We start from the raw sequence: 1153433 nt of genomic DNA on the forward strand, positions 1-1153433 counted from the left end.
GGGCGGGAGACCGGTGGGTGGGTGGGGGGGTGGATGGGGGTCACCCGGCACTCATTCGCAGCATCCAGCCTGAGCCCATCTCTTGCTTGATGGAGGAGCCAGAAGAACACACAGATGGGGAGGGCAGGCTGAGAGTGAGGAGAGAGTGTCTTCAGAAGGGAGCAGGGCGCCTGAGGACCTGACTGGGGTCAGAGGCCAGGGTTCAAGTCCAGAAACGGCGGCTGTAAAGCGACCAGGGAGCTGCAGTGGGCTGTCCAGGCCGCTCATACCTCCTTGGAACTGCATGGCTATGGCTATGTTTATAGCATGCAGTGTGGTGGTAGCTGGCTGCTCCAAGGCGGAGAAAGGGAGCTGTCCAGCAGCTTCATCACACTAGAGAGTGAATCCACTTTAAATCTGGTTTCTGCTTCCTGCAGAATTTGGGGGTTTGTAGTTTAATGATACTGTGAAAGGTTCTTCCCTAAACTACAAACCCCAGAAGTCTCCAGGAGGTAGCAACCGGATTTAAAGTGGATTCATTCTCTAGTGTGATGAGGTCCCAGGGGTCACCGCAGCCAACGCACTGACCCTCTGTCCCAGGCAAGCAGCAGGGAAACAGGCAGACACACCTCCACAAACGCCATCCTGATCATGATGGTGACGATGATGGTGACAACAGTCCCATTGGGCTCAGTGGAATAGCCTTCCAAACAACAACAACAACAACAACAACAACAATAATCATCATCATCATCATCATCATCACGATCTGTCAACTGCAAAAGGCCACCTTACTTGGATCAGCATACATCATTCAAAAATATTGATTGATTGATTGATTTACTGTATTACTCAGCCTGTAGGAGACTCAAACAGGGCAAAATTCAATGCTTACAATATCATAAATATAATTGAAAACGTAACATATAATAAAAACTAAACAAATCAATAAAATATAAATTCATAGTGTCTCCTTGTTAAAAACGTTGTCCGGTCTCATTGTTGTCATTCCATTTTCCTATGTCAGTTATTCTGCATCTGGAAACACTTCTTGATTTTTTTCCAGAATGTTAAAAGGGAGGTGGCAGATCTAATATCTATTGGGAAGGTGTTCCACAGCCGAGGGGCCACTGCCGAGAAGGCTCTGTCTCTCATCTCCACCAAACTTACTTGTGACGAAGGCAGTAACGAGAGCAGGGTCTCCCCAGATGATCTTAAGGTCCTAGATCAGTGGTTCTCAACCTGGGGTCCCCAGATATTTTTGGCCTACAAATCCCAGCCAGTTTACCAGCTGTTAGGATTTCTGGGAGTTGAAGCCCAAAAACATCTGGGGACCCCAGGTTGAGAACCACTGTCCTAGATGGTTCATAAGGGGAGATCATCACACAGTTCTAAACACTTGGGAAGTGTTCAACTTGTGATTTTGTGATACGAAATCCAGCATATATATCTCGTTTGCTATGACATACTGTGATGTAACAACAACAACAACTTATATTGGGACCAATCCCAATATAAACAAGGGTGCAAAGTAACACAATTAAAAATATAGCAAACTGGGTTGTTGTGAGTTTTTTGGGCTGTATGGCCATGTTCCAGAAGCATTCTTTCTCCCACCCTGGACTTTCCACAGGTATTGATACATTCCACTTGCTTCATTGCAAATAGAATCTCTGAACATGTCATTAGCCACAGATGCAGGTGAAACGTCAGGAGAGAATGCTTCTGTAACATGTTCATTCAGCCAGGGGCGGCTCAATCCATTACGCAAAGTAAGCATTTGCAGTATAGTTGATTTTGCCCAGGGGCGCTCTTGAGGCGCTCTTGGGGGAAAATAGACCTTGACATATGCGAGTTGTAGTTATTGGGATGTATAGTTCACTTACAATCAAAGAGCATTCTGAACTCCACCAATGATGGAATTGAACCAAATATGGCACACAGAACTCCCACGATGAACAGAAAATATATATCAGTGATTGGTTGGGGGGGGGGGGGGGCAAAATATTGTTTGCTTACCGTTGAAAATGACCTAGGGCCGCCTCTGCATACAACCCAAAAACGCACAACAACCCAGTGATTCCGGCTATGAAAGCCTCCGACAGTTCCTATAACAATCAACTATGTTAAAACAATAAAACCAATAAAATCCAAGACATCATAAAACATAACCAAACAACCAATGGCTGAGAAAAGTGGGCATGTGCAGATTTGAGAGTAATAGGGCAGTACAGGGCTAATGCAACATAAACTGTAAGGTCATAAACTGTAAATTCAAGGCAAAGGCACTGCAAAACAAAATGTGCCCAAGTTATTCCCTTCCTGTTTGGAACAGTGAAAACATCCAGAAAAAGACAGCTCTGTGTCCCAAGGGTTTTAATTCCAGAGGAGCTAAAACCATTGACCAAATGGCCTCTTCATTGGGAACCTGTCTCCCTTTGCCACTTGCGACATATGCCCAACAGCCATCCTGTTTCTGAGGGCAACCAGGGCAGAGGTCCTCACAATGGGACTCACAGCATCTTCTCCTCTTTGCCTTCTTCTTGTGCTGCGGGTACATCTCTGCTTCCTTCAACTTCTTTGTGGATATCCTTGGAAGCAGCAGCTTTTGTGAACCCCGTAAGTTGGAGGGACCAGAGCAAATGGGTGCGTGTCGTGGGGCAGGGTTGAGAAAACAAGGAAAAAAGGATGGATTCTCAAATAATAATACTGGAACAAGTTGAGTGCCCCTCATCCAGAATTCCGAAAACCAAAATAGTTCCACTTCTGAAATCGTCCAGAGATAATGATACCTTTGCTTTCTGATGGTTCTGAAAACAAAACGGTTATAAGTACAGTAGAGTCCCACTTATCCAACATAAACGGGCTGGCAGAACGGTGGATAAGCGAAAATGTTGGATAATAAGGAGGGATTAAGGAAAAGCCTATTGAACGTCAAATTACATTATGACTTTACAAATTAAGCACCAAAACTTCATGTTGCACAACAAATAGAAAAAGCAGTTCAATACACAGTAACGTTATGTAGTAATTATTGTATTTATGAATTTAGCACCAAAACATTGCAATGTATTGAAACAGCTGTGGATTTGGGTGGCAGGCAGACTGCGTTGGATAATACAAAACGTTGGATGGGCAAAGCTTGGATAAGTGAGACTCTACTGTGTTGTGCATCAAATTTAGACTTGGGTTCCATCTTAAGATATATTTCATTGTGTATACACGGATAGTCCAAACCATCAACTCCCCCCCCACACACACACACACACACACACTAAAAAAGATGTAAAACACTCCTATTTCTAAGCATTTCAGAAAAGGGAGGCTCAGCATGAGCCGTTTGGATAGATTTTAATACAGATGCTTTCCTTGGCTGTTGTGTGATGCTGCAAGATGACCGGCCGTGCCCCCGCTTTGCCTGCACTTCCTTGCCAGCCCCCCCCCCCTCCACACACACACACACACACACTTTTTCCAGATCTCCTTCCATTCAGACTCAATACGCAAAACCCTCCCATTCAAGGAGGCAGGAGCCTTGGGCCGGTGCTGCCAGCTGTTCAAGGCGGCTGTATGAAGATGAATGTACGCAATACAGAGACATCCCCCAGATCCACAGTCACCCTTTTGCTCTCCCCTCCATCCCAGTTTCATTCCCATTCACAGAACAATCCACAGAATGATAAGGTTTTCCCATTGCCCAGAACTTGAGCGGCCAAAATGCCGTGCCCCCCAGAGCCCTGACCGAATGACCGGTTTTGGGCCGATGGGCAAGGAATACCAGACCTCCCCTCAGTCCCCACCATTTGGATGCAATTTGGGGGGAGACGGACTGATGGACAGATGAGGGCTGTGCTGAACAAGCGAACGAACGAACGAAAGGAGCGGCGTGATGTCATTGCATGAAGCTGGAGTAACCACTGCACATGAGAACAAGAGCGATGGGCTGGCGGTGGGTTGGGGGGAGGCAGGCAGGGGGAGAGGCAGCGGAATAGGAGCAGGCACATTACGGCTCCTGGATGGGATCACACTGGAGCCAGATTGTGAGCCATCCCCGTGCTTGCATTCGCTCTCAAGGGTCTCCCTAACGGCCACGAGCGCGAGGCCAGGCAGGCAGGCGGTCAGGGTGCCAGAGGGCGCGTGAGTGCATTTTTCATTTCTAAACCTTTCGGTGGTCTGCCAAGCAAATGGGATGGTGGCGGTTCTATTTACATGCGTTTGAGTGACAGCTCGATTTGTGTGTATAAACTGGATATAGATGTATAGCGAAATATATGGATCGTATCTAGCTACCTATCTACCTATAATATCTACCTTTCTATCATCTATCCTTTTGCCCCCACCCCAATGCTCCAGAGAAAAGTAAGCATAACTGGAGGAAATGTGTTCTCCATTCCCCGCATGCACTGTCCACATTTGGGGGAAGTACGCATAAGAACCGCTGTGTCCAAGCGCCTACAAATAAGCCCAAGGCAGGACATCACTAGAGATAGTAGGGAATGGATTCAGTGGACCGTTTTGTGTGGCTTGCTGTCATCCCTTGCTGCTCTCTTTGGGGTCAGAAAGAGAGAAAGCCATGTGGTCGATGGGTCGTTGGGATGTGGCCTCCTGCCTGATGTGGCAATGGCATTGGGGAAGGTGGGTCAGAGAAAGGGTTCTCTCCAAAATGGCATCCCCCCATTTGTTTACCTGCTGTGTAAGAGGGAGACTTCTCCCCTTCTTGAACTGATACCCGCAATTGTCCCTTCTGAAGCCCACTTCAGCCCTATGCGCCATGTCATCTCAGCATTCCTGTGCATGCATAGGCTTGTTACAGACTTGTGAAGCATCCCGAGGCAGGGGTTCGGCCCTGTGTGCCATGCGCCGCACGGCCTTGTCGTCTGTGTTTGTTGAGGCTGCCTTTCTCCCTGACTTCGCCATGTCTATGAATTGGGCCTCTTTGGTAACTGAAAAGGCCCTGATTGGGTGCAAGCGATTTGTGAAAGCGCTCCAGGCCAACCTTCGGTGCTCCGCTCTCTGTGCAAAACTAGATTGTCTCTGCATTTTTGCTTTGTTATAGTGCATGCCTCATACTCCAGGCCTCATGCGCCATTGGGATTGAATACACAGCACAGTATTCTCAGGGCAAATGCAAGCATGCATGCATGCGCTTATATGCAAAGGGCAGGGAAGCGAAAGCATTGGGCTCTTGCGTCCTCCTTGGAGACCAGTGTCTATGGGAAAGAACTATATGTTTGGGCCTCCTTCCTGGTCTTTTGGGCAACCTCTTCCATGCCCTCTTGGAGCATCCCAGTCATCTCCAGTCACTCTCTGTTGCTTACTGGGCTGACCTGGTCCAGCCCCCCTCCCTTCCCACCCTCTCTTGCCACCTTTCCTCTCTGGTGCGCCTGTCTAATTAATGTACAGCCGCTCCTCCTCAGGCGCTGGGCCCCTCATTGGGCCTGTCAGTCGTTTATCATATGACCCGCTAGCCTTGGCTAATGACCTTGAAAGAATATATCAGCCCACCCTGGCGGGAGTGAGGAATTAAATCGTTTCTCGGAGTGCTTATGGTCCTCGCTAACAATTTATATGACGCAGCTGCCCTTAGCTGTCTGCCCTGGCCAGGACCGGGCGACCCCTTGCCAGGCAGGAAAGGGATTACCGGCCAATGACTGGTCACTTGCCACCGGACTTCTGGTCAGCTTGGGGTGGGGTTGGAGTGAAGCCCGTGAGTGAAGGCATGGGGTGAAAGGAAAGAGCACATTGTTGAGCAGGAGGCAAGTGGAGGCACATGGATGATGCAATGTGTGGGACGAGGAGTCCAGATTGTAAGACAGCCAAGGGGCATGAGAACACTGGTTTGGAGGTGGCAGTGCTGAGATGATGAAGTTGGGCATTTTGGCCTAGGGTTGAATGGCCGCATTGTACTAAGTGTCATTGCGCATGGTTGTATGTTGCACAGTATGTTGGCTTGTGCATGGAAGGAGATCTGTTCACATTGCACAACAATAGCATTGTGATCCCACTTCAACCGCCATGGAAGCATCCTTTGGAATGGCAGCATTTGTAATTTGGGAACAGCATACAATTTTCAGTTCTAGTGCCTCTTCACTCCACAAATCTCCATCATGGAAGTTAAAGTGGATTCATAGCAACACAGTAATGTTTCTCATCCTTCCTAATGCCACAACCCTGTAATACAGTTCCTCATGTCGTGGTGACCCCCCAATCGTAAAATTATTTTTGATGCTACTTCATAACTGTAATTTTGCTACTGTTATGAATCATCATGTAAATATCTGATATGCAGGATGTATTTTCATTCACTGGACCAAATTTGACACAGATACACAATATGTCCAAATTTAAATACTGGTGGGGTTGGGTGGGATTGGTTTTGTCATTTAGGAGTTGTAGTTGCTGGGATTTATAGTTCACCTACAATCAAAGACCATTCTGAACACTACGAACGATAGAATTGGGCCAAACTTCCCACACAGAACCCCTACGTCTCAATCCTCCAGTTGAGAAATGCTGCACTACCGTCATGGACCTGAGCGGACCTTTGGTGTCTTGGTTCAGAGGCATGGAGCTATCATTGGATGAATGGAAGGGTTACATAGCATAGTGTGAAAGTCCATGTACTAAGATTGCAATCCGACATCAGACCAGAAGATTTCAGACCAGAAGATTTCAAAACCATTGCCCAGGAATAAAATAATAATAATAATAATAATAATAATAATAATAATAATAAATACATGTAGTATTTGACTGAATTACATTCAGCAATAATTGTAATTTCATCATAATATTCTAGGTTTTGAGTATCAGATTTTGTTATGTACCAATACTCATACTTGACTTCCATCCAAAGATTTCGATAAAGTTGTTCAGCAATAATCGAAGATAAAATGAACACAAGACACAAGAATGCCATCTTAGTTACATTCATTATTAATTGTAATTACAATATTCAACACCTAGAGCACCAAATTGTATTATGTACAAATACTCGTGCTTGGCATAGATTTGAAGATTTCAAAACTGTTGTGACAAATACAAAATATGAAAAAAAATGCAATGCACAAAAATACAATGTGACATTTTCATTGAAATTATATTCCTTAACACAGTGTTTCTCAATCTGGGGGTCGGGACCCCTGGGGAGGTCACAAGGGCGTTTCAGAGGGGTCACCAAAGACCATTGGGAAACAAGTATTTCTGATGGTCTTAGGAACCTCTTTGGGAGCGAAGGTTGAAGATCTATCCGCTGCTATATCTCTATCATAGGATCCTCTCAGCCAAGGGGAGGGCTGTTTCTGAGACTCCAAGCGGGGAGGAGACATGCTCAGTGCATGGCAGCGTGGTGCGAATGTGCGGGTGAGGGAAATTGTGTGAGCCTGGAGGGAGGTTCATGCCAGAGAGTCCCTTCAAGGCATGGAGGTTCTCTGTGTGAAGTGTGGCACAATTCTATTGTTGGTGGGTTTCAGAATGCTCTTTGATTGTAGGTGAACTATAAATCCCAGCAACTACAACTCACAAATATTAAGGTCTATTTCCATCAGTGTCCATATTTCAGCATATTGAGTATTCATGTCAAGTTTGGTCCAGATCTATCATTGTTTCAGTCTGGTTCTAGGTGAACTACAACTCCAAAACTGAAGATCAATGCCTTCCAGTATTTTCTGTTGGTCATGGGAGTTCTGTGTGGCAAGTTTGGTTCAATTCCATCACTACTGGAGATCCAAATGTTCCTTGATTGTAGGTGAACTATAAATCCCAACAACTACAACTCCCAGATTACAAAATCAATCCCTCCCAACCATACCAATTTGGATGTATCAGGTATTTGTTCCAAATTTGGTCCAGTGAATGAAAATACATCTTGTATATCAGATATTTACATTAGGATTAATAACAGCAGCAAAATTACAGTTGTGAAGTAGCAACAAAAATAATTTTAAGTTTGGGGGTCACCACAACATGAGGAACTGTGTTAATAGGGTGTGACATTAGAAAGATTGAGAAACACTGCCTTAACATTTTAATTGCAATATTTGAGTTGCAAAAAACAGAGTCTCCTGTGTGCAAATTCTCTTAAGACTCTTAGATCTGAAAATTTCAAAGTCATTTTACAAAAGCAATAATTAAAAAAATATTACAGTGCACAAAAGTAAAGCACAATCAACCTTGATGTTATTAATTATTTGTATGGTTGACTGAATTACACTGGGCTTGCAAAAATGTGTACATTTTCAATCTATATAAATAAAAATGTAATGTTTGTTTGTGGGATTAACAGAACTCAAAAACCACTGGACAAATTGATACCAAATTTGGATACAATACATGTATTAGGCCAACGAGTGACTATCACACATAAAACACAGAAAAACACAGGGGAAGGGACTTAAAAAGCCAAAAAATAAAAATATATATCAAATCACATGCACAAAGCCACATATATACACATATACACAAATATACATACTCATATACACATATACGTATACACACACAAAACACATATACACAGACTGGGCCACTGCAACGTGTGTCAGGAGATGACTAGTCTATATAAATAAAAATGTAATGTTTGTTTGTGGGATTAACAACTCAAAAACCACTGGACAAATTGACACCAGGTTCGCAGCTTGGGAGTGATCCTGGATTCATCGCTGAGCCTGGAACCCCAGGTCTCGGCGGTGGTCAGGGGAGCTTTTGCACAATTAAAGTTTGTGCGCCAGCTGCGCCCGTACCTTGGAAAGTCTGACTTGGCCACGGTGGTCCACGCTGTGGTTACATTCCGTATAGACTACTGCAACGCTCTCTACATGGGGTTGCCTCTGAAGACTGCCCGGAAGCTTCAACTAGTCCAACGAGCGGCAGCCAGATTGCTAACAGGAGCGGGGTACAGAGACCATACGACCCCTCTGTTACGCCAGCTCCACTGGCAGCCAATTAGCTTCTGTGCACAATTCAAAATGCTGGTTTTGACCTATAAAGCCCTAAACGACTCCGGTCCAGTTTACCTGTCCGAACGGATTCTCCCCTATGAACCATCAAGGTTATTAAGATCTTCTGGGGGGGGGGGCTGCTCTCGGTCCCACCACCTTTGCAATCACATTTGGTGGGGACGAGGGACAGGGCCTTCTCGGTGGTGGCTCCCCGGCTTTGGAACTCCCTCCCACTAGAGATTAGATCTGCTCCCTCCCTCCTAACCTTGAAACGAATAAAGACCTGGCTCTGGAACATGGCTTTTGAGGACTGAATCTATAACCTTCGTCCACAAGGAAGGAAGATGATGAACTGTGACTATGACTGTGATTGTATTGACGATTTGGCTTGGGTAATGTGATGATGTTGTTTTTACTGTACTATTTTAATCTGTAATGGTGTTGCACTCTGTTGTTTTGTATATTATTGTATTTGCATATGTAAACCGACCTGAGTCCCTCGTTCGAGGTGAGAAGGCCGGTATATAAAACTTCTAAATAAATAAATAAATAAATAAATAAATAAATTTGGACACAAGACGTGTATTAGGCCAACAAGTGACTATTACTCATAAAAACACTGAAAAACACAACAGAAGAGACTTTAAAAAGACAAAAAATAAAAAAATGCATACACAAAACCACATATATATAGACAAACACACATATATACACATATACACAAATTACACACACATATCACATATACACAGACTGGGCCCCAGCAATGTGTGGCAGGGGATGGCTAGTATGCGCTAAAATTTCAAGATTTGGGAAAATTCTGAATTTTCTGTAGAAAGAGCATTCTATAGCAAAATGCTCCCAAAGGAGAGAGAGGACATGATTTTGCAGGAAGTGAAATGGGTGGGAAAATATTTATTTATGTAGTTTCTTGTGGGTTTTTTCGGGCTATAGAGCCATGTTCTAGAGGCATTTCTCCTGACGTTTCGCCTGCATCTATGGCAAGCATCCTCAGAGGTAGTGAGGTCTGTTGGAAATAGGACAATGGGTTTATCTGTGGAATGGCTGGGGTGGGGCAAGGAGCTCTTCCCTGCTGCAGTTAGGTGTGAAGATATCTACATAAAAACTCAAACCATCACCCAAGTCAAAAAAGAAGCACCATTAAAGCCTTGGCAGACCGTGCAAAAAGAATCTGCGAACCCCACCTCCTCCAAGATGAACTGAACCACCTCAACTGGGCTCTCCAGGCCAATGGAGACTCCACCTCAGACATCAGAAGAGCTGCAAGACCAAGAACAAGCCACAAGAGTCAAGATGAAGACCCACCCAGAGGAAAAGTGTTCCTGCCATACATCAAGGGAACCACTGATCGCATAGGGAAGCTGATGAGGAAACACAACATACAAACAATCTACAAACCCACCAAGAAAATCCAACAAATGCTACGTTCAGCAAAGGACAAGAGGGATCCTCTCACCTCTGCAGGAGTCTACCGTATACCATGCAGCTGTGGACAAGTCTACATCGGGACCACCAAACGCAGCATTGCCCAAACACGAATCAAGGAACATGAAAGGCACTGCAGACTACTTCAACCAGAGAAATCAGCCATAGCAGAGCACCTGATGAACCAGCCTGGACACAGCATCTTATTTGAGAATACAGAAATGCTGGACCACATCAACAACCACCATGTCAGACTACACAGAGAAGCCATTGAAATCCACAAGCATGTAGACAACTTCAACAGAAAGGAAGAGACCATGAAAATGAACAAAATCTGGCTACCAGTATTAAAAAACTCTAAAATTACAACAGCAAAACAACAGAGAGGAAACAACCAGGCACAGATTAACACCTCCCAGCAAGAGATTTTCCCAGGCTCAGGCAGGCCTTCAAATGCTAATGAAGGTGATCAGCTGAAACATTCACACCTAACTGCAGCAGGGAAGAGCTCCTTGCCCCACCCCAGCCATTCCACAGATATATAAACCCATTGTCCTAATTCCAACAGACCTCACAACCTCTGAGGATGCTTGCCATAGATGCAGGCGAAATGTCAGGAGAAATGCCTCTAGAACATGGCCCTATAGCCCGAAAAAACCCACAAGAACCGAGTGATTCCAGCCATGAAAGCCTTCGACAATATTTATTTATGTGTTTACTTATTTAATTTTACTTTAAGTTTATCCCACCTCTCACCCAATATGGGGGACTCAAGGCGGCTAACAACAAATATGGCGGCCGCCGTTCCACATCAGGCCTGGCCATGTTCCAGGAAGTTGTACCATGCGAATGGTCCAATCAGGAGGCAGTTCCTGTTGAGGCCTGACCAATTGGGAATGGAATCAGATGGGCCTACAGAGCCATCTGCTGGCAGGGAGGGGAAGCAAAGAGAGGGTCTCTCTCCAGCAAGTGGCTGATCTCACTGGACAGCGCTCCTGGGAATGTTGATAGTCTTCAAGCCGGATGGCTCTGCCTCCCTTACAGGAGGTGGTCAATGGCACAGGCTGCTGTCCACCACTGGCCTATTGTGGTTGGAAGAGAGCTCAGTGTGGAAGGCTCTTGGAAAGGGTGGTGGCACCCATCTCCAAAGGGCAGATACAGTATGAGCACAGAGTTGTGTACAGACCTGAATCAGTTGGTGGCCCACCTCACCTTTCTCTTTGTTCTTGGTCTGCAAGGGAGCTTTGGAGATACCTTTGACTTTACGGCATCATCCATTATCAATAATAAGTGCTTTTCTAAGACAGAGAGAGAGAAGAAAGGGGGCTGCGGATTTGCCATATAGTCTAGTACAACACATTAGGTGGTAACATCAGGAATAATAATAATAATAATAATAATAATAATAATAATAATATGTTTTATATGGTTTCGTTTTGATGGTCTCCAGCTACTTTCTGAAGGTGTGTGTGACGGAGCAATGCCTAGATGTGGATATATATATATATATATATATATATATATATATATATATATATATACGCCGTTGTCGTCGTATGCTCCCCACCACCCCCTCCCCGCCACCCGCCCCGTTACGTTCAGCAGAAAAGGCTTGGCTTGATTAATATTTTCCGCTGTCCGGTAACCATGGCAATTGGGTCAGCAGATATAATACTTAATTTAATCTTCCAACTGCCTCCGTGTGCATCACCAATGTCCCGAATAATAGAAAGCTTTTGCCTCTCTCCTCGGTGGTGGTGGTGGCGGTGCTCCTGCGGCCGCCCTCCCCTCCCTTCCTCCTCCTCCTCCTCCCCTCCCTCTCCTCCTTTCTTCCCTCTGTTGTCTCGCATATATCTTTGCCAGTGGCTCCCTCACATGACCCCCAAGGTATAAACTGTTTTCTTCATGCGCTATACACATCTTTAAACACACACGCACGCACACGCCACACACATACATGCATATGTATTCTGGCCACCTCTACTCCCCCTCTCCCCCCGACCGCCCACCCACCCATCCCGGCTGAGCTCCACCATCACTACCATTACTGCCGCCAGCTCACCAGCCCGGTCCCCATTCCTTCTTTCCTTTTTTCCTACCTTTCATCCCTCCATCCTTTTTTCCTTCCTTCCTTCCTTCATACCTCCCATACCACCGCCCATTTGCCCACCTGCCCCACGGCCCCCCACTCTAGCAACCAATCTCTATGGTATGACAAGGAGAAACGAGGAAGGTGCGGAGTCTTTTCCTCGCCATCCGTCTGTGGATGAGCCACAACGGCTTCCTTCCTCCAGACCAAGGAGCCCATGTGGATTTCCCTGCCTGCTGCCTGATTGGCCGAGATGGACACCGTGCCCCCTTTGGCTCTCCAGGTGGGTCAAGTGCCTTGCTTTCTTGCCTCTCCCCCACCCTCCTGGCCACTTATGTCTCCTGCATTTGTTGTTCTCATGCTCCCTTTGATACTCCCACCCCTTTTCCTGGCTCCGATTGGACGTGCCACACATGACCTGTGTGCTGGAGTGGGTCTGGGGGCGGGTGGTGGGGCCTGGGTGGGTGACAGGTGAGCAGGTGGGCTTCAATGGAGCGTCATGCAGAGGGAAAGCTCTGCTCTTTCCTGACCATTTCCAAAGAATGGCGGCGAATTCCCAGTAGCAGGTGAGCAGCGTGGTATCTTCCACTGTCGTTTGCATCCAGGAACCAAAGGCAGGCTTTCTTGTTGATAGCAAAGCACAAATGGGAGCTTTGGGGCACCCATGTATGTGCACCATTGTACCCTATTTGGGATGCTGGCCATTAGGAGTCCATCTGTTTCTTTCCCTCTTGACCGGTTCAGTTGTCAAATGTCCTTCTAGGACCTTCCAGGCCGTGTGATGCCTTGGGCAAAGAGAGGCACAGAAGAGTATCTTGGGCCATGTTATGTCCAACCCCTGGTGTTTCAGTGAGGTGAAGCTGTTTTGTTGCTGTTTCCAGAAGCTGTGGGCAGCTTTTGGGATGACCCCCCCCCCCCCTCCATCACCACCAGCGACATTCGATGGCTGATTTGGCCTGGCCAAAATGCATTGTGTAAGAAGTGTTCAAGGGGCAGTGCTTCAAAACTGTCTGGCTCCAGACATCTAGGCCTGATGGACTCCCTGGGAAGACACCCCCAAGGCCTGGGAGTCAGTTGAGGTTGGAAGGAAACAGGGTGGAAAACCACCTTTGGACAATGCCCTCAAAGAAGTGATGGACAAGGAGGGCTTTGTGGACAGATTGTAGGCAGGACATGTCTGTTCTCATGAGTGATTGACTGGAATCCTGTCAGTGTCTTACATCTATGGAAGTTCCTCTCTGGAAGCAACTGGACTGGTCTGGTACAAAATATGTGCATTCAGTTCAAAGCTGTGGAAGTGGGATTGTGCATTTGGTACCCCTGAATGTGGAAGCACATTGTGTGCGTAGATGTGCATCACATGAGGATATGTTTTACACATTTAGTTGTGTATTCAGTAGCACCTTGGCTGTCTTGGTTCAGTTGCCCATTGTTACCATTCAGTAGTTGCATCCCGCCATTATAGGAAAGCTCTGTATGCAGACGTGTGCCATATGACCCCTGTGCTGACTGTGTGGGTCGGGCTCCACCTGACCCCAATAGCAATTGAAAGATGCTTAGGGCACAGCAGTCAATAGATTGTGTTCCCCCCTCCAATACACATATTGCCCCATGATTGTTCAGTGATAGGAACACTTTGAACCCGACTGCCTCACGATGTCAAGAAGGTCCTACTTCCAAACTTTTCCTAATTAATTTCTCATTCTGTTCACAGTTTGGCTCTTGCTCTGAGCTGTTTCCTAATAATTGCAGAATTTTCAGTGGAATGTTTTACTTTAATGAATCTGGCAAAAGCGTCTTCAATTCCGTTTCATTTTGATGTTTGCTCTGATTGTCGGTTTTATCCATGATATTGGCTTGATTATTATTTGACTGATAGCTATACATTACAGAAGGCCACAAGGGATTGAGAGAGAGAGAGAGAGAGAGAGAGAGATTTCAATTGCTTAAATATTTCATGATGGCACATGCGTCAGATTGGCATAGTCCATGTATGTTTCTAGCAGGACACCCAGATGTATGCAGCATGGTTGCTATTTGGGTGGGTGCCCATCCTTGGTGCTCTTGAACATCCCAAAACATGTTTTTCCTGCAATCAGAGTGATATCACAGTGTAAGTGTTGATGTGCTTCATTCTTGTATGGCACAAGGGTTCCTTTTCTTCTTTTCTTGCAGAAGTTTGCAGCTTGGGAGTCCTTCTGGACTCATCGCTGAACCTGGAATCTCAGGTTGCGGTAGTGACCAGGGGAGCTTTTGCACAATTAAAACTTGTGCACCAGTTGTACCCATACCTTGGGAAGTCAGACTTGGCCACTGTGGTCCACAGTCATGTTACATCTAGGATAGACTACTGCAACGTGCTCTACGTGGGGTTTTCTTTGAAGACTGTTCGGAAGCTTCAAATAGTCCAACTAGAGGCAGCCAGGTTAATAACTGGAGTGGCTTACAGGGAGTACACAACTCCCTTGTTACACCAACTCCACTGGTTGCCAGTTTGCTACCAAGTGCAATTCAAAGTGCTGGCTTTGGTCTATAAAGCCCTAAACAGCCCCGGACCAATTTATCTCTCTGAACACATCTCCCTTTATGAACCATTGCAGAGATTAAGATCCCCTGGGGAGGCCCTGCTCTCAGTCCCGCCACTGTCACAGGTGCAATTGGCAGAGACGAGAGAGAGGGCCTTCTCGGTGATTGCCCCTGGCTATGGAACTCCATTTCTAGCGAGATTAGACCAGTTCCCACCCTCCTGTCCTTCAGAAGGATGGTAAAAACTTGGCAGTGGGACCAAGTTTTGGGGACAGTGCAATAAGGCAGCAACAGGAAACCTCACCATGCCAACTGGATTCAATGCAAATGATCAAGACAATTTTAATGTCGAGACAAATGATTTTAATGTTTATGTATGTGTCTAATCTGTTTATGTCCCGGCATTGAATGTTTGGCGTTTGTATGTTGTGCTCCACTCTAAGTCCCCTCCAGGGTGAGAAGGGCAGATAAAAACAAATAAATAAGATGGCATTGGGGCCTGGGAGTTGTTACCTTGGGTGACCCCATCCTAGAGTTCATGCCCCTGTGTACCTTTCTGGGATGAACTCTGGAGAAAAGTGGCTGGTGAGGCCTTTGGAAAAAGTTGGTAGTAGGCCTATGCGTTGGGTTCCTGCCATTGCTTCTTTCTCGATTCTGATTTACAGGCCACCATAAATCAGCCACATATTTCTTCAGTCTGTGGTCACCTACAAATCCTCAACTAATATCTTACTCCGTTCCTAAACGGCATCATACAGTATAGAAAGTTCCCATAAATTGTGCTTTAGGTGCCGCCACCACCAGCAGCAACTCCATCCTAAGGAGATCTGAATGTACAATTGCAAAACAAAGAATTCATGAAATACTGCCAGATGAGGATTCCTATTCCAAAGGAGGGGAATGGGAGGTGTTTAATGTTGGAAAACATTTTTCCTGAGTGTTGCAAAACTCTGAGGAGCCAAATCCTAGACCAATGTTTCTCAACCTCCCTAGTGCCATGACCCCTTAATACAGTTCCTCATGTTGTGCTGAACCACAACCATAACATTATTTTGTTGCTACTTCGCAACTGTAATTTTGCTACTGTTTTGAATCACAATGTAAATATCTGATATGCAGGGTGTATTTTCATTCACTGGACTAAATTTGGCACAAATACCTGATATGCCCACATTTGAATACTGGTGGGTTTCGGGGGGGCGGGGGGCGGGGGCGTTGATTTTGTGATTTGGGAGTTGTAGTTGCTGGGATTTATAGTTCACCTACAATCAAAGAACATTCTGGACTCCACCAATGATGAAATTGAACCAAACTTGGCACGCAGAATACTCATGACCAACAGAAAATACTGTGTTTTCTGATGGTCTTTGGTGACCCCTCTGACACCCCTTTGTGACCCCTCCAGGTTGAGAAATGCTGTCCTAGACTGATAAAAATGTTCTTACTTTGAGGTTTATTTTGTGCAAAATTTGTGCATGCTTGTTTTGCACAGAAACAAGCATGTTATATGTCAGATAGTATTTTTGTGCTGAGAACAATATATGTGCACAAAATGCTGTTTTCTGTGCAGTTTGATCCCCGTGTGAATTTTCTGCAGAATAACTCTCAATTTGCAAAAATTCTGCAGTTTTCATAGCAAGATGAAACTTACTAAAGTAACCTGTTGCTTCCTTTTAAGAAGGAAATTAGTAAGAAATGTCTTACCTTGAAGTGTGGGAGGCCCACAGAAAGCAAGATAGTTCTGACCCACCCCTTGAGGGAGTGGGATTTGGAAACTCTTCTTCTGAGGAAGCAGCATAGACGGACTGTGAATCTGGGCAAAGGGAGAGTGGGCATTTTGGGATTTGGGAACGAAAGAGGTGAGGAGACCCCTTGCTCCCCAGAGAAACCCCTCTTCCTTGGGCTTGTCTGGTTCCCCCCCCCCCCAACACTCCATTAGCCAGAGAATCCTTGGAGGCATCCCTCCCTCTTCCTGCAGACATTTGCTTTACGTAAACCAGCCTTGCAAACCACTCTCTCCATATTGATGGAGACATTATCACAAATCGCCACTTAGGGACCTGGAAGAATTGACTCGCTGGTTTCAGATCCAATACACATAACTCGATCAGATGCAAAGTTTAAATACACTTGGCCGGCAGATGCCAACTGCGCCCGACGATATGCCGCCAGATCCTTAAAGAGGCCCAGAGGGAGGCAAGGAAGGAGTAAAGACCTAGGTCAGGGCATTCCTGGCGGTGGCGGCTGTTTGGGGGTTGGCTTAGAGGTGGGAGAAAAGTCAAACGTTGAGAGAAGCCCCTCGGCTCCACTTGTTTCCAGTTGGGAATTGATCTGGGATGTTTATATTCCCTTAAGGCCACTCTGGATTCCTTCAATGGCTAGTCAAGGATGACTGTGATCAGGGGGGTAGGGGGAGGCAGGAAAGCAACAGGGCCCCTTCATCCCATTCATGGAGCTGTCCAAGGTGCCTTCTATGCATCTGAGCCTCCAAAGCTCTGGTAGCTTTGGCATTCTCCTCATCCTCCACCATGGCCCACTGCCCACATCTGCCCCACGGAGTCCAGGATTCAAAAACATGGGTGTGGTGCTCCTCTCTGTTCATCTCTCCCCCCTTCTCCCCCAGGACCACTCATGGGCCACCTCATGATGGACACAAGCAATGTGGGCCTGATGACCTCTTGGGGTTCCTTCCTCAGAAGTGTGTGTGTTGGGGCGCCTGTGCCTGTGAGGCTATGATATAGGAGTCCTGAAATCATGAACCGCATCCCATAGACTCATGGTGTAGACCAGTGTTTCTCAACCTTCCTAATGCCACAACCCCTTAATACAGTTCCTCATGTTGTGGTGACCCCCAACCATAACATTATTTTTGCTGCTACTTCATAACTGCAATTTTGCTACTGTAATTAATCATAATGTAAATATCTGATATGCAGGATGTATTTTCATTCACTGGACCAAATTTGGTACAAATACCCAAATTTGAATACTTGGGGGAGGGGTTGGGAGGTTGATTTTGTCATTTGGGAGTTGTAGTTGCTGGGATTTATAGTTCACTTACAATCAAAGAGCATTTTGAACTCCTCCAATGATGGAATTGAACCAAGCTTGGCACACAGAACTCCCATGACCAACAGAAAATACTGAAAGGGATTAGTAGGCATTGACCTTGAGTTTTGGAGTTTTAGTTTGCCCACATCCAGGGAGCACTGTGGACTCAAGCAATGATGGATCTGGACCAAACTTGGCATGAATGCTCAATATGCCCAAATGTGAACACTGGTGCAGTTTGGGGAAAATAGATCTTGAGATTTGGGAGTTGCCATTGCTGGGATTTATAGTTCACCTACAATCAAAGAGCATTCTGAACCCCACCAACGATAGAATTGGGCCAAACTTCCCACACAGAACTCCCATGACCAACATAAAATACTGTGTTTTCTGATGGTCTTTGATGATCCTTCTGACACCCACAGGGGTCCTGACTCCCAGGTTGGGAAACGATGGTGTAGACCCTCAATTCATGGCCTGGGGGCTACAAATGCATTGGTCGCTGTCATTGGCGGCTTTTCCACAGAAAATCCCGAGAACTGTAGTCAGCTGTGAGGAAGGAGAGTGGTCAAACCATCGGACCCACAGAGTGGCCAGCGCATAGGGCATCCCAGAGTTGATAATTTGATTGATGATGGCCTTCTTTAAGAAACAGCGGTCATGTTAAAATCATATACGGAAAGCAGAAATGCAAATTGTACCTCCAGGTTCGCATTAGAGGTTTGCAAATAATACTGGGCTAATGGTTATTGCAAAGGAAAATAGCGCCGGGATCAATATTCTATATAGTCGAATGCCATTGCCTCTTCTTCTTCTCTCTCTCCCTCTGTCTCTTTTTCTTTCTCTTTTAATCACCTCATTGCAGAAATGGCATTGAAAGCAGAAATCTCATTTTCTTCATTTGTACAAATTGAACATAAATCTAGTTTGGGGGCATGGTGCAGGTGGCTGCGGATTGTGGGGCTGGGAGGACAACTGTAGTCGGGGAAAAGAGGGGGCATTGGCATGGGGGGGGCAAATAGGGGTCTGACATCTCTTCCTGCCCCCTGATGAGAGAAAATGGGGCAAAAAGGGGTCCTTTCTTCCAGAAATGGGTTTGTCGGGGGGAAGGATTGGTAAGAACTGAGAAAATTTCATGAAATTCCCCATAAATTTGACAAGGAAAAAATTAATTGGGAAAAAGGGAGGGGGCTGAGCTATTTGTTTGTTTATTTAATTTAAAACGTTCCTCTTTAATCCCAACATGGAACCCCAGGAAGCTCACAATTTGAATTCAAAAGTAAGGCCAGAAATCACAAAAGGATTTTAAAAACTCTTTTATTTTTCTGTTTTTTTTAATTTTCAACACCACAGCATCATATATTTATTATTTTATTTATTTATTTGGAACATTTATACCCTGCCCTTTCTCAACCTCCAAGGTAGGATTCATGACAGCAAGCAACAGGCAACAATTAGATGCCAAAACATTGTATTTTATGATGTGGATCATAAAATACAATCAGATTCCTAAAAAATAAATATCAATATACATTAAAACAGTTTGCAAGGTTAAAACATCATCCAAATCCATCCAAATTGTGATCCAATAAAATCTCATCATTGCCAGTAAAATCAATCTAATATGCAGCAGGTATGGGCAAACTTTCTAACTTGGGAACAACATGGCGGGCCGGGAGGGAGGGCGGGAGGAGAAAGGGAGAGGGAAGGAGGGAGGAAAGAGGGAAGTAAGGAAGAACGAAAGGAAGGAAGGAGGGAGAAAGAGAGAGGTAAGGAAGGAAGGGAGAGAGGGAAGGGGGAAGGACAAAAGGGAAGGAAGGAAGGAGAAAGAGAGGGGGAAGGAGGGAGGAAAGAGGGAAGTAAGGAAGAACAAAAGGAAGGAAGGAGGGAGAAAGAGAGAGGTAAGGAAGGAAGGAAGGACGAAAGAGGGAAGGAAGGACAAAAGGGAAGGAAGGAAGGAGAAAGAGAGGGGGAAGGAGGGAGGAAAGAGGGAACGAAGGAAGGACAAAAGGATGGAAGAAGGGAGGGAGAAAGAGAGAGGTAAGGAAGGAAGGGAGAGAGGGAAGGAGGAAGGAAAGAGAGAAGGGAGGATGGATGGATGGATGGAGGGAAGGAAGGAAGGAAGGAAGGAAGGAAGGAAGGAGAAAGAGAGAGGGGAGGAGGGAGGAAAGAGGGAAGGAAGGAAGGACGAAAGGATGGAAGGAGGGAGGGAGAAAGAGAGAGGTAAGGAAGGAAGGGAGAGAGGGAAGGAGGAAGGAAAGAGAGAAGGGAGGAAGAATAGGATGGTGAGAGAAATGAAGGTTTGAGAAAAGAGCCCAAGGGGTCGCATTTGACCTCCTGGCCTGGGTTTGCCCATACCTCATATCCAGTATATATATGAAAGACTTTGACATGACATGACATATAAATGCTATAAAGAAATATTATTTCAAAAAGTTATTAAAACCTCTGTGACTTTTGACCCACTTGTTGTATCAGGGTTTAAACAGCCAATTGCACCAATTCAAAGCAGTTACAATGTAATGATAATACTAGTAATACAAATACACACACAGCACCCCTCAGACCAGGCATGAGCCAACCTACCGGCTGTTAGGAATTGTGGGAGTTGAAGTCCAAAATTCCTACAGGGCCAAAGTTGGCCCATGCCTGTCCCAGACGTTCTGCTCTGCAAAATGGGGGGCAATTGGGCATCCTATGAAAGGTAAAAGTTGTGTCCAACTCTGGGGGTTGGTGCTCATCTCAATTTCTAAGCCGAAGAGCCAGTGTTGTCCGTAGACACCTCCAAGGTCATGTGGCCAGCATGACTGCATGGAGTGCAGTTACCTTCCTGCCGGAGCAGTACCTATTGATCTACTCACCTTTCAGTAAGCAAGTTCAGCAGCTCAGTACTTTAACCCACTGTGCCACCGGGGGCTCCATCTTCTTATGGGACCCCCATACTGTCTGCATTAGGTCCCCCCAGTCTATGGCAAGGGCCACCTCCGCAGCTTTTGGGACTGGAAGGAGATAGGATGAAGCCCATCGCCATCAGCGCCATCACCATCCGGTCATGAGGCTCCCTTGACCATGGCCTTGAGGAAGACACTGACTGGGGGATAATGAAGCCAAGGGTCATCTGTCCGTCTCCCGTCCCCCCCTTTGAGCGCAGCTGCCACATTAAAATGCGCCAACATTGGAAAGATAATGACGGTTGTGCAGATCAAAGGAGCCCTTCGCCTGACAATTACGGTGAAATTGAAGCTCTCCTGCAAGGAGGGAAGGGCTGGCTCTTGTGGGGTCCCTCCCCCCAGCCCCGCACACACATTTATTTATTATTTGCTATATATAAAATGGATTCTTCGTGAGCAAATTTGTTTTCCAGGGCTATTGATAGAGGATGGTGGCCAAGGTGGGCCTTGCAGGGCGGGATGTGGAGTGTCTGAGGGCTGCCTTTGAAAGGCAAACATAACATAAAATGGACACCGAAGCCCGAGAGAGAGGGAGAATGGAGGGAGAAGCTGATCAGGAGTGAATAAAAGTCTCCTTTTCAGTCGGAACCCTCCCCCCGGTACCCATTTTCCCTCCAGAAAAGCCGGCCTGTAATTGCTTGCAATCACTCGGCACAAATTGTCTGCTCGTATTTGCTTTTTAATTTTGTATAATCTGGTCCATTTCGCTCTCTCTGCCTTTGAGCTTAACCTCTCTCTCTCTCTCTCTCTCTCTCTCTCTCTCTCTCTCTCATATTCAGCCCCCAACCCTCCGCCGGCCCACATCCTTTCTCGTCTCTTGTGCCTTAATTCTTCAGGGCGGTTGAAAAATTAGTATTAATTTCCAGGGATATTTCATGGTGGGAAAAAAGTGGGAGAAATATCCATGGCCTTTTGAGTACAAGAAAGCATTACTTGGTGTATGTGTGTATTTCTCTTTCTTTTGGGATATATGAATACCCAAGATGTCTTTGGTGATGGGTGGGGGTTCCTTGGACGCTTCAGGTTGCAGGAGTGGGATCAATTCAAGGAAATTCAGAGCAAGGGGGCTTGGCTTGCACATGCTTCGTGTATCTGCACCGAGCATGGATTTAATAGCATCATTTACACCAGTGGTTCTCAACCTGTGGGTCCCCAGATGTTTTGGCCTTCAACTCCCAGAAATCCTAACAGCTGGTAAACTGGCTGGGATTTCTGGGTGTTGTAGGCCAAAACACCTGGGGACCCACAGGTTGAAAACTACTGAATTACACACAAACACCAAGTCACAGTGACTACAAAGCATCCTGGCCAAGGATCCTCCTTGACTGCGCTTTGCTCACATTAGATCAGCGTTTCTCACCTTGGGGGTCAGGACCCCTGGGGGGGGTCATGACGGGGGTGTCAGAGGGGTTGCCAAAGTCCATCATAATACACGGTATTTTCTGTTGGTCATGCGGGTTCTGTGTGGGAAGTTTGGCCCAATTATATCATTGGTGGGGTTCAGAATGCTCTTTGATTGTAGGCGAACTATAAATTCCAGCAACTACAACTCCCAAATCTCAAGGTCTATTTCCCCCAAACTCCACCAAAGTTCACATTTGGGTATATTGAGTATTCCTGCCAAGTTTGGTACAAATCTATCATTGTTTGAGTCCACAGTGCTCTCTGGATGTAGGCGAACTACAACTCCCAAATTCAAGGACAATGCCCTCCAAACCCTTCCAGTATTTTCTGTTGGCCGTCGGAGTTGTGTGCCAAGTTTGGTTTGATTCCATTGTTGGTGGAGTTCAGAATGCTCTTTGATTGTAGGTGAACTATTCATCCCAGCAACTACAACTCCCAAATATCAAGGTCTATTTTCCCCAAACTCCACCAGTGTTCACATTTGGGTATATTGAGTATTCTTGCCAAATTTGGTACAGATCTATCATTGTTTGAGTCCACAGTGCTCTCTGGATGCAGGCGAACTACAACTCCCAAATTCAAGGACAATGCCCTCCAAACCCTTCCAGAATTTTCTGTTGGTCATGGGAGTTCTGTGTGCCAAGCTTGGTTTGATTCCATTGTTGGTAGAGTTCAGAATGCTCTTTGATTATAGGTGAACTATAAATTTCCCAATTGCAACTTCCAAATGACAAAATCCATCCCCACCCAACCAGTATTCAAATTTGGGCGTATCGGGTATTTTTGCCAAATTTGATCCAGTGAATGGAAATACATGCTGCATATCCGATATTTACATTACGATTCATAACAGTAGCAAAATTACAGTTATGAAGTAGCAACAAAAATAATGTTATGGTTGGGGGTCATCACAACATGAGGAATTGTATTAAGGGGTCGCGGGATTAGGAAGGTTGAAAATCAGTGATTTGCACACAAACACAGAGTCACAGTGACCTCAAAGCATCCTGGCCTAGGCTCCTCCTTCACTGCGCTTCTCTCCCATTAGATTTGTATTTGAGATTGTGAGGCTGAGGTTGCAGCTCACCAAACTACAACTCCCAGGATTCCATAAAGGGTAAAACAGATGCAGGTGAAAAATTCACATCATACACAATTAAACATACAATCGAGGCGTGATCAGCTGGACCCAATCCATATCGGGTTTCATGGGTCACGAAGCACATCCGTTTGCAGCTCCACCAACCCGACTCCGCTTTTCCTTTGCCGCTTTCTGAAACCAGGTCTGAAAAGTTCATTATAGTTTTAATGTGATTTGAGAGGAAAAATTGAAATAATGATTTGATATACAGGCATTGATGAAAGATGTATTTTCCGAGCAGTAAATTAAAACCTCGTTAATATTTCAGGGAGGGTATTTTGTGCTTATCTGTTTCATCTCTGTTTTTGACCTATGGCTCGGAGTTCCCAGCATGAAGGCGATGGTGGAATCTGTTCACCATAAAATGTTAATTATAAGTAAATTGCAGCACAAACGTTCAATCAGCCACATTAATGCGACATAAAGTGAATTATTGTAGCAGAAAATTCTCAAATGTGACTGAATTTTGCAATCGGCCTGCTCTGTCCCACTGCCGTTCCTCCCTGGGTTTGCGCCATGCGCTTGAGAGCCTTTGAGTTTCCGGAGAGGCGCCTGGCGACAATGTCCCCCACTTGGGCTGCCTTTAAACATTCAGAAGTGCCGCTGGATTCATTCACACTTTGCCTGCTAAATGGCTCTTAATTACATCAAATTCGCTGTGCCCACTGGCAAAGTGGAATGGAAATGCGAGCAGTTTAACCATTTGCGCATCGCTCATCCCTACTGTCGAAGCTGAGAAAGATGCCAAAGTACATTGGGATGCACCAAACCGTCACCCAAACACCCAAAGCAGAGCAAATGTCCAAAGAGCATATTTATTTATTTATTTATTTATTTATTATTTACAACATTTATATGCCACCCTTCTCACCCCGAACAGGACTCAGAACGGCTTACTATACACACACACACAAACACACACTAGCCGTCCCCTGCCACGCGTTGCTGTGACCCACATGGGGGTTCTGTGTGGGAGGTTTGGCCCAATTCTATCGTTGGTGGGGTTGAGAATGCTCTGTGATTGTAGGGGAACTATAAATCCCAGCAACTACAACTCCCAAATGTCAAGATTCTATTTTCCCTAAACTCCACCAGTGTTCACAGTTGGGCATATTGAGTATTCATGTAGAGTTTGGTCCAAATCCATCATTGTTTGAGTCCACAGTGATCTCTGGATGTAGGTGAACTACAACTTCAAAACCAAAGGACACTGCCCACCAAACCCTTCCAGTATTTTCTGTTGGTCATGGGAGAACTGTGTGCTAATTTTAGTTCAATTCCATCATTGGTGGGGTTCAGAATGCTCTTTGATTGCAGGTGAACTAACATCCCAGTAACTACAGGCCCCAAATGTCAAGGTCTATTTCCCACAAACTCCATTTGTGTGCATATTTGGGCATATGGAATATTCGTGCCAAGTTTGGTCCAAAGTGCTATCTGGATGTAGGTGAACTGCAACTCCCAAACTCAAGGTCAACACTACCAAACCCTTGTAGTGTTTTTTGTTGGTCATGGGAGTCCTGTGTGCCACATTTGGTTCAATTCCGTCATTGGCGGAGTTCAGAATGCTCTTTGATTGTAGGTTAATTATAAATCCCAGCAACTACAACTCCCAAATGACAAGATCAATTTTTTTGAGTGATGGTCACTCCTTGGGTTAGTAGGTGTCTTATGGCCAAATTAGGCGGCAATTCCTCCAGTGGTTTTTGAGTTATGTTAATCCCACAAACAAACATTACATTTTTATTTATATAGATACTCACACACATACAATCCATTATATTATTAGCATAGTACAGTATCAGTATTATATATTACTATATTGTAATACTAGCTGTACCCACCACACGTTGCTGTGGCCAACCCCTCCCTCTTTCTCTCCTCCCTTCCTTCCCTTTCCTTCCTTCCTTCCTTCCTTCCTTCCTTCCTTCCTTCCTTCCTTCCTTCCTTCCTTCCTTCCCTTTTTTTCTTTCTTTCTTTCTTTCTCTCCTTCCTTCTCTTCCACTTCCCTTCTTCCTCCCCTTTTCTTTCCGTTTTGCTTTCTCTCTTTCTTCCTTCTCTACCTATTCTTGGACGGCAACTTCCAGCAGTCCTCCTGATCGATCTACTTACTTACCTATCTCTATCTAATCTATCTATCTGGAGGATTGCTGGGAGTTGCAGTCCAGGAATAGGAAATTGGAAATATGTAGGGATTGGGATGCTCTCAAAGAAATCCAAGGAGAAGAAAGCTTGCATCTTGGAAGCAGTACATTTGGATCATCCTCCTCTCCTAAAGGGCCTTGTCTAGTGGATGCTGGGAGCTGTAATCCAGAAGAGAGTGTGGATATGCTATTGTGTCTTTGTTTACCAGGGGGAGTCATTTTTGCACATGTGCTGTAGTGCCTTTTTGCTTTTTTGACTTAAAGTCCCTTCCACTGTGTTTTTCAGTGTTTTTATGAGTAATGGCCACTCATGGGCCTGATAGGTGTATTATGTCCAAATTTGGTGTCAATTTGTCCAGTGGTTTATGCGTTATGTTAATCCCACAAACAAACATCACATTTTTATTTATATAGACTAGCCGTCCCTTGCCACGCGTTTCTGTGGCCCAGTCTGATGATCTGGAAAATAAAGTAAAAGTTGGTTTCTAATATATGTAATTTCTTTATTCTTGTGCATAAACAGTATTTCTTGTTGTTTCTTTGTCAGTGTTGATGCGGAGAGTGTCTGGTTTGCCTACTCTGGAATATGCAACATATAATAGTTCTTCTTTAGGAGTCCCTTTCAAAGCTATGATACTATATCTGTATGTGTGTGAATCATATATCTCTATCTATATCTATGACTGGATGGCTCTTTGTCAGGAGGGCTTTGATTACGTTTTCTTGCCCTTGTGAAGGGAGTTGGACTGGATGGCTTTAAGTATTTTTCGTTGGTCATGGGGGTTCTGTGTGGGAAGTTTGCACCAATTTTGTCATTCGTGAGGTTCTGAATGCTCTTTGACTGTAGGTGAACTAAAAATCCCAGTAACTGCAATTCCCAAATGTCAAGGTCTATTTCCCCCAAACTCCATCTGTGTTCATATTTGGGCATATTGAGCATTTATGCCAAGTTTGGTCCAGATCCATCATTGCTCGAGTCCACAGTGCTCTCTGGATGTAGGCGAACTACAACTCCAAAACTCAAGGTCAATGCCCACCAAACCCTTCTAGTATTTTCTGGACTGGATGAGGGCTAATAAGTTGAAATTAAATCCAGATAAGACAGAGGTACTCCTGGTCAGTTGGAAAGTGGATCAGGGTCTGGGATTACAACTTGTGTTGGATGGGGTCACACTTCCACTGAAGACACAGGTCCACAGTCTGGGGTGATTGTGGACTCATTGCTGACCCTGGAACCTCAGGTGTTGGCGGTGGCCAGGGGCGCCTTCACACAATTAAAACTTGTGTGCCAGCTGCGCCCATACCTTGAGATGCCAGATCTGGCCATTGTAGTCCATGCCTTAATCACTTCCCGTTTGGAAAACTGCAATGCTCTCTACGTGGGACTGCCTTTGAAGATAGTTTGGAAGCTGTAATTAGTTCAGAGATTGGCATCCAGGTTACCAACTGGGGTGCTGTACTGTGAGAGGACTATTTTCATGTTGTGGCAGCTCCACTGGCTGCCGATCAACTACCGGACTAAATACAAAGTGCTGGTAGTTACCTGTAAAGCCCTAAATGGTGCAGACTCAGACTATTTGAAAAATCGCCTCTTTGCATATAAACCAACATGAGCACTGTGATCTGCAGAGGAGGCCCTTCTCTCAGTCCCACCCCTGTCTCAAGCGCAGCTGGTGGGAACGAGAGGGGGAGCCTTCTCTGTGATCGCTCCCTGCTTTTAGAATCCCCCCCCCCCAGAAAGAGCTCAAAACTGCCCCTTCCCTCCTCTAAGAAGCTGGTAAAAACTCACTTGTATACTCAAGCATACAGGGAGGAGGATTAGTACTCTGTTTAAATTTTGACTCAGCTCATGGAGACTTACCTGTGTCCGGATGGCCTATTGTTAACTGTATGATTTGTTTTAAATGTGTTAATTACCTATTACCATATTAGAGTGATTAATGTGTCCCAATTATTATGCTTTGTATATTTAAATTTCACAGTTGTTATTGAGTTGTTTTATAAGTATATCCTGATGCTATATATTTGATTGTTTATTATTTGAAGTGCTTTATTATGTTATGTCTCTCAGGCATTGAATCTTTGCCGATCTTTTGTTGTACATCGCCATGAGTCCCTATTGGGAGATAAGGTGGTATAGAAATAAAGTTTTTTTTATTTATGTCTTCCATTCCTTTGACCATTTTGGTAGCCCTTCTCTGGACACCTTCCAACCTGTCCATCTCCTTCTTGAGGGCTATTATTTTAGTTTTTTATTTATTTATTTCGTATCAAAAGCATTGCATAAATTCATATAAAACCGATAAAAATAGAAGGAGTGCAGGTGGCTAAATATCCTTTCACCAAAAACGGGCAACAGCAATGGCATTGTCTGTAGCCTCCAACAATTCTTCCTCTGTACATGAGGCAGGACATAGTGGACAAGCATACAGATGCGGAGTTGTCTGTTCTGCTCCACAGTCACATAAGGTGTGGGATTCTTTTAGGGAGTGCCATTTTGCCAGGTTGTCTTTTTATCTGCCCTCTCCACTTCTGAGTCTGTTCAGGGACTTCCAAGTTGCCCATTCTTGGTTTGCCCCTGGAGGAAGACCCTCGTGGGATTTCCTAATCTACCTGCCCCGAAGAATACCCTTTCTGCTGCTGGAGGGACACCCAGAGGAGTGGTAGTTCTCATAAAGCTTTTCCTTGATTTCAGTCTACTGGGAGGAGGCTGGTAGCCATGTAGTGGGTGGCTTTCACAGTGTTCAACCTTATTTCTCTCACATTTAGCAGCAGCTTCCCGTTACACATTGGGGGCGGGGGGGGGGGGGGGGCAATGCCAGCTACCTTGTAGAGTTTATCAAAAGGTTTTAGGTTTAAGACATCCTGTGATTATTCTGCATGTTTCATTCAATGCTTTGCATGGGCAGACCTATTCCAGGTGAGAAGGTCTGACCAAAGGAGAATGGAGTTAGACTATGACTTTCCTTGATCCAGACACTAAACTCCTGTTGATACAGCCTAGAATCATGTTGGGTTTTTTTTAGCTTGCCCATTGCCGCTGTTCCCATAACCAAGAGTGATGCCAATTGGTAGGTCACGGATGATGGTATAAGGGTCTCTTTAACCATCTTCTTCTCAGAGATCAGTTGTGGGGGGGTCTTCCTTCCGCACCTGCAGTTCTCCTTTCTTGCTGGCCTGCAGCTTTGGCCAAGAACTGGGCGGCCCTCCATTTGAGCTGCGTCTCCGCTTTGCCAACTAGAAGTCCCTGCAACTCTTTCGCCATCTTTGCCTCTGTTTTCCCCATTTAGTCCTGAGTGTCTTTGCTCAGAAATGAGTTCCCCTGACTCCGGAGGGATCATGCACCTCAACGGTATTATTACCCCATCACCCTGGCATTTTAATCGGCTTGTATTAATTTTTGTTGCTGCTGAGTTTTGTTGGCACTTTTGTTCGTCTGAATAAATTAATTGCAGCTTGCTATTTAATGCTGTCATTATAGTACGGCTGTTTATTTTGGTATAATGAATTGTTGTTGGGGTTTGAGTATTATTGTATTGATTATTGAAATTGTCTGTTTGACAGTTTTGTTTGCTTTCATTATTTATCCATTTCTGTAATGGACTGGTTATGGGAGATGGCTGGGTTTATTAGCAAACTGTGTTTTTTAATTTAATTGCGCTTTACTAGGTGAGCTGGTTTCGTAGCTTAATTGCATTTCAATTCCATCTTGCCATGAGTCGCCCTGAGTCTCATTTTTGGGACAAAGTCAGCATATGAATTGGAGACACTCGGGCGTAAATAAGGTTGTATCTTAGAAGATGTTGTATTGAATATCCTGACCTGCATAGAAATGGGGCTCCTAAGGAGGCCTGACTCAGCTTGGGGTCCACCTATTGCTCGGATGATGAGGATGATGAGGATATTTCAAGTTCCTGAACCTGCGTCACAACATGTACCAGAACAGGCAGATATGGAAATGTTGGGTGTCAAGCGTCATAATGAGAGCAAACGGCACACTTATTTACCAGAGCTTTCTAAAAAAAAGTACTTCCAGAATTTAATGAACAGCTTTAGTGGTAATTAACACATTTCCATATTCATGCTAAATCAGTATCTATAGAGATAATAGTTGGCACACTTCAATATTGATGACATTTTCATAAATACAGGAAATTGGTAATTACCCCGGCTACACAAGACACCCACCCATTAATTCTCCCCTGAATGACGCCACCTGCAACGGCTGCCTTCCTCCAGGAGACGCCCTCCCAAATTTTCCCCCAAAACTTCCCTTCTGTTTGACAGGCTGTTGTGGCTGTGCATCTGGTTATGGATTCAGAGGCTTTGCATCAGTCTTGTAGGGTTGGTTGGCTCACTTCTATAAGCCTGGAGCAGCACCTTCTCAATCCTGGGAGGCCCAGTATGTCCCAGCCCTGCCTGGGTTCTTCATAACTGGTTGGCCCATTGGAAGGGGTGGGGGCTTGTATTGATCACAGCCAACAAGGCTTGAATCAAGGCGGCTTTGAGATGCCTATTGACACCTAGCAGCTGCTGGCCACTGGGCTTGAGGTCAGGCAGAGTCAAAAGCATTCTAAGCCCAGGGAGGCCAATCAGGAGGTCAATAAATGTGGGCCAGCTAGACCCCCTCCTCTCCTCATCCCCCCCCTCCCATTCCTCCCCTGTCTGTCGGACACCTGTTGTAGTCTTCTGGCTTCGTCCCAATGTACTCTGTATCCAAGGAGGAGAGCGAGAGGGCAGTCTGGGCCACCATGGCCAATACCTGGGGAGGAGGCTCAAGGGCTCTTCATTTATTTTAGCATTCCTCAAACTGGGGGTCAGGACTCCTGGGGGGTCATGAGGAGAGGGGTCGATAAAGACTATCAGAAAACACAGTATTTTCTGTTAGTCATGGGGGTTCTGTGGGGGAAGTTTGGCCCAATTCTATCAGTGGTGGGGTTCAGAATGTTCTTTGTAGGTAAACTATAAATCCCAGCAAATACAACTCAAAAATGTCAAGGTCTATTTTCCTCAAACTCCACCAGTGTTCACATTTGGGCCCATAGAATATTTGTGCCAAGTTTGGTCCAGGTTCATTGTTGTTTGAGTCCACAGTGCTCTGTGGATGTCGGTGAACTAGAACTCCAAAATTCAAGATCTATACCCACCAAACCCTTCCAGTATTTGCTGTTGGTCATGGGAGTTCGGTGTGTTTAGTTGGTTCAACTCCATCGTTGATGGAGTTCAGAATGCTCTTTGATTGTAGGGGAACTATAAATCCCAGCAACTACAACTCCAAAATGACAAAATCAATACACCCCCCCCCCCCAACCCCACCAGTATTCAAATTTGGGCGTATTGGGTATTTATGCCATATTTTAGTCCAGTGAATGAAAATACATCCTGCATATCAGATATTTACATGATGATCCATAACAGTAACAAAATTACAGTTGTGAAGTAGCAAGGAAAATAATGTTATGGTTGGTGGTCACCACAACATGAGGAATTGTATGAAGGGATTGCAGGTTTAGGAAGGTTGAGAACCACTGATTTATTGGAACAATACTTTTTCTGTAAGTTGTGGTTGACACTTCATCCTGCTTAATGATGTCACATGGCAGCCTATGGCATCACAAGGGGGTCATTCCAGGCCTCAGGTCTCGTCCCAGAATCTCTTGGTCTGCCATGGATCCTGACTCTTGGCTGACTCTGCCACCAATGCAAAGAGGATGCCTACTGCACAGCGGAAGGAACAAAGCATGGCACTTTAAGCAAAATAAAGTCATAGAAAACAACTTCTGATAAAATAGAGTACCTCTCTTTACAGTATCAATTTCTACACAAAATGGTTTAAGATAAATAGCTAATCAGGAGGCCCTTTGAAAGCCGCCCTTAATTCCCTGTCATTGGAGATGCAGGAACTTGACTCACACTGTTGCTTCCAGTGGTGACCCTGGTGTCACTCGATTTCCAACTCCAGAGGCACACGTGTTTTAACAAGATTACATTTAATTAGATGAATTAACAGTTTTTCAGTTATGCAACCCGCTTGTTCTGTGGGCGATGTGGAAGAAAGGCAGAGGTGAGACGCAACAGAAGTGGTGCGCCAAAGAAGCAGGGAAACCTCAGCGTTGTTGTTGCTGTTGGTGTGTGCCTTCAAGTTAACTATGACTTATAGTGACCCTGTAGGCCAATGGGTCTCAACCTTCCTAATGCCACGACCCCTTAATACAGTTCCTCCTGTTGTGGTGACCCCCAAACATATCATTATTTTCGTTGCTACTTCATAACTTTAATTTTGCTCCTGTTATGAATCATCATGCAAATATTTGATATGCAGGATGTATTTTCATTCACTGGACCAAATTTGGCACAAATACCCGATATGCCCAAATTTGAATACTGGTGGGGTTTGGGGGGGGGGGGTGTGATTTTGTCATTTGGCAGTTGTTGTTGCTGGGATTTATAGTTCACCTACAATCAAAGATCATTCTGATCTCCACCAACGATGAAATTGAACCAAACTTGGCACACAGAACTCCCACGACCAACAGAAAATACTGCAAGGGATTGGTGGGCATTGACCTTGAGTTTGGGAGTTGTAGTTCACCTACATCCAGAGAGCACTGTGGACTCAAACAATGTTGGATCTGGTCTGGACCAAACTTGGCACAAATACTCAATGGGCCCAAATGTGAACACTGGTGGAGTTTGGGGGAAAATAAACCTTGGCATTTTGAAGTTATAATTGCTGGCATTTATAGTTCACCTGCAATCAAAGAGAATTTTGAATCCCACCAACGATTGAATTGGGCCAAACATCCCATTGTTGTTGTTCATTCGTTCAGTCGTCTCCGACTCTTCGTGACCTCATGGACCAGCCCACGCCAGAGCTCCCTGTCGGCCGTTACCACCCCCAGCTCCCTCAAGGTCAGTCCAGTCACTTCAAGGATGCCATCCATCCATCTTGCCCTTGGTCGGCCCCTTTTCCTTTTGCCTTCCACTTTCCCCAGCATAATTGTCTTCTCTAGGCTTTCCTGTCTCCTCATGATGTGGCCAAAGTACTTCAACTTTGTCTCTAGTATCTTTCCCTCCAGTGAGCAGTCGGGCTTTATTTCCTGGAGGATGGACTGGTTGGATCTTCTCACAGTCCAATACAGAACCTCAAAGCCTTGAAGGGACTCTCTGGCACAAGCCTCCCTCCAGCCTCGCATGCTCTCCCTCACCCATACATGAGCACCATGCTGCCATGTGCCAATCATGCCTGCTGTCTCCTCCCCGCTTGGAGTCTCAGAAACAGCCCTTCCCTTGGCTGCGAGGCCAGCTGAGAGGCCAGCCAATCACAGCAAAAGGAGGGCTTTTGGTGGAAGGATTTGCTGTCTGTTTCCAAAAAGGAAGAGAAGGAAAGGTGGAGAAATCTTCAGTCTTCTCTGCTAAAGGGGTTCCTAAGACCATCTGAAATATATGTTTTCTGATGGTCTTTGGCAACCCCTCTGAAACCCCTTTGTGACCGCCCCCCAGGGGTCCCGACCCCCAGTTTGAGAAACACTGCTGTAGGCCATATTGCAGAGGAAGGAAGTGGCAAAACCACTTCTGAGATCCTTCATCTAAGAAAACCCTATGAAATGCATGGCTCACCATAAATCCACAGGTGACGTGAAAGTGCATTAAAGCATACAGATCCTTTCCCCCCAAATGTTGCCGATTGGGACTTCCGGAATGGGAGAAAAATGGACTTTTTGGGCAATCTTTGCTGCGGGGGTCCTGCACCCCCCTGATATCCCTGGACACCTGCACCTGGCCTCACCTGAGCAAAGGCAGATGGGACTCCCTCCCGAAAGGAGCCACTCCTTCCCAGTCCCTTGAGAGGACTCCCTTGCCCCCACCCCTGACTCCGAAGAGATATTGATAAACAGGAGGGAGATTAGAGGCAAGCAACAAAAGGGATTAAGAGGCCGAAGGGATTGATTTATGAGAAAAGATTAAAGGAGCTAAATATGTGTAGCTTGGCTGGGAGACAAGTGAAGGGAGGACAAGAGGGCCCTCAGCAAGTATCTGAGGAATATTGAGACCGGACCACCGGAGTGTGTGTGGCAGGAGTGAGGGTCCTTGGGCAACTTTACACTCCTGCTTTTGCAGGAAGATTAAGCTCTTAAACCAGGAGCTCAACGTGCTCAGGAGGGACTGGAAATGGAGCACAGGGAAAGCAAGGGAGTGCAACAGAAAGCCTCTGTCCCCATAGCTCTGGGAGTGGTAGGACAGCAGGGGGCAAACCTCCAGGAGCCCCCCATCTTGTGTCAGCCAAAATAAGACTGGGAATGTAGAGTGCCAAAGGGGGAGAAACAGAGAGAAGGAGGGGGAGGTGATATTAGTGGGTTTGCAGAAGCCCCCTCCCCACCCCCGGTCTGCCCGCCTTTGGGTCCACCGGATGGGGCTCCTACTCTGCCTAATCCACTGATTGATAAAGAACTCAGATTTCCAACTGGGATTAGCAAGTAGTACTCCAGCCCAGAGATTATGTTCATCAAGCGCTGGTCAAAAAAGACTTTCGGGCTCCTTTTGCAGATTAAGGGGCTCAGGGCTCATGTGGGGCAGCTCTTGGGCAAGTGGGGCCATCATCTCAGGGGGCACCTGTTCCTCCACTGCAGTTGCCTAAGGACTGAGGGGGGCTTGTGATGGTCCTTGACAACTCCCAAATGTCAAGCTCTATTTTCCCCAAGCTCCACCAGTGTTCACATTTGGGCATATTGAGGATTCGTGCCAAGTTTGGTCCAGATCCATCATTGCTTGAGTCCACAATGCTCTCTGGATGGAGGTGAACTACAATTCCAAAACTTAAGGTCAATGCCCACCAAACCCTTCCAGTATTTTCTGATGGTCATCGAAGTTCTCTGTGCCAAGTTTGGTTGAATTCCATCATTGGTGGAGTTTGGAAAATAATGTTATGGTTGGGGGGTCACCACAACATGAGGAACTATATTAAGGGGTTGCGGGTTTAGGAAGGTCCATAACAGTAGCAAAATTACAGTTATGAAGTAGCAACAAAAATAATGTTACGGTTGGGGGTCACCACAACATAAGGAACTGTATTAAGGGGTCGTGGCATTAGGAAGGTTGAGACGGGCAGAACAAGCCCCCACAAGGCAAAACAATGTGTTTGGGGGCAGCATTTCCCCTTCATAGAGGCCACAGACCCCATTTTGTCACAGCTGCCACCATTCTCTTCCCAGCCTTATTGTTGATGCCCAGTGGTAGGTCTGGTGTTGGGAATGGGAAGAAGAGAAGTCAGACTGATTCTCCATGGCAAGGGGGTATCCTTGCACAGTGACCCACTCCTTGTCTGCTGCTGTGCCCCTGTGAGGGGAGGCTCCTGAAAGGAGGGGGGATAGTGGGAGGAAGGGAGAGATTTGGAAGCCTCTTTCCTGGGGGTGCTTCCAGGTCAGGAGTGGCAGGAGATAGTGGGCGACCAGCCACTTAATGAACCCCTGAGGGATCAGTCTGACTTCCTAACAATTTCTCTCCAACTCATCAGGCAGGAAAAGTGAGGCAGCAGCAATGAGGGTCACGTACCCCCCCCCCCCCCATGCTTCTCCCCCCACCTTCATCTTCCCTTCGTTGGGCATCCCCTTCTGCCTGAGCGGATGTCGCTCTCCAGGCACCAAAACGAACCAATTAGGAGGAGAGGCACCAAGTGAAACCTTCCTTGAGAAGGAGGCAGGAACATGCACCATCAGGGTATTTGCAGGCTTTTCAGATGCATGCATGTGGACTTGCACTGGAGTTGCATATGTGCCTTCATGTTGCCAATTGTCTTATGGTAGCCCCATGCATGTCCATGGGGCTTTCTTAAGCGATGAAAACTTTGTTGTAGTTCTTCTAGTTTCTTCCTCTGAAATAGAGCCCACAACACCTGGCACCAGTTGACAGCCTCCCATCCAACGGCTAACCAGGGCTGGCCATGCATAGCTTCAAAGATCAGGTGGGAATGTCCTGCCTTTAGGTTGTTTACTTGGTGACAAACGCATGCATGTGGAGCAAAGTATTTGCATAGTGCAACAAATGCACCCCGCAGTGTGCCAATGCAATGGGTGAGGCTTCCATACATGTAACTCCATATGGTAGTGCCACCCACTGCATTTGCACATTGCTCACTAAACATGGCACTATGGCACCCAGCCACTGACACATGTTGCACGGTGATGGCATTCCATATGAGTGTTACATAGTGGAACCTAGCATACCTTCCGCTGTGGGTATTTGGGCAGCAATGTACCCAGCAGCACTGGCTCACTGCTCCTTTGGGTCAGCATCTGGACTAGCATCCTTCCTGGCTGGAGGCTCAGTGCCCACCTGCAGATCACCAGCCACAACGCTGCCACAGATGGGGTCTCTTTATGAGAGAAAGAGTGCATATGGAGGCCTGGGATTCTCAGTCCGGCGCATCCACCCATGAAGCGATTTGCCTGGCATGAATCATTGCTCCCACTCGGCCCCCCTCCCTGACACCCCCCCCCTCCCCATGTAAAGCGGGCATGAGAGAGCTGACCTACTTGCCTGGCAGAGCTGTTGTGGGGATTAATGAGATAATGATCACAAAACACTATCTAAACGAGGGAGATTAATACCGAACGTGGCAGAAGCCGCATGCCGCCATATGGATGCCACTTAGCATCCCTGGAGGGAATACGTCTCAAATTGTTTTGCATATGCAAATGGAGCGGCGGCCGGTGGGGGAGGTGTCTGGGGGGTCTTTATCAGGCTGAGCCCTGGAAATGCCTGCGGCCCAAGGAAGGGTGGCAATAGGGCATTGGGGGGGGGGTCTTCCTTGGTCTGTGCCCCAGGAAAATGAGGAAGGGGGATGGAAATGCCCATTTTGGGTGGTTGGAGCAGAGGTCACTGCCTGCATGGCAGTCCAATGAGGCACAAAGTTGGCAGCTGAAAGAGTGCATGCCCCCCCCCCCCCGCCCTGCCACCATGCACACTAATGAGTCCTTCCCTCTGGGGCTTCTCTTGTTCCCTCTTTATCTGGATCGGGGTCCCCAGGGAAGGACCAGCCTCCGAACACTCCTGGAGAAGCCCTTATCTCAGCAGATCTATTGATGTTCTGCTGCTGCTCATTGACTCCGCAACGCAAACATGCTTAACAACATTTGCTCTCTGAATAGGCCTTTATTGGTGGGAAGGGAAAGACAGCAAGAGATGGGGGAGGCTGGGGCACACAATGGCGGGTGGGCGCACATCCTCAGGTGGGTAGTAGGATGCCCTCCTCAACCCATCCCCCAAATATCTCCCACTCAATCAAAAACTTGCCTTCCAGGGAAAACAGTGAGAAGGGCAGGTGCCACCCCCAGCATTTTTAGAAGGGCAAACCTGAGGTCATTTTGGGGGGAAAGCAGGGGCCAAGGGGTAGGAGAGGTTTGCAGCCCCACAGACATCTACGAGGAGAGGCCCATCCAAAGGCCGATGAATTGTTGAACAGCAAAAGAACTAATTGGCTTGCAAGGATCCCATCTGCTGTAAGCTGCCTTAATCGCTGGCACCGAAGGCCCTGGCCATGGGAAGCCTTCCAAAGCTTCTCGCCTAAAGAGGCGACCAAATGGCGCTTGCGTTGTCCCCCAAGACGGTCCCAGGAAACAAATGCAACATTTTATTCCCACCCTCAATCTTTTTTTATTTAAAGAAATCTAAGAAATATCTGGACAAATTAAGTATCATTCTCTTCAAAATTGCCTTTCAAGCCATAGAAAAAACAATCCTCGGAAGAGTTCTGGTGTGGATCCACCCAGGTTCCAGTTTCTGCCTTTCTTTCCTAAAGTTTCAGCTCGGGTTCATGGAAATGTTTTTTTAATCATATCAGATGTGAACTGGGGGTACAATTGAAATGTATTTAAAAACACAAACAATGTTTAAAAATGTATTGTCGAAGGCTTTCATGGCCGGAATCACTGGGTTGTTGTAGGTTTTTCCGGGCTATATGGCCATGTTCTGGAGGCAATTTTTCTCCTGACGTTTCGCCTGCATCTATGGCAAGCATCCTCAGAGGTAGTGAGGATCGGCCTTTGGAAGGGCCTCTCCTTGTAGGTGTCTGTGGGGCTGCAAACCTCTCCTACCCCTTGGCCCCTGCTTTCCCCCCAAGATGACCTCAGGTTTGCCCTTCTCACTACCTCTGAGGATGCTTGCCATAGATGCAGGAGAAACGTCAGGAGAAAAATTGCCTCCAGAACATGGCCATATAGCCCAGAAAAACCAACAACAACCCAATGTTTAAAAACTTGGCCTTGTACTAAATGTCCTTTGGCCAGTAGTTGGCCACTTGGAATGCCTCAGGGGTTGCTATAAGGAGGTCCTCCACTGTGTATGTGGCAGGGCTCGGACTGTATTGTAATAGGTGGTCTGTAGTTTGCTCTTCTCCACACTCGCATGTTGTGGATTCCACTTTGTAGCCCCATCTCTTAAGGTTGGCTCTCCATCTTGTGGTGCCAGAGCACAGCCTGTTCAGCACCTTCCAAGTCACCCAGTCTTCTGTGTGCCCAGGGGGGGAGTCTCTCATCCAGTATCAGCCATGGGTTGATGTTCCGGGTTTTTGCCTGCTACTTTTGGACTCTTGCTTGCTGAGGTTTTCCAGCGAATATCTCTGTAGATCTTAGAAAACTATTTCTTGATTTAAGACATTGGCGTGCTGGTTGATATCCAAACAGAGGATGGGCTGGAGATGTCACTTCCTTGGTCCTTTCATTATTGGCTGCTACTTCCTGGCGGATGTCAGGTGGTGCAATACCAGCTAAACAGTATAATTTCTCCAGTGGTGTAGGGCATAGACATCTTGTGATAATACATCTTGTCTCATTAAGAGCCACATCCGCTATTTTAACATGGTGAGATGTGTTCTACACTGGACATGCATAGTCAGCAGCAGAATAGCAAAGTGCAAGGGCAGATGTCTTCACTGTGTCTGCTTGTGATCCCCAGGTTGTGCCAGTCAGCTTTCATACAATGTTGTTTCTAGCACCCACTTTTACTTTGTATTCAAGAAGTGCTTCTTGTAAGTCAGAGCACAGTCCAGGGTAACTCCAAGGTACTTGGGTGTGCTGCAATGCTCCAGTGGGATGCCTCCCCAGGTAATACCCAGAGCTCAAGATGCTTGTCAGTTCTTAAGGTAAAAAACACATGTCTGTGTTGTAGATGGAAACAGATGCTCTCTGTTGTCCAAAGTTATTTTGGGGGGTGAATTGTGAGGGCCATAATGCCCAATAGCTAAGGACTATAAGGAGCCCATGCAACACAAGCAGGATATTGTGCACTGGAGCTGCATTATTTTGCTGGTGTGGATCCAGGTGAATGAAGGCATTGTTCGCCATACAATCTGCCTTGGATACCTTAAGGGGAAGAGGGGCCCAAAGGCCATGATCCACATTCATCCTGAGAATCAGGGCCAGTTCCTGCCTCTTCTTTCTGAAGTTGCAGATGGGCCAAGTGTCTCCCTTTCACACCTTTCCCAGATTATCTGATCATTAAATAGTGGAAGGAGAACAAGGGAGGCCTAATTTTGGTTTTTTTGTTTCTTTCTCTCTGTGGTTTAATCACAGATGAAAGAGACTAATAGCACTACAGAGCTTTCTGGTGATCAAAGGCCAATCAATCCTCTTTGTGGAGTAATTAACTATTTGCTAAACTTGCAGAATTGATTTCCATTTAGGGCTAAGAGAGAAGATTTTAAATGAAGACCGATTTGCCGGGCGTGAGGATGCCAGGAGATATTCGGAGTGATGAATTGGAGCCGGCTAATTGGAGGCTGAAAAATATACCTGGGATCTGGCCCGACCTGCTCTGGCTTTTGGGGAAAGGCAGGTGACAGGAAGCAAGTCTGAAGGCAGCTTTTGCAGAGGAAGAGGGGCCTCGGTCTTGGATTTAGCCTGGTGGTCATCCTCTCTTCGCAAGGGCTCTGGAGGGGCCTCTGGCTTCAGTTTGGAGCTCAGGTGCAATCATGGCACACAACCCCAAGGGTCAAGCCCCAGGGCCCATCCCTTGACCGTTGGCCCGGGAGCACAACCAGGCAGATGAGGGCAGACATGATGGGGCATTAGGAGGCCTGTCTTGGACCATCTCTGCCTTCTTTCAGGCAGGGATCAAGAGGAGGGGAGGCTTGGTCACTGCTCAAGTCAGTCCAACGGAGAGAGGAAAGGCAGGGCAGGCAACGAAGAGGAGGGGGCAAGGAGAGGGCCGTGACAGTGACCTCTTGCTTTGGCTGACCAGCCGCTTGAGATGCAGCAGGGCCTGCCACCAACAGCAGCGTAATTAGGTTAGGGGCCGCGGTGGCTGGCTGGAAATCAATTCGGTTGGGCCGGTGCGTTTGTTCGGAAATCCACTCAGCCGAGCCTGGAGTGTATTAGGCTCCCGGCCCATTGCAGTGACCTTTCCAGGATTGGGGTTGACACTTGAACGAAGGCGTTTGTCCAGTTAAAGGACAGGGCTACCGGCGGGCTCTTATCTCCCCTAAATTGGATTACTCAGATCTGCTTGTTCTCTTTAAAGATAGCTACTCCAGGGCTTTCCCCCACGCTCTTCCTATCTGCCGGAGACTGTTACCTAGTGATTACCATTTAGCTCACTGTTTTTAGCTATTCCTGGACAGTTAACACTTAAATGCCGCCAGCAACGGCAATTGCTTCCATCAGCAGAGCTCTTGGGGAGCCTGTCTTTTGCCAGCCCCATAGAACAGCAAGGCCAGGGGCTTCCCGCTCTTTGCCAAAATGCCATTCTGGGTACCAACTCTCACAGAAACCAACAATGTTTTGCAAACAACCAGACCAAGAGATTTTGGTGCGATTGAGCCCCTTTTTAGCATATCAGGCCCAAGTTGGCAGAAGGTCTGAGGCAGAATTCTATGGAGGGATTCAGCAAATGTAATCCAGTTTACATGGATGTGCGTGAGGTCCATTAGAGAGGCAGGAAACCCACAGTGCCAGCCCCAGGATCAGGTCCTTTGCAAGCTCCATCTAGGCCATTGTGGCTCAGAGTGGCAGCTTCTGGACCAGGGCTATTCTCCTAGTCCTCTGTTTCCTGGAGAGTTTCCAGGAATGAATTGAATGGTTGTAGTAAATCGTGTCAGTCCCAGAGACCCCAGGAAGTACTGGGCTGGGCAGCAGCCTCATTGATAAAGAGGCCCGGGTGCCTTGCTTGCACATGAGACTGGATCATAATGTGTCCACTTGCACAGAGGCCAGAGGTTGCCAGAAGGAAGCAGCAAGCAAGGAGTGGGCTTGTAATGGACAACCTCTAGAGCTGACATTTCTTGAGCTTTGCGATGTGTGTGTGATGTGTGTGCAAGTGGTAGGTTTCACCCCAAAACTGGCAGGCCTTGGCTCTAGATTATGTGTCTTGCTATGCCTCTCTCTCTCTCTCTCTCTCTCTCTCTCTCTCTCTCTTTCTCTCTCATTCAATCTGTGCCGGGGGTTGGCTTTGAGTTGCTTTGGGTTGTTGAGCCCTGGCAGCTCTGCCCAAACCCCCGTGGAATACAAAGGCTTCCGAGTGTGCAGCCTCTTAATCTACAAAGCATAATTAATCCTCTTTTAGCTCGATGCGCCAAGGAGCCCCGGCCGTCAATGAACTCACTCTCTCTATCAGGTTCCAGTGGCTGCTGAGGCCACGGCAGGCGCCTTTCTCTCGGCAAATACCCCTCCTGCCACTTGCCCAGATGAAATTAACAGGAGGAAGAGATAGCGGGGCTGGGGCGGCGGGGGGGGGGGGGTGTCTGGGGAAATAGGCAGCCGAAGAGAGGGGGGGCTACAACATGGGGGAATGGCAGCCCCCTAAACACAGCTGATGGCTCTGGCTTTCTGCTCAGCGGCCTGCCAATATCAATGCACTTCTCTGTCTGGGAGCCCCAGAACTGAAAACACACTCCACAATCCATCTTGCTTGTGCTCCATGGGGCCAAAGTCAGCAGAAAGGGGCTGGACCCTTCCCAAATGCCTTCACATCCACCCCCCCCCCCCCCACACACACACACATGCACAATGGCATAGCCCTCTTTACCTGGCCAGCAGCCACAATCTCCACCCTTTTGTTAGGTTTGTTTTGCAAATATGTGTCTGAGATAGCGAATTGAAAAATTCAGAAATATTGAAATGTGGTTGAAAAATGTTGGTTTTTGACTGTCAAGGGACCCTAATGGAAAGGATCCGGGGTCAACAAGAATCTTCATGAGGTGCATTCTAGGCAAAATTCACTTGCAGAAAAAACAGCATTTTTTTCTGGCCAGGAGTGTGCTTCTGCCCACACAGAAACTGCTATTTTCTATGCAGAACAGCCACATGTGAATTTTGCGTAGAATCAGTGCAAAGCTGCAAATAGATATTGCAAATGGCACCATTGCCAAAGGTTTTCATGCCATGAGGAGGAAATGGTTGCTTTCTTCCAAAAGAAAAACAGGGAAGAATTCAATTCCTGGTCAGAGACCCCAAAGGGATTGTCTCCTAGGGATGCACATAAGACTGTGGGGCTATGGAGGTATGGCCGCTGCCTTTAGGAAGAGTAGGGGTACTAGGGGTATAAGAGTCTGACTCTTTATCCCATTCCAAGAAATGTCAAAAGATACCTCCCCTTCTGTTCCCCATGGAGAGGCTTAGCTTCCAGGAATCATGGCCAAAGGTGAAGGGAAATGTCCACCCTTCCAGCCCATCTTGGTCCCTGCTGGCTCCTGCTCCGCTCCATTGCTATTCAAGGGCCCCATGGCAACCTCTGGATCTGCCTCATGAAGACAGAGGAGCAGTCTGTCTATCCTTTAGGTCAGGATAAGGTCTGTGAAAACCCAGCACCCATCGTGAACTGCGTGCCATCTTCCAATTCGATCACCTTTTCCTTAACTTGTCACTTGTGGGTTTTCTTATTGTTTGGGGTGTAAACAAGAGAAAGGAAGCCTTTGTTCCTTTGTGTCTGTTCAGATCTGCCCATTAATCCCAGCTCTCCATCCGTCCCCCCCTCCCCGCCTTCCCCTTTCCCCACCAATGCGTGCGGGATTACACAAAGCAAAAGTCATTAATTTTTATCTCTGACTATCGGTAGGGTTTTTAATGTGGCCCGGCTTGCTTATGCACCACCAATTACATGTCATAAGTGCTTGTAGATGCTGGAGCCCTATCGGAGGCTGATGAATCGCTGCCTTCGCCCAATTAGTGGGGGGGGGGGGGCTCCCTCTTTGCTGCCTGGAGCAGCTGGCAGGGCAAGGAGGGGGGCCGGCTCTACTGGTCAAGGCCACTGGACAGGGATGGATGACATTAAAAGGCCAGGAGGCAGGCCAGGGACACCAAGCAGCCATATCAGGCACTGTGATGAGGGAGAGAGGGAGGAAAAGGAAGGGAGTAAGGGAGGAAAGAAACGAGCTCCTAAAGAAATTGCAGAAAATGCCCAAAAGCCAAAGAGGACAGCGGGCAGTAATTTAGGATTGCATGGAAATTGCCGTGATTTCACAGAGAAATGCTGCCTGTAGCAAGGCCACTAGACTTAGTGAAAGGAGTGATGGACGGAGGACATAAAATGTGGGTCCCTTCTGTGCCTTTCTGCCCCAAAGGCTGGGCTTGGTTTCCCTTTCATTCTCAGGTAGAAATGCTTATGGATTTGCAACACTCTGGCAGTGCAGGCCGCTTCTTTGGCAGCAGTAGCATCATTGCTGCTCAGGATTAGGGAGGCACCTCCCCATTCCTTAGGTAAAGGTAAAGGTTTTCCCCTGATGCTAAGTCCAGTCGTGTCCTACTCTGGGGATTGGTGCTCATCTCCATTTCTAAGCCAAAGAGCCGGCATTGTCAGTAGACACCTCCAAAGTAATGTGGCCACTGGCTTGATTGCATGGAGCCAGAAGCGGCCCTAGGTAATTTTCAACGGTAAGCAAGCAGTATTTTGGCGCCCCCCCCCCCCCAACCAATCATTGATATATATTTTCTGTTTATCATGGGAGTCCTGTGTGCCAAATTTGTTTCAATTCCATCATTGGTGGAGTTCAGAATGCTCTTTGATTTTAGGTGAACTATACATCCCAGTAAGTACCACTTGCATATGTCAAGGTCTATTTTCCTCCAAGAGCACCTCAAGAGCGCCCCTGGGCAAAATCAACTATACTGCAAATGCTTACTTTGAGTAATGGGTTGAGCCGCCCCTGCATGGAGCGCCGTTACCTTCCCACCAGAGCAATACCTATTGATCTACTCACATTTGCATGTTTTCGAACTGCTAGGTTGGCAGAAGCTGGGGGCAACAGCGGATTTGAACCTGCAACCTTTTGGTCAGCAAGTTCAGCAGCTCAGCGCTTTAGTCCACTGCACCACCAGGATCCAATTCCCAAGGTGCAGGGAGACCATCTTCAGTTGAATGCTTTGAACTGAAGGAGCTCCAAAGAAGTTTCCTGGGTCCCCCTGAGTGCTTTTGTCACAAAATTTGCACATAGCAGAGAGGGTGGGATGGGGTGCCCGAGGAAGTGGGGGAAGCAGTCTCATCAGAACCCCCCCTCACATGACCTCTCCCTCTCCAGCCCTTTGGGATCTTGCATCCCAACCCTGTGTACCAAGGACGGTGATGCTGTTCTCACTCTGGTTCTGTCACTCTCATGCTCTCTCTCTTTCTGCCTTGCACATTCTCCTCCTCCTTTTCCTCTTAATAGTAGGCCTAAGGTATGTTGCCATGTGAACAAGTCATCACATCTCCATGGCAACCAGCCAGATTGACACACACACACACACACACACACCAGCCCCAAGGAGTGCTAGGTCTGCCGCCCCCCCCCCCCCAACCATGCGGCCCGCTGCCTCCCCTTTTGTTAAACTCTCTGGAGGGTTCACAATGGGAGGGTCAGGGCTCCTGCTTCCCAAGTCGCTTCTCCTTTAACCTGGATGTTTCTGCATAAACAGCCACCCCCCTCCCACCCCCCACAAGACTCCAATGGAAGATTCCTTTGTCGGGATGCTTTGAGCTCAGAGACCAACAAGCATTGTGCTTTGCATTGGTTGTAGTGGCTTCCCATTGTCCCCTCAATACTTACTCTGCTTGCTTCCAGGCCTGGTTTGTGGTCTTGAAGATGCTGTCTATTGCCTCTCGACACTCCTTGGGTTACTCACAGATGTCCACTTTTGACCAGGGTATGTGACATCCGTTGAGCAAGCAACAGAAGTAATGCTGGCATCTCCGGGCTACGCTAGGAACTATTTTATCCTTCTTCTGGCTTTGAGAATCTTAAGAGTTGGAAGGGGCCACAAGGGCCACCAAGGCCAACCCCATTCTGCCAGGGAGGAATGTGTGACAAAGCTCTCCTGAAAGATGCCCGCTCAATTTCTGTTCAAAAATCTCCAAGGAAGGAGAGCCCATCACTTTCAATGGCAGCCCATTTTTCACTCTTAAATAGATCTTGTAGTAAAGGAGCTCTTCCTAATGTTTACTTAGAATCTCTCTCCTTGGAATTTGAGCCCATTGGTTCATATTTTCCAATTTCTGGATCTGCAGAAAACAAGTTCCAACTTCTCCATGTCATCCCTTCAGATATTTAAAGATGTCTGCCATGTGTCCTCTCATTCTTCTCAAGAGGAGTTGGGCAGGTTGAGCTTGAGCATGTTCAGTTGCTCCTTCCAAGACTTGGTCTCCAAACCTTTAGAATCATAGAATCATAGAATCAAAGAGTTGGAAGAGACCTCATGGGCCATCCAGTCTTGGTTGCTCTTCTCTGGACACGTTCTAGTTTGTCAATATCACTCATGAACTGTGATGTCCAGAACCGGGTACAGCAGTCTTAGTTTTTATTTATTTATTTAGACCACGCTGAGTTGTCTGTGGGCTGATATGGGCGGGATATAAATAATGTAAATAAATAAATAAATAAATAAATTTATTTACCGTATTTATATACTGCCGTTCTCAGCCTGAAGGTGACTCAAGGCAGTTTACAGTCGGCACAATTCGATGCCCTGAACAGCATAAAATACAGTTTAAAAACATTTAGCAAATAATATAAAAAACATACAAAACCAATAAAAACATAAATCCTCATAATCTCCTTACCAAAATCATTTTCCAATTCACGTCGTCCAGTTGTTCCATAGATCTATATTTGCCTTACACTGCATTTGCTTGCTCAAAAAGCCAGGTTTTAACTTTTTATGAAATGTTAGGATGGAGGTGGCAGATCTAATATCCCTAGGAAAGGCGTTCCACAGCCGAGGAGCCACCACTGAGAAGGCCCTGTCTCTCGTCCTAAAGCATCTGTGATGAAGGCGGGACTGAGAGCAGGGCCTTCCCAGATGATCTTAGAATCCTAGATGGTTCATAAGGAGAGGTATGTTCAGACAGGTAAGCTGGACAGGAACTGTTTAGGACTTTATAGGCTGAAGCCAGCACTTTGAATTGTACCCGGTAGCAGATTGGCAGCCAGTGGAGCTGGTGCAACAGAGGAGTTGTATGCTCCCTGAGTGCCATTCCTATTAGCAACTTGGTTGCCGTTCGTTGAACCATTATCTTCAAAGGCAACCCCACGTAGAGTGCGTTGCAGTAGTCTATACGGGATGTAACCAGAGCGTGGACTACCGTGACCAAGTCAGATCTCTCTCTAGCAGAAAACTCTAAGTACAGGGCAACACTATGATTTCTGTAGGATGGAGCCATGGCTATTCAAATGAGACTAAAGTGCGATCATTGCGTATTTAGATACTCCCAACATTAAAAGTGGAGGAATAGCAGGAGGAGGAGGAGAGAGGGAGCCCACCTTCCTCAGCGTCCCCTCGAATTGGTTTCTGGGGAGGCGGGGGGAAGGGGCTCAGAAAGTTCATTACCTTTTGTTTAGCTCAGGGGGGCTGACTCGGCGCGACCCGCTGCTGAAACTAATTACAAGATATAATTAAACTGTGACACCAAGATATTATACCGTTAGTTTACTAATGACACTGCAAAGTTGTACTGCCCGCACAGGACAGAGATTACGCATCATTCATTATTTATCCTTCTGCTAAATGAGACGCTGACATTTTCAAAAATTACTTTGAGGTTTCTTAATTGTCGGCTCCAGGATGGGCTGGAAGGGCCTCTCCTTCCTCCCGGTGACTTAGGCAAACCTCAAAAGTATTCTTAGCAGAGACGCAAGCAGAAATGTGTGACCAGGGCTTGACCTTGACGGCCTGGTTGCTCTACCAGGATAACTTTATGCCAGGCAAGAGGAGACCCTGCTGTGTGCCCCTTGCTGGTGGGTACAGGAGTGCTCCAATGGGTCTTTCTGGGTCTATGGCTGTTGACCTGCACTTTCTGGGTCTCCAGCTTCGCCTCCAAACCCTTCACCTTGGGGGCCACAATGAGACGGAGCGTTTCTCTTTTATGCCTCTTGCAAATGGCTGAGAATTGCCATTTCCCACGGCTGGGGGCTATTTGCTGTTTCAAGAGGGCTATTTGCTGTTTCCGTATTACATTCTCGTTCATCACATTCTCAGAACAACAGAAGATTCATTTACTGCTTGCAATCTGATGAGTTTTGGAAGCTGTCCCTTTGCCACAGCCCCTCCTTCCTTGGCTCCTTGGGGGTCAGAGGCACCCCATAGTGTGCTGGCCCCCTCGATCCACTAACCGCTCAGTAACCCCAGAGTAATGGGATCTCCTCTCTCATCAGAGATGCTGCTGGGTAGCATAAGACAAGGCTTAATTTCGTTGGTGTGTAATGGCATCCCAGCACTATAATTAGACAGGTTGCTCTCCTGTTTTGATGAAGTCTGCATTAACCCTAGAAACAAATGGAGACTCTTTGGGTGGCAGGTGTGGAGCCCTTAACTTGGAGACTGCCCACCACAGGTACGTGTCCTCCTCAATGTGTCTGAGATGGTTGTGGGACTGAGGGACAGCCTTCGCACAGGATTCTTAAACCTTAGTAATTTCCCTCAGTGTCCTGAAGTGTTTCTGTGCTGGGCATTCCATGCAGCTATGGGAAATCTGACATCGCAGGATATTCAGGAGAGAACTGGAGAAGGGGAGGCCAGAGCATCATGAGAGGTGGCCGCCCTCATTGTCCTCTCCTGAATTAGGGCATCCCTTTCCTGCAGAGGCCTCCCTTCCTAGGGCAGGAGGGGAGCAGGGCCTCCATTCCGGAAAGCCCTCCACAGTCGGAGAGCCTAGTTCCCAGATGATCCAGGGCTTGGCCTCAGTCAGCCTGAGTGACAGGGGGCTGGGGTGCAGGCAGATACATTATTTAAACATGTGGAGATATAAGAGATCTTCTGCACTAATTACTTCGAAGGCTGTATTAATCACAAGACACTTTAATACCCAATCAATACAGGCATTTGTCAACGACCTTGTAAATCACCTCCACTTCCACTCAGCTGTGGAGCCAGAGATTGGGGGGTGGTGATGTGGGGGGTTAATTTGCTTGCATTGCATGGGATGGGTTGAAGACAGGACATCCTCCCCTGCCCGAAAGACAGTGTGTGTGTGTGTGTGTGTGTGTGTGTTCGTTCATCCAGGAGTCTGTGAGGAAGTGGGAATCTGTGAGGTGGCCAGGCCAGGTTGCTCTCTTTGGCCTTGCCATGCACTTTTTTTTGGCTGAGGCAGACTATATATGGGCTCTGCCTCGGAACAAGGCAGCCGCATGACATGACTAAGGCTCATGGAAGCCACGCACCACAATACGCTGGGAAACCCCCTTTTTTAGGCTACAACCCCAATAATCCACCAGCCACCCAGAACTGATGGTACAGTTTCAAGGACATGCCATGAACTAGAAGCTACCCAGGTAGCCCCAGGCCACTTCAACTAGTGGCTAATGCCTCCTGTCACACCAGCCTTTGGGACAAAGGAATGAGGGTCTTTTTGCATGGGGCCCCTGGGCAGCAGGCAGAAAGTCTGCTAGTGAAGTATTCCCTCCCCATTCAGTTCGCAAAGGGGAATTTAGGGAGCAGAAAGGGACAGGCAGGGTGATCCAGTGTAGGAGGCTCTATAACTTGGCGAGATATGCAAGGAAGGGAAGCCATTTGCCCAAGTTTCTTTGGCTGCCCATGAGCTTTGGGCTGGTCCCTCTGAGCCGTGGTTGCAAGAAGTCCTTTTGGCTTTTCCCTCTCCCCTCATGGCCCATCCTCACTTGGGGGACTTCCTTGCATCCCCCAAACAACTGCCCTTCTTCCCCTGATCCAGGGAGGCTGCCCCGGGCTCTTCCCGGGCTCTTCCCCTCCCCTCCAGTGGCCATTTTTTATTATTTCATTTTATTTGTGGTCCCTGTCATCCGCCTGGGGCAAAGGGGTAAAGAGACCTGACACTAAGTGCGGGAAAACGCTGTATCTGGAATCCATCTTCCCGACGGCCAAAGAATAAAAATTCATGGCAGGACAGCCGCAGCTGACACGCTCCCCAAGACATATTGCAGGTAGCGTTATTTATTGTGGCACGGAGTTCATAGAAGTGCTACCTCAAAGCACCCAGAGACATCCTAAAAAGCCCATCTCCCATCAGGTGAGGCAGATTTATGGAGGCTGCTGGCGGAGACAGGTCAGGCCGTGCAAAGGAGGAGAGGCAATACAAAGCAATGCACTCTCTCTTTTTCCCAGAGCTGGGCTCTTAGCTTCTGTGAAGCATGGCTGGCTCCAAGAAGGCATTTGGCAGGCCGCATACAGACACCCCTGGAGCCCATGGAAAGGCAGAAAAAGGAGGTCCAGGATAACAAGAAGGATGAGGGCCTTTGGGTCCACCTGTCAAAACCCTTTTGGGAAGATGTGACAGATACTATATTGTTTTAAAATTTCCTCTGGTAATATTTGGGCAGCATATGGGTTGTCCATGCCCCCTTCCCCATTTTGTCGTCATAGCAACCCTGCAAATAGGTTAGCCTGATACAGGGTGAATGATCTCGAGCTCCAACATGATGCCTTGTCATAACCTTGCAGGCACCCCATAATAAGAGCTGTGGAGCACCTGCAACCTGCTCTGAGGGATGCCTTGTCTCTGGTTCACATGCTCCTTATTATGGCATGCCTTTCCTCCCATGCGGAGATCACACCTTGCGCATGCGGGTCCTGAACAAAATGGGCCTATGAGGACTTGTGGAGGAGTTGTGGCCCACTTGTAGCAGACCGTGCGTTGCGCTAGACGCAGTGGGGAAATTAGGTCAAGAGCAGCGACAAGGCATACGTGGCGAGAATACGCATTTATTTTGCCACAAATATTTACAAACAGAGAAGCCCCCTCCCTCCCTTTAGTATGAGGTGGGCACAGGGCCCCTCCTCAGCCTTAACAGCAGCAACAGAGGAATGTTTGCGAAACAAAGGGCCGAGAGGATCAAAGGATAATAATGGTGGGGATATTTATGCCCAAGGGGCAGAGTGCGAGTAACACTGAGATGGCTCTGATCAGATGAGAGTTGGGAAAAGACAGATTTGGGGGGGAAATGGTGGATGAAGGAAAATGAGGCATGGAGAAACCAATGTGGGTCCAGGGGGTCCACCTGACCGCTGATCCCAAAATGAGGCCTGTCCCCGAGAAGGGGTCTCGCTGGTGGATTGGTTGCAACAGGGACACACAGCTAAGAACAGCTTGGTTTGTTTGCCTGTTGGTTTTAAATGTTTGTTTACTGCCTCTCAGCCCTCCAGGGCCCCTGAGGCAAGGAACAGCAGTAAAAACACTATTTAAACTTGCAAAGATAGGCAAATAAAAACAGATCAAACCCAATATTTAAAAATTAAAACGTTTTCCCTATTTTAAAAAAGGGCCTTTAAAAACCATGCATACCCTACTTTGAAATATGGAGGGCTACACAAAACAGAACAATTTTAGCTCCCCACAATAGCCCAGGAAGAGACATGCTTTCTGTCAGGGGCCACTACAGAAAAAGCTCTGCCTTTTGTGCTGGACCAGCCGAGTCTCCCAGGGTGTATGTGTTTAAGGTGAAGGTAAAGGCTTCCCTTTGACATTAAGTCTAGTTGTGTCTGACTCTGGGGGATGGTGTTCATCTCCATTTCTAAGCCGAAGAGCCAGCATTATCCGTTGTCCAAAGTCATGTGGCTGGCATGACTGCACAGAGCGCCGTTACCTTCCTGCTGAAGTGGTACCTATTGAACTACTCACATTTGCATGTTTTCAAACTGCTAGGATGGCAGAAGCCGGGGTTAACAGCAAGACCTCACCTCGCTCCCGGATTTGAATCGTAGACCTTTTGGTCAGCAAGTTCAGCAAGTCAAAAGTTTAACCCAGGGGCTCCCAGTGTGTTTAATATGTTTTAAAAACAGTTACATGTATGTGTTTAATATGGTTTAAAAACAGATATATCAAAATGATCTCAATACAATTGCAAAACGAAAACGGAAGTCAAAAGCTCTGCACATTAGAGCAGAGCAATTCAGGTGAAGCAGATCAAAATGACAGGAGTGGAAATCGGCAGCTTTTTAAAATACCATACTGAGCATTTTGATTAAGAACAAATCAGAACAGAAAGATGCTCAGGACTTGTTTCAGAGCTAGTCAGTATGGAGGCAGTGAACATTCTTTGGGGCCTCAGCTGAGAAGTCCCTGCCTCTAACCCCTCAGTCTTGGGCTTGAGGTGCCTCTTGTGGGTCTCCTTTGCCCCTGAGACTATTTTGGCCCCTGTGTGGTCCTCAGGAGCCCATGAGTTTCAACTGCTACTGCTGTCCCTGAGGTCAGTGTCCACCAGAGTGGTTTCCAGAAGTGCAAGCGGTTGAGGCATGAGACCCTTCTTGGAGCCTCCGTTCTTGTGGTGTGACAATAATCCCTCCCTCCCTGGGCCGCCCGACTGCAGTCCCACCATCGCTGCTGCTCCGCTCTTGACCCCAGAGGTCTCCTGCTGGCCCTCATTGACAGCGGAGGGGAGGAAGCTAAGTGAATGTTTTCACAGCCCGCCTTTCTCTCCAGGCCAACTGGAGGTTATCGGGGCCAGGGGCCTGCTTCCCAGCTTCATAAACCTCTTAGGTTATTCGGAGTCATGATTCCCTTATTCAACTGCCTGCGCTTTTCCTTGGGACGGCTAATCCCTCAGCGTGACTGGTGGAAGCCGCAGTATTGATTTCTGTGTCTCTCTAAACCTCAGTTGTGTTTGACGCTTGTTAGACATCTGAAGGAATATCCAGTGGGCTCTGGGGGCAATTTGAGCACAGAGCTCAATAGGAGGCACTTGAGGGGAGGAGGAGGAGGGTGGGAGAGGTTTTCTGGGCAAGGATTAGAGGGGGTATGGAGGAAAGATGAGAGAAAAAGTTGAAATTCGAAGGAAGGATGGCTTTGGCCAGTACACTGGACCTTGAGGTGCTTCCAGAGAGCAGCAAATCACGGGTTTTAATCAGGGGCAAAAAAATCCCAGGAGTTCGGAAGAGGTCCACATACAGACCTGTTGGCCCTGGGATTTTTGTTTCCCTCGTCCACACTTGCTGCTTTGTTGCGGAATTTAGAGGTTCCCAAGATGGCCACCACAGGACATCTAGTTTTTTAAAAAATAAACTCAAGATGCAAACATGCGAATCATTGTATAAGTTCCATTCCTGGGTTATATAAAGTGCAGGGTCATCTGTGCAAACAGGGTGTTGTTCCTATGTTACATATGTTTGTTCCTGACTGCTCTTATTGTGAAAAGATCTATAACCTTGACTAGGGGGCCACAACTTTGTCCTGGCCAGAGAAAATACACCCTCCACACGTTTCATGAAGTTTCTGGCACACAAACAAAGTTTTCGTGTTCTACTCAACAGTCACCTTCTTTTTAGGAACTGACCAATCTGGAACAAACATCTAAAGCCCGGGAACAAACCTAGATTTAAAAATCCCATGATTTCCGAGTGCAGGGACATAGACATTTTAAGATGTGGGTTTTCAGCTCGGAACCAGGATATCCCCACACCTGAAAATCTCCCGGTTTTGTCATTTGTAGCTATTGCTTCTGTGTTTACAGGGAACAGTTTCTGGCCATCCTCCTGTTTGCTGATAAAGTTCCTGGGATAAAGGAACTCTCTGAAGGGCCCTTGGTCCCTTGCACCAGAAGAGTGCCTTTAACTACTAGGCACAAGGGGCTTGAAGAGCTGCTTTCAAGGACTTCCTAACATTGCCACCACCATTGTTCAGTGTTGGTTAGTGAGGGCTTGTCCTGTCAATGAGGTCTCCAAAGGGTTGTTCTGACTGCAGGCACAGCATAGATTTCCTAGCCTTCAGAAGTGTGTTGAAGACAGGAGCAGGAAGGTGGGGAAGTCTGTACTAAAGAAAGTTCAAAGGGATTTGGTCATTCATTATATGTCCCCATAAAGCCTCCCCAGCCATTGCCTGTCGGCCACTAACTTTCATCCCATGTATGTGATTTCTTAATATTTCTCCCCATAATCAAGCTAAAGACAATGATGCCCACAAAGTCCAGAATGTTTCTTCTGGCACCATTAGAGGCACACACATCTCTTCTTCATGGCCTCCCTCAATTAACCCCTCCCCCTACCCACCCACCTTAATTGGGGAATGGAGGTAGCTGCGCTGGACAGCCTCGCCGCCTGGTGCTTTCCCTGAGGTTTCTCTGCATCCAAACGATAATGCCTGGGCCTCTTTAATAATGCGCACTAATCATGGCTAATGTTATTTCCCTGCCCTGATTTCACCTCACTTTCTGCCATTAATAATAGATCCCTTCCTCTTCTAGCTTTACAATTGCCCGCAGGCAGGGTTTCACACCGCCTGTCAGGTTGGGATTACGATGAAGCCTGGACATTGGGCTGCTATTTATGGAGGGAAAGGGGGGTCCCAGACCTAGGCATAGTCTGCATGTATGATAAGCGAACACGCTTCAGCCTACACCCAAACCGCACACTGGGTTTGGCCACTTTGATGGAGGCGCATGGAGCCCGGCTCAGTTATCAGGCCCAGGCTCTGATCTCCTTTAGCCTCCCAGCGCCCTTTCAATATCCCATTTCAAAAGAGGAGGAGGAAGTGTGGCTCGAGGGTTGGCGGGCGTGGAGGGAAGGGGGCTCTCTTCTCTCTCTCAGCCTTATTAAGCCTTTCTCCATTTACACACTCCCCCTCTCTCTCTAACACATAGCCTTTCTGGAGGACTTGGGTGGGTTCCGTCCTTTTGGGACATCAGGGCCCTCGCTTTCTGTAAGGCAGAGTCATTATTTATCAGCATCTTCTGGGTCATTAAAACAGAGAAAGGGATAACAAGAGGCAAGGGGGCTTCACCCCTCCCTTCCTCCCCTTCCCCCCATTGAAGATAATGGCAGCAGGAGCGCTGAAGGAGGGAGGGCAAAGGTCGGGGAGCTGCCTTCGGATTGGCCGCCCGCTCGCACTGACATTTCTGCAGTTTCATCAGAAATTCCAAACAGCCCATGTGAAAAAACCAGCATTATTTGCAGAAGAGAAGGCGAAGGGGGTGGGGGGCTGCAGGGAGTTGGGGAGGGGTCCTTTGTGCCCAATAATAAAGGCATCCCTCTCAGGGCAGCATCCTTCCTGCGCAGCCCTTGGCCGAGCGATAAGGATGGGAGGGCGTCCAAGAACCACTTTGCAATGTATAATAGCCTGCGCCTTTTCCTCATTAATACCCAGCCTTTACCCCCACAGATGAGACCCAAGGAAGCTTCCACAAATAATATTTATTTCTTATCTACCTATCCCCATGGATCGAGGTGAGGAGAAACAACAAATAACATTTCAGAGCATATAAAACCAAATACATACTTTAGAAACGATAATTTGAAGATAACCTGGGTAGGCCTTTACTGCTGATCTGAATACAAACAGGGTCTGGAGCTGACAAAGCTCTTCTAGTAGGCCAGTCTGTGGTCTTGGGCGGCCGAAGGGAATGTCCTCTGGATGACGGCCAGCCAGTTTTGGCTGACTGAAGGACCTGGAGAAGGCGATCCTGTTGATACATACAAAGATGTTAAAAATCAAGTCAAAACACGTGTAGAAAAATGCACACAAAAGGGGATGGTTAAAATAGTATTGGGCTTCCTATAGGATAGACCTGGTGGTTCAGCGTGTTAAACCACTGAGCTGCTGAACTTGCTGACCGAAAGGTTGTCGGTTCGAATCTGGGGAATAGGGTGATTTCCTGCTGTTAGCCCCAGTTTCTGCCAACCTAGCAGTTCGATAATATGTAAATGTGAGTAGATCAATAGGTACCACTCCGGTGGGAAGGTAACGGCATTCCATGCAATCATGCCAGCCACTTCACCTTGGGGGTGAACACCAGTTCTTTGGCTTAGAAATGGAGATGAGAACCACTCCCTTCAGTTGGACACGACTAGACTTAATGTCAAGGGGAAAACTTTACCTTTATCTTATAGGACAGGTATAAGCAAACTTGGGCCCTCCAGGTTTTTTGGACTTCCAAAATTCCTAATAGGCTGTTAAAGCTCTATATGGTTCTGGCCCAGCTTACTTGTCTGAACGCATCCACCCCTACGTCCCACCTCGTAATCTAAGATCATCCGGGGATGCCCTGCTCTCGCTCCCGTCCACACTGCAGAATGCGGAAGTACTTCATCAGTGTCGCAGATGGACGATGAAAGCGACAGCTCCCCTGGCGGCCAGTAAAAGTTAAATAGCCTCTGTGTATGTCTGTATACGTTGTATGTCAAAATTGGCATTGAATGTTTGCCATATATGTGTACACTGTAATCCGCCCTGAGTCCCCTGCGGGGTGAGAAGGGTGGAATATAAATACTGTAAATAAATAAATAAATAAATAAATACATCTGGCGGGGATGAGAGACGGCCTTCTCAGCTGTGGCCCCCCACCTATGGAACACACTCCCAAATGAGTTAAGATCCGCTCCCTCCCTCCTGGCTTTTAGAAAAAAAATAAAATTATGGTTTTGGGACCAGGCCTTCGAGCAGTAGAAGTAAATGTATGCAGTATTTCAGAAAGACAGTGACTGGAACGGCAATTCGACGGACGAGACTGTTTTATTGTTTTAATGATTGTTTTGTTGCTTGTGGATGTACTTTTTTTAACTTGATTTATGTCTAATTGTAGTGTATAATTGTAATTGTTTGTACTGGAATTGAATTTTGCCATTACTTATATGTAACCCGCTTTGAGTCCCCCTCAGGGTGAGAAAAGCGGTATACAAATACTTTAAATTAATTAATTAAAGTCCAAAACACCTGGAGGGCCCAAGTTTGCCCACGCCTGCTATTGGACGCAAGACTATTGGATCAAAATCATTTAAAAACAGAGAAGAGATTATGGACAGAATGCAAAGAAAAATCAAACAGGCAAAGGCCTATTTGGGGAGGATCATTTGGCCAATAGAGGGGAAAGTGGGGCATGCCCCTTGTACACTGCCATATAATGCACATTTTCAAATCAAATAATCTACATTATCTGCTTTGGACCCCACACTTTGAGTCCACACTGCCATATAATCCAGTTCAAATCAGATAATCTGGATTTGGCAGTGTAGAAGGCACCATAGAGTGTTGAGTTACATTATAGAAGTTTACACTGACCATATGCAGTTTCAAACTGGGGCATTTAAATAGCCCGCTTTTTTAACCTGGAAATTTCTTTTAAATGCTTATATGAATACAAAATATTTAGCACAAGACGTTTGCATATTTCTTTTCCAGAAAATAATTTCTAAAAACTATGCAAGAGGAAGATGTTTATGTAAACTTGAGCAGAATGTCTCACATTTGCAATTCCTGGCCTTAGTTTCTTTTTCCTCGCTCTTTTTATGGAAATTTGTGTGCGATGTCTGCTTAACACCACGGAGAACAATCAGAGGCAAAATGATTCTCTGTTTTACTAATGTTGATATTTTGTTTTATTTTTATTGGGGTTTTTCTCTCTCTTTTTTGATCTGCTTCTCAAACTAGCAAAACCAAAGAGGCTCCTTATAGCTCATTTGTGCGGTTTGTTCATTTGCTATTCAGCCCAAACAGACTCAAAACAAATCCATTCAGTTTAGGACCTTGCATTTATTTCCATTTGTGGCAAAGAAAAATATTTTGTTAAGGGTTATGTTTATAATTGTATTCTAAACAAACTAAACTATCAGTAGGTCAAACATTTGGGGTTGGGGGAACAAAGTTGCCTAAAATGAATGTAACATTCCCAAATTGATTTACGGGGCAATTAACAACAGCAACAAGGCAACCAAATTACTTTCAATCTGTAAAAAGCAAGTTAAATTCTCATTCCTCCCCCAACCAATTTTTCCCAAAAGTCCTGTTTAAAAAAGGATTTTACCCTTTATGAAACACCTTTCCTTTTCTTTCCTTTCCTTCTCCCTCCCTCCCTTCCTTCTCCTTCCTTACTGTCTTTCCTTTTTTCCATCCATCCGTCCATCCTTCTCCTTCCTTCCTGACCTTCTTTCCTTCCTTCCTTCCTTCCTTCCTTCTCCTACTTACTGATTTATCTTTTTCCTTCCTTCCTTCCTTCCTTCCTTCTCCTACTTACTGACTTATCATTTTTCCTTCCTCCCTCCCTTCCTTCCCCTTCCTTTCTGACTTAGCTTTTTCCTTCCTTCCTTCCTTCCTTCCTTCCTTCCTTCCTTCCTCCCTTCCTTCTTTCTTTCTTTCCCCTTCCTTACTGACTTATCTTTTTTCCTTCCTTCCTTCCTTCCTTCCTTCCTTCCTTCCTTCCTTCCTCCCTCTCTCCCCTTCCTTACTGACAGCTTTTTTCCTTCCTTCCTTCCTTCCTTCCTTCCTTCCTTCCTTCCTTCTTTCCCCTTCCTTACTGACTTATCTTTTTTCCTTCCTTCCTTCCTCCCTCCCTCCCTTCCTTCTCCTACCTTACTGACTTATCTCTTTCCTTCCTTCCCCTTCCTTACTGACTTATCTTTTTTCCTTCCTTCCTTCCTTCCTTCCTTCCTTCCTTCCTTCCTTCCTTCCTTCCCCTTCCTTACTGACTTATCTTTTTCTTCCATCCTTCCATCCATCCATCCTTCTCCTTCCTTACTGACTTACCTTTTTTCTGTCCTTCCTTCCTTCTCCTACCTTACTGACTTATCTTTTTTCCTTCCTTCCTTCCTTCCCCTTCCTTACTGTCTTATCCTTTGCCTGCCTGCCTTCCTTCCTTCCTTCCTTCCCGTTCCTTACTGACTTATCTTTTTTCCTTCCTTCCTTCCTTCCTTCCTTCCTTCCCCTTCCTTACTGTCTTATCTTTTTCCTTCCTTCCTTCCTTCCTTCTTTCCTTCCTTCCTTCCTTCCTTCCTTCCTTCTTTCCTTCCTTCCTTCCTTCCTTCCCATTCCTTACTGTCTTATCTTTTTCCTTCCTTCCTTCCTTCCTTCCTTCTTTCCTTCCTTCCCATTCCTTACTGACTTATCTTTTTCCTTCCTTCCTTCCTTCCTTCCTTCTTTCCTTCCTTCCCATTCCTTACTGACTTATCTTTTTCCTTCCTTCCTTCCTTCCTTCCTTCCTTCCTTCCTTCCTTCCTTCTTTCCTTCCTTCCCATTCCTTACTGACTTATCTTTTTCCTTCCTTCCTTCCTTCCTTCCTTCCTTCCTTCCTTCCTTCCTTCTTTCCTTCCTTCCCATTCCTTACTGACTTATCTTTTTCCTTCCTTCTTTCCTTCCTTCCTTCCTTCCTTCCTTCCTTCCTTCCTTCCTTCCTTCCTTCCTCCGTCCCTCCCTCCCTCCTTTCCTTTCCTTTCCTTGCCATTGGCCTAAGGAATAATCCCTCAGCATTAAAATAAACAAGCCTTTAGAGCTGCTTAATGTACAAAAAGTATTGCCAGGAATGTGCAACAATAACTCTTTTCCCTCACGAAATTAAAAATAGACCAAAAGATGCATTTTAATGCGCCCCCCCCCCCCTCCCAAGGTTTATCATTTTGCTGGGGACGTTGGGTTTCCAAGCCATTTTGAATCCCAGTTTGAATAGACAGAGTAAGGAGATAAATAAAATGAATGGTTTGTCCTGAATTCTGTGTTGTTGCTGTTGTTCAAAATGGTTGCCAACCAAAAAGGAGGCCTTCTTTATGAGGACAGGTTGGCCTCATAATTCACACAAAGGGCCCAAAATGGGAACTTTTCCACACAGGAAGGCAAGGGGCCTGGCAGGAGGACCTTCTGCCTCAGATTATCCAAAAGGCCTCTCCCTCAGGAAGGGCCAGATGACAGTAAATAACCCCATATCCCTCATTGGTTCGGAAACGGCCATTTTGTCAGGTACATTGGCCTCAGGAGGAGGCGGTGCAAGAAGTATGAGGTGAAATGGGACACAATGGCAGCAACGCCAAGACTGTGTGCATCTTGAGGGGTTAAGACACTTGGCGACTCTTGCTTCCTGAAAGCAACGCCATTGGAAAAGTCAGAGTGAGGCATCATGACAGACCTCTTCTTGGTCAAGCCGTCCCAAGACTGGCACTCCCGAGAGCCAATGGCAAGGCTTGCTTGGGCAGTGACAGCCAATGGGGGCCCAGCCTGCTCCAAGTCCCGGCCTCCGTGCTCTGAGGGCAGGAGAAAAGGTGATTTCCCGCTCAGTCAGAGCGCAACCATTCAGTCCCTTGGAGTCCGTTTTGGGGGCTTCCCTCACACAAGGCAATGGCACCCCAAAACAGGGCCCCCTTTGCTCTCTCAGTAGCCATGCTAAGAGAGGCAGAGGCCCCTGCTCATGCCACTCTTTTTAGGTGCCAAAATGGGCCCAAAAGGGATTTCCTACCAAAAGTGAGCCCTTCTCCTGAGGGAAGGGAGCCATTCAGACGGGCCTGCCTCCAGAGTTATTTTTTTGTTTTTTTGTCGTGTCAGGAGTGACTTGTGAAACTGCAAGTCGCTTCTGGTGTGAGAGAATTGGCCGTCTGCAAGGACGTTGCCCAGGGGACACCCAGATGATTTGTTTTGATGTTTTTATCATCCTTGTGGAAGGCTACTCTTATGTCCCCGACAGGTCGCAGGTTCGAATCTGAGGAGAGGCGGAAGAGCTCCCTCTATCAGCTCCAGCCTCCAGAGTTATTTTATGCCTCAGTGGGACTGTTTTAGTTTTGGTACAGTTATAATAATAATACAGTTCAAATAATTATTTAAGAACGGTGGGGCTTATTTAATTTGTGTCCAAAGCATTGCATAAATAAGTATAAAACTGATAAAATTGAAGGAACACAAGCTGCTAAATAATTTTAGACCCAAAATGGGCAACAGCGACCGCATTGTCTGTAGCTTTAAACAGTTCTTCCTCTGTATTGTCGAAGACTTTCATGGCTGGAATCACTGGTTGCTGTAGGTTTTTCGGGCTACATGGCCATGTTCTAGAAGCATTCTCTCCTGATATTTCGCCTGCATCTATGGCAAGCATCCTCAGAGATTGGAATCATTGGGTTGCTGTAGGTTTCTTGGGCTACATGGCCATGTTCTAGAAGCATTCTCTCCTGATGTTTCGCCTGCATCTATGGCAAGCATCCTCAGAGATTGGAATCATTGGATTGCTGTAGGTTTTTCGGGCTACATGGCCATGTTCTAGAAGCATTCTCTCCTGATGTTTCGCCTGCATCTATGGCAAGCATCCTCAGAGATTGGAATCATTGGGTTGCTGTAGGTTTTTCGGGCCATATGGCCATGTTCTAGAAGCATTCTCTCCTGATATTTCGCCTGCATCTATGGCAAGCATTCTCAGAGATTGGAATCATTGGATTGCTGTAGGTTTTTCGGGCTACATGGCCATGTTCTAGAAGCATTCTCTCCTGATGTTTTGCCTGCATCTATGGCAAGCATCCTCAAAGAGTGTGAGGTCTCTGAGGATGCTTGCCATAGATGCAGGCGAAAAGTCAGGAGAGAATGCTTCTAGAATATGGCCATGTAGCCTGAAAAACCTACAGTTCTTCCTCTGTGCATGAAGCAGGGCATTGTGGGCAACCTGAGCATACAGATGCGGACTTGTTGGTTCTGCTCCACAGTCGCACCAGGTGGAGGATTCTTCTAGGTCAGTGTTTCTCAACCTTCCCAATGCCGCGGCCCCTTAATACAGTTCCTCATGTTGTGTTGAGCCCCAACCATAACATTATTTTCATTGCTACTTCATAACTGTAATTTTGCTACTGTTATGAATCGTAATGTAAATATCTGATTTGCAGGATGTATTTCCATTCACTGGAACAATTTTGGAACAAATACCCTATCAGCCCAAATGTGAATACTAGTGGGGTTGGGGCAGGGTGATTTTGTCATTTGGGAGTTGTAGTTGCTTGGATATATAGTTCACTACAATCAAAGAGCATTCTGAACTCCACCAACAATGGAATTTAACTAAACTTGGCACACAGAACTCACATGACCAACAGAAAATACTGGATGGATATGGTGGTCATTGACCTTGAGTTTTGGAGTTGTAGTTCACCTGTGGAGTCAAACAATGATAGATCTGCACCAAACTTGGCACGAATCCTTTATTTGCCCAAATGTGAACACTGGTGGAGTTTGTGGAAATAGAGCTTGACATTGGGAGTTGTAGTTGCTGGGATTTATAGTTCACCTACAATCAAAAAGCATTCTGAACCCCATCAACAATAGAATTGGGTCAAACTTCCCACACAGAACTCCCATGTGTTGAAGGGACTTGCTGGCACGAGCTTCCCTCCAGCTGCCCAGAGGGATACTCTTGTTGTTGCTGGGGGAACATTAAGAGGGCTGGTAGTTCTCATGAAACTTTTCCTTGATTAGAGTCTACTGGGAGGAGGCTGATAGCCATGCAGTGGGTGACTTTCACAGTGTTTAACCTTCTTTCTCTTACAGTTGGCATCAACTTCCCATTGCACATCAGGGGCAATGCTAGCTACGTTATAGAGCAGGCATAGGCTAATTTCGCCCCTCCAAGTGTTTTGGACTTCAACTCCCACAACTCCTAACAGCCCATCGAAGTTTGCTCATGCCTGTTATAGAGTCTATCAATAGGTATAGGTTTGAGACTGTTGGGCTGACCAATGCTGGAAATAGCAAGATTTTGTTTTTCTAGAAAGAGGATGGCTGCTTAAAGAACCACCTTTGAACCTTACTAGAAAGTCCTGGAATCCTCTTTCCAGGCAAAACTGGCCAGGAAATCCCTGCAGCAGGAAGAAAGATAAAGCCTCCAGAGAAGCAGGCACTGGAGTCACACAGCCTGGAAGTGCCTTTTGTCTTTGCCCTCAAAATGGCATTACGAATAGGTGGGGGGAATGGGGAGGATACTAGGTCAGTTTAGCTTTAGCCCATGGAGTGGGGGTGTCTCTCGTGGGGTCTTAATTTGTTCTTAATCGTGGGGATATTTTTTTAATTCTTCCTTTATTTTATTTATTTAATGGATGATGGCATTGGTGTCTTAAGAAAATGGCTCACACTCTCATTTTGGAGCACCTTCAGAAGAGGCACACAATTAAGGAAAAAGAAAAACAGGTAAACTGTGTGACCATTCTAGGGGATAGAAAATGGGGTGGGTTTTTTGCCTGCATATATAATAATAATAATCTTTTTTTATTTGTCATTGAGCCACTCCTTTGGGCTTTGTAGAAATCTACCATTTGCCAAAATACCGTATATACTTGAGTATAAGCCGACCTGAATATAAGGCGAAGCACCTAATTTTACCACAAAAAACTGGGAAAACTTATTGACTTGCGTATAAGCCGAGGGTGGGAAATGCGGCAGCTCCTGGTCAATTTCAAAATAAAAATAGATACCAGTAAAATTATATTAATTGAGGCATCAGTAGATTAAATGGCTTTGAATATTTACATAAAACTGTAATTTAAGATAAGACTGTCCAATTCTGATTAAACCATTATTCTAACCTTTTTAACTGTAAATGTGCTTACATATCCTTCCAATAATCACCATAGTTTATTTTAACTATACATTTTGGGTAAAATGCTGAGTGTATATTAATAAGGAAAAATTGGAAAGACTGGCGCTGAGAGAGGAGGAGAGGAAGGTTCACGCTGCACAAGAGAGGAGAGGAAGGAGAATTGGGTTGCTCTGCAGAGAGTGAGAGTCCTGGTAGGAAGGCCTTCCTGCCTGGACTCTCACCCGAGTATAAGCTGAGGGGCTTTTTCAGCCCAAAAAGGGGGTTGAAAAACCAGCCTTATTCTCAAGTATATACAGTATATGATCCTGTGCTTTTCAATTTCTGGCCAAACAACTTAACCATTGGTTTGTCCCATCAAATACAAGATCTGCCCAAGGGCCACTTGTGGTCTCTTGATATCCAGTTTGTTAGTTGACATGTCCAATGGTTGTTTTTTGTTCATGCTATATGCCCTGTCCTCCTCCTCCTCCTCCTCCTCCTCCTCCTCCTCCTCCTCCTTCTTCATAATAATAATAATAATAATAATAATAATAATAATAATAATAATTGCCAGTGTTGCAATCCCAGGCGACAGCAGGATTGATGAGAAGCAACTGGAAAAGCTTACACAACATGAGGATTTAAAGACTGAGCTGCAAAGACTCTGGCACAAACCAGTAAAGGTGGTCCCAGTGGTGATCAGCACACTGGGTGCTTTGCATAAAGACCTTGGCCAGCACTTGAAAACAATCATTGCTGACAAAATTACTGTCAGCTGCAAAAGGCCACCCTACTCGGATCTGCACGCATTATTCGCCGATACATCATACAGTCCTAGACATTTGGGAAGTGTCTGACGTGTAATCAAATACAAAAGCTAGCATAGGGATCTTGTTTGCTGTGTACTAATCTTGTTATGTGTCAAATAATAATAATAATAATAATAATAATAATAATAAATGTGTGTGTGTGTGTGTGTGTGTGTGAGCTTGTGTAATAATAATGTAAATGTGTTTGAGTTGGCAATGTACGGTATGTGTCCCTTTGAGCAGCAGCTCTTTGCCTTCTGCAAAGAAGATATTCTGTCCTGCTTTGTGAGACCAAAAAAGAAAGCTTTGTGGCCTTTGAGGGTTTCAGACCTCACCATTTCAGGGAAGTTTCTTGACCCTCAGCTTTCTGTAGGAGCACAATGCTGGGTTCAAGAGCAGTCATGTGTGCTTTTGGTATTCAGGTTATTGGGATTGGGTCAACAATGCAGCCGCATTCTGGCGACCATTTTGTGAGAGTAGTGGCAGACCCTTAAAATTTGAAATCTTGTGTCTAGTGGCTCCAAATAGCTGAGAGACAGCCGCTAGTTGACATCCAACTGTCCCAGTTTTCAGTCCAATTTGTCTGGAGTTTGTAGTGAAAGATTTTGCCTAAGTGTACGGACATATTTCCACATTCACAGAGACTTCAGGAAGTACTTTTTTTAAAAAAAAGGAAAGGAAAGGAAGGGGGGAGTATGAGGCTTCCTCTGCAATACACCCACACTAGAATCCTAACAAGATCGTTTCACTTTTAAGAGGAAGGAAAAATACATTTTTGTACTTTTATTGATTTTCAATATTGTACAAACGCAAGCCATGTAAAGCAATAACACAGAAGAAGATACAGCCATTGAAAAACAATTACAGATCAAATGCCCAGTTCCTTTAATCAGACTGCAGAACCAACGGCTTTTGCCAGGTCAGGGAATATAAATGATGCGGCTAAACAGGAAAAGAGCCAGGGATGTTGCAAGAACCCCCTTGTTTGGGGAGGGGCTGCATTGGCATCCTTCCTACTCACTCGCCATGGACATTGGAGTCGGCCTTTCCTCATGCATTTGTTCTACATGACAGCGTACCAGCATAGTAAGGAAATGCAGGAGGCAAGGCAGCCAGCTAAATTTATGCAAAATCCCCCAGGCCTTTTTGGAACTGCCTGAGAATCTCCTCAAGAGCATCTTGCTTGCCCTTTAAACCTTTAAGAGCATTTGTGTGGGCATGTGCACGCTGCTCTGTGTTTCTCTGCTATAGTGCAAAACCTCAAGCCGAAGCCAAAAACAAGATCTAAGCTGTACAGATGTCACCTTTTAAAAGCCAGCTGTACCGCAGCGTATTACCATAGTCCATTATGAATTATTAACACAAACAATTAAGACTAAACGGCTGCTGTGTAAATAAATGAACAAACTGTGTTTTGCGATGCATATGTCCTAGCCGTTTATAACAGTAGGGTGATGTCTTCAGCGAGAGTCTTACTTAGTGATCCCTCCAGGAATCACTTCAAGCTACTAACTGATTCTCCTCATACAGAAGGACCAAACTAAGAGAAGAAGCTAGTGAGTGTCCCAGAGGACAGCCAGAATTCAAAAATGGTGAGGCTCTTGAGACAATGCATGTGTCTTTGGTTGCTTGCACTGGGGCTGTATGAACATCTCTCTCCTGCCCTCATGCACTGCCAGAGGCTGCATGGAAATGGAGGTGCCATTCATCCTTCCTGGAGCGCCACAGGGATTTCTAACAAAAAGGAGACAACCAGCTTTGCCGTTAGAAACAAAGACCTAATGAAAGTCAAAGCAAGCATATCCCAAAGCCTTCAGTGTTTAGCTGTCATGCTTGGCAAGGAAAACCATGCTCTCCGTGAATTAAAACATGGCACGGAACGGGATGTGCTAATTGCAATGAGGCCCAAACAGGCTGCCCCAGTATGTGGGCACACAGCAAGACAAAGGCAGATGCCACAGCTTTTACTGAGCCCTGCCAGGCATGCTGCTCCATGTGCAGAATAAATGGCCGGTGGAGAGAGGAGGGTAATGGGCCTCACTTTTGAAACAGGTTCATTCTGGGAGAGGTCTGCAGCCATACAATCATTGGATGCTGGTGGTATCCACATAGGCTCTCTTAAGCTTTGTGCATGTCTTTTTGTCAGGTGGCATTCCTTCATAGAAAGAAAGCCTTCCCTCATGGTTTGGTGCTGGTTTTTGATGGATTCTGCACCACCTTTTGAAGACTCTGTCCTGAAAGTTGGGGTTGAAATGTTTAAAACATTTATTTCCAAGCACCTATATTTGAAGGGTACACACCTTGAATCTGTACTAAGTCATGTTGAAGCAACTGGACTTGTTAGTGATAAGGTGAGTAAGTGATCCATAATTGGTTCATCTTTCCTTCTATTATTTGGTGGAAGTAAGATAAAATACAATTAGGAAAGCAAGCCCAAAGCATAATTAGCACAACAATTGTGCATCCAGTCTATTTTTTTTCCATGTCAGGAGCAACTTGAGAAACTGCAAGTCGTTTCTGGTGTGAGAGAATTGGCCGTCTGCAAAGACATTGCCCAGAGGGCGACTGGATGTTTGATGTTTTATCATCCTTGTGTGAGGCTTCCCTCATGTCCCTGCACAGAGAGCTGGAGCCAACAGAGGAAGTTCAACCCGCTCTCCCTGGATCCGAACCGCTGATCTTTTGACCAGCAGTTGTGCCAGCACAAGGGTTTAACCCATTGCGCCACCGGGGGCTCTATTCAGTCTAATGACATAGTATGTGTGTGACATTATCATAATGGAGAGACCTTGGCCCCATCTACACTGTCATATAAAATTCAGATTATCTGCTTTGAACTGGATTATATTTGTCTACATAATAATCCAGTTCAAAGCAGACAATCTGGATTTTATATTGCAGTATAAATGGATTTACTTTCCACTCTATTCCAAATAGAATAATAAAACTGGGCATCCCAGTGCCTTAGAATTAGAAGTAGGGGAAGTGTTCAAGGACGATAGGACTAATAATGGCCACTTTTCATGATTTCCACAGACACACCTACTGAAAGATACAAAGTTGTACTTTGAGACTAGTACAGTTTATTGAGCAAACATATCAGACCATATTGGTTGTTTTTCACAAATACCTGGAATTGGCACAGTACTGTCTCTCACCATAAAAGTATGTAGAAGCCAGTATGAGCAGCTCTGCTTCTTATCTTGTTTCTGTTGAAGGTAGTTGTTTGGCTGTATACTACAAATAGCCAAAATAATTTTATTTCTCAAAACCACCATGTCAAAATAACAGGGTGGACTCAGAATGCTGGCACACTTGTTTGTGTTTTGGATCAGAAGAATAGAAGCATATCTTTTGTGCAGCTTAGGATGGCTTTGGGGGGGGGGGGGTGGCAGCTCAGGTTTCTGACTTAAATGTAATCACTGTAGTCTTGGCAAGCTGAAGGTATTCCAGCAGCAGCATTCAGAGTGAGGTGGAATATGTTTGTTGACTGGAAAGCCCAGCTTCGGTCTTGTAAAGCTCCTGGTAGGCCTCTCTTTTGGTGCCTGTCCTGCAAGGAGGGATCAGGTGAGAAGAGCTTGGAACATTGGGGCTAAGAACTTCTGTAGCGGTTGCTGTCTGCCAGCATTTTCACACAATGAAAGTTCTAGAGTGATTCTTGTTGACTGCTTTTACACTTCTGGGTAGCCAAGTGAGGAGGGAAGAGGCAGCGGGGACAGTCCCAAGGAGGAGACCCGGAGGCAGGATGTCCAGGAGCCAAGAGAGCAGGAAAACCATAATTTGGTGGAAAAAAGAGTGAGGAGTTGCTGGTAGGCAGGCAGGGAGCCGAAGAGAGCATCATGGCGGAAGGTATAGAGCAGTGTTTCTCAATCTTCCAAATGCCACAACCCCTTAATACAGTTCCTCATGTTGTGGTAACCCCCAAACATAAAATTATTTTCGTTGCTACTTCATAACTGTAATTTAGCTACTGTTATGAATCCTAATTTAAATATCTGATATGCAGGTTGTGTTTTCATTCACTGGACCAAATTTGGCACAAATTCCCAATACTACCAAATTTGAATACTGGTGGGGTTTTTGAGGGGAGGGGTGGGGGTGATTTGATTTTTTTCATTTCGGAGTTGTAGTTTTTGGGATTTATAGTTCACCTACAATCAAAGAGCATTCTGAACTCCCCCAATGATGGAATTGAACCAAATTTAGCACACAGGACTCCTATGGCCAACAGAAAATACTGGAAAGGTTTGGTGGGCATTGACCTTGCGTTTAGGAGTTGTAGTTCACCTACCTCCAGAGAGAACTGGACTCAAACAATGATGGATTTGGACCAAACTTGGCACGAATACTCAATATGCCCCAATGTGAATACTGGTGGGGTTGGGGGGATTTATTTTGTCATTTGTGTTGGTAGTTGCTGGGATTTATAGTTCATTTACAATCAAAGAGCATCCTGAACTATACCAATGATGGAATTGAACCAATCTTGGCACCCCAGAACTCCCATGACCAAAAGAAAATTGTGGTTCACCAACATCAAAAAGGAAGAGAAAGATAGATGGACCCCTTGCCAAAGGGGTTCCCAAGATCATCAGAAATATGTGTTTTCTGGTGGTCTTTGGCAACCCTTCTAAAAAAAGCCCAATGTGACACCCCCACCCCCATGGGTACCGACGTCCATGTTGAGAAATACTGGTATAGAGGGAGGAAAATGAAGTTGCAGAGGGGGACTGACTTCCTGGGGGTTGGAGGGGGGTGGGTGGAACATAAGGGGCTTTTCCCTACCCCAGCTCCTCATTACAGCTTTTCCTATACAAGACAGTGGAGCAAATACCAGCCCTCAGTAATGGCACCTCTGCCTTCTTTTGCTCTCTTGTGATATCTTGCTTCTTCTGCCTCTTGGCTTTGACAAAATAAATAACAATCGAACAATGTGCATATGCCTCCACATTATCCAAGAAGTGTAAAAAAAAAGGTGAAATAATGGAGGATTTGGAAAATGTTTGTTCAGATGAATATCACAGACATAAGAGATGTTAGGGTAATATACTTATCTAGTAAGAACAGCATGGAACAATTATTCCAGTTTACCATTATCACCAAAGCCAATAGTCTTAGCTGGCTAGGGTTTTAGGAAGATGTTAGCCATCCAGAAGTAACATTTCCAAGTTCTGCAGGTCAAATTCTAGTTTCTCAGATTATTGACACTGAACTCTTTTTTTAACCATCTGTAGATGATGAAAGGGAAGAATGTTCGCTACCTTTGACTAAGCACAAGAGGTCCTCCGCTCCTTTGACCACTGCAATGCTGCTGCCACAGCTGTGTCTCAATGGCTTGGTGAGGTAGGTCCACGAACATAACAGTGCCTTCCTATGCAAGGTCACTGGTGTTTATAAATGGCACTACTGGCTAACTTTTTGAAAAATGTGTGTTTTTTTTCATTGTGATTTCTGTAAATGCCAGGGATGTTGTGGAACTACTAGATTTCAGTTGGTGGAACAGCTACATTGTTTTTAAGCAGAGGAGACTTTGAACTTTAAAACCTTAAAGTCTAAGGAAAACGCAGGCATGTAGTAGTTCAAAGGGACGCAGGCAGTCTTTTCAGAAGATACATTTGGGAAACAAACATTTGGTATCTACTAAATCCTGAGCCCTTAAGCACATTTCCAGACCCAAGGCTTCGAAAGTGAGGTGCTGAAAATAATGCTCATTTAGAAGCAAGTGGGCGGAAAGTTGAGAACAAAAGTGTAGTGCAAACTCTCCCTTTCAAATTTGGTGCAGCTTTGACTTTGGTGGGAGTGTTTGTGTGCATGCATAATGGCAACAGTTCCTGTCTTTGCTGTAATGCAGGAAAGGGTAACGAATTATCTCCAAATGTCATTGAGTTCTAACTCGCATCATCCCCTAGTGAGTGTCGTGCGTGGTGAGGTATGTTGGGAGTTGCAGCCCAGCCACATCTGGGGGGCTGCGCTTTTCCTACCCTTGATGTACAACAGTGTTTCTCGATCTTCCTAATGCTGGGTCCCCTTAATACAGTTCCTCATGTTGTGGTGACCCCCAAACAATCATTTTCTTTGCTACTTCATAACTGTAATTTTGCTACCATTATTAATCGTAATGTAAATATTTGATATGCAGGATGTATTTTCATTCACCGCACCAAATTTGGCACAAATACATGATACGCCCAAATTTTGAATACTGGTGGGGTTGGGGGGGAAAATGATTTTGTCATTTGGGAGTTGTAGTTGCTGAGATTCATAGTTCACCTACAATCAAAGAGCATTCTGAACTCCACCAATGATGGAATTGAACCAAACTTGGCACACAGAACTCCCATGACCAACAGAAAATACTGGAAGGGTTAAGTGGGCATTGCCCTTGAGTTTTGGAGTTGCATCCAGAGAGCACTGTGGACTCAAACAATGATGGATCTGGACCAAACTTGGCATGAATCCTAATATGCCCAAATGTGAACACTGGTGGAGTTTGGTAAAATAGATCTTGACATTTGGGAGTTATAGTTCACCTACAATCATAGAGTATTCTGAACCCCACCAATGATAGAATTGGGCCAAACTTCCCACACATAACCTCCATGACCAATAGAAAATACAATGTTTTCCAGACCCAAGGTCTTTGGCGACCCCTCTGACACCTCCTTGCGACTCCCCCAGTGGCCCTGACCCCCAGGTTGAGAAAGGCTGGTGTAGAAGGCATAGCATTACAAGAGTTGTTTGTGCTGGAGGACACTTGGGCAATGACCTCACTTGGTTTCTTCTATCAAGTTGTATGTAACTTTCCCATAGGATTCTGGCCATTCCCCTTTGATGATGGGCCCTGCAGAGTGGGAGACTCCACTGAGCAGCATTTGGTGGGAAAGCAACATATAGAGTTAACAAACAATTACATTAAACTCTTTAGTCTCTGAAGAAAATAGCCATTCTGTTGTGGCAAAATTGAGAACTTGTACATTTAATTGATTTTAATGAGAGCATTAAGCCTGTGCTTAACTTTTCAGCATTGAAATCAATAGGATTTAAAGGTACTTAACATTTGCTGGTCCCAACCCTTCTGTTTTAATTTCTCTGTTGCTCTCCAGCAACTGCCATGTTCTCCATGGTGCAGAATGGCCATCATATCCCAGCATATTCTCTGCCCCATTTTGATAACATTGTAATACTTGAAAGGCCCCTTGGTGGATATCAGGGAGAGATCTTGTATGTGCGGTGCAACAGGAAATGCCCCAAATAGCGTAACTGTTGTCGGTGCCAGCTACTCTTTCTGAAAGCAGACAAATACTGAGATCCCTAAATGTCTAAAGGAGTTGGGACCAGACCTGCCTGTTGGTGGCATGGGGCTCAATATGCCAAAGGCATGTTGTGTAAGTAGTTTGTAGGGAACAAGGGCAAAATCTACACTCATCTTTGAGTTTTGTCTTATGAGGCAATATATATTTCTATTCACCTTCTCTATTCTTGTTGTTGTCATGGCAACCCAATCTTAGGGTTTTCTTGGTAAGATTTATCCAGAGGAGGTTTGTGGTTGCTTTTTCTCAAGGGAGGGAGTGTGCCGTGCTCAAGGCCCCCCGGCAGTTTCCATGGCTGAGGGGGTGGGGTGTCTCTGTACTGTTCCAGTTTATAAAACTCTGTTGCCTAGTGTATTGCTGCCTTTGTATACACTGGTATTTTGGTTTTCTTTTCTCTTGTTTCTTACTTATGGCGGCCCTAAGGTGACCTTATCACTGGTTGTTGTGTATTTAATAAGATTTGTTCAAAAGGGAGTTACCTTTGCCTCTTTCTATGGCTGAGAGAGCATGACTTGCTCATGGATGCCTAGTGGGTTTCTGTGGCTGGGGAAGGGGTTTGGAGCCTGGTTTCCCAAAGTTGCAGTCCAAAACTCTCAACCCACTGCACCACAAAGGAAAAGATACCCTAACATGTAAAAGGCGAAAGTTTGCTGTATCCAGTGAACAGATGATGTGACCAAAAAGGAGTGGTTGGATGTGTTTCTCCTTAAAGAGGAGGAGCCAGGAATACAAGTAGGGCAAACAGGAAGACAGTGCCTGGCAGCTGTCATGGACTGGATGAAGGCTAACAAATTGAAGCTTAATCCAGACAAGACAGAGGTCCTCCTGGTCAGTTGTGAGGCCAATTGGGAACCTGTGCTTGATGGGGTTACTCCCCCTGAGGACACAGGTCTGCAGTTTGAGGGTCCTCCTGGATTCAGTGCTGATGCTTGATGCTCAGGCTGGGAGGGCCTTTGAACAGTTAAAGCTTGTGTGCCAGCTATGACCATACCTCGAGAAGTTGGACTTGGCCACAGTGGTCCATGCCTTGGTTACATCCAGATTGGATTATCGCAATGCACTCTACAAGGGGCTGCTTTTGAAGATGGCCCAGAAACTGTAATTGGTACAAAGGTCTGCAGCCAAGCTTCTAAGAAGAGTGAATTGTAGGAAACGTACAATATCCCAATTAAAGCAGTACCACTGATAAGTTTCCGGTCCCAATTCAAGATGCAGGTTATGACCTACAAAGCCCTAAATGGTTCAGGCCCTGCCTATATTTGCAATCACATCTCCCCCTATGAACCAGCATGGGCTCTAAGATCTGCTGGGGAGGCCCTCTCTCTCTTCCACCAGCGTCTCAAGCACGGTTGGTTGCAGTGAGGGAGAGGATCTTCTCAGTGGTGGTCCCCCGACTTTGGAACTCCCTCCCCAGGGAGATTAGCCAGGCCCCCACTCTGTCCACTTTTCATAGGGACTAGAAAACCTGGATGTTCTAGCAGGTTTTTGAGAATCATTAGTCCCTAGGCCCAGTTTCCAGGTAATCAGATAGTACTCTGTCCTGCACTTCATCCACTCCCCTGGCCCTATGGTTTGCTATTTGCACTATCTCATGCCCAGCCCTTTTGTAGTTGGCTCACATCCATTTAGTTTTATTGAACCTCCACTGATGGAGTTCCAATGAAATTGGTTTTTAATATTTTTGTTTTTAATGTGTTTTAGCAGATTTTTTTGTATTTTATATTTTAGTTGTTATTTTGTCTATTAAGATTATTAGGTTGTGTTATATTGTCAAATGTGTTATTTTGATGTAATTGTCTATATGGTTTCTTTCCGGCAATTGAATGTTTGCCTTACATGTTGGAAACCGCCCTGAGTCCCTTTGGGGAGATAAGGCGGTATACAAATGAAGATTATTAGTATTATTATATTGACTTGGAATGGTCAAACTCTGTAGATTAGTTGGTCTTTTGGATTCTTCAGTGGTTTCTTAAGGATGGTTTTGTCACAATCTTCCTAGTCAGTCTGCTTAGCGACAGTATCTGTTTTCCCTGTAGCCACTTGCTGAATTCCTGGGTTATTATGCTGGCGAGAAATCCGCCAAGTTTAACAGCCCCATCATGTCTATGGAGGCTCCCTAAGCACTGAGCCATGAGAAGCAGCACTGAGCCCGATTACAGAAATGCCCAAGTGTACAGCCTCTGTCTGCACTTTGCTTACCTTGCTTTTTTGCTTTCTGTACTATACCACCCAGACTGTTTTCTACAAGAACTTCTTTGAGAATAAAGAAGATATGCACATTAGAAAGAACTTCCTGAGTGTGAGGGCTGTTCAGCAGTGGAACTATCTGCCCCGGAGTGTGGTGGAGGCTCCTTCTTTGGAGGCTTTTAAACAGAGGCTGGATGGTCATCTGTTGGGGGTGCTTTCAATGCAATTTTCCTGCTTCTTGGCAGGGGGTTGGACTGGATGGCCCTTGAGGTCTCTTCCAAGTCTATTATTATATGATTCTATAATACAATGTGGAAAACATCTCTTGTCCAGATTGAAGCTTTGCCGTTCCCGTTTGTGTCTCTAGAAAAGGCAACTTGCACAAGTATTATTTCTTCTTAGCCTTTAATGAGCCAAACCCAAACCACCACAAAGTCAAACTAAGGTTAAAATCTACTTTAGAGTGACCTGCTCTGAAAAGACTGACACCCCTAAAAGCAAAATGAAGGAAAATCAGCAATGATTACTCCAGTGAACCCTTGTCGAGCAAACAAGTCGAACAACAACCACAGCAAGAGTATGAATCCAAATTTCAGTCCATAAAGATTTCTACATTTCAGTTCAGGTCCTAAAGAAAACAGCTGAAAATACTTTCTGGATCCTTTAACTAAGGCAGTATGGACTGATATGACCTCCTGATATACTAGGAATTCAGAACGGCTCCAGGAGATCAGAAGCCATTCATAATTTTGCATTGTTAATTCTGAATCTCTCTCTTTTCTAAAATTGTGTGAAGCTTTGTAGGGCTTTCCCAGTGATCTGTGGCCGTTCAGTCCACTGCCTTCGTCCATTTCTCAGTATTGGTGCTCCCCTCATTTCAGGAGACATGCTGTCCATAGCTAGAAAATGCCCAAAAATCTACATCAAAATCCTGTTGGTTGCTGCTGATGTTACTCCTCCTTGGTTTTTTTGTATGGCTGTGAGTCAAGCTGCTTTCCTGCGATTGTATCACCATCTTTTTTTTTTAATAATCCTCGTTAAACATCGCTGGCAATTAGCTGCTTCCCGTCCCTCTCAGCCATCCCACCCCCACATAAAATATACACTGTGCCATCACTGCCTGTTTCCATATAAATCTAAAAATACAGATGGCAGGCAAATTATAAAAGGCTTTGTGGTGTTTACTCACTGTGCCAACGATACTGGCCCTCGCAAATGTTTGGGTGCGGTAAGATGTTCAAGCCATCTGGAGCACTGCATTTTCCTAGGAAGGCAGCATGAAGAAGTCTTGTATTACCTCATTGCTTTGCTTTTCCTCCTCTGCTGTCAGTGAGCCAAGGAGTCTCCCAGCATTCTTCTTACGTAGCAGATTCCCAAAGCATGAGTCACTTCTTCTCATAGCTGTAAGTCCAGGGCATCCATGCAGAAACCTGGGCTCCCCAACTCGCAGGGTGCACTGGGGAGAATCAGGCTGCTGCCAGTCAGGACTGTTTCTCTGCTGCTGCTCCCTCTCTCATCGCTCTTTTATTTGCTTTTGCCTTTTTCTTCCTTTCTTCTTATCCATCTTTTCTGACTGTATTGCTGGCAGTAATAGTAGTAGCAATAGCAGCAAAATGAACTGAGTGCTTTTCTTTCTTTCTTTCTTTCTTTCTTTCTTTTATTGTCAACATGCCTTCCCCTTATATTTTTAATGCAGCAGCTTTGGGCTGCTTATTCTTCCAGGTTGGATCACCAAAGACACACTACTCACTCACAATGCGCAATCAATATCGATATTGATCTGTGGAAAATGTTTGTAAATTCCTGAAAAGAAAACTGGGGAAAGAGGAAAGGGGAGGTGTCTGGGAATCTAGCAAAGGCTCTTAACAGGGACAGGAGCCAATTTGGATCCCAAGTTGTTCTGGTTCCGATGCAAGCAGTTGTTTTAAATGACATGGGAAGCAAATGACATGAGCAGAGTAGGAGGAGGGGTGGGGAGGAATGATAATCTGTATTTTCATTTATTCAAGGCAACTTCCTTTGGGGACCTGGGAGGTGACTGGCTATGAGGTCTTTCCCAGGATATGCCTTGGCTGAAGGCCAGCTCTGCTTTGTTTCCAGTGTCATATACTTCTTTCCAATTTGCAAAATTTATGGATCAAGGTTTATTTTCATGTTGCCAAAGACAAAAACATAGGAGATGATTACTCAACGGAAGTATTTACAGTCTAAATAGCAATTTTCATCCAATAGCAAATCAGGTTTGGGTCAACTTTAGATTCAGTTTGGTTATTTGGGGTGCTGATTCAGAAAATTGCATTGGATAGACCACATCAGCTCTAGTTTCAGATACAGAACATATGCCATCCAGGAGTCGCCATCTGCTCACCCACAGAAAACTATATGTAGTAATATAGAGCCGCAGAACTTATTTTAGGTCTCGCAGCCCACCAGTGGGCTGCAGCCCATGGGTTGGGAACCACTGGTTTACAGGAAACAGGCTAAGAAGGCAAAGACAAGCTCCATCTTCTTTTCTCAAGTCAAACTTCAACTAAGGTGTTGAGGCAAGAGACCTAGGTCATTGTCTCTTTCCACGGACTGGAAGTTTGGGGAGAGGTTGCCAATGGAAGAGACTGTATGGCAATAATACTTTGCCTGCATGTAATGACTTCCTTCTGATCTTATTTTTGGAAAATATTCAGCCTTGTTTAAGATGTTTTAGAGCATACACTTTTTGTAAGCTGAACGTTCCTATGCTACTCATTTTGGGCAACAGGTGAGAGGTCCTTCTGCCGTTTCAAGGTTTTATTGCCTGGACACATAGAGACCATTCTCATCTGTCACTATCAGGGGAAGTTTTCTTGTATACTGTGGGACTCTTTGGATCACTCTCTGCTTTCATCGGAAATGTTTGTAAGACACAGAACCTGTGTATGTATACATTCCGCCAAGATGGAGAGCCATGCTGGTTCCACAGAGTGGTCTCTGCTATCTGTGAAATCTGGTCTCTGTGCATAGCCTAGAGAAACTCTTTATCAGCTGAAACCAGCAAGAGGAATGTCTTTGGGTTTTTTCCAAAGTCTGTCTGACTTCTGATTAACTTGGCCAATCCAATTAGCAGAGGCATTTATATCACAAGGGGCTGAGATTCCCTGGCACATCACAACTGCTCCAATCCAGTTAAAATTCTACCGACACCATATCTTCCCTGCAGCATAGACTAATTATACCTTTGGGTCCCTAAGGGAAGGTCCCATGAATATCAAAATTAAAGATTCACCAAAAGAGAAGACACCATCTTCTGGTGTAGTCTGTATCACTGTCAAATGGGCATGATTCTCACTCACATCTGTAGTATCATGTTCTCTCCTTGAGGAGACAACCTGGAGATGTGGTGAGTGGGCTTATTAACCCTCCTTACAAATGTACAGCAGAGTAACTTATCAGCAGCAGCATGATCCAGCACCAGTAGCCCAAAGTGATAAAAAGAACAAAAACAAAGAGGCCAATATATTTCTTCCTTAGGAGGCTTTTATTTATAGTAAAATAATATGGTTGCACTATTTAGAAGATGTATTTGTTTATTTTGCTTCCATAAAACAAATAAACAGATACATAGTAGATTTACACACAGCAGCCTTCACACTGGAGCTTTCTCACATGAAGCTTCTCTCACACTGAGGTTTACCTCACACTTCTCAGGACGACACTAGCTTGGGCTAATACTCTAGCAGGCTTTGGTCTACTAACTCTGTCAATGCTTGACTCATATTTTTGTAATTAAAAATACCTAGTTAATTTTTAATATTTTTGACATGTATCATTGTCAGATGGACTTGATTCTCACTCACATCTACTGTATCATGTGCTCTCCTTCAGGAGACACACTAGAGATGCAACTGGCGAGAGGACCTACTAGATCCTTATAATTTTTTCTAACCCCTGCAAGGAATTAAAAGATAAACTAGTCCCTGTTCATAGAGGAATAGGGAGAGATGAGGAATGCAAACCCTGGAGCCTGGATGACAAATGGGACCAAATCCATCTCTTCCTGTGTTTGTGAGTGAGCGAGAGTGAAAAGCAGGGGGTGGATACAGTATACCTTGGACTTTTTGGTTGGTGGTAGATACCAGAAGAAGAGTCTGGTTCCCTCCTGCTCTGAAGTCCAAGGTTGGAGCAACCTGGCAAGAAGAGGGGAAGAGCCCTCTGCAGCTTTTAGCCTCTCTGTTCCAAGGATGGGCTCGGTTGGCTTGACAATTGCTCATGCCCAAATGGCTGCTAGCCTTTTGCAGAAGCAAGAGCATGTCTTTCTTCAGCTCAGCTCTCCTGGGGCATGTCTGCAGTTAATTGGTTTCTTTTAAATCAAAACATACCACAGTGTATTGTAATCAAAAGCTCTGATGCCTGCTCTCAGCCATTTACCTTTCCACTGCATTCAAAAATATTTTGCACATTGGTATGCTTCCTCCTAAATGTCATATAGAATTTCTGCAGAATAAGTCAACTTTTTAAATACAGCATTGAAAAGCTGCTAGGAAGACCAACAGACAAAAATATTACACCCTTCCTGATATCCCACATCATTTGAATCCTACTCCAATATCCTCAGTTTACTAAGCAACTCCCCCTCTTCTGACTAGTTCTTTCAATATTTCCCATGGTCTTACGGCAAAGAGTGGCTATCCAGGGGAATACTGTAAAAAAATTCCCCTTGCTTCCTTCTATCCCCTTACTTTATTATGCTCTCTCTTTTTGTCATTTAACTCCAATTATGGGATGCTAAGTGCTTTTGGAAATTTCATTGTTAATATCTTCTTACTGTGCTATTAACGTAAATCAACTTTAATAGTGTCCCAGCAAGTGTAAAAGCAATCAAAAATTCAGCACTCACGAATCATTCTGTAATTTCAGCATAAAATGTTAATAGAAATAATATCGAATACCATAAAATATCAGCAAATTCAACTTTAAATATAAATGATAAATGGCTTTCCTATCCTGAAAAGTCCTGTGGACTTCTTCATCAGGAATCCTTTTCCTGGCAGAACTTTAGCACTGTGATACATGATCCAGGAACACCTCTTCTCTCGCTCTCCTTAGCCCCACCTTTCCCACACCAGGCCCAGAAGAGATTGTTTGTGGGAATCTTTCCATTTCAGAACCTAAAATCCAGTCAGCATTCAGCAAGAAAGCAGTTTTAGTGGCCAGAGTACAAGGTAGACATTAATTGATTTCCAGGCAACAGACACCTGCCACAACCTTCCTGCCCTCGAGCTGCCCAGAAAAGCTCTCAGTGCATTGATGTTGGCTGGGACCGGGAATTTCCCAGCAAAAAAAGGTCTGTAGCTGAACTGGAATTAAAGATGTAGATATCTATCATCTATTAATTAAGTTTATAAAAACCCCATGAGAATCCTGTGGAAGTAACATTTTGTGCTTCTCTTGATGCCCAGAAAATGGCACTAATTGCTGCACTATTCTGCCCACAACACAATCCTCTTCTTTTTGAAAGGGGAATGGGCCCCTTTCTGGAGCAGTGCAGGACTCAGCCTATCCCAGTCCTATGGCTCTTTTCAGGACAGGCACCTACCTGGCAGGTTGTGTGCCTTCAAATCATTTCAGACTTATGGAGCCCTAAAGCAAATCTATCCCAGGGTTTTCTTGGCAAAATTTGTCCAGAGATGTTTTGCTGGTTTTCCTCTGAGGCGGAGTGTGCCTTGTCTGAGATCAATGGGTTTCCATGGCCAAGTAGGGATTTAAACCCAGGCCTCCCAGTGTCCAACTCTTACACTCAAACTGCTGTACCACACTTGTTTATACAGAAGGAAGCCTCACTGCCCAATTGAACTTTCCCCCTAGTTTTATTCTAAACTAGTTTGGGTATCCCAGGTTATTTGAAAAAGTCAGTTTTTAATTGTACAAAATGCATAAACTTGTGAATGAACTACAACTCCCATCAGTACTTAAAGTTTGTTATGTTGGGCAAGTTTGCTTTAGATACATCCTGGGTGGGGTTAAGGGTGCTCTCTGGCTGTAAGGTAAACTACAATTCCCACTATGGTGAGTCAGTCCCCTCAAACCCCTCCAGTAGGTTGAGTTAGTCATGGGGGTTCTGTGTGCCAAGTTCAGTTCAGGTCCTTCACTGGTAGCAGGCATGTAGGCGGGGAGGGGGGGGGGGCTCGGGGGGCTTCAGCCCCCCCCCCCGAAATTTTCATGGTACTTCGCGAAAAGGCCTTACTGGTGCATTATTTAAACTGTTATGTTTATTCATATCATGATCTGATCACCATACTCAATATATCCCATATGCATGGGAGTATTGGGGTAATGATACAAAAGGTTTGCTAGGCTAGACCCTCTTTCACTCAGACTCAGCCCCCCCGAAACTCAGCCCCCCCAACCCCCCCTAAAAAAAATCAGCCCCCCCCCCCAAAACGAAATCCTGGCTACGGGCCTGACTGGTAGAGTTCAGAGTGCTCTTAGATTGCAGGTAAACTATACATCTCAGTATCTACAATTCCTATCAATCATGGTGAATTCTCCCCAAACCTCTCTAGTATATTCAGTTGCTGATCAATTCAGCTCTGTTTGCTGTGTGCCTTAGAAAACCACAGGGAAGAGTTAAGGGAGAGGCAGTGGGTGGGATCATGCAAATTCCACACCAATGGGTAGAATAAAAAACACTGGGATGTATGTGGTGGAGGAAACACATAAAATCAATGGTGAAATTATCCCAATATGAAAGCCTCCACTTGAGTGCTGGGCAGTATGGTGTTTGTGGATGATATTGGCAGGGCTCTTGTACATGTTTACGGTGTTCACTATAACATGCAGTGTCATTGGAGGGAGGGCTTTTGGTGTCTCATGAATCATAGAATCATAGAATCATAGAATCAAAGAGTTGGAAGAGACCTCATGGGCCATCCAGTCCAACCCCCTGCCAAGAAGCAGGAATATTGCATTCAAATCACCCCTGACAAATGGCCATCCAGCCTCTGCTTAAAAGCTTCCAAAGAAGGAGCCTCCACCACACTCCGGGGCAGAGAGTTCCACTGCTGAACGGCTCTCACAGTCAGGAAGTTCTTCCTAATGTTCAGATGGAATCTCCTCTCTTGTAGTTTGAAGCCATTGTTCCGCGTCCTAGTCTCCAAGGAAGCAGAAAACAAGCTTGCTCCCTCCTCCCTGTGGCTTCCTCTCACATATTTATACATGGCTATCATATCTCCTCTCAGCCTTCTCTTCTTCAGGCTAAACATGCCCAGTTCCCTAAGCCGCTCCTCATAGGGCTTGTTCTCCAGACCCTTGATCATTTTAGTCGCCCTCCTCTGGACACATTCCAGCTTGTCAATATCTCTCTTGAATTGTGGTGCCCAGAATTGGACACAATATTCCAGATGTGGTCTAACCAAAGCAGAATAGAGGGGTAGCATTACTTCCTTAGATCTAGACACTATGCTCCTATTGATGCAGGCCAAAATCCCATTGGCTTTTTTTGCCGCCACATCGCATTGTTGGCTAATGTTTAACTTGTTGTCCACGAGGACTCCAAGATCTTTTTCACACGTACTGCTCTCGAGCCAGGCGTCACCCATTCTGTATCTTTGCATTTCATTTTTTCTGCCAAAGTGGAGTATCTTGCATTTGTCACTGTTGAACTTCATTTTGTTAGTTTTGGCCCATCTCTCTAATCTGTCAAGATCGTTTTGAATTCTGCTCCTGTCCTCTGGACTATTGGCTATCCCTCCCAATTTGGTGTCGTCTGCAAACTTGATGATCATGCCTTCCAGCCCTTCATCTAAGTCATTAATAAAGATGTTAAACAGGACCGGGCCCAGGACGGAACCCTGTGGCACTCCACTTGTCACTTCTTTCCAAGATGAAGAGGAAGCATTAGTGAGCACTCTCTGTGTTCGTCCACTTAACCAATTACAGATCCACCTCACCGTAGTTTTGCCTAGCCCACATTGGACTAGTTTCCTTGCCAGAAGGTCATGGGGGACCTTGTCGAAGGCCTTACTGAAATCCAGGTATGCTACATCCACGGCATTCCCCGCATCTACCCAGCTTGTAGCTCTATCGAAGAAAGAGTGGCTGAAGTTATAGCTGTTTTTGGAGGCAGGAGCTTGTCTGCCACATACACACATACATATGTTCACTTTTATTATATCTATAGATAGATAGATAATGTTTAATTATAGCCACAATCTAATTCATTCAAAGTTATTTGGAAATCATATAAACATACACATTCTTGACCTGCTTATTTTCCCTCATGGAATAAGTAGCAGCTTGAAGAAACACTTTAAAATCAGGAAAATAGCCCAGGGGAGTGAGGGAGGTACTATAGTCCTGCCCTAAATCATCACCCCTGACTTAAACATACATCACTGACATCTTGTTTCATTTGGCTTTCATAGGGTATGGTTTTTTTTTTTTTGTCATGTCAGGAGCAACCACTCTTGTTGTGAGAAAATTGGCCGTCTGCAAGGACGTTGCCCAGGGTAGGGATGCAATGACAACTCCTAAAATTTCTTGTCCTTAGTGAGAAAGGTTGCTTTGACCCACTGAAACACCCTGTCAAGAAAATGTTGAAATGCTCTAAGGTTTTTAATAATAATAATAATAATAATAATAATAATAATAATACTTATTTTTTGTACCCCGCCTCCATCTCCCCGAAGGGACCTGGGGCAGCTTACATGGAGGACAAGCCCAAACAGACATAGATTAAAAACACAACGCAATAAAATAAACAACATCGTAATAACATAGAACAACCAGTACCCTGAACAGTAATAAACACTGAACTCGGAGGGTATGAGCTTGTGCAATATAGTTTCAAGACAGGGCTGGTAGAAAAGTGGAAGAGCCAATAATAAATTAGGGCTAGAAGGACAATGTCATTTAGAACGCCAAATCTATAGGGCAGGGGACAGTGATAAAGTGCAGGAGCTGATCGTAAATTATAGTTGGGGACCAATTATCTGGCGAACTGTTTAATCATAGGCATCGTGTTTTTAGGTCCTTGCAAAAAGTGGACAGAGTGGGTGCCAGTCTAATCTCCCTGGGGAGGGAGTTCCAGAGCCAGGGGGCCACTACCGAGAAGGTCTTATCCCTCATCCCCACCAACTGCGCTTGAGACAGAGGTGGGAATAAGAGAAGGACCTCCCCAGAAGACCTTCAAATTCACGCGAGTCAAGGGATGCCTTTTTCAGGATTGGTCTTACTATTGCCTGTTTTAGGCAAGATGGAATTTGTCCTTGACCCAGTGAGGTGTTTATGATCCTCACTTTATTGCATTTTGGGACCTTTTTGCGTTTAAAAATAGATTTGTCCCACTAAAGTTGTTTTTCATGCATAAAGTATTTTGTATAAAAATGGCTTTTGTATGAAAGGCTGGCTCGCCTGGTGCATAGAAATGTCATGCCATGAGAGCGGGGGGGGGGGGGGATCACTCCCCCCACTCTCCTGGCACGTCATTTCTACAAGAAAGCCGGCCGAGGCTTGTAACAGAGGCCACATACGTTTTTATTACTTTTCTAAGGGGTCTGGGGGAGAGGGGGATAAGCCCTTCAGACGTTCTCTCGGGCTTGTTTTGAGAGAACATCTGGACATCTACCCCAGAGAACATGTGCTTTCTGGGGTTAGTGTGGACAGACCCTCATGAAAATCCACGTTTTTTAAATGCAGATTCTCCTGGGATAAAGATCTGTCTGGATCCGGCCCCAGACAGGACCTATATCCCTGGATCTGATCCCAGGTTTTCTGCTTTAAACTGGATTATAAGAGTCCCTGCTGCCAGATAACCTGGGATAAACCTGGGATCAGATCCTGGAATATAGGGCTGGTCTGGAAGGACCCTGTGACTCTTCCGATTCTCCAGCGGCTGAATTTCTGTTTGCCTTGCTGCTGTTAATTGGGAGCCCTAAATGGAGCACAGTATAAATCAAAAAGAATTAAATGTTCTAAATAACCTTTTATTGTAATGAATTCATAGCAAATGCATTATAACTGACAACGCTCTAATTAAGGGTTCAGTGAATGTCTCTATAAACACCACACTAGGAAGGGCAAAGCCCAGCTCTGCAGGTGTCATCTTGTCCTTCTGGCTGATAAAACTGATGAAGGCATTGCATCTGGACCAGCTCTGCAGCACAAATGCTGCCCCTCACGCTTGCCGTGTGCACACCGTATTCTACAAATGCCACCTTTATGTGTTTGTCTTAAGTACATTTGGGGCAATCCTTCCTTGCCGGAGGCCACACATAGAGGGAGAAACAGATTTTTCTCTTTTCTCAGGGACTTCAAAGTGACAGGGAGGACACTCTTGCTGAGAATACTCTGTTAATGATTTTGACTTCTGGGCTTTTTAAAATGGGCTTTGCTTTCCACATTTAAGTCAAGGAAGGGGACCATCAACAGGAAGGCTGGTGGAATCTCTGCTAGAATAGGAAACATTACTAGAAGGAGGAAAACGTCCAGGAATCCCTATCAGCACAACTCTTGCAAACTATTTGAAACATGACTGTTTGAAGGCCCTTGACGGAAATATTGAGTCCTTGCCAGGGAGCTCCTAAAGTGGTTTTCTCAGTCTCTTAGCCTCTCCTCAGCTTTCTATCTCATTCAAAGGAGGCAAGAGAGTGTCTGCTGAGACTGTCCTGTTCGCAGGCTACAAAAGAGGCAATCTGTAATCCTGTCAGAGTTCAATAATATTATGTATATTGACTGAAACCCTACGGAGCGCACATGGCGGGGCCTTTTCATTCCCATAGTGTATTGTAGCCTAGCTACCCTTGGAAAGGAACCAACACAGAGAGGCACTTGACATTTGCAAAGGCTTATGGGTGGGTGGAGGAGCTCTCTTTTTTTCACATCCCCAAATTTACAATTGTCTCAATTTAAATGTTAAGCTAGGGATCAGTGGCCTAATCTAGAACGGGGCACTCAAGAGTGTGGTAAAGATGCCAAACCAGCCAGCTGGCGTTCTCCAGTCCCACAGGCTGGAACAAGTAGATTTCAGTCACCTCGACCAACAGGGAAGCAAACAGCTTCCTTGCTTTTAATTAAGGATATCTGGAACAAAATTGGATAAAAAGGACTGAGTGGTTTTATTCCTGCAGGTGCTGCTGAAATACACAAGGCAGAAGCGGCTGGTAATGAGTTGGTGAAAATGAAAAGGGGACATAAGTAGCTTCTTTAGCAAATCCCCTGGAAATGACACAGAGCCTCTTAGATCGATAGGACTCATCTAGCCATGGGCTGCTGGGCCCACTCACACCTCAGGGGAGAGAGGAGGACAGCTGCAGTATTACCTGTGATTTTGAGGGAAAACTGCATTTCATAATTTCCTTCTTTCCTTCCTTCCGCCATTTGTAAGGCCTCTTTTTCAGTGCATGTGAGAGCTGGGAGGTGGCAGTGAGAGGGAGATTTGTTTGAATCTCCTGGAGAGTGAGCCATGGCTCAACCCATTGGGGACTTGGAGATGTTCAGGGTCTGTCACGTTGTTGTGCTTTTGGAGGACAGCGATACTAATAGAAATCAAATTGCTTGAATTATGGGGATATGGCTCTCATAGGTCTTATTAAAAACACCTTTCAGTTGTTTGCATCCTAGATAGAGACCTCATTGCTGTATAAAAAGGACCATAAAAACAATAATGGCACTTAAATGGGAGCCATGGTTATGCTCACAATTTAATCGCGACTCCAACACAGAATGGCACCTCTTAGCATCAGTAATAAACATAGCCACACCCTGTCCATATAGCTGAGAGAACGATTCTATTAAGGTATCTGTTTTCCCTTGAGTCATCTTTATCCTTTTCTTTTACACACACACACACACACGTACATATATAGGGATCTATACTATGAATTTCTCCCAGGAATTCAGGCATGAATTTGGTAGAAATACTTCCTTCTTTTCTGTGGTGTCTGTGACTCTTACATGTGAGTTATTCTGCATCTACAGAGAGACATTTCAGAAACTTCTAGAGCTGAGCAGGGTTTTGGTAGGGGCTTTACCCTTTTAAATGAGCCCAGCAGGTTCCTGTCCCTTGCACTCTGGAACCATCTCTTGTACCATCAGCATTACTATTCTCCATCTATGAGGCATCGTTAGAACCGAGACCAACTGAAATACACTTACTCCTCTCTCACGGACACTCTGAAGTGTAGGTTGGCCCAATATATCACTCAAAGAGATTTGGGTGCATCATGCAGCCACAGGGCTTCTTTGGCAGAGAAGGCTGCTTCGGTTCACTTTTGGTTCCATCTTCAGTGCTACCTGATTCACTATCCTTGTCTTTCCCATAATAATCACACCTCTGAACCAGGCCATCTCTATATGAACATCAGCTTCATTGGATCTGACCATTTTTGTTACATCTTTGATACTGATGATTTAAGTATATACAATTCAAATACCGACTCCTTCAGTTTTAGCAGTGATGACTGATCTGTCACAAGTGGAAGTGGCTGTCACTACAGTGTCAGAGACAAAGGTACTTCTCTTTGACATTCAGACACTACAGAAGGCGATGACGTCTTGGAGTCTTCTTCCTTAATTTCATTGTGTCTCTCCTTGCCGCCATCAGCTGTGCTAGCAGAAAGTTAGCCACTGCTTGCGTATACGGAGGGCATCCACACACTGGCTGTGACTTCAGAATAGCTTGTACCTCATGACTTTAAAAGACACAATTACAAACCCTCTGCCTGTGTCAGTGCCAGTGGTTCCATTCATATTGCATGTGGCAAATGTGCCCTTATGTAAACAGAGGACCTTATAGAGTCCATGAGAACAATTGTGCTATTTTGTATAGCACCCAAAACCCAATTCTATTGCAGTGAAAGTTGTATAAGGAATGGCAAAGTTCATTGGTTACTAGAACATACTGACAAAACATCATAAGCATCAAAGTATCAAGTCTTTAAGTCCTGAGGGAAAAACACTTTTTCTAGGCTGACAAAACATCCTTATAAAAGTTTTTCTTTTGTCGTTATTTTATTTTATTATTTGTTGGAGCTGCCCTGATAATATTGTTGCTATGTAGTGATCTGTTGCAGGAGATAATTCTTCCAAAGCAGGCTCAGGTCCATCCCTTGGGAGGCAGGGCAATCACAGAGGGCTGCCTTTCTTAATCTGCTGGAGGCAGGAAGCAGCAGCTTTGCTCTGAGAGCACACCCTGCTGGTCAGCCTGGGTGCATCTTGGCCTCAAGGAGGACACATTGGACAGCAGAAGCTGGTCTGCAGTGAAATCCAGTGTAGGAAGTGTGAAGGTGGAGAAGACAAAATCTATGGCCAGCGAGGTGCACATCACCTTCTACGTGAAGCACTACTCCTGCTGTTTTTGATCTATGGCTCAGAGCTACTGCTTCAATCCTGAAACATATTCAGTAGGAACTTGACCTGAAGATTTAAATAAATGCCTGGACAGCAAGTACGTATTCAGATGTAATTCCAGAAGTACAGAAGATGTCTAAAGAGAAGCAAGTCCATAGCCCCTTGTGTTTTCCAAGTACACTTGGAGATTTCCAAGCAGTAGGTTGGGTGGGTGAGTCACCACAGTATAGTGGCTTGAGCACAGAGTTGGGAATCCATGGAAGCAGGGTTCAAATCCCCACTCAACCAGGTTCACTCTAGGCAAGTCAAAATCTTTCTGTCTCAGAGGAAGGCCATAGCAGTCCTCCTAGGAATGACTCTTGATGTAGCTCAAATAAAGGCACATCAAAACATAGAGATCCAGCATGGTGTAGTGGGCCAAGTGTTAGACAGGGAGACCAGGGCTCAAGATCCCATTTGCCCATGAATATCAACTAAAACAACAACAACAAACTAATGGGCCTTGGGCAGCTCACACTCTCATCCTTAAAGGAGGGTAGAGGCAATCTCCAATTAATTCTGTCCTTTGCAAAACCCAATATGAAGTAGACCTGCCGTAAGTTGGAAACGACTTGAATGACCACAAGGAGGAAAAAGGGGGTGTGTGAATATGGACTTGCCCCAGGGTCTAAAAGAGACATATGATCTATGATCCAGATCCAATATTGGAAGCTATTGGCAACTTTAATCACCCCTGAGGCTCCTTTGGCCCCTAAATTCCTGAACCCCATAATTTGTAATAGTATGCTCTCCCTTTGCCTCAAAAATAGGAGAGTTGCTTAGTACAGATTCCTAGCACAGCTGCAAAGCTGAGACTGAAGTCCTGGTATGTGACTGGTTATTAGGGTTAGCTGAGAGAATGTGCATTTATTTACTGAAAGTACTTTATAAATCAATACCTTGTTTTTGAACCGAGGTCAATAGGAATAACTCAGAAACACAACAAACAACTCCAGCAGTCCTAAAACAGCACTTTCAACTTATTGATTTTTAGAAGAGCGTCTTTTCCTTGCATTGTTCACACAAACTTGAATATCACAAGCCATAATGATTGTATAAATGAATGAATACATAAATAAATAAATGCAGTCACAACAGCATGCTTTGGTGGCATAACAAAAGTAGAAATGTCAAAAAAGGCACCTCTGTTGGTGTTGTCTTTTCAGGATTGTGCAGCACTGCAAGCAGAGTTTGGAATCAAGGATATTGGAATGGCCCTCGTAACAGAGCCTGCATGTGCTTATGTGATTAATCTGAAACACCGATGAACAGTAGCAGTCACTCTGTGAAATTAAAAACCCGGGCAGCTTTTAAGTTGCTTTTAATGTGGGAAGGGTAACATTTACTTTCTTCAGGCAACTACTTCTGGAACACTATCATTAGGGTTTGCATGGCTTTCCAAATGCATTTACAATTAAATGGTAGGATTTTGATAGCTTCAGTGAGACTTCCTTCCATGTAAATATGCATAGGGCTGGGCTGCACATCTGTTATGTAGTTCCCTGATCCTTTATTTGTTGGCTTAGTAGGACATGCACCACACACATTTGTGCTTCTCGTTGACAAGTAGGAATATTTTAATTGTAAAATGCAGGATCTTTTTGTAGTTAATTTCTGGGTGCTGGAAGTTAGAAACAACAATTGTGATGAAAGGAAAGAGACAGCTGCCCAAAAGTAACTGCTCATGGAGGAATATACTTGAGGTGTGGTTGTTCAGGGCAAAAGCCACCAAAGTGAAGCATTTTTGCCTAGCAAGAACTAGTCAGGATGGTTTGGCTTGAGGCAAGCAGACAACCAGGAAGTGCAACAGCCCCAGATGCCTTCCTTTCTTCTGGCTATGGTTGTTCTCTAGTGATAGCTGCTAGATGGGCCGCTGTGATTACTCTTTTTGCAGTGCTGCCCCAGTGATGGGGTCATTTGTGCATCCCTTCGCCCTTATGAGATCTCGCAGGCCTGGCTCAAAATTTCTGTTACTTAGCCTTCTATATTTATTTTCCACAGAAGGAAATACAACAAGATTTAAATGTATGCCACAATATATCTGTTGTTAGTCCTGGAACTATCACACGTATCTTTCTGCCTCTGAAGTACTGCCATCCTGCAAGGAAAAATGCATATTTATGGAATTATAGAAGTGGGATAAGCTTTGTAGACCTTCAAGTTCAACTCTCTCCTTGAAGTAAGAGCTTGAGCATTGCTGAGAAGATGGTTGCCCAGCTTATACATCAAGGTTTTGGCCCACTATCCTATATAAGCCATCGGTTCCATTGTCAAACTGTTCTTCATGTCAAGATGTTTAGTCTAATGTTTAACCAAAATCTATTCTTGACTTAAACATATTAGGTATAGTCCTACCTTCTATCTGTTCCTCCATTTGTTCAGTTCTCCCTGGATGAGACCGCATCCATGACAGTAACAGAGTGATACAAACTTACTTCAGCTCCCCTCTTCAATGGGAACGCAGCATGTAGTTTGCCTAGGGCTAATAGCAACTCCTCTCTGGCTACCAAGTTTGCCTATTTGTCATCCTTTCTTGAAATTCTAGTTGCCTACATTTACTGTCTTAGATGAACTCCATGATCTCACCTGCAGGTGTTAAGAATTGCTAAGGGCCATCAGAACCTGTGTAAATTACAGCCACGCAGACAGCATGTTGAAAAATCAATAAGTAATGAAATAGTACTGCAGCAGAGTAGCCAAGAGAGCAATGGGTGAAAGAATCCTGAGGACTCAGTTTCATTTTGTCAAATAGAAAGGAAGATGTTCTGGTGTAATGTTACAAAATTATCCCCACTGGTCAGGGAAGAAATTGAAATATGGGCAAGGTATGAGGCAGGTGTGATTCTGCCTCTCCTGGGCTCGTGAAACTCTTTTCCTTCCCTGAAGAATAGAGCTGCCGCCACTTAATTCTGCACTAGCTTGTTGTTTGCTTTTCTGTAATGAGGTAATGAAATGGATTTCTGTCTCCACGTATTTTGGGACAGGGCATCTACTGCCTGCTTTCATCACAGAGTGATTGCTGTGGATGATCGCAGTACTCAGGCCCTTCTATCTGGCCTTGGTGGCGAGGAGATGGAGGTGAGGAAGAATTTCTAGAAGGTCAATTCTTGGACGGAGACAGTTCAAAATCAAAATTAAGGCCTAGTTTCAGTCTTAGTTTTAGAAGCATTCATTGTTAAGCCCTTCTGCAGGCGAGGCTAGAGCACAGAGTTCATCATGACCACATCCACACATCATGGCAAGCCATGATGTGGTTTGTTGAATAGCTTGTGGTTGCTTATCTGCCTCTACTAACAAACTATTAACCAGCCACAAAATTGCATACCATAATACTAATATGTGATAATATTTAGTGTCCCTGGGCACTAGAAAGGAGAGGCACTGTGGCCAGTTCAGCAGAAACAACCAGCAGCTGCTCTGAGATGGAAACTGGAGGAAAATTCAGCATCAAAAGTTCAGTGCTGCTTGTCTCTTTGGAGCTCTAAAATATAGAACTGCGCCAAGGCTTTTCTGAATGAGTCAGTGCAAGGGGGGCTTTTGTTTTGTTTTGTTTTGGTTGCTGCCCTCTTGGGACTCATTGGAGTAGCAGGATAAAAATTAATTAGAGGCTGTTTGGAGGGGGCTTTGGAAGATCGCCTCGGGCTACACTTCAGTCTGGTTGTTAGAAGCAATATCATCAGCACCTCCTCTTCCAGCAAAGAGACCTGCCTGGGTGCGGCTGCGGGGGACACAGAAGGCCCTGCGCACACATCAGAGCCAAACGCTTCCTCCCAGAGAGATTACTTACCGCCAAATCTGTGGATCTACCTGCTGACAGCCCCAGAAAGATGTCTTGTTTCATTTTCTGGTGTCTTAGAGAGAGGCTGCTTGTAAAGCTCACAGAACACTGATTAAATATCTACCAAAGAAGGCTCTTCGCCTTCCCCTTTTTCATGAATTATGATAATTAGAAGGATGAAAGGAAGTTTCTTCATCTCGGTGACTGGCATTCTTTTGTAAGGAATGGACTGGCGTGTCAGGGTAAAGAGGAGGGTGACAAACACCTATCAATTAAAATTATTGTTCATCTAAGAAAGATCGCATCTTCTCTGGCACTATTGTGATGGATTTCACATACAAAGGCTGCCTATAGGTATATATAGGGCTATAGGTTCCTTCCTTTGCTAAGTTGGTTCCAAACATCAGGTGATGTAAAGGACATCAGCTCCTCAAGAGGATTATTTAAAACGCTCTCGCTTAACCTGGACCACTTCCATTTCCCACTAAGAAAAAGAAGTCATGCTCTCTCCTCCACACTGCAGTCCTTCAGATTCAGTGTCAATGTCTAGTTAGGAGAGAGGGCAGAACAGGTCAAGGATTAGGACTCCAATGGGCCTTGTTGTTTCAGGGCAGGATGGTCAGCTGGTTTCATCAGTGTCAGAGAACAAAATACTCCCATACCCCTACCTCAGAAATGTTCAGAAGAGGAAAATGTCAGTTCTTAAACTAGCAGGATTCCAATAAGAAAGAAGCAGAAATGTGTGCGCATCTGTCAAGAAATTTATTTCAAAATGCCTACTTTTTCTTTGATTTTCATGAGCAGGTCTGCAATTGCTTCCGCAGTTCCTTTCTCAGATTTGCATAGTATTTTGCTTTCTAGTTTCACTACAGTCATTCCATGTTGTTTTAAAGTCATGACTTGTTTAGAGTTTTTGTGGTCGAAGCTGCTATCAGATATCTCCTACTTCCCACGTAACATTTCAGTGTTATGAGAGGGGTTTCAGAAACTTTAATACATCTTTCTTAAATTATAGGGTGAATTGAGGGTGGGGCACACATTAAAACACCTTTAAGAGCAGTCACACCAGACTATGTATTTAAACCATGCCTTATGAATTTTTTGAAGCTGATAGTGGGATCTCTTCCTCTTACTTGCTTTCTGTTACCAACACTGGTAGCACTAGCTTTCCTTGTTTCTATACATTCTGCGCTTCAGTGTTGAATGAGGTTGCTCTTTAAACTCCTCTTCCCTGTGCATGAACATCACAAATATATTCCGCCCACAAAGGAGGCTCTGGACCAAAGAGCTCCTCAGATCTGCTCCCACAGAGAGTACCAGCGGCCTGAGGAAAACTCTCCTGGAGTTATTTTAAGGCTTTGGGTAAAGCAGTGGGAATTGTGTGTGTGTGTGTGTCAAGAGTGACTTGAGAGACTGCAAGTCACTTCTGGTGTGAGAGAATTGGCTGTCTGCAAGGACGTTGCCAAGGGGATGCCTGGATGTTTGATGTTTTAGCATGCTTGTGGGAGTTTTCTATCATGTACCCACATGGGGAGCTGGAGCTGACAGAGGGAGATCAACCCACTCTCCCCAGATTTGAACTGCTGAGCTGTTGATCAGCAGTCCTGCGCCACCAAGAGCTCCTGCAATGGGAAATGCCTGGGACTCTAATGGCATGAGAAAAATTGGTATTCCTTGACACTCTCCCTTTCCAATCCTAACCAGGGCTGACTCTGCCTTGCAACACTTGGGAAAAGTGACCAATTTCCTTCTCAGAGTGAAAGGATAGCTCATGTGCAGGATTTTTCTTTCACTCTGTGGACTATTCACACCTTTGTGAGTGATAGAGGGGCTCTGAGCAGCTTATTAAGGGATTTTGGTGAGTGACAATCACCAGAGTGTTTTATCTTTTTTTGAAGGGAGAGCAAAATAATGCTAAACAATGTGAAATCTGCAGGGGAATATTTGGAAGATGTTGTAACCAAATGGCTAGTGCCATAAATAAGAGTGGATCTTACAAGCTGCGGCATGCCGTGGCTTTCAGAAAACACAGCTTTGCAAAACTACAAAAGGGCCTTCAGTACGAGGTAATGAGGCACATCTAATTATATTTAAGAAAGAACTGCAAGAACTACTTGGGAACACACAACTCAGCCTTTCTTCCTTCTCAGGCCAGTCAGAACCCAGGCCCTGCTATTCAGGGAGGTGTGAGGGATTTTGGGAGCATTATTCAAAACGCGGCTGTTATTTTCCCAGGGCTGTGAAAAAATCGGCAGCCTTCATTGCCTGTTCCTTCCTCCTCCCCAAAGCTCCCACCAGGGCAAGAGAAGCAAACAAACAGAAACCCTCCCAGGCCACAATGAGGCTGGCCACCCTGAGAAATGAAGTCCATCGGAAGGAAGGGCGTTTGACACTGCCAGGCCACAGCCGGAGAACAAGGGAAACGCTTTTGGAGGACTGTCAGTGACCCACAGGCCCTCACTCCTAACCTTGCTCTCCCACATATGTTTCTCATTTCCTTGCTTATAGCTGGTCCAAGCTAATGATCTGTGTTTTGGCAGCCATCCCATACTTGGCATACTGCCTGCCTTGTTCTCATTGTCCCAGCTACTTACAGAAACTCTCCCTTTCTCTCCCCCCCCCCCCCCCCGCCTCCTGCTTTCTTTCTTTCGTTCTTGCTTAAAAGCAGCCTTAAAGGAGAGTAAATATGCAAAGGAACCTTATCCTCTCCAAGAAGTAGCTACCATCTTGAGAGCTCTCCCAGCCACCCAGGAACGCCCCTCCAGTAGCACCCTGAAGAAGCCCTGGGTGAGGGGTGGCTTCAAGCAGAAAAGTGGTGGAAATCCAAATAAATTGGCCCAGCTGAGTTGTGCTGCTATAAATATGGAGAAGGACAAGTTATTTTGAGAAATGGTGGCATGGGAAAGTTCTGCCTGGAATCTGAGATCACTCCTAGAAGACAGATATTTCCAGGGGACATGGGAAGCGGGACAGACTGCTCCGACCAAGATGGGAGAGGGCATTGGAACTGGCAGAGGGTCCCGGGGGACAGCGGGCAGTGCATCTTATGTCTGCTCGTGTAACAAATAGTGGGGGGGGGGGGGGGGCAAGGGATTAGTGACTTCATTTTCACCACTTAGGTAACAAGGCAGACAACAAATGATTATTTGCATTATTCACCCAACAGCAGGCAGATCTTTCTCATTTCTGGGGCATTTTCATACATAACTACTACTACTGGTTTTCATAGTGTGCTGTTGTGGCACATTTGAGTGACATCTGAGAGCCCCCTACCATCAAATAAATCCTACTGCTAGTTCCAAATCGGTTTCTGATTTTGAGTGCCTTATAATGTATACAATGCATTTTGTTTTTTCCTTTCCATGTCAAGGCTGAGTGAAGCCCTTTCATCATAAAAGGCAAAGGTTTCCCCTTGACATTAAGTCTATTATTATTATTTCAGGCATTTATATCCCGTCCTCCTCACACACCCCAAGGGGGGGGGGGCGCTCAGGGCAGTTCACAACCAGCAGCCATTTGATGCCAAACAAACAATAGTAATAAAATCACAATTAAAACATCAGTTAAAACATTCAATTATAAACATCAATTTAAAAGTTAAACAAATCCAAATCCAGAGTCATATTCCAAGGTCTGTCCAAGTCTAGTTGTGTCCAACTTGGCACGGTGGTGTTCATCTCCATTTCTAAGCCTCAAGGTCATGTGGCCAGCATGACTGCATGGAGCACTATTACCTTCCTGCCAAAGCAGTACCTATTGATCCACTCACCATTACATACTTTCAAATTGCTAGGTTGGCAGAAGCTGGGGCTAAAAGCAGGATCTCACCCTGCTCCCTGGATTCGAACTGCTGACCTTTCAGTTAGTAAGTTCAGCAGCTCAACGGTTTAGCCTGCTGTGCAACTGGGGACTTCCCAAAAAGGTAAAGATTTTCCCTGACATTAAATCTAGTTGTGTCCAGCGCTGGGGGGTGGTGCTCATCTCCATTTGTAAGCTGAAGAGCTGGCGTTGTCCATAGATACTTCCAAGGTCATATGGCCATAATGACTGCATGGAGCACTGTTACCTTCCTGCAGAAGTTGGACCTATTGATATACTCACAAACTGCTAGGTTGGCAGAAGCTGGGGCTAACAGCAGGAGCTCACCCTGATCCCCGGATTCAAATCGCCACCAGGGGGCCCTTAATAGTCCCATCAGTTTTACAGTTAGTCAGGCCTGAGAAGGGATGAACTTTTTATACTTGATCTTAGCCAAATGGTCGATAAGCACTGAAATGCTGAATTGGCATCAACATAGTTAAAATAACACTCTGTTTCATTCATCTTATGTTGGAGCCCCCTGTGGTGCAATGGGTTAAACCCTTGTACTGCCAGGACTGCTGACCAACAGGTAGGCGGTTCGACTCTGGGGAGCGGGGTGAGCTCCTGTTTCAGCTCTAGCTTCCCATGTGGAGACATGAGAGAAGCCTCCCACAGGATGGTAAAACATCAAACATCTGGGCATCCCCTGGGTTATGTCCTTGCAGGTGGCCCATTCTCTCACACCAGTAGCAACTTGCAGTTGCTCACGTCGTTTCTGACACGAAAAAAATCCTTAGGTTTCCCATAAACATTCAGTGAGCCAATTTCATTCAATCACACATATTAACTACTTAACTTCTCCTCTCCAAGGATGTGGGTTGTTATTTTATGCCAAATGTGCTATAATTAAGTTTGACATAAGCACATGGATTAAATATGTGGTTTGGGGGACAAATGGCAGCTCTCTCCCTCTCTCTCTCTCATGTTATGGCCTAATGGAGAATGCATCCAGATAATTGATAGATTTCTAAATATCTTGTTACTTATTTTTGTTTACATAATTGAAGAAGCTCATGTTAATCCAGGGAATGCCACAGCTCTCAGACCCCAATCCTTTGGAGTAATTTAAAACGAGGAGAAGACAAAGTAGCTGTTCCCTGGTTACTCAGGACTGCCCTAAACTTGACTTGAGTGGCAGGCTTAAGTTTTGTAAGGACTAGAATAATAGGGCCTCATCAGACTAGAGAAAAAAAATCCACTTAAAATCAGGTTTCTGCCTCCTGAAGAATTCTGGAGCTTGTAGTTTAGGGAAAAGTCTTTAACAGCCTCACTAAACTACAAACTCCAGAATTCTGCAGGAGGCAGAAGCCGGATTTTAAGTGGATTTTGGTCTGTGATCTTTCTCACAGGGACAACAGCCATGAAGCCAAAACGGAGGAGCTGAGCCAGCTTGGGCAAGGTGGGGCCGACTGGGTATGGCTTCTTCCTTCCTTCCCTCTCTAGGGTGATTCCACCGGAGTGCTATTTATTTGTCGTGTCAGGACAACCAGTCAAATTATATTACATTTCTAACAGAACAAAGCAAACAAACAGACAAAATACAAAATTTGTGAGTTTGGTAGTTGATTACTGCTGTTCTACCCCAAGACTCTGCCGCAGAGAGAGGCTTCTTTCTGGCAATTCTCCTGGCTGAATGTAGGGCTGGGAAGGGACAGATGGTGCAGAGGACCCCAATAGCTGGGGTGAGTTTGATGTGGCAGCCCCAGGTAGTGAGGAGCCTGGTGGGAATGGAACAGAGAAGGAGGATTTGTTCAAAGCGCTGGCACCAGGCCCTCCCCACTACATGCCTACATGAATATCTCACTCAGATATGATTTGGCCAGTTCCTTCCTAGCCCAGGATTTTTGAAAAGAAGTTTGTTGCTATGTGTCAGTAAATTAAATCTGATTCAGAGAAACAAGTTGCATTGAGTGAAAACAGCATGTCCCCTCAGCCCTTGTGTTTTAATACATTCCCTATTAACCTGCAGACCTTGCATTGCTTTTGTTGCTACCTCTAAGGGGGAAATGTGTCTCTCTCAGTCTATGCTGTGCTTATTTGTTTATTCCTTTATTTGATCTTTTCTAACTGTCTTCTAGGGCTGCCTGGTGGTGCAGCGGGTTAAACAGCTGAACTGCTGAACTTGCTGACCAAAAGGTCAGTGGTTCGAATCCAGGGAGCGGGGTGAGTTCCTGCTGTTAGCCCCAGCTTCTGCCAACCTAGCAGTTCGAGAACGTGCAAATGTGAATAGATCAATAGATACTGTTTCTGTGGAAAAGTAACAGTGCTCCATGCAGTCATGAAGCCACATGACCTTAGAGGTGTCTATAGACAGCGCCGGCTCTTCGGCTTAGAAATGGAGATGAGTGCCACCCCCAAAGCCGGACACAACTAGACTTAATGTCAGGGGAAACCTTTACCTTTACCTGTCTTCTGTCTTCACATGTGTAGTCTAAATGTTACGTTTTCACTAGTTTTTGGAACTGCTTCCTTAGGCTTGGTCCCCAAGCCCTCATCACTTTTTTGCCCTCCTCCAAGTTGACTTGCTCTGGACTTGCTCCTTTTCAAAATCTAGTGCTAAAACTGGGTGCTGTGCCCAAAAGCCAGATATCCCCTTCACAGGGTTCAGCATCAATTGGATTCAGGATGGGACTCCAGGAAACATCATTGGGTTCCCTGGATGAATGTTTAGTGTTTAGTTTAGAGGAGCTAGGAGTAAGCTTGAGAAAGTTTTTGGCGGCATTCTGACCACCTATGAATAGCATCAGGCCCTGCCCTGGACATTCCTCCATCTGCGCCTTGCTCACAGGCCTTCAGACCAATGCAAAGCTGTGAGAGACTTTGTAGAAGAGGCAGGGCTCCACAAGGTCACTAAATGGGCAAGGGAAGAGAGGAGATTCAGCATCGAATCCCTTGGATGTGCCTTTGGTACATTGCTTCTTGTCCACATTTCTCTTTGGGAAATCTGCTTCCTCCTTGGCTTCATCATAGGACAAGTTACATTTTTCAATTACTGAAAATAACAGAACTGCCACGGGCTGTCAGAATGAAAATAATATGGGAATGAAATCGGGAAATGAACAGATTTCATCATACAAAGTCAGTGAAATTCTATCTGGTTTCTCATGTTGGTTTTCCTTGCTCCTGAATTTAGCTGATCACAATGCTTACCAGGCTGGTGGGATTCCCAATGTTAATAATGCAAGAATATAGGGAGAGCTCTGCTGTATCTGACTGAAAGCCTTTTAAGCCCGGCCAGCCCCTTATGACACCCGCAACAGGCCACAGGGAACCCACAAGAGGGGCGCAAATGCAGCAACACTTCCTGACTGAAGGGGATTCAGTGTCATGCTGACTCAGAACTGGGGACCATGTGGCTACCAGCTTCACAACCCCAGTTTCAGCTTTGGTGTTTGAATTGGAACCTCCTTTTTTTAGATGGGTTTGGGAGAAGCTGAATTAGTCCTGGGATTCTGGGTTTTTGTAGTGAAACTACAACAGATCTCAGAGGCCAAGCCGCCCTATAATCCTCTTTGCAAGCTGCATTTGATGTGACCTGACCCAGCCTGCGGCCAGACAAGATCCTTGAAAGTTCCCCCATCCCTCCTAGGATAGAGAAGGAGTCCTTTGATAATTATTACCCAGCTCATCGGCAGCCCCCCAGCTCCCATCCTCCTCAACACAGTCCCTGCTCATGGAGAGGCAGCTTTGGGGGCAGAGCTGCCTCCGCCCCTTTTCATTTTCCTATAGCACACTAAACCTCAAGACGTAGTTAACCCAAATCCAGATTTATTTAGGATTTATCTGCATTATTAATTCCTGTTGTGTTGTGAGAAAGTGCTAAAGGACTCAGATTGCCTGTGAAATTAAAGAGAGAGGTTTTCTGAAGCAAAGCATACTTTTAGAAACATTTTTGTAGGCCCAGGCTTAGAATGCAGTGTTTTAAATGGGACTTTGGGTGGGAATAGACTATAATAATTTGATATAAACCCCCCTCCCCGGCCTTCACTAAATACTCTACCAGGCTGTTTCATGCATTAATCTGGGTTTAATGTAGATTTAAACATTTACAATGCAAAATAATTTGGGTTGAAATAATCCCCCTTGATAAAGCTAGAGCCCGCCCTGCCCCCCAGCCCTACAACTGTCACCCTTTCGGCAGCCAGGCACTGAGGAGGACGTAGCTATGCAAATCAGGCATAAGAAAATGCACACAAGACTTAAGACTGTGCTGTGCTGCATTTTATTCCTTTGGCTGTCAACATTGAAGGGCACTAGATGCCCCACACAGCCTCCCATTCACTGGGAGCGGAAACGTGCCCAACTTCCGCAGAGCGGCTGGGTTGCATGCAATCATCGAGGCCTGTCCTAGCAGAGGACATGCCTTTCAGACCACAAAAGCCCAGGAGCCTCCTCTTCGGCTCTCCAGGACTCCCAACATTTCTGCAATGGCACTTCCACAAAAAAGCTCATTTTCACAGACCCTCAAGGGGGGCCCTCAGTGAGAAGCTACCTGTGTGCTCTACAAATTTAACAAGCCTACCTTTCCACTCTGTGAGCAGAGGGCTAGAGCTTGACCAGTGTCCTTGCAATGGCCACTAGTACCCCTCTGGCATGGAGGTTGTCAGAGAGAGACCAAGTGCTTGAAGCGAATTGGCACCATTTCTTAGGAGATCCCTCACAGCCATCAGGCAACAGATTAACCACAAGGACACACAGCCCTGCTGTGAAGGTACTTTGTGATGGTCCACGGGACGCATCTCATAACCTTTGTAAGCCCAGATTTCACAGCAGATCCTTTCTCAGTTAGACAGTTCAGCTACATTCAGTATTTCAGGAAAAGAGGGAAAGAGTAGGATTTTGTAAAAGAAAAGAGGCGGCAGTTTAAAAGGTACCTAGACAGTAATATAAATGTATAGCTGTGGGCATTCTTTGAGCAGAGCTGTTTGACTGGAACGCGTTTGGCCATTGAGACAAACACAAGTGCTGGGCCACATTCTGGAGCTGTTTGGTATTCACTGGGGTTTGGTTCCAGGGCACCCTGGGGATCCACAAATCCATGGATATTCAAGTCCCATTATATACAATGGCATAGTAAAATAGCAAAATCAGGATTTGCTTTCTGGAACTCTTGAAATAGAGCAATTTAGAGCAGACATGAATAGTGAGATCCAGGCCACTAGGCCACTGTGGGCTGAGTCTAGTGAGATGAAGAAGCCAATATTTCAGAATAAATCTCACCAAGAAGCCACCAAGGTATTTTATTCAATCAGCTGAAAGTGATGCCAGCCTACAACAATCCGCCAAAGTAAGCTGAGATACAGTATACTGAAAAATGGTAATTTTTATACAATACTACCTGTTGAAATTCCCGCTCCCATCCAGCTGTTACCAGCTTCACCGTGATTGGTTAAGTCTGAATGAAGTCAAGGAGGCTCCCTGCGGAGGAGGGAGCGTTGGCACTCGCCAGCCAATGAAAGAGCGTTCCTTGCCTCTGATGTAGATTTCCCTCTGTCCAATGGCTGAAGAGGGGCTGGTGGTCCAGTGAACAAAGGGTGCTGAAATGTCTCTTCATTGGATTATGTGGTCTCAGCATGGGGCAAAGGGACCTAATTGAGCCCAGGAATCTTTATTGTGACACATATGGCAATCTGAGTAGGTCCAGTGTCTCCGGCACTGTCATCCATTGAGTCCAAGACAGAAAATATTGTCCATTCTGATAGGATTAATGGTCAGTGGCTGGGAAAGGGGTAATGTCGTTGTTTGAAAACAGGCCATGGCTTTCTCATCCTTGGGAACTGCCATACCAGGTGACATATGTCTTTGTACATTCAGATAGCTATACAAAGGACAGACAGCCTATACCTCAGGATCTTGTTGTCCCCTTATTGCTGGAGTTATGAGTCATTGATGTTGAGTGTTTGGATCCACTTTTATGTAAATGCAGTCCAGGAAGGCAGCTGGCTGGCCCTCCCAGCGTCAATAGGTGAAGACAAAAAGGTCATTACAATAGTGAGTCAGTGACAAGACTCCTCTAAAGATTTATATATATATATAAAATATAAAAAGATTAAACATATAAACAAAGAAGGAACCTGTGGGATCCGGGAGAGCCGTTAATCTGGAGATCCAAAGCTCCCGGGGAGTGAGGGCACATCCACAGAGGGACACATGGGTGTCTTAGGGGATTCAATCCCACCCTGGGCACCCACGGGGAAGAAAATGTGAAATGAAAGGCAAAAGTAGGATAAACATACACATGAGGGTCCGATTGATAAAGAGGGAATCCCATGGGTAGATAGACTGAAATCCATGAGAAAGGGGAACATATGCAAGGAATTCGTGGATAATGAGGGAAACCTAATGGGTTTCTATATCCACAAAAATTAGTGTGGATACAGATTATGGGACTTGGGATTAGGCACAAGGAAGGAGATTATGGATAGGCAAGTTGGCAGTGGAAAGAGAGAAAAGATAAAGATTTCTGGATAAGTGAATGGCTGCAATAGAGGTGAATGCTCGAATGGAAGATGGGGCAAAATGTGGCTTGGGAGCCTGCTGGGGCTTTCAGAGCAGTTGGGAGGCAGCAATGAGATTTGGGGGCATCTGTGAGGAACTGTGAGGTAAATGAGGCTATGATTGGGCCCTGCTCTGGGGTCATGGAGGGCTGTGGGCCATGTGGCCCGGGCCGCTGTTGGCTGTGTGAAGAAATGCAGAAGTAGCTCAAAGAGGCAAAAGATGATGGTGGGGAGACAGAAAGTCAAAGATAATTCAGTTTGTATTAAGAATTGCGGCAACCAAGCAGGCGGATGAGCTTTCTGGCCGCTGTTGGCTGCTGCTGGGCTCCTCCAGATCTGGGGATGTTCGCTGAATGCATAATGGTATAGGTAAAAGCTGTGTTAACCTGTGGAATGCTCTGCTGCTGTTTAGGTTAATTAATTTAATAATTTAGAGGGGGGGTCTTTTACGGTTGGTAACACTTTTGGGAGTGGGGTGGGGGTGATATTTTAAAGCTATGGGTGGTTGGAGCCCCCAGTGGCGCAGTGGGTTAAATGGCTGAGCTGCTAAACTTGTTGACCAAAAAGTCGCAGGTTCGAATCCGGGGAGCGGCGTGAATTTCCGCTGTCAGCCCCAGCTTCTGCCAACCTAGCAGTTCGAAAACATACAAATGTGAGTAAATCAATAGGTACTGTTCTGGCGGGAAGGTAACAGCGCTCCATGCAGTCATGCCGACCACATGATCTTGGAGGTGTCTATGGACAACACTGGTTCTTCAGCCTAGAAATGGAGATGAGCACCAAGACAGAGTCAGACCCGACTGGACTTAATGTCAGGGGAAAACCTTTACCCTTAGCTTTACCTTTACTTATGGGTGGTTGAGTTCATGATGCAGAGGGCCAACTGTTTGAGAGAGGATTAGGAGGGTCCGGCCACATGAGCGCAGGGAGAGAGACCCTGGTGCACAGATCTAGTGACCTTCCTCTTTCCCGGGCTGGGACTTGGGCTGAGCTTTCCTTCCCTCCCTCTCTGCCTCTCCCCCTCCAAGGCATCCCCCATCAATAAAGGCATTAGCTCACTAAACAGTCTGATGGCTTTGCTTCTCTGGATTAACCCTTTGGGAGCTAGGATTCCCTCAGACTTGTAAAGGTATTGATCTCACAGATCATGTTTGCCTTTCCAGCACCCACCCACATGCTCATACAGACACACACACACACAGTGTCCCTCCCTCCCTTTGCTCTTTCTGTGGAGAGTTGTTTGAGGCCTGCTGCACAGCCGCCCTGCTCCAGGCCAGAGCGAGGCCAACAAACTGGGAGCAGGAAGCATTGTCCCTTTGGAAGAGGAGGTGCTGGTTCCAGGGTGAGGGTGCTCAACTTGAATGCTTTTAGTAAACAGGCCAGCAACTTTCAAATGGTTTTAAAACAATATTTGAACAAGGCAAATGAATTAATATTCTGATAAAGGAAGAGCTAAAGTAGAAATGCCGAAGTGGGTGAATGTGTTTTGACCATAAGATCTGGAAAAACAAATAGTCTGGGCCTTTGACTGACTATGAGGGAGGTTCCCAGAGGCACTGAGCAATCCTTTTTTTCTTCATCTTTGCCTTCAGGAGAGAGTTGCTAGTTTCTGCCTTTGCTGAGGTCTGGACTATATCTATCTGCCCCATCTTCTCACTGCTGTCCTGTGATTAGAAACGTCTTATGTAAGCACTAGGGGGAATGCAGAGAAGTCACTAACTTCAGAGAGAATAAATGCATCCATATTAGCCTTAAGAAGGTTTCCCTTTCCTCCTTGGCATCATAACTGAGATGCCCAAGGAAAGGTTGGCTGACAAAACAGCATCCCATCTTAACTATGCCAAGTGGATATGAGGATGACCATACTGATCAGCTTCCCTGGAGCAGTGTTACTCATGATGGTGGACCCTGGAAGGCTTCTAGGAGAAAAAGACACAATTGTGCCCAATGGATACAAATATAGTGTTAGTCCCTGGCACACGGATAGTTTATGCCTTAAAATTGTGACTTGGGTTCTTGGACCCAGCCTGACAAAACAGAACACCGGAGCAGCTCCTCAGCCTAAGATGCTGTTCCCAGGTGGCTAACCTAGCGTCCCTGGGAAGCTCCCAAGCCAGACGAGAGCCAGCATGTTAGCAGCCTTCCCTTGCAGAAAGGAAAAAGATGGCGATGACAAAGGGACAGCAAGGTCACCTCATAATGAAGTGGCCAGCATTGGATTTCTGTCACTCACACCAGCTAAGCATACAGTTGAGCTCAGCTGGAACACATTAACAAAAAGGAGTGGCCACAGACCAAGATGGGAATGGTCATTCATCTGGACCTTGGAGCAGTCTAGAGTCTCCTGAAGACATAAGGCCATTAATCTGCACCCAAAGCCTTACTCCATAGGAAATAAGAGCTGTGCCAGATTTCCCAGCTAACCCCAGGAAATGGGATCTCTCCCATTCCCCATCACTCCAGGTTCGCAAAGGACGCAAGATAAGTGCTTGCACTTGAATGTGGACTTGAAAAGAGGCCTATTAAAAGGAAATGCTTGTTTCTTTTGCATATGTGAAAAGTTACCTTCTCTTGGGTTGGAAGGTGGGTTTCAGAAGAAGCTGCCAGTAATTAATCAGTGAAGAAGAAAAAACTGAACTTGATATCTCCATTTCCATTTTTTTATAAATGAAGTGGAGTTCACAATGGAGGAGGAATGGGAGAGGAAATTAGTTGCTGGAAGATTCCTTGTGTTAAATTATATACATTGTGTGGGAGGTGAAACTTGCTTCTTTTTTATCCCTGGCATTCTGTAGCATAAGTTTAATGCTTTACTGCCTTGTAAGCTGACGATTAGAATGGTGAGCCCAAATCCCTCCCAACTCTTTGTGGGAAATTAATCCTCTGTCCTCCTCCCCAGAGCTGCCTTTGCCTTTCTCCTCTCTGCCTTGCGCCCCTTGCAGACTTCCGGCTGGTAACCTGGGGCAGGGAGGCTAGAAGTGGGTCCCGGCTGAGCGGGAGCTTGGCCACAAGGCCATTGGGTTTGTGCCCATTATTCAAGATGACTGAGAATAATGGACCTGGAAGTAGCCTCAAAGGTCATCTTGTCCAGCCCTCTAGCATTGCCAGAAACTCACGCACGACCAATACGTCACCTTCTTATTTTGCTTTTGTTGGAAGTCCACTGTCCTCAGCCATTCTTTCTCATGTTGGAAATATTTGTTCAAGAAATACATTTCTATTTTGAATGACAGCTTCCAAAATTCCCTGGCTGGTAGTGGCCATGGTGACTAGGGCGTTCTGGACATTGTAGCCCAGAGACTTTTCCAAATTCTGCTTTCTTGCAATTTGAACCCCTCAGTTTTGAGTTGTACTCTCAACAGCAGCAGTAAACTCACTCCACTGCCAGTATGAAAACCCTTCAGATCCTTGAAGATGGTTGTCATATTGCCTTGCAATCATCTCCTCTTCAGGTTAAACACTTCCATCCTTTTGTCTTTCTTCTGAACACTTGATCTAATCCCATTTTTTCTGGTTTTCTTCTTCTTCTTAAATTGCTAGGAAATTGGTGTTACTTCAGGTGGTGCCATTATCCCTGATTCCTACAATACAGTTGATGGTGCAGTCTGAAATGGTATTGGGGCACTTTGCCACTGCAGCACTCCATTGGCCATCTTTCGGGATGCGATTTTCCTGCTTCTTAGTGGGGGGCTGGACTGGATGGCCAACGAGGTCTCTTCCAACTCTATGATTCTAAGATTGCCTCACGTTGAGCTTGTGATTGTTTCCCTCCTTTCAACGTGTTCTGTTTTCAAGCCAGGTGCCACCCAACTTGTTTCTAATAAAAAATGTTCCAGCATCTCCTTGCTTACATTTTTTATGGCCAGTGGGTCTTACCCAAGGAAAAGAAGCTTGCAGCAGGAACAGTGCACCAAGACAAAGGGAGGGAAGGAGTGGGGATTGAAAGGGCCAGTTTTTGTTACTGAGTGGGTTTCTCCATCTGGGAGCGTCTTGGGTCAATGTGAGCCCTGAAGCTGCTGATGAGGTTGCAGCACTGACTGATTTGAGGGCGATGGCTTGATTTGCTTTTGGATTCATTCTCCTAAGCTTTAGTGAAATAATCCCCTCCTACTCTGGGAGGTATTCGTGTAATTTAAGAGCGGCTGAGGAGGGACGGCTGAAGATGAGAGGTGGGGGATGTGGATGTTGCAAGGCAGAGCAGTAGCCCTTTGTAGCTCTCTCCTGTGAGCACATGGCTGTTTTTCCTGCTGGTCCTGTATTGCTTGTCTCTCTCTCTCTCCCCTAACAGTTTTCACTTAATATTGCACAAGAATTGTTTCTCTGGACTAAGGTTTCACTCACTTAATCTGACTTCCTTCTACTCTCTGAAGATGACAAACTAGAGAGATCACAAAAAGCAGACTGGGGGCAAAGGAAATTAAAATATGGTGGACCAGTTCTGAAAAAAAATGGTTCCACAAGATTCCAGATGACCCCAGTTCTGGGTTGCTGTGAGTTTTCCAGGCTGTATGGCCATGTTCCAAAGGCGTTCTCTCCTGACCTTTTGCTCGCATCTATGGCAGGCATCCTCAGAGGTTGTGAGGTCTTTTGGAAACTAGGCAAGCGAGGTTTATATATCTGTGAAATGTCCAGGGTGGGAGAAAGAGCTCTTGTCTGCTTGAGGCAAGTGTGAAGCAGACAAGAGTTCTTTCTCCCACCCTGAACATGGCCATACAGCCCGGAAAACTCACAGTGACTCCGGCCATGAAAGCCTTCGACACCCCCAATTCTGTTTGGAAATCTCTGTTTCATAAATGAGGATTGGCACTAGATTGGCTTGTGGTTTTAAAGCAACTGCAGGAAATTTTATTGTACCTTCCAAAAAAGTTGCTATGTTATACATATTTGCATCATCCCATTAAAAATTAACAAAGCCTATGACTTTATTCTGATAAATCCAACCAATCTAAATCCAGTGTCATTTTCTGCATTCATGCGCACTCCTGCATCAACTCCAGGCTTCAAGCAACTGTTCCAGCTGGACTTACCAATCCTACTAATATCTCCGTTCAGTTTTCTCCAAATCAGTTATGGGGTATAAGGATCTTTTCCTGACATTTAGTACTTTGTAATGATGGAAACTAAGCCATGTAAATCTGTGTGCTGTGGGCAAATAGTTCTGCTAACCAGAATCAGGAGAGGAGACTGATTAGCCTTCTGGGCTTCCCATCACCTGGGCATTGTGTGCCACATAGTGCTGGGGGAGGGGAATTAACAAAAAAGAGAGGCTGCATTTGAAGAAGAAAAGGCACCAACTCAAAATGTGGATTCTGTACCTCTTTGAAGGCAAAAGTTGTGAAGGGAGTAGTGCTAGTAGTAGGGGGAGGGCAGTATGATATGGTGTAAATAAATCACCACAGAAAATGGAGGGGAAGGTGATATGGCCAAAAGTGCTGGGTGTATCATATCCTTGGATAAAAATGTGTTCTGGGCATCAGTATCTTTTTCAGCCCCCTCCCCTCGTGTTTTCCAATCCCCCTTTCCTTGGTGCTGCCTTCTCCTTTTTGGTCTTCTGTACACAGTGGAATATGCTACCTAGGAGAAGGGAGCCGGAGTGGATGGCTTTTGTATGATTCTGCTGAAGCAGAGAGACTTGCTCCTCTTCAGAATGGTCCCCAGTCACTACCAGTGTCAGGCCAGGAGAATCTGTGTGATTACTTCTATGCTCCTTCTGGGTGGAACACTTAGCCAAAGTGTGCCAAAGCCATTTGTGTGGACTTCCCTCGCATGGCTCTGCTGGCCATCACCGCTCTCCCCATGAACTCACCTGTCGATGTCCAGATCTTGCTTGATGTCTCACTTCTGGAACGGAGGGAATGCTCTGCCCCCCAAAATATTTAGTTAGCAGCTGTTCACTTAAGTGGAATTGACTTTTTATTGGCTTTTCTCTATACGACTGCCACCAGCGAAGGCCGTTTCCTCCTTTCCTCTTCTCCGCCTGTCAGTTCCCTCTACATTCCTATCGGCAGCCTTTAGCTCTGATCAATACTAACCACTGTGTAACAGCTCACGCACGGCTGCTTTAGTTTGCATCGATCAGAGCGCTCTTCCAACAGGTAGCTGGCTCTTTGAGGCAATGACTTGAGATAACTTCAGGCTAATTCGTTACAGAGGATTTGAAAGAGGCCCCATGCCCTGTTTCAGAGAGAAGCCTGGATATCAGAAACCCGAGAACAATGTGCCCCTCGCTTGAAATTCTTCTCTTTCCGAAATGTCAGCATAATCCAAATCATTACATACACCATCAAGTCAAAACAGTTTGTTCTCAATGGCATTATTTTGGCTTTTGGCAAACTAGGAGACACATTGTGCTAAGCAGGCCCTTTGTGTAGGATTTCCTGCGCATGCCAATCACATTTTTTTCTGTCCAGATCCATCACACCTGCCTTCCTGGGTTGCCTTTGGAGCAAACTTTATGTTTGGCACCTTAATTAACCAGCCAGGTTGATTGGCATAGGGTTGCTGCTCTTACTCAGGCCCAGCTGCCAATCCCTTAGAGGTCCATCAACCTGCTTTGGAGGGTGGCATTGAAGCTCCCAAAACACTTTCCTACATATGGTTTTGCTGAGAAGTCAAGTCATTGTACCCAGGGGATAATCCTAGGTGGGATTTTCTCATGCCTGTATCCTTGTGGCCAGAACACCTACCTCTGTCATACAGTAGGCACAAACTGCTAGTCTATTTCCTAAATGATACCATGTTTTTGAGCAAAGAATTCCTTTGGCTTCTGCTGTTTCCTTTCTGGACACCTGCAGCACAAAATAAGCCAATTTTTCAACCCCCATCAGTATTTCCCTTCTGGATGCCACACAAGGCATTTTGGAGTGTGTGAATCTCCACAACCATTAGGGAAATGAGATTCATAACCTTTTTGAAAAATCACTGATCATTGGAAAGGCATGACCTTGTTAGAAGTCACAATCTTTGGAAAACTGATGTTCACCAGAATTCATGCAAGGCAAGTTGGTCTCTCAGCTGTTAAACTGATGTATCTAGGTATGTCTTTGAACTGCCAGGGACAAAGACATGCCAATGCACAAAAACATATATATATATATTCAGTAGAGTTTCAAAAGTGTACTTTGAAGTTGCCAAAAACATCTACCCTCCCTTAAATATATTTGCCTTTAAATCATATTCTCAAGAGACAAAACAGTCTTCTTAAAAAGTAACATAGTTCCCAAAACTTCACACATATAGCATACAGACACTTCATTTATAAATCCAGTTACAATAGGATTTTAAGTAGTTTCTCTGGGTAAATAATACAGGACATCTTCCTTAGAAACAATAGTCCATAACCCAGTGGAGTCTTTAAGCATACATCTGATTGAAGTCTAAACTGAAGTCACTGCTTCAGATGTGAACACATACTGACTTCTAAAAGTATACAGACGGCTTCTACTCTAAGAGTCTAATGGCTTCTACTTCCACTGAAGTCTAAAGCAAACTGTTCCAAAATTAACATGTCCAGACCTGATGACCTGATCACATGGTCTGCAGCCCCTCCCACAAAAAAGAGGTTTGGCAAAATTGCAAGCCAATACACACATACAATACAGCAAGCAATTATATACGTAACAGATAACTAGTGGAAGCTTGAAAAGGTTGCTATTTCAACCAAGCCAGGGGTCCTGCTGATCCCAAGTGCAAGTCCTTACAGAGACCAATTTACCTGGAAAAAGTTTCACACCCCTCCAAGGCAGCCACCCCCACTTGTCTAGAGGAATAACTGAAATATCATATATGTATTAGAAGTATTTCTGGTTGTTGCTTATGATGCTTGTTTTATTATTGTTTATGATGTTGTTTTTATGCTATTTTAATATTTTATTTGCCTTGTTTTAACTGTATGTTGTTTTGGACTTGGCCCCATGTAAGCCACCCCGAGTCCCTTCATGGAGATGGAGACGGGGTATAAAAATAAAGTTCTTCTAACCAAGGTGACACATAGGCACTATATTGTCCAATTTCGCAGGATGCCTGAGTGGACTTCTTTGGGATGGAAGACAGAGGGTGTTGCCATGGTATGAGGAGCAAGGGGTGACAAGCCAACTCAGCCTTGCCTTCTCCTTTTAGGATGGAACGACTCTCGTCAAGGACCTGCCTGAAGAGATGTGCAGTCACTGAGTGCACGTTTCATTTGTCAGCTGGACAATTGATGCAGAAACAATTTCTTCATCTTTGGTGCGTTAGCCTTTACCAAAACTAAGATGCTTTGACACAGTAAAGAGACTCGTCTGAAAAAATTCCCCTTGAAATTCACCAAAGAACCATTTTGCAGAAAAAACCCTCAGTGCCCATTTGGTCCTTTTGGCCCTGTGTGCCCTCCCTGGATCTTAAAGTCGTATGGAAAGAAAGAACCTAGAGAAGAACAGAAGGTCTCTGAGGAACATCAACAGGTAGGAATCACCGTGGTGCCATTTTTATTTCTTCCGACTGGTTTTATGATGTGTTGCTCTATCTCTCATGTGGAACATTTCTATAGATAGGCTGTAGAGAAATTGGTTAAAGAAGCATAGTAAACCCAGCCCCCTTGTATCCCTCTTGCAGCTTTGGCTTCCTGGGTTTATATTCAGGTGCTTAGCATGCCACCTTTGACTGGCATGTCCCTACCACTTTCCTGACCCTCACCTCCGCCCTCCTTCAAGGAAAAGAAAGCACCAAGTTGTCAAATGACAACTTTAGAACTTTCCTGCTCTGTCAACTTCAGCAAAAACAAAACTTAAGTTTCCAAATACAATAAATCTCATTTCCTCTTCCTTTTTTTCCTTGTGAGGGTGTCAAAATTAGCAGCTTCAATAGAGGCAATAGATTGTTTACAGTGTTGGTGCCTTTCCTTGGGAGAATGCTGGTGAGTGGCATGGAACCACTCTGCCTTCAGCTGAACTAGTGATCCCTGTCCCTCCCAGGTGCCCCCTCCATTTTGTGTCATTCCCAGCCCTGCCTTGCATGGGCTCCTTTGTGGTTGGGACTCATGGGCAGTGGTTCTGTGCTTATTTGGAGCCCTCCTAGGAATGTTTTAGAATCCAGGGAGACGGGTGATTTGAGCCCCTTCAGCTCCATTTTGTCAGCAGCGATAGCAAGTATGTGGAAGCTTTTCTGGTCTTCACATGTGTTGCTGAGCCTTCTCTCTTGCTATTTTGTATTTATACTACCACTTTTCCTCTAACTCACATTTTGTTGGAGTCGCACAATTTTTAGGTTTTGTTTGGTGTTGTTGAGTGCCCCATGAGCAGGCCTGCAGCTGGGGTTGGGGCGGGGGAGGTTAAGGAATCAACACCCCTCAAAATGTTTCAGGTTTTTTAAAAAACTGATTTACTCATGAATTTTAACTGGTTAACCAATTCACCAGTAAATTGGAGCCCCTGGTGATGCAATGGGTTAAACCCTTGTGCTGGCAGGACTGCTCACCGAAAGGTCAGCAATTCGAATCCAGGGAGTGGGATGCTCCAGCTTCTCATGTGAGGACATGAGAGAAGCCTCCCCACAGAATGGTAAAACATTCGGGCATCCCCTGTGCAAAGTCCTTGCAGATTTATTTATTTATTATTTATTATTTATTATTTATTTCACTTACTTATACCCCGCCCTTCTCACCCCGGAGGGGACTCAGGGCGGCTTACAGAGGAGGCACAATTAGATGCCCAAATCCATTGACAAACAGTATAAAATACAAAGCAATTCAACAGTTAAATTAAAACATCAATACATCATACAATAATAAAACAATCTCATGATCAGGGTTAGAGTCCATATATCCATTCCATTTCATTTGCCCTTGTTTATCGTCAGATCCTTAAATTAACTGTCAGAATGACCAAAGGCTTGGTCCCACACCCAGGTCTTCAGTTTTTTCCTAAACGCCAGAAGGGACGTTGCCGATCTAATCTCCCCGGGGAGTGAGTTCCACAGGCGGGGGGCCACCACTGAGAAGGCCCTGCTCCTCGTCCCCACCAACCTCACTTGTGAGAGTGGCGGGGTCGAGAGCAGGGCCTCCCCAGAATATCTTAAACTTAGGTGTGGGACGTAGATGGCCAGATCTCTCACACCAGAGGCGACTTGCCGTTTCTCAAGTTGCTCCTGACATGAAAAAAAGTATATGAGTAAACAAGGTCTGTTTTTAACCTGAAAAAAATTGCGCAGGGGTGGGGTAGTTGAATTCTTAGCCCATCACCCACCTCGGCTACAGGCCTGTCTGTGAGTTAAGGCATCGGTGTCGCTCTTCAAAGAGCAAGTTAATCTGTGAGGGAGAAGATTCAACCCGCCCAAGGACAGTTGTACAGTATTGTGGTTGTACAGATACCCTCAGGTGGACTTGATTGGAGCTTTACTTTCAGGACATGATGGCCTTCCATTTGTTTGCCACACAGGACAATTGGCATCCCCTCAAAATATGCACCCAAGCAGAAGCAAGGCCTCCTCTCTGGGTGATGCCCTCTTCTGCCCTGAGAGAGGCTCAGTATGGGGGAAAGGTCCCATTGGCCCACTCCTCCATGCAAACTATCAGCATTTGAGAACTAGAGAAATACTACAGGATCCCAGAAGATGCAGTATTTTTTTTCTTCTATACAGCTTTTGGCAAGTTCCCCCATGATATTCTCACAGAGAAACTGGAAGAACTATGGGCTGGATGGAGCTACTGTTAAGGAGGATTTGGAATTGGTTGGTGGACTGACCCAAAGGCTGCTCATCAGCATTTCTTTTATTTCTGAAGTGGCTACCAGAGTGTTTCAGGGCTCCGCCCTGGGTCACTCTTGCTTTTAGCCAAGGTGCTTGTAGCTGTTTGCCTGGAAGAATTTATTTCATGGGAAGGGGCTTGTGTAGTTATGGGCTTGGAAGGTTGAAGTGCCTTATCCTTTCAATCTGTGGATAATATATGTGTGGATTTTGCGAGGCAGTCATAGTCATATTATTTTTCATTCCAAAGAGGTCCTTCCTTGCATGTGAGCACTCTGTTTGTCAAGTAGCTGCCAGCCTTCCACCACCACCACCACCACCACCACCACCACCACCACTTTGATCCATCCAGTACTCACTTCCTTGGGGGAAGGCTTGTTTCATCCTCTGACTCCGTCTCTCCTTCCTTATCAAGGAACACTGCCCACAATTGGTTCTCTTTATTTTAATTCTCTGATGCTCCCTGGCTCTGGAAGCGCACTTTCACTCTAGTGGAGGATTCCTTTTGCAGAGACATGAGAGGAAGCAGAATGGCACTCCAGATCCCCCTCCTTAACATTTTGTGGCAGATCTATTGTATATAGCAGAATGGAATATTGCTCAGAGAAAGGACTTTGCCACTTCACTCACTCTGGCAAGATGCGTTTGGGCAAAATTATGAAAAGTCCAGCAAGAAGGTGTGAAGACAAATCTCATTATATTCAACCCATCCAAATGCGGATATTTGTATTTTAAATCCTAGCAAGGCAAGGAAGATGGGGTGTAGATTAATGCAATTAACTCGGGTGCTCTGGCATTTTACCCCCAATTGCTCTTCCAAAAGGGACATTGAGCCCTGTACTGGAGGGGATGCTCCTACTCAGGTTTCCTTTAAGCAGCACCCAAACAAACAGCCTTCCATCTCCAACACATTTCAGAACAAACAGCTACAAGGTGGAAATGCAATGTGCCAGAACCCTCCCCTCTGCCTGCAAAGGCAGCAGCAGCAATTGGCCAGCCTTTACTTCCCTGGGCCTCTGGGTTTCCTGTTGGAGGGACTGTGGCCTTGGTCACTGGGTGAAAGTGCAAGGGCTTCCCAGAAAACACCAGGAGGCCTGGAAACTCATTCTGGTTTCAGGAAGGAAGGAAAGAAGGAAGGAAGGAAGGAAGGAAGGAAGGAAGGAAGGAAGGAAGGAAGGTAGGTGTTGGGGAGAAGTCCAGCCTCCTGGCTGGCCCCCCGGGGCTGACGACAGAGATCCCTCCTTCGCTTGCCTGCCGGAAGCCATGGGAGGCGCCTCTTTTCCCAGGCATTGTGCAATTGGAGGGCCTGGTCAGCGGTGCTTCCTTAACAAGCCTTTCAGTGAGCCCTGCGTGTGACGCTCAGCCAATCCTGTAGCTCTGGCACAGGCTTGCTCCTCATGCTCTTGGCTGCAGGCGACTGAGAAACAGAGGAAGGCAGCCTCCAGAGCAGGCTGGCCTCCTTGCCCTGGGAGCCTTGAGGAAGGCAGGCCCCAGGTTGCTCTGGGTCGGCCAAGAGGGCCACCTCTTTGGAGTCCAGCCAGTGAGGGCTGCAACTCTCTCTGACACATTCCCCCATCCCAATCCCAATTCGAACAGGATAAAGGGGCCTTTCTTTTGCAAGGAATAAGGGAAGCAGCTACCTGGGACTAGGCCTTGGCAAATAATTAATAAATAAATAAATAAATAAATACAGCCTTTCCCACCAAGTTGTTCGACACAATCCCCAAGAGGCCCTTGCCTTTTAGTCCTTCACGCAAGAGGGGGGAGGCAGCTGTTGTTTCACTGTATTGTCGAAGGCTTTCATGGCCGGAATCACTGGGTTGTTGTGAATTTTCTGGGCTGTATGGCCATGTTCCAGAAGCATTCTCTCCTAAGGAGAGAATGCTTCTGGAACATGGCCATACAGCCCAGAAAGCTCACAACAACCCACTGTTGTTTCATTGCTTCTGGGATGCTGCCTATTGAGACAGCCAGCCTTTTCTGTTGAAGGGATGAGGAAAAATCCCAAAGCCCCAAAACTTCTTCCATTAAGAGTAAGAAGAGTTCAAGATGGGAGCCTTTCAAAGGTCCAGAAAAGTCTGACAGGCAGGAAAGGCAAAATTTCAGGACATGTACAGTAGAATCTTACTTATCCAACATAAACAGGCCTGCAGAACGTTGGATAAGCAAAAATGTTGGGTAATAAGGGAGGATTAAGGAAAAGCCTATTAAAAGTCAAATTACATTATGATTTTACAAATCAAACACCAAAACATCATGTTTTACAACAAATCATCATAAAAAACAGTTCAATACATGGTAATGTTGTGTAGTAAAGACTGTATTTACAAATTTAGCACCAAAACAACACAATGTATTGAAACAGCTGTGGATCTGGGTGTGAAGCAGAATGTGTTGGATAATACAGAATGTTGGATAAGCGAAGGTTGGATAAGCGAGACCCTGCTGTATTTTTTCTGAGAGGATAAAGCATGTCTTAAACAGAACATGCACAACTTTCCTTGGGAAAAGCAAGAAGGGGAGGGAACCCTGGCAATGGAGAGCAAGGCCGGTTGGGGCTGGGGGAGGGGGGGGGGAGGTTAGACTGCTGCTTGCTTCTCATCCAGCTGTATAGAAAGCACCAGGCCAGAACGCTGCGCAGGGAAGGGTCCTAGCTTTTCTGTGATAGGCAAGTGTCAGTGGATATGCAACCTTTCTTTTTATCTCTTTTTATATCGTTTGGGGATTTTTTTTTTAAGTAGCAAGTGGCTTTCTAAGAACCAAACCTGATTTGAAACACTAACCATAAAGACTTATTTTAAAAAATAAGACTAAACGTTGTATTTACAAATATAAATTTATTAGATATACGCTTACAAATGCCTGATTTGGAGTAAGAATTTTTTTACAATTGCCAACCAGAACAAAGAAATTAGAAAAATGCATTCCTTGTCAAAATAACTGGTTCAAAACACTATATTACATAGGACACACGGGTAAACAGGAAGAATTTGCATTTGACTCTACAACTGGCTTAACAAGAGAAAATTAAGAGTGTTTTCCCTCTTCTGGAGTAAAAAACATTGTTTAGGCTGAGCGTATCCCGTCTGCTACGTACGTACCTACAGCTCCTCCCTTCCGTTGCCAAACTCAGCAGGGACACTGCACCGCTTCCTTTTCTTTTCGGTATCGACTAATGGGGAGGCCTCTACTGCTGTTCATCATGCAGCCATGGTTATCACAGATTTCAGCCATGGGGATATTAACTCGGACAATTTCAAGGCAGTATACAAAAAGTCGGTGCTGGCCTTTGAAACCTTGGGACAGGATGTCACTTTGCGAATAAACCTCCTGAGCGCTTGCCCTATTTGTGTTGGTCCTTCTTCATCCAGCTCCTTGCAAGTCCCCTTTGTCTTTTGCCAAAAGGCATATTCCAAGTACGAACCACTGAAAAAAGGGCATATTTCCCTTCTCTGCTCTTGGCATGCCATGAATTCCCCCTCTGTGGCTATAGCTGAAATTGTTGTTTTTCTTAGGATGATGGCTGTAGCATATGCAATGGCGATTATGATTTTTTTTAAATGCACTCAGGATTTGACTGTTTGTTTAAGGCTGGCATGACCAAACTTTGGCCCTCCAGATGTTATGGACCCCCCAATTCCCACCATTTCTAACAGCCTCAGGCCCTTTTATTTACCCCCTCAGCTGTTTAAACAGCTGAGGAGGGAAAGGAAGGGGCCTGATGTTGTTAGGAATGGTGGGAATTGGAGTCCAAAACACCTGGAGGGCCGAAGTTTGTCCATGTCTGGTTTCAAGTCTTTGTTAAACTAATGTAACAGTTGAGATCTGCATGCTGGCAGGACTGGGCAAAGGAATGATGGAAAGGAAATCTCTTTGCTTGGTATAGGGAGTAACTCTAGCAATTCACAAAGCCCCATGTTTATCCTGTTCGAAAATATCCTGAAATTCTGGTGCTTGATGAGCTCAAGGAGATGGCTGAGATTAGTTTGCCTGCTGCTGGACAATCCAGCTGTTCCCAAGCTGGAACGTTTGGTAATTATCACAGTAAAAAGGGAAGTAGAGACAGTTCAGCTAACAAACAGAAGAATAAGGATGAGGAATTGCAAGAAGCACCCCCGCCCCTCCCGTGGCACAATGGGTTAAACCCTTGTGTTGACAGGACTGCTGACCGACAGGTTGGCAGTTCAAATCCAGGGAGCTTCTCACACCAGAAGTGACTTGCAGTTTCTCAAGTCGCTCCTGACATGGAAAAAAAGTATAACAGCTCATGCCTACTGCCGGGAGTGGCTTCATATATGCTAAAATAAGCACAAAGCTCTGAATTTTAGTCTTCCTGAAGGATCTGAAGAGCAAAGTCAGGATGCCACAAAAAAGACCTTCAACCTTAGTCTCACCGGGAAATGCAAGCTTCAGAGCAACTTTCCAAACAACACAAACCTCTAAAGGTAATCCAAATGGAAACAGATGTCCAGGATAGCTCTGTACGGCAAAATACACTCACAGGAAGAAGGCTTGTTTAACATTTGGATGTTCTGGCTTCAGCGTCAAGATGAGCACAGGGTTGTTCCCTGGAGTGCCTCTCCTCTCTTTTTTTCTGAGAGACAGACTGAGCCTGCCGGGGGCACTTGCAGTGGACCTCTTCCTTTCAGCCTGGTCTACCAATGGCCCCATCCATATGCTTCTCTACCGCTCCCCTGCCCCTCAGGACCTGCTCAGGCACACATTGTGAGGCTAGTGCGGTGGGCTTCAGGGCCGAGGCTTTCTCAGCCCAGAGCAGGGGCCCTAGCTGCTTTGATATCCATCCTGCTCAGCGAATAATGGCAGCAGCCTTTGTAGAGAGAAGGAAGCAGGCTGGCAATGCTCCTTGGGGGTGCAACTGCCAAAGGGAGCCCAAGCGCAGTGTTGGCAGACCCTTACGCACAGGTCACTGGCCTGGCCTTTCAAGGCAAAAAGAGCAGAGAGCCTGGAGTAAACAGCCAGTTTTGGAGTCACAACAGGCCTGGTCTTCCCTCCTATACACATGCACATACACACTCTATCTGCAAAATGGAGGGCAAGCTGTCCGGTACTGACACAGCCTTTCACAAAACCTAGCCCAGCCTGGGAAGGCCAATGTCACACACCAAGAAGGTTGGACAGATGTTGATGTCAGAGCGGCCCACGGAATGGCAGGCTCCAGAGGCAAAACACAGCAGAAAGGGAGACTCCTGAGACACTTGCCCAACAGCCGGGAGGGAATCTGCTTGCCAATGGGGGAGCCTGAATATCAATCATCCACATCGATTCAAGATTCTCTCCTGTCCGATGGGTCTCGTGCTTATTTCCCACATTTATACTGAAACTGGCAGCCTTGATCTAAGCTTCAAAAGGCTCCAGAGAGTGAGATGTACATACGTGTAACGCGGCGCCTGCAGTCCTCCAGCTGTCAACATCTGTTCTTGGTATTCTGTCGCTAGGACTGGGCATCAGGTTAATGACGGCTATGAAGCATTTCCCATCCGGTCCCCAAATGATCCAAGAGTGGGAAGCAGAGCTGAGGGGCACATCAGTATCCCCAGGGCACAGGCCATCCTTCCAGCCGAAGAAGAGGCCCCGCTCCACAAGTTCCAAGCTCAGCAATGTAGAAGAAGCATTTCTTCGCCTGAGACTGTTTGGATTTCGCCTTTGTCCGGAAGGAAAAAAATCACAGTTAAATGGAAAGTCAAAATAGGGGCACCATCCCTTCATCTTCTACATTCGGGTGTAAATTAAATCTTTGTTGTCCTTAATTTTGGAACCTTCTCAGATGCATCGTTCACTACAATTATTAGAATCAGTTTGAAACTGACCGCAGCACAGCAAGGAGGCAACAAGGATCCTGAATCCGCCAACTGTGCCATATAACCAGAGCATCTGATCCATATTCCTTGCCTAGGAACAAATGAACTAGTGGTAATTTTCACAAGAATTCAAATGTTAACTGGTTAAAATGACACTTTCCTTTGTATTAATATTTTATACTACATCCGTGATAACGAACAAACGTGCAGAAGACACACAAAGAAAAATAGATCTGCGGCTCTGAAATAAAAATATAGAAAGAGATATCTTGGAAGCTTTGTATTTGATTGTCCTTAGCCTGCAAAAACACAGACTTGGGCAGGCACGGCTAGCTTGGCCCTCCAGGTGTTTTGGACTCCAACTCCCACCATTCCTAACAGCCTCGGGCCCTTTCCTTTTCCCCCTCAGCCGCTTAAGCGGCTGAGGGGGAAAAGGAAGGGGCCCGAGGTTGTTAGGAATGGTGGGCGTTGGGAGTCCAAAACACCTGGAGGGCCCAAATTTGTCCATACCTGGTCTAGGGTCAATCATTGCCCTGGGAATGGTTTGGAGTGGTCCTTAAATGCCTCTGTGGCCAGAGAATGCTCTTCTCTCACTCCCAGAAGCCCCGGACTTCCTCCCAGTTAGTTCCCCAACCTCCCACCAAGCCATCCCAGCCCTTTCTTGGTCTCAAGAAAGCCTTTACTTGCGTACAGAAGCTCTTCTGAGCCAGGCAGCCCTGCTGGCAAGGGGCCCCTTCGGTCTATTCAGTGAGGCTGCAACCTTTTCTGCCTATCTGCTTCCAGGAAGAAGGCCCCTAAGGTCTAAACATGGCCGGGGATTGGGGGGGGGGGGCTCTGGTCTGTTCAGCGGAGGCTTCCAGGAAAAAGGTCTCCAGGTCTAGACATGGCTGGGTACGGAGGGGTCCACCACTCACCTCCAAGGAGAAGGGCCAGGGCACAAGAATGAGGAGGAGGAGGCTCTGGGCAGAGGATGAAGGCCTCCTGGTTGAGCCTGTGACTATTCCCTGGCCCTGCCAGGCTGAGGGGTCTTCCAGCAGGAGAAGGGGGTCTGCAGGCAAGAAGGCAGGCAGTCCCAAGGAGGCCTCCCCACCTCTACACACACACATAAACAAACTCTGCAGCATCCTCCTCCTCTTCTTGGGATCATCCCACAGGAGAAGGGGTCTCCAGGCAAGAAGGCAGCCCCAAGGAGGCCTCTTCCTCCCCCCCCCCCCCCCCACAGCATCCTCCTCCTCCTGCTCCGGGAGCCAGCCCGGTCTCTCCCGCTCCCCATTGGCCTAAACACGGGGCAAAGAGTAGGCCCTCCCCTCCCTTCTCTTTCTTGCCCTCCAGCGGGATGGGGCTGCGAGCCCCTTGGCGGGGGAAGGACCTTGGAGGGCCCAACCCAGGAGAGAACGCACTGGGTAAAACCCTTGTGCCGGCAGGACTGAAGACCGACAGGTCGCAGGTTGAAATCCGGGGAGAGTGCGGATGAGCTCCCTCTGTCAGCTCCAGCTCTCCATGCGGGGACATGAGAGAAGCCTCCCACAAGGATGGTAAAACATCAAAACATCCGGGCAATGTCCCCTGGGCAACGTCCTTGCAGACGGCCAATTCTCTCACACCAAAAGCCACTTGCAGTTTCTCAAGTCGCTCCTGACACGAATATATATACATAGATTGAGGCTTCCGAAGCAAGAATCGCGGAGCAGTCCCTCTCCCTCCCTCCCAGGCCCGAAGGCTTCCAGGTCGCCCAGTCCAACCCCGTTGCCCGGACCGAGCGCCGAAAGGCGGAGAAGAGAGAGAGCCGTGGTTGAAAAGCCGGAGCCTCGGAGGAGTCGGGCGGGCGGGCGCTTCCCGGCGAAGCTCCTTCCTTCCTTCCTTGCTTCCTTCCCTTGCCTGGGCTTGCTTCCTCCCGGCAGGGATTGGGACCAAGTTGGTTTCCGCTGCTGCCGCCTCCTTTTTGCCGACCGAGCGGCAACTTTCTCGGCAACTTCCCGCCGCGAGAGTCCGGTCCCGTGGCCGAGGAGGAGGAAGAGGGAGGGAGGGAGGGAGGGAAGGAGGGAAAGAGGGGGAGGCGGGGCGGAGCGGGAGGCCGCTGGAATGCGCGGGGGGGGGGCTATGGGCCCCTTCCCTCCCTCCCCCCCCCACACTAAGTCCCCCTCCCTCGCGGCGGCGCTTCCTCCCCGCCTCCTCCCCCCTCCCTCGCTCCTTCCCTCCCTCCCTCTCCCTCGCTCCCTCCCTCCCTCCGCGGCCGCCGCCTGGGCTGAATCTTATTGATCCAGAAGGTGGCTAATTAGCCCTTCCCGTCGTGCCTGGGTAATGAGGCACATGCGCACTGCACTAATCAGCCATTTTTTGCAGGAAACTAATTAGCAGAATAAAGATCCAAAGAGTTTGCTCCCCTCCCGGCCGCAGAGCCGCGCGCCGGCGCTTCCTCCTCCTCCTCCTCCGCCGCCGCCGCCCCGAGCACCCCGAGACCGGGCCCGGAGCCCTGCCTTCCCCTCCCTCCCTCCTTCCCTCCCTCGGCCACGCCGACGATGCCGCTGCTGCCGCGGCTGCTCCTGGGCGGCGGCGGTGGTAGCGGCAGGAGCCCCGGCAGCAGCAGAAGAAGCGGCGGCGGCGGAGGAGGAGGAGGAGGCGGCGGAGGAGGAGAAGGCTCGCGCAGGGCTCCGGCCACCGCCGCCGCCGCCGCTGCTGCTCCTCCTCGGCTCTTCTCGCTCTCAGCCTCCGCCTCGTCCCGAAGCCGCCCAAGCCAACGCCGCCTCGGAGCGCGCCGTTCCCGCAGCCTTCATGGGATCTGTAGCTTCGCCAACGCCGCCAACGCCAACGCCGCCGCCCCCCGGGATTAAACGCCTCGCCGGAGTCAACGCCGCCGCCAACGCCGGAGGGGCCGAGGACGAGGACGAGGAGGACGCCAACGCCCGACAGCGCCTCCGCCGCCGCCGCGTAAGTGCCAACTTTGCCGCCCCAACTCCCTCCCTCCTTCCTTCCTTCCTTCCCGGTCTGGCGGGGAGAGGGATGGTGGAGGCTCCCGCCTCGCAACTCTCGCAGGAGCAGGAGGCCAGGGCGGAAGAGGGTCCGGCAGGCAGCGTGGCTCGGCCAGGGCCAGGCAGATGAATCTCCCTCCCGGCCATCTGCATAATCGATAGGGCGGGAAAGGGCTGGGCCGGGGGGCGCGAGAGGGCCTTCCCGGGGCGGCGGACGCAGTTCCCCTTTGGCCTTCCTCCCCTTCTTGTCTTCCCGGGGCTTGGCGGGGACGGGAGGGAAGGGGGGGGGGGGAGAGAGTTTGCCTTCCGCCTCTGCCTGCCAAGCCACTCGGGATCTGCGGGACTCAGCGAACTTGCCAGGGAGGCAGGAGAGCCAGGAGGAGGGAAAGCCAGGAAAGGCTGCCCTCTTCCTTCCTTCCTTCTTTCCTTCCTTCCTTCCTTTTTTTCGCCGCTCTGTTTCCCCTCAGGGCCCCGCATCTTCCTCCTCCTCCTCCTCCTGGTTTGCAGTTACACAAGATGTTATCGCGCTGGAAATGGCCAAATCCTGGCCCTGGTTAATGATTGACAGCCCCAGCAGCAGGCAGCAGCATTACCCAAGGTTTGGGCTGGGAGGGCCGTGGCGCTGACCTGGTGCCCTGCCCTGCTTTGCCCCTGAGTGCTGCTCTCTATGTAGCAGAGGTCTGGGCCCACTGTGGATAGGACAGTCCTGGCCCCCTTGGAATCCCTCTTCCTGCACTTCTGAGTGGCTGCGCTGTGCTCTGCATTTCCCGGGCAAGGAACAATCACAGTATGGCTTGCCTGGCCATGTTATTGTTTGTTGCTTGCTTCCCAAAATGTTGTTTGTTTGTTTGTCAATGCCTAGAGCAAGTATGAGCAAGCTTGGGCCCTCTGGGTGTTTTGGACTCCGACTCCCACCATTCCTAACAGCCTCAGGCCCCTTCCTTTTCCCCCTCAGCCGCTTAAGCGGCTGAGGGGGAAAAAGAAAGGGCCTGAGGCTGTTAGGAATGGTGGGAGTCGGAGTCCAAAACACCCAGAGGGAGGGCCCAAGTTTGCCCATGCCTAGCCTAGAGCAATAAATACAGTACCAAAGTGCTACACGAAAGAATCCTCCGACAGAAATCCCCATGTTGTTGCTGCGTTTATTATTAATAATAGTGATGCCGTCGTCCGCCCGCCTGCTCCCGTCAAAGCTGGCAACTGAACTGGGTCTTTGGGAGCCAGGGATGGCACAGTGGCAAGGCGAATGGGCCCCTCCTGGCCTTTTGCCTCCCTCTCCCTCCTTTTGCCTCCTTTTGCCTCCCTTGGCTGGCTGTAGTTTTCTCAGGCTGAACGACATCAACGTTTGTCTTGCTCCTGAGAACTATTGACAAGTGTGTTTTGGTCCGAGTCCCTCCCAAATGGGTCTCTACCCTGTGGGTGCCGCTTCCTTTCCAGCTCAGGGTCCTGTATTTCAATCTAGAGGGTGGAGGCTCCACGGTTGCAAAGTCCAGCCGGAGTCAGGGCCCTGTCCTGGTGCTGGGAGGCCTTGGGCTTCCTCTCTTTCATCCACCTGCACTTTCCCTCCTCCTCTTCCTTGCCTCCAGTTTTCTCTCTTGTCCCATCTCTGTGTCCTCCGCCTTTTAAAGTTCTAAAGACAACTTCAATTCACTTGCAAATCCGCAGCTGGCATTAGTGGAGCGCCTGCTGTGAGAAGAAGGAAAGTGTTTCAGGGCTCCCCCACCTTTCCAACACACAGACACTCTCTCCATTTCTGCTCCTTGTTTGTAGTTGAACCAGAGTGCATGTTCTCTCCTCTCCTTTCTGTTTTTTCCTCCGAGAGCCAAGCCAACTCACAGGCTCGGCCCATTCTGTGGTCAGCAAAGGGAGAAATGCCGGGGAGGCAGGCAGGCAGGCGGAGAGGGAGGCTTTGTTTTGGTTTCTTAAAAGCCAACGCTGCCGACGCCACCACTGTACAACCAGGCAATTGGAAGAGCTTCCGCCGCCGCCGAAGGAGAGCCGCCAGGAGCTTTGCTGGACTCTTCTGTAGCTGAGCAGAAAGTGAAGTGGCCTTGACATTTGGCTGGATGGGGAAGCCCCAGGTCACTTGCCATGGCAGTCGCCTTTTGTTCCTGGCAACTGAGCTAAGGTGCTTTTCAGCCTCGCCAAAGAGGAGGAGGCTTCCATGTTGATGCCGCTTTCTTGTGCTTTATTGTCAGGACACACTGAGGAAGGAGCCACTTGGTGTAGGATCAAAGGCACAGACCTTTGTCCAGCCTTTTTGAAACTCTTCCTTTTTCTGTTTGGTCTACACACACACACACGAGAGCGCGCGTGCACACACAAACACAGAGCCCCATGGCTGGCCCTCTGCATTGAGGGAGGTGAATGGAAGGAATTCCCAGGAGCTGAGCAGGAGTAAAGGCAATCGCCGTCTCGCAAGCAGGTGCCCCAACTAAACCCTGCCGCCGTCCCCACCAGATTTGGGTTTTTCAAAAATGAGGAATGTGTTGCATTACAGAGACACGAACAGGGTTGTGTCCTAACTTGATTTAGAAATGTTGGGTAGTGTCTGTTTCAGTGCAGTAATCCCCTCTGTGTGCATGCGTCCCCTGCTCCGTTGTCTTGGGATTGGCACTGGGAATACAACAGAGCGGCTGTATTATTCTTAGGGGAGATTTTCTGGTAGGGTGATTCAGCTTAAACTGGATCCCAAAGTGGTACTTCTTTCAGGAAGACAGCTTGGGAAGAACACTTCGATCTCATTGATTTCACAATGGCAACAAAGCGGGCAGACGCACAAGTGCCACGGCCGGAGCCGCTCTCACAGTGCTCCCCGAACAAAGCAGCAGTGGACTGTCTCTTTTGGTGTCAGGCTTTTTTTGGACTGATTGCTGGTGGGGATCTTTTCCCGTGGCTCCCCTTTGTGCCATGAATTCTCTTAGGGCCAGTGCAAGGCTCCAGGTACCTGCTAGGCAGCACTGCTGTTTTGAGCACATTGAGTACAAATTAAGAGAAGTCTCCAGACTTAAACAAGACTTCTCTCTGCTCTTCTGCCTTTTTGAAGTGTCCTCTTTATTCCTGATGTCTCAACGTATCCAGCACTTTTGTGAAACAACTGCGAGGAAAGCTCTTTTCAGCCTTGCATTGTGGTTTGGACAGAGCCGTTGTGAGCGGCTGTCTGGAAAATGTGCGCATTGTGTATTGCCGGAGTGGGCTTCGTTCCACTGGCCGTCAGGAAGAGTGCCTTCAGGAAGAGTGCCTACGCAGAAGGTGCCCAGGAATAGCCAGGCTTTTATGTCCTTTTCAAAAGACAACATGCAGCAGCAGCATAAGGATAAGAAGGGGCCCGCTCAGCTCCCCTAGGAATAAAACTGGTGCAGATTCAAGAAAATAATTCGGATTGAATCACCCTTATCTGAAACGCTTGGGGCCAGAAGTGTTTTGAATTTGGGCATTTTTCAAATTTTGGTATACCTGCATTTCCATAGATGTACAAAATGAGTTATCTTGGAAAAGGGACTCAAGTCTGTGTATGTATGTATATATATAAACATATACATAGCATTAATATAATATATATATAATTCAATACTAAAAATAATAACACTAATAACATTAAGGTTGAGATAAATCATGTTGTTCCACAACCCCAGGCAAGCATGGCTTGAGAAGAGACCAGCTGAGGGACCTTCCCAAGAAAAGCAGAGCTCCTTGTCACGGGCCTGGAAGGAAAGGGATGGCCTGGCCTTTCTTCATGCCCAGGTCAGCAAGGAGCAAGAGCAGTTCTTGGTGGCATTTGTCGTGGAAACAAGGCCTTGGCCTCAGGGACACTTTGCTGGGAATTCCACAACAAAAGATGCCTGTGGGTGAAATGCTTACCTCTTCAATTGAACTCATAGCTAAAAGAACAATGGAAGTGCAAACTCAGAAGCATCATTGGATAAATAATTGGTGCAGTGGGCGCATAGCCTCCTCTGACCTCTTTTTTCTCCACTGTTGGATTTGGAGTGGTCTGCTTTCTAGGAGAGAAGTCAGGCCATGGCTGTTGTCGCCGGAGGACCTGCTTGCAGGCCCCCACTGCCACCGTCTGCATCTCCTGATGTCTGTCGACTGTTCTCTGGATGTGCTCTTGAACCAGGAAACTGGGCTGGTTGGCTTCTAAGTTCCCCCTGTAATCTGTGGTTTTGATCTTCTGTTTGGCCATGTCATCAAGCTACAAAAGCTCCTTGTTGCTAAAGAGGAAGGCAGCACCATTTGGGTTCATGTCAACCCCGACTCTCTGCTTCTACTCCAGAGCGGGTAAAGAACACATGCGGTCCTTGGACGTGGCAGCTGCCTTTGGGAAGCTGTTTCTTCCATTTAAATGTAGGTTTTCTCTGGGATGAAAGTTCTCACCCTCCTCCTCCACCCCCCTTGCAGTTTTTACATTTATAGACCCCCAGACTTCTGCTCCTTCCCTAAATGGTTCCTGCTGTGACTTGGTCAGTCGTTCAAGCCCAGGCCAGATAATCTCCTTTTGTTGGAGCATGCTTCACAGCATGCTGTCCTTTCTTTTGATGCCCTTGGGTACCTGGAGCGTTTTTTAAAAAAACGTCTCTCTGTGATGGGGATGGTACGACTCCTTTGACTATCGTGCATCGGCCTCTGCAGCTTCAGGTGGAAAATAGCTGCTTTCTGGAATCCTGAACCAACTGTGGGAGAACATCTGGGGGCCCATCCTGTGCCTGAAGAAGATGCTTTATTGCCACTCTCTCTGTCTTTTTGTCAAGTCATAGTTATTTCCCTTTGTTGAGCATTATTGTATCATTGTATTGGGAGTGTTGTGTGATTGATCCTGTATTGTTATTATTGCTCATAGTCTTAATGAATAAATTGTGACGAGAAGCAGCCACATTGCCAGGGAACAGAGGCACGGTGCAGAGAGTAGTCTCTCAAGGCAGAAGGATGGGGATGGAGGAGAACATGCCAAGAGTGTTGCTGAAAGGAGCGTGGCAGGAGGCCGGTGGTGGGCAATGGTGGCTTACAGAGGAGAACAGCATTGTTTGCTGATCTGGGACTGTGGGGAAAGGAGAGCCATGGCAGGGGTAGGCTGGGGAGCATCTTCTAAACAGGGCCCTCAGGAAGGGTGAGACCCTGGCCTTCCCCGTAGGCTCCTGAGTTGGACCGTGGTAATGGCTGCGGCTCCAGGACAAATCTGAGGACAAAATGCTGCTGCTTTTGCTAGGGTGAGGGGTCTGCCTGGTTGGGAAGGCTCTATGGAGGCTTATTGTCAGGCCACATTGAGCAGAGCGCCACTTCGTGTAGGATCAAAGGCACAGACCTTTTCCAGCATTTTTAAAGCTCTCCCTTTTTCTGTCTGGTCTACACAGACACACACACAGACACACACACACACAGCCCCATGGCTTTCTGCATTGAGGGAGGTGAATGGAAGGGGAGTTGAGTGGGAGTAAAGGCAATTGCTACCCCGCAAACAGGTGCCCCGACTGAACCCAGCCGCCATCACCGCCACCTGGGTGGGCACATGTGAAGGAGCCCCCCTGGCTGCTGTGTGCCCACTGCCACCATTGTTGTATGGAGCCCCTGACTGATCCAGACAGAACTGTAGATGTCAGGCTTTGCACAGAAAGGATAGCGGGCGCTGAGAGGCGAGCAGGAGAGCAGCAGCGAGGCTGGGAGCTTCAAATTAACCTTCTGCTTTGTTGACATCTAATGTGATTTTCTCCTCTTCCCCCCTCCCCCTGCTTTAAAAGAAAGCATGCTGGCAGGCAAATTGGGAGCCTGATGCAATTTACATGAAGCTCTTGGGAGAGGCAGTGTGTGGCTCCCCAGGGCAAGGTTGGATGGGCCACAAGATGGAAGAAGCACCCGAGACACTCACCTCCCTGTGTCGTGGGACCTCTCTCTTATGTCTCCAACCCACTACAAACCAGTCTTTCTGGAGGTGGCCAGGGCTCTGCACCCAGCTACAGGGTGATTCCCTGGGCTCTTTTGATTTTGCCCCATCCTTTTCCATTGATATTGTTCTCTCTAGATTGTGATACATATGTGCCATCTATTCTTCTGGGCACTCACATTGGTTTAAGGCCTGTGTGCTCCTGGGGTTTGACTGTGTTTTCAGTGTATATTTTATATTGAGCAGCCAGGTTGTTCAATGGATTAGTCTGTTGTGTGTTGTACATCATTCTGTTATTAAGTCTAGTGGTATACATTTCAAAAAACAAGTTGTGTGTCTGGTCCTGAGACTGCTTATCTGTTGTGTGGTGCTGGCTTAGGAGTATTCAGGAGCCATCCTTCTTGGTTATGTGTGCTGTTTGAATGCAGTTGGGCCTGTGAACCACCCACGCGGACCATTTTGAATTTTGGAGTATTTTCAGATTTTGGGGCATTGGGCTCAGGGACTCACTGAAGGACTACAAAATGGTTTCAGAACAAGTGTAAAGCATTCTCCTCTTTCAACCCCCATCAGCACTCAAAACAGCATCACTCAAAGCATCTGCAAGGCAAGTACCAAATAGAGTACACTGGAGTAATCCAATTGGGAGCTGATCAGAGCCTTAGCTCCTGTGTCCAAGTTTTCCAAGTCCAGGATCATCTTTTACCATCAAGGCATTTGGGCCCTTCTGATGACAGTCTTGAATCAAGGAATATGCCTAGATTCTCTACTCTATTGGAGAAGCGTGACATCATCGAAACAGGCCGTTATGTTGAGATCACATCAGTTTAATCACTGACCCCCAGGAGACCACTTCCTTCAGGCCCTGGTCCAGCGGTTGCTATTCTTGAATAAGAATGCTGAAGGTGAGAAGGTACCTCTCTAGTCCAGTGCCTCCAGTGATGATGAATGTGAAGAGGGGATGACATTCTTCATAGATATGCTGCCTTTCCCCTAAAACTGGGACTCCAGGCCAGTCGAACCTCTGAGCTGTTGTTCCAGATGTATCTCATGGTCAGCGGTACTGAAAAGTGCTGAGAGGTCAAGGGAGTCAACAGGGATAGCAATTTCCCATCTCTTCCCAAGCAAGCCATCAGTCAAAGCAACTCAAGCCGCTCACTCCTGTGCTGGGTCTAGGCCTGAAGCCAGACCGATAGAGGTTTCGGTAATGGTTCCGTTAATGCATGCTAAAATCACATTAGCAGCCTTTGCAGTTGCATCCTCCTCCTGCTGCTGACTCACGTTGGGTTTGTTTGTGAGCAGATACTGTTCTGAGATTCAGCCAGGCCAGGCTTCCCCTGCTCTGGACATTTGCACTGGCCTTTGTTTGCTTTCCTAAAGAGAAAACTTGGTGTTTGTCTTCTAGTTTTGTTTTGTAAATTTAAGCTTAGCTTTCTCTTCTGCCACAGACATTTTGAATTGCATTCCAGTCTTCTGAGCCCGCTTTGAGTTGTTTGTTTAAAGTGAGTGTGTTGTGTGAGATACGGACGTGAGGCATACTTGGTTTTTCCAGACACATTTCTCATTGACTGTTAGGATGTATTTTTCAGATATCCCTGGCAGTAGAGTCTTTTGTTTCTCTGAATCCGTTTTTCTTATGGTCTTCTACGGTGACCATAAGAGAAGACATAAGTTCAGTCTGGTTGGCTTGGATTGTGGCTCCTATGTCACTGAAGTTGACTCATATCTTGAAACCCAGAGCTGGGTCCCAAGGTTCTAAGGAAACTAATATGCAATGTTTAAAATGGCATATTTTTATCCCATTGGACTGAAGAGATGAGTTAGAAAAAGGGAAGGTCCAGACATGGAAATGTGGGAAAAGAAAGCCTCCAGCTCCTTCTGCACCTTCCCAAATCCCTCTTCCCTTGCCTGTTGAATGCATTGATGTGTCTTGGTAGATTTGCTGTTGAGTCACCCATCCTGTGTATTTCGCCATAAGGGTAGAGCCTTCCACGGTCATGATACCTTGGGTCCAATGTTTATCATGTTTGCAGACTCTGTGGCTAGGGAATTACACCTAAATACCTGGAAATGGAAACTAACTATGCAGTCCCTGAGCGACGTGGTGTCCCTAAAAAGAGGCAAAGGCATGCAGCTCTATCCAGGGAAGCCAGAGATAGTTATGGCACCTGGGCTGGGGTGCAGCAGAGGACTTGTGGCGCTTCTGCTCACATTGATGCCAATGATGTGAGGATGAAACAGGGGGCCTTGTTGGAGCCAGTCCTGAATTCCAGAGTATTTTTCACCATTTCCAGCTACACTTGGTGCGTGGAGCAAATGGGTTGGAGTCATTCAAATCTTGCTGGCACCTTTGAATATATCTTGTCTGTTTTTAAGATTGATATCTGTCCCTTCAGTGGCCAGTTGGCATGGCCAAGAAGGCTTGCAAATGAGAAAAACATTTCAAAATAAATGAATCAATAATACGAGGAGGATTAAAACTTCTAATCAATAAAAATGAATAGCAGCTCAAAGGAATTCAAAACTTTGGAAGCTAGCAGTCTTGTAAAGCATGGTATTTCTTTGCATAGTGGTGAAAGGATGCCAAGGCTGGTGCCAAGCCTCCTCCCTGTGGAGGCTATTCTGTGGGATGTCTATTTCAGCCGACAGAGAGGCCCTGCTTGGGAGCTAAAGAGAAAGCACTGCTGCTTGTTTTAAAGGGGAAGACCAGTCCTGGGGGTTTCAGTTCTCATGGGGTTAGGGGGTCTGCAGACCTTTGTGTGGCCCACCCGTAGCTAGTCACGCTTCCAAGCTATGCCTAGCCAAGCCTCAGGCGGAGAGCCCCTCAGGTGTTGCTGGGCAAACTTTCTGACCTTGGGCAGAAGCCCTTTTAGTCTTAGCCGAAGGGATTCCGCTGGTTCAAGACAAAGCACAATGCTCTCTCTTGTCTGCTCTCAAGGCATGGAACTGAGCATGTGTTTTCATGGTAATGCAACATGCGCTCTCATCTGCCATCCTCTCCCCAGGGGAGAGCAATTTGTCCTCATGTTATGGAGTTTTAGCTAACCACAAAAATCATATCGGTTTGCCTAAACATTTTAGGTGTAACTACTTAAAACATAAATGTGTTTTTGTTACAGTTGTATACCACCTTGGATTCCCTTGGGAGGAATGGGGGCATGAGAACAGAAGTAGTGATGCGGCTAGTTTTAGTTGGAGGCTTTAGCAGTTTAGCAAAGGGTTGTCTTGATTTCAGAACAACATCTTTGCAGTACCCACACTTGATTTGTTTTACGATTGGGTTTTACATTGAGTCCAATGTAAAATGTACCTGATGGTGATTTTGCTTCTGATTTGAAGAAAACAGAGGCTTCACTGATAGTACCTCCAGCCCTTAAAGAAGACAATTATTTCTGTTTGACTTTAGGTTAACACTAGCTAACATTGCAACCTAAGAGCATCTAGAGTTTTGCCAGGGTGGAGAGCAGAGTACCTGCGTGAAATGTTTGGAGAGGGCCCAAAACTTCACTGTAAATAGCCCTTTGCCTATGGGTGGTTCCTGTTCTGATTCCTGGCCCTTCTAGGAGGTCTCCCATGGAGTCCCACCTCACAGCTGTTGAGGGCAGTTGATTCCGGTGATATGGGGCTCAGTAGACCAGTGGACTTTCCTGGCCCAGATGAGCCTCTTCTCTTCTTAGGCAATGGACAGACATCCCAGACCAGTGTGCTTTGATGCATGGTGGTGGAGAGAGTCTGGGCAGTTCCTTTGGGAGAAACGCCTCTGCCAGATATTTGTGCCAGCCCCCTTCGTCAAATAGGACCTCTCCCTGGCCTGCCTTGTAGCCAGGCAGCAACTGGGCTGTGGCCCTCCTGAGAACCGCCCAATTCAGAAGGTCTGAACTACCTGTTATCTCAGCCCCTTTTCCTCTGGCTGCAGGTCCATTGTCAAGGGCTGTCTTTTTTCTGGCTGGCACTTCCATTTCCTCTGCTTCATTCGGCTTCCTTCTAGGTGGGCCTATCTTTTCACCTCCACCTCCTCCTCCTCCTGAGGGAGATGGCCTGCTGCCTCCTTCTACCCAGAGCCTCTGCCCAGCGTGGATTGCCATATGTACCCAGCCTGGGCTTGTCCTGGGTCATTAATGGTGATTTGTGACTGTGTGTATGCAAATGGTAACAACCTGCTGCTGGGTTAATGAGTGCTTTCCCCATTGTTTTCTTCAGTTGGGGTAAAAGGGTTGGTTTCTCTGTATTCCAAACTTCCCTGACTCTTTTTAATTGTCAGCTTGCTATTGGCTTGTGTCAGAGAGGTAGGGAGTCTGCATTCTGCTGGTATGCCGGTGGGCAGCTGGGTGAGAGGGTCCCAGGACTTGAAGATGGTCCTGCCCTTGCCCTGCTACAGCTGCCCCAGGCAAAAGTTTTGAGCTTTCCCTGTATGGTTCTTGGTAGTAGAATGTCTGCCTGCGATTGCCAGCCAGATTTAAGGCTGCAGTGGAACCCTGGTCTACTCTTGTTTTTGGTTTAGTTTCCATACATAACATGCAGACTTTCCAGCCTCTTTTCCCTCTACTGCTCTACCTGCTTTGCTGGAGGTGTGTGTGTGTGTGTGTGTGTGTGTGTGTGTGTGTGTGGAGGGGGGGGGGGGGAGGTAGGCAAGTGGTGCCTGAGGGAAAGGGCTGCAACTTGACGTCTTCGAAAGGAAGAACCTGCTCCTGGCTGCGTTTTGCAAAGAGCACTGTCATGCAGTATATATTATTATTAATATCCTAGCTTGTGTTAGAAAGTCTGTTTTCCTTTGTTCTGAGTGAGAGGAGCCACTATTTTGGCCAGCCCTGGACCTCCTTCCTCCCTCCTGTGAGTTTGGGCTATGGTGGCTTGTGGTGCCTAGGGAGTGTGAAGCCTTCCTCTCCTCCTTCCCACTCTGCCCTGCAGCAAAGCCTTTTTCTTTTGCTGGGACTGAGTCAGGAAGAGCCTTTTTTAAGCCTTTGTTTTTGCTCTTGGAAGCCGGCTGGGCCGGGCTTTCCCTGCCTGCTACAGGCTTGGATCATGATCAGGAGGGAGTACCGTAGCTGTTAATCCATGCCCAACATGCCCCCACTCCATATGTGTGCACGCGTGCGTTTGTATGTATGTGAGAAAGTGAGCACAAGCACATGCATGGCAGGGAGGCAGATGTGCGGAACACTTGGCCTGCCTGGAGAAAGCTGTCTGAAGGAAATGGCTGTAGGCCTCATAGCAGGGCTGGCACCAGGAGAGCCTTTAGGCCTTGCTGCCTCTTGAGGCTGATGTGCATGCCTCCCCCCCCCCCCAATTATTTGGAGTGGGGCCCCTCCTTCTGGATGGGGGCCAGGCAAGCGGGGAGGGCTTTACAGACTTAAGGATGGACTATCAACCATGTGCCCCCTCCTTAATCCTGGCAGTGAGGAGGGGGCATTATCTGTCACAGCATACAAGGAGAGCAGGACAGGCGAAGGGTTTTTTCTCCCCTTCCCTCCCTCCCCTGGCATAGGGGCCAGCCAGCAGGAAATCTTGGTTCTCTTCCTCTCTAGTGTTTTATTTCCTTGCCTCCCCTCCTCAAAGACAAAAGAGGCCTGGAAGGGCAGACCTGTCCTGCTGCATTCCAAAGCAACTTAGTTTCTTTCCCCCATTAATTCCCAGGCGGGAGCTGGTTTGCCTCTCTGTCAGGGGATCAGAGTACATGGGAAGATGCTCTCCTCTGAGGGGGATGCGGGTGGTGGCTTTCCCTCCCTTCCCTTTTTGGTAAGGAGGGCTGCTCTGCCTGGTGGTGTTGTTGCTGGTTTTGATAGGTTTCACACCATGGCAAAAAGAAGAGAAGTGGAAAGCCAGCTGCTTGGAATTGGCCTTGGTGAAATGTGTCAGGCTTGGGGAGGCTGTAGTGGTGGCAGCGAATGGCTGATCTGCATGGTTTTATCTTTTATTGTATTGTATGTTTATTTTATGTGTTGTTTTAGGCACATTGTGCCATATGTAAACTGCCCCAAGTCCCTTCAGAGAGATGGAGGCAGGGTACAAAATTAAAGTAGTAGTAGTTGTTGTTGTTTCACTGAGATGTGTGTGGCGTGGATGTGACTGGTAAAGAGCTGGTGTCTGAACTTTTTACCCACAGCTGCAAACAGCTTTTCTACCCTGGAAAAATTTTGACATTTTTTATTTATTTATTACCTTTTTACACCAAAGATGGGGACAAGCTTTTACAATTTTTTTTAATTGGAAGAGTGCTACTAATAGTCAAAAGGTGGTATTAGTGACATCTTATGGGTGTAAAAAAGTGAAGCTCATAGAGCAGATACTGCTGTTGTAAGTGTAGTATATATTCTTTGACAGGAGCCTGTGACAGATGTAGAGAGGATAATTGATGTAGACTGTCTTGTATTGGTTGTAGTTTCTTTTTTATATTAAAATACTTGTTTGGTTTGGTTTTGGAGGGGGAGGGGCATTTCTCTGACTGCATTTTGTCCAGTGTTTTCTATATTAAGTTGTTTGTAGGTTTGTTGGTCTGTTTTTTGTTGAATAAAATTAATTTAAAAAAGAGAAAAGTTGTGACATCTGTGTAGAAACTTTGGGAACATTGAGGCACAGTGAGCTGCTACTTGCTTTTGAGTTTTTCCATATTCTCACATTTTATTTTTGTAGAACTTTGGAGTTGAGGGACTCTTTTGATTTGCACTTTGTCCCCAGGGGCCCCAAGACTGAGACCTTCACATGTCCCCTTCCTAGCAAATTGGTGGCTGTTGGTCATGGGGTCCATCTGTGGCACCTGCCCTGGATCTCCTGCAAAGGAGGGCATGGAACATCTGTGGAGGTGACTTCTGGGGCAGGGAGGGGGGGTCTCCTGAGTTCCTTGGTATTAGCTCTTCCTTGCCTGAGGAAATTCTTCAAGTGGCTCACCTTGAAAAGGCCTTAGGTTCAAGGTGACCTGCATTAACATCTCAAGCCATTGAAAGGCCAGTCATTGGCTGAGTCTTTCTCTCCTCGCTGCAACTATAGCAAGTCCTTTGGATTATAGTGGAGGGGCCTCTAGGGTTAGGGCACAATCCATCTTTCTGCCCTGGGCTGAGAGGAAAGGATTTGCTTTGAAGGTTGAAAGGGCAGGAGGTTGGAATAAGGCAAACATTTCTGGCTGTGGCTTCTTACCCACTGGCTCATCCCTTGTGGCTCTACATCAGTGGTTCTCAACCTTCCTAATGCCACACTCCCTTAATACAGTTCCTCATGTTGTGGTGACCCCCAACCATAAAATTACTTTCGTTGCTACTTCATAACTGTAATTTTGCTACTGTTATGAATCGTAATGTAAATATCTGATATGCAGAATGTATTTTCATTCACTGGAAGAAATTTGGCACAAATATCCAATAGGCCCAAATTTGAATACTGGTGAGGTCGGAGGGGATTGATTATGTCATTTGGGAGTTGTAATTTCTGGGATTCACCTAGAATCAAAGAGCATTCTGAACTCCATCAAAAATGGAATAATTGAACCAAACTTGTCACACAGAACTCCCATGACCAACAGAAAATACTGGAAGGGTTTGGTTGGTGCTGACTTTGAGTTTTGGAGTTGTACTTCACCTACATCCAGCGAGTACTGTGTACTCAAACAATGATGAATCTGGACCAAACTTGGCATGGATACTCAATATGCCCAAATGTGAATACTGGTGGAGTTTGGGGGAAATAGACCTTGAGATTTGGGAGTTGTAGTTGCTTGGATTTATAATTCACCTACAATCAAACAGCGTTCTAAACCCCAACAATGATAGAATTGGGACAAACTTCCCACACAGAGCCCTCATGACCAACAGTGTTATCTGATGGTCTTTGGTGACCCCTCTGACACTCCCTCACGACCCTCCAGGCTGAGAGCCACTGCTCTACATCCTGGTTCTGGCTGGCATCAGGGTCATCCTGCCTTCTGGTGTTGTGTGCAGGTTTGCTACCATTTGGGCCGCAGCTTCCACTGTTTCCCTAACCTCTTCCTTACTGAGGGGGCTGAAGGGGGAAATGGCCCAGTGGCGCCCGGTCCCTGCTGGGAGAAGAAGAGGACCAGCTGTCAACCTTGGGTGAAAAGTTCAAATCTGCATTTAAAAGGCAGAAGGCCCCAAAGGATGGACGGGTGTGTCCAGGGTCAAGTTGAAACGATCTTGGATGTAAGTCATTGAGCCAGCCCTTTTTGTCCTGGTGTCAGGCAGCCCTGGTTGCCTTCCCAAGTGCTCTGAGTGGGAGAGTGGTGCGCAGGTCCAGGGCAGTGCCAGGGCCAGGGTGGCTTTCTACCAGAGAGCTCCCTCGGGAAAAGCCCATGTGTAGATGCTAAAAGAGCTCCTTCCTCCAACAGGCAACCGCTTGCAAGGCCTCTTGGTGAATTGCCCCGCAAGCTCTCCACGCTTCCGCAGCCCATGAATGAAAAGGACTGTTTGAGCTCCATGGTAACCCTGAGCAAGATCACAGCTTTTCCTTCCCATGGGGGTGGTAGGGAATTCATATGCTCAGGATTCCTGTCTCCATGGTGAGGGGAAGAGGGTGGAGGGGGCCGGGGGGGGGGTGTGATTTCTTAGGCCTTTGTATCATGCAGGGCGGCAGAGGCTCTTGGGAGGTTCTTGGACGGTGGGCCTCTCTGGGCCTCTGCTGCATTGGGGGCTCTCAGTCTTGTGTGGCCACACTGTCCCTTTCGTCTCTGCTGCTGCCCCCACTTTGGAAATGCAAATCTTCTATATGAGTGAACGGAACAAAGGTTGAGGTACGCCATCGTTTGCTCAGCAGACAAGATGGCAGCATGTGTATGGTCAGACGTGTGCATAGGCACAAACATACAGGTGCCTTTGGCTCCTCTTTGTGAACATGAGCATTATATTCTCTGTGTATGCAGTGGAGACAAGTGGAATCCACGACATGCGAGTGTGGAGAAGAGCAAACCACAGAGCATCTACTACAGTGCAACCTGAGCCCTGCCACATGCACAATGGAGGACCTTCTTATAGCAACACCAAAGGCACTCCAAGTGGCCAGCTACTGGTCAAAGGACATTTCATAGAATGCCAAGTTTGCAAACTTTGTGTTTTTTTAATGCAATACAACTGTTTAGTTTGCTGCTGACACAATAAATAAATAAGTGGAGACAAGACTGTGCCTAGTCTTGCTTTGCAGTATTTTAATAACTAAAGGCTGAACCTGCCAGCCAGAGCCTGGCTGAAAAGATGTACCAATTTATGTGACCTTTAGCCCTGTCCTGAGCAGCTACACCATAGGGCCTTATCGGTGCTTCTGCTACAGGCCAGTCCTGCTTTCCTTCCTACTCACTTTATTGAGACAATGTTCCCAAAGGGATGGGCCTTATGCAGGCAAAGCAGGGCCCCTACCCGAGGCTACATTCCTCTTCAGGAGGAGGGCCAGAGTTGACACACCGTCCAATTGAGAGGGACTGGAGGCGACTGGCTTGACCCAAGAAGGAGGGGGAGCAGACACAGGGTTTCCCTCCTTATTAGCTCTCTTGCTGGTGGTTTGTCATTGGCTTCTTCGTCTGGAGCGCCTGGATAGGCAGCTGGGGCCGAGCACAGTGTTCCCACCTGCCTTTTTCTTCAAACAATATCTTCTGGCTTCCAGATTTCTGATAAATTGATAAGAGGAATTGCAGGAGTCAATAGAGTTGTAGACACTTTGCCAATATAACCCTAGTGCTATTGATCTGCCAGTAAATTAAAGTCTTACTTAGAGGCTGCCGATATTTCTAATCTCCTGCCTCACCAATTACAACCTTCCAGCTACCTGGGAGAGAAGGAGCAGGCAGGCAGGGAGGCAGCCTGGTGTGGGATGCTGTTTGGGGTGTAGAAGCCAAGGTACCTGGGGGGGAGGGGGCTTGTTTGGGGTGGGAGACCATTCTCCTCCTGCTCCACCCTCCCTCCTTCCCCCCAAATCAATTGACACCCCCCCCTCCACGCACACACACACACATACACTCCTGGAAAAAAGTCTTTGTGAGCACACAGGCATTTGCTCAGCATCCTTTCTTCCCTTCTTCCCCTCCCGGTGCAAGCACTAGTGGGACCCTACTCATTCCTCTCAGGAGTACTAGCTGCAGTTCCTGGCAGTGGTTTGTGAAGCTATGACTCAGAAGGGTGATTCTGTGGCTGGAGGGGTTCAGAGACCAAGGCTAGCCACTGAGGAGCACTGATCCCAGCTTCCCCAGAGCCCACTTTACTACAGGGGCAGCTCCCTGGTTGATGCTTCTGGAGGGTTATAATTCAAAGTGTTCATGCCACTCTCTCTGTTCTCTCTCTCTATTCTATCTGTGCTGCAGCATGTATAATAAGTCTCTTCAGGGTTTTGTTAATGTGGAGGCACACACTTTGGGATTAGGTGGCATTGAAACCAAAGGGCCTGGATTATTTCTTCTACCTGCCCCTTCTTGACTCGTGGTTAGAAGATGGACGGAAGCTGAGTTGCCTTTGGACATCCAAGAAAAAAGGACATGGGATCATCCAGCCGATGCTGGGGTCTCCTGTTTTCAAGGGTGATCATCTGATCAGATGGCTTGTCTGATAAATTTATTTCATCTCCAAATTGGACTTACCTTGCCATCAGCATTGGGAAGAAGTTGCCAGATTAATGCTCTGTTCTTTCTAATAACCCAGACCAAAAATCAATGGGAGAGGTGATCCCTTCCCTTCTCCTACAGATGTTTGTGTGTTTCTGTAATGAGCTGCACCTTCATTTTGGCACTGTTGGAAAGGAAAAGCCTTTCATGCTGCCTTTGCTTGGGCAGCAGGTCATAACCTGGTCTTGTAGGACAGGTACCAGAAATAAAAGTTGTTTTAGGCTCCCTCCTTTCCCCTTTCAGCCAGAAGCAGGGAGAGGCTGGCCCTAAACCCAGTGGCCCTTGGTCGCTTTGCAGGGAGACCCAGGGGTTCAGCCCTGGTCCCTGCTCTCACTGGTATAGCATTCATTCCCAGGCCCCCAAAAGGGAGGAGCTGGAAAAGAACTTGTTTCCCCCTAAGTGTTAACTTTGAAAACAGTAGGTTCTGGGGAAGGGACCAGGCTAGGGAAGAGGACTGAAACTTTCATATCTGTCTCTGCTCCATTGTCTCTCTAGTTCTGCATTTTAGCTGCTTTTCACAGCTGGCACTTTTTGTGTGTGTCAGGAACGATTTGAGAAACTGCAAGTCGCTTCTGGTGTGAGAGAATTGCTGTCTGCAAGAACGTTGCCCAGGGGATGCCCGGATGTTTTGATGTTTTACCATCCTTATGGGAGGCTTCTCTCATGTCCCCTCATGGGGAGCTGAAGCTGACAGATGGAGCTCATCCATGCTCTCCCCGGATTCGAACTTCCAACCTGTCAGTCTAGCTGACACAAGAGTTTAACCCGTTGTGCCACCGGGGGCTCCTACTGCTGGCACTACACCTGCCCTGGCGCCTCCTAGTCTGCCTATTTCAGGGCTGTGTTTCAGTCTGGTCAGAAACCTGCCTAGCTCTCTTTTCCCACCGATCCCATAGGAAACCCACTGCTCAAGGATATCTCTCCTCTGCTTTTACTCCTCAGTCGCTATTGTCAGAGGATGCTGCTTCTGAGGTTGGAGGGAATTCTCCCTCCCCAAACTTGAGTCAAGTTCCTGCCCTCTCTGCATTCTGAAGCATTTTATTTCTCTTTGGCTATACCTGGCTGAAGGGCATCCAGGATGGTTTTGTGCCTTTTTTTCCCACCCAGGGTACACTCGAAGGTGGGATGTTTACATTTGGGCCACCATGGCCATGCATTGCTATGGCTCATGGTAGGGAGGAGAGGAGCCAGGAGGTGTGATAGAGAAGAGAATTACTGGTGCAGCACCAGGGCGTGCAATGTCAGGCCCTGCGGGTCTTGCACTCTTTTTTCAAGAGTGTGAGCACATGAAACACAAGTTGAGCCTGGGAGGGCAGCCCATCGCCACCACCGGGGAGAGATAAGGAAAGTTCTCTGATTGTGGATCAATAAAGGTTAGTGCCATCATATCTCAACATGAGAGAACCCGCTTCCCTCAGAGTCCGTTATCAGATGACAGTGGGAATGGGGTTAACCCTTCCTAACCAGGGAGGTAGGGGGAGGGGGGTGTTCCCAGCTGCCTCATTTACCATAATAGCCCTATCTCCCTTGTGATTTGGAGACCGGCAGGCTTGGGCAGGGGGCAGCTAATTTATGGAGACAGGTGAGGGGATTTCCTCTTTGACAGGGCATTCTAGCAAAAGGCAGCTGCAGTTCTGTGGAGAGGTGGAAGTGAAGGAGAACAGTCCATAGGCCCTCCTAGTCAATATGTCCCTGGAGCCTCAGCCACTCAAAGGTGATGCCCAAGAGCTCTGTCCAAAGGCATTTGGCAATACTCTGTACAATGTCTGATGTTTCTGGCCAAGGTGGGGTTAATTCTGGCATGGAGGGTCTCTTGCACATGAAAGGGGCCTATGGGCACTCTCTGGGGCTTCTGCTGTCTGACCTTCTTTTTCCAAGGCTGGTTTTAGGGGGCAGTGCCATGGGGGGGGGGGGGCAGCGATGCCAATGATTGCAGGAGGCCCAGCTAATGGGCTGATGTCCAAGTGGAAACTGTCTTTTTAGTGGGGAAGTGCTGAGCCGTTAGTGAGGCCTGGATTACTGGGTGATTGTGCTGTCAATACCACTGTATTGAGTCTGAGTGAGCCTTCACAACGCAGGGAAACACTTAGCTCACTGCTCCTGCTTATTGAAAAGCCAATAGCAATTTACTGGCTGACACTTGACATCGGAGCCATTCCCTCAGGTGCAGCTCCTGCAAAACTACCACTGTGTCCTCTCTCCACCAGCCTGCCATGTTTACTGACCGACAGGGGGTTCAGGTACAAACTTTTGCCGGTTGGTCAGTTCCTCCCGTCACACAGAGTGTCAGGAGGCTTTGCAGACTAGCAGGGGATGCTCCAAGGGGATGATGGGAATGGTCTGTGTGAAGAGACGCTTGGTCTCTCTGTGTTGGCAGTGAAGATAGGCCAAGGGCCCCATGTCTGTGGACAGGAGGGTGGGCTGATGGGACTCAGCTCTGCCAGACTGCCTCTCCCAGCTGCAGAGTCCAAGCAAGCTTCCCCATGATGTTCTCTCTTAGCTGTCTCCTTTGTGACACATAGCATACCAATGGCACAGTTCTGGGCCAACCGATTTATGTGGCCCAAGAAGGGTTGCACTCTTGCTAGTTTCTTTGAACTGTCATCCGGGTTTAATAGTATATATTTAACCAATTTCAGGACCCGCAGGACAAGAATGTATTGAATGTTATGTTTATGTTCTTTCATTTAAAATACTGCATCCTATCTTCTGACTACAAAATGAAGGGTAACCTACGTTCATATAAAATAAGAATAGAAGTATTTCTAGTGCAGACCAAGCTCTGAGTTGATTTTAGCCACAAAGCTGGTCAGTTTTTATATTGCAAGCACCTGCCATCTGCTTTACCAGGTATTTGTTACTAGCAAGTGGGAGGATGCCTAATTCAATTGTGTTGGAGAAGCTGATTGTTTTCAGTCTGAGCCCCCATTTCTCACAAGATGAATGTGGAAAGTTGACTGTACTTGGAAGAAGAAAATAGGGATATAAATATCATTTGTAGAAGATGGAAATGTGTGTGTTCTCAATTGCTGCTGTTTAATCATCTTGTCCATGCTGCCATGACACAAGGGCATGTTTACCACAACTAGAACTTGCTTTCTGGTCTTGCTCTTTTTTGAGTTTATGAAGCTAATGTTAATGGGATTCTAAAAAAGATGAGTTTGCAGCAGTGTAGCTTTTTTTTTCCATGTCAGGAGCGACTTGAGAAACTGCAAGTCACTTCTGGTGTGAGAGAATTGGTCGTCTGCAAGGACGTTGCCCAAGGGATGCCCAGATGTTTGATGTTTTTACTATCCTTATGGGAGGCTTCTCTCATTTCCCTGCATGTGGAGCTGGAGCTGACAAAGGGAGCTCATTCGCACTCTCCCCAGATTTGAACCTCCGACCTGTCGGTCTTCAGTCCTGCCGGCACAAGGATTTAACCCATTGCATCATCGGGGGCTCCTAGCAGTGCAGCTAACAGGCCTGATGTGGCCCCTCCATGTACGTGAGGCCTGGTATAATTGCCTTCCATTTTCCCTAAAAAGGTTGAGGGGATATATTAAAAAAACATGCCCGTGTGCCACCTCACATGCATAGGACTCTCAGGAGGAACACGTTGCTTTCTAGAAACTGGCTTGGTCACATTTCAAAGGGAAGCATTTCTCAAGAGCGGGGTGACTCATGCCGGCAGAGTTCACGTCCTGTGGAGAGGAAGGGCTGTCCTTGTTCAGGAAGAAGACCGATCTTGGCCATAAATACTGTGGGGCAGGAGGCTGCAGCACAGTCATAGGTATGCACAGCTGGTAGGACTGAGCTGCTCTGTACACATGACATGCCCCCTACCCCATCGTGACAGTTAAGCAGTGCTATGGGAGAGGGGCACTGCCCATGCACCTTGCATTACTTTGGGGAGGCAAGAAATGCAGCTTTCCACGTCAGCGGACCCTCTCCCTCTTCTCAGGTTGTGGCCAGATCTCCAGTTGGCTTTAAAATCTATGGCTGGTTCTTAAAGAGAAGCATGTCCTGAAGTGTGACCTGTGGTCAGGACAAGAGGCTACTATTAGGACAGAATGCGGAGAAACCAAATGGTTTCTAGTTGGCAAGGGAATCAGGCAAGGCGGCATCTTATCACCCAATGTATAACTTTCAATCTGAGGATGTCATACATAAATCATTATTAGACTCAAACATCCAGCTTTCCACAGTTCTGAGTCCTCATTTTGGCAGGTGGCATTCCAGATACAGAATACCAGTGATCTCCTGGCATACGCTCTCTATCTAAATATCCGGGATCCGTTGCAAACTAATTACAAAAGCCAACAAGTATTTTTAATCAGATATAATTTTAGGTCATTTGTATAAAGTTGTTTTGTGCTGAATTCAGATCTGTGTTTATTTTTTCTGTGTAATCAAATAATTAATGCATTTACACATTGATACCAATAGAATTTAATTGATATCCTTGCGTAAATGCATTAATCATTTAACTAGTCTCATCACAAAAATTACACATGATAGAGAAAAAATAATAACAGATCTGAATTCAGGGGACAAAAAACTATAAGAATGGTCTAAAATAATAACTGATGAAAAATACTTGTTGACTTGTGGTTAATTAGATTCTATTGATATCAGTGCATAAATAAATTAATTATTCAATTAGCCTCATCACAAAAACTACATGTGATAGAGAAAAAAATAAACACAGATCTGAATCCACTGCAAAAAACTCTATAAGAGTGACCTAAATTATATCTGATATAAAATACTTGTTGGCTTGTGTTAGATGAATATGATGTGAAATGGGCAGACTTTACACTAGTCTGCTGTTATGTACCATTGGTCATATTTTAAAAAAATGATGTGATGGAAAAAATAAAGACATTTAAAATCCGCATAAAATAATTTAAACTGTTCTACTCCTATTTCTGATTATTACAAAAAGTTTGATTTTGTTGGCTTGTGTTATCAGAACATACTGAGGTCTTGATTGAGTTGAGGGTGATAACATTACACTTCGTATGGCAGACCTGGAGCCTTCAATGCAGCCAGAAGAACGCCTCACAAAAAACCTGAAAGTGGCCATGTTGCCCTATTAGACCCAACTGAAATATTGCTAAGTGTGGTCCATTGTTGATTTTAGAGTAAGCAGAATGCTTGCAGTTCTAAAAGAAAGTGGTCTCAGGACTGGCAAGAAGGTCACAGGCTGGAGCAGTTGGAGAGTTGCATATTCACTGGCTGGCCAGGTCTGTGCTTTTGTGAAAACAGAAAAATATGAGGCCCAGTACTTCCACCCCATTAAAAAGAAATTAAGTTTCTATCCCTGAAAGCTACAAAGGAATGTATGTTTCCACTTGTTTATCTGGAACAGTCCAGCCTGATTCAGAAATCAGAGCACTGGTGCTGTAATGAAGAGCCAGAATTGTAGAAGGTTAGGCCTTGAGCTTTAGTTTGAGCTTTAGTGATGGAACCTTTGCCACTTTTGCGGCGGAGAGTCTTCCAAGTGTACATTCAGCTCATTTGGTCAATTGGAATCTTGTGGAATAGTCCTCTAGGACTTGACTGTATGCAGAGGCGGCCCTAGGTAATTTTCAACGGTAAGCAAACAGTATTTTGCCCCCCCCCCCCCCCCCAACCAATCACTGAAATATATTTTCTGTTCGTCGTGGGAGTTCTGTGTGCCATATTTGGTTCAATTCCTTCATTGGTGGAGTTCAGAATGCTCTTTGATCGTAGGTGAACTATACATCCCAGTAACTACAACTCGCATATGTCAAGGTCTATTTTCCCCCAAGAGCGCCTCAAGAGCGCCCCTGGGCAAAATCAACGATACTGCAAATGCTTACTTCGAGTAATGGGTTGAGGCGCCCCTGACTGTATGATTCTCCTGGAAGCTGGTTTGTAAAAAGAGAACATTTTATCCCAAATGCTAGTGGTTGTGACCACTAGATGGCTGAAATGCTTCACAGAAGTCCTGGGCTTGGTTCATCCTTTGTGAGACTGGCCCCCTTGTTCCCCAAGACTAGGGGAGCAGTAGCCTGCTTACGTGGGGGTGAATCCAGGTCTCAGCAGCAGAGCTCCTTGGGGTCAGACCCTTCCTTCATCTGCCTGCCGTGATGGTGCTGTGGAAAGGTCAGGGCCTTGGTGGCACTGTGCCCGGTTGCCTTGGCTGCATTGCCTTTGGACCGCCAGGGCAGAAGGGGGAGCAAAGGAGTGTGTCGAGATGCCCTGCCCTTCTCACCATTCTCTTTTGTCTGTTCTCTAGCCTCCTCTCCTGCTCCTTTCCTCCTTAAACCCTCTGGGTGGGCGGGGAAGGTCCCCCTGGTGCCCAGGGCAACCTGTATTGACACAGGCAGCGTGGAGGGACTTGTTTGCCTTGGGTGCTGGCAGAGGCCAGGAGGCCTGTGTTCATGGAAGCCTGAGTTCATGGCATGAAAAAGAAGAAATCTGAGTCGGCTACCAGCCAGCAGCTCCCTGCATTGCACACATGGAAGTGCCTGCTGCTGGGGCTGCTGCTGCTTCAGCAAGGTCCAGTGGATGCCTCCACCTTAACACACCATCCCCCCATCCCCCTCACCCTTTGAGGGATCTGGAGCAGTGTGTGTGTAGCTTCAACCTTGAATAAAAATGGTATCACAAATGTCATCTTCTCTGACCATCTTCTGCTTGTTTGTCTACCTGTCCGTTCTTCCTCCTTGGAAAATTTGGTCTTTTGGGCATTTTCTTACCTGAATCCGGACTCATCATGTTTTTCTCTCTTGCTAGGCCTGGAACCAGGACAAAATATTCCCAGCCTCATTTTACCTTTGCTAGCATTATATAATAAACACTCAAGAGATCTGAACCTCTTCCTTCCCCTTAAGATGGATCTTGTAATAATAAATAATAATAAAAACTTTATTTGTATATCGCCCTATTTCCCCAAAGGGACTCAGGGCGGTTTCCAGCATTTAAGGCAAACATTCAATTGCTGGGACAAAACAACGTACAGATAATTACATCAAAATAAAGACATTTGACAATATAACACAACCTAACTTAACGAACAAAATAACAACTAAAAGCATCATAAAATACCATACCAAAGATGTATAGTTCCTAATATCCTTTGGGTGGACATAGGGCACCGATGAATGCCCCATGCCCCTGGCAATCTTTAAATCCACTGCCAAAGCTGATTGTTTTCGAGGTTTCCATTTGTTTAGCTTCCTTTAATTAAATGTCTAAAAAAGTGCTGGTGTCTTGCAGAAATGTTGCTGAGTCTTCCATTTTTCATACAAGCAGATGCTTTTGTCTGTGGATTGGGGTCCTAAACGGGGCCCTTGAAGAGGTTTTGCTGTCTTGGTCTCCTTTGTTAGATGCTTCACTTGCTGCTCTACCACTAATTGCCTCGCCTAGTATTAGATCCCTTTCCACAAAGAGTTTTCAGTACCTCAGAAGGGGTCCACTTTGGTTGCTTTGATCTTCTCTGTGCAGGCATTCAAAGGAGGCAAAGCTAGGCTGAAGTTACCTGGAGTTCCAAATTGAGGTTACTCCAGGAGAGCCACCACATCATCCTCTGGGCCTCATTTTGATGTCTAAAGATCCCAAACTGAGCGTAGGGCTCTATCACAGAAGGATCTTCTCTTGGTTCCCTGCCCAATGTTTCCTCCATCGCAGGGAAGCCTGGTGACTTAGGCTGTTGCTGAACCAGTGGGAAACAGAAGGCAATTTGATTTGCTCAGCTGCAAATAACACTTCATCATCTGTTTGGCAACCTTACATCCTCTGGGGGCCAGCAAGCCAAGTCTATGTGCCCCCCTCCCCCGCATAGCTCTCCAGCTTCTGTTTAGCTTTCTGCCAGTCTTATTAGCAGGAATTCTGGCAATTTTTAAATTTTGTATAAGAATGTCCATATTTGTGTGTGTGAGAACAAATGTGAGCAAGAGAGCAGGAAAACCTTTCTGTAAACTCTTTCTGTCCCATAAGTGGGATCTGGAGTTGTTTGCCAGGCACAGAAGCAGAGAAGGCCTTGGTCTTGGGCCTGGCAGGGCTGGGCTTTTTATGCCCAGCTTTGGGCAACACCAGGTACTCTAGCAGGGGCTTTGCCATTACCATAATAAACACCATTATTGTGTTTAGTAATCAATGATGTGGTTGAGGCTGCTTGATTATTTCAGTCGTATTGATTGCCATAACAGCTATGAAGCTGCAGTCGGCATCTGGTAACCCTTGGGCTTTTGCGTAATCAACAGGGACAGCCGTTCTCCCTCCCACCCATGGTCTGTGGCCTGAGAGGTGTGACACTTGGCCTGAGATAGCCAGCAATCAAGATGGGATGAGGGTCTGCAATGAGGCTGATGACGCTGGAGATGGAGGATGTGGAGTGGCTCAATGGGTAGGGGTTGGTCAGAACCCCATGTTTCCTTGCATTGCCCTTCTACTTGTGGGGCTAGTAACACTTCTTGCTGTTGCCTGAAGACAACAGTTGGCCCTTGTCTTGGCCTCAGAACTTTGCTGAGACTGTGCCGAAGCTGGCTGAGTGATGGCTCAGGCCACAGTTGCCATCCACCCATCTGTCTGAGACCTGTTTCTGTGGAACTTATGGGCCCTGTCCATCTGGCCCCAGTTCACCCCCAGAGCCCTGTTCTTCTGTTTGTGCCGAGGGCAGGAGCTGGCCTGGGCACTGGGCCTTTTGGCCAAACCCTTCTCATAATGGCATTTCCTATCATTTGCTGCCCCGCTGGTTTCTGATCAATGGAAATGAAATTGCATCACCTCCTCAGAGGCTCCGTGGAAGGCTGCTGCCTCCAGCTGTGTCAGTTCCGGTAATTTAATCTTATCAGGCATGTGAGCGGGCAAGAAGAATTTTTTAAAAAATTAAAGCCCTGCCATTAGCAGGAGGCAAGGCTATAGGATTGTCATTTCAGTCCTGTGCCCCAAAGGGATGGGTTCTGTTCAGTTAACAGGGCTCCCTCCTGTTGCATAGATCAGGTTTTAGGGGCCAGCAGATATAGGGGGGATTTTGAGAAAGACTTGTGAGGATCCTCACAAAATGGCTGAAAGCAGGCCTAGGAAGTCACAAAATGGCTGTTGGGTGTGTGGCCGCTTATAAAACAGACCCTCAAAGCAAGGACTGAAGCAATCACGCAGTGCCTTCCCAGAAGTCTTACTGCCTCTTGAGTTTCCCAGCCTGTACCTCCCTTAGGGCCTGGTTTTCCCTTTCCCTGGAGCATGAGAACTGCATTGGGGGGGGGGGGGGACACTATGGGCAATGAAGCCATGAAGGTGGAAAGCATCTGCAGTAAAAGAGACAGGGATGCGGGAGGGAGGCTGGGTTCTAGGCCTCTTGCTGGGACTTGGGGTAAGGTTCTACCACCAGTTGATACCACACATCCCCCCTCTTCTGCCCTGGGTCCATGCTGCCTTCACCTTTCCTTTTCTAAAAATGCCTTCGGTTTCCTCAGCTGACCTATCTCAGTTGGCCTGTTTTTTGGAGCTCCAGTGTGATTGGCACTTGGCCATGCAAGTTTGCTGTTAGGGGATAGAAGGAAGCAAGAGGATCCTGAATGGCGTGTAGAGCGAAAATAGAAATGGTGATGCTGTCTGAAGTGGTATGAAGTGTGTTGCGTCCAAAACACAATAGCTCTATGTAGTTGTTTTTAACAGTTGTATCACTGAGCCCAGGGCTGTTTGCACTTGTCCTTCACTCTTTCCCAGCAGCTTCTCTGGTGCCATCTGAATAGGAGGCCCATTTTCTGGGACTGTTTCTTGCTGCAGTTTGGATTGTTTCATTCTAGCATTCAGGGTTGGTTTGCCATTGCCGCTTTCTCCTTAGTACTAACCTCCTCCAGCATTAGCTCAAGTACCAATGTGATTCTCTCTTAAGACATATCCTTTGCCGGCGTCTCTCACACACAGGAGCTCTTGGGCACATTTAGTCTGGCCTTTTAGTTAAAAAAATAAGGAAATATAGTTGACATCTGTGACTTCCTTTCCAAAAGTGAGTAGTTCTCCTAAGAGAGGACATATTTGTAAACATGCCAAGAACACAAAGTGTGGATTGTTTCTCTCTGTTGGCTCGCATTTCCTTTTTGTTCTGAATTCTCTTTTAGACAAGCTGCCATGACTTTTCTGCAACGGGGCAATCATGTTTAATTTATGCTCGATATAGAAAACAGTAAATAACCAGGGCAGAATTTATATATTGTGTCAAGAATGGAGCTAATTATGTTACATAATTTCAATTGGTTCATAATAGGCTTTTAACTTGGAAAAAATACTTTGCAACCAAATAGGTTTTCAAGAAAGTAAATAGAAAATGATGGGTGCCTTGAAGTGTGTATTTTGTTTGCTACAGTGTTGAAAACCACAGACAGTTTGTTTCTCCCAGGATCTGGAAGGTATGCTGCCTCTTTGCTTTGCGGCTGAAACATACTGAAGGCCTTGGTTTCCAAGGGGGTTCGTGGAAGCTCACCATAAGTCCATTCTGTATATCTGTTAGGTGGAAAGCATGGCAGCCCAGCATTCCTTTTCCCACTGAAAAGTCACTCTTTCCTCTGTGCCTCTGGAGGGCAGATGGGGAGCAGGCTGGGGTCAAGGCCAGTGCAGGGGAGGACCCTTCTGAGCCACTGCGGCCGGCTGGTTCCCTGCCCTCCCACAATATCTCAGGGCTGCCTGCCCCTTGTGGGAAGCACATCACAAAGGTTAATGTGTGTTCCCCGAAGAAGAAGAACGGGCTGAGCTTGCTGCTTTCACTTCCAGTCTGAGTTGATGTCTGTGCTGGAAATAGCCCTGCTGAGGAAGGAGTGCCCGCCCCTCTCCTGGCACAGAGATGGCTTTGGGGGATTGGCCCCACTGGTGGCCCACTCTTGTTCTTGCTGGCAAAGCAAGGGAGCAGTCCTGACTTTTCTTCAAAGGTCTTGCCTGAAGGATGGGGACTCAGTGATGCCCCTTACTTTATGGGGGATTGACAGTGCTGCTGCTCCTTAGAGAAAAGAAGAGAGACCTGGGTTCCTAGTTTTCAGGGTGACCCAGGCCGTCTTTGTCCTGTAACTATCCCTGAAGCTAAATTGAGGTGCATTCAGATAATCAATCTCATCCCGAAACCCCTGGACCCAGAAGGCCAATCGCCTCTCCAAAACCCTGGCCCACAATATGATACTTTAGAGACTGCCAATAGTTATTCCGTAAGATGAAGTCCAGGGAGTCCCTTTTAAAGATGAAATGGACCTGGGAGGTGGGAGGAGGGGGTGGCTTCAGGTTCCCAGCCAGTGCGCTCTCTAACGGAAGATCATTGATTTTACGGGAAAACATGTTTACAGACAGTGCTGTGATCGACCTGACTAGTTGACTTCTGCCTCCTTAAGTAAGAGCTACCTTTCCCTTAATGACTGCCTGGTGGAGAGGGAGAGCCTGGCATTGGGTGCATAGATGAGGCTTGGCCAAGGGCTGTGCCTTTTTGGGGTTCCTGCAGCACCTCCGGGGGTCAGCCCTGCGCTCAACGTAAGACTGTGCCTAAGGAATCAGCAGCCCCAAACGGAATGACTGCAAAGGCCTTGGTGATCCCTGGAAGTGGTTAACTGGCAGTGGGCAGTGATGCAGAGGGCAGCTGGGAGGCCAAAAAGCCACCAATTAATTGGGAAGCCATTGGCAGTTTCTCTGGCCTAGCCCGGCCTGCAGAGGAGATTGGCTTTCCTGTCAATAAACAAGTCCCTAGTGCAGCATCAAAGCCACAGTCCTTTATCAATCGCTGCCTTCTCTTCCCGCTTGTTCCTGTAACTTACCAAGCATTTATGATATTGATTTTACAATCAGGCTGTTAACCCTCCCGCCCCATCAGCTCTGCCAACCCTTTGGGCCCAGGCTGTCAGTCAGGCCCCTCAACGTCAGCGCCAGCCGGGTGGGTTTCTAGCAACCCCACTTTGTCTAGGAGCACCAGGTTTGCCACCTGTGGGCCTTCCATGTTGCCTTCAGCCTGAGGCCAGGCTGCCACTTATCCCTGTAAAAGTTTGTACTTGAACCTTCTTCTGTGCAGAGTTCATCAAAACCAGGAATTCTATGAAGAGATTTCCTGAGCTGTGTGAGATTAGTGGCAGACAAAGAAGTGGTGGTGTGTGGATCAAGAGACAGGGGTTCTCCACTCTGCCCCATGGGGCTCAAGGAAAGACTTCAGAGCCACCCTCCCCATGCCCCCAGTCTTCAGCAGAAGGAGAGGCAAAGGAGATGCTGTTGGAAGAGCCTGGCCTGGTCCATACCACGACCAGGGGCAATCCACGAGACCTTCTCCCAGGAGACTCAGTCTGCTCAGGCTGGTAATAGGAATGGGAAGCGATGGAGGCAAAGAGAACAGCAGTTAGTGAAAGGACGTGGGGGACTTGGGAAGAAGAGTTGGGGCCTTCATGCGTGTGCATTTGCAAGGGCTGCATGGCAGCAAGAGCCTGCTCTCACTTTCGTATTACTCTGCTGGCAGATCAACCTTCCTGCTTCTTTGACTCCCGCCTCCAGGCAACCCTGGGAAGGAAGCAGGAAGTGCATACAGGCAAGCTGATCAGCACTCCAGCCTTTGTTGCCCCATGTCTAGACTACAGCAGTTGCTTTTGCTGTGCTACGCGCCCCCCAAAAAAATCCTGCTGAGGGCATGGTTCCACTAGGAAGATAAAGACCTTTCTTGATATCGCTGCAGCCTTTGCTGTTCATGTGCTCTGACCTCTGCTTGTGTAGTGGCAGTACCGCAAATGCATCTTTTGAACAAGTATCATGCTGCAGACCTGTAGCGAGGCGGGAGGGGGGGTTAAGGGGTTCAACCCTTCCCCCAAATGTTTCAGATCTTTAAAAAAAACTGGTTTACTCTTGAATTTTAACTGGTTAACCAAATCCCCATGCTAAGTCTATGAGATGCAAAAAATTAAGAGTCCCTCCAGAACTGAAAGCATTATCCCAGGCAAATATTGACAATTTATTCACACTGTCGTTACTTGCAGCAATAGCCGATGTAGTGAAGCAACCAAGTTGGGTGTGTGTGTGTTGAATGCTCTCATTAAGGAGGCCAGATTTGGTGGAGGTGGTTGACAGGAGTGGAGTGGAGCTGCAGGCTATTGAAGGCTGCTATTGAAGGCTGCTCTTCCCCCTGCTGTGCTCTTTGATTCAACGTGAGCTAGGAGGCAGGTTTCAACCTCCCCCCCCCCATGAAATTTTCAAACCCCCCCCCCCAAATTTCAACCCCTCCCGAAATTTTTTTCTGGCTACGGCCCTGTCATGCTGGAGTTTTGCTTGACAGCACTGTTTATATTGGCATAGGTGGTGGGAGTGGCCATAGTGAAACAAGAGCCTGTAGAAGCCAGAGAAATCCTGTGCCTGACCCATCAGGTGTGAGTGGCAAGAGGGTTGTGGTTCCCCATTACCCTTGTGGCATAAAAGGCCCTTTTGTGCAAAGACTGTGGCCAGGAGGCATTTGTGCTAAACTCTCTTGTGGCCATGGGTCAGTGAAATGGCCCAGTCATTTCCTTCCCAAGTTCTCAAGAGCTAGCAGTCATCTCAGATTCAGATCTGCCAAGGTGCTGCTGGTTTCTGAAGGAGACTGGCATGCCATACCTGCCTAGCCTAAAGAGGCAGGGGTTACATGACCAGGAAAGAAAGCCTGAACTTCCTGTGAGCAGGCCTCAGGATGCATTGGCAGTGACCTCTCTGCAGAAATGGCTGCAGTTCATCTCCCATTCTTGTGAACAAGCACAAAAATTCAGGAAGCAGAGGTGTTTTCCTCCCTGGGATGAGAAGGGCCTTTTCTCCTGTCTCTGTTCTACTGCTTTGTCTCTTGGGCTGATGGGTTTCAGTCTCCCCCCTTCCTGTGTTTTCCGGGCTTGGCAGCAGCTGCCCCTTTTTCCAAATGGGGCTTGTGCATGCCGTAACTGCTCTGTGTGGACATGCAGTCTGTGCTTATTCCTGACTGACCTACCTCTCTCTCTTTTCCTCTCCCTCTCCTCTCTTTGTCTGCTTTTAGGTCCAAGTCGTACTGGGTGCAATGAGTGCTCCATGCATTCCGTGCCATGGAAGGCTGTGACTCACCCGTCACCTTGGGGAAGGACAATGGGTGTGCTCTCCCTCAGCACCAGCAATGGACTGAACTCGGTAGCTCCCACCTCCCCAGCACAGCTGCCAGCATGGAGCCACCTGCAGTGGAGAGCCAAGGAGCCCTAGACCAGCGGCGGGGCCCTTTCCGAGAGCACTCACCTGGAAGCACTGCTGGTCCTACTCCTGCTAGCCCCGATGCGGAGCTTGCCGACCAAGAGGTCAGCTGCAACAAATGCTCTGCCTCTTTCATCAGCTTGCAGGGCTACATGGAGCATCACTGCCCATCCAGCACCCGTCCGCTTGTCCCCCTGCAGAAGGACTGTGGGAGCGAGACTGGAGAGGAGGGGGAGGAGGAGAGCGACGATGTGGAGAACCTGGCTGGGGAAATTGTCTACCAGCCAGATGGCTCAGCATACATTGTGGAGAGCCTCAGCCAGCTGGTCCAGAGTGGGGGACTGTGGGGGGCTGGCCATGGCGGCGGGACGCTTCCCCCTCTTTTCACAAACTCCCTTCCCAGCCCAGGGGGCAAGCAAGGCGAGGCCACGGCTGCCGCCCCCACCCCCGCCTACCCCCAGATCATCAACACTTTCCACATAGCCTCGTCCTTTGGGAAATGGTTTGAGGGCTCAGAGCCGGCCTCCCCAAATACCTCAGCCCTGGCAGGGCTCAGTCCTGTCTTGCACAGCTTCCGTGTTTTTGATGTGCGCTACAAAAGCAACAAGGATTACCTGAACAGTGATGGTTCTGCCAAAAGTTCCTGTGTATCCAAAGATGTTCCCAACAATGTGGACCTGTCCAAGTTCAATAGCTTTGTGCTGTATGGGAAGCGGAAGCCCATCCTGATGTGTTTCTTGTGCAAACTTTCCTTTGGGTACGTCCGCTCATTTGTGACCCACGCGGTTCACGACCATCGAATGACTCTGAGCGAGGAGGAGCGGAAAATTCTTAGCAATAAGAACATCTCCGCTATCATCCAAGGGATAGGCAAAGACAAGGAACCCCTTGTAAGCTTTCTGGAACCAAAAACCAAAAACTTTCCACGCCCTTTAGTTTCCACAGCAAACCTCATAGGCCCTGGACACAGTTTCTATGGCAAATTCAGTGGGATACGCATGGAAGGGGAGGAGGGTGCCCAGGTCGGGGCTGCCAGTGGTGCAGAACAGCCCCAGTCTGGCCGCTTGGCCCCTGGGGGCCTCTTGAACCTTGGAGGGCTAACCAGTTCAGCTTTGAAGACACCGATTACCTCAGTTCCCCTCGTACCACTGGCCTCTAGCCCACCTGTATTTTCTGAGGGGAAGGACCCTGGGGGGGTGGCAGACGCAGAGAAGCAACAGTCTGCTGACCAACACAGCCCCTCAGAGAAAGTAGAGCCAGCTGGTGAGGAGGAGGAGGAGGAAGAGGAGGAGGAGGAAATAGAGGAGGAGGAGGAAATGGAGGAAGAGGAGGAAATGGAGGAGGAGGAGGAAATGGAGGAGGACATGGAGGAGGAGGAGGGGTGCAAAGGGCTGTTTGCAAGTGAGCTGGAGGATGACCTGGAGGAGAGGCCTCCGGAAGAGTCTGGGTCAGTGGCAGGCTGCAGTGGCAGCAGTGGCGGAAGCCCAAAGGACCTTGCTCTCTCAAACCAAAGCATTTCTCCCTTAATGCCTAACGTGCTTCAGGCTGCGTCCCATGGCACGGCTTCTTCTAATTCTGCTTCTTCCTTTGTCTTTGATGGTGCAAACAGGAGGAATTGTTTAAGCTTTAATAGTGAAGGCAGTGAGGGCCGTAGGAGGCTGGACTTCAGCAATGAAAGTGCCAATAGAGACAATGCCACAGTACCAGAACCAAATGAGAGTGTCGAGGGTGAGGACGGGGTCTGTGTCTCTCATCACCAGCACATGGGGCCACTCTGTGAACTCGGGGATGGGGAGTGCCCCTCGGGGAGCGGTGTGGAGTGCCCCAAGTGTGACACCGTCCTGGGCTCCTCGCGGTCGCTTGGCGGCCACATGACCATGATGCATTCACGAAACTCATGCAAGACACTCAAGTGCCCCAAGTGTAACTGGCACTACAAGTACCAGCAGACGCTGGAGGCTCACATGAAGGAGAAGCACCCGGAGTCAGGGGGCACCTGCTCCTACTGCAAAAGTGGGCAGCCTCACCCGCGGCTTGCACGGGGTGAGAGCTACACCTGTGGTTACAAGCCCTTCCGCTGCGAGGTGTGTAACTACTCCACTACTACCAAAGGCAACCTCAGTATTCATATGCAGTCTGACAAGCATCTCAACAACATGCAAAACCTGCAGAATGGAGGCGGGGAACAAGTTTTCAGCCACACTGCTGGAGCTGCTGCAGCAGCAGCAGCTGCCGCCGCAGCCAACATGGGGAGTAGCTGTGGGGCCCCCTCCCCAACCAAACCAAAAAGCAAACCTACCTGGCGGTGTGAGGTGTGTGACTATGAGACAAATGTGGCCAGGAACCTTCGCATCCACATGACCAGTGAGAAGCACATGCACAACATGATGCTGCTCCAACAGAACATGAGCCAAATGCAGCACAACCGCCACCTGGGCCTGGGCAGCCTACCTGCCGAGGCGGAGCTGTACCAGTACTACCTGGCGCAGAACATGGCCCTTCCCAATCTGAAGATGGACAGCCCAGCCTCAGAGGCGCCGTTTGTGATGGGCGGCTTCCAGCTGGACCCCAGCAATACCATCGCCTCCATGGCCCCATCTCTAGGTGAGGTGACCTCTTGTGCTGGGCTTGTGGGGGTCTGTGTGTGTGCGCATTTGTGGGGCTTGTCACTGATCAAGAATCCTCAAAAGTAGCCACATGCTCTGGATTCTTTGTGAGTTTTAGGACTATTTCAAAAAGGAGAAGGAGTGCAGTATGCCGCATGTGGAGACAGAGGCATTGCCGCCATTCCTCTTTTGACAAAGGGTTGGGGCTGTTGTTGAGGCTCAGAGCAGGACACAACAGAGGCTTTGCTCTGGAAGCCCTAAACACTTCCCTCTGGTTCAGGAGCTTTCAGCTGCTGCCATGTTCTCTTAACCACATTCCCTGTCATGAGGGCCAAGAGCAGGCAGAGAAAGGGATTCTGGAAGAAAATCTGGAATATGGTGTGAAGGAGAAGTGGGACCCGAAAGAGAAAAAGATAATGTCCAGAAAATCAAGCCTCCTTTTTGTATTCCTTGTGGCCCTAACTCTCCTGCACAATGGGTTTTATTGGATGGTTCCGGATTCTTTGGTGTTTTGAAAGGATAGTTGAAACAGACCTTTTGACATTGGCTGGAAATCTAAAATGTTAAAATAGGTAAAATTAACAATTAAGTTGGCATGTCTCACCTGCTATAAACGCATGTTAATAATTACCTGCATCTTGCTGTTGCCATATTGCCCGTATCAGTATTGCAGTGTTTACCTTCATTTTCTACCTGAGTGAAGTGTAGCAAGTCCTAGCCATTGTTTCTGTCAAGGGAGTTACCCAAACAGGTTTGTCCTTTAAGTACCTTAGAGGTGCAAAGCCCTGTTTCAGCTGTCTGGAAGCCTGATTGCACTGCTTCTGTGCTTAATTCTAGGATTTCATTATATTGAAGCAGGGAAGTGTTTGGTAGAGTAGAACTCAGTCATACTCAGTTTTGAAGTGAAACGGATGATTTCCCTACCTTCATCACAGTTAAATCTGTGTTACTCTGTTGTACTCAGCATTCTTTCAGTATATTTGCCATCACACTGTAATTGCTAGGTACCACCCACCATCCCTCCCCCCTGTTCTTTGTGGGGGGAAAACCTCCTCTCTTTAAAATGTCAGCTGTTACGTGTTTTCAGCTCCTGAAGCAGGGAGGGAGGGAGAGCAGTAATGCCCCCCCCCCTCTCTCGGCTGCCCCACAGAGAAGGGCATGGACCTTGGAAAATTATAACTCCCAGGATGGCATAGTATGGAGCTATGGTATTTAAAGTAAGGACCAGCTACATTTATTTAACAGTGTAGATGCACTCAAAGAAGGTTCATGGACCTTGGGAAACTGCAATTCCGAGCACCATCTCAGGGAGACATGGCATTTAAAGTAAGGTCCAACTGCATTCATTCGATATTGTAAATGCACCAAGAGAAGGGGTATAGTCCTTGGAAAATTAACTCCCAGGACTGCACAGTATTGAGGCATGGCATAATAATAATAATAATAACAATAATAATAATAATAATTAATAGCAGCTTTTAAAATGGGTCCCAACTTCATTTATTCTCCAATGCAGAAGTACCCAGAGAAGGGTATGGACTTTGGGAAACTATAGCTCCCAGGAACGCATAGTATGGAGCTATAGTATTTAAAGTGGGGTTCAAGAGCATTCATTCCATAGTATAAATGCAGCCAGAGAAGGATATGGACCTGGGGAAACTATAACTCCCAGGACTGCACAGCATGGAGATATGGCATAATCATCATCATCATTCTCTCCTGGCTTTCCCATGCAACACAAGGCACAAACATATCATGGAAGGAAGGGGAGGACCCGGAAAGGCTATTTTTTAAAAGTAAAAGCTCAGTGAGCAAAAGGTAAAGCTTTCCCCAACAAGGGTACTTTTGACTCCTCCCACAAATGGGAGAAACATTTCATTTTACACCTGAGAGCAATTAATGCCATTGCATTACAGAATTGGCCAAACGTTTGAAAATAATGCTGGCCCATATGTTCTAAATATGCAAAGAATGCTCTATTGTACATTTGAACCTAACCTAATACGATGAGCACAGTGGTTTAGCACATTTAAGTATAGCACTCAGTGGAGTTTAGTAAATGAGATGAAGTGGTAAGAATGCTTTCCTGGTAGCCATTTCTTAGTACATGCCCATTGTTGGAGATGCCCATGTTTGGTTTCATATTTCATCCTGCCCTTCGCGATTGAGATATTGTAATTGACGGGAATGAGAGTGGGATGAAACCCAACAGTAATGTCCAGCTTCAGGTGTTCTTGAGTGACATGCTTTCAGTGGTCCTACTGAAAGGGTTGCCATTTTTGTAGGGAGACTGAGCATCTCTTGAGGGGACTCCACTGATGTCCCCAAGGAAGTCCGGGGGCTCTTCTCAAGACTGTCTTGCATGCCCAGGACCCACATGAAGACCCATTTTCTTCCCCACTCTACAGATGGTTCTAAGTGTATTGATGCGGCAGTTTTGATTCAGTGGAGCTTGGGCAAGAGGCAAGGGCCTAGGAGCAGCTGGCTGGCTTTGGCCCTGGAAGAATACTGGTTACCATCTGGTGAAAGGGCTGCAGAGGAGGAGGAGGCATAGCTTCATTGGTATCACATTGCCTGCACATGCAGCCTGCCCTTTGCAAATAACTTCACACCTTGTATTGTCAAAGGCTTTCATGGCCGGAATCACTGGGTTGTTGTTGTAGGTTTTTTCGGGCTATATGGCCATGTTCTAGAGGCATTCTCTCCTGACATTTAGCCTGTATCTATGGCAAGCATCCTCAGAGGTAGTGAGGTGGCAAGCATCCTGACTACCTCTGAGGATGCTTGCCATAGATGCAGGCGAAACATCAGGAGAGAATGCCTCTAGAACATGGCCATATAGCCCAAAAAAACCCACAACAACCCAACTTCACACCTTCATCGTGGGTGAAGCCATGGAAGGGGAAAGGGACTTTCCTTACCCCACATTAGCAGTGAGTATCGGCATTACCCACTCTGAAGATAATGCTGGAGAAGGGTGGAGAGAGACAGAGATATATATAATTAAATAAATGATGCACATATTTCTTTCACTAACCTAAGTGTTGGGTGCAGATGAGAGAGATTGTTCTTTATATCACATTGTGTTTTATATTCTAAAATACCCACCTCTTGTAGAGCTGAATATATAGGTTTTATATATTCAAAGTCTCCTGCCCAAGTGATGCTGTAGGGTCCAGTCCTTCATTATTGGCTTCTCTCTGGAGGCAGGTCAAGGATTTGATGAATGCCAAATGGTCCTTATATTGGGTGAGTGGGCTTATTAACAAAAGACCCTCCTCGTAAATGCACAGCAGAGTAACTTAGCAACAGCAGCATGACCCAGCACCAGTAGCCCAAAGTGGTAAAAAGAACAAAAACACACAGACCAAAGTTATCTCTTCCATAGCATACTTTTCTTTATAGCAAAATAATATAATTGCACTGTTTACAAGAACAAGGTTTTCATGACACAAATAAAGTTCAACCTTCACACTGGAGCTTCACACACGAGGCCTTCTCATATTGAAGCTTACATCACACAGAGGCTTCTCTCATAGACTAAGGCCTATCTCACACTGTGAGGCCTTCTCACAGACTGAGACCTTTCTCCCACTGAGGCAAACTAACACAGGGGCCTACTAAGCTACAGTATACGTGCTTATATAGTCCTGCAGCTTCTGCTGAGTCATTGCATCCATTTAACCCTTTCATTGACTCACATTTTTATAATTAAAAATACCTAGTTAATTTTAAAATATTTCTGACACCTTAATCCTTCTGGACCAAGACTGGGGACTGGGGCCAGCTAGTCTCTTTCTGGGCTCCCAGGTCCCTTGGCTTGGCTTGCATCAACTCCGGCCCAAGGAGGGAATCAGGCGTCCCTCAGGAGTATAAAACTGTAAGAGACCTTCAAGCACTGGAAGAAAACTGTGTGTTTCAGATTATTTGAAGGGCACTCCAAAAGATGAGCAGTGTTTGTTTTCTAAGTGCACTTTCCAACTTCATGTATTTGTACATAAAATGGTAACTTGGTATATTAAATGTAAAAGTAGAAATGTCTTGGTTTTTATTCAGACAAAAATTGCACGTATGCACAAGGCCAGAGGTGGAATTACAAAGAGCTGCTTTCAGATATCCTAAATGTTGTTGTGCAAGTCAAGAAAACAGGAATGAGATAGAGCTGAAAATAGAAACCTTTAATGTTGAAGTAAACAGAAGGAAGATTGTGTCAACTGTGCTTAGAAATGGTATGAAGAGTATGCAGTGGCCGTACAAATGCAGAAAAAGTGGTGAGGAAGGAATAAAGTTTTCATGTAATTTAGGAATAACAATAATGCAGGACACAAGGCTTAGCAGCATGGCCTTGCCAGTCCAACAGTGACAGGAGACTGTTATGTCTATTTAAATTCATACTCCATGCTGCTTAAGTGGCAAGTGGATTGAAGCAAACTGGAGGACTTGTGCATGTCTTCTTCCTTGTGGAGTTTGTGTGTATGTTCAGGGATTTAGACGTTTTAACTCAGTGGCTCCCAACCTTTGGTCCTCCAGGAATTTGGACTTCAACTACCACAATTCTTAATAGCTGGTAAGATGGCTGCGATTTCTGGGAGTTGAAGTCTAAAACACTGGGAAACCAAAGGTCAGGAACTGCTGGTTTAACTTAACTTGATGTCAGAAGTCCTCTGGGGGAATTGGGAGGTGAAGGTGGAGCATCCTTGGTACAGAGTTCTTGGCTGTTGCTTGACTGAGCCAGAGCTTTGGTGAAACTTCTGGATTAGAACAAATGCCTGAAGACAGTCTTTGTGTTTCTGCAGTACATTTGAAAACATTTTCCCAGCATTATATTGAGAATATTATTTGGTTAGTCATCAGGTGTTTATCACTCCGATTACCCTCCTGGATCCAAGACTGCCTTGGAATAGCTTTGGAAAACTCTTCTTTTTATACCAGTGTGTTTCACTTGTTGGTACAAAAAGGAATATGTGACCTAAGCATTTATTTTCCATTTTCCCCAGAATTTTCCATGTGTCCATTTCAGGTCATGGAATAAAATGGGGGCTGTGTGTTCATTCACCACCATACTCCCATTTGTGGCCCAGGCCTGCACCCCCTGAAGTGGTCAGGAGCCTCCTTGGCCCAGGCTCTTTAAGGCACCCCTGAGAGGCCTCTCTTGTCTCTGCAGAGCATTTTTGACTGATTGTCTTTTTTTTGTGCAGTAGGTGGAGAGATCCCCTTGGACATGAGGCTTGGGGGTGGACAGCTGGTCTCTGAGGAACTCATGAACCTGGGAGAGACCTTCACGCAGACCAACGACCCCTCGCTGAAGCTCTTCCAGTGTGCCGTGTGCAACAAGTTCTCCACGGACAACCTGGACCTGCTAGGGCTGCATATGAACATGGAGCGCAGCCTGCCGGAGGAGGAGTGGAAGGCAGTGGCGGGGGACTCCTACCAGTGCAAGCTGTGCCGCTACAACACGCAGCTCAAGGCCAACTTCCAGCTCCACTGCAAGACCGACAAGCATGTACAGAAGTTCCAGCTGGTGGCCCACATCAAGGAGGGGGGCAAGGCCAATGAGTGGAGGCTCAAATGTGTGGCCATCGGGAACCCAGTGCACCTGAAGTGCAACGCTTGTGACTACTACACCAATAGCCTGGAGAAGCTGCGACTACACACCGTGAACTCCAGGCATGAGGCCAGCTTGAAGCTCTACAAGGTAAGGGAGAGCTCCTTCATCCCAGTTGGTCCCTGTGGGGTGGATCTCCATCTTAGGAGACATCCTCAAAAATTGTTCTAGTGTTTGTAAACCATTTGGAGTCCCAGCGTTGAGAGAAAGGCAGGTTATAAATTAATCTACAGCATTGTTGTGATTGATAGTTGATGATTTCAAATGAAAAACTAGGAATAAATGACCATTTCTTGTAGTGGAGTACTGTGGGGATCACTCATGGGTCTATAGCAGGCATGGGCAAACTTCAGCCCTCCAAGTGTTTTGGACTTGAACTCCCACAATTCCTAACAGCCAGTAGGCTGTTAGGAATTATGGGAGTTGAAGTCCAAAACACCTGGAGGCCCGAAGTTTGTCCAAGTCTGGTCTATAGCTTTTCAATTTGTATATCAATGGCCTTGAGTTTGAGCAGAGCAATGAAGCTGCTCGATTTGCAGAAATATTGAAGCTGGTTAGTACAAAGAGAGAAGGTTCCAAAAGGATCACTTCAGGCTGTGGAATGGGCACTTTAATGGCAGTTCTGATTTTGGAAAAGGATATTGCAGAGCAAGAAGGAGTGCAAAAGTGGGCTGCAGCAGTAGCTTGAAACAACTCACCAACAAGAGGAAAGATTTTGCTCTTTGGGGTGCTTGAAGTGGGAATGATGCTGCTAGTGTGGGCCCCGAACGCATTTAGCAGGGCCCTTGCCATGTTCCAGGTGGGGCTCTGGGGCACAGACCTCTTTATGGAACTCGGGCTGGAGTAATGGGGCATTTGGCTGCCCATGCACCTAGGAGTCCTGGTAGCAATGCACCATTGTCCTGTTCTTTCAGACCCTTGGGGCTTCTTCCTCTGCCCATGTCTTCTTTGGGTTGCACACTTCTACTCATCCCCTCCCCCTCTGACTTCATCCATGTTGTCTGGGAACAAGAGGCTCTGCATAAAGTAAATAGCCCTTTCACTTGCGAAGCAGAATTGCTCCAGACGTTTCTATTGATTTTCCCTGGACTTAAAGCTTCACCTTTTTCTCTAATCATCCCATAATGGCTTTAGTATGAACAGTCAGGTACAAATTGCCATAAATCTAAGCAGCTTCACTTCATGGACCTTCCATTCACTTACGCATGCTGTCTGTCTTGCTTTCCACTTCTGTTTTCTTTGGCTTCCCATCTTACAGGCTCATTGTCCTCCACATCTGTTCCTGCAGTCAATGGTGACAGGTGCACTTCTATCACCTTCCACCAAAACATTCTTGTGTACCTGTTCTGGTTGGGTGGTTGTGGCAGTCCCCATGAACAGGGATTGACAGATGAAGCTTCAGCCAAAGAGAGTAAACCCTTGCCAAGTACCTGATCTCTCAGATTCTCCCAGTGATGTCTTTTGAGCTAGTAAAACAGGCCTGGAACTGTCTAGTGACCAATGGAAGATCTTGCCCTGGAGGACACATTATCTGTTAGCTGGTCAGGCAGCAAAGCCAATAGGTATTGCATGGGTGGCACAGGCCAGAATGGTCTCCCAGTTGATGACAGCTGCATCTGCTGCGGGTGAGTGTAGCAAGGCAGCTCCTTCCCTCTTGAGAATTTCTCCATCCCTCCTACAGGTACAAGCTCTGAGTCCCCCACATATAGAAACCTCCACTCTGTGTGCCCCCAAGCGGGCAGAGACACCTGTAAGCTTGTTTCAGTGAAGTGTGAGCCCAAATGCCTGCTTGCAGCTTCGTCCCCTCAGCTTTACTGAAGCCACTGGGAAGTAGGGGTAGTGGCATTCCTGCACAAGACACCTCTACAAACCCAGAAGAGTGTGGAGGGGCCTATCCCAAGACATCCTCTTCCAGTGCTCAGGCCTCTACAGCTGGGGGCCAGGGAGCGGCCTGGGAGCTGCTTCTCTCCTTGCGTGGGATATTGGTGGGGTGTTGTTTTTTTCCCTTGCTAATGTAATCCATTAGCCTGGCACATGCATAATCAGTTTAGAGTGCAGTTAACTGGATGTAATCGAGTTCTTGCCTCTGCTGGAGAAAATCCTCTCCAGATGCTGCCCGGGTGAGAGAGCGCCGGGCTTATCGGGCTTGCAATCCTCAGGCTCTGCCTTTTGGCCATTTCCCCTCAAGCAGCCACTCCTCGGCTTCCATACACCATTCGGCCTAGTGTCAGAGGCGCATCAGAGAGGCTGCCCAGCAGATTCATGAGAGGCTGTGGGCTTCAGGACTATAAAGATGGCATGTGTGGCGTACTTTGGTGACTCAGAGTTCATCTGAGTGAGAAAAGGTAAAGAAACGCAAGACTGAAAAGAATGAACCATGCTTGCATTATTAAAGAGAGAAAGGCCAATCTAGTTAATCCCCCTGTTGGGTTTCATCCCTGGGCTGCACAAGTCTCTTGTGTCAAGTTTCCAGACCTCAATGAGCAGCTAGACTATAGAGATAGGATTAAGCTGAGGGATTCTTTTTTCCATTTTAACATGCATGTTTCCCAAAAGGGCTTTGTCTTTCCTCCTCCTGCTAGCCACTGCCTCCCCACACCTTTTGAAGATGTAGGAATATAATTTTGTGAAGGAACTTCCTCTTTTAAGTTTTATTGCCCTAGGTTGACCATGTGGTCTCTGCCATTATCTTTTCTGCCTTTTCAGCCTTCCAGTGAGGACACATTTTGCCTCTCCCTTTAGGCAAAATGTAGCTGCATTGATTTTTTTTTTAACTTTTTACTCTTTTACTTCTTCAGAAGGTGAGATTTAGTAAGCTAGTTGGCTCCAAGACCTTTTCTATCTAGAATGTATTTCTTTTTTTACTTCAATAAATATTTTTGAACCTAAACTTCTGACTCTGCAATCCTGTGTCATCCTGAGAATAGAAGCTTATTCCAGCTTCACCACACATAAGTTTCTGCTGGTTATGAAGTTCTGATTTTCTGCTGTATTTGTGGTGGAATCACCCCAACTGAGGGTTACGAGCCAAGCAGCTCAGATTTCCCAGCACCCCCAAACTAATAGAGTAGTTCAGAAATGTATTTAAGGATCCCATGTCTTTGGAGTCTTGCTCTGCAAGCTATGAACTGCTGGTGTTTATGAGACATGGGCTACTCCACAGGCTACTCCACAGCATGCCACATTTGGGGGGGGGGGGATGCCTGGGTGCTCCTTCTGTCACTTTTTAAGGTGATAGGAAGACAAGGGGTTCCCAGTTCCTTCCTGTCCCTTGGAGTTTCTTAGCAGTTTGTTAATTCATTAGTGCTTTTTTCTTTTCTGCGTCAATGATCGAATCGCTTGTTTATGCTCCCTTATCCCCCTCCCCACATAAATTTGCCCACATGGAGCTTCCGAGCAGAGAGAGCAGGAGCAAAAACATTACCAGAGCTGCTTTCTGCGCATGTTACTCACTTGAGCTGCCTTTCTGCTGACCTGGTTTTTCAACCATGCGTTGCTGAGAAGTTGGCTTTCATTTTCCCACATTGCCCCCTTCAGAGAGTTCACTGCTGCCTGTGCAGTTTCCTTTTCTCCCCAGAATGGAAATTGATATTCTTGGTTTTCCTCCCCAAAAAAACGGGGGCAGCAGTGCTTGCCCTGCTCTGCTGCTTGCCCTGGCTTTGCCCTCTCTGGCTTTGTGGTGGGATTGTTGTCTCTGCTGAAATCTTGCCACCTTTGCTGGTGCTGAGCAGCAGCACAATTCTTTGGCGCCTTCTTCCTCCAGTGGCAGGAGCTCCTACTTAGGCAAATGTGGGCCGGACCAAGCTTCACATTGCTCCAGACCTGGAGGGTGTGAGCTGTGGCCATATTCCAGGGCTGAGCCTGGATGGTTCTTGGTTTGAAGTCTATGGCTTTTCCCCTTCCCTTTTTGCCCTTTGGATGGGGGCAAGATGATGCTTCCGAGGTACTTTGGTTTTGCCTGGCATGCAGAAATAAAATGATTACCCTCCCTCCACACACACAAACACACACACACACCCCCAAAAGAAAAAGAAGAAAAAGCAGCTGGAAGTGTTTCATGAAGCCAAAAAGCAAATCCCCTTGAGAATGAGATGCTAATTACACAGATAATTAATCCAACAGATGTTGCTCTTCGCTGGTAGAGATCATGCTGGTTAAGCAGGCATCCTGCTTCCTGCTCATAGGGCCTCAACTTGCATCTTGTATTTATCATTTTCAGAAGAGCAGGAATGCCCAGGACGAGAGTTCAGGTGGCCCAACAGGCATCTATGGGGATCCTTGCATTTGCCCTCTTCCATCGAACTGAGATACTAGGCAAATGCAGCCCTCTCTCCACATCCTCTGTTAATATATTTCCTGTGTCGGTGCTGAAATGGCTATCTCCACATGAGAGTCATCAAATCTGATGTTAACAGTTCCTTGATCAGGGGTCAGCATCCTTTGTCCCTTTCAGAAACCAGTCCCTTGATTTTTCAGCACCATCAGTAAAACCTAGATATATAGAATTATTTATTTTATTTTATTTTATTTACAGCATTTTTACCCTGCCCTTCTCAACCCCCGGGGGAAGGGGACTCAAGAGATGGCACAGCTTCCACAGGCTTTTTCTTACCTTCAGCCTCAGGCTTCTTCATTTTTATCATACCATCGGGGTAGAAATTCAACCTCTCCATCTCAACACGCAGATTGGTACTGGTTTGGGGGTTTTGATCCCATTTTTAAAATGGAGCGAGCCCTCATTCCTCCATCCATCCCAATACTTCTTTCTCTTCTCAAGGTCACCTGTAATTCCTGGAACATGCTGTCGTTGATCCTGTCTATTTCTTTTGGAATTTGCAGAGCAAGTAGCAGGGTTTCTGCCACCTCTTTGGACCAAGGGCTGTAAATTCAGCCAGAGCTCTTCTTTCAAGAACCTCGTGAAAGATATGAAGGGCCTGGGCTGGATTGCCAGAATGAGGAGGGGCATGGGAGGAGGCGGGAGAGAGAAATATGGTCTAGGGCACTCAGGTACTGCTTGGGATCCTGGCACCTCCTGTAAATCATGGTTCCTGTGTTTGATTCAGCATAATTGATGTGGCCTCCTCGCCCACAGCTGATGGGGATTATATCAGCTTGGTTTAACAGCCTCATTTTCGACTCCCAGTGCCCCTTGTTTTAATGTGTTTCAGTTAATGAGGTAGAAGAGTGGACGAGGTTTTGCCATTTATCCTCAGCCGGTGGAGGTGGTTTCGAGGCTCTGTTGGCACAGAGATCACCACTCCTGGGCCTTACAGGAGCCTTTGCTCTTCATCTGGAGGGGCTTTGGAGTGGGGTCTGCACAGGTTCCCTGGCAGGGTAAAGGCTCTGGAGTCCACAAGGGCCCCCTCCATCACTTCCGATCAGCCCTTTGTGTTGAAGGGTTTGGACCTGCGTGGCTTAGTTTGGCAGGTGGAGGAGCCACTGGTGGTGGGGGTGGGCTTTGGCTCCGCCTTGAGGGATGAAAGCGACTGCTCTGTGCAAGAGCCAGAGGCCGAGCATGACACCCCTTTGGTGTCCCCCTTGGCTGGGTGGATTTCCGGTGGCCTGACACCACTGAGTGTGCTTTTTCCTGAATGGCAGCGGCTGCAGGTGGAAAGAATGGACACCCCCTCCTCTGTTTAGCATTCTGGTGTGAAGTGCCTATAAATAGTTAAGCCGCCTGTTATCTAAGCCCTGGCTGTGTGCCAGGCCTTGGCATCAGCTGGCTGCCAGCACAGCCGCCGCCGCCTCCAAGGCCTGCCTGTTTCAGGGCTCCTAGAGGCAAAGCTGCCGTTGGTTTAAGCAGGAATTAAATAATTACCAAGCCTTAGCTCTCCCCACCTTCTGTGAATTGATGCTATAAATTGTCCGCCTGCTTGCATTTCATGTGAATTATGTCATATGTGATCCCCTTTGATTTTGACATGCCTCCGTTTGTGAATACATGAGCCTTTGAAAGGATTGTGGTTAGCCTGGGGGTGCTGAGTGTGGAACAAGCAGAAGGCTCTCCTCTATCTGCAGCAGCCGAGCGTCCGGTCGGGAAAGCTCTTGCTGCAGCTGGGCACATGAGAGGTTGGAGGCCTGACGGGACTCTGGGTGCCGCTCGATGGCTCTCAACCACTTGAAGCGCCTCTGAAATCCTACCACCAAGGTAGATCTGGGCTGTTATGGTTGCGCAGATGAACTATGGTTTGAGGGAAGCCGTCCCTGAGTTTGTGGGCTGATGAGCGATTCCAGAGAGGCAGGAAGGATTGTGCCCACTCTGGGGAAGTGAATCCTCTGAAAGGTGAAGCAATGGTAGCCCAGCAGGTTCTTTGGCCAAGATTGCACCACTGTAGCATTGTTCTTCAAACTCATCATCATATTGACCTTGTTGAACTTGCATAAGCTGCTGTCTCACAATCATTGACTCCCCTGCTTAGCTGGGTCTCCATTGCTTGGCTTTGGGGCACAAAAGCCTGGCTTCCCTGTCTCTCTGGAAGGCTCGTGTGGGGGCTTCTCCAACCCGATGCTCTTGAATCCCTTTCACATTCTGGAGAGTTTCCGCATTGTGTTTCTGAGCTGAGAGCATAGGCTGGTCTGTTTCTGAAACAGCTGGTTTCCTGTGAGTTTGATTGGGCTGTTTAGCTGGTATCTCACTCAAATTGTTGTTGTTGTTGTTGTTGTTGTTGTTGTTGTTGTTGTTGTTCTGTCCCATCTTTCCCCCCAATAATGGGGTATCTTTACAACATATTAAATTCCAATACAAATAAAAAACATTCAATAGTATGTGTGTGTGTGTGTTTGTGTGTGTGTTACTTTAAAAGCAAACCAACTGTAGACTTAAAATAATTTGCACTCCTGGAAAGAAACTTCAAAACACATCAAAACAGCACTACCCAGGTCATAGGAGGGTGGTGAATGTGGCACAAGGAGGACCAGGGTGCCTTTGCTGACGGGGAAGCCTGCCCTGAGCCCAAAGCAAGGCCCTGCCATCCACGCCTCTCCTTCCTCTTCAGGCACAATGTTCTCATCATCTATAATTAGCCTGCACAAGTTATTTATTACCTGGAGGCATCTAGGCAGAGTTGTGCCAGGTCCTGGCAAGACGGCATCTCTTTGTGGATCAGGCAGTCTTTGTAGCAGATGGTAAGGGTGGGGGCTGATATGTTGATATGTGGCAAGCGCATGCCAATGCTCCCTGCACACTGGGACAGGAGAAAGCCATGGGAGGAAGCCAGTAGACCACAGTTTTGTTTAGGAAATTTCCCCTTGGAGGCAGGTAGGTAGGTAGGTAGGTAGGTAGGTAGGTAGGTAGATAGATAGAGATAGACAGATAGATATACTGTGCTTTCCATCCTACACCTTTGTTCTAGAGTGGAGACTCCACAGCCTTGAGCCTTTAAAAATATCAACATGTGTTTTATCCTCTTATTATTTTGAATTTATTTTTCTAGTAAGTCTTTATGTTTGTTTGTTCCTGCTGACTTCAGCTGGCTTTTTGACCTTCTGGCCCAGAGCCTCTGTCCCCTGTGCTTGGGTTGTATCAGAGGTGGGTTTTCTGCAGAAGGTGTCTCCTCCTGTTCAGTCTGGCCATGAGCATGGGTCCATTGTATGGGCTTGTGGGTGGTTTTTTCAGAGAGGGTCAGGAGGAGCAACCCAGTCTCTTTCCCATTGGGGCCAAGGAAATACTTCTCCAGGTTGAGGCCTTGCTCCTAGCTCTATCTCAGAGGCCCTCCCCTTCAGTGAATGGGTTGGAGGGGCCTGGTGTGGCTCCTGGCCATGATGGATGGATGGCTTGCGATGGCTGCTGCTGTGGGGCTGGGGAGCTGCCTCCCTTGCCTCCTGCCCCACCTACTCAGCCGCCACTGTCCCCAGAGAGGTGGTCGTCAGTCCTCCCCAGTCGTCTGCGGTGGCACAGCTTCCTTGTTAAGGAGGAATTTGTTTTGCTGTCCTGCAAATCTGAAGCCAGGCTCTGGCCTCCCTCTGGGTTTGCGCCCCTCCTCATTAAGCTGGTTGGGGCTATTGATTGGGCATTTGTGTTTGGAAGAGTCTTACTTACTCCATGCATTATCTTGACAGATTGATCAGACCTGATTGAGAACCTCTTAAAGGAACGAACAGCTGTAATGGGAAAGTTGGACTCTGTCATCCGTTAGGGTGATTCTGGGAGCGAGAGGAACAAGGCTGACATCTTGGAGCAATTGTATTTACAATTAACATGGCTGAAAACGATTGCCTCTATTGATCCCCCCTTCCTGCAATTACAGCCCCATTGTTTACATTCCAGCACTTCAGTTATAAAAAGGAAATTCAATAATTATTGCATTATTTAAAGTTAAAGTGCCACAGAGTTTGCTGGCTGTGCTTGCTGGTTGATTTAGCGTTCAGTAAAATCTATGCTGAGCTTTCCATCTTTAGGCTGAGCTATATTGGCTTTTAATGAGGCTTCAAGGGTGGAGCAGAAGCCCACCTGCCGGCTGGATGGTGTCTTTTTTTTATAAAAAAAATTATTTATGGTGAAATCTAAAAGAGATTAAAAACAGCCCACAGGACAGGAGGGCTTCATGGCCAGCCATTTGTTTAACACAGGGCCGCTTTGGGCTGGCTAGTATTCCTACCCTACAAGGGGGTGGGGGTGAGCAGAGAAAGGGAGGGAGGAAGAACCTCAGAGAGAGTGGCTTTCTAAGTTCAGGGGAAGGATTTGCAGGTGCCCACAGCAGCAACAGGCAGGTTCCTTGCTGCCCTTTTGTCCACCCTTTCTTCCCCTGTAGCTGCCCTTGGAAACCAAGTTGCCTGAGGCTGCTCTGTAGGCAGGTGAGTAGTTCCTCCAGGGATGAAAGGCAAAAGAAATGGACCTCAAGTCTCCTGGAACAATTTGCAGGCAAGCATCATATGCTTACTTCAGCTAGAATCCATGCAGCTGGGAGGGAAATGGTTTATTTGTGTGTGTGTCTTAATTATGGCCTTCAGTCAGCAAACAGTTTCTGCCAGGGGCTCTAGGGAATGCTGTGTGGGAATGTGCCTTCAAACCTCCTGAGAGCTTAGGGCAACTCCAGAGGTTTTCTTAGTCAAGGGCTCCTCAAAGGTTTTTTTTTTTTTTTTTTTTTTGCCAGGAGTTCCTTCCTCTGACATGCAGCCTATGATATTGGCTGATGCTCTCCCATCCAAGGCCTTATCAAAGTTGATCCTGCTTAGTTTCCAAGATCAAAGAGCATCTGGTTCCTGTAGGGTCTTTGTGCTCTGCTAAAGAGCTTTATTCCTTAGGAAGTCTCTGAGGTGCCCTGTTTGAGTTGCCTTTGTTTCATGGAGGACCTTGCTGTTGGCTCTGGGATTATGCCTTCGTGGAGCATTTGCCACAAGCAGAGCCCCCTGTAAAAGTTGGTCTTAACTGGAAAGGGTTGACAACCCCGAGTGGGGGCGGGGGGGGGGGGGGGGCTACTGCTAGCCAAAGTTTCAGGGGACACTCTTGAGGTGCTTCTCACCCCCAGTTGCCCATTCTAGGTGAAGAAGTGCCATGAAGGAAGCCACATCTACTGTTCTGAGTCTACAAGATTGGAGCACAACTCTTGAGGACATGGAATTCTCCTGTTTGTGGGCTCAAACTTGATAGCCATTCACAGCAATGACAACAAAAGACACTTTGCCACTACCCAGCATTCCTACTCCTGCCCTGCTCCTTCTGCTTACTTCTGTCCTTCAGGATTGTCCAAAGTCTAGTCTGAGCAACAAGAGGAGGCTCTGCAGTTATTTTAGCATTACGGGTGGGAGAACACCTTTCCACTTCACTGGCAATAAAAATGCAACTCTAATAAATTAAATGGCCTCCCATGACACCAGGACTTGTTGTAAGAAGAGTCTTGTGAAGTTGGCTCTGCTGTGCCTTCCACTCTTCTTCCTCTCCTGCCCTGCCTTCTGCCTCTGAGTCACCATCCTGAGCCATGTTCCCTCACCCTTTTTGCCCCTTTGGCAGTAGCGTTGGCTCGGTCTGTCCTTTCCTCATGGCTTTCTTCTTTCTGGATATCGGCCCTTAACTCATCACTTGTCCTGCTTAAACTGATTATTTGGTATAAGATGGTCACCTCTGTCACATGGCCCCCATGGTCCTGGCTGGGCGAGCGCCAATTCCCTGGAAGAATCCCTAAGCGAGGGATGTTCCTATCATAGTATGCCTCTCCCTGTCTTTCTGCTTTAAAAGTGACGCTTTGCCTCTCCGTGATCAATATTTTACATTCCATGCATGAAGAACCAGATGTAGGAAGCTTCCTGCTATTGGTGGCTCAGGCAGGGCCAGGATGAAATGTCGTGCCAGCCAAGATTTAGGGAATAAATCATTGTGCCCTATCAGAAGTTCACGAGCCTTTCTTAGTAACCAGGAAAAGTCTTCTGTCCTTTGGATTTTTTGCCTGGTGGTTTTGTTTGGCATACCTTTGCCCAGGTGAGTTGGGAGTAGCATCTTTGTAGACTGGGCAAACCTCCTAATGTGCCAGCTGGGAAGTACATGTTTCCTGTCGTAGTCACTGTGAATCGTACATTTGGTATCTGTGCGCATGCGCAGTACAGCTTTCGGAACCTTCTAGATAAAAATATAACAATTTTAGAGCCCACTAGCCCCGCCCCCCCTCCCCTCGAGTATAAGTAGCCCGAGGGCGGGGCTAGCCAGCAGTTCTCTTTTCCGCGCTATTGCAGTAGCTTGAGAACCTCTCTCTCTCGTTGCGAGCTTCTTCGATTTGACTCTGAACGTTGGGACTGGACTGATTTGTGACTAAGGTATCGGATTTTGATTCGGACTCTGTTTGCTGGCGATTGACCCGGACTGCCTGACCATTCCTTCAGCTGCCTCCCCTCACGTGCTCTTAGCGTGATGGCTACCACCTCCTTTAAGCGCTGCTCCAAGTGCCCTAACACCTACCCGGACACCGATGGGCACTCCCTGTGCTTGCAATGCCTTGGTGAGGGTCATCTCACCCAAGCCTGCTCAGTCTGTATGGCTTTTACACCACAGACCAGAAAGAACCGAGAGCTGAGGCTTAAGGCGGCACTTTACGAGAGGGCCCTGCTCCCTCCTGCTCCATCACCTCAGCAAACGGCCCCAGCACTCTCTGCTGTCCCCCTCCTAGATCAGGCTATGGGGCTGACCAAGAAGAAGGCCAAACGGCCCAGGGACAAGGCCTTACAAGATGGCCGCGAGCCAATACAGCGCAAAAAAGCAGCTCCAAAAAGGGCGGGAAGCGCCTCTTCGTCCCTCGCTGCTCAAGCCCCTCCCTCCACAATGGTGGAACCTCCGGGTCAATCAAGCCGCCCTCTCAGGGCACCTACCTTATCCCTCGAGGTGGGGGATGTGACTCCAATCAGGGCCCAGCACTCGGGACCGGAGGCCCCGGTCTCGGAGGCCTTCTCAACTCCCCTGATGCCAACGCTCTCTCCCTCCGGGGGTGGAGCCAGCGGGGAGGCTGCGCAGAGGGATGGGAGACCAGTCTCTGTGGCTCCTCCCACCTCTCCCCCTCTGGAGTCGGCGCCGTCCTGCAGCGGCGCGTTCGGGGGCATCTTCAACGCCCCTCCCCCTGGGATGGCAGAGGCGGCCGTGCGAGGAGCTTCTCCGCCTGCCGCCTCGGCAACGCCGCCCTTCGAGACCGACAACTTAGAAAGGGAGGCGCAATCCCCGAGGCCGCAGATGTCGAGCGCCTTCCAGGCGGAGAGACCGCAGAACTCCTCCAATGGCCCTTCGATGCCGGGAGCGGCACCAGCTACGGCCCCTTATCACAGCCAACGAAGGGGGGACAGAGGGTCCCACCGGCCGAGCAAGCGGCCGAGGCGCTCTAGATGCCCCTCCCGAAGGAGCAGGAGCTCTCGACGCCGGGGGCACAGAGCTTCTACGAGGTCGAGCCGGCGTTCAAGATCCTCCTCCTGCTCTTCCTCTTCCTCGACCTCCTCCTCGTCCTCCTCTTCATGCTCCAGGCGTCGGAGACGCGCCCGCCGCTCCAGAGCCCCATCGTCCCGCCCGGCTGAACATAGCCCCAGGCCCGCGACTCCACAGGGCTACTGGCAGATGACTCCTTCTGGCCAGCTCGTCTTTGTGCCGGCCCCGATCCCTTACTCGGTACCGGCGGGGCCTCCTCCTCACCTCCCTTTGCAGGAGCTTGGGGGAGTCTCGGGGCGGGGAGCATCGGCCTCTCTGGGGGGCCCTGCTGTGCAAGGAGCTCCAGCACGCTCCTCCCTGATCCCTGCTGAAGGGAACTTTTCTACAGGGGGCCATCAGCTGTCCCGTCTCGATACGGAGCCGGGCCGAGCAGTGTCCGGTAGTCAGTTGCATTGCCAGGAGGCGCAAGGGGGCGCTGCGACTTCAATGAACCTTGCAGTGCGTGCATCCCCAGCTGGGTTGGTGCCTGTGAATGTGGACCCGGCCCCTCTGACTGATCCGGGCCCAGCCATGGCTACCCCACTGAGAGCAACTGCTATGGACTCCTCCAGAGCCATTGATCAGGACATTATGGACCCAAGAGACAGTGACTCTGGCTCAGAGCCTCCTGATCCTTCCCAGACTCTAGGGGGTGAGGATGCTTCTTGTACTATGCCTGCTGATTTTCACAAATTTGCTGCTTTGGTGGAACGTATGATCAGGGCACTGAATATACCTGCCCCAAAGCAGCCTGAGCACGTGGAGGACCCGATGTTTCCGTCGGATGAGCAACATACAATCCCCACCTCTGCTCTCCCGCTTTTACCTTATCTACTGAAGTTAGCTAAGGTGGCTGACATGTCGCCTGGGGCAGTACCGGCGGTCCCTAGACGACTGGACACGCTATACAAGATTGATATGGCCACGGCCAAGTGGGTGTTAACTCCTCCCAAGGCGAACACCGTGGTGGCGGAGGTCACTAAATCTAAACGCCCCAAGGGCTCAGTGACCTCCCCTCCGGACAGAGAAGGGAGAAAATTGGACACCTTGGGTAAAAAGGCTTACCTTTCTGCCAGTTTATACACACGCATGGCTCATTATGCAACATATATGAGCGGTTACCAATCCTTTTTGTGGAACCGGATGTTGTTGTATATTGAGTCCATGCCCGGGGAGGAGCAGCGCCTTGCCAAAGCATTACAAGGGGAAGCCTTGGCGTTGTCAAAACTACAAAAAGACTTCGCCAAACATATGGCGGAGACAGCGGGAAATCTGTTCGCCACGGCCACCTCCATTCGCAGGCACGCCTGGTTACGGGCCGCTAATCTTTCAGAAGAGGGAAAGGCCTTGGCTGAGGAACTCCCTTTCCACGAGGAGGGCTTGTTCAACCCCAACACGGACGACAATTTGAAACAAAAGCAAGATGTTAGACAATCGGCCTCTAAATTCGGCTATTCTTGGCAGCCATATAGCCAGCAAAAGCCAAGATGGCAAAATCTTACCTCCTCTTACCGAAGGCCATTTAACAACTCCTCCTCGGGGCCTTTCAGAAATCGCTGGGCGGGTTCGTCAAGATTCCAGGGAGGTCGGCGAACCCCTTATTTTCAAAAGACCAGGGCTCAACCCTTCCAAGGGAAACCCAAGCCTTCTGGCGCCTCCAAGAAGCGCCTTTGACGTCCCTATGATGGTTAGCGGGCAGGATGTAACCGAACATCCTTCCGGCTTGTTGTGGGAGACCCAAGTTGTTACCCCTCCCCCGCAAGATTCACTTCCCTTAAGTGGTGGCAGCCCCGTTGGGCCTTTTTCATTGTTCAAAGACAGACTCGCTCCCTTCTACGATGAATGGGCAAGCATAACCACAGATGCCTGGGTTTTGTCTATTGTTTCCAAGGGTTATAGTATTGAGTTTGAAGACATCCCCAGGGTGGGCTTGGTTCGGGACACGCCCTTCTCCCCGCAGATTATGGAGGAAATTACAATGTTGTTACAGAAGGGGGCCATTTCGCTGGTCGACCCTTCTGCGGTTCCATTCTGTTTCTTTTCTAGATATTTTCTGATTGTTAAACGTGGGGGTGGAATGCGTCCGATCCTTGACCTTAGGGCTCTCAATAAACACGTTAAGCCCAAAAAATTTCGTATGGTGACTCTTGCTTCCATAGCCCCCCTGCTCTTTCGGGGGGCCTGGTTTGCGACCGTCGACCTTCGAGACGCATACTTCCACATCTCCATTGCCCCACATCACAGGAGGTTTCTCTCCTTTAGGGTCAATGGTCAAACATACTGTTTTAATGTCCTCCCTTTTGGCCTTTCAGCTGCCCCGCGGGTGTTCACAAAGTGTATGGCTGTTGTGGCCGCACACTTGAGGATGAGGGGCGTGTCCGTGTACCCGTACATTGACGACTGGCTGATAGTGGCTAGGTCTCGTGATTTGCTACAACATCACGTGTCCACGGTTTTGTCTCTTCTCCAGTCGCTGGGCCTCGTACTCAACCGGGAGAAGTCGGTCCTGATACCATCGCAGCGCATCCAGTTCATCGGGGCGCTCCTGGATTCGATTGCCGAGAGGGCTTTTCTCCCCGAGGACCGGTTCGACAACCTGCGAGACCTTCTCAATCGACTCATTGCCTCTCCCAGCACATCAGCCAAGCATGTCCAGGTCATCTTGGGGCACATGGCGTCGACCACGTCGGTTATCCGCCACGCCAGACTACGGATGCGGCCACTTCAATCGTGGTTCCTCTCCAGCTTCAATCCGCTATGGGACAATCCCGCCATGCGCTTGTTTCCCCCTCAGTGGGTCCGAGCTTCCCTGCGGTGCTGGATGGATCCAACCTGGGCCTGCGAGGGACTTTCCTTTTACGCCCCTCGCGCCACAAGCATGGTCACTACAGACTCATCCCTCATGGGGTGGGGGGCACACACCGGCGGCCTGGTGGCTCACGGGACGTGGTCAGAAGAGGAAAGCGCTCTTCACATAAACGCGCTCGAAATGCTGGCCGTAGACAGGGCTTTGAGGTCCTTCGAAAGGGTCATCGCAGGTCAGGTAGTACACATTCTCACCGACAACACCACGGTGATGTACTACCTGAACAAGCAGGGCGGTACCCGTTCGCAGACACTCCTGGACCTTACCACACAGATCTGGGAGTGGTGCATAGACAGAGGGATTCATCTCCTGGCGACACACGTGCCAGGAGAACAGAACTTGTTGGCAGACTCCCTGAGTCGAAACCCTCTGGCGAACCACGAATGGTCTCTGAATCTGGAGGAGGTTCGGAGGCTCTTCCTGGCGTGGGGCACGCCAGAACTGGACCTGTTCGCCACACAGTTCAATTCAAAATGCCACCTCTATTGTGCACGGACGCGAGCCGTGACCCGGGGCAGGTGTCTGGGGGACGCGTTCACGCTTGTATGGACGGGTCGGAGGACCTACGCCTTTCCTCCCTTCCCTCTGCTGTTGCGAGTGGTTGCCAAGATCCAAAGAGACAACGCCCAGTGTATTCTAGTAACGCCGTGGTGGCCGAGGCAGCCGTGGTTCTCGCCCCTGCGGCTATTAGCGAGGGGAATCTTCATCCCTCTCCCGCCCAGGACGGACCTACTCACATCACAGGGGGGCCAAGTGTTGTACCCAGAGGTACACAAACTGAGGCTGACGGCCTGGCGGATCCTGCCAACACCATAAACCCCCTGTTGGGTTTATCACAACCGGTGCTCCAGATCATTGAGGCAGCGCATAGACCATCGACAAGGCGCTCTTATGTCTACAAATGGGCGCGCTTTTCCTCCTTCGCTAGACAGCGAGGGGTGCTCCCTGACTCGGCCCCCATCTCTGTAGTGTTGGACTTTCTAGCGTCACTGTTGGACGCTGGCTTATCGTTTCCATCGTTGAAGTGTTATCTGGCCTCCATTTCCTGGTTTAGGCAAAAAGCGGGCCTTCCTTCCTGTTTTTTGGATCCTGTTGTTAAGTCGTTTTTAAGAGGGCTTAAGAACACTAGGCCTCCTGTGTCCCCGGTAGTCCCTTCTTGGAGTTTGGAACTTGTCCTTAATACGTTGATGAGAGCCCCTTTCGAACCTCTGGCATCAGTAAGCCTGTCCTGTCTTTCATGGAAGACGGCCTTTTTAATAGCCATTACATCGGCTCGGCGGTCTAGTGAACTCTGCCCTTAGGGTTGACCCGCCTTACCTTAAGTTTCATAAAGACAAGGCGGTACTACGGACAGACATCTCCTTCCTCCCTAAGGTCTCAACTCAGTTCCATATTTCTCAGGATTTGATTCTTCCTTCCTTTTTTCAGAGCCCTACAACCCAGTTAGAAAGGGGTTTGCATTTATTAGATGTTCGCAGGGCTTTGGCCTTTTATGTGGATAGAACGGCCGCGCTAAGAAGAACCCCTAAATTATTTGTAAAATATCGGGCTGATGTGTTGGGTCATCCAGTGTCACCTCAGAGACTTTCGTCCTGGATAGTGTCTACAATCCGCTTGTGCTACCGCATGGCGGGCAAGGACTTGCCTTTGCCTGTGAGAGGCCACTCTACGAGGGCAGTAGCCACATCGGCCGCGTTCTGGAAGGGAGTCCCCTTGGACAATATTTGTCGTGCGGCGATCTGGTCCTCACCTCATTCGTTTGTGACCCACTATAAGTTGGATGTTGTATCCAGGCGTGAGGCTCAGTTTGGCAGAGCAGTTTTGTTTTCGGCTGTGGCATGACGCCCGCCGTCCATGGTTAGTTAGCTCGCTATTCTACCAAATGTACGATTCACAGTGACTACGACAGGAAATTATAAGTTGCTTACCTGTAACTGTAGTTTCCTGAGTAGTCACCTGTGAATTCGTACATACCCGCCCGTCCTCCCCTCGGGTCATGCCACACCTTCTGGCTGCTTTGCGGCGGAAGAGAACTGCTGGCTAGCCCCGCCCTCGGGCTACTTATACTCGAGGGGAGGGGGGGCGGGGCTAGTGGGCTCTAAAATTGTTATATTTTTATCTAGAAGGTTCCGAAAGCTGTACTGCGCATGCGCACAGATACCAAATGTACGAATTCACAGGTGACTACTCAGGAAACTACAGTTACAGGTAAGCAACTTATAATTTCTTCTATGAGCAGCTTTGGATACAGGGGTTTGCATTACTCCCATTTAGTGAACAGAGAGCTATGCCTTACCAAGCTGGATGTTGTTGAATAATTTGAAGTTGTGATGGAGAAGCTTGCTGCTGAGGCAGATGGCCACAGACAGACCTCTCTGTAAGGCCATGCCATGCCTTTGTGGTCTGTGCCAGTTGATGGGGGTAAGTGCAGCATTTCCAAGTCTCAGAACAAGAACTGCTAGGTAGCAGCCTTTCCTTTCCCTTCCTTGCTGCTGAATCAGTTTAGCCTTTGGGTGTACTTGTGGGGTCCCAGAGGGGTTTCAGGGTTCCCAAACCAAGGTGTGTGTAAGGGACTTTCTTCTTCTCCAGATGGAAAAACTGAACTTAGCCCCATATAAACACCTGCCACAATCACTTAGCCTTTAATGCAGCATTTCTCAACCTGGAGGGGCGGGTCGCGAGGGGGCATCAGAGAGGTTGCGAAAGACCACCAGAATACACAGTATTTTGTGTTGGTCATGGGGGTTCTGTTTGGCCGAATTCTATGGTTGGTGGGGTTCAGAATGCTTTTTGATTGTAGATGAACTATAAATCCCAGCAACTACAACTCCCAAATGTCAATGTCTGTTTTCCCAAAACACCACCAGTGTTCACATTTGAGTATATTGAGTATTCATGCCAAGTTTGGTCCAAATCCATCATTGTTTGAGTCCATGCTGCTCTCTGGATGTAGGTGAGCTATAGCTTCCAAACTCAATGTCAATGCCAACCAAGCCCTTCCAGTATTTTCTTTTGGTCATTGGAGTTCTGTGTGCCAAGTTTGGTTCAATTCCATTGTTGATGGAGTTCAGAATGCTCTTTGATTGTAGGTGAACTATAAATCCCAGCAACTGCAACTCACACATGACAAAATCACCCCCCTCCCTCCCCAACCCCACCAGTATTCAAACTTGGGCATATCAGCTATTTGTGCCAAATTTGGTCCAGTGAATGTAAATACATCCTGCGTAACAGATATTTACATTACAATTAATATCAGTAGCAAAATTACAATTATGAAAGCAGCAACAAAAATAATGTTATGGTTGGGGGTCACCACAACATGAGAAACTGTATTAAGGGGTCACGGCATTAGGAAGGTTGAGAACCACTGCTTTAATGTATCCAAATACCCTGTGTGCGTTGCAGCTGGCAACATGGTTTTCATTTAGGATTGCCTTACTAGCCATTTCATTCAGAGAGGGAGAGAGAGAACGTTTCATTTAGAAATCCAACAACCAGAATAAAAACTCTGGAGACTCAGTACAATTCAGGTTTCTGTGGTGTCTCCTCTCTAAGATCCTGGCAGGGGCTGGGGGGGGGGGGCACTCCCTAGGTACCCATGATTCTTGAAGGAGCTCCTGCCTTTTTCCCGGGGCTCCCTCACTTGTTCTGCCCAGGAATGCCCAAGCACTGACCACCTGTTCTGCTCCCGCAGCACCTTCAGCACCATGAGAGTGGCATCGAGGGGGAAGGCTGCTACTACCACTGCGTCCTCTGCAGCTACTCCACCAAGGCCAAGCTGAACCTCATTCAGCACGTGCGCTCCATGAAGCATCAGCGCAGCGAGAGCCTCCGGAAGCTGCAGCGCCTGCAGAAGGGCCTCCCAGAGGAGGAGGAGGAGCTGGGCCAGATCTTCACCATCCAGAAGTGCCCTGTGCCTGATGCGGGTGAGTGGCCCGGGGCCCTCTTTTCCACTTTCACAAGGGCACCTATAGGTATGTGTTTTTTCCTCAGCCCATTTCATTCCTCCCCATTCGCTATTTGTTCCAGTTGGATCTGGCCTTTCCCCTCAGAATGGGGTACACATCTCTTCTCCTCTCCTCCCCACAACAGACAGCTGAGAGACAGAGAGTGGCTCCAGGTCAGCTGGTGAGTGGCTTGGAAGAGTGGGGACTGGAGCTGAATTCACCAAGGCCTGCTCCTTGTGGCCATCACTGGATCACACTGGCTAGGAGACGTAGCCCTGCCCCAGCAGTTCAAAGCCTGCCCTTGTTTCTCTTTAATTCCCCCATTCATGTTTTCTCACACTCACCTTTACTTGGCACTTTAAGTTTTTCTCAGCATACTGTTTAAACACAGAAATCCACTTTTTGCCGTGAAAAGAGGGAGGTGGGTCTCTGACGGCTGTCTCTAGTATTTCATTCTTGGGCAAGTAGTGGAGACTCTCAGGTGGAACTTGTTTGGGCAGAGGCCCAGGGCAGATTGGGCATCTTGCTGGGAGAAGAATCGCATTGCCCAAACCCCCATTGAAACTCTGCACGCTTCCTTTCTGCCAGCATACTAAGGCCTCTCCATTTAGACTGGCACTTCACTGGTTGTGACAGGCATGTGTTTTGATAGGGCTTTTTATGTTTCAGACCAGTGTTTTTGATAGGATTGCTCATTTATTTTATATATTTTTAGTAGCACATTGTTTAAATTTTTGTTAGAAGATGCCTTAGGTTCTACAAAGGGAGAAAGGTGGGATAATAAGTAAATATAGGAAGTGTGGACAGACAGACATAGGGGCTCTGCTCTCTGCAAGTCCCTTTGTTCCTGCCTGGCAGAATGGGGGTGAGCTTTCAGCTCTATGGATCTCAGACACTGAGAGCCCACTTACAGTGTTTTTGGGGAAGAAGGGGATGCAGAGGATAATGCGGAGTTTGGGGCGTCTTCAGGTGGGCAGAGGAATTGCCCTCTCCCCCAGGACTTTCTGTATATATTTCAGATTTCAGTATTAATGTCAAAAATATGTAGTATGGTTGTACATAGGATTTATGCTACATTAGAACAGTTAAGACTAATATCACTTAAGTAAAAGAAACATTAAATATTAAATAACAAAAAAAATAAGATGTACACAGCTGCCCAGAACAGAAGGCACCCCACAACCTCACAGGGTATTGGCATGTTCTTTGTGCACCCCATGGCCTTCCTCTTCAGTCAAATGTGGCCCAGCATACCTCTGCCCCAGGGTTAGTTTCTTTATGCTGGGTCTGGGTAGTTTGTCCTGAGTGTTGTGTTTTGGCCCCATTTGTGCCTGAATCCTCCCCCAAGAGGGAAGCACTGGGGAGTAACACTATGCTCTAGGAAAAAGGGCCAAGCTCTTTGGGATGGTTCTTTTGTTTCTGGCAAGGAAGGCTCATCCTCCCCTCCCACATACTCTCTGTCCATAAGGGGGCAGTGAGCGGGGCAACTATGACTGGTTCGATGAGTTTTCCAGGCTGTATGGCCATGTTCCACAAGCATTCTCTCCTGACGTTTCACCTACATCTATGGCAGGCATCCTCAGAGGTTGCAAGGTTCTCTTTGAAGGGGTTCCCAGTGGACCATGGGAGATTGCAACAGGACATGAAGTACAGGGTTGCTTTCTTTTTCTGTTGGTTGAATGCCACGGCCTCCCTTTCTGTGTGCCTCTGGAAGGCAAGAGCCATAAACACCCCGTCACCCTCTTCCCAAAGCCATGCCTTAATGAGACCCCCCCCCGACCCCCCCCCAGCCCCTTGAAAGCGCCTGGCGGGAAGGATGTGGTTAGTGGGACGGTGGCAGGAAGGGTGCAGGCAGTGCATCTGAAACGTGGCAGAGGGAATCTCATAAACCCTCGGCTTGCTCCCTCCACCAGACACTTGTCATCAGCCGCGGCTCATGGCTTTCATTAAGCAACAAGAGAGGAAGCTCTGGTTGCTGACTAGTTCCAGAATGTTTTCCTTGTTCTGCGGAGGCCTCCTAAGCCCAGGAGGAGCCGACAGCTGCCTGGCTGCCTGAGATGCTGCCAGGACTCTTGGCAGGGATTCGGGGTCCCTCTGCTGGCGGCTTCTTACATGAAGCCCCTTTTGTTTTGTTGTTGCTGCTGCCGCCAGTCTGGGCTCTGGCTCTTCTTGGCACTTCCCCCGGCGTAGCACAGGCCTGGCCTCTTGCCCCTGGTCAGTCTGCCTCCATTCCCAAGGCCCTGCCCTTGGGCTCTGACCAGCAACATCTACTTTGGCCACAAAAACTGGAAACCACAGAGGGCTTTGCATCTCTACACAAAAGTTTAATAAACAACGGTGTGGTGCCTTAGCCTCTCCTGGGGATCGGAGTCCAGATTCACTCTCCCCAGACCTTCCATTCATAAGTTCTTTGGAGGACAAGTGGTTCCCAAATGCTCACATCATCATCTGGGTTGCTTTGGCTGCTAATGCCAGCAGAGACACATGAGCAGGTCCGAGGAAAATGGCAGCTGGACCACAGGACACCAGAAGGAGGTTTTCTCTGAGCAGTGGCCCTTTTGGTGTGGGCCAGGGCCCTTTCCCCACACCTTGGTGGGATTCCCAGTGCACGGAAGGAGGGTCCCTGCCCCAGGCTAAGCGGGGCTTGGATTCCTCTCTAGCCCATTGGTTGCTTTGCTGCCGCTTTTGTGGCAGGACAATAGCATTAATTCCGGCGTCGGGCCTCTGTTCTACTTGAGTGGTGCTGCGGCGGCCTCCCCTATTCTTTCCAGAATAAGAAGGGAGGGAAGTGCAAATGGTCAACCGGCCCCAAGATCTGTAGGACTGGAACTAAGGAAGGGCCTCTTCAATTTCTCCCCCCTCCCCGCCATGGCCTCAAGATATGTGAAAACTGGAGGCAAGGCTTCCAGCATTTCAGTGTATTGGAAGCTGCAATGGAATGAAGGCAGCGACCAGGGAAATGCCTCACTGCTATATATTTTTATCTTGTTTCCCCCTGACACACACACTCATCTCATGAACTCTCTTTCTAAAAATACATTGTTAAATAAAATTTAATAGTAAGAGGGTGAATTGATGAGGGTGCAGTCCAACAGAACAGCTTCCAAGTTATAATTAAGGTTTTTCCATGGAAGGAGGCACTACACTTTTCAGGTGCTGTGCTTCCCAGCATCTTCCAGCTCCCTATAACAGTAAAAAGACTGGTATTTTTCCCCCTTGAAATGTACCCAGTGCCATGGACTTGCATATCTTGAAAGTATCGAGTAAGATTAATTTCTCAGTAAAACTTTGGATTTCTTTAAAGATGATGTCTAAATGAGCTGTTTGCTCCAGTCTCATACATTCTTAATCAGAGGTACTTCATCCATTTCAGCAGATCTTCAATCCAATGTGTGCCAAGCTTAATTTATTGAATTATACCTAATTTTAAAAAAATTGTTTTCCATGTCAGGAGTGACTTGAAAAACTTCAAGTTGCTTCTGATGTGGGAGAACTGGCCATCTGCAAGGACATTATCCAGGGGATGCCTGGGTGTTTGGATTTTTTTACCATCCTTGTGGAAGGCTTCTCTCATGTCCCCACATGGAGAGCTGGAGCTGACAGAAGGAGCTCATCCGTGCTCTCCCCGGATTCAAACCTCGGACCTGTCGGCCTTCACTCCTGCCAACACAAGGGTTTTTTAAAAAAATCTAATCAAATTTGAATTGTTTTAACTGTGAAAAAACCTCTTCTGAAATATGTGTATTACAAATTAAGAGGCGTACAATTTTGGTTTGCTGAAAAAACTGTCACAATCAGTTGCCATATTTTTAGGGGTAAGCTCTGTTGAATTTTGTTTCCAAAATCCCTCATCGTAGATATTAAAAACACACACACACACCCTCTCTACCTCTTTGAAAAGGCAAAATAGTATTCTTTGAGGCAACAGTAGAAGTATTCCTTCTGTGTCTTCTCTCTCTATTTATATATTTTGGATAGATAATATTTAGTGTCATATATATATGGCTGTGCTTTGTATTTTGTCTTCTTGTTTTGGGTTGTAGCATAATGTTAGCAAATCCCGACTGCCAACTCTGTGGGCAGCATAAAGAGCGTCGTTGTGGCCGATGGCTGCAGATTTTTCGTTGTCTGAGAGGCTGCTCTTCTCCGGCTCCTGCCACGGAGGACAGCCAAAGCGGACTCAAAAGACCCTCAAGCCATGTCTGTGTCTGCATGTGCTGGGGATTCATACAGCAGACCGAACTGGACTGGACCAGTTGGTGGTCTTTGGGGGGACTGCCTGCGCCCCTGCCGAGGAGAGAGCGGTGCCTTCCCTTGTGCGAAGGGGCCCAGTTCCCCTCCTCGCCTGGGATGGTCCTGGTGGAGCTGGGGGCCCTTCCCCGGTAAGGCAGTCATGCAGGCATAAATCCAGAAAGTTGCCAAGCGCGGAGCCCTAGTCTTGTGAGCATTAGAAGTGTCCTCTTTGCCAGAAAGGTCGTTCATAACTTGGCTGCACTGCTGATGTACAGTCAGTGATATTGATTGATTAATGTATAAAAAGCACCAAATGCATTTGCTTCTATGAAAGAGAATAAAGTGCAGGCGAGTCTCTCTTTATTTTCACCTCATCCCTTTGTTTGAAGGACGTTCCTCCCCCCCCCCCCCCCGCTTTTTTTGTTTTGCTGGCTTCGTTTAAGGGGGATACAAAAAGCCAGTTTCTGCCAAGTAATGCGTTCACAAAAGAAACATTGATTCACATCAGTGTCGCTTGAGTTACCCTTGCGAAGAAGTGGTTCTTGCATTAACCCTTCTGTTCATCAAAGATGAACTAAGACACACAATTAGCTCTGGCGCTCTTTTCTCATCTCATCTCAGAGCTGGTTGCAGGAGAGGCATCTAATGGTCTGGGAAGGCCTCAGTGTGGGGCAAATCCCCAGTCTCCCCTTCTGAGCTTCCCTTCCAAGGGGCCTCTCTCTTCAGGGGCCTAAATGGGTTGCAGCGTCCCACTTCTTAGGGGTCAGGGCTAGGCTTCTCTGGAGGAAGCGTCCCCATGTGGGGGCATGGCAGGCTCCTGGGGTGTCTGTCATTCTTCTTCTCGGGGCAGGCGTCTCTTTGGCCCTTGACATCCCCACTGGGGTTGTCACTGGCTCCATGCTTTTCAGAGCTGAGCCTGGTCAGCCCAACATCATATTTGAAAAACACCCCCCCCCCTCCACACACACACACACACACACACACAAACATATTCACACACAATCTGCGGATGGTGAGGAGGGGGCGCCTGCTGCGCATGAACCCCTTCCTCCTCCTTTTCTCTTTTGTAGCACAGATTTCTCCTGGCCGAAGCCCCGTGCCTGCCTCTGATGCAGGCGCTTTGCCAGGGTTTTCGTGCCTCTGCCCCACAGACCAAGGGGCAGCAGCAAAAGACACCCCTTTCCATTTATTCTTAAGCACTGTGGCTTTCGGGGAAGCATGCAGCAGCCAACCTGCAGAGGCCCATTTTCCTACCGAAGAGAGGAAAAGGAAGTGCAGGAGAGAAAATGGCTGCCAGTTGCTGGAAGTAGAGGCTGTAGGGATGAGTCAGATCTCCTCATAGCATCACTCTGCATGTACACACACAGATACATGCACATTTTGCTCCATTCATGAAGGCAGTGAGTAGCCTTGTGTTCCTTTGAATATTGTATTGCAAAAAGTAGGGCAGGTGAACCAAGATGGACTGCTGCTTGGGTTGAAAGGGTTTTCTGGTGAGACGGGGGCCAGCCATCCTGCAGGCAGTCCTTCCTGGGCTGAGTTTCCTGCAGCTTAGCAGATCCTTCTTGCGCCTCTCTGGGGCTCTTTTGGGATTGGTGGGGAGGGCAAGCGTCGCTTCCCCTTTCCCCCGAAACAGATCTCCAGAGCAGACACTGTGCCAATGGGCTGCTAAGTGGATACATTAATTCAGTTAATTCTGAACTGCAGAATTTAATGCAGTATTTCTGATAGTGTGTACCATCAGGAATATATAATTCATGGGCTGGTGGTGCTAAGGCACAACATTGCAATGAGGTACACGGGCCATTAAAGTAGAGAAATGCATATGTGTGCTTGCATGTTCACCTCTCTCCCTGTCTCCCCTGAGATATTTGTCTATCTCACAGGGAGGGACAGAGATACTTTTTGTTTTTGCTGTGGGACAAAATATTTTGTGCCAAAGACATTAGGCTCTGTATTCAGAATAAATGAGAGGATAGGTGTTTTACATGTTTCTTTTCTGTGTGGATACTTTATAGCAGTGGTTCCCAACCTTTTATTGACCAAGGACCACTTGACCAGGGACCACTTTGACCAGGGACCACTCTCCAACATTAGTACCAAAATGGTTATTAATCCGTTTTTGGTCAACTTTAGATTCGGTTTGGTTTTTTGGTGTGCTGATTCAGAAAAATGCTTTGTATAGACCACATCAGCTCTAGTTTCTGATATAGAACATGCCGTCCAGTACTTGCCATCTGCTCGCCTACAGAAAACCATATTTAATAATCTAGAGCTGATGTCGTCTATCCAATGCAATATTCTTAACCAGCATCCCAAATAACCCCAGGAACAGGTGTAAAAACGAAGATACCAAGATGCTCCTGCTTCCAGGTGTCACGTGGAAAGGCTCCATTCAGGGGGAGGGAGGAGGAGGAGAAGCAGCAGTCAGGAGGCTTGTTGTCACTTTTTTCGTGGGTAGTCAGCCTCTCCCATCCTGACATCCCCGTTGCCTCAGCACTATAAGAAGGTTTCACGAGACCAGTTGTTCTCGTTGCAATGGTGTAGTAATATTGAGGCCACTGAGCCTACTTTCGTTCTTGGGGACCACGGACCACAGGTTTGAAACCACTGCTTTATAGCAAAGTCACTGTTTCCATCATTCCAAAGTATATTTGCATTTTAAGGAGAGGGCAGGGGTAGAATACGAGATATGAAGATAGTCTGTGTATGTGAGTGTACCCAAGAACCTGATGTTAAGCTGGAATTCCTGATGGTTGGATGGGAGACATGGGGAGGCACAAACCCCTGTTTGGGAAAGATGGCTCTCATCTTTGTGCTGTGACTTTTATGGCAGAGAAAGAAATGCTTGAAGCACTCGGGGCCAAATGCGTAATGCTTTGATTTGGCTTGCTTCTCTTCTTGTGGGATGGACCAAGCCCAGGAGCCATGGTCCTCCCTGCTGCACTATTTTTAACTGATGCTTTGTGTTGCAAAGACAGAGAAAGCATCCCTCTGCCTGCCACTGGATGCAGATGAAGAGCAGGAGGACAAGCTTCCTGAGAGCTCCCTCCTCACTCCTGCCATTTTCTTGGGCCTCTGCTCCTATCAGATGTCTGCATCTGATCTCCTGGGCTGGGCTCCTTCTCACTCTTCTCTCTCCCTGATGATCATTGCTGTATTCAGCTTCAGGGCTGCAAGCGCCACTCACCGCCATGGCCACCAATTTCCACAGGGCCCAGGGTCCACCTGTTCTACACCTCCCTTTCTCTGATGAGTTTCTTCCTGTTGGAGTTTCCAGCACACGTCTCCGGAGGATGTGAAATCCAAGAACCAGATCTCTGAGATTTCAGAATAAAATAAAAGTAAACTCTGCTTGAAAACACTTTAGCAGGAAAGCCAGGCTAATTGTAAATCAATGAGTCTTAAAATGCAGCATTGATCTCCAGTTAGAAGTTTGAAAGGGAAAGCGGTAATTACTGTGCTCCAAAGGTAGCTTTTTCTCTCATAAGTCCTGGGCAGAAAGAAGGCTCATTAAGGGCAGCAATTTGGAAGCTGAGTAATTAGTTTAAAAAGTACTTTTGTGATGTTATTCCCTGACTTGAAATGACTGGAGTCTTCCTGACTTTATAGTGTAGCCCTGTGAAGATTTCTGTTATTAGTGGATTGGCAAGCAGGTGGTCTCTTGACGGTCCATTCCTTTGGAGAGCTGAGCACGGCCTGAGCCTGTGGCCTTTGCTGCTGTCCATATTTCCTCTGGGCCTGTTTCTGTGCTCCATGGAACAAAGGCCTCAGCATCTCATCTCTATTCATGAAGGACCAAGACACACACACACACCCTCCCGCTTTACTCAGCTGTCCATCTGAGCCACTTCTGCAGAGGTAGGCTTTGTGACTCCATGTCAAGGCCCAATCCCACTGTGACCCGCCAACTTATTTCCCTCCTTCCTGTTTAAGACAGGAGACAGAGCAGACGGCAACTGCCACCCCGACCCCCTGATCTCCTCTTGGGAGACCATGTGCATGTGGGGCAGTGGCCAGTTGGGGCCCAGAGCAGCATGGGAGCAACCTCTCCCTCTGGTTGAGTGCTTCCCTGAAAGAGGCAGGAGACAAGTGACAAGCCCAAGGGGCAGACACCTGTCAAAGAATTTTAATGCCCACCCAGGAGGCAAAGCAGTTAAGTTTCAAAAGAAGAATCACCTTCAGAGTCCAGTCACCCTGGATGGGGTTTGGAATGAATCCCAGCCAGGTAGGCAGGCGGGTGGAGGCTTCTGCTTTCTCCTACATTTCTCGACATGGTGCCTACATAAGTGAAATGTATAATTACCTCCAACAGCCTGGAGGAGCCACATGATGCTGAAGGTGTATGACCCACAGAAAGGGGTGACCGGCAGCTCCTGTGGAGAATAAGTCTTATGTGGTTGCCATTCCTGGGGGTGCCCGGATTGGTGTGTTGTCTGTAGGGTGGTCCAGGGGCCCTGTGGGAACCCACTCAAGAAGACGAAGGAACCCTTCAGAGAAATGCTCTGGCTCTCAGCTCCCACCATCTAACAAGCAGAACAGCGAATGGCAGCCGCTGGGCAGGAATTGATTACATTAATTGGTATGCCAATAAGAGAGCTTGTTACATCTGCCATTGGTTAGGCCAGCTAACAAGTCCTGCTGATCAATGAAACCAATAAAGATTCCATCCATTAATGAGCAACATGGTAATTAATGTTACCCGTAAACCAATTAGCCCGCGTAGCCAGTGTGCTGGTGAGCACCATGAACGGCATCCGGGGTTCCCTGTGGGGGGGGGGGGGGCGCACTGACCGAAAGGGGCTCGCCTTGCACCGCCAGCAAGAAGCGCGAGGGCCAGCAGTCTGGGAGGGCAGCAGGTGCAACTGGGAGCCCTGTGGTGGGCCTCCATTCATTCACAGTCCTGCTCCACATGGCAGTAGGCCCTTCCAGTTCTTCCAGGAAGCACCAGAGCAATTTTATCCTGCATCTGCCCTGTATCAAGGAGGAACATGTTTTGTCAAAATATGAGGGGGAGTCCACTTAAAATTGTGGGCTGGGATCTGGAAATGGCCCTGTTGGGTGCCATTGCTTTCTTTTGCCCTTGGGAAGCAAGAGCTCCTCCAGAGCACGCACACACACATGCTGAAAAGGAAAGAGAATCATGGGAGCCCAGTGGAATGGCCTCTGGGAGCAAGAGGGAGAGGACTACAGCGAAGAGAAGAAGGCCGGGGAGCATGGAACTGTCGCTGGGAGAGAATGTGCAGAAATCAGCAGCTTCACCTCCAAACACCAAGGCTGATAACTTCATTGCGGCATTTCCTTTGCATTGTTAGGTATTGACCCTGGGAGACCCCTTGTGGGTTCCCTAATTGAAAATTAATACTAGATCAATGCTGTGAGCAATTTGCATATTGATCATAAACAACTTTGAAGGCACCAAGTGTGTATCGGATCAATAGGGCTCTCTGCTGGATGCAGCGGAAGTGCTTCCCATCATCTTGGTTCTGCGCACAGCGCCCCTGAGGTCCTCAAAACAGAGGAAGAGGAAGAAGAGGAGGAAAGGCCCCTGGGAGGCTGAATTATGCCAATAGGGCTGTTATTCGAAAGGCGGCAGGGAGTAGATGCTAGACCTCACTCGGGGTTCCTGCCCCTTTGGCTTGCAAGCAAAGATGGCCTTTGCACTTCCCTCTTGTCGGCTTTGGCCCTAATCAAGTAGGTCCAAATCTGTCCAGCTTTACACTTCATCTGTTTAGTTTTGTTTGTCATGGTTTAATATGCTTTTAACCAGTTCCAGTTCTTATTGTTGATCTTAACTTGTTTTCAATTATTGAAGCTCGGGGCCTTCGGCTCACTCTCAAGGGTGTGCTAACCACAGAGGGCCACTGGTACCACCATATTTCCAAGGGGCTGCAGTGGTTGCTGGTGTCTGTCCCTGCTGACAAGAGGCTTCCTGCTCCCAGCTGTATTTTTACCATTGAATGTGTGCCATTTGGGTGAAGGGAGCAAAGGAAGTGGGAGTCTAGGTTGCCCATCTCTCTACTAAAGTGTGTTCGTGAATGTGTGTTTATGTGAGTGTTTCCAGGAGAGCTGTGTTGAACCCATGTGTGGCTATTTGGGAGGAGAGGGGCAAATAGTGTGCAGGAAATCATTTGGGAAGAAGGTGGACATAAAGCTGTTAATATTGCAATGTGCTGATGAAAATCAATGATGTTGTGACCTCATAGAGTTGTGAAAGGAATGACCTTATCCGTCCCCAGGTTGCAGAGAGTGAGTCCCTGTGGATTTTGGACACAGAAAAGGGGGAGTAAAGGGGACGCAATGGGGTGGCTGGAATGGAAAGCATGGCAAGAAAAAAGTGAGAAGGGGACACTGCTTTCTTCTTTTGGAGAAATCCAGTGGAGCTTCTCACTGACACTGGGCTCAGGTGAGAGGAAAGGATGGAGGGGTTGGATTTCAAAGAGAGAATCCTGTCCATTTGTCTCTATATAGAAAGAAGGCGAAGAAGCCTTGGAGAGATATGCCCCAGTTCTTGCTGGGTGAAGAACATGGGCTTCAGGCCTGGCAGCCTCCATCCAGGTTGGTGCTTCCTGGGAACAGAGGCAGCCATGGTCTGTGCTTCTTAGCCTCTGCCTCCCATGCCTGCCCTTCTTTCTGCATGAGAGGGGGCAGGCAGTGGGGCTTTTCTGGAGGTGCCTGAGTGGGCCCTTTTGGACTTCTTGTCCCAGTGCTCCAGTCCTGTTTCCTTTGCCTCTCTCCCAGGGCTGCAGCCAGCCTGTAACAGCTGTGCTGCCCCCTAAAAAAGGTGTCCCTCAGGCTTGGGAAGAGGGTGCCGGGGTCACCACAGGGGTAGATCTAGCCAGCCGTGGGGCCCTGTGTTTCAGAGAAGCAGCCTGTGTACAATTAAAACTTGTTTCTGGTAAACCCCATTCCAGGAAGATGAGCTTTTAACAAAAGGCTTTTGACAGCTGCAGGGTATTTCAATTTTTTTAAATGCCGAATGAAAAATCAATACATTTTTCTGGGTTATACATATTCAGAACAGGCTGGATATTTCCATTATAATGGGAAATGGGTGTCTGTGCCCATCTCGCCTGTCAGAGCTGCGCCATCGCATTTTCCAAGCCACTGCTAAATGTTTCAAACCTGATTTGATTGTGGTTCATGACAGCTAATGTTTCTCCACTCTTGAGTCGGCTGCAGTGGGGTGGAGGGGGGGTGGCGTTATGGGAAGGAGACATGCTCCCCGTCCCTCTCTTCTTGCCCTTTCCTCCCCCATCTCCCCTAGACCTACAGGGAAGGATTTGCTCCAGGGCTGTCCTCTTGCTCAAGGCGAAGGGGGCTGCAATATCTGGTGGCTTGGGGGCGAGGCCGTGAAGGACTCAGAGGATAGCTTGATTGCCTGTCAGTTTTCCAGGTGCGGGGCATTGCTCCTGAGCCCAGGCTAAGCAGGAAGGAGCTGGCCCCACAGTTGACTTCACCTGGGAAACAGAGTGTTGAGGCTCTCCTTGGCCAAGGACAGTATTCTGCGAATAATTCCCAAGGCTTCCTGTCCCAGCCACAGATTAATTCCAGTGGATTCAGGGATTTCCCATTCTGTTTTCCCAAGAGCATTCCCTGCTTGTATTTTGAGTGTTTCCTTACAGTGCTTCCCCTCTCTGTGCCAGTTGTCCTTGCTCTCCCCCATTTCCCAGCAGCAACTCCTTTATGCCTGAGAATGAGATTTTCATTTCGGACTGTTTGTGGGGAATGGGCTTGACTGAACATTCCCACTGCTTCTGGCCCAAGGCCTGGCTCCTTCTTCCAGATGCTGCTGCTGCCACCCTCCCCTCTTCTGTGGACCTCCAGCCATGTGGGGTCTCCTTCTGGCACTGGCCTAGGACCAGGCTTTGGAGAAGCAAAGAGTGCCTCCACTGGGAGGATTCCTGGAAGGGAGGGGAGTCGCTAAAGAGGGCATGAGTCCCTCCTGCCTTGACCTTTGCCTCCTCCCCTTTCAGAGGAGTTCAGTGAAGATGCCGAAGGACCTGGAGAGACCGCCATGGACCCAGAAGAGCCTGCAAAAGACCCCGAAAGCACAACAGACCAGGACCAGGTCAAATGGACGGGTGAGTGAGGCAGGAGGTCACTCGGCCATGTTTTTTAAAGCCAACTTGATGCAGGAGCCTTGCCTGTGTTTGGCCGCACTGGACCTACTCCTGATCTTCACCGTCAGGCAGGCGAGCCACTCCTGAAGCCGTGGTCCTTGCAGAGCAGCCCAGGGAGTCTTTCAGTGCTCCCCATTTTCTGAGCTTCCCCAGGCCCCCCTCGCACTGCAATCAGTGCAGCAGAGCATCTGTAATTTGCACCCGTGGCAGACTGCTATTAAGGGAGGTATTAATGGGCTGCCAAGGGCTGGGAAATGGTTGCGGAAAAGTGTGTTTATGGCGTGCAGAGCTGGCAGGCATGATTGCAATTGGGTTTGACATGTTTAACATAAATGGCTCCTGCACAGCTCTTGCCCCTTTATGAATAATTCCTACAGGCCTGCTGTAGCTCTAATTACAGAAATGGGAAAGCGGGGGTCAGCACACCCCTGGCCAAAGTAGACCCATCCCATCGTGACTGCCTTCCTGCCGCATTCTCTGCTTCCCATTCTGCCAGGCCAGAACTGGATGGAAAACTGTATTGGAAAACTGGGCTAGAAGTAGAATTCTAGCAGAGAGCTAGAAAGGGCCCACCAAAAGCCTGGCAAGGCCCTGTATTCTACTGGCTGGCAGTACATGGACATTGCACCCCTTTCCCACGTGCTGTCAGCCCCCTTTGATGAGCAGAAGAGCCACCCATGTCAACAGGCCACCCCTGAGAAGCTGGGGATGGGCTTTCTGGAGTGAGCTGTGCTGTGAATTTCTGGGGCCGGTGGCGAGTTGGTTTACGGAATGCAGAGAAACGAGACCCCCAGCTTACGGAAAGCAACATGAATTAATAATAATTTAATTGGCTTCTCCATTATGCTGCTAGGTAGTGAATGGGAGTTTAGACGAAGGGGCTGTCAGTGGGGCTTGAGTTCAATGAAGCTGATGGCTTGGGAGGGGAGCGTTCTTAGGCCAGGTAGATCCTACACCCCCCCCCCCCCCCCCCAATTCTGTTCTTCTGGAAGCTATAGTGTTCTCTTCTGCCCTCTTCCTGAAGATGGAAGTTAAATATACCTTAGTAAGGCAATGCTACTTGCCACTTTGGTATTCTTTCTCTCTGTGTCTGTTTGGTCCGCCAGCCCTTCAGACCCTTTTTGGCTTCTGACCTTGATGCCAGAGCCAAAGCAGGTGGCTTCCACTTTAGGAACAAAGTGGATCAAATACTTCTCCAACAAATTTTTGGGGTATGGGTTCCCTGTGGTGTGGCTCCATCCATGTCGCATGTGGTTGACTCCCCACCCTTTGCATAGCCATGTCCCATCTTGCCCTACCTGGTCTTCTTCCTCTTGGTTAGTTCCTGATCTGTGGGTTTTCATTTGGCTTTTGCTTCTGAGGTTTTGCCCTGCGCGTCTCCCTCATCTCACTTCCAACTGGGCACTCCCATCGCTTTCCACACTTTCTGCTGGTGAGGACCTGCTTTGAGGGGCACAAAAGTACTGACAAATCCACCCCTTCCACATTTCCTTCTGCCTTTAACCCTCTCTGTTCCTACAAGGGACGCTTCTGCAGAGCAGCCATTGCCTACACATGTTTGGGGAGCCCTCTGTGCCTCTTAACACATGGCCATCTCTTTCCACTCAAGAATCCTCCTCCCCCTTGAGGGCCATTACTAGTATTTTTAATTAGGATGTTGATGAAGAATGGGGTAAAATGCCAGCAGAATGGTTGAGGCACACTAGCAGCTGGCTGCACATCGAAACAGGCAAACAAATGAATGGGTGATGGCCCCTCCTGGGCGTTGCTCACATGCTGGGCTAATCTCTATGGCCTCTTTTGTGATTTCTGACAAACTTCGCTCTCTGAACCTCCTTTGCATCTTTGGGGGGGGGGGGGAGTGGAGATGGGAGGGGGGGAGCCAGAGAGGAGGAGGAGGAGGAGCGTTAAACCGCCTAGTTAATCGGCAGCCAATCCATCATGTTAAATATCCAGCTGTCATATATTACCTTTCAAGTGAAAATGAATAACTCCCATTAAGGGCGAAATGGGTTTGAAGTCGATTCGAGACAGATTAAAGTACTGTTCTGAATGTGTACATTTGTGGGGGCTGTGCGTAATAGGCTTGTCCTTGTAGTTTTTAAATAATAGATGCCCTGCAAATTTATGTACTCCAGGGGGCATGGTTCAAGGGTCATGGAGTGGGCATTCTGGGAAGAGGGTCCACTTCCTGGAACAGGCTCTGCCTTATTCAGCCGTGTTTGGGTGCCTGTGGGTTGGAGTGGCCATTCCGGCCAAGCGCTTGTGTGTCTGAAAGAAATGGAGAGAAGGGAGTACACATGCGCTTGTCTCCTGGCATCACCCATAACCTTTAATATCCCCTTATATCTTTGAATTGCAACAGGAGCCTTGATTTGGGGGGGGGGGGGGTAAGAAGATGGTGCTAACAAGGCTTTCACACAGAGAGCAGAGGGGGTCCGCCATGTTCTTCCATTTTTTGGCCTGGGATTCCTTCCATTTGGACCTGTTCCCCACCTGAGTCCCTTCTCCAAAATGATCCCAGAAGCACCGGTGAGAATCAGGCCTGGAATGTGTTGGGGGCTGCTTTGGTTGTACCTGTAGGGCAGCCCCAAGAGTTGAGGTACACTGTCAGCTGGTGTTTGTCTCATCCCTTTGAGAAGCACTGCTCTTTGCAGTGTGTCAGGGGACACTGGAGTGTTTTCTTGCTGCTGGTGCGCTCCAGAGGCAAGACAGCTACCCCCACACGTCTGGTCATCTTTGCACCCACTTTCTGTGGCTTCTACACAGCTTTCCCTTCTTGGAGTGCCCTCCTCTTCGCTCAGTCATGACCTAACCATGATGTTATATACCAATCAGGTGTGGCATTTCTGAGAGGACGCCAAGCTAGTTTAGAGGGCTCAGCAGAGCTCTAGGTGTGAACAGGAGTGAGCCTGTGAATGCCATCATTCTGCACAAGCCCCTCCAGGTCCAGTGAGTTTCCAGTCCACATTCCCATCATTGTCTTTCTGCTCTTTCTGCAGTACAAGCTGTCCAGGCTGAGAAGGAGCTGACAGAGGCCCCAGCATCGTCCAAGCGCATTCTGCCTCCACGAAGCTCAGAGTCCCCTGTTACCAAATGGCCCAGAACATCAGACGAGACCAAGCTGGAACAGGTGAGAGAGTCCCTGGGGTAACTATGTGCTGTTCCCCCCAAAAAGTGACAGTGCATGCCCCCCGCTTTACCAAATGTCATGGGGAGCAGCATTGTTGAAGCCGCCTGTAGGTTGATGGGGAGCTTCCTGCAATTGGGGTCAGGCCGGGGGGGGGGGCTCGGGGGGCTGGAGGAAGGACCCCCTCCCTCCATTGACCACCGGCGAGCCTCACAGCCTAGCTCCTCCCCCTTTCCTTCCAGGTGTACCAGTGCCCCTACTGCAAGTACTGCAACACCGACGTGAACCGGCTGCGGGTGCACGCCATGACGCAGCACTCCGTCCAGCCCATGCTCCGATGCCCACTCTGCCAGGACATGCTCAGCAACAAAATCCACCTGCAGCTGCACCTCACTCACCTGCACAGCGTGTCCCCAGACTGTGTGGAGAAGCTAATTTTAACGGTGAGAGCCCAGGCAACACCCAGTTGCAAGGGCCCTTTGTCCGGGTTCCTTTGCCCCTGCCATGGGGGAGTGCAGGTCCTTGGACCTACCTTGCCTTCTAGAAGCCGCAGGTGGTAGAAAGGAGGGAGCCTGAGCAAGTATGCTGGGCCTCCCACCTTGTGGGTCAGGCAGCCACCCTCCATCCCATTGCTGCCTCTGGCCAGCCATAAGCCAGTTCCGGTAGGTATGTGGGGAAAGTGTTTGCTACATCCTTCAGGGTAGTCTACTTGCCCTCAGATGCCAGTGAAAGGTGCTCCCCTTGGAAAGGAAGGCAGAGGCTGGCAGCAGGGTGTCTCTGCCCCAGCTGGGGTGCTTTCCACTGGGAACGGCAGGGAGGGAAGGAGGGAGGCCATCCAAGCCATGTTTAATGGGACTCTGGTACCTCATTGCTGAGGATGCTTCTGCTGCTCCCTCCTTTCCTCTTTTCACCAGGAGCCGGAATCCCTGGGCAGGTACTGTTGGGTTTCATCCCTGGAGTGCACAAGTCTCTTGTGACATCAAGTCTCTAGTCCTTAATGAGTAACTAGACTAGAGATAGGATTAGGCTGAGGGATTCCTCCACCACATTCCTATGCATGTTTACCAAAAAAAGGCTTTGTCTTTTCTCCTCCTCCTTGCCACTATCTCCTCCCCTTTTGAAGATGGAATCTCTGTGAGGGAACTTCTTTGGGCTGGCCATGTGGCCTTTTCACCGCCATTGTTTCTTCTGCCTTTTCTTCCTTGCATTGAGGATGTATATTTTGCCTCTCTCTCTTTAGGCAAAATGTAGCTACGTGGATTTTTTGACTTGTTGCCTTTTTACCTTTCTTAGAAGATGAGACTTAGTAAGCTAGTGTGCTCCAAGACCTTTTCTATCTAGAATGTATTTCTTTTATTTCAATCAATATTCTTGAACCTAAAGTTCTGACTCTGCAATTCTAAGATATCAAAGCTTATCCCAGCTCATCACATGTGAATCTTCGCTGGTTATGAAGTTTGCTTTTGGTACTCTGCTATATTTATGGTGGAATCACCCCAATTGAGTGTTCTTTTTGAGCCCAACAGCTCAGATTCCCCAGCAGGTACCACCAGGTTGGAAACCCTCTCAGTTACTGACAGGCCATGAAGGGGCTTGCTGCTTTGCTGGTTTCCAGGCCGGATGGAAGCAAAGAGCTGGGCTCTTGGCCCCTTTGGCATTATTAGGCTGTTTTGTTTTAGCTGAGGGCTTGAACCTTCCATCCCCTCCTTCCTCCTGGCTCCTTGGCCACAGTCTGGGTGCTGCTCCCCCATGCCTCTGCCCCCCCCCCCCCCATCCTTCTACTGACATTCAGCCACTTTCTTTTCTCCTGGCTTCATCCCCACCACCCACCCGGTCTCATTCTCCATCTCCGATGAAGGTAATGAAAATAATCGGCCTTCATTAATTCTGAGCCCTGTGAGATGATAGCCATTTGGAGCCATGTTTGCCAATTAGGTGGTCTAAATTAGAAGTGACCTTGGTATAGTGCCATCGCTTTGCCTCTCTGAGCCTAATGAAGCTTTTCTCTCCAGCCCGACTGCTGCCCGCTCTCCCTCGCCTCCATTGTAATGGAAATTGCCTCCTTTGTCTGGCTCTGGAACCTCATCTTGCAAGCCCCCCACCACTGCCCCCCTCCCCAAAGCATGGACAGCCAGCCGAGATGTTAATGGGTCTCTTCAGTTTCTGGCTGCTGCTGCTGCTGCCGCCGGCTTCATTTTGCACCAATTAGGTTTCAGCTGTAGAGGGAGGGGTGAGAGGGTAGAAATGGAGGAGTGGTGGTGGTGGAGAAGGAGGGGGGGGGGCTGCCTGGGACCAACAAAGGGGACCAATGCAGGAAGGAGGCAGTCCAGAAGCAGGAGGCTTTGCTAGGAGGATATATGAGGGAGAGGGAGTGCAGGAGCTTGTGGTGACTGGTGTGTGTGTGTGGGGGGGGGGGGGGTGACAACTAAGAGCCCTTGAGACCAGTCCAAGGCTAAGCCTCCATAGGCCATTATGGCAAGGGGAAAGGAGCAGAGGAAAAGACTGCTAAAGAGTGAGACAAGCATTACTTTGCCTTCACATGCCCCCAGTGTCCCTCTTCCAGGTGTGTGCACCTTTCTTCCATGGTATCTTTTAGAGAGAGGGACCTGAAGAGCAGTACTGACTGTCCCAATTGGGCCCTTCTGGGGCAGGAGGGGCTTGTGAAGCATGGCTCCTTGGGTGCCCCCCTCCCCCCCCCCAGCCATCCCAGTCTCACTGGTCTTGGATATGCGGGGTTATATCACAAATAGTTACTGCAATGCACTCTACATGGGGTTGGCTGTGAAGACTGCTTGGAAGCTTCAACTAGTCAAACGATTGGCAGCCAGGTTGCTCACTGGAGCAGCTTACAAAGAGCATACAACCCCTCTGTTACGCCAGCTCCACTGGCTGCCAATCTGCTACCGAGCACAATTCAAAGTGCTGGTTTTAACCTTTAAAGCCCTGAACGGTTCCGGCCCAGATTACCCATCTGAACATATCTCCCACTATGAACCATCACGAAGTTTAAGTTCATCTGGGAGGGCCCTGCTCTCGATCCCACCAACATCACAAATGCAACTGGTAGGGATGAGGACAAGGCCTTCTCAGTGGTGGCCCCTCGCCTATGGAACTTTCTTCCAGTGACATCAGATTGGCCCCCTCCCTCCTGTCCTTTAAAAAGAAACTCAAAACCTGGTTATGGGAGCAAGCTTTCAAACAGTACAGGCAGCAATCGAGAATAAGACTCAAGTGATATGAATGATAATGGACTGACCTGTGTGATTTTAAACAAATGTCTTATTAATGTAATATTTTTAATGAATTGTTTTAAGTGTTTTCTATTTATGACCGTGGTTGGCATTTGAATGAATGCCTATTGTGAAGCCGCCAAAACCCTCACCCCTCCCGGGGGGGGGGGGGGGGGTGAGAAGGACAGGGTACAAATATGTGAAATAAATAAATAAATATGCCACTAGAGACAGGCTGGTGAGTTCAACCCAATCAGAAGAAGGGGACGGGGAAGGAGAGGAGGACTGTCTGGGCTGGATGGAGCAGCAGCAGCACCAGATTGAGATGCAGAGAAGCACGTGAGGTTGATGATTATATTTCAGGCAGAGTTAATTGATGGAAGGTGAAGGCAGACAAAGAATCGCTGCTTACTGCCTTCTTGAATCCCAATCAGGAATTATGATTAAAGACTCCCCTCTCTCTATTTCTCTCTCTCTCTCTCTCTCTTTCTGTGTGTGTTTGCCGTCATTCACACTTGATTGACTTCAACCTTTCAAGTGCACAAGCCTCTCTTTCCATTATTATTCGTAGCCATCTGAGTTTTTCTAATTAAAGTGTATGAAAACAATTACTGATCCATCATAGAGTCTCTTGGTTTGGATGGCTACCCTCCTAGGTTCCTGCGGAAAGACTGTGCTTTGCTGTAATAATGGGCAACGTAGGGCTGGATTCTATTTCCTCCCCTGCTCCACTGGCCTCTCTGGAATCATTTTCATCATTTTTAGAGAGAGGTATTCTTCTGGTGATCGTACCCATCTTTTCCTCCTTCTCTCCCAACTTCCCATCCCACTTCTTGGCTAGTTTATCCTTCCTTCTGCCTTTGGGGCACTGCAGTATGAATCAAGGAGCTGCCTGAGGCAGCCATGACTAACAGCCCTGAAAGAACACCTTCCATGAATGTGCTTAAAACATCTACAGATGCCCTGTAAATGTGAAGCATTACGCCTCTCCCAGTTGTGAATTCCATCAGCTTACTGGGCATTCTTTAGGGAAATTCTTTCTTCTGCCAGATCTGTAACCTGTTGGCAATCCATTTAACTAACTGACCTAGATTTCTAGCCTTTTTTCTTTTCTTTTCTTGCAAATAACTTTTTAGTTTGTTTTCAGAAAAGAGAAAAAAATTAAACTCAAATATACAATTAGAAAGGAGGAAAAGAAGAGAAAGGTGGGAAATATCACAGGATATAGTATGTACTGTATATACTCGAGTATACTCGAGCTGATAGAGGGAGCTCATCCGCCTCTCCCCGGATTTGAACCTGCAACCTGTCGGTCTTCAGTCCTGCCGGCACAGGGGTTTAACCCACTGCAACACCAGGGGCTCCATAATAACAATAATAACAATAATAGACCAAAATGTAATAATAACAATAATAGACCAAAATCATAAATGTAATAATAATAGAGTAAAATAATAAATGTAAAAATAATAATAGAGTAAAATGATAAATGTTATAATAACCAAAACAACAACAACAACAACAGAGTAAAATAATAAATAATCTTGACTCAAGTATAAACTGGGGGGGGGGGGCTTTTTCAGCATAAAAAGGGCTGAAAAACTAAGTTTATCCTTGAGTATATCCAGTAAGTTACAGAGCCATGATAGGTAAATAGTTCTACACGAGTCTATTATATCGTCAACGACAAAAAGGAGGAGGGAGTATCATTATACATATTCTTTAGTATGGGAAGGAAGTAAAGTAAAAGAAAAAAGTTCCAGCTAGGATATCTTCTCTAACAAGAGTAACAGATTATCTTTCAGGATCCGCGTTGATTTCTTTTATCTTCTTATATTGTCCCTTTTTTCTTCTCTTCCAACTCTTCTCCCTATTTTATCAATTAACTAATTCAAACTCTATTTTTTCTACTCTTGATGACAGCCAACTATATAGATACCTTAAAGATAATTTCTTTTGTTAGCGGATTAGTAATATACATGTAAATATTTATTATAATTATCTACCATTGACACATAAATCTTCTTATATAAATGTATCTATATTAGGCATCCTCAAACTGCGGCCCTCCAGCTATTTGGGCCTTCAACTCTCTCTCTCTCTCCTTTCCCTCTTCCACTTTTGCAGTCACAGACACCTCTTGGTCATGTCCACCCCCCACCCCCCTACCCCCAAACCAAAATGCCTCAGGCCTGGAGCTCTTTCTCACAGGGTGGGTGCTCCGGTTCCAGCCATGTCCTTGCTCAGTTGGACAAAGGTCTTCTGGAGCTTCCAGATGTAGATTTTTAAAACTACAGCTTGTTTCCGTGAGCCTTCTTTTCTCAGTAAAAGGGCTGTATGTGCGGCATATGAGGAATGTAAATAAAGCATTTGGAGCTTTGTCTCCTCATATGCTCTGCTTTTCTGTACATGCTTATGGGTTCTCTCCTTTGGACCTATCCGGTACAGCCACTTGCTCTCAAGGAGCCTCTTCTGGCCCTTTTGCTCAGGGCAGCAGGTGGGGGGTGGATGCATCCAGGAATTGTCCTACCGCATGCCCTGAGAGGATTGCTGCCGAAGGTCCTCACAAGGAGTCCCACTCCTGTGGGAAGGGCCAGGGCCATTCTTTTCACATACCTGCCCCCCTTTCTCCCCCAGGACATGTACCTGGATGGTCTCTTATGAGGGTAAAAAGAGAGCCTAGTAGTGCAACAGGTTAAACTGCTGTGCTGCTGAACTTGCTGACCAAAAGGTCGGCGGTTCGAATCCGGGGAGCGGGGTAGGCTCTCATTGTTAGCTCCAACTTCTGCCAATTCTTAAAAGAAACATCGCTTGGCACCTTAGGTGTTGTTCTGATATTGCCAAAATGTCCTCCTTGGCCAAGGAAATTAAGACAATTTTTGTCTGTCTCCTTCTGGGCCTCTACAGGTGACGACGCCAGAGGTCATGATGCCCAGCAGCATGTTCATCCCAGCTGCAACACCAGATCGGGATGGGAATGCCAGCACGGATGAGCCAGCCAAGCTGTCCGGTCAGTCACTTGCATAATGGTCTTGGAGGGGAATTTTGCCAGGGAGGTGGGATGCCCCGTGTTCACCTTCGGGAGATTTGTCACTTGGCATGTTTGAGTTCACCTGGGCTGCTTCTTGGGAATTACAAAGGGATGGGTCAGGAGAAGGGGATGCACCTTTCTGCTTTGAGGCCACATGCAAATACTGTTCCTGTGCTGCCTTCTGAGAGTCCATGTGGTGTAATGGTTTGGGTGTTGGGCTGATTGGGAAGCCTGGAAGCAGCGAGCATTGAATATCCTCAAGGAGAAGCAAAGCATATGTTCACTGGGCTGCCAGCTTATGGCCAGGGGCTTGGCAGTGGTGCACTTGAGAAAGAAAGGGCTGTTGGGGGTCCCTTGCGCACTGAGAACCCAGTTCTAAATGATAGCAGGAAGATCATACTCCTTATGGAAGCAACGGCAGATGTATCACTCTCTGTTCTCTCCCCTGGTTGCCTCTCTACAGAGACCTCGGACGACCTGAGCAAAGCCCTGCTGCTGCCACCGCCACTTTCCGAGCTCCCAGTGCGTGAGGGAGAGCCAAAGGTGCCAGACCAGGCCTTGGCCAGGGAGGAGGTGGGATTCCTCTGCTGGAAGAAGGGCTGCAGCCAGGCCTTCAAAAGCTCCACTTCCCTCCAGGCCCACTTCAATGAAGCGCACTCCAAGCGGCCCCAGCTTCCTGTCTCTGACCGGCACGTCTACAAATACCGCTGCAACCAGTGCAGCCTGGCCTTCAAGACAATTGAGAAGCTCCAGCTGCACTCCCAATACCACGTGATCCGTGCAGCCACCATGTGCTGCCTCTGCCAGCGCAGCTTCCGCACTTTCCAGGCCCTCAAGAAGCATCTGGAGAGCAGCCACCTGGAGCTGAGTGAGGCAGACATCCAGCAGCTGTATAGCGGGCTCCTGGTGAACGGGGACCTCTTGGCCATGGGGGATCCCTCACTGGCTGAGGAGCATGGCCTGCTGACCGAGGAGGACAGGGAGGAGGAGAGCGACTCTGAGGACAAGCAGAGCCCCACAGGGAGCGACTCTGGCTCTGTGCAGGAGGACTCCGGTTCAGAACCAAAGCGGGCTCTCCCTTTCCGAAAGGGCCCAAACTTCACCATGGAGAAGTTCCTGGACCCGTCCCGCCCGTACAAATGCACTGTCTGCAAAGAATCCTTCACACAGAAGAACATTCTTCTGGTCCACTACAACTCTGTTTCCCACTTGCACAAGCTGAAGCGAGCCCTCCAAGAGTCCAGCACAGGTCAACTGGAGCCCACCAACAGCCCTGACAACAAGCCCTTCAAGTGCAGCACCTGTAGTGTGGCCTACAGCCAGAGCTCCACTCTGGAGATCCACATGCGCTCAGTCCTCCACCAGACCAAAGCACGGGCAGCCAAGCTGGAGGCGGTGGGGGGAGGCGCCACAGGGGGAGCGGCCAGTGGTGGCAGCAGCATCTCCATGGGTTCCTCCAGTCCTGTGAGCATAAGTTCCGTCTCCACCACCACTACTGCCCCAGCCGTGGCCCCAACATCCTTTGCCACAACCCGCACAAGCAGCACCAGTGCAGCACCCGTCCCAAGCCCACTCAGCCAAGTCTCTTGTGACAGTACGGGCATCCCTCTGCTCAATACACCCCTCAGTGCCAGCACCGCCCCTGCCACCACCTCCAGCTCATCCGTGGAACCCAAAGAAGTAAACCGAAAGAAGCTGGCTGACATGATTGCCTCCCGGCAGCAGCAGCAACAACAGCAGCAGCAGCAGCAGCAGCAAGCACATAACTTGGCGCAGGCACAGGCCCATGTTCAGGCACAGCTTCAGCAAGAACTGCAGCAACAAGCGGCACTTCTGCAGTCCCAGCTTTTCAACCCAGGGCTCCTGCCTCACTTCCCAATGACCACTGAGACTCTCCTTCAGCTCCAGCAGCAGCAGCACCACCTTCTCTTTCCCTTCTACATCCCCAGTGCAGAGTTTCAGCTGAACCCAGAGGTGAGCTTGCCCCCCATGACTAGCAGCACATTCACACTGACAGGGTCTGGGCCCAGCCTGCTGGAGGACTTAAAAGTGCAGTTGCCCCAGCTCAGCCATCCACACATCCTGCAGCAGCAGCAGCAGCAGCAACAGCAGCTTCCACCGCTGCAGCCGCCCCACTGTGTCCTCCTCCAGCAGAGTCCACACCTGGACAAGAGCAACAAAGTCGCTGGGAAGGAGAAGTGCAAGGACAATGAGGGCCAAAGGGAGCAGGCCAACAGGGAGGAGGAGGAAAGGGGATCCCCCAGGAAGGATACCATGCCAGACACCTGCCTCAAGCCTAAAGACAAACCCAAAGAGCAGGTAGCGGTGCCGGCAGGACCCTGGGAACCTTCTATGCTTCCTCCCCGCATAGCATCAGATGCACGGGGAAATGCCACAAAGGCCCTACTGGAAAACTTTGGGTTCGAGCTGGTCATCCAGTACAACGAGAACAAGCAGAAAGTTCAAAAGAAGGCAGGGAAGGCAGATCCAGGAGAAAGCGTGGAGAAGCTGGAATGCGACTCCTGTGGCAAGTTCTTCACCAACATCCTCATCCTGAAGAGTCACCAAGAGCATGTCCACCAACATTACTTCCCCTTCAAGCAGCTAGAGAGCTTTGCCCAGCAGTATCGTGAGCACTACGACCAGCTGTATCCACTGCGGCCCCAGACACCCGAGCTGCCTCCCCCACCACTCCCACCGCCTCCCCCGCTGCCGCCGCCTCCCCTGCCAGCTGCGCCCCCCCAGCAGCCCCCCACACCCACCATCCCAGTCTCAGCTCCACCCATCTCCTCTCCCAGCATTGTACCAGCCCAGCCATCCCTATCCCTCACCCAGCTTTCTATGCCCATGGAGCTGCCTCTCTTCTCCCCACTGATGATGCAGACCATGCCCCTGCAGACCTTGCCAGCCCAGCTGCCACCACAACTGGGCCCCGTTGAGTCTCTGCCAGCAGATCTGGCTCAGTTGTACCAGCACCAGCTCACACCGAGCCTTCTTCAGCAGCAGCAGCAACAGCAGCAGCAAAACAAAAGGCCTCGCACGCGGATCACCGATGACCAGCTCCGGGTCTTGAGGCAGTACTTTGATATCAACAATTCTCCAAGTGAGGAGCAGATCAAGGAGATGGCGGACAAGTCTGGCCTGCCCCAGAAGGTGATCAAGCACTGGTTCCGAAACACCCTCTTCAAAGAGCGCCAGCGCAATAAGGATTCTCCGTATAACTTCAGCAACCCCCCTATTACCAGCTTGGAGGACTTGAAGGTGGATTCCCGGCCTCCCTCCCCAGAGCCCCAAAAACATGAGTACTGGGGGAGCAAGAGGTCCTCTCGGACCCGCTTCACTGATTACCAGCTGCGGGTCCTGCAAGACTTCTTTGACGCCAATGCCTACCCAAAGGATGATGAATTCGAACAGCTCTCTAACCTGCTCAACCTCCCTACCCGGGTGATTGTGGTGTGGTTTCAGAATGCACGGCAGAAGGCCCGGAAGAACTATGAGAATCAGGGAGATGGGAAGGATGGGGAGAGGCGGGAGTTGAGCAATGACAGGTACATCCGAACGAGCAACCTCAATTACCAGTGCAAGAAGTGCAGCCTTGTCTTCCAGCGCATCTTCGACCTGATCAAGCACCAGAAGAAGCTGTGCTACAAGGATGAGGATGAGGATGGCCAGGAGGACAGCCAGAACGAGGACTCCATGGATGCCGCAGAACTCCTAACCCCCACCAGCTCTTCTTGCAGCACCCCAATGCCCTCACAGGCCTATAGCACCCCTACACCTTCCGCCAACGCTGCCTGCTCCTCCTCTTCCTCTTCCTCCTCGACTTCCTCTTCCTCCTCGACTTCCTCCTCCTTGGCCTTCCTTCCCCAAGTCACCACTGAGGCTGATGAAGATCTTGTCACCTATAGTTCTAAAGTGGAAGCAACCGATGAGAAACCAAAGCAACCTGAACCTCCAACCACACAGCAAAACCAAACTCCAGAGAAGCCAATGCAACCAAAGCAGGAGGTGCTAGAGCAAGGAGAAGCCAAGGCTGGCTCTGGGCACCCAAAGGCCTCCCCACCCCCCCTGCAGCAGCAGCCAGCCCAACCTCCTCAGTGCACCCTGCCTCAGTCCGACCCTGCCCCAGCCCAGCTCTCTCACCTGGCCCTTAAGCCCCTGCACACCTCCACGCCACAGCCGCTGGCCAACCTGCCTCCTCAGCTCATCCCTTATCAGTGTGATCAGTGCAAGCTGGCCTTCCCCTCCTTTGAGCACTGGCAAGAGCATCAGCAGCTTCACTTCTTGAGTGCCCAGAACCAGTTCATTCACCCCCAGTTCCTGGACAGGACTCTCGAGATGCCTTTCATGCTCTTTGACCCTAGCAACCCGCTTCTGGCCAGCCAGCTGCTCTCTGGTACCCTGTCTCAACTGCCCCTTAGTTCTGCCACCTCGCCCTCCACTCCAACCTCCACTGTCAGCACCCTAAAGAGGAAGCTGGAGGAAAAGGCCAGCGCTAGCCCTGGGGAGAATGACAGCAGCACTGGCGGGGAGGAGCCGCAAAGGGATAAGCGCCTCCGGACCACCATCACCCCGGAACAGCTGGAGGTCTTGTACCAGAAGTACCTGCTGGATTCCAACCCCACCCGGAAGATGCTGGACCACATCGCACATGAAGTGGGCTTGAAGAAGCGGGTAGTACAGGTCTGGTTCCAGAACACCCGGGCCCGGGAGCGGAAGGGGCAGTTCCGGGCCCTGGGCCCTGCCCAGGCTCATCGGCGGTGCCCCTTCTGCCGGGCACTCTTCAAAGCCAAGACGGCACTGGAAGCACACATCCGCTCCCGGCATTGGCACGAAGCTAAGCGGGCTGGCTACAATTTGACTCTTTCTGCCATGCTCTTGGATTGTGATGGAGGACTCCAGGGGAGGGGGGATCTCTTTGATGGGGCCAGCTTTTCCCATCTGGTGACCCCCAGTGGCAGCAGCGATGGCCAGGGCATGCCCCTCTCCCCGGTGGGCAAGTCCCTGGACCTCTCCCCTCGGGCCCTGCTGAGTCCGTCCTCCATCAAGGTTGAAGGGATGGAAGATTTTGAGAGCCCCTCCATGTCCTCGGTCCACCTGGGCTTCGATCCGAGCAAACTAGACAATGATGACTGCTCCTCCGTCAACACAGCCATCACAGACACCACTACGGGCGATGAGGGCAACGCGGACAATGACAGCACCACGGAAGTCAAGTGTGGATTGGGACCGAGTGAGGGTCTGACCAAGGCCGCCATGATCGCTATGTCGGAGTACGAGGACAGGCTGTCTTCTGGCCTGGTCAGCCCAGCACCCAGCTACTACAGCAAGGACTATGATGAGCGGACCGTGGACTACAGCGAGACCTCCAGCCTGGCAGACCCATGCTCGCCCAGCCCTGGCACAAGCGGCTCAACCGGCAAGTCCAGGGAGAGCGGGGAGCGGCTGGGACAGAAGCGCTTTCGCACACAGATGACCAACCTCCAGCTGAAGGTGCTGAAGTTATGCTTTAGCGACTACCGGACACCCACCATGCTGGAATGCGAGGTCTTGGGCAATGACATCGGGCTGCCCAAGAGAGTCGTCCAGGTCTGGTTCCAGAATGCTCGTGCCAAGGACAAGAAGGCCAAGCTCAGCATGGCCAAGCACTTTGGCATCAACCAGACTAGCTACGAGGGGCCCAAGACAGAATGCACTTTGTGTGGCATCAAATACAGCGCCCGCCTGTCTGTGCGGGACCACATCTTCTCCCAGCAGCACATTTCCAAAGTGAAGGACACCATTGGTAGCCAGCTAGACAAAGAGAAGGAGTACTTTGACCCAGCCACAGTCAGGCAGCTAATGGCACAGCAGGAGCTGGACCGCATAAAGAAAGCCAACGAAGTTCTTGGAATGGCCGCTCAGCCACAAGGCATGTTCGACGGCTCCCCACTGCAGACGCTGAACCTCCCCACCGCCTACCCAGCAACTCTTCAGGGTATCCCACCCGTCCTTCTGCCCGGCCTCAACAGCCCCTCTTTGCCAGGCTTCACGCCCTCAAACACAGGTGAGTTCCTCCCCTTCCCCGTCACCAGCTCTGAGTGAACCTCTGGGCTGTCAGGCTCAGAAAGGGGTGCCCCATAGTTGAGCCCCATCTGCCTTTAAGGAAGGCATCCAATGGACCTCATCACATTGAGGTCCTCAAGCTCGGGAACAGCAGGAGCATTTGTGGGGCAGCGGGGAAAACTGTCATCCCACACCCCACATCGTCCCCTCCCCATCCCATAAGGGAAACAGTCGCTGCCCGGCTTCCCCCTGTGTTTCCCCCTTCTTACTCAATGAGAACACAAGAAGCCTCCCATGTTCTCTGAGCTCCATCCTAGGATGCTTCCAGAATAGAACACAAAGGGAAGTAGTCCTGCATCATGTGATGGGCTCCATACTGGAAGCGTCCTAGGACAGACCCCAAGCCTCATGTGATGAGGTCCAAAGAGTTTTTGGTGGGTTGGGGTTGCCTTCAGCTCTCTTGTGGTGGTTGCTTCTGACAAACACTGCTGTGGCTTCTTTTGGCCCAGGCCAGCTTTCCACTCTGGATTGCTGTGGTCTTCTTGGAGAGAGGGGAAACAGATGCAAGAAAGGCCACAAGCAGAACAAGCACCTCCTCCTGAAAAGAGACTCCCCCACCAGCCCTTTGCAAGGGCAGTAGCTTCACCTGGAACAGAAGGACCTTTCCTTCTTTCCCCTTCTTCTCCTCTTGGTGTGACCTACCTCTATCCCGTCTTCTGTACTGGCACTGGGGGTGCTTTCCCTCACCCCCACAAATGCCCTTTGGGTGAGATGGAGGAGGGAAACAATTATCAAAGGGCAGCCTATTTCCCCTCTGCCCCCCAAAGGGGTTTGACAAGGCCCTGAATGTGAGAGGACCCCAGAGGAAGGTGTGTGGCTTCCTTCTTCTCCCTGAGGCGGGATGTGGGCTTTGTTCCTTCTCTAGGGCTCCTGAACAGAAGCCCCCCACTGATTCTACTTTTCTTTGCAGCTTTAACTTCACCCAAGCCCACCCTGATGGCTCTCCCTGGCACAAGCGTCCCCTCACCTGGGCTCCCCACCTCTGGATTACCAAATAAGCAGCCTTCGGCCACACTGAGCTCCCATTCCCCAGCACAAGCCCCAGTGACGGCAGCAGCCCTCCAGCCCACCCCTCGGAAGGACAAGGACAGTGAGAAGGCAAAAGAGAACGACAAGGCCTCCAAGGGCAAGGGGGAGCCCCCTCCACCCCCCAAGAAAGACAAAGTGGAGGCCTCGGCCCCCCCTGCTGGGGCGCTGCCAACCATGGAATATGCCTTGGAGCCTAGCCAGCTCCAGGCCCTGCAGGCAGCTCTGAATTCGGACCCCACAGCTTTGCTGACGAGCCAGTTCCTCCCCTATTTTGTCCCCGGCTTCTCCCCCTACTACGCTCCCCAGATTCCAGGGGCTCTGCAGAGCGGCTACCTCCAGCCCATGTACGGCATGGAAGGGCTGTTTCCTTACAGCCCTGCACTCTCGCAGGCCCTGCTGGGCTTGAACCCAGGGTCTCTCTTGCAGCAGTACCAGCAATATCAGCAGAGCCTGCAGGAAGCGCTGCAGCAGCAACAGAGGCAAGCACAGCAGCAGCAGCAGAGGTTGCTTCAGCCGCCGCAGCCACCAACCCTGCCACAGCCCAAAGGAAGCCAAATCCCGGTCCCACCAGGGGCTGCCACCCCAGGAAAGGATCCTGCCAAAGAACCCCCCAAACAGGAAGACCAGAAACCCACCCCCCATGAGACGCCCCCTCTCCTGCCCAGGCCCCTGGAAGAGCCTGAGGCAGAGCGCAATGGCGCTGTGGACCCCCTCTGCGACCCCTTCATTGTCCCAAAGGTGCAGTACCGGCTGGTCTGCCGGAAGTGCCAGGCGGGCTTCAGCAGCCAGGAGGCGGCCAGTGACCACCAGAAGTCGTCCGTCTGCTCCTTCGGCCAGTCTGCGGCCAACTTGCAGGAGATGGTGCTCCGCGTGCCAGCTCCGTGTGGCCAGGGTGGCGGCGGCAGCCAGTACCAGTGCGTGGCATGCGAGAGCACGGTGTGCGGGGAAGAGGCCCTCCGACAGCACCTCGAGTCTGCCCTGCACCGACATCGAACAATCCCCAGAGCAGCAAGAAACGCCAAAGAGCACCCCAGCCTATTACCTCACTCCGCCTGCCTCCCCGACCCCAGCACCACATCTACCTCGCAGCCTGCCGCTCTCTCACACGCAGACGGCCCCGCCTCGCCCCCCTCCTCCTCCGCCGCCGCCGCCACCACAACCACACCATCGTCCCCCCACACCACCATCGCCTCCGCTGTCGCCTCCAGGAAGTCTCGGCCCTCAGCAGCCAGCGGCCAGGGGGCCACCCTTGGCAAGCCCACGTCTCCTCCTCCTCTTCCTGCCTCCTCATCTTCAACGGTTACCTCAAGTTCATGCAGCACCTCAGGGGTCCAGCCCTCGATGCCAACAGATAATAACTATGTGGAGGAGCCTGACTCAGACCTTAGCCAAACGCTGGACAGGCCGGCTAGCCCGGCGAGGGAGGGGCCTGAGGGGCCGGTCTGCCCCCCCCAGGACAGCGGCGGCCTCACTGGCCCAGTAGAGATGGACACCTTTAGATTGTAAGCTTTGAAGATGAACAATTTAAACAAAATGAATTTTAAAAATATTAACAAACCAATTTCAAAAACAGACTAATTGCAATTCCAAAGCTTCTAACCAAAAAAAAAAAGAAAAAGAAAAAAAGAAGAGCGGAGTGTGGGTTGTTTTCCCATATACCGATGCCGGCAGATTTTCCCCCATGGCTTTCTTTCTTTGCGTTTTGGTTGTTGAGAGGCAGGTGGGACTGACCCCGGTGGCAGGGGCCCTCTGCCCGCTCCAGCACCCGCCTGCCTGTCCTTCTGTCTGTCCGTCTCTCTATCCGTCTGTGGAGCTCCATCCTCCCCTCTTTTCAATACTGCTACTAATAATAATAACAACGCACCCCCCAAGCCCCCTGAGAGCACAGCAGAGGCCGGCATAACTGTATGGGAAAGCAGACCACTTGTTACAGTTTTAGATTTCTTGCTGTCTTAGCATTCAGAAACCAATGGCTTGCTAAAAGGAAAAAAAGAGAAAGAAATGTAACGTCTTTTTATTCTCAGGTCAATCGCTCACACTTTGTTCGGTTTTCAGAATCATTGTTTTATATAAATATATATATATAATTTCTTTTGGTTTTGATTTTTTTTTCCAAAAAGAAAAGGAAAATTTTGTTGTTTATTTAAAAAAAAATGGGCAGTAAGTATTTGTGAGAGAAACAATGTGAACTGAGTTAGCTTTCTGGGGATTTTAAGGGTAGCTTTTCTGCTGAAGCCAATTTCAAGGGGGAAAAGTTCAGCACTCCCACTTTTCAAAACAAACAAACAAACAAAGGAAACAACAGCAACAGCAACACACAAAGAGTGTTATGGACTTGGAGCTTAAACATAAGTTTTAAAAACAACTGACTTTCTGTATTTATGATAGATATGACCATTTTTGGTGTTGAGTAGATTGTTGCATTGGAAATGAACTGAAGCAGTATGGTAGATTTAAAAGAAGAAGATGAAAAAAAGAACCCTTTTGTGTACATTTAGCTTTTGTATGGTCAGCTGACGGCTTCTCATTTGGTGTTGTCTCGTCCATTCCTAGCCAGGTAGGATCCGGCCCACCGACGCGCCGCCTAGGCTTTTCCAACCCTTTGTACCTGACCCCTTTCGCCTCCTGTACTCTTCCACTTCCGGTCGCTGCCTTCCTTTCTTGGAGGGCAGACGCAGAATTATTTTATAAAAACTAAAGAGAGAAAAAAAAACCTCAAAGGGTTTCCAAGGGGTCAGTAGGATCCCTTGCAGAATATTTTTGTTGGGGGTTCGAAACTTTTTAAGGTGTATACATGTCTGTTACCCTTGTGCACTTAACTCTGTCTTCTTCTCTTTCTTCTCCGCCTTTGGTTTTCCTCTTTTGGACTTCCTTTCCTCGTTTTGTAAATGCTTCAGAGACTCCGTTTTGGAAGCGTCTTTGGCCTTTGTTGGGGTATCTAGGGTGCACTTGTTCCTTTTCCAAGGATTTGTCTGTTATGTTTTTTTCCCTGCTTTGTTTGGTTTATTCCTTTCCTCAAAAAAAAAAAAAAGAAATTCATGCTTTAAATAAAATCCAAAGACAACCCTTTTCACCACTGGTGCAGAATGAGCAAAAAGGATTCTTTCGACTTCAGGATTTCTTTCCGGTTTCAGCCGCAAGACTCAGTTTGAAGGTCACAAAGCGCAGGGGTGGGTTCCCTGGGCGCTTCCTGCCCCCCGCCAAAACCCAAAGGCATCTTGAGCGCCCCAAAGGCAAGGGGAGTGCAGCGCAAGAGGATAGCCAGGGTCGGGGGGGGGGGGGGAGTGCTTAGCCACAGATTCCTCTCCCCTTCTCTTCCTCCGCGCCCCCCCTTTTGTGACATGGTCCAATTTGGGAAGCGGGGAACAGAGGGTAGAGGGTCACTTCCTGGCCAGAACTCCCGCTTCCTGCCCCTCCCCATGGGAACACCCCTCCTCGCCCACCCCCATTTGCATGCTTCAAAAGGGAACATAGACTGTGAATAATCTGGGGAGGGGCTGCCTCTCCTGGCCCCTTTCTACGTAGCCCCTGGAAGGACCAGATGGGGCTGGGAGAGACACTGGCTCTGCCTTCTCCTTCCTCCCACCCTCCCATCCGCTGCCCCTTCCCGCCTACTTAGGGCACCTCCTGAGCTTAACAGAAGACTTCTCATTGAACTGGTGTAGGCCTTTCTTGAGGAGGGAGGGAGAGAGGGAGAAATGCAGCATAGGGCCCTTGTAGCATAAGTGGTCACAAATAGGCAAGAGGCAAAGGCCTCCCCTTCACAAACACCCCTTTTCCTCCCCTGCTTGAGATGAACATTTTTTAAAACCTTTATAAAATTGTACAGTTTTGGTTTCCATTCTTTTAACTTGTTTGTAATTCTATGAATATATATATATAGATATATATTTTTTTGCCATTTAACTGTTGTACGTTACTCTGAACCATATCGGTTTGGTTTTGTTTTAAGTTCCCTGCGTGGCATCAGTTGCCAGTTGGACACCTGCTTTCCCCAACAGGTTTGGTAGCCTGCTTTGCATCCATTCAGTTTCCCTCCCCTGCTCAGTGAGCTCATGACACTCATGATCACCTTCTCTTTCTCCCTCCCTCCCTCCCTCCCTCTGAAGGGTGTTTCAGGGTGTCTCTCAACATAACCCTGGGGGTCTGGCTGCTGTTGGTCTCTCCGAGAGCCAACGGTCCCCCTGGAGCACAGGAGGGCTCTCAGACTGCCCCGTCCCAACAGGCCCTCTTCCTTGGCCTTCATCCTGTCTCCTTTGTAGCCAGACCGGGGGAGAGGGGTGCTGGCCAAGGGGCACCTGCCGCAAAGGAGATGCCTCCCGCAAAGGAGATGCTGGCCACAACCAGGCGAGTGAATGAGTTGGAGGGGGTCCCGGCAAGGTCACAGCGGGCGGCAGGATGGCAGGGGCTCTCTCTGACCAGAGGTGGAAGGGCCAATGGCCCCTGGCCAGGCCAAGGGGCAGCCCTGTACGGCACTCAAGCTTTGACTGTTTCTCATCTGCTCGGTTCGGTTGAGGGGCGCAGCTGGATAAAACCGAAAGCATAAATGAGGTGAAGAGGTCTATGAACAGCCTTTGCAATGTACAAAAACTAGAGCAAGTGAAACCAAAAAATGATGTTCTTGGTGTTTTTTCTATAATGTAGTCTTGTTAGCTTTTTTTTTGTTTTGTTACTGTAACGATGCTGATCTCGAACTGTACCAAAACATTTTGGAGACGGACAAATAACAGAAAAACCACACAGAACTCTAAACAACAAGATTTTGTCACAAAACACTTTGTTGTCATAGTTAAGTTGATTGTAGATGGTAATTGAATATACTCCTTTGAAAATATTTCATCAAGTATGTTTCCTGCTCATTGTGATACATTAAAAAAACGAAATGAGCAAAAGCTCTTTGTCTCGGCTGTCCCCAGGAATGTGTGAATGCAGGAAGACAGAGGAGCCCCTATGCGTGCACCGGACGGAGCGGGACCCCACCGCTGGTGAAATGGCCCAGAGGCAAAGCAGGACAGTGGCAGGCAAGGGGGAGCCAGGGGTGCGGGATTGGGGTCCAAGCATGAAAGAGACTCCCATTCCATCATCTGCCATGAAACAAATGGCCAGTGGTCTCCTCTGGTAGTTCAGGAACATCATTCCTGGACAGTGGCCCCAAAGCATATTCAGGAGGCAGCTTGGACAAACTCTGGTCAGAGGGATCTAGGTGTCTATGGCCCAATATGGAAGACGAACCACCATAAAAGAGAATAGAGTTCTTGGGAGAAATCAAATCAAGAGGTTGACCCATCCTGGGCCTAGCCAGCTGTCCTTGCAAAAGGAAGCCTAGGAAGAAAGGCCACAGAGGGGCAGCATGGGTGATCCTGCCAGCATACAAACCCCCCGAAAGTGAAGGGGAAAGCCCAAAAGCCATGTGGGAGGCCAAGGTGTGGGGGTTGGGGTGGAAGGAGAGCAGTCCCTCCTTGAGAAAGATGGGGTATCTTGGACAGGGATCTGTGGGGCTGGCTTCACCCTCTGGGCTCTGCAGCTTCTCTTGAGTCTGTTCTTCCTCTGCAATGCAAGGTGCAGCTAACTCCAACCAGGTACCCTCCATTTGCCAGTTGCCCTCCTGTAGGGCAGCACTTGCAAAACATGAGGAAGAGAGGGATGGCCACCTCCCTTCCCAGCCTTTCTCTCCTTTGTCTGCTCCTCTAGTCTCAAGAATCAAAAATGGAAAGTGCTGTAAGTGAGGGAAGCCATTTGCAGGGTGGTTACTGCAATGGGTCCCAATTCCTGAATAAAACTGGGACAACTGGAGGTGAGGCTTCCTGGGAGGCCATGGGGCCTGCAAGCCAAAGCTCTGGGAGTGAAGCTCTGGGTGCAGAAGAGGAGAGGCTGACCATGGCTCTTGTCAACGGGGATGAGGTAACCCTTTTAGCCATACGGGTTCTCCCCATAAACATCTTTTTCCCAGACTAGTTCCTCGGGCCAAGATGGCTGCAGCTTCCCTTGCTAAGTAGCTAAACAGAGATGCTGTGCTCAAGAAATGGAAAGTGACAGGATATGACCAAAGCATTGGAAATCAATCTAGACAAAATGTGCTTCTTAACTGTAAGTGAACAGTTGAAAACAACCCGCTTTTATAGTCATGGAGATAAATACTCTGTTTTTATTAAGAAAAAATGGCTTTGGACTGAATAAAGTCGTTTGATTAACTAGTCAAACCAGATGGTTTATTGATGTTTTGGAAAAGAGCGTGCAAGGTCTGCCAGAAGAAGAGGCCCGGCTTTGGATTAACCAATTACCCTGCGACGGGGGACACTGACAGGTCACTGTAATAGATTTATGAGCTGCAAACTGATGTTTTGTTCACATCTGGCTTATTATGATAAAATGGTGGGACCTTGCTTGCAATCTACTACGTTGACCCTTGACCTGTAGGATAGTGTGGCTAAGTTGGGTACTGAAATCTGAATTAGTCTCTGCCCAGTAGCTGTGTATTTTGAAGCGTACCTGGGTCTGTGGTGCCGTTGAAGGCAATGATGTTTGCTGGCATCCTCACTACTGACGTTACATGGCAGCAAGACATGGCAGTCAGGTGGAGAGGACCAAGGTGCATGCCCTATGACCTCTTGAGCATGAGAGCATTGATAGGCCTGTGGCTCCTCTCACAGTACAATCCAGTTGGAGCTTCTTCCCAGCCCGTCTTGAGCAGGATGTGGGCCTCACAGCACAAGATGCAACACACAGACCTCCATCCACACAGCCCTTGGGCAGGAGGCACCACTGAGGACAAATGTGGTGGCTCTACAGGTTCTGGCAGCTGGACCTTTGCATGCAGGCCACTGAAAAGCAGAAAGACTCAGGGAAGACAGGAGAGGAGCTGCAGGCTGAGTACCCCTCAAGTTGTGTGCCCAGCGGGTGGCAGTAGCATCCCCCTTTCACTCCAGATCAAAGTCAGGGAATTTAGTAGAGGCTGAATCATGCTAGTGGAACGTGGCTGCCCTATAACAAGAGGCATGGGTTCTTTGAGCAGAAACTATAACAATAATCGTAACAGCATAATAATTTGCTTTGGTGCCCCACTACAAAATGGGTGATTCTCTCTGAAGAATCCAGCAGGTCCCTGTGGGCCCAGCATAACGGTCCAACAAGGGGCTTGAGACCCACACCCACCCCTCATTTTTTATGCGGGTGAGCAAAACCCCAGGCTGTCTCCAGCCTCTGCCTCCAGCCAGGGGCCCTTCATTCCAGGAGGAAGACTAGGGGCTCAAGCCTTGTGTTCAGCTTCATCCCTGGACAGCACAAGTCATTGTTTCATAATGTTTCTAGTCCTCGGTGAGTAGCTAGAAAGTTCCCTCTCCTCCCCCCTTTGATGACATAGTAATGGAATTCTGTGAGGGAACTTCCTTTTAAGTTTAAATTGTCCCGGGAAAGCCACGCGGTCTCCAACATGGCCTTCCTCCTTTTTCTTTCTCCCTGTGAGGACGCATTTTGCCTCTGTGGGCAAAATGTAGCTTCACTGACTTTTTTAACCTTTTACCTTCTTGAGAAGATGAGATTTAGCAAGTTGGTTCGCTTCAAGACTTTTCTATCAAGAATGTATTTCTTTTTTACTTTAATAAAATTCTTGAACCTTAAGATCAACTCTACTATCCTCAACCATCCTAAAGGTTAAAAGGCTATTCCTCCTCACCACACGTAAGTTTTTGCTGATTATGGAGTTTACTCCTGGTGTATTTGGATAGAATTACCCTAAGTGGTGCAGTGGGTTAAACTACTGGGCTGCTGAACTTGCTGACCGGAAGGTTGGCAGTTCGAATCCAGGGAGTAGGGTGAGCCCACTGTTAGCCCCAGCTTCTGCCAACCTAGCAGTTCGAAAACATGCAAGCATGATTAGATCAATAATCTGCAGGAAAGTAACGGTGCTCCATGCAGTCATGCTGGCCACATGACTTTGGAGGTATCTATGAACAATGCTTAGAAATGGAGATGTGCACCTCTCCCAGAGTCAGACCAGACTGGACTTAATGTCAGGGGAAAGCTTTACCTTTACCTACCCTAACTGAGGGCCCTTCCAGACAGGCCCAATATCCCAGGATCTTTTTTATTCTTCTTTATTTTAGTTGATACATCAATTTGATTAACAAACTATTGCCATACAGTTCTTATCTTGATATACATTATTCCAAAAGTCACTTTGCCTTATATGACACTTTGCACATTCCTTAGATGTGTGTCACCCATTACCCATGCCCTCCTCCCCATTTCCCTCCTCCTTCCTGGAACAGCAATTCCACATGAAGTCATTACATCGATTTAACCGTGTGGAAAGCCTGATTCAAAATGCTATATCTATCATCTCTGTCAATAGAACAGACCATTTCTTATACCAGTCTTGAGTTGTATGGAGAGGCAATACATGATAAGATTTGGAAACTTGATGGCTTTATATCTCGGAATACATAATAATTTTATTAATCAAAGGAAAAATAAGTAAAAATAATAGTAAAGGTGAAGGTTTCCCCTTGACATTAAATCTAGTCGTGTCCGACTCTGGGGTGGTGGTGCATATCTCTATTACTAAGCCAAAGGGCAGGCGTTGTCCATAGACATCTCCAAGGTCATTTATTTATTTAAGTGTTCATATGTAACATTTAAGTGTACATACAGATTAAATACATTTATTTAAGTGCACATTGAGGAGCCCCCGGTGGCACAGTGGGTTAAACCCCTGTGCTGGCAGGACCGAAGACCGACAGGTCGCAGGTTCGAATCTGGGGAGAGGCGGATGAGCTCCCTTTATCAGCTCCAGCTCCTCATGCGGGGACATGAGAGCAGCCTCCCACAAGGATGATAAAAACATCAAATCATCTGGGCGTCCCCTGGGCAACGTCCTTGCAGACGGCCAATTCTCTCACACCAGAAGCGACTCGCAGTTTCTTAAGTCGCTCCTGACACAAAAAAAAGGTGTAAATTGTGTTTTAGGGCATCAAATTGTTGCCTGTATGTAAAGCCACCTTGAGTCCCCTCCAGGGTGAGAAAGATGGGGTAGAAATGTCATAAATGTATTTATTTATGGTATTTCTATCCTGCCTTTCTCAGATGGGCCCTAAGTTAGGATAGGCAAAGGTTTCATAGAATCATAGAATTGGAAGAGACCTCATGGGCCATCCAGTCCAACCCCCTGCCAAGAAGCAGGAATATTGCATTCAAAGCACCCCTGACAGATGGCCATCCAGCCTCTGTTTAAAAACTTCCAAAAAAGGCGCCTCCACCACACTCCGGGGCAGAGAGTTCCACTGCTGAACGGCTCTCACACTCAGGAAGTTCTTCCTCATGTTCAGATGGAATCTCCTTTCTTGTAGTTTGAAGCCACTGTTCCGCGTCGTTGTCTCCAGGGCAGCAGAAAACAAGCTTGCTCCCTCCTCCCTGTGACTTCCCCTGACATTATGTCTAGTCGTGTCCGACTCTGGGAGAGGTGCTCATCTCCATTTCAAAGCCGGCGTTGTCTATAGACACCTCCAAGGTAATGTGGCCGGCATGAATGCATGGAGTGCCATTACCTATTGATCTAATCACGCTTCCATGTTGGTGATAGTATGATAGCTGGGTCCGGAAGCACGGAGCATTACGCACATTCCACAAAGGTCGTTGTGAATAAGGGAAGGGGAGGGCACACTGAGGGCGGGAATATACGTTGTAGTTGCATTTGGTGGAAGAATAGAAAGGAGGGGAGGATTAGGATAAGATTTAGGGTAAGTGTTTGAGGTAGGGTATTTTATTTATCGTGTCAGGGGCAACCAGACAATCGTATTACATTTCTAACAGAACAAAACAAACAAACAGACACTAAACAGTTGATTAAAAGTCCTTTGACCAGTATCTGGCCACTTGGAGTGCCTCTGGTGTTGCCGCAAGAAGGTCCTCCATTGTGCATGTGGCAGGGCTCAGGTTGCATTGAAGCAGGTGGTCAGTGGTTTGCTCTTCTCCACACTCGCATGTCATGGATTCCACTTTGTAGCCTCATTTCTTAAGATTGGCTCTGCATCTTGTGGTGCCAGAGCGCAGTCTGTTCAGTGCCTTCCAAGTCGCCCAGTCTTCTGTGTGCCTAGGGGGGGGAGTCTCTCATTTGGTATCATTTGGGATAGGGTAAGGGTTAGGGGTTAGGATTAGGTTTTGGGTTAGTTTTAGGGTTAAGGGTTAGATTTAGGGCTAGGGTAAGGTTTAGGGTAAGGGTTTTACCATTAAAGAACTCTTACATTCCTGCTATAATATCTATGTTCTGTTCTGCGTTGCGCAAACAGCGCTTCTGAAGGAGCTAAGCGTAAAGAGCATAACGCTTAGAGCTTCTGGACCCAGCTTTCATATTACCTGCATGTTTTCAAACTACCAGGCAGAAGTTGGGGCTAACACCGGGAGTTCACCCCACTCCTAGGATTCGAACCGCCAACCTTTCGGCCAGCAAGTTCAGCAGCTCAGTGGCTTAACACGCTGTACCACCAAGGTTCAACAAAGATGTTGCATTCAACATCTTTATTAATGACTTAAGATGAAGGGCTAGAAGGCATGATCATCAAGTTTGCAGATGACACCAAATTGGGAGGGATAGCCAATACTCCAGAGGACAGGAGCAGAATTCAAACTGATCCTGACAGATTAGAGAGATGGGCCAAAACTAACAAAATGAAGTTCAACAGTGACAAATGCAAGATACTCCACTTTGGCAGAAAAAAATGAAATGCAAAGATACAGAATGGGTGACGCCTGGCTCGAGAGCAGTATGTGTGAAAAAGATCTTGGAGTCCTCGTGGACAACAAGTTAAACATGAGCCAACAATGTGATGTGGCGGCAAAAAAAGCCAATGGGATTTTGGCCTGCATCAATAGGAGCATAGTCTCTAGATCTAGGGAAGTCATGCTACCCTTCTATTCCGCTTTGGTTAGACCACACCTGGAATATTGTGTCCAATTCTGGGCACCACAATTCAAGAGAGATATTGACAAGCTGGAATGTGTCCAGAGGAGGGCGACTAAAATGATCAAGGGTCTGGAGAACAAGCCCTATGAGGAGCAGCTTAAGGAGCTGGGCATGTTTAGCCTGAAAAAGAGAAGGCTGAGAGGAGATATGATAGCCATGTATAAATATGTGAGAGGAAGCCACAGGGAGGAGGGAGCAAGCTTGTTTTCTGCTTCCCTGGAGATTAGGACGCAAAACAATGGCTTCAAACTACAAGAGAGGAGAATCCATCTGAACATGAGGAAGAACTTCCTGTGAGAGCCGTTCAGCAGTGGAACACCCTACCCCAAACACTTACCCTAAATCTTATCCTAATCCTCCCCTCCTTTCTATTCTTCCACCAAATGCAACTACAACGTATATTCCCGCCCTCAGTGTGCCCTCCCCTTCCCTTATTCACAACCACCTTTGTGGAATGTGCATAATGCTCCGTGCTTCCGGACCCAGCTATCATGCTATCACCAACATGGAAGCGAAATTAGATCAATAGGTAATGGCACTCCATGCATTCATGCCGGCCACATTACCTTGGAGGTGTCTATAGACAACGCCGGCTTAGAAATGGAGATGAGCACCAACATGGAAGCATGATTAGATCAATAGGTACCGCTTCTGCAGGAAGGTAATGGCGCTCCATTAATTCATGCCGGCCACATTACCTTGGAGGTGTCTTTAGACAACGCCGGCTCTTCGGCTTAGAAATGGAGATGAGCACCTCTCCCAGAGTCGGACATGACTAGACATAATGACAGGGGAAATCACAGGGAGGAGGGAGCAAGCTTGTTTTCTGCTTCCCTGGAGACTAGGACGCGGAACAATGGCTTCAAACTACAAGAAAGGATATTCCATCTGAACATGAGGAAGAACTTCCTGATTGTGAGAGCCGTTCAGCAGTGGAACTCTGCCCCGGAGTGTGGTGGAGGCTCCTTCTTAGTATGCTTTTAAACAGAGGCTGGATGGCCATCTGTCAGGGGTGATTTGAATGCAATATTCCTGCTTCTTGGCAGAATGGGGTTGGACTGGATGGCCCATGAGGTCTCTTCCAACTCTTTGATTCTATGATTCTAAGGTGGAGCCCCCAGTGGCGCAGTGGATTAAAGCACTGAGCTGCTGAGCTTGTTGATCGAAAGGTCGCAGGTTCGATTCCGGGGAGCGGCGTGAGTTTCCGCTGTCAGCCCTAGCTTCTGCCAACCTAGCAGTTCAAAAACATGCAAATGTGAGTAGATCAATAGGTACCGCTCCGGCGGGAAGGTAACGGCACTCCATACAGTGATGCCAGCCACATGACCTTGGAGGTGTCTATGGACAACGCTGGCTCTTCGGCTTAGAAATGGAGATGAGCACCACTCCCCAGAGTCAGACATGACTGGACTTAATGTCAGGGGACTACCTTTACCTTTACTAAGGTGGAATTACCCTGAGGGCCTTTCCAGACAAGCCCTATATCCCAGGATCTGATCTCAGGTTTTCTGTTTATCCCAGATTATCTGACAGTGGGGAACTCATATAATCCGGTTTAATGTGGAAAACCTGGGATCAGATCCTGGGATATAGGGCTATTTTTGATCCTAACAGCCCAGATTTCCCAACACCTTGCAAGGACTGAGTGGGGCCTGAAGAGCTCCTCCTGGTTCTGGAAACTAGGCCAATTTCCTGCCCTAATAAACTCCCTCCAGGACATGGGTGGGCTGCCTGACCGAAAAGGATGCTCAAGGATACAGTTCGGGGCTCCCAAACGGAAGGGGACATCCTCCCAGGGAGAGGAGGAAGTTCCGGAAGTAGCACTCCCCTCCCCCGCCCGGCTTTGCACTTCCGGATTGGCCAGCCCAGCAAAGCGCGCCCAATGGCCTCCTCCGAGGCGCCAGGAAAGAAGGGCGGGGCCTCAACTGGGGAGGAATCCATGGTTTGCGCGGATTGGTCGAAACTGCGTCGGAGGCGGCCTCAGGAGTGAGGAGGTCTCTGCGATTGGCGGAGGGCCGCGTCCGTCACAGGGGGGGCGGTGGCGGCGGCCTAGTTTGAAGCAGACAAGAAGATTGCAGAGAGAGCAAGAGGCTTCCCAGAGTAAGGCTTCCTAGGCTCCCCTTGGGCCTGTCGTGTGTATTTACCTCAGAGTGGGTCTAGACCAGGCCTGGGCCTACTTGGGCCTTCCCTTCAGGTATTTTGGACTTCAACTCCCAGAATTCCTAACAGCCTCGGGCCTCTTCTTTTTCCCCCTCAGCCGCTTAAGCGGCTGAGGGGGAAAAAGAAAAGGCCCGAGGCTGTTAGGAATTCTGGGAGTTGAATCATAGAATCCTAGAGTTGGAAGAGACCTCATGGGCCATCCAGTCCAACCCCATTCTGCCAAGAAGCAGGAATATTGCATTCAAATCACCCCTGACAGATGGCCATCCAGCCTCTGTTTAAAAGCTTCCAAAGAAGGAGCCTTAAACCACTCCTCATAGGGCTTGTTCTCCAGACCTTTTATCATTTTAGTCGCCCTCCTCTGGACACATTCCAGCTTGTCAATATCTCTCTTGAATTGTGGTGCCCAGAATTGGACACAGTATTCCAGGTGTGGTCTAACCAAAGCGGAATAGAGGGGTAGCATTACATCCCTAGATCTAGACACTATGCTCCTATTGATGCAGGCCAAAATCCCATTGGCTTTTTTTGCCGCCACATCACATTGTTGGCTCATGTTTAACTTGTTGTCCACGAGGACTCCCAAGATCTTTTTCACACCAAAAGTTCAAAACACCTGAAGGGAAGGCCTAAATGGGTCCAGATCTGGCCTAAAATAATAACATTCGCCCCAGACATTGATAGGAACACTTTGGGACTTATTTCACATGCCAAGATCCTGCAAGGTAGATTCCTATACTGTTCCGGCCTAGCGTACCTGCCCGAACGTATCTCCTTCTACGTTCCACCTCGGAGTTTAAAATCTCCTGGAGAGACCTTGCTCTTATTTATTTATTATTTATTTCAGGTACTTTTACCCCGCCCTTCTCAACCCCCGAGGGGGGACTCAGGGCGGCTTACAGAAAAAGGCACGATTCGATGCCTATACAAATTACACATAATGTACAAACCACCATAGTTAAAACAATTGTCACGATTAAAACAATCAAACATCAATATACAACGCATCATATAAAACTATTCACATGCTCAGCGTAAGTCTTTCGGAGTTCCATAGTTCCATTCCATTAGTCATTTCCTGGCCATTGTCAAAGTCCTTTCTTTATCTGTCCGATTCTCCGAATGCCTGGTCCCAAATCCAGGTTTTCAGTTTTTTCCTGAAGGAAAGGAGTGATGTCACTGATCTGATTTCCCTGGGGAGCGAATTCCACAGGCGGGGGACCACCACCAAGAAGGCCCTGCTCCTCGTCCCCGCCAACCTCACTTGTGATAGAGGCGGGGTCAAGAGCAGGGCCTCCCCAGAAGATCTTAAACTCCGGGGTGGGATGTAGAGGGAGATCCGTTCGGACAGATACACTGGGCCGGAGCCGTATAGGGTTTTGTAGGTCAAAACGAGCACTTTGAATTGTGCTCAGAACTGGCTCAGCAGCCAGTGGAGCTGACACAACAGGGGGGTGGTATGCTCCCTGTATGACGCTCTGGTGAGCAGTCTGGCTGCCTCTCGCTGGACTAGTTGGAGTTTCCGAACAGTCTTCAAAGGCAACCCCACGTAGAGTGCGTTGCAGTAATCTAATCAGGATGTAACAAGAGCGTGGACCACCGTGGCCAGATCCGACTTCCCAAGGCCCCGCCCCTGTCACAAACATGGTTGGTGGGGACAAGGGACAGGGCCTTCTCGGTGGTGGCCCCTCACGTGTGGAATTCACTCCCCGGGGAAATTAGGTCATCTTCATCATTCCTCTCCTTTAGAAGGAAATTAAAAACATGGTTGTGGGACCAGACCTTTGGGTAAGCTTGCAGACTTGACGTCGACAACGGCTATGGAAACTGTTTTATGGACAAGTTTAATGAAGTAGACTTTGTTGTCACCGCATTTCTGTGTACAAACCCACACAATCTCTTCGATCATCTGGAAAGGCCCTGCTCGCGCTCCCACCTCCTTCTTAAGCGCGATTGGTGGGGACGAGGGAAAGGGCCTTCTCGGTGGTGGGCTACCGATTCTGGAACTCACTCCCCAAGGACATCAGACATGCCCCAACTCTGGCAGTCTTTAGGAGGAGCCTGAAAACGTGGTTGTTCCAGTGTGCCTTCCCAGAATAAGGAAAACTCTCAGCAATATGCCCTCAAAATGCACTTTACCACTGATTTAGGACTGACTGTGTTCCCTCATCTCTCTTTGAAAAACCCTATCCCAGTTATATCCTACCTTGTTCATGCCCAGCATTATTTTTTAAATTTTAAATTATTACATTTGGCCCGGCCATAGATTTTTAAATGCTTGTGTGTTACTGTTATTGTTTATTGTTTATTTTTTGTTTATGTGATTTATATTAATTGTTTTGTTATTGATTGTTTTTGTTATTACTTTTTTTTACAGATGGACTGTGGGTTTGGCCTCATGTAAGCCGCACCGAGTCCCTTGGGGAGATGGTAGCGGGGTATAAATAAAGTTATTATTATTATTATTATTATTATTATTATTAATCTAATGTTTTTAACTATTTATAATTATTGTTTTTGATGTGTGTTTTGTTGTGTTGCTTGTAGGCATCAAATATGTGCCCTGAGTGCCCCCCCCCCCCCGAGTTGAGAAAGGCGGGGTACGAATACCCGAAATAAATAAGAAATAGATTCTGTCAATACATGGAGTGAGAGTTGCCAGATGTTCAAGCTGGGTTTAGAAAAGGCAGAGGAACAAGAGACCCTATTGCCAATATCCACTGGATAATGGAGGAAGGCAGGGAGTTTCAGAAAAACATCTTTTTCTGTTTTATCAACTATAATAATAATAATAATAATAATAATAATAATAATAATAATCTTTATTTATTCCTTGCCACCATCTCCCCAAAGGGTACTCGGAGCGGCTTACATGAGGCCAAGCCCAGCAAAACATTACAGCAATATAAAATATAAAAAAACAAAATAACATCACAATAAAAATAAACCAATCCAATAAAATAAATAGTACAAAATAACATAATGGAAAATCAAACACAGTGGGTGGGCCAAATGCACGACATAAAATGATAAAACTCTGGATGAAATTGCAATTTGTAGGGGAGGAGCTCGTAGGGGACTGAACAGTGGAGTTAAACTTTCAATAAGGTGAGGGAAAGTGCAATATGAGGAAAACAGTGTAGATGAAACAACAGAACTGGGATATATGGTCACTCCAAAGGCACATTGGAAAAGCCAAGTTTTTAGATCTTTTTTAAAGGCTGCTAAGGTGGGGACTTGCCTAATCTCACCAGGTAGCGAGTTCCATAGCCAGGGGGCCACAGCGGAGAAGACTCTCCCTCATTCCCACAGGTCATGCCTGTGACAGAGGAAGGGGCGAAAGGAGGTCCTCCTGCAAGGGTGGAAAGGAATGTGCAGGTTTGTGTTCACAAAGGTAGGCAGGTCCCAAACCGTTTAGGGCTTTATAGATAGCCATTAACTGTGTGGATCATAATAAATGGTGGCAAGTTCTTGGTGGTATGAGGTTACAAATTCACCTTGTCTAGAACCAAGTAGTAACTGTTACAACCAAGTAGTAACAGTAAGAACGGACCATGTAACAACAGACTGGTTCAAGATTGGGAAAGGAGTACGGCAGGGCTGTCTACTCTCACCTGACCTATTCAACTTGTATGCAGAATACATCATGTGACAGCCTTGACAAATGCAAGGCTGGAGTTAAAATTGCTGGAAGAAACTAACAATCTGAGATATGCAGATGATACCACTTTGATGGCTGAAAGTGAGGAACAGCCGAGGAGCCTTCTAACCAAGGTGAAAGAAGAAAGTGCAAACGCTGGGTTGCATCTAAGCATAAAAAAAACCAATATTGTGGCAACCAGACTGATTGATAGCTAGCAAATAGAGGGGAAAATGTGGAAGCAGTGACAGACTTTGTATTTCTATGTGTGAAGATGACTACAGGCACAGACTACAGCCAGGAAGTCAGAAAACGTTTCCTTCTTGGGAGGAGAGCAATGACCAAACTTGATAAAATAGTGAAGAGTAGAGGCATCACATTGGCAACGAAGGTCCGCATAGTTAAAGCAATGGTATTCCCTGCAGTAACCTATGGATGCGAGAGCTGGACCATAAGGAAGGCTGAGTGAAGGAAGAGAGACGTTTTTGAACTGTTTTGTTAGAGGAAAATCCTGAGAGTGCCTTGGACCGTGAGAAGATCCAACCAGTCCACACTCCAGGAAATAAAGCCCAACTGATCATGGGAGGGAAGGATATTAGAAGCAAATATGAAGTACGTTGGAAACATAATTAGAAGACAGGAGAGCTTGGAGAAGATAATGATGCTGGGGAAAATGGAAGGAAAAAGAAAGAAAGGCTAACTAAGGACAAGGTGGATGAATGGTATCCTTGAAGTGACTGGCTTGACCTTGAAGGAGCTCAGTGTGGCCATGGCCAAGAGGGAGCTCTAGCCTGAGCTGGTCCATGAGGTCATGAAGAGTCAGATGCGACAACAAATAAACAAACTTTGGGTGGTATAGGAAGAACCAAAGTTGGCCCAGGCCTGCTAGTAACAGAGCCATTCAAGCGACGTAAATGTGAACTCTGAAAGAAACCTCTGAAGAGCTGGAGGAGCACAGGAGGGAGGGCTCCTGATGCGCTGCTCCTCCGCTTCTATCTTTGGAAGCTGAAAGCCTGAGATGCAAGGGCAGGCCTTTTAGCCTCTGCAGCAGAGGAGATGCAGGTGAGGCGCTCACCTGGGACCTAGGCAGAGAAGGAGAGGAGGCAAGTGAAAGGGGGGCGGCCCCACCGTGAGGGCTCCCCCTCCCTTCCCTTCCTCTCCCAAGTCGTGTTTGTGAGTATGTCCTCTGTGTTCAGGGGAAACCCACACTAAACTTGCTGGCCTCCCCTTCCTCTCCTTCGCCTTGGCCCCCTCTTTCCAGTCAGGTGCCTGCTCCACAGAGGTGTATAACCCTAATGGCTTGTTGTATGCCATTAAAAGGGATTGTACACTCATAAAAGAATGACATTTTGATCAATGCTGTTATAAGAATTACTGTCTTGACACAGAAAAGCTTTCCTGCTGCAAGTTTAAAAATACGCCTTTAAAAGCTTTTTTATTGAATAGCTTTGCATCCCTGAGAAATGTGCTGTTTTGGTGTGAGGTTGCTCAGAAGTGCTCCTCAGTGTCGCCCAGATCTTATTGTTGGGGAGAAAGAGGGGGAGGGAAGGAGGATCCTTGTTTTCTGAGAGTCCAGGCGGAAAAACCCCTTCTTTGGCACATGCCCCAAAAACACAAATGCCTTTGTTGCTTTCTTCCCCATCGGACCCAGGTAGAACTGCCTGAAGGGTTCCATTTGTTTGTGTGGATGGTGCCCCCTCCGAGCAAAGCTCAGACCTGGAACTGGGGCAATGCTGGCCTCTGGCTGCCTGATGGTTGAGGAGCCTTATCTGGGACCCTTCAGCCCCCCTCCCATCATGATGCCCAGGGAGTTGGTTCATGGTGGATTTCCAGGACTCTAGGTTTGCCCTAGGACAGTGGTTCCCAACCTGTGGTCTGTAAACCACCAGTGGTTCGCAAGAACCAAAAATATGGTCCATGGCCTCACTATTACAACACCATTGCAATGAGAGCGACTGATCTCGCAAAAACGTTTTATAGTGCCGAGGCTTATTAAATATGGTTTTCTGTGGGAAGACGCCTCCACCAGATTCTGAGGCAGATAGTTCTACTGTTGAACAGCTCTTACAGTCTGGAGGTTCTTTCTAATCTTCAGGTGGAATCTCCTTTCTTGGATTTTTTTTTCTTGTCAGGAGTGACTTGAGAAACTGCGAGTCACTTCTGGTTTGAGAGAATTGGCTGTCTACAAGGACGTTGCCTAGGGGACGCCTGGATATTTTACCATCCTGTGGAAGGCTTCTCCCATGTCTCTGCACGAGAAGCTGGAGCTGACAGACAGGAGCTCACCCCGCACCCTGGATTCAAACCGTCAACCTTTTGATCAGCAGTCCTGCCTGCACAAGCGTTTAACTCATTGCTCAACCAGGGGCTCCTTCCTGGAATCGGAAGTGAACTGAGGATACAGTTGTAATGTTTTTTTAAAAAAAAAACAGGATTTTAAAACTTGGAATTATACTAAATGCCCTTTGACCAGTAGCTGGCCACTTGGAGTGCCTCTGGTGTTGCTGTAAGAAGGTCCTCCTTTGTGCATCATATTAGGCGATCTGTGGTTTGCTCTTCTCCACACTTTGACCAGAAGCAACTTGCAGCATGGCTCCATTGAATCTTAGTTTCCAGGGCAGCAGAAAACAAGCCTGCTCCCTCTTCCTAATGTCATCCTTTCAACTATTCAAACATGACAATCATGTCTCTACGCCTTCTCTTCTGGAGGCTACCCTCCCCGCCATCCACACAAGCTAATCCCAAGCACCAAGGCATCCAAGGCCAACAGTCTCACAAGCGTCTTTCTCCCTCACTGGCAGCCCATGTCCCAGGTGGCCTTTTCCCTGTCACCTAAGTAGAGTTTGACTGGCAGGGAACCAGAGAACTGAAGCCAGGGACAGGGAGGAAAAACAAGCTTTATCTGTAGCCAAAAAAGTAAGAAAACCCTCACCGGATGCTGGGTGAAACGCTTCAAACGCTGAAGGTCAGATGAGGGGTGAAAGTAAAACTTGGCAGAATCAAGGTGAGAATCCTGAGCACAGCCACTCGGAGATTAGTGCCTAGTGGCAGGAAACAAATCAATGCAAAGGAATGGAAGAACATAACACGAGCACGCTATCTGTCTTAACTTATTTGCAAAACATATACAGAAAGCGGAGCCCAGGTGGCACAGAGGGTTAAACCGTTGAACTGCTGAACTTGCTGACTAAAAGGTTGGCGGTTCAGATCCAGGGAGCAGGGTGAGCTCCCGCTGTTAGCCCCAGCTTCTGCCAACCTAGCAGTACGAAAACGTGCAAATGTGAGTAGATCAATAGGTACTGCTTCTGCGGGGAGGTAACGGCGCTCCATACAGTCACATGACCTTGGAGGCATCTACGGACAACGCCAGCTCTCCAGCTTAGAAATGGAGATAAGCACCACCACCCAGAGTTGGACACGACAACGCTGGCTCTTCGGCTTAGAAATGGAGATGAGCACCTCTCCCAGAGTCAGACGCGACTAGACATAATGTCAGGGGAAACCTTTATCTACCCTAACTGAGGGCCCATCCAGACAGGTCCTATATCCCAGGACCTTTTATGGAACTTTTGCCATACTATTCTTATCTCGATATACATTATTCCAAAAGTCCCGCTTTCAGCCCCAGCTTCTGCCAACCTAGCAGTTTGAAAATATGCAAGTGTGAGTAGATCAATAGGTATGGCTTCTGCGGGAAGGTAATGGCACTCCATGCAGTCATGTCGGCCACATGACCTTATTTATTTGTTATTTATGGAACCATGAAAGAACGAAATATCGAACAGCTTAGACCAGGGGTCCTCAAACTTTTTAAACAGAGGGCCAGGTCACAGTCCCTCAAACTGTTGGAGGGCCGGATTATAATTTGGAAAAAAATACCACGAATGAATTCCGATGCACACTGCACATATCTTATTTATAGTGCCCAAAACACTGAAAAACAATACAATAATTAAAATGAAGAACAATTTAAATAAATATAAACTTATTAGTATTTCAATGGGAAGTGTGGGCCTGCCTTTGGCTGATGAGATAGGATTGTTGCTGTGTGCTTTCAAGTCGTTTCAGACTTGGGTTGACCCTGAGTGAGGGCCGGGTAAATGAGGGCCGTATCTGGCCCCCGGGCCTTATTTTGAGGACCCCTGGCTTAGACAATGCTACTGGATATTGAGATTAACAGGAAGACCTTGGTGATGATATGCTTCAAATAGTTTTTGTATGGATTTTTATAATGTTTTTCTAAATGTTTTTAATTGTATTTATGACTGTTGTGGCATCGAATTGCTGCCAATTTGTAAGCCGCCTTGAGTCGCCTTCGGGCTGAGAAAGGCAGGATAGAAATACTGAAAATAAATAAATTTACGACATTTCTACCCCATCTTTCTTACCCTGGAGGGGACTCAAGGCGGCTTTACATACAGGCAACAATTTGATGCCCTAAAACACAATGTACACTTAAATAAAAGTATTTAATATATATGTACACTTCAGTGTACATATATGAACACTTAAATAAATAAATGACCTTGGAGGTGTCTATGGACAATGCCAGCTCTCCAGCTTAGAAATGGAGATAAGCACCACCACCCAGAGTTGGACACAACTAGGCTTAATGTCAAAGGGAAATCTTTACCTTTTACCTATACAGAAAGCAGGATGGGACTCAAAGGAAAGAGATATCTAAATGGGGGAAAGGTTAAGTTATGCAGGGGGCATGGTATTCCTTGCAGGAAACAGTGAATGGTGCCTGGCAAGCATCTTTCCTCAGAGTAGTGATTGGAGGGTTGCCCAGCTTCTCCTTCATGGCTCCCAAATGCCATCCTAGTGAGACTTGCCTAGTAGCATGCTATCTCCCTCGCTTCTTCTGACATCCCGCCCCACACCCGACTGGCCCTTTCTTTGGGGCTTTGTGGCTGCAGCCTTCCTCCTGCTCTGCGGCTGGCTGCCACCATGGTGTTTGCCTCTTTGGTCTAAAAATACCCAGCGGAGAGGATCCGTGCTCCGCGACAGCTAATTGAAACCATTTCTCTTCCCGTTTTGGCAGGTGATGCCTGCATCTTGAGCATTAATATCTATAAACTGAATAGTTAATGAATCTGGGCTGAAATAATGAATTAGAAATGCCGGAATGATCAGGATGTGGGAGAGAATTTTCAGTCACTTTTGCTTATTAAAAGCCAGCCTTTGCTACTTAATAAGCCAATCATTGCATTTGACCCCAAAGGAGCTGCTCTGGGGAAGGGGGAGCCAGGTGCTGTCTGCCAGGGATGGTGGCCGAGGGTCCGGGGTGGCAGCGTGATTTTCTGGCCGGGGGGGGGGGGGGTTCAAAGAAGAGGCTACAGCAGGCATGGGCCAACTGCTTAAGGAAAGGGCCTGAGGCTGTTAGGAATGGTGGGAGTTGAAGTCCAAAACACTTGGAGGGAGGGCCCATGCCTGCTGTAGCCTCTTCCTCGGGGCAGCAGCCTGGCTTCACTCAGAAACGGGGGCGGATTGGCCTCTGGGTAGGGTGCAAGCCTTGAGGGCCTCCCTTTCTCCTTTTGCAGGTGAAGGCAACGCTCCTGTGGGGCAAGTGGCCAAGGCATGGAAGTGCTGCGATGTCCATCCATGGGGCTCTTGAGAATGACCGCAGCGGAGGAGACCATCCAGGTGAGTCCTCCAAAGTACAAAGGGGAAAGGGACAGTATCAAAACGGGGGCCACAGCATGTCATTTGCCTTGCTCTCAGTCCCACCGAGACTGTGAGGTCCTGCTCTCGGTCCCACCACCTTCGCAGGCACGTCTGGTGGGAACGAGAGACAGGGCCTTTTCTGTGGTGGCCCCTAAGCTATGGAATTCCCTCCCAAATGAAATTAGATCAGCCCCCTCCCTCCTGACCTTTAGGAAGCTAGTGAAAGCCTGGCTGTGGAACAAAGCTTTTGCGGAATGATGTCTGAGACCAGCAAACGACCAAAGTTACTGACCACAATATATGGAATGAATATACGGACTGAGTTGGACATGATTTTATCTTGGCGAACGGCTTTTATGTAATTTATCCTATATGTATTTGATAATTTAATGTTGATGTATTATGTTTTAGATTTTTAGTGTTAGCATTGAATCTTTGCTGTCAGCCGGTCTGAGTCCCTCTGCGGAGGTAGAGAAGATTGGGATATAAAAGTATAAATTTGTCCTGAGTCCGCTCCTTTCCTTGCTCTCTTCTCAACCTAAGAGTGGGGCAGGAGGGTCCCTGCCTGGCCATCAAGGGGCTCAAACCAAAGGGAAGGGCCCTAGGACATGTGCAGAGCCCCACCAAAGTGCCAGCCTATGGCAGTGATAGTAAAGGTGAATGAACACCTGCATGGAAACCCATGATGGCACTGCAGTTGGAGCATTGTGGAGCTTTCTAGGCAGCTTGCTTGGCAAGAGCTGGGAAGAGGGCAGAGGAAATGACGGAGGGGCTGGACATCTTTCCTGGAAAGGAAGAATGACGTCTTTGCAACCTTTCAATATAGAAGAAGCGCTTCTTGAAATGCATGCTGTGTTTTCCTCATTAAGCAGAGAACCAGAGAGTGACATGATGAAGGGGTGGAGATCACGGGGATCTGCCCGTAGCACCTCTTAGCCACAAGATCGGGGGGAGGGGGCTTTCGTCTGAAGGAGCTCAAGAGAGACAGCCCACCTGTCCCCCTCACTATTCGCCTTCTTCACTAGCATCTTGTTTCCCCTTCTCTTTCATCCTGACACCTTCCCAGCTTCTTTGTGTTACCTTCCCATTTAATTGTGCCATGAGATGCTCCATCCCAGATTCTTCTAGGCTTGTGACCTTTCAGGTCTCCTTTCAGAGGTGGGGGTGGTGTCCATCACCTCCCCTTGCCATACGCTCTGCCTTCACAGAGTGCCTGATTTGGGGTTTGCCCCAGAGGCATGTTTTGCCGAGAGCACAACTGAGCAAATGGCCTTTGATTGGGAGATGCTGGGCCTTGCCTTCTCTGCATGGGCCACCCTTGGAGACTCAAGGAAAGAGGCAGCCAGTGCACTCCATTCCTCCTGAAACAAAGGCTCTTCTGCCTGTCTGTGGCCTGCACTGTTTTCCTACCTGCTTTTGCTTAGATTAAGAGGTCAATGGCTCCCCCTGCTGGGCAGTGTGAGGATAGCGGCCAAGTTACCATCCAAATAAAATAAACATTAGGTTCTTGTGGGTTTTTTCGGGCTATAGAGCCATGTTCTAGAGGCTCTATAGCCCGAAAAAACCCACAGGAACCTAGTGATTCCAGCCATGAAAGCCTTCGACAATACAAAATAAACATTATTAAAAAAGAAAAAAAGAAAAAAAAGAATGGCAGCCAAGTATCACTGACTGGCTACTAGGTATGGACCGGGTATCTGTATCACCCGTTTGATTCGTGTTTTTGTTTCATTCCTTCCATTCGGAATGGGAAGGACTCTCCTGGAACGAAAATAAACTTGATATGAAAGGCAGGCGGGAGTGGGTACCGGCTCCAAGTCTGCTTTTCGGCTCGATTGCAGCGCATGTAGGCCCAAGTCGCTTGGGCCTGCAGCAGAGTTCCAAGTAAGCAGCGCTCCTTAGCTTGACTGCAGGACCTGGCAGGCCCAGGTGCGGAGCAAGACCACTGGCCGCAAACACGATGGGTCTTCAGCCCCAGCCAGGGAGCCCTTCGACACCCCAGATGAAGGTGGGGCAAACCCTGTCCAAAAGCACATATTGGGGTGGGGGGAACATGGGTGGGAAGGCTCCCCCCACCCAATAATGGGCCAAAAGAAAACGAATCTTTCAGCACCAAAAACCGAAAACAAATATCTGCCCTCCCGATTTTGGGAGGCTCAGTAGAATGAATGGGAGGAGGGGGGCAACGAAAGCCAGGACACAAAACAAATCAAGGTTTGCCCTAAATGCACGTGACTGCTAGCTACCACTCCAACCTCAGTGGTTAGTCCCAGGGTTGAACCTGGCCCCAATGCCCCCCTCCCCCAATACACACACTGCACAAGTGCCAAGGCTTCCCAGAGGGTCCTAATAAGGGGTCCAAAATAGCCTGGCCACTGGGCAGTGGACCCGTTTGGGAAGGGACTGTGTGTGTCCTGCTCCTGTGCAGTTCTGAGTTCCATGAACCCAGGATGGCAGCTCTGGGGGGCAGTGACAGGGGCAGTGGGCACGACTGTATGCTCCAGGCTTATGGGCCAAACTGGTCCTTCCCAGGCCTGCGCTACAGAAGGAAGGAAGGATGCCTCCCTCCATCCTTCTGACTCAATAGGCATCTCCATAGGACAGGATGGCAGGGGAAGGGCTGGTCCCAGTCCTACTTACTGGTCCAGACTGGGGCATGGGGCAAGGGGGCATGATAGCTAGGAGGCCTTTATTTGTGGGGGAGGTCGCCATTGGCCTGGAATTGAATTCCCTGATAAGGCATTCAGGAGCCGCCTCCGCCTGGGCTGCCTCTGCCGCGGCCTCGTTTGCTTGGCAGCCAAGTAATCATATGCGCTTTAATAATCTTTCTTTTACAGGAGTGTGTTGCCAGGGAAACAGAATGTAAGCAGCCAGACGGCACCTTGCCGATCTCAAAGGCAAATCATCCGCAGAAAGGGATTCGCGGGCGGCTTCTCGCCCTCTCCCCTCCATTGCCCCCCCTTCCCCCGGCCCCGTTTCGCCTCCTCCGCCATTGCGTGCATATTTTCCATGTGCAGATTTCATGATAGTTGGGAAGGGTCTCTGTCCCTCTCCTTTATTAAGGCCTGGGGCCTGTGGGTGCGTTGAGGGGGTGTCTTGCGCGCTTGCTGGCTCACTGATCCCTCGCTTTCGGCGATGCCTTCCTTTTTTTCCAACGCAGGAGGGGTCAGAATGGGTCGCATTAATTGGGAATTATGGGCAAGGGGCACATTGAATCAATGCTGGGAGGGCAATGAGGCCCCAGGCCAAGTGCAGGGCATCAGGGTGGTTTCCCTCCTGGGCAGGAAAGGGACCACGGTTCTTGCTACCCTCTGCCCCACAGGAGACTCAGGCAGCTTTATTAGCTGGGCTGGAAAAATGGGTCAGATTTAAAGCATGGAAACAGCCCAGTTCCTGGAGCCGCAAGCTGACTGCCTCTCCACTGACTGTCGGTCTTTGAAGCTGACCAGAGGGCTGCTGGGGACACAATTGTCTACTTGCCTTCTCCAGGGCCTGGTGTTGTGACCTGTGTTCCCACGTATCCTCCTTGGCTGCAGGATTGAATTCCAGGCTTCAGGAGAGGAGGCAGGGCAGGGCCAGCTAGAGATACCCCTTTCATCCGTGGGACTTGCCTAGGTTCACGAGGACACCCATCGGAAGCTGGGATCAAAGTGTGGCGGGGAGACTTATGGGTGGCTCTCTTTCTGTGTGGCATAGACCTCCCTCTGACTTGTCCCTCCTTGCAAATAACATCATTTCAACCAAAGTCCCAGCTATGACCAGTGCTTCCCTTATGGCAGAATGGGGTTGGACTGGATGACCCTTGGAGTCTGTCTCTTCCAACACAAGGATTCTAGGATTCTGCTCAAGGGGTCTCTGTTGGTGGTGCTTTCAATGGGTGAGGAAGAAGGCAAACAGCCCCTTGGCTATGGAATGAGAAGGCTGCAGAGACAGTTGGGGGTCCGACTGCCCCTTCCTCTATTCCCTGGCCTTGTGCCAAGGTTCCTCTTTTGGCTGCCCCCTCCTCCTGTTGCAGTGCCGCCTGCCCAGGGCTTTGTTGAGTGAAGCCGTTGGTGCAAAGGTCAGTGGCCAAGTTGCTAACTGGTGCAAATTACAGGGAGAGGTCAACCCCTCTGTTCAAACAGCTTCACTGGCTGCCAATAAGTTTCGGTCCCTATTCAAAATGCAGGTTATCACTTGCCTATCTTTGTGACCTTACGAACCAACACAGTCTTTAAGATCTTCTGGGGAGGCTTTTCTCTTGCTCCCACCCCTGTCTCAGGTATGGTTGGAGGGATGAGAGGGCAGGCCTTCTTGGTGGTGGCCCCCCAGGGAGATTTGGCTAGCACCCATCCTGTCCATTTTCCACAAAGATTTAAAGACATGGATGTTCCACTGTGCTTTGACTAGACAATTCCCTAGATAGCTGACCCCAGTCAGGATCAAAATCTTGTCCTTGTACTTTACTATTGTTCTGGAGCCCCCGGTGGCACAGTGGGTTAAACCCTTGTGCTGGCAGGACTGAAGACTGACAGGTCACAGGTTCGAATCCCGGGGAGAGCGTGGATGAGCTCCCTCTATCAGCTCCAGCTCCCCATACGGGGACATGAGAGAAGCCTCCCACAAGGATGGTAACACATCAAAAACATCCGGGCATCCCCTGGGCAACATCCTTGCAGACGGCCAATTCTCTCACTTGCAATTTCTCCAGTCGCTCCTGACACGACAAAAAAACAAACAAACAAAAACTATTGTTCTGTATCCAAAGCTATAACGCTCCATTTGCATTGCCCTCTGTGTCTACTGCTACCATATGACCTACACACTTTATCCACCAGCCCTATCTTCACAATTGTTTTTGCACCAGTCCGCCCTCCTGTGACTAGAAACTGATTATTATAGTTCATTGGTTGGTTCGATGCTTGTTTTTATATTTTGTTGTAATGTTGCTGTTTCATTCTGTTTTACGCTGTTATTGGGTATTTTAATGCCATACTTTTTAACTATGTTGATTGGACTTGTCCCCATGTAAGCTGCCCCGAGTCCCTTCAGGGAAATGCAGGCAGGGTACAAAAATTAAGTTGTTGTTGTTATTATTATTATTATTATTATTATTATTATTATTTGAAGCACAACAAAATTAGTACACAGCAAACAAGATCAATATGCTTGCTTCTGTATTTGATCACACATCGGACACTTCCCAAGTGTCTAAGACTGTGTGATGTATCGGAGAATAATGTGTACAGAACCTAATAGAGTGGCCTTTTTCAGCTGACAGGGTAATTTTGTCAGCACCAATTGTGTAAGTGCAGGCCAAGGGCTTTAGGCACTGACCCAAGTGTGCCAATCAACACTGGAACCAGCTTGACTGGCTTGTGCCAGAGTCTTTGCAATTATTATTATTATTATTATTTGAAACACAACAAGATGAATCCACAGCAGGCACTCTGCTGGCTGTTGAATTGGATCACATGTTGGACACTTCCCAAGTGTCTAGGACTGTGTGATTATCGGTGAATAATGTGTGCAGATGCCAGTAAGGTGGCCTTCTGTGGCTGGTAGATGGTAATTTTGTCAGTGCAGATTGTGTTTAAGTGCAGGCCAAGGTCTTTAGGCACTGTACCCAGTGTGCTGATCAACACTGGGACCACCTTGACTGGCTTGTGCCAGAGTCTTTGCAATTATTATTATTATTATTATTATTATTAGAAACACAACAAGATGAGTCCACAGCAGACACTGCTGGCTGTTGAATTAGATCACACATCGGACACTTCCCAAGTGTCTAGGACTGTGTGATGTATTGGCGAATAATGCGTGCAGATCCCAGTAAGGTGGCCTTCTGCAGCTGGCCGATTGTGTTTAAGAAGTATTATTATTATTATTATTATTATTATTATTATTATTATTATTATATAAGCCCCCTGGGCCTGCTGCTGTGTGGGCACCTTTGGTCCCTCTCCCTCCGCCCCCTTCTTCTCTATGCAAGGGCTGAGACCGTCATGCTTCTTCCTAGGACTCTGGGATGGAGAGACTCTCTGCCAAAGCATCTCCCTTTTTGCCTCCCAGAACCAGCTGGGTTCCTGGCAAACCTCTCCAAACAATTCTGGAGCAGCCTCTTGCATGTCGGATGCATGTACAGTTTTAGAGCTTGTGATGTTTAGATCCTATTTATGGGTTTTCATTTTCAAAAGAGGTGCAGAATTCTGCCCCAGCAGCCCTTCTCCTTCTCTGTCCTGCCCGCTCCCCGGCTCCCATTTCCATCCCTCGCCCCCACAGAGGAGTTTAATTTTAAATGACAAATGTTGAAATTGGAGACCATCGAGAAAATCCAATTTGGTGAGGAGTTTTAAAAATCCCATAATAAACGCCAAGCGAAATGTATGATTTAATGTGGGGGCACCGATGGCGGCTATTATGTGCTATTAGCAGAGCCCATCCGTGGGCCGAGGGGAGGGGGCCTTGATCACTGGCGGATGCCGGCTGGCTGGCCCGGCCTCCCTCTGCTATTGATTTGCAGCCGCTTGTCATAATGACATCGGGAAGCAATGAATGGAAGATGTGCTTTTGATAGGATTGAGGGGGGGGGGGGCTTTGCAGGGGGGGGGGGGGAGCAGAAATTCAGCAAGTTTTCTATCTCTTCTGCCTGATTAGATTTTTTTCCTCCCTTCTTTTAAGAGCTTTCACATTCCAATAAAAATGCTAAACCAGCTCTCAAGCAGAATTGTTAGGGAGTAAATAGCTCATCGCTTCAAAGGGGGGGAAAGAGCGGCAGCGACGTGGCTCTGCTGACCTCACACTGGTCCAGATTTGGGGGGGGGGGGAAGAAAGGGAGGTGGTGGACCTGTGCCTCTTTCCCCATAGGGGCTCATAGGCAGAAAGTGGGGATTGGAAGGGGGGACGCACAGCCCTCCGAACGGCAGGGCCAAATGTCTCTGCTGAAGAGGCATGCTGCTGGATCATGATCCAGGGCAGCGCCTGCATTCCAAATGTGGTCAGGAAGACGCCCCTGATGGAGCCCCACCTGCCAGGGCACCAGGGTCAGGAGTGCCCAGGTCCTTCAGCCCCACCTTCGCCTCTTTCCTATCTCCTCACCACCTTTTTATTTAATGGCGTGACTCTATTGGTTTTGGTTATAACAGAGGTGCAGAGAAAAAGAGCAGGAATCAGTCCCATAAGAAGGGGGATAACAAAGTCAAAGGATAACAAAGTCAATTATGGTGCTGCAGGTTAAACTGCTGAGCTGCTGAACTTGCTGACCAAAAGGTTGGCATTTCAAATCCAGAGCATGGAGTGAGCTCCCGCTGTTAGCCCCAGCTTCTGCCAACCTAGCAATTTGAAACACGTAAATATGAGTAGATCAAAAAGTACCGCTCTGGCAGGAAGGGAACAGCACTCCATGCAGTCATGCCGGCCATGTGACCTTGGAGGTATCTACGGACTATGCCGGCTCTTCAGCATAGAAATGGAGATGAGCACCAACCCCCAGAGTCGGACATGAATAGACTTAATGTCAAGGGGAAACTTTTACCTTTACCATAACAAAGTCAAATCTAAAAGGAGGGGGTGGGAGAGCCTCCCTTCACCCCCCCCCCCCCCCACTCAATAGCTATGGAAAAATAGACACACTATACCAGTGGTTCTCAACCTGGGGTCCCCAGATGCTTTTGGCCTACAACTCCCAGAAATCCCAGACAGTTTACCAGCTCTAGAACATGGCCATATAGCCCGAAAAAACCCACAAGAACTGAGTTTACCAGCTGTTAGGATTTCTGGGAGTTGAAGGCCAAAAACATCAGGGGACCCCAGGTTGAGAACTACTGCACTAGACTGATGCCCCTCTATGAACGGATTGGCGGCGGATTCCGGCTGTAGCCATTGGACACAAATATGATGCCATTTCTGGCATTAGCTAAAGGACTATTGGAATGGGCTATGGGAATCACCCAGGTGCTTTGGGAGGAAGGGTGGGGGACTGAGCTTTGCTAGCCCTGAGCTGGATCTCGCTGCTTCCTGCTCTGTCCCAGCCCTTAGGCTCCAGCCAACTGATGGTCCTTCCAGCAAACCTTAGGGCCACCTTTGACCTGCCTTTCATAATCCCTTGAGTTGAGATGAAGCCTGAGGATGGCTCTCCATTTCCTCCCTGATGCTGCCTGTTTGTGTTGGGTTCTCTGCAGGGTCCTCCTGGCAGAGTAGTCCTTGGAGACCTCTGGCTGTTCCTCTTCCTCCTCGCTTGGCAACACAGATCCATTTTGGGAATGATTGGGTTTGTCTTCCAGTGCACCTTATTCCTCCATAAGCGCTCTATGTCTCTCTGGGTGGGCAGGGGCTGACGGAGCTTCCCTAACAGAGAGCCCCCCCCAAAAAACAAAGAGATCTGCCCCCCCCCCCCAAACCTGCTCAGGTCTGTGGTAGAGCACTGGATTCTTCCTCTGCACTTCCCACTTCTTTTGGTGTTTGAAGGGATTGGACACTGCCCTAAAGGTGTCCCTTTGGGTTGTAATGTGCAAGCAGTCTATCTTTTTTCCCTTTTCATCATGGCTTGAAAGTATGCTTCCTACCCTCCCCCCCCCCCACCCCAAATATTAAAATTCTCCCCATTTCAGAGGCTGCTCCAGGAGGCCTGGGCTTGTCTCCTCCCACTCCGTCTTGTTGATGGGCCGATCCATCGATGGCAGGGACCTTCCGACTGTGGGGACCCCTCCCCTCCCGAGACAGCCTTGTGCCCCTGTTCTGCCTTTACGGAACATGGGGCCCATGAGTCTGAAGAACAACAGCAACATCTGCGTGTGCCACAACAGAGCAGTGGAGTCACGCCACGGGAGGAGAGGCCGGCTCCTTCCGGCGCAGCCTCCGCCATCACTTCCTCAGCTTGGCCGAATGTTTGCCGTTGCCCAAGAGCTGGAGCCAAGGGAGGAGGGCAGGCACCTCAGAGGGAGAACATGGCAGAAAGAAGCCACAGAGATGAACCCCATCCCCAAATAAAACAATGCACAGCTGCTGTCCTTTCAGGACCAGGGCCAGGGCAGCTTGATGAACTGCTCAAGTAGGAGCAACCCAAAGAAAGGGGAGCCAAAGCACGGGACAGAGGAGCCAGCTAAGGAGGGCAGGAGGCAGGTAGAGGCATGGGATGTCCTGGCCTCTCTTCCTCTCCTCCTTCGCCAATGCTTTCCTAAGGGCCCCTTCCGAGGAGATGAGGAAGCACGCTTTCCATCCTGCCGTAGTGGGTGGCATTCCTTGTGACAGGTTCCCAGCTCCCTCCCAGCATTAATGGGGAGCAGTGCCCCTGGCTCTGCAGGAGGGGCACCTCCCACCATCCCCATGAGGTCCAAGCAGAGAGGGGCCGATGGGGGTCCCACTTGTGGCATCTCCTGGCAGTGCCCCCAGATGAGGCTCCCGGCCCCTCGGCATTGCGCCACTGTTGGCTCACCGTCCTTGTCTCACACGCCTTAATGATATGCAAATGAAATATGCATAAAGCCCTTCTCCTGCATGATGATTAACCTCTGGAGACGCGCTCAGGCAGCGGTTGTGCCTGCTCTCTGGCGGTCTTCCTTGAGCGTCTTCCGTGTGGAGTTTGGGGGGCCATGCTGTTGGCACCTCACCCAGAGGGAGGGCCGAGGCCCCAGCACCCACTTCTGAACTGCCCCCCCCCCTCCCACCCAGCTCTCTTTCGCTTTGTCTGGCTCCCTCTTGCTCTTCCTTTCTTTGTAATCCAGCCATGCCGCAGCGCCAGGGCGATTAGCAGAATCCGCACACAGACCTTCCCCCTCGATATTTCAGGGCTCATTAGCAAAACGATAATTCCTCATTAGCTGGAAAAGCTCGTCCATTTGAACAAAACGGATGCCCCAAAGATGCCAGCTGCTAATCCTGAGCTCTGCCGCTCGGCAGTAAATCCCATGCCAGTATTTTCCGTGTGAAAAAACGCGCGCCAGTCCCCCGTTTTCCCCTTGTGGGGGGTTTCCTTTTTGGATGAGGAGGGGAACGACTCCACGGTTGGCGTGTTTTGTAAATTCCTCGTAAGCGAGTAGCCCATTGGTATTCCCGTGGCATGACTTTGTTTCTGTGTCTTCCTTTTGTCTCCAGCGCCCGTCCCTGGCTCAGAGCCCGATGCCAGCTGAACACCTCCCAGGGTCTCCAGCAGCAGCAGCAGCACCACAAGCACCCATGTAAGTAAGTCTGCTGCTGAGCCTCTCGGAGGAAGGAAAGGAGGAAGGGGGCAGCCTAAAGAGGGAATGGGGAGGGGGCTGCCACCGGCCTGTCTGGCACATGCCACCTGGGCGCCCGGGGAGCCCCTTCCCACTCCATCGCTCACTCTGTGCTCCCGTGTCTCCTCCTCCTCCTCTTCTTGCACATTGGTGCAGGTTTGAGTGGCATCCCTCCCTCTCCAGTCCCCCCCCCCCCCCTCTCCACAACACACAGAAACACTCCACGGTGGATTTTGCAGGGATGGTGGAGGGCTCCTGCCATCAGCCCCCTTTGTCTCCAAGGCTATGGCTGGCTAAGGATCGCTGCTCCTGAAGCTGATTCTGGAGGGTCTATGGAAGGTGGTCTCCTGTGCCCACTGGGTCAGAAGGATAGGCAGGCGGGCATCCTCCACACTCAAACACACCCCCTCACACTCCTTCCTGGTGTCCTTGTGCATGTGTCTGCCCACACATCTGCCGTCGGAGTTCATGCACAGCTGGAGTCCCGTGATACCTCTGCCAGGAATGTGTCAAGGGATCTGGATGTTTATGCGCCGGTTCCAGATGCCTCTTTCCTCCTATGTAGCTGCTGTCCGCTTCCTTTGGAGGAACAGTTCAGGATGTTCCCCTCTGGATCTGGGCACCCCGCACTGCTTGCCATTTGCCGCCTTCCAGCTGCTCTTTCGCTCATTCTGCAGGCGTGGCATTGCTCACTTGGGTCTCCCAGGTGCCCCTCATTCTAGCATCTCTTCCTCAAATGGGTTGCCCCTGTTGGGTGATGCCAGTTTAGCAGAAGCTTCCTGTCCTCTTTGCGATGCCGCCATCAACAAAGCCGCCTGGCAGAGCTGTGCGCCAGTGTGCCTTCTGCTGCCACTGCGGCAGATGCTCAGTTGCCGAGGGGGCAAGTGGTCCAGCGGGGGCATTGCTTTGTTTTCCTTTGCCCCTTGGTGCCCTCTTTTCTTCCTCCTCCTTGTGCTGCCTTCATACTTTGAAGACTCTGGGTGCCAGTCGGGGCATGGGAGGGCCATCATGGCGGAGATGGCGGCCTTTGTCTTCTTTGCACCGACTCCACTGCGGCAGAATGGCGCTGAGCGAGGGACTGGTAGCAGAAGTCTGGGTGGCGTCCTGCCTGGTGGAAAGGGACCCCCAGAGCCCCCCCGAGGAGCCCTTGCTCACCTTCCTCCTGGCACCCGGTCCCTGGTTGGTGCCGCCTGCACATCTGCCTCCGCAGCTTCGCACTGGCCGCCCTCCTCCAGGGCCCCGGAACATATATACCCGCCGCTGTTATCGCGCGGAAGGGTGGCGTTGCCCCTGAATGGATGGCACGGTGCCAGCGCGCCTGCCATCCATCCATCCATCCCTCCATCACCCTTGCGGCTCTGTTCCTCCCTCCCCTCCTTCCCTCCCCCTCCCTCATTTGCTGGCTTCCCCCTCCTCCTCCCCCCATCAGCCTGACGTTAATTAACATGCGGATTAATTGATTTTAAACGCTGAAGAATTACAGCCAACTTTTCCTACAGAGTGCAGGTGCCGCCAGCCGCTTGGCATAGTCTTGCCCTCAAAGGGTGTGGGGGTGGGGAAGCCCCCGCATATGAACCAAGGCAGTGCAAGGCATCCCCTGAAGGAAGGAGAGGGGCTTCTGGGGGCTGATGGATGGCAAGACTCCCCTCACATCCCTCCTCACCAGAGGTTGCCAGAGCAGGCTGTGATAAATAATCCAAGCAGCCCCTCCTCCAGAGCACTCCCCACCTTAAAAGGAGGGGGCTGCAAGAAGCATCCCCTTATTAGCATGCCTTGTTAGTTCCTTGCCTCACATACTCTATATTTCCTCCTCCCCCTGCGTGTGTCTTTGCTGTGTTTAATTAAAACAGTTGCGAAGGGATGGGTTTCCCTCTTCCCACTCGGCCTTGGCAGCAAGAGATGGATGGCCAGACCCTCCACCCACCCACCCATCTCCTTTCTCCCAGTGCAGGTCGTGGCTCCCATCTCTCAGCCTTCTCCCCTTAAAGGATCCCAAATGGAGAATCACAGGGCGTGCTGTGCCAGACTTGGGATCTGGTCCCATTCCTCCTTGAGTCCCTTCCTGGACCAAGAGGCGAAGGGGAGGCAGCCCAGGTTGGTGGGCAGATGGAGCCACCCTTTGCCTCCCTCCGTTTTGTTTTTTGAAAGCGCAGAGCTACTGAAGCAGCGAGTGGAATCCATTATGCTAATCGGATGCCATTTGCATAATGTCTCATGACTGGGATATGCAAATGACGTGCATAATTTATGAGTGCCAGTCTCTGCCTGTTCTGAGCCTTGGGCTGGCCCTCCTCCCTCCCTCCCAGGCCCTGCTTGTGGAAGTAGCAGTGGGGTGGGGTGGGTGGGGGAGCAGGGCAGGCTGTGGAGTCCTTTGCCCTGGACACAGAGAGCCTAGGAGGCCCCACCTCAAGACCTCTCGCAAATCTCTTCAGTGTCCCAATATGAGCAGAATAATTTCTTGGCATATTTTCAGTGGAAAGCATTTGCTCCATTCCTTAGGACCAGTGGGGCAAATGGCTTTGGCTGGGCACAGCCCTAAAAATGGCATGCACTTGGGTGACTGGCTATTAGAGGGCACGGTCCAATTTGACACAGGGGGGAGCTCTGGTCCACAAGAGGCACAAGGGCCTTAAAGGGAGGTGACCAAAATCCTGTCCTTGCTGCTCCCTCTCAGGCCTTGGGCTCCTTCCTCAGGTGAGCACCAGCCAGGGATTTTTCTGTGCTCTGACCTTCCTCCTCCTCCTTCTCCTCACCTGGGCCTCCCTCTCCTTTGCCTGGGGGGCCCATCAGTAGGCTAATCCTGGCTTTAGGGTTAGCCTGAGGGTGAGAGTCCCCCATGCCCAGAGCAGAGCAGCCTTCCTCCGCAGGCAGGCGCATCTGTGCAGCAGGGCTTCTGCACAAGAGAGAGAGAGAAAGGGGCCATGCAGAACTGTGACCCCAGGAGGTGCTATGTGAGTGTGTGGGTGGGGGTGGGGGGGAATCTCCATCCATCCATCCCCCTGCTTCCTTTTGGAAGGGTTCGGGACAGCTTCCAGATTCCTCCCCTCCTCCTCCTCCTGCCAAGTGAGCCCTGTATTTTATGGCCCAAAGGGCTTTCCAGTGAGAGTGGGCAGCTGAGGAAGCTTCTGGCATTGCTGAGGCCTTCATTAGAGCCAGAGTCCCTTGGAGGTCTATCCTTGGAGGTCCGTCACAGGATGCTAGTGATCTGTACGTGGGTCCTCCTCTTGTGCTTTCTGCCTTGCACCATGTCATGCCCTTGCCGTGCTTCTCTGACAGTCTGCCTGAAGCAGGGACCCTTTGCCTAGGGCTGTACCCGCTCTCCCCCTTTTCCACCCAGCGCTTGCTGCCCAGCGTCCAGCCCTCCTGCCTTGGCGTCCTTGCAGTCTTTTCTGAATGGACCTCCTTTCCTTCCTAGGCCTCCTCTCCCAGTGTCTCAGATGGGTCCAGATAGGCATGTGGCGTTGCAGGTGGAGGACTTCCTCTTCAGACTCGGCCCTCAGCTGCAGGAAGCCATTCAGCTGCAGGACGCAGCCAAGGCAGAGGTAGGCCCAGAGTTCCCTCGCTTTCTGGGAATGTTAATTATGGTGCAATGGGTTAAACCCTTGTGCCGGCAGGACTGAAGATTGGAGTTTCAAATCTGGGGAGAGTGCGGATGAGCCCCCTCTGTCAGCTCCAGCTTCCCATGCAGGGACATGAAAGAAGCCTCTCACAAGGATGGTAAAACATCAAAAACATCCGGGTGTCCCGTGAGCAACATCCTTGCAGACAGCCAATTCTCTCACAGCAGAAGCGACTTGCAGTTTCTCAAGTCATTCCTGAAACAAACAAAAAAATGATGCTGTGTTGCGTTTTGACTGGTGATGAAAGGTAACTTTGTAGGGAAGGCCCACTCCTGATGCCCACTCCCCTCCCCTCCATCCCCTTCCAATGCAGACCCCACCCAGAGGAAGCGGGCTGTATGGGCCCTGGGGGTGGGGGTTCCCCTTCAGAACTCAGTTGCCCCATGGGAGGCCTGCTCTCAGGCAGAGCCCAGGAGGCAGCTTTGGAATGAGTGGCCCTGGAAGTCTGGCCACTGGGTCCCAACACCCTTCCCCTCTGCTCCCTTCCGTTCTCTGGACCGCTTGCCCTTTGAGGGCTGCTCCTTGCTCTGGCTCAGGGCTTTGCTCCTCCACTTCAAGGGAAAAGCTCAGCCCCAGAATTAGGAGGTGTCTTGGGGAGGAAGGGCCGCCAAGACCAGACTCAGCGGAATTAAATGCTATTCAGAAGGCAGCCGCTTTCAGAACAAAGGACTCTGAAGCTGAACCTGGAGGGAGGAGGGGGAGCCGGGGAGCCCTCATCCAAGAGCAGAGGCAATGGCTTTTCTCAGGGAAGGCCTGGTCCCTCCAGATGCATGTATCTGAAGGCTATGCATCTGCTAGGCCTCTAGGTATGGCCTGCCTCAGCCACTCCAAGCCTTGGAGCTGTCCCTTTTCTCAGGCCAGAGCACTAAGCATCAATGAAGTGGCAGTCAGGCCTGAGGTAGCAGCGGCTGCTCTTTCTGCTGCTGCTGCTGCTTCAGAGGCCCCTCCGTTATTTTAATTCTTTACCTCTGAAGCCCCTCAGTGTCCAGCCCTTGTATCTATGAATGGCAAGGGCTTGAAAGAGAAAGGGCAGCATTAAGTGTCTGTGAAGGGAAGTGGAGGTTTCACCCTGAAGGAAATAATAATTTAAAAATAAATATTTAAGATCTTTTGCTGTGTTTTTAGCCATGAAACAGGTTCAAGCTTCTTAAATCTCATTTACAGTACTTCCTTTTGGCAGCAGAGAAAGGGGTTCTAGCCAAGGGGGCAGGCAAGCAGGGAGGGATCTCCAGCCAAGTGGCATTTCCTGCCCTCTCCTCCATCACTAGATAGGTGGCAGCATAGGACCTCACTACCTCTGAGGATGCCCACCACAGATGCAGACGAAACATCAGGAGAGAATGCTTCTGGATCATGGCCATACAGCCCAAAACAACCCAGCATAGGAAATGCTGTGGGGTGCTTGATAGAGGGTAGGGTCCCTCAAGAGTCCCCTGGGGAGCCCACAGCTGGGGCCTTGTGGCACATGGCTCTTTCAGGCCTCCTTTCCCCTCCTAGGCCCCTTTTACAAACCATCCTGGGATGGTACCTTCCACTTCTAGGGCAGGGAGTCCTTCCCCATGGACCTTTTGGCCTCACCTGGCATCCTTTCCTCCGATCCGGTTCCAAGGTGGAGAGAGAGACACAGCCCAAGTAGGCCCCAAGAGGACTCCGAGACTTGGGTGAAGGCCTTGGACTTTCCCTGGGCTGCTGTGGGCGATGGGGCACCCCTTCCTCCAATGGCGTCGTCTTCTTCCTCCTGTAGCTTCTCCGGCTTCTGCCGCTTGTTCCGGAGGTGACACCGGAGACGTGCCCCAGAGGCCGAGCTGTTCCTCTTGACCTTGCCAGGGTAGCCAAGCCAGCCCCCTCCCTTGGCCTCTGAGGCTGCAGCAGGCGGCACTCTCCAGCCTTGGCAGATCAATATCCAAGTCCCGCCCGCTCTCCCCCCCCCCCCCCACCTTTAGTGGCTGACATCCCTTTGCTCTCTTGCTCCCTTTCCCCCTTGGAGCAGCTGGCGGCACAAACCCAGCAGGTCCTGCTCTTGGTTGGGCAGCATGGGGTGGAGGCATCCTCCTCACAGAAGGCCAGGCCTTGGCAGAACCCCTGGCATGCCCTTTGCCCTGGCATAGACACCCTCACTCCTTCCACACCCATCCACCACACTGCCTGCCCTTCATCGCCAGCCCTTCACTGAGGGAGCAGCAGCTGCTGGCAATCTGCCGAATCCCTCTACTAGCCATTGATTTCCCCCCTCCCCTCCAACCGCCATTTTCTCCCTTTCTTCATTTCCCTCCTTTCTTTCCTTGGGTGGGTCGATAGCTGGCTGTTCGGGAACAGAGGACCTGGGAGTCTGGGACCCGGCGGAGGGAGGCGCAGGCAGTGCTGGACCAGAGGCGGCATCAGAGCCGGCAGCCGGCAGGTGATCCGGAGGCTGGCAAGACACACCAAGAAGAGGAGCCCTTTTTGCAGGTATGGAGGGTCAGGTGAGAAGAATTGGGGGGCACAGGTCAGATGGGCAGCCGTTGGAGGAGGAAGGGCCACCCTTGTGCTCAGGGTCCAAGCAGAGCGGATGCTCTGTGTATTGATTGTGTGCCCTTGGCACTTCCTCCGGGAGGCTCTTCTTGGGAGAGGACTGTCAGTGGGGTGGCTCTCTTGTGCCTGGCTGCGGCTGCTGGCACTTTTCGTCCCCTCTTGGGCACCTTCATCCCGGCCACAGCAGGAGAAGCTGTGCTGAGAGAAGAGACACCCAGCCATTCCTCCCTCGTTGGCTGTGGCTCCTCCTTCAGGCCTGGGTCTCTGTGGGGAGCAATGGTCTCCATGGGACTCTTTGGCCCATCTTCGGCTGGCAAGGTGGGCACTTGGGGTGAGGGGTGGGCTGGGCATTGGCCCACAAGGGCTGCTTCTGCTTTGGGTCTGCTCTGGCTGCAACCAGGCAACCTTTATGCCCCTCCTGCCCCTTCGTCAAGGCAGCGGTGCGCATGCGTGCAGCAAAGGAGGGGTGCGTGGCTGCTGTGCTCCAAGGCATGCGCTCTCTGCTCTCCAGCTAAAGAAGGGTCTGGGCAGAGGGCCCTCTCCTATCAGGGCTCAGGTGGGCAGAGGCCCCTTGCGCTCCCTCCACAGTGCCACCTGGGTGCTGAGAATGTGGCAATGGCCAGCCTCTTGTGTGTCCCTACCTAAAAAAACCATGGGTGGGGAGGGGTCCATCAGGCAAGGCCTGGGCGTACCTCTCATTGCCGATGGGAACACAGTCCTGCCCCAACCTCTCCCTGCCTCTCTTCCCTTTGATAGTTCAAGGAGGAGCCTTGCAGACAACTGACCTCTTTGGCAGGAGGCCTGAATGAGGCATGGAGGGGCCTCAGATGGGGGCAAAGACTGCAGGTGAGCTGTGGGCAAGGGGCACCTGGAGGGGTGCCTTAGCCTCTGCTGGAACCTTCTCTTTTCTCGCCCCAACTGGTGTAGACAGCCTCTTGGAGGCCCATCCTTTCTGTTCTCCTAGGCCCTGGAAGATCAAGTGCCCAGCCAGACATGGGGCTCCTGTGTGGAAGGGAAGGCAGGCCCTCTAAGTGGAAGAGAAGGAGGAGAGTGGCTGGGCGTGCTGCATGGGGAACGATCCAGAGCCTGGGCGAAGGTGCTCTTGGAGGAACTGCACGATGCCCACCTTCTGGTAAATGAGGAGGGAAGGGGACACCCTGGAGGGAAGGAGGCACAGGGCCTGTGGGGAGGGAGGGAGGACACAGCTGCCTGGAGTGGGGTTTTGGCATTCTGAGGGAGGCGCTCTTTTATTGTGAGTTCCAGGTGCCAGCCAGCCTTTCTTTGCCACCCCTTAAGGCTCAGGGAGCTTCTCTTCAGGGACTACGCTTACTTTTCCTCCTCTTCCTCTTCCTCCTCCACCAGACTTGCTCTTCTCTTCCCTACTCACACAGTGCCAGCCTCCAAAGACTTTTTGGTCTTGGTCAGGAGCCAAGACACTCTATACATTCTTAGGTCCCTTCAAAAAGTGTTTGGGCCTGGAGGGGGTTCCTGATCAGGGGCCCATCCATTGCAGAACAGAGTTAATATCGTCCTCCCCTGCACACAGCAAACCCCAGGGCCTTGGGCATCCTCTGTTCTTATTTCTGGACAGAGGGAGGAGACTGGGGATGGGGATTGGGGGGGGCATCCTTGGGACTTGGAGGGATGCTCTGCTCCTCCCGCCTCCCCCTCTTTCTGGCCCTTTCTCTAAAACAGCCCTTTCTTTGCCTTCCAGGCCCAAGGAGCGATGGCACAGCTGGCGGTGGCCGAAATGGAGGCAGCCGCCCTGAGGAGCAAGTACAGGCTGGCCCTGGAGGAGGTGCTCCGGGGATAAATACAACGAAAGGAGGGGGGCGGGGAGCCGGGGGAACGCCACCTCTGTTTTTGGGTTCTGCAAAGGCCATGCGCCAGGTCCCAGTCCTCACCGGTGTAGGCCAGTGGGAGGTTGGTTGCAGGAGGGCTGGACACAAGGGCCCCACTGCTGCCCTCTGCCCTTGTGCTGCCCCATGCCTTTGTTTTTCCCAGCTGTGGACCTTGGTTGCCGCCGGGCCCCTTTCCACCAGAATACCAGTGGGGAGAGTCTTTGGTGGGCTCTGGTCAGCCAGTGGAGCCCCACAGGCCACTTTCTGGCCCACCAACCCCTCCCTCCCTCTACTTCGCCTTAAGGAAGGCAGCACTCATGCGGCAATGCCTCCCTCTAAGAGGAAGGGGGGTCCCTGACAGAACAAAGGCATTTCTGAGGGCTCAGGGAGGGGGTGCTGGTGCCTCCCTCCTTCTCATTGTCTGCCAGACAGGCTGCTGCTGGAGGAGTCAGTCTGATAATAATCAAGGTGAATGTTCCAAAGGGAGCCATTTTGGAAGGACGCTAATGCAGAAGTGGAGGGCGACCCCTGGTGTTCTCTTCTGGGACTGCAAAGGAGGGAGGAGGCCTTTCTCGGGATGATGTGTTTGGAGGTAGCAATGGAGCCCCTTCCCCCCCCTCCCCGCCCCCTCCTTCCCTATCTGGAATTTCCAGCTCCTTTGATGGAAAGCTTTCCCCATTTCCATTCTGTGTCAAGTCCTGCTCCACAGATGCCCCTAATCTAATCTCGTCTCCAGGATGGAACAGATTGGCTGGCATTCATTGTCTGCACAGAAGCCTGGAGCCATGATTTACGAGTTCCGAGCAGGCACTCTGCAACACATTTTTCTTAATTTGTTTTTAATGGGTCTCTCAATTAATTTTCCAGGAAACATCTTAATGATGTTGCAGGCGGGTGTTAATGAGGGGGGTCTGGGCTGCTGCAGCAGGTGCCGAGTGAGGGCTGGCGCTTGGCAGATCTTTGGCGGTCATAGAGGGGTCTCACCTGCAAGGGGACCTGCCTTCACCTGGACCGCTTTGGAGAAACCAGGCACACGGCACTCCGGGCCGGTTCTGGGCCAGTGAGGGCCATTCCTTTCCCTGCCCCCGCCCAAAATGCCTGCTGTGTCTGAGGGCATGGGGTTCCTTCAGAGAGGGGCCACCCTGCATTCCAGGCCAGCCCCAACAGAGGTCTTGGGGGTCATCTAGTCCCACCTTCAGGAAGGTAACTCCCAACACATCCTCCGCCAAGAGATGTGGCGTCATCCCCAACTGGGCCCTTATAGACGGGGTGCTCTGATTCCTGTTGGTCCTCAGCTGAGGCTACGGCAGGTGCGGAGAGAGGGATGAAGACCTCCCTCTGTTTCTGGGAAGGCAGATGACAACGAGAGGAGTTGGGGGAGGGTTCCCTAAGACCCCCCCCCCAAAAAAGCCTTTTTTGCCACTCCCCTCCTCTATGGGCCCAGGAATGGAGCCATAAAGTCAAAAGGGCCCCAAAGCCCAGCCCCAGCAGCCCCTTCCTCTTGCCTCCAGGCGGCCGAGAGCAACCAGGCTCTACAGAGCCTCCGAGAGAACCATGATGCCTTGGAGCAGAGTGCAGCTGAGAAGGAGATGGACTGTGGTCAGTTGGAGAGCCAGGCCCCAGAGCAGCTGGAAGACCTGTGCAGGGCACAGGATGAGGTGCGTAGGAGACGGGGGACAGAGGGTCCTGGGAGGCAACCTGTGAAAGGTCGCTATGGACCCCACAAGGGTGCCGGCTGTGGGCCACCAGGAGAGTGTTCATCCAGAGACAGGTCTCGCAGTAGAGCCTCTCCCTCCCCCAGGTTCAGCAGCATGAGGACACCACCCGGGAGCTCCAGGACACTTTAGCTGCCTCTCAAGAGGAAGTGAGCTCCAGGTTCTTCTGCACCCAGGAAGGTGGGATTAAAGCACTGCAGAGGAAGGGGCACTTGAAGGAGCTGCAGGTATGGGCGCAGCAGCAACTCAGGGAGTGTGGTGGGAGGGGAGAAGGTGGCACTCCTCAGGGGATTCATAAGCTTAGAGGGAGCACCCAGTCCCAGCTGCCCTTTGTGATGGAGAACAAGGCAGCTGGGACTTGGGGCTGCTGGGAGAAAGGGGAGCACTTCTGGGTGGAGGTGGGCCAAGGCCCAGGCAGCCTTCCATTTCTCCTGCCCCTCCAGGTGGTCCAGCAGAAGGGGCTCCGGAGCACAGAGCAGCACACATCCCAAGGGCCCCAGGAGGAGCTGGGTGCCCTGAAGGAGACCCTGCAAGAGGCCCGGGAGCAACAGGTGAGCAGGCACCACCCACTCGCAGGCCCCATCATCCCTGCCCCCAGTATCTCCTCTGTCATCTGTGCCTAGCTGCCCCCTTGCCAGGTCCAGGTATGGCTCCATCTGCGGCTGCCTTTCTCCTCTCCTCATTGGGAAGAGGCAGACGGGCCCTGGCCACCCTCTGTCTCTCTAGAGGGGCTTTCTTCTCTGGCCTTGGAAGCGAGGGGCAGGCAAAGGAGCTGCTCTCCTGGTGCTGGAAATCCAGTCTCGGCTCCAGTGCCTAGGCGGGGATGGTGGCTTTCCAGGAGGTGGTAAGTGGGCCAGAGTGGTCCCCCCAGCATCCCTTTGCCCAGCATTTGGGGGAGTAGGGCTGTGTAGTGTTCTTACCTCCCCCTCCTCAAGAGAGAGAGAGAGAGAATGCAGTGGCTGAGGGCTTCCGGGTTCCAGGCATTATCTCTGGAACTCCCACAGCGACGGCCGCTCTGCCACCGACCCCTCCTCCTCTGCTGCCTCCTCCTCCTCCCATCAGGCCTCTGAATGGGCCTTTGCCAGACTAGGTGGGTGATTCCTTCCTGTGGGTCTCTGGGAATGGACTGCTTGCCCACAGAGCACATGAGGGGAACCACACTGAGGTCAGGGTGAGGAAGCGAGCTGCCCAAACAGGGCGAGGAGAGCCAGGCACTGTGGGTGACAGTGCCACTGAGGTGGGGGGATGCTGCCCTGGAAGGCGGGGCATGGGCTGGACTTCCCTGCAGCCTGACAAAGTGTCCCTTTTCTGGCAGAGTGCTGGGAAGGAGCCTGAAGTGACCACCCTCCAAACAAGGCTCCATCACTTGCAGGACAAGCAACAAGAACCAAGGATGGTGGAGCAGACAGGCCTCATCCTGCAGCTCCAGCACGAGCAGAAAACCTTCCTCAGGCAGGTTAGAGCTCCTCCTTCCCCCATTCCTAGCGCTCTGCCAGGGTGTCCCACATGGGGCTTCTTTGGGTCCCTGAGAGAATCCCCCAGATATCCAACAGGAGGGCAGTCCATGCTGATCCAAGCAGGCTGCCTCCCAAAGCGCGCTCCCCTGTGGCCCCCTGACCTCATGTCTGGGCTGGCTTTGCTGCAGAGCCCAAGCACAACAACCCACTCAGCTGGCATGGAAGAGCTGCAGGTTAAGCTGCAGCACCTGCAGGAGGAGCTGGACATCTGCAAGGGCCGCAACCAGGAGAACCTGAGCAAGCTGCAGGCCCGTGAGAGCACCATGGAGGAGCAGAGTCTGGACCTGGACCACCTCCTACAGCAGTGCCAAGCCCTCAAGGAGAAGGTACGTCCTCTCCCCGACCATGGGGATTGAGTGGGTGGCTATCAGCCTGGCCTTCTCTCCAAACCCTGACTCCGTGCCTTTGGCTCCCTGCAGCTTGTCTACTATGAGGAGGTGGCCCAGAAGCAGGAGCTGACCCTGGCCCAGCAGCACCAGCGTGAGCGGCACCTGCAGGAGCGCCTGGCCCAAGCTGAAGGCAGCACCAGCCTCCTGGAGGAGAGCCTGGCCATCTACAAACAGAAGTACCAGGCCTCACTAGCCAGAACTGGGGAGCTGGAGAGCCGCCTGCAGCGCCTGGAGGAGGAGCTGGCCAACCAGGTGGGCTCCAAGTGGACAAGACAGGTGGACAAGTAGGCAGGAGACCTAGCATCTCCTAGGGGCCTGTTCTCCCCCCATTGAGCCTCCTTCCTCTCTGATGCAGGCCAAAGCCAGGGAGGAGGCCATCCTGAAGCTTCAGGCCGAGCGAATTGTCTGGCAAGAGGAGCTGGAGGGCAAGTGCCACCAAGCCAGTTGCACCGAGGAGGCCATGGAGCAGCTGGCACGGGAGCTGAGCCAGAGCCGGCAAGTAGCCAGCCAATTCGAGGAGAGCATCCGGGGGCTGCAGCAGGAGCTGACAGACAGCCGGACTAAGGTAGGTGCTGGCCCTGAGGAGCCCGATGGGGAAGCTGCTCCCCTTATTCCTTCTCTCCTTTTCCTGACTGGTGCTTGCTCCTCAGCTCCTGGGCCAAGAAGGGGCACTGGCAGCTCTGCAGAGGGACTTTGCCTCATACAAGGCAACCCACAGCTGTTCCAACAGCAGCTATGAAAACCAAATGCTCCACACAGAGGCTCTCCAGCAGGTGAGTGGCCAATTGGGCCCTTGTGCTGCTCAGGCATTGGGAGAGTAGGCATTGGGGTGCCCAAAGGGCATGTGGGGTGCTGATGGGAGCTCTCTTTGCTGGCCCAGAGGCTGCAGGAAGCCATAGAGGAGAGCGCAGAGCATCAGCAGGAGGCCAAGGAGTACAGGGAGTTGGTGCAGGACCTGAAGCTGGAGCTGGTGCGAGTTGCAGAGCAAAAAGGCACCGCCTTAAAAGGTAGAGTGCCATGAGGAATGTGGCAACCCCCTCCCCGCCTTGGGAGCCCCCTCCCCTTTGCACAGAGAACAGGCTATGAGCGGCATGGTTCTTGCAGGTCTAGAGCGCCTGGAGTTGACGGCACAGAGCCTGCGGCTGGAGGTGGCCGCAGAGCGGGAGAGGCGGGAGACTGAGGCAGGCGCGCTTCAGCAGCAGGCCCAGCAGTTGGAGCTGGAGCTCAGGCAGAGCCGCCAGGCATGTGCCCAGCAGGAGCAGGTGAGTGCCCGGTGAGGCAAGGAGAAAAAGCCCCCCTCCCCTCCCTCCGCTTCTGCAGGCTGGATAAAAGGCTCTTGGCCCCTCTCCCTGCCCTCCTCTCCAGGCTGTCCGGAAGCGGGACGAAGTGCTGCACAAGTCTCAGGTGGAAATGCTGTGTGCCCGGAGTGCCCTGCAGGAGAAAGGCCAGGAGCTAGAGCAGCAGCGGGCCCATGCCCATCGCCTGGAGGCCGGCCTGAAGGAGGCTCACAAGGCATTGGAGGAGAGCCAGGCTGAGAGGGCCACTTTGCGCTCCGAGGCCAAGGTGCTGCGGCAGAACCTGCGAGAGAGCCAGGAGCGGCACCAGCAGGCCGGTAGGCAAGGGGCGGGCCCTGGGGTGGGGGTGCACTGGGCTTCCAAGCCCAAGGCCCACAGAGAGAGGGAAGGTGGTCTTCACCCTCCCCCTCCAAGGCCTTTTCCTCCCAGCCCTGGGCCAACCCTGAGGACACCCGTATTCCCAGCCCAGGAACTAGTCCGGCAGGAGGAGCAGCTGCTGCTGGCTCAGAACAGCCTCCGCACGGCCCAGGAACACCTGGAGGAGCGCGTTGCTGAGGTAGTGCTCCACTCAAAGGCCACCCACCGGCTGGAGGCTGAGGTCCAGGCCCTGAGCGAACGGGCGGCCAGAGCTGAAGACGAGCTCCAACAGAAGAGGTAGCAGGGTGGGCCTTGGGGCTGGTGGCCATCCAGGCTCCTCCAGGGAAGGGGTGGGCAGAGCACAGGCTGCTTTGTTTGCAAGATGACCTCAAAGTACTCTCCTTGCGGCCTCTTCGTTTGCCAGCGACCTCATAGAGTGCCTGACGGAGGAGTTGAGCCAGTCGCGGCGGCAGCACCAGGCAGTGGCCGAGGAGGCCCAGCAGCAACGCCAGGCCGCAGCTAGGATGGAGCGGAAGCTGGAGGGCAGTCGCGAGGGACTAAGGAGCCTCCAGCAGCAGGTAGCAGGCTAGGCCTGGCTGTGGGGAGGAGGGAGAGTTACAGTGGGAGGGCAACCCCCTTGCTGAAGGTGAAGGGCCTTTCCTTGCAGGTCCAGGGGCACGAGTCAGTGCTGGAAGGGCTGCGGGCAGAGCTCGGGCAGCAGAAGCAGCGGGAAGAGGAGCTAAAGAGGAGGCTGCAGGAGGCCCAGGAGCGGGAGGGGCAGCTGGCCCAGGGCCAAAAGGACCTGCAGCGCCGTCTCCAGAGCAGCCAGTGTCAGGTGAGGGAGGGAAGGCAAGTGGAGTGGGTGCCATCGCTGCCACCAGGCTCTGAACCCCTTGGTGACTCTAATGTCCCCTCCCACTTGACCCCAGCTGCAGGAGGCCGAGTGGAGGAACCAGGGGTTGCAGCTGTGTGTGGCCGAGCGGGAGGCCGAGGGACAAGCCCTGCGGGAGAAGCTCAAGCACCAGGTTGCAGAACTGGAGGCGGCCCACAACAGCCTGGATGCAGCGCAACTAGAGCTGCAGCAGCAGGCGACTGAGGTGAGCTGGGCCAATGGAACAGGCAGAGAGGCCTCCCCTATTCTGCGTGTCCCCCAAGCCATGCCCATATCCACTCCCAGGCGTTGCGTCAAGAGGCAGCCCTTGCTCAGCTGCGCTCGGAGTTCCGTGCCCTCCAGGAGCAGGAGAAGAAGAGCCACCAAGCCCTACTGGCAGCCCAGGAGCTCAAAGCCCAAGCAGCCTGCTGCCAGTCCAGCCAGAGGGAGGCCATGGAGAAGGTGAGGTGGAGGTCCAGCCTTGACCACTGTCCTGGGACTGTTGCTTCTAGTCCCCAGGGAAGACAACTCACTCTCCTTTCCTGGCAGCTAGAACAGAAAACGCGAGAGGCCTCCTGTCTGCAGGCAGAGCTGCAACTGGCTCAGCACAAAACGGTCCACTTGGAGGAGCAGATTGCCCGCACTCAGGCGCAGCTGCAAGAGCTGTTGGCCAGTCAGAGAGAGCGGCAGCAAGAGGCAAGTCTCCAGAGAAGGCAGTGGAGGTGGCCACCCTGACCCTATCCCCCTCCTCCTGCCCGGCTCACTCGGCCGCTGCCCATCCCCTGGCAGGTCTGTCGTGCGGAGGAGAGGCTGCAGAACCTGGGCCTCCAGGCGCAGCGCTGGCAGAAGGAGAACCGTGCGGCCCAGTTGACTCTGGAGGAGAAGGATGAGGAGCTGGTGGTCGCCAAGGTGGAGCTGGCGGCCGCCGAGGAGCGATGGCGCTGCATGGCCGAGGAGGTGCTGCAGGATGCCTCCTTCCAGGGGGTGGGAGTTGGGGAAGGGGCCGAGCCCTGGCCCTCCTGGGCTCACCCTTTCTCTTCTGTCCTCACATGGCATCTTCCTTGGCAGAGGGATGAGCTGCAGAATGAGGCCAACCTTCTCCGGCAGAAGTTTGTGGTTTCCAGCCGGGAGGTAGGTGTCTTCTCGGCAGCACTGGCTTCTGTCTTATCTGCCTTCCAGATTCAGGGCTGAGGGTCCAGGGGTTCAAAAGGATCTTGCAGTGCTCCTTCTGTAGAAGGAAATGCCCTCCTCGGCCCGCCTCCCAGTCCCAGAAGGCTCCTCTTAGCCAGATAGGAGGACAAAGGGGCCAGCCCTCCTTGTGTACATTCTTGAGATTTAGGCCTGGCAAACATCCAGAGTCTGGCCCACCTGGGCTCCCCAAGGGCCCTTGCCAAGCTAAAGAGGGACTGCCATTGCCCACCTGTGCATCCCTCTCCCCCAAAACAGGTGGAATCCCTGCAGACCTCCCTGGAGGCCGCCCAATCCGACAGCCGGCGCCTGCAGCACGAGAGCGAGCTGGTGATGGCCAACGTCAGCCAGTGGGTGACGGAGCAGAAGTGAGGGAGCTGCTGCTGCTGGCCTGGGGAGGGGGTTGGGAGGGGGTGTGGATGTGGGCTGCCCCATAGGCCAATGGGTTAAGCTCCTCACCCAAAGCTCTCTTGCAGAAAGGTCAATGAGAAGCTGGGCTGCAAGATCCGGGACCAGATCAAGCACATGGCTCAACTGACAGGCGAAAGAGAGTGAGTGGGGGCCAGGGATTGGGGGCAGGGCTGCAGCCCTTCCATGAGGTGTTATCCCTCTGCCCTCCAGAAAAAGGGGGGGCGGGGCTTGCACCTCTGTGCTCTTAAGGAAAGTGGTGTCCACCCCACCCCCCCCACCCCAAACCAGGTGCTGCCTGATGCTCATGCCATCATCCTTAAGGTATTTGTGGAGTTTGAATTTGACAAAATATATGGCTAGCCTGGTTCTCTTGATGCCTGTGCTCTTGTTATTTTTTTGCACTCCAATGACAAGGCAACTATAGCCCTAGAGCAACTAAAAACAGCAAATAGACAAGGGACAAATGGCACCTCTTGCCCATCATTCTTCTAAACGCCCCGCAAGCAGGGAGTACTGTGGCCTCCCACTGCCTCTGGCCCCTCTGCTCTGCTGACCACGGATGGCTTTTCTCTGCAGCCACCTTCAGGGACTGACGCAGAGGCTGGAGCAAGAGAACAAGCGGCTGAAGAACGAAGCGGACGACCGGCGCATTGAGTGTGAGCGCCTCAAGGTGAGCACCAGAGTCCCAGTGGCCCAAGAAGCTCTGCACTCCCCTGCCGGACCAACCTCTGCCCCCGAAGCTTGAAAAGTTTGGGGGAGCCCAGGGGAACGGTGGTGGCTGTGCATGATCATGGGCACAACTGAGCTACGTTACGCAGCTGCACTCCCTCCCTCCAGGCTCTCCGCAATCAAGACCTGGACTCATCCAAAGCATGGCAGTGCTCTACGTTCCCAGTGGAGGGGTGAGTGCCTTTGTGACAGAACCCCGGCACCACAGGATGACCCTGGCCTGGATGCCCTCCCTTCCCCTGTGGCGCCATGGGTTCCTTGGAGTAGAGGGTCACCACAGACCTTGTGAAACGGAGGTCGGGAGGAGGTTCCAGGGATAGACTCAAAGGAGACGGAGAGACAGTTGATGTCCAGGCTTGGCGCTTACTCCAGCCGCAGCCCAAAAGGGCCCTAGGGCAGGTGAGCCCTCCTGTTGGCAATGCCTGCCTGCAAAAGCCCCTTGAGGTAAGGCCTGCTTCACCACAGGCCACATCCTGTTCCCAACAGCCAAGCCTCATGCTCCTGCCCCGCCTGGCACATGCTGTCTGTCCCTCTTCTGTTCCCAGGTCATATCATTCAAATCCCTGCCACCCCCACGTTCCCAGGCAGGTGCCTTGCCACGAAGGGCTTGTTCTCCTTTTGTTCTGAGTGGAAATGCCACTGGAACTCACACACTGTATTCATAATGTAGAGAACGCCATCCGACGTTGCTTTGCTTTATTTTCAATGCCTCTGTCCCACAAACACAGGGGCTCCTGCAAGCGGAGTGCGGCTGAGTGACTCCCCCTTTGTTCTTTTCCCTTGCAGCTCCCCCCGGTTGCTTCAGAGGAAGAGCCAAGTGCTGGCCACAGAGTGGAACCGCCCTTAGCCCCCCCCCTCCCCTCGGGTGGCTGGTCCCGCTCTCCTCGACCTTTACCCTCCAAACAACCCCTTCTGGTCCTGTGGTGCCCGGCTCCGGGAGCTGCATCCCCACTGCAATCATGTGCCTTTGCCAGAGAAGAAGGGAAGAGACTTGTGCAAATACTAAGCCAATAAACGGGGGCAGCTCCGCTACCTCCCCCAAGAAGGGATGCCTGCCACGTCCTGCATCCTTTGGGGGTTGGGAGGGTCAAGGCTGTGGCGAGACGGGATGGCTCTCCAGGAGGAGGAGGAGGAGGAGGGAGGCGGACATTGCATTCCCCACAGGAAAGGGAGGCCCCTCTGCTCCGCTCCGCTGCAGGAGGGCAAATAGACGCACCGCTCAGAGCCTGGCCAGGAAGCAGCAACATTTATAGAAACAACAACATTACTTCTCAGTGTCTGTCCAAGGTAGGCCCCGTCTGGCGCTGCGTGGCTAGAGGCCAAAGCGGGCCGGTGTGTGGCGTGGCGTGGCTGGCTGCCCCTGCTCCTTCCGCCCCGGAGTATAGATCTTGGTGGACCTGCAGGGAGGGAGAGGAGAGGGACAGGTGAGCCAGCCGCTCTGCGGAGGCAAGGCCCACTGACCGCCAGAGCCCGCCTCCTCCTCCTACCTCACACTGCTGACGGGGTTGCGCCGCTCCTGCTCCTCCCGCCGGGCACGTAGCTGCTCCTCCGCTAGTGCCATCTCCTCCTCCATGGCAGATGCCTCCTCCTTGGCTCTGCGGCGACTCTCCTGCAGCAAAACGGGTGGTCAGGGTGACCTGCTCCCCTGAGACCCCATTCACATCAGCAACCCCCCCCCCCCCCCCCGGACATCTGAGGGAGAAGGCCACCCAGGACAACGACAGGGCCCTTCAAAAGCCACCCTGCTCTCAATGGGCCAGAGCCATTCTGGTAGTGGGAAGCACTTGGCCTCAGCCAGGGGAGGTCCTGTGCCAGAGAGCACAAGCCAAGGAAAGGCCCTTCCTGTAGGCTCCACATAGAGACCATCACAGCATGTGCATGAATGTTTCAGTGGAACATCCCCAACAAATGGGGCCTAATAATAATAACAACAACAACTGGTGGGATCATAAGCCTGAAAAAAAAAGTTACAGAAAATGAATATGTCAAACTACTCTGGGACTTCCGAATTCAGACAGACAGACAGTTTTGGAGTGCAATACTCCTGACCTCACAATCGTGTTAAAAACAAAGTATGGATTGTCGATGTTGCAGTCCCAGGTGACTGCAGGATTGAAGAGCAACAACTGGAAAAGCTGACACGATATGAGGATTTAAAGATCAAACTGCAAAGACTCTGGCACAAACCAGTAAAGGTGGTCTCAGTGGTGATGGACACACTGGGTGCAGTGCCTAAAGACCTTGGCCTGCACTTAAACACAATTGGTGCTGACAAAATTACCAGCTGCAGAAGGCCACCTTACTGGAATCTGCATGCATTATTTGCCCATACATCACACAGTCCTAGACACTTGGGAAGTGTCCAAAATGTGATCCAATACAACAGCCAGCAGAGTGATCTTGTCTGCTGTGGACTCATCTTGTGTTTATAATAATAATAATAATAATAATAATAATAATAATAATAATAATAATAATAGGCCTAGTGCCACCCTACCAGCTCAGCTCCCTTACCTGGCGTGATTTGCCGGCATGTTTGATGCTGTAGAACATGGGCCCCAATTCGGCCAGCCACTCGCCATCCACAGCTGTGACGCACTGCATATACTCCTGCAAAGGAGGGGTGGGGGCAGAGTTAAGGAGTACCCTGTGTGGCCTGTGCCTCATTCTGGATCCTCTAGGGCTGACAAGGTAGGGGGGGAAACGCCCCCTGCAATGCCTGCATCCCCTCACTGACCTTGGTGGTCATCACAAGCTCATGGTAGACAATGTAGTCTGGCGTGTAGCCCATGCCGAACAGGGAGCTGGTGGGGTGCAGGTGGCAGGGCATCCCGGTGCGAATGTTGACATATTCCCCAATGCCCTGCAGTCAGAAGAGAGCAAAGAAGGGAGCTGTTAGTTCACTGCCTGCCAGGGAGACACAAAGGCAGGATGCTGGCACCAACTCCCACAAGGTAAATTCTCTGCAGCAGTGGAAGGGGCCTCTTTCCCATAGAGAGGCCTTTGGTGCAGGGGAGAACCCCACAGAAGCCCCCCAACTTCCCTGCCCTTCCCAGAATCACCTTCAGTTTGGCGGCCTGGTGAAAGTAAGCCGCACAGATGCATTTGCGGACGATGTCCCAGTCGGTGCCGCAGGAAGCCAGGCTCATGCGCTGCTGCACCATGATGTCCTTCAGCTGTGCCCGCACCTCGCGCACCTGGAAAAAGTCCATCAGAGTAGTTGCAAATGGGATCCATTTTGGCCTCTCCCCCCTACCCCCCGCACTCCCGGGCCCGGACCGCACCTTGCGCATGGCCTTGGCATGGATGAAGTGCTCACTGCACCAGAGTGTGGAGTAGCTGTTGCTCTTCCACTGCAGGTAGACGTTCAGGTAGGTCAAGTGGTCGCTCTCCGGAACAGCAAACTTCTCCCGCACCTGGTCGCTCTCTTCCTCCCGGCCCTGAAGGAAAGGACACATGGCAGGAGGACGTGAAGAACAAAGCCAGGCAGCAACAGGGACCCTGATGCCCACCCCCCACTTCACTCTCTGCCGCGACACACCTTTGGCCGGTAGAAGATGGCCGGCACAGAGAGCATGGAGACGATCAGCAGGATCTCAGAGCTGCACCCCATGTCGCAGGAGACAATGAGCATCTTAGAGAGGGCCGGGTCCAGGGGGAACTCCACCATCAGGCGCCCTGTGGAGGTCAGTCCTCCTGCAGAGAAGGCAATAGGTGTCAGAAGGCATGCTCCTCAAGCCCCTCCCCGAATATGGAGCCCCCTCTGTACCTGTGTTGTCCAGTGCACCCAGGATCCACAACTGGTACATGGAGTTGAGCATGTTGTCTTCCGGAGGGGGGTCCATGAAGTGGAACTGGAGCAAGTCCTGGACCCCCAGGGACTTCAGCAGCAGCACCACGTTGGCCAGGTTCGTGCGCTGGATTTCAGGGACTGTGGTGGTCAGCAGCTCGTTCTTGTAGGCGCTCTGCGTGTAGAGTCTGATGCAAGATGGAAAAAGGGGCTCAGCAGGGGGCCTCAGTGCCCACCCCCACAAGGGACCCCACTCAGTGTCTCAGCCCACCTGAAACACTGGCCTGGCCCCGTCCTCCCGGCACGGCCGGAGCGCTGGTTGGCATTGGCCTGGCTGATGGGGTAGATCTGGAGCGCATCCATGCCGATCCGAGGGTTGAAGACCTGGAAGGGAAAAGGTGGGAAGAGTGGTAGGGTCAGCAGCCTCCCACCAGGCCCTCAAGGTCTCCCTCCCCCCCCCCCAAACCTGGCACCCCAGACCCACCTTCAGCTTGCAGTAGCCCGAGTCGATCACAAACATGATCCCATCCACCGTCAGAGAGGTCTCTGCAATGTTGGTGGCCACAATGCACTTTCGGACTCCGTCAGGGGCCTGCCAGGAATGGAGGTTCCAATCAAGGACTTGGTCTCTCCCACTCACCATATAGTAAACGTAACGCTTTCCCCTAGACATTAGGTCTAGTCATGCCCAACTCTGGGGGTGGTGCTCATCTAAGCTGAAGAGCCGGCATTATCTATAGACACCTCCAGGGTCATGTGGCTGGCATGACTGTATGCAGTGCTGTTACCTTCCCTCCAAAGCGTTACCTATTGATTTACTCAAATTTGCATGTTTTCAAACTGCTAGGTTGGCAGAAGCTGGGGCTAACAGCGGGAGCTCATCCTGCTCCCCAAATTCGAATCACTGACCTTTCAATCAGCAAGTTCAGAAGCTCATGGTTTAACCCGTTGCACCACCATGTGGCCCTACAATGAGCCCCCCCCCCAAATATATATATACTCCCCCAATATTGTCCCAATACAGATGATCCATCCTTAGAATGGAACAACTGTTCTTTCCAATTCCCAATTAGCCCCACCTCTGGGACCCCTTAGATAACCATCTTAGAGTTGGAAGGGACCCCAGGATCACCCAATCCAAGCCTCTTCTGCCAGGAAGACGCACCCAATCAACACCCTCCCAAAAGAATAAAAAAAATTTTTTGCTGCATATTTGTTTACCCAGCCCTGATGGTTCCCAGACCCGTCTTGCCAAATTCCCACAGTGAAAGGAACAGTTGGGGGGTTGCCCTTGTTGGGATTCAACTCCACACTGCCCAAGTCTCAAGTCCTCAATGAGGAGCCGTTTTAGTTAGCTTAGTATTGATTAATAGATTAGTGTTAAGAGTAGCTCAGATCCAGTTCTTTAACTATTAAGAAATACAGTTATTTCTTATTGTAAACACACTTTTTGTGATATTTTTAAGATTGGACTCTGAATGTTTGACTCCTAAGCTCTGAATTCTTGACAGCCACATCACACAGCACTTTACACTCTGCTCATTAATAATCTGATGCTCAACTTTTTGTTTTTGCACGTTCTGTGTTATATCTTAGGGTAGTTTCCCCTGACAGCCCCTGGTGCCAAGGGACGGGTGCCCCCTCCCTGGCTCCCTGACCTTCTGGAAGATCTTGGCCTGCAGGTCAGAGGGCAGCTGGGAGTAGATGGGCAGCACGGCCAGGGCAGGGGCGTTGGTCAGCTCCTCCAGGTGCTCCACGATCTGCTCAGAGGTGACCTGCAAGGAGAGCGAGGTGGAGAGGTGAGGCCCTGTGCAAAGGGGGTGAGGGAGGGGAATGGAGGCTCCCCTGGCCGAACTGACCTCAATGTCCTCCTGTCCTGGCATGAAGATGAGGATGTCCCCTGGAGCACTGGAGAGGTGCACCTGCAGGGCCTGCTTGACCGCTGCCTCCACATAGTCCTCCTGCGGCGTCTGAAGGAGAGAAGGGGGTGGTGTTCACCTTTCCAGACACAGCCCCCCTTTGCCCCCCTTCAACCACCCAGCCACACCCACCCCTCCAATGCCCCTCCCTTTACCTTACTGAAGAGGACGTCCACAGGGAAGGTACGGCCCGGGATATGGAAGATGGGCACGTTCCCAAAAAAGGCGGCAAACTTTTCTGCATCCATGGTGGCCGAAGTCACAATCAGCTTCAGGTCAGAGCGCCGGGCTACCACCTACAAAGGGCCAAAACCCCCATGTCATGTCATGCAGGGACCCTCTGCCTCCCCCACCAAAGGAAGTTCCCAAAAGAAAAGGCAGGGAAGCTCCAGATGTCACCTGGAGACTTTGCCCACATCAAAGAGTGCTGCAACTTCCACGTTCTCATTTCCAGTGCGCCAGTGCTTTATGGGCAACCACAGGCAGAAAGCAGGTGCACTACCATTTGGATGTCTGGAAATTTATTTATTTATTTACAGCATTTATATTCCGCCCTTCTCACCCCAAAGGGGACTCAGAGCGGCTTGCAAGTTATACGTACATACAATATATTACGTTATTAGCATAGCACAATATTCGTATTATATATGACTACATTGTGCTATGCTAATAACATTGCACTATACTGCAATATTATTAGTTACATTACATCTAATATATAATTATTACTTTATTGTATTATTAGTATTATATTGTGTTACAATGTTATGATTAATATTATATGTATATACAATATATTATTGGTGTAGCACAATATTAGTATTATATATTACTATGTTGTATTATAGCACTACACTGCAATATTACTAATAATATATGTAATACAAAATATACAATTATTTTAGTTTATTATTATTAGCATTATATTTAATTACATTATAATACTATAATCAATATTATATGTATATATAATCTACATAAATAAGAATGTATTGTTCGAATGTATTGTGAGATTAATATAGCTCAAAAACCACTGGATAAAGTGACACCAAATTTGGACACAATGCACCTATCAGGCCAACGAGTGGCCATCATTCATAAAAACACTGAAAAACACAGTAGAAGGGACTTTAAAAGCCAAAAAAACACAAATTACATTACAACGCATGCGCAAAACCACACACGCACATATATATATATATATATATATATATATATATATATATATATACACATGCAGACACACACATATATACATATACACAAATGTACACACAGAAAACATATACACAGGCTGGGCCACAGCAACACATGGCAAGGAACAGCCATGGCCTTTGGCCTTTGGCCATTGAGCACCACCCCTTTTTCTTGCTTATAAAAGCCACAAAGTAACCATCCTGCCTGCAACATCACCTTCCCAAACCTACACTCAAGGATCTCTTCTCCCACTTCAGGAGCCTCCACATAACTGCTGGTAAGGAAATGATGCCCACAAAGGCATTGAGAGCCAGGCCCCTTACCTCACGCAGGAGGCCGAAAAGAACATCTGTGTTGAGGGAGCGCTCGTGGGCCTCGTCCATGATGATGGCACTGTAGTGGTCAAGGTCAGCCTCTCGCAGAGACTCCCGCAGCAAGATCCCGTCAGTCATGTACTTAATGACGGTGTTCTCGGAAGTGCAGTCCTCAAAGCGGATGGCGTAGCCCACCTGGCGGGAGGGAAGGAAGCCAGGAGGCTGCGTCATGGGAGCAAGCGCCACCGTCTCCCATGATCCAACCCAGGCGAAGGGAGGGAGGCTTGGTCCTGACCCCTGGCACTGACCTCCTCCCCGAGGCTCACGCCCATCTCCTCACTGACGCGCTTAGCCACCGACATGGCCGCCACTCGCCGTGGCTGTGTGCATCCGATCATGCCGTAGTCCGTGTATCCGTCCTCATGCAGGTACTGCGTCAGCTGTGTGGTCTTGCCACTGCCGGTCTCCCCCACCACGATCACAATGCTGTTGTCTCTGCAAAGAGGGAAAGAGGAAGGTCACTGCATCGCAAAGGCAAACCCACACCACTGTCTTTGGAGCAACTTCTTGCAACCTCTATCTGAGCTGATAGGCTCAAAAATAACCTGCACCTGGGTTGATTCCACCATGATATATAGCGGAGTACCAGAAGCAAACTTCATAACCAGCAGAAACTCACATGTGATGAGCTGGGATACGTTTCTATAGCTTAGGATGCACAGGATTGCAGAGTCAGAACTTTAGGTTAAGAAATAATTATTGAAGTAAAAGAAATACATTCTAGATAGAAAAGGTCTTGGAGCTAATCAGTATACTACGTCTCATCTTCTAAGAAAGGTAAAAGGGTAAAAAGAATAAAAAATCCACGCAGCTACATTTTGCCTAAAGGGAGGGGCAAAAGGCATCCTCACTGAAAGGAAGAAAAAGGCAGAGAGAACAATGGTGGCGATATTCCACATGGTCAGCCCAGGGCAATAAAAATACCTTTAAAAAGGAAGTTCCCTCATAGAGTTTCCATTGATGCATTTTCAAAGGGGGAGGAGACAGTGACAAGGAGGAGGAGGAAAGACAGCCCTTTTTGGTAAACATGTATAGGAATGTGGGGGAGGAATCTCTCAGCCTAATCCTACCTCTAGTCAAGCTACTCATTAAGGACTGGAGACTTGATGACACAAGAGACTTGTGCAGTCCACAATGCTTTCTGTTCCACATTTTTTTTAAAAAATTAAGCAATTTAACTTTACACTTCAGTTTTACAAAGAATCGCCACACATTACTAGTAATGCAATAATTATAAGATTCAGATCTTCACTTAGCTTTGGAAACCCACCTGGGCACAGCACACACTCTGCCTGAGAGCAAAGCCATGGCAAACACCTCTCAATTTAATTTTATTTAGTTAGTTACTTTATATCAGGGTCCCCAAACCAAGGACCGGGGGAATAGATGAGGCCCTCCAAGGTATTTTACCTTGGCTTTAAAAGAATGAGGACCCCTGCTTTAGATCCTTCTCACCTCCCTCCCAAGGCAGCTCTGAACTAATCATGTTAAGAAAGAATCAACTTAGGATCTCCGTAAGTTGAAAACAACATGAAGAAACATAAGAAATGTACCCATGTTCTACAGCACACAAGCCTTTTTGTTTATACTTATTTACTATTTATTTACCACACTTGTACCCTGCCCTTCTCACCCAAAGGGGACTCAGGACAGCCTCAGAAAGGCAAAATTCAATGCCGTATATACATATACATGTACTCTATTTCCTCGGAAATAAGACAGCACCTTATATTAATTGTGGCTCCTAAAGATGCACTAGGTCTTATTTACAGGGGATGTCTCATTTTTCTATGAAGAAGAATTCACATTTAGGTAAAGGTAAAGGATTCCCCCTGACATTAAGTCCAATTGTGTCCGACTCTGGGGTGCTGTGCTAATCTCCATTTCTACACTGAAGAGCTGGCGTTGTCTGCAGACACCTTCAAGGTCATGTGGCCAGCATGACTGCATGGAGAACTGTTACCTTCCTGCTGGAGTGGTACCTATTGATCTACTCACATTTGCATGTTTTCGAGCTGCTGGGTTGGCAGAAGCTGGGGCTCATAGCGGAAGCTCACCCCACTCCCCAGATTCGAACCTGTGACCTTTCGGTCATCTAGCTCAGCAGCTCAGCGGTTTAACCCACTGCACCACTGGGGGCTCCACATTTATTCACATTTTGTTCACATTTATTGTTGAACAAAAAAAATGAACAATTATTGTATACTGTACAGTAGTTGTCAGTACATAATAAATATACCCGCCCTCACACACAGGGCTACGAAAAATAAGGGCTGTGAAGTCACTGGCTCCCACACACTGTCCGGAGACTGTAACAATCCCCCACAGCAGTTCCTGTACAACAGGGACGCTATTGCAGCTTCCGGCCACCAGGGGGAGCATGCTTCCAAACAAAAACTTTGCTAGGTCTTCCTTTCAGGGGAGGCCTTATATTTAGCAATACAGCAAAACCTCTACCAGGTCTTATTTTCAGGGCATATCTTCTTTATGGGGAAACAGGGTTCATGTTTATGTATATACATATGCATATATTCCTTTCCCATTGCCTTAGATGCAATCAGTTGGAGGATAAGATTGTTTTCAGCACAATAGCAGCAATCCTTCTCCCCCAATGGCCACTTGGGAAACACAACAAAACCTTAAGACGGGCTGGAAAATCCAGCTGGCAGACTGACCGGATGACCGTCAGCAGCTCCTGCTGGACAGCAAAGATGGGCAGGTACTGCCTCTGCTCCGCAATTGACTTCTTCTTGGCAAACTCACTGCTGGCTTCGCTCTTCTCTTTCATGTGGTCAGCAAACTTCTGCTCCGTTCTGAAGGAAGGAAGGAGGGCAGGAGGGAGGGAAGGGAGGAGGGAGAGAAGGGAGGAGGGCACCAGACTCAGCATCCCCTCCAGGGCCTGTTCCCTCGCTCACTCGCGCCCCTCCCCCCCCCCCCCCCCCCCCGTCAGCTAGAAACTCCCCAAACCCTACCTGTAATCCACGCTGCCATCTTCCGCCAGGATCTGTTTGGCCCCCTCCTCATCCTCCTCCTTCTTGATGCCCATGATGTTTCCCAGCTTTGTGCCCGCCAGCTCCCAGTGCTTGTGCTGGGCCTGAAAAAGCAGCAGACCCCAGACACGCAGTCAGGCTCTGAAGGAGTCAGGGCCCATGCCTCCCCCTCCCAATTTGACCCCCAACTCTATCCCTAACCCTCGCCCCCCCAATCGCATCCAAGCCAACACTGAGGAGACCTGCCTTCTTGCGCTCCTTCTGCTCCCGGTGTTTTCGCACCAACTGGCTCCCCTTCCGGGCGATAATGGCCAGGTCTGATGTGGCGTCCTTGACGGGAATCACAGGCTCCGGCTGCGAGGAAGTTGGGAGGGTGGAAAGGAGGGAGACAGAGAGGGGCGCAGGGTGACTGGCTGACCGGGCAAGGGGTGGCCTCCTCTCTGCCCCAGAGACCCCTCCCTCTCCCTACTTACCTGTTTGGTGAACACGATGCGCCCGTCCAGGAAGGGGGGCACCAGATTGTGGACCAAAAGGTGAACCTTGGCGGCGTTGTCCTCCTCAAAGTCCTCATCCACCTCCAGCCGGTGCACCACACCACTGGTCAGCATGCGGTTTGTCTCCCAGCGCTCATTGTCCTGCCCAGCAGAAGACGACAAGTCTGGGTCAGCACCCCACAGCCCTGGGCTCCTCACCATGAGAATGCACATTTTGCCTCTTTCTTTAGGCAAAATGTAGCTGCATGGATTTTTTTGACTTTTTACCCTTTTAGTTCTTTAGATTAGATTTAGTAAGCTAGTTGACTCCAAGACCTAGAATGTATTTCTTTTACTTCAATAAATATTTCTGAAACTAGAGTTCTGACTCTGCAATCCTGTGCCATCCCAAGATATAGAAGCTTATCTCAGCTAATCACGTATAGGTTTCTGCTGGTTATGAGGTTTACTTCTAGTACTCTGCTGTATTTATGGTGGAATCACCCCAATTGAGGATTATTTTGGAGCCTAAGAGCTCAGATTCCTCAACATGGAGCCCCACAGCCACCCTCTCCTCTGTAGCCACCCCACCTCATTGATCTGCCTGCGCTGAGCAGAGATGCGCTTCTGCCTCTGCTTCTGCAGGTGCTGCTCCCGCTTCCTGACATACTCCTCCGAGGAAGAGGCCAAAGGGTTGTGGAACTCGTCGTAGCCTTCGTCCATCATGTACCAGTCTCTGTCTGCTTGCTGTGGAGGGAAAAGAAAGAGGAAAGCGCATTCAACAGGGCAAACAGGAACCCGTCCTGCAGGGAAGGTGCCTGATGGCCTGCGGTCCATGGAAGATGCAAAACAAGAGTGAGATGGCTGGGAATGTTGTCAGCTCCAGGCACAGCCCTGATCAAGACGGGTGGGGCAGCATGGTTGCCATTGATCAACCTCAGGTGCACTGTGGCCTGCCCTTCCAGCCCCCACCACAAAAAGAACCTAGATTAAAGCACCCGGAATTTGCTGCTTCTCCAATGAACTAGGGGAACTATCTTCCCAAGCTAGGAAGGTTCCTCCATTCTATCATCCTTCAGTTCAAATAACAGCAACACATGATAGCTATAACAGCAAACCTGGGAGATTTATTTATTTACTCGTTTACTTATTTATATCCCACCTTTCTTTACCCCAAAGGAGACTTAAGGCGGCTTACATAGAGGCAATTATTCAATGCCTTAAAACACATACAATTCCAAAAATATTAAAATTAAGTTTAAAATTAATACATATCAGACATTTAAAAACATTACATTCCATATTAAAATCATGCCAGGAGATGCCCTCCTTGGTGCCCCTGGAGCCAAGACATGGCCCTGAACTTTGGGTCACTGGTCAAGATGTGGGCTGTGCAGCCCAACTCACCCGCTGGTCCTCTTCCCACTGCTGCCGCTCCTCCTCAGTATCAAAGGCAATTCCGTCCTCCCCATCTTCACGCTTCCCTAGAAACAGAAAAGACAGTGTCAAGGGACGCCTCTTGTCCAGGGAGCACAGGCAACCGCATTTCCTCATTAAGGTCTCACTCACCTCTGCCTCTAGAAAGCCATGGGGCGGAGGCTCCCAAGTGCCTCTGATTGTCGGCCCAGTCATTGTACTTATACGAAGGGGTGGGCAGCGGAGTCTCTTCCGGGTAGCGGCTCCGTAGGGACCTGCAAGGGATGGCCGTGAGGACTAAGGGCCCCTTCCACTCCCTCTCAATTCCTGCCACTGCACTGGAGGCCCCTCCCACCCTCCCCGTGGCCACAGTGCCCTCTCCGTACCGATCGCGGTCCCTCCGGTCGCTGTCGCGGGAGGCAGAGCCCCGGTGGCTGCGGTCAGAGTCCCGGTGGGAAGGGGTGGGTGAGGGGGACTCCCACTGCGACCGGCGCGAACTGCTGTAGCCACTGTCCTCCTCCTCCCAACCAGAGCGTGAAGGAGTCGCTGCATCTGGAGGTAGAAAACAGGCATATTTTGAACTGAACACCACAGCCTCCCTCCTGACGTGCTCCTTTCAGGGCTTGTCACACAGGCCACTGGGTGCTCTATGGAGCCAGGGAGAGGCCAGGAGTGCAAAGGGATGTCTAGCATGAAAGCACTGACAGTCTTGGGCAGGTATGGAGAGACAACTAAGAGAAAATGTGTACCTTTGGGCCGGTGACGAGGGCTCTCTGGCTCGTTCCTTCGACTGCCGCTCCGTTCCGATGAGCCCTCTCGCTCTGAGTGTCCCCCGCTGCTACTACGTCGACTCCGGTCCCGATCATCTGTGGAGACAAGCTCTGGTCAGCCCTGACCCTCTCTGGGAAAGGGTCCCTGGGGGGGAGGGGGAAGCTCCCGGCGGGGCAAACCTCGGTCCCGCTTCCGATCGTGGTCCCGCTCACGGCCGTGGTCCCTCTTGCGCTCTTTCTCCTCCTTGGAGGAAGCAAAGACCCCCTGCTCCCTCCGCTCTCGCTCTCGTTGCCGGCTGCGCTCCCAGAACTCCTCGCTGACGCCTCCGGTGTGCGATGGGGTCTCCACCCGTGCAGAGCGGTAATGCCTGCAAATGCAGGGTCAAAAGGGGGGGGGGATATGAGGAAAGTCAGGCTCTGCTCAAGGGGTGGGGTCGCCATCTTTTTCAGTTCTTTTTTAAAGTCCTTATTTTTTCTATTAAATCTGCACACTTCTTACAGTATTGCAATATAAGAACAAATCAAACTCTAAAATTCTACACCATTTATTTATTTATTTACTACATTTATATACCACCCCTCTCAGCCCAAGGGCGACTCGGAGCGGTTAACAATAGGCAACAATTCAATGCCAGAACAGTTACAACAAATTAAAACAATGATAAATACTTTAAAATACTAACAGCAATATAAAAACATAAAAATTATACAGAGCATTTAAAAAACATTGTCAAAGCGTATCCATCTCAAATCATTGTCCAGTTGCGTTGTCAATTGTCCATAACATCATATATCTATGCCATATTTGGGAAGACCTGTTCAAAAAGCCAGGTTTTTACCATTCTTCAAAAGGACAGGAGGGAGGGGGCCGATCTTATCTCTCTAGGCAGGGAGTTCCACAGTCATCCCATTCTCTTTCCCTTCCCAGATCAGAGGCTGACAGATAACCTTCCTGGCAGTTCCCAAACCTCGAAGTTCTTCTCTGTTGTCTCATTTTCCCAATAACAAGCACGTTGTCACCAAATTCTCAGTGCATCTTGTCAAAAATATTAAAAATTAACTAGATGTATTGTCGAAGGCTTTCATGGCCGGAATCACTGGGTTGTTGTAGGTTTTGTTGGGCTATATGGCCATAGTTTAGAGGCATTCTCTCCTGACATTTCGTCTGCATCTATGGCAAGCATCGAAAAAACCTACAACAACCCAATTAACTAGATATTTTTAATTACAAAAATGTAATCTAGCACTGAATGGATTAAATGGATGCAATGACCCAGAAAAAGCTGCAGTTCTATATAAGCAGGTGTGCCTGTAGCTTAGTAGGCCTCAGTGTTGGTTTGTCTCAGTGGGAGAATGATCTCAGTCTGTGAGAAGGCCTCCCAGTGTGAGGTAGGCCTCAGTCTGTGAGAGAAGCCTCTGTGTGAGTTAAGCCTTAGTATGAGAAGGCCTCATATGTGAAGCTCCAGTGTGAAGGTAAAACTTTATTTGTGTTATGGAAACCTTGTTCTTGTAAATAATGCAACCATATTATTTTTGCTATAAAGAAAAGCCTCCCATGGAAGAGGTAACATTGGCCTGTGTGTTTTTGTTCTTTTTATCACGTTGGCTACTGGTGCTGGGTCACGCTGCTGCTGATAAATTACTTTGCTGTACATTTATGAGGAGGGTCTTTTGTTAATAAGCCCACTTGCCTGACACATCTGAGGGCAGTATGCATTTACTTTTGTTTCTGGAGCATCCAGCTAACAAATGCTTTCTGTATAGTCTCAACAAATCCTCTTCTATTAAGTAGGGCCCTAGATTGGGGGTGCAACCCCTCCCTTGATGGGTGACCATATTTGGTGCTATTCATTAGCCCTAAAACCTTCTCTCTAGCTATATTTCCTTTCTTTTTTTCCATTTTGAAATGTTGGTTCTCCTATTGACACAGGGGTGGTTTGAAATAGGAACCGGTCTCCCCCTTTCCTCCCTGGACGGACTGCCTCCATGGAATAATAGAAGACAACGTTGTGAGGGATCCCAAAGGAGGCCACCCAATCCGCCTCCTTCTGCCAGGCAGGAAGGCACCATCCAAACCCTCCCGACTGGTGGCCATCCCACCTCTGCCTCCAATCCTCCAGAGGAGTTAGATAAAATAATAGATTCACAGAACTCCAGTGTTGGGAGGGACCACAAAGAAGGCCATCCATCCCTAGTCGATTCACATCAAACAAGTAAAAACCATCAGAGAACCCTGGAAATACGGCCATGCTGTTCATGCTGAAGAAGATTGACAGAATGGTGGAATCACAGAATCTTAGGCCCCTTCTACAGTCATATAATCAGATTATCAAAACATATAATCCACATTATCTGCTTTAAACTGGATTATATGAGTCTACACTGCCATATAATCTAAGTCAAAGCAGATAACATGCATTTTATATGGCAGTGTAGAAGAGACCCTAGGAGCCATCCAGTCTGGCCCCTTCCTGTCACAAAGTAAGACACAAACTAAGGACCCCTGGCAGGCGGCCATCCCGCCATGGATGTGGTAAAATACAATTGGAAAAGAGATGGATGCAACAGAGACACAGATGTCATGGGTATATCATAGAACAGGCAAGGGTCAAGTTGGGACCTCCCAGACAGGCTGTAAAGAATTGTGGAAGTTGAAGTCCAAAACACCAGGAGGAAGGGCCGAAGTTGGCACAGGCCTGTTGTTGAATCTTGGGAGTTGGGAGACTTCAAAGCAAGAAAACATTATCTGAGTGTACCCAACAGATGTCCATCCTGCCAGCTCTATTTTAAAGCCTACAGAGAAGAAAATCAATAGAATGATAGAATCCTAGAATTCGGAAGAGGCCCGAGGTGCCATCCAGCCTGACTCCTTCTGTCACAAAGAAAGACAATCTAAGCACCCCTGACAGACAGCCATACTGCCATAGATGTGGTAAGATACGATTCCAAGAGACGGATAGATGAGCATGAGAGACAGATGTTATGGGTATATCGTAGAACAGGCCTGGAACAAGTTGGGTCCTCCCTGCATGCGATTTGGACTTCCACCATGTAGGAGCAGAGGAAACAGGCTTCGGAGCATTAGTGGAGTTTGGGGGAAATAGACATTGACATTTGGGAGTTGTAGTTGCTGGAATTTATAGTCTACCTACAATCAAATAGCATTTTGAACCCCACCAATGATAGAATTGGGCCAAACTTCCCACACAAACCCCCATAACCAACAGAAAATACTGGAGGGATTTGGGATGAATTTCAATAGTGATTTAGAGAAGATGTAGTTCACCTACATCCGTAGAGCACTATGAACCCAAACAACTATGCCAAAGGAATTCCTAAGACCATCAGAAATATGTGTTTTCTGATGGTCTTTGGTGACCCCTCTCAAACCCAAATGAAAAAGTATTCTGAACCCCACCAATGAAAGAATTGGGCCAAACTTCCCACACATAACCCCCATGAAAAATAGAAAATATTGTGTTTTCTGATTGTCTTTGGTGACACGTCTGACAACACCTCCCTCACGACCCCGCTCCCAGGGGGCTTGACGCCCAGGTTGAGAAATGCTGTTTTAAAGATTTCTTTTTAAACTTGCAGTTGAACATCAGGAAGAACTTCCTGACTGTAGGAGCTGTTCAACACTGGAACACTCTGCCTCAGAGACTGATGGAAGCTCCTTCTACAGTGGCTATTAAACAGAAGCTGGATGGTCATCTGTTGAGAGTGTTTTGATTGTGCTTTTCCTGCATGGCAGGGGGTTGGACTAGATGGCCCAAAAAAGGAAACACCATCAGAGCACCCCGACAGATGATTACCATGTAGATGTAGACCAGGTCTGGGCTGTTTGGGCCTTCCCTCCAGGTGTTTTGTTGGACTTCAACTCCCACAACTTCTAACAGCCTCTGGCCCTTTCCTTCTCCCCCTCAGCCGCTTAAGCAGCTGAGGGGGAAAAGGAAGGGGCCTGAGGCTGTTAGAAGTTGTGGGAGTTGAAGTCCAAAACACCTAAAGCTCAAACGCCTGAGGGGGAAAAATGACAGGGACCCAGGCTGTTAGAAATTGTGGGAGTTGAAGTCCAAAACACCTGAAGCTTAAGCGGCTGAGGGAGGAAATGAAAGGGCGTGAGGCTGTTAGAAATTGTGGGAGTTGAAGTCCAAAACACCTAAAGCTTAAACGCCTGAGGGGGAAAATGAAAGGGACCCAGGCTGTTAGGAATTGTGGGAGTTGAAGTCCAAAACACTCGAAGCTTAAGTGGCTGAGGGGGAAAAGGAAGGGGCCAGAGGCCGTTAGGAATGGTGGGAGTCCAAAACACCTAAAGCTTAAACGCCTGAAGGGGAAAATGAAAGGGACCCAGGCTGTTAGGAATTGTGGGAGTTGAAGTCCAAAACACCTGAAGCTTAAACGCCTGAAGGGGAAAAGGAAGGAGCCTGAGGCTGTTAGGAATTGTGGGAGTTGATGTCCAAAACACCTGAAGCTTGAGTGGCTGAGGGGGAAAAGGAAGGGGCTTGAGGCTGTTAGGAGTTGTGGGAGTTGAATCCCAAAACACCTGAAGCTTAAGCGGCTGAGTCTAAAGCTTAAACGCCTGAGGGGGGGAAATGAAAGGGACCCAGGCTGTTAGGAGTTGTGGGAGTTGAAGTCCAAAACATTTGAAGCTTAAACGCCTGAGAAGGAAAATGAAAGAGACCCAGGCTGTTAGGAATTGTGGGAGTTGAAGTCCAAAACACCTAAAGCTAGAAGCTAGAGCGGCTGAGGGGGAAAATGACAAGAGCCTTAGGCTGTTAGGAATGGTGGGAGTTGAAGTCCAAAACACTCGAAGCTTAAGTGGCTGAGGGAGGAAATGAAAGGGCCTGAGGCTGTTAGGAATGGTGGGAGTTAAAGTCCAAAACACCTGAAGCTAGAGCGGCTGAGGGGGAAAATGACAAGAACCTTAGGCTGTTAGGAATGGTGGGAGTTGAAGTCCAAAACACCTGAAGCTTGAGTGGCTGAGGGGGAAAAGGAAGGGGCCTGAGGCTGTTAGGGATGCTGGGAGTTGAAGTCCAAAACCCCTTAAGGGAAGGCCCAAGTGGGCCCAGACCTGGCCTAGATTAACAACATTCGCCTCAGACACTGATAGGAATACTCTGGATGGCATAGGGAAGGCCCAAGTTGGCCCAGGCCTGCTCTGGAAGTTCTCTCTCTTGTTCCTCCGAAGCCTGGCTCACCGCTCCCTCCGGGATCCTCTCCCCGCGCCGCCTCCGCCTCCGTCCCTCTCCTCCTCCTCCTCCGCCGCTTCCGCCTCTCCCTCTGGGCGCTGCTCCTGCTGTGGCTCCGAGGCCCAGTCTCCGTCGGAGGAGAGCCGGGCCCGCTTGGTGTTATTGGCGGCCTGCTCCTCCTTCTCGCGGCGCTTCTGGGCGGCCAGGAGGTCGAGGCCTAGCAGCGAGGCCCTCGGGGCCGGGACCTTGAAGACGTGCTGCTCCTCGGCCGCGCTCCTCCGCCTCGCCGCCGGCAGCACCAGCCCGCCCGCCTGCGCCCCCGGAGACAGGCCCTCCAGCCGGTGCAGCGACGCCTCCTCCGCCGCCTCCGCTTCGCCCATCTCCCCTCAAGACCGGGCCCGACGCTGGCCGGGCGCCGCCATTGCCCGACCCACAATGCCCCGCGACGGAAGGCGGGACTTCCGCCTCGGGGAGTGATTGCCAAGCCAGACCGGAAGAGAGAGTCCCTGCTGGGTTGTTGGAGGTTTTTCCAGGCTATAGGGCCATGTTCTAGAGGCATTCTCTCCTGACGTTTCGCCTGCATCTATGGCAAGCATCCTCAGAGTTGTGAGGTCTGTTGGAACTAGGAAAATGGGTTGATATATCTGTGGAATGACCAGGGTGGGGCAAAGGACTCTTGTCTGCTGGAGCTAGGTGTGAATGGGTTGTTGTAGGTTTTTCCGGGCTATAGGGCCATGTTCTAGGCATTCTCTCCTGACTCTGGTCTTGTCCCACTCTGGTCTTTCCACAGATATAGAAACCCATTTTCCTAGTTCCAACAGACCTCACAACCTCTGAGGATGCTTGCCATAGATGCAGACGAAATGTCAGGAGATAATGCCTCTAGAACATGGCCATATAGCCTGGAAAAACCTACAACAACCCATTCACACCTAACTCCAGCGGACAAGAGTCCTTTGTCCCACTTTGGTCTTTCCACAGATATAGAAACCTGCATCTATGGCAAACATCCTCAGACGTTGTGAGGTCTGTTGGAACTAGGAAAACGGGTTTACATATCTGTGGAAAGACCAAAGTGGGACAAAGGACTCTTGTCTGCTGGAGCTAGGTGTGAATGGGTTGTTGTAGGTTTTTCCGGGCTATATGGCCATGTTCTAGAGGCATTCTCTCCTGACGTTTCGCCTGCATCTATGGCAAGCATCCTCAGAGGTTGTGAGGTCTGTTGGAAGTAGGAAAGGGGTTTATATATCTGTGGAAAGACCAGGGTGGGGCAAAGAACTCTTGTCTGTTGGAGGTAGGTGTGAATGTTTCAACTTGCCACGTTGATTAGCATTTAATGGCCCTTGCAGCTTCAAAGCCTGGCTGGTTGCTGCCTAGAGGACTCCTTTGCTGGGAAGTGTTAGCCGTACCTGGTTGTAAATAACAGTGAGTAAAGAGCAACACTCAGAAAGCAAGGGAAATCCAGACAAGAATCAATCAGGGTATAGTACAATCTAGTAATCTAGAATACTAATATTGTGCTATGCTAATAATATATTATATGTACATATAATACATACAATCTCCCCATATTTTATGTAATATTAATATTATATGTACATACAATATATTGTTAGCATAGCACAATATTAGTATTCTAGATTACTAGATTACTCATTTATAATATTGTAACATAGTAATATTAATATATTAAATATAATGATTACTGATAGTATCTAATATATAATGATATACTGTTTTATTATTGTTTTTGTATTATTTACTAGCCATCCCCTGCCACGCATTGCTGTGGGCCACATGGGGGTTCTGTGTGGGAGGTTTGGCCCAATTCTATCGTTGGTGGGGTTCAAAATGCTCTGATTGTAGGTGAACTATAAATCCCAGCAACTATAACTCCCAAATGCCAAGATTTTATTTCCCCCCAAACTCCACCAGTGTTCACACACTGCCACTTTCAAAAAGCTGCGCCGTGAAGTGATAGTTGGCTCCGCCCCCGTTGCTATGGCAACTCAGCTCAAGCTACCAGCCACCATCTCTAACAAAATATAATCCTACATACTTACCATTTATTAACTACTGTTTAAACAACACATAACCATAAGAATAAAAGTTACACATCGTCACAACTATGCTAGCAATATAATATATTGTATGTATGTATGTATGTGTGTATGTATATATATATTGTAAGCCGCTCGGAGTCCCCTTCGGGGTGAGAAGGGCGGCATATAAATGTCATAAATAAATAAATGTATATTTGTATGTTTTAAGCTGTAATGTTTTTGGTTGTGAGGCACTTGTACCCTCTGTATGGAGAGATAAAGTGGGATATAAATAAATAAATAATAGATAATTATTGTGTGGGGATAAATCAGGCATGGGCCCTCCTTCAGGTGTTTTGGACTTCAACTCCCACGATTCCTAACAGCCTACCAAGTTGACACATGCGTGGGATAAAATCACGATGGCAGTAATGATGTGGGCTTATGCACTGAATGAAGGGAAGCCAGAGGTGTGTCATCTTCCTGCCCCTGTTTCTGAGCTCCAGAAACAATGCTTAGCAATGGGGTCCTTCAACCAACCATCACACCATGTTTGAACCAAGAGTCAAGCCCTTTATTGAAACGGTCACCAAACCGAATGGCCTGAAGGAGAGAGTCTGCCTTTGGGGACAAGGAAGCGCTGGCCTCTACATAGGATAGTGCCTTCCCTCCAAATATCGTGTCCCAAGGCTCCTGGGTGCAGCACAGCCCCACTGTCCCCACTGAGGCTGTCAAACAGGGAGAGGAGGCACTGACAGGGCTGAATGGATGGCTCCTCCTGAGCCTGACTGCCTCCATGCTGAAGAGACATAGATTCCTTTGCCCCTTGTGCTCCCCCCATGATCTCTGATCGACGATGCAAAGTCCAGTCTGCTTAGCTGAGTCAATCTTGTTCTGAGCTGTGAGCTTTGACTGTCAGATTGCAGGGCTCCCACTTGGGATAGGCTGCCAAAGGGGAGGATGTCTGTTTCTTCCACTGCACAGGTGCTTCCGCAGAATGGGGAGCAGCCAATCCACAAGCTTCAGAAGCCCCCACTGGGCATCTGGGACGAAAGGCCTCCCTGGGTCCACAGTAAGGTCTCAGCGAGGCTCCTCAGAGGCGGTGGTCCGCACCCACGGCCTCCTGGACACTCTGGAATCCCTGCTCCCTGGGGAAAGCAGGAGGAACAGGGGCTGAGCCAAAGCTGGCCTCCTCAGAAGAGACCTGGCCCTGCATTCCCTCCTCTTGAGAGGAAGTGGGAGGATTATTCATCCACAGAACATGCAGAAAAGGAGGAGGGGACGTCAGCAAAAAAGCCAAGGCAGAGAGCAAAGGACTAGCTAGAGGGGGAAGCAGGGATGGGAAGCCAGGAGAGCAAAGGGTCAAGGCAAAGCAGGGACAGAAATGGTTCTCTTCTCTGTGCTTCAACAGGGCCACTGGAGAGATCAAGGCCATAGAATTGGGGGGGGGGGGGGTTTGAACCTCTCCATAGCTCCCTGCCTACATCCCACTCCTGTTGCTGCTTTCTGTGATCCTCATGCCTTCTCCATGACTCCGTTCTCTCAGAAATATTAAAAATTAACTAGGTATTTTTAATTACACAAATGTAAGTCAAGCACTGAAAGGGTTAAATGGATGCATTGACTCAGGAAAAGCTGCTGTTCAATATAAGTAACTGTAGCTTAGTAGCACTCAGTCTGTGGGTTACAAAGTCGGGGATTCCATCTGAACATTAGGAAGAACTTCCTGATTGTGAAAGCCGTTCAGTAGTGGAATTCTCTGCCCCGGAGTGTGGTGGAGGCTCCTTCTTTGGAAGCTTTTAAACAGAGACTGGATGGCCATCTGTCGGGGGTGCTTTGAATGCAATTTTCCTGCTTCTTGGCAGGGGGTTGGCCTGGATGGCCCGTGAGGTCTCTTCCAACTCTATGATTCTATGTCTCTGTGGGAGAAGGGCCTCAGTGTGAGAAGGCCTCAGTGTGAGAGAGGCGTCAGTCTGAGAGAATCCTCAGTATGAGTAGGCTTCAGTGGAAGCAAGGCCTCAGTGTAAGGTAGGCCTCAGTTTGAGAAGGCCTGGTGTGAGAAGCTGCAGTGGAGAAGCCCCAAGTTGAAGGCCATTGTGTGTGAAAGATACTGTGCATAAAAAGCTATTGTGTGACGCTCCTATGTAAGTTTGGTGTGAAATCAAAGCTGTTTATCTGCATGAGAAAGAAGTCCAGCATGGAAGTAAAGAAGGAAGTGTAACGAACTTTATTTGTATTCTGGAACTTCGTTCTTGTAAATAGTGAAACTATATTAGTTTGCTATAAAGAAAAGCCTCTGTGAAAGGAATAACATTGGTCTTTGTGTTTTTGTTCTCGTAAACACTTTGGGCTACTGGTGCTGGGCCACACTGCTGCTAATAAGTTACTCTGCTGTGCATTAATGAGGAGGGTCTTTTGCTAATAAGCCCATTCACCCAACACCATCCATCTCCTGAGTGCCAAACTTCCTTCCCAGACCACATCCAGGCCAAAGGCACCTAGCAGAAATGTGGGTCCCCAGGGACAGCATGACCCTCTTCTGCTCCCGCTCACCTCAAGAGTGCTGCCAGCTCCTGCTTCACGGCCCACACCACAGGTGGCCCCTGGTAGGCCAAGGCTGTGTAGAGCTGCACCAGGGAGGCCCCTGCCCGGATCTTCTCCAAGGCGTCCTGACCGCTGCAAATGCCTCCCACGCCAATGATGGGAACGCGTCCTGGGGGAGGGGGTAGAAGGAGGGAGCCTTGTGAGGGAGGCAGAGGAGGCCTCAAGCAATGACACAAGCAGCCCCCCTGGCTCTCACAGCTTACCTTTGGTGAGGGCATACATCTCGCGGACTGTCTCAGTGGAGAGCGGTCGCAAAGGGGGCCCACTCAAACCACCCACCTCATCACGATGGGCCCCACGCAGGGAGTCTGGCCGGCTTACAGTGGTGTTGGTGACCACCAATCCGTCAACACCCAGCTGGGAAAGAGGACCAGAGCACATTAGAGGGGCCCATCTCCTCTGCAATCTCCAGTCATGCACAGAGGGACCTCAAGAACCCTTTAGAACCACACAGGCACATCCTGCCCGACCCATAAGGGCTCTGAGGGAAGGAAGGGGTGCTGAGGCCATCTCCAGGCTCAAGCCCATCACCTCGCAGACGACACTAGCAATGTCCCGCTTCTCTTGGGCCGTGAGGTCTGGTGCAATTTTCACCAGGACAGCCGGCTTGGGCTCCGCAGGAAGGGCATCTCTCTCAGCCAGCACCTGGGGAGGGAAGAAGGGTGTTGGATTTCATCCCTTGTGTCATCAGGCTTCCAGGCCTCAATGAGTAGCTAGACTAGGGATAGGATTAGAGTGAGGGATTCCTTCCCCACATTCCTATGCATGTTTACCAAAAAAGTAAACATGCATTCCTCCTCCTCGCCACTGTCTCTTCCCGCTTTGAAGATATGTAATGGGATCTCTGTGAGGGATCTTCCTTTTCAAAGGTATTTTCATGGTCCTGGGCTGGCCATGTGATCTTTTCGCCACCATTGTCTCTTCTGCCTTTCCTTCCTTCCAGTAAGGATGCACATTTTGCCTCTCTCTTTAGGCAAAATGTAGCTGCATGGATTTTTCTACCCTTTTACTTCTTTAGAAGATGAGACTTAGTAAACTAATGAACTCCACTAATTTTCTATCTAAAATGAATTATTTTACTTCAATAAATATTTTTAAACCTAAAGTTCTGACTCTGCAATCCTGTGCCATCCTAAGCTACAGAAGCTTATCCCATCTCATCACGTGTAAGTTTCTGCTGGTTTTGAACTTTGCTTCTGGTACTCTGCTATATTTATGATGGAATCACCCCAACTGAGGGTTATTTTTGAGCCTAATAGCTAAGATTCATAAACAAAGGACACTCAGGAGCTGGGGAGGGGGGGGGGGGGTCAATGGTGCCGGAAGCATGGTGCCCGCTTCACATTGCCTGGTCAATTCCTCCACCTCCCCAGCACACCCCTTTGCCAAACCCAGGAGCCAGGGAAACCCTTTGAGAACAGAGGAGATCCAGAGAGTCAGGAGGGAGACCAGGGAGTTGGGAAGAGGGGGTTGCCCTGCCAGGAAGGGGCTCCCTCTCTTGTGGGACGCAGCCTTGTGGACCCTTGCAGCCCCTCAGCTGAGAGACATAGGAGCAAAGGAGGAGACCACCCCAAAGGCCCAGCGAGGGCCCACCTTGCCCAGTAGAAGGCGCAGCTCCGCTTTTCCCTGCAGGGTCCGCAGGCCGGGTGTGTTGGGGCTGGAAACGTTCACCACCAGGTAGTCAGCCAGCGGGCCCAACATCTGAACTCCGGCTACATAGTCTGCAGAGGCATCCACTGAAGACTTGTTCTTGCCAAGGTTGATCCCGAGAAGCATGCCCTCTAGGGAGAGATAGGGAGAGAGCGGGGCCCTGCTCAGAAGGGCCGGTCCAGGATAGCAGAGGGGGGTTCTGGGAGTCCAGCATCATCCTAGAACCAGGAGGCCAGTCCAAGAAAGGGAGTCAACCCCATTCCCCCAGCTACCCTTGGACGCTGAAGGTTGTCATCCAGGCCGCCTGCCTCCTCCTTTGCTGCCCCCTCACCTTTCTGGAGGCGACGCTGGGTCTCCTGCCGAGCTTTTAGGCGCTGCTGCACAGCCGCATGGCCCTGGCTGTTGAAGCCGTACCTGGAGGGCAGCAGGGCGATGGGTGAGAGGGGGAGCCAAGGGGCAGCCCCCTTTATGTGCCTCCCTCCCTATCTGCACCCCACCTGTTGATGATGGCCCGATCCTGGTCAAGGCGAAAGACCCTGGGGCGTGGATTACCCTCCTGGGGTTGCGGAGTAACACTGCCCACCTCCACGAACCCAAATCCCAGACCGAAGAGGCCGTCCACTGCTTCCCCGTCCTTGTCGAAGCCGGCCGCCAGACCAAGTGGGTTCCGGAAGCACCGCCCAAAGACCCTTGCCTCCTAAAACCAAGGAGTGGAGAGGAGGAGGTGAGCGCTGTAGGATATGAGCTCCAGACCCATTCTGGGATGAACAGTCTAAGCCCGCTTCCCACCCCCCAGCCAGTGACCAACCAAGGTGCTGGGGCCCCCTTCTGCCTCCCACTCCTCCTTCCGGAGCTGCAGGGGCCGGAGCCCAAGGGCCAAGAAGCGGAGGGCCAGGGTGTGGGAGGTCTCGGGGCCCAGGGCCCACTGCAGGGCCGGCATCAACTGTCCCGTATAGAAGTCCCGGTCCCCAGTCGCTGCCAGATATGAGGCCAAAAGCACACCACCACCGCCCAGTACCACCGAGGCCTCCCTCAGCCGACGCTGTGGTGAAAGAGAAAGAAAAAGACAAAGTAGAGGAAGGGGTCAGCGAGAAGGTCTGTGTTATAGTTGTGTGTGCCATTGTTAGGATCCCACATGTGCTATAATGTCAATCAAACTTCCAACAGACCTCACTACCTCTGAGGATACTTGCCATAGATGCAGGCAAAACGTCAGGAGAAAATGCCTCTAGAACATGGCCATATAGCCCGGAAAACCTACAACAACCCAACCAATGAGCAACTGTATACCTAGTTTAGACCAATGAAATGATTTGTCTTTGGGAACTAATGAAAATGTATATTCCATTTACTACCAAAGTGATAAAAACCCTGCAGCCCCATTGGGGGTTACAACAATCCCTTTGGTTGCATTCCTGTATGCTTGTTTGACATTATTGCTATGGCCACACAACAAATAGTTTTTGAAGTTTAAAAGATTCAACTTTTAACAAATATGGATTAACAATTTTAATGTGTTTAAAATAACACAAAGTAATATATTCTAGTATATTTATCATGAAACTAAAATATGCAAAGTGGTTAACAAAGACCACAGAAGTTATTTGTTTGGAGTTAAATAAAGCTTGCATTAAAAATCTTTCACTTGCATCACTTCTTTCGTTCTAGTCTCCAGGGCAGAAGAAAACAAGCTTGCCCCCCTATCCCTATGACTTCCCCTCACATATTTATACATGGCTATCATGTCTCTTCTCAGCCTTCTCAGCTACCCCTCTATTCCGCCTTGGTTAGACCACACCTGGAATACTGTGTCCAATTCTGGGCACCACAATAGAAGAAAGATATTGACAAGCTGGAATGTGTCCAGAGGAGGGCAACTAAAATGATCAAAGGTCTGGAGAACAAGCCCTATGAGGAGCGGCTTAAGGAACTGGGCGTGTTTAGCCTGAAGAAGAGAAGGCTGAGAGGAGACATGATAGCTATGTATAAATATATGAGAGGAAGCCACAGGGAGGAGGGAGCGAACTTGTTTTCTGCTGCCCTGGAGACTAGGACGCAGAACAATGGCTTCAAACTAAAAGAAAGGAGATTCCATCTGAACATGAGGAAGAACTTCCTGACTGTGAGAGCCATTCAGCAGTGGAACTCTCTGCCCTGGAGTATGGTGGAGGCTCCTTCTTTGGAAGCTTTTAAACAGAGAATGGATGGCCATCTGTCAGGGATGATTTGAATGCAATATTCCTGCTTCTTGGCAGAATGAGGTTGGACTGGATGGCCCATGAGGTCTCTTCCAACTCTAGGATTCTATGATTCTTCTTCAGGATAAACATGCCCAGCTCTTTAAGCCGCTCCTCATAGGGCTTGTTCTCCAGACTCTTGATCATTTTAGTCGCCCTCCTCTGGACACATTCCAGCTTGTCAATATCTCAGAATTGGGCACAATGTTCCAGGCGTGAATTAGATACAATATTCCAAGTGTGGAATACTGTGTCCAATTCACAATATTGTGTCCAATTCCATCATTTTAGTCGCCCTCCTCTGGACACATTCCAGCTTGTCAATATCTCAGAATTGGACACAATATTCCAGGTAGTGAATCAGACACAATATTCCAGGTGTGGAATACTGTGTCCAATTCACAATATTGTGTCCAATTCCAGGTATTTGTTAAAGGTACAGTTCTATTTACATGTTGTCCTGTTCTTAAATGTTTGCATCATGTGTTTAATTGAATACAGACATTTTGACATTATATTCTTACTCTATAAAATGAGTGACTTTATCTTCAGTAGTAAAAGGACATTTGAGATTGAAAGAAAAAAGATTCAAGTTTTGTGGTTTCCTTCTTTATCCCCCCACCCCCAAATTTGGAAAGAAACCAAAGTATTTCCTGCTTTTTGGGAAATACTTTGGTTTCTTTCTCTTCTAGGAGAGCATTCACTGCTAGAAGTCGAAAGAGAAAAGCCTCACCCAGAGCGACGCCCCTGCAGGAGCCATGCTGGCCGACTGGAGCCAGGGGGACAGATAAGGGAGAGGCACTGAAGAGACGCTTCCGGCGGAAGCTGCCCGGGAAAAAGGAGGCGGGGCGCCTCTGAGGAAAGGCGGGGCGAGGGGCGGGGCCTGGTCAGCTGTGTTGTCTGTGGCCCCGCCCCCTCTGGCACAGGACTGAAGGGCTTGTTACTCCCCTTTGGGACTGAAGGCGCCTCCACAAGTGGGGTAGAAGGGCTAGTTGGGAGGCCTCAGCCTTTGCCAGCGCACCCAAATACCTGGGAGTCACTCTGGACCCTGCTCTTACCTACAAGAAGCATTGCCTGAACATCAAGCAAAAAGTGGGTGCTAGAACCAATATCATACGAAAGCTGACTGGCACAACCTGGGGATCACAACCAGACACAGTGAAGACATCTACCCTTGCGCTTTGCTACTCTGCTGCTGAGTATGCATGCCCAGTGTGGAACACATCTCACCACGCTAAAACAGTGGATGTGGCTCTGAATGAGACATGCCGCATTATCACGGGGTGTCTGCGCCCTACACCACTGGAGAAATTACACTGTCTAGCTGGTATTGCACCACCTGACATCCGCCGGGAAGTGGCAGCCAATAGTGAAAGGACCAAGGCAGAGACATCTCCAGCTCATCCCCTGTTTGGGTATCAGCCAGCACGTCAACGACTTAAATCCAGACATAGTTTTCTAAGATCTAGAGACACTCGCTGGAACACCTCAGCAAGCGAGAGTCCAAAAGTGGCAGGCTCAAACCCACAACCTCAACCAATGGCTGATACCAAATGAGAAACTCCCCCCTGGGCATACAGAGGACTGGGCGACTTGGAAGGCGCTGAACAGACTGCGCTCTGACACCGCGAGATGCAGAGCCAATCTTAAGAAATGGGGCTAGTTGTACCTTGATGGGAGCAGAGTTGTGCCATGTAAATATTGCAAAGGCAGCTGTGCTTTTAACCATTATGAATAACTGCATCCACAAGCCCACTTGAATAGTGGTTTATTGATTGTTGAGCAACAGAACCACACAGCACTATGACACATTTGGCTGATACCAAATGAGAAACTCCCCCCTGGGCACACAGAGGATTGGGCGACTTGGAAGGCGCTGAACAGACTGCGCTCTGGCACCACAAGATGCAGAGCCAACCTTCAGAAATGGGGCTACAAAGTGGAATCCTCGACATGCGAGTGTGGAGAAGAGCACACCACAGACCACCTGCTGCAATGCAATCTGAGCCCTGCCACATGCACAATGGGGAACCTTCTTGCAGCAACACCAGAAGCACTCCGAGTGGCCAGATACTGGTCAAAGGATATTTAATCAACTACCAAACTCACAGATTTTGTATTTTCTCTGTTTGTTTGCTTTGTTGTTAGAAATGTAATATAATTGACTGGCTGCCCTGACACGAGAAATAAAGCCTTTGCCAACCAGGACAGATGTGGGGAAAGGGCTCGGGGCACAGGTTGCCTCCCCCCTTGAACAATCAATACACTTTACAACAGGCCTGGGCCCACTTGGGCCTTCCCTTCAGGTGTTTTGGACTTCAACTCCCACAATTCCTAACAGCCTCAGGCCCTTTCCTTTTCCCCCTCAGCCGCTTAAGCGGTCTGGCCTAGAATAATTACATTCACCCCAGACATGATCTATTAGCTGAGTGAATTGTGTGGAATGTAAATCGAGAATGCCACGGAATATTTGTTGTTCTCTTTAGGGAAATAACCTTACGTCAGAACTGACGTGTGTATTTGTGGTTAAGAAAACTATTGGTAGCGAATTGTGTACCTGTGGTTAAACAGCAAGGAAGGCGAGGGAAAGCCAGAAGATTATGCCGAAAGAAGTCTGTCGAATATAGAGAATATAGTCGGCGCGTTTGATGAGCTTGTATTGGTAGCGTGTGGAGTATTTCTTCGTAGAGTTCGTTATTGCGTAATTCATAAAAATGATTTATTTTTGGGGGGGCGGGATACGTTCTTGGAAGGCCCTTCCACACAGCCATATAACCCAGAAGATCAAGGCAGGAAATCCCACAATATCTCAAACTACAAGAAAGGAAATTCCATCTGAACATGAGGAAGAACTTCCTGACTGTGAGAGCCGTTCAGTAGTGGAACTCTCTGCCCTGGAGTGTGGTGGAGGCTCCTTCTTTGGAAGCTTTTAAACAGAGGCTGGATGGCCATCTGTCAGGGGTGGTTTGAATGCAATATTCCTGCTTCTTGGCAGGGGGTTGGACTGGATAGCCCATGAGGTCTCTTCCAACTCTTTGATTCTATGATTCTATGATCTGCTTTGAACTGGAATATATGGCAGTGTGGACTCAGATAACCCAGTTCAACGCAGATACTATGGGATTGCATGCCTTGATATTCTGGGTTATCAAGATAATGGCAACCAGACTGATTGATAACTGGGAAATAGAGGGAGAAAACATGGCGGCAGTGACAGAATTTGTATTTCTAGGTGTGAAGATGACTGCAGACGCAGACTGCGGTCAGGAAATCAGAAGATGTTTACTTCTTGGGATGAGAGCAATAATCAATCTTGATAGAGAGGAGTAGTGGCAACACACTGGCAACGAAGATCCGCATAGTTAAAGCAATAATATTCCCCGTAGTAACCTATGGATGTGAGAGCTGGACCATAAGGAAGGCTGAGCGAAGGAAGATAGTCGCTTTTGAACTGTGGTGTTGGAGGAAAATGCTGAGAGTGCCTTGGACCCGAGAAGATCCAACCAGTCCATACTCCAGGAAAGAAAGCCCGACTGCTCACTGGATGGAAGGATATTAGAGGCAAAGATTAAGTTCTTTGGCCACAAAATGAGAAATCAGGAAAGCTTAGAGAAGACAATGATGCTGTGGAAAATGGAAGGAAAAAGGAAGAGTTGCCGACCAAGGGCAAGGTGGATGGATGATATCCTTGAAGTGACTTGGTTGACTCTGAAGGAGCTGGGGGTGGTGACAACCGACAGGGAGCTCTGGCGTGGGATGGTCCATGAGATCACGAAGAGTCGGAAGCAACTGAACGAATAAACAACATTGTTGTGGGTTATATGGTTGTGTGGAAGAGTCTCTTGAAGAGGAGAAAACATGGAATAAATTGCATTATAACGAAGCCTTTGCAACTACGACCCCTGGGTCCCGATCCCCACCTCCCCGCCACTCTGGGTTAGATGCCGGCTGCCATGGCTTTGCAGGGCTGGGCCTGTGGGACTGCCTGCCCTGATTTCCCTGGGCAAACAGAGGCAATGCCAGGCAGAGGCAGAGGCTCTGCCCACTCTCTAGCCTCTCCCCAGAGAAGCCAAGCAATGGGGCAGCTGTATCCATCTCCTGCAATGTGGTGGCTGCTTCTGGCCTTGGGGGCCCTGAGCTGGGGGGCCATGCTCTCGGTAGCCAGGCCTGGCACAGTGATGCAGAAGGAACCCAAGAGGCTACAGGAAGGAGGAGGACGAGGAGAACGAAGCCTCACTGCAGGCCTAGGTGAGTCTAGAGCAGGCATGGACCAACTTCAGTCCTCCAGGTGTTTTGGAGTCCAGCTCCCAATATTCCTAATAGCCAGTAGGCTGTTGGTGGTAGGAAAAGCTACCCAAAAATATACCAGAGAATCCAAAAACAAATGAGATACTAAAAGTTGAGCATTCAGCTCATTAGCGAGCAGAGCATGAAGTGCCGTGTAATATGACTGTAAAGAATCAAGAGCTTAGGGGGCAAACATGTGGACGACAATCTTGAAAATTACAAAATACAATAATTACAATAATAAGAATAACTACATTTCTTAATAGGTAAATAACTAGGTCTGAGCTACTCTCAACACCCATCTCTTCTAAGCTTCTTAAGAGAGGGGAAAACATCACCAGTCACTACATCTCTCTGACACATAAGCAGAGAGAGATCTCAAAGCACACAGCACATACACAGATGTAAGAAAAACAGAAGTCAAATTTACAGAGGCTTGCAGTAGAAAAACATCAGTTTTACACAACCAATCAGAATGAGAGCATAAACAGAGAGAAGAGAGAGGAAAAAGATACATTCCAACTGTCATACATATGAGGTGAAGGGAATTCCCTTAGCCTATACTAAACTAACTGCTCCTCACTGAGGACTTGAAACTTGGGCAGTGTGGGGTGGAATTCCAACAGTTGGAAGTTATGGGAGTTTAAGTCCAAAACACCTGGAGGTCCAAAGTTGGTCCATGCCTACTCTAAAGGGTGCCTCGATTCCCATCAGCAAAGGAAAGAGGGACTGGGGGGTCACTCAGGGCACCAGACTTGGAGAAGTTACCCTCCTGCTGGGCTTCTGGGTATGGTCTAGGGATCCATTTTGGGAGCTGAGGGCTTTTCCTGCTTTCCAGGAATCAGCATTGTATTTCCACCAGAGACAGGCAGCTGAGGGCCCGAGGAGAGCACTTTGTGGCCCTGGCTGAGGCTGGGCTGCAGGGCAGAGTGTTGTGATAAGTCGTTGCAGGACCAAGTATGTGTGTGAAGAAAAACAGCTGGCTAAGTAGGTCAACCAGCAATCTTGTACCATACCCAAGGGGCTATAACTGTTTGAGTTTCTTTGAATACATTCTGGGGTTCCGGTTCACCAGTGTGGGGTTCCAGCAGGAGATGTTGAAAGAGAGATCCTGAGGGAGAGCTTCTGGAGAGCCTTTTCTCAGAGGAGACCTATGGACAAATGCTTGGCTCTGGGGAGCAATTTGGAGAAGCTACTCTGAGGAGGCTATGATGAAATAGCTATTTACTTCAGGTTTATTTTGATCTCTCGTTTGCTGTAAGCTGAAGATGCCTTATTTTATATTTCTTACAAAGACTGTGTAAGTTTGTTGCACTGCTGATTTTTGTATACAACATTGCCAGTTTTGTTTCATCTCTGCAAAGTAAAGAGAGTAAAGATTTTTCTGTTCACTTTTACTATTGGCCTGAGAGTTTTTGCATTTGGACTTTGGGTGCTGGGATATCTGGCTAAAACATGCACCGCATAACACAGAATTCCCAAAAAGGGGAGAGGAAGGGATGGGCTGCAAGTTCCTCACAACCTCTCTCTTTTTGCCCACAGATATGGAGGCTATCTGGGAGGCCTTGCAAGACGTGGACCCTGGGAACTGGCAGTGGGTGAGTGAGGACCACCCACTGCCACTTGCCGCCTGGCCAGGAAAGGGGACAGCAGGGGCCAGTGGGTGGATGTTGCCTTGGTCCTTCCCTGGAGTGGGAAGCCCCTGCAACATAGGACCCCCTTTAACCCAACAGCCTTCACACTGTGGTCCTCTCTTTCTCTCTCTCTCTCTGCAGGAATTGATGGAGCAGCTGGCCCTTCCGGTGCCTGAGGACAACCTCAGGGGTGCCTCCCAGATGGTAGTGGTGGCACTGAGTTCTTGAGGGCAGTGGGCAGGGGGAACAAAGGAACTGAGCCCCAAAGCCAGAAGATGTGGGAAACCTACTCAGATGTCCCCCCCTTCCTAAAAGGAGCCCCCAGTGGTGGGTAGGCAGTGGGTGTAGGAGGAGGCACAGTGGCCATGTACCCATTGAGTCCTTGTGTCCTGCCAGGCGGAAGAGCTGAGGCTGTTCCAGGCAGTGAGTGAGCATCTCTTGCGGGGGAGGAATCAAAGATCCCCGGCCTCCTCCACTGCATCCTCATCGTCCATTCCTGATCTGAGCCTCCTGGCCATCCAAGGCAGCAGCCGCCTCCTCCAAGCCAGCCTCGGACCCTGCTTTCCCGAAGCCCCAGGTAGTTCCCAGGTAAGGAGGCTGTGTGTAGGGGTTAGGGGAGAAAAATGAGAGGGTCCTGGGAAACTCCTTGATGGGACAAACTGATGGAGGGGAGGTTTCTGCCTCTGTTACAGGAGCAGCAGCAGTGGCGCAAGTCTCTGGTGGGCCCCCTGATGCAAATTCTCCGCAGCCTGGAGGCAGCCTTGCAGAGGAGACTGGGAGATGGCAGGACTGCCTTTGCTCTGGAGGCCCCCCTCCTCAGCATTTCCCTGCACAGGTGCCAAACAAGGAGCCCAGGGAGGGACATATGCAGGGGGAGGGGGCCACCCAGGTGGGGGAATGTCTGGAGAGGCTTCCTCAGGTCACCTGGAGATCCAGTCGCAGCTCTGGGCTCATGATCACTTTTGCTGACTGTCTCTTGTTCTCTCCGGTGCAGGCTGACCTCCTCCCAGCTAGGTGCTGCCGAGCTGTCCTTCCCCAGCAGCCCCTGGGCAGCCAGGGTGGTCTTACCAGAGCAGAGTGCCTTAAGCCCCTTCCTGCCACCCAAGAACCATGTCGATGTGCAGGTCAGACAGAGAGGTGCTCTTCCAGAAGGAGAGGGGAGGGGTCTCAGTCCCAGTCAGTGGAGCAGAAATTGACCCCGTCTCCACTTCCAAAAGTCTTCTGCTGGGACTCCCAAGAGACCTGCAGCTAAGTGACTCCTTCCATCTTTGTCTTTCTAAATCCAGATGGGGAGCTTCTTGTGGAGCCCCTTCTTCCCCTCAGGCCCCTCCACACAGCGGGCGGTCACAGGGACCGTGGCTGTACTGGACCTTCGTGTCAGGGGAACCGAGGTTCGGGTCAGCAACCTGAGTGTTCCTGTTCAGGTATGGTCAGGCCTTCTGTGGGTGGAGCGGTTCACCAGGGCCCTTGCCTGGGGTGGAGAAGGTAGCAAGCTGAAACAGGCATGGGCCAACTTTGGTCCTACCTCTGGGTGTTTTGGACTTCATAATTCCTAGGGCAGTTAGGAATTGTGGGGGCTGAAGTCCAGAATACCCAAAGGGAGGGCCAAACTTGGCCTGTGCCTAAGTTGGAGGGAGGACACTATGGGTAGTGGCCTCTCTGACTCTTCTTGCCACACTTCAGCCCCAGCGCTCCCCCAGTTTGACAATAGGCTCCCCATTCAAGGCAGGGGCCTGGCAGACTCCAGGAGCCTCACATTAGTGGTCTCTCTCTCTGTCCCCAACAGATCTTCCTGCCCCAGGCGTTGCCTGCTGTGGACTGGGGCCCTGTTTTTTCTGTCTCTCCTGGGGAATCCCTGTTGCTGACAGTAAAAGGCTGGCAGGGAGAGGGCTCTCTGGGTGTCCACGCTCGTACACAGCCCCTGCAGCCCTTGGGGCTTTTCCTCCTGCAGTGGAACCAGCAACTCCTGCAGCCCAGTGCTGTTGATCCAGGTACAGGGAGGGGACATTGGATCCAGGAGGACAGCCATCTCACACCAAACCCCTGCCCAAGTGCAGTGTGGATATCTGTGGGATGGAATGGGGGGTCATGAACAAGAAGAGCCACCCAAAGGGGACTACTTTGTGCCCTCTTCTCCTCCCCCCCCCCAAAAAAAATACTTGGTAGTGCCAGAACCTGCTCCTGCATCTCACCCTGCCCCCCCCCCTTGCTAGACAGTAACCCTGTTGGTGTCCCCTTGCAGATGGCTACTCCTGGCTTGTGGGGCCAGAGGTGCTCCTGGCCCATGGAGGAGCTCCCCGCTTCCTGCTGGTTCCACTGAACATCTCTGCAGAGGCCCCTCCAGTCACCATGCGCCTGAAGACCTACGGGGTCCAGTGCCTCTCCTGGGACCCCCCTAGTGCCCAGTGGAGAGGGGAGGGCTGCGAGGTGAGTCTTTCAGGCCCCCAAAATGGCCAAACCTGCTCCTCTGGGAAGAGGCTTCTCTCTGCGGATCAGAGCTGTGTTCTTTATCCCCGAAAATATCCAACTTCCCACCTTGAAACAATGCCCAGCTGTAGGAGAGGGTCTCTTTCTCTATCAGGTCCACGTGGGTGAGTGGGCCTCCCTTTGCACCATGTGCAACCCACCTGGGCAGGGGTTCTTCTGGCATTGCCCTTCTCATGGAGGCAAGTGGTAGAAGGGGGTGCTATTCTGCCTCCTCCTCTTTGCAGGTGGGGCCCCAGAGCCGTCAGGAACCAGGAGGGCACTGCCTCTGCAGCCACCTCTCTGTCTTCGGAGCCTCTTTCTGGGTGGCGCCTGTCCAAATAGACCTTGTGCGCACGGCAGAGTACTTCGGACGCGTGAGCCAGAACCCTGTCCTGGCCATCCTGCTGGGGGTCCTCTATGGACTGTTCCTGGCAGGCCTGGCCTGGGCTTGCTGGATGGACACACGAGGGCCACCCCAGGTATGGGGCAGGAGGGAAGGTCAGTGAGGCTCATGACCCCAGGACTGCATGGACCCAAGGGTGCATTGGCCTCCTCTGCGGTGGCTGCGGTGCGGCTAGCATCCCACTACTCCAATGTCAGTCCTCCTTCCAAGTGTTTTGGACTTCAATTCCATTAAGAGTTGTGAGAGTTGAAGTCCAAAACACTTGGAAGAAAGGCCAAAATTGGCCCTTGTTTGCACTACGCCTACCAAAACCCTTTGCCTGCTTTCCCATTCCCTTGAAAAAAAAACCTATTCCTTTCTCAGGTGGGAGCAGCTCTGCTGCCGGAGGAGGACCCCTGTGCCCAGTATGTCTACCTACTCTCCGTCATCCCACAGGAACCCCCCAGCCCCTGCTACAGCCCTGGGGTGAGAATTCAGGGTTTACCCAGGAGGACTGCAAGGAGGGGGTTCCTCAGTCGGACGTGCCACTCATTCTGCCCCATTTCCTTGCCCACCACCAGCTCTGCATCAGCCTCCAGGGATCCTTTGGCACCAGCAAGCCCCGCCGCTTTCCTTGCCCCAACACTTTCCTGCTGCGGGAGCCCTGTCCGTTGGGGGAGCTGCAGGGCATCTGGCTGTGGCAAGAGAGCATTGGAGCTCCACAGAGGCCCCGGTCAGTCCTCCTGGCACCTGGGTGGAGAACACGGGGGGGGGGGGGCAGGGGCACCTAGTGTCTCCAAAAGAATAGGGCAGGGTGGGGATAAATCCTGATTCAAATCTGGCACCTTGTGGTAGTTGACAGAGCAGCAGACACATTGCAGCAGGAAGAAGGAAGCCTTTGTTGCCCTGTTTATTTATATTGGTTTTTGTAGCTTATGTCTGAATCCGGAAGTCCCAGAGTAGCTTGACGTGTTCATTCTCTGTAACTTTTTCTGGCTTGTGGTCCCACCAGTTAGTTGTCGCAGGCAGATGGGATTTGTGGCACAAGTTCCAATGAATCATCTGAGCAACGGTGTTATGCCTCTGCTTGTAGTCTGTTGTGCGATCTTTTTGCAGCAGCTGAGGATGTGATCTATGGTTTCATCAGTATTATTATTATTTTTTATTTATTTGCACTTCTTTTGGGGTGCTGGACAGGAGACCGCCCCTCCCCTTAAGCCTTGGCCCACTGATCTGTGTCCAGTCCACGGGCTTTGGGAGCTGGCAGCATCCATACTCCCATGACTTCAGGCAGGGGCTCCTTCCTCAGATGGCACCCCATGGGAGACACGCGCTCTCCTCTCCCTGCCCTTCTCTTCTTCCCAGGTACATCTCAAGCATCGCAGTGTGGGACCTTCCGCAAAGGAGGCACTTCCGCTTCCCTTGCAATGCCTGGCTCGCTGCAGGGGAACATGGGCCGAGCACCCCCCAACACTTCCCAACAGCCTCCCCAGAAAAGGCATTCTGGTAGGTGGGATGTGAAGCCACCTGGATGTCCTCTCCTTGGATTCAAGATGGGACAGAAGCAGACCCACATAGGAGTGGACTCAGCTCACATCAAGCAGGGGATTGAGTGCTGGGATTGCCCTGGAGAAGGGGACCCCTGCAAGCCCCCTGTTTTGCTCATTTGGGGTGCCTCCCTACAGGCCTATCTTCTGGCAAAGGGCGCTGAGTGGCCTCTGGGAAGAGCACACCATATTACTGGTCCTGCGCCCACCCCCTCGCAGCCCTTTCACCCGGGCCCAGCGCCTCTCCTGCGCATGGAGCCTCCTCCTCTGCTCGGCCCTGATCAGCCTCATGTTCTGGGAGTCTCCCCAGGGGCATAGCACACCACTCCTGCTGGATACCGGTAAGAAAGGTGGAAGGGAAGAGGGAAGGGGCCTTGCAGGGCAGAGATTTGGGGAGGTCTAGGTGCCCCCCAAAACTGGCAGGTGGGGGAAGGCCCCTCTGAATGTAGGGGAAGGGAAGGAAAGGCAGGGATCAGAATGAGGGATCCATCACTTTCCTCATGTGTCACACAGGCAGCGTCTTCTTCTCTCTCTCCTGGAAGGATGTCGTAATCGGGGTGCAAAGTGCCCTCCTTGCCTTCCCCATCAACTTCCTCGTGGTCTTCATCTTCCAGCGCACCAAGCCCCGCAAAGGCTGTCGGCGTCCCAGCCAGGCTCCCCCCACTGCGCCCAGTGCCCCTAGCGATCCCACCAGTCTGCAGGCCGCTGTGCTTGAGGTGGGTACCTGGGTGGGAGGGCAGAGCTGTGGGGCAGGGCCAGGACCCACTGGATCTCTTCTTGCACCCGTGGATTCCTTGAGTGCCTTTCCAGATGCAGCTCCCACTCCCCATTATGTGTTTCCTTTGGCGACCCCACTCTACCGAGGCAAATCGTACTCTGGGGCCCCGAGAAGGGACCTCTCCTTCTCCTCAATGGGTTTCCTTGGCTGTATGTCTGTGCCATCATCTTCCAGAGTGGGGTGAATGCACAGCTGCTGGCCTTGTGGGTCAGTGGAGTCCCAGCGTCCTTGGCCCCACCCCCACCTTCTCTGCCTCTTTCTCATAGCACCTGCGTTCCGCTGTGGAGGTTCTGAGCAGAGGCCCAGAGCGGACTGAGCCCCATCAGGCGCCCCTTCCTCCCACTCTGGACCTTGAGGAGCTGCTGCAGTTGCTGCACCATTTTATCCTGGGTGACAGCAGGGGTGGGTCAGCAAATGGAAGCCTCCCCACCCCACTTGCAGGTCACATCCCTGCGACCCCCACTTGCCCCTCTGAATGTGCACAACCCAGCACCCCACCTTGCACAGCAGGTTCCACTGCTGCCCCCTCCTCACTGCACAAGGCATACTGCACCCGCTTCCTCCTCCTGAAGCTACAGCGTGTGTCGCGGCTCCTGGAAGAACTAGGAGCAGGATCCTTTCCGGGGGAGAGCACCCTGGCCCTGCAACAGGTGCAAGAGATGGGGGCTGCCCTGTCCACGCGCCTCACCTCTGCTCGTCCCTCCTGCCGCAAGTAAGTAACCATGCCTGTTGGGCGAGTGGGATTATTAACAAAAGACCCTCCCATGAATGTATAGCAGAGTAACTTATTAGCAACAGCACCAGTAGCCCAAAGTGATGAAAGGAACAAAAACACACAAACCAATGTTATCTCTTCCATAGGAGGCTTTTCTTTATAGTAAAATAATATGGTTGCACTATTTCCAAGAAAAGGTTTCCATAACACAAATAAAGTTCTTTATACTTTATAATGCTGGGCTTCTTTCTCATGCAGATAGACAGCTTCGCTCTCAGAGCTTCCTCTCACACCAGTTACATAGGAGCTTCATACAGCACTTAGTTACTTACTTAGGTGATCCCTAGTTACATAGGAGTTCATACAGTACTTACAGTACTTCATATAGGAGCTTCATACAGTACTTACTTACTTAGGTGATCTTCCAAGATCAGTGTTCTGGTGGGTCCGTAGGTGACTGTAGAGCCCTATTCTTGATCTGCATCTTCTCCCGCAGTGAGGGCATTGGTTTCCAGGTGGAAGGCGGTCGGGGTTGGCTTGACACACCTTCCTCTTGGCACATTTCTCTCTTTCGTCCTCCATTCGTGCCTCTTCAAATTCTACAGCACTGCTGGTCACAGCTGACCTCCAGCTGGAGCGCTCACGGGCCAGGGCTTCACAGTTATCAGTGTCTATGCCAGAGTTCTTCAGGTTGGCTTTGAGCCCATCTTTAAATCTCTTTTCCTGCCCTCCAACATTCCATTTTCCATTCTTGAGTTCGGAGTAGAAGAACTGCTTTGGGAGACGGTGGTCGGGCATCTGGACAACGTGGCCGGTCCAGCGGAGTTGATGGCGGAGGACCATTGCTTCAAAGCTGGTGGTCTTTGCTTCTTCCAGCACGCTGACATTTGTCTGCCTGTCTTCCCAAGAGATTTGCAGGATTTTCCAAAGGCAGCACTGATGGAATCGTTCCAGGAGTTACATGTGATGTCTGTAGACAGTCCACGTCTCGGAAGCATATAGCCGGGTTGGGAGGACAAACAGTAGCTTTAAACACAGCAGCATTCACACTGTAGCTTCACACATGAGCTTTATATGAGGCCTTCAACCTGGGGCTTCCTCTCACCAAAGCTTTTCATACCAGACCTCAAACAGAGGCCTACTAGCACTGAGACCTACCTCACACTGAGGCCTACCTCACATTGAGGCCTACCTCACACTGAGGCCTACCTCACACAGAGACCTCTTACAGACCGAGAGCTGCTAAGCTACAGGCACACTAGCTTATATTGAATTACAGCTTTTGCTGAGTCATTGTATCCATTTAACCCTTTCAGTGCTTGGCTTACATTTTTGTAATTTAAATTACCTATTTAATTTTTAATATTTCTGACAGTGATGGAACGCTGGCAGTAGTAGTGCAGGTGCTCCAAGGACCTAACCCTCCTCCTCTTCTCTCAGGAGATGGCACCAGTGGAGCCTGCCCTGGTGGGGATCCCTGGTGGGCTGGGCCCTCTTGCTCTCCCTCAACGTCATCTCCACCTTCTTCATCCTGCTGTATGGCTTCCATTATGGGAAGGAGAGTACTGAGCAATGGCTGATCTCCACGGCCGTCTCCCTGGCACAGAGCCTGCTAGTGCTTCAGCCCCTCAAGGTATCTTCTCCTACTCCCTATGTTCTCATGTATGTGGGGTGGAGGGTGGGGGTGGCAAACTCAAGATTGGAAGTGGATGCCTGGGGCCACCTTCCGTCTTCTCTCTCTGGCATTTCCTATCCGGGGGCTCAGGGGGAGTAGGGGGCTTCTCACCAATTCTGCAATGCTGCTATTCCCCAATACACCTGTGACGATGTGTAAGTTTTATTTCTTTGGTTATGTGTAGTTTGGACAGTGGTTTAGGGATGGTAAGTATGGGAGATTATGTTTTGTGGGAGATGGTGGCTTGGCGTTAGCTGAGTTGCCATAGCAACAGGGGCGGAGCCAACTGCCTCTTCAGGAGGCAGCTGTTTTAAAAAGTCAGTCAATAAGCCGGTGAGCTACTGAGAGGACTGAGTCTCTGGGTAGAGATTCAGGGAATGTGTCTGTAACCGGTGTGCTATAGGAAAGACTGAATCTCAGGGTGGGGATTCAGGGAATCAATCGGTGACCAAAGTAGTTGCAGAGAAGGACCCGGTAGTGGGAGAGCTACAGGGGGTTGTTGATTCTAAATTAAGAATCAAGGTTTGGCTGGGTTTAAGCCTGCTGTGCCTGCTGTGAAACGTTTTGAAGTCTGTGCCTGAGATTACTCATGAAACGTTTCCAATGTAACCATCAAGATCTGTGCCTCTTTTGAAGAAACAGTTAAACATGTTATACTCCTGTTAAAATAAACTTGTTACTGTTCTCCTCAAGCCTTGCCTGATACAGTTTCTCCTAAGTTGAACAGCCTGCAATCGTAAAGTCAAGCCAGGAAAGTAAACGCTACATATCAAATAAATAAAGCCTTCTGTAATTAACAGTCCCTTTATAAAATAGCTCCTAGGTTGATATTGATCGTTGCCTGGCTTCCCTCACAGATTAGGTGGCAGTGGGTGTTTTACAACACGCACCTTCACATTTGGTGGCAGCAGTTTAACCACTCCTTCACATTTGGTGGCATTCGGTGGCATTAAAACGGTCTCCTTTACAACACCCTTCACAGGTCATCTGCTTTGCCATCTTCTTTGCACTGGTCCTGAAGAAAGCGGAGGAGGAAGAGCCTACTGTGGAGGAGTCCCTCGACGAGCTGGGAGAAAGGTGAGGAGGAGGAGGAGGCAGCAATTTGCACACCTGTGGGAGGGTCCATGGGAGAGGTGGCTGGTCATGTGGGATATGAGGAAGCCTCCTTAGATAAACAGATGCAGCTGGTGGACTGCTTCTGACTGGGGAATCTTGGGGAGGCTCGAACGTGTCTCCTGTGGAGGCTTCTCTCCCCTTCCTATGTCCATGCAGAGGGCAGAGGGGGCAAAGAATGAATTTATTTATTTATTTATTTGGGGTTATTTATTTACTATATTTTATTTATTTACTATATTTACTATATTTGTATACCGCCCTTCGCAGCCCTCAGGCGACTCAGGGCAGTTTACAGAGGCAACGATTCGATGCCCCAAAACATCATAAAACATTTCAAACATTAATACATAGTATAAAACCAAACAAAAGTAATAAAACATAAGACATTTGCCTAATTAAAAACATTTTCCATCTCATCATCCAATCGTTCCAAGTTCCTATGTCTTTTACATTGCATTTTTAAAACAGCAAGGTCTTGACTCTTTTCCGGAATGTTTTGAGGGAGGGGGCCGAACTAATGTCCCTAGGAAGGGCGTTCCATAGCCGAGGGGCCACCATTGAGAAGGCCCTGTCTCTCGTCCCCGCCAAGCATATTTGTGATGCAGATGGGATTGAGAGCAGGGCCTCCCTGGATGATCTTAATGGCCTAACAGGTTCATGAGAAGAGAGAGAGGCCCCGATTGGCATACTGGATATGGCCCCCACCTGAAGCTCTTCTCCTGCCTATTTTGTGATTACAGGCTGGGCTCTCTCCAGTGAGGGGGGTTGCCACCCTCTCAGGACCCCAGCCTCTAGACTTGAGCCCACTAAGTGCCCCCCCCCTCCTTGCTGGAGCCGATTCGTCAATTGTCCCCCCTCCACACCCTCCTCTCGGCCGACTTCTGCCTCCAAGCGAAGCCTCCATCTGCCCTGAAGAGGTCTTTGGACTCAAAATCAACACAATCGGACAGCCCGAGGGGCGGGGACTGATAATGCACCTCCACTTTGTGACTTGCTCATTCCCTGCCTTCATGACCCAACTCACCTTTGGGAACTTGGGAGGGGGGCAGATGTGAAGCGTCATTTTGTGATCAAAGAGAAGGCCCTCTCCTGCATTGTTAGCTGAATTGTTTAACCGGTTCCAAAGAATAATAAACTCTCTCACCAAAGGATGCTCATGTTTCTGTTTGTTCTTAACAAATTACTTTGTGATGATGAGAAAAGCATTCCCCCCATTGTGCACATGCCCCGTTGCCCTTCCTGGCCAGAGGGATGTGGACAGTGGCACTCCCTGTTTGGGCAAACAGACAGAGAGAGGCACTCCCCGCTGGCTGCTGCACCTGCTCATCCTCTAGGTGTGCCCCCCCCCTTTTGTCTGTTATTCTCTTTGTGGCTTCCCCATTTTCCAGGGCTGGGTGGGGGCACGAATAAAAGCCTGGCCATCCCCTGCCCACCTGCTTTCCTTCAGGGCAAAGGAAAAGATAGAGATGTGGTTGGCCCTCTTGCTGGGAATACTTGCCTCCTCCTGCAGGGCACTGGGCACCACTTGCCTACCAACGGGGGGAAAGGCTTGCCATCGCCTGCTGCAGACCCCCTGGGCCCTTCCTACCACCCGGTCCTGGTGCTGGCGCCGTGGGGGCCGCATGCTCCCTCTATGGGGCCAGCAAGCAGAGGGGACCCTCCATCGTCAAGTGGCAGGTGGGGGCAGGGGCAGAAGAAAAACAGCACCCCCTGCGTGAGAGGGGCTCAGAGCTCTTGGATACCCCACCAGTTGAGTGGGAGGGGGCTTTGTTATCCTAAAACACAAACCTTTTCTGGGGAACAACCAAACTGGGCAGCTCCCACGGCTCAAAGGAGGGTCTCCCAGGCCCTGATGGGGGTGGGAGTGGGCAACAGAGGGCAGCCAGCCTGGCAGAGGGGCAGTCAGACATCTCTTCCTCTCACAGCTGGGCTCTCCTCCTCCTCCTCCATTGGATGCCAGGCTATCATCCGGTTCGGGGACCGCTTTTGGGGCAGGAGGGCAACCTGCTTGCAGAAGCGCTTCTTCATATGCCAGACCGGTGAGCCCTCCTCCTCACAGCCCTCCTCTAGACACCCCTCCATGGGGCCAAAGGTCCTGCTGAAAACTTGGGGGCAGGTGGGGGGGGGGGGGCAGGCCCTGCACCCATTGGGACCCAAAAGAGCAAAGGAGGAAGAATGGGACTTTGACCTCCCTTGTTGGAGAGACACTTTTGGAAGGGGGCCCTGCTGAGCGCTACACCCTGCCTCCTAACCCTCTCCCCAGGACCCTCCAGGATACGAAGAGACGCCTCCAACCCCCAGCGGAGGGTAAGTACGTTTTGGGGAAGGCATTGAGATGGAATTGGGGAAGGGGACACCCACTCCACCCACTCCTCATTTGCCTCTCCATCCATCCCTCCATCCTTGCTGATCTCCTTCGTTGAGGGCCCCCTGTTACACTTCCTCTTCCCTCTTACAAGCGCTCAACCTGTCTGCGGCTCAGCTGTGGACAGAGACCCCCACAGAGGAGAGCAACGCCCGAGCCCCCCATCCTGACCGTGGGACCAACGGGCCCCCCTCCAAGCACCCAGGGAGGGATGACAGAGGGAGGCCCATGGTCCAGTGCCAGCCAGGCTCCAGATGGCACCCAGGCCCTCCCTGCCACAAAGAAGGAGCTCCACACCACCAGCTGGCCGCCAGAAGCAGACCCCCACCAGCCTTCAAGTGCCCCCCAGGAGGCCTCCATCAACCAGACAGAGCTCAGCACCCGTTCAGCCACCCAGATCAAGACAACCCGGTCAGAAACATCCTCTTCAGCTGCCACAAGAGAGCCATTGCCAAGAGGAACAAGCAGGTCACCCTTTGAGGGGACAGGAGGCCCAGACCCCAGACCCTCCACCATCAGTTCTCAAGACCCCTCCCCTGAGGAGCAGACACAGGTAGGGAGGAGGGGGAAAGGGGGCCACCCACCGTGTCGGGAGGAGGCCGAGTCCTAAGTGGGAGGAGATCCTCCCATCCTCCCCACAACTGATCCACCTCCCAGGGCCGTAGCCAGAAAAAAATTTCAGGAGGGGTTTAAATTGGGGGGTTTGAAAATTTTGCAGAGCTGCCTCCTAGCTCACGCTGAAGCCAAGAGCACAGCAGGAGGCAGAGCAGCCTTCAATAGCCTGCAGCTCCACTCCTGTCAACCACCTCCACCAAGTCTGGCCTCCTTAATGAGAGCATTCAGCACACACACCCCCAACTTGGTTGCTTCACTACATATTGCTGCAAGTAATGACAGTGTGAATAAATTGTCAGTATTTGCTTGAGATAGTGCTTGCAGTTCTGGAGGGACTCGTAATTTTTTGCGTCTCATAGACTTAGCATGGGGATTTGGTTAACCAGTTAAAATTCATGAGTAAACCAGGTTTTTTTTAAAAAATCTGAAACATTTCGAGGGGGGGTTGAACCCCTACCCCCCCCCCCCCCCCCGCTACAGGTCTGCCTCTGCCTTTCCCACCCCCCAGGCCCTGGAGAAGGCACTGGACCAGCTCAGTGAGTCAGTGGCCGAGGGGTCCCTGGGGCCACCCCCGAGGGGAGAAGCCCAACAGCTGAAGGAACTGACCAGCTCCCCCTCTCTGCTGTCGGAAACAGCCCAGGTACCAGGCAGGGATGGAGTATGGCCCCTTTATGGCCCCTGACCCGCCGCCGCCCCCGCCCGCTGGGAGAGGACCACTGGCCCTGCCATTTATGTTACCCTGACTCACAGCTTCCTTGGGGAGGAGGCTTGCGATGATGGCCAGTCCTTAGAAATAGGAGTCCCCTAAGTAACTGCTGGGGAAAGTGGAAGGTAAAAGGAAGAGGGGCCGACCAAGGGCAAGATGGATGGATGGCATCCTTGAGGTGACTGGACTGACCTTGAAGGAGCTGGGGGTGGTGACGGCCGACAGGGAGCTCTGGCGTGGGCTGGTCCGTGAGGTCACGAAGAGTCGGAGACGACTGAACGAATGAACAACAACAACAAGTAACTGCCTTCCCTGCAGGCCTCTGCCAGCCGTGCCCTCCTGTCCCTGAGCACTCAGCTCCTGAGAAGCCGGCAGAAGGCCCCTGGCAGCATTGGGGACTCCTATGAATCTCTTTCCTTTGACCGTCCTGTGGGCAACGCCTGGCAAGACCTCTTTCAGACCCTGGGCAACCTCCTCCAGGCCATGGATCAGCCCAGCGGGGGACACAAAGAGGTGCTGGGCTGCGCCTGGGGTGGGGGGCAATGTAGGGCTGAAGGGGAGGCAGAGTAACCGGGCATCCTGAGCGGGATTGGACTCCTGCCACGCCGCCCCCACCCCTCCTTGGCATTAGCCTCTGGCCTCTGTTTTCCAGGGGGAGGTGGTCCTGGAAGAGACACTGGCCTCCTTGCCCCTCATCCAGAGTGGGCTCCTGATTGGCCACCCTCCAAAAGGGACAACAATGGTGGCCTCCCCAGCACTCAGCACTAGCCTCAGCAGGTGCCTCTTGGGGGGGAGGGGTCCGGGGAGGGGGACGCAATGACACCCAGGTGATTCTTTCCCCCTCCGTCCCTCTCTTTAGGGCCACTGTGGCCTCCTTGCCCCACAGCTCCTTCAAGCTGCCTGAGCCGAGACCCGTGAGTGTCACCTTCCCCTCCAGCCCAGCGTTGGGGACCCTGATGGGGCCAAAGAGCTACGTCCAGGTCCGGGTAAGTACAGACCCCCCACCCCCCAACAAGGCTACATGCCTTTCAGCTGCTGGTAACATACTCCAGAACACAGAAATGCTGGACCACACCAACAACCACCATGTCAGACTACACAGAGAAGCCATTGAAATCCACAAGCATGTGGACAATTTCAACAGAAAGGAAGAAACCATGAAAATGAACAAAATCTGGCTACCAGTGTTAAAAAAACTCTAAAATTACAACAGCAAAACAGCAGAGAGGAAACAACCAGGCACATCTTAACACCTCTCAACAAAAGATTTTCCCAGGCTCAGACAGGCCTTCAAATGCTAATGAAAGTGGTCAGTTGAAACATTCACACCTAGCTCCAGCAGAGAAGAGCTCTTTGCCCCACCCCAGCCATTCCACAGATATATAAACCCATTGTCCTAATTCCAACAGACCTCACTACCTCTGAGGATGCTTGCCATAGATGCAGGCGAAACGTCAGGAGAAATGCCTCTAGAACATGTCCCTATAGCCCGAAAAAACCCACAAGAACCTAGTGATTCCAGCCATGAAAGCCTTCGAATTATTAAAATTGCAGTAAGCTGAGTTCAAAGTACAAAAACTCAGTGAACTCAGCCGAGGGAAAGGAAGTTGTCCTTCTTCCCCAGAGAGTCAGGGGTTGTTATGGAAAACTACCCTAAATATAGCAGAGCATCCAAAAACAAACAGGATACAAAAGTTGAGCAACAGCTCACAGATAGCAAAGCATGAAGTGCTGTGTGATGTGGCGGTAAAGAATTCAGAGTTGGAGGCAAACATGCAGGGTCCAATCTTTTTTAAAAATCACAAAGGGTTTATTTGCAATAATAAGAAAAACTGCATTTCTTAATAGTAAAGAACTGAGTCTGAGCTACTCTAACACCCATCTCTTCTAAGGTTTCAAGAGAGGGAAAAACTCAATCACAACATCTCTCCTGACACACAAGCAGAGAGAGATCTCAAAGCACACAGCACATACTCTCCAGACTACAGTGTAAGAAGGCAGAAGTCAATCAAAAAGCTTGCAATAGAAAAGTATCCATTTTAAACAACCAAGCAGAATGAGAGCAGAAAGAGAGAAGAGAGAAGAAAATACACATTCCCAACTACCATACAGGAGACATGGGCAAAGAGAAACCCTTCAATACTAAACTAACTAACTGCTCCTCATTTTGGACTTGAGCGGTGTGGGGTTGAATTCCAACAACGGGGAGGTCCACCTTCTGTTCGGGCACTCTTCTTCCTCAATACTCTTTTCCATCTCTACCACACTTGTCCCGGTTTCCATCTATAAAATGGAGGGCTAAGAGCACCGGGACTGTGGCATAGCTAGCTGGGAGTCAGCTGCATTAAGATCACTACTGATTGAAAGGACACGAGTTCGAAGCCAGCCTGGGTTAGAGTGAGCTTCCGACCAAAAGTTGTGTAGCTTGTTGTCGACCTTTGCGGCCTGAAAGACAGTTGCATCTGTCAAGTAGGAAATTTAAATACCACTTATGTGGGGAGGCTAATTTAACTGATTTGCGAGGCCATAAAAATCTCCAGGAAGTATGCAAAGAATGAGGAAGTACTTCATCAGCATCACAAACGGACGGTGAAGTGACAGCTCCCCTGGTGGCCAGAAGCTGGAATGTTAAATAGACTCTGAGTGTCTGTCTATATATGTTGTGTGTCTATGGCATTGAATGTTTGCCATGTATATGTACATTGTAATCCTCCATGAGTCACCTGCGGGGTGAGAAGGATGAATATAAATACTGTAAACAAACAAACAAACAAACAAATAAATAAATAGCCAGAGGCTGGTAGAGGGTCTCTCTTTGCTCCTTGGTCCCATGAGGAGACGTGGTTGGGGGTCGGCAGAGAGCAGGTCTCAGCATCGCCCCTCTCCCTGTCCCACTTCATTCCAGGTGGCCTCCTTCGCACTCAACCCCTTCAGGCATCTAAATGGCAAGCCAATTGGAAGTGTGGCTAGTGTGGCTCTGGCAGCCGAGGAGAAAGAAGCAGAGGAAGATCACCCCCTCCGTGTCCAGGGCCTCGCAGAGGAGATTGAGGTGGGGGTGCCAATGGGGTGCCTGTGGAGGAGCCCTTCTTGGCACAACAGTTGAGGACTGGGCAGTGGGCTGCGGGTGGGCGAGTCTCCTTGAATGGAAGGGAATCACCTTGACCCCATGGTTAGAATCGAGTGCCTTCCTTGGGTGATGCCTACTTGTTTTCCTCTCTTCAAAACAGAAAGGCTTTTGTTTGGGGTTGGAAATGGTCTTCATGATTTCCTAGTTAGGGGGGTATTGTTTTATTTCTGTGCATGATGAATTAACCCTTCAGTCATGTTGGACAGGAGCTCACCAGCTTTGGCACCTGGGCATTCTGGGCTTGTGCATGGGAGGGGGGCAAGACAGAAGGGAAGGAACTTTGCTTAGAGAAGGGGGCAATGAGAGGGGAGGGAGGGTCACCTGGGGACTGACCTCTTCCCAGATTGTGCTTGGTGGAGAGGCGGACGGCGGAGAGGCCTCTGCCCTGAGCAACAGCATGGCCGGTTTGGGCGCTGGGCTCTTCAGCCTGGCAGTGAACATCACATCGCTGGAAGATGCCCTGCTGGTCTCCATCCGGCCCCACGCTCCCCTGCAGATTGCCCTCCACCTCTTGGGACCCCCAGGCTCCAAAGGAAATGGCAGTGGAAGCCTCCTCAACACCACGTTCACTGGCCAACTGGAGGAGGGTGAGAGGGCAAGGGAGGAAGGGGCACTGTGGCTGGGAGATTGGCGGAGAGCGCGCAGAGGGGTGAATGGATGCAGGCAGGAGGGGGCTGCAGTGCAAGGAAGGAGGGAGATTGTTGTTCTTCTCCATGACTCTCTGCTCTTGCTCCAGAGGCTGCCTCAGTGTGGGTCGTTCCCCCAGAGAGCCTCCGCTATGGCCTGGGCACCTACTTCATCTCTGGAGAGGTTGCCCCTGCGGCAAATGGCTCCTGGAACCTCTCGGTGGACATTCTCAGCACTGGGTGCTACTACTGGGACAACCAGGACCAGGCCTGGAGGACCGACGGATGCCGGGTATAGAATGGAGTCAGTCGTGGAGGGAAGTGTGGTAGCACAGGTGGCGGGGCGGGGGTCCCTCTTTCTGACACAGCCACTGCCCATTTCTGCCCTGCCTACAGGTGGGCCCCAAGAGCTCCTTGCTCGGCACCCAGTGCCTCTGCAACCACCTCAGCTTCTTTGGACGCTTCTCCCTGGTCCTGCCACATGTGATTGACCTCCGGCGAACGGGACTCCTCCTGAGCAGAGTGGGTCAGAACCCGGCTGGAGTGGCCCTCCTCAGCAGCCTCTTGCTGGGCTACGCGGCCGCCCTCCTCTGGGCCCGATGGAGACAGAGGGCAGACGCCCAGAAGGCAAGGCCAGAGAGCAAAGCACCCTAACCCAGTGTCAGGTGGTGGTCTCAGGGGCTTGGCACATCATCTGTGCCAGTAGGTGCCATGGGCAGCCCAACCATGTTGCTCTTTCTCTGCAGGTGAGGGTCCTGGCCCTGGCAGACAATGACCCTGGTGCCCGCTTCCTGTACTTGGTCCAGGTCTTCACCGGTTATCGCTTTGGTGCAGGAACCTCCGCTCAGGTGCAGGAGGGAAGGGGCCCTTCCTCATGGCTGCTTACTCTTCTTCCCTGCAGAATTCCCCAAAAGCCACCTCTACTTTGATGGATCCGTGTGTCCCGTCCATCCAGACATGGCCTTGCTACCCAGCACTCAAGTGCCTTCTCTCCTTGTGGCTACTTGCTTAACCAGGCTCCCATTTCTGCCTCCAGGTCATCCTAACCCTTTATGGGGCTGAGGGACGGAGCCGCCCCCACCTGCTGTGGTGCTCAGAAGCCTCCAGTGGCCTTGAGCGCGGTGGGATGGACGCCTTCCTCCTGGCCACTCACAGGCCCCTGGGAGACCTCCATGCCGTCCGCCTCTGGCACAATGAGAATGGATCCAGTCCCAGCTGGTATGTGGCTCCTAACCAGGAAGGGGAGCTGGGCTAGGACCCAATGCAGGTGCAGGGGTTGGGGCTGTTGGGTCTTGCAGAGTGTCAGGAAGCCTCTCCTTCATCTGCACTCAGGTTTGTGCGCCGCCTGGTTGTCCAAGACCTGAGTGTGAGGAGGAGGTGGTACTTCCTGTGCAACTGCTGGTTGGCCTCAGACATGGATGATGGGCAAGTGGACAAGGTCTTTGTGGCTGCTTCACAGGAGGAGCTCCTGTCCCGCTGGTAAGGAACTTTGGGCGAAGTGTGAAGAAAGTCTCTGGCCACATGCAGGGGGGCTTTCTGTCGCCACCTGACCCTTGGGAGCATGGCTTGAGGTAGACTGAGGAGGGTGGCACATCCCTCAGAAGCCTCTCTTCCTCTCCCCTCCATTGCAGGAACCTCTTCTGGGCTGGGCTGGTGGGTAAGTTGACACAGGAGCACCTATGGCTCTCGGTGCTGACCTGCTCTGCCTGGAGCCCTTTCACCCGGGTCCAGCGCCTCTCCTGCTGCCTCGCCCTCCTCCTCTGCTCCATGCTCATCAACATCATGTTCTGGAGGGAAGCCCCAAAGGATGACGAGTCCCCACCAGAGGCGGGTGAGGAGCCCTCAGCCATGGTCCTTGATCACAGAGCAGCACCTGGCTGCCCCCTCCCATACACTTCATCCTCCTGGGGGTTTCTCCTTGTGCTACTTGACTGGGTCCCCTCCTTGTCTGGTTGTGTCCTGTGGCAGAACAAGACCCCCTGAGCCTCCATCCCCCCCCCCCCCCCGGTCCACAGGGCCCTTTGTGGTGACATGGAAGGAGCTGATGGTCAGTGTGCAGGTTGCTGTCCTCATGGTGCCGGTGAACCTGATAGTTGTCCACATCTTCAAGCTTGTCCACCCTCCCCTTGGGCCCCAGCGTCCTCCCAGCACCAGGCCCCCCTGCCCTCCGCTACCCTCTTCACCAGTGGACCCACTCACACACCTCCAGCAGGTGAAACTGTCAAAAATATTAAATATTAACTAGGTATTTTTAATTACAAAAATGTGAGTCAAGCACTGAAAGGGTTAAATGGATGCAATGACTCAGCAAAAGCTGTAGTTCAATATAGGTGTGCATGTAGCTTAGTAGCCCTCAGTCTGTGAGAGGGCTCTGTGGAAGAAGGGCCTCAGTGTGTTAGTAGGCCTCAGTATGAATAGGCCTCAGTACGAATAGTCCTCAGTGTTATTTTGCTTCAGTATGAGAGAGGCATCAGTCTGAGAGAACCCTCAGTGTGAGAAGGCCTGAGTGAGAGAAAGGCCTCAGTGTGAGGTAGGTCTCAGTGTTAGTAGGCCTTGGTGTGAGTAGGCCTGGTGTGTGAGAAGCTTTAGTGAGAGTAGCCCCAGGTTGAAGGCCATCATGTGTGAAGGCTGCTGTGTGTAAAGTGCTCCTGTGTAACTTCGGTGTGAGAAAAGGTTCTGTGAGAGTGAACCTGTTTATCTGAATGAGAAAGAAGCCCAGCGTGAAAACAAAGAAGAAAGTATAAAGAACTTTATTTGTGTTATGGAAACCTTGTTCTTGTCAATAGTGCAACTATATTATTTTGCTATAAAGAAAAGCCTCCTATGGAAGAGACAACATTGGCCTGTGTGTTTTTGTTCTTTTTATCGCTTTGGGCTACTTGTGCTGGGTCATGCCGCTGCTAATAAGTTACTCTGTACATTCAAGCTGTACATTTATGAGGAGAGTCTTGTTATTAAGTCCACTCGCCTAACAGAGACACCTTCTTTGGCCTCTGGAACAGGGAAGCGCTTGGGCTTCAGTCCCCCTCCTTTCCCTCCCTGGTTCTAGAGATGATATTTCCCCCAAAGACTCACCTTATTATGGCTGCACTCTGTTTACTTTTAGAGAGTCCTGATTGTTGTTTTGAAATCAAAAATGAGAATTTCAATGAGCAGTATTTGCATTCCTTTTCCAGCAAATGCCTGTGCTGCTTCTTACAATTATAATGTACTAACCATCCCTTGCCACACGTTGCTGTGGCCCAGTCTGTGTACATGTGTTTTGTGTGTGTAAGAATGTGTATATGTGTATATATGTGGTTTTGTGCATGCGTTGTAATGTATTTTTTATTTCTTGGCTTTTTAAGTCTCTTCTGCTGTGCTTTTCAGTGTTTTTATGAGTGATGGTCACTCGTTGGCCTATTACGTGTATTGTGTCCAAATTTGGTGTCAATTCGTCCAGCGGTTTTTGAGTTATGTTAATCCCACAAACGAACATTACATTTTTATTTATATAGATTTAATAACAGTACTTTGAATCTGTTCTTAACATCATCTTAGGACCAAGCCTTTGCTGAATCTGCTGCAGGATGAAGCTGCTTGTTGTCTCTTCTGCTTCTGAGGGAACAAATGCCTCTTTTCCCAGGAGCTGATGGAGATGTTGGGCTTCCTCCTCAAGAACATCCTCTGGCAGCACAGAGAGGCAGGTGGCTTCCCAGGGACCCTGCAGCAGGTGCCGGAGCTGGTGGCCAGCCTCTCTGCCCTCGTCCGGTCACACCTGCAAGCCTTGGAAGACCCAGGAGGACCCCCTCAGGGTAATGGAGCCAGATACATCCCCCTCCAGGCATATGCACACACTGCCACACTTCGGGTGCTGGCCTGGACCCTGGAGGCTACGAGAGGGAGCATAAGACTCCAGCCCAATGTGCCTTTGCCCGTCTTCTCATTCCAGAGAGGTACCGCAGCCTCCACAGCTACATCTGCCTCATGGTGAAGGCCTTAGAGGAGCAGCTCCGTAGTCTGGATTGGCACAGCCTTCCAAAACCCTACGACTACCTCCATGCCGCAGACCAGCTGCATAAGCTCCAGAAGCACCTGGAGCAGCACCAGCCACCATCCAACATGACAGCCACCCTCTCCATGGGGCCCAGGTACAGGTATTAAAGGCAATGGGAAGCCCTCTGCCACTTCTCACCTGCCCTGAGAAGAGGCTGCATCTGCCCTGAGGGAAGGCTTGGGAAGCTGTGGCTGTCTTGACGTATGTTGCCATGGAAGGCAGTAGTGGAACTCCCCCACCCGCTACTCATCTTCTTTCTTCTCCTCCTTGGATGCTGCTGGCCCCACAGCCCCGCAGCTGGAGACGCAAGCCAGGAGGTACTGCTGGCACCACCGCCATCACTACCCTTCCTCGACTGCTCCCGCTGTCGCCTTCCCAGCCGCTGGGGCTTCCTCTGCTGGGGCCTGGTGGGCATCCTCAGCCTGGCCTCCGCCTTCTTCACGGTGCTCTACAGCCTCCAGATGAGCCGGGACAGGGCCAGCCGCTGGGCGCTCTCCGTCCTGCTCTCCGTGCTGCAGAACGTCTTCCTCATGCAGCCACTCAAGGTGGGCTCCCACCCAAGGAGCATCTGCTCCTGCCAATGGCTTAACAAGCCACTTCTTCACACTGATGCAATGAAACAGATGAAACGTTTGGCTGACTAGAGCTCCATTTTTCAATTAAACAGATGGTTTTCCTACTATCATCACACTGTTAAATGTATCCATGCAACTCAGTAGTGCTCCACATTCTTTGAATTCATTTGTCTTCACATTATATAGACTTGGACCCACCTACCATCCCTCCCACCACATTTTTTTGTGGAAACAAAACCTCCCCTCTTTGAAATCCCAGCTTCCCTACTAAAACCCGAGATCACATGTCAGCTGTTACATGTCTTCAATTCCGGACGCAAGGAAGCACGCAGGGAGAGAAAGTGGCGATGCTCTCTCTCTGTTGCTCCACAGAGAAGGGTGGGAACCCTGGAAAACTATAATTCCCAGGACTGCATAGTATGGAGCTATGGTATTGAAATTAAGGTCCAGCTGCATTAGTTTCACAGTGTAGATGCACCCAGAGAAAGTTAATGGACCTTTGGAAACTGCAATTCCTAAGACCAGCTCCTGGAGACATGGCATTTAAAGTGGGGTGCAAGGGCATTCATCCTATACTGCAAATGCACCAAGAGAAAGTTATGCACCTTGGAAAACTGACTCCCAGGGCTGCACAGCATGGAGACATTGCTTTGAATGCAATTTTCCTGCTTCTTGGCAGGGGGTTGGAGTGGATGGCCCATGAGGTCTCTTCCAACTCTAGGATTCTATGATAATAATAATAATAATAATAATAATAATAATAACAACAACAACAACAACAACAACAACAATCCTTTTCTCCTGGCTTTCCCATGCAACACAAAGCACAAACATATCATGGAAGGAAGAGAAGGGAAGGAAGAGAAGGGAAGGAAAGGGAAGGACACAGAAAGGTTTTGTTTTTTTAAAATAAATTGTTCTGGCAAAGTAAAATCTCGGTGAACAAAAGGCAATGCTTTCCTTAACAAGGCAACTTTTGGCTCCTCCCACAATTTGGGGAAACATTTCATTTTAAACTTGGGAGCAACAAATGCCACCACATTTCAAACAAAAAAATCCACTTCCCCACCAGTTCTTGAAACGTTTGAAAAGAATGCTGGCACGCACACTTAAGATACGCAAAGAATGTTCTATCCTACACTTGAATCCAACCTAATGTGATGAGGAGAGTGGCTTCCCGGATTTTAAGTGTAGCACTCAGTGGAATTTAGTGAATGTGATGAAGTAGAATTTGGGGAGGGGGGGGTTGGAGAGCTGCAGCCGCACAGCACCCTCCTCTGCAGCTATCTGGACCAGGTCTCTTAGACCTCATGAAGTAGAAGGGGGCTGGGCAGGGATGGTGAAGACCCCGTGTTCATCTCCCCATTGGCAGGTGCTGGTCCTGACTGCTCTGTTCTCACTGATGCGTAAGAAGCAGCTCTGGGAGGATGAGGGACAAGAGCGTCGGCTGCACCAGGCGCTGGGTGCCCTCCTTGCAGGTGAATGGACCTCAAAGGCTCCCCTGCATGGCTCCCCATCCCCATCCTTGGAGCCAGGTCAGGGGGCTCAGGGCCAGGATTAGCAGAGGACCACTGGCCTCAGAAAACTTTGGCCATTAAAGCCACTTAGCCTGATTACCCTTCCCCATTTGCCAATCCTCCAGAGAGACAACACTGTCATCCAACCTCCCAGTACTGCGCCGGCCCTCCGCCCAGGCCCCCCGCTCTGAAGCCCACAGCAAGAGCCACGGATCGGGCCCTGAGGGAAAAAAAGCTGCACTCCTGGCTCCGAGAGATCGTGGGTGAGGAGGATAAAGGGAGGGAGGGAGATGTAGATGACCCTGCGGTCCCGAGTGAAGGCTTTGCAAGAAGGTTGAATCTAGCACCCTTCTTGCAAGACCCTTTTCCTCCTTTTGTCACAGGGCAGCTTGTCTTCCTGGCCGTCCTGATGGCACTCAGCTACATTGAGAGGGGACCTGAAGACTTCTACCTGAATGCTGCCCTCCAGAGGAGGCTGACCACTGGGCTGGCCGAGGTCCAGACCACCAGGCAGTTCTACTTCTGGGCCTTGGAGAGCCTGATGCCAGCCATCTATGGCAAGGACGACGACTCTCAGGGAGCAAGAGGAGACCCAGCAGCAGGTGCTCTGTCGGAGGTGGAGCTGGAAAGTGGGGGGCAGGCTAGCCCTTTACAGCAGAGCCCCCCCCCCCCCCCCCACACACACACACATGCCTTTCTCTTGCATCCCTCTACCTGTTTTCTGTGGCTGTTCCCCTCCCCTCAGGTTTGGCCAAGGATGGAAATTTGCTCCTGGTGGGCAGCGTGAGACTGCGGCAGATCCGGGAGAAGAAGGGACCCCCTAACTCCTGGCTGCCTCTCTCCCTACGCCGGGAAATGGGGGGCCCCTCTGCCCACTCTTGGGGCCATCCCGGCCCGAAGAGGGAGGGGCAGGAGCAGAAGGGCCCCTGGGCATTCCAGAGCGAGAGTACCTTGAGGGAGTACCCTGTCTGGGGCAGGTTTGCCCTCTACCCCGGAAGTGGGTATGTGGCCCACCTGGGCACCAACGCAAGCCATGCCCAGAGGTAAGTGGCATCCCTGGAGCCGGCATTCTTCTGGAATGGCATTTCTCCCTCCCTGCCTCCCTGGTCTCAGAGCTCGGCCTCCTCTTCCCAGTCCATCCATCAAGATGCAAGTGGCAGGAGCGCCGGGTCCCCAATTCAAGGGTGGGGCTGGTTGTGTCCTCTCCCTATTGCTGTCTGTGGTCATCAAGCACTCAGAGGAACCACTTGAGGGTGCCAAATGCCCAAGAGCAGTTGTGGGGGTCTCCAGCTGAAGCAGGCCAAGGCCAGGCCTGTGCACCCCTTTCTGTCCCTCCCTCTCAGGGTCCTCAGGTATCTGAAGCGGCATCGCTGGCTTGACAGGGAAACACGTGCCATCTTTGTGGAGCTAGTGGTCTATAATGTGAACGTGAACCTCTTCTGCTCCATTACACTGATCCTAGAGAACAATGGAATAGGTATTCGGGGGGCAGCACTGGGAGGGGGAGAGCTGAGGGGGTGCCCCCTTTCTAGCCTCTGCTCAGACTCTCTTCTTCTGCTCCTCTGTGGCAGGGGCCTTGCAGAGCAAAGCAGAGCTGCGCCTTCTGCGCCTCCACGCCAGTGGCCGCACTCTAGTCCACTTAGCCTTTGCCCGGATCGCCTTCCTCCTCCTCCTCCTGGGCCAGGTCTTTCTGCAGGTGAGGAGCCGGGGCATGCCAGGTGGCATCTCCCATCAGCCCCCTTTCAATACAGGGCCAGAGGGAGGAGTGCCTGTCACCTCTCAGGGGGAGGCTGCACCTATTTGAGCCACCCACCTTCGTCCAGCCATCTCTCTTCTCTGGTGGGGCTCATGGCTTCCTCGCTCTCTGTGCCAGGGTCGTCGGATGGTGCAGCAGAAGTGGGGCTACTTTGGCAGCAAGAAGAACCTGCTGGATGCCAGTGCCCTCCTGGTGGGCCTGGCCGCCTCCGGGCTACAGTTCAAGAGGGCCATCCTGGCCCAGCAGGTCCTCACTCAATATCGCCAGAACCGCCGCCGGTGAGTCTCAGTTAACCCCTGGCCCACTCCTGCCAAGCGCCTCAGAGACCCCCACCACTCTACTTGAGGCTTGTTGGGGGGCTCCCACTCTCCCCATGTGGTCAGACTCCCTGGCTCCTCCTATGCCCCACTGCAGGTTCCTCAGCCTCTACGAAATGGCTGAGGTGGACGCAGCAGTCACCTACCTGATCGCCTTCCTGGTGGCCTTGGCTACCGTCAAGTTGTGGAACCTCCTGCGACTCAATGCCCGGATGCAGATCATCACACAGACACTTCAGGCTGCCTGGGAGGACCTCCTGGGCTTCCTCCTGGTCCTCTTGGTGCTCCTGGCAGGTTACTCCATGGCGGTAAGACACTGGCCAGCTGACAGAAACCAAGGGGGGAACTGGAAAGGTAGGGCTGGGACAGGGCCAGTCTCCTCCGTCTGGCTGATTGTGTGTCCCTGCTTCTCCCCCCTCCCCCCAACCCACCCATATGCTCCTTGGGTCGCCCCTAGTGCAACATCCTGTTTGGCTGGAGCATCTCAGACTACAAGACCGTCTTGGACTCGGCAGTGACCATTGTAGGCCTCCTGATGGGTCTCTTTGACTATCAAGAGGTGAGGGCCTGCCTTTCCTTCATACTCCATTGGGAGGCAGGAGTTAGAACCAGGCTGGTCCTGAGACCTTCCCCATCTAACTAAGAAAGAAGGGCCTGCCTCTGAGCATCCATGGGGAGGAGACTCTGGATGATGGCAACTCCACTCCGTCTGTCTTAGGTTGTCGCTTTGGACCCTGTCCTGGGCTCCATCCTGGTCGTCTCCAGCATCTTCTCCATGGTGTTTGTCACCATCAACCTCTTAGTCTCGGTCCTCTTGATAGTCTTTGGGCGTAAGATGAAGGCTGCCAAGGCAGGTGCACCCCAGGGCTGTCATGCAAGCGCCCCTCCACCATGGGCTTCCTTTCCTTTGGGCTGCGCTCTGGAGAGCACTGCTTTCAGAAGACAAAGCAATAATGGAGGGCCTTGGGAGGAGCTGCAGACACCCCTGGCAGCCATGTCTGTCCAGCCTTGTGTCGGCAGCTGAGGGTCCGCTCTTTCCACCAGGGAGCCAAGACCCACTTAAGATAGCTCTCAATGGCCCCCATGCACCGCAGCCAGATCTCAGCCCAAGCTCAAGGTGCGCCCCTCTCTCCCTCCTCCACAGGCCAGCAAGGAGGAGTCGATGCTGCAGCTGATTCAGCTCAAATTCTCGCTCCTCTTTGGCATCAAACACCGGGTCCCGCCAGCCACTTCCAGGGAGGCCCAAGACTGAAACCATGTTGTGGTTAATGGCCCTTTTCTGGTTGTGGACAGCCAAAGCACTCCTCCACCCTTGGCCTCACACAGAAGAGAAACTGGACTTGGGGTTAAAGTTTGGGGGTCTCTAAGGTCACTGCTATTGTTTTCTCAATAAACAGAAAACCTGCTTTTGCTGCCATTGGTATCAGAGTCCTTCTTGGTGACTGGCAGACTCCTCCCTTTGACAAAAAAAGCCATTGCATGAGGACCCTTGGATGAAGGGGCCCTGGGAGGTGGGGCTGACCCAGACACTCTTGCCTTCCTGATCCCTCCATTGCCTGCAGACCAGTGAACGTGGATGGACACCACTCGCCACACAAATGATTCCTTGACTTTATTTAGAATCAACAGAGAAGGTACAAACCCACCAAACTGTCCCAGAAAAGCCTTGTGAAATGGTTACATACGATGTGTTATCATACAGGAGAGGAAAGGCTGCCATCTTCGACTGGGCCTCTGCACAGGCCGGGCCACAGGGAACCAAGCAGCACGAGTGGAGCCACAGCCACAAAACCAGCCCAAGATGAGGCTGGGGACGGGGCGGGAAGGAGCAGGAGATGAGGGGGGAGGACCCTGGAGAGAGGGGGGACTCCTGGGGTCCCATTAAGGCAGTGCCAGGGTCCTCTGAGGCGGGAAAATGTGCCTGTCCCCCCTAAAGTACACCGAGCAGCAAGAGCCCCAACCCCAGAGGAGACGACAGGGTGGGAGCCCCGTTCCCCAGCTCCCTTCCCCACAGAAAAGTCCTAAAGGCCCCGGAGGGCTCCCTGAGAATGCAGCAGGGGCCCCAAGGCAGCTCCCTGCCCCCTCCTCCTCCGCAGCAGCATAGCCTCAGGCCACGGAGAGAGAGAGCGAGGGCAGGCATCTGTCCACCAAGCTGCTAGGCCTCCCCAGCCGCCTTCTCCCAGAGAGCACAGTTTGCCCGGGGCTTGGAGGTGACTCCTGCTCCATCTCCAAGAGCCAAAGCAGCAGGAATCAGAGAAGCAGAGGGAGTGCAGAGATGGCGCTGGGTGTTAAGAAGAGCAGGGAAACGCCAGAAGAAGAGAGGAAGAGGAGAGAGCCCTGTCGAGAAGAAGAAGGGCCAGTCCGCACCGCTCAGCTCCCTCTTAGGTCTTCTTCTTCAGCTCCTCAAACCTCCGGGAGAGGTCGTCGAAGTCTATGTCTTCGGAGGCCGAGCCGGCAGAAGCAGCGGGAAGGGTGTCTGGCACCGAAGGCAGCTCCGGCAGCACAAAGTTATCCCCTGAAGTGGGTGCAGAGGCTGGGGGCCGCGCTCGGGGGGCTGGCTTGGGGCTGGGGCCTGCAGGAAGGAGGGAGGGTGGAGAAAGGAGCTGAGCCAAAGGTCAAACCATGAAGGACCCCCACTCAGAGGAGAAGGCCCTGCCCCGAGCCAGAGAGCAGCTGAAGGTGATCATAATGAGGAAACAGCCTTCCCACGCTCCTTCTACTCCCACCCCTGAAAGGAGCACCCTCCAAGACCCAGACTTTCTTTTACAGCCATGGCATGTGCTCCCCACACTCACACTCCACTTACCTGTCACCTGTGGTGGTGGCACGTTCTTGTCAACACCTATATCGTCAATCTTAAAGAGAGAAATGCATCCATGGGTGTCCTCCCTTGTCTTTGCAGGGACTCCTTCCCCCTGCTTCCACCCCTTTAAACCAACAGCTGTTGGGGGAGGGAAGCCAAAGGCCCCTCTGATGCCCGATTTTGCCTCAGGGGTGCCCCCACCTGGAATTAAAACCATTCCCGGGTGACAAGGACGGGTTTGGGGGCGGGAAAAAGGGACATTTCTTGCCAACTCAGGAGAAAATGGCAGTAGAGGTGCCAGGCACCCCATGCTTCCCTCCCCAACAAGAAAGCCAAGGCCTCCCAAAAGCTGCCACTTACAGATTCGTAGGTGGGTGGAGTGGCTGGGATCTGCGGAGGGCGAAGGCCGGTGAATGGCTGGTAGGTGCCCACAGGGAGTCCGTTGAAGTTCTCCTGCTGAAAAAAAGGCCGAATGAGATCCCTTGGCAGCAAAGCATCTCTGGGGATGGACAGAGGGACCTGTGGGAGGGAGGGAGAGGCCCAGGCTCCCAACCACTCTAGATCTGCCCTCCTGCGGAATCACCCAGGTGGTCCAAAGACTCTTACCGGTGGTCCCCTTGGGGCTGGGTAGGAGAACGGAGGAGCCGGAGAGGGCATGGGCATTGGCATAGGCAAAGGCATGGGTGCAACTCCGTCGGGGCCGACCAACGGGGCTGCAAAGCCTCCCCCGCCCCCTCCGCCCCTGCCCCCTCTTTTTGGGTCATCCACGAATCCCACGTCAATCAGGTCGCTCTCCGCATCTGCAGGGGCCTCCGCCTGCAAGATTATTTTTTCAGAATACAAGATAACAGTATCTTTGAGCTAATAATAAATGTCTACTATGAGCTTACATTGTGGTAAAGTATTTCTATATTATCTATTCATACTCTTTACAAGTTCGTTCTCATTACATTTTTTAGTTTTTCTCCCACTTCCCTTCCCTACTCCACCGACCACATTTTCCTCTATATCTTTAACCACAAACACAACCTTCTTATATAATACCAAAAATAACACATTATAATAATTGTATATTACAGAATTGTGAAAATGGTGCCGAATTGCATCAGTTCTACAGTGTGATCTCTTGGCATACTGATATTCCAGGCACTGGAGAATTGCAACGCAATTAAATCAAAATGAAACTATATCAAAATCTATGAAAATTCAATGTAGCACTAAGTTCGGAAAGATTGAAAAAGAATCCTGTAATATGTAGTATAGCGTGTGCTGCTTTGACGTCCAGCAGGTGGCGCTGTTTTTTTGGGGGGGGGCATTTTAACCTGTCACAGGTGTGACATCTATACAATAGTAGGTATGTGAAAACATAAAAACATGTGCCTATTCGAATGCTATGTTGTGTCAAAATTTCAAAGCAATTGGTGAAGTATTTTGGGAGATTTGAGATTTTGAACAAAAAGGCACTTTGAGATTTTGAACAAAAAGGCACTTACATTTTTATTTACATACACTGTATGTATGTACATTTAATATTGTTCATAACGTAATACAATACTACTAATAATACAATATAAATTGGGGGGACAGTCGCCCAGGACAGAAGACACACCCCTCTCCCTCTGCCAAGCTGCCGGCCCTCACTCACCAAGACCACGGAGTCCGGCTCGTAGGGCACGTTGTAGTTCTTTGCAATCTCAATCAGGTACCTCTCCACCAGGATTTTGGGAGGGGCCTCAACACTCAGCTTGTGCATCAACTGCAAAACAAGGGGTGGTGAGGGTGAAGGAATAAGCCCTTGACAGCCTTGCCCCCTCCAGCTAGACTGAAAAGCCAAAGAATCATGCCTCTATTCCAGGGCTGGGCCAACTTCAGCCCTCCCTCCAGGCATTTTGGGTGTTGGGAATTGTGAGAGTTGTGAGAAGGACCCATGCCTGCTCTACACACAGCTGTGCAGCCCAAAAAATCCCCTCCACAAAGCCAAGGGCTCATCTCTAAGAAGCACAGAACCTCCGTTCCGCCCCTCAGCAGAGCTTGGTGCTGCTCACCCTGTCGTTGACGGTCCCAATTTGGTTGGTGCGGCAGAGCTTCCCGTACTCTTTGCTGTACTTGGCACATAGCTGGTCTGCCACCTGGACAAAGAGGCACAACTCAGGATGGGAGCCTTCTTAGGGGGGTGGGCACAGACGAGCTGCAAAGAGTCGGGGGCAGTGGGAGCAGAACCAGTCTCCTCCTCCACTGACCGACTCCCCCCCCCCCCAGCCTTCTCCCAGACCTGACCCCTCCCAGTCTGTCAGGCTTTGTAAAGTTACACAGTCCTTCTTTAAGTGATAACTGTCAGAAATAATAAAAGTTAACTAGTTATTTTTAATTACAAACATGTGAGTCAAGCACTGAAAAGGTTAAATTGATGCAATGACTCAGCAAAAGCTGCAGTTCAATGTAAGTAGGTGTGCCTGTAGCTTAGTACACCTCAGTGTTAGTTGTCTTCAGTATGAAGAGTTCTCAGTCTGAGAAAGACCTCAGTCTGAAAGAGGCCTCATTGTGAGGTACACCTCAGTGTTAGTAAACCTCAGCGTGAAGTAGGCCTCAGAGTGTGAGAGGCCTGATGTGAAAAGGCTTCAGTGAAAGAAGCCCCAAGTTGAAGGCCCTGTGTGTAAAGTTCCAGTGTGAAGGCTGCTGTGTGTAAAAAGCTACTGTGTCAAGCAAGCTCTGTGTAAATTCAATGTGAAAAGAAGCTCAATGAGAGCGAAGCTGTTTATCTGCATGAGAAAGAAGCTTTGTGGAAGCAAAGAAGGAAGTATAAATAACTTTGTGTTATGGAAAGCTTGTTCTTGTAAATAGTGCAATCATATTATTTTGCTATAGGGGAGTAGTTCTCAACCTGTGGGTCCCCAGATGTTTTGGCCTTCAACTCCCAGAAATCCTAACAGCTGGTAAACTGGCTGGGATTTCTGGGAATTGCAGGCCAAAACTCCTGGACACCCACAATTTGAGAACTACTGCTATAGAGAAAAGCCTCCTATGGAAGAGATCACATTGGTCTGTATGTTTTTGTCCTTTTTATCACTTTGCTGGGCTACTGGTGCTGGGTCACACTGCTGCTATTAAATTACTCTGCTATACGTTTACGAGGAGGATCTTTTGTTAATAAGCCCATTCACCCAACAATAACAGGATCAGAGTCTCAGGCATCATTGTAATTTGGCATGTGGTGGCTAGTGACAAGACTGTAGTATATAGGTTGTAGTAACCTTGTGTTAGTTTGATGAGGATGGATGAAGGTATAAGAGTTGATGAGGACTGTGAAGAGAGGGGTTGCACATACTTATATACTGTGTTTGCTGTTGCAACTAAAGAAAAAAAACATTCCTTTGTTTGTGTGTCCTTGTTACTGAAGGAGGAGACCACAACAACACCTGAAGGTATTTGGCTCCTTCACTGGAGGTAATACAGTCCCTCCTGCTCTTAACGGGGAATGTTATGACTGTATAGAATGCCTGACGTTGTTTACTCACAATCTTGAGCTCCGCCACTTCTGACTGGAGCCGGGGAGCTGCCCAGATGAGGGTGGAGATGGCTTCCGCCAGGCCAGAGTCCAGCTCCCTGCAGGATGGGAGAAGCGACCAACTCAGCCTCGAAGGAAGAGGCAGGTGGGGCTGAAGGCCCATCCATGAAGCTGCCCCCCCCCCCACATTCTGCCTTCAATCCCTCCCTCCCTCCCTGGCCCCTTACTTCATGGAGTGTATGAGACCGAAGCGGGCCAGAAGCAGGTCACAGTAGAGCTCCAGGATCTCCATGGCCTCCACCAGGTAATCCTCCCGGATGATGTGCTCCACCCGGATGCGGGCACGCTCATCCTTCCCGGCCGAGAGGTAGTCCGCAATCTCCTTCCGGGCCTTTTGGGCTAATTCCGCTGCAGGGGAAAGGGGTGGGGTCTCTCTCAAGGAGGGGAGGGGCCAGAAGAACCCGCATCCTTCCTTCCAGACAGGTTTTAATGACAAATGCTTACTCTTACGCATGTTATGTTTAATCTTTATTTCTTTTTTTCCCCAATTATATCAAAGTTCTCATTAATTCTATTGCATTACCATTCAGTCTATAGTGTCAAAGTCCTTATATTTGTGCTGTAACATAAATGATGGGCATTAATTGTTAAAACTGGAAGGAAAGAGTTGCATTTATATTTGTGAACAAAAACATGACTATTAGGTGCTTATAATGTGATAATATTATAACTATTTATTTATCTTGTCATCAGCAACCATACCATTGTATAATAACGGTATAATATTATAATGTATAATATTATAATGTGATAATATTATACTGTAATACAATATACTACTACTAATAAAATTATATTATAATTATATATTTTATACTAAATGTAATATTACTAATAATACTACAGTATAATGTTATAGTACAATGTAATATATTGTGCTATGATAATAATAATAATATATTGTATTTACTTTTTACTTGTAAGCCGCTCTGAGTCCTCTTCAGGGTGAGAAGGGTGGCATATAAATGTCGTAAATAAATAATAAATAAATATACAATAGACAGTTATTTTGAACCCTCTTCACCCCTGTCCATGAAGATAGCTGAATTCTGATGTTGTGCATTGTTTTCTTACACATGTGCACTTTAACAGCCTAACCTGCACTGGTTTGTTTTCTTTGTGATACATTTCTCAAAACGATTAATGCCACATTCTTTTCAAAATTAAAATCAACAATAATTACACATTAAAGTAGTACTGTGATATACTCTTTGTACTTCAATATAGTTTTGCTCTTAGAATCATAGAATCCTAGAGTTGGAAGAGACCTCATGGACCATCCAGTCCAACCCCATTCTGCCAAGAAGCAGGAAAATTACATTTAAAGCACCATTGACAGATGACCATCCAGGCTCTGTTTAAAAGCCAGCAAAGAAGGAGCCTCCACCACACTCTGGGGCAGAGAGTTCCACTGCTGAACAGCTCTCAGTCAGGAAGTTCTTCCTAATATTCAGATGGAATCTCCTTCCTTGCACCCATTGTTCCGCGTCCTAGTCTCCAGGGCAGCAGTAAACAAGCTTGCTCCTTCCTCCCTATGACTTCCTCTAACATATTTATACATGGCTATCATGTCTCATCTCAGCCTTCTCTTCTTCAGGCTAAATATGCCCAGCTCTTCAAGCCGCTCCTCATAGGGCTTGTTCTCCAGACCCTTGATCATTTTAGTTGCCCTCCTCTTCACAAGCATGTTCTACCCTATCCATTGGGACACAGCAGATCTCTTTTCCCACCCATCTCCTGCAAGCAAGGAGGAATTTGGATCTTGCCACTCTGAATGCTGATCACAGGAAGGAAGTAGGAAGATCTGTCTGCTGCATCCTGGTCAACAGGAGAACAGACCTCTGCTGCTTGCAGTGTTTTCTGCCTGAAAAATCTGGACTGGATGCATTTTATGATCCCTCCGCTACAGAATGCAACAGTTGATGCTTAGTAAGTTAGGTTTAGTAGGGTGCGGGTTGAGGATACTACTTTGCTTTGAACTAGGAATTTATCTGTGCTGTACTGCCATGCACCCAAAGATTTGCTAAATAGCTGATCTAGAATTCAACCATTATTTCTATACAGGATGTATTGTTTTTTGTGTATTTCAATGTGTATTTTGTGGAAATATGTCTTAAAATCTGGCATGGGCTAACTTCGGCACTGCGGGTGTTTTGGACTTCAACTCCCACCCTTCCAAACAGCCTCAGGCCCCTTCCTTTTCCCTCTCCGCCGCTTAAGCGGCGGAGAGGGAAAAGGAAAGGGCCTGAGGCTGTTTGGAAGGGTGGGAGTTGGGTAATAGTATGATAGCTGGATCCGGAAGCTCTGAGCGTTACGGAGATGGTGCATCGCTCCTTCAGGACCGCTGTTTGCGCAAGAGAGACTTTGTTAATGTAAGCCAGGCCAGAGACAGATAATATAAAAGGAATGTAAGAGTTCTTTAATGGTGAAACACTAACCCTGAATCGTACCGTAAGCCTAAGCCTAACCCCTAACCCTAACCCAAGCGCCAAACCAGGGGTCCTCATACTTTTTAAACAGAGGGCCAGGTCACAGTTCCTCAAACTGCTGGAAGGCCAGATTATTATTTGAAAAAACATGAAAAACATGAATGAATTCCTAATCTTATTTGTAGTGCAAAAAAAAAAACCCTTAAAAACAATACAATAATTAAAAGGACGAACAATTTAACAAATATAAACTTATTAGTATTTCAATGGGAAGTGTGTGCCTGCTTTTGGCTGATGAGATAGGATTGTTGTTGTGTGCTTTCAAGTCGTTTCAGACTTAGGTTGACCCTGAGTGAGGGCCAGATAAATGACCTTGGAGGGCTGTATCCAGCCCCCGGGCCTTAGTTTGAGGACCTCTGCCCTACACCTTACCCTAACCCTTATGCTAACCCAAACACTAAACCTTAGGTAATAGGTAAAGGTTTTCCCCTGACATGAAGTCCAGTTGTGTCCGACTCTGGGGTGTGGTGCTCATCTCCATTTCTAAGCCGAAGAGCCAGCGCTGTCCGTAGACACCTCCAAGGTCATGTGGCCAGCATGACTGCATGGAGCGATGTCATCTTCCCGCCGGAGAGGTACCTATTGATCTACTCACATTTGCATGTCAGCCCCAGCTTCTGCCAACTGCTAGGTTGGCAGAAGCTGGGGCTGACAGCGTTAGCTCATGCCGCTCCCCGGATTTGAACCTGCGACCTTTTGGTCAACAAGCTCAGCAGCTCAGCGCTTTAACCCACTGTGCCACCGGGGGCTCAAAAAACAAAACCAAACCCTAAACCTTAACCTAACCCTAAACCGTACCCTAACCGTAACCCTTAACCCTAAGCATCCCTTCCTTTCTAACCTTCCTTCGCTCTCCCCGCTCTCATTCCGCCCCCTCTCTTCCCTTATTCACAGCCGCCTTTGGGGCATCTCCATAACGCTCAGAACTTCCAGGCCCAGCTATCATACTATCACCGGGAATTGTAGTCCAAAATACTGGGCTGAAGTTGACCCAGGCATGCTTTATTTATTTATTTCCGGTATTTCTATTCGGTGCCTTCTCAACCCCTGAACGGGGACTCAGGACGGCTTACATTTGGCAGCAATTCGATGCCACTACATATAACAGAGCAATATAATAACAATTAAAACAATAAGTAAAAAATTCATTTAAACAATAAAAAACAGTATTAATAGGTGGTTGTAGGTTTTTTTGGGCTGTATGGCAATGTTGTAGAGGCATTATTTATTTATTTACTGTATTTGTATACCACCTTTCTCAGCCAATTGGTTTCCAACAAATCAGTATACATAAAAGATAATAGACAAAAAACATTGAGCAGTATGACATCATAAAAACAATAAAAGCGATATCATCAATGTCTCATTATTCTCAAGCATTGTCCAATTCCATTGTCAGCTCATTCGATTTCTCGTATTAGCTACTCTGTATTTGTAAATGCTTGCTCAAATAGCCACATTTTAACTTGCCTCCGAAACGTCAAGAGGGAGGGAGCAGATCTGATTTCCCTAGGGAGGGCATTCCATAGCCGAGAGGCCATTGCTAAGAAGGCCCTGTCTCTCGTCCCCACCAAACGTGCTTGTGATGAAGGCGGGACTGAAAGCAGGGCCTCTCCAGATGATCTTAAAGTCCTCAGTGGTTCATAAGGGGTGATACGTTTGGACAAGTAAGTTGGGCCAGAACTGTTTAGGGCTTTATAGGCCAAAGCCAGCACTTTGATTTGACCTCACTACCTCTGAGGATGCTTGCCACAGATGCAGGCAAAACGTCAGGAGAGAATGCCTCTAGAACAGTGGTTCTCAACCTGTGGGTCCCCAGGTGTTTTGGCCTACAACTCCCAGAAATCCCAGCCAGATAACCAGCTGCTAGGATTTCTGGGAGTTGAAGGCCAAAAACATCTGGGGACCCCAGGTTGAGAACCATTGCTCTAGAACAGGGGTCCTCAAACTAAGGCCCGGGGGCCGGATACGGCCCTCCAAGGTCATTTACCCGGCCCTCGCTCAGGGTCAACCTAAGTCTGAAACAACTTGAAAGCACACAACAACAATCCTATCTCATCAGCCAAAACCAGACCCACACTTCCCATTGAAATACTAATAAGTTTATATTTGTTAAAATTGTTCTTCATTTTAATTATTGTATTGTCTTTAAGTGTTTGTTTTTTTGCACTATGAATAAGATATGTGCATAGGAATTCATTTTTTTCAAATTATAATCCGGCCCTCCAACAACTTAAGGGACTGTGACCTGGCCCTCTGTTTAAAAAGTCTGAGGACCCCTGCTCTAGAACATGGTCATATAGCAGTGATGGGCAACCTTTTGAGCTTGGTGTGTCAACATTTGCCAAAAACCTGAGCATAACTTGAGTGGGGGTGTCACTTCGAGAAAAAACCCATAATTTTGCTATATTTATAGTATAAATAAGAAAAATGTATAATCCATGCTGAGTTATGGAGTGAACAATGCTCAAACGTGCAGATGTTAAATTTGTAGAGCCTTTTACTAATTTAAGGATGGAATTAGATTGGTTCTTATAAGGTGTACTTCTTTGTATGCGGCTGCATGTGTCTGTGTGTCATCAAAAATAGTCATGCGTGTCAGTGCTGACACGCGTGTCATAGGTTCACCATCACGGTCATATAGCCTGAAAAAACCTACAACAACCTAGCGATTCCGGCCATGAAAGACTTCGACAATACATTGAACAGTATTAATAGCCGTATCATTTGTTTTTCGTAATAATTGTGAATTGTAATTGCTTATTGGTAATTTATGGATAATGTGTTAAGTCAATTGTTATATGTTGCATGGAACCACTGCTGTTTCTACTGTTTTTACTGTTTGTGAACCGCTGTGAGTCGCCTTCGGGCTTGAGATACAGCGGTATATAAGCAAAGTAAATAAATAAATAAATCATCATTCCAGTCAATTCCATATCCAATATGCTATCAATGTCCGTCACGACTTCAATTTCTTCCTAAATGATAGGAGGGATGGAGTCGATCTTATCTCAGTGGGAAGCGAGTTCCAGAGGCAGGGGGCTACAGTCAAGAACGCCCTGTCTCTCGGGACGAGAGACAGGGCCTTCTTGGCTGTGGCCCCCAGCCAGATGTATTTGTGACATTGGCGGAAGCGAGAGCAGGGTCTCCCCGGATGATCTTAAACTGCGAGGCGGGACGTAGAGGGAGATGCGTTCGGACAAGTAAGCTGAGCCAGAACCGTTTAGATGAATGTGTGTTTCAGCAATATCATAACCCGTCTCGAGTTGTGAAGAGTGGCAAGCAGGAAATGCAAATTGTTATGAGTGTTGTTATTATTCTCCCTCCCCTTTCCCAGGAGCCCAGACTCACTCTTCTTCTTCTCCAGCAGCTTCAGCCGGTTGATGACCAGGCGGAGGTTGACGCGCAGGCGCTCGGCCTTGAAGCCAGAGCCCAGCATCCTGGGGGCTTCCTGGGGGGAAAGAGGGCGGGGCGTCAGGGCAAGGCTCCTCCCCTTTGCAAGGCCCCGCCTCCCGGGCCTTAATGGCCGAAATGACTGACTTGTCCTGAACTCAGCAGGAAGGAGAGGCCGAGGCCGAGAGGGGGACTCTGCCTCTCGGCCAAAGGGCAAGCGACCCCGCAGAGAGAGAGAGAGAGAGAGAGGGAGGGAGGCGGAGGATGCCCTTCTAGGCCCCAAATCCCGCCTCAGAAGCCTTCCCTTCAAGGCCTTCTCTCTCTGCCTCAGCCTGCCTTCCTACCTTGTCCGGCGCCGGGCGGAGTGACGGCCTTCTCGGCTCTCTCGGGGACTTCCCGTTCCCCTCCGCCGGCGGAAGTGGCGTCAGCGGCGGAGAGCAGCGAGCAACGAATGCGAGAGCCTTTGTGAGGAACTACTTTCTCGGCGGAGGGAGCGGCCTTTCTTCCTCCTTCTCTTCCTCCTTCCGGTAGGCGGGGCAACTTCCGGAAGCGGTGCTCTGCTTTGTGCGCCCCGCGCGACACTGAGGCTGCTGCAGGAGGGTTCCGCCCTGGCTTCTCGGCGGAGGGAGCCTCCTTTCTTCCTCCCTCCTTCCCTTCTTCCGGGTATGCGGGGTAAAACAGGCATCCGAATCAATGTAATACAATATAATAGTAATAATAATGCAATATAAAAATTATATATTTTATATTACATTTAGTATTACTAATAATGGAGGCTCCGCTGGCGCAGTGAGCTTGTTGACAGAAAGGTCGCAGGTTCAATTCCAGGAGCGGCGTGAGCTTCCGCTGTCAGCCCTAGCTTCTGCCAACCTAGTAGTTGGAAAACATGCAAATGTGAGTAGATCAATAGCTACCGCTCCAGCGGGATGGTAACGGCGTTCCATGCAGTCATGCCGGCTACATGACCTTGGAGGTGTCTATGGACAACGCCGGCTCTTCGGCTTACAAATGGAGATGAGCACCAACCCCCAGAGTCGGACACGACTGGACTTAATGTCAGGGGACAACCTTTACCTTTATTACTAATAATACTGCAATATAGTGGCATACTACAATAAAAGTAAAGGTTTTCCGCTGACATTAAGTCCAGTCGTGTCCGACTCTGGGGGTTGGTGCTCATCTCCATTTCTAAGCCGAAGAGCCGGCGTTGTCCATAGACACCTCCAAGGTCATGTGGCTGGCATGACTGCATGGAGCGCAGTTACCTTCCCGCCGGAGCGGTACCTATTGATCTACTGCATTTGCATGTTTTCCAACTGCTAGATTGGCAGAAGCTAGGGCTGACAGCGGAAGCACACGCCGCTCCCTGGAATTGAACCTGCGACCTTTCTGTCAGCAAGCTCAGCAGTTCAGCGCTTTAACCTACTGCGCCACCGGGGCCTCCATTATAAGTAATACTAAATGTAATATAAAATATATAATTTGATGTTTATCTGCAACCCAGCTTTTGCGCTTTCTTCTTTCACCTTGATTAGAAGGCTCCTCATCTCCTCCTCGCTTTCGGCCATCAGAGTGGTGTCATCTGCATATCTGAGGTTGTTAATGTTTCTTCCAGCAATTTTTACCCCAGCTTTGCATTCATCAAGCCCCGCACATCGCATGATGTGTTCTGCGTACAAGTTTAAAAGGTTGAGCCTTGCTGTACGCCTTTCCCAATCTTGAACACCAGTCTGCTGTTCTGTGTTCAGTTCTTACTGTTGCTACTTGGTCCATGTACAGATTCCTCAAGAGAGAGGGAAGGTGGCTTGGTATGCCCATCCCACCAAGAACTTGCCACAATTTATTATGATCCACACAGTCAAAGGCTTTAGAATAGTCAATGAAGCAGAAGTAGATGTTTTTCTGAAACTCCCTGCCTTTCTCCATTATTGGAGATATCTGGTCTCCCATTATTGGAGACCAGATATTGGCAATCTGGTCTCTCGTTCCTCTGCCTTTTCTAAACCCTGCTTGAGCATCTTACATGTACTATTACTAATAATATTACAAAATGGTATTGTACAATATAGTAATTTATAATACTAATATTGTGGTATGCTAATATAACGGCGCTTCATGCAGTCATGCTGGCCACATGACCTTGGAGGTGTCTACGGACAACGCCGGCTCTTTGGCTTAGAAATGGAGATGAACAAACCCCAGGGTCAGAAACGCGTGGACTTAATGTCAGGGGAACATTTACCTTTATTAATAATGCAATATAATATAACGGCGCTCCATGCAGTTATGCTGGCCACATGACCTTGGAGGTGTCTGTGGACAACGCCGGCTCTTTGGCTTAGAAATGGAGATGAGCACCAACCTCCAGAGTCGGACACGACTGGACTTAATGTCAGGGAAAAACCTTTTATCTTTACTAACATAATATATTGTATAGTTTGTATAGTTTGTACATATAGTTTGTAAGCCGCTCTGAGTCTCCTTCGGGGTGAGAAGGGCGGCATATAAATAAATGTAAATACATAAACTTTTGAGAGCGGTGCATCTCTCTATCTGGCCCGTGCAGTGGTTTGTCTCCTGCAGAAAGGTTCCGCCTTGGCTTCTGGGCGGAGGGAGCGGTTTTTCTGCCTCCCTCCCTTTCTTCCGGGGAGGCAGGGCAAAGGAGGCACCGCAACTTCCGGGAGGTGCGGTGCTTCGCTCTGTGCGGCCCGCGCGGCGCCTGAGCTGCTGCAGGAGGGTTCCGCCCTGGCTGCTCGGCCGCGAGGGAAGGAAGGAGGGAGGGGCCGAGAGATCCCGGTCCGCCTGCCTCCCTCTTCCCTCCCGGGCCGGGGGAAGACACCCTCCCTCGGCCCCGGCGCCCATCCTACTCTGTGCTGCGCTCAACCCGAGCCGGCGACGCCATCTTCCTTCCCTCCTTCCTCCCTCCCTTCCTCCCCTCCCACCCGCTTGGCCCTTTGTCTTCCGGGGCGGCGCCTTCCTCGCCGAGGGGGGTCTTGACACAGCCGTGGCTCAGGGGGGCCCCTTCGGGGGGGGAGCCATGTCCCGGAGGAAACAGACCACCCCCAACAAAGTGCCCTGTGAGTCCCTCAGGCGCCAGGGTGGGGAGGGGGCCCATCCTCATCCCCATCCCCCCACATTGGGCCTGGGCTCCCCCTCTCATCCTTCCCTTGGGAAGATAATGGTGGGGTATAAATAAAGTTTTTTTTAATTATTATTATTAATTATTATCATTATTATTTCCTTCTCAGGGGAGCAGGTCTTCGCCGGCCTGGAGGAGCACACCTGGCAGGCGGTGATGATGAAGCGCGACTTGAGGGGGCTCCTTCTCCGGGGCCAGGCCCCTCCCGCCCCACCCCTCTCCGGCCCCCCGAGGGACCCCAGCAGTACCAGCAGTGGCACCGCCAGTGGAAGTGGGTCTGACGGGTTTCGAGGCTGGGGAGGGCGCTCTGGGGGAAGGGGGGCTGGTTCAGCACCCTGAGCCCAAGTTTGACTTGACCACAGTGGTCCATGCCTTAGTTACCTCAACATTGGACTACTGTAATGCACTCTATATAAGGCTACCCTTGAAGACTGGGTAATAGTATGAAAGCTGGGTCCGGAAGCTCTGAGCGTTTCGTTGTTTGCGCAACGCAGAACGGAACACAGATATTATGAATGGAATGTAGGAGAATGGTAAAACCTGAACCCAAACCCTAAACCTTACCGTAACCCATACCCTACCCCAAATCCTAAACCTTACCCTAATCCTAACCCTTACACTACCCCAAACCCTAAACCTTACCATAACCCTAAGCATAGCCCCTAACCCAAAACCTAAACCTTATCCTAAGCCTAAACCCTAATCCTAACCCAAACCCTAACTCAAACTCTAAACCTTACCCTACTCGAAATCCTAAACCTTATCCTAATCCTAACTCTTACTCTACCCTAAACCTAACCCCTAATCCTAACCTTACCCCAAATCCTAAACCTTACCCTATTCCTAACCCTTACTCTACCCTAAACCTAACCCAAACCCTAACCACAAATGCTAAACTTTATCCTAAGACTAACCCTTACTCTACCCCAAACCCTAAACCTTATCTTAACCCTAATCCTAACCCAAACCCTAACTCAAACCCTAAACCTTACCGTAACCCTAACTCAAACCCCTAACCTTACCCTACCCCAAATCCTAAACCTTTGTAAGCCGCATTGAGTCCTTCAGGAGATGCTAGTGGGGTACAAATAAAGATAATAATAATAACCTTACCCTAATCCTAACCCTTACTCTACCCCAAACCCTAAACCTTATCCTAATCCTCTCCTCCTTTCTATTCTTCCACCAAATGCAACTACGAAGTATATTTCCGCCCTCCTCAGTGTGCCGCTCTCTCCTTCTCTTATTCACAACCGCTTTTGTGGAATGTGCGTAACGCACGGAGCTTCCGGACCCAGCTATCATTCTGTCACCGAAGAGTGTTCGGAAACTACAGCTGGTGCAACGGTCGGCAGTCAGATTGTTAACTAGAACAACTTACAGAGAGCAGTCAGCCCTCCTGTTTAAACAGCTCCACTGGCTACCAATAAGTTTCTGGTCCCAATTCAAGGTGCAGGTTATTACCTATAAAGCCCTAAATGGTTCGGGACCTGCTTATCTCCCTATGAACTAGTGCGTACCTTGAGATCATCCAGGGAGGCACTGCTCTCTCTCCCTCCGCCATCTCAAGCATAATTAGTGAGGACAAGAAGGCCTTCTCAGTGGTGGCCCCCCCAGTTCTGGAACTCCCTCCCTAGGGAGATCAGACTAGCTCCCACTTTGTCCTCTTTCCAGAGACAGCTGAAAACCTGGATGTTCCGGTGTGCTTTCGATTAAGCAGTCCACCAGTAATTTTCCTTGTCCCTACTTAAAGTTCAGCACTTTACGTTCGGCCCTCTTATCGTCCAACAGTTCAGGACCTGCCTGTCTTCGAGACCGCATCTTCCCCTACAAGCCCACATGGTCCTTAAGATCTTCCGGGAATGCTCTCTTCTCGCTCCCGCCCCAGGCAGTTGGTGGGGACGAGGGAAAGGGCATTCTCGGTGGTGACCCCTCGTCTCTGGAACTCCCTCCCCAGGAAGATTAGGCTGTCATCCTCCCGAGCCAAATTCCGTAAGGTATTAAAGACGTGGATGTTTCATTGTGCGTTCGACCGACGACTCCTTTGACAGATGATATCTAACCATGACCTGAATCCAAATTCCTATATTTGATTCTACATTTTAAAGCTAAGCTGAATTGATACTGTTTAATTGCTCTATTTCTATGCTACTCATTCCACCTTTTGGAACAGCCTATCATTTAACTAGTTTTGCGTATTGGCCCCCTCTCCCCGCCCCCTAAATATGAGTCTGTTTCTTAGGATGCTTGTTTATTGTTTATTTAATATGTTGTTCAGTTTCTAATTGTATGTTGCCTTGGGCTTGGCTGAGTCCCCTCAGGGAGATGGAGGCGGGGTAGAAAAATAAAGTTCTTCTTCTTCCAGGTGACAGCGAGGAGGAGGAGGGGGAGGATACCCCGCAGGAGGAGGAGGAAGAGGAGGAGGAAGAAGCCCGCCAGGAGGATGCAGGTGGCCCCACGGCGGCCATGAAGAGGGAGCTGCCGTCCGCGGAGCAGCTGGGGCTCCACAAGCAGGTCATTTGGGGCCACAGGCCTTCCCCTCCTTGTCACTGAGCAGACGGCAAACACTGTGAGTGAGAGGCAAAAGGGCTCCCCGACTCCTGCAGCTGGGAGCAGGGCCCTTGCACTATATATAGTAAAGGTAAAGGTTTTCCCCTGATATTGTCCAGTCGTGTCCGACTCAGAGGGGTGGTGCTCATCTCCATTTCTAAGCCAAAGAGCCAGTGTTGTCCGTAGACACCTCCAGGGTCATGTGGCCAGCAAACTGCCTATTTGCATGTTTTTGAACTGCCAGGTTGACAGAAGCTGGGGCTGACAGCAGACGTATATCTATATAAATAAAAATGTAATGTTCGTTTGTGGGATTAACCACTGGACGAATTGACACCAAATTTGGCAGCAAAACACATTCTAATCTGATCTATGTCTTTCAAACAAACAAAAAACGTAAAAAACTGAAGGGGTAATAACTTAAAATTCCCCAGAAAGAAAAATGCCTTACAGAGCATGTAAAACATTTTTCTTCCCTCTCCCCATTACACGAGAATAATGAAGCACCAACCATTGTGAGGGAAGAGAAGCCTTGCGATGGAGTCTCTTTCCATGAAGGAAGGCAGAGTCCTTTTTCTTTTGGGGAGGGATTGAGGAAAGGAAAGAGGAAAGGAAGGAGAAAGCCTGGCTCAACGGAGGGGTGGGGGCTTGGACTCCACATCTCCTCTTTAACCCCCCCCCCCCCAAAAAAAAAACCCCTTACAAACTCTCCCAGAGGAAGGAGGGGAAAGAAAGGGAAAGGAGAGAAGAAAGGAAAAAAAGACATTTATTATTTTAATCTAATTATTATTATTATTATTATTATTATTACATTTACAGTATTTTACCTTATTACATTTATTATTTTACTCTATTATTACTGTTTTTATTGCATTTTCATTATTTCACCCTATTATTTTTATTATATTATTTTAATAATAAGTACATTTACATTGAAGTAGGTTAGCATAATGGTTTAATAAGAGTTGGACAGTCTTATCTTAAATTACAGTTTTATGTAAATATTCAAAACATTTAGCCTATTGATGCCTCAATTTTATTGGTATCTATTTTTATTTTGAAATTGACCCATAGTGGATGCATTGCCCACCCTTGGCTTATACTCGAGTCAATACATTTTCCCAGTTTTTTGTGATAAAATTAGGTGCCTCGGCTTATATTCGGGTCGGCTTACACTCGAGTATATATTGTGTCAGGAGCAGCTTGAGAAACTGCAAGTCACTTCTGGTGTGAGAGAATTGGCCATCTGCAAGGATCTTGCACACGAGAAACCTGGATGTTTGATGTTTTACCATCCTTGTGGGAGGCTTCCTTCATGTCCTCGCATGGGGAGCTGGCGCTGTCAGAGGGAGCTCATCTGCCCTCTCCCTGGATTCAAACCTCCGACCTGTCAATCTTCACTCCTGCCCGCACAAGGGTTTAACCCATTGCATCACCAGGCACTAAATGTGCTATTAATAGTAAAATTTTGTATATATTCTGCCCTATCTCTCCAGAGGGACTTGGGGCAGATTCCAAACATAAAAGGCAAACATTCAATGCCTGCTGAACACAACAACAATACACCTATAATAACGAAAATTGACAACTCAACATACTTAAACAAATTATACCTTAACAACTAAAATTGAATTAAAAATGCAACCTGTTATATTAGACATAGGACAAAACATTACAGAGAAGCATCAGTTTCCCAGTTCCTTGGGGGCAAATAGATCGATCATTGCTCGAGATGTCTATTGAGCTGGTGGGGTGAACAGGGCACAGATATGGATGCTTCATCCTTTGCCTTTTCTCAGCCAGCTCCGCCTCTCTCACCTTGTTTCCAGGTGGGCTTCCCCACTAGCCAGGACTCACTGCTGAGCATCTCCCGGTGCCCCCTTTGCCAGCTGGAGTGCGGAAGCCGGGAGCAGCTGGTCAGCCACGTCTATCAGGTACCCGGTGGAGCCCTGGAGAGGCCCTCCCTCTCTCCCTCCCTGCAAGAAAGGGCAGCTCTGGCTAGAGATGGATGGGAAGGCCTGGAAAAGAACTGGGAAAATTGGGGCGTGGTGTGTGTTAATGTGTGTAGAATATGTTCTTGCTGGTTGCCTCCCTCCTACTCAATGGCCAGCAAGAATAGCAGTTATGTATTTTTGTATTTACAGTATTTATATTCTGTCCTTTCACCCCGAAGGGGACTCAGGGTGGATCACAGAACATCTATACGGCAAAAAATCAATGCCAATTGTACGACAAGACAGACAACAGATAGAGGTATCTTTCCCCCATCTTTAGTCATCTTTGGAGGCTGGGCTTAGTTCTGGCCACAGGGGGTGCTGTTGCTCCATCTCCTTGCCAAAGAGCTTTCTTTGTTCATAAACTTTCCTCCTTTTTCTGATCAAATACCTCTCCACTTTAATGTGGTTACTATTTATTTACTCACATTGCTGTTTTTGCTCCACCAAGTGGATGGGGAACTGGGCTGAAGGTCAGGAGCTCACCATGACCCAGCTTTGAACTGTCAGTCTTTCAGTTGGCAAGATTTATTGCAACTGGTAATTAACAGTTGAATGATACGACTCCAAATCTATCTTTTATGATCTCTCAAATCTCCTGCCTTTGGGGGGGGGGGGGGGGGGAGACGACTGTTTTCCCCATTTTCCAGTTTTTATTCAGGCCTTCCCATCCCTGCTCACCTTCCCCCTGCTGGGATTGTAGGCTCAAAGGTCAGGGTCCTGAGGGGGAGGAGAGAAGAAGAGCTTATAGTTGCCCTCCCTTCAAGATACTCCCCCTCCCTCACGACCTGGCCTCCCTCCCTTGCAGCACACAGCAGCCGCGGTGAGTGCCAAGAGCTATCTCTGCCCCGTCTGTGGCCGTGCACTCAGCTCCCCCGGCTCGTTGGGCCGCCACCTCCTCATCCACTCTGAGGACCAGCTCTCCAACTGCGCTGTCTGTGGGGCCCGCTTCACCAGCCACGCCACCTTCAACAGGTGAGAAGCTGCAGAAGGGGGCAAGAGGTGGGATTCCCTGACTTTGTGGGAAAGAGAAAGGACTCGCTTCTCCCAAAGGGACCCTAGTCCAAAGGCTCAGTAGGCAGGGTGGCTGAGAAGAGCTGGGAGTTGGTTTACACTGAGGATTAGCCCCAAGGGTGAGGTCGGGATAGCAATGGAAGGCATTTGTGGAAGTCTGCCCCAGGCCTTTCCCTCTGCTCATTGTCTTCTGCAGCGAGAAGGTGCCAGAAGTGCTGTGTGGAGACGCCCTGCCCATCCCGCTCCCTGAAGGCTCCTCTGAGACCCAGGAGAAGACCCCTGATGGAGACCCTGCCGCCCCAGGCCCGGCGGTCGTCCCTGCAGGCCTCCTCTTGGTGTGCAACAGCTGCGTAGCCTACCGGAAGCTGCTGGAGGCCCAGTCCCCCGGGGTGCGCAAGTGGGCCGTGCGGCGGCAGAACGAGCCCGTGGAGGCCCGGCTGCAGCGCCTGGAGCGGGAGCGGACAGCCAAGAAGAGCCGGCGGGACAGCGAGACGCCTGAGGAACGGGAAGTGCGGCGCATGCGGGACCGGGAGGCCAAGCGGATGCAGCGTCTGCAGGAGACGGACGAACAGCGAGCGCGCCGCCTGCAGCGGGACCGCGAAGCCATGCGCCTCAAGCGTGCCAATGAGACACCCGAGAAGCGGCAGGCCCGGCTCATCCGGGAGCGTGAGGCCAAACGGCTGAAGCGGCGGCTGGAGAAGATGGACATGATGCTGCGGGCTCAGTTTGGCCAGGACCCCTCGGCCATGGCCGCTCTGGCTGCAGAGATGAACTTCTTCCCACTTCCCGTGGGCGGCATGGAGCTGGATGGCCAACTCCTGGGCAAGATGGCCTTTGAAGAGCCCAGCGCCAGTGCCCTGCACTGAAATCCCCTGAAAGCCATGGACCATTGCAGGGGGTCCTTGCGTTGGAGCCGCACCCTTTCGCTGAAGAGGGAGAGGATGCCAGGGTGGGACGGGCACTGCGAGTTGGGAGCAGACCCCAGCCCAGTTAGGACTGGGGTGGCAGTCAAGAGAATAAATTAATTGTACTTGTTCTGGTCAAGACTCATTTCCTCTTTCATTTCTGGTTGTCAAGTTGGAGTAGATTCAGGCATGGAGACCAACGCCTTTACAAGATCAATGGAAATGGACAAGTTTAGCTTGGTAGAGAGAAGTTTGAGGGGCACATGAACACATTCTATGTATACCTCAAGGGTTGGCCTGAGGGACTGGGGTGTGTGTCTGTTTTTGCTGCTCCAGAGGATAGGAACCAGTGCTATAGCTTTTAAGTCACAGGAGGGGGGATTTCAACTGAACTTTAGAGAAGTATTTCTCAACCTGGGAGTCGGGACACCCAGTGAGAGGGGTCGCCAAAGACCATCAGAAAAAACATATTTCTGATGGTCTTAGAAATCCCTTTGGCATAGTCATTTGGGTTCACAGTGCTCTCCGGATGTAGGTGAACTACATATCTCCTAAATCACTGTCAATTCATCCCAAATCCCTCCAGTATTTTTTGTAGGTCATGGGCACCTATGTGGGAAGTTTGGTCCAATTCTATCACTGGTTGGGTTCAGAATGCTCTTTGATAGGTGAACTATAAATCCCAGCAACTATAACTCCCAAATGTCAAGGTCTATTTCCCCTAAATTACACCAGTGTTTACGTTTTGGCAAACTGAGTATTCGTGTTAAGTTTGGTCCAGATATATCATTGAGTCCACAGTGTTCTCTGGATGTGGGTGAACTACAACTCCAAAACTCAAGGTCAATGCCTACCAAACCCTTCCAGTATTTTCTCCTGCTCATGGGAATTCTGTGTGTGCCAAGTTTGGTTGAATTCTATTGTTGGTGGGGTTCAGAATGCTCTTTGATTGGAGGTGATCTATAAATCCCAGCAACTACAACTCCCAAATGACAAAATCAACCCCCTCCACCAACCCCACCAGTATTCAAATTTGGGCGTATTGGATATCTGTGCCAAATTTGGTCCAGTGAATGAAAATACATCCTGCATATCAGATATTTACAGGACGATTCATAACAATAGCAAAATTACAGTTGTGAAGTAGCAACAAAAACAATGTTATGGCTGGGGGTCACCACAACAGGAGGAACTGTATTAAGGGGTCACTGCATTAGGAAGATTGAGAACCACTGCTTTTAGAGGAAGGAACATTTTGACCAAGTGGTTTGGCAGTGAAACCAAGCACCCAGGGAAGTGGAGGGCTTCCCTTTTCCCAAATCCGTTCCAAAGAGGCTGGCCAGGGCAGTGCTCCACGGCATGAGTAAGAGGCAGACACAGAAAGGTAAAAGCTATAGGCTTATAATTATATAGATATATAGATATATGCATATATACTGTTTACATGGTCAGCAAGGTAAATGCAGTATCTGTAAGAGCGTTAACAATAAAAATACAATCTGTGTGTACAGAGACTTTAAATGGTAAAACAGGGAAAGGGATCTGACTCAAAAGTACAAATATACAGTACAAATTGATTTATTTAAAACAGATACAAAAGAAGCACAACAAAATAGATTATCCCCCTTGGACTAGTAATGCTTCAGTAAAGGGTAGGTGGGAGAGACGGGGCCGGGCAGACGGCTACTCCTAAGGCTTGGCCTGGGATGTGGCTGGGGCTCCTGGTGCACTGCACACACATTTGCACGTGGGACTAAGGTGCTTGCAAGGGGCCCAGGCGGGGAGCGGGGGCCACAACATCGCCTTCTTTCCTTGCCTGCCTGCCTGCCTGCCTTGCATTGTGGAGTCCTGCAAAGAAGCTGCTGGGCTGAGACCAGCCCAAGAGCCGCTTTGGGGCCCCATGGGGAAGGCACTGCTGGGCAAGGGGCCCTCTGTAGGGTATGGGGAGGGAATGACTTATTGCTCTGGAACCTGGGCTCCCGAACCCCCGCCTCAGGAAGAGCAGCGGCCCAGGCCCCCCTGCTACGGATGACAACAACCCAGTTGGGGACAGGCTGCCTCAGGCAGCAGGAGCACAGCAGCCAATTAGCAGGACAGAAACAATACATTGTGGATCATGTCAGAGAAAGCTGAGAAAAAGGCTCACTCAAGGCTCACTTTGAACCCCAAAGAAAGGAGGGAAGGGACTTTCCAACAGCCCCCCAAAGCTGTCCTCCCGCCTCTGCTACCTCTCAGCTGGAGGAGTGGCAATGATGCAGGCAGAGACAGCGCAAAGTGCCAATGCCAGAGATCACACACTTGGAGACAGACACAAATGCCTCCTTTTCCCTAGTCCCAAGGTGAAGAAACCAGAAAGGCTCCGGGAAGGAAAGCCAAGTCCTCCCTTGCTTTTTGTATAGGGCTGTTCAGAGAAGCTGCTGCTTTAGGATGCCCTGAAAAAACAGAAGGACCTGAGGGCCAACTCTGAGGCAGGCAGGGGACTAGGTTGGAAAGCTGGTGCAGCACCTCAGGTTTAACTGCCAGCCATCTCCACATTTTTCAAATTTTGTTTGCCTCTCTGTGCAAAGGAGTGGGCACATGCCGGGGGGTGGAGTGAGAGGAGAGCTCTTCCTCTGTAGCTGGGACCCCAACATTTCCTGGCCTGCATTGGGCTCTTTCAGCCCTCTAATCAGGTGGCATGGTGGTGCTGCATTGTACTCCCAATGGTCATCAGCCAGGAAGGCAGGCTTTCTTCTCCTGATGTTGGCGATGGAGTGCCTCTGTTTCCCAGAGGGACCAAGGGCTCTACCTGGATGAGAAGGGCCCAGGATTCAGGTGCCCTATTACAGTAGGAAGGGACTGGAACACCAGCCACACAGGAGGGGAAGGACACTGTCCACAGACAGGGAGCCTAGAGGGCCCATTCCTGTATAGACAAACAGTGTGGATGGGTCCTCGGATACACACGCTGTCTCCCAAACTCGCTTGTTTTTTGGATCTGGCTCCCACTCAGCTGCAGGGCGCAGAGGCTGCATACTTGGAACGAGACTCAAAGGGACTGCGGAGGCCACCTTCTCCCTGGTCCCAGGTGAGGAGCATGAGCTTCCTAGACTCAGGGCGTGCTGCTGAGGCAACCCAAGGCAGTCCAGGACTTCTCTGCTGTCTGAGGTTAGGCCTGGCCCTTGCCTGCTCAGTCTCCCTGCAAGCGCCTGGCACAAGTGCTTCTCCTCATAAGTAAGCCAGAGACCTAGTAAAGTGCTTGTGTGAGGAGGGGTCTTGGAAGTTTTCCCCCTGCCTCCAGAAGAAGAGCAGCAAGGGCTCCCCCACCTGCGTCTGCCCTGACTTTTGACCTAAACACCGCCCTGCTGGTGGAAAGGGGGGCTCTCTCAGTGGAATGCATTGAGGCGCACGGCTGCAGGGAAGGCTGGGTGGGGTCCTGGGCGACCGACCAGGGAGGTCTGAGCACAGACCAGACCAGAAGAGGCCCAGCTGGGCCTTGCAGGAAAGCAATGCAGTTCTCCAGAGGGTCACTTCCCTGCATTAGAGCGGCCTTCGATAGATAGCTTGACCTCCTGAGGAATGAAGGAGGGGCGCAGGAGGGGCGGCCTGAGGGACTCCTCCCCGAGCCTCTGGGGACCGGTGCCTGCCCAGCCGAGTGCAGAGACAGCGGGGCTGAACTGGGAGACCTCTGGGGAGGGCCCTCTTCCCACTCCTCCCAGCCCTGGGGGGCTCCTCTCTGCAGCTGGGACCCCTGAGGGCTCCCGCAGGACGCCCTGCCTGCCTCGGCTGGGCCTCTCCCCACCCTCAGGGCTAGCCAGAGAAGCTGGGTGGCCATTGAGGCCCTGGAGACTGATGGAGACACAGACGTCGCCCACCTGGAGGCCATGGCAACGGAGGGCGAAGAGCCGGGCAGTCCTCTCGGGGCTGCAGGAGGACCAGCCCTGGCCGTAGACAAAGAAGGGGTGCTCGGGAGGCACATCAATGCTCACCTTGCTCTGCTGCTCCCCCACCACAAAGTGCAGCGTCACAAGGCCTGGCCAGGCGCTCTCCCGGATGTCCACCACCGTGCTGGAGTCGATCTTCAGGCCTCCACTGGCTTCCGCACTACGCACAAAATCCTGGGTCTGCAAGTCCTCCACTCGCTTCAGTTCGCCAGTGGCCAGCTGGATGATAGCCCCCTTCATGAAGTGGGAAGGCAGGTGGCCCTGAGAGCGGGGGGCACACTCTGCCGCCCCCTCCTCTGGGCTCGGGGACCCCGGGACGCAGTCACGAATGGCCGGACGGAAGGGGCCCAGCTTCCCATTGGCTACCGCTGTCCCCGCAAGCACCTGCCCGGGATAAAGCTGCTCCTGCTCTGAGGGCCTCCTGTCAGCTGCTGCAGCCAGAGCAGCTGCCGAGAGGTTCCTGTCTGAGTCTGCCTTCTGTCCATGGCTGCCGTGAGAGAGGTTCAGGGGACTCGGGCTGCCTCTCTCTGGAGCAGAAGCCCCAGAGTGGCCCTGGAAGGCCAGCACCCCCACCACCTGCTGCACCTCCAGGTCTGCCTCTGGGCTGCTGCGCTGAGAGGCCTCTGAGGCCTCGGCCCTCCTGGCCGCCGGAGGAGGAGGAAGGACCACCGAGGTCGGGCCGTTGGTGCCACAGTGGAGAGCCGCTGGAGGCCACCGTCCCTTGGCCTCACTTTCCTGGACATGCAACCCATTCTCTGTGGTTCCTTCAGGGCTGAGGTTGCTCTCCCTCAGGGACGGCTCCGGTCCCAGGCTGGACATGGGGGCCTCGAATGCAGCATATCCTGGGGGCAGGTGGGACACCTGGTAGTAGACAGGGATCCGGCCCTGCGCCTTGTTGCCGAACGCGTCCTGTGCTGTCCGAGGAGAGCCTGGGTCCTCCTGGAGTAGGGGCACGAAGGGCACTAAGTGGGGTGGGCCCTGGAGCCCGGCGGTGGTGGGCAGCAGGTGGCCTGGCAGGAATCCCTGGGGAGCGTAGGGCAGCGAGAAGGGCCCCCCCAGGAATTGCAGTGGGGCCGGGGGCAGCTGGGCAAAGTGCACCTGTGGGAAGGGTGCCCCAGGGGCCTGGAGGAAGGGCGAAGCCACGCCCCCGAAGACCGAAGAGGCGGAGGAGGCGGGGGGCAGTGCGCTCAGGCTCAGCACCGCGGAGGGCGGTGGTGGCGAGGGAAAGGCAGACACCTTGTAGAGCAGTCCAAACTGGTCCACTGTCAGTCCAGCTTGGATGCCGGTGCTCCATGGGGAGGAGGAGGGGGAGGGCGTGGCCTGGCTCCACTCTGTGGGGGGGCCTCCCTTCTCTGCCGCTGCGTGGGGCTCCTCAGTGCTGCTGCTGGTGATGGTGGTGGGGGCAGCCGGGGGGAGGTCCCGCTTCTTTGGGGGGAGGAACTCCTGGCCCCGCTCCTGGGCTGCCCGCATGGCGCTGACAAGGAGGAGAGGAAGTCTTCCTGGTCTTGGCCTCAGCTGCGGAGAGAAGAGCGCCATTAGGGAGGGAAGCAAAAGGGAGCTGCCGCTGGACTAGACATGGAAAAACAAAAAACAAAAATGGGGAGGGGGAAACAAGTTGTTTTCAGGTTTCTTTCCATTTTTTTGCCAAAACATTTTCTGGAAAAATTGGGGAAAGAATGGCTTTGGTTGTTTATATTTTTATGATCTTTTCCCTTTTCTAGCTTCAGCTGTTTTAGATTGTTTATTGTGATGTTTTTAATTTCTGTTTTCCCTTGTAATTCTTGTTTTATGCTTGTTTTTATGCTGGGCTTGGCCATTTGTGCTACCCTGTTTGTATTGGGCTTGGTCCCCATGTAAGCCACCCCAAGTCCCTTCGGGGAGATGGTGGCAGGATACAATAATAACTTTATTCTTATAGCTCGCCACCATCTCCCCAAAGGGACTCGGGGTGGCTTACATGGGGACCAAACCCAAGATAAACAAGGTTGCAAAGTAACACAACAGTCAACTATATTACAACAATAAAACCAACAGCAGCTAAGACATCATAAAACATAACATCATAAAACATAATCTTCATTACCGCATCCCCCATAAGGTACCTACACGAGCATTAAGATCTGCAGGGAAGGCCCTTCTCTTGGTCCCACCACTGTTTCAAGCACAGTTGGTGGGGATGAGAGAGGGGGCCTTTTCAATGGTGGCTTCCCAGCTCTGGAGTACCCTCCCAGGGAGATTAGGCAGGTACCACACTGTCCTCCTTCCAGGAGGAATTGAAGACTTGGCTGTTTGGACAACTAGCCCCAATGGTCCACAATCAATGACACAGCACTGCACTTTACTCAGTAGCTACGATTTGCACAATTCATGACCTTGTTATTGTGTTTGCTTGGCCAGGTTTCATGACAGATCTCACCATAGGTTATTGGGTGCTGGTTTTGAGTATAAATTATTGCTTTATTTATATGTTTTTGGTTTTATTCTGTATTGTATTGTTTACTTATTTTATGTAATGTTTTAGGTACATTGTGCCATACGTAAAGTCCCTTTGGGGTGATGGAGGCGGGTACAAAAATAAATTTATTATTATTATTACAACAGTCTCGCTTATCCGATGTTCCGTCTCATTCGACACTCTTATCCAATGCCCCCCCCCTTTCCTCCAGCATTTAACCTTCAATTGAAGGAGCGCTCACCAACTCTCTCCATTCCCAATAAGTGAAAAAAGTAAGACGAGGAGGAGGAGGTCCTCTAAATTTCATGCTCCTCTTCCGAATCCGGGCACTTCCTGCTTAGCCGCTCTATCCCTGAGGCATTGCCTTGCCTTAACCCTTTGAATCACCGTTGTTAGTATTCTAGATGTCTAATGGATGGCTAACAGTAGGAGATTCCATTATTATGCAACATTTTTGTTTATCCAACATTCTTCTGGCCTGTTTATGTCGAATAAGCGAGACTCTACTGTATTGTTGAAGTCTTTCATGGCTGGAATCTCTGGGTTGTTGTAGGTTTTTTGGGCTGTATGGCCATGATCTAGAAGCATTCTCTCCTGACGTTTCACCTGCATCTATGGCAGGTATCCTCAGAGGTTGTGAGGTCTGTTGGAAACTAGGGAAATTGGGGTATTATATCTGTGGAAAGGAACATGAAAGGCACTGCAGACTATTTCAACCAGAGAAGTCAGCTATAGCAGAGCACCTAATGAATCAACCTGGACATAGTATATTATTTGAGAACACAGAAATGCTGAGCACTTTAACAACTACCATGTCAAGTTACACAGAGAAGCCACTGAAATCCACAAGCATGTGATCAATTTCAACAGAAAGGAGGAACCATAAAAATGAACAAAATCTGGCTACCAGTATTTAAAAAATCAGGATAGTAAATAAAGAACAAAAATAAAAAAGAAACAATCAGGGACACTAATTGCCTCTCAACAAAGGATTCCCCCAGGCAGTAAGAAGCCAGACCTTGAAAACCACTAGGCCATTAAATGCTAATCAAGGTAGCCAATTGAAACATTAACACCCACTGCACCACTGGGGGCTCCAACTGAGCAGAAATTGGGAGTCCTGCAGCAAGCAGGGACCAGCGGAAGGCAGAAAAATCCCCCTTGGGAAGGCTGCTGAGTCTGAGACTGCTATCCTTTCAAGGGGTCCTGAGGATTCGCAAAATGCCTGGTGAGCTATTAAAGCCAGTAAGATTTTCCCTTTCCCCAAATAATTCTCACCAGGTTGAAGAAAGGCCACCAAAGTTTATTTCTATTCCAGTTGGAAAGGTTGGGGTTTCAATATCACAGATATAGTAAAGGTAAAGGTTTTCTCTTGACAGTAAGTCCAGGCGTGTCCGACTCTGGGGGTTGGTGGCCATCTCCATTTCTAAGTCGAAAGGCTGGCGTTGTCTGTAGACACCTCCAAGGTCATGTGGCTGGCATGACTGCAAGGAGCACCGTTACCTTCCTGCTGTAGTGGTACCTATTGATCACCTCACATTTGCATGTTTTCAAACTGTTAGGTTGGCAGAAGCTGGGGCTGACAGCAGAAGCTGTCGAATCCCCGGATTCGATCCTGCAACCTTTCGGTCAACAAGCTCAGCGCTTTAACCCACTGTGCCACTGGGAGTTCCTTATCTGTGTCACAGATTTAGAAACACACTTTTCCTAGTTTCCAACAGACCCCTCAACCTCTGAGGATTTTTTTTTATCATGTAAGAAGTGACTTGAGAAACTGCAAGTTGCTTCTGGTGTGAGAGAATTGACCATTTACAAGGACATTGCCCAGGGGACACCTGGATGTTTTGATTTTTTTTACCATCCTTGTGGGAGGCTTCTCGCATGAGGAGCTGGAGCTGATAGAGAGAGCTCATCCACGTTCTCTCTGGATTCGAACCTGCGACCTGTGGTTTAACCCACTGCGCCACCGGGGGCTCCTCTGAGGATGGCTGTCATAGATGCAGGCGAAACGTCAGGAGACCCGCCTACCTGCGTGACCGCATCTCCGCTTACAAACCCACACGCTCACTTCGTTCATCCGGAGAGGCCCTGCTCGCGATCCCACCTGCGTCGCAGGCGCGTTTGGTGGGGTCGAGGGACAAGGCCTTCTCTGTGGTTGCCCCCCGACTTTGGAACACCCTCCCCAAAGACATTAGACTTGCACCCACGTTGGCAGTCTTTAGGAAGAACTTGAAGACCTGGCTATTCCGATGTGCCTTTCCAGAATAGGATAACCTCCAGCACCTTGTCCCAGAAGCACTTTACTAGAGTTTAATACTCTCTGCACATTGCACTTGCCCAGAACTCCAACATACCACCTCTCACATCCAGCACCTTTTTTAACCTGAACCCTTCATTGGCCTGGCCCTGATTTTATTGTATAATAGTGTAATGTTTTGTTGTGTTATTGCTTATGTTTTAATTTGCTTGCATCGTTATTGTCTGTTGTTGTTATGTTGAGGCCTTGGCCTTTGTAAGCCGCATCGAGTCCTTCGGGAGATGCTAGCGGGGTACAAATAAAGTTTAATAATAATAATTAATAAAAATGCTTCTGGAACATGGCCATACAGCCAAAAAACCTAGAACAACCCAGAGACTGGACTGTATTATTATAATAACCAAACAACAAACAATCAATAGCGGAGAAAAGTGGGTATGTGCAGATTTGAGGGCGGAAGAGAACTAGAGTAAAGTTATTAGGTTCTTGTGGGGTTTTTCGGGCTATAGGGCCATGTTCTAGACGTTTCGCCTGCATTTATGGCAAGCATCCTCAGAGGTAGTGAGGTCTGTTGGAATTAGGACAAACGCACCAAACACAGCGCCCAAACACAAATCAAGGAACATGAAAGGCACTGCAGACTACTTCAACCAGAGAAGTCAGCCATAGCAGAGCACCTGATGAACCAGCCTGGACACAGCATATTATTTGAGTACACAGAAATGCTGGACCACACCAACAATCACCATGTCAGACTACACAGAGAAGCCATTGAAATCCACAAGCATGTGATCAATTTCAACAGAAAGGGAGACCATGAAAATGAACAAAATCTGGTTACCAGTATTAAAAAAACTCTAAAATTACAACAGCAAAACAGCAGAGAGGAAACAACCAGGCACATCTTAGCACCTCTCAACAAAAGGTTTTCCCAGGCTCAGCCAGGCCTTCAAATGCTAATGAAGGTGGTCAGCTGAAACATTCACACCTAGCCCTAGCAGAGAAGAGCTCTTTGCCCCACCCCAGCCATTCCACAGATATATAAACCCATTTTCCTATTTCCAGAAAAGTGGGTATGTGCAGATTTGAGGGCGGAACAGGACTAGAGTAAAGTTGTTGTTATTATTATTTGGAAGTAAACGAAAACAAATCCCTCAATTTTCTGGGGTTTTTTCCCCTCCCAGACCTCCCCTCTCCTTCTCCCTCTCTCACCCGCCTTCCTCCTCTTCTTGTCCGCCCCCGGAGCCGCCGCCTCCTCCGTCTCCTTCTCCCCCGCTTGGCTCGGCCCCACCGCGGCCAGGCTCCTCCATCCCGCCGCCTCCTCCTCCTCCTCCTCTTGGGCCTGGGCCCGCCCTCGGCCTCTCCTCGGCGCGCCGGAAGTGCCGCGGGCGTGACGTCGCAAGAGCGCGCGGGGTAGAGAAAGAGAGCATAGCCAGGCCTTTAGTGATGACGCGTCGGTGGTTGCCAAGGCGACGGCGGAGGAAGCCGTCCCCGCCCCAATAGGAGCGATGGCGAGGGAGGGAGGGAGCCGAGGAGGGAACCAAAGAACTCCAGCTCCGCCCCTTGACCTGAGAAGAGGCCCCGAGCCCTTCTCCTTGGGACACAAAGCCGTTCTCGGAGGAACTGACGGGCGGAGGGAGAGAGGGAAGGAGGGAGAGGCGCAGCGGTGACTCGGCAAGCGCGTGACGTCATCAGTGCCTGCCACGCACGGCCTCTCACCCTTCACCCCGGATGCCTCCGCGGAGGGAAATAGTCCCTCGGTAATCTGCTGCTAGAGGACGCCTCGCTTATTAGTCAGGGAAGGGGAGGAAGGGAGGCCGCGGCGGGGCTTCTCCGGAAGGGGAACGAGTAAGGAAAGAAGGAAAGACGGGCCAGAGAGAGGTAGAGAGAGAGCCTGAGTGAGATCCGGCACGGTATCCTTCCGCCTGCGGGAGCGGTGCTGAGGCCGCGCCGCCGCCATTTTGGATGCCAGGCTGCTGGTTCTACCGCCGCTGCCGCCGCCGCCTTTGCCGCCGGGACCCGGCCCGGTGAGTGAGCGAGGGAGCCGGGGAGGGAGCCGGGGCCCGGAGGAGGCAGGAAGGGGAGGACCCGCCAGGAAGGAAGGAAGGGAGGGAGGGGAACACTGGGCCCTGCCCGGCCCTGCCTGGCCGGGTCGGAGTTGGGCCTCACCGTCAGGTCCCTTGCTGCAGGGAACTCTTCTCCCCTCCACTGTCTTCCCTCCCTCGCGCCCTCCTGGCTGAGAAGGCCTTCCTCTTGAAGGCAGAAAGCTGTCAAAGCCAATCCTGGTCATTTTTTATATACAAGCCGTCCCCGGGTTGCAAACACCTGACTTACAAACGTGTCCTAGGTCAAACGAAGCTCAGACAACAGGAAGTGGGAGGAACCCACTCCATTATATTAGTTCTATCTGTCATATAGTAGTCCCAGAGTTGCAAATGACTCCTAGTTCAAAACCTGGCTGAGACAACAGGAAGTAAAAGGAATCTTCCCCTCAGAAGGAAGGGAAATCCACTCCCGGAAGAGTCATCATCAGGGGGAAAGACTGGGTGGCCTTTGGGGGTTCCTTCCAAATTTATGATACTAGTTCTATCTGTCATATGGTAGTCCCAGAGTTGCAAACATCCGACTCACGAATGACTCCTAGTTAAAAACCTGGCCGAGACAACAGGAAGTGAGAGGAATCGGAAGGAAGGGAAATCCACTCCCGGAAGAGTCATTGTCAGGGGGAAAGACTGGGTGGTCTTTGGGGGTCCCTTCCAAATTTAGAATACTAGTTCTATCTGTCATATGGTAGTCCCTGAGTTACAAACATCTGACTTAAATGACTCCTGGTTAAAAATCTGGATGAGACAACAGGAAGTGAGAGGAATCGGAAGGAAGGGAAATCCACTCTCGGAAGAGTAATCATCAGGGGGAAAGACTTTGGGAGTCCCTTCCAAATTTATGATACTAGTTCTATCTGTCATATGGTAGTCCTAGAGTTGCAAACATCCGACTTACAAATGACTCCTAGTTAAAAACCTGGCTGAGACAACAAGAAGTGAGAGGAATCTTCCCCTCGGAAGGAAGGGAAATACACTCCCGGAAGAGTCATCATCAGGGGGAAGACTGGGTGGTCTTTGGGGGTCCCTTCCAAATTTATGATACTAGTTCTATCTGTCATATGGTAATCCCTGAGTTACAAACATCTGACTTAAATGACTCCTGGTTAAAAACCTGGCTGAGACAACAGGAAGTGAGAGGAATCGGAAGGGAAATCCACTCTCGGAAGAGTCATCATCAGGGGGAAAGACTGGGTGGTCTTTGGGGGTCCCTTCCAAATTTATGATACTAGTTCTATCTGTCATATGGTAGTCCCTGAGTTGCAAACATCTGACTTACAAATGACTGCTAGTTAAAAACCTGGCTGAGACAACAAGAAGTGAGAGCAATCTTCCCCTCGGAAGGAAGGGAAATCCACTCCCGGAAGAGTTATTGTCAGGGGGAAAGACTGGGTGGTCTCTGGGGGTCCCTTCCAAATTTATGATACTAGTTCTATCTGTCATATGGTAGTCCCTGAGTTACAAACATCTGACTTACAAATGACTCCTAGTTCAAAACAGGGCTGAGACAACAGGAAGTGAGAGGAATCTTCCCCTCGGAAGGAAGGGAAATCCACTCTCGGAAGAGTCATTGTCAGGGGGAAAGACTGGGTGGCCTTTGGGGGCCCCTTCCAAATTTATGATACTAGTTCTATCTGTCATATGGTAATCCCTGAGTTGCAAACATCCGACTTACAAATAACTCCTAGTTAAAAGCCTGGCTGAGACAACAAGAGCAATCTTCCCCTCGGAAAGAAGGGAAATTTACTCTTGGAAGAGTCAGGGGGAAAGACTGGGTGGCCTTTGGGGGTCCCTTCCAAATTTATGGTACTAGTTCTATCTGTCATATGGTAGTCCCTGAGTTACAAACATCCGACTTACAAATGACTCCTCGTTAAAAACGCGACTGAGACAACAAGATGTGAGAGCAATCTTTCCATTGGAAGAAAGGGAAATCCACTCTCGGAAGAGTCATCATCAGGGGGAAATACTGGGTGGTCTTTGGGGATCCCTTCTAAATTTATGATACTAGTTCTATCATAAATCACACACATGCACCTACAGGTAGTCCCTGAGTTTAAAACATCTGACTTACAAATGACTCCTAGTTAAAAACGAGGCTGAGACAACAGGAAGTGAGAGGAATCTTCCTCTCGGAAGGAAGGAAAATCCTCTCCTGGAAGAGTCATCATCAGGGGGAAAGACTGGGTGGTCTTTGGAGGTCCCTTCCAAATTTATGATACTAGTTCTATCTGTCATATGGTAGTCCCTGAGTTACAAACATCTGGCTTACTAATGACTCCTAGTTAAAAAAACCTGGCTGAGACAACAGGAAGTGAGAGGAATCTTCCTCTCGGAAGGAAGGGAAATCCACTCTCGGAAGATTCATCGTCAGGGGGAAAGACTGGGTGGCCTTTAGGGGTCCCTTCCAAATTTATGATACTAGTTCTATCTGTCATATGTGTGTATCACACACATGCACCTACAGGTAGTCCCTGAGTTTAAAACATCTGACTTACAAATGACTCCTAGTTAAAAACGGGGCTGAGACAACAGGAAGTGAGAGGAATCTTCCTCTCGGAAGGAAGGGAAATCCACTCTCGGAAGAGTCATTGTCAGACTGGATGGCCTTTGGTGTCCCTTCCAAAATTGTGATACTGTATCTATCTCCCATGTATATGTGTGTGTGTCAGGCATGGGTAAACTTTGGCCCTCCAGGTGTTTTGGACTTCAACTCCCACAATTCCTAACAGCCACTGTCAGGAATTGTGGGAGTTGAAGTCCAAAACACCCAGAGAGCCAAAGTTTACCCATGTCTGTACACACACACACATACAGGTAGTCCCTGAGTTACAAACATCCATAACACCTGGAGGGCCGAAGTTTGTCCATTGCTGATATATATGTATATATGCACACACATATACAGGTATTCCCTAAGTTATAAACATCCAATTTACAAACAACTTTTAGTTAAAAATGAGGCAGAGACAACAGGAAGTGAGAGGAATCTTCCCCCTCAGAAGGAAGGGAAATTTGCTCCTGGTAGAGTTATTATAAGGGGGAAAAGGGGGCTCCACTGAAACTTTGTCTCCAATCCTTGATTCCACAAGCAACCTTTTTTTTTTTTTTTCAAAATCCAATGATCACAGGGATAGAAAGTGAGGTGGGATCTTCTTCTTCTAAAATTATAAATAGGTGTGTGTGTGTGGCTGGAGTAACTTCTGGACTGCCTGTATATCAGTAGGTTGTAATTGCTTGAATCGTGTTGCCTATTTATTTTTAGCAGCTCTATGTTTCATGTTAATTTCGTGTTTCAGTTGTACGTTGTGTTTAGCATTGATAGCCGCTATAAGTCTCCCTTAAAACGGGAAAGCTGGATATAATACTGATAACCACAATAATAACAACAGTGCAGGCAGTGGTCTTCCTTGGGCCATTGGCAAAAGAGGCTTGTCCCTGTGCTGCTGACCGGATGGTGAAGCTGGCTTAAAAAATGAACTTGTTAAAGGCTCCCAGCAAAACCAAGCCAGGTGCAATTTCCAGAAGCTGACATCAACAGCCCTAGCTTCTTTCAGAGTCATATAACACGGGGACCCTTGGAAGCTTCCAGATGGAATTGCAGAGACCTGTAGCTTGTTGTGGGTCTTCAAGTTCTTTTGGAGGGAGAAGGGATTGTCTTTGCCTTCCTCTGAGACTGAGAGGGTGTCACTCGCTCAAGGTCCCCCAGTGGGTTTCCCCTGCTCTGGCTCTCCCTGGAGTCTGACTGTTCCGTTATTGTTCTCTTTCGCAACATATGCCTGACTCAAGCACCATTGAAGCTGCAAAACGTTTGTCCTGTTCTGAAATTAGTTGCTTAAACAAGATGTAACATCCTAGGGCCAATGATATCTTGGAATGCCGGGACAGGAGAGATTCCTGGAGGAAAGAAGCTCTGCTTATTTGTTCAGGGTGGTGCATAGCTGCTGCAGGATTACTGCCATGATTTCCAGAGGATTGGAGGGATGCTCTTTCGGGGGGTCTTGGAAGGGCAAAGAGAGCAGTTTGGTGTATTGGGCAGGTGACTGATTATGCAGAGTGAGCTCAGCTAAGATTCCCAAGCCAAACAGGTCATCCTCTGTTTCCTCGCGAGAGGTCTGTTGGCAGAGCACACGCTGCCTGCCTGCCAGCTTTCTCATCAGGAGCAGTGATGGAGAGGAGGGCACTCTGCTGGAAGCCGCTGGCTCCAAACACCAGGTAGAGGTCTGCTGGCAGGGCTTGGACAGGGCTGCTGTGTAGCCATAGGGCAGCCTTGGCTTGATTTGCAGGACGGAGCAGGGCATGGCACAAACTGACAACTGCTGGGCAGGGAGCAGGTGCCTGGCTGTTCACCCTCTGCAGGCTCTCCTTTGCTCCCTTGCTGTGTGCCTAGACACTTCCTTGCCACGTGTTTGTATGTGAGGCTGGGAGGGGAGCGAAAGTAGCGCAAAGGAATGTGGAAGTGTGTGCCTGTGTCATGAGCGGGTGAAGGAGGGTGTGTCTGGGCATGGCCACCTCAGCTGGATGTCTGCACCCCCAGGGAGGATCCCCTTCCTGCAGAGAGAGAAGGGAGGCTGCAACCTCTTCCTGGTTCTCGAAAGCGGCCCAAGTGGACAGGGGTCCTTAATCCAGCTGAATTTTTGAGCGAAAGTGTCTCCATTCCCAGTTCAAAGAAATCGAGCCCTCTTTTGCTCACTGCACTCCTCAATACCATATGAGGAGTGCTTCCATCCTGAGCAATCCATGCAGCCTTGGCAGGCAGCACAGGAAGAAGCTGAGGATCTAAAGGGAGGAAGACCCTATCAAGGCTGGGAATGGGAGTTGCCACTCTACAGCCTCTGCTAGAAAGCTCTCCGTAGGCCTGTCTCCAGAGCTGCCCCTGTTGCAGACTATCTGGAGCATCAACCAGGTGCATTTTTTGTGCTCACATGTCTTTGATATAAATAAATGCTTTAGAGTCAGTAATAGAGTCTAAAAACAGCTGTTCCAGAATAAAGATGGCTTGGGATCATAAGGATGGTCTCTCTGACTTGCTCTTGCCTCTGCACATGGACAGTGGCTGCCATAAAAAACAGTGTGCAGGAGCTGTGTGTGTAACTGGGTTTCTCACTGGAGTCCATTGGATGCTGGTTTCCCTTTAACTTGCCACTAGCAGAATGTCACTGCAGCCCTGAGCCTGACAGTGTTGTTTTGATTGAGTTAATTGTAGGCCATTAAGTGAGTTGCTCTCAGGATGGGAAGATGGAGCAGCTGTCCTTTCCATAAAACAAATGCATAAAAGTAGTGGTTTACTGAGGAAGGTTGTCCAAACATTAGGGTGACACAGCCGAGGACTGGTCTGTTCAGGGTTTGCCTTCTAGCTGTTCCAGGGGAACTATGTCACTTTACTGGAACCTGGGTGCAAGGGATCCTTGCAAAATCAGCTGGGAAGCAGGTGGCTCTCACAATCTGCAAGGAAGGCAGGGGAACCCCTGGCTCTTATCAGCAGTGTTTTCAGCAGCTGTTTGAAAAGCATCGGAATCCAAACCTCATAGGACTATCTATGGCTGTGTTGTGCCATGAGCGAGGCCTCTTCTTGCAGAACTCTGAGTGGAGTAAGCTGCCCACCTTCCTTGCTGAGCAGCCGGCCTTTACATATATGTTAGGGGTGATTTGATTGTGCTTTTACTGCATGGCAGGCGGTTGGACTAGATGACTCATGTGGTCTCTTCTAAATCTATGATTCTGTCACATGCAGCTACAAGCAGATGTTGATAAAACACACTGTCAGGCCTGAACCTGGAACTGGCAAGCTTTTTCCGGCAGTTTCCCACTTCTTGGGCATTAAACTGACCTTTTCCCAGAGGGCCACTGCTGTCCAACCTCCAGAGATTAAGGAGTTGGAGGAAAATCCCTTTGGCTGCTCTGGGGGCGCCAGTGCTACACCGGGGGGTGGGGGGTGGAAAAGCAAGGTTAGCCACAGTTTCTGCCAACCTAGCAGTACAAAAACATGCAAATGTGAGTGTATCAATAGGTACCACTTCTGTGGGAAGGTAACGGTGCTCCATGGAGCACCACATGACCTTGAAGGCATCTACGGACAATGCTGGCTTTGAAGAGCACCCCACCCCTAGAGACAACTAGACTTAATGTCAAGTGGAAATCTTTACTTTTTAAGATTATTGAATCTGTAGGCATAGAATATGTGGAGGGTCCAAGTGTACAAAATTTTCTGCTTCAAGGAATATAAAACTGCAGTATAAGTACCAGTGCACTGTATTTGAGCAGCAACAGTTATCTTTGCCATATGAACATAATTTGTACAAAACCTGTTTTTCTGGTGAACATATCTTCGTTAGTGGGATCCTATCATAAACTGATGTTCTCCTTGGATTCTCCTTGTGTGCTGATACTGTTGATTTGTTCTAAGAGCCCCCTGTGAAGCACAGATTTTCCTAAGACCCCCGTCAGTTTCATGGGCTTTTATTGTTCTCATTGTTTCCTTCCCTCAGAGGATGCCAGCCCCCATCAGACTCCGGGAGCTGATCCGGACCATAAGGACCGCACGGACTCAGGCGGAGGAGAGGGAGATGATCCAGAAAGAATGTGCCGCAATCCGATCCTCTTTCCGAGAAGAGGACAACACTTACCGCTGCCGGAATGTTGCCAAGTTGCTGTACATGCACATGCTGGGCTACCCTGCACACTTTGGACAGGTAGGCCCCTTTTGTGGGGAATCTTGCTTAACTCGGGGTGAGAGTTAGGATGCAGTTGAACTTGGAAGAGTGGCCAGTTCTTGAATTTCCAGGCCTTTCGGGGTTTAGGGGAAGCCCTTCCTGGCAGCAATGGCCAGAACCCAATGTATTCTAGAGTGGGTGCATTGAACCAATGGGAAGTTAATAAGACAGCATCTTCCTAAGTTTCCTGGGCCTTTCTTTTTGCAACCGGAGGCATCCTGGGCTCCTCCTGAACTGCAGTGGCTACAGTGTGGGGACAGCACGGCTTCTTTGGCCTGTGCCTTGCTTCTATTGTCCTGACTGGTTTCTGACTCTCAGGTGAAATGGATACCTTGGTGTAAAGCTTCCTCCTCCTCCTCCGCTTAATCAACCAAGGGAGAGCTGCAGCCGGCTCAGGTGTCTGATCTCTGGGGGTGGGAAGCAGAAGGCAGCATTGAGGAAGCGGCTGGCTGGCTACGAGTCTCTCATGCTGGAGCCTCTCCTGGGCTTGCCATTTTGCTTGTTCCAAGCCCCTACAGAAATGGTGTGCATTTGCTTCTGCCTGGGAACTGTCTATCCAGCAGGGCCTGGGCAATACCAGGTAAATGAAGTGCTGCTTTGGAGTGGGAAGAGTAGGCACCTCTGTCATGGGGGTAAAGAGCAAAGCCATTGTGGGCTAGGAGGATTGGGGTGAGAGGGTCAGCCAAGGAGATTGGCTGGGGATCCCTCTAGGCCAGCATTCTCAACTTGGGAGTCGGGACCCCTGGGAGGGGTCGCAAGGGGGTTTAAGAGGTGTTGCCAAAGACCATCAGAAAACATATTTCTGATGGTGTGAGGAACCACTTTGGAAGAGAAGGCTGAAGTTCTCTCCACTTGTCCTTCCTTTCTGGGAACAGCATGAATCCTCCCAACAAAAGCCTTGCTCCACTATGATTTGCTGTCCTCTCAGCCAAGGAGAGGGCTATTTCTGACACTCTTAAGCGGGGAGGGGGGAGCATGCTTGGCTCATGGCAGCGTGGTGCACATGTGCGAGTGAGGGAGAGTGTGCAAGGCGAGAGGGAGGCCTTCAAGTCATGGGGATTCTGTGTGGGAAGTTTGGCCTGATTTTATCGTTGGTAAGGTTCAGAATTCTCTTTGATTGTAGGTGAACTATAAATCCCAGCAACTACAACTCCCAAATGTCAAGGTCTATTTTCCCCAAACTCCACCAGTGTTCACATTTGGGCATATTGAGTATTCGTACCAAGTTAGGTCCAGAGCCATCATTGTTTGAGTCCACAGTGCTCTCTGGATGTATTTATTCATTTATTCGTTTACTAGCCATCCCCTGCCACGTGTTGCTGTGGCCCAGTCTGTGTATATGTGTTTTGTGTGTGTGTATATATTTGTGTATATGTGTATTTACGTGGTTATGAGATATACGTTGTAATCTAATGTATTTTTAATTTTATTTTACTTTTTGCTTTTTAAGTCTCTTCTGCTGTGTTTTTCAGTGTTTTTATGAGTGATGGTTACTTGTTGGCCTGATAGGTGTATTGTGTCCAAATTTGGTGTCAATTTGTCCACTGGTTTTTGAGTTATGTTAATCCCACAAATGAACATTACATTTTATTTATATAGATTTATGGCATTTCTGTCCTGCCTTTTTCATCCCGGAGGGGACTCAAGGCTGCTTTACATACAGGCTTTACATATAGACGAACTACAACTCCAAAACTCAAGCTCAATGCCCACCAAACTCTTCCACTATTTTCATGGGAGTTCTGTGCCAACTTAGGTTCAATTCCATTGTAGGTGGAGTTCAGATTGCTCTTTGATTGTAGGTAAACTATAAACTACAACTCCCAAATGACAAAATCAATCCCCCCAACCCCACCAGTAATCAAATTTGGGCATATAGAGTTTTGTGCGAAATTTGATCCAGTAAATGAAAATACATTCTGCATATCAGATATTTACAATATGATTCATAACAATAGCAACGTGACAGTTGTGAAGTAGCAATGAAAATAATTTTATGGTTGGGGAATCACCACAACATGAGGAAGTTTATTAAGGGGTCACGGCATTAGGAAGGTTGAGAAACACTGCTCTAGGCATCTGTGGGTAAATGACTCTCTGTCTCCTCTTTCAGCTGGAGTGCCTCAAACTGATTGCTTCTCAGAAGTTCACAGACAAGCGCATTGGGTACCTTGGAGCAATGCTGCTGCTGGATGAGAGGCAGGATGTCCACCTTCTCATGACCAATTGCATCAAGAAGTAAGCCCTCCCCCCATATCTCCTCCTTTGGGTGGTTTTGGGGGAGCATTGCTGAATGGTGGTCCTCCCTACTTTGGTGGTTGCTTCTTATGGAGGAGCTGGGCTGTTTGGGAGCGGGGTGTCTGTCTGTTGGTTGGGGCAGCAGACGCCGACCTGGTGCTGAGTTTCTCTGAGCCTTTCGGGCTGTGCCAGCAGGTCATTTGACAGGGTGGCAGCCCTGGGCGGGTGAATTTGGACTCCTTTTACCAAAACAGCCACCTCGCCCCAGGATCCCTGAAGTCTTTTGTAGAAGGCTCTTCTGAGTTTGTGTTTGTGGGCCCAGATAAAGCATCAGTAGTGATTTGGTTGGCAGTATCCCCTACCCCGCCCTGCTCCCTCCCCCCCAGGAGGACTTCATCCTGCACCTTCACTGCATTCTCTTTACCTCCTCCCCAGCGACCTTAATCACAGCACGCAGTATGTCCAGGGCCTGGCCCTTTGCACTCTTGGCTGCATGGGCTCCTCAGAAATGTGTCGTGACTTGGCTGGCGAGGTAGAGAAGCTCCTGAAGACCTCAAACTCCTACTTGAGGAAAAAGGTGGGCACCTCGCTCTAAGACCCTTTCCTGATCCTGTCTGTAGCTCTAACCAGGCCTAAGGAGGGCCCTGGGTGTGGGAGCCGTGGGTCTTCCCTCCTCATCAACCAAGTGCTCTGCTCCTTTGTGGGACGGAGAAGCGGGCAGTCTTCCAGCAAAATGGCAAAGACTTGAGCCTCCTCCTTCCCTCTTCCCCCACCACTTCCATAGGCAGCCCTCTGCGCGGTTCACGTCATCCGGAAGGTGCCTGAGCTCATGGAGATGTTTCTGCCAGCTACAAAGAACCTCCTGAATGAGAAGAATCATGGTAATGCCAGCTGTGGGAAGTGGCTAGCAGGAGGAGAAGGAGGGGGAGGGGCTTGGCCTGCCCTGGTGGGAGTGTGGTGCAGACTGAGTCAGGGGAGGCCCCGTCCTGCTTTGGGGTGCTGCTGCCCCTAACCTGGAAGGAAAACTGGGGCGCTCCAGGGGCTAGCGTCCTCTCTATGGCTGTTCCTAGCTGAGCTCAGCTTAGGGCTGAAAGGGGGCTCTGGAGGTGACCCAGGTCATTCTTTAGTGGGTGGGGTGGGGTGGGGGAGGAATGTGTGTGCCCTGCCTCTTCAGACTTTCCTTTGCTGCTCCACTGCTGCCTTGAGACTCTCCCCTCCTCATCTCGGCTCTGGTGCTGTGCCCTAGGATGCTCCCTCAAGACATGATCCCTCTTCTTTCCTGGCAGGAGTCCTTCACACCTCAGTTGTCCTTCTCACAGAAATGTGCGAGAGAAGCCCAGACATGCTGGCTCACTTCAGGAAGGTCAGTCTGAGCTCTGTCCACAGCTGCTCCCCTGCCTTGGGCCTTGGGCTTTTGCTGCTGCTGGGCCTGGACTTCCGGGAGGCAGGCCACTTGCCTCCTTCTGGGGCCACCCTTCCTTCTTTCCTCTGCGCATCTCTCCTGCTGTGGGTGACTTGGGCCCCTGCTGCTTGGCCTCTCCGCGGGGCGGGGCGGGGCGGAATGGGGGGGAGGGGGGAGGCTGAGAATGAGATGTGTGGGGGAGTGGGGTGGCTGCTTCACTGGCTTTGGCTGCCAGAGCCAAGGGCCCTGCTAAACTATGAGACCCCAGCCTTGGGGCTCCTGCTGCTGGGGAGCTGCTGGGCCAAGGAGAGCAAGTAGTGAGTGCAACTGTGCCTCAGGCATCGCCCTGTTACTTTGCCGGTAATGGCGGAGGAGGAAGCTGCGAGGTGCCCAGCCACTCCTCTCCCTAACACCTGCTTCCATCTCTCTTGTCCCCTCTGTGTCTGTTTGGAATCCTGCTGTGGTGGTTTGTTAGAATGAGAAGGTAAGAGGCACATGCGCGTTCCTTTCCTCTCTCCTCCCCACCCGGTTGCTGGTGCATGCTTGCCTGATCTGTCCGTCCAATCCAGTCCAGTCCTGCCCTCCCCCATGCCAGTGCTGAGGCCAGTGCCTGTCTGTTGCTTTGTGCATTAATACTCCCATGACCTAACATGCCTGTGCTTGAGTCTATCCGTGTTGGGTTGGGGGGCTCAGTTCTGCCGTTGGGGCTCTTGTTGCCCTTTCAAGAGGGCGGGGGTGTCTGGGTTGGTGTGGAAAGTATAATTCGGGGATGGGCTTTTGATGGCAGTGTACTGTAAGGAAGGGGTATCTTGAGCAGAGTAAATGTTGGAAGGTGTCCCCCTGCTCCATTTTTCCATTTGGCATGTTCCTGGGGGAGTGGTGGCATGGGAGGCTCAGGGCTCTTTAGTGTTATGCCGGCAAAGGTCCCCCCTCCCAAGACTGCCCAGTTTTTGCACATCTGAGCCACTTTATTGTCTTGTATTTTAAGACAGAATTCTCAACACACAAAGGCACACTTGTGTCCCAAGAGGGCGGGTGGCACTTGAAACATGGACCCTTTTTGCTCATTAGTCCGCTGATATTTGTACTCGAAATACTCAACACATTTTAATTGACCATGACGTTTCTGCCTCAATCATTGTTATTTATTTATTTATTTACTGTACTTATACCCCACCCTTCTTATCCCTGAAGGAGACTCGGGGCTTACAAACTGTGGGCATATTTCAATGCCAGATTCAGACAGTAACAATATTAATAAAACTGTGAAAAACATGTACATATCAATTAAAATAGTATTTCAAACGATTAAAACATATCAAAAGTCTAGCACCAACTGAACTTTGTCAACATTGAGCCAATTGCTTTTCCATTCTTCCGTCATATTTATGGGTCATATGAATCCCCAAAGGGTTGCTTAAATAGATAGGTCTTGAGATTCTTCCTGAAGTTTGAGTGAGGGGGCTGTTCTGATGTCACTGGGGAGGGAGTTCCACAGTCGCGGGGCCACAACCGGGAAGGCCTTGTCTCTCGTCCCTATCAACCGCACCTGCGATGAAGGCGGGACCAAGACTAGGACTTTCCCAGAAGATCTTAATAGTCACACCAATGCTTTTCGTGTATTGTTTCAACACCTGTCCCTGGGCTGAGCTGGTGCTGGTCTGAAACCCATTCCCCACCCCTCTCCCTAGTGTGATCTGCCTCACGGCTGTTTGCTTCCTACAGCTTGTGCCCCAGCTTGTTCGTATCCTGAAGAATCTCATCATGTCTGGCTACTCTCCGGAACATGACGTTTCTGGGATCAGTGACCCCTTTCTGCAGGTATGGAACATGGACACAGACTGTCACCCTTGCCCCACCTCCATGGCTTGCCATAAAATGGAAGCCCTGTTCACCCTCTGTATTGAGCTGCAATGCAGGACCTGACTGACCCCTTTGTGGCTACCAAAGCTCATGTGGCAATCTGGCTACCTTTCAGGTGCGGATCCTGCGGTTGCTGAGGATCCTGGGCCGAAATGATGATGACTCAAGTGAAGCAATGAACGACATCCTTGCACAGGTGGGCTGTGGTGCAGAGGATGCTGAGGGAGGCAGGAGAGAGGAGTCGGGGCACAAAGAGAAGCTGGACCACTTGTTCCTCTGTCTTGTTCCAGGTGGCCACAAACACTGAAACAAGTAAAAACGTCGGCAACGCCATCCTTTACGAAACAGTCTTAACCATCATGGACATCAAGTCTGAGAGCGGCCTTCGCGTAGGTTCCCTGAGCTCCTGGAACCTGGGGGAGGGGTTTGGGGAGGGGGACCCAGGACTCTACAGGTTTCTTACTGTAGAGTGGGAGAAGGAAGTGCTTGGCTGGAGACACGAGGTCACTTTTCTTTCTGATGTCTCCCTCCTGCTCTCTATCCCTTTCCAGGTGCTGGCCATTAACATTCTAGGACGGTTCTTACTTAATAATGACAAAAATATCAGGTAAGGCATTGAATGACCCAACAAGCTGGGAGGCCTTTTGTGGCTTGGTCAGGTCTGCCTTCCTGGGATTGCTCCAGGAGCCATTGTTATAATAATACAAATGTTTTGAATGTCATTTATTTATTTAACATGTCAGGAGCAAACCAAACAGTTGTACTGCATTTTAAACAAACAAACAAACAAAATACAAAGTTTGCAAGCTTGGTAGTTGATTAAATGTCCTTTGACCAGTGGCTGGCCACTTGGAGTGCCTCTGGTGTTACTATAAGAAGGTTCTCCATTGTGCATGTAGCTGGGATCAGGTTGCATTGCAGCAGATGGTCTGTAGTTTGCTCTTCTCCACACTCGCATGTCGTGGACTCCACTTTGTAGCCCCATTTCTGAAGGTTAGCTCTGCATCCCGTGGTGCCAGAGCGCAGTCTGTTCAGCGCCTTCCAAGTCGCCCAGTTTCCTGTGTGCCCAGGGGGGAGTCTCTCATTTGGTATCAGCCATTGATGGATGTTCTGGGTTTGAGCCTGCCACTTTTGGACTCTCACTTGCTGAGGTGTTCCAGTGAGTGTCTCTGTAGATCTTAGAAAACTATTTCTTGAGTTAAGTTGTTGACGTGCTGGCTGATACCCAAACGGGATGGGTTGAAGATGTCTCTGCCTTGGTTCTTTCACTATTGGCTGCTACTTCCCAGCGGATGTCAGGCGGTACGATACCGGCTAAACAATGTAATTTCTCCGGTGGTGTAGGGTGCAGACACCCCGTGATAATGCAGCATGTCTCATTAAGAGCCACATCCACTGTTTTAATGTTGTGAGATGTGTTCCACACTGGGCATATGTACTCAGCAGCAGAGTAGCATAGCACAAAGGCAAATGTGAATGTCATTAAACATATATTTAGTTCAGTGCATCAATATACATTCAAAGCCAGGTAGCTATACAAACATAAATAAAGGTATTGGTATACAATAAAACATAAAACTGTTATATTCACAGTAAAAAGAATTTTCTTATTCTTCAGATGAATAGGCTCATCGTTTCATACACAATAATTGTCCTTAATTCATATTGATGCATTGAACTATGCATCAATATGAATTAATGTTTAATGACATTCAAAACTTTTGTATTACTGTAACAGTGGATACTTGTCTTTGCAGTCCCAGGGATCCCATTTTCCTTTATTGTCCCTGGAGCAACCTTGGCCATTTGTGGTGAGGGGTTAGGATGGGGGCAAGTGTAGCTCCCTTGCTGCTTTCCCATTCAGAGGGGCAGCCAATGGCGGTTGCTCTCCTGGGTAGCCATGGGGCTCCATCTCGTCTGCCTAGCTTGCTGGTTCAGAAGTCTTGGCACTGGCTCCGTCTTCGTCCACTCTGCTTTCTTGATCTGCCAGCAAAAATCTTCTGCGAGCTGCTATTGTCTGATATAGCAGGTCTCTCCCCCCTCCCTCCCCCAGATATGTCGCATTGACCTCCCTGCTGAAGACAGTACAGACAGACCACAATGCTGTGCAGCGTCACAGGAGTACCATTGTTGACTGCCTGAAGGACCTGGATGTCTCCATCAAACGGTGAGCGGTGAGACCTGAGCCAGATGGGGCCATGGACCAAAAGGCCTGCCCAGCCCTCTCTCTCCTGTCTGCATTCTAACTTTGCCAGCCAACCAACCAGTAGTATTTGCCACCTTGGTTCATTGGTGGGGTTCAGCATGGAGACAGGTGGTACGTGGGGAGTGGGAGCATCTTGGCAGTGCTTGAAGGAGACCTGCCTGGGTCGGCTGTGCTCTTGGAGGATGAAGCCTGAGAGTGATCCATCGGCAGAGTGCCCAGTGCAATGGTGAAACTCATGCATCTGACGGAGCACACCTGCAGCCTGCCCCACTCCGCTGTGCGCCCAAGGGCTGAGTGGGCCAGCAATTACAAGGAGTAGGGAAACTGGAAGTGGCCCCTCCCCGTGCCACCTCCTTGGTCCAGAACCATGGTCCAGAACCATGACCCCTGAGTACCTTCCTTCCCCTTTTCCCAGGCGGGCAATGGAACTCAGCTTTGCTCTGGTGAACGGCAACAACATCCGAGGCATGATGAAGGAGCTGCTGTACTTCTTGGACTCCTGTGAGCCAGAATTCAAAGCTGATTGTGCGTCGGGGATATTTCTGGCGGCAGAAAAGTAAGATGTCCCCCTGCAAATGCCCTCCCAGCAGCTATGGGTTTCCTTGCCTGTTCCTTTGCCTTCCTCTCCACCTGCCCACCTGATGATGTTTCCCAGGGCAGAAGGCACCAGTGGGGCTTGAAGGGTTGATTCCGGTGGCCAGCAGCCCCCTTCCTCTGCTCTCACTCTTCAGCCAGCTGCTTCCTGGCCTCTGTGCTTGTGCTGTAGTGCCAGGGGATGGAATCCGGGCCAGCGCTGTCTCAGGCAGGATGGGGACTGACTCTGAACACACTTTTCACCTCTATTTCTCCTCACTTTCTCCCAAGAATCATCCCTCCCGTACCCTTCTTTCACTCAGCTGTTGGGGTGGCCAGCTCTCCTGCTCCTCTAGTTGTGCACTCTGTAGGGGGAGTAGGCTTATTAACAAATGCACAGCAGAGTAACTTATCAGTAGCAGCGTGGCCCAGCACCAGTAGCTGAAAGTGACAAGAAAACAAAAACACACAGACCAATGTTATCTCTTCCATAGTAGGTTTTTATTTATAGCAAAATAATATGATTGCAGTATTTACAGCAACAAGGTTTCCATCACACAAATAAACAAATACATAGTTGTGGTACATACAGCAGCCTTCATACTGGAGCTTTCTCATACAAGGCTTCTCTCACACAGAGGTTTAGCTGACACTCCTCAGGACAACACTAGCTTTGGCCCTGTGACTCTTAACAGGCTTCAGCCTACTCACTCTTCTCGGGATGACACTAGCTTTGGCCCTCTGACTCTTAACAGGCTTTGGCCTATCTACTCTTTCGGTGCTTGATTCACACTTTTGTAATCAAATATACCTAGTAAAATTTTAATATTTCTGACACCCCCTTCCCTCAAGAAATGCAGGGATCCCACTTAAAGTGGTGAGGTGGGGGCAGCATCCTCATCTGGGTCTCATGCTGTTGGTTGCTTTCCCAGGTATGCTCCCTCCAAGCGGTGGCACATAGACACCATCATGCGCGTCTTGACAACGGTGAGTGCTGCTCCTGGCTCTGCCCAAGAGCCATGTAAGGCTGGTGGCCCAGTGGCTTTTCCCTGTGACTCCTGAGCCCCCCTCCATGTTTCTGTCTCCACTTTCCACCTTCCAGGCAGGGAGCTACGTGCGTGACGACGCTGTGCCCAACCTCATCCAGCTCATCACCAATAGCGTGGAGATGCATGCGTACACTGTGCAGAAGCTCTACAAAGCCATCTTGGGCGACTACTCCCAAGTCAGTGCCGAGAGGGAGAGGGGTGCGGGGCGGCCATGGGGCAGGCGGGTGCTTGGCAGAGCGAAGCTGATGAACGTTCCTTTTTCTCATCCATCCTGCAGCAACCCCTGGTCCAGGTGGCCTCGTGGTGCATCGGGGAGTATGGGGACCTCCTGGTTTCTGGCCAGTGTGAGGAGGAGGAGCCCATCCAGGTAGGGAGTCTTAGTTGCCTACCCTACGTTTCCACCTGAGGGGTGCCACTGGCATCTGACCTGAGCTCTCACCTCCCACTTTGCTCAGGTCACGGAGGATGAGGTCCTCGATGTTTTGGAGGGCGTTCTTGTCTCAAACATGTCGGTGTCTGTCACACGGGGCTATGCCCTGACAGCCATCATGAAGCTCTCCACACGGTTCACCTGCACAGTCAAGTGAGTGGCTCCAAAGGGAAAGAAAGGGGGGGGGCTCAAGGAGTGGTGCTGGGAGCAGATGGGGCCAAATCTCACCTGGAAGACAGCAGTGGCAAACTAGGACACACATTTGGACAGTCATTTGGCTGAGAGGGAGCCCCTCAGTCTTCCTTGCTGCAGCCAGATCTCTGTAGTGGCTCCCCAGTCCTACTCTCCCCGTCTCCCTTTTTTTGCTCCTTCAGCCGCATCAAGAAGGTGGTCTCCATCTACGGCAGCAGCATTGATGTGGAGCTCCAGCAGAGGGCAGTGGAGTACAATGCCTTGTTCAAGAAGTACGACCACATGAGGTGCGTGCCTGTGCATTTGAGCCCGGGCCAGGCAATGGCAGGATGAGAAGAGGGCAGTGTCTGTTCAGGGCCCTGTCTCACCCTTTTCTGGGGTCTCTGGAGGCGCGGTGGGCTCTCTTGGGTGTTGCCTAGTGGTGGCTGAGCACAGACCCAGAAGGGCCAGTGTGGGTGGCTTGAGCTCAGGGACCTGAGAGGTTAGATGACATTAGGAAGAATTTCTTGACTGTGAGAGCTGTTTAGTAGTGGAACTCTCTGCCCTGGAGTGTGGTGGAGGCTCCTTCTTTGGAGGCTTTTAAACAGGCTGAATGGCCATCTGTCAGGGATGCTTTGAATGAGATTTTTCTGCTCCTTGGCAAAATGAATTGTACTGGATGGCCCACAAGGTTGCTTCCAACTCTGTAATTCTATTATCCCCCTCCCACCCAAGAATGTAGTTCACTAGTGGTAATGGCCCTCTCCTCTTGCAGGCCAGCCCTCCTGGAGAGGATGCCTGTGATGGAGAAAGTGACCACCAATGGGCCCACTGATGTCACTCAGCCCAACGGCGGGGAGGGCGAACCGACTGTTCTGGAGACTAAGCCACCCCCCACTAGCCTGCAGCCCACCAGCCAGGTAAGAGGAAGAGGCATCCAGCAACGGAGAGAGGGTTATGGCTATCGGGCTGCTGTTGTGTGCTGGCCCCCTCTGGACAGCTGGTCTCTGCCCTCCAGTTTCTGCAGCAGGTTTTATGTTTCGCTTCAGGCCAATGATCTGCTCGACCTGTTAGGCAGCAACGACATCTCGCTGGTTATCCCGACAGCACCCCCCACTAAGCCAGCCTCTGCCGGAGGGGAGCTCCTAGACCTCTTAGGGGACCTCAACCCCACGACAGGTGAGCAAGTTGCCCAGGGTGATAGAGACCCTTCGGTTTACTGCAGGAGGTATGTGGGGTCACAGAGACGCTCACGGTTCTCTTTCCCTTGTGGCTGTCTAGGTCCTCCGGTCCCGGCCCCACAGATCTCACAGCCCCCGTTCCTGTTAGACGGCCTTTCTTCCCCACCCATTTTCAACGAAATCGCTGCTGCTGGTAGGAAGGATGGATGGGTCCGGCTTGTGGGGGGGGGGCACAGGGAGGAGCTGCACACACAAGGAGCTTCATCCCCTATCCCTGGGTGCGTCCCTCCTTTCCCAATCCTTGGTTGGGTGCTGTCCAGTGCCCAGGTGTTAGGGAATCTCAGCTTTTAGGCTCAAAAATAACCCTCATTTGGGGTGATTCCACCATAAATATAGCAGAGTACCAGAAATAAACTTCATAGCCAGAAGAACCTTATATACGGTGAGCTAGGATAAGCTTTTACTCCATAGGATGGCACAGGATTGCAGAGTCAGAACTTAATAATAAATCATAATAACACTGTATTTATATTCTGCCCTTTTCACCCTGAAGGGGACTCAGGGCGGATCACAAGTACACATACACGGCAAACATCCAATGCCATTTGTATAGACAGTACACAGACAGAGCACACAGAAGTAGGTGTTGTTTCGATGCCATGGACGGTTGGGCTCAAGTCCACAGGGGGTGCTGTCGCTCCATCCTCTATGACTAAGACCTGTCTGGACTTCCTCATTCCAGCATTTTCTGATCTTTTTTCTTTATGGCGTTGTAAAACACCTCCCCGCTTTTAGTGGTACCTAACTTCTCTAATTACAACTAAAGCTGTTTTTGAACTGCTTAGGTAAACAGTGAGCAGGGCTGACGGTTGGCCGCTCACACTGACCCGGGGCTTTGAACTTGCAACCTTTTGGTTGATAGATCTTATAGTTGCTGATGATTTACCAGCTGTGCTAAACCTCTGGCTTCAGGTTCAGATATATGTATTGAAGTAAAAGAAATGCATTCTAGAAAGAAAAGGTCTTGGAGCTTATTAAATCACATCTTCTAAGAAAGGTAATGGAGTATAAAGTCAAAAAAATCCATGCAGCTACATTTTGCCTAGAGAGAGAGGGAAAATGTGCATCCCCACTGAAAGGAAGGAAAGGCAGACGAGACAATCGTGAGGAATGGCCACCTGGCCAGCCCAAGGCAAATAAAAGTACTTTTTATAAAGAAAGCTCCCTCACAGAGAGTCCATTGCTACATCTTCAAAGAGGGAGGAGGCAGCGGCAATGACGAAGAGTAAAGACACGGCCCTTTTGGTAAACATGCTTAGGAATGTGGGGGAGGAATCCCATCTTGAGGTCTGGAAACTTGATGGCACAAGAGACTTGTGCAGTTTAGGGATGAAACCCAACACCAGGCCCTTGGGGCTTGCAAGGAGCTGAGCCTGAGCAACATGGCTTCTCCACAGGCATCCCTCCCATCACTGCCTACAACAAGAACGGCCTGAAGATTGATTTTGCCTTTGAGCGCTCAAACACCAACCCCAGCATCACCGTGATCACAATACAGGCCTCCAACAACACTGAGGTGGACATGACAGACTTTGTTTTCCAGGCTGCGGTACCAAAGGTGAGGCAGAGGGGCTGCCTTTGGAGGGGGGGCACAGGAAGCCTTTTGGGCACCCATTTCTCCATTAATGCCGCCTAAAGCCCTTCGTGGAAGGAGTGGGGGTGCTGCACAGGGCACCTTCACTCTCCTGCTGAGCTGGAAGGAGAAATCTGACCATCCCACTTGGCCTTTGCTTCCTTGCAGACATTCCAGCTGCAGCTCCTGTCTCCCAGCAGCAGCGTCATCCCAGCATTCAACACAGGGACCATCACACAAGTCATCAAAGTCTTGAACCCCCAGAAGGTGAGCTGGGACGAGGGAGGAGCTTTGGCAGCGAGCAAGGGCTGGCTGAAAGACCATTCTGCCTGAGGGAAGGGGCCGCTGTCCCAAAAGGGGTCTGCTGGGCGAGTGGGCTTATTAACAAAAGACCCGCCTCATAAATGTACAGCAGAATAACTTATTAGTATAAAAATTACCCAGGACCAGTAGCCCAAAGTGATAAGAGGAACAGAAACACACAGACTAACGTTAGGAGGCTTTTGTTTATAGTAAAACAATACAGTAACAAAGTTTACACAACACAAATAGAGTCCTTTATACTTTCGCCTTTGCTTCCATGCTGGGCTTCTTTTTCATGCAGATAAACAGCTTCGCTCTCACAGAGCCTCCTCTCACAACAAACTTATATTTGAGTTTAACACAGTAGCTTTACACACAGCTTTACACACAAGGCCTTTAACCTGGGGTTTATTTCACCAAAGCTTCTCACACATGGAGGTCTACCTCACACTCCTCAGGATGACCCTAGCTTTGGCCCACTGACTACAACGGGCTTCGGCCTACTCATTCTCCTCAGGAAGATACTAGCTTTTGCCCACTGACTCTTAACAGGCTTCGGCCTACTCACTCTCCTCAGGAAGATACTAGCTTTGGCCAACTGACTCTTAACAGGCTTCGGCCTACTCACTCTCCTCAGGAAGATACTAGCTTTTGCCCACTGACTCTTAACAGGCTTCGGCCTACTCACTCTCCTCAGGAAGATACTAGCTTTTGCCCACTGACTCTTAACAGGCTTCGGCCTACTCACTCTCCTCAGGAAGATACTAGCTTTTGCCCACTGACTCTTAACAGGCTTCGGCCTACTCACTCTCCTCAGGAAGATACTAGCTTTTGCCCACTGACTCTTAACAGGCTTCGGCCTACTCATTCTCCTCAGGAAGATACTAGCTTTTGCCCACTGACTCTTAACAGGCTTCGGCCTACTCACTCTCCTCAGGAAGATACTAGCTTTGGCCAACTGACTCTTAACAGGCTTCGGCCTACTCACTCTCCTCAGGAAGATACTAGCTTTTGCCCACTGACTCTTAACAGGCTTCGGCCTACTCACTCTCCTCAGGAAGATACTAGCTTTTGCCCACTGACTCTTAACAGGCTTCGGCCTACTCACTCTCCTCAGGAAGATACTAGCTTTTGCCCACTGACTCTTAACAGGCTTCGGCCTACTCACTCTCCTCAGGAAGATACTAGCTTTTGCCCACTGACTCTTAACAGGCTTCGGCCTACTCACTCTCCTCAGGAAGATACTAGCTTTTGCCCACTGACTCTTAACAGGCTTCGGCCTACTCACTCTCCTCAGGAAGATACTAGCTTTTGCCCACTGACTCTTAACAGGCTTCGGCCTACTCACTCTCCTCAGGACGATACTAGCTTTTGCCCACTGACTCTTAACAGGCTTCGGCCTACTCACTCTCCTCAGGACGACATTAGCTTTGGCCCACTGATTCTAACAGGCTTCGGCCTACTCACTGCTCGGAACGACACTAGCTTTGGCCCAATGACTATCACAGGCCTCGGCCTACTCACTGCTCAGGACGACACTAACGTTGGCCCACTGATTCTAACAGGCTTCGGCCTACTAACCCTTTCAGTTCTTGACTCAAATTTTTGTAAGTAAAAATACCTAGTTTTAACTATTTCTGACGGCATTTTCTCCGACTGTGCTCCCTTTGTAGCAACAGCTCCGCATGCGGATTAAGCTGACTTACAACCACAAGGGCTCGCCGATGCAGGACCTGGCAGAAGTCAACGCCTTCCCTCCCCAGTCATGGCAGTGAGGGGCTCTGAGCCCATCCTCACCCACCTCACCGGTCATGCGCAAGGACGGGTGGGCAGATGGACAGACACGGATGGACAGAAGGAAGGCCGGCTGGGGCACGGGGCAGCAGCGTCAGTGACTCCAGGCGCCTCCCTTCCCCTTGCACTGGGACCGGATGAGAGCTCCGACTGCTGCTGCTGCTGCTGTTACTGTGGAGCAGGAGAACTGGGCCTGGTCCCCCTGAAGCATATCGCAAGACATGGCCCTCCCTCCGCTCCCCTTCTTTCCCCTCCTACCCCTTGAGCTGTGCTGAGCCACACTTGCCACAGAAGCCCCATTCATCTTGTTTTGCCCCCCACCCACAGCAGCAAGAGAACGGTTGCCGCTCCTCCTCTTCATAGTCATTATCACCGTCATCTTTGCTCTCTTCTCCTTGGTGGGTGAGCGAGCCGGTCCACCTCCTTCCTGGCCAGTGTCTGTCTTACGGCACTTTCATCCCTGTTCTTCATGCTGGAAACGCCTGAGGGAGGATGCAGGGGCCCTCTCCTCCCTGAGGTTTCTGCGCTGGACTGCATTGCTCCCCAATGGCCCTTCAAGAGGGATACTCTGCTGGGGGGTGGGGGTGCGCAAGGGGCAGGGGCCTGCAACCACCCTCCTCCCCCATTGCACTCTCTCTGTCTCTGTCTCTCTCTGGGGAAGCAGCAGCTCCAGCCCACAGCCTGTCCTTCATGAGGGCCCTGCCCTGAGTCTTGGAACTGCATTTGTCTTGTCTTTGGCCGCAGGGAGGGAGGGGGGGGGGCGGGGAGGGGGGATTGGGGAAGATGGCCAGACAGGACCCTGAGGGATGAAGGGGGGTGACCTTGGTCTAGAATCTTCTCAGACGCCTCAGAGCTGCTTTCTGTCCTTTGCCCACTCACTCTTCATTTCCCGAGTCTGTCAGAGTCCTGGATTCCATTTGAATTTGTTCTCCTCCTGGGACGTTTGTGTTGTATCTGTAATATTGGCACTGAAATAAAAGACCATGCAGTTTAATTGAGCGGCCGGAACAGAGTTCTGGGTGGCCCTTGCCGCTGCTGCTGAGGTTTGTCAGTTCCTTCCCTTCCTGCCTAGGCATGGGCCTGGTCTGCCACTGCGAGGAGAGGTTTTGAAGGGGGACCAGGGAAGGTCAGGTGTGGCCACATTAGAGCAGGAGCATCCTTGGCTCAGAAGAATCCAGTATGTGCTGTGTGTATAGGAGCTTGGAAAGTTACTACAGAATGTACTTGATTACTAAAATGATTAGTTGCTTTTATAGGAGTAGCAAGGAAAGAAGTAGAACTTTATTTTTTCCTCCTCAGATGTAACTACAATTGTTTGTTTATTTGTTGAAGGCTTTCATTGCTGGAATCACTGGGTTGTTGTAGATTTTTCGGGCTGTATGGCCATGTTCTAGCAGCATTCTCTCCTGATGTTTTGCCTGCATCTATGGCAAGCATCCTCAGAGGTCCCTGAGAGGTCCCTGTTGCTCCCGACCTGCCTGGGACGTCCTGGGCCAAACCAGTCACTGGCCTCTAGTTGCCCTTTCCTCCCTTACAGGCCACCTCTGAGGATGCTTGCCATAGATGCAGGTGAAATGTCAGGAGACAATGCTTCTAGAACATGGTCATATAGCCCGAAAAACCTACAACAACCCAATTGTTTGTTTTACTTTAAAAAAATGTTACCATGTGCTTTGGAACCACAAGATGCCCCCTCCCCCCAATGGCTACACATCCATTGGCAGTCGCCTTTGGGCCAGTGCAGACTTTGGGCCCAGAGATCCTGTGTGGCCCAAGGGCGGGCAAAGGCAGCAGAGGGTGTGGTAAGAACCCCCTTCACCCCCTTTGTGACCTAGTCCCAGCCCACCCTGCCTTCCCATCCCTTCCTGGGCCCTGAGGGCAACTCCCCAGGCCTTGGTTGGGCCCCTTTAGGTGCCTGAGCATGAAGATGCAGGTGGGGGGCACCAAGCAGCAGAAGCAATGGGACTCTTTTTTCCTGGGGGTGGAAGGCTCCCTCCTTGAGCAGGACTCCCCTCCTCACAAAATTGGACCGGAAGCAGAAGGCGACCAAGGCTCCCACACAAGCCTTTCTGCCATCGAGGCGCACTCATTCTACGAGTGGCCACCAGAGAAAGATCTCCCTCGCCTTCCACTCTGCAAAGCAGGAACTGGATACCAGAGGAACTTCTGCGGCTTTTGCTCTTCCACGGGAAGCATCTCCTGGCACTGGACTCTCCCCAGAATCCCTCCTTCCCTCACTGTTGTTGGCCCTCAAGCCATTTTCCTCATCAATGAGAGATCCCTGTTGCTCCCTGCCTGGGCAGTCCTGGGCCAAACCAACCCACTGGCCTCTCAAAGCCCTTTCCTTCCTTACCAGCCACATTGCCTCCTTGTGTTGATGGTGCCAATGTGGGATAGATAGCTTCTGCTTGAGAATGCTAGGGATCTGTCTTCTTGGAGTCTTTCCAGTGACTGGAAACCCCAGAGACCCAGAGCAAGAGAGCCCACCTCTTGCTTCCCTTGCCAGAGCCTTGGAGCTCTGGCCCTCCTCAGTCTTAGGGCCAGAGCCCGTGCTGGAGGGCTTGGCTGGTTCCCTCCTCTCTCTGCCAGAAGAACAGATTCATTCCTTTGTAGGAGACTTGCCTCCGGAGGCGCCATAAATTTAGACAAACAATCTGGCTGAAGACAGATCCGGTTCAAAGCCAGGTGCTTCTGTTCCTTCCAAGAGCGCATCTGGCACTTGCTCTCCAAAGGTTTTGTGCGGGGCAGGGATGTTCCTTTCTTGCAAGGGGAGGGGGTGCTTGCAAACCTGGGAATGGGGGAGTCGCCTGGAAACAAACCTGGGCCTTTGTGGGGGAGAAGGAGCCAGCCTTGCTGTCCAGCATCCAGAGGGCTGCTCTTCTGGTGGTCTAACCAGGATCTAGGGACCCCAGAGTCAACATCCTGCAAAGCCCCCAGCCACCCACAAATCCTCTATTTCTGCCTTTTCTGAGAATAACGTGATAGGGTTTGTCAGTAACATCTGAAAAAGAAAAGGGGAAAATATTTTACAGCTACCTTTCTACATCCATAAAACATAACTTCTAAGGAAACTGGCTCTTCAGGTTCCTTTAGCAGCGTTTATTTTAGTTGCATTACAGTCAGGGACCTGGAGCTGCTTGATTTTAAGAGGAGAGTAAACAGTTTACTGGGGCCCTTGACCAGCGAGGAGGGAGGGAGCCCAGGGAGGAGGCTGACTCATTGTCCAGCGAATTGATCTCCCGCACAATGTTTATTTAGAGTTCCATAAGCAGGATCTTTATCTCCTGCCAAAGGGGCAAAGGTCAGGAAGTATTGTGGGCAAACAAGAATGACAAAGCCCCAGTCCTCCCCCTACCCGTTTTGCGCTGGAGCGCTTTCACTGCTGACTAGCCCACTGAAAGGGAAAAAGTCAAGTGGTGGACCATCTCCTCTGCTCTGACCATGGCTACTGTCCGGTTCAGCCCTCAGAACTTCATGGACAAGAGAGAAAATCTATCTGTTTCATTTCCCAAACTAGCAAGAATGTTTGTGGCACTGTCATGTTCCCATGGTTTCTATTATTTTCTGTTTGACTCTTTCTTTCGTTCCCCTGTCTCAGAAGTATCAGCCCTTGTGAGCTTCATCCAAAGAGTTGCTGGAAGTCAGGTGCAGCTTGTGTCCTTTCAGGTGCAGCTTGTGTCCTTTCCCCACAATCAGTGTTCCCCCAAAGATCGGGTAGGCGCCAGTCTGGGGATCCCCACTCGGTTATGGAAGCCCTGGGAGGGCCTTGTGGGGGGTGGGATTTGTGTTGTTCTGGGGAAAGTGAAAGGCAGCATTGGGCCCATTCCACCTTGCTCTTGGATCCTGCCCCGGAAACATCGCTGCCGGGTCAGTGGTTTGGCCTTGTGGTCACGGCCTTGTTTTTCAGACCCTTTCCCTTGCGTCAGGTAGTGCTCGTCTCTGGCCAAGAGTCATGTTTTCTGTAATGGGGAGGTGTGTGTTGTTCTAGACCAGGTATGGGCCAACTTTGGCCCTCCAGGTGTTTTGGACTGCAACTCCCACAATTCCTAACAGCTGGTAGGCTGTTAGGAATTGTGGGAGCTGAAGTCCAAAGCAACACCTGGAGGGCCAAAGTTGGCCCATGCATGTCCTAGACCAGTAGTTCTCAACCTTCCTAATGCCATGACCCCTTAATACAGTTCCTCATGTAGTGACCCCCAACCATAACATTATTTTCATTGCTACTTCATAACTGTAATTGTGCTACTGTTATGAATTGCAATCATAATAATAAATTGTGGCAAGTGATCATTGTTGCAAGTGATCATAATAAATTGTGGCAAGTTCTTGATGGTATGGGGATACCAAGCCACCTTGTCTCTTCCCTGAGGAATCTGTATAAAGACCAAGTAGCAACAGTAAGAACTGACCATGGAACAACAGACTGGTTCAATATTGGGAAAGGCATATGGCAGGGTTGTATACTCTCACCCAACCTATTCAACTTGTATGCAGAACACATCATGCGATGTGCAGGGCTTGACGAATCCAAGGCTGGAGTTAAAATTGCTGGAAGAAACATCAACAACCTTAGATATGCAGATGATACCACTTTGATGGCCAAAAGCGAGGAGGAACTGAAAGAAGAAAGTGCAAAAGCTGGGTTGCAGTTAAACATGAAAAAAAACAAACAAGATTATGGCAACAAGACTGATTGATAACTGGCAAATAGAGGGAGAAAACGTGGCGGCAGTGACAGACTTTGTATTTCTAGGTGTAAAGATTACTGCAGATGCAGACTGAAGCCAGGAAATCAGAAGACGTCTACTTGGGAGGAGAGCAATGACCAATCTCAATAAAATAGTTAAGAGTAGAGACATCACACTGGCAACCAAGATCCTCATAGTTAAAGCAATGGTATTCCCCGTAGTCACCTACGAATGTGAGAGCTGGACCACAGGGAAGGCTGAGCGAAGGAAGATAGATGCATTTGAACTGCAGTGTTGGAGGAAAGTTCTGAGAGTGCCTTGGACCACCAGAACATCCAACCAGTCCATACTTCAGGAAATAAATCCTGACTTCTCATTGGAGGGAAGGATAGTAGAGACAAAGTTGAAGTACTTTGGCCACATCATGAGAAGAAAGGAAAGCTTGGAGAAGAGAATGGTGCTGGGGGAAATTGATGGAAAAAGGAAGAGGGGCCAACCAAGGGCAAGATGGATGGATGGCATCCTTGAAGTGACTACCTTGACTCTGAAGCAGCTGCGGGTGGTGACAGCCAACGGAGCTCTGGCGTGGGCTGGTCCAGGAGGTCACGAAGAGTTGGAAGCGACTGAACAAATAAACAACAATGAATTGCAATGTAAATATCTGATATACAGGATGTATTTTCAATCACTGGACCAAATTTGGCACAAATACCCGATATGCCCAAATTTTAATACTGGTGGGGTTCGGGTGTGTGTGTGTGATTTTGTCATTTGGGAGTTGCTGGGATTTGTAGTTAACTTACAATCAAAGAGCATTCTGAATGCCACCAACGAGGGAATTAAGGCATTGACCTTGAATTTTGGAGTTATAGTTCCCCTACATCCAGAGAGCACTGTGGGTTCAAACAATGATGGATGCAGACCAAACTTGGCATGAATATTCAGTGTGCTCAAATGTGAACACTGGTGGAGTTTGGGGAAAATAGACCTTGACATTTGCGAGTTGTAGTCACTGGGATTTATAGTTCACCTACAATCAAAGAGCATTCTGAACTCCACCATGATGGAATTGGACCAAACACCCCACACAGAGACCCCCATGACCTACAGGAAATACTGGAGGGATTTAGGACAGTGGATTAGGGGAGCTGTAGTTCACCTACATCTGGAGAGCACTGTGAGCCCAAACAACTAGGTCAAAAGGATTCCTAACACCAGTGGTTCTCAACCTGTGGGTCCCCAGTGTTTTGGCCCACAATTCCCAGAAATCCCAGCCAGTTTACCAGCTGTTAGGATTTCTGGGAGTTGAAGACCAAAACATTTGAGGACCCAAAGATTGAGAACCACTACCTAAGACCATCAAAAATATGTATTTTCTGACGGTCTTTGGCCATCCTTCTGAAACCTGCTCACAACCCCCCAGGGGTCCAGATCCCCACGTTGAGAAACACTGTCCTAGACCCAGAGGAAGGATAAGCAAAATCAGCCCTCCCTTTATTTTGGGGGGGGGGGGGGGTAGGCAGTTATGTTGGCAGCCATGAAAACCGGCCTAATCTACCTTTCAAGCTGGCCCATCTCCTCCCCTCCTACAAGTAACCCGCCTGCTGTTTACTGAAGGGCTTACTCCTATCTTCCCGTGCCCCTCTCTGCCTTGCATCCTAGCATTAAGGTGTATCTAAACAGGATTAAGAAGGATTAAAGGAGAACTGTCAAAGCAAGACAAAGAAGAGGGTGAAGGCTGCCCTCTCTGCCTCTCCATCCAGGAAACTTCCATTCCTGAGTCCTGAAAGGAGGGGGGGGTGTCAGTGTCCTCCTTAGGCTGCTGACCTCTCCAAGTCTCAGATGGGTCATCTCCACTGCCCACTCCTTCACACGCAGACATCAATACCCTTTTGCTGGGCCCCTGTCTGCCCCAAGGCCATGGCAGCAGGAGAGAAAGGGCTGAGGCTTTGCTCCTTCTCATTATGGGCAGCAAAGGAGGGTTGAAAGCAAACAGAGGCAATTGGCCAATATTGACTTTTGCTTGGCAGGCATGGGGGGTGCAGCCCCGGAGAGTGGCTCCTGGCCTTTCCTGGCCAAACTGCCCTTTCCCCCCTCCCTCCCTGACCCCAAGTTACACAACTGTGCCCCAGCAGGGCGAGGAGGGAGAGGCAGAGGGGCTCTCAAGGCCAGGAGGGCAATCTCTTTGGTTGTCTCTCCATGTTATCTCAGCCAGGCCTTGGCCCATTGTGTGCCTTCAGGGCAAATGCAGACGGGGGAGGTCAGGCAGGCAGAGGGAGAGGGGCCCATGGCAACCTTCTTCCTGGCAGAGGAAGGCGTTGGGTCAATTGTTCTCAACCTCCCTAATGTTGCAACCCTTTAATACAGTTCCTCATTATTTTCGTTGCTACTTCATAACGGTCATTTTGCTATTGTTATGAATTGTAATGTAAATATCTGATATGCAGGATTCACTGGACCAAATTTGGCACAAATACCCGTTAACAGCCAAATTTTAATACTGATGGGGTTGGGTTTGTTTTTTGTCATTTGGGAGTTGTAATTGCTGGGATTTATAGTTCACCTACAATCACAGAGCAATTTGAACTCTACCAATGATTGAATTGAACACACAGAACTCCCATGACCAACAGAAAATACTGGAAGGGTTTGGTGGGCATTGACTTTGCGTTTAGGAGTTGTAGTTCACTTACATTCAAAGAGCATTGTGGACTCAAACAATGATGGATCTGGACCAAACTTGGTACCAATACTCAATCTGTCCAAATGTGAACACTGCTGGAGTTTGGGGGAAATAGATTTTGACATTTGGGAGTTGCTGGGATTTATAGTTCACATACAATCAAAAGAGCAATACAATACAAAAGAGCAATACAATACAATTGGACCAAACTTCCCACACAGAAGCCCCATTACCAACAGAAAATACTGGATTAATTTGGGAGAAATTGACTGTGATTTAGAGGAGATGTAGTGAATTTACCTCCGGAGAGCACTGTGAACACAAACAACTATGGATCTGGACCAAAATTGGCACAAATACCTGATATGCTGAAATATAAATACTGGCAGGGTTGGGGGCGGGATTGATTTTATCATTTGAGAGTTGTAGTTGCTACCAAAGGCTTCCTAAGACCATCAGAAATATGTGTTTTCTGATGGTCTTTGAAGACCCCTCTAAAAACCCCTAATTGAGAAACGCTGTTCTATGTGCTAGACCAGGCATGGGCAAACTTTGGCCCTCCAGGTGTTTTGGACTCCAACTCCCACAACTCCTAACATCCTCGGGCCCTTCCTTTCCCCACTGAGCTTGTGGGAGTTGGAGTCCAAACCTTGTGGGAGTTGGAGGGCCGCAGTTTATCTATGCCTTAGCTAGGCATTTTGGGCAGAGCCAGGGAGCCAGTCCAAGGGGTCCAAGGGGTGGGGTTTCACCTTGAGAATCACCTGGGCTGGGTTTGTGTACGTGCATCTGTTGGGGGACTCCTCCACACAATATGAATCCCTCTTTCTTCTCTGGCCACACAACCAGGTCCAGGAGGCATTGAGGAGCTGTGCCAGGGTCTGCTCTGCCCTCTTCCTCCCCCCTCAGTCCTTCCACTGACCGCACGCCTGACGCAATTCCAGCAGAGGGGCCCAGAGCTCCCCAGGTTGCATCATGTACGGGGCACGGCCTCTGACCATTCGCAGGTGGCGGGGGGGGGGGGCGCAGCTGGGCACCTCAAGGACATGGCCAGATCTGCGTCATCTGCCAGTGGTCTGATGGCACACGGGGGGGGGGGAGCTTGGCCCCCACAGGACTGAAGAAAGGACTCCATCTGGGGCAAATATTATTGTTTTTTAATTACTGCAGGATTATAGTGATAATGGTGATAGTGGTGCTTGTAATGTGCCTGGAGTTGGCTGTGAGATAGTGATCTAGGGTAGACATGGGCCAACTTGGCCCTCCTAGGTATTTTGGACTGAGCAGCTGAGGGGGAAAAGGAAAGGGCCTGAGGCTGTTAGGAATAGTGGGAGTTGAAATCCAAAATACCTAAAAGGAGGGCCGAAGTTGGTCAATGTCCGCTCTAGGAGGTTCTGCTCCTTGTGTGACTTGTGGGTCAGGCACACATCTATGTTGCGCCCTATTGTGCCCCACAATTACTCCCACCCCAGCAATAGGAGACCTCTGTGCTGCTCTTGTTCTGGGGGCCCTTCCACCCACCCTCAATTGGGGCCCCTGTGATGTGGCAGAGGAGTGGAAGGATTCAGGGCCCATTATGGCAGATTGGGGGACAGTGAGGGGCACCTGGAACCTAACATGAGCACCTAGCCCTTTCTGCCCATCACCCAAAGACGGTCAGGCCATTGGACATTCATCCCTTTGGGCAGTGGATGTGTGGCCCTGGCCAAAGCAAAGGGGTCCTACCTTGTACCCCTGGACCACCCCCTGCTAAGCTCTGCTTTGCACCATTGGCTAGGAGCCCCCTTTCCTTGCCCAGAGTGTGCTCCAGAAGGGGAGAGGGTTGGGAGAGGGAGCCAGGGGTTAATGTACAACCACAGTGTTTGTTCCAAATGAGGGGCTCCTCCTCCTCTGTCTTCCCCCCTCCCTCCCCTCTGTCTGGGTCGGGGGTGTCTCCCAGGGCCCTCCCCACCAGCCAATGGCCACCGCTCTGCAGGCTGACACCCAATTCTTGGCAAAGGGATCTCTGGAGCTACCCCCATAAAAGGGCTCTTACCCCCTCCTTCCACCTCTGATCTCCAGAAGCACCAGAGGCGTTGGACCAAGTCAGGACTGGACCCAGGTAGCACTGGTCCTCTTGGAGCAGCAAACAGGCCTCCCTCTCCTTCCCAGAAATGGATTCATACCTGATCCAGGTGACCGGCAAGGCGGACCTCCCCTCCGTGTTGGATGTCCAGCTCGGACGGGCCGGACGGGCCGTGGCTAGCAAGGGGAAAGGGCACCGCAAGCCCCACTGGGCCGTCCGGGCCTCCGAGATGTCCAAGCGGACCTTCAACCCCATCCGGGCCATTGTGGACAGCATGAAGGTGGAGCCCCACCCGCAGAAGCCCCTCATCTCCCTCTCTATCGGTGAGCAAGCAAAGGGTGCAGACAGGAGGGGGGCAGAGGGGGGCAAGGCTTTGCTGCCTTCTGCAGCCAACCAGGACCTCCCTCAGATGCCATCTCTTGTCCCCAGGGGACCCTACGGTCTTTGGAAACCTGCCCACAGATGAGCAGGTCACCCAGGCCATGAAGGCAGCCCTGGACTCTGGGAAGTACAACGGCTACGCTCCTTCCACAGGTAGGACCCCACTGGATACTGCAGGAAGGGCAACGGGGTCCCATGGCACTCACCCACAAGGCACTCACATAAGCAGAGGACCTCCAGTACCCCATGTCCCCACTCCTGGGGCAAAACCAAGCCAATTATTGTTGGGAAGGGGAAAGAAGGAATGTTTTGTGATGAGATCCAAGACCCACGGGAGCTGGAGGGCTGTGTGTGTGTGTGTGTGTGTGTGTGTGTGTGTGTGTATCAGAGTTCCACTTGGGGATCAGAAGACCTGGAACCCCTTCCCTTCCTGGCCTCAAGGCCCCCACTCTCCCTCCCACCTGCCTGCTATGTGAAAGGCCACGTTATCACAGCCCCTTTGCTGACCCCCAGCTATTCCACACAGGTTATCTGTCCAGCCGTGAGGTGGTAGCAAGGTACTACAGCTGCCCTGAAGCACCTCTCGAAGCTCAGGTAAGGCAGACTGCCATAGCAAGGGGGGGGCAATGGGGGGGCACATCTTTCCTCCCTTGGAAGGGGCATGGCAGATGAAGGCCTGCCTTTCCTGCCCCATTGAACTGCTCCTCATTTCATTGTCACTGTTCCTGCCCCCCCCCTTTTCCAGGACGTAATCTTGACCAGTGGCTGCAGTCAGGCCATCGAGTTGTCCCTTGCTGTTTTGGCCAACCCTGGGCAGAACATTCTGGTGCCACGGCCGGGCTTCTCCCTCTACAAGACCCTGGCTCACTCCATGGGGATCGAGGTCAAGTTCTACGACCTCCTGGTAAGTTGTGTGCATCTTGGGGGCAATGGGGGGGGGGGTATAGCGCGCATCTCCTCACTCCCTCCATGGGAATGGCACAAGGGACAAAAGTGCTCCTTGGTCTGGTCCTTCTGACTATGCAAGGCACCTCCTGTGGCTCTCTTCCTCAATCTTCTTCTTCTTCCTCCTTCTGACCAGCCAGAGAAATCCTGGGAAATTGACCTGAAGCAGATGGAGTCCCTGGTAGATGAGAAGACAGCTTGCCTGGTGGTCAACAACCCCTCCAATCCTTGCGGCTCTGTCTTCAACAAGGCCCACCTCCAGAAGATCTTGGCAGGTGAGAGAATGGTGGGCAGGCCAAGGAGCAGAAGGGCGGCCAGACTCCACTTGGGGAAGCAGAAGGGTGGTCTAGGCAGCTCTTGACCGGGCTTTGCCTCCCAGCAGCCAGGCCAGACTGTCCCCAAATGTGGCAGCAAGGCAGGAGGGCGGCCAGTACCCAGGGATCCTTCTCTGCCACTGACCAAAGTCCATTCTTCCTTCCTCTCCCCTTCTATCTCTCTTTCAGTGGCCTCCCGGCAGTGCGTCCCTATCCTGGCTGATGAGATCTATGCCGAGATGGTGAGTGGAGCAGCTCCATCCTGCAGGCACTTCTCCTGAAGGAGGAGGACCACTCCCACTTGGAAAGGGCAGGCCAGCAGTCTGGCTTTCGAGTTTAAAGAGACCACATTGACCATCCATTCCAACCTCCTGCCATGCAGGAAAAATACAATCAAAGTAGCCCTGAGAGATGGCCATCCAGTCTCCATTTAAAAGTTTCCATGGAAGGAGCTTCCACCAGATTCTGAATCAGAGAGTTCCACTGTTGAATGGCTCATACAGTCAGGAAGTTATTCCTAATGTTCTAGTGGAATCTCCTTTCTTGTCATTTGAACCCATTGCTCTGAGCTCTAGTTTCCAAAACAAGCCTGCTCCCTCTTCCTTATGACACTCTTTCACAAATTTATAGATTGCTGTCATGTCTCCTCGCAACCTTCTCTTCTGAGGCTAGACAGACCGAGGTCTTTAAGACGTTCCTCATAGGGATTCAGGGTCCTTAGACCTTTGATCCTTTTAGTAGTGCTCTGCCTCTGGATTCCTTCCAGCTTAGAGTCAATATCTCTCTTGAACTGTGGGGCCCAGAATTAGACACAGTGTGATTCCAGGTAGAGGTCTGACCAAAGCAGAATACAAAGGCAACATGATTTCCCTCAGTCTAGACACTAGACTCCAGACCTTTCAAGAATATCATTTATTTATATACTGTTTTTCTCACCTTGAGGGAACTCAAAGTGGTTTCAAACATCATAAAGGCAAAATTCTATGCCCTATATACATGTGAAAACCAAAACATAATACCTAGACAATAACATATAACTATAAATTAAAAAGCTAACCATATTAAAACATAAACATTAAAACACCAACAATACAATAACATTTATATTAAAACCCACCTATAAACAACATGATTTTAAAACAGTTATTAAAATCATGCCATCCAAAATCAAATCCGTAGTCATTCCATTCACTATTCCTTATTTTCTTATTGCACTAAGAACTTTTCTGTCTGAAGGCTTGGTCACATAGCCACATTTTATATTCTTCCTGAAGGTCAGGAAAGAGGGGGACTGCTCTAATTTCACTAGGGAGGGAGTTCCATAGCTGAGGGGCCATCACTGAGAAGGTCCTGTCTCTCATTCCTACCAATCGTGCTTGCGAGGGAGGTGTAATCGAGAGCAGGGCCTCCTGAGAACATCTTAATCTCCGAGGTGAATCATAGATATGTTCAGATATGTAAGCTGGGCTGGAACCATTTAGGGCTTTATAGGGTAAATTGTGCTTGGTAGCAGACTGGCAGCCAATGGAGCTGATGCAACACGGGAATTGTGTGCTCCCTGTACGCTGTCCCAGTTAGTAATCTGGCTGCCGTCCCTTGGACCACTTGAAGCTTCCAAATAGTCTTCAAAAGCAACCCCACATAGAGCATGTTGCAGTAGTCTATCCTTGATGTACTGTGAATTGTTGCCTTTGTAAGGCCGCCCTGAGTCTCCTTCAGGATTGAGAAGGGCGGGATATAAATGTGGTAAATAAAAATAAATAATAAATATAATACTTTATAGGGGGGACTCAGAGGGGACTCAGCGGATTCCAGCATATATACAGACACAGGCAAACATTCAATGCCCTGGATTCCTCCGCAGGTCTTTGAAGAAGGGCAGTCCGAGTCCCTGGCCAAGCTCAGCACCACCGTGCCCATCCTGTCCTGTGGAGGCTTGGCCAAGCGGTGGCTGGTGCCCGGCTGGAGGATGGGTTGGATCCACATCCACGACCGCAGGGAAATCTTTGGGAAGGAGGTAGGTTGGGGACCGCACTCCTGCCCCGTCCCCTCCCGAATGTGGGTGCTCTTCTGGTGTCACCAGAAGGGGGGGGGGGAACCTGGCCACCACAGGGCCCCACTGAGTTCCTCTCTGCCCCTTTCCAGATCAGGGATGGCCTCCTGCGGCTGAGCCAGAGGATCCTGGGGCCCTGCACTGTGGTCCAAGGGGCCCTTGCCCACATCATGCACCGGACCCCCCCTGAATTCTACCAAAACACCCTCAGCTTCCTCAAGGTAACACACACACCCTGCTCTCAAGACATCTCCTTGCTGTGAATGGGTTGCAGTATCAAGTTCTGCAAACTAAGGACCTCATCGAACTAGAGCATCTATCCACTTGAAATCCAGTTGCTGTCTCAGGAGCCATGCTGAATTGTGGGGTTTATTGTTTAGGGAGGGGCCTATAAATTGCTCAGCCAGGCAGGTCCTGGGACTCACTAAACTACAATAGCCAGTATCTTCAGGAGGAAGCAACTGGATGCTCTAGTGTATTGAACTCCTAAGCAAATCAAAAGCAAGGCTGGAGTTGTGGACAGGTTTAGCAGACCCCCTTTGTGAATGTCCATGGGCAGCAGGGGAGGAGGAAGATGGGCTGCGGCTTGGTGGGCAGCAGGAACGCTGCTTTTGAGGTCCCATGGTTGGAAGGTCCTTGGAGCCACAGGAACCGATCTCTCAGGATTTCCTGCCCTGCCCAGGCTCTGTCTCCATTGCCCCCAAAACACTCCTTTCCTTTCTTTTCCACAGTCCAATGCTGACCTTTGCTACTCTGCGCTCTCCACAATCTGTGGGTTACGGCCAGTCCGGCCCTCAGGAGCCATGTACCTCATGGTAAGTTTCAGCGGGAGGCAACCACTAGCTCATGGGGAGCTGTCATGGTGGCAACCGCTCCTCTTGGGCACCCAGAGCTCAGTCACCTCCTCTCCCGCAGGTTGGCATCAAGATGGAGCATTTCCCCGAGTTCGAGAATGACGTGGAGTTCACGGAACGACTTATTTCTGAGCAGTCGGTCTTCTGCCTGCCTGCAACGGTGAGCACCCTCTCCAAGCAAGGGGAGGCCCTAGCACCCATGTAGCCCACTCCCAATGGCTATAAGGGTCAGGGGACAGGCAGGCCTTGTTTGGACATAAGACAGATGGTTTGGAGCCCCTGCTCCAGCAGAGGGTCTTGGGAAGAGGCTGCCATTCCTGACTCTGCTACCCAAGATGGGATACAGGGGAATTGTGTGTATGTATTGGGGCAGGGCAGGGGAGCCAAGGCAGTGTCCCCATTCAGCCGTGGGCTGCCTACAGCAGTGTTTCTCAACCTTCCTAATGCCTCGACCCTTTAATACAGTTCCTCATGTGATGGTAATCCCCATCCGTAACATTATATTCGTTGCTACTTCATAGCTGTAATTTTGCTACTGTTATGAATTGTAATGTAAATATCTGATATGCAGGATGTATTTTCAATCACTGGACAAAATTTGGCACAAATACCCTATATGCCCAAATCTGAATACCTGTTGGGGGGGGGGGGGTGATTTTGTAATTTGGGAGTTGTAGTTGCTGGGATTTATAGTTAACTTATAGTTCACCTACAATCAAAGAGCATTCTGAACTTCACCAACGATAGAATTGAACCAAACTTGGCACACAGAACTGCCATGACCAACAGAAAATACTGTAAAGGTTTGGAGTTGTAGTTCACCTACATCCAGAGAGCACTGTGGACTCAAACAGTGATGGCTTTGGACCAAACCTGGCATGGATACTCAATCTGCCCAAATGTGAACACTGGTGGAGTTTGGGGAAAATAGACCTTGATATTAGGGGGTTGCAGTTGCTGGGATTTATAGCTCACCTAAAACCAAAGAACATTCTGAACCTCACCAACAATAGAATTAGGCCGAATTTCCCACACAGAACCCCCATGTATTGAAGAGACTTGCTGGTGTGAGCCTTCCTCCAGCCTTGCACACTCTCCCCTGCCTGCACATGCGCACCATGCTGCCATGAGCCAAGCATGCCTGCTCTCCCCTCCCTGCTTGGAATATAAGAAACAACCCTCCCCTTGGCTGAGAGGCCAGCCAATCACAGCGGAGAAGGGCTTTTGGTGGGAGGATTTGCCATCTGTTTCCAAAAAGGAAGAGGACAAGTGGAGAGATCTTCAGCCTTCTTTGCCAAAGGGGTTCCTAAGACCATCAGAAATACGTTTTCTGATGGTCTCTGACAACCCCTCTGAAACCCCTTTGCGATTCCCCCCAGAGGTCCTGACCACCAAGTTGCGAAACACTGGCGTAGAGGAAGAAAACCCTTCCCATCTGACCCCCACCTTGTCTCCCCGCAGTGCTTTGAGTACCCCAACTTCTTCCGGGTGGTGCTCACGGTGCCTGAGGACATGATGGCGGAGGCCTGCCAGCGCATCCGGCAGTTCTGCGAGCAGCACTACGAAAGCGCTCAGGACATGGAGTGCGACAAATAGCACAGGACCACCACCAACCCCCTCACCGCCCCCCGGCCTGCTCCACTCCATCCGCCTTGAGTCGTGTGCACCAGGGGCCTCCCTGCACCACCGTTGGGGAATGTCGTGGCCCCTGCAGCCCACCCCCCACAGCCCCACGTGGCACCAGCTCAAAACCAAAGGGAGCGGAGGGCCATGGTCCTTCTCTGCAGGCCCTCACTTTTCAGGATGCTGTTCCCCTCCCCTTCTTCTGCCTATTTGACATATTTGTAAGTTATTGTAACTTTTGTATGAATAAACATATGGAAAAAAATACCTGGTGCAAGCAGTGGTCGGTCTCATATTTTCTTCCCCCCACCCTCAACCTTCCAAACCCCTAGCAATGTTTCCTCCTTCCTCCTTCCTCTTCTGGCTGGCCTTTCCCTCTTTTATGGGCAAGCGTCTCAAGTTGCGTCAACCACTGACAGGTGGACAATTGAGGAGAGAGCCCCGGAGCAACTTAAGATCTGTGTTCCAAGTCCAAGTCGTAGGCAGCAAGGAGTACACTTTACACAGGATTTGAAAAAGTTCTCATATTCTCTCAGCTGCAGGAAGCAAGTTCCTCTTCTATTTTTTTTAACCCCATTTGCTACATTGGAATTGTGGGGAGGGTGGAAAGAAGCTGAGCAGAGGTATGGCAAAGGTCAAGAGGTGCCTTCTTCCTTGTCCCACTTTGGACCCCTGCAGACGGGGCACCCCAAGGGCCATCCAGGCCCACTGCAACACCCTTGAGAGAAGGCTAGCTGGCTGGCCCTCATTGAACAGAAGCCCCCATTTGAGAAGGGCAGGGGCCGCCCCTCTCTGCGCTGCCTTGGCCTATAAAGCCCTAAACGGTTCTGGCCCCGCTTACCTCTCTGAACGCATTTCCGCCTACGAACCGACTAGAACATTAAGATCGTCTGGGGAGGCCCTGCTCTCGATCCCGCCTGCGTCACAGGTGCGCTTGGCGGGGACGAGAGACAGGGCCTTCTCAGCGGTGGCCCCTCGGCTATGGAATGCCTTGCCAGCAGACATCAGACAGGCACCTTCGTTGCTGGCGTTTCGGAGAATGGTCAAGACCTGGCTTTACGAACAAGCGTTTGGCTAAGCAATGCAACTAACTAAGGAAGACGGTAACTGAACATAGGAACGGCACAATGACTATGAGAATGGATCTGACTTTAACGGAGGCGTTATATATGTTGTTTGTTGATTTGTCTGTCTGATGTTAATTGTTGTGGAGCGACGTTGTCGTCCCGGTTGTTGTATTGCTGTGTTTTAATTGCACTGTAAACCGCATTGAGTCGCCTGTCAAGGGCTGAAATATGCGGTATAAAAGTGAAGCAAATAAATAATAAATAATAATTGAGCACCTGCTGGGGATGCTGTCCCTGGGCTCAGAGGGGCCAATGAACCAGCCTGGCCCCATTCTGCCCATCCCTCCAGGACCGGACCAGTGCCTCGCCCTCACGGACAGGGCTGGGCTCAGGCCACATGCCAGCCTGCAGCAGGAGGATGCTCTCTAAGGGAGACGGACGTCCCCTCCTTGCTTCACCTCTCCTCTGCAGGCGTGGTGGGCCAGTGGGAGGATCAACACCTGTTGCCACAGCCGCTCCTTCAAAGGTCCGTTTTGCCAGCCCTTCCTCTGCCACGTCTGGAGAAGCTCCTGTCCAACTTGTGCCAATTCCAGTGAGTACCCGCTTTACCTGTGAGCCCTCTCCTTCAAAAAGAAAAGAAAATCCAATATGCCAAACCAGAAGATAGATGGGAGGGAGGGAGGGAGGGAGGGAGGGAGGGAGGGAGGGAGGGAAGTGCAGGCAGTGGGGTCTGCCAGTGATGGAGTGGGTGGGGGGGACTTCCTCCCTCCTTGTGGAGCTTTGCTGCTCAAATAGCAAAAGGTCACCCTCCCATCTCCTCTGGGCTACAAGGAGCCATTGCTCTTGGTGCTTTCCTGGATTAGCTGCAGTGATTGGAACAGTGGGGGGAGGAAGCAGAGGGACATGTTGGCTGGACAGACCCCACTTTGCCCACTCCCCTCCCCGAGGACCAGCACAGACAGCCTGCAAAGGCCAGAGAGTAAATGGGTGGTTCCCAGTCATCAGCATCCGTCTTGTGGGGAAAAGTTTCCTTGTGGCATTGGACAACATGGCTCAGCAGCCCTTTCCTCCTTCCCTCCCTCTGCCCCATTTCTCCCCATCCACTGCCCCATTTCCCAGGCCTTTGGCAGCCATGATGAAGATCCAGCGGTTCCAGCTGCTCCTGATCCTGGCAGTGCAGGTGCTGGTCCTCGTCTGCTTCTTAATGGAATTCCAAGGGAGGAAGGAGCCCCATCCTGAGGATGAGCAGCCCTTGCATGTCCATGTCCTGATTCTATCTACCTGGCGGTCGGGCTCCTCCTTTGTGGGGCAGCTCTTCAGCCAGCACCCGGATGTCTTCTACCTGATGGAGCCAGCCTGGCATGTTTGGGCCACCATGCACCAGAACAGCGTCAAGGTCCTGCACATGGCAGTGAGGGATCTCGTCCGCTCCATCTTCAAGTGCGACATGTCCGTCTTCGATGCCTACATGCCTGAGAAGAGGAACAAGTCTGCGCTCTTCCAGTGGGAGGCCAGCCGGGCCCTCTGCTCTCCGCCAGCCTGCAGCTCTTTCCAACGTGGAGACATCGTCACCAAGAAGGCTTGCCGACCCCTTTGCGGCCGATACCCTTTCTCCACGATTGAGGAGGCCTGCCAGACTTACAGCCACATCGCCCTGAAGGAGGTCCGCATCATGGACCTGCGTTCCCTCCTCCCGCTCCTTACCGACCCTTCCCTTGACCTCAGGGTCATCCACTTAGTCCGTGACCCCCGGGCAGTCTTCCACTCCCGCACCCGCAATGGCACGGCCCCTGTGCTCTCCCTGGGCAGCCGGATTGTCTCCAGGGGAAGGGGCCTCCCAAAGGAGCCTGAGCCCTTCACTGTTATGCGGGAGGTCTGCCACAGCCAAGTTGAGATCTTTGAGACGCAGCGCATCCTCCCTTCCACCCTCCAAAGCCGCTACCACCTCGTCCGTTATGAGGACATCGCCCGAGACCCCCTGGCCAAAGCTGCTGAGCTCTATGCTTTTGTGGGGCTGGACTTCCCCCCCACCCTCCAGGAGTGGGTCCATAACATCACCCACGGCCCAGGCTTGGGCAGGGCAGCCTTTGACACCACTGCCCGGGATGCCGAGGATGTGGCCCAAGCCTGGAGGAGTGGCCTGCCTTATGCTCAGGTAGCAATGCTGCAGGATATCTGCCAGGATGCCATGCGTCTGATGGGTTACCAGCGAGTGGCCTCTGAGGAGGAGCAGCAGGACATGGGGCTGAGCCTTCTAGATGCCCCCGATCCACAGGGCAGGGAAGCGGCAATGACAGCCCCCAACAGCTGAGAAGGGGGCAGTCAGAGGGAGGACGGATGGGTGCAAGGCACTGGCTGGACCTCCACCGAGAGCCCCCTTCCATAAGAGGCCACAAATAGCTCTCAGGCTCCACAAGGGAGCACTTGGGATGGACATGCCCTGTCTATGATTGCCATGGGAATGAAGCTCCCTACTCCCCCATCACACTCCGAGAGGGGGTCCCAAGGAGGATCTCTCTCCCACTCTGTCCCGTGTCCAGCAGCAGGACTCCTCCTGTCTGCCGTGATGTTTGATTCTTTCTGCCAGTGCAAACACTCACCTATTTACTCTGAAAGAGGATTTGGAGTGCCTGTGAAAAATCAACAAAGAAACCGGAGGCGCCTTAAACACCAACAAGCGTTACTGGCATTACATCTTTTCACAAGTAGCAGCAGTTCATATACAAAAGATCCAGAGCTTAAATTCAGGTGGAAAAACTGAGAGAAAAAAACACTGAAGGGATGACGGTAAAACAAGAGCCGAAGTGGTGATACCACAGCATTTGGTCTAGGAAAAGAGTCCCCATGGTGCAAGAAAGGGCTGGAGTGCAAACCAACAGATGCAGAAAAGGTACAAATCAAGCAGACAAAAGCTGAATGGCACTTAAAGCAGCCATCCCTGGATGAAGATTATGAATGTCTGAGTAGGGAGGGTGGGGCAATGCACAGCCAAAAGGGGAAGAGGTGTGCAATATGCCAGTCATGAAGAAGCCAAATGGGCTCCTGCAGGAGTACAGCTGATGCCTGATCATGCTCAATGGGTCTCCTTGTCCTTCCTGCAATGGATTAATGTCACTTCCCCTCACTCTCTCACCAGACTAAAGAATTCCCCAATTCTGGAGGGCAACAGGGCACTCCACCAATTGAAGCAGGGAGGAGGAAATGTATTAATTTCATGTACAACGGGTATTTCCAGACAGTTTTATTAAAAGGGTTCTTTTTATTGCAAATCGCTCTGAAACTCTTTTTTTTTTTAAAGAATGAAATGTTTAAAGCAAATAAATTAGAAAAATAGAAGAGTCTTCCTGAGCCATTGTGTTCTGCTCACGTTCTCTGCAGAACGGGACAGGATCTTGGCAGGGCTTTGACCGGGCACTATGCAGAGGGTCAAGGGCCCAGTCCGGCTGGGAAGGAAAGAGGCCGGGCGGCTGCTGCGCTGCCCAAGGGCTGGAACCGGGGGCTCCTGGCTCTATCCTGATGAAGGCAGAAAGAGAAGGTGGTCCCTCCGCCCCCCTCCACTTTGCACTAGACACAGATCTGATACCAAAAATAGGGGAATGTTTGGATACTGAGGAGGGGGATCCTCGGTTTTGCTCCATAAAAGGCTTACCATCGATCAAAAGGCGCTGCTTTCTATCTCTGGTGGCTTGAATAGGAACAAAGCCAGCCAACCAGTTCACCAAAGCAAGGAGGCCTTTGTTGTCACCCGACACTATTGAGAGCCATGCAGTTATCACAATTCCTGGCCCCATCCTTCATCAAGACACACACAGACGCCTGACTGCAAGAATGAAAGGCTTTGTACATTTTTCTGCTTCACGAGGGCTCAAGTGCCATCGTAAACCCTTCTGTTTTGAGAAGCCCACTGGGCTTTTTCTAGTTAATATTTAATGACAAGGAAGTTTGGGTAAATTCCACAAGGAACACAGAGAGAAAAATGCTGCGGCAGCCTGAGAAGCCTCTTGAAGCCGAGCAGGAAACAGGCAGAAGGCAGTCTGGCCTTTGATGGGTCCAGACAGTGGAGGGAGGCCCTGTGTTAGATAGCAGAGCATCAGACACACAAAAGGCAGCCTCAGGGACACTGTCGGTCAATGACAAACTAAGAAACAAAGCTGCGGCAGAGGTTACACATAAGTATTTCCATAACTGTATTGCACTCATTATTTAGATCAGGCATGGGCCAACTTCAGCCCTCCCTCCAGGTGTTTTGGACTTCAACTCCCACAATTCCTAACAGCCAGGCCTGAGGCTGGTAGGAACTTTGGGAGTTGAATTCCAAAAACACTTGGAGGGCCAAAGTCGGCCCATGCATGTTCTAGACCAGTGGTTCTCAACTTTCCTAATCCCATGATCCCTTAATACAATTCCTCACATTGTGGTGAACCCCAACCATAACATTATTTTCATTGCTACTTCATAACTGTAATTTTGCTACTGTTATGAATTGCAATGTAAATATCCGATATGCAGGCTGGTAGGAATTGTGGCAGCTGAAGTCCGAAGCACCCAGAGGAAGGGTCAAAGTTGGCTCATGCCTATCCTAAAGCCACCCTGACCCTACTCCTTTGCGTCCAGTTCTAAATCCAGGCTGGCAGGGATCCCCCCCCCCCTTTGACTGAGGCTCCTCCAAGGCATGCGGAAGAGGCAGCAGCTTTTTGGTGAATGAATTGGCTGTTAGGAATTGTGGGACTTGAAGTCCAAAAGCACTCAAGTTGGCCTGTGGCTGATTTAGAGGCACCTCTTGGAAAAGGCAACGAAAACGAGGCCCCTGAAAGGTAGGCTGGTCGCTCTGGGTCCTCCCTCTGTAAGCGAGGGGCCTGTCTACGGTGCTAGCTCCTCCGGAAGACCTCTCGTTTGGCCACATTCTCTGCCCCAAACGTCCGCTCTAGTCTCTGCCGCAACTCCCGCTCCCCACGCAGCAGGTCCGTCATCCTGCCAGGTCCACAGGGTGGCTCCGTCTGGGCGCTGCGCCCTCATCAGGCAGCAAGCCGCGGCCTTCACCTCCCCACTGTTCTTCAGCAAGGCTTGTGGATTTCAATGGCTTCTCTGTGTAGTCTGACATGGTGGTTGTTGGTGTGGTCCAGCATTTCTGTGTTCTCAAATAATATGCTGTGTCCAGGCTGGTTCATCAGGTGCTCTGCCATGGCTGACTTCTCTGGTTGAAGTAGTCTGCAGTGCCTTTCATGTTCCTTGATTCATGTCTGGGCAATGCTGCGTTTGGTGGTCCCTATGTAGACTTGTCCACAGCTGCATGGTATACGGTAGACTCCTGCAGAGGTGAGAGGATCCCTCTTGTCCTTTGCTGAACGTAGCATTTGTTGGATTTTCTTGGTGGGTTTGTAGATTGGTTGTATGTTGTGTTTCCTCGTCAGCTTCCCTATGCGGTCAGTGGTTCCCTTGATGTATGGCAGGAACACTTTTCCTCATGTCAGACTACACAGAGAAGCCATTGAAATCCACAAGCATGTGGACAATTTCAACAGAAAGGAAGAGACCATGAAAATGAACAAAACCTGGCTACCAGTATTAAAAAACTCTAAAATTACAACAGCAAAACAGCAGAGAGGAAACAACCAGGCACATCTTAACACCTCTCAACAAGAGATTTTCCCAGGCTCAGGCAGGCCTTCAAATTTATTTATTTATTTATTTATTTACTTACTTCGCTTATATACCGCAATTCTCAGCCTAACGGCGACTCATTGTGGTGTACAACATAGAAAACAGGTGCAAAATACAACATAAAGTAAAATAATCCACAGTACATCCTTATCAAAACATCACATCAAAAACATCAACATTACTACAAGCCATTCCGAGTCATCTCATCGTCAAATTCACAATCCGATACCATTTCCGTTGTTCCATTCCTATGGTCGAGTTACCAGTCATTGCACTTCTATTCAAATGCCTTCTTAAACAGCCAGGTCTTTAGCTTCCTGCGGAAAATCAACAGGGAGGGGGCTAGTCTGATGTCTACGGGAAGGGTGTTCCACAGCCGAGGAGCCACCACCGAGAAGGCCCTATCTCTCGTCCCCGCCAGCCGTGCCTGTGACGCAGGCGGGATCGAGAGCAGGGCCTCCCCGGAAGATCTCAAAGTCCTCGTGGGCTCAAAGGCCGAGAGGCGGTCAGTTAGGTATCTTGGGCCGGAACCGTTTAGGGCTTTATAGGCCAATGCCAGCACCTTGAATTGAGCCCGGTAGCAGATCGGCAGCCAGTGGAGCTGGTACAGCAGGGGGGTTGTATGCTCCCTGCGCCCCGCTCCTGTTAGTATCATGGCTGCCGCACGTTGGACCAATTGGAGCTTCTGAGCCGTCTTCAAGGGCAACCCCACGTAGAGAGCGTTGCAGTAGTCTAAGCGGGATGTAACCAGAGCGTGGACTACCGTGGCCAAGTCAGACTTCCCGATGCTAATGAAGGTGATCAATTGAAACATTCACACCTAGCTCCAGCAGAGAAGAGCTCTTTGCCCCACCCCAGCCATTCCACAGATATATAAACCCATTGTCCTAATTCCAACAGACCTCACTACCTCTGAGGATGCTTGCCATAGATGCAGGCGAAACGTCAGGAGAAATGCCTCTAGAACATGGCCCTATAGCCTAAAAAACCCACAAGAACCTAGTGATTCCAGCCATGAAAGCCTTCGACAATATCTTGAGTGACCCTCCTTGGCCTTCTGGCCCCGCCTCCCTGTGTCTGCGCATGCGCCCAAGCCCTGACCGGAAGTCCCGCCCCACCGCCACTACTTCCGGGGAAGTCCTTCCTGCGTGGCAGCGCAGTCATGGCGGCGCCCGTTTCGGCCCCTTCTCTCCTTCCTCCTTCCGCGGAGAATGAGGCGTCCCGGCCGAGCAAGAAGTGAGTCCCGCCGGCATGGCCTTGGCCTTGTCCCGGCGCCTCCTCTCGCGCCCCCCGGCGGCTCTCTTCCTCCTCCTCCGCGGCGCCGGAGCGGGCAGGCCCAGGCCCAGGTGGGTGGCGGGACCCGAGGGAAGGATGGAGGGACCGGAAAGGAAAGGAAAGGAAGGAAGGCCCGAATGACCCGCTCCCTCCCTCTGCAGTGAACTCAAGCGGCGCCTGAAGGCCGAGAAGAAGGCAGCCGAGAAGGAGGCGCGGCAGAAGGAGCAGCAGCTGCACCAAAAGGAAGCCCTTCCTGCCTCCGCCGCCTCGACCTCGGAGAGAGACCCCGACGAAGAAGGCCTCGACCCCAACGTGAGGAGCCCTACATTATAAAAAAAAATTGATTCATACAATGGGTTTTATCAAGTTTTGAAAAAAGGAAGTTATACAACTTCACTCTGTATATATCCATTCGTTCATCAATCCCTCAATCTATTTATCTATCTATCCATTTACCGTGTTTCCCCAAAAATGAGACATACCCATACAATATTCCCCAGCAGGGTTTTTAAGCATTTGTGCAGTATAACCCATACCCTGAAAACAAGACATAGTGAGCCAGATACCTAATTAAGCTCAAGCCTCCTTCCTTGAGAACCGCCTTCACCGAGCTGCGATTTCTAGTGATGCCAACCGCAGTGTTAGATGGTCGCTACCAAAATGTTCCCTGGGAAAACAGACTATGTATTTGTAGTCAATGTCAGGTAGAAGACATTGTGCATTACCTGTTAGTCTGCCCATTGTATAGTGACCCAAGGGAAAGACACCTGAAACCCTTGTTGACACAAGATGAAGGGAACTCTATTGCAGAAACAGTGCGGTTTCTACTGGGCGATACAAATGACTATGTAACTTACAAAGTAGCCCTTTTTGCTCGCTCTGCAAAAAAGATCAGAAAGACAGAGTTAGATAAAATCGCAATCAGCTGCCAAGGAGATTCTAAGGGTTAACTGGATCCTCTCCTAAAATGTATTTTAGCTATTATTAACTTCCATTGTTTTTGTTGTGGGAGCAAATTATGGTTCTGTTTAGTATCTTTGGTGCCTGTACTCTGAGGGTACTATTGTGTGTGTGTGTGGTGCTTTTTGTCATGGCCTTGGGCCCGTACAATAAACTATTTTGATGATGATGATGATGATGATGATGATAGGTGTGGATATGCAGCTTACAAGGTTGGCTCCCCCGTCAGATCCTGGTTATGCTGTGCGTGCTGCGAGCTGAGGCATAGAGGGAGACATAGAAAGTGAAAGTAAAAGTCTCAGTGAAGTGAGGAGCAGGACGCTCTGCTTTAGCTGGTCCTCAGGGGAAGAAGTAAAGCTGTGGCTGCCATTTTACTCAGCACGGTGAGTCTCTCTCCCCCTGCACCAACCAGCAACAGTCTGTGCATCTCTCTCACTCCACACAAACACCAGAGAATGGGGAAAAGCTACAGCAAACAGTCTGCTACTGAGCCCAGAGAGATCATCCCATAAATGCAGATTGTTGTACATACTTAATAAAAAGACATCCCATGAAAATAAGCCATAGTGTGTCTTCTTGAGGAAAATATAAGACAGTTTCTTATTTTCAGGGAAACACTGTTGTATTATTATGATTATTATTATTATTATTATTATGAATTTCATTTATGTATTTCCAACATTTTTCCCCTTGACAACCTTATAACCTAATCAACATTTAAAACAAAACTTCTTTTTTCTAAGCTATTTTCCCAACTGAGAGGTGAGCATTGTGACTGTCATTTCCACAGGGGTTTGCTTTAGGCCTCCTCAGGTCTCGGGCAGCATTCACGTCTTGATGGTGTTCATCCATCTTTTCTTTGGCCTTTGCCCACATGGTCACTGTCCTGCAGTCTCCAAATGTAGTGCTGTAGAATCTATCTATCCATCTATCTATTTGTCTATCCATTCATCCAGCTATATGTCCATTCATTCATCAATCCATCTATCTATTTATCCATCTCTCTATCTATCTATCCATTTATCTTTCTGTCCATTCATCTATCCATCTACCTATCCATCCTATTCCTTGGCAGAATGAGCTGATAGAAACAGAATATTTCAAGGAGCTAAATGTCTTTGGCCCTGATGGTGTTGTGCCTCCTGATCTGGACTGGAAGGGGCAGCAACCTACTGTGCAAAAAAAAAAAAAAAAATTACTTCAGTGTCTCTTCATTCAACAGGTAAATTTTCTGACAACTAGAAAAGAAGATGGCTCTTCCTGTATTCTGAATAGTTTCCTCAAAACATTCACTTTGTTCTCTTTGCACTATACATCCTTCTGTAGCCACGTGGCTGAATCCCACCTGTAGGTGTCTAATTCAGTAGTCCTGGAACTCAGTTCCATTGACTAACAACCTCCATGAGTGCTTCAGATCTGATTCTAAGTAATTTTCTCCAAAGATAATCAGATACCTATACATTCCGAACACCCAACAGGTCTAGAATACCTGAAACTGTTTTGATTGCTAATCTATCACACCAACACTTCACAAAATGTTATTATGTGATGTTTTATGTATGTTTGCTGTTGTAAATTTATGTTATCATGCTTATGTATTGCTTATTTTATGTCTGGCACTTGGAGTGCTTCTGAGAGCTGTCCAGAGTTCCTTCGGGGAGATGGTGGCAGAGTATAAATAAAGATGATGATGATTATTATTATTATCTTCTCCTTTCTAAGCTATTTTCCCGATTGATGGGTTAGTTTTGTGACTGTCGTTTCCACAGGGCTTTGTTTTTTGGGCATCCTCAGGTCTCAGGCTGGCAGCACACATGTCTTCATTGATGGTGTCCATCCATCTTTTCTTTGGCCTTTCTTCATGGTCGCCATCCTGCAATCTCCAAATGTAGTGTTGTCTGTGCTACTGATGTTAGTTCTCTTCTCATGACACGACCGGACCACCATAGCCTTGCTTCTTGCATTTTCTTGCTGATCACTTTGATTCTCATCTTTGATGGATGTCCTCATTTGGCACATGGTCAAGAAGTGTCAAACCAAGTGTCCACCTCAGCATTTTCATTTCCATTGTGTTTCGGGCTTGTTCATGATTCTTTGTTGCTGGCCAGCACTCTGCCCTGTAGAGGGAGGGCTACTGGGAAGACAACTGTAGTGTAGATTTTAGTCTTTTGTTCAGGTATTTTTGAGTCGCACAGAATGCCAGTAGTTTGCTGCCATTTCAACCAGGCTGTATTTATTTGTGACCGTATGACTGGCATTGTGTTGCCATCTAAAACAAAACAAACGTGAAAATTAAAAAACGAAACAATAAGTAGTGTGGGGATATAATGTTAAAATACAATCAATGCAATTAAAACCACCTTCAAAGCCCCTACTCCTCCCCCAATGGCTTGCTTGCAAATGGTTCTTCAAACAACCTGGACCTAAGTGATGCAAAGCCTTACCTGTCAAAGGCAGTCCTTTGAACAGAGTACGACCCACACTCCTCTTCCTCTCTCATGGTTCCTCCTCTGCTTTCTCTCCTCTGCAGCAATACTATAAGATCCGCAGTCAGGCTGTGGAACAACTGAAGGCGACCCCCGGGGAGCATCCCTACCCACACAAGTTCCATGTGGACATCTCCCTCACCGACTTCCTTGAGCGCTTTGGGCACCTGCAACCCGGGGATCACCTGGATGGGGTTACCGTCAAGGTCGCAGGTGAGGTCATCAGGAGTGGGGGGAGGAGGTCCTGGGTCTTTCTCCCACCCTCCTTCTCCCAACTTTTCCTCTCCCTGAAGGTGGGCCTTAGGCCAAAGCACAGGAGGGCCTTTTAGGGCAGGGGCAGTGTTGAGCTGCATCCTTTGCCTCTTTCCTCCTGTCAGAAGAGGGTTACACGGATGGTCCGTGGAACTCCTTTCCAACTCTGTCACTCTGACTTTAGGTCGCATCCACGCGAAACGTGCTTCTGGAGGGAAACTGATCTTCTATGATCTTCGTGGGGAGGGAGTTAAATTGCAAGTCATGGCAAATTCCAGGTAAACAGCTCAAAAGTTTTTCCCTGTTTTGGTGCATTTGTGAACCTCAGTGGAATTAAAGAGTCATTTCATTGCAGGCTCACAATTATGCCCTTGCCTTTTGCTGGACCTCAGGGAGCCTCTTCTCTCTCAGTCTTTGCTTATCATTAATTACTTTTAATTTTTTAGTTAAGGTAGATCAGAATCTTTGTTTATCATTAATTACCTTTAATTTTTGAATGCTTTCTCATACAAAAGTTCTCCTGAGAACAAAGAGAGTGTTACAGCTCTATTTTGCACACATGAAGTTGGAGAAAATTCCAGTTGGGAAGGCTTCTTTTTGTTCAGAAACATTTTTTGATAACCTCTTCCCAGGAACTACAAGTCTGAAGAAGAATTTGTGCACATTAACAACAAGCTTCGCCGTGGAGACATAGTTGGGATCCAGGGGAATCCTGGCAAAACCAAGAAGGGGGAGTTGAGCATAATCCCCTATGAAATGACCCTGCTTTCGCCGTGCCTTCACATGCTGCCTCACCTCCATTTTGGACTCAAGGACAAGGTATCAACCCTGAAGGGTTCTCCAGCTGCCTTGATTCAGGGTCTCTGAGGATATCCTTATCTCTCCCATTTTGATTGTTTCTAACTACATCTTTTAGGAAACAAGATTTCGGCAGAGATACCTGGACTTAATTCTTAACGATTTTGTGAGACAAAAATTTATCGTCCGTGCAAAGATAATAACATATGTCCGCACCTTCCTGGATGAGTTGGGCTTTCTGGAGGTCAGTGCTTCTCCCCCCCCCTTTTTTAAATTTTTTTTTATTTACCTGACAGATATACTATATTCAAAAAGGCTAATAGAGGATACAGATATGTGTTATTGAAAGCGTTCATAGCTGGGATCACTGGGTTGCTGTGAGTTTTCCAGGCTGTCTGGTCATGTTCCAGAAGCATTTTCTCCTGACCTTTCTCCCAGGTCAAGGTTGGGAGAAAGAACACTTTCAATGGCTTCGCGGTGTAGTCTGATATGGTGGTTGTTAGAGTGGTCCAGCATTTCTTTGTTCTCAAATAGTATGATGTGTCCAGATTGGTTCATCAGGTGCACAGGACACAGAAATGCTGGACCGCTGAAACAACAACAACAATAAAACTTTATATACCACTCTATCTACTTGAGGGGACTCGAGTAACACCATCAATACATACAGAATAAACAACATAAACATAGAATTAACAAAACAATATAACTACCATATCAGAATACACAGATAAGCCACTGAAGTCCACAAGCATGTGGACAATTTTGACAGAAAGGAGGAAACCATGAAAATTAACAAAATCTGGCTATCAGTATTAAAAAAAATTCTTAAAATCAAGCTAGTCTGGAATTCCAGACAGGAAACAATCAGGGCCAGCTAACACCTCCCACCAAAGGATTTACCCTGGCAGCAACCAGCCAGGCTTCGAAGCTGCAAGGTTATTAAATGCTAATCAAAGTGGCCAATTGCCTCAAGCAGACAAGAGTTCTTTCTCCCACCCTGGACATTACACAGATATATAACCCCCACTTGGCTAGTTTTCAACAGATCTCACAATCTCTGAGGATGCTTGCCATAGATGTGGGTAAAAAGTCAGGAGAGAATGCTTCCAGAACATGGCTATACAATCTAGAAAGGTCACAGCAACCCAGATACAGACATGGGTTAAATTCCACAGAAGAGAGGGACTTTGGGGGCAAGGGGCAGGGGACCCTTGGGGACGTTGACCTTTTGCTTCTGGAGAGCTGGTGGGTCATGGCTCAGTACGTGTGTCCACCCCACATCCAGGTGGAGACTCCCATGATGAACGTCATCCCTGGTGGAGCTGTGGCAAAGCCCTTCATCACACACCACAATGAGCTGGACATGAACCTATACATGCGTGTTGCTCCAGAGCTGTATCACAAGGTGAGCCCTTGGGCCAAGAGAGAAGAGGGACCAAGGGGACCTGAACCGAGGCACGTCTGCTCAGAGGCCACGTCCCAGTTGGGCGAAAGGGCTTATTAACAAAAGACCCTCCCCATAAATGCACAGCAGAGTAACTTATCAGCAGCCATGTGACTCCACACCAGTAGGCCAAAGTGATAACAAGAACAAAAACACACAGACCAATGTGTGTAGGAGGATTTTCTTTATAGCAAAATAATATGGTTGCACTGTTTACAAGAACTAGCTTTCCATAACACAAATAAAGTTCAGCCTTCACATTGGAGCTTCACACACAAGACCTTTTCATGCCGGGGTCTTTCTCACACTTCTCAGGATGATATTAGCTTTGGCCCACTAACTCTTAACAGGCTTCGGCCTACTCTCCTCAGGACGACACTAGCTTTGGCCCATTAGCTCTGACAGGCTTTGGCCTACTCACTCTCCTCACAACAATGCTGCCCTTGTCCCATTAACTCTGACAGACTTTGGCCTACTCACTCTCCTCACAACAATGCTGCCCTTGTCCCATTAACTCTAATAGGGTTTGGCCCATTAACTCTGACAGACTTTGGCCTACTCACTCTTCTCTGGACAACACTAGCTTTGGCCCGCTAATTCTTAACAGGCTTCGGCCTACTCACTCTCCTCAAGACTACACTGGCTTTGGCCCGTTAACTTTGACAGGCTTTGGCCTACTCACTCTCCTCAGGACAACACTAGCTTTGGCCCTTTAATTCTGACAGGCTTTGGCCTTCTCACTCTTCTCCAGACAACACTAGCTTTGGCCCACTAATTCTTAACAGGCTTTGGCCTACTCACTCTCCTCATGACGACACTAGATTTGGCCCTTTTAACCCTGACAGGCTTCGGCCTACTCACTCTCCTCAGGATGACACTAGCTTTGGTCCATTAACTCTAACAGGCTTCGGCCTACTCTTTCAGTGCTTGACTCACACTTTTGTAATTAAATATATCCAATTAATTTTTAATATTTCTGACACAAACTGCCATTTCTAGGGCCTCGCTTCAAACCAGGTAGAAGAGAGGTGCGGGCCCCGAAGATTTGCCTTATCTTCACAAATGTAATGATCTCTTTCTGTGTTTTAGATGTTGGTGGTGGGTGGCATGGACCGTGTTTACGAGATCGGGCGCCAGTTCCGGAATGAAGGCATCGATTTAACCCACAACCCAGAATTCACCACCTGCGAGTTCTATATGGCCTATGCAGACTACCACGACTTGATGGAGATCACAGAACAGATGCTTTCAGGTTTGTTGCCAAAATGCTGTGGATCTGGCGCCATGGAGGTGGGAGGGGAGAAGAGCCAGGCAGGACATCAGCCGGCATGGTTTAGGCAGCAACAATGTCTTCTTGCAGGAATGGTGAAGCGCATCACTGGGGGCTACAAAGTGACATACCATCCGGAAGGACCAGAGGGCCAGGCGTATGAAATCGATTTCACCCCACCCTTCCGAAAGATCAGCATGGTGGACGAGTTGCAGAGAGTGCTGGGAGTGACTCTTCCTGCTGTGGATCAGTTTGAGACAGAAGGTGAGAGAGGAAGGAGCTTCCTTCTTGCAACGGGGAACTGCTGGTTTCTCATATTCTGGAAATGCTTATCCCCCACCCTCCAAGTGAGCAACTGAGCCACGGGCTAGCTTTTCTGCATGTGAATTGTGGTCTGGGCCTGAATCCCAGGTTCCTCTGCCCCTTACAGTCAGTCTGTGAGGCTCCATGGAGGTGGTTTCCATTTCCAGCATTAGTTGAAGGGAGGGGAATGAGCGACTTCAGCTCTCTCATGAAGGAAGATGTTCACCCTTTCCTCTTTCTCTCACACAGAGACTCGCAAATTTTTCGATGTGCTTTGTGAAGAGAGGGGAGTTGAATGCCCACCACCTCGGTCTACAGCCAGGCTTCTTGACAAGGTGAGAAGACGTGGTGCTGGCATTACCTTCTTTATGAAGAGGGAGGCCTTGGTGGCTCCCGCATGGCTGCCCTTGAGAAATGTGGCATTGTGGGGTGCTTGAATGGTCTGTCCAAGACCAGAGTTTCATTCTGATTCGGATGGGGAAGAGCTCAAACAAGGGTTAGTGGTGGGTTGCTTTGAGTTTTCCGGGCTGCCTGGCCATGTTTCAGAAGCATTCTCTTCTGACATTTCACCCACATCTGTGGCAGGCATCCTCAGAGGTTGTGAGATCTTTTGGAAACTAGACAAGGGAGGTTTATATATCTGTGGAACGTCCAAGGTGAGAGAAAGAACTCTTGCCTGTTGGAGGCAAGTGTGAATGTTGCAGTTTCCTTGATTAGCATTGCAAAGCCTTTCAGCTTCAAGGCCTGGCTGATTGCTGCCTGGGGGAATCCTTCGTTGAGAGAGTCACTTATGTTTCTTTCATTTCTGCAATGAACCACAACCTGAGAGCCTTCTTTCTCCTTCTCTTCCCTGCACGCCCTTCATCGGACTTTCCAGCTGGTTGGGGAATTTTTGGAAGTCACCTGCATCAACCCCACTTTCATCTGTGATCACCCCCAGATCATGAGCCCCCTTGCCAAATGGTAAGTGGGGCAGGAGGGGAGCTCTCGCAAAGTGTTAAGGGGGAAGCAGAGAGCTGAGTGCTGCTTATGAAGAGTGAATTTCATCAATTGGGGAGAATGGGGTTGGATTTCCTGTAAAGCTGTCCAGACTTTGCAGCAGCAGCAGCTCAAGGTCTGGCTGGGTTCAAGCTCTTTATAGCAAAATAAGGCCCCAATTCCTGTTGTCTTTGTGCAGGCATCGTGCCCGGCAGGGGCTGACAGAGCGCTTTGAGCTTTTTGTCATGAGGAAGGAAATCTGCAATGCCTACACGGAACTGAACGATCCCTTTCGGCAGCACCAGCTCTTTGAAGATCAAGCCAAGGTGCAAAAGTGGAACAAGACTATTAATAGGGGGACGGGGGATGGACTGATCTGTTTGAGGAGTCCCTTGAGCTGCATTTTGCTCAATTCTCCTTATCCTGACTCTGAAACAAGAGATATAGCCATTCTTCCTCCCTTCATGAGGCTCCCAGGTTGGGAATGTCCTGAAGCCCAATGTCCAAGCTACTGGGAGGCTGCTGAACTGAGGGCTCTGGGGTTTGCATTGTTGTGCTGGTGATAGCAGATTGCAGAAGCAAGCACATATCCTGTTAAAATATTTCAGCCTCTTTTAACATAGTGTGACCCTGAACTCAGAAATACACATGAGTCAGTTGTGGTTTTAAGTAGAAAAGAAAATAGTTCATTCACTTTGGTTCAACAATGATACAAAGCAAATCAGAATAGTTGATCTCACTACAGTATAATAACAAACACTTTCTTCAGTGAGTCTTCTTTCTTTGACAACAGAAAGCAAAAGTAGTATACAGTTCGGTTTCTGTTTTCATTGAAAATAAGATGCCCTTGATTTGTAGTTTAGATCAGCAGTCTTTCTTGGCACTGACTTACGCTTCAGTTTCCAGCTTCCAAACGCCACATGTCAGCTGCCAGCAACAAAACAGCACCTGCTGCTTCCAGCGTAGATAAGCTACCAGCTCTAAACAGAGCCAGGCTAATCTAAGTAAATGCAAAGCTCAACATCTACAAACTCAGTGCTTTGTTTATACAGTGAGCACATAACACACCAACTGTCGTAGCAGCTGCTTTACTGCTGAAAGAAAATGGATCTGATCCTTGCTATCACTTAGCAAAAAGCCTTTAGTAAACTGTTAATAGCAACATGAGTTGCCTCCCTTCCATGGAAGAAGCCACTGGAGGCCCAGAACTGCCCTGATATTGTGTGGCTCTGTTTGGGCCTCCAGTGGCTGCTTTCTCTCTTAACTGAATTGCGCACACAAAGCCTGGTGGATGACTGAGCCTGGCAAGGAGTCCAGGAGGGGTGTGTGTGATGGGGCCTCTGGTCTCACAGCTGGCAAGGGTTATGAAGCCGCTGTCAGGCCGGAGGAGCAGTGCTGCAGGTTCCAGCTTGGCAGATGACCTGTTGGTTGGTTTCTCCAGGCAAAAGCTGATGGCGATGATGAGGCCATGTTTATTGATGAGAACTTCTGTACGGCTCTGGAATACGGGCTCCCTCCAACTGCTGGCTGGGGCATGGGCATCGACCGCCTCGCGATGTTCCTAACAGACTCCAACAACATCAAGGTAAGTAAGTGGTCAAGCACTTGTCTCCAGCAGGTCCTGGCGGGAAACACCGAATTTGGAGCCACACATACAGTGAGCTTGTTGGTGCCTTCCTCTGGGCTAGAAGTGAAGGTATTCCCTGGTCTCCTAAAGAGTTCTTGTGGTGCTACTGCTCTAAGCCTCGGTGATAAGGGATGCAGTAGACAGTCCCTGGCAAAGACAGGTGTTTCCTGGCCTTCTCCAGCAGGAGAATTCGGGGCCCTCCGTACACTCTGCCCAGACAGGCACCTCCAACAACAATCATGTCTCTGGAGAGATGGGGAGACGTGTTGGGGTGCAAGTGGCAGATGGTGGGCTCCCAGGGAGGAAAAGAGACTGCAGAAGCAAACAGTGACTTCCTTCCTTCCCTGGCTATGAGCCCCAAGCTGCCAAACCCATGGAGGTGTCAAAGTAACTCCTCTTCAGTGACCCTAAAGAACGGTTGTGTTTGGCCATAAAGCCATCAAAGGCTCCAAGGCTTGTTGCCAGGCGTCCATCTTGTTCACAGGGGAGGGGGGCACAGCTTTAAGCAGGAAGCATCCATTGTTGTCCTTGTTGCTTGAGGAACCCAGGCTTGTCGTTTGCCCACTGCCCTCTTCTCTTGCAGGAGGTGCTGCTCTTTCCAGCCATGAAGCCCGAAGAGAAGAAGAAGGACCCGCTCTCCAAGCCTCCTGGGGAGGGGACCTCTGTGTGACCCCAGGGCTGCTGCGGAGGGAGTCACTGAGGAAACACGCTTCTTCTGGCCTTTTGCCATTTGTCCGTCCCTCTGGGCTGCGTTTCCCAACCACTAATAAAGGCACTGCTGCTGCTGCCATTGCTGTAGCAGCAGCTTTTTGCAATGTGTTTGTCCTTGGTGATTTCTGGAAGGTGCAAGAGGGGACCCTGGAGTTTCCTGACCCCAAGTCCCTCTTTGAAAAGAAGAATATTTATTATTATTATTATTATTATTATTATTATACAATTTATTCATATTATTATAATATATCAGAAGCTTTAGGTTCTCTTACTGCCTATTACAGGGAAAGCCAGCTGATTCCTAATGCATCTGAAACACAGATGTGTACTTTTCATCTTAAGAACAGACAAGCATCTTGAGTTCTGAGGGTTACCTGTGAAGGAATCCCACTGAAGCATTGCATCATGTCTAAATACCCGGGAGTTACCCTGGACCATGTTCTGACCTACAAGAAGCACTGCTTGACTATCAAGCAAAAAGTGGGTGCTAGAAATAATATCGTACAAAAGCTGACTGGCACAACCTGGGGATCACAACCAGACACACTGAAGACATCTGCCCTTGTGCTTTGCTGCTCTCCTACTGAGTACGCATGTCCAGTGTGGAACACATCTCACCACGTTAAAACAGTGAGTGTGGCTCTTAATGGGACATTCAACATTATCACAGGCTGTCTGTGCTCTACATCACTGGAGAAATTGGTATTGCACCACCTGACTTCTGCCGGGAAGTAGCGGCCAATAATAAAAGGACCAAGGCTGCGACATCTCCGGCCCACTCCCTGTTTCAATATTAGCCAGCACGTCAACACCTCAAGAAATAATTTTCTGAGATCTATAGAGATACTTGCAGGAACACCTCAGCAAGCGAGAATCCAAAAGTGGCAGGCTAAAACCCCTTCTGATACAATAAATATCGGGGTATAAATAAAGAAATAAATACAACAAATATTTATTATTATAATACTATTAATATTGTAACAATATGTATTGTCGAAGGCTTTATTGTTAGAATGCTAAGTCTTCATATTGTAACATTACTTTATGTACGCCCTGCTTTGTGCCATGCTTGTGACCCTGTGCTTTTCTATAGCAGGCATGGGCCAACTTCGGCCCTCCCTCCAGGTGTTTTGGACTTCAATTTGCACAATTCCTAACAGCCAGTAGGCTGTTAGGAATTGTGGGAATCGAAGTCCAAAACACCTTGAGGGAAGGAGGGCCGAAGTTGACCTTTGCCTGCTATAGAAAATTACTGGTTTATTTATTTATTTATTTATTTATTTATTTATTATTCTTTAATAAATAGAAAATGCTATAGAAATTACTGATTTATTTATTCTTTTTTATTTCTATTTTTTATGGTACGCATTTGAAAATTTCAATAAAAATTATTTTAAAAAATAAAATTATATATATATAATATTCTTTCTATTTTTATGGTACTCATTTGAAAATTTCAATAAAAATTATTTTAAAAAATAAAATTATATATATATAATATTCTATTTTTTATGGTACTCATTTGAAAATTTCAATAAAAATTATTTTTAAAAATAAAATTATATATATATAATATTCTTTCTATTTTTATGGTACTCATTTGAAAATTTCAATAAAAATTATTAAAAATAAAATTATATATTATTTCTATTTTTTATGGTTCTCATTTGAAAATTTCAATAAAAATTATTTTAAAAATAATTATATATATTCTATTATGGTACTAATTTGAAAATTTCAATAAAATTATTTTAAAAAATAAAATTATATATATATATATACACACACAATATTATTATTATTTCTATTTTTATGGTACTAATTTGAAAATTTCAATAACATTATTTATTTATTTATTTATCGTGTCAGGAGCAACCAGACATTATTATTTAATAATAATAATAATAATAATAATGGACATTTTCTCAGTACTTCAGGAAGGGCGGGGCTCCATTTCCCGGAGGAGAAGGGGGAAGGATGAGCGACTTGCTTGGCGCCTGCGCAAAAGGAAGGGAGGGAGGGGGCGGAGCTTGCAGGGAAGTCCTCTTTGGGCTTCCGTCCCCCACGCATGCGCAGGAGTCCCTCTTTATGGCGGAAGCAGGCGCCATGCAGAACCTGGCGGATGCAGTAGCGGCGCGGTGCCTGGAGCACTACGAGGAGCGGCTTCCCAGGCGAGGGAAGCCTCAGGCCGGGCGTGAGTGGACGCTGCTGGCCGCCGTCCTGAAGGCCGGGGAGGAGGAGGAGGAGCTGGAGGTGGTGGCGGCGGGCAGCGGGACCAAGTGCCTCGGCAGCCAGGAGATGCGCCGGGAGGGTGAGGCCTAGGCAGGTGGAAGAGACCCTAAGGGACAGCTAGTACATCCTCCTCTAGATAGAAGAGACCTAGGCCAGCTTCGGCCCTCCCTCCCTCCAGGTGTTTTGGACTTCAACTCCCACAATTCCTAACAGCCGGTAGGCTGTTAGGAATTGTGGGAGTTGAAGTCCAAAACACCTGGAGGGAGGGAGGGAGGGCCGAAGCTGGCCCAGGCTTCTTTAGAAGGCAACATCCCTTCAGGTGGCTGCTCCAGAGAGCATTGCTGTGGCCCTCCATCCTCCTGGGCCACACTATGTGAAATAATAATAATAATGATAATCTATATAAATAAAAATGTAATGTTTTGTCGAAGGCTTTCATGGCCGGAATCACTGGGTTGTTGTAAGTTTTTCCGGGCTATATGGCCATGTTCTGGAGGCAATGTTTCTCCTGACGTTTCGCCTGCATCTATAGCAAGCATCCTTAGAGGTAGTTAGGTCTGTTGGAAGTAGGAAAAATGGGTTTCTCTGATTTCTCTGGTTGGGAGTAGTTTGCAGTGCCTTTCAGCCGTAGCAGAGCACCCGATGAAACAACCTGGCCACAGCATTTTATTTGAGAACACAGAAGTGCTGGACCACTCTCACAACCACCATGTCAGACTACACAGAGAAGCCATTGAAATACACAAGCATGTGGACAATTTCAACAGAAAGGAGGAAACTATGAAAATGAACAAAATCTGGCTACCAGTATTAAAGGACTCAAAAATCACATCAGCAAAACAACAGAGAGGAAACAAACAGGCACATAAAATCACTCTCAACAAGGGATTCCCCCCGGGCACTTCCAAGCCATTGAATGCTAATCAAGGTGATCAGCTGAAACATTCACATCTAGCCCCAGCAGACAAAAGTCTTTGTCTCACCCTGGTTATTCCACAGATATACAAACCCATTTTTCCTACTTCCAACAGACCTCACTACCTCTGAGGATGCTTGCCATAGATGCAGGCGAAATGTCAGGAGAAAAATTGCCTCCAGAACATGGCCATATAGCCCGGAAAAACCTACAACAACCCAATGTAATATTTGTTTGAGGGATTAACATAACTCAAAAACCACTGGACGAATTGACACCAAATTTGGACACAATGCACCTATGAGGCCAAAAAGTGACCATCACTCATAAAAACACAGCGGATGGGACTAAAACAATCCAAAAAACACAAAAAAAACTCCATTACAATGCATTCGCAAAACCACATATATACAGAATCATATACATAAATATATATACACACACAAAACACATATACACAGACTGGGCCACAGCAACGGGTGGCAAGGGACAGCTAGTCTATATAAATAAAAATGTAATGTTGGTTTGTGGGATTAACATAACTCAAAAACCACTGGACGAATTGCCAACAAAGTTGGCCACAAGACACCTACTAACCCAAGGCGTGACCATTACTCAAAAATAATTGATTTTGTCATTTGGGAGTTGTAGTTGCTGGGATTTATAGTTTACTTACGATCAAAGAGTATTCTGAACTCCATCAATTATGGCATTGAACCAAACATGGCATACAGGAGTCCTATGACCAACAGATAATACTGGAAGGGTTTGGTGAGCATTGATCTTGAGTTTTGGAGTTGTAGTTCACCTACATCCAGAGAGCACTGTGGACTCAAACAATGATAGATCTGGACCCAACTTGGCATGAATACTGCATATGTCCACAGGTGGAGTTTGAGGGAAATAGACCTTGACATTTGGGAGTTGTAGTTGCTGGAATTTATAGTTCACCTACAATTAAAGTGCATTCTGAACCCCAACAATGATAGAATTGGACCAAACCTTCCACACAGAACCCCCATGACCAACACAAAATACTGTGTTTTCTGGTGGTTTTTGGTGACCCTTCTGACACCCCCATGGGTCCTGACCCTCAGGTTGAGAAATGCTGCTTTAAGGCCACCCAATCCAACACCCTTCACCAGAGCAACAAAACATAACCAAAGCCCTCCTGACAAAGAGCCATCCAGGCATAGATATAAATAGATATATATGATTCACACACACACACACACATGTATATGACAGATATAGTAGCATAGATTTGAAAGGGACCCCTAAAGAAGGGCAATGATATGTTGCATGTTCCAGAGTAGGTAAATCAGACACTCTCCACATCAACACTGACAAAGAAACAACAAGAAATACTATTTACCCACAAGCGTAAAGACATTACATGTATTAGAAACCAACACTTTCTCATTACTTTATTTTCCAGATCATCAGACTGGGCCACAGCAACGCATGGCAGAGGACGGCTAATAATAATAATAATAATAATAATAATAATAATAATATTTATTTATACCCCGCCACCATCTCCCCAAAGGGGACTCAGGGTGGCTAACATGAGGCCAAGCCCAAAGATACAATACAGCAAAATCAAATACAAAATATAAACAACAGAAATTAAATAAATCAAAATAAAATACATACAGTAGCAAAATAAAATAAACAAAGCAAACTGACATAATATAAAATCAAACACAATGGGCAAGCGAAATGGTAAAATGATAAAACACTGGATGAGATAGGAATAGAAAAAGTGTAATTAAGAGAAGCCCAAAAAAGATGAACAGTGTGGTTAAGCTTTCAGTTTAGGACGAGGGAAAAGTGACCCCAAGGGCCATCCAGTCCAGTTCCATTCTGCCATGCGTGCAGGAACACACAATCCAAGCCCTCCTACAGATGGCCATCCAGCCTCTGCTCCTAAACCTCCTTCCTCCTCTGCTTCTCCTTCCCCAGGCGACGTCCTCAACGACAGCCACGCGGAAGTGGTAGCGAAGCGCAGCTTCCAGAGGTGGGCTGGGCCCCTTCCCTCTGCCTGCCCTCCCAGCCTTCCAGGGGAAAGACTCCAGGAATAGCCTCTCACCCTTGCCTTGATCATGGACATCTCCCTTCCCTCCCCATCAGGTACCTGCTGGACCAGCTCTGGAGGGCAGTGGTGGGCCGGGACCCCTGCAGCATCTTCGTTTCAGAAGAAGATGGCAAATGGGCCCTGAGACCCGGGATCCGCTTCATCTTTTTCTGCAGCCAGACGCCTTGTGAGTTCTGGGGCCTCAGTGGCCAAAGAGGGGGTTGTGCTAGGACCCTGGGCCACCCACCCCTCCCCTCCCTCCATCAGGGCCTGCCTTAGTGGTGGGGTGGGGAGCAACAGCTGTGCTCTATTGGATGTTTATGCTAAAAATCTCAGGTTGTTGGACGTCATCTGCGTACAGATAGCATCAAAATCCAAAATCTCGGATGATCTTCCTCAGCAGCTTCATGCAGATGTTAAACAACATGGGGGACAATGCTGATCCCTGTAGGGCCGAGCAGGTGCCCCCCAACAACAACAACAATAACCAAAAACACATGCAATAAACAACAACATCATAATTACATTAAACATTTGAATACATTAACGATATAAGATTACAATAAACACAGTCACAGTGACAATGGGCGGCTACATGTGCAAGAAAATGGTTAAAAACTGATTAAAACTGATTAAAAGCACGGGAGAGATAAAAGGAGAAGCAGGTTATTTGCGGAGGGGGGCTCATTAAAACAAGGATTGTGAAATCGAGCTTTCCCACGGGGGGGGGGGGGGGAGGACACGTATACTCCAATGACAAAAACGTTGAGGCTGAGCAATAGTATGAGGTTGTATACCTACTCACCAAAGGCACAGCGGAAGAGCCAGGTTTTAAGGTTCTTTTTAAAGGTTTCTAGGGTAGCAGCTTTCCTAATCTCTCCAGGTAATGAGTTCCAGAGTTGGAACACCTTCTGAGAATGACCCTCCAGGGAAGTACCAGAGCCACTGCAAAACAGTGCCTTCTGAGACACCCACGAGGTGTCTCAGAAGGATACTGTGGTCAACAGTATCAAAGGACGCTGAGAGGTACAGGAGAACAAACAGGGACACATTCCCCCTGTTCAGTTCCATGTCCCAGCCTATAGTCAGACTGCAACAGGTCTAAAAAAATCAGTTTCTTCCAAGAACACGTGGAGTTCTTCCTGCAAGCCCTTACTTCTGCTTTTACATATCTGTATGTGCTGTGTGCTTTGAGATCCCTCTGCATGTGTGTCAGAGAAACGTAGTGATTGGTGTTTTTGCCCTCTTTGAAACTTTAGACGAGATGGGTGTTAGAGTAGCTTTGACCCAGTTCTTTACCATTAAGGAATTTAGTTAGTTTTTTTTATTAATGTAAATAAACCTTAGGTGAATTTTAAGACTGAACTCTGCATCTTTGCTTCGTAAGCTCTACATTCTTTACAGCCACAGGCACTTCATGCCCTGTTTTCTGTGAGCTCAACTATTCAAAACTATTCAATTTGTGTTTTTGATGCTCTGCTATTTTTGGGTAGTTTTGTCAGAAATATTAAAAATTAACTGAGCTTTTTTATTAGAAAAGTGTGAGACAAGCACTGAAATTGTTAGTAGGCTGAAGCTGGTTAGAATCAGTGGGCCAAAGCTAGTGTCGTCCTGAAAAGTGTGAGGTAAACCTCAGTGTGAAAGAAGCCTCGTGCGAGAAAGCTCCAATGTGAAGGCTGCTGCATGTAAAGCTATTCATTTGTATTCATTTATTTGTGTTACGGAAACCTTGTTCTTGTAAATAGTGCAACCATATTATTTTAATATGAAGAAAAGCCTCCTATGGAAGAAATAACATTGGTTTGTGCGTTTTTGTTCTCATTTTGAGCTATAGGCGCTGTGTCACGCTGTTGCTGATAGGTTACTCTGCTATATGTTTATGAGGAGGGTCTTTTGTTAATAACGGTTTCCCCTAACATCCCAGAGGCAATGCACCCCTTCCTCAGTCTCTCATTCCTGTCAGGTGGAGACGCTTCCATCATCCCTGTTCTGGAGGAAGCAGCCATGCCCTACCAGCCATTGAAGCCCCCAGAGCCCCCTGCCCAAAGCAATGGCTCTGAGGTGGAGCCCGGAGGAGAGTCAGAGGCTGCTTCCCCTCCCAAGAGGTCCAGATTGGAGGACAGAAGCTCTGACCGAGAGGCCCAGGTGATGGACGTGCACCGGACAGGGGCCAAGTGCGTCCCGGAGGGGCCCTCTGACCCTCTGCTCCCCGGCAGCGCTTACCACATGACAGGGCTCCTGCGGACGAAGCCTGGGCGCGGGCCCCGCACGGCCTCCATGTCCTGCAGTGACAAGATGGCGCGCTGGAACGTCCTGGGCCTGCAGGGAGCCCTCTTGATGCACTTCCTCCAGCGGCCTGTCTACCTCTCAGCTGTGGTGCTGGCCCGCTGCCCCTACAGCCCAAAGGCCATGAGGAGGGCCATCTTTGACCGGTAGGTAAGCCCTTGGCAGTGGTCTAGGCCAGGTGTGCAAGTCTATAGAAAAAAAGGGGGGGGGGGTACTGAAGTGTGTGTGTGCATCTGGGTGAATATCTGAAACACTTCAGAAGGTGTTTCCAATTGCCCTTGGCTTTCTATCCTGGGCCCAGAAGATGTATGGAATGTTTTGGCATCTTAGGCAAGGAGACTCCGCTGGGTCGCCCAAAGTCAGCTGCTTCTTGCAGCTTTTGCCTTTTAGCTTTTCTCTCTCCGCACCTGCTTGCTCCCAACACTGAACTGTTAAGTCCCAAATTGGACCTGGACTTGTTCCCTGAACAAACTGCTCCATCTGGTGTCATAGTTCTTCCCAATCCTTCTGATTGGGGGTGGAGGATGGGATGGGATGGCACTTTCCTTGGGGCCCTCAGGCCTCCTTTGGCCAGTGCTATCCTTTCCAAGACAAGAAGAGAGCAGCTGTTTTCAGGGCACCTTGAGCTCCCCATTGAGCTGCCATCGCAATGTCTTCCAGGTGAGCTTCCCAAGTTTCTGAGTGGAAGTGGCTGTCTCTCCCCAGGTGCCAATCTGTTCGGCATTTGCCTGATGGCTTTGAGGTCCAAGAGCCTGAAGTGGAGCAGTCTCAGTTGTGCTTCATCCACAGCCGCGAAGCAGTGCAAGCCAAAAGCCCTCTGGGGAAGGTGGTCCCGTGCGGAGCAGGTGCCTATGTTTCTCCCCTTTAAATGGGGACAAAATGGGGGTGGGGCAGGAGGGCAGGCAGTGGGCCTCGCTGCTGCAGATTTCCTTGGGCTCCTGACACACTCTCCCTCACTCCTCTGCCCTATCCCAGCCATCAGTTGGAGCGCTGTCTCTGAGCACCCACTGGACGTCACAGCCCGTGGCTTCACACAAGGGACCACTAAGAAAGGGATCGGTGCCCCCAAGTCCAGGTACACCATCTTGGGCCTGGGTAGCGGTGAGAGGAGCCACTCCATTGTCCTTGCAGGGGAATGATATCCCAGGGATTGAAGGAAGAAGCTCCAAAAGGAATGCCAAAGGATGTTGGGTGGCTGGGGTGAGCTCTGTCAGGAGTTCTTCCTGAAGGGAATTGGCTCAGTGCTTGTCGGGCAGCTCACCAGGGAGTGCAGGCCTGCCATCAGGAAGGAGCCCTGCAGAGCCTGCTCCATGGCAGCCAAGGGACTTCCCAGCCCATTACGAATCCAGCAATACTTTCTTCCTCCCCTCCAACTTCTTTTGCTGCCATAATAGGTTTTTGACCAAATTGATGATTTGCAAGCAGTCCCCTTTGGGGAAGGGGGCTGGATCAGCCAGGGCTAGGCCAGCCATTTCACCCCTTTCCCAGTGATTGGTGCTCGACCTCCTTTTGGTTTCAGGTCTCGCATCTGCAAAGTGGAGCTGTTCCATGAGTTCCTGAGGCTGGTCTCCAGTGTCCCAGAGGAGCGTCTTCCACAGTCCCTCCGGTGAGCACCTGAGCACCCCTTTCCCTCCAGTTGTTCCCTTGGGGCGATTCCAAACATGAGAAGAGACCCAGCAGCTCAGTCCGTTTCTGGCAAAGGAGCTACACCTGATGAGGCCCAAAACCTAGGAGATATAGTAGAACCATGGCTGGTTTTCTTTGATTCTGGGTTTCCTTGGCAGCTAAATTCCCTTGTTTTCCTCTTTGGGGAAGGGCTTGGGTGAGCACTTTTCAGGAGTGAAGTTGTGTATTTCTGCCTTGCTGAAGCAGGTTGGACTAGATGGTGCTTGGGCCCCTCAATTGTTTGTTCAAGCCTTGCTGAGGCAGCTATCTGGGTGAGGTCTATCCAACACGATTAGCCCCTGGCTTCTCTCGCTTCCCTGCAGTGGCCCCTTCTTCAGGCCTGGCATCTCCTTCTGCCCTGTTACTCCATTGAGGGCTTTCCAGGACAAAGGGCCAGACTGTCTCAGTAGATCTTTGGATGGTCTGAGCGTGACCTAAATATGGGAGGATTGTGCTTTCTGTCCTGAGGCAGAGTCGGCCATATGCCTCACCCTCTCCTTCCCAGCTCTCTTTGGCTTTCCAATTTCCTGGGGATTTAGTGGGTCCTGAGCTGGCTTCCTGTCAGGTGGCTGCACAGGCTGCTGAGCTGGCAGCTGGCTCCCATTAGAAGCGTGTTCCTTTTCTCTTGATGTTTCCTTGCCTTGCATTTGAAGGCAGGGAGCAGGTCAGGGTCAGGGTGTTGTGTCCTCAGCCCACTTCTTACAGAGGAGCTTGGAATACTGGAAACTGAGAGCCAAGGCCCTCCATCCTCCCCCATGTTTCACTCCCCATTCACTGCCATGCATTCCATTGCCTCCCCAAAGTGGGGAGGCTTAGGGCTCTTTCTTAAAATGGGCGAGTGGGTGAGAGCAGTTAGTGCTGGGGAGCTGGTTGGAAGGAGCTGGTGTTCTGGACTCTTCCAGAGCAGGGCTCGGGGCTACAAAACCGTTTTTCTTTGCACAGGGAAGAGGGGGGCAGGCATTGTGGGAAAGTGCCCCCAAGACTCTTAGGTCAGCTCTCTTTGACATATTCCTCAGGGCCAAGGGGCTGCAGACCTACTGGGATTACAAGGAAGCTGCAGTCAGTTACCAAGAGGCCTGGAAGGAGCTGCGGGACCAGGCCTTTGGCACCTGGGTGAGGAACAGCCGGGATTACCTGCAGTTCACCTGAGAGCCCATCCAGCTTGATCAAAGGCATCCGATTTTCTCAAGGCAAGATGGACAACTTTGGGGACTGGAGGGGGCTGTGACTCAGCGGGGAGAGGCCTGGCACTGGAACAGCGTTGCATCTGCAAACATCTCGTTTGCCCCCCACGCCTGGAAGAGAGAGCTGGCCCAAACCAGGAAAGTGGAAAGTGGAACAGAGGTGGTTTTGGTTCTCCTGCGTATGGGGTGGTGCCTCTGCCTCTCCTGTCGTGTTGAGTCCCAGTGTGAGGAGAGTACAGCCCTGCCACGTTCAGGGGAGCATCCGGGCCAAGGTGGCTGCTAGTGAGCCCTCACTATGCAATGCTAGCTTCAGGGGAAAAACTGATCCTATTTACCTCAGTTTACGGGCTCAGTTGCATTTGTAATTCTGTTAATGGATTAAAGTCTCAGTGTTTGAAGACCTGATTTAGACTGGCAGGTTCCTAGATCTAGTGACAATACATTTCACCAGTGGCGTTTACCCACAGGATACATCAGAAGAGATCAAATGTTTTGTGATTTGGCTTGTCTGGTATTTGGTATAGCTGAAGCCCAACTCAGGATTGTTAGTCTCTTTCAGATGACTGTTTACATTTCAGAATTCTTGGTCCCAGAATATTCTCCAGGACTTAATCAAGGCCATAACCCCATCATGTGTCCGGACATTAAGAGATATCAGTGGGTTCCATTTTCCTCGCCTTAGGAGTCATGTCATCTTGATTTCCCATTGCATTTAGCAGACGATGAAACAGCAGGGCTACAGCAGAAGAAAGGGATGGCCTCCAATTGTTGACCAGGTCCCTGCTCCTCTTAGACCAGTGGTTTCCAACCTGTGGGTCCCCAGATGTTTTGGCTCCAACTCGCAGAAATCCTAATAGTTGGTAAACTGGTTGGGATTTCTGAAAGTTGTAGGCCACAACACCTGGGGACCCACAAGTTGAGAATCACTGCCTTAGACACAGCTAGTGCAGTGACTGTGAGAGCTGGAGCAAAAACCACAGGAATACAGGCCTCCCCAGAGGGAGGGATGGAGGAAGAGAAGGGCCAGCAAGGCAGCCTGCTTTCATGCTCCTGAGTGGGCACTCAGCCCTGCCCCAGGGCCTGGGGGAAAGCACTCCAGAGCGCACTGCCAACTCATTGATGGGGGGAAATTCCTGCTGAAGGTCAGGGCAATCGGTCCCCTTCTGTGCTTGGCTGCCTCTTGTTAATTATGAATTTCTCATGCTGATAAGGGCTGCCAGGCACAGAACCAGCGGCAGCTGCCACCAACTTGTTCTGTGGCTTTGCAAGTAGCAAAGGAGCCCTCTCTGGAGCCACCGGAAGCAGCAGCAGCAGCGTTGAGCCAAAAGGCAGATAATTGGTTCCAGATGCTCTTTTGCTCCTCTTTTTCAACTATTTCTGGAAGGAGTCAGTGAGCAAAACCATGCCTTTCACTAGATGGCCCAAGGGCCACAGCTGCCCTGCACCCAGCCCCACCTATCTCCCAGCAGCCAGTGTCCTGTGCTGGGATCTCCCTGTCCTGCTGCAAAGCGTACAGCCACCCTGCCTCTCATTCCTGGCTTAGTTGGGTCTGGCAGAAAGGAGGTCAGGGGACAGACAGGGTACTCCATGAAAACTTCAGGTTCTCTGTTTGGGCAGAGTCTTGAATACAGCCCGTTGGAAGGCCTCCTCAGCCTTGTTTGGGGAATTCCTTGAACATGGGGGGGGGGGGGGATCCTGCAAATATGGCTACCACAGTGGTCATGGATCGCAGATGGCAAACTGTTCCAGGGCCTCTTCTTGGGAAGCTTGATCTCAATGCAGCATTTGTAAGAAAGCAGAACTGCAAGTTTTGTGTGAGGATTTTTTTAATTATTACTTCCTCAAGCAAAATTCATCAAGAGGAACAGAGTAAACGAGATCAACATCTCTAGGCCGAGAATCTCCCGTTGCTACGAAACTGTAATTATTAATAATTAGCCAAACGTTCGTTTCAAAATCCCACCCCCACCTTCATTTTCAACCCTTCACCTGTTTAAATAATACCATCAAATACGTCCCAGAGGAAATTAACTATGGAATTTACAGCTATGACTACAATGTGCAATGCGGAAATAAAACCTTTTTATAACTTATCAGGCTAATTAACATCAACAACAACAACAGCAAGAGAAACACCCCTACCCACATATTAGGTCAACGCAGGAAGGGATGCCGGAGGTGCCTTGGAGCCATGATTGCAAGCAAGGCGCTATTTACAAGGAAGGGATGCGGCGGCGGTGGCGGAGGAAGGCAGGCAAGAAGGAAGGAGGTCCCCTCAGGCCCCGAAGGTGTTCTCTCCGCTGTAGGCCACGTACAGGAAGCCGTCCTCATCCTTCTCCTTCTCGTAGAGCTGCCCCATAGTCAGGCTGCAAGGGAAAGAAAAAGGCAGCTGGGAGGCGGAAGGGGGCCCCAAGGCCCACCTGCCTCTTGCTCTTTCTGGCAGGAGGAGGAGGCTTGGAGGACGCCTCAAGGGTTGTGTTCCTTTGGGAGATGGGTGCCTTTGGACCTTCTTTCAAGGTATGCCATGGCAGGCATGGGCCAACTTTGGCCCTCCTCCAGGTGTTTTGGGCTTTAACCCCCACAGTTCCTAACAGCCGACTATTAGGAATTGTGGGAGTTGAAGTCCAAAACACCTGGAAAGAGGGCCAAAGTTGGTCCATGCCTGTCTTAGGATCTTCTGGGAGCTGGAGGGCCACAAGGTGAACAGGCCTGCCAGAAATGAATCCATAATAATAATAATAATAATCATCATCATCTTTATTTAATACCACCTCCCCAATGGTGACTCGGGGCGGCTTACATAAGGCCAAGCCCAACAGCATATTACCATACAGTTTCCTGGCTGTATGGTCATATTCTAGCAGCATTTTCACCTGACATTTTGCCTGCATCTATACTACTACTAATAATACTTTATTTGTATCATTCTACTATCTCGTTGGAGGGACTCAGAGTGGCTCACAGGACATGCTCAATAGTGCAACACAATACAAATACAACAAAATTCAAAAATATAAAATTAATAATAAAATGAACTCCATTACACATAAAAGAGTGATAAAACACATCTATGGCCATTGACATCCATAAGTACATGGACAATTTTAACGGAAAGGACATAACCATGAAAATGAACAAAGTTTGGCTGCCAGTATTGAAAAGCACTAGAATTAAGACAGTGACTAAGGACCACCACTCAGACACAGGAGGTGTCCTGACAGTAAGCAATCAAGGGCCAGTGAACACAACCCAGTCAAAGGATGCCTCCAGGCAACAGACAATTCTAAAGGAACAAAAGCCAGGCTACTTCCAAGCTTGCTAATTGCAACCTTTACACTTGTGTGACACACAATAGTTCTTTCTCCAAGCCTAGACATTCCACGGATACATGTATACTTCACTTGCTTTACCATCATCAGATCCTCTGAAGATGCCAGCCACTGGTGCAGGTGAAACGAAAGAAGGAGAAAATGCTGCGAGAACACATTGGCCCTACAGCCTGGAAACTACACAACACCCCAGGGATTCCAGCTGTGAAAGTCTTTGACAATACACTAAATCCATGAAAGTTCTGAAGAAGGATCCTGAAGGGAGGGGTCTCAGAGGAGGAGGAGGCATGCCTCACCCAAGGAAGGTTAAGGGACAAGGCTCCGCCCCCAGTGCCCCACCCGTTTTGTCCCCCATCAGACCTGGACTGCGGGACAGTCTTGTCCACGAAGAGGAAGATGGCCTTCTCGGAGGGCAGCTGGATCCGCTTCCGGATGATCCACATGAACTGTGCCACCGTGATGTCTGAGGGCACCAGGTACTTCCGCTTGTCGATGTCCACAATCTGGGAGCCCGAGACCTTCTCCACGATCACCTGCAAGGAGAAAGGGAAGGAGCTCAGAGGGGGAAATGGGGCTGGACCCAGGAAAAGGAGCTTTTGCTCTCCCCGTGGAGGGAGGAGAAGGAGGGAGGGAAGAAGGAGTAAATAACTTACTGGGACACGGTCGGGGTACTTGGCCCGGATCTTCGCTGACTCCACGCAGCGGTGCTCTGTGGGGGAGACAAGAGTGTCAGAAGAAGCAGAGGGGACTGGCTTTGCATTAATCATACAATAAAAAATATAATAATAATAATAATAATAATAATAATAATAATAAATTATAGAACGTATACCTCTAATAACCCAGGCCCTTGGGAAGAGCCCAATATTCTGAGACCAATCCAAGACACTTGGATGATGTGTTTCTTAACTTTGAATATGTTCTGGTGGATTTTCTACTGTAATTTGTGTTTAATTCTGTTTTAATATTTGTATATTTTAAAGTCTGTGCTAATGCTTTCATATCAAGCTGCTTTGAGTCCCCTCAAATGGAACATAAATAAATATAACAAATAAATAAGTAAACTGGACCTAATGTGTATCTGTGCTGTGTTGTCATGTACATGTAAATATTTTTTTTTTAAAAAAATTGTGTGACTGATTTGGCTCTGGCTTTTAAATGGACATAGTGATAGTAATAATGATAATAATAGAATTATTATTATCATTATAAAAGCAGACAAGTAAATACTCTGGTATAATATCAAGGTAGAATGAGACATCTGGAACGATTCCATCAGCATTGCCTCTGCAAAATCCTGCAAATCTCTTGGGAAGACAGGTGGACAAATGTCAGTGTGCTGGAAAAAGCAAAGATCACCAGCATTAAAGTGATGTTCTTACGCCATCAACTCCGCTGAACTGAATTTAAAGAGATTTAAAGATGGGCTTAAAGCCAACCTTAAAAACTGTGTCATAGACATCGAGAACTGGGAAGCCTTGAGCACTCTAGCTGGAGGTCAGCTGTGACCAGCAGTGCTGCAGAATTTGAAGAGGCACGAATGGAGGGCAAAAGAGAGAAACATGCCAAGAGGAAAACACATCACGCCAACCCTGACATCGACGGCTTTCCATTTGGAAACCGATGTCCTCACTGTGGAACAATATGCAGATCAAGAATAGGTCTCCACAGCCACTTACATATACACCATCAAGACATTACACTTGGAGGACCACCATCCTCGGACTAGGAGGGATCACTTGACATAGTGGTTCTCAACCTGTGAGTCCCTAGATGTTTTGCCACCTTGATTAGCATATAATGGCCTGACAGTGCCTGGAGCAAACATTTGTTGAGAGGTGATTAGATGTCCTTGTTTGTTTCCTCTCTGTTGTTGTGCTATTGTAATTTTAGAGTTTTTAATACTGGTAGCCAGATTTTGTTCAGGCCATTATATGCTAATCAAGGTGGTCAACTGAAACATTCACACCTAGCTCCAGCAGACAAGAGTCCTTTGGGAGGAAGCCATTGGGAGAGATCATCCGGAGTTTTGGGGTGCGGTGTCATCTGTACGCAGATGATGCCCAACTCTGTTACTCTTTCCACCTACTACTAAGGAGGCTGTTCAAGTCCTGAACCGGTGCTTGGCCGCTGTAATGGACTGGATGAGGGACAACAGATTGAAACTTAATCCTGACAAGACAGAGGTACTCCTGGTCAGTCGAAAGGCCGAACAGGACATAGGGTTACAGCCTGTGCTTGACGGGGTTACACCCCCTGAAGGCGCAGGTTCGCAGCTTGGGAGTGATCCTGGACTCATTGCTGAGGTTGGAGCCCCAGGTTTCGGCGGTGGTCAGGGGAGCTTTTGCACAATTAAACCTCGTGCGCCAGCTGCGCCCATACCTTGGGAAGTCTGACTTGGCCACGGTGGTCCACGCTTTGGTTACATCCCGTTTAGATTACTGCAACGCTCTCTACGTGGGGTTGCCTCTGAAGACTGCCCGGAAGCTTCAATTAGTCCAACGTGCGGCTGCCAGATTACTAACGGGAGCGGGGCACAGGGAGCATGCTATTCCTCTGTTGCGCCAGCTCCACTGGCTGCCAGTCAGCTTCCGAGCACAATTCAAAGTGCTGGCCTTATCCTATAAAGCCCTAAATGACTCCAGCCCAATTTACCTGTCCGAACGTATCCTCCCCTATGAGCCATCAAGATTACTAAGATCGTCTGGAGGGGCCCTGCTCTCGATCCCACCGGCCTCATAGGCGCGGCTGGTGGGAACGGGAGACAGGGCCTTCTCGGTCGTGGCCCCCGACTCTGGAACTCTCTTCCACTGGAGATCAGAACTGCCCCTTCGATCTTAACATTCAGGAAACAGGTGAAAACCTGGCTTTGGGGATTGGCATTCAACGAATGAGCCATGATCCTGTGATATGGATGGTTGATGATGAATAATGACTTTGATGACGACTGACCACTGTAATCATATGATTGTATTTTTGCCATTTTAATTGTTTCAATGTTTTAATGGTTTAGTGTGATTTAGAAATATGATGTTTTAATGACGGTCTGTAATATTGATGTTGGAAACCGGCCCGAGTCCCTCGAATGGAGGTGAGAAGACCGGTATACAAAACTACCAAATAAATAAATAAACTTTGTCCCACCCTGGTCATTCCACAGATATATAAACCCCTTTTCCTAGTTCCAACAGACCTCACTACCTCTGAGGATGCTTGCCATAGATGCAGGCGAAACGTCAGGAGAGAATGCCTCTAGACCATGGCCATATAGCCCGAAAAAACCTACAACAACCCAGTGATTCCGGCCATGAAAGCCTTCGACAATACATTATTATTATTATTATTATTATTATTATTATTTCTGGGAGTTGTAGGCCAAAACCCCTGGGGGCCCACTGGTTGAGAACCACTGGCCTAACATTGAGTCGCCTACGGGCTGAGAAAGGCGGTATAAAAATACAGTAAATACCTCTGAGGATGCTTGCCATAGATGCAGGCGAAACGTCAGGAGAAATGCCTCTAGAACATGGCTCTACAGCCCGAAAAAACCCACAAGAACCTAGTGATTCCAGCCATGAAAGCCTTCGACAATACAGTAAATAAATTTATTTATTTATTTATTTACTTTATTTGTATACCGCTCTTCTCAACCATTAGGCGACTCAGAGCGGTTAACAACAAGAAGCGGCAAAAATTAATTGCAAACATCGTACAGCCATTTAAAAGACAATTAACACAATAATACAGTAAGCAATTAACACCAATAACCATCAGTAAACATCAATAAAAAACTCACTAGCGTCTCATAACTAAAATCATAATCCAAGCTCGTAAATAAATAAACAAACATAACAGCTTATTGTTTAATTTGCCTGTTTTGTTTTCTTCCTTTTCCTCTTTTATATCGACTTGTCATGTTATGATCTGCCTTCTTTTATTCTGTATTTGTTATTTATTGTATTTATTTATGTTGTAAGCCGTTCCAAGACCTTCCGGGGGGGATGGGGCGGGATATAAATAAAGATTATTATTATTGTATTGTCGAAGGCTTTCATGGCTGGAATCACTCAGTTCTTGTGGGTTTTTTCGGGCTATAGGGCCATGTTCTAGAGGCATTTCTCCTGACGTTTCGCCTGCCTCTATGGCAAGCATCCTCAGAGGTGAGGTCTGCTGGAACTGGGAAAAAGGGGTTTATATATCTGTGGATCTGCCTAGTCAAAGCCATGGTATTCCCTGTAGTCACCTACGGATGTGAGAGCTGGACCTTAGGGAAGGCTGAGCAAAGGAAGATCGATGCTTTTGAGCTGTGGTGTTGGAGGAAAGTGCTGAGAGTGCCTTGGACTGCGAGAAGATCCAACCAGTCCATCCTCCAGGAAATAAAGCCCGACTGCTCATTGGAGGGAAGGATACTAGAGACAAAGTTGAAGTACTTTGGCCACATCATGAGGAAACAGCAAAGCCTGGAGAAGACAGTTATGCTGAGGAAAGTGGAAGGCAAAAGGAAGAGGGGCCGACCTAGGGCAAGATGGATGGATGGCATCCTTGAAGTGACTGGACTGACCTTGAAGGAGCTGGGGGTGGTGACGGCCGACAGGGAGCTCTGGCGTGGGCTGGTCCATGAGGTCACGAAGAGTCGGAGACGACTGAACCAATGAACAACAACAACAACATCTGTGGAATGACCAGGGTGAGACAAAGGGCTTTTGTAAGTTGGGCTAGGTGTGAATCTTTCAACTGACCACCTTGATTAGCATACAAGCAAGGTGGTCAGTTGAAAGATTCACACCTAGCTCCAGCAGACAAGAGTCCTTTGTCCCACCCTGGTCATTCCACAGATATATAAACCCATTTTTCCTACTTCCAACAGACCTCACTACCTCTGAGGATGCTTGCCATAGATGCAGGCGAAACGTCAGGAGAAAAATTGCCTCCAGAACATGGCCATATAGCCAGAAAAAACCCACGAGAACTGAGGATTATTATTGTTGTTGTTGTTGTTTTCCACAGTGTCATTCCTTCTGCGTTGTATTTTGTGTAGCTGCTATAATGAACCACTTAGTGAGGAGGCAGGATGGGAATCAAGAATCCCTGAGGGAAAGGAAAGGCCCGGCCCCCTTCTTTGCCTTCCTTCCTTCCTGTTTGTCCGGGCCCGGCTCCCTCCCTCCCTCCCGCCTTCCTTCCTCACCGAGCGCGTGGTCCTCCTTGAACATCCACTTCATGGCGCGGAGGAGGGAGGGGCGGGGGTCGCGCTCTTTCTTTCGGGCCTCCAACGCCACAACAACGGCGACGACGACAGAGATTCCAGCTCTTGCTCCCCGTTTCCGGAATACAGGGTGTGACTTCCGGTTGTCAAGATTCCCGACAACCCTCACTGTCGGGAGGACTTCCGCTCGAGTTCTCCGAGGCGCCTTGCTGATTGGACGGCCGCACGAAAGCCCGCCCCCTAGACCCCGTTTCCTGTCTTTCGCGTTGCCGTGGAGACGGAGCCGCGCCATGGCTAAGGAGAGGCGCAGCGCGGTGGCAGCAACAGCACTCTTCTTACTAGGCGTGCTGGTCGTCCTCTCGCCGCTGCTGGTGGCCTTCCGGAGCCACGGTGAGGATCCACGAAAAACAAGGGAGGGATTGCTTTCAAGGCCAGAATCACTGGGTTGTTGTGAGTTTTCCGGGCTTACAGTAGCATTCTCTCCTGACGTTTCGCCTGCATCTATGGCAAGCATCCTCAGAGGTTGTGAGGTTGTGAGGCAAGGGCAGGAGCAAGAACTCTTCATTAGCATTGAATAGCCTTGCAGCTTCAAGGTCTGGCTGTTTACTTCCCGGGGAATCCTTTGTTGGGAGGTGATTAGCTGGCCCTGATTGATTCTTGTCTGTATGGCCATGTTCCAGAAGCATTCTCTCCTGACATTTCGCCTGCAGCTATGGCAGGAATCCTCAGAGGTTGTGAGGCAAGGGTAGGAGCATTGAATAGCCTTGCAGTTTCAAGGTCTGGCTATTTACTTCCCTGGGAATCCTATGTTGAGAGGTGATTAGCTGGCCCTGATTGATTCTTGTCTGTGTGGCCATGTTCCAGAAGCATTCTCTCCTGACATTTCGCCTGCAGCTATGGCAGGAATCCTCAGAGGTTGTGAGGCAAGGGTAGGAGCATTGAATAGCCTTGCAGTTTCAAGGTCTGGCTATTTACTTCCCTGGGAATCCTATGTTGAGAGGTGATTAGCTGGCCCTGATTGATTCTTGTCTGTGTGGCCATGTTCCAGAAGCATTCTCTCCTGACGTTTCGCCTGCATCTATGGCAAGCATCCTCAGAGGTTGTGAGGCAAGGGTAGGAGCATTGAATAGCCTTGCAGTTTCATGGTCTGGGTATTTACTTCCCGGGGAATCCTTTGTTGGGAGGTGATTAGCTGGCCCTGATTGATTCTTGTCTGTGTGGCCATGTTCCAGAAGCATTCTCTCCTGACGTTTCGCCTGCATCTATGGCAAACCTCCTCAGAGGTTGTGAGGCAAGGGTAGGAGCATTGAATAGCCTTGCAGTTTCAAGGTCTGGCCATTTACTTCCTGGGGAATCCTTTGTTGGGAGGTGATTAGCTGGCCCTGTTCCAGAAGCATTCTCTCCTGACGTTTCGCCTGCATCTATGGCTGGAATCCTCAGAGTTTGTGAGGTCTGTTAGAATCTAGGCAAGTGGGGTTTATATAACTGTGGAAGGTCCAGGGTGGGAGCAAGAACTCTTCATTAGCATTGAATAGCCTTGCAGCTTCAAGGTCTGGCTATTTACTTCCCTGGGAATCCTTTGTTGGGGGGTGATTAGCTGGCCCTGATTGATTCCTGTCTGTATGGCCATGTTCCAGAAACATTCTCTCCTGAGGTTTCGCCTGCATCTATGGCAGGAATCCTCAGAGGTTGTGAGGCAAGGGTAGGAGCATTGAATAGCCTTGCAGCTTCCTGGGGAATCCTTTGTTGGGAGGTGATTAGCTGGCCCTGATTGATTCTTGTCTGTATGGCCATGTTCCAGAAGCATTCTCTCCTGACATTTCGCCTGCATCTATGGCAGGAATCATCAGAGGTTGTGAGGCAATGGTAGGAGCATTGAATAGCCTTACAGCTTCAAGGTCTGGCTATTTACTTCCCTGGGAATCCTTTGTTGGGAGGTGATTAGCTGGCCCTGATTGATTCTTGTCTGTATGGCCATGTTCTAGAAGCATTCTCTCCTGACATTTCGCCTGCATCTATGGCAGGAATCCTCAGCGTGAGGTCTGTTATTTATTTATTTATTTATGCTATTTCTATCCCGCCCATATTAGCTCGAAGGCGACTCAGGGCGGCGTATAGAGTCGGCACAATTTGATGCCATATATAAAATGCATACATTGATAAAACGCAGAAAAAAGAAACATTACAGTATATTTAAAATCATAAAAACAATGAACAATAAAAATTTTAAAAATGTAATCTAGGCAAGTGGGGTTTATATAACTGTGGAAGGTCCAGGGTGGGAGCAAGAACTCTTCCTTAGCATTGAATAGCCTTGCAGCTTCAAGGTCTGGCTATTTACTTCCTGGGGAATCCTTTGTTGGGAGGTGATTAGGTAATAGTATGATAGCTGGGTCCGGAAGCTCCGAGTGTTACGGAGATGCCACATCGCTCCTTCGGGAGCACTGTTTGCGCAAGAGAGACTTAGTTAATGTAAGCCAGGCCAGAGACAGATAACATAAAAGGAATATAAGAGTTCTTTAATGGTGAAACCCTAACCCTTATGCTAACCGAAACTCAAACCCTAAACCATACCCTAACTATAACCCCTAACCCTTACCTTAACTGTAACCCTAACCCAAACCCTGAACCTTGTCCTAACCCTTACCCTAAGTGTCCCCTCCTTTCTAACCTTTCTTCGCTCTCCCTGCTCTCACTCCGTCCCCTCTCTTCCCTTATTCACAGCCACCTTTGCGGCATCTTGGTAACGTTCAGAGCTTCCGGACCCAGCTATCATACTATCACCGGTGATTAGCTGGCCCTGATTGATTCTTGTCTGTATGGCCATGTTCCAGAGGCATTCTCTCCTCACATTTCGCCCACAGCTATGGCAGGCATCCTCAGAAGTTGTGAGGTCTGTTGGAAACTAGGCAAGTGAGGTCTATATATCTTTGGAATAATGTCCCAGGCAGGAGAAATAATTCTTGTCTGTTGGAGGCAAGGGTGAATGTTGCAATTAATCACCTTGATTAGCATTGAATAGCCTTGCAGCTTCAAAGTCTGGCTGCTTCCTATCTGGGAGAATCCTTTGTTGGGATTGTATCTGTTTTCTCAAACCAGTCATAATAATAATAATAATAATAATACTTTATTTAATACCCCGCCACCATCTCCCCAATGGGGACTTGGGGCGGCTTACATGAGGCCAAGCCCAACAGCATATTACAATAAAGTAAAACCAAAACACAATAACAACATAGTAAAATACATACAACATATGAGTGCAAAGACGATAAAGCAAAATCATACACAGTAAAATAAAATAACATAACAATGATGGGCCTCATGTGCAAGATAAAAACAAAGATACTAAAAATACTAAAATCAGGATGAGATAGGGATGGAGCAGATTGTTTGTGGGGGAGAAACTCGTAAAGGAACGGGGTCATAAATATAGACCTTCATACAGGTGGGGAATATACTCTGGGGACAGAAACAGTTGAGGGGGAGCAACTGTGTATGATAATATGGCTACTCTCCAAAAGCGTGTTGGAAAAGCCAGGTTTTGAGATCCCTCTTGAAAATTTCTAAGGTGGGGGCTTTCCTAATCTCACTGGGCAATGAGTTCCATTGACCATAATAACTTGAACTTGGTTTCTAAATGTTCACCTGCTATACATTTTATTGTGTTTTGCAAAGTCATTACAATTGAAAAGTCATTCTTGAAAAGTAAAATAAAATTTGAAAAAGAATAAAATATCCTTTGGATAAAAACGCTGCCTACCCGCCTTCCTTCCATCCCCACAGGATTCTGGCTGAAGCGGAGCAGCTACGAGGAGCAGCCCAGGGTCCGCTTTCAGCATGAGGTGCTGTTAACAGGGCTTCTGGCTGGAGAGCAGGGCAGTGGGGGCTTCGTGGGGTGGAGCTCCTTTGCAGCCTGCAACCGGCTTCTGGGTGACCACCTACGCCTCCCACTTATCTCGGTAGGAAAGCAGGTCCTTCCTTCCTCCTTTTCCATGGCGGGAAGTCAGGCCCTCTGCCCGCTTCCATCCATTCCTTCATTCTTCAGGCCCGGGAGGAGGACGCAGACCATGACGGCCTGATGGACCGGCTTTCCTTACGCCTGGAGCTCCCTCTGCGGCCCTCGGAGCAAGTCGTGGGCGTCCAGCTCCTGCTGACCTTCTCCTACCAGCTGCAGGTGAGGAGTCCAGGGCGTGATTGTTCATCAAATTTGGAATTATGGCCAACTCCACTTGCACTATATGGCTGCCACAATACATCTTAGAGCAGGCATGGGGAACCTTCGGCCCTCCAGGTGTGGTGGACTTCAACTCCCACAATTCCTTGAGGCCAAGGTAAGCCTTTGGGGCGAATGCCGAGCCTCAAGGAATTGTGGGAGTTGAAGTCCATCACACCTGGAGGGCCGAAGGTTCCTGACCCCTGTCTTAGAGGAACACCGGTGCCAGCCATTTTTATTGTAACTGTATTTTAAACTGTTTTGAGGGTATTTGTTGTAATGTTTATTTATGTTTTAGTTAATTATGTCTTACTTAGTATTCTGTTATATTTTATCTCGATGCTTAATTCACTGTTATTGTTGTTGGAGCCCCCAGTGGCTGTTGGAGGCAAGGGTGGCGCAGTGGGTTAAACCCCTGTGCCGGCAGGACTGAAGACCAACAGGTCGCAGGTTCAAATCCAGGGAGAGGTGGATGAGCTCCCTCTATCAACTCCAGCTCCTCATGCGGGGACATGAGAGAAGCCTCCCACAAGGATGATAAAAAAAATCACATCATCCAGTCGTCCCCTGGGCAACGTCCTTGCAGACAGCCAATTCTCTCGCACCAGAAGTGACTTGCAGTTTCTCAAGTTGCTCCTAACACGACAAAAAAAACCCCTGTTATTGTTGTGCTCTATCATGTATTTTAATATGTTTTTGATATGTTTTGTACTCACTTTGGCATTGAATGTCTGCCTTCTTATGTGTAAACACCCTGAGTACCCTGGGTGGTACAGAATTCAAGTATTATTATTTTCTCACTTCAAAGGGCTCTTTTCCACAACACAATTATAGTGCAATATTCCACTTTAATTGTTATGACAATATCCTATAAAAAATCTGGGTTTATAGTTTGGTAAGGCACTACAGTTCTCTGTCTGAAAATTCAAAACGCTCCTCCATAAACTACAAATCTAAGATTTCCATAGGATGTTGCCATGCCAGTTAAAATGGAATCACAGCTGAGCAGTGAAAGGCTCCTAGGACCAACTTTTTAAATCGGTAACTTAAGGTTTGCGTTGTTATAGTCTGCAATAATTCATAATAAAAAACTGGTAATTGAGCACAAGAACAGTCAAAGATGTCTTAAATAAACATCTTTTAAGTCAGCTTTAAAAAAATTATGTGTTTGATGTTTTAAAAGTTATTGTTCACAGATGAACTTTAGACATTAAAGAGCTTGCCAAAAAAAAACCATTTGTTTCAGTGGCCCATGGCTGCTCTTAAAGTCACAGAGGCTCTTTAGGGCCTTCTCTGCCTCTGTCCATCCTTCCCTTCTTTCTCCCTGGTCTTCTGTTGCAGAGGATGTCTACCTTCGTGATGCAGAGCATGGCCCTCCTGCAAGCCTCCTCGCCCGTCCCAGGGTCCCGGATCTACGCCAATGGGGAGCTGAAGCTGCGGCAGAGGCAGCCCCTGGGCCACAGTGGCCTGGACAGCAGATACAATGTGAGTGAGGGCCCTCCGGGGCAGCCAGGCTCAAGGCAAAGCAAGGGGAGTTTCATGGAGGGTGTGGCCCCCCCAAATAAGACCTGTCCGGAAAATAAGCCTTAGCCAGGCGCCCGTAGTCACATAAGCCCAACCCTGGAAATAAGCCCCAGTTCATATTGTTAGCCAGACGATTCATCCATTGCAACACACACACACACACAAGACAGTCACATTGAATTGTAACAAAACAACAATAATAAATAAATAACTTTATTTATGTCCTACCTCCATCTCCTGAAAGTGACTCAGGGCAACTTCCAAAATAGCACAACAAAAGTGCAACACAAAACACATAGAATACAACAAAATTTGCAACAAAAAATCAATAAACAGCACCAATTAAGATAAAATAACAACTATTGATAACAAGATTAACAAAAGCAAGTCAATTAAAGTAAAAGAAAGAATAAAACACAGCAACAGATTATAGTTAAAAACAGGCCATACAACCAAATAGCAACCCAGTTATATATTAATAATATAGAAATAAATATTAATGAACAAATATTATTGACATGAGGTAAAGGTAAAGGTTTTCCCCTGACATTAAGTCCAGTCGTGTCTGACTCTGGGGGTTGGTGCTCATCTCCATTTCTAAGCCGAAGAGCCAGTGTTGTCCATAATAATAATAATAAAACTTAATTTATACCCTGCCACCATCTCACCATCACCATCAGGGAACTCGGAGTGGCTTACATGAGGCCAAGCCCGACAACACATCAATAAAACAAAAAGCAATAAGCAAATAAAACAATACAATTAATATAACTCACATATAAACAATAACAAGCAAGGATTTAAAAAACTATAGAAACCTCCAAGGTCATGTCGCTGGCATGACTGCATGGAGCACCATTACCTTCCCACTGGAGCCTCCGGTGGCGCAGTGGGCTAAAACCCTGTGCCAGCAGGACTGAAGACTGACAGGTCGCAGGTTCGAATCCGGGGAGAGGCGGATGAGCTCCCTCTATCAGCTCTAGCTCTTCATGCTAGACATGAGAGAAGCCTCCCACAAGGATGATAAAACATTATCCAGGCATCCCTGGGCAACGTCCTTGCAGACTGCCAATTCTCTCAACAGGACGCTCCTGACATGACAAAAAAAAAAAAAACCTTCCCACCAGAGCGGTAGCTTTTGATCTACTCACATTTGCATGTTTTCAAACTGTTAAGTTGGCAGAAGCTGGGGCTGACAGCGGGAGCTCATACCGCTCCACAGATTTAAACCTGCAACCTTTCAGTCAACAAGTTCAGCAGTTCAGCGGTTTAACCCACTGTGCCACCAGGGGCTCCTTATTGACATTAACAATACATGGGAAAAGTTTATTAAGCTGCAAAAACTTTGTTTTTTTCTGAGGGAGGGACATCTTGCAGCACATTTGTCTATTGTTTTCCCATAAATATTTGATAAGTGTCTCCATTAATTCAACATAGTTTGTGGCAGCCACAATAATGAAATTTCTGGGGGATAACAACTACTTTCAAAGTACGGACTGCACAATTAAACAGAAAGTAACGCTTTCAAACAGTCTGAAACGATTTGCTGGCCAATTCCTCGGTCTGCGGCCATTCTTGCCTTCTAATTCCCAATCCTCCTGCCATGACAGGTGTCTGTGATCAACGGCACAAGCCCTTTCGCCCAGGACTACGACTTTATTAATATTGTGGCCGCGTATGAAGAGCGAAACGGTCAGTTTGCCTCACATCTCTTCCTCCCTGGGTTGACTCCAGTTTGCTTGTACTCCGAGCAGTCTGGAGGACTTCTCTCAGGTCCGTTTAGGCTGGGAAGTCCTCCAAGGCTGCTATTGTTTGCCTTGCAGTCTCCACGGTTTTCACAGGCCCTGTACCACTCTGGTCCGTCGGAAGAGCCCCCGAGCAGCCCTTTGTGATCCAGATGGTCATCCGCTACCCCTTGGAGGTCATTGCATATCCTTTGCTGGTTGTGATAGCGGGTGGTGGGCGGCCTGAATTTCCTGTCCCAAACAGTCCTTGACTCCTAATACATATCAGCCCGGATTCTGGGAGATGGCCAAGTTTGCCTGGATCCAGTACGTCAGCCTTCTACTGATCTTCCTTTGGCTGTTTGATCGAATAAAAACTCTTTTCTTCCGGGATCAAGGGCTTGCCGCGGTCTCGGCACCACAGGGCCCTTTTGCATTGTCTCGGAAAGAGCACCAGTCTTGAACAGGCTCTGGAAAAGGCCAGGTAAATGGAGGAGTGGCACTGTCCACGTTGAGAAGACCAGAAGGTGCCTCTGTGCCTGGGACCATGGGATATGCTCTCCCTGAGCACTGGACTCCCTCTCTCTGATGCTGCGAATGAAGGGCTTGGAAGGGCGGAAGGTGCTTGTGCTGCATCTCGGACATACCTGCCCAGGAGGGAGAGTGGCCTGGAGTCGATTCAGCAGGAAAGCAGCAGACAGCCCTCCAAGTGTTTTGGACTTCAACTCCCACAATTCGTAAGAGCCTCAGGCCCCTTCTTTTTCTCCCTCAGCCGCTTAAGCGGCTGAGGGAGAAAAAGAAAGGGCCTGAGGCTGTTAGGAATTGTGGGAATTGGACCAAAACAACTGGAAGGAGGGCCCAAGTTGACCCATGACTGTGTTAAGAATTGACACCCTGTAGCACGGTCTTGGTGACCATGAAATAAAATGCCCCAAAGCACTTGGAAAGCCCTCTGAGGCAACGTTTCTCAACCTGGGGGTCGGAACTCTGGGGTGGTCACGAGGCAGTTTCAGAGGGGTCACCAAAAGACGATCACAAAACATATATTTCTGATGGTCTTAGGAACCTGTTTAGCAGAGAATCCTGAACTCTCCACCAGTCCTTCTCTTCCTTTTTGGAAACAGACGGCGAATCCTCCCACCAAAAGCCGTCCTCCGCTATGATTGGCTGGCCTCCCAAGTAGGGGAGACTCCCAAGTAGGGGAGGGGAGAGCAGGTGTGCTCGGCGCATGGCAGCATGGTGTGCATGTGAGGGCGAGGGAAAGTGTGTGAGGCTGGAGGCAGGCTTACACCAGCGAGTTCCTTCAAGGCATGGAGGTTCTGGGTGGGAAGTTTGTTTATTTATTTATTTATTTAAAACTTTTATATTCCAATCTTCTCTAACCTCTGAAGAGGGACTCAGACCGACCAGAGGGACTCAGACCATTGTTGGTGAGGTTCAGAATCCTCTTTGATTGTAGGTGAACTATAAATCCCAGCAACTACAACTCCCAGATGTCAAGGTCTGTTTTCCTGAAACTTCACCAGTGTTCACATTTGGGTATATTGAGTATTCATGCCAAGTTTGGTTCAGATCCATCATTGTTTGAGTCCACAGTGTTCTCTGGATGTAGGTGAACTACAACTCCAAAGCTCAAGGTCAATCCCCTCCAAACTCATCCAGTATTTTATGTTTGTCATGGGAGTTCTGTGTGCCAAGTTTGGTTCAATTCCATTGTTGGTGGAGTTCAGAATGTTCTTTGATTGTAGGTGAACTATAAATCCCAGCAACTACAACTTCCAAATTACAAAATCAATCCCCCAACCCCCACCAGTATTTAAATTTGGGCATGTTGGGTATTTGTGCCAAATTTGGTCCAGTGAATGAAAATAAATTCTGCACATCAGATATTTACATTACCATTCATAACAGTAGCAAAATTACAGTTATGTAGTAGCAACAGAAATAATTTTATGGCTGGGGGTCACCACAACACGAGGAACTGTATTAAGGGGTCACAACATTAGGAAGGTTGAGAAACACTGCTCTGAGATAAAGGTCTTTGTGGGAGGGAGGGGGGGCTCTTTCTCTCTTGAGGTCTTTGCCAGGAGGGAGGGCTGCAAGGCCAAGCTCCCTGCTCTTGGTTTGTTGTGAGTTTTCCAGTCTGTCTGGCCATGTTCCAGAAGCATTCTCTCCTGACGTTTCGCCTGCATCTATGGCAGGCATCTTCAGAGGTGGTCAGGTCTGTTGGAAACTAGAAAATTGTATTGTCGAAGGCTTACATGGCCGGAATCACTGGGTTGCTGTAGGTGTTTTCGGGCGATATGGCCATGTTCTAGAGACATTCTCTCCTGACGTTTCGCCTGCATCTATGGCAAGCATCCTCAGAGGTTGTGAGGTCTGCTGGAACTAGGAAAATTGGTTTATATATCTGTGGAATGACCAGGGTGGGAGAAAGAACCCTTGTCTGCTGGAGCTAGGTGTGAATGTTTCAACTGACCACCAGGCCTGTAGCCAGGATTTCGATTTGGGGGGGGGGGGGCTGAGTTTGTTTCGGGGAGGGGGGCTGAGTCTGAGTGAAAGAGGGTCTACCCTAGCAAACCTTTTGTATCGTTACCCCAATACCCCCATGCATATGGGATATATTGAGTATAGTGATCAGATCATGATATGAATAAACATAGCAGTTTAAATAATGCACCAGTAAGGTCTTTTCGTGAACCACCATGAGAATTTCGGGGGGGGGGGGGTTGAAGCCCCTCAAGCCCCCCCCCCCCCGGCTACATGCCTGCTGACCACTTTAATTAGCATTTGATGGCCTGGCAGTTATTTGGTGTGGCTTGTTCGTGCCTGGAGCAATCTTTTGTTGAGAGGTGATTAGATGTCCCAGATTGTTTCCCTTCTGTTGTTTTGCTGTTGTAATTTTAGAGTTTTTTAAAATACTGGTAGCCAGATTTTGTACATTTTCATTGCTTCCTCCTTTCTGTTGAAATTGTGTTTATATATCTGTGGAATGATGTCCAGGGTGGGAGAAAGAACTCTTGTCTGTTGGAGGTAGGTGTGAATGTTTCCATTGGCCACCTTGATTAGCATTTAATGGTCTAGCAGTTTCCAGGTCTGGCTGCTTATTGCCTGGGGAGAATCCTTTGCCAAGGTCAGCTGCTCTCCATCCCTCCCTTCTTGCCCTCCCTTCTTCCCTTCCTCCTAGGCAAGGAAGCGAAGGAGGGGAACCTGGAGGAAGGCAGCCCGCCCCCTCTCCATCCCTGGGTTTATTGGCGGAGGCCACGTCTGAAGTCTGAAAGCGGCTCTTTGTGTGGATCCCTCTTTCTCTTTCAGCTCCTCTTGCTTGCCTTGCCTTGGCTCAGTGCCCCTGGCTCAGGAGGGGCAGCAGTCCCCCTTGTCCATCCTCCAAAAGGCCAGGTAAGCCCCCCCCCCCTCCCTCAGCTGGAAGCAAAGGGGCCGCTGAGCAGGGCTGGAACCCTCCATCCAAGAGGGAGGGAGGGAAGGTAGAGTCCAGGGAGAATGAGGGAGGGTGAGTCTCCTTTAACGGGAATGGAATGCTGTGGAAACTTCCCCACGAAGCGAAAAGACGTGTTGTTGAATTGTTTCATGGCTGGAATCACTGGGTTGCTGCGAGTTTTTATCTGGCCATGTTCCATGTTCCATGTTTTCTCCCGACGTGTTCTCCCACACCTATGGCAGGTATCCTCAGGGGTTGAGGGGTCTGTTGGAAACTAGGCAAGTGGGGTTTATTTATCTCTGGAAGGTCCAGGGTGGGAGGAAGAACTCTTTTCTGTTCGACGTAAGTGTGAACTCTGTATTTAATTGCCATTGAAAAGCTTCAAGATTTGGTTGCTTCCAGCCTGGGGGAATCATTTGTTGGGGGGTGTTAGCTGACCCTGATTGTTTCTTGTCTGGAATTCCCCTATTTTTGATTGTTGTTAATTCCTTACTGTTCGGATTTTAGAGTTTTTTTTAATACTGGTAGACAGATTTTTGAGCCCCCAGTGGCACAGCGGGTTAAACCACTGAGCTGCTGAACTTGCTGACTGAAAGGTCACTGGTTCTAATCCAGGGAGCAGGGTGAGCTCCTGCTGTTAGGCCCAGCTTCTGCCAATTCAAAAACGTGTAAATGTGACTAGATCACTATGTACCGCTCCAGTGGGAAGGTAGCAGTCCTCCATGCAGTTATGCTGGACACATGACTTTAGAGGTGTCTACAGACAATGCCGTCTTGGGCTTAGAAATGGAGATGACCACCAACCCCCCTCCCCCCGAGTCGGACATGGCTAGACTTAATGTCAAGGGGAAAGCTTCACCTTTATGCCACATTTGGTTTATTTTCATGGTTTCCTCCTTTCTGTTGACATTGTCCACATGCTTCTTGTGGATTTCAGTGGCTTCTCTGTGTAGTCCGACATGGTGGTTGTGAGAGTGGTCCAGCATTTCTGTGTTCTCAAATAATATGTTGTGTCCAGGTTGGGTCATCAAGTGCTCTGCCATGGCGAACTTCTCTAGTTGAGGTAATCTGCAGTGCCTTTCATGTCCCTCATTTGTGTTTGGGCAATGCTTCATTTGGTGGTCCCTGTGTAGACTTGGAGACATTCCACAGATATACAAATCCCACCTGCTTTATTTCCAACAAACCTCACAACATCTGAGAATGCCTGCCATAGATGGAGGCGAAATGTCAAGAGAGAATGCTTCTGCAATATGGCCGGACAGCCAAGAAAACCACAACAACCCAGTGATAGTCATGATGATATGCCCCATGTTTGCTGCCTAGACCAACTCAATCAGAGGGGTGGGAGTGGGTGGGCTTCTTCCGAATGATGGCTTGGTCCCAGCTCCTGCTAAGGAGCGCCTTCCCTTCTTTTGAAGGCTCAACAGGCTTGAGGGGGGGGGGGGCTGGGAGAGTCACCCTCGCTCTTCAGGACCAGGACCCTTCTTTTGCCACAAGGCAGGTAGAGAGGAGGAGGAGGAAGATGAGGACAAAAGGGCTTTCTTTCCTTGAGTCTTTGCTGGGTTTGCTTTGCCTGAGCCCTTTCTGTAGGAGCAAGCCCCATTGGACTTTGAGCTACTTCCCTAAGATGAACCCCCCCCCCTTTTCCTCCTCTATTAACTCCCTCCTTCTATTAGCCACCCTGTTTATTCATTCACCCCAGCGGCTCCCCACTGAGAGCCACTGTGAGTCTCCCGGGCTGTCCGGCCATGTTTCAGAAGCATTCTCTCCTGACTTTTTGCCCACATCTATGGCATGCATCCTCAGAGGTTGTGAGATTTTATGATTTCCAGGGGGCTCACTCCTAGTTGATCTGCTACAGGATTAAAGATGTTGGTAGGGCTCCCATCAGAGTTTTCATTAGCATTGCTATTGATGAAGGATGATGGGACTGCAGTCTGACACCTACAGAAAAGCCAGAGATAGTGGTGGTCCATACAGAGAATGTAGTCCAACACCCAAATAACTACACCACAATGGCTTTCACAACCCTTTCCTTAGCCTACAGTAAGATTAACAAAAGCAACTCAAAGTAAAAAAAAGGAATAAAACACAGCAACAGATTATAGTTAAAAACAGGCCATACAACCAAATAGCAACCCAGTTATATATTTATAATATACTAGTCGTCCCTTGCCACGTGTTGCTGTGGCTCAGTCTGTAAATTAAAGTAATGAGAAAGTGTTGGTTTCTAATATATGTAATTTCTTTATGCTTGTGGGTAAACAGTATTTCTTGCTGTTTCTTTGTCAGTGTTGATGAGGAGAGTGTCTGGTTTGCCTACTCTGGAACATGCAACATATCATTGTCCTTCTTTGGGGTCCCTTTCAAATCTTTGATACTGCATCTGTCATATACATATATGTGTGTGTGTGAATGGCTGGATGGCCCTTTGTCAAGAGGGCTTTGATTATGTTTTCTTGCCCTGGTGAAGGGAGTTGGACTGGATGCCCTTAAGGCAGCATTTCTCAACCTGGGGTTTGGGACCCCAGGGGAGGGGGGGTTGCAAGGGGGTGTCAGAAGGGTCACCAAAGACCACCAGAAAGTATTTTCTGTTTGTCATGGGGGTTCTGCATGGGATGTTTGGCCCAATTCCATTGTTGGTGGGGTTCGGAATGCTCCTTGATTGTAGGTGACCTATAAATCCCAGTAACTACAACTCCCAAATGCCAAGGTCTATTTCCCCCAAACTCTATCTGTGTTTATATTTGGGCACATTGAGTATTTGTGCCAAGTTTGGTCCGGATCCATCTTTATTTGAGTCCACAGTGCTCTGGATATAGATGAATTAGAACTTCAAAACTCAAGGTCAATGCCCACCAAACCCTTCTAGTGTTTTATGTTGGTCAGGGGAGTCCTGTGTGCCAAGTTTGGTTCAACTCCATCGTTGGTGGTGGTCAGAATGCTCTTTGATTATAGGTGAACTATAAATCCCAGCAACTATAACTCCCAAATGACAAAATCCTATTTTTTTTGAGTGATGGTCACTCCTTGTGTTGTGAGACCTTTTGTTGCCAAATTTGGTGTGATTTCGTTCATTGGTTCTTTTGTTTATAAGGTACTCATTATGCACAGAGCATTTTTATATAGATAGATAGATAGATAGATAGATAGATAGATAGATATTAATGAAGGTAAAGGTAAAGGTTTCCCCTGACATTAAGTCTAGTTGTGTCCGACTCTGGAGGGTGGTGCTCATCTCCATTTTTAAGCCAAAGAGCTGGCATTGCCCATAGACACCTCCAAGGTCATGTGGCCAGCATGACTGCATGAAGCGCTGTTACCTTCCTGCCGGAGAGGTACCTATTGATCTCACATTTTTATGTTTTCGAACTGCTAGGTTGGCAGAAGCTGGGGTAACTGCAGGAGCTCACACCGCTCCCTGGATTCGAACCGCCGACCTTTCAGTCAGCATGTTCAGCAGCTCAGCAGTTTAACCTGCTGCGCCACCATTATTTAATTAATACATTTATTAAATAATTAGTCAAATGCCTTTAACAGAACACAAAACCAGCTGCTCTAGGTGTCCTTTTTAGTATGTTTAATAATGCGGACAGTTTCAATGATCGGGCGTTGGTCTGGTCTTCCTTCTCCTGATAAGCAGCATCACACCTTTAAATGTTGCCGAAGGTTATTGCCACACCTAAGTGGATTTTCCTGACACGGAAATAATAATTACTCCACCCTCCCCCCCCCCCCCCCCCCACTTGCAATCTCCCACAGGGCAAAACACTTTTGCCTTCCTCTGCAAACACATCTGTCATCCCCTCTACCCCCCCCCCCCCCCCTTTCTTTTATGGCTCTCCTTGAATTTCCAATCAGATGGGCTTGGCTTCCCCTGGCATCGTCTTCCAGCTGGTTTGTCGGTTAGACAGAGAGGCCCTTTCTACACTGCTATACAAAATCCAGATTATCTGTTTTGAACTGGATTATAGCTTCCCCTATGCAATCCCTTGTAGTCCGAGGATTTTTTTTTCCATGTCAGGAACGACTTGAGAAACTGCATTACATGTCCCATTCTTGTGTTACGAGCCTAGTGACTGCTTTGGGAGACAGTGATCTTTGGCATTTGGACAATGCGGCCAGTCCAGCAGAGTTGATGGCGTAGGAACATGGCTTCAGTGCTGGTGGTCTTTGCTTCTTCCGACACACTGACATTTGTCTGCCTTTCTTCCCAAGGGATTTGTAGGATTTTTTCAGAGGCAACGGTCATGGAATCATTCTAGGAGTCGAGTGTGACATCTGTAGGTAGTCCACGTTTCGTAGGTGTAGAACATCGTTGGGTGGACAATCTATAGAAATAAAAATGTAATGATCGTTTGAGGGATTAACAGAACTCAAAAACCAGTGGACGAATTGACACCAAATTTGGACACAAGACACCTAACAACCCAATATATGTCCTTCACTAAAAAAAAAAAAAAAAAAAAAAAACCACTGAAAAACACAGCAGAAGGGACTTAAAAAGCCCCAAAAAGTTAAATGACAATACAGAAAAAAAAGGGAAGAAAGAGGGAGGGAAGGGGAGAAAAGAAAGAAAGAAAGAAAGAAAGAAAAGAGTAAGGGAAAGAAAGAAGGAAAGGGAGAAGGAAGAAAGGAGAGAAAGAGGGAGGGAAAGAAAAAGGGGGAAGGAAGGAAAGTTAGAAAAGGAAGGAGAGAAGGAAAGAAAAAAGGGAAAGAAGGAAGGGGTGAAGATGTAGAGAAAGAGGGAGGGAAATAAAGAAGGAAAGAGAGAAGGAAGCATGGAAGCAAAGAGAAGGAAGGAAAGGTAGAGAAGGAAGAAAGGAGAGAAAGAGGGAGGGAAAGAAAAAGGGGAAATGAAGGAAAGTTAGAGAAGGAAGGAAGGAGAGAAGGAAAGAAAAAAGGGAAAAAAGGAAGGAAAGAGGGAGCGAAGGAAGGGGCAAAGATGTAGAGAAAGAGGGAGGGAAAGAAAGAAGGAAAGAGAGAAGGAAGAAAAGAGACAGAAGAAGAGAGAAAAAAGGGGGGAGGAAGGAAAGAGATAGAGAAGGAAGGAAGCAAGAAGAGAAGGAAAGACAGGAAGGAAGGAAGGAAGGAGTGAAGAAAGGAGAGAAAGAGGGAAGGTTGGCCACAGCAATGCGTGGCGGGTACAGCTAGTCTATATAAATAAAAATGTAATGTTTGTGTGTGGGATTAACAGAACTCAAAAACCAGTGGACGAATTGACACCAAATGTGGACACAAGACACCTAACAACCCAATGTATGTCCTTCACTAAAAAAATGATTTTGTCATTTGGGAGTTGTAGTTGCTAGGATTTATAGTTCACCTACAACCAAAGAGCATTCTGAACCCCACCAATGATGAAATTGAACCAAAACTTGGCACACAGTTCTCCCATGACCGAGAGAAAATACTGGAAGGGTTTGGTGGGCAGTGTCCTTTGGTTTTGGAGTTGTAGTTCACCTACATCCAGAGATCACTGTGGACTCAAACAATGATGGATCTGGACCAAACTCTACACATATACGCAATATGCCCAAATGTGAACACTGGTGCAGTTTGGGGAAAATAGAATCTTGACGTTTGGGAGATGTACTTGCTGGGATTTATAGTTCACCTACAATCACAGAGCATTCTGAACCCCACCAACGATAGAATTCGGCCACACTTCCCACACAGAACCTCCATGAGGGCCACAGCAATGCATGGCAGGGGATGGCTAGTCTATATAAATAAAAATGTAATGTTTGTTTGTGGGATTAACATAACTCAAAAACCACTGGGCAAATGGACACCAAATTTGGACACGATACACCTATCAGGCAAATGAGTGACCATCACTCATAAAAACACTGAAAAATGCAGTGGAAGCGACTTAAAAAGCCAAAAAACAAAAATGCATTGCAACACACGTGCAAAACCACATATATACATATATACACAAATATATAGACACATATATGCACACACAAAACACATATACACAGAAAGGGACAAGAAAGAGAAGGAGGGAGAGAAAGAGGGGGGAAAGGAGGGAAGGAGAGAAGGAAATAAAAAAGTGAAAGAAGGCAGGAAAGAGAGGGAAGGAAGGAGAGAAGGAAGAAAGAGCGAGGGAAGGAAAGAAGGAAAGAAAGAAAGGCAGAGAAGGAAGGAAGGAGAGAAGGAAATAAAAAAGTGAAAGAAGGAAGGAAAGAGAGAGGGAAGGAAGGAGAGAAGGAATGAAAGAGAAAAAAAGGGAAGGAAGGAAACAAAGAGCAAAGGAAGCGAGCCAAGACACAGGTAGAGAAGGAAGAAAGTAGGGAAAGAAAAAGAGGGAAGGAAGGAGAGAAAGAAAGAAAGAGAGAAAGAGGGAGGGAGGGTTGGCCACAGCAACGCATGGCGGTTAAAGCTAGTCTATATAAATAAAAATGTAATGTTTGTTTGTGGGATTATCATAACTCAAAAACCACTGGACGAATGGACACCAAATTTGGACACAATACATCTATCAGGCAAACAAGTGACCATCACTCATAAGAACACTGAAAAACACAGCAGAAGAGACTTAAAAAGCCCTAAAACAAAAATTACATGACTATGCATGCGCAAAACCACATATATACACATACATACACACACAAAACACATATACACAGACTAGGCCACAGCAACGTGTGGCAGGTGACGGCTTTATAAACAAGTACCTTGGTCTCCCTTAGGATGTCCCAGTCTTCAAACACTCTCTGCTTCGTTCAGAGTGTTATATGAGTGTAGGTTCCTATAATCCAGTTCAGAACAGATCATGTGGATTTTTTGCTTAAATACTCTGAATTATATGGCAGTGTATACTTGGGCAATCTGGTTCAACACAGATAATTTGGATTCAGAAACTGGATTATATGGCAGTGTAGAAGGGGCCAGAGAGGGAGGAGTCCCTGCTTGTCCAAAAGGCCTTCCTTTCCTCTCCCCCAATGCCCACAACACTGACCCCCCTTCTCTTTCTTTCTCTCTCTCCCCACAGCTGGGATTGGCTTCAGCAGCAGCAGCAGAATGGTGAGGCTGCGTGTGGGCAGCCCAGCTCTGGCCGTCTTCCTGGCTGCTCAGGCAGGTCTGCTGCTCTTCTTCCTGTGCGCCCACCACGGGGGCCTCTTTCTGCCACACCCAGGGGGTGAGCGCCCCTCCTCGTCCTCGCAGGTCCATATCCTCATCCTGTCCTCCTGGCGGTCTGGTTCCTCCTTCGTAGGGCAGCTCTTCAGCCAACACCCGGACGTCTTTTACCTGATGGAGCCAGCCTGGCATGTCTGGGCCACCATGCACCAGAACGGGGCCCGGGTCCTGCACATGGCGGCTAGGGACCTCGTCCGCTCTGTCTTCCAGTGTGATCTTTCCGTCTTTGAGGCCTACCTGCCTGAGCGGCGGCGGAGGAATGTGTCGGCCCTCTTCCAGTGGGCCGTGAGCCGGGCCCTGTGCTCCCCGCCGGCCTGTGACTCTTTTCCACGTGAAGACATTGCCACTGAGGGCGCCTGCCGGACCCTATGCGGCCGCTCACCCTTGGCCAAGGCAGAGGAGGCCTGCCATAGCTACGGGCACATTGTGTTGAAAGAGGTGCGCTTCTTCGACCTGCGCGTTCTCTACCCGCTGCTCACCGACCCCTCCCTCGACCTGCGCATTGTCCACCTGGTGCGCGACCCCCGGGCAGTGGCCAGGTCCCGCGAGCGGTCGGCCCAAGCCCTCTCCCGCGACAACGGGATTGTGCTAGGCACCAACGGCACCGAGGTGGAGGACAACCAGTTCCAAGTTTTGCGGGAGGTCTGCCGCAGCCACGTGCAGATCTACGAGACGGCCACGCTTAAGCCTCCCCACTTCCTGAAAGGCCGCTACCTAATGGTCCGGTTCGAGGACATCGTGCGGGACCCCGTCGGGGAAATCACAGCCATGTACGACTTTGCCGGCTTGCGGCTGACTCCCAAACTCCAGGCTTGGATCCACAATATCACGCATGGGGCCGGGCCGGGCCGCAAAAAGGAGGCCTTCCAGATCACCTCCCGAAACGCAGTCAACGTCTCCCAGGCCTGGAGGAACGCCCTCCCCTTCCAGAAAGTCAAGCAAGTGCAGGAGGCTTGCAAAGGCGCCTTTGGCATCCTGGGCTACCAAACGGTGGAGTCCGAGAAAGAGCAGAAAGATTTGTCCATAGAAGTGGTGTTGCCCCATCGAAAGAGCCAGTTCAGCTGGGCCTCCCTCAGTGGGAGCTAAATGGGACATCACACCTCTCTGTTGTTTTCTTCATTCTCCAAACAACTGGACTCTACTCGTCTTGATGTCTTTAGTAATGGCTCCTAGTAGTTATGTAAATGCAAAGAGATGGACTGAAGGGCTGGAACTGGTTTGCAGGGGCAAGCCCTTCCACCCACTCCCCTCATTGGGATGTGCCAGCTACCTCTTGAAAAAGGAAAGGGACAGGAGCATGTTCTGCCTGGCGTGGAAAGGCAGCGTGGGGCATCTAGAAAGCAGGCTTCGGTGTGCATAAAGCTTCAGTACAGAACACAACTCTGTCACCTGGGAGAAAAGTACAAATAGAATAACAGCAGTGTTTCATTTCGAGTCTTTAGTGTTTTAAAACTCTAAATATGGTCACAGGCTCTGATTGCATTCATGCTCTCTCCAACTTAAGGCTTTTCTTTCTTGGCAAAAGTTATTTGCGGGGGGGGGGGGTAGTCTTTGCCTCCCTCTGAGGCCGAGAGACTGTGATTTGCCCAGGATCATCAGGGGAGGGAATCCATGGCCAAGTGGAGATTCGAACCTTGGTCTCAGAGTCATAGCGCTATTGCCACAGGTACAGGTGAGTCCCCGGTGGCGCAGTGGGTTAAACCCCTGTGCCGGCAGGACTGAAGACCGGCAGGTTGCAGGTTCGAATCCGGGGAGAGGCGGGTGAGCTCCCTCATCAGCTCCAGCTCCTCATGCGGGGACATGAGAGACGCCTCCCACAAGGATGATAAAAACATCAAATCATCCAGGCGTCCCCTGGGCAACGTCCTTGCAGACTGCCAATTCTCTCACACCAAGAGTCACTTATGCCACGACAAAAAAACAAAACAGGTACAGGTTGCAGAATTCCCGACAATGTTTACATAGGGAGGGGCCGGGAAGACCCTCATTTGTTTGCTCGCTCTCCAGATGCCAATGGAAGTATGATTCCCAACGGCATAGGGAGCTGGGGGGTCACAGCAATGCCCACCTGAAGGGATGCTGCCTTCTTGAGGGGGATGTTCTGGAACAAGTCCCATGCTGCTGTTCAGAAGGACACTGGGCTGTTGGGCATTCAAGTTACCAAACAAGGGCCTTCTAAAGCAGGCATGGGCCAACTTGGGTCTTCCCTCCAGGTGTTTTGGACTTCAACTCTCACAATTCCTAACAGCCTCGGGCCCCTTCCTTTTCCCCCTCAGCCGCTTAAGCGGCTGAGGGGGAAAAGGAAAGGGCCCGAGGCTGTTAGGAATTGTGAGAGTTGAAGTCCAAAACACCTGGAAGGAAGACGCAAGTTGGCCCATGTCTATCCTAAAGACAACCTGACCTTACTTTTTTGCATCCAGTGTGCTAAAACCCAGGCTGGCATGATTCTCCTCCGACCGAGGCTCTTCCAAGGGAGCAGCATTTGGAAGAGGCAGCAGCATCTTCCTGAGCCATCATCTGGAGCCTGGATAGTCTCTTCGCTGCTTTAGAATTGGCAGGGAAAATCACTATTCAGAAAACCCACTAAACACCCAAATGCCTGCCCAACCACACACAAGGACCCAATAAGTACATTTCCCTCCCCTTTCTGTTCCCATTGTGGTTCGTGGCAGCCAGCCAGTGTCTGGAGATAATGGGTAGAGTAATCATAGAATCAAAGAGTTGGAAGAGACCTCCTGGGCCATCCAGTCCAACCCCCTGCCAAGAAGCAGGAATATTGCATTCAAAACACCCCTGACAAATGGCCATCCAGCCTCTGTTTAAAAGCCTCCAAAGAAGGAGCCTCCACCACACTCCGAGGCAGAGAGTTCCACTGCTGAATGGCTCTCACAGGAAGTTCATCCTCATGTTCAGATGGAATCTCCTCTCTTGTAGTTTGAAGCCATTGTTCAATTGCGTCCTAGTCTCCAGGGAAGCAGAAAACAAGCTTGCTCCCTCCTCCCTGTGGCTTCCTCTCACATATTTATACATGGCTGTCATATCTCCTCTCAGTCTTCTCTTCTTCAGGCTAAACATGCCCAGCTCCTTAAGCCGCTCCTCATAGGGTTTGTTCTCCAGACCCTTGATCATTTAAATCAAAGGTATTTAAAGTGCAGAGGAGTTCCCTCGGAGACATGGGGTGGGATACAAATAGATTATTATTATTATTATTATTATTATTATTATTACTACTATTACTATTATTATTATTTGAAACATAACAAGATGAGTCCACAGCAGACACTCTGCTGGCTTATTATTATTATTATTATTATTATTATTATTATTATTATTAGAAACACAACAATATTAGTCCACAGTAGACAAGATTACTTTGCTGGGTGTTTTATTGGATCACACATCGGACACTTCCCAAGTGTCTAGGACTGCGTGATGTATCGGTGAAGAATGCGTGCAGGTCCCAGTAGGGTGGCCTTCTGCAGCTGGCAGATGGTAATTTTGTCAGTGCTGATTGTGTTTAAGTGCAGGCCAAGGTCTTTAGGCACTGTACCCAGTGTGCCGATCACCACTGGGACCACCTTTACTGGTTTGTGCCAGAGTCTTTGCAGTTCGAATTTTAAATCCTCATATCGTGTTAGCTTTTGCAGTTGTTTCTCTTCAATCCTGTTGTCACCTGGGATTGCAATATCAATATTCCATACTTTGTTTTTTAACACAATCGTGAGGTAAGGAGTATTGTGCTCCAGAACTCCGCCTGGCTGAATTCGGAAGTCCCAGAGGAGTTTTTATTATGATTATTATGATTTATTATTCCCGCATCGTTATGGCCGTCCTCTGAGGCTGAGAGAGCGTTCTTTGCCCAGAGATGGGGCTCTGAGACCAGGACAGACTCAGAGTCCCAGCTCCACAGTCAGCCTTTCCCTTTGCTGTCTCTGGGGATGATGGGACCCGCAAGTTGGAGAAATTGCCGGGGAAACCCACTGGGCTACATTGGATAGGCTGCACTCTCTGTTCTTGAAATGCGCTGGACCACAGGCTCCATCATCCCCAGGCCTTGCAAGGGGAAGGCAGCTTGACTTGGGAGATGGGGGCAGGACACACTTGGGAGCAAAGGACCAAAAGAGAGTGAGAGAGGCTCAACTGGCCACCCCCTTCTTTCCCTCTCCCCCTCCTACCCAGAGAAAATTTCCCTTGTGTTGTCGAAGGCTTTCATGGCCGGAATCACTGGGTTGCTGTGAGTTTTCTGGGCTGCCTGGCCATGTTCTAGAAGCATTCTGTCCTGACGTTTCATCCACATCTGTAGCAGGAATCCTCAGATGTTGTGAGGTCTGTTGGAAACTGAGCAAGTGGGGTTTATACAGTATATCTGGAATAATGTCCAGGGTGGGAGAAAGAACTCTTGTCTGTTGGAAGCAAGTGGGAATGTTGCAATTGGCCAGCTTGATTAGCATTGAATAGCCTGGCAGCTTCAAAGCCTGGCTGCTTCCTGCCTGGTGGAATCATTTGTTGGGAGGTGTTATGTTATTTTAGAACACTTAAATGCTGGACCACTCTAACAACCACCAGGTCAGACTACACAGAGAAGTCATTGAAGTCCACAAGTTGGTGGACAATTTCAGTGGTAGAGGCTCCTTCTTTGGAAGCTTTTAAACAGAGGCTGGATGGCCATCTGTCAGGGGTGCTTCGAATGCAATTTTCCTGCTTCTTGACAGAGGTTTGGACTGGATGGCCCATGAGGTCTCTTCCAACTCTATGATCCTATGAAACGAGGAAATCATGAAAATGAACAAAATCTGGCTACCAGTATTAAACTCCAAAATCAGGACAGTAAATAAAGAGCAACACTCAAAAAATGGGAATTCCAGACAGGAAAAAACACCTCCCAACAAAGGATTCCCTCAGGCAGGAAGCAGCCAGGCTTTGAAGCTGTCAAGCTACTCAATGCAAATCAAGGTGATCTATTACAACATTCACACTTGCTTCCAACAGACAAAGAGTTATTTCTCCCACCCAGACATCATTCAACAGACACACACACACCTCACTTATTTATTATTATTTATTTTGTTTACAGTATTTGTATACTGTAAATAAAATCAGTTTACACATAAGTAGTGGCAAAAATTCAATGCCAGTACAAACAATTACAATTAAACACTACAATTAGACATAAATCAAATTAAAATACATCCATCTATCTATACATATAATAAAGAAGAGTGTTTGTTTGTATCGGACAGAGGTGCGGAGGGCGGAAGGTGTACGTGGCAGCGTTCTGATTGGCTGCCGCTGTGGTGCTATTTGCATATGGTCTCTGATTGGTCAGCTTCAATAGGAGCCCCTGGTGGAGAAGAGGGTTCATGGCAGAAACGGGGCATGACAGAAGGAAATTTGCATATGGTCTCTGATTGGCCAGCCTCAAATCCAACATTCCGAGATGAGAAAGAGAGGAAAGGAAAGGCCAAAGGGGGCTGGGTCAGAACACTACCAATACAGACCAAAATAGGCACACAGAGCCCCCATCACCCACTCTACATCCTACTGCAGTTTGGAGGAGTATGAACCATGGATGATGGGACTTGCAGTACCACCACTCACATTCTGAGACTGCTGTTAACCTTATCCAATGACTGATCAGGACCAAACTTCGCACAGAGACCTCTCATGACCCACTTTACGTCCTGGTGTGGTTTGGCCGGGGATGGACCATGGATTATGGGACTTGCAGTACCATCGCTCAATTCTTCATACTACTGCAACCCTCATCCAATTACCAATAAATACCAAACTTGGCACACTGAGTCTCCATGACACACTCTACATCCAGGTGCAGTTTGAAGGAGGATGCACCATGGACAATGGGACTTGCAATACCTGCACTCTCTTCCTAAGACCATTACAACTGCCAACAATGATGGATCAGGACCACAATTTACACAGAGAGCCCGCATAACTCACTCTACATCCTGGTGTGGTTTGGAAGAATTTGACAATGGATGATGGGACTTGCAGTCACTTCACTCACTTCCTGAAACCACTGAGACCCTCGCCAATGACTCATCAAGACTAAACTTGGCACATGGAGCTTCAATGACCCACTCTACATCCTGGAGCAGTTTGGAGGACGACAGACCATGGATGATGGGACTTCAAGTACCTCCACTACCCAAGACTGTTGCAAAACTCATCTAATGACCAATCAAGACCAACGTTGGCACACAGAGCCCCCATGACCCACTTTACATCCTGCTGCAGTTTTGTAGAAGGGTGGACCATGGATGATGGAACTTCCAGTACCTTCACTCACATTCTGAGACCTCTGCAAACCTCATCCAATGACGGATCAAGACCAAACTTGGCACATAGACCTCTCATGACCCACTTTACGTCCTGGTGTTGTTTGGAAAAATTTGGAGATGGATGATGGGACTTGCAGTACCTTTGCTCACTTCCTGAGACCACTGAGACCCTCGCCAATGACTAATCAAGACTAAACTTGGCACATGGAGCTCCAATGACCCACTCTACCTCCTGCTACAGTTTGGAGGAGGACAGACCATGGATGATGGGACTTCAAGTACCTCCACTCCCTTCAAAACATTGCTGCAACCCTCTTCTAATGACCGATCAAGACCAAACTTGGCACACAGAGCCCCCATGATGCACTCTACATCCTGCTGCAGTTTGAAAGGGGATGGACTTTGGATGATGGGACTTGCAGTACCTTCACTCACTTACTGACACCACTGCCACCCTCATCTAATGACTGATAAATACCAAACTTGGCACACAGAGCCCCCATGACCCACTCTATATCCTGCTGCTGTTTGTAGGAGGATGGGCCATGGATGATGGGACTTCAAGTACCTTCACTCACTTCCTGAAAATAATGCAGCCATTATCCAAAGACCAATAAAGACCAAACTTGGCATACAGAACTACCATTACCCATTTTCTCTAATAACCCGGGCAACGCCGGGTCCCCAAGCTAGTCTATATATATAATAAAAGTCAAAACTTGTATGCGGCGGATGTGTGGCGGTGTATGTGCCGGCTTTCTGATTGGCCAGCCTGAAAGTTCCAAGATTCTGACTGGCTGCTGCTGTGGTGCTATTTGCATATGATCCCTGATTGGCCTGCTTCAACAGGAGCCCCTGGTGGAGAAAAGGGTTCATGACAGAAACAGGGACATGACAGAAGGAAATTTGCATATGGTCTCTGATTGGCCAGCCTCAATTCCAAGATTCCGAGATGACAGAGGAAAGGAAAGGCCAGAGGGGGCTGAGTCAGACAATTACCAATACAGACCACACTTGGCAAACAGAGCACACAAGACCCACTCGACATCCTACTGCAGTTTGGAGGAGGATGAACCATGGATGATGGGACTTGCAGTACCACCACTCACATTCTGGGACCGCTGTTAACCTTATCCAATGACTGATCAGGACCAAACTTCACACATAGACCTCTCATGACCCACTTTACGTCATGCTGTGGTTTGGCCGGGGATGGACCGTGGATTATGGGACTTGCAGTACCATTGCTCAATTCATCAGACCACTGCAACCCTCATCCAAATACCAAAAAATACCAAACTTGGCACACTGAGTCTCCATGACGCACTCTACATCCAGGTGCAGTTTGAAGGAAGATGCACCATGGACGATGGGACTTGCAATACCTGCACTCCCTTCCTACGACCATTACAACTGCCAACGATGATGGGTCAACACCACAATTTACACAGAGAGCCTGCATGACCCATTCTACATCCTGGTGTGGTTTGGAAGAATTTGTCAATGCATGATGGGACTTGCAGTCACTGCACTCAGTTCCTGGGACCACTGAGACCCTCGCCAATGACTGATCAAGACCAAACTTGGCACACAGAGTCTCCATGACCCACTCTACATCCTGGTGCACTTTCTAGGAGGACAGACCATGGATGATGGAACTTCAAGTACCTCCACTCCCTTCCCAAGATTTCTGCAACCCTCATTAATGACCAATCTAGACCAAACTTGGCACACAGAGCCCCCATGACCCACTCTACATCCTGCTGCAGTTTTGGAGGAGGGTTGAACATGGATTATGGGACTTGCAGTACGTTTACTCACTTACTGAAACCACTGCGACCCTAATCCAATGACTGATCAAGACCAAACTTAGCACACAGAGCCCCCATGACCCACTCTACATCTTGGTGCAGTTTGGAGGAGGACAGACCGTGGATGATGGGACTTCAAGTACCTCCACTTCCTTCCCAAGATTGCTGCAACCCTCATCCATAGACCAATCTAGACCAAACTTAGCACACAGAGGCCCCATGACCCACTCTACATCATGCTGCAGTTTGAAGGAGGATGGACTTTGGATGATGGGACTTGCATTACCTTCACTCACTTACTGAAACCACTACCACCCTCATCCAATGGCTGATAAAGACCAAACTTGGCACACAGAGCCCCCATGACCCACTCTATATCCTGCTGCTGTTTGGAGAAGGGTGGACCATGGATGATGGCACTTCAAGTACCTTCACTCACTTCCTGAAAACATTATCCGATGACCAATAAAGACCAAACTTGGCATACAGAACCGCCATTGCCCACTTTCTCTAATAACCCGGGCAGCGCCGGGTCCACAAGCTAGTATATAATAAAGAAGAGTGTTTGTTTGTATGGGAAGGACAGAGGAAGTGTGGAGGGCGGAAGTGTATGTGGCAGCTTTCTGATTGGCTGCCACTGTGGTGCTATTTGCATATGGTCTCTGATTGGGCAGCTTCAATAGGAGCCCCTGGTGGAGAAGAGGGTTCATGGCAGAAACGGGGCATGACAGAAGGAAATTTGCATATGGTCTCTGATTGGCCAGCCTCAAATGCAAGATTCCGAGATGAGAGAGGAAAGGAAAGGCCAAAGGGGGCTGGGTCAGAACACTACCAATACAGACCAAAATAGGCACTTAGAGCCCCCATCACCCACTCTACATCCTACTGCAGTTTGGAGGAGTATGAACCATGGATGATGGGACTTGCAGTACCACCACTCGCATTCTGAGACCGCTGTTAACCTTATCCAATGACTGATCAGGACCAAACTTCGCACATAGACCTCTCATGACCCTCTTTACGTCCTGGTGTGGTTTGGCCGGGGATGGACCGTGGATTATGGGACTTGCAGGACCATTGCTCAATTCTTCAGACCACTGCAACCATCATCCAATTACCAATAAATACCAAACTTGGCACACTGAGTCTCCATGACGCATTCTACATCCAGGTGCAGTTTGAAGGAGGATGCACCATGGACGATGGGACTTGCAATACCTGCACTCCCTTCCTAAGACCATTACAACTGCCAACGATGATGGATCAGGACCACAATTTACACAGAGACCCTGCATGACCCACTCTACATCCTGGTGCGGTTTGGAAGAATTTAACAATGGATGATGGGACTTGCAGTCACTTCACTCACTTCCTGAGACCACTGAGACCCTCGCCAATGACTCGTCAAGACTACACTTGGCACATGGAGCTTCAATGACCCACTCTACATCCTGGAGCAGTTTGGAGGACGACAGACAATAGATGATGGGACTTCAAGTACCTACACTACCCAAGACTGCTGCAAAACTCATCTAATGACCAATCAAGACCAAAGTTGGCACACAGAGCCCCCATGACCCACTCTACATCCTGCTGCAGTTTTGGAGAAGGGTGGACCATGGATGATGGAACTTCCAGTACCTTCACTCACATTCTGAGACCTCTGCAAACCTCATCCAATGACGGATCAAGACCAAACTTGGCACATAGACCTCTCATGACCCACGTTACGTCCTGGTGTTGTTTGGAAAACTTTGGAGATGGATGATGGGACTTGCAGTACCTTTGCTCATTTCCTGAGACCACTGAGACCCTCGCCAATGACTAATCAAGACTACACTTGACACATGGAGCTCCAATGACCCACTCTACATCCTGGTGCAGTTTGGAGGAGGACAGACCATGGATGATGGGACTTCAAGTACCTCCACTCCCTTCAAAACATTGCTGCAACCCTCTTCTAATGACCAATCAAGACCACACTTGGCACACAGAGCCCCCATGATCCACTCTACATCCTGCTGCAGTTTGAAAGGGGATGGACTTTGGATGATGGGACTTGCACTACCTTCACTCACTTACTGACACCACTGCCACCCTCATCTAATGACTGATAAAGACCAAACTTGGCACACAGAGCCCCCATGACCCACTCTATATCCTGCTGCTGTTTGTAGTAGGATGGGCCATGGATGATGGGACTTCAAGTACCTTCACTCACTTCCTGAAAATAATGCAGCCGTTATCCAAAGACCAATAAAGACCAAACTTGGCATACAGAACCGCCATTACCCATTTTCTCTAATAACCCGGGCAACGCCGGGTCCCCAAGCTAGTGAGAAATAAAACAATCATTAAAACAATAAAACAGTCTCGTCCGTCGAATCGCCGTTCCAGTCATTGTCGACTCACCGTTCAGGTCACTTGCCGAGGCTGTAGGTTTTTCGGGCTGAGGATGTTTGCCATAGATGCAGGTGAAATGTCAGGAGAGAATGCTTCTGAGAATATGGCCATATAGCCCCAAAAAAAACCCTACAACAACCCAGTGATTCCAGTCATGAAAGCCTTCGACAATACATCTCTTTTGCCTAGTTTCCAACAGACCTCACAATCTCTGAGGACGCCTGCCATAGATGTGGGCGAAACATCAGGAGAGAATGCTTCTGAGAACATGGCCATATAGCCCCCCAAAAAACCCTACAACAACCCAGTGATTCCAGTCATGAAAACCTTCGGCAATACATCTCTCTTGCCTAGTTTCCAACAGTCCTCACAACCTCTGAGGACGCCTGCCATAGATGTGGGCGAAACGTCAGGAGAGAACGCTTCTGAGAACATGGCCATATAGCCCCAAAAAACCTACAACAACCCAGTGATTTCAGTCATGAAAGCCTTCGACAATACATCTCACTTGCCTAGTTTCCAACAGACTTCACAACCTCTGAGGACTCCTGACATAGATGTAGGTGAAAAGTCAGGAGAGAATGCTTCTGAGAACATGGCCATATAGCCCCATAAAACCTACAACAACTCAGTGATTCCAGCCATGAAAGCCTTCGACAATACATCTCTCTTGCCTAGTTTCCAACAGACCTCACAACCTCTGAGGACGCCTGCCATAAATGTGGGCGAAACGTCAGGAGAGAATGCTTCTGAGAACAAGGCCATATAGCCCGAAAAAACCTACAACTCAGTGATTCCAGTCATGAAAGCCTTCGACAATACATCTCTCTTGCCTAGTTTCCAACAGACTTCACAACCTCTGAGGACTCCTGACATAGATGTGGGCGAAACGTCAGGAGAGAATGCTTCTAAGAACAAGGCCATATAGCCCCAAAAAACCTACAATAACTCAGTGATTCCAGTCATGAAAGCCTTCGACAATACAACTCTCTTGCCTAGTTTCCAACAGACCTCACAACCTCTGAGTACGCTTGCTATAAATGTGGGCAAAACGTCAGGAGAGAATGCTTCTAAGAGCATGGCCATATAGCCCGAAAAAACCTACAACTCAGTGATTCCAGTCATGAAAGCTTTCGACAATACATCTCACTTGCCTAGTTTCCAACAGACCTCGCAACCTCTGAGGACGCCTGCCATAGATGTGGGTGAAACGTCAGGAGAGAATGCTTCTGAGAACATGGCCATATAGCCTCCAAAAAACCCTACAACAACCCAGTGATTCTAGTCATGAAAGCCTTCGATAATACATCTCTCTTGCCTAGTTTCCAACAGACTTCACAACCTCTGACATAGACGTGGGCGAAACGTCAGGAGAGAACGCTTCTGCAGTGTCCAGGCGCAGCCACAAGAGGGCAATCCAGAGACAAGGAAGGCAAGTCAGAGAGAGCGAGGACAGCGGCAAGAGGGGCTGCTCCCAGTGCGCTTGCGCGGAATTCCCTGTCGGACCAGTGAAGCCCTTCGCGGCCACCGTCCCCTCTCTGTGCGCCTGCGCAGAACTCCCTGGCCCACTCAGCCCGGATTTGTGAAGCCGAGGAGGGCTCCTCTTCCCCGCTTGGCTGCCTTCGAGGCCCCGCTTCCTCCGCCACTCTTTCCCCCGGCGCCAGGATGGCGGACGAAGAGCTGGAGGCTCTACGCAAGCAAAGGATGGCCGAGTTGCAGGCCAAGCACGGGGTGAGTGAATGGACTGAGGGAGGGAGAGAGTGAGGCCTAGCCTAGCGCTTCCAGGCCCCATTTCCCCCCTCTTGGGGAATGAATGCGGGTTGACACCGCTGCCGTGGCTCAGGGCTATAGAAGCATGGCAGTTGTCATTTCCCAAGGCCTTGGGAAAGAAGAAGGCCGAACTACAACTCCCAGCATCCCTTCACAGCAGTTCAAGGGATGCCAAACTGTAGTCATTAAGTTTGAATGTAAATCGGATTTTAAGTTGTATTGAAATGCTTTCCACGTAAGCTGCTTTGAGCCTCCTTTGTGGAGAGAAAAAGCAGGGTATACATCAGGCCTAGGCCAGCACGGGCCTTCCCTCCAGGTGTTTTGGACTTCAACTCCCACCATTCCTAACAGCCTCAGGCTCTTTCCTTTTCCCCCTCAGTCGCTTAAGCACTTTAACAACACAACCATTCAATGCTAAGACTTTCCACCAAAATGGAACTGTAGAGGAGAGTCTGTTTATTTATTTATTTATTTACTTTGCTTCTATACCGCTGTTCTCAGCCCAGGGGCGACTCACAGCTGTGTACAACATGAGAAGAACAAGATACAAAACACAGTATAAAAACAATTCTCAAACCATTATGCAAAAAACATTATACAAAAAGCATTATACAAAACATTGTCATTACTACGAAAACCATTCAGCGTCGTCTCATCGTCCAAACCACAATCCAATATCATTTTCCATTATTCCATTCCTATAGTCATTACCAATCATTGCACTTCTTGTTCGAACACCTTCTTAAACAACCAGGTTTTTAATTTTCTGCGGAATATCAACAGGGAAAGAGCCTGTCTGATGTCCACGGGAAGGGTGTTCCACAGCCGAGGGGCCACCACCGAGAAGGCCCTGTCTCTCGTCCCTGCCAGCTGTGCTTGTGAAGCAGGCGGGATCGAGAGCAGGGCCTCCCCGGAAGATCTCAAAGTCCTGGTGGGCTCGTAGGTCGACAAGCCAGTACCCGCCGCATACCAGTACTGCCATCTGTTGAGTTACGAAGATAGAGGCATTACTTTTCATTCAACCCTCGTATTTTTATTACAGCAAAGACTTTGCAGTAAGCATGTGAGTCTTTATGGCGCCATAGGATTTGTTGTTTTGTTTTGTTTGCTGCAAAAGTCAAACTTTGTTCCCCTTTATAAATTAATAATTTGGATGCTGGTTCTCACTGAGGACATCAGGGAACCGGTTTGTGGACCGTGGCACTTCAAGATATTTGGGTGCTTATTCACACTAAAGAAGTTATTCTTTTCTTAAGGAAGGATAGTCATTTTCTATGTGAAGGGTATGTGGAAGGTTGTTGTTGATATAGTGGTATGTAACAAACTTTCAAGTGAGCATACCTTTGCCATTCCATTACAAAGTAAAACAACCCAGACAAAGTTGACACACTTTAGTAACAACTAACAGCCACCTCCCCCAAATCTCCCCATAGAAGACTCACACAACTATCTTATTTATCATAACTTCCCTTATTTTGAACCTTTCAGGATCCTTCTGGTGAGATCGCACAACAAGAATCAAAACAGAGGTATGGATTGGCAATAATGCACATGAGGGGATTTTTAAAGTCGTTTTTATTAAAGCCTTTGGATGTTCTGTTTTTTTCTGTGTAAAATGTGTCTAATTGCATTACAGGGAGGCAGAAATGAGAAATACTATTTTAGCTCAAGTTTTGGATCAAGCAGCTCGTGCCAGATGTAAGTATTTATGCTGCTTTCTAAATAATGTTGCCTTTCTCTGAATCATATTCTTATGTTGCCTAATAAATTTCACAGTAATCAAGCCCAAGAGGACCATGCTTACATGGGGAGCCAGTGTTCCCTGACTTCTCTCCCTGTTTTTGAAATAAATATTGAGGACTTTTTTTAAATCTAGGCAGGCAAATTACTTTCTGTCAACTTTAGGGCTTCTTTATATTTTACTTCTGTTTGTTCCCTTGGCCTTTGTTATTTATTTTTGTCCTTTGTTTAAGGCAGTGTTTCTCAACCTTCCTAATTCTGCAACCCCTTAATGCAGTTCTTCATGTTGTGGTGACCTCTAGCCATAAAATTATTTTTTATTTATTTATTTATTTACTTACTGTATTTGTATACTGTTTTTCTCAGCCTGTAGGCGACTCAAGGCAGTTAACAGGGTAAAATTCAATGCTTACAATATCATAAATACAATTAAAAACATAACGTATAATAAAAATTAAACATATCAATAAAATATAAATTCATAGTGTCTCCTTGTCTCCTCGTTGTCTGGTCTCATAGTCGTCGTTCCATTTTCCTATGTCAGTTACGCTTGTTCAAAAAGCCACGTCTTGACTTTTTTCCGGAATGTTAAAAGGGAGGTGGCCAATCTAATATCTATAGGGAGGGCCTTCCACAGCTGAGGGGCCACCACCGAGAAGGCCCTGTCTCATCTCCACCAAACATACTTGTGACAAAGGTGGTAATGAGAGCAGGGCCTCCCCAGATGATCTTAAGGCCCTAGACCAGGGGTCCTCAAATTTTTTAAACAGAGGGCTAGGTCACAGTCCCTCAAACTGTTGGAGGGCCAGATTATAATTTGAAAAAAAGAAACCATGAATGAATTCCCATGCACACTGCACCTATCTTATTTGTAGTGCAAAAAACCACTTTAAAACAATACAGTAATTAAAATGAAGAACAAGTTTAACAAATATAAGCTTATTAGTATTTCAATAGGAAGTGTAGTCCTGCTTTTGGCTGATGAGATAGAATTGTTGTTGTTGTGTGCTTTCAAGTCATTTCAGACTTAGGTTGACCTTGAGCGAGGACCGGATAAATTACCTTGGAGGGCCGTATCCGGCCCCCGGGCCTTAGTTTGAGGATCCCTGTCCTAGATGGTTCATTTTTATGTTACTTCATAGCTGTAATTTTGCTACTATTATGAATCATAAAGTAAATATCTCATATGCAGGATGTATTTTCATTCACTGGATCAAATTTGGCACAAATACACAATATGCCAAATTTGAATACTGGTGGGGTTGGGAGGGGATTGTTTTTGCCATTTGGGAGTTGGAGTTGCAGGGATTTATAGTACACCTACAATCAAGGAGCATCCCGAACTCCACCAACAATGGAATTGAACCAAACTTGCCACAGTGTTCACATTTGGGCATACTGAGTATTTGTGCCAAGTTTGGTCCAGATCTATCGTTGTTTGAGTCCACAGTTCTCTCTGGATGTAGGTGAACTACAACTCCAAAACTCAAGGTCAATGCCCACCAAACCCTTCCTGTATTTTCTGTTGGTCATGGGAGTTCTGTGTGCCAAGTTTGGTTAAATTCCACTGATGGTGGAGTACAGAATGATTTATGATTTTATGGTAACTATTAATCCAAGCAACTACAATTCCCAAATGACAAAAACAATCCCTCCCCAACCTCACCAGTATTTAAATTTGGGCATATCAGGTATTTGTGCCAAATGTGGTCCGGTGAATGAAAATACATCCTGCATATCAGATATTTGCATTATGATTGATAACAGTAGCAAAATTACAGTTTTGAAGTAGCAACGAAAATAATGTTATGGTTGGGGGTCACCACAACATGAGGAACTGCATTAGGAAGGCTGAGAACCAGTGCGCTAGAGGATAATGGTGTTTTCAAAGAGTTTAGAGCATGCTGGTCACAATGCCATCTCTTTCTTAAAGGGATTGCTTTTAGCTGAGGATTGTTCAAAGATAGCCAGACAAGACCCAGTTTTCCAACGAAAACCAAAAGGCAGTCTATTGAGAAAAAGTGTTGCTGAAATGTCAGGACTTCGCCTTCATGAAATGAATCCTGTTCCTTGTATTGATCCGTTTTAGAGCATGAATTGTACATTTTTTGTGAATGCGTGGAAACGTCAGTTCACACCATGATTTGCACTACTCATTTCACTACTGTGATGTTTCACAAATAATAGTCTAGAATGCCTATTATTGTATTATAATGTATTATTACAGTTCTTGGGATGTTAAAAAAATAACCACAAACTTCTTTTTTTTATTGTGCAGTAAGTAATTTAGCTCTCGTAAAGCCAGAAAAGGCCAAAGCAGTTGAAAACTATCTTATACAGATGGCGAGATTTGGGCAGTTAGGTGGGAAGGTGAGTTGATTTTTTGCCATTGTCACTTGATGAAACAAACCTTGGGACTGTCAGGTTGAAGACGTGTAGGTTTATATATATTCAGAAGCAACAAATCAAAGGGGCCGAGGACCTCAGGTTGTAGAGCCAAATCCTGCCCTCCTTGCATTCCTCCCCAGTTCTTGAACTTCCCTGTGTGGCCACATTCCTTTCTCTTTGACACCTTCCCAACCTTTGTATATATTTTTCCTTTCTCAAGGATTAAAATGCCTGTCTTCAGGGTTAGAACTTTTGACTGAATTTTGGTGGGACAGTATGACCTCTGCATCCATGGCTTCATTTTTCCATGCCCGACACAATAGGCATTTTCTAGGTTCTCCATGGTATCTGGGATCAGAAGTCCTTCAATTCAATAGGGTTTGCTATTATCTGCTGATTTCATGTGTCCATGCAAAGTCTGGAAACTTATCCTTTGTGGATATTGGGGGGAAAGGGTCGTACTATATACCATATGTACTCGAGTATAAGACATCTATGGCAGGCATCCTCAGAGGTTGTGAGGTCTGTTGGAACTAGGCAAGTGGGGTTTATATATCTGTGGAATGTCCAGGGTGGGAGAAATAACTCTTCGTCTGCTTGAGACAAGTGTGAATGTTGCAATTGACCGCCTTGATTAGCACTGAATGGCCTTGCCGCTTCAAAGCCTGGCTGCTTCCTCCCTTGGGGAATCCTTTGTTTGGAGGTGATTGACAAAACTGAGGAATTCCACACAAGGTACCATCAGGGCCAGCTAATCACCTCTCAATAAAGGATTGCCCCAGGCAGGAAGCAGCCAAGCCTTGAAGCTTCAAGGCTATTTAATTGCAGAGTTCACAATTGCCTCAAATACCATTGAGTTTTTTTTTACCAAGGAATTGTTATCCTTTTGGTGAATTTTCCAAGGAGGAAATAAATAATTACTACCAAGCAGTAGAATGAATTCTGGTGTTTTAGCACCTTGCACACAAATGAGAGTTGATTCTCAGTACATTTTAGAGCACAGCTCCTTAAGTTACCTTATGTCGGGGAATTGGCACATTTGTGTTCATTGCCTGCAGCCCTTTCTTTTTTGGATGTTCACCAGCAGCTGATGGCTCCTGGATCAAGACCAATTTGAGTGCCACTGTTCCAGTGGAAACCAAAGAGACTTGTAAACAAACAATTACCTGCTAATAATTTGTAGAGGGGTATTATTATTATTATTATTATTATTATTATTACATTTTGAACTGGTATTTCACACTTAATAAATTCAGTACTGAATAATTAAGGAGAAATGGGGGTTTCTAGAGGGAAATGAAGATAAAAGGCTCAGCATAAAACCATTCCACTAAATGGAATTCTCTGCATGGCTGTCTTTTGCTTTCCTCTGACTTCTCAGGTTTCAGAACAAGGGCTGATAGAAATACTTGAAAAAGTGAGTCAGCAAACTGAGAAGAAAACAACAGTAAAGGTAAGACAACTTTAAAGTAAGATGGTTTACAAATAGTACCAAATTGTATAGATTTATGAGCTACACCATAATTGATTTGATAAAGGGTTGCTGTGAGTTTTCCGGACTGTACGGCCATGTTCCAGAAGCATTTTCTCCTGATATTTTGCCTGCATCTATGGCAGGCATCCTCAGAGGTTCAAGGGTCTTAGAAACTAGGCAAGTGGGGTTTATATATCTGTGGAATGTCCAGGGTGGGAGAAAGAACTCTTGTCTGCTTGAAGCAGGTGGGGATGTTGCATTTAGCCGCCTTGATTAGCATTTAATCCCTTGCAGCTTCAAGGCTTGGCTGCTTCCTGCCTGGGGGAATCTTTTGTTAGGAGGTGATTAGCTGGCCCTGATTGTTTCTTGTCTGGAATTCCCCTGTTTTTTTAGTGTTGCTCTTTATTTACTGTCCTGATTCTAGAGTGTTTTAAATACAGGTAGCCAGATTTTGCTAATTTTCATAGTTTCCTCCTTTCTGTTGAGATTGTCCACATGCTTGTGGATTTCAGTGGCTTCTCTCTGTAGTCTGACATGTTAGGTGTTAGAGTGGTCCAGCCTACTTTTAGTTGGTCCATGAAGTGTTCTGCTATGGGCGACATAAATATATATAGATATGTCTAGATAGATATGAATATATATAGGGCTTGCAAACATTGCAGGGGAAATGTGCGCACACACACATATAGAAGAGCGGGAGGGCCAGGGGACAGTTCCATCTTGTTTCCTGTGCTATGCTAATAATATAGTATAATATAATATATTGTATATACATATATTTATAATATTATAATGTAATACAATATAATACTACTAATATAATTAAATATTTTATATTACATGTAATATTAATATTACAATATGTTATAGTACCATATAGTAATATATAATACTGATAGTGTACTATGCTAATAATATAATATATGTATATATATGTATATATCTTGTAAGCCGCTCTGAGTCCACTTCGGGGTGAAAAGGGCGGCATATAAATGCCGTAAATAAATAAATATAGAGATGTCTAGACCAGTCATTCTCACCCTGTGGGTCCCCAGGTGTTTTCGCCTACAACTCCCAAAAATCTCTGCCAGTTTACCAGCTGCCAGGATTTCTGGGAGTTGGAAGGCCAAAACATCTGGTGAGATATAAACATAGATATATAGGGCTTGCAAATATTGCAGGAGGGAAGGGAAACACACATATAGAGAGAGGATTTGCAAAAGTTTCAGGGGAAATGCATAAGTGAAATTAGTATATATAATTATAGATCTATATGTAGCTCTGCATTGTTTATATAGGTATTGAATGTTGTTACTATGTTGGAAGCTGGCCTCGTTGTCAAGGTGTCTTCGCATGCTCTCTATTTTTCTTCCCCCAGTTCAACAGAAGAAAAGTATTGGATTCGGATGAGGAAGACTAATACATGAAATACAAAAAAATGGACATCCACCACAAATCATCTGGAACATGTCAAGGGAAGTGCGCCGTACCTGACATAGCTGCAGATGAAAGATTTACGCAAGTTTTTTCTGTACACATTTTTTATATAAAGGGAAAAGAAATGATCTCATGTTGTGGCTAATGAAATTAAGTGGAATGTTTTTTCTTAGGTAATTTTTGTATAATGGGCCAAGAGGCAAAGCTTGGTTTGTTCTTCTCTCAGGCTTCAGCTCTCCTTCGAGGCTGCCTGGGAGAGTCCGCTGTGCTGTTAGCGCCTGTTGGCGGCACAATCGTCCTCCATCAGGGAGTAAAAACAATTGCACTGCCGGCAGCCACAGTTTTTTGTAATCTTTGCGGACGTATCTGTGGGCTAGAGGGAGAACATTCATTTTGTATTTGTAAGCTGTGGAGGAAAAAGGTGCACAGATCAAATCCAATTCTATCACCAAATAATTAAAAAGTATTGAAGTTTTTAGCCTCTAATTCAAGTCCCGTTCATTTCAAAGGGTCAGTTGTATATGGGGCTGAAATTGCATTTAGCTCACAAAATCCTGTCTTTAATTACATTTAAAGGATTAAGTGCTTGTTTTCCCATGCCATTTCTTCTGATGACCTTAACTGTGGTTAACATGAGCCAGGGTTTGCTGTCACTTTCTTAAACTGGTTTCAAAGTGATGGTTAATAGCAGAGCCTGGTTAATATGTCCCATCCTTCAAAAGAATCAGGCACAACATGAGAAGCTTGCAGATGAATCGGCTCCATAAAGAACACTTCTTGCAGCTTGCTGAAATTTTTTTCAAACCAAACGTGAGAAGTTGGTTGGCAAAACATGTTTGCATGATAGCGTATCTTGCTGGGTTGTTGGTTGTATTAGAATTTGGAAAAGTCTTGGCTAGCTCATCATGGAATTGAATTTATTAGATCTGCGGAGGAAAGTTTTGTTTGTTTTTACTTTGGTGCTTTTTTCTTCCTAAAGCAGTCAGGATGCTCCACGTATTGGGCACAGTACTCTAAAGTCAAAATTCTGAAAATCTGGTCTCAGCTTTCAGTAGATTGAAGCTTTGTGTCTAAATCTTCCACAGTAAAATCAATCAATTGCTTATCCATAGCTTGGTGGTGCACTGCTAAGTATCAATGCAACACAGTACTGTATAAATAAAACCCTTGTTTTCCCTCTGCCGACCTCCATTTTTGAAGTATACAGAAATGGATCAGAACGTTGCCCAAATCCTTACCTTTGTCTTACATGCATGATGCCATTGTAACGTGTGCCTTTTGTTGGAAAACGGAAGAAATGTTCAATCCATACACCGCATCAACATTGTATGTAAGATAGGATGTACAATTGGGAGAGGGTTGCTCCTTTTCTGGTTTGTGGACGTGATGTATATTTAACAAAAGCTTTGAAACTGGGATTAAAATCTTTCAAGAGAAAAAAAAGAGACTTGAGCAATTTCTTTGTTTTGTCTGAAAATTTTATGTGGGTATTCTTCCTGTTTGCATTTGTCCATGGGTTGATGTTCACATCTGCAAACGATAGTTATGACCTGTTTAAGTGTAAAGTCCAACCCCCAAGGACCTTAAGATCGTCTGAAGAGACTCTGCTTTCGGTCCCGCCGCCATCACAATCATGTTTGGTGGGAAACGAGAGACGGGGCCTTTTCGGTGGTGGCCCCTTGGCTGTGGAACGCCCTTCCTAACGAGATTAGATCTGCCCCCTCCCTCATGACCTTCCAGAAAAAGCACAAACCCTGGTTATGGGGTCAAGTGTTCGCAGAATAGAAAGTTTTAATGGGCTGTTTTTAGTTGACAGCAATGGATTGAAGATATGATTTTAACAGACTATTTGAACTGACGGCTATGGGTTGACTTGGAGGATGACATGAAATGGCGAATTGTTTTAATATATTTATAACTGTTTTTAATTTAGGTTAAACGTATTTTATGCTGTGTATTGTTTGGCACCGAACGGTATCTGCTGGTAGCTATCCTGAATCCCTCTTCGGAGGCGAAAAAAATGCTCTTAATAAATAATAATAATAACAATAATAATAATAATAATAATAATAATAAAACTTGTAAAGGAGCCCAAGGAAAATCAAGCATGCAGGCAGCCCCAAATTACAAATGACCCATAGTTAAGAACAGGGGTGAGACATCAAGAAGTGAGAGGAATTAACCCCCAGAAAGGGAAATTCACTCCTAGGAAAAAGGAGTCTCCACTGAAGTTTTATCCCCAATCCTTGTTTTCATATTAAGCCCATTTTTTTTCAAAATTCAGTTCTCACAGGGATAGAAAGTGAGGGGAAATTTCCTAAATAGGGGCACAGGCAGCAAAACAAACACCACAGGACTCTTAACTAGCCTGTTACTCTTCCCTATGTTGTTCTAAGCATATAGACTCCTGGTGGCGCAGCGGGTTAAAGCACTGAGCTGCTGAACTTGCTGACCGAAAGGTCACAGGTTCTAATCCAGGGAGTGGCGTGAGCTGTTAGACCCAGCTTCTGCCTACCTAGCAGTTCAAAAGCATGCAAATATGAGTAGATCAATAGGTACTGCTTCGGCAGGAAGGTAACGGCGCTCCATGCAGTCATGCCGGCCACGTGACCTTGGAGGTGTCTAAGGACAATGCTGGCTCTTTGGCTTAGAAATAGAGATGAGCACTAACCCCCAGCGTAGGTCATGACTGGACTTAATGTCGGGAAAACCTTTACCTAGGGCTGTTAACTCTTCCCTATGTTATTCTAAGCTTATATATATTTGTCTGGAGTCCCTGTTCTGGCTTACATATATATTCAAATTGAGAACAAACCTACAGAACCTATCTTGTTTGGAACTGTGCGACTGTTTGTATATCACTTTCATATTACTAGATGTGTGGTGTTGATACCAGGCAAGCTTACAACAGGCTTTAATAACAAGCCAACAAAATCAAACTTTTTGTAATCATCAGAAATGAGAGTAGCACAGTTTAAATCGTTTTTTTATGCTGATTTTAAATGTCTTTTTTTCCCCATCACATCAGCTTTTTAAATATGACGAATGGCGCATCATATTCGTCTAACACAAGTATTTTTCATCAGATATAATTTTAGATAATTCTTACAGAGTTTTTTGTGCTGAATTCAGATCTGTGTTTATTTTTTCTCTATTCCACGTAGTTTTTGTGATGTGGCTAAATGAATAATTAATGCATTCATGTGTAAATGCATTAATTATTCAATTAGCCTCATTGCAAAAACTACACATGATAGAGAAAAAATAAACACAGATCTGAGTTCTGAGCAAAAACACTCTAAGAATGATGTAAAATTAGAGCTGATGAAAAATACTTGTTGGCTTGTGTAATATGCATTGAAAACCAGAAGTACCTGTCAACCTAAGTGAAACAATGACTTGCTGCAAATATGAAAGTCACACACTTAAAGAGCATAGATTTATTATTATTATTATTCCTTCCATCATTTGGCACAGATCCAAGGCACATAAGAAAATTAGATGAACTCAAGTACTTAGAAAAATATACCTATCCTCCTTCAAGAGTACGTTGGAGCTCTTCTTTGTGTCGAGTAAATTACTCTGTACAGCGAAATCTTGACAGACCATTCTCCATCCAAAATAGATTAACAGTTAAAAAAACCTGAAACGTTTGTATACAAATATTATATAAAAACTAATGTAAATTGACCAAAGTTAACTGTGCTCTTCAAGTGATAATTCAACCCCTTCTTAACCATGGAAAATTCAGAATAAAATTCCTAAAGCTCACGCCCCATTTCTAAAAGTGCACAATAGATTAATTTAGGAGGGTCTCTAAGTAAGGAGGAATGGAACAGCTTCTTAGTAAGTCCCAACGGATACAGGAAAACTCCCTTTCGCTAGACTCCTTGCATTTAGAGGCATTGTTTTCTTGTGCATGAATAATAACTATTTTATCTTGAACCATAGCAGGCTAGAGCCATGAATTTCACAGTAGACGAATTTCAGAATCCCAGCCATGGCAATTTAACAAAAGGAAAGAAAATTCTGTTCATTGGGCCCTAGCTCTTTACCAAAACAAACTATCCTTTGGGTTGGTTTTCCAGGCTGCATGGTCATGTTCCAGAAGCATTCTCTCCTGATGTTGTGAAGTCTGTTGGAAACCAGGAAAACTGGGTTTATATATCTGTGGAATGTCCAGGGTGGGAGAAAGAACTCTTGTCTGTTTGAGGGAGGTGTGAATGTTGCACTTGGTCACCTTGATTAGGATTTCATAGCCTAGCAATTCCAATGTCTGGCTTCTTACTGCCTGGTGGAATCTTTTGTTGGGAGGTGATTAGCTGGCCCTGATTGTTTCTTGTCTGGAATTCCCCCATTTTTGAGTGTTGTTCTTTCTTTACTGTCCTGATTCTACATTTTAAAGAAAATATTGGTAGCCAGATTTTGTTCATTTTCATGGTTTCCTCCTTTCTGTTGAAATTGTCCACAAAGATCCACCCAGTGGAAAAATGTTCTTACCATACATCAAGGGAACCACTGATTGCATAGGGAAGCTGATGAAGAAACACAACCTACAAACTATCCACAGATCCACAAAGAAAATCCAACCAATGCTACATTCAGCAAAGGACAAGAGCGATCCTCTCCCCTCTGCAGGAGTCTACCGTATACCATGCAGCTGTGGACAAGTCTACATAGGGACCACCAAACGCAGCTGTATTACCCAAACATGAATGAGGGAACATGAAAGGCACTGCAGACTAACTCAACCAGAGAAGTCAGCCATAGCAGAGCACTTGAGGAACCAACCTGGGCACAACATATTATTTGAAAACACAGAAATGCTGGACCGCTCTGACAACCACCATGTCAGACTACACAGAGAAGCCATTCAAATCCACGAGCAAGTGGACAATTTCAACAGAAAGGTGGAAATCATGAAAATTAACAAAATCTGGCTACCAGTATTAAAAAAAAAACCCTCTAAAATCATAACAGTAAATAAAAAGCAACACTCAAAAACAGGGGAATTCCAGACAAGAAACAATCAGGGCCAGCTAATTACCTCCCAACAAAAGATTCCCCCAGGCAGTAAGAAGCCAGACCTTGGAACTGCAAGGTGATTAAATGCTAATCAAGGTGGCAAATTGCAACATTTACACCTGCCTCAAACAGACCAGAGTTTTTTCTCCCACCCTGAACATTCCACAGATATTTAAACCCAATTTTCCTAGTTTCCAACAGACTTCACAATCTCTGAGGATGTCTGCCATAGATGCGGTTGAAACGTCAGGAGAAAATGCTTCTGGTACACGGCCAGACATCCCAGGAAACTCACAGCAACCCAGTGATTCCAGCCATGAAAGCCTTCAACAAAACTATAATTTGTCAAAAGCAGTTATTGTAATCTCCAACATTGCAACAAAACCAATGAAAATGAAGCGGACTGTGCAATCTTGCCACGTGCATCACACTTTATATACATCTCCCAACCGTGGAGTGCCCCAAATCCTTCTGAGAATGTGTGAATTAGCAGCATCAAACCTGAAATCACTGCCTTTCCAAACTACAATATTTAGGTCCTTAGAAATTCTGTGGAATTCTTTGAATACACCTTTATGCTTTTGTGCTGAAACCCATTTGGAGTATCCAAGAATATAGGGACGTATCTGCACATCTGACAATTTCTACTGATCAAGTGTGTTCACCTCGATTAACTCCCTGGATTTTGTGAATGTATCTGCAAGTAAAAGGATTTAATTTTCCAAAAGTGCAAATTCTGTTCGGATTGGAGACACTTCTTTCTCCAAAACCTCCTGATCCCGTTTTGAAAGCCTTAGTTCTAAGCATCTTTTAATTCTTCAATGCTGAGTGGAAAGAGAGTAAAAGCTGCTGTTGCACAAGTCTGTTACCTCTGGACATCTTTTTTTGCCTGGAGTTTTTGAAAATCTCAATCAGAGCAGCCTTCTAGTGAAGATACGCTTGGCTCTCTGGATCTGGACAGATCACTGATGTCGCTGACATCCGTTGCTGAAAGTGCCACGTTAACAGTGTGCCTCCGGTGCATGAGTTGACTTCTGTTGGGTGCTGCCGCCCCGTCGGTGGTGTTGTCTTCCCAGATGGGTTCATGGCTGTTGCTGGCATCAGGGCTGTGAGGGCCGCTTGGCTCTAAAGGATCCATAGGCTTCAGCTTGCTCCTGTCAAAGCTCTTAATAGATAACAAGTTAGATGTTAGAACAAGTCTACCTGCTGCTTCATGTAGGAAGTCCAACATTAGACCATCCCCAAACAGGCTCTCCTTCAATACCGCCAACAAGAGAGAGCCCATCACTCCTCTAGCTCATTTGTTGCAACACTTAACTGCTTTTGTCATTTAAGATTCCCCTAACATTCAGGCTGGGCTTTAGCACAGCTAGTAAATAACCAGTAATGATAAGACCTACCAACCGAAAGGTTGCCAGTTCGAAGCCCCGGGTCGGTGTGAGCACCTGACTGTCAGCCCAGCCCACTGTTTACCTAAGCAGTTCGAAAACAGCTTAAAGCTGTAAGTAGAGAAATTAGATATGCTAAAAAGCAAGGGAGGTAGTTTATGACACCATGAAAGAAAAAGATCCGAAAATGCCTGGTGACCAAAAGGAAGGAGGAAGTCCTGAATGCTCTTTGTCATAGATGAAGGACGTGTCTCCATATCTGACAATATCATCAAGTGTGTTCACTTGATGCTATCCATCAAGTGTGTTCACTTGATGCTATTCATCAAGATGCTATTCATCAAGTGTGTTGATGAATAGCACCCCCCTGTGGCTGTATTTGAGCACAACCTCTAAGGCGCCAAAAAGCTGGACGTCGACACAACATGCCTCATTTCTGTTCTGTATGTCTATGTCCTGTCTGTTCAAAACGGCATTGAATGTTTGCTTTGTATGTGTACTGCGATCCACCCTGAGACCCCTTGGGGAGAGAGGGCAGAATATAAATAGTTATAATGATTTGGTGAGAATTGACCCTCTCATTTGAGTTTATTGTATGGATCTGCTCACCAAGTCTTTGTCCTCTTTTCTAATATTCCTTGATGCATTCAATAGTGAGATGCAACAAGAATGGTAGCCTTAGAGTGTGGTGGAGGCTTCTTTGGAGGCTTTTAAACAGGCTAGATGATGGCCATCTATTTGGGGTGCTTTGATTGTGCTTTCCCTGCATGACAGAAGGGGGTTGGACTGGATGATCCTTGTGATCTCTCCCAACTCTATGAATGCAAGTTGTTTCTAATATCCTTATGCTGTTGCTTGGAGGACCAGAAGCTACTCCCAGCCCTTCACTTCTTTGTGTACTGGGGAAAGTAGGGGCAACCTGTGACCCTAGTATCAGGATGTGCCTTCCTCCCTGGATTAACCCACACAGCTGTCAGAAATATTAAAAAATAACTACGTATGTTTAATTACAAACATTTGAGTCAAATAAATGGATGCAATGTTTCAGCAAAAGCTGTAGTTTTATACAAGCAGATGTGCCTGTAACTTAGCAGGCCTCAGTGTTAGTTCGCCTCAGGAAGCCCTCAGAAGTATAAATAACTTTATTTGTGTTATGAAACCTTGAGAAGTAAGGAAACAACTCTCAAGTTCCATCTCACTTTCTGCCCAAAACTTCATGTCACACCCTAGTCGTCTAAGAATAAAATAAAATTTATATAATCTGAGTTTTACTTTTTTGGGCTATATGGCCATGTTGTAGAGGCATTCTCTCCTGACGTTTCGCCTGCATCTATATATTTATATAATCTGGCAGAATTCCATTTCAATTTTTTTAAAAAAAACACTTCACTTCTAAGTGTTTCTTCCTACCTGGTGCAGTAGTTCACCGCCAAAGTTAGGGACGCTTTTGTCTCTTGTTATAGTCTTCCGCAGGTCTTTTGACCTAAAAAGAAGAAGAAAGAAACAAGATGGAAATAGAACATTAGGTTTCAATGCATCTCTAATGCTCAAGATCCTGCAAGGAAGACTCCAGCAATACATGGAGCGAGAGTTGCCAGATGTTCAAGCCGGGTTTAGAAAAGGCAGAGGAACGAGAGACCAGATTGCCAATATCCACTGGATAATGGAGAAAGGCAGGGAGTTTCAGAAAAACATCTACTTCTGCTTCATTGACTATTCTAAAGCCTTTGACTGTGTGGATCATAATAAATTGTGGCAAGTTCTTGGTGGTATGGGCATACCAAGCCACCTTGTCTCTCTCCTGAGGAATCTGTACAAGGACCAAGAAGCAACAGTCAGAACTGACCACGGAACAACAGACTGGTTCAAGATTGGGAAAGGCGTACGGCAAGGCTGCATACTCTCACCCAACCTTTTTAACTTGTATGCAGAACACATCATGCGATGTGCGGGGCTGGATGAATGCAAGGCTGGAGTGAAAATTTCTGGAAGAAACATTAACAACCTCAGATATGCAGATGACACCACTCTGATGGCCGAAAGCGAGGAGGAGCTGAGGAGCCTTCTAATCAAGGTGAAAGAAGAAAGCGCAAAAGCCGGGCTGCAGCTAAACATCAAAAAAACCAAGATTATGGCAACAAGAAGGATTGACAACTGGAAAATAGAGGGAGAAAATGTGGAGGCCGTGACAGACTTTGTATTTCTAGGCGCAAAGATTACTGCAGATGCAGACTGTAGCCAGGAAATCAGAAGACGCTTACTTCTTGGGAGGAGAGCAATGTCCAGTCTCGATAAAATAGTAAAGAGTAGAGACATCAGACTGGCAACAAAGATCCGCCTAGTCAAAGCCATGGTATTCCCTGTAGTCACCTACGGATGTGAGAGCTGGACCTTAGGGAAGGCTGAGCGAAGGAAGATCGATGCTTTTGAACTATGGTGCTGGAGGAAAGTTCTGAGAGTGCCTTGGACTGCGAGAAGATCCAACCAGTCCATCCTCCAGGAAATAAAGCCCGGCTGCTCACTGGAGGGAAGGATACTAGAGACAAAGTTGAAGTACTTTGGCCACATCATGAGGAGACAGGAAAGCCTAGAGAAGACAATTATGCTGGGGAAAGTGGAAGGCAAAAGGAAGAGGGGCCGACCAAGGGCAAGATGGATGGATGGCATCCTTGAAGTGACTGGAATGACCTTGAAGGAGTTGGGGGTGGTGACGGCCGACAGGGAGCGCTGGCGTGGGCTGGTCCATGAGGTCACGAAGAGTCGGAGACGACTGAACGAATGAACAACAACAACTCTGGGTACATCGGTGCCTTCCAGTCAACCACTAGATGGCAGTATGTTAAAGACAACCGCAATTGATCATATAGGCTGAGTATCCCTAATCCAAAGTTCCTGGGACCAGAAGTGTTTTGTATTTTGTATTTTATTTTTCAGATTTTCAGATTTTTCAGAACTGTATTAAGGAGTCACGGCATTAGGAAGGTTGAGAACTACTGCTGTAAATGATTTGGCTGTAAAGAATTCAGGGCTTAGAAGGCAAAATGCAAAGTCCAATCTTTTAAAAAATCACAAAATATTTATTTGCAGTAATAAGAAATCACTGCATTTCTTAATAACCAAGAACTGGGTCTGAGCTACTCTAACACCCATCTCTTCTAAGGTTTCAAAGGGGGGGGGGGGAAGTCACCAAAGGAAAAAAAACTATATTTCTCCTGACACACAAGCAGAGAGAGATCTCAAAGTACACAGCACATCCTCTCCATATTAATGTGTAAAAAGGCAGAAGTCAAATTCAAGAGTTTGCAGTGGTTTAAAATAACCAATCAGAATGAGAGCAGAAACAGAGAGAAGAAATTAGATACATTCCCAATTGTCATACAGGAGACATGTGGGAAGGGAAACCCTTAGACTATTCTATATATACTATACTATACTATACTATACTATATATACTACTACTACTAATAATAATAATATATTATAATTATATATTTATATTACATATAATATTACTAATAATATTACAATATAATGGTATAGTACAATATAGTAATATTTAATACTGATATTGTACTATGCTAATAATATAATGTGTGTGTATATATATATCTTGTAAGTCGCTCTGAGTCCCCTTTGGGGTGAGAAAGGTGGCATATAAATCTCACAAATAAATAAATAAATAAATAAACACTAAAGTAACTAAACTCTTTCTTCATTGAGAACTTGAGGCTTGGGCAGTGTGGGTTTGAATCCCAACAAGGAGTACTTCATAAGGAGGACTTACTTGTCGAATCGATTAATCGACTGGAAAAGCTGAAGGCGCCGGGTGACCAGATCATCTTCTATCTCAGGAGACATAAAGCCAACTACAGGTTTAAGTAACAAACATTTAATTGGCATTCTTCTTCAGTAATCAAGTCCACACAATTTTGAATTAAGAATGAAAGCTACTGTACGAAGATGTCAGCCATAGCAGAGCACCTGATGAACCAACCCGAACACAGCATATTATTTGAGAACACAGAAATGCTGGACCACTCTCACAACCACCATGTCAGACTACACAGAAAAGCCATTGAAATCCACAAGCATGTGGACAATTTCAACAGAAAGGAGGAAACCATGAAAATGAACAAAATCTGGCTATCAATATTAAAAAAACTCTAAAATTACAACAGCAAAACAATAGAGAGTAAACAATCAGGCACATCTAATCACCTCTCAAAAGATTCCCCCAGGCACTGCCAAGCCATCAAATGCTAATTAAGGTGGTCAGTTGAAACATTCACACCTAGCTCCAGCAGAGAGAGTCCTTTGCCCCACCCTGGTCATTCCACAGATATATAAACCCATTTCCTACTTCCAACAGGCCTCACTACCTCTGAGGATGCTTGCCATAGATGCAGGTGAAACCTCAGGAGAAAATGCCTCTAGAACATGGCCATATAGCCCAGAAAAACCTACAACAACCTACTGTAAGTACCTCCTCCTTGATTTAAAAAGGATGTTCAAACTGTAGACAAAGACAGGCCAACTTCAGCCCTCCAGGTGTTTTGGACTTCCACAATTCCCAACAGTTACTTTAGCAAACATGTTGGATCTCAGGCAGTTTCTACCTTTTCGGGGCAATTAAGATAATTACATAGGTAAAGGTAAAGGTTTCCCCTTGAAATGAAGTCTAGTCAAGTCTAATTCTGGGGTGTGCTGCTCATCTCCATTCCTAAGTCGAAGAGCCAGCATTGTCCATAGACGCCTCCAAGGTCATGTGGCCAGCATGACTGCATGGAGTACTGTTACCTTCCCGCTGAAGTGGAACTTATTGATCTATTCACATTTGCATGTTTTCAAACTGCTTGGTGGGCAGAAGCTGGGGCTAGCAACAGGAGCTCACCCCGTCCTGCGGATTCAAACCGCCGACCTTCTGGTCAGCAAGTTCTGCAGCTTACCGGTTTAACCCGCTGTGCCACTGCAGCCCCCCAATAAATACATACAATTGTGTTAATTATCTCGATGGGATTATTAAAGGCAAGGCCAGATAATTTCACCAGATGTTGTGCTTCAAAATTCAGACATAATTTCAGCACAGATACTATTCATTCCTATTGACACTATGGGAAGAAAACCCATATTTAGGTTCTCTCTAGGACTATGGGCACCAACTTATTCTGGGTTTGCTTCTGCTCTCCAAAGCGCAGCACTCACTTTTTCTCCTGATCTTTCCAGACGTATACGTTTTATAATCTGCTTGCCTTCCCTCTCCTGAGGTCGTTGCAGTATAAAGCATCTTGAGAATAGCAGATTTCTTTAAACAGAGGGACAAAGAAGAGAAAAGCAGGAGTTAGTTTTCATTAAATATCAAAATGTGTAGTAAAAATCACCCCATGTTTAAACCTTTGATACAAAAGGGACAAAAGGAGAGGTGAACTGAATACAGCACATGTTTGGTATGTAAAAGCTCCAAAGTTTAAATCCCTAGCATCTTCAGGGAAATGCCTGATCTTTACTGCTAGCACACAAAAGGGATTTATTTTCGGAGGGTATTCCAGAGCTGGGGAGCCACTACAGAGAAGGCCCTCTCTCTCGTCACCACCAACCGCACTTGAGACAGTTTATAGCCCGCAACGGCTGTTTTGGGATTTTAAAACATGCAAAAGCACCGAGGCACTCCACTAGCAAAATCACATGTTTTCCATGACTTCAGGGATAAACAGTCATGCAAATACGTGCATATGTGAGAGAAGACAGCCCTCAATGGAAAAACAGTTGCCTGTCCTACCGGCTGTTAGGAATTGTGGGAGTTGAAGTCCAAAACACCAGGAGGGCCCAAGTTTGCCCAGGCCTGGTCTAAAGGTTGGGAGGTTTCCTGTCACCCCAAGAAAGGTGCAGTCTGTGATACTTCAAGGCACCAATGTGTCACTTACAGGCTCAGCATAGTCAAGAGGTGTGCACTGCTTGTCGTTCCTAATGTGGGTCGATGCTCCGTGTTGCAACAGCAGCTGAACCACGGCTTCATTGTTCCCAATCACAGCTGTATGGAGGGATGTATTGCCTTGGTTATTGGAAAGGTTAACCAAGGCCCCATGCTGGAAAAGGGAATGAAAGGGAGGAAAGAAGGCATATATAGGCACAGGGCAAGACTGAAGGGAAGCAACACACAGTCGTTTTGACAATAACAACGCAGCCCAGTGAATTAGGGCTACAGGCTTGAACTGGAAAACCAGGCTTCTTTGGCCTTAAGCACTATAGCTGTGCATTATCAAAGGTGTGTTGAGTAGCTCTTGCAAAAAATATTTGCAGAACAGTGCTAGTGTCCATTTCCCTCCCTCTTCCAGTTCTGAAAACTCAGTCACAGGGGGCAACTTGGCTGCAGTGGGTTAAAGCACTGAGCTGCTGAGCTTGTTGACCGAAAAGTTGCAGGTTCGAATCAAGGGAGCGGGGTGAGCTTCCACTGTCAGCTCCAGCTTCTGCTAACCTAGCAGTTCGAAAACATGCAAATGTGAGATCAATAGGTACCGCTCGGGTGGGAAGGCTCCATGCAGTCATGCCGGCCACATGACCTTGGAGGTGTCTACGGACAACGCCGGCTTTTGGGGTTAGAAATGGAGATGAGCACCGCACCCCAGAGTCGGACATGACTGGACTTAATGTCAGGGGATAAACCTTTACCTTTACCTAAATCACTGTCAATCTCTCTCAAATCCCTCCAGTATTTTGTTGGTCATGAGGGTTCTGTGTGGGAAGTTTGGCCCAATTGTATCATTGGTGGGGCTCAAGGGGCTCTTTGATTGTAGGTAAAGGTAAAGGTTTCCCCCTGACATTGTGTCCAGTCGTGTCTGACTCTGGGGTGTGGTGCTCATCTCCATTTCTAAGCTGAAAAGCTGGCGTTTGTTCGAGGACACCTCCAAGGTCATGTGGCAAGGTCATGTGGCATGACTGCATGGAGTGCCATTACCTTTTCTATTGGCCTACTCATATTTGCATGTTTTTATACTACTAAATGGGCAGAAGCTGGGACTAACAGCAGGAGCTCTCCGGATTCAAACTTGCAACCTTTCGGTTAGCAAGTGTGCCAAGTTGGGTTCAATTCCATTGTTGGTAGAGTTCAGAATGCTCTTTGATTGTAGGTGAACTATAAATCCCAGCAACTACAACTCTCAAATGTCAAGGTCTATTTTCCCCAAACCCCACCAGTGTTTGCATTTGGGCATATTGAGTAATTGTACCAAATTTGGTCCCGATCCATCATTATTTGAGTCCACAGTGCTCTCTGGATGTAGGTGAACTGCAACTCCAAAACTCAAGGTCAATGCCCACCAAACCCTTCCAGTATTTTCTGTTGGTCATGGGAGTTCTGTGTGCCAATCTGAGTTCATTTCCATCGTTGGTGGAGTTCAGAATGCTCTTTGATTGTAGGTATAAATCCCAGCAACTACAACTCCCAAATGACAAAATCAATCCCTGCCCCAACTCCATCAGTATTCAAATTTGGGCGTATCAGGTATTTGGGCATATCAGATATTTACATTACGATTCATGACAGTAGCAAAATTACAGTTATGAAGTAGCAAGGAAAATAATTTGATGGTTGGGGGCCACCACAAAATGAGGAACTGTATTAAGGGGTCGCAGTATTAGGAAGGTTGAGAAACACTCCCTTATGGCCTTTCTGCTTCTCTTAAATGGATTCAGCAAACATAAGGAGTTAGAATAACCAGAGAAGCATTTGAATTTTCAATTGAAATACATCTAATCGTAAATGGCCTGTTTTTGTCAGGGCTCTTTGCCCATCCTGCCATCCCAAGATTACTGGAAATGAACAAATAAAAGGAAAAGGTACCTGACGATCTCTCACCTGTATCAAAAAGGCCACTATCTCTTGATAATTGCTCAAGCAAGCGTACATCAGGGGAGTATTTCCAAGAATGTCCTTTTTATTTTGTTTAGCATGGTTATCTATCAGAGACTTTACTACCTTTTGAATTAAAAAAAAGAGAAGTATTACTCTTTGATTTTTGGGAAGAAGCAACACACACAAAAAAAGAGAATCAACACGGCAATTCAGAATTTAAAGACAGATAAATCTCCAGGCCCAGATGGCTACATGGTGACATAGTACAAGATGATGAAAGATGAAATAACACCAATACTACAAAAAATAATGAATTCTTTACTGGAAATAAATCAAATACCAGAGACATGGAAAGAGGCCAACATTATCCTAATCCCCAAAGAAAATCAAGATGAAAAATGGGTTCAAAATTGCAGACCTATCTCATTGCTAAATACAGATTATAAAATATTCACACAAATATTTGCAAATAGGCTCAAAATAACAATTGGATCAAATCTAATCAAGCAGGCTTTCTACCTGGAAGACAAATTGGAGATAATACAAGGGTAATCCTAAATATAATTGAACACATTCAAAATGCAAAAGCTAAAAAGGGGGCATTTTTACAATTGGATGCTAAAAAGGCCTTCAACTGACTAATCTGGAATTTCATTATAGAACTACTGAAGAACTTAAAATATGGTGAAAAATTTATTGAAAAAAGAGAATTACAAGTTTTTGACTTCACACTGTAGTTAATAATTTAATGCATTGTGAAATACAGATAAATGCACTTATACACACAGCTTCAGTCAAAGGATTTCAGGCCTGACTGAAGTATACAGAAAGGTTAATGATAATGATGATGATGGTGATGATGTATTGTCAAAGGCTTTTATGACTGGACTCACTGGGTTAATGTGAGTTTTCATTTCACAACCTCTGAGGATGCCTGCCATAGATGCAGGCAAAACATCAGGAGAGAATGCTTCTGGAGCACGGCCAGACAGCCTGGAAAACTCACAACAACCCAATAATAATAATAATAATAATTATTATTATTATTATTATTATTATTATTATTATTTTATTTGTACCTCACCATCATTTCCCTGAAGGGACTCAGGGGGGCTAATGCAATCTGTCACACTGAAAATGGATTAAAGAACATTTTTAAGGTTCACGAAGTATTCATGATAGCGTGCAAAGGAAAATGTACTTACCTCTAAGTGGCCATTCTGGCAGGCTAGGTGAAGAGGCACTGCATGGGTGGCATCTTTTGCCCCAACATCAGCCCCGCGTTTCAGCAAGAGAGCGACCAAGTCAGCATGTCCATAAAGTGCAGCGACATGGAGCGGCGTCTGGGCATCTTGGTTTGTAACATCCACACCAAGGCCATTCATGGGTGATCTAAAGAATTTCTGTTGGGAGAAATAAAAGGGAATCCAAAGGAAATCAAGGACTGAAAAAAAGCAAAACATGCAGGCTACTATCCTGCAGCAGCTACTGATCAGAATGATGCAACTGAGAATGTGAAGACATTATTACAATTCCAGCTAATGTGCGGCATAGTGCTGAAAACCCCTTTTACACCATATACTGTCATGTACTAACAGTTTCAATTACAGTAACTGCATAATAATTCTAACTACATGTCCGAACGCATCTCCCCTTATGAACCATCTAGGACCTTAAGATTGTCTGGGGAGGCCCTGCTCTCGTTACTGCCTTTGTCACAAGTACGGTTGGTGGAGACGAGACACAGGGCCTTCTCGTTAGTGGCCCCTCGGCTGTGGAATGCCTTCCCTATAGATATTAGATTGGCCACCTCTCTTTTAACATTCCGGAAAAAAGTCAAGACATGACTTTTTGAACAAACTTTTGCAAATGCAGAGTAACTGACATAGGAAAATGGAACGGCTAGACAATGAGTGGGTGTTTTTAACAAGGAGATACTATGAATTTATATTTTATTGTTTTGCTTAGTTTTTATTATATGTTATGTTTTTAATTGTATTTATGACATTGTAACCATTGAATTTAGCCCTGTTAACCGCCTTGAGTCTCCTACGGGCTGAGAAAGGTGGTATACAAATACAGCAAATAAATAAACAAACAAACTATATAACACCACCTGTATTATCATTTCAGGATCAGGAGTGGCAAAGTTCTAAGGGATTTCTTCCTAGTTTGCATGACTAAGAGCAATACAATACTAGACTTAACCTTTGAAAAAGGTAGGTAGGTGAGAAATGCTACAAGCTGCCCTTCTGGCCAAGATTTTCTATCTCTGCTCCCTTTCTTTACATGGTAAAATTAGCATCCTGACCCTGCTGTTACTCAATCCTTCCAACAGCCTGATTAGCCAGAAGAGTAACGTCATCCCACCAGGTCATGAACCCTATTAAGGGCGAGGGCATCTTTAAGAGCAGTGCCCAGTTAATCACAGGGCTTTGGCAAGCAAAGAGAGAGAGAGGAAGAGAGTTGGTTTGAGCTATTTGGATGCCTGTAGCAGAAGATCTTTGATGGACAGAAGCGAAGAAGGCGGGCAGCTAAAGCTTACTTCCGCAGAGACAATGGAAGAGTGTTTGTCTCTATAACTGGGGAAGCAGCCCAGCTTAGAGGGCCCGGGAGAAGTTCTGGAACTCTATCCTCCAACCAAGAGAAAGCACTAAAGCAGAGCTTTCCAAACATTTCACTTTGGCAACACACTTTTTACACATGCATCATTTTGCAACACAGGTTTTTTTTTCATGTCAGGAGCAACTTGAGAAACTGCAGGTCACTTCTGGTGTGAGAGTTTGGCTGTCTGCAAGGATATTGCCCAGTGGATGCCTGGATGTTTTACTATCCTATAGGAGCTTCTCTCATATTCCCGCATGGAAAGCTGGAGCTAACAGATGGGAGCTCAGCCCACTCCCCAGATTAGAACTGCTGAGCTTTCGGTCAGCAATTTAGCCAGCACAAGGGTTTAACCCATTGCTCCACCGGGAGCTCCACAACACAGTAATTTAAAGTTACTGCCATTGAACATTGAGAAAACCAAAGTGCTCTTCCAGCAGTCACCAGCCAATCCCTCTCCAATACCAGAAATACAGCTTAATGGTATAACATTAGAAAATGTTGACCATTTCCACTCCCTTGGTAGCCACTTCTCCACAAAAGTCAACATTGACACTGAAATACAACACCGCCTGAGCTCTGCGAGTGCAGCTTTTTTCCGAATGAAGCAGAGAGTGTTTGAGGACCAGGACATCCATAGGGATACCAAAGGTGCTTGTTTATAAAGCTATTTTCCTCTCAACCCTGCTATACGGCTGCGAGACGTGAACTGATAACAGACATCACATGCAACTCCTGGAACGATTCCATCAGCGTTGCCTCCGGAAAATCCTGCAAATCTCTAGGGAAGACAGGCTGACAAATGTCAGCGTGCTGGAAGAAGCAAAGACCACCAGCATTGAAGTGATGGTTCTCTGCCATCAACTCCGCTGGACTGGCCACGTTGTCTGGATGCCCGACCACCTTCTCCCAAAGCAGTTGCTCTACTCCGAACTCAAGAACAGAAAACGGAATGTTGGAGGACAGGAAAAGAGATTTAAAGATGGGCTCAAAGCCAACCTTAAAAACTCTGGCATAGACACTGAGAAGCCCTGGCCCTTGAGCGCTCCAACTGGAGGTCAGCTGTGACCAGCAGTGCTGCAGAATTTGAAGAGGCACGAATGGAGGGCGAAAGAGAGAAACGTGCCAAGAGGAAGGTGCATCAAGCCAACCCCTGACCAGGACCACCTTTCACCTGGATACCAATGCCCTCACTGCGGGAGAAGATGCAGATCAAGAATAGGGCTCCAAAGTCACCTATGGACCCACCAGAATGCTGACCTTGGAAGACCATCCTACTTGGACTTTGAAGGATCACCGAAGTAAGTAAGTAAGTAAAATTACTAGCAGATCTAACCCTTATACCAGCGGTACTGGTAACTGTATTAAAGGGCTGTGGCATTAGGAAGGTTGAGAATAACTGCCTTACACAAAACACATACATAAATTATAATGATGAAATGTATGGGGACACAACATACATCATGAAAACATTTTATTTCTATTTTTAAAAACTTGATTTGTAATATAACAACATATGTTTCCAAGATTTCTATCATTTTTGCCACTATGTTCTGCCCTGCCTGGAACCACGAGGAGAGGAAGAAATACAACTATTATGATTACTACTACTATTACTATTTCTTGTTATGTTTGCGCAGCACACCTACACACAGCAGCTGACATACTAATGTGTTGCGATACACGGTGTGAAAAGCTCTGGACCAAAACATTAGAGACAAACTGTTAGAAAACAGTTTGTCATCTCCCTTCTCAGGCAATGGCTTGACCTGCCTAATGGGAAGGTTGGCCCCAAGAGAGGGTGAATCAGGTGGGATAACCAACTCACCTTTTGTGCCAGACCGCACTGGGAACACTGGCACAACGGATGACAAAACTCTCTTTTCTCTGCTCTGTCTCCTTCTTCTGTGTCTTCTAGATCCTCTTCTGCCCATTCCAAAAGATAACGTACCTAGAACAAACACACAGGGATCAGACATGAGAAGGGGAGACAAAAAATGAAGGCAAAAAATGTGAGATTTCCAGGTGTGGGAATATCCCGGATTTGAGCCGAAAATCCGCATCTTTGAATGTCTGTATGTCCCTGCAATTGGAATTCACGGGATTTTTTATCTGGGTTTATGCCCGGGTTTTAGATGTTTGTTCCTGATTGGTGGGTTCCTAAAAAGAAGGTGACACTTGAGTAGAAGGCAAAAACTTTTGTTTGTGTGCCAGAAACTTCATGAAACATGTGAAGGGCACATTTTCTCTGGTCAGGACAAAGTTGTGCCCCCCCTAGTCAATGTTGTACATCTTTTCACAAGAAAAGCAATCAGGAACAGCCATGTTTAACCCAGGAACAGCATCCTGTTGTTTGATGCTACAAGTACACAACTAAATCTGTCTGGACAGATGGCCAGGCAGCCAGGCTCTAAACAGTGCATATAATGACAAAGTTCTGTTCCTCGACACATATTGGTCGGAAGCTCACTCTGACCCGTGCTGGCTTCGAACTCATGACCTTTAGATCAGTAGTGATTTTAATGTAGTTGACTCCCCGCCAGCCGCGCCACAGTCTCGGGTTTGGAAGGGAAAAGAAGACATACATTGCCGTTTTCCATTTGCAGCTTACAGCTGTCTTCCTACTTTGGTTGGGCGATTTGGGAGTTATACTTCAAACATTTCACCTTTCCAAGCTCTCATTGTTGTTTTAGGCCAGGCATGGGCCAATTTCGGCCCTCCCTCCAGGTGTTATGGACTTCAACTACAATTTCTAACAGTCTATCAGATATTAGGAATTATTGTAGAAGATGAAGTCCAAAACATCTGGAGGGAGGGCCAAAATTGGCCCATACCTGCTTTAGAACCAAAACTAGGACTCAAAACGCAACCACAAGCAGAGAAAAAAGACTGATTTCTCCTCAAACTTCTTTTTATTTCTATTCAATTCCGTGCGTGCTACATGTCCTTGAGCAAAGCCAAACTGACAAAGCAGGCTTGCCCCAGAGGACACACCCTGCACTCTGAATGCATGCCTTAGCAGAAATTAAACATGCCCTCTCAAAACTATCTGCGTCCAATCAAAGGGGATTAACCGGGGATTTTGGTCAAAAGGTTAGGTGCACTTTAAAATAGGTGCACATGTTAAGTATCTAATGAAGCCATTATAATCCGTCTCATCAATTACTGCATGTCACTTGGCATTTTCCTTACATTGTTTCTCAATGTTCCTAATGGGCCCTTAATACAGTTCCTCATGTTGTGGTGACCCCCAACCATCAAATTATTTTTGTTGCTACTTCATAACTGTAACTTTGCTACTGTTACGAATCAAACTGTAAATATATATGATATGCAGGGTGTATTTTCATTCACTGGACCAAATTTGGCACAAATACCCAATACATCCAAATTTGAATCCTGGTGGGGTCAGGGGGGGAGTGGTTTTGTCATTTGGGAGTTGTAGTTGCTGGGATTTATAGTTCACCTACAATCAAAGAGCATTCTGAACTCTACCAACAATGGAATTGAACCAAACTTTGCACACAGAACTCCCATGACCAACAGAAAATACTGGAAGGGTTTGGTGGGCGTTGACCTTGAGTTTTGGAGTTGTAGTTCACCTACATCCAGAGAGCACTGTGGACTCAAGCAATGATGAATCTGGACCAAACTTGGCATGAATACTCCATATACTCAAATGTGAACACTGGTGAAGTTTGGGGAAAATAGACACTGACATTTGGGAGTTGTAGTTGCTGAGATTTATAGTTCACCTACAATCAAAGAGCATTCGGAACCACACCAACGATAGAATTGAGCCAAACTTCCCACACAGAACCCCCTCTAACAAAAGAAAATACAGTGTTTTCTGATGGTCTTTGGCAACCCTTCTGACACCCCCGCATGACCCCCTAGGGGGCCTGACCCCAAGGTTGAGAAACACTGAACTAAAAAAAAAGCCAACTTTAACAGAGGCCATACACTTTACTTTTGACTACAATTCCGAGCAAAGATTCTCCTACTCATCCCTCCTGTCCTCACTTTTCAGTGATAAAAGGGAAACTTAAAGAGCACTTGGCTTCTTTTCATAACCATCATCCAATCACTTGGCCCTTTGTTTTGTTTAGGGCCCTGGAGTTCTGAAAAGTAAGAATGTAGTCTCTTCAGGAACTTAAAAAGATGCAACCTTTATCCTGTAGTTTTTTCCCCTGTTCAAGGCTGGTAGTCCAGGCAAATAATGGAAATAATAGAAAATCTGGAGTTGACTATGCATACTGAGTACATCCTAACAGACCCAGGTCAAAGAATGGATTTGATACCATTGGCTGGAGCTAAAGAGAAAGTAACTGATCAAGGAAGCAACTGTAGCTCAAGAGCTTCTGGTAGATCTCTTGTAGAGACACGTATCTCGGCAGAGTTTGCAACCATGCCAATCCTTGGATGGTTACTGTTGCTGCTATGTGCCTTCAAGGCCTTTCTGACTTACACTGACCCTAAGGCAGGCATGGGCTAACTTTGGCCCTCCTTCCAGGTGTTTTGGACTTCAACGTCCACAATAATTCCTAAGACTTGGTAGACTGTTAAGGATTGTGGGAGCTGAAGTCCCAAACACCTGGAGGGAGGGCCAAAGGTGGTCCAGGTCTGGCCTACAGGCTTCCTTTAGACATTGTGTCAAATCACAGTTTGTCCTTCTAATCATACAGCAAAGCAGGCTTTCCATTTATCCAGCACTTCTGTTACTAAGTACAGTCACTTCCAGAATGGAGCAACAACTATTACAGGTGTTTTTTCCCCCCAGTCTGAACATCATGCCAATCTTTGTTTGTTTCCAATTTCTATTTACATTGTGGTTTCTGATTCCAACTCATCAGCTCACTGGCCTTATCAGAACCACACTTTTGCAATCTTTTGTATGGGTTGTTGTAGGTTTTTTTGGGCTATATGGCCATGTTCTAGAGGCATTCTCTCCTGATGTTTCGCCTGCATCTATGGCAAGCATCCTCAGAGGTTGTGAGGTCTCTGAGGATGCTTGCCATAGATGCAGGTGAAACGTCAGGAGAGAATGCCTCTAGAACATGGCCATATAGCCCGAAATAACCTACAACAACCCAGTTATTCCAGCCATGAAAGCCTTCGACAATACAATCTTTTGTATTTTTTTTAAAAAAGGAAAACATCTGTTCATCAAACACACCGCAGTATAATTTACAGTGCTGTTCACTGTGTTCTGCCACAATTCTAAAAGGATTCTGAAGAAAATAATAAAATGACTATGACAGTTTCTGAAGTCACTGTGACAGAAAATAATGCAAATTATAGGATGGGAGCAGCTATGTTTGTATTGCCACATGGAAAGTCAGATATTTAAAAATTCAAAACACACTCAATTGCTTTTCATTTCTGTAAATCCTTTTCTGAATTTGTTGGCAGCATAAAGTCAGCTCTGAGCTGATACTATTATTATACAACTGCAAGGATGCCATGCACCACTTCTGATGAACATTTTTGTTCCTGGAAATGAAGGCCTAAATACAACACATAAAAGGTAAAGGTTTCCCCTGACATTAAGTCTAGTCATGTCCGACTCTGGGGGGTGGTGCTCACTTCCATTTCTAAGCTGAAGAGCCAGCGTTGTCCATAGACACCTCCAAGGTCATGTGGCTAGATGAGTACATGGAGCGCCATTATCTTCCTGCAGAAGCGGTACCTATTGATCTACGTACATTTGCATGTTTTCAAAGTGCTAGGTTGGCAGAAGCTGGGCCTAACAGCAGAAGCTCACCCCACTCCCCAGATTTGAACCGCTGACCTTTAAGTGAGCAAGTTTAGCAGCTCAGCGGTTCAACCTTCTGCACCACCAGGTGGCTGTATTAAAAATGAACAGCACAGCCATTTAAAAACATGGCTTTCCCCTTTACCCTTTGGATGGGCTGCAATATTTAATTTCAACTAACTATAGGTAATTTGAATCCACTCTTGGCCAAAGGAATGGAAGAGGAGCATTAAAGAGTGCCAAGTTGTCTTCCCCTCGCCAAACTGTGCATTTCTTTGGCATCCCTGCCCTAGGTGCTTGGTCAGCCTTCTCAACCTGTTATCTTCTCCCAGATTACATGGTGTGGATGGTCAGTTGTAATGCAACACATCAGGAGGGTTCCAGATTGGAGAGGACTCAACTGTATAATATACTGCAACTGTATAGTGTACCATAATGGGAGATTGGCATAGGACATTTGGCCTTTCAAGTTGCAACTTCCACTATAAGCATAGCCAAAGAAAATAAAAGGTTCCCCACCCCTGCTTTAAGGCCTGGATTTAATTACACTGACATCATCAGGAAAGGTGTTCATACTCTACCTCACAAGAATGGTTCATATGCTGCCTCTGAGAATGGTGATTTTTGGAGCTGCGGGCTTATGAAAAAGGAAATATTTGTGAGGGAGAAACTCATTGGAAAACTTCTGTTTCCCAATGAGTTTCTCCCTCACAAATATTTCCGTTTTATTTCTATCTCATCCTGAGTTTTTATAATTTTACATTGTACATGTGGGCCACTCATCGTGATTGTGATTTAGTTATCACTGTATTTTTGCTCTGTTTTATTGTATTCTTATGTTTTATTTATCTTATTGTGATGTTTATTCTGTATTTTGGTTTTATTCTGTTGTAATGCACTGCTGGGCTTGGCTTCATGTAAGCCGCACCAAGGCCCCTTTGGGGAGATGGTGGTATAAATAAATATTATTATTATTATTATTATTATTATTATTATTATTATGAAACAGGCATGGGCCAACTTTGGTCCTCCAAGTGTTTTGGACTCCAATTCCCACAATAACTCCTAAGAGTCGGCAGGCTGTTAGGAATTGTGGGAATTGAAGTCCCAAACACCTGGAAGGCCGAAGTTTGCCCATGCCTGTTTTAAAGTCATATTTCCAACAAGTGAGATAGAATACGAGCACTTGCCCTTCAGCAAATTACAACTCTACATTATTGCACTTTAAAACTGTACATTACAATTGTACATTAGTAAAAAAAACAAAAACTCCACCATGTAAAATGTGACTGCCAATACTTTCTATGAAGATTCAAAGGAATAACAAAAGTACAAGAATCTTACCATTTCCAAATCGCCATCAGCAACTGCTCTTAAAAGTTTGTCTACCTATGAAAGAAAGCCAGAAAGAAAGAGTTTCATGCTCACATTCTGTTATATTGTGTACTATCCAGAGCATCTCAAAATCATAGAATCATCAAGTTGGAAGGGACCCCAAGTGTCATCCAATTCAACTCTCTGCCATGCAGGAAAAGCACAATCAAAGCACTCCTGGCAGATGGCCATCCAACCTTTACTTAAAGACCTCCAGAGAAAGCGACTCTGCCATGCTCTAAGGCATCAGATTTCCCAGCCAAATTACTCTTACTGTCAGAAATTTTTCCTAATGCAGTGGTTCTCAACCTTCCTAATGCTGCAACCCCTTAATCCAGTTCCTCATGTTATGGTGACCCCCAACCATAAAATTATTTTTCTTGCTACTTCATGACTGTAATTTTGCTACTGTTATGAATCGTAATGTAAATATCTAGGATAAGTAAAGTTTATTGATTAGTCCACTGACCATATCAACAGTAAAAGACAAAAACAAGAAAATACACAAATAGACACTAATCACTGTCCTAAAACTCCTGTAATAATGAACATATATTAACCTACAATCAAAGAGCATCCTGAACTCCACCAACAGTGGAATCGAACCAACCTTGGCACAGAGAAATCCCATGACCCACAGAAAATACTGGAAGGGTTTGATAGGTATTGACCTTGAGTTTTGGAGTTGTAGTTTGTTACAGTAAGTCGTAACAGGATCAAGTGTGTGTAAGAAAAATCTTATGGTGTTAATTATTATGTGTAGCTGGTAATGTAGGTCAGCCAGCATGTTTGAACCACACCCTGGATGGATTTTAGAATAGTTTGGAGAAGTAATATGCTGCTCTGAAGGAGATGCTGTAATGCTGCTATGCTCTAACAGCAATGCTCTTTGCTATGGTGGAATAGCTATTTACTCAAGGTTTATGTTTTGCTCTCTCGTTTGAATGAAGATGAAGAAGCTTTATTCTGTGTTACTTACAAGGACTATGTAAGTTTGTTGCACTGTTTGATTTTGTATGCAACACTGCAATTGTATTGCCTCTGCTGATAAGAGTAAAGTTTTTCTGTTGCTTTTTTCCTTCCTTTTGCAATTGAACCTGGCTAAAACACGTTCTGGGCAACATCGTTCACCTACATTCAGAGAGCACTGTGGACTCAATGATGGATCTGGACCAAACTTGGCATGAATACTCAATATGCCCAAATGTGAACACTGGTGGAGTTTGGGGAAAATAGACCTTGACATTTGGCCCAACAATATATTTGGCCAAACTTCCCACACGGAACCCCCATAACCAACAGAAAATAGTGTTTCCAGATAGTCTTTGGCGACCGCTCTGTCACCCCCTCGCAATCCCCCAGGGGTCCCGACCCCCAGGTTGAGAAATGCTGCCCTAATGTCTCTATCTATTGTCCATTTCCAATTTGCAGTACGTTTTCATGTCAGATATCCCCTTGCCAATAGAAATCCTAGGAGAGCGAAAAGATTAGAAATCTGCTCCTTGACGTGTTAGATTTCTAAGTGAAAGCCATCTCTAAGATGAGGAAAGGTGCAGTTTCCCCAATCTGCAACTCAAATTGCTTGTTTCTAGGTAGAGCTCTTTTGCGTGACCAATCTGCACTTGGCTTACATTTCTAATTCTCAAGCAGAGAATTGAGAAAGACCAAGCTAAGGAGATCTACTCAAACAAATGAATGGCTAAGAGGAGACTCCAAAAAAAGTCTGAGGTGCTGGAGAGGCTGGTAAACTATGTCTCCTCTAAAAAAAGTTCTCCTGAGGAAACAATCATTCCAATCTGGGGCAGTTATGTACTTAAATATTGGATTAGACATGTAGTTAATGGTGATGATGATTAACTTGATAGCAAGTCTAGCTTAATTCAATTAAGAGATATACACTACTCCTTCATTAATTTTCTTTTGGAAGCAAGCAATGCGTAATTTTAGCAATTTTCTTTCTGCTGCCAGAAAGTTTTTGAAAACCATGCAATTCTGGTAGACCATTCACAATTTGTGCAAAATTTGCATTTGATTGACTTGGAACAGAAAACAACATTTTCTGTTCTGGAAACATCATGGAACATATTGCTGGATATGCAGAAAATGTTGCTTTCTGTGCAAATCAACACAATGCAAATTTTGTACGGTGGAAGTCCTCAACTGCAAATATTCTCATCAGGCTGAGATTATTTACATCAGGTTTTCTAGACACTCAAAATATGTTTTTAACCATTAAAAAAACATTGCAATGTTCTTTTTAATCAGTAAACTCAATATAGTGAAAGTGCAACAAAACGTTTTTTTTCCTCAACAAGAAACAACTGCAGCAAATTACAAGCCGTGAAGTAAAATTGGATTAAAGCACAACGGGGCTCTGGGCTTCAAAGGCTGAAAGGCCTAAGCTGCTGGTAATCTTTTTTCCCTTACTTGAACTACACACATGGAGGTAAGTTCGTCCCTTTAAGGAACAGAAAAATCAAAACAAAGGGAGCCGCTCTCAATCTGTCACCGAACAAGTGTTTACATCCTACAGTTCTTATTTATAGAACAGGTCACCGCTGTTGTGATTGCAGGGCTTTTCCGCCCCCTTCTAAATCCCTGAATAGCAGAAGGAATTTTTGGGAAGCAAAAGCAGCTTTGCAGGGAGGTTGGACAATCCCTTGCCTGCATCAGGACCTCTGTAGCATAAAAAATAAAATAAAATTCTAAACTGTGCATGGCCTATTCAATGTCATATTGTATTATTATTATTATCATTATTATTATTATTATCATCATCATCATCATCGTCATCAGCATCATCATTATTTGATACACAACAAGATTAGTACACAGCAAACAAGATCGCTATGCTGGCTTTTGTATTTGATCACACGTCGGACACTTCCCAAGTGTTTAGGACTGTGTGATGTATTGGTGAATAATGTGTGCAGATCCAAGCAGCTAACATATGGTAATTCTATTAGTGCTGATTTTGTTCTATTTTTTAATAATAATAATAATAATAATAATAATAATAACAACAACAATAATAAACTTTATTTATACCCCGCCACAATCTCCCTGTTGGGGACTCGGGGCGGCTTACATGAGGCCAAGCCTTACAACACAATATAATAAAAGAAGTCAAAAACACAAACAATAGCACAATAAATTACATAAAAAATAAAATACAGCAAACAATATAAAATTAAAATTAAATCATAACACAGTAACAGTGAGTGGGCTGCATTTTACCTATGCATATTTGTTATATGTATTGTAAAAGTGTTCTGTTTGTTCTCGCTGTTTTAACCATGTTGTACCCAACCTCGAGACACAAGGAGAGGCAGGTAAGAAAGGGAGATATTGACAAGCTGGAGTGTGTCCAGAGAAGGGTGAATTCAGTGTGGCACTTTCCACCCAGCAAGGTGACGTGACCAAATAAACTTGTTGCAACGATCCCCTGCCTTCAAGAGTTTGATCAATGATCTGGAGAACAAGCCCTATGAGGAGCGGCTTAAAGACCAGGGCATGCTTAGCCTGAAGAAGAAAAGGCTGAGAGGAGACATGATGGCCATGTATAAATATGTGAGGGGAAGTCATAGGGAGGTGGGAGCAAACCTGTTTTCTGCTGCCCTGGAAACTAGGACACAGAACAATGATTTCAAACTACAGGAAAGGAGATTCCACCGGAACATGAGGAAGAACTTCCTGACTGTGAGAGCTGTTCAGCAGTGGAACTCTCTGCTCCAGAGTGTGGTGGAGGCTCCTTCTTTGGAGACTTTTAAACAGAGGCTGGTTGGCAATCTGTCGGGGGTGCTTTGAATGCGATTTTCCTGCTTCTTGGCAGGGGGTTGGACTGGATGGCCCATGACATCTCTTCCAACTCAATGATTCTAAGATTCTATGAATGGCAAGACATCCGCTCATGTTCAGATATCCACATCAGTGCTTATGAGATCCAGCACATCTCGGAGTGTCACTAAAAAATTAAAAGTAAACTTCTGGCGGATGTCCTACAGTCATCTTGTGGATTTTTAAAATCTGCGACAACTGAACCTCTCAGGACACGAGGGAGGTATTGGCTAGGACTGACAGCTCTGTGTCTGGACTCTCCTTAAAGTACTGTGTTTTAAAAGTCACTTATTTGTCACAGATTATGAGCCTGTCTGGACAGGCCCTGGTTTTCTGCTTCCCTGCCAGTGGGCCAGTGCTTACTCAGCTCACCTCTTTATCAGTAGCTTTTGTTCCTCCTTGTCTCGCTTTGCTTGCGGCGGTTGTGACTGCAGAAGATAAACTGGTGACAGACGATACTTGGCTGATAGTGTCTTCCTCCTCCTCTTGCTGAGAAGCTCTATCCAGAGGCTGACAGAACCAGCAAAGAAAGCAAAAGGAGGAAAAAGAGTTTGCAGTATCAACACACTGACAGTGCCTGAGCAGGTAAAATGCCTTTACACTAAGGACAGCCTGGAAAGTGGCACACTTGGTTACCTGAGAAGTACTCTTTCCTCTTTCAAATGTGAAGTATTTCAGCTCCATTAAAGATAATATCTACAGGAGAAAAAAATAAATTATTATTATTATTTGATACACAACAACATTGGCTCATAGCCAACATGATCACCACGCTTATTATTATTATTATTATTATTATTATTATTATTATTATGATACATAACAAGATTAGTATACACCAAACAAGATCACTATGCTGACTTTTGCATTCGATCATACGTCAGATACTTCCCAAGTGTCTAGTGTCTAAGACTATTATTTATTTATTTTATTTACAGTTCTTATATTCCGCCCTTCTCACCCCGCAGGGGACTCAGGGCGGATTACAGTAAACACATATATGGCAAACATTCAATGCCAGTTTGACAAACAACATTTAACACACAAAGGCTATTTAACTTTTTTCTGGCCGCCAGGGGAGCTGCTGCTTTTCATCGTCCATCAACGACACCGATGAAGTTCTTCCGCATTCCACATTCCCCGGAGTCTTCTTTCTTTATGGCCTCATAAATTAGTTAAATTTAGCCTCCCACACAAGGTGGTCCCTTTTTTTCCTACTTGACAGATGCAACTGTCTTTCGGGTTGCAAAGGTCGACAATGGGCTACACAATGGCTGGACACCCACTCCAGCCCGGGCTGGCTTCGAACTCATGACCTTTTGGTCAGAGTGATCTTTAATGCAGCTGACACTCAGCCAGCTGCGCCACAATCCCGGTGACTATGTAATGTATCAGGAAATAATGCGTGCAGATCCAAGTAGGGTGGCCTTTTGCAGCTGACAGATGGGCATTTTGCCAGCGCTGATATTTTTTTTTAAGTGCAGGCCAAGGTCTTTAGGCGTACTGATCTGTACTGGTACCACCTTTACTGGCTTGTGCGAGAGCCTTTGCAGTTTGATCTTTAAATCCTCATATTGTGTAAGCTTTTCCAATTGCTTCTCATCAATCCTGCTGTCACCTGGGATTACAACATGAATAATCCATACTTTGTTTTTTCCATGATTGTGAGATCAGTATTGTGCTCCAAAACTCTTTCAGTCTGAATTCGGAAGTCCCACAGTAGTTTGACGTGTTCATTTTCTGTAACTTTTTCAGGCTTGTGATCCCATTAGTTCTTTGTCACAAGCAGATGGTATTTGTGATACAAGTTCCAATAGATCATCTGAGCAATGGTGTTATGCCTCTGCTTGTAGTCCATCTGCGCAATCCTCTTGCAGCAGCTGAGGAAGTGATCCATCTTTTGTCTGCTTCCTTGCAGAGTCTACACTTGGGATCTGTCGTTTACTTCTCAATTCTGGCTTATATGGCATTCGTTCTAATGGTTTGTTCTTGGGCTGCCAGAATCAGACCCACCGTCTCCTTTTCCAAAGTTCAATTTGGAACATCCTAGTTTTTTCCTTGTCCATTTTGCTCTCAGTTTTTCCCAGGAACTGTCCACGGAGAGCCTTCTTTTGCCAGTTTTCTCTTCTGCTCTGCATTGTATTTTTTACGGTATTTACTCTTTGTCTTTTGCACTTCAAGCAGTTCCCTACTATTGCCTTCCATCAATGTTGGTTCTTGACTGCTTTTCACATAATCTGCAAGGGCATGTTTCTCTTCTACCATTTGTTTCACTTGTAGAAGCCCTCTCTGCCTCCTGATTTTCTGGGCAGGTAAAATCTGTCGACTATGTGGGTGACAGGAGTAGTAGATTGTCAGTTTCCTTGTTTTTCTGTCCAGATCATCCAGCTCTGCTTGTGTCCAGTTCACAATTCCAGCCATGTATCTGATGACAGTGGTGGCTCAGATGTTCATAGAATTAACTGTATTTTCACCATTTAATTTGCTCTTCAGAATTTTTCTGACCCCTTGGACATATTCTTTGTTGACCACATTTTTCACATGTCCATGCTTGATACTGTCCAGCTGTAGTATGCCCAGATATTTATAGGCTTCAGGCTGATTACACTTTATGGTTTGTCTATTTGGCATCTCTATGCCCTCGCTGTGAGTTATTCTCCCTTTCTATATTGCCACTGTAGCACATTTGTCTAGGCTAAACTTCACACTGATGTCAGTGCTGAAGATTCTGACTGTGTTGGTCAGTGACTGGATTTCAGTTTCTGATTTTCTGTGAAGCTTTTAATTATTATTATTATTATTATTATTATTATTATTTATATATTGCTTTTTCTCTCCATAAGGTGACATGAAAAGCATTACAAAAAATATCAATGAATAGGCAGCTGAAGCCCTGTCTATAGGGAAAGTTGCTGATTGGAAGACAAATATGACATTAGCAAAGAACAGATCATAGAATCATAGAATCATAGAATTGGAAGAGACGTCATGGGCCATCCAGTCCAATCCCCTGCCAAGAAGCAGGAATATTGTATTCAAAGGACTCCTGACAGATGGCCATCCACCCTCTGTTTAAAAGCTTCCAAAGAAGGAGCCTCCACCATACTCCAGGGCAGAGAGTTCCACTGCTGAACTGCTCTCACAGTCAGAAAGTTCTTCCTAATGTTCAGATGAAATCTCCTTTCTTGTAGTTTGAAGTTTATGTAGATGAGACATAAAAGTACATCAAAGAATGTCTGATTTACAATACTGATCTTATGACATTGAAATGTGGCGCTTCCCCTCTCAACGTAAACTGGAATTATTTTAAGAGCCCCTAGGTCTCTTTCTTTCTATTGATTACAAGCTTAAAAACAACAACAAGAAGAAGAAATTTATATTTTGAAAACATCCAAACAGATGATGAAGAAAGAAGACATTGTAGGGGCATCCCAGATCAAAACCAATTTCCTCCATACACCAAAACAAATTGAATTTTTTAACAAGGCCCAAGTCATTTTCCTCTCTGCAACTGAGGAATTTTAAAAAGCAGAGGACATTCATTTTAAAGGGCTTCCAAAACATACCGTAGAATTTAACGCACATTGTGATGGCGTCTCTTTCATTCGATTCTGAATATCTGCGTTGGCTCCATTTTGCAGCAGCACTTCAATGATGCCTTGGTAGCCCCAGCGGGCAGCGATATGGAGAGGGGTGTCTCCTTTTTCATTCCCAATGTCTAATTTACAAGAATGGATGTCATAATAGACTAAGGCCTTGACACACTAGGAAGTTAAAACAAAAAAAAGAATGATGATGATGAAAAGATCCCACCAAACGATGGAATTAGAAACACATAAAGTTGGGTAGCTGTGAGTTTTCCGGGCTGCATGACCATGTTCAAGAAGCATTCTCTCCTGACGTTTCACTGGTTCTGATTGATTCTTGTCTGGAATTCCCGTTTTTTGAGTGTTGCTTTTTATTTACTGTCCTGATTTTAGAGTTTTTAAAAAAAATGATAGCCTAATTTTGTTCATTTTTATGGTTTCCTCCTTTCTGTTGAAATTGTCCACGTGCTTGTGGATTTCAATGGCTTCTCTGTGTAGTCTGACATGGAAGTATTTAGAGTGATCTGGCTACCAGTATTAAAAAAACCTATAAAATCAAAACAGTAAATATAGAGGAACACTCAGTAAACAGGTGAATTCCAGATAAGAATCAATCAGGGCCAGCTAACACCCCAAACAAAGGATCGCAGGCTGCAATCAGCCAGGCTTTGAAGCCACAAGGCCATTAAATGCTAATCAAGGTGGCGAACTGCAACATTCACACTTCCCTCTAGCAGACAAGAGTTCTTTCTTCCACCCTGGACATTCCAGATATAAAAACCTCACTTGCCTAGTTTCCAACATACCCCTCAACTTCTGAGTATGCCTGTCAAAGATGTGGGCAAAATGTCAGGAGAGAATGCTTCTTGAATATGGCCATACAGCTTGGAAAACTCACAGCAACCCAGTGATTCTGGCCATGAAAGCCTTCAACAACACATAAAAGTGATTTTGTATTTTGTATTTAAAATATAATAACAACAAAAATGAATTTTCAAAGAAAACTGCACGTATAGTGAGATTTCACAGACTACACATGGGAAGTACTAAGCAAATTTCCTATAGACTACTTACATCTTCATGGCCATAAGTGCAAGCTAGATGCAATGCTGTGTTGCCATTATTGTCTTGTATTTCGTTCCTTGCCTTATAATGCAGCAGGAGGAGCTGGGGGGAAAATAGGTAATGCTTGTATAAGAAACAGAAGGAGAAATAAGATGTTATATCAGTGCATAGCTTGGAAATCGTATTTGTTTTGGGACAATAATTCCCAGAGAACGCCCTGGATTTATGATGTGAGATCCCATTGTTTACCAGCAGAAGCTGCAGTCAGGCTCCAAATACAACTAATGTATTGATCAATCTATTGGAGCTTTCCTTCATTCTAAAGATCACAGTGGTAATCATTCTTTCAAGAATAACAAGCAATGGTTCATAAGGAACATCTCTCTCTACCTCTCAACCAAATGTCATGTCCTGGCAATGAGAAACCCGTATCTTATCCACATTCCTTCACTCTATTCTTCTCTTTTTCGCTCCCTTTTTTCCTAACACATTCTAACTTTGTGAAATTCACTTTGCACATTTCCTGGTCCTAACAGCGTTGCCTGGATGATGGGTGTGGTGATGATAGCTTTAAATGAGACTTTTACATGATGGTGATGCTTACAGTAACATTCTGATATCCCTTCTGACAGGCCAGGTGAAGTGGTGTTGACCCATAGTAATCTGTAGCATTGACAATGGCTCCTTTGGAGACTAACACGTCTATTAGCGAGGCTTGCCCTGAAGGAGGGAAAACTCATTAACCATAGAATTATATAGAATTATGTACATTTGATGTAATACAAAAAGAGAGACAGTATGATAATGATAAACTGGTACACAATACAGGCTTGGTTATAGAAATACTAATCTACTGGAGCCTCCGGTGGTGCATTGGGTTAAATCCTTGTGCTATCAGACTGCTGACCAAAAGGTTGGTGGTTTGAATCCAGGGAGTGGGGTGAGCTCCCATCTGTCAGCTCCAGCTTCTCATGCAGGGACGTGACAGAAACCTCCCACAGGATGGTAAAACATCCGCGTGTCCCCTGCAAGGACCATGTCCTTGCAGATGGTCAATTATCTCACACCAGAAGCGACTTGCAGTTTCTCAAGTAGCTCCTGACATACACAAAAAATCTACTAACAGTTTAAATGAAAATTGTAGAATTTTCCTTGTAGATAATAATAAATAAATTAAGAAAAGAATTAAGTGAAACAATCTGCCATGAATAATCAAGATCAATTTCCAATGAAGAACTGAGAAAGAAGATACAACCAATAGTCTTAACATTGTTAGAATTTTCAATATTTTATGAAATGTGTGTTAAAGGAATAGAGAAGAAGACTTTGTTGTGATAACGATAATTTTGTAAAAGAACTCCCCATACCCCAGTATCCCTCACCCTCTTTATTCTTTCCTTATAACATATTAGGTGTTGTACTCCAAGGCTGGGAAGCACCTGTACACTTAACACACACACACACACACCAGTCCAAGGTATAATAGCAAGCAGTTTATTGAAGAAAATATAAAAAGCAATTCAGCAAAATAGCATCAGAAACCAAAGTCCAAAAATCAGAGGCAATAAAAAAAAAAGGTACACGAGTAGCATCCAAAAACCTTGAATACAAGAGCAGAATAAATCCAAAACATGAAATTCAGGACAGTCCTTAAAACTTGGAAATAGGAAAAAAGAGCAAACAGGAAAACATGAACATGGCACTAGAAAATCTCTTGCCTTGATGAGTTCTATCAATCTCCAACATTGCTTCCACTGACGAAATATTCAGTTGGCATTGCTAATACAGAGAGAAAAGCGTGCCTATATGGCAGTGTGGGCCCAGATAACCCAGTTCAAAGTAGATATTGTGGATTATCTGCCTTTATATCTGGGTTATATGGATGTGTCGAAGGGCCCCTAGATATATGTAAAGATGCAACTAACCAATAACTAACAACAACAACAACAACAACAACACAATCCAGAGCAGAAGAGAAAACTGGCAAAAGAAGGCTCTCCATGGACAGTTCCTGGCAAAAATTGAGAGCCAAATTGACAAAGAAAAAACCTGGCTGTGGCTCACAAATGGAACTCTGAAAAAAGAGACAAAGGAGGGCCTGATTCTGGCAGCCCAAGAACAAGCCATTAGAACCAATGCCATCAAAGCCAGAATTGAAAAGTCGACGACAGATCCCAAGTATAGACTCTGCAAGGAAGCAGACAAAAGATGGATCACATCCTCAACTGCTGCAAGAAGATTGCACAGACAGACTACAAGCAGAGGTGCAACACCATTGCTCAAATGATTCATTGGAACCTGTGCCACAAATACCATCTGCCTGCGACAAAGAACTGGTGGGATCACTAGCCTGAAAAAGTTACAGAGAATGAACATGTCAAACTCGTCTGGGATTTTCAAATTCAGACAGACAGAGTTCTAGAGCACAATACTCCTGACTTCACGATCGCGTTAAAAAACAAAGTATGGATTGTCGATTTTGCAATCCCAAGTGATGGCAGGATTGATGAGAAACAACTGCAAAAGCTGACACGATAAGAGGATTTAAAGATTGAACTGCAAAGACTATGGCATAAACCAATAAAGGTGGTCCCAGTCGTGATCGGCACACTAGGTGCAGTGCCTAAAGACCTTGGCCTGCACTTAAACACAATCGGTGCTGACAAGATTACCATCTGCCAGCTGCAAAAGGCCACCTTGCTGGGATCTGCACACATTATTTGCCGATACATCACACAGTCCTAGACACTTGGGAAGTGTCCGATGTGTGATCCAATACAACAGCCAGCAGAGTGTCTGCTGTGGAGTCATCTTGTTGTGTTTCAAATAATAATAATAATAATAATAATAATAATAATAATAATAATATAAACTTTATTTATACCCCGCCATTATCTCCCCAAAGGGGACTCAGAGCAGCTTACATGAGGCCAAGCTGAGCAATACATTATAGCAAAATAAAATATGAACAACCAAATAACAGCACAATAAAATAAATAAAACATTCAGTAAAATAAGCTGTGCAAAATAACATAATGGAAAATCAAACACAGTGGGCGAGCCAAATGCATGACATAAAATGATAAAACTCTGGATGAGATAGCAATGAAAAAGGTATATTTATGGGGGAGGATCTAAATCTAATATCCACCAAATTATTCTTTTTCCCTCGCTCCCCTAGTATGAAATTTATTTTTACTTTTATTTGGAAATGCTTAATAAAAATTATTTGAAAAGGGAAAAGAAACGAGCCCTTTCACAGCAGGCAAAGGAAATTTATTTTCCAAGCCAAATAGTTTCTCTGCTTGTGAGAGCTCTCCTAGCATTTGCTCTGGTGTTCAATTGGCAGCAGGGACTGGCAACAGATTCTAGGTCTGGGCAAAGCAAGGGACTTCCTATCAGTAACTAAAGAATCAGATTTCTCTGTCAAAACAGCCTAGTAAGAAAGGAATGCAAAAACAAATTATAAACACAAAAAAGAATGATCCTGTTCTGGATAAAGGAACGGTAAATAAGCAGCCTCCAAAATAATGAACTTTTCTGTTAGTTCTCACATCATTGACCTACATTCGGCAGGCTGGAGCTGCAATCCTGGTGCAGCAGAAAGGATTAAGGCCGATATTTGGGGCAAAATATCTCCATTCCCAAGGGATAACATCAGCTCAGGGATTCAGGGCATCCCAAAGATTATCCAGTCCAGCCCTCAGCCAAGCGGAATAGATATTCTCAAACAGCCAAAACAACCCAGACTGCGATGAAATCAAAATCACATCCACTCACACCATTGCCCCTTTATAAATTACAGTAGTTTGGTGAGGCACAAGCACTCTGGCACAGAAGGCTAAAAACCTTGTAAAACTACCGTTTCTATGATTCCATTGTACTGAGTCACAGCAGATAAAGTGGTGTCAAACTGCATGAATTCTACAATGTAGATGCACCTTTGGTTAGCATCCCTCTTATGTAGCCCATATCAATAGTGTAAATCAAATTAATCAAACCTTAGTTTTGAATATGTTTTAATAAATTTTAACTGAATTTTTAAAATACAAATATTTAATTCTAATATTTGTATATTTGTAGATTTTAAATTGTATCAAAATGTTTTAAATGTAATGTGTAATAATATAATTAGAATATGCGCAATGACTATGGAACGGCCTTAGGCTACGATTTTTGGATGAAGTGATTTTAATATTGAATGCAATTTTTAAATGTTTAATATGTATTAATTTTAATTCAATTGATTTTAAGCTTAATGTTTATATGTGTTTAAAGTATTGAATATTTGCCATATGTAAACCTGGGGCTTCTCTCACCATAGCTTCTCACACCAGGCCTTCTCATACTGAGGCATACTAACACAGAGGCCTCTCTCATTCTGAGGCCTTTCTCCCACTGAGGGCTCTCTCAGACTGAGGTTTTTCTCCCACTGAGGCAAACTAACTCAGTAGGAGAAAAACCTCAGTCTGAGAGAGCCCTCAGTGTAAGACGGACTCAGTGGGAGAAAGGCCTCAGAGTGAGAGGCTTCTGTGTAAGTAGGCCTCAGTATGAGAGGACCTGGAGTAAGAAGCTACGGTTTACATATGACAATCAGTTGAAACTAACACTGAGGCCTACTAACACTGAGGCGAACTAACACTGAGGTGAACTAAGCTATAGGCATGCCTGCTTATATAGAACTACAGCTTTTGCTGAATCATTTTTTCCATTTAACCCTTTCAGTGCTTGTATCACATTTTTGTTATTAAAAATACCTACTTAATTTTTAATATTTCTGACATGGATGGCTTACGAAGTCTCTTCCAACTATGATTGTAAAACTATTGGCCCTTTTGTCTTTCTCCCCCTCCTTTACTAGAGTTCCCAACATCCCAACATCGAGAAGTGGTTGGTAAGAAATAAAATAATTATAATAATTACTAATATCATTATTATTATCCCCACCATGGACTCTCCCCCTCTATCAATCCTCACCATATCCTCTTCATCAGAATACACGTGAACTGATAACCACCATTGTTCTCACCACACCACTTACTACTCCAAGGCTCCAAATACTGGCCGGTACTGTAAATGAGCAGTTTTAAACATATTGCAGAATCGTATGCAACATGCAAGGCTTCTGTGACAGATTCTGCGGGATACATCAGTATCCAGGGCCGTAGCCATAAAGAAATTTCGGGGAAGGTTGAAAATTTCGGGGGGGGGGGGGGGAGTTGAAACCTGCCTCTTAGCTCACGCTGAAGCAAAGAGCACAGCAGGGGCAGAACAGCCTTCAATAGCCTGCAGCTCCGCCCTTGTCAACCACCTACACCAAGTCTGGCCTCCTTAATGAGAGCATTCAACACCACCCCCCCCCCCCCCGCCCAACTTGGTTGCTTCGCTTCATCGGCTATTGTTGCAAGTAATGACAGTGTGAATAAATTGTCAATATTTGCTTGAGACAGTGCTTGCAGACTTAGCATGGGGATTTGGTTAACCAATTAAAATTCATGAATAAACCAGGTTTATTTTTTTTAACCTGAAAAAATTCAGGGGGGGGTTGAACCCCTAACACCCCCCCCCCTCGCTACAGACCTGTCAGTATCTGCTGGAAGTGGAAAGCTGGAATACTATTGGAATATTCCAAACGCATGGGATTGCAATTCTTACCACATATTGCAGCTATATGGAGTGGAGTGTATCCTCGGTCATCTCTAGAAAATGGCGTAACAATTGAAGGATCATTCAGTTTCCTGAAAATTAAAAGGCAAAAAAACCCAAAAAAAACCCATTAGCTTAGTGACAAAACAATGTACCATGGGCCCTCCAGATCTGCAAATTCAACATACATGTTCACATTGCTGCCATTTAACATGGGATATGATCATCTGCATTTTTCCATACGTGGATGGAGTCCCAAAACAAAACTATAACAGGCATTCTGTATACTACTACTACACAGAATTGCTTTTTCCCTACAAAACACCAAGAAAGATGGTTATATCTACACTGCTTTAAAAGGATGGCTATTAACTTGTCTTAAGTCTGAACTCAGTGCCAAGTGTTCAAACTTACTACTTACAGTGTTGGACACGACTAGACTTATTGTTACGGGGAAACTTTTAGCTTTACCTATCCTTAAATAAATTCCAATGTAATCCTATGAAGGTTTATTGAAAAAGCTCAGTGAATTCAATAAGACATCTATCATTTTCTAAGCAAAAAACCTTATATCAATTATTTGTGATATATAATGTTAAGACCAAGGATCATGCTAGCACTAACCACAGAATCCAGTAAACTAACTCACTGCTCTAACACAGTCTACGCTATCCTGCATCAGTTCTCAAATATGCCTTGAAAAATTTGAGGCATTTGTAAACAGGCTCCTTACCCAGAAACCAGTTTCTCGCATGTGTCACAAAAACAGAGCGGGTGGCACATTTTTTGCATAGTGTCTTTATCGCTGTCCCCTTGGCTTAATAAGCGCTCTACTTCTTCCTGGTTTCCCGAAGCAATGTGCTGTAAAGAAGAGCAAAAGGTAAATATTTGTGCAAAATCAAAGCCAAACTAAGTTAGGATGGAAGGTGAAGAAAATAGAACGAGTTGGGTCATCTGTGTTCATGTCTAGGTCTTAAAAGTTCATATTAAAAATCAAACACTTGCCAAAATTCTTTGAACAGAATGCTTCAGCAGCCTAAGCTCACAAGACTTGAAAAATCTCAAGATTACAATGAAGACTCATAACTGCACGTCTTAAACTAATCAGCTTCTGATATCAAATGAAACTCTAATACACTGGAGACATGGCAAGATTAACACTGGAGGTCATCTTGGGAGAGGAGGCTTAAAAATAATCACAGTGAGATATCTTAGGTTTGAAACATTCTCAGGGGATAATAAAATATAGGTCTACTTGCAAAGATAAAGCAATATGAATACAAACCAGCCAAGTGCTGGCATAAAGGCTTTGTGGTGCAGAAATCTGGGGTTCAGATACCAACATTGTAAAACCTTGGAAATTTTGCACAAGTTCCTACGAAAACTTTATTCTCTTCTAGATGAGCTGTGGCACAGCTAGTTAGTAGCCAGCTGCATTAAATCACTATTGACCAAGAGATCATGAGTTCGAAGCCAGACCAGGTCAGGGTGAGCTCCCAATCATTAATAGTCTAGCTTGCTGTTGACCCATGCAGCCTGAAAGACAGCTGCATCTGTGAAGTAGGAAATGTAGGTACCGCTTTATGTGGGGAAGCTAATTTAACTAATTTACGATGCCACAAAACCTTCCAGCAGTGCGCAGAAGAATGAGGAAGTACTCCATCAAAGGACTCAGTGTCACAAGTGGACGGTGAAGCGGCAGTTCCCCCTGTGGCCAGAATCGAGCATACCCTCATGAATCTGGAAAAGTTGGAAGGTTAAATTGCCTCTGTATGTCTACAGATGTTGTATGTCTAATGGCATTGAATATTTGGCATGTATATGTCCATTGTAATCCACCCTGAGTCCTCTGCGGGGTGTAAATAAATAAATAATAAATAGCTGGAACTCCTAAAGCATTTCTGCGTACTGAATCTGGATGGCCGTCAGTAAAATCAAAAGTAGATTGTGCCCAATACCTCAAACGAATTGCTACTCTTCAAAACAACTGTCTTCCGGTGTTGTGCTACGAGGAAATGAGTAACTATCAACACTGGAAATCTGGCCTAGAAAACCTCCTACTCAACTACAATTGAATTTTTCCCTGGACATAAATAAGAGGCAACTAAGAGACTGGTTATTTTTGGACTGACTCAAGAAGGATCCTGCAATCAACTAGGAACTCAATTTTTCCCCATGGCTCCCCTTTCTGAAAACTGAACACTTCTGAGCCAGATTTTTTTTATGTCAGGAGCAACTTGAGAAACTGCAAGTCGCTTCTGGTGTGAGAGAATTGGCTGTCTGCAAGGACATTGCCCAAGGAATGCCCGGATATTTTGATGTTTTACATCCTTGTAGGAGGCTTCTCTCATGTCCCTGCATGAGGAGCTGGAGCTGACAAAGGAAGCTCATCTGCACTCTCCCCGGATTCGAACCTCTGACCTATTGGTCTTCAGTCCTGCCAGCACAAGGGTTTAACCCATTGTGCCACCGGGGGCTCCAGATATCTGTTTACTTCCTTAATAATGGCCTCCACTGTGCTGCAATTTCAAGTAATGCCAATCACAGTGTTAGATGGTTGCTATCATAATGTGACATGGGAAATGTATTTGTAGTCAATGTCAGATAGAAGACATTGTACATTATCTGCTAGTCTACCCATTGTATAGTGACCAAAGAGAAAGACACCTAAATCCTTGCTGACACAAGGTAAAGGGAACTCTGTTGCAGAAACAGTGCAGTTTCTGCTGAATGACACAAATGATTATGTAACTTACAAAATAGCCCTTTTTTGCTCTAGCTGCAAAAAAGATCAGAAAGACAGAGTTAGATAAAATTGCAATCATCTGCTGAGGAGATTCTAAGGTAGGGTCCTCAAACTAAGGTAGGGTCCTCAAACTAAGGCCCATGAGCCGGATACGGCACTCCAAGGTCATTTACCTGGCCCTCTCTCAGGGCCTAAGTCTGAAAACAACAACAACAACAACAATCCTATCTCATCAGCCAAAAGCAGGCCAACACTTACCACTGAAATACTAATACTACTCCTAGTACTACTAATAATAATAAACTTTATTTATACGCCGCCGCCATCTTCCCAATGGGGACTCGGGACAGTTAACATGAGGCCAAGCCCTTTTAAAATGCAATACAACACAGTAAAGTACAGAATTCAAAAACAAAATGCATCAGAAAATAAATTATAATAACAAAATGAAATAATAAAGCAAATATAAAATCAAACAGGATGGGCAGGCCAAATGGGCAAGATAAAATGATAAAACCCTGGGTGAGGTAGGAATAGGAAATATATAAATGAGGGGGGCCCAAGAAAATGAAACAGTGGGGTAGTGCTTTCAGTTTAGAATGGGGGGAAATGCATCATAGGGGCAACAATACAGATGGGTTTATATTTAATACGTTTATATTTGTTAAAATTGTTCTTCATTTTAATTCTTGCATTGTTTAAAGTGTTTTTTGTACTACAAATAAGATATGTGTAGTGTGCATAAGAATCCATTCATGCTTTTTTCAAATTATAATCTGGCCCTCCAACAGTTTGAGGAATTGTGACCTGGCCCTCTGTTTAAAAAGTTTGACGACCCCTGCTCTAAGGGTTAACTGGACCCTTTCCCAAAATGTTCTTTGATTATTGTTAACCTGTATTGCATTGTTTTTGCTCTTTGTGAGAGCATGATTATGTTTCTGTTCAGCATCTTTGGTGCCTGTTGCTCCAAGCCTACTATTGTGTGCATGTGGTGCTTTTTGTCATGGCCTTGAGCCTGTACAGTAACTATTTTGGTGATTTAAGGGAATACAAACCTGGAACAAGCAGTCTATTGGAGTAGTGGACATTTGAGACAGCATGTTCATTCTTTGCTTTAAGAAAAGCTTCTCACTAAATCCTGCAGTCTCCTATAAAGAAAGAAAGAGAGAGAGAGAAGGGGACCCGGGGTTATCCATTAATATTTTACTGCAAATGTATATTTTCAACACAAGGTTTTCCAGCTTAATGCATAATCTAGGGTTGATCCGTTGTAAATCCAGGTTAAATACCTTAAAGACGAATATGAGATTATTATATCAAAGCACGCGATATCAATAATATTTTTTTATAAAAACTGGTCTTTCTTTTTTAAAAGAAAGGTTCAAGAATAAAATCAGCATCAGCAATGAATGTCACAGCAACACACAATTCAGTTCATACTATGCCACCGATTAAAAATAAAAGAAGCGCACATTAGACAAACAAAACAGATTAACCTATTGCAAATGAAAATTTAAAAAAATATGCAACACTGATTTGGCAACAGATGGGTGTCTTGTCTAACTCATCACGCTAGAGAATGAATTCACTTTAAATCCGGCTGCTGCTTCCTGCAGAATTCTGGGGTTTGTAGTTTAGGGAGGCGCCTTTAACAGCCTCACTAAACTACAAACGCCAGAATTCTGCAGGAGGCAGAAACTGGATTTAAAGTGAATTCATTCTCTAGTGTGATTAAGTAGTCTGATAAGTGTCCCAAAAAGGGTCTAAATGCAGAAAAAGTATTTGCCCCCATCTCTAATTACCCAATAGCTGCAAAATAGACCCACTAAACACATGGGATTTAGGTTTGATTTAACTATTAGTCATTGATTCATCTGGTCTACTCTGCACTGAATATGCATGCTCAGTATGGAATACATCTCACCATGTTTAATCAGTGGATGTGACTCTTAATGAGACATGCTGCATTATCACACCCCACACTACTGGAGAAACTACACTGTTTAGCTGATATTGCACCAACTGACATTCGCCAGGAAGTAGCAGCCAGCAATGAAAGGACCAAGGCATTGACATCTCCGTTCCATCCACTGTTCAAATATCACTCAGCATGCAATCCCGTAAATCAAGAAACAGCTTCCTAAGATTCACAGAGATACTTGCAGGAGCCCCTAAGCAAGCAAGAGTTCAAAAATGGCAGGCTAAAACCCAGGACCTCAATCAGTGGCTGAAACCAGATGAGAAACTTCCTCCTGGGCACACAGAAGACTAGGCAACTTGGAAGGCACTGAACAGGCTACGCTCTGGCAGCATGAGATGCAGAGCCAACCTTAAGAAATGAGTCTATAAAGTTCCTTTTTCCCCCAAGCTGAATAAAACATGCAAGTGCGTAGAAGAGCAAACCATAGACCACCTACCACAATGCAGCCCGAGCCCTGCCACATGCACAATGGAGGACCTTCTTACAGCAACACCAGAGGCCCTCCAAGTGACCACTTTATGGCCAAATTTAGTATAATGCCAAGCTTTAACTTTGTGGTGTTTTATACATTATAATTGTATTCTCAATTTGCTTCTGACACAATAAATAAATAGTTGGGTCTACTCTAGTTGGATTAGCACTTGGAGCTTGGTAAATATGGCACAATATAAATTTCTATTATGCAATAATTAATTCTTTTAAAAAATCAGGAGCTTTTGTCCTTTGGGTGAAGCAAGTCTTAGCCTTAGTAGAATCTTAAAGGAGTCAGTGGTACCTTCCTCTCTTTTGTGTGTTGGCACAGCGAAGAGGCTGAAACCACCTTCCACTGGCATTCTGTCTGGGGATCTGGTGTCATGTTGGTGACTCTATTTGCTTTTTCCAATTAGCCTTTTGAATTCATAGTTCAGGAAAACGATTTCAACAAGTTTTTGTTAAGATCGAGGGCAGGGAGATCACTGTCAAACAACTTGTTATTCTTGGAGCCCTTCTACACAGCCATATAACCCAGAATATGAAGGCAGAAAATCCCACAATATCTGCTTTGAACTGAGTTATCTGAGTCCACACTGCCATATATTCCAGTTCAAAGCAGAAGATGTGGAATTTTATTCAGCTTGGGGGAAAAAGGAACTCAAGACAGACAATTTTTCAATGTTATAGCCATTTGTTTGAGGAGCAGTTGTCATTTTTAGTTCCAGTATAGCCCAGTTTGATCATCAGAAGTATTGGATTGCTAGTTCCAGTGCCACAGACAACACAGCCAGTGCTGTATTCAATCTCAGCCCTCCAGATGTTCCTAACATTCTCCTCATACTGATTAAGGCTTCTGGGATTTGCAGTCCAATAACATCTGAATGTCTGCATGATTCCTATGTCTGAACTGATGCAAAGAAAGCATCCTCAGGCACTTATTTGAATGCCAATACGAACACACCTAATGCTGATTTAGGAATGTATACATGAAATGCCATGGTCCTCACAGAGGATGCATCTTCACTGTAGAATTAATGCAGTTTAACCACAATGAATGATATAGAATCCTGGGTGATCAGTGATATGGAATTATGGATGTTGTAGTTTGACAAGGTCTTTAGCCTTTTTGTACCTAACAGAGCTGGTACCTCACCTAACTATAACTCCTATGACTTCATAGCATTCAGCCATGGCATGGCTCCTATGCGAAATGTATGGCCTAAATCAGGCATAGGGAATTGTGGGAGTTGAAGTCCAAAACACCTGGAGGGAGGGCCCAAGTTGGCCCATGCCTGGCCTTAATCAAACAGTTACAGGCAAGTTGTGTGATCTCTCAAGACCCGTCTACATGGCCCCAAAACTCCAGAAGCGACTCCTGGACATGCAAACAATGTCCTGGGATGTCTAGTCCACAGCAGGCCCGTAGCCAGGATTTCGTTTCGGAGGGGGCTGAATTTTTTTTCAGGGGGGTTTGGGGGGGGGGCTGAGTTTTGGGGGGGGGCTGAGTCTGAGTGAAAGAGGGTCTAGCCTAGCAAACCTTTTGTATCGTTACCCCAATACCCCCATGCATATGGGATATATTGAGTATGGTGCTCATATCATGATATGAATAAACATAACAGTTTAGATAATGCACCAGTAAGGCCTTTTCGCGAACCACCATGAAAATTTCGGGGGGGGGGGGCTGAAGCCCCCCGAGCTCCCCCCCTGGCTACATGCCTGGTCCACAGTATTTTAACCTGGTTAATCTGGTTTTGTTATGTATTATGAGAAGCTGGTAAATGTGTTGGAGTTTTGGCAAAAAACTCTAGAGCAGCCTTGTACTTGGGGAGTCAGTGTGGACAGCTGAACCAGCTCCAATCCAAACCAGTTCACTTTCTACACAGACTGGTACAGCCATCATCTCCACAGTGTAAGGGAAAGGAGACAGATCAGACCTGTATTGCCACATCTACTGCTGTGGCAGATGAGCATGGAGCTCAAGAGAGCTACTGGCGGTCATCAGGTGCCTTTGCTGACCAGAACAACAGGGGGAATGGAGATGGGAGGATGGACTGGGCATTTATGGTCCTCTCTTATCTCAGCAGATGCCAAAAAGCTCTGGGAAGCTTCCAATCATCTCCTTTACTGATGTGACCGTTAAACTGCATTAATTCGACAGTGTAGATGCACCCTCTTCTTTGAAATCTATGCCAGGACAAGCTCCATAGTAATCTGGCAGCAGCAACAGGGGACATTCAAGGTAAGAGAACTCCCAGTGGGGCTGAACTGGTTTCTGCCCAGCTGGATGATCTGGACCAGGCATGGGCCAATTCTGGCTCTCCCACTAAGTGTTTTGGGCATCACGTCCCACAATTCCTGACAGCCAGTGCTATATATTAAAAAACCCACTATGTGCCTTATGCAGAGATTTGAGGCAGCAAATTGCTCATTGTTTAATGTATCATTGTAGTTTTATTTCCAATGGGAGAGGTATCTGGTGTTGTCAAAAATCACCTGGGTGATTTTGCACTTTGAGTAGTAATGCATCTTTACTATAGAATTAATGCGTGATGATGCCACTTTGAATGCCATGGCTCAAGGCTATGGAATAATGAGAGTTGTAGTTTTACAAGGTCTTTAGTCTTTTTCTGCTAAGGAGTGCTGATGCCTCACCAAATCCCAAGATTGCATTGAGCCATGGCAGTTAAAGTGTTGTCACCCTGCATGAATTCTACAGTATAGACGAGGCATGGGCAAACTTAAGCCCTCCAAGTGTTTTGGACTTCAACTCCCACCATTCCTAACAGCCTCAGGCCCCTTCCTTTTCCCTCTCAGCCGCTTAAGCGGCTGAGAGGGAAAAGGAAAGGGCCTGAGGCTGTTAGGAATGGTGGGAGTTGAAGTCCAAAACACTTGGAGGGCTTAAGTTTGCCCATGCCTAGTGAGGATGCATCCTTATACCGAGTACTGCCATGATATGGAGCAAACTAGTGCTCTGCCACTGCCAGGATACAGAGCAAACAGATTCAAACTGCAAGGGAATATTAGAACCCATTTCCTGAGAGGAAGAAGTGTTCAACAGTGGAATAGGCTGCCCTGAAGTGTGGCTGCAACTCTCTCTCTGCAGGTTTTTAAACAGGGGCTAGATGGCCATCTGTTAGGAATGCTTTGATTGTGCATTTCTGCCTGATAAGACTGGGTGGCTCTTGTGGTCTCTTCCAGGCTACTGTATAACATTGTTAAACCAGCAACTGTGGCTATAAGTTTAACATACATCAACACAAAATATCTGAAGCTAGGTATTTATATTATATCCCCAAATTGAGAAGATCTAGGGTTGGATACATCTGTCTGTAATTTCCAAAGAAGTAGTTGTATTAGGTTTTTGCAACATAAGAAGAAGGAATGGAAGGAATGCAACACAAAAAGAATGTGGAATAATGTAAGAATGTTTAAAACATTGTTTCTCAACCTTCTTAATGCCGTGACCCCTTAATACAGTTCATGTTGCGGTGACCTTCAAGGATAACATTATTTTCATTGCTTTTGTCATTTGGGAGTTGTAATTGCTGGGATTTATAGTTCACCTACAATCAAAGAGCATTCTGAACTCCACCAACAATGGAATTGAACCAATCTTGGCACACAGAACTCCATGACCAAAGGAAAATATTGAGAGGGTTTGGTGGGCATTGACCTTGAGTTTTGGAGTTGTAGTTCACCTACATCCAGAGAGCACTATGGACTCAAACAATGATAGATCTGGACCAAAATTGGCACGAATACTCAATATGCTCAAATGTGAACACTGGTAGAGTTTGGAGAAAATAGAAATAGCTCTCCCCTTGGCTGAGAGGCTGGCCAATCACAGCGGAGGAAGGCTTTTGGTGGGAGGATTCACTTCTGCTTTCAAAAAGAGAGAGGAGGACAGGTGGAGAGATCTTCAGCCTTCTCTGCCAAAGGGATTCCTAAGGCCATCAGAAATATGTTTTCTATGGTCTTTGGTGACCCTTCTGGAACCCTCTCGTAACCCCCAGGTTGGGAAATGCTGGTTTAATACCACTCCGTACTGCATACAAAGTAGCGGGTTTATAACTATGGAAGATGATGCGAAAATAAAAATCACCTGGTCTTAAAAGTGTGGCCACATTTCTTTTTTTTCTCCTTCCTTCCTTCCGTCCTTCCTGTCATCTCTAAACACTACTTTCAAATGGGTTTTATATTTGAATGTATATCCTGTTTTGATTCCTATTTGAGCACACATATAAGCAGATGGGGGAAAGCATTCGAAACATCAAGAGAACTTCATACCACCATCCCTGGTTGGATTTAAAGGCAAATCTACAGCACAAAACTTTTGTTGCTTGCGTGCAGAGAAATGTCCTTACTGGCAACAAAACAAACAAACTCAATATTTCAAAAGACAAGCAGGTGTTGTTTTAAGCTGCTTTACTTTAAAGAACTGCACACATTAATCACTCAAGTTCATGAATGCATTTTATTACAGAAATAACAAAAAATGATCCCCTTCACCAAAAAGTACCATATATTGCCCAAACATTTCTACATTAAACTTTTTTCCCCTGAAAGTAAGCTATGTAACAAATTCCAGAAATGGAAGGTCAAGTTTCCTTCACCTGGAAGACCGAAATGTAAGTGTGGACATTTATTTTCATTCCTTCTTCGACACAATTACTTTTTTTAAATTAACACCGACGGCAGATCTAGCAAGCAACTTGTGGTCGACATTTGCATTTTAATAGGATACGCCAAGTGCCACGAGCTTTCTTTTAATACCAAATCTTAAGCAAAATAAAGTGAAAGTGTGATAAAAATATTTTAAAGGCTATGGGTTTTGTGATGTGAAGAGGGTCCCCACCCCATCTCCACCTGCACCCAGCCCTTATGGCTGAGCCATTAAACATCACAATTCCACTCCTTGGCAGTTGGATCAGGTGCAGATTTCATTGTCGTACTTTGTTCCCATCGTTCAGTCTCCGGGTCAGATTGGAAGCACCTAGTTTTGGAAGGGTAAAAACTCCAAAGTGTTTCTTGTCATCAAGTCTGAGAAAACTCTACAGCCTAGAGAATGTTTCCAGGAGTTGTTCACTCCCTCATTCTCTCTTGCACACAGACATTTACATTAATTAAAACTTGAAAAAACTGAGGCTATCACTCCAAGAGTGCCCAGCTAACACTGTCAGTGGTTAGTCTAGTGGTTCCCAACTTTTTTTTTTTTACCAGGGACCACTTTGACCAGGAACCACTCTCCAACATTAGCACCAAAAGGGTTACAAATCATTTTTTGGTCAACTTTAGATAGGTTTGGTTATTTGGAGTCCTGATACAGAACATATGCCATCCAGTAGATGCCATCTGCTCAACCACAAAAATACATATTTAATAATCAAGAGCTGATGTGGTCTACCCAATGCAATTTTCTGAATCAATGCCCAAAATAATCCCAGGAACAGACCTAAAAGCAAGACACAAATTTTTTTTGGTTGGGCTGTGTTATTATCTGCATCTCTCACAGATCTGATTTTGGGTCTCACAGCCCAACCACTTTTACCAGGGACCACTTTGACCAGGGATCACTCTCCAACAATAGTACCAAAAAGTTTATGAATCAGTTTTTGATTGCATTGGATAGATCACATCAGCTCTAGTTTCTGATATAGAACATATGCTTATCCAGTAGTCACCATCTGCTCACCCACAGAAAACCGTATTTAATAATCTAGAGCTGATGTGGTCTATCCAATGCAATTTTCTGAATCAGCATTCCAAATAATCCCAGGAACAGGCCTAAAAATGAAGGCACCAAGAAAAAAATGTTTTTGGTTGGGTGGTGTTATTATCCGCATATCTTGCGGCCCTGATTTTAGATCTCGCGACCTGGTCTAGGCAGACTAGGGGAAAGGCTGATTCAGAAAACAAGCCTTTTCGAGCACAGACTTTAACTTTTCAAAGGAGACTCGTAGTGGTCTTGTATCCCAGTTCCTGGAGAGGGCAACTCCTGTTTAATCATGATTGGGCTGTTTTCTACAAGTTCCAGTTTCTTTCGTTAAGCCGACTCACCCACAACTTAAGAGTAGACAATTTTATGTTAGTTTTATGAGGTTGGAGTTTAAGCATTCGCGGTTTGTGCCTGTCATTTTGTTTGCCCCTTTGCCTGAGGAAAGGGAGCCATTTTAGATCATACACCACCAGGGAATCTTGGAAGCAAGACGTGTCTGCAGTTGGTCTCAGTGAGATCCAGCCTTGGACAAGCCATTTCAAGTCAATAAACCAATAATTGTTTAAACAACAACAAATTAATGTATTGGGCATTGGGTGCCTGAGAGGCCCCTATACCTGAGACAGAGAGTAAGGAAAACTGTCATCTATTTTTTTCAGAAAACTGTCATCTATTCTCCTCAGAAACTTCCATGTCTGGTAGCTTCAGGAACAACCACTTGCCCTTCAGATTTTAAATATGGACTTTTTTGTGGGGAAATCAAGTTAGTGTCAGGGTGGAAATAGGCCCAAAACCAGTTACCATTTCCTCAATTTTGCCACATACTCAGAAGTTCCTAGGGTCAATTCAGATAGAAGTCCTTTTCGTTCACAAGGTCTATTCTGTTTAGGTTCTATGGAGGAAGACATTCATGCATTCCTTCATCCACACAAAACAAGGAACCCTCTACTGATGTACACACACAAGAGTCCTGCATCTTCAATGGAACACTTGTAAAGGAAAAGGTTTCCCCTGACATTAAGTGTAGTCATGTATGACTCTGGGTGTGTGTGTGTGTGTGTGCTCATCTCCATTTCTAAGTTGAAGAGCTGGCGTTGTCCATAGACAACTCCAAGGTCATGTAGCCAACATGACCGCTTGGAACACTGTTACTTTCCCACAGAAGCGGTGTTGATTGATCTTCTCACATTTGCATGTTATCAAACTGTTAGGTTGGCAGAAGCTGGGCCTTACGGGGGGGGGGGGGGGGCTCACCCCACTCCCTGGATTCAAACTATCAACCTTTCAGTCAGCAAGTTCAGCAGCTCAGCGGTTTAACCTGCTGCGCCACCAGGGGGCCTGTATTTATAGGATACAAATCACTTTAATAATAAATAACTTTTCTGGACATGTAACTCCTAGAATCTCCCAGAAAGTAGGGCCCGTAGCCATGATGACTTGAGGGTCTGGGAACAGTGGTCCAAATAAGTCACTTATTCAAGTTCTAGCTTCAATGCCTTCTACAAGATGACAGCACATTACCAGTAGAAATGTGGAACTACAGTAGAGTCTTGCTTTTCTGACCTTCGCTTATCCGACATTCCATCTTATCCAACATCCCCCTTTTCATCCAGCATTTCCCCTTCAATTCAAGGAGCGCTCCCCAACACCTTCTCTATTCCCAATAAGTGAAAAAGGCAAGACAAGGAGGAGGAGGAGAGAGGAAAGGGGGAAAAGAGGTGGGACCGGAAGCGGAAGTGTCCTCCCTCCTTCCCTCTGTGATTTCCACGCTCCTCTTCCGCATCCGGGCACTTCCTGCTGGGCTGCTCTAGCCCCGAGGCATTGCCTTGCCTTAACCCTTTGAGTCCCTGTTGTGAGTATTCTAGGTGTCTTGTGCTGCGTCGGACAGATAACAGTAGGAGACTCTGATATTTTCGTTTATTTGACATTCTGCCGGCCCATTTATGTCAGATAAGCGAGACTCTACTGTACTGAAATGTGACAGTGCTTCTTAACTTATAAAGGCTTTTAGGGATCTACAGCCTACCGTCGAGTCCAAAATGTGGATCTGTGTTTAACTTATAATTTCTCTTATAACAAACAAAGGAATCATGTATCTTTTAAAAGTTGCGTAACTTCCATGATCCCTTACTGTTGGCTTTGCTAACGAAGGCTTCTGAATATTTCTATACAAGTTTCGAAGGGCCACGTTTCCTCACCTAACCCAAGAAGCTGAAATGTCACGATAGTTTTTCATTTAAAAGAAAAGACTCATTTACATACAACTTCTATATTTTTGGGTATCATCTAGTCTAAATATGACAGCATATTTATATGGGATTTAAGCAGAACACATGCTAGAGGGTAGTCAGATATCTACATTTACATCAGACATGGGCAAAGTTCGATCCTCCAGGTGTTTTGGACTTCAACGCCGACAATTCCTAAACAGCTGTGAGGAATTGTGAGAGGTACAATCCAAAACACCTGGAGGGAGGGCCAAACTTTGCCCATGCCTGATCCACATCCTTCCTTCAACTCTCTTTTGCCATTTGGAACTTTTACTATTCAAAGAAACAGTGAATACAGCTGAAGGCTTTTGCTATGGAGACATTTAAGCAGTGTACCCAGGCTAAATGCTGCAATGTATACTAACAAGCTTGCTATTGCAGCATCAGTGAACTACCGCATAACTGCAATTGGCAAGCTCTCGGAGGAATCTTCAGATTGGGATTCTAAAATCCCCAGCAAAGTGGCTTACCGTTGGCCTGTCCGAGAGGTTTCCTTGTCGGATGTATTCCACTGCAGCCTCAACGGAGGTCAAACAGTATCCTAGCTCATCCTTTGCTGAGCTGCAAAACCTGAAGTTTTTGATGTAACTCAGGTTCGCCATCCTAGACAAGGGAAAGAAAATAGTGTAAGATTCAACTCCAGAAAAAACACAACACCAGGGGGAGAAAAAAGAGATAGAAAAGTTTGTAACTTTTTCTTTGGCCAGTTTACTATGTTTTATTTTTAATTTACATATTTATTTATTTATTTATTTATTACTTGCACTTATTAACCGCCGCTCTCAGCCCTAGGGCGACTCGTGGCGGTGAACAACAACATAGAAAAGACAGTTTACAATAATCAGGACAGTACACAACATTCTACCTCTACATAACATATACTTATACTAAAAATCTGCTTCGTCATATCATGGGGTCATAATCAGTCTCATAGTCGTGGTCCATTCCGGTCATCATATCCAATGATATAGCACTTAGTTGAAGGCCAGCTCGAAAAGCCATGTTCATAAATATATACATGAACCAATACAATACTTCCTAATAGCTATATAACATTAGTATCTGGTTATACCCTCCCCCCCCCCCCACCCAATTTGGTGACTTCCTGTCCCAAAATGGGTTGGAGGCATTCATATATTATTTAACTACAATTCCTAGAATTTCCTCATCAATATGACCAGTGAGCATGCCAGCTAGATTATGGGAGCTGCAATCCTAAAATGTGATTTCCCTAAGATCACAATTTTTGACCTTGGAGTTGATGTATCTCTACCCTCCTCAGCTGCCATACACCCCAGTGTGAATTACCCAACACAGACTACCTATTCAGAGCTATCAGTAAAGTTCGAGAATTACAATTCTCCTGGATAACTTTGACAGTGTTGTCCATATTGTGTAGGAGAAAAAAGGCTGAAGGGCTTTTCCATAACAGGGATTAAAATAATTTAACTGTGGTTTAGGCTATGATCTATCTCCATGCTATTAATGTAGGTAAGGGTAAAATTAACTATTTCCCCTGACATTAAATCTAGTCATGTCCAACTCTGGGGGGTGGTGCTCATCTCCATTTCTAAGCTGAAGAGCTGGCATTATTTGTGGACGCCTCTTACGTCATGTGGCTACATGGAGCGCCATTACCTCCCGTCAGAACAGTACCTATTGATCTACTCATATTTGCATGTTTTCAAACTGCTAGGTTGGCAGAAGCGGGGGCTAACAGTGGGAGCTATTCAGTCAGTAAGTTCAGCAGCTCAGCAGTTTAACCCGATGCAACACCAGGCGCTCCTAATAATAATGTATTATCCTCTAAATGCTCAAAAATGGTTCTACGGTTTAAAAAACTGCAAAGAAGTTAGATCTTTAATATTAAAAGGTTTTTAAAAACACAAAATGCATTCATTTCACAAATCATTAAATAAACAAATGTAAAAATATTAGAAACAGCCAGTAACAAATAAGAAATGTTGATTCGTACTTACTGTATATACTTGAATATAAGCCTAGTTCTTCAGTACCTTTTTTAGGCTGAAAAAGCTCCCTTCAGCTTATACTCGAGTCAAGGTTATTTATTATTTTACTCTGTTATTAATATTATTTTTATTACATTTATTTTGTATACTATTATTACATTTACATCATTTTACTCTATATATTACTGTTTTGATTACATTTATTATTGTATTCTATTTATTATTATTATTATTATTATTATTATTACATCTACATTATTTTACTCCATTTTTATTGCATTTATTATTTTGCTCTCTTTATTATTATTGGAAGGATATGTAAGCACATTTACATTGAAGAAGGTTAAAATAATGATTTAATCAGAGTTGGACAGTCTTATCTTAAATTACAGTTTTATGTAAATATTTGAAAACATTTATCCCACTAATGCATCAATTAATGTAATTTTATTCATATGTATTTTTATTTTGAAAATTACCAGTAGCTGCTGCATTTCCCACCCTCGGCTTATACTCGAGTCAATACATTTTCCCAGTTTTTTGTGGTAAAATTAGGTACCTCGGCTTATATTCGGGTCGGCTTATACTCAAGTATATACGGTACTAATAACATCACTAGCATTTAACAGGTAAAACAATTAGAAAGTTGGAAAACACTAATGAATCGGGTTCTTAACAAGTAAAATGTTTAACAAATTGTTTCTTCATCCTCAAAAACTGCACCAAGAGACAAGCAGAACAAAGCCTTGTTACAGCCACACACCACAAGGTGAGCTGTGCATCAGTTTGCTTCAAATAACCACACATTTACAAAAAGGCCTCTAACACGTGCAAAACCAAGAGTCATGGATTAAAAATCAGCACGACGTTAGAAGTGACGTCCAAGGCCATAAGCACATTTTGTTAAATGCACATAATCCCAGGAAATGGCACTCGGCTAATACAACATTTCTGCTGCACGCATTTGCATTTTCTAGTTTTCCATTTGCATTATAAAAGGGTAAGGAATGGCCAAGGTCTAATTTAGCAACAGATGTTAACACTCTACACGTTTTTCAGTCTAATGGACTAAAAAAAATGTTACCCAAGGCAAGGGAAGGAAGGCAAGTGCACCATAGCTTTATTGAAAAGGTAGAAATAATAGCACAATATTGCATGTTTTAGTTTTTAATACTTGGCCAGAGACCCTCAGGCTTTGGAGATGAGCCTGACAACTCCTTGTCCTCTCTCAGAGGTAAGAATTTTTTTTAAAAAAGTGAACAAAACTGGAGCCATTTGACACTGAGGCCCTTCCTCCGTATCCTCTCCTCCCTGATGTAAATTGACCTTATTTCCTATTTTAGAGGCCCCTAAAACCGTTGAATCTAAGATGACATCAATTGTAAGTCCCAGCCCAGTTTTGGACCCCTAAAACAGGAACAAAGTGCATGTTAGATTCAATCAAATGTGATATTTAAAATGAACACATTAAAAAACTCTGCAATCTTTGAAGTTAACAGAATATGCTACATACCAATTTGGAATTTCTGTCTTCACAAGGAGGTAAAGCAAGACAGAAAGGAGGTCATCTGCACACATGGTCTCTATGTTCACTGAAAGGGGCAGGAAAAACGAGATACGGAAAAATTCAACGTCTAATGGTTTGAATGAGAGCAAACATGACTAGTTAGAGAAATTTTGACACACTAAACGTGCTACTTCGCCCTCCCCTTCCTAAGCAGCCAGGAGCTTCAAAAAAGAGAAAATGCTTAACACACTGAATGGCAAGAACATCTGGGCAGGACGTTCTGTATGGAAGTGGAAAGAAAGCCACAGACCCTTTTCAGAAGAGCACCAGGTAACACACTCTGACATTAAGAACACATAAGCCTCGAGGTATGCATTGCAGTTTCCATTAATCCTAATTAGCAAACAAACTGGAGGAGAAGATTCGGGACAATGTAGCCTAAGACAACATGAGGCCCCAAATGTAAATGTCCCCACATGTAAATATCTCTCATTTCAACCAATGTGTCACTGCAGTAAACTCATATACAGCAAAATAAGATAAGATCAGGGAGTTCTCACTATTGGAAATTTCATAACCTATTGGAAATAAGTGCACCATAGCTTTATTGAAAAGGTAGAAATGATGTCACATCCGTTTGTGAATCTCCATGAAATGTGAATCTCCATGAACACGTGGAGACCACCTTTTGAAAACCACTAATCAAGAAAAGCATGACTTGGTTAGAAGTCAACTCTTAAAACAAGTTATATTCATAAGCATTCATGTAATGGCACACAGATAACTCAGGTGTTAGACTAAAGAACCATATGTTTAAACTGCCAAGAATAAAGACATGCCACTGCAAATATATATTTGGTTAGCAGAGGATGATTGTTACTTTCAAGTTTCCCAAAAGATAGACACTCCCTTAAAACCTCTTAGTTAAAATATATACTCATAGATTAAAAAACCAAAGTCTTATTTGAAAAATGTTGTATCTTGTTTACTCATAAAACATCATGTATTTATTCAACATACAGACACCTTACTTAATAAAGTTCAGTTGTAGATAGGATGTAGGTTTCTCTCTGTGTTAAGTACACATATTATCATTGCTTATCAATAGTCCATAGACTTTAGAGCAGGTGTCCTCAAACTAAGGCCCGAGGGCCAAATACAGCCCTCCAGGGTCATTTATCCGGCCCTCGCTCAGGGTCAACCTAAGTCTGGAATGACTTGAAAGCACACAACAACAACCACCCTATCTCATCAGCCAAAAGCAGGCCACATTCCCCATTGAAATACTAATATGTTTACTTTTGTTTTAGTTATTCTTCATTTTAATTATTGTATTGTTTTAAGTGTTTTTTTGCACTACAAATAAGATATGTGCAGTGTGCATAGGAATTCATTCATTTTTTTTAAAATTATAATCCAGCCCTTCAACAGTTTGAGGGACTGTAACCTGGCTCTCTGTTTAAAAAAATTGAGGACCCCTTCTTTAGAGTATAGTTGTACTCACTGAAGTCCGTAAGTCATACTTCTCTATTGAAGTCTCTAAAACATACTTGTCTACTGAAGTCCAAACAGCAACATGCATCCACCTCCACTGAGGTGGGAACCAGACTCATCCAATGAGGTGGTAAGCAGGACTGAATACAAAATGGAATCCTGAGTCTGAACATGCTCAGTACAATCACATGTCTATAATCTCTCCCACACCAAAGAGGTAAGTCAAACTGGCAAATCAACATACACATAGAATACAGGTTAGCAAATATATACATTAACAAATAAATAGTGAAAGGCTTGGCGAGGTTGCTATTTGCAACACTCACTACTCTGACAGTTTAGGTGCTCACAACAGAGTCATCCATTTGTGAGCCAGAGTAGTCTTCCCTAACCAGAGTACCCTCCAGATGTCCTGACTACAATATCCATTAACCCTAAACAAGGATGCTGAGAGTTGCAGTCTAAAATATCTGAAAGATACAAACTTGGAGAAAATTTTTTGAATACACCATCATTGAATATTTAACATGCTTCAATTCAGAAGTAACCTTGCCTTTTCTAAATTATAATAAAAAAAGAATGAAAAGGTTTTCCATTTTGGAAACACATGCATTTCAAATACAAAGGCACATTTATTTTGAAAGCGTGTGAAGAGTGCTTTATAAAGTATAGATGAATATAATTATTTCATTGCCATGGCTACATACCTCTTTGACTTGGAGACTGCATTATAATTTGCACCACTTTACGGAGACAGAGGAGCTTCTGTTGTGGGGAGGTGCACTTATTCAGCTGGCTCAGTTCACGTTTTGCACGCGGTATGTTGAAACTGGATAAAGTTTGTTTCAAAAGGAGGAAAATATTAATCCAAAACGGACTGAAATGGCACAGATATTAAAAACTCAACACCAAAGGCATTGTACACTCAGACCTTCACATCTGCTGGGATGAAGGGCACATGGCCCCCATGAAAGTAAAAAAAAATGCAAATAAAGAACATGCAGGGATTTTTTTTTAGCCTCTGTACCAATTTCTAGGTCATCCAGCATGACTCTATGGTCAGTTTCTGCTGGAAACTGATCACAGAATCACACCAGAGAGACTAGATTCCTTCTTGAGCTGTGCTTTGGTAGCCAGGAAGCTACTGCTCAGCAGTGTTCTCCTAAGACAAAAGGAAGTGCCCATATGAGTCCACTTCATGCCCAATGCTGACTACAGGGCTTGAGATTCTTCCTGAAGTGAAAGTCAGACCATCTGATACAAAAACGTTGCCCATTTTCAATCGAGCATTGGCCCTTCCAGAATAAATATGAGCTTCAAAGTCTTCCCCTTCTATAGTTTTTTCTAACACCAGGCAAGCTATTTAACCTCAGCAGACTGAAAGCCAAAACCAAGGTCACAATAACATCTGTTATAGAACTCCATTATGCTGATGATAATGTAGTCTGTGCACATTCAAAAAAATACCTACAAGTCACTCTAAACACCTTTGCAAAAGCATACGTGAAGCTCGACCTCTCATTGAACATCAAGAAAACCAAAGTGCTCTTCCAGCAGGCACCAGCCAATCCCTCTGCAATGCCAGAAATACAGCTTTATGGTGTAACATTAGAAAATGTTGACCATTTCTGCTCCCTTGGCAGCCACCTCTTCACAAGTCAACACTGACACTGAAATACAACACCGCCTGTGACCAGCAGTGCTGTGGAATTCGAAGAGGCACGATTTGAGGGTGAAAAGGAGAAATGTGCCAAGAGGAAGAAGGCGCATCAAGCCAACCCTCACTGGGATCGCCTTCCACCTGGAAACTGATGTCCTCACTGCGGAAGAACACGCAGATCAAGAATAGGTCTCCTCAGTCACCTACGTATCCACCACCAAGACACTACACTTGGAGGGCCATAATCCTCGGACTACAAGGGATCGCCTAAGTAAGCAAGTACAGTTTTTCCTAACATCAGGTAATATTCCATCTATATTTGTTCTTGGGAAGGAGCATTCATCATAACAGATGACACCATGCAGCAACATCCAGGAATGGTTGGGAGGTAGAGCTGCTCTGAGGCCCCTTCTATACTAACATATAATCCAGTTCAAAGCAAATCATCTGGATTTTATATAGCAGTGTACAAGGGGCCCAAGAAACAGCTGCAATTACTTTGCTGGATTTTCCCTCTCGTATTTCCAGAGTACAGCTGGAACCAAAACCAAACTTGAGGTGGACGCTGGGGTCTCTTAAAGCAACACACCTGAATTCGGGCTTGATACCCAGATCTTTCTGCTGCAGATCTTGCAGGCTTCGTGTAACTTTGTTAAAAGCTGCATCCTAGTCAGCAAGTAGAAAGAAAGCCATTTTAAATACTGGGAAGAAATTGTAGCTGAAGAAACATTACACTGTAAAATAGGAATGGACCAACTTCGGACCTCCTTCCAGGTGTTTTGGACTTCACCTTCCACAATTCCTAACAGCCGGAGTTGGCCCATGCATGCTGGAGGACAAAGGGAGCTAAATGATATGGATCTGACTTTAATTTTCCAAATCTTGTCTCAAGCTGATGTTCAAAAGGAAGAGAAAAACAACAGGAAAGGAGAAAGAAATCAACACACAACTACTGCAGAGAGCAAAAGGCTAAGGAAAATCGAAGAAACAAGGCCAGAGCTGTGACCTTTCCTGGGTGAAGTAAGATGAAGAAGAGAAAGCAGGAGATGAGGATCAATAGAGGTTCATTTTCAGTAATGTGACATTTTGCCAAAACCTTGGCAGCAACAGGAATTAACCCATTCGTGGATGCCTTCTTCTCCTGGCTGAGAATGACCTTGCGAGTTGGCTTCCGGGTTTTAAAGTAAACCTAGAGGGAGGCTCTAGGCCAGTGGTTCTCAATCCTCCTAATGCCATGACCCCATTATTCCCCTTCCTCATGTTCTGGTGACCCACAACCATACAATTATTTTTGTTGCTTCTTCATAACTGTAATTTTGCAACTGTTATGAAATGATATGAAGCCCCTGGTGGAGCAGTGGTTTAAACCCCTGTGCCAGCAGGATGAAGACCGATAGGTCGCAGGTTCAAATCCGGGGAGAGGCGGATGAGCTCCCTCTATTGACTCCAGCTCCTCATGCAGGGACATGAGAGAAGCCTCCCACAAGGATGATAAAAACATCAAATATCCGGGCGTCCCCTGGGCAACGTCCTTGCAGACAGCCAATTTTCTCACACCAGAAGCGACTTGCAGTTTCTCAAGTCGCTCCTGACACAACAAAAAAAAGAAAGAAAAGAAATTATATGCAGAATGTATTTTCATTCACTGGACCATATTTGGCACAAATACCCAATACACCCAAATTTGAATACTGGTGGGGTTGTGGGGCATTGAATCTGCTATTTGGGAGTTGTAGTTGCTGGGATTTATAGTTCACCTACAATCAAAGAACATTCTGAACTCCAATGATGGAATTGAATCAAATTTGGCACACAGAACTCCCATAACCAACAGAAAATACTGGAAGGGTTTGGTGGGTATTGACCTTGAGTTTTGGAGTTGTAGTTCACCTACATTCAGAGAGTACTGTTGACTCAAACAATGATGGACCTGGACCTAACTTGGCACAAATACTCAATATGCCCAAATGTGAACACTGGTGGAGTTTGGGGAAAATAGGCCTTGACATTTGGGAGCTTAGTTGCTGGGATTTATAGTTCAACTACAATCAAAGAGCATTCTGAACCCCATCAACAATAGAATTGGGCCAAACTTCCTACACAGAACCCCCATGATCAACATAAAATACAGTGTTTTCTGGTGGTCTTTGGCAACCCTTCTGACACCCCCTTGCAACCCCCATAGGAATCCCAACCCCCAGGCTGAGAAATACTGATCTAGGCAGTGTGCAAAAGAGGAAAATACCAACCCATGGAGTGCCTCAAAATGTGCATCTGCAAACATAAGGAATATATATGCGTGTGGTGATCTCGACCTGAAATCAGCCTAAGTATACCACAGAGCTATGGAAGGAAAACCATTCCATGCATCTTTACCCTTGGCCAGTAACCCTACACAGTATTCTAGCAAGTTTAATGGTTATAGTCTTTGGTTAAGACTTGGAGATCCAGCTTTATTCCTACTGAGCCATGAAATTTCCCAGGTAACCTTGGAAACACCACAAGTGGGAAGGAAAGCTAAGCACATCAGAAAAAAGAAAAGTGGAAAATACTCAATATTAAACTGAAGAAAATACTTACCTCACTTGCCTCGATAGTTCCCACATATTTAAAGATCACATCATAAAGAGCATGGTGAATGTACATCTACAGAGAAACATACACAAAGAAAATGGTTTTATTTCTTTATCCCCTATAGACCAATACAGACCCCTTTAATTCCTTTAATCCCCTGGGTAACTTCCTGGAGATGCCAGATATTTTGTGGCCCTTCAAGAAAGCACATTTAGCATGGCATATCCCACTCCCATCAAAAATTCTCCTTTGTTTAAAAAATTACATATTCTCTGACAACTCTCATTTTTAGGGTCATGCTGAAGCCGTCATTATTTCTGCAAGCTTTCTCAACATGGTTCTCTACAACAATTTCTGGCTAAAGCTACTGTATAACTATTTCATGTACAGTGATAAATTCTACGTTTTATTGAAGTACATCTCTTCATACCTTATATACTCTAGTATAAGCTGAGTTTTTCAGACTTTTTTTTTTAAGACTGTAAAAGCCCCCCTCAGCTTATACTCCAGTTGAAGTTATTTAATATTTTACTCTGTTGATATTATTATTATTACATGTATCACTTTAATCTATTTTATTATTATTATTATTATTATTATATTTCCATTATTTTACTCGATTATTTTTATTACGTTTATTATTTTACTCTTATTATTTTACATGTATTATTTTACTGTACTGTTATTATGACATTTCCATTATTTTACTCCATTATTATTATTACTATTATTTTATTACATTTATTATTTTACTCTATTATTATTGGAAGGATATATAAGCACATTTACATTGAAGAAGGTTAGAATAATAGTTTAATCGAAGTGGAACTGTCTTATCTTAAATTACAGTTTTATGTAAATATTCAAAGATATTTAACCTACTGATGCCTCAATTAATGTAATTTTATTAGTATCTATTTTTATTTTGAAATCTACCAGTAGCTGCTGCATTTCTCACCTTCAGCTTATACCTGAGCCAATATGTTTTTCCAGTTTTTGTGGTAAAATTAGGTGCTTCAGCTTATATTCAGGTCGGCTTATACTCGAGTATATACAGTAGCTACAAAATTCCCAATAGGCTTCAAGTACTTACTTCCACAGCCTGTTTCATCAGATTCATTTGTGATTCCTGCTTTGCAATCATTCTCTATTTATCAGAAGGAAGAAAACACAGATTTAAGATATACTGTTGCCAGGAAGACAGGCATCGTTTTCAAGCACTACATTAATGTGCAATGACAAGGATGTAATTTTCACTGTCATCTAAATGTACTCTGACTGCAATATGAACCACCCACCCCAACTGCATGCATGTATACACACACCCCCAACTCTCTAAAATTATGCTCCAGGCTTCTTAGGAAACAAGCAATAGTCACAACTCATACTATACATCTGACATGTGATTCCTTGTGGCTTTAAACTGCAATAGACTGACATGGCTATCCCTTTAGAAAACTCATTATATACTCACAAGATGGGAATCTCTCAGTAACTGCTGGATGCATTTGGTGTAGAGTGCATTCACAGAATCCTGAAGACAAAAAAAGGATTAGAAAGAGAAAGTATCAAAATGCCTCAGAAGGAAAGAAGTGGAACCAGAAGAACACTAATTTTTCTTGAACACACACAAAGGTGTAACAAAATTAAATATGTATAACAATTTTGAGAAGGGATTGATTACTGTAAAAAAATTGTTCTAGATTTTGCACCACTGGGAAACAGTTTAGAGTAGTGTTTGTCAACCTGGGGGTCGGGACCCATGGAGGGTGTTGTGAGGGGGGTGTCAGAGGGGTCACGAAAATCCATAACAAAACACATATTTCCGATTGTCTTAGGAACGCCTTTGGCAGCAACAGCAACTTCCAAATGACAAAATCAATCCACCCCGGCCCCACCAGTATACAAATTTGGGCGTATCACGCATTTATAATCCCATATCCCTACGATACTACTATAATCCCATATCCCTCCGACACATCAGCACTTTTAATCCTGTACCCCTACTCTGGCCGGCTCAGTTTTAATAATGTCTTGTTGTACTGCTTTTGTTATTGTTTTTGCTTAACTGTTTTATTTGCTAGGTACTGTATTGTTGTATTGTAGTATTGTGTGGGCCTCGGCCCGTTGTAAGCCGCATCGAATCCCTTGGGAGATGCTAGCGGGGTACAAATAAAGTTATAATAATAATAATAATTATGCCAAATTTGGTCCAGATCCCTAGTCATTTGGGTTCACAGTGCTCTCTGGAGGTAGATGAACTACATCTCTCCTAAATCACTGTGAGTATTTTCTGTTGGTCATGGGGAATGTGTGTGAGAACATTGGCCCATTTCTATCATTGGCTGGGTTCAGAATGCTCTTTGATTGTAGATGAACTATAAATCCCAGCAACTACAACTCCCAAATGTCAAGATTTGTTTTCCCCAAACACTACCAGTGTTTATGTTTTGCATATTGAGTATTTAATGCCAAGTTTGGTCCAGATCCATCATTATTTCAGTCCACAGTATTCTCTGGATGTAGGTGAACTACAACTCCAAAAACTCAAGGTCAATGCCCACCAAAACCTTCCAATATTTTCTGTTGGTCATGGGAGTTCTGTGTGCCAAGTTTGGTTCAATTCCATTGTTGGCGGAGTTCAGAATGCTCTTTGATTGTAAACGAATTATAAATCCCAGCAACTACAACTCCCAAATTACAAAATCAATCCCTCCCCCAACCCCAACAGTATTCAAATTTGGGCATATCAGGTATTCGTGTCAAACCTGGTTCAGTGAAAATACATCCTGCATATCAAATATTTACATTATGATTCACAAGAATAGCAAAATTAGTTATGAAGAAGCAACAAAAATAATTTTATGGTTGGGGGTCACCCAACCATGAGGAACTGTATTAAGTGGTCATGGCATTAGGAAGGTTGAAGACCACTGGTTTAGAGACATGACATTTTAAAACCAATTAACTTCATTTTAAATGAGCTTTTACTGGAAGTTTGACCAAAAAAAAAAAAACCCACCCATATATCTAAAGCAGGCAACACATATTTTATATGACACACCAATGGCATAGCTGGAATATTAAAAGAGACATTCCTATCCAGAGATGAAAGAATGCCTCTGTTTTGATGGCACTCTGCATTTACAGCTAAGCAATGATACAAGATTCAGGCCTGTGGAAGCGAAGATACTAACTATATAATGTCGAAGGATTTTCCTGTCATGCTCCTTGAAAGTCCTGTGAAATGATGCAATTGCTTTATCAAATTTTTCAGTGTGCCTTCCCAAGAACTCTCTTACGTCTTCAATGTTTCTCAGGGAGTAAGAATTTGATGGTGCTGAAGATTGCTCTGAAATGGAGAGAAGTGGTTGGTTAGTATTCAGGAATATACTTCTAGAATTTGCAGCAATTCATATTGCAGTCATGAAAGCAAAATACACACACACAAAAAGGAGTTGGGAAGAAATGACAATTCCCCTATTGCTAAATTTTCTTGCATTCTGAAAAGTTGCTTCTTCCAGCAAGCATGCCCTGATATGAGGTTGTTCCAAGTCACTCTGCTAAGATAATGCAGTCAACATTCCTACTGCTTCATAAGAAGTTTTCTACACTGTTCAAAGTGGATAGACTGCCTACTCCTAATACAGGGTGAGGCAGCATAACTTCCTTTTTTCAAAACTTAATAAAACCCATTGTATGAATCAGAAAAAAAATTATAATGTTGGCGCATACCTAAAGTTTTGTTTTACGTAGTTTTGAAGATCAAATTAGGTAGGTGACATCCCCTATTATCCATACACTGATTAAACCGATTTCTGGTGTTTGTCATGACTCTTGCCAGCATAGCAAGCGTTATGTTGGCAATTTCTTCCTGGATGTTGGTCTTCAAATCTTGTAGGGTCCTTGGACTGTTCACAGAAACACGGGATTTCAAAAAAACCCATAGAAAAAAATCACAAGGCGCCAAATCTGGAGAGCGGGCCGGCCACTCCAAATCCGCTCGAAAAGTAGGGCTCAACGGCAAAAGCACGCGCCTCACTATTCCAACACATGATAGCGACTGAACTGTGTCAGAACAAAACTTTATACTCCCGCCTCTCAAACGAGATGACTAGCACTCCGCTACATCTTCAACCGACTGAATGGCGCGCATTTTAAAAAAGGAAGTTATGCTGCCTCACCCTGTATATAGCAAGAATGAACAACCTGTGCTACTCCAGATACTGGTCTGCAGCTTCCCACAAGCTTTACAACTAGTTATGCTAGTAGTATAAGAAGAGATTGCAGTAGAATAGCATTCCTCAGCCTGTAACAGGATGTGAATTGTGCTGATCTATAATGTTATTGAATTGCAACCCCCAGCACTCACTTTGGCTTTGCTGGGAAATAACAGCAGCAGTGTAGTAAACCCGAGGAATAAATAAGGCACGCATGAGTGGGCATTAGGTTAAGTAATCATGCTCAAGGCCAACAACATCTGGCAAGCAATACCATTCTGAATGCTGCAAAAAAAGTAACAGTCTTAAAACTGGCCAAATTGGAAACAGCTGGCACGGTAAACGCAATACTGCCCCAAAGCATTTTGCTGCCTATTGAGAAAAGCATTACGAACCTTTGCTCTCATTTTTTTCTAGAGAATGAGCTATACAGAGGATGCTAAAGCTCTCTTCCTTTTCATTGTAGAAGGTTTCCTCAAAGAGAATAGGCACTGAGCAATGATGGTTAAAGCCAGCCCCAGGTATGATCAAGTTTCCTTGTATGAAAATTTCCTGAAGGAACAGAAAGTACAAAGAGGCAAAAGTGGTCAGAACCACGTAAATAGTGTTACCATATAGACTCGAGTATAAGCCGAGGGTGGGAAATGCAGCAGCTACTGGTAAATTTCAAAATAAATATAGATACCAATATAATTATAATAATTGAGGCATCAGTAGATTCAATGTTTTTGAATATTTACTGCATTTCAAAGAAAAAAACAGTAAATAAGCTATGTAAGTGGAAAAGTAGGGGAAAAATTTGGTATCAACAATAACTTCATAATAATAATAGTAATAATAATTTTAAAAACCTTATTTGCATCCTGCCCTACCTCCCCATGGATACTCAAGCTAGCTTCCAACACAGAAAAAGGCAGACATTCAATGCTTATATAAACAATGCAGAGCTAAGATACAGATCTATAATTACATATACTAATTTCACATATGCATTTCTCTCTGAAACGTTTGCGAATCCTGTATATATATGTGTGTATTTCTCTCCTGCAATATTTGCAAGCCCTATATATCTATGTTTATATCTAGACCTCTCTACCCCTCTCAAATTTCTGTGGATTCCCACTCTTACACAATACGTACCTTTCCATTCAAGGTCTGAAAGTTTTCTTCCACTGCTCTAAGAACGTAAGAGTCAAACTGGCAAGCTGAGATGAAGCTGCTTGAAAGACTTCCTTTGCATGGTACAAGCATCTAAAGAAATAAGAACACAATGTCAGAGGTGTCAGAAATATTAAAAATTAACTAGGTATTTTTAATTACAAAAATATGAGTCAAGCACTGAATGGGGTTAAATGAATGCAATGAATCAGCAAAAAGCTGCAGTTCTGTATAAACAGGCGTGCCTGTATCTTAGTAGCCGTCAGTGTGAGGTAAACTTCAGTGGGAGAAAGGCCTTAGTCTGTGAGATAAGCCTCTGTGTGAGATAGGCCTTAGACTATGAGAAGGCCAAGTGTGAGAAGGCCTGGTGTGAGAAGCCCCAGGTTAAAGACCTCGTCTGTAAAGCCTCATGTGTAAAGTCTGCTGTGTGTAAAAAGCTCCTGTGTAAAGCTCCTGTAGAAGTTGGTTGTGAGAGGAGGTTCTGTGAGAGCAAAGTTGTTTTATCTGCATGAGAAAGAAGCCCAGCATGGAAGCAAAGAAGGAAGTGGAAACTTTGTTATTGTAAATAGTGTAACCATATTATTTTACTACAAAGAAAACCTCCTATGCAAGAGATAACATTGGTCTGTGTGTTTTTGTTCTTTTTATCACGTTGGGCTACTGGTGCTGGGTCACGCTGCTGCTAATAAGTTACTCTGTTGTACATTTATGAGGAGGGTCTTTTGATAATAAGCCCACTCGCCCAACAAGAGGTACGTATGCCAGGTAAGATCCTAACAACAAAATATTATATCAAAGTACGGACAAACCAAGCACTAAAATTAGACAACTCTGAAATACAAATAAGCCCAAGGTCCTTGTTACAAATGGGGACCAGATGGAGATCAGAACACAGACAAGGTGAGGAAGGACTAATCTAACACATTGTGCTGCCTCAGATGGGCATCCTATCTCCATTAGAGTCAAATTCTGATTAAACTCTCACCTGAACATCTCTTCAGTATTGATAATGGATAGCATTTATAGGATGTAGGAAGGCCATTTGGAATGCACAACTCTCTTCCATCAAAAAGCAGAGGACTGCCACTACTGTCCACCAGCACCTGCCACTTGAAGCAGTTGCTTCAATTTGTAAAGACCAGGGGTTCTCAAACTCTGCTCCTCCTGATGTTTTGGACTTCAGCTCCCACAATTCCTAAAGGCTGGCTAGGATTTCTGGGAGCTGATGTACCAAACACCTAGAAGGATAGACTTTGAGAAACACTGGTCTAGACCATAGATAGGGCTGACCCTTAGTGGAGGAAGAAATGCAATGTGTTGTAGAACTGATCTTGAAGCAGGCCATAAGCACCATTTTATCCTTTGGCTTCCTATTCTTGGCTTTTTTTCAAATCCTGTATAAGGGGGATCCTAGTAAGCGCAATTTATTCTTCCCAAAAGTCATCACGTTATACTTACAATTCCATGTAGTTCTGCAACTTTTCTACAGAGATCAGGACGTCGTTTCTGCATAGCTAAATAGAAGGAATTCTTCAACAGGTCTTCATCATACACAGCCATAGGGGCCTTCAAGTATCTGCCGCAGAGGCTTTCTGAAAAACAGTTATTCCCCCCATCTCAGAAGACCATTTGATAAATTCATAATGTCTTTTATTTATGAAGTTTCATTCCAATTCCTTCCATGATCATAAAATATACCAATGAGCACAAAACATATTCAGAGTGTGAGGAGGAAGAGGTAGTAAATGAGACAACCACAATGCAGACCAGTTATGGGCAAAAAAAGGTCCTACCTCTGCCGCAGCTTACATAAATTTGGCACAGAGTAATATTTACAACAGACCAGCCTGCCTGCTGACCAGTCAACCCATTGCTCACTGATCTGTATGCTGGAGGAGTGAGTGGAAAAAAATCAGAAGAAAGAAGAGGTACTAGGTGTCTGGATCTAAACAGCCTGACTATGAGACTGACTAGACAACCTGCAGATTAGATCACTGCCTGATTGTATATCAGGCATGCAGTATTCCATCCCAGTGAGGGAAAAGATTCCAAAATGAATCCATTACCCCATCCACATGACAGGCAGGTTCATAAAAAGCCACCAAGGAACAACAGCAATGCTCCACCTTAGAACAGATAATAATGGTTACAAGGAGATAAAGAGGCACCCAGTTGCTGTGAAGAAAGGAAAACCTCACTAGAAGGCCAATCCCCTTGAAAATAAATTAACTGGCCATCAACTACTGCCCATAATAAGCAGGGGATAAAATAAGAAATGTAGAGGGAAAGATAGTAGACCTCTATAATGCCATCCAAATTAACTTCATAGTCACAAGATTCACTACTATGCACAAATCATTATCCAAAACATTCTCTTTCAGGAAGTGGGGTAATTATTATTATTAATAGCAATTATTATACTGTATTTATTTTATTCTGCTTTTTTTCCTTAAAATTAAGACCCCAAGTGTCTCACACCGAAAAAGCAAAGCCCTTAAAAACATACAAAAAGCAATATTTAAAATGGAATTGAAGTAATAAAACAAATATTTAAAACAATTAAAATTCAATTAAAATAAATACATAAAAAGCTTTAAAAACTACTCCATTAACCTGAGGACCCTTCTTTTCACTATCCCATATCTTAGAACTTTCTAGGAATATGCGAAATGGCAGGAACTAGTTCAGTTTTTATGTTGTCCCCCATCTTCCCCAGTTGTTTTTAGGAAGATTCCAGGAGATTAGGAGGGAAGGGCATTTGGATTCGTAATTAGGGAACCAGAGTTCTGTTTCCATAAGAATATTCCCGAAAATAGGATGGGGATGGGTGGGCACTCGAAATTCAGAACAAGAGCAGAATGGGTTTCTGCCATTTCACACACCCCTATTTACACATTTGGGAAGCATGAAATCTATTCCATCATTGATAAATATGTTGAACAGCACTGGAACCAGTACACTATGGCACTCTACTATTTGCTTCTAAGAACAATAGGAGCCATTGACGAACACCCTTTGGGTTTGGCTGGTCAACCAATTACAAGCCCTCCTTCCTGCATGAATGCCCACAGGCCTCGTGCTTCTGGCCCTTCTCTTCCAACAGGGCCACCAACTTGCACTTGCTAAATGTATAGCTAGCTACCTGCAATCTTGGGCAAGAATACAAATTTACCATAGCTGTTGAAGGTGACTGTAGAAACTCCTTTGCCATCCTTTTTCAGTATTTTAAGTAGGCACTGAAAAAGAACTCCAGAACACCTCCTCAAAGCAGCCCTACTAAATACTGTTGGTGGCTTCATCTGTCTGTGTTACTCCTGTATTCCTTGCTCCGGGAATTGGGGTTGTGGCTATATAGAGAGCTAGTGGCTGCTAGTTCCTTCCCCAACTTACTTCCTCTCAGTTGTTGCCCTGTCTTCGTTAGAACAGATGCTTGTAAGAATCCTATAGAATCCTAACAAGCCCCAAAACAAGCCTCCATTCTGTTCACACAAACATTCAGGTCACCAAAACTCAATAGAACATAGACTTCTAACACAAACAAGAGAGCCTCCACTTATAGCTCATACAACAGTCTTAAATTAACAAACTATCCTAAAGGACTTTTGGGGACTGGAGAGCTTTAATCCAACAGAAAGAAGTTCACCACATGCTGTCTCTTCCACCATGCACACACAAACAACAGCTGTGGATATTGCCCTGCTAGTCATCTCAGTGCAAAGGTATCTGAAGCTATCGGAAAGACAAATCCAGAACAAATGGAGGAGGAAAGAAAGGAGAACAACGGGAGGAGGATGTGGAGGAGGAAGAAAAGGAGGAGGAAAAGGAAGAACAGAAAAAGAAGGAGGAGGAAGAAAAGGAGAAAGAACTGAAGAAGGAAGAGAAGGAAGAGGAGGAGGGAGAAAAGGAGCAGGAACAGGAGAATAAAGAACTGGAGGAGGAGGAAGAGGTGGAGGATGAAGAACAGGGGTAAAAGGAAGAACACAAGGAAGAGAAAGGAGCAATATCAGGAGGAGAAGCAGGATGAAGAGGAGGAAGAACATAAAGAGGAGGAGGAGGAAAAGGAGAATGAACAGGAGGAGGAGGTGGAGATAGAAGCACAGAAGGAGGAGAAGGAGGAAGGGAAGGAGAAGGAAGAACAACTGGAAGAGGTGGGGGAAGGAGGAACAGGAGGAGAAGCAGGGTGAAGAGAAGGAGGAAGAACATAAAGAGGAGGAGGAAAACATCTCCAAAAAGGCTTGGCTGGCAAGACCTATTTCCAGAACACCAATTCAAAAAGATATCAATTGTATGAACTAACACCAGCAGACACTGTCATTTCCTCTGAGGAGCTATAGCAATAAGTAGTCTTTAAAAAAACACATGCAGACTTCTGTAAATAGTGCGAGTTCAGTTGAAAACGTATTTACTTCCCAATATTGAATGGAGATCGGATCATGAAGCCAATTCTATCCAATCCAGATCACTGTGATTTGAAATAATTTTCATTTGACAGATGGCAGCTCCAACTGGTCAGGAGGAGGCGTTCCCAGTGAGAGCAGAATGTGGGATTACACGCCTTACACAAGTAACTAGCTCTAAACCGCTTAGTGGCCACCAAAGAGGCACAAGCCAATCCTGGAATGGCTCTTGGAGCCAGCTGGCAGCTCTCTTCCTTGCCGTGTTCTTTAATTCTTTTATTATTTCCAATGTATTTGCAAACTCTACAGCCACTTAATCCACAGACCATTCATTCAAGCCAATGGCAGGGCGCAGTGAGGCGGGCATGGTTGAATGAGTGTCCTGCTTATATCATTAGCTCAGCACAGCTGGATGTGGCGTATTAATTGGAGAATATTGAAATATGGCAACTTATATGCGGGTGGGGAAGTATAACCTGGATGTTGTGGCTTCATTTTTCTGGTATCTTTACAAAGTCTATCATGTTGCAGTGATATTTCATATCTGCATTTTCTCTTCTGAAATCAACTCAGACAAAAATATTGGATTCTGTCCTTTTTATCCTTACAACACCAATTTGATAGCAAGTTAAACTGGTTGGTGACCATTTCCTCAAGTTCATCAACTCAGAATTTAAGATACACATTCAGATGAAATCACCTGGCACAGGTTTAAATGTACCACTTCAGAATGCAGATGTTGCACAGAACCAGATGATGAATATGGAGCCTCCATGGCAAACCATTTCTGCGCAACTCCATTAAAAATGCAACAGGTTTAATGCAAACATGTGAAGGCATATTTCAAGGTCACTTACACATTGAGTTTCCAGATTTTTTAATACTGCTTACCAGCATGACTCAAATATTTTTGCCTTCATTAACCTGAGTATTCTCACAACAACTAATGCAACTGAATATTCACAGTAAGAGGAATAGCCATTCTTCCTATAGCAGCAGAAACATTCTGAACAATAATATGTCAAAAATATCCCCAAAACTGAGTCAACTCTTCAAAATTCTTCGGATTTATGGGTTTTTAAACAGCAATGTAGTACTGCCCACTCAATAGAAAAAAGATCAACTTGGTACCGTAATATATTCAGTCACATGTGAGGCAACTGAATTGCTGGTTACTGAACAAGATCATTCTCTTACATGGTGCTTCTTAATGTGTTTACACATAACTGCTATAAAATATATTCTTTGGGTATTTCACAGTACATGTCACTACATCAATCAACTATTGAAATGAGAACACGGTTTGAAACATACATGAAGCAAAGAAAGAAGTCCAAAACACCTGGCAGAAAGACCAAAGTTGACCCATGCCTGACTTAACTATATCCCAAAATTTAGGACAGGTGTTATAGTTGAGTCTTCCAAGGTGGAAATAAAGGTACACGCAATCTACTTTATGCATGCTTATTTGGGACTAAACCACACCAAACAATATGTGGAAGGGATTTCCTAGTAGCTATTATGTTCATATTCAACTTGTATAGAGAACACATCATGCGATGTGCAGGGCTTGACAAATGCAAGGCTGGAGTTAAAACTGCTGGAAGAAACATTAGCAACCTTAGATATGCAGATGACACCACTTTGATGGCCGAAAGCAAGGAGGAGCTGAGGAGCCTTCTAATCAAGGTGAAAGAATAAAGGGCAAAAACTGGGTTGCAGTTAAACATAAAAAAACAAACCCAAAATTATGGCAACAAGAATGATTGACAACTGGGAAACAGAGGGAGAAAACGTGGAGGCAGTGACAGACTTTGCATTTCTATGTGCAAAGATTACTGCAGATGCAGACTGCAGCCAGGAAATCAGGAGACGCTTACTTCTTGGGAGGAGAGCAATGACCAATCTCGATAAAATAGTGAAGACTAGAGACATCACACTGGCAATGAAGATCCGCATAGTTAAAGCTATGGTATTCCCCATAATCACCTACAGATGTGAAAGCTGGATCATAGGGAAGGCTGAGCGAAGGAAGATAAATGGTTTTGAACTGCGGTGATGGAGGAAAGTTCTGAGAGTGCCTTGGACCACCAGAAGATCCAACCTGTCCATAAAGAAATAAAGCCCAACTGCTCATTTGAGGGAAGGAGATTAGAGGCCAAGATGAAGTACTTTGGCCACATCATGAGAAGAAAGGAAAGCTTAGAGAAGACAATGATGCTGGGGAAAATGGAAGGAAAAAGGAAGAGGAGCCGACCAAGGGCAAGATGGATGGGATCCTTGAAGTGACTGGATTGACCTTTAAGGAGCTGGGCATGGTGATGGCCGACAGGGAGCTGTGGCGTGGACTGGTCCATGAAGTCACGAAGAGTCAGAAATGACTGAACGAATGAACGGCAACAACAATTATGTTCATAAGAGTTCATAGTCATGGGCTGACTGAATGGCAACAGGAAAAGTAATTTGCTTCTAATGCAGTATAATAGTTGTTATGAATGCATCCTATCCTGACTTTAGTAATTTCAGGAAAAATTGAAATAAGAAATAATTTGAATAAGAGAATGCACACAAAAGTATAGATTTTCTACAAAAGAGACAAAACTTCAATTCCTGAGTATACTAAAGCTATTAAATATTAGAAGAATTGGGGAAGGCAAACTCTCCTAACATGCAAGGAGAGGCATATAGTAGCTGATTTTGTTCGACATCAAGGACAGGGATAAATACATCCAAAACACATTTTTACCCTACAGTTCTTTTCTGACCCCCCAAGCTCCCTGATACCTGCAGTAAAATTATCCACCTCTGCCAAATCAGACCATTCTCTTTCCAAAGCTTATCATCTTCCTCATAGTTCTTCAATCTCATAAGGATTTTTACATGTATTTCAGGGCATTGCAGTACCTAGAAAGTATCCACCACACTCGTCAGAAAGAGTATGTTTGAAATGCTTCTTGGATATGTACTTGCACTACTGACGTTCATCGGAATTACAAACCAGGCATAGAATGAAGTAATCTAAGAAGCAGAGATCAGATGTGATATCTGGCAGTATGTATTTCAACATTTATCTAAACAGGACATGAAAAATGTGACATTCACAGCCAGCCTTTCACATTTTGTGGTGACATTGGGCCACAGGAAGTTTGTTGCATCTTTTCCTCTGAATCTTTAATTCTTTTCTACTTTTTCAAACCCAGCCCCTTCTGAAAACCAAAACCTACACCTCACTGTTCTGGGTTTGAAATACATTGTTGGAGGATAATGTTTATGGGAAAAAACTAAACTAATTAAAAATTATTTCCTTAATATTAGATAACATCCTTATTTATGAGGCGCTAGCCTTATGCTTGGCAGTCCAACTCCAATATACAAAATACAGGTTCATTGTCTTGGCTGCTTACCTTGCATTAAAGAAGCTGAATCAAAGCTCTGAGGTAAATAGTTTGGCTTCTAGCATTCAGGTGCCCATAAGAAGTAACCCTGTACTATAATCAAAATCTGGCACTGAGACAGAGAAGCTTTTGTAACTTCTTAGCATAAGAGGTAATCTGGCGTAGCAGTTGGTCCTCTATATGGTTTGGACTACAGCTCAGAAATCGATGAGAGTTTTAGAAAAGAACATCCGGAACTCTTATCTATCTTAGTATTTTATGGAAAAGATTAGCTTCATAAAAGAAAAGCAAGGGCCTAAATGCAAAAAAAGTACTAAAGCCTGTCTAATCTTGGAAGCTAGACATTATTTATTTACTTCATTTATATATCACTTTTCTCACCCCGGAGGAGGGGGGTGTCTCAAAGCAGTTTCAGACATATTCACAGCAAAATTCAAAGCTTAAAAACCATGAAAACCTAACAACAATAACATAAAACTATAAATTAAATCATAAAATGTAACTACATTAAAACATTAAAACAATGCATTGAAAACATATGAATATAAACATTAAAATCACATAATCCAAAGCATAGTCCAGACCAGGGGTCCTCAAACTAAGGCCCGGGGGCTGGATACGGCCCTCCAAGGTCATTTACCCGGCCCTCACTCAGGGTCAGCCAAAGTCTGAAACAACTTGAAAACACAAAACAACAACAACAACAACAACAACCCTATCTCACCAGCCAAAAGCAGACCCACACTTCCCATTGAAATACTAAAGTTTATATTTGTTAAATTGTTCATTTTAATTATTGTATTGTTTTTAAGTGTTTTTGCAATACAAATAAGATATGTGCAGTGCGCATAATTCAATCATGCTTTTTTCAAATTATAACTCAGCCCTCCAACAGTTTGAGGGACTGTGACCTGGCCCTCTGTTTAAAAAGTTTGAGGACCCCTGGTCCAGATCATTCCAGTATCAAATAACAATTGCACATAATCTATGTTCATTTCTTGTCCTGCTTACTGCCCAAATGCTTGGTTCTACAGCCATGTTTTTGCTTTTTTTTTCCTCTAAAGGCCAAGATCTAATTTCTTTGGGGAGGAAGTTCTACATATAAGGGGCCACCACTGAGAAGGCCCTGCCTCTCATCTCCTCCAGTCGCGCTTGCGAAAGAGGCGGGACTGACAGTAGACAATCTTAGCCTCTGAGATGGTTCATAGTGGGACATATGTTCGGACAGGTAAACTGCACTGGAACTATTTAGGGCTTTATAGGATAAAGACAGCACTTTGAATTGTCCTCAGTGGAGCTGATGTAACAGGTTATATACTCCCTGTACCCTGCTCCGGTGAGAAATCTGCCTGCTTTCCGTTAGACCACTTGAAGCTTTCGAACAGTCTTCAAAGCAACCCCACATAGAACATGTGGGATTGTAACTAGAGCGTGGACTACTGTGTCCAAGTCTGACTTCCCAAGGTATGGGTGCAACTAGCACACAAGTTTGAATTGTGCAAAAGCTCCCCTGACCACCACCGAAACCTGGGGTTTCAGACTCAGCAATGAATCCACGATCACTGCCAAACTACAAACTTGTGCCTTCAGAGGGAGTGCAAACCTATCCAGAACAGGCTGTAACCAGGGTCAGTCCCGCTTAGTGGTTGGATGGGAGACAACCAACAAATACCAGGTACTGTAGGCTATATTTTAGAGGAAGGAACTGACAAATTGCCTAAGAAAACCCGATGAAATTCATGAGTTTGCCATAAACCAATAGGAAATTTGGAGATATGTATACAAACAAGGGTTGAAAGGCAGGAGTAGCTTGCACATTGTCCAAATTGCTACTCAGCCATGGGCAAGTTACATTCGTTCCATCTTAAAGCCAAACCTGCTTACAGTGACCACTAACTCAAATGACTTGAAGGGATACCATAAGCAGCACGATATGTAACAACTCCAAAGCCATGGACATAAACAAGCCAGACAGTAAAGACATAAATTGGTTTAAATTGTTAGTGAATTTATTGCTTCAAGTTCAAAAGGAGAGTTCTGCTATTCCTTGCCAAGAAAGTCACTTTCCAAGATTGGGTGATGATTTACGCATGCAGCCATATGACTCTGTATTAGTTTCAGTAGTGTTTTATGCATGAATAAATTGTCTTCACTGAATAAACTAGGCATGCTGTGTTGTTTGCCAATTACAAATGAAATATGCTTGCTTGATTTCCCTGAGTCATCACTACTTGAACATACACAAGCTTTTAACACAGTATCTCCTTAGTATAACAGAATAAAGACAAACACATCTGATCAGAGTAGGAAGTTAAACTCAAATTCCACGCAACTAAGAATTCTCAACTAATATCAAAATGTGTATTATTTTTTATTTCTTTCCCACATTTGTACCACGCCCTTCTCACATGGGAGGAGGACTCAGGGCGGCCTCACAACAAGCAGCCATTCGACGCCGACAACATACAAACAACAGTCGCAATTCAACTAAGTAATTAAATCATCAATTAAAATCACACAAATTCAAATCATAGTCCAAGGTCTATCCATTTGTTAGTCACGTTCAATCACTCTCATTATTGCATTGCTACATTTACTGCTCGAATGTTTGGTCCCACAGCCATGTCTTAAGTTTTTTCCTGAAGGACAGGAGGGAGAGGGTTGACCTGATTTCATTAGGGAGGGAGGGGCCACCACTGAGAAGGCCCTGTCTCTCATCCCCACCAATCACGCTTGCGAAGGTGGTGGGACCAAGAGCAGGGCCTCCCCCAATGATCTTATTCTCCAAGGTGGATCATAAAGGGAGACGCGCTTGGACAAGTAAGCTGGGTCAGAACTGTACACATGCAAATGATTATAATGACAGGCCTTTAGTGATGCAAACTAAGTTGGAGTGATAAGAAATACCATAATGTTATGGACTGAAACAAGGTGCAATATAATCTGATATGATGCCACAGAATGTGAATGTATATTGTTGTTTTAAACTGCTTATTTTATGATGTTTTACACTTATTATCAATGTATATGGATTGTTGTTTTAATTATTTTAATATGTTGTAAGCCATTTTGGGTCCCATGAGAGAGAAAAGTGGGATATAAATAAAGATTTTTATTAGTAGTAGTAGTAGTATTAAGAATTATATTTCTTTGGGATGAAAATTCCACACACATTTCTTGCTCAAAGCTCATCACAATTCTTAACACACATGCTTAAGCTGCTTTTAGTATTTTTGTAATATTAAGAGATCTGGAGTTATAAATGATAAAAAAGTGCATTCATGTTTTCAGTCTAGGAATTACAAGTTCCATGCCAATCAAGCTACCATACAGTATCACTCAGTAGGACTTGATATTCTTAGGATTGTACCCTATATACTTGTTCAGAGTCCATCCTTGGGGTTAAATATCTATATACCTACTTAGCTGGAAGCAAGTCACAAAATCACATCTGAGCAGATTACATTCAATTGCACTGGAAGTCATAAACACAAGCCTATCAAATCAGTTCAAATTACTGCTTTAATAAATCATTGTCTTTGCACAGTTTCTATGAAAAGACAATGGACTCTGTATTAACATTTATTTGTTTAAAGTGAATAATCTACGCAATACAATTAATGCAGTCTACACTGCCATACTCAGTTTTTGAATCCAGATTATCTGCTTTGAACTGGATTATAGGACACTGTAGATTCATATAATCCAGTTCAAAGCAGATCATCTCAACTCAGGAACTGGATTATATGACTCTGTTGTTGGAGCCTGACACTACTTTAATTGCCACAACTCAATGCTTTGGAATCATGGAGGTTTCAGTTTTGCAAGGTCTTTGGCATACTCTGCCAAATAGTACTGGTGTCTCACCAAACTACAAATTCCAGGATTCCATGGTGTTTAGTTTTCAAAGTTAAAGTGATTTCAAACAGAATTAATTCGATAATAACCAGGCATGGGTGAACTTCAGCCCTCCAAGTGTTTTGGACTTTAACTCCCACAATTCCTAACAGCCTACCAGCTGTTAGGAATTGTGGGAGTTGAAGTCCAAAACACCTGGAGAGCTGAAGTTCACCCATGCCTGGTGTAGACGGTTCACTTACTATACACCAGAGGTGGGTAATAATCACTTTCCAGATATGGACTTCTATAATATGCAGTATGCTGAGTAAAGATGATGAACGTAGTAGATTAAAAAAAATTCTGGAAGATCATGGTTGTTCCCCTCAAGCTCCAAATATAAGTTACCTTCCCCTCAACTATTCTATCTCTAAACAAAAAGTGACAAGAGTCTTTGTACTTGTGCAACAACAGTCCCCACAAAACCTTCCACAAATATCCCGAGTCATTTGTTATTATTAGCATTACTAACAACTATTGGTAGAACTGCTGTTATTAATATACAATTATTACATCTTGTCCGCTATCCAAGGACAAGTGCATCTACACCGTAGAATAAATGCAGTTTAACACCATTATAAATCAATTGCATGACATTCTGGTTGTAATAGTTTGGTGAGGCGCAAGCATTCTTCGGAAGAGAAGGCTCAAGTCCTTATGAAACCACAACTCCCATGATTCCTTAGCATGTAGCCATGGCAGCGAAAGTGGTGTCAAACTGCATTCCTTCCATAGCATAGATCAGTGATATCACAACAGAAACTCTCAATTCATGATACTGAGCAGTTTGAGGCCAGGACTGCTTAAACCTTTCCACTTAGGACTCCTTTTGGCCTGAGAAATTTGTAAGTGATGACCCCAGGTATATAAAAAAGGTATAATAATCAAACATTGACTGATAACAAATCAGCATCTGCAAGGTTTGCTAAATAGGCTGGTTTTCCTTCTCCTGAAGTACAGCTGAGGCATTTTCTTACAGAGTCCACTGTAAACACTAACAGGATTTGTGTAAATGTGGAGGTGACATTCTGAAATCTTTAATTGTTGTCAATTTTTCGGGATCCCAAACACTGAGCCAAGAGGACTCCATTTGGGCTGGCAGGGACCCAGAGATTGAAAAATAATGGACCAAGCCTCAGAGCAGTGTCTCAGGGAAGGAAGGAAGGAAGGAAGGAAGGAAGGAAGGAAGGGAAGGAGAGAAAGCAAGGCATGAAGGAAAAAAAGGGAAGGAAATGTATGAAGGAAAGAAGAAAATAAGGGAAGGAATAGACAGAAATGAATGGAGGAAATGGATGAAGGAAAGAAGGGACGGAGGGATGAAAGAAGGAAAGAAGACAGGGAGGAAAGGCATGAAAGAAAGGAGGGAAGAAAGGGAAGAAGTGAAGGCAAGGCATGAAGGAAATACACGAAGAAAAGATGGGAAGGAAGGAAATCCATGAAAGAAAGAAGGGAAGGGGAAAAGGAAGGAAAGGCTTGAAAGAAAGGAGGAAAGAAAGGAAAGAAGTGAAGGCTAGGCATGAAGAAAATGCAAGAAGCAAAGCTGGGAAGGAAGGGAAGAAGGGAAATGGATGAAAGGAAGGAGGGATGAATGAAGGGAAGAGAAAAAGGAAGGGAATGCATGAAAAAAGGAGGACAGAAAGGGAAGAAGTGAAGGCAAGGCATGAAGAAAATACAAGAAGATAAGAAGGGAAGGGAAGATGGGAAGGAAATGCATGAAGGAAAGGAAGAAGAGAAGGAATGAAGGAAATGGATGAAGGAGTAAAGGGAGGGAGAGATGAAAAAAGAAAAAAATGAAGGGAAGACTTGGAAGAAAGGAGTTAAGAAAGAAGTTAAGATAAGGCATGAAGGAAAGAAGAGATGAAAGGAAAGGTAGGGAAGGAAACGAAATAAGGGATGGGAAGAGGGGAAGGAAATGCATGAAGAGAAGAAGGGATGGGAAGGGAAGAAGAGAAAGAATGAAGGAAATGGATGAAGAGAAGGGAAGGAAGGGAGGAAGAGAAAGAATGAAGGAAATAAGAGTTGAAAGGAAAGGTAGGGAAGGGAAGGAAATAAGGGATGGGAAGAGGGGAAGGAAATGCATGAAGAAGGGAAGGAAAGGGAAGAAGAGAAAGAATGAAGGAAATGGATGAAGGAAAGAAGAGATGAAAGGAAAGCTAAGGGAAGGAAAGGAAATAAGGGATGGGAAGAGGGGAAGGAAATGCATGAAGAGAAGGAAGGGAGGAAGGAAATGCATGAAGGAAAGAAGAGATGAAAGGAAAGGTAGGGAAAGGAAGGAAATAAGGGATTGGAAGAGGGGAAGGAAATGCATGAAGAGAAGAAGGGAAGGGAAGGGAAGAAGAGAAAGAATGAAGGAAATGTATGAAGGAAAGAAGAGATGAAAGTAAAGGTAATAAGGGATGGGAAGAGGGGAAGGAAATGCATGAAGAGAAGAAGGGAAAGAAGGGAAGAAGAGAAAGAATGAAGGCAATGGATGAAGGAGTGGAGGGAGGGATGAAAGAAGGGAGGAAAGGGAAGGCTTGAAAGAATGGAGGAAAGGAAGAGAGGAAGGCAAGGCATGAAGGACACGTGTTGTGAATAACTTTTCAGTCACTGAAAATTGCAATAAAAAGAACCTGCTTTAAAAAAAAGTATTCAAGGCACATTCATAAAGGGAAGATAGGGAAGGAAGGGAAGAAGGGAAGGAAGGAAATAGATGAAGGAAAGAAGGGAAGGAAGGGAAGAAGGGAAGGAAGGAAATAGATGAAGGAAAGAAGGGAAAGAGGAATGAAAGAAGGTAAGAGAAATAGGAAGAGAAAGCTTGAAAAGAGAAGGGAAGAAAGGGAAGAAGTGAAGGCAAGGCATGAAGAAAATACAAGAAGGAAAGAAAGGAAGGAAGGAAGGAAGGAAGGAAGGAACCTGGTTTTAAAAAGTATTCAAGGCACATGCATGAAGGAAAGATGGGAAGGAAGGGAAGACGGGAAGGAAGGGGGAAGGTGTCCCTTGGCGTTTTAAGGCAGGCAAGGCGGCGGGCGAGGTGCCCAGGCCAGGCCAGGGAGAGGGCGGCCCATTTGGGCCCGGCCTCTTCACCACAGGAAACGCAGCGCCGGGCCGCAGGAGAGGGGCGAGGCCTTGGCGGGGGTGGCCCCCTCCCTCTTCCTTACTCGTGGCTGCCTCCACTTACCAGCTTGCTTCCTTCCCCCTCTAAGTCAAGGCGGGCGGCGAGCTCCCCTCAGCAGCCCCGCTCTTGCTCTTCTTCCTCCTCCTCCTGGCCGCCATTCCTCCCCCGCCCCGGGCCTAGCCTTACCTCCTCCTCCTGCTGCTCTTGGGAGGGCCAATGAGGCCTGGCGCGTCCCCTCAGGCGGCGGAGGTGGAGCTTGGGAGAGGCAGCGGCGGCGCGGAGGGCTGAGGCCGCTTTTTATCGGGGAGAGAGAGAGAGAGAGCGCGGGGGAGAGAGGAAGGCCTTAAAGGGGTCTCTCCGCCTTCGCCCCCGGGCCTTGAGGGCCGCCAAGAGAGGGAGGAGAGGAGGAGGAGGAGAGGCCTAGAGAACCTTTCCCCTCAGCTAAGAAGAAGAGAAAGAGCCAAGTGGAGTCTTCGTGTACTTTCCCCCCTCCTTCCCTCAGCTTTGCATCTTTTCCCTGAGGAGAAAGAGGTCAAGGGGATTTGTTTTATTTTTTGGCACTTTTCCCCCCTCAGCTTCGTGCAAGAAGAGGAGAGAGAGCCTGGAAGGGGGTTCTTGCACTTTCCCCCTCAGCTTTGGATAAGGAGAAAGAGCCCAGGGAACCTTCCTTTTTCCCCCTCAGCTTTTGAGACTTTTGGGTGAAGAAGAAGAGGAGATCCCAGTTTCTCCCTCAGCTTCCTGTCTTTGGAGCCAAGAAGAAGAGATCCTAGTTTTTTCCTCAGCTTCGTGTCTTTGGAGCCAAGAAGAAGAGGAGACCCTACTTTCTCCCTCAGCTTTGAGTCTTTTGGGTGAAGAAGAGGACGGCGAGGAGTCCAGTGGGGATTCCTTGCCCTTTCCAACACTCACCTTCGCACCTTTCCAGGAGGAAGGCAAGGAGGAGAAGCCCTTGAGTCAAAGAAGAGGACGGGTACAGGCTTTGCTGGCATTTTGTCTTTGGGGCCAAGAAGAAGAGGAGATCCTAGTTTCTCCCTCAGCTTTGAGTCTTTTGGGTGAAGAAGAGGACGGCGAGGAGTCCAGTGGGGATTTCTTGCTCTTTCCAACCCTCAGCTTCACACCTTTCCAGGAGGAAGGCAAGGAGGAGAAGCCCTTGGGTCAAAGAAGAGGACGAGTACGGGCTTTGCTGGCATTTTGTCTTTGGAGCCAAGAAGAAGAGGAGACCCTACTTTCTCCCTCAGCTTTGAGTCTTTTGGGTGAAGAAGAAGAGGGCGAAGAACACAGTAGGGATTTCTTGCCCTTTCCAACCCTCAACTTTACACCTTTCCAGGAGGAAGGCAAGAAGAAGCCCTTGAGATGAGTACGGGCCTTGCTGGCACTTTCTTCCTCAGCTTTAAGTCTTTTGAATGAAAAGAAGGAGCCCACTGCTGACTTCTTGCACTTTCCCCCTTCCGGCTTCGTCTCTTTCAGGTGAAGAAGATAAGGAGAAGCCCAGCAGGCCTTTCTTGCACTTTCCCCCCTCAGCTTTGTACCTTTTGGGTGAAGAGAATTAACCCAGGAGATTAATTTTTTTGCATTTTTTTCTTACAGCTCCCTGTTTTGAGTGGAGGAAGAGGAGAGAGAGCCGAGTAGATGTTTCTTGTACTTTCTCCTTCAGCTTTGTCTCTTTTTGGCTGAGGAAGAAGAGGACGAGGACCAGAGCGGGCCTATCTAGCATTTTCCCCCTTGGGTTCGTGTTTTTCAGCCGTGGAGGACAAGCCCTTGGGTTTATGAAAATAATGGCAAGGATCCCTGTACGTCTTTCTTGCACTTTCTTCCACGGGTTTGTATCTTTTTGGTGAGGAGAAGGAATTTTTGGTGAGGAGAAGGAACCCAGCTGGCCTTTCTTGGAGCTTTGTGTCTAAGAAAAGAAGAAAGAGCTCAGTGAACCTTTGAGTCTTTTGGTCGAGGGCGACAAGGAGGAGAAGCCCTGAAGAGGAGGTCAAGGAGCAGAGTGGGCCTTTTTTTGCAACTATCTTCCTCAACTTTGTGTCCTTCAGGCAAGGAAGAGACCTTTTTCTGGAGATGTTGGGGAGCTGCTGCGAGCGAGAGCGGTCCTTCTTCAGCCTGATCCCCTCCACGCAGCCTGACGGCCTTCTCCTCCTGGCATAGAAACTGCCTAAAGTGAGGCCAGGTTCGCGTCCACCATGGCGAAAGAGGAGTGCAAGGCACTGCTGGATGCACTGAGTAAAGTGACGGCCTGCTACCGGCACCTGGTGCTGACAATCGGTGGGGCCTCGGACTCGCAGAACCTGCGTGAGGAGCTGCAGAAGACGCGGCGCAAAGCCCAGGAGTTGGCGGTGGCAGCTCGGACTCGGCTGACGACGGCACTGCGCGACAAGACCACGGGGAAGGAGGAGCGGGCAGAGCTTGAGCGGCTCTGGGTGCTCTTCTCCACCTGCCTGGAGCTGCTGGAGGCAGACATGCGTCGCGCCCTGGAGCTGGGGCAGGAGTTCCCACTCAATGTGCCCAAGAAGCCCCTCATCCAGACGGGCCTCAGTGGAGGGACCTCGGCCGTGGCTGCCCGGGCCATGAGTGCCCAGAACATGAAGTACGAGGCCGGGCATGACATCGACGCCGCCGACCTCAAGGACCTGGAGAACGAGATCAACCAGGTGGGAGAGATGCGCTATGAGATGGAGATGAAGGTCAGCGTCCCCCAGTGGACCGTGGAGGCCAAGCAGGACCCCGGCGCCGAGCTCCATTCCACAGCCAGTGCTGGAGCCTCCTCACTGGGCCTTGTCTCCGCCGAGGAGCCCAAGGCCTTCTGCGACATCAACAGGGCCCTGGCCGGCATTGTCTTCACTGCCGTCCTCCTTGTGGCCGTCATCCTGGCTGTCTGCGTGGCCAAGCTCTCCTGAGGAACACTTCTGCCTTCCAGAGGTCCTGGAAGGGAAGGAGGGCCAGGCCCACGCCTTGCTCAGGGGAACTCCTATGGTGGGCAGCCATGCTACAGCCGTGAAAGGTCACTGGAGGTCTCTGCCCATGCCAGCCACGCTTTGAGAGATTCTAGCTTTGCAGTACAGCCTATATCTGAGGTACATACACCTTTATTGGAGTAAAAGGTGTTTTCTGCACAGGGAAACTTGTTATCTGGGATTGGGATGCCCAGATCCTGAACCAGCTGCACTTTGAGATAGTCTAGCTTTACAGATCTGCTTATATTCAAGGTACATACACCTTTATTGCAGTAAGAGGAAAAGGTACATCTTTATTGGAGTAAAATGTGTTTTCTGCACAGGGGAAATTTGTTATCCGGGGTTGGGATCCATGTTGTTGGGAAAGATGTCTGCACTGTGCCCAGACTTTGAACCGTTTGCACTTTGAGGTATTCTAGCTTTACAGGACAGTATTTTGAGGTACATACACTTTTGAGTAAAAGGAGAAGGCCGCAATGTTTTCTGTGTAAGGAAAACTTGTTGTCTGGGGTTGAGATCCATGTTGCTGGAAAAAGGATTTAGGGCCCTTCCACACAGCCCTGTATCCCAGAATATCAAGGCAGAAAATGCCACATTATCTGATAACCCAGTTCAAAGCACATTTTGTGGGATTTTCTGCCTTGATATTCTGGGATACAGAGCTATGTGGAAGGGCCCTTAGTCTCTGCACATATCCCAAGCCGGCTATGCTTTGAGATCGTCTAGCTTTACAGAACAGCTTATATCCAAAGTACACCTGTATTTGGGTTTAAAGAAAAAGCCAGTGTATCATGAGACTGGGATCCATGTTGCTGGAAAAGGGGTCTGTGCTCTTTTCCTGACCCTGAACCAGATACAATTTGAGATATTCTAGCTTTACAGAACAGCCTGTATCCAAGGTACATACACCTTTATTAGAGTAAAAGGGGGAACACCTGTTCGCTGGGCCCTTCAGAGTTAATGAAAGAGAGGTATTACACTACCAGCTATAGTAAGGATTGAGTTGCTATTTGTAGATCCGCTATTCTAAGTAACCAGAAGCCGATGTGGTTTGTGAATAGCTGCCTCCGGTGGTGACCCATGTTTACAAATTGCACATCATTTGGAGGTTGGGATGGATTAAGGGACAAAACAGAGAGATTTAGGAATTAGATAGTATTCCCTTTAAACATAAGGAATAGTGTCTCTGGACTGAGCAGGGGATTTGTTTCCTCCTTCTAAAAAAGCATTCTTTTGTTTTCTTTTTAATCTCTGGAGTTATGACTGAAAGTCTGTTTCTGGGATCAAATTGCATAGAGACCTGGATCTTTATGGGGATGGGGAGACTAATTGCATCTTTGGCAAGCGTACAATGTTAAATGCAACCTAAAACAACAAGAGGAAGATTAAGCACCATTTACAGGAATCTTAAGAAGCCCAGTTTTCAATTTATGATTGCATAACATGATTTTCTTCTCCTTTGTTGGGGGGGGGGGGGGGGTGATGGGAAGGAAACTCTACTTCTTGGTATTTTGGTTCTTAACTCCATGCCAGTCATATTTATAAATAAATAAATAAATTCATATACAATGCCATGCTATATGCAGAGATTGACATTTATGGCTGAGTCCTCTGTGTTGACCTTAGTTAAACTGTAATTCGTATGCATAGGAACCGTGTTAGGTAGAACAAGATCCTAAGGCTATTTGGAATATTGTTTAGCAGTGCTGAATTAAATAGGACATCTTCCCTAATAAGTATGTTTGGGTTGAAACATACTTAAAATGTTAAGGTTCGTGTGCCAGTCAGTGTTTGTGGACTGCAGCATCAGTCTACATTTTTATGGAGGTATTTTTCTGCTTATGTTTGTGGAAGTTGCTTTGATCTAATGTTGGTGTGATCTGGGTTTTCAGTGCAACTGACTTTTATTTGATGTGCAGTACAGCATGGTGTTAAATTTTATGTAGGAATATATGAAGCTGCCTTATAGTAATACAGGCCATTGGTCCCTCTAGTCCTGTATGACTGACAGTGGCTCTCTAAGGATCCCAAGTATTCTTTGGGATCCTTTGTAACCCTGGGTAATTATACTGTCTTTTCTAGTCCTACCTGAAATGCCAGACTGATCCAGTTTAATTCTATGGTACAAATAAGACACCTGATCTCACGTTGACACTCTGAGCTTTACACATGTGCATCTCCTATTACTTATAATGGGATTTATATATTTACCTGCAGGAATCAAGGCGATTAGAATCAATCTTATAATCCTGACCTGCTCAAGCACTGACATAATGTGACTTGGATGGCAATGCTTGGGCCTGTATCTGATACAAGCCCTTTGAAAAACTGACAGCTGAATGGAATGTAAACGTAGGGCTTCAACTAAATGTGGAATAGCTTAGTTTTTCACAACTGAAATTTATCAGCACCCACCACACATGCTTTCTCTGTTCTTTATGAAATGTACAATACACAGATTACATAAAACTGTTAAAGGGCATTGATAAAGAACACAAGAATTCCCTCCTGTGCAGGCATGTTCCTGTCTAAACTATTCTTAAAGAGCAGCATTTTAGTCAGAGTGGTTTGCAAATGAATGAGCAAAATTTTCTATTTTGCTCATTCAGTCAGTAATTTAAACTGATTGACACTGATGGCATGTGGTCTGAACCATAGGAGCACTTTGAGGCGTGCCTCTCCAGATAATAGGCCTCTCCTTTGAATGTATTAGGGTGTTTATCAAAGATTCATAGAGTTGGAAGAGACCACAGGGGCCATCCAGTCCAACCCCATTCTGCCATGCAGGAAAACACACTCAAAGTCCTCTCAATAGATGCCATCCAACTTCTGTTTAAATAGCTTCAGAGAAGGTGAGCCCACCAAACTCTGAGCATATTCCACTATCAAATGTTTCTTATCTATTTATTTTTAAAACATGGTAGGAGAGCTGGGGGAAATGTTATCCATAAAATCATGGGTGCTACTGCCAATCCCTCTGGACCTATGGCCAGGAACTGCTCGGTTCTACAAGTCGGATTCCTGCCCCCTAAACGTGAGACTAAGTCAGTGGGCTAGATGACACGAAAGCAGGTTTTAATCATTCACTCTTCCCCTCTCACAATACTATGTCTAGAGTCCAGATAGTACCAACCAGTACCCTATACTGTCAGTAGTCTGATAGTACCCCATATTGTCTAGGGTAGCTTTCTATAGATGGATCAAGCTAACAGCAAACAAAATGGTTCCAATGCCAGAAAAAGTAGTAAGGGGAAACTATCTCCATCTTTTACCCTATGGAAGTTAAGGCACTGAAAACTGCAGTTTCCAACCTTAACAGTGCTTGGAAATGTTTTCCTTTTTCCCAAGGGAAGTTTCGCATTGGTGTGATGATCTCATTATTGTCTTTACAACTAGATATGTATAGCCAAATCCCATGTATGTTTGCACAGAAGGCTCCAGTGGATTCAAGGGTTGTGTGTAGTTTTAAGAATGCTGGGCATTTGAAGTACCTATGTCTGATGGTACATGCAATAGAACATTCTGCAAAGATGCATGCCTGTATGTACTTATTTAAGTAAGCCCCACTGTATATATTGGACCTAACTAAGAATGGAGCTGTTACTGAAATACTGTGGCATTCACTTTCATGTACCCATGTCTCGGTTAGATGGGTAGTCAGTCACGTTATGAAAAACAATCTAATATATTGCCTGCTGCTAGCCACATTCTCCTTGAGGACTACAGTATGCCTATGTTGGCTTTAGAATTGTATATTTAAGCTTATTTACTTATAAGCATATATGCATATAGAATATATGTCAGGATATATCTGGCCAGGATGGGCTTCTGTCCTGCACATTTTATAGAATGTAAATAATGGTGGACTTCGAAGTGACAGGCACATGTTGTCAAAGAAGTCTCTTATTTTTTGTGTGAAGGATGTAACCAGGGAAGCCTTCTGAAGGCGTTAACAGAAGAATAAAGAGTCCAAACTAAAATTGTTCAATAAGCCAGTGTTTTAAGATGGCATCCTTAGTTAATTATTTAGTGCATCAAATCTGTTGGTATATGATTGTGAATACCTCTGTTTCATTGAAGGAATGCGTTTGGGATTTTATTTGAGACTGCAGAAATAATCTAACAATTTTTAATTCATATTGGTGCTAAAATACCCCACTTTGCATGTAGAAGTTCTGAGACTGCTGCTATTGATCCTCTTTATCTGTCCACTGCCACTTCAATCGTTTGTTGATAAGATCCCACCTTTGCTATCACAAGGGCTAGGCATGTGAGCCACAGACCTTTTTAAATGGGGCAACACTTGCACTTCAAACTTTCTGCAAATGACAGTGCTTAAATGCTGGGAAGAGAGCAGCAGGAGACCAGATTTTCATGTTTGAATTGTCACTTTATAGTATTCTTGTCAGGAACAATTCTGTATTCTTTGCACATTCCAGACCCCAGTCCAAGCAGCTCTGCAGCAGTGCTTGTTCTGGCACAACCAGGAAATACAGATTCAGTAGCTGAGAGTAAGATTATTTTTTATCATTTCAATCTGTATGGGCTGTTACTCATCTATATGTTTTTGTAGGATTGTATTTATTTATTTATTTGTATCAGGAGTGACTTGAGAAACTGCAAGTCGCTTCTGGTGCGAAAGAATTGGCTGTCTGTAAGGACATTGCCCAGGGGATGCCCGGATGTTTTTTGATATTTTATCATCCTTGTGGGAGGCTTCTCTCATGTCCCCACATGGGGAGCCGGAGCTGACAGAGGGAGCTCATCCGTGCTCTCCCCAGATTCGAACCTCTGACCTGTGGATCTTCAGTCCTGCTGGCACAAGGGTTTAACCCATTGTGCCACCGGGGGCTGTAAGGTTTATGAGGTGTAATTCAGTTTTTGTGATGTTCAGAATTTGTTTTGCAAATGATCTGATGTATTTGTTGCATAAATCCATAATATTGTAATGCACTACCTGCCTAGACGATTATTCTGTGGCAGAACCAGGCAGCATTTCTGGTTTTTAAGTAACCATGTTTTAAGATGGAGATTTAGGCATGTTTGTAAATGGGTATCAGAATTGTATTACTTATATCTCTCTTAAAATATGATTCAGATTTACTTCTTGCCTGTTTCTCAAGATCATTCCAGCCATCAACTGGGCATCCATTCATGTTCATGAAATGTAAAGACGGAAGAAAGTGTGACACAGGATTGCCACTTTCTAATTATCTAATACCTCTACCATTAATTATCCAAGGATGCCCAGGACAATGGCTTGTGCAACGTGATCCGCAGACAGACGCCGATCACTTGGTCTGGGAATCTGACTGAATGCAAAGGAGGCAAAGAGACGTATAGATGTTACCCATGATGTATTCGTAAATTTGCACTTCAAGCCATACCAATGAGAATTTGGTTTCACCAAATACATGTCCGATTGTCATTAAAATGAAGCCTGGCACATTCCAGTTGCTTTCTAGAAGAAGTTTAGTATGTTGTTCAGTCACTTGACATTTTTTTAAACAATACTTCTTAGCAGTTATATTTATGAAAACTTGCTGCAACTACAGACTTACTGAATACCTTTAAAAGATGAGTTAAAGCTGAAGTTTAACTTTTGTTAAAATTTGTACACACTTTTTTAAGAAGAAAAATAAAGCCTGACTCTCATGTTTACAGCCTTAGCCATTTTTCTTGAGTAAGAATGTATATTTTCAGTGGAGAGAGCAAGGGAAGATTTCTTTTTGTAAAAGGAGTGAGGAGGAGTATGACAAATTCAGGTATCATGACTGAAGGCGATGAGAAATTATAAATACCAACTGTGGTATAAAAGAAATAAAAGCACTTTGGATTTCTACTTGTTGAGATGTTTGTTGAAGGTCTGTATTACAAATCTGTTTTACAATGATTCTGCAAGAGTTAAATTATAATGAGCTGGTATCATTCCATCTGTGTAAGAGCGTGGGTTTTTGTGCTCAGGATAAAGCCTGTTGCTATTATTTATTTAAAATAAAGTCTCTTCTGTTAACTTGTCAATGTGTTTCCAGGGCCTTTTTATGTGTGAGTAAAACAACAGATGTCTGAGTATAAGATTATCAATCAAATGGAGCTGGGTTCCTCACTAAATCATTTAGATCAGGTATGGGCAAACCCAGGCCCAGGGGCTAGATGCAGCTCTTGGGCCCTTTTTTCAGGCCCTCCTCTCTCTCACCATCCTATTCTTCCTGCCTTCTCTCTTTCCTTCCTCCTTCCCTCCCTCTTTCTACTTCCACTTTTTTCATTCTTCCTTCCTCCTTCCCTCCCTTCCTCCCTCCTTTCCCTTCCCTTCCACACTTTTGTCTTTCCTTCCCTCTCTCCCTTTCTCCTTCCTTCTCTCTTTCCTCCCTCCCTTCTCTCCCTTTCTCCCTCCCTCCATTCCCTTCCACCCTTTCATCCTTCCTTCCCTCTTTCCTTCCTTCTTCCCTTCTTTCCCTCCTTCTACCCTTCTCTCCCTTTTGTCTTTCCTTCCGCCTCTCTTTCTTGCCTCCTTACTTCCCTCCCTTCCCCCTCTTTTTCCTTCCATCCTTCTCTTCCACCCTTTTCTGCCCTCCTTCTTTCCTCTCTCTATTCCTCTTTCTCCTTCCTTCCTTCCTTTCCTTCACTTTTATCTTTCCTTCATTCTCTCTTTCCTTTATCCTTCCTTTCAATCCTTCTCTTCCACCCTTTCACCCTTCCTTCTCTTTTTCCATCCCCCTTCCCTTCCACCCTATCATCCTTCCCTTTTGTCTTTCCTTCCCTCTTTCCTCCCTCCTTCCCTCTCTTACTTTCTCCTTCCTTCCCTTTTATCTTTCCTTCATTCTCTCTTTCCTTTATCCTTCCCTTCTACCCTATCATCCTTCCTTCCCTTTTGTCTCTCCTTCCCTCTTTCCTCCCTCATTCCCTCTCTTCCTGTTTCTCCTTCCAAGCTTTTATTCCTCCCTTTCATCCTTCCTTCTCTCTTCCTTTCCTACTTCCCTTCCTTCCATTGCCAGGCAGCCAGTCCTCCTAGCATGGAGTGCTAGCATGCAGCCTCCAAGTTAGAAAGTTTGTCCATGCCTGACTTAGGTCATCCAAATAACCCAATTCAGTACTGGGAGTATTGAATTTCATCTCTCATCATCCCTGTCCATTGTGGATACTGGCTGGGATTGACATTCCCTCTAGCCCTTGAAAATGGCCAATAAATAATATAAGGCTGAAATGCATTAGATTTTTATAAAACAATCACCCCTCTCCACCAAAAAACACCACAGTTTGAAGTATAAAAACTTCAATAAGCAGTTGAAGGCCTGTTTCTTCTTTTGTGTTTGGATCCTAGCTGATTTCCAGTAGTGATCTGAAATTCAACAACTTAAGGGACTGACGTTTACGAGACCGATATCTATGTAGCCCAGAATTTGATTTAATGTGTACAGAGGTCCAAAATGCAAAACTTTTTCCAAATGTATAGGATTGATTTAAATTACTTTTGCCGTGAGATAAATATAGACATTTGGATGTTTATATGATAATTACATAACGCAGTGGGATAACGCTTTAACCTGAATTGGCTTTATTCTTTGAGTCTGCTTTTCAAAACAGAGGGATCCAAACTACTTCTCAGGGATATAGTTAAACCACATTCACCTAGATGTTCCATATATTTTCCCAATTTAAAGTGAAGTTGCTTGAATCAGGATTTTGATCTCTGATTTAGAAAACTAGTTCACTAGTAGCAGCCAAGCCTTTCATGTAGAAGGGAGAGGAAAATGATGGGGTTCCGTTAGAATTTATGAATTTAAGGAGTTTTCTGATTGCAAAATTGAATACCAGATGCTATGCATCTTGAACTAAAGGCACACAAATTTTAATCTGTTTTTGTTCATATTGTTGCATACTAGAGCAGGAACCCCTCTCTGACCTTAAACACCACACCAACTTGCTAAAATTAAAGGTTAAATGTTTTCCCCTGACATGAAGTCCAGTAGTGTCCGACTCTGGGGTGTGGTGATCATCTCCATTTCTAAGCCGAAGAACCAGCTTTGTCCATAGACACCTCCAAGGTCATGTGGCCAGCATGACTGCATGAAGCACTGGTAAAATTAGCAAGCAGTTTATTGAAGAATATATATAGACAAAGTAGTAAAAATAGCAAAAATGGTAAAGTTCCAAAACAGAATAATCCATGAACTTCAAGGCAAAACAAGGTAAATAAGGTAAAAGGATCCATGAATCAAGGCAGCATGAAAATATTCAATACAGAGAACAGGAGCTTCGCAAAAACTTGGTACATGAAACTAAGAATGCTTGATAGCAAGACCGTTTTGAAATTCCAGCATTGACGCAACTGAAGCAACTCTTTCCCATAGAATCATAGAGTTGGAAGAAACCTTGTGGGCCATCTAATTCAACCCCCTGCCAAGAACCATAAATCAATATAAAGGTTTTACAGATCCCTAAACTGAAAGGAAAGCATTTCTCTTTACCTTAGACCCAAATAAGGGTTGTTTATCTCTCTTTTCTTATAAATGAACTGATCTTCTTTGTGCTTGAGCACTAAAAGCTTCGGTTTTTGACTCCATTCTCATTAGCTTCTGCACCTGACAAATCATCCTCAGACAGTTCCTCTGGGAAAGACCGTAAAAAGCCTCTCTCAGGAATGTGACCTTGTCAATCTTCCTGAGACAGTTCGAGCCTATCCTCTGAGTTTAACTGAGGCCCAGGCAAACCCTCATGCCCATTGCCAACAGGCCCAGGCCCACCATCAGAAACATCACCATTTCCATCCTGAACATTAGATACATCATCCCCATTTCCATCATGAACATCAGACACAATCACAGTCTGACATACAACACATATTAAAACCCGAAGGAGGACTGGATAAGGAATAATAAATATTCCTGTGTGTGACATTTAAATTGAAAACAAAACCAGGAAATCCATGTGTCATGGGATTGTTTCTACATACAATTAAAATCCAAGAGGCCTTAAAGCTCCTGGCCTTCCGGCTAAAAATTAAAAGAGTGCAGAATAATTTGTATATAAATAATTTTTGTGAAGCTCTTCATCAACATATTTACCCTTCACAGATTTTCATTATATAAAAAGTCATTCAGGAAGACCATTGGATTATAGTCCTCTAAATGCTCTCTCCCAATACGATTATGTTAGTCTTTTAATGCAGGGTGAGGTCTGGATGGGAGAGTAAGGCTACAACGTGAGCAGCCGCTTGCCGTGGGAAGCATACAGTACAAGCAGGATTACGGAGGAATGGCAGCTTTTTTAAATCTTGCCCTTTTGCACATGTGGCAAGTCTCTGGACAGTGTGCAGAACATGGTGCAAAAAGGCACCATGTGCAAGAACTCAGTGTGCAAGAACATGGTGCAAAAAGGCAATCACCCACTTTATAAATTCTGCTAAATATACAATGTGTTTAAAAATGTGTGCAACCCACTACTATCTGTTCAGTTGAAGTTTTCATGATCGTTCTGAATGAATGCTGGTACCATTGAAGAGGTAACTGAAGGTTAAAAGAAAAACCTGCATTTATTCAAGTCTAATGTGCCATCAAATTTAATGTGTGCCTCACTTTTAAAAACCCTGAAACCAACCCCCCCCCCCCAAAAAAAAACGTTTACTACCAAATATAATGTGCAGCAACTGAAAGCACACTCATTTGGCCCCAAAAGGTGTGCATTACAGTTGCTGCCTGCTTAGAGTTCCTTCTTTAAAAACAAAATGAGTTGGAAGCACCAAAGGTTCCAGCAACTGAAAAGAAAACGGTGGGGTACATCTAGGCCAGTGATTCTCAACCTGGGGTCCCCAGATATTTTTGGCCTACAACTCCCAGAAATCCTAACAGCTGGTAAACTGGCTGAGATCTCTGGGAGTTGTAGGCAAAAAACATCTGGGGACCCCAGGTTGAGAACCACTGTTCTAGGCCAACGTTTATTTATTTCAGGCTTTTATATCCCGTCCTATCTCAACCTCCGCAGAGGGATTCAGGACAGCTAACAAATTGGCACCCCATGGCGCCCACATCAAAAACATAGATACACAATTTAACGGCAATATAATCTATATAAATAAAAATGTAATGTTCGTTTGTGGGATTAACAGAACTCAAAAACCACTGGGGGAATTGACACCAAATTTGGACACAAGAAACCTAACAACCCAATGTATGTCCTTCACTCAAAAAATTTGATTTTGTCATTTGGGAGTTGTAGTTGCTGGGATTTATAGTTCATCTACAATCAAAGAGCATTCTGAACCCCACCAACGACGGAAATGAACCAAACTTGGCACACAGTTCTCCCATGACCAACAGAAAATACTGGAAGGGTTTGGTGGGTAGTGTCCTTTGGTTTTGGAGTTGTAGTTCACCTACATCCAGAGAGCAGTGTGGACTCAAACAATGATGGATCTGGACCAAACTCTACAGAAGTAGAGTATGCCCAAATGTGAACACTGGTGGAGTTTGGGGGAAATAGTCCTTGACATTTGGGAGTTGTAGTTTCTGGGATTTATAGTTCACCTATAATCACAGAGATTCTGAACCCCACCAATGATAGAATTGGGCCTAACCTCCCACACAAAACCCCCGTGACCACAAGAGTGGGCCACAGCAATGCATGGCAGGGGACAGCTAGTAACAATATAAAACAGTATAAACAGTATAAAACAATATAAAAACAGTATAAAAACAATCAATCAGTCAGCGGTCACCGGTTTAAATCATCATCCAAGGGGCAATCCATCAGTTCTATATAAGTCAACACATCAGCAAGTCAGCCTAATCTCCCAGGTCAGGATCCCTGGGAGGGTTGCAAGTGGGTGTCAGAAGGGTTGCAAAGACCATCAGAAAACACAGTATTTTCTGTTGGTCATGGGGGTTCTGTGTGTGAAGTTTGGCCCAATTCTATCGTTGGTGGGGTTCAGAATGCTCTTTGACTGTAGGCAAACTATAAATCCCAGCAACTACAACTCCCAAATGTCAAGGTCTATTTTCCTCAAACTCCACCAGTGATCACATTTGGGCATATTGAGTATTCGTGCCAAACTTGGTCCAGAACCATCATTGTTTGAGTCCACAGTGCTCTCTGGATGTAGGTGAACTACGACTCCAAAACTCAAGGTGAGTTCCCACCAAACCCTTCCAGTATTTTCTGTTGGTCGTGGGAGTTTAGAATGCTCTTTGATTGCAGGTGAACTATGAATCCCGGTGTAACTAAATAGCTAATTATAATGTATGTTTTAAATGTGTTTATTGATGTTGGTATATGATAAGTGCAGGCCAGCTTATGTGTCGCCTGAGCTGAAGTGTTGTCATAGCGGCGGAACCGGCTGTTAGAATGTATCCAAGTTAGAGAAGCCAAAGGGGCGGAGCTAACTGCCACCTGGCAGGAGCAGGCATTGAAACCTGAGCTGAGGTGTGGCCATAGCAATAGAACCGGCTGTTAGAATGTATCCAAGTTAGAAAAGTCAAAGAGGCGGAGCTAACTGCCACTTGGCAGGAGCAGGCAATCTATAATGTCACTTTCTTTTGGTCAGTCTTTGGTGAGGAAGCCAAAGAGGAAAGTGGTTCTGGTGTGTTGAGAAACCGAACCAAGGGATTTAAGTCTTCAGCCTGTGTGTTTAGAAAGTCAACTGGACTCTGTTTAAATGAGCAAGTAGCTCGTGAGCTAAGGGGAAAAAGAAATCCCAGTAGTAATTCATAACTTCAGTGGAGATAGCGAAAGGGATTGACCTTGAAGTAGCTGGGGGTGGTGACGGCCGACAGGGAGCTCTGGCGTGGGCTGGTCCATGAGGTCACTAAGAGTTGGAAATGACTGAACGAATGAACAACAAGCTGAAGGGAGAAAAAGGCAAGTCAGTGCCTTGAATTGTCAGTTAAGAGAAGAAAGATACTTTGCAGTGAAATAAATTTAAAACCAGTCTGGTGGAAGTAAAAGCCATACTGAGAGACATATTGGAAACTGTTTAAAGTCAACTGTAACAACATTTAAAGGAATACAGAATAACCATCAAACGTTGTATACCTGTGAATCCTTAAATAAATATTTCCTTGATCAGTTCTTTACAATTAAGACTCATGACCATTTATTGAGAAGATTTACCTCAGAAGAAGGCGGCTGAAGATATTGGAAGAAAGGACTCTGGTTGGAGTAATGAGTTACTACTTTTTTTAAAAAGTGCCTCAAGTAAAAACATTATAAAAGTGAAGTCTCAGCTACACACACCACCACTACTTTAGTCTACTGGTTTTATACATATATATGTGTGTGTGTGTCATTTGTTCGTTGTGTCATGTTTTACACCAGCAAAAACAACTCTCAAATGACAAAATCAATCCCTCCTCAACCCTACCAGTATTCAAATTTGGGCGTATTGGGTATTTGTGCCAAATTTGGTCCAGTGAATGAAAATACATCCTGCATATCAAATATTTACATTAGAATTCATAACAGTAGCAAAATGACAGTTATGAAGTAGCAACGAAAATAAAGTGATGGTTGGGGGTCAGCACGACATGAGGAACTGTATTAAGGGGTCACAGCATTAAGAGGGTTGAGAACCACTGATCTAGGCTGTAGAATAAATGCACTCTAACTGCCTTGGTTCATGGCAGCTGTAGTTTTACAAGGTCTGAAGCCTTTTCTGCCAAGGAAGGCTGATGTCTCATCATACTACAAATCCCAAGATGGCATAGCATTGAGCCATGGCTTTAAATTAGAGATGACATCCCTCAAATAGGCACTCCAAATTCTCCTGAAGCAGTTTTGCCTTTTGCTTGGATTATAATATATTAATGTGTATATGCATATTATATTTTTAATGTTATAATGTAATACAATATACTACTACTACTACTACTACTAATAATAATAATGTAAGGGATCGCGGGTTTAGGGTGCAGGGTCCCTTTTCGAAGAAATCCACAGAGTCCAATTGGTTCATGTAAGACACCATTTATTCAAGCTGATCAGCATGAGATGGACAGTCATCACTTCTGTATGAGTTTTCAAAGACTGCCACCCCCTCCTCTGTTTCTGCTGACCTTTATATTCAAGTAATAGGTCATGGAAAGTACTCTCTTTCCAGCCCCTCTCCTTTGATCTTTTGATGGAAAGTACCTTCTTGTACCTGCAGACTCTGTACTTAACCACAACCTTTGGCTTAACCACAACACAACTGCCTATGTAAGCTTGAACTTTGTATGACCTCTACATGTCGCATCTTGTTTCTTAAAAACATTTTCTTCCGTGTTGCTCTTTTTCTACAGAGAAAGTGTATATTTCTCTTTTGCTGTTAATTTCATTTAAAACCCCTTGCTTAGCATTTGCAAATTTCACTCAAAGACCCTTTCAATAATAATAATAATAATAATAATAATAATAATAATAATAATACGACCCCAGTAGCGTAGTGGGTTAAACCGCTGAGCTGCCGAGCTTGTTGACCGAAAGGTCACAGGTTCGATTCAGGGAGTGGCATGAGCTTCCGCTGTGAGCCCCAGCTTCTGCCAACCTAGCAGTTTGAAAACATCCAAATGTGAGTAGATTGATAGGTACCGCTCCAGTGGGAAGGTAACGGCGCTCCATGCAGTCATGCTGGCCACATTGTCTACGGACAATGCTGGCTCTTTGGCTTAGAAATTGAGATGAGCACCAACCCCCAGAGGGGGCTCAGGTTGCAAACTACAACCTACGAACTACAGATCACCTGCTGCAACGCAACCTGAGTACAACATAATAATATATAATAATGAAATTGTACTATGCTAATAATATAATATGTTGTTTGTATATATATCTTGTAAGCTGCTCTGAGTCCCCTTCGGGGTGAGAAGGGCAGCATATAAATGCTCTAAATAAATAAATACATTCAGCACTAAAATGACTATGGTATATTACACCAATCTAATGCACACCCTACTTTTGGCTAGGTCATTTAGCCAAAAAAAGGTTTCACCAAATTTGGTGGACTTCTAGTAAGTTCACAAAGGGATTCAACAGTTTTTTATAAAAAAAACAACAACAAAGTATCAAATCTGTGTGCCTTTATTTCGAAATGAACAAAATAGTGTAGCTAAGAGAAAAAGTAGAGCAAGCAGATGTCCAGTTTTGCGTGTGTGTGTCTGATTATAGTTATGCTGGTTAGTTTGCCCCAGTTTTTAAAAATACAATCAGCCAGCTGGCTGACCTCTGCTACTCTGCCAAGCTAGAATCAAAACACACTCACAGCCAAGCTGTTTACTAGGCTCTAACTACAGTGTATGAAACCTTTCAAGGAAATAAGTGGTCTACTGCTGAAAACATAACTGAATATGGAAGGGACGGGGATGGGTTCTGGCACTCTGGTTTCAGGTTTATGTATTTTTTAATGTTAAAGGGCAATGGCTAGGGAGAAGCTAAGGACAATGACCCTCCTCTCAATGTCATGGATAAGTTTATGGGGAAACAGAGAGCAGTTTCCTGGAAAAGCATATCTTGATTTCATTAGGAAGGCCCCATGACATTCTCACAATGGAGCTAATAAAATGTGGTCTAGACAATGATACTGTTAGATGGATTGGGAATTGGTAGACTGGCCAGACGCAAAGGGTGCTTACCCAAAGGGCCCTCCCTCCAGATGTTTTGGACTTCCAAACCTCACCATTCCTAACAGGGTGAGGTGAGGGAGAGAGACTATTTCCTATTTTTTTTAAAAAAAACCATTTTGCTGCCTTATATTAGTTCAGTTTCTCCTTTTATATTGGCTGGGACTTTCTGTATGCTGTTATACCTTTGTACTTTATATCACAGGCAATGAAACACTCTTGTGGATAACGAAGTAACACAGGTTATTTATAACTTCTGGCTCCAACGCTTGTGGTTACACTTGTGTTTTGTTGCAATCTTGAGGCTTACAGTCAGTATCATTTACTTGGTTAACTTTTCTGAATAAACTATCAATGTTTCACATTCACAAACATGTTACTTGCTTTACACACTCTTGGCTGAATTATATTCTGAACTAAGGCAACACTAGCCTTCCTTATGTTCCTTAAAACTCGAGCTCTATTTAACTAACTGCTTCTCTATATCAGAAGTCTTTAACACATCTTCATAACTGCTTATTTCTATCAGGCACTCAAAAAACCCAACTCTCCTCTTTACACACAGATTCTTGTCATTTTTAAACTCCCTCATTCTAACTGCCTCCTTCAGAACTTTGGCTCCGCCCCGTTGAAATGTTCAGCTCTGCTCTCCCCAACTGTCATTTTGGCCTAGCAGCCTTTTCAAATCCTGGGCCTACACTAATCTGCATATGACCAATTGGCTTCACACACATATGCAAATGAATCCTATCTCTGCTGTTGCTACCTGTCTGTGCCCGTTCTCCCCTATCTGCCATATGTATACTGTTTTCTTAATAAAATTATTACTTACTAGCCGTCCCCTGCCATGCGTTGCTGTGGCCCAGTCTGGTGATCTGGAAAATAAAGTAATGAGAAGGTGTTGGTTTCTAATATATGTAATTTATTTATGCTTGTGGGTAAACAGTATTTGTTGTCTCCTTGTCAGTGTTGATGTAGAGATTGTTTGGTTTGCCTACTCTGGAACATGCAAAATTTAATTGTCCTTCTATAGGGGTCCCTTTCAAATTTATGATGCTATATCTCTCATATATATGTGTGTGTGTGTGTGTGTAAATCATATATATCTATATCTATGGCTGGACGGTTCTTTGTTAGGAGAGCTTTGATTATGTTCTCTTGCGCTGGTGAAGGGAATTGGACTGGATGGCCTTAAGGCAGCATTTCTCAACCTGGGGGTTGGGACCCCTTGAGGGGGGGTTGCAAGGGGTGTCAGAAGGCTTGCCAGAGTCCATCAGAAAACACAGTATTTTCTGTTGGTCATAGGGGTTCTGTGTGGGAAGTTTGGCCCAATACTATCGTTGGTGGGGTTCAGAATGCTCTTTGATTGTTGTTTGTTGTTCATTCGTTCAGTTGTTTCCAACTCTTTGTGACCTCATGGATCAGCCCACGCCAGAGCTCCCTATCGGTCGTCACCACCCCCAGCTCCTTCAAGGTCAATCCAGTCACTTCAAGGACACCATCCATCCATCTTGCCCTTGGTTGGCCCCTCTTCCTTTTTCCTTCCATTTTCCCCAGCCTCATTGTCTTCTCCAAGCTTTCCTTTCTTCTCATGATGTGGCCAAAGTACTTCATCTTGGCCTCTACTATTCTTCCCTCCAATGAGTAGTCAGGCTTTATTTATTTGATTGTAGGTGAACTATAAATCCCAGTAATGACAACTCCCAAATGTCAAGGTCTATTTACCCCAAACTCCATCTGTGTTCACATTTAGGCATATTGAGTATTCATGCCAAGTTTGGTCGAGATCCATAATTGTTTGAATCCTCAGCACTCCCTGGATGTAGGTGAATTACAACCCCAAAACTCAAGGTCAGCTCCCGCCAAACTCTTCCAGGTTTTTCTGTTGGTCAGGAGAGTTCTGTGTGCCAAGTTTGGTTCAATTCCATTGTTGTTGGAGTTCAGAATGCTCTTTGATTATAGGTGAACTATAAATCCCAGCAACTATAACTCCCAAATGATAAAATCAATTTTTTTGGGTGATGGTCATTTCTTGCGTTAGTAGGTATCTTGTGGCCAAATTTAGCAGCAATTCGTCCAGTGGGTTTTGAGTTATGATGTCACTCAAAATGAAGATTACATTTTAATGTATGTAGACTAGCCATCCACTGCCACGTATGGCTGTGGCCCAGTCTGTGTATATGTGTTTTGTGTGTGTATACATATGTGTATATATGTGAATTTGCACCTGCATTATAATGGATTTTTTGGGTTTTTTGGCTTTGTAAGTCTCTTCTGCTGTGTTTTCCAGCATTTTTATGAGTGATGATCTCTCATTGCCCTGATACGTGTATTGTGTCCAAATTTGGCGTCAATTAATCCAGTGTTTTTTTAGTTATGGTCAACATTGTTGGATCCTTGTGTTTTTAAATGTTGTGTTTTATTGCTGTTATGTTATTTATAATGGTTTTATGTACCTCTGAGGATGCTTGCCATAGATGCAGGCGAAACGTCAGGAGAAATGCCTCTAGAACATGGCTCTATAGCCCGAAAAAACCCACAAGAACCTAACTTATAATGGTTTTGTTTTGTATTGTATTTTTTTATTTTATTGCTGTGTTGGTTTATACTGATGTATTATATTGTTGGGCTTGGCCTCATGTAAGCTGCCCCGAGTCTCCTTGGGGAGATGGTGGCGGGGTATAAATAAAGTGATTATTATTATTATTATTATTATTATTATTATTTGAATCCCACAAATGAACATTACATTTTTATTTACATAGCTAACATAGATAACATAGATTAGATAGATTACATAGATTAGATAGATAGATAGATAGATAGATAGATAGATTAGATAGATAGATTAGATAGATAGATAGATAGATTAGATAGATAGATAGATTAGCCGCAATGAGTCGCCCTTAAAGGGCTGAGAATTGTGGTATATAAGCGCAGTAAATAAATAAATAAATAAATAAATAAATAAGATAGATAGATTAGATAGATAGAGAGATGATAGATAGATAGATGATAGATAGATGATAGAGAGAGAGAGAGAGAGAGAGAGAGAGATGAACTGTGTGGTGCTTTGGGTGAAAATAGCCCCTCCCTCCCGCGAGGGGTCGCTGCAGAGCAGTGCTGGCAGAGGAGGCGTTGCGCGGCGCGAGACAGTGAGTGAGTGAGGGAGGGCGTCGCGGGGCGATGACGCAGCTGAAGTCGGCCTCAGCCTCAGGATGTCAGCTCGCGCGCGGCTTTGGCGTGAGGCGGCGACGGTGCTTCTGGCGGCGGGAGGCGCTTCTGGCGGCGGCTCGGCCTCCCCTTCCTCCCCCTCGGCGCGCCGCTTCGACTACCAGGTGCTTCTCCTCCGCCGGAGCCCCCGCAGCGCCTTCCTGCCGAGCGCCCACGTCTTCCCGGGCGGCGTGGCCGACGCGGCGGACTTCTCCCCGGAGTGGTGGGCGCTGCTGCCGGGCCCGGCGCCTCTGTGCGGCCTAGGCCCCAGGAGAGGCCCAAAGGCGCCGCTCTTCGCCGCCGAGCGCCCCGAATTGGGCCCGGCCTTGCCCGGAGACGTAGCCTTCCGCCTTTGTGCCATCCGGGAGACCTTCGAGGAGGCCGGCCTGCTCCTCGTGACCGAGCGGGACCAGGCCGAAGCCGCCATCGCGGCCTCTTCCTCGTCGGAAGGGTTTACCCCGCGCTTGCTTCCCCCGGAGCAGCTCCCGCTGACGGGCCCGGAGCTGGCCGAGTGGCGGCGGAAGGTGCAGAGGCAGCCGGGAGTCTTCCTGGCGCTGTGCCGCCGCCTGGGCCTGGTGCCCAACATCTGGGCCCTGCGCGAGTGGAGCAACTGGCTCACGCCGCGCGCCCTGGCCGGGAAGGGCGGGCGCAGGTACGACACCGCCTTCTTCCTCTGCTGCCTCGCCCACGCGCCCCCGCCGCACCCCCCGCACGGCGCCCACGAGCAGGACGGAGAGGTCACCGCCTGCCAGGTGAGAGACGCCCCCCAGCCCAAGCAGTCCTCATACTCATACTCCTTTCTGTCAGGCAGGGAGAGCACCATCAAAGCTCTCCCAACAGATGGCCATCCAGCTTCTGCTTGATGATGTTGTTGTTGTTCATTCATTCAGTCGTCTCCGACTCTTCGTGACCTCATGGACCAGTCCACGCCAGAGCTTCCTGTCGGCCGTCGCCACCCCCAGCTCCTTCAAGGTCAGTCCAGTCACTTCAAGGATGCAATCCATCCATCTTATTTATTTATTTACCTTACTTATATACCACTGTTCTCAGCCCGAAGGCGACTCACAGTGGTTCACAACAAATACGAACAGCAGAAATTCAGTGCTACAGTATAGAAACAGTTAACAACCTAACACATTACACAATTAATAAACAGTTACTACAATACCCATTCACTGTCGTCTCGTCATCAAAAACATGTTCCAGATTCGTCATCCATTGTTCCATTCCAGTGTTCATTAACCAATCATTGCACTAATTATTGGAACGCCTGCTCAAACAGCCAGGTCTTCACTTTTTTGCGGAATACCATCTTGCCCTTGGTCGGCCCCTCTTCCTTTTTCCTTCCACTTTCCCCAGCATAATTGTCTTCTCTAGGCTTTGCTGTCTCCTCATGATGTGGCCAAAGTACTTCAACTTTGTCTCTAGTATCCTTCCCTCCAGTGAGCAGCCGGGCTTTATTTCCTGGAGGATGGACTGGTTGGATCTTCTCGCAGTCCAAGGCACTCTCAGCACTTTCCTCCAACACCACAGCTCAAAAGCATCGATCTTCCTTCGCTCAGCCTTCCCTAAGGTCCAGCTCTCACATCCGTAGGTTACTACAGGGAATACCATGGCTTTGACTAGGCAATGGATCTTGGTTGCCAGTCTGATGTCTCTACTCTTTACTATTTTATCGAGACTGGACATTGCTCTCCTCCCAAGAAGTAAGCGTCTTCTGATTTCCTGGCCACACTAATAAACCTTTATTTATACCCCACTACCATCTCCCGAAGGACTCAGTGTGGCTTACAAGAGGCCGAGCCCAAATACATCAGCATTTATTTGTCGTGTCAGAGCAACCAGTCCATTATATTACATTTCTAACAGAACAAAGCAAACAAACAGAAAGATACACAACTTGTGAGTTTGGTAGCTGGTTAAATGTCCTTTGACCAGTATCTGGCCACTTGGGAGTGCTTCTGGTGTTGCTGCAAGAAGGTCCTCCATTGTGCATGTGGCAGGGCTCAGGTTGCATTGCAGCAGGTGGTCAGTGGTTTGCTCTTCTCCACACTCGCATGTTGAGGATTCCACTTTGTAGCCCCATTTCTGAAGGTTGGCTCTGCATCTCGTGGTGCCAGAGCGCAGTCTGTTCAATGCCTTCCAAGTCGCCCAGTCTTCTGTGTGCCCAGGAGGGAGTCTCTCATTTGTATCAGCCATTGGTTGAGGTGCTGAGTTTGAGACTGCCACTTTTGGACTCTCGCTTGCTGAGGTGTTCCAGCGAGTGTCTCTGTGTAGATCAGAAGCGACCAGCATGCAAGCAATACATCAGTAAAAATGCAACAACAACAATACAGACAAACTCATAAACAAAGGAATAAACAGTAACAATAACACCACGATGCATTAAAAATCTATGGCAGGGCCAAATGTAATAATTAAAATTTTAAAAATGCTGGGCATGACAAGGTGACATATAACTAGGATAGGTATTTGGAGAGGGGATGAAGCGAGCAGACAATCCTAGATCATTAGTAAAGTGCGATTAGGGACATGTTGCTTAGAGTTTTCTTATTCTGGGAAGGCACACTGGAACAACCACGTTTTCAGGCTCCTCTTGAAGACTGCCAGAGTTGGGGCATGCCTAATGTCCTTGGGGAGCGTGTTCCAGAGCCGAGAGGCCACCACCGTGAAGGCCCTATCCCTTGTCCCCACCAATCGCGCTTGCGATGGAGGTGGGATTGTGAGTAGGGCCTCTCCAGATGAACGAAGAGATCGTGTGGGTTCATACCCAGAGATGCTGTCACACAGGTAGGCGGGTCACAAACCGTTCAGGGCTTTGTAAGAACCTGCACCTTGAATTGGGACTGGAAAATGAACGGCAACCAGTGGAGCTCCTTAAACAGGAGGGTTGACCGCTCCCTGTAAGTCGCACCAGTTAGTAACCTGGATGCCGCCTGTACTAATTGAAATTTCCAAACTGTTTTCAAGGCAGCCCCATGTAGAGTGCATTACAGTAATCCAATCTGGAGGTGACTAAAGCGTGGACCACCCTGGCCAGATCCAACTTCACGAGGTATGGTCGCAGCTGGCACACGAGTCTTAATTGTGCGAAAGCCCTCCCGGCCACCCCCGACACCTGAGCTTCAAGCATAAGTGATGAGTCCAGGATAGCCATCCAGCCTATGCTTGAAAACCACGAGAGAAGGAAATTGAATAATAATAATAATAATAATAATAATAATAAACTTTATTTATACCCCGCCACCATCTCCCCAAAGGGACCCGGGGCGGCTTACATGAGGCCATGCATATCAGTAAAATAACACAAGATCACAACAGAAAATAAGAAAATAAAACAATATAAAATATAAAACCAATATAAATAAACAGCGCAACAATATAAAATCAAAACATTAGAACACTAAAAATGAACATAGTGGGCAGGGCCAATTTAAAAGGTTACAATTTTAAAACCACTGGGTGATAGGGCAACGTAATATATCAGGACATAGAATCCCTTTTCCATGTTTTTTTCATGATAGAACCAATTAGAAAATTATATTTATAACCCAGGAACAAAAATCATGTTAGATGGTGTAATATTTTAAGTGTTTGATGAAACATTTAAAATATAGAGTTGGAAGGGATTCCCAAAGGCTATCCAGTCCAACCCCCTTCTGCCATGCAGAAAAAACACAATCAAAGCAGCCCCCACTGATGGCCATCCAGCCCCTATTTAAAAGCCTCCAAGGAAGGAGACCACACCAGACTCCCAGGCAGAATATTATTATTATTATTATTATTAGTAGTAGTAGTAGTAGTAGTATTTTATTTATTTATTTATGACATTTCTACGCCGCCCTTCTCACCCCGAAGCGGACTCAGAGTGACTTACAAGTAAAATGTAAATGCAATATATTATATTATCATAGCACAATATTAATATTATATATTACTATATTGTACTATACCATTATATTGTAATATTATTAGTAATATTACATGTAATATAAAATATATAATTATAATATCATATTACTATTAGTACTGTTAGTATTATATTGTATTACATTATAATATTATCAATATGATATGTGTATACAATATATTAGGAGCCCCCGGTGGCGCAGTGGGTTAAAGCACTGAGCTGTTGAGCTTGTTGATCGAAAGGTCGCAGGTTCGATTCCGGGGAGCGGCGTGAGCTTCCGCTGTCAGCCCTAGCTTCTGCCAACCTAGCAGTTTTAAAACATGCAAATGTGAGTAGATCAATAGGTACCGCTCCGGTGGGAAGGTAACAGCACTCCATGCAGTCATGCCGGCCACATGACCTTGGAGGTGTCTACGGACAACGCTGGCTCTTCAGCTTAGAAATAGAGATGAGCACCACACCCCAGAGTCAGACATGACTGGACTTAATGTCAGGGGACTACCTTTACCTTTATACAATATATTATATTATAAGCACAGTGCAGGAGACAAGATGGAACAGCCTTCCTGGCCCCTCTCTTCACTCAGATCTCAGAGCAGCATAGTGTTAGTAGTTCTACTAGTAGTAGTAGTACAGACAGTCCCCAAGTTGCAAACATCCAACTTACAATGCAGTTCCGAATGGGGGTGAGACAACAGGAAATGAGAGAAATCTACCTCTTGGAAGGGAAATCACTCCTGAAAGAGTTATTATCCTAGGGAAAAGGGGCCCCATTGAAGTTTTATCTCCATTCCTGGTTTCCACAACAAGCCACATTTGTCAAAATCCAATGATTACAGGGACAGAAAGGCAAGTGAGATCTTCTGAACAGGGGCACAGACAGCAAAGGAGACACCACAAGGGTAATAGCTTCGCTTCCAGTTGGAATGGGATTTCAAGTGGAGTGCTGCAGGGTTCAGTTCTGGGTCCAAAGCTCTTCAATGATTTTATTAATGACTTACATATTGTGATGAAGGAATCCTTATTAAATCTGCACATTTGTTGTCCATGCACCTCAGTTTTAAACTGCATTAAGTGGTGGATGTAGATGACTCCTTGGTGTTGAAACATAGCCTCCTCTTCACTGGTAATGATACGCTAATGATACGCTAATGAAGGGAGGTGTAATCCACAGCCAAAATCATATTCCATGTTGAATATGTTTTATCTAGAATACCAAGATGCTCCAAAATCATCCCATGGGTGCCTGAGATTGTGACACGTTTACATTTTTGATGGTTCAGTGTACACAAACTTGGTTCCATGTATATTTCAGTCCCACCTCAAAGATCTGTCATTATACATATGCAGATGTACTGTACCTATTTTAAAAATTCAAAATGTTTCTGGTCCCTAAGATTTTGAATACTCAACCTGTGTTAGTCCCATAATCAGTGGGAACTGACCATTGAGTCAATGGCTCTCTTTCGTAGGGAGTAACATGAGAAGAAAGGAAAGCTTAGAGAAGACAATTATGCTGTGGAAAATGGAAGGGAAAAGGAAGAGGGGCCAACCAAGGTCAAGATGGATGGATGGGATCCTTGAAGTGACGGGATTGACCTTGAAAGAGCTGGGGGTGGTGACGGCCAATAGGGAGCTCTGGCGTGGGCTGGTCCATGAGGTCACGAAGAGTCAGAAACGACTGAATGAATGAACGACAGCAACAGTAGCTTTCAGTCCCCCAAAAGTGACTTTTGAAAGAGTTGCAGGAAATGATGCTGTACTATTCTGCCACTTTTGATGGCAGATAATTGCAGTAAAGTTTAATTTACGAGGGTTGAATGAAAAGTAATGCCTTCACCTACGTAACTCCTCAACAGATGGCAGTACTAGTATGTGGCAGGTACGGGCTTGTTCAGTAGACTCTCCTCTAAAGTTCCATTTTGGTGGGAAACCTTAGCATTGATCACAGTGGAGGCGGGCTTTTGGTGGGAGGATTTGCTGTCTGTTTCCAAAAAGTAGAAGTACAGGCAGAGAGATCTTCAGCCTTCTCTGCCAAAGGGGTTCCCAAGACCACCAGAAATATATGTTTTCTGATGGTCTTTGGTGACCCTTCTGACACCCCCCTCATGACCCCCCCCCCCAGGGTCCCAAATCCCAGGTTGAGAAACACTGATTTACATATTTGAATGTGTAAATGAACACATTTTGTATTGTAGGAAAATAAAATGTGTTAGGAAATTGGTTTTATGCAGCTAACAATATGGACCTTAATTGGGAACAAAAATATTTCATAAAACAGATGAAATAATTATAAAATTTAAAAGTCTTCACAGTATTTTAATCTTGTATTAATAGTTTATTATTGGGACCAACTACCAGACTGTCCAAGGAAGATATATGCATGAAGGTATCTGTATCTGTTTTGGATCCAGCTGTGTTGCTGTTTGCATCATGGCCACAGGGTTCATTGGCATCTAGAAGGTACTGGTTTTCATCACCACGTTTTGCAATGACTTTCACAATTACATAAATTTGCTCCGTTTTGATCTAATGCACTGTTTCATCACTCAACTGGTTTCCATGGCTGAGCAGGGATTGAAGTCCTGGTCTCTGGAGTCATAGTCCAGTGCTCAAACTATTAAACCATATTGGCTCATAGTGTAAGTCTTCAAAACAGAATGAGCTCTGACTTTAACATTGGAGACACAGAATGCCATTTTAATCTAATAGGAAGATACTGTATACCTCTAAGTCAATTCCAATCTATGGTGATCTTATTGGAGGGTTTTCTTGGCAACATTTAATCAGAGTAAGTTTTTTCATTTCCTTCCTCTGAGGCTGAGACTGTGTGGCTTGCCCAAACTCACCCAGTGAATTTCCATTGTTGAAACACAATTAAGCAATCAAAATGATTCAAATATGTATCATTGGGAACTTCAAACTATGTAGATTATCTAAAGCTTCTTTCTTTTTCAGTGGTCATCACCCTTAGAAGCTTTTGAACTGTTTAAGTCTCAAGACATCTGGATAGCACCACCACAGTTCTACGAGTTATGCAGACTCTGCAATTTCTCAACACTTCATGATCTGCACACTTTTGGCTCTGAGCGAGCTTTAGAAGGATGTGAACGCTGGATGCCTGTTGTATTGGTTGCTTCAGATGGCCAGATACATATTTTACCAGGTAGATAAAAATGATGTTTGAGTTAGTTATTTAAGTGGTGATAGAGTTTATTTACTATCTTCAGGTGATATGTTGCAGAATTTGGTTGGTGCTCAAAACCAGATGCACTCAAAGGGAAAGATGGTGTGCTATTTTGGGAATATTGCAGAAGAAGGTGTTTATTGTTGGGCAAGTGGGCGTATTAACGAAAGATCCTCCTCATAAATGTACAGCAGAGTAACTTATTAGCAGCAGCATGACCCAGCGCCAGTAGCCATAAGTGATAAAAAGAACAAAAACACACAGACCAATGTTATCTCCTCCATAAGAGACTTTTCTTTAAAGCAAAGTAATATGGTTGCACTATTTACAAAAACAAGCTTTTCATAACACAAATAAAGTTCTTTACACTTCCTTCTTTGCTTCCACGCAGGGCTTATTTCTCATGCAGATAAATAGCTTCACTCTTAGAGCCTCTTCTCACACCAAATTTACACAGGAGCTTTATACACACAGCAACCTTCACACTGAGGCTTCACACATGATGGCCTTCAACCTGGGATTTCTCTCATAGAAACTATTCACACCAGGCCTACTCACACTGAGGCCTACCTCACACTGAGGGCTCTCTCAGACTGAGACCTTTCTCCCACTGAGGTGAACTAACACTGAGGCCTTCTCATACAGAGGCCTCTTTTCCCACAGAGAACTCTCACAGACTTGAGGGCTGCTAAACCACAAGCGCACCTGCTTATATTGAACTGCAGCTTTTGCTGAGTCATTGTATCCATTTAACCCTTTCAGCGCCTGACTCATATTTTTGTAGTTAAAAATACCTAATTATTTTTTAATATTTCTAACATAGATGGTGTGCTATTTTGGGTATATTGCAGAAGGAGGTGTTTAATCCATCCTTGCACAACTTTTCTCTTTCCCAATTCAAGAACATACTAATGTAGTAGTCGAGGGAAGATATGGGGATGCCCAGTCACCATCTGGTTGCACTTTCATACACAAGAGAACAAATATTGCTATTTCGGTTCTCCATTGCATACTCATGTTATTACAGAGAAACAAGAGAGTGGTGTCTGTTCTTGTTGTGTTGAAAGAACCCTGAGAGGAGAAGTGTGACTATTTGGCATGAAAGTGGCCTGCCTCCCTTTTCTGGGCTCAAGCATTCTTTCTAGTGAACTCTTATGCTCTCTCCTCTCTCTCTCTCTCTCTCTCTATGAGTGGGGTTTCCTCTTCTCCATTGTCACTGGCTGACCACCGTGGACATTTTATTTTTCATTTTTAAAATGTGTATGTCAGAGTGTATTTTTATATACTGTATATACGGCCCCTAGAACCATAAGGAACGCAAAAAAAAAATCACTGTTCATAACTCATTCTCAAATTGCATCCCTTAAAAATCAAATGCCCCACACTGGGAACCGGGGAGTTAGTCTGAGAGCTACATACGCTTTTTGGCAATGGCCCTGTCACCATATATAAAGCACTTCCAACTTAAATGGCCTCTTCCTTTTTTTTTTTTTTGCCCACCACTGCTTGCAGCAGTATTGGCAGGTCATGTCAAAATCCATCATTTTGGCTCCAAAACCCACTCCTTTTAGACATGAAGTTTATTTATACATGAGTATTGATTGACAGCCTTTGTAAAAAATGTTGGGCAAGTCGGCTTAATGACAAATGCATGGCAGAGTAACTTATCAGCAACAGCATGACCCAGTACTAGTAACCCAAAGTGATAAAAACAACAAAAATACACAGACCAATCTTATCTCTTTCTTAGAAGGCTTTTCTTTGTAGTAAAATAATATTGTTGCACTATTTACAAAAATTTCCATAACACAAATAAACAAACACATAGTAGCTTTACACATAGCAGCCTTCACACTGGAGTTTTCTCACACTTGGCCTTCTCATAGACTTAAGGCCTACCTCACAGACTGAGACCTTTCTCCCACCGAGGTTTACCTCAGACTGACTACTCTCACAGAGCCTTCGCTCACAACAAACTTACATATACTGGAATTTCACACTGTAGCGTTTTACACACAGCAGCCTTTATATGGGAGCTTTACACACCAGGTCTTCAACCTGGGGCTTCTTTCACTGAAGCTTCTCACAGCAGGCCTTTTCATAGACTAAGGCCTACCTTACACTGTGAGACCTATCTCACCAACTGAGACCTTTCTCCCACTGAGGTTTACCTCAGACTGACTACAAGTAAGCTACAGGCACACTTGCTTATGTAGACCTGCAGCTCTTTCACTGCATCCATTTAACCCTTTCAGTGCTTGACTGAGAGGTACCAAGATTATCACTAAAATACTAATTTATATATAATTTCTTCTTTTTTTAAGGTGATGAGTTATACCCAGAAGACCCTGATCTCACAGGAGAAAGGAAACCAACTTTGACATCCAATAAAAAGATTGAAGAACTAATGAAAGGTGTTAAGAAACTTCACCGAATGGTGCTACGAGGCCCTCATAATATTACTGTCTATGCGAACATCCAACAAAAATACAAACATATCAATCCACAACATATGGATTCTAAAAATGGAAATAGTGCAGACTGTAATAGCAGATTATAATATTTTTCTATTATTCTAGGCACTGGCATTTTAAAAACAGTTAATATATTTTTATATAGAACAACCTATATGGCAGCTCAGGGTGCTTGTGCCATTTTACTTAACACACCCCAAGCTTGCTGCAAATGATACAGGCTTCATTTTTCTGCTAAATGTTTGTTCAAATGTGATAGTTCTGGGCCTTACAAATTTTACCTTAATTTATACATTTATGTATTGAGATCACTAAAGTGCCAGCATGGCAATATTTTGCCATGAACAGCCCAGAGGTCATACATCAGTATGATAAGCTGAAATCATTTAGTATAAAATAGTTCAGTAGCTTAAATTACTTTAGTTTTTAGCTGAAAGTATAGAGACATATCAGCTTGTTTAACCTCACTGAGTTAGTTCACATTTGCTGCCCTTAGGATTCCAATCTTACAAATGAACTTAAACTCAATTGACTACTATTGATATAATACTCAGAAGTTCTATTTTTGAAACTGGAAAGCACTTTGATAGACATACAAACCAGTGTTGTGCCATCCAATTGTGACCTTATAAAGCGAATATATTGTTTCATATTATTTATGCAATATTTTATTTTAATTCCTGTATTTATTCAGTATTTTAATTTCAAAAACGCCAAATGATATATATTTGAACATTAGCCATTTGGTGTGACTCTTAATTTATTGTTTGCTTGAACAGTTGTTAAAAATAAATTTTAATTTTCAGCAACGTCTTTTCTACTTTCTACTTTACACTTTCTGAAGTTTACATTATTTTCGGACTAAGAATACAGCCCAAATATAAGGTATTATGGTGCTAGGAACTTGCTAGATTAAAAAAAACAACACATTTTCCATCTTGTTATATTTTTAGGATGTTCAATGTGATGCCTGTGGGTTGTGTGTGGCTCCTAAGTACCATATAATCATCATCATCGTCATACAGTCACTGACCAACACAGAATCTTCCGCACTGACAACAGTATGGAGTTCAGCCTAGACAAATATGCCACAGTGGCATTAAAGAATGGGAAAATTATAGCGAGGACATAGAGATGCCAAGTGGACAAACCATAAAAGTGCAGTCATACTACAGCTGGACAATATCAAGCATGAACATGTGAAAAATGTGGTCAGCAAAGAATATGTCCTAAGGGTCAGAAAAATTCCGAAGAGCAAATTAAATGGTGGAAATACAATCAAGGCTATCAACACCTGGGCCACCCCTGCCATCAGATACACGGCTGGAATTGTGAACTGGACGCAAGCAAAACTGGATGATCTGGACAGAAAAACAAGAAAACTGATGACAATCCACTTATGTAGTAATGTTGGAAGACTTAAACTGCCCAGAAAACCAGGAGACAGAGGGCTTTTGTAAGTGAAACAAGTGGTAGAAGAAGAGAAACTTGCACTGACAGATGATGGGAAAGGCAGTCAACAATCAACATTGATGGAAGTCAATAGTAGAAAACTGCTTAAAGTGCAAAAGACAAAGAGTAAATACCGTAAAAATACAATGCAGAGCAGAAGAGAAAACTGGCAAAAGAAGGCTCTCCATGGACAGTTCCTGGGAAAAACAGCAAAACTGGACAAGGAAAAAACTTGGATGTGGCTCACAAATGGAACTTTGAAAAAGGAGACGGAGGGCCTGATTCTGGCAGCCCAAGAACAAGCCATTCGAACCAATGCCATCAAAGCCAGAATTGAAAAGTCGACGACAGATCCCAAGTGTAGACTCTGCAAGGAAGTAAGCAAAACAATGGATCACATCCTCAGTTGCTGCAAGAAGACCGCACAGACAGACTACAAGCAGAGGCACAACACCGTTGCTCAGATGATTCATTGGAACTTGTGTCACAAATACCATCTGCCTGCGACAAAGAACTGGTGGGATCACAAGCCGGAAAAAGTTATGGAAAATGAATACGTCAAACTACTCTGGGACTTTTGAATTCAGACTGACAGAGTTTTGCAGCAGAATACTCCTGACCTCACAAGTATGGATTGTCCATGTTGCAATCCCAGGAGACAGCAGGATTGAAGAGAAACAGCTGGAAAAGCGGACACGATCCGAGGATTTAAAGATAGAACTGCAAAGCCAATAATGGGGGTCCCAGTAGTGATCAGCACACTGGGTGCAGTGCCTAAAGACCTTGCCCTGAACTTAAAAACCATCGGCGCTGACAAAATTACCATCTGTCAGCTGCAAAAGGCCACCCTACTTGGATCTGTATGCATTATTCGCTGATACATCACACAGCTCTAAACACTTGGGAAGCCAGCATTGTGATCTTGTTTGCTATGTACTAATCTTGTTGTGTATCAAATAATAATAATAATAATAATAATACTTTATTTATATCCCACCACCATCTCCCCAAAGGGACTCAAGGTGGCTCACAAAAGCACTCAATAGTGCAAACTTATGAAATACTGATGACACCAATTCAAACTTCTGTGGTTTCAGAAAGTACATTCAAACTGATATGTCACAGATTAAAAAGGTGTTGCAACGAATGCAAGAATAAACAACCTCAAGAAACATTGCTGTAGCTTTGTTGAATTTCTGCTTCTCACTGATACTTTTACGAATCCAAGTCATCCATTAAAATGCAAGCAATAGAAGTGGAGGGAAGACTTCACTCTAATGGTCAGTATGGCCCTATAGACACTCATCACTGCTTCAAATTGAATAGATTGCTCAGTGTAGATAGGGCTAGCTTGATTTATTGTTTATTATGTGATTGTTTTTAACTGTTTTTTAACTCTTTTAATGATGTTGAGCATTGAATTTTGCTATTGTTAACCCCTTTGAGTCGCCCAAGGGCTGAGAAAAGTGGTATATAAATGAAGTAAACAAATAAATAGCTTGAAACTGCAGCGGCCAGACAATAAGTGTGCAAAAACATCCACAAGTGTGCAAAAGACAGCCCTTAATGTGCTCCGTGCTTCCCCTCGCCTTTCTCCACCTCCGAGAGGGCCTATCTCACAAAGTCACAATGCGGCTCTCTTTGTGTGTTTTTCCTTCCTTCCCTTCTTCCCTTCATACACACCCAGTGACATCACAGAGGGCCACTTCATCTTGCAACAGCCAAGCCAGTAACATCAGAGGCCACCTAGCATGAGCCAACCCAGCAACAACAGACAGGGCCACTCCGCCTACCAACAGCTAACCCAGACACTTCACAGCCAACCCAGTAACATCAGACAGGGCCACTCCATCCAGAAACAGCCAACCCAGTAATATCAGACACGATCACTCAACCTAGCAACATTCACCCCTGTAACATCACAGGGGTCACTCCACCTAGTAACAGCCAACCTAGTAACATTGCAGGGGTCACTCCACCTAGCAATAGCCAACCTAGTAACATCAGGCAGGGCCTCTCCACCTAGCAACTGCTAACCCAATAAAACCAGGCAGGGTCACTCCACCTAGCAACAGCCAACCCAGTAACCTTAAGCGGGGCCACTCCACCTAGAAACAGCCAACCCAGTAATATCAGACACGATCACTCAACCTAGCAACATCCACCCCTGTAACATCACAGGCGCCACTCCACCTAGTAACAGCCAACCTAGTAACACTGCAGGGGCCACTCCACCTAGCAACGGCCAACCTAGTAACATCAGGCAGGGCCTCTCCACATAGCAACTGCTAACCCAATAACACCAGGCAGGGCCACTCCACCTAGCAACAGCCACTCCAGTAACCTTAAGCGGGGCCACTCCACCTAGGAACAGCCACCCAAGTAATATCAGACACGATCACTCAACCTAGCAACATCCACCCATGTAACATCACAGGGGCCACTCCACCTAGTAACACTGCAAAGGCCACCCCACCTAGCAACGGCCAACCTAGTAACATCAGGCAGGGCCACTCCACATAGCAACTGCTAACCCAGTAACACCAGGCTGGGCCACTCCAACTAGCAACAGCCACTCCAGTAACCTTAGGCAGGGCCACTCCACCTAGAAACAGCCAACCCAGTAATATCAGACACGATCACTCAACCTAGCAACTTCCACCCATGTAACATCACAGGGGCCACCCCACCTAGCAACAGCCACCCCAATAAAATTAAGCAGGGTCACTTCACATAGCAGCAGCCACCCCAGTAACACCACAGGGGCCACTCTACCTAGCAACAGCCACCCTAGTAACATCAGGCAGGGCCACTCCGCCTAGCAACAGACTTCCCAGTAACATCACGGGCCACTCCACCCCATAACATCAAGCAGGGTCACTTCACCTAGCAACAGCCACCCCTGTAACAACACAGAGGGCTACTTTACCTAGCAACCGGCCATCTCTGTAACAGAGGACCCCTTGACTTAGCAGCAGCCAATGGCCTTGCATCAGCGAAACCAGAGATGGTTGAAAAGAAGCTCTCCGAAGCTCTAGGTGCTCTTACTGCCTATTACAGGGAAAACCAACTGATCCCTAATCCATCTAAAACACAGACATGCGCCTTTCACCTTAAGAACACAAGTATCCCAAGCTCTGAGGATTACCTGGGAAGGGATCCCACTGGAGCATTGCAGCGCACCCAAATACCTGGGAGTCACTTTGGACCGTGCTCTGACCTACAAGAAGCACTGCCCGAACATCAAGCAAAAAGTGGGCGCTAGAAACAACATCATACGAAAGCTGACTGACACAACCTGGGGATCACAACGAGACACAGTGAAGACATCTGCCCTTGCGCTATGCTACTCTGCTGCTGAGTATGCATGCCCAGTGTGGAACACATCTCACCACACTAAAACAGTAGATGTGGCTCTTAATGAGACATGCCGCATTATCACGGGGTGTCTGCGCCCTACACTACTGGAGAAATAACACTGCTTAGCCGGTATTGCACCACCTGACATCCGCCGGGAAGTAGCAGCCAATAGTGAAAGGACCAAGGCAGAGACATCTCCAGCTCATCCCCTGTTTGGGTATCAGCCAGCATGTCAACGACTTAAATCAAGACATAGTTTTCTTAGATCTACAGAGACACTCGCCGGAACACCTCAGCAAGCGAGAGTCTAAAGGTGGCAGGCTCAAACCCAGCACCTCAGCCAATGGCTGATACCAGATGAGAGACTCCCCGCTGGGCACGCAGAGGACTGGCCGACTTGGAAGGTGCTGAACAGAGTGCGCTCTGGCACCACGAGATGCAGAGCTAATTTATTTATTTATTTATTTATTAATGCACTTGTATACCGCTAATATCTCAGCCTAAATCGGCGACTCATTGCGGTTTACAACATTTAAAAAACAATATTCAGTTAAAAGCATAAAACACATATACAGTACAAATTATTGGGCCACCAATAACAATCCTATGCATCTCATAACTGGAATCGTAATCCAAAATTCATCGTCCGTGTATAACCAATCCTTAGTCATCACAATTAGTTACAACGGATTAACCGAATGCTTGTTTAAACATCCATGTCTTCAATCTTTTCCGAAAAACCATCAGCGAAGGGGCTGATCGTACCTCTATGGGGAGGGTGTTCCAAAGCCGGTAACATCAAGCAAATTTAACATCAAGCAAAGGCATGTCTCATTAAGAGCCACATCTACTGTTTTAGTGTGGTGAGATGTGTTCCACACTGGGCATGCATACTCAGCAGCAGAGTAGCATAGCGCAAGGGCAGATGTCTTCACTGTGTCTGGTTGTGATCCCCAGGTTGTGCCAGTCAGCTTTCGTATGATGTTGTTTCTAGCGCCCACTTTTTGCTTGATGTTCTAATCTTAAGAAATGGGGCTACAGGGTGGAATCCTCGGCATGCGAGTGCGGAGAAGAGCAAACCACAGACCACCTGCTGCAATGCACCCTGAGCCCTGCCGCATGCACAATGGAGGACCTTCTTGCGGCAACCCCAGAGGCATTCCAAGTGGCCAGATACTGGTCAAAGGACATTTAACCAAATACCAAATTTGCAAATTCTGTGGGTTTTTTTTTAATCTGTGTGTTTGTTTTGTTCTGTTAGAATTGTAACACAATGGTATGGTTGGTGATGACACGATAAATAAAAGCGAAACCAGTAACATCACAGAGGGCCACTTCACCTTGAAACAGTCAACCTAAAAATATCAGACATAGCAAGTCAATCCAGTAGTAACCAGCCAGGGCCACTTCACCTAGCAACAGTCAATCCAGTAACAGCGTTCTTCTTAGCGGAAGGCCCTTTCCTCCTCCAGACTCCAGAAACGGAGCCCAGGGCACCAGGGAGAGAGACAGAGAGAGATTGGCGGCGCCTCCCACTGCCAAGGATGGGGGGGGGGTGTCTTAATGTTCCCCCTCTTTTATTGCACCAAAAAGGAAGCGAAGAACACCAGGAGAAGTGCTTTAGAGAAATAACCACTCTGTAGTTACAAAGCCTCGGTGCCTTTCTTTCAACGGGGAGAGAAATGGGCGGCCAACACGGCGTCTCCACACACACACACCCCCAGGCGAGAAATGGTACCGCCCAATTCCTAACAGGCCTTATTTCAAGCGCGGGAAAAAAGGGAGATCAGTGCGCATGCGTGTGCTGCGAAGACTTAGCGCCTCGTGCTGGGCGCGCGACTGACATGGTATTAGAGGCGGTTGAGGTTCGCGCATGCGCGCGAGGGACGGACGTTGGAAGGTAAGGGTAGTGAGGGCCTGTTTCTTCTTCAAAACTCCCCGGCCTTCATTACTGACTTTGGTTTACAGGTGTGTTTCTGAGTAAAGCAGACAACTTGGGCCTTCCCTCTAGGTTTGGACGCCAACCCACCATTCCTAAAAGCCTCAGCCCCTTTCCTTTTCCCCCTCAGCCGCTTCAGCTTCAGATGTTTTGGACTTCAACTCCCACCATTCCTAACAGCCTCAGGTCTCTTCCTCCCCCCCCCCCCCCTCAGCAACAACTCACACCCCTCAACCTCTGAGGATGCCTGAAATAGATGTGGGCAAAACGTCAGGAGAGAATACTTCTGGAACATACAGCCCGGAAAACTCACAGCAGCCCAGTGATTCCGGCTCTGAAGGCCTTCGACAACACTTTTTGAACGTTGGACCATTTGCCTAGTTTCCAACAGACCTCTCAACTGAGGATGCCTGCTATAGATGTGGGCAAAACGTCAGGAGAGAATGCTTCTGGAACATGGCCATACAGCCCAGAAAACTCACAGCAGCCCAGTGATTCCGGCCCTGAAGGCCTTCGGCAACACTTTTTGAACGTTGAACCATTTGCCTAGTTTCCAACAGACCTCTCAACTTCTGAAGATGCCTGCTATAGATGTGGGCAAAACGTCAGGAGAGAATGCTTCTGGAACATGGCCATACAGCCCGGAAAACTCACAGCAGCCCCGTGATTCCGGCCCTGAAGGCCTCCAACAACACTTTTTGAATGTTGAATCATTTGCCTAGTTTCCAACAGACCTCTCAACCTCTAAGGATGCCTTCTATAGATGTGGGTAAAATGTCAGGAGAGAATGCTTCTGGAATAGACAGCCTGGAAAGCTCATAGCAACCCACTCATTGAACCGTTTGTAACTTTTTGAGCGCTCCAGCTGGAGGTCAGCTGTGACCAGCAGTTCTGCAGAATTTGAAGATGCATGAATAGAGGGCAAAAGAGACAAACATGCCAAGAGGAAGGTGCGTCAAGCCAACCCTGACAGACACCGCCTTCCACCTGGAAACCAATGCCCTCACTGCGGAAGAAGATGTAGGTCAAGAATAGGGCTCCACAGTCACCTACGGATCCACCAGAACACTGATCCTGGAAGACTATACTACTCGGCCAACGAGGGATCGCCTAAGTAAGTAAGTAAGTAACTTTTTGTGTCATGGTAACATTTTGCCAGTGTTTTGAAATTGGTTGGGCCCATCGGTTTGAAATACCCTGCACTACACACACACACAGAGGCATACCTCTTTGGTCTCCCAAAATTGGGGAGTGACAGTAGGCCAGGTGTGGGCAAACTTTGGCCCTCCAGATGTTTTGGACTTCAGTTCCCACAATTTCTAACAGCGAATGTGAGAGTTGAAGTCCAAAATACCTGGAGGGCCCAGGCTTGCTTATGCTTGGCTGACTGTCACTCCCCAATTTTGGGAGACCAAAAGTGTGTGTCTTTGTGTGTGTGTCTGTGTAGTCCAGGGTATTTCAAACTGAAACCCCAGTTACAAAACACTGGCAACATTTTACCATGACACAAAAAGTTACTTACTTACGTACTTAGGCAATCCCTCGTTGGCCAAGTAGGATAGTCTTCCAGGATCAGTGTTCTGGTGGGTCCGTAGGTGACTGTGGAGCCCTATTCTTGATCTGCATCTTCTCCCGCAGAGAGGGCATTGGTTTCCAGGTGGAAAGCGGTCTCGGTCGGGGTTGCCTTGACGCATGTTCGTCTCTTTCGCCCTCCATTCGTGCCTCTTCAAATTCTGAGGCACTGCTGGTCACAGCTGACCTCCAGCTGGAGCACTCAAAAAGTTACAAACAGTTCAATGAGTGGGTTGCCATGAGTTTGGCCATATTTCAGAAGCATTCTCTCCACTTAAGCGGGTGAGGGGGGAAAACAAAGGGCCTGAGGCTGCAGTAGGCGGTGCTGCCATCCCGGGTCCTGCAAAGGGCAAATTTATTTATTTATTTAAGACATTTATATGCCACCCTTCTCACCCGAATGTTTACAAGATATATATACATGCAATATATTATATTATTAGCATAGCAAGCAAGCAAAGTTTATTGAATAGTCTATTGACCGCATCAACATTAAAAACAAAAACAGAAACGTGCACAAACAGACAACAATCACCATCCCAAGACCCCCACAACAGCGAACCAACACACATTCAAACCTGATTAGGTTAAAAGATAACTAAAAATATCATCATTAAAATGTCAAGATAAAATTTCATACTACAAAAATTAAAAACGAAGGTTAAAATGAAGGTTAAAATAGACCAGCTATTACACAATCCCAATCCACTTCAGATATCTGCGTCACCCCTACAGTTTACCCCAATCGCCTCCAGATGCGCAGTTCTCAGCTGCGTTGCTTTATAAAGGAAAAGGGCTGTTTGGTGTGTTATCTTAGCATTCTGGGCAGCCATTAAGAATGTACTTTTGATATGGGGATCCCAGTGAGTCTTCTGTATGATGAATGGTCCGAGGTATTGATTTCTCTCTTTGTTGTACAAAATACAATTAAACAGTACACGTGTAATATCCTCTACCTCTGTTGCCCCACAGATACAAAAACGTTCATTATGTGGAACTTGGTTAAACCTTCCATGTTTAACCATTGTATCTGTCTGTTCGAATCGGGTTCTAGTGAATACCCTCCTTAGATGTTTAGGCATTTCTGTCTTTAGGTATTCGGCTGTTTGAAAAGTATGTTTAAAGCGACTTAACCATTTCAGTGAGCCGGCTTTACTAAGGGTGGCAATGTCTTTCTGAGCCTCTATATCCTGCATTCGTTGTGCCACCATTTTTGGATCTAATATATTATTAGCATAGCACAATATCAGTATTAAATATTACTATATTGTATTATACCATGATATTGTGATATAATTAGTAATATTACATGTAATATAAATATATAATTATCATATTATTATTAGTAGTTGTAGTATTATATTACATTACATTATAATATTATAAATATTATATGTTTCTATATAAATAAAAATGTAATGTTTGTTTATGGGATTAACAGAACTCAAAAACCACTGGACAAATTGACACAAAATTGGACACAAGACACCTAACAACCCAATGTATGTCCTTCACTAAAAAAAAATTGATTTTGTCATTTGGGAGTTGTAGTTTCTAGGATTTATAGTTCACCTACAATCAAAGAGTATTCTGAACCCCACCAACGATGGAATTGAACCAATCTTGGCACACAGAACTCCCATGACCAACAGAAAATGCTGGAAGGGTTTGGTGGGTATTGACATTGAGTTTTGGAGTTGTAGTTCACCTACATCCAGAGAGCACTGTGGACTCAAACAATTATGGATCTGAACCAAACTTTACATGAATACTCCATATGCCCAAATGTGAACACTGGTGGAGTTTGGGGAAAATAGAATCTTGACATTTGGGAGTTGTAGTTGCTGGGATTTATAGTTCACCTACAATCACAGAGCATTCTGAACCCCATCAACTATAGAATTGGGCCAAACCTCCCACATAGAACCCCCATGTGGGCCACAGCAACGCGTGGCAGGGGACAGCTAGTATACAATATATTATATTATATTATATTGTTAGCATAGCACAGGAGACAAGGTGGAACTGTCTTCTGCCTCCCTCTCTCTTCACTCTGGCCCAGAGCGGCAGTTGGTGCTGGGGGGAGGGATCCCCAACTGATGACATATGCAGGAGAAAAGACAGAACTGTCCCCTGGCCCCTCTCTCTTCATTCTGGCCCAGTACCAAATGTGCCTCCTACCCCTGTGATAAAGCATGGCTTATTGTCACACCTGAACTGAGCCTATGTAGATTTCAGTTGTGTCTGTTGCCTTCTTAGTTGAATTCAAACAACTTTGTCTAGATCAGTGTTTCTCAACCTGTGGGTTGGGACCCCTGGGGGACGTCGCAAGGGGAATTTCAGAGGGGTTGCCAAAGATAATTAGGAAACATATATTTCTGATGGTCTTAGGAACCCCTTTGGCAGAGAAGGCTGAAGATCTCTCCACCTGTCCGTCTCTTCCTTTTTGGTGTTGGAGAAACCCCCCAGAATTCAAAAACTCCCAACCCCATGAGTGTTCAGTGTTGGCCATGTAGGTAGTGTGTCAAGTTTGGTGCAGATCTATTGTGGGCTGGGTTCAGAGTGCCTTGAAGAGACTCGCTGGCGTGAGCCTCTCTCCAGCCTCGTGCGCTCTCCCTTGCATGGACAATATATTATACAATATTACAGTATAATGGTATAGTACAATATAGTAATATTTAATACTGATATTGTACTATGCTAATAATAAAATATATTGTATGTATATATATCTTGTAAGCCGCTCTGAGTCCCCTTTGGGGTAAGAAGGACAGTGTAGCGAATTTGTTATTCTGTGTGAAAATTTTAGTGTCAGTTCTATGTTCGCAGGGGGCAGATAAGGAAGGTTAGAGACAAGAGAGGATAGCAACAGAGGGACCGGATTTATTTGCATATGGAGGCTGATTGGTCATATGCAGATTAGCATAGCCCCAGAATTTCAAAAGGTTGGGAGACAAAATGACAGTTGGGAAGAGCAGGGCCGAACATTCTAAAGGGGCGGAGTTAAGTTCACCGCCTGTTTCCAAAAAGGAAGAGGACAGGCGGAGAAATCTTCATGTTTCTCTGCCAAAGGGGTACCTAAGACCATCAGAAATACATGTTTTCTGATGGTCTTTGGCGACCCCTCTGAAACCCCCTTGCGACCCCCTTGTGGGTACTGACCCCAGGTTCGGAAACACTGGTGTAGGTGGTAGCGATTGGTTAACTCACATTTTGCCTCCATTATTATTTCCTCTCATCTCATCTGTTGCACAGCACATAATCCAGCCTGATGTAGTATTCCAAATGGTTTAAACATTAGTTTCCTCCAATTGGATTTGATTATTCTTGCGCCTCATGCAGAGCAGGTTTTTACAACTCTATTCCTCCTGACTTAGGCACAAGTGCTATTCTATTTAGTGGGGCTTGTTATTTGTGCTTTAGAAGAATATGCTTGCACGTCCTTAGTGGTTATTTATTGTCAATTGTTTCTTTGCGCTTCCAGTTTGATGCAAAAATATGTCTCTTTGCTAACGAATATATCCTGACTTTCAGAATTCATGATTCCTCTTGCTTAGTTCTTTTATAATTTTACCACATTACATTCAAACCTTTTTTTGGTATGTGTTAAAGGGATTCATTTTGAGGATGAAGTTTACTAATGTCCTGATTTGTTGCATTTTCAGACTTGCATATAAAGCTAGAAGAAAATGATTGAAGTCTTTATAATAAAGGTAATGTTATTTTCTAAAGATTGCGAATGTATATGTAGGATACAGTTTGAGTATAATGGTGACTGCTAATGACCTCGCAGTGTTTTAATATATCTAAAATTATGGCTTGCTTATTGACTAGATTGAAAACCCAGACTGCTTTTGGGCTGGCATAAAAGGAGGTGGAAATTTTGTAGACAACGAAATGGAATATAAAAAGCTTCAGTTTGAAATGAATCGGTTTTATAATAAAACGCATAAAAGCCTGGATGAAGTCAAACCATCAGTATTGGAAGAAGGGCAGGTAATTTTCTGCATTGAATTAATTTTGATGGATATGAAGCCGAGGAGGGGAGGGAATGAAGATTAATGTTGGAATCTAAGTATTTATGTTTACTGAAATACTGTATATACTCGAGTATAGGCAGAGTTTTTCAACATTTTTTTTAGGCTGAAAAGTCCCCCTCAGCTTGTACTCGAGTCAAGGTTATTTATGATTGTACTCTATTATTATAATTATTATTATTATTATTATTATTATTATTAAACATTTTCATTATTTTACTCTATTTTTATTATTACATTTATTATTTTACTCTTATGGTTGTTATATTTACATTATTTTACTCTTATTATTATAGAGTAAATATTATAGAGTATTATAGAGTATTATTATTATCATTACATTTATTATTTTACTCCCTTTATTATTATTGGAAGGATACGTAAGCACATTTACATTGAAGAAGTTTAGAATAATAGTTTAATCATAGTTGGACAGTCTTATCTTTAATTACAGTTTTATGTAAATATTCAAAAACATTTAACCTACAGATGCCTCAATTCATGTAATTTTATTGGTATCTATTTTTATTTTGAAATTTGGCAGTAACTGCTGCATTTTCCATCCTCGGCTTATGCTTGAGTCAATACATTTCCCAGTTTTCTGTGGTAAAATTGACTTATTTTAAGGTCAGTTTATACTCGAGTATATACGATACGTTGAACTGCTCTTCTTTTGAGAAAGTGTGGGTGTGTGTAGGAACCTAGTCTTCTTTCCCTGTTATTTCTGCCCAGGAACATTGTTTTTCAAAACTGAGATATATCTATATATAATATTGTTAATATACAAAATATCACATGTTTCTTTTTCAGGTTTGTGCTGTTTATTCCCAGGAGGAGAAGTCCTGGTGCAGAGCAGTTGTTGAATCAATCATTTCATGTCCAGATTATTACCTGGCAGAATGTTTCCTTGTGGACTACGCCAAGACCATTCCTGTAAAAGCAGAGAAGTATGTAATTATTCTGAGTCAAAAAGTAAATGCTGGTATTGTGCATCATGCGACTTTAAAAATCTGAATGATATTATAAGTCAGATTATCTCCGTATCCTATTGTCACCAATACTTTTTAAACCAGGTTCTTTTTATTGCAGTTTTCAGTGTGAGAGGGTATATAAGAACTTTCACAGAACTTTTACACAAAGAACAACATTGGACATACAGACATACAGATTCTATGTAACTGCATTGGATTCACAAACAACTTACAGTTACATTGGCTAAGAAAGAAAGAAAGAAAGGGAAATTCAATTTTCACTCAGCATTCACATTACATATTCATTCATCCATCAGCATGCATACCACACTATTCTTCCTCCTGTCATCTGGAGAAGAACACCTCTTAGGCCAGACCCTGCTTCCCTGCAGCCAGCCAATGCACAGTTCCAAAACGCCAGAATACCAACATTTCTTTCCCTAAGAACAATGCCAAGGATCAGATCTGTTCCCCATACAGCAGTACCTGACTCCTTGCAATATGTATTATGACTCCAAAACACACACCTTCCTTTTCCCTTGAGAAAGAAGCCCAAAGTGTACAGAATCCTGCTTTCCCATAGCAAATCTGCCACTCCATACACCATCTCTCTCCTTCCTAATGGAGCAGAGCATAGCGGGTGAACAGCGTCTCTGTCTGATAATTATTAGATTGAATCTTTTATAAGAATATTCTGCTGATGATGTCCCAGAGTTGTAAATTAATGATAAATGTCTTCCATCCTGGAATATGTTGACTCCATCTCAGTTTCCTGGCCAGATGTTGATTCTACTTGATTGGTGTTAACATTGTGTTGACTTCATTCTTATCATTGTAAACATTTCTCTTATCACTGTCACAGTTTGTATCACAGTTTACTTTTTCAGTTCTCATTAGCAACTTTTAATTACAGTCCAGCAAGCAGATAGTTAGTCATTGCAGTCCTTAATCTTTTAAAATGGTGTCTCTGAAATTATTAACCTTCATTCATTCATTCATTCTTTCATTCAGTTCCATTCATACCCACACATATTAAATCCACACTTATCAAATCTGCACATTATATTTCTTGTGACACTCTTATATGTTTCAGTTAGTGTTCTTCGAGTGATGGATTGGTGCATAATAGATAGAAACTGCTAGCTAGATCCTAATGTGAACTTTAACTGAAGACTTGGCTAGACAATCTTAGATCATTGATTTAGTGCAATTTTACCATTTGAGGCAGAGAGTAACAATGGCCTATTTCAAAGAGCAAGCATATTATGTCCATATTTAGGGTTCATGGTTTGCCTCTAAATGTTTTGAGTAGAGTGTAGTAATTTTGTGTTCTGCAATCTCTGTTTTCAGGATTTGTTTTGCCTTAGAATCATTTATGAAATTGCCCTACAGAGCAAAGAGGTTTAGACTGTACCATATAAAACCTGTAACATTACGTGTCAACTACTATACCAACAGTGCAGAGATAGTGTAAGTATTGTTTGTGAGAAATGATCATATTCTGCAGTCTTATGGCATCTGTAGGATAGTATTTCTGTAGAACTGTATTTTTGAGTTACATTCCCTATAGCTTAAAAAGGAAACTTTTCTGCATAACACTTGGGAAGTCAGGCTTGGCTATGGTAGTCCACACTCTTGTCACATCTCGAATAGACTACTGCAAAGTACTCTACATCAGGTTGCCTTTGAAGACTGTTTGGAAGCTCCAAGTAGTCAAATGGATGGCAGAAGGCTTCTCACTGGAGTGCCATATATGAAGCTGACATCCCTCCTGCTATGTCAGCTCCATTTTCTGCCAGTTTGCTACCGAGCATAATTCAGAGTGCTGGCTTTAGCCTTTAAAGTCCTAAATGCTTCCGTCCCAGCGTACCTGTCCGAACATATCTCCCCCTATGAACTACTTCGAGCGTTAAGATATTCTGGGGAGGCACTGCTCTCAGTCCCACCCCCTTCACAGGCGTGATTGGTGGAGATGAGAAACAGGGCCTTTTCAATGGTGGCCCCTCCCTCCCAAGTGATATCAGATTGGCCTCCTCCCTCTTGGTCTTTAGAGAAAAAAAAGGTGAAATCCTGGCTGTGGAAGCAGGCATTTGATGAATAGTATAATTAACGTGCAACAGACTCACACGGAACCGACATAAGCAATTTAGATGACGTTTTCGGGATTGGTGCTATGTTCTACATGTTTTAATTGCTTTAAATTGTAATTTATCTTTGTCTATTCTGATTTTAATGGTTAATTGTGTTAATGTGTTGTTTGTTTTTTGTATAATTGTAGCATTGAATATTTATCAAAATTGGAAGCCGCTCTGAGTCCCCCTCGGGGTGAGATAGAGTGGGGTAGAAATAAAGTAAATAAATTAAATAAATTAACACTTCCCATTATGTTGAATTGTCTCATTGTATATCTAAAAAGACCAGTATCCACTAATTGCAGTGATTCAAATATATCTAAACACATAGAAATTCAATGTATACATACAAATACAAATGTCAGTAAAAGAGGATTGTTACATTCACCCTTAACATAATCAATTTGTTCTTTTCTTGAAAAATGAAAAAAATCTTCACATGTGTGGAAATAGTTCTTATGTCTTTATACAGATGAGTAGACTTCCAAATCCTTGCACAGTAAATGTCCTATTTTCTTTATTACACAAGAGTAGATTCCAACATTCAACCGGTTTCAACTCACATGAGTCTTCATCAGGTAGTTGGGTCTATAAACAATACATGTTATTAATACATACATACAGTTTGTTAGCTGGAAACATCAAGCTTGTAAATATATTGAGACTACTTGCCTCAAATATTGAGCCTTTTGATAAATAAGTAGCGTGTGTGTGTGTGTGTGTGTGTGTATACCCACAAGCTTGACATACATCTGCCAGAATACCATGCTTTTTAAATACACTGGAGTTTACGACTTTTATCTTTCTAGTTTTTATATAATTTGTAAAAAAAAAAAAAAGCAAAGTTAGAAATGCTTAATAAATGTAGAAAAGGTTTTTTTTTTTATGATTTAATAATTCTGTGCTTTTTTGTAGTCCTGCTACCAAATGGAATGTTGCTGCTATCCGGTATTTCCAAGACCTCTTGAATGGTAATAAAATATACAGGAGAATATACTGTGTCATCTCAGATATATGACTTATTGGGTGTAATGTAGGAATTTAATCTATATTGGCATCCTTTTGATAGCAGGCAAAGGTCTTTTTATTTAAGCAGGGCCATGGCAGCTATTACTGAATAAATTGTTAATGGGGGTGTGTCTGCTTAGTGCCCCCATTTGTTTTAAATTGTTTCTGATTCAATTGTTTTAATATGATCAAATTGAATTGAGTTGTGTCTCTTTTTCAAGCACATTGTGTGCTGATTTTGGTCCCATTACTGGGAGAAGGGTGGAAATACAAGTTGAACATCTCTTAATTTGGAATTACTAAAGACTCCAACATTGTCCTCATGTGACCCCTTTGCTTTTTGAGAGTTCAGTTGTTTCATGCACAACATTATTAAAATATTGTGTATAAATTTATTCTCAGGCTGTATGCATAAGATGTATATGAAATATAAATTAACTTCATGTTTCGCTTGGTTCCCATCTAAAGATATCTCATTATGTACATATCAGTAGTGTATATGTAAATATAAATATTCCCCAAAAAATTAAACCCAAATTCAAAAATGCGTAACAGATACTCAAACAGTGAATTGAATAATTATACAGTACAAACCCAGTATCTGTGAGGGATGCATTTTTGAACTTGCTATAGAAATGGGAAACTGGGAATTATGGTAAGCCCCATTGAAATGAATGACATCCACAAAAAGTTCCCATAGAGTAGACATGGAGGGACCTAGACCAGCGTTTCTCAACCTGGGGGTTGGGACCCCTGGGGGGGGGGGGGGTTGCGAGAGGGTGTCAGAGGGGTCGCCAAAGATCATCAGAAAACACAGTATTTTCTGTTGGTCATCTGGGTCCTGTGTGGAAAGTTAGGTCCTATTTTATTGTTGGTGGAGTTCAGAATGCTCTGTGATTGTAGGTGAACTATAAATCCCAGCAACTACAACTCCCAAATGTCAAGGTCTATTTTCCCCAAATTCCGCCAGTGTTCACATTGGGGAATATTGAGTATTCGTGCCAAGTTTGGTCCAGATCCATCATTGAGTCCGCAGTGCTCTAAGGATGTAAGTGAACTACAACTCCAAAACTCAAGGTCAATGCCTACCAAACCCTTCCAGTATTTTCTGTTGGTCATGGGAGTTCTGTGTGCCAAGATTGGTTCAGTTCTATCATTGATGGAGTTCAGAATGCTCTTTTATTTTAGATGAACTATAAATCCCAGCAACTACAACTCTCAAATGACAAAACCAATCCCTCCCCTCCCCCAACCCCAACAGTATTCAAATTTGGGTGTATTGGGTGTTTGTGCCCAGTTTGGTCCAGTGAATGAAAACACATCCTGCATATCAGATAGTTACATTACGATTCATAACAGAAGCAAAATTACAGTTATGAAGTAACAATGAAAATAATTTTATGGTTGGCTGTCATCACAACATGAGGAACTGTATTAAGGAGTCGCAGAATTTGGTAGGTTGAGAAACACTGACCTAGACAATAACTGATGTGGTTCAGACAGATGAATATGAGGGGATTGGGATTCCAGAGCCTGGTAGAGAGGTGGATGCTTCTTTCAATGAAGAAAATGAGGGGATATTAGGGTTTCAGAGTTCAGCAGACAGGGAGATACAGTGAATGGTGGAGATGCTTTTTTGCCTACAAATAAATTAACAACTGATAAAGATGTGGAAGGCCGAGATAGCTTGCCTGAGAGAGCAGATGTGTTCAACAGGTGTATCAGGCTTGACCTTAGGGAGTAAAACATCAAGCCCAGGAAATCAAAAAGGCTCAGTGAGAAGGAAGAGCAAAAAAGTCTCACAAGCAAAGGTCAAAGAAATGACATCATTGTTTTGTGGTCCCTACATTAGAGAGCGCCTCTTTGGGAATTCAGATCAGGCAATGCTGCAAAATAGTGAGGATCTCAAGTCCTGTTACCAGTTCTTGTTTTTAGTCTAAGTCAGTGGTTCTCAACCTGTGGGTCCCCAGGTGTTTTGTCCTACAACTCACAGGATTTCTGGGAGTTGAAGGCCAAAACATTTGGAGACCCACAAGTTAAGAACCACTGATCTAAGTTCTTGGGAGTTTGGATTCATGCTCACGTTTTGATTCTTGTTTTTCTGGATTCGTGTTCATGATTTGATTCTAGTTTCCCTGGATTTATGAGTCTTGTTCTCCTTTACCCTTTGGATTATTGCCTTTGAAGTGTTTTTCTCCTCACCAGCTTGGTTGGGCTTTTTACTTACTGACTACCTTTTCTGATTACCTGTTGGATTTTGCCTTTCTTATTCCTTTGGTGATTTCCCCCTTCATGTACTTCAATAAACTGTTTTATTATTGCATTTGTAGTCTTGGTTGGTACTAAGGGCAAGGTGAACTCTGAACTCCTGCAGAAACATAGCGTAGAATCTCCTGGAGGACTTGTTTGGTTGGATGTGGGTGGGTGAAACCTCCGGCCCTACAGGTACAGAAGCTGTACGATGATCTATTCGATGTAGTTGATAAAGAACCAATAAAATTTCGGGAAATAATAGAAATAATCTATTAATACTTAATCTTCTATTCATAGCAGCTAGCCAGGTGGAGGCCAAGTTATGTGCTGTTGAAGAAGACACTTTTGCTGTCTATCTTTATGTCACAAAAGGGGGTGAAAAGGTAAGCCAGGTGACACAAATCTGTCTTCATATAGTATGTAAAACTGAGTATACAATGTGTCCTGAGAGCCAATGCGGTGTAGTGATTTGAGTTTTGGATTCTGAAGACAAGGGTTCAAATCCCCATTTGGTCATGGAAAAACCCTGAGCGACCTTGGGCAAGTCACAGTATCTCAACCTCAGGGGAAAGCCATGGCAAAACCTCTCTGGACAAATCTTGCCAAGAAAACGCATGATATGGTTAATGCGTCAGAAGTAACTTGAAGGCAAAAAACAAAACAAAAAAACCAAACAAAAACAACAAGAATATAATTTGTCAAGGTATTGCCCGCATCTGTCTCTCTCTGTATGAACTAGTACTTCATCAATGTAGTAGTAGTAGTTGGAGTATTCAGACAGCTGTTAATGAAAATTATATTACAGTATCTTCACAAAAGTTCTCAACTTGTGGATCCCCAGGTGTTTTGCCTACAACTCCCAGAAATCTCAGCCAGTTTACCAGCTGTTAGGATTTCTGGGAGTTGAAGGCCAAAACATCTGGGGACCCACAGGTTGGGAACCACTGTTCTAAAACATCTCTAGTTGTTGTGTACTTCCATATCATTTCTGACTTATGGCAACCCTATCGCAGGGTTTTCTTGGAAATTTTTATTAAAAGAGGCTTTGCTTTTGTCTTTTTTAATAGTGTTTTTGAATTTTTTAATAGTGGTAACCAGATTTAGCTCATTTTTGTCCTCCTTCCTGTTGAAATTGTCCACATGATTATGGATTTCAATGGCTTCTCTGTGTCATCTGACATCATGGTTGTTAGAGTGGTCTGGCATTTCTGTGTTCTCAAATAGTATGCTGTGTCCAGGTTGGTTCATCAGGTGCTCTGCTATGGCTGACTTCTCAGGTTGAATTAGTCTGCAGGGAAATTCCAGCAGGGGAATTCCAGACAAGAATCAATCAGGGCCAGCTAACCCTCCCAACAAAGGATTCCCCGAGGCAGCAACCAGCCAGGCATTGAAGCTGCAAGGCCATTAAATGTTAACCAAGATGGCAATTTGCAACATTCACATCTGCCTCAAGCAGTCAAGAGTTCTTTCTCCCACCCTGGACATTCTCCCAATATATAAACCTCACTTGCATAGTTTTGAACAGACCCCTCAACCTCTGATGATGCCTGCCATAGATGTGGGTGACATGTCAGGAATGAATGCTGCTGGATCATGTCCATATATCCTGAATATCTCTCAGCAACCCAAAATGTGTGTTCTTTTAAAGTGCGTTATTAATTATGATAATGTGGAATTTACAACTGAAGACCTATTAGAAAGTCCATGCAGAAGCCATTTCGATTTTTTTTTCAGTGCACTTGCACAGAGCAGCAGCTACAATTAAAAGAATTTTCAGTACAGAGTAATTGAATTGTTTGGTCTGCTTTTATAGTAATTCCAATAGTTGTGATTCTTTAGCACATGGCAGGCCATTTTAAATGCTCTTGCAGCTTCATTATTTCAATTTGATTCCACATTATATTGGCATTTCAAGCTACAATATCTTCTATGTTGCATTGCTGTTAATAACATGTTTACTTTCTCTTCTTTAGGATGACTTTTCAAATACATAAAATCTGCTTCCTTCATAGGTATGTGTGAATGATGATCTTGTTGCAAAGAACTTTGCTTCTTCTGAGAATGAGGAAAGATCTATCGTTATGGAAAAAGAAAATCAAGAAATGTTAGGTCTAAAGTCTGTCTCAATGTCAGAGATCAGTCCTGCATTGCCAACATTGCTGGATATCAAAGAATCCAAAGATTTTGAAATGTGTGAGTATGGCAGATTGTCAGTGGACAATAAAAGAGATTTAAAGATGGGGTTAAAGACCGAAAACTGAGGAGCCTTGGCACTTGAGCGTTGTAACTGGTGGTACAGTGTTTTCTTTGGTTCTGGATTCCAGTGGTATCAAATGGTGGTTTGGCATATTGAGTGAACACAGCCATACCGTATCTTCATATGGGAGAAGACATACATTAGATGTGTTTATTGATTTGCACATGTTGGTGGGCACTGGGTATCTGGTGGGAGCTGTCAGATTTTGCAGATACCGTATTTTCCGGCATATAAGACGACTTTTTAACCCAGGAAAATCTTCTCAAAACTCGGGGATTGTCTTATACACCGGATGTCATCTTATAGAGTTTCTTGAAGGCGCATGCGTAGTATTCCTTTGGGAAGAGCCAAAAAAGGAGTGTGTATGTGGCTTTTGAATCGAGACTCCTTCCTAACCGGGGTGAGGGGGAGGGCAGGGGTTGCTTGAAGGCGCATGCGTGGTACCTCTTTGGGGGAAGCCGTTGTTGTGGCTGCTGTGGGGCCAGGTGAGGCTCTCTCTGCATGTACTCCTCCCGCCTTTTCTGCACATTGTGAAGAACCCTTACCTTAGTTACAGCCAGGATGCAGGGCCAGGAAAAGCTTGTAAGCTTAGAAAGATAGAGAATGGGCAAGGCGAAGCATCAGCAGCCATTTTGGAGAAGGGAGGCGCCATCTTGAGTGTAGGTCAGAGCAGGGGGGCGTGTCTTAGGCATTAGACAGCAGGAAATGGCAGGGATTGGTATAGAGAAAGGGGGCGGAGTTTAGGAGAAGCTGAGAGGAAACAAAGAGCGTTTTAAAATCCTGAGGGGGAGTTGGAATGAAGAGTTAGAGAGAGCAGTTGTAGTTGAAGAATAGCAGTGAAGATTTAGTGAGAAGCCTATCTGGGAATAGATTTAGGTAGTTACTTCAGAAGAAGAACTGGTTCTAGACAGACCCTGTGTTTTGGGCTGTTTGTAGAGAAGAATCTATTTTAGGAACAGATATAAATTCTCAGTTTGCAAGTTGTAACTGGAATTTAATTCAAGCACTGTACTATTTTTAAGGAAACCAACAAGCATTCTGTACCTGAAATATTTTCAAGATTGTTTAATAAACGTTTCATTCTATTTTCACACTACCACAGACTGTGTGTGAATACTTTAGATAAACATTTAATCTCTCTGAAGAACAAACTGCATTGTAACACAAAAGATTGTGTTATTAGCTTTCCTCAGTTCTAAAGGTAGAAAGACGTCAGCCAAGCAGAAGAAACAGTTTCAACAATTTTGAGTTATCAGTAGTTGTACAGTCATAACTTACTCAGTTTATGTTTCCCTCAGTTAAACATAAGAAGAGTTCTTTCATGAGTAAAAAAGCCTAATAATCTGGTTAGCCCTTAACAATTAATGGCTGCTCTACACATTGGTGTCTATCAATTGAACTGTGATCGTTACATATTTGATTTGGCAGCTGATAAAATCCTTTATTGATCCGGTCTAAAATATTGGTGGCAGCTTGAGTGATCGTTTGACCAGAACTTTATAGTTTGAAAGGTCATTTGATCGATCGGTTCTTTAATAGTTGGTGGCAGCGAGAGAGATTGATTGCCCCGTTCTTTATAATTGGTGGCAGTTTGTGAGATCTGATTTATCCGTTCGTTATACATATCTCCTTCTGCCTTCCTCCCTCCCTCCCTCGGGCTTCCGTGCCACCCTCCCCTGGCAAGAGGGACACTTTTGCCCCTGGCTGAGGGAGAAAGAAGAGGAAGATGAAGAAGATGCTGGGTCTGGAAAGGGAGCCACCGGAGCCGCTGCCTTTGGGCCAAGCGGGAGCGGGCTTATGTCTGGATCTCGCGGAAAGTGCCTATAAAGTCTGGAGCAAAGAGCTGGCCAGGCTGCACTGGGCCGCTGCCGAAGGAGACATAGCTGAAGTCCGGCAACTCCTGCAGAAGCAGCACGACCCAAGCGAGAGAGGCAAAAGTGACAGGGGGGGCTGGGAGCAGGGAGGGAAAAGGTGCATCCACACTGCAGTCTGGCACCATTGGCACTGCCATGGCTCAAGGCTATGGAATTCTGGGAGTTCTTGAGCTTCCTTTGCCAAAGAGTGCTGCTGCCTCACTGAACTACACTTCCCTTGATAAACAACTTCAAGCAATTCCAGTTAAAGTGGGATCAAACTGCGTTCATTCTACAGTGTAGATGTGTGTTTCTCAAAGCTTGGTCCTCAAGCTGTTTTGGACTGCAGCTCCCAGAAGCCTCAGTCAGCTTGGTCAGCAGTCAGGAATTCTGGGAGCTGAAGTGCTGGAAGACCAAAGTTTGGGAAGCACTGATATAGATGAATCCTGAGACCCTTCTACACTTCCATATAATAATAATCATCATCATCATCATCATCATCATCATCTTATACAGCGAGTATATCCCAAATTCTATATTTTAACTGGAAAAGTTGGAGGTTGTCTTATACGCCCAGTCGTCTTATATGCTGGAAAATGCAGTACTTTTAGCAGCAGTTTGTTTGGGGCAGAAAGTGAAAGAGAAAATCTTAGTATGATTTTAATAACATTCAAATCATCCCAAGGAAATTTGGGATTTGTTATCAGTCTGTTTATATTTTGAACAGAAGTCCTTCAAATTTGTTTAGCAAACTGACATGATGTGAGTGTGTTGTTCTAAACAAAAACATCAACTACACTTTATGGGAGTACCTAGAATAACTTTTTTCCCTATCCTTGTTATTCATGTATTTTAACCAACTGTTGCATTGAATCATAGCGCATAAAGCTGGAAGAGCCCATAAGAGCAGTCTAGTCTAGTCTACCCCTCTGTCATGTTGGAATACACAACTCACTATTGAACTGTAAACCCCAACAGTATTTAAAGTTTATCATGGGGGAAGGGGTATGTGTGCCAGGTTTGGTCCAAATCCGTAATTGCTTGGGTTCACAGTGCTCTTCCATTGTATATGAACTACAACTCCCAAAAGTGCGGATAAATCCCGAGCAGTATTTTCTGTTGGTTGTGGGCCGGGGGGAGTGGAATCTGTTTGTCAAGTTTGATCCAGATTGGTTGTTCATGGGAGTCCCAGGACTAATTGGTGTGGGAGCCATCTTGGAAATTGAATACAAACATAGATAGATAGATTGATGTGTGTGTGTGTACAGTATATATGTATAAACATACACATACTAACATTTTAACTTTTATTATCTAAGTACTATCTATATCTGCATCTATACCATCTCTCTCTATATACTATAGAGCAGTGGTTCCCAGCCTTTTCTTGACCAAGAACCATTTTGATCAGGACCACTCCCCAACATTAGTACCAAAAGGGTTAGTTTTTGGTCAACTTTAGATTTGGTTTGGTTATTTAGGGTGCTGGTTCAGAAAATTGCATTGGATAGACCACATCAGCTCTACTTTATGATACATAACATATGCCATCCAGTAGTCGCAATCTACTTGCCCACAGAAAACCATTTTTAACAAGCCTTGGCACTATATGGAGCCCCCGCAGTGAATTAAACTGCTGAGTTGCTGAACTTGCTGACCGAAAGGTCGCAGGTTTGAATCTTGGGAGCAGCGTTTGCTCCCGCTGTTAGCCCCAGCCTCTGCCAACCTAGCAGTTCGAAAGCGTGCAAATGTGAGTAGATTAATAAATACTGCTCTGGTGGGAAGGTAATGGCGCTCCATGCAGTCATGCCAGCCACATAACTTTGGAGGTGTCTACGGACAATGCCAGCTCTTTAGCTTAGAAATGCAGATGAGCACCAACCCTCAGAGTCTGACACGACTGGACTTGATGTCAGGGGAAAACCTTTAACTTTACTTTTACCGGCACTATAGGAAGGTTTCGCGAGACCAGTCACTCTCGTTGCGACGGTGTAGTAACGGTGAGGCCGTGGACCATATTTTAGTTTTTGTGGACCACTGGTGATCCACGGACTACAGGTTGGGAACCACTGTTTATTGAGAGAGATATGTAAATATACATTACTTGAGATCACAGATACTTAGTGTAAGGATTTCTTTGTAAATGTCTGTACTTTGGTTGTGTGTTTTCTTTAGGTAATGCTGTTTCTGATGACGTTGAGAAAACTATAATGAAGATTCTGCCAGAATCTGCCTCACCAAATAGAGTAAATGAATTTTGTAATCTTTACACTATCAGTGGGTTGCCTTAACTGTGTTAATTAGGTCTCAGTTGTAAGTACCAGTGAAATAGGTGCATGAATTACATACGTTTCGTGTTATTGTAGATGGAATTCCCTCTTGTTAGCAAAACAACTAGATGTAGGCCTTGTTTTCTGTTGTATTCATACCATTAGGATTTTCCATATTGAGTACCAGATTTGCATGCCCTTGCCTTATTTCTGTCTATAACTACAGAAAAGTACATTGATCAGAGATTGTGTTTAACACAGAAGGACTATCATTTCTGTTTCATAGGCAAACGTATCTCCAGTTTCTTGAGGAATAATCAGCTTTACATAGCCTTAGTGTATAGTCAGTATATTGACATGCATAACATTATCAGATCATGTACAGATGATAACTTTGTAGAGGCCTCGTATTGTTTTCCCCCTCTTTGGGCATGGTTGCACATATTTATAAAAATTCAAGTAGGATTTCAGCATTGCTGAAACTATCTCCCAGTTGTTCCTGTACAGTGATAGAAAACTCTATCAATGAAAGATGGTCTGCCTTATTATACTGTGTTTCAGAGTGCAATAAGCATGGCTTTTTTTTTTTTTTTGGTCAAGTGCTGAAATGAAGTAGTTTCATCTAGGAGCATAAAAATTCCCTGCTTCCTAAGTCTCTGAGAACAAATCTTTGGGATATTTTTCTTTCCTCTCTTAGGATGTAATGGTGGCAATTCCTTCCCTGAAACCAGGTATAACAGTTTCTGTAACAGATCTGCAAGCAAACAGGTATATTTACATCTTTCCATCCAGCAAGAATTTGAACCTATTTTGTTAAACTAAAGCCACCACTATGAAATTGTTGATTGGTTTGAAAGAGCCAAAATATTGTATATACTCGAATATAAGCCTAGTTTTTCAGCCCCCCTTTTTAGGCTAAAAAAGCTCCCCTCGGCTTATACTTGAGTCAAGGTTATGTATTCTTTTACTCTGTTATTAGTATTATTTTATTACATTTATTATTTTACTGTATTATTATTATATTTACTTTATTTTGCTCTATTGTTAGTCTATTTATTATTTTGCTCTATTATTATTACTACATTTATTATTTTACTCTATTATTGCTGTTTTTATTGCATTTTCATTATTTTACTCTATTATTTTTATTATATTTATTATTTTAATAATAAGTACATTTACATTGAAGGAGGTTAGAATAATGGTTTAATAAGAGTTAGGCAGTCTTTATCTTAAGTTACAGTTTTATGTAAATATTCAGAAACATTTAGCCTATTGATGCCTCAGTTAATGTAATTTTATTGGTATCTATTTTTATTTTGAAATTGACCCATAGTGAATGCATTTCCCACCTTCGGCTTATACTCGAGTCAATACTTTTTCCCAGTTTTTTGTGTTAAAATTAGGTGCCTCGGCTTATATTCGGGTTGGCTTACACTTGAGTATATATGGTAATTTGTTTTAAATAAATCGGCTAGTTTTTCATATATATTTTTCTCAGACGCTTGCCTTGTTACTTAAATTTGTCATGTACTTATGCAGAAAAAGGTGTGATTCAGCTCTTCATTCGCTTACTGTGTTGTTGTTGTTCATTCGTTCAGTCGTCTCCGACTCTTCGTGACCTCATGGACCAGCCTACGCCAGATCTCCCTGTCGGCCGTTACCACCCCCAGCTCCCTCAAGGTCAGTCCAGTCACTTCAAGGATGCCATCCATCCATCTTGCCCTTGGTCGGCCCCTCTTCCTTTTGCCTTCCACTTTCCCCAGCATCATTGTCTTCTCTAGGCTTTCCTGTCTCCTCATGATGTGGCCAAAGTACTTCAACTTTGTCTCTAGTATCTTTCCCTCCAGTGAGCAGTCGGGCTTTATTTCCTGGAGGATGGACTGGTTGGATCTTCTCGCAGTCCAAGGGACTCTCAGCACTTTCCTCCAACACCACAGCTCAAAAGCATCGATCTTCCTTCGCTCAGCCTTCCCTAAGGTCCAGCTCTCACATCCGTAGGTTACTACAGGGAATACCATGGCTTTGACTAGGCGGATCTTTGTTGCCAGTCTGATGTCTCTACTCTTCACTATTTTATCGAGACTGAACATTGCTCTCCTCCCAAGAAGTAAGCGTCTTCTGATTTCCTGGCTACAGTCTGCATCTGCAGTAATCTTTGCACCTAGAAATACAAAGTCTGTCACGGCCTCCACGGTTTCTCCCTCTATTTTCCAGTTGTCAATCATTCTTGTTGCCATAATCTTGGTTTTTTTGACGTTTAGCTTACTGTGTATCCCATTTCAAATAAGTTCATTTGTTTCCTGTCAGCTTTCAAAACCTTACATAGAAATCAGAAATTCAATGACCTAAAGGAACATGGCAGGATTTCTAAACAAACTAACAAGGTAGAGAATGTCAGGAAAGTAAAAGCTGTTGATAGGGGAAACTACCCTAAAACATACAGCAGAGCATCCAAAAATCAAACAGGATACAAAGGATGAGCATGAGCTCACATCTAGCAAAGCGTGAAGTGCCGTGTGATGCGGCTGTAAAGAATTCAGAGCTTAGGCAGGCAAAAATGCAGAGTCCAATCTTAAAAATCACAAAAGGTTTATTTACAATAATAAGAACTAACTGCATTTCTTAATAATCAAGAACTAGGTCTGAGCTGCTCTAACATCTATCTCTTCTAAGGTTTCAAGAGAGAGAAAAACTTGATCACAACATCTCTCTGAGAGATGTTGTGAGATCTCAAAGCACACAGCACATACTTTCCATACTCAAGTGTAAGAAGGCAGCAGTCAGATTCCAAAAGTTTGCAGTAGAAAAGTTTCCATTTTAAACAGCCAGTCAGAATGAGAGCAGGAATAGAGAGGAGAGAAGAAATTAGATACATTCAAACTGCCATTCTGGAGACATAGGGGGAGGGAAACCCTCAGACTGTTCTAATGCTAACTAACTACTCCTCATTGAGGACTTGAGACTTGGGTAGCGTGGAGTAGAATCCCAACAGCTATCACATACAACATCCTGCATTCAGTTGTTTGCATCCCAGCCATTATTTTCTTCTGAGATATTGTGTTTCATTCTAGCAGCTCATTTAAGGCAACTGCAAATGTAAAGGAAATAGAAAGAAGTCTTTACAATCGAAACACAAGCATGAAGTGAGTCTTTTTCCTTATTTCTGTTATTTATTCAAGATGCTTGATGAATTGGTTAATTAACAACAAGTATACTGATAATTTTGCAAATCTTATCATCTTCAATGGTAACTAAGGATTGAATTCTGATAATTTAAGAACTTTAAGAATTTTACAGAGAACCAAAGTGGAAAGCAAGTTCTAAAAAAATAACATCTTAAAGTAGGCATGGGCTACCAGCTGTTAGGAATTGTATGCAGATGACGTCCAACTCTATCACTCCTTTCCACCTGCTGCAAAGGAGGCTGTCCAGGTCCTGAACCAGTGCTTGGCAGCTGTGATGGTCTGGATGAGGGCAAAGAAATAGAAATTGAATCCAGACAAGACAGAGATACTCCTGGTTAGTTGAAAGGCCGAATAGGGTATAGCAGGCATCCTCAAACTGCAGCCCTCCAGCTGTTTGGGCCTTCACCTCCCAGAATTCCTGACAATTGAACAAGCTCGTTAGTGCTTCTGGGAGTTGGAGGCCCAAACAGCTGGAGGGCCGCGGTTTGAGGACTCCTGAGGTATAGGGTCACACTCCCCCTGAAATCACAGGTTTGCTGCTTGGGAGTCATCCTGGCTTCATCACTGAGCCTGGAACCCCAGGTTTCAGCAGTGACCAGGGGAGCTTTTAAACAATTAAAACTTGTGCACCAGTTGCGCCTGTACCTTGGGAAGCCAACTTGGCCGTGATGGTCCACACCCTTTCTGCATCCCATATAGACTACTGCAATAAATAATAAATCTTAATAAATTAAGTCTGTATTAGCAATATTTGTTTTTGAAAAGCTCTTTTTAAAATGTATTTTCAGGCTTCTACAGCTTTTAAACCCTGCTCCTTTGAAAGATGTTGATGAACAAGAAGAGACAGAAGTATTCTAATTTTAAATTTCCATTCTATGTCTATTTTCTGTTTGTACATTTTAATATGTATTTTATAGAAATATGCTTTAATATGCGTATTCTATGGAGTGTTTTAAAATGATTATGTATTTTTATGTGTTTTAACAATGTTGAAACCCACCACAAGCCGTGAGGAGAGATATACAACCAATCTGTGTAAGAAATGAATTTTTATTACTATTATTATTATTCCAAGAACTGAACTCATTTGATTTTTTTCGAATCACTTTTTAGTACTGTTAGTTCGATATTAATCTACAACCCCATGAACTTCTCTTTGTACTATCAAGTCATTTATCAACTGTGAATCTCACACGGGAGCATTTCTTAGGCAAGGAATATTATGGTGGTTCTGGTAGTTCCCTCCTTTGAAATAAAACCTGCAGCTTTCTTTGGCAGTCTTCTATCCAAATACTAACGGGAGCAGTGGTTCTCAAACTTTCTATTGCTGAGGCCCCTTAATATTTTATTATTATTATTATTATTATTATTATTATTATTATTATTTACTTTGCTTATATACCGCTGTTCTCAGCCCGAAGGCGACTCACAGCGGTGTACAACATAGAAAAACAGGGTTCAAAATTCAAGACACAATCTAAAACAATCCACAGTCCAGCATTAACAACAACATTATCCTCAAAAACATCATCAATTACTACAAAAGCCATTTCACATCGTCTCATCACCCAAACCACAATCCAGTATCATTATCCGTTGTTCCATTCCTATCGTCCTTACCAATCATTGCACTTCTTGTTCGAACGCCTTCTTGAACAGCCAAGTTTTTAATTTTCTGCGGAAGATCATCAGGGAAGGTGCCAAGGTGTCAATAAAGTTCCTCATGATGCAGAGACCCCCAACCATAAAATTATTTTTGTTGCTACTTCATAACTGTAATTTTGCTACTGTTATGAATTATCATGTAAATATCTGATATGCAGAATGTATTTTCATTCACTGGACCAAATTGGGCACAAATACCTGATACGTCAAAATTTGAACACTGGCGGGGGGGGGGGGGGATAATTGATGTTGTCATTTGGGAGTTGTAGTTGCTGGGATTTATAGTTCTTCTACAATCAAAGAGCATTCTGAGTCCCACCAACGATAGCATTGGGCCAAACTTCCCATACAGAATCCCCACGACCAACAGAAAATACTGGAAGTGTTTGGTGGGCATTGACTTTGAATTTTGGAGTTGTAGTTCATCTACATCCAGAGAGTACTGTGGACTCGAACAATGATGGATCTAGACCAAACTTGGCACGAATATTCAGTATGTCCAAACACTGGTGGAGTTTTATGAAAATAGACCTTGGCATGTTGCCATACGCCGAGCATGCCTGCTCCCCCCTCCCTGCTTGGAGTCTCAGAAATAGCCCTCCCCTTGGCTGAGAGGCCAGCTCAGAGGATTCGCCATCAGTTTCCGAAAAGAAAGAGAAGGACAAGGAGAGATCTTCAGCCTTCTTTGCCAAAGGGGTTCCTAAGACCATTAGAAATATGTGTTTTCTGATGGTCTTTGGTGACCCCTCTGACACCCACTTCGCGACCTCCCCAGGTGTCCTGACCCCCAGGTTGAAAAATACTGAACTAGAACTTCCAAGATAAGATGGGATCTAATACCTTAAGGGTAGTTAAGCCCTAGATGAGCTTACATGTTATTAAATATTTTGTTTTGTCTCAATAGCTTTCTGAATTAATAAATGCTTTACCAAAAGTTTCAGAAAGCACAATTCCATTTTACAAAGTCTTGCTTGATTCAAACAATGTTAACTAATCTGGATTTTTTTTCATAATACAGGAAATCTATATATATTTATGAAACAATATGAGCCCATGCTATTGTTTGGTTCCTAAAAGTTGAATAATTTTGCATTTCCTATATTCCTTCCTTTCAGTCAATACTGTGTTCATGAAATACATGTAATTTCTCTTCACTGATACCTTAAAATGCACATTGGTTGTATGTCTCTTTCTTAAAAAAGGAAGAAAATAAAAGTGGATAAAACATTTGTCACTGAACACAAAATTGAAAGCGAGCCTTCATATTTATCATATGTAATAGTGCTCCAATTTTTTACTTTTAAGAAACATCAGGTGGATCTCAGTGCACACCTTCCAGTTGTTCTCAGTAATAAAATCGATCCATGCTCATCTCTTGAAAAAGCACCATTGTTTCCAGCTCTAAAACAGGTAACATTCATTATCTATATAAATAAAAATATAATGTTCGTTTGTGGGATTAACATAACTCAAAAACCACTGGATGAATTGACATGAAATTTGGACACAATACACCTAACAGTCCAAGGAGTGTCCATCACCCATAAACGCACGCGCGCGCACACACGCACACACAAAACCCCAGCAGAACAGACTTAAAACCCCCCAAAATACACCATATATACATATATACATATACACATACACTCATATACATATGCACATGCACACATTCGTACACACACACGTATATATATGCACAAACACATACAAATATACACATATATATACACACACAAACACACATATATACACAAATATATACACACATATACACACACACACACAAAACACATATACACAGGCTGGGCCACAGCAATGTGTGGCAGGGGACGACTAGTATTGTATAAAAAGAGAGGCTTGTTTCTGTGATATCGTTGTGTACATACCAACAAGTGCAAATTTTTGAAGTTGAAAAACAATAATATGAATTGAGAGCTAATTTTGTGGAGATCATGGGAGACCGAGTTTCAGTTTGCTGCTGACTTACTTATTAGGCGATCCCTCATTATCTGTTTATGAAGGCCTTCCAAGTGTAGGGTCTTTGCGGTGGGTACGAAGGTGACTGTAGAACCGTATTCTTGACCCACATGTTCTTCCACAGTGAGGACATTGGTTTCCAGGTGGAAGGCGGTTCCGGTCAGGGTTGGCTTGACATGCCTTTGTCTTGGCACGTTTCTCCCTTTCACTCTCTATTAGTGCCTCTTCGATTCCACAGCTCTGCTGGTCACAGCTGATCTCCAGCTAGAGCGCTCAAGGGCCAGGGCTTCCCAGTTCTCTGTGTCTATGCCACAGTTTTCAAATTTAGCTTTAAGCCCATCCTTTAAATTTCTTTTCCTGCCCACCAACATTCTGTTTTCCATTTTTGAGTTGGGAGTAGAGTAACTGTTTTGGGAGATGGTGATCGGGCATTCGGACAATGTGACCAGTCCAGCGGAGTTGATGGCGTAGCAGCATCGCTTCAATGCTGGTGATTTTTGCTTCTTCCAGCACACTGATATTTGTCCACCTGTCTTCCCAAGAAATTTGCAGGATTTTCTAGAGGCAACGCTGATAGAATAGTTCCAGGAGTTGAGTGTGATGTCTGTAGACAATACACGTTTCACAAGCATATAACAGGGTTGGGAGAGCAGTAGCTTTATAAACAAGCACCTTCGTCTCTCTATGGATGTCAGAAAATTGCTGCACTCGCAGAGCTCAGTCTGTGTTTAAATCAAATCATTTATTTCGGTCATTGACCAGCACAGGAAATAGTCACATTTTCATACAAACTTGGTATGTTTGGTACATTAAAAATATAAATATAACTACTGAAGCACAATATGGGTGAGGTAGCAGAAGGGAAGTCTGTGTTGTATTTCAGTGTCAATGTTGATTTTTGTGGACTTTGTTGCTGCTGAACAACAAAGCTTGTTATATTTTTCATTCCATTTTTGAATGGATGTGCATTCAGCTTTAAACTTTATAATTAGTATGCAAGCTGACTATCTTGGTTAAGACAGGTAGCATTAATTTATTTTAGTATGCTAGTGCACACATGAGATTTGCATTGCTAATGGATTTTTAACTCTTTTACTCCAGAAATCCATTTGTGAAATCCATGTGTGATAATTTCATTTGTGATGGCAGCTATAAGTTGTTACTTGTTTGTGTACGTCATTTATTCCAAAGGGGTTCATCTACTAAGGTGGACACAAAAGCTGCGGTTCTATGTAAGCAGGTGTGCCTGTAGCTTAGTAGCAGTCAGTCTAAGATAAACCCCAGTGGAAGAAAGGTCTCAGTCTGTGAAAAGTCCTCACAGTGTGAAGTAGGCCTTGGTGTGTGAGCGAAGCCTCTCTGTGTGAGAGAATGCCTCAGTGTGAGAACAGACATCATTGGAAGTAGGTCTCACTGTGGAAGAATATTCCTTAGTGTTATGAGGCCTCACAGTGTGAGGTAGGCCTTGGTATGAGAAGGCCTCATGTGCGAAGCTCCAGGTTGAACTTTATTTGTGTCATGGAAACCTTGTTCTTGTATAAATAGTGCAACCATATTATTTTGCTATAAAGAAAAGCCTCCTATGGAAGAGATAACATTGGTCTGTGTATTTTTGTTTTTTCTCTCATTTTGGGCTACTGGTGCTGGGTCACGCTACTGCTGCTAAGTTACTCTGCTGTACATTTATGAGGAGGGTTTTTTTGTTAATAAGCCCACTCACCCAACATAATAGTCATATCTTCCCGTAGTCATTTATCCAAAATCTCACTTGATCTAAGGATAGTTTACGTTTTCTATTGCTCCGGCACTTAGAGCTCATAAATGGTTTCCAAATAACCTTGAAAAACTTCTCTTTTATTTCTCTTTTTTCCAGTGTTCCTTTTGTATTTTAATATTTCGGATGAAGTGTACTTTTCCTCCTATTATTTAGCTTATCCAAATTCTGACTGCTTCCCAAAACCTTTGTAACTTTGGGCACATTATGTTCAAATATCCAGTGAACTTTACACACATCAAGTAGGAACAGAGTTATTGTACAAGAGAGTTTTGGCAGCAAGGTTTTCATTTCTGAAGAGTCAGACGCCTTGTTAACAAGAAAGCTCTGCTTGTGTGCACACTGTAGTTTGTTTAGATTGCAATTTTCCTTTGATTTTTCTTATAAGCAAATGTAGCTATATTTTAACATAGAGATGCCTTTGTTTCTGCAGGAACTCCTGAAGAACAAATTTGTGGGCCCTAATCATGTCCAGTCTTATTCCTGGCGAGCAATAGCCCGTGGCTATGACTCAGTCGTCATCTGTCCTGAAAATGATCCACTTATATATCTTCTGCCAATTATAACATTTCTGCAGGCAAAGATTTGCTACCTATCATTACCAGCTAGGAATGGCGTAAGTGTAATATTCAGCCTGTATTCAAAGGTTCCCTTCATTTCGATAGCAAAGTTTAGGCTGCCATGTACAAATATGTGAAAGGCTGTCCTAAGAAAGAGGAAGCAGGCTTGGAAACTAGGAATTGGAGCAATGGGTTCAAATTACAATAAGGGAAATTCCACTTGAACATTAATAAGAACTTCTTGACTGTAAGAAGAGCTGTTCAACAGTGGAACTCTCTGCCTTTTGAGTTTGGAGAAGGCTCCTTCCTTAAGGCAGAAAAAAACTGAGGCTGGATGGCCATTTGTTGGGAGTACTTTGCTTTTTCTGCATGGCAGAAGGAGGTTGGATTGGATGGTCTTTGGGATCGCTCCTATTACCATTCCTACTACTACTACTACAAAGACTGGATGGCCATCTGTTAGGATGCTTTGATTGTGCTTTTCCTGTCTGGCAGAAAGGGGTTGGAATAGATGGCCCTTGTGGTCTTGTCCAACTCTATGACTCTATGATTTAAGTAGTAATATGTGGCTCTTTTTCTACAATTGCTTTGGGGATTTGACTTGTGTGCTTTGATACGCATTGCATCTCAGTTGGAAGAGTTGTGTGACATTTCCCTGAATCCTGCATCCAAAAGCATAGGAGTCACAGTGATCATAAGCCAGTTAAGCAGCAGCTACTTTTCTCTGCCATTAAAGTTATGCAGCTGCTTAAATGCTGAGAAATTGATGTGTTGAAAGCTGTAGCCTCTTACCAAAAGTAGATGACTGGACTCATCTCAGTCAGTTGCTTGTCAGCTCATCTGAAGCTAGCTGCACCAACAGAACTCCAACCCAGTATATGCAGTGTGATTGTTTTCTGTATATATCTTTAAGTCGTTTATATTCATCTGAACAATGTTTTTTAAAAATAAAATCTGTTTGAAACACCCCTTAGCTTTTCTGATGGTATTATAATGTGTTTTATGTGTTTGTATAGCCAGTCGCATTAATCATATGTGCCAGGCAAAGGAAAGCAGAGCTAGTCTTTGAGTTTGTGGAAAAATACACTCATTGTTCCAGGCCTCTTCATCCCATATTGCTCACAGTGGGAACGAAGAAAGAAGAAATCAAAAGTGTGAGAATTCCTAGAGGATGTAAGTTATGTAACATGTCATCTTATAACAACAACTTTATTTTTATATCCCACCACCATCTCCCCAAAAGGACTCGGGGAAGCTTAAATGGTTACCAAGTCCAGTATAAACATAAGAATATAAACTAAAAAGCAATTAAAGCATAATAATATATAAACAATCTAATTTGAACAATTAAAACCAGCAGAATAAGAGCATCATAAAAATGCATCAACCAACATCAGCAACAGTAACCAGGAAATGTTGGGCATGATCAGATTCAAGAGGGCAGGGCAAGGACTATTAATACATTGGTAAATAAACAAAAACGTTAAAACCAAACCCGTTATTATTATTTCATATCAAAAGCATTGCATTAATTAGTATAAAACTGATAAAAATAGAAGGAGCACAAGCAGCTAAATATCTTTTGATTAAAAACAGGCAACAGTGACCACATTGTCTGTAGCCTCAAACAATTCTTCCTCTGTGCATGAGGCAGGACTTTGTGGACAAACATACAGGTGCGAAGTTGTTTGTTCTGCTCTACAGTCTCACAAGATGGAGGATTCTTTTAGTACCATTTTGCCAGGTTGTCTTTTGATCTGCCGACTCCACTTCTGACTCTGTTCAGGGACTTCCAAGTTGACCATTCTTGGTGTGCCCCTGGAGGAAGACCCTTGTAGGGGGCCATTCAACTGGGATTTCCTGGTTTAACTGCCCAGAAAGATACTCTTGCTGTTACTGGGGGAATATTAATAGGAGTGGTGATGGTCATGAAATTTTTTCTTGATTTGAGTCTACTGGGAGGAGGCTGATAGCCATGCAGTGGATGGCTTAACAGTGCTCTACCTTATTTCTCTCACAATTAGTAGCAATTTAACAGCCCTGGCCCAGTTTATCTGTCCAAACGCATCTCCCTTTATAAACCACTGCGAAAACTAAGATCTTCTGGGGAGGCCCTGCTCTCAGTCCCATCACCGTCACAGGCACGTTTGGCGGGTACAAGAGACAGGATCTTCTCAGTGATTGCCCCCCAGTTATGGAACTCCCTTCCTGGCAATATTAGATCAGCCCCCTCCCTCCTGTCCTTCAGAAGGATGGTGAAGACCTGGCTGTGGGACCAAGCCTTTGGGGCAGTGCAATGAGGCAAAATGTTGTCCTGAGATGGTTTTTAAGCAACTTTTAACGAGGATATAAGTTATCTTAATGTTTGTATATATTTACGCTTTTATGTCCCGGCATTGAATGTTTGCCGTATATATGTTGTGCTCTGCCCTGAGTCCCCTGCGGGGTGAGAAGGGCAGAATATAAATGTTTCAAATAAATAGACTTCCTGTCGCACATCACGGGGAGCAATGCCGGCTCACTTGTAAAGATTGTCAACAGGTGGAGGTTTGAGACTTCTTGTGATGAGTCTGCATGTGTTGTTCAGTGCTATGTTCACCTGCTTCGCGTGGGCAGACTTGTGCCAAACAGGGCAGGCACACTCGGCAGTCAAGTAAGTCAAGGCCAGGGCTGATGTTCTTATTAATGTTGGGTCTGCACCCCATGCGCTGGAAGTAAGTTTCCGCAGGATGTTATTGCGTGCAGCTACTTTGTGCTTGGTGTTCATGCAGTGTTCAAGATATTTTGGATGGAAACAATGTTTATTTATTTATTTATTTCGGTTACTTTTACCCCGCCCTTCTCACCCCGAAGGGGACTCAGGGCGGCTTACAAAAGCAAGGCACAACTCGATGCCCGCATCACATAACAGCAATAAAACAAAATAACATCAATTAACAATTAACAACAATTCTTGCATTACAACCATAAAACCAATACAAACCAATTTCTCCTCATTGACGGTCAGCGTTCGCTATCTCATAGTACAAATTCCAATTCCACAATTGTCAGTCCTGGCAGTCCTATTCGTCTGGTTGTCCTTATCTAGTTGTCAGATTGCTCAAAGGCCTGGTCAACCACGTCTTTACCTTCCTCCTGTAGGAGAGGAGGGATATTGATGCCCTTATTTCCCCCGGGAGTGAGTTCCACAGGTGAGGGGCCACCACTGAGAAGGCCCTGCTCCTCATCCCCACCAACCTCACTTGTGATAGCAGTGGGGTCGAGAGCAGGGCCCCCTCAGATGATCTCAAATTCTGGGGTGGGACGTAGAGGGAGATACGTTCGGACAGATACACTGGACCGAAACCGTACAGGTTTTTGTAGGTCAAAACCAGCACCTTGAATTGTGCTCGGAACTGTTCAAGCTCTTGGCCTTCCCAGGTAACTTTCAATGTCCTATTGGCTTCATGATTCCGTAGGTGTTAAGGACACATTTGTGTCTTGGCAGGGTTAGGCTTCAGGTGGTTATCTTTGAAGTAGCTGGAGAGATCAAGGCATTCGTTGGATTTCAACTGTTTCAAAGACTTTTGTTTGTGCTGTTAGGCCAAGGTAATCAAATCCATTAAAAACATAGCATTGAAACATCCATTAAAATCATGTGATTCAAATGGCGTTCCAGGGCCGGTCCGAGTAATCATTATATTAATTTGTAGTCTCATATTTCACTACTCCCATTACTGGCCGAACGCCTGATCCCAGAGCCATGTTTTCAGTTTTTTTGTGAAGATCAGGAAGGATGGGGCAGATCTAATTTTACTGGGGAGGGAGTTCAATAGGTGAGGGGCCACCACTGAGAAGGCCCTATTTTATAGATGTTAGGAAGTATTGTATCAGTTTATGCATATACACATGTATATAGATTTGTTTTGCTTTTTATGAATATTTAAATTGAAAATAAAGAACATGAACTTTTGAAAAAAATTATAACTTTTTCTGATTTTATAGGTGAATTAATGGTAACAACCCTGTATAGCCTTTCGAGGTTACTTGAGTGCCATAGCTTAATGTTCCTTAGACTGTGTCATCTTGTGCTTGATGAAGCTGAAGTCCTATTATCTGAAGCTAATGATCAAGTAAGTGGGATTTTATCATGGTAGAAAAGTGATTCAGTATGAAATCTTCTAAAGAACATCCAGCAATTGTTGTGCTGAGCTGCGCTATATAAATATGGCAGAGTTGGGTCAAATGCAGCCTTCTAGATGTTGGACCTCAAATGGGGTATACTGGCTAGCACTGATGAAAATTGCAAATCTGTAAACTTTCATGAGTTTCCTTTTACCCGTCCTGCATTGCTAAATTTGATTCCTTTTCTCTAAACTTGAGCATAGCCCTATCAGTAGAAAAAGGTAGCTGATGTGGAGATAGAAAATAGGTGTTCTATGCCAGAAACCCAAGATTGAATTGATTCCAAAAAAAAGATTACTTAGCAAAATGTTGGTCTAATTGTCATCCATATCAGTGTAGTTTCAACTTAGAGCAGTGGTTCTCAACTTTCCTAATGCTGCGACCCCTTTATACAGTCTCTCATGTTGTGGTGACCCCCAACCATAACATTATTTCTATTGCTACTTCATAAGTGTAGTTTTGCTACTGTTATAAATTGTAATGGAAATATCTGATATGCAGGATGTATTTTCATTCACAGGACCAAATTGGCACAAATACCCGATATGTCCAAATTTGAATACTGGTGGGGTTGGGGGGGGGGGGTGATTTTGTCATTTGGGAGTTGTAGTTGCTGGGATTTATAGTTCAGTTACAATCAAAGAACATTCTGAATTCCACCGTCAATGGAATTGAACCAAACTTGGCACACAGAACTCCCATGAACAATAGAAAATGCTGGAAGGGCTTGGTGGGCATTTTATCTTGAGTTTTGGAGTTGTAGTTTACCTACATCTAGAAGCACTGTAGACTCAAACAATGATGGATTTGGACCAAACTTGGCATTAATACTCAATGTGCCCAAATGTGAACACCAGTGGAGTTTGTGGAAAATAGACCTTGACATTTGGGATTCGTAGTTACTAGGATTTATAGTTCACCTACAATCAAAGAGCATTCTGAACCCCATCAATGATAGAATTGGGCCAAGAATCCCAAATAGAGCCCCCATGACCAACAAAACATACTGTTTTTCTAATGGTCTTTGATGACCCCTCTGACACCTCCTCGCGACCCCCCTCCCAGGGGTCCTGACCCCCAGGTTGAAAAACACTGACCTAGAGAAATGTAAAAAGTAAAAATGCTGGTTAATTTCATTTTTGTAGGTACTTAATATTTTAAAACATTACAAACAAAGCTTGGATGATGAAGTGAAGGAGTATGTGCCCCAACAAATTGTTGCTATTGGAAGTCGCTGGACCAAAAAAATGGAATATTTAACTAAAGAGTTCATGAATGATCCATATGTTGTGATCACATCCTTGGAAGAAGCTGCAATATATGGGAATGTACAGCAGGTAAATTAATTTGGATTTTATATGGCTCATTGATATTACATGTATTTTGTATTTCTTTGGGAATGCATAGAACATGCAGTCACTGAGACATGAGAATGGAACGTGGGGATCTCCTACTTTTATTGAACTTCTGTGGGAAAAACTGTAACCATGAAGTTTATAAGTTTTTAACTGCATCATTGCGTGCTGTTAATGTTATTGCTTGTTTTTGCTTTATTTTGCTGTATTATTGTTGTTGTTTTATTGTTGTTTTTGGGCTCGGCCTCATGTAAGCCGCACCGAGTCCTTCAGGAGATGGTAGCGGGGTACAAATAAAGGTTTATTATTATTATTATTATTATTATTAGTATTATTAATATTATTAGTATTAGTATTGCAACTTAATAATACTAAGACTGGAAGTTGAGATTGGTTATGTATGGAATCCCATTAGTCAATTAAAAACTTGTAAATGTATTTTCTTTGTTGATTCTGAACATGACATCAAGATAGCTTTATAAGACATTTTCTATTGTGATGGGTACATAAGGCTAAAATCCAGTGCCTTTTATTGACCAAATTGCATTTCCACTGAAAGAGAAAAAACATTTCTTATGTGGAATACAATTTATTGAAAAGATTATTTGAAAATAAGATTGTACAAGTTGAATCTCCTTTATCTAAAATGTTTGGGGTCAGCCAATCCATGTTGCTTTCTTTCCTCCTGGCCAATGGCAAAATCTTTGAATTTCTCTCATCTGTGGCACAGAATGCTTTGCCAAAGGTGGATTTCCTTTTATAGAGGGATACATGCCAATGCTCTTTATCTGGAGTTTCTCCCCTTTTGCCTGTCTCTCAGTGTGAAAGTAGAACTGAATGTAGAGAAACTGTTGCAGAGAATGATTTCCAGACACTATTGAGAATTTCCGAATACACTATGATGCGTATTTCATTTCATAATAGTTGCGACAGTATAATAGTCATACCCCCATTTGGAGGCTTGCATAAATCTGCCCACGCGAAACAGCACTAAATGAGACATGTAGAATAATCTCAGGATGTCTTCAACCTACACCTGTTGATAGACTCTATAAGTTAGCTGGCACTGCCCCCTCCCCTGATGTGCGATGGTAAGTTGCTGCTAATTGTGAAAGAAATAAGGTGGTACACTGTGAAAGCCACCCACTATATGGCTATCAGCCTCCTCCCAGTTGTCTTAAATCAAGGAAAAGTTTCATGAGAACCACCACTCCTCTTAATGTTTCTCCAGCAAGAGCAAGAATATCCCTGTGGGCAGCAAAATCAGGCAATTCCACCTGGATGCCCCCTCACGAGGGTCTTCCTCCAGGGGCAAAGCAAGAATGGGCAACTTGTTAAGTCCCTGAACAGACTCAGAAGCAAAGTTGGCAGATCAAAAGACAGCCTAGCAAAATGGCATTACCTAGAAGAATCCTCTACTTTGTGCAACCGTGGAGCAGAACAAACACCTCAGTATCTTTATGCTTGCCCACAATGCCCTGCCTTACGCACAGAGGAAGAATTGTAAAGCTGCAGACAGTGCGGTTGCTGTTGCCCGGTTTTGGTCTAAAGCTTGTGATCCCATTATTTTATCAGTTTTGGATCAACTATTTTATTAATTTCAGATAAACTGTTTTACACAGTGCTTTTGAAACTAACTAAATAAATACATTTGGAGACAGGTTTTCCCTTCCTTCCTTTGTTCTGTCTTTCTCGAAAGGCAAGGCAAAGAGCTCCACTTTTTTTCTCTTCTGTCCTTCCGAAGCAAGCCAGTTTACAAAACCTGGAGTTATTTGGAGGAAGGAGGGAAAATCCAAGTTCTAGAGAAATCGATTTCAGGATTTGTAAACTGCTTTAAGGCCTCAGAGGAAGGAGAAAGGAGAGAAGAGCGGCACTTTGGAGACCTCCATTTCATAGTTTTAAAACTCTTGCCTTTGGAGGAAGAAGGAAGGAAGCGAGAATCAGCTCCAAATGGCTCTGCAATTTAAAAAACAAACAAACAAACAAACAGAACTGTTTGTTCAGGCTGGATCATCCCTCATCCTCCTCCCCTTTAGGTATTTTATTTTAAAAGCAACCACAAAAATCAGAGAATCAAAGGCAGATTTTTTTCCTTTCACATAATATCCCCCCCCCTTTTTAAATGAAAAAATGGGGAAAGTGTAACTATTATGCAATGAAATACAGTAATTATTTCACAATAAAAGAAACAAAAATAAAAACCGTCTTTCTAGGGCAGTGGTTCCCAATCTTTTTTTTTTTTTTTGACCAGGGACCTCTTTGACCAAGGACCACTTGGCCAGGGACCGCTTTGACCAGGGACTACCCTCCAAGATTAGTACCAAAAGGGTTACAAATCAGTTTTGGTCAGCTTTAGATTTGGTTTGGTTATTTGGGGTTCTGATTTAGAAAATTGCATCGACTAGACCACATCATCTCTAGTTTCTGATACAGTACATATGCCATCCAGTAGCCACCATCTGCTCACCCACAGAAAACCATATTTAATAATCTAGAGCTGATATGGTAGTAAGTAATCTTTCGTGGGTAGTCAGCCTCTCCCCTTCCGACATCCCCATTGCCTCAGCGCTATAAGAGGGTTTCGCGAGATCAGTTGCTCTCGTTGCCACATGGTTCCAAGGCAATGTTGTAGTAATGGTGAGGCCGGGGATCATATTTTCGTTCTTGCAGACCACTGGTGGTCCACGGACCACATGATGGGACCCACTGTTCTAGGGTAAGAATGACTTAAGCCATGATCTGACCATTTTGCACTGTGTATGATTCCAGGTGGTACAGGTTTCCCTTGAATGTAACCGAATCTCTGTTTTACTTCAAACACTGGATTTTACTCCTCATAATGCTCAGAAGACATTGATTTTCACCAGTTCTGTGGAAGAAACAGATAATATTTGCAAGGTAATTTTGTCTTCTCGAAAAAAATAGAGAGTTTCTCAGTTAAGTTATTATATGGCCTCTTTTATGGGAATTGACTAGCTTTGTAAGATATATGGTGGGGGTTTTTTAAAAAAAGAAAGAATAATGTATACAAAATCTGGGAAACCATAAAAAATTGTGTCTTGAAGATGAAAATAGGGCCTTTGGCAAATCCCAAGGAGCTGAATGGAGATCAAAAGGATAGCTACACATCACCCCAGGACTTCAGGTTCTTTACCTCTGCTGTTGAGCAAAGCTTTTTAAATTGTGGGTTGTGGCCCCATTTGGGGTCATCTAACCAAATCTGGGTGTCATCAAGACTTGTATGACTTGCCACCTAGTGACTGTATTAAACAATTTACATGAATCCAAGAGAAAAAAATGTTTTCAAATGAATTTCTTTTTGAGTTATTCTCAGTAAATGTTTGATTTGTATAGCAATTTTGTTTCTTCTTCGTGGTATCTGTGAAATCGCACATATGGCATTTCTTGCACCTGCGGAGTCAGTTTTGAAATTTTCTAGAAAGCTCTTTGATACAAAATGGTGGTTGTGAGTAGTAAAATTTAAGAAGCCCTGCTCTAGAGTGTCAGAAGGTCTCCCTCAAGTAGTATGTTGGTACCACAAATACACATCACAGTATGTGTTCCATCATGGAATGTACCCATTGCAGCCATAACACAGGGCTTGAAGTCCAAGCTAAGCCCATGGGCGTAGCACTTTTGGGTTTTAACAGCAAAACCCATAATCCAAGCATATCACATCCATTTGGCTCTCTGTATCCACAGATCCTGCATCCACCAATTGAAAATATTCCTCTCCCCACCACTAAACAGTCTTTGCCATTTTACTTGCCATTGAATATAATTGAATGTGAGCATCTGCAGATTTTTGTCCTCACAGTGGTCTTGGGATCAAACCCCAGCAGATACCAAAGACCCTCTCTACTTTATGAGTAGGGCAAGAGTGCCAATAAGCCTGCCTGTAAAGTGACACGTATTGCAAATATATCTTTATGATACAAAAAGTTAGCCATCAGTTTGCTATACAAACGAAAGGATGCAATTAGAAATGCAAAGTTTCATTTGAAAGATATATTGAATTATTTATGTTGTTTTTTTTGAGAAACTCCATCTTTTATTCCTGAAGATGGTAGTAATATGTTGTTGTTGTTTTGAAAGCACTTCATCTGCACCAGTGTTCTTAAGAAATTGTAACTTTTTAGTCAAAACAATAATAATAATAGTAGTAGTAATAATAATAATAATAATAATAATAAACTTTATTTATACCCCACCACCATCTCCCCAAAGGAGAATCGGGGAGGCTAACATGAGGCCATTCCCAAAATTACAGTACAGCAAAATAAAATACAAGAAGTAAAAATACCATCAAAATAAATACATGAAATAACAAAATAAAATAAACAGTTACAAATTAACATAATAGAGAAATAGAACACAGTGTGCGGGCCAAATGAACTAGGAATAAAATTGATAAAATTGATAAAACTCTGGATGAGATATGTAGAATGTGTTTCGGAGGGAGAATGGGTTTCTGAGGGAGGAACACAAAAGGATGGGAACAGTAGAGTTAGGCCTTCATTAAGGGCGGGGGAAAGTGCCTCATGAGGACGGAGCAATAGTTGGAACAGACTGCATATGGGAAATATATTCACTCACCGAAGGTACATCGGAAGAGCCAAGTTTTTAGGTTTTATGTTTATTTGTACCCTGCTTTTTCTCTCAACAAAGGAGACTAAAACCAGCTCATTGATTTTTATCTTTGTTATCAGGCAGTAGAAAGCATGTCAGTATTTTGCTTGAAAATGCACCCAGAAAATGGATCTCAATTTGATCATGTTGTAGAGCAGTGGAACAAAAGGTTCGGTTCTGGCACGCATGCTGTATTGGGTAAGTGAGGTTTTTGTGTGTTTGTTATATAGTCATCAATATCATAGTGACTTTTAATTTCACCACTGTACGTCTGAGATTTGAGCCCCTGGTGGCACGGGGTTAAACCGCTGAGCTGCTGAACTTGCTGACCAAAAGGTTGGTGATTCAAATCCGGGGAGTGGGGTGAGCTCCCGCTGTTAGCCCCAGCTTCTTCCAGTCTAGCAGTTTGAAAACATGCAAATGTGAGTAGATCAATAGGTACCACTTTGGCGGGAAGGTAATAGCACTCCATGCAGTCATACTGGCCACATGACCTTGAAGGCGTCTATGGACAACACCGGCTCTTCGGCTTAGAAATAGAGATGAGCACCACCACCACCACCCCCAGAATTGGACACAACTAGACTTAATGTCAAGGAGAAACTTTTGCCTTTACCTTTAAGTCTGAGATTACAAGGTATTTAATGATTACTGTTGGTTACAGATGAGTATTTGTTCCACTTCTTGGATAATAGTCATTTCAGGTGATAGACACAACATTTGTTTTTGTGTGATACGTTTTCTGATATTCTTTCCAGTTTTAACAGATGACTGCATGCCAGCCTTAGAAGTTACAGATGCAACGTGTGTCGTGCATTTCAGTTTTCCTGCCTCTCCAAGAATCTTTGGTGCACGCTTATACTGCATGTCTGATCATTTCCAAAACTCTATAGAAAAGGTCTGTATAAATTTTAGTGAACAGTTTATCATTGCAGAGTGTGACACTGAAAAGCTTTTTTTGTTGGGGGGGGGGGGTTCACCTTTCCTACATTATTAAAACCTCTTAGTGAATCCATTACTGTGTCCTTAACTTTTTCTCCAGCATTACCAAAGGTGTCCGCTTCACTGTCAAGAGTGTTCTCTTGTTATCCCTGAAATTTTCTGTCATTGCATTTTCCAAAACTCCTCCTTCCAGACTACTCCTTTTCTAAGTGAGAAAAAAGCATGTGATGTCTTTAATTCCATTTTATTTCATTTATCATTTCCTTCGGTTTCAGCAGCCATAGCCCTGGAATTCTCCCAGAGTTCAGGCTCAACAGCTATAGTCAGAGCTGCCATTATTCTTCTATGCTCTATTTATCATTACTCATCTCACTGGGTCAAACAGTTTATGTCCAAGTGAAAGTTCTGCCTGAAGATCTTTTGCTCAAGTATGTAGCAGATGGGGGGAGGGATATTGTGAAAATGCGAAAGTTACATCACTTTTCTCTAAGTGATAAACAGGATCAGTGTCTCAGGCGTAACCACGGGTATCATAGTAATTGGGGTGTGGTTGCTAGTGCTGAGTTTGTAGTATATCGGTTGTAGTAACCCTGTGTTAGTTTCATAAGAGTTGTTGAGAGTTGATGAGGTTTGATGTGTGTTTGAGGATTGTAGAGAGTATACGTTTTATGCAGGTTGCTTCTGGTGTGAGAGAATTAGCTGTTTGCAAGGATGTTGCCCAGGAGATGCCCGGATGTTTGACATTTTACCATCCTTGTGGGAGGCTTCTCTCATTTCCCTGCATGAGGAGCTGGAGCTGAAAGAGGGACTCAACCCGTTTTCCCCAGATTCGAACCACTGACCTGTTGGTCAGTAGTCCTGTTGGTACAAAGGTTTAACCTATTGCACCACCGGGGGCTCCTTGAGAATATATTGCTGCTGCAACTAAAGAGTAAAACCTTCCCTTTGGAAAGAACAACTTCGTTTGCATATTCTTGTTCCTGAGGAGAAGACCATGACAACTACCTAAAGATAATTAGCTCCTTAACTTGAACTAATAGAGTCCCTTTCGCTCTATCGGGGAATTTTATGACTGATAGAACCCCTGGCACATATCTGGCATTTCTCAACCTGCAGGAGGTATATTTTCACATCCTGGCTCATGCTGATCTCAGGAACCTCCTCAAGCTTGCTAATGCGGAGGATCACTACCAATCTCTTGGTTTCTCCTTAGGTATTAACAAGAGTATTGCTAATTCATCTGAGGTGTTTGTTTCCATCTGTATCTCTGTATCTCAGGGGTGTTTGTTTCCATCTGTATCTCTGTGATCTGCCAGCTTGTTTACCATCTCAGAGCAATAATAATAATAATAATAATAATAATAATAATAATAATAATAATATATTATTATTATTATTATTATTATTATTATTACCACCTGCCTCTCCTTGTGGCTCCATAGCAAGCTAGGGAGGACATGTGAGCCACCATGGGTTGTCCAGAGTTTAATGGGTTTGTGACCAACAGAGAGAAGAGGCAGCTGGATCCAGTCCAGACATCCCAACATTTGGGGGCCATCCTAACATGATTCAACACATAGCTTCCCTGTCATCCCTTGTAAGGGTAGTGTTGAATCATTCAGCATTTGAGCTAGTTGTGTTGGCCAAGATGTTATGATTGATGGTGGTAATTCCACCTTACGTGAGCTGCTGTGGGTGATGTCTCCCTTTCAAGACAAGATTGCCATAAAGTGTTCGTTAAATGTCCCAATTCCACCTACAGTGAGTGAGGTGGTCTCCAGGTTGGTGGTCATCCGAAATATTCTGGGTGGGTGGGTTAGCCCATTCGAGAACCAAGAAGAGTAGTGGTCACTATCAATGTCGGTCTGTGGGGATGGGAAGCACACCACAATGAGCAGAGATAATATAAGCCCTGTGACCCCCCAGCAAAAAAATATGCAATATGATCTAGCTGGAACTACAGGCCATGTAACTAGCGCTACATAGTTTGCAGGAAGGATTTCAAGAAAAAACATGTGTTGGTCTGGATGGACATGTCCGCCAAAGTTCACATAATCAGGCAAAAGGGGAGGGGCACAATTGTGGCCCCTGAGGTTCAATATGAAGGAGGACGTCCACACACTGTAGAAAAATGGGACATTGGTGCTCATCACGAAGCATCTCTTCCTGCTTGTGAATCTTTGTAACCTTAGTTAGTTTATGTGCTTTGTTTTATGTTGCTAGTGGTATGTTCTTGTTTGTCCAGAACTTTGCCATTCTGTCACTGGAAGGAGGGGCATGTCTGCACTCCATAGGGTGGTAAGGATGATTGACAGGTAAAAGGAAGGAGCCAGAATTAACATTCCTTCCCTGCAACTGCAACTGTCCCTGACACAATAAATAAATAAATAAACTGCAGAAAAAGAGCTTTTATTGTGGATTCTGTTTTCTTCCTCCTCTGAAGGTTTCACCTCGAGCAAAAGAACAACCAAAGGCCAAATCCATATTGCTGTTGACAGAAAATAGTGCATGGCATACTGTCGGTGTATTAGATTACTTAAAACGCACAGAAGCCAATATTCCGCCTGAATTACGTGACTTTACATCTGGAGTGCTGGAAGCCAAAGAAAATTGTAAGAGTGGGAAGCCTTTTTGTCGCTACCTGAAAGTGTACGGCTTTTGCAAGTAAGAACATTCTGAAATTCTGTTAAATCTAGCTGCTCTGTTTATTGAGTTACTAGCTGTACCCACCACGTGTTGCTATGGCCAACCTTCTCTCCCTCTTTCCTTCGTTCCTTCCTTTTTTTCTTTCCTTCCCTCTTTCCTTTCCTTCCATTGCTTAAATCTGCAGGGATAAAAACCGCTGCCCTGATAGACACCGACTTAATTTGCAAGTAGATTTCCCCAGAGGAATGGCAGATAGTGCTCAACCAACAGCTGGAAACATAACCGTGAGTTAATGACAGTTTTTGCTTCCTAAATTTTTTCTGTGTTATCAGCGACTTGATAAACTGCAAGTCGCTTCTGGTGTAAGAGAATTGGCCGTTTGCAAGGACGTTGCACAGGGGGTGCCCGGATGTTCTGATATTTTACCATCCTTGTGGGAGGCTTTTCTCATGTCCCCGCATGGGGAGCTGGAGCTGACAGAGGGAGCTCATCTGTGGTCTCCCCAAATTCAAACCTCCGACCTATTGGTCTTTAGTCCTGCCGGCACAAGGATATAAGTCAACCTTATAAAGAATGTCCACCCTTCTAGGGATGGCGGGGACAATGGAAGGGGGAACATCAGGGATTTTTGTCAATTTCAGCAGATAAGGCAACGTTGGGAGCACTGAGGACGATGGGTTGTCCTGCTCCTCTGACGGAAACATCGGGTCATCGACTGCTGCTGATGACTTCGGAATGACAATGTCCAAGGCAGTTATCATTCTCCCTATTAACTGCATGAACTTATTGTAGTCATCAGACCGGGGAAGTGGATGATCCATGTCCTTCTCCCCTTTTGACACCTCATCAGCCTCCTCTGAAGCATCTGAGTCAACAGCAATGTCTGTATTAAAATCGCCAGCATGAGCGCGCTCCATCATGTCCATATGGGCAGGTTGTGTGTCCTTTGGCTGGTGCCTCCAGGCCTTAGTCACAGGAAACAAAACTTGATCTGGCGCGCTGGTCTCCTTATCCAGCCCAGACTGCCTGCTGGGTCTATGGGCCCTGGGGGATGGTGGGACGTCCTCCCCGCAGTACACGATACCTCCGTTGGGAGTTACTCTGTAGATCCCTGCTTGGGGGGGGGGGGTACTCATACCTCCCCCTCTGCTCCCTATAATGGGAAGATCTTGACGAAGCCACAGAAAAAGCTCTCTCCAGGCGTGCACGTCGACGCTTCCGTACTGAACAAGAAGAGTCCGAACACGTCGACGCAGAGTCACTTGAAGATGACCTCTCCCTGCGCGCACGTCTTACATTGCCTGCGCGCGATGGTGCGCGAGAGCGGCGCCGAGCCGCGCCATTCAGGGCATTCCCTGCTGCTGCCGATGCCGACGGGCCGGCTGGGGAAGCCCTGCACAGCTCCTCCTCTCTCTCGCCCGAAAGGGAAGGGGGCGGTCCCGGTGCCGAGAGCATCGGCATCGGAGGCGTGGTTTCAGATCTCTGCAATGCCTCCTGCGCACGCGCGAGGCGTGGCTTCGCCGCTGCCGCCTCCCCTTCTGCTTGCGAAGCACGCTCGCGGCGTGGCTCGGCTGGCAGCGGCTCGGGCCTGGCTTCCAGCACGGCTGAGGAGGACTCCTTCTCCTTTTCGGCCAATTGAGCCAGCCACGCTGCTCCTTTAGAGAGCCCAGTAGTTTTCTTAACTACAGGGGCAGATGGCTTCGCTGGCTCGACGTGTTTCGTCTTCTTGGACTTCTTCAAGGTCTTTAAGGGTAAGCCTTGCACAGACGGAGTCTTGTCGCCATTTTGACGATCTTCTGCGGGAGGGAGAAGAGCGCGCTCGTAAAGAGCCGCTTTCAGTCTTATTTGTCTATTTTTACGTGTCTGGGGAGTAAACGCCTGGCAAATGGCACAACTTTGCGCCAGATGCCCCTCACCCAGACACGCAATGCATAAGGTATGAGAGTCATTATCCGGGATATTCGAAGGGCAAGCAGTACACCGCTTAAAGCCCTTAGTTTGAGACATTTTCTCAAAAAAACTCCCGGACAAAAGCCTCAATGAAGCAAAAAAGTTTTTCTTCAAAACCGAGCTGTTTGCGTCTAGCGCGGATGAAGAGAACTGAGGCGGTTAGCCTTCCGCGGGCTATTTATACTATCAGGGGAGTGTGCGCGGGGCCAACCGCCGTCCTTTTTGAATTTTAACTGTAGAAGTCCGAGCTAAGCTGCGCATGCGCAGAGAGAGATACCATTAGTGCGCATTCACAGCATAGCCACGCAGGGAAACTACGGTTACAGGTAAGCAACCTTTCATAACTCATTACACCACCGGGGGCTTCTTAATTGTGGACAGAGTTATCCCATTAGCCATAACACTGAAGGAACTAGAGCTTCATTTTTTTTTATAAACTTCGCATATTATAAATAAGTCATTGAGCCTTTGAGATAGTTGCACCCGATGCAACAAAAAAAGACCTTGTTCATTCAATGGTGACCGTACAGTTGGATAGAAAGAAGGAGGCGGGAGGTCTGGTTTAAAGCAGGGCACATAAGTGAGATAAGCCAAGTCCCATTCTCCTCCCCAGACTTTGGGATGTCGATACTGGAAATGAGCTGGTCTTGCCAATAAAAAAAAATCATGGAGTTAAGCCTAGAAAAATTAAGGTCCCTTTATCCATGCTGTTCTTTGGATCTACATTAGGCTTGGGCCAACTTCAGCCCTCCCTCGGGCTGTTTTGGACTTCAATTCCTACAATTCCTAATAGCTGATAGGCTGTTAGAAATTGTGGGAGTTGAAGTCCAAAGCACTTGGAAGGCCAAAGTTTGTCTAGGCTTGGTCTCATTGAAGAAGCCTTGTCCGGCAATAGGAAAGTATGAGAAGTCACTTCCTGTTTACTTCCTGTTTTAGAAAAAGGCATTTGTAGCATCTTTAACAACATGGGGAACAGTAGCCTATGTGGTTGGCCAATGATGTTGGTGGTCAATGAGGGCCGTGGCAATGACTATGGGAGCCATGTGCAGACCACAGCTCACACTTTGCCCACTCAGGGATCATGAATTCTTAATGCCGGGGAGGGGGAGGGGGAGGGGGGGAGGTGTATTTTCATTTAAATCCAGTGGAAACTTTCCATTGCCTGTCTCCTGCAAACATGCAGTACTTTATTTCTGCTCTTTCAGATCCTGCCTCTGTTTATTGTGGACGCCACAAACTACTTTGGCCGCATAGTAGATAAAACAAAGGATCAATATACTGCTCTAGTAGAAGAGATGCAGAAGTATTATAAGAAATGCAGTAATTGCATCTCTGTTAAATCGGTGGAAAAGCTTGCCTTGTATGCATTACATGAGAAAAATTATGTTCATAGGTTAGTGCTTGATCTTGAAAGAACTTTGAAACACACACACACACAAATAAATAAATATTTCAGAATAGATTTGCACTGTGATTGAATACTAGAGCAGGGGGGCCTAAAACATAGTTGCTGGCCTAAAACATAGTTGCTTAAGTGTAGTAGTACTATGGGTCTCACACAAATGAAAGGATCACAGAATTGGAAGAAACCACAAGGGCCATCCAATCCGACCACCTGGCATGGAGAATCACACAATCAAAGGCCTCCTGATAGATGTCCACCCAACCTCTGTTTCAAAACCAGCACCATGATTCTTTTCAAGCTGATACTTTGCCTAGACCAGTGTTTCTCAGCCTGGGCATCAGGACCCTGGGGGTGGCATGAGGGGGTCACAAAAGACCATCAGAAAACATATATTTCTGATGGTCTTAAGAACCCCTTTGGCAGAGAAGGTTGAAGATATCTCCGTCTGTCCTTCCTTTTTGGAAACAGAGGGCGAATCCTCCCAGCAAAAGCCCTCTTCCTGCAGTGATTGTCCAGCTTCTCAGCCAAAGGGCTGTTTCTGAGACTCCAGGGAGGGGAGAGCAGGTGTGCTTGGTGCATGGCAGTGTGGTGCACATGAGCAAGCAAGGAGAGTGCATGAAGCTGAATGGAGGTTTGCGCCAGTGAGTCCCTTAAAGGCAGGGGGAAAAGCACCCACGTAACATGGGACTGAGAGTGGGCCAGCAGCATCGGGAGGAGGAGCAGGAGCAGAAGCAGTTTAGGTAATTTGTAATGCTATTTATTACAAAAATGTCAGTCTTTCCTTTTGTTTTTTTATTAATGCTCACATTAGAAAATGCATAAGGATGTGGATGAACTACAATTCTCAAAATCTTTGGTCAATCTTCCCCAAATCCCATCAGTATTCACAGTTGGCCATGTTGGGTCTGTGTGCCAAGTTTGGTCCAGATCCATCTTCAGCTGGGTTCAGTGCTCTTTGGATGCTGGTGAACTACAACTCCCATATGCCAACTTCAATCACCCCAACCCCTTCCTGTATTCACAGTTGGCCATGTTGGGTGTGTGTGCCAGTTTGATTCAGATTCATCATCAGTGAGGGTCAAAACAATTTCCATTATGTTGGTTCAGCCCCCCTCCCAAACCCCTCCAGTATTCGAAGTTGGCCGTATTGGGTATTTGTGCCAAGTTTGGTCTAGATTCATCAGTTGGGTGCACATTGCTCAGCCAGTGTCAGTGAACTATAACTCCCAACTTCTGAGGTCAGTCCCCTCGAAACTCCACCAGTATTCAAAGTTTGGCATGTTAAGTATGTGTGGCAAGTTACTAGTTCCATCACCAGTTTAGTACAGAGTGCTCTCTGAGTGTTGGTGAACTGCAACTCCCAGAATTCAAAAATAGTCCCCCCACGCCCCACCAGTATTCAATGTTAGCCATGTAGGTAGTGTGTCAAGTTTGGTTCAGATCCATTTTGGGCTGGGTTCAGAGTGCTCTTTGATTGTAGGTTACCTATAAATCCCAGCAACTACAACTCCCAAATGACAAAATCAATCCACCTAACCCTACCAGTATTCAAATGTGGGCATATCAGGAATTTGTGCCAAATTTGGTCCAGTAAATGAAAATACATTCTGCATATCAGATATTTACATTACAATTCATAACAGTAGAAAAATTACAGTTATGAAGTAGCAATGATTTTTATTTTTTTTATGGTTGGGGGGTCACCACAACATGAGGAACTGTATTAAGAGGTCGCAGCATTAGGAATGTTGAGAACCACTAGCCTAGATGCACTCCTAGGGCCAATCAGAGGCCATGGGAGGAAGCTGTGCACAGGTGCTACCTCACTGACCCTGCCTTTATCTAACCTGGTCTACGAGTTTAAAGATTGCTCTTGGCCCCTCTGGCCTGTTATCATGGGTATTATCCAATAGAGGCAGAGATAATTGTGGAGTTTGTTTCCAATAGGGACCAAATGCACCTGAACAACCTTTACAGAAAATAAAATAAAAAAACCCCAAAAAACAACATGCTGAGGATAAGCATTCTTTTGTTTTAAAATGAATTTTTCCAAGCCATTTACCAGTACTTATTTATTTATTTATTTATTTAGAGCTTTTATAACCCGGTCTCCTCGACCTCCGAAGTGGGACTCAGGCCGGCTAACAGCAGAAAATTCAACACAAATATAGTAAACACAATAGCATCGTAATACATTAATACAAAATACATTAAAATACAGATCATACAATATCATACAATTACAAAAGCCATGTCGTCAGAATAAAATCACAAATTCATCATCATCTGCCGGTGTTATTTATTTATTACATTTATATGCTGCCCTTCTCACCCCAAAGGGGAGTCAGAGCAGCTTACAAGATATATATCCATACAATATATTAAATTATTAGCATAGTATAATATCAGTATTATATATTACTATATTGTACTATACCATTATATTGTAATATAAAATATATAATTATAATATTGTATTATTAATATTATATTACATTAAGTATTATAAATATTATATGTATATACAATATATTATATTAATATGCACATAATATTCTACTCCTATCCATCAATGTACTGTCACCTATAGTTCATTTTTCCAATTTTTTTTTGTTTGGTTCCTTTTGGAAACAAACTCCGAAATTGTGCAGCTCCAGGAATTGTAGCCTCAGGCACACAAAGCAGGGGGTTACTAGAGACCATAAGTATCAAATTGCCACCTGTCTTGGGCTGTTTAGCAGAGAGAGACATGGAGGGGAAATTGCACATGTTCAGGAACTCTTGCAAAATGTCTCAGGAATGTCTGGCAAAAAAAAAAAAAACCATACAGAATTATCTGTTTAATTTTAGTGATTGCAGTTTTCCCATTTCCTTCCTTACAGGGTTCAAGTGTTGCAAGTTACACCCAAAGAAGGGAAAGGTTTGTTTTATAGTGTTGATGTCAAGTATATAGATGAAGGCAGAACTGGCCAAGTCCAAAATTATCAATTGCTTTCTTTACCGGAGCATTTTCAGATACTGCCCCCTCAAGCAGTGGAATTCATTGTCTGCCGCGTGAAACCCATTGATAATGAAGCAGAGTGGAACCCAAAGGCAAGTCATATTCTTTTTTTTCTGGGCCGATGAATCATTTGCAAATCTAGAGATACTTCAGATGTTATGTGGAATTGTCTTGCAGGATTGGAGGATCAACGACCACATTTTATGTGACAAATGATCACTTCATTTTTCCCTGATTGATGTTTGAGTGCAAATATCTTTTATGTGGCCTGCAGCAAAATAGTAACTGAGTGAGCAGAATTCTTTTAAGTGATAACCTTTTAATCCAGGGAAGTCATACTACCCATGCTCTATTCTGTCTTGGTTAGACCACACGTGGAATACTGTGTCCAGTTCTGGGCACCACAATTGAAGAGAGATATTGACAAGCTGGAATGTGTCCAGAGGAGGGCAACTAAAATGATCAAGGGTCTGGAGAACAAGCACTATGAGGAGCGGCTTAAAGTGCTGGGCATGTTTAGCCCAAAGAAGAGAAGGCTGAGAGGAGATATGATAGCCATGTTTAAATATGTGAGAAGAAGTCATAGGGAGGAGGGAGCTAGCAAGCTTGTTTTCTGCTTCCTTGGAGACTAGGACGCGGAACAATGGCTTCAAACTACAGGAAAGAAGATTCCATCTGAACATGAGGAAGAACTTCCTGACTGTGAGAGCCATTCAGCAGTGGAACTCTCTGCCCCGGAGTGCGGTGGAAGCTCCTTTGGAGGCTTTTAAACAGAGGCTGGATGAGGGTGCTTTGAATGCAATTTTCCTGCTTCTTGGCAGGTTGGACTGGATGGCCCATGAGGTCTCTTCCAACTCTATGATTCTCTCCTGACATTTCTCCTGCATCTATGGCAGGCATCCTCAGAGGTTGTGAGGTCTGTTGGAAACTAGGAAAATTGGGTTTCTATATCTGTGGAATGTCAGGGGTGGGAGAAAGAACTCTTGTCTGTTTGAGGTAGGTGTGAATGTTTCAATTGGCCACCTTGATTAGCATTTAATGTCCTAGCAGTTTCAAGGTCTGGCCTCTTACTGTCTGGGGAATTCTTTGTTGGGAGGTGATTAGCTGACTCTGTTTCTTGTCTGGAATTCCTCTGCTTTTGAGTGTTGTTCTTTATCTACTGTTAAGATTTTAGAGTTTTTAAATACTGGTTGCCAGATTTTGTTCATTTTCATGGTTTCTTCCTTTCTGTTGAAAATGTTTACTATTATTTATTATTTGCATTAATTATTTAGTCTGACATGGTAGTTGCTAGAGTGAAAACCACAAGCATGTGGATAGTTTCAACAGAAAGGAGAAAACTATGATAATGAACAACAATCTGGCTACCAGTTTTTTTAAAAAAAAAACTCTAAAACCAAGACAGTAAATAAAGAGCAACACTCAACACTCAAAAGCAGGGGAATTCCAGACAAGAAACAATCAGGGACAGCTAATAACCTCCCAACAAAGGATTCCCCCAGGCAGTAAGAAGCCAGACCTTGAAACTGCTAGGCCATTAAATGCTAATCAAGGTGTCCAGTTCAAATATTCACACCTACCTCCAACAGACAAGAGTTCTTTCCCTTACCCTGGACATTCCACAGATCTATAAACCCCATTTTCCTAGTTCCAACAGACCCCACAACCTCTGAGGATGCCTGCCATAGCTGTAGGCGAAACATCAGGAGAGAATGCTTCTGGAACATCATATAGCCTGGAAGACTTATAACAACCCATTCCCAGATTAGTTCAACTTGGATCAGAAGAAGAATGTAGCATCATTTTGACCAATAATAAAAGGACTCCAAGATCATTGCAAGGTGGTTTGATGTGGAAACGAGTAATTTTTTTCAATTGCTACCATAACTGTGCCATATTATTACATGTTCATACAGTTTCATTCAAATTTGCGGTGGATTTGTAGCTGCAAACTTGGAAACTGGCAACCGTTTTGAGATATAAAAGTGTGAGAATCTACCCTTGTCCTCTGAGAACCGTGTTGTTGTTTTGGCTTAGGTGAATAGATACATAAATCACAAGATCAAAGGACAACCACATGAAGCAAAAATAGTACTTGCCCTAAACAATACAATTTGGGTGGATCCAGTGGTATGTAATTCAACTTCCCTGATTGTTTTTCATTCATCTTTGAGTTCATTTCTCCATAATGAGGACTAGAGATAGCTTATTAAATGTTCCATCTAATTTTCTTCCAAATCTAATGTAGAAACTACCTATGAAGATAGTAACAGATCAATAATGTGATGACTTCTTCCATCTTCCTTGTTATTCCTGACTAACAGTGAAATCAGTTGTCTCTGGCTTTGTGTCTGCAACATCAGGTCTCTACCTGGGACATAATAATTATAATCACACCATTACTGTACTTGAAATTCTCATTTTAAAAATTATCACTATTGGCACGAAATGCTTTCTGCAGTTGATAGTTCAGCTTTTAAGAAGCATTTAGGGATTCTTGGATGAAACCGATTATCTTGATCCCATCGCAGGATGGTTTTAGGCCTGGTCACAGTACGGAGACGGCTTTGGTCGCCTTAGCAGATGACAGGGGGAGTGTGTCGTTGGTTCTCTTGGATATCTCAGTGGCTTTCAGTACCATCGACCTAGTATCCTTCTGGGGTGGGTCTCAGGGGCATTGCTTTGCAGTGGCTCCACTCCTTCCTGGAGGATTGAACCCAGTTGGTGTAGCTGGGAGACACCTGCTCAGACCCCTGGCCATTGACCTGTGGGGTCCCACAAGGTTCCATTCTATCTCCCATGCTTTTTAACTTCTACATGAAAATGCTGGGTGAGGTCATCCGGAATTTTGGAGTTTGGTGCCATCTGTACACAGATGACACACAACTCTACTACTCCTTTCCACCGAATTCCAAGACACCCCCCCCCCCTCGATCTTGGACCAGTGCCCGCCTGCCATCAGTGATGTACCAGATGAGGCTAACAAGCTGAAGCTTAATCCAGACAAGACAGAGGTCCTCCTGATCAGTCATGAGACCGACTGGAGTATAGGGTGGCAACCTGTGCTCAACGGAGTTATACTCACTGAGAGTCCTCCTGGATTCAACGCTGATGGTTGATACCCAAGTGTCGGCAGTGCATCAAGCATCAGCGTTAAAGCTTGTGCGCCAGCCTGACATGGCCACAGTGGTCCATGCCTTGGTTGCATCCAGATTGGATTACCTCAACCCACTCTGTGTGGGGCTGCCTTTGAAGAAGGCCCGGAAACTGCAATTAGTGAAAAGGTTGGCAGCCAGGCCTCTAACTTATGTGTTGTATTTATACTTATTTATACTTGTTGTCTGCATGTGGCACTTGGAGTGCTTCTGTGATCCACCCTGTATCCCTTTGGGGATATGGTGGTGTGATACAAATAAAGATTTATTATTATTTATTAACTGGATCTAATTATAGGGAACGCAAGACACCCCTACTAAAGCAGTGCCACTGGCTGCTGATAAGGTTCCGGTCCCAATTCAAGGTGCAGGTTATGATCTTCAAAGCCCTAAACAGTTCGGGGCCCACCTATCTTCGTGACCGCATCTCCCCTATGAACCAGCACAGTCTTTAAAGATTCACTGAGGAGGCCCTCCTCTCACTCCCACCACCATCACAAGCACGGCTGGTGGGGACAAGGGAGAGAGACTTCTCTGTGGTGGCCCCCGACTCCGGAACATCCTCCCCAGGGAGATTAGGCAAGCCCCTACACTGTCCTCCTTTTGTAGGGACCTGAAAACTTCGTCATTTCCTCCAATTCCCTGGCCTATACTACGCTGTTTTGCACTATCCCATACCCGGTCCCTTTTATAACCTGATCATACCCATCTTAGTAATTCTGGCTATTGGTTTTTTGTTGTGTACTGTCTGATTGCTATGTTTTATATTTACTGTGTTTTTTGTTTTAATGAATTGTTTTTGCTTTGATGTCCTGTGGACATTTTGTCCCACGTTTAAGCCACCCCAAGTCCCTTCGGGAGATGGAGGCGGGGTATAAAAATAAAGTTGTTATTATTATTATTTAAAATTCCACATTTTTATTATTGAATAACATCTGAGTTGTTTCCATGATAAGCCAGTTCAGTTTATTGTTATGGTCATAGGGTGAGGGACAAGATAGAGGAAAGTGACAATATGATACAGCAGAGTTGTGGTGGTTACCACTGGTGTTAAAGCAAATGTAACTGATATATAACTTTATTTCTAGGTTCGAATCACCAAACTTCTAGATCTGAAAACATCTATAAATGAATACAATATTCGCTCTGAAATCCTATCTACTGGTTTTGGGGTCGATAATCCTGAGCACATATGTGAACTCCAGAAGTTGTTTAGAGAAGCGGAAACAGCTTTTGAGAAAAAAGACTTGCCTGTCTTGTAAGGGAACGGCCATTTTTTCAATGGATGATGTTTTGGATCTGTAAACTTTGCAGCTGGTTAGATTTGGAGTGCACTTGAAATTAAGAAGCAATTCTATGTTTCATGTTCTAGAGTAGGCATTCTTTTCTTGTTTTTTTCTGGTCAGATAGTCCAGTTAGTGGCATACATGTGCAGAAATTACACAAGGCATGATGGACCTAAAAGTTGCCATCCTACATTGAGCTTATGCTGGGGGTGGGTAAGGAGGGCTTAACTTGAGGTTGGTGTGATATTTGAGCCTACATCTGCTTTCTTCTCTGTGCCTTGCATAATTTATTTATTATTTATTTATGACATTTATATGCCGCCCTTCTCACCCCAAAGAGGACTCTCAAGACCAGGGGTCCACAAATTTTTTAAACAAAGGGCCAGGTCACAGTCCCTCAAAATGTTGGAAGGCCAGATTATAATTTGAAAAAAACCTGAATAAATTCCTATGCACACTGCATATATCTTATACACAATACAATAATTAAAATGAAGAACAATGTTAACAAATATAAACTTATTAGTATTTCAATGCTTTTGGCTGATGAGATAGGATTGTTGTTGTTGTTGTGTCCTTTCAAGTCATTTCAGACTTAGGTTAACCCTGAGCGAGGGCCAGGTAAATGACCTTGGAGGGTCGTATCCTGGCCCCGGGCCTTAGTTTAAGGACCCCTGGTGAAGACCATCTTCCATAAGTAACAGTAAACTTTCCTTATGCAGCATTTCATAATGACAAGATGGTCCTCCATTTTGACCCAGCTTTCCCACCAAAAATTACTCTTCATTGACATGTAGTCCCCTCATCTGCATCCCTCCTTTTGCACCCTGGATATTCGCAGGGTCCTTACTTTTTACAGGGTGGGGTTATCAGTGCTCAGCTCTGAAACATTCTATAAAGGGGTCGGCATGTGTGCAAGACCCAATTATAAGTTAGTAGCTTGTTCTTCTGCTGGGTAGAGATGCAGGTTTAGCTTCCAAGGAAGAAGATGAAAAACCTATATTCTTGCAATATTCTGTGCTGCTTTTCCTCTTTCCTTTTGCAGAAACCATCCTCTGAAGGCTGAATCCAGTGAGCAGGCCACATCTATTTCACTCAGCATCTTTGACCAGATTACTTCCAACTCACAGACCACTGAGGAGCAGATCCTGCCCAGTGTAGAGAATACAAAAGAGAAAGATACTGTTATTATCGAGGAAAGCTACTCTCAAGGAACTTTGCCAGACCATTGTAGTAAGTATGCTGCCTTAGAAAGATTGTTATTTTGAAAGATAGGATATAAAATGACAACAACTCCAATCATAATCAGGAAGGATTCATATCAAGAGCTAATAGAACACATTTTAAATCTGGCCTTACTTTCCTTTGTCTAAAACTGCAGCAGTTTAGCTTTCTCTGAACTGTATTACACCTTATTACTGTATGGCACTACATCTAACATGGATACAGCTTTATACGCGAAATATAGAAACAAAGGTAGCTAAATCTATATTTATATAACTAACTATTCCTGCTTGTAAGCACTGGACTGAATGTAGCCCTGATTTCTAGTAACTGCTGTATGAGGGAGTGATTTTTCATGTTGTTCCTCTGTAAAAGGTCTTTGCTTAGCTAAAGAGGGATTGATAGATGTTTGGAGAATGATTATAGTCTTTGCTATAATAGGATTTATTTTTCTTAGTTGTAGTCAACTGTAAAATATGCACATAAGGTATTTCATGCATCTGCACAGGCAGCTTTAGAATCTTCTAGAAAGGTCTTTAATTTCAAAATGGCAGTAGCCATGCCCACTCCTCCCATAGAGCAGCATTTTTCAACCTTGGGCTTGGGACCCCTGGGGGCTCATGAGGGGCGTGTCAGAGGGGTTGCCAAAGATCATCAGAAAACACTGTATTTTCTGTTGATCATGACGGTTCTGTGTGGGTAGCCTGGCCCAATTCTATCGTTGGTGGGGTCCAGAATGCTCTTCGATTGTAGGTGAACTATAAATCCCAACAACTAAAACTCCCAAATGTCAAGGTCTATTTTCTCCAAATTCCACCAGTCTTCACATTTGGGCATATTGAGTATTTGTGCCAGGTTTGGTCCAGATCCATCATTGTTTGAGTCTACAGTGCTCTCTGGATGTAGGTGAACTACAGATCCGAAACTCAAGGTCAATGCCCACCAAACCTTTCCAGTTTTTTTCTGTTGGTCATGGGAATTTTGTGTGCAAAGTTTGGTTCAATTCCATTGTTGGAGTTCAGAATGCTCTTTGATTGCAGGTGAACTATAAATCCCAGCAACTACAACTCCCAAATGACAAAATCAATCCCCCCAACCCCACCAGTACTCAAATTTGAGTATATCGGCTATTTGTGCCAATTTTGTCCAGTGAATCAAAATACATTCTGCATATTAGATATTTAGATTACAAATCATAACAGTAGCAAATTTAGTTACGAAGTAGCAATGAAAATACTTTTGTGGTTGGGGTTCACCACAACATGAGGAACTGTATTAAGGGGTTGTGGCATTAGGAAGGTTGAGAACCACTTCCACAGAGTATATACAGTATAGCCAGTATATATGGCAAGTTTTATTCTATTTTTTTTAAAAAAAAATATTCCTTGTTAATTTGTTGTATTCCATTTAGATGGATTGCTTCAACATGAGGAAGGACAAGACTCTCTTCAACCTGCTGATGCATGGTATTTGGATTTTATTTATCTGTTCTAAATTCACCACATAAATAAAATACTATATCTATAGCCTGCACCATCTTAAGGCTTAGGACAAATCTCAATTGTTTTTAGTTCTGTTCTCCCATAGCCAAATGCCAACTTTACATTATTTCAGAATTATATCCCTGGATGGGGGAGGGAGATTCACAAAGAATCAATCTCCGGTGAACCTCATTTAGTACCAATTCCTGGTTAAAATAAAGCCTAAAGCCCATTTTATTGGAAGGTTGCTTGCAATCAGCTGTTATTGTCAGGTTTTGTAGAAATACTGCCTCAGATATAACTTGATGGTGTGATGAATAACTTTTCAATAACTTTAAAGCATAGGTTCTTTTTATTGCAATTTTCCAGTTTGAGAAGGGGTATTTATTTATTTATTTATTTATTTATTTGTGACATTTGAATGCCGCTCTTCTCACCTCGAAGGGCACTCAGAGCAGCTTACAAGATATATATACATACAATACATTATATTATTAGCATAGTACAATATCAGTATTAAATATTACTATATTGTACTTTACCATTATATTGTAATATTATTAGTAATATTACATGTAATATAAAATATATTATTATAATATCATATGATTAGTATTAGTATTATATTGTATTACATTATAATATTATAAATAATATATGTATATACAATATATTGCATTACGTTACATTATATTATATTATTAGCATTGCACAGGAGACAAGGTGGAACTGTCCCCTGGCCCCCTCTCTTTACTCTGGCCCAGAGCAGCAGTTGGTGCTGGGGAAGGGGTCCCCAACTGATGACATATGCAGGAGACACGATGGAACTATCCCTGCCCCCCTCTCTTTACTCTGGCCCAGAGCAGCAGTTGGTGCTGGGGGAGGGGTCCCCAACTGATGACATATGCAGGAGACAAGATGGAACTGTCCCCTGGCCCCCTCTCTCTTCACTCTGGCCCAGAACAGTGGTTGGTTCTGAGGGAGGGGTTCCGAACTGATGACATATGCAGGAGACAAGATGGAACTATCCCCGCCCCCCTCTCTTTACTCTGGCCCAGAGCAGCAGTTGGTGCTGGGGGAGGGGTCCCCAACTGATGACATATGCAGGAGACAAGATGGAACTGTCCCCTGGCTCCCTTCCTCTCCACTCTGGCCCAGAGTGGCAGTTGGTGCTGTGGGGAGAGGTCCCCAACTGAAGACATATGTAGGATATAAGATGGAACTGTCCCCTGGACCCCCCCCCCCCCCATCAAAACTTTTACATAAAGAATGACATTTAACATACAGACATACAGGTTCTGTGTAACTACATTGAATTCACAAACAACCTACAGTTACATTGGCTAACAAACAAACATTTTTACTCAGCATTCACACTGCAGTCATTCATCCTCATGCATCCAAATATTGCCATATCCTTTCTCCCTCCTTACTTACGCTGGACCCTGCTTTCTCTGCAGCCTGCCAACGCAGAGTTCCAAAACTTCCAAAATGCCAAAACACATCCTCTTTCTGTAAGAACAATGCGAAGGATCAGATCTCTATTTTCCTTACAGCAGAAATTTATTCCCTGCAAATGTATCATGACTCCAAAATCACACTCCTTTTTCTTCCCTTGAGAAAGAAACAAGTGTCCAGAATCCTGCTTTCCCATAGCAGACCTGACACTCTCCAAAGGTACACAATCTCTCTCTTTCTATGGAGAAGAGCATAGTAGGTGGGCCAGAACCCTCTGGTCTGCCACAATTTTGGACTATTAGAAGGTCTCATATAGCAATATTTCTTGCTGTTGTTGTTCCAAAGTTGTAAATGAACGATAGATATTTTTCCAACCTGAAACAGCCTGGCTTCATCTCAGTTCCTGGGAGATGTTGACTCTCCTTAATTAGTGTTGGTGAGGAGCCAACATAAGGAACCTTGTAAACATTTCCTGCTTAACATAAGGAACCTTGTAAACATTTCCTTAACATAAAGAGCCATTGTCTCTGATAATGTAAATGCGTTGTTTCCCCCCAAAAGTTCAACAGTTAATAATTTGTCTCTGGTCATCAATGTCAGCAGTTCAATAACTTTTAATTACAGCCCATGAATTCTTGATCTTCTTGTAGTTTTCCAGGCCTCAATCTTAGGATGGTATGTTCAGAATATATAGACCCCAACCATACATCTTTCATACAATTCCATTCAAACCATACATCATATTTCATGACAATGTCTTCTTACTGAAATCTCGGGATTATGGAGTTGGAAAGAATCCTGACTCTCTGCATTCAGGGACATTGGACTGTAGAGGAACCCTGAGAGGTCATTAAAATAAGCCTCCAATTTGTATTTTAAAATCACATGAGATGTAACTATCATTTTTTAAAACTCCAGCTTGCATCCAGCAATAAAGTGGTTTGAAAAACAGGATGTTGTTGTCCTGAAGATAAAAGTGCAAAACATCACTCGTCACAACTGCAAGTTTTTTACACAGAGGGTAATTTTCAGGTAAAGAAACACATATTAGCACAAATTTATAATGTGACTTTTATCTCTGTGTGATAAGCTAATAATTGTCAACCTATTTAGTGGTTCTGTGGAAGACAAGTTTTATTTGGCTGATCTGGAACTGAAAGAAAACATTGTTGAGGAAAAATCCAGTTGTGTGCTTCGAGACAGTGAGGTGGTTGTGACCCTTGCAAAGGAGAAGAAGGGATCATGGTGCCGTTTGCTGAAACAGAAGGTTGGTATTAAACCCAAGAGGGGCTTACAGGTCTTTTGGGAAATGGCGCTGTATACTGAAGTTGTGTATTCATCAACAGAACCCACATGTGTCTTTTGATTTCGATTACCTGGAGGACGATTCTGAAGAAAATAGTTTCTCCAGTTTAAGTAAGTGATCACTACATTTCATGCATACGTTACTCGGTGGTTATCAAGAAATGAAGCACTTCTTTCTGCTGCTTTACGAGGGGCTGCTGATAAGTCTTTGGCTTTGTGTTCTTTTTTTGTTTCTATGGTAACGAATGTTACATCACATGAAAGCCTTATGTGTCTCATACATTGGGGGATCAATGCCCTTCATATTCTGCAGTTAAGAACTGGGTTGCCAAATTTAAAATGGGCCACTTCAGCACCAAAGATGAGGAACGTCCTGAACGACCGAGAATGGCTTTTGTTCCGGAGATCGTCAGTGCTGCGCACAAACTCATATTGGAGAATCGGCAAATTTCAGCTAAAGAAATAGCAGACATCATGGGGATTTCTCGTGAATGTGTTCGTGTCATTATCCATGAACATTTGAACATGAAGAAGCTCTCTGCAAAGTGGGTCCCCAAATGTGTGACAACAGATCAGAAAAGCATGTGCGTGAAAACGTCCCGGTCCATTTGTCAGCATTTCTGGACCGATAAGAACTTCCTGGATTGACTGGTCACTATAGATGAGACCTGGATTTATTTGTATAACCCTGAAACCAAGGAGCAGTCAAAAGAGCGGAGGCACAGTGGTTCTCCTAGTCCAAAGAAGCTCAGGGTGCAAAAATCAGCCACTAAAGGTGATGGTGTCTGTGTTCTGGGAATAAGGAGGGCGTGCTGCTAGTGGACTACCTTCAAAATGATTCTATCATCAATGCAAGGTATTACATTGAACTTTTGGACCAATTGAAGGCAGCTCTGAAAGCCAAAAGGCACGGCAAGCTGTCCAAAGGAATCTTGTTCCTGCAAGACAACGCCTCCGCTCACACTGCACAAGTGACCATGGCAAAACTGGTGGAGCTAGACTTCCAGCTGGTTGACCACCCACCTTATTCACTGGATCTAGCTCCCTCCGACTATCATCTGTTTCCAAACCTGAAGAAACACCTCAAGGGTACCAAATTTCACGCCATTTCTGATGCCATGGCTGCTATAGATGACTGGTTTGAGGCACAACCCAAATCCTTCTTTTTGCAAGGCTTACAGAACTTGGAATACCAATGTAAGAAATGTGTTGATATCAGTGGAGAGTATGTGGAATAATTGTGAAATTTCATCTTCCTATCTCATTTCTTTCTGGATAAAGCCAAAGACTTATCAGCAGCCCCTCGTATAACAGGTGTGGGGACTTGAAACAAGGGGCCTTGAAGCTTCACACTCTAAAAAGAAAAAAAAATCCTTTTGCCCTGAAAGACCCTTCAGTGACTGGAGGGCATTTTTGCCCTCTTTGGGGGCCTCTCGGGACCATTTTAAGCCCAGAAGATTTCTTTTCACAGCAGGATGGTTTCTTTATATTTAATATTTTTATTGGATTGTATAAGTAGAGTGGTATATGTGGCTGCGATGGCACAGTGGGTTAAACTGCTGAGCTGCTGAACTTGCTGACCAGAAGGTTGGTGGTTCAAATCCACAGGACGGGGTGAGCTCCTGCTGTCAGCCACAGCTTCTGGCAGCCTAGCAGAAGCAAGTGTGAGTAGAGCAATAGGTACCGCCTTGGCGGGAAGGTAATGGCGCTCCATGCAGTCATGCTAGCCCCATTACCTTGGAGGTGTGTATAGACAACGCCGGCTCTTCAGCTTAGAAATGGAGTCAGATGCAACTAGACTTCATGTCAAAGGGAAACCTTTATAAATAGAGTATAACTGTCACCACTATATTACAGAAGGATTAAAGAAACAAAATCAACCAGTACAAGGAAAAGAGATTACATACTCTTCTGGTATAGCTCAATTTCTACTCCTTTCTAATTCCCTTTTAGTCTCCTACTTATACCTATCTCATTATTGTTATTGTAATTATTATTATTAATTTTTTCTTCACCACTCCTTCCTCTGGGAACAGTTGTGATTCAATTTCTGCTTATATTCCATTTGTTGGATCATGGAGATGGTTGGATTAAGTTCCTTGTATTTTCTTTTTCCCTCCACTTTGGCTATCAGTTCTTTCCATTTTGAGACCCAATTGGAGACCATAGGATAGCTGTTTATCTATTTCTCCATCGTGCTCAACTGTGAAATACATATGGTATTTCCTGCGCCTGCAGAGGCAGCTTCAGAACCTTCTCGAAAGCTCCGCCCACTCTCCCCATAGAATATATTTAGCCAGTGGCAGGCTACCTGAATTCCTTTTAACACCACTCATGTGGCAGTTGGGAATTCTCGATCTTCACTGTTTAGGTTATTTGGCCACTACTGGTTTTGACTCTGGCTGATATTCAAACTGTTAAATTCTCCATCCCTGACTTGGACTGTTCTTTGATTTGCTGTCTTCCCTTGTCCTGACTCAGACGGTTTGTCCGCCTGCTGACTTCTACACTCCGGACCCGGTCTGTCTAATTTTCCTGTCCATATGTTGACCTTTTAAAAAATGCACGTCATGTGGGGAAAAATTCCCTGACTCAAATGTCTTATTACCTTGGAGAAGGCCATGCAGCACATTCCTGCACAATATCTCTCCTTCATCTTCCAAGCTTGAAAACATAGAGAATCACGCCTTAAGGTGCTCCTCTATGAAAAGGCCCTCATGCCTCCCATAGACAGAATAAACAGGCATCTACTGCAATGTCTACAGAGGCATCCTTACCCACTGCTGCTGCTGCTCCTGCTGCTGCTGCTGCTGCTGCTCCTCCTCCTCCAAATCCCATAGGGCCTCTCCTTGAGACAGGCAAACACAAGCCAAAGAAGGCCAAGTCTTCCACTATGGTTTCGGGCCGCCAAAAAGGTCTGGAAAGGCCTAATCCATTAGAAAAAACAGTTAGGCAAACCGCCTTGGAGGAGCTCGCGCAAGCACCGCCACTAGTGACAGCTGCAGAGATGGTGCCTGCGCAGGCACAGGAAATACCATATGTGCGAATTTCACAGGTGACCACTCGGAGAAACATGGTTACAGGCAAGCAACCTCTACTTATTTTTCCTTTCAATAATATAACCCTGGAGATTTTGACTTCCTGAGGTCTTTCCTTTTCCTTTCTTCTCTCCTTCGTCTCCTTCTCCTTCTTTTTATCTTCTCTCCCTCCTTTTTTATGCTCTTCCTTTTTTTCTTGTCTATTTCCTTTTTACTAGATGAAAATCTTTTTGTTTCTTTGTTTAAGGTATTCAGTGACTTTTTTTCCAGTCTGTTTTTTTCACTTTTATTGCCAATATATCTATTGTTTTATTTTTATAGCACTAGTATACTCGTATTCACTTTTTTTTTCTCTTTCCCCTTTCCTCTTCTCACTTCTATTTCCACTATATATATTGCTCACTGGTAGGGATGACAATGCTATTCTATTGTTTGATTGCTTTCATTTTAATATTCTTGTTTTAACTATAAATTCTAATAAAGATTATTCAAAATAATAATAATAATAATGAATAAAATAACCCTGCAGCATATAGTCTGCTAAATAATGTTTTACTATTTTTTATATTCCAGTTTTGTACTCTTTCAATTCCTGCACAGATGTTGCTTGGGATGATCCCCCTCCCTCTCTCATATACACATATATTATATCTGCCCAATCTTGATTACAACCTTTTCCTTCCATTTTCATGGTAAAAAGCAGTTTTTTTTTAAAAAAAAATCACAACCGATTGGGACCAGTGCCTGCTCATGTCTAGTTCTTTAAAAAGACTTCTCCCGGGCCTAAAATGACCCAGGGCCCCCAAAACAGGGTCAAAATAACCCCCAAGGTGTCATCTGTTTCAAAGCAAATCTGACCTTCACAAGATAAGATAGTCTGGAGCAGATGGGGCAAATGTATTCTTTGTATTTCTTTTATGTGGTCTTCATGACTTTAACAAATGGGTTATGTATGCCTGCAGAGTACCTTTTTGGACTTGTTCTCCAGCCATATATGAGGGGCGTTCATTACAGATTTCCTCTGACCCACTTCCTGTAGACTGAGAGTAATGAAACTCGGCCCAGTTCTGAGTCCTTCTCTCCATCAGTGCCACCTAGGGACACAACACTTCTCCCATCTTTTTAAGCAACTGTAAACACCTCGCTTGTAGAAGTTGACAGGTTGCTTCAAAAGCCACATTGTGACTTTGGAAATCAGAGTCTTGTCATCTGAAAAATGCTTGCCTTTCAAAAATAACTACATTGTTGGAAAGAGGTGGAAGTCCGATGGTGTGAGGTTGGGTGAATAAAGGGGATGCGGAAGAATTTCAAAACCACCGGAACATACTTCCTTTTGGGCAACATGTGAGTTGTGAACTGGTGCATTGTCTTGCAGGAAGCCTGACACCTTTGGTGAGCATACCGTGTGTCTTGGTTTGGATGGCCTCCTGCAATTTCCGCAGCAATGAAGCATAGTATGCCCAGTTTTCATTGTACCCTTTGCTAGGAAATCCATCAACACTACTTGGTGCTGGTCCCAAAATCCTTTGAGCATGATGACCTTTCCTGCCAAGAGTTGGGCACGTTCCTTCTTTGGAGGCAGTGAGTCATGATGCTTCCATTGCATCTACTGGGCTTTAGACTCAGAGTGATGGACCCTATATGATCTATCTGTTGAAAAAATTCTCCTGGTTTCCATGGCACATTGTCATTAGAGCCTGAGAGTATTCGACTCATTCCTATTTCTGGAAAGATGTGAGCAGCCAAGGGACCCAGCAAGAAGATACCTTATGCACATGAAGATGGTCTTGGATGATTTTTTCCATGGACTCCACACTAATCTTGACATTTTGGGCTAGGTAGCGAATGGTTACAAAGCAATTTTCCAAAATAGCGACCTCCACTTTCTGGATGGTGTGTTCATCAATAGCAGAGGGGGGTTGCCCTGGAATTGGAGCTGCTTTCACCGAAGTCCAACTACATTGGAATCGACAATGCCAGTTCTTGACTCCATCATATGATGGAGAATCATCACCATAAAACTCTTTCATCTCATTGAACGTCTCCTTTGGTGTACGGCCTTTTCAAGTCAATGAACTTGAGGACTCCTTTGTATTCCATTATCAAACCTCACACCACTTCAGCACCTGACAAATCAAGACCGTTCTCGGTTCTGAGCTGTAAATTGGCACAAAACCTATAGAGACTTATATCATCACACGTGCAGTTTCAGCATCCTGTGATAAATAGAAGTGCGTTAGGGGAAATCTTTAATGAATATCCTTCATATTTCCCCAGGTTGCTGCCTGTGGAAACTGTCCCATAGGGATATTAAGAATCGGCCTGGCTCCTCTTTCGTAATGCTGTATGATTCCAAAATGTTATAAACGCATGACTTTGTGAATGTGCAGAGAAATATAATGTGTGTGCAATGTATTGTTTATAAATGTGTGTGCAATGTATTGTTTTCTTGCATCACATATAGATCCTGACACTTACAGATTATTATATAATGTGCAACAAGAATCCTGCGACGAAAGCGATACAGATAGTGATGAGTCGACCTGTTAATTCAGATTTGGAATTGAAGATCTGGATGTTGTATTTCACACGATGAAAAGATCCATTTAGATTTTGCAAACAGGCATTTAAATGTTTATCAGTTCAAACAGTGAGTGTCATTCCCGTAAGTGGTAGAATCTTAGTTTTTCAGCCATTAGGATTTTGAAAAGGTCAAGCAATTGGAGATATTTGCTCTTTGACAGATGTCATAACACTGTTATCCTACAAATGTTTATTTGGAAATGCGTTCAACTACTTGCCATGGGATTTAATTAATGTAGGCTGAAATAAGCGTATTTAGTTAAGAATAATGGCAGTAACAGCACACTGTGATGGGAATACTTTCAGTAAGTCAGTATATTAATTAATATTGGCTATTATTCACAATCGCAATTTCAAATGAATTGCTTGGAGTTACACACCCATAACTGATATGTATTCACCCCATAACTGATATGTATTCACCATTCCTATTGTTTCAGTTGTGTAGGAATACTAGATACATAGTAGATAGGAAACTCTACAGAAAATATTTTGTATTCAGAATACAGTAGAAGATTTTGATTTATTTGAAACCTGTTTGGAGAAAGGATTTCAAGTTTTGTAATGCATCTGTTGTGCCAGCCCAAACATCTCAGGCCCCTTCTACACAGCTGTATAAAATCCACATTATCTGCTTTGAACTGGATTGTATGGCAGACTAAGATAATCCAGTTCAAATCAGATAATATGGATTATGGTTTGATAACCTGGATTATCTGGCAGTGTAGAAGGCGCCTCAGTCTCCTCCTTGCAAGATGAGAAGAAGTAACACTAAAAACAGATCTCACTTCCCTAAAACCTTGCAATTGGAAGCTGTTAGTTAATGACACTAGGAAACATGTACACATTGTCCTGCATTGGCACAGAATTGCAATGGCACTCCTGGCTTTGAGGTGAATGGAACAATTGCTTTATCCTCCTCATCAGGAGCTCTTTGCACATTCTTCAATCCTGCAGAGTAGCTGCACCAACTCAGGAGCTCAAAGATGACACTAAAGGCCCTTCCACACAATATCTACTTTAAAGTGCGTTATCTGAGTCCACACTGCCATATAACCCAGTTTAAAGCAGATAATGTGGGATTTTCTGCCTAGATATTCTGTGATGTTGGACTGTGTGGAAGGGCCCTAAATCTCGTTGCATCTCTGCATAGTAGAAAAGGCCATAGTCACAAAGAACTGATAGAAGAGAGCCTTCACAGCTGTGCTACTTCAGTTATGGTCTTGGGTCTTCCGTAGTAGACAAGACCATCCTCCAAAGCCAAAAGTGTTGTTCAAGGGGGTGGGGGTGTAACTGGCTTAGGTTGCCTCCCTTTTTTTCCTACCACGTCTATTTAATTACTTTTTCAGCTAGTTACTATAAGTTTGTATTGATGTGTTTGTTTACTGGTTTGGTTTGGTTTGTTTCTATTATGGCATTGAATGTTTGCCATCTTTAGTTGGAAACAGCTCTGAGTTCCCTGGGGAGATAGGACAGGTTATAAATAAAGTTGTATTATTATTATTATTATTATTATTATTATTATTAATAATAATTACCGGTTATGTTATAAAAACCTCCAGTTAATCTCTCATGTAACCCGAAGGATGTCTAAATCCGCTCAAGGGTTCTCTTTCTTCTGTAAAGTACATGGATACATCCGTATGTTAACAGTTTTCTCTCATTTGACCCACAGCAAAAGAATGTTGTTCTTCAAATTACAACTAGTATTGGATAAAAAGTGACATAAAATATTGCTTCACAGAATAATACAAATTTAGATGATTTAGAAGCAATTTACTGGTATTCTATGGCTTTCAAAGATGGCTGCAATAATGGGGAAATTATAGAGACAACCACCTGACATTTGTCTAAAACAGTGGTTTCCAACCTTTGGTTCTCCAGGTGTTTTGGACTTCAACTCCCAGAAATCGCAGCCAACTTATCAGATGTTATGGACTGTGGAAAAAGAAGTCCAAAATACCTGGAGGCCTAAAGGTTGGGAACGATTGGTATAAAAATGCATTGTGAGACTACTTTTGAGTCAGTGGAAGTATTGGGGATGGAAGAGTATCTTGCAATACTCAGGTTGCTAGTCCTGGTTAGAGCTGGCTTAAGGTACACCTACACTGTAGAATTAATGCAGTTTAACCACCACATCATGGCAGTTGCAGTTTTACAAGGTATTTTGCCTTCTCTGCCAAAGAGTGCTAGTATGCACTAAACTACAACTCCCAGAATTCCATACCCTTGAGCCAAGTGATGTCAGGCTGCATTAATTCTATTCTGTAAGTGCACCCCGATCGAAGAATTGGGGTTTACCTAAGTGTTGGTTTATCTGTTCAGCAATTGATTGAAATTATTTACTCCAATTGGGATTAACAGGATGTCAGCCAGTTGTCTTCAACTGTGCAAACTACCTATCACCGGCATAGGCCAACTTCGACCCTCCCTCTGTTAGTAGGCTGTTAGGAATTGTGGGAGTTGGAGTCCAAAACATCTGGAGGGAGGGCTGAAGTTGGCCCATGCATGATTTAACACTTCTCCCTCTTTGAATGTTTGGATTCAATGCAGTATATCAGTAAAATGTTAGGAAGACAGAGCTGTTATGCTATTTTTTCCCTCCACAATTGCAAAGGGTCAATTTGCCTCTTCTGTAATAATAATAATAATAATAATAATAATAATAATAATAATAATAATAATAATAATTTTTTATACCCCGCTACCATCTCCCCAAGGGATTCGGTGCGGCTTACATGAAGCCAAGCCCACAGTACATCAGTAAACAAAGGCAATAACAAAAACAATCAATATAAAACAATATAAATCGCATAAACAAAAATAATAAACAATAACAGTAACACACAAGCATCTATGTACAAGACAGAGTGCTTTTCATTTTCAGTCTTGGAAATACTATGCCTGTATCTCATTTCCATTCTCTCGTTTGGCTCTTAGCACAATTTAGTTGGAGTTAAAATTTTATAAAATTCTGCTGTTCTAATGAAATGAAGCCATGTTGTAATAGTTGTTTTCTTCATCATTTCGTTTTCCATTTGATCAGTTTATGGCAAATCATTATTGTGTACATTGCCTTACAATGTTAATTAAAAAAGCATTCTTAAATATTCCTCGGGTGGTTTTCAGAAACTTTATTTATACTTTACATGCAAAGTATAACAACATATATATAAAACAAAGTGATGGCATTCACAAAAGACCAGGAATCAGCAATGCTGGAATATGTGCAAGTTTTGAGGCTGGGCAGGGAAATGCCTACAGTTCCTCATTTGCTAAATGTTTGTCCCTGAGCAGATACTCCTTTTTTTATATATCTACTAGCCATTCCCTGCCATGCGTTGCTGTGGCCCAGTCTGTATATATGTGCTTTGTGTGTGTGTATATATATTCGTGTATATGTGTGTTTGCATATATATGTGGTTTTTGCGCATGTAGTGTAATGTAATTTTTGGGTTTTGGGGTTTTTAAGTCTCTTCTGCTACGTTTTCCCGTGTTTTTATGAGTGATGGTCACTTGTTGGCCTGATATGTGTATTGTGTCCAAATTTGGTGTCAGTTCGCTCAGTGATTTTTGAGTTATGTTAATCCCACAAACGAACATTACATTTTTATTTATATAGATATCCACTGATATGCTCCAGTGTCCTCTAAAAAGTAATTATAAAAAAGAATGGACACCTCTCAGGGATGCTTTAACACAGATTCATTTGTATGGAGGGCCACATCAACTTTATTATGGTTGCCTTCAAAGAGCCATTGAATCAGACAGAGAATCCTTAGATACAGAGAGAGGGCCAACTATTATTTTTTACATAGTTGCCATTGCTTTTTGGCTTTTACCCAGTTTGGGTCCTTAGATGTTATTGAATGACCATTCCCACCACTTTTTATTATTAGAGATAATGACTCTGTGGCTCTGTGGTTGGGGAAAGACTAAAGGCCATTTTAAAGCCAGGCATCTGTATCTAAATTCAGACCACACTCTCCTGACTAAATAAAACAAACTGCAGCCTTCCAGATGTCACTGTATCACAACTCCCATCAGCTCTGATGTTGCGGAATACAGGATTTTGACCCATGTGCTTTGATGGGAGATTCCTTCACTGCTGACCCTTGGGGTATTGTTCAACCCTTGAGTATATAAGCCAGCAAAAATATTCAAAAGATGCTGGTGATGGTTTAATGCACTGTAGGAAGTTGAGAGCCCTTTAGATCAGGCATGGGCCAACTTCGGCCCTCCCTCCAGGTATTTTGGACTTCAACTCCCATAATTCCTAACAGTTAGGAATTGTGGGAGTTGGAGTCCAAAATACCTGGAGGGAGGGCCGAAGTTGGCCCATGCATGTGCTAGAACCAAAAAAGATTACAATGCAGACATGCATTCTTTGGACATGGAAATATTGGCAACTTCTCTACACCTTGGCCATGATGTCAGGCTGACTTGCCTTCAGATCCCATGATGATCACCAACCAAACCTACAGTCTGTTGAACCTGTAAAAATCTCTGCAGTACATAGAAACTAGCCAATACCATATATTTATGGCTTTCTTGTAGACGGCCTATAAACCTTTACACATTTCCATACTTGTTTTCAACTCCTAGAGAATATGCTCACCTGTCATTTCTTTTGAGTTTCACGTCTTCTCAAACAGATTTATAGGTTCCCTGTCGTGGTCAACTGTGAATCGCACATTTGGTAATTCCTGCGCCATGAGATTTTGTCTTTGTGCATCTGTGCTTGTCCGCTGGTACATGGCTCTGTCATACCGTTCTGTTCACTGCCATTTGGGGGGGGGGGGGGGCTACACTGTAATGAAAGTTGGAATGCTTTCCATTTTGGGTTCCATATTTGAAACCAGACAGAAATATGCAGGGTTTTCCTCTTCTGTGTTGACAATACTCCTGTATGGCTTGACTGAGCTTTGTTTTCTAAGTGCTGCAAAACCAAACAATATGTAACAGCAAAATATCATGTTTGAATATGGTTGAATGCTTTTTTGGGGCACTGGCTGCCTCACAAAAGTCTCCCAAATCCTGCCGCACAATTAGAGCCATGGAAGGGAAACGATGCTGCGTCTCTCCTGAGCTATTTGCAGGGTTAAGAATGCAAAGTTTTGTCTTCCTCAGTAGTCTCACCCTCCGGTGGAACAACTTCTAGCAGCATCTGAAGATACATAGTGATGGGGTCTGAAATGATAGAAGTTTTCAAAGATTAGAGGCCTTTCTTTTACTATTTTTGTAAACTCATTCCCTGCTTTGCAAAAAAAAACAACCAAAAAACATTTCTTAAATGCAGTGTTGACTATTAGTAGCAATAAACAATTTTGGGTGAGAATCTTCCCCTTAGCTAGCAATTGAGCCATTTGAGCCTGTTTATTGATGTGTACATCAGTTCCAATAATGTATTTTCAAAGGCTTTCATGGCTGGAATCACTGAGTTGCTGTAAGTTTTTTCGGGCTATATGGCCATGTTCTAGAGGCATTCTCTCCTGACGTTTCGCCTGCAACTATGGCAAGCATCCTCAGAGGTTGTGAGGTCCTTACAACCTCTGAGGATGCTTGCCATAGATGCAGGTGAAACGTCAGGAGAGAATGCCTCTAGAACATGGCCATATAGCCCGAAAAAACCTACAGCAACCCAATTCCAATAATGTTAGTTAGGCTCACCCTTCCAAATACCGCAACTCCTTAATACAGTTCCTCATGTTGTGGTGACCCTCAACCATAACATTATTTTCGTGGCTACTTCATAACTGTAATTTTGCTACTGTTATGAATCGTAATGTAAATACCTGATATGCAAGATGTATTTTCATTCACTGGACCACATAAATTGGCACAAATACCCAATACGCCCAAATTTGAATACTGGTGGGTTGGAGGGATTGGTTGTGTCATTTGGGAGTTATAGTTGCTGTGATTTATAGTTCACCTACAATCAGAGCTTTCTGAACACCACCAATGATGGAATTGAGCCAAGCTTCTCACATAGAGTTGTAGGTTTTACTGGTGGGAATGATGGAATTGAGCCAATCATGGCACACATAACTCCCATGATCAACGGAAAACACTGGAAGGGTTTAGTGAGCATTGACCTTGAGTTTTGGAGTTGTAGTTCACCTACATCCAGAGAGCACTGTGGACTCAAATAAAGATAGATCTGGACCAAACTTGGCATGGATACTCAATATGCCCAAATGTGAACATTGGTGACGTTTGGGGAAAATAGACCTTGGCATGTGGGAGTTGTAGTTGCTGGGATTTATTGTTCACCCGCAATCAAAGAGCATTCTGAACCCCACCAACAATAGAATTGGGCCAAACTTCCCACACAGAACCCCCTACTTTGAAGAGACTCACTGGCACAAACCTCCTTCCAGCCTCACACACTTTCCCTCACTCACACGTGCGCACTGTACTGCCATGCGCCAAGCAAACCTGCTCTCCCCTTCCTGCTTGGAGTCTCAGTGGGAGGATTTGCTGTTTGTTTCCAAAAGAAGAGAAGGACAGGCAGAGAGATTGTCAGCTTTTTCTGCCAAAGAGGTTCCTAAGACCATCAGAAACCTCCTTGTGACCTCCCCAGGGGTCCTGACCCCCAAGTTGAGAAACGCTGCTCTAACCTTTGCATACCATTCACTTCTCAATCGTTCTGCAGTTTCCTTTTGGGGCAGGATTTCTTTTCCAGGTGAAATAGTCCCAGATTATTTTTTACAAAACATAAAGACATTTTTAAAAAAATGAAGAAATTACTCATAAAAACCATATACTCACTTGAGATTTTTTGGGCCCAACCAAATTTAAAGTGGATGAAGAGTACATAAAATATAAGTCCACTAAAAATAAACAGGACGCAGTACAAATAGGGCAGCTCAGGGGCGGTGATAATGGGCGCCAGGACCAGGACGATGGCAACAAGCATCACGATAATGGGGATGATAAGAGGCACCTGCAGCACAGAAGAGCAACAAGGTGAGATTTCAGGATGATGTGCACACCGGACAAGCTCCAGATGTGAATGCTGTACGTAGGGGGAAACAAGTAGAATACCTGCACTGAATGAGTAAGATAAATAACACAGGAATTGTAGTCCTTGGTTTTTGCTGGAGTTTGGTTCCAAAACTTCTCATGGATATATACTCAAATTTATATACAATGGTGTCCCTTATATAAAGTGGTAAAATCTTTTGAAAAATGGCTATTCAGAACTTTTTGGAAAAACCAGAGACCTCAAAGGCTTTTGGAAGCGTAATCCTTTCAGAGATTGAGTGTTGCTCTTTATTTACTGTCCTGGTAGCCAGATTTTGTTCATTTTCATGGTTTCCTCCTTCCTGTTGAAATTGTCCACATGCTTGTGGATTGCAATGGCTTCTCTATGTAGTCTGACATGGTAGTAAGAGCAACACCCAAAAGCAGGGGAATTCCAGACAAGAATCAATCTGGGCCAGCTAACATCTCCCAACAAAGGATTCCCCCAGGCAGCAACCAGCCAGGCTTTGAAGCTGCAAGGCTATTAAATGCCAATTAAGGTGGCCATTTGCAACATTCACACTTGCCTCCAACGGACAAGAGTTCTTTCTCCCACCCTGGACATTCCACAGATATAAAAACCTCACTTGCCTAGATTCCAACAGACCTCACAACCTCTGAGGATGGTTGGAGGTGAGGTCTTGCAAGAAGAGTTAAGAGGGCTGAAACCGACACACAGAAGGTTTACACACCTGCCAAGTGTCAGACCTGTCTGTTGCTTACCATTCAGAGCAGGCCTGGGCCAACTTGGGCCCTCTCTCCAGGTGTTTTGGACTGCAACTCCAACACTTCCTATATCAATCGACCCAAAATTAAGGGGAATATATATTCCCTAATTTTAGGCAATTTTCCTTCCCATCAATCTGCAAATAAAGCCCGTGGCCAAATACAAAACGAACCATTTTGAATGTATTGTCAAAGGCTTTCATAGTCGGAATTACTGGCTTGTAAGTTTTTCCGGCTGTATGGCAATGTTCCAGAAGCATTCTCTCCTGACATTTTGCCTGTATCTATGGCAGGCATCCTCAGAGGTTGTGAGGACAAAACGTCAGGAGAGAATGCTTCTGGAGCATGGCTATACAGCCCGAAAAACTTACCAAAACCCAAATTGTATTTAAATGGAAGATATGCATATGAGGAAAACCATGTGGTAGGAATTAAAACTGTAGAAGAGTTGGAAAAGAACATAAGTTGTTGCAAGGATTATGAAGGCAAATAGGATAACTAAAGAAACCTGAATACAATGTGTTGTCAAAGGCTTTCATGGCTGGAAACACTGGCTTGTGAGTTTTCCAGACTCTCGGGCTATGTTCCAGAAGCATTCTCTCCTGACATTTTACCTGCATCTATGGCAGGTATCCTCAGAGGTTGTGAGGATGCCTGCCATAGATGCAAGCAAAACATCAGGAGAGAATGCTTCTGGAGCATGGCCATACAGCCCAGAAAACTCACAGCAACCCAAGAAAAAACTATTAGAATTACTCACTACTTTCTTTAAAAAATCACTGAAGAAGTACATCACTAGCACAAGCTCAGGGGGAACCTGCTGCATAATGTTCAGCTTCTGTCTACAGAGTTGGACATTCTTTTTCATTTGGCTGCAATAGGAGGGTCTCTGGGTGATGCTCCAAAAACATAAACTAGATCGTACAAACGTGGATGCCTATGCACGCTAACCACAACTCTGGCTAGAACCGGAACAGACACATCCTGTGTTAGGATTGACAAAGCAGGTATGTTATATAGGATAGGAACAACAACACAGCATAGTCTGCATAAAAGAGCAAGGAAAGGTATAAAATGGATCTTGGGACTATGACCATTCACCAACTCTAAATCCTGGGGTAAATCATACAGGAATATGTTGTACAAAAGAGATGCCAGCATGAAGCCCTGCTTGACCCCATGTGTTGCACTAATTCTAGAATCCTGTGTTAGGAGTAATAGCAGTAGTAGCTCTGTGAGCAAAGAAACTGCAAGAATATCCTGTAAACTGGTGAAAGAACTGAATACCACATATCCCTTGCCCTCACCCTTTGCTTCTACAACACTGGAATTGAAAGGGATGAGACTAATAGAACTGATACGTTGCTATGGATCAACTCAGTTGCCTACATTTTGGAATGTGTCTTTGCTGATGGAGACTATCTTGATGGATATCGTTTAAATTGAGGTTTGCAGCGCTGTACAGTACTTACACGGATAGGCCTCTCTTTCTCTTTCCTAGTAAAACGCATGACAATAAGTCCTGCTATCGTTAAGCCATAGAACAGCCAAACGGCAAAGCTGAAGTAGTTGATGAGTGTATTGATGTCTCCTGGGATGATATAAATTATAGCGACACCACCCTAGAAGAGAAAAGAAGATGGATTATGGAGCAAGACTCAACGTACAGTAGAGTCTTGCTTATCTGACCTTCACTTATCCGACATTCCATCTTATCCGACACCCCCTTTTCCTCCAACATTTCCCCTTCAATTCAAGGAGCGCTCCCCAACTCTCTCCATTCCCAGTAAGTGAAAAAAGGCAAGACGAAGTGGAGGAGGGAGGGAGGAAAGAGGGAAAAGAGGCAGGACCGGAAGTGGAAGCATCCCCCCCTCCTTCCCTCTCTGATTTCTACGCTCCTTATAACGAATCACACCCGCTGTACCCACCAAATTATAACGATCACACAGAGGCCTACCAAATTATAACAATGACACCACTACAGATTAGCTCACCAAAAATATAAAAGGGAGAATAGTTGTTGAACCAACAGAATATTTAAAAGCTAGGAACTGGGAACCATTGGAACTGTGAGACTTAAAAGAATTTATTGTCGAAGGCTTTCATGGCTGGAATCACTAGGTTCTTGTGGGTTTTTTCGGGCTATAGGGCCATGTTCTAGAGGCATTTCTCCTGACGTTTCGCCTGCATCTATGGCAAGCATCCTCAGAGGTAGTGAGGTCTGTTGGAATTAGGATAATGGGTTTATATATCTGTGGAATGGCTGAGGTGGGGCAAAGAGCTTTTCTCTGCTGGAGCTAGGTGTGAATGTTTCAACTGACCACCTTCATTAGCATTTGAAGGCCTGGCTGAGCCTGGGAAAATCTTTTGTTGAGAGGTGTTAAGATGTGCCTGGTTGTTTCCTCTCTGCTGTTTTGCTGTTGTAATTTTAGAGTTTTTTAATACTGGTAGCCAGATTTTGTTCATTTTCATGGTCTCTTCCTTTCTGTTGAAATTGTCCACATGCTTGTGGATTTCAATGGCTTCTCTGTGTATTCTGACATGGTGGTTGTTGGTGTGGTCCAGCATTTCTGTGTTCTCAAATAATATGCTGTGTCCAGGCTGGTTCATCAGGTGCTCTGCTATGGCTGACTTCTCTGGTTGAAGTAGTCTGCAGTGCCTTTCAACACCTCTCAACAAAAGATTTTCCCAGGCTCAGCCAGGCCTTCAAATGCTAATGAAGGTGGTCAGTTGAAACATTCACACCTAGCTCCAGCAGAGAAAAGCTCTTTGCCCCACCCCAGCCATTCCACAGATATATAAACCCATTGTCCTAATTCCAACAGACCTCACTACCTCTAAGGATGCTTGCCACAGATGCAGGTGAAATGTCAGGAGAAATGCCTCTAGAACATGGCCCTATAGCCAGAAAAAACCCCACAAGAACCTTAAAAGAATTATTTAAAAGGTTTCCGCTGTCTCCATATTACTACTGAACAGGCTGAGGTACTGATTGTTCTGTGACCCACACTATGTCACAATAGGTTTCCTAGAGGCTGTTATAAAGCTGACTTGAATAATACTTTTACCACAAAGGTATTCCCACTGAGGCTGGTATAAGTTGGCAAAAATAACAAGAACTTTTATTGAACCAACTTGGATATTTCAGGTACAAATGCTTGATGGTTTCAGTAAAAATCTGGCATACAAAGCTTGTGGTTACGTTTGAGAAGAGATCTTAAAAACTTCAAGGTTACAAGTCTTAAAGTTTCTACACAGAAAATTACTTCAGGAAATGAATCTCTGAAAGCAACTCCCACAAAAATCCCCCTTAGGAAACTAACCAAAACCTGAACTAGCCTTCCTTAAGGAAAAAAACAGACCACTAATGGGGTTCTGCTCCCACACAGTATTCTAGCTATACTTCTCTATAGCTTTCCTGAATACTAAACAAAAGACTGACCCAAAGTCCTTCTTCAAAAACCCAAACTGTTCTCATTAACATCCTTCCCAAGCTCCCACTCCAAACCCCCAACTCTAAACTCTCAATCTGAGAACTCAAGCCCCAGTTTAAAAGTCACTTTTTTCCTCCAGATCACTTAGGCTCCGCTCCCATCGTTCTAACCAATCCTAGTGGTCTAACTTTCCCTCCAAGACTGCAAGTTCAGCAGCTCAGCGGTTTAACTTGCTGCATCACCAGGGGACTTAGGACATAACTATTAGGTGTTCACATGTATGATAGGAGCACCCTCTCCATAACTGAAATCCTTTGAAGCCCACCTTAGCAGAACTCTGTCCCTTGGTGGATATGAAGGTGGGCTTCAGTGGTCAGATGACACTGTTGAGATCGCATTTACGTGTCTGATGCAAAATTGCAGCCATGCTCCTTTTTATACAAAAAGATCTGACTTCAACGCTTCGGATATCATACTTACATAAAACAGGATAGCGGGTGCTGGAGTTAACCGCTTAATGCTGATGTAAGATAGCACCTTGAGCATGTGTCCTTCGCGACCGGCCACATAGACAAGCCTGGGGGAGGAGGGGAGGGCAAATGGAGACACTGTCATATGGTGAAATCCAATGAAAAAGGGGACAACAAATGATTCACCTGGGCTCCATCAACACTGCCATCTAAAATCCAGATTATCTGATTTGAAGTGGATTATATGGCAGTGTAGACTCATATCATCCAGTTCAAAGAAGATAATCTGGATTCTCCGCTTTGATAATGCAAATTTCACAGACTACCACTCAAGGAAACACAGTTACACGCAAGCAACTTGTCTTTATTTGCTTTAATAATCTATAATCTATAGATTATTATTTAATAATCTATAGCAGGCGTTCGAATAATTAGTGCAATGATTGGTTAATGAACTTTTATTTTATTTATTTATTTATTTACTTTACTTATATACCGCTGTTCTCAGCCCGAAGGCGACTCACAGCGGTTCGCAATCAATAAAAACAGCAATAATTCAATGCAGCATATAACAACAATTAACAACTTAACACATTACCCAATCAATTACTACAATAACCAATCACAATCATCTCATCATCAAGACATAATCCAGATTCGTCATCCATTGTTCCATTCCTATGTTCATTGGAACGGAATAATGGATGACGAATCTGGATCATGTTTTTGATGATGAGACAATAGTGAATAGTGAGTGGTTATTGTAGTAATTGTTTATTAATTATGTAATATGTTAGGTTGTTAACTGTTTTTACACTGTAGCATTGAATTTTTGCTGTTCTTATTTGTTGTGAACCGCTGTGAGTCGCCTTCGGGCTGAGAACAGCGGTATATAATTAAAGTAAAGTAAATAAATAAATATAATCTGGATTATCTGCTTTGATAATCTGGATCATCTGCTTTGATGATCTGGATTATCTGCTTGGTTGATCTGGATTATCTGATTTGATAATCTGGATTATATGGCAGTGCAGAAGGGGGCAAAAGAAAGAACATGAGCAGGAGGAATAAGAAAAGCCATGTGTGTTAAAATGTCTCTTCTGCACAATTGTTAAAGCACAGAAGGGCAACATGGGGCCTTCAGAATGCTGGTGGACTGCCCTTCCCATCATTCCTTGCTCATTTGCAATGCTAGTAAGGACTGATAGGAGATGGAGGGGTCATAAATTGCTTTCCAGATATTAAATGCTAGAGAGTATTAACATTATATTGTCAAAGGCTTTCACAGCTGGAATCACTGGGGTGTTGTGTGGTTTCTGGGCTATGTGGCCAATGTGTTCTAACAGCATTTTCTCCTTTAGTTTTGCCTGCATCTGTTTCTACTGGCATTTTCAGAGGATCTGATGGTAGTCAATTGAGTAGAGTGTGCGTGTGTTTGTATACACACACACACACACACACAGAATAATGTCCAGGGAGGGAGAGAGAACCAATGTATATTAACCAAGTGTGAAGGGTGCAATTAGCAAGCCTGATTTGCAAGCGTTTGCATGGAATCCACCCATTAGCATGTGAGTTGCCGAGAAGATTGCATAGTCAATAGTAAGGGCATCTGCTTAGAAGTAGCCTGGTCTTCGTTCTCTTTGAATTGTTTGCTGCCTGGAGACATCCTTTGCCTGGGTGGTGTTCACTGACCCTTGATTGCTCACTGCCTGGGGGCTTCTTGCGTCTGGGTGGCATTCACTAGTCACTGTCTTGATTCTGGTATTTCTCAGTACTGGTAAATGAACAGAATCTAGCTTTGAAAAATTAGGTAGAAGTTTTTTTTTAAAAAAATTCCATATTTCTGTGTATGAAACTGTCGTGGCGCATTGCTAGAAACCATACATTTTCACTTGCAGAAACGTGAACTGGGGTTCCGCACGGGGTCGTTTTGGGTTTTACCTTCCAGCAGTAAAACAAGTCCCGTTGGCTGCTCCGATGGTGGAAAAAGCCACAAAGAGAGGAACGATCCAAGAAGCAGGATACAGAACTCTGTCTCCAAAGGTCTGTGTGGAAGAAATGGAAATAATGCGGTATTTAGAGAGAGAGTAATGTCAAGATCACCGTATCAGCCTGGGTCTGGCTGTTTTGGTTCTCTGCCATAAATAAGAGAGCTGGTGTAGATAAGACATCTGTTTTGAAACTGCAGTTAACAAACTGTGGGCAGAGTGTTTGGCCACTAGGGGGCGGATGGGAGTTGGGGCTGATCTATACAGGATGTTTGAGTGGGAAACTTTAGAACTGTCTTTTTAGGTTTATGGAAATAATAAACCACTTGTCTCTATAATAATAATAATAAATAATAATAAACTTTATTTATATCCCGCCACCATCTCCCCAACGGGGACTCGGGGCAGCTTACATGAGGCCAAGCCCAAACAACAAATTACAATAAAATAAGATACAAGTTACAATAAAATAAACAACATCGCAGTAAAACACAGAACATATGATACAATAAACAAAATACAAAAAAAAGTAAACCAAACTTAATGACAATGAGCGGGCCGCATGTACATAAAATGATTTAAAAATTTCAGTGTGAGATAAAGGAGCAGAATTATTTGTGGGTGAGAACTCATAGAGCAGTGGTTCTCAACCTCCCTAATGCCACGACCCCTTAATCCACTTCCTCATGTTGTGGTGACCCCCAACCATAAAATTAGTTCCATTGCTACTTCATAATTGTCATTTTGCTGCCGTTATGAATCATAATGTAAATATCTGATATGCAGGATGTATTTTATTCACTGGACCAAATTTGGCACAAATACCCAATACACCCAAATTTGAATACCGGTGGGATTGGGGGAGGGTATTGATTTTGTCCTCTGGGAGTTGTAGTTGCTGGGATTTATAGTTCACCTACAATCAGAGAGCATTCTGAACTCCACCAATGGTGGAATTGAATCAAACTTGGCACACAGGACATCCATGACCAACAGAAAACACTAGAAGGGTTTGGTGGGCATTGACCTTGAGTTTCGGAGTTGTAGTTCACCTACATCCAGAGATCACTGTGGACTCAAACAATGATGGATCTGGACCAAACTCTACATGAATACTCAATATGCCCAAATGTAAACACTGATGGAGTTTGGGGAAAATAGAATCTTGACATTTGGGAATTGTAGTTGCTGGGATTTATAGTTCACCTACAATCATAGAGCATTCTGAACCTTACCAACGATTAAATTGGGCCAAGAACCTCCATAACTAACAGAAAATACTGTGTTTTCTGGTGGTCTTTGGCGACCCCTCTGACACCCCCTCACGACCCCCTCAGGGGTCCCGACCCCCAGGTTGAGAAACACTGCCGTAGAGAGATAGGGTGATAGACTGACCTTTGTACAAGGAGGGGGCGGGTGAACTCCTAGGATAAAAACGTTAAGGGGAGCAATAAGTTAAGAATATGTAACTACTCTCCAAAAGCGTTTTATTGTTGTGAGCTTGATTTTAACTCCAAGATCTTCCAGAGTTTGACAGAGTAAAATAAAGACACCTTATTAAAAATATCTAATTTGCTTCTCTAAAAAGACATGTAACTTTTATACAGGAATACCATATATACTCAAGTATCCCTATGTTATCCAAAGCATGTCTATCTATCTATCTATCTATCTGGAGTTACACTTAAATCTATTCATGAGTCCACGTGCCCACATGATCCTCAAGACTGGAGTCTCACCACGGCCACGGCTTGCGACTGCAGAAGTTCTGTCGACGTCATGACCGTGAAATAGGAAACATTGATCAGGATGTAGCAAATGGTGACCAGCGGTATTCCAATAATGATAGACAGTGGCAGGTTTCTAAATAAGATAGAAAGAGGAGAACATAAAGATAACTCAATTGTAAAACGGGGTGGGGTAATAGTTGAAAGTGCTGGACTATGACTCTGGAGACCAAGGCTCAAATTCCAACTCACAATGACAAATCGCGTCTGAACAAATGCAGCTAGAAAAACCCCTGACAGCAGGCCTGTAGCGAGGGGGTGGTTTTAGGGGTTCAACCCCCCCCCCCGAAATGTTTCAGATTTTTTTTTAAAAAAACCTGGTTTACTCATGAATTTTAACTGGTTAACCAAATCCCCATGCTGTTTATGAGATGCAAAAAATTAAGAGTCCCTCCAGAACTGTAAATACTATCCCAAGCAAATATTGACAATTTATTCACACTGTCATTACTTGCAGCAATAGCCAATGTAGTGAAGCAACCAAGTTGGGGGGGGGGATGTTGAATGCTCTCATTAAGGAGGCCAGACTTGGTGGAGGTGGTTGACAGGGGTGGAGCTGCAGGCTATTGAATGTTGCTCTGCCCCCTGCTGTGCTCTTTGCTTCAGCGTGAGCTAGGAGGCAGGTTTCAAACCCCCACCCCCCCTTGAAATTGTCAACCCTCCCCGAAATTTTTTTCTGGCTACGGCCCTGCCTGACAGGTTCACCTTAGGGTTGCCTCAAGGACCGGAAGGCATATATCAACAATAGAGGAAAACATTGCTGCATGATAATGTTGTCGAACACAGCACACATCCCCAACTCAATTATTTATAGTTTGCTAAGGGCACCAGAATAAAACAAATGATTTTCTTTCTCTTCTCTGCTGAACTTCTGCGGCTCCAGCAAAGAGGGAGACCAGCAGACTGACCAGAAGCCACAACCCCCTTTAAAGTTCATTTTTAATGGTTATATTCCTTTTATTATTAAGTTCTAATACATATCAGCACACGTGTGGACCAGATCTGCAACAGCAAATCTCATACAAAGACACTATCCTTTTCCAAACGTTCTCTCAGCCAATCCGGGGAGGAAGCAGGAAGCTTGAATGGAAACTGAACTGCTTAAAAATCCATTCTGTCTGTATTCATGTTCATGTATGTACATTTTGGCACTATTACTATTATATTTATTTGCAGGCGAAACGTCAGGAGAGAATGCTTCCAGAACATGGCCATATAGCCCAAAAAACCTACAACAACCCAATTCCCAGAATAGTTTCAACACTGACATGGCAGCAACTAATTTCCATTACATTCACATAGAATTTCCTTAAAAGAAAAACTGATCCCAAATGCCACCCCCCCCCCCCCCCACACACACACACCAATGCATCTTAAGGTAGCATTTTCACACAGGAAGTGACTTGCAAGCTAACTTCTGGTTTACTTCCTGTTCATATTTATTTATTTATGTATTTACTTCATTTATATACCACTTTTATCATCCCTGGGGGGACTCAAAGCAGTTTCCAGCATATTCATGGAAAAATTTAATGCCTCACAAAACATGAAAACCTAACATAAAACAGTAGCATAAAACTATCAATTAAATCATAAAACGTAAATACATTTAAACATTAAAACAAGGAATTACAAACATATTAAAATAAACAGTAAAACACATAATCCAAAAGCATGGTCCAGGCCATTCCAGTATCAAATAACTGTAAGAACTGGACATAATCCGTGTTCGATTCTTATCCTGCTTGCTGTCCAAATGCTTGGTCCCACAGCCATGTTTTTGCTTTTTTCCCCTGAAGGCCAAGAGGAAGGGCACTGATCTAATTTCATTGGGGGCGAATTTTGAAAGACGAGGGGCCACCACTGAGAAGGCCCTGTCTCTTGTCCCCACCAGTTACACCTGCGAAGAAGGTGGGACTGAGAGCAGGGCCTCCCCAGACAATTTTGGCCTTTGAGATGGTTCATAGAGGGAGATATGTTTGGACAGGTAAGCTGAACCGGGACCGTTTAGGGCATTATAGGCTAAAGCCAGCACTTTGAATTGTGCTCGGTAGCAGACTGGCACCACGTGGAGCTGGCATAACAGGGGGATTGTGTGCTTCCTGTACCTCGCTCCGGTGAGCAATCTGGCTGCCGTCTGTTGGACCATTTGAAGCTTCCCAACAGTCTTCAAAGGGAACCCCACATAGAGTGCGTTGCAGTAGTCTATTCAGGATGTAACTAGAGTGTGGACTACTGTGGCCAAGTCTGACTTCCCAAGAACAGAAAGTCGGGGGGGGGGGGGGGGGAGAGGTCAAATTGCCTCCATATTCCCTAAGAGGACATTTAGGGTAGGGGAACGTCTTTTTAATTCAAAAAACTTTTGGGGAAGGGGAAAGCCAACTTCCCCAATCCCCGTTTTAAACAAACAATATTGCAGGCTTTAGCACTTTAATTCAATCCACACAATGTGCAGCTAACAGCCTACATTGCATTTTGCTCACCTATAAGGATCTTTAAGCTCTTCCGTAATATAATTGAGTTGATTCCTGGAAGAAAAGAAGCACCTTAACAAGGCTATTTTCCCCATGAAACACTGAATTTGCAAGAAAACTCCATTCAATCCAATGGGATTTGTTTTTAAATAACCATGCATTGATTGGTCTGCTAGGTTGCAACAGCTGATGGTTATGAGAACATAGTTACTCTGCCAGAGAACTGTGTGAGGGAGCAATATGTTCCTACAGTGGCCTCTGAGAAACACAAGACAAGAAAATTAGCATTCTTTTGCGAAGAAGAAGAGGAAGAAGGAGAAGGAGAAGAAGAAGAGGAGGAAAAAGAAGAGGGGGGAGAGGAAGAAAAGGACAAAGAAGAAGAGTAAGTAGAGGTGGGGGAGGAAGAAGAGGAAGAAGAGGAGGAGGAAGAGGAAGAAGAAGAGGAAGAAGGAAAAGAGAATGAAGAAGAGGATGAAGAGGAGGATGAGGATGAAGAGGTGAAGAAGAAGAGAAAGAAGAGGAGGAATGATGATGAAGAAGAGGAAGCATAAGAGGAAGAAGAGGAGGAGGATGAAGAAGAGGAAGTGGAAGAGGAGGAAGAGGAGGTGGAGGAAGAGGAGGAGGATGAAGTAGAGGAAGAAGAGGAGAAAGAGAATGAAGAAGAGGAGGAGAATAAAGAGGAAGAAGAAGAGGAGGAAGAAGAAAGATAAAGAAGAAGAGGAAGCAGAAGAGAAAGAAGGGGAGGAGGAAGAAGAGGAGAAAGAGAAAGAGAATGAAGAAGAAGAGGAGGAGGATGATGAAGAAGTGATGGAGGAAGAAGAGGAAGAGGAGGAGGAGGAGGAAGAGCAAGAAGGATGAAGAGGAAGTATAAGAGGAAAAAGAAGAGGAGGAGGATGAAGAAGAGGAAGAAGAGGATGAAGAAGAGGAAGAAGAGGAGGATGATGAAGAAGAAGAGTTAGAAAAGGAGGAGGAAGAAGAGGAGGAGGAAGAAGAAAGAGGAAGCAGAAGAGGAAGAAGGGGAGGAGGAAGAGGAGGATAAAGAGAATGAAGAAGAAGAAGAGGAGGAGGAGGATAAAGAAGAGATGGAGGAGGAGGAGGAGGAAGAGCAAGAAGGATGAAGAAGAGGGAGCAGAAGAAGAGGAGGAAGAAAAGGGGGTGGAGGAAGAAGAAGAAGAAGAAGAGGAGAACAAAGAAGAAGAGGAGGAGGAGGAGGAAGAAGAATATTTATATCCCACTTTATCTCTCCCAAAGGAGACTTAAACCCTGTCCCACAGTAAATGATACTGGCGACAAAATAGGTACAAACCAACCTTCATCATGATAACGATCGAGTTAGTTCTCCATGACGCTACATACCCTGAACTTCAGCGGTAGATGATTTATCAAGTTTATACCTATTATTAGTTTCTTCGATTGCTTTGACTGACAACTTTTGGAAACAGGTAAGGACAGCTGTATGCAATTAAGGAAACGAAGATTTCATTCTTACAAGATTCAAATCAGCCATAAATCGTTATACTTTAACTTCAAACGACAACAATAAAAAATAAATGCATTACCATCCGTCATATGCCCAGAGCCCATTATAAAACGCCAGGCAGATGAGACCCACAGAAAGCGGGGGGCCATCAAATGAATTTTGAAAATTTTGAGTGTTTCCTGCAAAACAAACATTTCATACCTCTGACAAACTTGACGCGGATCCACCACACTCTCCTCATAATAAATCTATTAGTATATCTACATTAATTCCACATGACAGTTTGTGTTTTAATACCAATCTTACATCATTGATTGTCAAAATGGACAGGTGTATTTTGGGGTTTCTGGAATCCCCCTGAGAATCCCCCAGGAAGCACTAGACGAGGCCAAGCTCTCTAGAGCAGTGGTTCTCAACCTGTGGATCCCCAGGTGACTTCAGCTCCCACACATTTCTAACCGCTGGAAAACTGGCTGGGATTTCTGGGAGTTGTAGACTAAGACACCTGAGGACCCGCAGGTGGAGAACCACTGCTCGAGAGGATCCTGTTGGAGTTCAACCTGTGATTGTGTTTCAGGATCAGGGTGCTTTGGATGTGGGAAGTGATGTCAATGAGTTTCAAGATGGCAATGGTTTGGTCAAGGATATTGATGCAGAGAATGGCCAGGAGATCCCTGTTCAAAGTGTAGTTTCCCATGGGAATGTCCCTGAAGGGTGTGGGGATGACAGTGTGCTCCCAGAATTGTTACCAGAGTTTTCCCATGATAGGGAACATGAAAACAGCTCAGCAGCTGGCCCAACTGCAGAAATTAATGAGAAAATAGGTGTATTGTCGAAGGCTTTCATGGCTGGAATCACTAGGTTCTTGTGGGTTTTTTCGGGCTATAGGGCCATGTTCTAGAGGCATTTCTCCTGACGTTTCGCCTGCATCTATGGCAAGCATCCTCAGAGGTAGTGAGGTCTGTTGGAATTAGGACAATGGGTTTATATATCTGTGGAATGGCTGGGGTGGGACAAAGAGCTCTTCTCTGCTAGAGCTAGGTGTGAATGTTTCAACTGACCACCTTCATTAGCATTTGAAGGCCTGGCTGAGCCTGGGAAAATCTTTTGTTGAGAGGTGTTAAGATGTGCCTGGTTGTTTCCTCTCTGCTGTTTTGCTGTTGTAATTTTAGAGTTTTTAAATACTGGTAGCCAGATTTTGTTCATTTTCATGGTTTCCTCCTTTCTGTTGAAATTGTCCACATGCTTGTGGATTTCAATGGCTTCTCTGTGTATGTAGTCTGACATGGTGGTTGTAAGAGTGGTCCAGCATTTCTGTGTTCTCAAATAATATGCTCACTACCTCTGAGGATGCTTGCCATAGATGCAGGCGAAACATCAGGAGAGAATGCCTCTAGAACATGGCCATATAGCCCGAAAAAACCCACAAGAACCTAGAAAATAGGTAGACAGGAGGAGATCAGTCAAGACAGGAGGGCCGAACAGTGGTTTCGGCGTTCTGTCAGGCTTTGAGAGAAAAAGATAAGAAATTCTTAGCTAAAGCGAAACCAATTTCTGAGTGCTAGAGACATAGCTAACGAGGAGATAAAAGTCCCAAATACAAGATACGTAGTCAGATGAAGCATTGTTTGGAATCAAGTCAAGATCTCGTCCTTGTTTCATGGAAGCTTTGCTTGGAAAATTAATGTTTTAAGTGCCTTTGTTTCATGGTTTTGATTCTTGGATTCTATGCTTTGGATTAATGTTTCCTGACTTCTTGCATTTTATTTGGGAAATTTTGACTTGGCTGGACTATTACCCTGGACTACTTTCGTCCTGCTTATCTTCCTACCTAATTGGATTTACCAATTTCTTTAAAGTGCTTTTTTACTTTAGTGTTTTTTAATTATCTTAAATAAAAGGATTGTTTTCCTATCCAACGGTGTGGTGTTTAAAGTCAGAGGGCTTTTCCCGTCCTGGAGTGCAACAGATCCTGTAGTTTTGTAATATTTAAAAAGTAACTTTTTCGAGCTTTTCACATAGCAAATTCTTTGGGTCATTCTTTGGGTGCCCAATGAATGAGTTGCCTTTGTTGTGCTGTGTCATCTGAAATGAAGAATGAACCTACCTTTAGCAAGTAGAACAATGCCACTTATAATGATAATGACAACGATCACCATTTTAGCAGCAGTGAGGACATTCTGCAGGTAGCTGGCCAGCTTCACACTCAGCGCATTCACGGTTGTAATAGTCACTAAAGGAGGAGACAAAAAAAAAAAGACTCATAAGAAATGGCCAAAACTACAACATTGATTGAAGACCCGTCAATTTTCAGTCATGAGTTTTAACTTACATTCTATTGCTACTATTTGTCAGTTCTGTATATCTGTGTTTGACATTTGGGAGTTGTAGTTGCTAGGATTTATAGCTCACCTACAATCAAAGAGCATTCTGAACTCCACCAACGATGGAATTGAACGAAAGTTTGCACACAGAACTCCCATGGACAACAGAAAATACTGAAATGGTTTGGTGGGCATTGATCTTGAGTTTTGGAGTTGTAGTTCACCTACATCGATAGACCACTGTGGACTCAAATAATGATGGATCTGGACCAAACTTGGAAGAAATACTCAATATGCCCAAATGTGAACACTGGTGGATTTTGGGGGAAATAGACCTTGACATTTGGGAATTATAGTTCACTTACAATCAAAGAGCATTCTGGACTCCACCAACGATGGAATTGAACCAAACTTGGTACACAGAACTCCCATGACCAACAGAAAATACTGGAAGGGTTTGGTGGGCATTGACCTTGAGTTTTGGAGTTGTAGTTCACCTACATCCATAGACCACTGTGGACTCAAATAATGATGGATCTGGACCAAACTTGGAAGAAATACTCAATATGCCCAAATGTGAACACTGGTGGATTTGGGGGGAAATAGACCTTGACATTTGGGAATTATAGTTGCTGTGATTTATAGTTCACTTACAATCAAAGAACATTCTGTACTCCACCAACAATGGAAGTGAACACACACACAGAACTCCCATAACCAACTGAAAATACTGGAAGGGTTTGGTGAGCATTGACCTTGAGTTTTGGAATTGTAGTTCACCTATATACAGAGAGGAGGAGGAGGGCTTTTGGTGTGATGATATGCCCGCTGTTTCCAAAAAGGATGAGAAGGATAGGCGGAGAGATCTTCAGCCTTCTCTGCCAAAGGGTCCCTAAGACCATCAGAAATATGTGTTTTCTAATGGTCTCTGGTGACCCCTCTGAAACCCCCTCATGATCACCTCCCAGGGGTCCCAACCTCAAGGTTGAAAAACGCAGTTGTGTGACATTTGGCTTGAATTCTTGGGTTAATAGTCTTGATGTCCTGGCAATTATGCATTTATTTTAAATCTCTCGACCCCTAGACCTGATGTGTTTGTGTGGGACTGTGTCCCTCTTCTCTGGAGCTAGCCATTGACCATAACACAGTGAACTTGAACTTGACTCAAGGCTGAACACATCCATTCCCAACTAGAATGCTTCTAAGATGAAACTAAGCTACAAATCTAAAGGTATTCGATTTGTCTGAATGTTTTCCCACTTGTTAATTGGAAATACAATATTTCCGCTAATTGTTTATCCTAATCCAAAGCCAAATACTTACCGATCGCTACAGCAGCCAGACACTTGATAACAATGATGGGAGGGTCGCATCCCGGATAAAACGGAGCCGAGACGTATTCCGCAAAACTGAGGCAGATGATGGCAAAAGAAGAAGGCTTGATGACGATGAGGCTTGCCCAGGAAAACAAATACGCAGGAATTGGGCCAAATGCTTCCATCAGGTAAGGATATTCCCCTCCTGATTTTGTTATCATCGTGCCAAGTTCGGCAAAGCATAGTGCTCCTGAAGGAACAAGAAATTGAGGTTTGTAAAAGACATTAAGTGATATGTGTAGTTATTTATTATTGGTGGTGCAACAGGTTAAACCGTTGAACTGTTGAATCTGCTGACCTAAAGGTTGGCAGTTCGAAGTCGCGAGTTGGGGTGAGCTCCCACTGGTAGCCCTAGCTCCTGCCAACCTAGCAGTTCAAAAGCATGCAAATGTGAGTAGATCAATAGGAACCGTTCTGATTTTTTTTTTTTGTCGTGTCAGGAGCGACCTGAGAAAGTGCAAGTCTCTTCTGGTGTGAGAGAATTGGCTGTCTGCAAGGACGTTGCCCGGGGGGACGCACGGATGATTTGATGTTTTATCATCCTTGTGGGAGGCTTCTCTCATGTCCCTGCATGAGGAGCTGGAGCTGATAGAGGGAGCTCATGGACGATGAAAGCAACAGCTTCCCTGGCAGCCAGAAAAAGTTAAATAGCCTCTGTGTATGTCTGTTTGTATGTTTGTATGTCAAAAATTGGCATTGAATGTTTGCCATATATGTGTACACTGTAATCCGCCCTGAGTCCCCTGCGGGGTGAGAAGAGCGGAATATAAAAGCTGTAAGTAATAATAATAATAATAATAATAATAATAATAATAATAACAATAATGGTTAGTTACCTAGCGTAGCAAGTACTCCACAGGCTGCCCAGATGACTAGACAAGGTCCAACAGCTCCAACGTTGGCTAGAACCGCCTTGGGAGAGATAAAGATCCCTGAACCGATTACGGTCCCAACAATGACACAGATGCCGCTGATCAGACCCACCTTCGAAAGAAAGGAAAGGAAAGAGAGTAAATCTGAGAGTGGTTTGGTATCAAATATTTCACATACAATGCAATTACAACATGGTCAGGGAGGTGGAAGGGAAGGGTTGTTGGGCGAGTGGGCTTATTAACAAAAGACGCTCCTCATAAATGTAACTTATTAGCAGCAGTATGACCCAGCACCAATAGCCAAAAGTGATAAAAAGAATAAAAACACAGAGAACAATGTTATCTCTTCCTTAGGAGGCTTTTCTTGAAAGCAAAATAATATGGTTGCACTATTTACATGAACAAGGTTTCCATAACACTTTTTTTCCATGTCAAGAGTGACTTGAGAAACTACATTTATCTCATACCAGAAGCAACTTGCAGTTAACACAAATAAAGTTCTTTATGCTTCCTTCTTTGCTTCCACGCTGGGCTTCTTTCTCATACAGAAAAAAGTTTCGCTCTCACAGAGCTTCCTCTCACACCGAACTTACACACAACATGCTGGAGATTTACACATGAGGTCTTCAACTTAGGGCTTCTCTCATCGAAGTCTTCTCACACCAGGCCTCTCACACCCTGAGGCTTACTAACTCTGAGGCCTACCTCACACTGAGGCCTACTAAGACTGAGGTGTTCTCATACTGAGGCCTCTCATAGACTGAAGCCTCTTCATACTCAGGGCAAATAACACTGAGGCGTACTAAGTTAAAGGCACACCTACTTATATTGAACTGCAGCATTTGCTGATTCCTTGCATCCATTTAACCCTTACAGAGCTTGATTTAATAATAATAATAATAATAATAATAATAATAATAATAATAACATTTTATTTGTGCCCCACTACCATCTCCCCAAGGGACTCGGTGCGGCTTACATTAGGCCGAGCCCAAATACAACAATACAAGCAATAAAACAACAATACAAGCAATTAAAATAAAAACATAGACAATAAAATATACAACATTATCAATAAGACAACACACAATTAAAAACAGTGGGAAGGCCAAATGTAAAATTTGTAATTTTATATTTTTGTAATTAAAAACACCTAGTTGATGTTCAATATTTCTGACAAGCATTACAATTTAGAAAGTTACAATTTAAAAGCAATTTATTCTTTTTACTCATAATACTGGAAAGGTTATGTCTTGCAATTAAACATTATTATTGTAGATCAGGCATGGCCTGACTTCGGCCCTCACTCCAGGTGAGGACTTCAACTCCCACAATTCCTAACAGCATTCCAGACAGCTGATGTTGGCTCGTGCCTGTTGCCGATGCTGTTTATCCGGCCTATATCAAGTGCTTTCTAATTATTTCTCGATGATGGGATTTCAGCATTGATAAAGTGGCATGAGGCTGAAAAACATTTATGACAAAATTTCTTGCAAAAGCTAACTTTTAATAGAAGTTATAAAATTTACTTGCAGCATCAAAAAAACCAACTTCATTTTTTAAAGTTACTTTTTAAAACCCTTGTTATCAAAACTCCTATAACTCCCGAGTGCCCTGTCACTTCTATATTAATCTGGAGAGTACCAGGGATTAGCATAGGATCCTGCAGGTAGGTGACTTGACTACAGTCTTCCTGTTAGGGATTCCTCATCTTCGGAGGAGGAAGGGGAGCAGGGAAGTGCTCAGGAATTGGAGGGAGAAGAAGAATCAGATGATAAGGGTTTGAAAGTGCACACATTTCTAGAGAGACAGAGCACAGATGGCGTTCAGCTAGGATAGCTGCTAAAAACGCTGAGCTAATTGGGAGATGCCCTGGCACCTCCTGCATAGGGAATTCAGGGCTATAAATCAGTAACAGGAGCAGTCAGCTTTCGTTGGTAACAATGACCCTGATACTGATGTTTTCACTCCAATGGAAGCTGCTTTGTGTCTGCTGCTAAGAACTTAGTTCATCATCCGTTGTCTGATGGAAAACTGGTGTTTCTTTTGGGACTTCGTAAGAGACTTTAATTTGTGTCTAGATTAAGACTTCCTTTTCTTTTGCATTTTTCAATTGCATTTGCTTATCCTTTATGTTTGCTGAAGTAAAGCATTTTTCTTTTACTTTCAACATTGTCTAAAGGCTGTTTTTGAAGGGCAACTCAGGACACTTCCCTGGGTTGTTGTGTGTTTTCAAAGCTGTATGGCCATGTTCCAGAAGCATTCCCTCCTGACGTTTCACCTGCACCTATGTCAGGCACCCTCAGAGGATGCCTGCCATAGATGGTGAAACGTCAGGAGAGATTGCTTCTGGAACATGGCCATGCAGCCCGGAAAACACACAACAACCCAGTGATTCTGGTCGTGAAAGTCTTCAATTATACAGTCTTCCCTGCTCAGTTGTGAATGTGATGTGCTGAATTTCAACTGTTTACTTTCCACTTAAGGCAATTATTAGTAGCAGTATCAAACAGGAAGGCTGTACATCTTCAATCATCTGGAGAGGCTCTGCTCACGCTCCCACCTCTATCGCAGGCGCGATTGATGGGGACAAGGGAGAGGGCCTTCTCGGTGGTGGCCCCTCGACTATGGAACTCGCTTCCCAAGGACATCCAGGATGCCCCAACTCTGGCAATCTTTAGGAGGAGCCTGAAAATGTGGTTGTTCCAGTGTGGCTTTCCAGAATAAATGAAACTCTCAGCAATATGCCCTCAAAATGTACTTTATTATTGATTTAGGATTGATTTGCACGCCCTATCCCCTCTGAAAATTTCTATCCCAGTTATCTCCTACCTTGCTCATGCCCAGCATTATTTTTAAATTTTAATTTTACATTTGGCCCAGCCATAGGTTTTTAAATGCTTGTTGTGTTACTGTATTGCTTATTTTTTATTTTTGCTTATGAGTTATATTTTAACTGTTTTGTATTGTTTGTTTGCTATTGCTTTATTATTGTTGTATTGTGGGCTCGGCCTTATGTAAGCCGCACCGAGTCCCTTGGGGAGATGGTAGTGGGGTATAAATAAATTATTATTATTATTATTATTATTATTATTATTATTATTACACAGAGCCAATATGAAGTTCGCACCTAGGCTTAATCTTTATTTACAAGGAAAGTCTTTCTTCTGGTTGGCATTCTCAGGCTCAAAGCAATTGCTTGGCAAACTAGTTTTCAAGTCAATCCTTTTCTTTTTGTCTCTGTGAATATGTTTGCTTGTTTGTTCCCGAGACCATGCTACTGAAGCGTTACTTGAGGTTTTGGAAAAGCTTTGAAACCTGGATAAACAACGTACAGTGAGAAACACTCTGTCCTCAAACACAGTCTTTTCTTTGTGTTCAGCACACAGGTAACTGCTAATTTTAAACCTGGCAAATGAGTCCGAGGAGAACACAAAAATGCAGGGCTTCTGTGCACTGCTATCGTCAGGTCTAATAATAAAGCAAATGACAGCAACAACCTGTGTTACAACGCAAACATCAGCCAGGCCTTTCAGAATGTTTCATGATCGTCTCTCTGTTTAGTAATGCATGCTTTACTAAAGGTTTTTAAGATCTATTTTAAGAGTGCTGTGGTTTTTAACTATTTATTTATCGTGTCATCAGCAACCATTGTATTACAATTCTAACAGAGCAAAACAAACACAGAGATTAAAAAGAAAAAGAAAGAAAAAAGAAAGAAAAAAACCACACAGATTTTGCAAATTTGGTATTTGGTTAAATGTCCTTTGACCAGTATCTGGCCACTTGGAGTGCCTCTGGTGTTGCCGCAAGAAGGTCCTCCATCGTGCATGTGGCAGGGCTCAGGGTGCATTGCAGCAGGTGGTCAGTGGTTTGTTCTTCTCCGCACTCGCATGCCGAGGATTCCACCCTGTAGCCCCATTTCTTAAGATTGGCTCTGCATCTCGTGGTGCCAGAGCGCAGTCTGTTCAGCGCCTTCCAAGTCGCCCAGTCTTCTGAGTGCCCAGGGGGGAGTCTCTCATCTGGTATCACCCATGGATTGAGGTGCTGGGTTTGGGCCTGCCACTTTTGGACTCTCGCTTGCTGGGGTGTTCCAGCGAGTGTCTCTGTAGATCTAAGAAAACTATGTCTTGATTTAAGTCGTTGACGTGCTGGCAGATACCCAAACAGGGGATGAGCTGGAGATGTCTCTGCCTTGGTCCTTTCACTATTGGCTGCTACTTCCCGGGTTTTTAACTGAAACTGTCAATTGTTTATAACTGAATTTTTAAAATACTTTTTATGTTTAATTCTCTTTCAATGTTTGGATATTTGTATATTTTATATTTCATGCTGCTGATGCTTTTGTGAGTCTCCTTCAGGAGAGATAAAATGGGGTATACATAAATATAATCATCATCATCATCATCACCACCACCATTATCATCATCAGCTTAGGAGATAACTTTGCTTGCCTATCATGGAGCATTTGAATGGGATCCTGTAAACTGGATCATTTTTGTTTTTTTAACAACATAGTACATATTGGGTTGCTGTGAGTTTGCCGGGCTGTATGGCCATGTTCCAGAAGCATTCTCTCCTGACGTTTCACCACATCTATGGCAGGCATCCTCAGAGGTTGGGAGGTTTGTTGGAGACAAGGCAAGTGGGAACTTCAGGGTGGGAGAAAGAACTCTTGTCTGTTTGAGGCAAGTATGAACGTTGCAATTGATCACTTTGATTAGCACTGAATCAAGGCTTGGCTGCTTCAAGGCTTGGCTGCTTTCTTCCTGGAGGAATCCTTTGTTGGGAAGTGATTAGCTGGCCCTGATTGTTTATTGTCTGGAATTCCCCTGTTTTTGAGTGTTTGTTGAAAAGAATTCCAGACAAGAAACAAACCCTTCCAGTATTTCTGGATGTAGGTGAACGACAACTCCAAAACTCAACGTTAATGCTCACTAAACCCTTCCAGTATTTTCTGTTGGTCATGGGAGTTGTGTGTGCTAACTTTGGTTCAATTCCGTCGTTGGTGGAGTTCAGAATGCTCTTTGATTGTAGGTGAACTATAAATCCCAGCAACTACAACTCCCAAAAGACAGAATAAATCCTTCCCCCAACCCCATCAGTATTCAAATTTGGACGTATTGGGTATTTGTGCCAAATGTGCTCCAGTGAATGAAAATACATCCTGCATCTCAGATATTTACATAACAGTATCAAAATTACAGTTCTGAAGTAGCAATGAAAATAATTTTATGGTTGGGGGTCACCACAACATGAGGAACTGTATTAAAGGGTTGTGGCATTAGGAAGGTTGAGAAAGACTGCTTTAGGTGGAAAGGAGTACTAGAGTTAGGTGTCATCTGCATATCCCCGGCACCAACAACAAAACTCTGGATAACCTCTTCCAGCATTTTCATGTACGAGGATTGAATGAAAAGTAATGCCTCCACCTTCGTTACTTGGGTTTGGATGGGAATATTTTAATAAATCAAACACAGAAATAATCCTCAGAATGTGCTCTTTAACTACCACTATTCCCTTTTTCCACATAATCACCAGACAATTGGATACATTTCTGCTAACGATGAACAAGTTTTCTTATGTTGTCACGGAAGAAGTCGACACTCTGTTTTGGGTATCCATCATGCCCAGATCTTCCGATAGCCAAGCAAAGCAATAATGTGACCCATACATTCTTGTGAAATGCTGAAATTTCTCTCTGAGTGATACAACGATCGTCCTGAATCAATCTGTCAACCTTTTGCTTGTGAAACTCAGTGGTTGCTGTCACAAGACGTCCAACTCTTTGTTTGCCACACAAGTCAGATGTTCCCACCTCAACATCTTTAAACTTACTTGCTCAATGACACACAGTACTCACATCAACAGCTTGCATTCTTTGATGGATCTCCTTTGGGGTGACACCTTCTTCTGTCAAGAATTCAATGACAGCACATTGCTAAAGTTGCATTGACCGACTGTCTGTGCAGAGTACCATATTTTGCACTTTAACAACACAACCATTCAATGCTAAGGCTTCCCACCCAAATGGAACTGTAGAGGAGAGTCTACTGAACAAGCCAATACCTGCTGCATACCAGTACTGCCATCTGTTGAGGAGTTACGAAGGTGGAGGCATTACTTTTCATTCAACCCTCTGGGTGTTTTGAACTTCAACTCCGACAATAATTCCAAAGAGCCGGTAGGCTGTTAGGAATTGTGGGAATTGAAGTCCAAAACACCTGGAGGGTCCAAGTTGCCCAGGCCTCTGCTAGAAGCATTTAAGTTACTTCTCCTGGGGATTTCATGTTAAGGCCATAGAATGGCTGACTGTAGTGTAGATATTACAAACCCATGACTGCATAGATCTCTGTTCCCAAATGGAATCAGAACAAATCAAGGGTTGTGTCTGCATTTATCACCAATTAGGGAAGTGCACATAACGATATGATCAGCTAGACTACTAATTATGTTAGAGACCCTAAATTGGATCTTCTTAGGTCCACATCACGGGAGCACGTAAGGAAGGAGACCCAAAAAAAGATCAAAAACAAGGTTCTTCATGAAGAAGACGGACAGTCTGGCAGCATACGCAGATGCTACCCTTCAAGTGACTGCCGCGTCTCCTTGGCTTTTGTACATTGTTATATACCCTCAAGTAAACAAGAACATTTTTTTGGTCATGGAAAGTACTCTCTTTCCAGCCCTTCTCCCTTGACCTTTTGATGGAAAGTACCTTCTTGTACCTGCAGACTCTGTGCTTAACCACAACCTTTGAACTTAACCACAACACAACTACTTCCTATGTAGGCTTGAACTTTGTATGACCTCTACATGTCACATCTTGTTTCTTAAAAACATTTTCTTCCATGTTGCTCCTTTTCTACAAACAAAGGGTATATTTCTCTTTTTCTGTTAATTTCATTCAAAGCCCCTTGCTTAGCGTTTGGAAATTTCACTCAAAGACCCTTTCAATTGTAGATTGTATAGCAGGTAACCAACCAATATGTGTTTATCCATAATAATAATAATAATAATAATAATAATAATAATAGTAATAATAATGAACTTTATTTATACCCCGCCATCATCTCCCCAAAGGGGACTCCACAACATATTTGCAGGATATTTAAGCCACACAACTGAATGCATTTCAGACAAAATTAAACAAAGACAACATATGACAAGAGTCTTGCCTCTTTTTGTAGGTTCATGGATTTAGATTTCTTGCTTTCGAGGGAAAGTCCATCTGGTCCTTGGTCCGAACTCCGTTTCCTGTGTCTTATGCTTTCGTCAGCCATGATGTGATGCTGATAAAACAAACCAGCTGATGGTAGTAGATCCTGAAAACAAGACAGAAGAGAGGTTTTTGGCCGCCATCAAGGGCTGACCTTTTCCACCTGCCGTAGACCTCCAACCTGAGTCTGTAAATAGGTTTTGTTGGATGGCAAATGATTTAGCTTGTCTTCCAATTTATTAAACACTAGCTTGGGTACCTAGTGGTACCCAGGTTATTTGAAAAAGGCATTGCTTGTTTTGGGGTGTTAGGTCATATCATTTATTTAATTAGTAACACTATTTATAGTAGCCCCCGGTGGCACAGTGGGTTAAACCACTGAGCTGCTAAGCATGTTGACCGAAAGGTCGCAGTTTCGAATCCGGGGAGAGGAAAGAGCTTCCTCTGTCAGCCCCAGCTTCTGCCAACCTAGCAGTTCGAAAACATGCAAATGTGAGTAGATCAAAAGGTACCGCTCCGGTGGGAAGGTAACGGCGCTCCATGCAGTCATGCTGGCCACATGAGCTTGGAGGTGTCTATGGACAACGCCGGCTCTTCGGCTTAGAAATGGAGATGAGCACCAGACTCCAGAGTCGGTTATGACTGGACTTAACGTCAGGGGGGAACCTTTACCTTTCCTAACACTATTTATTAGAAAAAAAGCCAGTCTTTGACTTTGTTTTTTTAATGAATGCTCCCATTAGAAAATACCTAACAATGTGAGTGAACTACAATTCCCAGAATCGTGGGTCAATCCTCCCTAATCAGGTCTGTATGCACAACAGGACATGTTGGATCTGTGTGTCAAGTGTGGTCCAGATCTGTTGTCGACAGGGTTCGGTATTCTCTAGATAAGGGTGAACTACAACTCCCATATGCCAAGAGCACTCACCCCCAAATCCTGCCAGTATTTACAGATGGTCATGTTGGGTCTGTGTGCCAAGTTTGCTCCAGATCCATTGTCAGCTGGGTTCAGTACTCTCTGGATGTAGGCAAACCAACTCCTATACATTTTATTTATTTATTTATTTATTTACGACATGAAGGGGATTCAGGGTGGCTTTCAAGATATATATGCATACAATATATTATATTATTAGCATAGAACAATATCAGTATTATTTATTACTATATTGTACTAGACCATTATATTGTGATATTATTAGTAATATTACATGTAATATAAACTATATAATTATAATATCATATTATTTTTAGTAGTATTATATTGTATTACATTATCTATATAAATAAAAATATAATGTTCATTTGTGGGATTAACAGAACTCAAAAACCACTGGACGAATTGACACCACATTTGGACACAAGACACCTAACAACCCAATGTATGTCATTCACTAAAAAAAAAAAAATGATCTTGTCATTTGGGAGTTGTAGTTGCTGCGATTTATAGTTCAACTACAATCAATGAACATTCTGAACCCCACCAACGATGGAATTGAACCAAACTTGGCACACAGTTCTCCCATGACCAACAGAAAATACTGGAAGGGTTTGGTGGGCAGTGTCCTTTGGTTTTGGAGTTGTAGTTCACCTACATCCAGAGATGACTCAAACAATGATGGATCTGGACCAAACTACTCAGTATGCCCAAGTGTGAACACTGGTGGAGTTTGGGGAAAATAGAATCTTGACATTTCGGAGTTGTAGTTTTTGGGATTTATAGTTCACCTACAATCACAGAGCATCCTGAACCCCACCAATGATAGAATTGGACCAAACCTCCCACACAGAACCCCCATGTGGGCCACAGCAACGTGTGGCAGGGGACGGCTAGTAATATTTTAAATATTATATGTAAAATATTATATTATATTATATTATATTATATTATATTATATTATATTATATTATATTATATTATATTATTAGCATAGCACACATAAATCAAGGTCGTTTCCCCTTGGGTTCAGTATGCCAAATGTGGTCCAGGTCCATTGTCGAAGGGGGTCACAGTGCTCTGCCTTGATGCAGGGTGAACTACAACTTCCATCCTGTTGAATCAGTCCCCCAAACCCCTTCTGTCTGTTCAGTTGCTGATTGATTTCTCTCTGTTTTTGCTGTGTGCCATAGGAAAGGGTTAAGGGAGAGGAAGTGGGCAGGATCATGCAAATTCCACACAAGGAACCCTAGGATGCCTGCCTGTGGTGGAGGAAACATCTCAAATCTAGGATGAGATTATCCTGGAATGAAAGCTTTCCTTGGGTTGTGGGCCATAGTGTTTGGGGATGACATTGGCAGGCTTGGGCTACATGTTCATGGCACTCGCTGTAACCTGCAATGTCAGTGGAGGGAGTGCCTTTGGAGGCTTTTCAGCACTTGGAACTGTAGCCTGATTGTGGAGGAAGGAGGCTGGCTGTGTAAGTGGACACCTCTGCCACAAACACATGTATACATTTTTTTCATTTTATTATGTGTATAGAAGATAGAAGATACATAAATTAAAGTTATCTTATGTTATGTTAAGCCATCCTGATACTAATGGGGGCAAGACAGGCAGGTTACAAATCTAATAAATGTTTTCTCTAGAACAGTGTTTCTCAACCTTCCTAATGCCGCAACCCCTTAATACAGGTCCTCATGTTGTGGTGACCCCCAAACCATGACATTAATTGTGTTGCTACTTCATAACTGTCCTTTTGCTACTGTTATGAATCATAATGCAAATATCTGATATGCAGAATGTATTTTCAAATCCCAAATACCCGATATACCCAAATTTGAATACTGGTGGGGTTGGGGGTGATTGATTTTGTCATTTGGGAATGTTGGAGTTGCTGGGATTTATAGTTCACCTAAAATCAAAGAGCCTTCTGAACTCCACCAATGAGGGAATTGAATCAAACTTGGCACACAGAAATCCCATGACCAAGAGAAAATCCTGGGAGGGTCACTGGTGGACACTGACCTTGAGTTTTTGGAGTTGTAGTTCACCTACACCCAGAGAATACTGTGGACCCAAACAACGATGGATCTGGACCAAACTTGGCACAAATACTCAATATGCCCAAATGTGAACACTGGTGGAGTTTGGGGAAAATAGACCTTGATATTTGGGAGTTGTAGTTGTTTGGATTTATAGTTCACCCACAATGAAATAGCATTCTGAACCCCAACAATGATAGAATTGGACCAAACTTCCCACACAGAACACCCACGACCCAACAGAAAATACTGTTTTCTGATGGTCTTTGGCAACCCCTTTGACACCCCCTTACTACCCCCACAGGGGTCCTGACCCCCAGGTTGAGAAACATTACACTAGAACTACTAAATTCGATATGACTTGAACCAATCATACCTTAACATAACACAACACAACATATAACACATACACAACACACACCCCACAACATACCACACCACAATAACACACCACACAACATAAAATAAAATATGTAAAAGTAAATATAGCACTGAACGAAAAATGAACTATAAACCCCAGTCCCCCTCGATGGACTGCCATCAACTCTGCTGGACTGACCACGTTGTCCGGATGCCTGACCACCGTCTCCCAAAGCAGTTGCTCTACTCTGAACTCAAGAACAGAAAACAGAATGTTGGTGGGCAGGAAAAGAGATTGAAAGATAGGCTCAAAGCCAACCTTAAAAACTCTGGCATAGACACTGAGAACTGGGAAGCCCTGGCCCTTGAGCGCTCCAGCTGGAGGTCAGCTGTGACCAGCAGTGCTACAGAATTTGAAGAGGCACGAATGGAGGGCAAAAGAGAGAAATGTGCCAAGAGGAAGGCGCATCAAGCCAACCTGGACCGGGACCACCTTCCACCTAGAAACCAATGCCCTCACTGCGGGAGAAGATGCAGATCAAGAATAGGGCTCCACAGTCACCTACGGACCCACCCTGGAGGATTATCCTACTCCCTCCCAGGGTCCCAACCCCCAAGTTGAGAAATGCTTCCTTAAGGACATCCAGTCCAACTCCCTTCACCAGGGCAAGACAATATAATCAAAGCTCTCCTGACAAAGAGCATCCAGTCATAGATATAAATAGATAGATAGATATATGATATTCACACACAGAGATATAGTATCCTAGATTTGAAAGGGACCCCTAAAGAAGGACAATTGTATGTTGCATGTTCCAGAGTAGGCAAATCTCCACATCAACACTGACAAAGAAACAGCAAGAAATACTGTTTACCCACAAGCATAAAGAAATTACATTTATTAGAAAACAACACTTTCTCGTTACTTTATTTTCCAGATCATCAGGCTGGGCCACAGCAACGTCTGGCAGGGGACGGCTAGTACAGTATATAAATGTATTATTACAATCAATAACCAGCACCAAAACACGAGAAACACTTAAGCCAAACTCAGTCTCCAGCCCAAGTACTATTGAAATCAATGCCCAAACTCACAATTATTGCAAAAGAGCTGTTCAGCTTTTGAGACTTACTCCCTTGTGCGTTATCCTGCGTTTCCCATCCGAAGACTTTCTCCTGGTGTCTTCCTTCACTTCTCTGGAGAGAGTTTCCCAGTCGTTCAGTGGAGAACGCCTATGACTTTGAAGCAGGATGCTGGGAAACTTCAGCTACTTAAGTACAGAGGTTAAGGGGAAAGAGGTAATGATTAAGCCCGAATGCTTCCAAGAAGCATTAAGAGGCCAATTAATTTATCTACCCCCAAAAAGGTCTTTGATTGGTTCCACTTGCGCTCCTTTCAGAGGCCTGGGCATTTGCCTAAGCAGCGAACCCGAACGGAGGCGCCAGCAAATTGCAGCCTGCCAGGGCTTTATAATAATACATCAAGGTTTCCTGATATATATAACAAAACAACCTGTGCCCAGAGGAAGAGATCACTTGGCGCAGTTGTAGCTGCAATATAAAATGATTACAAAGAATAGCTTTGTGGAAGTACTTACTTACTTAGGTGATCCCTCGTTATCCAAGTATGGTGTCCTGGCTGTGGGTCCGTAGGTGACTGTGGAGCCCTGTTCTTGACCTGCATGTTCTCCCGCAGTGTGGGCATTGCTTTCCAGGAGGAAGGCGGTCCTGGTCGGGGTTGGCTTGACATGCCTTCCCCTTGGCACATTTCTCTCTTTCACCCTCTATTTGTGCCTATTCATATTCTGCAGCACTGCTGGTCACAGCTGATCTCCAGCTAGAGTGCTCAAGGGCCAGGGCTTCCCAGTTCTCGGTGTCTATGCCACAATTTTCAAGGTTGGTTTGAGCCCATTTTTAAAACTCTTTTCCTGTCCTCCAACAATCCATTTTCCATTTTGGCTTCAACTCCCAGAAATCCTAACAGCTGGTAAACTGGATGAGATTTCTGGGAGTTGTAGGACAAATCATGGGTATGTCTGTGTAGTAGTTTTAGTGCAAAGCCATCACGGTGGACCACGCTCTGGTTACATCCAAATAGATTACTACAATGAACTCTACGTGGGATTGCCTTTGAAGACTGTTCAAAAACTTCAACTTGTCCAATGGGTAGCAGCTACCCCCCTGTTACATCAGCTTCACTGGCTGCCACTCCAGTTCCGAGTACAATTCAAAGTGCTAGTTTTGGCCTATAAAGCCCTATACCAGTGTTTTTCAACCTTCCTAATTCCGTGACCCCTTAATACAGTTCCTCATGTTGTGGTGACCGCCAACCATTAAATTATTTTCATTGTTACTTCCTAACTGTAATTTTGCTACTGTTATGAATTGTAATGTAATTATCTGATAGGCAGGATGTGTTTTCATTCACTGGACCAAATTTGGCACAAACACCCAATACACCCGAATTTGAATACTGGTGGGGTTGGGGGCGGGGAGAGATTGGTTTTGTCATTTGAGAGTTGTAGTTGCTGGGATTTATAGTTCATCTACAATCAAAGAGCATTCTGAACTCCACCAATGATAGAACTGAACCAATCTTGGCACATAGAACTCCCATAAGCAACAGAAAATACTGGAAGGGTTTGGTGGGCATTGACCTTGAGTTTTGGAGTTGTAGTTCACTTACATCCATAGAGCACTGTGGACTCAGTGATGGATCTGGACCAAACTTGGCACGAATACTCAATATGTCCCAATGTGAACACTGGCGGAGTTTGGGGAAAATAAACCTTGACATTTGGGAGTTGTAGTTGCTGGGATTTATAGTTCACCTACAATCAAAGAACATTCTGAACTCCACCAACAATAAAATTGGACCTAACTTTCCACACAAGATCCAGATGACCAACAGAAAAGACTGTGTTCTGATGGTCTTTGGCGACCCCTCTGACAAACCTCTCGTGACCCCCCCAGGGGTCCCGACCCCCAGGTTGAGAAATGCTGTCCTATATGGTTCCGGCCCAGCCTACTTGTCCAAACACATTTATCAGCTGCGCCTGCACCTTGGGAAGCCTGACGCCCACAGTGGTCCTTGTTCTTGTTACATCCCGAATAGACTACTGCGACGCACTCTACGTGGGGCTGTCTTTGATGACTGCCCGGAAGCTTCAACTAGTTCAACGGTCGGCAGCCAAGTTACTCACTGGAGCAGCATACAGGGAGCATACAACTCATCTGTTACGCCAGCTCCACTGGCTGCCAATCAGCTTCCGAGCACAACTCAAAGTGCTGGTTTTAACTTTGAAAGCCCTAAACCAGTGTTTCTCAACCTGGGGGACGGGACCCCTGAGGGAGTCGCGAAGGGGTGTCAGAGGGGTCGCCAAAGACCATCAGAAAACACAGTATTTTTTGGGAAGTTTGAGCCAATTCTATTGTTGGTGGAGTTCAGAATGTTCTTTGATTGTAATGAACTATAAATCCCAGCAACTACAACTCCCAAAAGTTAAGGTCTATTTTCCCCAGGCTCCACCAGTGTTCACGTTTGCGCATATTGAGTATTTGTGCCAAGTTTGGACCAGATCCACCATTGCGTGAGTCCACAGTGCCCTCTGGACATAGGTGAACTACAACTCCCAAACTCAAGGTCAATACCCACCAAACCCTTCCAGTGTTTTCCGTTGGTCAAGGGAGTTCTGTATGGCAAATTGCTGGTGCAGTTCAGAATGCTCTTTGATTATAGGTAAAGTATAAATCCCAGCAACTGCAACTCCCAAATTACAAATTCAATCCTCCCCCAACCTTACTAGCATTTATATGTGGTTGCATTGGGTGTTTGTGCTCTGTTTGGTCCAGTGAATGAAAATGCATCCTGCATATCAGATATTTACATTATGATTTATAACAGTAGTAAAATGACTGTTATGAAGTAGCAACAAAAACAATGTTATGGTTGGGGGTCACCACAACATGAGGAACTGTACTAAGTGGTCACGGCATTAGAAAGGTTGAGAACCACTGCCCTAAATGGTTCTAGCCCAGACTGCCTGTCCGAACGTATCTCCTGTTTCGATCCATCACAAAGTTTAAGATCTTCAGGTGGACTACAACTCCTACAATTCCCTTCAATTCCCATCCAACATGTAGAGAACTTGACAATTACATTCAAACCTAAACAGATTTGGATAGAAAATGGTTACAGTGACACGGAGAAAACAGTAGTGTTGGTAATATAAACATTAATTAACTCCTGGTGAGCTAATGAAAACCTGGAGTAGCCTAAGACAGACAGCTAAGCCTTCCCAAATATTTGCTTTCCTCAGACTCATTGAGAACAATGGCTTTTGATGCCTGGGTTTGAAACAAATGAAATAAAAAATGCCTGTATTTGTGACCTATCTTCTGCAGCAATCGGATCGCATTTTCAGTGATTTAGGGCTAAACAATAACCAAATATCACCACTCTTGATCAACGCTGCTACAATGGAATGTGTGTGAGTGTGAGCAAGAGGTAGTCCAATGCGTTGGGAGATGAAAGGGAGCTCAAAGGGCCTTAAAAGTGCCTTCCAGGGCTACCTATATGACCAAAGCAAACCCTCCTTAAAGGTGAATATCAACAATTACGAGAGGCGTTCATTAAAGATTTCCCCTGACCCACTTCAATTTATCACAGGACCCTGAAACTGCACATGTGTAATGATATAAGACTCTCTAGGTTACGTGCCAATTTACAACTCAGAACTGATAATGGTCTCCCAACTGATAATCCTCCCAACAAAGGATTCCCCTGGCTGTAAGAAGCCAGACCTTGAACCTGCAAGGCCATTAAATGCTAATCAAGGAGGCCAATTGCTACATTCACACCTACCTCAAACAGACAAGAGTTCTTTCACTCACCCTGGACATTCCACAGATATATTAACCCCATTTTCCTAGATCCCGACAGACCTCACAACCTCTGAGGATTTTTTTTTTGTCATGTCAGGAGCAACTTGAGAAACTGCAAGTCGCTTCTGGTGTGAGAGAATTGGCTGTCTGCAAAGACGTTGCCCAGGGGACGTCCAGATGTTTTGATGTTTTAACTATTCTTGTGGAAGGCTTCTCTCATGCCCCCGCATGAGGAGCTGGAGCTGATAGAAGGAGCTCATCCCCACTCTCCCCGGATTTGAACCTGCGACCTGTCGGTCTTCAGTCCTGCCAGCACAGGAGTTTAACCCACTGTGCCACCGGGGGCCCCTCTGAGGATGCCTGCCATAAATGGAGCTGAAATGTCAGGAGAGAATGCTACTGGAACATGTCCATACAGCCTGGAAAACTCACAACAACCCAGGAACATACTCTTTCAAACGTGAATATATTAGCACAGCATGCATGTCTCTCTCATTTGGAGGAGATGCAATCCTTTCAAGAGTAGTTTTTGGTTTTTCCTCGCTAACATTGAAGCGCAGCTTGGAAAATGACTTGTTCAGACTATGAAAGAAAAATTGAAAGTATTTGAGGAATTTTATAAAGACCTATATCAAACCAAAGCAAGCCCCATAGAGGAAATTAGGAAATATGTGGAAGAAAATTGGGAGAGTAAGCTGGAGGAGAAAGATAAAGAGTTACTGGAACAACCTATTAAGAAAAAAGAAATAGAGGAAGTCATTAATAAATTAAAAGTAGGAAAAGCTCCAGGCTTGGATGGTCTAGGGACAGAATATTATAAAAGCTTTAGAGAAGTTTTAACCCCAAAATTATTGGAATTGTATAATGGAATAATGAAGGGAGATAAAATACCTGAATCATGGAGGAGATCATTAATAATATTAATACCCAAACCTGATAAAGACTTAACAGACCCAGGGTCATATAGGCACATATCATTAATTAATCAGGATGCGAAGATACTGTCCGCGATATTAGCCAACAGAATGAATAAATGTATGTATAAGTACATAAAAGAAGATCAGTGTGGGTTTGTAAAAGGAAGACAAATGTCAAATTTGATAGGGAGAGTACTAAATAAAATTCATTGGGCTAAAAAGGGGAAGGGAAAAGCAGGGATATTATCATTAGATATTTTTAAAGCGTTCGATTGTGTGGAATGGGAGACATTAAGGGAAATAATGAATAAATTTGGAATGGGAAATAGAATAAAAGGAGTACTAAAACAATTTTACTCAAGGAACTCAGCAGTGGTAACTATAAATGATGGAGCGACAAATGAAATAAAAGTGACTAGAGGAACCAGACAAGGGTGCCCTTTGTCTCCGATACTATTTGCTATGGTGATAGAATTGTTTGCTAATAACATAAGGAACGATAAAAATTTAGAAGGGTTAGGAAAAAAGGAGAAACAGAAGGTGAGCTTATTCGCTGACGATACATTGTTATTTATAGAAAACATAGTGGAGAAAATGGACAGAATAAAAGAACATCTGGAGATATTTGGGAAAGCAACGGGTTTACAAATTAATTGGAACAAGTCAGAAATGATGCTATTTAATTATACAAGAGAAGAAGAAAAAGATTTTATAGAACAGAGAAAAATGGGAATAAGAATTAAGAATAAATTAAAATACTTGGGAGTAATAATAACTAAGGATTTAAAAGAGATAGAGGAAGTAAATGTAGTAACTTTAAGAAAAGAAGTTCAGAAAAAGTTAATAGAGTACGAAGGTATACACTTATCCTGGTTTGGAAGAATAGCATTAGTAAAAATGAAAATACTTCCAAAAATAAATTTTATATTTAGGATGCTACCACTTCAAATTACAGAAGAAGAACTAACTAGATGGCAACAAATGATTAATAAGTACTGTAATGGAAGTAAAAGGAACAGACTAAATAAACAGTTATGGTATAGATCGCAAAAGGAGGGTGGACTAGCGCTACCTAATATAAAAAAATATTATGAAGCAAGTAGATTAAGTTTGGTTATAGAAGGAATGGTCAAGAAAGAGGGAATAGATTGGCTTAGTAATGATTCAGGAAAAGTGGAAGATGAAACTTGGAATATATTTTTTAAACAGTTTACTAGAAAAGAAATGAGGGAAATTAGAAACCCAATGCTGAATAACATACTGAAAGTATGGAATAAATATAAGGGGAGGTTAATAAAGGAAGGATCAATTTTAACCCCAATAGTGATGGAAAAGAAATTCCCAAAAAATTTAAAAAAAGCAATGGATAAAAAGGCAAGGGAAATAAATTTAGATAGGATAGGGGATTGGATGAAGGTGGAAATGAAGAGGGAAATGATGTTGGAAGAGTTTAAAGAAATAAAATTGTCATGGTTTCATTGTATACAATTAGAACAATGGTTAATGAACTGGAAAAAAAATAATAGAAATGGAAGCCAACTCAATCAATTCGAACAAATAATACAGAAGGGAAGGGCTGTAGAAGAACATGAAAACTTGAGAGGTATAATTAGCAAAATCTATAAGATACTAATTGAAATGAAGGATGAAAAAACAAAAAAGTGCACCCTTAAAGAGATTTGGGAAGAGGATTTAGGGATAAAAATAAGTGAAATAGAGTGGCGACAACTATGGGGACAAAGACATTTAAAAAATTTATCGATACGAGTTAAAGAAAATTATTACAAGTTAATATGGAAGTGGTACTTAACACCGGTAAGAATAGCATATATGAATAAAAATAACTCAGTAAATTGTTGGAGAGGGTGTCAAGAACCAGGAACATATATACACATGTGGTGGCAATGTAAATATGTAAATAATTTTTGGGAGAAAGTATTTAGAGAAATAGAAATTATAATGAATATGAAAATAGATAAAAGTCCTTGTATAGCCTTACTATCATTATATAACAATAAGCAATTGAAAAAGGAGGATAAAGAAGCGATAACAAACTTATTAACTATAGCAAGACTGCTTATAGCAAGGAATTGGAAAAAAGAAATGAATATACAAATAGAGGAGTGGTATAAGGAAGCATGGAAAATAGCAATAAATGATAAATTGACATGTATATTAAAGGTTAAAAAAGGTATATGGAAACAAAGCGATTTTGATGCTGTATGGGGAAGATTTGTGGTAAATGGATTAAAAAATAAGGAAGGAAAATTACCGTCACAAGAAGAAATGAAATTTTGGACAGATGAAATGTAAGAATGGTGGCTTGAGACGGGTGGAGGGGAGCACTGTGGCGGGGAAGAAAAAAAAAGGAAAAAAAAGAGAAAAGGAGGGGAATTGTCAAAGCAAAACAATAAAACAATATGTTAAAGAGGTTGATGTACAAAATGCAATAGTATGTAATAAATTTTTTTAAAAAAAAAACAGACTACAGTTCCCATAATCTTCATAATTTAAGAGGTCACCCATATAAATCCTCTTTCTTGAACTCTGCCCTTTGGTGGAGGAACTAATGTTGATATGGATCACCTTCTGTGAATAGCTTTCAAATAAATAGAGAGAGATGAATGATTTGCTACTCTTGGTGTTGGAATACACACCCGGCGGGCAACACTCTTTCTTGGGCATAGATTATTATCCAAAGCAGGGATGGCGTGGTTAATGTTTGGTCAGCATGGCATTTACAACACAAACACGCTCCACATTAGATCAGTCACAGTGTTAACACAATGTTCACAACAGAGTGATCCTTCCAAGACTTGGGGGAGACCAATGCTCATCAACTCTTGGCCCGTTTCCTATCTTGCATCCTGGCATTCTGTTTTATGTGCTTTTGAACTGTAAGCATTGAGACATGTGGTGGGAGCTCCTTCCTTGGAGGCCATCTGTCAGGGGTGCTTTGATTGTGCTTTTCCTGTACGATAGAAAGGGGTTGGATTAAATGGCCCGAGTGGTATAATTATTCTATTATTATTATTATTATTATTATTATTATTATTATTATTATTAGCCACAGCTGACTGGCACAACCTGGGGATCACAACCAGATACAGTGAAGACATCTGCCTTGCGCTATGCTACTCTGCTGCTGAGTACGCATGCCCAGTGTGGAACACATCTCACCACACTAAAACAGTGGATGTGGCTCTTAATGAGACATGCTGCATTATCACAGGGTGTCTGCACCCTACACCACTGGAGAAATTACACTGCTTAGCCGGTATTGCACCACCTGACATCCGCCGGGAAGTTACAGCCAATAGTGAAAGGACCAAGGCAGAGACATCTCCAGCTCATCCCTTGTTTGGGTATCAGCCAGCACGTCAACGACTTAAATCAAGAAATAGTTTTCTTAGATCTACAGAGACACTCGCTGGAACACCTCAGCAAGTGAGAGTCCAAAAGTGGCAGGCTCAAACCCAGCACCTCAATCCGTGGGTGATACCAGATGAGAGACTCCCTCCTGGGCACACAGAAGACTGGGCGACTTGGAAGGCGCTGAACAGACTGCGCTCTGGCACCACGAGATGCAGAGCCAATCTTAAGAAATGGGGCTACAAAGTTGAATCCACGACATGCGAGTGTGGAGAAGAGCAAACCACTGCCCACCTGCTGCAATGCAACCTGAGCCCTGCCACATGCACGATGGAGGACCTTCTTGCGGCAACACCAGAGGCACTCCAAGTGGCCAGATACTGGTCAAAGGACATTTAATCAGCTACCAAGTTTGCAAAATTTGTGTGGTTTTTTTTATCTGTTTGTTTGTTTTGTCCTGTTAGAAATGTAATACAATGTTCTGGTTGCGGATGACACGATAAATAAATAAATATGACGCAATAGGGAAAAGGGGAAATTTTACTCTAGGTGGGTAGATTCAATCTGGGAAGCCGTGGCCCCATGTCTGCAAGGCCTGAGCAAAGCTATGGATGGCAAGGTGACTTGGAGGTGTTCTTCATAGGAAGTTTCCAAAGAAGCAACCATGTTTGCCTCTTGCAGGACGGGTCACCATAAGTCGAAGTTGACTTGACAGCCTTTTGCAGCAAACAAGTGTATACAAGCAGGTTGTTGTTGTTGTTGTTCATTCGTTCAGTCGTCTCCGACTCTTCGTGACCTCATGACCTCATGGACCAGTCCACGCCAGAGCTCCCTGTCGGCCGTCACCACCCCCAGCTCCTTCAAGGTCAGTCCAGTCACTTCAAGGATGCCATCCATCCATCTTGCCCTTGGTCGGCCCCTCTTCCTTTTGCCTTCCACTTTCCCCAGCATAATTGTCTTCTCTAGGCTTTGCTGTCTCCTCATGATGTGGCCAAAGTACTCCAACTTTGTCTCTAGTATCCTTCCCTCCAGTGAGCAGCTGGGCTTTATTTCCTGGAGGATGGACTGGTTGGATCTTCTCGCAGTCCAAGGCACTCTCAGCACTTTCCTCCAACACCACAGTTCAAAAGCATCGATCTTCCTTCGCTCAGCCTTCCCTAAGGTCCAGCTCTCACATCTGTAGGTTGCTACAGGGAATACCATGGCTTTGACTAGGCGGATCTTTGTTGCCAGTCTGATGTCTCTACTCTTAACTATTTTATCGAGACTGGACTTTGCTCTCCTCCCAAGAAGTAAGCGTCTTCTGATTTCCTGGCCACAGTCTGCATCTGCAGTAATCTTTGCACCTAGAAATACAAAGTCTGTCACGGCCTCCACATTTTCTCCCTCTATTTTCCAGTTGTCAATCATTCTTGTTGCCATAATCTTGGTTTTTTTGATGTTTAGCTGCAACTTAGCTTTTGCGCTTTCTTCCTTCACCTTGATTAGAAGGCTCCTCAGCTCCTCCTCGCTTTCGGCCATCAGAGTGGTGTCATCTGCATATCTGAGGTTGTTAATGTTTCTTCCAGCAATTTTCACCCCAGCTTTGCATTCTCAGGAGAGAGACAAGGTGGCTTGGGATGCCCATCCCACCAAGAACTTGCCACAATTTATTATGATCCACACAGTCAAAGGCTTTAGAATAGTCAATGAAGCAGAAGTAGATGTTTTTCTGAAACTCCCTGCCTTTCTCCATTATCCAGCGGATATTGGCAATCTGGTCTCTCGTTCCTCTGCCTTTTCTAAACCCAGCTTGAACATCTGGCAACTCTCGCTCCATGTATTGCTGGAGTCTTCCTTGCAGGATCTTGAGCATTACCTTACTGGTACGTTTATGCAAATGAGGTTTATGCAGGTTACGTTTATGCAAATGAGAAAAAATATATACAAATGACTCCAGCAACTGAGACAAGTCCTCCATCTGGTAGGAAAAGAAGCCCATCGGCTGGTTTGTAATATCATCCTTCTGGATATTATTAGAACGAGAGAGGCAAGAGGTTTTATGATGATGCCTCATGTTAAAGTCCATAATTCATTCACTGTGGACTTTAACTCGGAGTAATTACTGAGATAAGCATTTAATTCAGTAGTTGTTAAGATGGCACAGTTATATAGTCATTGTCCTGGGCAACAGGCCATGCATATTATATATATATAATATGAAATAGGCCAAAGAGTTATAAAAAATGTTGTATAGGTTGTGCCCATCCTAGATTTTCCCCCCACTTCCCTCTTATTAAGCTTAAGAAAAGGGCAAAGTGCATCAGAATAAATAAAGAATGTCAATTAAAGGAAGATACCAGAGACCCGTGGCTTCTAAAATACATCCTGGAAAAGGCTTTGGAAAACAAACTTGCCATAAGGACATTTTTCATAGAATCAATGAATCATAGTTGGAAGAGACCATCCAGTCCAACCCCATTCTGCCAAGAAGCAGGAAAATAGCTTTCAAAGCACCCCCGACAGATGGCCACCCTGCCTCTGCTTAAAAGCTTCCAAAGAAGGAGCCACTACCACACTCCTGGGCAGAGAGTTCCACTGCTGAACAGCTCTCACAGTCAGGAAGTTCATAGAATCATAGAATCAGAGTTGGAAGAGACCTCATGGGCCATCCAGTCCAACCCCATTCTGCCAAGAAGCAGGAATATTGCATTCAAATCACCCCTGACAGATGGCCATCCAGCCTCTGCTTAAAAGCTTCCAAAGAAGGAGTCTCCACCACACTCCGGGGTAGAGAGTTCCACTGTTGAACGGCTCTCACAGTCAGGAAGTTCTTCCTCATGTTCAGATGGAATCTCCTTTCTTGTAGTTTGAAGCCATTGTTCCGCGTCCTAGTCTCCAAGGAAGCAGAAAACAAGCTTGCTCCCTCCTCCCTGTGACTTTCTCTCACATATTTATACATGGCTATCATATCTCCTTTCATCCTTCTTTTCTTCAGGCTAAACATGCCCGGCTCTTTAAGCCGCTCCTCATAGGGCTTGTTCTCCAGACCCTTAATCATGAGAGAAGCCTGCTACAGAAAGGTAAAACATCCAGGTGTTCCCTGGGCAATGTCCTTGCAGACGGCCAATTTTTTCACACCAGAAACAACTTGTAGTTTCTTAAGTTGCTCCTGACACGGAAACATTTTTTTCTTTATTCAGTTGCTTAACCTGTTTTATCAAAGTGAAAAACGATAGCTGATGACGGAATTAGGTTTTATTTCTTCCTCCTCGCCTGATCCTAAGTCGATGAGTCACACTGAAATAGAGAGAAAAGATGCATCAGACATTATCAGCGGAAAAGGGCCAATCTATCCTTGCATCAGAGCCCTGTTTGTTTATTCAGGGGTTCAGATTTGGGTCTGGGAAGGGATTGTCGATGAGGCCTTCCTGTCCCCAACATGCAAATCCTAATCACGCCACTACTTTTTAATCTACGGAGGGCTGTTAATGATGCAACAGGGAAAAGAAAAGAAAGCCCCGCTGCTGTTCTCTTGTATCCCAGACTCGAGCCTTGCTAATTGCTACCGTCTCCCACTCATTTGTCATTAGGGCTTCAAAGGAAAACAAAGGAGTTTGCAATTTGCTTTCTTCTGGCAATTGAACGCAAGCCTTGGGTGCCTTCCTTTCTGTTTGGAGGTTGTGCCTTGCATTAGGAGTTTAGAGGGCTGAAAACGGCACACAGAAGGTTTACACACCTGCCAAGTGTCAGACCTGTCTGTTATTTATCATTCAAAGCAGGCCTGGGCCAACTTGGGCCCTCTCTCCAGGCGTTTTGGACTGCAACACCAACACTTCCTAAATCGATGAACCCAAAATACTGCAGATGCAGACTGTGGCCAGGAAATCAGAAGACGCTTCCTTCTTGGGAGGAGAGCAATGTCCAGTCTCGATAAAATAGTAAAGAGTAGAGACATCAGACTGGCAGCAAAGATCCGCCTAGTCAAAGCCATGGTATTCCCTGTAGTCACCTACGGATGTGAGAGCTGGACCTTAGGGAAGGCTGAGTGAAGGAAGATCGATGCTTTTGAGCTGTGGTGCTGGAGGAAAGTGCTGAGAGTGCCTTGGACTGCGAGAAGATCCAACCAGTCCATCCTCCAGGAAATAAAGCCCGGCTGCTCACTGGAGGGAAGGATGTTAGAGGCAAAGATAAAGTCCTTTGGCCACATCTTGAGAAGACAGGAAAGCTTAGAGAAGAGAATGATGCTGGGGAAAATGGAAGGAAAAAGGAAGAGGGGGCGACCAAGGGCAAGATGGATGGATAGATGGCATCCTTGAAGTGACTGGACTGACCTTGAAAGAGCTGGGGGTGGGGACGACCGACAGGGAGCTCTGGTGTGGGCTGGTCCATGAGGTCACGAAGAGTCGGAGACGACTGAACGAATGAATAACAACAACATATTCCTTAATTTTAGCCAATTTTCCTTTCTATCAATCTGCAAATTAAGCCCATGGACAAATAAAAAACAGACCATCTTGAATGTGCTGTCAAAGGCTTTCGTGGCCAGGATTACTGGCTTGTTGTAAGTTTTTCGGACTGTATGGCCATATTTCAGAAGCATTCCCTCCTGACGTTTTGCCTGTATCTATGGCAGGCATCCTCAGAGATTGTGAGGACAAAACGTCAGGAGAGAATGCTTCTGGAACATGGCTATACAGCCCGAAAAACTTACAAAAACACAAACTATCTTGAAATGGAAGATATGCATATGAGGAAAATCACGTGGTAGGAATTAAAATCCTAGAAGAGTTGGAAAAGAACACAAGTTGTTGCAAGGATGATGAAGGCAAATAGGATAAAGAAACCTGAAAACAATGTGTCGTCAAAGGCTTTCATGGCCGGAATCACTGGCTTGTTGTGAGTTTTCCAGGCTGTCTGGCCATGTTCCAGAAGCATTCTCTCCTGATGTTTCGCCGAAATCTATGGCAGGCATCCTCAGAGGTTGTGAGGTCTGTTGGAAACTAGGCAAGTGAGGTTTATATATCTGTGGAATGATGTCCAGGGTGAGAGAAAGAACTCTTGTCTGTTGGAGGCAAGTATGAGTGTTGCAATTAATTACCAGAAATCAGGTGTTAGCTGGCCCTGGTTGTTTCTTGTCTAGAATTCCCATTTTCCCAAATTCCCATTTTCAACGTATTGTTCTTTATTTACGGTCCTAATTTTAGAGTTTTTTTAAATACTTGTAGGCAGATTGTGTTCATTTTCATGGTTTCCTCCTTTCTGTTGAAATTGTCCACATGCTTGTGGATTTCAATGGCTTCTCTATGTGGCTTGACATGGTGGTTGCGAGAGTGGTCCAGCATTTCTGTGTTCTCAAATAATATGCTGTGTCCAGATTGGTTCATCAAATGCTCTGCTATGGCTGACTTCTCTGGTTCAGTTAGTTTGCAATACCTTTCATGTTCCTTGATTCGTGTTTGGGTATTGCTGGTATATAGTAGACTCCTGAAGAGTTGTCCTTTTGTCCTTTGCTGAATATAGCATTTGTTGGATTTTCTTGGTGGGTCTGTAGATAGTTTGTATGTTGTGTTTCCTCATCAACTTCCCAATGCAGTCAGTGGTTCCCTTGATGTATGGCAAGAACACTTTTCCTCTGGGTGGATCTTTGTCTTGACTCTTATGGCTTGTTCTCCGTCTTGCAGCTCTTCTGATGTCTGAGGTGGAGTCTCCATTGGTCTGTAGAGCCCAGTTGAGGTGGTTCAGTTCCCCTTGGAGGAGGTGGGCTTTGCAGATTCTTTTTGCACAGTCTGCCGGGGCTTTAACTGAGATTCTTTTTTGACTTGGGTGATAACTGGAGTTTTTATATAGGTATCTATCTGTGTGTGTAGGTTTTCTGTACACTGTGTGGCCCAATTCTTGATTGGGTTTGTGGATGATTAGGACATCTAGAAAACCGAATACACTTCCTCGCTTTGTTTTCACTACAGAACTCACCTCTGCCCTAAACATTTGCTGATGTTGTTTTTCCTAGTAGAACAGCTCAAGAATCAGTTCAAACAGAGGTAACCAAGGGCGGCACTTTAGAACTAATGGGCAAATTAAAAAGTAACACGTTGCCAGGCCAGATGACCACATCCACGCCAGAAACCTTAAGGGGCTAAAATGCGAAATAGCTCAACTATTACCTAAAATATGCAACCTGCCTCTGAAACCAGGCTGATTGAGTGAAAGGCTGCCAAGTGAACATCTAGACAGAACAAATGACAGTCTCGTCAATCTTGAGTCTGTACAAATTAAAAGGAGAAGAAAATTAGAATAGGTGCCAGAATTTAAACACATAGAATAGAGAAGAAATGCAGTCTCTGGGGCTGTACGCGGCTTTTCCGGGGCATTTTAGACACATCCCTGCCCTTTCTCTGGGAATTCTACCGCTCCCCTACCCCATTTTAAAAGATCTGAAGTTAAGGTCTTGGGCTTAGTTAGGGAAGAAGAGCTTTTATTATTATTTATTTATTTATTTAGGGCTTTTATAGCCCGTCCTATCTCAACCTCCGCAGAGGGACTCAGGACGGCTAACAAATCGGCACTCCATGGCGCCCACATCAGAAACATAAATACACAGTTTAACAGCAATATAATTTTGGTCATGTTAGGAGCGACCTGAGAAACTGCAAGTCGCTTCTGGTGTGAGAGAATTGGCTGTCTCCAAGGACGTTGCCCAGGGGACGCTCGGGTGATTTTTGATGTTTTATCATCCTTGTGGGAGGCTTCTCTCATGTCCCCGCAGGAGGAGCTGGAGCTGATAGAGGGAGCTCATCCACCTCTTCCCGGATTCGAACCTGCAACCTGTCGGTCTTCAGTCCTGCCGGCACAGGGTTTAACCCACTGCACCACTGGGGACTCTAGCAATATAATAATAACAGTATAAAACAGTATAAAACAATATAAAACAGTATAAAAAGCTAAAACATGGTGCCATTTTGGCTTTCACACTTTTAGAGGCATGTTCCAAAAGTTTCAGGTAAATTACAAGATGTTGCACAAATTAAAAGATGTTGCTTGTTGTTTATGTTTTGATTTTATTTTGCTGTAACATGTTGTTCTGGGCTTGGCCCCATGTAAGCCGCTCCAAGTCCCCATTGGGGAGATGGTGGCGGGGTATAAATAAAGATTATTATTATTATTATTATTATTATTATTATTATGTTTCCGGGCTGAATGGCCAGCATGTTCTAGCAGGGTTTTATCCTTTTTCCATTTCGACTTCATCTGTGGCTGGCATCTTCAGCAGATCTGATGGTAGTCAAAGCAAGTGAAGTATATCACACGAGGGCCCACTTCCTGTGGATCGAAACCAATTAAACTTGGCAGTTATGAGTCCTTCTCTTGTCAGTGGTCACCAATTTAAATCATTGGATAATGATTTAAATCGGTGACCACTGACTATTTGTTGTCTGTTTTTATATTGTTTTTATTACATTAATGTTAATTGTATATTTATGTTTTGATGTGGGCCCCATGGGGTGCCGATTTGTTAGCCATCCTGAGTCCCTCTGCGGAGGTTGAGAAAGGACGGGATATAAAAGCCCGAAATAAATAAATAAAATTCTCTACATGGGTGCCACCGAGGGACACACACTTTATTTATTTATTTATTTGCCACATTTTTATCCTGCCCTTTTCAGCCTGAAGGCGACTCAAGGCAGAGTGGCAACAATTAGATGCTGAATACACATAAACACATAGTTTAAAATAGGTTAAATCACATAATAAAATTCATATAAAAAACAATTTAAAACTATAAAAATCGATGACTTCCAGGTTTAAATCCACTTCTCCCATCTTTTAAAGCAACTGTAAATACCTCATTTGTAAAAGTCGACTGGTTGCTCCAAAAGCCATGTTGTGACTTTGGAAATTAGTCTCATCATCTGAAAAATGCTTGCCTGTCATCAAAAATAACTTTATTGTTGGAAAGAGGTGGAAGTCTAATGGTGTGAGGTCGGGTGAATAAGGGAGATGCGGGAGAATTTCAAAGCCACAAGAACATGCTTCTTCCATTTGGGCAACAGGTGAGTTGTGGGCTGGTGCCCTGTCTTGCAGAAGGCAAACACCTTTAGTGAGCATGCCACATTGTCTCTTGGTTTGGATGGCCTCCTGCAATTTCTGCAGCAGTGAAGCATATGATGTCCCAGTGATCATGGTCCCCTTTACTAGGAAATCCATCCATACTATTCCTTGCTGTTCCCAAAATACTGAGAGCATGACCTTGCCTGCCGAGAGTTGGGCACGTGCCTTCCATTGCACCAACTGGACTTTAGTCTCAGGATCAGAGTGATGGACCCAGCTTTCATCCTGTGTGATCAATCTGTTGAAAAAGTCCTCCTGGTTTCCATGGCACATCATTGTCAAGACAAACTGAGAGTATTTGACTTGTTCCTGCTTCTGGAAAGGTGTGAGCAGTCGGGAGACCAGCAAGCGGATACCTTATGCATTTGAAGATGGTCTTGAATGATTTTTTCCAATGGATCCCATATTCCCACCCAGGACCCACAGGTATTATATGCTCCACTTGCTTTACTACCATCAGATCCACTGAAGATGCCATTAGCCACAGATGCAGGCAAAAGGAAAAAAGGCAGCTAGAACACATTGGCCATACAGCCACACAAAAACACCCCAACGTTACACATCCTTAACGCAGGTTAATTTCCAGCCATTTTTCTGGCAAAGGAATCTTGTTATCTGCATTCAGTTTGAGAGATAAGCATGCCTTCCAATACTGGAAAGATGAAATGGGGACATGAGTGAACAAATAGACCTCAAGGTGGTTGAAGTTATTCACGAGGAAGAACACGCAAATCAGAAGATGTTGCAGCAGCAGTTAACTTTTGCCTGAGCCGACTGGGAAGGGAAAGATCCCACTCCTTCTGCTCCCTGCTAAGTTATAACAAGCTAATGCATTTGTGATATTCACAGAGACCACAAAGAAGAATACTACTACTTTACTTCGTAAGGCGGAAAAGATCTTCCAGCAGAATTGTCCTCTTCTGTTGTTGCCATTGTCTCATTCTATATTTTGCGCTGTACTGAGGATGCTGGCAAGACACACTTCATGATTCATCTTTAATCTCAGGCGTTATTTATGGCTCTTGAGATCTGTCTTTTAAAGTCCAATTAATCACTTGGGAAAAAATCAGTAGTTTAAGCATGTACACTTTTGGCACGTTGGCTGAATTTTTCACATTTCCATTTATTTTGTTCCAACAGAAGGATGAGTGACTTGCTGTATTAAATGGCTATAATGTTCAGAATTCTGTCAGGGAATCGGAACTGAAAAGGATAACATATGCTTTCCTCTCTTTAAAAATATGTCATTTTATTGTTACAAAACATTTGCAAAAATACATAATTCAAAAAAGCCCTGGATAGCACACAACTAAGCCCATATTTAGAATATTATTTATGCAAATGATGGTTATGATACATAAAACACACACACAAAAACAAAAACTATAAGGAGCAGAAAAGAAAGAGAGAAGGAGTGCATATGTAAATATGTAAAATTGTGAATAATGGTGCATATTGTGCTAGTACAACTATTGTATATCCATTTCCAGGCCAAAATTTAGCAGAAGATTGACATGAAGAGTACTTGTACTTGAAAGATGTATATCAGCCTTATTTTATTCTGACAGATGAGTCGCAGCCACCCAGCAAAAAACTAAAATGACAGGAAGGGACCAAAATTGTAAACACACTTATTTGGGAGTAAGTCCAGGTGAAGCCTTTGGGTCTCACTTCTGAGTATTCATGCCCAGGACTGTACTGCGGATTTATTGCTACATGGGTTACACTAAAGTAATCAATTAAACCAGTATGTAGGACAAAGACTAAACACAAGACTAATTCACATAGCCACCCAGTTTGATATTATGTCCGGATGCCTAAAAAAATGATCAGTAAGTACTGATTATTGCACAGGTTCAGTTAGGAGGTGTGCTTACAAACAGCTGCATGTAAGTTTTATGGTCTGTACATATAAGGCACGGCTAAGCACCCATTTAGGTTCTGCTCTTAATCTGTAAATATAAAAGGTAAAAGACATGCTAATATCATTTCATGGATGATTGTAATTTTGGTATATAGTAAGTATTGGGATGGAATTTTATTTCTTATATTCCTGTTATAAGTAAAGGTAAAGCTATCCCCTGACATTAAGTTTAGTCATGTCCAACTCGGGGGTGGTGCTCATCTCCATTTCTAAGTCAGAGAGCCAGCATTGTCCGTAGACGCCTCCAATATCATGTGGCCAGCATGACTGCATGGAGCACTGTTACCTTCCAGCTGGAGAGATATCTATTGATCTACTCATATTTGCATGTTTTTGAACTGCTAGGTTGGCAGAAGCTGGGCCTAACAGTGGGAGCTCACCCCGCTCCGATCAGCAAGTACAGCAGCTCAGCAGTTTAACCCGCTGCACCACTGAAGGGTCCTATCTACAACTCGCATTAAGTTCCAAACCACTCCAAAAGGGTCACAAGAATGACTGAGCAATGAGTCCACAGTGTCATATAAACATCAGGAAATGGCTTTTATCCCACTTTTCACAAGTTAAAGCTCTTACAATGTTACATCACAACCAAAGGCCCTTGAATCACACAGTATTTTGATTTCAAATGGTGAAAAACACCATTGTTTCTCTCAAAACCAGGGAGATACATAGCTGCTTTACTCAGGGATCCAGAAAGATCCAATACTTTGCCCCCAAAAGCTGCAGGTAACTGTCAATCTTTTATTGAGCTCCATTACAACATCTTCCAGACTGGGTGGTTGTAGGTTTTTCAGGCTATATGGCCATGTTCTAGAAGCATTCTCTCCTGACGTTTCACCTGCATCTACGGCAAGCATTCTCAGAGGTTGTGAGGTCTTCTAGACTTTCTCCAGCTCTGTCATGCTTAACGTGGTAGCTTTTGGATGCTGCTGCTTTGTGTTGGGCTTATATTAAAACTTTCAAATGTACATAGCAAAGGCAATCCTGGATGAAATGATTTCCTAACATTAAGGTGCTTAATTAAAAAAATACCACATATGGGGTCCCTTAGTTTAGCTCAATGTTGGGGTCATGAACAACTTGGCCACAATAAAAGCTTTCCGAAGGCTACCAAGATATTTACACGAATCTGTTTGCAATGTTTACAGTGAATATATTTCAGCTGTATGCCACAAAAAGAAACTCAGCCTGTGGAGCAAGCCTTGCAAACAAACTGCTGATTTTATTATCAGTAAATGTTTGATTTTCATACCAATTTTACATACCTAGGGTTGTGTAAAAATTTCTCATGCAGGAAAGGATTCGCGAGTGGAAAAAGTTTTAAAAGCTCTGGTCTAGAAAAGGTTTATGTTGATCCTTAAGGTAACTAGTAGCGATACACAGAGACAGACCGTGTTAAATGTTGCTAGCAAAACAGAATAAGTAGATCAATATAGGAAATGTGGCACTAAAAACCGGCAACAGTGTGTCATCATGTTTCCTAATGCTTTCTAAAAGCAATTTTCATTCTCATCACTGGGAATACAATCCTAAGAGTATTTACTGAAAAGGAAGCCCAGTTGTGAAACCGATGATAAATAGAGACTCCACTCAGCTGAAAAAATAGTTTTTTCCTGATATTATGATGGCTGGAAATGTGCTTTTTGGATGAATTTTTCCTGATATTATGATGGCTGGAAATGTGCTTTTTGGATGAATGTTAAGGCTGATGGAGCTCTCAACACATCATATTCCCCTCCCATAATGCAGTCGTTACCATGTAGATTTCTAGACCCCTTAATATCACCAAAAAAGAACAACTGCCTGCTCTGAGAGGTCATATTTGGCTGCTGGATTCGGTTACAATCTGACCATCCATCCATTGTGTATCTTGCATTCGCTTCTTCCCCAAAAGACGTGTAAACATTGGTGTCCTGAAGACGCAGGTTCCTCCTACTGTCTCTGAGCTTTATTTTGCAGGTGAGGAAAGCTCCAAATCACAGTAGCTGAATTCAAACCCATCCAGCAGGTCTTTCTGGAAAATGTCAGCCAAATGTGATTCATAAGCTTTGACAGGATTCTCCGTGTTTCTCTTCTCTAGAGACTTATGCAAGAGTTCCTTCATCCTTCTGTTTTCTTTGGTAGTCGATTCCCAAATTATTTCAAGCTGACCTTCCATCTCCCTTGAAAGAAAGAAAAAAGAGAACAGATTTGATGATGGTGGATGCTTTATCCCAGGCATGGGCCAACTTCAGCCCTCCCTCCAAGTGTTTTGGACTTCAATTCCTACAATTCCTAACAGATTTGGGTACTTTGCTAGCTGCAGATTCTGCCTGGACATGTGGCCAACCTTCTCTGTGGCAGCAAATGGCCACATTAAAGTTATCAAATGCTTTTTCATCATCTAAAAAGATGCGGATAGATACAAATGCCTTTGTTGAAATACTGAAAAAAAATCAGCTCAAGGAGGTTCTAGACCATGCCTGAGCAAACTTCGGCCCTCCAGGTGTTTTGGACTTCAACTCTCAAAATTACTAACAGCGGGTGTTAGGAATTGTGGGAGTTGATGTCCAAAACACCAAGAGGGCTGAAGTTTGCCCAGGGCCTGGACTATATAATTGTCAAATACTACTTGTTGTTAATGTTAAGTCATTCTGTTTTGTCATGAACTAACTAGTCCGTGGACCCCCGGTGACACAGCAGGTTAAACCGCTGAGCTACTGAACTTGCTGACTGAAAGGTTGGCAATTCAAATCCAGGGAGTGGGGTGAGCTCCCGCTGTTAGCCCAAGCTTTTGCAAACCTAGCAATTCGAAAACATGCAAATGTGAGTAGATCAATAGGTACTGCTCCAGTGAGAAGGTAACGGCGCTCCATGCAATCATGCTGGCTACATGACCTTGGAGGTGTCTATGGACAATGCCAGCTCTTTGGATTAGAAATGGAGATGAGCACCAACCCCCAGAGTCAGACATGACAGGACTTAACTAGTCCTATGGTAGCCAACCCAATTTACTGTCGGAATGCATCTCCCCCTATGAACCATTGTGGAAATTAAGATCCTTTGGGGAGGCCCTGCTCTCAGTCCCACCATTGTCAGAGGCGCGACTGGTAGGGACGAGAGACAGGACCTTCTCGGTGATGGTCCCCCAGTTATGGAACTCCCTTCCTGGTGAGATAAGATCGGCTCCCTCCCTCCTGTCCTTCAGAAGGATGGTAAAAACTTGGCTGTGGGACCAAGCTTTCGGGACAGTGCAATAAAGCAGAGATAGGAAACTTTACCAGGTCAATTAGATTTGACGCAGATGAACAAGATGGTTTTAAAGGTGCATTTTAATCTTAAGATAAATGTTTTTAATGTTTATGTATGGATATAATGAATTCCTATCCCGGCATTGAATGTTTGCCGTATATATTCTGTGCTCCGCCCTGAGTCCCCTTCGGGGTGAGAAGGGCGGAATATAAAGGTTTTAAATAAACAAACACATCAATCAATCAATAAATAAGCTAACCAGCATGGAGTTTGTTCTCTGAACATGAGTGACGGATGACTAGAGCAATAAATCAGAAATGCTTTTATGAATGTCTCATAAATCAGTTCTGCATCTGATTCTGCATCTCATAAGTCAGTTTTGCATCCCTTTCCATTGGCCGCTGTAATTCTTGTGTTTGGATCTGTTTTCTCAGTGACCTTCATATCTTCAAGACCCTTTTGATCTTCAAATCTGCCTGAACCCTATAAATCATTCAAGTAAATAATTCCAGCAAAAGAGTAGAAACTCATAAATGTTGCACTGCCTTGTCCCGGTTCAACCCCTTGGCCATATCACTTTCGAAGTCTACACTATGGAGTCTTTTCAACATGTCACTAATGACTGTAGTTGCAAAGGCTCCATGATACAATATGCAAATCAGGCACATGATTTATTCTGGGCATAGAATATATATATATTTTCTTGGCCACACATCTGAAAGAAGGCGCAATAACATGGCACTTTGCTCAGCTTCCTATTCAGTTTCTATGTTATTGCCAAAACATAATGTCAACAAAGGATCTGCTTCCTGACTGTATCGTTTCTGACAGCATGGGCTACGCTGAGTACAGAAATGTTCTGTCATGTGAAAAAACTGTCTGAATATTTCATAGGATAATCTTTTCTCTGATTTGCCAATTTTACATGCACATGGACTTTCTTTTTTTTCTTCAGGGGCTTGGGGAATAGCATTCAAACACTGGATTGGCAGCCTGAAGCCTAAAATGCTGTAGTTCAGAATAATGATAATAATAATAATAATAATAATAATAATAATAATAATAATATAAATCCATCCTGTGGCTCTGCCAGCCTGGTTACATTATTTGGCTGCTGCAAATATATATTTTTTGTCGTGTCAGGAGCGACCTGAGAAACTGCAAGTTGCTTCTGGTGTGAGAAATTTGGCCGTCTTCAAGGACGTTGCCCAGGGGACGCCTGGATGATTTTGATGTTTTATCATCCTTGTGGGAGGCTTCTCTCATGTCCCCGCATGAGGAGCTGGAGCTGATAGAGGGAGCTGAGTTAACCAGTCTGAGTTAAATAAAATAGGCCAAAGAGAAAAGGAATCTGGATTGTGTATAAAATGAGAGAGCACAAAAGAGAAGATGAAGAATATGAAGTCTACAACAATATCACTATTAGAGACTACTCCCCCACCAAATATCTCCCAACAAGACAAATCCCTCCCACCCTTCACCCCTCCCCCCTTTCTCACCATTTCCTACTTTCCTATACACTTGATTGTTCCACCTCTTTTATTGTATGGAAAAAAAAACCCTAATAAAAATTAATTAAAAAAAAACAGCTCAGTGGTTTAACCCACTGCACCACCGGGGGCTCCTTCACAATGTTTATAATTATGCAAAAATTGTACAAATTGTTTAATGAGTTACCATGTTGTCAATTTTTATTAACTGTTTTGAGCCAGAACCAAATATAAAAAATAACTCATTATTCTTAGGTGCCTCGAGTCCCAATATGAGAAAAAAGGCAGGAAAAGAATCAAGTAAACAGACCAACTAATAAAAATATGTTTTATCATTATCTTCTGATGGAAAAAAAATCAATCTGACATATTATTTTATTTCTACCCCACTTTTCTCATTGTAGAAGATCCAAGGCAGCTTACATGCATTTTTTCAAAAGCTAAAACAATTGTACAAAAGTTAAAAACAACCAAAATGAAAACACAATGAAGTGATAAAAATGCATCCCCATAAAAAGCCCTTTCTGTCACGTGAACTACAAGCCCAAAACTTATTGCTTAAATAAGAAAAGTCTTTCACTAACTGCCATGGGAGATCAGTTAGAAATGGTTTGGAGACATCGTTTCTGTGCAGCCTGTCCACTGGCTGTAAATGGAATCACAGAATTGGAAGGGACTCCCAAAGACCATCCAATCCAACTCTGTTCTGTCAGGCAGGAAGACACAATCAAACCACTCCCGACAGATGGCCGCTTCTGCTTATAACCCTTCAGGTGGCTGGCCTAATGAAATCTCCCTCTAAAATTAAAACATGCCATGCACACAGCCTAAGACATATTCAAATACAGTAGAAAATGATGTTCTGTTTGCCCATCATACGCATAAATTTGTTAATATCCATTGACTAGCAATAATTTCTTACACTTCACATTTCCTCCTTGAGAAATGCTAGTAGAAATAAATCTCCATCGGTATATTATTGGCCCAGTGCTACTGATTCTGGTTGCCAAGCTACAGAAGGTTTGGGAAAAGCATCCTTCCCATATTTCTGTATTTTCTGTGATTCTTCCAAGAAAAAGAAGCAGAGAGAGATATCTAGAAATGTTTAACTAACAGAGCATGAAACTCACAAGTGACCAGAGTTAAACATGTTTGAGGTTTGGCTATATTGCAGCAGAAAATAACATTTGCTAGCATTTCGGGATTTCAGTGAACCCTCGCTACTTTGCAGCTCACTTTTAGCGGACTCGCTGTTTCGCGGGTTTTTGAAAATGTTAATAAAAAGGGCAGTTTCTATCATATGAGGTGGACTTGTAGAGAAGCACAAAAATGGGTTGATGTAAGTTTTTTAGGCTATATGACCATGTTCTAGAGGCATTCTCTCCTGACGTTTCGCCCGCATCTATGGCAAGCATCCTCACTACCTCTGAGGATGCTTGCCATAGATGTGGGCGAAACGTCAGGAGAGAATGCCTCTAGAACATGGCCATATAGCCCAAAAAAACTTACAACAACCCAGTGATTCCGGCCATGAAAGCCCTCAACAATACAAGCACAAAAATATTGGAAACTAATACATGAAGAGTGTCAACTGATTTTTAAGAAAAAATTCCCCAAGAAACCAGAATACTATTTGTTAGAAATAACTGATACAGACTTAAAATTAGACTCAAATGAAGATATTCTCTTTATGTACCTGTCGACTGCCGTTAGGATTATTTATGTGAGAATATGGAAACAGAGGGAAATTCCAGACTTAGATCAGTGGGCAAATAAAATAAGAGAGATAAAGGTAAAGGTTTTCCCCTGACATAAGGTCCATTCGTGTCTGACTCGGGTGTGGTGCTCATCTCCATTTCTAAGCTGGCACTGTCCGTAGACACGGATAAATTAACATTTTATTTAAAGAAAAATTTGGGATATCCGATTAAAGAAACAAACTGGTCCCAAGTGGAGGAATACGAAGAAAAAAAAAGACGAAAGCATAACTAAAATAACTCTTTTTAAAGAAGAGCCACAAATGGGGTCAATGGTAAATCAACTTTAATCCTTTTTTGGGTTTTTAAAATTATTATTATATTAAACATAGAAGATTACGGACTGTATAAGTTTAAAAACGCTAAGGATTAGATAGAAGTTGTAATCTTTTAAAAATTATTATTATTATTACTACTACTATTTTTCTCTATTTTAGATATTTTTAAATTTCTATTATTATATACTTTTTTATCTTTCACTTTTTTCATGTAGTTTTTTTCTTTTTAATTCTACTCTTTCTTTTTTCTCCTTTTTTATTTTGTCTATTGGCACCCTGTTTTGGGTTCTTTCTGGATTTTGGGTTCTTCTTTTTCCTACTTTCCTATCACATTATTGTTCCCTCACTTTACTTGGAAAACCTAAACTTTTCCTCTCTCTTTATACTCTCCTCTTCAAAAAAAACCAAAAAAAAAAACAAAACAAACTATTAAATATTTACATCCAGTGGAGGCCAGGGACCCTGGAAGTGTGGCGGCCTAAGGTGCGCTGGGGAAGGCCTGCCTCCCTGGCCTGCTGCTGCCTGCGTGGCTCCGGACGCTCTGCGGAAGCCAGGGAGACAGGCAGTTGCTCTTGGGATGGGCTGGGAGGTGGATAAGGAAGCGCGAGTAAGAAAATAATATATAAAATATATAAAATAATGTAGAAATATTAGAATTAATATGGCATCCCTACTTTGCGGATTTTCACTTATCGTGGGTGATCCTGAAACAGAATCCCCACGATAAGTGAGGGAACACTGTATAACAGTAAGGAGAAGTACTAAAAGTATTTATTTAGGACATTTGTATCCCGTTGTATCTCAACCTCTGCAGAGGGACTCAAGGCGGTAGTTTGAGTTCCGCATTCAGGACGTAGTGAAAACGTAACCAGAGCTTTTTTTAGCAGCTTCAGTTGAAATGTTATTAGCCTATGTACAGTTGAACCTCCAGATTCATGGGGTTTAGTTTTGGGATTAGCTAATATACCTTCCTATCCCTATCTAACTATCTATCTATCTATATAGTGTGTTTTTACAAAACTGCCTGGAAGAATGGATGGATGCAATTTCACCAATTAGGCATCAAAATGTCTTGGAATGGCTGCATCCCAAGTCTGTTTCAAAAAATGTTTGAAATAAAATTTCCTCTGAGGCCACAGGTATGAATTCCCTGTTTTCCAGGTTAAAAGAAAAACCATGTACAACCATGCTATTTAATCTCTATGGAAGAGCTGACATTCACAGCACAGATGGCACACAGCTTGGCTTCCGCTTCCCACTGTTTTGTCTCACAACAGTTGGGATGGTCTATAAAAGCAACGGGTTAATCACCATCTCCTGCTTTGGTTTACTGTTGATAAAAGTAATATTCTATGAAGCCTTTCTAATAGTAGAAACGTTTTCAGTCGCGGAGCCCTTTTTGTGGAGCCCCAAGAAATGTTTATGTATTATATTAGATGTTATATTATATACAACCTGGGGCCGCTCCATTTCCCTTCAGGGTAGTATGAAGACGTGCTGTACTTGCCTATAGGTTTCATTTAAAAGAAAGGTTGTTTTTAAGTTATATTATCAGGCACTGGCAAACCTTTTGACCAACATAAAGTAAAAAGTACTTCAATGGAAGACCCTAAGGGCCATCCAGGACAACCTCCTTCTGCCATACAGGGAAAGCACAATCAAAGCACTCCCAACAGATGGCCACTCAGCCTTTGTAATTAATAATAATAATAATAATAATAATAATAATAATAATAATAATGCATTGTCGAAGGCTTTGATGGCCAGAATCACCAGGTTCTGTGTGTTTTCCAGGCTGTATGGCCATGTTCCAGAAGCATTCTCTCCTCACAACCTCTGAGGATACCTGCCATAGATGCAGGCAAAACATCAGGAGAGAATGCATCTGGAACATGGCCATACACACAACCCAATAATAATAATAATAATAATAATAATAATAATAATAATTTTTGTCATTTCAGGAGTGACCTGAGAAACTGGTGTGAGAGAATTGCCCGTCTACAAGGACGTTGCCCAGGGGACGCCTGGATGATTTTTTGATGTTTTATCATCCTTGTGGGAGGCTTCTCTCATGTCCCTGCATAAGGAGCTGGAGCTGATAGAGGGAGCTCATCCGCCTCTCCCTGGATTCGAACCTGCAACCTGTCGGTCTTCAGTCCTGCTGGCACAGGGGTTTAACCCACTGTGCCACCGGGGGCTCCATAATAATAATAATAATAATAATAATAATATAATAATAATCACAATCACAGGTTTGAAGAGAAACAACTGGAAAAGCTGACACGATATTAGGATTTAAAGATCAAACTGCAAAGACTCTGGCACAAACCAGTTAAGGTGGTCCCAGTGGTGATCGGCACACTGGGTTCAGTGCCTAAAGACCTTGGCCTGCACTTAAACACAATCGGCATTGACAAAATTACAATTTGCCAGCTGCAGAAGGCCACCTTACTGGGATCTGCGCACATCATTCGCCAATACATCACACAGTCCTAGACACTTGGGAATTGTCCGACGTGTGATCCAATACAACAGCCAGCAGAGTGATCTTGTCTGCTGTGGACTCATCTTGTGGTGTTTCAAACAACAACAACAACAACAACAACGACAACAATAATGGAACAATCCAAGCACCCACAACAGATGCACAATCAAAGCACCCACAACAGATGGCCATTCAACCTTAATAATAATAATAATAATAATAATAATAATAGGTGCAACCCCAAAGGCCATCCAATCCATCTACCTTCTGCCAAGCAGGGGAATCACAAAGCACCCCCAACAGATGACCATCAAACCTTTGTAATAATAATCACAATAGGAGCAACCCCAGAGGCCATCCAGTCTAACTCCATTCTGCCATTCAGGAATAGCACCACCAAAGCACCGCTGAGCGATGGGAGGGAAATAGAAATTGAGAACCCCTGGTCTAGATGAATTCAACACAAAGAATTATGTATGTCCCAGCAAGATCTGTCCAACTGCTTATTTCTCCTTCTGTGATCAGTATCCTCCCAATGTGCGAGGCATTCCTCTTTGCCAAGCGTTGTTAAGCAGCTTCTCTCATTTGCCTGCCAGAAAACCGTCAGCCTGAGACTCCATCAGGCCTCACTGGAAGACGGCGTTAACTCAATGAGCACACAACCAGCAATTCAAATTGGACAGAATGATTGAAATCTCCATTCAAGTGAATAGCTTCTGTGTGTTTGCTTCCTTGCCAGAAGAGTCAAGGGGATTTTAAGGCTGGCTGTCAGGACTAGAAAGGCAGGATTTGGAAGAGAAGGTCATGGGAGGGAAGGCGATTTGGTGGACAGACTAAACAAGTTCAGAGAAGGAGACCAGTCGGTGTTTTCAACCCAGCAGAGAGACATGAAAGCAGATGCAGCGATGGCACACCAGGTGGGGCTCTCAGGCAGAGCATTCAGAGCAAATGCCTCCCTTTCACCAGTCAGATCCCAAGGCTGGGCTGACTTACCTTTTCTGCTGCAGCGCTTCATCAAGGGCTTCCTGCTTCTCCTTCAGCATCTGCTGCAGGTGTTTCATCTCTCGCTGGAACTGAGCCGCCTTCCCTGCAAATTCCTCCTCCTGTTCCGTCGCCTTCAGGCTGATGTCTCCCAGCTTCCCGGCAGCCGTCTGCTTATACACCTGTGAGAGTCCAAACAGAATCCTGTTAGGAGCGTTGCTGGGATCGCTTCGAGGCCGCCAGGTCGCAACCAGCAGGATGGGGGCATTCTCCCATCGCGGCTTCCTTCTCGAACGTGGGATGCCTGGCTTAAAGAATAAATTGGGTAGGTTGGAAATATCCTGGTCCTTCTTTCGACTGCATGCACTTTTCACAAAGATGCCACTGCATGGGAATACAGAGCTATTTTTATGCTTCCCTTTATAAACAGTCTTGCCAAGAAACCAAGCGAGACTTTAAAAATATGTTGCTTATACATCAGGCATGCATGGGCCAAATTTGGCCGCCCAAGTGTTTTGGACTACAACTCCCACAATTCCTAACAACCTGTAAAGAACTGTGGGGGTTGTAGTCTGAAATGCCTGGAGGGCAAAAGTTGGCCCATGCCTGTTACAGACAGAGTTCAACAGCCTGGTTTGAATAATCAATGTACTTACATAAGGAGATGTGTTTGTTGGGTTGTTGTAGGTTTTTGTGGGCTATATGGTCATGTTCTAGAAGCATTCTCTCCTGACATTTCGCCTGCATGACATTTTGACCTCACAACCTCTGAGGATGCTTAGGCAAAACGTCAGGAGAGAATGCTTCTAGAACATGGCCATATAGTCCGAAAAAAACCTACAACAACCCAGTGATCCCGACCATGAAAGCCTTCGACAATACAGATGTGTTTGTTCCTCTCTAAAATACCGGAATAGGTCATATTTCTCTTCTTGTTTGCTACAAAAATAGAGATGGACAAAATGCTACATCAAGGTATTGCTGAAGGCTTTCATGGCTGGAATCACATGGTTTTGTGAGTTTTCCAGGCTGTATGGCCATGTTCCAGAAGCATCCTCTCCTGACGTTTTGCCTACGTCTATGGCAGGCATCCTAAGAGGTTGTAAGGTCTGTTGGAAACTAGGAAAGTGGGGTTTATATATCTGTGGAATAATGTCCAGGGTGGGAGAAAGAACTCTTGTCTGCAGTGTGTAGGTATGTTGCATGAATGCTAAAAAAGCAAAAGATAACATATTTTTGAAAATAGAAATGAAAGGTTCTCATGAGATATGTTGTGTCCCTCCTCATACGTTACAATTTTTGTATGCATCCGTATCTTTTCTAAAAGGTTGGTTTAACTACTAGTTTCCCAGTAGAAACTGAATTACTGTGTCATGAAATGAAGTGTGTCACCAACATGAAATTTTTGGAAAGCTCTGCATCAGAATTTTCAAGTCTTTTCAAAAGCAATAGGAACACTTCCAGCTTACACAGTTAAATGAGATTTATCAGAAACAAATGGAACTGTTTTTCAGCAAAGTGCTAAAAGGGATATAGTCAATTTTTTCGCACATTGCCAGTGACTGGAGCTGAAAGACGTTCCAGCAAGCAAGTTCACACTTATCAGAAACTGCAAGCACCCTGCTGTGGACCAACAACAGCTGGGCTGGTTAGCTGTCTTATCTACTGGATGCAAACTTGCAGGAGAAACTGAAAATGGAAGGGGGATAACTCATGATTTTACAATGGAAACAGAAAAACACAGCTATTAAATGAATTGGGGACCAATGCTGCGGGCTTATTTTTTCACTGGGGTGTAGATGATGATGATGATGATATTTATTTATGCCCTACTTTATCTCCCCCAAAGGGACTCAAAGCAGCTTGACATAAAAGCATTGGTATTCAACTCAAAATATACAAATATACAAAAATTAAAATAGAATTAAACACATACAGCAATAAAAAAATCAGTTAAAAACTATCAAAACAGATAAAAACAGCAGCAACCCCCTGATTAGATCTTAAACACCATCATTTTTAAAAGCCTACCTGAATGAAAAGGTTTTAGCCTGCTGCCGGAAGGATAGCAGGAAGGGGGGCATTGTGGCTTCCCTGGGCAAGAAGTTCCAGAGTCGAGTGGCAGCCACTGAGAAGGCCTGCTCTCTCGTTCCAACCAACTGAGCTTGAGATGGAGGTGGGACCGAGAGAAGGGCCCCTCCTGAAGATCTTAGGGCCTGTGCAAGTTCATACAAGGGGATGCGGTCTGCCAAATAGTCTGGACCTGAACCGCCCAGGACTTTAAACTAGCAGTTTGAATTGTGCCCGGATATAGACTGGAAGCTAGTGGAGCTGCTGCAACAGGGGGGTTGCCTGCTCCCAACAATCAGCCCCAGTGAGCAATCTGGCTGCAGCTCTTTCGACCAGGTGAAGTTTCCAAGCACTCTTCAGAGGCAGCCCCACACGGAGTGCATTACAGTAATCCAGACGGGATGCAGTTAAGGCATGTACCACCATGGCCAGATCTGGCTTCTCATGGAATAGGCACAGTTGGCAAAGGCCCTCCCAACCACCGCAGATACCTGGGCCCCCAGGCTCAAACTGAATCCAGGAGGACTCCCAAACTGCGGATCTTTATCTTCAGTGGAGTGTGATCCCATCCAGCACAGGCTGCATCCCTATTCCCCGGTCTGCCTTTGAACTGACCGGGAGCACTTCTGTCTTGTCTGGATTAAGTTTCAATTTGTTTGCCCTTATCCAGTCAATTACTGATGACAGCCACTGGTCATCAGTCGGAACAGCTACCTTCAAATTAGTTGGAAAGGAGTAGTAGAGTTGGGTGTCATCTGCATATAGGTGGCACCGAACTCCAAAACTCCAAATGACTTCTCCCAGCAGTTTCATGTGTATATTCAACAGAATAGGGGGACAAAATGGAACCCTGAGGAACCCCACAGGACAACGGCCAGGGGTTCAAACAGGAGTCTCCCAGCACCACCTTCTGTCCAACTGCTTATTTCTCCATGGCCCTCCAGGAAGCACTGAGCCACTGTAAGACAGTGCCTCCCAGCCCCATCCCAGCAAGATGACCCAAAAGGATATCATGGTCAATTGTATCGAAAGCCACTGAGAGATCCAGGAGAACCAACAGGGACACATTCCCCTGTCTAGCTCTCTGCTTTGCTTATCTACCAAGGCGACCAAAGCTGTCGCTGTTCCATAGCCAGGCCTGAAACAAGATTGAAATAGATCTAGATAATCTGTTTTATCCAGTAATCCCTGGAGTTGGGAGCCACCAAACACTCCAAGACCTTGCTCAGAAAGGGGAGGTTGGACACTGGTGGATAGTTCTCCTTTAGGGATGGCTTAAAGACACTACGGGATCAATCTTAAAAAATCTATTGAAAAAACCTAGTTGGGCAATTCATAAAACTATCTGGCAATGCTACTTTGAAATCAAATTCACAGAGATGGTTGTTTTCTAAAATACAGAATTTGTAACAGGAAAGTCAGCATCCCTAAAGTTTTCTCCCCATAGTTTACAAGATTATATGCCTAAGGTATCAGTATAGGAAGAGAGGTATGTTTATATTGGGCATCAAAATGATCCTAGATATCAAATGAAAATGTGTTTAGGAGAGTTTTGTATTGTTGGGAAGCATTCTAGATGCCAGTCAACAATCCTAAAGGAAAGTATGATATGCTTGGGGAGAATTGTGCTTCATTTCATCACCTAGATGCAAGAAAATAGCCATCCTGAGTCTTTCTGCAGCGGTTGAGATAGGACGGGTTATAAAGCCCGAAATAAATAATAAATAATAAAATACATGTCAGAACCAGACATAAAAATTGATCTATATCTCGCCAGTACTTTTCAAAGTAGCAAAATTTGTCAACTGAGTTTAAAAACATAAGCCAGTGCTTCTCAACCTTCCTAATGCCGTGACCCTTTAATACAGTTCCTCATGTTATGGTGACCCCCCCCCCCAATCATAAACTTATTTTCATTGCTACTTAATAACTGTACTTTTGCTACTGTTATAAATCGTAATGTAAATATCTGAAATGCAGGATGTATTTTCATTCACTGGACCAAATTTGGCACAAATACCTGATATACCCAAATCTGAATACCTGGTGGGGAGGGGGGGGGGTTGATTTTGTCATTTGGGAAGTGTAGTTGCTGGGATTTAAAGTTCACTTACAGTCAAAGAGTATTCTGAGCTCCATTTGGAACTGAACCAAATTTGGCACACAGAACTCCATGACCAAAAGAAAATATTGAGAGGGTTTGGTGGGCATTGACCTTGAGTTTTGGAGTTGTAGTTCACCTATATCCAGAGAGCACTGCTGTCTCAAACAATGATGGATCTGGGTCAAACTTGGCAAAAATACTCAGTATGCCCAAATGTGAACACTGGTGGTGTTTGAGAAAAATAGACCTTGACATTTGTGAGTTGTATTTGCTGGGATTTATAGTTCATCTACAATCAAAGAGCATTCTGAACACCAGCAATGATAGGATTGGGCCAAACACCTCACACAGAACCCTCATGCCTTGAAGGGACTCACTGACGTGAGCCTCCCTCCAACCTCACATGCTCTCCCTCGCCCTGCACATGTGTACCATGCTGCCATGCACCAAGCAAACCTGCTCTCCCCTTTCCATTTGGAGTCTCAGAAACAACCATCCCCTTGGCTGAGAGGACTGCCAATCACAGCGGAGGAGAGCTTTTGGTGGGAGGGTTCACCACCTGTTTCCAAAAAAAGAAGAGAAGGACAGGCAGAGAGATCTTCATCCTTCTTGCCAAAGGGATTCCTAAGACCATCAGATATATATGATTTGTGATGGTCTTTGGCGACCCCTCTGAAACTTCTTCGGGACCGCCCCAGTGTTCCTGACCCCCAGGTTGAGAAACGATAAGTTATCATGTATGACGGGTTTGTTTTCATACAACAAAATACTGAAACAAAGAGAAAGAGGCAAGAAAACTTAAAGATGATTCAGAATGCCATAAAGAAGAAAGAGGAATTTCAAAAGAATCCCTCAAATAAATAATTGATTTATGAAATCAAAGTGTTACAAAAAAATAGGTTTCATTTATTACAGTGGCTGAGATTTGGGGGGGGGGGGAGTCAGTACTTTGAGTCAGTAAACAAACAGGGAAGACAATCAGCATAAAAGCTTTAAAAAGATAGAAGAAACTAATACTAGAGATGAAGAGGAAGAAATGACAGACCAAGACGAGACTAAGAAAACCTTTTATAAATATTATGCAACTCTTTACAAAGCTCTGTGGTCTGCTGAAGACAAGACAGAAAAATATCCAGATACAAGACTTCCCAATGTCTAACGAAGAGCAAGGAAGGAGACTTGATGAATCAGAAACAATAATGGAAGTTGAGGCACTGAAAGTGGTGAAATGAGAGAAGGTCCAGATTGTCTGCACAACGTTATAACATTTTACAAGAACAACTACCGGTAATTGTGCCTTTACAGCAAACCACAATCACCTCATTAAGGAATAAATTACTAGATTCCTGGCAACAGAGTAATAGAACTTTATTTCTTAAAGATTAGTGTGATCTTAGAGATTAAAAAATTATAGGTCACAATATATGTTGAATATTATGAACTATAGAATTGTTGATGCCATTTTTTTTACAAACTATACTTTGGGAGGATCTGGCAGTTTTTCTACCAAAGAGATACTCATACCACCAAGAACTTGCCACAATTTATTATGATCCACAAAGTCAAAGGCTTTTGAATAGTCAATAAAACAGAAATAGATGTTTTTCTGAAACTCCCTGCCTTCCTCTATTATCTAGCGGATATGTGGTAGTAGACAGCATAGAATCATAGAGTTGGAAGGGACCTCATGGGCCATCCAGTCCAACCCCCTGCCAAGAAGCAGGAATATTGCATTCAAAGCAACCCTGGTTTAAATTGTTGATTTCAAAGCCTTTATAATGTAGCATTAAAGGGGAAATAAAAATTAACCTAGTAATCTTATACCAGAAAGCAAATAAAGGCAGGATTAGTTAAAACTCTCTGGGAAGGGAGTTTCACAACTGGGGTGTCACAATCCAAAAGTGACTGAACAATGATGAGTAGATCTGGCATACACATTGGTGTTGCTAATGATATTCTGCTCTCTGTATAAACTAAAAAACTTCCAGGGCTTTGAACAGGCATTTTTATTTCAGGAAGAAATTTCAATAGTTATAAATTATATGTGGGTGAATACTGCACCCTCTTATTGTAAAGATCCTATAACAAATAAAATGTGTGCTGCTCAACCACCACGTTAGCTTTGCCACAAGGCAAATTCCCCTGTCCATCCTGTGGTACAATATGCCTTTTCTATTTTAAAAAGGGCAAATATGCCTTGGAAGGTACTTCTGTTTTTTCTTTTGCCTCGAAAAGTCCCCAAGGAATGTCATACGGCATCACCTAAAGCCACCCGTAATCAAATCGGACAGGTTTGTCAACCTGAACATTTCATCTGCCCACAAAGCTCATCCCTATACTCTTTTCTATTCTGTACCTGTCAAAGTAAAAGGCCAAATTGAATTAGAGTACCCGCAAAAAACACATGAGAAGGAAGGTTTGATGGGATGAATAGTCTAGTCTTGAAAATGCCTTACTGGGGGATGTGGCTTGAATGGATCCTGGGAACACAGCTTCATCATGATCTTGAATTATCTGAAGCTTTTTCAGGATGCTCCATGCTCCTACCCTCTATTTCTAACTGAGATTGTCTTGTTTTCCCTGGTGGGTGATGATCTACACCAGGGATCCTCAAACTTTTTAAACAGAGGGCCAGGTCCCTCAAACTGTTGGAGGGCCGGATTATAATTTGAAAAAAAATATGAATGAATTCCTGTGCACACTGCAGTGTAAAAATGCTTTAAAACAGTATAATAATTAAAATGAAGAACAACTGTAACAAATATAAACTTATTATTATTTCAGTGGAAAGTGTGGGCCTGCTTTTGGCTTTTTTTTGTTTTTTTGGTCGTGTCAGGATTGACTTGAAAAACTGCAAGTCGCTTCTGGTGGGAGAGAATTGGGCATCTGCAAGGGCGTTGCCCAGGGAACACCCGGATGTTTTTGATGCATGAGGAGCTGGAGCTGATAGAGCGAGCTCACCCGTGCTCTCCTCAGATTTGAACCTGCGACATGTCGGTCTTCAGTCCTGCCGGCACAGGGGTTTAAGGTTTCCCCTTGACATTAAGTCTAGTTGTGTCTGACTCTGGGGGGTGGTGCTCATTCATTTCTAAGCCGAAGAGCCAGTGCAGTCCATATTTATTTATTTAGAGCAATAGTATCCCGTCCTTCTCAACCCCCGCTCAGCACGGCTTACAATTGGCAGTCGTTAGATGCCGACAAAGAGAACAACAATTAACATGAACGAATCAACAGCTATAAAAATACATTTAAAAGGCAATAAAAATACATTAAAATATTGTCCCTTAAAATATTAACCGTAGATGCTTCCAAGGTCATGTGGCCGGTATGACTGCATGGAGGCTGTTACCTCCCCACCAAAGAGGTTCCTATTGATCGACTCACATTTGCATGTTTTCGAACTGCTAGGCTGGCAGAAGCTGGGGCTAATAGTGGAAGCTCATCCTGCTCCCTGGATTTGAACCACTGACCTTTCGGTCAGCAGGTTCAACAGCTCAGTGGTTTAACCCGCTGCACCACCAGCGGCTCCATTAGGAAAGTACGGACATAAATAAATAAAACCTTTGCCCAGGCTACTCAGGGAAAACTGCAGAAGGCACAGTTGCACAGTTACGTGTCAAATCCTTCGGGCATCAAACCATGCATCTTTGGTAAACAAAGATGTGTTACAGAGAGCCTCTATTCAGAACTTGTTTTCAGTCATAAGTAACGCTGTTGTTGGATAACCTTAAATATATATTGGCATGAAAATGAACAACTGAGAAGCCTTCTCTCAATGAGCTCAGGTGGCAAGTACAACATTCTAGGAGTATTTGTTCACGAGAATAAAGATTTCTCTTCCAGGAAAAGCAAACTCTAAATACTTGTCAAAATTGGATTGTACTAACTGTCATAACTAGTCTCTGGGTTATATCCTCAACCCAAAGGCAAATGCTTTGCAGCCACTGGAATGTGTGTGTATTCACTTCTTTTTCATGTTGATGGATAAAAGCAGTACCTAAATATTCCAAATGAGTAATTGCTACTTGTCACTATGCCTCACTGAGTTTGATGAGACTTACTCCCACATAAGGCTGCAGCCCAAGCATGGAGTAGGTGTTTTTCTACAGATGCCCCCCCCCCCCCCCAAAAGAAATTACTGGGAAAAGAGAAGGGTGTTTTTAAATTAAAAATAAAATCTTCCAAACTGTACTTTTGGCATAAGAGGAGGAACACATTTGTCTGATAAATTCTTATTTCAAATTGGCAAAATCAAAATAACAAATGCATCTGTATACATACCATATAGACTCGAAGATAAACTGAGTTTTTCAACCTTTTAAAAAAATCTTATAATGGGGTCAAGGTTGGGCAGCGGAGCCTGGGGGCCATTGCTTGCAATATATGATAGATTTCTCTCTCCTCTTCACCTTTCTTGAAAGTGTGTTTTCTTTTCCAGTCAAAAGGAAGGGAAGGAGGGAAAGGAGATATATTTCATGTCCTCCTTGTTTGTATGGCTCTCTTTCAAACCCACCAACATTCTTGGTTGTTTTTTGTGTGTATCTAAATGTATTAACTTTATATGTGCATTTTTGTGCGTCCCCTGGAAGTTTTCCCCTCATATGTTTACAGGTCTTTGCAAATCCTATATCCATATAGATATCTAGAGATTTCTACATACCTGTATGTCTGTATCTATATGTATACATTATTTTTATTCCCCTTCAATGTTTGCAATTCTCGGCATTTCCTTTATAGATATAGATATCAATAAATATAGAGGTACCTATATAACTGTATCTCTCTGTGTGTGTATGTATAAGTGTGTGTGTGTGTGTGTGTGTGTGTGTGTATATATATATATATATATATATATATATAAATTTTCCCCTCACATGTTTGCAAGTCTTTGCAAATCCTATATAGATATAATTATTTATATATAGAGATTTCTAGGTAAATATATATGAATACAGATATATAGGGCTAGCAAATATTGACGGAAGGAAATGTACATATAAGTCCAAATTTGGTGTCTATTCGTCCAGGGTTTTTTTGAGTTATGTTAATCCCACAAACGAACCTTACATTTTTATTTATATAGATTACTTCCAGTTTTGTTATCTTTAACTAAAAACACATTAATGATAAGGTTTAATCACAAAGTCGTTATTAAAGGTATGTGGGAATTGACTGCTGTTCTCTTTTGCAGTGTACCTACTTTAAAGATGGATGGCCCTACAACAGAGGGGGAGGAAAAAGCACCCAACGACGAGCTGGAGTGCAAAATCTGTTATCAGAAATTTAATGTCCACAGTCGCAAACCCAAAATCCTGGACTGCCTCCATCGGGTGTGTGCTAAATGCCTGGCCAAAATCCTCCAGGTTGGGGACGGCTCCCTTTGCATAAGCTGCCCTTTCTGCCGCCATGAGACTGAACTTCAGGAAGAAGTGGAAGGCCTCCCTGATGACACAAACGTTATGTCAAAACTTATGGCCAAAGACAAAACAGCACGGAGTTCGGACTGCAAAGAAGTTGTCTTGACTCCAAAGAGCCTGGCATCCTCAAGCCCTTCTCAGGGGTCGTCAAATTGCTTGGTGATAACGATCATGGAAGTCCAGAGAGACTCTGCCACGAGGAGGCCGAGCCAAAACACCCTCTCAGATTATTACACAAATGATCACAGTCTTGACTCAGCCTCTGTAAACTCTCACAGCCAACTAGACCAAGACTTCGTCTCTAAATTCTGCACCCACATTCCCAGAATACTAGTGTGGTTGCTTGGATTTTTCTACTTTGGGTCTTTGCCGCTTGGAATCTATTTATTGGTGATTCAGAAAGTGACCCTTGGAATTGTCTGCGTCAGCCTCGTCCCTTCCAGCATCACCGTGTGTCTGGTATATGGTTTCTGCCAATGCCTTTGCCAGGGAATGTGCGACTGTTCCCATAGGAACTGAGTATTTTTTTAATTTAAAAAATTGGAATTTTATAATTTGGAACTTATAGGCCTTTTGAGCTATTAACATGTACAGCTTGGAAAATGTGAAAGTGTGTTTCCGAAAGGAAGTATGCAGATATCAAGCGATCGATGTTCCTAACACTTTGCACTACTATCTCAACATTTTGCCATGTTCTAGAGCAGTGGTTCTCAACCTGTGGGTCCCCAGGTATATTGGCCTAGAAATCCATGAAACTCCCAGAAATCCAAGCCAGTTTACTAGCTGTTACGATTTTTGGGAGTTTAAGGCCAAACACCTGGGAACACTGCTGTAGAGAAAAACTTATTAAACTGTGGGCCAAGACCTTGGTTGGGGTATTAAAAGCTATTTTAAGTGTAGTTATTGTATTTCAATGATTTTTACCACTCTGTTACTATTTAATTGTTTAATTGTTTAATTGCACTACTAGCTTGGGCAATGCCCGGGTTATTTGAAAAAAGGCATTGTTTGTTTTGGGGTGTTAGGCAATATCATTTAGTTAATTAATAACACTATTTATTAGAAAAAAAACCAGTGTCCTAATTTTGTTGTTTATGAATGCTCCCATTATAAAATACATAATGATGTGGGTGAACTACAATTTCCACAATCGTAGGTCAATCCTCCTCAAACCAAACCTGTATGCAAGCAGGCCATGTTGGGTCTGTGTGCCAAGTGTGGTCCAGATCCTTTGTTGGCTGGGTGCAGTGCTCTCTGGATAAGGGAGCCACTCCCAAAATCAAGATCCATTCCCACAAACCCCTGCACTATGTACAGTTGGTCATGGGGCTTCTCTGTGCCAAGTTTGGTCTCAGTCTATTGTCAGTGGTGGGGGTCACTGTTTCTCTGAATGTAGGTGAACTCAATCACGCCCAGACTCCAAACTGTATTCACAGTTGAGCATGTTGGGTCTTCTGATCAATTCCTGTTTGCTGTGTGCCATAGGAAAGGGTAGTAAAAGCTTAAGGGAAAGGCAGTGGGTGGGGTCATGCAAATTCCACAGCAAGAGTAAGGAACTTTGGGATGTCCATTCTGGAGGAAAAAAAGAGGGTCTAGGATGAAATTGCCCTCAAATGAAAGCCTTCATTTGGATTGTGCACAGTTATGGTGTTTGGGGAGAACATTGGCAGGGGTTGGGCTAACCTGCAATGTCCTTGGAGGGGGTGCTTTAGGTCGCTCCTCAGCACTATGGGTTAAAGCTGTTTGTGGAGGCGAGAGGCTGTCTGTGTGAGTGGACACCTCTGCCACCTACACACAGATTTTCATTTTTATGATGTGTATAGATTTAAACTTGACCAAGTGTGGGATTGTTAGCTGCCTTGACCCCCCCCCCCCCCGAGGGAAAGATGGGGTATAAATAAATTTAATAATAGTAATACCATAACTAAATGTAGCGGTCAAGAACAATCTTGTGTAGCTTGCCCCGTAGTGGCTGCTCTAGACATTTACATGGCAATTTTTTCGGGTTTTTTAAAACTTCCCTTCCAATTTTGATTCTAAAAAATGAAAGCTGGGTTCATAAACCATATGGATTTGAAATCGAAAACACCAGCTATGTGCCATTAAACATTCATGAAGAATTTTCCTGCAACCTGTGCAAGGAAGGCAGGAAGGGTTAAGACCATCTATTTATTTTGGAGGCGAAGAAAGACTATGGATTGTGTACATGCATGTGAACAGACTATGATGGGAACAAGAGAAAGGAAGTCTGCAACCTGGGACCTCTTGGCTGAAAATACACCAATGTGGTCCCCTAATTCAGAAGAAAAACAAAGCTAACAGAGTGTATTCTTCACTAGAGGGTGCAAAACAAACATGCAACATGACATGAAGAATTTTGACAATGCTCTACATATGCTACATCCTGCATTTTCTGAGCAGAACTGGTTTGCAGGTGGAAAAGTTTAATAAGTCCTGTTCTAGAGCAATTATACAAAATAGGCATACAAATAAAATGCTTATTGATAATAAATCATAAATACATATATTTTAAAACAAGTCTACACAGGTGAATGAGTCTCTATGTTAAAGGTAAAGGTTTTCCCTTGACATTAAGTCTAGTTGTGTCCGACTCTAGGAGTTGGTGCTTATCTTCATTTCTAAGCTGAAGAGCCAGCGTTGTCCCGAGACGCCTCCAAGATCATGTGGCTTGCATGACTGCATGGAGCGCCATTACCTTCCCGCTGGAGCGGTACCAATTGATCTACTCACATTTGCATGTTTTCGAACTGCTAGGTTGTCAGAAGCTGGGGCTAATAGCAGGAACTCACTCCGCTTCCGGATTCAAACCACCAAGCTTTCGATCAGTAAGTTTAGCAGCTCAGCGGTTTAACCCGCTGCGCCTCCAGGGGGCTCCTCAAGTCTCTATAGGGATAACCAAATGCAGCAGCGCCCAGACATGAATCAAAGAACATGAAAAGGACTGTAGATTAATTCAGCCAGGTAAGTCAGCTATAGCAGAACACATGATAAACCAAGCTAGACACAGAATATTATTATTTGAGAACACTGAGATTCTGGACAACTCTGACAACCACTATGTCAGACCACATAGAGAAGCCACTGAAATCCACAAGCACTTGGAAGGAAGAAACCATGAAAATGAACAAAAATTGGCTAACAGTATTGAAAAACACCAAAATCAAGACAGCAACTAATCAACACCACCCAGACACAGGAGGTCTCCAAGCACAAAAGAATTTAAAGAGAACGAATGCCAAGCTACTTCTAGGTGGATACCTCACTATTGAAATGAGGTCTTCCTAGTTACTCACATGCTGATGGACAGATCCACTTAACGTACCAAATCAAGCTTGCAAACAGCACCCTTCACATTTGTTCAACAGACAATGGTTCTTTCCTCCCACCCTGGGCATCATTCCTCCACTTGATTGACCACCATCGAAGATGCCAGCCACAGATGCAAGCGAAATGGAAAAAGCAGGAAATGCTGCTAGAAAGCATTGGCCATACAGCCTGGAAACAAGCCACAAGATGACACCTCAGGGATTCCAGCCATGAAAACCTTCGACAATACATATTTCAAAACGGTCCTTTGGCATACATCTAATTTTATCAGATGAAAGCAAATGTGTATACTAATTTGCATACTAATGAGATGGATGTGTTTACTTTCACATAAATAATTAAATCTTGGCTAAATATTCGATATTGCAGGACACAGATAATTTTCCATGCTATGAGGGGTATTCATTAAAGATTTCTCCTGACACACTTCTATTTATTACAGGATGCTGAAACTGCACATGTGTAATGATATAAGTCTCTATAGGTTAAGTGCCAATTTACAACTCAGAACTGAGAACGGTTTTGATTTGACAGGTGCTGAAGTGGTGTGAGGTTTGATAATGAACCTAATGGAGTACAGAACAGTCCTCAAGTTCCTTTCCTTGAAAGACTGCACACCAAAGGCTACGTTCAATGAGATGAAAGAGGTTTATGGTGATGATTCATCATCATATGATGTAGTTAAGAACTAGTATCGTCAATTCAAATGTGGTCGGACTTCGGTGAAAACAATTAGGTGGAAACTGGGTTGTTGTAGGCTTTTTTGGGCTATATGGCCATGTTCTAGAGGCATTCTCTCCTGATGTTTCGCCTGCATCTATGGCAAGCATCCTCAGAGGTAGTGAGATCTGTTGGAACTAGGAAAATGGGTTTATATATCTGTGGAATGACCAGGGTGGGACAAAGACCTCTTGTCTGTTGGAGCTAGGTGTGAATGGTTCAACTGACCACCTTGATTAGCATTTGATGGCTTAGCACTTGTTTGGTGTGGTTTGTTGGTGCCTGGGGCAATCTTTTGTTGAGAGGTGATTAGATGTGCCTGATTGTTTCCCCTTTGTTGTTTTGCTGTTGTCATTTTAGAGTTTTTTAATACTGGTAGCCAGATTTTGTTCATTTTCATGGTTTCCTCCTTTCTGTTGAAATTGTCCACATGCTTGTGGATTTGAATGGCTTCTCTGTGTAGTCTAACATGGTGGTTGTTAGAGTGATCCAGCATTTTTGTGTTTTCAAATAATATGCTGTGTCCAGGTTGGTTCAGTGGATTCAGTGGAAACAATCCAATTCCAGGGCAATCCCACTCTGCTCTTGATGAAAACACCATCCAGCAAGTGGAGGTTGCTATTTTGGAAAATCGCTGCATAACCATTCACCACCTAGCCCAAAATGTCAAGATTAGTGTTGGATCCATGGAAAAAATCACCCAAGAGCATCTTCACAAGCATAAGGTATCCGCTCGCTGGATCCCCCGGCTGCTCACACCTTTCTAGAACAAGTCGAATGCTCTCAGGCTCTCTTAACGATGATGTACTACGGAAACCAGGAGGACTTTTTCAACAGACTGATCACACAGGGTGAAAGTTGGGTCCGTCACTCAGATCCTGAGACTAAAGCTCAATAAATGCAATGGAAGCATCATGACTCATCACCTCCAAAGAAGGCATGTGCCCAACTCTTGGCAGGCAAGGTATTGTTCACAGTATTTTGGGACCAATACGGAGTAGTATTGATAGATTTTCTAGCAAAGGGGGGCATACTAGGCTTCATTGCTGCGGAAATTGGGGAAGGCCATCAAAACCAAGAGACAATGTGGTATGCTCACCAAGACAATGCACCAGTTCACAATTCACATGTAGCCCAAATGAAAGAAGAATGCTCCTGTGGCTTTAAAATTCTACCGCATCTCCCTTATTCACCCAACCGCAAATCACTGGACTACCACCTCTTTCCAACAATGAAGTTATATTTGACAGACAAGCATTTTTCAGATGATGAAACAACCTGTCGAGTTCTACAAGCAAGGTGTTTACAGTTGCTTAAAAAGATGGGAGAAGTGTGTGTCCCTAGGTGGCACCCATGGAGAGAAGGGCTAATAACTGAGCCAAGTTTCTTTGCTCTCAGTCCATAGGAAGTGGGTCAGGGGAAATATTTAATGAATGTCCTTCATATGAAGGAATGCTTGGTTTGCAGCATCAAGTGGCAGAATATATTCTGTCGGCTCATCTTTTATCTTGGGTTCATGCAAATGTCTTAAATAGTCACTAGATGGCAAACTACACATACTTTTTTGTGAGCCCAGATTCATTTACAGGATTCCAAATGGGTCACAATCCTAAGATTTGTTTTGGAGTACTGCAAAATAATAATAATAATAATAATAATAATAATAATAATAATAATAATATAAAAAAGAAAAGGAAAGGTTGATGGTTTCCACTTATTTTCTCTTAACCATTACTGGCTGTTAGGAATGGTGGGAGTTGAAGTCTAAAACACCTGGAGGGAGGGCCGAAGCTGGCCCATACCTGTAATGCATGGTATCCTGGGGTGCAATCCTATTATTATTATTATTATTATTATTATTATTATTACTATTATTATTATGTGTTTTATAACTCTGCTTTCTCTCTCTACAAAAGACTCAAACCAGTTTGCTGTAAAACCAAATGAAATACAATACGAGAAACATCTGAGAAGGCAAAAATTCTGCTTCTTACACCAAGTACTACAATCACATGACTAGTGTGCTCCCTAAGGCCCCATTCACACTGCAACAGAAAACCCAGATTATCTGCTTTGAACTGGATTATATGGCAGTGTAGACTCAGATAATCCAGTTCAAAGAAGATAAGTCTGGACATTATATGGCAGTGTAGATGGGGTCTTTGCTTCCCTAAAGGTAGTCTTTTATTAAATGCAGCCCTCTGTTTGCTTCAAAGAGAGAAACATACCTGTGCCTTTTGTTCTATTGGGATAAATAAGGGCCTCCCAATTGGATGGGAGGAGGTGAAGTCTGGAGAGAACTGGAAATATTAAACCTTCTATTTGCCAAATTTAAATGATGTTAAGTAAAGGTAAAGGCTTTTCCTGACATTAAGCCTAGTTGTGTCCGACTCTGGGGGGTGGTACTCATTTCCATTTCTAAGCCGAAGAGCCGGCGTGGTCCGTAGACACCTCCAAGGTCATATGGCTGGCATGGCTGCATGGAGAGCCGTTACATTCCCGAAGAAGCGGTACTTATTGATCTACTCACATTTGCATGTTTTCGAACTGTTAGATTGGCAGGATCTGGGCTAACAGCGGGAGCTCACCCCGCTCCCCGGATTCAAACCACCAATATTTCGGTCAGCAAGTTCAGCAGCTCAGTGGTTTAACCCTCTGTGCCATCAGGGGGTCCGATGATAAACTAGTATGAAATAAAACGTAGATCTATCTGTGCCTGAAATCTGAAGAATTAGATAAAATTCTTCAGATTTCAACTGTATCAAATCTGAATCCTGTTGAGAATTATTCTACATTTATCAATTTTTAGATAAGGCTGCTAAATAAGAAGCACTGGGCGTCTTTTTCTGTTAATTACTGGAGAGCTGGGATGATCTGGAATAAGATGTCCGAAATAAAGATGTTTCACTTGAAAAAAGGACACTTTGCAACTTTTTTTCCTGCTGGAACACTATGTAACTGATGTTCAAAAGCTATTATGAGAGATTTTTTTTCCCAGAATCCTGTTCAATTTCTTTACTCAATTGTCGTCTGTGAAGCATAGCTCCAATTTAGCACTTGGGAAGGCAAACTTGCAGAAATGTATGTGTGACCAAATCTCCTTCGTGCACATCCTTCTTTCCATGTATCTGAATCCCCCTTCGGGGGTTGAGAAGTGACAGGATACAAATACGGGAAATGAAATAAATAAATATATGCAGCGGATTCTTAAGAAGGAAAAAATAGTCACTGAGCTGGAGATGGTAGACTAAGCTTTGCAGAGAAAATGCAGGCTCTGTCTGGGACTATGGTTCAGGGGCCTGGATACTAACAGCCTTGGTTGGATAAAAAATGGGATGGGGTAATTGCACATTCTATCACTAGTCCTCTTGGCATTTGCAGCCATGAACTGCAGAGGATAGGATAATGATAAGGAATCCCAATGAAGGCAGTATCACAGAACAACTGTAAGCAGAGAAGGTAAAAAGAATCAATAGTGTATCTGCTCTGGAGGCCACAGAATGGCGCCTCGGGCTTTTCCAGCACTTATTTCTCCATCTCAGAATTTGAAAGTAGACATGAAAGCAAGGTATAAATATGTGAAAGGATGTCCTAAAAAGAGGGAGCAGGCTTCCTTTCTGGGTTGCTGTGAGTTTTCCAGGCTGTGTAGCCATGTTCCAGAAGCATTCTCTCCTGATGTTTCGCCCTCATCTATAGCAGGCATCCTCAGACGTTGTGGGGTTTGTTGGAAACTGGGCAAGTGGGGTTTATATATCTGTGGAATGTCCAGGATGGGAGAAAGGACTCTTGTCTGTTTGAAGCAAGTGAGAATATTGCAACTGGCCACATTGATTAGCATTTAATGGCCTTGCAGTTTCAAGGGCTAGCTGCTTCCTGCCTAAGGGAATCCTTTGTTGGGAGGTTTAGCTGGCCCCAATTGTTTCTTGTCTGGAAATAATAATAATAATAATAATAATAATAATAATAATATAAAACTTTATTTATACCCCGCCATCATCTCCCCAAGGGACTTGGAGCAGCTTACATGAGGCCAAGCCCAACAACACATCAATAAAAACAAGAAAGCAATAAACAAAAACAATACAACACAATACAGTTAATATAAATCCCATTGTTTCTGAGTGTTGCTCTTTATTTACTGTTCTGATTTTAGCCAAAGCTTAAAACTATGGAGTACTAAAGGAAACATTTTTAATGCTTTATTAATGTAGCCAGGATCTTCTGTTCTGTTTTTTCCTGGGTTCTCATAAACTGACAAAATCAGAGGTTCGTTACAGCTCAGAAGTTCCTTACATTTCAAAGACCCTGAAGCTCCATTTGTCAGAAAAAAGGGGGGAGGGAAACAAAAATATACAAAAGTAAATTCAATTTGTGATTACTTTCTGAATAAATTGTACTTTTAATATACCAGAGTGCTAATATTATTTTTTTATATGCTCTGGGTTGTTCCTTCCAAGTTCCAGAAGGATTGCTTTAAGAACCCAACCGCTGCAACAGCCTGCAAACCAAGGCAGCTCCTTTCTATATTCTTCTTTGCTGCAAAACTTTAGAGAAAGTGCCACAAAATGAGGGCGGTGATATTCAGTAAAGCAAAGCACACTCAGTGTTTAACAGCGTGAAACCTCAGATAAATTTTCCAGGCACATCTCATTCCTGCTGATGTAAATGCAGACACAACAGCCAGAAATGACCCTGCATCATAGAATCATAGAATCAAAGAGTTGGAAGAGACCTCATGGGCCATCCAGTCCAACCCCCTGCCAAGAAGCAGGAATATTGCATTCAAATCATCAAGTAAGTGAATGTTGCAGAGCTTTTAATGGCTCTGCTTCTCAAAAAATAAACAACACCCGAATTAGAAATACCATATTATATCACATATCAATGCTAATAAAATGTACTCACCTTTACTTTCTCTTCCAGTCTTCCTAAACGCACATTTCCTTCTATTATTTTGTTGAGAACACCATACTTCTCTTTTTCCAAACAACTGGTCTAAAGGAGAAAAAAAAAGCAAACCCCGGGAGAAAGATATTTGAATTTGCAAAGGCTTTTGCTGTCTTAAAATTGTAACCCTGAGTTCAATGTTTGTGAGTGCTCAGGAGACTGCATTTGGAACACAGGAAGCTGCTTTATATGCGAGGGTTATCCAGAAAGTAAGGTTAGAAGGCACTTAGTTCTTGCAGGGAATTTTCTTGGGGGAAGTTGGCATCACTGCTGTATAGCAGGAAGCCAGCGGAAGTGAACGAGCAGTGCCAGTCGTCAGTAGCTCATTGACTGGTGTTGTGAAGGTTAGAGATGAGCTTCTTCATTCCATTTCCCTCCAAGTGCAAAGTTCACGCTGTAATACACTATCTAAATGCTAAATGCATGAATGCTGTTGCAATTCATCACAAAATCTTTTCAGTTTATGGAGAGAACGTAATGTCAAGACAGCATGTGACAAAAAGGGGACGGAATATATTGTAAGACCATCAAGAAACTTCGCAGAGCCATCCAAAACAAAACGTCATGGGATGATGGCGGTGGGAGTTTGTCATTTGGTTCGGATGTTTAAGCCACCCCTCTCACAGCCCCGATCTTGCACCCAGTGATTATCATCGGTTCACTAAATTGAAGGAACACCTTGCTTCAAATACTCTTTATTTGAAATTTTAATTTAAAAGCAAGACATCTACAAACGAGATGAAGATATACACAAAGGTAAAGTGAATAAAATAAAAGTTGAAAAGAAAAAAAGGGGGGAATTACATATATGTATACATATAAATGTATATATGTATGTATGTATATAATAGTGCTAATAAAGGAAAAAATAACGTGAATTTAAGGAACACCTTGGTGGAAAACATTTTCTGATGACAATGAGGTGAAAACTGAAGTGACAAACTAGCTGAAAAAGGTGGAGGGAAACTTCTGTGACACAGGCATCAAAAACCCGTCCCACAGATGACAAAATGTATTGAACTGAATGGTGATTATGTGGGAAAATAATGAAATACCTATGCTACAATCCATGTAAGTTTTATTAAAATATATTCATTCTTTGTATTTAAAAAAATGTAACCTTACTTTCCAGATAACCCTCGTAAATTCATATTATTATCTATCTGTAAGAATCATAGATCCAAAGGTCATTCCAAAAGAAGCAGCCTGGGTGAAGCAGCAAACAACTTCATCTTGCACAAGTGTCTTACCAAGAAAAGCACATGCAAACAAGGTTCAGCATGATTTTATATCACATGACTTGTCCTTCCCTTTTACTAATTATTGATATGAACTGTTTTTTAGTCCCTGAATGTAAATTAGTTGAACCAGAAGAGTGATTTTGGAAAAAGACTTACCAGATTTAAAAGTTGGTCACGTTCTCGAGTTACATTTTCTGTCAAACTGACCAGATTTGCTAGATATTGATGAGCCACGATCTCCTTGTCCATTGCTTCTTCCAGCTGCTGCTTCAGATGACCAATTTTCTTCTGAGATTGCCTAGAGGTTAATTTTTTTAATTAAAAAAACAAACAAATGTAGAATGTTTTCTTAGGAAGCAGGTTTAAGATCACTAATATTTCAGTGTAGTCAATTCTGGTGCAATTCAACACACATAATGACTTCAGTAAAATAAGACCATCTGCTGCGATGCAACCTGAGCCCTGCTACATGCACAATTGAGGACCTTCTTATAGTAACACCAGAGGCACTCCAAGTGGCCAGCTACTGGTCAAAGGACATTTAATCAACTACCAAGCTTGCAAACTTTGTGTTTTGTTTGTTTGTTTGCTTGTTAAAAACTGCAATACAATTGTTTGGCTTGCTCCTGACACGATAAATAAATAGTAAGGTGGGTATACTCTAAGTGCACATGCCATCCTGCAAAACTAATAAAACACTTAAGTACAAGTGGCTTGGTGGCTAGATGAACTGCAGTAATACTACTACCTATCATATATACTCGAGTATAAGCTGACCAGAATATAAGCCGAGGCTCCTAATTTTAACACAAAAAACTGGGAAAACGTATTGACTCGAGTATCAACTCATATGCAGCAGTTTATTTATTTATTTATTGTATTTGTATACTGTCCCTCTCAGCCTTCCGGCAACTCGAGGTGGTTTACAAGGCAAAATTGAATCCCATAGAAACACAAGTACAATATAAAAAAAGCATTAACGTCCATAAAATCATAACAATAACAATAAAACATAAATCAATAAATTCTCATTTAAAAAAACATTGTCAAATGAGATTGTGAGCATCTTGGCTTTTGTCATAACTGATCAGGAAAGAAACCATACATGTTCCTCCTATATGTAAATCCACCACAAACCAATTACTGTATATACTTGAGTATAAGCTGACCCGAATATAAGCCGAGGCACCTACTTTTACCATGAAAAAACTGGGAAAACATATTGATTTGAGTATAAGCCAAGGGTAGGAAATGCAGCAGCTACTGGTAAATTCCAAAATAAAATATATACCAATACAATTACAATAATTGAGGCATCAGTAGGTTAAATGTTTTTTGATATTTACAAAAAACTGTAATTTAAAATAAAAATGTCCAACTTTCATTAAACCATTATTCCAAACTTGTTCAATGTAAATGTGCTTATGTATCCTTCCAATATTAATAATAGAGAGTAAAATAATAAATGTAGTATAATAATAATAGAGTAAAATAATGGAAATGTAATAATAACAGTAATAGAGTAAAATAATAAATGTAATAATAGAGGAAAATAATGTAAATGTAATAACAATAATATAATAATAACAACAGTAAAATAATAAATAACTTTGCCTCCCATGTGAGCATAAAATTCAGTTTTGTACAACTAAGTTACTGAAAATGACTAGGTTTGTTGCCTCCCCTTTCTTTCCAAAACAAAATCAATAATGAAAAAAGAATAAAGATGAACCTTTTTGCTTTCTGTGCCATTTCCAGTTCAGCTTCTAGAACCTTGTTTTCAGCCACCAAATCATTTTTCTCAATAAGGAGACTTCTCTTTTCTGCTTGCACAGAGGCAAGTTTTGCCATTAATTCCTTGGCCTCCGTATCTCTCTTTTCTTGTTCTTCTTGCAGCTGGCTGAAGAAAAGAGAAATAAAAACCATGCATCCATAAAAGGACCATTTCTAAGATCTTCTGTGGAGGATCTTCTTTTACTCCCATCCCCATCTCAGGTACAGTTGGTGGGGACGAGAGAGAGGGCCTTCTTGGTGGTGGCCCCCTGGCTCTAGAATTCCCTCCCCAGAGAGATTAGGCTAGTACCCACTCTGTCCATCTTCCTCAAAGATCTAAAGATATGGATGTTCCACTGTGCTTTTGACTAGACAATTCCCCAGGCAGTTTGGCAACATCTAAGACCTAAAATCTTGCCCTCGCACTTTACAATTGTTTTGTACCCAAAGTTATAATGCTCTATCTTACATTGCCCTCTATCTCTACTATTGCTATGTGACTAAAGCACTTCATCCATCAGCCCTATCCTCACAACTGATTTGCATTAGTCCATCCACCTGTGCTAAGAAATAGATCATTATTGCAGGTTCATTGGTTGATGGTTTGATGCTTACTATATATATATTGTTATAATGTTGTTGTTTTATTATGTTATTAATGTTGTTGTTTATGTATTTTATGTGTTATATTTTAACTATGTTGATCAGGCTCGTCCCCATGTAAGCCGCCCCAAGTCCCGCCGAGGAGATGAAGGCAAGATACAAAAGTAAAGTTATTATTATTATTCTTTGAAACACAACAAGATGAGTCCACAGCAGACACTCTGCTGGCTGTTGAATTGGATCACATGCCGCACACTTCCCAAGTGTCTAGGACTGTGTGATGTATCAGCGAATAATGCATGCAGATCCCAGTAAGGTGGCCTTCTGCAGATGGCAGATGGTAATTTGTCAGCGCCAATTGTGTTTAAGTGCAGGCCAAGGTCTTTAAGCACTGCATCCAGTGTGCCGATCACCACTGGGACCACCTTTACTGGCTTGTGCCAGAGTCTTTGCAGTTAGATCTTTAAATCCTCATATCGTGTCAGCTTTTTCTGTTGTTTCTCTGTAATCCTGCTGTCACCTGGGATTGCAACATCGACGATCCATACTTTGTTTTTTAAAACGATTGTGAGGTCAGGAGTGTTGTGCTCCAGAACTCTGTCTGTCTGAATTCTGAAGTCCCAGAGGAGTTTGGCGTATTCATTCTCTGTAACTTTTTCCAGCTTGTGATCCCACCAGTTCTTTGTTGCAGGCAAATGGTATTTGTGGCACAAGTTCTAATGAATCATCTGAGCAACGGTGTTGTGCCACTGCTTATAGTCTGTCTGCACAATCTTCTTGCAGCAGCTGAGGATGTGATCTATTGTTTCATCTGCTTCCTTGCAGAGTCTACATTTGGGATCTGTTGTCGATTTTTCAAGTCTGGCTTTGATGGCATTGGTTCAAATGGCTTGTTCTTGGGCTGCCAGAATCAGGCCCTCTCTTTGTCTCCTTTTTCAAAGTCCCATTTGTGAGCCACGGCCAGGTTTTTTCTTTGTCAATTTGGCTCTCAATTTTTGCCAGAAACTGTCCATGGAGAGCCTTCTTTTGCCAGTTTCCTCTTCTGTTCTGGATTATGTTTTTATGGTATTCCCTCTTTGTCTTTTGCACTTGAAGCAGTTTACTACTATTGACTTCCTTCGATGTTGGTTCTTGACTGCCTTTCATACAATCTGCCAGTGCATGTTTCTCTTCCTCTACCGTTTGTGTCACTGGCAGATGCCCTCTCTCTGCCTCCTGATTTTCTGGGCAGGTCAAGTCTGTCGACATCACTACGCGGGTGTAATGAGTAGTGGATTGTCATCAGTTTTCTTGTTTTTCTGTCCAGATCATCCAGCTCTGCTTGTGTCCAGTTCACAATTCCAGCAGTGTATTTGATGACGGGGATGGCCCAGGTGTTGAGAACCTTGATCGTATTTCCGCCATTTAATTTGCTCTTCAAAACCTTTCTGACTCTTTGGGTATATTCTTTGCTGACCACATTTTTCACTTGCCCATACTTGATATTGTCCAACTGTAGTATGCCCAGATATTTATAGGTTTCAGGCTGATTGCACTTTATGGTTTGTCCGATGATGATGATGATGATGATTATTATTATTTCACCAATTGAAATGGACAATTGGAAATGGCATGGAAATTATCATTATTTCCTCTGCCAAGGTTACTACCACAGATGTTAAAAGCTGCAAATATTATTCCGTGAAAATGTTCTGCTCCTCCTTGAATAGCACATAGAAAGACATTTCTTTCTACAGTTTGAAGATTTGTGCACTCAGCCTTCACTGTTAACTAAAACAACTTCCATCAGATTAAAAGGCCAAGCCAGACTTGACATTAAACAAGCCTTTGGTTTTAACGTGCAGGTTTCTAGATACATAAATAGCATAAGCCGAATAAGGTGTGAATTCAGCACTTTCATCTCCTGTTCTTGTTTTTAAGGAGAGAAAAAAAACCTGTTCTGTAAACAATATTTGCTTTGGAAAGAGATCCACATCTGGTATCTATGTGGAACTTCCTTCCATGGCACATTCAGAAGAGAAAATTTCCTCTGGCTATAACAGGAATAGGGCCCCTTGTTGGCGCCACGGGTTAAACCACTGAGCTGCTGAACTTGCTGACTGAAAGGTCGGCGGTTCAAATCCGGGGAGTGGGGTGAGCACCCGCTGTTAGCCCCAGCTTCTGCAAACCTAGCAGTTTGAAGACATGCAAATGTGGGTAGATCAATAGGTACCGCTTCTGTGTGAAGGTGATGGCGCTCCATGCAGTCATGCTGGCCACATGATCTTGGAGGTGTCTATGGACAACGCCGGCTCTTAGGCTTAGAAATGGAGATGAGCACCACCCCCCGAACACGACTAGACTTAATGTGAGGGGAAATCTATTTTTACTTATAACAGGAATATAAGAAATAAAATTCCATTCCACTACCTGGAGAAAGGGCCCAAGTTGGCCCACACCTGCTCTAGATTCAATCATTTCAGCGGAATGTCTGCATGTATAAACAACTGGCTAAGAAAGAGACATTTTAGCTCCATAAAATATAGCAATATCAAATTGAATGATCCAAGACATTCAGTCTGACAATGTGATTTCCAAAACTACATAAAAGCCTGATAAATTCATAACTAATTGTGACAGAATGCCTCCTAACTAGGACAGCCAGATGCAAAATAGGGCAAGATTTTTGCACCTTTGACAGAATGCAGAAGATGTTATTTCTGTATGATTAGACACATGAGCCAAATTTCCTTTTTGCACATCTATTGAAGGTGCAGAAATCCAGTTCCCTTTTACAAATACATCTGGCCATTCCTTAACATTCCTAATAACACATTTTTCATTGTATCTACACCCTTAATGAGTAGGTCTTTTTTGCTTGGACACTGTGGGATTACCACCTCATTCTCATGCCACCGCTTTCCTCTACTCAAGAAAAAAATAATACTGAAAGCACAAGGGCAGCTCTTACTTTCTGTGGCTAAGAAACTGGATCGGGGTTTAGCACAGCTGATAAATCTCCAGCAATGGTAAGATCTAACAACTGAAAGGTTGTCAGTTCGAAACTCCAGGTTGGCATAAGGTGCTGACAGTCAAGCCCAGCTTACTGTTGACCTAAGCAGTTCGAAAACAACTTGTGCTGTAATTAGAGAAATTAGGTACCGCTAAAACAAGCGGGGGAGGTATTTTAGGACACCATAAAGAAAAAAGATCAGAAAATGCTTGGTGACCAAAGGGAAGGAGGAAGTTTTGATGGCTCTTCGTCATAGAGGATGGAGCGACACCACCTCCATGGCTGGATTTCGGGCACAACCTTCCAAGACATCAAAAAGCTGGATGCTGACGTCGACACAACATATCTCCTTCTGTTCTGACTGCCACTACAATGTCTATTCAAAATGGCACTGAATGTTTGCCATATATGTGTACTATGATCCACCCTGAGTCCCCTTGGGGAGATAGGGTGGAATATAAATAAAGTGTTATTATATTTTCATCATCATCATCATCATCATCATCATCATCATCATCATCATTTTACCCATGTCTCCTCAAGGCCCAAGGGGCAGGGGGACACAACATAGTTAAAAGTATCATCATAAAAAGGCTATTTGTCCAATTGCATCTCCCTATATAGGCCATCCTGTGTGCTGTGGTCAGCGGAAGAGGTCCTGCTCTCAGTCCCAACCCCATCACAAGCTTGGCTGGTGGGAATGAGAGGGGCCTTCTCTGTGAATGCTCCTTGTCTCTGGAGCTCCCTCCCTAAAGAATTAAAATTGGCCCCACACGCCTCTCCTTTAAGAAATGTTTGAAGATGCACTTATGCATTTTAGCATATGGAGAGGAGGAGGACGAAGATATTATTCCACTGGCGAACTCATTTGTACTATATGATGGCTATGAGACATTGTAATAAACACCTGTGTTAGCCATTTCATATGCAACTCATATCAAACTACCTAATGATATATGTTTAATGTTTAAACGTCCTAGTTTATTGTCTAATTGGTTTATCCCACATCTCAAGATTTAATTTTTTTCATTATAATTCTATTGCTATTATTGTGTATTATTTTGTATTATTCCTGATGTTTTCTGTTTTTTGTAAGGCATTGAATGTTTGCCTGTTTTTGTGTTGTAAACTGCCCTGAGTCCCTTTTGGGAGAGAGGTGTGGTCTAGAAATACAGTTGTTGTTGTTGTTGTTGTTGTTGTTGATGATGATGATGTTGTTGTTATTATTATTAACAACACATTATGCAAAACACATATATTTAAAAGTATTTCGATGAAATGCACATATTAAAATACACGGAACAAAGATTAAAATACAGTAAACACAGGCTGAAGTAACATTTTAAAATGTACCTGCTCCAACTTACAGATAAATTAAATAAGAACAAAGCTACAGACCCCACCTTGTTCGTAGGTTAGGGGCTGCCTATATACTTTTTGTACTTTTAATGTAGGTTTGCAGTTAGTTCTGGTAGTTAAAATGTTGCTGTGTAGTAAAGCAAGTGTTGGGATCTCATAATGGTAGTTAAAGAAGGAGTGCACAACTAATAGCCCAATTTCTAAAACATTGCTTCATATTTTGCATCAATACTATCAAATTACTGCAAATTAACCTGATAAATTTCAATAATGCACCTAAGACAGTGTAAAGAGTAAAAATACAAAAACAATTGTAAGTTCTGGAATCTTTCAAGCAGCATCACTTTTATATTATTTTCTATCCAACACTTACCATTTCAGTTTATTTACTGAAGCATCATGTTCCTCTACAGTTATTCGATCTCTAACACTCGTTTTTAACTCTTTGTATGTGGAGTGCAAGTCTTCCAGCTGCTTCTGGCACTCTCTCAAGTCTTCTTCTTGGCTCTGTTTTTTGGCTTCCAAAATCATTAGCTGTTTTGTTAATTTGGAAACTTTAAGATAAAATAAAGAAAGAAACATAAAATGTTTCAGGCAAAGAAACCATTTACCTTAAGAGAAAAAAAAACTAGATTGCACATCATAGTTGTACAATTTGCTGACATTTGTCATTACATTACATTTGGCTCAGTGACTCTTCCAGTGTGTAGATCTTCAGCATTATAGCTGATTATTAGTGATAGTTTTCAAAATTTTGAATGTCAATAGAGATTTATTAAATGTATATTAAAAGGAATGGTCAAATGGAAATCTCACCAAAACAGTATAGCCCCATAGTCTTTACATCATATTTTCAAAGTACAGTTTCGCTGACTTGACATCTTTATTTCGCTATATTATTTTCCCCAGATTTTCCGCACATTTTAATATTAATAATGTCAACTAACTGAACGCAAGTTGTTATGTACATGATGCTATGTGAGATACGCTGGAACTTTTACACCACAGAAGAGATAGAAGACTTCAATCCAGGAAACCAGCTTGAAAGCATCTGGATAAAAATCAAGGGAACCAGGACTCAAAAATATCTCGATATGGGCATCTACTACAGACCTCCGAGCCAGGTTGAAGAACCCGACGAAGCCTTCTGTCAACAGTTGACCAAACAAGCACAAAGAAGAGATACTGTAGTCATGGGCAATTTCAACTATCCCGATATTGGCTGGAAAACAAACTCAGCCAAGAGTACAAAGTCCAACAAATTTCTCGCTTGCCTTGCAGACAATTTTATGGTCCAGAAGGTAGAAGATGCAACAAGGGGATTGGCTGCTCTTGATCTCATCTTAACAAATGCAGAGGACCTTATCAATGCAATCAAAGTGGTTGGATCCTTAAGGGCAAGTGATCATGTGCTCCTGTAGTTTGCGACACAAAGGAAGGCCAAAACTAAGACAAGTCAAACCCGCATTCTGGACTCTAGGAGAGCTGACTTCTGAAAAATGAAGGAAATGCTGAGCAGTATTCTCCGGATGCCAATACTAAAAGACAAGGGAGTTATGGATGGATGGGAGTTTTTCAAGAGTGAAATACTCAAGGCAAAATTGCAAACAGTGCCAAAAAAGAGAAAAGAAGAAGACAAGTGCAAAGAAGCCAGGATGGATGTCCAAAGAACTTCAAAGTGGGCTAATATTCAAAAGAGACATGCACAAGAAGCGGAAAAGGGGAGAAATCACCAAAGAAGAATTCAAACAAATAACTAACTCCTGTAGAGAAAAGGTTTGCAAGACTAAGGTGCAAAATGAGCTCAGGCTTGCCAGGGACATTAAAAACAATTAAAAGGGCTTCTTTGCTTACATCAGTAGAAAAAGGAAGAACAAGGAGGTGATAGGGCCTCTGCGAGGAGAAGATGGGGAAATGCTGACAGGATACTGATAAGGCAGAACTACTTAATGCCTTCTTTGCCTCAGTCTTCTCACAAAAAGAAAGCCATCCTCAACCTCAGCAAATGGCATCGACGAAAGATTAGGGGAAATCCAACCCTAGATCCAGGGAAGTCATGGTACCCCTCTATTCTGCCTTGATCACACCAGACCTGGAATCACACTGTGTCCAATTCTGGGCACCGAAATTGAAGGGAGATGTTGACAAACTGGAATATATCCAGAGGAGGGCGACTAAAATGATCAAGGGTCTGGAGAACAAGCCCTATGAGGAGCGGCTTAAAGAGCTGGGCATGTTTGGCCTGCAGAAGAGAAGGCTGAGAGGAGACATGATGAGGGCCATATATAAATATGTGAGGGGAAGTCACAGGGAGGAGGGAGCAAGCTTTTTTCTGCTGCCCTGGAGATTAGGATGCAGAAAAATGGCTTCAAATTACAGGAAAGGAGATTCCACCTGAACATTAGGAAGAACTTCCTAACTTTGAGAGCTGTTCAGCAGTGGAACTCTCTGCTCCGGAGTGTGGAGGAGGCTCCTTCTTTGGAGGCTTTTAAACAGTGGCTGTATGGCCATTTGTCGGAGGTGCTTTGAATGCAATTTTCCTGCTGCTTGGAAGGGGGTTCGACTGGATGGTCCATGGGGTCTCTTCCAACTCTATGATTCTTTGATTTTGGAGTGATTGCCAGATAATAATATCTATATTTTTATACCCTGCCACCATCTCCCTGAAGGTACTCAGGGCGACTTTACAAGCAGGGTCAAGCCCAGACATACAATAAAATACACCAACTAAAACACAATTAAAGCATAATAGCATATACCAATCCAATTAAAACAATTAAAAACACAGCTGGGTATAAAAACATTATTAAAAGTATATCAAACCAAATTCTACAACCAGTAACCAAGATAAGGGAATGATCAGACTACAGAGGGCTGGGCATGGATTTGTGCAAAAATCAGACTATAGGGCCAGGGCTAGGGGTTAAGTGCTGAGAACAACCGTATTGGTAAATAGGGGTGGGCATTCATGAACAGGGACTAATGATCATCAAATGCATCAGAAATTCCACTTTACCAGCAACTGAACACAATGCTAAGCATTATTTTGAATTAAATATTAAGAACCAAACATCTGGAGTGTCAATAATATGAATAAAATGTTGGCAAGATTCTACTAAATAATTAATAATCTAATTGATATTAATTAGCTATACTATACCCATTGTCATTCTAAACAGGCTTACAAAGGCTTAAATCCTATTACTAGTCCCAAGAAGAGCAGACCCATTGAATTAATTGCTGAATGCTGTCATCATTTAAATTAGACATGATAATTGGTACTTCCATTGAACTACAAAAGTTTTTCACTTCATGTCAGCTAATAGATTTGTCTCTTTTCAGGCTTTGGAAAAGATGAGCACTAAAACTGCAACTGGGGTAATTTACCTTCTTGAATATGTTCACTGAGGCTGTCCTTTGCTTTTGCTTGTTGTATTTCAAGTTGCTCCATCAGCACCGTGTTCTCCTCTAAGACAAGCTTGGCTTGGCTTTGCAGCTGCTGCCTAAAAATAACATGGATCTCAAAATGAAAGGCCACTCACATTTTCACAAAAGGTGCATTAAATGGAAGAATATATGGATGTATGCATGTATGTATGGATGCACGCACACCAGGCATGGGCAATCCATGGTTCTAAATGGTTCTAAAGTACTTACAAAACTAGGGGGCACTGGTGCTTTGCTTTTAAAATGTTACTAAAGTTCTGGTGGTGAAAATTTCAGAAATGTAACAAAACTTTCAAAATTTTGTTGTAAATGGCAGTTCCTAATTGGTTCTGTCATAAAAATCGCCAATAAGGAAATAATAATGAAATTTTCAAAGTTTTGTTAAAGTTCTGAAATGTTCACCACCATAACTTTAGCAACACTTTAGAAGTAAAGCACCAGCTTTAGCAACACTATAGAAGCAAAGCACCAGCACCCTCTAGTTCTGTAAGTACTTTAGAACCATTTAGCACCATGGATTGCCGGTGCCTAATGCACACGTTTGTGTGTGTGGGGGAGGGGGGTTGTCTGTTAGTTTAGAGAATGCTTAACTACAGCTTAGCATTAAGTCAGTGGTTCTCAAACTGTGATAAACTGGATGGGATTTCTGGGAGTTGTTGGCCAAAACACCTGGGGACCCACAGGTTGAGAACCACTGCATTAAGTGGAAATGCTGAAATGAAAATGTTCATTTGGGGCTGTGGACTCTCCCTGAGCACCTGGCCAAAGGGGTGGGCCTTATGCTGAGTGATGGGTTTGCTGGAGGTGGTGCTAGCCACCACTGGCTCTATAGAGCTGCTGCCATAGTCTCAGTCTAAAGGCCAGCAGTTCATGTCTTTGCGTGTGTTGCAGTCAAATAATTAATAACAATTAGTCTGAAAACAATGAAAAAATAATTTCTCTGTTGCTAAGATTTTTAAAATCATTATTCAAACAAACAGATAATATTGGGGTGGTTCTTTTAATGCATTATGTTTATATGTTTTAATGTCTTAAATAATCACTAGATTATTACTTTTTCTGTTTTATACTGTTTATTTAAAAAAAATTACAATCCTGTATTTTCATAGTATGTAACCAGATTATGCATACATACATTCAACAATCAGAGCACACAAATAAATCTGGATCTTGATCGAATTTAGTTCAAGCCAATCATGATTTTTCCCCCCGAATTGTAACAAAAATAGTATCATATATTAACAATACACTTGCCATTGTTTGGTTGTAACAGAGTTACTTCTATTTAGCTTCTTGTACAACTGTTCATTTTCCTTCACTACCTCTTCAACTTGTGCTTTGAAGAGTTTCATGTCTTCCTGAAAAAAAGAAAGAAAATATAAAGAACACAAAATAGAAAGAGATATTTTCTTTTAAGATTAATATTCTCCGTTTCCCATCACCATTCGGGCTTAGTATTCCTTAACTAAAACGCTTGGGGCCAGAAATGTTATGGATTTCAGTTTCTTTTGTACCTGTATTTGCTAGGCCTGGGTAACAACGCAAAAATTTGTTTCTAAAATCGATTTGTAATTGGGGTGTTTTTTTGTTTCGATATTTAAAATAATTACAAAATTTTCCAAAAAAAAGGTTCGGTATTTACGAAATTTCGTTATTATTAACGAATCAATTCGTTAAAATGGCGGACGCGGTTGTGCAACTTGCTCCCTTCTTCGCCCGGCAGGCACTTTGGGTCGCCCCGAATTGGCCCTGGCAGAGAGAGGGAGAGCGGGAGCGCGCACGCGCGCGGCCCTGAAACCAGGAGCCCTGGTAGGAGTCGTCGCTGCCTCTACTGCTGCCTCCTCCTCCTCCTCCTCCTCCTCTCCACGCTTCAGGCTTCTCTTCCTCTCTCTCTCCCTCTCTTGGGGCCGCCGGGAGAGATGCTGCACGGCCAACAACTCGCCGGAGGGGGGTAGCAGCTCCCGTCCCCGCCAAGGTTTGCTGCTGCTGCTTCTGCTTCTTCTGCTGGGGAAAGGAAGAGAAGGAGAGCTGCCCTGCCAAGCCGCCTTCTCCCAGGCATGGAGCTGCTGGAGTGAGCGAGAGAAGGGCGAGCGAGGCGAGCGGGCAGAGCTCAGGCGGCTGCATGGATGGATGTGTTAGCTTTGTCAAGATCGCCAAGCTTTCCGGGTAGGTTCATCGCCTCCCCATCCTCCTCTTCCTCGTCTTCACGGCATGTTTTGCTTTCGGGATTCTTCCAGGCTTTCCCTGGGGGTCTCTGGTGCCTCCTGGCGATGCTGGCGAAAGAGGGGCAACTAGGCAGGAGAAGAACCAGTGGCCCCGGTTCAACTTCCTGGCGAGTCCCGGGGGCTCTGCTTCTCCCCACCCTTCCTCCCCCCTTCCCCAGAGTGGGCATCTTGATCTCCATCCCTAAGGGGCATTTATTCTTGCAGCCAGCTGGGCTTAGAGGCAAGAAGGAGTACCAATACGCAGAGCTTTGGGAGCTGAAATAATAACGAAACAATGACAAAACAATTACAAAATAGCTTTAAAAATTCGTTTTTTAAAAAAATTGCTCCAGATTGCTCCAGACTGATTCGTTATCGTTTCGTAATTCAAAAATTAACGAATTTTTAACGAATTACGAATTAACGAAATGAATTGCCCAGCCCTAGTATTTGCATATACAAACCTTTAATCTATGATGACGATCATGCCATCACCACTCAAGGAGGGAGCTTTGAAATGCTTAAACAGAAGTCCTCCAAAGCTTTAGGTCGTCTTACTGCCCATTACAGAGAAATCCAGCTGATTCCTAATCCATCTAAAATGCATGTGTGTGTTTTATCTTAAGAACAGACAAGCATCTCAAGATCTGAGGATGACCTGGGAAGGAATCCCATTGGAGCATTGCAGCACACCAAAATACCTGGGAGTTACGACTGTGCTCTGGCTTAAAAGAAGCATTGCTTGACTATCAAGTAAAAAGTGGGTGCTAGAAATAGTATCATATGAATGCTGAGTGGAACAACCTGCAGGCCACAACCTGACACAGTGAAGACATGTGCCCTTGTGCTTTGCTACTCTGCTGCTGAGTACACATGCCCAGTGTGGAATACATCACACCACACTAAAACAGTGGATGTGGTCTTAATGAGACAAGCTGCATTATCACAGGATGTCTATGCCCAACACCATGGGATAAATTATACCTGACATTTGTCGGGAAGTAACAGCCAGTAATGAAACGATCAAGGCTTTGACATCTCTGGCTCATCCTCTGTTCAGATATCAGCCAGCATGACAATGCATTAAATCAAGAAACAGTTTCCAAAGATCTACATAAATATTCACAGGAAACCCCTCATCAAGCGAGAGTCCAAAAGTGGCAGGTTAAAACCCAGAACCTCAATAAGTGGCTGAGACTGGATGAGAATCTCCTTCCTGGCCACACAGAAGACTGGACAACTTGGAAGGCACTGAACAGACTGCACTCTGGCACCCTGAGATGCAGAGCCAACCTTAAGAAATAGGGCTACAAAATGGCGTCCAAGGCAAGCAAACCACAGACCACTTACTACAACGCAATTTGAGCACTGCCACATACACCACGGAGGACCTTCTTAAAGCGAAACAAGAGGCAAACCCCATCTGTGTTCATATTTGGGTATATTGAGTATTCATGCCAAGTTTGGTCTAGATTCTTCATTGCTTTGAGTCCACAGTGCTCTCTGGACGTAGGTGAACCACAACTCCAAAACTCAAGATCAATGCCCACCAAACCCTTCTAGTGTTTTCTGTTAGGCATGGAAGAACTGTGTGCTAAGTTTGATTCAATTCCATCGTTGGTGGAGTTCAGAATGCTCTTTGATTGTAGGTTAATTATAAATCCCATCAACTGTAACTCCCAAATGACAAAATCAATGTTTTTTGAGTGATAGTCACTCCTTGGGTTAGTAGGTATCCTATAGCCAAATTTGGTGGCAATTAGTTTATGAGTTATGACGGCACTCAAAACGAACAGAGCATTGATAGATAGATAGATAGATAGATAGATGGATGTAGTGTGGCATAGAAGCATTTTTCTTGTTACACTGTAATGGACCATTTCTAAAGAATTTGTTTACCAACGTGCCTCATGTGAAAGAATCAAGTCTTCCTTTTCTCTCATTCTGTCTTCATAGGCCAACAAAAGAGGTGACAGATATTTCATATCCAACTAAAGGAAGTAAAGGAAAATTTCAGCTCATTTCTGCATCACCATCATCAAATATAATATATTTAAATTACATGTAATATTACTAATAATATTACAATATAATGGTATAGTACAATATAGTAATACTTAATACTGATATTGTACGATGCTGATAATATAATGTATTGTATGTATATATATCTTGTGAGCCGCTCTGAGTCCCCTTCGAGGTGAGAAGGGTGGCATATAAATGCTGTAAATAAATAAATAAACAAACAAACACGCATCTTAATATTATAAATATTGTTTTCCTGCTTGAAAGACAATTCTTTAATAAACCATTACTAATTTTTAAATACCCAAATAATCCAGTGTATAAATCAGAACAGAGAAAAAACAAATAGCAACCACCCCATAATTACCTCAGTAATTAACCAATAATCAGTTTGAAGATGAGAAAACAGAAAATATGCAGAACACCTTTGAGGCTGCTTGAAAAGGCTATCTGTAAATAAAGATGAAAGATTTTCATCCATGTCTAGAAATAGTAACTACTGAAGTGCCCATTTTGATTTATGAAAGTAACTGTGATGTTAATTTTGAAACAAGTGTCTAAAAAGCCAAGAAGTAACATAAGTAACTCCTGGAGAACCACTTTATGGCTGGTGATGGAAGTCACAGGCTTCAAAGAAAAACAATGCTTAGCAAAAGCCCTGCTGCTTAGAGCAAAAGAGAACTAAAATGGGCTCTCTGACTACAGTATATTGTAGTAGATTCTTCTGAAGATATTTAAATTAGTTTTGAAGTACTCTTGGCATATGTATCACAAGCTACTTATCTGCCCTGAGGAAGAAACCTACTTCAATGCAATGCTATGTCACAGAACATAGCAAAAAAATGTCAAGAGCCAAAGATGTAAGGCACAAAAATCTATGTGGGATTGAGAGAAATAAAGAAGCACTGCTATCTTCCAATATAAAGTGAAATATCACTTATTAAACACTGGCATACTGAAACTGAATCTGGACTATCAATGTTTAATAAAGAGCTGTCTTCTGAATATTAAACATACACGCTACAACATATCTTTGGTGACCAAGATAACTAGGAATAAATAAGTACTGCAGAATTTGTAGACAACTAATAGTTTTGCAAATTGCTTTGCTACTTACCAGCCAAGGTGGTATTGGCTTTTTCATTGGCAGACTTCCCATCTTTGGACTCTTTAAGATAATAAAAGGACATGTCAGTAGTTGAAGCCATTAAGTATTGTCCTTGGCTTATTCAGAGAGAAATGAAACAAACGAGCCCTATTCAGGGAAGGGTTAAGTGGAATACGGAAGAGAGAAGAGCATGCTAGCTCTGTCACCTCTATTATATGCTGCGCACAAGAAGAGCATGGATCTGAAGTGGCTCTTTTTTTTCCTTCTCCTTAAGCTGTTTTGATTTTGAAAAATATTTTTGACACTTCAGGATACATTTAAAGCAAGTATGAGCAAGCTAATGCCTGCGGGCTGGACATGGGCCTTTGGGCTTAAGGCCGGCCCTTAAATTTTCCCCCATCCTCTGAGCATAAGGATGTGGCTGCCTGCCTTTCAGTCGCCATGTGCAAGCATGGCATCTGTCCCGTTGCTGGGAGATGCCTGGCACAAGGGAGGAGGCAGATGGCAGGCGAGGCAGCTCCAAAGCTGCCTCACCCGCCGCCTGCATCTCCCTTCTCCCAGCCTCAGGACAAGGTAAGGAGAAGCCCAACCTGGACAGAGAGGAAAGTGGTGGGCAAAGCAGCTTCAAAGCTGCCTCTCCCTTCTCCCAGCACCAGAATGAAGTGAGACCCTGTCCTGATGCTGGCAGAAGGAAGGCAGGGACCGAGGGACCTCCCAAGCCTCATCTTCCTCCCAGCATAAGGATGGAGCAAGCAGCCCCATTCTTATGGCAGGAGGAAAACCTGATAGTGATCTGCCCCTGGCCCTGCCCTCTCCCGGGCCCACCCAGTGCTCCTTCCTGGCCCAGCCCACCTAGCTAGGCCTGCAATGTGGCCCCAGGGCAAAAAAGTTTGCCCATGCTTGATCTAAAGACACAGCAAAAAGTAAGTCTGCTTATTGTAACCATGTTTCTTCAAGTGGTCATCTGTGAAATTTGCACCTGTGGTATTTCCTGCATCCACACAGCTGTCCAGGGTGTTCTTAAAGCTTGTTCAATTAGGAACTCCAGCCCTGCCCATCTCCACCAAGATATAATCAGGCAGCGGGGCTTGAGTCCTCGGTTCCATACCGTAAGCAGCAGCTGCATACTAAGGCATGATAAAATGCAGGGAGCATGGGCAGGTTGAGCGAATTTCACAGAAGACCACTCAAAGAAACAAGGTCAAAGGTAAACAACCTTACTTCCTTCTATGTGATCTCTGTAAAAGGTGCACCTGTGGTAGACTAGCGAGCTGTCCCATGGATGGTGGGCATCATGCCAGTACAGAAAAAAGAACTGCTCTCCCAAAAGCCACATGTGGTGACTTCCACAGCAGAGCGGTGTACGTAAAAAGCAAGGGCCCTGCGTACATCAAGATGTAGTGAACGCTCAAGAGGCACAGATGGGTCCAGAAACAAAGTGGGAAGAACAATGACTTGAGACATGTGAAATTGTGATGCAACCTTGGGTAGAAATGAAATGTCAGTATGGAGTACCACTTTATCCTTATGGAATCTGAGGTAAGGGTCAAAACCGATAGCCATTTAAAAGAATAGAGAACACTGCGTTGTTGCTGCTTTCGCATACAAAAGGAACTGAGGGCTCAAGCCCCGCTGCCTGATTATATCTTGGTGGGGTTGGAGTCCCTAATTGAACAAGCTTTAAGAACAATCCAAACAGCTGGGTGAACACAAAAAATATCACAGTTGCGTATTTCACAGAGACCATGTAGAAGAAGCACATCTCAGATAACAGATGAAATAACGTCAAATTCTATTTATTGGTATTACATTTTGAAAAATGCGTAAACCGCAAATTATTCTTCAAATAATTTATAATTAATCATTGCTTATTAATCTTTGGAACAGTCTGAATGGAGGGAAATTCTGCAACAGCAGTACAAACACACAAATGAGCACCCTTGTTTATGAAAGGACTCTCACATACAATTGACTGAACAGCAGACTACTTTTTCCACCTTCAAGCTTAAAACCACACATTACCTCACTTGGTGAAAGTAGTCTGTATTTTGTCTGGTATCGACTCAATTCTGCATTCAAACGATGAACTGTCATTTTCAGGCTGTCATTTTCATCCACTAGCTCCTGGGCCTGTTGTCTTAATGAAAGCAATTCTGCAAGTTCCTCTAAATTAAACAAAAATAAAGAGAGTCTAAGAACCATGGAAACAATTTGCTAAGTCTAAGAACTATAGAACCAATTTTCAAACATCCCATGTCTAACAAAATCTCAAAATGCTGTGAAATATTACTAGTCTAAGAATGTTGGAACTGCATAAAATACTGGCACAACAAGATGTGGATTTCAACCATTAATCATGGAGTTGAAGTCTGAAACATCCTGCGGACTCAAGGTGAAAGTCATTACTTTGGAACGATGTAATAAGTACAGAATCTACAATGTACTAATCTAGTAAAAAGACTTTCTTTTTCCCCACAATGCCCGTCTCTCAAAACAGCATCCTACACTGCCTAATAAATTGAACAGCAACACATACACACACATAATGTGTTTATAAAACTATACACATATGAAGGAGAAACATATGGCAGACACAAATCTGAAAGATTATACATCTGCATTCTCTTTTTAAATCCTCAAAATGTACATTTCTACAATTTAAACACAAATGGATGGAACAATATGCGAAACACTCATGAGCTTATCATGAAGTCTTTTAATTTACCAGAACTGTTTCTTTAATTTCTTTCTTAGGCATGGAAGGATCGAAGATAACCCCTAATAAACATTGATATTTTATGATATGCTTCTAAGATTTGAATTAAAGGTTGGGTGAGGACATTTCAACTGCTGCCATGAAGACTGGAGATATTATATTTCACAAGAATGCTTTCAAACAGATCTACAGAGAAAGATGATCTTGCAGCATGAAGAGAAACTTGTTTCTCCAGCAAGTCAGACAAATTTGCCTTCCCCACAATAAGAGATTTTCCTACCTGTATCATCCTAACCAGATATTGATTCGGAACACAAGACAGGGAATAAGCTCTGAGCAGAATGCGTGTGAATTCTTTTGTACACAGAAAGGAGACTGATTTCCTAACTCTACAGTGCATTAAATAATGGCTCATTGGGTATGCAACACTAGAGCTACTATCTTACAATTCAATTCATGTATGGACTCATGCCGTCTCCAGGGATTTGAACATGTTTCCATGGTCACAAATAAAGCATTTCACTAGCAAGGGCAACTTTTAGATACATAGACCATTTTCCATTTTCATGAGAATTCACATCAGGTTGCAATCCTCAGAACTCCCCATTATATGCTGCCTAAGGAAGATGGAAATTTCAATCCAACATTTGCAGAACCACATTTAAGTGATCCCTCAGCCAAATGTATAATGGGTTCACTCTTACCTTCACTGCGAGACTTCTGTGCAGTTTCTTTTCTATTGTCTTTCTCCAATTGCCGATTTTCTTTCTCCAGCTTCTTAACTTTCAATTGGAGTTCCTTCAATTGCTGCTTTGTCTCCTCGAGTTGTGAAAACAGAATCTGACTTGTGTTGCTCAACTGCCAATTTTCTTCTTTCAATTTCAGAAGCACTTCTCCTGGTGTTTTATGGAGTACTACCCATGCAATAGAATGGAAAATTGTTCAGTCACACAAATATTTAAGCCAGCTGATTAAAAAAACCCTGCTCTCCTAAGTATATTTGTCTACAAATATACTTCCCAGAAGAAAGACTTAGAATCATAGAGAACTGATGGCAACCAGGTAACTGATGCCAATGAAGGTATCTGCTGAAATCACTCTGCTCTGGAATGTTCTGAGAGAGTACCTATGCAGGAGTCTACCATATACCAAGCAGCTGTGGATAAGTCTACATAGGGACCATCAAATGAAGCACCCAAACATGAATCAAGGTACATGAAAAGCACTGCAGACTAACTCAAGTCAACCATAGCAGAGCAACTGATGAACCAACTTGAGAACACAGAAATGCTGGACCAGTCTAACAACCATAATATCAGACTACACAGAGAAGGCATTAAAATGCACAAGCATGTGGACAACTTCAACAAAAAGGAGGAAACCATGAAAATGAACAAAATCTGGCTACCAGTATTTTAAAAACTCTAAAATGAAAACATTAAATTAAGAAAAACAGGGGAATTCCAGACAACAATAAATCAGTGCCAGCTAACACCTCCCAACAAAGGATTCCCTCAGGCAGGAAGCAGCCATTAAGCACTAATTAAAGTGGCTAATTGCAACATTCACACCTGCCTCAAACAGACAAGGGTTTTTCTCCCACCCTGGACATTCCACAGATATATAAACCCCACTTTCCTAGTTTCCAACAGACCTCACAACCTCTCAGTATGCCTGCCATAGATGCAGGGGAAACATCAGGAGAGAATGCTTCTGGAATATGGCCATACAGCCCGGAAAACTCACAGCAACCCAGAAGATCTATGATTGTGCAAAAGCCATTTGTGTGATTCACAGAGACCACAACAAAGAATTAACAGCTACAGACCTGCTTACACAGGGAGGGGGTCCAGTTTAATGCACCATCAGTTTCTCCCCAATTTTTATATAATTTTATTTATTTATTTATTTATTTTTTGCATTTATTGACCGCCCCTCTCAGCCCGGAGGCGACTCGGGGCGGTGAACAACAACAAAAAAGGACGGTGTACAATAAATCAAGACAATACAAACCAGACGATACACACATAACAAATACTTATCCTAAAAATCCGCTTCATCAAGTCCAGGGGTCATAGCCAAAAATCATAGTCCTAGTCCGTTCCAGTGTCGTTCAGGATACATTCAGTTGAAGGCCTGCTCGAAGAGCCAGGTCTTCAGGCCCCTACGAAAGGCCATCAAGGAGGGCGCTTGTCTCACTTCAACAGGGAGGGTGTTCCACAGCCGGGGGGCCACCACCGAGAAGGCCCGCTCCCTCGTCCCCGCCAGACGTGCCTGTGAGGCCGGCGGGACCGAGAGAAGGGCCTCCCCGGATGATCTCAAGGCCCTCGTGGGCTCATAGGCCGAGATGCGGTCTGCCAGGTATTTTGGGCCGGAACCGTTTAGGGCTTTGTAGGATAACACCAGCACCTTAAATTGGGCCCGGTAGCGAATCGGCAGCCAGTGGAGCTGGGACAGCAGGGGCGTTGTATGCTCTCTGCGTCCTGCTCCCGTTAACAACATGGCTGCCGCGCGTTGGACTAGCTGAAGCTTCCGGGCCGTCTTCAAGGGCAGCCCCACGTAGAGAGCGTTGCAGTAGTCGAGGCGGGATGTGACCAAAGCATGTACCACCGTGGCCAAGTCAGACTTCCCAAGATACGGGCGCAGCTGGCGCACGAGCCTAAGCTGTGCAAATGCTCCCCTGGTCACCGCTGAAACCTGAGGCTCCAGGCTCAGCGATGAGTCCAGGGTCACACCCAAGCTGCGAACCTGCGCCTTCAAGGGGAGTGCGACCCCGTCCAGCACAGGCTGTAACCCTATACCCTGTTCGGCCTTGCGACTGACCAGGAGTACCTCTGTCTTGTCTGGATTTAGTTTCAGTTTGTTCGCCCTCATCCAGACCATTACAGCGGCCAGGCACCGGTTCAGGACTTCGACGGCCTCCTTAGTAGCAGGTGGGAAGGAGTGACAGAGTTGGACATCATCTGCGTACAGGTGACACCGCACCCCGAAACTCCGGATGATCTCACCCAGCGGCTTCATGTAGATGTTAAACAGCAAGGGGGACAAGATAGAACCCTGAGGAACGCCACAGATCAACGGCTGTGGCGCTGAACAGGAGTCCCCCAGCAACACCTTCTGAGTACGACCCTCCAGAAATGACTGGAGCCACTGCAAAGCAGTGCCCCCGAGACCCATCTCTGCAAGGCGCCCCAGAAGAATACCGTGGTCGACGGTATCGAAGGCCGCTGAGAGGTCCAGGAGCACCAACAGGGACACACTCCCCCTGTCTAGCTCCCGGCGCAGATCATCCACTAAGGCGACCAAGGCCGGAAAATACCTGATTGTGAATTTGTTTTGATGACCAGAAAACTTTTAATTAGCAGAACACTATCTCCTCCCAATAACTAAACTTCTTCATATTTCCAAAGATCATTTTTATATTAGAAAAACAAGTGTGTTCCACGAAAATAAATTGCAACTCTATTTATTATTGAATTTATTATTGAAGTGCTGTGCTCTGAAGCAAATATACAGGCCAATTTGTGAAACTGCCTAGAGAATGATGAAGACAAGACACAGGAAACCTCAGGTTTGCACTTTTACAGTTCCTCCTTGTTCACAATCTAGAATTAGATTTTAATTAGCCACAGTTTAGTGTTATCTCTAAATCCCAAACTATGGCTAATACAAACAAGACAATGTATTGTCAAAGGCCATCATGGCTGGAATCACTGGGTTGCTGTGAGGTTTTTGGGCTGTATCGCCATGCTCCAGTACCATCCTCTCCTCCATTTGCAGTAGGACAGAATGCTACTGGAACATGGTCATACAGCCCAAAAAAAACCCACAGTAACCTACAAACAAGACGGCTTTATAAACTATGTTTGGAAGTTGTCAAGTTTCCATCAACCACAAACTTGACAATTCACTCCAGTCAGTACAACACAAAAAGCAGAACTTCAATCTCAACTTCATAATTGTGCTAGAGGCAACCACGTTACAAGTTGAAGACATAGTAAGGTTTGTACCTGTGATGCTGTACCATGATTTTACTGATTAAAATCAGTCCTTAATATTCAATATCACACACCCTCACACACAAAGTTAGTACCTGGAGCTGGTGGTGGTTTTTCACTCAATGGATTGTCAGATGAGGTTCTTTCCGTCTATCAAGGAAAATAAAATAATTCAAGCTAAACTGTTATTGCTGCCCTCCTCTTCTAAAAAGGTTCTTTTGTAACCACTCTAAAAAGAATAGGCTGAACACTTAAAAAGTAATTTCTTGAAATTAGAATGTATATATCTTTTGTTCCTTTATTTTATTGAAACATTGATACAACATGAGCAAAAACAAGATTATAAACAAATGACATATGGAAGGAAGAAAAATCAAGAAAATTGAAAAAAGGTGGAGGAAAAAAAGGGAGGGCAAGTTGTTTGTAAGAATTATAAACTATTTATATTTTATTTTAACTTCACTAACCTCAGAAGCATATTACAGAATCATTTGCGGTCTACTGGTTTTTCAAAATGTAACACCAATAAAAAGAATAGAAACCACAAGGAAAAATATGTCTTCATAAAAGTTTGAATTCTACATACCATATTATACTCAAATATAAGCTAAAATTTTCAGCCCTTTTTTAGATTGAAAATGCCCCCCTTGGCTTATACTCAAGTCAAGGTTTTTTTATTATTATTTTACTCTGTTACTATTATTTTTATTACAATTATTATTTTACTCTATTATTATTATTATTATTATTATTACATTTAGTACATTGTTTTACTCTATTATTATTATTACATTTCCATTATTCTATTCTATTAGTATTATTATTATTATTAGTAGTAGTAGTAGTAGTACATTTCTCATTTTACTCTCTTATTATTGGAAAGATACATAAGCACATTTACATTGAAGGTTAGAATAATGGTTTAATCAGAGTTAGACAGTCTTATCCTAAATTACAGTTTTATGCAAATATTAAAAAACATGTAACCTATTAATGCCTCAAATAATGTAATTTTAATGGTATCTATTTTTATGTTGAAATTTACCAGTAGCTGTTGCATTTCCCACCCTCGGCTTATACTCGAGTCAGTAAGTTTTCCCAGTTTTTTTGTGGTAAATGTAGGTGCCTCGGCTTATATTCGAGTCGGTTTATACTTGAGTATATACAGTATTTCAAATCTAAACTATACATTTAAAGATGGGAAAATGTAGGACATGCTGTTGGAAAGGGTTTTTAAAAGAAGTTTTCCCTTGTAGATGAGACTTGCGTATCAAACCCTCTTTTAAATCCCCTTTTCTGCTTTAAAGGGCAGTTTTGGATAGAACGTAATGCAGGCAGCTCACTATTGAATGAAAGCATATTCTGCTGTCACCCATTTTGGGTGTGATTATATATTTGTTCCAAATACAGAAGGAACTGAACTCAATATAAACTCAATCTACATTTCAGGAAAGCCAGCCAGAATAAATCTGGTTTTAACTACTTCACAGTGATGCCTTGAGCATAAAGGGAACAGAAAAAAGGCCAAGAATGCTCTTACGGGCTTCATGGAGAAAGGTGAAATGAAAATAGGCAGGCAAGCAGATCTTTAAATTCATTTTTTCAACAATCAATTTGAACATCTTTATGCTGATCTTACCTTCACATTTGGCCCTGAGTGGTCAAGCTCTGTAAAAAAAAGAGAGATGATAAGATATTGCAGGTTGTTAAACAACAAACAAACAACACACACATTTTTGAAGCATTCTAAGGTAAGGGAGAAGAAATACAGCAGACTAAGTTTTAAAACTGAAGCTTTAACTTCCTTCCTATTTATTTTTCTTTCTCTTTGACATGAATTCACCCATTAAGCATTTCATTTGTTTGTTAGTAATAACTCCAATTAACATTGAATTAATGGAAATTAAATATAACACCATTCTACGTACAGGGAAATTATTGTTTCCATTCAATGTTTGATGTTGTGTCTTATGTCTGTTATAACAGACTGTGCTCTTTCTTTAATTTTAATTTGTTAAGTTACAATTCATATTTTTATGTTGGGTTGTATACATTTTGTTAATATGGATGTATTGTTGACTATTATTATTATTATTATTATTATTATTATTATTATTATTATTATTATTTCAATTAAACTCAACAAAGATCTGCATAGTTAAAGCAATGGTATTTCCCATAGTAACCTATGGATGTGAGAGCTGGAACATAAGGAAGGCTGAGCGAAGGAAGGTAGGCTCTTTTGAACTGTGGTGCTGGAGGAAAATTCTGAGAGTGCCTTGGACCATGAGAAGATCAACACATGCAACTGCAAAAAAGTTTCTTCAGAATATAGAGTGACATTTATACTTGTTCCAATAACAGAAGGTTCCTTATTTTGTAGCAATCTTAAAAAGTATATTTAGCTCAATATGCTTAGTTTAGCACAAATTTGTGCTAAACTTGCTAAAATTAGAAGCAGAGGGGGAAGGGCTGGACCACATGAACACATTGGAAGCCAACAGGCGCACACATATCATTGTTTCCTACACATTATGTGAGCCCAAACTACCTATTAAAAAAAACCTATTTAGGGCTTCTAAATGCATCAATTACTGTGGCTGGAAATGGAGGGAAGGAGGATGGAGTGCAAAGAAAGAGGGGAAATGGCGCAATTACTTTGTCCTCCAGTATATAGCTATAAACAGTTTGGATTTTGGTCTTGTAGCAAAACACAGCGATACAGCCTAGTCAGGGATTGTATGAGAGGAAGAAAAAAATGCCTTTTATTCCATCCTCTTTTTCAAAGCACCTCTCTCATTTACACAAGTCCTACACCACCCAGGTTGGCTGAAGCCATGAACAAAAGCATATCTTTCAAGGGGTGAGGACACATTTTGTTGCACATTCCACATATGAGTGAAGATTCCAGAATGCTTACTTTTGAAAATGGTACACCAATAAGGTAAAAAAAAAAGTAAATCTACCTTCCACCTGAACATTTGGATGAATGAGATGAGTAGGTTCATTAACAGAAAAATCAACTTCTTCGCCATCAGCACTAGAAGATACTGGGAGATCTTGCTAAACAAAAAAAAAATGCAATATAATTTAGACAGATGTGGGCAAGGCAATGCTTCTGAAACATGGCCATAAAGCCCGGAAAACTCACAGCAATCTAGTTTATAAATCCACAGCCTTGCTGAAGAACAACATGCATGATGAGGTACAAGAACACAGATCATGTACTAAAAATACAAATTAATGGCACATAAATCCAAATACACAAATAGCAAGAGTTCCTTCTCTGCTGCTCCATTAATCTGAAACTCTCCCACCTCATCTATCTCTAAGATAGAGCTTATTATCACCATTGTTTCATCTTTTTCTCATGTATGAGATGGTGACAGCAAGCATAAAACTTGCAATGTCTATAAAAGGAAGCCTGCATTTTTATAGTTCAGTATGCATGTTAAGTAGTATGTCTTACACAGCCAAGATAATGTCACTTACCAAGCTCTACACACACACACACACAGCATTGCCTAGAATAGCTTCCAGTTTTCACCCATACCAAGATAAGGCAGAAGATAAGAACCATATTAAGACTGTCAACCAACTGAAAAAATATAAGAAATTACATTTGTTACCATTTGAGCTGACAACAATGTGCACCTGAAAACTTACCTTTTTAACTTTCTGTGGAACAGCATATAATGCCTTGCTGCTAACGCTTTCTGTTGTATCAGTACTCTGATGGACTGGATCTCGTTCTTTTTCTGTGTCTGATGCATATGTATCCATGTCTTCATCATCACAGCAACTGGCAGATACTTCAAAAGACTGCACAGCACTCCTTTCATCACCATCACGTTTCCAGCTTGGACTGCAAGCAGAAAACACAGTCAGCAAACCTCCAAATTGACTTTTATCTTGGAAACTATTTCTGGATCTGTAGCAACAATTTTTGACATAAATTCTAATGTTTGAAAAGGTCCAATTCCAGTAAGGATTCGAAAGAATCTGCTGTCATTGTGTTGCACTCTATTACAGCTTTGTTACAACTCCTCAAAAAACGATGGATGTGTAAGCTTTATAAGGTTTGAATGTGTGTACTTCTGCTGTTTCTCCTCTTCTTTCACAACTTGAAAGTCAAAAGTTTCTCCTTTTATTTTATTCTAACACTGACTATATTCCCTGCGGCATCCAAACAGAACAAACCACCTTTTCTTTGTACCATGATTGCAATAATTCATAAGTTCTTCAAATGATAGTTTAAGGAAACACAGTTTCTCGAGTGATAGCATCATGAAGAATGTGTGGCTGTACAGAATGTTCACAGGCTGAAAGCAAATGTCTCAAGGTTCTGGTGGATAATGTTGCACAGTGGGAGAAAAGACCATTGACATTTATAGGACCTAGTAGTGCAGTGTTTCTCAACCCTCTTAATGCCGCGACCCCTTAATACAGTTCCTCATGTTGTGGTGACCCCACAACCATAACATTATTTTTGTTGCTACTTCATAACTGTAATTTTGCTACTATTATGAATTGTGATGTAAATATCTGACATGCAGGATGTATTTTCATTCAGTGGACCAAATTTGGCACAAATACCTGATACGGCCAAATTTGAATATTGGTGGGGTTGGGGGGGGGGGTTCACTTGTCATTTGGAAGTTGTAGTTGCTGGGATTTATAGTTCACCTACAATCAAAGAGCATTCTGAACTCCACCAATGATGGAATTGAGTCAAAGTTTGCACACAGAACTTCTATGACCAACAGAAAATATTGAAAGGGTTTGGTGGGCATTGACCTTGAGTTTTGGAGTTGTAGTTCACCTACATCCAGAGAGCACTGTAGTCTCAAAAATAAAGAATCTAGACCAAACTTGGCACGAATACTCAATATGCCCACAGATAGGGTTTGGGAGAAATAGACCTTGATGTTTGGGAGTTATAGTTACTGGGATTTATAGTTCACCTACAATCTAAGGGCATTCTAAGTCCCACCAATGATAGAATTGGGCCAAACTTTCCACACCGAACCCCCATGACCAACACAAAATAATGTGTTTTCTGATGGTCTCTGGCAACCTCTCTGACACCCCCTCGCGTCCCCCAGTGGTCTCAACCCCAAAGCTAAGAAACACTGTAGTAGTGGGTCTTTACTCGTAGGAAGCCAGGATAAAGTATTCCGATTGTTCATTTCTTCACAACAGAATCACAGCAAGTTTTGAGACTAAAACCTTATGCTTTTAATATCTGGCATATAAAAAGGAAGATGGGGGATACACATGCCATCTTGCTCACATTTATCATTATATCTGAAGTGAGCCATAAAGTCGAATGATTAGACTCTTGTCACTAAAGGCAAAAAGTGTTCTTTTCCAACAGTTCTAACTGTCAAAACATGTAACATATCCTACCCCATTCGCAGCTCAGTGACTGTGGCATATGGCTGAATATAGTTCTCTCGATCCTGTAAACTACTGGCATCACTTTCAGAAAGAGAGCGCTGACGAGGCTGAGGGATGGCAACGGTCCGCCCAGTCAGAGTTGTCACAAGAATAGCCGCTGCCAATGCAGATCTATTAAGTACAGCAATTAAAATGGATTATTTGAAGCATTTCCTACTGATCAACACTTTAGCAGGGGTTTAATATCACTTTGTCAGGAGCTTAAACATAAAATTATATAATTGTACAATTGCCTCATATATCTATATAAAGCAGAGCATTCCCCTTATTGGCTTCTGGAAAGCAGCCCTGAAAACATTTCCTGATATATTTTATACCAAGCTATGCCATTGTACACAGGAATTCCTGAATTGTAGATTTAAGACACATTACAGCAACTCCATTGTGCATACCAAGCTTCATGCAAACTGTGGTCTCTCCCTTGTATTTGATATGGCAGGAGGGAAACAATTAAACACAGTGAAGACCACATGAATGAAAAATACTGAAAACCCATGATTACCTATGAATCTAAGGTATGGATGCCAAGCATAAACAAGTTCAATGTTTACTAGAAAAGTACAAATAAAACCCATGGTAGGCCATGTTCTAATCAGAGACTACTCATACACACCTGTCTTTGTCTAAGAAGTAATCAATAAGTAGACCAAGAATGAGGACTATGCCCATGTCCTTTTCCAACGTCACAACGACTTCTAGATTTTCTTAATCCAGATATTACTTAACACCAGAACTTGACTTGTATAGAGGAGTTCTATGCATGGAGAAGACGTTTTATACATGTCTGATCTAGGAAGGGGGGAGGGGAGATGGCCATTGATCTTGACAACAGAACTAATTATAATATTAAGGAACTATCATGGGATAGTGTGTTCATGCATTGCACTACAGTTTAACCCGTTCTGCCTAGTGTAGTTGGTTAAACCGCTGAGCAGCTGAACTTGCTGACCGAAAGGTCGGTGGTTCAAATTCAGGTGAGCTTCTGCTGTTAGCTTCAGTTTTTGCCAACCTAGCACTTCGAAAACATGCAAATGTGAGTAGATCAATAGGTACTGCCTTGGCGGGAAGGTAACAGTGCTCCATGCAGTCATGCCGGCCACATGACATTGGAGGTGCCTACAGACAATGGTGGCTCTTTGGCTTAGAAATGGAGATGAGACGGACACGACTAGATTTAAGGTCAGGGTAAACCATTACCTTTACTATATTATGTTAGATGGTAAGGATGTTTAGGAATGTGCTTGAAGAGTCAACATCAGATGTAGAAAAATGGGGAATTTACACATGAATGGCGACTAGAGAAAAATGAATATAGCATGTGCTCTAAGCATGACATGATGGAAGTCTTGGAAAAAATCAAAAAGGAGAACAGTTGAGAAGGAGGGAGCTCAAAATGGTAGAACGTGTTTTTTGTTATTACTAGTTCTTTAGTAGTTAATAAAGAGCAGATGTGTTTATGGACCAGAAGAAAAAGATTTAGAACCGTCATATGAAGAATTTGGAGGAGGAGGATTCAACTGTGATCCTGTCAACATACCCTACAGATCCTACGAATAATGGAACACCACAAGCGGTAGTTAGAGTATTATCACCATGGTGGGAATCACATACCCTACATTACAGCAATCAGTTAAGCATACAATATCTGTCAAGGAGCTCATGGATGAAAGAGAAATAAAAGACAAATAATAGTTCAAAAACAATAAATCTATGTTTGCGCAAAACTTGCTGTTCTGATTACTGCTCTCTTTTTTGCTCAGAGTAGTCTTAAGTATTCCCAGAACAACAATTTAAATGCATGCATAAATTACCAACACAAATGTCTAAATACCATCTTCATCTGGCTTCAAGAAGCAAAACCACATGTTTCTGCCATGTTTTATGGAAATGCAACATGCAAAGTAAGAGACATGCATTTCCCCCCTCCACATATTGATTTGTAATAGTTTTAATTCCATGTAATGAATGGCAATTAAGTGATGAAAAACACTGGAACCTACCTGGGTCTTTCTGGAGAAGGATTTGGACTACGAGGGGGAGGGGTGCGGGGAACGGCAGCTTTAGGAGCTATGGTAGCGGCAGGGATCAGGCCATGAGCTATATGTTTCTAGATAATTTAAAATAAAGTTAGTTGGTAATGAACTAACACAATGGAGAAAAAACACAAGTCTATGCATGCAAAAGGACTGAGAAAATAATACAGCATGGGAGAACATTAAGATGAAAATTAATGTATGCACCAGGCCCAATGGATCTAACTCTACATATGATTTTAATGTTATTAGCATTCACTACATGAAAACATTCAAGAGCCTTTTAGCTAGTAAGATTTACACCCTGTTCCATTGTCTCAGCAACATTTCAGTAGAGTACTGCTGTCATGTCTCTTCAGCAATAGAACAGTGTTCAATACTGAATATTAATACAAATATGATTACACTCCATCTAAATATTCATGTACAAAATCCTTAATTTAAGACTTGTTGAATAACATTTCATTTTTAAAATTAAAACTCTTCGATCCTAAGTATTTTTATCACAAGGGGTAGAATTAATGCCGTTCTCCAGGTGTTGTTTAACTGTAAGTCCCACCAGCACTAGCCATGCTCAACAGAGAAGAATGTGGGAATTACAGTGGAACTTCTGGAAGGCTATATTCTAAAATATAGCATCTCCATAATAGTGTACAGATAGTGAGGGCTAGATACATTTATTTGAAAGTATCAAAATCCAATTTCTGGAATCAGATCCAAAGACCCTGCATGCACATAAAAATATTCCACCCATAAATAGCCAACTGTATTTCTATATCACAAACTGCTTTGAATACTCCCCATAGTTTAAAAAAAATGTGTGATGGAGAATGTGACACTTGTACAGAATAGTAGATCATGATCAGAAATGCCCAGGGGAATAAATGGCTTGGAAAATACCACAGCTATATCTTTGGCACATCAACCATCAAGAGCATGTTTCCTTCACTCTAAGGACAGTGGGGCTTCCTTCTAATTACACGTGTATACAACCACAATTCTCCTTAATAGAGTTGAATGGGACCACTTTTTGAGTCCAGGAACAGGCTTGAAAAAGGTACTTTGGATACATCAAGGGACTAAAAAAAAACCAGACCCCACAGAATTCACAGTCAATTAACTTTATATACTGGACAGCAGAGCTTTCCCAACACTTCATGTTGGTGACACACTTTTTACACATGCATCATTTCATGACACAGTCACTCAGTTTTACTAGGAAACTGGAGGTTAAACCAACTCCTTATAATAGATACACACACACACACTTAAACTGTAATAGCATTAGCTGCCTTCACTCTTCTTTGAGGGAGAAAAAGTGGGTTATAAATACTAATACTAAAAAAATATTTGAGGACAAGGCAAACCTGAAGGTACTCATGTTAACCATGGTATATCCAATTAATTTATTTAATTAGCAAGGATTTTAGTGTTAGCTCCTTTGAGTCTCTTTTGAGGGAGAAAAGTGGGATATACAGAAGAAGAAGTGATTGTGGTAGTAGTAGTAGTATGGGGACACAATAAACCTGAAGGTACTCGGCAATCAGGATAAATCAAATGAACTAAATTAACTAGAAAGGATTACAATAATAGACTAAAACCAGGGGCGGCTCAACCCATTGCGCAAAGTAAGCATTTGAGTATAGTTGATTTTGCCCAGGGGTGCTCTTGGGGGAAAATTGACCTTGACATATGCGAGTTGTAGTTATTGGGATGTATAGTTCACCTACAATCAAAGAGCATTATGAACTCCACCAATGATGGAATTGAACCAAATATGGCACACAGAACTCCCACGACGAACAGAAAATATATATCAGTGATTGATTGGGGGGAGGGGGGCGCCAAAATACTGTTTGCTTACCATGGAAAATTACCTAGGGCCGCCTCTGACTAAAACACATGACTTAAAATAGTCATAGGATAATTAATCCACAAATTAAAAGTAAATTGTGGAAATGGCCCTTGCACGACAGGTTTTTTCACTACAGGCGACAAACTAAGTGTCCCTTTGCTCTTCTAAAACTGAACAAAACCTTTTCTTCTTTAAAAAATCATATATTATTATATTTATTTATTTTCCAGCTATATAAGTATCGCTATACAGTTTGTAAAGACAGCACATTTTCCCACGTCATGTATATATCACCAATATGTCTATTAAAACTAACTTCCTCTGCCCTTGTCCCCAAAAAACAGTAATTCTATAATTTAAAAAAGTTAAAATGGACCTCCCACCTTTAAAGCAGACAATGAAACTATTCCACTAACTTCTTATCTTGCCATCCCACTAACTTCTCATCTGAGACAATATCTTTCTTCTGCCTTGCTATCTCAATATGTTACTTTAATATTCATTTAAATATTTCTCCTTCAAAAATGATACAATGGTTATGATTACAGGAACATCTAGAAGTGAGCATATTACACCTATCCTAATGTCATTCCACTGGCTACCAATTAATTTCTGGACAAAGTACAAGGTGTTGGTTTTGACCTTTAAAACCCTGCGTGGTTTGGGTCCAGGTTACCTAAATTATAGCTTTCTCCCATACAATCTACCCCGCACACTTCGGTCTTCTGGGGGGTCTGCTATTTATTGAGAGTAATGTTCTGACCAGATGGCACACAAACTATCTAAAACATATCTATAACTGACTAATAAGATGTGTACCTGTATATGCTGAACACATGAAGGTTGTGAGTACACCAAATACGTTTTTAACCAAAGTCTACTTTATTTTGTCTCTTGAGCGCATAATATAAAACAAGTTGTTTTATGGGAGAGGAGATACATATTTTGGGTACTGAAAAACACTTCTGAAGATCTGCTATTTTTATGCACTGGCATATTCTCTGTCTCCGAACAGATCAGAGACAACAGGTCATTCAGTCTAACAAGTGGAGCTAAATGCATTGCATAATAATCTTCTCTTTTAGAAAAGCATGATTTTTTAGAGATCACAATCTTTTATAGAAGAGCCAAAAACCTGTTTGAGTAGAATCTTCTCAAGTGGTATACAACCACATGTAATTATGCAAGGCAATTGGCTTCAGTTGTTATTTATTTATTATTTATTTCAAATATTTGTACCCCGCCCTTCTCTACCCCCAAAGGGGGACTCAGGGCGGCTTATAGCTGGCAAGAATTCAATGCCCCCCATATACAAACAGATAAAACAACAATTACAAAATAGGTAAAACATTAATTTAAATTAAAAACCATTTAAAATAGTGCAAATTGGATTGGTTGGCCATATTTAAATCTGAGTTCTACGATCAACAACTTAGTCCAAAGCCTGTCCATAGTCCATTTTCCATAGCACTGTCATCATTTTATTTATTTTATTTTTTATTTTTATTGTTAGACTGAATGACCTGCTGTCTGTGATCTGTTAGGAAACAGAGAATATGCCAGTGCATAAAAATAACAGTTCTTCAGAAATGTTTTTTGGTGCCCAAAATATATATCTACTCTGTCATAAAACAACTTGTTTTATATTACACAGTCAAGAGACAAATTAAAGTAAGAATGGTAAAGGTTTTCCCCTGACATTAAGTCTAGTTGTGTCCGACTCTGTGGTGCTCATCTCCATTTCTAAGCTGAAGACCCGGCGTTGTCCATAGACACCTCCAAGGTCTTGTGGCCAGCATGACTGCATGGAGTGCCCTTACCTTCACACCAGAGCAGTACCTATTGATCTACTCACATTTGCATGTTTTCAAACTGCTAGGTTGGCAGAAGCTGGAGATGACAGTGGAAGCTCACGCCGCTCCCCAAAATTGAACCTGCAACCTTTCGGTCAACAAGCTCAACAGCTCATTAGGAGAAAGTAATCTTATGGCTCAGAATTGCGGCATGGAGGGGGGGAGGTGTTCCACTAGCCGAGGGGCCCCCATAGAGGTCGTGGTGGGAAGGAGGAGATGCGGGAGAAGGAGACCTCGAATTCGGCCTAATTCGGACCGCTTTTCCAAATTAACCATTCCCAATAGGTCTCCTAAGGTAATTTGGTGTAACCAGGTGAGCGGGCCCTCTGGCTTGAAGGTGGTGTTGTTGAACGCCAGGTCTGTCAACGGAAAAACAACTTGGATTCAGGACTTAATCCTGGAGGAGCGGGCAGATCTGGCGTGCATCACGGAGACCTGGTTGGATGAAGCGGGGGGCGTAAATCTCTCCCAGCTTTGTCCTCCAGGTTTCTCCGTGCAACACCAACCAAGAGCCGGAGGACGGGGAGGCGGGGTCGCAGTGGTCTATAGAGATACCATCCATCTAACCAGGAGCCCCATCCCGCAGACCACAAATTTTGAATGCGTCCACCTGAGGGTGGGTGACCGGGACAGAATAGGGATTCTGTTAGTGTACCGTCCACCTCGCTGCACTACAGTCTCCCTACCTGAGCTAGCGGGGGTGGTCTCGAGCCTGGCGGTGGAGTCCCAACGGCTTCTTGTGCTGGGGGACTTCAACATCCACGCCGAGGCAACCCTCACAGGTGCGGCTCAGGACTTCATGTCCGCCATGGCAACCATGGGGCTGTCCCAACAAATAACCGGCCCCACCCACTGTGCTGGACACACATTGGACTTGGTTTTCTGCCAGGGATGGGAGCAGGGTGGCGGTGTGGAGGAGCTGTCCATCTCTCCGTTGCCGTGGACCGACCACTTCCTGATTAGATTTAGGCTCACTGCGCCCCCTAACCTCCGCAAGGGTGGAGGACCCATTAAGATGGTCCGCCCCAGGAGGCTAATGGATCCGAATGGATTCCTGACGGCTCTTGGGGAGTTTCCCGCCACCGCGGTAGGTGATCATGTCGAGGCCTTGGTCGCTCTCTGGAATGGGGAGATGACCAGGGCTGTTGACAAGATCGCTCCGGAACGTCCCCTCTCAAGTAACCGAGCTAAACCAGCCCCTTGGTTTACTGAGGAGCTGGCAGCGATGAAGCGAAGGAAGAGGGTTCTAGAGAGCGTGTGGCGATCGGACCCAAACGAGTCAAACCGAACACGGTTTGTGTCCTTTCTAAGGGCATATGCCGCGGCAATAAAAGCCGCAAAGAAAACTTTCTTTGCGGCCACTATTGCGTCTGCAAAAAACCGTCCGGCGGAGTTGTTCCGGGTTGTCAGAGGTCTTTTAACTCCCCCTACCTCAGGTGGGAGCCCTGACAACTCGGCAGCGCGCTGTGAAGCATTTGCTCGGTTCTTTGCAGACAAAGTCGCTTTGATCCGTTCTGGGCTGGACGCCACATTAGATGCAGTCTCCGTGGATGTGACACAAGCACCTGCTTGTCCGATTTTGTTGGATTCTTTTCAGTTTGTGAAACCCGAGGATGTGGACAAGATACTTGGAGGAATGAGACCCACCACGTCCATCCTAGACCCCTGCCCATCCTGGCTTCTGAAGGAGGCCAGAGGGGGATTGGCCGAGTGGGTAACGGTGGTGGTTAATGCCTCCCTTCGGGAAGGCAAGATTCCAGCGAGCCTAAAACAGGCTGTTATAAAGCCGCTGTTGAAGAAACCATCACTTGACCCCACTAAATTGGACAACTTTCGGCCTGTTTCCAATCTTCCCTTCTTGGGCAAAGTCATGGAAAGCGTGGTGGCCTCACAACTCCAGGTATTCTTGAGAGACACGGATTATCTGGATCCGGCACAGTCTGGTTTCAGACCGGGACATGGTACCGAGACGGTCTTGGTCGCCTTAGTGGATGATCTGCACCGGGAGCTAGACAGGGGGAGTGTGTCCCTGTTGGTGCTCCTGGACCTCTCAGCGGCCTTCGATACCGTCGACCACGGTATTCTTCTGGGGCGCCTTGCAGGGATGGGTCTTGGGGGCACTGCTCTGCAGTGGCTCCGGTCATTTCTGGAGGGTCGTACTCAGAAGGTGTTACTGGGGGACTCCTGTTCAACGCCACAGCCGTTGACCTGTGGCGTTCCTCAGGGTTCCATCTTGTCCCCCTTGCTGTTTAACATCTACATGAAGCCGCTGGGTGAGATCATCCGGAGTTTCGGGGTGCGGTGTCACCTGTACGCAGATGACGTCCAACTCTGTCACTCCTTCCCACCTGCTACTAAGGAGGCCGTCGAAGTCCTGAACCGGTGCCTGGCCGCTGTAATGGTCTGGATGAGGGCGAACAAACTGAAACTAAATCCAGACAAGACAGAGGTACTCCTGGTCAGTCGCAAGGCCGAACAGGGTATAGGGTTACAGCCTGTGCTGGACGGGGTCGCACTCCCCTTGAAGGCACAGGTTCGCAGCTTGGGTGTGACCCTGGACTCATCGCTGAGCCTGGAGCCCCAGGTTTCAGCGGTGACCAGGGGAGCATTTGCACAGCTTAGGCTCGTGCGCCAGCTGCGCCCGTATCTTGGGAAGTCTGACTTGGCCACGGTGGTACACGCTTTGGTCACATCCCGCCTCGACTACTGCAACGCTCTCTACGTGGGGCTGCCCTTGAAGACGGCCCGGAAGCTTCAACTAGTCCAGCGCGCGGCAGCCATGTTGTTAACGGGAGCAGGACGCAGAGAGCACACAACGCCCCTGCTGTCCCAGCTCCACTGGCTGCCGATTTGCTACCGGGCCCAATTTAAGGTGCTGGTGTTATCCTACAAAGCCCTAAACGGTTCCGGCCCAAAATACCTTGCAGACCGCATCTCGGCCTACGAGCCCACGAGGGTCTTGAGATCATCCGGGGAGGCCCTTCTCTCGGTCCCGCCTGCCTCACAGGCACGCCTGGCGGGGACGAGGGAGCGGGCCTTCTCGGTGGTGGCCCCCCGGCTGTGGAACACCCTCCCTGCTGAAGTTAGACAGGCGCCCTCCTTGATGGCCTTTCGTAGGGGCCTGAAAACATGGCTCTTCGAGCAGGCCTTCAACTGAGTGTATCTTGGAATGACACTGGAATGAACTAGGATTACGAAATTCGGCTATGACCCCAGGACTTGACGAAGCGGATTTTTAGTATAAGTATATGTTATGTTGTATTTGTCTGGTCTGTTTTGTCGTGTTTCACTGTACACTGTCTTTCTTTGTTGCTGTTCACCGCCCCGAGTCGCCCTCGGGCTGAGAGGGGCGGTCAATAAATGCAATAAATAAATAAATAAATAAATAAATAAATTACTTTAACCAACTGCGCCACCAGGGGATCCATAAATTAAAGCAGACTTTGGTAAAAATAACATATTTGGTTTACTTACGACCTTGTGTTCAGCACACACAGCTACACAACTTAGGTTTTTAGATCTTCTCTAAAAGGTTAAGAATGCCATTTTCTAAAAGGTCATGTTTTTCTAAAACACTATACTGCAATATTATTAGTAATATTACATGTAATATATAACATACGATTATTATATTATATTACTAGATGTACCCACCACACGTTGCTGTGGCCAACCTTCCCTCCCTCTTCCTCTCATTTCTTTCTTTCCTTCTTTCCCTCCCTCTTTCCCTCCTTCCTTTTTTTCTTTCCTTCTCTCCTTCTTTCCTTCTCTCTTTCCTTCCTTCTCCCTTTTTCTTTCTCTCCTTTCTTCCATCTCTACCTATCCTTGGACTGTAGCTCCAAGCAATCCTTCTGAGTGATCTATTTACCAACTATCTATCTCCATCTAATCTATCTGGAGGATTGCTGGGAGTTGCAGTCCAGGAATAGAAAATAGGAAATATGTACCGATTGGGATGCTCTCAAAGATATCCAAGAAGAAGCTAGCTTGCAGCTTGGAAGCAGTGCATTTGGAGCATCCTCCTCCCCTAAAGGGCCTGGTCTAGAGGATGCTGGGAGCTATCATTTTCGCTCATGCACTATATTGGCATTTAGCTTTTTGGGGTTTTTAAGTCCTTTCCACTGTTTTTTGGGAGGGGTTTACGAGTGATGGTCATTTGTTGGTCTGTTAGGGGTGTAGTGTCCAAATTTTGTCTCAATTCGTTCAGTGGTTTTTGAGTTATGTTAATCCCACAAAAGAACATGACATTTTTATTTATATAGATTTTTTATTTTTATTGTTAGACTGATTGACCTACTGTCTGTGATGTGTTAGGAAACAGAAAATATGCCAGTGCATAAAAATAACAGTTCTTCAGAAGTATTTTTCAGTGCCCAAAATATATATCTACTCTCCCATAAAACAACTTGTTTTATATTATGTACTCAAAAGACAAATAGTGAAAGGACCAAGGCAGAGACATCTCCAGCTCATCCCCTGTTTGGGTATCAGCCAGCACGTCAACGAGTTAAATCAAGAAATAGTTTTCTTAGATCTACAGAGACACTCGCTGGAACACCTCAGCAAGCGAGAGTTCAAAAGTGGCAGGCTCAAACCCAGCACCTCAATCCGTGGGTGATACCAGATGAGAGGCTCCCTCCTGGGCACACAGAAGACTGGGCGACTTGGGAGGCGCTGAACAGACTGCGCTCTGGCACCACGAGATGCGGAGCCAATCTTAAGAAATGGGGCTACAAAGTAGAATCCTCGACATGCGAGTGTGGAGAAGAGCAAACCACTGACCACCTGCTGCAATGCAACCTGAGCCCCATCACATGCACAAGGGAGGACCTTCTTGCGGCAACACCAGAGGCACTCCAAGGGGCCAGATACTGGTCAAAGGACATTTAATCAGCTACCAAGTTTGCAAAATTTGTGGGTTTTTTAAAAAAAAAATCTGTTTGTTTGTTTTGTTCTGTTAGAAATGTAATACAATGTTCTGGTTGCGGATGACACGACAAATAAATAAATAAATAAATAAAAGACAAATTAAAGTATACTTTGGTAAAAATAACATATTTGGTTTACTTACGACCATGTGGTCAGCATACGCAGATACACAACTTAGGATTTTTAGCTCTTCTCTAAAAGGTTATGAATGCCATTTTCTAAAAGGTTATGATCTCTGAAAGGTCATGTTTTTCTAAAACACTATACTGCAATATTATTAGTAATATTACATGTAATATATAACATACGATTATTATATTATATTATTAATGCATCCCAGGAATTTATCCTTTTAAAAAAGGATTATTCCCTCGTTGTTGTTGTTGTTGTTATTATTATTATGGGTGCGCGGCCTGGAGCTCTTCCAAGGGGCGCCGCCCAGTCGCCATGGCAACCAACGCCCAGTCGCCATGGCAACCAAGGCCTACTCTCCTCCTCGAGGCCTAGTAGTAGTTCCCTTTCCTTCTCTTCAGCGGAGAAGCCAAGGCTGACCTCGGGCCTCCTCTGCCCCCCGGCCTCACGGCGGCGAATACTCACAAACTGGCTCCTGCGGCTTCTCCTGAAGACAAACGCCATGATAACGAAGGCGGAAGAGAGTTGGAAGAACAAGGCCGCCGAGGCCTGTCCCCGCCAGGAAAAAAGATCAGACGCTTCCCGCTTAGCAACCGCCCCAAAACAAGCCGCGAGCCGATTGGCTACCGCCAGGCGCCCTCTCCTCCAATCGCAGCTCGAGCTAGCCACGGACAGCCGTCAAACTTTAAGCCCCGCCCCCTTTCCTATGTTTCTCCGCCAGGGAGGCGGGAGGACGACGAGGAACTCTGGAACGTGATTGGTCGAGAGGAGACGGCGCGCGCTTTTTCCAAAAGGAGGCGCTGAGGTGAGCTGGTTCGGGTTGCAGAAGCATTTTCTCCTGACGTTTCGCCCACATCTATGGCAAGCATCCTTAGAGGTTGTGAGGTCTGTTGGAAGATAGCCAAGTGAGGTTTATATATCTGTAGAATAATATCCAGGGTGGGAGAAAAAACTCTGGTCTGCTAGAGGCAAGTCTGAATGTTGCAGTAGGCCATCTTGATTAGCATTTAATAGCCTTACAGCTTCAAAGCCTGGCTGCTTCCTGACTAGGGGATCCTTTGTTGGGAGGTGTTAGCTGGCCCTGATTGATTCTTGTGAAATCCACAAATGTGAATGTTGCAGTAGGCCATCTTGATTGACACTTGAATGGCCTTGCAGCTTCAAAGCCTGGCTGCTTCCTGCCTGGGGGATCCTTTGTTGGGAGGTGTTAGCTGGCCCTGATTGAGTCTTGTGAAATCCACAATGTGAATGTTGCAGTAGGCCATCTTGATTAACACTTGAATGACCTTGCAGCTTCAAAGTCTGGCTGGTTGCTGCCTGGGGGGAATCCTTTTTTTAGAAGGTGTTAGCTGGCCCTATCATAGAATCATAATAATATAATATAATGTATATACATATGAAATTTATAATATTATAATGTAATGCAATATTATTTATTTATTTATTTTAAAGTTTTGTATACCGGCCTTCTCACCTCTCTTGAGGGACTCAGACCGGTTTCCAACCATAATATCACATATAATCAATAAAACATCATAATACATATTACAGTAAAACATTAAAACAGCAATTACAATCAATAACTATAATGGTCAGTCGTCACACTAAAATCATTGCTCATCATCCTCCATCCATATCTCAGGGTGTTGGCTCACTCGTCGAATGCCTGTCTCTATAACCAAGTCTTCACCTGTTTCCTAAATGTCAGGATAGAAGGGGCAGTTCTGATCTCCAGTGGGAGAGAGTTCCAGAGTTGAGGGGCCACCACCGAGAAGGCCCTGTTCCTCGTCCCCACCAGACACACTTGCGAGGCCGCTGGGACCGAGAGCAGGGCCTCTCCAGACAATCTTAATAATCTTGATGGTTCATAGGGGAGAATACATTTGGAGAGGTAAACAGGGCCAGAGTTGTTTAGGGCTTTATAGGTTAACACCAGCACTTTGAATTGTGCTCGGAAGCTAATTGGCAGCCAGTGGAGCTGGTGTAACAGTGGAGTGGTGTGCTCCCTGTACCCAGCACCCGTTAGTAGTCTGGCTGCCGAGCGTTGGACTAGCTGCAGCTTCCGGGCAGTCTTCAGAGGCAACCCCACGTAGAGAGCGTTGCAGTAGTCTAAATGGGATGTAACCAAAGCGTGGACCACTGTGGCCAAGTCAGACTTCCCAAGGTACGGGCGCAGCTGGCGCACAAGTTTTAATTGTGTAAAAGCTCCCCTGACCACTGCCGACGTTTTCTCCTGATGTTTCGCACAAGCAGCCAGGCTTTGAAGCTGTAACAACATTCAGACTTGCCTCAAGCAGACCAGGGTTCTTTCTCCCATCCTGGACATTATTCTACAGATATATAAACCTCACTTGCCTAGCTTCCAACAGACCTCACAACCACTAAGGATGCCTGCCATAGATGTGGGCAAAACATCAGGAGAGAATGCTTCTGGAACATAGAGCCCGGAAAACTCACAGCAACTCATTATTATTATTATTATTATGATGATGATGTTAATTATTTTACCCTGCTTTTTCTCTCCACAACGAGACTCCAAAGTTGCTATTATTATTATTAATAACACCCTGCTTTTTCTCTCCACAAGACTCAAATTGGCTTAGTTAAAAGCATTTCAATAACACGGGGTTGTGGGATTTGTAGCAGAGGCAACAGCCATCTTTGTCAGGGAAAATTATTATTATGTTATGTTATCTTTATTATTATTCTACCTCGCCTTTTCTCTCCACGAGACTCCAAAGATGCTATTATTGTTGTTGTTATTATTGTTATTATTATTACCCTGCTTTCTTTTTCCACAAGGTTCAAAGTGGCTTCCATTAAAAGCATTTCAAAAACATGGGTTGTGGGATTTGTAGCTGAGGCAACAGCCATCTTTGGCAGGGAAAATTATTATTATTATTATTATTATTATTATTATTATTACGTTTATTAATTATTATGTTATGTTATCTTTATTTATTATTTTTCTTCGCCTTTTCTCTCCACGAGACTCCAAAGATGCTATTATTATTATTTTTGTTATTATTAATACCCTGCTTTTTCTCTCCACAAGGCTCAAAGTGGCTTACATTAAAAGCATTTCAATAACACGGGTTGTGGGATTTGTAGCTGAGGCAACAGCCATCTTTGGCAGGGAAAATTATTATTATTATTATTATTATTATTATTATTACATTTATTATGTTTATTATTATGTTATGTTTATTATTATTTTACCTCACCTTTTCTCTCCACAACGAGACTCCAAAGATGCTGCTATTATTATTATTATTATTATTATTATTATTATTATTACCCTGCTTTTTCTCTCCACAAGACTCTAAAGTGGCTTTTGTTCAAAGCATTTCAATAACACGCTGTTGTAGGGTTTGTGGCTGAGGCAACAGCCATCTTTGGCAGGGAAGAATATAAAGACTACAACTCCCATGATTCTACCTCATTGGGCCATGGCTGAGAAAGGGCTCTCAAACTGTATTTTTGTGATAATGTGGTTTTGCTTCTTTCATTTTCCCCCAGTTGCATGGTATTATTCACCTTGTTCAAAAAGCAAAGCTAGTTCACCCATGGCCAACCACGTCTGCGCAGGAGCTGTGAATGTTCCTCATGGGCACGTGATTGGCAATGAGAAATGGAAAGGCTCGCAGATTGCCCAGAGCATCCAAGGTAAATATATGAATCAGAAAACGTCTGCAAATGCAGAATATTTATACTACAAAAGCAGTAAGCTGCTACACTTTGACTATACCTTATTGGATATGCTTGAGACCAGAAGTGTTCTGCATTTCAGAATTTAGGAGAGTGGATTCTGGAATAGCTACATATATATATGCGTAATGAAATGGGACACAAATCTAAACTTCAAATGCATATACCGTATATACTCGAGTATAAGGCATCGAATTGTTGCCATATGTAAATCTGCCTTGAGTCCCCTTTGGGGTAGAGAAAGGCGGGATACAAATAGAGTAAATAAAGTAAATAAAATAAATATAAGCCAACCCAAATATAAGCCGAGGCACCTAATTTTACCACAAGAAAACGGAAAATGTATTGACTCGAGTATAAGCCGAGGGTGGGAAAAGCAGCAGCTACTGGTACATTTCAAAATAAAAATAGATACCAATAAAATTAGGTTAATTGAGGCATCAGTAGGTTAAATGTTTTTGAATATTTACATAAAAGTGAAATTTAAGATAAGACTGCCCAACTGATTAAGCCATTATTCTAACCCTTTTCAGTGTAAATATGCTTACGTGTCGTTCCAATAATAATAAAGAGAATAAAATAATAAATGTAGTAATAATCATAATAGAGTAAAATAATGGAAATATAATAACAGTAATAATAAAATAAAATAATAAATGTAATGATTACAGAGTCAACTAATAAATGTGATAAGAACAACAATAATAAATAGAGCAAAATAATAAATGTAATAATAATAACAGAGTAAAATAATACATAACCTTGACTTGAGTTTAAGTCGAAGAGGGCTTTTTTAGCCTAAAAAAGGGGATGTAAAACACGGCTTATACTCTAATATATATGGTATTTTTCATATGCACCTTATGTAATGTAACTTTATACACAACTAGCATATATACCTGGCATTGCCCCCTGCATTTCCTTCTTTTTGTTAACCTCTTCTCATGCCTTTTCCACTTTCCTTTTTCTTCCTTCTTTTCCCCCTTTCCTTTCTTTCCCTTTTTTTCCCTACTTCCTTCCTTCTTCTCCCCTTTCTCCCTTCTCCAGCTTTGAGAGGGTCTATTCCACAATGTCTTAGTAAAATTTCCTTTTGGAGAAATGTTTGGACAAGGTAATAAAAATCCCACTGCATTTTAGGAATTTTATAATTTTCAACTTTTTATAATTTTATTAATGAAAATTTTATACACTGTTATTATACTTATGTCGTTGTACTTATACTTATGTATTGTTGTCTGCATGTGGCACTTGGAGTGCTTCTGTGAGACGCCCCTAGTCCCTTTGGGGAGATGGTGGTGGGGTACAAATAATAATAATAATAATAATAATAATTATTATTATTATTATTATACCTCAGTTCATATTAGATTGCTTGCTATAGTTCAGCTATTATTAAAACCTTATTGATCCTCATGTTTCAAGGGAAAGTTAAGTTAATTCTGGAAGGCGGTCTGGGCATCGTGGACTTCCACCTCCCAAATCGATCCTGCGTCCTCTATGTTTCCGAAGCAGACCTTGTAGCAGGAAATGGCTACAAAAGGAGGCTTGTTTGTTTTAGAAACGTAAGTACATTCTGCGTGAAGTATTTATTATTCAGAGAATTTGTGCCCTCCCCTTCAGCCAAGTAAGTATTTTTCATTTTAAGTATTAATTCATAGAGGGGTTCTCAGGCCCCCTCTACATTGCCATATAATCCAGTTTCTGATTCCAGATTATCTGCTTTAAGGTGGACTATATGTCTGTGTAGACTCATATAATCCAAAGCAGATACTCTGGATTCAGAAACTGGATTATATGGCAGTATAGATCCAGTGATGCAAAAGTATTTAAACACATAAAAGTTCAATGCATATATACAAACATAAGATTGTTACATTCACATTGAAAAGAAATAACATATATATTTGTTTTATATACTATTTTATTAATTCATTTATTTACAGTATTTATATTCTGCCCTTCTCACCCTGCTGGGGACTCAGGGCGGATTACAATGTACATATACATGGCAAACATTCAATGCCATAGACACACAACACATATAGACAGACAGTCAGAGGCTATTTGACATTCCAACTTCTGGCCACCAGGGGAGCTGTCGCTTCACTGTCCATCTGTGACACTGATGAAGTATTTTCCGAATTCCCCGCATGCTTTTTTTTGCTGGAGATTTTTTATGGCCTCGTAAATTTTGTTTAATTAGCCTCCCCACACATAGGTGGTACCTAAATTTCCTAATTGACAGATGCAATTGTCTTTTGGGTTGCAAAGGTCAACAACAAGTTGCACATTTGGCTGGAAGCTCACTCCTATCCGGGCTGACTTCAAACTCATGACCTTTTGGTCAGTAGTGATCTTTAATGCAGCTGACACCCAGCCAGCTGCGCCACAGCCTTTGACTGTGTGGATCATAATAAATTGTGGCAAATTCTTAGTGGTATGGGGATATCAAGTCACCTTGTCTGTTTCCCGAGGAATCTGTATAACGACCAAGTAGCAACAGTAAGAACAGACCCTGGAACAACAGACTGGTTCAAGATTGGGAAAGCAGTATCTCAGGACTGTATAGTCTCACCCGACCTATTCACCTTGTATGCAGAACACACCATGCGATGTACGGGGCTTGAGAAATCCAAGTTAAAATTGCTGAACAAAACATTAACCTTAGATATGCAGATGATATCACTTTGATGGCCAAAAGCGAGGAGGAGCTGAGGAGCCTTCTAACCAAGGTGAAAGAAGAAAGTGCAAAAGCTGGGTTGCAGTTAAACATAAAAAAACCCCAAGATTATGGCAACCAGACTGATTGATGACTGGCAAATAGAGGGAGAAAACGTGGAGGCAGCGACAGGGTTTGCATTTCTAGGTGTGAAGATGACTGCAGAGCATACTGCAGCCAGGAAATCAGAAGACGCTTACTTCTTGGAAGGAGAGCAATGACCAATCTCAGTAAAATAGTAAAGAGTAGAGACATCACTCTGGCAACAAAGATCCACATAGTTAAAGCAATGGTATTCCCCACAGTCACCTACGCATGTGAGAGCTGGACCAAAAGGAAGGCTGAGCAAAGGAAGATCGATGCTTTTGAACTGTGGTGTTGGAAGAAAATTCTGAGAGTGCCTTGGACCGCGAGAAGATCCAACCAATCCATCCTCCAGGAAATAAAGTCCGACTGCTCATTGGAGGGAAGAGTATTAGAGGCAAAGATGAAGTACTTTGGTCACATCATGAGAAGAAAGGAAAGCTTAGAGAAGAGAAGGATGCTGGGGAAAATGGAAGGAAAAAGGAAGAGGGGCCAACCAAATGCAAGATGGATGGATGGTATCCTTGAAGTGACTGGATTGACTCTGAAGGAGCTGGGGGTGGAGACGGCCGACAGGGAGCTCTGGCGTGGGATGGTCCAGGAGGTCACGAAGAGTTGGAAGCGACTGAACTAATAAACAACAACTTGTTATTTTCTCAAAAGATAAATAGACTTCATGTATCTAGTAATAGTTTTTATGTCTTTATTAACAGATGACCAGACTCCAACATTCACTCACAACCTGTTTCATCAGGTGGTTGAGTCTGTAAATGTGATATTATATTAATACAAGCATACAAGTTTTCATTTAGATAAAGATTGTAGAAATATATATATACTACTTATTCACTTATCAAAAAGTTCAACACTTGAGACATGTGGTCTATTAACAGTGGTCATTTTCTGTGTGACATTTCTGAAAAGTGGATCCTAAAGGGAACATAGACAGTGGCTAAAGATAGTTCTACACAGTTACATAGGACATACAGTATGCATAACAAAAACATATACTGTTCGGAAGCTTCGAATGATCCAAAGGGCGCAGCCAGGTTACCAATGGGAGTGGTGCTCACACTACTCCTCTGTTGCGTCAACTCCACTGGCTGCCAGTTGCTACCGGGCACAATTCAAAGTGCTTTAGCCTATTAAGCCCTAAACGATTCCGGCCCAGCTTATCTGTCCGAACGTAACATCTCCTATGAACCATCTAGGAGTTTAAGAGGTCCCACGATTGGCAGAGGCGGACAGGGCCTTCTCAGTGGTGGCCCCCCAGCTATGGAACTCCCTCCCCAGGGATATTAGATCGGCCCCTCCCTCCTGACTTTCCAAAAAAAAGTAAAGACCTGGCTCTGAGCAAGCTTTTGAGAATGCAGCAGAATAGATAACACACAGCTATGAATGATGAACATGGAATGGCCAGATGATGTTACTGGATAACGTTTTTAACAAGATGACACCGATGATTATATGCTTTAACGGTTTTTATTTATGTTTTATGTTGTAATGTTGATTGTTTTTAATGGCACTTTTGTGAATGCCTGACATCGAATTGTGCCATACTGTAACCCGCCTTGAGTCGCCGTATGGCTGAGAAAGGTGGGCTATAAATATTGTAAATAAATATAATATAATACAATATGCACAACAACAATGATATAATAATTATACTCACAGCAAGTTTCTATTTCCTAACAAGACGTTTTATTCTATTGCGAGTATAGCATTGAAAAAACAACCCATTGTTAATATCGCAAGCTTGCTGTGTTTTTAAAAACTTTGCTTTTAAATGCATTTTAATTGTACCCTCAAATTGCTTCTGACATGATAAATATATAAACCAAAGACACTTTGCAATGAAGGTGGACACTGAAGTGACCCTGAGATCGATACAGATGATTCAAACCCATTAATTCTTTTATTTTTTCTTTCGGATGCCATGTTCTTTAGAAGCTTGCTAGGACCAAATTAATGACCTTTTAGGCTTTCTCCGCATAAATTACTTCCCTTTTTCATTATGGATAAGAATTAAGTGTCATGGGGGAGCATCAGGATTTTAGAGATGCATTGTGTTTCTGCTTTAAGAAGTGGTGCTGTAAACAAACTTCAGTCCTTGATCATGAGAAAGAGATTGGGAAATGCACCTGTTTCAAAGGATTTGTACATCATTCCTGTGGATTTTTTTTCTTTCTTCAAGACTTACAGCCTCCAAGGAATTGTCATTGTGGAAAAAACCCTAATAAGTGACCAATACTTCCCCGCCGTGCAGAAGTTTGTAATCCTGGAACTTGGGATGGCATTACTTCCCGTTGCCAATCAGGGAGAAGCAGCCCAGCTTATTATCCAACTAGTAAGTAACTTATAAAGCTGTCTGTACTATTGATTTAATCTGCCTTGGTCAGACCACACCTGGAATGCTGTGTCCAGTTCTGGGCACTGCAATTAAAGGGAGATGTTAACAAGCTGGAATGTGTCCAGAGGAGGGTGACTCAAATGATCAAGGGTCTGGAGAACAAGCCATATGAGGAGTGGCTAAAAGAGTTGGGCATGTTTAGCCTACAGAAGAGAAAGCTGAGAAAAGACATAATGAGGGCCATGTATAAATATGTGAGGGGAAGTCATAGGGAGGAGGGAGCAGTTTTTTTTTCTGCTGTCCTGGAGACTAGGACGCGGACAGTGGCCGTCAAACTACAGGAAAGGAGATTCCGCCTGAACATTAGGAAGAACTTCCTGAATGTGAGAGCTTATATTCATGTCGGCTTATACTTGAGTACTGTATTTTCAGGTGTACGAGGCGACTGGGCGCATAAGACGACCCTCCAACTTTGCAATTTAAAATTTCAATTTTTGGATATACTCGCCCTATTAGACAACCCCTCTTGTCAGCCCCTTCAGGCCCCAAAGCCTCCTTTCCAGGGCTTTGAGGCAGCTTCTCAGCTCCATAGAGGTGGCTTCCCCTCCATCGGCAGCCAGGTCCCGCCATAGCCAGCTAACAACCGTGCTCATCACTTCCGTTTTGGGTCCAAAACAAGATGGAGGCTCCTAACAGGCAAGAGAGTCTGGCAGCTGCCCTGTGCTGGAGCAGGGCGCCCAAAACATCAGCAGCTTGTCTCCTGCTGCTGGGCTTCAGCCTCACCGAAGGGCTCTTCCACTCTATGCCCACCTTGGCTGTCAGTGTGGCAGCGGAGGAGGAGGCAATATATATGCTGGATGGCCGCGTTGCCGCCTCCTCTGCCACCGCTGCACGGACAGCCGAGGCGGGCCTGGAGTGGAAGAGCTCCTCAGTGAAGTTGTAGTCTGGCAGCGGGAGACAAGCGGAACTCGAGGACTGCCCTCTGGCACCACTTGTCTCCCACTGCTGTGATTCCGTTTCACCGAGGGGCTCTTCCACTCCAGGCCCGCCTTGGCTATCCATGCGGAGGAGGAGGAGGTGATGCGGCCATCCGGCGAGTATATCTCTGCCGCCGCATGGACAGCCAAGGTGGGCATAGAGTGGATGAGCCCTTTGGTGAGGCTGAAGCCCAGCAGTGGGAGACAAGCGGCGCTGGAGGAGTGCAGCAACTGCTGATGTGTCATATGTTCCATAGTTGATAGTTTGTAAGTAACAGTTTACAGGTAAAAGCAATTAAGGGTGGAGGTGTGCCGGAGATGGGTTGCAGCTGGGTGTTACTGGATTTAAGGAGCTAACTTTGAGACTTGTTTTTGGGAGAAAAGTATCTGTTGCATTTTGGTGGTGGTTGCTGCTGGTTCCCCCCCCCCCCCCCCAAGTCTGTTGGATTTTCGGTATCTTGACCTGTCTCCTGTAATCTTGGAACCCTTGAACCTTTGGACTGGCTTTTGACTACGGTATAGACTCTTGATCCCTGGACTCTGTTACTGAACTCTCAGCGTTTGACCACTGGACTGGACCCTTTTGACTACGAAGTTATTTTTGCTATCCGCTTTTGTTTATTCTGTAGCTGAGTGCTGTCTTTGTGTTTTATATTTTGGTCTGTTAAAACAGTCAGCAAGTAAGTGCTGATTTAATTAAACTGTTTGATAAAACTGGGAGTTTTGATTCATCTCTACCTAAATAAGGCAGAGCCCTAACAACGTGACATGATGCTTTAGGCGCCCTGCTCCAACGCAGGACAGTTGCCCACCTCCCTTGCCTCGACCCAAAACAGGAAGTGATTTTTATACCCGACGTACTAGATGACTCTCAAGTTCAGCAAGGATTTTCCAGGGTCAAAAAGTCATCTAGTACGCCGGAAAATACAGTATATACGGGGTAATTTTTTTAAAAATTATTCTTGTAACCCAGAAATCTCATTAGGATCCACTAGAGGGCGCCCAAGCTGTATTTTGGTTTCCGTTTCAGGTGTTTGAACAAATGAAAGACCGGCTCAGCAATCCCTTCCTTACGAAGAAAAGTCCCAAGCTCTTAGAAAGTTCTATAATCCAAACAGTTCAGCAGATTCCAGGAGTCGGGAAAGCGAAAGCCTTACTTCTCCTAGAACGCTTTCGGAACCTCCATCAGCTCTGCAATGCATCCATTTCAGATCTCGAAGAGGTCGTCGGCCGCTCTCTGGCACAACAAATCCATACTTTCTTCACAGCATGATCTCAGCTTGTTGCAAATAGAAACGAGCATCTTGAAAGGGGTCATTCCCAAATAGGATGGCTCCTTTGCACAGCGTCGTTGGATTTCTCATAAAACACTGGTGGAGGATCTCAAATTGCACCCGAGGAGCAAAATAGTCAGTGCCTGTTTCATTGTACATATATTTATTCTGTGCATATTTGACACTGACTTCATAAAGCAGTGTATAGCATTGGGAAAGACTGCATGGCAGTCCCTTCGTGGCTCATACTGAAGGATATTTGCAGCCCATCTCTGCAGCATTCTATGCAGAAGAAGCAAAATATGTCCTGTAAGAAGACGTTATAACTTTAAAATCCCTCATTTTAGACACTTATATTAAAGGATGGTTATACCTTCCTGAATGTTGTTAAGGTATTAATAGAGCATTCCAGTAGTAATGGAGATAACTAAGGATTGTTCAGGGTGGAAGTCAGCATATAAAAACCAAGGACATATCGTGACTCATGTGTAAAATATGCTGCTTTCCTGGTCTAAAATAAATGTTCACTGCCTCGGAAATCTTTGTGAACGACATTTTATTGTCACGTTGCTATTTGCATACCTATACAAAAATACCTGAATGTGAAATGGTTATTGGAATCATGAGGCTTATATTTTGCATAGTAATAAGCAGTAAAAATATTTTTCCTTTATCAGAACCTTGAATCTTGCCATGTTTATTTGCCATTTGTTATGTGCATTTACTTACAATGACTGTGCATCTTATTACTGGATGATGGGTGTTGTCATGCACCAGAGGGACTCATGTTATATATTGGCAAATGGAATGAAAGCTGGCAACATATTTGAATTATTTTACATATAAAAACATCGTGCATTTACTTATTGGGCGGGACAGACAACAATATGTGGTATGGTTAGCAACTCTTGTTATCTAAATAAAGTTTCTATATTTGGAGAATTTGATTTCCTGAACTCATTTGGCCTGCACTTGACATCCTTGAATTTGGGTCAAAGATAAGCAGTCAACAGGGACAACAACAACAGCACATTTTTCTAGCGATTGTGCAAATTGGTTACATCTTGAACAGGTAGACCTTAAATCAGGCTTGGGCAAACTTTCTAACATGGGGGCCGTATGGTGGGCTGGGAGTGAGGGGGTTCTCCCCAAGTCCCCTCCATGCCCTTTCATCCCCTTCCTTTTCTCTTTCAGAGGCAGAAAGTGAAGGAAAGATGGGAAATGTTTGTGTCCCAAAAGGGTTGGTCTTGGTCACGATGAGATGGTGGACGGGAGAGACCCCGTATTGCCTACTCCGAACTCAAGAACGGAAAAAAGAACGTTGCTGGGCAAGCAATGAGATTTAAAGATGGGCTCAAAGCCAACCTTAAAAACTCTGGCATAGACACTGAGAATTGGGAAGCCCTGGCCCTTGAGCGCTCCAGCTGGAGGTCAGCTGTGACCAGTAGTGCTGCAGAATTTGAAGAGGCATGAATGAAGGGTAAAAGAGAGAAACGTGCAAAGTGGAAGGCACTTCAAGCCAATCCTGACTGGGACCGCCTTCCACCAGGAAACTGATGCCCTCACTGTGGGAGAACATGCAGATCAAAAATAATCTTAGAATCCTGGAGCTGGAAGAGACCCCCAAGGGCCATCCAGTCCATGCAGGAAGGCACACTCCTGATAGACAGCTTCTGTGGAAAAGCTTCCAGAGAAGGAGACTGCACCACACTCCCAGGCAGCCTATGCCACTCTCCAGAAAGTTCTTCCTCATCTTTTCTGCCAAATCTCTTTCCCTGCCATTGGAACACATTGCTCCCTTGTTCCCTGGTTTCTAGAGCAGCAGAAAGTCAGTCCCCTCCTCGTCAATGGGGCACTTTTACACCTGGAAGCATGATTCTCATGTTTCCTCTCCACCATCTCTTCTCCCACCTAAACCTTTCCAAAGAGGAAAGGAGGGAGGAAAAAGAGAAGGGAGAGAGGGAAGGAGGAAGAGAAGGGTGGAAGGGAATTGGGGGGGGGGGGAGGAAAGAGAGAAGGAAAGACAAAAGGGAAGGATGGAGAAAGAGAAAGAAGGAAGGATGAAAGAGTGGAAGGGAAGAGGAAGTGAGAAGGGGGAAGGAAAGAGAGAAGGAAGGAAGGGAAGAAGCAAGAAAAGGGTGGAAGGGAATTGAGGGAAGGAGGGAGGAAAGACAAGGAAGGAAGGATGAAAATGGAAGGGAAGAGGAAGTGAGGGAAGGAGGAAGGAAAGAGAAGGGTGGAAGGGAATTGAGGGAGGGAGGAAGGAAAGAGAGAAGGAAAGACAAGAAGGAAGGAGAAGGAAGGAAGGAAGGAAGGACGAAAGAGTGGAAGGGAAGAGGAAGTGAGGGAAGGAGGCAGGAAAGAGAGAAGGAAGGAAGGGAAGGAGGAAGAGAAGGGTGGAAGGGAATTGAGGGGGGAAAGGGAGAAGAAAGACAAAAAAGAAAGAAGGAAGGAAGGATTAAAGTGTGTTGAAACGAGATAATGACCAGGCGGGAGGCAGGGTGTAGAGGTGAATGATGATGACCTTTTATTGTTGTCTAAGTACAGCTTATATAGGTTTTGGTGCTCTTTAGCAAAGTCTGCATAGCAACAGTGGGGGATTACATAACTGCCAAGCGATTGGTTGGACTCTTAAGGGTGAGGTAATCTACAGGTGAGGTCAGCTACAGGCGATGTCATCCTTCCTGTCTTCAAGGGTAATGTCCATACATGGTCAGTGGGGTAGGAACAGTGTATGTATCTGGGGAGTATGGCCTGTCTTTAGTCCTATGTCATGATGTCCTGTATACTTGGCCAAAATGGTGTGAAGCATTAGTGTCAGAGGACTGAAATTCGCCATGTCCATTCGGAGGTATGGCCTGCCAGTCCCTCTAGTGGTACATAGCCATTTCTGCACCTCTGTATTGGGGACACAATGGTGTCTCTCTTGCATAAGGGACATAATAATGTCATCACTCCTTCACATCACTCCTTCATCTCCCCCTTTTTTGTTTTTTTTTTAACAATTTGTATGTATAAAGGACATCATGTTTAGGAGGGGCTTGTAAGGGCCGTGGCTGGTAAAGCTGTCACAGGGATGGGATGTAGCAGCAGCATATGATTAAACAGCCAGTCAATAGTAAAGCAATTTGAACTGTTTTTTTGTAGTCGACAGGAAGTCAGGTCATGTATTAGGATATCACTTTGAGGTGGAGGGGAAAGGTCAGCAGAGCGTGAGGCTAGCAAGAAGCTTATAATAATGGGCAAATGTAGCAGTAGCAGATTATTATATAGCCATCAATAGTTGTGTAGAGTAAACAAATTGGATAATAAAAGTTTTATCAAGCAGGTACAGTGTTTTGCTCAAAATGTTAAGCTAAGTCATTAAAAAACAACATGCATAAGTATTTTGTTGAAATTATTTGTGAGATTTGAAACAACACATAGAATAGACTGGAAGGTGAATGGAATTTTGAAGGCCTTGGTGTCACGTCATCTTTTTAAAGGCAAATGTAGCGAACAGGAACCCAAAGCGCTTGATTTAAGAAGTCAATGACAGAGAATGTGTGTTTAAACAATGTTGTCAAAAAGCAAGTTGTGTTTGTTAAAGTTTATAGGTTTATGACAGTTGAAGCAGGAACTCTTGGTTTTTGGCAGGGGGTTGGACTGGATGGCCCATGAGGTCTCTTTTAACTCCTTGACTCTAGGCGATGAGGGGGGCTGGGCCTTTTCACTCCGGATCTGGCAACCTGCATCAAAGGGAGTAGAAGGGGGTAGGGAGAGGGAAATGCTTCTGGATCCTGGTAACGAGAGAAGAATCAGATAAAATTAAATTTAAATGATTAATGGTAAATAACACGTATAGGAAGGCCATTGGGAAAGCCTTTGGAAAGCGAAACCCAAAAACGAGCAGGAAAGAGGCCAAGGGGTGACTCCCCTTTCCTTTGTATGTGAGAAGAAGCAGATGGTTTTATAGAGGTATGATTTGAACGCTCAGCAATTTTGTTTTGTGTGGCCATCGTATGGAATGTTAAAGATGTGTAGGAAGAGTAGAATGTTGTAAGCGTAGTGCTGTAATAAGAGGGTTTGGTGGTAGTTTTTATTGTAGGAGGGACCCTCATGAATGTAAAGGTATAAAGAAAGTGGTTGAGAACATGTTGGTGTGTTTTGTTTTGTGAGGGGTTAACTAAATGTAACCAGAGAATGTGTCTTTGACCAAGGCAGAAAATGTTGTATTAAAATCTTTAGGGAATGTATTTTGAGTAATGTTATGGGTGAGTGGTTTTAATCTGTTGAAATATATGTGGAGGAGTGAGGCAATGAGCAACAGTAAACCTGTTGAAAAACTTTAGTGATTGTGTAATGAGAAAGGGATGATAGGTTTTGTAGTTTGAGGATGAAAAGGCATGACTCATAGGGTTGTGTTTTGGTGTAGAGGAAGGATTGTGGTAGCTATTAATCAATCAATTAATGATTTATTATGGTCTTTGACCAGCATAGTATAGAGTGGGCATCGGTGTGTAAGGAAGGGAATTGTAGTTTTTAAGTATTAGGCATGAAAGCAGAATGAAAGCATATTTAAAAACATCTTATAATATAATTAAGCATAAATCAAAAGGTAAACAATCATGAATTAAAAAAAAATCATTTAAAAACAGACAGGACGGGAGGAGGAGGTAATGTTGGTGTGTGTGTGTATATGATCTCAGAGCCTGGCCGTGTCTTGTACCGGTTGTGGAATGTACGCCCCCCTTTTTGGGCAGCGTGTGTTGCTTGGAAAGGGGAGAGACTCTGATGGATTTTAGTGTGTAAGGTAGATATGATGTGTGAATAAAGCAATAAATGTCTGGTTTTGAGTATCTGTTTTATGAAGTAGGTATTTTAAACCTTTGGCTGAGATGTGGGTAACGAACAGGGGTGATTTTGTGTGTCTGTTTTTAAGAAGTGAGTGTTGATTTTATTTAATGACAGAATGGTTAAATCTAGTGAAAGCTGAGATCAGACTTTTAAAATGTTGATAGGTAGCGTGTTGTGTTTGATAGGGCATGTGTTGTCAACTAATGTTTTGTAAGAAGTGTGTTTTTGTGAAGCTGATTTATCTGTAAGTATCAGATGAAAGGCATGGAAACCAAGCATGTAATTGTTTAGGTGTGATTAAAATTTAAGATTGTATGAATTGAATGTGAGTCTTATATATAATTAACCCTTTGAAACGAAAGGGACAAGAAGCTTTGTGTGTCAAGCCTGGTTTAATGTTATTGTTGGTGGAGTTTAGAATGTGTTTTAGTTGTGAACTATAGATTTTAAGAATCACAACTCTTGATTATGAAATCAACACCAACTTTGTCAGTATTTAAATTGTTGTATATGGATATGTGTATCACACTTGATCAAGCAAATGAAAGTCTGTTTTGTATGTAAGACATTTTTATCACAATTTAAAATAATGGTAGCAAAATCATAATTATGAAACAATAATAACAATGAGCAAAAATTATAGCTATGAAATAGCAATAACAAATGAAAACAATCTCAAACAATCTCTCAGTTGCGGGTTAGTATAACATAAAGAACTATCTTTATCAAGGATAAAACTTAGAAAGCTTTTTTATCAAAACACTCTTTAAAAAGAATGAGGATTTTTTATTGATCCTTAACTGTATATTATGTATGTATTATAACTCTGGAATTTTTGATTGAACAGAAGCTCATTTTGAAAATCATTTTGTAATAAATGTTTATTTAATGACAGTATAAGTTTATCAGAAGGCGTTTTTTAACCATATTTATCACAGGAGCTTTATTTTGTGTTGAATGGAAATGCTTTAATGTTATCTTTTGGAGAGAGGGGTTGTTAAACTGTCTCACTCAATGATGTATTAGGAAAAGTGAGAAGTCTGTGACCTAACAGTCCATCCAGATTTGATGTAAGCACTGTTTATTTATGTAACTCCCCCTGCAAAAGCATGCGCCTTTTCAGACTCAAAATCTGGGAGGTGGATTATGATATTTATGATTGTTTGGTGATCAATGGACTGTTCAACCTCGCATGTTTCGGGGTCAAATGACATTATTGGAAGCTCTGGTCGGCCAGCTGTTTTAGTGAATGTGCCGGAGCCATAAATTAGATCTGGAATCACGGCTGTTGTGTTTTGAATGTGCTCAGTCGAGGATATAGCTTCCTCGAATCCTGCCATGTCAAGAAGGGTTGCGGTGATGTTTTCTCGGCCCCCAGCATTCTGAATGGTCTGAGGAATCATGTCTCTCAGTGGCTGGGGCTGTAACAATTTTTCAAGACTTGGCTGTTTATTTTGAAGAGAAGTAGAGGGGAGATTTGGATCGGCGGTGGATGATTCAAAAGCAAAGACACATGAAGGCAGGATAGGGAGGGCTAGCTGTGGACATTCTATCTCTAGTGGGGTAAAAAGAGGATTTGTTGGAAGAGGCTGACTCGTGACCGGAGCCAGTAAAGGTGGGCAATTATCTGTCACTCCCAGGAGAGTGATTGTTTCACAACATTGCTTCCATAGGGACAATTGTTGAATTGTCCCCTGGGGTTTTTCAAGAAAGGTTTGACCTATTCTGATCCAATCCGATGGGATCAATGAACCTTGTTGTGGATACCATAAACAATGATACCTGATTTCTCCAAGTAAATCTTCTACCTGGCCCTGATTTACTTCAAAATACCCTGCCTGTCTTAACAACCTGTACAGTTCTTGTGCATGCCGCAGCTGCGAAACTGACATACTTAATCCCATAACTTACGATTTGTGGGAGTGAGAAAACTCACTGAAGGTGCGCACCTTGTAGCTATTCCAGCGGTAAGCATGGGATGCCTGGATCTTATCACGTCGGGGTCACCAGATGTTGAAACGAGATAATGACCAGGCGGGAGGCAGGGTGTAGAGGTGAATGATGATGACCTTTTATTGTTGTCTAAGTACAGCTTATATAGGTTTTGGTGCTCTTTAGCAAAGTCTGCATAGCAACAGTGGGGGATTACATAACTGCCAAGCGATTGGTTGGACTCTTAAGGGTGAGGTAATCTACAGGTGAGGTCAGCTACAGGCGATGTCATCCTTCCTGTCTTCAAGGGTAATGTCCATACATGGTCAGTGGGGTAGGAACAGTGTATGTATCTGGGGAGTATGGCCTGTCTTTAGTCCTATGTCATGATGTCCTTGTATACTTGGCCAAAATGGTGTGAAACATTAGTGTCAGAGGACTGAAATTCGCCATGTCCATTCGGAGGTATGGCCTGCCAGTCCCTCTAGTGGTACATAGCCATTTCTGCACCTCTGTATTGGGGACACAATGGTGTCTCTCTTGCATAAGGGACATAATAATGTCATCACTCCTTCACATCACTCCTTCAAAAGTGGAAGAAAAGAGGAAGTGAGGGAGGGAGGAAGGAAAGAGAGAAGGAAGGGAAGGAGTAAGAGAAGAGTGGAAGAGAATTGGGAGAGGAAAGAGAGAAGGAAAGACAAAAGGGAAGGAAGGAGAAAGAGAAGGAAGGAAGGCCAAAAGAGTGGAAGGGAAGAGGAAGGGAAGGAAGGAGGAAGGAAAGAGAAGGAAGGAAGGGAAGGAGGAAGAAAAGGGTGGGAATTGAGGAGGGAAAGAGATAAGGAAAGATAAAAGAGAAGGAAGGAGAAAGAAGGAAGGAAGGATGAAAGGGTGGAAAGGAAGAGGAAGTGAGGGAAGGAGTAGGGAAAGGGAGCAGGAAGGAAGGATAGGATAGTATGAAAGGTGCGGGCCTGAGAAAAGAGCTCAAGGAGCCGCATCTGGGCCTGGGTTTGTCCATATCTGTCTTAGATACTTCTGAAATATACAGTACTTATTGCATACCAGATCTTATTAATCTGCATATTCTCTTGAATATCTATGTAGGATATCACAATTCACAATCACATCACTGAAAAGTCAGAAGAAATAGACAACAATTTCCCATTAAATTCTCGTTCACTTTGGTATTTCCTGTTCTCTTGACTTTCCCATTTCCATGCATATCTACTACTTATATGCATCAGTTTTACCTCCCACTCTTATCTCTGCATTAGACTCCCTGATCGAGTGGCCAGTCTCTAATGCCGACGAATGAGTGATGAAAAACAAAACTGCCTAGCACACATGATAGTCCTGTAGTAAGAGATAATACTGATATTGTACTATGCTAATAATTTAATACATTGTATGTATATATGTATATATGTGCCCCCGGTGGCGCAGTGGGTTAAAGCACTTAGCTGCTGAGCTTGTTGATCGAAAGGTCGCAGGTTCGATTCCAGGGAGCGGCGTGAGCTACCGCTGTCAGCCCTAGCTTCTGCCAACCTAGCAGTTCGAAAACATGCAAATGTGAGTAGATCAATAGGTACCGCTCCGGCGGGAAGGTAACGGCGCTCCATGCAGTCATGCCGGCCACATGACCTTGGAGGTGTCTACGGACAACGCCGGCTCTTCGGCTTAGAAATGGAGATGAGCACCACACCCCAGAGTCAGACATGACTGGACTTAATGTCAGGGGACTACCTTTACCTATGTATATATATATTGTAAGCTGCTCTGAGTCCCCTTTGGAGTGAGAAGGGCAGCATATAAAAGTTGTAAATAAATAAATTAGGAAGGTTGAGAACCACTGACTTAAGGTATTTTGGGTAATTTGGTTGCTTTCCCAGATAATGACTTTTGCCACCACTTGCTTGGAGGGAGTCCATTCTCTGCACCCAAGATCATGAATCCAATTTTCCCCCTAGCGCTAGAGATCGAATCCCTTTTTGTTGTTCTTTTAATCATTACCGTCTGTACGTGACCTGCATACCTGCGAGTCTTTTTGTGTAAATTCTCTTGTTTCGGGCGACATCCGAGAAAACCTGCTGTCTGAGTGCCACCTGCCATTCATTTCCTGGAGGGCTGCCCAACCAACGCTTGTAGGAGTATCGGGTATGATTCAGGCTCCCTGAATCTGTACGACTTCCAGCAGAGTCATGCTTTTTGGAGCTCAAAGGTTATAACCTCAAGGGAGAGACATACATATGAGGAAACTAAAGGGCTGTATCTGCTTTCTTGGCATTTCCTGTATTCAGGTTTCAAAGATCCGTGTACTGGAAGTGGCTTCCCAGTTATGGATATGTTTACTGAATTCAGTTTTGAGAAATTTCAAGAATATTCACTAAGTATTCACTCATCCAGTGCTCTGTATTATCCAATGCAGTCTGCCTCCCGCTCGGATCCACACCTGTTTCAATACATTGCTATGTTTTGGTGCTACATTTGTAAATACAGTTATTACAAGGGTTGACTGAAAAGTAATGCTTCCACCTTCGTAACTCCTCAACAAATGGCAGTACTGGTATGCTGCAGGTACTGGCTTGTTCAGTAGACTCTCCTCTACAGTTCCTTTCCTCGCCTTGGATGCCCAGCCTGGCGAGGAAGGGACCCTCCAAGGTGGAAAGCAGCAGAGGTGGCTAAAATGAGGCTGCTGCCTTGGTAGCGGCGGCTTCCCCCTCTGCGTTCCTTCCTCACCAGGCTGGGCACCAGGCTTGGACACCCAGCCTGGTGAGGAAGGGGTCTCTGAGGTAGGGAGCAGCAGAGGTGGTGAGGAGGAGGCCACCACGAAGTAGGGACACTTTGCCCACTTGAGTGGGCAGAGCCTCCCTACTTCGTGGATTTTTACTTATCGTGGGTGGTCCTGGAACAGAGGGGTGAGGGATTACTGTAATTGGGGGAGCCCCCGGTGGGGCAGTGGGTTAAACCACTGAGCTGCTGAGCTTGTTGACCGAAAGGTTGCAGGTTCGAATCCAAGGAGCATGTGACATTCCGCTGTCAGCCCCAGTTTCTGCCAATCTAGCAGTTCGAACATTTAAATGTGAGTAGATTAATAGGTATCGCACCAGTGGGAAGGTAACGCCACTCCATGCAGTCATGCCGGCCACATGACCTTGGAGGTGTCTACGGATAACGCCGGCTCTTTGGCTTAGAAATGAAGATGAGTGCCAACCCCCAGAGTTGGACACGACTGGACTTAATGTCAGGGGACAACCTTTACCTTTTTACCTACTGTAATTGGATCTGAAATTTTGCAGCATCTTAAAACTATAATTCAGATGTCACACTACATTAGGAAGTTATCTAGGTGTTCAAAAGCATGACTTTGAAATGATCTGAGGAGCCAAGATATGCATATATAGGAAGGATATTAAATGAAAATGACTGAAATTCTTCCGCTGCCACATTTGCCTTAAGGAGTAAAATCAATCAGGCAGCCTTGTCTCCTACGCAAAAGATAACAAAAGATCCCCTCCGGTGTACATATTTCTCCAAGGAAGTTGCTATTTAGAATAATACAGTGACACCACCGCAATATCGAGAACAACAGGTGGAGTGCCTAGGCAACTAAATGTCTTTGTTTACAGAGGTGTGGTGATTTAGGTCATAGATTTTCCCAACAGTCCTTGCTGACGAAGGTGAAGTGCATTTTAGAGTCGATGAACTAGGCTTCAGAGGTTAGCCTTTGAGGTTTCACAGGACTTGGAGCCTCTGGAGGCGAACAGAATAACCTTTGGAGTGGGAGAAGTATATTTTCCAAACATAAGATTGTAAAATGTCCAGGGTTGCAGAGATATGGACAAAACATTTCTGAATGTTTGTCTTGTATGAATATTTGTGGTGTGAGGGAGGGCTCTCTTTTCTGCCTTGATAGCACAAGGAGAAGGCATCACAAGGACTTTATCACAAGGAGCTGGAGAAAACAGGAATGAGAGGGGAAAGGTGGAGTTTCATGGGGTTCTGTCTTTAAAGAAGACGAAGAATGTTCTCACACTCCCGTCACACTAAAATTGTCTCCTCCAGCTTCTAACTCAGTGGTTCTCAGCCTTCCTATTGCTGCAACCCCTTAATACAGTTCCTCATGTTGTTGTGACCCCCAACCATAAAATTGTTTTCGTTGCTACTTCATAACTGTAATTTAGCTACTGTTGTGAATCATAATGTAAAATCTGATATGCAGGATGTATTTTCATTAATGGGACCAAATTTGGCACAAATGCCCAATATGCTCACATTTGAATACTGGTGGGGTTAGGGGGGATTGATTTTTTCATTTGGGAGTTGTATTTGCTGGGATTTGTAGTTAACCTAAAATCAAAGAGCATTCTGAACTCCACCAACAATGGAATTGAACCAAACTTGGCACACAGAACTCCCATGACGAACAGAAAATACTGGAAAGGTTTGGTGGGCATTGACCTTGAGTTTTGGATTTGTCGTTCACCTACATCCAGAGAGCACGGTGGACTCAAACAGTGGTGGATCGGGACCAAATTTGGTATGAATGCTCAATATGCCCAAATGTGAACAATGGTGAAGTTTGGGGAAATAGACCTTGACATTTGGGAGTCATAATTGCTGGAATTTATAGTTCACCTACTATCAAAGAGCATTCTGAACCCCACCAACTATAGAATTGGGCCAAACTTCCCACACAGAACCCCCATGACCAACAGAAAATACTGTGTTTTCTGATGGTCTTTGGTGACCCCTCTAACTCCCCCTCATGACCATCCATAGAGGTCCCGACCCCCAGGTTGAAAAACGCTGTTCTAACTCAACTATTCACTTAATTCTCATCACATGGGCAGGTGATGATTCTTTCTATTTTCAAGGATACCAGCAGAGTTTTTAAAACAGCCATTTTTTAAGGCAGCACTGCCTTCAAGACCTTTCTACTGAAACAGAGTTAAGGCATCTTTCTTTAGGCTAATTGAATAATTAATGCATTTATGCACTGAGATCCGTAGAATCTAATTAACTACAAGCCAACCAATATTTTTCATCAGATATAATTTTAGGTCATTCTTATAGTGTATTTTGTGCTGAATTCAGATCTGTGGTTATTTTTTTCTCTATTACATGTAGTTTTTTGCCGTGAGGCTAATCAAATAAGTAATGCATTTATACATGGATATCAATATAATCTAATTAACTACAAGCCAATAAGTATTTTTCATCACATATAATTTTAGGCCATTCTTATAATATATTTTGCACTGAATTCAGAACTGTGTTTATTTTTTTTTTCCATTACGTGTAGTTTTTGCAGTGAGGCTAATCGAATAATTAATACATTTATACATGGATATCAATATAATCTAATTAACTACAAGCCAATAAGTATTTTTCATCAGAAATAATTTTAGGTCATTCTTATAAAAAAAATTGTGCTGAATTCAGATCTGTGTTTATTTTTTTCTCTATTATGTGTAGTATTTGCAGTGAGGCTAATCGAATAATTAATGCATTTATGCACAGATATCAATATAATCTAATTAACTACAAGTCAATAAGTATTTTTCATCATATATAATTTTATGACGTTCTTATGGCATTTTTTTGCGCTGAATTCAGATCTGTGTTTATTTTTTCTCTATTATGTGTAGTTTTTGCAGTGAGGCTAATCAAATAATTAATGCTTTTATGCACTAATATCAATATAATCTAACTACAAGCCAATAAGAATTTTTCATCAGATGTCATTTTAGGTGCATTTATGCACTGATATCAATATAATCTAATTAAGTACAAGCCAATAAGTATTTTTCATCATATATATTTTTAGGTCATTCTTACAGAGTTTTTTGCGCTGAATTCAGATCTTTGTGTTTACTTTTTACTCCATCACATGTAGTTTCTGAGATGAGGCTAATTGAATAATTAATGCATTTATGCACTGATATCAATTAGATTCTATTGATACCAGTGTGTTAATGCATTGATTATTCAATTCACCTCATCGCAAAAACTACACGTGATGGAGAAAAAATAAACACAGATCTGAATTCAGCACAAAAAAAAACTCTATAAGAATGACCTAAAATTAAAGTACTTGTGGGCTTGTGTTATTGGTCTTGTGAAAGGGTGGTACCGTCTTGAACAATGACAGATAGAGTTTAAGCACAAGGACTTCTGCAAGATTGCTCAAGGTCAACTTGGAAAGTGAAGGGCCTTCATTTCTATGGGCGATGCCAAGTACAACAGGAGGCTAATTTTGTTTGTTCCAGATCCCTTTATTACATAAATGTTACCAGAGCCAAGATTGTACTCAATAGATTGCAACTGGCAACAAGGCTTCTTGCAACTGCAAAATAAGCAATTATTCCACTTTGTTGTTGATTGTTTAAACTCCATGCAAACCTTCCATGTTCCCTCTGGACTATCTTTTCTAAAACATTACTCTTATTTGACTTCGCTGTCCCTTATGTCTATCTATTGAAATGTTTCATTTACCATTTCAAGACCTCTGCCGAATTAATTATTGTAAATGGCTGGCCTGTTCCAATCGATTAAGTAAACCACAAATATGAGTAATTAAGAACAAGGGCTGTTCACTGCTAATGAAGTTAATGACTTATCTCTTAATCTGTTCTTGCCTACTTTGGCGGCCTTTGTGAAATAGCCACACCGCTCCGATTGCAACCTGTACATTCAAACGGACCTAAAAACCAAAGCGTTTTTTAAAAAGGAAAGATACAGACATGTAAATGGTAATATTTCGCATCTGGAAAATCCTGTTCGTCCTGTCTTGAATAGATCTATTGAATCCATTTGGTTTACCCCAGTATTGACTCGCCATTCAATAACTGATTAAATAAGCCTAATTGGGATTAACCAACAGGATTTTGGTGTTGAAAAGTCTTCAGAGAAGTAGATTTGAAAACTAAGTGGCACTGTCAAGAAAAGTATTGTATATAAATTAAAGGTTTTAATGAGATGTGGTGTTTCCTCATCGATTTCGTTATTCCCATTTATGTATGTCATCTTTCTTATAAGGAGTTGGTTTAAACTCCGGTTTGCTACTCAAACTGAAGTATTGTGTCGCGAAATGATGCATATATTAAAATGGTGTGTCACCCACATGAAATGTTCGGAAAGCTCTACTTTAGAGGAAAATGGCAGGCAACAAGTGGAATACAAATTTTAAAATGCAAAATGTTAGGACAATGTTAACAATGTAGCTGTTGTAGTTCAGCCTTTTGCTCCAGCACCTGATCTCTCTGGGGATTTTGGGCTGGTTAGTCATTCTGATAACAGTGGGGATTCTGGGTCTGCAAATCAGCAGGAGAGCCAGCAAGAGATTTTAAGCCCTGAAAATGAGCGGTCTGTGTCTGAAGGCCACATTCCTGAAAGGCAGTTTGTTAGGGAAGCAAGGTCAGTAACATACCAGAGTTTAGAGGATGAAACTGAAAGTCCAGGTGGACAGACTAATGAGCAGTTAGATAGGATATTTACATTCCGTCAATATAGAGCTTTTCAGGTCAGGACACCAATCAGCCAAGAAATCCTTATCAGTTTCTCAGAGGATAAGACATAATTTTCTCTCTATATTCACTAGCCTGGCAGATGAGCCCATCAGTCCAGGCCACATTGGTGTTCGATTACAAAACTACTCTCAAATCAAGGGATATCTAGTGTCATGTTCCATGTTTCCTTTTGTTCATGTCTCATGATCCCAAGACCTACAAACCACTCTAAACACCTTTGCAGAAGCATACGAGAAGCTCAGCCTGTCATTAAACATTGAGAAAACCAAAGTGCTCTTCCAGCAGTCAGCAGCCAATCCCTTTCAAATGCCAGAAATACAGCTTAATGGTGCAACATTAGAAAATGTTGACTATTTCCACTACCTTGGCAGCCACCTCTCCACAATCAACATTGACACTGAAATCCAACACTGCCTGAGCTCTGCAAGTGCAGCTTTTTTCCGAATGAAGCAGAGAGTGTTTGAGGACCGGGACATCCATAGGGAAACTAAGGTGCTTGTTTATAAAGCTATTGTCATCTCAACCCTGCTATACGCCTGCGAGACGTGGACAGTCTACAGACGTCCCATGCAACTCCTGGAACGATTCCATCTGGGCTGCCTCCAGAAAATCCTGCAAATCTCTTGAGAAGACAAGCGGACAAATGTCAGCGTGCTGGAAGAACCAAAGACCACCAACATTGAAGCGATGGTCCTCCACCATCAACTCCGCTGCACAGGCCATGTTGTCCAGATGCCCGACCACCATCTCCCAAAGCAGTTGCTCTATTCCAAACTTGAGAATGGAAAACGGAGTGTTGAACAACAGGAAAAGAGATTTAAAGACGGGCTCAAAGTCAACCATAAAAACTCTGGCATAGACACTGAGAACTGGAAGCCCTGGCCCTTGAGCACTCCAGCTGGAGGTCAGCTGTGACCAGCAGTGCTGCAGAATTTGAAGACGCACGAATGGAGGGCAAAAGAGAGAAACGTGCCAAGAGGAAGGTGTGTCAAGCCAACCCCGACCGAGACCGCATTCCACCTGGAAACCAATGCCCTCACTGTGGGAGAAGATGCAGATCAAGAATAGGGCTCCACAGTCATCTACGGACCCACCGCCAGGATACTACACTTGGAGGACCATCATCCTCAGACTATGAGGGATCACCTAAGTAAGATCCCAATGTTTGAGGACTGTTCCTGAATCTTATGTTTTGGTTTTATTCTGCTTTTGTATACCTGGTTTTTGTTACAGTAAGTCATAACAGGATCAAGTATGTGTGTGTGTGTTAAAGAAACCTTATGCTGTTAATTTTTATGTGAAGCTGCTAATGTAGGTCAACTAGTAAGTTTGGACCACACCCAGTGGGGTATAACTGTATGGTTTTTAGAATACAGTTCAGCTTTTGCTCTGAGGAGCCTTTGCTCAGGCATTTTGTTCAACCATTTCTACTGCTCTCTCATTTGGATAAAGTCTTATTCTGTATTGCTTACAAAGACTATGTAAGTTTGTTGCACTGTTTGTAACATTGCAAGTTTATGCTTCAACTCTGCTGTTAAGAGTAAAGTTTTTCTGTTCTTTTTCCTCTTGCCTGGGTGCAATGTTATTGTGTTTTCTGTTTTGGCCTTGACTGAAAAAGCTTAGCGCAACAGTTTTTGATGCTACTCCTGTACTATAATTTCTGTGATTTATTGCTGATATTTGGACTTTGGTTTTTTAAAATATTTTTTTGCTGAATTGCTTTTCATATACAGTAGAGTCTCGCTTATCCGACATAAACGGGCTGGCAGAAATTCGGATAAATGAAAATGTCGGATGATACAGTCTCCTACTGTTACCCGTCAGAGACGGTGCTCGACACCTAGAATACTGACAACAGGGACTCAAAAGGTTTTTTTTTTGTCATGTCAGGAGCGACTTCAGAAACTGCAAGTCGCTTCTGGTGTGAGAGAATTGGCCGTCTGCAAGGATGTTGCCCAGGGGACGCTAGGATTAATTGATGTTTTTATCATCCTTGTGGGAGGCTTCTCTCATGTCCTCGCATGAGGAGCTGGAGCTGATAGAGGGAGCTCATCCACCTCTCCCCAGATTCGAACCTGCGACCTGTCGGTCTTCAGTCCTGCCAGCACAGGGGTTTAACCCACTGCGCCACTGGGGGCTCCATATTCAAAGGGTTAAAGCAAGGCAATGCCTCGGTGCTAGAACGACCCAGCAAGAAGTGCCCGGACGCGGAAGAGAACTGTGTAAATCACAGAGAGGAGGAGGGAGGACGCTTCCACTTCTGGTCCTGTCTCTTTTCCCCCTTGTATTTCCTTTTTCACTTATTGGGAATGGAGAGAGAGTTGGGGAGTGCTCCTTTAATTGAAGGGGAAATGTTGGAGGAAAAGAGGGGGGAGGCATCGGATAACTGTCAGATAAGACAGAATGTTGGATAAGTGATGTTCGGATAAGTGAGACTTTACTGTATATTCAATAAACTACTTTGCTATTTTATTTATTTATTTACTTACTGCATTTGTACACCGCCTTTCTCAGCCAGAGGCAACTCAAGGCGGTTCACAGTCGGCAGTGATTCAATGCCATAACAATTATCAAAATACAGTTAAAACAATTCAACATTTAAAATTTAATATAAAAGAAACAATAATGACTATAAAAACAAAATCCTCAGCGTCTCCTTACTAAAATCATTGTCCAATTGCATCGTCAGTCGTTCCATGTATCCATTTCAGTCTAATTATGCTCCAGTAATAAAAGCTTGCTCAAAGAGCCAGGTCTTAACCATTTTGCGGAATGTTAGAAGGGAGGGAGCCGATCTTATATCCCTGGGAAGAGAGTTTCACAGCCTAGGGGCCACCACTAAGAAGGCCCTGTCTGTCATCCCTGCCAAACGCATCTGAGAGGAAGGCAGGATCGAGAGCCGGGCCTCCCCAGATGATCTTAAAGTGCTAGATGGTTCATAGGGAGAGATACATTCGGATAGGTAAGCTGGACCGGAATCGTTTAGGGCTTTATTTTACCCTGGACTGGAGTGTGAGTTAAGTCCAGAGGTGGGTCTCCACCTTGGAGTGCAACCATAGCTCCAATGGTGGTGCATTAATTAAAATATTAAAATAATTAAAATAATAATGCAATAGTATGTAATAAATGTGATCAATCAATAAAAATTATTTAAAAAAATAATAATCCACAAGAATCTTTGTGACTTGCTACATTTGTTTTATTATGTGCTAAGATCAGTTCTGAGCATCAATTCAGATATTGCACAACAACAACAACAAGAGATCAAGAGCAGCCGCTATTTATGATTTCTTTTCCTTTCACAGAAGGATAGAGAAGAAACAAACTGGTCTGCATCTCCATTCTTAACAAGCATCAACAGGCGAGAGAGGCTGCCCTGCTTCATCCTGCTTGCAATACAATCAAAGGGATCCAAAAGGGATCTGTAGGACCCATTCTTAAATAAGACTTTTAACATGTATGTATTTACACCTAACATGTATAAACACAAAACCCTTTAAAAAAAGATAGGTGAGTTCATACAAAGTTTGATACACCAGGCTTTTGGACAAATAAAAACCCCAACCTTTCCCCTGAAAAGCATCATCTAAAATTTCCTATTGGGGAGACCGGTCCCCTTCCCATCGCCGTGAGTTCAAATCAGAGCAGGGATTTCACCTATTCAAAACATTGTGACAATTAAGACATTGTGAGATCTACCCTGTAGACAATACTTTTAGACTAACACTACTGTGTTAGCAAGCATCAGCTTGAGAGAGAGAGAGAGAGAGAGAGAGAGAGAGAGAGAGAGAGAGAAAACAGCAGCAACAAATGTCCAGAAAAATACATTACCAGTTGGACGGGTTCCTAAATGGGTGATTGCTTCTAAACATCTCTTAAGGCATAGTTAGTTCCATTGTAGGCTACTTGGAACAAGGCGCTGGGTTCGGCAATGCTACACAAAACCTCAGATGACAGCAGTCCTTTAAACTGCTACTAAATTATAGGTATATTTACAATGATACTTGGCAGGCATTGGGAGTTTGATCTGGGCTAAAAGGACTTGTTCTGTCTATTGTTGAAGGCTTTCATGGCTGGAATCACTGGGTTGTTGTAGGTTTTTCGGGCTATATGGCCACGTTCTAGAAGCATTCTCTCCTGACCTTTCTCCTCCATCTATGGCAAGCATCCTCAGAGGTTGTGAGGTCAACCTTGCCATAGATGCAGGCAAAACGTCAGGAGAGAATGCTTCTAGAACATGGCCATATAGTCCGAAAAACCTACAACAACCCATCCTCTCCCTTATTCTGACTGTGACAACGCATGGCATTTTCAACTTTGAAATGCAGTCTCGGTTTCACGGAATCATCATAGGGAAAAAAACAGCCAGAGTCGTCCAATCCAACCCGTTGCCTCGCACAGCTGAAGATGTCCATCTCACTTCTCTTCAAGGAAGAGGAGTCCATTCCTTTACAAGGCAGGTGATGCCACTCTCAGGCAATTCTTAGTGTTTTGGTTCCTGAAGCAGCAGAAACAAGTAGGCTTCATTTTCGGGTACAGTAGAGTCTCATTTAAATGGACCAGCAGAACGTCGGATAAACGAAATGTCGGATAATACGGAGTCTCCTACTGTTACCGGTACAACGCGGAGCTAGACACCTAGAATATTAACAGGGACTCAAAGGGTTAAGGCAATGCCTCAGAGCTAGAGTGGCCCAGCAGGAAGTGCCCGGATGCAGAAGAGGAGCGTGGAAATAACAGAGGGAAGGAGGAAAGATGCTTCCACTTCCGGTCCTGCCTTTTTTCCCTTTCCTCCCTCCTCCTCCTCCTCCTCCTCCTCCTTGTCATGCCTTTTTCACTTACTGGGAATGGAGAGAGAGTTGGTGAGTGCTCCTTGAATTGGAAGGGAAATGCTGGAGGAATAGGGCGTCGGATAAGACGGAATGTCGGATAAGCGAAGGTCGGATAAGCGAGACTCTACTGTACTTCAATTTGGTTATTGTATCATTTCTCTATCCTTTCTCCTCCAATCTGGGGAGCTGCTTAAATTGATTTGGCTTCACAGATGCAGATGGAAGAATGTAAACAAGGCAAAGCTTAATCCTGAAATATCTGGACTAATAACATTGTTTATCACAGGCATGGGCAAAATTCAGCTCTCCAGATGTTTGAGATGAAACTCCCACAATTCCCAACAGTCTATACCGGCATAAGGAACCCCCCTCCCCCATTTTTCCATTTTTTTTGTCTCTAGGCCAGACATGCACAAACATTTTTTTGCCTTGGGGTGCATTGTGGGCCCAACTGAGAGGGCCGGGCTGGGAGGGAGGTAGGATGGCCAGGCATGCATTGGGTAGGATGGACCCAGGAAGGAGGGAGCCTGAGAGGGTGGGGCCAGAAGGAGGCAGAACAGGGCCTGAGTTATCCTCGGGTTGTCCTCCTGGCATGAGAATGAGGCTGCTTGCTCCATCCTTAGGCCCCAATCCTCCTTCCCTGTTCTCCCCCCCAATCTTCGGGCTGACCTCTAAGCATGAGGAGGACAAGGCAGGTGAAATCCGAGAGCTCTTTGGAATACTCTCAACTGCTATGTGTCTTCCTTGGGCTATCCTCTTAGCATAAAGACAGGGCCGCTCGTACCATCCTTATGCCAGGAGGAGGGCGAGACATGCGATGGCTGAGAGCACACCAGAGGCCTCTCAGTTGCTATGTGCCTTCCTCCCCCATCCTTTCTGCATAAGGATGCGGTGGGACACTGTGTCCTTATGCCAAGAGGAGAGGGAAAATGAGGAGGGCCTGAGGTAAGTGTCCAGGGGGCTGCGTTCGGCCCGCGGGCCTTAGTTTGCCCATGCTTGCCCTAGACCTTCCCATCTCTAGTACTGACTGATCTCTTCTAACTTTGTGTCCTTCAGTGTAACCATTTCCAATGTAACCAAGAAGTGAATTATCCTCAAAAGCTGTGTCATCACAGTCTCTGATTCCCCCATTTCTGCAAGGATCCAGGGGATGCTCAGTCCACTTTAAAATTACGACTTGACCATGGCACAATGACACACAATCCTTCATCATCTTTGCAGCAGGTCAGATAGGAGCCATGAGAAAACACAAACAGATGCTTCCGAGGTGTTTGGTAGCAAATGAGATCAGTCCCGATTAGAATGCCTTGCTTATTCAGGAGACACAGCGTAAGACTTAAGGAGAAAAGGCACAGGCCAGATTGGAACTGGCTTATGGAACCACAGCCATTCCAGATTGACAAGAATTCAATGACGCGTTCATGGCACACATTCAGCCATCATTTCCAGATGAAAGGAAGCCTCCTTTTCCAGTTCTAATACAACGAGCTGTCTGTACTCAGAAGCGTGAAGGGAGAGGTGAGCTTCTTCTTCGCCGGAGAGCTTCCCGTCACGACGGAAGGAAGGCAGAGCGTGCTGGCGGCTTTTTGCCGATTATTCTTCATCCCCCAGCTCAAAAAGGACAGCTTTGGGGTTGCTTTCTTGGCCTTGTCGTTCTTATCTTCGTCCATGGCCAAGCAGATCAGAGAGTATGTTTTCTGCATGCCCACGGAATACGTTGCGCTTTTGTTGTGCTGTAGAGGAAAGGGGGGGAGGGAGAGAGAGAGAAATTAAATCAGTCATCCATGACGGGTCAACAATATTTGGAAGACAACAAAAGGACACACAGTGTGTGAATCCTGTTCTGAGACAGACTGCGCCATTCTTCGGCCGTAATTATGATGTTCTCAGATTGGACACAGGCCAATCTGGAGCACCGAACTCCAAGAATTTCACTTATTATTAGGGTTTGATGAAGGCTCATAATGGAACAACTTTGCAATGCTTTGTCTAGTACTCTGTGTTTCTCAGAGAGGCCTCTCTGCACAGAACACAATCTCCTGAGAAAAATCACTAGCGTCAACTTGTGCAGTAATATAATTAATATGGAGGGGAAAAAAGCCTGAAATGATTCCCTTATTTCCAATCTGAAAAAAAGTTGCAGTATCCATCTCTGCTGCAGATCTGCCACATCGTTGCTCCCTCCTCACATTCTGCTTACAAGTTCAGAATTTGGAGAAAAGTTCACTTTGATGCGTTTTGTTAAAACAGATTTACGTGGGCCTGCCTTAAGTCGGCTAGGAAACTGCAATTAGTGCAAAAGTCGGCTGCCGACAAGTTTCTGGTCCCAATTCAAAGTGCAGGTTATTACCTACAAAGCCCTACACCAGTATTTCTCAATCTTCCTAATGATGAGATCCCTTAATACAGTCCCTCATGTTGTGGTGACCTATCTGATATGCAGGATGTATTTCCATTCACTGGACCAAATTTGGCACAATAATAATAATAATAATAATAATAATAATAATGCATTCTAATACTAATAATAGATACATAGCTGCTTTGAGTCTCCTTCGAGAGAAAGAAAGCAGTGTATAATAATAATAATAATAATAATAATAATAATAATAATAATGTGTCTGTCATCTATATAAATGCTCTGTTCGTTTTGAGTGACAGCATAACTCAAAAACTGCTGGACTAATTGCCACCAAATATGGTCACAAGACACCTGCTAACCCAAGCAGTGACCATCACTCAAAAAAATGATTTTGTCATTTGGGAGTTGTAGTTGCTGGGATTTATAGTTCACCTACAATCAAAGAGCATCCTGGACTCCACCAATGATGGAATTGAACCAAACTTGACACACAGGACTATCATAACCAACAGAAAACACTAAAAGAGTTTGTTGGGCAATGACCTTAAATTTTCGAGTTGTAGTTCACCCACATCCAGAGCACTGTGGACTCATACAATCAAGGATCTAGACCAGGCACCCTCAAGCTGTGGCCCTCCAGCTGTTTGGGCCTTCAACTCCCAGTATTCCTGACAATTGAACAAGCTCATTAGGGCTTCTGGGAGTTGGAGGTCCAAACAGCTGAAGAGCCACAGCTTGAGGATGCCTGATCTAGACCAAACTTGGCACAAATACTCCATATGCCCAAATGTGAACGCTGGTGGAGTTTGGGGAAAATAGACCTTGACATTTGGGAGTTGTAGTTGCTGGGATTTATAGTTCACCTACAATCAAAGAGCATTCTGAACCACACCAACAATAGAATTGGATCAAGCTTCCCACACAGAGCCCCCATGCCTTGAAGGGACTTTCTGGCGCAAGCCTCCCTCCAGCTTCACATGCTCTCCCTCGCCTAAACATGTACACCTTATTGATTGAATATCTCAAAAAGAATTTTATTAATGAAAAAGCAAAGTTACTTTGCAGCCAGGCTTTGAAGCTGCCAGGCTATTTAATGCAAATCAAGCTGGCCAATTGCAACATTCACACTTGCCTCCAACAGACAAGAGTTCTTTCTCCCACCCTGAACATCATTCCACAGGAATATAAACCCCACTTGCCTAGTTTCCCACAAATCTCACAACCTTTGATGATGCTTGCCATAGATGTGGGCGAAACATCAGGAACGAATGCTTCTGGAAAATGGCCATACAACCCGGACAATTCATAGCAATACAAAGTTACTTTGTGTACTTGGAAGTAAGTCTTATTTATTCCAACATGGGGTTATGACTTAAAACAGCCTTACATTTATTAAGATGGGAGCCTAAGCAATTGTTATTATGATCGAGATTTTCAGTGACGTACCGTCCCATTTTACTTACCAGGGAAGCAGCAGTATCTTGGCAGCTGATCACCTGGATCTCCATCTCCTGGTCTCCCAAGTTGCGCAGCTTTTCCAAGACCTCACTGACGCCCAGCCATTTGCAGTCTGCACCTTCAACGGCAACAAGGCAGTCCCCTTCTTTCAGGCCTGCCAACTTTAAATGATTGGGTACATCTTAGGGTCAGAAAATGAAATGTTCTTCCTCTATTATAGTTTCTGCATGTTTTTCCTTTTGGAAAAGGATGGCCTTTGATATCATAACCTTTTGGAAAACCAGAATCTCCGAATAATGCGTGCAGATCCATGTAGTGTGGACTTTTGCAGCTGACAGATGGTAATTTTGTCAGCGCCGATTGTTTTTAAGTGCAGACCAAGGTCTTTAGGCACTGCACCCAGTGTGCCAATCACTACTGGGACCACTTTACTGGCTTGTGCCAGAGTCTTTGCAGTTCGATCTTTAAATCCTCAGATTTAGGATGAGGATTATTATTATTATTATTATTATTATTATTATTATGTAATACACAACAAGATTAGTACACAGCAAACAAGATCACATGTTGGACACTTCCCAAGTTTCTAAGACTGTGTGATGTTTTGGCAAATAATGTGTCCAGATCCCAGTAGGGTGGCCTTTTGCAGCTGACAGATGGCGATTTTGTTTTTAAGTGCAAGCCAAGGTCTTTAGGCACTGCACCCAGTGTGCTGATCACCACTGGGACCACCTTGACTGGCTTGTGCCAGAGTCTAAGCAATTCAATCTTTAAATCTTCATATCGTGTCAGCTTTTCTAGTTGCTTTTCGTCAATAATGCTGTCACCTGGGATTGTTTTTAAGTGCACGCCAAGGTCTTTAGGCACTGCACCCAGTGCACTGATCACCACTGAGACCACCTTGACCGGCTTGTGCCAGTCTTAGCAGTTCGATCTTTAAATCCTCATATAGTGTCAGCTTTTCTAGTTGCTTCTTGTCAATTCTGCTGTCACCTGGGATTGTTTTTAAGTGCAGTCCAAGGTCTTTAGGCACTGCACCTAGTGTGCCATTATTATTATTATTATTATTATTATTATTATTATTATTATTATGTTTTATTTCTACCCCGCTTTCTCTCTCCACAAGGAAACTCAAAGCGACTTGTTGTTTCTTCCTTTTCTGTCGATTTTTGTACCACCTGCTTGAAGAGTTCTGAATAATTCAACCCACTGTCTTAATAAAAATAGCCCCCAACTCTGGATTCTATTATAAGAAATCACAATTAGCGTACAAGAAGGTGGGAGGCATGCATGGCTCGGTGGCTCAATTCCAATCCATGCTTCAGAAGATAATCTGAACAGAAAAAAAATCCACAAAAGCTGGGAACTGTGTTCCATTGAGTGGTTAGAAGATGAGCTTTCCCGCAGCACTTGCATCGCTTGCAAAATATAAACAACCCAACAGGCTTTCACGGAACACACTGTGCTATGCACTGCCCTTAAATTATACCATTTCAAAAAGCTTGGAGAAATGCAAGCAATGATTACAGTGTGTTTTGTGACGGAGGGTCACAGTTCACAGCTAAATTTACAACCAGGAATACTAAGTTATAAGCACTGGACAAAAACCCCTCTTAAACCAACAGCAGGATCTGTAGTGTGCTGCATTCACGACAGGTTTACTTTAAATATATATTTTTTTCTATCCTATGTTGGCAAACGACTTTTGTTAATATTTAACACTGAAATATTCATTTTACCCTTTGGAGAGAAACACAAAAAGGGGAAGGTCACGGCAGGAAAAAAAAGCTAAGCTTGAAAGCAAAATGAAGCAATTTAGATGAGATTTCTTACCGCTGCGGGACAAGCTGGATCCAGGCAGTAAATGTGGACGGGAGGCCCGCCTTTCAGGGTAAATCCCAGATTCCCAGCTTCACATCGGAAGCGAACGGAGCGAGGAGCCGTCCACCTTTGCTTGGCTGAAAACACCGCGAGCGGACCCTGAGATGCACAGAACAGCGCGTTAAACCGGCTTCACTGTGATCTACACATCTTAAGTCACATCATAAACATGTTTTCACTCACAAGGAACCTCTCCTTCCTTATCTAGAAATATCCTTTTAATTTGATAGTCACGTAATTGATGTACGTGCCATTCTGCTTAGCCTTAACTCGGATGCAACACATTCCATTCTTTTAACCATAATTGAGATATGTGTGATGATTAACCACCATAGAATACACACACACACACACACACATATACATACATACATACATACACACACACATATATATACATACATACATACATACATACATACACACACACACACACACACACATACATATACATACACACACACCATATATACTTGAGTATAAGCCAACCTGAATATAAGCCGAGGCACCTAATTTTACCACAAAAAAACTGGGAAAACAGATTGACTCAAGTATAAGCCGAGGGTGGGAAATGCAGAAAATACTGATAAATTTCAAAATAAAAATAGATACCAATATCATTAAATTAATTGAGGCATCAGTGGTTAAATGTTTTTGAATATTTACATAAAACCGTAATTTAAGATTTATTTATTTCGTATCAAAAGCATTGCATAAATTAATATAAAATTGATAAAAAGAGAAGGTGCGCAGGCAGCTAAATATCTTTTGATCAAAAACGGGCAACAGCAATGGCATTGTCTGTAGCCTCTAACAATTCTTGCTTTGTGCATGAGGCAGGGCATAGTGGACAAGCATATAAATATCTGTTCTGCTCCACAGTCACATAAGGTGTGGGATTCTTTTAGGGAGTGCCATTTTGCCAGGTTGTCTTTTGATCTGCCCACTCCACTTCTGAGTCTGTTCAGGGACTTCCAAGTTGCCCATTCTTGGTTTGCCCCTGGAGGAAGACCCTTGGGGGGGGGGGGGATCCAGTTGGGATATCCTGGTTGAGCTGCCCAGAGGGATACCCATGCTGTTGCTGGAGGGATGCCAAGAGGAGTCATAGTTCTCATGAAGCTTTTCCTTGATTTGAGTCTACTGGGAAGAGGCTGGTAGCCATGTAGTGGGTGGCTTTCACAGTGTTCAACCTTATTTCTCTCACATTTAGCAGCAACTTCCCATCGCAATGCCAGCTAGCTTGTAGAGTTTATCAACAGGTGTAGGTTTAAGACATCCTGTGATTATTCTGCATGTTTCATTCAATGCTATGTTCACCTGCTTTGCATGGGCAGACCTATGCCAAACAGGGCAGGCATACTCGGCAGTTGAGTAAGATAAGACTGCCCAACTCTGATTAAACCATTATTCTAACTTTCTTCAATGTGAATGTGCTTACTAATCTATTCAATAATAATAAAGAGAGTAAAATAATAAATGTGGTTTATTGAGTAAAATAATGGAAATGTACTGTAACTGTAATAATAGAGCAAAATAATAAATGTAATAATAACAATAACATATAGAGTAAAATAACAAATGTAATAATAACAATAATAAAGTGATATAATAAATGTAATAATAATAGAGTAAAATGATAAATGTAATAATAATAATAATAATTTAAAAACAGTAAAGTAATACATGAAAAACTAGGCTTATACTCAAGTATATACAGTATATATACACACATGTATATATACACATACATAGGTCACATACATGTATATGCACATATATAGGTCTCTTACATGTCACATACATGTATATTCATATACATAGATCACAAAGAGTAAGAAGTGACTGAAAGAGTAAACGATAAAATACATATGCTTTCTATAAATCTCTCCTTGTTTGGTAATGACATGAAAGGGGCTTTTTCAGTGGCTTTCTTTCAACTTACAAACATATTCAACTTAAGAACAAACCTACAGAACCTCCCCTGTTTGTAACTTGTGAGTGTCAGACTAGGTCAAGGCATGTTTTCCCTCTCATGAGGGCGTTTACTCACAGACACATGCTTCAGCAATTAGACTTGCAAATGAAGCTCAGGTTTACTTTCCAATTAGCAATCTAATATTGTCTGCAATTTTAAATATGAGAAAGCATTCACGCTCACCAGCAGCAATGGTACACACAAGCTAACGTGAAACCTATATATAGTTGCATACATACCAGTTTTTCGAAGAAGTCTTTCACTTTCACCTTGGAGAACTGGGGAGCGACAGCTTCTACTTTATGGTCTGTCTTAGCTATGAAGAAAAGCAAACACAATGATTTGTTTTTAATTCTCATGCTCCTCCTAAGAGTTTAACATATATGCATCATTCTCTCCCCATTTCATCTCCACAACAATTGCAGGGTAGGATACGTTCAAGGAAATATATTGAAGGAAACTACAAAGGGCATTCATTCAAAATTTCCCCTGACCCACTTCAATTCATCACAGGATGCTGAAATTGCACATGTGTAATGATATAAGTCTCTATAGGTTATGTGCCAATTTACAACTCAGAACTGAGAGCGGTCTTGATTTTACAGGTGCTGAAGTGGTGTGAAGTTTGAGAATGGACCCAGTGGAATACGGAGCAGTCCTCAAGTTCCTTGACTTGAAGGCCGGACACGTTCAATTAGATGATAGAGATTTGTGGTGATGATTCCCTATCATATGATGGAGTCAAGAACTGGCATCATTAATTTAAATGTGGTCAGACTTCGGTGCAAACAGCTCTAATTCAGGGCGACCCCATTCTGCTATTTATGAACACACCATTCAGCAAGTGGAAGTCACCATTCACCACCTAGTCCAAAATGTCAAGACTAGAGTGGGGTCCTTGGAAAAAATAATCCAAAACCATTGTCACATCCATAAGGTATCCACTCACTGGGTCCTCTGACTGCTCATACCTTTCCAGAAGCAGGAATGAGTCAAATGCTCTCAGACTCTCTTGACAAAGATGTGCCATGGAAACCAGGAGGACTTTTTCAACAGGCTGATCACACAGAATGAAAGCTGGGTCCATCACTCTGATCCTGAGACTCAAGTCCAGTCAATGCAATGGAAGCATCCTGACTCACCACCTCCAAAGAAGGCATGTGCCCAACTCTTGGCAGGCAAGGTCATGCTCATAATATTGTGAGACCAGCACAGAGAAGGATTGATGGATTTCCTAGGAAAGGCTGCCATGATCACTGGGGCAGTCAAGGCTTCATTGCTGCAGAAATTGCTGCAGAAATTGCAGGAGGAGGAGGAGACCAAGAGTCCATGTGGCATGCTCCCCAAAGGTGTCCACCTTCTGCAAGGCAATGCACCAGTCCACAACTCACCTGCTGCCCAAATGGAAGAAGACTGCTCTCCTGTGGCTTTGACATTCTCCCGCATCCCTCTTATTCACCCGACTTCGCACCATCAGACGTCCACCTCTTTCCAAGAATTAAGTTATTTTTGAAGGGCAAACATTCTTCAGATGATGAGACTCTGATTTCTGAAGTCACAATGTGGCTTTTGGAGCAACGTGTCAACTTCTACAAGTGAGGTGTTTACAGTTGCTTAAAAAGATGGGAGAAGTGTGTGTCCCTAGGTGGTATTGATGGAGAGAAGGACTCATAACCATGCCAAGTTTCATTGCTCTCAGTCCACAGGAAGTGGGTCAGGGGAAATATTTAATGAATGCCCCTTGTTTCAATGTAGATCTCCGCTAAGCAAACAACATGCTGACTTACAAAGAAGTCAACAGCTTTGACTACGATAGTTTGCACATTTCTTGCCTCAACCGTATATGAATTTCAATATCCATCAGGAGACTGGCTTAGAACACCAGGGCAGGCCAAGATGAAATGTACTTACGAAGGATATCGGAAGCTGACGCCAAACTCAAGAAGTCATCTTCCAGTTCTTGCTGTGAATATTTAAGGAGGGATCGCTTGTGTGCAACCGACAGGATTTCCTGGAGGACCTCGATATTCCGGAGCTTTCTGCACACGCTGCAAACCCTTAAGGCTTCCTCATGGTGGACGATGGCCCTCTTCAAATGGGATTTCCCTAAAGAAGAGCAAAGAGGAGGGCCATAAACAGGACTGCGGTTCGAAATGGGGAGCCCCTAAATACCTTAATGCAGGTATGGGCTAACTTCGGTCCTCCCTCCAGGTGTTTTGGACTCCAACTCCCACAATTCCTACCAGCCATTAGGAATTGTAGAAAGTGGAATCCTAAATTCCAGGAGAGAGGGTAGAAGTTGGCCCATGACTGGTGTACACAAACTTAGTTTCATTCTCTAAAATCTTTTCCTTCTCTCATATAAAGCTTTTTCTGCTTCATGAAACAAAAGGAAAACATTCAGTTTGTCTTTACAACCAGATAATGATTTCTTTTCTATCTTTTCTAATAGCTGGGCCAACCTTCAGTGAGCTTCGGAACTTTCTCTTAGTTTACAAAAGTCTTGTCTTCTATCTTCAATCTCATTAATTTTTGCTCCTGACACATCATCCTCAGAAGACAGTTCATCAAAGAAAGGCTGCCAAGGGCCCCTTTCAGGAATCTGACCTTGAGAATCTACAGAAGAGGCACTCTGTTCATGACAAAACCTTGGGCCTTTCAAAAAGGCCAGGACTTGACAACTCAGGCCCAGGAAAACCATAATCCTCATTGACATCAGACACAATCACAGGCTGAACTAAAACACCACTCACCCATGTTGCCCATCCATCCATTACCCATTCCTTAGGTAAAGGTAAAGGTTTCTCTCTGATATTAAGTCCATTCGTGTCCGACTCTGGGGTGTGGTGCTCATATACATTTCTAAGCCAAAGAGCTGGCGTTGTCCATAGACACCTTCAAGGTCATGTGGCCATGACTGCATGGAGTGTCGTCACCTTCCCACAGAAGTGGTACTTATTGATCTACCCACATTGGCATGTTTTCAAACTGTTAGGTTGGCAGAAGCTGGGTCTGACAGCGGAAGCTCACATCGCTCCCCGGATTCGAACCTGCGACCTTTCGGTCAACAAGCTTAGCAGCTCAGTAGTTTAACCCACTGCGCCACAGGGGGCTCCCATACCTTACCATACCATACCCATACCATACCGGTATACCATACTATACCGGGGGCTCCCATACCTATTCCTTGTTGTTGTTGTTCATTCGTTCAGACGTCTCTGTCTCTTCGTGACCTCATGGACCAGCCCACGCCAGAGCTCCCTGTCGGCCGTCACCACCCCCAGCTCCTTTAAGGTCAATCCCGTCACTTTAAGGATCCCATCCATCCATCTTGCCCTTGGTCGGCCCCTCTTCCTTTTACCTTCTATTTTCCCCATTCCTTAGTCCACATATATTCCCGAGACTGCTATCTTTAACTATGCACACAACTTTCTTAATTTCTATATGACAACTGTATTGGCTTCACCCTTTTTAACCCATTCTGTATATGTCATCCATCCAACATGTGCCGTGGTCAAGGATGATGGGCGCTGAAGCTTAAACCGCCCAAAGCCCTGTGGGTTAATCCCCTTTGTTCTCAATCAGAGAGAGAGAGAAAGTGTGGCTTGGCTCCGGGTCTGAGGACCGTGTTCTTACCCAGTTGTTTGCGCTGGACTCTGTCTTTCAGAATGGCCAGGGGAGCCAGCCCTTCTGGCATGTGGTCGTACAGCTGGGAGAAGGCCTTTTCCTGCTGGTCTTCGTCATCATTTTGATTCACTGCCGCGGAGAAAATAAACATATATGCAAGGGAGGATAAGTGCCTGTTGACTTTCATTTCCTGTCTGGATCGCATGCCTTAAGGCCTGAATTGCTGCTCTCCGTCTTCCAAAACCAGTTTTTTCAAAGGATTACTATCTGTGTTAGGTTCATATTTCACATTGCAAGCCAGTGTGTGTGCATTGAGATTGCTTTAAATCTCCTGCACATATTCGCTAGTAAAACTGTAATAAGTGAATGAATAGTAATGGAAATCAGGCAGATTTCATTGCTTTGTTCATTATTTTTAAGTACTGTCCAAACAGCTGAAGATGACAGGGAATCCGCTCTGGGTTTTAGACAGAATTTTAGAAGAGCTATCTAACATGCTTAAACTAAACTCTCTATTATAGTAGGGGTGGTATTTATAGTACTAATATCAAATGTATTTCCCTCAGAGCTGCTAAGAGGCAGACTGTCTGCAATTCCTTACTCCCAAAGACTATGCCCCTGTAGAAGAAATGAAATAGAAACAATAGTACACATTTTATTGCAGTGCCGCTATGACACAGTGCAATGTAGCCAACTTTCATAGAATCATAGAGTTGGAAGAGACCTCATGGGCCATCCAGTCCAACCCCCTGCCAAGAAGTAGGAAAATTACATTCAAAGCACCCTCGACAGATGGCCATCCAGCCTCTGTTTAAAAGCTTCCAAAGAAGGAGCCTCCACCACACTCCGGGGCAGAGAGTTCCACTGCTGAACAGCTCTCACAGTCAGGAAGTTCTTCCTAATGTTCGGATGGAATCTCCTCTCTTGTAGTTTGAAGCCATTGTTCCACATCCTAGTCTCCAGGGAAGCAGAAAACAAGCTTGCTCCCCATGACTTCCGCTCACATACTTATACATGGCTATCATGTCTCCTCTCAGCCTTCTCTTCTTCGGGCTAAACATGCCCAGCTCTTTAAGCCGCTCCTCATAGGGCTTGTTCTCCAGACCCTTGATCATTTTAGTCACCCTCCTCTGGACACATTCCAGCTTGTCAATATCTCTCTTCAATTGTGGTGCCCAGAATTGGACACAATATTCCACGTGTGGTCTAACCAAGGCGGAATAGAGGGGCAGCATGACTTCCCTGGATCTGGACACTATGCTCCTACTGATGCAGGCCAAAATCTCATTGGCTTTTTTTTGCTGCTGCATCACTTTTGTATCCAATCATGTCCTGCACGACCTGCCATCCCCTGCAGAGGATTGTTAGATATCTTTTAGAAACTAAGTGCCACAGGGTGACTTGCTCATAGTGGCAAAATTCCTCACAGTGGTAACAAGGCTGAGAAAGCAACTAACCTCTGATAGGGTTATTACTTGAAACCGCTGTATCTTGTACAACGGACTTCTCCTGAGATGGGATAATTTATAATGACTTGGTTTTACTGATGGGTCTATGGACCATAATAGCATGTTGCTGTTGTTGTTGTTGTTGTTATATATCACAGAATTCTGGCATTTGAAGGGACCAACAAGAGCTATTGAGTCAACACACTATCAACTAAAGAAGTCCTAGAAGATGCCCATTCAGCATCTGCCTCAAGACGTCCAAGGAAGGAGATCCCACCACCTCAATCTCAAACAGGGCCTTCTCGGTGGTGACCCCCCGCTTGTGGAATTTGCTCCCCAGTGAGATTAGATCGGTGTCCTCCCGTATTTCCTTTAGGAAAAAACTAAAATCGTGGTTTTGGAACCAGGCTTTCAGCTAGCAGGCGCAGCAGCACTTCGAACATGGAACTGGACCATACGACTGTTATGATAATTGGAAACGGCTATGTGTTATGTGATTATATAATTAATTTTACTGTTTTGAATCTTTTATGTATTTATGGTTTTATACCCTTGTTTATTGATATTGTGGCATCGAATTGCTACTTGTGTTAGCCGCTCTGAGTCCCCCAGCCCCGGGGGTTGAGAAGGATGGGATAGAAATGTTTTAAATAATAATAATAATCTATTCACTTCCTAATCGCTTCTAGGTATTCACTTCTTTTTTACTACAAGGTCCACCCTTCTAGTTAGTGTGGTAATGTGGCACTGCATAGTCAACATCTGGGTTGCAATAATAGCTGAGACAGGGCACGGGTTGCCTTCCCCTGGGTAAGGTAAACAAAGAAGTCAACGTTCATACTTACGCTGGTGGTCACCCAAAATAGTTGCAACAAAATAATGCGCTAAAGCTCCGAAGTGATCTGATTTGACTTGAACCAGTTTGGACCAAGAGTAAGGGATATTTTCCTTGACGGGTGCTTGATTCATTGCTATATTGACGAGCAAGTAGGTCTCTCCAACCTAGAAACAAAGCACAAGAGGCAACAATGAGTCATCACTCAGTCATTAAGATCTTAGTCATTCGTAAAGTGTTGAAGAGAGGACGCCATTGGCCTATCTTTGGAAGCACTCTAAATGCTTACAAATGTGGAAGCCTGCAAGTCAGTCAAGAACAGACTTTTGGATCTTTACTTTCATAATAATCTGACTCTTGCAGGAAAGACCACTTGTTCTCCCACCACGTCTTTGATTCCGTGCGAGCGTAGAGTTACGGAAGCTTATTATCTTTGCATTTTGATTAAATATAGAGCTGGCCGGGCCAATTTGGCCCCTCCAGGTGTTTTGGGCTGCAATTCCCACAATTCCTAACATCCAGAAGGCTGTTAGGAATTGTGGGAGTTGTAGTCCAAAACACCGGAACGGTCCAAATTTGTAGCTTACCTTGGAAGCTTCCTGGGCCATTTTCACCAGGGTGAAGAACTCATTCCGTATTCCCGGAAGGCAAATCTGTTCGAAAACGCACTCCTGTGCCTGAGCGAGCATCATTTTGGTCAGTACGCTTAGCATGGCGGGACTCATGTCATAACTCGGTGTGTGAGTGAACGTCTCTTTGAGATAATTTAGGACACCTGAAAGGGGGTTGGCAGAAAAGGAGGAAAGAAGCGGAAGACTTATTATTGTTAGGGAAAACTAAAATAAACAGCAGAGCATCCAAAAACAAACAGGATACAAAAAAGTTGAGCATTAGCTCATTAGTGAGCAAAGCGTGAAGTGCTGTGTGGTGTGGCTGCAAAGAATTCAGAGCTCATGTATGTGGCCCCCCGCCTGTAGAACATGCTTCCAAATGAGATACGATCGACCCCATCCCTCCTGGCTTTCAGGAAGAAAGTAAAATTGTGGTTGTGAGACCAGGCTTTTGTTCCGCAGACATAAATCAGCACTTTGGTTGAAATGGACTGGAAAGGCGATTTACATGAGAATACGGATTTATTGGTAATTAATGCCTTATGTATTTTATGTATTTTAATGGTTTAATGGTTTGTTTTAACAGTTATTGTATTTAATGGTGCATATGTAATGGCATCAAATTGCTGCCATCCTGAGTCCCCTTTCGGGGGTAGAGAAGAGACGGGATATAAATACCATAAAATAAAATAAATGTGGTTTTGTCCATGCACTGTAATGTATTTTTTAAATTTTGGCTTTTACAGTCTCTTCTGCTGTGTTTTTCAGTGTTTTTATGAGTGATGGTCACTCGTTGGCCTTAAAGATATATTGTGTCCAAATTTGATGTCAATTTGCCCAGTGGTTTTTGAGTTATGTTAATCCTGCAAACGAACATTACATTTTTATTTATATAGATCTATATAATTCAGATTGTTTATTATATTGTATCAGTGTGTACTGGTATGCAGTTTTTCCTTAACTCTATGTTGCTTGAGGTTGTGGGAGGGACTGCAGACCATGTGATCAGATCTGGGACTATTCAGACTGAGACTCCATTTTAGAGTCAGTGTATTGTATAGCCAGCTGTGTTCAGGTTGTGTTCAGTTTGCATTGAGAGTATGCATTGGGCATAAGACAGAGAAAAGACTAGAAGAGAATGCCTTAGAGAATTTACTGTTTAAAATTTCAACTGATAAGCAATGTACTTGTATGCTGAATACATGAAGTTTGTGAGTAAACCAGATATGGGTTTTTGAGAAAGTATTTGCAAATGCAGTGTAACTGGCAAATATAGATCCACGGAATGACTGGACAATGCGACTGGAAAACGATTTTAGTAAGGAGACACTGAGGATTTAAGTTTTTATTGGTTTTATATTATATGTTAAATGTTTTTAATTACATTTTATGTTGTTGGGGGCATTGAATTGTGTCGACTGTAAACTGCCTTGAGTCACCTTTGGGCTGAGAAAGGCAGTATATAAATACAGTAAGTAAGTACGTAAGTAAAGTAGGAGGCAAAAAATCACAAAAGGTTTCTTTACAATAATAAGAAATACTGCAACGGCATTTCTAATAACCAAGAACTGGGTCTGAGCTACTCTAACACCCATCTCTTCTAAGGTTTCAAGAGAGGGAAAACTCAATCACTGCATCTCTCCTGACACACAGAGAGAGTTCTCAAAGAACACAGCACATACTCTCCAGACTAAAGTATAAGAAGGCAGAAGTCAATAAAAAAGCTTGCAATAGAAAAGTATCCATTTCAAACAACTAATCAGAATGAGAGCAGAAAGAGAGAAGAGAGATATATTCCCAACTGTCATTCAGAAGACACAGGGGAACCCTTAGTCTGTACTAAACTAACTAAACTGTTCCTCATTGAGGACTCGAGACTTGAGCAGTGTGGGGTTGAATCCCAATAATTATACTGGAGTCTTTCACAAAGGATTATATGGAGAGGAAAATCAAGGAGAAAGGTAAGTAGAGAATGCAATGAGGAAAAGCACCTAGGTTGCTCCGCACACGGATTCGGAAAACCACCTGTAGGGAAGCCTGAGGTTCAGCCACTGCTGGGTTACGAGACCGAAGAAGTAATGTCAACAGAGCCAAGATAACATCCATACAAAACTATCCCTTTGGAAAATGAAAAACAAATATTGGCTGCCGCACAAGCACTAAGTAAGGCTTTCTGGGACTGAAACCTCATCTCCGCAACTGGTTGGTCAAGTTTGCCAGCAAGTTTTAATTGCTCAATAAAGGCTTTGTTGCATTTTACGGACTTCTTGATGCCTCTCCAAATGCATCAGTAATATTTGGTACAAAATGCACTTGCTGCTTTTGCATTGCATTTCCTTTGGAGGGAGAGGGTCTTGGGATCCTATTAAAAGGTCTACTCTCATTAACAAGATTTTTTTCTGGGAGCAGGGGGGGGGGGGGAGACGGGGATATAACTAGCATTAAAGGCAAAGACAACAATCTGTTTCTCAGAGAGCCCGGAATTTTAGATAAAACTCTATCAAATCTTCCATTTCTGAACAGCTTCATATACATATCACTCCCAAAATTACCCAGGTGCCTTGCGCCCCTTTCTGAAGGTTCTTAAGGCAAAGGTTTTTCCCATCGCTTTGTATATCACTCCCAAAGTCCACAAAAGCAAACAAAGAAACCCTCAATTCTGTTTGCTTTTCTCTGTATGTACTTATCTCATGACTTTTGTCTCTTAAATACCAGATCGTGTTTATAGTTGAAAATCATGGCAATAATAATAATAATTATAATTATAATTATAATTATAATTATAATAATACGCTTCAGGTCCAACTTATCTTGGAGACTGCATCTCCTTTTACTAACCGTAACAGGCTTTAAGATCTGCCGGGGTGGCACTTCTCTTGGTCCCACCTCCGTCTCAAGTGGTGGTGACGAGAGAGAGGGCCTTCTCAGGGGTGGCCCCCCAACTTTGGAATGCCCTCCCGACGGAAATCAGGCTAGCCCCCACCCTAAAAACCTTCCAAAAACAATGAAAGATATGCCTTTTTTGACAAGCCTTTGACCATGTTTAGGTTCTCCAATAATACAAATGAAGACCTTTAGATTTTCTATCAAGGATTTTACAATTCTGAGATCGAATACTGCTGTTTTTACCTGCTGCATTCACTGTGTTTTATTGTTTTTAACTATGGGGTACTGGGAAATTGTGATGTTACGTTGACTGTTTGTTGTTTATGCTTTGTTTTGCACTTGTTGTATTTTGCATGTTACACTTTGAATATTCTGTGAGCTGCCCCGAATTAGTACACAGCAAACAAGATCACTATACTGGCTTTTGTATTTGGTCACACTTCGGACACATCTAGGACAGTGTGATGTATCGGCCAATAATGCCAATAGTAGGGTGGCCTTTTGCAGCTGACAGATGGCAATTTTGTCAGTGTCGATGTTTTTAAGGGCAGGCCAAGGTCTTTAGGCACTGCACCCATGTGCCGATCACCAGTGGGACCACCATGACTGGCTTGTGCCAGAGTCTTTGAAGTTTGATCTTTAAATCCTCATATCGTGTCAGCTTTTGCAGTTGCTTCTTATCAATCCTGCTGTCCCTGGGATTGCAACATCGACGATCCATACTTTGTTTTTTCCCACGATCGTGAGGTCAGGAGTATTGTGCTCCAAAACTCTGTCAGTCTGAATTCGGAAGTCCCAGGGTAGCTTGACATGTTCATTTTGTGTAATTTTTTTCAGGCATTTGATCCAACCAGTTTTTTTCACAGGCAGATGGTATTTGTGGTAGTATCTGAGCAACGGTGTGCTGGTACGGCTGTACCAGAAGCTCCAGCTTTATTTGCTTTGTATTAAATGTTTGTTTGCAGTCCAAGGTTTCAGGGACTCTGCAGATAGGTGGCTTCCTTTGGTTGCAGTTGTAGGGCAAGTCACCTGTCCATCATCGTTAACTTTTGGTTCCGTCCCTTGCTCAGGGCAATTGGAAAGGGAAGGGAGCCATTTTTAGTTAGTCTCAGCAAGGAAAGCTAATGTACAGGACATGTGCAAGCTTCCCCTGTACAAAAGCTTCAACCCTTAAGACTTTCTGGGGGAGAACCATCTTAAGAGCCTCCAAGGATTCTAAAGATTTCCAGGGAAAGAGCCCTAAAGCTTTGAAGAATTTCGGAGGGTAACAGTTTGGAAGACCAAAGATCTCCAGCTGGAGAATATCTAAGCCTTTACTGGTAGGTCCACTCGGTGCTTCGAGACGCAGTTCAACCCGGTAGCGGAGCCCACATCAGTAAGGGTTAGATTACAGTCAGCCTGGGAGAAGTTAAAAAGGCGATTTTCCTTTAAAGTAAAGAAGAAGTTATTGAAGACAGTTGCCTGTCCTTCGTGGGCAAGTTTAGGAAGCCACCAGTTGCATAAAAGCCTGGAAGCATTTGGTTAACTTTATTGAAGACAAGAAAAGTTTCTGTTTGATTGTTCATTAGTAAAGGACTTTGTTATACTTCACAAGCCATCTAAAGATCATTTGTGGTGGAAAACCTCTGAGAACTTCTCTTTGGGCCCCTGGCTTCCCGCTGGGCAAAGGTTGCACGTTCTAAAGGAAATTCTTTACAGGCCCAGCGCGCGACAGAACAAACGGTGTTATGCCTCTGCTTATAGTCTGTTTGCATGATCTTCTTGCAGCAGCTGAGGATATGATCTATTATTTCATCTGCTTCCTTGCAGAGTCTACATTAGGAATCTGTCGTCAACTTTTCAATTCTGGCTTTGATGTTATTGCTTCTAATGGCTTGTGTTTGGGTTGCAAGAACCATGTCCTCCGTCTCCTTCTTCAAAGTTCCATTTGTAAGCCACATCCATGTTTTTTCCTTATTTTGCTCTCAATTTTTCCCAGGAACTGTCCAGGGAGAACCTTCTTTTGCCAGTTTTCTCTTCTAATCTCCATCGCATTTTTACGGTATTCACTCTTTATCTTTTGGACTTTAAGCAGTTTCCTACTATTGACTTCCATCAATGTTGGTTCTTGACTGCCTTCCACGTATTATTATTATTATTATTATTATTATTATTATTATTACTGTGGAGATGATTAAGTTTGTTTCTGGAAGAAAATATCTGAACATTTAATAATACAAAGAAGAAATACCCAGAATGACAACAATGGGATATTACTGCTGCATTTAAACTGAGGAGGGTTAAGATGTGAATGTTATGGAACCTCCACTGCAAAGAAATTAATATACTAATAGATGACATATTATTAAAGTTGCCTTGCAGCGAGATTGGTAACACAAAGGTCAAGACCACAATTGTGAAGATCGACAACTGGTTAATAAGGGGCTAAAGTAACTTAGGCTTCCTTTAGACTATCACTCATTAACCATGGTATTCATATTGCCCTTTATAGAGGTAAGGCAAGCAAGAGAAACAAGAGGGTGTTGTGTGGGTTGCGGGCTGCATGGTTGGGTTCTAGCAGCACTTTCTCCTGATGTTTAGCTTGCTAACGCTGCTAGAACCCAGCCGTACAGTCCGCAACCAATCAAAACCTGAGTGATTCCGGCTGTGAAAAGCCTTCAACAATACAATAAACAAGAGGAAATAAGTTATGTTGCTCGCAATAACCCACAGTTCATTCTTACCTGCAGCTTTCTGAAATGCATCGATGGCCTTTTGCAGCCCAGCCGCTGTCTGCCGGTTGCACCTCGTACCAATCTGTGTGTAGAGCGCGCCAATATTAAACAAAACACTAGCCTTTTCAAGCAACAAATTGTTCTGACAGACAGGGACGCCCGTGAAGCAGTCATACCTTTTGGACAAAAGGAAAAAAAAATCCAGAAATTAATGAAAAGCACACAAGACACATATGGGAAAACACACTGCGATGGGTTGCTTCTAATACGAGAGAGAAAACATGACACAAATCCCTCATTAGTAATGCAACTACTGCTTTGAGAATTTGTGTTGCTAGATCTACACCAGTTGTTCCCAACCTTTTTTTGACCAGGGACCACTTTGACCAGAGACCACTCTCCAACATTCGACACCTTTCTGGAATGTGACCTTCACTAACTCCTGGAGACACAGACTGATCAATTCCAGGACTTAAAATCTCATATTGGCTCGCAGGCCCAGAGTTCCCATGATCCACTTCCTGTTAGGGATTCCTCATCTTCGGAAGAGGAAGGGGAGCAGGGAAGTGCTCAGGAATTGGAGGGAGAAGAAGAATCAGAGGATGAGGGTTTGAAAGTGCCCACATCTCTAGAGAGATGAAAGGAGACAGAGCAGTCAGCTAGAATAGCTGCTAGAAACGTTGAGCTAATTGGGAGATACCCTAGCACCTCCTGCATGGGAATTCAGGGCTATAAATCAGAAGCAGGAGCAGTCAGCTTTCGCTGGTGACAAGGACTCTGATGCTGATGTTACCACTCCAATTGAACCTGCTTTGTGTCTGCTGCTAAGAACTTAATGATCATTGTCCGTTGTCTGATAGAAGATTGCTGTTTCTTTTGGGACTTTGTAAGAGGCTTTAATTTGTGTCTGCATTAAGACTTTTCAACTGCATTTGCTTATCCTTTGTGTTTGCTGAAGTAAAGCATTCTTCTTTTACTTTCAACATTGTATTAAGGCTGTTCTTGAAGGGCAGCTCAGGACGCTTCCCCATTTACATCGATATCAGCCACGACCATGGGCTGAACTACAACACACAATTTCTAACAGCTAGTAAACTGGCCGGGATTCCTAGGAATTGAAGTCCAAAATACCTGGAGGACCAAAGGTTGGGAAACACTGTGTTAGATCAACAATGTTCTATTTTATTGTTATTTTTTAAATGGGGAAAATGCTCTTACCAGGTAAATAAAATCCCCAGGTTTCTGCTGGGCGAAAAAAACCGAGTTTCTATAAAGCCGAGCTGAACAAAGTAGCTTATCAACATTTCAACTCCAGATTCATCTCTGCTGGGCGTACGGCAAGCCTTAGAATACACAAAGCATACATGAGTCACAATATAATGATACGGATCTATCTCAATGGGTATTACAAGAGATGCAGTGTTTTCAAAAGAGAAATGGAAAATTATGGAACAGGCTTTCTTAAGACTGAGATTATTTTGTCAAGCATAAAATAGCTCCTATGCACTCAAAAGTAAATGCAAAGTAAAGGGAATTAACAGCCCAAGAATAACAGAAGGTAACATTAATGGGTAACATTAAATAAGTCATACTAAGGCCCCTTCCACACAGCTGCATAAAACCCACATTTTCTGATTTGAATTGGGTTATACTGCAGTGTAGAATCAGATAACCCAGTCCAAAGCATATATTGGCCATGTTCCAGATGTATTCTCTCCCCCTCACAACCTCTGAGGAAGCCTGCCATAGATACAGGTGAAACATCAGGAGAGAATACTTCTAGAACATGGCCATACAGCCCGAAAAACCTACATCTACCCATTCTCTCCCCCATCTATGGCAGGCATCCTCAAAGATTGTGAGGTCTGTTGGAAACTAGGCAAGTGAGGTTTACATTGGGAGAAAGAACTCTTGTCTGTTGGAGGCAAGTGTGAATGCTGCAATTGGCCACCTTGATTAGCATGTAATGGCCTTACAACTTCAAAGCCTGGCTGATTGCTGCCTGAGGGGAATCCTTTGTTGGGAGGTGTTAGCTGGCCCTGATAGTTTCATGTCTGGAATTCCCCTGCTTTTTGGGTGTTGCTCTTTATTCACTGTCCCGATTTTAGAGTTTTTAATACAGGAGGCCAGATTTTGTTCATTTTCATTGTTTCCTCCTTTCTGTTGAAATTGTCCACATGCTTGTGGATTTCAATGGCTTCTCTGTGTAGTCTGACATGGTGGTTGTGAGAGTGGTCCAGCATTTCAATGTTCTCAGATAATATGCTGTGTCCAGGTTGGTATGTCTGACCTCTCTGTTTGAGTTAGTCTGAAGTGCTTTTCATGTTCCTTGATTTGTGTCTAGGGAGTGCTGCTGCGCTTGGTGGTTCCTACATATCAGGACTTTAAAAACTCTAAAATCAGGACAGTAAATAAAAAGCAACACTCAAAAAGCAGGAGAATTCCAGATAAGAATCAATCAGGGATAGGACACAGAACAATGGCTTCAAACTACAGGGAAGGAGATTCCACCTCAATTTTAGGAAGAATTTCCTGACTGTGAGAGCTGTTCAGCAGTGGAACTCTCTGCCCCAGAGTGTGGTGGAGGCTTCTTCTTTGGAGGCCTTGAAGCAGAGGCTGGATGGCCATCTGTCAGGGGGGGGGGGGTTTGAATGCGATTTTCCTGCTTCTTGGCAGAATGGGGTTGGACTGGACGGCCCACAAGATGTCTTCCAACTCAATGATTCTGTGATAGGGCCAGCTTACACCTCCCAAAAAAAGATTCCCCCAAGCAGCAAGCAGCTAGACTTTGAAGCTGGAAGGCAATTTAAATGTTAATCAAGAATGCCTACTGCAACATTCACATTTGTGGATTTCACAAGAATAAATCAGGGCCAGCTAACACCTCCCAACAAAGGATCCCCCAGGCAGGAAGCAGCCAGGCTTTGAAGCTGTAAGACCATTAAATCAAGATGGCCTACTGCAACATTCACACTTGCCGCAAGCAGACCAGAGTTCTTTCCCCCATCCTGGACATAATTCTATAGATATATACACCTCACTTGCTTCTTTCCAACAGATCCCTCAACATCTATGGATGCCTGCCACAGATGTGGGCGAAATGTCAGGAGAGAATGCTTCTGAAACATGGCCAGACAGCCCAGAAAACTCACAGCAGCCTAGCGATTCTGACCCTGAGAGTCTTCGACAACACAGTTTAAACAATATTAAAAGTCCCAGCCATTGCTCTGGTAAAGATAAGCCAAAAAAGCGTTAGCATACATTTCAAAATATACAAACATACAAACATTAGAACAGGACTAGATATAAACCTTGTAGTGATATGAAGCAAATTTGTATTACAAGATGAACCTGCTTATCAACTCCATTTGTATCCCACCCTTCTCTCAAGATCTCAAGAAATGTATGAGGGATATGCATGTTAATGTTATCCTCATAAACAATCTGGTAAGGTAAATGGGCTGAGACTTTGTTCCAAGTTGAACCAATGTCATTTGCAGCCCTGGGGAACAGGACGAGAGTTAGCAAAGCCCAATATAGTATTCCCCTAATAAACAGAATTTACTTGTCTTAAATCCATGAGATCGGCAATTTCATTTTCATATTCAGAACCATCTTCGCTGTAATGTTCCAGAATAAAGTCCTGAAAAACAAAATAAGAATGTGCCCTGATGAGTTCAAAAGAGCTTTTGAAGATAATCTGAGAAGCTACCAACAGGAACTGAAAGGCCTTCCTATCCCTTGAAATCACATATATATTTAGACCAGTATTTCTCAATCTGGGGGTTGGGAAACTTGGGGGGGGGGTCATGAGGGGGTGTCACAGAGGTCACCAAAGACCCATCAGTGGGAAGTTATCCCAATTCTATCGTTGGGGGAGTTCAGAATGCTCTTTGATTGTAGGTGAACTATAAATCCCAGCAATTACAACTCCCAAATTTCAAGATCTATTTTCCCTAAACTCCACCAGTGTTCACATTTGGGCATATGGAGTATTCATGCCAAATTTTGTCCAGATCCGTCATTGTTTGAGTCCACAGTGCTCTTTGGATGTAAATGAACAACAATTCCAAAACTCAAGGTCTACTCCCACCAAACCCTTCCAGTATTTTCTGTTGGTCATGGGAGTTCTGTATGCAAACTTTGGTTCAATTCCATGGTTGGTGGAGTTTAAAATGCTCTTTGGTTGTAGGTGAACTATAAATCCCACCAACTACAACTCCCAAATGACAAAATCAACATGCCCAACCCTACCAGTATTCAAATTTGGGCATATTGGGTATTTGCGCCAAATTGATCCAGTGAATGAAAATATATCCTGCATGTCAGATATTTACATTTCGATTCATAACAGGAGCAAAGTTACAATTACGAAGTAGCAACAAAAATAATGTTATGGTTGGGGGTCACCACATGAGGAACTGTATTAAAGGGTTGAGGCATTACAAAGGTTGAGAACCACTGTTTTTGAATTATTTTAATGTTGTTTATAGTTTTATTCTATTTTAATGCCGAGTCTTTGCATTTTTAAAACTATATTACAGTGATTTTAATTTGTAAGTTGCCTTCTAGTCCAGAGTAAATATATAGTTAGCAACGACAAGAAGGATGGACTTTTAGTTTCAGTTCATTTGAGCTTTGATTTGTTTTTGGGTTTTTTTTAATCAGCATCAATCCCAAATTCCCAACAATTCCATTGTATGGAATTGTTCCATTGTATGTATGATGAGTCCATTGTATGAACTCATCCCTAGAAATGTGTAAGAATTTTGTTTTGGTTTGTTTGTTTTTAATCAGAATTTACGAACATTTCCTAAAATGGAGACGTGGTACTTGGATTGTAGACCTCACACCAACACACAGTGATGTAACCGCCTATATTTCAGAGGCAAACCTGGCTAAACCTCCACTGAGTATTCCTTACTTAAGAAAACCTTATAGAATGCATGGGGTCACTGTAAAGTGACAGGAGACTTGAAGGCACATACGCATAAGGAGACTTGAACCATGATAAAGCTCAGAATTTGCTCTTTAGAGCTTGAGAATCCACACCATCTGCTTTACCTCCAGCAAAACCCTACAGTTCTGACTAATTCTGTCTAAATGGGAGGGTTAAAAGAGGACAAAACACGCTTTGAGTTCTTGGACACTTTGTTGGTCAGGTTACATACATTCTCCAAGAAGTACTATTGCTCAATCCTGACATTTACTTCCCTTCTGGCAAAACTTGCCTCCTTGCCGACAGATCTGTTTAAATACACAGGAATATGTCTGATGTGGATTTGGGGAAGGAGGAATTAGCAAAAGCCAACCATGAGACAAAACTCATTTAGAAAGAGAAAGAATGAGATCCTGATTAGCCGTTACCTTCCCGCAGAAACTGTACCTATTGATCTACTCACATTTACATGTTTTCGAACTACATGGTTGGCAAAAGCTGGGGCTAACAGTGGGAGCTCACCCCACTGCCTGGATTCGAACCGCCAATCTTTCGGTCAGCAAGTTCAGCAGCTCAGCGGTTTAACCTGCTGCGCCACCAGGGGCATATTAGCCCAAAGTATACATTTCTGGTAAAAATAATTAGAACTAGCTGTACCCTCCACGCTTTGCTGTGGCCAACCTTCCTTCTTTCTCTCCTTCGTTCCCTCATTCCTTCCTTCCCTCCCTCTTTCCTTCCTTCCTGTCTTTCCTTCCCTTCTTCCTTTTCTATCTCTTTCCTTCCTTCTCTCTTTCCTTCTTTCCTTCCCCCTTCCTTTGCTCCCTCTTTCCTTCCTTCTTTCCCTTTTTCTCTCTCCTTCCTTCCTGCTCTAACTTTCCTTCCTTCCCCCTTTTTCTTTCCCTCCCTCTTTCTCACCTTTCTTCCTTCTCTACCTCTTTCCTCCCTTCTCCCTTTCCTTCTTTCTTTCCCTCCTTCTTTCTCTTCTTTCTTTTTTCTCTCCCCTTCCCTCCCTCTTTCTTCCCTTTTTTCTGTATTGTCATGTAGTGTTTCGTCATTTAGCTTTTTGGTGCTTTTTAAGTCCCTTCTGCTGTGTTTTTCAGTGTTTTTATGAGTGAAGGACATACATTGGTTGTTACGTGTATTGTGACCAAATTTGGTGTCAATTCCCCTAGTGGTTCTTGAGTTCTGTTAATCCCACAAACGAACATTACATTTTTATTTATATAGATTACATCTTAAGATACTGTACCTTCAGAGGGACAGAGAAGTCAACATCCTTGGTTTCTTTCAAGCCAAGTGGGATCAGAGGAATGCTGAAAGCCTGCCTGTATTAAAATAAAGAAAGTTAAATAAGTTTTTAAAAATAAAATGTACATTCTTTCCTTTGGCTTTAAGTTTTCTTTGTGGAGAGAAAACGAAGAGGTATAAATAAAATTATTTTTAATAATAATAACAATAACAATAATAATAATAACCATCTGATTCTGACAGCCCAAGAACAAGCCATTCGAACCCATGCCATCAAAGCCAGAATTGAAAAGTCGACAACAGATCCCAAATGTACACTCTGCAAGGAAGCAGATGAAACAATAGATCCCATCCTGAGCTGCTGCAAGAAGATCGCGCAGACAGACTACAGGCAGAGGCATGACACCGTTGCTCAGATGATTCATTGGAACTTGTGCAACAAATACCATCTGCCTGCCACAAAGAACTGGTGGGATCACAAGCCAGTTTAATCCGGATTATTGACTAAATTTGATTTACAAGCTAGAAATTGCTGCAATCTTTGAGTTTGACCTGAGGCACTGAAGAAAGTGTCTCTGAGTCTTGTTTGTTTTGCTTTAATAAACTATTGTTTTGGACATACTCCTGTGTCTGGCTCTTTAAGGCATCTGGGTTCCAACACTTAGATTACGAGGTGGGACGAGGAATTCCCTAAGTATTTCAAAGTATATAAAGGAGAAGTTTTCATGAGATATGTTGTGTCCCCATAGATTTCATTGTTACAATCTGTGTATCTGTCAGTTGCTTGTCACACAACCAAATAACAAGCAACGACGATGACATCTCTTCTTCCATGCAACATTGAAAGATGCAGCAGTCAATCTGCAGTCTTCTCTCGGGAACGTTTTGTGTTCTCCAAAGTACTTTAGTATTGGGTTGTTGTAGGTTTTTCCAGGCTATATGGCCATGTTCTGGAGGCAATTTTTCTCCTGACGTTTCGCCTGCATCTATGGCAAGCATAGGATGCTTGCCATAGATGCAGGCGAAACGTCAGGAGAAAAATTGCCTCCAGAACATGGCCATATAGCCTGGAAAAACCTACAACAACCCAGTGATTCCGGCCATGAAAGCCTTCGACAATACATTGAACATCTCTACGGGGAGAAACTGTTCCAAGACACACGGAAATTGGAGAGGATGCTTGCCATAGATGCAGGCGAAACGTCAGGAGAAAAATTGCCTCCAGAACATGGCCATATAGCCCGGAAAAACCTACAACAACCCATGGATTCCGGCCATGAAAGCCTTCGACAATACATTGAACATCTCTATGGGGAGAAACTGTTCCAAGACACACGGAAATTGGAGAGGATGCTTGCCATAGATGCAGGCGAAACGTCAGGAGAAAAATTGCCTCCAGAACATGGCCATATAGCCCGGAAAAACCTACAACAACCCATGGATTCCGGCCATGAAAGCCTTCGACAATACAATACTTTAGTATTTGCCTCCTCTTTCTCTCAATCTCCCTTGCCTTTTCTATGCATCTCAATGGTAAGGAAGCCAACTGACTGACAACCGTTCTAAACAGGAACAAGTTACAAAACTTATCATTATTATTCCAAAACAGACTGCTCCTTCAAAGCCCAAAAACAGAATGAAGGGCCAAACAAATCCCTAGCATTAGCAAAGACATTGGAACGAACCCCCTTTCTTGTTGGTTTAAGGCATTCCCACATGATTCATCTTGATTTATTATGTTGCTAGGTTTGTGCACAAATGTCCATGGGCACTGGAACTTCCGCCAACTCAAAGATGAATGCAGAATGGAATTCAATTGCTCTTTGCGACTATTTGAAATGCCAGCTTCATCCTGGGGTGTGGAAGGTACAATAAGCAAGTCACTTCGCCCTCTGCGAAACGTCCCTGAATCCACGCTGGAGGGCAAGCCACGAGCCTCATTAAGGCTTTGTAATTATGCAAGTCGAGCTCTTTTGTTACAAGGAGGATGCCTTTCTTCCAGGTTTATTCTTGTGTCCTCCTTGAGTTATGCAGATATGGTACTTTGTAGCTGTTGTTTTGTATATAAATAAAAGCCATTTAAACAACTGATTAAAGAAACAAGAACCAAAACACGTCCATATGGGACTGTTGAGTCTCCTTTTAGCTGAATGTTTGGGAGCTGCTTCTGAAGGAGTCGAATACATCAGGTTGTTGTGAATTTTCTGGGCTGTCTGGCCATGTTCCAAAAGCATTCTCTCCTGACGTTTCGCCCGCATCTGTGGCAGGCATTCTCAGAGGTTGTGAGGTCCGATGGAAACTAGGAAAGTGGGGTTGATATATCCGTGGAATATCCAGGCTGGGGGAAAGAACTCTTGCCTGCTTGAGGCAAGTGGGAGTGCTGCAATTGGCCAGCTTGATTAGCACTGAGTAGCCTTGCAGCTTCAAAGCCTGGCTGCTTCCTGTCTGGGGGAATCCTTCATTGCCTTGAACAGACAGGAGTTCATTGCGGTATGCTCGCAAACTACTAGTGTCTACAACAAAATAGACCTTATTTTAAAAATACCCCTTGTATATAAATCTCCACTTATCTATGAGGCTTGAATGAAAAGTAATGCCTCCCCCTTCGTTACTTGGGTTTGGATGGGAATATTTTAATAAATCAAACGCAGAAATAATCCTTAGAATGTGCTCTTTAACTACCACTACTCAGTTTTCCACATAATCACCAGTCAATTGGATACATGTCTGAAGCCGTCACGGAAGAAGTCAACACTCTGTTTCCACAACCAGCATCTCACAGTTCTCTCGACGTCTTCATCAGAAGCATAATGATGTCCCTTCAAATCTTCTTTCATTATCGGAAACAGATGGAAGTCAGACGGTGTTAAATCTGGACTGTATGGAGGATGTTGTACGATGGTGAGATCCAGTCTCTGAAGTTCTGCTGTGGCGGAATGTGAAGTGTGTGGTCTGGCATTGTCATGCTGCAGGAAAACATTTCCCTTTTCCTTTCGGACCCTTGTTAGCCGTCGTTTCAAAGTTTGCAGTGTTGTGATGTAACACTCTGAATTTATTGTTGTTCTGTGTTCAAGGAAATCAACATGGATAACACCATCTGAATCCCAGAACACTGTTGCCATGATTTTTCCAGCTGAGGGCTGTGTCTTGAATTTCTTTTTCTGGGGCGAGTCTTTATGTCGATATTCCATCGACACTTCGTCTCTGGGTCGTAATGCTGTACCCATGTTTTGTCTCCTGTTACAATTGAATGGAGAAGGGCATCACCTTCATTCTCATAATGCGAGAGGAGTTCCTGGCAAATTTCACGTCTGTGTGCTTTCATTTCAGGCGTCAGCATCCTGGGTACCCATCGTGCACAGATCTTCCGATAGCCAAGCAAAGCAATAATGTGACCCATACGTTCTTGTGAAATGCTGATTATGCTTGAAATTTCTCTCTGAGTGATACAACGATCGTCCTGAATCAATCTGTCAACCTTTTGCTTGTGAAACTCAGGGGTTGCTGTCACAGTACGTCCCACTCTTTGTCACACAAGTCAGATGTTCCCACCTCAAAATCTTTAAACTTACTCGCCCAACTATACACAGTACTCACATCAACACAATCACCATAAACAGCTTGTATTCTCTGATGAATCTTCTTTGGGGTGACACCTTCTGCTGTCAATAATTCAATGACTGCACGATGCTTAAGTCACATTGACCGACCATCTGCGCAGAGTTCCATACTTCACACTTTAACAACACAACCGTTCAATGCTAAGGCTTCCCACCAAAATGGAACTGTAGAGAAGAGTCTACTGAACAAGCCAGTACCTGCCGCATACCAGTACTGCCATCTGTTGAAGAGTTATGAAGGTGGAGGCATAACTTTTAATTCAATCATCATAGTTTCCAACATATATATTTTTCCTGCTTATTCCAAAAAAACTACACCTGGCACCAGTTTCCACATGCCAGCTGTAGTTTTTGAGATCCAGAACGTATGCCATCTACCAGTCACCATCAGCTTGCCCATAAATAATCATGATAACCATATCTGAGAAACAAGAGCTGATGCGGCCTTTCCAATGCAATTAGTGCCCCAAATAACCCCAGGAACAGCACATCTAATCACCTCTCAACAAAAGATTCCTCCAGGCACTGGCAAGCCATCAAATGCTAATTAAGGTGGTCAGTTGAAACATTCACACCTAGCCCCAGCAGACAAGACTTCTTTGCCCCACCCTGGTCATTCCACAGATATATAAACCCATTTTCCTAGTTCCAACAGACTTCACTACCTCTGAGGATGCTTGCCTTAGATGCAGGTGAAACGTCAGAAGAAAATGCCTCTAGAACATGGCCATATAGCCCGAAAAAACCTACAACAACCCAGTTCTGATTTGCTTTGAGCTGCATATCCTCTCCACTGACAGCAAGGAGCTCTTCTGCACAGAACTGCTACAAGCCAACTCCTCCATTTGGATCACAGCTCCAGTCCATAAGCTGCCACCGGTTGAGGTCTGTTGCAACTTGAACCTCAACTATTTCCGTCTGAAACAATGGGCCTGAACTTTACGAGAGGTGCCAAATCCATTTCGGTCACGGGTGGGGGAATCGATGAAATGAAAGGGACAAATTACTTTGGGGAGGGGGGGGGGGGAATGGGGTTTACATTTGCCTGGGACCTGGCAGTGAAACTTTGCAGTGCAAATCTATCCTCCTGGGCCATGAAAGCCTTCAACAACACATTATCCTCCATTTGATTGTTGGCTTTGAGCAGATTATTGACTTTGAGCAGGAAAAATTGGCCTTTTGTCACTGGGCCACTCCCCATTAAAGCCACCTATTCAGAAAGCATCAGGATTCATTATTTTAAATACCTTTCCTCAGTCAACAGCTAGGACCACTATCCACTTCGTTCCATGCACTATTTCGAGGCTGGCCCTCTAAGTCAGAAGTTTCCAAATCATGTGTCGGGACACACTTGTGTGTTGCCTGCAGTCCAGAGGTGTGTCACATTAAAAGTTCTCCCCCCTACTGGAAGAGGCTCCCAAAGGGCATCCAGTCCAACCCTTTGGCCAGGCATAAAGACAGTCAAAGTCTTCCAGATAGATGGCCATCTCTGTTGGGTGAGTGGGCTTATTAACAAAAGACCTTCCCCATTAATATATATTAACGGCATTGTGACCCAGCACCAATAGCCCAAAGTGATAAAAAGAACAAAAACACACAGACCAATGTTATATCTTCCTTAGGAGGCTTCTCTTTGTAGTAAAATAACATGGTTGCACTATATACAAAAATAAGGTTTCCATAACACAAATAAAGTTCAACCTTCACGCTGGAGTTTCACACACGCGGCCTTCTCATTCTGAGGCTTACCTCACAGAATGAGGCGTTCTCATACAGACCAAGGCCTACCTCACACTGTGCAGCCTTCTCTCGTAGATTAAGGCCTATCTCACACTGAGGCCTTCTCTCACAATCTAAGGCCTCTCTCTGGGGCAAACTAACACAGAAGCCTACTAAGCTACAGCCACACCTGCTTATATAAAACTGCACGAAGCCTTCTACTACATGAGGCCTTCTCATTCTGAGGCTTACCTCACAGACTGAGGTGTTCGCATACAGACCAAGGCCTATCTCACACTGTGCAGCCTTCTCTCGTAGATTAAGGCCTATATCACATTGAGGCCTTCTCTCACAATCTAAGGCCTCCCTCTGGGGCAAACTAACACAGAAGCCTACTAAGCTACAGCCACACCTGCTTATATAAAACTGCACGAGGCCTTCTACTACACGAGGCCTTCTCATTCTGAGGCTTACCTCACAGACTGAGGCGTTCTCATACAGACCAAGGCCTACCTCACACTGTGCAGCCTTCTCTCATAGATTAAGGCCTATCTCACACTGAGGCCTTCCCTCACAATTTAAGGCCTCCCTCTGTGATGCCTTCTCACAGAAGCCTACTAAGCTACAGCCACACCTGCTTATATAAAACTGCAGATTTTGCTGAATCATTGCATACATTTAACCCTTTCAGTGCTTGACTCGCATTTTTGTAATTAAAAATACCTAATTAATTTTAATATTTCGGACAATCTCACCAGCATTTCATTGGATGATGTGTGATTGAGTCTTCTTCTCTTAAAGAAATGCTGGATGGCCATCTGTCAAAAGGGCTTTGATGGTGTCTTCCTTTATGGCAGGAAGAAGGGGGTTACACTGGATGGTCCTTGGGGCTCCCTTCCATCTCTAGGATTCTATGATATACCAATCATAAATCATTCTCTCTTAATCCTTTCTATCTCTATCTGTCTGTCTGCCTATCTACACTTTCTCTCTCGATCATATCCTCTGTTCGACTATGATGTTTGTGAGGGACCCCATGGAGCAGCTATAGAGGGAACAATGCAAGAATCTGTCAGAAATATTAAAAATTAACTAGGTATTTTTGATTACAAAAATGTGAGTCAAGTATCGAAGGGGTTAAATAGATGCAAAAGCTGCAGTTCAATATAAGCAAGTGTGTCTGTAGCTTAGTAGTAGTCAGTTTGAGGTAAACCTCAGTGGGAGAAAGGTCTCAGTCGGTGAGGTAAGCCTTAGTCTATGAGAAGGCTGAATGTGAAAAGGCCTGCTGTGAGAAGCTTCGTTGAAAGAAGCCCCAGGTTGAAGGTCTCGTGTGTAAAGCCTCATGTTTAAAGCTCCAGTATAAGTTGCTGCTGTGTAAAAAGCTACTGTGAGAAGCTCCAGTATAAGTTCATTGTGAGAGAAATCTCTGTGAGAGCGAAGCTGTTTATCTGCATAAGGAAGAAGCCCAGGATGGAAGCAAAGAAGGAAGTATAAGAGAATTTAATTGTGTTGTGGAAACAAAATCAACTGTAGGACATAAGAAGTGTCAAGGAGAAATTTCAAACAGTAAAGATAATATGAAACTACTACATACATATTATGTACTGTATAAAAGGGGTTGGTTTAACCTTCAGTTTGCTCGTAAAACTGAATGGCCGTGTCGTGAAAGGACGCAGGTCCACAAAGTGTGTCACCTACAAGAAAAGTTTGAGAAGCTTTGCTCTACGTAGCCCATGTGGTGTAACAATGTAGTAGTAACTCTCTTTCCACTTACTCTGTGTTCTGATAGACCTCAACGGAGATGTTGAGCCCTTCCAGCTCCTCCTTCAAAATCTGCAGGTCGGAGTTGACGTAACTGAGCTCGAGAAGCACCTGTTCCCGCACTTTGTTGTTGGTTGTCGCCCTGCCAAAAGGAAAGGATGCGCACTTCTCAGAGTGTTTTTGAGAACAGCAGGCTTATTGCAGAGTGAGCCCGAAAGCGCCTTTATTGACATTCTCTACATTTCTAAGACACCCTTCTCCCCAACCTGCTTTAAGATATCAAAATCCTTGTTGCAGAATTGACTTGGTCTGTTGCCAAAACACACACAAAGTAAATGATGTGGAACGGCTTCCAGGCAAGACTAGGGGCCCCTGCATTACGCAATTCTTTGTTGGAGGAAAATGAACAATGACGGAATGTACTCGTGTAGGAAATGGATGATTTGAGATCATTTTGAGACAGTTGCAAAAGAAAGTATTTCATTTCCTCTTCAAAGCTGTAGAGCAAGTCTTCTCAATGAGGGATCTCGGTAACTCAGGCAAACTTGAGCCCTCCCTCCAGGTGTTTTGGACTACAACTCTCACAATTCCTAACAGTTGAAGTCTAAAATACCTGGAGGATCCAAGTTTATCCATCCTTATGTTGATGCAACATGCCTTTTCAAGCATTGGTCCATATCCAATTTGTGGCCAATATAAATGAATTCAATCTATTTAAAACCAATAAACTTTCTAAAGATTTGGCATGATAAATATTACCACTAAAAAATATCGCCAGTAATTATAAACATCCATACATACAGATATACACATACTAATACATACACATAGATAAATACATACATAAACATACACATATACACACATACAAATATACCCATATGCATACAAATATACATGTGTACATGTATGCACATATGCACATACATATGTATAATATTTGCCGCATATGTATGTTCTGTGATCCACCCTGAGTCCCTTTTGGGGTGTGAAGGGTGGAATATAAATACTATAAATAAAAAAATATATAAGTGCACATATACACACATATGTATAAACACATATGTATACATACACATATATACACAGTCATACATTCACACATACACATATTTGCACACAGATATACACAAATACATATACACATAGCCATATAAACATACTGTACTCATGTTTACATCCACATATACACATACATTCATCCATACATATATAAAGATATATACATAGACATATACACATAATATGTATAAATACATATATTCACATACATATGTATAAACATGCATATACACATACATATATACATACACATATATCCATATCCTTATCAATATCCGCATACTGTACATATGTTTACATACAAATATACACATGCATATTCATACATACGCATACACATATATACACACAGATATACAAAAATACATATATCCATATTCTTATGCATATCCACATCCTGTACATATGTTTACATACATATATACACATGCATATTCATACATACACATATATACACAGATATAAAAAAACACATATATCCATATACACATACTGCACACATGTTTACATACGCATATACACATACACATTCATACATACACATATATCCATATCCTTATCCATATCCACATACTGTACATATGTTTACATACACATATACGGTACACATGCATATTCATACATACACATACACATATATACACACAGATATGCACAAACACATATATCCATATTCTTATCCATATCCACATACACATACTGTACATATGTTTACATACACATATACACATGCATATTCATACATACACATACACATATATACACAGAGATATACACAAACACATATATCCATATACACATACTGCAGACATGTTTACATATGCATATACACATACACATTCATACATACATATACACATATATCCATATCCTTATCCATATCCACATACACATATTGTACATAGGTTGACATACATATATACACAAGTATACATAAATACTCATACATACACATATACAGATACACACACATATAGATATACACATATACATATCCAAGATTTCCATCTGCCATGTTTTGAGTAAGGCACTGAGAGCAAAGGGGCAACTGGCTGGGAGGCAGAACCTGCTCCTGTTAAAGAGAACCAAGGCTACATTTTGTGACGGAGGACAGACAGATGGACGGGAAGGGATGGAGACGGTGGGAACATACCGTAGGAGGTTCTCAGCGCCCGCTCTCATCCTCACCGCTTTCAGGATCTGCTGGTTCAGGACGGCTCTTTGGTTCTGCAATTTGCTGCGCCCGGTCTCTGCAAGAGGGTTGCATCCCTGCAATACAGAAACACATTTCTTTCCTCAAATTCTGATAGCCAGAATTGTGTTGTAAATAACCAGAGTTTCCAACTAGTCAGTCGGAGGCATGAGCATAACCACTCCACACTGCAATGCATTGTTGCAGACCCTGCTTCTATCTCTAGTTTTGTCAACAACCTATTAGTCACACTCACAAAAGCCAGAACTGGGAATTCTTTGCTTTCCATATAAGCCAAAAACAAACCTTGGTTTAAAGGCCGTGTATGACCCTGACTCATTTGAATAATCCCAGGTTTGAACATAATACTGAAGCTAATAATGCCTGATTTCTTTACAGATTTGTGAAAGGAGCCCAAAAGGAGAACATAGGCCAGCATTTCTCAACCTGGGGGTCGGGACCCCTGGGTGGATTGCAAGGGGGTGTCAGAGGGGTCGCCAAAGACCACCTGAAAACACAGTATTTTCTGTTGGTCATCTGGGTCCTGTGTGGAAAATTTGGCTCAATTCTATCATTGGTGGGGTTCAGAATGTGTTTTGAAATTAGGTGAACTGTAAATCTCAGTAACTACAACTCCCAAATATCAAGGTCTATTTCCCCCAAACTCCACCAGCATTCACATTTGGGCATATTGAGTATTTGTGCCAAGTTTGGTCCAGATCTATCATTGTTTCGAGTCCGCAGTGCTCTCTAGATGTAAGTGAACTACAACTCCAAAACTCAAGGTCAGTGCCCACCAAACCCTTCCAGTACATTCTGTTGGTCATGGGAGTTCTGTGTGCCAAGTTTGCTTCAATTCCATCGTGGGTGGAGTTCAGAATGCTCTTTGATTGTAGGTGAATTATAAATCCCAGCAACTATAACTACCAAATGTCAATGTTTATTTCCCCCCAAACTCCGCCAGCGTTCACATTTGGGCATATTGAGTATTTGTGCCAAGTTTGGTCCAGATCCATCATTGTTTAAGTCCACCATGCTCTCTGGATGTTGGTGAACTACAACTCCAAAACTCAAGGTCAATGCCCACCAAACCCTTCTAGTATGTTCTGTTGGTCATGGGAGTGCTGTGTGCCAAGTTTTGTTGAATTCTATCATTGGTAGGGTTCAGAATACTTTTTGATTGTAGGTGAACTATAAATCCCAGCAACTACTACTCCCAAATGACAAAACCAATCCCCCAACCCCACCAGTATTCAAATTTGGGCATATTGGGTATTTGTACGGAATTTGGTCCAGTGACTGAAGATCCATCCTGCATATCAGAAATTTACATTACGATTCATAACAGTAGCAAAATTACTGTTGTGAAGCAGCAACGAATATAATGTTATGGTTGGGGGTCACCACAACATGAGGAACTGTATTGAGGAGTCCTGGCATGAGGAAGGTTGAGAAACACTGGCTTAGATAGATAGATTCCTTACATATGGTGGCCGGTGGAAGCAAATTACAAGCAAAGGATTGTAAAGATTGCTGTTTTGTACTACCGTTTCCCAAATCCTGCAGACAGCATGGTGAGTAGCTATGTCAGCTAGGACATTCTGGGAGTTGTAGTCCAAAAGGGCAATGTTTCCAAATCCTGCTTATCTACTTGCATCAGAAAACAGAAAAAAACAAACAACCTGAGAGCAAAATATTAACCAGTATGTCAAGAGAAGGCTGCTGTCTTTCTCGGCTTGCCCTTTGGTAAAAAATAGTGTGTCACCAAAACATTAAAGCATATATCCGCCACATTCTATTGTCTACATTTTAGAAATAATGAAGGCGCCTTTAAAATAAGCAATCCTGGTGTCTATTATTACATAAATCAATTCTGTCCAATGTACCAGGCTCTTTTCTCTCTTTCTGGAAGAAGTGTACCACAAATGAAACCACTTTGCATGTCAGTGTGTCCTTAAACCGCAATCTTAGATAACTCAGGATGATTGTGACCTCAGTTGTGTTTTTTTTTTCTTGGAACGCAGCTCATAAATAATGGCCCAGTTTAGTTCAATGACAAAATAATTGCCTAGTTGCCACCACACTCCGCAGAAGTTTTTCCTTTCAAGTAGTAAAGTTTTACACTGCGCCTTGAAATTAGATTTTAAATACAAGAGATGTACACATTCAGGACCATAGTTTCAGTTTGCAGAAAGAGTTGCATCAGTTGCATGACACTGTAAATCGCCCTGTCACTGAACATGGAGAAAACCAAAGTGCTCTTCGAGCAGTTACTAACCAATCCCTCTCCAATGCCAGAAATACAGCTTAATGGTGTAACATTAGAAAATGTTAACCATTTCCGCTCCCTTGGTAGCTACTTCTCCACAAATGTCAACATTGACACTGAAATTCAACACCGCCTGAGCTCTGTGAGTGTAGCTTTTTTTTCGAATGAAGCTGAGAGTGTTTGAGGACTGGGACATCCGTAGGGATACCAAGGTGCTTGTTTATAAATCTATTGTCCTCCCAACCCTGCTATATGCCTGAAAGACGTGGACAGTCTACAGATGTCACATGCAAGTCCTAGAACGATTCCATCAGCGTTGCCTCCAAAAAATCCTGGAAGAAGCAAAGACCACCAGCATTGAAGCGATGGTCCTCCGCCATCAACTCTGCTGGACCGGCCACGTTGTCCGGATGCCTGACCACCGTCTCCCAAAGCAGTTGCTCCGAACTCAAGAATGGAAAATGGAATGTTGGAGGACAGGAAAAGAGATTTAAAGATGGGCTCAAAGCCAACCTTTAAAACTCTGGCATAGACACTGAGAACTGGGATGCCCTGGCCTTGAGTGCTCCAGCTGGAGGTCAGCTGTGACCAGCAGTGCTGTATAATTTGAAGAGACATGAATGTAGGGCGAAAGATAGAAACATGCCAAGGTGTGTCAAGCCAACCCCGAACAGGACCACCTTCCACCTGGAAACCAATGCCCTCACTGCGGGAGAGGAGGCAGATCAAGAATACAGCTCCACAATGGACTGGGACCAAACTTAGCACAGAGAAGCTCCATGCCTACCTGAACATACTGCAGGGGTTTGTGGGAAGTGACCTTGCTTTTTGGAGTTGTAGTTCACCCTTATCCAAAGAACCAATGGAGCTCGACCAAACTTGGCACACAGACTCAACATGGCCAACTCTGCATACAGGCCCGGTTTGGGGGTGACTGTCCTTGGCATATGGGAGTTGTAGTTCACCCTTATCCAGAGAGGCCTGAATCCAGTCGATGTCAAGTTTCAACCACACTTGGCACACAGACTCAACATGGCCAACTGAACAAACAGGCATAGTTTGGGTATGATTGTCCTTGGCATATGGAAGTTATAGTTCAATCTTATACAGAGAGCCCAGAACCCAGACAATGTCGGATCTGGACCAAACTTGGCACAAAGGCCCAACATGGCCAACTTTGAATACTGGTGGGGTTTAGGGTGATTGGCCCACAATTTTTGGAATTGCAGTTCACCCTCAATTCCAAAATGGATAGACACAGTAATTCAGTTTTAGTAGCAAACCAGAGTTTAAACCAACCCATTATAAGATATACGAACTCATAAATAAATTGAAATAATAAATTGTATGGGGACACAACGTATCTCATAAAAATCTACTGTGTTGCAAAATGATGCATGTCTAAAAAGTGTCTCACCAACATGAAATGGCCGGAAGGCTCTGCCCTAAACTATGGCACGGGGAACCCGCTGGTAACCTGGAGGCTGGGCTTCTGCAATGCACTCTACATTGGGCTACCTCTGTTCCAAATTTGGAAACTCAAATGAGTTCAAAACATGGCAGCCAGATTAGCCAGTGGCAAATCAAAGAGAGATCATAGTAGCCTTTATGAGTATCACTCCACTGGCTGCCAATTAGTTCCCAGGCAAAGTGTGAATTGTTATTACTTTTGCAGGTTGCCTCTGGCATTGCCTCCTCCTCCTCTCATATAATCCACCCCATATACATTCCAGTAATCTGGAGGCCATTTCCTCCATTCAGCCTGGACAAGAATGGCAATGGTCAGTCGCCCAGGAGACTTTTTCTTCAGATGCTCCTAGATTGTGGAATGACTTGCTGGAAGAGGTTTCGCAGCTACTGAATATGCAAAATAGCACTAAAGAGCAGTCTCTTCCGAAAGGTTTAATCACATGATTTTAAATTATGAATCTTAAATCACTGATTTTAAATTATGCATTAGTTGTTTTAGTATGTATTGGTGGATATGAGTGCCAAGTTTGGTCCAGATCCGTCATTGTTTGGATTCCCAGCATTCTTTGGAATGGGAGTGAACTGTAACTCCTCAAATTCAAGGGCAGTTCCCCAAATCCCAAAAGTATTCAAACTTGATCATGATGGGTACGAGTGCCAAGTTTGGTCCAGTTCCATCATTGTTTGGGTTCACAGCACTCTTTGGAATGGGAGTGAACTATAACTTCCCAAATTCAAGGGCAGTTCCTCCAAACACCAACAGTATTCAAAGTTGGCCATAATGGGCATGAGTGCCAAGTTTAGTTCAGATCCATTGTCGTTTGAGTTCATAGTGCTGTCTGGATGCGGGTGAACTACAACTCCCAGAATCCATGGTCAATCACCCTCAAACCCCACTAGTTTATTCTATTGCTCATGTGGGGGGGGGGGGGTTGTGTATCAAACTTGGTCCTGATCAGTCATCAGTGAGGGTCACAGTGGTCTCTGGAAGTGGGAGCACATAGGCAATGTACCACAAACATACTTGCCAACATACATACAAAAATACATACATATGTTCATTTTTATTACATAGATGGATGGATGGATAGATTAGATATGTATTTTATTATGTTGTTACTTCCAACCATGATCTGCTGGGAGAGGCAGATCAAAATTGTTGTTGATGATGACTGAATAAAGTCGATATGGAAACTGGGTTGCTGTGAGTTTTCTGGGCTGTATGGACATGTTCCAGAAGCATTCTCTCCTGACATTTTACCCACACCTATGGCTGGCATCCTCAGAGGTTGTGTGTTCTGTGGGAACTAGGAAAGTGGAGTTTATATCCCTGTGGAACGTCCAGGGTGGGAGAAAGAACTCTTGTCTGCTGGAGGCAGGTAATTGGCTGCCTTGATTAGCATTTAATGGTCCTGCAGTTTAAAGGTCCAGCTGCTTACTGCCTGGATAATCCTTTGTTGGAAGGTGATTATCTGGCCCTGGTTGTTTCTTTTCCAGAATTCCCCTGTTTTTGAGTGTTGTTCTTTGTTTAGTGTTTTCATAGAATCATAAAATCCTAGAGTTGGAAGACACCTCATGGGCCATCCAGTCCAACCCCATTCTGCCACACTCTGGGGCAGAGAGTTCCACTGTTGAACAGCTCTCACAGCCAGGTAGTTTTTCCTAATGATTTTAGTTTTGATTTTAGAGTTTGCTTACCTTGAAACTGCAAGGCCATTCAATGCTAATCAAGGTAGTCATTTGCAACATTCAGACTTGCCTCCAATAGACAAAGAATTCTTTCTCCCACCCTGGACATCATTCCAGAGATATATAAACCCTATTTTCCTAGTTTCCAACAGACCTCACAATTTCTGAGAATGCCTGCAGGCGTAACGTCAGGAGAGAATGCTTCTGGAACATGGCCATAAAGCCTGGAAAACTCACAACAACCCAATGATTCCAGCAAAAAAGCCTTCAACAATACATATGGAAACTCCTTGCCTCTTACTTCAGCCTGGGACCCTTGAGATGTTTTGAATACACTCTGTATCCTTCTTGCTGTGCTGCAGTTCATTCCCATCTGGAAAATACCAGATAGGGAAAGGCTGCTGGGGCTGTTTACTCTCTCCTAGGCTGAGACTTCTATTCTGAATGATGTTAACACTGCGAAGACATCACTGTGCTTTCAGACACGCTCCTATGAAGAGACTGTACTTCCATGCACCTGAAGGATCAGGATGAAGCAGCTCAGGTCTGACCGCTCAGATTAGTGACCTTCTCAAAAGTCTTACCAGAAAGAGTTTGCAAAAAAAATAATACTGGTTTCATCAAGAATAATTTTCAGAACTTATGTGTAAAGAGAATCCAACTTGCATCACCATCACCTCCAGGAAAGATTATGCTTGCCAAACTACTTGAGCAGAAGGTCACTCTACGTAATGGGGAGACTGACTCACGGTGTTTACATCATAATCAACAACAACAATAACCACCACAACAAATCAAGACCCAAAATTCAGACCTACAGACCTATTTCAAAGCTAATGCTAGAAGAGAGAAAAATAATTAACCTAATATGAATCTCTTTCTAAACAGTGTTTCTCAACCTGGGGGTCGTGAGGTGTTGTCCGAGGGGTCGCCAAAGATCGTTGGTGGGTTCAGAACGCTCTTCGATTGTAGGTGAACTATAAATCCCAGCAACTACAACTCCCAAATCATAGAATCATAGAATTGGAAGAGACCTCATAGGTCATCCAGTCCAACCACCTGCCAAGAAGCAGGAATATTGCATTCAAAGCGCCCCTGACAGATGGCCATCTAGCCTCTGTTTAAAAGCCTCCAAAGAAGGAGCCTCCACCACACTCCAGGGCAGAGAGTTCCACTGCTGAATGGCTCTCCCAAGGTCTAATTTCCCCAAACACCACCAGTGTTTACATCTGGGCATATTGAGTATTCGTACTAAGTTTGGTCCAGATCCATCATTGTTTGAGCCCACAGTACTCTCTGGATGTAGGTGAACTACAATTCCAAAACTCAAGGTCAATGCCCACCAAACCTTTCCTGTATTTTCTGTCGGTCATGGGAGTTCTGTGTGCCAAGTTTGGTTCAATTCCATCATTGGTGGAGTTCAGAATGCACTTTGATTGTAGGTGAACTATAAATTCCAGCAACTACAACTCCCAAATGTCAAGGTCTATTTTCCGCAAACTCTACCAGTGTTCGCATTTGGGCATATTGAGTATTCATGGCAAGTTTGGTCCGGATTTATCATTGTTTGAGTCCACAGTGCTCTCTGGATGTAGGTGAACTACAACTCCCAAACTCAAGGTCAATGCCCACCAAACCCTTCCAGTATTTTCTGTTTGTCATGGGAGTTCTGTGTGCCAAATTTGATCCAATTCCATTGTTGGTGGAGTTGAGAATGGTCTTTGATTGTCCACAGTGCTCTCTGGATGTAGGTGAACTACAACTCCCAAACTCAAGGTCAATGCCCACCAAACCCTTCCAGTATTTTCTGTTTGTCATGGGAGTTCTGTGTGCCAAATTTGATCCAATTCCATTGTTGGTGGAGTTGAGAATGGTCTTTGATTGTAGGTTAACTATAAATCCCAGCAACTACAACTCCCAAATGGCAAAATCAACCCCCAACTCCACCAACATTCACATTTAGGCATTTGGGTATTTGTGTCAAATTTGGTCCAATGAATGAAAATACATCCTGCATATTAGGTATTTACATTATGATTCATAACAGTAGCAAAATTACAGTTTTGGAGTAGTAACGAAAATGTTATGGTTGGGGGTTACCACAACATGAGGAACTGTATTAAGGGGTTGCAGAATTAGGAGGGTTGAGAACCACTGACTTAGATCATAGGGCTGCTTTAAGGTGAAGCTTTTAGGAGACAATCCCTTTTCCTCCAGACCTCACTTTGCAGCCTTTTCATGTTTACCTATTGTTTCTCCAGAGTTCTTTCCTCCTTCCTAAGGAAAATGGCTAGAGGGGCACCCAATAGTTTTTAATTGTGAACAATAAGAGTACTTTGTCAGGGAACACCCTCAGCGCTGTAAGGCTGGAAAGGTAACCATTAAAGCTGGAAAGGGAACTCTGAAAGGATTCCAGAGAATGGCTGGATTCTGCCCTAAGCCTTCTGACAACATTGTAAAACATTTCTTTTGTTAAGGAAATTACAGGTAAATGACCCACAATTGCTAGGAAATGGTTGGAGAATCTCGTGGAAAAGGAAAGTCACTTGGAGAAAAAGATGCGCCATTCCCTTCCTCTTCCCCCACTTTAGCAGAGAATATTATTAAAGTTTTCGAACTGTGTGCTGGAATTAAAGTTCTGAGAGTGCCTTGGACAGCGAGAAGATCCAACCAGTCCATACTTCAGGAAATAAAGCCCGACTGCTCATTGGAGGGAAGGATAGTAGAGGCCAAGATGAAGTGCTTTGGCCACATCATGAGAAGAAAGGAAAGCTTAAAGAAGACAATGATGCTGGGGGAAATGGAAGGAAAAAGGAAGAGGGGCCAACCAAGAGCAAGATGGAGGGATGGTATCCTTGAAGTGACTGGCTTGACCTTGAAGGAGCTGGGGGTGGTGACGGCCAACAGGGAGCTCTGGCATGGGCTGGTCCATGAGGTCACAAAGAGTCAGAAACGACTGAACGAATGAACAACAACAACAATAGTAATGGTAAAGGTTTCTCCTTGACATTAAGTCTATCGTGTCCGACTCTGGGGAGTGGTGCTCATCTCCATTTCTAAGGTAAGGAGTCGGCGTTGTCCATAGATGCCTCCTAGATAATGTGACTGGCATGACAGCATGGAGTGCCGTAACCTACCCGTTGGAGCAGTACTGAGGGATCTACTCACATTTGGATGTTTTCGAACTGCTAGGTTGGCAGACGATGGGGCTAACAGTGGGAGCTCACCTTGCTCCCCGGATTTGAACCGCTGACCTTTCGGTCAGCCAGTTCAGTAGCTCAGTGGTTTAACCCACTGCACCACTGGGGGCTCCATATGTATGTTTGTGTGTGTGTGTATGTGTGTGTGTGTGTGTATATATATATCTGTGTGTGTATATGTGTATGTTTATGGAGCCCCCAGTGGCGCAGTGGGTTAAAGTGCTGAGCTGCTGAGCTTGTTGATTGAAAGGTCATAGCTTCGAATCCGGGAAGCGGCGTGAGCTTCTGCTGTTATCCCCAGCTTCTGCCAACCCAGCAGTTTGAAAACATGCAAAATGTGAATAGATCAATAGGTACCGCTCCGGCGGGAAGGTAACGGCGCTCCATGCAGTCATGCCAGCCACATGACCTTGGAGTTGTCTACGGACAACGCCGGCTCTTCGGCTTAGAAATGGAGATGAGCACCACACCCCAGAGTCAGACACAACTGGACTTAATGTCAGGGGGGAAACCCTTTACTATATGTGTATGTACACACACACACACACACACACAATATCTAAATAACAAGGCTTACATCCATTTCTATTTTAATTAAAGAGTAACGATAGGTCAATCGTCTAAAGTATCTTGGATATAGAGTATTTAAATAGACACACACACACACACATCCCATATATATAAACACTAATTTTAGCTGATTCTGAAGGAAGAAAGCAAGGGAGACACCGAGGCCAGTCTGTGTTTGGGTTTGGCAAAAGAGCAAGCCTACAACAACCCAAAAGAGCAAGCCTTCCTTAGCAAGCCCCGCCAAAATGCGTTCAACCACAGCCTCCAATCTGCAGATAGGAATGAAGGGTATTTATTATAGGCCATCCACCTTTGTGCCAAATTGGGAGAGCTGTCTTGTGAGATTTAATGCGGAAACAATGGACTTTGGCCGTCTGTTGGAGTGCGTAAAGTGTGTGCTCCGCTTCTGACAAAACGCCAATAAACTCCCAAGAGATCCCTCTGCAAGGAAAACCACGTCAGGATGAGCTCTACTCCGAATGCCTAAGATTCATTCTTTGCCACTTGCAGAATTGGACTGAGCATAACAATTTGTCAAGAGGATACAACAGAAGTATCCCAGACTGGAAGGCAAACAGATCATTTGGCAACACAACTGTTTCTGAATTATTCTGTTTCTTTATGCAGCGCATGGGGGACTGAAGAATATGCCTTGATGAAAAAGCAGCCTCCACCTCACAGACAGACAATCTAGTGCAGTGATTCTCAATCTTCCTAATGCCGTGACCCCTTAATACATTTCCTCATATTGTGGTGACCCCCAACCATAAAATTATTTTTGTAGCAACGTCATAACAGTAATTTTGCTACATTTTTGAATAATAATGTAAATATCTGATATGCAGGGTATATTTTCATTCACTGGACCAAATTTGGCACAAATACTCAATACGCCTAAATTTGAATATTGGTAGACTTGGCGGGGGGATTGATTTTGTCATTTGGGAGTTATAGTTGGTGGGATTTATAGTTCACCTACAATCAAAGAGCATTCTGAACTCCACCAGTGATGGAATTGAACCAAACTTGGCACACAGAACTACCAAGACCAGCAGAAAATACTGGTTTTGGTGGGCCTTGACCTTGAATTTTGGAGTTGTAGTTCCCCTATATCCAGAGAGCACTGTGGACTTCAACAATGATGGATCTGGACCAAATTTGGCACGGATACTCAATATGCCCAAATGTGAACACTGATGGAGTTTGGGGAAAATAGACCTTGACATTTGGGAGTTGTAGTTGCTGGGATTTATAACTCACCTCCAATCAAAGAGCATTCTGAACCCCACCAATAATAGATTTGGGCCAAACTTCCCACACAGAACCCCCATGACCAACAGAAAATACTGTGTTTGCAGATGGTCTTTGCCAAGCCCTCTGACACCCTCTCACAACCCCGCAAGGTTCCCGACCCCCAGGTTGAGAAACACTATTCTGGAGGATGGCGGTTTGTCTGCCCTGAGAAGAAAAGGACATCACTAAATGTGTAGAAGAAAGAAAGGCGTTGAACTGCATTAATTCTACAGTGTAGATGCAGCGCTGCCTCCAAAAAATCCTACAAATCTCTTGGGAAGACAAGCGGACAAATATCAGCATGCTGGAAGAAGCAAAGACCACCGGTATTGAAGAGATGTTCCTCCGCCATCAACTCTGCTGGACTGGCCATGTTGTCCAGATGCCCGACCACCGTCTCCTAAAGCAGTTGCTCTATTCCGAACTCAAGAACGGAAAACGGAATGTTGGTGGACAGGAAAAGAGATTGAAAGATGGGCTCAAAGCCAACCTTAAAAACTCTGGCATAGACACTGAAAACTGGGAAGCCCTGGTCCTTGCGCACTCCAGTTGGAGGTCAGCTGTGACCAGCAGTGCTGGAGAATTTGAAGAGGCACGAAAGGAGGGCGAAAGAGAGAAATGTGCAAAGAGGAAGGTGCATCAAACCAACCCTGTCTGGGAACACCTTCCACCTGAAACCAGTGCCCTCACTGCGGGAGAACATGCAGATCAAGAATAGGGCTCCACAGTCACCTACGGACCCACCGCCAAGACACTGACCTTGGAGGACCATCATCCTCGGACTACGAGGGATCACCTCACTAAGTAAGTAAAGTGAGGCAAGCATCCTCACTACCTCTGAGGATGCTTGCCATAGATGCAGGCAAAACGTCAGGAGGTAATGCCTCTAGACCATGGCCATATAGCCCGAAAAAACCTACAACAACTAAGTAAAGTTAGTTATATTTGAGTTATACTCATTTAAATCAAGACATGAGACATCTGAGGATGATTGGTTCCAGCAGGACTACTCTTTATATGACTAAGTCTGGACCCAACCTACTGCAAATATTTGCATATTTATTTATTATGTGCGCATATTGTCCATGTTCCTGAAGCAGTGAACAATGAATCAGCCCTGCCTAAGCGACAGCATCGGCGTCTTCACAATGAGCTTTGAGCCAGTAAGGAAACAGCAAACAAACTCTTGCCCCGAAACAAGGAAGAACCGGCATATCTTCACCAAAACCCAAGTTCTCTTTTACACAATTGTTTAGGAAAACTATCAAACTAAGAAATGCCAATTGTGAGATAGAAAAAAACCTTGTGCATTCAATTATTGTCCATAGGGGCGATCAGAGTGGCCAGTGGCTATGAGGCATCCGAGTTGATTCTCTGGGTGTTGACGCTGATAAGCTAAGAGACACATTAATGGGACAGAGAAGAAGGTGCACAAAGTTGAGCCCAGGTGGGTGTGCCTCCCTCTGAAGTTACGTGAGGCATTCAGTTCCGCCTCAAGCGATGGCCAGGCCTCCAGAACAAATAAACACTCAACAGAGTAAAGACTTTGAGCCACACAAAGGTTTGCTTAAGCAAGGAGAGTTATTAACCACTTTGCCTCTGTGAATAGGTATGCGCATCTCCAAGTTACCAGTCAACTTAGGGCAACTCTGTGAATTTCATAGAGTTTTCTTAGGCAAGGAATACTCAGAGGGGATCCTGCCAGAGCCTTCCTCTGAAATTCTTGGCACCACAATTGAAGGGAGAGGTTGACAAGCTGAAATGTGTCCAGAGAAGGGCGACTAAAATTTATTTATTTATATTTTATTTACTAGTTGTCCCCTGCTACGTGTTGCTGTGGCCGAATCTGGTGGTCATAGGGGTTTTGTGTGGGAAGTTTGGCCCAATTCTATCGTTGGTGAGGTTCAGAATGTGTGATTGTAGGTGAACTACAACTCCCAAATGTCAAGATTCTATTTCCCCCAAACTCCACCAGTGTTCACATTTGGGCATGTTGAGTATTCGTATAGAGTTTGATCTAGATCCATCATTGTTTGAGTCCACACTGCTCTCTGGATGTAGGTGAACTACAACTCCAAAACCAAAGGACACTGCCCACCAAACCCTTCTAGTGTCTTCTCTTGGTCGTGGGATTTCTGTGTGCCAAGCTTGGTTCAGTTCCATCGTTGGTGGGGTACAGAATGCTCTTTGATTGTAGGTGAACTATAAATCCCAGCAACTACAACTCCCAAATGACAAAATCAATTTTTTGAGTGAAGGACATACATTGGGTTGTTAGGTGTTTTGTGTCCAAATTTGGTGTCAGTTCGTCCAGTAGTTTTTGAGTTCTGTTAATCCCACAAACGAACATTACATTTTAATTTATATAGATTTCACATCAAAAGCATTGCATAAATTAGTATAAAACTAATAAAAATGGGTCAAAATATCCATTGACCAAAAGCAGGTAACAGCAATGGCATTGTCTGTAGCTTCCAACAACTCTTCCTGTGCATGACGCAGTTGTCTGTTCTGCCCCACAGTCACACAAAGTGTGGGATTCTTGGTGACTAAAATGATCAAGGATCTGGAGAACAAGCCCTATGAGAAGCGGCTTAAAGAGCTGGGCATGTTTAGCCTGCAGAAGAGAAGGCTGAGAGGAGACAGGATGAGGGACATGGATAAATAGGTGAGGGGAAGTCATAGGGAGGAGGGAGCAGGCTTGTTTTCTGCTGTCGTGGAGACTAGGACGTGGAACAATGGCTTCAAACGACAGGAAAGGAGATTCCACCTGAACATTAGGAAGGACTTCCTGACTGTGAGAGCTGTTCAGCACTGGAACTCTCTGCCCTGGAGTGTGGTGGAGACTCCTCCTTGAGAGGCTTTTAAGCAGAGTCTGGGTGGCCATTTGTTGGGGATGCTTTGAATTAGATTTTCCTGCTTCTTGGAAGAATGGGGTTGGACTGGATGACCCACGAGGTTTCTTCCAACTCAATGATTCTAAGACCATGGAGCTTACAACAACTGCCCTACAGCTATCTTCCCTATCTATCTATCTATCTATCTATCTATCTATCTATCCATTCCCCCCCCCCCTCAGTCTATCTAGTCTCTGTCCATCTTGTCTATCTGTCTAATCTATCTAGCCTGTCTGTCTATTTTTCTTGTCTATATTGTTTATCTGTCTGTCTACAATCTATCTAATCTGTTTGTCTATCTTGTCTATCTGACTGTCTATCTATCTATCTATCTATCTATCTATCTCAATGTTTCTCAACCTTTTTAATACCGTGGCCCCTTAATACAGTTCCTCATGTTGTGGTGACCCTCAACTATAACATTATTTTACTTGCTACTTCATAACTGTAATTTTGCTACTGTTATGAATTGCAATGCAAATATCCAATATGTAGGATTTATTTTCATTCACTGGACCAAAATTGGCACAAATACCTGATACACCCAAATTTGAATATGTGTGGGGTTGGGGGGGGGGGTTGATTTTTGTCATTTGGGAGTTGTAGTTGCTGGGATTTATAGTTAACCTGCAATCAAAGAGCATTCTGAACTCCACCAAAAATGGAATGGAACCAAACTTGGCACACAGAACACCCATGAGCAACGGAAAATACTGGAAGGGTTTGGTGGGCATTGACTTTGAGTTTTGGAGTTGTAGTTCACCTACATCTAGAGAGCACTGTGGACTCAAACAATGATGGATCTGGACCAAACTTGGCACGTATACTCGATATGCCCAAATGTGAACACTAGTGGAGTTTGGGGGAAATAGACCTTGACATTTGTGAGTTGCAGTTGCTGGGATTTATAGTTCACCTCCAATCAAAGAGCATTCTGATAGAATGGGTCAAACTTCGCACACAGATTCTCAATGCCCAACAGAAAATACTGCATTTTCTGATGGTCTTTGGCGACCCCTCTGATACCCCCTGGGGACCCCCTCAGGGGTCCCAACCCCCAGGTTGAGAAACACTGGTTTAGACCATGCAGACAAGGCATAAGGAGCATATGGGGAAAGTATTTTTGCCTTCGTACGCTGCTTGTGTGTAGCCACTTAAATCCATAACCCAAAAACAATGGGATGAAGGGAGATGGGCCAGAAAAGAAACACAGATAGATAGATAGAGAGACAGAGAGAGAGAGAGAGAGATTGGATGAAAGAAGCATTGATTTGCATAGCATTTCCAAACGTATGGATGTTTTGGTTTACTTCTTTACAGCAGACTTCAGATGGCAAGTCCTCCGACTAGTGAAACCAGTGAAACCATTTTGGGATAAATAATACGGCTCTGCCCTCTGCATTCTAAAGGAATCAGAGCGAATGGCTCATTAAAACCAGCATAATTAATATGTCATCGTCTCACACTCAGCTGCAGAATAGTTACATAAAACCTAGAAACAGTGGAGACAAGCAATAGAAGCGAGCAAACACATCCATTTTACTCAGGTTTGAGGAGTTCTTGCTGCAATTCAGAAATTGCCTCCATATCTTCCCAGTGAGAAGCTGTTGTAAGGAAACCTGCGGAGAATTTGTCCTCCTTCCTGTCACCCCGATTTCTGGCATAATAGATGGATTGATGGTGGGATTCCCTCTGGTAAGAATGTTGGAGCTACATGATAGACATACAGTGACAGGCATGTTTACACCTGTTTCTTAGCTTGGCTTACATCAGTGCGTCTTGGCTAAAGGCTTTCAGAAGGCAGAGCTCAAATGGAGATCCTTCTCTTTCTATATCATCAGTGACAAGAAGGAAAAAGAAAGAAAATGCTAGGTTCTTTTCAGCGGATTTCACAGCCCTCTGACGACTCGGAATAGCTCAGCCGGACAGTTCTTTGCAGATGCAATATTGGCCGCAAGAAATTACTTCTGTGCCGCCTTTATTGCTGTGACATAGGACCTTAAGAAGGTGACCAGACGTGTTAGCGCTGATTTGGACTTCTTCCGTCAGGAAAGAATGCTTCTAGAACATGGCCATATAGCCTGAAAAACCTACAAGAACCCAGTGATTCCAGCCATGAAAGCCTTCGACAATACAAAGGAAATGCTCCCTCTCTGTCTTGCAAAGAATTCCAAATGTAAAGCAGACGTTAACACATCCATTCTTGGGCTGTTGTGTGTTTTCTGGGCTGTCTGGCCATGTTCTTTCTCCCACCCTGGACACCCCACAGATATATAAACCCCACTCGCCTAGTTCCAGCAGAACAGACAACCTCCGAGGATGCTTGCCATAGATGAAAGTGAAATGTCAGGAGAGAATGCTTCTGGAACATGGCCATACAGCCTGGAAAACTCACAGCAACCCAGTTTCCATATTGACTTTATTCAGTCATTAACAACAACAATTTTGATCTGCCTCTCTTAGCAGATCATGGTGTGAAGTGACAATGTATCAATAAACATACATACATACATATCTATCTATCTATCTATGTAATAAAATGAACATATGCATGTATTTTTGTGTGTATGTTGGCAAGTATGTTTGTGGCCCATTTCTGTTGGGCTCCCACTTCCAGAGATCACTGTGACCTCCACCAATGACAGATCAGGACCAAGTTTGGCACACAAACCTCCCATTGGATCCCTTCCCTGATGAAATCTCTGGTTTGCCTGGAACTCTAGGCTTCTGTAATAATGTGTGATCATCAGCATCAGCATCAATAATATTTCCCATCCCACTTGCCTGCATGACGACTAATCATAAATATTAACGGTCCCTTTCCTCTCCAATCTCACTCCTCCTCTCCATATAGCGATGGATACTGAGTAATACGGAAGTTATTAACTCTCGCTACTTGTCAGGGAGTGTGTTTGCACACTGTGTTGAAGTTACTGTACCTATAACCACGTCACACCAGTGACTAATACTTCAACTATCTCTTCTGAGATGAATAGGGCTGCAGGGATTGAGGTGTTCTTTCTCTCACCTCTTGCCTATATTTGCCAATTTTTTTAAAAAACAAAATCAAGACAGATTAGAGAGTTTCCCCCAGTCTCAAGTTTCCAAACATCTCAAACACACCTTGATCCACCCTGAAAGTACAGCAAAATGAAATGGAAGTGGAAGTGGAAAGCAAAATAGCTAAAGGAGAACATTTTTGTATGACTGTGTTTTCAATGTTTTGGATCACTTTATCAAGGCAGCCATTTGCCATCTATGCTGTAAGGTAAAAAGACAAGATAGACCACTCTCATAAGGAAAAGGGAGTAGGCTTGCTTTCTGCTGCCCTGGAGACAGGGACTCAATGGAGGAGACATGGGTTCAAATTATAGGTGAGGAGATTCCACCAGAACATTGGAAAGAACTTCCTGACCATAAGAAGAGCTGTTCAGCAGGGGAACTCTCTGTCTTGAAGGCTCCTTCTGTGGAGGCTTTTAAGCAGAGGATGAATGGCCATCTGTTGGGGGTGCTTTGATTGCGCTTTTCCTGCATGAAGGCAGAAGGGGATTGGACTGGATGGCCATGCAGTCCCTTCCAACTCCATCATCATCATCATCATCATCATAAATATTATTGAGGCTAGATGGCTTCTGTGTGTGTGTGTGTGGGGGGGGGGGGGAATGAACGATTGTGCTTTTCCTGCATGAAGGCACAAGGAGGTTGGACTGGATGGCCTCTAGGGTCTCTTCCAACTCCATTATTATTATTATTATTATTATTATTATTATTATTGGATAGCCATCTGTCGGGAGGGCTTTGATTGTGCTTTTCCTGCATGGCAGAAGGAGATTGGACTAGATGGCCATTGTGGTCTCTTCCAACTCTGTTGTTGTTGTTATTATTATTATTATCATTATCATTATTACTAATACTAATACTATTGATGATCATCTGTTGGGAGGGCTTTGATTGTGCTTTTCCTGCATGGCAGAAGGAGGTTGGACTAGACGGCCCTTGTGGTCTCTTCCAACTCTGTCATTATTATTATTATTGTTATTACTACTACTACTACTACTACTACTATTGATGGTCATCTGTCAGGAGGGCTTTGATTGTGCTTTTTCTGCATTGCAGAAGGGGGTTGGACTGGATGGCCTCTGGGGTCTCTTCCAACATTATTATTATTATTATTATTATTATTGATGGCCATCTGTCGGGAGGGCTTTGATTGTGCTGTTCCTGCATGGCAGAAGGGAGTTGGACTACATAGCTCCTGGAGTCTCTTCCAACTCTATTGTTGTTGTTGTTGATGATGATGATGATGGCCATCTGTTGGGAGGGCTTTAATTGTGCTTTCCCTGCATGGCAGAAGGGGGTTGGATTAGATAGCCCATGCTGTGTCTTCCAGCTATGATTCTATGAAACACAGGCTGCATTAGGGCGCTTCCACATTCCACTTTATCCCAGTATGTGATCCCAAATTATCTGCTTTAAACTGGAATATATGAGTCCCCACTGCCAGATAACCTGGGATAAACAGGTAATCTGGGATCAGATGCTGAGATAAAGGGGCAGTGTGGAAGGGCCCTTATCAAGGCAGCTGTTTCAAGAAGCCCTGATGCGATCTTGAATTACAACTCCCATCACCCACAGACAAGCATTGGTTGGGGATGGAAGTCATAGTCCAACCTATCTAAAGGCGGCAGGTGACATAATGCTGCTTTAGAGGCTGAGTTTGTTCAAAGATCACTCATTGTTGGCATGATTGCTTAAGAAATGTCAACAAACCATGGAGGAAAAAGGGGACGAAGACACCCCAGCGTGTCTCTATAGGAACCATTTGAAAACAATTACCAATTTCAAGGCGGCAGATAAGGTTTACAAGCGACAAGCAAAGAGACTGACCTCACTATCAGTTACTTACTAAGCAAAGATCTGGCAATTACCATCGCTAACTAGAATTTCAGCCAAAGATATCAGACATTATTATTATTATTATTATTATTGATGGACATCTGTTGGGAGGGCCTTGATTGTGCTTTTCCTGCATGGTAAAAGGAGGTTGGACTAGATGGCATCTGGGGTCTCTTCCAACATCATCATCATCATCATCATTATTTATGGATGGACATAATTCATCCAAAAATACATAATTCATTTCTTGAATGAATTTCTTTTCTATTTTCCCTACAAAGGCAAATAGCAATTACACCAACCAGCTTTAGCTACTGCGAGAACTTGGCGAATAGTTCCTGACACTTTTGTTATGATCTATGGTCAATATAAAACAAAATAACTACAGGTGTGTGCAGCAGGGAGAGATCAGAAAAGAGGAAAATGAGTGACAGTGGATTGCAAGAACTTTTTTTCATACTAAGAGAGACTTATTATTATTATTATTATTATTATTATTATTATTATTATCTGTATCCAACCTTCTCTCTATAAGGAGACTCAAAGTGGCTATGTATCTATTATTATGATTTGTATCCAACCTTTTCTATCCATAAGGAGACTTGAAGTTGCTATATATCTATTATTATTATTATTATTATTATTATTATTATTATTCAGATTCTACATTTCCTCTCCATAAGGAGACTCGAACTGGCTATGTAGCTATTATTATTATTATGTTTATGTTTATTTATTTCCCACTCTTTCTCTCCACAAAGGACACTGAATGGCCAATGTTCCAGAAGCATTCTCTACTGACATTTTGCCCACATCTATGGCAGGCATCCTCAGAGGTTGTGAGGTTTGTTGTAAACTAGGCAAGTAGAGATTATATATCTGTGGAATCATGTCCAGGGTGGGACAAGTGTTGAGGCAAGTGGGAATGTTGCCATTGGCCACCTTGATTAGCATTGAATAGCCTTGCAGCTTCAAAGCTTAGCTGCTTCCTGCCTGGGGGAATCCTTTTTTCATATCAGGAGTGATGTGAGAAACTGCAAGTCGCTTCTGGTGTGAAAGAATTGGTCGTCTGCAAGGATGTTGTCCAAGACGCCTAGATGTTTTGATGTTTTACCATCCTTGTGGGAGGCTTCTCTCATGTCCCTGCATGGGGAGCTGGAGCTGACAGAGGGGACTCATTGGCACTCTCCCTAAATTTGAACCTCCGACCTGTCGGTCTTCAGTCCTGCTAGCACAAGGGTTTCACCCACTGTGTCACCAAGGGCTCCTTGCAAGAACTAAAAGGGCTGCAAATAATTTTTCCCTGCGCTCCAAAGTACCGTCCCATTGCACTCAGTTGACATATCAAGCATTTGAATTAAGTATGCAAATTATTACTCCATTTTTTTAAAGAACCTTGCTAATTATCATGCAGCAGAACAGCCTTTAATTTGCTAGACAGGAAACTTAGAAAAAATGCAGGACAGATTACCAGCCAGAGGTGTAAACAGAAGCAAGGCAAAGAATGCAACCAAACACCAACGTCTGCCTAAATCTGACAATGAACACATTCCTGTAAACATTATGAGGAAGGCACAAGGCTGCCTTATACTACCGGATTTACTCGAGTCTAATGTGCCATTGAATCGAATGTGCAACTCAATAAACCCTGAAACCAAGATAAGCATTTGCTGCCAAATTTAATGCACAGTGGCAAAAAGTACATTTTTTGTCATTAGGTCAAAAAAGGTTCACCTTGCAGTTGCTGCCAGTTGAGAATTGCTTCTTTAAAAACAAAAGTGTTAAACACCAAAGCGTAGAGAGATGGAAAGGAAAACACTGGGGTACATCTATGCTGTAGAACAGGGGTCTCAACTTAGGAGTCGGGATCCTTGGGGGGGGGAGGGGGTCACGAGGGAGGTTTCAGTGTGGTCGCCAAAGACCATCAGAAAACATCTATTTCTGACTAGCCATCCTCTGCCATGTGTTGCTGTGGCCCAGTATGTGTATATGTGTTTTGTGTGTGTGTATATTTGTGTATATGTGTATATAAGTGTGTTCGTGTATATATGTGGTTTTGCACATGCGTTGTAATGTATTTTTTGTTTTTTTTGTTTTTTGGCTTTATAAGTCCCTTCCGCTGTATTTTTCTGAGTGATGATCACTCCTTGGCCTGTCGTGTCCAAATTTGGTGTCAGTTTGTCCACTGGTTTTTGAGTTATGTTAATCCCACAAACAAACATTACATTTTTATTTATAAAGATCAGGGGTTCTCAAACTAAGGCCCGGGGGCCAGATATGGCCCTCCAAGGTCATTTACCTGGCCCTCACTCAAGGTCAATCTAAGTCAGAAATGACTTGAAAGCACACAAGAACAAGAACAACAATCCTATCTCATCAGCCAAAAGCGGGCCCACACTTCCCATTGAAATAATAATAAGTTTATATTTGTTAAAATTGTTCTTCATTATAATTATTGTATTTCTTTAAAATGTTTTTGCACTACAAATAAGATATGTGCCGTGTGCATAGGAATTCATTCATGTTTTTTTTCTTTAAATTATAATCCGGCCCTCCAACAGTTTGAGGGACTATGACCTGGCCTTCTGTTTAAAAAGTTTGAGGACCCCTGATATAGATGGTCCTAGGAAACATTTTGGCAGAGAAAGCTGAAGATCTCTCCGCCTGTCCTTCTCTTCCTTTTTGGAAACAGATAGTGAATCCTCACACCAAAAGCTCTCCTCCCGCTGTCATTGGCTGGCCTCTCAGCCAAAGGGAGGGCTGTTTCTGAGACTTTAAGCAGGAAGGGGAGAGCAGGCGTGCTTGGTGCATGGCAGTGTGGTGCGCATGTACAGGGTGAGGGAGAGCATGTGAGGCTGGAGGGAGGCTTATGCTAGAAAGTCCCTTCAAGGCAGGGGGTTTCTGTGTTGGAAGTTTGACCCAATTCTATTTTTGGTGGGGTTCAGAATGCTCTTTGATTGTAGGTGAACTATAAATCCCAGCAACTACAACTCCCAAATGTCAAGATCTTCCTCAAACTCTGCCAGTGTTCACATTTGAGCATATTGATTATTCATACCAATTTTGGTCCAGATACATCATTGTTTGAGTCCACAGTGCTCTCTGGATGTATCATAGAATCATTGAGTTGGAAGAGACCTCATGGACCATCCAATCCAACCCCCTGCCAAGAAGCAGGAAAGCACCCCTGACAGATGGCCATCCAGCCTCTGTTTAAAAGCCTCCAAAGAAGAAGCCTCCACCACACTACAGGGCAGAGAATTCCAAAATTTGAACTCCAAAACTTGAGGTCAATTCAAGGTGAACTCCAAAACTTGTGATCAATGCCCACCAAAACCTTCCAGTATTTTCTGTTGGTCATGGGTGATCTGTGTACCAAGTTTGGTTCAATTCCATCGTTGGTGGAGTTCGGAATACTCTTTGATTGTAGGTTAACTATAAATCCCAGCAACTACAACTCCCAAATGACAACGTCTGTTTACCTCCAAACTCCTCCAGTGTTCAAATTTGGGCCTATTGGGTATTTGTGCAAAAATTTGGTCCAGTGAATGGAAATACATCCTGCATATCAGATATTTACATTACGACTCATAACAGTAGCAAAATGACAGTTACGAAGTAGCAACGAAAATAATGTTATGGTTGGGGGTCACCACAACATGAGGAACTATATTAAGGGGTCGTGGCATTAGGAAGGTTGAGAATCATTGGTTTAATCTGTCCCTGGTGACATTTCTATATCACCCCCTCCTTCCAACAAACGTAGGATAGCACACATCACGTCTCCACTTCGATCCTAATAAAATACTTTGGGTCAATAAGGTGCAATTGCCTGAAAAGAAGCAGAACAGGAATTTTGTTTCCAGTCCTCCAGCTCTAGATCCAAGGCGAAACTTATAGGTTGACCCAGACTTTATGAATAAAGGCTGAAGATGTAAAGATGACCCCATCTTCTTTTTCTCTGAGAGTAAAGAAGTGCCGAGGACAACTACAGCGGAATGCCTTTTCTGATACAGAAATGTCAACAATGTATGGAATCTTGAGATGTTTCACTGGTTCAAATAACCAGAGAAGCTTTCCCTATTTGTGTCTCTTGTAGACGTTCGATGCAGTCGTTGTTACGAGACAGAGAGTTCAGCCAAAATATATATCTGGAGGCACTTGCACAACTCTTTGGTGAGGCACCTGTTGAAACCTGCCAAAGTCAGGAGCTCACAAACGACCTGCCAAAAAAGTTTTTCAAAGTGCCCTAAATTTCACCTGTGAAATCTAATATCTAGAGAGAGGTTGGCAAAGCTTTTACCTCCTTACCTGGGGCTACCATTCTATTGTCTGGGCTCTTAGCAGGCTGAACATGCTCGGCCCTAATCTCAAATGCCTTCTTATCACATTTCCTTTTGAACAGTTTTCGTTTACAGTTTGAGGGCCAGCAGCTTCCTTTATTATCTGCTTTTAACTAAAGTTAACTCAAGTTTCAAGACCAGCTTTGATAGTCCATCAGAATGCAGGGAATGTTTCTCCAGGGCGGGGAGCATTCGCCCGGCAACAGAGCTGCAAACTGTTTGCAGCAGCTACAGCTTCAATCCATGTTCTACCTTTGTAGGATCATGGCTTATTTACATCTTATGGAACCTGTGACCCTCCAGATAATGCTGGCTTCTAAGACCCCATCTACATTGCCGCATAATCCAGTTTCTGAATTGGATTATATAGCAGTGTACTAGATCTAGCCCAGTGTTTCTCAACCTTCCTAATGCCGCAACCCCTTAATACAGTTCCTCATGTTGTGGTGACCCTCAAACATAACATTATTTTCGTTGCTACTTCATAACTGTCATTTTGCTACTGTTCTGAATTGTAATGTAAATATCTGACATGCAGGATGTATTTTCATTCACTGGACCAAATTCATCACAAATACCCAATACACCCAAATTTGAATAATGGTGGGGTGGTGGAGACGTGATTTTGTCATTTGGAAGTTGTAGTTGCTGGGATTTATAGTTAACTTACAACCAAAGAGCATTCTGAACTCCACCAATGTTGGAATTGGCACACAGAACTCCCATGATCAACAGAAAATATTGGAAGGGTTTGGTAGGCACTGACCTTGTGTTTTGGAGTTTTTTTAAAAGAAACTACAGGTTGCTTCTAGTGTGAGAGAATTGGCCGTCTGCAAAGACGTTATTCTGTGAGAGGACTCTCTCAGGTCCCTTCATGAGAAGCTGGAGTTGATAGACAGGAGCTCACCACGTCTTGCAGATTCGAACCACCAACCTTCAAGTCAGCAGTTCAGCTGGCATAAGGGTTAAACCTATTGCACCACCGCAGCTCCTAGTTTTGGAGTTGTAGTTCACCTACATGCAGAGAGCACCGTGGACTCAAACAATGATAAATCTGAACCAATAGACACAAGTGGGAGAAAAAGGTGGAAAAGGCAAAGATAAGAACACTAAGAAAATAATATTTGATATGTATTCTGAAATGGTGATGGATTGTGATATTATTCTACCTGTGTCTGCAATAAATAAATAAATAAATAAATAAATAAATGTAATGTAATGTAATGTTTGTTTGTGGTATTCACAGAACTCAAAAACCACTGGGAGAATTGACACCAAATTTGGACACAATACACCTAACAACCCAATGTATGTCCTTCACTCAAAAAATTCGATTTTGTCATTTGGGAGTTGTAGTTGCTGGGATTTATAGTTCACCTACAATCAAAGAGCATTCCACCAATGATGGAATTGAGCCAAACTTGGCACACAGTTCTCCCATGAGCAACAGAAAATACTGGAAGGGTTTGGTGGGCAGTGTCCTTTGCTTTTGGAATTGTAGTTCGCCTACATCCAGAGATCACTGTGGACTCAAACAATGATGGATCTGGACCAAACTCTACAAGAATACTCAATATGCCCAAATGTGAACACTGGTGGAGTTTGGGGAAAATAGAATCTTGACATTTGGGAGTTGTAGTTGCTGGGATTTGTAGTTCACATACAATCACAGAGCATTCTGAAACCCACCAAGGATAGAATTGGGCCAAACTTCCCACACAAAACCCCCATGTGGGCCACAGCAACGCATGGCAGGGGACGGCTAGTGTGTGTGTGTGTGTGTGTGTGTGTGTATATATATATATATATATATATATATATATATATATAAATAATCTGGACCAAACTTGGCACAAATACTCAATATGCTGAAATGTGAACACTGGTGGAGTTTGGGAAAATAGACCTTGATATTTGAGAGTTGTAGTTGCTGGGATTTATAGTTCACCTACAATCAAAGAGCATTCTGAACCCCACCAACGATGGAATTGTTGGTGGGGTTCAGAACCCCCATGCCCTGAAGGGACCCTTTGGCACGAGCCTCCCTCCAGCCTCGAACGCTCTCCCTCGCCTGCACATTCGTACCACGCTGCCATGTGCCAAGCACACTTGCTCTCCCCTTCCCACTTGGAGTCTCAGAAACAGCCTCACCTTGGTTGAGAGGTCGGCTGAGAGGCAGGCCAATCAGAGCGGAGGAGGGCTTTTGGTGGAAGGATTTGCCTTCTGTTTCCAAAAAGGAAGAGAAGGACAGGCAGATAGATCTTCAGCTTTCTCTGCCAAAAGGATTACTAAGACCATCAGAAATAGGTACGGGTGCAGCTGTGCAAATGCTCCCCTGTTCACCGCCGAAACCTGGAGTTGTTAAACATGAGCCAACAATGTAATGTGGCGGCAAAAAAAGCCAATGGGATTTTGGCCTACATTAATAGGAGCATAGTGTCTAGATCTAGGGAAGTAATGCTACCCCTCTATTCTGCTCTGGTTAGACCACACCTGGAATATTGTGTCCAATTCTGGGCACCACAATTCAAGAGAGATATTGACAAGCAGGAATGTGTCCAGAGGAGGGCGACTAAAATGATCAAGGGTCTGGAGAACAAGCCCTATGAAGAGCGGCTTAAGGAGCTGGGCCTGTTTAGTCTGAAGAAGAGAAGGCTGAGAGGAGATATGATAGCCATGTATAGATATGTGAGAGGAAGCCACAGGGAGGAGGGAGCAAGCTTGTTTTTTGCTTCCTTGGAAACTAGGACGCGGAACAATGGCTTCAAACTACAAGAGAGGAGATTCCATCTGAACACGAGGAAGAACTTCCTGACTGTGAGAGCCGTTCAGCAGTGGAACTCTCTGCCCCGGAGTGTGGTGGAGGCTCTTTCTTTGGAATCTTTTAAACAGGGGCTGGATGGCCATCTGTCAGGGGTGATTTGAATGCAATATTCCTGCTTCTTGGCAGGGGGTTGGACTGGATGGCCCATGAGGTCTCTTCCAACTCTTTGATTCTATGATTCTATGATTCCAAGCTCAGGACTACGGTTCCCATCGCCATTACCACCATAGCCAGGAATGCTGGAGGTTCCAGTCCAATGACACCTGGGCGGTCACACTTTACCCATCCTTACTCACAAGTCATCTTAACATGGAAAACCTCTACTTGTCTTGAAACTGCATATGCATGTTTTGAGAGTTTTCTCCTGGAACTTCTGCTCGAGAGATTTGCAGCAGAAGGAAAAATCTCTTTGCTTCTCAAAAGTCAGATTCTCACTCAGAGAAGTACAAAAGCCTACTTCTGACTCAATGCCTCACCGTCACCCTTGGAGGGAATGGGGCAAATACCGCATGCCTGCCTCCCAATTTATTTAATAAGTTGTTTCCAGGTACCAGTCGCTGGTATGCACCAAATGAGTACCCACAGTATGCAATCAAGCTTTACCCATTCGTCTGCCGTAATAGCAGCCTTCTTGCTTTATAATAGGATTTAATAAATCCGAACGTATAGTGAGTTTCGGTATTCTGAAACACACACACACAAAATACACGCTGGCATTTACAATGGATGACTTTGGGAGGTATTAGGAGGGGAAAAAAAGTTTTAAATCTGCAATCCTAAACTGCTGCCTGGCTAAGCCTCTTTATTTCCAAATGGTAAACATCAGCAGCCAGTTGTTGGTGTGATTTATGTAGGCTTATCTATGGATGCAGCCCTGTCTACACTGACTTGAAGGTGAGCTCTCTCTGAATACAATGGAAGCTGCTTCTGAATAAACATGCGGACACTGCTCTCTTTCAATGAATGGTTCCAGTATTCGGCAGCCGAGGAACAGGAGGAAGACCACAATTATGCCCAAGGAAAAAGCTGTACCCATTGGATTTCTCTATACAGGGCCCAGCAGCCCCAATAAGGAAGAAATGCAGCAGAAACTCTATAAGTCTATGTGTATTAAATAAAGGGCAATTTCCCTTACAGACTCCAGCAACTTTCAAACCTCACAGAGGTTTGTCTCAGTTTTATCTCACAGACGGAATCCCCGATCTGTCTAGACGCGAGATATGGGAAGGTATCTGTTCATCTGCGAGATAATCTCTAGGCTCCGGGGATTATCTCTCAGATAAACAGATATCTCAAAACATATAGCAAAGCCCCAAGGAGTTCCCTGGTACTGTTTGAGCAACAACATTGACACAGTGTAAGACGGCCATGGGCCAACTCGGGCCCTCCTCTCTCCAGGCGTTTTGGACTTCAACTCCCACAATCCCTAACAGCTGGTAGGAAAAGATAGATCTATCTTTGGCTGGAGTTACATTTAAAGTTCCGACTTCCATACAAATTGTCTGTGTGTGTGTGTGTGTGGTTGGAATTACACTGAAAGTTCCAACTAACAAACAAATCCTACATATACACACACACACACATATGTGACTGGGGTTACATTTAAAGTTCCAACTTACAAATAAATTCTACATATACATACACACACATGGCTGGAGTTACATTGAAAGTTCCAACCTGCAAACAAATCCAACATATACATATATATGACTGGAGTTACATTAAAAATTCCAACCTACAAACAAATCCAACATATAAGCTCCAACTTACAAAGCAATTCAGCATATGTGCTGGAGTTACTCTTAAACTTCTGGCTTACATACCTTCCCACCAAAGCAGTATCTACTGATCTACTCACACTTGCATGTTTTTGAACTGCTAGGTTGGCAGGAGCTGGGGCTAACAGAGGGAGCATACCCTGCTCTCTGGATTTGAACCACTGACCTTTCGCTCAGCAAGTTCAGCAGATCAGTGGTTTAACCCGCTGCACCACGGGGGATGCGTGTGTGATATATATATATATATATATATATATATATATATATATGGCTTGAGTTACACTTAAATTTCTGGCTTACAAACAAACTCTCGCTATATATGGATGTGTGTGTGTGTGAATACATGGCTGGAGTTACAATTCAAGTTTCAATTTACAAACAAACTCAACATACATACATACATGCATGCATACATATCGATCAACCTCCCTTCCTACCTACCTATCCTCTCATCTATTTACCTACCTACCTGTCTATCTATCCTCTCATATATCTACCTTCCTACCTATCTACTCTCATCTACCTACCTACTTACCTATTTATCCTCTCATCTATCTACCTCCCTACCTCCCTATCCTCCCATCTACCTACCTACTTATCTATTTATCCTCTCAGCTACCTACCTACTATCTATCTATCTATCTATCTATCTATCCTCCCTCTCATCTACCTACCTACTTACCTATTTATCCTCTCATCTATCTACCTACCTACCTATCCTATCATCTATCTATCTATCCATCTACCTACCTACCCTCTCATCTATCTACCTACTTACCTATTTATCCTCTCATCTATCTACCTCCCTACCTTCCTATCCTCTCATCTACCTATCTACTTACCAATTTATCCCCTCACTTACCTACCTACCCTATCATCTATCTATCTACCTATCTATCTGTCTACCTATACTCCCTCTCATCTACCTACCTACTTACCATTTACCCTCTCATCTACCTACATACCTACCTACCTATAATCTATCTATCTATCCATCTACCTACCTACCTATCCTCCCTCTCATCTATCTACCTACTTACCTATTTATCCTCTCATCTACCTCCCTACCTTCTTATCTATCCTCTCATCTATCTACCTCCCTACCTTCCTATCCTCTCATCTACCTACCTACTTACCTATTTATCCACCTACCTACCTACCTTATCATCTATCTATCTACCTATACTCCCTCTCATCTACCTACCTACTTACCATTTACCCTCTCATCTACCTACCTACATACCTACCTATAATCTATCTATCTATCCATCTACCTACCTACCTATCCCCCCTCTCATCTATCTACCTACTTACCTATTTATCCTCTCATCTACCTACCTACCTTCTTATCTATCCTCTCATCTATCTACCTACCTATCTTCTCATCTATCTATCTATCTACCTATCTTCTCATCTACCTACCTACTTACCCATTTATCCTCTCATCTATCTACCTACCTACCTTCCTAACTATCCTCTCATCTACCTATCATCTCATCTACCTACTTACCTATTTATCCTCTCATCTATCTAGCTACCTCCCTTCCTACCTAATTTCTCATCTATCTATTTATCTACCTACCTACCTATCTAGCTGGCTATCTGTGTATCACTATCTATCTGGCTGACTGGCTGGAGTTACACTCAAAGTTCCGACTTGCGTACAGATCCCACTTAAGCACAGCCCTAGAGCCTCCCCTGCCCAAGAGTGCGGGCACCAAACTCTAACCAGGGGGATGCCCTAGCCTGGAGCTCAAACTGGAACAGAACTGCTTCTATTCTCCCGCGCGGACGCCCCGGAGGACCGAGAGAAGGAGGCCAGGTGAGTGGCTGCCTTCTGCCCAGGTGAGGCGGAAGAAGGGCTCACCTTTCGGAAGTAGCAGCCTCCGCTGGGGCCCGAGGAAGGCAGCAAGGCGTCCGTCATCGTCGCCGCCGAGAGAGAGATTGAGAGAGAGATTGAAACAGAGAGAGAGAGAGAGAGGGCAAGGCAAGCCCTTCCTCCTTGGCTTGGCTTTCCGTCCCCGCCCCGCCGCCCCCTACAGCCCGCTCTCCTTCCCTCCTTCTCTCCCTCCCTCCGCTTCCTCCACCTGCAGGGAGCCCTCGAGAAAGGCAGGCACACGCGCGTGGGAACACCCAGACACGTGTCTCGGCTCCTTCTTCTCCCTTTGGCCTTAAAGGCGGCACCCAGACACGCAGCTTGACCGCACATGAACTGCCCGGGCACAAATTTCCGTCAATACCAATATCATGTTTGTATATTTTGATATTGTTTTCATGTTTGTCTATCTATCTATATCTATCTATCTATCTATCTATCTATCTATCTATCTGTATAAATAAAAATGTAATATTCATTTGTGTGATTAACAGAACTCAAAAACCACTGGACGAATTGACACCAAATTTGGACACAAGATACCTAACAACCCAATGTATATCCTTCACTCAAAAAAAAAAAATGGATTTTGTCATTTGGGAGTTGTAGTTGCTGGGATTCACCAACAAAGAGCATTCTGAACTCCACCAACGATGAACCAAACTTGGCACACAGTTCTCCCATGACCAACGGGAAATGCTGGAAGGGTTTGATGGGCAGTGTCCTTTGGTTTTGGAGTTGTAGTTCACCTACATCTAGAGATCATTGTGGACTCAAACAATGATGGATCTGGACCAAACTCGGCACAAATACTCAATATGCCCAAATTTGAACACTGGTAGAGTTTGGGGGAAATAGAGTCTTGACATTTGGGAGTTGTAGTTGCTGGGATTTATAGTTCACCTACAATCACAGAGCATTCTGAATCCCACCAATTATAGAATTGGGCCAAACCTCCCACACAGAACCCCCATGTGGGCCACAGCAACATGTGGCAGGGGACGGCTAGTATAGATATATAAATATATGTGTTCTGCTCAGCAATATGGAATTTAAATGTGGAATAAACAGGTGTGTGTGTATGTGCATGTATTTGTATATGTGTGTATATATATGTATATGTATATATTTGTATGTGTGTATATATGTTTGTCTATATATGTGTGTGGGTGTGCGTATAGATATATAAATATATGTATTCTGGTCAGCTATATGGAATTTAAATGTGGAATAAACAGGTGTGTGTGTGTGTAGAGGGGGGCGACTAAAATGATCAAGGGTCTGGAGAACAAGCCCTATGAGGAGCGGATTAAGGAGCTGGGCATGTTTACCCTGAAGAAGAGAAGGCTGAGAGGAGATATGATAGCCATGTATAAATATGTGAGAGGAAGCCACAGGGAGGAGGGAGCAAGCTTGTTTTCTGCTTCCCTGGAGACTAGGATGCAATGGAACAATGGCTTCAAACGACAAGAAAGGAGATTCCATCTGAACATGAGGAAGAACTTCCTGACTGTGAGAGCCGTTCAGCAGTGGAACTCTCTGCCCTGGAGTGTGATGGAGGCTCCTTCTTTTGAAGCTTTTAAACAGAGGCTGGATGGCCATCTGTTGGGGGTGATTTGAATGCAATATTCCTGCTTCTTGGCAGAATGGGGTTGGACTGGATGGCCCATGAGGTCTCTTCCAACTCTTTGATTCTATGATTCTATGTGTATATTTGTATGTGTGTATATATTTGTGTCTATATATATGTATTTGGGTGTGCATATAGATATATAAATATATGTATTCTACTCAGCAATATGGAACTTAAATGTAAAATAAACAGAAGTGTGTGTGTGTGTGTTTGTGTATATATATATATGCATATATGTGTATATATGTATGTGAATGTATGTAATGTAGGTAGATATATATGTGTGTGTGTGTATGTGTGTATAGCAAAATAAATATATATATTCTGCTCAGCAATATGGAACTTAAATGTAGAATAAACAAAAGTGGGTTTTTTTGGCCTGCCTGTTGCTAAGCACTGGAACTGAGTTCTTACAAGAGGAAAGTTCCCCATGTACACTTTTACTGTTGTTGTCGTCCAGCAGGCTTTCTGTGAAGCGAACCATTTTACGAGGAGGCAGCTGCTAGTGCTACTATTCTTGAAAGTCGTAATTCTCAACTCAATTCAGAGCAAGCTTTTTTTAAACTGCTTTTCTGTGACACAGGCCAGACAATTGCAACCGGTAGCTGTGTATGTATGGCAGAAAAAAAACACAACTTGTTGCCAGGAAACTCTTCCGTGTTGGAAGCTTTCCCCTCCCCGGTGTTTTAGAGCATAACTTGGTCACTATTTCTGGAGAGGAATGTTCTTTCTTTGGTTTCCTGGTCATTCTGTCTATCTCCCACAACAGAACTGATAATACAACTGGTGTGGCTATTTAATCTTTTCTCCTTCACGACTGAGTCATTCTTCAGACCGGGGGAGCTTCTCCAAGATACCATTCATTCAAGAAATAGAGTAATTCGGGAAGAATGAGAACAGCTCTCCACCCTTGGAGTGGGCTGTGAGCATTGATAAAGGCTATAAAAAGGCGATCTTTCGTTGGACGAGTAGGATAGACTTCCATGATCAGTATTCTTGTGGGTCCGTACGTGGCTGTGGAGCCCAATTCTTGACCTGCATCTTCTCCCACAGTGAGGGCATCGATTTCCAGTTGGAAGGCGATTTTGGTCGGGGTTGTCTTGACGCGCCTTCCTCTTGACACATTTCTCTCTTTCACCCTCCATGTGTGCCTCTTCAAATTCTGCAGCACTGCTGGTCACAGCTGGCCTCCAGCTGGAGCGTTCAAGGGACAGGGCTTCCCAGTTCTCAGTGTCTATGCCAGAGATTGTAAGGTTGGTTTTGAGCCCATCTTTAAATCTCTTTTCCTGCCCACCAACATTCCGTTTTCCATTCTTGAGTTCGGAGTAGAGCAACTGCTTTGGGAGACGGTGGTCGGGCATCCAGACAACATGGCTGGTCCAGCAGAGTTGATGGCAGAGGACCATTGCTTCAATGCTGGTGGTCTTTGCTTCTTCCAGCACGCTGATGTTTGTCCGCTTGTCTTACCAAGAGATTTGCAGGATTTTCCGGAGGCAGCACTGATGGAATTGTTCCAGGAGTTGCATGTGACGTCTGTAGACAGTCCACATTTCACAGGCGTATAGCAGGGTTGGGAGGACAATAGCTTTATAGACAAGCACCTTGGTATCCCTACGGATGTCCTGGTCCTCAAACACTCTCTGCTTTATTCGGAAAAATTCTGCATTCGCAAAGCTCAGGCGGTGTTGTATTTCGGTGTCAATGTTCACTTTGGTGGAGAGGTTGCTGCCAAGGTAGCGGAAATGGTCAACATTTTCTAATGTTACACCATTAAGCTGTATCTCTGGCATTGGAGAGGGGTTGGTTGGTGTCTGCTGGAACAGCACTTTGGTTTTCTCGATGTGCCATGACAGGCCGAGCTTCTCATATGCTTCTGTGAAGGTGTTCAGAGCGCTATAAAAAGGACAGAGGTACAGTATGTGGAAGGGTTGCGGCAATTGAAAGACGTCAAGTGCTGGTGTTGGAAAAGCGTTATTAAAAGACACATTTCTTGTTCTGAGAAGTTACTTCTTTCATCCTGATTTTGTTAAAGATTGGAGCAATTAACACCAACAAAATAAATAAATTCAGCTATTTTGAAAATGGAAGAAAAAGTTCTGTTGCTTGAGCAAAAAACCTATAAGTGGATGCAGCAACCTGAACCCTACAGCATTCTGAACCCTACCAATTATGGAATCGAACCAGACTTGGCAAACAGATCTCCCGTGACCAACAGAAAATACTGGAAGGGTTTGGTGGGCAGTGTCCTTTGGTTTTGGAGTTGTAGTTCATCTACATCTCCAAAACCAAGCAGTGTGGACTCAAACAATGATGGATCTGGACCAAACTCTACATGAATACTCAATATGCCCTAATGTGAACACTGGTGGAGTTTGGAATCTTGACATTTGGGATTTGTAGTTGCTGGAATTTGTAGTTCACCTACAATCACAGACCATTTTGAACCCCACCAACGATAGAATTGGGCCAAACCTCCCACACAGAACCCCCATGACCACCAGAGTGGGCCACAAAAACGCGTGGCAGGGGACGGCTAGTGTTACAAGTAAAACCTTGGATACATCAAACTTCCCACACAGAACCCCCCATGACCAACAGAAAATAGTGTGTTTTCTGATGGTCTTTGGTGACCCCTCTGACACTCCCTAATGCCCCCCCCCCCCCACCTCCGGTTGAGAAACTCTGTCCTAAGTGCTCATGAGTCCCCTTCCTACTTTATGAGTCTATGAACTATAGGAAAGTTGCAAGACAGATCTTACGACTGATTGTGTAGCGTTTGAGTGACCTCTTCTGGCCAATTTTTTTTTGTTAGATGTAAGTAATTTGTAACATTGTCACCATTGCATACTCACAACAATATATAAATTTTACCCCATATAACATATTCTGTTGATTACATTCTAACTTTTACAGTTCTATACATCTATTACTTATACCTATCTATTTTTCTCCCTCCTTCCCACTCCCTTCCTCCCACTCCCTCGAGGAATAGTGATGACTCTACTCATTGGTTTATATTATTTGTTCAATCATGAATATTTTTTGGTTCAGTTCCTAGAGAAGTCTGACTTGGCCACGGTGGTCCATGCTCGTGTTACATCCCGAATAGACTACTGCAACGCACTCTATATGGGGCTGCCTTTGAAGACTGCCCGGAAGCTTCAACTAGTCCAACGGTCGGCAGACAGATTGCTCACCGGAGCGACGTACAGAGAACATACAACTCCTTTGTTGTGCCAACTCCACTGGCTGCCAATCAGCTTCCGAGTACAATTCAAAGTGCTGGTTTTAACCTTTAAAACCCTAAACAGTTCTGGCCCAGATTACCTGTCCGAACATATCTCATCCCATGAACCATCACGAAGTTTAAGATCTTCAAGAGAGGCCCTGCTTTCGATCCCACCATTATCGCAAACACGGTTGGTGGGGACGAGAGACGGGCTTCTCGGCAGTGGCCCCCCGTCTGTGGAATTCTCTCCCCCGGGGACATCAGGTTGGCCACCTCCCTCCTGTCCTATAGAAGACAAGTGAAGACTTGGCTCTGGGTCCAGGCGTTTGATTAAGACCTAGGATATTTACGACATTGAATCTGCCTAGACTTGGATTTGGTTTTACCGACATGTATAATCTACTATCTAATTAATTGTATGCATCCTTGAAGTGACTGGACTGACCTTGAGGGAGCTGGGGGTAGTAACGGCCGACAGGGAGCTCTGGCGTGGGCTGGTCCATGAGGTCACGAAGAGTCGGAGACGACTGAACGAATGAACAACAACAATTAATTGTATAACGTGTTTTATTGATTTTTAATGTTTTAATGATTTTAATGCTTTAATTGTACTTTGAATTATTTACTTGTTGACAGCATCGTATAGTGCTTGTGTGAGGCCCGCCCTTCAGGGGGAGAAGGGTGGGGTAAAAGTGCATGAAATAAATAAATAATATAATATATATGTTCCTTTCCCTTTTGTTCTGGCTATAAGCTCTTTCCACTTCAACTCCTAGTTCTCCTTTGGATGAGCATTCATATATTTTGTTCTCCTTGCAGTTATGTAGTCTTAGAGCATACACTCTGATAAATATTCAAGCCGTTTTTAAAATTCCCATTTCTCTCCATCTTTTCATCCCAAGGCAACTGTTGCTTGGTAGAGTCTCTATTAGCTTCAGTTAAGAAGCCAGATTTCTTCATGTGGTTGTTGTGGGGCTCTTCTATACTGTTATAGAATCTAGAATATCAAGGCAGAATCCCACGCTCATATCAGTAAAGCCAGTGTCAAATTGCTTTCATCCCTAACAGCCGGAGTCCAAAACACTTGGACGGCTGATGTAGATGCACCCCAAGTTACCTTTTCCTTAATAAGGTGGTCAATACTTTGACCATTATACACACACACACACACACACATACACACATACACACACATTTTATGATATATTATATATTACTAATAGTATACTAATAGTAGTGTATTATATATATTGTGGTATAATAATATAGTAAAGGTAAACGTTTTCCCCAGATATTAAGTCTAGTCATGTCCGACTCTAGGGGTTGGTGCTCATCTCCATTTCTAAGCCGAAGAGCTGGCGTTTTCCGTAGACACCTCCAAGGTCATATGGCCAGCATGACTGCATGGAGCACCATTACCTTTCTGCAGAAGCAGCACCTATTGATCTACCCACATTTGTATGTTTTCGAACTGCTAGGTTAGCAGAAACTGGGGCTAACAGCAGAAGCTCACCCTACTCCCTGGATTCGAACTGCCAACCTTTTGGTCAGCAAGTTGAGCAGCTCAGTGGCTTAACCCACTGCGCCACCAGGGGGTCCTAATAATATAGCACAATAAAATCATATATATAATAATATAATAATTGTATATTATATATGACATGTAATATTACTAATAATATTGCAGTATGATGGTATAGTACAATATAATAACATATAATGCTAATATTGTGCTATCCTATTAATATGGTATACATATAATTGTGCTGTCGCACGCTGGGCCTGTGCATAAGACTGTAGACAGGACATAAATTCCGTGTGCCCAACGGGATGCCGGGGCTGCCTCAGATTAAAGGCCTTTGGATTTCCTTAAAACAGAGTCTTTAGATTGCTTAAAGGTTCAACAAAGTTCTTTATTGATGAAAACAAACAGGTACTTTAAAGCTTTCTTAACAGTCTATTGGCTCTCTCTCAATCTTGTCCACAGGGAACAGGCACTATCTTTATGAACTGTATTTTAGCTAATAGGGAAATCCTTAACTTCTAATCTGGGCAGTCTGTCTTTGCCTCTGTTGGCGTGGAGCCCCTGCACCCGGTACCAACTGCTTCTGGCTTCCGCGAGTGACCCTTACCAAGCAGAGGTTTGTAGACTTCCAGGGAAAAAGGAGTTCAGGTTTCAGTGATGGCTGACTGAAGTCCCTCAGCGAAGGAGCTGCAGGGCTGTATAACTCCGGTCAAGCTGTGGGCTGTATATCTCCCCGGCCAAGACAAAGCTTTCTACAGGAGCTCTTGGTATTATGTCCTGCATGAAAGGCTTCTCTGTGTGGACTGAACCCAAAATGGCTCCTATTCCCTCTAAAACCCAAAAAGGGGGCGGGACTAGGGAACCTAACTATAATTGACAGGTGGCTTGCCCTATGATTGCAGCCAAAAGAAGCCACCTATCTGCAGAGTCCCTGAAACTTAGGACTATAACAAACATTAAATGCAAAGCAAACAAAATTGGAGCTCCTGGTGCAGTTGTACCTGCACAATAATAATACTATAATGCAATGTAATATACTAATAATACAATATAATATCAAATAATATTGTAATATAATAAGACTAATAAATGAAATATAATATTACTGATAATTTATAATGATATGCTGTTTTATTGTTGTATATTTGTATATTTTCACTTGTAATGTTTTTGATTGTGAGCCGCTTTGAGTCTCTGTATAAGTGGGATATAAATATAAATAAATAAATACTTTGGTCCTCCAGGTGCTTTGGACTTCAGTTCCCAGAATCCCTAGTCAGACTGGCCAACAGTGAGGAATTCTGGGAGTTGAAGTCCAAAACACTTGGAGGCCTAGAGTTTGGCCATCACAGCTCTGAATCCATTCATGCCTTTTTTCTAACCAGAGCAGGACAGCTTGAGCTCAGTCCACCAATGGGAGGAGGAGGGGGCGTGGCCAGGGAACGGGGCAATCAAACCCTGCCCCCTCCGGATAGGCTCGGCTTAGGGAGCCCACCAATGGGAGGAGGAGGCGGGGCTAGGAGGCGGGCCAATGAAAGTCCGCCCCAGGGCTGGCCAAGATGGCGGCGGGTGGGAGCGACGATGAGGAGGAGGCGGACCTGGTTTGCATTGGGACCCCGCTGGAGCCTTTGGAGGAGGGTGAGCAGGCCTTTTCGGGAGGCGCACCCTCATTTCCCGTCCCCCATGTCGTTAGCTGCGACTTTGGAGCTGCTGGGCTTGGGAAGCCATGGTTTTCCACTCCAAAATAAGCTCCACAGACTTCAGGGGGGTTTACCTTTGTGTCAGGTAGGCCTCAGAGGGTCCCTACAAGGCGCAGGGAGCCGGGGGAGGGCCTGGATCTATGGAAGGGAGAAAGACAACCAATAGAAAGGGTAGTTTTGAACCCCTGGGGTTAACTGAAGCAGGGGTTCCTGCCCACTTGGCAGGTCTTGACTCCAGGCTGGATTCCCTCAAAGCAGGCCTGCACAGCTGTTATTATTATTATTATTATTATTATTACTATTATTATTTTATTTGTACCCCGCTAGCATCTCCCGAAGAACTCGATGCGGCTTACAAAGACCAAGGCCTCAAAACACAACAATACAACACCTAAAGCAAATTAAAAACAATTAAAGCAATATAAACAACAAGCAATAAACAATACATCAAGACACTATAAAACTGGGCCGGGCCAAAGTAGTGGGTACAAGATTAAAAGTGCTGATGTGCGAGGAGCTATGTAGGATTGTAAAGTAAGTGCGGTGTGCAGCAATCTTAGTTCTACTAAAGTGCTTCTGGAGATTCCCATTCAGGAAAGGCACATCAGAACAGCCAGGTCTTCAAGTTCTGCCAATGTAGGGGCCTCTCTAAGATCTTTGGGGAGGGTGTTCCAGAGTTGGGAGGCCACCACAGAAAAGGCCCTGTCTCGCGTCCCTACCAAACGTGCCTGCGACGCTGGCGGGATCACGAGTAGGGCCTCTCCGGATAAACGAAGTGAGCGCATGGGTTCGTAAACGGAGATACAGTCACGCAGGTAGGGTGGTCCCAAACCGTTTAGGGTTTTGTAGGTGAGCACCTACACCTAACAGCACTTCATGCAGTCATGCTGGCCACATGACCTTGGAGGTGTCTATGGACAACGCTGGCTCTTCGGCTTAGAAATGGAGATGAGCACCACACCCCAGAGTCAGACATGACTGTACTTAATGTCAGGGGACTACCTTTACCTTTTTACTTACACCTTAAATTGGACTCGGAAAATAAACGGCAGCCAGTGAAGCTCCTTGAACAGGAGGATTGACCTCTCTCTGTAAGGAGCCCCAGTTAACATCCTGGCTGCTGCCCGTTGGACCAGTTGAAATTTCCAAGCCGTTTTCAAGGGCAGCCCCACGTAGAGTACATTACAGTAATCCAATCTAGAGGTGACCAAGGCATGAACCACCCCGGCCAGATCAGCCTTCACGAGGTACAGTCGCAGTTGGCGCACGAGTCTCAATTGTGCAAAAGCCCTCCCGGTCTTGACTCCAGGCTGGATTCCCTCAAAGCAGGCCTGCACAGCTGTTTGGGTGTTTGGGACTCCAACTCCCAGAATTCCTGACCATTGGACAAGCAGGCTGGGACTTTTGGGACTTGGAGTCCCAAACACAATAATAATACTTACTTACTTAGGCGATCCCTCGTAGTCCGAGGATGATGGTCCTCTAAGTGTAGTATCCTGGCGGTGGTCTGTAGGTGATTGTGGAGCCCTATTCTTGACCTGCATCTGTAGGGGCAAAGAAACCAAAATATTTCCCAAAAAGGCAGAAGCCCCCTTTCTAATGGGGAGGGCAAGGATGGACACCACGAAAGTTGAATCTTTTAAACTGCAAAAAACTATTTATTGCGTGGCCATAGCAATAACGACAAACAAGCATACGGGGATGCAATCAAAGGGTTAGTCGCAACCCCCAATGGGGCTGCAGAGCCTTTATAGTAAATGGAATATACATTTTCATTGGTTCCCAAAGACAAATCATTTCATTGGTCTAAGCTATCTATACAGTTGTTCATTTGTTGTTTATGATTTTGATTGACATTATAGCACACGTGGGATCCTAACAATAGCACAACTATAACATAACTATAGTCCATTGTTCTCTGACCATGACTGTATCTTATCTGTTAGTCTGCTGCAAACATGGCTTCAGAGCGACTGGGAAACTTGGGGATTCTATCTAGCCATCAGCTAGCTGGTTTTGTCCGGATATACTATTATCCTTGAATAGTAACTTTTTCTTTGGAGCACTGATTTCTCAAATAATCAGCATTTTCTGTAAACATAGAACTACTGCAGAAATAGGTAAATATGGCAGTAAATCATGACATATGGGCATTGGGAACATCTCTGAAAATTGCCTTTTTAAAACCACGTCCCCTCTACATCTTCTCCCGCAGCGAGGGCATCGGTTTCCAGGTGGAAGGCGGTCTCGGTCGGGGTTGGCTTGACGCACCTTCCTTTTGGCACGTTTCTCTCTTTTGCTCTACATTCGTGCCTCTTCAAATTCTGCAGCACTGCTGGTCACAGCTGACCTCCAGCTGGAGCGGTCAAGGGCCAGGGCTTCCCAGTTCTCAGTGTCTATGCCAGAGTTTTTAAGGTTGGCTTTGAGCCCATCTTTCAATCTCTTTTCCTGTCCACCAACATTCCGTTTTTCGTTCTTGAGTTCAGAGTAGAGCAACTGCTTTGGGAGATGGTGGTCGGGCATCCGGACAACATGGCCAGTCCAGCGGAGTTGATGGCAGAGGACCATTGCTTCAGTGCTGATGGTCTTTGCTACTTCCAGCACGCTGACATTTGTCCGCTTGTCTTCCCAAGAGATTTGCAGGATTTTTCAGAGGCAGCGCTGATGGAAATGTTCCAGGAGTTGCATGTGACATCTGTAACAACAACAACAACAACAACAACAACATTATGTCTGCGACAAAGAACTGATGAGATCACAAGCCAGACAAAGTTACAGAGAATGAATACGTCAAACTCCTCTGGGACTTCTGAATGCAGACAGACAGAGTTCTGGAGCACAATACTTCTGACCTCACAATCGTGTTAAAAACAAAGTATGGATTGTCAATGTTGCAATCCCAGGTGACAGCAGGACTGAAGAGAAATAACTGGAAAAGCTGACACAATACGAGGATTTAACGATCAAACTGCAAAGACTCTGGCACAAGGCAGTCAAGGTGGTCTCAGTGGTGATCGGCATACTGGGTGCAGTGGCTAAAGTCCTTCGCCTGCACTTAAACACAATCGGCGCTGACAAAATTACCATCTGCCAGCTGCAAAAGGCCACCTTACTGGGATCTGCACGCATTATTCACCGATACATCACACAGTCCTAGGCACTTGGGAAGTGTGGCCCAATACAACAGCCAGCAGGGTGATCTTGTCTACTAGATATCAGGTGGTGCAATACCGCCAAACAGTATAATTTCTCTAGTGAGGAGAAATGCAATGCAGGATGTAATGCAGTTGTTCATCAGCTTCAGCAGCCTGCACCTTGCTTTTAGGCCAAACTTTTCAATTTATTCCATTCGTAGATCTTCCAGGCCAGCTGCTTTGCTATTTTTACATTGATTGAGAGCCAGTTTCAGTTCAGTAGATGTAGAAGGTTCATAAAGGCTGTTGTTCTCATCTGGTTCTCTGACTATTGTCCTTCCTAGTGTGGTAACAAGATTGGGTGTCCCATTCATCAGAAATGGGTGGTACAAACTGATTTTGGTCTTTCAAATATCCTCTCATTTGCCTGCCTAACAGTAGCTTCCTTTCATTTTCAATGTTAATTTTCGTGTTCTTCAAATAACAATTGCAGGTGAACCGATTAAGAAGCCAATTCCTCTACAAGATCAAACTGTCAGAGATGAAAAGGGACGGTACAAACGTTTCCATGGAGCATTTAGTGGTGGTTTTTCTGCCGGCTATTTTAACACCGTGGGTTCTAAAGAAGGTTAGTAATTGTTTGTGTCTTTACCTCATTATGCTTTATGTTGATTAGTATAAGCAATCCATATGTTAATTTACAGTTTACAACTTGTTTCCATTCAAATTAAATAATTAGAGGGGACTTGTTCACAATTTCATAGAATTATAGAGTTGGAAGAGACCCACAAATGCCATCTAGGACAACCGCCTTCTGACATGCAGGAAAAGCACAATCAAAGCACCCCCAGCAGATGGCCATCCAGCCTTTGTTTAAAATTATTATTATTATTATTATTATTATTAACTTTATTTGTACCCTGCTAGCATCTCCCGAAGGACTCGATGCGGCTTACAAAGGCCAAGGCCACAGAACACAACATAAACAATATAACACCAAAAGCAAAATTAAAAACAGTTAAAGCAATATTGACGACATGCAATAAACAGTATATCAAGACACAATAAAAACTGGGCCGGGCCAGAGTAATGGGTACAGGATTAAAAGTGCTGATGTGGTAGGTGGTATACGAGGATTATAGGGCAAGTGCAGTGTGCGGTGTGCAATCATCTTAGTTCTACTAAAAGTGCTTCGAGGACTTGTTATTGGAGATTTCCTATTCTGGAAAGGCACATCGGAACAGCCAGGCCTTCAAGTTCTTTCTAAAGACTGCCAATGTAGGGGCCTGTCTAAGATCTTTTGGGAGGGTGTTCCAGAGTTGGGGGGCCACCACAGAAAAGGCCCTGTCTCGTGTCCCCACCAGCCACGCTTGTGATGCAGGCAGAATCACGAGCAGGGCCTCACCAGATGACCGAAGTGAACGTGTGGGTTCATAGATGGAGATGCGGTCACTCAGGTAGTCAGGTCTCAAACCGTTTAGGGCTTTGTAGGTAAGCACCTGCACCTTGAATTGGGCTCGGAAAATAAATGGCAGCCAGTGGAGCTCCTTGAACAGGAGGGTTGACCTCTCTCTGTAGGAGCCCCAGTTAGCATCCTGGCTGCTGCCCGTTGGACCAGTTGGAATTTCTGAGCCGTTTTCAAGGGCAGCCCCACGTAGAGCGCATTACAGTAATCCAATCTAGAGGTGACCAAGGCATGGACCACCCCGGCTTCCAAAGAATTGTCGAAGGCTTTCATGGCCGGAATCACTGGGTTGTTGTAGATTTTTTCAGGCTATATGGCCATGTTCTAGAGGCATTCTCTCCTGACGTTTCGCCTGCATCTGTGGCAAGCATCCTCATACCTCTGAGGATGCTTGCCATAAATGCAGGCAAATGCAGGTGATGCAATATCAGCGAAACAGTCTAATTTCTCCAGTGGTGTGGGCCATAGACATCCTGTGATTATTCAGCATGTCTCATTAAGAGCCACATCCACCGATTTAACATGGTGAGATGCATTCCATACTGGTCATCCATATTCAGCAGCAGAGTAGCAAAGTGCAATGGTAGATGTCTTCGATGTGTCGGGTTGTGATCCCCAGGTTGTGTCAGTCAGCTTTCGTATGATATTGTTTCTAGCACCCACTTTTTGCTTGATATTCAGGCAGTGCTTCTTGTAGGTCAGAGCACGGTCCACAGTGACTTCCAGGTATGTGGGTGTGCTGCAATGCTCCAGTGGGATTCCTTCCCAGGTAATCCTCAGAGCTTGAGACACTTGTCTGTTCTTAAGATGAAAAGCAGATGTCTGCATTTTAGATGAGTTAAGAGTCACCTGATTTTCCCTGTCATAGGCAGTAAGAGCACCTTACTAGTTTGATTACTCATGTCGTACATTTAATGCAGTTTAGCATAACACAATCCTCCTACTCATATTGCCCTGAAAAAAATTAAGTTAAATGAGGCTTATTGACACATAAAAAGGATTAAGGTTTCTAACTTAAATCTAAGATACAAGTTTAGTTATGGAACATTACAATAACATTTTGACATTGCATCTTGTAAATATGAATTACTCTGTTTAAAGGATGGGCACCGTCCACCTTTGTGTCATCACGCCAGAAGAGAGCAGAAAAGACAGTCCTGGGGCCAGAAGATTTCATGGATGAAGAAGTAAGTATTTAAAACATTGCAGGTTTCTATCATCATATTTTGGGATCTTCCTTGTTCTGGATAAGATGTGTGTGGGTTTCTGTGTTTCTGTGTATGATTTAGATACATAAATATCATATGTATCATATGTACGTGGATTCTCCTTGTACTTTTTGGCCATAGGTTTTTAAATGCTTGTATGTTATTGTTTATTGTTTATGTTTTGAGATTTATTTTACTGTTTTGTATTGATTATTTTGTTATTGCCTTCATTTTATTGATGTACTGCAGGCTTGGCTTCATGTAAGCTGCACCGAGTCCCTTGGGGAGATGGTATTTTGGGCATTTTGGGCATTTTGTCTTGTATAGTGGCTGAGCAGCAGGGAAATATGTCCTACAAATAAATTATTATTATTATTATTATTATTATTATTATTTAATATATATATTGGCACATTTCCAGGATACAATAATCTAGGAATAAATGGGAGGCATAATTTATGAGTAAGTAACTTGCTAAGGCGTACTCTTTGATCACTCCAATAGTGACTAAACAAGACACAGAGCATTAGCCATAGTTTATTTTGTCTTCTGGAATTAGACAGTTTTTGTTCTGTGGTTTATTCTCTCTGTACAAAACGAAAGATTTGTTCTTAGCTTCTTTCTCTGGTTTCTTGGGCATTTTGTCTTGTATAGTGGCTGAGCAGCAGGGAAATATGTCCTATTCGCTCTTGACAATTTCTCCACATCTCTGGCTTGTGTTTCAGGAACATGCTTACTAAATATACCTTAAGGCAGTGGTTCTCAACCTGTTGGTCCCCAGATGTTTTGGTCTTCAACTCGCAGAAATCCTAACAGCTGGTAAACTGCTCGGATTTCTGGGAGTTCTGGTCAAAACACTTGGGGAACCACAGGTTGAGAACCACTGCCTTAAGGTAAAGGTTTACCCTTACATTAAGTCTATTTGAGACTGACTCTGCAGGTTGGTGCTCATCTCAAATTCAGTCGTCATATTTTGGGATCTTCCTTGTTCTTGATAAGATGTGTGTGGAAGAGCCGGCATTGTCTGTAGACACCTCCAAGGTCATGTGGCTGGCATGACTGCATAGAGTGCTGTTACCTTCCCTCAGAAGCGGTACCTATTGATCTACTCACGTTTGCATGTTTTCGAACTGCTAGGTTAGCAGGAGCTGGGCCTAACAGCGGGAGCTCACACTGCTCCCTTGATTCGAACTGCCAACCTTTCGATCAGCAAGTTCAGCTCAGCGTTTTAACCCGCTGCGCCACCGGGGAGCCTTAAAATATACCTTTGTTTATGTACATCGTAGTTTTGAATACTGTAAGCAAGATGCAATTAGAGTCATTGTTATTTTGTAATGTATTTTGCATTTCAGTTGTATTTTTCCAATATATAGCCATCCCTGCATATTTGTGTTTTTGACTTTTTGCAGATTTGATTTTTATTTACAGAATTCGAGTAAAATATTCTCTGTAGGAATCTCTAGTTCCTACACAGACTATGACTCTATGGTAAACTTTGTCCATAGGACCGAGAGATTTCTAGAGAGAACGTCTCTTTAAGCATCTCTACATCCTCCAATGCAATTCAGGGATCGGCTTCCATTGGAAGTCCACCATAGAGTTATGCTGGAAGACCTAGAAATCCCAGCTATGTCTTTAATTGTGATTTTCTGCTTTCATGGTGGTCCTCTACGTCCAGCCAATATAGAGGACAGCTATATCCATTTCAGAAGTTGCTTCCAACTTATTTTGTATGACTTTTTCCTCTCTTCCTTCCACAATAGGATCTTAGTGAACATGGGATAGCACCAAAGAAAATTACAATTACAGATGAATATACTTCCAGAAGCAAGGATAGAATAAAGGAGAAAGCCAGAGAAATTGCAGGTGTTGTGGGCCCAATTCCTGGAGCTTCAATATTGGATGAATGTATATCACCTGGCAAGTAGGTATATATTATACTGTATGGAGGAGTAAAGGGTTTGATAAGTGTGAATGAAAAATTTCACAGTATATGGCTTGTTTCTTGTTTGGTTTGTTTTATTCTCATCATAAACAAGCTGCAGAATTTAACGAGCTCCTCATGCTAATGTTCCTGATGTTAGAGGAAATTGATTATCTAGACCAGGGGTCCTCAAATTTTTTAAACAGAGGGCCAGGTCAGTGTCCCTCAAACTGTTGGAGGACCGGATTATAATTTGAAAAAAGCATGAATGAATTACTATGTGCACTGCACATATCTTATTTGTAGTGCAAAAAAACACATTAAAACAATACAATAATTAAAACTAAGAACAATTTTAGCAAATATCAACTTATTAGTATTTCAATGGGAAGTGTGGGCCTGCTTTTGGCTGATGAGATAGGATTGTTGTTGCTGTTGTTGTGTGCTTTCAAGTCGTTTCAGACTTAGGTTGATCCTGAGTGAGGGCCGGGTAAATGACCTTGGAGGGCCGTATCTGGCCCCCGGGCCTTAGTTTGAGGACCCCTGATCTAGACCCATCACAGTCTGTCTTTAGGCCGGGATTTGGAACTGAATCTCTGGAACTCGCTCCCCAAGGACATCAGACATGCCCCAACTCTGGCAGTCTTTAGGAGGAGCCTGAAAACATCGTTGTTCCAGTGTGCCTTCCCAGAATAAGGAAAACTCTCAGTAATATGCCCTCTAAATGCACTTTACCACTGATTTAGGACTGACTGCGTTCCCTCATCTCTCCTTGGAAGCCCTATACCAGTTATATCCTACCTTGTTCATGCCCAGCGTTATTTTTTAAATTTTAAACTATTACATTTGGCTCAGCTATAGGTTTTTAAATGCTTGTATGTTACTATGTATTGTCGAAGGCTTTCATGGCTGGAATCACTAAGTTCTTGTAGGTTTTTTCGGGCTATATGGCCATGTTCTAGAGGCATTTCTCCTGACGTTTCGCCTGCATCTATGGCAAGCATCCTCAGAGGTGAGGTCTGTTGGAACTGGGAAAAGGGTTTATATATCTGTGGAATGACCAGGGTGAGACAAAGGATTTTTGTCAGTTGGGCTAGGTGTGAATCTTTCAACTGACCACCTTGATTAGCATACAATGGGCTGACTGTGCCTGGAGCAAACTCTTCTTGAAAGGTAATTAGATGTCCCTGCCTGTTTCCTCTCTGCTGTTTTTGCTGTTGCAATTTTAGAATTTTTTAATACTGGTAGCCAGATCTTGTTCATTTTCATGGTTTCCTCCTTTCTGTTGAAATTGTCCACATGTTTGTGTATTTCAATGGCTTCTCTGTGTAGTCTGACATGGTGGTTGTGAGAGTGGTCCAGCATTTTTGTGTTCTCAAATAATATGCTGTGTCCAGGTTGGTTCATCAGGTGCTCTGCTATGGCTGATTTCTCTGGTTGGAGTAGTCTGCAGTGCCATTCCTGTTCCTTGATTCGTGTTTGGGCACTGCGTTTGGTGGTCCCTATGTAGACCACCAAACATGCATGGTCATATAGCCCGAAAAAACCCACAAGAACTTGTGTGTTACTGTTTATGTGATTTATATTAATTGTATTGTATTTATTGTTTTTGTTTATTGCTTTTGTTTATTGATGTACTGTTGGGCTTGGCCTCATGTAAGCCACACCGAGTCCCTTGGGGAGATGGTAGCGGGGTATAAATAAAGTTTTTTAAATATTATTATTATTATTGTTATTATTATTATTATTATTATTGGTCTCCTTAGTGGATGATCTGTATAGGGAATTGGACAGGGGCAGTGTGTCCCTGTTGGCTTTCCTGGACCTCTCAGCAGCCTTTGATACTGTAGAGCAGGTGTCCCCAAACTAAGGGGCCCTCCAAGGTCATTTACCTGGCCCTCACTCAGGGTCAACCTAACTCTGAAACTAGTTGAAAGCACACAACAATAACAACTATCCTTTCTCATCAGCCAAAAGCAGGCTCACACTTCTCATTGAAATACTAATAAGTTTATATTTGTTAAAATTGTTCTCCATTTTAATTATTGTATTGTTTTTCAGTGGGTTTTTTTTTTTTTGCACTACCAATAAGATATGTGCAATGCATGCTTTTTTAAAAAAAAATAATCTGGCCCTCCAACGGTTTGAAGGACTGTGACCCGGCCCTCTATTAAAAAGTTTGAGGACCCCTGCTGTAGACCATGATATCCTTTTGAGACACCTCGCAGAAATGGGGCTTGGAGGCACTTGTTTTTTAGTGACTCCAGTCCTTCCTGGAAGGTTGGTCTCAGAAGGTGTTGGGGTCACCTGCTCGTCCCTGCAACCATTCACTTGTGGAGTCCTGTAGGGCTATCTGATTTAGCAAGCAGTATTGTCTCCCATGTTATTTAACATCTACATGAAACCTCTGGGGGAGATCATATGAAGTTTTGGAGTTCGATACCATCTGTGTGCAGATGACGTCCAACTCGATCACTTCTTTCCACCTGCTACTAAGGAGGCTGGATGAGGGCGAACAAATTGAAATTGAATCGAGACAAGATGGAGGTACTTCTGTTCAGGTGAAAGGCCGAACAGGTTATAGGGTTACATCCTGTGTTGGGAGGGGTTACACTCCCCCCTGAAGACACAGGTTCACATCTTGGAAGTTCTCCTGTACTCATAGCTGAGCCTGGAGCTCCAGGTTTCGGCAGTGGCCAGGGGAGCATTTGCACAATTAAAACTTGTGCGGCAATTGCAACCGTACCTTGGGAAGTCAGACTTGGCCGCAGTGGTCCACATTCTTATAAACATCTCGGATAGATTACTGCAACACTCTCTACATGAGGCTGCCTTTGAAAACGGCCCAAAAGCTTCAAGTAGTCCAATGGCGGCAGCCAGATTTCTCACTGGAGCACCGTACAGGGAGCATACAACCCCCTGTTACATCAGCTCCACTGGCTGCCAGTCTGCTACTGGGCTCAATTCAAAGTGCTGGCTTTGGCCTATAAAGTCCTGTACGGTTCTGGTCCAACTTACCTGTCAGAACATATTTCCCTTAATGAGCCAACTAGAGTTTTAAGATCTGCCTGGGGAGCCCTGCTCTTGCTCTCACTCCCTTCACAAGCACAATTGGTGAGGACAAGAGACGGGGCCTTCTCAGTGGTGGTGCCTCAGCTGTGGAACTACCTAGTGACATCAGGCAGGCCCTATCCCTCCTGGTCTTCAGGGGGGAAAAAAGAAAGATTTGGCTTTGTACGTAGGTGTTCGTAGAATAGGACAATATGGAATTTGAGTTCAACTGATACGACAATGACTGAACTAATTACTAAGTACAAACTCAAGACTCGGCACTTCCGGTTGTAATATCTGTTTCATTGTCTTATGTGTTTTTATTTGCTTAAATGTTTAAATTGTTTTATAGTTGATAGGATATGTTTTATGGTTATACTGGTTTTATTGTAATGTGTATGTTACAGCATTGAATTCTTGCTGGATTTTGTAAGCTGCCTTGAGTCCCCTGCAGGGTGAGAAAGGTGGGGTATAAATTAACTAATAAATAAATAAATAAAACATGGCTACACTTTGGAAAGTTTTCCATAAGTTACTGGATGTTTGTGTATATTGTGTACATTATTTTAATATGTTTATTTGTAATAATGCTTTTGTATATTTCCTATTAAGAATCACCATTGGTGTTGACCTGCTGAGAAAAATGGGCTGGAAAGATGGACAAGGTGTTGGACCTCGCGTGAAGAGGAAGCCACAGAAACAGAAACCTGGTATTTTAAACATATTGCTTTTTGTTATGGGGAAAATAAAGAACTTGGCTCAGACAATATCTCAGTTAAACAAATCTCAAAATCACGAAGGTTTTTTTTCTTCTAATTTAGCAAGCAAGCTAGGAAACAGTTTTGTAGTCCTTCCAGATTAACACATTATGGTTACCAGCTTCAGAATAAACAAAATTAATGTTGGGTTGCTGTGAGTTCCAGAAGCATTCTCTCCTGATATTTTGCACACATCTATGGCAGGCATCTTCAGAGGTTCTGTGGTCTGTTGGCAAGTAGGGTTTATATATCTGTGGAATAACATCCAGGGTGGGGAGAAAGAACTCTTGTCTGCTTGAGGAAAGTGTGAATGTTGCAGTTGGCCAGCTTGATTAGCATGGAATGGCTTTGCAGCTTCAAAGCTGGCTGCTTCTTGTCTGGGAGAACCAGTATTAAAAAAAAACTCTCTAGAATTAGGACAGTAAAAAAAAGAGCAACACTCAAAAACTGGAGAATTCCAGACAGGAAACAATCAAGGCCAGATTTCACCTCCCAACAAAGGATTCCCCCTAGTGTCGTCCTGAGGAGTATGAGGTAAACCTCAGTGTGAGAGAAGCCTCGTGTGAGAAAGCTTCAGTGTGAAGGCTTCTGTGTGTAAAGCTCCTATGTATTTATTTATTTGTGTTATGGAAACCTAGTTCTAGTAAATAGTGCAATAGTATTATTTTACTATGAAGAAAAGCCTCCTATGGAAGAGATAACATTGGTCTGTATGTTGTCGTGCTGCTGTTAATAAGTTACTCTACTGTACATTTATGAGGAGGGTCTTTTGTTAATAAGCCCACTTCCCTAACACTTTAATAGCATTATTTGAGTCTATGCTGCCATATAATGTACTTCAATGCAGTTAAACTTCATTATGAGACTGCATTATATGGCAGTGTGATGCGGCCTGAGCTCAGAAATGGCAGCTAGAAGCATAGTTTCTTGATCTGAATGAAATTGGAAACTGGAGTTAATTGGCTCATTCCTGGTTTGTCTTCCCAGACTATATGCCTGGGAAAAACACTTGGGTATTCCTCGGCTTGCTATGTTGAGATATCACTTAAATGCATCCAGTATCCTTCATTTATATTATTATTATTAACTTTATTTGTACCCCGCTAGCATCTCCTGAAGGACTCGATGCGGCTTACAAAGGCTAAGGCCTCAAAACACAACATAACAATACAAAACCTAAAGCAAATTAAAGCGATTAAAGCAATATTAAACAAGCAATAAACAATACACCCAGACACAATAAAACTGGGCCGGGCCAGAGTAATAGGTACAGAATTAAAAGTGCTGATGTGACAGGTGATATGTAAGGATTATAGGGTAAGTGCAGTGTGCAGCGATCTTAATTCTAATAAAGTACTTCTGGGACTTGTTATTGGAGTTTTCCTATTCTGGAAAGGCACATCGGAACAGCCAGGTCTTCAAGTCTTTCTAAAGCCTGCCAATGTAGGGGCCTGTCTAAGATCTTTGGGGAGGGTGTTCCAGAATCGGGGGGCCACCATGGAAAAGGCCCTGTCTCGTGTCCCCACCAAATGTGCCTGCGACGCAGGTGGAATCACGAGCAGGGCCTGGTCATGGGCCTGGTAACTGTCTCAGCCATTTAATTCGTGTTTTTGTACCATTTGTTTCATTTGGATGGCACAAAACATTACATCCACCTCTGTTATGGAAATATCAGTGAAACTAAATGAAAGGGAACAGTAACCATTTGATCGCCTGATTTTCGGTGTTCGGCTATAGGCCCTGGCAGGCCCAGGTGCTTTGAGCCTGCAAGCCACATAAACACACTCTTTCCAAGTAGAATGCATGTGTAGCATGCATGCCCTGGGCACACAGAAAACTGGGCAACTTGGAAGGTGCTGAACAGACTTCGCACTGCCATCACGAGATGCAGAGCCAACCTTAAGAAATGGGGCTACAAAGTGGAATCCACGACATGCAAGTGTGGAGAAGAGCAAACCGCAGACCACCTACTGCAATGCAACCTGAGCCCTGCCACATGCACAATGGAGGACCTTCTTGCAGCAACCCCAGAGGCACTCCAAGTGGCCAGATACTGGTCAAAGGACATTTAATAGAATAGCAAGTCTGCAAATTTTGTGTTTTGTTTGTTTGTTTGTCTGTTTTTGTTTGCCTGCAAATTTTGTGTTTTGTTTGTTTGTTTGTCTGGTTTTTTAATGCATACTGTTTTGGTTCGCTCCTGACACGATAAATAAATAAAATGCCCAAAGCGCCCATGGCTGCCAAGGCCTGCAGCCGATCGCCAAGTAGGAGGCCTATAACTACTGACCACTGTGTCATGTCAGCTGCCAGTTACTGTCTACTATTGAAAAGTATTTCCAAAGTTGTCACTGCTACAGAATATTCAGAAAAAATATATATCATTGCGCTTGTGGTGACAAATTTGGAGTGGAAGTGGGATTCATTTTTGATTTATTCTATTTTGTGAAACCCTTCAATTAAACCCAGAGAGCTCTGCCCACTCTCTTCTTTGTTTATCACTAAAAATAATCATTAACTTTTACAATAGAAGAGCCACATATGTTAGTCAATCCCTGGGGCTTCAGGACAGCTTTCAGTGTACTGCAGACAGAGGCATACCATATTTTAAAATTTTAGGAAATGCCCACTCTACAAATTCTGCATTGTCATATTCAGTATTTGCCATGTGTTACCCATTTTGGAAAGAGTATGTGTGTGTGGCTTGCCGGCACAAAGCGCCCATGCCTACCAGGGCCTGCAGCTGAGCACCAAGTAAGAGGAGCTCTGCACTTGGCTGCAGGCCCTGGCAGGCACGGGCATGGGGCCTGCAAGCCATGCACGTACTCTCCTTGGAAAAAGAGTGTGTGTATGACGTGCAGGCCCAGAAGGCACCCACACCTGCTAGTGCCTAAAACTGAGGGGAAGGGGAGCGTGGGAAGCCTGCCCATTGCCGCCAGTGGGACGAAAATATTCGTTTTTTCGGACCTGGGATAAAAAAGCTCATTTGGAAAGGATCCCGTTTTTGGAAGAGGTGCTCGAAAACGAATACGGGGCCTTACTAATGAAACAAACAGAAATGGGTAGTGCTTCTATACAAATGCACAAGATTATTTAGTTTTGTAATGATGTTAAAAAATCACAGTAGAGTGTCTTGGTACACTCGGGTAATCCAGCAGACTACACTGAGATCTCAGCAGTGTAGATAAGCAATTAATTGCCCTTTACATCGAAAATGTAATAATGTACTGTCTTTTATTCCATCATATTTAGTTGCCGATCCTGTGAAAATATATGGCTGTGCTTTGCCCCCAGGATCTGAAGAATCAGAGGTATTTGTGCAACCGATGGGATGGGATGGCTTCATTTATTTTTATGTAGCACTTCGTTATGCAGATATCACTGTGTAACACAGTTTTTATTTCTGGGTTATAAATATTATTTCCTAATTGTTTCTATCACATGGAAAAAAGTTTATTAAACTGCAAAAACTTAGTTCTTGCGGTCTGCACAAAAGGTTAAAAATGGCAGCCACAAAAACCAAGTTTCTGGAGTAGAACAACTACTTTCAAAGTAAGTGCCGTACCATTAAACAGGAAATAACCAAACCAGGAACATATTTTTTTCAAATACTATTACATAATATAATATAGACAAACTGTTATATAGAGCCCATGGTGGCGCAGTGGGTTAAATCCTTATGCCAGCAGTAATGAAGACCAGCAGGTCAGTTTGAATCCAGGGAGAGCGTGGATGAGCTCCCTCTGTCAGCTCCAGCTCCCCATGCAGGGACATGAGAGAAGCTTCTCACAAGGATGGTAAAACATAAAAAAATCCAGGCATCCTCTGGGCCATGTCCTCGCAGACAGCCAATTCTCTCACACCAGAAGTGACTTGCAGTTTCTCAAGTTGCTCCTGACATGGGAAAAAATGTCACTGAGGAGTTTTCCTGCAATAAGTTTTTAGAGCAGTATTGATGTATGCGGAAGTCTACAGAGGAGCACATGAAGCAAGAGGATTTCCTTTTCCAAGAAGTTCCTTTTCCAAGAACTAATAATAGACTGTAGAGCAAATAACAAGGGAATGCCGATGATTAAATATAAAGAAACACCTTAAGGATACTTCTGACTGTCGCAGTACTTCTTCATTCTAAACTATGTATGTTACCTTCTTAAAGGAAGAAGAGGATGAATATCAGCCAGAAAATGTGACGTTTGCTCCCAAAGATGTAATGCCTGTGAACTTGGCTCCTAAAGATAATGTCCATGGACTTGGCTATAAAGGCCTGGATCCAACCAAAGCTTTGTTTGGCATTTCAGAGGAAGACACAAACCTTTTTAGTTCTAGTTCTGAAAATCCAACTCTGCTTGGAGATCTGCGTCACAGTAAAGGACGGAAAGTTGGCATTTCGGGACAGGTAAAACTTCACGTCTTAAGGATGCTTCTTATGTTTTTTATGCATTCTATGTTTTTATGGATCTAACTGAATTGTTTTTAGTAATAAAATGTTTAATACTGTTTTAATATTTGTATATTTCAAATTGTATTGTAATGCTTTTAATGTAAGTCACTTTGAGTCTCCTTATGGAGAGAAAAAGTGGAATATAAATAACAATAATAATCCCACAAGTCACCTTCTTGCAGTACTTTCCAGTAGTGCCCACATACAACCAGATATAAAAATAAGATACAAGAGCAAAACCTAGCAGGCAAAGGCAGCAGAAGTTTCTCATTTTGATAAGATCATTACTCTTTAAAGGTCAGTGGTAATGTTCATGATGCATTAGCCATGCAATGCTTCATGAAAGCAGCTCCCACTGCTTTGCCATCCCAATTGAAAAGGACCTGCCTTATGTTACCTCTAGTTGCTTTGAAAAAGACACCAGTTGATCATATTGAGTTTCAGAAAAACGTACATTTGGAAGAGCTTACTGATCTTAAGAATTGTTCAACAGTGGAACTCACTGCTTCTTCGGAGTGTGGTCTAGTCTCCTCTGGAGGCTTTTAAGCAGAGGCTGGGTGATCATCTGTCAGGGGTGCTTTGATTGTACTTTTCCTGTATGGCAGAAAGAAGGGGGCTGGTCACTGGCAGTGAATGGGGAGCAGACCCAAAATTAATAAGAACATCAGCCCTGGTTTTGTTTTACTCAGCTGCTGAATATGTCTGCCCAGTTTGGCACAAGTCTGTTCGTGAAGCAGGTGAACATGCAGAATAATCACAGGATGTCTCAAACCTACACCTGTTGATAAACTCGACAAGCTAGCTGGCACTGCCCCCCAAGGTACAATGGGAAATTACTGCCAACTGTGAAAGAAATAAGGTTGAGCACTGTGAAAACCACCCTCTGCATGGCTATCAGCCTCCTCCCAGTAGACTCAGATCAGAGGAAAGCATGAGAACTGTTAGCGATTCCTCATCTTCGGAGGAGGAAGGGGAGCAGGGAAGTGCTCAGAAATTGGAGGGAGAAGAAGAATCAGATGATGAGGGTTTGAAAGTGTCGACATTTCTAGAGAGACGAAAAGAGACAGAGCACAGATGACATTCAGCTAGGATAGCTGCTAAAAACGCTGAGCTAATTGGGAGATGCCCTAGCATCTTCTGCTTGGGGAATTCAGGGCTATAAATCAGAAGCAGGAGCAGTCAGTTTTCACTGGTAACAACGAACCTGATGCTGATGTTTTCACTCCAATGGAATCTGCTTTGTATCTGCTGCTAAGGACTTAGTTCATTGTATTGTCCAAGGCTTTCATGGCTGGAATCACTGGGTTGTTGTAGGTTTTTTCAGGCTATTTGGCCATGGTCTAGAGGCATTCTCTCCTGACGTTTTGCCTGCATCTATGGCAAGCATCCTCAGAGGTAGTGAGGTCTGTTGGAACTAGGTGAAAGGGTTTATATATCTGTGGAATGACCAGTGTTCCAACAGACCTCACTACCTTTGAGGATGCTTGCCATAGATGCAGGCGAGACGTCAGGAGAGAATGCCTCTAGACCATGGCCAAATAGCCCGAAAAAACCTACAACAACCCGACTTAGTTCATTGCCCGTTGTCTGAAAGTAGACTGGTGTTTCTTTTGGGACTTTTAAGAGACTTTAATTTGTGTCTAGATTCAGACTTTCGTGCTTTCTTTTGCACTTTCCAATTACATTTGCTTATCCTTTGTGTTTGCTGAAGTAAAGCATTTTTCTTTTACTTTCTTTTTTTTTTTAGAATAATTTTTATTGAATGCATTTTCTTTCCAGATATACATAAAAAACAGTCTACAAAAGTGTAATACTTTGGGAAGGGAACATTGTCTAAAGGCTGTTTTTGAAGGGCAATTCAGGATAAGAACCACCACTCCTCTTAATGTTCCCCCAGCAACAACAACGGCAATAACAACAATATCCCTCTGGGCAGCTAAACCAGGAAATCCCAACTGGATGGCCCCCACAAGGGTCTGTGTCCAGGGGCAAACCAAGAATGGTCAACCTGGAAGCCCCTGAACAGACTCAGAAGTGGAGTGGTCAGATCAAGAGACAACCTGGCAAAATGGAACTACATAAAATAATCCACCTTGTATGACTGTGGGGCAGAACAAGCAACTCCGCACCTTTATGCTTGTCTACAATGCCCTGCCTCATGTACAGAGGAAGAATTGTTTAAAGCTACAGACAATGCGGTTGCTGTTGCCCGATTTTGGTCAAAAATTATTCAACTGCTTGTGCTTCTTCTATTTTATCCGTTTTATACTTATGTATGCAATGCTTTTGATACGAAATAAATAAATATGCCCCAAAAATAGATTTCTGAAAGCCGTATCTCAGCTTGATAAATCTTTCTTTCCTAATGTTGGAAATACAGCAATCATCCTTCCAGTTTTGAGCTGTTCAACAGTTTTGAATATATTATCTATTCAAATGATAATTGTAGACACCTTTATTGGTCTGTTAAATGGATATTTGCCTGTGCTCATTCTCTGCCCTGTTCTTTTCCCTAGGCTTTTGGTGTTGGTGCTTTGGAAGAGGAAGATGCTGACATTTATGCAACTGAATCCCTTTCTAAATATGACACCGTTTTGAAAGATGAGGAGCCTGGCGATGGATTGTATGGCTGGACGGCACCGAAGCAGTATACAAATAAGCCAGGTGTGGAAGAAGGGTGTGTTCTTTTGGGATTTATTTAGCATATGGAGTGTTGTGTGGTTTCTGGGCTGTATGACTGTGTTCTGGCAGCATTTTCTCCTGACGTTTTGCCTGCAACGGTGCTAGAACATGGGCGTAGAGCCTGGAAACGACACAACACCCAGAGATTCCATCCATGAAAGCCTTGACAATATACATTTAGCACATGTTATACAATTGCAGTGTTTTGAAAACCCTTCTAAATGATATTATTTTCCAGGAATCAACAAAGAGCTGAAATACATTGGGAAAATTTTGGACGGTTTCTTAATGGCGTCTGCATCTATTGTTCCTCCAAAAGTAGGTAAACTACTCCTCTTCCTGTGTAGAACAATTCTTAGAGCAGTTCCATTTTCTTAGATAATTAGGATTGATTAAGGAGACATTGCTAGGTAGTAGTTTAATTATTGTGGCCGCACCACGATGTAAACTGGGTCATGTGGGCTCTGTGTGCCAAGTTTGTTCTTGATCTGCCATTGGTGTGGGTCACAGTGGTCTCAGGGAGTGAGTGAAGGTACTGCAAGTCCCATTGTCCATGGTCCATCCTCCCCCAAACCGCACCAGGATGTAAAGTGGGTCATGCGGGTGGGGTCTGTGTTCCAACTTCGGTCCACATTTGTCACTGGCGAAGGCTGCAGTAGTTTGTGGGCTCCAAAGCGATTGAAAGTACTGCAAATCCCATTATCCGTGGTCCCAACATAAAGTGGGTCATGGGGGTTATGTGGGCCAAGTTTGGTCCAGGTTCGTCATTCGTAGTAGTCATAATGGCCTGTGGAAGTGGCAGCCAATCAGAAAACTTCCACATACACAGATACATCTATATAAATAAAAATGTAATGTTAGTTTGTGGGATTAACATAACTCAAAAATCACTGGATGAATTGGCACCAGATTTGGACACAATATACCTATCAGACCAACGAGTGACCATCACTCAAAAAAAAAAAAACCTGAAAAACACAGTGGAAGAGACTTAAAAGGCAAAAAATAAAAAATATATGACAACGCATGCACAAAACCACATATATACACATATACACACAAAACACATATACACAGACTGGGCCACAGTAACGCGTGGCAGGGGATAGCTAGTACATACATATATACCCACATACATACATACAAACATTGACTTGCATACATACAGACATACAAAATAGATTCCATAGCAAGCAGTGTCTGATAAGGGCATTAGATATAGCTGATGTATAAGCAGTCTTTTAAGAATATATATTCACCCTCCCTTTGTGTTATGTTGTTTTTTTTCTTTGAAGACTTACCCTCCTCCTGATTTGCCAAAGGATTACAGACCCATCCATCACTTTCGACCCACGATAAACACCGGAAGTGAAAAACCCCATTTAGTACAAGTTTTAGCAGAATCTACAGGGAAGTTCCAGAGTGATGCAGCATTGCCAAGCAGACACCAAAAGACTGCTTCTCAGAGGAGAGATCTGCTGGGCGAGACTAGTCTTAAAGGTACCCAGTATATAAAAATGTTAATTTCCAGTGTATATGTTCTGCTATTGTATTCTATACATAATTTATTCTGACCATTTGGTGCTATTAGTTCTAGAATTATAGAATCATAGAGTTGGAAGAGACCTCGTGGGCCATCCAGTCCAACCCTCTTCCAAGAAGCAGGAAAATCACATTCAAAGCATCCCCGACAGATGGCCATCCACCCTCTGTTTAAAAGCCTCCATAGAAGGAGCCTCCACCAGACTTCGGGGTAGAGAGTTCCACTGCTGAACAGCTCCCACAGTCAGGAAGTTCTTCCTCAGATTCAGATGGCATCTCCTTTCCTGTAGTTTGAAGCCATTGCTCCCCGTCCTAATCTCCAGGGCATCAGAAAATAAGCTTGCTCCCTCCTCCCGATGACTTCCCCTCAGCTATTTATACATGGTCCTCATCATATCTCCTCTCAGCCTTCTCTTCTGCAGGGAAAACATGCCCAGCTCTTTAAGCCGCTCCTCATAGGGCTTGTTCTCCAGACAATTGATCATTTTAGTCGCCCTCCTCTGGACACATTATTTATTTATTTATGAGGCCTTCAACTTGGGGCTTCTTTCACCGAAGCCTTCTCACACCAGGCCTTCTAACTCTGAGGCCTATTTCACACTGAGGCCTACTAACATTGGAGTCTTTTCATTCTGAGGCCTCTCTCAGTCTGAGGGTAACTAACACTGAGGCGTACTAAGCTATAGGCACACCTACTTATATTGAACTATAGTTTTTGCTGAGTCCTTATATCCATTTAACCCACATGTTTGCAATTAAAAATACCTAGCTATTTTTTAATATTTCTGACAATTTATTTGTGGCTTTGAGGCAGAGCTCATATTCTAGGTAGAGTTTTCAATAACCAAAGCCATGCTTACCAAATTATCATTATCTATTATGAAACAAAGTACCTTGAGTTCAATGAGTTCTGAGGGATATTTATGAAAACATAATATTTAAATTTAAAATTACATTCCATCATTTCTGTAGCATCTTGATTTTATCTTCAAAAAGTTTACAGTTGCTTTTTACACTTGTTTTAAAAATTGTTTAGGTCCAGCAACTTCTGTTCTTGAGTATTTGTCAGATAAAGACAAAGAGAGGATCCTGGAAGCAAAACAAGTGGCAGAGACTCAGGCGAAGACTCCACCTCTGCCCCAGCAGTGCCTGCAAAACAGATTCCAAACCTCGGCTTTGCATGATGCTCCACCAAAGTGGCCGCAGTTAACTTCATCAGGTTCTAGTGACTTCAGACCATTTGCAAAAGATCCAGAAAAACAAAAGAGATATGAAAATTACAGAGCAAGTCTCAAACATGATACAAAAGGTAATTGTCAAAACACATACAACTCTTGTTCCTTGTGATAAGATTGTTTTGACGCCTTGATCAAAGCTTAATGCTCTTGATGGTGAAAAGAAGAAAATGACAAAAGTTAAAAAGAACTGACAATTGGACGAAAAATGCTCTAAAATATTTGACATTCATTATGAACTAGCTTAGGTATGCCGCGATGCCTGAGTGAGGTATTTTGTAAGGATAAACATTAGAAATAATCATTGTTTGTTTTTGGATTTTATTAATGATCCCATTAGAAAATGCATAAGGATGTGGATAAACTACAGCTCCCATCATCCTCTTGTCATTGCCCCCAAACCAAACCAGTAGTTGAAGTTGGTCACGGAGGGTCTGTGTGCCAAGTCTGGTCCAGATCCATCATTGGTGGGAGTCGTAGGGCTCTCTGGATGTGGGAGCCATCTTGAAAAGCATACAAATGTAGGTAGATACATTGGCTGTTGTCTGCTGGTTTTCCTTTGTTTCAATGCTTTAAAAGTGTGAACAGCTTTGATTTTTTTAAAAATTCCTTTTTTGCATAGTTTAGTTTGTCGAATCGCCTATTTTGCCGCCTTTTGTCTTCCAGTTGAAGTTCTAGCAAGCTGTGTTGATCCTAATATGACAGAATGGGAACGCCGGAGGGAGCAAGACGAGTTTTCTCGTGCTGCAATGCTCTACAAATCCTCCAGCTCTGTCCTGTCTTCGAGGTTTACTTCTGCAAAGCATGAAGATGACACCGACAAAGTAGAAGTTCCTCTGGATCAGGAGGTGTGTTCTTATTACTATTATTACTGGACTACTAGCCGTCCCCTGCCATGCGTTGCTGTGGCCCAGTCTGGTAATCTGGAAAATGAAGTAATGAGAAAGTATTGGCTTTAATATATGTAATTTCTTTATGCTTGTGGGTAAACAGTATTTCTTGCTGTGTCTTTGTCAGTGTTGATGTGAAGATTGTCTGTTTTGCTTACTCTGGAACATGTAACATATAATTGTCCTTCTTTAGGGGTCCCTTTCAAATCTATGATACTATATCTGTGTGTGTGGATCATATATATCTATCTATATGTATGGCTGGGTGGCTCTTTGTCAGGAGGGCTTTGATTACATTTTCTTGCCCTGGTGAAGGGAGCTGGACTGGATGGCCTTTAAGTATTTTCTGTTGGTCATGGGGGTTCTGTGTGGGAAGTCCCCCCCCCCCCCCATTTCTGTCGTTGACGGGGTTCAGAGTGCTCTTTGATTGTACATAACTACAACTCCCAATTTTCAAGTTCTATTTTCCCCAAACTCCATCTGTGTTCATATTTGGGCATATGGAATATTCGTGCCAAGTTTGGCCGAGATCCATCATTGTTTGAGTCCACAGTTTTCCTCTGTATGTAAGTGAACTACAACTCCCAAACTCAAGATGCCCATCAAACCCTTCTAGTGTTTTCTGTTGGTCATGGGAGTCCTGTGTGCCTCATTTGGTTCGATTCCATCATTGGTGGAGTTTAGAATGCTCTTTGATTGTAGGTTAACTATAATTCCCAGCAACTACAACTTCCAAATGACAAAATCAATTTTTTTGAGTAATGGTCACTCCTTGGGTTAGTAGGTGTCTTGTGGCCAAATTTGGTGTCAATTTGTCCAATGGTTTTTGAGTTAGGTTAATCCCACAAATAAACAATACATTTTTATTTATAAGACTAGCCGTCCCCAGCCACGCGTTGCTGTGGTCTTCTTGTATATGTGTTTTGTGTGTATGTATGTGTTTGTTTTTGTATATATTTGTGTATATATGTGTGTTTGTTTGTGTGTGTGTGTGTGTATATATATATACACACACACATACACATATATATATGGGTGTATATATTTGTGTATTTGTGTGTATGAATGTGTGTGCATGTGTATATGTATATATGTATGTGAGTATGTGTATATGTATATATGTGTGTATGTATATATATGTGAGTATATGTGTATATATGTGTGTGTTTGTGCATATATATATATATATACACACACACGCGCGCGCGCGTGTGTGTATGAATGTGTGCATGAGTATATGTATATGAGTATATGTGTATATGCATATGTGGTGTATTTTTTGGGGTTTCGAGTCTGTTCTGATGAGGTTTTGTGTGTGTGTGTGTGTGTGTGTGTGTGTGTGCGTGTTTAGGGGTGATGGACACTTGTTGGACTGCTAGGTGTCTTGTGTCCAAATTTCGTGTCAATTCGTCCAGTGGTTTTTGAGTTACGTTAATCCCACAAATGAACATTACATTTTTATTTATATAGATGCTGTCCTCAATTGACACAATTGACATAAGAGTCAGAGGATAACTTCTGTAACTTGGGCATGGTCAAATTTGGGCCCTCCTGCGGGTGTTTTGGACTCCCAATTTCCACAAATCCAACTGTTAGGAATTGTGGGAGTTGAAGTCCAAAAAGCCTGTAGGAGGTCCCAAGTTTGACCATGTCGTCTGTAATTTATATGTATTTTTTTGTTGCTATTAATCGCTGTATGTTAATTTTAGGCTGATATTGATGACAAAAAGGCAGCTGCAAAGATGAAGATGTTTGGCAAGCTCACAAGGGAGAGGTTCGAATGGCACCCGGACAAATTGCTGTGCAAAAGGTTTAATGTTCCTGATCCCTATTCAGAGTAAGTTGAGAACATCAGGATTAAAGAACAGACCATGAGATCTATAACACAGAAGTTGTCATTGCTTATAGATTCATTTCAAAGGCACAGATTATACGCAACCTGCTTTTGAAAACCTATGGCATTGTAATGCAAAATCTTGAAAAAAAAAAACATCTAAAATTGCACACTTCTACAATTTTGCAAACCCCAACATTTTTGTTTTCCAGCTCGTGTATTGTTGGATTACCCAAAGTGAAGCGTGACAAGTATTCCGTGTTCAATTTCTTGACAGTATCGGAGTCTACATCAGTCACACTGAGCCAAGCCAAAGAAGTAGGAGGAGCACAACGGGATAATATCCCAGAGAGTAAGTGGCCTATTTGCTTCTTGTTGTGTGTATATGAATCAAAGGACTTAAGTATTCGTTATATGAAAATAGTAAGCTGAATGGTAAGAAACAAGAAGGGAAAATGAAATAGGCAGATGGAATGTGTTGGGTGGCGGATCTGTACATTTTTGTCTGTTTCGCACCTGGTCAATGCATTGTAAAATGCATTGTAATCCAATACATTTTTTACAAATCTATATAAATAAAAATATAATGTTTGTTTGTGGGATTAACATAACTCAGAAACCTCTGGATGGATTAACACATAATTTGGACACTATACCCCTAACAGACCAACAAGTGACCATCACTCATAACCCCCCCCCCCAAAAAAAAAACAACAGAAAGGACTTTAAAACCTCAAAAAGCTAAATGATGATACAGAAAAAAGGGGAAGGAAGAGGGAGGGAAGGAAGGGGAGAAAGAAAGAAAGAAACATAGAAGCAAAAAGGAAGGAAAGAAAGAGGTAGAGAAGGAAGAAAGGAGAGAAAGAAGAAGGAAAAGAAAAAGGGACAAAACAAGGAAAGAGGTAGAGAAGGAAGGAGAGAATGAAAGAAAAAGGGAAAGAAGGGAAGAGGGTGGAAAGGAAAGTGAGAAGGAAGTATGGAAGCAAAGAGCAAAGGAAGGAAGGAAAGAGTTAGAGAAGGAAGAAGGAGAGAAGAAAAGGGAAGGAAGGAAGAAAGGAAAGAGGGAGTGAAGGAAAGACGGAAAGAAGGAGGGAAGGTTAGCCACAGCAATGTGTGGCAGGTACAACTAGTATGAGCAAAAAAATAATAAAGGAACAATATGACCAAGACCAAAGATCTTAAATATATAACCCTGAAAGGGATATTTATCTCTTTAAGAACCAAAGAAGCCATCAAGATGGGATGTGTCCGATAAAGAAAAGAAGAAGAAAGATGCTATTGGTGAGTTCATCAGTTTAGCCAGGTCAAAGGTCGATGTCCAGGAAGAGCAGCCGCCAGTTGAAAAAATGGACCAAAAAAAGACGGAAGAACCTGTTGCCAACGAGGTATAAATGACTCCATGTTTTCAATGTGCATTCTTTAATCTACTTGATTTTTCCACTTTATTTTCTGGTCATAGAATATTGATGATGGAACTGATAGACCTCCATACCTTGTTGCAATTGTGACCTGTTACCTCTGGAGGTATTAAAGCAGAGGGTGGACAACCATCTTGTTGGGCGAGTGGGCTTATTTACAAAATACCCTCCTCCAGAGTAACTTAGCAGCAGCGTGACCCAGCACCAGTAGCCAAAAATGATTAAAAAACCCAAAAACACACAGATCAATGTTAACTCTTCCATAGGAAGCTTTTCGTTGTAGTAAAATAATATGGTTGCACTATTTACAAAAACAAAGTTTCCATAACATAAATAAAGTTCTTTATACTTCCTTCTTGTTTTCAGATAGTAAGTGAAAGTACGAGCAGGAATGAAGAAGTAGTAGATGAAGAAGAAACAAGACCGTCCATGGATCTGTTTAAAGCCATCTTTGCCAGCTCCTCCTCAGATGAAAAATCATCTTCGGAAGAAGAAGAAGAAGAAGAGAGTGATGGTGAAGTGCAAGCAGTAGCAGCAGAGGCAGAACCAGTTTCTGAAAGTACAAAGCACTCTTCTCCTTTACCTGATGTTCAAGGTAATAATGGGTTTGTTCAATACTTTGTTTTGGCCCAAATTGATGAACTATGTGCAAACAGGGTTGCTGTGAGTTTTCCAAGCTGTATAGCCATGTTCCAGAAACATTATCTCCTGACGTTTCACCTGCATCTGTGGCAGGCATCCTTGAAGGTTGTGAGGTCTGTTGAAAACTAGGCAAGTGGAGTTTTTATTTATTTATTTATTTATTTATTTGCGACATTTCTATGCCGCCCTTCTCACCCCGAAGGGGACTCAGAGTGGCTTACAAGATATATATATATATATATATATATATATATATATATACACACACACACACACACACACACACACATACATACACACACACACACAATATATTATATTATTAGCATAGTACAATATCAGTATTAAATATTACTATATTGTACTATACCATCATATTGTAATATTATTAGTAATATTACATGTAAATATAAATATATAGTAATAATATATTATTATTATTAGCATTATATTGCATTACATTATAATATTATAAATATTATATGTATATAAAATATATTATATTACATTATATTATATTATTAGAATAGCACAGGAGACAAGGTGGAACTGTCCTCTGTCCCCCCCTCACCACTCTGGCCCAGAGCAGCAGTTGGTGCTGGGGGAGGGGTCCCCAACAGATGACATATATATCTGTGGAATAATGTCCACGGTGGGAGAATTAATAATATCTGTTTGAGGCATGCGTGAATGTGCAATTGGCCACATTGGTTAGCACTGAATGGCTTTGAAGCTTCAAAGTCTGGCTGTTTCCTGTCTGGGGGAGTCCTTTGTTGGGAGGTGTTAGATGGTCCTGATTGTTTCCTAGAAAACTCACAGCAACCCAGTGATTCCGGCCCTGAAAGCCTTCGACGACACATTTGCAAACACTTTCTTATTATCACCTATCAGGTGTTAAAGCAAATAGAGCCGCCACACCAGAACCTTCTGTTGTTGTAAATCCGCCCTTGAAGGAAGCCATTGATCAAGGAGAAGAATTTGGACCAAAATTACCTCCTGTTATTCACTCTGGTAAATATGTTTCAGCATATGCAAATCTGTGGAGAACTATGTATATTTTTGCATTTATATATCTATTTAAGTTTGTATTTTATAGGGATGTGTGCAAGGAATTTAATATCTCTGTGGAGGTAAATACATAAGAATTTCTATAGAGTATTGCAGATTTTCTAGTTTAAAGATTCAGAAATGTAAAAAACGATCACCAGGCACCCTTTGAGTAGCTTTTGATCTATTTTTTAATCTGTTTTCATTGCTCTGCTGCTTTTAGACACTCATTTGAAGCCTGTGGAAATACAGCTTGCAAGTTCCCCTGAAGCTTCTAAGAGAGAGAAGCCTAAGAAGAGCAGAGAAAAACACAAGTCCAAAAGAGAACACAAACCCAAGAAAGAAAAGGTGATTTGTTGTAATAAATGGGATATGAAATCATTCATTCCCTTCCAGGTAAATAGATGACACTGGAGGAGGTAGAGCAGGCATGGGCTAACTTCAGCCCTCCAGGTGTTTTGGACTACAACTCCCACAATTCTTAACAGCTGGTAGGCAAATGGGCTTATTAACAAAAGACCCTTCCCATAAATGTACAACAGAGTAATTTATCAGCAGAAGCGTGACCCAGCACCAATAACCAAAAGTGACCAAAAGAACAAAAAAAACACACAGACCAATGTGATCTCTTCCATAGAGGACTTTTCTTTATAGCAAAACAATATGGTTGTACTATTTATAAGAACAAGGTTTCCATAACACAAATAAAGTAGCCCAAAGTGATAAAAAGAACAAAAACACACAGACTAATGTTATAATATGGTTTAACTATTTACAAGAACAAGGTTTCCACAACACAAATAAAGTCCTTTACACTTCCTTCTTTGTTTCCACGCTGGGTTTCTTTCTCATGCTGGTAAACAGCTTCGCTCTCACAGAGCCTCTTCTCACACCGAAGTTACACAGGAGTTTCACACAATAGCTTTTTTATACACAGCAGCTTTCACACATATGGCCTTCTCACACACCAGGCCTACTCACACTGAGGCCTCTCTCACACTGAGGGTTCACTCAGACTGACACTTCTCGTATTCTGAGGCGAATTAACACTGAGGCCTAATCTTACTGAAGCCTACTAACACACTGAGGCCCTTCTTTCACAGAGATCTCTCACAGACTGGGGGCTACTAACACTAAGGGCTCCCTCAGAGTGATGGCTCTCTCAAACTGAGGCAGACACACAGGCCCTTCTTCCACAGAAACCTCTCACAGATTGAGGCCTGCTAAAACTGAGGGCTCCCTCAGACTGATGGCTCTGTCACATTGATGCTAACTAACACTAAGGCCTAATCATACTGAGGCCTACTAACACATTGACGCTCTTCTCCCACAGAGATCTCTCACAGACTGAGGGTTGCAAACACTGAGGGCTCCTTCAGACTGACGGCTCTCTCAAATTGAGGCAAACACACTGAGGCCCTTCTTCCACAGAGACTTCTCACAAACTGAGGCCTGCTAACACTGAGGGCTCCCTCAGACTGATGGTTCTCTCACATTGATGCTAACTAACACTGAGGCCTAATCATACTGAGCCCTACTAACACACTGAGGCTCTTCTCCCACAGAGACCTCTCACAGACTGAGGGCGAACTTACACTGAGGCCTTCTCACACTGAGGCTTCTCACAGACTGAGGGCAAACTAAGCTACAGGCACACCTGATTATATAGAACTGCAGCTTTTGCTGAGTCATTGGATCCATTTAACCTTTTCAGTGTTTCACTCACATTTTTGTAATTACAAATATCTAGTTAATTTTTAATATTTCTGACAGGGCCGAAGTTGTCCCATGCCCGCTTTAGGCTCTCTTAAGCAAATATATTTTAAAAACATATACAATTCATTTATTTTATTGTTCCTGTATCATTTATTCTATCAACAAAAATACTATAAAAGCATGGCTAGAAGGAAAACCCACTGAACATAATACAGGAATTCTTTTTTGTGTGGATCTTTCTAAGACAGTCTTAATATTATTAATTTTCTCAACCCTTTTATCTAGGAAATAATTATTATTCCTTCGTATTCATAGAGTAAAGGGGCAACTTGGCTGATTTCCTTGAGGGTCTCTTCTTATTTTGTGGGGTTTCTCACACAACAAAATACAAAGAAGCACCTAATAAAATACAAAGAAGCACATAATAAATATCACAACCGAACTTCTTATTTGCAGAAAAAGAAACACAAGAAATCCAAGCACAAGAGCAAAAGCAAAAGCAAGAAGCCTGAACGAAATGGCGGCTCTCGCACTGCCGATAGCAGCAGCGACAGCAATGGTGATGGCGAGACTGCAGATATATCACCAAAGGAACTTATTAAAAGGTAATAAAGTACTAACCCAGTGTTTCTCAACCTTCCAAATGCCGCAACCCCTTAATACAGTTCTTCATGTTGTGGTGACCCTCAACCATAAAATTATTTTCGTTACTACTTTAGAACTGTCTTTTTGCTCCTGTTATGAATCGTAATGTAAATCTCTGATATGCAGGATGTATTTTCATTCACTGGACCAAATTTGGCACTAATACCCAATATGCCCAAATGGGGTTGGGGGAGAATGATTTTCTCATTTGGGAGTTGTAGTTGCTGGGATTTATGGTTCACCTACCATCAAAGAGCATTCTGAACTCTACCAACAATAGAATCGAACCATACCTGGCACACAGAACTCTCATGACCAACAGAAAATACTGCCAAGGGTTTGGTGGGCATTGACCTTGAGTTTTAGAGTTGTAGTTCACCTACATCTAGAGAGCGCTGTGGACTCAACTATGATGGATTTGTATCAAACTTGGCACAAATACTCAATATGTCCAAATGTGAACACTGGTGGAGTTTGGGGAAAATAGACCTTGACATTTGGGAATTGTAGTTGCTGGGATTTATAGTTCACATACAATCAATGAGCATTCTGAACCCCACCAACGATAAAATTGGGCCAAACTTCCCACACAAAACCCCCAAGACCAAAAGAAAATATTGTGTTTTCTTATGGTCTTTGGTGACCCCCACAGGGGTCCCGACCCCCAGGTTGAGAAGCGCTGGTCTAGATCCAAGGAAGTCATGCTACCCCTCTATTCCGGCTTGGTTAGACCACACCTGGAATATTGTGTCCATTTCTGGGCACCACAATTGAAGAGAGATATTGTCAAGCTGGAATGTGTCCAGAGAAGGGCGACTCAAATGATCATGCGTCTGGAGAACAAGCCCTATGAGGAGCGGCTTAAAGAGCTGTGAATGTCTTGCAAACTTGTTTTCTGCTGCTCTGGAGACTAGGACGCAGAACAATGGCTTCAAACCACAGGAAAGAAAGGAAATTCCTCCTGAACATTAGGAAGAACTTCCTGACTGTGAGATAGAGCTGTTCAGCAGTGGAACTCTCTGCCCCGGAATGTGTTGGAGGCTTTTAATCAGAGACTAGATGGCCATCTGTCGGGAGTGCTTTGAATGCAATTTTCCTGCTTCTTGGCGGGGGTTGGACTGGATGGCCCATGAGGTCTCTTCCAACTCTAGGATTCTATGATAACTGCTTTAGAATGTTTATTTCACTCGTTTATCAATTCGTATCATTTCTCTCTATTTCTTGTTTGTTTAGGCTGAAAACTCTTCCACTTGTAAAGCGATAGCTTGGATTCTTGGCCGTTGTTTATCTTGTGATTGGAAGACATCTCCTCTATGATGGCAGATCGACAGCATAAAGCATATGTGAATGTCTTGTATATAATGTATTTATGTTGGATATTTGATAGCCTAAAATAATATATGTCGATTTTTGTGTGTTTTAGTTAAAAATGCAGATTTAAAAGTAGAATGCTGGAGAAGAGTCTTCAACTGTAAATATTACAATGTTGAAATTGATCATGGAAATTTCTGCATGAGGACATTTTAATAAAATGATTTTACCAATCTTTCCCCAAATGCAGTATTTCTCAACCTTCCTGATGCTGCAACCCTTTAATACAGTTCCTCATATTGTGGTGACCCCCAACCAGAACATTATTTTCATTGCTAACTCGTAACTGTGATTTTGCTTCAGTTATGAGTCATAATGTAAATATCTGGTATGTAGGATGTATTTTCATTCACTGGACCAAATTTGGCACAAATACCCGATACACCTAAATTTGAATACTAGTGGAGTTGGAGGGATTGATTTCGTCATGTGAGAGTTGGACTTTCTGGGATTTATAGTTCACCTGCAATCAAAGAGCATTCTGAACTCCACAAATGGTGGAATTGAACCAAACTTGGCACACAGAACTCCCACGAACAACAGAAAATACTTGAAGGGTTTGGTGGGCATTGACCTTGAGTTTTGGAGTTGTAGTTCACCTACATCTAGAGAGCACTGTGGACTCAAACAATGATGGATCTGGACCAAATTTGGCACGAATACTCAATATGCCCAAATGTGAACACTGGTGGAGTTTGGGGGAAATAGACCTTGACATTTGGGAGTTGTAGTTGCTGTGATTTATAGTTCACCTACAATCAAGGAGCATTCTGAACCCCACAACGATAGAATTCAGCCAGACTTGGCACACAGAACTCCCATGACTAACAGAAAATACTGAAAGGGTTTGGTGAGTATTGATCTTAAGTTTTGGAGTGTTCAGAGAGGAGGAGGAAGGCTTTTGGTGGGGGGATTCACCGTCTGTTTCCAAAAAGGAAGAGGAGGACAGGCGGAGAGATCTTCAGCCTTCTCTGCCAAAGGGGTTCCTAAGACCATCAGAAATATGTGTTTTCTGATTATCTTTGGTGACCCCTCTGAAACCCTTGCGACTCCCCCAGGGTTCCCAACCCCCAGGTTGAGAAACTGCCCTAACGCTTTAAAGTCATTGAAGAGCTTTAGATGTGGACATGAGTCCACATCTTAATATTGTAAGTCAACAATATTAACTGAGTTTCACTTGCCTTAAACGTTAACCTTCTCTTGCTGTATTTCTAGTTCTCCTTGAATTACAATAATTTCCTTGGTTGAATATGTCTTGAGTTCTGTGGTTTAGGTGGCACCATATGTACCCAAAGAGAAGGCATTCACACTCAAAGAAGGCTTGCATTTATGCAACTAAACGTTTGGGGAGAAAGAAACCCAAACTTGGAAGTCTGGCTCAGTGTGAGAGACTTGCCAGTCTGAGAGAGTCCTCAGTGTAAGAAGGTCTCAGTGTGAGGTAGGCCTCAGTGTGAGAAGTCCTGGTTTCAGAAGCTTTGGTGAGAGAGGCCCCAGACTAAGGCCATCATGTGTGAAGGCTGCTGTGTGTAAAAATCTACTGTGTGAAACTCCTGTGTAACTTCGGTGTGAGAAGAGGGTCTGTGAGAGCAAAGCTGTTTATATGCATGAGGAAGAACCTCAGCCTGGAAACAAAGGAAATGTAAAGAACTTTATTTGAGTTATGGAAACTTTGTTGTTGTAAATAGTGCAACTATATTATTTTACTACAACGAAAAGCTGCCTGTGGAAGAGAGAACATTGGTATGTGTGTGTTTTTCACTACTGGTGCTGGGTCACGCTGCTGCTGATAAGTTATTCTGCTGTACATTTATGAGGAAGGTCTTTTGTTAATAAGCCCAAATTGCCCAACATGTTTGCCTTGCATACATACCACCATTGAGCACATTGTTCCTTGTTGTTCTTTATGGACATCTCCCATGGCAAAACAGCAACTCTAGCCCTTCTCTGCGATGACCAGCATAAGATAAACAAGATGCCCACATCCCCTATATGGAAAGTAGATGTGCTATCAGTCGACTCACCATGCAATATTGGGGATGTGAGCATGTCTCCTAGCACACTAGTTTTGGTCTGTGAGGCATATGTAGCTTGTTTGTCCAAGACGGGGAACCCAGAAGGTTTCTACTGATGTCCTGCAGCATTTTCCACCTCCCCACTCTTCCCAATGATATTTCCATCGAGGAGACGGGAACGAGATTGTTTTCTGCTGCTCTTGAGACTAGGACACAATGGAGCGATGGATTTGAATTGCAGGGAAAGGAATTCCACCTTAACAAGAATAGCCCTACCTCAACCCTACCCTTCTTACCCATATTTTGCCTTCTTGAACCTGAATTTTATGTATGAGTAAGATAAGTATTCAATAAAATTGTGTGTGTGTGTGGTGTATATGTGTGTGTGTGTGTGTGTGTGTGTGTGTGTGTGTATGTATATATATATATATATATATATATATATATATATATATATATGAATATGCTGCTTTGGAGGAAATGTGGTGGAGTCACCTCTGGTGTTGGATGGCTCTTGGTGGTCTCTTCCAACTTATATGATTCTGTTTAGTAAAAGTAAAGGTTTCCCCTGACATTAAGTCTAGTCATATCAGACTCTGGGGGTGATGCTCATCTCCATTTCTAAGTCGAAGAGCCAGTGTTGCCCGTAGACACCTCCTAGGTCATGTGGCTGACATGACTGAATGGAGCACCATTACCTTCCCGACGGAGTGGTACCCATTGATCTACTCACATTTGCATGTTTTCAAACTGCTAGATTGGCAGGAGCTGGGTCTAACAGTGGGAGCTCACCCCACTCCCTGTATTCAACCTTTCGGTCAGCAAGTTCAGCAGCTCAGCGGTCTAACCCACTGCGCCACAAGGTAGCCTCATGATTCCATTTAAGAACAAACAAAAACTATCATGTAGTACAGTAGGACCAAGAGTGTCCAGACTTAAGAGCATTTTGAATTAAGAGCAGTCGCTCGGACTGGTCATGGAACAAATTAAACTCTTGAGTCAAGGTATCACTGTATTTAAGATTTAAGTGGAAAGCACAACGGAGAGTGGGGAGCAGGACTTTTTTTTTTTTTGGAGCTCCTTGTGTCTCAGGAGATTATCACATAGCGCTGATAAAATTCGCTGTTGTTCCGCTTTAACTGGAATTTTGGGTTTTATAGTTCCACAAGGCTCAGAAGGTGAGAATTTTAAAGGCTGACACCTGAACTGCAAAGCTCAGGGTTCTATAGCAGGCAGCACGGCAGTTGGAGCGAAAATACAGTGCTGTAATCATGTCGAGTGAGGATACTGTCAAGCGAAGAGAGCGATGGCTAAGGGCAGCTATGTCGGGGAAGGCCGCCAAGAAGGGGTCTCCCTCCCCAAAGGCGCCTCGGAAGTCAATCCAGGAGAGCGACCCCTTGGCCGTTTCAGGCCCATCGCTGGAGATGTGGGAAGGGGACCATGAAAAGCTCGCCAAGGTGAGGCCGAAGGGAACCAGTTGCCCCTTCCCCAGTTTCACCTGTGTTTTGTGTGCAAAAACATTTGAGTTTTTGCACACAAAAACTCATACTGGACATATGTACGTGTATCTTGTGAACCTAATGGGAAACTTCTCAGTCTATATCAGTGGTTCCCAACCTTTTTTTGACCATGGACCATTTTGACCACGGACCACTTTGACCACGGGCCACTCTCCAACATTAGTACCAAAAGGGTTGCAAATCAGTTTTTGGTCAACTTTAGATTCAGTTTGGTTATTTGGGTTGCTGATTCAGAAAATTGCATTGGATAGACCACATCAGCTCTAGTTTCGGATACAGAACATATGCCATCCAGTAGTTACCATCTGGTCACCCACAGAAAACCATCTATATAAATAAAAATGTAATGTTCATTTGTGGGATTAACATAACTCAAAACCACTGGACGAATTGGCACCAAATTTCGACACAAACCTATCAGGCCAATGAGTGACCATTACTCATAAACACACTGAAAAACACAGCAGAAGAGACTTTAAAAGCCAAAAAAAAAATTACAACACATGTGCAAAACCACACACACATATATGCAAACACACATATTTACACATATACACAAATATATACACATATGTGCACACACAAACATATATACACAGACTGAGCCACAGCAGCTCATGGCAGGGGATGGCTAGTCTATATAAATAAAAATGTAATGTTCGTTTGTGGGATTAACATAACTCAAAAACCACTGGACGAATTGACACCAAATTTGGACACAAGACACTTCTCAGGGCAACGAGTGACCATCACTCATAAAAATATTGAAAAACACAGCAGAAGGGACTTAAAAAGCCAAAAAAGCAAAAAGATGCTGCAGCTCATGTGCAAAACCACATATATATACACAAACACACATATTCACAAATACACACACACACACATATATGCATATATACATACACAAAACACATATATACAGACTGGGTCACAGCAACGTGTGGCAGGGGATGGCTAGTATATAAATAAAAATGTAATGTTTGTTTGTGGGATTAACATAATTCAAAATTCACGGGATGAATTAACATCAAATTTGGACACAATACACCTATCAGGCCAGTGAGTGACCATCACTCATAAAAACCCTGAAAAATACAGCAGAAGGGACTTAAAAAGCCCAAAAACAAAAATTACATTATAACTCATACATAAAACCACACATATATATGCAAACACACATATACACAAATATATACAAATACACACACACACATATGCATATATACACACACAAAACACATATACACAGACTGGTCCACAGCAACACGTGGCAGGGGGCGGCTAGTATTTAATAAATTGCTCTCATTGCAATGGTGTAGTAATGGTGAAACCTTTCAACAGATTCATTTCAAAATCTTAAGAGGACATGCTGATACCGTGACTTCCTGTCATTTCTGTTTCGAAGACACAAAAGTCATTTCAGGCTCATATGACAGCACCGTGAAACTCTGGGTAAGTTTGTTGTAAACTCAAAGCAAGTAATTACATTGTTTTCAAATCCGAACCATAATTTAGCATATCAAAACAAATGTGTTGTCGAAGGCTTTCATGGCTGGAATAACTAGGTTTCAGTGAGTTTTCCGGGCTGTATGGCCATGTTCCAAAAGCATTCTCTCCTGACGTTTTACCCACATCTATGGCAGGCATCCTCAGAGGTTGAGAGGTCTGCTGGAAACAAGGAAAGCGAGGTTTATATATCTGTGAAATGTCCAAGATGGGAGAAATAACTCTTGTCTGTTGGAGGCAAGTGTGAATGTTGCAGTTGGCTACCTTGATTAGCATTGAATGAACTTGCAGCTTCAAAACCTGGCTGCTTCCTGCCCCTGGACAAAGATTTGTGTCACCCATATAATATATTAATTATATATTATATTACTATTATATTACTATTATATTACTATTATATTAATATAATATTTATATTATATTAATATTATATTAATATAAATATTATATTATATTATATTATATTATATTATATTATATGGACTGCAGACCTCAGAAATTGTTAGCAAATATACCTATATTATATTATTCTGTATTGTATTTTATGGACTTCAGACCTCAGAAATCTTTAGCTGATAATACAGCCATTTGTCTCTTCCCAATGACCTTGCAGCTTCAAAGCCTGGCTGCTTCCTGCCCCTGGACAAAGATTTGTGTCATCCATATAATATAATTATATATAATATTATATTAATATTATATTATATGGACTGCAGACCTCAGAAATCTTTAGCTGATACACAGCCATTTGTCTCTTCTACCTCTATTCTGCCCCTGGACAAAGATTTGTGTCATTCATATAATATAATATAATATATTAATTATATATTATATTATATTATATTATATTATATTATATTATATTATATCATATCATATCATATTATATTATATTATATTATATTATATTATATATTTGCAGTTTCTCAAGTTGCTCCTAACACGACAAAAAATAATAATTATATTATATTAATATTATATTATATGGACTGCAGACCTCAGAAATCGTTAGTTGATATGCAGCCATTTGTCTCTTCTCCTTCCATTCTACCCCTGCACAAAGATTTGTGTCACCCATATAATGTATTAATTATATATTTATATTATATTATATTATATTATATTATATTATATTATATTACGGTTATATATACGGTTCCGGCCCAGTGTATCTGTCCGAACGGATCTCCCTCTACATCCCACCTCGGAGTTTAAGATCCTCTGGGGAGGCCCTGCTCTCGACCCCGCCTTTATCACAAGTGAGACTGGCGGGGACGAGGAGCAGGGCCTTCTCAGTGGTGGCCCCCCACCTGTGGAACTCACTCCCCGGGGAGATTAGATCAGCAACTTCCCTTCTCTCATTTAGGAAAAAGCTGAAAACTTGGATGTGGGACCAGGCTTTTGGAAATTCTGGCAGCTAAAAAAAAAAAGAAAGACCATAATGATGGGCAAATAATGACAAAACCTATTGGACCTATGGAACTCGAGACACTGACCATGAGACTGTTTATTGTTGTGTTATTGTGTTATATACTGATGTTTTTAATTCGTTAATTGTTTAACTATTGTAATTGTTTTTATAATTGTATGTATTTGGATAAGGCATCGAATTGTGCCTTCTTTTTGTAAGCCGCCCTGAGTCCCCCCTTGGGGGTGAGAAGGGCGGGGTATAAGCAACAGAAATAAATAAATAAATAAATAAATATTATATTATATTATATGGACTGCAGACCTCAGAAATCGTTAGCTGATACACAACCATTTGTCACATACTCCAGAGCCCAATTTATGATGGCAGCTGAGAACCTACATGCTCACTTCATTAAGGAACATACTGCAATTTAAAAAATTACATCTTTCAGTTTGTTTTACAGGGGTCCGTATTAAAATTATTTTAATGTTTGAAAGAATTCATTATGTGCATTGCGAAGGCCACTGTATGATAAATGTAACGTGTGCATGTCCTTTTAGATTGTCATTTCCAGAGTACAACAGGGTGTGATTGTCTATTGAAAACAACCCGTACCTGTCTGCACAGTGTCATATTTATATTTTGCACTTTTTGTTTTACAGTTATGAACTACTTAACATCTAAACCTGTCTTTATTGATTAAAGGATACTGTCAGTGCTCTCCCTATCCAGACATTTGAGAATGAGCACACTGGGCCAGTCTCGGAATGCTGCTTGAGTCCAGATAATCGAAGGTGGTCATTCTGTTATATTTCATATATTACTACGTCATTAAAAAAAATTCTATTTCTGTTTTATTGACTATTCTAAAGCCTTTGACTGTGTGGATCATAATAAATTGTGGCAAGTTCTTGGTGGTATGGGGATGCCAAACCACCTTGTCTGTCTCCTGAGGAATCTGCATAACGACCAAGTAGCAACAGTCAAAACAGACCATGGAACAAAAGACTGGTTCAAAATTGGGAAAGGACTACGGCAGGGCTGTCTACTCCCACTCAACCTATTCAACTTGTATGTAGAACACATCATGAAATACTACTACTACTACTACTACTAATAATAATAATAATAATCTTCAAGAGTCAGAAAGATTTTGAAGAGAAAATCAAATGGCGGAAATACAATCAAGGCTACCAACACCTGGGCCATCCCTGTCATTAGATATACGGCAGGAATTGTGAACTGGACACAAGCAGAGCTGGACAATCCGCACAGAAAAACAAGTGTAGTGATGTCGAAAGACTTGACCTGCCCAGAAAATCAGGAGGCAGAGAGAGGGCTTCTGCAAGTGACACAAATGGTAGAAGAGAAACATGCACTGGCAGATTATGTGAAAGGCAGTCAAGAACCAACACTGCGGGAAGTCAATAGTAGTAAATTGCTTAAAGTGCAAGAAGCAGAAGAGCAGAAGCGAAAACTGGCGAAAGAAGGCTCTCCATGGACAGTTCCTGGGAAAAATTGAGAGCCAAATTGACAAAGAGAAAACATGGCTGTGGCTCACAAATGGAACTCTGAAAAAGGAGACGGAGGGCCTGATTCTGGCAGCCCAAAAACAAGCCATTAGAACCAATGCCATCAAAGCCAGAATTGAAAAGTTGATGACAGATCCCAAGTGTAGACTCTGCAAGGAAGCAGATGAAACAATAGATCACATCCTCGGCTGCTGCAAGAAGATCACACAGACAGACTACAAGCAGAGCTTTGGGCTTGGCCTCATGTTAGCTGCCCCAAGTCCCCCTCGGGGAGATGGTGGCGGGGTATAAATAAAGATTATTATTATTATTTGAAACACAACAAGATGAGTCCACAGCAGACTCTGCTAGCTGTTGTATTGGATCATATGTCGGATACTTCCCAAGTGTGTAGGACTGTGTGATGTATCGGTGAATAATGCATGCAAATCCCAGTAAGTTGGTCTTCTGCAGCTGGCAGATGGTAATTTTGCCAGCATCATAGAATCATAGAATCATAGAATCAAAGAGTTGGAAGAGACCTCATGGGCCATCCAGTCCAACCCCCTGCCAAGAAGCAGGAATATTGCATTCAAATCACCCCTGACAAATGGCCATCCAGTCTCTGCTTAAAAGCTTCCAAAGAAGGAGCCTCCACCACACTCCGGGGCAGAGAGTTCCACTGCTGAACGGCTCTCATCGATTGTGTTTAAGTGCAGGCCAAGGTCTTTAGGCACTGCACCCAGTGTGCCGATCACCACTGGGACCCCCTTGACTTGCTTGTGCCACAGTCTTTGCAGTTTGATCTTTAAATCCTCATATCGTGTCAATCTTTCTAGTTGTTTCTCTTCAATCCTGCTGTCACCTGGGTTTGCAATATCGACAATCCATAGTTTGCTTTTTAAACATGATTGTGAGGTCAGGAGTGTTGTGTTCCAAAACTCTGCCAGTCTGAATTCGCAAGTCCCAGAGTAGCTTGACGCGTTCATTTTCTGTAACTTTTTCAGGCTTGTGATCCCACCAGTTCTTTTTCGTAGGCAGATGTTATTTGTGGCACAAGTTCCAATGAATTATCTAAGCAACAGTGTTATGCCTCTGCTTGTAGTCTGTCTGTGCGATCTTCCTTCAGCAGCTGAGGATGTGATCTATTGTTTCATCTGTTCCTTGCAGAGTCTACACTTGGGATCTGTCGCCAACTTTTCAATTCTGGCTTTGATGGCATTGGTTCTAATGGCTTGTTCTTGGGCTGCCAGAAATAATAATAATAATAATAATTATTATTATTATTATTATTATTATTATTATTATTATTATCTTAATCATCGTTATTATTCCTGGAGACCACAGTGCTTTCTTGACATTTTGTTAGACGCACATGTAAGGACTAATATAGGCAATGATTCATGTGCTCTACAGCACTAACAAAATATATGTCTAAATAACACATTTTTGCTGTCTTTGAACATGCAATTCCTTTTATTATCTAGGTTGATAACAGCATCGTATGATAAGAGTCTAAAGGCCTGGGACATAGAGACAGGAAAAATGCTTGTATGTAATCAACTTTTTGACAGTCTCTCTACTAATTGGGAACTAAAGTTTGACTGAGTTCTGTAACTCTTGTTCTAGATCTAGATGAAAAACAGAAAAGCAAAACTTTTTCTGTCTTCTAGTAGTTTTGTGAGAACTTACTGATAGAAACGTGTGCCTGGTCTGTTGTGTATCCGCTTCAACATTGTGGGTTATCTCTGATCGGAAAAACATTATAAGGAAAAGACCTAAACTGTTAATCATATTGGAAACTGCTTTCATTTTTGTGAAAGATCCAGTTTGGTCAAGAACTTTAGTTACTTTAGTTACTTTTAGTTTCTTTATACAGTATGTCCAATGCAGGTAAACAATGTCATGACTAAATCCCAATTTAATAAGACTTGTGGCTCCGGCCCCTTCTACACTATCGTATAAAATACAGATTATCTGCTTTGATAATCTGGGTGTTATGACAGTGTAGACTCATATAATCCAGTTCAAAGCAGATAATCTGGATTAACTGCTTTGATAATCTGGATGTTATGGCAGCGTAGACTCATATAATCCTGTTCAAAGCAGATAATCTGGATTAATTGCTATGATAAATCTGGATGTTATGCCAGTGTAGACTATATAATCCTATTGAAAGCAGATCTTGATTAACTGCTTTGATAATCTAGATGTTATGGCAGTGTAGACTCATATAATCCAGTTCAAGAAAATAATCTGGATTAACTACTTTGATAATCTGTTTTATATGGCAGCGTAGACTCATATAATCCGGTTCAAAGCAGATAATCTGGATTAACTGTTTTGATACTCTGGATGTTATGGAAGTGTAGACTCATGTAATCCTGTTCAAAGCAGATAATCTGGATGTTATGGCAGTGTAGACTCATATAATCCGGTTCAAAGTGATAAAATGGATTAGCTGCTTTGATAATCTGTTTTATATGGCAGCATAGACTCAAATAATCCGGTCCAAAGCAGATAATCTGGGTTAACTGCTTTGATAATCTGGGTGTTATGGCACTGTAGACTCATATAATCCAGTTCAAAGCAGATAATCTGGATTAGCTGTTTTGATAATAATCTGGATTATATGGCAGTGTAGATCCAACCTCACACATCCATTTTAAACTTTATTCGTGTCTCTAAATATTAGTTATACTTAAATTTAGACAAATGTTTATATGCTAGGCTGTTGTTTTTCCTCTTGAAGTATAAACTTAAGAGTTCTTGTCTTCCTCTTTAGTGGTCTTTAGAGCAGGATGGAGTTATAACCACATGTGATATTTCTCATGATGGTAAATATGTCATCTCGGGTTCAGATTTGGAAAATGCTTTATTCATCTGTGATATGGAGCATGCTAAACCAGTGGCATACATCAGAGGTAATATCTTTAGACTTTGGTTAACATCTTTTTATTCATTCCTAGGGAGAACCTTGTTTCAACTGAAGCTTTTCAAGCCATTTTCGTTTTAAATGACCCCATGTACTCATGTATAAGTCTGTGGTGCCCTTTGGCTTTCCTCTTTCCAGGAAAGCGACTCTATTTATCAATCACATTCTCATATAATAACAACATACCATGGTGTGGTTTACTTGTGATGTGTTAACCAACAGTTCTGTTAGGGCTCAGCAGCAAGATACTGGGGATTTCTCTGTGGACGAGGGGGATGATGAGTTTCCCACTGAGGGGTCTGTGTGTGATTTGGATGAATTGCAGACCTTAGATCAGAGAAATTCAGACATTTGAAGAGGACTCAAAACATGTTTTGGATTTCAATGTCCATTCCTTAGCAACTGGGGAAAAGTCCGTTTCCCATGGGAATCGGCCTTCAGAAGATTGAGCAGATGGGGAGTTTTCCTGGGATATCAGATTAGGCCTCTGCATGGAGGGAGTGAAGGATACATTAATTAGGCATTCAGAAAGACTCCATGAGAAATCCTTGAAACTCAGGTGTCAAAGGTACGACCTCATGGCTTCTTGCTCAGGTTTTTGCTTAAATTAAGTAATGTTTACCTAGTGCAGGTTGGGACCCCTGGGGGGTTGCTAAGGACCATCAGAATGCTCTTTGATTTTAAGTAAACTATCAATCCCAGCAACTACAACTCCCAAATGACAAAATAAAAAACCAAGTTGTGAGTAGCCATGAAAATAGCAACTTCTATATTTCTTTCTGTAAAGAAGTATTAATCCCACCGAAATGGGATTACCAAAAACTGTAAGGAACCTCCGTCAAAATGCTAATTAAACTGCCACCATAATGTATAGAGACGCTGGTATTAAAGTCTCTGTTTGTCTCTGTTTATGTTGTGAGGTAATTTTTGTAGAGTGGAATGCACCGAACGTAAAATCAATGGAGATGAGGCAGATTTTAAAATAACAAAGAGAACAAGTTTATTGTTGAACAAAGCTTGTGGTTGCAATATAAAGATGTTCAGCTTGGCATATACTTGATGGTTACAATATGACTTGGTAGAGATACAATTCAGCCTTTGATGTTACAACTTTTAAACTCTTGCTCTGGTGAAGGTGTCTATTATTCAGTGTTCCCTGCTGTGAATATTTTCACTGTTTGATCTATACTGGATCAAATAATAGAACTCCAGTCTTCCACCGACTGGCAATCATACAAAGCCTCTGTTAGTTCTTTTTAACTAAAGAAATCTAACAAAGTTTTACCCTTCAGCTCCCTAGCTGAAGAAATATTCACGAACGCTAACTAACACTACACTTCTTCACTCCTCGGAGTCTCTTCCCTGACTCTGCTACTCTCTCAGAGTCCCTATCTGACTCTGCTCTCTCTCAGGGTCTCTTCCTCCTGACTGAAACTTAACTGTCACTTTCAAACCTTTTTCTCTCTAAGCTCCTCCCACCTCCTCTTCTGCCTTGTTTCCATGGCAACATATCTCTCACAGCTGGGCCGCTCCAGCCATAGGCAACCAATGTAAAACACAAATACAGTTTTAAACACATTATAATAAACACTTCTGTACACTTTCCTTCTAAGATATACCCCCGCCCCAAATGTAAACAGCTCTAAAAATGGGCTGCATCTTAGAATTGCTGATGCATCTAATGTTTTTTTATTCTTGGTGTTAGTACCAAAATTAGTGATTGTGTTACAAATAAATGATGGCGCCTTAGAATCGAAGAAATATGCTTGATCTTTCCAGAGGTAATGAAATGTGCAAAAAGCAGTTTACTAACTTTAGACGTGCAAACTTTCAGAGCATCACAGAAGCACGGTGAGAAAATGCCGTTTTGATCCTCACAACCAACGGATAGCCACAGTGTCCTCTGACATGTCTATCAAATTCTGGGATATGATATCACAGTCCACTACGATAGTAATCGAACGGTAAGAGACTGCGATGCAGCCAGTGATCTGTTTTGTTGTTCTACTACTCTTTATTGTGTTGCAGAATGGATAGAAGCAAAACAGTGACAATAGCTTCCATATTAAATGTTTATGTTGGAACTGACATTTCTCATGCACCTTCATTTTGAGGGAGACGTAGTTTTAAAATGGAATATTCATGGATGCTTCTAGTGATTGTAAGTCCCATATGTCCTGATTTGCAAAAGGTGGATTATTCTCAAGAATGAATTCACGCAGTAGGACTGGCTAGCTAGTACTGCACTCTCTAATTTCCTAGCCGTTAGAAGTCTGTGTCTGAAACAGAAAAGCAGATAAGACCGTCTCATAAACACTTTCCAAATAAGTACTCAGGGTCAGAGACTGTAATTGTGCCATTGTTAGCTACTGCCTGCTTGTCAGAGTTGTAGATAGCCAATGAAAATCTGTATTAGCCAGTTTAGACCAATGAAATACCCTATATACTCGAGTATAAGCCGACCCGAATATAAGCCAAGGCACCTAATTTTACCACAAAAACTTGGAAATTTTATTTATTTTATTTACAGTATTTATATTCCACCCTTCTCACCGTGCAGGGGACCCAGGGCAGATTACAATGTACATATACATGGCAAACATTCAATGCCATAGACACACAACATATATAGACAGACATACAGAGGCTAGTTAACATTTCAGCTTCACGGGGGTATTCTGGCCACCAGGGAGCTGTCGCTTCACTGTCCATTTGTGACACTGATGGAGTACTTCCTCATTCTTTGCGTGCTTGACGGAGGTTTTATGGTATCGTAAATTAGTTAAATTAGCCTCCCCGCATAAGCTGTACCTAAATTTACTACTCCTCACTCCAACCCAGGCTGGCTTTGAACTCATGACCTTTCAAGTCAGTAGTGATCTTAATGCAGCTGACTCCCAGCCAGCTGCGCCACAGTCCTGGTCCACAGTCGAGTCAAATGTATTGACTCGAGTATAAGCCGAGGGTGAGAATTACAGCAGCTTTGGGTAAATTTCAAATTAAAAATAAGCCGAGGGTGAGAAATACAGCAGCTATGGGTAAATTTCAAATTAAAAGTAGATACCAATAAAATTACATTAATTGAGCCATCAGGAGGTGAAAAGTTTTTAAATATTTACATCAAACTCTGATTTAAGATAAGACTGTCCAACTCTGATTAAATCATTATTCTAACATCAATTACATTATGAGTACATTATTATTTTACAAATTAAGCACCAAAACATCATGCTTTACAACAAATCCACAGAAAAAGCAGTTCAATACACGATAACGTAGTAATCACTGTATTTACGAATTTAACACCAATACAGACAAATGTTCTTTCTTTCTCCCCCCCTGGATACTACAGAATGTTGTATGAGCAAAGGTTGGATAAGCGAGACTCTACTGTATTATCTTGTAAAATGCTATAGAATCCCATTATAGTGACTATAATGTCTCTTTCAGTGCACACAACAACGCCGTTGCAGATTGCTGTTTCTCCTTGGATGGCCATTACTTGTGTACAGCAGGTTGGGATGAAGACGTCAAGTTATGGGATATCAGGACGGGAGAGTTTCGTTCCCATGGGCCTCTTACGTTGGAACAAGGTCACATAGGCATCGTTGGTAGCTGTGACATTAGCAAAGATGGTGAGTTCAGTGATTGTAGAACAGAGCCAGAAGATACCTCAAAGGCCTTCCACTCCATCCTCTGCCATGCAGGAAAAGCATAATCAAAGCACCCTGTTCACATTTGGGCATATTGAGTATTCGTGCCAAGTTTGGTCCAGATCCATCATTATGAAATGGCATGGAGAAGGTTTGAGGAAAAGAGACAAAGAGAGCTCCTGAGGACTGTGAAAGCACAGATTATTTTCAGTTGGCGCCAACCGGATATGGACCCTGCTGGTAGTCCAGAAAACAGAGTACCGAACAAAAGAAACGCCTTAGTTTATATACCCTTTAAAATAATATGCATGCATCTTACAGGCATCACAATGTGCGTCACAAATTCTACTTTTACATTGACTTCAATGCCATATTTTAACTTCAACACCTGTCAGTCTTCATTTAAGCACCTTTATCTAAGGAGCAGCTATTAATGAGGACCATTGCGCCAGAGTGTCTACTAGGCTATTGATAGCAAGAGCTTCCATCCATCTTGAGATAAGTCCTTCCTGAAGCCTCTTGATGGCCAGCTCATTAATCTTACGATAAGCTTCGCCTGGTACCAAAATGGAAAGAGTCTCTTGAAATTTGCCAGAGGCCTCTTGACACTCCTTTCCTTTGAGGCATCTAATTTTGCAGCTTTTAAGAAGCCAAGTGAAGTGAAGTTCATGCATACATACATCCTTTATATTTTCTAATTCCTATTTCTAATATGGTTACATCATATATATATTTTCCAATATGTGTATCATGTATTTTCATCATGCCTTCATCAATTGTTTGAGTCCACAGTGCTCTCTGGATGTAGGTGAACTACAACTCCAAAACTCAAGGTCAATGCCCACCAAACCCTTCCAGTATTTTCTCTTGGTCATGTGTGCCAAGTTTGGTTCAATTCCATCGTTGGGGGAGTTCTTTGATTGTAGGTGAACTATAAATCCCAGCAACTACAACTCCCAAATTGTCCGTAGACACCTCCAAAGTCATGTGGCCGGCATAACTCCATGGAGTGTCGTTAGTAGCAAAATTACACTTATGAAGTAGCAACAAAAATAATTTCATGTTTGGGGATCACCACAATATGAGGAATTGTATACAGGGGTCACGGCATTAGGAAGGTTGAGAACCACTGGGTTAAATCCTTGTGCTGGCTGAACTGCTGACCTGAAGGTCGGCGGTTTGAATCTGTGAGACGGGTGAGCTCCCACCTGTCATCTCCAGCTTCCCATGAGGGTACATGAGTGAAGCCTCCCACAGGATGATAGTACATCTGGGAGTCCCCTGGGCAATGTCTCTGCAGATGGCCAATTTTCTCACACCAGAAGCAACTTGCAGTTTCACAAGCTGCTTCTGACACAATAAAAAATAGAGTCCAGAGTATCCTGGTTGGCAAGAGAGGAGAAAGAGTGAGTGAATGGGGGGGGGGGGGGGGGGGGGGAGAGTGAATGGTCTTTAAAGGGAAAGCCTTCAAATTCAGGCTAATGTGCCCGAGAAAGCCAGGCAGCTTATTCATGGTATTTCAATGTCACAGGGGTCATGTGTCCTTTGAATACAGAGGGCCAACCCTATAGTATTTCAGTTATTTTAATGGTCACATATATTATGCAAGTGTGCACTTTGGTACATTCAGCAACAAACCATCAGGTAATCACACATGACATTACAATTTATATTTCAGCATCAGTTGTGGTATCTGGAGGTTATGACAAAACAATTGTTATCTGGGATGCACGAGAAGCATTTAAAAAGCTCACTTTAAAGGTACGAGACTAGCTTTTAACTTTGGGAAAGGAGCACATGAGGTTTTGCTTGTCAGAAATATTAAAAATTAACTAAGTTTTTTGAATTACAAAAATGTGAGTCAAGCACTGAAAGACTTAGTGGGCTGAAGCCTGTTAGAGCAGTGATGGGCAATATTTTGAGCTTGGTGTGTCAAAATTTGCCAAAAACCTGAATACAACTTGGGTAGAGTGTCACTTAGAGAAAAAAACCCATAATTTTGCAATATTTATAGTTTAAATAAGAAAAAATGTGTAATCCATGCTGAGTTATGGAGTGAACAATGCTCAAACATGCAGATGTTAAATTTGTAGAGCCTTTTACAAATTTAAGGATGGAATTAGATTGGCTCTTATAAGCTGTATGTGGCTGCATGTGTCTGTGTGTCATCAAAATAGCCATGTGTGTCACTGCTGACATGCGTGTCATAGGTTCACCATCACGGTGTTAGAGTTATTGGGCCAAAACTAGTATCATCCTGAGGAGAATGAGGCAAACCTCTGTGTGAGAGAAACCTCTTGTGACAAAGCTCCAGTGTGAAGGCTGCTGCGTGTAAAGCTACTATGTATTTGTTTATTTGTGTTATGGAAATTGTACATTTTGCAACTATATTATTTTGCTACAAAGAGATTGCCTCAGCGAGAGAATAGGCCTCATTGTTAGTAGGCCTCATTGTGAGGTAGGCCTCGTTATGAGAAAGCCTCATGTGAGAAAGGTCCAGTGTGAAGGTTGAACTTTATTTGTGTATGGAAACCTTGTTCTTGTAAATAGTGCAACCATGTTAATTTGCTATAAAAAGTCACCTAAGGAAGAGATAACATTGGTCTGTATTTTTTGTTCTTTTTATTACTTTGGTGCTGGGTCACGCTGCTGCTAATAAGTTACTCTGCTGTACATTTATGAGGAGAGTCTTTTGTTATTAAACCCACTCACCTAACATTGCTCTCATAGAAAGTAGCTCTGAAATTCCAGTGTATTATTATGCTCAATCATTTCACTCCTTGCCATAACTACCCTCTTCATAGTTTACTTGTTCTACCTATTAAAAATATTTTCCTCCCTCAGGGTCATGACGATTGGGTGACAGACATTGCACTCAGTAATGACAAGAAGCGGCTTGTTTCTTCCTCAAAGGTATCAGTAAACCTATTCCAATAATAGTAATGTTTCTGGAGAAATGACTGAAAATCTGTTGCACTCCAGACGAGGAAGAGCCCTCTGACTTTAAATACCACACAGTTGAGAGGAAATGCAATCCATTTATTGAAGATAATTAAAAAGCAGTAAAAGTAAAAAGCACTTTAAAGGTATAGGTAAATCCAATTAGGTAGGAAGATAAGCCAGAATAAAATAGCCCAAGGAATTAGTCCCTCAAAGTCCAAAGGCAAAACTTCTATAGTAAAATCCAAAACATTGGAAACATGAATCCAAAACACTTAAGCATGTAATCATAAAATCCAAGAATCAAAAACATGAATCAAAGGCACTTAGAACATGAATCTTTCCAAAGCAAGGCTTCCAAGGAACAGGGATAAGATCTTGATTTGATTCCAAACGATGCTTTATCTGATTACAGATCCTGTACTTGGGACTTTTATCTCCTTGTTAAGCTATATCTCAAGTGGCCAGAAATTGGTTTCACTTTAGCCTTGAATCTCTTATCTTTCGTTCTCTGAGCCTGGCAGAACGCCGGAGCCACTGATCTGCTTGCCTGTTTTGACTAATCACAACCCATCTATCTATTTGCTCATTAATTTCTGCAGCTGGGCCAGGTGCCGAGCTGTTCTCAAGCTCCAAATCATGGGAACTCTCTGGTAGCAATTCAGGGAGCACACCATCATCCCCACACCCTTCAGGGACACTCTCATGAGAAAATACACTTTGAACAGGAATCTCCTGGTCATTTTCTGCATCAATATCATTGGAAACACCATTACCTTCATGAACCTCATTGTCATCACTCCCCACATCCAAAGCACCCTGATCCTTAAACACAATCACAGGCTGAGCTCCAACAAAATCCATACAACATGGATTTTCCTAGTTTCCAACAGACCTCACAACCTCTAAGGACACCTGCCATAGATGTGGGTGAAACGTCAGGAGAGAATGCTTCTGGAACATGGCCAGACAGCCCGAAAAACACACAACAACCCACATTTAATTAAGACTATATAAAATACAGAATGAACCATACTATTTAAATTATTTTTTTCTGCCTATGGCCCTGGTCTTGTAGAATAGAGTGGAATAATGTTAAGAAAGTCTGTGAGTAGATTTGACTATATTGTTGGGAATCAGCCTGTGTTTGTGTTCCAAAATCATGCTGCTTCTGATGTGGGAAATGATGAGGGAAATGATGGGGCCGAGGTTGAGGTGCAAGATGGAGATGGTTTGGTCAATGATTTTAATACAGACAATGACAGAGAGGCCCCAGTGCAAAGGGCAGTTTCTCATGAGAATATCCCTGCTGGGCATAGGGATGGTGGTTTACTCCCTCTTTCTGTGAGCTCGCAAGATTTGGGTTTGGAAAACAGTCTGACACCTGGAAATTTTAATGAGCAGCCAGATAGGGAGTTGAAAATTAGGCGGCTGGAGATCAGCCAGGATTGGCAGCAAACTCAATGTTTACGTCGCCGTGAAAGGCTTCGTCTGATATGGGGCATGTGTGGGAGAAAGCAAAACCAGTTTCTGGGATTTGGGATATAAGGTTTGCTTCAAGGGAAAACCTGTTAGATCAGGCATCGTTTGGAAATCAAGTTCTTGTGCCATGGAAATCCTGTTCAAGGGGTCTTGTTCCTGTGAGGATTTTTAGCCTTTTGGATTGTCTTTGCATCCTGTTGATTTCTGTCTGGATAAACACTATCTTGGATAGCTTTTATATCTTGTGTGGACATTGCTTGGTGTTACTACATTTTATTATTACTTTTTAGAACTTTCTTATTTTTCTTAGAAGCATTTATTTCTACTGACTATTTTACTAAGCTTCAATAAAAGAGGATTTGTTTCTTCACTCATCGTGTGGTGTGTTTTAAAGTCAGAGGGCTTCTTTTTGGCCTGGAGTGCAACATATATTAGGGATGAGAGAGGAAAGATATGTGCGTCTGTTAACTAATGAAATGTTCGTACTGTTTTAGGACTGTACTCTGAGAGTGTGGGACATTGGAAACGCAAATGCCATCCCTGTGGTGATACAAGCCATAAAAACAAGAGGTTCCAAGATAGCAAAGGTCAGTATATGATTCGACCGATCACAATGATACATTGCTTTCCAAGAAAACCCATCTCTTAATAATACGTGTCAGGATCCTATGAATGCTAGATAGTTCAGGTAGAAGGGATGTGACCTTATAGTCCCTATAAGAGACCAGGGCTTGTAGCCATTTGTCACACAAGCATGGGAAACGGGCACCACAAGGCGCATTACTCTCTTGTCTGGTCTAACCCTCTTCATCATTGGCCTCAAATGACAAAAGATGACAAAGGTTCGGGAACAAGAAGTGCCAGGTACCCAACCGTCCAAATACAAAAGCCATACATCCAAATAGTTGAGTAAGGAGAGTCAGTAGCAATCCATAAATCGGATACAGTAGTTTAGATCAGCTCAAGAGGTTGACTGAAGCACAGAATCATAGAATCACAGAGCTGGAAGAGACCACATGGGCCAATCCCATTCTGCTGCTGTGCAAGAAAGACACCATCAAAGCCCCCCTGACAGATGGTCATTCAGCCTCTGAATAATAATAATAATAATAATAATAATAATAATAGTATAGAGTTGGAAGAGACCTCCAAAGACCATCTAGTTTAATCCTATTCTGCCATGCAGGAAAAGCACCATCAAAGCAACCCCTCCAATAGATAACCATCCAGCCTCTGTTTAATGATAATAACAATGATGATGATAATGATGGTAGTAATAATAATATAGAGTTGGAAGAGTCCCCCAACGACCATCCAGTCCAACCCTATTCTGCCATGCAGAAAAAGCACCATCAACACCCCCTCCTGATAGATGACCACCCAGCCTATGTTTAATAATAATAATAACAACAATGATAATGATCATAATAATAGTAGTAGTAGTCATAATAATAATAATAATAATAATAATAATAATAATAATAATATAGAGTTGGAAGAGACTCCCAAAGAGAATCCAGTCCAACCCTATTCTGCCATGCAGGAAAGGCACCATGAAAGCCCTCCTGACAGATGGCCATTCAGCTTCTGAATAATAATAATAAAAATAAAAATAATAATAGTATAGAGTTGGAAGACACCCCCAAAGACCATCCAGTCCAATCCTATTCTGCCATGAAGGAAAAGCACCATCAAAGCCCCCCCCCCCATAGATTACCATCCAGCCTCTGTTTAATAATAATAATGATGATGATAATGATGGTGATAATAATAATATAGAGTTGGAAGATACCCCCAAAGACCATCCAATCTAATCCTATTCTGCCATGTAGGAAAGGCACCATCAAATCCCTCCTAACAGATGGCCATTCAGCCTCTAAATAATAATAATAATAATAATAATAATAATAATGAGTTGGAAGAGATCCTGGACCACTGGACTAAATTTGACACAAAAACCCAATACACCCAAATTTGAATACTGATGGGGTTGGGGGGGGGGGGTTGATTTTGTCATTTGGGAGTTGTAGTTGCTGGGATTTATTATTCACCTACATTTTAAGAGCACTCTGAACTCCACAAATGATGGAATTGAACCAAACTTGACACATAGAACTCCCCTGACCAGCAGAAAATACTGGAAGGGTTAGGTGGGCATTGACCTTGAGTTTTGGAATTGTAGTTCACCTACATCCAGAGAGCACTGTGGACTCACATCTAACAATGATAGATCTGGACCAAACTTGGCACAAATACTCAGTATGCCCAAATGTGAACACTGGTGGAGTTTGGGGGAAATATTATCCTTGACATTTGGGAGTTGTAGTTGCTGGGATTTATAGTTCACCTACAATCAAAGAGAATTCTGTACTCCACCAACAATGGAATTGAACCAAACTGGGCACACAGAACTCCCACGACCAACAGAAAATATTGAAAGTGTTTGGTGGGCATTGACCTTGAGTTTTGGAGTTGTAGTTCACCTACATCCAGAGAGTCCTTCGCGACCCTCCCAGTAGTCCCAACCCCCAGGCTGAGAAACGCTGCTCTACCTCGAAGGAGACTTAAGGTGGCTTTAGATATACATTATACTACTACTAATAATAACATGATATTATAATTATATATCTTATATTAAATGTAATATTACTAATAATATCACAGTATAATGTTATAGTACAATGTAATATATAATATTAATATTGTGCTATGATAATAATAATATATTGTATTTACTTTTTACTTGTAAGCCACTCTGAGTCCCCTTCGGGGTGAGAAGGGCGGCATATAAATGTCGTAAATAAAAAAAATAAAAAAATAAAATATAGCAACAATTCAATTAAAAGGAATCTTATATTGGAATGACTGATGACATTATTTCCTTTGCAAATCCAGTGTGAAAAATGCGAGAAGCCCTTCCTGATCTTTCAGAACGAGGAAAAAGAAGTGGAGGCCAAATGCGTTTTCTGTCGACTGGCATCTCAAACTGAAAGCATTTTGCCAATTCCTCCTCCTTTGCCAGCTGATTTTTAAATGCTTGCTTATGTGTTTTTAAGCTTCTATCTGTATTTCGGAAGATAAAGGCTATTATTATCGTCTTGCAGAGAATTCAGTACAGAATATATAACCTTTTCCGTGTGTCTCCATCGCTGGGTCAATCAATAAATGACATCAGAATTAGGTAATTGTATAATTGGATAGGATGTTTTTTTCCATTGCAGACATCAAAGAAATAAATAGAAGTGTTTTAATGTTTGTGAACCTGTTAAGACGATGAGCCAAGAATATATATAACCTTTACTTGTAGATCTGGAATTATTTTCTTACAACATGTGAAATGTATGATTTGTTTTCACTAGAATTGCTGTGCAGCTCAATGGATTACACTATGTAATGAAACTTGAACAAATGTTCCTGTTCTTGCTTTGAGAGTGTTGTTTCCTGTTGTAATTGTGCAGTCCTTATTTGGAAAGTAGTTGTCATCCTTCAGAAACTACTGCCACGAACTAGGTTGAATTGGTTCAGACTCGATGATGAGAGATTCATTGGAAACCAAATTATCCCTGAAGACTGGAATCGGCTATTGATCAGAAACCTGCTGCGCAGATAGAAAACAACCATTAGTTTAGATGGGAAACGTATATTTGGAAAGAGTATTTAGTCCCCCAGAGTATCGTATATTTAGAATAAACATACTCTGTGCTTTTCCTGCATGGCATAAGGGAGTTGGACTGGATGGCCTCTGGGGTTGCTCCTATTATTATTATTATTATTATTATTGGGTTGTTGTAGGTTTTTCGGGCTATATGGCCATGTTCTAGAAGCATTCTCTCCTGATGTTTCGCCTGCATCTATGGTAAGCATCCTCAGCTATTACTATTGTTATTATTACAATCTCTGAGGCTGCTTGCCATAGATGCAGGCGAAACGTCAGGAGAGAATGCTTCTAGAACATGGCCATATAGCCTGAAAAACCTTCAACAACCCAGTGATTCTATCCATGAAAGCCTTCGACAATACATTATTATTATTATTATTATTATTATTATTATGACAAAGGCTGGAAGGCCATCTGTTGGGGTGCTTCGACTGTGTTTTGGCTGCATGGCAGAAGGGGGTTGGACTGGATGGCCCCTGGGGTTTCTGCTATTATTGTTGCTGTTGTTATTATTACAAAGGCTGGATGGCCATCTGTTGGGGGTGCTTTGATTGAGTTTTGACTGCATATCAGGAAGGGGTTGGATGGATGGCCTTTGGAGTTGCTCCTATTATTATTATTATTATTATTATTATTATTATTATTACAAAGCCTGGGTGGTCATCTGTTAGGGGTGCTTTGACTGTGCTTTGATTGCAAGTCAGAAGGGGGTTGGATTGGATGGCTTCTGAGGTTTCTGCTATTATTATTATGATTATTATTATTAAGGATGGATGGCCATCTGTTGGGAGTACTTTGATTGTGCTTTGACTGCATGGCAGAAGGGGGTTGGATTGGATAGCCCTTGTAGTTGCTTCTATTAGTACAAAGGCTGGATGACCATCTGTTGGAGGTGCTTTGATTGGGCTTTTCCTGCATGAAGGCAGAAGGGGGTTGGACTGGATGGCCCCTGGGGTTGCTCCTATTATTATTATTATTATTACAAAGGCTAGATGGCCATCTGTTGGGATGCTTCAACTATTTTGACTGCACGGCAGAAGGGTTGGACTGGATGGCCCCTGGGGTTTCTGCTATTGTTGTTATTACAAAGGCTGGATGGCCATCTGTTAGGGGTGCTTTGATTGGGTTTTTACTGCATGCCAGAAAGGGGTTGGATGGATGTCCTCTGGAGTTGCTCCTATTATTATTACTACTACTAATACTACTACTACTATTATTACAAAGGCTAGATGGCCATCTGTTGGGAGTGCTTTGATTTGTACTTAGCTCAAACAGACTCACTCCATCCATGGACAAACTGAGCACTGATCAAGGAGAAATCTTCAATCCACTCCTATAATTTCGAGTGAAAGGGGTTTATTTAACCTTGTAAGGAAACTGGAAGCCAAACAAGGTGGGAAAGCAGCCCAGCTTCTCAACCCGTTGACAGGCGAAAGGAAAACAACCTGGCAGCTCAGCCTGGACTCCTCCTCATCAAGACATTGTTATGGTCCAGAGTGATGGAACAGCGAAGCGCATGCGCCTCTCCCTCCGTGGCATAGATGGCGCCGGCTCTCCCGCTCACCCAGCGGATGGCGCCGTGGCTTAGTTGGTTAAAGCGCCTGTCTAGTAAACAGGAGATCCTGGGTTCGAATCCCAGCGGTGCCTTCGAGGAGGAGCCTTGCGTTTTTTTGAAAAGGAATACAAAATCTTATCCTCCCACCCACGCTGCGACCTCGCCATTTGTATCTTTGGCAAAAAAAACACCGGCGGCAGAGTTGCTCCGAGAGATGGAAGGGGCCTTGTCGCCATCAGATCGAGTGGCTTCTTTTGCCGGGCCGGGAAAACTTGGGGGATCTGTCATTGCAATGGCCGCGGTGCCCACAGCCTGCCTTCTGGCCCAAAACAACGGCCCTTGCAAAATCCTGGCTCTTCAGAAAAGTCACTTAAGGATGGCCCTTCTTTCGTTCTTTCTTACCTCATTCTTTTCCTTTCCCTTTACTTCCTCTTCCTTTCCTCTCCTTTTCCCTTTCCCTCCCTTCCACTTTCCCTTCTTTTCCTCTCTCGTCCCTTCCTTTTCCCTTTCCCTCCCTTTCTCTCCCCCCCTTCTCTTCCTCTTCCCTTTCCCTCCCTCTTTCTTCCCTTCTTTTCCTTTTCCTTTCCCCTCTCTTCTCCTCCTTTTCCCTTCCTCTTCTCTTTGCCTCCCTTCCTCGTTCCCTTCCTTTCCTCTCCTTCCTCTTTTGCTTCCCTTCCTCTTCCCTTTCCCTCTCTTCCTCTTCCTTTCCTTTTCCCTTTCCCTCCCTTCCTCTTTCCCTTCTTTTCCTCTCTCGTCACTTCCTTTTCCCTTTCTCTTCCACTCTTCCCTTTCTCTCCCTTCCTCTCTCTTCCTTTTCCCTCCCTTCCTCTTTCTTCCCTTCTTTTCCTTTTTCCCTTCATCTCCTTTTCCTTCTCTCCTCCTCCTTTTCTCTTCCTCTTCTCTTTGCCTCCCTTCCTCGTTCCCTTCCTTTCCTTCCTTCCTCTTTTCCTTCCCTTCCTCTTCCCTTTCCCTCTCATCCTCTTCCCTTCCTTCCCCTTCCCCTCTCTCCCCTCCCCTTCCTCTTTCTCTTCTTTTCCTCTCCCTTTCCCTCCCACTCTTCCCGCCCCCTTCCTCTTCCCTTCCCCTCCCTCTTCCCCTTCTCTTCCTCGCTTCCCTTCCCCTCTCTTTCTTCGCTTCCTCTTCCTTTCCCTCCCTTCCTCTTTCCCTTCATCTCTCTCCCTTTCCTCTCTTCTCCTTTCCTTTCCCTCCCTCTTCCCTTCCTCTCTTCGCTTTCACTCTCTTCTGCTTCCCTTTCCCTTCCTACCTCTTTCCCTTCCTTTCCTCTCTTCCCTTTCCCTCCCTCTTCGGTCCCCTTTCTTCCCTTCCTTTTCCTCCCTTCCTCTTCCCCTTCCCTTCCTCTTCCCCTCTTCCCTTTCCCTTCCTCTTCCCTTTCCCCCTTCCTCTTTCCCTTCTTTTCCTCTCCCTTTCCCCCCCACTCTTCCCACCCCCTTCCTCTTCCCTTCTCCTCCCTTCCTCTTCCTCTTCTCTTCCTCACTTTTCTTTCCCTCCCTTCCCCTTCCTCTCTCTCCCCTTCACTTCCTCTTCCTTTCCCTTCCTCTTTCCCTTCATCTCTCTCCCTTTCCTCTCTTCTTCTTTCCCTCCTTTTCCCTTCCTCTTTTCCCTTTCCCTCTCTTCACCTTCCCTTTCCCTTCTTACCTCTTTCTCTTCCTTTCCTCTTCCCTTTCCCTCCCTTCCTCTTTCCCTTCTTTTCCTCTCCCTTTCCCTCCCACTCTTCCCGCCCCCTTCCTCTTCCCTTCCCCTCCTCTTCTCTTCCTCACTTTCCTTTCCCTCCCTTTTCCTTCCTCTCTTCCTCTTCCCTTTCCCTTCTTACCTCTTTCCCTTCCTTTCCTCTCTTCCCCTTCCTCTTCCCTTTCCCTCACTTCCTCTTTCCCTTCTTTTCCTCTCCCTTTCCCTCCCACTCTTCCCACCCCTTCCTCTTCCCTTCCCCTCCCTTCCTTTTCTCTTCCTCGCTTTCCTTTCCCTCCCTTCCCCTTCCTCTCTCTCCCCTTCCCTTCCTCTTCCTTTCCCTCCATCTCTATCCCTTTCCTCTCTTCTTCTTTCCTGTTCCTCCCTCTTCCCTTCCTCTTTCCCTTCCCTTTCTCATCCCTTCCCTCCTTTCCTCTTGACCTTCGTTTTCTTTCTCTTCCCTTCCCCTCCTTTTCCCTCCCTTCCTCTTTCCCTTCCCTTCCTTTCCTCTCTCTTCCCTCCCTGTGACTAGAGAGTGGGCGTGGCCTGAGCCGGGCAGAGGGCAGTCCGCGGGGAGGGGGGGAAGAGTAGGCGTGGCTAATCGGAAGCCCCGCCCCTCCGGAGTGACGCCATGCCTCTGAGGTAACCGCAGCGCCGCTCGCCGCTCACCTGCGGCGGCCATGGCGAGGGCGAGATGGGGGCGCCTCGAGCAGTGGTGGCTCCCGGCCGGGCCTGGGCCCTGGAGGGCGAAGTGAGCGGAGAGGAGGACGGCGAAGCCGAGGAGGAGCGCCCCGCCGCCATGGCCGCCCTCTGGTGCCTCTTGGGTGAGTCCGCACTTAGGGCATCCACATAGGCTAGGCCTGGGCCAACTTGGGCCCTCCAGGGGGGTTTGGACTTCAACTCCCACAATTCCTAGCAGCCGGTAGGCTGCTAGGAATTGTGGGAGTTGAAGTCCAAACCCCCCTGGAGGGCCCAAGTTGGCCCAGGCCTGGCATAAACAGACAGGCAGCCTCAGAAATGTTGTTGTTGTTATTATTATTATTATTAATAATAATAATAAAAGTAAGATATAAATAAACATATTATTATTAATAATATGTTTATTTATATCCTGCTTTTTCATACCGAGACTCAAAGCAGCTCACAACTAAAATAACAACAACAACAACAATAATAATAATAATTTTATTTCTTATCTGTGGTGTCGTTCGAACACACAATCAATAAACTAGAATAATAATAAACTTTGTTTATATCCCGCCACTTTCCACAGGGACTCACAACACAAAAAAAAATCGAGAGACAGGGCCTTCTCAGTGGTGGCCCCTCGGCTGTGGGACGCCCTTCCCGCAGATATTAGATCTGCCCCCTCCTTCCTGGCGTTCAGGAGAAGAGTGAAGACCCGGCTCTTTGAACAGGCGTTTAATTAAGCAGTGCAATTAATTGATTGATCTTGGAACTTGGAATAATGACGAGGAGATCGGATTATGACTTTACTGATGAGACGTGATGGATTAGTTATATGGATGTATTGATATTATATTGATGTCCTGATGTATTGTTATATTAATGTAGTTGCCTTAGATACTGTTTTAATTGCTAATGTTGTGCACTTTGTATATTGGTTTGGTTGTAAACCGCACGGAGTCGCCTACGGGCTGAGAGAGTGCGGTATACAAATAAAGTAAATAAATAAATAAATAATCAAATCACAACGCACACGTAAGCAGAAACCAAAAAGATAAGACATCATCTTTAACCAATAATCGTAAACAAAAAAAGAATTCAAAAACAATACCACAAAAAATTACTAAAACGATACCACAATAAATACTAATATTATGAATGATGTACAAATGATCGCCTCCATAAGTAAGATAATTAATGTGTTTTTAAACCCAGTACAGTTTTAACCCGTGCATTTATTATTTATTTATTTATAGTATGTTTTATAGTATGTTTTATGTACATACAAAAATAATAATAAACCCACAAGAACTGAACTTTGTTTATATCCCGCCACTTTCCACAAGGACTCACAACATGATCAAATCACAACACACATGTACACAGAAACCAAAAAGGTAAGACATCATCTTTAACCAATAATCGTAAACAAAAAGTAATAATTCAAAAACGATACCACAATAAATACTAAAATGATACCACAATAAATACTAATATTATGAATGATGTATTAGTACTATGCTACAAGGGATTGCCTACATACATTTCTTATCTGTGGTGTCATTCAAACACACAATCAATAAACTAGAATAATAATAAACTTTGTTTATATCCCGCCACTTTCCACAAGGACTCACAACACGATCAAATCACAACGCACACGCAAGCAGAAACCAAAAAGTTAAGACATCATCTATAACCAATAATCGTAAACAAAAAATAATAATTCAAAATTGGTACCACAATAAATAAATGCACAGGTGGATATATAAGCAATATTCATAAAACAACAACAATAATAATTTTATTTCTTATCTGTGTTGTCCTTTGAACACACAGTCAATAAACTAGAATAATCATAAACTTTGTTTATATCCCGCCACTTTCCACAAGGACTCACAACACAGAAACCAAAAAGATAAGGCATCATCTTTAACCAGTAATCGTAAACAAAAAATAATAATTCAAAAACAATACCACAATAAATAAATGCACAGGTGGATATATAACCAATATTCATAAAACAACAATAATAATAATTTTATTTCTTATCTGTGGTGTCGTTCAAACACACAATCAATAAACTAGAATAATAATAAACTTTGTTTATATCCTGCCACTTTCCACAAGGACTCACAACACGATCAAATCACAACGCACACGTAAGCAGAAACCAAAAAGTTAAGACATCATCTATAACCAATAATCATTAAAAAAAAAAAGAATTCAAAAATGATACCACAATAAATACTAATATTATGAACTAGAACTCCCAAATGTCAAGGTGTATTTCCCTTAAACTCCATCTGTGTTCATATTTGGGCATATGGAATATTCGTGCCAAGTTTGGTCCAGATCCATCATTATTTGAGTCCACAGTGCTCTCTGGATGTGGGTGAACAACAATTCCCAAAGTCAAGGTCAATGTCCACCAAACCCTTCCAGTTTTTTCTGTTGGTCATGGGAGCCCTGTGTGCAACGTCTTCGTAGACAGCTGATTCTCTCACACCAGAAGCGACTTGCAGCATGCAATCAAACCACAATAACAACAATAATTATTTATTTATAGCCCACTTATTGGAGTTTATTGGAAAAAAATACATTTCCCAAGTGTATTTTGTCAGACCTATTTACTGCAGCAAACTTATGGATGGTTACCTGTCCGAACGTATTCTCCCCTATGAACCATCTAGATTGTTAAGATCGTCTGGAGGGGCCCTGCTCTCGGTCCCACCAGCCTCACAGGCGCGTCTGGTGGGGACGAGGGACAGGGCCTTCTCGGTTGTGGCCCCTCGGCTCTGGAACTCCCTCCCACTGGAGATCAGAACTGCCCCTTCCATCTTGACGTTCAGAAAACAGATGAAAACTTGGCTATGGAGATTGGCTTTCGACAAGTGAGTCAATATTCTGTGATATGGATGGACGACGACGAATGACAAACAATGAATTTACTGTGACGACTTACCATTGTAATTATGTGATTGCATTTTGCTATTTTAGTGTAATATGTAATATGATGTTTTTAATGACTGTTCGTGATATTACTGTCGGAAACCGGCCCGAGTCCCTCGACAGAGGAGAGAAGACCGGTATACAAAATTGTTAAATAAATAAAAAAAATATTTCTCCACTGTAACCTACACAAAAATTTATTTCACCTTTTGTATTTTGTTTTCAAAACAGTGAATCTCTTCTTGTCTGGGAAAATTCAAAGTGCCATCCCTTCATTAGGTAAGATAAAACTATCCTTCCTACAAGTCCTGTAGTTTCCTTTTCTTGCTTCATCGTTGAACAGTCATTTCCAGTCTTTCCCAAGCTAGTGCTCTCTTATTGGGCTGGGTATATGCCAGCCTGATGGGATTTATAGTGAACACATTTGGGGAGTTCCGTGGTAAGTGGGGCTGTAGCAAAGTATGATGATATGCCAAATGTGTCTTTAAAAAAATTGGTAAATTATGTATTGATTTTTATATCACGGAGAAACATCAGACATTGTCCCCTTAACCCGAGCTAAGCCTAGACTGATGCATTAGTCTCTTAGATATTTAACAGCCCATGTTTGGCAACCCTATCAAGCAGTGAATTGCTGTCCCAATGGGTTGTATATGACAGATGGTCTGGATTTGGCTTCATAATCTATTACAGCTTGTGACATGTCACATGTTTGAATCTTTTTTCCCCTTCATAGTTCACAAATAAAAGCAGCTGAAATTAAAAACTGGTCAATAAATACTACAGTGTTCAAAAGGCATGGGTAAACTTTCTAATTTGGGAGCTGCATGGTGGGCCAGAGTAGAGTGGGCAGGCCGAGAGGGAGGGGCTTCTCCTTTTGCCCCCTCCCTGCCCTCCCCGTCTCCCTGCCCTCCCCGAGTCTCCCTCTTCTCTTCTCGAGGGAGAAAGTGAAGGAAAGTCAGGAAATGTTTGGATCCCAAAAGGGTTGGTCTTGGTCAGGATGAGATGATGGTCTGGAGAGAAAAATCTATCCATTAGACCCCGTATTGCCTACTCCTGATATAGAATCCTAGAGTTGGAAGAGACCTCCAAGGGCCATCCAGTCCAACCCCTTGCCATGCAAGAAGGCACAATCAAAACATTCCCAATAGACCGTCTCTGCAGAAAAGCCTCCAGAGAAGGAGAATCCACCACACTCCCAGGCAACCCATGCCACTCTCCAGGAAGTTCTTCCTAATCTTTTCAGTTGAATCTCTTTCCCTGCCATTTGAAACCCTTGCACCCTTGTGTCTGGGTCTCTAGAACAGCAGAACATCAGCTTTTCCTCCCCCCTCAATGGGACACGTTTTTAAAGTCTTGAAACATGGTTTTTATGTTCCCTCTCAACCTTCTCTTATACCAGCTAAACATCCCCCAGAAGGAAAGGTTGAAGGAAAAAGAGAAGGAAGGAAGGAAGGAAGAAAGGGTGGAAGAGCAGGATGGAAGGAAGAAAAGGTGGAAGAGAATGGAGGAATGAAAGGGAGGGAGGGAGGAAAGAGAGAAGGAAGAAAAGATAAAAGGTGGAAAGAAGGAAGGACCACGGGGTGGAAGAGAAGGATGAAAGGAAGGAAGGGAAGGAGGGGGGAAAGAGGGAAGGAGGGAAGGGAAGGATGGAAGGAATGAGAGAGAGGGAAAGAGGGAGGAAAGAGGGAAGAAGGAAGGACCAAAGAGTGGAAGGGAAGGATGGAAGGAATGAGGAAGAGGGAGAGAGGGAAGGAGGGAGGAAAGAAAGAGGGAAAGAAGGAAGTACCAAAGGGTGGAAGGGAAGGATGAAAGGAAGGAAGGGAAGGAGGGAGGAAGGGTGAAAGGGAAGGATGGAAGGAAGGAGAAAGAGGGAGGAAAGAGGGAAATAAGGAAGGACCAAAGGGTGGAAGGGAAGTATGGAAGGAAGGAAGGGAAGGAGGGGGGAAGTGTGAAGGAGGGAAGGGAAGGATGGAAGGAATGCGAGAGGGGAAGAGGGAAGAAGGAAGGACCAAAGAGTGGAAGGGAACGATGAAGGGGAGGATGGAAGGAAGGAAAGGAAGGAGGCAGGATAGGAGGAAGGGAAGGATATAAGAGTGGAAGGGAAGGAAAGATGAAAGTAGAAAGCGGGAAGGAAGGAGGAAGGAAAGAGAGAAGGAAGGATAGGATGGAGAGGGCCTGAGAAAAGAGTCCAAGGGGCCGCATCTGGCCCTTGATCTGGGTTTGCCCATACCCGCTTTAGAACAAGAAGGATGACAGCTTTGGAAAACATTATCTTAGGGCCCTTCCACGATGCCCTTTATCCCAGGATCTGATCCCAGATTATCTGTCTTAAATTGGAATGTATGAGTTCCCACTGCTAGATAACCTGGAATAAACAAATAATCTGGGATCAGATCCTGGGATATAGGGGCAGTGTGGAAGGGCCCCCAAGTGTCTTATTTTTGCTTCTGATTTTCTTCTGATTGTTAGATCTGAGGGTTTTCCATTTTCTCAGGGCAGAGTGCTGCAAAGTCTTTATCATGTTCTTTTGGCAGGCTCATTTAGAGCTATTGATCCTCTCCTATAAGATGTCTGTTGAACTGCATGTAACCCAGAAAACCAGGTAGTTTAGTGAAGGGGCAGAAGGGGTGGAAAAGGGCAATGGAAGGTAACGCTGTCAAGAGCTGTCGTGACGAAGAATGCATTTAACTTTTGACACTTAGCATTTCTGTTGTTTTCTTCAGCTGCTTGCAGCGGGAAACTAGAGCAGCACACAGAACGCCGTGGGGTGATTTACAGCCCTTCTTGGCCCCTGAACTACCCTCCAGCCACCAACTGCAGCTGGTACATCCAAGGCGATCGTGGAGATGTGATTACTATTAGGTAGGATGAATCTTTTTTTTTTTTTGGGGGGGGGGTGGATTTGTTGGTTACATCATTTTAGCTTGAGTGTGGTAGGCGAACTGTATTGGTGTGTGAAAAAACTTTATTCTGTGCCTCCCTCAAAGAAATAAGCATTTGTTTAGACTTCACAAAACTTCTGTTAAATAGAATGTGCTCATAGATGGTAACAGAGTTTGAATTGTATTTGTTGTACTATTGTTTTGTTGAGACCTTGGCCTTTGTAAGCCGCATCGAGTCCTTCGGGAGATGCTAGTGGGGTACAAATAAAGTTAATAAATAATAAATAAGTCAATCAGAGGACTGCTTCACCTGTAAATAGGGATTGGTTGTCATGAATTTGTCTTCTTCCCCTTTCCTCCTCCCTTCCTATAATGGTTTGCATGAAAAATATATTTTACACCTGGGGAGTGTAAGAGGTCTAAAATAAACATTTTAATAATAAATAAATACCATATATACTCAAGTATAAACCAAGTTTTTCAGGCTGAAAAAGCCCCCCTCGACCTCTACTTGAGTCAAGGTTATTTATTTTTTTACTCTGCTATTATTATTTTTTATTACATGTATTATTTTACTCTATTGTTGTTGTTATTATTATTATTATTACATTTGTTATTTATTACATGTATTATTTTACTCTATTATTATTATTACATTTATTTATTTATTTATTTATTTATTAGATGCACTTATTGACCGCCATTCTCAGCCCTTACAGGCGACTCATGGCGGTGTACAGTACACATAAAAAGACAGTTACAGAGGCCAGTATCAACAACATATGACTATACAACAAATACAAACTACATAAAAATCCGCTTCGTCTCTTAGTAGAATCATAGCCAGTCTCATTTTCCTTATACCATTCCAGTTCTCATTACCATAATGTTGTTGCTTAGCACTTAATTAAATGCCCTCTCGAACAGCCAGGTCTTAAGGCTTTTTTGAAAGGACATGAGGGAGGGCGCCTGTCTGATGTGTGCTGGGAGAGTGTTCCACAGCCGGGGGGCCACCACCGAGAAGGCCCTCTCCCTCGTCCCCGCCAGCCGTGCCTGTGATGCAGGCAGGATCGAGAGAAGGGCCTCCCCAGACGATCTCAAGGTCCTCGTGGGCTCGTAGGCCAAGATGCGGTCAGAAAGGTATTTTGGGCCGGAACCGTTTAGGGCTTTGTAGGCCAAGACCAGCACCTTGAATTGGGTCCGGTAGCAAATCGGCAGCCAGTGGAGCTGTTATTTTTCTCTATGATTATAGTTTTTATATTTATTATTTTATTCTATTTATTATATTACATTTATTATTTTCTCTATTACTGTTATTATTACATTTATTATTTTACTCTATTTATCATTTTACTCTATTATTATTTTATTACATGTATTGTTTTATTCTCTTTATTGTTGTAATTTTACATTATTATTTTACTCTTATTATTATTTCATTTATTACTTTATTACTACTGTTATTATTACATTTCCATTATTTTACTCTATTATTGTTTTCAGAAGATTAGAGAGAAATGAAGACTGTTTTAAAATGATAGCCAGCTCAAGTAAACATCCCATCTCAATGTTTTGATGAAGGCTTTCATGGCCGGAATCATTGGTTTGCTGTGAGTTTTCCAGGCTGTATGGCCATGTTCCAGAAGCATTTCTTCCACATCTATGGCAGGCATCTTCAGAGGGGAATTATAGACAGGAAACAACCAGGGCTAGCTATCAAGTCCTATCAAAGGATTCCTCCAGGTAGGAAGCAGGAAGCAGCCAGGCTCTTTCTCCCACCCTGGACATTCCACAGATACATCACTTGCCTAGTTTCCAACAGACCTCACAACCTCTGAGGATACCTGCCGTAGATGTGGGTGAAATATCAGGAGAGAATGCTTCTGGAACATGGCCATACTGCCTGGAAAACTCACAGTAACCGAATTCCAACTCAATGCGTCCCGACTGTCTTTCACAACGAGAGATTATCTGACTTGCCTTGGATCCCTTTCCCTTCTGCCTTCAGAAGAAGGCACGGGGCCTTTCTCATTTAGGCCCATTGTGCCGAGCGTAATGCCAATAACGGGGCTGGGAATACAACCAAGGCCGCCTGACTTCCCACACTCTTGTTCTAAACCATTAAGCCAAAGTTTTTTAATGAGCTAATTAAGACTTCAGCTGTGTTCACAGTCTGCCTTCAGTGAGAGAAAGTAACAAAACAGCAGTGACTTTTCCTTTAATTGGTTGATACAGTTACTGTATTGATGACTTTCATAACGATTTTCCCTGGACTTCTATTGTATTTGCTGGCAGTGAAGTTAGGTTTCCAGCTTCTGCTGGTTCTCAAATATTTGATTAAGGGCTGGAATCTTTTGAATGATTAATCAAAGGAATTTTGTTGATTAATTGGGAGAGGGTTTTTTTAAAAAGTGGCTAAGGGCACCCTTTGTTTTCTATACCCTTTTGAGTCTGGAACAAGAGAGATAATATTAAACCTGGCCTCTCTTTCCAGAGATAGCAGCTCTGAGGTTAATGTTAGGTAGGTCTTCCAGAGGTCAACTTTAATCAAAGTACTGTATTGAGTAGTAGAAACTTTAGTAAATGTTTCCTTTTTTTCTTCCCAGGAACAGAGTGCTAACATTATACCACTAGTAGTAAAAGGAAAGCCCACCATTTAAGTGCAGCTTGAAAACAATAATACAAATACATTTGGTTACAATAAGTGCAGGAGCTTTTGTAGGAGTCAGGTGCTAAATCAGTTCTGTATTTTGGCCTTATCTTTGAAGGGCTTTCTATTCTACCCTTGCAGAAGGTCCAGCTCCTTGAATGACTCATTTAAGTTTTCGAACTAAAAACTGGAACAGTTTGATGACAACTAACATCAGGGCCAAATGCTCCATGGAATAATGGTGAAAGTACTTGATCAGTGAAGGATGTTGGGCGAGTGGGCTTATTAACAAAGGACCCTCCCCATAAACATATAGCAGCAGCGTGACCCAACACCAGTAGCCCAAAGTAATAAAAAGAACAAAAACACACAAACCAATGTTTTATCTTCCTTAGGAGGCTAATCTTTGTAGTAAAATAATATGGTTGCACTATTTACAAGAACAAAGTTTCCACAACACAAATAAAGTCCTTTCTACTTCCTTCTTTGCTTCCACGCTGGGCTTCTTTCTCATGCAGATAAACAGCTTTGCTTTCAGAGCCTCCTCTCACACTGAAGTTAACGGGAACTACACAGAGAAGCTTTTTACACACAGCAGCCTTCACACTGCAGCTTTACACACGATGACCTTTAACCTGAGGCTTTTCACACCAAGCTTTCTCATACTGAGGCCTGCTGACACTGAGGCCTACCTCATACTGAGGTCTTTCTCACACTGAAGGCTCTGTCAGACTTCCACCATCCTTGGGCTGTGGGGAGAAAGGCTGGGAGGCCGACCATCTCAAAAACTAGAGCTGACAGGGGCAAACCAGTGCCATTTTTGGCATTGGTGGGTGAAATATAGCCAGAAACAAGTCTAATATTTGAGGCACCAAGATGTGTATTATATCTTAGCTGGCTAAATTATACTGAAAAGAGCATAACGGTAAGTTCCCAAATGAGACTCTATTGGAAAAAATAGAATGGCACTTGATACAGTGGTTCAATAAAGCTTTATGAGTTTCTTATATGTAATGAGACAGAAAATATAGAAGCGCTAATGATGTGCTTACCATTGGGTGAGTGGATTTATTAACAAAAGACCCTCATAAATGTACAGCAGAGTAACCTAGCAGCAGCATCGTGACCCAACACCAGTAGTACAAAGTGATAAAAAGAACAAAAATACAGAGACCAATGTTATTTCTTCCATTATTTATAGCAAAATAATATGGTTGCACTATTTACAAGAACAAGGTTTCCATAACACAAATAAAGTCATTTATACTTCCTTCTTTGCTTCCATGCTGGGCTTCTTTCTTATGCAGACAAACATAGTTGCTCTCACAGAGCATCCTTTCACACTTATTTACTTCGTATCAAAACATTGCATAAATTAGCATAAAACCGATAAAATTAGAAGGAGCTCAGGTGGCTAAATATCTTTTGACCAAAAATGGGCAACAGCAATGGCATTGTCTGTAGCCTCCAACAATTCTTCCTCTGTACATGAGGCAGGGCATAGTGGACAAGCATACAGATGTGGAGTTGTTTGTTCTGCTCTATAGTCACAGTCACGCTCTCACACTGAAATTACACAGGAGCTTCACATAGTAGCTTTTCACACAGCTTCTCTCACACTGAGGTTTACCTCACACTTTTCATGATGACACTAGATTTGGCCACTAACTTAACAGGCTTCGGCCTACTCAGTCTCCTCAGGACGACAGTAGCTTTGGCTCACTGACTCTTAACAGGTTTTGGCCTACTCACTCTTTCAGTGCTTGACTCTTTTGTAATCAAAAATACCCAGTTAATATTTAATATTTCTGACAAAACATTTCACTGGTGATGCTCCACATTCCCTGAATAGAGTAGTGAAGAAAAATAAATAAACTCATGTTGGGGAGTTGAACTGAGGCGCTTCTACTCAGAGGTCACCTCCCGATCTCCTGGGGTACAAGCTGTTGGGCAAGTGGATTTATTAACAAATGCCCCTCCTCATAAATGCACAGCAGAGAGTAACTTATCAGCACCAGTAGCCCAAAGTGACAAAAGAACAAGAATACACAGAACAGTGTTATCTCCTCCATAGGAGGGTTTTCTTTGTAGTAAAATAATATTGCACTATTTTCAACAACAGACTTTCCATAACATAAGTAAACAAATACACAGCAACCTTCACACTAGAGGTTTCTCACAGGAGGCTTTATACACAAGGCCTTTGACCTGGAGCTTTTCTCTGAAGCTTCTCACACTAGGCTTTCCTCATACTGTGAGGCCTACCTCACAGAGAAGCCTCATCACATAGACTGAGGCATTCCGTCACTGAGGCAAACTAACACTAACAAGTTTTGGCCTCTCCTCAGAGTGACGCTAGCTTTGGCCCACTAACTTTAACAGACTTCAGCCTACTAACTCTTTCAGTACTTGACTCACATTTTTGTAATCAAAAATACCCAGTTAATTTTTAATATTTCTGATAAAGAAGTGACCAGCACTGTGTTCTTTCTGCAGTAATCTGTCTTTAAGGTGACTTTGAAATCCTAGTGATGTGCTTTCTGCCTTTGAGATCTGAACTGAATCTACTTTCCCTGTAATAACTGCATTTTTTATTAAGCATGTATCTCTGAAGTTAAGTCGCACTCTTTTCTCACACACACACACACACCTCTGTTTCTTTTTTTTTGGCAGTTTTAAGAACTTTGACTTGGAGGAGTCCCCCAAATGCTCGGCCGACTGGCTGATGATCGGACCGTCTTCCAAGCGGGAGGAATACCGGGTCTGCGGCTCCTTCATCCCGCCTTCCTTCATTTCTGCAAGGGATCACATCTGGATATTTTTCCATTCAGATTCATCAAGTTCGGGGCAGGCGCAGGGATTTCGCCTTTCTTACATTCGAGGTAGGTAAAAACTGCCTCCAGCTTGAATTAATACACTGATAATCCATTATTACTTGGTTACCTGCACTCATGTATTTTGTTCTTTGTATTTATTTATTTAGAGTATTTATATTCCACCCTTCTCACCCCGCAGGAGACTCAGGGCGGATTACAATGTACATATGCATGGCAGACATTCAGTGCCATAGACACACAACATATATAGACAGACACTCAGGGGCTATTTTGATGAGGATATTCTGGCCATCAGGGGAGCTGTCACTTCACTGCCCATTTGTGACACTGATGAAGTACTTCCTCATTCTTTGCATGCTTGCTGGAGATTTTTATGGCCTCGTAAATTAGTTAAATTAGTCCCCTGCATGAGCGGTACCTAAATTTCCTAGTTTTGTAAATTTTTTACTGTATTTTATCTTGTGGGGCATTGATTGCCAAATGTAAACTGCCTCTAGTCGCCTTTGGGCTGAGAGAGGCGGTATACAAGTATAGTAAGTAAGTAAGTAAATACATAAATAATAAATAAAGTGGCATAGGAAAATGGAACGACGACAGTGAGACCAGACAACGTTTAATAAGGAGACACTATGAATTTATATTTTATTGATTTGTTTAGTTTTTATTATATGTTATGTTTTTAATTGTATTTATGATATTGTAAGCATTGAATTTTACCCTGTCAACCATCTTGAGTCGCCTACAGGCTGAGAAAGGCAGTATACAAATACCGTAAATAAAATAAAATAAAATAAAATAAAATAAAAGCCTTGTCAGGTGACCTTGGTCAAATCACCCTCTCAGCTCTAGAGGAAGGCAGTGGCAAGCCTGTTTGGAGTTAGTCTTGTTAAGAAAACCTTGTGCTTGCTGAGGTTTCTAACATTTGTCTCTCTTTTTGCAGGAAAAGTTGGCCAGCCCAATTGCCAGTCTGATGAGTATCATTGCCTGAATGGCAAATGCATCCCAGGCACATGGAAATGCAATTCCATGGACGAATGTGGCGACAACTCGGACGAGAAGAACTGCACTGTTCCCCCAACAGAGCCACAGTCCAGCATCTGTCCTTCTGGAACTTTCCAATGTAGCGCAGCCCGTTCCACCAAATGTTTATTGAATGAATTGAAATGTAATGCAGTTAAAGACTGCAGCGACGGCTCCGATGAAGAAAATTGCCCCGATCTTTCCTGTGGGAAACGGCTTGGGAACTTCTATGGGTCTTTCGCTTCCCCGGATTTGTTTCGCTCGGATCACAGCCGGGCGGATCTGCGCTGCACGTGGTTCGTGGACACGCAAGACAACCGCCACGTCCTCCTTCAGCTCGACTTGCAGCTCGGGTACAATGATTACATCAAGGTGTATGACGGCTTAGGGGAGAAAGGGGATAAACTTATGCAAACGCTTTCATATCACAATAACAGGCACTCGGTCAGCCTGGAGTCCTCCAAGGGCCAAATGACGATAGCATATCACGCCCGGTCAAAGAGCACCGGTCACGGCTTCAATGCAACTTACCAGGTAAAAGGCTATTGCCTTCCTTGGGAGCATCCTTGCGGCAACGATGAGGAATGCTACACTGACAAGCAGCGTTGTGATGGATGGTGGCACTGCCCCAATGGCAAAGACGAAGACGATTGCCCTGCCTGCCAGAAGAACGAATACCCCTGCGAAGGAAACAGCGGCATGTGCTATGCATTACCCGAACGTTGCAACAATCAAAAGAGCTGTCCTGATGGCTCAGATGAGAAGAATTGCTTCACGTGCCAACCTGGCAACTTCCACTGTGGCACCAACCTGTGCATTTTTGAAACGTGGCGCTGCGACGGACAGGAAGATTGCCAGGACGGAAGCGACGAGCACAACTGCCTGGTGACTGTGCCAAGGAAGGTCATCACGGCGGCGCTCATTGGGAGCCTGGTCTGTGGGTTGCTGCTAGTCATCGCCTTGGGATGTGCCTTCAAGCTGTACTCACTGAGAACCAGGGAATACAGGTGGACATTGTTTCTTCTTTGCCTTCAGTTAGGTAGGGTTTTTTCCTCTTGGCAAAGGATAGGATGGGCTTTTTGAAGTGCAAAAAAGGATTACAAGTGTCTTACTATTACTTTTAAGAAAATACCATACCTAGTGGTGGTTAAAATAGCTAATGCAATTCTGGACTGCATTAATGGGAATATTTATTTATTTATGACATTTATATCCTGCCCTTCTCGTCCCGAAGGGGTCTCAGAGTGCCTTGCAAGTTATATGTACATACAATATATTTTATTATTAGCATAGCACAATATAAGTATTATATATTACTATATTGGAGTATTATTTATTTAAAGATTTATATTCCACCCTTCTCACCCAGAAGGAGACTCAGGGCGGAGCACAACATAAATATGGCAAACATTCGATGCCGAAATAAAAACAAACTAAATGTACATAAACTATACAACTACACTGTAATATTATTAGTAATATTACATGTAATATATAGTATACAATAATATTGTATTATTAGTATTATATTGCATTGTATTTTAATATTATTATCAATATTATATGTACATTATATTATATTAGCATAGCACAATATTAGTATTATATATTACTATATTGTACTATAGCACTATACTGCAATATTATTAGTAATATTACATGTAATGTATCATATATAATGATTATATTTTATATAGTATTATTAGTATTGTATTGTATTACATTATAATATTATCATCACTATTATATGTATATACAATATCTTATATTATTAGCATAGCACAATATTAGTATTATATATTACTATATTGTACTATATCACTATACTGCAATATTATTAGTAATATTACATGTAATGTATCATATATAATGATTATAGTATTATTAGTATTGTATTGTATTACATTATAATATTATTATCACTATTATATGTATATACAATATATTATATTATTAGCATAGCACAATATTAGTATTATTTATTACTATATTGTACTATACCACTATACAATATTGTATTTTTGTATAATATTATCAATATTGCAGTATAGTAGTATAATACAATATAGCAATATATAATATAGTACAATATAGTAATCTGTAATACTAATATTGTGCTATGCTAATAATATATTAGTATTATATATTATTATATTTTACTATACCACTATACTGCGATATTATTAGTAATATTACATATAATATATGATGTACAATTATTATATTGTATTATTAGTAGTATTATATTGTATTCCAATATAATATTATTATCAATATTATATGTATATACAATATATACATATATTATAATATATGTATTATATATTATAATAATATAATATATTATTAGCATAGCACAATATTGGTATTATATATTACTATATTTTTGCTAGAATATAGTGTTTAGATCGAGGGAAGTAATATAATTGCTCTGTTAAAGGTGTGGAAGCAACCTAGAAGCCAAATTTTCCAAAATCAAATTATCACCAGGACAGAAAGTGAGGTGAAATCTTTGGAAAAGGGGTACAGACAGCAGAGGAAATCCCACAGGGGTATTCACCCCTCCCTTTCTTATCCAAAGCTAAGAAATGTGTGTGTGTGTGTGTGTGTGTGTGTGTGTGTATATAATATGGCTGGAGTTACACTGAAAAAATGTACCTGTTCCAACTTACAGACAAATTCAACTTGAGAACAAACCTACAGAAGATCTCTTGTTGGTAACTTGGGGACTGCCTGTATATGAGAGTGTAGATGGGGTCCCAGATACTGAATCGGGCCCACATGGCAGCCTGATTCTCTAAGCCACTTCCCAGATGGCAGGTAATCCCCACTTCCAGTTCAAGAGAGATATTGACAAGCTGGAATGTGTCCAGAGGAGGGCGACTAAAATGATCAAGGGTCTGGAGAACAAGCCCTATGAGGAGCGGCTTAGGGAACTGGGCATGTTTAGCCTGAAGAAGAGAAGGCTGAGAGGAGATATGATAGCCATGTATAAATATGTGAGAGGAAGCCACAGGGAGGAAGGAGCAAGCTTGTTTTCTGCTTCCTTGGAGACTAGGACGCGGAACAATGGCTTCAAACTACAAGAGAGGAGATTCCATCTGAACATTAGGAAGAACTTCCTGACTGTGAGAGCCGTTCAGCAGTGGAACTCTCTGCCCCGGAGTGTGGTGGAGGCTCCTTCTTTGGAAGCTTTTAAGCAGAGGCTGGATGGCCATCTGTCAGGGGTGATTTGAATGCAATATTCCTGCTTCTTGGCAGGGGGTTGGACTGGATGGCCCATGAGGTCTCTTCCAACTCTGTGATTCTATGATTCTATGATTCCAGCCACATCAAACAGGGTTCAACGGTATTGCTGTGCACAGACCATAACAGAACACACACATACACACACACCCCGGTGTTGTGTCTGTTGACAGACAGCAGTGACACAAGAGGCGGGGGGTCAGGAATAATAATAATAATCATCATCATCATCCTCTATATAAATAAAAATGTAATATTAGTTTGTGGGATTGACATAACTCAAAAACCACTGGACGAATTGACACCAAATTTGGACACAAGACACCTATCAGGCTACTGAGTGACTATCATTCATAAAAACACTGAAAAACACAGTGGAATGGACTTAAAAAGTTATAAAAACAAAAAGATGCTACAGCGCATGCGCAAAAACAACTCCCCCGGCAAAAACACACACACACAATAGCATATCCACATTCTCTTCCGGACTACAGCTCCCAGCATCCCATAGACCAGGGCCTTTAGGAGAGGAGGATGATCCAAATGCGCTGCTTCCAAGCTGCAAACTTTCTTCTCCTTGGATTTCTTTGAGAGCATCCCAATCCCTGCATATTTCCTATTCCTGAACTCCCAGCAATCCTCCAGATAGATAAGATAGATAGATTAGATAGAGATAGGCAGGTAGATCGATTAATCAGGAGGACTGATGGGATTTGCAGTCCAAGAATAGGTAGAGAAGGAAGACCGGGGAGAAAGAGGAAGGGAAAGAAAAGGGGGGAAGGAAGGGAATAAGAAGAGAAGGAAGGAAGGAGAGAAGGGAAAAAAAGGGGGGGGGGGAAAGGAAGGATGGAAAGGGAGGGAAGAAGGATGGAAAGAGGGAGGGAAGGTTGGCCACAGCAACGCGTGGCAGGTACAGCTAATAATAATAATAATAATAATAATAATAATAATAATAATAATTCACTCTATCTCCCTGAGAGGACTCAGAGTGGATAGATAGGCAAACACTGAATACCTTTTAATACAGTGAAATAACAATGACACAAATACATAGAACAAAGGTAAAGGCTTCTCTTTTCATCTCCGGCTTCTGGAAGTGATGCTGTACTCTGGCCATGGGAAGGTACTTGTTTTCCATTTCCAAGCTGAGGAGCCTGTTGCCCGTAGACACCGCCTGGTTGTGTTGCTGGTATAGCTGCATAGGTGCCTTTATTACCAAGTGGCAGGCCCGTAGCCAGGATTTGATTCGGGGGGGGGGAGGGGGGGCTGAGTGAAAGAGGGTCTACTCTAGCAAACCTTTTGCATTGTTACCCCAATACCCCCATGCATATGGGATATATTGAGCATGGTGATCAGATCATGATATGAATAAACATAACAGTTTGAATAATGTACCAGTAAGTCCTTCTCGCGGACCACCATGATAATTTCGAGGGAGGGGCTGAATACCCTCAAGCCCCCCCCCCCCCCCAGTTACATGCCTGCCAAGTGTTACCGACTGAGCTACTCAAATTTGCATGTTTTCAAACTGCTAGGTTGGCAGGAGCTCAAAGTAACAGAGGGAGCTCATCCCGACCCATGGCTTCGAACTGCCAACCTTTAGGTCAGCAAATTCAACAGTTTAACCCAGGGGAAAGTCACATTAATTCAGATCAGTCCTGTGCGGCACTTAGTCGCCACCGGACTGATCCCACCTCATACTGTTCTAAGCATTGTGATGTTGGTTACCTTTGTCATTATTCCTTGGGTCATTGGCAGATGCAGAGCTAAGAGATTCTGCTGCTCTGTCCCTTCTATTTAGATTTGATTGTTTTCTTCCTCCCCCTCTGATTCCAGGGCGTTTGAGACCCAGATGACGCGCCTCGAAGCCGAGTTTGTCAGGCGTGAAGCTCCTCCTTCCTATGGGCAGCTGATTGCGCAAGGGCTCATCCCGCCAGTAGAAGACTTTCCTGTTTACAATGCCTCACAAGTAAATGACACTGGTTATCGTCACCTACTATTCCATTGCAATGTAGTAGGAAATTTAGAATGGCTTTCCATACAGTACATTTGCTCAAGATGGCATTTGCACTCAATGCCTCTCCATTGTTTGGAAATTTGCAAGAAAGGAATGCAGTTTTTAGAGGGGTAGTTTGATATTTTGTTTTTTTTTCTTGTTGAAATCATTTAAATGAAAAAGCCAATGACAGCTTCAGTTCTGAATACTAGCTTTGATGGGGGGTTTAATTGGTACCACTGAGGGCTAAGTCACAGTCCCTCAAACTGTTGGAGGGCCGGATTATAATTTGAAAAAAAACATGACTGAATTCCTATGCGCACTGCACATATCTTATTTGTACAATAATTAAAATTCAATAATTAAAATGAAGAACAATATTAACAAATATAAACTTATTAGTATTTCAATGGGAAGTGTGGGCCTCCTTTTGGCTGATGAGATAGGATTGTTGTTGTTGTTGTTGTTGTGTGCTTTCAAGTCGTTTTAGACTTAGGTTGACCCTGAGCGAGGGCTGGGTAAATGACCTCGGAGGGCCGTATTCGGCCCCCGGGCTGTAGTTTGAGGACCCCTGGTATAAAACATCATAAAATACGCAGTTTAAAACAGCAATAATATACATTCATATTCTTGTGGCATCAATATTATGTTGCACTTTGTTCCAGTCCATCACATTATGGTGTTTAGTGTATAGTTGCATGGCATGAGTGAGTGATCATGACATGTTTGTTTATTTATTTATGACATTTATATGCTGCCCCTCTCAAGAGTGGCTTACAAGATATATATACATACAATATATTATCTTATTAGCATAGTACAATATCAGTATTATATATTACTATATTGTACTACACAATTATATTGTAATATTGTTAGTAATATTACATGTAATATAAAATATATAATTATAATATATTATTAGTATTAGTATTGCATTATATTACATTATAATATTATATATATATATATATATATATATATATTGTAATGAATATCTTCTATTTCTCTAAATATTTTCCCCCCAAAATTATTTACATATTTACATTGCCATCACATATGTATATATGTTCCTGATTCTTGACATCTTCTCCAGCAATTTTTTGAATAGTTTATATTTATATTTGCTATTCTTACTGGTGTTAGGCACCACTTCCATATTAACTTATAATAATTTTCTTAAACCGTATGGATAAATTTTTTAGATGTCTTTGTCTCCATAATTGTTGCCACTCTGTTTCATTTATTTTTATCCTTAAATCTTCTTCCCAGACCTCCTTGAGGATGTTATTTTTTGTTTTTCCTTTCTTTATTTCAATTATTATCTTATATATTTTACTAGTTATTCCTTTCAAATTTTCATGCTGCTCTACAACCCTTCCATTTTCTATTATTTGTTCAAATTGGTTAAGCTTACTTCCATTTTTATTATTTTCCCCCCAATTTTTAAACCATTGTTCTAATTGTATACAATGAAACCATGTCAATTTTATTTCTCTAAATTCTTCCATAATCGTTTCCTTCTTCATTCCAACCTTTATCCAATCCCCTATTTTGTCTAATTTTTTCCCTTAACTTTTTATCCATTACTTTTAAAAAAAATTTGGAAATACCTTTTCCATACACTTTGATATTTTTTGTTTTCAAGATGACCTGCTTAAAAATGCGGCAATCGGGATGTTAGAAAATGATCTCTCCTTGCAAACTAGAGACAGAAAAAAACATTTTATTTCTTTTTCCAGGCTTCTGTGCTGCAGAACATCCGGACGGCAATGAGGAGGCAGATGCGGCGTCACTCTTCTCGGCGCAGCAGCGCTTCCCGCCGGCGCCTGGGCAGGTTGTGGAGCAGATTCTTCCACAGGCCGCGGGTGAGAGGCCAAATCCCGCTTTTAAACCCCACTCACACTTCGCAGACGGTGCTGGGAGACGGCATCATCAATCGCACAGCTGGGGCGGCTGCCCAGAGCCCCTCTTTGCCTTCTCCTGAAGGACCTCATGTCGAAACGGAGACTTGCAGCCCTAATAGAGGGGTCCCTGAATCGGAAAACAGCCGTTTGCCTTCGCAGCCTGAAATCACAGGTCTGTCATCCCCTTTGGGCATTTTGCCAAACGCTTGCATGGCTGCTCTGTCGGAGCCAGGCGACGGACACAGTGACAAGCCTTTGGGTGCCGAGGACGCCTCCGCCGATGAGGCTGGAGAAACCAGCAAGGTTGACTCAGGAAGAACATTTAGAGACCCTTTGTTGGAAAGGGTGACGGAAATGCACCAGCACGTTGGGTCAACTTCAAGCAGAACTGTTGCCGAGAGCAGGAATCCCAGCAGGAATTGTTTACGGAGCGAAGAGCCGCGTCGTCTTCCTTTTAAGACGTGGGAGCCCACGTACTCTGACAGCCCAGTGAATGTCTCCATTCAGTCGGATGGGCAGCGCACATATCACAGTGAACCTCTGGGCCTTCACTCCGCTTGCTGCCGTTCCATGGAAGTGCCAATGCTAGAATCCCCTGTCCAGGAAATCAGCCCCAGTGACGACGAATCTTTGCTGGTTTGCTAATGGAATGGTACTGGGTTCCGTCACAGGCCTTGTTAACCTTTTACATTGTATTGCGATAGTACATCATCCATAACCACCTCCTTGTTGTCTCTGCTATCACGCTGCCTTGATCTCCAGGGGAGCAGCATATCGTTGTCAAAATTAAATAGGAGAAATTTGGCCTCTGCAGCTGAGCCAAAGCGTTTAAATTAGCATTTTTTCCCTTCCTTTCAAAAAAAAAAAAAGCATTTATTTTACTTACAGTATTTATATTCCACCCTTCTCACCCCGAAGGGGACTCAGGGCAGATCACAATATACACATATACGGCAAACATTCAATGCAGTTTTTGTAGACATACAAGACAGACAGAGGTATTTCGGCACTTTCCAACTTTGGCGCTTGGAGGTTATGCTCCATTCTGGCCACAGGAGGGTGCTGTTACTCCAATGTGACGACGAGCCTTTTTTGATTGTAGAATTTTCTTCCTTGGTCTTTGATTGATTGCCGGCATTTTAAGGAGTCGTAAAATACCTCCCCCCTAAAGTGTTCCCTAATTTCTCTACTCACAGCTCAGCTGTTTTCGAATTGCTTAGGTAGGTGGACAGTGAACTTAGGCTAACATTTGTGTGCTCAACCCAACTCGGGCTTCGGACTTGCCACCTTCCAGTCAGCACTGATCTGTCACTGTTGGTGATTAACCAGCTGTGCTACAGCCCAGCATTTGGTTGTAAAAGGTTCCATATGTAAAATACAGGGTGGTTTGCAAAGAAATCATTTGGAATCCCTTACCATCTTTAAATCTCCCTTTGGTCCTATCTAGTAGGTGACTGCCATCAGACAAATCCCAAGGGCCCTTCAATTGTGTCTGCATGTTTATGGCACAAACTATTGTGCTCCAGCAGGTAATAGACTGTCAGATATATCTGGTCAAGGATAGGCAGAAAAGTTAACTTCCATTGAGCAATACAAAGCTCCACTAGATATTATTAGACCTCAATTGCCACCATCCATTGGTCACAGTATCAGGCTAATGGGAGTTGGAATCCAGCAACACCCAAAGAACCATGTCTTCCTCATCCCCAGGATAGAGAATAACAATAACGGTAGAATTTCACTTCTTTTTGCCTGTATGTATTTAGCACTGTTCCCCCAGATAGAATTGCCTATGCCAGGTGGCCTCTCTGGCCCATCGACTTTACATTATATCAATGGTTACCTGGGAGGAAAATGGCCCAAGGGGAGCCCAACATGGGAATGCAGATGAAGTCCTCATAGCTATTACATCGGTTTAGTACAATGGGGATCTGAAGTGATACTCCCCCAAAAACATCCCTCACTTATATAGTTGATCTGCGGAAGTAGGAATGCACAACCTCCAAATAAGGATGCATTCCCCTAAATCCTGTTTCTTCTGTGTTGTCAAAGGCTTCTGTATTTCTTCTATGTTGTCGAAGGCTTTCATGGGCAGAATTGCTGGGTTGCTGTGAGTTTTCTGGGCTGTCTGGCCATGTTCCAGAAGCATTATCTCCTGGTGTTTTGCTCACATCTCCCTCAGAGATTATGAGGTCTGTTGGAAACTAGGCAAGGGAGGTTTATATATCTGTGGAATGTCCCGGGTGGAAGATAGAACTCTTGTCTGTTGGAGGCAAGTGTGAATGTTGCAATTGATCACCTTGATTAGCATTGAAAAGCCTTGCAGATTCAAGCCTTGGCTGCTTCCTGCCTAGGGAAAAAAAATAATAATAACAATAATAATAACAACAACACATACATCACACAGTCCTGCCTGGTGGAATATAAAAACAACAACAACACATACATCACACAGTCCTAGACGCTTGGGAAGTGTTCGACGTGTGATTTTGTGATATGAAATCTAGCATATATATCTTGTGATATATGTGAGTGTTGCAGTCTTGCAGCTTCAATACTTGGCTGCTTCCTGCCTGAGGGAAAATAATAATGACAACAACACATACATCACACAGTCCTGCCTGGGGGAATATAATAATAATAATAATAATAATAATAATAATAATAATAATAATAATATACATCACACAGTCCTAGACGCTTGGGAAGTGTTCAACTTGTGATTTTGTGATACGAAATCCAGAATATATTTCTCGTTTGCTGTGACATACTATGTTTTTGTGTCAGTAAAATAATAACACTCTATTTATATTCCGCCCTATCTCCCCAAGGAGACTCGGGGCGGATCACAGTACACATACACAGCAAACTTTCAATGCCGTTTTTGGACAGACAGGACAGAGACAAGACATAACAGAAAGGAGGTATGTTTAGTCGACGTCCAGCTTTTTTTGCGCCTTGGATGTTGTGCTCAAATCCAGCCACGGGGATGCTGTCGCTCTATTTTCTATGACGAAGAGCCATAAGGACACCGTCCTTACTTTTGGTTGCTGGGCATTTTCTGATCTTTTTTCTTTTATGGTGTCATAAAATACCTCCCTTGCTTAGTGGTACCTAATTTCTCTACTTCAGGGGTCCTCAAACTACAGGCCTCCAAGATCATTTACCCGGCCCTCTCTCGGGGTCAACCTAAGTCTGAAACGACTTGAAAGCACACAACAACAACAGTCCTATCTCATCAGCCAAAAGCAGGCCCACACTTCCCACTGAAATATTAGTTAGTTTATATTTGTTAAAATTGTTCTTCATTTTAATTATTGTATTGTTTTTAAGTGTTATTTTACACTACAAAAAAGATATGTGCAATGCGCATAAGAATTCATTCATGTTTTTTTTCAAATTATAATCCAGCCCTCCAACAGTTTGAGGGACTGTGATGTGGCAATCTGTTTAAAAAGTTTGAGGACACCTGCTGTACTTACAGCTCTGAGCTGTTTTCAAACTGCTTAGGTAAACGTTAAGCTGGGCTGACAGTTGTGAGCTCACGCCGACCCAAGGCTTTGAACTGGCAACCTTTCAGTTGGTAGATCTTATCATTGCTGGTGATTTACCAGCTGTGCTAAAGCCCAGCCTGGAATCCTTTGCTGGATTGGATTCAGCGAATCACCTCCTAGTACTAATCAAGGTGATTAGTACAAATTGCAACATTCACACTTGCCTCAAACAGACAAGTTGGGGATCATATATCATTCCACAGATATATGACCCCCCACTTGCCTTATTTTCAACATACCTCATAACCTCTGAGGATGCCTGCCATAGATGAGGGCGAAACGTCAGGAGAGAATGCTTCTGGAGCATGGGCAAACTCACAGCAACCCTCTTGTTTCTTCTGTTTGTGAGGTCACTTTCTCTCTGCTTTTGGAGATCAAATGATAGCTTTCAGGAAGTGTCTGGATGTGCTGGCTGCTCAACTGGAGATACCCAATTATTGGCAGTTTTGAATATTTAATTTGAGGCTATGTTTACGCTGCCTAGAGTCATTTATTTAATAGGAAAGCAAGCTTGTGAAGCATCACTTCCTCTGGTTTCGTCTTTCCTCCCATTCATTTGCTAGCTCCTTTCGTAATGGTGACTGTTGAGCAGGCATGGGCAAACTTCGGCCCTCCGGGTGTTTTGGACTTCAACTCCCACAATTCCTAACAGCCGGTAACTCTTTTCTGGTTACTGTGATTGTGTTAACCAGGTTTTCCTTTGCCTAGTGCTGTATAGTTTTACAAGGGCGTTGTAGGGCTACAGTTATGCGCAGCATCCTTTCTGACCCATTGCCCACACGCACAAAAAGTTACCAGTGTTGGCGAAAGCAGCAAAATGCTTGCATGCATCGAAATCGCCGTCGCTCCATGAGGAATTGGCCAGTGCTTTATATTAAAGACGCCAATCGTCAAGCTGACGGTCTATGGTTTTTGTATTAGTTAATTACCGGAGATCTTTAGGTTTTCTCAGACAGTTCTGTGAAAAACAAAGATCGTAAGTGGTGCAGAAACATGCCTTAGAAGTCAATGGCTTGCTGCCTGCATCACATCATGGGAAGCAATGCTTGCTTGCTATGTAAATAAGCTTTGGAGCATGAGCTTTGGAGTGGCAGGGCCCTCCTATATACTAGATGAGTAGAGAACCAATGGCTACTTCTCATTTCAAACATACTTGCTCCTCCCTGTGACATCTGGTCTTACAATACTCTGGTTTCCTTAAAGTGAAACCAATGGACAAACCATGATATCAAACCAATTTAATATCTTCTAACTAAAATGTATGCAAACCACAGCCCCCAATCTACGAGGGAAAGTAAGGTTACAAGAATTTTTTAAAATACAAAGAATGAATATATTTTAATTCAACTTACCTGGATTGTAGCATAGGTATTACATTATTTTTCCACATACTTAGGCGATCCCTCGTTGTCCGAGTAGGATTGTCTTCCAAGATTGGTGTACTGGCGGTGGGTCCGTAGATGACTGTGGAGCCCTATTCTTGATCTGCATCTTCTCCCACAGTGAGGGAATTGGTTTCCAGGTGGAAGGTGGTCTCCGTTGGGTTTGGCTTGACGCGCCTTCCTCTTGGCACATTTCTCTCCCTTTGTGCCTCTTCAAATTCTACAGCACTGCTGGTCACAGCTGACCTCCAGCTGGAGTTCTCAAGGGCCAGGGCTTCCCAGTTCTCAGTGTCTATGCCAGAGTTTTTAAGGTTGACTTTGAGCCCATCTTTAAATCTCTTTTCCTGCCCACCAACATCCTGTTTTCCGTTCTTGAGTTTGGAGTAGAGCAACTGGGAGACAGTGGTCGGGCATCCGGACAACAGGACCATCGCTTCAATGCTGGTGGTCTTTGCTTCTTCCAGCACGCTGACATTTGTCCACATGTCTTCCCAAGAGATTTGTAGGATTTTCTGGAGGCAGCGCTGATGGAATCGTTCCAGGAGTTGCATGGGATGTCTGTAGACTGTCCACGTCTCACAAGCGTATAGCAGGATTGGGAAGACAATAGCTTTATAAACGAGAACCTTGATATCCCTGTACAAGGGATATCCGGAAAGTAAGGCTCCAAGAATTTTTTTAATACAAAGAATGAATATATTTTAATTCAACTTACATGGATTGTAGCATAGGTATTACATTATTTTTCTACATAATCACCATTCAGTTCGATTCATTTTGTCATCCATGGGATGAGTATTTGATGCCTGTGTCATAGAAGTTTCCCTCTGCCTTTTTCAGCCAGTTTGTCACTTCGATTTTCATCTTGTCATCGTTGGAAAAGTGTTTTCCACCCAGGTGTTCCTTCAATTTAGTGAATCGATGATAGTCTCTGGATGCAAGATTGGGGCTGTGAGAGGAGTGGTTTAAAACATCCCAACCCAATGAAGTCAACAACTCTTGCAGACGCGCATTGTCATGAAGGAGACAGACTTCCGATGCTAGCATCCCACGACGTTTGTTTTGAATGGCTCTGAGAAGTTTCTTCATGGTCTCACAATATATTCCATACCCATTTTGCCACATGCTGTCTTGACATTACATCCTCTCCATAAACTGAAACGATTCCACAATGAATCGCAGCGGCGTTCATGCTCTTAGCATTTAGGTAGCATATTGCAGCGCGAACTTTGCACTTGGAGGGAAACGGAATGAGGACACTCATCTCTAACCTTCACCATAACGCCAGTTGATGAGCTACTGATGACTGGCACTGCTCGTTCGCTTCTGCTGGCTTCCCACTACACAGCAGTGATATCAACTTCCTCCGACAAAATTCCCTGCGAGAGCTACATGCCTTGTAACCTTACTTTCCAGATAACCCCTGTAGTTATTTAGTATGAAAGCAGAGTGCCACACAACGCTGAGGTTTGCCACAGTGTTCTCCATTGATACCTGGAATGGTTGCTTTATTAACTAACTACATTTATGCTTCCTTGTTTTCAGTTTGCAACATGGTTTGCAATGGGCTAGAATTTTAACTGGATGCTTATTCTGTGTGTGACTTAATCTTGCCTCAGACTTGCCACTGAATGATTTCTGTGATGCGGATTGTGCAAGAGCTTAGTAGGAGTGAAAGCCACTGGAATGAGTTAAAATTGCATGACCCAGGCAAAAACAACAGTGTCTTAGAAGAATAACTGGTGCTTCCACTCCCCTCCCCTCCCCTGTAATAGTGGCTTCTCTTTTGACATTCATTATTTTGAAGGGTTAGCATTGTGGAGTCTCTACTCTATTAAGATGGGCACCTTTTGCTTTTGAAATATTTTTACATACAGACATTATTGAGACTGTCATTGCTAGGACAAGACAGCACGACAGTAGTACAATGCAGCCTGTTTTGCAGTCTTGTGTTGTTCTAACAAACCTTGGCAGTTGTGGGAGCCTGTTCCTAGAGAGATGTAAGAGGGTTATCCAGAAAGAAGTTGGTATCACTGCCGTGTAGTTGGAGGTCAGTGGAAGCGAACGAGCAGTGCCAGTCGTCGGTAGCTCATCGACTGGCCTTGTGGTGAAGGTTAGAGATGAGTGTCCTCATTCTGTTTCCCTCCAAGTGCGAAGTTCACGCTGTATGAGGAATATCTGGAAAGTAAGGTTACAAGATTTTTTAAAAAATACAAAGTATGAATACATTTTAATAAAACTTACATGGATTGTAGCACAGGCATTACATTATGTTTCTACATAAACAACATTCAGTTTAATACATTTTGTCATCTGTGGGATGGGTTTTTGATGCCTGTGTCAAGTCTCCTGCCTTTTTTAGCCATGTTATCAGTCACAACGAATGTCTGTCCACTTCTGTCTTCATCGTGAATTTCCATCCTTCCACAATTGAAATTCCATACCCATTTTGCCACATGCTGTCTTGACATTACGTCCTCTCCATTCATGATGAATTGCATCTCATGATGAATCGCAGCAGCTTCATGCCCTTAGCATTTAGGTAGCATATTACAGTGTGAACTTTGCACTTGGAGGGAAACGGAAAGGATGCTCATCTCTAACCTTCACCACGATGCCAGTCGATGAGCTACTGACGACTGGCACTGCTTGCGCACTCCGTCTGGCTTCCCACTACATGGCAGTGATACCAACTTCCCACAAAAATTCCCCACGAGAGCTATGTGCCTCGTAACCTTACTTTCCGGATAACTCTCGTAGTTATGTCCCTTGATTGAATCCCAGGCTCTTCTGGTAAGTCAATGTCAGAATTAATGTAGTTTTAGCAGACGATGATTTATTTCCACTTCCTATGTCAGGTGCTGCACACAAAGGAAGTTTCAACTGACGCGGACCATTGGTTGGTCTGTTCTGAATAGCAGTGGATCGCCAAGGGTTCAGACAGAAGCTTTTCCAGCCCTGTTGCTGGTCACTTTTGCATGTGGAATCCGGAAATTCCCATCCATTATAGCCATACATACAGTAGAGTCTCGCTTATCCAACCTTCGACCATCCATTATTCTGTATTATCCAACGCAGTCTGCCTCCCACCTGGATCCACATCTGTTTCAATACATTGCAATGTTTTGGTGCTAAATTTGTAAAGACAGAAAGTACTACATAACATGACAGTGTATTGAACTGCTTTTTCTGTCGATTTGTTGTAAAAGTTGAAGTTTTGGTGCTTAATTTGTAAAATCATAACGTAATTTGACGTTTAATAGGCTTTCCCTTAATCCCTCCTTATTATCCAGGATTTTTGCTTATCCAATGTTCTGCTGGCCCGCTCATGTAGGATAAGCGAGACTCTACTGTGCCTCCTTCCCTGCGATGCCACAATGTGGTTGCTCCCTTGCTTCTGCATGCACACACGCACCTTTCCCGCCAAAGGTTGAATTTACTTTTGTAAGAATTTGTTTGGGGCGCTGTATGCCAAAACGTGCTAGTCTTTTTGGTTCTAGCCTTTTGCCTTTGGTTCCATGCCACACTAGACTGTAACCATGGAAAACTTAGGTGAATGTGAAGCTAAGGCCCAGGTTGAACGAGGCCCCACTTCTTTTACGTAAAGATGGGAGGAATCTTCATAGGAGGACCTTCAGCATTCACAGCTGTGTCCTTCTGGCATTTGGCTTTGTAACGTGTATCTTGTGCCACGCCAATAACCTCTTACTGTAAAGTGTGCATCCTGACCATTCATTCTGTTGTCATTCTCACACCGCCTCTGGATTTGTTTTCCTTTAGGACTTTCACTGCTTGCTTTCAGTGGCTGTGATGTGCTATGCTCTTTTGGCAGCTATTTTGCAAAGTGCTGACTGCTTTCAGTGGTGTAAGCAAATTCCTTTCCAGCATATTGTCATGTTAAGAGGGGAAACGTCATTAGGAAGACTAATAATAATGAAATGATCAGGTGTGCAGAGTGGTCCGGAGTGCCTGAAAATGCCTTGGTCTCTTTAACTTGGATTTCCTAACCGAAAGTTAAATGAGAATTGGAATAACTTCCGTGGTTTGGATGCAATGAAATGGTTGGGTGAATGAAGCAGGGATGGTCTATATTGAAGTGTGCTGTATCAGCAGAATACTTTTTATTGTAAACTTCAGAGATGTAGTTTGGTTTGGATTTGTTTTTTTAATTCCCTGCAATTAGCCATGAAGTTTAACATGTGTCAACGATCTTTCTGTTAAAGTTCAAAACAAAGACTAATAAAACTAAACTACGACTGTTTTTTTGTGTGTGTCAGAAGGTACAACATAGTCCTGAATCCTTGCTCCTAACAGACATTTCAGGTGATGTTTGTCAGAAGAAATGAAGCCACAGCAAAGTCCTCAGCCTTGCAGAAAGCAAAATGAGCAAGGCCTTTTCCATCCCCAACTACACTTTGTTGTTCATTCATTCAGTTCCTTTCGACTCTTCGTGACATCACGGACCAGCCCACACCAGAGCCCCCTGTCGGCCACCACCACCCCCAGCTCCTTCAAGGTCAATGCAGTCACTTCAAGGATGCCATCCATCCATTTTGCCCTTGGTTGGCCCCTCTTCCTTTTCCCAAACACACAGTGTGCATGCCATATTGTCAAAGGTTGTTTAGTGTCACTTCAAGGACAACAAAACAGAAAAGAGGAACTTCAGGGACAGACTCTCTTGGTGGATGGTATGTTTGGCTGGACAGAAACAGCTTTCTGCTCACAAGGCGAGAATACACAGCGACGTTTTGTTTTAGGCCCAAATTTACGAGGGGCTTTTATGAAAGATTTCCCCTGACCCCTTCCTATGGACTGAAAGCAATGTAACTTGGCACGATTATTAGTCCTCTCCATCGGTGCCACCTAGGGACACAAGCTTCTCCCATCTTTTAATGCAACTGTAAACACCTCGCTTGTAGAAGTCGACAGGTTGCTCCAAGAGCATTGTTGTGACTTCGGAAATCAAAGATTTTCCCTAACCCACTTCTATTTATCACAGGATGCTGAAACAGGACGCTGAAACTGCTTATGTGTGATGATAAAAGTCTATAGATTACGTGCCAATTTACAGCTCAGAACTGAGAACGGTCTTGATTTGACAGGTGCAGAAGTGGTGTGAGGTTTGAGAATGGACCTAGTGGAACACAGAGCAGTCTTCAAGTGACTTTACTTGAAAGGCCGCATACCAAAGGAGATGTTCAATGAGATGAAAGCGGTTTATGGTGATGATTCCCCATCAAGTCAAGAACTGGCATCTTCAGTTCCAATGTGGTCGGACTTTGGTGCAAACAGCTCCAATTCAGTGCAACCTCACTCTGCTATTGATGAACACACCATCCAGCAAGTGGAAGTCATCATTTTGGAAAATTGCCATGTAACCATTTGCCACCTAGCGCAAAATGTCAAGATTAATGTGGGGTCCATAGAAAAAATCATCCAAGACCCATCTGCACATGCATAAGGTATCCACTTGCTGGGTTCCCCGGCTGCTCACACCTTTCCAGAAGCAGGAACGAGTCGAATACTCTCAGACTCTCCTGACAATGATGTGCCATGGAAACCAGGAGGACTTTTTCAACAAACTCATCACACAGAAAGCTAGGTCCATCAGTCTGATCCTGAGACTAAAGTCCAGTCGATGCAATGGAAGCATCCTGAGTCACCGCCTCCAAAGAAGGCATGTACCCAACTCTCGGCAGGCAAGGTCATGCTCACAGGATTTTGAGACCAGCATGGAGTAGGATTGAGAGCCATGATCACTGGGGCATACTAGGCTTCATTGCTGCGGAAATTGCAGGAAGCCATCCAAACCAAGAGACAAAGTGGCATGCTCACCAAGGGTGTCTGCCTTCTGCAAGGCAATGCACCAGTTCACGACTCACCTTTTGCCCAAATGGAAGAAGTATGCTCCTTTGGCTTTGAAATTGTACCATATACTCCTTATTCACCCCACTTCACACCATTGGACTTCCACCTCTTTTCAATAATGAAGTTGTTTTTGAAGGGCAAGCATTTCTCATATGATGAGACTCTGATTTCCGAAGTCACAATGTGGCTTTTGGAGCAATGTGTCGACTTGTACAAGCGAGGTGTTTATAGTTGCTTAAAAAGATGAGAGAAGTGTGTGTCCCGAGGTGGCACCGATGGAGAGAAGGACTCATAACCATGCCAAGTTTCATTGCTCTAAGTCCACAGGAAAAGGGTCAGGGAAATTTTTAAATAGCATCCCTCGTATCGCCATTATTTATTGTTGAATGGATGAATTTTAGGGCTGATGAAAGTTGAAGTCCAACATCTGCCTGGTTGCGATGGAGGTTTAGCTGAGGTCCAGTTCATCTGATTTCATCATAGTCCAAAATAAGCGTAGAGTTCAATGAGACCCCCCCACCCCCACCCCCATATCTGCAGGAGCGTATGCCAAGCCAATGGGAACAGTCCCGATAAGAGGATTTCCTATTAAGGTTCCTCTTCCCCGGATAAGACAAAACAAATGGGAGGGGGAAAACCAATGGTGGATCCAGCAGACGTGTGCCTCTGCTTCCAAGTATACATATGCCTCCTTTTCATATAGAAGGAGAAACTCAAGAACATTTTGCATTGATTCATTGATCCCTCAGCATCTTCAAAGGCCTTGGACTTCAAAGCAGCATTAAGATATGCACGAACCAAGTCGGCCGTTTTTCACTGGTGCCGGTAAAGTCTCAATGTGCGTAACAATAAATTAGTAGGAGTATTTTGAAAGCTGAATCTGCACATTTTTGGGAACTTTTTAGAGGAAAAGCTGGGATGCTTCCTGGTTTTATTGCAAATCGATTGGAGAGATTTCTTTATGGCAGAACCATTGAGAAACCAACTCATTCAGAATATGTTTCCTGTCCAAATAGATCACATATATGTTTCTTACCTGTGTGTATGTGTATATCTATATAAATAAAAATGTAATGTTAGTTTGTGGGATTAACACAACTCAAAAACCACTGGATGAATTGACATGAAATTTGGACACAAGACACCTCTCAGGCCAACAAGTGACCACCACTCATAAAAACACTGAAAAACACAGCAGAAAAGACTTAAAAAGCAAAAAAACCCCAAAACATTACAACACATATGCAAACACATATATATCTAGAATTGATAGGATTTGACAATGTGGAATGAATTTACAGACTCTGAGCTGGCGAACATTGAGCATTAGATTGGTTTTATTGATTATGATGTATAATTGATTGTTTTAATTGTTTATAATTGTTGTTTATATATGTTTTATCTTATTGTTTGTGTTGGCATCGAATTGTGTCTTTTGTAAGCTGCCCTGAGTCCCCCCTTGGGGGTTAAGAAGGGCAGGGTAGAAATGCACGAAATAAATAAAAATAAATAAATATATCCACATATACACAAATACACACACACACAGAAACACATATACATAGATTGGGCCACAGCAATGCGTGGCAGGGGACGGCTAGAATATACATACATACATACATACACACACACACACATACATACATACACACACATACACTAGCCGTCGCCTGCCACACATTGCTGTGGGCCAGTCTGTGTATATGTGTTTTATGTGTGTATATATGTGTATATGTGTGCATATATATTTGTGAATATGTGTATATATGTGTGTTTGCATATATATGTGATTTTGCGCATGTGTTGTAATGTATTTTTTTTGCTTTTAAAGTATCTTCTTCTGTGTTTTTCAGTTTTTTTAATGAATGATGGTCACTCATTAGCTTGATAGGTGTATTGTGTCCAAATTTGGTCCTAATTCGTCCAGTGATTTTTGAGTTGTGTTAATCCTACAAATGAATATTACGTTATATATATATACACACACACATACACACACACATCCACATATATATACACACACACATATATGTTTATGTACACACATATATATGTGTATGTAGTCAATCTTAAATGAGAAACATCTGATCTATATTTGTAGTATATTTGCAGATGCGGTGCTCAGTTCATCCACAAGAGGGCGAGCTATCTATTATCTATTCCCACGCTCTCATCTTCCTATAGATCTTGTATTCCGAGGCCTGCTGCTCTCTATCTCCCTCCAGTGGCGACATGTGAGCCTTGCAGCGCCCCATTCATTTCAATCTAAGGAACTTCTGCCTGCTTTGCTGCTTTTGAGGAGGCAGCACTTAGTCAGGGCAACCTCAGCTTTGTTTGTTCCTTTTATTCTGTTTTCTGTCTTCATTTTTTATTTCCTGTTTTCTATTGCTATTACGATATTATTATTATTATTATTATTTAATAATGATTATATTATTATTGTATAATAATTACAGTTCTTGAATGGCCCTTGTGGTCTCGTCCGACTCTATGATCTATTATTATTGGGAGCTGCCTTGTGTCAGCTGACCGACAGGTCGGTGGTTCAAATCCAGGGTGTGGGGTGAGCTCCCGTCAGTTCCAGCTTCTCATGTGGGGACATGAGACAAGCTTCCCAGAGTATGGTCAAACATCCAGGCGTCCCCTGGGCAACGTTCTTGCAGACAGCCAATTCTCTCACGCCAGAAGTGACTTGCAGTTTCTCGTCACTCCTGACATGATTTTTTTAATCATTACAGTCTTATTGAATGTTTCTTCCAACTGATTAAAAATAATTTGAATACTGGTGTGGTTGGGGGGGGGGGGGTTGATTTCATCATTTGGGAGTTGCAGTTGCTAGGATTTATAGTTCACCTACAGTCAAGGAACATTCCGAACTCCACCAACGATGGAATTGAACCAAACTTAGCACACAGAACTCCATGATCAACAGAAAATACTGGAAAGGTTTGGTGGGCATTGATCTTGCGTTTTGGAGTTGTAGTTCACCTACATCCAGAGTTCACTGTGGACTCAAACAATGATGGATCTGGACCAAACTTGGCACGAATACTCAATATGCCCAAATGTGAACACTGGTGGAGTCTGGGGAAAATAGACTTTGGCATTTGGGAGTTGTAGTTGCTGGGATTTATAGTTCACCTGCAATCAAAAAGCATTCTGAACCCCACCAATGATAGAATTGGGCCAAACTTCCCACACAGAATCCCTTAAAGGTTGAGAAATGGTACTCTAGAGATTGCACTGGGCTTCCATAATCCAGGTATTTCTTAAAAGTAATTTATCAGAAACAGTAAACAATAATTTTAGAATCAAACTAGCCGTCCCCTACCACGCATTGCTGTGGCCCAGTCTGTGTGTATGTGTTTTCTGAGTGTATATATTTGTGTACTAGCCGTCCCCTGCCACAACCTGCTCTCGCTCCCGTCAATTGTGCAAAAGCGTCTGGCGGGGACGAGACAGGGCCTTCTCGGCGGTGGCCCCTCGCCTATGGAACACACTCCCAAATGAGGTAAGATCTGCTCCCTCCCTCCTGGCTTTCAGAAAGAAATCAAAATCATGGCTTTGGGACCAGGCCTTCGGACAGTAGATGTTTAGAGTTTAAAGTACATGGACTAAAATGACAATACAAAAATTGTTTTAATGACTGCTTAAGTACCGTCTAATTATGATTTATGCTTAATTGTCGTTTTATTATTGTGGTTGTTATGAATTGGCATCGCGGCAGTGTCCAATGTATGGCATTGAAGTTTTGCCAGTTATGTGTAAACCACTTTGAGTCCCCCCAGGGGTGAGAAAAGCGGTATAGAAAATACTGTAAATAAATAAATAAATAAAAAATCAGGTCATTTGGTCGGCATGACTGCATGGAGCGCAGCTACCTTCCCAACGGAGGGGTACCTATTGATCTACTCACTTCTGCTTGTTTTCGAACTGCTAGGTAGGCAGAAGCTGGGGCTAACAGTGGGAGCTCACCTCACTCCGTGGATTCAAACTGGCGACCTTTCGGTCAGCAAATTCAGCAATTTAACCCACACAAAGGTACAGATCTCCTTTTCCGATCATTTCCGAACACATTATAGTCTTTTTCCTCCTACATGGCACCTTTTGGGACTTTAATGTCTCGACAAACAGTAAAAAGCAATGGGATTTTGTAAGACTTTATTGCGGCATGGATGTCTTTAAGGCGCCACAAAGCATTTCCTTGCATTTCTCTCCCTTTGGTGGAATGTAGCCAATGAGACCAGCCATTGTTACCCATCCTTATCAATCCCAATGCCCTTTGTTTGGGTTCTTGGACATCTCCGAGGCCTTTTGCTATGGCTACTTCCTGCTGCAAGGACGGTTTTGGCTTACGCGAAGCAACTATCTGCAAAGCCTTTGAGGCCAAGATGGAGAACTCTTGCCTAAGGAGTTTACTCACTGATGAGTCACCATCTTCACAGGCAGTTTCTCCCCACAAGGAGAAACTCAAGACTGTAGATTCCATTCCAATCATGGAATTTCCATCACAGAACCGAAAGGATCTCTTCCGCAGACCTCGCTTCCACTTTTGTAAACAACTGCAAACCAGTCAGGAATAAAGAATTATTTTTCTTTGAAAATGACGCATCAATACAAATCTTTAAAAGCAACGTAACTCAAGCTGAATTGTGGAAAAATCAGCAAATTCTTTGAATATTAACACTTTTTTTATACAAAAAAACACGATTTTAGGTTTCCGCCAACGTCACAGTCCACATGGGAAACACTAAAGGGCGTTGCGTCCGCCCCATCAGCCCAAGTCCAGGACCAAGGCGGACAGAGCGTTCATGTCCCGCATGTGGGGATGTTGGGCGAGGATCTTCTCAATCTTCTCCTTCTGCTCAGAGGTAGGGAAGATCTTCCACAGGGCCTCTTTCAAGTGGGTGGTCTCCGTCGCTGATCGTGGATGTGGAGGGAGGGCGGAGGCATGGGGGAACTTGTGGAAAGGAGGCCCAAGGCCCGGCAACCGGCTTTCCGTTGAGCGGGAACTGCTTTCTGGTTGCATCACAAAATGTGGCGTGGGCAAAGGAAAGAGGCCTCCGCTTGCAAGGCCATAGGACGATGGGACATTTCTGCAAAACAATGAAACACGGAATATTAAAAGCCAACGAATGGCGAATCTCGGAAACAACAGAATCACAACCTCCCGGCGTTCTATTACTGTTGTTGTCGCCTGTATTGTCTTTATAACAATGTTGTTTTTTGGCTTGTATCTCAGTGTGTTAGTAGGCCTCAGTCTGAGAGAGCCCTCAGTGTGAGAAGGCCTCGGTGCGGGAAAGGCTTCAGTGTGAGGTAGGCCTCAGTGTTAGTAGGCTTCGGAGTAGGCCTCAGTCTGAAAGAGCCCTCAGTGTAAGAAGGCCTCAGTGTGGGAAAGGCTTCAGTGTGAGGTAGGCCTCAGTGTTAGTAGGCTTCGGAGTAGGCCTCAGTCTGAAAGAGCCCTCAGTGTAGGAAAGGCTTCAGTGTGAGGTAGGCCTCAGTGTTAGTAGGCTTCGGTGTGAGAAGATTCAGTGAAACAACACCTAGGTTGAAGGCCATCATGTGTGTAGGCTGCTGTGTGTAAAAAGGCTTCAGTGTGAAGTAGGCCTCAGTGTTAGTAGGCTTCGGTGTGAGAAGATTCGGTGAAGTAAGATCTAGGTAGAAGGCTATCATGTGTGTAGGCTCCTGTATGTAAAAAGGTTTCAGTGTGAGGTAGGCCTCAGTATTAACAAACTTCGGTGTGAGAAGATTCGGTGAAGAAAGATCTAGGTAGAAGGCCATAATGTGTGTAGGCTGCTGTGTGTACAAAGGCTTCAGTGTGAGGTAGGCCTCAGTGTTAGTAGGCTTCGGTGTGAGAAGATTCAGTGAAGAAAGATCTAGGTAGAAGGCCATAATGTGTGTAGGCTGCTGTGTGTACAAAGGCTTCAGTGTGAGGTAGGCCTCAGTTTTAGTAGGCTTCGGTGTGAGAAGATTCAGTGAAAGAAGATCTAGGTAGAAGGCTATAGTGCGTGTAGGCTGCTGTGTGTTAAACGGCTTCAGTGTGAGGTAGGTCTCAGTGTTAGTAGGCTTCAGTGTGAGAAGATTCAGTGAAAGAAGATCTAGGTTGAAGGCCATTGTGCGTGTAGGCTGCTGTGTGTAAAAAGGCTTCAGTGTGAGGTAGGCCTCAGTGTTAGGTTTCAGTGTGAGAAGATTTGGTGAAAGAAGACCCAGGTTGAAGGCCATCATGTGTGTAGGCTGCTATGTGTAAAAAGCTACTGTGTGAAGCTCCTGTGTAACTTTGGTGTAAGAAGAGGCTCTGTGAGAGTGAAGCTGTTTACCTGCATAAGAAAGAAGGCCAGCGTGGAAGCAAAGAAGGAAGTGTAAAGAACTTTATTTGTGTTATGGAAACCTTGTTCTTGTAAATAGTGCAACCATATTATTTTTCTATAAAGAAAAGCCTCCTATGGAAGAAATAACATTGGTCTCTGTATTTTTATTCTTTTTATCACTTTGTACTACTGGTGTTGGGTCACGCTGCTGCTGCTAAGTTACTCTGCTGTACATTTATGAGGAGGGTCTTTTGTTAATAAGCCCACTCGCCCAATGGTAAGCACATCATTAGTGCTTCTATATTTTCTGTCTTATTACATATAAGCAACTCGCAAAGCTTTATTGAACCACTCAAATGTTAGACTTGTTCCTGACTATATTTCACAGGTTTGCCCCTGTCGGTTCTAGTTTTTGAGATAGATGGTTGGCCTCCCAGCCTTTCTTTAACCCAGCCCAAGGGTGATGGGAGTTGCAGTGCAACCGACACCTGGGCGTTTGGGCTTTGGGAGTGCCAAGGAGCACTCTATACCTGCCGTGGGCGCTCTCTTCAAGGAAACGTTCCAATCCTGGTCCGTTCCGTCCCATGGGGTCATCCGGAACCATGAAAAAGTCTCCAGCAAAAGTGTACGGGAGGAGCCTACAAGAGCAACGGAATGAGAGAATAGTACAACAGAAATACTCTTTCAGGTCTATAAACTTATCTGTGCATCGTATAAATAATTTACCTTATACAGGCAGTCCCCAGCTGACAGACAAGATACCGCATATACTTGAGTATAAGCTGAGTTTTTCAGTTCTTTTTTAGACTGAAAAAGCTCCCCTCGGCTTATACTCAAGTCAAAGTTATTTATTATTTTACTCTGTTATTATTACCATTTTATTACATTTATTATTATACTCTATTTATTACTGTTAATACATTTACATTATTTTACTCTATTAGTATTACTATTACATTTATTATTTTACTCTATTATTGTTATTACATTCATTATCTTACTCTATTTATTACTCTATTACATTTACATTATTTATTAGTATTATTACTTTACATTTATTATTTTTCTCTATAATTGTTATTACATTTATTATCTTACTCTATTGTTTTAATTACTGTATATACTCGAGTATAAGCCTAGTTTTTCAGTCCTTTTTTTAGGCTGAAAAAGTCTCCCTCGGCTTATACTTGAGTCAAAGTTTTTTATTATTTTACTCTATTATTATTATTATTATTATTATTATTATTATTATTATTACATTAATAATTTTATTCTATTATTATTATTATTATTATTTCTACATTTATTATTTTATTCTTTAATATTGTTATTATTGCATTTATTATTTTACTCTATTATTATTATTATTACATTTATCATTTTACTCTATTATTATTATAACATTTATTATTTTATGGTTATTATTACATTTATTATTTTACTCTATTATTATTGGAAGGATATGTAAACATATTTACACTGAAGAAGGTTAGAATAATGCTTTAATCAGAGGACAGTCTTATCTTATTTATTAAAAAACATTTAACCTACTGATGCCTCAATTAAGGCAATTTTATTGGTATCTATTTTTATTTTGGAATATATCAGTAGCTGCTCCATTTCCCACCCTCGGCTTATACTCGAGTCAATCCGTTTTCCCAGTTTTTGTAGTAAAATGAGGTGCCCGGCTTATATTCGGGTTGGCTTATACTCGAGTATATACGGTACATTTATTATTTTACTCTATTATTGTTATTACATTTATTATCTTACTCTATTATTGTTATTGTATTTATTTTTTTACTTTATTATATATACAGTAGGTTCTGTAGGTTTGTGAAATTGAATTTGTATGTAAGTTAGAACAGGTACATTCTTTAAGTGTGACTCCAGCCACATACACATACATAAATATAGTTTTGGATAGCACAGGGAAGGTTTTGTTCTGCTGTTTGTGCTCCTGTTCAGAAGATTTTACATAATTTTCTGTCCCTGTGAGAATTGGATTTTGAAAAAAATTAGCTTGTTTTGGAAGGAAGGATTGGGGATAAAGCTTCAGTGGAGCCCCCTTTTCTCCATGATAATAACCCGTCCAGGAGTGGATTTCCCTTCCAAGGGGTTGATTTCCCTCACTTCCTATGGTCTCTGCCCCATTCTTAACTACGAGTTGTTTGTATGTCAGATGTTTGTAACTCTGGGATTGCCTGTATATATAAATATGCAATCATTATGTGTTTTGCCTGTCTCAACTCTGAAGTTCTCGAAAGGCCAAGGGTTGTATCTGGAGTTATCTGCCTGCAAAGCAGGTGTCACCACTGGGATAAAATACGTCTTCGGGGAACCCAAACTATCTAGCATCACAGAATCCAGAAATGCATGGATTCTAGATGAGGGTTAACACACGTTCCAGATTCCAATTCTGATATTGTTTCGGAATGTGTTCATTGGTGCCTCAAGATGTGAATTCAAGGTAGAGAGGAACTTTCAAAACTTAAATCAACTGGATCGACTTCTGTGTATTTCACAGAGATGTTTTAATATATGCATTTTACACAATGGTTTATGATGATGTGTAATGTAGCCTTCCTCGAGGTAAGAAAAAAATGTTGTTATTTATTTATTTGCTGTATTTGTATACCTCCTTTCTCAGCCCGTAGGCGACTCAAGGTGGTTAACAGGGCAAAATTCAATGCTTACAATGTCATAAATACAATTAAAAGCATAACATATAATAAAAACTAAACAAATCAATAAAATATAAATTCATAGTGTCGCCTTGTTAAAAACGTTGTCCGGACTCACTGTCTAGTCGTTCCATTTTCCTATGTCAGTTACTCTGCATTTGCAAACGCTTGTTCAAAAAGCCAAGTCTTGACTTTTTTTCTGAAATGTTAAAAGGGAGGTGGCCGATCTAATATCTATAGGGAGGACGTTCCACAGCTCAGGGGCCACCACCGAGAAGGCCCTGCCTCTCGTCTCCGCCAAACGTACTTGTAACGAAGGTGGTAACGAGAGCAGGGCTTCCCCAGACGATCCTAAGGTCCAAGATTATGTAAAGGTAAAGGTTTCTCCCTGACATTAAGTCTAGTTGTGTCTGACTCTGAGGGTTGGTGCTCATCTCAATTTCTAAGCCGAAGGGCTGGTGTTCTCCATAGACACCTATTGATCTACTCACATCTGCATGTTTTCGAACTGCTAGGTTGTCAGAAGCTGGGCCTAACAGCACGAGCTCACCCCATTCTCTGGATTCCAACTGTCAACCTTTCGGTCAGCAAGTACAGCAGCTCAGCAGTTTAACCTACTGCGCCACTGAGGGCCCATGTTGTTGTTGTTATTATATCCTACAGACTAGTGATAGACAGAATGCTGTTTCATTTCCAAGAGTTGAAGGGTGTACAAAGCTGCAGTTGGTGGCTATTGAATATTTAACTGAACACATAACTCAGCCAATCCCATGCCCATCTCCCCTTTGGAAATCTTGCAACGGAAATGCAGTTACCTCTTTTGAATAATCTCTCTCCAGGAAGTAGATTCGTTTACAAATTCTCTGAGATTATCATTGGTAACAACGACTCCTCTAGTTTTCTCCGCAAGATGCAGCAAAAACCTAGGACAACATTTGCAAACAGAATCAGCATTCTTGCCCCGAATAAACACAAACTCAATGCCTGATCAAGAACCCTTTTCAAGGCCATGCTGGTCATGTACTCTTGTTCTGCGCTGGCTGTAATTCCAGGTCTCCCCAAGTGTTTGATAGCAAACACCCAACTGCACCGCAACTGTGGCGCAATTGGCTGGGACTCAGCTGCGTTAAGATCACTACTGACCAAAAGGTCACGAGTTCGAAGCCAGCCCGGGTCGGAGTGAGTTTCCAACCAATTTGTGTAGCTTGCTGTTGACCTTTGCAGCCAGACAGTTGCAACTGTCAAGTAGGAAATTTATGCGGGGAGGCTAATTTACGACGCCATAAAAATCTCCAGCAAGCATGCAAAGAATGAGGAAGTACTTCATCAGTGTCACCAATGGACGGTGAAGCGACGGCTCCCCTGGTGGCCAGAATAGCCTCATGAAAAAGCTGGAATGTTAAATAGCCTCTGTGTGTCTGTCTATATATGTTGTATGTCTATGGCATTGAATGTTTGCCATGTATATGTACATTGTAATCCGCCCCGAGTCCCCTGCGGGGTGAGAAGGGCGGAATATAAATACTGTAAATAAAGACACAAACAAACTTGAGTTTGTGTTATAGATATGGTTTTTATGAGGTGACAAATAAGTCTTCCATCCCTTTTGTGGAAAGGCTCCAGCAACCCATCACAGTAAATGCTGGAACTGGGCCCTTCAATGGCTAATTCCACTAAGACTCTTCATGGTCCAATATCAAATTCCCCATTGCTGGCAAAATCAATGCAAGATGGGAGTCATAACGGTTACATGATACAGACCAAACAAAGAAAATCAAAGTGTGACCAAAGTGTGAAAGAAGGGGTTTTAACCTGGCTCTCACACACTCTAATATATATTTACTGGAGGGTTGTGAGAACACAGCAGGCTCCCCCGTCCCCCACTTTTCAAGGAGAAATGTGATTCATAGTAGAGGGGGTACCATGAAAACATGTGTAGGAAACCTCAACGCCCCTCTATGAAAAAGGGAAGAGAAATGGGTGAGAGAAGAAAACATGAGGAATCAAGGGATTTAGAAAAGGCAGGACCACGGTCCTCAGTCAGAGCTGGTTTGTGTGGGAAAGGAAGTGAGGGTGCAAGAGTTTGAGGCTCTCTCCCTTCCTCTTCCCGCTCCCCTCTCTGACACAGCAGGAGGGCCAACAATATATAATATATTGTATATAGAATCATAGAATCATAGAGTTGGAAGAGACCTCATGGGCCATCCAGTCCAACCCCCTGCCAAGAAGCAGGAATATTGCATTCAAATCACCCCTGACAGATGGCCATCCAGCCTCTGCTTAAAAGTTTCCAAAGAAGGAGCCTCCATCACACTCCGGGGCAGTGGAGGCTCCTTCTTTGGAAACTTTTAAACAGAGGCTGGATGGCCATCTGTCAGGGGTGATTTGAATGCAATATTCCTGCTTCTTGGCAGGGGGTTGGACTGGATGGCCCATGAGGTCTCTTCCAACTCTATGATTCTATGATTCTATATACAATATATTAATATTATATGTATTATATACATATAATATTTATAATATTATAATGTAATACAATACCACTATTAATAATAATACAATATTGTAATTATATATTTTATATTTTAATACTAATATTACAACATGATGGTATAGTACAATATAGTAATATATAATACTGATATTGTACTATGCTAATAATATAATATATTGTATGTATATATATCTTGTAAGCCACTCTGAGTCCCCTTCAGGGTGAGAAGGGCGGCATATAAATGTCGCAAATAAATAAATAAATAAATAAACATGGCGCTTTCAACGCTGCATGAGAGATCGCTGTCTGAGAGAGTGCAGGCCATGCGCCGCCATGCTGGTCCCACCATCCTTCGCCCTCCTTCCACTTGTGGCCCTTGGCTTCCTGTCCTTTTCTCCTCTGCTTCCGCATTTGGCCCACACTGCGGAGGAACAGCACTGACTCTCGGGAGGAGCTGAGCTCACAGAATGTGGGCAGAAGGCGGTGTCGCTTCCTCACTGTTCCTTCCCTCCCTCACTGTGATTCTGGGGAGAGACCAATGTTTGGGAAACACTGACCTAGAGGCATCGCCACCTGCCTCTTCCCATAGTAACTACGATCCCTCTGAAACGGTGGGGTGACCCCAAAAGGGATTGCGACCCCTAGGTTAAGAACTGCTATTCTAAACTTTTTTTAGTCTTTTGATTGTGGATGTTATTTTTTTTAAATGTCAAACTGATTTGCTTTAATTGTGAACTGTTACAACAGGTTTTTACAGTGAAAGGAAGTCTATGAATATAGCTAACAAAACAAAAGAGTACATGAAAATGATCTGTGATGCTTTACTGGCACAATGTATGTGAAAGTCGGCCCTGAAGCAAAGCATGATATTTTAAATGTATCTTCAATAGTGAGTACAACATTGACAAGAAAATGCTTTGGATGTTCCCCTCAACAATATTTTTTTCTGAAAGTACTTGAGAAACAGAATAGCGAATTGGAACAAAGGCTTGCTTTACCTGTCATCATGAGATGCAATCCTGGCTCCACATACAACCCTTGCAGGAGTGAGGGCCAAAATTCCAACATCTTGGAGCTGGGTCAGGAAGTGCTGCTCTATTAAGATGAAAAAGAAAGAGCAAAAACAATAAAATAGTGCTTAATGATACAGATTTCATTTGGCAGTGGAGACCCAAACTGATCAATGCCTACTATTGCTACACCACGGGCACATCGTAGCATTCCAAGCAGTCTGCTCTGGCTATGCAGGCTGAATTCTGGGATTTTTCTTTTGCTATCCCCATGTTAGAAATGTCGGAGAGAAGGATTTAGGGGACAAAAGAGGAGCAGACTCTTGGCTCTGATCATAAACATGGTACAGTCTGCACTGGGATTGATTCCAGAAGTTTTGGAAGGAAACATGGTAGATTTTCTTAGTTTTCTAATTCAGACTATTACTATGGCCTTAAAAGATATAAATTCCTGGATGTAAATAAGAGTGCAAAGGATAAAAAGTTTCCAGATGTGATGAATATCTTCCCCCTAATTTCTAAGAACACATCTGTTCTCTCTTGAGAATTGGTCTTTTCAGTTTCCCTCCTATTCAAGAGAGTTCCTTTCTCTTTTCATGTACATACTCCTTTAACAGCTTCTAGAAACTAGGAAGATAAAACAAAATCCATGGCAAGCAAGCCATTCTCCTTTTCATCTTGGGACGATTTTTTTCTGGATTGGAAGGAACTCCTAGTGTGTAGCACAGCTGGTTAATCACCAGCTGCAATAGACCGGAAGGTGGCAAATTTGAAGCCTGAGTTGGATTGAGCACCTGACTGTTAAGCCTAGCTTACTGTCAACCAAAGCAGTTCTAAAACAGCTAAGCTGTGAGTAGAAAAATTAGGCACAATTTAAAGTAGGGACATATTTTACGACACCATAAAAATGCCGGCTATCAAAGAACAAGGAGGAAATACTATGATCAAAAGGGCTTTCCATCAAAGTGGATGAAGCAACAGCACCTCCCTGTGGTCGGAATCGACCATAACCTCCCAGCGCTAAAGTTGGAAAATGCCAAAATACCTCTATTTGTCTGTCTGTCTTGTATGTCTAAAAACAGTATTAAATGTTTGCCATATATGTGTGCACTGTGATCCGCCCTGAGTCCCCTTCGGGGTGAGAAGGGTGGAATATAAATACTGCAAATAAATAAATAAAATCCTAGAGGGCCTTTGGAAGCCTAATCCTTTGGGAATAAATAAACAACTGGGCATCAACACTCCCAAGTCCTGCTTGGCAGCATCTTAAATACAGGCAACCCAAGCTTGGAGAAGTCAGCTGTTAAAGAGAAGGAAGCACAATTCCATCACATTCCATACCTGTGGCATTACAATCTCTCCTCGTTCTCCATTGTGGGACAAACACGGTAATCTGCCTGTGACCTCGCTTCCAAAAGTAATCCACGGCAATTGCAATCCCCCGACATGAGAAGAACTTCTGTAGCCCATGACTGCAACAAAGACAAAGTGGGGAAATGGGAAGGGTATGCATATACATATTTACAAGTCATCTATCGCATACTGAGATCATAGGAGTATCTTAGGGTTTTTGTAGGCAAGGTTTACTCATGACTGTTTTGCCAGTTCCTTCCTCTGAAATATAGTCAACAGAATCTGGGAATTCCTTGATGATCTCCTATCCAACTAGGACTGGCTGACCTTAGCTTCCAAGATCAGGGGCATTTAGATCATCACACTTGTTTACGAACCCTAGAATCATAGAGTTTGAAGGGGCCTCATGGGCCATCCAGTCCAACCCTGTTCTGCCAAGAAGCAGGAAAACTGCATTCAAAGCTTCCCCACCAGATGGCCATCCAGCCTCTGTTTAAAAGCTTCCAAAGAAGGAGCCTCTACCACACTCCAGGGCATAGAGTTCCACTGCTGAACAGCTCTCGCAGTCAGGAAGTTCTTCCTAATGTTCAGATGGAATCTCCTCTCATGTAGTTTGAAGCCACTGCTCCGTGTCCTAGTCTCCAGGGCAGCAGAAAACAAGTTCACTCCATCCTCCCTATGACTTCCTCTCACATATTTATACATGGCTATCATGTCTCCTCTCAGCCTTCTCTTCTTGAGGCTAAAAATGTTTGCAAGACATTCACAGCTCTTTAAGCGGCTCCTCATAGGGCTTGTTCTCCAGACCCTTGATCATTTTAGTCGCTCTCTTCCTGACTGCTGAAAATGTAAAATTTAATTCCATGTGAAGGGAAGAGGTTGGCAATTTCTGACAAGAACTCACTAAGGAGTTCTTGTCAGAAATATTAAAAACTAGGCATTTTAAATTACAAAAATGTGAGTCAAGCACTGAAAGGGTTAAATGGATACAATGACTCAGTAAAAGCTGCAGTTCAATATAAGTAAGTGTGCTTGTAGCTTAGTAGAACTCAGTCTGTGAGAGGTCTCTGTATGAGAGGGGCCTCAGTATGAGTAGGCCTCAGTCTTCGTCTTAGTGGGAGAAAGGTGTCAGTGTGAGGTAGGCCTCAGTATGAGAATGCTTCAGTGTGAGAGGAAGCTCCAGTGTGAAGGCCGCTGTGTGTAAAAAGTTATGTGCAAAGCTCCTATGTAACTTCAGTGTGAGAGGAGGCTTTGTGAGACTGAAGCTGTTTATCTGCATGTCTTAGTTTACACTTGATTTAAAAAAAACCTGTGTTAGCTAATGATTCTCCATGGGTTAAACATACACACTCTGCAAACTCCTTTGCAAACTTTCCTCCAAATAGTGTGTCTCACCCTGATCTAGGAATCCATAATTGCATGTGGGCCTCCATATGCAGAGCAATACTTTCCATTTATTATCTCACAGAGCACAGTAAGTTATCACACTGGAAATTTTACTTCTTTGGACTACAATTTCCAGACTCTCTCAATTTGTACCCATTTCTTTCTCACATATCAACCTATGCTTTGCCATGCTGGCATATCTACTGGTTTGCTTGTGAAACCATCATCCACCACAATATTACCCAACCTCTTCCTCCTAATCCTGTTTGCTTTGCGGTAGAGAGGCATATCTGATTATGCAACCTGAGCATGTTTGCACAGGAACTCCCTTGGCACGGCTCATTCTGTGATAGGCCTCAACAAAAACAAAAGATAGCTTTCGTTTTCAGTGTTATCTCCACTACAAGAGTTTTAAGGAGGTTCCTCGTGGGTCCATCCAAGAATGTCACTGGTTTCTGTTTATTTTGTTTTCTGTTCAGAAGACCACACCTGAAATGCACGTTTACAATAACCAACCTGTCCACCTCTTTGCAGCACCAGCCTTTGGCATAGTTTCAAGGGAGGGCAAAAACATTTCAGGAATGATTTGGAGGTGAAAAATAGAAAAGAAGGCATCCCTTTCCCCAACATCTTGTACTAGAGACTATAGCCAGAGAAATGGCTAGCTAGCTTAATAACAACAACAATATTTATTTATACCCGCCACCATCTCCCCAATGGGGACTCAGAGCGGCTTACATGCAAAATAAAACCAGAACATAAACAAGCAACATCATCAAAAATACATAGGAAAAAAAGTATAAACACAGTAACAAATTAACATTCCAATAAACACAATCACGATAACAGTGGGCGGGCCACATGTACAGGACAAAATGATTAAAAACTCTAACAAGATAAAAATAGGAGCAGGTTATTTGCAGGGAACCCATAAAAACACACAGGGTTGTGGAACTAAACTTCCCATTTGGAGGGCATGTACTCCAGTGGCAGAAGTGTTGAGGGGAGCAATAGTGACATGTTGTGCACCTACTCGCCAAAGGCGCAGTGGAAGAGCCAGGTTTTAAGGTTTTTTTTGAACGTTTCTAGTGAAGGGGCTTTCCTCATCTCTCCAGGTAATGAGTTCCAGAGTCGGGAGGCCACAGAGAAGGCTCTCTCCCTTGTGCCCACAAGACGGGCTTGTGAGATTGGTAAGGTTGAAAGGAGGACCTCCCCCGAAGATCGAAGGGTACATGGTTGGTACATGGAGAGAGATACAATCACGAAGGTAGGCGGGTCCCAAACTGTTTAGGGCTTTGTAGGTGATAACCTGTACCTTGAATTGGGACTGGAAAATAAATGGCAGCCAGTGGAGCTCCTTAAACATGGGAGTCGACTGCTCCCTATAGCTAGCCCCAGTTATTAATTTGGTTGCCGAACGTTGGACAAGTTGTAGTTTCCGGGACGTCTTCAAAGGTAGCCCCATGTAGAGTGCATTACAGTAATCTAGTCTAGGGGTAACTAAGGCATGGACCACCATGGTCAAGTCAGACTTCATCTTCCTTTAAAAAATTTATGTGCAATTTAACAACTTCATGTCTAGTTTAATAAATTTCTCCCCCACCCCTTTTCTTTTAATTTTGGCCATTTTGCTTGCAATCAAAGAGGGAGTGTAAGCTTGGAGACAGGATGGAGCAAGGTAAACTGGGAAAACCTCCAAGACTCTCCAGAGCAGCATTTCTCAACCTGGGGATTGGGACCCTGTAGGGGTTGAAAGGAAGGTCTCAGAGGGGTCACCATAGACGATCAGAAAACATATATTTCTGATGGTCTTAAGAACCCCTTTGGCAGATAAGGCAGAAGATCTCTCTGCCTGCCTTTCTCTTCTTTTTTTAAAACACACAGCAAATCCTCCCACCAAAAGCCCTCCTTCGTTGTGATTGGCCAGCCTCTCAGCCAAGGGGAGGCCTGTTTCTGAGATTCCAAGCAGGGAGGGGAGAGCAGGCGTGTTCTGTACATGGCAGCGTGATGTGCAGATGTGTGACGAGGGAGTGGGCGCAAGGCTGGAGGGAGGCTCGTGCCAGTGAGTCCCTTCAAGTCATGGGAGTTTTGTGTGGGAAGTTTGGCCCAATTCTATCATTGGAGGGGTTCAGAATGCACTTTGGTGAATTATAGATCTCAGCAACTACAACTCCCAAATGTCAAGGTCTATTCCCCCCAAATTCCACCAGTGTTCACATTTGGGCATATTGAGTATTTGTGCCAAGTTTGGTCCAGATCCATTGTTTGAATCCACAGTGCTATCTGGATGTAGGTGAACTACAACTCCAAAACTCTAGGTCAATGCCCACCAAACCTTCCAGTATTTTCTCTTTGTCATGGGAGTTCTGTGTGCCAAGTTTGGTTCAATTCCATGGTTGGTGGAGTTCAGAATGCTCTTTGATTGTAGGTTAACTATACATCCCAGCAACTACAACTCACAAATGACAAAATCAATCCATCCCAACCCTACTAGTATTCAAATTTGGGAGTATGGGGTATTTGTGCCAAATTAGGTCCAGTGAATGAAAATCCATCCTGCATATCATGTGTTTACATTACAATCTGTAACAGTAGCAAAATTACAGTTATGAAGTACCAATGAAAATAATTTTATGGTTGGGGGTCACAACAACATGAGGAACTGTATTAAGGGGTTACGACATTAGGGAGGTTGAGAAACACTGCTCCAGAGCAATTCGATTAATTTAGATTTCCTTCCTTGTGTGGGCAAAGAAGGCCTTCTCCAAGGTTTTAACAGCTATCCCCCTACTCTTCTTGTGTATGCCACTAACAAAAGTCCAAGCAAATCAAGATGTAAAGACATTAAAAAATGCAATGTTGATCCTATGCTTAGTGGGTTAACAATCTGTGAAATCAGGGTGGCACTTATGATAAACTGTTGTAGGATGAGGTCATTCAGATGCAACGATGGCAAAGATGCCATAATGACTATTGTCTCACTGGATGCCCTCAAAGAGGACAATCTATTTCTTCACTGTCCATTTTTTGTTCAGGACAGTTTTCAAAACTGGTATTCCAGTAATTAAAACTATAGTGAGTCCAAATCTTCAGGCTATAGAGGAAGTTATTTGCATGAAACATTATCTCAGGTGTGTCCCTTTCCAAATAAACATTCCTACAGGGAAGGATCATTGTGTCGTATTTTGGCACCGGGTGTGACAGGGTCACCCATTAGTCCTAATTAAGAGATGAAACATAAATACCTATTCCTTGGAAATGGGATGCCTATTATATTTTTTCAGGAGTTGCTACACAAGGCTTACCTGCTTCCAATCAGGCCTGGCATGTTGGGAGGCCAGCAAGACTGGGCAGGCTATGAAAATAAGTCCAAGAAAATATTTCCATGTTTCACAATTCAATATCCTTCACTCACACTCTGTGTAGAGGACACCTTTCTACACACTCCTGGCATGAAGCAATCTGCTCCCTATGCACTCTTGGGCACAATTGTAAGAAAATAAGCCAGCAGTGCTGCATCAAACCATCTCATCCATCTCATCCTCTGTCTCCAAAGGTGGCCAACTAGACCCCTGAGAAGCCCACAAAAATTAGAAGGCAATAGCTCTTTTTTCCTCTATTGAGCTCCAGCAACTGATGAGTTACTTTTTGTTTCTAAACACTCAGTTAACATACAACAATAATCCTAATTATTATCACCAATGCACATGCTAATTCTCAAAGTGTGGGCCCATCTAGATAGTACCTTTATCCCAGGAGCTTCCACAGCAAACAGGAGGGTGGCCAGACACCATTCCCAGTAAATGCAGAAGCAATTGATACAAAAGGGAAAAATGCAAGATTTCCAGTTGTGGGAACTTTGTGGTTTTGAGTCAAATATGCTTCACATGGCCCTGCACTCTGAAATCACGGGATTTTTTAAATCTAAGTTTGTTCCTGGGTTTTAGATGTTTGTTCCTGATTGGTTCATTCCTAAAAAGAAGGTGACACTTTGTTTGTGCGATAGACACATCACAGTTTCTCTGGCCAGGACAAAGTTGTGGCCCCTAATCAACGTTGAACATCTTTTCACAAGAAGAGCAATCAGGAACAGCCATGTATAAACCAGGAACGGCACCATGTTGTTTGATGCCACAAGCACATAACCAAATCTGTCTGGCAGCCATCTAAAAAGTGTCAATAATGACAAAGTTCTGTTCCTGGTTTGAAAGTGAGTGTTCCTGTTTGATTGTGCAGTGCTCACTTGGGCAGAAGTTCTCCTACCCCATTAGGTTTCTTTGTGTGGCAGATACTTCATGAAACGTCTGGAGGGCATAGTTTCTCTGGCCAGGGAAAGGATGGAACTTTTGCAGTGATTCGCATATCCGAATCTCTGCATATCCGCATCTTGAGCTTTTAAAAAACTACCAAAGTCCTGCAGCGGCCATCTTGGGAGCCTCTAAATCTCGCAGCAAAACATCAAGTCTGGACAACGGAGGTAGAAATCCCAGGACCAACAGGTCTGCATGTGGACTTCTTCTGAAGTTCTGGGATTTTTTTGCCCCTGTTTAAAACCCGTGATTTAGTGCTGTCTGGAAGAGCCCTTCGTAAAAATATCACCAACCACACAGAAGAGGAAAGTATCAGGAGGCCTGGGACACATCAAGAAGAAAAGGAAAAGAAGAAGAAAAAAAGAGAAAGAGAGGAAAAAGAAGAAGCAGCAGAAGCAGTTGTTTGGAAAAAACATTAATCAAGCAATCCAAAGAGAACTGAATGGTGATGGAAGGTTGACTGTTTAAAAATGGTATGCCAAAAAAAAAAAAGATGTGAGAAAATAGAGTAAATTGCCATGGAAGATAGGACAACTATCTTTCATCTTGAGGAGAGAACTTTATACTCTAACACAGTGGTTCTCACCCTGTGGGTTCCCAGATATTTTGACCTTCAACTCTCAGAAATCGCAACAACTGGTAAACTGGCTGGGATTGTAGGCCAAAACACCTAGGGACCCACAGGTTGAGAACCACTGCTCTAACACTTCTCAATAGCTACTAAACATCACATCTCCTATATTTCTCTCTAGCCTGCTGAAGCTGTAGGAAGCATTATGAACTTTAAGCAGATGGGGGGAACCTACTCCACATCGCACTCCATTTCATGTTTTGCACAACATGGGAGTATTTTGTTACTATTTCACACCAGCATTACAAAAAAACCCTTTGTGGAGGTCATGTGCTTCCTTTAACCCAAGCACAACTGAGATGAAGCATGCAGTAGTTACTCACAGTTTCAACTATTTGCATAGTGCTTCCTATTCGTTCCAATCTAACTGGAACTTACAATGAATCATAATTGCAACTTTCATTTTACATCACTTCTGAGCCTTCTGAAAAATTAAAGAAGGGTTTGCATCAGGTCTTTACTATACTTTCCTCTTTTTCAAATGAATGTTGAAGTACTCCTGTGTGCTGGTTCACTGATTTCCAGAAAACGTAACCCAAAGCACTGATGGTTAGAGATTGCTGCATAATATTAGTTTCTTCTTCTAAGATAAGTAAATGACCAAACTACAACTTCCAGGATATCACAGCATTGAGCTATGGCAGTTATAGTGGTGTCAAACTGCATTAATTCTCTCTAAAAAGCTCCAGTGGTTGTACCCTCCATTTAAGAGGAGTCTAGTCTCATTCTCTCAGGAAGCTTTGGGGTTACAACGATTGTCGAATACAGCCTTATTCTTCCTACCAATTACCCAGATTCTTTCCTCTAATCGTCCCCGGAATGAATAGCCACAGACCCGTACCTAATATTATTGTTGCCTGCCATAGCATTGCACTTAATTCCCGAGCCCCCTAGAATTTTTGGGCTTGCACAAATCTTGGCCCGGCCTTTTAAATTTTTAAATTGTCTTGAACAGGCAGGATTACTTTTAATATATGTGTGTTATGGTGACAATTTTTATGATTATATTTTGTTTTGTTAATCTTATGGTTATGTTGTTTTTTTTACTTTGTATGTTTTGTGATGTTACCTGGAAACTGCTCTGAGTCCCCTTGGGGAGATGGAGTGGTATATAAATAAATTATTATTATTATTATTATTGTGGTTTGATCAGATCACTGTGTCATGCTTTTGTTTTTTACATTCTGGAATTGCACTACATGTTTACAGTTCTGTTTTATTTCAGATCTGTAGCTCAGTAAACAAGAAGAGGAACAAACAGGATTTCCTTGTGTGGACAGAACGAAAACAACATTAGATTTGTCCAGCAGTTATGCCTGTCCTTTCTTGTTATTTGCTTATCTAAAGGAAATTATGGTTTCTTGGGTTCAGCCCTGCAACAACACAGATACTTTCAATTTGCAAAGGGCTAGTCAGTAAAGTCAGAAGTACTAAGATGATTTTTTCCCCTCTTCACATCCCACCTTATTGAAGGGCAGTCAGATTCCTTGCCATACTTAAGGTTCTCCAAATTCCTGATTCTGGCATCAAAGTGGAGGTCTCTAAAGCACACTGGGCCTCAACAAACATAGTTCTAAAGTAATGGTGTCAAGACACCTAAACATCAGAATGATCTAAAAATCAACTACATGCTGTTGGTCTCTTGATGGGCATACTCTAGAACAGGTCAGAAGTTTCCAATATCTGGGGCACAGACTGTCCTGGTCTACTCATACTGCTTCTATTACTCTCAATGCTCAAGTAAGCAGTTTAGCCATTTTGCGTTTTACCGCTACTAAAGGGGGGGCAGTTCATATCTTTGGCAACTAAAGTCTTTAACTCTAAGATAGCTTCCCAGCTGCTGTATGCGTCCAGCATCCGGATTGGGAGCCTAACATCAAAAATAGACCAAAACCATACATAGTTTATGAGGGTCCTTTTCCAGCTCCCCAGATGTGTCCCATCCTGTGTCGTATTACTTGAATTTGGGGAAGCACCCCTGTTAATAAAAGCCTGGTGGTGGGTACTTCAATATGGGCTCAAGATTAGAGTTTTTAGTTTAGGATCTGGTTTGATTCATCACTTAGCTCAGGATAGGTACATAAGCAATTGGTTTAAGATCAATTCTAAGAAAGCCTCCTCCATCAACCTTTCCGCATCCCTCCTAACTCAATCTGGGTTTTGACCTGGCTCTCAAATCAATCAAACAGAGACTGTGGGAAAATGGCTTTTGTGAGCTGTGCTCTCCCTCTTATATATCTTGCTCCCCTTGTGCCCTGTCCATACATTATGTTGGGCTTTTCCATGCAGCAAACCATCTAAAGAACTTGACTGTGGCCAAATATTTTCCAAAGCAAGGTGCAATGTGCTCCCATCTGAATGGCTGCGTGGGAGATTTGCAGGTACCCTGGACAATGACAGACTCTGCCCCTGTAACAGAAGTAGAATGCATCTACCAGTTTCTATGAATAGACCCGAGCACACACAATGAGCCCTCTACTAAGAAACTAACCAGCAAGTGCAGTGAAATTTTATGTGAAGTTTCCACTTAGTCTTATTACCCGCATACCTTGTATACCTACGGTGCAATAAGGGTCTTTGGACCATAAATGTGGAGTCAACAACCTAAATACCATAATGCATTTTTAAGGTGGTACCATAAAACAAAGGGGATGTTCGAGCCCTGAAACATATGAGAGCTGAAAAGGATTTCAATTCTATCGCTAATTCATTTTACTTACAGGTTTTCTCTTCCTTTTTGGGGATAGGCACACAGATTATGTTGTTTTCATTTGATATTACTCATCAATGTAAAATGTTCAAAGGGACTTATCACGTGGAAGTGAGTGAGACTATGAAGGGTCAGCAAAGTTTCATATATGTCTCATCACAAAAAACCCAATCGTCTGCCTTGGAAAATAGGCACCTCTCCCCGGCTTTGACTGCACATATTTTTGGTACTTTCCCTCCTTTGCACTGTCAACTTAGAAATGCTCTAGAAATCTAATCATCCCTCGGTACTTACGTCATTGCCACATTGCTGCCATCTATTACTATGTATTTCACATCGCTCCTCCCTGGTTCATTTTTCAATTCCAGCTTGTATGGTGTATTCAGGGATTCTAGAAATCTCTGGATTCCAGTGACTGAAGGGTCAGTGTGATGACTAGGCAAAGCCTCTACTCTCCTTTCAGGATAAGATCCTGTTAATTGTGCAGGAAGTCTAGAATCCAAAAGCTGATTGGATTTCTGAGAAGATAGATGTCTGGCTCCAAGCTGTAGAGGATTGCAATGTCCCTGTTGATTGTTTTTGGTGGATGGTTGTTCAGCATATCCTTGAAGGACCCCTGTTTCTATTGGAATTGGTGGACATGGTGTCGCTGTGCTTCCCCTTGCCACCAAGCCAGGATCATTCAGTTTCTTATCCTTCAATACCCACTGTTCATGATTACAAGCTTTCACATGGCCATCACTTTCTACATCACTTGCTTGGGAAATGTGAGACAGTCCAGAGTAATAATCCAGACAAACTTTTCTGCAGTCTTTGTGCTGTGGGTTTTGGGTGCCAGACAAAGCCGTTTGGTTTTCACTTTTTGGCATGTATGTTTTCCCTTCAGCCTTGCTCTGAGCTTGCCCAACAGATACTACACTTTGTTTTGCATTTCTGGAAGGCTCTGGCTTACATCTCAGGCCTTGGTTGCTTAAACTGCCTTTATCCTTCTCAGCCCACACAGAAGGGACAACAACAACTTCACTTTTGTCCTTGGAACCCTTCTGACTTTCTTTTTCAATTTCTTCCAGAAGCAAGAGCGGTTCAGCCGACTGACCATGTTCTGCAATTACCTTCTCTACAATTTGTTGCGAGTAGCCCATGCTTTTGAAAAAATTCACCAAAATCTTATATTCCATTTCTTCGCTTATCTCATCACTTTCTTTAGTGCATCCATGTGGATCATCCAACTCACTGTTTGAATCGGAGACTAAATCAATCAACACAACATCATCATCATCATGGGATGAAGCAGCGGGTGGAATCAGTTGGATCTCCTGATTGTTTTCTAAAGAAAACTGCTTCTTTGGAAGCCTCTCCTCAGCTTCCGATGACCTTCTTTTACATGATTGTCTCTCTTTACCTGCAGAAGTCTCTGGTGGACTCATACCATTGATAGGTAAAAAATGCCTTTCTGAAGTATCTGGGAAAACAGCATTCATTCTGTCTGCTAACTCAGTGACAGGGGTACCGGCCTTGTTTCTTTCTTCCTCCCTCCCTGTTCTGCAGTCATGGTTTCTCCCAGGCCTTTGCTGCATTTGATTTGGGGGTAGTTCTGATGTCCCTTCCAAAGCGGCAAGATCTATGATTGGACATTCTGCTTTGGAGGGCTCCTTCTGTGCTAGGCTGAGTAGCTCTCTCTTCAATGAGTTTGGTAAGATCAACAAGTCCATAGTATATTTATCCGCATGGGCTTCAACAAGATGTTTGAACCTTTTCTTCACTTCTGACTCCCCACCATTTGATATATTTGCATTGTTTTTGAAGAGGCTCACAAACTGTTGAATGTGACTTCTAGCCATTACGACAGGTTCTGCACCGCCCTTAATATTCAGTGTACCTATCTCTACAACAGTGACATCAGCCGAGGTTCTTTGAATGAGGCAATTCAAGAAGAGGTTCTGGGCACCTACAAAAATACAGTGCATATCTTTGGGATAATATTCCCTCTCTTCCAATTCCGGTTCACAGAGTCCTTTAATATATTCCTACAACAAGAAAGCAGAAGGAGAAGAAAATTAGGAAATGACAACTCACTTCTCCAGACAAAACTTACTTCCAGAAGGTTAAGAAGTAAAAGATGGGCTTAGAATGTTCATTTGAAAAGACATGAACCAAGCCAGGGGAAATGCTAACTGCATTATTTTGTGGAATAAATTGTAATATCAGGTCAAAGTTATATATACTCACAGGCTTCAACAATACTGCTTGCTATGTTATAATGAAAGAGAGGATCCTCTCTCTGGCTTGTACTGCCAGAGAATCAACCTGACTCCTACAGTATAAGCCAACCCGAATATAAGGGACAAATGATCATTACTGGCACTTTGGCTCCAAAGCTGGGAGTTGGTTGAGGGGTTCTAATATTATGGCCAAGGCACCTGGAGAATCTGGGCAAGGGAGGACTACACCTGATATCATCTCCATGCTGTCTTTATCCCACGCCATAATAGAGAAATTGCTGCTGGATGCTGATACATGAAGACACTCAGGATACCTTCCAGCATCTCTCATCCTGCCAGCCTGTCCCTTTCTTAAGGAAAGGCAGCTTGCCTAGAATTGAGTGTGAAACCTAACAACACCAGGATTTGGCTTCGCAATCAAGCTAGAGGTACACTTCCATACAGCGTGAACAGTTCCAAGTCTACGGTGTTTATACCCGATGATCATCATTCCTGATCTGCATATTCAGCCCCTCTTAAGATCATTTCCAGGTTGACTTTTAAAATGTGCTACTATGAACTGTCAAGATCTAAGGTTTAAGTATTATTCCTGGAACTCTAGTCAATGTTATCAAATATTTCTGTGACAGACCTAAGCCTCTTTTATACCGAACAGCTGACAAATCACTACAGAACTGGCTTTCTAGAATACTGTGCAGGAGAAGCACAAATATTTTCTTGGTTTGAAAGTAGTGCTGGACATGCTATTATACACTGTTTATACAGCCATCACTGTACATAGCACTTGACAGAGAACAGGTATTTCTCATTATCAGGAAAGACAGGTGTGTCAAGAGTATTGCTGGCATAACCTACAGAATGCCATGTTGTTTTCTTAAATAACGTGATTGCATTTGGCATTGTCTCATCATAATGTCTTCTCTTACTCGTTGAGTTTCTAACATAGTGTTCTAAGTTCTGCTTTTGGTGTATTTGATCATTTTTCTGTGTTATTTTTGTTGATTTGTTTGATCAAATAAATACCTAATCACTTTTTAAAGCAAAGTACTAGCAGCTTTATTATCACTCCTGCTTGTGGCCGAGACAGTTGGCATGTTGAAGAATGAGTGGTGATACATTTCACTTAATATGACAAGCCTTGGAGCCCTCTAAACATTGCTTTACAATGCATGGCCACTCACACTGGAAGTACTGGTACTATACACAAGGCAAGTGACATTATGTCCAAACGCTTCTGAGATGACACCACTTTTATGTTGTAATAGCTGAAATTCCTTCCCCAAGCAGATGCACGCCTTTCAACATTTGTTTGCAGAAAGAGAGGATCCTCTCTCTGGCTTGTACTGCCAGAGAATCAACCTGACTCCTACAGTATAAGCCAACCCGAATATAAGCCGAGGCACCTAATTTTACCACAAAAAACTGAGAAACATTATTGACTCGAATATAAGCTGAGAGTGGGAAATGCAGCAGCTATGGGTAAATTTCAAAATAAAAATAGATACCAATAAAATTACATTAATTGAGAAACGAGTAGGTTAAAAGTTTTTAAATATTTACAAAAACTATAATATAAGATAATACTGTCCAACTCTGATTAAACCATTATTCTAACCTTCTTCAATGCAAATGTGCTTAAGTATCCTTCCAATAATCACCATCGTTTATTTTAACTATACATTTTGCGAAAGCTCTGTGTGTATATTAATAAGAAAAAGTGGGAAAGACTCGCGCCGAGAGAGGAGAGGAAGGCGTACACTGCACAGAGAGAGGAGAGGAAGGTGTGCACTGCACAAGAGAGGAGAGGAAGGAGAGTTGGGTTGCTGTGTGGAGAGGTGAGGGTCATGGCAGGAAGGTGTAGAGCTAAAAGAAGCTGTGCTTTCAGCACCACGCTTTACTGCCAGGACCCTCACGCAGGTATAAGCCAAGAGGGGCTTTTTAAGCCTTAAAAAAGGGCTGAAAAACTAGACTTATACTCAAATATATACTGTACTTAGAAGACTGATGAGACTGTTGCCCTTATTCTAATGGGATCTTATATTCTACCTCTTATTTGTCAAGGCTTCCTCTGTCCCTCCCGTTTCTTCTCTCTGCCTACACAAAAATTAGATGGTCCACTAGATATCACTGGACTGAAACGCCCAACATACCATACTGCCTGTGCTACTAATGTTACTGGAAATTGTAGACCATCAACACATGGAAGGCTACTTGTCCTTAGTCTATGGAGCAACCATGTGCCTTACTCTTACCCTTTCACTCTATCTTCAAACCCACAATCTTCCCCAGATCTGCTGCAGGTTGGGAGAGAAGCTGATCTAAGATATCATCATCATCATCATCATCATCATCATCATCATCATCATCATCAATATAAATAAAAATGTAATGTTCGTTTGTGGGATTAACATAACTCAAAAACCACTGGGCGAATTGACACCAAATTTGAACTCAATACACTTATCAGGCCAATGAGTGACAATCACTCATAAAAACACTGAAAAACACAGCAGAAAAGAAAGAAAAAAAAGCAAAAAGATGCTACAGCGCATGCAAAACAAACAAGCAAACAAACAAAAAAAAAAACCTGACTCCCCCGGCAAACAAACACACAATAGCATATCAACACTCTCTTCTGGACCACAGCTCCCAGCATCCCCTAGACCACGCCCTTTAGGAGGGCAGGTTGATCCAAATGCACTGCTTCCAAGATGCAAGCTTTCTTCTCCTTGGATTTCTGTGAGAGCATCCCAATCGCAGCATATTTCCAATTTCCTATTCCTGGACTGCAACTCCCAGGAATCCTCCAGATAGACAGATTCGATGGAGATAGGTAGGTAGGTGGATAGATTGATCAGGGGGACTGCTGGGAGTTGCAGTCCAAGAATAGATAGAGAAGGAGGAATGGGGAGAAAGAGGAAGGGAAAGAAAAGGTGTGGGAAGGAAAGAAAAAAAGAAAGAAAGAAAGAAAGAAAGAAAGAAAGAAAGGGAGAAAGAGGGAAAAAAGGTTGGCCACAGCAGTGGGTGGGGGGAACAGCTAGTTATTAATAATAATGATCACAACATTGTGTTACCTGCCTCCCCTGGTGGCTTGAGGCGGGGTACAACTAAGTCAAACACATATGAACATGAAATATATACAATAAACTACATAGATAAAAACACAAAAATAAAAAAGGGCACCAAACACAGCTACAGAACTGGCATGTAATAGTAACAGAATGTAAATCAAAACTCATGACTGAAAGTTGACTGGGTAGAGCTTCTGCCGGAAGAGATTAAGCTTCCTGGATGAGTAGAAATTTGAACACACACTTCCTCAAAGTCTTGTATTTGTCCCATGACAACGCACTGATATCAAAAACAGTAATAGTAATAATATAAACATTTTTTAAAACCCTCAAAGCTATGGACTTGCGAATGAGGAATCTTAATGAACTTTAGAGCTTCTTGGGAACATGGGCAAAACTGCATTCTTACAGTAAAGATCTGCTTTCCTTTTAAAGGAAGAGGGGTACATAAAAAACCCCTTTCCTCTTTTATAACCTCACAGAACCACCAATTTCTACAGAAATGAGCAAGACACTTTACCATGGGCATTTCCATTCAGGAACTATTTTTCCCCTCTTCGCATGCAATTTCCCACTGCATACAGTCTACTCAACAAAATTCCCTAGATAATGAAATCTATCAGGAAAGATTTAGGAGGAAGTTCTTCACCTTTCAACCCCTAAAGCAGACTGGAGGCATTTCAAATACATATAATGCCAATACTAATAATAATAATAATAATAATAATAATAATAAAGATGATAACAATTTTATCACAGAAGCCACTTCCTTATCATCTCAGGTTTGCAGAGTGTACAACAGAAGGCCACATCTGACCCAGGGATTCCTAGATGACCCTACACTGGAACCAGGCAATACAAATATTGTGATACAAATTTAATCATTGTTGTTTTTTGTTAGGTTTCATATGCATGTGAAGCATTAAATTTTGCCATAAATATGTTGGAAACCGCTTTGAGTCCTCCCTTGGGGTGAGAAAAGCGGTATACAAGTAAAGTAAATAAATTTTACATTCTTCCTGAAGGTCAGGAGGGAGGAGGCTGCTCTAATGTCACTGAGGTGTGAGTTCCATAGCTGAGGGGCCACCACTGAGAAGGCCCTCTCTCTCGTCCCCACCAGTTGCACTTGCGAAAGACCAAGAGTAGGCCTCCCAGAAGATCTTAATCTCCATGGTGGATCATAGAGGGAGACACATTTGGACAGGTACGCTGGGCCGGAACCATTTGGGCTGCATAGGCTAAAGCTAGCACTGTGAATTGTGGCAGCCAGTGGAGCTGACATAAGAGAGGGGTTGTATTTTTCCTTTACACCACTCTGGTGAGGAATCTGGCTGTCACCCGTTGGACCACTTGAAGCTTCCGAACAGTTTTCAAAGGCAGCCCCACGTAGAACGCGTTGCAGTAATCTATCCTTGATGTAACAAGACCATGGACCACCGTGGCCAAGGTACGGGCACAATAATAATAATAATATTAATAATAATAATAATGATAGTAATAATATCATCATCACCATCTGAAAATATTTCCTAATGTGAAATAAAAATTATTATTATATGAAAATATTTCCCAATCCGAAATAAATAAAAAACATATTATTATTATAATATGGAAATATTTCCCAATCTAAAATAAATAAAAAACTTATCATTATTATTATCATATGAAAATATTCCCCAATCCGAATTAAATAAAAAACCTAATATTATACTAGCCGTTCCCTGCCACGCATTGCAGTGGCCCAATCTGTGTATATGTGTTTATATGTGTTTGCGTATATGTGTATATATATATATATGTGGTTTTGCACATGCAATGTAATGTATTTTTTGTTTTTTGGCTTTTAAAGTCCCTTCTGCTGTGTTTTTCCAGTGTTTTTATGAGTGATGGTCACTCGTTGGCCTGACAGGTGAATTGTGTCCAAATTTGGTGTCAATTCGTCCAGTGGTTTTTGAGTTATGGTAATCCTACAAATGAACATTACATTTTTATTTATAACTAGCCATCCCCTGCCATGCGTTGCTGTGGCCCTGTGCATATGTGTTGTGTGTGTATATATAATTTGTGTAGATGTGTATTTATGTGGTTGTGCACATGTTTTTTTGGCTTTTAAAGTCTCCTTTGCCGTGTTTTCCAGTGTTTTTACGAGTGATGGTCACTCGTTGGCTTGATAGGTGTCTTGCGTCCAAATTTGGTGTCAATTTGTCCAGGGGTTTTTGAGTTATGTTAATCCCACAAACGAACATTACATTTTTATTTATATAGATGAAAATACTCCCCAATCTGAAATAAATAAAAACTTATTATTATTATTATTATTATTATTATTATATGGAAATATTCCCCAAATTCAAAATAAGATCTCATTATGAATGCAGGTCATGATGATGACGATTATTATTATTATATGAAAGTATTCCCTAATCAGAAATAGGTCCTCAAGCTGTAGATCAGGCCTGGGCCAACTTGGGCCCTCCTCCCTCCAGGTGTTTTGGACTTCAACTCCCACAATTCCTAACAGCCTACCGGCTGTTAGGAATTGTGGGAGTTGAAGTCCAAAACACCTGGAAGGAGGGCCCAAGTTGGCCCAGGCCTGCTGTATTATGTGTTTAGGCGGTGAGGCCTGGTCCTAACCTTGGCGCTGCGCACGTCCCCGGTCTCTCCTAGGAGAGTGAGCCAGATGCGGCGACCTTTGGCAGGGCCTTCCTGCTGCTGCTGCCCGTCGGAGGCCCAGCCGGCTCCGCTGAGGGCGCCCAGGATGCCGAGGCGGACGCGGAAGAGGCGCTCGATGGCGGCCCGGCTCCGCTCCAGGCAGCCGCTCTTCTCCGCCGGCGCCGTGAACTCGTCCATCACGGGCCCCGGCGGCGTCCCAACAGGAGCGGCATCGCTTCAGGCCGGGCCTCGGAGGGAACTCCCGCTCCGCCTCCACCCTCTCAGACCCTAGGCCGCATCGCTAGGCAACACGTGACGTCACCGCCAGGCGCCACACAAGGAAGCCGCTCGCCCGTCGCTCCACTCAATTTCCCCTCCAATCCGCGCCAAGGAAGCCTCCCGCCGCCATGTTGAGTGAGGGCACGTCAAACGTCACACACCAACTGCTTGAGGACTTCATTTCCCAGAAGCCTTAGCCGCGTTCGTCGACGGTTGAGGCTCCTGGGAGATGAAGTCCAAAACAACACAAGGACTGTTTCAGTTTCTCTTTTGGCGGTAGCATTCCACCTCTTCCTGCTTCTTGGCAGGGGGTTGGACTAGATGGCCCATGAGGTCTCTCTCTTCCAACTCTTTGATTCTATGATTCTATGAACTGAATGAAATCCCACATTATTTATTTATCGTGTCATCAGCAACCAGACATTTGTATTATTTATTTATTTATTTACTTTGCTTGTATACCGCAGTTTCTCAGCCCGTAGGCGACTCAACGCGGTTCAAAACAAGAGCAAAAGTCAGTCCAACAACATACAATTTTAAAACCATTAACAGTATAAAATACAAACTAATGACATCTCAACAACAACACATTAACGTCTCGTAACTAAAATCGTGATCCAATTCGTCATCCATAATTCCGTTTCCTATATTCATCGTGTTAATTGCACTATTTATCCGAACGCCTGTTCAAACAGCCAGGGGCCACCACAGAGAAGGCCCTGTCCCTCGTCGCCGCCAGCCTTGCCTGTGATGCAGGCGGGATCGAGAGCAGGGCCTTCCCAGAAGATCTTAGAGTCCTGGTGGGTTCATAGGCAGAGATACGTTCGTATAGGTAGCTTGGGCCAGAACCGTTTAGGGCTTTATAGGCCAACGCCAGCACTATTACATTTTTCATAGAATCATAGAAGCATAGAGTTGGAAGAGATCTCATGGGCCATCCAGTCCAACCCCCTGCCAAGAAGCAGGAATATTGTATTCAAATCACCCCTGACAGATGGCCATCCAGCCTCTGTTTAAAAGCTTCCAAAGAAGGAGCCTCCACCACACTCCGGGGCAGAGAGTTCCACTGCTGAACGGCTCTCACAGTCAGGAAGTTCTTCCTCATGTTCAGATGGAATCTCCTTTCTTGTAGTTTGAAGCCACTGTTCCGCATCCTAGTCTCCAAGGAAGCAGAAAACAAGCTTGCTCCCTCCTCCCTGTGGCTTCCTCTCACATATTTATACATGGCCATCATATCTCCTCTCATCCTTCTCTTCTTCGGGCTAAACATGCCCAGCTCCTTAAACCGCTCCTCATAGGGCTTGTTCTCCAGACCCTTGATCATTTTAGTCGCCCTCCTCTGGACACATCCCAGCTTGTCAATATCTCTCTTGAATTGTGGTGCCCAGAATTGGACATAATATTCCAGGTGTGGTCTAAGCAAGGCAGAATAGAGCATGGGTAGCATGACTTTCCTGGATCTAGAAACTATGCTCCTATTGATGCAGGCCAAAATCCCATTGGCTTTTTTTGCCGCCACATCACATTGTTGGTTCATGTTGAACTTGTTGTCCACGAGGACTCCAAGATCTTTTTCACACGTACTGCTCTTGAGCCAGGCATTGTCCCCCATTTTGTATCTGCATTTTGTTTTTCCTGCCAAAGTGGAGTATTTTGCATTTGTCACTGTTGAACTTCATTCGACCCCTTCCACACAACTGAATAAAATCCCACATTATTTATTTATCGTGTCAGGGGCAACCAGACATTTGTATTACGTTTTTAACAAGAGCAAACAGACAGACAAAACACAGAATTTGCAAGCATGGTAGTTGATTAAATGTCCTTTGACCAGTATCTGGCCACTTGGAGCGCAAGAAGGTCCTCCACTGTGCATGTAGCAGGGCTCAGGTTGCATTTCAGCAGGTGGTCTGTGGTTTGAAGGAATCCCACTGGAGCATTGCAGCGCACCCAAATACCTGGGAGTCACTCTGGACCATGCTCTGACCTACAAGAAGCACTGCCTGAACATCAAGCAAAAAGTGGGTGCTAGAAACAATATCATACGAAAGCTGACTGGCACAACCTGGGGATCACAACGAGACACAGTGAAGACATCTGCCCTTGCGCTATGCTACTCTGCTGCTGAGTACTCATGCCCGGTGTGGAACACATCTCACCACGCTAAAACAGTGGATATGGCTCTTAATGAGACATGCCGCATTATCACGGGGTGTCTGCGCCCTACACCACTGGAGAAATTACACTACTTAGCCGGTATTGCACCACCTGACATCCGCCGGGAATTAGCAGCCAATAGTGAAAGGACCAAGGCAGGGACATCTCCAGCTTATCCCCTGTTTGGGTATCAGCCAGCACGCCAACCACTTAAATCAAGAAATAGTTTTCTAAGATCTACAGAGACACTCGCTGGAACACCTCAGCAAGCGAGAGTCCAAAAGTGGCAGGCTCAAACCCAGAACCTCAACCAATGGCTGATACCAAATGAGAGACTCCCTCCTGGGCACACAGTATTCTAGAATATATATCACCAAATTGAAGCAGAAGCCACCGAGGTATTTATTTCTGTTCCAGCAGAAAAAGGATGACAGCTGCAGTAATCTGCTGAAGCAACCACCATGCCCCAATGCTGAAAACTAGACAATATATATAGATTTTCCATTCAAATTTCCCGCCCCCGCCCCCTGAGCCAGCTTCGCTGTGATTGGTTCTGACGTCAGCAAGCCGGGAGGAGTGGCCAGGGGCAGGTGTGGCTTGTCCAATGAGAGCCTGAGCCCCGCTTCGGCCGCTCAGCCAATGGTGTGCAAGGAGCTCATAAAAAGGTCACCTTGCCTCATGTTTTACACAGACATACATATAAATCATATAAAAATAATATACATGTACAGATAGATACACATTAGGGTCCATGGGAATTGGGGGACCCCTGACACACTAAGGAGAGAGGAGCAAGGGCATTTGGGATCATGCAGGATGGGGTAAGAGAAGTCCTTCTGCAAATTGGCCAAAACATAACTTTTATAATATTATTCCAGCCTGGTGTCCTTGGCAAAACTATGAATTCCCTGATTATGAACTACCTTTTATTGGGGGAGGGGGTCACTTCCAATTACACTTCCACACGCCCATCTAATCCAGAATATAAAGCAGATAATCCCCATTATTTGCTTTGAACTCGATTATCCGAGTCCACACTGCCATATAATCCAATTCAAAGCAGATAATTTGAATTTTATAAAGCTGGGTGGAAGGGGCTTTAGAGTTGTAGTTTGGGGAGTCCCTTGGTCCCATCTACACTGCCATATAATGCAGTTTAACCATTGAACTGCAATGTAGACTCACATAATAGATCTTAATGCACTTAAACTTCAGTAGATGGCAGTATAGATGACAGAGAAGGCTTAAGATTTTGCAAAACTACAATTTGGGGAAATGGGTAACAGACTGAACTCTATATAACCCGATTTCTTCATATGTACTTCCCCCCCTTTTTGACGCGTAACAAAACATTCTGCATAAATTAAAAGCTCTTCATTCAATTGTGGGAAATTACACTAAAAACCTCAAAATACCCTGTCAAGGAAGAAGTGGGTCTTAAAGCGACATAGAAGAAAATAATATATTTTATTGGTGTAATCAAAAATAGTTTAACATTACTGTAATTGCCATGGCTTGATGCTATGGGATCATGGGAGTTGTAGTTTTACAAGGTCTTTTGCCTAAGAGGGCTGGTGCCTCACCAAACTACAACGCCCAAGAACCCATAGCACTGAGCCATGGTGGCTGAAGCAGTGTCAAAACTGCATTTCTTCTCCAGTGTAGATGCCGCCCAGGATACACATTTTGCTTTTCCCAGTAGGCTTAGGCAAAAGTAAACTGTTGCAAATTCTCTTTGTTTCTTTGTTCTTCTTTTAATGCAGCATTTCTCAACCTGGAGGTCGGGACTTTTGGGGGGTCGCGAGAGGGTTTCAGGGGTTGCCAAAGACCACCACAAAACATATATTTTCACACAGCCCTATATTCCAGAATGTCAAGGCTGTAAATCCCACATTATCTGAGTATGGACTCAGATAACCCAGTTCAAAGCAGATATTGTAGAATTTTCCTGCCTTGATGTTTGATGTTTTATACTTTATTGTTATGTTGTTTATTTTATTGCAATTTGTATTGTAATTTGTTGTTCGAGCTTGGTCCCATGTAAGCCGCTCCGAGTCCCCGTCTGGGGAGATTTTTTTTTTGTCGTGTCAGGAGCAAGTCGCTTCTGGTGTGAGAGAATTGGCCGTCTGCAAGGACGTTGCCCAGGGGACGCCTGGATGATTTGATGCTTTTATCATCCTTGTGGGAGGCTTCTCTCATGTCCCCGCATGAGGAGCTGGAGCTGATAGAGGGAGCTCATCCGCCTCTCCCTGGATTCGAACCTGTGACCTGTCAGTCTTCAGTCCTGCCGGCTCAGGGGTTTAACCCACTGCACCACTGGGGGCTTGGCCCCATGTAAGCCGCTCCGAGTCCCCGTCTGGGGAGATGGTGGCGGGGTATAAATAAAGATTATTATTATTATTATTATTATTATTATTATTATTGATATTCTGGGATATAGGGCTATGTGGAAGGGCTCTTAGGAACGCCTTTGGCAGAGAAGGCTGAAGATCTCTCTTCCTGTCCTTCTCTTCCTTTTGGCAAACAGACAGTGAATTATCCTACCAAGAGCCCTCCTTCGCTTTGATTGGCAGGTCTCTCAGTCAAGGGGAGAGCTGTTTCTAAGACTCCAAGCAAGGGGGGGAGAGCAGGTGTGCTCAGCACATGGCAGCGTGGTGTGCATGTGCAGGTGAGGGAGAGCATGCAAGGTTGGGGAGAGGCTCACGCCAGTGAGTCCCTTCAAGGCATGGGGATTCTGTGTGGGAAGTTTGACCCAATTCTATCATTGGTGGAGTTCAGTATGCTCTTTGATTGTAGGTGAACTATAAATCCCAGCAACTACTGCTTCCAAATGTCAAGGTCTATTTCCCCCAAATTCCACCTGTGTTCACATTTGGGCATATTGAGTATTTATGCCAAGTTTGGTCCAGACCCGCTATTGTTTGAGTTCGCAGTGCTCTCTGGATGTAGGTGAACTACAACTCCAAAACTCAAGGTCAATGCCCACCAAACCCTTCCAGTATTTTAGTTCTGTGTGCTAAGTTTGGTTCAGTTCCATCATTGGTGGAGTGCAGAATGCTCTTTGGTTGTAGGGGAACTATAAATCCCAGCAACTACAACTCCCAAATGACAAAATCAACCCCCTTGCAACTCCACCAGTATTCAAATTGGGTGTATCGGGTATTTGTGCCAAATTGGGTCCAGTGAATGAAAATACATCCTGCATATCAGATATTTACATTTGGATTCATAAAAGTAGAAAAAATACAGTTATGACGTAGCAAGGAAAATAATGTTATGGTTGGGGGTCATCACAACATGAGGAACTGTATTCAGGGGTCACGGCATTAGGAAGTTTGAGAAACACTGTCTTAACAGAACAGTAGCCTACTGGCAAAGGTTTTATAGTTTGGCAAACAGGTTTGCTAATGGAGAAATCTTTGTTGCTTTTTCCATCATGAACCAATGCTATAGACATCTGGGATTTCCTGAATGGAGAGGCACCAACCCCCTTTGCCAGAGAAAGCAAAAGCCCCTGTAAAACTACAACTCCCATGATCTCATAGCATTGAACCAAGACAGTAAAAGTGGTGTCAAACCACATTAATTCTTACTATTTCGCTTCATTATACAGCCACTGCTGCATCTGCCCCAAAGAAAAAAAATCAATGTTTCCAATAGGAGAGAAGCCAAATATTTTCCAATTATGGCTTCCCCGGTTGTAGAAGTTGGCCGTTTATGATGTTAATTAATGGACTCTGGATCAGTTTTTGAGAGACATGTTTTGAGCGTAGGATGATAATGAGTTCTAAAAGGCTGCAGGTGGACTGGCAATAGATTTCTTTGGCTGTGTGTAAAATATCAATACTTTGTCATGTGACCATGAGTCATATTGCAATTCTTGGGGCTTTTGGGGAAAACCATCTGACTTCTTGGAAGAAAGAAGTAGCAGAAAAAAGCAAGAAAGGTGCCATTAAGACACCAACAAGAACGACAACTTGTGTTGCCAGTTTTTGACGCTTATTTATTTGCTTGAAATATATACTTTCGCTATTGCATTGGGATTTGCAAACGTCTGCAAATAACACAGGCATGCAAAAGTGTGTGAGCGGAGTTGGAACCCACCAGTGATACTACCGTGCCCCAATAATGAGATTGTCTGCTCTAGTCAAGGCAAGAGGCTATGTTGACGGTAGCAATGGTAGGAACTCATATGTCAGATAGCATTGTGCTGAAAAGCCAGACTGAATGTTCCAAACAGCTACTTGGCAGCCGTATGAGTAGAGGAGGATGCTGGCGGAAGATTCAGGCATGGATCCATGATGCCTGGGCCCAGAAACAGAGGAAAGGCCCTATCTCCATCCCACCTGCCGCTGCTCTGACTTCAGAGGGAGAGAAGGGGAAGGCACGGCTCCATCATGCTTAGACTCAGAAGAGATGAAAGGCCTTACTTCCCCAGTCTCCCCTCCACTCCAACTGTCACTGCCCTGGCTTCAGAGGGAGAGGAAGACATGGCTGTATCATGTCTAGACCTAGAAACAGATGAAAAATATTTCCTTTCCCCCATACCAACTGCCACTGCCCTGGATTCAGAGGGAGAGATGGAGGCAGGCATGGTTCCATTGTGCTTTAGACCCAGAAGCAGATGAAAGGTCCTACCTCCATCCCAACTGCCACTGCCCTAGTCTCGGAATTAAAGAAGGAAGCAGGCATGGCTCCATCGTGCCTGCGACCTAGAAGCCGTTGGAAGGCCCTACCTCAATCCCTACTGCTACTGCCCTGGCTTCAAAGGGAGAGAAGAAGGAAGGCATGGCTCTATCGTAATTTAAAGTCAGAAGCAAATGAAAAGCCACCTATTCCAACTGCCACTGCCCTGGATTCAGAGGGAGAGATCGAGGCAGACATGGTTCCATCGTAATCCCTACTGCCCTGGCTTCAAAGGGAGAGAAGAAGGAAGGCATGGCTCCATCGTAATTTAAAGCCAGAAGCAAATGCAAAGCCACCTATTCCAACTGCCACTGCCCTTGCTTCAGAGGGAGAGAAGGAAGCAGACACGGCTCCATCATGCCTTGGACCCAGAAGTAGACAAAAGGCCCTACTCCGTCCCAACTGCCACTGCCCTAGCTTTGGAGGGAGAGAAGCAAGCAAGCATGGCTCTATCCGCCTTTGACCCAGCAGCAGTTGAAAGGCTCTACCTGCATCCCAACTGTCACTGCCCTGGCTTCAGAAGGAGAGAAGGAGGAAGGCATGGCTACATCATGTCTAGACCTAGAAACAGATGAAAAATATTTCCTTTCCCCCATACCAACTGCCACTGCCCTGGATTCAGAGGGAGAGATTGAGACAGGCATGGTTCCATTGTGCCTTAGACCCAGAAGCAGATGAAAGGCTGTACCTCCATCCCAACTGCCACTGCCCTAGTCTCAGAATTAAAGAAGGAAGCAGGCATGGCTTCATCATGCCTTGGACCCAGTAGACAAAAGGTCCTACTCCATCCCAACTGCCACTGCCCTAGCTTTGGAGGGAGAGAAGGAAGCAAGCATGGCTCTATCCTGCCTTAGACCCAGCAGCAGTTGAAAGGCCCTACCTGCATCTCAACTGTCACTGCCCTGGCTTCAAAAGGAGAGAAGGAGGAAGGCATGGCCCCATCATGCATAGACCCAGAACAAGATGAAAGATCTTCCATTCCTCCATCCCAACTGTCAATGCCTTTGCTTAAGAGGAAGAGAAGGAAAAAGGCATGGCTCCACTGTGCTTTAGACCCAGAAGCAGGTGAAAGGCCTTCCCTCCTCTCCAACTGACACTGCCCTGAACATGGAGGGAGAGAAGAAAAGACACTATCTACTGGACTTAATCCCCTCCCAGACTGCCATCCCCTTTTCCTTTTGTGTCGGCTCTTAATTAGATTGTAAGCCTGAGGGCAGGGAACCTCTTTGTTGTTCCAAGCTGAACAAATCAATCAGTCTATCGCAGAGATAACAGAACTTGTTAGTATAAATAGCACTTGTTAGTAATGTGACCTTTAACGGCTAATAGTAGCTATGATGATTATTTGAAGTTTAAGCATTGCATTTTGCATTGAAGAGGAGATGGTCTAATAATAATTTCGTCAAAGTTACACACCCCATCCTAAATCACAATGTTATGTAAGGTGATCAAATTGTGGCTCCAGTACAACAATGCATTGCATTATCTCTCACATCCATAGGTTACTACGCAGAATACCATTCATTGCTTTAACTGTGCTGACCTTTGTTGCCAGCGTGATATCTCTACTCTTCAAAACTTTATTGAGATTGTATTGTCGAAGGCTTTCATGGCCGGAATCACTGGGTTGTTGTAGGTTTTTTTGGGCTATATGGCCATGGTCTAGAGGCATTCTCTCCTGACGTTTCGCCTGCATCTATGGGAAGCATCCTCAGAGGTAGTGAGGTTTGTTGGAAGAAGGAATTTATTGAGATTGGTCATTGCTCTCCTCCCAAGAAGTAAACGCCTTCTGGTTTCCTGGCTACAGTCTGTTCTCCTTCCCAAATTGGGACAGTTGGAGGATCCGTGTTTGAACAACAACAACAACAAGCGACTTGCAGTTTCTCAAATTGCTCCTGACATGAAATAATAATAATAATAATAATAATAATAATAATAATAACAGCTTTATTTTTGTATCCCACCATCATCTCCCCAAAGGGACTTGGGGCAGCTTACAAGGGGACCAAGCCCAGTCAAATAGAGTTAAAATATAACACAGCGATATACATATACAAAACATTATAAAAACACAAACCATCAATCAACAACCAGTAGCTGAGCACAGTGGGCATGTTCAGAACTAAAGGGGAAGGCAAGGACTGTGCAATAGAACTGCAAGGATGGGGTTGTTAGGAAAGTGAAAGAACCAGATGTTAAGTTAGGGCTAAAAGGGCCAAATCAGTTTGTGCAATACAACTGCAAGGGCAGAGCTAATAATAAAGTGCTTAAGTTAGGGCTAAAAGATCCGAATCAGTTTGTGCAATACAACTGCAAGGGCAGGGCTAATAATAAAGTGCTTACGTTATGGCTAAAAGGGCCAAAAATCCACCAGGTAGAGAAGTCCCTATTGACTATAATGGTTGTGTGTTCCTAAATTTGGGGTTAGCCCACAGTGTGTATTATTAAAGCAGCGACACACAACATCTATAGTTCGGAAAAGGGGAAAAATTGGATTCCAAAATCCAGTAGGGGGCATCCTTTCCCTTTTGGTAATTCTTTGGAGACATTTCTCCTTCTGCATTATGCCTGTAAACCGAATTTCATTTTTGTTTATGGCACTAATTCGGAGGTTAAGGTTGGCCTGCAGTGAGCAATAATAAGTTTAACCTTTGACTTTATATAATAAAATGCAATTTATCATTCCTTGACTTTTGGGTAAGTGTGTGGCTCCCCTCAACTCCACTTAAGACAAATTGAGGGGAGGCTCGCATGCGATATTTGGAAGGGCACGCTTATCCGGAGTAAATCAAAACGTACTTCTTCAGAAGCCTCGAAAGCTTGGGTTAGGATTTTCAGTGCACTTTTGATTTGTTTTTGTTACAAAAACCAAAATACAAATGAAGAGTATGGTTGATTTTTAAACGTGTTTTAATCGCATGCTTTTCTCCTTGGACGCAAGCAAATGAACATTAAACTAATATGTCAGTTTAAGGCAGGATCACACACTGTCAGGTTCAATATCCGTCAAAAATGCCCTTTCTTGGCAGGGTCCCAGAAAGGAAGAGGTCTTTTGTGTGCAATTGTTTGCAGTGCAGCCTTTTCATCAAACAAAACAAAAGAAGGGAAAACACACACACACACACACACACACTACATTGCTATCAATGGCTTCCTTGACTTAGGGGCCCTTCCACACAGCCATAGTAAAGGAAAAGGTTTCCCTTGACTTTAAGTACAGTCATGTTTGACTCATCTCCATTTTTAAGCTGAAGAGCTGGCATTGTCCACAGACACCTCCAAGGTGAAAGGACCAATAGTGACCAATGGTGAAAGGACCAAGGCAGTGACATCTCCAGCCCACCCCCTGTTCGGATATCAGCCAGCACGCCAACGACTTAAATCAAGAAATAGTTTTCTAAGATCTACAGAAACACTTGCTGGAACACCTCAGCAAGCGAGAGTCCAAAAATGGCAGGCTCAAACCCGGAACCTCACTCAATGGCTGATACCAAATGAGAGACTTCCCCCTGGGCACACAGAAAACTGGGCGACTTGGAAGGTGCTGAATAGACAGTGCTCTGGCATCATGTGATGCAGAGCCAAACTCAAGAAATTGGGCCACAAAGTGGAATCCACGACATGTGAGTGTGGAGAAGGGCAAACCACAGACCACCCACTACAATGCAACCTGAGCCCTGCCACATGCACAATGGAGGACCTTCTTGCAGCAACACCAGAGGCACTCCAAGTGGCCAGCTACTGGTCAAAGGACATTTAATAGAATACCAAGTCTGCAAACTTTTGTTTGTTTGTTTGTTTGTTTTTAATGCAATACAATGGTTTTGGTTCGCTCCTGACACGATAAATAAATAAACCTCCAAGGTCATGTGGCCAGTATGACTACATGGAGCGCTGTTACTTTTCCGCCAGATTTACTCACATTTGCATGTTTTTGAACTGCTAGATTGGCAGAAGCTGGGGCTAACAGCAGGAACTCACCCTGCTCCCCGGATTCAAACCTGTGACCTTTCGGTCAACAAGTTCAGTAGCTCAGCAGTTTAACCTACTGCGCCAACAACAACTCCACAATTCCATAGCAGTGAATCATGGCAGTTGAAGTGGTGCTGTAGCAATACCAAGAGAAGTATTGTCTCATTTTTTTTAAAGTGTCTATCTTTGTGACTTTCCCCCCACCTTCATGGTGATCCTCAACCCACAAATCCCTGCAAGTTTGATGGCTGACTAAATAGTTTCCACCTCCTTGCACTGTATGGCATAAAAAAACCCCTGCTCTTTCAAAATCAGAAGGAAATTTCTGGGCAGTTTCACTACAGTTTTTTTTTAATATTTTTCAGATATTTTCCCATTTTTCTTTCCTTCTCTCCTTCCCTCCCTCTTTCTCTCTTTCCTTTTTCCCTTTGTTCCCTCTTTCCTTCCTTTTTTTCTTTCCTTCTCTTTCCTTCCTTCTTTTCCCCCTTTCTTTCCTTCCCCCTTTTTCTTTTCTTCTTTCTCTCCTTTATTCCTTCTCTACCTCTTTCCTTCCTTCGTTCTTTGCTTCAATGCTTTCTTCCCTCTTTCATTTTTTCCTTCCCTCCCTCTTTCTCTCTTTCCCTTCTTCCTTCGCTCCCTTTTTCCTTCCTTTTTCCTTTCCTTCTTTCCTTCCTTCCTTCTTTACCCCTTTCTTTCATTCCCCCTTTTTCTTTTCCTCTTTCTCTCCTTTCTTCCTTCTCTACTTCTTTCCTTCCTTTGCTTTTTGCTTCCATCCTTCGTTCTGTCTTTCCTTCTTTCCTTCCCTCCCTCTTTCTCTCTTTCTTTCCCTTCTTCCTTCGCTCCCTCTTTCCTTCCTTTTTCTTTCCTTCTTTGCTTCCTTCATTCTCTCCCTCTTTCTCTCCTTCCCCCCTTTTCTTTTCCTTTTTCTCAACTTTCTTCCTTCTCTACCTCTTTCCTTCCTTCGTTCTTTGCTTCCATGCTTTCTTCTCTCTTTCCTTCTTTCCTTCCTTCCCTCTTTCTCTCTTTCTTTCCCTTCTTCCTTTGCTCCCTCTTTCCTTCCTTTTCTTTCCTTCCTTCCTTCCTTCTTTAACCTTTTCTTTCCTTCCCTCTTTTTCTTTTCCTCTTTCTCTCCTTTCTTCCTTCTCTACCTCTTTCCTTTGTTCTTTGCTTCCATGCTTCCTTCTCTCTTTCCTTCCTTCCTTCGCGCTTTGCTTGCATCCTTCCTTCCTTCCTTCCTTCCTTCCTTCCTTCCTTCCTTCCTTCCTCCCTCCCTCCCTCCCTCCCTCCCTCCCTCCCTCCCTCCCTCCCTCTTTCTTTCTTTCTTTCTTTCTTTCTTTCTTTCTTTCTTTCTCCCCTCCCTCCCCTTCCTCTTCCCTTTTTTTCTCTATTGTCATTTACCTTTTTGTCATTTGGCTTTTTGGGGGTTTTAAGTCCTTTCCACTGTTTTTTTTGTGTGTGGGGTGTGTGTGTGTGGAATTATGAGTGATGGTCACTGTTAGGGGTGTAGTGTCCAAATTTCATGTCATTTTGTCCAGTGGTTGTTGAGTTATGTTAATCCCACAAACTAACATTACATTTTTATTTATATAGATGTCTTTGTGCATAAATGCACACACATAAACTTACTGTAGGATGCCTTGCCGAGCGAGCATTTCCCAAAATACCAACTCCCTGCAAAGGCTTCTCTCCTCTTTCCTTCCCACTGTTCGGCTCTCAATGAGGCCCTTTCTTCTTCCCGACTTGAAAGCCTCGCCAGAGAAAATTGGGGACGTGGGCTGTTTGAAGTCAAGTTTAGGTTCAGGGCAGGAAATGGCAATCAAAACAGGCTGGAGTTTTGAAAAACAGAGACGAGCACATGGCGGCAGGAGGAAACCACTTAGGATTTGGCAGATTAGCCCAAACCATTGAAGTCCGTAAAACCAATCCACTTGATCAGAGGTGAGGGAGAGAAGCAAGGAAGGCGCAAAGTTTGCCTTCTTGAAAGGGAAGATCACATTCTTTGGGAGAGTTCACAAAGTTTCAAAAACCTGTTCTCACACCAGCGCATTAATTTTAGTCTAGTTTCAAACTGTATTCCATGGCAGTGCAGATGGGGCCACAGTCACAGTACAAACTGCATATCAATGGTGGCCTTTTATGATACTATTTTATTATACTACTAGCCATCCCCTGCCACGCGTTGCTGTGTATTCTGACCAAATTTGGTGGCAATTCGTCCAGTGGTTTTTGAGTTATGTTAATCCCACAAACAAACATTACATTTATATTTTTTTATTAGTCATCCCGTGCCACACTTTGCTGTGGCCAAGTCTGCATATATGTGTTTTGTGTGTGTATATATTTGGGTACATCTCTCTGGACAGGCCCGTAGCCAGGATTTCGTTTGGGGGGGGGGCTGATTTTTTTCAGGGGGGGTTTCGGGGGGGGGCTGAGTTTCGGGGGGGGGGCTGAGTCTGAGTGAAAGAGGGGCTAGCCTATCAAACCTTTTGTATCGTTACCCCAATACCCCCATGCATATGGGATATACTGAGTATGGTGATCAGATCATGATATGAATAAACATAACAGTTTAAATAATGCACCATTAAGGCCTTTTCGCGAACCACCATGAAAATTTCGGGGGGGGGGGGCTGAAGCCCCCCGAGCCCCCCCCCCCCCTGGCTACATGCCTGTCTCTGGATGTAGGTGAACTACAACTCCAAAACCAAAGGACACTGCCCACCAAACCCTTCCAGTATTTCCTTTTTTTAAAAATGATTTTTATTGAGGTTTTTCCAAGGTGGGGGTACATCCGAGTTTCAGAAATCAGTAGCTTAGACTTATACATTGTATTAATAAGAAAAACACAGAATAGGGGTTGGGAAGAGGTTCAGGAGGGGTGGGGGGGGGAGAAGTGAGGGGGTAGAGGTGGATGGGAAGATGTGGGGGCTAGAGAATGGGTCACAGGAGAGTTCTTGGTCTTGTTCATCCCTTTTGCCCCGAAAACAGCAACTTTAATGTTGTATTCTCCTAGTCGTAGTTCTTACATGTGTAAGTCTGGTTAATCTTGAAATATTTTTTGATCGGAGACCAATCTGTTCTGGCTATCCCTGTCTTCTGTTTATTTTCCAGGTACCATGTTAGGGAGTCCATATTCATTATATCTAGAAGCTTGACTGTCCATTCCTCTACTGTTGGTAGCTCTTTATTCTTCCATTTTCTCGCTATAACAATTCTCGCAGCTGTCGCCATGTGAAAGAGAAGCTTGTCTTTATTTTTCTCAAGTTTATTATTTATTTATTTATTTCACAGTTTTGTATACCGAGCTTCTCAACCTCATTGAGGGACTCAGCCCGGTTTACAGCCATAAAAACATATACATTCATTAAAATATCATATATCACAATTACAAAAACTTTAAAATAACACTATGTCTAAAACTACTGTGGTCAGTCGTCCTATTAAGATGGATCTACATCAACTTCCATCCAGGGTCCTATGGTGTTCTCTCATTCCTCGAAGGCCTGACTCCACAGCCACGTCTTCACCCGTTTCCTAAATGTTAGGATGGATGGGGCGGTTCTGGCCTCCAGAGGGAGAGAGTTCCAGAGTCGCGGGGCCACCACCGAGAAGGCCCTGTCCCTCGTCCCCACGAGGCGCGCTTGCAAGGCCGGTGGGACCGAGAGCAGGGCCTCTCCAGATGATCTTAGTAATCTTGATGGTTCGTAGGGGAGAATACGTTCGGAGTGGTAAACAGGGCCGGAGTCGTTCAAAATCTAATATTCCTAAAAGGTAATATTCAGCTTTCATTTCTATTTTTATATCCAATATCTTGTTTATTATTTAGTGGATCTCTTTCGTGGATCCACCCTTCCAGTATTTTCTGTTGGTCATGGGAGAACTGTGTGCCAAGTTTGGTTCAATTCCATCGTTGGTGGAATTCAGAATGCTCTTTGATTGTAGGTGAACTATAAATCCCAGTAACTACAACTCCCAAATGTCAAGGTCTATTTTCCCCAACTCCATCTGTATTCATATTTGGACATATGGAATATTCGTGCCAAGTTTGGTCCAGATCCATCATTGTTTGAGTCCACAGTGCTCTCTAGATGCAGGTGAACTACAACTCGCAAACTCAAGGTCAATGCCAACCAAACCCTTCTGGTGTTTTCTGTTGGTCATGGGAGTCCTTTGTGCTAAGTTTGGCCCAATTCCATCAGGGAGGGGGCCAATCTAATTTCTGTAGGAAGGGCGTTCCACAGCCGAGGGGCCACCACTGAGAAGGCCCTGTCTCTCGTCCCCGCCAAACGTACTTGGACACAAGTTTCGAAGATATCAAGCCTTCTGTGTGAGAGTGTTGTCCCATTCCCAAACTACAGCTCCCACGATTCCATAGAACTGAGCTAAGGCGGTTAAAGGGGTTTCAAACTGCATTCATTCTGCACTGTAGATACACTCCAAGCATGCTGTTCTTAACTGTCACTTAGGCTACAGCTCAATTTCATCTTTGGCAACAGAAAAAGGTGGAAGCCAACATGTTTTGCTCTTGATGTATATTTTTAAGTTCTGCTTGTGAAACACTTCAATAAATATCGGATCCAGGGCAAACTTGGCAGAAGTGCTGCTGCTTTGCTTTTTGATCGCATACGCGAGCGTTGCAGCGGGGCATCATCAAGGCGGGTGGAAGTTTTTTTATTCCATTCTCCATCATTTGATCGACTTCGGATTTTATAGTATCAGCCGCTTTATCTGCAAAATGACCCTGCTCTTTGCTTTTTTCAAAAATCACCCCTTCTTTTCGATGTTTGTCGGAAATGCAAGGCATCTCATTCCCAGCTGTCAATAGAGTTGACAGGATACGGCTGGGCCGTCGATAAATTATTCAGGAGCTCACGCCTAAAACAAAAGCAGCCCTGGCGTGTCCGTGTATGCGTGTTTAGAAACCTGACATTTTAAGTTTATATGGAGGCTAATATTGCCTTGATACACACCGCGAAGAAGAGGGCTGAACGGAATGAATTATTAACTCCCGGCAACAGCCTTTCCTTGAAATAGCCTGGAAATTGCTAGCTAGACGAAATTGGGGAGGAAGGTGTCTGCGTATGTTGGTATTTGCATCTGTCTTCCTTCATAGAATCATAGAGTTGGAAGAGACCTCATGGGCCATTCAGTCCAACCCCATTCTGCCAAGAAGCAGGAAAATTGCATTCAAAGCACCCCCAACAGATGGCCATCCAGTCTCTGTTTAAAAGCCTCCAAAGAAGGAGCCTCTACCACACTCCAAGGCAGAGAGTTCCACTGCTGAACAGCTCTCACAGGAAGTTCCTCCTAATGTTCAGATGAAATCTCCTTTCTTGTAGTTTGAAGTCATTGTTCCACATCCTAGTCTCCAGGGCAACAGAAAATAAGATTACTCCCTCCTCCCTATGACTTCCTCTCACATATTTATACATGGCTATCATGACTCCTCTCAGCCTTCTCTTCTCCAGGCTAAACATGTCCAGTTTTTTAAGCTGCTCCTCATAGGGCTTGTTCTCCAGACCCTTGATCATTTTAGTCACCCTCCTCTGGACACATTCCAGCTTGTCTACATCTCCCTTCATTTGTGGTGCCTAGAATTGGACACAATATTCCAGGTGTGGTCTAACCAAGGCAGAATAGAGAGGTAGCATGACTTTCCTGGATCTAGACACTATACCGCTATTTATACAGACCAAAATCCCATTGGCTTTTTTTGCTGCCGCATCACAATTGCATTACTCATGGAGCCCCCAGTGACACAGTGGGTTAAAGTGCTGAGCTGCTGAGCTTGTTGACCAAAAGGTTGCAGATTCGAATCCGGGGAGCGGCGTGAGCTTCCGCTGTCAGCCCCAGCTTTTGCCAACCTAGCAGTTCAAAAACATGTAAATGTGAGTAGATCAATAGGTACCACCCTGGCGAGAAGGTAACAGTGCTCCATACAGTCATGCCAGCCACGTGACCTTGGAGGTGTCTACGGACAATGCCGGCTCTTTGGCTTAGAAATGGAGATGAGCAACACACTCCAGAGTCGGACACACAACTGGACTTCATGTTCATTTTCATGGTTTCCTAGCTTCTGTTGAAATTGTCCACATGTTTGTGGGTTTCAATTGCTTCTCTGTGTAGTCCAGGGTTTCTCAACCTGGGGGTCGTGAGCCCTGAGGGGGTCGTGAGTGGGTGTCAGAGGGGTCACCAAAGACCATCAGAAAACACAGTATTTTCTGTTAGTCATGGGGGTTCTATGTGGGAAGTTTGGCCCAATTCTATTGTTGGTGGGGTTCAGGATGCTTTTTGACTCCAGGTGAACTATACATCCCAGCAACCACAACTCCCAGAGGGCAAGGTCTATTTTCCCCAAACTCCATCTGTGTTCATATTTAGCCATATGGATTATTCGTGCCAAGTTTGGTCAATGTTTGAGTCCACAGTTCTCTCTGGATGCCAATGAACTACAACTCCCAAACTCAAGGTCAATGTCCACCAAACCCTTCCAGTAATTTCTGTTGGCCATGGGAGGTCTGCGTGCCAAGTTTGGTTCAATTCCATCCTTGGTGGAGTTCAGAATGCTCCTTGATTGTAGGTGAACTATAAATCCCAGCCACTACAACTCCCAAATGAGAACATCAACCTCCCCCAACCTCATCAGTATTCAAAATTGGGCATATCGGGTGTCAAATTTGGTCCAGTGAATGAAAATACATCCAGCATATCAGATATTTGTATTACGATTCATAACAGTAGCAAAATTACAGTTCTGAAGTAGCAATGAAAATAATGTTATGGTTGGGGGTCACCACCACATGAGGAACTGTATTAAGGGGTCGAGGCATTAGGAAGGTTGAGAAGCACTGGTGTAGTCGGACATGGAGGTTGCTGGAGTGGTCCTTAATTAATAGACCCCTTATATTCTTCTCTACTCAGACCCATTTATATAAGAGGCAGCATTTTAGTGCAGTACTAGCTGTCCCCTGCCATGCGTTGCTGTGGCCCAGTCTGTTGATCTGGACAATAATGAGAAAGTGCTGGTTTCTAATATATGTAATTTCTTTATGCTTGTGGATAAACAGTATTTCTTGCTGTTTCTTTGTCAGTGTTGATGTGGAGATTGTCTGGTTTGCCTACTCTGGAACAGCAACATATAATTGTCCTTCTTCAAGGGTCACTTTCAAATCTATGATACTATATCTCTCTGTGTGTAAATCATATCTATCTATCTATCTATCTATCTATCTATCTATCTATCTATCTATATCTATGGCCGGATGGCTCTTTGTCAGGAGGGCTTTGATTACGTTTTCTTGCCCTGTGAAGGGAGTTGGACTGGATGACCTTAAGTATTTTCTGTTAGTCATGGGGGTTCTGTGTGGGAAGTGTGGTCCAATTCTGTCATTGGTGGGGTTCAGAATGCTCTTTGATTGTAGGTGAACTGTGAATCCCAGTGACTACAATTCCCAAATGTCAAGGTCTATTTCCCCCAAACTCCATCTGTGTTCATATTTGGGCGTATTGAGTGCTTGTGCCAAGTTTGGTCCAGGTCCATCATTGTTTGAGTCCACAGTGCTCTCTGGATGTAGATGAACTACAACTCCCAAACTCAAGGTCAATGCCCACCAAACCATTCCAGTATTTTCTGTTGGTCATGGGAGTTCTGTGTGCCAAGTTTGGTTCAATTCCATCGTTAATGGAGTTCAGAATGCTCTTTGATTGTAGGTGACTATAAATCCCAGCAACTACAACTCCCAAATAACAAAATCATAATGTTTTGAGTGATGGTCATGACTTGTGTTGTGAGACGTTTTGTTACCAAATTTGGTGTGATTTCGTTTATTGGTTCTTTTGTTTTTAAGGTACTCATTATGCACAGAGCATTTTTATATATATAGATTGCATGCAAAGGGACCTGGATTGGCCCTGGAACCAAACTCCAGTAGATACCAAGGCCTTACTATATAACAATATTTCATTTTATCCAATGTGTTCCTTTCCTGGTAAACAATATTGTCATTTGTATCCCAATCCCTGGAGTCCCCAGACAGCTTCTCTGCAGTAAGTGTGTTCACATTTATCTCTCCTCCAAATCTTTGTGAAACAAATCGGTTCATCTCTGAGTTTACTATTAGTCTCATGGCCTTTTCGTTAAAACATCTCTCCCTTGAACAACTGACTCCAACGATTTGGTTTTTTGTTTGTTTGTTTGTTTGTCCCACCATCCTGATAATTTGCAAATTATATTTAGGATTCATACAATGACAGGGATAGTTTCGGCTTTTCAGAGGTATGGTGCATCCATCATTTCAGGGGCGATATTTCTACCTGTCAAGTTTGTAGCAAGTGAAAGATGCAGCGTGGAAGGGAAACGGCAAAAACACACTGCATCACATATTTCTGGGGATTTGACAGTCGGAGAAGCCATGCAAAAACGTCGCGGCTGCATGTGCCTCTTAAATATGAAATGTAGTAAGAGCTTCTCCTCCCTCTGTCTTGTTTTTTTAAAGGTTTCCTGAACTGAGCCTTCAGCCGGATGTTGCTTTGACATGCCATGTGTGACCATTTGCTCCTGGTTGAAAAAAAACAACTGTGAATTTTACAGATCTATCTATCTATATATAAATGCTCTATGCATAATGGGTACCTTACAAACAAAAGAACCAATGAACGAAATCACACCAAATTTGGCAACAAAACGTCTCACAACACAAGGAGTGACCATCACTCAAAAAATTATGATTTTGTCATTTGGGAGTTGTAGTTGCTGAGATTTATAGTTCACCTACAATCAAAGAGCATTCTGAATTCCATCAATGATGGAATTGAACCAAACTTGGCACACAGAACTCCCTTGACCAACAGAAAATACTGGAAAGGTTTGGTGGGCATTGACTTTGAGTTTGGGAGTTGTAGTTCACCTACATCCTGAGAGCACTGTAGACTCAAACAATGATGGATCTGGGCCAAACTTGACACAAGCACTCAATATGCCCAAATATGAACACAGATGGTGTTTGGGGGGAAATAGACCTTGACATTTGGGAGTTTTCGTCACTGGGATTCACAGTTCACCTACAATCAAAGAGCATTCTGAACCCCACCAACGACAGAATTGGGGCAAACTTCGCATACAGAGCCCCCATGACCAACAGAAAATACTTAAGGCCATCCAATCCAACTTCCTTCATCAGGGCAAGAAAACATAATCAAAGTCCTCCTGACAAAGAGCCATCCAGCCATAGATATAGATAGATCGATATGATTCACACACACGGAGATATAGTATCATAGATTTGAAAGGGACCCCTAAAGAAGACAATTATATGTTGCATGTTCCAGAGCAGACAAACCAGACAATCTCCACATCAACACTAACAAAGAAACAACAAGAAATACTGTTTACCCACAAGCATAAAGAAATTGCATGTATTAGAAACCAGCACTTTCTCATTACTTTATTTTCCAGATCACCAGACTGGGCCACAGCAATGCATGGCAGGGGATGGCTGATAGATAGATAGATAGATAGATGGATAGATAGATAGATAGATGCAGAAGTGACTGACAAAGCACAGCTCATTTATGATGTTATATGTATTGAATCACCCACTCCTGCTTTCAAGAACAGGCAGAACTGGATAATTGTGCAAAGGGACACATTATTATTATTATTATTATTATTATTATTATTATTATTATTATTTCCAACATATTTATCCCGCCCTTCTCAACCCCGGAGAGGGAACTCAGAGTGGCAACAATTCAATGCCACAACAAACAAAACAATATAACAACAATTTAAAACAGTAAGTTAAAAACAACTAGAAACATTATTATCAGCCATATAACCATTTCCAGTCCAATTCAACCTCCAAAGTGCTGTCATGCCTGCTGTCCAAAGACCTGTTCCCAGAACCATGATTTCAGTTTTTTTCCTAAAAGAAAGGAGGGATGAAGCCGACCTAATCTCATTGAGGAGCGGGTTCCACAGATGAGGGGTCACGACCGAGAAGGTCCTGTCCCTCGTCTCCGCAAACCGCAAAGCTGGTGAGACCGAGAGTAGGGCCTCCCTGGACAATCTTAGCCTACGAGGTGGAATGTAGAGGGAGATATGTTCGGACAAGTAAGCTGAGCCAGAATCGTATAGGGCTTTATAGATTAAGTCTATCCAGAGTAGAAGGATTAAGAAGTAAAGCTAAGTAATGCCCCATAAATACATGTTTCCCCCCAGTTGTTATTCCGACACCTTCCAGTCCTTTCAACTTTGTGAATTCACCCTCAGTCATTGTAAGGAGGTCTTTAACTTTGGCAATGGAAAATACAGAGTGGGTAAAAAGTAAAGTTTTGTTTGTATACAGAACACACAACTCTGACTGTATCCCTGCTTGTTACTTCCAAAGAGAGAACCCACTTTGTATCATCCTCATTATGTTCCAGGGGAAATGTGGGGACTGTCTTCTTCTTGTTGTTTGTCTTCAAGTGACTTCTGGTTGATGGTGACCCCAAGGTGAACCTATTACAGGGTTTCGTGGGCAAGATCTGTTCATAAGAGAGTTGCCTTCCATTGAGACTGAGATTCTGGGTCCCAACCACGGTCACCCAATGGGCTTTCATGGCTGAGTGGGGATTTTTTGGAGAATGGATATTTGTGGTGTAATATAAAATAAACCATGTGTAGTTCACGTTTGATTAGCCCACATACTTCCAAGCCATAGTCAAACATTATCAATTGTCCTTTAACCTAATTGCCCGAAGGCCTGGTCCCACATCCACGTTTTTAACTTCTTTCTAAAGGTGAGGAGGGATGATGATGACCTAATTTCCCCGGGAAGTGAATTCCACAGGTGGGGGGGCCACCACCTAGAAGGCCCTGTTCCTCGTCCCCACCAAACGTGTTTGAGACAGAGGTGGGGCCGAGAGCAGGGCATGTATATATATGCACAAACACACACAAATATTCACGTATACATATACATATAAACATGCACAAATACATGCACACATAAATATATACATATACACATGCACACACATATAAATATATACACACAAATATGCATATAGACAAGCACACATATATACACAACATGCATGTACACATACAATTGACCCCGAGGGCCGCGGAGCCCCCTGCCTTCAAGTTGGTTTGAACTGCAGCAGAGAGTTCCGCAGTTCCTGAAAGCTACAATTGGGACAAACTGATGAAATGTGCCCCAACAAAGCAGCTCAAACTAGGACTGCATTCAGCTTTTATCGCTTTCCCCCAAGCCTTGACTTTGTATCTAATCCCTAATAAAAGTACTTGAAAATTGCAACTTTTTAACTTTTCTGCTTGATACTTTGTGTCCTTCACTGCCTGAGCTAACCAATGCATGAAATAAACCTCTTTCTAGGCTCCGGGGAACCGTGAGCCTGCCTGGGATGCCTTTCTGGCGTCCCGGGGAGGCCGGATCTGCGTCAATTGGAACTGCGGATATGGAACCCCCCCTTTTGGGCCCCCGTATCTGCCAAAATCTCAAAATGTCGGATCGGCTCCATTTTAATGCCATATTTTTCTATGCTTAATTCTAAACTAAACTGCTATCTCGCTTTTCTCATTTTGGACCCCTACGCCCGGGAAATAACCTTTGTATTTTTAAGAATATAATTTGACAGAAAACAGCTAATTGTCAAAATTCGGCGGTTCCGTGCAAACAGCCAACTTCTTCCTGCTGCTGCTCGCTCCTGCCTAGCTCCGGACCCGGGGACTTGATGCGGTTCCCCCCATAGGACCTTGGAGAAGAGACCGGGCAGGGAGCCCATCCCTTGAGGAGGAATTAGTTTCCCAAGGACCAAGCTATGAAATTGCGGCCTCCCTCGAAACTAGCCTGATCATCCAACATTTTGCATGGACAATAACCAGTTGAAATATCCTTTGTTTGCTCTCTGAGTTTGTCTGGCAGGCAAGGAAGTTTCTTTGGACATTTTGATTGAATCACAAAGGGACGAGGACGACCCCCGGGGTCCCCTCGCCCTGGCTCTGTTTGCTTCTTTCACAAGACCCATCAAAAGACACACCTTATCTGATATGCACACATACACATATATATGCAAACACACATATATACACACACATATATACACACACACATATATACGCACACAAAACACATATACACAGACTGGGCCACGGCAACGCGTGGCAGGGGACGGCTAGTCATAAATAAATAAATAAATAAATAAATAAATATCATATTGCATATTGTTTATGCCCTTTATTTCCTTTATTTATTTCCTGTTCTTCCAATACAGGAAATCAAGATGGCTAACAAGAAATACAGCAGAATGTGAACAAACCATGTACATGCATACAGAGTAATCAGATCCTTGGTGCCACGAAACACTTTAGTTAAATTGGAGTTGTCTAGCATATTGTGGAATAACTTTGGTTATTTTTCTCTCTGTGAAGCACAGACAGACACACACACACACACAGTGAAATGTATTTGGGGATGGTACGATTCCCCGCCAAGCAGTTTCCTCCAAGTTTGCTTAGATCCGTCTTTATTTCTTTCCGAAAGGACAAAGGCCAGGAGTGAGTGGTAGCCTGAACCCGAGTGATCAAAAGACAAGATCTGACATCTCTGGCTAGTTAAAGCAAGAGACGGGGCTGAGGATCCGCCAGGGAGGCTTCCAGGGGAGCGCAAGACACAACTGTCAGGTATTGATTGGATGCCGAACAGATGCTGCTCTTTGGCTCCCTATGAAGAAGCTCATCTGTGTGCGCCTTCAAAAGGAGGCTCAGCTAAATAGGGACTTGTGTTTCCATAAATGGTGGGAGAGCTATCACTTGTTCGGTAGCAAAGCGAGAGCGAGGGAAGGTCAAATCCAACTGGAAAGGAAAACAGGGCAAATATGTATGTTCGCCCACATATTTTGTTAAAGGGGCCGTCCTCTTCTTTCTACAAGAACGCAAGGGAATATCAGAGGCAACAATGCAAGATAGGACTTCTTACTTTGGGATAAACATTTGGCCCTCCCCTTTTGGAGGTTTCACTTTTGTGGACTTTATTTGTGGATTTTTATGCATATGTTCTCTATAGTAGAGCTTCATAAACTTTTTTTTGCATTTGCAACCCTTTTCCGTCCAAGAAATGTTTACATGACCCCAAGTATATAAAGGTAAGGGTTTCTAATCATGTCTGACTCCGGTGTTGTCCATAGATACCTCCAAGGTCATGTGGCCAGTATGACAGCATGAAGTGCCGTTACTTTCCCGCAGAAGTGGTACCTACTCACATTTGCATGTTTTCAAACTTCTAGGCTGGCACAAGCTGGGCCTCACAGTAGGAGCTCACTCTGCTCCCCAGATTTGAACTGTCAACCATTCAGTTAGCAAGTTCAGCAGCTCAGTGATTTAACCCGCTGCACCAACAAAGGGCCCTTGACCCCAAGTATATCGTTACATAAAAGAGGTATACAAATGAAGCATTAATACAAAATCAGCATTTGCAAGGATTGCTAAACAGGTTGATTTTCTTGTTTATGAAGTACAGCTGAAGCATTTTCTGCAGAGTCCACTGTAAACACTGCATGGTCTTGTTAGCAGATTTATGTAACTGGGCGGCGTTTGGAAACCTTTTGCTGTTGCCAATTTTGTTTGGAACCCCAACATCGAACCAAGTGGACCCCATTTGGGGTCAGGGCACACAGTTTAATAAGCAGTACTCTATAGATGAATCTTATCCATTTTTTTGTCCTCTGGCATGACACTGTGGTCAATTTCCAGCAGAAGTTGACTGTAGATTTATTCTGGAGGGTCTCAGGATTCTGAGAGCAATGGTCTCTGAGGTCATCTTTTTTTTGGGCGACGGGGTGTCCTGCACCTCTAACCCCAGAGACTGTGGAGGGCTGGCATTAAATGACATTTTACATTAAACGAACCAAAGAAGTCTTGGTTCGCAGCTTTAATCACAGCTTTAAAAAGAGACATGTTTGGAGCATGAGCTCATAGAATTCACCTGACACTTGCCATGTTGTCTGGAAGTCCCTGAAAAGTAACTTTTCCAAACTATGTTTTAAAATTACGTTTGTTTACTAGTTTAATTCCATTCTAACAAACCCCCTTTTCTAAAATTTCAGTAGTGTGATTTAGGCAGTGTGCCGTTACACCCAGATGTTATAAAGATAATGCTAAGATGTGCTGCTGTCTATGTCTGAGCGAACTGCGGGTATCTTTCTTAAGAAGTTTGAGATATTCAGCAACTGAGGCTATTACCGGCTTTTGAATGTCAAAAAAGGAATATTTATTCTTCAAAGTCCTTGCAGACTCGGCACAGCTTATCAAGGTTACAAACAGAACAGTCAATAGGTGAAACCACAGAGATATTCTTTCTTTCCCTTCTTCTCCAGTCACTGAGTTAACTTTTCCCCAAAAGGCAGAGAAGATCCTGGAATCTTTTCACCCTAACCCTAAACTATTACTTTTTAGAAAGACCAGGTCTTTCCCTATCTATAGCTCAAGGTTAGTTCTGGAGATAAAGCAATGAAGTCTCTCTTTCTATATCTATATAACTCAGTTTCTCAATAGGCTTCTCTATCTATAGTATCTCAATCTCAATCTTCAATATCTATCTATAATATCTCAATCTTAAATTTCTCAATCAGCTATAACTCAATCACTCAATCAAACTTAGCTATCTATAATATCTCAATAGTCTTAATAGTCCTAATAGTACTGACAATGATTTTCCCAGAGCTACCGTGACTAACCACCAGCACATCTGAAGTTCCTTCTCTCAACTAAAAAGGCAGGGGAGATTCCAAAAGGGAGATCTCTTCCCTGGGAAAAAGGGCGGTCTCTAAACCCAAAAAAATACTTTCCAAGCCAATAGCTCCAAAAGGCCTGCAGACTGGCTTTCCAGCCTCTGAAACTGTTAACTTTCAGGGCTCTGCAGAGCTGCAGCATCCCTGGGAAAAATGCAAGGGGAAGCAACTTCAAGCAACTGTAAGGTAAAGCAAACCAGGCTCCTGGGAGACGGAACAGGCAGCAGGAAAAATATACCCAACAATGTGTCTCCAAAACAAGGCTCAGAGAGAGAGAGCATCTTATTTATACAGCAGAGTCTCGCTTATCCAACCTTTGCTTATCCAACATTTTGTCTTATCCAATGCTCTTATCTGACACCCCCTTTCCCTCTTCAATTAAAGGAGCATGCCCAACTCTCTCTCCATTCCCAATAAGTGAAAAAGGTAAGGAGGAGGAGGCGAGAGGAAAGGGGGAAAAGAGGCAGGACCGGAAGCGGAAGCGTCCTTCCTCCTTCCCTCTGTTCCATGCTCCTCTTTCCATGCTCCTCTTTCGCATCTGGGCACTTCCTGCTGGGCTGCTCTAGCCCCGAGGCATTGCCTTAACCACTTGAATCCCTGTTGTTAGTATTCTAGGTGTCTAGCGCTGTGTTGGACAGGTAACAGTGGAAGACTCTGTATATCCGACATTTTAGTTTATCCGATGTTCTGCCGACCCATTTATGTCGGATATGCGAGACTCTACTGTAATGCAAGGAACATTTGGGGAGTACTTCCAGAGGCATCAGTCTTATTTTAAAACTTGACTTTTTATGAATGTCTTTAGGTCCCCTTTGATTTTAGCCAGGCTGTGTATGTGCTATGCTTCCACTATTTCCACGCATTTTAACTCTTTTTAAATGTTAGGCTTTTCTGTGGTGAAACGAAGCAATATATTTTGAGCCTTTCAAACCTATTGTGACTGTTTATGGATTTACATTGATTTTATTGTAAGCCTCCCTGAGATCTTCAAACATAGTGGGGATATAATGTGATAAAATAATGGTCATCAGCATTTGAAGAAGGGTGGATATTACGATCTATAGAAGTAAGCTAAAGTTATCTTGTTTGTAGGATAAATAAAAAGACAGTAATGCTTGCTGAAATCTTTAAGGAGAGTGAGCTGACCTGAGCTGACACAACAACTTGAGCAGCTCATAGAAAAAGTGTGGGTGACCGAGAAGATCCCAACAGACTTCAAGGATGCCACTCCCTGGATTCCAGCCTGTGACCTTTGCAAGTTCAGCAGATCAGTGGTTTTTTTTTGTTAATTTTTTATTGATTTTCCACAGGTATACAATAAAAACAACACTAACAAAACCAAACACTAAACCAACAAACCGACAAACCAACCAAACAAAGCAAACAAAACAAACAAGAACCCACCCATCCTCCCCTCCACCTACACCCTATAGTGACCTCCATTCTTCTTACTTTACCGGTTGACTATGTTTCCATTCTATCTCTCTATTAACAATCATCCGTCTAAGTAATTATTCATATTCAAGAGAAAGAGAGAGCCGTAGTTTTTATTTCTATCTCTCTTATTTCAATTATGTTAACCAGTCTTTTCTATCGATATATTCTTGTAAAACCACCCAGTCCTTTGGGTTTATTGCTCGTCCATGATGTTGCCTTAACCAATATGTTAATTCATCCATGTCTTTAATGTCTTTTATTTTTCCAATCCAGTCCATTTTTGTGGGTATTTTCTCTTGTTTCCATACCTTAGCATACACCATTCTTGCAGCGGTGGCAAAGAAGATGAAAAGCTTTTCCTTATTTTTATCTTTAAATATTTCTGCATTGAACATCCCCAATAGATATATTTCAGGTTTTAATGGGATCTCTATTTTTAGAATTTTTTTACATTCTGAATGAATCATTTTCCAATATTTCTTTGCTTTCTCACATGACCACCACATGTGGTAAAAAGACCCCTCTTGCACCTTACATTCCCAACAGTTCGTATTCATTTGCTTATACATTATTCCAAGTTTCTGTGGTGTCGTATACCACCTATGCATCATTTTTAACCAGTTTTCCTGTAGATCTGATGCATATGTGTATTTCAACCTTTTACCCCATATTTCTTCCCACTCTCTTAATAAAATTGTCCTGCCAGTGTTCTTGGCCCATTTGATCATTGAGTCCTTTATCACGTCCCTTTCTGTCGCCCATTCTACAAGTTTGCTATATATTTTGGTGATTATTTTCTTCTCGCCAATTAATATCTTTTCCCATAAGTCATCTTTCTCCCCAAAAATTGCTATTTCTTCTTGTTTTTTCAGTTCATATGTGCCTCCTTTTTAATATAACATGTCTCCATATTTCGGCCAGCATGTCCACTCCAGTAGTCTCCTTTGGTTTGCCTCTAGGGGCGATATCCATAGAGGGTTTTTTTTTTTGAAAGAAATAGTTCTTATATTTTTCCCAGACTTTTGACAGTGATGAACGGACGGAATGGTTCCTGAAGTTTTTTCCTTTTGTATCCCATCATACCATAGATAATTGTGCCACCCTTTTCTCAAATCAAATCCCTCTAGAGTCAGAATTTTAATTTTGGTTAATTTGCTCCAATATTTAGTCCACATTAGTGCTGCAGCTTCATAATAGTTTCAGGTCTGGTAGGCCAAATCCACCTTTGTTCTTGGGGGTAACCATTGTCAATAATTTAATTCTTGGTTTCTTATTTTTCCAAATAAATTTCATAATATCTTTGCTCCAAGTTTCAAAATATTTATAGCTTCTTATTATGGGGAGGTTTTGGAAAAGGTATAGCATTCTTGGTAAAATGTTCACTTTTACTGCCGCAATTTTACCTAACAGCTCAGTGGTTTAACCAACTGTGCCACGAGGGACTCCCTTCCAATTAAGAACTGATTAACTAATATTCTCTCACCAAGGTATTCGCCAAGGAAAAGTGCAGATGTGGCTTTACGAACAAGCTTTTGGAAACGCAGTGCAATAGATAAACACAGAATTATGGACAACGGAATTAATAGTGAAGGCATTGGTTTTTATATTATTTTAAAGCTCTTTGTATGGTTTTTCATTTTGTTTTAAATGTTTTAAAGTGAATATTGTTAAAGGCATGGAATGGCTGCCTGGTTGTAAGCAGCCTTGAGTCACCTTTGAGAAAGGCGGGATAGAAATATCGTAAATAAAGAAATCTATATAAATAAAAATGTAATGTTTGTTTGTGGGATTAACATAACTCAGAAACCATGGGACGAATTGATGCTAAATTTGGACACAATACACCTATCAGGCCAACAAGTGACCATCACTCATAAAAACCCTGAGAAACACAGCAGAAGAGACTTAAAAAGCCAAAAAACAAAAATTACATTACAGCTCATGCGCAAACACACATATACACAAATATATACGTACGCATACACACACACAAAACACATATACACAGATTGCACCACAGCAATGCATGGCAGGGGACGGCTAGTCTATATAAATAAAAAATGTAATGTTCATTTGTGAGATTAACATAACTCAAAAACCACTGGACGAATTGACACCAAATTTGGACACAATACACCTTTCAAGCCAATGAGTGACCATCACTCATAAAAACCATGAAAAGCACAGTGGAAGAGACTTAAAAAGCAAAAAAATAAAACACTGCAAAAATTACAACGCATGCACAAAACCACCTATATACACATACATACACACACAAAACACATATACCGCGACTGTGGCACAACTGGCTGGGAGTCAGCTACATTAAGATCACTACTGACCGAAAGATCATGAGTTCAAAGCCAGCCCTGGTCGGAGTGAGCTTCTGATCATTGTGTAGCTTGCTGTCTACCTTTGCAGCCCGAAAGACAGTTGCATCTGTCAAGTAGGAAATTTAGGTACTGCTTATGCAGGGAGGCTAATTTAACTAATTTATGATGCCATAAAATCTCCAGCAAGTGTGCAAAGATTGAGGAAGTACTCCATCAATGTTACAAATGGACAGTGAAGTGACAGCTCCCCTGGTGGCCAGAATACCCTCATGAAAGCTGGAAAGTTCAATAGCCTCTGTGTGTCTGTCTATATATGTTGTGTGTCTATGGCATTGAATGTTTGCCAAGTATATGTACATTGTAATCCACCCTGAGTCCCCTGCGGGGTGAGAAGGGCGGAATACAAATACTGTACATAATAAATAAATATACACAGACTGGGCCACAGCAACACGTGGCAGGGGATGGCTAGTAAATAAATAAATATTCCCTGGTGTGTTGGACACCTTACACTTACTTACTTACTTACTTTGGGCACCACTGTGGAACTGAACCTGACACTTAACATACATGAAGCTTCTGCTGTCCCATTCACCTCCAGCTCCTTTGAAATCCCAATCTTTTTTTAAAGGTTTGCTTGTTTATTATGAAACTGTAAGTATCGCCATGGAAGGGAATACACACGCACACCATAGGCGGCACACATTTCTGTTGCTTTATATTTAGATTACAGTCGCCAGGAGTTAATTAGGCTTAGACGCCTTTTCCTTCCAGGCTAATGAGGAAGAAAAGTGAACATAAAGAAAGCCTTGGCTTTTTTCAAGAAGGGGTTGGGAGGCATGGAGGGGAAGCAAGCCCTTGCCATCTCCTCCTGCCATAACAGCCCCTTTGGAGGATATTATCTCTGTAATGACCCCAAGGCCCCTGGTTTCTGTTCTGCTGTCTCAGGCCTTCATTGAGCTCCCGTTGAAGGCAATAATTCTGTTGTCGGGGAGGAGAGGAAGACCACCTGACCCCTTCTCTTTAATTATGCAGCGATCAGCATCTTTTACATTTTAATTAGGGCGCTGCTCAGAACAGGGCTCTCCCGGTCCGTATGTGTGATTTTTTCTGGGCCGAAAGGTCTCCCGCTTTAATTGGCTGCTTGGAAATGTTGAGCAAGAGCTACCTATGAAGGTATTTAACGTCCTTCTTAACAAGTTCTTTTTTTAAAAGGATGATTCTCTTTTTTTGATACGACTAATTAGTGCAAATCATTTAAAAGCCACGCAGAAATCCGTAGCTCCCGCTGTTTGTGATACATATTGCTGTTTCATTATCGGGACTTAAGTGCCCCTGTTATCGGGTGACATACTGTTCGCGGTGGAGCCCGTTTGTCATCTTCTCTGTTTTCCCACCATCCTGTCACCTGGATGTGGAGTCTAGACTTGACAGCTCTGTTTTTATGTTTGTTTTCCTCCACTCCGTAAGAGACGAGGGTAGCTCTGCGCAAGGTAGGGAGGCGAATTTTCGAATGGCTCCTCCTTGCATGCAAGGATGAACAGTTTCCCACATGTTATTATTTACTAGCTGTCCCCTGCCACGCATTGCTGTGGCTCAGTCTGTTGATCTGGAAAATAAAGTAATGAGAAAGTGTTGGTTTCTAATATATGTAATTCCTTTATGCTTGTGAGTAAACAGTATTTCTTGCTGTTTCTTTGTCAGTGTTGATGTGGAGATTGTCTGGTTTGCCCACCCTGGAACATGCAAGATATCATTGTCCTTCTTTAAGGGTCCCTTTCAAATCTATGATACTATATCTCTCTCTGTGTGTGAATCATATCTATCTATCTATCCATCCATCCATCCATCCATCTATCTCTATTCCTGTCAGAAGAACTTTGATTATGTTTTCTTGCCCTGATGAAGGGATTTGGGTTGGATGGCCTTAAGTATTTTCTGTTGGTCATGGGGCTTCTGGGGGGAAGTTTGCCCCGATTCTGTCATTCATGGGGTTCAGAATGCTCTTTGATTGTAGGTGAACTGTGAATCCCAATGACTACAACTCCCAAATGTCAAGGTCTATTTTCCCCAAACTCCATCTGTGTTCATATTTGGGCGTATTGAGTGCTTGGTCCAGATCCATCATTGTTTGAGTCCACAGTGCTCTCTGGATGTAGGTGAACTACAACTCCCAAACTCAAGGTCAATGTCCACTAAATCCTTCCAGTATTTTCTGTTGGTCATGGGAGTTCTGTATGCCAAGTCTGGTTCAATACCATCATTGGTGGAGTTCAGAATGCTCTTTGATTGTAGGCGAACTATAAATCCCAGCAACTACAATTCCCAAATGACAAAATCATAATTTTTCGAGTGATGGTCACTTCTTGTGTTGTGAGATGTTTTGTTGCCAAATTTGGTGTGATTTCATTCATTGGTTCTTTTGTTTTTAAGGTACTCATTACGCATAGAGCATTTTTATATATAGAGATTAATTAATTTATTTACAGTATTTATATACCACTTTTCTCAAAGCGGTTTACACATAAGAAATGGGAAAATTCAATGACAGTACAAACAATTACAATTATACACTACAATTAGACATAAATCAAGTTAGAAACAATACATCCACAAGCAATAAAACAATCATCTATATACATAAAAATGTAATGTTCGTTTGTGGAATTAACATAACTCAAAAACTACTGGATGAATTGCTGCCAAATTTGCCCACAAGACACCTACTAACCCAAGAAGTGACCATCACTCAAAAAAAGTTGGTTTTGTCATCTGGGAATTGTAGTTGCTGGGATTTATAGTTAACCTACAATCAAAGAGCATTCTGAGCTCCACCAACAATGGGATTGAACCAAACTTGGCACACAGAACTCCCATGACCAACAGAAAACACTAGAAGGGTTTGGTGGGCACTGTCTTTGAGTTTGGGAGTTGTAGTTCACCTACATCCTGAGAGCACTGTGGACTCAAATAATGATAGATCTGGAACAAACTTGGCACGAATCCTCAATATGCCCATATGTGAACACTGGTGGAGCTTGGGGAAAATAGACCTTGACATTTGGGAGTTGTCGTTGCTGGGATTTATAGTTCACCTACAATCAAAGAGCATTCTGAACCCCACCAACGATGGAATTGAACCAAACTTGGCACACAGAACTCCCATGACCAACAGAAAATACTGGAAGGGTTTGGTTGGCATTGAACTTTTGTTTTGGAGTTGTAGCTCACCTACATCCAGAGAGCTCTGTGAACTCTAACAATGATGGACCTGGACCAAATTTGGCATGAATACTCAATATGCCCAAATGTGAACACTGGTGGAGTTTGGGGAAAATAGACCTTGACATTTGAGAGTTGTAGTTTCTGGGATTTATAGTTCACTAAAATTAAAGAGCATTCTGAACCCCAACAATAGAATGGGGCCAAGCTTCCCACACAGAACCCCCATGCCTTGAAGGGATTTGCTAGTGTGAACCTCCCTCCAGACTCGCACGCTCTCTCTCAGCTGCGCATGCTCACCATGCTGCCATGTGCCGAGCATGCCTGCTCTCACCTTCCTTCTTGGAGTCACAGGAACAATCCTCTCCTTGGCTGAGAGGCTGGCCAATCACAGTGGAGGAGGGTATTTGGTAGGAGGATTTGCTGTCTGCTTCCAAAAAGGAAAAGAAGGACAGGCAGAGAGATCTTCAGCCTTCTCTGCCAAGGGGTTCCTACGACCATCACAAATATGTGTTTTCTGATGGTCTTTGGTGAACCCTCTGAAACCCGCTGGTGACCCCCCCCCAGGGGTCCCGACCCCTATGTTGAGAAATGCTGATATAAGGGCTCAAAATGCTAACCATTAGTAACCATCTGTGGACCGCTTCTTCTTCTTATACCAGCGCTCAAAGCAGCATTATTTATTTTGCATTTAATATGCTTAATGATTAATTCATTGTATGGGAGCTCAAAGAATACCAAGGTCCCCCCTCCAGCACGAAAACCTATCCTTTGGTGCTTGCTCGTTGTTTTTAAACATTTTGCATCAAAGCCATCTGTCTTGTTTAAAGAAGAGGAAAAAATGAATTAAACCGTTCCTTTCTGGGATCTTGATAGCACTTTGACAAGTAAATAAGTTAATTTGCATCTATCCAGCCAACTAGAGAAGGATTCATTTTTTTCGTCTCCGTTTCCTGATTATTTCAAAGGCAACTTTGAGATAATGCCTTCTCTGCATAGCAAGAAGGCATCAACTTCTCTCTTCTTTCATTATTTCATTTGACGAATAAGGACACAGCCCGTTGCTCACACTTTCGACTTCAGAACAACAGGGAAATATATTCGGATGACTCCTTTATGGCTTCAATCTACATCTATATAATATAGGTAAACGTAAAGGTTTTCCCTTGACATTTGTCCAGTTGTATCCGACTCTGGGGTGTGGTGCTCATCACTATTTGTAAGCCGAAGAACCGGCATTGTCTGTAGACACCTCCAAGATCATGTGGCCAACATGACTGTATGGAACACCGTTACCTTCCTGCTGGAGCGGTACCTATTGATCTACTCACATTTGCATGTTTTCAAACTGCTAGGTTGGCAGAAGCTGGGGCTGACAGCGGAAGCTTATGTCGCTCCCCGGATTTAAACCTGCGATCTTTCCATCAACAAGCTCAGCAGCTCAGCGATTTAACCCAGTAATTTAACCAGGGGGCTCCATCTATATAATCTCCATCTATATCTATATAATATAACAAAAGCGAAAATATCTATCTATCTATCTATCTATCTATCTATCTATCTATCTATCTGTTTTCCAAGATGACTCTCACTTCCAGAGAGAACTGTGATTCCCACTGATGATGGATCTGTTCCAGATTTAGCACACAGACCCCCACCCCCCCAAGACCAATAGAAAATACTGGAGGGCATTCGGAGGATTGACCCTGGATTTTGGGAGATATTGTTCACTTCATACCCAGAGAGTAGGGCTGGGCAACCACGGAAAAATTTGTTTCTAAACTCGATTCATTTTTAGGGAGTTTTTGCGTTTCGTTTTTAAAAGAATTCCGAATTTTTTCTTTAAAAAAGTTCAAAATATACGAAATTTCGGAAATTATGAAACAATTACGAAACAATTACGAAACAATTACGAATCGATTCATTGCGATTGCGCAATACGCTAAAAAAAAACCTCCAAATGGGACAGGGGGAACTTCTGAAGCTTCCCTCTCCCTCTGTTGTTGACTGTTGGTGTGATAATTTATTTTTTTATCACTGATAAAACAAACAACAACTATAAAACTTGCACCAGACATACAGAAATAATAATGAAACAATTTTGAAACGATTTTGAAACGATTTCGAAACAATTTCGAAACAATTACGAAATGAGTTGAAAAATTCGTTTCGATTTTTAGTTGCTCCTGAATGGTTCAATATCGGATCGTAAGCTAATTTAAATACGAATCAATAATGAATTACGAAATTAACGAACGAAACCGCCCAGCCCTACCAGAGAGCCCTCCAACCAAAAAGAGATCTTAACCAGACTTGGCACACAGACCCATCGTGCCCAAAGTGGTGAAGTTTGGAGGGAATTAACCTTGGATGCTGGGAGTTATAGTTCACACACATTGTGAGAGCACTCTGAATCCAACTGACGATGAATCTGGACCAAACTTGGCATGCATATCCAACATGGCCAGCTTTGAATATAAGATGGGGGTTTTTGGGGGGTGGGGTGGGGGGGATTGACCCATGATGTTTGGTTTTGTAGTTTACTCACAATCATCTGTTCTTATCTCAGACTCTTCGACCTTGAAAGGAACTCAGCACGAAGTTAAATAAACACCAGACTTCGTACATTCAGCTTTCAAGGAAAGCGGCACTCTTATTTTATTTACAACTATGTACAGCACATTCTCCGTACTTAAATGCATCATGGCACAGAGTGCAGAGTGCATTGTCTTTCTTTTCCAGTTTGTACAGGAAACTCCATATATGACAATCAATTTTACACACCTCCATTGTTTTAACCCATGCACTACTGAAACATGTAGATTAAACTAGATGCAATTTTTAATTGAAATCTATTAATATTATTTACTGATATTTTCTAATTGAAGCATTAATTAAATCAAAAGCAAACAATGGCGGTTTCTTATAAATAGCATTACAAAAGGCCTAACCTGAGCATTGCTGGGCACTTAAACTAGTATGCGTGTGTGTGTATACATACTTTTCTGATGGTCTTAGGTGTTGCCAAGTTCCATGCAAAAGACACACAGGCAAGAAGAAAAAGGAACAGAAAAACTTTACTCTTATCAGCAGAGGCATAAACTTGCAATGTTGCATACAAAATCAAACAGTGCAACAAACTTACATAGTCCTCGTAAGTAACACAGAATAAGGCTTCTTCATCTTCATTCAAATGAGAAAGCAAAACATAAACCTTGAGTAAATAGCTACTCCACCATAGCAAAGAGCATCGCTGTTAGAACATAGCAGCATTACAGCATATTGCTTCTCCAAACTGTATTCTAAAATCCATACAGTTATACCCCACCGAGTGTGGCCCAAACATGCTGGCTGACCTACCTTACCAGCTGCACATAATAATTAACATCATAAGGTTTTCCTTTAACACACACTTGATCCTGCTACAACTTACTGTAACAGAAACATCTCCTATCAGCACCAATGGAGAAAAATTGAACAGATAGGTCAGTCAGTATTTGCACATGAAATGGACGTGGGTGCCATCTTGTTCTTCAAATAGGGTTAGGATTTTACACCAGTGCAAATGCAACAAGCATGCATTTCAGTTACCTCTGGATCCTCAGAATTTGCAGTGACACACTGTGTCCTGCTCTGCAAAATGACTATGGAGCACTCTTCTGAACTAGCACAGAATCCAAAGCACCTCACCAAACTATACTTCCCAGGATTTCATTAAAATGCCACCACATGTGTATAATTTGATGATAGGCTCCTAGTTTTAGAGGGACAGCATGAGTTTTGAAGAGAATCTTGCATTATCAAGCATTTTTGCACTGGGACTGAATACGGGGCTTCTTTTGAAACAAATGATTGAGAGACAACAGCTGGGTATTATTGAGATGAGGCAACAAGCAAATTGTTGGGCTAAGAATGATGCTTTATTGACAAACTGTTGTCCCCTGCATCACAATGAACACTGTAAGCCTTGAACCTCCTTGCCCTTGTATTATTCACATTTCCTAGGAGCATCTTTTCTCTGTCTTTACAGCTAGAGTTATATTTGTCATAGCAGAGCGCCCAGCAGTGTTTCTCAACCTTCCTAATGCCGCAACCTCTTAATGCAGTTCCTCATGTTGTGTTGAGCCCCAACCATAAAATTGCTACTTCATAACTAATTTTGATACTGTTGTGAATCACAATGTAAATATCTGATACGTGGGATGTATTTTATTTTGGCACAATTATCTGATACGCCCAAAATTGAATATTGGTGGGGTTGGGGGGGTTGTTTTTGTCATTTGGGAGTTGTAGTTGCTGGGATTTATAGTTCACCTACAATCAAAGAGCATTCTGAACTCCACCGATGATGAAATTGAACCAAACTTGGCACACAGAACTCCCATGACCAGCAGAAAATACTGGTTTTGATGGGCATTGACCTTGCATTTTGGAGTTGTAGTTCACCAACATTCAGAGAGCACTGTGGACTCAAACAATGATGGATCTGGACCAAGCGAATAGTCAATATGCCCAAATGTGAACCTACATTCAAAGAATATTCTGAAATCTACCAATGATGGAATTGAAACAAATTGGCACACAGAACTCCCATGAGCAACAGAAAATACTGGAAGAGTTTCGTGGGCATTGACATTAACTTTTGGAGTTGTAGTTCACCTACATCCAGAGAGCATTGTGGACTCAAACAATGATGGATCTGGACTAAACTTGGCATGCATACTCCATATGCCCATATGTGAACACTGGTGGAAGTTGGGGGAAATAGACTTCACATTTGGGAGTTGTATTTGCTGGGATTTATAGTTCACTACAATCAAAGAGCATTCTGAATCCCATCAAGGATAGAATTGGGCCAAACTCCTACACAGAACTCCCAAGACCAACAGAAAATACTGTGCTTTCTGGTGGTCTTTGACGACCTCTCTGACATCCCCTTGTGACCCCCCCAGGGGTCCCGACCCCCAGTTGAAAAACACAGGCTCAGCACTTACAGCCCCAAATCAAGAAAGTTGCATTTCAAATATTAAGCATATTCCAAGAGATATGGATTTAACTCCCCAGTTTTTCCCCAATCTGGGAAGGTGCAATGGCTAGCAAGTGACTAGCAAGTCAGGATAAAGATGTAACAGGAAGCCTGGGGTTGGAGTGAAAGTGATTTCTCTTATCCAATAGCTACATGTCCAGCTTTTTGATTTCCCTTGGATCTATGGAGAGATTTGGAAGTAGCTAGATAATGGGTTTTTGATGTTGCTACATCTTCAACATCTAGAAAGCAATGCTTTTGGATTCTGCTCCACCTTGTGCGACAGCAGGGGAGAACAAACAACTCCGCATCTGTGTGCTTGCCCACAATGCCCTGCCTCATGCACAGAGGAAGAATTGTTTAAAGCTACAGACAACACTGTCGCTGCTGCCTATTTTTGGTCTAAAATTATTTAGATGCTTTTGTTCCCTCTATTTTATCAGTTTTATACTTGTTTTAGTTATGCAATGCTTTTGACATGAAATAAATAAAACATCTAGAAACATTTACATGGATGGCGAAGATTCATTGGGCCAGAGGTTTAGCACAGCTGGCAATTATAAGAACTATCAACCAAAAGGTTGCAAGTTCGAAGCCCTGGGTTGGCGTGAGCTGCCAACTGTCAGCCTAGCTCATTGTTTACCTAAGCAATCCGAAAACAGCTTTAGCTGTGGTTAGCAAAATTAGGTACTGCTAAAAGCGGGGGAGGTGTTTTACGACACCTTAAAGAAAGAAGATCAGAAAATTCTGGGAGACCAAAAGGAAGGAGGGTGTCCTGATGGCTCTTCGTCATAGATAATGGAGCAACAGCACCCCCTGGACCCGAGCGCAACCTTCTATAGCATCTCCTTGTGTTCTGTCTGTCTGTGTATTGTCTATACAAAGTGGCATTGAAAGTTTGCCATGTATGTGTACTGTGATCCACCCTGAGTCCCCTTCGGGGTGAGAAGGGCGGAATATAAATTATTATTATTATTATTATTATTATTATTATTATTATTTAACCAGACAAGAAACAATCAGGAACAGCTAATCACCTCTCAACAAAGGATTCCCCCAGGCAGTAAGAAGCCAGACCTTGAAAACTGCTAGGTCACTAACTGCTAATCAAGGTGGCCAATTGAAATATACACACCTAACTCTCCCACCCTGGATATTCCACAGATATACAAACCCAATTTTCCTAGTTTCCAACAGACATTACAACCTCTGAGGAGGTTGCCTGCCATAGCTGCAGGCGAATCATCAGGAGAGAATGCTTCTGGAACATGGCTATACAGCTTGAAAAACTTAGAGAAACTCATCAATTTCTTTAATGATTCCTGTTTGTGCGTCTGCACTATAGAATTAATACAGTTTGACACCACTTTAACTGCTATGGCTCAATGCTATGGAATCCTGGGAGTTGTAGTTTGGTGAGGCACCGGCGTTCTTTGATGGAGAAGGCTAATGACCTTGTAAACCTATAAGCCACAATCCCATAACACTGTTTCATGGTAGTAAATCTGGAGCCAAACCGCATTCATTCTATAGTGCAGATGCACCCTATGTTGAGCAGTAGGTGTTGAGACTCAGCGTCTGTCTCATGCACCTACTACTAGTAGTAGGAGGAAACGTAGCTTAGAGAATGATGAAGCTCAGCGGCAGCTGAAAAGGATCAGGGATTTGTTCCTAGAGACGACTGATGAAGAAGATTTTGCAGGTTTTACTCGCGAGGAAATGGAGCTGGATGATTACAGAGGTGTAAAAAGAGTAGCCAGCAGCTCTAATAGCGATGTAGGATCTGTTGCTAAACGCCTGAGAGATGTAGCAGATTGTGGGGAATTTGACAGTGAAGAGGAAAATCTGGATTGGACTAAAGTGCAAGAAGTCATGGATGTCCTTAACGCCCCCACCTCAAGCGATGAATTCCAGGGGTTTCAGGATAGTTGGGATGTAGATAATTCCTTGCAGGATGGAGCACGGAGTGCTGACTGGCAACAATGGCGCAGCATGGATTCACCTGAGGAATTGGACCCAGCTGACAGTAACTCCAGCGATTCGGATGAGATTTAAGCAGCAGCTTGGGGACAGGCTAATCGCAGAGTTCAAAGTGTCGCATGCCGTGTTCCTTGTGTTAACTCCTGCCTGAGTTCTTGTTACAGCTTCGTGTTACCTGATCCTGTGAACAACCCTGCTGGTTCCTGACTCGTGAGTCTTCTGTGCTTTGACCCTCGGACTGCCTGACTACGCCCCTGCTTAATCCTGTTAACTTCGTTGAACCGCTCCTCATGAGGATTGCTGTATGCTGTTTCGTTGGCTTTTGGAATGGACTATGTTTTCTTGCTGAATTCAAGCTGTTTGTTTCGGTTTAAGAAAGACTTTCCTTTTCGTCAGCCAAGCTGACTGGGACTGCTTTGTTTACTTCTCTGCTGCCTGCAAGCCTTTCTAATTTACATCTCTGAAGCAAGAGTCTCCTTTGTTTTGTTAATAGACATTAAACACCTTCTTTTAACTCTAACGGTGCCGTTTGTGTTCCTGCCTGGCCTGGGTCTTGACAGTAGGACTATAAATTTGGATGTTGTCATTAGACCGAAATGGAGTAATGCTACTCAACTATGGTATGGAATTTACCTATGAATTGACTCAACAGTCAACAGTTGATTCAAGGGATCGATTTACATTGGGTTTAAGCAAGATATTTCAAGTCAGAGTGTTTCTATCTATGTACATTTTGGTACATTTGTTTGAAGAGAGCATCATATCCGAACACGTCAAAAAATAGCAATAAACAACACCAACAAAAATGATAGAAAAAAGCACGTTTTGTTTCCTCTGCACTTATGTGCAAACCTTTGAAGCAAAGATTTTGCTTGGCTAGGAGTTTCTATTTACTTTTGTATTTTTCTGTGTCATGTTTGAAAAGACACCCACCCATCCACCCACTTTCTCCTCCTGTTTGTATACAAAATGTCTTTGCTTTGATGGCTGGAACAAATGCACATATTTTGAAAGACAGTTTTGATGTTGGGGCTCAAATGAGCAGAATTCCAAACAGTTTGGGACCTGAATCCAACGTCTAGTCCTAGTTAGAGTAGCACTATTGTTATTCTATAAGTGCAGTTTGCTGAAGTGTTGGTTTGCCATTTGGAAACTCAGCAAAAGAAAGAAAGATCGGATAAACACCCGACTTCCATATACATTGAATTCATACACTGTAGTAGCTTCCCTTCTATCTTCTCCATGTGGTCTTCCATCAATTCCAACATGTGCAATTCCAAAACCAGTTGGAAATTAACTTTCTGTATTATATTATGCATTTGGTTTTAGAATTATTTGGCCAACACACATATGGTAAAATGAACCCACCTGTTACTGACATTTCCAATATCCATTAGAAGCACTTTTCTGCATTTTTGGTCATCTTTTTCCAGAGTCAAGTATTAATGGTTGTTGTTGTTCATTCATTCAGTCGTTTCTGACTCTTTGTGACTTCATGGACCAGCCCACGCCAGAGCTCCCTGTTGGCCGTCACCACCCCCAGCACCTTCAAGGTCAATCCAGTCACTTCAAGGATACTACCCTTGGAGTATTAATGGTACATCATCTTATTTCAATCCTTATAGGGCCACAGTTAGCACAGCGGGTTAAACCGCCAGCTTCAGAAAATCTTGCCAACCGGAAGGTTGGTAGTTCAAGCCGCGGGTGGGGTGAGTTCCTACTGTCAGCCCAGCTTCTGCTTACCTAGGTAAAGGTTTTCCCCTGACATTAAGTCCAGTCATGTCTGACTCTAGGGGTTGGTGCTCAACTCCATTTCTAAGCCAAAGAGCCAGCATTATCCATAGATACCTCCATGGTCATGTGGCCGGCATGACTGCATGGAGTGCCGTTACCTTCCCTCTGGAGCGGTACCTATTGATCTACTCACATTTGCATATTTTCGAACTGCTAGGTTGGCAGAAGCAGAAGTTAAGAGCGATAGGTCATGTCTCTCTCTGGATTTGAACCTTCCGGTCAGCAAGTTCAGCAGCTCAGTGCTTTAATCCACTGCACCACCGGGGGCTCCTAGCAATTTAAAAACGGCAATGTGAGTAGATAAATATGTACCACTGTGGTGGGTATTGTATTGGATTTTTCATGTTGCCTTGTTTCATGGATTCTTGTGCCTGTTTTATGGATTTATATACCTATGGACCTTGTTTTGCCTTGAAACTCATGGACTAATCTTTTCTGTTTTGCTAATTTTACTACTTTGCTTGCTTATATTCTTCAATAAACTGCTTGCTGATTTTACCAAGCTGGTGTAGTGTTTAAGGTCAGAGCTGTTCCTGCTCTGGTGTACGACAGCGGGGAGGTAAAAGGTGTCCCTGAAAACATGCCAGTAATTTGATCAGGAAAAAGGCGTCCATGGACAACAGGCTCCTTGGTGTGGAAAAATAGAACAACAGCACCTCCCCATGGCCGATTCAAGTACGGCCTCCGGATACCAGAAATGAAAAAGAGGGGAAGCCTTGCCTCTGTCTATGTATTGTCTGTCTTTGTTAATTGTATAACAGCATTGAATGTTTGCCATATATGTATTCTATAACCTGCTCTGAGTCCCCTCGGGGAGATAGAGAGGAATATAAATAAAGTACAAATAATAACAATAGTAATAATATTAATAAATGACCAATAACGAGGGATTTGCAGATAATTTCTCAGTAAAACGGCACCTGCACTGTATAGTCACCATCAGGAGTTGGCATCCTCACCATCTATGCATCCGAGATATACATGGCCATTGTTTGCCACAACAGATTTATGCCAGATGCATTTGAAATGCAGAGCAACTACCCTCTTGAAAAGAGGACACTGAAATTTTAGTGGTTGCATTAGAATTTTTATAGCCTCGCATTTTAATTACGCTGCATCAGCAGAGCTGGTGAAATATTTGTGGAGAGAGGGAAGATGGTGGAGAAATCATTCCTTCCCATGACTAGTTAGAGATGTAGTATTTCACTCTTTGCAGATATTTGTAAGTCACTTCCAAGATAAGGCACCAGATCATGCCCAATCTTGGAAAGTAAGCACAGGTAGCTCTGGTTAATAATTGGATGGGAGATGGCCATCTTTTGCTGGTCACGATACATTTGTGATACAAAGCAAGAAGTAGACCACTGTTTCTCAACCTGGGGGTCGGGATCCCTGGGGGAGGGGTCACCAGGGGGGTTTCAGACCATCAGAAAACACAGTATTTTCTATTGGTCATGGGGGTTCTGTGTGGGAAGTTTGGCCCATTTATATCATTGGTGGGGTTCAGAATGCTCTTTGATTGTAGGTGAACTATACATTCCAAATGTCAAGGTCTATTTTCCCCAAACTCTACCAGTGTTCACATTTGGCCATATTAAGTATTTGTGCCAAGTTTGGTCCCGATCCATCATTGTTTGAGTCCACAGTGCTCCCTGGATGTAGGTGAACTACAATTCCTAAACTCAAGGTCAATTCTGACCAAACCTTCCCAGTATTTTTTTTTTGTTGTGGTCATGGGAGTTCTGTGTGCCAAGTTTGGTTCAATTCCATAGCTGATGGAGTTCAGAATGCTCTTTGATTGTAGGTGAACTATACATCCCAGCAACTACAACTCCTAAATGACAAAATCAATTCACCCCAATCCTATCAGTATTCAAATTTGGGCGTAATCAGGTATTTTGTGCCAAATTTGGTCCAGTAAATGAAAATAAATCCTGCATATCAGATATCTATATTATGATTCAAAACAGTAGCAAAATTACAGTTATGAAGTAGCAACAAAAATAATTTTATAGTTGGGGTCACCACAACATGATGAACTATATTCAGGGGTCGTGGCATTAAGAAGGTTGAGAACCACTGAAGTAGACCATACCAGATCAGATAGCGAGCTTCATTGCCGGTTCGAGATTTGAACCCAGTCCTCTCAGTTCGAGAACAACCTTTTTCTACTTTTGGTGGTGCAATGGGTTAAAGCCTTGTGCCGGCGGGACTGCTGACCAAAAGATCAGTGGTTTGAATCCAGGGAGCGGGGTGGGCTCCTGTCTGTCAGCTCCAGCTTCTCTTGCAGGGACATGAGAGATGCCTCCCACAGGTTGGTAAAACATCTGGGCATCCCCTGGGCAACGCTCTTGCAGACAGCCAATTCTCTCACACCAGAAGCAACTTGCAGTTTCTCAAATCCTTTTGGTTCCATTGGCTTTGGCTCCACAAAGAAGGAGACACATGCATATGGTAATTTAGAAAAATGGTGCTAATTTGATTTGTGAGAGTCCGTGGGGAGTTTTAATTGGATCATTGCGGAAACGCTTCTGAAATGAAAACCAATTTAGTCTCTCTTTTCTTTCAGGATGGGGGAAGAAAGGACTCTGCTCACCCTTCAAGCTTGTCATGGAGGTGTTTGATGTGCCTTTGCTCTCATGTGTTGCAATGCCGGGTGAAACAAAGATGCAATAAAAGGAAAACGACACCTTTTCAGTAGCGATAATAGTAGTAACAATCAAGGGCCAGAGTCAACGACAGCAGTCTTTAGCTAAATCAGCAATTAGGAATGCTTGATTTAGCAGCTGTAGTTATAACACTTGTTAGGACAAAAAAGAAAGAATAAGAGGTTTCCTTTCCTTCCACTCTCCTGTTCCCACTTATGGCTTTAGATTTAACGCTGAAATTGGGTGCTCTGATTTATTCTCATTTCTTAAAAAAGAAGATTGCCTTGCATTCCCATTGACAAGGGTTGTGATTTTATGTTGTGATCAATGTTGAACAACTTTGCTCAAACAGCAGAGAGTGTTTGAGGAGCGGGATATCCATAGGGATACCAAGGTGCTTGTCTATAAAGCTATTGTCCTCCCAACCCTGCTCTATGCCTGCGAAACGTGGACTGTCTACAGACGTCACATGCAACTCCTGGAACGTTTCCATCAGCGCTGCCTCTGGAAAATCCTGCAAATATCTTGGGAAGACAAGCGGACAAACGTCAGCGTGCTGGAAGAAGCAAAGACCACCAGCACTGAAGCGATGGTCCTCTGCCATCAACTCCACTGGACCGGCCACGTTGTCCGGATGCCTGACCACCGTCTCCCAAAGCAGTTGCTCTACTCTGAACTCAAGAATGGAAAACGGAATGTTGGTGGGCAGGAAAAGAGATTGAAAGACGGGCTCAAAGCCAACCTTAAAAACTCTGTCATAGACACTGAGAACTGGGAAGCCATGGCCCTTGACTGCTCCAGCTGGAGGTCAGCTGTGACCAGCAGTGCTGCAGAATTCGAGGAGGCACGAGTGGAGGGTGAAAGAGAAACGTGCCAGGAGGAAGGCGCATCAAGCCAACCCCGACCGGGACCGCCTTCCACCTGGAAACCAATGCCTTCACTGTGGGAGAAGATGCGGGTCAAGAATAGGGCTTCACAGCCACCTACAAACCCACAAAAATAGTAATCAAGGAAGACCATCTTACTCGTCCAACGAGGGATCGCCTAAGTAAGTAAGTAAGTACTCATATTTTGCTCTTTTCCACCCAACTCCAAGGAAGCCCCTCAGGTGCTGGACGAGTGCCTGGCCGCTATGGCTGTCTGGATGAGGAGGAACAAGCTGAGGATCAATCCCGACAAGACAGAGGTCCTCCTGGTCGATCGTAAACCGGATCGGGGTATAGGGTGGCAACCTGTGCTGGATGGGGTTGCACTCCCTTTGAAATCGCAGGTCCGTAGTCTGGGTGTCCTCCTGGACTCATCACTTATGCTTGAAGCTCAGGCGTCGGTGGTGGCCAGGAGGGCCTTTGCACAATTAAGACTCGTGTGCCAGCTGCGACTGTACCTCGTGAAGGCGGATCTGGCCAGGGTGGTCCATGCCTTAGTCACCTCCAGATTGGATTACTGTAATGCACTCTACGTGGGGCTGCCCTTGAAAATGGCCCAGAAATTCCAATTGGTACAACGGGCAGCAGCCAGGTTTCTAACTGGTGCTCCTTACAGGGAGCAGTCAACCGTCCTGTTTAAGGAGCCCCACCTGCTGCCGTTCATTTTCCGGTCCCAATTCAACAAAAATGATTGCTAATGGATAATTTATAGTTACAAAAGAATACCACAATGTTTATTAGAAACACTTGAAAACTGTGTCAATACACTTTGACAGAAATCAGGCTCTATTGATAAACTTCAGTGGACACTCAAGAGTGCAAGTCCAGTCAGTCTTTCTTGCCTCATTGTCCTTCTTGTGTATGTTTTCAAACGTTTAAGGGTTGAAAACGATCTTTCATTTATAGCTGTTGACACTGGCAATGTAATGTTGCAGAAATCTGAAGACGGTTCTTCACATTCGGAAAAAACTGTCCATCACAGACAAAATAAGATATGCTCCCAGTGCATTTGATGGTTTATCTGCAGGTGCAATCTCATAGACTTAGCATGGGGATTTGCTTAACCAGTTAAAATTCATGAGTAAACCAGGTTTTTTAAAAAAATTGGGGGTGGGGGGTTGAACTCCTAACCCCCCCCCCCCCCCCAGCTACAGGCCTGCTCACAGGAGAGGGATATTGAGAGCACACAACTCCCTTGGTACGCCAGCTCCACTGGCTGCCTATTAGCTTCTGAGCACAATTCAAAGTGCTAGGGTTGGCCTATAAAGCCCTTAATGGTTCTGGCCCAACTTACCTGTCCAAATGTATCTCCTGCTACAAACCACCTAGGTTGGTGGGGACAAGAGACAGGGCCTTCTCTGTGGTGGCCCCTCGGCTATGGAATTTCCTCCCAAGTGAAATCAGATCTGCTCCTTCCCTCCTGAATTCCAGAAAAAGGTGAAATCCTGGCTGTGGGATCAGACCTTTGTGGATTAGACTGACGTGATGATAGAGCTATGGTTTAATGGACTCTGGTGGACTTGAATGGACTGTGTGTAGGACGACAATTTAATTCTGATGATTGTTCTAATGTTTTACTGTTTTATGATGTTTTTATAATGTTTTATGCTTTTTTTTAACCTAAGATGTATATTTATGCCTTTGTTGTCAGCTGCCCTGAGTCCCTTGAGATAGGACGGAATATAAATGTCCAAAATAAATAAATAATAAATCTAAAGACAAATATCCATCCAGAGGAAAAGTGTTCTTGCCATACATCAAGGGAACCATTGATTGCATAGGGAAGCTGATGAGGAAATACAACATACAAACTATGTATGAAAATCCAACAAATGCTACGTTCAGCAAAGGACAAGAGGGATCCTCTCACTTCTGCAGGAGTCTATCGTACACCATGCAGCTGTGGACAAGAAGTCTCCATAGGGACCACCAAATGCAGCAGCATTGCCCAGACATGAATCAAGGAACATGAAAGGCACTGCAGACTACTTCAACCAGAGAAGTCAGCCATAGCAGAGCACCTGATGAACCAGCCTGGACACAGCATATTATTTGGGAACACAGAAATGCTGAACCACTCTCACAACCACCATGTCAGACTACACAGAGAAGCTATTGACATCCACAAGCATGTGGATAATTTCAACAGAAAGGAGGAAACCATGAAAATGAACAAAATCTTGCAACCAATATTAAAAAAAACTCTAAAATTAGAACAGCACAACAGAGAGGAAACAAACAAGGACATCTAATCACCTCTGAACAAAAGATTGCTCCAGGCTCTGCCAGGCCATCAAATGCCAATCAAGGTGGTCAGTTGAAACATTCACACCTAGCTCCAACAGACAAGAGTCCTTTGTCCCACCCTGGTCATTCCACAGATATATAAACCCTTTTTCCTAGTTCCAACAGACCTCACTACCTCTGAGGATGTTTGCCACAGATGCAGGCGAAACCTCAGGAGAAAATGCCTCTAGAACATAGCCATATAGCCCGAAAAAACCTACAACAACCCAATAAATCTAATTCTTTTCCCAAACTGTAAAATAGGACCACCCCATGGATTAATAATAAGGAGCACCAGGGACAAATCCTTTTAGAGATTAGTAGTATTCTCTATGCATTTTTTTAAAAAAAGAAGTCTCACAAAAGACATTGTGGACACATACTGACTGCATTTACATGTTTCATTTCAAGAGAGTGGTGCTTAACATTGTGAACCATATTGAAAAAGCCTTGGGAACCAGTTCCGTGTAGCCTCCCTCTCCCTCTATTATTTTCTAGAGAAAGATGCTTCCTATTATATCACTGGCCTTGAGATGCTTCTCTATGAGCTGTTGTGGGGTCATTTATAAACCCGGAGGGGGGGGGGGGTCATCAGGAAGACGAGCGAGATCTTGCCGCAAAGCGAAATGCTTTGTTAGACAGTTGCTGCATAGAGAAGTGCTCGGTGTCTTGAACATTTAAATTCCACGTTCACTTACTCATCCCTATGTCGGACCTCTTTCTCTCTTGCGTATCTCTTCTTCTCCCTCTTTGTCCTTTTACAAATTGCAAACGGGTTACAGAGAACACATCCTCCCTTCCCTTCCAGACCTCATGAAAAAAGTACCCAGTTCATATATTGCGAAACCTGACATGGTTTGAAGAAGAGCGAGGAAACATGCTTAACTAACATGTGGCCTATAAAACTGGCTTTTTATTGTCTCAAGCTGTAAGACACACAGTTAATTATACTGCCGCTATTTAGATGGTTCACTTCATGTTAATCCAATTATAATTTTTTAGAGAGTGACTTATTAAAATACCATTTTCCTTCCAGCACAGCTGCCCGGTACTATGACGCAGTTACTCTGGTACAACGTGAGCTTTACGGGTGTAAAGAGGCAGCCGAGCTGTGGTTACCTTAACCTGCTGTCACTGTTTTTTTTGTGCGGGAATATTAGACCATCTTGGATGGCCAACAAGAGGAAACTTCAACTATAGGCTATTGCGGAAGGTCTGTCAGGAGATCTTGGGGTGAATCTGTGCTATAGAATGAATGCAATTTGGCACCACTTTCCCCCTTTCTTTTTATTAATTTCTTCATACAGATAACAAAACAATACAATACGAACCTTAGCCATCTAAAAGATAATATCAAAAACTGTTTACAATGGGTTGTTGTAGGTTTTTTCGGGCTGTATGGCCATGGTCTAGAGGCATTCTCTCCTGATGTTTCGCCTACACTTTGGCAAGCATCCTCAGAGGTAGTGAGGATGCTTGCCAAAGTGCAGGCGAAACGTCAGGAGAGAATGCCTCTAGACCATGGCCATACAGCCCGAAAAAAACCTACAACAACCCAGTGATTCCGGCCATGAAAACCTTCGACAATACACTGTTTACAATGTTTATGGCTAGGATACAGGTTCCAATTGTGCTTCCCTTTCTATATATCTTGATTATTTACCCTTTTAAACCCCCCAGCCCGCCCATCCACCCTTACCACCCTCTTCCCACCTCCCTCCCACCCCCATCTGGGTTTACTTAAGTCAGTACATTGTCTGGAAGGCCTGATTTAAAGTTCTGTACCTATCTTTTCCTTCCGTTTTGTCGTTTAAACAAGACCATTTCCTAAACCAATCTTTTCTTGACTGAATATTCAAATATTTATTTTTCTTTTCATAGATGAAGTCATTAATTAAATATTCAGAGAGATAAGACCACCACCTTTCAGGTCCCACCTTGTTTTATCTTTCCAACCTCTGGTGATTGTGGGTTGTATAGTGTGACGATGTGTAAATTTTATTCCTTTGGTTATGTGTAATTTAAACAGTAGTTTATGGATGGTAAGTATGGAGGATTATGTTTTGTTGGAGATGGTGACTTGGCATTAGCTGAGTTGCCATAGCAACAGGGGCGGAGCCAACTGCCTCTTCACGGGGCAGCTGTTTTGAAAAAGTCAGTCAGTAAGCCGGTGAGCTACTGGGAAGACTGAGTCTCTGGGTGGAGATTCAGGGAATGTGTCTGTAGCCGGTGTGCTATAGGGAAGACTGAATCTCTGGGTGGAGATTCAGGGAATTAATTGGTGACCAAAGGGGTTACAGAAAAGGACCTGATAGTGATATACTACAGGGGTTTATTGATTCTGAGTTAAGAATCAAGGTTTGGCTGAGAGCCAATTCTGTTAATAAGCCTTTTAGCTTATTTGTTTTATTAGGACAGTTGTCCAGAAGAGTTACATCTGCTTATAGAAACCTCTTGAAGTCTGTGCCTGAGATTACTCATGAAACCTTACTAATGTAACCAGTCAAGATTTGTGCCTCTTGTGAAGAAACAGTTAAACATGTTATACTCCTGTTTAAAATAAACTTGTTACTGTTTTCCTCAAGCCTTGCCTGATACAGTTTCTCTCAAGGCAAACAGCCTACATAAGAAGTAAAGTCAAGCCAGGGACAGTGGGCGCTACGCTATCAAATGAATAAAGCCTTCTGTAATTAATAGTCCCTTTATAAAATAGCTCCTAAGTCGATATTGATTGTTGCCTGGCTTTCCTCACAGATTAGGTGGCAGTAAGCTTTAACCACACTTCTTCACATATAGCGGCTATCATAAATTTCAATATATCTAACCATTCATTGTTCCCCTCCTTTACCTCTATGTTGAGGGACAGAAATCAAGCTTTATTCCAATGTAGTTTTTGCTCTATTATTTCCTCTCTTACTTCTCTAACAGTATTATAATAGTAGGTTGTAGTAGGTTTTTTCAGGCTATATGGCCATGGTCTAGAGGCATTCTCTCCTGATGTTTTGCCTGCATCTATGGCAAGCATCCTCAGAGGTAGTGAGGTATGTTGGAACTAGGAAAAAAGGTTTATATATCTCTGGAATGACCAGGGTGAGACAAGGGACTCTTGTCTGCTGGAGCTAGGTGTGAATGTTTCAACTGACCACCTTGATTAGCATATAATGGCCTGACAGTGCCTGGAGCAAACTTTTGCTGAGAGGTGATTAGATGTCCTTGTTTGTTTCTACCGTACTTGTACAGCGTAGTCCTTTATGCTTTCATATAGTTGCTGCATACGGCAGGGACACGGCCATTGAGCTCCCCCCGTCATATGCGGCAACCACAGATTCTCCAATCCAGATTGGAAGTTTCAGCACCTGCTCTATAATATGACCCCCAGCGTATAAGACGACCCCTGACTTTTGAGAAGATTTTCTTGGGTTAAAAAGTAGTCTTATACACTGGAAAATAAGGTAGGTAAAGGTAAAGGTGGTGTTGTGACTCAGCTGGAATCTCAGAGTGATAGTGTCAGTGATTCTGATGGGGATGATGGGTTTCAGATGCACAGTCAGGTGCAAACTTATGATGTCCCTGTGTTAGATGAAGAAGACCAGGAACAGGGGGCAGAAGTTCAGTTTTTTCCCACAGCAAGGGATGATGCTGGGGAAAGTGAAACTACTCAGAGCCAGGTGGATTCAGGAAGGAAGGACAGTTCTCAGCCTGATAATGAGGGAAAAAGCACTAACGAGGAAATTGACCTTGATGGAGCCGGAGGCTTAGATAGAGCTGTTTGGTTGGAATTTAAGGTCCGAAGGAGTGTCAGGATTACTAGCAGGCGAGAGAGGGAGGCTCGGGGCCATAGAAATGCCTTCATGTTGTCCAAAGAGTATTAAATAGGCTGTTTGAACATGCCTTAGTGTCAGAGCAACTTCCCGCTTCATCCAAGAGACTTTGGATTTATCTTGCAGCTTTCATGTTCATGTTTCAGGACTTTGTCACGTTCTCTTTGGGACTTTGCCTTGCCTGTGTCTTCATGGATCTTGTTTGCCTATGTTACCTTGGGTTGATCTTTTGAAATATACTTTTGCCTTTTGAACTTTTTATCCTTTATTTTAATAAGCCATAAAGACTACTGCTGGTGTGTTCTTTGGTGTCTTCAGCAAGGTGATTTTACCATGAGGTGCGACAGGTTGTCCCCTGACATTAAGTCCAGTTGTGTCCAGCTCTGGGGCGTGGTGCTCATCTGCATTTCTAAGCCGAAGAGCCGGCGTTGTCCATAGACCTGGCTGTTCCAGTGTGCCTTTCCATAATAGGAAACTCCTGGTTTCAAGTCCCAAATGCACCTTGCTAGAGATTCAGGATTATCTGCACATTGCACCCACCCCAAATACCTCCACATGTTACCTGTCACGACAGCACTTTTAAAATTTTGTCCATTACATTTGGCCCGGTCTTTGGTTTTAATTGCGTCATGGTGTCATTGTTTTATTGTTTTGCTTGATGTTTTATTATTTGCTTCTAAGTTTATTGTGTATTGTATGTTGTTGTTGTCGGCGGCCTTGGCCTTTGTAAGCCGCATCGAGTCCTCCGGGAGATTTTGCGGGGTAGAAATAAAGATAATAATAATAATATACACCTCCAAGGTCATGTGGCTGGCAGGACTGCATGGAGCACTATTACCTTCCCACCGGAGCAGTACCTATTGATCTACTCACATTTGCATGTTTTCGAACTGCTAGGTTGGCAGAAACTGGGGCTGGCAGTGGAAGCTCATGCCGCTCCCCGAATTCGTACCTGCAACCTTTTGGTCAACAAGCTCAGCAGCTCAGTGGTTTAACCCACTGTGCCACCGGGGGCTCTGAAATTGGGAGGCTCCCAAAAAAAAAATGGATTGCCCCCCCCCCCCCCACCAAAAGCCAGGACATGAAACGGTTCAAGGTTTACCTGGACTGTCGAAGCAGTTGAATTAGTGTCAAACTGCCTCAATTCTCCAGTGTTGATGCACCCTAGAAAAAGTTATGGTATTTAAGTGAGGAAATCATGTTTCAGGAAGATAAGTTTAACACATCTCTCCGTTTTTAATGCCAGGCTGCTAAAGGGGAAAACTAGCCAATCCATCACTGCTGCCAAATAAGCCTTGCTTGTCTCCCGTTGCCTCATCTTTGATCAGTAAACAAGCCGGTTGGGCATGGTCCTTGATGAACCTTGGCGATTTAAGCACACTCCGCTAATTACCTCTCCTTTTATCCGCTGCGCAATAAAGATGGACTCCCTGCTACCCTAAATCAAGGAAATGTGACTGAAGGCCTCCAGATCCAATTCTTCTCTTATAGACCGAGTCCCAGACAAACACTGTTATAAAATATTATTGGGGCTTAAGCCGACATGAAGCAGAACTGTCGTCAATCAAGTGCCCATTCCTCCCTCTGCCAAAGAAAGAAGAAAGGAAGGGGGGAAAGCAGAAGAAGAAAAAAGAAGGGGGAAGAGAAGAAGGGATGAACAAAGTCATTGCAAGTGTGAGAATCGATATGTAACACAAACGTGGAGGTTGCAGCCACTGAATCATCAATTGCACATATTTCACCGTCTGTCCTCTCTCTTTCAATCCCTCCCTTCCTCTCTTTCAGCAGTTGTCATTCGGCTATCTTCTGAGATTTAGCAGCTGTGGAGATGAATGGATCAATACTGCCAGAGCAGGGCAGCCTTTGAAAGGTGTCATTTCAGCCTAACCAGAGGAGCAAAACAACCGAGTCAGCCCTGCTGTGTCTGATTTAGCTAATCAATGTTTTTCTTTTCTGATCTTATTTTTGTCATCATATTTCGCCCCTCTCTTCCCCCACAGATAAAATGAGGCACAATATATCAAAGCTGTTATGACCCTGGACTTTGGAAGGGTTTTGCCAAAAAATTTGGGGCACATAAAACCCGTTCGGAGCACCGAGGCAGGTTTAATGGGCAAGTTGGATGAAGCGTGAGGCCAGCTGGTGTCAGTTGCCTCTAAGTACTGTAATATGTATCCATCACTCGGCGGTGAGGGACCTCTTTTTGGGGAGAGTGTCTTCCAATAAAACACATTGACCACGCTTTCCAAAGGCAGCCCTTCCAAAAACAAAATGTACAGAGGCCAGGATGTTACTGCAGTTGTAGTAAAAAAGTATTTAGGGTGGAGAGGGGAAGGATACGGTTGTGATCAGAGCTCTGAAAAGTGCATTTTTTTTAACCACAGCCCATAGAATTCACAGTTATCATGGTCATGGGTTTGGGAAACATGGGTTTGAGATACAGCTTAATGGTGTAACATTAGAAAATGTTGATCATTTCCGCTACCTTGGCAGACACCTCTCCGCCAAAGTCAACATTGATACTGAAATACAACACCATCTGAGCTATGCAAGTGCAGCATTTTTCCAAATGATGCAGAGAGTGTTTGAGGACCAGGACATCCGTAGGGATACTATGGTGCTTGTTTATAAAGCTATTATCCTCCCAACCCTGATATATGCCTGTGAAACGTGGACTATCTACAGATGTCACACGCAACTCCTGGAACGATTCCATCAGTGCTGCCTCTGGAAAATCCTGCAAAGCTCTTGGAAAGACAAGTTGACAAATGTCAGTGTGCTGGAAGAAGCAAAGACCACCAGCTTCAAAGCGATGGTCCTCCGCCATCATCATGTTGTCCGGACGCCCGACCACCGTCTCCCAAAGCAGTTGCTCTACTCCGAACTCAAGAATGGAAAATGGAATGTTGGAGGACAGGAAAAGAGATTTAAAGATGGGCTCAAGGCCAACTTTAAAAACTCTGGCATAGACACTGAGAACTGGGAAGCCTTGGCCCTTGAGTGCTCCAGCTGGAGGTCAGTTGTGATCAGCAGTGCTGCAGAATTTGAAGAGGCACAAATGGAGGGTGAAAGAGAGTGAAAGAGAGAAACGTGCCAAGAGGAAGGCACGTCAAGCCAACCCCGACCAGGACTGCCTTCCACCTGGAAACCAATTCCCTCACTGCGGGAGAAGATGCAGATCAAGAATAGGGCTCCACAGTCACCTACGAACCCACTGACAGGACACCAAACTTGAGGGACCATCATCCTCGGACTACGAGGAATTACAAAACTGTGTGTGTGTGTGTGTGTGTGTGCTGGCATTTTGTTTTGAAATTGTTTCTAAAGTACAGGTAGTGAAAATTTTGTTATTATGAGAGTAACAAAATTTAGTTACTATTTTGTTACAGCAAGTAAAGGTTTTCCCCTGACATGAATTCCAGTTGTGTCCGGGGTGTGGTGCTCATCTCAATTTCTAAGAAAAAGAGCTGGTATTGTCCATAGACACCTCCAAGGTCATCCTGCTGTCACCTGGGATTGCAACATCGACAATCCATACTTTGTTTTTTAACACGATCGTGAGGTCAGCAGTATTGTGCTCCAAAACTCTGTCTCTCTGAATCTGGAAGTCCCAGAGTAGTTTGGCGTGTTCATTCTCTGTAAATTTTTCCGGCTTATGATCCCACCAGTTCTTTGTCGCAGGTAGATGGTCTTTGTGGCACAAGTTCCAATTAATCATCTGAGTAGCGGTATTATGCCTCTGCTTGTAGTCTGTCTGTGCAATCTTCTTGCAGCAGCTTAGGATATGATCTATTGTTTCATAGACACCTCTAAGGTCATGTGGCCGGCATGACTGCATGGATATAGGTAAACGTAAAGGTTTTCCCCTGACATTAAGTCCAGTTGTGTCCGATTCTGGGGTATGGTGCTCATCTGCATTTCTAAGCCGAAGAGCCGCCATTGTCCGTAGACACCTCCAAGGTCATGTGGCTGGCATGACTGCATGGCGCGCTGTTACCTTCCCACCGGAGTGGTACCTTTTGATCTACTCACATTTGCATGCTTTTGAACTGCTAGGTTGCCAGAAGCTGGGGCTAACAGCGGAAGCTCACAAACCTGTGACCTTTCAGTCAACAAGCTCAGCAGCTCAGCGGTATAACTCATTACACCACCAGGGCTCACATTATTATTATTATTATTATTATTATTATTATTATTATTATGTTATTGTTGATACTGTATTGTTTTTGTTGACCCTACTTTTCCACTCACAGAGCTAGTTTAGTGTTTTTCTTTGAAATACAGTAAATATTCAAAAATATTTAACCTATGGATGCCTCAATTAGTGTAATTTTATTGGTATCTATATTTATTTTGAAATTTACCTGCATTTCCCACTCTTGGCTTATACTCGAGTCAATAAGTTTTCCCAGTTTTTTTTTTTTGTAAAATGAGATGTCTCAGCTCATATTTGGGTCGACTTATACTTGAGTATATATGGTAATAAACTCAGTTTAGGATCACTATAGGTCAAAAGAGATCTGAAGGCACACAACAACAATAACAGCAAAGAGATCTCAAGAGAAGGCTCTCTCTGTTTAAGATTCAAAGCAGTAGCATACATTTCTTTGTGTACTCACCAATTGCAGCCACTTTATATACAGAGTCAGTGTCTGCAGCAATTTATGTAACGCTGTCTCTTTTATCAAGTGCTTGTGTGTCTCCTAACAGTATGTATATGCATTTGGGTGTTCTGATTTATGTTGATTTCTTTTTTTATGCTTTATTGACAAATACATGGCATTTAATGTTACTTTCCTGACTTGCTTTGGTCTGTTTTCAAATACCAGGCAGAAGCCGACCTTCAAAGGCAGCGAACACAAGCGAGAGTTTGACATCCCATTCTTAATGCCTCGTGCGCCTAATGCGTTAGGTATTAACAATGAGAAAGGAAGGCTCAGCGTCCCCTTGGAGACGTTTGCAATCCTTAGGTGCCATCAGACAACAAAACAAAGCAAAGCAAGAATGGATTTTCCTCCAGTTAATTCTTCGCATCCCTCACCTGTTTTCAATGTCGGATTTGCTTTCGTTGGATAATTCCCCCATTCTGCAAATGTAAACGGGAAAGCTCCATTATTAATTTAAAGGAGATTTTAGATTTGGGGATTGTAAGAACTGTCCTTGCAAGTCAATTTTAAGACTGTACTATAGCTTGTATTAATTTGGTGGTTTAATGACTGAGATCCTGTGTCAGTAGATGCAACTACAACAGAGATCCATAATTGATGTTACAGCTTTGTTAATGCTACCTGTCGAAAAGCTCCCTTCTTTCTTAATTAAAATGGGAAGGCCTGGAAAAAAAATGGAAAAATTGGGGGAAAACATGTGCCCCCCCCCCATTTCCCCATTTTTTGGTTTCCCCCAATTTTTCCAGGTTTCCCCCCAATTTTCCTGTTTTTCCCAGTCCCCCTCCCATTTTTTTGTTTTTTTTCCCCCCATATCTTCTCATAGAAAAGATAAAACTTTCCCCTTGACATTAAGTCGATTCGTGTCTGACTCTGGGGGATGGTGCTTATCTTCATTTCTAAGCCAAAGAGCCGGGATTATACAAATATTTGGTACAAATATTTGAAATAAATAAAAATGAAAATAAATAAATAGTCTGTAGACACCTCTAAAGTCATGTATCCGGCATGACTGCATGGAGCGCTATTACCTTCCTGCTGAAGTGATACCTAGTGATCTACTCACATTTGATTGTTTTCGAACTCCTAGGTTGGCAGAAGCTGGGGCTAACAGTGGGAGCTCACCCCACTTCCCGGATTTGAACCACCAATCTTTTGGTCAGCAAGTTCAGCAGTTCAGTGCTTTGACTTGCTGCGCCACTGGGGGCTCGTCAGGTCTTCCCATACTTGTAATATAGGCAGTTCCCTACCTAAAGGGTTTCCAAGGTCCTCCATGGCAACCCTATAGTACCTTTCAGTAGGAGCACATCGTAGAATTGTTTACAGGACCCAAAAAAATCCCAAGGAAGGATATATTTTGCTGGATGTAGATTGTGATTATTTTTTTTAAAAAAAATGTTATGGTAAAAACTTTTTTAAAAATCCAAAAAAAATAAAATAAATAAATTAGTGAATTGCTGAAACATTCCAAAACTTGGTATGCTTGTAGAAGTAAATTTGACCCACAAGTGAGACAAGTTTAATGCTGATAGGCCTTAAAATGACACCAAAACGAGCTTCTAAATTTTCCCCATTGGGGCAAAGGACCAAATTTTTCCGGCAAATCCCCAAATTTGGGAAGTTCCCTAAGAACAGAATGGGGGTAGCCGAAAACTGGGCACTGAAAATGGCATGTTTTCCCCCCGAATTCCTACCACCCAATACTCACATTAACCCTTCCATCACCAACCACCATCAACTGCAAAACATGTGACACAATCTTTCAACTGGTAAGAGGTATCGTTGCTGGTGATTAAATAGCTGTGCTACAGCCCGGCCCTTGATATAAGAGATTGGATAGGCATCTTTCAGGAATGTTTAGTTGTATATTCCAGCATAGCAGTATGAGGTTGGAATAGATGGCCCCTGTGGGCCTTTCCAACAATGTTACTTATGTATTTATTTATAATGAAGATTTTGGCAGGGAGAGCTAATCTGGCTTCCAGTTCAGGTGAGGACTGCATTTTTATTGAGGTCTCTGTTGCATTGTGTTTTGCGTGGGTATGAAAAAAAAAGGGAAGAAAAATGCAGAAAGAGGGAAAAAAAAAGAATCAAGCATTTCCAGAGAACAATGGCTCGTTCCCTTCTTGCTTGCCTCAGCTTAGCTGTTATCCGTCAAAAGGAATGTCAGCGTTACAACCCAAGCAACATTCTTTCTGACATTAAAGTCTACAGCCTAAATGGTACATTACACAGAACAAGCTGGTGGGATGCTAATAGACTGGACTAGTTAGATTGAAGGGTGGGGAAGTGCATTGTGCTTATTTCCAGTCCCAAACACCTCTGGATGCCCATGCATAAAGGCAATAATAATAATAATAATAATAATAATAATAATAATAATAATCGACAAAATCACGATCTGTCAACTGCAAAAGGCCACCTTACTTGGATCTGTACACATCATTCGAAAATACATCACACAGTCCTAGATGCTTGGGAAGTGTTCGACTTGTGATTTTGTGATACGAAATCCAGCATAGAGATCTCGTTTGCTGTGACATACTGTGCTTTTGTGTCAATAATAATAATAATAATAATAATAATAATAATAATAATAGCAGCCCAAGAACAAGCCATTCGAACCAATGCCATCAAAGCCAGAATTGAAATGTCGACAACATATTCCAAATGTAGACTCTGCAAGGAAGCAGATGAAACAATAGATCACATCCTCAGCTGCTGCAAGAAGATTGCGCAGACAGACTACAAGCAGAGGTATAACACTGTTGCTCAGATGATTCATTGGGACTTGTGCCACAAATACCATCTGCCTGCGACAACTAACTGTTGGGATCACAAGCCGGAGAAAGTTACAGAGAATGAACTTACAGAGAATGAACTCCGCTGGGACTTCCAAATTCAGACAGACAGAGTTTTGAAGCATGATACTCCTGACCTCACAATTGTGTTGAAAATCAAAGTATGGATTGTCGATGTTGCAACCCCAGGTGACAGCAGGATTGCAGAGAGCTGACACGATATGAGGATTTAAAAATCGAACTACAAAGACTCTGGCACAAACCAGTAAAGGTGGTCCCAGCGGTGATCGGCACACTGGGTGCAGTGCCTAAAGACCTTGGCCTGCACTCAAACACAATCGGTGCTGACAAAATTACCATCTGTCAGCTCCAAAAGGCCACCTTACTGGGATCCGCACGCATTATTCACCAATACATCACATAGTCCTAGACACTTGGGAAGTGTCTGACGTGTGATCCAACACAACAGCCAGCAGAGTGGACTCATCTTGTTGTGTTTCAAATAATAATAATAATAATAATAATAATAATAATAATAATAATAATTTATAACCCACCCTATCTCCTTGGGGGGACAATAGTCTTTCTCAGAATTATCCTTTGGTTAGCCTGTCTATATATACTGTTTTGTGGGGGATAGAATCAGGGCCATAGCTAGAATTTTTTGGGGGGTTGACACTTTTAAAAATATAAATAAATATATTACAAACCCCAGGATTCCATAGCATTGAGTTGTGGCAGTTAAAGTGATGTCAAATTGCATTAATTATACAGGGTAGATGTACATTGGTTCCTCCAGTGTGATTCTAGTATTCTAGCTTCTGTGCAGAAAATTCAGAAAGCTGTTTTCCCCCTTCAGAATAAGTCTTGAACTGTAAACAGTCTCTTAAAATGGCACCGACCTTCTCACAATGAAATGAAGAAAAAATAAAATTCTTTGGCCTTGTCTGTAGAAATTATTTTTTTTTACAGTTTAACTCTCTAGTTTTGAACATGGCAACTTGTTTGACGATGTGATTCATGCTCTCAAGAAACAAAAGAGACAAGGTCATGCTAGCTGGTGCAACCCTGGGATTTATAGTCTAAGAAAGAGATGTTTTTTCCCCTCTCAAACTCTGCCTAGATATAGCTTGCAAAAACACCTGGCCTTCCAAATTTCCCATTAACCTCATCCAGCACAGCCAATGGGGAGGAAAGATGGGAGCTGAAGTCTGCACACATCCCAGGTCCCATAGCATAATAATAATAATAATAATAATAATAATAATAATAATAATAATAATTCGCAAAGAAAGAATACCATAAAAATACAGTGGAGAGCAGAAGAGAAAACTGGCAAAAGAAGGTTCTCCATGGACAGTTCCTGGGAAAAAAATGAGAACAAAATGGACAAGGAAAAAAGATGGATGTGGCTCACGAATGGAATTTTTAAAAAGGAGACGGAGAGCCTGATTCTTGCAGCTCAAGAACAAACCATTAGAACCAATGCCATCAAAGCCAGAATTGAAAAGTCAACGACAGATTCCAAGTGTAGACTCTGCAAGGAAGCAGATGAAACAATAGATCACATACTGAGCTGATGCGTGAATCTTTCAGCTGACCACCTTGATTAGCATACAATGGGCTGACTGTGCCTGGAGCAAACTCTTCTTGAAAGGTGATTAGATGTCCCTGCCTGTTTTTCTCTCTGCTGTTTTTGCTGTTGCAATTTTAGAATTTTTTAATACTGGTAGCCAGATTTTGTTCATTTTCATGGTTTCTTCCTTTCTGTTGAAATTGTCCACATGTTTGCGGATTTCAATGGCTTCTCTGTGTAGTCTGACATGGTGGTTGTGAGAGTGGTCCAGCATTTCTGTGTTCTCAAATAAAATGCTGTGTCCAGGTTGGTTCATCAGGTGCTCTGCTATGGCTGATTTCTCTGGTTGGAGTAGTCTGCAGTGCCTTTCATGTTCCTGGATTCTTGTTTGGGCAATGCTGCATTTGGTGGTCCCTATGTAGATTTGTCCACAGCTGCATGGTACACGGTAGACTCCTGCAGAAGTGAGAGGATCCCTCTTGTCCTTTGCTGAATGTAGCATTTGTTGGATTTTCTTGGTGGGTTTGTAGATTGTTTGTATGTTGTGTTTCCTCATCAGCTTCCCTATGCGGTCAGTGGTTCCCTTGATGTATGGCAAGAACACTTTTCCTCTGGGTGGATCTTCGTCTTTACTCTCGTGGCTTGTTCTTGGTCTTGCAGCTCTTCTGATGTCTGAGGTGGAGTCTCCATTGGCCTGGAGAGCCCAGTTGAGGTGGTTCAGTTCATCTTGGAGGAGGTGGGGTTCGCAGATTCTTTTTGCACGGTCTGCCAAGGCTTTAATGGTGCTTCTTTTTTGACTTGGGTGATGGTTGGAGTTTTTATGTAGATATCTATCTGTGTGTGTGGGTTTTCTGTAAACGGTGTGACCCAATTGTTGATCTGGTTTACGGATGACTAGGACATCTAGAAAAGGCAGTCTTCCTTTTCTAGGCAGTATGGATCATCCATGTTGCAATCCCAGGTGACAGCAGAATTGACGAAAAGCAACTGGAAAAGCTTAGGTAATACGAGGATTTAAAGATCAAACTACAAAGACTCTGCCACAAGCCAGTAAAGGTGTTCCCAGTGGTGATCAGCACACTGGGTGCAGTGCCTAAAGACCTTGGCCTGCACTTAAACGCAATTGGTGCTGACAATCTGTCAGCTGCAAAAGGCCACCATACTGGGATCTGCATGCATTACATCACACAGTCCTAGACTCTTGGGAAGCTACAAAAGCCAGCATAGTGATCTTGTTTGCTATGGACTAATCTTGTTGTGTTTCAATTAATAATAATAATAATAATAATAATAATAATAATAAATTTTATTGTGTCAGAAGTGAATTGAGACTATACTGCAAATCACTTCTGGTGTGAGAAAACTGGCTGTCTGAAAGGACGTTGCCCAGGGGATGCCTGGATGTGTTACCATTCTCTCCTGTCCCTGCATGGGAAGCTGGGGCTGACAGATGGGAACTCACTCTGTCTCGCAGATTAAAACCGCTGACCTTCAGGTCTTCAGGTCAGCAGTTCAGCTGGCACAAGGTTCCTAACAACAACAACAACAGCAACAACAAAACAACAACAACATCCATGAGTTCCCCATTGCTGTCCAAAATAGTCACTATTTTTGGACTCTAATTCCAACCCCTCCATGTCCTCGTCCTCCTATTTCCTTCCACAGCACCCCCCCCCCCTTGGGAAGGGGGAAATGTAAAGAGAGTAAATATTGTATCCAATTAGTGAAAATGCTACAGTAAATGCATTCGAGGCATGATAGGCTCATTAAGCATTAAAGTCCCTGACATTTTCTGGATAGAGCAAGAAGCGGCTACTTGAGCATTGCATTTCATATTTTACCAGATTTGCTGCCTTTCCTCCCCCCCTCCCTTTGCTGCCTTTTTCAACTTCCGCCGAATCCCCTTCTTAAAATATTTTATTTCCTTTAATTAATGCTAATTCTCTTTATTAGACAACTTATTATCTCTCCCTTTGGGCCATGCCCCTCCTTATTTAACAATATTGTTTTGTTTCGCCGTTTCCGAGCTTGTGTTTGCTGTTATTTTTGCCGAGAGGCAATGGACTAATCTAGCTTGTCGCTCTCGTTTGGTGAAAATGCCATCATTACTGATCCATGAGTTCGGCTGGAAGTCGGGAGGGAAGAAGAGAGAAAGCTGAGGGTATTATGCATATCTGCAATGATTTTAATTAAATGGGAATGGGCCGAAATTCAATAAGCATAAAACTTAAAAGACAGAAATAGAAAGGGTGTGTGAGGACTGCACAGAAAGCACAATGCCAAGGTGGAAGTCTTCATCTTGACTTAGTCCGGTTCAGAATAAATTCACTGAAACCAGGGGACACCCAGATGTTTTACAATCCTTGTGGGAGGCTTCCCTCACGTCCCTGTATGGGAAGCTGGATCTGAACAGACAGGAGCTCACTCTGTGTTTCAGGATCAGGGTGCTTTGGATGTGGGAAGTGATGCCAATGAATTTCAAGATGGCAATAGTTTGGTCAATGATACTGATGCAGAGAAGGACCAGGAGACCCCTGTGCAAAGTGTGAGAATGTGCCTGAAGGGTGTGGGATGATCCCTGAATTGCTACCAGAGGGTTCCCAGGATTTGGGGCTTGAAAACAACTGGGCACCTGGCCCAGCTGCAAGACTTAATGAGCAAATAGATAGGTGAGAGGAAATTAGTCAAAACAGACAGGCCGAACAGTGCCTTTGGTGTTCTTCCAGCCTCTGACAGAAAAAGATAAGGGGATCTCAAGTAAAACAAAACTAATTTCTGAGTGCGTGGAATAGCTTAACGAGGGGATAAAAGTTCCAAGTATGGAAAATATGAAACATTGTTGGAATCAAGTGTAGTTCTCATCCTTTGTTTCATGGAAGCTTTGTTTGGAAGATTCTTGTCTAAGTATTTCTTGTTCATGGTTTAGACTCTTGGAATGTATGAATGCCTACTCATGCCTTGGATTAATGTTTCCTGTTTTCCTGAATTATATTAGAGAAGTGTGGACTTTGTTTTTTATGGACTTTGCTGAACTTTACCCTGGACTATTTTTGCTCCTGCTTATCTTCTTACCTAATTGGATTTACATATTTCTTTAAAGTGCTTTTTACTTGCTGCTTTTTAATTTAAAAAAAAAAAGGATTATTTTCCAATCAACAGTGTGGTCTTTACACAGTCAGAGGGCTTTTCCTGTCCTGGAGTGCAACACAGTCTGGCAAAACTGTGAATTAGCTGCAGGATGAAGGATCACCAAAGTATTCCAATTGTGTGATTCTTTGCAGTGTGATAGAGACAATACCCATGCTGCTATGTTGCCGCTATCCCCAAAAGCCCAAATGGTGTGAGATAGCAGAGTTGTGTAAGAAAGTCCTGGCCATCCCATGTATCTGTTATCATTCCCTTAATCTCTGGATTGCAGCCTTTGTACTGGTTTGGCTCTGTGATATAAAGGCCCTTTTGAAAGTGACAATGAAATATTTCAAATGAGCGACGTTTACTTTATGAGGTGGAGGAGGCTGGCCTCTACGATCCTGTTCTACATTCTCTTCAATTGCTTTTCCGTCCAGAAATCGACTTCTGAATTATAGCCAGAAGATTGCCTGTATAAGGCTGTTTTGTTGAGACGGGAGGGGGAAAGACACCCGAAGGAATTTCCCTTTCCTTTTCCGTTTTAATGGGCCATTTTAGAGTGCAGTACAATGTCTTGATGGTTGCGTTCATCTGTCACTCTGCTTCAGCAATCGCTCCTTAGGCCTTGATTACCCTTGCTTTGGGCAAGCCCATCGTTTTGAATAGAAGGGAGGAGGAAAACAGTTATACAAGGAGCTTTAAAAGTGCCGCTCAATCCAGTGGCATCACTAGGGTTAGTGTCACCCAGTGCAATAATTCTGTGTCACCCCCATGGACCTTATTTTGGAATTCCGGGTGTCCCAGTCTTCTTCTGTGGAGACCCCCTTCTGGGTGTCCTAATCTACTTTCCTGGCTCCTTGGACATGGAAAGGCACCAAGTCTGCCTGGGAGACTGCACACAACATTTGTAATAGACAGTCATTCTGGTGTCACCTCCTCTGAGGGCATCACTAGGTACAGTCTGTAACATGACAATCTGCAATAGGCAAGTGCAACCACAATGCGCAATGCCGATCTGCAAGGTTGATATATGTACAAGTCTGCTTCCACATCTGCCAGCAGGATGTATCTCTTGGGCTGTGGCAACTACATCACTCTAATGCGTATCATGAATTCTGCATGCATTTGACAGTAACGGGATGCCTGCTAGAGTAATTCTTTCATTTTATAATTATGATAATGGTCCGTGAATGCCCTAAAGCAGTGTTTCTTAACCTGGGGGTTGGGACCACTGGAGGATCATGAAGGGGTTTCAGAGGGGTCGCCAAAGACCATCAGAAAACATACTGTGTATTCCGATGGTCTTAGGAACCCCCTTAGCAGAGAAGGCTGAAGATCTCTTTGCCTATCCTTATCTTCCTTTCTGGAAATAGACAACAAATCCTCCCATGAAAAGCCCTACTTTGCTGTGATTGGCCAGCCTCTCAGCCAGCCTCTTAGTCAAGAGGCTGTTTCTGAGACTCCAAGAGGGGAGGGAAGAGAAGGCATGCTCGGCGCATGGCAGCATGGTGCGCATGTGCAGGTGAGGGAGAGCATGCGAGGCTGGAGGGAGGCTTGTGCCAGCGAGTTCCTTCAAGGCATGGGGCTTCTGTGTGGGAGGTTTGGCCCAATTCTATCGTTGGTGAGGTTTAGAATGCTCTTTCATTGTAGGTGAACTATAATTCCCAGCAACTACAACTTCCAAATCTATTTTTCCAAACCTCCACCAGTGCTCACATTTGGGAAGGTCTATCATTGATTGAATTATGCCAGATCTATCATTGTTTGAGTCCACAGTGCTCTCTAGATGTAGGAGAACTACAACTCAAAACTCAAGGTCAATGCCCACCAACCCCTTCCAGTATTTTCTGTTGATCATGGAGTTCTGTGTTCCAAGTTTGGTTCAATTCCATCATTGGTGGAGTTCAGAATGCTCTTTGATTGTAGGCGAACTATAAATCCCAGCAACTACAACTAGTAAATGTCAAGTTCTCTTTTCCACAAACTCCACCAGTGCTCACATTTGGGCATATTGTGTATCCATGTCAAGTTTGGTCCAGATCCATCATTGTTTGAGTCCACAGTGCTCTCTGGATGTAAGTGAACTATAACTCCAAAGCTCAAGGTCAATGCCCACCAACTCCTTTCAGTATTTTCTGCTGATCATGGAGTTTTGTGTGTGAAAATTGGTTCAATTCCATCGTTGGTGGAGTTCAGAATGTTCTTTGATTGTAGGTGAATTATAAATCCCAGAAACTACAATTCCCAAATGATAACATCAATTCCTCCCAACCCCACCAATATTCAGATTTGGGCATATAGGATATTTGTGCCGAATTTGGTCCAGTGAATGAAAATAATCCTGTATATCAGATATTTACATTATGATTCGTAACAGTAGCAAAATTGCAGTTCTGAAGTACCAACAAAAATAATTTTATGGTTGTGGGTCACCACAACATGAAGAACTGGATTAAGGGGTTGCGGCATTAGGAAAGTCACCTGGTCCTGTTTGATCTTAGAAGATAAGCAGGGGAAGTCCTCATTGGTACTCAATGAATACCAGGTGCTGTTGGATATATTTCAGGAACTTACAAAACTACTTGATTATTCCTTGTCTAAGAAAGCCCAATGAAATTAATGGGGCCACCATATGTGTCGGAACCTAGATGCCTTAAAGAGCCAGACTCAAAAGTATGTCCAAAAGAATAGTTTATTAAAGCAAAGTAAACAGGACTCAGAGACACTTACTTCAGTGCCTCTGGTCAAAACTCAAAAGTTGTAGTAATTTCTAGCTTGAAAAAAAAACTTAGTCAATAATCCGGATTATCCTGGCAAAAAATCTGGATTAAACAGGAGTTCTTTCAAAACACGCCAAAATCACACAGCAAAAAGGAAAACAATCAAACTAGGAGCCGTGAAGAAGAGCCGTCGTCCAAATGAAGCGCAAAGTCAAAGAATTCCAAGTCCAAAGTTGAAAGGTTCGAAAGTCCACAAGGCAGTGTCATCATCAAAATCAGTCCGAAGTCAAGGAGAGGGGAAATCCGCACTCACGAGAATCCAAGCCGGTTGGTACACGAAGCAACCTGCAGATCCAGGACCCAAGCCCAACAGGAAAGCGGCAGAGACAAGACCCAAGGCACAAAACCAACACTTTGCCTACTGCAAAGTTCTAACAATTCAGTGCCTACTTTTATCTTACAACTCATCATCCGATGATGAGCTGCCCTCCACCTCATCCTCATCACTCTCAGCTGGTTTAGCTTCCACAGATAAGCACCAATGCCCATCCCTCCAACTCTTCTACCTCTTGTCAAGACTTAGGTCTCCCCATGATTCTACAGTATCACCCGATTGCCAATCCCCACCACCAGAAAACCCCGCAAATGTGTCACTGGACTTCTCTTCTTCCATGGGAGCAGTAAGTATCTCCCGGGTCTTCTTTCTTTGACGCTCCTCATCAGACTCCTGCTCTCGAGTAATCCTCTTAGTTCCTCTATTCACATCTACTGTTTCTCCTTCCTCCTCCTCACTCATTTCACTCTCGGAAAACCCCTCGAAGGATTCTTCATCAGTGGGTGACATAAGTATCTCCCGGATCCTCTTCCTCTGCTGTTCCTCATCAAACTCCTGAATACCTCTTTCCCCTCCTCTGACACTCCTACTACTAGTTGCAGAGTTGCCAACAGACTCTACTACAACAATATGTCCACAGACAACTTGAAGGTACAAACTCTCTCTCTCACACAATTGTTTTTGTCTCCTTCTGTAAAAAATAAATAAAAATAAAACCATACTAAGTGCAAATGATTCACCCCCAACCCTGATATCTAGACAGACAAGCTGAAACATTTCAGTGGTTTTTGTATAGCTTTGCTCTGGAAGCACAAAGTGGCATCTTGGCAATGGAATCTGACACCTTTGAGGCCTAATGCCGCCCATCCTGCTTTATCTCCCCCATTATTACTATTATTATTATTGCTGGTTATCTCTCCAGCACCTTCCTCTTCAAAACATCTCTGATGCAAAGGAAGGAAAGGTCAGCAGTCTCCCTTTGTTTGACAGCATCGCGGATTCCCTGAGATTGGCAACTGCGCGAGAGAAGTGCCAGCATGGGACTATGAGCTTGCATGGATCATCATTTTATCGCAAACATAGTCAATGATGATGAATGTATTGTTGTTGCTCTTATTATTATTTATAAGTTAAGGTGGCAGAAGCTCAGAAGAAAGGGATGATGGTGAGCCCAGAAGAAGAGGTTGCAAAGAAAGTGACCGGTTGTCAAGTGCCAGTGAAAAGAACATGGGAACTATTCATTCCCAACTGTTTGGGTTGTTGTAGGTTTTTCGGGCTATATGGCCGTGTTCTAGAAGCATTCTCTCCTGACATTTCATCTGCATCTATGGCAAACATTCTCAGAAGTTGTGAGGTCATTTTACATTTCTTTCTGGCTAGAATCCTGTTGAGGATTTAAATACTGTAGGTGACTGTGGAGCCTTATTCTAGATCTGCATTTTCTCTCGCAGTAAGGGCATTGGTTTCCAGGTGGAAGGCGGTCTCGGTTGGGGATGACTTGACACGCCTTCCTCTTGGCACATTTCTCTCTTTCACCCCCCATTCGTGCCTCTTCAAATTCTACAGCACTGCTGGTCACAGCTGACCTCCAGTTGGAGCGCTCAAGGGCCAGTGCTTCCTAGTTCTCAGTGTCTATGCCAGAGTTTTTAAGGTTGGCTTTGAGCCCATCTTTAAATCTCTTTTCCTGCCCACCAACATTCCATTTTCTGTTCTTGAGATCAGAGTAGAACAACTGCTTTTGGAGATGGTGGACGGGCATTCGGACAACATGGCCAGTCCAGCGGAGTTGATGGCGGAGGACCATCGCTTCAAGGCTGGTGGTCTTTGCTTCTTCCAGCATGCTGACATTTGTCCACTTGTCTTCCCAAGAGATTTGCAGGATTTTCCGAAAGCAGTGCTGATGGAATTGTTCCAGGAGTTGCATGTGACTTCTGTAGACAGTTCACGTCTCGCAGGCATATAGCAAGGTTGGGAGGACAATAGTCCCAGTCCTCAAACACTCTCTGCTTCATTCAGAAAAATTCTGCACTCACAGAGCTCACGTGATGTTGTATTTCAGTGTCAATGTTCAAGTTTGTGTAGAGGTGGCTGCCAAGGTAGCGGAAATGATCAACATTTTCTAATATTACACCATTAAGTTGTATTTCTGGCATCTCACAGGAATTCTGCCCTGAAAGAAAAAAAATATCAAAGTGGGTAGACATTAAAAACAAATGATCCAATGTAGTATTAAACAAGAACACTGAGAATTTAGTAAAGTGGCGATGAGAAATTTAATCCCTTCGCATTATGTAAGAGAAGATCGATCCCTTTGAGGATTATCTCAGAGATTGTGTGTTCGGTTGGCAGTGGGTAAGGCCAGAAAGGGTCCTGGGTAGCATGAGAGTCCAAATTGTGTAGAGCTCTCAAAACATAACTGTTGTCTCTGTTCTGGGACATTATGGGGCACTCTATCACTCCCTTTCCATCCTCCCCACGTTGCTCTCATTTTCTTTTCTTGTCAGAAGAGAGTGGGAGTCAACTGATCTCTTGCAGACGATGTCTTTCCTTCAATTGCTCCATCCATCCCAACATCAACCCTCCACAGTTTTTCCTCTTTTTCTCCTCTCATACTCCCTTCTCCTTCATGAAATAAGACCAAAAGACATCATGTGTCTACTTCTCTTGACCCTTTCTAGTCCTTTTGCAGGGAGCAAAGAGAAAAAATGATCTTGTTTTGCAGGAACCCCCCTTTGTTACTTCTACTTCTCTCTTTCTTGCCTACCCATCTGTCAACATGTCAGCTGCAAACTCCCAGAGTCACGAACTTTTCCTTTCTTTTCTCCTACTCTTTGGTAAAAAAACCTATGACTATTTTTTCAATCAATGGGAGATAGGGACTCTACTGTCAGTGGGGTGGTAAATATTATTACTGTGGATGTTTTCTGCTTTCAAGATGTTTCCATCTTATGGTGACCCTAGGGTTGCCTTGGCAAGATTTGTTTGGAGGAGGTTTGCCATTGGCTTCCTTTCAGACTTTCCCAAGGTCACCCAATGGAATTCCATGGCCAAGCTAGGAGGACATTTTGGAGGATTGGACACAGAGGGGACTTGGGTTGCAATATTTGGGAGACTTCACAGTGTTGGGCCTTTTAAGGAAAGAGAGAATGGTTTTGTGATAGTTTTGGGAGTATAGATTTTGTGGATTAAGGGCAACAATTTCTGCAGACCTTTTGTAAACAAACTTTGGGTTTGTCCAGTAGACAAACTGGACTCCACTTCTCACCCCCTCTTCCAACTATTAGAAATTTGACACCACTTTCATGTGGTTTTGTCCCATAAGTACACAGAAAGCCTTCTAACATAATACAATCCCAAAAAGTTGTATTATCCTCAAATACTTCTGTTGGATTCTTGCTCAAGAAATGATGTCACATGACCTCCTATCAACATTTTGGGAGGACTGCAGAGAAAAACGGGTATTTGGGTGTGATCACAAGGGAATGCAGCCATGAATGGTCAGAGCGAAATTGCCAACTGGGGTTGATCTATACCAGCATTTCTCAACCTAGGGGTCGGGATCCCTAGGGGAATGATGAGGGGTTTTTCAGAGGGGTCACCAAAGACTATTAGAACATAAAGTATTTTCTGTTGGTCACGAGGATTCTGTGTGGGAAGTTTGGCCCAATTCTATCATTGGTGGGATTCAGAATGCTCTTTGATTGTAGGTGAACTATAATTCCCAGAAACTACAACTCCCAAATGTCAAGGTTTATTTTCCCCAAACTCCATCTGTGTTCACATTTGGGCATATTGAGTATCTGTGCCAAGTTTGGTCCAGCTACATCACTGTTTGAGTCCACAGTGCTCACTGGATGCAGGGGAACTACAACTCCAAAACTCAAGGTCAATGCCCACCAAATCCTTCCAGTGTTTTCTGTTGGTTATGGGTGTTCTGTGTGCCAAGTTTGGTTCAATTCCATCATTGGTGGAGTTCAGAATGTTCTTTGATTGTAGGTGAACTCTAAATACCAGCAACTACAACTCCCACATGACAAAATCAATCCCCCCAAACCCCAACAGTATTCAAATTTGAGCATATCGGGTATTTGTGTCAAATTTGGTTCAGTGAATGAAAATATATCTTGCATAGCAGATATTTACATTACGATTCACAAAAGTAGCAAAATTACAGTTATGAAGTAGCAATGAAAATAATGTTATGGTTGGGGGTCACCACAACATAAGGAACTGTATTAAGGGGTCGCAGCATTAGGAAGGTTGACATCCACTGATCTATACTATAGAATTAATACAATTTGATACCACTTTAACTAATATGGCTCAATCATGGGAGTTAAAGTTTTACAAGGTCTTTAGCCTCCTCTGTCAAAAAGTGCTGATGACTCATCAAAGTGCAACTCCCAAGATTCCATAACATTGAGCCATGGCAGTTCAATAATAATAATAATAATAATAATAATAACTGCAAAGACTCTAGCACAAGCTAGTAAAGGTGGTCCCAGTGGTGATTGGCACACTGGGTGCAGTGCCTAAAGACCTTGGCCTGCACTTGAACACAATCGGCGCTGACAAAATTACCATCTGCCAGGTGCAGAAGGCCACCCTACTGGGATCTCCATGCATTATTTGCTGATACATCACACAGTCCTAGACACTTGGGAAGTGTCTGACGTTTGATCCAATACAACAGCCAGCAGAATGATCTTGTCTGCTATGGACTCATCTTGTGTTTTAAATAATAATAATAATAATAATAATAATAATAATAATAATAATAATAGATAGATAATATCATTCAAATGGTGGCAAACTGCATTCATTTTACAGTGAATAACTATTCTCAATTTCAATGCAGTTGCTCAACTCTGCTTTAAAGGAGCTATCCATGGTGCTGAACCTATTTCAGGAACAGAGGGTCAGCACTTTGGACGACTCCTGTAAAGTTTAAGCTGATGTGGAAGTCAGCGGCTGTTTACTGGTTTCAGCTCTATGGATGAGTGAATAAGGGCTGTCATCCCATCTGAAGATCTCTCGCCAAGCAGTCATACGTTCTAGTTGCTCAGTCAGTTAATTAATCCCTTCCATCTGCATGCATTTGCATGCAAACAAGCAGCATCAAGGAAGAGCAGGCAGCCTTCCCTCCTGGACGAGAGGGAAACGCTTTGACTCTTCTAAGGCACTGCCTGCCACCTACAGTTTGTGTCGGTTCTGATGTCAACGAATTGATGAAAAAGATCTGTTTCTAGATTAATGGGTCTTTTTAGTTGATCAAAGGAGCTTTAAATAGCTTAACATAGGAATTGCTTAAATGTATATTGCCTAAAACAAAATAAATAGAAATAATATTATTAGTTTGACCGGCCTGTCCAAGGACAATGACTTGAAAGGTGCCGTCAATCCATTGATTTGGGATTGACACTCCCAAAATCACCCAATCAATGTGGCTTCAGAGGACATCTGCACAGGGACTGTGGCGCAGCTGGCTGGGAGTCCGCTGCATTAAGATCACTACTGACCAAAAGGTCATGAGTTCGAAGCCAGCCCGGGTTGGAGTGAGCGTCCAACCAATTCGTGTAGCTTGCTGTCGACCTTTGCAGTTCAAAAGACAGTTGCATCTGTCAAGTAGGAAATTCAGGTACCGCTTATGTGGGGAGGCAAATTTAACTAATTTACGAGGCCATAAAAATCTCCAGCAAGCATGCAAATAATGAGGAAGTACTTCATCAGTGTCACAAATGGTCAGTGAAGAGACAGCTCCCCTGGTGGCCAGAACACCCTCAAGAAAAGCTGGAATGTTAAATAGCCTCTGTATCTGTCTATATATGTTGTGTGTCTATGGCATTGAATGTCTGCCATGCATATGTACATTGTAATCCATCCTGAGTCCCCTGCGGGGTGAGAAGGGCGGAATATAAATACTGTAAATAAACAAATAATAAATAAATCTGTTAGCATGATATTTGTTGCACTCTCAGCACTGAAAAATCTTTTCACCCAGCACCATAACAGAGTCCAGTAACACCGTCTAGAAATGTTTATTTATTTATTTATAATTTAATTTTTATTGAAGAATTTAAAATAGTCATTATTTTTTATATGTCTAAAAAAAACCAGGGTAAGATGGTAGAAAAAAGGAAGTAAACAAACAGTAACAAAAAAGAAAAAGAAGTAAAAAAAGTGGGCTTGAAGATTTCCTTTAGAGAGTGATTGTCCTAATAATCAATCCCTTCCGTCCATTTTTTCTTGCTTCATACATTTCATTCATGCTCTCCAATCTATTACATTTTTATTTCTCTGCACATTTTGGTTCATTAATTGAGCTAATTTGTACATTTTCATCATGTCTACTATTTTTAGCATCCTTTGTTCTTATGGTGGTAACTCTTTTGTTCTCCGTTGTTGGGTATATACTGTTCCAGCCGCAGTTATTAAATACAGTAGAGCCTCGGTTATCCGACCTCTGCTTATCCAACACTCTGTATTATCCAATGCCCCCACCGGCAAAGGCAGCAGCCACCCTCCCTCCCTCACCTGTCCTCCCGGTTGGGTCCTGGTTCTGCACGAGTGAGGGAGGGCGGGTGACATTGGCTGCAGCAGTGGCAGAAGCAGGAGCCTGGCCTCCCCTGCCTGCCCCCTCCAGGCCCTGGCTCTCTACCCTGCTTCTCCCAGTGGCAAGGGTGGTGGCCACCACTGCTGCCCTCCCGTTCTTGCTCGCTCACTCACCGGGCTGAGTCCAGGTTTGGCGCCGGGTCCAGGCCCGGTGAGTGAGCGAGCGAGGGAGAGTGGTAAGGGCCAGGCCTGTAGCGAGGGGGTGGTTTTAGGGGTTCAAACCTGCCCTGAAATGTTTCAGATTTTTTTTTAAAACCTGGTTTACTCATGAATTTTAACTGGTTAACCAAATCCCCATGCTAAGTCTATGAGATGCAAAAAATTAAGAGTCCCTCCAGAACTGTAAGCACTATCTCAAGCAAATATTGACAATTTATTCGCACTGTCATTACTTGCAGCAATAGCCGATGTAGTGAAGCAAACAAGTTGGGTGTGTGTGTGTTGAATGCTCTCATTAAGGAGGCCAGACTTGGTGGAGGTGGTTGACAGGGCTGGAACTGCAGGCTATTGAAGGCTGCTCTGCCCCCTGCTGTGCTCTTTGCTTCAGCGTGAGCTAGGAGGCAGGTTTCAACCCCCCTCCCCGGCCGCCGAAATTTTCAACCCCCCCCGAAATTGTCAACCCCCCCCCTGAAATTGTCAACCCTCCCCGAATTTTTTTTCTGGCTACGGCCCTGGTGAGGGCAGCAGTGGCAGCAGAAGCAGGAGTCTGGTTGCCTCTCCAGGGTCCTGCTTCTGCCGCCACTGCCACCTTTGCTGCCCTCCCTCCCTTGCTTGCTCACCTATTCACCCTTCCATGCTCACTCGCTATTCACCAGGCCGAGTACTGGTTCTGCTGCCAGGACCCGGCCTAGTGAGTAGCGAGTGAGCAAGGGAGAGTGGGTGAGTGAGTAAGCAAGGGATGGCAGGTGGCAAAGGCAGCAGTGGCAGCAGAAGCCGAACCCTGAAGAGGCTGCCAGGCTCCTTCTTCTGCTGCCACCACTGCTCTTGTCACCCTCCCTCATTCGCCCGCCCTCCCTCACTTGCTCACCCACCGGCAGAACCAGGACTTGGCCTGGGGAATTGCAAGTTTGGGGGGGGGGGGTGAGCAAGCAAGCAAGTGAAGGAGGGAGGGTGGCAAAGGCAGCAGCGGTGGCAGAACCAGGAGCCTGGAAGAGGCGACTTAACTCTTTAGCTATTACAGTAGAGTCTTGGTTATCCAACATTTTTACTTATCCGATGTTCTGCCAGCCCGTTTATGTTGGATAACCGAGACTCTACTGTTGTTGAAATGTTTATTAAGGGCAGCAGGGACAAAGGGGGAAAAGGCATATCCAAAAGGGTCAGTAGAATAGAAAATATAAAATAGCAGTAATCCAAAAATGGCAAAGTAGATAACATCAAGAGAACCAGAATCCACAGCAGATATCCAAACATAAATCTATAAACCAGAATACAGGAGCTTCTTTCATGGCAAATCCTTACAGGAACAAAGACATGAACTAGAACAGGAAACTTGATTCATGAACTTGAGAGCAGAGACAAGAAAATAATCCTTACGCAATGTTGTCTGCTCTGAGAGGCTTGAAGCCAAGCTACTTAATTTAAGCCTGTCCAGGCACCCATGACATCATGCCAAACACACCTGGACTCCAAGGTCTTCCCACAATTTCTGTGAGAATGTCTAATTTGTCTATATTTTCCTCCCTCCATTATCAGGCTTAGTCTGGTTTCATGGGAAAACTCCCCGTCAGCCCAAGGACTTTCACTTCCCCCTGTTGCCTGGGAACCAGTGTCGGAATTCAAAACATCCTTTGCCTTGGCCTTATCTGCCAGCAATTCTCTCTGATATGAGGCTGGAAATTCCCTCTGATCACACACAGACTCCTCATTTTGAAACCCATCATTCCTCTCATCCTCTGACAAATCCTCGGATGCTTGCCGTGCTACAACAATTTTGTGATATCTCCACCAGTTGAGGCATTTTGGGAATTGTAGTCCAATTTCCCCCAAACTCTGAAATGATATGATGGTCCCTAAGAAGGGATTTGGAGAACATATTATTATGACTATTGTTATTGTTATTATCATTTTTGTAGTTATTATTATTGGGGGCTGCTCCCACCCTCTGGGATTTAATTAATGCATTAATTTAATAATTTACTTTATTTTTATCCTGCCTTTTTTCCCAATATAGGGACTAAGTGTTTTCTCCAAGCCGACCCCTTCCCTGCTCTGCTTTCATGGCAGGCTAAGACCTTTTTGTTCAAGCAAGGTGTTAATGAGCCACTGGTTATAGGGAGCCTGTTTATAGCGTGTGCATGGACTTTACTTTAACCTTTGCATGTTTTTTTAAACAATTTTATCCTGCATATAATGTATTGCTTTAATATGATTTTAATTGTGTTTAAAATTTTATCATTCTTGTCTTCGCCGATTCTTTTTGTGAGCCACCTTTGGCCCCACTCTGGGAGAAAGGCTGCATAAAACAGACATAACTAAATCAATAATACAGGTGTATCCCAGTTAACAAAAGTGATGTGCTCCATTTTTCCTCACTACCTCCAACATTGAAGAAAAATCTATTGGTGCGATCAGAGACAGCCCTAGGTAATATTCAACGGTAAGCAAACAGTATTTTGCCCCCCCCCCCCCACCCCAACCAATCACTGATATATATTTTCTGTTCGTCGTGGGAGTTCTGTGTGCCATATTTGGTTCAATTGCATCATTGGTGGAGTTCAGAATGCTCTTTGATTGTAGGTGAACTATACATCCCAGTAACTACAACTCGCATATGTCAAGGTCTATTTTCCCCCAAGAGCACCTCAAGAGCACCCCTGGGCAATATCAACTATACTGCAAATGCTTACTTTGCGTAATGGTTGAGCCGCCCCTGGACTGGATGGCCTTTGGGGGTCCATTCCAACTGGAAGATCCTATGAATCTGGATGGCCATCTCTCGGGAGGGCTTTGATGGTGCTTTTCCTGCATTGAAGAAAAGGGGTTGGACTGGATCAGAGGCGGTCCTAGGTAATTTTCAAGTGTAAGCAAACAGTATTTTGGTGCCCCCCCCCCAACCAATCACTGATATAGATTTTCTGTTCGCCGTGGGAGTTCAGTGTGCCATATTTGGTTCAATTCCATCATTGGTGGAGTTCAGAATGCTCTTTGATTGTAGGTGAACTATACATCCCGGTAACTACAACTTGCATATGTCAAGGTCTATTTTCCCCCAAGAGTGCCTCAAGAGCACCCCTGGGCAAAATCAACTTTACTGCAAACGCTTACTTTGCGTAATGGTTGAGCCGCCCCTGGGTGCGATGCATTTTCTTTCGGTGGAAACTGTTGGGAGAATTCTAGTTTTTTGGGGGGGAAATCCAGAGTTTGGAAATACGTACAAATGATGCTAATGGATTAATGCTACATCATTAGAGAAAATTTGCTAATATTGCCAGGCATTATTAACACGCTATGAATGCCTTAGTTCTGGATCCCCAAAATCAATTACAATGAGCAAATGTATTCCCCAATGGGCCGTCCTCTCAAAGTAGTGAAATAAATTAACACTGAATATTAATTGTCACTCAAGAACTTAACAAAATAATTCTTTAATGATTAAGATAACAAAGTCTCAATTTGCTGTTACAGATGCTAACACATTGGAGGAAATGAATTGGTTTTTAATGAGTTCCAATCAGCAGGTTTTTTAATGGCAGAATAAGAAACCAAACTTTTCAAACATTTGCAATAGAGACCGTACAAATGATTTTTCCAAAAGAGAAAAATCCAGTACCATTATCTCCTGATGTTTCATCTGCATCTGTGACAAATGGCATCTTCAGAGGTTCTATTGGCTGTGAAGCAAGTGGAGTGTCTGTGTATGTGAATGTGAATGTGAATGTGTGTGTGTGTGTATCAGGAAATAAAGCCCTACTGCTCATTGGAGGGAAGGATATTAGAGGCAAAGATGAAGTACTCTGGCCACATCATGAGAAGACAGGAAAGCTTGGAGAAGACAATGATGCTGGGGAAAATGGAAGGAAAAAGGAAGAGGGGCCAACCAAGGGCAAGATGGATGGATGGGATCCTTGAAGTGACTGGCTTGACTTTGAAGCAGATGGGGGTGGTGATGGCCAACAGGGAGCTCTGGCATGGGCTAGTCCATGAGGTCACGAACAGTTGCAAGCGACTGAATGAATGAATAACAACAGATACACACACACACACACATGAGTCTGAGTGAAAGAGGGTCTACCCTAGCAAGCCTTTTGTATCGTTACCTCAATACCCCCATGCATATGGGATATATTGAGCATGGTGATCAGATCATGATATGAATACACATAACAGTTTAAATAATGTACCAGTAAGGCCTTCTTGTGGACCACCATGAGAATTTCGGGGGGGGGGGGGGCTGAAGCCCCTCAAGTCGTCCCCCCCCCCCAGCTACATGCCTGAATAGAGTAAATAAATAATAAATAATTGAGGCTTGGCAAGGTCTTTAGCCTTCTCTGCCAAGGCATGCTAGTGCCTTATTAAACTAAAACTACAGAGCCCATGATTCCTTAGCATTGCCTTAATGAAGTTGCTACCAAATTGCATTCATTCCACAGTGCAGATGCACCTCTATTGAGCAACTGTAAGTGGATCCTCTTGCAGTTTGAACCATTTATTCTATACTAGCCGTCCCCTGCCACGCGTTGCTGTGGCCCACATGGGGGTTCTGTGTGGGAGGTGTACCCCAATTCTATCGTTGGTGGGGTTCAGAATGCTCTGTGATTGTAGGTGAACTATAAATCCCAGGAACTACAACTCCCAAATGTCAAGATTCTATTTTTCCCAAACTCCACCAGTGTTCACATTTGGGCATATGGAGTATTCGTGTAGAGTTTGATCCAGATCCATCATTGTTTGAGTCCACAGTGCTCTTTGGATGTAGGTGAACTACAACTCCAAAACCAAAGGACACTGCCCACCAAACCCTTTCAGTATTTTTTGTTGGTTATGGGAGAACCGTGTGCCAAATTTGGTTCAATGCCATCGTTGGTGGGGTTCGGAATGCTCTTTGATTGCAGGTGAACTATAAATCCCAGCAACTTCAACTCCCAAATGTCAAGATTCTATTTCCCCCAAACTCCACCACTGTTCACATTTGGGCATATTGCGTATTTGTGTGGAGTTTGGTCCAGATCCATCATTGTTTGAGTCCACAGTGATCTCTGGATGTAGGTGAAGTACAACTCCAAAACCAAAGGACACTACCCACCAAACCCTTTCAGTATTTTCTGTTGGTTATGGGAGAACTGTGTGCCAAATTTGCTTTAATGCCATCGTTGGTGTGGTTCAGAATGCTCTTTGATTGCAGGTGAACTATAAATCCTAGCAACTTCAACTCCCAAATGACAAAATCAAAAAAAATTTTTTTTTGAGTGAAGGACATACATTGGGTTGTTAGGTGTCTTGTGACCAAATTTGGTGTCAATTCGTCCGGTGGTTTTTGAGTTCTGTTAATCCCACAAACGAACATTACATTTTTATTTATATAGATTCATTACACTGAGGGCGACTAAAATGATCAAGGGTCTGGAGAACAAGCCCTATGAGGAGCGGCTTAAGGAGCTGGGCATCTTTAGCCTGAAGAAGAGAAGGCTGAGAGGAGATATGATAGCCATGTCTTGTGTCCAAATTTGGTGTCAATTCGTCCGGTGGTTTTTGAGTTCTGTTAATCCCACAAACGAGCCCCCAGTGGCGCAGTGGGTTAAAGCCCTGTGCCGGCAGGACTGAAGACCAACAGGTCGCAGGTTCAAATCCAGGGAGAGGTGGATGAGCTCCCTCTGTCAGCTCCAGCTGTTTGCTTCCTTCTTTCACTTTTTTCTTTCCTTCTCTCCTTCCTTCCTTCCCCCTTTTTCTTTCTCTTCTGGTCTCTTCCTTCTCTCTTTCCTTCTTTCCTTCACTCCCTCTTTCTCTACATCTTCACCCTTCCTTCACTCCCTCTTTCCTTCTTTCATTCCCTTTTTTCTTTCCTTCTCTCCTTCCTTCCTTCCCCTTTTCTTTCCCTCCCTCTGTCTCTCATTTCTTCCTTCTCTACCTCTTTCCTTCCTTCCCCCTTTTTCTTTCTCTTCTGCTGTCTCTCTTTTCTTTCCTTCCATCTTTCCTTTTCTTTCCTTTTCTTCTTCCTTCTTTCTCTAACTTTCCTTCCTTCCCCCTTTTTCTTTACCTCCCTTTCTCTTTCTTCTTTCTTTCCTTCCTTCCTGTCTTTCCTGGATTTTGACAGGGCGGGAAGGGGTGTGGTGGGGTTTGGAGGTGGCGTGAAGTAAAAGAGGTAACTTTGGGGCAGGGGAGTGATGGAGCGTGGGGTTGTGTGTGTGTGTGCGGCGGCGGGGGGAGTGATGGAGCGTGGGGTTGCGTGTGTGCATGCGGCGGCAGGGGGAGTGCGGTTGCATGTGTGTGTGAGGCGGCGGGGGGGGGGAGTGATGGAGCGTGGGGTTGTGTGTGTGTGTGCGCCGGCGGGGGGGGGGAGTGATGGAGCGTGGGGTTGCGTGTGTGTGTGCGGCAGCAGGGGGAGTGGGGTAGCGTGTGTGTGTGTGGCGGCGGGGGAAGTGATGGAGCGTGAGGTTGCGTGTGTGTGTGTGGCGGCGGGGGGAGTGATGGAGCGTGGAGTTGCGTGTGTGTGTGCGGCAGCGGGGGGAGTGATGGAGCGTGGGGTTGTGTGCGTGCGTGCGGCAGGGGGTGTGTATGTGCAGGAAGCGGCGCGGCGGGGCTTGGAGTGGGCATGGCTTCCGCAGAGGGAACGTTGGCCGGAAGGCTGTGTGCGCGCGCCAGGGAACTTGCGGCTGGGCGCCAATGCGCATGCTCAGTTGTTTTGCCATTTTGTGAGTGTGTTGTTGTGTTGTTTTTCATTTTGAGTAGATATGTTTGTACCTTGTGGGTTGTGTTATGAGCATGGGAATTTTGGTTAAGTTTCGTTGGGTTTTTTTTTAGTTTTGTTGTTTTGCCGTTTTGTGAGTGTGTTGTTGTGTTGTTTTTCATTTTGAGTAGATATGTTTGTACCTTGTGGGTTGTGTTATGGGCATGGGAATTTTGGTTAAGTTTCGTTGGGGGGTTGTGGAGTTTTGCTGTCCCGTTGAACCAACCTAACAGATTTATATATATAGATTACACTGAGGGCGACTACAATGATCAAGGGTCTGGAGAACAAGCCCTATGAGGAGCAGCTTAAGGAGCTGGGCATGTTTAGCCTGAAGAAGAGAAGGCTGAGAGGAGATATGATAGCCATGTCTTGTGTCCAAATTTGGTGTCAATTCGTCTGGTGGTTTTTGAGTTCTGTTAATCCCACAAACGAGCCCCCGGTGGCGCAGTGGGTTAAAGCCCTGTGCCGGCAGGACTGAAGACCAACAGGTCGCAGGTTCAAATCCAGGGAGAGGTGGATGAGCTCCCTCTGTCAGCTCCAGCTCCTCATGCGGGGACATGAGAGAAGCCTCCCACAAGGATGATAAAAACATCAAAATCATCTAGGCGTCCCCTGGGCAACGTTGTTGCAGACGGCCAATTCTCTCACACCAGAAGCGACTTGCAGTTTCTCAAGTCACTCCTGACACGACAAAAAAAAATAAATCCCACAAACGAACATTACATTTTTATTTATATAGACTATGTGTGTGTGTGTGAAAACAAAAAGGCCCCATTGGATCAGCTCAGAGATTTCACCTAGAAAAGCAAACACATGTATGGCACTGCGAGAACAACATTTTGCATTGTAACGATGTCTTTCCCCCTTGGAAACCTTCCCCTCCCAACAACCTCCAGAGGAAGAAAGACGAGCCCCTCTCTCCGCAAGACAACTGAGCTTGTCACCCAGCGTCCCGATAACAAGCATATATTGTTCAGGAAAATATATTACAGTTCTATCTCCTTGTACTGTTCAATAAAACATTAGGATCGCGAGCGTTTTTATTTAACAATAGGCAACCTTAGGCCAGTAATTATGCAACAATTATAATCATAAAAAAACCCATCCCCTGCTGCTCACCTAGGAACAGGGAATATATTAAACTGGGACTAAAGAAAAAACAAGGCGAGCCACGATCTAGGCTCATTTTTAATGCCCCTGCAGTGCACCATGGGAAACTAATAATTCACCATCTAATTAGTATCCCTTCTGCCACTGTTGGCACAAGGACAGACAAAGAGGCATCCGCTTCATTACAAAACTTGCCTCGGTAATCTTTAAATGTCTTTCTTCTCTGCAGGTTGAATGCACGGATCAGGGGCAAATGGGACCCACAATTAAGGGAGCTTTGCTGCGATGGCTGGTCTGGCCATGCATCCTTAGCCCTAATGAATATGCTATGGGTGGCGAGGGGAAAAAGAGCATCTCGGTGCATTGTTTCTTCGTCTCAGATGCAAAGTAAGTCCTGTTCATTGTCCTTCATAAACTTCCGCAGGAAGGAAAAAGAAAGCTGGAAGCGTATCAAGGATGAGGACATTCCATGTGCTGGGATGCTGGTGGGATGACCAATAATCATTTGGTGGCAAAGAAAATGATAGGAATGGTCCTTTTTGGATGTATGGACTCTGTATTCTACCCTTAAGAGCCAGAGTGGTGTAGCGGTTTGAATACTGGATTACAGCTCCATCTACACCAGTGGTTCTCAACCTGGTTGTCAGGACCCCTGGAGGGGTTGCGAGGGGATGTCAGAGGGGTCGCCAAAACCATCAGAAAACACAGTATTTTCTGTTGGACATGAGGGTTCTGTGTGGGAAGTTTGGCCCAATTCATTGGTGTGGTTCAGAATGTTCTTTGATTGTAGGTGAACTATACATCCCAGCAGCTACAACTCCCAAATGACAAGGCCTCCCCCCCCCCCCCCCAAGCTTCACCCGTGTTCACATTTGGGCATATTGAGTATCCGTGCCAAGTTTGGTCCAACTCCATCGTTTGAATTCACAGTGCTTTCTGGATGTAGGTGAACTACAACTCCAAAACTCAAGGTCAATGCACACAAAATCCTTCCAGTATTTTCTGTTGGTCACAGGAGTTCTGTGTGCCAAGTTTAATTCAATCCCATTGTTGGTGGAGTTCAGAATGCTATTTGATTGTGGGTGAACTATGAATCCCAGCAACTACAACTCCCAAATGACAAAATCAACACCACCAACCCCAACCCCATCAGTATTCAAATTTGGGCGTATCGGGTATTTGTGCAAAATGTGGTCCAGTGAATGAAAATACATCCTGGATATCAGATTCATAACAGTAGCAAAATTACAGTTGTGAAGTAGCAATGAAAATAATTTTATGTTTGGGGGTCACCACAACATGAGGAACTGTATTAAGGGGTCACAGCATTGGGAAGGTTGAGAAACACTGATCTACACTGTAGGATTAATGCCACTTTAACTGCCAGTCAAAACAGAAGAATGGACTGCCTCAGGGGAGTCCATTTCTAAGCCGAAGAGCCAGCGTTGTCCGTAGACACCTCCAAGGTCATGTGGCCAGCATGACTGCATGGAGCGCCGTTACATCTATATGGTTTCCCAAATTGACTGTTTTGTTTGTAACTTCATCAAGCTGTGCCAAATCTGTCAAGGACTTTGAGAAATAAATGTTCTGTTGATGTTCAAATCTGGACTGGCCCCAGTTGCTGAGAATTGTGAGCTTCTAAAAAAGGCACCCGTGGTTCTCCCAGATAAAGTTTTAACTTTATAGTGTCTGGGTGTGATGGCACAGCATCAATATCATTGACTAAACCATTGCCATCTTGAACCTCATTTACACCATTCTCCACATTCAAAGCACCCTGATCCTGAAACACAATCACAGGTGAACTCCAACAAGAGACTCCTTCTCAAAGCATGGAGTCTAACTGATGATCAAATGCTGCAGTAGGCGAAGTGCCATTGGACTCAAGCTCCAAGCATGCTCACTCTTGGCCAGGGCTGATGGGAGCTGCAATCCAACAACACCTAGATAAAATTATGGCTAAATTTTCAGGCTTGTTCATGCCAGCTGCAAGTATTTGAGGTCGTTTGGTACACCATGTATCATAACAGGAACTTCTCCATACGTTGAAATGGATTTTCCAGCCAAATGGCACTGATGAAAAGTATCTCAATTCAACCTCCTCCCCCACCTTGGCTATAAATAGCAGCTAGCGGTGGAATTGTAGCGGCAATCAATGAACTAGGATTCAGAATCGTCTATAAAGATGTTTGCATTGATCCCGCGCTCATTACACATGGTTGTTTTGATCATTCCACATTATTTAATTTTCAGTTCTAACTCTTGTAGAATGACGAATTTTGCACAAATTAATCATCTAGATCAAATTAGCATTGATCGCCTTTGGAATCCAGAGCACTTCTTCCTCAATTTCTCCGCAGTCTTTGATGATAGTGAAAAATTAAAAGCTAATGGAAAGTGTCATTCTTGAAGACATGGGCAATTCTTTTTGGAGGCCTCTCTTCCTTCATGGATACCACACTTCATACGGCAAGGGCACTCAAGGGTTGAGATGAACTGGACTTGTCTTAATTTAGCCTGAAATGGGTTGGATTTTTCCTAGTAAAGCCAACCATTACGTTCTACTTTGTAAGGCCCAGTATATGTTCAGTGCTATTTAATGTGATAGTTGAGCATTCACCAACTCTCATGATGGGCTTCCAGTTAACAGTGGAAATAACTGTGGGGACATCCAGGGGAGAAATCCTTCATGTCATAGTTATCTGTTTCTTCCTTTAATTTATTAATTTATTTATTTGGAGTATTTATATTCCACCCTTCTCACACCACAGGAGACTCAGGGTGGATCACAATACACATCTACATGGCAAGCATTCAATGCCATAGACACACAACATACATAGAGAGACACACAGAGGCTATTTAACTCTCCAGCTTCATGAGGGTATGCTTATTGAATTCTGGCCACCAGGGGAGCTGTTGCTTCACCATCCACTTGTGACGCCAATGGAGTACTTTCTCATTCTTTTGCATTCTGATGGAGAGTTTACTAGCATCTTAAATTAGTTAAATTAACCTCCCCGCATAAGCGATACCTAAATTTCCTACTTGACAGATGCAACTGTCTTTTGGGCTGCAAACGTCGACAGCAAGCTACACAAATTGTTCAGAAGCTCACTCCGACCCGGGCTGGCTTCGAACTCATGATCTTTTGGTCAGTAGTGATTTTAATGCAGCTGACTCCCAACCAGCTGCGCCACAACCCGGTCCCAAATAGCGACTGCATTGTCTGTAGCTTTAAAAAATTCTTCCTCTGTACATGAGGCAGGGCATTATCAACAAGTATACAGCTGCGGAGTTGTTTGTTCAATGCCATAGACACACAACATATATAGACAGAAAGGCTATTTAACATTTCAGCTTTTTCATGAGGGTATTCTGGCCACCAGGGGAGCTGTCGCTTCACCGTCCATTTGTGACACTGATGAAGTACTTCCTCATTCTTTGCATGCTTGCTGGAGATTTTTATGGTGTCGTAATTTAGCCTTCCCGCATAAGCCTCTGTACCTTCCCGCATAAGCAGTGCAAAGGTCGACAGCAAGCTACACAAATTGGTCAGAAGCTCACTCCAACCCTGGTTGGCTTCGAACTCATGACCTTTTGGTCAGTAGTGATCTTAATGCAGCTGACTCCTAGCCAGCTGTACCACAAAGACCATCAGAAAACATATATTTCTAATAGTCTTAGGAACCCCTTTGGCAGAGAAGGCTGAAGATCTCCCCACCTGTCCTTCTTTTCCTTTTTGGAAACAGATGGTGAATCCTCCTACCAATAGCCATATTTATTTATTTATCTAAAACTTTTATATCCCAATCTTCTCTAACTCCGCAGAGGGACTCAGACCTCCTGCTGTGATTAGCTGGCCTCTCAGCCAAGGGGAGGGCTGTTTCTGAGACTCCAAGTGGGGAGGTGAAAGCAGGCTTGCTCTCCCCTAAATCACTGTCAATTCCTCCCAAATCACTCCAGTATTTTCTGTTGGCGTTCTGTGTGGGTAGTTTGGTGGAGTTCAAGGGGCTCTTTGATTGTAGGTGAACTATAAATTCCTGCAACTAAAACTCCCAAATGTCAAGATCTATTTTCTCCAAAATCCATCAGTGTTCACATTTGGGCATATTGAGTATTCATGCCAAGTTTGGTCCAGATCCATCATTGTTTGAGTCCACAGTACTCTCTGGATGCAGGAGAGCTATAATTCCAAAACTCAAGATCAATGCCCACCAAATCCTTCCAGTATTTTCTGTTGGCTATGGGAGTTCTGTGTGCCAAGTTTGGTTCTATTTAATCATTGGTGGAGTTCAGAATGCTCTTTGATTGTGGGCTAACTATAAATCCCAGAAACTCCCAAATGACAACATCAATCCCCCCCCCCAAACCCCACCCGTAATCAAATTTGGGCATATCGGGTATTGCTCCATACCTTAATGAGGAGATAAAAGTCCCAAGTACAGGATATGTAGTCAGATGAAGTATCATTTGGGATCAAGTAAAGTTTTCACCCTTGTTTCTTGGAAGCTTCTCTTGAAAAGATTAATGCTTAAGTGCCTTTGTTTCATGGTTTTGATTCTTGGATTCTGTGACTTTATTTTCATGCCTTGAATTCATGTTTCCTGGTTTCTTGGATTTTATTAGAGAAGTTTTTGCCTTTGTTTTTCATGGACTTCAATGGACTGTTATGCTGGACTACTTTGTTCCGGATTATCTTCCTACCTAATTGGATTTACCTATTTCTTTAAAGTACTTTTTACTTTACTGCTTTTTAATTATCTTCAATAAAGGGATTGTTTTCCTACTCAACTCCGTGGTGTTTAAGGTCAGAGGGCTTATCCTGGTCTGGAGTGCAACACTGCCATTCATTTACAACTTTTGGAACAACATCAGTAAGAAATATGCTATGTAAGGAGACACTTTACTATTCCCAAATTGTGGCACACAAATTGTGGCACACCATTTTTGCCAAGGGACGTAGAAAGATGGTGTAGTCACAGAATGGCAGTTTTTCTGGGAATGCAATCTGACCAACTTCGGTTTTCTTTTTCAGGAGAAGGAAGAAGAGATGGTAATGTAAGCATGATAATGAATGAATGTGTATATGTGTGTGAATGTTGAGTGAAATGTAACACCCCCTTGTTTGTGTACTCAGTGTATTTGTATAGTCTGTGTGTCTACCTTCTTTCTCTGTAAAGTGTCTAATTCTTTGTCTCAATGTGAATGGAATAAAAGAACCATTAAAATGCTTTTTAATGTTTAAAAAGTACTTATGATACTAGTCTACTTACATTGTGCTCAGAACAGTTTGCTGTTTTCCAAGTGAGACCTTATCAAAGCAGAATAAAGCAGAACCACGATTATAGGTGCCTTTCAGTCATGGTCACACACATTGCAAAATTCACTGCACATGTGAATTTCTGAGTTCCTGTCCCCCTCACTTTTGCTAAAAGGTTCCTAGACACCAGTATCTTTGTTGACTGCTCAATGCCCATTATGACACACCGGATGCTTTTCATTCACTGACACATCGTGGAGAACTTTGTGCAACAGTGCCACCATATACTTTACATCAATCTATCTTTGGACACCCATCCATTACAGACAATTCTGGTTGTCTCTTAAGATGTCCAGCTGAGGTTGTGCCAAAGGGACTGACGTTCTATTATAGCCACACACAAAGAAAAGAAAGGAGACAACTATTTAGACTGACACCTACACAAATCCTTAAAAGCCAAGGAAGTGCTCATTTCAGGACCACTCTTTCATCTCTTAATATCGATCTCTGTCACCATAATCCACCTGACCTGTCAGGTTCTCTCCATCAGGCAAAGAACACTCACCCCATGTTCAACATAGGAATGTGTTGGTCAGTTAGAGAAGGAATGAAATGCAGTAACATACATTTAGAGAACTCAAGGTTGGCTTTAATGTGTTTTATTCGGTGTTTTGATTCTAAGGACAAATGTTTGGTCACTGGGACCGTTCCAGAGGAATATGGAAACCTTGAGTGCATCTACACTATACAATCAATGCAACTTGACACCATTTGAACTGCCATGGCTCAAGCCTATGGGACTTATAGTTTGGTGAGCCACCAAAACTCTTGAGAAGGCTAAAGACAGCATAAAAATACAGCTCGTCATATTCTCTTGCATTGCAATTATTTAAAACTTCAGTTGATCATTTAGAGTTTTTCTCAACCTGGGGGGGCTCGTGAGGGGGTGTCAGAGGGGTCGCCAAAGACCATCAGAAAACACAGTATTTTCTGTTGGTCATGGCGCTTCTGTGTGGGAAGTTTGGCCCAATTCTATCATTGGTAGGGTTCAGAATGCTCTTTGATTGTAGGTGAACTATAAATCCCAGAAAAGACAACTCCCAAATCTCAAGGTCTATTTCTCCCAAACTCCATCAGTGTTCACATTTGGCTGTATTGAGTATTCATGCCAAGTTTGGTCCAGATCTATCATTGTTTGAGTCCACAGTGCTCTCTGGATGTAGGTGAACTACAACTTCCGAACTCGAGGTCAATGCCCACCAAACCCTTCCAGTGTTTCTGGTCACCATGGGAGATCTGTGTGCCAAATTTGGTTGCATTCCATCATTGGTGGAGTTCAGAATGTTCTTTGATTGTAGGTAACTATAAATCCCAGCAACTACAACTCTCAAATGACAAAATCAATCCACCCCCAACCCCACCAATATTCAAATCTGGGGGTATTTGCACTAAATTTGGTCCAGTGAATGAGAACATACATCCTGCATATCAGATATTTACATGATGATTCATAGCATTAGCAACATTACAGTTATGAAGTAGTAATGAAGGTAATGTTATGGTAGGGGGTCATCACAACATGAGTGTGTTGAGAAAACAATTCCATTTAAGAACAGAGAAGTGTTTTGCCCTACAGTTGTTATACAGTATGTAGGCAATTGCTTTTCATCATTTGAAAGAATTTCCTCCTCCTTAGTCCTCTGAGGTTACCTTCAAGGCACTTCTGCTGCCTCGCATGCCTTGAACTACTTGCACCATGCTGGGAACATGAAGTATGGCCAAGCCCAAGGTATAATAAATGGCTGTAGCTGTAATCCCTAGAGTTATTGGCTGCAGAACGATGAACCATGAAGTGGTGCAATCGAGATGCACACCACAGTTGGAGTGAAGTCCTTGGCGGATTTTCCACTCCGAGCGCGCACCTTCCAATTAACTGCTCTGTATCTTCATATTTCTTTTTTCAACTTTATTAACGGTCAGGGAGTAATGAGAAAAGATATAAGATGAAAGTGCTGATTAGAACTGAAACAATAGGAGGTGGATCAATAGGGACAGACGTTTTTAGGCCTCTCTGCGCTTCTGGATTTAAGGAGGCTTTGCATTTTGGCATTTTGGTCTCTCTGCCTTTCTTTTTCAGGTGGGAGAAGAACTTTGTTGAATACAACTTCTGGAATCTCTAGCTTTGAATATGAAGGGATTATTGGAGTCTGTTGCACTCCAGGCCAGGAAACACTTCTGTACTTAACCACCACACTCCAGTCCAGTAGCACTTGTATGGAGAAGGCATTGAAAAGTCTCTAAGTTCCTCTCAGAGCATGATGGAAGTTGAAAATTTTCTCTTTCATTGTTTCTCAGTCAATAAAAAGTCTGGTTGTTCCCATGCTCTGATTGGCTGAGAATGGGCACAATTGGTGACTGCAATTCCCAGAAATCTGTTGCACTCCAGGTCAGGAAAAAGCCCTCTGACTTTAAAAAACACCACACGAAGAGTGAAGAAACAAATATTCTTTTATTGAAGCTTAGTAAATAGCCAGAAGAAACAAAAGCTTGTAAGAAAATAAGAAGGTGACAAAAAGTAATAAGTTCATAAAAAGCAGTAACATAAAGCAATATCCACACAAGTAATAAAAGCAACCCAAGACAGCATTAATCCAGACAGGAATCAAACAGGATGCAAAGATAATCCAAAAGGCTAAAAAACTCCACAGGAATAAGAACCCTTGAACAGGATTTCCATGGCACATGAACTTGGTTTCCAAACGATGTCTGATCTAACAGGTTTCCCCTTGAGGCAAACCTTATATCCCAAAATTCACAAATTGGTTTTGCTTCCCCCCACATTTCCCCCTTATCAGACGAAGCCTTTCGGAGTCACTGAGTTTGCTGTCGACCCTGGCTAATCTCCAGCTGCCTATTCTTCAGCTCCCTATCTGGCTGCTCATTAAAATTCCCAGGTGTCAGATTGTTTTCTAAACCCAAATCTTGAGAGCTCACAGAGAGAGGGAGTGAACTATCATTGCTAGGCCCAGCAGGAATATTCTCATGAGAAACTGCCCTTTGCACTGGGGCCTCTCTGTCATTGTCTGCCTGAAAATCATTGACCAAAACATCTCCATCTTGTACCTCAGCCTCGGCACCATCATTTCCCTCATCATTTCCCACATCAGGATCCTGAAACACAAACACAGGCTGATTCCCAACAAAATATCTCTTGAGGTTTGTCTTATTTAAAAAAATGTTATAGTTAAAACTTAAAATAATTATAAAAAATTGGTAGATTGGTGAATTGTTTTGAAACTTGACAGGGTTGCAGTTGTAAATGGGGTCTAAAATTGAGGAAGTTTTCATGCAGATAGGCCTTAAAATGACTGCAGGTTGAGCCTTTAAAATTTCCCATTGTAGCCAATGGTTTGAACCTTTGCCGAATGAAAATGGCAACACCCCTCCTGGTTCAAGTATCTTCCTGGTAAAAAGGAAGCCAAAAATGGACCCCAAAACAGCATACCCCTTGTCTGAATTGCACACCTCTAGTATCTATGGCTCCCAGCAAGATTACCAGGCTCTGAGTGCAGGACAGAGCAGGACAGAGCGAGAAAATCTAGGCCACTTTTTGAGCAAAAATGCCTATTTGAAATTAAGATCTAGACCAGAAATAGGAAGAACAGAACTTTGAGGGTTATTATCTTTGCAAAAGAATACACTATATTTATCATTGCAAATGCTGAATTATTTCAACCTGGACAGTTTTGAAAGCAATGCTTTTCCATTTTCCAGAAGTAGCTAAAATATTATCTAGTTATTTTATCAAAAACTCCCAGTACTACAAACCACCTGTGTATGGCCCAAAATACTCTGTCCTTTCAGGAAGTGTCACTTCAACATACACAACAGTATGATGGGCAACAACAAAAGTCATAATCTATACTATTATAATGTAATGCAATATAATACTAATAATATGATATTATAATTGTATAATTATATTATTAATATATGTAATATTATTAATAATATTACAATATAATGGTATAGTTTTTAAGGTTGGCTTTGAGTCCATCTTTAAATCTCTTTTCCTGTCCACCAACATTCCGTTTTCCATTCTTGAGTTTGGAGTAGAGCAACTGCTTTGGGAGATGGTGGTCGGGCATCCGGACAATGTGGCTGGTCCAGCAAAGTTGATGGCGGAGGACCATCGCTGCAATGCTGGTGGTCTTTGCCTCGTTCAGCACGATGACATTTGTCCGCCTGTCTTCCCAAGAGATTTGCAGGATTTTCCGGAGGCAGCGCTGATGGAATCGTTCCAGGAATTGCATGTGATGTCTGTAGACAGTCCACATTTCGCAGGCATATAGCAGGGTTGGGAGGGCAATAGCTTTATAAACAAGCACCTTGGTATCCCTATGGATGTCCCAGTCCTCAAACACTCTGTGCTTCATTCGGAAACATGCTGCACTCGCAGAGCTCAGACGGTGTTGTATTTTGGTGTCGATGTTGACTTTGGTGGAGAGGTGGCTGTAGATATCAGACAGGCGCCCTCCCTTATGGCATTCCGCAAGAGCCTAAAAACATGGTTATTTGAGAAGGCGTTTGACTAAGTGCTACAACTATTGGCAATAATGATCGGAACGGAATATGGATAATGAGTTTGGTTATGATTCTACGATGAGACGACACGGATGATTTAGTGTAATTGTATTATTGATTGTTTATGTTGATTTTGCTGTGATATTGTCTATTGTAAACTGTTTTTTAATATGTTGTACACTGCCGTGAGTTGCCCTAGGGCTGAGAACGGCGGTCAACAAATGAAGTAAATAAATAAATAAATAAATAAAATAAATTGTCAACATTTTCTAATTTCTAATTTCTGGCATAGACACTGAGAAGTGGGAAGCCCTGGTCCTTGAGCCCTCCACCTGGAGGTCAGCTGTGACCAGCAGTGCTACAAAATTTGAAGAGGCATGAATGGAGGACGAAAGAGAGAAACGTGCCAAGAGAAAGGCGCGTCAAGCCAACCCCAACTGAGACTGCCTTCCACCTGGAAACCAATGCCTTCACTGCAGGAGAAGATGCAGATCAAGAATAGGGCTCCACAGTCACCTACGGACCCACCAGAATACTGATCCTGGAAGACTATCCTACTCGGCCAATGAGGGATCGCCTAAGTAAGTAAGTAAGTAAGTAAGTAATGGTATAGTACCGTATAGTAATATTTAATACTTATATTGTACTATGTTAATAATATAATACATTGTATGTATCTATATATCTTGTAAGCTGCTCTGAGTCCCCTTCGGGGTGAGAAGGGTGGCATATAAATGTCGTAAATAAATAAATAAATAAATAAATAATCTAAACTGAGTGATATTTATCCTTCCCTACTTAGTAAACTCCAAAGCACTGAAAATGTTCAGTTGCACAATGAAAATAAAAATAATTATCCTTTCTTATGTTCTGTTGGGAATGTAATGTGGTTGTATCAGTGCCTCTAGAACAAGGAATTGGTTACAAATGGCTAATCGTGTGCAATGGACTCCTTGTTCTATTGATGCAGGTGCAACCATCTTATATTCCTATTGGAGATTAATGGAGGATGATGTTATTCAGCACTGAGGCTGCGTGACAAGTGAGCAGAAAGAGAAATGGGCACAGCAGGGAGGAGAACAAAATGACCAGCAACTCTGCCCACAGGAAAGCCAGTGGGCCAACACATCCAAACTAAGATGAATCAGATTGACCTAGAATCATTTATAGCCAGGTCACAAGGCTTGCCCTGGAGATGGAGTTGTGTGGTAGCAGAACGACATGCAAAGAGATAGGGAAGCAGGAAGAGCAAAGTAGGATCAGGATGACATAAAAACACAAGGAGCTGCTTTATTTATTACTTACTTATTTATTTAGAGGTTTTCTTGTTCTATTTCTTGTTCAGCCTTCTCAACCTCGACGAGGGACTCAGGTCGGTTTACAGCATATATAAAGTACAATCATATAAAAGAACAACAGGTACAAATCATTACATATTAAAATAGTACAACACAGTACAATAAAAACATCATCATTACATCATTACAGTTTCCTACGCCAAATCATCAATCCAGTCAAAGTCATAGTCATGCTCATAGTCACAGTTCATCATAATTCATCACAGGGAAAGGTTCTAGGTTCAGTCCTCGAATGCCACATTCCAGAGCCAGGTTTTTAGTGATTTCCTGAATGTCAGGAGGGAGGGGGCAGATCTAACCTCTAGTGGGAGGGAGTTCCAAAGCCGGGGAGCCACCACCGAGAAGGCCCTGTCTCTCGTCCCCACCAACCGTGATTGTGAGGGTGGTTGGGCCGAGAGCAGGGCCCCCCCGGAAGACTTTATATGGACTCAGACCAATAATCCATCTAGCTCAGGATTGTCAAGACTTCCTGACAGGTAGTCAAAAAAAATTTCAGGCAGAATGTCTTCCTCTAGCATTACTGAGGTGTGCCAGGGACTGAAGGTTCCCCCCCCCCCCAAAAGCAAAGCATATACAGGCAGTCCCCAAGTTATGAACAAGATAAGATCTGGAGGTTTGTTCTTAAGTTGAATTTGTATTTGTTCTCTGGATAAGGATGAACTACAATTCCCAGATTCCCAAGGCAATCACCCTCAAAGGTAAAGGTTCCCCCTGACATTAAGTCCAGTCAGTGATCACCCAGAAAGTCCTCCTGGACCTCATGTGGCCTACAGACCATATTTTCTCTAACCTTACATGACATGTGACAACGTTGCCAAAATTGCCTTTATTCTACTACTAAAGCTGAGCATGACCCCCCCCCCCCCCCAAAACAAGGGATGGTGACTTATAATTCTGCAAAGGACAAAGGTGCCAGACTGCACAATAGGGGTTAAGTCTTGGTCAATTTGTCAAGGCCTTAACAAACAATGAGGACCCCATGAAACTTTGGGAATGGCTAGACCTTGGGGTCTCTGCCTCTCTCGAGAGACAGCTGTAGTTTTCCAAGGACCATGGGACCGGCTTCCATCCCAGCGCTACAGGGCTTTGCATCTTGGCCCAGTGGAACTCCATAGACTCCCTTTGGTGGCTTTTTGAATTCTGCTACATTCCTGGACTTCACTCTAATCAAGGACTCGCTCTCTACACATGAACTTTCTTCAAGACAACTTATGAATTCATGCTGTGTCCTGATATCATCTGCTTTTTATAATTGGTATTATTAATCTCTCTCTGGGGTCCTGGATGGGAAGATAGCTGCATATGATTTCCCTGTGTATAATTTCTATATGGTTTTTATGTTTCCTTGTATTCCTGACCCTTTTGCCCCTTCTCCCTCCAAAGAAATATGTAAGGGAACCACCTGGCCTAAACAATTGTTTGACAATTGTAAGATAAGGGGAAACCTTCCCCTCTGCTTTTTGTTTACTTCCCATTGATAGCATTAACCCCAGGCATTGTTCCCCTGTCTCACAGCCAGGAAGGACACATGTTGATTCACAACACTCAAAGCAGCCCTGTATGGGCTCTTTGTCTCACAGAGCACATGGCATTCCTTTGTTTAAAGATTCCTTCCCAGATTCCTTTGTGTTCCATCATCCCGCCTCTATTTCTCCTGATTGGCTGTCGCCACCAGGTGGCAAAGGTCTCCCCATTGGATCCTACGGACCACTGGAGCTTCCTGCTTGGTCCAGAGGCACCGGGGGCAGGAGGGCCGCCTCCCAGGTGTCCGCCCATCACCCAATCACAGCAGGGAACAACAGGGAAGCCGGGGCGGGGAGTTTGAACTCTGCAAATTTGAATTTACTATAAATATGACTGCATTGGTGTAATCTCCTCATGCTCTGCTGGCGAATGATTGCAGCTTTGCATCCGGTTTCAGCTGAATCGCATTAAACTTTGATGGCTCTTCTTCAACTGGTGAGACTTTTCATTGGGAAATCAGGGAAAAATATGGGATGCTTCTCTGTCTCGCCAGGGAAAAAAGAACTCTTTGATGAGTCTAATTGGTCTCTGCCTCCTGGCAAAGACCCCTAAATTATAGCCCAATAACACTACAAAGGGATCATGAACATAAGAATACTATTTTTCTATTTGTATATAATTCAGTATCTAGACAATGATGCAAAATGACAAATGACTGCATGGTCATTAAGTGTATTGTTGCCACACAGAAATGTTTTAGCATCCTATTTCCTTTCTCAAAAATGAATTATGTAAACCATGGAAGGTAGCAATTTTCTCTAATAGCCCAAGGCTCTAAACTATAGCTTACTTAGCTGAGGTGGAAATCTGGCCCTGAATGAGTTTCTGCCTAAGATCCTTGGAAGCTGCGCAGCCTGCAAAAAATGCTACAATAATATAAAACATTCACTTTTGGCTTGAAAAAAGGAGGTATTTTTAGATAGTAAACACTAGGAGAGAGGTTGCAATCTATTTAAAAGAAGCATTGTTTCTCCTGGAGGCTTCCAATTCCAATCCAATTACCTTTTTGGCCAAAAAAGGGCAATCTAAGGAGTCTGGAGAAATTGAGGGCCACAAACATAGCTTTGGGGAGCCACATGGTGTTCCTGGTCCACCGTTCCGATACAAGCTTGTGCTATTGGACAATCGAAGGATTAATGTCATGTTTGGACATCAGTTCCTTTCTTTCTTGATGCAGCCTATTAGGTCATTCATTAGTGAGATAATTCTTGCTAAAAGGGAGGCGAGGAATGAAAAAAGGAAGTGGGTAGGATGGAAAGAAGAGACAGGTTTCGGGGACAGGTGTCTGAGAAAGGAGACTGGTGAGAACTTGGATGTAATCCCCAAGAAGTGGTCTCCATGCGGCCTCCAAAATGGGATCCAATGCCAGAGTGTGAGTCAGACCTGCTATTTCCTCCACAGGACATAGGCTTCAGATCTTTGGCGCTGTAAGATAGCCAGCACACCTGGGACAAGACTCTTCCTTCTATATCTTGACTTCTGTAATACCGCACAAATAATTGGAAAATGCAATTTTAATCTACGAAGAGCAAACCTATTTTCGCATAGTATGTTCCAAAGATTGTAGATTGGTGAAGCACCAGCCCTCTTTGGCACAGAAGGCTTAAGGTCTGCAATGCCCATGATTCCATAGAACTGAGCCGTGGCAGTGAAAGTGGTTTCAAACTGCATTAACTTTGCAGTGTAGGTGCACTCATAATGTATCTCATAATTCAGCCAGTCGACTTTCAATCATCAGTTTTGAATGACATTCTATATGTCAGTTCTGCATCTGTGTTTGGTGTAAACTAATTTTATACTAGCCGCCCCCTGCCACGCTGTGGCCCAGTCTGTGTATGTGTTTTGTGTGTATACAGGTGTGTACATGTGTATGTATATACTTGTGCATTTTTATTTTTTATTTATTTCAATTTTTGTACCCCACTCTTCTCAACCCCCGCAGCAAATAACTTGCTCCTCTTCTTATCTCATTCAAGTTTTTAAACATTTTATCCTGCATATGTGGCCTGCCCACTATCACTGTGATTGTGTTTATTGTAATGTTATATTCTTAATGTATTCAAATGTTTTTATGTACTTATGATGTTGTTGCTTGTTGCTTATGTTTTGGTTTTATTTTGCTGTAATATGTTGTCTGGGCTTGGCCTCATGTAAGCCGCCCTGAGTCCCCGTTGGGGAGATGGTGAAGGGGTATAAATAAAGATTGTAATTAATTATAATTATAATTATTATTCACATATGGAAATGAGCACGAACCCCCAGAGCCGGACACGACTGGACATAATATCAAGGGAAAACCTTTACCTTTACCTATGTGTATGTTGTTGTTGTTCATTTGTTCAGTTGTTTCCAACTCTTTGTTTCCTCCTGGACCAGCCCACCCCAAAGCTCCCTGTCGGCCGTCACCACCCCCAGCTCCTTCAGAGTCAAGCCAGTCATTTCAATGAAACCATCCATCCATCTTGCTCTTGGTCGGCCCCTCTTCCTTTTTGCTTCCATTTTCCCCAGCATAATTGTCTTCTCTAAGCTTTCCTTATATACCTATATGTATATATTTCTGTATATGTGTATATATGTGTGCTTGTGTATATATATATGTGGTTTTTTGCATGTGTTGTAATGCATTTTTTCTTTTTTAAGCCCCTTCCACTATGTTTTTCAGTGTTTTTATGAGTGATGGTCATTTGTTGGCCTGATAGGTGTAATGTGTCCAAATTTGGTGTCAATTCATTTAGTGGTTTTTGAGTTATGTTAATCCCACAAACGAACATTACATTTTTATTTATATAGATTTTTGTTTGTTTATCTCTGTAATTCATTGTAAATATTTTATGTTCATGTTTTTGGCTTTGTTGTTCCCTGCCTCAAGCTATATTACAAAAATGTGTCAAGCACTGAAAGGGTTAAACGGATGCAATAATTCAGCAAAAACTGCAGTTCAATATAACTACAGGTGTGCCTGTAGCTTAGTTGCCCTCAGTCTGTGAGAGGTGTCTGTAGGAGAAGGTACTCAGTGTGTTAGTAGGCCTCAGTATGAGAAGGTCTCAGTATTAGTTCGTCTCAGTGTCAGGAAGGCCTCAGTCTAATAGAGTCCTCAGTGTGAGAAGGCCTCGGTGGGAGAAAGGCCTCAGTGTGAGGTAGACCTCAGTGTTAGTATGCCTCAATGTGAGAAAGCCTGGTGTGAGAAGCTTCTGTGAGAGAAGCCCCAGGTTGAAGGCCATTGAGTGTGAAGCTCCAGTGTGAAAGCTGCTGTGTCACTTTGGTATAAGAAGAGTCTCTGTGAGCATGAAGCTGTTTATGTGCACGAGAAAGAAGCCCAGTGTGGAAGCAAAGAAGGAAGTGTAAAGAACCTTATTTGTGTTCTTGTAAATAGTGCAACCATATTATTTTGCTATAAAGAAAAGCCTCTTATAGAAGAGATAACATTGGTTGGTGTGTTTTTATTCTTTTTTTATCACTTTGGGTTACTGGTGGTGTGTCACGCTGCTGCTAATAAGTTAGTCTGCTGTACATTTATGAGGAGGGTCTTTTGTTAATCTGCCCAATTGCACATCAATTTCATCTTTAAATTTTATTGCCCTGGGTTGACTATGTGGAGTCCGCCATTGTTCTCTTCTGCCTTTCTTCCTTCCTATGAGGATGCACATTTTGTCTCTCTCTAGGCAAAATGTAGCTTCATCTACTTTTTACCCTTTTACCTCTTAGAAGATGAGATTTGGTAAGCTAGTTGGCTCCAATACCTTTTCTATCAAGAATATATTTCTTTTACTTCAGGAAATATTGTTGAATCTAAAGTTCTGACTCTGCAATCCTGTGCCATCCTAAGAAATAGAAGCTTATGCCAGCTTATCATATGTAAGTTTCTGCTGGTTATGAAGTTTACTTCTGATACTCTGCTAAACTAATGGTGGAATCACCCCAGCTGAGGGTTATTTTGAGCCTAACAGCTCAAATTCCCCATCAATAATCACCACCACCATCATTTTCCATCCTGCTCTGAAAATTGGGACTTGAGCCTGGCCCTTCCAAGTTGGAGCGCAACACTCAAATCCATATAGTATATAAGCTACTGATAGGGCCAGTTCCAGTTCAGAGGCAATGGATGAGTTTGGTTGGAAAGCATCAGAGGTTCCTTCATGGTGTGCTATGGGCTTAAAGGAGGACTTTCATCATTGGAGGACTTGGCAGCTGGGTGGCTTCTTGGTCAATGCAGCAGAGCCATTCTCTTGTTCTCCTAAAGCAATGACCACCCATTTTTGGGAACGTATTTGAAGCGGATGCTCTGGCCGTTGGAACCCATTGAGCCGTGAGCTTAACAGGATTGGATGGGAAGGCTTCCTTCTTGTATTTCGACCATTGTGAGAAATTCAGCAGCACCTGCAGTATCAGCATGCTTCTCACACTTTGTTCGAGCAGATCTAATGAGCGGTTTTGGCAAGGCCGAAAACCCAGTGGGTGCCAGGTTGGCATTAAGCTCTTTCTATCGTGTTCTTCTTTTTTTTAGAGATCTCTCTGCCTTTTTGGGTTGTTCTCTCCCCCTCCTCTTCTTTTCTCGCATCCCCCTGCTCCAGCTTGTTTTATAATAAAGCAGCAGGCAGAAATGGAGAGGGCTGGACAGGCGATGGAAGGGGAGGGACAGCCGATAATTCACGCTTATTAAGGAGTCACTTTACTACCACAGCCTCCTGCCCTTGCGCCTCTTAATTCTCCATCATACTAATTAGAGAAAACACCCAAAGGACTGAAGTCAAGGACTGTCTCCAAAAAAGAAAGAAAAAAGGAGGGGTGGGTAAAGGACAGAGGGTGGAAGAGACACAAAGAACGAATGTTTAGTGCTTCTTCTTTGCTTCTGCTTCTCAAAGGGAGTAGCTGGCTCTAGTACTGCGCAGAAAATAATGGCTGGGATTTTCTACATCATGGTCTATATTTTGCACCTCTGCGAATACATAGCTGTGTTGCAGAAATGGAAAGAAAATGCACATCTGTTCACGGTTAAGAGTATTCCAATGTGTATTTGGCATTTGAGATGACCATCAAGCATATTCTATGCTTGCTAGGCACTCTGGTGCTGATTGGGCAGTTTTGATATACATTAGGCATTTCTCATGCTCCATGGGTACTTGTGAAACTTCATTGGGCACTTCGGATGTTCATTGGGTACTTCTTGTTGGAAATAGCAACCTTCTTCAAGCCTCCTATACTAGTTGTATAATGTAATTCAGATGGCTTACTTTATTGTATATGTGTGTATTGGTATGCAGTTTTCCTTAACTATGTTGTGGGGGGGGGGGGGGGGACGACTGCAGACCATAGAAACATAGAATCATAGAATCATAGAATCAAAGAGTTGGAAGAGACCTCATGGGCCATCCAGTCCAACCCCCTGCCAAGAAGCAGGAATATTGCATTCAAATCACCCCTGACAGATGGCCATCCAGCCTCTGTTTAAAAGCTTCCAAAGAAGGAGCCTCCACCACACTCCGGGGCAGAGAGTTCCACTGCTGAACGGCTCACACAGTCAGGAAGTTCTTCCTCATGTTCAGATGGAATCTCCTTACTTGTAGTTTGAAGCCATTGTTCCTTGTCCTAATCTCCATGGAAGCAGTAAACAAGCTTGCTTCCTCCTCCCTCCTCCCCCCATGTGATCAGATCTGGGACTATTCAGGACTCAGACTCCATTTTAGGAACATCATCATCATCATCATCAACAACAACAACAACAATAACAACAACAACAATAATGTTTATTTATATCCCGCCACCATCTCCCCAAAGGGGACTCAGAGTGGCTTACATGAGGCCAAGCCCAGTATGCTTTTAGAAGTCAGTAGAAACTGAATGCTTTAGAGACTCTATTAGACTCTCAGACCAGCGAGGTGCTTTAGACAAGTGGTTCACCGTCTGTGGTGCATGGATGACCAGTGGTCTGCAGCCTCACCATTACTACGCCATTGCAATGAGAGCGACGGGTCTCGCAAAACCCTCTTATAGTGCCGAGGCTTATTAAATATGGTTTTCTGTGGGCGAGCAGATGGCAACTACTGGATGGCATTTGTTCTGTATCAGAAGCTAGAGCTGATGTGATCTATCCAATGCAATTTTCTGAAATTCTGTTATATATATGTTTTTTGTGCATTGGCATATCTTTGTCCCTAACAGTTCAAATAGATATTGAGGTATATCAGTTTGACAGCTGAGAAACCTAATTGCTTTGCATGAATATTGTCCACAAGGAGAAGGTTGATTCATACGAATTTTTAACTCCTCTCAAGGAGATTCCTGATTTTCCCAAAAGGTCATGAATACCATTTTCCATAAGGTTATAGAGATTTCAATTTCCCAAAACTTCTCATACTCTTTGGGTATTGGTGGGATTCATTGGAAACTTCTGGTGTGCACTGGGTATATTTCATGTTCTTTGGGTACTTGTGAGACTCATTGGGCACTTCTGATGTGCATTGGGTACTTCTCATGCTTCTTGAGTACTTGTAAAACACACTGGGCACTTCTGATGTGCATTGGGTACTTCTCCCGCTCTACAGGTACTTGTGAAACACACTAGGCACTTCTGATGTGCATTAGGTACTTCTCCTGCTTCATAGGTACTTGTGAGACTCATTGGTTACTTCTGGTGTGCATCAGGCACTTCTCATGCTACTTGGGTACTTGTGAAACACATTGGGCATTTCTGATGTACATTGGGTACTGCTCCATAGGTACTTGTGAGATCATTGGGCACTTTAGTTGTGCACTGGGTACTTCTCATGTTCATTGGGTATTTCTGATGCACATCAGGCTGCTGTATCTCCTTAGTGGTGTCTGAATGCACATTTGGGAGTGCCCCAATGTGCTTGGACACGTATTGCGCATTAAAGCTGTGGTCTAGCAGTCACTTCAATGGTATGTTACCATTACACAATAGACACCTGTATGTTGTAATGTCATAGCAGTCACGATGGTTCCCAGATGTTGGGAAACCATTTCGTTCTCTTTCCTAACTCCATTAAAAAGATTTTTTTTGAAAAGTTTGATATATATTAACTGAGATATAGATATGTGAATTTTCAATTGTGTTTGTAGTTATAACAGTATTTGTAACTGAAACCAAAGAAGAAAAAAACTGTGAAGAAATATGCAACTGGTTTTGTAACGGTAATGATTTAGAATATTTAAATATTGCAAGCATTGTAAATACTGTAAAACTAAGTATGTCTCATTTGATTGTAATTGTTAACAAATGTGTTTGTAGTATGTATTTACTATAATTAAAAATTACTTATATAAAAATTAATTATATCCATTTATAAAGAAGTAAGTCCACTGTTGAATTCTACCCATTGTCAATGTATATAGTTCTTAGTATTGGATAGAAGTCCTGCTTCAAAGACTTTGAGATCTTAAGCATTTTTTACCACAATTTGGACTACAACTTTTGCCCAGAGTTGTCAAGCTAGGATAGCCATTGAAGATTTGAGAGGATGTGGTTTTTTAAAAAAAGGATTTCTTCTTTCTTAGATGCCAGGATGGAATATAGCCAGCTGGAACGCTTTGATTAAACATCTCCATCCTTGTAGTTCTTTCGCATGATGCTCTCTCTTATAGACTCATAGAGTTGGAAGAAACCACAAGGGCCATCTAGGCCAGTGGTTCTGAACCTGGGGTCCCCAGATGTTTTTGGCCTTCAACTCCCAGAAATCCTAACAGCTGGTAAACTGGCTGGGATTTCTGGGAGTTGTAGGCCAAAAACATCTGGGGACCCCAGGTTGAGAATCACTGATCTAAGCCAACTCACATGTCATATGTCAAAGGAGATTTGAAGAGGGTCTTCAGTTAAGATCCTGACAGACAGTGGAGCCTATATATTACCAATGGAGACACTATCCAGTTGTGCATATCGGGGTTCTGTTTTGACTGAGGTCCTGCATTGAGAGACACAGTTCTTGGTGGAACTCTGTCATTGTAACTACATCTCCTGAGGTTAGACATCACGATCTAACTTCAAAACCAGACCGCACTTGGCACAGAAAGATTTCCAGGATGCTGAAGATCAAGGGGCTGTCACTACATTCGAGCTGATATTTGGGTATATTGTGCACGTTGAGAGAAAATGCTAGGATATGCAGAAGGCAGTGCTCGATTAATCTTTTTGCTATTTTGAAAAAGATCGTTGCATTCAGCATTCTTCTATACTTGTCAGTCAAACCAAACATTTGGCCTAAAATAGATCAGTAGGAGTGTCAATTCTTTTTCATTTTTGGAGAAAGGAGACAGTAATACTATCCATAACAATGCATATCATATGTGAACCATTGTTTGATGAATTTTAAAAGTGCCACAGCTCTAGACTATAAATTTCCTGGTACTGGTTACCCTACCTAGCAGTATCATCGAGCCTAAACACCCCAAAAAGTCACCTGTTCCTGTCTTATCTTGAAAGTTAGCAGTTCCAGCCCTAGTCAATACTTGGATTGATTGCCAATGAATATTAGGTGCTGTAGGCTATATATATCTAATCGGCTGCTGATATGCTGATGATAGCGTAGTCTGTGTGCATTCAGAAGAAGTTCTACAGGCCACTCTAAACACCTTTGCAGAAGCATGCTCGGCCTCTCATTGAACATCGAGAAAACCAGAGCGCTCTTTCAGCAGTCACCAGCTACCTTGGCAGCCACCTCTCCACAAAAGTCAACATTAACACTGAAATACAACACCCCCTGAGCTCTGCGAGTGCAACATTTTTCCAAATGAAGCAGAGAGTGTTTGAGGACTGGGACATCCGTAGGGATACCAAGGTGTTTGTTTATAAAGTTGTTGTCCTCCCGACCCTGTTATATGCCTGTGAAACATGAACTGTCCACAGACATCACACGCAACTCTTGGAATGATTCCATTAGCATTGCCTTCAAAAAATCCTGCAAATCTCTTGGGAAGACAGGTGGACAAATGTCAGCATGCTGGAAGAAGCAAAAACCACGAGCACTGAAGTGATGCTCCTATGTCATGAACTTCGCTGGTCTGGCAACATTGTCCGAATGCCAGATCACTGTCTCCCAAAGCAGTTACTCTACTCCAAACTCAAGAACGAAAAACTGAATGTTGGTGGACAAGGAAAGAGATTGAAAGATGGGCTTAAGGACAACCTTAAAAACTGTGGCATAGACACTGAGAGAGAACTGGAAAGCCCTGGCCCTTAAGCGCTCTAGCTGGGAGTCAGCTGTGACCAGCAGTGCTGCGGAATTCAAAGAGGCAGAAATTCAAAGGGAGAAATGTGCCAAGAGGAAGGCGTGTTAAGCCAACCCTGAGTGGGACCGCCTTCCATATGGAAACACATGTCCTCACTGCTGAAGAACATGCAGATCAAGAATAGGTTTCCACAGCCACCTACATATCCACTGCCAAGGCATTACAGTTGGAAGACCATCATCCTTGGGCTATGAGGGATCACCTAAGTAAGTAAGTATACTAATGCTTTTGTGCCAAGCTGCTTTGAGTCCCCTTTGGGAAGATAAAACGAGGCATAAATAAAAACAACAACAACAACAACAACATTCAGGTTGATTTCAAGATGTTATTGTTGTTTAGTCATTCAGTCACTTCCAATTCTTCATGACCTCATGAACCAGCCCACGCCAGAGCTCCCTGTTGACTGTCACCACCCCCAGCTCCTTCAGAGTCAAGCCAGTCACTTCAAGGATGCCATCCATCCATCTTACCCTTGGTTGGCCCCTCTTCCCTTTTCCTTCCATTTTCCTCAGCATCATTGTCTTCTCCAAGCTTTTCTGTCTTCTCATGATGTGGCTAAAGTATCTTTGCCTCTAATATCCTTCCCTCCAATGAGCAGTCGGGCTTTATTTCCTGAAATATGAATTTCAAGATAATGCTCAGTATAGAGCCATTCAGATTGACTTTTCCATAGGATTCCTTTTACTTTCACAACAGTCCCTTGGACAGCATTGCCACTGAGAGATTATGAGAGATGTAGTCCATTCAAGTGACCTTCCCAAGGTGCATCTACATTGTCCAATTAATTCAGTTTGATGCCACTTTAACCACCATGGCTCAAAGCTATGGAATCTTGGGAGTTGTAGTTTGGTGAGGCAGCAGTAGTCTTTGGCAGAGAAGCCTCAAGCTACAGTTCTGAAGATTCCCTAGCATTGAGCCATGGCCGTGAAAGAAATGCTAAACTGCATTATGTCAACTGTATAGCTAAACCCCAAGTTCTGTCTTTGACTTCCATTATGACCCAACCTCTTGTCAAGATGAGGTTGCCCTTGGATTTGTTTGTATTTTCTTTGTCCAATGCATACCGTGGGAAGCAACTGCTGAGACACCAATTTGCAAGGGCAGAGAAAACCAAAGGACGGTTGTAGAGCAGGTGGGTGGATGATACGCAATATGGAGATTAGCTCGGTTTAAAAGAGAGATGGTCAAAATCACTGAAGTGAAGCAAGAAATGGATAAGGGCCATCCAGCAGGCTGTGAAATGCATTGCTGGATAATGCCTTTTATTCCCAGTCTCTATGGGTCATCGGGCCCAGAAACACAGCTTACAATAAGAAGCAAGCAATGAAAAATGTGCAGTTGTTTGCATATTGTGTCTTCTTGGCCACTTGTCTATGTTCAGGGCGACAAGTTAAGAGAACTAGATGGGAAGGTACCTGAAGACATCATCATTGGGTGCATCCACACTGTAGAACTAATGCTCTCCGAGACCGCTGTTGGAATCAGGAGCGGTTAGGCTCAAAATAACCCTCTCTGGGGGTGATTCCACCAAAAACATAGCAGAGTGCTGGATGCACAGTTCATACGTAGCAGAAACTTACATGTAGTGAGCAAGGATTGGTTTCCATTCAACAGGATAGAACAGGATTGCAGATCCACAACTTTATAAGATCAAAAATATTATGTTTATTAAAGATAAAAGAAATCCATTCTAGATAGGAAAGGTTCTTGGAGATAACTAGCTTCACTGAGCTATCTTCTAAGGAAAAGGAAAAATAATAAAAGTAACTATATCTACTACATCTTGCCTGGACAATGGCGAGATGCTTCCTCACTCTAGAGAAGACAATAGGAGAAGAGGCCAGAAAACGGAGACAGACCGGATCGCCAGCCCAGGGTAATAAAATACCTTTAAAGAGGAAGTTACCTTTCCTTGACAAGATCAAAGTTTTCAAAGGGGGAGGAGATAGTGGCATGCAAAGATGAGTAAGGCAACCCCCTTCTTAACCCCTTCTTAAACTAGGTAGAGCAGTGTTTCTCAACCTGGGGGTTGGGACCCCTGGGGGGTCGCAAGGGGGTGTTAGAGGGGTCACCAAAGAACATCAGAAAACACAGTATTTTCTGTTGGTCATGAGGGTTCTCTGTGGGAAATTTGGCCCAAATCTATCATTTGTGGGATTCAGAATGCCCTTTGATTGTAGATGAACTATAAATCCCAGCAACTACAACTCCCAAATGTCAACGTCTATTTTCTCCTAATTCCACCAGTTTTCACATTTGGGTATATTGAGTATTTGTCCAAGTTTGGTCCAGATCCATCATTGTTTGAATCCACAGTGCTCTCTGGATGTAGGTGAACTACAACTTCAAAACTCAAGGTCAATGCCCATCAAACCCTTCTAGTATTTTATGTTAGTCATGGGAGTTCTGTGTGCCAAGATTGGTTCAATTTCATCAAATGACAAAAATCAACCCCCGCCCAAGCTCACCAGTATTCAAATTGGGGTGTATTGGGTATCTGTGTCAAATTTGATCCAGTGAATGAGAATACATCTTGCGTATCAGATATTTACGTTACGATTCACAATAGTAGCAAAATTACAGTTAGGAAGTAGCAATGAAAATAATTTTAGGGTTGGGGGTCACCACAACATAAGGAACTGTATTAAAGGGTCATGGCATTAGGAAGGTTGAGAACCATTGAGCTAGAGGAAATTGGGGAGGAATCCCTCAGACTATCTAGGCTAACTACTCATTGAGAGCTGGAGACTTGTACAGTCAGGGATGAAACCCAACAATCGCATTAACCTCCGTGGCTCAATGCTGTGGAATGCGTTGTCGAAGACTTTCATGGGCTGAATCACTGGGTTGATGTGGCCATGTTCCAGAAGCATTCTCTCCTGACGTTTCACCCACATCTATGGCAGGCATCCTCAGAGGTTGTGAGGTATGTTGGAAACTACAACAACAACAATTGTTATTGATTAGCCAGTTGGCCTTATCAAAAACAAACAATGCAGACACAACATAAAACATACATTTAGTCCTCTTAAAATAAAATACAAATATACAGGTAGCCATAGATATATGCATCATACTCCGTGGGAAACTAGGAAAACGGGGTTTATATATCTGTGGAATAACATCCAGGGTGGAAAGAAAGAACTCTTGTCTATTTGAGGCAAGTGGGAATGCTGCAATTGATCCCTTTGATTAGCATTGAATAGCTTTGCAGCTTCAAGGCTTGGCTGCTTCCTGCCTGGGGGAATCCTTTGTTGGAAGGTGGTTAGCTGGCCCTAATTATTACTTGTCTGGAATTCCCCAGTTTTTGAGTGTTTGTTCTTTGTTTACTGTCCTGATTTTAGAGGGTTTCTTAAAAATAATAATACTGGTAGCCAGATTTTGTTCATTTTTATGGTTTCCACCTTTCTGTTGAAATTGTCCACATGCTTGTGGATTTCTACCATATACCATGCAGCTGTGGGCAAGTCTACATAGGTACCACCAAACGTAGTAGCATTGCCCAAACACGAATCAAGGAACATGAAAGGCACTGCAGACTACTTCAACCAGAGAAGTCAGCCATAGCAGAGCACCTGATGAACCAACCTGGACACAGCATATGATTTGAGAACACAGAAATGCTGGACCAATCTAACAACCATCATGTCAGGCTACACAGAGAAGACACTGAAATCCAGAAGCCTGTGGACAATTTCAACAGAAAGGTGGAAATCATGAAAATGAACATAATCTGGCTACCTGTATTTAAAAAAACCCTCTAAAATCAGGACAGTAAATAAAAAGCAACACTCAGAAACAGGGGACCATCTTCTGCTTCCAGCTATGTAGTTTGCATGCCGCATGGGTGCCTGATCTTACCTTAGGCGCATGCTTCAGGCTAGAGAAGTGCTACCTTTTTACTCTCTATTTTTGGATTGTACTTTTGATATACTGCAACGAAGTTATCCTGTACCTATGTGATCTTTCACTCATGATTTCATGAGTAAACTACTTTTATTACATGAACCAGTTTGATGTGGAGTCTTTTGTTTTCTGGCGGTTCTGAGTGTGTATTACTTTGCATGCTCAATGGGGGTGCTGTGATCAATCATTAAGTAAGCTTAAGTCTGACTGTATTTCTCTTTTTGAAAGGCAAGCTGTCCTATCTTATACCTCGGCTATCCCGTTGTGTTTTAACTCCGTTTTTTTTTTGTCATGTCAGGAGCGACCCGAGAAACTGCAAGTAGCTTCTGGTGTGAGAGAATTGGCCGTCTGCAAGGACATTGCCCAGGGGACGCCCGGATGATTTGATGTTTTATCATCCTTGTGGGAGGCTTCTATCATGTCTCCGCATGAGGAGCTGGAGCTGATAGAGGGAGCTCATCCTCCTCTCCCCGGATTCGAACCTGCGACCTGTGGCGACCCGGATTCGAACCTGCGACAGGGGTTTACCCCACTGCACCACCGTGGGCTTTTAACTCTGCTAATGCAGTACTTTAGAGGAAGGTATAACTTCTTCAAGAGAGTTACTTTGTGTCTGGTCAAACGCTGAGCCCTTCCATTCTCTAAACCAGTGTTTCTCAACCTGGGGGTTGGGACCCCTGGAGGGGTTGCGAGGGGGTGTCAGAGGGGTCACAAAACACCATCAGAAAACACAGTATTTTCTGTTGGTCATGGAGGTTCGGTGTGGGAAGTTTGGCCCAATTCAATCGTTGGTAGAGTTCAGAATGCTCTTTGATTGTAGTTGAACTATAAATCCCAGCAACTACAACTCCCAAATGTCAAGGTCTATTTTCCCCAAACTCCATCAGTGTTCACATTTGGGCATATGAAGTATTCATGCCAAGTTTGGTCCAGATTCATCATTGTTTCAGTCCACAGTGCTCTCTGGATGTAGGTGAACTACAACTCCTAAACTCAAGGTCAATGCCCACCAAACCCTTCTAGTACTTTCTGTTGCTCATGGGGGTTCTGTGTGGGAAGTTTGGCCCAATTCAATCATTGGTAGAGTTCAGAATGCTCTTTGATTGTAGGTGAACTATAAATCTTAGCAACTACAACTCCCAAATGTCAACGTCTGTTTTCCCCAAACTCCATCAGTGTTCACATTTGGGCATATGAAGTATTCATGCCAAGTTTGGTCCAGATCCATCATTGTTTAAGTCCACAGTGCTCTCTGGATGTAGGTGAACTACAACTCCAAAACTCAAGGTCAATGCCCACCAAACCCTTCTAGTGTTTTCTGTTGGTCATGGAAGTCCTGTGTGCCAATTCCATAATTGGTGGAGTTCAGAATGCTTTTTGATTGTAGGTGAACTATAAATCCCAGAAACTACAACTCCCAAATGACATTTTTTTTAGGGATGGTCATTCCTTGGGTTAGTAGGTGTCTTGTGGCCAAATTTGGCCGCAGTTTGTCCAGTGGTTTTTGAGTTATGTTAATCCCACAAACTACATTACATTTTTATTTATATAGATGGTGATGATGATGATTATTATTATGATTATGATTATGATTATTATATAAATTAGGTACCAGGTAATTTTCTCTCCTTTTTTGCGGTCCTTTCTAAAAAGCAAATCTCACCTCTGAAAGAGACCGGATTATTTTCAACCTCTCCTAATTCTAGGTAACCTATTTTCCTCTCCACAGATCCCTTGCCTCCTTTAGAGCTTTGTAGCTTTCAAAACCACAGCATGCTTCCCTTCTCATCTTGCAAAACTGTCAAATCTAAGTCACTTGGGTGGCTTCCTGAATCAGGTGACTGCCAGAATCCCTTTTTGCTATGTGCTTCCAGTTTCTTTCCTGGTGTCCCACTTTGGATCAAAATAAGCAGTTGAAAGAAGGAGGGAGCTCACGTATTCACTCAAGGCAATTCCTATGACTGTCATTGGTGCCAATTTTCCCCCTGTATTGAGACTTAGCAAGCCCATCTTTTGCAGAAATTTCATTTGTCTGCATAAGAAGTGGTCCATTTATCGATGTGCCCTTCTTTGATAACGACTCCCACTGGTCTCTTCCTTGACAGCTTTCTGCTCAGCTTGACTTTCGTCATGATCTACGCGTGATCCCTTCTTGACCATAAAATACTATCCTGTATTTATTTATTGTGGTTGGCATTCAGTATTGCAGTTACGGATTCGTAAAATTGAGCTATGGATCTAGAATGGATTGTGTTCAATAAAGTCTTACTGAAAGACTATATAAATATCACCCCAGCCCACCTTAAGAGCCAGGAGCCAGATTGAGTAAAGGAGGTCACTTCAGCTTCCAGTGGGGGATAAAGTGGATGAAAATGGCAACAACCAAAATGGCAACAACCAAAAGCAGGGCTTCTATTGCAAGAACTTCTTGGGTGGAAAGTGGTTGAAAATGCCACCCTCCTGGAATCTAGATCAGAAGCTGAACACAACTTATTTACCGTATATACTTGAGTATAAATAGAGTTTTTTCAGCCCCCTTTTTAGGTTGAAAAAGCCCCCCTCAGCTTATACTGGAGTCAAAGTTATTTATTATTTTACTTATTATTATTATTATTTGTTCTATCGCGTGCTGGGCTTGAAATGAATTGCCTTTAAAAGAGGACGTGCAACTTTAGCCCAGCGGGAAGCCAGGGGGCCCAAAGAGAAATTCTTAACGATTTTCACCATAAACAGTCTTTGGAGGGCTTGTGAAATATAACAAAGTCTTTATTGGTGAACAATCAACAGAAACTTCTTTTGTCTTCAAAAGGTTAAACAAATACTTCCAGGCCTTTGTGCAACTGGTGGCTTCTAACTGTTACTTTACTCTAAAGGAAAATCCCTTTCCAAACTTCTCCCAGGCTAACTGTGAACCTAAACCTAACTGATGTGGGCGCCACTACTGGGTTGAACTGCGTCTCAAAGCACCGAGTGGACCTACCAGTAGGCCTGTAGTCACTTCAGCTGGAGTTCTTAGATATTCAAAGCTGTTTTTTTCCCTCCGAAATTCCTCAAAGCTTTAGGGCTGTTTCCCTGGGAATCTATGGGAATCCTTTTGCTCTTAAGACTGTTCTCCCCCGGGAAGTCTTAAGGGTTGAAGCCTTTGTACAGGACAAGTCTGTACATGTCCTGTACATTGACCTTCCTTGCTGAGACTGACTGAAAATGGCTCCCTTCCCTTCACAATTGTCCTGAACAGGGGGCGGAACCAAACTTAACGATTATGGACAGGGGACTTGCCCTATAACTGCAAACTTTAACAGGAAGCCACCCTTCTGCAGAATCCCAAGCCTTGGGCTGCAAGCAAACACTTAATAAAAGGCAAATAAAGTGGGAGCTTCTGGTACAGCTGTACCAGCACATTATTGTTAGAAATACAAGATGAGTTCACAGCAGACACTCTGCTGGCTGTTGTATTGGATCACACGTCGGACACTTCCCAAGTGTCTAGGACTGTGTGATGTATCGGCGAATAATGCGTGCAGATCCCTGTAAGGTGGCCTTCTGCAGCTGGAAGATGGTAATTTTGTCAGCGCCAATTGTGTTTAAGTGCAGGCCAAGGTCTTTAGGCACTGCACCCAGTGTGCCGATCACCATTGGGACCACCTTGACTGGCTTGTGCCAGAGTCTTTGCAGTTCGATCTTTAAATCCTCACATCGTGTCAGCTTTTCTAGTTCTCTTCAATCTTAAAATAATAATAATAATTACATTTTTACTCTATTTATTATTTTTATTGCATTTATTATTTTACTCTATTTATTATTGTTATTATTGTATTTATTATTTTACTCTATTTAGTATTATTATTGCATTTATTATTTTACTCTATTTATTATTGTTATTATTACATTTATTGTTTTACTCTATTATTATTGCATTTATTATTTCATTTTATTATTGCTATTACATTTCCGTTATTTTACTCTAATATTATTATTTTTAATTACATTTATTATTTTACTCTCTTTATTGCTACTGGAAGGATACATAAGCACATTCAAGAAGGTTAGAATAATAATTTAATCAGAATTGGGCTGCCTTATCTTAAATTACATTAAAATTAAATTAAATTAAATTAAATTAAATTGCAGGAGCCCTGGTGGCGCAGTGGGTTAAACCCATGTGCCGGCAAGACTGAAGACCGACAGGTCGCAGGTTCGAATCCAGGGAGAAGCGGATGAGCTCCCTCTATCAGCTCCAGCTCCTCATGCGGGGACATGAGAGAAGCCTCCCACAAGGATGATAAAACATCAAATCATCCGGGCGTCCACTGGGCAACGTCCTTGCAGACGGCCAATTCTCTCACACCAGAAGTGACTTACAGTTTCTCAAGTCGCTCCTGACATGACCAATAAATAAATAAATAAATAAATAAATAAAATCTTAAATTACAGTTTTATGTAAATATTCAAAAACTTTTCACCTCCTGATGCAGCACACAGGGTCTTATTTTGTGGAATCTGGAGTTCTGTGAAGTCCCGCAAAACCCTCAGATTTTCACCAATAATTGTTCAAAGACCTTGCCATTCACTTCTAGGAAGACATCCAAATATCCATACAGCGTGACCCCTATATCCATAGGACAAGTATCTGCAATTTCATTTATTCACATCCAATAAAATATGTCCTCTCTAAGCAATTTCTAGGTCCTCCGTTGGGACTCTGGAATACTTTTGGGCCAGAAGTCATTCATTTCAATAGGGCTCACAATTATCCATGCGAGTTCTGGCAACCTATTCCCAATGGATACATGGTTGGAAGGGGAGTTATATTGTATTTTCAATTATTGATGTGCTTTCTCCTGGGCTATCTCTGAGTCTAATACTGTTCTATCTGTTTTCTGCATACAAATTGAACAGAAAGGGTGATAAAATGCAGTTTTGCTGACCCCTCGGTTGATGTGTAACCATTCCCTTTCCTCTTATTGTCTTCTACGCTCACATGCTTAGAGGATGACCGAAGACTGGGGGAAACAAGTAAGTGGAGGCATATTCCTTCCTCAACATAAATGGTTTGAGAATTCTGAACAGTCAGCATTGTGGGTTGCTGAAAGCCTTGCATATTTAAATCTTTGCTTGTTTAACTCCCTCCACTTAATAAGCAAACAGCTTGCTCACATACCATTCAATACTGCTCTGAAAAGGTCTTGTTTTCATTTGAGAGTTTGCTGTTTGGGTGAACCCCTAGTAATCTGTTTTATCACATTGCTTTTATCGCCATCTGCTTGCTCGGCTGGATTTTTGGATTTCCTTGCAAATTTGCGGAAGGCGTTTGTTTGTTGACGTGATTTCTCCTGATTTGCTGACTTTTCTATGCTCCCTGGGGTTTTCTTTTCCTTTCTCCTTCTCCTTCTTCTCACATGCATCTGCCAATAAATCCCCTTTGGATGTGTTGGAAATAGCAACCTTCCAAGCCTCCACTAACTGTTTGTAAATGTGTATAATTGTTAACTATATTGTGTATACATTTTGGCTTGCCAGTTTGATTGTACAGTGTTCCCGCGCTATTTTGTGGTTCGCTTTCTGTTCTGGTACGGCTGTACCAGGAGCTCCAGTTTTATTTGCTTTGTATTGAGTGTTTGCTTGCAGTCAGGGATTCTGCAGGAAGGTGGCTTCCTTTGGTTGCAGTTATAGGAGAGGCCACCTGTCCATCATCGTTAAGTTTTGGTTCCGCCCCTTGCTCTGGGCAATTGGGAAAGGAAGGGAGCCATTTTTAGTTAGTCTCAGCAAGGAAAACCAATGTACAGGATGTGTGCAAGCTTCCCCTTACAAAAGCTTCAACCCCTAAGGACTTCCAGGGGAAAACAGTCTTAAGAACCTCCAAAGATTCCCAGGGAAACAGCCCTAAAGCTCTGAGGAATTTCGGAGGGAAAAACAGCTTTGAATATCAAAGAACTCCAGCTGAAGAGACTACAAGCCTTGTTGGTAGGTCCACTTGGTGCTTTGAGACGCAGTTCAACCCGGTAGTGGTGCCCACATCAGTTAGGTTTAGGTTCACAGTCAACCTGGGAGAAGTTAGAAAGGGATTTTCCTTTAAAGTAAAGTAAGAGTTAGTAGCCACCAGTTGCACAAATGCCTGGAAGCATTTGTTTAACCTTTTGAAGACAAGAGAAGTTTCTGTTTGATTGTTCCTCAATAAAAGACTTTGTTATATTTCACAAGCCCTCCGGAGTCCAAAAAATGTTGGGTCTCATCCCTCACTGCACAAGTCTCCAGTCCTCAGTGAGTAGCTAGAGGAAGTTATCTCATCCCTCACAGAGATAACATTGCTACATCTTCAAAGGGGGGAATGGATAGTGGCAAGAGAAGAAGGAGAGAAAAGACAAAGCTTCTGGGATAAGCATGCATAGGAATGTGGGGAAGGAATCTCTCACTCTAATCCTATCTAGTCTAGCTACTCATTGAGGACTGGAGACTTGTGCAGTCAGGGATGAGACCCGACATTTTTTGGACTCCGGAACCCAGAACCAATTAACTAGCATTGATTGTGCTCCAAACACTTAACTTTCCCAAGCTGTGATTCCAAAATATCTTACTTGTGAATCAGGACGTTTGGAGGGTATGAGATCGTCACATCTTATCATCACGGTATCATAAACAATTTCGATTTATTTTTCCCTCTGCTTCCCATTCTGTTCCTATCCTCATAACCTCCTTTCTCTGCTCCCCTATGAAAATAGCGCTGTCAGTTATCTCAGCTTTTGATTTATTGTAAATGTTTTGACTTGTCTCCTGGATAGACTCGACTGGCAGACGTTTCAAGTTGCTTTGCAATCTATTCGCTTCTTCTCCCTATTTTTTTTTGCTGACTTGAGAACATCCCGCCTTTCCTCCCATCAGCAGCAATGGCTGCAAACGGCTTTCAACCCTTTTTATATTCTGAGCAGAAGTGCTCAGCTCCCCACCTCATTTTGCACAGAATTGGGTTGATTCACTTGGCACCCCTCAGAATAACATAATCCTGGCATCTCATAATAGGCTGCTATTCCTGTCATTCCAACAGAAATAAAAATAAAAATAGTCCCAGATGGACATATCAAATCAGCTCCCAACGCCTCCTTGCTTCATTTATTTTCTTTAATAAGTGAATATTGGACATCAGTCATTGCTTCCTGTCAAATCTGTTTGTCTGTGGTTTTTCACGCTGTTTCAGAATCCAGAGAGAAATCTGTGTTTGAACTGTCAGTGTGCATAGGATCAACAGCTTACCCAACGCTCTCAAAGACAATGCAATTAAAACATCACACTCACTTTGCCCTCTTTGTTCCCAACCCTTGCTTTGGAAGAACAAGGCAAGGCCCTACAGAACTTGGCCTCGGGGGCATCTACACTGTGGAATTAATGCAGTTTGGCATCACTTTGGTTGGGAATCAGGCTCAAAAATAACCCTCACTTGGATAGGTTCCACAAAAAATGTAGCAGAGTGCTTGTGCTGGTACAGCTGTACCAGGAGCTCCAACTTTATTTTCTTTCTGTTAAAGTTTGCAATCATAGGGCAGGCCACCTGTCCATCATAATTAAGCTTTGGTTCCGCCCCTTGTTCAGGGCTCTGGGAGGGAAAGGAGTCATTTTGGGCAGTCTCAAACAGGGTAGCTAAGCTATAGGACGTAGACCAGCTCGTCCCGTAGAAAAGCTTCCTTTCTCAAGAATATCCGGGGATACAGAAACGGAAATTCCAGGGGAAAGGGTCCAAAAGCTCTGGCTGAGAGCTCACAGCCTCTCAGCCTCACAGCATCAGAGGGAAACAGCCCTGAAGTTTTCAAAGAATTCTCGGAGGGAGGACAGCATTATAGATCCACTGAACTCCAGCTGAAATATCTACAAACCTCGGCTGGTAGGTCTACTCGATACCCAGACGCATTTGGAATCGGTAGTAGGGACCACATCAACGAGGCCTAGATAATAGACAGCCTAGGAGAGGTTAAAAAGAGTTTTTTTCTAACAGAGAAAGTACAGTTAATCAAATCAGGTACCAGTCCCTTGAGGACTAGACTAAGAAAGCCTTGAAGTGTTGTTTGAACCATTGAAGATTTGTTATTTGTTCCATAATAAAGACTTTGTTGTATCACTCTAAAGACCATCACTTCAGAAAAATCCCTGAGAACCTCTCTTTGAGGCTCTCTGGCTTCCCACTGGGCTAAAGTATATGCCCTATACTAAAGACAATTGTTACAGGCCCAGCGCGTGACAGAACAGTGCTAGAAGCAAAATTCATAACCAGCAGAAACTTTCATGTGGTTGAGTCAGGATTAGCTTTCATTCAACAGGATGGCACAGGATTGCAAAGAGGAGAGCTATAATTTCGGATAACAGACCTGATGTTCACTTCCACTCAGAAAGACGTGCCAAAATCTCCAAAGAACTATATTCACCCCACTCTAAAGGCTGTTGCCCCCAATTTAGGAGGCAATCCCTGGCAGTGAGACCAGAAGAAGCCTGTTGGCAGACAAGTGATAAGTCTGAGCTGCCCATTTTCTGTGAGTCCTGGCTTTGGCAAGCATACAGCTAAGCCCCAATTAAAATAATCCAGCTAGCAGCAAGGTGAGAAGGTGGCCATCTGTCAGGGGTGCTTTTAATGCAATATTCCTGATTCTTGGCAGGGGGTTGGACTGGATGGCCCATGAGGTCTCTTCCAACTCTAGGATTCTATGATTCAGCCAAGGAAGGTTTTATTATCTGCAGATAAGATCCTAGCTTATGATATGTTCACAAAGAAACTAGAATAGCCAGAAAACAGAAAACGGTCTCTTTTATACACAATAATTTCAAATTTCCCTCTGCAGCAACATCAGCTGTAGTGAAGCTCATTGGACAAGTCTCTCAATTCTGACCAATCACAGAAAGGGGGGATTTGCTGAGCAGTTGGCTTGTGAAGAGACAAAGGGTATTGAGTGACGGTGAATGGCTTTCCCTTTATTCAACAGGAAAAATAATAAAAATGATTCAGGGCACTTGGCCCTACCCAGGAAAGTTTATTGTGTGCAGGATGGTCATAGCAGAGCCCCACCGGGGTGGGGGTGGGGGGCTGTGGGGGGGCAACCTAAGGCATTAGCCTTAGATCATGGCAACTCAAAGCAGAACATATTGGCACAATCATGTAAATAGCAGAGGAGAGGGGCATAGAAGAAGACAATCAGGTTCCTTTCATGGTGAGGGGTCCCACACACAAAGGCGCATTGTGAAAAGTAACAACTCACCCTGAGGCAGGCAGGAAAAAGGCAATGGGCCATCTTGTCCTGTCCGCTGGGCTATTGTGTTACATATGTCCAGATAATGTCCCTAAGATGGGTGAGGCCAGGAATCCCCAGTTTGGAGTCTCTTCTCACAGGCTGTATGATCATCTGGGAAGCAGGACTTTCCCATCCAGATAAAGGAACAGGAAATCTCAGAAGCACAATATACGAGGGGTATTTTTTAAGTAAGGTCCGTTTGAACATAAGTACTAGGCCTGGGTAACAACGCAAAAATTTGTTTCTAAAATCGATTTGTATTTGGGTTTTTTTTTGTTTCGATATTTAAAATAATTACAAAATTTTCCTTTTAAAAAGTTCGATATTTACAAAATTTCGTAAATGGTAAAAAATTAACGAATCGATTTCTGAAACAATAACGAATCGATTCATTAATGGCGGACGCGACCGCGAAATACGCTAAAAAACCTCCAAAAACTTCTGAAGCTTCCCTCTCCCTCTGTTCTTGACTGTTGGTGTGATATTATAATTTTTTTTCACTAATTAAACCATAAAACTGGCCCAGACATGCGGAAATAATAACGAAACGACCTCAGAACAATAACGAAACGAATACAATAACGAAATACGAAGCATTTACAAAACGTGTTTAAAAATTTGTTTTTTTTAATGATTGCTCCAGAATGGTTCGTTATCGTTTTGTAATTGGAAAAATTAACGAATTATTAACGAATTACGAATTAACGAAACGAAACCGCCCAGGCCTAATAAGTACATAACGAAAGTTTATTTCAAAAAAGTAAATTTATTTTCAGAAAGTACATACTTCACTCTATTTTTCGACATAGTTGCCAAGTTTGTTCAAACACTTATCATACCTCTGAAGCAATTTTAAAATACCCTCTTCACGAATCCTGGCTTCAACTGAAGCCACCAAATCATCTGTAATCAAAGAAGAGCGACTGGAGCGGTCCTCATCATGGACGTTGTCATGGCCATCTTTGAATTGTCGTACCCACTTACGCACTTTGATTTCACTCATAACAGTCTCACCATACACTTCAAAAATATGTCGATGAATTTCTGCAGCAGGCAGGTTCCTTGCTGACAAAAACCGTATCACTGAGCGAACCTCACATGCGGCGGGTGAGTTGATAGTCTTAAACATTTTTAAAGCACAGAACAGAACCGTACAGGTTAGCTACAGAGCGGAAACTGAGCACAGTTGTTCCCGAGGCATGCCGGTACACGACACACACGCTCGTTGCGGTATGCGCGCGAAGTACTAGTGTCTACAATAAAACGGACCTTACTTAAAAAATACCCCTCATATATTATTAACAAAACACAGGAACACATAGAAAAGGTAGGGAATTTTAAAGGTATTTTTCATGCACATGAGAGACACAGTTTTCCCAAGTACATACAGATATCCAAGCCAGACTCCCTTGTATGCAGATCAAGGCATGAGGAACGGGGAAAAAAAAAGCATAGAAATAATACAATTCCATACTGGGGAAAGGGAGGCATGCAAAATGGGCTTTTAGGGGGACTTTGGAACAAAAAGGCAGGAAGGTTACACATTGCAAGGATGGGAATGGATAAGGAAAACAACTTTAGAACATATGATTATTCAGCAGGTAAAGAGTTCTTTTTAACAGCAGTCCTGGGAGACATAGTTTCTCAGGCTTGGAAAACATAATCTTCAGAATCCCTGGGTTGAATTAGGCCCTAGAAGAGGCCAGATAGTGTGCTCCGAGACAGGAGAGAAATATAATGAGCAGAGAGAGCTTAAACTATCAGAGGCTTTCTAATGGGGGAACCAGCTATCCGGAAAGAGAAGAAAAGAGGAATGATGGCTGGGAAAGGAACATTACAGCAAGGGAAGGGCAAAGAGAAGCACAGAGTTTAGGGTAACCAATTTATTAAGGGATCATAAGCAGTCTGTAGTTAGTTTCCTGATTGTCTGAACATGCGCAGATCCAAACAAGTATACTTTAAGTGTCTGCAGCCTTTGGAACTCTCTGCTGCAGGCACGAAGGGAACAAATAATAATTTTGCCCGGGGGGGGGGGGGGGGGTTATGCAACAAGGCCACACCAATTCCAACGCCATACACAAATGTGGAAGAAGCATCCTGGGGAAAAAAGGAGGGATCAATTGGTGGCTTTTGAAAAAATATATATATCGGAAAGAAAGCAATGACAAACTAGGCAGCTGAGGGACTCTAAAGTGATTGTCGGCTGTCTCTCTTGACGGATGCGTCTGCCAAGGCTCGCAGGCTCACGGAAGGCTGACCTTGTGCAGCGGGTGATCCGTCTTCATGGGGCCTGTCATGTGCACAAGTCTCAATTTCACAGAGGAAGAGCCGGGACTGTGAAATGAGAGGCCTTGGACATCCGCTAAGGAGAAAAAATGGGGGAAAGCATCAGGGTCTCACCAGTACTTAAAAAACCATCTGCAAAGGCTCCTGTGGCTACATCCCCCTCCACTCTGCCCCCAAATTGATAAATATAGGCTCAAACTATGCATTGCAGGGTCTTCCGTTATTTTCTCGCATTCTTTTTAACCCGTAGCAGCCGGCGACAAATTGCACACAAGCAGGAGAAGGTGGCACATTGTATAGAAAGTGGAGATAAGGTCTACTAAAAGTGGATAAACTGTGTAGGAACATCACTAAAGTCAGTGTTACCGGGTGCAGTCATTCTTAGTGTTGCTCCCATAGACCTCTTACTATGTCAGTCCATACTGTGGCTAAAATACCTCAAAAATGTAGACAAAACCAGCAAATCTATATAAATAAAAATGTAATGTTCGTTTGTGATATTAACAGAACTCAAAAACCGCTGGGGGAATTGACACCAAATTTGGACACAAGACACCTAACAACCCAATGTATGCCCTTCACTAAAAAATATATGATTTTGTCATTTGGGAGTTGTAGTTGCTGGGATTTATGGTTCACCTACAATCAAAGAGCATTCTGAACCCCACCAATGATGGAATTGAACCAAACTTGGCACATAGTTCTCCCATGACCAACAGAAAATACAGGAAGGATTTGGTGGGCAGTGTCCTTTGGTTTTGGAGTTGTAGTTCACCTACATCCAAAGATGAGGAATTCTTAGAGCAAAAATTAGGATTGATCAAGAAACAGTTTTTCACCCTGAAACTGGAAGGGAAAAGTGGTAATAATAATAATAACAACAACAACAACAACAATAATAATAATAATAATAATAATTTATTTATAGTCTGCTCTATCTCTCCAAGGGGACTCAGGTTAGTAATAAAGAACAATTGCCCTGGGATGGAAAGAACATAAAAAACAGAACACACAAAAATAGTATGAATATTTAGCAGACTATATTGTTGGGTTTCATCCCTGGACTGCACAAGTCTCTTGTGTCACCAAGTCCCTAGTCCTCAATGTATTGACTCGAGTATAAGCTGAGGGTGGGAAATGCAGCAGCTACTGGTATATTTCAAAATAAAAATACATACCTATAAAATTACATTAATTGAGGCATAAGTAGGTGAAATGTTTTTGAATATTTACATACAACTGTATTTTCAGATAAGACTGTCCAGCTCTGATCAAACCATTATTCTAATCTTCTTCAATGAAAATGTGCTTACGTATCTTTCCAATAATAATGAGTAAAAGAATAAATTTTACAATAACAATAATAATAAATAGAGTAAAATAATAAATGTAATGAAATAATAGAGTAAAATAATAACTGTAATAAGAAAAAATAGAGTAAAATAATAAATGTAAATGTGATAAAATAATACTAGAGTAAAAATGTAAATGTAATAATAATAATAATAATAATAATAGAGTTAAATAATAAATGTAATATGTATGTATTTATGTATTTACTGTATTTGTATACCGCCCTTCTCAGCCCTCAGGCAGCTCAAGGCAGTTTACAGAGGCAACAATTCAATACCCAACAACACCATAAAAACATTTAAAAACATTTGAAAACATTAACACATAATATAAAACCATAACAAGATGAATAAAAACATTATCAATAAAATAATTATAAATTATAAATAAAATAATTATAAATAATTATATTTTTAAAATAATAATAGAGTAAAATGTATATGTAAATGTAATAATAATGAGTAAAATAATAAATGTAATAAAATAATACTAATAACAGAGTAAAATAATAAATAACCTTGACTTGAGTATAAGCCGAGGAGAGCTTTTTCAGCCTAAAAATTGCTGAAAAACTAGGCTTATACTCAAGTCTATACAGTAATTGAGTCACAAATTGAGTCACTATTGCCCATGAGCTGCTATGTAACAGGGTATTGAATTTATGGCTGCATCTACACTGTGAAATGAGTGCAGTGTGACACCACTTAAACTGCCGTTGCTCAATGCTTTGGAATTCTGTGCATCAGGACTGTGGCGCAGCTGGCTGAAAGTCAGCTACATTAAGATCACTACTGACCAAAAGATCATGAGTTCAAAGCCAGCCCGGGTTGGAGTGAGCTTCTGAACAATTTGTGTAGCTTGCTGTCGACCTTTGCAGCCCAAAAGACAGTTGCATCTGTCAAGAAGGAAATTTAGGTACCGCTTATGCGGGGTGGCTAATTTATGATGCCATAAAAATCTCCAGCAAGCATGCAAAGAATGAGGAAGTACTTCATCAGTTTCACAAATGGACGGTGAAGCGACAGCTCCCCTGGTGGCCAGAATACCCTCGTGAAAAAGCTGGAATGTTAAATAGCCTCTGTGTGTCTGTCTATATATGTTGGTGTCTATGGCACTGAATGTTTGCCATGTATATGTACATTGTAATCCGCCCTGAGTCCCTTGCGGGGTAAGAAGGGTGGAATATAAATATTGCAAATAAATAAATAAATAAATTGTAGTTTTACAAAGGCTTTCACCATCTCTGCTGAAGAGTATTGGTGCTTCATTAAAATCCAACTCCCAGGATTTCATAGCACTGAGCCATGGCAGTTAAAGTGGTGTCAAACTACATATATTCCACAGTGTAGATGCACCCCCAGGGCCCTAATCCAATAGTTAATTCATGCTGTGGCTCCTCTCTCACTTTGTTCTCTTCTTCCATAGACTTTCCAGGTCAGAACTCCAAATCTAACCACTGCATCGCACTCTTTTCATCCTACATTGGTTATACTTTGACCTTTAATGTCATGATACATGAGTATAGCCAGGACTTCTTGGTTTATACAGTTTGCCACCTCCCAACTCATCTGATTACCCACACATACATTCCAAAGCGAGCAACGCATGCATCTGTCGCTGTGTGTGGCGTGCATAGAAATCCAATTCCCAGCGGCACAGTTGTCGGTAAATACATAAGTAAAAGGATTAAGTATTTAACATTTAAGTTTTATTGTGTGCCCTGACTGCGTTTGTTTCCTCGCAGTGTTTCGCAGAATGTAGTCTGATGATTCAATACACTTAATCATTTAATAGAACGTCTCCATCTTTGAATGTTGAGGCTCTGAGAAAAGAACACTTCAAATGTGTCGAAGTAATTAGTCGAGCCATTATAAGACAAATCCTTCATAATCCTAGGGCATGCCGCGAGCGAGGGATGGGATTTGTTGGTCGACGTGCCTCCTGAAACGGAGCTAATTTGCAGCGGTTGCATTAATTGGACTTTGCCATGTAATGGAATCCAATGTTACAAGAACAGCATTGGCTTTTTGTAATTTGCAAAGATGAATTTTCAGTGACGGCATAAAAAAACCCTATGAAAATTATGGAAATGCCCAAACGTTAGCAGGTGGTGTGCGCATGGAGGGTGTATCTACACTCTTGAATTAATACAGTTTGTTGAGAATCAGAGCTCTTAGGCTAAAAATAACTCTCACTTGGGGTGTTGTTGTTTATTCGTTCAGTCGCTTCAGAGCTCACTCCAGAGCTCCCTGTCGTCCGTGGCCACCCCCAGCTCCTTCAGACCTGTTGGCTGTGGCCACCCCCAGCTCCTTTAGACCTGTCAGCCGTGGTCACCCCCAGCTCCTTCAGACCTGTCGGCTGTGGCCACCCCCAGCTCCTTCAGACCTGTCGGCTGTGGCCACCCCCAGCTCCTTTAGACCTGTTGGCTGTGGCCACCCCCAGCTCCTTTAGACCTGTCAGTCGTGGTCACCCCCAGCTCCTTCAGACCTGTCGGCTGTGGCTACCCCCAGCTCCTTCAGACCTGTTGGCCATGGCCACCCCCAGCTCCTTCAGACCTGTTGGCTGTGGCAACCCCCAGCTCCTTTAGACCTGTTGACCATGGCCACCCCCAGCTCCTTCAGAGTCAAGCCAGTCACTTCAAGGATACCATCCATCCATCTTGCCCTTGGTCAGCCCCTCTTTCTTTTTCCTTCCATTTTCCCCAGCAGCATTGTCTTCTCTAAGCTTTCCTATCTTCTCATAATGTGACCAAAGTACTTCATCTCTGTCTCTAATATCCTTCCCTCCAATGAGCAGTCGGGCTTTATTTCCTGAAGTATGGACTGGTTGGATCTTCTCATGGTCCAAGGCACTCTCAGAATTTTCCTCCAACACCACAGTTCAAAAGCATCTATCTTCCTTTGCTCAGAACTTTAGGTTCAAAATATTTATTGAAGTAAAAACAAATCCATTCTAGATAAAAAAGGATTTTGGAGTTAACTAGCTTACTAAGCTCATCTTCTAAGGAAGGTAAAAGGATAAAAAGTCAAAATATCCATGCAGCTACATTTCGTCTGGAGAAAGGCAAAATGCGTCCTCACTGGAAGGAAGACAAAGGCAGAGAGAGAGAGCAATGGAGAATGACCACATGGCCAAAACCCAGGGCAATAAAAATACCTTTAAAGAGAAAGTTACCTCATCCCTCACAGAGATGTCATTGCTACATCTTCAAAGGGGGAGAGGAGATAGTGACAAGCAAGAAGAGGAAAGACAAAGCCCCTTTCAGAAACAGCATGCATAGGAAGGTGGGGAAAAGAATCACTCACCATAATCCTGTATCTAAATTTAGCTACTCATTGAGGACTGGAGACTTGTGCAGTCCAGGGAAGAAATCCAATCCAGTTTAACATCATGGCAACGAAGATCCGCATAGTCAAAGCAATGGTATTCCCTGTAATAACCTATGGATGTGAGAGCTGGATCATAAGGAAGGCTGAGCGAAGGAAGATAGGTGCTTTTGAACTGTGGTGTTGGAGGAAAGTTCTGAGAGTACAGTGGATGGCAAGAAGATCTAACCATCCATACTCCAGGAAGTAAAGCCTGACTGATCACTGGAAAGAAGGATATTAGAGGCAAAGATGAAGTACATTGGCCACATCATGAGAAGACAGGAAAGCTTAGAGAAGAGAATGATGCTGGGGAAAATGGAAGGAAAAAGGAAGAGGGGCCGACCAAGGGCAAGATGAGTGGATGGCATCCTTGAAGTGACTGGCTTGACTCTGAAGGAGTTGGGAGTGGTGACAGTCAACAGGGAGCTCTGTGGGCTGGTCCATGAGGACATGAAGAGTCAGAAGCAATTCAATGAACAAACAGCAAAAAGCCAGTACTGCACCAACTGACATTCGTGTTGGGTTTCATCCCTGACTGCACAAGTCTCCAGCTCTCAATGAGTAGCTAGCCTAGATAGACTTAGGGATTCCTCCCCAATTTCCTTTAGCTAGGTTGTTTAAGAAGGGGTTAAAAGGGGGCACTGTCTTACTGATCTTTGCATGGCACTATCTCCTCCCCATTTGAATACCTAGGAATGTAATCCTATAGGGAAACATAACTTCCTCTTTTTGTGGCCTGTCTCCATTTTCTGGCCTCTTCTCCTTTTGTCTTCTTTAGAGTGTGGAAACATCTTGCCATTGTCCAGGCAAAGATGTAGCAGATATAGTTACTTTTATTATTTTTCCTTTCTCTTTTTCCATAGATGATAGTGCAGTGAAGCTAGTCAGTTCCAAGAACCTTTCCTATCCAGAATGGATTTCTTTTATCTTTAATAAACATATTGTTTTTGATCCTATGAGTTGTGGATCTGCAAGCCTGTTCCATCCTGTTGAATGGAAGTCAATCCTTGCTCACTACATGTAAGTTTCTGCTGCTTATTTACTGTGCATCTTGCACTATGCTATGGTTTTGGTGGAATCACCCCCAGAGAGGGTTATTTTTGAGCCTAACAGCTCTTGATTCCCAACAATCCGCCGGGAAGTAGCAGCCAATAATGAAAGGACCAAGGCAGGGACATCCCTGTTTGGATATCAGCCGGCATGCCAACATCTTAAATCAAGAAATAGCTTTATAAGATCTACAGAGCTACTCACAGGAACACCTCAGCAAGCGAGAGTCCAAAAGTGGCAGGTTAAAACCCGGAACCACAATCCATGGCTGATACTGGATGAGCACACAGAAGGCTGGGCGACTTGGAAGGTGCTGAACAGACTGCGCTTTGGCACCACGAGATGCAGAGCCTACCTTAAGAAATGAGGCCACAAACTGGAGTCCATGACATGGGAGTGTGGAGAAGAGCAAACCATGGAGCACTTACTACAATGCAGTCTGAGCCCTGCCACATGCACAATGGAGGATCTTCTCACAGTGACACCGGAGGCACTCCAAGTGGGTAGTTTCTAGTAAAAAAAATCTAGCATAATACCACGTTTTTAATTCTGTTCATGGTTTTTTCTAATTGTATTCTGAATTTGTTTCTGACACAATAAATAAACAAAGTTCTGCTCTATTCACTTTGTGTTTTGTAGGATTGCAAGCGGTTCAGGCCAAAATTAGCACTTTCTATTTAGTGGCCGTTAAAGTTTCATTTCACTCACTAAATTGAAAAGGAAAGCAAATATACATTGATCTCTTAAATACACCACCAGCACTGACACCTCTAAACGATGCCACAGAATGGATGTATAAGCAATTCATTACTTGAAAGATGTGGAACTATGTTTTGATTTTATTTCATAGGGTTATTATTATTTGCTGGGAATTGTTTCATTGTGTGTAATACATTACCCTAGCATTTGCATTGGTTTTTACAGCCGGCATAGGTCACTTCTGAAATACTGTGGTGTTGACAGGTTTATAATTCTGCTGACATGGGTTGGCAGATAGATGAGCTTCTCCCATAGCAAAAAGACATAAATTTCCTTGCATAAATAGAGCCAGGTCTGTTAGTGCAATTGTCAGAAGAGAAAAGCGAGCTGGAGGAAACAACCCTTTACATTAAAACTCATTGAAAAAAATAAAAGTAAATAAATAAGCGGGATGCTTTAACCCTTGATGTTGCTGCATCTCCAGCTGACACAGCTTTTTCAGATACTTTTACGAATAGACAGAGTTTAGGAAAGCAATAATAATAATAATAATAATAATAATAATAATAATAAATAGGAAAAACTCAGCCGTTATCAGGACCTCAAAATTGAATTGCAAAGGCTCTGGCATAAACCAGTACATATGGTCCCTGTGGTAATGGGTACACTGGGTGCCGTGCCAAAAGATCTTAGCCGACATTTGGAAACAATAAACATTGACAAAATCACGATCTGTCAACTGCAAAAGGCCACCTTACGTGGATCTGCGCGCATTTTTCAAAAATACATCACACAGTCCTAGATGCTTGGGAAGTGTTTGACTTATGATTTTATGATACGAAATCCAGCATATAGATCTCATTTGCTGTGACGTACTGTGTTTTTGTGTCAGTAAAATAATAATAATAATAATAATAATAATAATAATAATAATAATTTATTACCCGTCTCTCCTTGTCTCTCACCAGAGCTCCCGGTGTTGCAGCAGGTTAAACTGCTGAGCTGCAGAACTTGCTGACTGAAAGGTCAGTGGTTTGAATCTGAGGTGAGTTCCTGCTGTTAGACCCAGCTCCTGCAAACCTAGCAGTTTGAAAACATGCAAATGTGAGTAGACCAATAGGTACTGCGCTGGTTGGAAGGTAATGGTGCTCCATGCAGTCATGCCAGTCACATGACCTTGGAGGTGTCTACGGACAACGCCGGCTCTTCGGCTCAGAAATGGAGATGACCACCAACCTCAGAGTCAGACACGATTGGACTTAATGTCAGCGGAAAACTTTTACCTTTATTACTACTACTAATATTTTATTACCTGTCTCTCCTTGTTGCTTGAGGAGGGGACTTTGTGGGGGACAGGCATTATACCCTCCCAAGTTCCCCAGGAGGGAGCAGGGGGTTCAGAAACTATAATTCTCCACAAAGTCACTTTCCTAAGCTCTGCCCAAAGCACTCCTGGAAGATGCCCATCCAACATTTGTTTAAAGATCCCTTACCAAATGGACAGTCCTTTACCCCCTACAGCTTCCTAATTTTTTAAGCTCTATTTTTGTGTCACCGCACAATTATAGTACTATATCCCAAGAGTGGGGTGAACTCCCACTGTTAGCCCTATCTTCTGCCAATCTAGCAGTTCGAAAACATGCAAATGTGAGTAGATCAATAGGTACCGCTTCTGCAGGAAAGTAACGGTGCTCCATGCAGTCATGCTGACCATGGACGATAGCTCTTCAGCTTAGAAATGGAGATGAGCACAACCCCCCAGAGTAGGACACGACTTGACTTAATGTCAGGGGAAACCTTTACCTTTATCTATCTGTATATTACAAATGAGTCTTTGCTTGGAAATGGAAATGAGCACCACCTCTGGAGTCAGACACTACTAGACTTAATGTCAGGGGAAAACTTTGCTTTTACCTATCTGTATATTACGAATGAGTCATTGGTTTGCCCTCTGGCTTCAATTGGGGCTCATCTACGCTTCCATATAATGCAGTTTGAAACTGCATTATATAGTGTAGATTAGGCCTATGTGGGGGGGGGGGGAGGTAGGAAAGGGCCTGAGGCTATTAGGAATTTGGGAGCTGAAGTCCAAAACACCTGGGGGGGCCAATGTTTTCCCATGCCTGATCTAGCTGGACAATCTGTACTGCAACCTGGTGCTGAAATGGATTTGGGATGGTGAGTCTAGCAGCCTCTGGGACCAGTCTGGAGCATTTTTGGTCTGGATAGTCTCCAGATGAGATGGCCAGTGTAGATGGGGAGGTGGTGTGTAGAGCATTCTTTTGATCCCTTCCAGCTCTAGAAAGCTATGATTCTATTGTTCCTCTTCAACCATTATGACTGCATCTTGTGGAATCTCAGGCTTTTAATTGGGTGGAATACCGGAACTCTTTGGCAGATAAGTCTCAATATAGTATGATATCTGAATCTATGAGACCAGTGCCTGCAGTTTTGGTCATCCAATTCCAATAATAATAATAATAATAATAATAATAATAATAATAATAATAATAATTTCAGCATACAGATCTCATTTGCTTTGTCATACTGTGGTTTTGTATCATCATCATCATCAACAACAACAATATCTTCTTGTCCACCTCTTCTCATGGCTCAAGTCAGGATTATTGTTATTGTTATTAGAAACACAACAAGATGAGTCCACAGCAAACAAGATGGCTGTTGTATTGGATCACATGTCGGACCCTTCCCAAATGTCTAGGACTGTGTGATGTATCGGTGAATAATGCGTGCAGATCCCTGTAGGGTGGCCTTTTGCAGCTGACAGATGGTAATTTTGTCAGGCTGATTGTGTTTAAGTGCAGGCCAAGGTCTTTAGGCACTGCACCCAGTGTGCCGATCACCACTGGGACCACCTTGACAGGCTTGTGCCAGAGTCTTTGCAGTTCGATCTTTAAATCCTCATATCATGTCAACTTTTCCAGCTGTTTCTCATCAATCCTGCTTTCATCTGGGATTGCAATATCGATGATCCATTCATTGTTTTTTAACACGATTGTGAGGTCAAGAGTATTGCGCTCTGAAACTCTGTCAGTCTGAATTCGGAAGTCCCAGAGTAGTTTGACGTGTTCATTTTCTGACTTGAAATAGAAGCTTATCCCAGTTTCACCACATGTAAGCTTCTGCTGGCTATGAAGTTTACTTCCAGTACTCTGGTATATTTATGGTGGAATCACTCCAACTGAGGGTTATTTTTGAGCCTAACAACTAGGATTCCCCAATAGTTAAAGCAATCTTGATGGAGGAATAGATGAGAGGAGATATGATAGCCATGTATAAATATGTGTGAGGAAGCCACAGGGAGGAGAGAGCAAGCTTGTTTACTGCTTCCATTGAGATTAGGACACCGATGGCTTCAAACTACAAGAAAGGAGATCCCATCTGAATATGAGGAAAAACTTCCTGACTTTGAGAGCTGTTCAGCAGTGGAACTCTCTGCCCCGGAGTGTGGTGGAGGCTCCTTCTTTGGAAGCTTTTAAACAGAGGCTGGATGGCCATCTGTCAGGGGTGATTTGAATGCAATATTCCTGCTTCTTGGCAGGGGGTTGGACTGGATGACCCATGAGGTCTCTTCCAACTCTTTGATTCTATGATTCTATGAATAACTTAGAATTAATAAACATCCCACAGCTCAAGGAGTCCAGGTTGCTCAAAGAAGGCTCAGACAGAGGAGGAAGTCCATGTATACTCCTTCCTCTCCTGGAGGAACCAATGACCGTCCTGGGATCAGACATCACAGAAACATTTCCACCTGCTTTGGAGAAACCCATTTTAGTGGACAAGCGGTTGCCAATAATATCGACTTTGGAGATGAACAAGATACATCAAACTGTCAATTTCTGTAGCAAAGACATCAAGAAGATAAGAGGAAAAGGACAAGAAGCGAGACAACGAAATAGATGGAAGCCCAGTGCTGTTTACAGCTCTTTCTATTAAATGTAACTGCACAAATATCTTGAAATTTAGCTCAAATCTTAAAAACACAACAGTTGTGTTCTGTGTGCACAGTCCTCTTGGTCTCATGTGCTTTCCCCATTCTTGCATGTGATTAAAAAAAAAGGTGAAACAACACTAATATGCACAAATACTAGATTAGTAGTCCCTTCTCATCTCTAGCTGTCTTCAAAAGAACATCAGCACCTTGGAGAGCACCTTTAAAACCTCCAAGCTGATTCAGTGCCTGCCACCAGCTACCGCAATATATAGAGAATCGTAGGGTCATAGAATCATAAAGTTGGAAGAGACTGCAAGAGCCATCCAGGCCAACCCCCTTCTGCATAGGAACACACAATCAAAAGCACTCCTGACAGATGACCATCCAGTCTCTGCTTAAAAGCCTCCAAAGAAAGAAAACAAAGTGAGGATGCAGTTTAAATGTATTTTAAAAACACAGAGTTTAAAAAAAATACTAAATGTCCTTTGACCAGTAGCTGGCCACTTGGAGTGCCTCTGGTGTTGCTATAGGAAGGTCCTCCATTGCGCATGTGGCAGGGCTCAGGTTGCATTGTAATAGGCAATCTGTGGTTTGCTCTTCTCCACACTCGCATGTCATGGACTCCACTTTGTGGCCCCATTTCTTAAGGTTGGATCTGCATCTCGTGGTGCCAGAGAACAGCCTGTTAAGTGCCTTCTAAGTTACCCAGTCTTCTGTGTCTCTCATTTGGTATCAGCTATGGATTGAGGTTCTGGGTTTTAGCCTGCCACTTTTGGACTCTCGCTTGCTGAGGTGTTCCTGTGGGTATCTCTGTAGATCAGTGGTTCTCAACTTTCCTATTGCCATGATCCCTTAGTAGAGTTCCTCATGTTGTGGTGCCCCCAACCATAAAGTCATTTTTATTGCTACTTCATAACTGTCATTTTGCTACTGATATGAATTGTAATGTAAATATCTGATGTATTTTCATTTACTGGATCAAATTTGGCACAAATACTCAATACACCCAAGTTTGAATACTGGTGAGGTTGGAGGGGGCATTGATTTTGTCATTTGGGAGTTGTAGTTACTGGGATTTATAGTTCACCTACAAAGAGCCTTCTGAACTCCACCAATGATGGAATTGAACCAGTCTTGGCACACAGAACTCCCATGACCAACAGAAAATTCTGGAAGGCCTTGGTGAGCATTGACCTTGAGTTTTGAAGTTGTAGTTCACTTACATCCAGAGAGCACTGTGGACTCAAACAAGGATGGATCTGGACCAAACTTGGCACAGATACTGAATATACCCAAATGTGGACACTGTTGGAGTTTGGGGAAGATAAACATTGACACTTGTGAGTTGTAGTTACTGGGATTTATAGTTCACCTACAATCGAAGAGCATTCTGAACCCCACCAATGACAGAATTGGGCCAAAGTTCCCACACAGAAACCCCATGACCCTCAGAAAATGCTGTGTTTTCAGATGGTCTTTGGCAACCCCTCTGACACCCCCTCGCGACCCCTCCAGGAGTCCCAACCCCCAGGTTGAGAAACACTGCTGAAGATCTTTAAAAAGTATTTCTTGATTTAAGGCATTGGCATGCTGGTTGATATCAGAAGAGGGGATGGGTTGGAGATGTCACTGCCTTGGTTTTTTCATTATTGGCTGCTACCGACCCTAACTCTAACCCGGCGGATGCCAGGTGGTGCGATACTGGCTAAAGAGTATAATTTCTCCAGTGGTATAGGGTGCAGGCAGCCTGTAATAATGCAGCATGTCTCATTAAGAACCACATCCACTGTTTTAGTGCGGTGAGATGTGTTCCACACTGGGCTTGCATACTCAGCAGCAAAGTAGCAAAGCACAAGGGCAGATGCCTTCACTGTGTCTGGTTGTGATCCCCAGGTTATGCCAGTCAGGTGACCTTGTTGCTCAGCATGTCTAAGGGAATTTCATTCACATAGCCTGAATTTTCAACACTTTGAATGTGGCCTGTATCACTTTGAACCCCAGGGATCAATCCCTTCTGAATCATCCCTTCTGAATCATCAGTGAACCCATAAGCCCCTGGCGGTTGAGCTACAACAAGTAGAACAACTACTTTCAAAGTAAGTACTGCACAGTTAAACAGAAAATAACACTTTCCAACGAGGAACAGGATTTTTTTTTTTCAAATTTTGTTACATAGTGTTATATGAGTCAACCTTGCCATATAAACCATTTTGAAGCAGATAATTTGGATTCAGAAACAGGATTACATGGCTGTGTAGATGGGTCCTTAAACTAAGACTCCATCTACACTGCCATAATAATAATAATACATTTATTATGACCAACAGATCAGATAAACACTGCCATATAAAATCCAAATTATCAGCTTTCTACTGGATTATACATATGATTCATTTAATCCAGTTTAAAGCAGATATTCTTGACTATCTGCTTTGATATTCTGGATTATGTAGCAGTGTAGATCCAGCTTCAGATGACTAAAGAAATTTCAGGAACACTATCAAAGGCTTGGGAATGAGAATTGAGTAGAAACTCACTTGGACATTTGAGAGCTGGAGAGAAAAAATTCAGGAAGGTAGAAATGGACTGCCGTCTGCATTTTAAAATCAATTAATTTCAGCTTGAAGACCTCACCCACCCCTTTCCACAGAAAAACATAAAAATGCTAATGCTGGATAGCAAATGTCTTTTCTGCGAGTCCATTCTCCAGCTCATGCCAAGCATCCAGGTTTTGAACTCTTTGCCTTTTCAAAATAAATATGGAGACACAGCGTCTGTGCAAATCCAATTTACCCAGAGGTCAAAGGGGAAGGCAAGGTGATAACCCAAGGGAGGGGGAAAAAAGATGAATCTCTCATGCCTCCTGGCTGGAAATCGTCACTCCTTACGTAAACTCCGGGCGTAAACAAAAGGAAACCTTTCGGAGACCAGCAGAAGGCACCCACAGGTCCAGAGCATAATTCCACCCTCTGCCGCCATAGAGTCTAAGATGGCTTGCTCTTCTGAATTCTTTATTTCCTTCTGAAGTTAACATAATCCAGTCTCCTTTGTTTTGGACTGCTTCAAAGGCTTCCCAGCCCACTCTCAAGCTGTGTTGACCCAGACCAAATCCGGGCACCAGTTTGTCAGCAGGCAACTTTAATTACAACTTCCAAAGCTTAGTCGGAAAGAAGGCATCGAGGGCAGGGAACAGCTAATGGAAGTTTTGGGAGAGAGGACTTCTATTTGCACACCTGGCCACCCTTACTAATTTGCAAGACCCTGCTTTTAATTTCGTGGACTCAGGCATAAGGATTGTCTGAAGCAGAAAATGCTCCAATCCAGAAAACACTTAAGTTACAGCTGCGTAAGTAAATTTTGTGCTCCATACGTTCATACGGTTGCCACCGAGAAACGGCCTTGTTGTCCTACTGTAAGGTCCAATAAACTACACCAAGGTAGACGTCACACAACAGCTTTTACTGGGCAATTTGCTGAAAGAGGTTAAACTGGTGGGTCACCCTTGAAAGATTAGTAAGGCAGACTATAAGTCTCAACATGATATGTATAGCGTTACCTTTCTCTCTTTCTCTATATGTCTATATAAATAAAAATGTAATGTTCATTTGTGGGATTAACATAACTCAAAAACCACTGGGTGAATTGCTGCCAAATGTGGCCCAAGGAGGGATCATCACTAAAAAAATATTGATTTTGTCATTTGGGAGTTGTAGTTGCTGGGATTTATAGTTCACCTACAATCAAAGAGCATTCTGAACCCCACCAATGATGGAATTGAACCAAACTTCGAACACAGAACTTCCATGACCAACAGAAAATACTGGAAGGGTTTGGTGGGCATTGACCTTGAGTTTGGGAGTTGTAGTTCACCTACATCCAGAGAGTACTGTGGACTCAAACAATGATGGATCGGGACCAAACTTGGCATGAATATTCCATATGCTCAAATATGAACACGGAGTTTGGGGGGAAATAGACCTTGGCATTTGGGTGTTGTAGTTACTGGGATTTATCGTTCACCTACAATCAAAGAGCATTCTGAACCCCACCAATGATGGAATTGAACCAAACTTCGAACACAGAACTTCCATGACCAACAGAAAATACTGGAAGGGTTTGGTGGGCATTGACCTTGAGTTTGGGAGTTGTAGTTCACCTACATCCAGAGAGTACTGTGGACTCAAACAATGATGGATCGGGACCAAACTTGGCATGAATATTCCATATGCTCAAATATGAACACAGATGGAGTTTGGGGGGAAATAGACCTTGGCATTTGGGTGTTGTAGTTACTGGGATTTATCGTTCACCTATAATCAAAGAGCATTCTGAAGCCCACCAATGATAGATTTGGGGCAATCTTCTCACACAGAACCACCATGACCAACAGAAAATACTTAAGACCATCCAGTCCAACTCCCTTCACCTGGGCAAGAAAACGTAATCAAAGCCCTCCTGACAAAGAGCCATCCAGCCATAGATATAGATAGATATATATATGATTCAAACACACACAGATATAGTATCATAGATTTGAAAGGGACTCCTAAAGAAGGAGAATTATATGTTGCATGTTCCATAGTAGGCAAACCAGACAATCTCCACATCAACACTGACAAAGAAACAGCAAGAAATACTGTTTACCCACATGCATAAAGAAATCACATATATTAGAAACGAACACTTTCTCATTACTTTAATTTCCAGATCACCAGACTGGGTCACAGCAATGTGTGGCAGGGGATGGCTAGTATGTATATATAGGTAAAGGTTTCCTCTTACTTTAAGTCTAGTTGTGTCTGACTCTGGGGATGGTGGTGCTCATTTCCATTTCTAAACCGAAGAGCCGGCGTCCAAGGTCATGTGGCTAGTATGATTGCACAGAGCGCCGTTATTTTCCCGTTAAGGTGGTTATTTATTTATTTCATCTCAAAAGCATCACATAAATTAGTATAAAACTGATAAAAATAGAAGGAGTACAAGCAACTAAATATTTTTTGATCAAAAATGAGCAACAGCAATAGCATTGTCTGTAGCCTCCAACAATTCTTCCTCTGTACATAAGGCATGGCATAGTGGACAAGCATGCAGATGCGGAGTTGTCTGTTCTGCTCCACAGTCACACAAGGTATTTATTTATTTATCGTGTCAGTAGCAACCAGACAATTGTATTACATTTTTAACAAAGGAAGTGGGTAATGGGGGTTCTGTATGCCAAGTTTGGTCTTTATTGGTCATTGGATGAGGGTCGCAGTGGTTTCAGTAAGTGAGTGAAGGTACTGCAAGTCCCATCATCCATGGTCCATCCTACTTCACACTGCAGCATGATGTAGAGTGGGTCATGGGGGCTCTGTGTGCCAAGTTTGGTCTTTATCGGTTATTGTATGAGGGTTGCAGTGGTTTCAGTGAGTGAAGGTACTGCAAGTCCCATCATCCATGGTTCATCCTACTTCAAACTGCAGCACAATGTAGAGTGGGTAATGGGGGTTCTGTATGCCAAGTTTGGTCTTTATCGGTCATTGTATGAGGGTTGCAGTGGTTTCAGTAAATGAGTGAAGGTACTGCAAGTCCCATCATCCATGGTTCATCCTACTTCAAACTTCATCACGATGTAGAGTGGGTCATGGGGGCTCTGTGTGCCAAGTTTGGTCTTTATCGGTCATTGTATGAGGGTTGCAGTGGTTTCAGTAAGCGAGTGAAGGTACTGCAAGTCCCATGATCCATGATCCATCCTACTTCAAACTGCAGCATGATGTAGAGTGGGTCATGGGGGCTCTTTGTGCCAACTTTGGTCCTTATTGGTCATTGTATGAGGGTCGCAATGGTTTCAGTAAGTGAGTGAAGGTACTGCAAGTCCCATCATCCATGGTCCATCCTCCTTCAAACTGCATCATGATGTAGAGTGGGTTATGGGGGCTCTGTGTGCCTAGTTTGGTCTTTATCGGTCATTGTATGAAGGTCGCAGTGGTTTCAGTAAGTGAGTGAAGGTACTGCAAGTCCCATCATTCATGGCCCATCCTACTTCAAACTGCATCATGATGTAGAGTGGGTCATGGGGGCTCTGTGTGCCAACTTTTGTTTTGATCAGTCATTGGATGAAGGTCACAGTGGTTTCAGTAAGTGAGTGAAGGTACTGCAAGTTGCATCATCCATGGTCCATCCTCCTTAGAACTGCTTCATTTGAATTAGTTTGAATTAATCTGAACATTAGGAAGAACTTCCTGGCTGTGAGAGCCAGGCCCATAGCCAGGATTTTGTTTCGGAGGGGGGGGGGGGGGGGCTGAGTTTGGTTTGGGGGGTGGGGTGGGCTGAGTCTGAGTGAAAAAGGGTCTACCCTAGCAAACCTTTTGTATAGTTACGCCAATACCCCCATGCATATGGGATATATTGAGCATGGTGATCAGATCATGATATGAATAACAGAACAGTTTAAATAATGTACCAGTAAGGCCTTCTCGCGGACCATCACGAGAATTTCGGGGGTGGTGGTGCTGAAGCCCCCCAAGCCCCCCCCCCCCCGGCTACATGCCTGGTGAGAGCTGTTCACCAGTGGAACTCTCTGCCCCCAGAGTGTGGTAGAGGCTCCTTCTTTGGAAGCTTTTAAACAGAGGCTGGATGGCCATCTATCGGGGGTGCTTTGAATGCAATTTTCCTGCTTCTTGGCAGAATGGGGTTGGACTGGATGGCCCATGAGGTCTCTTCCAACTCTAGGATTCTATTATTCTATGAAATCCAAGAATTCCATAGCGTTGAGCCATGACAGTTAAAGTGGTATCAAACTGTGTTAATTCTACAGTGCAGATGCGCCTTACAGCTGTATGTGCACATGGATATGTGTGTGTGTGTAGGGGACAGCCATAACTGCCCTCTTCACTCACCCTCCACGCCCCATTTACAAACTCTCCTTTTAAACAGCACATCCCAGTTATTCTAAAATCCATTTATATAGCATTATTTATTACTGAGTAGCAAGCAGATGGAGCCATTTTTCCTTGCAGCAATTTGAAAGAGACACATTACTTTCCTACGTACCGCTTCTAGCCTGATTTATGGCCTCCACAGCAGGAGGAACATCCTGGCCCTGCCTCTGTTTTTCCATCCAATAAAAACAAAACAAAACCAAAAAATGGGGAAAAAACGTTTCAGGAGATTCTTCCTTTTTTGACACAACTTCTGTATTAACTCATTAGGGAAATATCCTTGCGCCCAAATCATTAACATACACTAAAGGCTAAATGCTCTGATATTTCATGGTCCTTCACTGTGTCTTTTGAGAGAGAAAAGCAGGCTATAAAGAAGAAGAACAATAAATTTTAAGCGTCATCTCTCTTGGGGGAACATGGGAGGGGTTAATTCATTCCGATATTTGGAGTGACCAAATAGTTAAATCGTTGCTTCAAACGGATTAATCAATGGTCCAATAAATGAAGCATGAATGATTTGCAACACCTTTTATAAGGTGTTTGCATTAACATGCCTTAAAACACCTTGGGCCCTCTGATAGTGCAGCGGGTTAAACCACTGAGCTGCTGAACTTGCTGACCAAAAGGAGTGAGCTCCTGCTGTTAGCTCCAGCTCCTGCCAGATGTTTGAAAACATGCAAGTGTGAGTAGACTAATAGGTACTGCTTCTGTGAAACTCATTACTAAATTGAGGGGGGCGGGGGGGGGGGCGGAGAATCATTTCTAAAGTTTTGAACTGTGATTTCTAAAGTTTCTAAAGTTTTTAACTGTGGTTAAACCCATGTGCCCACAAGACTGAAGACTGACAGGTCGCAGGTTCGAATCCAGGGAGAGGCGGATGAGCTCCCTCTATCAGCTCCAGCTCCTCATGCAGGGACATGAGAGAAGCCTCCCACAAGGATGATAAAAACATCAAATAATCCGGGCGTCCCCTGGGCAACGTCTTTGCAGACGGCCAATTCTCTCACACCAGAAGCGACTTGCAGTTTCTCAAGTCACCCCTGACACGACAAAAAACAAACAAACAAACAAAAAACCAAACAGGCCTAGTGAGATTGCATTATCATTAAAGCAGCATTTTATAACCTGGGAGTCAGGGCCCCGGGGTGGTCACGAGGGGGTGTCAGAAGGGTCTCCAAAGACCATCAGAAAATATAGTATTTTCTGTTGGTCATGGGGGTTATGTGTGGGAAGTTTGGCCCAATTCTATCATTGGTGGAGTTCAGAATGCTCTTTGATTGCAGTTGAACGATAAATCTCAGCAACTACAACTCTCAAATGTCAAGGTCTATTTCTCCCAAACTCCATCTGTGTTCATATTTGGCCATTTTGAGTATCAGTGCCAAGTTTGGTCCAGATCCATCATTGTTTGAGTCCACAGTGCTCTCTGGATGTAGGTGAACTACAACTCCCAAAGTCAAGGTCAATGCCCAACAAACCCTTCAAGTCTTTTCTGTTGGTCATGGGCATCCTGTGTGCCAAGTTTGGTTCAATTCCATCATTGGTGGAGTTCAGAATGCTCTTTGATTGTAAATCCCAGCAACTACAGCTCCCAAATGACAAAATCAATTTTTTGAGTGATGGTCACTCCTTGGGTTTGCATGCTGCAAGTCGCTTCTGGTTGCTTCTGGAGTGAGAGAATCAGCCGTCTACGAAGACGTTGCCCAGGGGTCGCCCGGATGTCTTGTAATCCTGCAAGGAGGCTTCTCTCATGTCCCCCAATAGAGGACCTTCTTGTGGCAACACCAGAGGCACTCCAAGAGGCCAGCTACTGGTCAAAGGACATTTAATCAACTACCAAGCTTGCAAACCCTGTTTTGTCTGTTTGTTAAAAATTTGTTAAAAATGTAATATAACTGTCTGTTGATACTGACGCGATAAATAAATAAATACTCCTTGCGTTAGTAGGTGTCTTGTGTCCAAATTTGGTGTCAATTTGTCCAGTGGTTTTTGAGTTCTGTTAATCCCAGAAACAAACATTACATTTTTATTTATATAGATACATAAATAAATAAATATGTTGGTTACCTTTGCTCATGTTTTTAGCACCACCTGTGTAAGCCATTGTAATAAGTGTGGCTACTTCAAAATAAAAAGTGCAGACAATATGCCAAGCACTTGTCCCCTTATGAAGGGGATCAAATGAAATCGAATATGAGCAAAGCTTTGAAAAATTACCCTTTTAAAAAGTCTGCCGCTCTCAGACCCCCAGTTCTCACAGGCAGGGAGTGAGTTGCAACTTAAAAAAAGGTATTCTTGCCCCCAAACTCTGAGCACACTAGGTTCTTGTGGGTTTTTTCGGGCTATAGAGCCATGTTCTAGAGGCATTTCTCCTGACGTTTCGCCTGCATCTATGGCAAGCATCCTCAGAGGTAGTGAGGTCTGTTGGAATTAGGACAATGGGCTTATATATCTGTGGAATGACCAGGGTGGGGCAAAGAGCTCGTCCCTGCTGGAGCTAGGTGTGAATGTTTCAACTGATCACCTTCATTAGCATTTGAAGGCCTGCCTGAGCCTGGGAAAATCTCTTGCTGGGAGGTGTTAAGATGTGCCTGGTTGTTTCCTCTCTGTTGTTTTGCTGTTGTAATATTATTTGAGAACACAGAAATGCTGGACCACACCAACAACCACCATGTCAGACTACACAGAGAAGCCATTGAAATCCACAAGCATGTGGACAATTTCAACAGAAAGGAAGAGACCATAAAAATGAACAAAATCTGGCTACCAGTATTAAAAAACTCTAAAATTACAACAGCAAAACAACAGAGAGGAAACAACCAGGCACAGATTAACACCTCCCAGCAAGAGATTTTCCCAGGCTCAGGCAGGCCTTCAAATGCTAATGAAGGTGATCAGTTGAAACATTCACACCTAACTGCAGCAGGGAAGAGCTCCTTGCCCCATCCCAGCCATTCCACAGATATATAAACCCATTGTCCGAATTCCAACAGACCTCACTACCTCTGAGGATGCTTGCCATAGATGCAGGCGAAACGTCAGGAGAAATGCCTCTAGAACATGGCCCTATAGCCCGAAAAAACCCACAAGAACCTAGTGATTCCAGCCATGAAAGCCTTCGACAATACTCTGAGCACACTCCTATGATCTCCTTCTGTTTCCATAAAAGCAAGCTGAAAGGTAGCTTGAGAAGAAAGCGCCACTAACAAGGAGAGGTAGAAGAGACATCCCCTTCCAAGATGTGACTTTTGTCGAGGTGGTTGAAAGCCAAAGCACACCTTGTCCCAGCACTTGGCGCATTTGAGCTCAGCCCACCCCATCATCTACTGACAGTCACATCTAATTTGCGCTGCGAGGGGCTAAGTGAAGGTGGCAGTTGCATACCAGGTCTCAGAGACCGAGATCCTTTGCCGAACATCCTGTCAGGTTCCAAGGTGGAGTTGGCAATGAGTCCAGAGGTGTAGGATGTAATGATGAGACGGGATCTGAAAATGCACATTTAACATAAAATACAAGGAAGGAGATGATTCCTGAACTGATTGCGTCTTCAAAAAAGAGCCCTTCGCCTGCCAGTCACAAGTCAGACGTTTTGGGAAACTGAAAATTAAGGCTGGATGGCTTGTACCTCAAAGAGAAGGCTTCAACTGCCTAAAGCAGGATTTGTAGGTCAGGTTGAGAGGATGTGAGCAGCCCATGTTCATCCAATGAATTTCGTGACCCCAATGGGAACCTTATTTATTTATTATTTATTTGGTTTACTTCTACCCCACCCTTCTCACCCCGCAGGGGACTCAGGGCGGCTTACAAAAACAAGGCAGAATTCGATGCCCATATCACACAACAGTAATAAAACAAAATAGCAGAAATTAGCAATCAAACCACAGTTCTACATTACATCTATAAACAGATAAAACCAAAAAGACCAATAAAAATCCATACAAACCAATTACTCCTTGTTGCCGGTCAGCGTTCGCTATCTCATAGTTCAAATTCCAATTCCACAATTGTCAGTCCTGTCAGTCCTATTCGTCTGGTTGTCCTTATCTAGTTAGTAGATTGCCCGAAGGCCTGGTCCCACAACCACATCTTTACGTTCTTCCTGAAGGAGAGGAGGGATGTTGATGCCCTAATTTCCCCCGGGAGTGAGTTCCACAGGTAAGGGGCCACCACTGAGAAGGCCCTGCTCCTCATCCCCACCAGCCTCACTTGGGATAGCGGTGGGGTCGAGAGCAGGGCCCTCCCAGATGAACTCAAATTCTGGGGTGGGATGTAGAGGAAGATACATTCGGACAGATACACTGGACCGGAACCGTACAGGGTTTTGTAGGTCAAAACCAGCACTTTGAATTGAGCTCAGAACTGAACCGGCAGCCAGTGGAGCTGACACAGCAGAGGGGTGGTGTGCTCCCTGTATGTCGCTCCGGTGAGCAGCCTGGCTGCCGCTCGCTGGACCAGTTGAAGTTTATGAACCGTCTTCAAGGGCAACCCCACGTAGAGTGCATTGCCGTAATCTATTCGGGATGTAACAAGAGCGTGGACCACTGTGGCCAGATCAGACTTCCCAAGGTACGGGTGCAACTGGTGCACAAGTTTTAATTGTGCAAAAGCTCTCCCGGCCACCGCTGAAACCTGGGGTTCCAGGCTCAGCGATGAGTCCAGGATCACTCCCAAGCTGCGAACCTGAGTCTTCAGGGGGAGTGTAACCCCGTCCGGCACAGGCTGTAACCCTATACCCTGTTCGGCCTTACGACTGACCAGTAGGACCTCTGTCTTGTCTGGATTCAATTTCAATTTGTTAGCTCTCATCCAGTTCGACACAGCAGCTAAACATCGATTTGAGGTCTGGACAGCCTTCTTGGTGACAGGTGAGAAAGAGTGACAGATCTGAGATAACACCTCAGTCCGAAACTCCGAATGATCTCTTCCAGCGGCTTCATGTAGAACCTTGATTTCCCACCTCCCAATTTAATACTCTGCCGCAGTGTTTTCCAAACTCTGATCTTCCAGATGTTTTAGACTTCCGATCTCAGAATCCCTGACCATTGGGTCAAGGCACCTGGGACATCTGGGAAGTCCAAAACACTCAGAGGTCTAGACATTGGAAATCACCACACTTGTATAGCAAAATACATTTTCCATTGAGCAGGACCATTATTCTTGATAGCATTTACCAAGTGGTTATGTTTAGTTCCATAGCAGGTAAAGTCTCTCTCCTAGTGGTTTTTGCAGGGAGTTTGGAAGCCCACCAATCCCAGCAGCCCACCAAACCCAGCATTGCAAGTGCAGACTAGGGCAAAACAGCAGGCTTATGAATTGCAGCCCAAGATCATCACTATTCATAAGTTATTAATAATCAATCATTTAATGAGTTTTCTGCTGGCTGCACATTTTTATCCATTGGCTCCTTTATTTAAATTTCCTAATTTCAAAAAAGAAATAAAAATGAAAATGAAAAGTTTCTCTTTGGAATATTTGCAGTTAATTGGTTTTCGAGCGGTTGCCATTTTGGAGGCCTTCTTTAATTGTATCTCGAGGTGCTGATTGGCCGGTATCCAAGTACGCTTCTCTAGGCAAACTCAGCATTTTGGTACTTGAGAGATGAAAAAGGGGAGAAGCTTAATCCAGAACCACTATTTTGCTTCATGTACACCTAGCATGGAGGTAATGTGATGTGATAGTTTATTAGTTTAATTTGTGAAATAGAATTTGTGTACACTGAACCATCACAAAGCAAAGATGTTATTAACTCAGGTTGCATCTACACTACCATATAATCCACTTTCATCCCCGGAGTGCACAAGTCTCTTGTGTCATCAAGTCCCCAGACCTCAATGAGTAACTAGACTAGAGATATGATTAGAGTGAAGGATTTCTCCCCCCCACATTCCTATGCAAGCTTATCCCCCTTGTCTTTACTCTTCTTGCTTGCCACTATCTGATCCCTCTTTGAAGATATAGCAACGGAATCTCTGTGAGGGATGAGGTAACTTCCTCTTTAAAGGAAGTTTAAAGAGGAAGTTTGGCCATGTGGTCATCCTCTGCCTTTTCTTCCATCTAGTGAGGACACATTTTGCCTCTCTCCAGGCAAAATGTAACTGCATGGATATTTTGGACTTTTTGCCCTTATACTTATAAGAAGATGAGATTTAGTAAGTTAGTGAGCTATAAGACCTTTTCTATCTAGAATAGATTACTTTTTTTTTTACTTCAATACATATTTTGTAGCTAAAGTTGTGACTCTGCAATCCTGTGCCTTCCTGTTGAATGGAAGTTTAACATGGCTCACCACATGTAAGTTTTTGCTGGTTATGAAGTTTGCTTCTAGCACTCTGCTATATTTATGGTGGAATCACCCCAACTGAGGTTTATTTTGAGTCTAACAGCTCAGATTCCCCAATAAGATTATCTGCTTTGAACTGGATTATATGAGTCTACACTGCCATATAATCCAGTTCAAAGCAGATAATCTGGATGCAGAAACTGGAATATATGGCAAAGTAGATGGGACGTCAGCCACTCATATTGACAGTTATAAGTTTTAGATTTTTAGGTACGGGATTTTTAGGTACGGGATACAGAGTACAGGATACTCTGCCTGTACGCTTCCGACTCTTCATGACCTCATGGACCATCCTACACCATAGCTCCTTGTCGGCCGTGGCCACCCCCAGCTCCTTCAGAGTCAAGCAAGTTACTTCAAGGATACCATCCATCTTGCCCTTTGTCGGCTCCTCTTCCTTTTTCCTTCCATTTCCCCAAGCTTCATTGTTTTCTCTAAGCTTTCCTGTCTTCTCATGATTTTGCCTCTCATATCCTTTTTGCCTCTCATATCCTTTCCTCCAGTGAGCAGTCGGGCTTTCTTTCCTGGAGTATGGACTGATTGGATTTTCTCGTGGTCCAAGGCACTCTCAGAATTTTCCTCCAACACCATAGTTCAAAAGCATCTATCTTCCTTTGCTCAGTCTTCCTTATGGTCCAGCTCTCACATCTGTAGGTAACTACTGGGAATACCATTGCTTTAACTATGCGTATTTTTCTTGCCATTGTGATGTCTCTACTCTTCACTATTTAATTGAGATTGGTCATTGCTCTCCTCCCAAGAAGGAAACGTCTTCTAATTTCCTGGCTGCAGTCTGCATCTGCAGTAATCTTTGCACCTAGAAATACAAAGTCTGTCACTGCCTCCATGTTTTCTCCTTCTATTGGCCAGATTGTAGAAGTTTCAAATAATACAGACTGAACAATGTTGCTAGATTAAGTGAATTAAGGAACAGGCATGCAGAAATGTGGACTACAGTTCTCAGAGTCTTTTCATTAGCTATGTTGATGGTGAGGTCTACAAAAGTAACGTTTCCAAGCTCTGTATTTATCTCTATCAAGTAGTTTCTTTTTTCCACTAGAGAATAGGTTTTTTTATATTTGAAAGGCTCTACTCATGAATAACTGCTAAATAATAACAACAATAAGCTAAGTCAGAAGCACACTGTCGCTATCTGAAGGGTGTCATGGCAATCTAGATAAAGAACGGGGAGTTCTTGGAGGGAGTCGGGGTGTGACAAAACCTGTCCCAATGAATGCTGACATCCTGAATAAAATCACTCCACGGCTCCACGTAGGTCAAGAAACGACATTGTTTCTCTGAGCCGCATTGACAGCAGGGTGACAGAGATTAATAGCTTTGTATTGACTGAGTAACTTCCAGTTCCTTATCTTTGTCAAGTCAAGGCTGTGTCCAAGAGCTGAGAGTGTTATTAGTCTTATAATTGTGGAGACATTTAAAGGGTTTCCCCTTAAGGGACTATGAAATCCAATAAAGCTTTCATAAAACCTCAAGCATTCGTGTGAAAAAAAAAGCGACAACAATAACAACGAAAAACCCTCCCAATCCCCACTCAGCTCCCGTCTCCGAGACCGGCACGGTTCGATGGGGAAAACCTTGGAGCCCTAGTACATTGAATCATGTTTGATTTATGAAGGCGCTTTTGAATTTGTATCAGTTGTTTTATTAAAAAAATATGAAAGAACGTTTTAAATATGAGTGAGCTGTGTTCGGTTCTGTCTTGATCAAGCTCACCCCTCACAGGTGGCAGACCCGCATTGGCTTGTCACTTAGATTCATGACGGTGTAGTTAGGCCAAATTTGTATTGCTAATACAGGTGAGTAATTTAATTTCACTGAGACTGACCCGACTCGCTTCTATTCTGAAGTTTTAAATAAAGTTGGTTCTCTTCTGTTTCTCCCCTCAAGGATTGAATGGTGCGATATTTGTTCGTGCTCCCACACAATCGCATGAGTATCATTTGATTCGTAAAGGAATCGCATTTGTTTTGCTTGCTCTTGTTTCCCATGGATGTAAGTGGAAAGTCTTAAAGACCCAATGAGTTTTATATATAGACTGACAGCCTATTTGGGCTTACAATACAAAGTACGCTGGATGCTACCAAACGGCACAAAGAATACCATCCCGATTCACTGGCCAGTTGGGTGGATTTGCTTTTATTTACTGAAAAAGGACCCTGAGTTTTCTTTGTCTCAAACCTGGAACAACTGCGATTCCTGAGATCTTTAAGCTGTGATGAGTTGGCTACGAGCAAGCAGACTAAAATTCAATCCTGCAAAAATGAGATACTCTGGCCTGGCCAGCCGCCAGAATTAACCCAGTCTCTGCTTGATTTCGATGGGGAAGTTCTGGTTCTGTCTGCCACTGTTAAAAGCCTTGGGGTTGTATTGGATTCATCGCTGATGATGGAGGCCCAGATCACTGCCATAAGTAAGCAGGCCTTTTTTCATCTTCGCCAGGCAAGGAAATTGGCATCCTACCTTTCGGTAGAAGCATTGGCAACAGTAATCCACGCAACAGTCACCACTAGGTTGGATTATTGCAATGCCTTATATGCTGACCTTCCGAAGTCAACGGCCCAGAAGATTCGGATGGTCCAAAATGCGGCAGCCAGGCTGCTAGCGGGATCATCTATAAGATCCCATATTACACCGATTCTGCAACAACTGCATTGGCTACCAATAGAACATCGGATCTCTTACAAGATACTGATCCTGACATTTAGAGCTCAAAATGGCCAAGGACCTTTATATCTTAGGGACCGCCTCATTCCTTTTCCCCATCAGTAGTCACCTCGATCCACTCAGGAAAATCTCCTCTACATACCGGGTCCTAGGGAGGCACATTTGGAAGCTACAAGGCGTAGAGCTTTTTCGACCTATGCTCCAATTCTGTGGAACTCATGGCCTTCATATATTAGAGCAATGTCGGAGTTGTGACCTTTTGCAAAGGCGCTCAAGACTTGGCTGTTTGGTTGTGCATTTAAGTAAACGGATCAAATTTTGCCATAGTCACTGCTGAATGTTTTTATGTTGAATGTTTTTATGTTGAATGTTTTTATGTTGAATGTTTTTATGTTGAATGTTTTTATATTGAATGTTTTTATATTGAATGTTTTTATATTGAATGTTTTATATTGTGTATAAAATGTTTTAAATTGTAAGTCGCTCGGAGCACCTTGGTGGAGAGCGACTAATTAAGAAATAAAGTGATGATGATGAAGTGATGATGATGGCAACATGAGTTTGGCATAAAGTGTTAGATAGAAATGGCACAGCATTTCTAGTCATATAAAAATACTCTTTGAAGAACTTGTGAAATATTGATAGTAGCTGGGCAACACCTCAGCAAGCAAGAGTTCAAAAGTGGCAGGCTCAAACCCAGCACCTCAATCCGTGGGTGATACCAGATGAGAGACTCCCTCCTGGGCACACAGAAGACTGGGCGACTTGGAAGGCGCTGAACAGACTGCACTCTGGCACCACGAGATGCAGAGCCAATCTTAAGAAATGGGGCCACAAAGTGGAATCCTCGGCATGCGAGTGTGGAGAAGAACAAACCACTGACCACCTGCTGCAATGCAACCTGAGCCCTGCCACATGCACGATGGAGGAACTTCTTGCGGCAACACCAGAGGCACTCCAAGTGGCCAGATACTGGTCAAAGGACATTTAATCACCTACCAAGTTTGCAAAATTTGTGTGTGTGTGTGTGTGTGTTTTATCTGTTTGTTTGTTTTGTTCTGTTAGAAATGTAATACAATGTTCTGGTTGTGGATGACACGATAAATAAATAGCAGCTGGGCAATGACTGTGAATGTCATGATGGAATACCTCAGGGGGTGCAGTAATCGCCGAGCCACAATCATGTGAGCTGTATTGCAAAGGGGTTACATCAGCCATTGTTCCTTGCTGATGACCTGTCAGCAGGTGGCTATAAAGGGGGGGGGGGGGATGAAAGGTTCCATCTTTCTCTCTCCTGTGTGACTCATTGTAAGTATTAGGCTTGGTTGATCAAGAAAAAAATGGTTCTAAACTCGTTTCGTATATAGGGGGCGCTGGCGTTTCGATTTTAAAATTATTTCTCAAATTTTCTTGAAAAAAGATTGGAAATAGCAAAAATCTGAATAGCTTCATTTACTTCTTTAATTGAAGTAAATGAAGTTAGTTTAAAATCTCGCAGTTTTCCTGGCCTCCCTGGCGACAAGTGGCGATGCGGTTTCCCCCAGTGGCCGTCAAGAAGAGCTGGGCGTAGCCATGCCCACCTCATTCCCCTGCCATCCATCGCCATTCAGTCACCCAGGGAAGGCCAACTGCAAGATTAGTTTTAAAATCTCTCAGTTTGCCTTCCCTGGGTGGATGAACGGCGATGGATGACAGGGGAATGAGGTGGGTGTGGCTATGCCCAGCTCTTCTTGACGGCCACTGGAGGCGTAGCCACGGCCACCTCGCCCTTCCGCATCACCGCTTGTCACCAGGGAGGCCAGGGAAACTGCGAGATTGTAAAACTTGCACCAGACATCTGAAAATAATTACGAAAAATGGGGAAATTGTTTCAATTCGTAATTACTCCTCACACTATTCCTGCATGGCTCGATATTGGATCAAAAGGTAATTTAATACGAATTCATTACGAGTTTAGAAACTTACGAACACGATCAGCCAAGCCTAGTAAGTATCTGTCTATTCTGTACGTGACTCTCTGAGGATCTGATCGTTTGTAAGGGCAAGCCTGAAAGTGGATCTGCGTATCCTGATTGTACATTTGTATATATTGCAACAGTGAAGATTAATGCCTCTGGTTATTTTGGATGGAAACCTAAATCTGTGAGTTTAACAAACAGTGTGTAGATAAGGTCATATGCTTGCAGTTGGACTCTATGGATAGATGGGCTAAAGCATGTTTTTGCTGTAAAAGAATACTGCACTTTGCTTGTTTCTGAGACACTTGCTATCCACAGTGCAGTGGTTCAGGGATGTTGTAATTTGGAAACCATAAATCATTTTATGAACCCATCCTGCGACATAAAGTACCAACCACACCTTGGAATTCAAACACTCAGAGAAAGAGCACCTATATTTTCCTATTTGGAAACTAACCGAAATACTTGCTAAAGAGACTGTTTCCAAATCATGGTGGAATAAGAAGATTATTTTCCTCCATTTACTTTGGGAGATGGGATAAGAGACTGTTACTGTAGTCAGAAGGCGGATATTGGCACAGCTGGCTGAGTGTCAGCTGCATTAAGATCACTCTGACCAAAAGGTCATGAGTTCAAAGCCAGCCCGGGTTGGAGTGGGTTTCCAACCAATTGTGTAGCCTGTTGTCGACCTTTGCAACCCGAAAGACAGTCGCATCTGTCAAGTAGGAAAATTAGGTACCACCTTGTGTGGGGAGGCTAAATTGACTAATTTATGAGGCCATAAAAAAGACTCCAGCAAAAAGCACTTCAGCAAAGCATGTGGGGAATGCAGAAGTACTTAATCAGTGTGACAGATGGACAATGAAAGCGACAGCTCCCATGGCGGCCAGAAAAAGTTAAATAGCCTCTGTGTATGTCTGTATATGTTGTATGTCTATTGGCATTTAATGTTTGCCATATATGTGTACACTGTAATCCACCCTGAGTCCCCTGCGGGGTGAGAAGGGCGGAATATAAAAGCTGTAAATAAAATAAATAAATAAATATAGAGAGATGGGTGAACTGTCAGAAGAGTCAAAGGGTTCAGTGTTTCAGATGACTTGCTTTGGGTATGAATGATATTTTTGCTTGGAAGTCTCAGAGCCATCATGAGTTAGATCAAAGGCTTAAATAGACCAGTGGATTCATTCCATCACAGAAGCTGGTCAGATACTGTTGGGAAGTCCCTGAGCAGGACATAATCAGAAGACGTTCCCTTTTCACTTGTGATCTTCAACAACCAGGACTGAGAGGTATCACTCCTGTAATTCTGGGAAAAAAACGAAGTCTGATGGCTTTAACTGGAAATCTGCATGTCTTTCTGGCAGCAGCCAAGGTCATTCCGAGTCAGGTAGGAAGTCATGGAAAATTCTACTGACAGACTGCAAATTGTAAACTAAGAGAATTGTTCATTTGCTTTTGTAGCTTCATTGCTCGGCAACGGGCCAACTCAACTTTGCATGCATTTGAATGAATTAACACAGGCAAAGGAGCATTTTCCCCTCCTCGTTCTGTGAGCAACCACAATCCCAAGTGTTGACAAATGGAGGTTACGGGTGTCGCATCTTTCTTCTTCCCTAAAAACGAGTCTCCTTTGGCAGCTTCATTCTCTTCTTTCGATGGAGCCAATCACTTCCTTGACTTTCTCTGAAGGAGTCTTTGTCCAAGGACGGTTTTCTCCAGCCCTTCTCAGTGCAGTCTAGGACAGAGTGTTGTCCTGCTGCTTTTGGATTGCACTGGTGATTTATCCAATGTTTATCCTGAAACAGCTTTCAGCAAAGTTGCTGAGTGCAAAGGAGGACCGCAGACTCATCTCATTTTCACGCCTCGCTTTCCTGAGGGAGCAACAAAACTGTTTTACCCAGTACATAACACTATTAATATAATCGTATATCTAAAGGAAGCTCAGAGATGAAGTGGGGTTTGGGATGCATTTGCAGGGGGAGAAAAGAAAACATGCCTGCAACATCCTTCTCCCCCAAGCAAAACGTTTAAGGCCCTTGGCCAGTCCAAGACACCAGACTGCTTGAGGCTGGGATGAAATGGAGTGTTAATTTTGTAGGAAAAATAGGCAGGTCCTGGTAAAGAACCAAAAAAATACCCAAAGAGCTACACGTTTGCTCACTTTTGCAAAACAATGCAATAGAAGAGAGCCATAAAGGGGCCACCACATATTCATGGGCTGCTCCTTGGCTCTCTGGGTCACAAACCAATATACCATCTGGACTCCCTCTTATAGGCCCTGGACACCTTTTATCATTCCAGGCAGCCCTATAATTTGGGGAAATTCGCATTTTAAAAATGTGATTCCACCCTTGTTGTAATTCACACATGCTCCAGAAAGAGTGTGCTTTCTGGGGCAGATGTCCAGATGTCTGTCCAGAGAGACAGCCCACATTTCCTCTCAAAATCCCTTAAAAATAGCGGAAAATAACTTACTCAGCTGCCATGAAACTGCTGCCAGTCCTCTGCTGGTGTATAGGAATGATGCACCAGTAGCGGGGGGGGGGGGGGGGGGGGGGGGAGGCAGGAGCAATTTTCCTCTTCCCCCCTTCTCCTGGCATATCATTCCTACATGCCACAGAGGACCGGCAGCAGTTTCATGATGGCTGAGTAAGTTATTTTACTTTCCTCCTCATTTTTAAGGGGTTTGGGGAGGGAGTTGGAGCCCTGCTGCATTTTTTGGCATGATTCAACCCACAAAACGCAAGAGGGCTGTGAGGACACCCCCTCATAAGTCCTGTGACTTCTGAGGGGGCAATCCCGATTCTGTCCACAATGAGAAAGTTGCGAGTTTTTCAAGAAGAAACTCTTCTTTCTCGATAACAAATAATCTTGGCACAAAGCAGGGTTTTCCTGCTTTGTGCCAAATACAGTTACTTTTATGTGGGGCGTCACCTGGATGCCGCACTTGAAGAAGCATTTTAAGGCCTGTCTGGATAGGCTCTCAGTAAATTGGCACTGTCATATTACGGATAGGACAGTAGCAGGCTAGTTTGGGCCATTCCGATGTCCTCCACAGAATCAGGGCACACAGGTTCCTTCTCTTGCTATGGTCTGAGGAAACAGCCTCATGCTGTCTAAGGCAGGACCAAACCTGTGAAGCCAAGATACAACAATGAAATCTCTTCACTAGAGGAAGTATGATGCAAAGAAGAGATGGTTGGTCTTGGCCCACTCAGCAGGAGTTTCTTGGGTGATTGTATGTGTTGGGTTTCATCCCTGGATCTCAGACGTCTCTTGTGTCACCAAGTTTCCCATCCTCAATGGTATCTAGGCTAGAGACAGGGCTGAGCTGAGGGAGTCCTTTCCCCACTTTCCAATGCATGTTTCCCAAAAGGGCTTTGTTTCTCCTCCTGCTAGCCACTATCTCTCCCCCCTCTCCGCCCATTGATGATATAGGAATGGTTTGATGGCACGTCCGAGCCTATGGGAAAACTGTATTGTCTGGCTTTACTCGGGGGCTATCTATATACCTTCTGTTAAGACCCTTAGCAGACAGAGGCACTTCAGGCAAGGTGAAAAGATAACCAAATGAGTTTATGGAAACAAGATGAATAAAGAGTTAACTCCACTTGGGGACTATCATAAGATAACTTAAAACAATACATTACAAAAGGAGATTTTGCTGGTTGCAGTCATCTTTTTGGAATCTTCTGCCTCTGATCAAAGTGGTGGATTTCAAATGGTTGTTGCTTATAAACTGTCTTAATCTTCTTTCCTGTGAAGCATAAGCTGGCTATAAGCTTCTGTTGTCCTTTGGACTGGTGGTATAAGAATACTGCTAAATGCAAGTGCTAAGAATGCCTGTTTTGATTCCTTGGGCCTAGACAACTGCATTTCCTTTCCATCTTCATCTTTCTCATTCCTTCTGAATTCTTCCAGGAAGTACAATTACTTAGGGTTTTCCCACCTATTTGGCCAAACATATACAACTTGTAAGAGCTGTAGTTCTCCTTGTATTTCATTTCATAACGTCCTTGAATTTCAACTTTAAGGGAAAGAAAGGGGTAAAAATGGAGTGATCCAATACAGTACTTATTTTAAGACAGTTACTCTTTAATCTGGGGATGGTGGGAGGTAATTTGAGCTGCAACTTTCAGTATTCCTTATCATAAGTTATGTCAGTTATGGCTTCATGGAGATACAGTCTACCAAAATCTGGAGGGCCACATAATCCCTGCCTGTGATCTAACCTACTTCACAAGGCTATAGTTTGGGATGCCTTAAAAAAGATGTCTAGAGGAAACGGAAGGATACATATTTATGTGATTGATCGGTGGTGGATGTAGGGTGGGGAGAAGCAACCTTCCCATCCTTTTCCTTCTGCTTCCCTTCATACTGGATGCAACTCAAGCTGTTTCTGGCTTCTTTTCAAGATAAATAGGGAAATCAATGGAAGGTTGGTGATGTGCTTCCTACACTTGATTGTCAATAAAGGATATTACTTTCCCTTGATTTGTAATCATGGCAACAAAGTGCCTGAAGACTCAAAGCAAAGTTTCTTTCTTTGTTCACAGCATTTTGACAATTCAAAGGGACAATGAACGTCATTGGTATATAACACCTCTCAGGTCACCTTTGCAGGTCCATTTCTTCAGAGGTCTTCACAGGGGTCAGCCGTGTATCCCAGGAGCATTTGACTAAACAATCAACACACACACATACACACACAGAGTGCCCTGCAACGGGCTGGTGGTTCATGTAAAGTCTATACTGAGGGGAATTATAAGGCCACCAAGGACTCTGCAAGTCTGCGTGAACCTCACCCCACTTATCATTCAGTTAAGACAGAGGTTTCTTACACATTCTAGTTTAGGAGTTGAAATATGATCTCACTGTTCTTAAAGACATGGGAGAACCACATACCTTATGGTACATTCAATTGATGTTTGGAGCCCCAAAACATTCCTGGCAGTTGGGAGGGCATGATTGCCATGATTTTGGCTTTCCTTGCATCATTTTAGGCCCAGAACAGACATAGGTTTTCAAAATAGTTGAAATTGGACAGGACATGAGATGTAGACCTACATAAGGTTGGCCTCGAATTTGGGCGCATATAAGATCTCAACTCCCAATGGGTTCTCCTAGATCTCTGAAAATGTTAGAACATCAAATCTGTGGCTATCATAAAGGGAGGAATTTCATTTCTGTCAGAGTAAGCAGTGGTATCTCCATAGGGTTTGATGTCTAATCTTGGAGGTGTTGTGTTCAGCTGATCACCTAAACCTTTTGGAAATTTGGGATTTTTGGACTACTGTTTAACATTGCTTTTTGGTCCTGAAATAATTGATACCTTTTACAATATTGGTATAATATAATATACCTGAATAATTTTACAGTGTGTTACAATATTATATTATAGCATAATAATAATAATAATAATAATTATAATAATAATTGTGAAGTGTCCGACATGTGATCCAATACAACAGCCAGCAGAGTGATCTTGTTTGCTGTGGACTCATCTTGTTGTGTTTCAAATAGTAATATAATAATTATTAATAATAATAATAATAATTGGAGAAGACAATGATGCTAGGGAAAATGGAAGGAAAAAGGAAGAGGGGCTGACCAAGAGCAAGATAGATGGATGGTATCCTTGAAGTGACTGGCTTGACTTTGAAGGAACTGGGGGTGGCCACGGCCGACAGGGAACTCTGGTGTGGGCTGGTCCATGAGGTCACAAAGAGTTGGAAGTGACTGAACAAATAAACATAACAACAACAACAACAACAACAACAACATTTTGTTTGTATTCTACCCTATCTCCCCAAGGGGACTCAGGGTGGATCACAGTACACATACACGGCAAACATTCAATGTCATTTTTTGGACAGACAGGACAGAGACAGACAGAAAGGAGGTATGTTGTGTTGACATCCAGTTTTTTGGTGCCTTGGAGGTTGTGCTTGAATCCAGCTACAGGGGGAGCTCTTGCTCCATCCTCTATGACAAAGAGCCATCAGGGTGTCTTCCTTTTGGTTTTCTTTTTATGGTGTCATAAAATATAAGAGTTGTCCCTTTTTTCAACTCAACTAGTGGGAAAGATAAGAGATGAAGGAGGAAGAATTTTGTCATTCCCAGGGTGCTTCTAAACAGCAGTAAATTGCAGATTTTAATCAGGGGCAAAAAATCCTGGGACTTCAGAAGAGATCCACATACAGACCTGTTGGTCTCGGGATTTCTGCTTCTGTTGTCTGCACTTTCTGCTTCGTTGTGGGATTTAGAGGCTCCCAAGATGGCCACCTCAAGATTTCTAGTTTTTTTTAAAGAAACTCAAGATGTGAATATGTGAAGATGCAAGTTCAGTTTCTTGGTTATATAAGCTGCAGGGCCATCTGTGCAGAAAGGATGTTGATTCCGGATTATACATGGCTGTTCTTGATTGCTCTTATTTGGACAAGATGTATAACATTGACTAGGGGGCCACAACTTTGTCCTGGCCAGAGAAAATGTGCCCTTTACATGTTTCATGAAGTTTTTGGCACACAAACAAAGTTTTTACATTCTACTCAACTGTCACTTTCTTTTTAGGAACCAACCAATCAGGAACAAACCTGGGAACAAACCTAGATAAAAAAATTCCATGAGTTCCAAGTGCAGGAACATTCAGGCATTCACAGATGCAGATATTTGGCTCAGATTTGGGATATTCCTGCACTTGAAAATCTTGTGTTTTTCCCTCATTTGTAGCTATTGCTTCTGTCGCACCTCAGAGTAAAATCATCCTTGCTTAAGACACCAAAGAACACACCAACAGTAGTCTTTTATGGTTTATTAAAGTAAAAGATAAAAAGTTCAAAAAGGCAAAAGTATATTTCAAAAGATCAATCCAAGGTAACATAGGCAAAGCAGATCCATTAAGACACAGACAAGGCAAAGTTCCATGAGAACATGACAAAGTCCTAAAACATGAACATGAAAGCTGCAAGATAAATCCAAAGTCTCTTTGTTGAACCGGGAAGTTGCTCTGAAACTGAAGCATGTTCAAACAGCTCTTTGGACAACATGAATGCGTTCCTATGGCCCCAAGCCTCCCTCCCTCACCTGCTAGCAATCCTGACACTCCTTCGAACTTTAAATTCCAACCAATCAGCTCGATCTAAACCTCTGGCATCATCAAGATCAATTTTCTCGTTAGTGCTCTTTCCCTCATTATCAGGCTGAGAACTATCTGGCTGAGAACCATCCTCCCTTCCTGAATCGTGCACTTGGCTCTCGGTAGTTTCAGATTCCCTATCAACAGCATCATCCCCTGCCGTGGGAAACAACTGAACTTCTGCCCCCTGTTCCTGGTCTTCTTCGACTAACACAGGGACATAATTGCTTTGCATCTAACTATGAATCCGAATCCCATCATCCCCATCAGAATCATTGACACTATCACCCTGAGATTCCAGCTGAGTCACAACAGCTTCTGTATTTACAGTGAACAGCATCTGGCTACCCTCCTGTTTGCTGTGGAAGCTCCCAGTTGGCTCCCAGTTGGATCCAGCAAAACCAAACCACTGCAGCTTCTCCTAGCTTTTGAATTTGTTATCATTAGTACCTTATGCCATCTTAATGACACTGATGTTAGTTGGCCACAAATGTCTGATATTTCCTCTGTTAGACCTCAGAGGGCATGGGATTGTGAGTCAAAAGTGGGGAAAAGGACAGGCACATGGATCACCTTGAAATCATTGCAATAAGGCAGGATACAAAAGTAACCAACTGATAAAAATAAATATGAGGGTTATCTGGAAAGTAAGGTTACAAGACATGTAGCTCTTGCGGGGAATTTTCTCAGAGGAAGTTGGTATCACTGCCATGTAGTGGGAAGCCAGTGCAAACAAACGAGCAGTGCCAGTCATCAGTAGCTCGTCAACTGGTATTGTGAAGGTTAGAGATGAGCATACTCATTCCTCCAAGTGCGAAATTCATGCTGTAATATACTACCTAAATGCTAAGGGCATGACTCCCACTGTGATTCATTGTAAAATAATTTCAGTTTATACAGAGGACATAATGTCAAGACAGCATGTGACAAAATGGGTACGGAATATATTGTGAGACCATGGAGAAACTTCACAGAACTATCCAAAACAAACGTTGTGGGATGCTGATGGCAGGAGTCTGTCTCTTTCATGACAATGCCTGTCCGCACACTGCTCATGCAATACAAGAGTTGTTGACTTCCTTTGGTTGGGATGTTTTAAGCCACCCCTCTCACAGCCCTGATCTCACACTCAGTGACTATCATCTGTTCACTAAATTGAAGGAAAACCTGGGTGGAAAACACTTTTCCAACATTGACCAGGTGAAAATTTAAGTGAGGAACTGGCTGAAAAGGGCGGAGGGAAACTTCTATGACACAGGCATCAAAAACTCATCCCATGGATGACAAAATGTATTGAATTGAATGGTTATTATGTGGAAAAAAATGTAATACCTAGGCTACAATCAATGTAAGCTTTATTAAAACATATTCATTCTTTGTATTTTTAAAAATCTTGTTACGTTATTTTCCGGATAATCATCGTAGTTGAAGAGAGGGTTTGTTTCCTTTTACTGATGTTTTTCCATGTTTTAAACATTTTATATTTCAATCATATTTGTTTTAATTTTCATTTTACCTATGCTAGCGGCCCCTTAGGATACAAATTTGGGCAGAAAATTGGATATATATTTAATAAATGCAATAAAATCCTTGGGTTGGCTCACGGGAATAATACAACTCTGACAACAGCACAATGTTCTACATCTTATATTGTACCTGGTTTGTCAAGGCCACATTTAATGCATGGCTTGAAAGACATGAGAGGTAAACCTAGATGGTTGAATAATGCCAATTTTTTTACCTTCCCATTGAAGTTCTTTCTGCAAAAGACAAATGTCAAGGTTTTGAACTTGCAATATCAAGCGAGTCTCCTTGGGAGTCATTGAAAAAAAATGAATATAGTTATTTCTTGACCAATTGTTGATGTGTTTTTGCTTGTTTGATGTCGTCTGTTTCATGTTACTCCTTTTATAAGTTAATCCTTTGGAGCGCAGGGAAAAGGTTTCTCAACATATCAGAGAAGTCACAGAGACTTGATAGCCTTGGTGACAATTTGAAATCAGACTCCTGTGAAGACCACAAAGATTGGCAGAGGTTATAACTCATTATTCTGTCAAGGCATTGACACGGAGATCTATGTGAAGTGATCTGTGATTATTTGGTATTGATTACAGCTCTGCTGGTAAGGAATTACCTGCTGATACCTTGGCGCCATCCTTCTCCAATGAATTGCAACCTATCTTCAAGATGGTTTAAAATATTGTTGCATTCTACAGACATCCTAGTGAAATAAGTTGTCCAGTGTTTTATACTGAGACCAGAACTTGGAAACATTAATGTTTTCATTACAATTTTTAGGATCCTACAACCAACATGGCTATTGGGAGATTTTGCTGCCTGCTGTCCATAGTGGTTAGGGCAGCGGTTCTCAGCCTTAGTAATGCAGCGACCTCTTAATACAGTTCCTCATGTTGTGGTGACCCCCAACCATAAAATTATTTTTGTTACTACTTCATAACTGTCATTTTGCTACTGTTATGAATTATAATGTAAATATTTGATATGCAGGGTGTATTTTCATTCACTGGGCCAAAATTGGCACAAATACCTGATATAGCCAGATCTAAATACTGGTAGGGTTGAGATGTGTGTGTGTGTGTTGATTTTGTCATTTAGGAGTTGTAGTTGCTGGGATTGATAGTTCACCTACAATCAAAGAGCATTCTGAACTCCACCAACCAGGCCCGTAGCCAGGATTTCGTTTCGGGGGGGGGGGGGGGGGTGGAGCTAAAAAATTTTCAGGGGTTTTTTTTGGGGGGGGGGTGAGTTTCCGTGGGGGCTGAGTCTGAGTGAAAGAGGGTCTAGCCTAGCAAACCTTTTGTATCGTTACCCCAATACCCCCGTGCATATGGGATATATTGAGTATGGTGATCAGATCATGATATGAATAAACATAACAGTTTAAATAATGCACCAGTAAGGCCTTTTCACGAACCACCATGAAAATTTTGGGGGGGGGGGGCTGAAGCCCCTCAAGCCCCCCCCCCCCGGCTACATGCCTGCCACCGACGATGGAGTTGAACCAAACTTGGCACACAGAACTCCCATGACCAACAGAAAATACTGGAAGCTTTGGTGGGCATTGCCTTGAGTTTTGGAGTTGTAGTTCACCTACATCCATTGAGCACTGTGGACTCAAACAATGATGGATCTGGACCAAATTTGTCTTGAATACTTAATATGCCCAAATGTGAACACTGGTGGAGTTTAGGGAAAATAGACCATGACATTTGGGAGTTGTAGTTGCTGGGATTTATAGTTCACCTACAACAGTGGTTCTCAACCTGGGATCCCCAGATGTTTTTGGCCTACAATTCCCAGAAATCCTAACAGCTGGTAAACCGGTTGGGATTTCTGGGCGTTGTAGGCCAAAAACATCTGGGGACCCAAGGTTGAGAACCACTGATCTACAATCAAAGTGCATTCTGAACCCCATCAACAACAGAATTTGGGCAAACATCCCACACAGAACCCCCATGGCCAACAAAAAATATTAGAGGAATTAGTAATTTAGGGGAGAGCACGCTTGCTCTCCCCTGCCGGCTTGGAGTCTCAGAATCAGTCCTTCCCTTGGCTGAGAGGCTGGCCAATCACAGAAGGAGGAAGGCTTTTGGTGAGAGGATTCGCCACCTTCTGTTTCCAAAGAGGAAGAGAAAGTCAGGTGGAGAGATCTTCAGCCTTCCCTGCCAAAGGGGTTTAGAAGACCACCATAAATATGTGTTTTCTGATGGTCTTTGATGACCCCTCTGAAGCCCCCTTGCAACCCCCCCAGGGGTCCTGAACCCCGGTTGAGAAACACTGGTCTAAACTATTTAAATGCACAGTCTTCTGCTTCTAGGGAAGAGGCTTTGGATGGGTGTCTTCCTGCCAGTGGGGCAATGATTCCATTCCTGGTTTTAGTCCGAACAGTGGTCCAACTTGCCGGCTTTGATTTGAGGATTCAGGTCAGCACCTTGGATAACTCCTTCAGCCTTTGGGTTAAACTATGCAGCAGATGGATGCCACCATCTCCCAGTGCTCGTCCCAAGCAATAAAACCATCCAAGGACTTTTCAGTTTGATGTGGAGAATAATGTGTTCCTTTCGATTACAAAAACGAAGAAAGGAGAGTTGTATATTTTCCATGTATCCCTGCAGCCATATGGGGACAGTAACTCCCATCACAGCATAGAGGTTGATATTGCACAAACTCTCTTGATACGTTCGAAATTAACACAGGTCACACCTTGCTCCATATGGCACTTTCTTGTGCCAAGACAACTCAAGGTGCTTTCTAATAGGTGGAAAGTTGCTAATAAATATCTCTCCATCCCCACCTCCTTTCATTTCTCTTTCCTGTTGTGTATAAGAGACTTGACAGCACTGTTTTCTTCTGCCAAGTTACTTCAGTAGTTTTCCACCTTTGTTGCAATGGCTGTTGTTGCTAGGGATGTTTGTGACATTAGTTTAAGTTGACCTAGAAAGAAATTAGCAATGGGCAACACTCCGCAGAGAAGATGAATCATGAGTTTTGTGTCCTTATATGCCCATCTGAAATTTCTTAAGAGGAGAAGCTAGCATCAAGCCAACAATCATTTAATAGAAGTCATTAAGACAGCCAAGCTAGATGGGATTAGGAAAATTGGCCAAATTCTCCGAGGCATACACAAAAATGAGGAGCAAGTTTTAGATCTGCTCCAGTTCTTCTCTAGCTTGCATTTTGATCCTTAACTAAGAAGAATTCCTGAATCTACTTGGAAGTCAATGAATTTGTGCCCGTGTGTTGTTGGACACTTTCATGGCTGGAATCACTGGGTTCCTGTGAGTAATTCTGGGCTGTCTGGCCATGTTCCAGAAGCATTCTCTCCTGACATTTCACCCACATCTATGGCAGACATCCTCAGAGGTTGTGAAGTCTGTTAGAAACTATTTACTGATGAAACCACCAAGTCTTCAAGTTCTTACGGAAGGAGGTGAGGGATGGGGCCAGCCTTATCTCCTTGGGGAGGGCATTCCAGAGGCAGAGGGCCACCACTGAGAAGGCCCTCTCCCTCATCCCCACTAACCAGGTTTCAGACAGTAGTGGGATTGAAAGGAGGGCCTCCCCCGGTGGATCTTAGTGTCCACGCCAGTTCATAGAGGGAGATGCGATTGCAGAGATAGATGGGGCCCAAACCGTTTAGGTTAGTGTTTCTCAACCTGGGGGTCGGGACCGCTGAGGGGGTCGTGAGGGGGTGTCAAAGGGGTCGCCAAAGACCATCGGAAAACATAGTATTTTCTGGTGGTCATTGGGATTCTGTGTGGGAAGTTTGACCCAATTCTATTGTTGGTTGAGTTCAGAATGCTCTTTGATTGTAGGTGAACTATAAATCCCAACAACTACAACTCCCAAATGTCAAGGTCTATTTTTCCCCAGACTCTCCCAGTGTTCACATTTGGGCATACTGAGTATTCGTGCCAAGTTTGGTTCAGATCCATCCTTGCATAAATCCACAGTGCTCCTCTGGATATAGGTGAACTACAACTCCCAAACTCAAGGTCAATGCCCACAAAACCCTTCCAGTGTTTTCTGTTGGTCATGGAAGTTCTTTGTGCCAAGTTCGGTTTAAATCCATCGCTGGTGGAGTTCAAAATGCTTTTTGATTATAGGTGAACTATAAATCCCAGCAACTACAACTCCCAAATTACAAAATCAATCCTCCTCCCCCCCCCCCCCGCCCAACCCCACTAGCATTCACATTTGGGCATATTATTATTATTATTATTATTATTATTAAACTTTATTTGTATCCCGCTAGCATCTCCCGGAGGGCTCGATGCAGCTAACATAGGCCGAGGCCTCAACACACAAGATAACAATACAATGTAAGCAAATCAAGCAATTAAAAACAGAATAAGCAAAATGAACAACAAGCAATAAACAATACACTAAAACACAATAAAACTGGGCCGGGCCGGAGTAATGGGTACAAGAATTAAAAGTGCTGATGTGACAGGAGGTGTATATGAGGCTTCTAGGGCAAGTGCAATGTGCGATGTGCAGCAATCATTGGTTCTAGTAAAGTGCTTATGGGACTTGGTAGTGGAGATTTCCTAATCTGGGATATTGGGTATTTGTGCTCAATTTGGTCCAGTGAATGAAAATATATCCTGCATATCGGATATTTACATTACGATTTATAACAGTACTAAAATGACAGGTATCAAGTAGCAACAAAAACAATATTATGGTTGGGGGTCACCACAACATATGGAACTGCATTAAGGGGTCACGGCATTAGCAAGGTTGAGAACCACTGGTTTAGGGCTTTATAGATCATCACCTGCACCTTGAATTTTGCTCGGCAACTTATCGGCAGTCAGTGGAGCTGTTTCAATAGGGGCGTTATACGCTCCCTATAGCTAGCTCCATTTAGGAGCCTGGCTGCCACCCGTTGTACCAGTTGGAATTTCCAGGCCATCTTCAAGGGCGGCCCAACGTAGAGTGTGTTGCAGTAGTCCAATCGGGATGTAACCAAGGTGTGGACGACCCTGGCCAAGTCAGACTTCACGAGGTATGGTCACAGCTGGCACACAAGTTTTAATTGTGCAAAGGCCCTCCTGGCCACCACCAACACCTGAGCATCAAGTGACAGCATCAAGTCCAGGAGGACCCCCAAGCTACAGACCTGAGTGTAACCCCATCAACACAGGTTGCCACCCAACTGATCGGCCCCCCAACTGACCAGGAGGACCTCTGTCTTGTCTGAACTGAGTTACATAATGCTACCATGTATTGAACTGCTTATTTTTGTCGATTTGTTGTAAGGCATTATGTTTTGGTGCTTAATCGGTAAAACCATAAGAGAAATTACACTGTTTAGCTGGTATTGCACCATCTGACATGCGCCGGGAAGTAGCAGCAAATAGTGAAAGGACCAAGGCAGTCTCCAGCTCATCCCCTGTTTGGGTATCAGCCAGCACATCAACGACTTAAATCAAGAAATAGTTTATAAGATCTACAGAGACACTCGCTGGAACACCTCAGCAAGCGACATGCACAATGGAGGACCTTCTTATAGTAACACCAGAGGCACTCCAAGTGGCCAGCTACTGGTCAAAGGACATTTAATCAACTACCAAGCTTGCAAACTTTGTGTTTTGTTTGTTTGTTTGTTTGTTAAAATTGCAATACAACTGTTTGGTTTGCTCTTGACACGATAAATAAATAATCCAACATTGTTGCTTATCCAACATTCTGCCGGCCCATTTATGTTGGATAAGCGAGATTCTGCTGTACATTACAATTCAGAGATACATCTTTTTTTTTTGTATAATAATTTTTATTAAGGTATTTCAAATACAACGAAAGAGGGGGAACATTCAAAGAAGATAGAACAGTAGGAAAAAAGAAAAGAAAAATAAAAAGAGAAGAAAAAAGAAAAAAAAATCTATAAAAATCCATATAAAAAGATAATAAAAAAAGGTTGACTTCCATCTCCTCATCAGGTGTTGTGTCTCCCAAAATGTTACTGTTGCTTTTCATTCCATTGTCTCGTATTTACTTTTTCCTTTCCTTCTCGTAATTATCAAAAAGTGTCCAATCAGTCTTTTTTATAGGGTTTCCGGTATTTTTCTTCAATAAAAAAGTCAGTTCGTCCATCTCCCTTATTTCTCTGATTTTCCCTAACCATTCCTCCTTATTAGGGGTAGTTTCTTGTTTCCAAACCTTTGCTAAAACTATTCTCGCTGCCGTCGTCATATAGGTAAAAAGTTTGTCCTCATTTTCTTGTAATTGTAATTCCAAATCCGTGAAGCCCAGTAAGTAGTATTCTGGTTTCTTCTTAAAAACTCTTTTCAAAATTTTTTGCAATTCTTCGTGTATCATGGACCAATACTTCATTACTTCTTTACACGTCCACCACATATGGTAAAAGGTCCCTATCTGTTGACAATTTCTCCAACATTTATCAGAGGAATTTTTATTTATTAAAGATAATTTCTTAGGGGTGGTATACCATCTGTGGAACATTTTTATCCAGTTTTCCTTTAAATCTGTTGCATATACATATTTTAATTTCTTGTTCCACATCTGTTCCCACTCTCTGAATTGAATTGGTCTTCTTATATTTTCCGCCCATTTTATCATACATGGTTTCACTTGTTCACCTTCCGTTAGCCACGTCAAGAGGATATTGTAAATAACTGTAATAACTTTTTTCCTTGCCTTCAAAACTTTGTCCCAGGTTGAGCCTTCCCAAGCAAAACCTATTTTGTTATCTTGCTTAATATAATCTTTCATTTGTAGATAATGCAACCATGTCATATTTAAATTTTTCTCCTTTAATTGGTCATAAGTCTTAATCTCTCCTGTATTTTCTTTTAAAATATCCTTATATGTTGGCCACGCTCTCCAGCCTAATAGTCTTCTTTGATGTGCCTCCATTGGGGAAACCCAAAGGGGCGTTTTAGTATAAAAATAATTTTTATATTTCCCCCATACTCTCAATAAAGATGCTCTAACAAAGTGATTTCCAAAATTTTTTTCTTTTTTCTCCCTATCATACCACGTGTAGGCGTGCCAGCCCACACGTAGATCGTGTCCTTCTAAATTCAATCCTTTTTCATTTTCTAGTAACATCCAGTCTCTGATCCATAAAAGAGCACTTGCGTCATGATACGCTTTCAGATCTGGGAGACCAAGACCTCCTCTCGTTTTTTTATCTATTAAGTTTATGTATTTAATTCTGGGCCTTTTACCATCCCAGATAAATTTCAGCAATTCTTTATTCCAATTTTTGAAAATTGTTTGATTTCTGATTACGGGTATGTTTTGAAACAAAAATAGTAATCTCGGTAACACATTCATTTTTATTAATGCTATTCTTCCTAATAAAGATAATTTCAGTGTTTTCCAATTCTTAATATCCTTCTGTATCTTACTCCAGACCGCTTCATAATTATTCTTCAACAATTGGCCATTCTTAACAGATATCCAGATTCCTAAATATTTTAGTTTTTTAACAATTTCCATTCCTGTAATAGATGTAATCTTCTCCTGGTTTTCTTTCTTTACATTTTTGGTTAAAATTTTTGTTTTTCCTTTATTCAGTTTGAAGCCTGCCACTCTTCCATATTCTTCAATTTTCTCTATCCACTTCTGAAGATTATTTATAGGATCCTCAACGATCCCTAACAGATCATCCGCAAAGGCTTTGATCTTGTATTCATATTTCCCGATTTTAACTCCCTTGATATTTGTATCTTCTCTTATTTTCTTCATCAATGGCTCCAAAGCCATAATAAAAATCAAGGGGGACAACGGGCAGCCTTGTCTTGTTCCTTTCGTAATTATAAACTCTTCAGATTCTTGGCCATTTATTCGAATTTTTGCTCTTTGTACATCATAAATAGCATTGATTGCATTTGTAAATTGTGCTCCCAAGTCCAATTCCTGGATCAACATCTTAAAAAAATCCCAATTTAAATTATCAAATGCTTTCTCTGCATCAATTGATAAAATGGCAGCTTCCTTCTGATGATTCACTTCAAAATATTCAATCAAATCAAGAACAGTTCGTATATTATCTTTCATGTACCTTCCTGGGAGAAATCCTGTCTGGTCCTCCCCTATCCAATCCAACAGAAATTCTTTTAATCTAGTCGCCAAAATATTCGTAAATATTTTGTAGTCTACATTCAGTAAGGAAATGGGTCTGTAATTCTTGATATCTTCCCTTAATGAGCCTTCTTTATGTATCATCACTATTTTGGCCTGGTTCCAAGATTCCGGAATTTTTTGATACAATAATGCCTCGTTTAAGATCTTTTTTAACATTGGTAGAACAGCCTTCTTTGTTGATTTGTAAAACCCCGCCGTGAATCCATCAGGGCCTGGGGCCTTATCTGCATCCATTTTATTCAACGCTTTTTCAATTTCTTCTTCCGTAATCTCTTTATTCAACTTTTCTCGTATCTCCTCTGAGATTTTTTGCAGTTTCAATTGACTTATATATTCAGTAATTTCCTCTTTTCTTATTCCATCACTTGTATATAATTTGCTGAAATATTTTCTAAATTCATCCATAATTTCCTTATCAGTCGTATATACCTTGTTTCTTTCAATTATTTTCGTTATTTGTGTAGCTTGTTTCTTCTTGCGGACCTGTCTTGCTAACCATTTCCCAGATCTATTCGCATTTTCAAACTTTTGTTGTTTCAGAAATTTTAGCTCTCTTGCTTGTTTTTCCACCTCTAGGCGAGACTTTTCTTGTTTAAGACTCGCTAATTCCTTATTCAATTTTTTACTATCTGGTTTCTTTTTTAATTCTAACTCTTTCTCTCCAATTTTGTTCATCACTTCCTTCATTTGTCTATTTCTTTCTCTGTTTTTTCTGGCTCCATGTTGTATGAAGCGTCCTCTTAAAACGGCTTTCAGCGCGTCCCATGTTACTTGTATTTTTGTCTCTTCAATATCATTAATTTCGAAATAGTCCTTAATAATTTTATTATAATGTACTTTGTCTTCCTCAGTCTTAATCAAATTTTCATTCAGTCTCCACTTTCTTTGGTAGTTTTTATCGTTTATTTCTATTTCCAATGGGCAATGGTCTGAGATATCTCTGGGTAGTATTTCCATTTGTACTACCTTAGTAGCTAATTTTTTTGATATCCACGCCAGATCTATCCTTGTCCATGTTTGATGTCGATGGGAATAAAAAGTATAATCCTGTTTCTTCTCATTTCTTACTCTCCAAGTATCTTCCAAATCAAATTCCTTTTGAAGATCAAAAAAATTTTGTGGGAGTAACCCCCCTCCATCTCCATTCCTTTTTGGTTTATTCTTATCTTTTTGTTTGTCCATCACTCCATTAAAATCTCCAATCAACAAGAGCTCATCAAATTCTGTTTCTCTTAGTTTTGTAGATAAAAATTGAATAAATTTAGTCTTTGGGCCATTTGGTGCATATATATTACATATTAAGATTTTCAAAGATCCCATTAAGATTGTAACTGCCACACATCTTCCTTCCTCATCCTTAAACGCCAATTCCGGGGTCAAATTTTCTTTTATATATGTTACAACTCCTCTTTTTTTCTTTTCGTATGATGAATAAAACGTCTTACCTAGTCTTTTATTTTCTAAATGTGCTACATGTTTGTGGTAGATATGCGTTTCTTGTAATAAGATGATGTCTGGGTTTGCCTTTTGTAGTTTACGAAATAATTTTTTGCGTTTCTGGGGGGAGTTCATACCATTAATATTATTTGAGAAACATTTAATTTGTCTTTCTGCCATTTTATCCAAGTAGGTCTGTGTCTTGTCCCAAGTCGCCTAGGTTCAGTTCCGAAATTCCTTGCGCTGTTATATCCGGGCCATAAGCTCCTTCTCCAAGGTCTTCTGATGTTAATGCACTACTCCCTTGACTTTTACTAAATCGCCTATATTCCTCTGGGGTTTCAATTCTTGGTTTTTTCTTCTCTTTACCATTTCCATTTCCATTACTTGGTGTGAATGCCTTTTTATCTCCTTTCCTTCCTTCAGATTTCTCCGCTTCAGATTCCTTCATTAAATTCTCGTAGAAGGACTTAGCCTTCTGTTCTGATGTTACCCAATACCTTTCTTCTTTGTAGGTTACCATGATACCCTCAATTCTCTCCCAACGGAATCGGATTGATCTTTTCTTTAACTCATCAGTAAGGAAGTAGTATTTTCTTCTTCTGCTTAAGGTCGATTGTGGGAATTCTTTCAGAACTGCAATCTTGGTTTCTTTATAGTAAATTGGGTTTTTGTTACTTCTGTATAACACTTCATCTCTAGTTTTTTTCCGTGTAAATTGTACTATAATATCTCGTGGCGTCTTATTTTTCCTTGAGTAGAATGAAGAAACCCGGTAAGTTTGGTCTAACTCCATCTCCAATTCGTCTTCTTCACATTCCAGACATTTTGCTATCAAATTTGTTATCAACTGACTAATATCTTCCTCTTTATCTTCTTGAATATTTCTGAATCGTAGGTAGTAATCCATTTGCTTTTGTAGTATCTTTTCTTGCTCTATTTCCATCTTTTCTTTTTGTCTATCTATTCCTTTAATTCTCTTCAACATATGAGATTGTGTTTCCTCCATCTTCTCCTTACTAGATTTCAACTCCTTTACTTCTCCATATAAATGGGATATATCTTTTTTTATTTGCCCAAATTCCTCTTCCATCTTCTTTTTCATTCCCTGAAACTCCTCCGTCATTTTTTTGTAATTCTTTTCTTGCTTATTGAAGAACTCTTCTTGTTTATCCGCCATATCCTTTTTTAGTGAGTCTTGTTTTTCTGACAGTTTTTTAATTTCCTTCAAAATATTCTCCATATTGAGACTAGTATCCAAGGAACCTCTTCTTAACTGAATCTTCTCCTTCTCTTGCTTCCCTTTTAATGACATCTATTCTTTATTAATTTCAACAACAATTTCCAATCAGTGTATCTATTTTAATTCATTAAATTATGATTCTTATATATGTTCTTATATATATTCGTATATAAAACTATAATTTATTTCTTTTCTTCAATTTAAGGCAATTTCCTTTGTTATATTACTTATTACTTATTACTTATTTGAATTAATTTGCAATTTATTAAATTTACTATAATTAATTAATTAATTATTATTATTAACTTATTTTATTTAAATTTAATTATATTTAATTCATCAAATTATCTTATCTTCTCCATTAATCTCCCAATCTTCTTCAATCATCAATCTTCTTTAAACAATTAATTCTCTTCCCCTAATTCGTCTGCTTCTCTTCCTGGATAGCGTCTACTTCTCGTCCTGGTCCTCGTCGTTTTCGTCTACTTCTCTTCCTCGTGGCTCGTCTTCTTCTCGTCCTCGCTCCTCCCGTCTGCTTCTCGTCCTCGAATGGCCCTTGAACGTTGCTTATTTCCAAAAAATATATCAATTTCTGCCCGTTTTGCCGCTTTCCGCCGTTCCGCCGCTCCGTAACGATCTTTCTCTATGATCTTCTTGTTTCTCTATAGTTCCGCTCTTCTTCCGCCCTTCTTCTAGGTTCTCTTCCGCCCTTTTTCTTGTTTGCCCCTCCTCTTCCTTCTGACTTCACTTCCCTTTCCTCTTTCCTCTTCGTCACTTCCTGTTTTCCTCTTTCAGACTTTGTTTATGAAGAAGGGACCCTGTAGCCACAACAATATGGCGCTCAAGGTCAGAGTACAACTCCTCTTCTTTACTCAATCGGGGGAAGTGGGAAACTGGGATAGAAAATAGGGTAGGCGGGCGGCTGCTTATTCTTCGAATCCCACTCTGGGCTTAAATTTTCTTGTCACTCCGAACTTTTCCTCCCACGCGGCAGTCAATTATATAATTCAATAGTTCAATAATTCAATAATTAATTTCCCAAGTTAATCAAATTCTCTTCCTTCCCGGATCCCTTTCGGGCCAGCATTCATGCTCTTTCGTTAGTATTCCTTGCCTTTCTCTTGCTTTCCCAGTATTGTTCTGTATATTTCTTTAACTCTTTATATCTCCAATCTTCACCCTCCTGCTCTATTCATTTCTCTGAGATTAACTCTCACGTTACCTGATGGTGAGATCTTCTTATTTTTCTCCTTTGAGGTTCTTATTTCTTTCTTCTTTTCTTTGTGCGGGCTGGCTGCGGTTGAAACGGGCTTTCGCCCGATCCCAGCGGGGTGCTTGCTTCCCACCGACCCGGATCCCCTCGCCCCCCCTCCTTGAGGGAAAGGGGTTCTCGGGGCTCTACAGGTCTCTGCGGGTTCGCTGCACCTTTGCCTTCAATCCAGCAAAGGTGGGGGAGCAATTTGCTCACCCTAAAGCGCCACTACGCTGGTCCCTCGTCGGAGCTCCCTCTCAACGAGGTTTGCCCGTCGCCATCACCCACCGGAAGTCGAAAGACTCAGAGATACATCTTTGCTCACCTTTGCTTTTGCTACGGGAAGGCACACAACTCCAGAAGCTCCACCTTATGACTGTAGAGGTCCAGAGTCTTGAAAAGTTCCTTGTATGAAAGCATGGAAGGAAAGTTTATGCCAATTTTTCTTGTCTGCCTCAGGCTGGCGCTACTGTAATAACGTTGCTTTCCAAGCTCTTATATTAAAGGCAGTGGAAGACGCCGTGAGAAGCTGTACCCAATAAACTTTATCTCACGCTCGGTATAACAGAGGGAAATGCCAGAATTATATTGGAGGCCACTCTCCCCGCTGCCCTTGCTCACCCAACATTTTTGTAAGGTCACTTAAGCTGTTGACAAGCTGTTTCCCCAATAAATCCCCCAAAGCAGTGCATGCAATTAAAACATATGAAATCAGGTGTTTGAAATCTTTTGGATGGCATACAATTGATACCTTAACAGTTGTTGAGATCTGAAAACGAAAAGGGAAAGTCTTCCTACAAAGACATGCAAATAAACCACATGGGGCCTAATTACATGTTACACACAAATATGCAAAATTGAAGACTTTGCAAAGGTAGGAAGGAAAGACACATTTGTGGGAGTGTGTGCCTTCAACTCCCCTGTTGAATTTGACAGGATTTTCTTAGGCAGGAAATATTCAAAGGTGGGTTTGCTAGTTCCTTCTTTTGAAATACACCTTACAGCAACTGGTGTTCACTGATGGTCTCTCATTCAACTCCTAATCAGAGATGACCCCACTTTAGCTTCCAAGATCAGAAAGAATCTGTACATTTACAAAGAGGAGAAGAAATGATGGAAGGCTTAACTTCTTTCCTACCTGGTTGATAATCCAGTTACAGACTTTTGGGGCAAAACTTTACTAAGTGAGTCGTTTAGAAAACTACTAGCCATCCCCTGCCAGGTGTTGCTGTGGCCCAGTCTGGTGATCTGGAAAATAAAGTAATGAGAAAGTGTTGGTTTCTAATATATGTATTTATGCTTGTGGGTAAACAATATTTCTTGTTGTTTCTTTGTCAGCATTAATGTAGAGATTGTCTGGTTTGCCTACTCTGGAACATGCAACACATAATTGTTCTTCTTTAGGGGTCCCTTTCAAATCTTTGATACTATATCTGTGTCTCTGTGATTCATACATATCTATCTGTGATTCGTACATATCTATCTGTATCTATGGAGCCCCCGGTGGCGCAGTGGGTTAAACCCCTGTGCCGGCAGGACTGAAGACCCACAGGTCGTAGGTTCGAATCCGGGGAGAGGCGGATGAGCTCCCTCTATCAGCTCCAGCTCCTCATACGGGGACATGAGAGAAGCCTCCCACAAGGATGATAAAAACATCAAATCATCCGGGCGTCCCTTGGGCAACATCCTTGCAGATGGCCAATTCTCTCACACCAGGAGTGACTTGCAGTTTCTCAAGTCGCTCCTGACACGACAAAAAAAATCTATATCTATGGCTGGATGGCTCTTTGTCAGGAGGGCTTTGATTATGTTTTCTTGCCCTGGTGAAGGGAAGTTGGACTGGATGGCCTTAAGACAGCATTTCTCAACCTGGAGGTCGGGACCCTGGGTGATGTCACGAGGGGGTGTCAGATGGGTCTCCAAAGACCATCAGAAAACACAGTATTTTCTGTTGGTCATGGGGGGTCTCTGTGGGAAGTTTGGCCCACTTCTATCATTGGTGGGGTTCAGAATGCTCTTTGATTGTAGGTGAACTATAAATCCCACGAACTACAACTCCCAAATGTTAATGTCCATTTTCCCCAAACTCCATCTGTGTTCATATTTGGGCATATGAAGTATCCGTGCCAAGTTTGGTCTAGATCTTTCATTGTTTGAGTCCACAGTGCTCTCTGGATGTAAGTGAACTACAACTTGACTCAAGATGACTCAAGGCCAATGCCCACCAAACCATTCCAGTGTTTTCTGTTGGTCATAGGAGTCCTGTGTGCCAAGTTTGGTTCAATTCCATCATTGGTGGAGATCAGAATGCTCTTTGATTGTAGGTGAACTATAAATCCCAGTAACTACAACTCCCAAATGTCATGGTCTTCCCCCCCCCCCCCAAACTTCATCTGTGTTCATATTTGGGCATATGGAGCATTTGTGCCCAAGTTTTGTCCACATCCTTCATTATTTGAGTCCACAGTGCTCTTTGGATGTAGGAGTCCTGTGTGCCAAGTTTGGTTCAATTTCATCACTGGTGGAGTTCAGAATACTCTTTGATTGTAGGTTAACTATAAATCCCAGCAACTATAACTAGATGTAATGAGAGCATGGATCACTGTGGCCAAGTCAGACTTCCCAAGGATCGGGCATAACTGGTGCACAAGTTTTAATTGTGTGAAAGCCCCCTAGCCACCCCCGAAACCTGGGATTCTAGCCTCAGCTATGAGTCCAAGATGACTCCCAAGCTGAGTGTAACCCCATCCAGCACTGACTGTAACCCCATACTCAGCCCTTGTGACTGACCAGGAAGATCTCTGTCTTGCTTGGATTCAACTTCTATGTGTTTGCCCTCACCTCATCTCATCATGGAGACAGAGTATAACTTTCCACTTTTCATGCAATTGCTCTGTAATGCTTCTCCATGATCAAAGCCTTCAAAATGAATAAGACGTATTCATGCACATGTGTACTGATGAATAACCATGTATTATAGGCATCATGAACAATACATAATAGCACCACATGGTCAGTTTTAATTCTGTGACCTTGAAAGCAATGACAATCTGTATTGTACGGAAATATCGAGTTGCTTCCATAGTTAGTCATGGCACCAACACAACCCCAGCCCAAGTTATTTGCTTTGATCCAACAGCGCTCTTCTTACTATTTTTTTCCTTTGGATTCCTAAATATTTTCAACATTCTTTCTTTGAAAATATGGGAACTGGCGCTGTCCCTCAGATGAGAGGAAGCTCCAAGCCGTTTTGATGACTGCGTCTTTCAGATCCTAAAAACGGCTCACTTGATGATCATCTGAAGGCGAGGAGTGCTGAAACAACGTGTGGGTGCTATAGGTCTGGCTTCATCTCCAGTTGCCATCGGCATGGAAACTTTCAAATGTGCTGAAGTAGTTCTGTCGACTTACTCACAGGTGGCTGGAATTAAATTGACTAAGTGGTTTCTCCAAGCACAGCACCTGTCACATCTTGTCTTCTTTTCATAACTTCAAAGATATGAAAGTTATGAAAGCAAACCTAGAAAGGGGTCAGAAGCCCTCAGCTTCTTTGATTGATGCTTTGTCATATTTTGGCTCATTATCGTGCCAGGAATTTTCTCCACTAAATCAGAGGACTTTGGAGCTTGTAGGGAATTAAGATTAGTTTTTAGTTTTCGTTTTTTTTTCAAAAAAGAAGGAAAGAAGAGCAGCTGGAATCAAGATGCCAAAGATTTGCCCCCATGTTTAAAGTAACAGAAGTGCAGAAACTGGGTGTTTGGTTGGCACATATGCCAGAGGATGGTCTCTCCTGAGTAGTTCATATTCCCTTTAACAGAATATTGTGATGATCAATTTGGCCTTCATTCTGATCTTCTTTCAGCAGCTCAAGACACACTTATGTAACAACCTTCTGGGTTTTACCAGGCTTTTCTGGATGGATAAGACTATCTATGAAGTGCAGTGTGGATATACGAGGGGTGTTCATTAAAAATTTCCCCTGACCCACTTCCTGTGGACTGAGAGCAATGAAACTTGGCACAGTTATTAGTCCTTCTCTACATAGGTGCCACCTCAGGAGACACACTTCTCCCATCTTTTTAAGCAACTGTAAACACCTCACTTGTAGAAGTTGACAGATTGCTCCAAAAGCCACATCATGACTTTGGAGATCAGAGTCTCGTCATCTGAAAAATGCTTGCCTTTCAAAAATAACTACACTGTTGGAAAGAGATGGAAGTCTGATGGTGAGAGGTCAGGTGAGAGAATTTCAAAGCCACAGAAATGTACTTCTATTTGGGCAACAAGTGAGTTTTGTCTC

At 44.6% G+C, this 1153433-nt stretch overlaps 31 protein-coding genes, 2 long non-coding RNA genes and 2 other non-coding genes across 56 annotated transcripts; 23 read left to right on the forward strand and 12 right to left on the reverse strand.

The window, feature by feature from the left end:
• The first annotated feature begins 3976 nt into the window (after positions 1–3976).
• On the forward strand, positions 3977–210864 carry ZFHX3 (zinc finger homeobox 3). Of its 4 annotated transcripts, none has more exons than XM_060788469.2 (12): positions 3977–4116; positions 68375–68483; positions 108251–108573; positions 150063–152851; positions 158052–158548; positions 176897–177128; positions 189359–189466; positions 192508–192638; positions 192878–193078; positions 198773–198875; positions 199360–204942; positions 205912–210864. In XM_060788469.2, exons 4-12 carry the CDS (start codon positions 150109–150111, stop codon positions 207534–207536), a joined length of 11223 nt encoding a protein of 3740 aa, XP_060644452.2. In that variant the 5' UTR covers positions 3977–4116; positions 68375–68483; positions 108251–108573; positions 150063–150108; the 3' UTR covers positions 207537–210864. The 4 variants fall into 4 exon arrangements, with proteins under 4 accessions (XP_060644452.2, XP_060644453.2, XP_067327182.1 ...); XM_060788470.2 differs by lacking the exon at positions 3977–4116 and adding an exon at positions 12427–12736; XM_067471081.1 differs by lacking the exons at positions 3977–4116; positions 68375–68483; positions 108251–108573 and adding an exon at positions 119510–119598.
• On the reverse strand, positions 54209–74370 carry LOC137097570 (uncharacterized). Its single transcript, XR_010910272.1, has 2 exons — positions 73827–74370; positions 54209–54492 (listed from the first exon to the last, which is right to left on the reverse strand). It is a non-coding gene; the product is annotated as an uncharacterized lncRNA (long non-coding RNA).
• LOC132783009 (uncharacterized) lies at positions 113669–117877 on the reverse strand. Its single transcript, XR_009632124.2, has 2 exons — positions 116680–117877; positions 113669–116513 (listed from the first exon to the last, which is right to left on the reverse strand). It is a non-coding gene; the product is annotated as an uncharacterized lncRNA (long non-coding RNA).
• An 8137-nt stretch (positions 210865–219001) lies between the features above and the next one.
• On the forward strand, positions 219002–256140 carry PMFBP1 (polyamine modulated factor 1 binding protein 1). Of its 5 annotated transcripts, XM_060788398.2 has the most exons (32): positions 219002–219087; positions 228331–228433; positions 238526–238608; positions 242063–242189; positions 244566–244715; positions 245535–245624; positions 245743–245910; positions 246493–246576; positions 248131–248277; positions 248421–248561; positions 248778–248885; positions 249650–249790; positions 249980–250177; positions 250271–250492; positions 250596–250805; positions 250891–251013; positions 251121–251247; positions 251345–251502; positions 251606–251852; positions 252000–252189; positions 252317–252470; positions 252560–252727; positions 252822–252989; positions 253070–253225; positions 253313–253459; positions 253553–253720; positions 253832–253894; positions 254210–254319; positions 254428–254502; positions 254939–255032; positions 255200–255264; positions 255878–256140. In XM_060788398.2, exons 2-32 carry the CDS (start codon positions 228368–228370, stop codon positions 255936–255938), a joined length of 4209 nt encoding a protein of 1402 aa, XP_060644381.2. In that variant the 5' UTR covers positions 219002–219087; positions 228331–228367; the 3' UTR covers positions 255939–256140. The 5 variants fall into 5 exon arrangements, with proteins under 5 accessions (XP_060644381.2, XP_067327184.1, XP_067327187.1 ...); XM_067471083.1 differs by having other exon boundaries at positions 248421–248885; XM_067471086.1 differs by lacking the exon at positions 245535–245624 and having other exon boundaries at positions 248421–248885.
• Positions 255750–273665, reverse strand: DHX38 (DEAH-box helicase 38). Its single transcript, XM_060788402.2, has 26 exons — positions 273219–273665; positions 268201–268388; positions 268000–268116; positions 267637–267802; positions 267404–267525; positions 267242–267318; positions 266426–266581; positions 265835–265996; positions 265608–265715; positions 265344–265465; positions 265047–265184; positions 262620–262806; positions 262321–262506; positions 260956–261096; positions 260741–260851; positions 260540–260656; positions 259366–259473; positions 259153–259265; positions 258861–259069; positions 258633–258787; positions 258376–258531; positions 258154–258288; positions 257829–257954; positions 257606–257701; positions 256579–256700; positions 255750–256488 (listed from the first exon to the last, which is right to left on the reverse strand). The coding sequence occupies exons 1-26, from the start codon at positions 273587–273589 to the stop codon at positions 256404–256406; spliced, it is 3774 nt and encodes a 1257-aa protein (XP_060644385.2). The 5' UTR covers positions 273590–273665; the 3' UTR covers positions 255750–256403.
• A 2138-nt stretch (positions 273666–275803) lies between these two features.
• DHODH (dihydroorotate dehydrogenase (quinone)) lies at positions 275804–282580 on the reverse strand. Of its 2 annotated transcripts, XM_060788334.2 has the most exons (9): positions 282476–282580; positions 280314–280547; positions 280003–280202; positions 279837–279919; positions 279449–279636; positions 278387–278500; positions 278059–278212; positions 277805–277964; positions 275804–276399 (listed from the first exon to the last, which is right to left on the reverse strand). In XM_060788334.2, exons 1-9 carry the CDS (start codon positions 282500–282502, stop codon positions 276345–276347), a joined length of 1215 nt encoding a protein of 404 aa, XP_060644317.2. In that variant the 5' UTR covers positions 282503–282580; the 3' UTR covers positions 275804–276344. The 2 variants fall into 2 exon arrangements, with proteins under 2 accessions (XP_060644317.2, XP_067327189.1); XM_067471088.1 differs by lacking the exon at positions 280314–280547 and having other exon boundaries at positions 282476–282527.
• A 9978-nt stretch (positions 282581–292558) lies between these two features.
• Positions 292559–297448, forward strand: LOC137097582 (polycystin-1-like protein 2). The gene is made up of 5 exons (XM_067471172.1): positions 292559–292774; positions 293103–293548; positions 294992–295184; positions 296209–296303; positions 297083–297448. Exons 1-5 carry the CDS (start codon positions 292559–292561, stop codon positions 297099–297101), a joined length of 969 nt encoding a protein of 322 aa, XP_067327273.1. The 3' UTR covers positions 297102–297448.
• Positions 297449–297564: 116 nt separating this feature from the next.
• On the forward strand, positions 297565–313234 carry LOC132783182 (polycystin-1-like protein 3). The gene is made up of 30 exons (XM_067471173.1): positions 297565–297676; positions 297731–298381; positions 298606–298649; positions 298802–299260; positions 299831–299962; positions 300347–300572; positions 300746–301014; positions 302934–303077; positions 303499–303855; positions 303894–304073; positions 304178–304408; positions 304528–304629; positions 304818–304999; positions 305114–305260; positions 305413–305612; positions 305797–305993; positions 307407–307575; positions 307713–307911; positions 308107–308362; positions 309765–309870; positions 310035–310172; positions 310293–310511; positions 310655–310952; positions 311253–311386; positions 311481–311605; positions 311783–311943; positions 312080–312290; positions 312440–312541; positions 312701–312994; positions 313127–313234. The coding sequence occupies exons 1-30, from the start codon at positions 297565–297567 to the stop codon at positions 313232–313234; spliced, it is 6153 nt and encodes a 2050-aa protein (XP_067327274.1).
• A 345-nt stretch (positions 313235–313579) lies between these two features.
• IST1 (IST1 factor associated with ESCRT-III) lies at positions 313580–324658 on the reverse strand. Of its 2 annotated transcripts, none has more exons than XM_060788092.2 (10): positions 324577–324658; positions 324191–324290; positions 318518–318698; positions 318301–318388; positions 316831–316914; positions 316431–316541; positions 315392–315601; positions 315146–315238; positions 314789–314837; positions 313580–314554 (listed from the first exon to the last, which is right to left on the reverse strand). In XM_060788092.2, exons 2-10 carry the CDS (start codon positions 324276–324278, stop codon positions 314364–314366), a joined length of 1095 nt encoding a protein of 364 aa, XP_060644075.2. In that variant the 5' UTR covers positions 324279–324290; positions 324577–324658; the 3' UTR covers positions 313580–314363. The 2 variants fall into 2 exon arrangements, with proteins under 2 accessions (XP_060644075.2, XP_060644074.2); XM_060788091.2 differs by having other exon boundaries at positions 315146–315241.
• Positions 324636–333973, forward strand: ZNF821 (zinc finger protein 821). 3 transcript variants are annotated; one of them, XM_067471091.1, is made up of 6 exons: positions 324636–324759; positions 327481–327642; positions 329737–329885; positions 331751–331855; positions 332724–332890; positions 333126–333973. In XM_067471091.1, exons 2-6 carry the CDS (start codon positions 327528–327530, stop codon positions 333793–333795), a joined length of 1206 nt encoding a protein of 401 aa, XP_067327192.1. In that variant the 5' UTR covers positions 324636–324759; positions 327481–327527; the 3' UTR covers positions 333796–333973. The 3 variants fall into 3 exon arrangements, with proteins under 3 accessions (XP_067327192.1, XP_067327193.1, XP_060644105.2); XM_067471092.1 differs by lacking the exon at positions 324636–324759 and adding an exon at positions 324768–324895; XM_060788122.2 differs by lacking the exon at positions 324636–324759 and adding an exon at positions 326915–327309.
• A 1246-nt stretch (positions 333974–335219) lies between these two features.
• ATXN1L (ataxin 1 like) lies at positions 335220–343930 on the reverse strand. Its single transcript, XM_060788442.2, has 2 exons — positions 343682–343930; positions 335220–339272 (listed from the first exon to the last, which is right to left on the reverse strand). The coding sequence occupies exon 2, from the start codon at positions 339225–339227 to the stop codon at positions 337341–337343; it is 1887 nt and encodes a 628-aa protein (XP_060644425.2). The 5' UTR covers positions 339228–339272; positions 343682–343930; the 3' UTR covers positions 335220–337340.
• Positions 343931–344400: 470 nt separating this feature from the next.
• On the forward strand, positions 344401–366628 carry AP1G1 (adaptor related protein complex 1 subunit gamma 1). Its single transcript, XM_067471090.1, has 23 exons — positions 344401–344496; positions 351060–351263; positions 353398–353522; positions 353958–354099; positions 354307–354403; positions 354809–354885; positions 356650–356745; positions 356903–356983; positions 357078–357176; positions 357339–357394; positions 358841–358954; positions 359409–359549; positions 360499–360553; positions 360669–360791; positions 360893–360982; positions 361071–361198; positions 361420–361524; positions 361992–362136; positions 362266–362395; positions 362498–362590; positions 363855–364015; positions 364199–364297; positions 366007–366628. The coding sequence occupies exons 2-23, from the start codon at positions 351063–351065 to the stop codon at positions 366106–366108; spliced, it is 2460 nt and encodes an 819-aa protein (XP_067327191.1). The 5' UTR covers positions 344401–344496; positions 351060–351062; the 3' UTR covers positions 366109–366628.
• On the forward strand, positions 359162–359247 carry LOC132783367 (small nucleolar RNA SNORD71). Its single transcript, XR_009632142.2, has one exon. It is a non-coding gene; the product is annotated as a small nucleolar RNA SNORD71 (small nucleolar RNA).
• An 8900-nt stretch (positions 366629–375528) lies between the features above and the next one.
• Positions 375529–381821, forward strand: TAT (tyrosine aminotransferase). Its single transcript, XM_060787990.2, has 11 exons — positions 375529–375883; positions 375990–376094; positions 376468–376535; positions 376687–376845; positions 377023–377161; positions 377390–377442; positions 379065–379217; positions 379346–379474; positions 379985–380068; positions 380169–380267; positions 381569–381821. Exons 1-11 carry the CDS (start codon positions 375649–375651, stop codon positions 381701–381703), a joined length of 1359 nt encoding a protein of 452 aa, XP_060643973.2. The 5' UTR covers positions 375529–375648; the 3' UTR covers positions 381704–381821.
• Positions 381822–383589: 1768 nt separating this feature from the next.
• Positions 383590–386041, forward strand: CHST4 (carbohydrate sulfotransferase 4). Its single transcript, XM_060788172.2, has one exon. It carries the CDS (start codon positions 383846–383848, stop codon positions 385106–385108), a length of 1263 nt encoding a protein of 420 aa, XP_060644155.2. The 5' UTR covers positions 383590–383845; the 3' UTR covers positions 385109–386041.
• Positions 386042–389572: 3531 nt separating this feature from the next.
• KARS1 (lysyl-tRNA synthetase 1) lies at positions 389573–400669 on the forward strand. Of its 2 annotated transcripts, none has more exons than XM_060788028.2 (14): positions 389573–389694; positions 389895–390045; positions 393224–393392; positions 393616–393709; positions 394064–394250; positions 394348–394473; positions 395518–395637; positions 396766–396928; positions 397037–397210; positions 397499–397584; positions 398127–398212; positions 398427–398553; positions 399669–399812; positions 400438–400669. In XM_060788028.2, exons 1-14 carry the CDS (start codon positions 389621–389623, stop codon positions 400522–400524), a joined length of 1788 nt encoding a protein of 595 aa, XP_060644011.2. In that variant the 5' UTR covers positions 389573–389620; the 3' UTR covers positions 400525–400669. The 2 variants fall into 2 exon arrangements, with proteins under 2 accessions (XP_060644011.2, XP_060644010.2); XM_060788027.2 differs by lacking the exon at positions 389573–389694 and adding an exon at positions 389701–389804.
• A 2002-nt stretch (positions 400670–402671) lies between these two features.
• On the forward strand, positions 402672–411330 carry ADAT1 (adenosine deaminase tRNA specific 1). The gene is made up of 8 exons (XM_060787889.2): positions 402672–402876; positions 405679–405733; positions 405847–405977; positions 407754–408222; positions 408782–408921; positions 409052–409151; positions 409596–409682; positions 410758–411330. Exons 1-8 carry the CDS (start codon positions 402672–402674, stop codon positions 410888–410890), a joined length of 1320 nt encoding a protein of 439 aa, XP_060643872.2. The 3' UTR covers positions 410891–411330.
• A 1403-nt stretch (positions 411331–412733) lies between these two features.
• On the reverse strand, positions 412734–419608 carry GABARAPL2 (GABA type A receptor associated protein like 2). The gene is made up of 4 exons (XM_060787909.2): positions 419440–419608; positions 414908–414963; positions 414615–414787; positions 412734–413291 (listed from the first exon to the last, which is right to left on the reverse strand). Exons 1-4 carry the CDS (start codon positions 419471–419473, stop codon positions 413201–413203), a joined length of 354 nt encoding a protein of 117 aa, XP_060643892.1. The 5' UTR covers positions 419474–419608; the 3' UTR covers positions 412734–413200.
• Positions 419609–419696: 88 nt separating this feature from the next.
• TMEM231 (transmembrane protein 231) lies at positions 419697–427868 on the forward strand. Its single transcript, XM_067471100.1, has 7 exons — positions 419697–419847; positions 423244–423419; positions 423506–423634; positions 425015–425158; positions 426808–426889; positions 427021–427142; positions 427211–427868. Exons 1-7 carry the CDS (start codon positions 419748–419750, stop codon positions 427382–427384), a joined length of 927 nt encoding a protein of 308 aa, XP_067327201.1. The 5' UTR covers positions 419697–419747; the 3' UTR covers positions 427385–427868.
• Positions 427327–438973, forward strand: LOC132783194 (carbohydrate sulfotransferase 6-like). Of its 2 annotated transcripts, none has more exons than XM_067471099.1 (2): positions 427327–427405; positions 437364–438973. In XM_067471099.1, the coding sequence occupies exon 2, from the start codon at positions 437393–437395 to the stop codon at positions 438593–438595; it is 1203 nt and encodes a 400-aa protein (XP_067327200.1). In that variant the 5' UTR covers positions 427327–427405; positions 437364–437392; the 3' UTR covers positions 438596–438973. The 2 variants fall into 2 exon arrangements, with proteins under 2 accessions (XP_067327200.1, XP_067327199.1); XM_067471098.1 differs by lacking the exon at positions 427327–427405 and adding an exon at positions 429881–430320.
• A 10561-nt stretch (positions 438974–449534) lies between these two features.
• On the forward strand, positions 449535–458274 carry PDCD5 (programmed cell death 5). Its single transcript, XM_067471093.1, has 6 exons — positions 449535–449753; positions 451281–451321; positions 451429–451490; positions 453811–453902; positions 455302–455373; positions 456773–458274. The coding sequence occupies exons 1-6, from the start codon at positions 449688–449690 to the stop codon at positions 456812–456814; spliced, it is 375 nt and encodes a 124-aa protein (XP_067327194.1). The 5' UTR covers positions 449535–449687; the 3' UTR covers positions 456815–458274.
• A 1982-nt stretch (positions 458275–460256) lies between these two features.
• ANKRD27 (ankyrin repeat domain 27) lies at positions 460257–537755 on the reverse strand. 4 transcript variants are annotated; one of them, XM_067471095.1, is made up of 29 exons: positions 537707–537755; positions 524193–524326; positions 522717–522827; positions 521972–522128; positions 520554–520708; positions 518831–518890; positions 518450–518503; positions 517363–517428; positions 515372–515448; positions 513830–513951; positions 511635–511713; positions 508622–508754; positions 498763–498855; positions 495695–495822; positions 494971–495053; positions 489920–490035; positions 489325–489417; positions 488230–488427; positions 485300–485359; positions 485036–485173; positions 480797–480841; positions 475526–475648; positions 472299–472496; positions 471097–471216; positions 469166–469327; positions 468447–468546; positions 467029–467110; positions 464655–464727; positions 460257–463021 (listed from the first exon to the last, which is right to left on the reverse strand). In XM_067471095.1, exons 2-29 carry the CDS (start codon positions 524292–524294, stop codon positions 462764–462766), a joined length of 3186 nt encoding a protein of 1061 aa, XP_067327196.1. In that variant the 5' UTR covers positions 524295–524326; positions 537707–537755; the 3' UTR covers positions 460257–462763. The 4 variants fall into 4 exon arrangements, with proteins under 4 accessions (XP_067327196.1, XP_067327195.1, XP_067327197.1 ...); XM_067471094.1 differs by lacking the exon at positions 537707–537755 and adding an exon at positions 537584–537701; XM_067471096.1 differs by lacking the exon at positions 537707–537755 and adding an exon at positions 527141–527208.
• A 1-nt stretch (position 537756) lies between these two features.
• On the forward strand, positions 537757–541943 carry RGS9BP (regulator of G protein signaling 9 binding protein). Its single transcript, XM_060788327.2, has one exon. The coding sequence runs from the start codon at positions 539701–539703 to the stop codon at positions 540412–540414; it is 714 nt and encodes a 237-aa protein (XP_060644310.1). The 5' UTR covers positions 537757–539700; the 3' UTR covers positions 540415–541943.
• Positions 541944–558246: 16303 nt separating this feature from the next.
• On the forward strand, positions 558247–568652 carry NUDT19 (nudix hydrolase 19). The gene is made up of 3 exons (XM_060788020.2): positions 558247–559024; positions 565141–565348; positions 567694–568652. The coding sequence occupies exons 1-3, from the start codon at positions 558278–558280 to the stop codon at positions 567927–567929; spliced, it is 1191 nt and encodes a 396-aa protein (XP_060644003.2). The 5' UTR covers positions 558247–558277; the 3' UTR covers positions 567930–568652.
• Positions 568653–574482: 5830 nt separating this feature from the next.
• Positions 574483–640845, forward strand: TDRD12 (tudor domain containing 12). Of its 2 annotated transcripts, none has more exons than XM_060788021.2 (32): positions 574483–574555; positions 579832–579879; positions 580001–580162; positions 581014–581150; positions 582525–582644; positions 584222–584277; positions 586865–586950; positions 588580–588760; positions 592853–592923; positions 593645–593715; positions 596022–596093; positions 596924–596984; positions 599106–599210; positions 601985–602167; positions 603128–603284; positions 606096–606223; positions 607421–607612; positions 610400–610528; positions 612340–612457; positions 613018–613157; positions 615645–615865; positions 616032–616131; positions 619003–619190; positions 622085–622295; positions 624241–624333; positions 626447–626616; positions 627690–627877; positions 629280–629334; positions 631726–631839; positions 631921–632074; positions 632154–632223; positions 637615–640845. In XM_060788021.2, exons 2-32 carry the CDS (start codon positions 579856–579858, stop codon positions 637698–637700), a joined length of 3843 nt encoding a protein of 1280 aa, XP_060644004.2. In that variant the 5' UTR covers positions 574483–574555; positions 579832–579855; the 3' UTR covers positions 637701–640845. The 2 variants fall into 2 exon arrangements, with proteins under 2 accessions (XP_060644004.2, XP_060644005.2); XM_060788022.2 differs by having other exon boundaries at positions 596025–596093.
• Positions 640846–642553: 1708 nt separating this feature from the next.
• Positions 642554–669006, reverse strand: SLC7A9 (solute carrier family 7 member 9). The gene is made up of 12 exons (XM_060787933.2): positions 668875–669006; positions 661661–661808; positions 660772–661014; positions 659232–659357; positions 657204–657303; positions 655654–655698; positions 653123–653246; positions 651337–651440; positions 649403–649499; positions 646961–647110; positions 644508–644682; positions 642554–642923 (listed from the first exon to the last, which is right to left on the reverse strand). The coding sequence occupies exons 1-12, from the start codon at positions 668977–668979 to the stop codon at positions 642835–642837; spliced, it is 1506 nt and encodes a 501-aa protein (XP_060643916.2). The 5' UTR covers positions 668980–669006; the 3' UTR covers positions 642554–642834.
• Positions 668931–760623, reverse strand: CEP89 (centrosomal protein 89). 5 transcript variants are annotated; one of them, XM_067471102.1, is made up of 19 exons: positions 760473–760623; positions 751206–751312; positions 749155–749316; positions 747412–747610; positions 746712–746808; positions 745385–745413; positions 743841–743895; positions 740452–740661; positions 739054–739196; positions 737041–737091; positions 735806–735889; positions 732945–733052; positions 731635–731746; positions 728621–728801; positions 723253–723420; positions 721677–721818; positions 720238–720327; positions 701686–701855; positions 668931–669021 (listed from the first exon to the last, which is right to left on the reverse strand). In XM_067471102.1, exons 1-19 carry the CDS (start codon positions 760509–760511, stop codon positions 668961–668963), a joined length of 2208 nt encoding a protein of 735 aa, XP_067327203.1. In that variant the 5' UTR covers positions 760512–760623; the 3' UTR covers positions 668931–668960. The 5 variants fall into 5 exon arrangements, with proteins under 5 accessions (XP_067327203.1, XP_067327202.1, XP_067327205.1 ...); XM_067471101.1 differs by lacking the exon at positions 668931–669021 and adding an exon at positions 690748–693610; XM_067471104.1 differs by lacking the exons at positions 668931–669021; positions 751206–751312 and adding an exon at positions 690748–693610.
• On the forward strand, positions 701851–712339 carry LOC132782939 (E3 ubiquitin-protein ligase RNF182-like). Its single transcript, XM_060787932.2, has 2 exons — positions 701851–701998; positions 711039–712339. Exon 2 carries the CDS (start codon positions 711055–711057, stop codon positions 711781–711783), a length of 729 nt encoding a protein of 242 aa, XP_060643915.2. The 5' UTR covers positions 701851–701998; positions 711039–711054; the 3' UTR covers positions 711784–712339.
• A 91-nt stretch (positions 760624–760714) lies between the features above and the next one.
• On the forward strand, positions 760715–772061 carry FAAP24 (FA core complex associated protein 24). The gene is made up of 5 exons (XM_067471105.1): positions 760715–760812; positions 763527–763673; positions 765138–765277; positions 768713–768865; positions 770876–772061. The coding sequence occupies exons 2-5, from the start codon at positions 763574–763576 to the stop codon at positions 771116–771118; spliced, it is 636 nt and encodes a 211-aa protein (XP_067327206.1). The 5' UTR covers positions 760715–760812; positions 763527–763573; the 3' UTR covers positions 771119–772061.
• A 16529-nt stretch (positions 772062–788590) lies between these two features.
• Positions 788591–854787, reverse strand: RHPN2 (rhophilin Rho GTPase binding protein 2). The gene is made up of 15 exons (XM_060788072.2): positions 854680–854787; positions 825545–825660; positions 823343–823471; positions 816231–816306; positions 813608–813685; positions 811261–811385; positions 810052–810218; positions 804419–804606; positions 803842–803998; positions 801558–801677; positions 799833–800027; positions 798161–798237; positions 795899–796045; positions 794071–794226; positions 788591–791978 (listed from the first exon to the last, which is right to left on the reverse strand). Exons 1-15 carry the CDS (start codon positions 854734–854736, stop codon positions 791721–791723), a joined length of 2046 nt encoding a protein of 681 aa, XP_060644055.2. The 5' UTR covers positions 854737–854787; the 3' UTR covers positions 788591–791720.
• Positions 854788–862611: 7824 nt separating this feature from the next.
• Positions 862612–893953, forward strand: GPATCH1 (G-patch domain containing 1). The gene is made up of 20 exons (XM_067471106.1): positions 862612–862713; positions 866403–866537; positions 868476–868561; positions 870346–870506; positions 874170–874267; positions 877565–877623; positions 878469–878708; positions 881270–881417; positions 881674–881753; positions 882731–882935; positions 884014–884286; positions 884879–885060; positions 886812–886939; positions 887149–887288; positions 888155–888321; positions 888721–888949; positions 889888–890007; positions 890267–890391; positions 892216–892364; positions 893638–893953. The coding sequence occupies exons 1-20, from the start codon at positions 862635–862637 to the stop codon at positions 893666–893668; spliced, it is 2835 nt and encodes a 944-aa protein (XP_067327207.1). The 5' UTR covers positions 862612–862634; the 3' UTR covers positions 893669–893953.
• A 3105-nt stretch (positions 893954–897058) lies between these two features.
• WDR88 (WD repeat domain 88) lies at positions 897059–915778 on the forward strand. Its single transcript, XM_067470890.1, has 11 exons — positions 897059–897312; positions 898582–898759; positions 900930–901018; positions 903223–903286; positions 904521–904659; positions 906505–906634; positions 908121–908305; positions 910002–910084; positions 911168–911236; positions 913240–913332; positions 915641–915778. Exons 1-11 carry the CDS (start codon positions 897059–897061, stop codon positions 915776–915778), a joined length of 1422 nt encoding a protein of 473 aa, XP_067326991.1.
• A 2198-nt stretch (positions 915779–917976) lies between these two features.
• Positions 917977–918050, forward strand: TRNAT-AGU (transfer RNA threonine (anticodon AGU)). Its single transcript has one exon. It is a non-coding gene; the product is annotated as a tRNA-Thr (tRNA).
• A 2216-nt stretch (positions 918051–920266) lies between these two features.
• LRP3 (LDL receptor related protein 3) lies at positions 920267–949021 on the forward strand. Its single transcript, XM_067471107.1, has 7 exons — positions 920267–920468; positions 923515–923562; positions 926010–926148; positions 931492–931700; positions 932596–933682; positions 937758–937890; positions 939660–949021. Exons 1-7 carry the CDS (start codon positions 920339–920341, stop codon positions 940467–940469), a joined length of 2556 nt encoding a protein of 851 aa, XP_067327208.1. The 5' UTR covers positions 920267–920338; the 3' UTR covers positions 940470–949021.
• Positions 949022–954772: 5751 nt separating this feature from the next.
• On the reverse strand, positions 954773–981757 carry N4BP1 (NEDD4 binding protein 1). Its single transcript, XM_060787913.2, has 7 exons — positions 981442–981757; positions 973809–975541; positions 964466–964596; positions 963113–963209; positions 960436–960543; positions 957467–957574; positions 954773–955724 (listed from the first exon to the last, which is right to left on the reverse strand). The coding sequence occupies exons 1-7, from the start codon at positions 981655–981657 to the stop codon at positions 955403–955405; spliced, it is 2715 nt and encodes a 904-aa protein (XP_060643896.2). The 5' UTR covers positions 981658–981757; the 3' UTR covers positions 954773–955402.
• Between the last annotated feature and the right edge of the window lie 171676 nt (positions 981758–1153433).

The sequence above is a fragment of the Anolis sagrei genome, chromosome 8 (assembly GCF_037176765.1).
Source record: "Anolis sagrei isolate rAnoSag1 chromosome 8, rAnoSag1.mat, whole genome shotgun sequence".
Lineage (NCBI taxonomy): Eukaryota > Metazoa > Chordata > Lepidosauria > Squamata > Dactyloidae > Anolis > Anolis sagrei.

Bases quoted from the DNA above. Each gene is read 5' to 3' on its own strand.
- ZFHX3 (XM_060788469.2), top strand. From the start codon at position 150,109: ATGGAAGGCTGTGACTCACCCGTCACCTTGGGGAAGGACAATGGGTGT. The intron at 158,549-176,896 runs GTAAGGGAGAGC...CTGCTCCCGCAG, and splicing joins CCAGCTTGAAGCTCTACAAG to CACCTTCAGCACCATGAGAG. The intron at 177,129-189,358 runs GTGAGTGGCCCG...CTCCCCTTTCAG, and splicing joins GTGCCCTGTGCCTGATGCGG to AGGAGTTCAGTGAAGATGCC.
- PMFBP1 (XM_067471083.1), top strand. From the start codon at position 228,368: ATGGAAGTGCTGCGATGTCCATCCATGGGGCTCTTGAGAATGACCGCA. The intron at 249,791-249,979 runs GTTAGAGCTCCT...GCTTTGCTGCAG, and splicing joins AGAAAACCTTCCTCAGGCAG to AGCCCAAGCACAACAACCCA. The intron at 251,014-251,120 runs GTGAGTGGCCAA...TTGCTGGCCCAG, and splicing joins ACACAGAGGCTCTCCAGCAG to AGGCTGCAGGAAGCCATAGA.
- DHX38 (XM_060788402.2), bottom strand. From the start codon at position 273,589: ATGGGCGAAGCGGAGGCGGCGGAGGAGGCGTCGCTGCACCGGCTGGAG. The intron at 268,389-273,218 runs GTGAGCCAGGCT...CTGCATTTGCAG, and splicing joins AGAGGATCCCGGAGGGAGCG to GCATTACCGCTCTGCACGGG. The intron at 258,788-258,860 runs GTACAGAGGGGG...CCTTCTCTGCAG, and splicing joins GGGTGCACTGGACAACACAG to GAGGACTGACCTCCACAGGG.
- DHODH (XM_060788334.2), bottom strand. From the start codon at position 282,502: ATGGCTCCTGCAGGGGCGTCGCTCTGG. The intron at 279,637-279,836 runs GTGAGGGGGCAG...ATCTCTCCCTAG, and splicing joins CCAGCGTCGCCTCCAGAAAG to AGGGCATGCTTCTCGGGATC. The intron at 277,965-278,058 runs GTAAGCTGTGAG...CCCCTCCCCCAG, and splicing joins GATGTATGCCCTCACCAAAG to GACGCGTTCCCATCATTGGC.
- LOC137097582 (XM_067471172.1), top strand. From the start codon at position 292,559: ATGTGTCACACAGGCAGCGTCTTCTTCTCTCTCTCCTGGAAGGATGTC. The intron at 292,775-293,102 runs GTGGGTACCTGG...TCTTTCTCATAG, and splicing joins TGCAGGCCGCTGTGCTTGAG to CACCTGCGTTCCGCTGTGGA. The intron at 295,185-296,208 runs GTATCTTCTCCT...CACCCTTCACAG, and splicing joins TAGTGCTTCAGCCCCTCAAG to GTCATCTGCTTTGCCATCTT.
- LOC132783182 (XM_067471173.1), top strand. From the start codon at position 297,565: ATGCCCCGTTGCCCTTCCTGGCCAGAGGGATGTGGACAGTGGCACTCC. The intron at 297,677-297,730 runs GTGTGCCCCCCC...CCCATTTTCCAG, and splicing joins TGCACCTGCTCATCCTCTAG to GGCTGGGTGGGGGCACGAAT. The intron at 303,078-303,498 runs GTGGGGGTGCCA...ACCTCTTCCCAG, and splicing joins GCCTCGCAGAGGAGATTGAG to ATTGTGCTTGGTGGAGAGGC.
- IST1 (XM_060788091.2), bottom strand. From the start codon at position 324,278: ATGCTGGGCTCTGGCTTCAAGGCCGAGCGCCTGCGCGTCAACCTCCGC. The intron at 318,699-324,190 runs GTGAGTCTGGGC...TTTCCCCTGCAG, and splicing joins GCTGCTGGAGAAGAAGAAGA to CGGAATTAGCCCAAAAGGCC. The intron at 315,242-315,391 runs GTAAGAGTCTTT...CCTTTTTTTCAG, and splicing joins CAGCCCCAAGGGGACCACCG to CAGGAGAACTTCAACGGACT.
- ZNF821 (XM_060788122.2), top strand. From the start codon at position 327,270: ATGTCCCGGAGGAAACAGACCACCCCCAACAAAGTGCCCT. The intron at 327,310-327,480 runs GTGAGTCCCTCA...TTTCCTTCTCAG, and splicing joins CACCCCCAACAAAGTGCCCT to GGGAGCAGGTCTTCGCCGGC. The intron at 329,886-331,750 runs GTCATTTGGGGC...CCTTGTTTCCAG, and splicing joins AGCTGGGGCTCCACAAGCAG to GTGGGCTTCCCCACTAGCCA.
- ATXN1L (XM_060788442.2), bottom strand. From the start codon at position 339,227: ATGCGGGCAGCCCAGGAGCGGGGCCAGGAGTTCCTCCCCCCAAAGAAG.
- AP1G1 (XM_067471090.1), top strand. From the start codon at position 351,063: ATGCCAGCCCCCATCAGACTCCGGGAGCTGATCCGGACCATAAGGACC. The intron at 357,177-357,338 runs GTAGGTTCCCTG...ATCCCTTTCCAG, and splicing joins AGTCTGAGAGCGGCCTTCGC to GTGCTGGCCATTAACATTCT. The intron at 360,792-360,892 runs GTCAGTGCCGAG...TCCATCCTGCAG, and splicing joins TCTTGGGCGACTACTCCCAA to CAACCCCTGGTCCAGGTGGC.
- TAT (XM_060787990.2), top strand. From the start codon at position 375,649: ATGGATTCATACCTGATCCAGGTGACCGGCAAGGCGGACCTCCCCTCC. The intron at 376,536-376,686 runs GTAAGGCAGACT...CCCCTTTTCCAG, and splicing joins AAGCACCTCTCGAAGCTCAG to GACGTAATCTTGACCAGTGG. The intron at 379,475-379,984 runs GTAACACACACA...TCTTTTCCACAG, and splicing joins ACACCCTCAGCTTCCTCAAG to TCCAATGCTGACCTTTGCTA.
- CHST4 (XM_060788172.2), top strand. From the start codon at position 383,846: ATGGCTCAGCAGCCCTTTCCTCCTTCCCTCCCTCTGCCCCATTTCTCC.
- KARS1 (XM_060788027.2), top strand. From the start codon at position 389,710: ATGGCCTTGGCCTTGTCCCGGCGCCTCCTCTCGCGCCCCCCGGCGGCT. The intron at 396,929-397,036 runs GTTTGTTGCCAA...GTCTTCTTGCAG, and splicing joins CACAGAACAGATGCTTTCAG to GAATGGTGAAGCGCATCACT. The intron at 397,211-397,498 runs GTGAGAGAGGAA...TCTCTCACACAG, and splicing joins GGATCAGTTTGAGACAGAAG to AGACTCGCAAATTTTTCGAT.
- ADAT1 (XM_060787889.2), top strand. From the start codon at position 402,672: ATGCAGAACCTGGCGGATGCAGTAGCGGCGCGGTGCCTGGAGCACTAC. The intron at 405,978-407,753 runs GTGAGTTCTGGG...CATTCCTGTCAG, and splicing joins TTTCTGCAGCCAGACGCCTT to GTGGAGACGCTTCCATCATC. The intron at 408,922-409,051 runs GTGCCTATGTTT...GCCCTATCCCAG, and splicing joins GGTGGTCCCGTGCGGAGCAG to CCATCAGTTGGAGCGCTGTC.
- GABARAPL2 (XM_060787909.2), bottom strand. From the start codon at position 419,473: ATGAAGTGGATGTTCAAGGAGGACCACGCGCTCG. The intron at 414,964-419,439 runs GTGAGGAAGGAA...TCTCCCCCACAG, and splicing joins CAAGGAGGACCACGCGCTCG to AGCACCGCTGCGTGGAGTCA. The intron at 414,788-414,907 runs GTAAGTTATTTA...TTCTCCTTGCAG, and splicing joins AGTACCCCGACCGTGTCCCA to GTGATCGTGGAGAAGGTCTC.
- TMEM231 (XM_067471100.1), top strand. From the start codon at position 419,748: ATGGCTAAGGAGAGGCGCAGCGCGGTGGCAGCAACAGCACTCTTCTTA. The intron at 425,159-426,807 runs GTGAGTGAGGGC...CTGCCATGACAG, and splicing joins GCCTGGACAGCAGATACAAT to GTGTCTGTGATCAACGGCAC. The intron at 427,143-427,210 runs GTGATAGCGGGT...AATACATATCAG, and splicing joins TTGCATATCCTTTGCTGGTT to CCCGGATTCTGGGAGATGGC.
- LOC132783194 (XM_067471099.1), top strand. From the start codon at position 437,393: ATGGTGAGGCTGCGTGTGGGCAGCCCAGCTCTGGCCGTCTTCCTGGCT.
- PDCD5 (XM_067471093.1), top strand. From the start codon at position 449,688: ATGGCGGACGAAGAGCTGGAGGCTCTACGCAAGCAAAGGATGGCCGAG. The intron at 449,754-451,280 runs GTGAGTGAATGG...TGAACCTTTCAG, and splicing joins AGTTGCAGGCCAAGCACGGG to GATCCTTCTGGTGAGATCGC. The intron at 455,374-456,772 runs GTAAGACAACTT...TTCTTCCCCCAG, and splicing joins AGAAGAAAACAACAGTAAAG to TTCAACAGAAGAAAAGTATT.
- ANKRD27 (XM_067471095.1), bottom strand. From the start codon at position 524,294: ATGGCTGTGTATGATGAAGACCTGTTGAAGAATTCCTTCTATTTAGCT. The intron at 522,828-524,192 runs GTAAGTATAACG...TTATTTCTTTAG, and splicing joins TTGCAGAACTACATGGAATT to ATGCTTGTACCATGCAAAGG. The intron at 480,842-485,035 runs GTGAGCTGAGTA...TTTCTTTCATAG, and splicing joins CAAAAGCTACTGATAAAGAG to GTAGACAAACTTTTAAGAGC.
- RGS9BP (XM_060788327.2), top strand. From the start codon at position 539,701: ATGGCGAAAGAGGAGTGCAAGGCACTGCTGGATGCACTGAGTAAAGTG.
- NUDT19 (XM_060788020.2), top strand. From the start codon at position 558,278: ATGTCAGCTCGCGCGCGGCTTTGGCGTGAGGCGGCGACGGTGCTTCTG. The intron at 559,025-565,140 runs GTGAGAGACGCC...TTTCTTTTTCAG, and splicing joins GAGAGGTCACCGCCTGCCAG to TGGTCATCACCCTTAGAAGC. The intron at 565,349-567,693 runs GTAGATAAAAAT...TCTTTTTTTAAG, and splicing joins CCAGATACATATTTTACCAG to GTGATGAGTTATACCCAGAA.
- TDRD12 (XM_060788021.2), top strand. From the start codon at position 579,856: ATGATTGAAGTCTTTATAATAAAG. The intron at 619,191-622,084 runs GTTAGTGCTTGA...CCTTCCTTACAG, and splicing joins GAGAAAAATTATGTTCATAG to GGTTCAAGTGTTGCAAGTTA. The intron at 627,878-629,279 runs GTAAGTATGCTG...TATTCCATTTAG, and splicing joins AACTTTGCCAGACCATTGTA to ATGGATTGCTTCAACATGAG.
- SLC7A9 (XM_060787933.2), bottom strand. From the start codon at position 668,979: ATGGCTGACGAAAGCATAAGACACAGGAAACGGAGTTCGGACCAAGGA. The intron at 653,247-655,653 runs GTGAGCAAAATG...TATCTTATTTAG, and splicing joins GAGCTTAAAGATCCTTATAG to AAACCTGCCACTGTCTATCA. The intron at 644,683-646,960 runs GTAAGTACTGTA...TCTGTGCTGCAG, and splicing joins AGAAAGAGAGGCCTATCCGT to GTGCCTCTTATCATCCCCAT.
- LOC132782939 (XM_060787932.2), top strand. From the start codon at position 711,055: ATGGATGGCCCTACAACAGAGGGGGAGGAAAAAGCACCCAACGACGAG.
- CEP89 (XM_067471101.1), bottom strand. From the start codon at position 760,511: ATGGCGTTTGTCTTCAGGAGAAGCCGCAGGAGCCAGTTT. The intron at 737,092-739,053 runs GTAATGTGTGGT...ATTATCTTAAAG, and splicing joins GACTACTTTCACCAAGTGAG to AGTCCAAAGATGGGAAGTCT. The intron at 721,819-723,252 runs GTTCATCTTTAT...ATTAACCTCTAG, and splicing joins ATGGCACAGAAAGCAAAAAG to GCAATCTCAGAAGAAAATTG.
- FAAP24 (XM_067471105.1), top strand. From the start codon at position 763,574: ATGGCCAACCACGTCTGCGCAGGAGCTGTGAATGTTCCTCATGGGCAC. The intron at 765,278-768,712 runs GTAAGTACATTC...TCTTTCTTCAAG, and splicing joins GGCTTGTTTGTTTTAGAAAC to ACTTACAGCCTCCAAGGAAT. The intron at 768,866-770,875 runs GTAAGTAACTTA...TTTCCGTTTCAG, and splicing joins CCCAGCTTATTATCCAACTA to GTGTTTGAACAAATGAAAGA.
- RHPN2 (XM_060788072.2), bottom strand. From the start codon at position 854,736: ATGACGGACGCCTTGCTGCCTTCCTCGGGCCCCAGCGGAGGCTGCTAC. The intron at 803,999-804,418 runs GTAAGCTACAAA...CTTTGTTTCTAG, and splicing joins TGGCCCAGGAAGCTTCCAAG to GTTGGAGAGACCTACTTGCT. The intron at 801,678-803,841 runs GTAAGTATGAAC...TCTCCGCGGCAG, and splicing joins TATTTTGGGTGACCACCAGC to TGAATCAAAATGATGACGAA.
- GPATCH1 (XM_067471106.1), top strand. From the start codon at position 862,635: ATGGCGGCGGGTGGGAGCGACGATGAGGAGGAGGCGGACCTGGTTTGC. The intron at 862,714-866,402 runs GTGAGCAGGCCT...TAACAATTGCAG, and splicing joins GCTGGAGCCTTTGGAGGAGG to GTGAACCGATTAAGAAGCCA. The intron at 888,950-889,887 runs GTAATAATGGGT...ATCACCTATCAG, and splicing joins TCCTTTACCTGATGTTCAAG to GTGTTAAAGCAAATAGAGCC.
- WDR88 (XM_067470890.1), top strand. From the start codon at position 897,059: ATGTCGAGTGAGGATACTGTCAAGCGAAGAGAGCGATGGCTAAGGGCA. The intron at 908,306-910,001 runs GTGAGTTCAGTG...TTTATATTTCAG, and splicing joins CTGTGACATTAGCAAAGATG to CATCAGTTGTGGTATCTGGA. The intron at 911,237-913,239 runs GTATCAGTAAAC...GTACTGTTTTAG, and splicing joins GGCTTGTTTCTTCCTCAAAG to GACTGTACTCTGAGAGTGTG.
- LRP3 (XM_067471107.1), top strand. From the start codon at position 920,339: ATGGGGGCGCCTCGAGCAGTGGTGGCTCCCGGCCGGGCCTGGGCCCTG. The intron at 920,469-923,514 runs GTGAGTCCGCAC...TTTTCAAAACAG, and splicing joins CGCCCTCTGGTGCCTCTTGG to TGAATCTCTTCTTGTCTGGG. The intron at 923,563-926,009 runs GTAAGATAAAAC...TGTTTTCTTCAG, and splicing joins AAGTGCCATCCCTTCATTAG to CTGCTTGCAGCGGGAAACTA.
- N4BP1 (XM_060787913.2), bottom strand. From the start codon at position 981,657: ATGGACGAGTTCACGGCGCCGGCGGAGAAGAGCGGCTGCCTGGAGCGG. The intron at 975,542-981,441 runs GTTAGGACCAGG...TTCTTGTTGTAG, and splicing joins GGGACGTGCGCAGCGCCAAG to GAATATATTAAAGGACTCTG. The intron at 964,597-973,808 runs GTAAGTACCGAG...TCTTTGTTGCAG, and splicing joins GGCAGCAATGTGGCAATGAC to TCATGGGCTACAGAAGTTCT.